This window comes from Typopeltis vanoorti, chromosome 4, assembly GCF_054136105.1.
Source record: "Typopeltis vanoorti isolate ZY-2024b chromosome 4, IOZ_Tvanoo_1.0, whole genome shotgun sequence".
Lineage (NCBI taxonomy): Eukaryota > Metazoa > Arthropoda > Arachnida > Uropygi > Thelyphonidae > Typopeltis > Typopeltis vanoorti.
Window position 1 is genome coordinate 104,032,291 of NC_143552.1, and position 1,153,433 is coordinate 105,185,723.

At 35.6% G+C, this 1,153,433-nt stretch overlaps 2 protein-coding genes across 2 annotated transcripts in view; both read left to right on the top strand.

The window, feature by feature from the left end:
• Positions 1-97,405: 97,405 nt before the first annotated feature.
• Positions 97,406-710,491, top strand: LOC150107569 (uncharacterized). The gene is made up of 29 exons (XM_090392132.1): positions 97,406-97,980; positions 213,100-213,191; positions 238,534-238,653; positions 246,921-247,027; positions 254,016-254,077; positions 256,117-256,262; positions 266,857-267,096; positions 277,513-277,875; positions 280,075-280,176; positions 281,661-281,767; positions 307,556-307,750; positions 325,459-325,518; positions 368,326-368,425; positions 381,286-381,450; positions 404,813-404,894; positions 434,091-434,232; positions 443,841-443,893; positions 462,460-462,574; positions 484,612-484,718; positions 505,911-506,013; positions 529,408-529,558; positions 556,648-556,714; positions 579,560-579,626; positions 606,789-606,877; positions 633,313-633,442; positions 645,152-645,193; positions 652,106-652,156; positions 693,311-693,347; positions 709,512-710,491. Exons 1-29 carry the CDS (start codon positions 97,406-97,408, stop codon positions 710,489-710,491), a joined length of 4,650 nt encoding a protein of 1,549 aa, XP_090248258.1.
• A 61,152-nt stretch (positions 710,492-771,643) lies between these two features.
• Positions 771,644-1,153,433, top strand: part of Vps15 (vacuolar protein sorting 15) — a 529,585-nt gene continuing 147,795 nt past the window's right edge. Inside the window, exons 1-24 of the mRNA XM_090391958.1 lie at positions 771,644-771,708; positions 779,914-780,034; positions 798,888-798,932; positions 811,449-811,528; positions 827,767-827,822; positions 848,804-848,953; positions 849,194-849,295; positions 869,991-870,172; positions 877,248-877,374; positions 904,454-904,626; positions 926,923-927,166; positions 948,676-948,770; positions 963,966-964,005; positions 995,724-995,806; positions 1,002,462-1,002,540; positions 1,016,875-1,017,022; positions 1,040,437-1,040,483; positions 1,051,958-1,052,059; positions 1,066,498-1,066,632; positions 1,096,068-1,096,205; positions 1,102,153-1,102,329; positions 1,126,131-1,126,187; positions 1,136,648-1,136,691; positions 1,146,263-1,146,379. Of these exons, the coding sequence (XP_090248084.1) occupies positions 779,943-780,034; positions 798,888-798,932; positions 811,449-811,528; positions 827,767-827,822; positions 848,804-848,953; positions 849,194-849,295; positions 869,991-870,172; positions 877,248-877,374; positions 904,454-904,626; positions 926,923-927,166; positions 948,676-948,770; positions 963,966-964,005; positions 995,724-995,806; positions 1,002,462-1,002,540; positions 1,016,875-1,017,022; positions 1,040,437-1,040,483; positions 1,051,958-1,052,059; positions 1,066,498-1,066,632; positions 1,096,068-1,096,205; positions 1,102,153-1,102,329; positions 1,126,131-1,126,187; positions 1,136,648-1,136,691; positions 1,146,263-1,146,379 (2,513 nt within the window). The 5' untranslated portion in view covers positions 771,644-771,708; positions 779,914-779,942. The remainder of the gene's footprint in view (positions 771,709-779,913; positions 780,035-798,887; positions 798,933-811,448; positions 811,529-827,766; positions 827,823-848,803; positions 848,954-849,193; positions 849,296-869,990; positions 870,173-877,247; positions 877,375-904,453; positions 904,627-926,922; positions 927,167-948,675; positions 948,771-963,965; positions 964,006-995,723; positions 995,807-1,002,461; positions 1,002,541-1,016,874; positions 1,017,023-1,040,436; positions 1,040,484-1,051,957; positions 1,052,060-1,066,497; positions 1,066,633-1,096,067; positions 1,096,206-1,102,152; positions 1,102,330-1,126,130; positions 1,126,188-1,136,647; positions 1,136,692-1,146,262; positions 1,146,380-1,153,433) is intronic.

Consider the following 1,153,433-nt stretch of genomic DNA (forward strand, 5'->3'; position numbering starts at 1 on the left):
GCAAGAAATCTTTCTAAAAATTGACTTCTGCTTAGCCAGCGAACATTATTGTACAACAGAAGTTCCCTATCATCATCTGCCTGTAATTTAAATAACCGCCGTTGCAGGGCTTTTCCTCGAACAGAATTTACAATTTCAAATGTAATATCCAAAACATCTTTTGTGTTTAATCTTTTACTCACAGTACCAACACAGTACTTGTTGGTGAATAATACAGTGGTACGTTAAAAAATCTGGATATTTGTCATAGTTTTTACATAATGAAAGGAAGCCTGATTTATTACCTATCATTGCAGGAGCACCATCAGTAGTAATAGACACAAGTTTAAAAAACGGAAGTTTGTGTTGTTTCACAAATTAATCAAATGCCGAAAAAATGTCTTCTCTCCCTAGTCCGTCCCAATAATAGTATAATTTTCAAAAGTTCTTCTTTACTTGAATAATCTTGAAATACCGTGCGAATAAATACCATTAACTGAGCAATATCAGTGAAGTCGTTTGATTCATCAAATTGTAATGAAAACGCAACACACTGGTGAATGTCTGATATTAACCTGGCCTGGAAACTTTTCTCTGGTAATTGGAACTCTTCCTTTCGGCAATTTGAAACCTTGTCTGTGACCTAGAAGTAGTCTCTCTCTAGCGACGTCTCGAACCGAGAAGCTCCTTTCTGGAAGCCGGGAAACTCCTCTCTCAAGCAACGTGGATCCGGGCAGTCTCTCTGACGGCAACTCTGGACCGGCCAGTCTCCTCTCTGACAGCAATTCTTGAACCGGGACCCCTTCTGCTTGCTTCAGTCCCTTTTTATTAGGCCTCCTCTGAGACCTCGCATGAAGTTTGGCAACCCCAAAGAATCGGTATGAGTCTTTCATCTTAAGTTTCACGTTCGGCACGCCTTTTGTTCTCCTTCGCTTTCTTTTGATTGTAAGTTGCCGGACATCGGAAAGTTGTTTGAACTCTTTCTGACTGACTTCGGAGATGTTTACACTTAGAGCCTGCAAGCCTTTCTCATACATACAAGTTTCAATAACAATCTTTCTAATGCCGCCATGTATAGCTTCGGCGACAAAAACATTGTCTTTGTTTTTAACACTGTAACATATTCTTATTAAAGCAGTATATACAGTTAGCTTCAAAAGAGTTATTTACAAAAACATCTAATACAAACTATTCCGAGACAAACAAAGTTTATTTTTTTACAATATTCACATGGGACTTAACCTAAGTAAAAAATCGAAGTAATGTGCTTTGAAATATTTAATATTTAAGCTACAATCGAGTTTTTACACTTTGCTTATAATCGTATTCACTCGGCTCGCTGTTTGACTTCCACTGATCCAAATTAATTAATTTACCGGACTTATAAGAAAATTACTGATTTGACAATTTTAATAAATAAAAAATAAATAAACAATAGCAATACACTCAAAGCGAATTAAAAATAATACAAAATAATGATAAATAAAATATTACGTTTTCAGTTTTAATTAAATTTGTAAGTAAGGAGGAATACACAAGCGATCGACGGGTTGAACACCCCTGGTATAGACGAATCCTCTGGTTCGACGAGATTAACTTTTATTTAGACTTTTCAATTAAAGGTAAGTTAGCCTGTCTCATACGAAGGTAGCGTTTTTTTGAGAAATACGCTACCTCCGTATGAGATACAATACGAAAGAAAGACTGACAATGAACGACTTTTCTGAATAAATTTGGCAAACAAATCGCGGAAACTTCACTTCTTTAGATAAATACTGCTTGCAGAGAATTCAAAAGTATTGTTCAGAAGGAAGAAGAGATCGTTCAGACAAGAACGAAAGTAAGCTATGGAAACAGGCAACGGATTTGAAAATTATATAAAGGAATAAGTAAATGGATAGGAGTGTGTTGAATTGATAAAAGCACTTTTCACCACCTACACGCAAGTTTTCCCTAATTAGAAAATCTTAACGAACTGTTATTAGTTGTTTCCACAATCTGCCTAACACAACAAAAATGGCTGCTTTTTAACTTAAAATTTCTGAAATATAAATATTTGGATGAACCAGGTTAGGTGGGTAGTTAGGATACCTGTTCCTCATTCGAACCCAGATTTCGGGTTCTAATTCCGCCGTGGGCATGGATGTTTGTGATTGTGTTTAGGTGAGCGTTGAATTTCACCGCCCAGTGTGAGACCCTCGTCCAGCTTATTGGAGATCTGAAGCGGCTTGCAACTCCATGTTTGGTCTATAGTACGGCGTTTCCGAATTAGGTAAATAATTAAACAAAAATGCTAAAAATTAATGGAAATAGAAAAATCCTTAGCTCATCTGCGGGCAGAACGAATGTGTTGAAGGTGGGATTGACATAAAAAGAAGTACATTGGCAGCCGAAGTGTCGACTTCACTTAATAGAGGAATTTCGATGGCGACTTCCGATGAATGGTACCTAGATTACTTATAGAAGATTATCCAGATGGATTAAGCTAAATAAAGACCACCTTGGTTTTTGGTAGCTTGAAAATTTAGCTGCGATTCGAAAGTGAATTAGCTTTCCTAGGAAGGTGAAAACACTTTCCTCTTCAATAACTGCAATATTTCGGAGTGGAAATAAACCAACTAACCAACCTCTGACGACACGATAGACAGATAAGAAAATAGACCTTATAGTCGACCTACAATACGTTACGTAGCCTGAATGCTAGTTATTGGTCCAAAGTAGTCCAAGAGAGAAAGAGAAAGAGAAAGAGAGAGAGAGAGAGAGAGAGAGAGAGCAGAAGACCTAGGTTTAAGCCTGGGGGAGGGGATGGGGGATGTGTCTAGGTAGGGCCTGAATCAAAAGTGTATATCGGAAAGCTATACAGGATACAATAAAACTCAAGAACTGTATTCAAATCATGATAAGTGCCTCAAATAAGAAGGTGACAAGGCACCAGATCTAACCCACAGCTCGGCGCCATCCTCATTTTCATCAATAATCAACCAGCTAATGCAATAACAAACAATATCATAAATATTAGGATATAACTAAATCGCTAATAACTCTTTCACTAATAAGTCCAATTAACGCTATCACAGTGATGAAGTAGATTTCGAAAAAAGCGTCTTCCGAGATACACACTTCTAGGAGGATCTATCTCGACAAGAACATGATCCCCGTTCTTCTCCAAATCATTCTTAAATCAGAAATGATTCTCAAATCATGTCACTTAGAATATGTCTTTCCTTTTCATAATTTTCACAATTTTTAAATTAAAAAAATATTGTAAATGACGTTTTTCCTTTTAACTCCCGAATATTTTCATTTCTCGTTTTTCTGGTTTCTGAAGAGTATCGTTTAAAACCATAAGATAAATTAATAATTTATTCGGTTTGTATTAACCAATTTTAATCTTTAATCAGTTCATTTTCTTATTATTTCATAACACATCGTTCTGGATACATTTTCTTTCTTCCATTATAAAATATCGCATTTCCCCACATTAGCCCTCGTAACATGCAATATCATTTAAGAATGATCCTTTATTTGAAGAGATAGATAAGTCCCTATATTCGTACATTATTCCAATTCCGAATATTTGAAGCACAATTTACGATGTCTTTGCTAAGAAATATCCGTGTGATTGTTATCTATTGAAATGTTGTTCGTTCTGATTCAATCGATGGTGCTTTTTCAATATATAAGCTCAAATTTAAAGGTAAAATGAAATTCACTTTCGTGAAAACGTTTATCCAAGGAAATTACAAAAGAAAAAAAAAGATGATAAATATGATTCTGGAACAATCCCCCGCTTTGATGAAATAAACAAAAAAAATCCAAAGACATTTGTGACGAAAAATATAAACGAAGGAAATGAAGATAAGAGAAATAAGCCTTCGTTGTCTAAAGAAGGGGAAAGAAGGAGGTTAGAGAGAGAGAGAGAGAGATGTGGAAATCTGTTTAATAACGAACAAACTTTTTTTCTTGAAAATTAAATAAAGCTTCCTTTTAAATATTTCATGACAGTGAATATCTAATATTTGATCACACTGAATAAATTTACCAATGTCATACATTCTTTAAAAGAATATATTTGAAATTTCCTGAGAGAACAGCATCCATACACGTAGTATGTTATATCTTTGAAAATACGGTAATCCTTAACCTGATGCCATCTATCGGAACTTAACGAAAACAAAATTCGAAAAACTCATTCTCTTCAAGATAGATTTCAAATGCAGAATATTTTAAATATAAAAATAAACAAAATTAAATGATCACAAACGAAATATTCTGACATCGTATTCTTCAGCATAAATTCTTATTTAAACTTAGGAATAAATTAATTTTTAAAGAACATTAATTATATAAAAGCAAGTACGGAAATCATTGCATAAATAAGAAAAAAGATTGCGTTTTGCAATAGCATTCTTGGATGATGACGTCATTAATCATTGCAGTAATTGCACCTAAATCGTTTTTACCCCCCCCCCGTTTTGATTGGCTTCTCTACTGCTACTAGTAATAACTACAGGAATAAAACTTAGAAAAGTACTTCGAATTAATACTCAAAAATCGTGCATCGATTTAATTAATATTCGACATTGATACTTCGAATATATCTATAAGAAAAAATAAATATATAGAGCAATATCTGTGAATGATACTTCGAAGTATTATTTCTAGATTCTACAATACTATTATGATGTAGAAATATGGATAGAATGACAACCTGACCACCATTTGACAGGTAAGCTTGACGTTGTAATGATGGACACTGTACTGGGGTTCCCTGAATCATTTGACCGGGAAATGATAATCCCTTCACCGCATGCATTACCATGGTTGTACTGCAGTCCACAAAGCCATTAATGATAAACTCCAGGGTCAGAAGTGTGACCGAATAAGAGCTCACCGGACATGGAGTTCGCACGTGAGGGCAGCTATTGGAATGGAGTTTGTGAAGGCTTTTCGTCCTGAGTTAACTGAGTTAATGGTAACTATAGTTTTGCAGTTAAAAAGCTATGAAATTGTCAGTAAATGAAGAAATATCAAATAAAATCATTAAATTTGGGGCACATTTCAAGGGAAGGATAAGAGAAATGTGTGTGGGAGGGCGGCGGGGGGGGCTAAATAATGACAATTAATAATGCGATCAAAAGAAGTATATGTTTTTATTAATTTCAATTAGAGGAGTTACCATCAGACACCTGAACGAAGGCAAAAATGTAGGTTACAAATAGTTTTTATATGGATCATAGTTATTCGTCTTAACCTAACGTAACTTATCCAACTTTAGTAGCATTTAAAACAGTCATAGAAAGTTAACGTAAGCAAGCTCATGCAAAATTCCACGTCCAGCCACAAGGTGAGCAAATGAGGCCGATAACAATTCAATGTCGCGGGAAGCTATTGTTACAAAACCCGCATAAACAGAACCACTGATAACCGGTGATGTACGTAGCTAGTAGTCAAACTTCAGCCGTACAAAGAAAAAAACAATAGAAAAACATCTAAACAATAGTTTTCGTAGCAATTTCTCTTTTGTATAATCTTCGATATGTTTAACCACATAAAAAGATCTATCTGCAATCCACCGTTTTCAACGATCGATTGTAACCCGGACTGTGCTGCTGTTGGCGAACGACCACAACACATCATTATGCTCAACGCGCAGAGCTCCTTCTGACGTAAACTTAGAAGAATTACAAAACATGTGGGATGTTACACAACTGTTTAGGGAAGTCGATTGATTCCCAGTAAGTTGGATAAAGGTAGAATATTGCGGAGGTCACCTTTTAGGATAATTGTAAAACTAAAAACAAAAAATTCTGTTGCGAAGTTAATGGCGCCTGACAGAGTGCCAGAGACGATGAATTTATGGATGGGACCGAAACCGCCAAAAACCGAACGTTAAAGAAAACAAAGGAAATTAATCGTACATCATCAGTCAGGGGAATCATATGTCATGAGTGTTTGGTTATTTTTTATCGCCATTTTATGGCTTGAATCCATTAAACTGTTCTTCTTGATATTTGGGTGACTTCATTTGCTCAGGTAGGGCTGAGAAATGTTTTTATAGAGAGATTTATGGAGCTTTTTTGTCGTGAGTTTCTTAAATCGCATAACCATCTATAAAATAACTGTAATACTAACAAGTTAAGAATTGTTTAAGAAAAGTATGCCGATTGTTATTTGTAAAGAAGAAATGCAAGGATTGTGTACAAAGAAAAAAGATAGGATCAGGATGATTTTGCATGCAAAGAAATCAGGATCAAGAATGCCTGTTTTAAAATCAAGTTTATCCTACTCATTCTGTGCAAGGAAATCAAGATCATGCAACTCATTTTGATTAAAGAAATATAAATCATGCTAATCATTCTGTGCAAGGAAATCAAGATCATGCAACTCATTTTGATTAAAGAAATTTAAATCATGCTAATCATTCTGTGCAAGGAAATCAAAATCATGTGACTTATTTTGATTAAAGAAATTTAAATCATGCTAATCATTCTGGGCAAAAAAATCAAGCTCATGTGACTCATTTGATTAAAGAAATTTAAATCATGCTAATAATTCTGTGCAAGGAAATCAAGATCATGCAACTCATTTTGATCAAAGAAATTTAAATCATGCTAATCATTCTGTGCAAGGAAATCAAGATCATGCAAATTCATTTCGATTAAAGAAATTTAAATCATGCTAATCATTCTGTGCATGCAATAAATCTGAATCAAACTAATAATTTTATCTAAAGAACCCCGTATCATGCAAATCATTCTGTAAAGAAATAAAGATGATTCCAATCATGCGTTTTCTAATTACTCTGTAGAATGATTGTAATTCCAATCGTTCTTAGTAGATATTCCCATTGTCATTCTATGTAGTTATTTTCGTTCTAACCATTCAGTGTAAAGAAATCATGCATGATTTCTTTTCTAAGAAACCAATAAGATATATTTAAGCATATTTGATTTCTTGTTATTTGCAGCGATTGTTGATGATTTTAATTTGAATTCGCAAAGATAAATCCAGGGAATTGATATTAAAAGAAATAAAATTTTTAAGTGGAAAAGAAAAGTCAAAATTGTTGTGATGTAAATTAGACCAACCATACAATAATAATTCTTTCTTGTAAAGTTATCTTGGCACGGTTATAAAAATGTTCACACACACACCAAAAAAATCTCTATTTATCTCATACAGAATTTCCAGATGAAATGACAACCGGGTTGAGTTCCATTTGCAAATTCTTCTTGAATAAAACTTACTAAACGATGAAGCATAGAGAAAATGCCGGAAAAAAAATAGGTGATATCGAATGACTTATGTTATCTGTCGACAGGTAACAAGCTACGAAATGCAAAACAACACTCACATACTCGAAAAATTCAGAATAAACAGCTTCAAACTTTGGTGGAAAAAATATGCTAGTTAGCTGATGTTATGATTCAACTGTGAGGCCTACCGAAAGGGGATTGGAGCAGTATAGCGAAGATAAGGATATCTCTTTTAAAGAAGCTTGGTTTCTTCAATGACCTTAGAGAAGGTTTATAGTCAACGAATATAGCATACTGAAACTACAGTAACAGATATAACAATAAGATAACTGGTTTGCACGATGAAGTCGCCGATGGGATTTTAAAGAAATAAAGCAGAGGATGAAAATATAATTTTATTCGTATTAAATGCTGCACTGGCGATTGTTGTTAAAGCAAATGCCGTAAATTGACAAAAATGTACTAATTTTTAAGTTTTTGGTCGAGTTTTACCATCAGTGTATTAAAAGTGACTAGATTTAAAATAGAGCTCAAATAATTTGAAAAAAAAAAAAAAAAAGAATTAAGATCCTAAATTGTATCCTATTACTTCCAATCAGAGTCTAGTTGTTATGTTCGTGTTCATGCAGACGTCAGTGGATTGTTTATTGTTAATTATTGGTAATTGTTGAAAGAAAGGATTATTTAACAATCCGTTATTATTTCATAGACAACTAAAGAAAACAAGATTTTGCCTTTGAAGCTTGAAATGTTTTTTCGAGACTTTAGAATATAATCTTCTGCGTGGCGTGAGTATACTTCTTCATTAATCCATTGAGTATTGATTATCGCGCAGGCTAAAGAGTCATTTAACAAATCAAGAATAATAGTGTTGGAGAAATTAGAGTCAAGATCATAAGTTATTTAAAGAGAAAAAAATATCGAAAACATTATTTATAACATTATATACATATTCGAATTGAAAAATGATAAAATGGAATCTCCAGAAATAATTTATGAACGTTTTTTCAAGAATGTAGGTCTTCAGAAAACGTTTCCATAAGAATGAAGGTGTTTAGATTATGATTACGTAATAACGTAGGTTATCCAGGAAAAGAAAGATAAAATCTACATCACAGAAATAGAAATTAAAAAGATAGATTTGAAACAAAATTTTTTTTTTAACTGTAAAAGATAACTTTTACTTTTCGGTAACTTACCGGAAAATAAAATAAACTAAAATAAAATATATAAAGTTTACCTGGGCCATCCCAGGTCAACAACAACAATCAGTGAAAGCATACTGAGATGGAAGTGCAGGCAGTTAAATGTAAGTGCTACTGTGGTGGACGACTCACCACACTCACCAAACATGAAGTAGGGTGCTTCTGAGGATAACATATAAAAACTGCCATTCATCGGCCTACACATGAAATTGCAAAGTTCCGGGCATCGACTGGAACACGAATCTGCACAAAAACATTCAGAACCGAGGCTCACAACATAGAATGGTAGGACCGCAATATGCGAGCCCCACATTACCCAAACCAACATGCAGCGTCGTCTTCAGTGGTGCAAAGAACATGCACAGTGGGATATGGAAAATTGGAAAGCTCTGTTATGGAGCAACCAATCACACTACACACTATATGAGCAGATGGATGGATGGATGTGGCAGGTGCCAAAAGAATGTCTCTTACCAGAGTGCGTAATCCCAACGATGAAATTTAGGTGGCAGTGTGATGGTATGTTCCTGTTTTTCCTCGGACCTAGGTTTTTGGTGACACGAACATTGAATTCCGAGATTTATCTGTACATTCTGGACAATGTAATTCTTCCCTGCTTTGTGGCGTTGCCACGGAACTGACCTTTCTCTTTCTTAGCAAGACAATCCACCGTGTCATACGGCTGCTGCTGTAACTGCGTCGTTTGTGGATATGAAGATCATCGCATTAAACTGGCCTGTATAGAACCATGATCTCAACACTATTGAATGTCTGTGGAATGAGCTGGAGCGTCGGTGAGGTCAACTGACGTTCTCCCCACAACAGTTCAGGACTTCATTACATGCCTACAGGAAGAATGGTCCAAAATTCCAATCGATCTATGTTGTACGCTTGTGGAAAATATGCTCACATAAGTTTGCTGCAGTCATTGCAGCAGCAAAAGGTCTTTCATTTTATTAAGGTGGGCTCTATGGATGTTTTATCCTCATACTATCTATGGTGTCTGTTGACTTCTTTCCAAGCAATGTATATACACATTATAAATATACTGTTTCAAAACAGTATATAAAGTTTAAAAATACCAAGCTATTTTAAACCTGGTTTTAATCCATTTCCCAAGTAAGCAAACAGACAAGTAAGTCAAGTTTGCGCCTGCAAGTATTGCAAGTCTGGGTAACCCGCGCGTATTGCAAGTCTTAGGCAACTCGTGGTAAAGTGGAATAATCTCTGATCACTATTCTTAGTATTTTCCCTTAATGCAAAGCACATCTCCTTGAGGAGATGTAAGATGATGCTATGCATTAAAGGCAAGGGGGCCACTACCCTTGACTTACACAAACTTGACTTACTTGTCTGTTTGCTTACTTGGGAAATGGATTAAAACCAGGTTTAAAATAGCTTGGTATCTTTAACGTGTATTATACTCAAGGTAAAAAACTTTCTACAGTATATAAAGTTTCTTGCCTGTTAATACAAGAGACTCTATTAACATGCTTCCCAGCACTCCTGTATTGTGTAACTGCAAACACACCGAACCTGCTTCTGTTGGACGAAATAAAAATTTCATTCAACTCTGTTCCTTGAAACGATCTTCCTAACTAAGTAATCCCAAACAACCAGAACCTGCAACTCTTTTTTTTTTTTTAATCAATAAACTTTCATCTCAGTCCTCATCTGCATCCCACATCCGGCACTGATGTGGATATAAGTCTTTCAACCTCTGGTGTATGGGATCAATAAAAAAAAGACAAAATGACCTTGATTTGTTCAATATATATATATTTATATTTACATGAGACTTTAAGAAAATATCATAAAATATCCTGCAAAAAAGGCAAAATTAAATCAAATCAAATTGGCAAAAAAATATTTTCATGAAGTAAATAGAGTACCAGTTAATAAGCACAATAAGATTTATTTTTTTAAATGTATCGTCCTGGTAAATTTTTTGATGCAAGAATAACTACAGAAAGACTTTTTCCCAGAATAAATTTGGGTTTTTGACAGTACAATTTAGAAATATCGACGTATAACACAATAACACACACAACATTCATATAAAAATAATAGTTAGGATTATGAAAACGAGATGGCGATAGTTGTCTTTGGTATTATTATTATTATTATTATTATTATTATTATTATTATTATTATTATTATTATTATTATTATTATTATTATTAAGAAAGACCTCCTGGGAGTCAGAGACTCATGGAGGGATGCCACACACACACACACACCAGCTATCATACGTATTTTTGAATTCATTCACACTGCTTGTACTCACAACATCCAATATGGCAATCCATTCCAATCACCCAATCACGCACCACCCTCTGAGAGAAAAATCTAGCCCTCACACCCTTCTTGGGGACCTTCATTCTCAGCTTCCGAGGATGCCCTCTCATCCTTTTCCCACCCTCCATAAATTGAAAAATTCCATCAATTGAAATCCTGACCCTTTCAGAAGTTTGTAAGTCTCAATCATATCTCCCCTCTTTCTGCTTTTTGCTAGCAAGGGTGCAGTCTACAAATTTTCAATCTGTCTTCATAATCAGTATTACACAACCCTCATATCATTTTTAACACTCTCCTTTGTACTCTCTCCAATATATCAGAATCACAACGAAAACCAGGAGACCAGACCTGCGCACAATACTCCAAGTGAGGTGTTATCAAGGCCTTGTAAAGAGACAAAATAACATCCTTATCTTTACATGTGAACGTTCGTTTCAGCATTGCAATTATCTTTTGAGTTGTATTTGCAATCTTTGCCACATGGCCCATAAACGTTAACTTCCTATCTATTAACATCCAAGATCCCTAGCCTCATCAGTTTCTTCTAACCAAATCCCAACAATATACGACAATATATATATAATACGACATTGGATATCTAATCATACCGAAGTGAATGACTTTACATTTACTGACATTGAACTGATATCTATTTTCCCATGCCCACAATTCCAGCCTATTGAAATCATTCTGCAAAGACTGCAAATGAGCAGCATTCCGGATTACCCTACCAATCTTTGCATCATCAGCAAAGAACTGTATCGCTTGTCAAATGTTTCTCAACATCACTAATGTACAGATTGAATAACGGTGGACCAAGTACTCATCCTTGTGGTACACCACTTGTTACCTTAAACCTTGTAGACTCAGATCCCCCATATACCACTTTTTGATATCTGTCGGTCAGCCATCCTCTTATCCATGCTAATATTGTATAACCCAATCCCATTTTCTCCAATTTACGCAGCAGTCTGTCATGCTGTATTTTGTCAAAAGCCTTAGCAAAATCCAAAAGTATCATGGTGTATCCATTCCCCTTGTCTAGTTCAATGGTAACATTGTTATAGAATGTAAGCAAGTTGCTAAAACATGACCATCGCTTAGTAACCCCATGTTGCGCATTGCAAAATAGAGATTCACTGTCAACTCATTTCTGAATGCGAGCCTTAACCAATTTTTCCAAAATCTTCACCACCACTCTTGAGATACTAATTGGTCGATAGTTGGATACGTCGGTCTTTGCACCACCCTTGTTCAATGGAATTACCATACATTCCTTCCATTCCTGCAGAATCTTCCCAGTTCTGAGACTCATAATAAACATTTTGGTCAAAGGAATCGCCAGTTCAGCTGAACACTCTGTTAGAACACGTGCTGATATTCCATCACTCCCTATTGCTGAATTCTCATTCAATTTGTGCAACAGCTTTAATACCTCGGCCTCACACACCTGCGTTTCTTCATCTAGTGAAGAGGTAACAGTGAGCTCAATGTTGCGTTCACCAAGTTGATAGCTTTTAACGAAATGGGCATTCATTAACTGAACAACCTCTTCTGCATCTGTAACCCTCACGCCATCTGGATTTAGAAGATTTATTCTTTCATATTCATTCTTTCTTTTACTTGCAGCATATCGATAAAATTCTTGTGGGTTGTCTCTCGCACGCAGAGCCAGTTTCTTTTCATAATCAGACTTTGCTTTCCGTACAACAGTTGTGACTATTCTAGCCTGCTGCTTATAACGTTCATAACGGACGTCACCCTTATACAAACGGCATTCCTTCCACATCGTCCTTTTCTTACGAATCTCTTGCTTAATAAGATTACACATCCATTTGACTCCTACTCTATTTATTCTTCGAACTCTCGGGACACATTCTGATATCGCATCATTTAAGTATTGTTTAAATGCTTCCCATGCACTGTTGATATTCGACAACCGATCCCATTCCACTGAACTCAGTACACTCCTCAGTTAGTCGTAATTTTTTGCTTTGCAGTTCACCATGGAACCTTTTCTGAATGGAACATTCATAAACTCAGTCATTTCCCAAGTGAATACCGCATGATCACTGTCACCTCATGATCACTGATTCCTCACACTCTCTTCTTTTGCAGTCTGCCTGGAAGCAGGAGTTACGTCTTTAACTGAAACGCCCTCTGATACTATAATCAAATCTAACACTCTTTCTCCTTCTGTCACATGCTGCTTGAGGAAGTTGTCCCGCAACACCTCAATAAATGCATTTTCATTCTTATCATGAGATTCTACTGCTACCCAATCAATATTTGGATAATTAAAGTCTCCCATTATAATTACTCTTTTCGCGCTCACCTTTTCTATTTGGTGATGCATTTCTTCATCGCCAGCAACCAATCCACCAGGTCTGTAACAACACCCCACTGTGTAATTTGTCTTATTAGATTCCACCTCACACCAGATGGCTTCAAACTCACTGTCACGTGAAATATTGTTAGTAGTATTACTACATTCATAGGTCTCAACTCTAACTGGATTTAAGTCAACAGGTATCATTAGCAGCATGCCCCCTCCTCTCCTATTCACTTTATCCTTCCTAAAAACACTGTACCCATGACACTCGATACCAGTTAGTAGGTCTGATTCTGATAGCCAGGTCTCACTAATTCCTACAATCTGGGGTCGCGACATATTAACTAAGGCAACAAACTCTACCCCTTTGTTTCTGATACTCCTAGCATTCGTATACAGACATAATAATAATCTACCTTCATGTTCTTTTGTATACTCTTGTTTGCAGTCTGCCTGACACAGCTGGAAACTTGCAGAACTCTATTCTTATCTAATGCCTTACACATGCAGACATCTTTGCACATATATGATGGGTCTGAACCGGACGAACACAAACCCGAAATCGTTCTCGCCTCGTCAACATTTTCATGATAAAGCCCATTCCCATCAATAACACAGTTATATAACATTGTCGCGCTTTAACTCACATTCTTACCATTCCTGCTTTTAGAATTTAGTTTCCCTGACTCTCTGTGTTAGGTTTGATACCAGTTATTAGTTTTTCAGGACTCCTGATACCAAACGCATTTAGGTGTAGGCCATCCCTCTTATACAAATCCAATCTTCCCTCAAACTCACATCCAAAAACATCCAAATCCACACATCCAAAAACTCACATCGTCTGAGTTTTTCTAGAAAGCCGGCAGTAATGAACTTAAGTGACATGATGGTGCAGACCAAGAGAGCATACCGATTTCTTAAAAGTAAGGGCTAAAGAGTTCCGTTTATTCTCATTATAGATTAGGATTAAAGACAAGCAAAGAAGAATAGGAGGTAAGTATATCATGCCTGTTATTTTATAGTATTTTTCAAGTAACTTGCCAGTGAAAATCATTTTACTTCTACAAAAATATATGAATAAATACTGAATAAATAAATAAAACTTATTTATTTATTCAGTTTCCTCTGTAGGTAATTCTACATCGATTAAAAAGCCCTCAAAATTCCTCGCATCCTGGAAAAGATTTAAACTCAAATATTTCTAACCACCGGTGGCAGTCAACCTATGAAACTACTCAGCAAAATTCAACATTTTCTTTACATCAGCGTAGCAAGCGCTGATATAAAGAGCTTCGCCACTTGTCCATAGGTTTTGGAAGTCCTGATATGAAGTACCAGATAGATGGGGGAAAACTCTTAATACCAGAGTGGTGGAAATGCAACGCTCTGGAACTGTTTCTTCTAGTAGAGACTTTGATCTTTCATTGTAGTTCCTAAAAAAAGAAATGTCAAAGAATATATAATGCCTTCTACATTGGTAGAATTGTGGAACAGATCAATGTACAACAATATTCCATCTGATGCTGTAGATGCAATTGAAACGTGTAAATAAATATAAATATATCCGATAATGCCTTTTATTCCACAAAGGGAGTAAGAGAGGCTATTTAGTCCTAAATAACTTTTGAAGACAAGTATGCAACTAGGCTCACCCTTAGTCAATTTCAGAATACCTGGCAAAATAATATCAGTAAATTGAATTGGTATTTTGGGAGGAGATTATGGCAGACAACCTTCGCTGCCTTGTGTTACCAAACATTATATATTATTGTCTGAAACAAAGGGAATTCTGCAGTCAATTTTATTGGGATGAAAAACCGAATTTCAGGGAATAAAATCCCATTGCCTGTTTTAGAGGTCGACTAACTCGGAAACCGCCGAAGAAAGGCTTAGAAAACATTTCCTCTAGTAGGCGACTAGAATCGAACTTAGGTTTTTCTTTGGGAAGTCTAGCGACTATGGATGAAAAAGTCATTTCCACAGGGCTAAGCAAGACCGAGACATGCTTTGAGAAAAATGATACGGAACATTTGTCTTTACTACTACTATAACTACTGCTGCTACTACTAGTAATAATAATAGGTTTCCCTTTTCTAGTCGAAAAATATGAACAACAAAATATATATGAAACTACATTATAAATTTTCTGCAATAATCTTCTTCTTCTTCTGCAGCTTCTCCCACTTAAGTGGGGTCACTGTTGATGATGAGTCTCCTCCACATCCTCCTGTCTTGGGCTGTCACCACATCCAAGTTCTTCGTCCTCAAGTCCTCTTCTATCAGCTCCCTCCATCTCTTCTTTGGCCGCCCACGCTTCCTCCTTCCTTGCACATCCATCTGCATGACCCTTCTTCCCACATATTCATCCTCCCTCCTCATCACATGACCAAACCATCTCAACCTTGCCTCCTGTATCTTCGCTCCTAAGTTCGTAACGTTCACTGTTCCCCTCACATAGTCATTTCTCAGACGATCCTTTCTGGTCACACCGCACATCCACCTAAGCATTCTCATCTCTGCTACTTCTATCCTACTGATGTTATTTTTCCTCAGGGTCACAGTTTCTATAGCATACATCATAGCTGGCCTCACTACTATCCTGTAGATTTTGCTTTTCAGATTGATCGGCACCCTCTTATCGCATAACACTCCAACCATCTTCCTCCAATTCCTCCACCCCGCTTGTATCCTGCATCCCACTTCCTTCTCAGCTCCTCCATCTTCTTCCACTGTTTGAACCTAAGTATCTAAAGTCCCTCACCTTCCTGATGACATTTTCTTCCAGCTTCAGGTCTGTCTCCTGGCCGCCGCCCACTGTGCAACACATATACTCTGTCTTACTTCTGCCCAGTCTCATACCTCTCTCTCTTCCAGTACTTTTCTCCATCTTTCCAGTTTAGTTCCCGCTTCTTCTCTTGAAACTGCACACAGCAAGATGTCATCTGCATACAACATTATCCAAGGCGCATCTTCTCTCACCTCCTCCGTCACCACCTCCATCACAATGTTAAACAGAAACGGACTTAATGCTGACCCTTGATGCAAGCCAACTGTTACTTGAAAACTTTTTGTCTGTCCCAGACAGGTCCGAACACTTGTCTTCACAATTCTGTACATCTCCCGCGCCAACTTAACATATTTCTCCGGAACCTTCTTCTCCCTCAGACACCTCCAGACTTCTTGCCTTGGCACTCTATCGTATGCTTTCTCCAGATCAATAAATGCCAGATGTAGCTCCCGTTGTTTTTCTCGAAACTTTTCCATCATCTGCCGTAACCCAAAGATAGCATCTGTTGTTGTTCTACCAGGCATGAAGCCAAATTGTTCCTTTGCAATCTCCACCTCCTTCCTCAATCTTCCATCAAGAACCCTTTCTAGGATTTTCATTGTGTGGGACATCAACTTTATTCCTCTATAATTTTTACAGTCTTGTGCATCCCCTTTACCCTTGTAGATGGGGACAAGAGTACTCTCCTTCCATTCCTCGGGTATATTTTCCTGTTGGCAAACTTTCAATTCTCTCTTTCCCAAGTGCCTTCCATGCCTCCACTTTAATCCTGTCGGGCCCACCGATTTTCCATTCCTCATCCTCTTCATGGCCTCCATCACTTCCACTCTACTGATGATCTGCACCATCCCCTCAGAAGGCTGCCCATATTCTCTGTGAGTCCTTGCATTTTCCTCATTCAAAAGTCCTTCAAAGTATATTCTCCATCTGTTTCTTAAGTCCACATCCCTCCATAATACTCTTCCTTCAGCGTGTTTGATCTGCCTCACATGTAAGATGTCCTTTGCTGCTTAATTTCTACATTTCGCTAGTTGGTAAATTTTTCTCTGTCCTTCCTTTGTTTCTAATTGATCATAGAGATCTTGATATGCCATGGCTTTCGCCTGTGCCACAACTCTCTTGGCTTCTTGCTTTCTCTCTCTCTCTGTACACCTCTCTATCCTCTTCCACTCTTGACTCATCCCACTTCTGTTTTGCCTTCCTCTTAGCTGTCACTGCCACTTGTACATTATTATTCCACCACCAACCCTCCTTCTGCTCTCTAATCTTTGCAGATGTCTCACCAAGCACCTCGATTGCACAGCTCATTATTACTTCTGAATTATGTTTCCACCAATCTTGTACACTTTCCAGTTCATTCGAAATCCTCTCTATCACCCTCTCCCTAAAACGATTCCTCACACTCTCTTTTTTTAAGCGAAACCACTTAATTTTCTCCATCCCATAGCTTCCAGAGGTTCTTATCTTCGATCTTATTTTAAAGTCTGCGCACAGCAGTCGGTGTTGCTGTGCCACTTGATCTGTTGGAATTACTTTACAATTTGTCATAACCTTAAGATGTTTTCTTCTAGTCAAAATGTAGTCAATTTGTGAACTGTTGTTACCACTCCTAAATGTTATCAAATGTTCTTCCCTCTTGTAGAAAAACGAGTTCACAATTGCCAGTTCAAACGCTACTGCAAAGTCCACAACCCTCTCTCCTTCATGGTTCATCATTCCCACTCCGTGGCCACCATGCACACTTTCACAGTCTCTATTCTGTCTCCATGTGTCCGTTCAAGTCTCCTCCGACAATCACCATCTCGTTTTCTTCAAGTTCCCTCATTTCTTCATCTAACACGTTCCAGAACTCATCTTTCTCCTCTGCTGTACTGCCCACTTGCGGGGCATATACACATAATACGACCACCCACTCTTCTCCAAGACCCAATTTCATTTGCATGATCCTGTCGTTCCTTCTACCCACTTGCAGTACTTCGCCCTTCATTCTGCCACACACCACAATTCCTATACTATTTCTTCCCTCGTTATTCGCTCCAGAGTAGAACAATTTATATCCATCTCCCAGTTCCTTTGCCTTTCCTCCCTTCCACCTTGTCTCCTGCACACATAAAATGTCCAACTTCCTCTTCCTCATCATGTCTGCCACCTCTCTTCCCCTTCCAGTCATGCTTCCAATATTCAGTGTTCCCACTCGCAACATCCTCTCCACCTGCTGGGCTCGCTTCTTTAACCGCACCCGCCCTTGATGCGGTAGCCCTCGTCCACTTCTCGCAGCTGTAGGACGATGTATCTGCGAGTCGCTTAATTGGTACGCACTAGCCCTTATATCATTTTCTCTTTGACTCATATCATAGCTAGAGCTGGCAGTGAAGTTTTACGATTGGATGCCCTTCCTGACATCAACCCTCGCCATTTATCCGGGCTTGGGACCGGCACTTATTGAGGCTAGCTTGCCTCCTTCGGTGGCTGCATAAGACGAAATGACTTAGCAAGATAGGAAAGATTCACCCCTAGCCCTCGAATACTCTAATAGCATCAAGGTGAAGGAGCTAGGAGAGGAGAAAGAAGCAAAGAAAGAAGGGGAGGGACCAGTCTACAGAATAATATAACAGATGTATATTACATGAAGTAAGGCATGGTCCAGCATCTGGTACCTCGGGTTTGCCATGCCTGTACTCACTAAAGTGAGCCCTTGAGGACAAATTTTCTGCAATAATACAGTCCAAATTTTCAGATATTAAAAATAGCTAATTTGAATTGTATTTTTAAAATTTTAAATGAAATTGAAACTGTTGAAACTGATGCGGGGATGAAAATAAGAAAAAAAGAAAGAAAGAAAAAGAAACTTAACTACCAATGCCCAAGCTCAACTGACTTTAGAATCAGCTAAAAAAGACGATAGAAAATGGCTCAAACTAAGATATAAGATACACAGTTTCTGAAACAACGACATTTTGTTAATACCCGTAATAAAATAATCATTTTAATTTTTTTTTCATTTAATAAACTTAAATTTTGATTTTAAGATTAATATTTAATATAGCTAAAAAAAATGCATTCGATTTTGGCTTATAGATTTGACATAGTTATTAATAGGATTCACATTCGCTAACAAACAACGGAAAGGTGTTGTATAATTTCAACATCGTGAGAAATATAGCTACATTCCGATTCCTGAATAACTGCACTAACTTTGGAGAAAACATAATAACAGATAAAAGCTTTCCCACAACCTCAAATACGATTGTATATGTTATAAAACGACACGAGTATCAGGTATCCTGATTTTTAAAGAATTTCTCACATTTTTTTTAACAATCAGCTGTTTGTGTGAGAGGGCGCTGCTGTTATTTACAGTAAATCAAACGATGTGTTAATTGATACCGTTTCATTGATGCCGTTTGTTCTTAAAAAGATTTTAATTAATTGTTCGCAAAGCGATTTAAATTTATCAGATAATTAGATATTTGTTAAATGTTGTAAAGTAATGCGAAATTCTACTTCACAAGACTTGTTTCGTAATGGAAACGAATGAAAAAAACGTAAGTAATGAATGCATTGGAGTACTAACAATAGGCTTAATACTCTCAGTGCGTTGATTGATTCTATAAATTTCTCGAACAAAAGAATCAAGTTTACTTCAATTATATACTGATTATGTTTTAAAGTTTAGGCTGGTCTCTTTAAAATAACTTTGCAACTCCACTGTAAAGTTAATCGTATTCAATTTGAGTTTATTAATGTATTCTAAACTCCTTGCAGGAATTGAGTATTAAGTCATCCTCCATTATTTATCGAAAAATACAATTCACACATCACTACCTTTAGCGTAGCCAGACACTGCGCTTGATGTTTGTATTTTATTTTTATTTTTTTGTTTGTTTATGATTTTATCGTGGTGAAAAGCGTAATGGTATTAAATTGAAAGAATATATAATCTATTTAAAAGCGTTTTTATTTCCGAGACTAGTAGATGCATGGAATGCATTACTTGAGGGGAGGGGGGGGGGGTCTGAGAAAACAGACGGTACTTGAGTTTGACGAGTGGTAGGATGCAATAGGCTTTAGGTGAATCTTCCGCGATGCGTCTTTCTACTCCTAGGTTGTAAATAATAATAATAATATACGTTCCTGATGCGCAGTTACTGAAATAATGTTCTCTTTACCATCCTAATTTAATTCAACAAGCGTAAACTTTCTCCAAAATAATCCAGACTTCAAAAGATCTATTCTGTTTTTTGCTTCAGAACTGTAAAAATATGCCAAATAAATTCCTTGTCGTTTTATCTGATAATTGACTTTAATTTGCAAAATATAAAAATAAATAAATAATAATAAATAAATAAAATTAAATTAAAAATAAATAAACAAAGTGTCCCTAAACAATGCTGGATTAAACCCTGTGGAGGTCCCTAGGCAGTCGAAATTCCCCCCCCCCCCCCTCGCAGATTATCTCCTTAATACGTTTTTAATTTTACCAACCAACAATTTTAATAAACCAATTTTATTACACAAAACAAACATTAAACAATTATTAATATTATTAAACAAATATACATATTATGTTATTAAATAATAATTATTAAATATTAAACAATATTACACAATATTGTTAAACAAAAAGTAAGGAATTTTTAATTTTAATAAACAAACAAAACTTTAAACATTCACTTTTCCCTAAATGGCGTGGGAGGAGGCATAGGCCGGTACCTACTCTGCCTATTTAGCAATCCGGCACTGCCCCTAAAACTATGATTTTCTTTACTACGATAAAGAGCCAAGAGGCTATTTTTCCGGCAGCGTAAATTAAGTTAAGGGAATAATAAATCCCTCATTATTTTAAAGCCGGATACGAACCTCGGAGATCGAAATCTAAGAGTTTCATGCCGAAGAACTATCGGCGAGTCCAAGCGTCATCACCTGGGTACAACACTAGGAGCTGCGTTTTACATTATGAGAAAATATTAAGGATGGTGACGGAGCTTGCTCCACCTTTGATACGAGTTGCCCTAGTGTTGTATTACAGGTGATGACTTACGCGTAGACTCGCCGATAGTTCTTCGGCATGAAACTCTTAGATTTCGATCTCCGAGTTTCGTATCTGGCTTTAAAATAAGGAGGGATTTATTATCCCTTTAACTTACTTTATAATTTTCTTTAGTTTTAATTACCCGTTGTTAACAAAAGTCTCAAGAGCTACAATAACAGCCTATATGGGTAGGTGATCGGAGAAAAAATAAATCTGCTAATGCGTTTCTTGAAGTGCTGGAAGCCGTATGTGTTAAGGAAAACGGTATAAGAAAATATTTCTTCTACAAGACAACAGTATATGGAATAAGGAAGAGGAGGTTGTTCACTGAATCTAGAGCTGAACTGATCAGCAGCTTCCCTCGTTGATCAGTGGGAAGTCGAGGAACAGTTGAGTAGCCTTCATGTAAATATCTGTAGAAAAGACAGCATCTTTGGGAACGTGATTGGAAGGAGTTAGTGAAAGAAGAATAATCTTTTAAGTGGATAGCTCTCTTCTGGATAAAGTCTAGCATGCTGAGGGAGGAATAGGGGTACACGATTTCAGAGTGTGAGCGGTATTCTAAGGTTGGGCAGATTTAGCACTCGTAAAGCGTTAGGAGTTGAGCGGAAGAGTACTTTATGCTAGGATGGGGATGTGAAAGTCAACACAAGAAGTCTTGGCTGGTGAGAAGAGTGTTATTAGAAGCGAGGGAGAGTGAAGCATGGTTTTTGTTCTAGAAAATAAGGTAGGATTGTTTTCTAGTAGAATTAATATTTACTAAGTGATCTTCGCTCTACTTGAGAATGACTAGAAGATTGATGTTTAAGACATTGGTCATAGACGATTTACAGCTTGAGTCATCTGAGTACTATAAGGTTTCGTGAAAACAAAGAGAAATGAGTGTACAGCAAGGCTATGATTACGATTGTACTTTAAGAGAAGAATAGGATAAGGAGTGTAGGTGAAAGTGCAGAGCCGCGGAGTATCCAGCATAAATAAGAAAATCAATGAAAGGGGACCACCATCCACGATAACGTGCAATGAACGACTAAAGAAGAAAAAGAAATACTAATAACAAAGCATGGGGCGGACACCATAAGATGGTTGCTTGGAAACAAGGCCTCGCTGCCATACTCGATCATATGCCTCCGAAATATAAGGATCAGCCACACGAGGTTCTCCAGATCTTTCCGTAGCCTTTGTTCAAAGGTCAGTAAGGGTAGCAGGATCTTTAGAACGAGAATAGCGGAATCCATATCGGTGATCAGTAATTTACAAATGGTTTTTAGGGTAGTGAAGAAGCTAGTTGACCTTTTCCGCCACTTTTCAGATTATTGATGAGGGCAATGAGACGAGAGTTTGTCTGGTTTTTCTATTTCTTTTTTAGGAACAGAGAAAAGCTTGCTTCTATGCTGTTGAATAGATGTCGAGTAAGTAAAAACAGGTTGTAAGGTGATCGATAGATGATGGATGTTATTTCTGGAGCGCAAGCTCTTAATACAACTGGTAGGATGTCATCTGGACCAGAGGACGAGGTCTTAATAGTAACAAGGCTATTTATTTTTCTGACATTCTTGTGTTGAAAGATCAGAGGGAGGGGGGGGGACACGGAGTGATTTGAAAAATCTTACGGGAGGAAACTTGCGTTGGTCATTTAAACAAGAGTTAAAGGAGAAGGCGGATGCAAAGAGGTCTGCTTGGAATGCTATCTTTTTTCGATCAGCTTTGGCAAAGGGATTAAAAGGCACGATTGGTGCATTTAGTGCTATCACTTCAGGTTTCGATTCCCTGATGCTTTTTTTCAGTTACGGTCTGTTTAGTGTATGCTGCATTTTTAGCTTTGGCGAATTTTTGTAAAACCAAGACTTGGATAAAGGTTCGGGATATGGAGCGTAACAGAGAGTAAAGGCACTCATTCCAGCAAGTTTGGATCAGAAGAGCAAAAGCAATAATCAGAATGTAGAAAAGAGGCATAGATAGCCACAAAGTCATCCCATTTGACACCACTGTAGAGTCATAGGAGACGAGGTTGAAATTGGCTGGGAGAAGGAGGAGCTATAGTAAAAGAAACGTGGACAAGTTTGTGGCCAGAATTCCAAGAGGAGGACTAACGTAAACGGTGTATCTGGAGGGTGAGCTGGTTAAGAAAAGCTCCTTCGTGTTCGGTGAATGATAAGAGTTATCTAGAATTCTGGTCGGTATGTTAAACTTTTGTTGCATCATTATCGACATCAAATAATTCAGCTTGTAGTGCGGCTCAGTCTGCGAAGATAGACAAGAGGAGCAGATCGGAATGGTGAACATTAAAATCTCCAACGAAGATTACCTTACTGTTTGAGTGATTAGACTCTATGTCATTAGCTTCAAAAAAAGAAAATCAAACAGGTCAGTATAGAGAAATTAGGAGAGCGGTAAAGGCAACAAATTGAGGCAAGGAAATCTTGAGCCAAAGTGTATCGTATAAATGGGTTTCAAGCCATGTAACATTTCACATGGGATAACTAATCTAACAAAAACGCATATCCCACCCCCCTTTCTTGCGGAAGACATGATGTAATGTGGAAAAATGAGGCGAGCTGTAGTCGTAGAGGATGCCAGTTGAGGTTTACTGATGAACAGAAGATCTTATTTGGAAATTTTTAATTAAAACTCACACAAAAAAAAATGAATCAGTTCTCTGATGCTAACTGGAGTTTTACCGACTTTTGTTTTACTCCGAGCAAACCTCATAAATAGCTGCTACCGAATTCTTCCTCTTTTTTTGGGGGGGAGGGGGTGATGTGGTGACTTCAGCTCTAGTGTTATTGTTCACGTGAAATAAGCGTTGTTGTAGTACTGCTGAATAATAATAATAGTAGTGCCTGCCTTGAAGGTATTTCTTGAGATGTTTAGGCGATAGTTCCGACTCTTCCTTCGGTAACCCAAAAAAGTCCAGCAACTTAAAATATCAGATCGAGTTTGACAAGGACCGAATCAGAGTGGTATTTCATTTTTCTGAAATTCCTAATAAATTTGAAAATGACTTGGCACTGTTTCTTGTCAACGTAAGGTGAGAGTAGAAGAATGATTGCTCAATAACACACTACGATTAAGATATGAATCCCCGATGCAACCGTTTTTTCCGGACATGCGATTTGTTTTTGTTGCCCGAAAGTGGCAGAGTTTAAGATAATGGTGTCTGCTGCAAATTCAGCTACGGTGTCCTCTCTCTCTCTCTCTCTCTCTCTCTCTCTCTCTCTCTCTCTCTCTCTCTCTCTCTCTGTGTGTGTGTGTGTGTAGATAATAAAAGTAAGTTCGACTGCTTAAGCAAATAATGTGTATGTTCTACCAGTCAGGTTGAAAATGAATTTTTTTTTTATCTCAGAGAAAAACTTTTCTTCAAGATAATACCCAAACTTACTTGATTAAGTAAATCAAGGAGTTTTCCAAAAATTAATCAAGAGACTTAATTCAGTGAGGATGCTGGCGAGACGAATGCCGACCCCTTTCTCCTTTTAAACATTAAGCAGTCCCTTTTAATTATTGAAGAATTCCTTGCGAGTAACGTATCCGTTTTGCATTGGCCGTATCTTAGCTTAGAGCTAGGACACGGCAAAACAAAACTTAAAGGTTACATCCTTAACCCAAGCCGCAGATGTTTTTCATGTTGCATGGCGTCGAACAAATATCTTGTAGTGAAAACAATGTTTAAAAAAATTGATTTTTTTATGATTTGTTTTTTAATAATATGTTTTAGAATATATTACGGAAGCGTAATAATTCACTTTATGCATGCACAGAAATATTTTGCCTCGTCTATCTCACAGTTTTGAATATCTGTTAGGCGTTCAGATTTTTCTGGCCCCTCAGTGTACGCAAATAATCAAATATCTTTCTCTCTCGTGCGCACATACACATTCCCGCTCAGAGGCACGCACAAATGCAAAGCATCATGAAAGTAATCCTCGGAACACTAAATATCTTTGCTATCCATTCCCAGGAGCTTCTCGTCAAAGCGACTGAGCATCTTTTGAGATCTAGTCGACAGCTCAAGAATAATGCAGAGAAAATAGTATTTGCAAATGCATCTTACACGACAAAGACATCCGTGCAAGATTTTTTTTTTTTCGAAATAATAACAAAAGAGGAGCTATTCCCAGAGATGTATAAAAAGCAGGTCACCGAAATGATAAAAGGAAAGAGACGAAGGCTCAAAGTAATGCCCTAAATGAAAAGGCCAGAAATACAAATTAATTTATGAAAAATAATTCTGAACTTCCCAATAAGCGATTCAAGTCGAATGCTAAATTGTTGCTGTCTTCATATGAAAATGGGCTGATTGTTCATTTAAAGTAACTCCCAAAAAGGAAAAGAGAGATTTAAAACAACGCATTGTTACAATAAATGTAAGGAATAAAAGAGAACTGACAGAAGTGTTCGTAAACAGATCTCTCTTTAATAATATATAAAAAAAGAAATAAAGTGGTACGAATAGAACAACGACGCCATCTATGGCCAGGTAACTAACTATCGTTTATTTTTCTGCTTACCTCTCAATAAATAAAAATAAACCACTTCCTACATCAGTGGCACCTAGGAGTCAGAAAGCGAACCATCGTATTTTCCTAGTTTATTTAAGTGAACGATCCGAATCATTCTTCTGGACAAAAATAAATTAAGAAATAAAATAAAATTATATTAAAATGTAAAATAAATAAATAAAATAAAATAAATAAAAATAAAAATAAATAAATAAAAATAAAAATAAATAAATAAAATAAATAAATAAATAAAAATAAAATAGTATATGGTTTCCTATACTGTACGTTAGTTCAGTAATTAACTTGCAGGTAATTCAAAATTTTAATAAATGCTTGAGGCTAAAAATTTATATTATTATTATTTATTTGTTCTTTATTATTATTAAAAGTTTATTATTATTTGTTTACATAAAATGATAAACAGAGAGTTAGCAAAATTTTATAGTAAAGAGTAGGAAGACAGTGAATCCAATCACGGAATTAATAAAAAAAATATTAGTCATATACTTAAGAGCCCGATATGATAAATTAATTATGAGCAAAATTCTAGATAGGAACAAAGAAAATGAAAACATTGCTTTCAAAATGTATATGTTTTTATATTTCGCCATCTCTAAAAATATTAAACATCAAAGTAATTCAAAATAAACCAAGCCTTCTAACTATCTGTATATGCAAGCATATATATAAGGACTATAGACAAGTATTCAAATTATACGGTAAATAACACCCATACATAGATAAGAGATAATAAAATCAAATAGTATCCACGTTGCCTTCTTGATGACTTGCCGAGCCAGTTATTAGACTTGGAGAAGGACATGGATTTAATTAATTCAGACAACCGAACTAGCATGTGGACAAATGACTACTCTTGCAAAGCACATGAACTTCCACATTGTCGGCTTTATTATTTCAATCAAATGAAGTTCTTATTTCGTCTCTCCATCTTTGCATCGGTTATTCTTTCATTATCTCTCTCTTTGCGGTTTAGCCTTATAATTCCATGATTGCTTCCCTCAACTAAATTTTCAATTTTCTAAATCTAAACGAGAGGAGGGGGGGAAGTTATTTCTCATTTAACTCTCATTTAACTAATATAGTATTCATTTTATCTTTCAGATTCAGTGCATCTTATAATAATTGAGTTGTCCGGATAGATTATAATGCATTTTGATTAACTGCAATGCTTTCTGTATTTTTTCAAGTTGATGAGCGTTGAGAGACGAGAATTGCGGATAAAACAACATTCGACTTGAGAGGAAGGAGAGGGCCATCTTTAAATGATGTAAGACTTAATAATAGTATATCCCCAGATAGCTTAGATCAAGATAAGATGAAGACATCGTGTCTAATAATTTAGTGTGTTCCCCGGCTGGTTAAATATTTCCGTGTTAGGATGATAAATGTATGGTTGTTCAAATACACGAGTCCATAAATATGGTGCCATTTTTAATATGGTAATTTCCATTTTATCTTGTTGTATAACGGCCTTAATGAATATAAATAATATCAATGAAAATAATTACAATATCGATTAAGAACGAAGAAGTATTTGACAACAGTAAATAATCCAATTTACGATATATTTCTGCTGGAAAAATACACATAAATATTGTCGTCTAATTTCGATTCTACATGGCTGAGGACCACCTAGAACTTACCAACCACGTAGAATTTCCCATTTAAAAAAAAATAAAAATAAAAAAATATATAAAAAGTAAATCGATTTAATGAAGATTGGTCTCAACTAAGTAACACAAGAAATTGACGTCAACGATTAGCCAACAGTGACACAGAAGAACAGGCGACTTATAAAAATAAATATGTTTGACACAAATGATGAACATAAGAAAGAAGTGGAAAATATAAATGAAGATCGATGACGAATATTGCAAAATGAAGATTAATGTATAAGCATGAATAAAGATGCACATCAAGAAAAGATAAAAAAATAAGTACAAGCACCGGAACCAAGTGGAAAAACACCAAGAGGTGTTCTAATAGAAAAGAACTTGAGAGAGAGAGAGAGAGGTTCTACCTAAGAAAACACTCCAGACTGATCTGTTTGAGAAGGTCGAATAGCTCTTTCTTTCATTCTATCTCTCTCTCACACGCATATACACACGCGCGCACATAGAAAAACCTCAGTAAATAAACCAGCCTCATAATCGAGTTACGTGAACTCAGCCAAGGCATAGGAGTGACTATTATTTAGTTTAGACAAACACTCCTCCTATCTCTCTTTCTCTGCCTTTGGTAATCATTTTTTTTAATTCTCTCTATCTCGCTTTGTTATCTTTTTTCGAATATTTCTTATCGTAGAGTCCTAATTAGATCGAAATTTCGGATTTATTGTTTGTTGTCTCATTCTGTTTTGAATAGAATTGGTTGCAAAACAGATGTAATTTGAGAGAGAGAGAGAGAGATCCATGAAAGTCTTTCAACACGGGCTTGGGCTCGTTGATAACTACTCACCATTACTCGTTTAATCATGCTTATTGTTTTTCTCACCAGGCGTCGCTTTGCGCATTATTACTCCGAAGGACTGCTATTATGACCATACACGTCACACCTGAAAATTAGACTTTTCTGTAAAGTATCGATTAGATCTCTGCTTTAGCAAAGGTAATAATACGATATTTCATTAATTCCTTTAATATTTTAATAAATGTGACTAAAATGAGCTACTGAGAGACGAAATATTGTGGCTGTCGCAGAAAATTATTCGGTTGTTTAAAAGATATTTCAAACATTTGAAAACATTTACGGAGGTTTTGCTGGAAGATGTGAAACATAACGAAACGGAAAGAGTATGTAAACAGAGACTGAAAAGAAGGAAAGAAAACAGAGAGAAAGGGAAAGTGTGAGAAAAAAAAGATAAAGGCGAAAAAGAAGTAGAATAGAAGTGAAAAGTAAGTAAATAATGCGTGGGGGGGAAACAAATCAGAAGGAACAAAAGCGGGAAACTTCAATGGGGAATTTTTTTTTTTTTTTTTTTTAGTCATTCAACGTAAAAGAGACCCACAAATCATATAAGGTCAAAATACATAAAACTTGTTGACGGAAATACTTTCACACGCACGCGCTTGTGGAACTGACAAGCAACGAAACCAGAGAACCTAAGGGGAAGGTGCTTCTTGATACCTCCCCCCCCACACACACAAACTAATTGTCTTCCCTAAGCTGTTATCGCAAATCAGAAGTCAATGTTCGCCACGTACTCCTTTAAAACGTGATGTGCTGGTCATTTAACACGCAACTGATTTCGTGCATTGAAAACGAATGTTTCCAACTCCGCGGCCACCTTCTCATCAAAGGAGAAAACTCACTTCTTTGCCGATAGAGAGAGAGAGAGAGAGAGAGACGCAGGGGCAGCGTACGACCAGCTTTCTGACAATTCCAAGTGCTGGGCTGGGCTCGAACGATGCTACAGCTCGATATGCGGTTTCCAGCGTTCCGTTGCTCATGGCAACAGCAAAGGATAATCGTTTGTAAGAAGTGTACGCATGCGTAGTGGATGACGATACCGAATTCGGCAGCATTGCTGCATCTCTGTAGACACAGGCAGTCGTATCCAGAGCCTTTTACCGCTCATGCCGCCACGGTAAGACTCGAAAACTTCCTATCCCTCCCTGCCCCCCTTTTCTACGTTTTCGGTGTCAGTTTTAATGATCCTTAAGATCTTAGCCTCAAGTTCCAGCTGCCCAAGCAGGTTTCTTATTGGAAACGATGAAAGGAAGCTTACCCAAGACGGTGCTTTAGGATGTTGCTTGCAGGTATGGATTTTTCTTTCTTTCTTGTTACTCCCCCGTGGTTTCCACGCATTTTTTCTTATAATGTAATCGGAGATCTCCTCAGAGTTTTATATTGCACTCAACAGCAAGAAACATATTTGCTTACTTGCCGGGATCGAACAGTGTGCATCCTCCCCCTCTTCTTCGTAAGATGGTACGTTTAGAATATGTGGTGAATCGCTTTATTATAAACTGCGTGAATCCGTTCGCAGTATGGGGATTTTTATTTCGTTAAATGTGTGCGTGATCTTTCCCAATTCCACTGCATATGTTAACCTTCGAAAAAGGTGCTCATATACCGAAAGTGAGAGTAAACATCTGGCATTAAAAACCACTCGCTACGGTTCGTCAGGAATCTGCAGAATTTCCGAGGGAAAAATCATCGAGATTGCAGCGTCAGGTTTTTTTTTTTTATTTAAAAACTGCGTAAAAATGGAATTCCAAATAATGCTGAGATCCCACAGAATTATACCCGATGTGAAATCAGTTGATACAGAATGATATATTAGAGAGAGAGAGAAAAAATTAAATCGTCCACTGGATTTATTTTCCAAATAATAGTATCAAAATACACTCTCGATATTTCTCTATTATTCTTTTTTTTCATATTTTTATTCGGTTATATTGAGAACAAAAATGCCTTTTCTCTGAGGCGGTTGACTTGAATATATTTAGATCTCTCTCTCTCTCTCTCTCTCTCTCTCTCTCTCTCTCTCTCTCTCTCGGTATCATTGATATGTGTCGTGAAAAAGGAGGAAGAGGTTGCTGTAGCAAGAACCAATAGCGTTGCAGAACTGTTTTTATATCATATTTACTAGGCTTGTAACCTAAAGAGCAAAAATCTCATCAAATCCTATAAATTCGAGATATCGTAAATTCATTCTATGAGCAAAATTTCCGAAAAGAAATCAAATTGCTTCAGAGCAGGTAAATTTAGCTGATTTAGTAGCCAGATTGATGCTTTTTCCTCCTTTTGCAGTATAAAGTTCACGGACTAAAAATAGAGGACGTCGACCTCTGAGTTCGGTTTAAATATTTCAACAGTCGGAGCGAAAAAAAATGCGATAAGTTTGCTCGTGATACTAGATCGAAACATTCCTGCTTCGTGTTTGCAGCAGACATCAGAGAGATTGAAGTACTTCTTTATAAAGAAACTATTTCGTGAAATACAACTTATTACTTAGGTAGCAAATGAAAAAGTATTGTAATTTAAATAGGCAAAAAAACGCTGTCAACAATTAGAAAAGACGATTAGATTGTTGTAACCTACCAATCCAACAATACTCTGCAAAAATCAGTGTAATAAGTGAATGAATAATAAATTGATGTTATATCCTGCGAATAGAGCTCCACCTGAATTACAATATTTAATTATATATAAGTTATAAACTAGTAAATATACAGATGGATACTGAATAAAATAAGTAATGCAATAAATAATAATATTTATATAATTATAAAATACCTTGTTGCACATGCGTCATATGCCCTTTAGATTACTGAAAATATTACAAATGCAAAATAATCAACCTGACATATGGAAGTGTTCTCTGATGAAGATATTTCTATTTATTTTCAAAGTAGGAAATAAATTGGAACTATCACAAAAGATTGTTCTTTTTTTGTAAACTGCCTTCTTCGATAATTATTAGTTCTTATTAATTTGTGCAAGTTGCTTTAGTAGTAGTCCCTTTGTGTTTTCCATTTCCGGTTTCTTTACCAAAGAGGAAGACTTAATATCGACTAGTTGTCTATGAGGAAATCAACTCCGCAAAATCAATTACCCGTCTGTCGGATTACAACAACCAGTTCGTTTTCGGAGAGCTAATATCATGATGGTTAATCTTTCATTGTTGATTCATTAATTAAAGGTGGTCTTATGCTTTCTTCAAGCAGAGTTGACACGCCACCTTAAACTAAACATTATTTATAATTTTACTAATGGCAAATATTTTCCTTTAAAATAAAGAATCGAATTCAAAAGTTTAATTTTCATGTTAGATTGGAAAGCCCAAGAGGGATTCAACCTTAAATAAAACATTAATAGTGAATAAATTGCACTAGTTTATGATTCTAGATTTAAGATAAGCAACTCACTTTTCATAAGATAGCGCCTATTAGAATCTATCTCTAAAGTTGTTACTTTTTTTTTCATATATTCTAAAATATAAAACAGTAAAAAATATAATAATAACGTCTCTAAACATGACTCATATGAACTTCGCTATCCGTATTTTAATTTAGCTCGGTAGTAAAATATTAGCCATAAAACCGACACTCATAATATCTCCAAGTAGGCTCATCTTGGCATCATATGGGAAGAAAACCATAGAATAAGGTAACCTTGGAAACAAGCAGGGTGTAGATATTGTTCATTTCACTGTTCCACTCTGCTTCGCCATTATTTGCAAGGTAATATGAACTGCTAATTCTATGGTTGCCAAGTTTTGTGACTGACGGCCATTATTTCGACAAAACAAGCCGACATAGATTGTTGCGAGAATTCATTGCACTAGAGAATCAGGGATTAGAGTAGTTCAAAATTCACTGGATTATATCATCCACGGAGGGGGGGGGGATTGGCGGTAGAATGAAATGAATAGTAATAGCAAGGAGCATTGATATGTTGCCGGTAAAATAAAAGCAGAAGTGGGGGAATAAGACTTAAGGTACCGAGAACAATCCGAAAATAACTATATTATGTGTGAAAATAAAAACCAGCTGTAAGGCGGATCTCTACTTTTTTTTTTTTCTTGAAAGAAGATGATGTACGTGCTTGATAATGCAGGAAAACCACCGAAACATAGGAAAGGAAAAAATTATGTGAAGTACTGTGGAGTGAGAAGAAAAACAAGTAGACGGAAGTAATAGAAATAGATTGCGCAGTTGCCTCAATTTCGGTAAACAAGAATGAAAGCAATATATCTGTGCTACAGGTGCTGGCATTCCACAGAGATATATAGTTGAGAGAGAAATCGAAGTAAAAACAAGAAATTCTCACTCTCACTGAAAAATGCAAAACATAAATTGAATTAGACAACTGTTAAAGGAAACAGATGGTTAAAATAAGGTTTTGACAACACAACATAATTTTATATTGAACACTACGTCATTGTTGAAACTATCACCTGCTCTTTTTTAAAAGTTCCAATATTTTCATTGTTTAGATTAAATATCGAGATTTTACGTAATAGATAAACGTTTTGTTTAGTAATTGTTAGTCTGGTAACAATCAATTAAAGGAAACAATGTAGAACATGAATATTGTTGAAGATATCTTCTGCTCTGAGTTGCTATTATTCGATTGAATAAAACTCGTTTGTGTTCAAGCAACGCCACATGTATTATTTTTGTGATGATACGATAGAATAATAAACATAAAGAACTAACAAATAACGCATAAATCGGTACGTTTTCCAGTAGCAGTTTGAAAACTAATTAAGATGATTGAATAGCTAAATAGACAAAGAATGGCAGAAATTTCTAGATGAAATGGAAATATCTTGGAAGAAATGAATTATGTATTATTAATGAAAACACGTCCAGGCAATTATTGCAAGCTGAGAGCTCTCGAATTGCGATGCTGTTCTTTCGACATTATTCTCGATCATAATTCATGAAACAAAGACTGCGTAACACATTCACTTGGTCTGCAACAAATGAGCGTTATTTTGGCTCTCAGCAGTAACGTGTTAGAGTCGCACAAAGCAGCAGATCAAAGCAAAAGGTCATAGGTCGTGAGTGAAAATCTATTATTTTCATCAGCTTACCATTTGGACGATTTTCTCTCGAAAAACAGACGAAAAACTAATCGCTTCTTGTTTATTTTGTTACTCGTAGCATTAAGTTAAAAAGGATTTAAGTGTGTTTATCGAAAGATATTTCTCTCTTTGTAGTTAAAAGAAACTATTCTTTGAGATAAACAAATCCCTTTTCCTATACCGAATAATTAAGATAAAAAAAATATCACGGTCCTCTAGCACTTATCTTTTTATTCTCTCAAGAACTGTGAGGACATCATCTCTCGATTACTGCAAGGCAGAAGGATAACCAAATGATCTTTCTATCAGTAATTATCCTTGATGGTTGTTCTCAGCATTTTCATAATTGATTTCTTTATATGTCTTTGCTTTATAAATCGATTCCTGGGTAGAAATTCTTTCAGTCATTTGTGTACTCTTGATCTAGCTTGCATCGTTTTCTGACGAAAAATCCAGTAGGGGGGGGGGAGAGAAAAGAGAATGCGGGGGTGGCGGAGATCTCATTTTGGTTTGCGTTAAACTTTTGTTCTTGCCATTGTTAACAGTAGTCCGTCTCCATATCAGTTTATTTATAGACCATAAGTGCAATTTGATAACCTGCACTGCTGCCAACGACCAAGTCACTGAACCCTGATTAGCATATTTTAACAGCGTAAGAAGTGACTCACCCAACTGTCGCCTTATAATGCGCTATTACGAGTTGGGGATTTTTAATTTTTTTTCGCTTCTCTTCGTCATTTTTGTATTTTGTTTTTACCAGAAACACTTTGTTTCGGAAGTTTAATTTCAGAATTAGGTAATATTGAAGTTTTCGCTTGTACAGATTTTATTCATAAAATATTTTTAAATATAATAATATATTATTATAAATATTGCTTTTATTGTTATTAGAATAAAATAAATAATGTTTTAAGACAATAATATTTTTGTCTTCCGATAGCATTTGATTTTATAGGTAAAAGTGTTATAATGATAAAAGAATCGAATAAAACAGTCTCAACATTTAAGTAGTAGTAGTAGTCATATTGTCTAAGATTTCCACCGTTGTATACACGAAGACTATTGATACACATAGTTCGGATCGCTAATATATTTGAAAATTATTTATTTTCACTTTCCGACCATGTTTGAGGTTGTCGCCTCATCACTGCCCATATTTGGGCAAAGTAGACTCTACCAAAGGCCTTTGTAACATCGACGAATGATTCCATACTTGCTTTCATTAATTCCATTTTCTACAAACCCTATGACTTCTTTTAAGTCACCTTCGGTTGAGTGGTTTGTGCCTTTCACTGAAAAATTTGATTTTCCACAGAAAGGACAGAGTGCAGTGGGTCGATAGCTTCTTAGGTATCCTGGAGGCTCTTCCTTGTGTGTGTGTGTGTGTGTGCGCGTGTGTGTGCGTGCTAAAACCGCAGCAATGCAGGGTTCTCTAAGTCTTTATTGAGGATGTCGTAAGAAGCAAGGGAATGTGGTGGACCACTGGTATTATCTCGCTGTTTATAATGCATATCCACCTGTAGCCTCGCATTAAATAAGCTTATGGTTACCGGATTTCCAGTATTCACAACAGGAAACCAAGAGAGAGTTACATTCCGGGATTTATAATTGAAATAATTTAATACTCTGTATTATTAAGATCCGTATGGAATAATTGTTATTAAGATATCTATGATATAATACATTTGTGGAAGGAGGTAAATGTCAATCGCTTGTTGTGTGACATCTATTCCCGTACGCATTGTTGAAATCATTCAGTATTTATACATTGTTGCCGAAGATAAAATTCTAGCAATTGTTGTGACGTAACAAGACGTTGTTTTCTTTTATTTATTTCTGCATAACTATTGTTGCTTTTATAATGAACGTTAATTTTTGTTACCTGGCAATAATTGAAAAACAGTCATGTGGGAATTTGTAGGTTTTCAGTTACTTATATAATACATCATCTAAAATTTAATTCGACTAAGTTGTCTCATCAGTATTATTAATTATTATTAATATATTCATTTGCATATTATTCTCGCCTGTTTTGTTCACTACTTAAATCACACGCGATGCTATATATTTTTAAACTGTGGTTACTGCATCTTATTTAAGCAGCAACAAGTAGCATCTGCAGTTACCGCATGCAAGGGACTTTTCGTAAAGATAATGATAATAGGAAATCTGTGTAAATGAATTAGAAGACGTGTTTTTATGATCTTGCTTAAGGAATTCTTTGCAGATGTGCCTTGCGAAATTAAAAAGTTGGCTAACTTATGCAATTCTTTTACTTTCATTACATGTATACGAGAAAGAAAGGTGTTCGAAGCGAAATATCTGTTTTTGTGGCATTTACCCAGTATGTTAACTAAATTAGCTCTCTGTGATTATAGTAATTATCAACCAAATGTTCTTTTTATTTAGTGTGTTTTCCTGTGGAAAAGAGATACCAGAGACCTCTTCTTTACAGATATATAATTGTTACATGCAGACTTGTGTATGTATTGAAATAATGCATTTTAATGTAGATTTATCACTGATACTGGCACATGTAATTTGTTTTCTAATTTATTTTACTTCATTTTATTCTAAATTATGTTGCATTGATATACCCAGGTGAACTGCTTTCTTTCACTAAATTGTCAAATAGGCCACGATTATGGCCTGGCATTTTCCATAGGAAACATTCAACAGGAGGTAATAATTCATGAATAATCCCAATCAAATACTCACCATTCCTAAATTTTCGCGATGATTTTGTTTCAGTATATTTTAAGTAAAAATAAATAAAAAGCACAAAATGACATCTGATGGTTCTCTGTACAGAATACAAAGTTATTTCGCAAGTTTAAAAATAGAGAAAAATATAAAAGGAGGTACACATTCTCTGAAGTCATGCACTATTTATAATTCTTATTTATTTTGGACTTTTCATTTATTATCATTTAATTAATATTATTAATTAAATTTTATTTAAGCATTTTTTTATTTTGAAGGTATCTATATTTTTTCGATAAGCCTTTTATATAATAACGACAATATATTAACATTATAAGTGAAATGTTTATACCTGGCTAAGCTTTAGAAATCTTAGAAAACTACTGACTTGTAGTCTTCTTATCATGCTTCATAGAGCCAACTAGAATCACCGAGCACAGCAAATAGCCATTACTGAATTTTATCATTGAAGATAGCATCAAACACGCGCTAGTAAACACATCATTAAATTAATTCTAAAGTCAGAGTGCGAGAGGCGGGGGGTAATTGTCACTAGGATTTACTAGAAAAGTTCATACTGATAAGCAACGCGTTTATTATATGTTGGGATAGAAGTTGTTTTATTCAGTAGTTTAAAATTTTACGTACAAGGCAGTGGGTAAAGAGCATCTTCAGCTTTCAAAATGTATTATATTGTACAAAATAGTTTTAAAATATTAATAAATATTATAAACTGTTTTAAAAGACTGTTAAAAGTGAGCTGTAATGCTTAATGTTAATACTTATGTTGGTTTTCATATACTTTTCTTTAACAAAGAACTTCAGTTTACAATTACTATTTCACATTTAAATTGTGCATAATACTGTAACTTTAAACCACTGTGCAACAATTAAAGCTATTGTAACAATTATGAAAAATATATTGTTTAAAACTACTGTTGTAGTTCCAAACAATGCGATTCCTTCCAACAATGGAATCATTCTAATACCATAAATGTTACAGGTTTCGATCGTAATATCTAGTATTACTAAATATTCAGTAATATGTACAATTACATCCTCTTTAGAATTTAATGTGGGACGGACTAGCTTAGACTTGATAAGCAAATGACCAACAGAGTACGTTACGATGGGTGCAACAATTGAACTGTCTAACAATGTTGATTCTCCAACACGCTTAATCTGTTGCAGTATTTACCAATAATTGTTGTGCCATGGTAAACTTGTGCAATAAATCCACTGGTTAATTTTGCCAAACAGTACGCGAAACAATACATCTAAATCATTCTTACTGTAGATTAAAAGGAAGAGCTATTCTGAACTTTAGAATCACACAAATTCTTTCGTCTTTTTATCAGTGTGTATAAATATATAAATATATATTAACTGTTTATTCTATTAATTACTAGTTAGCTATTTATTTACACGCATTAGAACTTTTTTTACAGTTTTCTCACGAAGTCAGCTTGCGTAAACAAATATAAATTTTCAGTATTACTTCAAACTATTTTTTTTTCTCAATTCGTGGGCATAAATAGCTCATTTTTCTTTTGAATGCTTGTTTAAATCAGAAGTAAATGCTGTTGCTTAGAGAAAAATAACCATTTGTGACTCTTCATTACTCTGATAATCTAACGACCACCAATGATTTTGTTACATACCACATAATGAGACTTATCTTGTTTCATTCCGATAAGAATTAAAAGGGATGCGCGAATTTGTACTTCAATAATGGATTTCGAAATACTAAACTGCATTTAAGTTAATGGTAGGCACACCGAATTAGTGCGCGTTTCAATATGTATCATTTACTGGGTCGTTTACTAAGCCTGATTTTTTTCTGATTAGGGATAAAAAAAAACTTAAAAAAATAGATTCTGTAGATTAGGAATAAGAATGCTATTGAGTTAAGAATAATATTTCCAGGCAGGGTTGCAAGTATATGATATTAATTTGTACAGATCAAATCGAAATTGCATATTTTCTCACATTTTATTCCAAGCTTTATTAACGTAGAATATAACATAAACATTAACATAAAACATAGATATTCATACCAGATAACTAAAAACAATAAACTAAAATAAAATCTAATAATTGCAGACCAGTGTTTTCTTACTTATTCAACTCGTACAATGGAGTTATTCTTGTTTGAAAGATAAGCAGTTTATTTTCTTAAATCTCTGTCAGTATTATCTTCGATTTCTTCAAATCAGAAACTTAATTGTGGAAGAGTGGAAAGCAATTAAGAGTTCTTTCAATGTCGGAATATTAACCGCGTATCGGAATTTCTTACCGTTCATGTTAAGTGATAAATAAATTTGAGGACTTACGTCAGAGAATGAAAGAGGAAGTCGTAATTGTTCTCAGACTGAAATGTCTTAAGAATAAACACATTTTTAAGGAGAGTGCGTTGAATAAAAGTAAAATTCTTAATAAACATCGAATATATTTATCATTGACTGAAGTTGTAACGGCAGTTTTTAAGCTAAACATATATTGAGATAACAAATGACTTACGATTTTACTAATATAAAGTATAATTCGTTTTATCTTACTATAAGATAATATCTTAATTTCTTAATATCTAATAAGCCGTTTTTTTTTTCCAGTTTTTAAAATAGTATATGCAAAAAAGAAACGATTTGTCTGAACGTCTAATTTCTGTCGTTTATAATAATTGATGTCCGACTTGCAAGTTCCTAAATTGGGTTGACTGTAAAGAGAAAAATAGACCGGTTTGCCGTCAACTTAATTTATAGATCTACTAATGTTAACCATACATCAATTATTTTCAGTTTTATATCAAAAATGCCAAATTCGCTACGTGCTTAAAGATAATCAAGTTATCTGTTGAACAGAAGCCGACATGATAAGGATAACACAAGACACGCAATGGCATTTTTTAATTCCCGAGTGTGTGCACGATTTTCATATTTCTTGACGAAGAAGGATCACTTCCATTTAATGATAACATTTTGCGTTTATATTTTCCTTAATGCGTGGCAAAATTTTTCATTCTCATTCAAACGAAGTCGTAAATCTTTAGATGTAGATTTCTTTAACAGTATTACAATTCGATGAAGCTTTATCCGCGCCACTGTATTGTTATTGATTAAACCATCTCCAGACAAGGACACGTGTGAGCAGCCCTCTCATATGTGTTCATATCCGGAGAATGTGTTTCATTCCTAGATTTCAATCTCTATTACACTAGCTACATCTAATTCTTGAAATCCACTAAACGAATACATGGACGTCAGTGGTCTTCTCTTCGGCAAGAATATCTGTTGAGAAGGATAATCCACTTATCTTCAGCAGATGATTCGGCAAGAATAAGATCCTCTTGCCGAAAGTGAAAGTCCAGTGATCTTCTGAAGATAAGTGAATTTTCATTCTAGGCAAAAGGAAGATCTCTTGCACTTTACGTCATGTTCTGTGAAAAGCCGTGCCTCAATTACGCAACAACTCACCTTACATGAACTATCCCATGAACTATTCAAATAGATTCCGAATAATGTTTATTAAATGAAATCTAGTTATTTTGCTAATAGACCATTAAGTTATCGCAAGAGCGAGAAATGAAACCGAAAGCAAACCTGAATTTGTCTAAGACCTTGCTACATAATGTTTTATTAGAAAACGCAATGACCTTTCGAGGTAATCGTATCCATCATTAAAAACATACGAAGAGAAACGAGAGAGATATCAAGTGACCTATTTTCTCTGATTGCTTGATATTCGTTCGTAACCGTACGTAATGTAGTTAGCAAGGCAGTTGCAACCATTGAAGACGGAAACAAAGTCGTGTTCCTTTAAGAAAATATTCTTAATCTTATAAAATCAGAATACAAATAAAGATAACAACTTTCTGCGCATATTTCCCGTCCCATCTTATATATATAAAATTAAATATATACTCTCTATTATTACTCCTTAAAGAAATACAAATTTTTAAACCAGTATTTCGTCAAGAAACGGTTTTATTTCTCAAAAGCCAAAAAACCAGGAAAAGTGACAGTTCAAACATTAAAAATTTATTCTTCCCTTTCGTCTTTCGACGTAGAAGAATCTTGGCTGTACCCATCTTGCTAAAAAGATGCCTGCAAAATAAACTTGACGCCGATGGCAACTGTAAAAGCAGTAAAGAGAGTTATGTCAATAAGAACCACCTGATCTCTTTCAGTAAACAGCTTCCAAAACGAGCAAAAGCAAGAAAAGAAAAACTTCTGCATTCTACAAGCAGTTTAAAATGACTAACGATCGATACGACACCTGGTGATTAAGTAATTCAAGAAATATCATGGATAATATTTCGCAGCCAATTGTTCAGCGTTCTGTTCAATTGTTGAATGGCAACAATGCAATGAACGTATATTGTTTGATAAAATGCTACAAAAATAAGTCAAATCTTTATTAGAAAATGAAACTCAACTAATAGATAATGTACATTATAGACAAGTGAAATGAAGATAAAATTGACGATTAAATATTGTAGATTCGATGCCAATTAATTAATATCTTATAATTCTAATGCATTGCGAAATGGTCATTATTTATTAATGGAGCAGAAAAGAATCATTGCCATTGCCTTCAAATATGAAGTTGAATAAGCAGAATTTGTTTTATTATCAAGCTACCAACGATTTCTTTAATCTGTTGTTCCGATTTATCGATTAAACCACTTAAAACGTACGAATCCTGCTTGACAATATTTAAACTTGTACGTCCCTGCTTTACAAGGGCGTGACGAACGTTACAAAATGCATTCCTAATTACTTTAATTAAATGAAGCATTCGAACAGTAGTAAATATGGGCAATTGCAGGAAAGAGTTTCGGAGTGGAGTGACAGTGAATCGAATGAATGCGTTTCATAATATAGCTAATGAAGTCAAATATGATATGCTCAGATAAGAGAAGTAAGGTTAGTTATTAGAATGAGCATCGAGAAAGACTATTTGCAATGCAGCTTAATGGAGTGCATTATCTCAAGTGGAAAGAATTAACAAGACACTAAGACAAATTGCGTCAACTGTATTGAGCACAGCTCAGTCAAATCGAAACCGTTCTTTTAGCCCAATTCTTTTCTTCATTAACTACCAGTCGAAATTCATCTCTCTCTCTCTCTCTCTCTCTCTCTCTCTCTCTCTCTCGTTCTCTGTCTATCTATCTTTTTTTTTTCTTTTCTATCTTATTAATCCTTTTCGCTCTATCTCTTATTTCTTCTTTCTCTCTTTCTCTTCTAAAAGTATGAATAATTTTTTTTTTCCGTATCTATTTTCAATCACAACTTTCCCTTCTGTGTATGCGTTCTATTTTTTAAATTAATTTTCCATATTTTTATTTACTTTTTTACATCGTCTGGAAACTCCTCTAGAGATCAAATGGAGCTTTTTGAAGCCATATTGCAATCGAGGGCTTCACGTCCTCCAACGGGGGCGCAGAGGCTGAAGAACTCAATGGGGAGCAAAGTTCAATTGCCTCCAATCGTAATCTTTAAATTTTCATGGTGAAATAACTTAGGTTAGAGAAGAAACGACAATAAAATCTATGAACATCTTAAAATGAGGAACTTAGCTGCATATTTTTTTATATTAAGGATTGTAAGGCTCTATTTATGGAATTTTGTGTAGGCTTCACTTTTGGGATTGAGACGCACCATCTGATAGACCTCATATGATATGACAATGTACATCTCATGCAACCAGACACTTTTGATCGATTGGGAATGTTTCAACTCTTCAGCTGGTTCTCATCTTAACCATAAAGTGCCACTTTTGTTTTCTCAAGAGTTCGTCCATCAGCATCAATCAAAATGCACATCAGGAGCTTACAAGACTAAAAACTTCGTTTTCAAATAAAATCTGCAAACACGTTGTTTTGAAAATGAAATTATGTAAATCACCTATTAAATGCTATCTATCTTCTATTGAAAAAAAAACAACAAAAAAACACCTGTTTGATATATAATAGGAATACAATAGAAATAACCAACAAGAATCATACGAAAGGGGCATTTTGTCCGTAATTCCGATCTTGTTTCTCTTCTGCTCTCGGAGGGTACTCGGACGCTGAGTAGTTTACTCACGATGTGCACTTTGATCGATGTTGATGGACGAACTATCGGGAAAACAAAGTGGCTGTCTATGGTTAAGATGAAAACCGGTTGAAGCTGAAACATTCCCAATCGATCAAAAGTGTCCTCCTCTCTGATTTGTTCATTGTCCCATCAAATGAATCTCGTTCATTGCGTATCTCAATTCCCTAAGGGCTTATAGAGCCTCCTCTTGTAGAATTTCATGCGTATATCCTGAAAATAGCTAAACATTAAAAAATTATATTCATATAAATTACGAATACTAATTATGTACTGATTATGTACTAATACTGGAGTCTGCAGAAATTATGTGTTCCTATATTATGAACAAGTTGAAAGAGGAACTTTTCCTAAGCTTTTTTGTTTTCAGATGGTACCAAAGTTACTCGATTTTAAACTCGAGTTTCTAACCCATCTCAAAATTGACTGTAGATTTCACATTATGTTTGACAATATGTAGTGTTAGGTACCGCGAGATGAAGCTAGTTGTCTACTGTGCTCTCCTTCTGAGCTCCTTATAAATTATTTATAGCCTTGAGCCTATTATCAGTGCTGAGGGCGGAGATTGGCTGCCCGTTAGTCTTCGAATAGTCTGTGCCAAACAGCGTTGGCATAGATTACTCCTCATAATACTCCTTTTAATCCCCTTTGACTATTAAAAGGCGTATTATGAGGAGAAATCGATGATTTCCAAGGGAGAAAAATCAACCTTTTAGCTAGGAAAAGAATGGCATATAATTATGCAATCATTTTTTATCCATTCCCATAATTGAGGTAATCAAAATCACGCAATAAAATATTAAGTCCTTAATAACATTATTTATTTAAAAAATTAGTTGACTTTTTTTTTATTAAAAATTAATTTGCCGATCGCATAGGGCAATAAAATATTGCCTTTATTATCTTAAAAGTGTGTTCTGTTTATTTCGGGTGCAAGTCGGCTCGAATCATCCAACGTTTTGAAATTGTGGCGACCATATTACTGCTGAGTCAAGGCTGATGGCTCATTAGTTTCGTTCTTGATGAGCTACCCTGCGGTGTGTAACTGCAAGGCAAATTTGTCCATATCATGGAAACACCTAATCATAATATCACAGCAGTCTTAAAATTTTCAAAACCAAATATATTAATCTGTCCTGAATTGCGTTGATTACTTCAAAACCATTTCTTATCATATTAATTCTGACTTCTATTTACAAAAAAAAAAACCGTGCAGTATGCCATAGACTTCCACTAGTTTTTAGCATGTTTGGGTCAAACACAATAGAGAAATGTCAAATGATACTTAGGTTTTAGCCAGGATCTGATTTCTTTCCCAATAATAAGAATCTTCGATACGTATGAGCCGAAACAACACATAAAATCCATTAGTAAAAACAAATATTAAGTTAAATTCGACTTAGGTACAAAGCCACTCACAATCAATAGTTGTGCATGGATTAAAACCTTTCCTATTACTTTCTTGTAATACAAGTGATCATAAAGATAGCTTTAACACACACTATAGACATTTCTGCAAGTAGCAACTAATGTAGTTGATCACTTTTCTTTCACAGCTGTACGTAATGTGTTTCTGTAACAATCTTCTGTTAATTAGACACTAACGACTTGCATCTATACTTTAGGCAGATTACATGAGAATGTTTCTGAGAATATTAAGTATTAAAGGATCATCAACATCATGCATATTATTAGCAATATGTACGTACGAGATTATAAGAATATTCCCTACAACAGATGCAAAAGTTGCCATGAATTTCAGGAGCAAATCAATCCTAAAAAAGGCACTATCAGTTTCATTGTTAACGTTTTCCAATTGTTTAGACATGAAATTGAACGGTAACTTCAACAATTAAAATTTTATTCTGAGTTATAAATATATAAACACTTTATTGTTCAATTATTAACAATTAAATCTTGAACAATAAAAGTTTAATTGTTACAGCTATGTAATTCAATTAAAGAAAATCTTTTGAAAAATATATTTTTCTGCATAATATTTTTGATAACGATCTGGCATAGATATTTAGGCTAAATTTAGTTCTGTCAAAACATGAGATGTTCAAGGCGTCTGAACAACGGGAAATACAATCCACTAGAAGTTATTAACTCACAAATACTATCAGAATCCTTCCACTATCATCTGTTTATAATAATAAAACAAAAAGACGAAGTGATTGGAGTCTTGGAATTTTCTAAGTTTAACCAAGAAAACATCAGAAACTCACTCTCTATGAATGAGACAACCGTACATTTTGAACACCCATCCATCAGTGAAGAATTAATGGATGTATACAACGAACTACGGAACAGACATCGCTCTAAGCAACTTCCGAAGGATTTCCAACGAACAGAATGAAGAAATCTAATTATGAAGGTTAATGCAGAAAGATGAAGTATAAACCTTGTCTAAAATTGAAAATTCTTCGTGTGCATTAATCTTTTTAGTGTAATTCAAAGAAGGAAAGTTCGTTAAGGAAGGTGAGATGTAGTATGGCCGCACAAAAGAACAAGAAAACAAGGTAGAATGTTCTAGGATTTTCGGTCAGTGTATTTATCACAGAGAGAGAGAGAGAGAGAGAGAGAAAGAGAGAGAGAGAGAGAGAGAGAATGTTCCTAACCAGAACATCAAGAATACTGCTCTAGTTACTGTGAGACTACCAGTGGCAGCTGAGTGGCGCGTGCTTTCTATCTCCCCACGTTGGGAAGTAATTGGTTTTGCTTTTCATATGCCAAGAAGCAAAGATAAACAGTGACATTACAGAACTACTTACTTCATTCTTTATCAATCCGTACGATCTCAATAAAAGGATTCTAGTCTCTTTTTTTCTCCTTTTATGAGGTATTCTTTATTTCATTTTATTTTTTCCGCTTCTTGTATTAAATATACTCGATCTTTAAAGTATTTGCTGCGTAATTCAGATTCATAACTGGGCAGTCATGCCTTCAAATTCCCCAAATTCGTTTTTCATTTCTATTATTTTGCATATATCAATGCTCATAACAATTACATTATTTGTAAATCTAAAATTTAATTTAAAATATATAAAATATAAACTGTAATCAAATGATTTATGTACTTCATGGTCACTTATAAAAACCTATGAGTTGTATATTCTGTTTTGGTTTGCTTTATTTTGTATCCATTTGGGTCTAATTGCGTAATGAATGCTGTAATCATACTTAACGTACACAATTACCTAAAGCTGATCTTCACTGTAATTTTTTTCGACTCTGCATTTACGATCTCTTCCAAGTGTTCCAGTTATCCCAAGATGTCTCCACATTTATCTTACTCTGAAAAGGGAAGGGAGAGGACAAATCTTGGCTGTGAAATATTTGTTTTATTTTGCCTTAAGTATTTTTAATTAATAATGAAATTGACTAATGGTGATAAAGTTGAAAGAAACTTATAGAATTCGTACGTTTTGAAGTGATTTCTATTAGATTGGATAATAATTTACTGCTAGGAAAATGTTTTAGTGGAACCTCCGTGGTTCACTTGGTATAGACGAATCCTTTAGTTGGATATCTCCCGGGTTCGAATTCCGTCTGTGCTCTAGAAGCCTCTGTTAATTATTTTCAATGAAATGGCTAATTAGCCGGTCTCATACAAAGATGGAGGAATTTTTCCTCAGGAAAGCTGGGTTTTTCATCCCTGAAAACCGGTTCCGTTAACACACAGATCTTCAGGCGTAAATAATGTACCTTAGGGATGCAGCAGGGAGTAAGGTGCTGGCAACATGAATTCGGATGACCCTTAATCAGGGGAGGGGGGGGCTCTATCCATTGTGAATTGGGACAGATGAGTTGAAGAAGGAGTAAAATGTCCAATTATGGGTCTTGGTTAAGTACTTTCCTCTGTTAATGCCGAAGTTACTCAATCTTTTATTCTTTCATTAACACATTTCGTTCTATAGAGTGATATTTATTCGACTGACAGATATAACCAACTTAGTAAGGACAATATTCTACCTCTGTTTTATCCATCCTGGTTTGTTAAAACGTAGCTTCGCACAAAATTCAAAATATCTAGAGCAACTGCATTTCGTGCTGATATTTTTCGTGAATCCCACCATCGAAAGGTTGTAAACCTAAGTAAACGAGCAAGACATAGATAATCCGGAAACCATGCTCTAGACACTAAACATAGACATTATCCGCTCGGCCACCCAGAACAGCCATACACGAGATTAATCAAAGAAAAATGAAATCTTAATGCTGCTTTATATTTAATAAAATTATAAAAATATCATTTTATGATTTTATTAGTTAAGTATGCCGAATAAAAATTCAGCATATTTAACTAATAAAAATTTATATAAAACTTATATAAATTTCAAATCCATTCTACTACAAATTACTTAATACATGTGGTAATGATGACATTCGATAGGTTCACGCTGTAGCAAATAAGCCAATTAGTCTTGAGACTGGAATAATAATTTTCTTCTTCTTCTTCCCTTCAGGTATTAGGCCTAGTTGCATGTTACAGAGCTATCTTTAGCCCTTCTAAACCGTACCCGTCCCGAGGATACCGTGGCCGGTATCTGGAGAGTTCATCGAAAAGGCAATTTATCTAACGATAATTCGTCGAAAATGCAATTCATCGAAAAAAAAATTCACCGAAAATTTCAAATTTTCGAAAATGTTATGAGAAAATTGATCTATTTAGAACAAATCTGAACCGTGCAGAGTGAGAAAGCAATGCCACACTTTAATAGGGAAAAATTATAGAATAATATGGCTTTTTATAGTCTTTCTTGTCCGATAACTGTTTCATGTCTGTTCATGGGATTGATTTGCCTGATTCCGGAAGGAAAAGCCCAGCCATCTCCGTTTTATGCCTTTAGCTGAACAGGACTGATAAAAATTATGCGCGTCGTAAATGGGATTCCAACTACCCAGGTCTTTTTAACTAAACGGCTTCGTTTATACCGACTGAACTACGCAGTCTCCATTATTATTATTGTTGCTAATATGCGACTTCAATACAGCAATTATTATGGGATGAATTTTACTCAGATTCGCTATTTGAAACTTTTGCAAGAAAAGGTCAAACCGTTCCAAGTTTCAAAATTAACCAAATTATGTACTGTATTACAAAAACTCTCTGACTTACCGGAATTAGTAGATGTTGCCAGTACAAGAAGCAGTCTGCATGGTTAAATTTTTGTTCTAAATGAATCACTTTTATCATAACATTATCGAAAATTTAAAATTTTCGATGACTTGCCTTGTAGAATTTTCATGTAACCGCTTGGGAAAGGAGTGTTCTGGGTTCGATTCTCGTCGTCGACGTGAGGAGTTTAAAAATCTTCCTCAGCCATAGCCAAGTTAGCCGGTCTTGGGCGTGGACTGCAGGGTTTTTCTCCCCAGTTTATCTGGGGGTGTTTCCTCCCGCAAGTAGGCAAACCGGCCCCGTGAACACACGCAGCTACAGACATAGGGCTGGCCACTTTCGTTACTTGCCCAGGCATATGGTTGCGAATCTCATAGCCACTCGGGTAACCGCGTGGACTGGAATAATAATAAAAAAGAAAAACTGTGATCCCAGATCCTAATTTGCTATAAACTGGGATATTTGCCGAATTTTCTAGAAAATACAACCAACCTAGTATTACGATATATTCGATCTGCTAGTATTACCATATATGTTATATGGTAATACTAGGTGATCGAATTCCATTGTAAAACTTTCAACTTTCCAGTATATTAGGAAAAGCCACATTAGGACTTTTGATTATCCAATAAAAGGCGGTATTTAAAAAGCCGCGGTTGCAATTTCTCTTTCAGTGCTGTCTATTGAGGCGTTTTTACATCAGTACAAGACACTATCTGAGTATCCTCTTTCTTTCATTCTCCATCCGAGACCGTTTAGCTTAATTTGAAAATACTAAAAATGTGTTCATCTTATACGACGGGATCGAAACTTCTGTGGATAAGAGGATGGCTTTGATTATATCGAAATATTCAAAATGAAAACTTTATTGTTCTTCAAATCATTTATGCATTATTCTACAAGTTATGATTTTCTATGCTTTGAGAGATTCTGTTCTAATTTATTCATTATGGTTATTGCTATAAAATTCTTAAGATTATGAATGCAACTTTTTCTGTTTAAAACGTAATTTAAGATAAATATTACAAAAATTGTATGAAGTTATGTTGTCGTATGAAATTTGGGTTATTTTTGAGAACCACTTCAGAACTGATGGGTAACAACCTCCTCTTTGAGAAAAAGTATTCTGTTTTCTTAAAGATAGTTTATGTTCTTCATATTCACTGCTCTATCCGTCTTATAAGACGGCGCTGTGTGGGGCTTGGGTCGTATTTCAAAAATTGTTTTGTTAAGATATTTTAATTTTAAAAATGCCTTAATTTTCATCTGTTTATTTTTTAAGTTTTTTAGTTTTAAATTTAGGTTCATTGTGATCCTTTAGATCTTTTAAAACTCAAGTTTATTGCATGTTTTACTTGTTATAAGCAGTTTTCATTTATTACCGAGTTTTTTTGTTTTTTTTTTGTAAATCCAAATTTATTAAACAATTTTTTTATTTTAAAATCTTTAGGCAAGTTTATTAAAATGCTTTTTTTTAAAAAAAACAAATCCAGGTTTTTTTAAGATCCTTTAGTATTTTTAAATTCAAATGTATTAAGAACTTTCTTTAATATTTCCTAACTTTATTAAATTCCTTTAAGTCTTTTAAAACAAATTTATTAGGATTCTTTACGGGTGTATTAAAATCCGTTAATATGAAAGTTCATTAACGTGTTTGAATTTTTTTTTTTTTTTCAATCCTTTCCATAAGCTATTTAACACCCTACGCGCATTTTTTTTTTAAAAAAAAGATCCGAAGTTAATGTCGCCCACCCACACGTGATCGTTTATTTATACCAATTCTGTTAAGCAATAATGCCTCGCACATGAAGCGCATGGCAAACATTTATTAAGGGGCGAAATCACATTCTTTTGTTCCATAGATTGTTTCCCAACTTAGTCATCGAAAAGATTAATCGCGTCATCAATCAAACAGTTATAGTGGAACAGTGCAAACGGTTCCCAGTTTTCAAACAATGCCTTGCCTGCCTATCTCGCGGTTTTTAAACACTCATCAAGAAGCAACTCATCACTGCTTACCAAACGACCAATTTCGAAACACATCGACGTCGTCTCTTTCTGCTAAACAGTTCGTGGTTCCAATTCGGTCTTTTGAAAATAGAACGAAGGCTAATATAAGTCGCGCGTTCTATAGTGGAGGATTAAAAAAAATAAAAAATAAAAAGAGCTGTGTTATGTACACCGACTGAATTTAATGAAAGTTCTGCAATGCAGCTGTCGGACACCTACGACATTACGGCATTCTCTTGACGAGCACTGACAGGTTTTCCGTTGAGAAAATAACTCCAGCGGGGGATATTAAGTTAGAGAAAATGTACTCGAAGTCATTAACATATTTTGGCTGTGTTAAGATAATGACATAACCACAACCATTTCTTAAAATAATCTAATGAGCACTGGAGCAGAAGATAGCTTAAAATAACAGGAAACGTACGGTAGTCAAGTGTTCCGTTTTATTGGAAATTTATCGCAGTTGGAAACGAATCAGTAAAGAAAAGAACCTTGGGCGCATGACTGATTTGTGCAAAAATCATTCGGTTATTGGAGAAAGAAGAAAAGGATAATCGGAGTTAGGGAAAAGTGGAATGCCTTGGCCCACTCACACTTTTGGTTACGGATTACAAATAATTAGTAGATGGACAACAAATAAAACTTTGTTAAATTAATAAATGATACTTGGTCCTGGAAAAAAAGTGGAAATATATTTAGCATATGAATATATTTGTCTCCAGGAAAAACTGATTCCTTATGAAAACCAAAAAAAGCAATCCTTTATATCAACTAATAGCTTATAAATATTAATTATTTAAAACCGTTATGAAATTTGTTTAGAAAATTAATAAATATTCTACGGATTTTTATTCTCCAAAAGTAGTGGCACTCTCCTGGCTTTAACTTTTGGAAATTGGTTAGCAGTCGGGTTTTCAACCATCGTCATTCGCCTGTAGATGTGCGATTGGTAGCTGCCGAGCACAGAAAGAAAGCATATGAGATGCTACCAGGAAAAAAAAAGAGAAAACCTATTTACTCTATCAAAGATCAACTAACTCGCCAACCAGACGAAAAAAAAAAAAACTGCTTTAGTTGTGGACGTTATTTCGAAGGTACGCAGTCTCCTCCTCCTCTGGAACCCTTATTATAATACGTTAGTTAGATAGACAAGATAAATATGAACAAAAATGACAAACCAAAAAAAACCTGAAAAGACCAAAAATGACAAAAGAAAAATATATTTTATTCCAAATTATAGATATTGGCAAAACAGTGTTTCAAAACAGCCATCTGAATGGCTGTTTTGAAGTACTGTTTAAAGACCAACTACCATCTACGACTAAGTAAGATCTATTCTTCGTCCTCGTCCTCCTCCTCCCAATATGCTTCCAACCTTTGCAAAAAAAAATCCAGAATTTACAGGTATTTGTAATGCAGCTGGCATGCTCTTCCCGTACTGCATCTCCTAAAGGTGTGTGCGTGTGTTTACCATGAAGCTTTCGATTACTTATTTTGTATATTAATGATGGTGTCCACACTGTGGTCCTATGATGGATGGGTGATGTATGAGTAGTTGATTGAACTCCTCCGAAATTCTAAATACTGTCTTATTTCTATGAGCGAAACCGCAGAAATAATCCATCTTATCCTAAATCCTGAAGCCTTACATAAGTACCTTGGAAAGGGAAGAAACCTTTGCATCCGCCTTCTTTCTCTTTCTAAATCCAATTTCCGATCAGCTGTAGGATACTGTTCCCAAGTTTCGGGACAGTTTTTTTAAAATCATCCAATGGCCTTTTATATTCACGCTACTTACTATAAGCCTTTTTTCTTCAACACTAATTCAAATTCGTATTACTTAGTATAACTCACAATTCTTCCTTCTAAACTCGATTAAATATGGATCTACCTTTTCTGGGAATTACAATCTTCAGTGATTTAAAATAAATAGTAATAACTTCATTTTTTGTCTAACCCTATGTAAGAACACATTAAAATTTTCAGTTATTTGGTCATATTATTAAAAATAGACAAAAAAAGTGATGACGTGGCTGTTTGGCAGAGTACCCAAAACGAAATCACTCCAGCATGCAGACTGTTACTCTCCTAAGAGTTCTTGCGGTGTTCCTTCCAGTGTTTAGCAGGCAAGCTCACCGCTGGCATACTTGCTGCATCTGTTATCCTGATCTGTATGAAATATTCAACACTCTCGAAGAATACGATATTGGTTTAAATAAACGGCTCCAAGAAAGTTTTGGTTCAGAAATTTGCCTTACTTATTGTCTAAAAATTGCACAAAACCGAAAAAAAATCTAATTTAATACGGTTTCTTTAAGAAATTGGACTGGACTCTGTTAAAAACTGCACAATCTTTAGGTAATAGATGCCAGTATAAAACCATCGGGCTCGCTTAGATAAAAACCTGATTCTATGGCCGTCTCAAAGCTCTATCGGATTTTAATTCAACTAATTGAGCGCTGTTGTGTATATCATTTCCTCTTAATTTTTTTTTAAATCAATCATTCAAAAAAGGTCACATTTTTTCTCTTCAAGAGGAAGTGGGAGAGAGAGAGAGAGAGGTTCTGTTTTATTTTCTTTATACCCCATTTATTTTAGTGTATTTTCTGTCGCATATTGTCTTATTTAATTTTCTTCCGATCCACCTAACGATATTTGAATCATCTAACGTGGTAACTGCATTGTCTAAATTGGAAGTAGCTGAACATGATAGAATTATAGATTTTTTTTTGTGTGTGCCTAATTGTCTCTAAGAACAATATTAAATAACAGCAGACGTTGCACATCATACGTACAACACCAAAGATGTCTGTTTTCCATGCTACCAAAATGCTTCACAATCAAGCGAGAGACGAGAAAATATTGAACGAAAAACAGACTACGTAGGAAAGCTCACATATAACGTTAACAAGGTTGAAAGAAAACAGACAACGCCGATTAAGTATAAGCAAACATATGAAATAAATAAACTTGTTAGTTCACGAATCGGTATAGATTTACAATTGGATAATGTATAAGGTTAGGAGGATAATGTTTACAAGGCCATAAATAACTAAAAAAATTGCTATAGGCGCACTCGAAATACAAATATTGATAATGAGTTAAGCTTAAACAATGATTAATCCAAAACTTCTGTTGCGGTGTGAATTTGCAGACGATAATTATTGTCGTTTAAATAAATGCTTTTAGATATTTCCAGTAGACAATAAAGTATTGTTGTATTAAATTCGTAGTAGAAATAAAAACCATTATGTTCGTTTGGAAGTTTGCTATCCTAAAATTTACGACAACCGTACTTAAGTCTGTGCAATAGTAATTAGACAAAGTGAGGTATGATTAATTCCTTGAATTAATTGGCTTACACAACCACCGAATGTATTTATTTAATTAGGTTTCTTCTTATTGATTGAATCTCGTGAATTCTGTCATTTTATATATCGTACTTCTAAGCATAGTTCTATCATTTAAACAATTTTATACTTTTACTGTTCCTTGTTTACTCACAGAATTAAAACCTTACGTTGTGTGACACATCGATTGTTAAATCCTTGCGATTCCAATGACCCTACAAAATTTTGAAAAGAGGTTGCTCTGTTAAATCCAAGATTACCAGCTAAAGTAAGAAAAGAAAACCAATTTGTGCACAGAATTGAATCAGAAAATACTTCTGAAAGAAAGTTTCAGCCAAGTACTGTTCATTGTATCTTCCAATCACTTCTGGTGCGAGACTTGTAGCCTCGCACCATAAATTACCAAACTTAAAATTCAATATAACTGATTTATAATTGGAATAATGTAATAAAAAAAAAAGAGTTAAATCATTAATCTGCCACACTTCAACTAGTGTATTAGCAAAGCGTACTTTTCAACGAAGCACACGTCAGATCATAATTTAATAAATTATTTGATACACTGGCGGCAGGTTTTGCATCAGCTCGCGAATCCGTGTGCGTGCAAGTGATGACGTGTGTGAACAAACTAGAAATGTCACGTCTGCCGTGATCCACTTGAATAATTCAACCTGTCAACTCGTAGCAGAGCCACAGCGACTGATATAATTATTGGACCATCGCAGCAATAAAAACTTGTAATGAAAGACGTAAATGTACCAGAATGAATAATAATCGTAATTTACTAATGGAAGGTAGAATTTAAAAAAGAAGAAAAAGAATGGGATTTTTTTTAACCAGCATTAAATTCTTGTTAGCACGCAACGTAATTTTAAACTTGCTTCGTTTGGCCATTTTTTTAATATAAATTACTGGGGGGGGGGATTAATCAGTATTGAAACAGAACAGTTGAAATAGTAAATCAAAATTATTTGGAAACTTTCTTTTTTTTTTGACGAGTGCTATTAATATTAAAGTAGCATATGAACAAATGCTTTGGTTGTTTACGAATTACGGACCAAACAGCTAAGGATATAAAACCAATGTATGTTATCTGTCAATTGCGTGTATTCTTCTGCCGATTTGCCTGTTTTGTGGTATGGAATTTGAAAGTACTTATTGAGGTTTAAACTTGTTATTAAAAATTAAACTACTATATAAATAACCAACTATTAACTAACTATTACATAATATTTAAACCAATTATTAAGATTCTTCACATCCTAGACGGAATGTGAAGAATATCACATAATCCTAGAGTGACTGAGCCTATGAAGTCTCTCTCTCTCCTCCCCTCACACATAAGAAAGAAGCTCCATCACGATAAGTACATGTTTTTATCAAGAAATAAAATCTACGTTTGCTTGGAATTTTTTAAGTCCAGTTCCCATTATCTATAGAGTAAATTTTAATGGGACGCATAACGTCTTGAACTAGTGACTTTAGAGATTATATTACCAAGTTATGGAAGCTCGTCTATTTCGTTCTTGACGTAAACTTTCACATCCCACCTGGTAGACACATGTAGAACTATGCAACGGAAATTTTTTAAAAAAAAAATTAAATAATGAGACTTGTAAGAACATTAATTACTTCGTTTATCCTATCAGTTAAAGATGCTTTTCGATTGGAGGGTCGTGAGTTCGAATCCCGTGTAGGACCCGAAGATCTTAAAGAAGCTTCTTTTCGAAGGTGAGTTAAACAATCTTATACGGAGGTGGAAGGATTTTTTTTTTTTTTTTTTGCAAAACAGACTAGCCGTTGTTGCTTCAACCGTAATTCTAATATTTATGACACATTTTTTTCGGAAGCATGCATCGCATCCACCCTAGTGAAAAGAAATAAGCGAAACCGTTTTTTATTATACGTCTTCTGCTTCTTTCCACACTATCCACTGTATCTTCCTCTCTCCGTCTCTCTCCTTTAATGGTGATGTATGATTCTTTCAGAGTTGCGAATGTTCCAATTTGAATTCACTCATTTTGTCTGTAATGAGGTTTTTTGGTCCTCCTCTACGTGTGATATTGTAAGCTGCGTACAATACGTGAAGACCATTTGTCTTGGGACAGTATTATTCGGAATGGCCAACATTTTCTGAGAACCAAATACTTTCACACCGGTAATACCAGTCCGTGAATTTGCGCACTGCTGGTTATATCAAGTTTCTAAAATTTCCTAACTCGATACACTGGGGGGTTGGGCGAGGAAAACCCACTGATAAATCATTTTATGCGACACTCTGAGACCAGACAAATCGTACAATACTTCGTTTTTGCTCTAACGTGGATACGTATAAGAGAGGCAGGCATCATGTTTAGAATGCCATAAAACCTGGTACAGTGCTGCCATCTTACGAAACATGTAACACGTAGTAAGTATCCATCTTCATTTGTGTATTCTGAAAAATTAAAACCCTGTTGTATGGCAAATAAATTATATTTCAAAGGGGTGTTCAGTTTACTCGCCATCTCCTTAGTTATTTAATATTTGGAATATTTTAACATGACATGGAATAGTTTTCTTTATCATTTCTCTTCCTGTCTAAATGATAACTGAATTAATAAAACTCGTGGAAATTTCTCAGAAAAGAAATATTTATTTAGAAGTGTTGCGTGCCTTAGATGTAATTTGATATGTTTTCTACTTACATTAGGAATATCTGCTGATTCGTTATATCAGTTTGTTTCTAGTCGTCAAGGTGAAAAGGAGCTAGTTTTTGTTTTTCAGAATTGTCTTAAAGATAAGTGATTTAAAATAAACTTACGAGCTTACTTTAATATCAAAATGTTAAATTGAACCTGGGACGATCAAGGACTTATCTTAAGAAGAGTTTAGTTGGGGAAAATTGCAGAAGGCCTCAAATACGTTCCTATTTTTTTGAAGAAAGTTCCAGAAATTGAAAAACTATTTATTTTCTCATTATAATTTAAAATAAAATAATTTATTTTATCTATCCCACACGAGAGAGATTGCAAAACTTATAACTTATCAATGACGTTTTGTGTTATATGTTAGTCCATAGTCATTATAAATTCTTATACATCAGAAGAAAGATTTATTGCTTTACAATATCGAAGGACTCCCTAGGCCGACTTCAACCACTATTGAGCGTTTTTTTTTTTGGGAAGCGTTATACCTTTTAAAGTATTCACTCCTTATATCCTTATAAGGACTGGCTTAAAGGGGCGAAGCAAAAATGCTTTTCATCTTCCCCGTTATCTGCAGAGGACAGTGTAGGGATAAGGCGTTATTAAGTTATTAAAGCTCTGATCATGGCAGGAGGGTAACAGCAACAACCGAGCCTTAGTTAGAACTTCATTGGCTACAGCATTGCCATCCATTACCCTCTTCCAAGTATTCACTCCAATCTGATATCTGAAATCATCATGCGAATAACAAAATGGTGTCTAAATTTATTTTGAATACACTTTGGAAGAAAAAATTCATCTACAATATTTTTTGAAGAAGTGAAGCTTTTGTCCTCCTTTTAAAAAAAATTAAAAAATTACATTTCTCGAATTTTTTTGCAGTGCTCGAACACATGATCTGCATGGGAGCAAATAACCACTTTTTATGATGTTTAGTTTTTCTTTTTTTCTTTTTTTAAATAAATTAATGTACATTTAATGTGAATTTAATCTAACTCTTGACACCTTAACTAGAGTTTAATCTGAAAGCTAAGACTTGAATTCTAATCTTTCAGATCCTTATCCGTTTGTTTGTATTTTTTTTTTCGTGATCCGATTAGCAAGTTGATATTTTAAATCTAAAACAATATTCAGGCAACAAATAAAAATTGAAAAATCGGGTCACGAAAAAAAAATACAAAGTTTAAAACCAATAAAGAAAAATAAATACTCCAGTACAATTAACATGCTTCTACTTTCAGGAAACATAGGGTGGGGTTTAATCAATTGAATGGATGATTATTGTCAGGAGGATCACGAAGATGATGAAAACATTTAGGATGAATTATGAGAGCCTTCGCGCGCGCGCGTGTGTGTGTTTAATGTCACCTGTACAGAAGCATAAGGTATTTAAAATAAAGATTTGTTATTTAATGTTTAGGGTGGCTTTAATGAAAGACTTCGTGACACAGGGGAGGTTTAACAACATAGAAAAATAATCTTTATGGAGAAACTCTTTTTTTTTTCTCTCTTAAAGTTGATTTATTTTCATCCATTTAATTTTAAAGCTAAAGTTCGTCTGTGCAGTAATGAAAAACTGCTAAAGAAATAAATCTTGTATATCAAAAATGCCTTATTCGTTTCGGCATTCTCGCTTCTTGTTGACAGCAGCTCAAAACTCTTCAAAGAGCGTTGATAACTGCTGAAGATGAAAATAAATAAAGAACGAAAACTTACACAACATTACAAAAAATAACTCTAATTCATAAACGCTGAGGCTAGGTTTGCTAACATGTGTCGAAGATGTCAAGTACGTTATTGTTATAAAACAAAACTTGTCACATGTCTTATACGACGCTTTCTTCCCCCAAAAGAAGTCTACGTGCACTTTGTTTCCTTTATTATCAAAGTCGTTGGTTACATAAGTCATTATGACTAGCTGGAGCCAGAAATACTGGCTTAAAACATGGTGTTATTGTAACAGCAATAAATTACAATTTTTGATACCATTGCATTTAACTTAATTCGTGTATATTCAATTCAAGAATGTAATATACAAGAATACTATTTAATTCATTGTTGTCGATAACAAAATTCCAGTTGATAGGCTCTCATAACAATATACACATTGTTGGAACTGAGCTGTGAATGCAAAGAATGAAATGATGTAGAGATATATTGATGAGAAAAGCTTCAAATTACCAAACGATTTTGTATTATTGGAACCAACAAAATTAGAAACAAAACAAATAAATCGCAGCGTAATAAAACTCTGGATATGTTCAGAGTAATGTACTTCTACTGTTGACACAGCGACTTAATTGTTACTCTTACTTCAATTTTGAAAACAACGCTGAAACTGCAATGGAAGGAATGGATTTTGCACTGCCAATGATTATTCTTGGATCTCTTCAACTTTACGAAGATGACGTGGTTTTCATTTTAAGAAATGGAAATAAAGAAAATAGATTAGCATTGCCATATGCTTTTATCAAAGATTGGTGCAAGGATTAGGAAGAATGAGCGGGTACATTGTCATGATGGAGCTTTTTTTCCTGCTGTATCCGTTTCGTTTCTCATTCTTTCAGAACACTCTTAACAGACCAAATATTTGGCTAACAGTTTGATTTTATGGCACATTCATTTTGAATCCTTTACACATCTAAACAAAAAAAAAAGTTTCACCACTAAATCATTCTAAATTGTTTGTCCTATTCAAAAATCATAGTTTCAATCAAAATTTCATAAGCTCACACTTACTTCAATATTTCAGTAGTTTTTGTGGGATTTTGTCAAACATCACGGAAAATTACGATCTTAATCTTCACTAATGACCGATCGAACGAATCTTCATACGACCGGCCTCTAGTTAAGGATACTGCTTTCGACTAACGATTTCCCATTCACTGCTCATAACTGGCACCACTCACGACGACATAAAACAGGCAATCTCTGATGGTCAGTTCTCAAAACCATTGGATTGTTCTTCGTTTTTATCAGTGCCCTAAACAAAGAACTTTGTTTAGGGCACTGATAAAAACGAACTTTGTTACTGCAAAGTCCATATCAGATAGCTAGCATTCTTACTACAGAAAAATTCTGATTTTGTTGTTTTAGATTACATTCTTATGTGAGTTATAAGATTTCATATCGGTATACAGTTCGTTAGTCTGTTAGAGTGTATACACGTAAGACTAACATTAACCATGGTAATCAACAGTGCAGACTACAAACAATATCGTGACTAGTCCTGTAGAGCGTTCGAAGACCGTGGTATTGAACGATAAATCACGTTCCACCCTTTTTTCTTCTTCTTCCAACGCCTTATGTTCGTCTGCATAAAGTTGGGTGGCGGAGGTATGATGGTCTTGATATGTTTCTTTCGGTGTCTCTTACGATGGTTTCAGGGTTGTTTGCCAGATGATAAACCGGAAACTCGGGTTTCATAACAGATTGAAGTTCCTATTATTTAAAAAAGGAACGTTAAACAAAATGACTGTAACATAGGTAATAATACCTCAGGCATATGATCCGGTTAACCAAAAACAAAGACAAAGCTATTCATTCAAACCTTATCAAAAGCCTTAAGAATGTCAAAAGTAAACGATTGAGGTTCTCCTGAGCTGTCACTGCATTTATCCATGATATCAAAAAGGATTATTTGGATCTTTCTGTACGAAAATCAGTGGCATTATATTAATAGGATGCGTTTCGTGCAGTAAAAAGAGATCATCTGTGGAAGAGATTCTTCTTATTTCTTGCCAATATCAATTAGCAAGGAATAATAAGAATTCTTTTATTTTCTTTTATGCACATGGTTTGTAGTATTTTTAACTAACTCCAGTAATAACGTCCAATATCGCATACTCATTTAGTATTTCTATATCAAAGTGCATTTACTAACATTTTCATAATTTTTAAATGAAAAATCTTATAAAAGTATTAAATATAAATAGTTTGAGATAATCTGGGCCATAATGCATGTACAAGTTACCAAGGATCTCCTGTTAGTTCCTTTCTGAAATATTTTTGAAATAATAATGGAACATATTTTGTTACTTGGAAATGGACACTTTGTAAGGTCTTTCATTTTTATTTTTATTCTAAACACTTTAGCGATTAAACATTTCATTCTAAATGCAATAATGAACTTTCAAATTAGAAACACCACGTTCCTTGAAAAATCTACTAATATGATTACAAATATTAAGCATTTCTTTCTTAGCAACCCTCAGTTCATCCACAGTCATAGATTACGATAATCTCCCGCTCAGCAGAACACTCCTCTCCTGAGCATCATCCAACAATCCTCGCGTAGAAATTCTAAAAACCCATTCATTTTAGTAAAAACAATACCCTCTAAGCTGAAGGATAAACATTTCATCTCAATCTTGATCCAGAATCTTTCAAAATTGCATCCTGACAATGATCGATAATGTTGGAAGAAGACCTTCCCATGTGACAGTTTGGGTGCTGCAGATGAAGATCTTCTTTTGCATTTGCATTTCATTTATCTTTCCATACATCATGGTATTCCTTCCTCAAATGATAGATTTCTAGTTTCAAGAAATAAGATATCTTTTCTTCAGCGGATCGAGTTTTATGATTATTTTTAAATCGCTTTCATTTTCAACTAATATTCCATTTCCTTTTTAACATTTTCCATCTTCTTTTGTCAATTTTCATGCATCTACATAAGGTAGCGCAAACATCTGTAACTCCCTTCCATCAATATCTTTAGTGTCAGTAAAATACCATCCTTCTCGGTGTAACTACGCTATGATCATCAATCACCATCGTCCTGACTCACCTGTGTGTGTCTGGCTATGAAAGCGATTCCTCTTTGATTTACTAGTGTTGATGCAGTCCTGTAGCTGACAATGCAGGTAATTATCTTATTAGAGCACCACACTCGCTAAGTCCTCTTATAAAGTCATAAATTCTAAGTGTATATAGATGCACTTAGAATAGAGTGTCATTTAGAGTTCGAAGAGAGGCTAATTCTCTCTTCCGATGTGTTTTATTTCTTACAGAAATGGAAATTGTCAAAAATTTGACAAAAAATCTCAATTGATGATTTATTTGAAATTGCATCGTTTCTATGCATTGTTGTTAACTTGCTGTTTTAAATTGCATTGTTGTTAACTTGCTGTTTTAAATTGCATTGTTGTTAACTTGCTGTTTTAAATTGCATTGTTGTTAACTTGCTGTTTTAAATTGCATTGTTGTTAACTTGCTGTTTTAAATTGCATTCTTGTTAACTTGCTGTTTTTAATGTCTTTAATTGTATTGTTGTTAATTTGCTGTTTTAAGAATTGCTTTTAGCAAACAATTATTTATCTTGCAGTTTACTCTGAAAAAATTTGAGAATTATAAGCAATCGATGTGCTCCGCATTTTTTCACAATAAGACGAAGCCAAAACATATGAATTTAGTGATCTCAGTAATGAACTTAGTAAATAATGTTATATACTTCATGTGGAGAAGTATATAACATTATTTACTAAATTCATCACTGAGATCACAAAATTCATGTTTTGGCTTCGTCTTATTGAGGTTTGAAAAAATGCGGAGCACATCGATTGCTTATAATTCTCAAATTTTTTCAGAGTAAACTGCAAGATAAATAATCATTTGCTAAAAGTAATTCTTAAAACAGCAAATTAACAACAATGGACCTAAAGATCTAACCATGAATACATTTTTCGCCAAATCATTCTTCGATTTTTTATTGCCTAGCAAATTCGTTTTGTGTTGGAATTTAAATTAAATTGCGTCTTAATTTAAATCTAATAAGCTATTTAAATATATAAAAACATTCAACAATTTAATAACTTAAGGAGAAAAACACATATCCTATATATATATGTGTTTATTAGTCAACTGTAGTGCTTTAGCACCTTGAATGGGCAGAGAACTGAGAAAAAAGAGATTTGTTGATGTTTGATTTGAAGATATTTGATTTGTGTTTTCCAGGGAATACAATACAATATGCCGACACACACACACACACACATGAAGACTTTGTACTCTTTAAACTGGTCAGTATAACATTCTTTGAAATAACTCTATCCTTAATTATTTATTTCTAGTTTATTGAACTCCTAAGATTTTTCACTTCAAATATCATATTTTATAAACTCTTCCAGTACAATCCAGCATTTCATTCTCAGTCAAATATGTTTGGATTTTATCCTCCCACCGTCGCCATGGTCTTCCATCAAGTCGCGTCTTGTAACTGGAAATTAAATTCTTTGCTTTTATATTCTTTTCACTGTCCTAGCCATCTCATTCTGATGATTTCATCGACAGTGAGAATCTGTATAACTGACGTAGTTAATGATTGTCTTTTTCATCGTTCTTCTGTTAAGGTTTCTCTCTTACATGTTCGAAAATTTTTCTGTCAATTTTATTTTCAAAGATCTGCACAGCTTTTGCATATCTTGGTCTGTTATGCTCCTGATTTCTGCTCCAAATAAAACAGCAGGTTTAATGATTATCTTGTATGCTTCTATTTTTACTCTTCTTGACATAAATTTGAAAGATAATAAATAACGTAATGAATGAGTAGACCTACTGGAGTTATGTGTTCTACCTTGTATTCCAGTACTAATTTTATCATATCGAGAAATTGTTGTTCCAAAACATTTGAAGTAACTTTTTAAATTTTTCTAGTTAATAGTAGTACAGTGATTTTATCGTGGTTGATATGCAGTCAGTTTTTCGAAGCGATTTTGAGTTTATAAAATCTAATTTTAATGCCTTCACCATTTTCTACAACTGGGAAAATATCATCCCCATATTTTAATATTGCGTTATATTATCAAATTGAATGTGATGAGTGAAATAACATTTATTTGATTTATATTCTCTCTCTCTCTCTCTCTCTCTCTCTCTCTCTCTCTGAAAGTTGTCAATGTAAAATTCTTATCAGCTGTGGACTGCTGGACCTAATTTCCTTTTTTTCGGGGTACTTCTCAATATTCACCTGTTTTCTTCAGCAAAAATGTAAGATTTTCTTCATATGATATTAGGGATCATTTTTGTCTTCAGGTTACAATAATATATCTCTCTCTGTAGTTTTAACATTAATCTTTGTTTTCTTATTCCCTTTATTGTCGTGTATACGAAAAACTATGCAGTAGTAGCAAAATAAAAGCGTGTCTGAATTTTTCTAATGGGGACTTTTAGATATTCAGGTTCTCACTAGATTATAATCCGATGCACTTAGTTAATGGTGAGGATAAAACTAGTTAAGGTGCATTATATATTGTTCCTCAGGGCTCCCACGGGCTACCAAGCGCGTCCACTAGGTGGCGGATGGGGGGGGGGGACCCTGATTACCATCTGTTGGATATCAGGACAGCTCTGAATACACTGAATAAAGAGCCGTGGACCAACCCACCTGCACTTGGCCAGCGTGGTGAATTTATGGCTTAACCTTCCAAGATGGATGAGTCCGACAGAAATAAAATGGCCCTCGTTACCCGGAGGCCGGATTATTACTACCTACGGCAGCAGGCAGTTAAACATGAAGGCAGAGGGTGCTAAGAATCCTCAGGTAACCAGATCATGCTGCCATTGGAAACTAGACCTTGGAACATTAAACTGTAGGACTCTGGGATTACCATCTGTTGGATATCAGGACAGCTTTGAATACACTGAATAAAGAGCCGTGGACCAACCCACCCGCACTTGGCCAGCGTGGTGAATTTATGGCTTAACCTTCCAAGATGGATGAGTCCGACAGAAATAAAATGGCCCTCGTTCCCCGGAGTCCGGATTATTACTACCTACGGCAGCAGGCAGTTAAACATGAAGGCAGAGGGTGCTAAGAATCCTCAGGTAACCAGATCATGCTGCCATTGGAAACTAGACCTTGGAACATTAAACTGTAGGACTCTGGGCAGTGAAGCACGGCTAACTGAAGGGCTAAAGCGACTAAAATGGGACATTCTTGGACTGTGCGAAGTTAGACGTAATGGTGAAGAAATTCTTCGATTAGAAAATTGAGACATATTATATTATAGAGGCCAAGATAAGGAAAGAATTAGTGGAGTTGGATTCATGATCAACAAAAACTGAAGAACAACATAATAGAATTTCACAGTGTATCCGATCGAATAGCAAGTATTTTTGTTCAAATCTCAAAAAGATACACTCTTAAGATCATCCAAGTCTATGCACCAACAATAAGTCATACTGACGAAGATTGAAGCCTTCTATCATGATGTATCCCAACTTCACAATAAATGAAAACATCATTTCAGAATTGTAATGGGATACTTTAATGCTAAAATTGGTATTCAACATTCAGATGAAAGCTCAATGGGAAAGTTTGGATATGGCATGAGAGAGGAGCAAGGTTAATAGAATTTGCAGAAAAAGAAAACCTGTATATCACGAATTCCTTTTTCAAGAAAAAGACATAGAAAACACATGGAAAAGTCCAAATGGAAAAACTAGTGAAATTGACTTTATCCTCAGCAATAAGAAAAACATCTTTCAAGACTGCTCATAAACACCTTCAACATTGTAAGTGACCATCGTATGGTACGCAGTAAGATTCAAATAAACTGCCAAAAAGAAAGAAGAGAAATGTTTAGGAAATCAAAGCAAAACATAAATGTACACAAACACAACATTAAAAAAGATATATCTAACACGAACTAAACAACAGATTTAAACACCTTATTATAGATGACAATGCTCATCTATCAGAAAGTAATGACATTATTACCCAAAACCTTTTACAATGCTCACTTGAAATAGCTGGTCCCACAGAACAGAAACAAGACAAAGTTTTGAAGAAGCAAAACAGCTTATGAAGAAACGAAGAGAAATGAAACAATCAATTAGCCTACGGAATAAAATTGAAGACACTGAATTGCGCAAAACGATCAGAAAACGTATCACAGAAATAAGAAAATTCAATTGTAAATTCATACAACAAACAATTGAAAACAACCGTAGTCTCAAAAAAGCCAAACAGGAATTGATGAACAGCAACAAACAGATGATTGCAGTCAAACTACAAGACGGGACCGTCACCAGAGATAGATATGCTATATCAAAAAGATTTGAAGAATTCTACTCAATATTATATCAGGATGATGAATTAAATGAAGAAGAAGACAACTACGACACAGCTGAAGTACACAGATTCTACCAGAAGAAGTTATGTGGAGTATCCAAAATGGGAAAGCTGTAAGTGAGGATGGAGTTCTCCACCTGTTTTTAGCTGAATTTCTAAAACCAGGTGGAGAAATAATCTATAAGCTCTTAGCAAAGCTATTTACTTTATGCCTGAAGAAAATTATGTTGTTCTATTATCCTATCAGTCTACTATCAGTGGTTTACAAAGTGTTTACAAAAGTCTTAGCTCATAGGCTTTGTGAGACTCTACACAGCGCAACCAAAAGAACAGGCAGGCTTTCGAAGGGGCTTTAGTACAATGGACCATATTCAAGTTGTACAGCAGATTATCGAAAGGTGTAATGAATATCAATTACCAACATGTCTTGGTTTTATTGACTATGGGAAAGACTTTGATTCACTTAAAACTTGTGCAATACTTAATGCATTACGAAACCAACAACTGGAGGGGCCATACATCAGAACCATCAAATCAGCATACACCAATTCCACCGCAGCAATTCATTTCAATGGAAACATCTCTACTGTGGGAATACAGAAAGGTATAAGACAGGGTGACACAAGATCTCCAAAATTGTTCGCAGCGTGTCTAGAAGAAATATTCAAAATTCTTGATTGGGTAGGAAAAGATCTGAAGATAATTGGAAGATATTTAAACCATTTGCGCTTTGCAGATGACATAGTTATCTTTACTTCAACTGCGCATGAATTATAGACTCGTATTCATGATAGAAAAAATGAACGAAAGAAGAAAATGGAAGAATAAGAACAGCGATGAAGTCCAAGTCAGGTATAAAGAGATCAATAAACAAGTAACAATTTTGGCTAAAAAGACAAAGGAAGACTGGCTCAATCAGGTCTGCAAGGAAATAGAGGAAAATGATACAGCAAAGGATATGAGAAAGGTCTATGAAGGCTTGAACTTTATTTCAGGGAAGAAGAGAAGGATAAAAAGCAGTGCTTTGAAGGATGAAAGAGGAAAGATTTTGTTGAAAAAAATGATATCATGGAAGAAGTATGTTACAGAACTTTATGGAGATGAAGGTAATCTGGAATGTGATCAGATTGAAAATGATGATGCCCCAGAAAATAAAGAATGGGAAACCGAAGCAGCCATTAAAAGAATAATGGATAAGAAAGTTCCAGGAGTGGATGATATTCAAGGAGATATTCATGATAGAAAAAATGAACGAAAGAAGAAAATGGAAGAATAAGAACAGAACAATAAGAATAAGAAGAATAAGAACAGAACAATAAGAATAAGAAGAATAAAAACTGAAGGCATTGGGAAAGGAAGGAATAAAACTTCTATCCATCATCTTTAATAGAAGTCTGGAGGAGGATAGAATACCTAAAGACTTTGTAAGATGATCTATTTTTATTCCTATTCCCAAGACTACAGTAACGATGGATTGCAGCAAGCACAGAAATATCAGCTTGATTAGCCATGTTGCAAAAGTCCTAATCAGCATAATATATAGAAGAATAGAACAGTTGGTAGAGAGAGAATTAAATGAAACACAGTTTGATTTCAGGAGAAACAGGGAAGCTATCACAACACTACGGATATCGGGGGAAAGAATGATCGAGTGCAATAAAAATTTATATCTATGCTTTGTGGACTATGAAAAAGCTTTCGATAACGTTTTGGCATAAAATAGGAATAGATAAAATATCATAGATTGTTCAGAATATACAAAACTCGTTCAAAAATATTCAGATTTGAAGGAGAGGATACTGAATGGGTTCCCATAAGAAAGGGTGTGAGGCAAAGGTGTGGGATGTCCCCACTCCTTTTTAATGTCTATAGTGAATGGATGATAAGGGAGGCTCTTGGAAGATCTAAAGGATGGAATAAAGATAAACGGACATCTGATAAATAATATAAGATATGCAGATGACATTGTACTTATGACCGAAACAAAAGAAGGCTTGCAAAGAATTTTGAACAGACTGAACAGGGTTGGAAATGAGAGATATAAAATGAAAATAAACATTCAGAAGACAAAAGTGAAGAATAGAAAATGGAATACCTTCAATTTGAATACCTTGGAAGGATAACAGAAGACAATAGATCGAATTATGAAATTAAGAACAGAATTAAAAAACCAAAAGCAGCATTTTTCCAAATATACCGCATATTAGGAAACAGAAATCTGAACAAACAGTTAAAAGTAAGAATCCTCAAGGCAATGATCTGGAGCGTGACGACGTATGGATGTGAGTCCTGGATGATCAATAAGGAGATGTGTGACCGATTGAATGCATTTGAAATGTGGTGCTTGAGAAAAATGGATCGTATCAGCTGGACTGAAAGGGTGAGCAATGAAGAGGTTCTTAAAAGATTCAAAATGAAAAGAGACTATATGGCTAGTATCCAAAGAAGAAAAAATAGCGTTTGCAGGACATTTGATGAGGGGTTCTTCTGGAGAGCTTCCCAGAATAGTATTGCAGGGGATGATGGAGGAAAGGAGAGGAAGAGGAAGACCCCCGACTGCAATGGAAAGTCAACATCAAAGATTGGATGGGCAAGAATCTTACAGAAACAAGAGATAGAGAGGCATGGAAGCGAAGCTGCAACCCTCTTAAAGAGGAGGCTACAGGATTAGATTAGATCAGATCCATGAGCTCCAAATTGCTAGAAAAACAGTAGGCTTAAAGATAAACCAAAAGCATACACAAGTTATGTTCAATAGTTATGTCCAACCAGAAATAATAAAAATCAATAATGAGGAAATTAAACAAGTACATCATTACATATACTTAGGACAACAGATATCAATGAAACAAAATATCATAGACGAAATTAAAAGGCGCACGATGCTTGGGTGGAAAGCATTTGGAAAATTACATTCAATATTCAAAAGCCAACTACCATGCCTGAAGAGAAAAGTTTTTAACCAATCTATTCTTCCTATACTGACATATGGCTGTGAAACTTGGACACTGAATGCAAAGGAAATTCAAAAATTAAGAACAACAAAATTTAGTATGGATAGAGGTATGCTGGGTATCACAAGATGGGATCACAAAAGGAATACATGGATAAGAAATCAAATCAAAGTCTCTGACATCATAGGAAGAGTGAAACATCTAAAGTGGTAATGGGCTGTGCATATTGCTCGAAGACAAGATCAGCAATGGACAAAAGAAGTACTGGATTGGATTCCACGAGAGGAAAAACGACCACGACGCCGATCTAAATCATGGTGGATTGATGATATCACCAGATTTGCAGAGTGACATGGAAAAGGAGAGCCATGGACAGACAGTTTTGGAGTAATCTTGGAAAGGCCTTCATCCAGCAGTGGATCAACAATGGATGATGATGATGATATATTGTTCACATATAGAATTTGAAAACCATGTTAATTAATGCTGAGTGATGCCTTGTATATTCAGTATATCCAGATATGCGGATCACTGATCTTAACCTAATATTGGACTAAAATTATACTAAAACTTTTACACTAAACATAACGTTCAAGATTAGTCTACTGAAATTATGGACTTTACTGACGTTAAACATACAGTTTAATAATCGTTTTGGCAAGGACCACTTTGATTGTAAAACTACAATGATAAACAAGAAGGCTTGAAGGCTTGAAAAAAGTTAACCATAATAGACTTCGCGGTATACTGTAACCATTGAGCCTCAGTAATCCTTGGTTACTTCACCAGAGGTTTCGTTTACTTTGTGTTATTGTTGTTGTTTGCAGTTACAAAGTAATTTGCATGAGGTATTTTCCTCACAAGTCTTTGTTACGAAGTAACTAAGACTTGTGAGGAATATATATATATATATATATATATATATATATATATTGTCGATAGCTGCAACGCTGAGTTCACTTGAATATTTTTGTTTATTACATCGCATATTTTTCATTCGGATCATGATCGCTGCACGATTCCAGTTCATACGGAAACATCCAATTCAGTTCACTTTGCGCTTTTGAATTTTTTCGTATTGCAGACGAACATACACACACAGACATACGTACGAGTTTCGTATATTATAGTAAACCTTGCAATAATTTATTGCATTTGTGTACTGACATTAAAACAGGCAAAGGAATTTTTTTTTCTTACATCACCTCAAGAGAAATGCTGAACATAATTTTTCTCGAAATTTCTAAAGCAGACTAATTATGATTACAGTTGGCTATTTATTTGGACAGCAAGTTGGTTTTCTACTCTCAATAATTAAAGCCGATTATTTTTTTTTCTATGCTTAACGTCCTCGTGTTCTATGCTATAAAGATTTTTACTTCGATAATTCTAGCGTTCTCGTATTTCTTTCACGAGTTTTCATTATTTATATATATAGACGGTTGAAGACCTCGAAATTGCAACGGCAATTTCAAATGAACTAAAATCTCCGAATAATAAAAGCAAGAAACGTTTCTTTAACCTGTCGAATGTAATTAACGAAAAGGTGACGCCTCGTATCTTTATGACTCTTATTTAACATGTGTGTAATTTAATTCCACACGATTGCTATTTAAATAAAGTGTACCGATTTGTGATGTGAATTCATGTTTTCACTTTCTTCCTTCAGTTGAGATTTTACGAGCTGGTCAATATTACCGATTTTTTTCTATAGAAAATATCGATGATAAAAAATATAATTCGTCTTTTTTATTTTATTCTATCAAAAACGGACGCAAACTACTCTTTTAGAGATACCAAAATTAGATGCAATCGGCTGGTTTTGAGATATCAAAATTAGATGCAATCAACTATTTTTAGAGACATCAAAATTACATGCAGTCAGCTGCTTTCTGAGAGATATCAAAATTAGATGCAATCAACTGTTTTCTTAGAGATATCAAAATTAAATGCAGTCGACTGGTTTTTGAGATATCAAAATTAAATGCAGTCGACTGGTTTTTGAGATATCAAAATTAGATGCAACTATTCTCTTAAACTATTTTCTTAGATATATCAAAATTAGATGCAATCAACTGTTTTCTTAGAGATATCAAAATTAGATGCAATCAACTATTTTCTTGGAGATATCAAAATAAGATATATCAACTGGTTTTTGAGATATCAAAATAAGATGCAATCGATGGATTCGACGTCATATTTGTGTTTTGGTTTTAGGTATCAAACTCAGATATGATCTGAAATGTGTGTTTCTTCGCAATCAGAAGACTGCTTGCTTATAGACATCTTCAGATCTCTTGTAAAATAACTGATTCCATTTGTTTAAATTCGCTTGGTATTTATTTATAGCACTGCTTAGCAGAAATTTATAGATGAAAGTAAAATAGAGTGATTCTTATATGAACTAAGGAGAGCTACAGTGTACAACTTACTGAAACCGATTTTTTTATATATTTTTCTCGTGTTGGCGCATCTCTCTCTCTCTCGTTCTCCTTTTACGATATCATCGAAATCATCTTTCTAAATTCTAGTCCCTAGTTTTGGTCCATTTTTCTTCGCTTGACGAAATCCATTTTCTTCATTCTTTTTGGTTTCATATGATGCTCGCCACATCATCCCCACTTCATTTAACTGCAATTCACTTCAAAGAAATCATTATTTCTTTGCTGATGGCCATCCATAAATCCCATTTCATTTTTCAAAGATGTCATTTATATACGGAGATATTTGTATAGGAAACTGTCCTTTATTACCAGACCATGTAAAGAGTTCTTCAACGTAAAAAAAGTATCCATTTGAGTATTTTCTTCTTTCTTTTATCGGATTTCCTTACAAAATCGTGTAGAAAGAGAATCCGGATTAAATGGATGGTCGACAGCGAATAAACTTTAATTTCCCTGCAGACTGAAATTCAACTACAATATGCTGGATTTTGTATAATGTGCATCAATGATCATACTGAAGTTGGATATCTTTTTGTATTTCGAATCTCTGACTGATAATGATTCAAAAATATAGAATTTAAAAAAATATATGAAATTATTTTTATTCCAAATCCCAAGTAATGAATTTTGAATTACATGTTAAATATATAAATATTAAATATTCAGATATTAAAAAATCTTCGTATGGAATCAAATTAGAATCGAGTGCTGATTCAACTAGATTTATCTAATGGAGAATTTAGAATATCGATAAAAATAATTAAAATATATAATTTTAGAATACAAAACCGTGATATTTGAAATACGAAAATAGAAATTATAATTTAATAAGAATGAATTATATTTCTTCTAAGAATAAAATGATATTTTAATATAGTAATTTTAGAAAAGTATAGAATTCTTAAGTAGGATAATTTTAAATATTAAAGATCGACTTTAATTCATTAAAATTTTGTTCTAATGTTTTCCCATACCTGTTTCCAAATTTGCTGCAGAATCTTACTAGAAGAGAAATCTTAAAAGGTTGAGATGTTCATTTGTTAAATTTAGAATGAATCTTCATTCTCTTTGCCTTTCTTAGTTTTTATAAAACGAGATGGCAAAAATGCATTTTAAGCGATTTCGAATATGTTCTCATCTGTGAATCTAAATGCCCAGTGGGTAAACCTTAGATTCATTTGGGCATAAAGCATATTTACCGTAAATTTCCCACAAATTTGGTTTTTCTTGAGTAATATAAAAAAGGTATATACACCAATGAATCGCTCCAGTTAATTAATTTTCAGGACGGTTATTTTTTAAGTCATTATTCTATCTATTATTTATTGAAATACGTAAATAGAAGGACAAAAATACAAATAACAAATTATTGCATTCCCTTTACACTAGCAAGGAGCCGGAGTGAATAAAGGCATGTTCTCCTTACACTGGCTGTCTCAGAATGTTTAAAATCATTTTAAATATTCCCTTAGTGAGCGAGTGAGAGAGAGAGAGAGAGAGAGAGAGAGAGAGAGAGAGAGAGAGAGAGAGAGAGAGAGAGAGAGATATTAAAAATCAAAATTAACTTTTTTTATTTTAATCTAAATGGAATACATTGGCCTCTTGAAAGTGATTTACACATGAAAACTCGAAGCCAAGAGCTTTATCTATTTTATATTACGTGTTGTTCCTGAAATTGTGCTTGAGAGTGTCCTTTCTCCAATTTTACACAACGCTGAAACAACATTCGCGTTTAAAAATGCAGATTTGTTTCAGCATTTTATTTGTAAGAGTGTAGGACCAACTTCCAACAAGTTACTCGGATTTAAAAACAAAAGGTTACACAGATTTGTGTATTGTTTACACAAACGTACGTGATGTGCCTTTATTTATTAAAATAAACATAGTTAAGTCAGGAAAAGTCGTTTTTAGAATAACCGAGAAACGTAATCTGTTAAAAAAGCAGAATTATTTAGTAGTATGGTATGGAAACAGGAACTTAAGGAAAAAAATGTTGAGATGGAGATTTTTATTTTATTTTATTTTTTTTTTTCGGTTTATTCCAAACCAGTAAAGATTTTCATTTATTGGTTTTTCTCTCGACAAAATAATTTTACCCAGTTGCTTTATTATTGGAAAAGATGCTGAAAGTTATAAAAATACCGTTATTAAATCCATGCCAAGATGGAACCAAAGAGAGTCATCTTTAAGACGTTGGGAAACGAGAGCTTTTGAAATTCATTGCACTTCAATCTTTCATTTCGCCTTCTGCAATAGTTCTGCACATTATAGAAAATGTGCAGAACGATATGGTTGCGTTGCTAGCTATAACGAAACCAATGAACATTCTTGCAGTGGACTACGTTATGTATCCGTGTCGGCAAGACTATCAAATTACACTCGATGACAGAAGAAAGTCTTTTCGTGCTATCAACACCTCTTTGATCGACCAGTTATTGCAGTCAGCTCCCTGAAAGAGCTGCACTCTTATACGAAAAAGATGGAGTTTGCTTTTATGACCATCTCAACATAAAAAGTGGTGCTGATTCAGCACAGTTATATATTACTATTTGAGAATATAACGTCGTTGGTGCAAGAGGATACGTATTTATTTGTTTAACTAGTGGATAATTAAATTGCCGTATTTCATTCATTGTATCGCTGCGATTTTAATCACAAAAAATTTTCTAAGAATTAACTAGAAATTATTTTAAAGGAAACAAAGAAAAGTCGCGAAAAAAGAATTGTTTTCATATAAGAAATGCCTTTCTTTCATGATGGGATTGCTCCAGAAATATAATCTACTGTGTAGATGGAACCATATCTGTGTTGAACATTGAGATGATAAATTTCAATGATAGTCATTGACCATTTAAAAAAAAAATCGGAAATTATCCAATATCAAATGTGTTGTGTACATTAAGTCATTGACTATCGTGAGATTTTTTTTTTTTTTTTTTAGAGAAGAATTTTCGTTGATTGTCTGTGATTATATAAATGCTTCCATAAATCACACGAGAAAGTGTGAATATTCGATAACATGCAGTATTTCTAGTGGATAAATATAAGAGACTTTAAGTTAACCTGAATTATTACAGCATAGCTCTATGACGTCATTTCTGACTTTGTCAGAAAACATCAACACAAAGGAAATCTAATTTATTAGGAACAATAGCGTTGCATTTCACTTGTAACAAAGACATCACGGTAAAAAATTGTTTCATATATATCATAATCTGCGCTTAAAATATATGAAGCCAAATAAAATTTGTCTTTATCTTTTGATATTTAGCACTCAGTATAAGTTCTTTTAAGATATTTTTTTCTTCTCTCAATCAATATTGCTTAAATTCTTGTATTGTGCAAAATATTTATGTTTAACTAATAATTCCGCTACCGGTATTCATATAGCTTCTTTTTTCCTTTTTTTTTTACGTATTAGGCCTAGTGGCTTGTTATGGAGCTGTCCTTAGCCCTTCCAAACCATGCTCGTCCCGAGGATAAGGTGGTTAACCCTATGCCTCCCGGCGTATTCTATGTCTATAGATGCGTGTGTTCAAGGGGCCGTTTTGCCTGTTCTGGGGGACGAAAAACTTGAGTTTCCAGTGAAAAAAAAAAAAAACCTACCTCCGTATGAGACAGGCTAACTCACCTTCCGTCGAAAGAGACCAGATAAAGGTTCCTCTCGTCATTGAATGAGTGAACTATACTGACTGAGCTGCGGAGGCTCTTATTCATATAGTTAAATTAAAAATTGTAATGTAATTATTTAAAAGCCTTCTAGTCCACTTCCATGTCATCAGCAGAATGAAATGGAAGGGTTGCAAAATATAAAAAGCAGATTGAAGACGCGATTAGACACATGAATCCCAATTTGGTCTTTTTTTTTGTTCTTTTCTTTTGTTTCAGTGTGCTTATGTAAACACGTAAACACGAAATATTTCGTGTTTAAGTGAAGCCTATTTTGCAACTCAAGAAGTCTGGAAAGGAGCCAAAAACTATTTTTGAAGAACTTTTGGAAATATTCTAAAGAAACGAAAAATTTATAAATACTTTTGTTTATAGCGGGAAAATACAATGTCTCACGAATCGCTCAGAGAAACGTTAAAAATTTTGTTCGCATTTTTCAACCCATAAAAAAAATCCCTAAAATGAAACTATCCTGAAATAAAACAATAACGTACCAGCCTATAAAATCTCCATAACTCACTTGAAACTATCGAAATGTATAGAATATAGGACATGGGAAAAGTATACAAATGTGCATTTTGAAGCATCGAGATGAACGTATACAGAGATATAAACATCTCAGCGATTATTTCGGATAGGCCAACAGTCGTCAAAAATTCTTAACGACTACACCCAAGTCGAATTTTCAGCAATATATACACGCAAGAAACAATATTTTCCTTCCAGATGAACGAACTATTTTTTTTTTTTTTTTTTACTTTCTATTTTCTCATTGATCCACATCAGAACATTGTAAATAGCGTTAGGTTTAAGCAGGAACGAAAATTAACTGGATTTTTCAATAACTTTAGCAAACGTTTAAAAGACTAAAAGTACTTCCAAACATCTTCTTCCTACTACGTATTAGGTCTATTGACCACAAAGTTAAAAGAAAGAATTCATTTAGTATCCAAATACAAAACCACGACATAATTCGTATATTTTTAATTCATTCTTTAATATTCGTATGATTTGCAAAGCATATCGTTACTAATTATGGAAATAATTACAGACATTTGTAAAATAAGTGCTTTTGGCATTTAGCAGTCTTGTTATTATGACGTCACTTATCAAAACAATTGAATATAGACCGTTTTTGGCTTATGGTGCAGCAGACAGTTTAACTGAGTTTAACGAAGTTTCTTTGTTACTAAAACAGCCAAGTTGAAACTAACATTAAGACATCTAAAAACTAATTTTATAAAGATCTTATATACTAAATTATATACCAACTTTGAATAAAAATCTTCCATCTGGAATGACATTCGTTACTTTTGTTCGCAAAGATTTAATTCGTTTTGACTATCTGTCGGTACAAGTTATTCCAGAATTTAGACCCGAGACAGATTTTTTTTTTTAAATTGGTATTTAGTATCCAAACATTTACAGCTGTTACAGTATCTGTCTAAATCTAACCATTTGCAGGGGCATATAAGAGGGCAAAATCTGCAGAAATTGTGTTTGCAGTAACTCCGTTTTGGCGAAATGAAATTTAATAACATCCAGGATTTAGTACGGACACAAATTATTTCCAAGTTGTTCTGTTAATTCTATTCATTATATCGACAAAAGTTGGTAGAATTTCTATCAGAAATTTTTACTAATAAGAATAAAATTTATTGTATACTATAATACACTACTTAGATAAGTAAAATAACGTCTTTAATTTTCTTCTATCTAGAATTTATTTAGGTTATGCTTAACACACCGTTTTCTTTTTTATATATTACTGAACAACTTTCACTAGTGGATCGCAATTGCTGTTACTGGCGGAAATGAATCGACCGTGAGATGCGGTGATTAATACCTTGGAGGGTAATGGATGGCAATGCTGTAGCCAATGAAGTTCTAACTGGCCATTGCTGTTACCCTCCTGCCATGATCAGAGCTTTAATAGCTCAATAACACCTTATCCCTACACTGTCCTCTACAGATAACGGGGAAGTTGAAAAGCATTCTTGCTTCGCCCCTTTAAGCCAGTCCTTATATAAGGATAATTGCTGTTACTTTCTTGCCGTGATCAGAGCAATGCTGTAGCCAATGAAATTCTAACTAAGGCTCGACTGTTGCTGTTACTACCCTGGCGCGCTGAGATTCGAGAGTTTTGAGTTCGCTCTCTTAAGGTTTTTGTCTTAAGGGAGCAATTTGAGTCTCCGGAAAAATGTTCTCCGGCACGGCCCGCTGAGGGGCTTTGTCGGTGAATGCTTTTCTTCGGAATATAAGAGGTTCTGCTCGGTGGTGGTGTGTGGATGGACGGCCATCACTGAGTGGAGCCAACTCAGATGGACGGTCTTTCGGCCACTATATATATATATATATATATATATATATATATATAGTTTTAAAATCTAGCACTCTAGAATATATAGCAGCTAGATCTTCGGCTATCAGATCTGTAGTAAGGTGCTATAAGTAAATACTTATTTACTACAAATTCAGAAGAAAGTTGGATTCTGGTTGTCAACAAGCAGAATGATTTTTTTCAATCGGTTCCCTAGATAGTTGATATGATACAGGCAGGTAAAATATTGCCTGGGTAACTTCGTTTTAAGTCTAACAATTCTGAAAAATCGACCTTATAATTCATATTATTTCAGACAATACCTGCTAGGATTTAGGAACATAAGATGGCTGAAGTCGTCTGCTGCTGCACTCTTTTTCCCCGAAGTCTCAAAAATCACTAAATCTTGTTGGGTACGATTTTTATTTGCTTTATAATATGAATAACAGGGACATCTTCAGTGTCATATAAGGTTTCGGATTTACACCTGCTACAAAAAGCAAGCATATTAGACCGAAAGCCTTGCCATAACTTCACAGAACAATAAACACAAATAATGTTAAGTCGTTCTGTTATGGGAACCTATTTCGGAGAAAACAGCAACTAGTCGTTCCATCATAAAGAAAAAGAAAAGAAAATCACGTGACATATACTTCTCGCTTGTTTCGCAGTTTATTAGCAGACAGAGAAATCGTGTAACAAATGGGATGTGCTCGTTGTTCCTGTGGAACCATTTGCCCCCGAAACATTTACAAAAGACCTCCGCAGATAAAATGTGGTATTTAGTAACAAGCCCTGCACGGCTTTCCAAGCACGCTCGCTTAGTACAACTCAGGCTTGTCTTGTTGTTCCCATCCATTGTGCCGTAATCCCGAATGAAGCCCATATAGATGCCAGAAAAAGGAACAGGAAGAAAAAAGAAAAAAAAAAAAGAAAGAAAGAAAAAAAAAGAGGCTCCGCCGGGCTGAAAGAAGGGTGACATTGTAGGAAATGAGCCGTAATAACTACAAATTTCCCCGTGTTATTGGGTTCGCCTTTCTAATCCGTTATGCGGCCATAAACGAGAACAGCATCTTTAATATAGTAAGGGGGCGTTCTTGTGCACGATAGTCACGCACGCGCTACTTAGTGTCACAAGTCCCTGTAGTTCTTTCGTGGGGATATGAATGCGCGTGCGACCTTTACCGAAAATGTAATGAACTTTAGCCGCTGAATACACGCAAAATCACCAACCTTTGCTGACTCGGGGCTATAGCTGCTGTCACTTGTACCTCTGTCATGTGACACGAAGACATCACCATCTGCTCTATTCCCCTGTTTTTCCTTAATACGCGACAATCTCTTGCTTGCACGTTGCTTAGAATATTGTCGGTTTTAAATCTCGGGCTTGGTTAGCCGCTGTGGAAAGAATGAAGAATTTATCCTTTCTGGCAGAAAATACTTCATCCAAGGAAAGATAATGAACGCCAGAAGTATTTCAGCCATTTATTTTCTCTTAGTTTTTATAGTTTGAAGTGCAGCCAGCGAAACATCAGTGAGAACAGAAGAGTCGTGAATTTGTTTAGCCATGCGTCGATGTGACTGCTAATGATAGCCCATGCATCAAGAGATTGCATGTAAACTGGATGACTAAGTGCATCCGGATGGCTAGTTTTAACAAAGTTTACAAATGGAAAATTACCAATTTTAAATTTCATTTAAAACTAGGGCGTCATCTAGCCTTGCTTGATAAATATTACTTGTATTATTTTTCCATTCCAAAGGAATTGAAATTTCATACGGACCGTGCATGTTTCCAATTTCTATTTCCCACAGACAGTCTTAAACATCCTTACCAATTGAAATCTCAACCCACATACACTTCTTAGTATGGTGTCGTTTACTTCTTTCCAAGCAGTGTATGTGGGTTGAGATTTCAATTGGTAAGGATGTTTAAGACTGTCTGTGGGAAATAGAAATTGGAAACATGAGGAACAAACAGCCACGGCGCCCACTTTAATAAGATGTAAAGCCTCCTTTCGCTGCGATGACTACAGCAATCCTAAGGGGCTTACTGTCCACAAGACTACGATAGAGATCAATGGGAATTTTAGACCATTGTTCCTGTAGTGAGTCCTGGACTCTTTGTGGGACAGACCTCACTTGACGCTCCAGTTCATTCTACAGATGTTCAGCAGGATTGAGATCAGGACATTGTGGAGGTCACTCAAGTGTGCTGATGTTCATGTCCACAAATCACACGGTTACAGCAGCAGCATCCTTATGATACAGGACCATATCATCATACCACCTTTCTGTAATTTCATAGTTGGGGTTACGCACTCTGGTAAGAGATCTCTTTACACTCTGAAGACGACGCTACATGTTTGTTGGGGCAAAGTGGCGCTTGTATATTGCTGTCCTACCACGAAAAACACATGTTGTGAGCCTTGGTTCTGAATATTTTTGTGCAGATTCGGGTTCCAGGGGATGCCCGGAACTACACGTTTAACGTGTCAGCCGACTAATGGTAGTCACGTTCAGTGAGTGTGGTGTGTCGTTTACTGCGGGTAGCACTTGCAGTTGACTCCCTGCGCTTCCATCTCAGTATGGTATCACTAACTATTGACCTGGGAGGGCCCAATTTGCCGAATAGATAGGCCTACATCCTATCACAACGCCTCTTTCAAACACCGCCAATTATTTTCTTCAGTTCAGTTCATCCATTTCACGGTTCCACTGACTTGGAATTTATACCGGCTACGAACACGTGACTCGTTACATGACACTGTGCACCTTGGCCATGGGGATGTCCGTCCGTTGACTTTTTTCCAAGCAGTTTATTTAACGCGAATATTGGACTATTTTGTTCTTGAGCTAACATCTGTCATTTCTCAGGTGATGTGTGCAAAAAGCAATCTATTTTTGCCATGGAAACAAGACAGCATGGCACATCTATCTTAATCAATACGCCAAAGTATTTTATTAATAGAGAAATGATTAAGGTCAATCGATAAACACACAGTATTGCTTCCTGACGTTTATGTTGATCAATATTGAAAATTATACCGATTTCTGGACAAAACTTAGACGAATATCTAAAAAGAGTCCAAAAAATTTATTTCTGTTAGCAAATATTTTTTTTCTTACTCGTATTACAGGAAAAATGGTATGTATATAAATAGACGGTTCTATGTGTTACGAGTAATTTTTTCCAAGTTATTATTTAAAACCTCTGTTGGGAACCTATCAAAATGTTCAAATTTAGATTCGCGTTGGCTTGAAATTTTCGCATTTAGTTCAAATTAAGAATTACTATATTTCACATTAAAGGAGAAGGAAAATAAAAAAATAAAAAATAAAACTCCGACGTGCTACGTGTGGACGGTAAGTTGGTTTGTGCTTTCTAATATGTTGAAATTTAAACTGGATTTAAAGCGAGGTATTTTTCCAACAAACGACACTTCTTAGTATATCGTCCCCATAGAAGCATTTACCAGGAACATGAGAAACCTCACCAGTACTGACACACGTTTACAGTATGGTTTCCTGAAAGGGGAAAAAAAAGCCTTACCGTTGGGTCGTCACACTCGTGATGAAATACTTATATTTTCTCCAAGAAAAAATAAAAATTCCTTTGATGTTGCACGGAGCATACATTCTCGTCTTAGTGAATTTGTACTTTACTACCAGATATAAATACGATAAAATTTAAATATAATCATCTTATTTTGTAATCTTTAATGGCTTCGTTCTATCCATTTCACGAAACTTCTTACACTGTTATCCTCTCTCTCTCTCTCTCTCTCTCTCTCTTCGAAACGTATAAAATAGACAGTAGAAGTTATTAGCCATCCTCATGTCATTATAGCATCTTGGAAGAGCATCGTGAAACCAGAACTTACTCATTCTGGTAATCCTAACAACCCTCACTGTAATCTGAGATCGCACAAATTAGTCAACGATCTATCATGACCTATAGTAACTCCCTCTACTGACAGTTTACTCTAACTAACAATGGAACCACGACATCAACTAACGTCTGTCACTTCGTATGATGCTTTGACGTTGAAGCTGCTACCTTGTGCAGGTGTCCTGTTTCATTTAAAACTTCCGAGTGCCACAGTCGAAAATCGATGCTATAAAATATCAGAAACGTTGGGTATTCTTGTACACTAGTTAGTATTGTGTTTCTTTCAAGTATTCGTTACGTAGATCCATGGTAGTTGAATGATACGAAGTGTTTACTTCCTTAAATGTTGTGCTTCTTTTTTGGGAGTTCTTCCTATGCTTTATTATAAAAGAAAAATTGAAGACGAACATGTTTTCTAATAATAAAGCGCATTAAAAAAAAAAATTGTTTCGAAATATTTCTGGTGAGGCACAATTTAGGGTGACAATGCACAAATGCATTATTGTATGCAAATAAGACTCGGTGGTAGAACAGGTTTTTACTCTTCCCATCGTACAAAAGCATACTGTAAGAGAAAACAAAAATTCTAATGCTAAAAATAACCTCCGTTATGCAAACACCCTAATGAGGTCACTGGCATCAGGTGAAATTGGTTTTTGTTCAGGAATACAATAACAATCTTCTTTTACTGCTGTTAAAGGTACAAAATAAAGAAATTAAATTCCACTAGTAGTTTGGAATCTTATATTGAACAAACGAAAATAAAATAAGGACGGAAAATTAATGGAAATAAAAAAATAACAATTTTAAAAGAGTGTGTTCTCTATTTTCATTCTTTCATGAAGTTTTGCGAAAAAAGGTGCCAAAAACAAGTTAATATTGTGAACTCTATTTTAGGATAAATATATTCAAAAATACAAAACTTTCACGTGCTTGTTGCTAATCCCATACTATAGTAATGACGTATATATTATGTTTAAAAAAGAGGCCATGGCGCAAGTGATCTTATTAAAACTTGTTTTCTTGAGTTCGGATGTCCAACTACTGATGAATCAACTCATAAGTCGCCATCGAATAAACGAATTACTGGTTAATATGCCACACTGCGATAACATCTCAGGGATGGTCTAATTTAAATCATTCCCCTATTGTATCATTGTATACAACATTGAATGAATTGCCATAATATTTTCATGTGTACACAGAATGCAAGCGTCTACTCTACCGCTATGCGTTGAATTTTACGCTCTTAGAACCAATGGATAATTCATCCATCAGCGTACATGATGGAATATATTGTGTTTTAATCTTTCGCTTCATCTATTCTTATGAATAATACGATTTTCTAGATATTTATGGATTATCTTCCCAAATACTATAAGAACTGCGGTTGCTTGCCGAAGATTCTTTAAGCCAGTCACCACTTTCACCGTATCTGTCTGCTGTAGATGATATCGATTTTTTTTTTTTGACATCCAAGTCTGACGAAACTTACTCAGACCAGCGTAGCTTGTGTTTTGAATTCATGACACAAACTGTGTAAAGTCGCGAAAAGCATACATGGAGATGAAGACGCTTTTTATTCTGGAAGCTACCCGAGTTTATTCAACACCAAATTCGTGTACAATGTTAAAACTTTGAGCCTGAGAAAATACAGTTGTGCCTCGAAGCGAAAATGTATAATGTTGAAAGGGGTAGCCAGTCAACCTAAAGGAACCAAAATGTACACCACAGCTCGATTTGTTTTATGAAATCACTTGAATAATAAAATACCTTCGTTACTACTTTACATTAATATTTGTCTCCGTTGTGATTTTTGAGTATAATAATAAAGACAACTTTATGTTTTTCTGCGTTTTTTCCTTTAAACAATTTAAGATTTTAAAGGAAAAAAACGTTTCTCCATATAAATATTATTCATGTCTTTTACGAATGGTTTTAAATCCACGTGTTTAATATCGTGTCAGCAGTTGCAGAAATATAAAGAAAGAAAATAACCGAGAAGGTAATAAAAACCAGTGGCTGATAGAATGCGAAGTGGAGAATCAGTTCATTGAACTGGGGAATGTGTGCCACAGAGTAAGTAATACAAAAATGCATGCAATTTTCCGGACTGTGACGCCAATATCATGCATTAATAAACTATAAAGAATTGTCTGTCTCAACCACCACTCTTAGTGGTCATTCCTGGTGGATTCCAGGAGGGAAAGTACATTAGTTTGGAAAGTTGAGGATCGAATTCCTGAGCTTTATTCCTTTAAGTGTCCGTTAAATATTCAACCCCGTTAGACTAACTCGCCATAAAGACGTGCTCGAATAGAAGGCATACGTTTTGCATTTGCAGTAAATTCCTATGTGACGGTCATAGAGGTACACGCAAACGTTGCTTAAGCTAGCAGAATGGTGGCATCGTATTGGAAAGTACTGTTGGGTTTTGTTAGCGGGGAAAAAAGTTTGGATTACTTCTAAAACTTCTTCCATTTCATGATGGGGAAAATAAAAGCAAGTTCTTTTTCTTACTCTTCTAGATTTACTTAACTTTTCATGAGAATGCTGTGGAAATATTGTATTACTGGCGCTATTAAATATAAAGCTGACTATCACATTTCATCAATACAGTGCCGTGGGAAATTTCTTGCAGAGAGGGAAACCATACCATCTTGTGTAAGCGCTGTTCCCAATATGTACGTACCCCCCCTCCCCCGAAAGAAGTATTCACATTATTGTAAAAGATACACCTTTATGAACTTTTTAAGACGCTCAGACATACGTCTCTTCCAATTATTAGTGAGATGCGGTCCTATTAGATTGCTGTAATATTATTACCGATTCATTAACACACACACACACACACACACACACACACACACACACACACACACACACACACACACACACACACACACACACACACACACACACACACACACACACACACACACAATACGACTTCTCAAGAGCATCACATTTTTAGTCTTTCCCAATCATTTTTATATAATCATGGCGAATTCAAAATGATTTACTCATCAGTTTCGGTAACGATCTTACAATATGCAATTCTTATATCGCAATTCATTTTGCTACACCTCATGAATAGTGGACGGAAGAATGCCCAAATACAAATAAAAAACAAGAAAGAAAGATAAATAATTCTTTAAAGAGATTCTTGAGAAGTTTTTGGACCTCGTGTAGCCTTACGCTTCTCATCCTAGCTAATTTCTCTAATGTGATTACACCCCTGCTTGATACATCATCATCAGATGGATTAGTCTCATTGATTTCCACTAAATTCTCGTAGCACACACACACACAAACACAAATATTGCATACCATAAAATATATTGATTTTTTTTTTTTTGTGGGACTGTCTTGCTACTTGCTAATTAGAAATTGGCAATGTATGCTTATGAAACAGTTCAAATTAGTCAACAACTGTTTTAGGTAAAGCAAATATCATGGCGAATTTACTTTGAAAAATATTTGCATTTAAATTACCTGCTTTGTTTGGAAGCCTGCATGCAAAGAGCAGGAGAGAGAGAGAGAGAGAGAGAGAGAGAGAGAGAGAGAGAGACCTAACCGAAGAAGGTAAACTACAACATTTTTCTAGTATTTAAAAACGTCTCTAATGGCTATCGATTCCATCAAAGTGGAATTTAGAATAAGCTGCTATTAATTGCAGAGGTAATGAGGGTCGAGATAATATTGAACGGAAATAAAGAACTTCGAAGTATTTCATTATGTTGAATGGAGTTCAGTTAGCACACTTAATATGTTTTTCGTTTTAACATGTCAGCTGCTAATTATAAAGAACTCATTTGATTTAAACATAACGAATCTTTTGTATTCTGGAATATAAGGGACTTTTCTTTTGACTGGTAACAGACTCAGCAAACGATTTCATAATCAATTCTATTATTTGTATTAAACTTAAATAAAAAAATTGGGTGCGGTATAAATAGTAAAAATTCTCCTGAAAGCTTTGAATCTGATAGTTTGAGCTCATTTATCAGTGATGGATGCAGCAAGTCATATAATAGAAACTTCAAATATGTGCAGTACCTAGTCTAATTAAAGAATTGCCAATTCTAAAGCAAAAAAACAAAACAAAATTACCTATCAGGTGCACAGGCTTCTAAAAATCGGGTCTTCTAACATCGTTATAAACGTCAAATACTAACTGCTTCCAAAGATGTGTATATAGCGAATAATAACTACTTACACTACTAACGTTATTGTTTTCATGTATATTAAAAAAAATGTAGTTCGCATTCTGTACATTCTATATAAACATTAATATATAAACATTTTTTGAATATAACAAAAGCCTGCTTTTTAAAATATTAGATGGGATTGTAGTATTCCTTACCTTATAAAAGTTGGACTATTTTATACTTCCAATAGCTAACTTGATGAGTGAAGAAAGTAACAGAATGAGATCCACCAACTGAAACGTGCATACTCCTTAAGAATAATATTTTCTTATGAGAGAAAAGAGAACCTTCCTTATCCTAACAGAATTGGAATAGAACGATCCTTGACAAACGCCTTGTTACGTTTATCATATCGACCACTGATTACATCGGTAGAAACATTATTAGCACAGTGAGGCGTACACGCTCATCGACAAGAATTCTATACAAAAGATAATTAATCAAACGTATTCTGTACCGAATGAACACAGCAGAAACACAATAAAAGCAGTGAAATGCAATCATCCTCAAACGCCAGTTGTATGTCGCCTAAAATATTCACAAGCCACTTTAATCAATAGTAAACTGTAACAACTCGCTTGAATATAAATTATTTAAACCGTTCTGCTAACTTTTTTTCCCCCTTCGTAGAAAGCATTTTACTTTTTGTGTGCGTTTTTATTTATTTCTAGAGAAATGATCCGTGTGTGGAAGTCGAATTATTTCTGTACAGAATTGCGATGTTTTATGAGAATTTGATCTTTTCCAGATATGAATTCTGCTTTAAGAAAATCATCAGTTTAAACTATCAATTGTACTGGCTCAATTGTGATATAATTCAGTTGTGGTATTTTTCCTTATCCTTATATAAGAACTGGCTTAAAGGGGCGAAGCAAGAATGCTTTTCATCTTCCCCGTTATCTGTAGAGGACAATGTAAGGATATGGTATCATTGAGCTATTAAAGCTCTGAGCATGGCAGGAGGGTAACAGCAATAGCCGAGTCTCAGTTAGAACTTCATTGGCTACAGCATTACCCTCCCTGGATAACCATTTTAGTAGCCTCGTACGACATGCATGAGCTACATTGCGGCTATTGTTATCCCGGCCACCACACGGGAACTTCTTCTTCAGATAATTCCCGTTATCTGAAGAGGACAGTGTAAGGATAAGGTGTTATTAAGCTATTAAAGCTCTGATCATGGCACGAGGGTAACAGCAATAGACGAGCCTCAGTTAGAACTTCATTGGCTACAGCATTGCCATCCATTACCCTCCAATCACCGCATCTCACGGTCGATTTTACCTCATCCGTGGTATATATATTATATTACATAGATATTTATAAACAATGAACTACAACCAAATATATATATATATATGGTTGTCCAAATATATATTTCGTTGTAGTTCATTGTTTATATATTTCGTTGTAGTTCATTGTTTATATATTTCATTGTAGTTCATTGTTTATAAATACCTATGTAATATAATATATTTATACCACGGATGAAGGAAAATCGACCGTGAGATGCGGTGATTAATACCCTTGAAGGGCAATGGATGGATGGCAATGCTGTAGCCAATGAAGTTCTAACTGAGGCTCGTCTATTGCTGTTACCCTCGTGCCATGATCAGATCTTTAATAGCTCAATAACACCATCTATGTAATTTTTTTTAAAAGGTGTGTATTTGATTTCCTTCTTTTGTACATTATTTTATATCTATTAATTTCATTTGCGCTAAAAACCATCATCATTATATATATATATAATGATGTATATATCATATAGAAGATATATACATCATTATATATATATATATATATATATATATATATATATATATATATATATATATATATATATATATATATATATATATATATATATATATATATATATATATATATATATATATATATCAGAAGCTATATATATGGGTAATGGGTAATATATATATATATATATATATATATATATATATATATATAAAATTATAAAATTACCAAATAATTTTATAATTTTATTTAACTCCTAATCCCAAGTTAGCAAACAGTTAAGTTTGTGCCTGAAACATAGTTCGAGTCTAAAGATGGTACAACACCAGGGCAACTCATTGTAAAAGTGGGTAAAGATCTGATCACTATTCTTAGTATTTCCCATAATGTAAAGCACATCTCACTAGAAGATGTATACTGCAATACATTATGGGTAGGGTCACTACCCAGACCCCACCCATAAACCTTGGTATTTAGGGTTTAGCTACTCACTGAGGAGACCTCAAAAAAGGTTGAAAACGGTCTGGATAGTGACCCCACCCATAATGTATTGCAGTATACATCTTCTAGTGAGATGTGCTTTACATTATGGGAAATACTAAGAATAGTGATCAGAACTTTACCCACCTTTACAATGAGGTACCCTTGAACTACTTTTCAGGCACAAACTTAACTGTTTGCTTACTTGGGATTAGGAGTTAAATAACCAAGCTTATAAAATTACTTGGTAACCCTATTATACAGTATCCCCAAGTTAAAAAATTAATTATATATATATATATATATCAGAAGCTATGTAGTTAGATGATGTTTTATATATATATATATATATATGTGTGTGTGTGTGTGTGTGTGTGTGTGTGTATATATATATATATATATATATATATGTGTGTGTGTGTGTGTGTGTGTGTATATATATATATATATATACACACACATAAAACATCATCTAAGTACATAGCTTCTGATATATATATATATATAATTAATTTTTTAACTTGGGGATACTGTATAATAGGGTTACCAAGTAATTTTATAAGCTTGGTTATTTAACTCCTAATCCCAAGTAAGCATATATATATATATATATATATAGGTAAAAAGCATAAGTCACAGATGTCAGAAATTTGGTCATGCTCAGAAGCTATGTACTTAGATAATGTTGTACTCCTAAACATATCTAGTGCAAGTGTCCAACATTCCCTAACTAAACTGAATAATAGCTTTATGTATATCGCATTCGTTGAAATCCTTTCAAACAGAACTCCGAAATAACTTGCGTACCAGCAAAGATATTGACGGTCAAATAAAACGAATATCTACGTACTTTCGCAACGAAAAAAGAATCTAGTAAGCAATTTCGCATTGTATACCTAAAATGCAATTATAAGAAAAATAAAAAAATGATCGTATATTAAAATACGCCTATAAATAAATATGTTTTAAAAAGAAAATAAAGTGCATAATGGAGACAATTCTTCCAGTAAATACGCTACATTATAATAATAACACCAGAGGACACTCTAATAGAAGCGATCAATAATGCCTGAATACACCTCCATTTAATTAATAATGGAACGGCTATATATAAGCAAAATCGGTCTTTTTTTTTTCAGACTTTTTATCTGAGAATTGTACTATATTAATAAAAAAAACGTGAAATACATAGTACTGTATATTAATTGCAATTTGATGTAAACTAGGTTTACATGCAAATTCATTTATATTTTTAAATTTATTGTTAGCCCTAACGATGTTGTTGTTCACAATCGATTGCTTCGAATGAAATAAATCTGCAAGTATAATTACGTGCATGGTAATTAAAACAAGAACTTTCTAAATGAATGTCTCACTGCTAAATTTACGTAATAAAATCCATATATAGCATTGTTTATTTATTTATTTTCATCAAACTTTTTTTGCAAATTAAGCCTATTTTAACTCACCAAGAACGACTTTATACGATTCGTTCGCGTGTATAAATATTTAAAATGTGTTTTTGCTGATGCTGATAAATTTGTATGGCTAATCATATGCAAATTATTTATTTAAAATACTTCGCTGCGGAATACAATTGGCCTTTCACAGAACTATATCTTTCTTTTTTTTTTTCTGAATGTCTGTAACATCTTTTCCCCCCTCCCTTTTTCGTTTAAGAATTGCACAATGAGTTAAGAAAACTACAGTGGCGTTGCAGTTCTTCCCGTGCGCCTATGTGAGTTGATATTTTTAAAATCTGTCTTGAAATTAGCTGCAATTTTTCATATTGTTGACTCATTACGATGTACATTATCCAATGTAGAAACGGGCATTATAATCAGGGGAAAATTGTCTGTAGTTTAAAAACACATTTTCAAAGCATTACAGTTAAAAATGAGACAATTTAATACATAAAACATTGTCATGATAATCATAACCATTAAACCAAGAGGAGAAGAATAAATCGACATTTGGAAACGTATATCAACAATTGTATTAAAACGAATAAATAAACAACAAACTGTCTACCGTTTGTGTATATTAATTCTATTTAAACTGTATCTGTAAGATGTTAGTAAATAGTTGAAATATAAGTCTAATTCAGTGGTTCTTAAACTTTTTGAAGTCGGGGCGCATTTAAAATCCTACAAATAATTGTAGGCGCACTATATACAAATTTCTGAGAAATATATTATAATAATTAAGTCAAATATTATAAAAAAAATAATGCGATAAGAAATAAATAAAATGAAACATATCTTAAGTTTATTCATTCTTGTGTTTATGAGAAACATGAGCCTGATGTGTCCTAGCGATTGCTTCAATGTTTGGGCATATATTTGAAAGGCAAACTCTCATTTCCTCGTCAATATACATTGAAGAGTTCCTCTCTTTTTACACTTAATTGTGGTGAGGGTAGAAAATCCTAATTCACATAAATATGATGTTGGAAATTGTAGTAAAATGTTCAAAACTTTTTTAGATATTGACACATATTCTTCTTTTATAGAAATCAAAAAGGCTTCAAGAGACAATTCCTTATGTTTAATCATCAATCCACGATCAGTGGATATAGCTTCCAGTCCTTCTTCTGTTAATGTTAAACCAAAATCACTTGAAGTTTCCATAAATGGATTTCTAATCCAATCGTATTGTTCAGTGTTAAGTGATGGAAAATAAGAACTCAGTTTTTCTTCTAAACTTGTTAAATGTTCAACTATTATTGGAAGTGTTTCATTTATGCAAGTGTTACTTACCAATGGAAACATTTCTAAATTACCTTCAACAGCTTTTCTTTTCCAAATGTATAGTTTTCTTTGAAACGCTTTCATTTTGTCAGTGGATGTGAGAATATTTTCTTCTTTCCCTTGCATGCTAGTATTCAAAATATTGAGCTGCTGAAATATATCGGCCGAATACTGTCACCTGGTAATCCAAAATTCGCACCGAAGGGGGTTACAAAAATGTAATTGTTTCATCTCTTCAAAAAACGCAAGAAGTTCTTGTCGTTGCTCGTGTACACGGGTAAGTACTTTCCCCCTTGACAGTCACCTCACCTTAGTGTGTAAAAGCAGCCGTCTGTGTTGTGAATCCATATCGATACAAAGCTTTTCGAATAAACGCAATTTGACAGGTCTTGTTTTAATAAAGTTTACCATCTGAACAACTTGATCTAAAACGTCTCTTAATTTTTCTCCCAATGCTTTTGCCATCAAGGCCTCCCTATGAAGAAAGCAGTGAGTTACGATAACATTCTCATTTTGGTTTTTTTTTTTTACAAAAGATGTAAGGCCCTTAACACAGCCTACCATGGAAGGGGCTCCATCTGTACAAATGCCTACACACGACTTCCATGTTAACCGCCATTTATCAAGATAGCTATTCAAAATGTTAAAAACGTCCTCACCTTTTGTAGACACACTTAATTCTTTGCAAAAAAGAAACTGATTTACTATTTGATCTTCATTAATAAAACGGACGAATGCTAAGAGTTGCGCCTTGTTGGTAATGTCTGTTGACTCATCAACTTGCAATGCAAAATTTGAATACTGAAGTTTATTACTGCATACATTTTTCTCGATATCAGAAGACATTTCTATAATACGCCTGTGAACTGTATCGTTGGACAGAGGAATCTTGCTTATTTTCGTTGCTGCTTCATTTCCAAGCATTGTCATGATCATTTTTTTGCATGCAGGCAAAATAAGTGACTCACCTAAAGTATGATCTTTCATATTTTTTGCTATCAGTTCTGAGACTTGATAAGAAGCGATTTGAGCTTTATTAGAAACAGTCATTATACTTTTAAAAGAATTTGCCGCTTATGTTTGCTGTTCAGGCAATCTCTTGAAAAAACTTACAGATTTATCTTGTAAATTAGAGTGTATAGTTTTAAAATGTTTACTCAATTTACTTAGGAAGCAATGATTCATTTGCCATTTTACATCCACATACTAAACATAGCGACAAAGAATGATCTTCACTTCCGGTCCAAGTGAAACCAAAGCTTAAATAACTTTCATTATATTTGCGAGTAGGCCGCGATTTTGCTTTCTTACTTGCATTTAACTTTTGCTCACTTGCAGAATCTGATTCTTCAATATCACGCTTCTTTTTGAGAAATCTACCCATTTTATTTGGGTGTATTTATCTGAAAATAAGTAATATGTACATAACATCCACTTCCAACACTTTTAAAATAAGTAATATACACAACAAGAATAAACCATATTCTTGTTCTCTTTGTAAGAAAAACCGCTGTTAATTAACGTAATAATGATGTGTTGACAAAAAGAGCGGTATATCCGTAATGAAAAGGTATAATAGAATAACTATATTTATTTTTATATCTGGACACATATTTCTCTGGAATACCACAGGGCGCACCCAGAAATCTTCTAGGGCGCATCCTTTGAGAACCACTGGTCTAATTGGACGAAGGATCAGTGCAATCGCTCTTTAGCCAATAAACTGCGGGTTCGAGTTCCGAACATGGATGTATGCGAATGCGATTGTCCTATTACACCTATTATATGAATGGAAGAACTGCGTGAAAGAATTGTCTCCATTGGACATTCCCCCCTCCCCACCAAAAACATGAGGTACGGGGAAAAAAGGAAACAAAATTCCCTGTTAAAATTTCACATTTCGGATAATTTCAACCAAGAGTCTATATACGTGGCTGACGTACAGTGTGATACTAATAAGCGTTTGAAAAATTACGAAAAGTGCCCGTACGTAGTAGCATAGCTGCTACACTAATGCATGAAACTAGAGCGATTTGGTTTCTTCCTTTTGTCTTCGCTGTTTCAGCATTATGATAAATATCTTGATAAGGGTGGGGTATTAGAAATAATTGACGGATCCCTCTGAGAAAACCCTGCATTTTTGCAGAGTTAACAGGAATTTCACTTATATTCAAATATAGTTTTATTTTTTATTTACATAATAATAAACTTATATATATATATATATATGTGTGTGTGTGTGTGTGTGTGTGTGTGTGTGTGTGTGTGTGTGTGTGTGTGTGTGTGTGTGTGATACTAAACATCACAAATCCTAATAAATATAAAAAAATGTAATGTTTACAAAAAACATGAGTGTTGGGGAAAAAATCCCAATAGCTTCAAGCAGTTGAAGCAAACCAACGGACGAATTCATTCGGGAAATTTAAGGTAAAGTGCTCTTTTGATAATTTCCACTGCTTCTGTAATTTGTCTATTCAATTTACAGTCAGATCGGTGAAAACCTTACATTTTTTCTCCTGTATAATTGTGTGTGTGTGTGTGTGTGTGTGTGTGTGTGTGTGTGTGTGTGTGTGTGTGTGTGTGTGTGTGTGTGTGTGTGTGTGTGTGTGTGTGTGTGTGTGTGTGTGTGTGTGTGTGTGTGTGTGTGTGTGTGTGTGTGTGTGTTTAATTTCTTATGAATGGTAAACATGCAGTCTTTGATCTATTGTTATCGTTCATTCATAGTTTTGGATGGAGAATTTTCCTTGGCAACCGCGTTTCGTAGTAATCAAATTTAAGGAATGAGGAGAGAGAGAGAGAGAGAATCTATCAAATTAGAATTAATACATGAAAAATTTCGCTCTTACTTCTCGGTTTTTAATGATGCCTCTATTTTTGAAATTTATAATCAGCACTGAGTAGTGGTTCATTTAAAATTCGCTAATACAACTCTGGTTAACTCGCTCGCAACGTATCAGCTGTAATTGAAAGTGCAAATTCCGTAAAGTGAAATAAAAAGTTTTTTTTTGCTTTCCCCAACCCAAACTGCAGAAAAATATATCAAACGGCATCAATAAACTGCAAAGAAGATTTAAAAATATGGTTTGACAAATCAGTTTTTTTTTTTTTTTTTTAGTTTGCGAACAATTTTTTTTTAAACTTTCAGTTTCTGTTGAGCATCATTTGACCGATCAAAGTAATTGCTTTAGTTTCCATACTCACTCCCTTCGTCACAATGCTTTGCAGACATCCACAAAGAAATGTATCGAGGATTATTTATTGAGAGAAATAATTAATGACTTACCGATTGCGTGCATGTCTTTTTTTTTTTTTTTTTTAAATTTCACGAATCTCAAAGAGATCAAACAGAAAACTCTTAAAACGGCTCCGTTCGGTCTTCACTTTTTTTAAAAAAAAGTAAAAAAGAATCAAAAGGCTAGAATCGAAACAGTTTTTTTTTTCCTATATGAAAAGTAGTTCATAAATAAATTTATCTCTCTAGAGATCAGAGAATCCTGAGAAGAGAAATTACATTCACAGAAATGTACATATAACAATGAATTATTTCTTCCATAAATTCATTTATGGAAGAAATAATTTTTCTTCCATAAATGAATTTACATTCACAGAAATATAATTACAATAATTCATTGTTGTATGTATATTTCTGTGAATGTAATTTCATTGTTGAAATTGCGTGCTATTTTTCAATTGCTTTTCAATAATTATTGTTTCGAAAAAACTTTATATTCAAGAATAAAAAATTAACAACAATGTACCCAAATGTTAGTTACAATTACTGACTAATTATTATATGATTTTAACTAAGGAATTTATCTGGTGTTATATTCGTATTAAAAGTTATTTTCATCTGGTATTCTAATTCTTTAGTATGAATCACCTGAAAAATCATATTTTTTAAAATCCAACATGGATGAAACCAAATATAATAAATGGAAAAAGAAACTTTGCTTAAAGATGTGTGCAAATCCTTACTTAAAGTTCGTCTGCGATTCTACAAGATGACTTTTAAGATGAGCATCGTTTGAAGCCAGCATCGATGTTCGCTTCATTGCTCATCCAAGCGATATTCCATCTTCTTTACTCCACCATATCTTACTTCCGTAGCTAGCTGCAAATATCCTCTTACGTAAAACTTTCAAACTTGTTACGCTCTCGTGTACATTATGTCTCTCACATGACAAATCAGAGTGGAGTAGTGTTTGGTCACCAAGGGACGCTATTTCATCGTCCCTTCTTTCTCAATTCGTTGGTTCGGAAGGCTTGTGATGAAATAACGCATGACGGTAACTCGCTCGCGACTTTATATTTTTATTTTGTGTTTGTTAAGAACAGTTCGCATTTTTTTTTTTTTTTTACATATATCCAGTGTTATGTGGAATTTATTTAAGACTCGCCAATAGTTGTTGAATATTTAAGACGTGTTTTTATAGTTAGCATCTTAGAAATTTAATGAGTTTCTGGTGAAAACTGTATTTTTTTTTCCTCACAAAAACGTAAAAAATCTTCAGTCAATGCATCTCCACATCCGGTAGGTCTGTTAAAATTGAATTTTGGGTAGAGTTTTGAATGTTTGAAATTCTAGGAAATGGAGAAGACATTAACTGATTATCTTTGTACAAGTTTCGAATTTAAATGAAATCTGTGCGTTAAGAAATGTATGGGTTCTGTTTGTTGTATTTTGAATTATTCAGGAGTACAGCAAGTTTGGAAAGCATCGAAGTAGTGGGAATAGAACTGCACTTGATCATGTGCAGGCGCATTGTAATGGCGAAGTTTGCATTTGTTAGATGTTCGCTTTTGAAAAGTTTCCGGTTTATTACAACAGAGGTTTGGCCTAGGGAAATGGAATTAATTATTTGTAATGTGATCGTGATCGAAAAAAATAATCAGCAACACTCATCACTCTATTATTATTATTATTATTATTATTATTATTATTATTATTATTATTATTATTATTATTATTATTATTATTATTATTATTTTATTAATTCAGCCTTACATAAGGCGACTTAGGTCTTTGTTAGATTTCACTGGCATAAACTCAACAATATACGTCAGCATGACGTCATTAAAGTAGCAGATAAATTTCATATCTGCTACTTTAGGATCTCCCAATGTAAGATCCTGCATAGTGGATATCTGAAGTGTCTTGAAAATATTCCATATTTGGTCCACACAACAATGTTCCCACTTATATAATCCTCAATTCTTCGGCGGTACTAAATTTGCTATAAGTTTATAACCTTTTATCAGGAATCTCATTTAAAAACAAATGCTGTTTTTCATTCCTTTAAGAACTTTTTTCCATCTTAAAGATTTTTTCACAAACTTCATGCACACGCACTTGTTTTTAATTGTTCGACATCAAAGCACAACTCGCAATAAAAACAATAATAACCGGCTTTCAGCGCTGATTATGAAAGATCAAAGAAAGAGCAAGCGTAGATATTACACATTGTTCCATAGGACAATGTGGCTAATCAGACAAAGAAATTCAGCCCATTTTTTTTTTTTTTTTAATCAGATCTCATACAAAGCAGGCTTACAAAAATATTTTGAATGTCTGTGTGGGAAGAAGACCTTGGATGCATACCCTTCAAGAATACATGGAACAAGTGTTGGTCTTTTCTATTGATGTGGAGTTAAGAGTAGCGGCTTTTATTCTTACTAAAACTTCGGTTGATCTTCCTGATGAACATTTCGTCTGTTCGGCAGGAAGATCAAAATCCAAATGAAATTATCCAGAACATTTTGAACGTTGCTGAAAAAGACCAAAAAAAAAAAAAAAAAACACCTTTTATTTTTGTTTTTTTAATTTTTTTTAAGCCAAACCTTCTGGAAATTTCTATTCAGACCAAAATTGTAGCAAAATTCTTAGTATTTTGACTCATTATTTATTTTATTTTGCATGTGAGTTGCTATTTTTGGAATAATTGTTAAACAGCTAAATCTTTTAATGTAAATTACATTAATAAGTTAAAAATTAATTCTCTCTTTACATAAGAAAAGTAAAATATTACCAAGAAGTCGTGCGCAAATGCCAGAAAATCTTGTATAAAATAGATGCGTTATTAAAATTTCGTTTTTCTTTTATAAAATCCATACATAAAAATGGCTCAGCTGCAAAAAAGAAAAGTAAACATTACGCTTTAATATTCATATGAATATAACGACATTCCAAAATTCATATACGACATTGAAAAATTAACTTTTCTATTTTTTTAGTCCACGTAATCTTCAAATACCCACTAGTTTTGGAATAAAACAAATCCCCTAAAATGAGATGTAGCCAATAACATAGTTCCTTCGTTAAGCTTATTACGGGTCTAACAAGATTAATGCGAAGGTATTGAGCACTGAAGATGAGGTGCTCGCCGATCTTTTTTGGCTCCATGAAAGAAGAGCGTGTATATCCATCATTTAAGATTTCCGTGCTGTGTGTGTATGTGCACCCGAGGAAAGCAAGATGTTAAAAACTCGGTTTAATTAACTTAACTGAATTTAATGGAATGTGGATATCAGTAATTAATTCCAGAGTGGTTGAAATTACTTTTAATCTACTGCTAGAAAAAAAAAAAAAAAGAATTGAAAAAAAAAAAAAAAGGTTTCTTTGCGAGAGTGTACAGAATCCAAGCTTGAAATTTATTAACATTATCTTCTTGTCTCGTGTAATAGACAGTACCTAGCTGCACGAGGAAGACATCAAAGAAGGAATAAGTCATCGTTTATTAGCTTCATTTCCAAAAGCTCTGAAAGCTAATTTAAAGAAAGAAATCAGTTGTGGATTGGAAATAAATTTAAAAGCCAAAATGTACCTAATCAGAACCATGAAGAGTTCGTTTAGTTTGTTTCTCATAAATAAAGAAAGTTTTTTTTTTTTATTTTGTGATTAAATTTCTTTCTTAAGGTGTGTTTTAATAATGCTCTCACATGAAATCGAAATGGATTTTTATCATTCCAAGCACGAGCCAAACAGTGAATTTACTGCAATCATCAGTGACGTCATTTTCCAACAATATCAGACAAAGGTTGTTATGAAGAAATTTTTAAAAGTATTACAATGGATAGGAAATATTTGAATATACAAAGCGAATTTCCTTATTTTATTTAATTTATTTATTTTTATTTATTTATTTATTTATTTTTTTTTGTCTAATGTGCAATTTTCATATCCAGGTTTGCCAAAACAGGCAAACCCCTGGATATGAACACATTTCCAAACATAATAACGAAAATCTCATTTTGAAATCCGCCTGTATGAAAAAGCGAATTACTAGAATGCTTGTTTCCATAGTGACGCTTTGGTTGTTTCCTTTCCTGCGCATGTGCCAAATGTTAACTTCCGTTCTTGATTTGATAATATTACCAAACCTACAAATTTTGAAGTTAAGTATTCATTATTAGCCTTATAAACAACAATTAAATTAACCTTTAAAGAGTTAAATCCTCTTATTAAATAGCTTCTTTGATACGAAAAGAAATCTCATTGTATTTATATTTCTAGACTGCGCAAAGAATTTTTTTATTATTATTTTTTTTTTAAATAAAGAACCTTCCAAGCGATCATGTTTGCAATCATACACCATTGGTGTTTGCTTGCATTTATTAACGTATATTGCCAAATTTACAGTAATGATGGTAGTTAAAGCATTCTACACTTTCTACACTTCCACATTCTGTAGGTTTCTAAGCCATTAAGAAAACAGAAGTAAACATCTTTAGCATAAATGTTATAACCACGAACAAGTCACTGCAAGTCTAAAAGAACCATGGAAAAAGTTAATGATGCAGTATTTTTTTTCCCTAAAAGCTACAAATAACACATCAGTTTTATATTAATGTAACCACGCCTACATAAAGCAACTATAAGCTAATATACAATCCGGGAAGTAGAACATGTCGATTGAAATGGTGGAAATCTATGACGGAAAAGAGCTTCCATATCGCTTTGAGAGAAGAGCCATAAAAAATGTGAACATAGAGAGAGAGAGAGAGAGAGAGAGAGAGAGAGAGAGTCAGAACGGAATATCTAAAGTGACAATCTGCTGAATATACGAAGAAAGTGTGGCTGCAACACAAAGTACTCTACTTGACAGCAAAACGCTTCAGGCTAAAATGCATACAAATGTATTTACTGAAGATTTCGCACGCACTGTTTTGAATTTCGTATAGAATTTTTATTTCCAGGATTGAGTCTGAAAGCTCAATTTTTTTTTTTTTTTAGTCAGTTGATTTTCATTATTTTCTAAGAAATGCAATAACGATTTCAATAAGTTTACTTTTTTTGTTCACACCTCTTTTTTTTTATCGTACGAATAAAATTATATTAACTAAACTAACTATTAACGAATGTCGTTACAATTTATTTATTAAGTTTTCCCCTCCCCAAATCCGACTTTATAGTTTTTTTTTTATCGAAAATAATTTAATATAGTTTATTTTTTGTTTATTAATATTTTTTTTGTATTATTGGTAATGGTAAAAGACTGGAACATCCGTTGTTAATCTTCTTTTTATTTTACAATAAAATAATCCTTACTTTTTTGCATTCTTATAGATCGACACTACGGATTAAAACAGTGGTTCGAAGCCATCAGTCTTCAGTGGAAATCAAAGACAATGAACTCACTCAACCAAATGAAAGTGCTAAACATTCTAATCCATGCGTACCAAGACAGGACTCCTAACCACTGGAGAAGACCATGCATTTCAACGGTAATACTCTCAAAGACCATACTGAATTAGGAGAAAATCTGTCCTATAGACGTGTGATGACACCTGAAACAAAATCTGTGTTCATCTAAAACTTCTAAAACCAACAACATGAAAATTAACGTGTGTTTTAGGACGTTCTGGATTTGGACCTTGTTCTGTTCATTATCAACTCTGGCTATCAGCAATGGTGACATCACCCAGAGAGAGGCGATGTTTACAGGATGCGGTTTAACCTATCGGGAATCTCGGGGTGTTATTTCAACTCCCAATTTTCCTAAGCCATATCCGGCTCCTATAAGTTGCCGATGGGTGATCGAAGCTCCAGCAGACAAAGTGATAGCTTTGTATTTCACACAGTTTTACATGCGTGAGGGAGTTACCGTATCCGAATACGCCTTCTTCTCCGATGCTTTATATATAGGGAAGAAGGAATTTGGAATTATTAGTTCGGATCGAGAACCAACTTATTTGATTAGTAATAAACCCGTTGTTGTTCTAGACTTTGTGGTCCGAGAAGTCGGAAACATTCATATGCGTGTTCGTCAGTTTCTTCTTGATGTGTTTGGCTTTAATATCACCTATGAAATCATTGGAAGAAACGAATCTGTGAGGAAAGATGCCTGTCTTTACCACCATTGCTCATTTACCGGTTATTGCTTCGCATCTTCTTACCACGATCGATATTACTGTAGTTGTTTTGGTGATCATTTTGGAGCCGAATGTCAATATGACTCGAAGTGCGGCCCTGCAGGAAACCATATCTGTAAAAATGGAGGTACTTGCAGGTAAGTTGTTAACTTAATCCTACTAATTATGCAACTAATCGAGTATACTTTGTGATTTTTCTTTTAATTAATTCGGATTCATGTTATAGATAATAAATAGCGAATTAATACTTTGAAATTAAATTTATTCGCAAACAAAAGTTTTTCTATAGGAAACTGAAGTGTCAGAAGCTTGGACCAACTTTAATATAAGTTGCTTGGGTAGACATTTAAAAAAAAATGCAATTTTGTCTGCGATATCTATTTAACATGTAGTGGTATATATTAAGAATAAAGCTTTCTTGGGTCCTTTTTAATTTATAATTGAAAAAAAAGTTATTACTTTTAAATAAATTTAATTTATTTCAATTTATATATTTATATTTATATTTATATTAAATTAAATAAATGTAATTTATTTAAATAAATTTTAATTTATTTAAAAGTAATAAACACCAAGTGTAATATGTTTGGAAGGGAATCACGTCAGAAAACAAAAAACGGGTCCATTTTGTGTTCAGCTGTTGTTTTCAAAATTATTTTTTATTATACATCACCATAAATCTAGAGATCTTCCTCGACATTTCGGGCATTGTAATGTTAATAACATTTTAATATTCAAATAAAAGATAAATCCTAATTTGTGTCTCCATATATTCCCGGTAGGTGGCGACACTGCACGGGCTGTTAGGATATTTAGAACGTAGTGTCTCTGTTGTCCATGCCAGAGGAACAAAAGCGACATGTGCAACTTTTACAAGCGTCATTTTACGACCGTTTTTCACCATTACGAAAAGTGATGGACTACCTATAATAGTGATGGAGGTGTTGAAATAAAGTGGCTATGTTCACCCGGAGAACCGAGTTCTCGTAAACCAAGTAGATCATATGTGTGTTTCATTTGAATGACAGCGCACAAATTTCACAGTTTGTCGCGGTATAATCGGGCAATGTGAAATGTGATTCTCAAGCATTTATTCAGACAAAATGATTATCTTTCTATACCTAAAACTGACTAAAATCGCCTATTGCAATGTTGATCTGATTTTCGGACAGCGTGATAGATATTTCTTCTCTCCATACACAAGGAGCAAATGCTGATAAATTGTCCCGATGTGGTACTCTTAGCACGGACAGGGATAATAATAACATGTTGGGAATGCTGTAACATGTAGTGCAGTGTCGCCACCTGCCGGAAAATACCAAAACTATTTTATATATAAAAAAGTTTTTTTCAGACATGTAATTTTAAAAAATACATTTTTCAAAGTAAATGCATCCGCTTCTTTGTGGTGTGCATTATCCAAGATTTGTATCTTTCCTTCAAAGTGTGTCCAATGTTCGACCTTCTCCCAGTCCGTCCAACAACACTATAAAAATCAACTTTATGTGTTTACTCAGACTAGGTGATTTTATTTTCATTTTTGATTAAAAATAAATCTTTCTTACTCGCATTGACTGTTAATTATACATTTATTTTAAAGCCCAGAATCATCTCCATCTTGGAGATTAAAAAAAGAAAGAAAAAGATTGCCCTTTCCTTCTGTTAAATATATTTGTATTAGGCAGTTCATTACTGAATCAAATGAGGACTGGCGTTTGTAGTGGATAAGCAAATATACGTCCCAAATACCAAAGGTACTGATTCATAAAAGTTTGTTTTTAATGGTACATCCGTCCTTCCTTCCCGGTAACGAAAATCTTAGTGAATAGTTTCAAAGCGAACGAAATGAAAACTCTTTCTTCAAGCACACATAATCAGTTTTCAGCACCTGGTTTCAGCTTTACCACCAGTCTTTGCAAACATCCATAAACAAACGAATCAGATGGGAGAATGTTTATAAAACATGCACGTGAACAAACATTTCTGACGTATAATTTCAGTCCTTAAATAGTTTCATTTATTTTCTGCACGTCATTCGTGTACAGACTTTGAAACCTTGTCTTTTTTTTTTGGAATACTCGCAGACAAATAAGCGTACTAACAACTAGATAACATTTGTAGGACATTAATATGATTTAAATCCAGATCGCGGATGGAAAATTTTGAAAGAACTTTAGAGTCAGTTTTGTAATGAGCAAACAAATCTCAGTAAATTGAGTCACAAAGGGGTTTAAAACTCAAACAAGCTAAAGAATGCATCAAAAGGGTACACTGAACAAAACCCAACTAATGAATCTTGCAGTAGCGAAGTCGCCCTATCAAAATCGCACTGTTTTCTTGCTACATAATAAGTTTGAACCTTTTAGTTTGTTTAACTTGAGAGTTCTTTTCCTCCACGTCTAAAAGCGAAAATAAACTAGTTTAATTGGTACAATTATTCGTGCTTCTTCTCCAACATCTCCTTTGTAAACAACTACGTCTATATAGGTTTTAATAAGTATTAGACATACTGACATTTTTAGAAAGTAATTTTAGTTCGTGCTCTAACAAGCTCTTCCCTATAAACTAGTTAATATATAACCCATCTCTTGCCCAATCCCTCGTGTTGTAAGAATACTTGCATGTAAGAATACATTCAAATTGATGAGAAGCTTTTAAGGAGAAGTGAAGATGTCGTTTGTGTTTTATACAGTAATTCTTTATTTTAATTTTTATTAATTTTATGTCGTGTATTTAAGGACAAACTATTTTCGAAAAAACTGTACAAGGAAAGGAACTGTAACATTTCTCCTTCCATCTTGAAATAACAAAAATGAATATTATGAAATGAAACGAATAGGAGGTCGTTTTAATTAGAAAAGAAATAAATTAATCTGTGCTAAGTTTAGGACCAGCAGTTCCCGAATATTGTTAACGAGAACGAATTTTGTTAACATTGTATGAAACCTCGAGAGGATATTTTATAGCAGAGAGTTTCGTTTATCTTGGGACCACATAAGTACTCATTTATACCTGAAAATAGGTTGATCCAAACTCATACATTTTGATTTAAAAAAAAAACTAAAAGAAATAAAATAATAAAATAAAATAAAAAATATTGCATCCAGAGATGCATTTCTTTGTGCCAACCAACTGCTAAATTATAGATGGAAGCTACTCTGATGTATGGTTTACATATAAATTCTTTCACGTTTGTCCAGTATTCATGGTTGGTAAGAGGTAAGAAGTCGTTACTCCCTGTACGCCTCCATACTTTCTCCATAATTCAAGAGTACTTTTTTTTCTCCCTGAATTAAAGATTAGACTGCAAATAAAATCCAAGGAACAAGTACATATAGATAAATGCATTTGTTACAAGCTTTTTTTTAAAATAATAATAATAATAATATATTTAGCATCCAAACTCGAAGAGATTGGATGCTAGAGTTCTATCAGTTATAATTTACCAAAAATCAATGGTTGAAGTAATAACAAAAAAAAAAAAATCTCTCAAAAGCATTCCATTGGTTCTCAGAATAAAGTGGTACATCTCATTATATGTTCGATGTGAACCACATTTCTTAGCTTAACATTGCTGATAAATGTAAACGAAAATATATTGATAAAATACAGCCAACTGAGTTCACAAATGTTCATTTATTTTCATTATTATAAATAAGATATGAACTGCTCTGATGCACTGTACACACACAGTTAATGGCAATGTTTGCTATTTAATCAGGAATTCTGCAATCAAGTATTATTGCTTTTAATTAGTACACCTTCCACAAACTTTATTTACCTACCTGCTCCCGATGCCACACACACACACACACACACACACACACACACACACACACACACACACACACACACACACACACACACACACACACACACCAGAGAAAGGTATTATTATTAAAATCATAATTCAGATGAACGAGTTTAATGTTATATATATATAAAGTCTTTTTACCTTGGTAATAATGTATATTAAGGTTACCAAGTAATTTTATAAACTTGGTTATTTTACTTCTAATCCCAAGTAAGCAAACAGTTAAGTTTGCGTCTGAACGTAGTTCAAGTCTAAAGGTGGTGCAACACCAAGGAAACTCATTGTAAAGGTGGGCAAAGCTCTGATCACTATTCTTAGTATTTTCCCATAATGTAAAGCACATCTCACTAAAAGATGTATACTGCAATACATTATGGGTGCGGTCAAAAAAGGTTGAACCGGTCTGGGTAGTGACCCCACCCATAATGTATTGCAGTATACATTTCTTAGTGAGATGTGCTTTACATTATGGAAAATACTAAGAATAGTGATCAGAACTTTACCCACCTTTACTATGAGTTGCATCGCCTTTAGACTTGAACTACGTTCAGGCGCAAACTTAACTGTTTCCTTACTTGGGATTAGGAGTAAAATAACCAAGTTTATAAAATTACTTGGTAACCCTAATATACATTATTCTCAAGGTAAAAGACTTATATATATATATACAGGGTGTTCGGGATAAATTTGACAGTTTCGTAAGGAAAAAGAAAATCTTCTTTGTATCTATTAAATTTAATGAATTGACAAAAAAACATTACAGGCAGAGTTAATTACAATACTATCAACAAGATTTACTCAAAATAACCACCATTAGCATCGATCACAGCTTCAATTCTACTTCGGAACCTCGAACAAGCTGATGCTACAGTCTCCCTGGGAAGGGCCGCAAAAACTGTTTTAATTTTATCCATTAACTGGGCTTTTGTATTACTGGAAGTGCGATTGGTGTCTTTTTCAACTGCGCCCCATACAAAATAATCCATGGGGTTAAGGTCTGGGGAGTTTGGAGGCCAAACATTTGGACTGGTGAAGTCGTAGAAATTTTCAGACAACCATTTTTGACTTTTCCCAGAGGTGTGGCAAGGGGCCGAATCCTGCTGCCATACATACGGCCTACCATTGGCTACCCTTGTTATCCAGGGCTTGACTACAGTTAGCAACTCCACGAACAAAGCCCGAATTCCAATGCCAGGGTTCTTCAACACCTGTTCCTGCAGATTTGCGAGGAATTCTGCTGTACGAACGCAATCAGATCGTCTGCTAGGGATCTTTCTTCTTGCTACATCCTCGTAGTCACCATTGCAAGTCTCTAGTTCATGCCTGATTGTTTTTACTGTATTCAGGGAGCATTGGGCAGCAGTCGTAATATCCTTATTTTGATGGCGGGCACGAATCATCATGATACAAGTTATTCTCTTCCATGATTCAGGTGGGTTCCAGCTATCCATCCTTTCTGACATCTTGTATATGAATGAAGAAGGGTCCAAACTTTTAAATGAAGAGAAGTGTGTGTTAATACATGTAACTTACGGAAAAATATAATTAATTATAAATATGTCAAATTTATCCCGAACACCCTGTATATATATATATATTCTTACCAGATTAATAATAAAATGCAATCTTTTAAAATTGAGCCTCATATTTTTTGTGAAATATTTGAGATTTAATTTAAAATATTATGATATTCATTAAGTTAAAAATGTAATTTATAAGATTAAGACCAAACTCGGCTTTCAGTGAGAGAATCCATTTCGCATTGTAGACTTGGAAACAGACCATTCCGGCTAATGAAATATACTATTAACCTGTAAAATTCACTACGTTGACATACTGAATTATTTCAATCGAATTGGAACAACCATAATTGATTACGGAGGATACTTTATCCTTTCTCAACCTGGAAAAGGGAACTGAACACATACTGACAAAAATCACGGATAATTTATGATTTTCTCCAACCTCATTATACCAAAATAATCAAGCTACTGCCTCCCCATTGGCGTGAGTAAATAGTTCTCCGTGCTAGAACCTCCTCCGCTCAGTCGATGATTGGGGTTGAAATTACTGGCAAGGAACGGATGCTGTGAGGTCAGTATAGTAATCTCTAAATCAAATGAAAATCCGTGAGTATTTTCATTTGATTTAGACAACACTGCGTTTCCGTGAGTATAAACGCTGTGTTGTCCATGTGAGGCAGGCTAACTCACCTACAGATGAAAAAGAAATATGGTTTTCGTATCCTAGGCTCGAACTAGGATCTACCCATTTAAAATGCACTCTATAGTTCAGCACTTCGACTGAACTATAGAGGTTCAATAGAAAAAGTGTTACAGACAAAGTGGCAAAGTTCTCCTTGAGTACAATATTATTTTTTTTAACCATTGCATAAAATCTCCAGATTCTTACATCCACCAAAACACCTCCACATCATCCCACGAAAAAAACTAGGTTATTAGATTCATTGCGCTTGTGTCATGTGCTATGTGAACCAGACGGGAAGGTCGATGGAGTTCCACATGTCTGAACAATTAAGAGACGTCGAAAAAGAATATAGCATAAATCAGGTTTGGCATCTCATACAACCACCACAGGATATCAGGTAGTCTGGACATCTTATACTGAATCATAATTGTTGTACAAGAAAGTTAAAGGAAGCTTGCAAATGCTGCGGATCCCCCCCCCCCTGCCATAGCGTAACAAAAAATAAAAAATGCTGGGAATTCCCACACAATGTAACAAAAAATCAAGTATTAATCTTACACCAAGTTTGGTTTGCTTTCATCAAAAATCTAACTGCCGCAGACCCCGGATACAACATGCACGATGCTACAGAACGTAACAGCAGCAATTAGCATTGTTGCAACACGTATACAATAATTAATTTAACGTTTTTATTGTAGATACGTATATGTATCAGTTGTGAAATTCTGATAATAACATCTAAATATGTGTAATTAATTGTTCCTAATCTGTACACATATTAGATGCTATCAGACATCTAATATGTGTAACTAATAAAAGTCCATCAAAATGGACCAATAAAAGTATATATATATATAAAACCTTATCAAAATGGACTAATAAAAGGAGAATATATATAGACGCTTGGGCGGCGCCCCATGTCTTTTAAGTAGTCCGCACAAACGGGAAGTGTATTCCCGTAAACTCTCTCTTTCTAGTAAACTTACCTTACGAAACTTTCATAGTTTCTACATTCGGCTTTGAAATAAGGATCTAATATCCACTTTGCTTATATAATTGTAGGATTATATTTTAGTAAACTCGTTAATTATCTTAAATAGTGACTGTAGTTCACTCGGTATCCATGCTGTCTTTTTTTTTTTTGGGGGGGGGGGGAGGATCGGATAGCGAAGAATCTTTATGAAGTCTTTTGAGCTATTAATAAGTTAGCCGATCTTATACGGAGGTAGCCGATTTTTTCTTGCGGTAAACTCTGGTTCCACAAAACGGACAAACAGAACAGAAGAACACACGCAGTTTACAAAATAAGTTGGGCTCATAATCTTAGATCAACGACACGACGAATCTCTATCTACAAGCATGTCTTAATATCCTTACGAAACATTCGAAATTAAACATAAAATAGGTTCCATCACGCTGAGTAGTAAATTGCTCTCCAGTATAATGCGTAGAATATCGAAAGCATCCATCAGATTGAGTGGTTTTAATTCAACTGCACTTTACCCTGCAGAATTAGCTTCATGACCAATATAGACTCCGAAGGTTCAGAGGTACTTAACTTTAAATTACCAAAAGAAGGAAGACAGCACTGGCATTCGCCATGAAAGAGGGATTGATTGGACATCGAGTAAAAGTACGAGCGTCGTATTTCAGTGGCATAGTACATTCTTCGTTCCCACGAGTATCTACAACTACCTCCCTGTAACTACAATAGGCCATAAGGAAAAGGAAGGTTAGAATGTTGTTGGTATAAAAGTAAGAATTCTCCAGTTTTGCTGTCAGTTTTATTCCACTATAAATTAGTCACTAAACTCGTTGTTCTGAGCTTTCGGAGACTACTTCAAAGAGACAAAAATTCTACTGAACACTTAATGAAATGCTCTAGAGTCTTCACGAGCTTCCCAAGTGTACCAACCGAATGATTTATCTGACATGGTAACGCTTCTTTCCATTTCATGCAACAACACTTCCATCGGGATATTCACGCACACCACAGTTTGTTTTCCCAAACAAATACACTCGTATAATAGTGTAGGTGAACGCTTTTTTTTTTTCTTTTCAAATCTCATTTAACAACTATTTTCTGGAGATGTACTTGAATTGGTGATAAATTGATTACACAGTTAAGAATGTCTGACGATGCACCAGAAGGTGAAGAGACGGGCGCCCTCTTAGGACCGATTTATCAGTAATGCACGCGCCATACAAAGCCATTGAAATTACCGAGTTCAGTTACACTTCACTTGTACATGAGATGGAGGGGGGGGGGAGTTGCAAGCGATCATTATACCTGTTGAAAAGGATGTCATTGAGCTTGGGGATATGCCATTTGCAATAGACCGTGCTGCTATTTCTAGCTTCACTAACGTATCGGTTTAAAAATGCAGCTATTTGTGGCAGTCTAGCGGGGGCTGACAGCACCGTTGGTTCAAGGTCGATTGTTCAGGCACAAGGAGTATTCTCTTCGACAATCGATGATATTCGTTACCTTGGTTACCTTCTACTAGAAGACAAAAGATTCGCCCATGTTACCGTATTCGTCTCGCTAAAATGTGAACTCTGCTCTTTTTTTTTTTTTTTACCAGGACGCTTTGCGTCAAATGCATTTCGAGTGTGATGGAGATAAACGATTATAAGGAAGATGATTTTTTTTTAATTTAAAAAGGAGATTTTTCTGTTCATTATAAAAAACGGACATTTGCACACCTATTAATGTAATTCAAACAAAATACTCTCTTATCCTTTACACAAAATGCAATTTGCATCCTGTTACTGCACGTCTAGTTATAAATTGCATGTTTCTGTTAATCCCGATATTTGTTTTGTGTAGAAATGTTACGAAAGAAGCCAAAAATAAAATTCACACCACCAAATTATATCCCTAACGTATTCGAAATGAGCAAGCGCCATCTATCGGCCATTTACTTATTTCTGCTACTTACCGCAAATGAAATGACATTATATTTTATTCGAATTAATTCTCTTTCTGTGTTATTAATTGGCGGGTTTTGATGACACGGCGCATTACAGAAGTCCTTTACACCTCTGTACGTGTTATATTAATAAGAACAAAAGTAAAGCGTCTGGGAAAATGACAGCTGAGAATTAGCGATTAGTGATATATGCATAAGTCGAGGTGATGGTAATTTCGTGGTAATTCAAGCGGCTTAAATGCATATCATTTTAAGGAGTTGGTTTATTAACTTGCAGTAGCTTAATTATATATGATGTCTGAGTTTATTAACCCGGATTAAGAACAGTAGAATTCTGCTGAGCTTTCACATTACTCAGGTAATCATCTCTATTCACTTTTGCACAAACTAAGTAATCGTTTTCCGTACTGGGAAATTTTATTTCCATGGAGAGTACCTTTCTCCTCCCCTCCCCCCCTCTTCCACCTACATGACTTAAAGCAGTCGTTACATATCACCGACAGAAATTTCACAGGGTTATTTCGTCGGTGATTTTAACTGTTAGGTGAGCTCTGGGCGCTGTATTAATATTTCAGAGGCATCGAGAGAGAGAGAGAGAGAGAGAGAGAGAGATTATTATATGGTAGAATGCCAGATTTAGTACGATGCCGTTATCCTCCATATTAATAGCAAACCATACAAAGAAATATTAATATAAATTTGCAAGTCTTTAGTTGCAATAAAAAATAATTGAACCCTTCATGATAACATTTTTCTACTTATGAAAGCAGAATATTTTATGGCAGTGCTAGTTTAAATATTAAAGTTGGTTTTTGATGACGCCATTTAGTAAGTTACAGTTATAGTCAGTTAACGTTGAAAATTATGTTCTTGCGCAAGGAAAAATAGTGCCCGTTTTGTGCTTTAAAGTATAGGTGTCCTCCTATTATAAAAATCCACCTGGTATCGTCTTTTCCAATCACCTTTTCTTTATTAATTTTAAATATAGTTTTTGCTTTAAAACGGGAGATTTTCATTATTCTTTCTTTCTTTCTTAAGATATTCGATGGTTGGTGCTAATATCATTGCACTGTGTGCGAGAGAATATGCTGGGAGAGATCGGTGAACCAACGCGATGAGATTTACCGGTGCTTAACAATTATTGTTGTCGGAATGCATAGCTTCCCGTGCGACATTAGAAATAAAGGCGTTTGCTGCAAATTTATCAACAATTATCTATATATATGAAATGATTTTATAGTTTATTTTCAATTCTTTATTTTCATTGTTGTCAAGCCTGTTTCTTTTTTTGCATTTAAATTCTTATCCTCTGTACTTTTCGACTTATTTCCTAAAGAGCAATGCAAGAATGCATTTGAATGCATCTACTTGGAGTGTTATTTATGCCACTTTTTTCTATGACTTCAGTTTGATAAACTCAACGCCCTGCCCTCCTTTCTCTAACTGTTTCAATCGATCGCAACGTAGCCTACATTTTCCCTTTTGGGTGTCTTATGCTGCGTGTTAGTAACTAGTAGATTTTTTTAAATAAAATAGTTTGTCCATTACGTGATTATAGTTTGTATTTTGCGCGGCATAAACTTGCTAAATCGAATCAAAATAATTTGATGAAACAGTGAGAGGAAAGTAATCGGTAAAATAATTTAAATCTAAGATGTTTATTATAATCGCCTTTAAAACAAATCTGTGGTGTTTTAATGAGCTGTTGATTTCCTAATACAATATATTCTAACACCATCTAAAACTACTGCAACGAAACATACTTGGTCCAAATAATTAGTTCTATAATACATTTGCTTACGGAACTTACCCTCAGAAAGGATAAATATGCATTTTACTTGAATAACATTTGTTCCAAATACAAAAATTATTTTTCTTTTTTCTTTATTTATTTTTTAAGACTTAACCACGTTGTTGATTTCTTAATAATGTAGTGTTGATTTCTTTTTGCATAGAGCAACACTCGTAGATCTACTCTCATCCACGTGTTGTCTAGCATTGTAACAGTATCAAGTGGCTTCTGTGTCCCATTTACTTGGTTAGACTATTCTTTTCATTCTTCTGTTCCAAACATGTACACTGGACGTATCGCTGAAGCAATTGGTAATGGTGCAGAAGCATTCATTTTCCGTTTCACTTTAAATTCTCGTTCCTTATTCAAACTTTAGTTCTCCACGAAATATTAGAAGATTGTTCAAGAGAAAAATCATACATGTAGCAAGAAACAACCGGCTTTTGTCGAAATATTTTTCTTCTTCTTCTTCTTCTTTTCTATTACTAAATTTAGAAAACATTTCGAACAAATTAAAACCGCATCCAAAACTGATGTTAAAAGAGCCAAAAGTTTGAAATTTGCATCATGTCCAAATGGCATTAATGTTTTCTGGTCACTTGCCAGAAATATCAACTGTAACTTTTGTCCAACCCTTCTTCAACCTCTTTTGCACTCTTATGATCTGTGCCTTGTTACATATAGAAAAACCAGTCATCTGGATTTTAGTGTGAGTAATAATGCTATGTGCATTATTATTCACACTAAAAGCCGGATGACTGGCATTTCTGGAGGAAATTAATGTTTTTGATTTCCGCATGAAATGGGATCAGAACAATCTTCTTCGATTTGGATATCAAAATATCTTCCGCTCCTGATGTATTTTTCGGAGTCTGCTAAAGAGTTATGCTAAAGATTTGACTCCTGCTTGGTATTTTTTACACTGATTGGAAAGAAGTTAACGGACACCAAAATGTGCGGAACAAACAGCCATGACTCCCACCTTAATAAGATGTAGGATCTCCTTTTGCTGCTAAGACTGCAGCAACCTCCTACGTGGCATACTTTCCACAAGCTTACGATACCAATCATTGAGAATTTTGGACCATTCTTCTTCTTCCTGTAGGAATGTAATGAGATCCTGGACTACTGTGGGGGAGGACGCCCGTTGATCTCACCCGAACGCTCAGTTCATCCCACACATATTCAATAGGGTTCAGATCAGGGCTCTGGAGGCTAGTCAAGTGTGGTGACGTTCATGTCCACAAACCACGCAGTTACAGCAGCGGACTTATGCCACGGTGCATTGTCTTGCAGAAAGAGACAATGGTCAGTTCTACAGAAACGCCACAATGTAGGAAACATTGCATTGTCCAGAATATTCAGATACTTCTCGGAGTTTAGTGTTCATGGCACCACAGACAGAGGTCCGAGGCCAAAAAAAGGAAAAATAAGAGCATACCATCACACCGCCATCTTCGAATTTCACAGTTGGGGTTACGCACTCTGGTAAGAGACGTTCAGTGGGCATTCCCTACACCCACATCCGTCCATCTACTCGGTAGAGGGTGTAGCGTGATTCGTCGCTCCATAACACAGCTTTGCAAGCTTCCATTCCCCACTGTACGCGCTTCAATGTTTCGACCTTCGTTGCACCCTAAGGTCATGTTTAGTGAGAGTGGTTGGTCGTCCACTGTGATTAGCACTTGCATTTGACTCTCTCCACTTCAATATCAGTATGGTATCACCGATTGTTTACCTGGAATGGCCCAATTTGCCAACAGTTTGTCGAACAGATAGACTTGCAAGATGGCGTCTTATCACAATGCATCTTTCAAATTTCGTCAATTTTCTTCTCGCAGCCATTTCACCCGGACACACTTGCGCTAACTTGGGAGCGTCATAATCCTTCAATTTATACCGGCTGAAAAAAAGGTGCAAACCGTTATATGGCCCGATGCACTTTTCCCATGGTGTGTGTGTGTGTGTGTGTGTGTGTGTGTGTCGGTTGACTTTTTTCGAAGCACTGTACTCTTCTGTTGCCTGGTATTTTCCCTACAACTTGGAAATTACCGAAATTTTAACCTTCGTAAGAAGAGTGATGAATCTATACCATTAAATCACTATTCTGCTGCTCTTGATATCGCTAATGCATTCATTTGCCGAAGACTTATTAAATGAGTTCCTGTCTTATAGTCTATCTTTCTTTGCAACTACTCTCTTGTCAAACATTTTCAAGAGTAAATCGATCTTTGCTCTCGAACTTTGCATCTAATCCGAATATAACGGACCTCCTTTCTTTCTGATGCATGATGAATGAATTTGCATACTTCGTTAGAAATCCAAATCTTAATAAACATTTTTTATTCAATACTAGCAAAACTTGCCTTATTTCCAGAAGAAAACAATCCTTTTCATCCAGCGTTACTTTTAACAATACTTAAATCTGTAGACATGAGATTTCTATTCTTAAGATAACTCTAAGCTTCCAATCTTTCCATCGTTGCTATTAATTCCATAAAAATAATAAATCCAGATAACTATTGGGATTTTAAATCTGCTGTAGACGCGAAGAACTGAAAGTGACTTAGCATGTGCAGTGGTGAGTCAAAGGATTTTTCCCCTCATGAAAACTCGGATTTTTCATTCTAAAAACAGACAAAGTTCCCAAAAGAACACACACACACACACAGTTAACAGTCATAACACACACACACACTGCCCTCTTAGCTGTAGTTACTTCGGACAAACAACAACACCGTCCAGACTAATGAACACGATTGTTACATTTGCAGTGATTTCCTAAGAGCCTCTTAAATTCATTCACCTAGTACAGAAGAGAGCTTAGCCCATCTTTTACATTTCACTCCATCATCATTTACGTAGATGGAATTTTTAATTGTCTGAATTTTCTCTAAATATTTTGACTATTTTCCAGAAATGACATCAGTAATTCCGAATTCTCCTCTCAAACTGTCAAGACACGTTCAGCGACTTTTCTACATCTATTCGACTTCAAAATCCACAGAATTTATTCCCTTTTGAAACGGTTCTTCCTCTTGTCTTTCTTAAATAGTGTAATCCACAAATATTCAAATGTGATGATAATAAAATTCTCGTATTTGCTCGAATTTGTTTCTTCACAATTCAAAGAATGTTGATAGATCACAAATGGGATGACGCCAAAGCCAAAAATTGACCGACACTGAATAGAATACGTTGTGGAAAAAGCAAACTTCGAAGCTAAACTCAGAATAAATCTTTTCAGAATCATATTACTCTGATAAACTGCTCATTGAATTTGATTATATAGAGAAACCTGTGGAGAATTCCTGACTAAGTTTAACACATTGTTGAACTGTTCAAATTTGTTATCACTTCTGGTTACTTCACATGGAAAGGAAAAATTTACAAGCAAGAGGAAGGAACAGCAATGGGGTCTCCCTTATCACCCAACTTGGCAGATCTGTTTATAGAACACCTAGAAGAAAACATCCTCGCATTCAAACCCAAACCAAAACTCTGGCTTCGATATGTCAATGATATCTTCGCAGTCTGGAGTCATTTCGAACAAGAGCTCCTTCAGGTTTTAGAAAAAATCAACCTTCTTCATCCACGCATCAGATTTACATTAGAAAGAGAATTCCCACAAGGCATCCCCTTTCTGGATTTACACATCCGGTGAAAAGAAGTAGGTTCCATCTCCACCTCTGTCTATCGCAAACCGACATTTTTAGGCCGCTACATTCACAATACTTCAGCTCATCATCCCTCTCAAAAATTTGGCATCATTAAATCATTGGTAATCAGAGCACACAGATTATGCTCCTCCGAGGATTCTCTAAAACAAGAATTGGAAATAATCAAAAATACAGCCACTCTAAATGGTTATAATCTCAAAACAACTCAAAAAATCATCAGCAATTTCTCTGCAGTTCAACCTAAACAAGAACAACCCCATAGGATTCCCATACCTTATATCAAAGGCATCTTTGAACGGCTCTCGAAAATTATGAAGAAATACAATCTTGTTGCCACCTAGAAACCCATCAACCAGATCTCAAACTTGTTACCCTCGCCTAAAGACAAACGTTCACCTATGCTACTACCTGCTGTATACGAAGTTCCATGCTCATGTAAACTCTTATTTTGGACAGACAGGCAGATCCGTTTTTAAACGCATTTCGGAACATCAAGACCATATCCGCCTCATCAAACCGTATAAATCAGGCCTTGCTCAACACGGAGTTGAAAACTCAAACCACAAGATCCATTGGAAAAAGACAAAACTTCTACACATATCTTCATATAAATATGAACGTTTATATAAAGAAAGTGCTGAAGCCCTACTCCACAGACCAAATCTAAACGGCAATGATGTTCTTGCCATCCCTAAAGTATGGGAAATTGTCATGCAAAATTGTGTAAAATAATAACTTAACTGTAATTAATTTTAATTTAATTTAAGCAATTTAGTTCATTTTAATTTAATTTAAGTTCTGGCCTCGACGAGCCACTGCAGGCAATTTGGATTCCTTCGTACGTACGCGACCTTTCTTTTGTCATTCCTATTATCAATTGGCAGTTACCAATCTACCGTTTTCATTCACTAACGTCGTCTTTCCATATATAAGCACGACTTTTATTAAAATTAAATGAATATACAAAAACTATAAGCTGAAAAATGTAAAATACCAGACGATAACCAAACATGTCAATAATATTTAAAACAAAAAATATTAAAGAAATAGGCGATGAATGTTTAACCAAATTTACAACGCTTTCTCCTTATCGGCATATTATTACTTCGTCAGAAGGAATCGGTAGATATCGTGGTTGTCATCAAAAGCATTCAAAAGAGACGGCAACCCTCGCACTTTGATTTGACAGTGTACGACAGAAGTACAATAGTATTCTTCCCGGTATACCGTGACCTCCCTAGCTGATTAATGTCGTTTGCAAAACTAGGTCAAAAGCACCGGAGGATTCAAGATACACAGCTACGTCGTCACATTTCAAATTCAGATAATTTATCATCACCCTGATATCGAGAGGAAGTCGAGAATGGAATGTGCTTGCTGATCAAATAAGTTGCGTCAAGGAAGAGGCCTCTTAGAAAACACAAAAGGATGCCTGGTTATCATTCCATAAAATGGAATTGAAATCCTACTAGAAGATGACGCGTATGTAGATTGAATTAACTTTCATCGAAAAGTATTAATTGATTTCATATAAATAGTTAGGGCCAAAATTCTCAAAACAGTTTCGATGTTTTAATATTTTAAAAAACATAATTATTGGGAAAGCAGCAATAACAAAAACAAAAATAAGTTCATTGCTGATATGTTTTTGAGGTTATTGGATCAATAATGACACATTTAGCTAAATAATAATTGAAACATACGCGGAAGTGTTACTTTATCCTAAATTGACTGAAAAACTTCATGTTTGCTGCCTAATATCGACCGAAGTAATCGATAACATTGACACAACTCAGATACACGTCGACACCAAGTAACAACATAAGTTCACTGCTTGTAAAATGTATACAACTAATGTAAAAATTCCCGAACACTCTCAATCCCAAGATATTTAAAAAATATCTAAAAATGAAATGATTAAAATCTTTATTGTAAATCATTAATTAACAATTTAAATTTATGAGAACTAAAAAAAATAGATTTCTTTATAAGTTTTATGAAAAAATTCAGTTTTATGTTTGGAAAAGATATGGTTACATCTTTGTTGGACGAGAATAATGCCACAGACATGTGGCATTATTTTTGCAGCCAAGAATAACAGTAATGGACATATGGCAGTGAATATTCAGTGTATGGTCTATGTTCAATTTCTCACAAAATTGAATAAGTCGGCCTCTAACTTTGATTATGGGACTAATTTCCTCCAGGTTCTTGGGTTACATAAAGACGGAACTGAGTGGATTTATGTCTTCTAGTGGAAATCTCCCAAAGGGAAGTCTCTTTTATTTCTCAAGGGAACTGACTTTTTTCTGGAAATGGAGGCTATCTTCTTACCACCTCTTAAAAGGAATAGTGCATTTCATTCAGAGAATAAAATCCTCGTTACTTACTCCAAAGATCGAATAACTGCAGAATTGGATGAAAAATATCTTTGCAAACACTGTTTGCTTTATTGATGATATAATTTATATTTAGATATAAATTATATCATAATAATCATCATCCGCATTATCATCATTCAGATCTCCATAGAGGCAGGTGACTCATGGTGGGAGGTCCCATTATTACACATACAATTTATCATACCGTGCCTTAAATATATTCACTGTCTCCGCGTTCACCACACTCAGGCAATGCATTCCAACCACCCACCACCCTCCATGCAAAAAAATCTGTATCCACGCAAGACTTCTTCTTTTCCCTTTGTTCTTCCCTTTTCTATGTAAAACACCATCCACATTAATCAGGTAAAAATCCCCTTTTTTGATCCCTTAGCTGGTACCTGGATGGGGAGGGACCCCTTATCCAGTACACCATTGTGGGTGCTGCTGGACTAATTTTCCATTGGTTTCTTATCTGATTTTAGGCCCATCATCATGGGCCAACTGTAGTTTCCTACAGGCAATGTATTAATCATGTTAATTACGTATGTTCTAACGGCCAGTTTGCCTGTTTTCAGGAACTAAAAACCCGAATTGACAGGAGAAAAAACTCTCTACCACCGTATGAGATCGTCTAACTCACCTTCAGTTGAAAAGACCTGATAAAGATTCCTCCCATCATACGGGATTCTAACTCAGATCTTTCCAACCAAAGAGCATCGTCGAAACTGACTGAGCTACTAAAGCTCTAAACAACCCCCTTAATAAGTTATATGACTCAATCATATTCCTCCCCCTCCTATTTACTAGTCGCTGCAATTTACATTTCCTCCATACTCAAGATTCCAAAGACCAGAAGCCACCTAAGTCAATCGACTCTGAAGCTTTCCCTATATCTCTTCATCTTTTTGAAAACCAGTTGACCAAATCTGTTCACAATAGTATGTATGTGGCCCAATCAAAGCCTTATATACTGGAACCATAACATCCTGACATGTCTTCCGTTATCGTGCGGAATCCGTAATGTGCCCCCGAAATTTTAGGTCTTTATCCGCAATCATTCCCAAATCCCTCATTTCCACTACTTCCTCCACCGACTGTATACTTGCATCCAATCTTTGCTTCCCAAATTTCAAAACTGTAACATTGAACTGGCAACAACAATTGTTTGTCCATTTAGCCAGCGCATTCAAGTCCTCTTGCGAAGCCATAAAATCGGCTTCAATTCTTATTGTTGTCCCCAACTTTGCATTATCCGAAAACAACTGAATATCACTATTCAGATCCCCTCTTGATGTTATTAACATACAAATTACACAGCAATGGCCCCAAAAACAGATCCTTGGGGGTACACCACTAGTAACTTTCCTCTTCTGGGATAAATCTCCTCCATAACACAACTTGCTCATACCTATCAGACAGCTTTATCCAACGTACTGACCTACCATCCAACCCCATGCTTTCCAGTTTAATCACCAGCTTATCATGTGGCAATCTTAAATGTAAACTTTACAGATGATTTGCGTTTAATATTTTAGGAAGAATTTACAATATTATTGTTACTTTTTTGAATAATATAACGATATGTGTTCAATTATTTCATTACATGTATTAATTACATGCAAAAAAAAAGAAAGAAACGTGTCACACGAGAACGTCCTGTTAAATCCATACAAAATAACTTATCTATGAGTGATTAGCCAACCAACTTAAAAATAAGCGTGTGCAGTATCTTCAGCCTTTATACGCTAATTCGTTTTCACTAAAATTCACAGGCGCTCATTTCATACCACGTGTTCTAAGTACTCATTAATCTTCACGATCGCTTATTTTTTGCGTTCCTTTATAAAAGGGAAAGGACGCTAATCTGATTTTTTGCATTTTTCTATATCGAAATAATACGTGATTTAAAGTCCTCAATTAATAAATCGAGGGTGATACTTTTTAATAGCATGTCATTACAAGATTTAAAATTAAAGGGAGAATACAATCTATTGAATGTAAAACTTTTCGAATTTAAAAATGAATGAAAGTTCTTCGACCGTTATAGATTTATTTTTGACAGTATATTTTGGGAAATAAATTACTCCTAATTAATATGGTGATGAATTTTTTTATTCATTGTTTACAATTTGCAATTTTATTTTTAATGGCGACTTTTGGATTAATTCTCGAAACGACCAAAATGGTAACTTACAGAATTAATCCATATATAATAATACTTAAAGTTGGAAATTAATAAATCTGGATTGACTGCATATTAAAACAAAAATAATTGCAAGATTTCAAGCGATAGAATTTATTCGTTTCGGCCAATGGTTACCATTTCATGGTATCGTACTGGAGTTCCCAAATAACATCTACCGAAAAAAATATTAAATTATTCGATCTACCGAAAAAAATTAAATTATTCGGTAGATTTCTTGTAACCCGGCAACCGTCATAATTGTATGTTAACACGATCGATTTTGGTATTATTTATGAGAAGTATTTTAAGAGTTAAAACTTGTGTTTTATAAAACGAAAATTTCTTTTTTTATTATTTATTTATTCCGTTAGTAATTATCTGCGTTAAATTTTCGCTTTTTACAGTTTCATGTTTATGATTACTGCTTGCTACTTTGAGATGGAATTATTGTTTGAAATATTACTTTTCGCTCAACGGTCACGTTTCAATACAGCAATACTGTTCGATTTATAATTAAAAGACCATAATCGTAATAACATATAGAACACCAGAAATCACTTAAACTTCATTTCAAATATAAGGCGATAAAGCTTAATACGTACTACATTTCAACACTATCGAAATACAGAAAAATATGAACCGGATATCTGAAAAGAAGTACTTGCTACTAATATCACTTGTGACGAGAGATATCAGTAGCAGCCAGTGTGTTTCACTGTAAGAAGCTTACGGTGGTTCAAAGAGGTTTAGTTTTCGAATGCCATATCAGTAATTTGTCGTATTACAGAAAACTTGAAGTTTCCGGCAAGCGGGAAACTTCAATAGAATAGGATCCGACATGAAAAGATGAATGATGGTAGGTCGTGGGTATTACTTAAAAACAGTAGTAGGCCAAATTGAGAGAGAGAGAGAGAGAGAGAGAGAATGGTAGTTTAAAAATCCAGGAAACGTCCAAAATATTAAAGATCATGTAAAAATAGATATTGGATACAGATATCATATAGGACTCCATATACTCACTAGACTTTTTGTAAGTATAGGAATTGTAGTTACTGTCGAGAGCGATTGTGGAAGACTACAGTCCATACAGAAGGCCTACATAACCCACGGGCTCGAAAGCTACTTTGGAGGTTTGAAATCCTGGGGATTATGTTCAGGAATCCTAGAATTATGGAACCTCCAAAAATAAAGAAGATCGTATTGTGTATTGCGTTATATTATTTATCATATAATGATGGTAGAGCTACTGTCATTGTTTGAATCCTGAACTCTTTTCATGGCGCCAAAAATCCTGTCTTGTCATATATTAAAATTCTGTACATCTCCATGGTATTTGCACTCAGATCGTATATGGATCTGGTTCTTCTAGGTTCTGTCACTTACGAGTGACAGAACCTAGAAGACTTACACCTGTTTTAAGGATCCAGAACAAAGTTCTTTCATTCCTGAATTGATCAGAACAGTTCAGTACATCCCATTTCGAATTTTTCGGGGTCAATCAGACTTAAAGAATTCGTACGCCAGAAGTGAAATATTTGCTATTGTGTACTAGTCAGGAGCATTCCACTATCCAGTGGATTGATTCTGCCAGTTATGACAAAAGAAAGTACAAATGTTTTTAATTTTTCCTTATTAACAGCACCCCTTCCTACCTTATTGAATACTGATAATAATATTGATTATTTTCTTTATTATCTTCAACGTTTCTTCAATATTGCTGAACTCACTGTTCAATTGTTAACTTCGTTTTTTATTTCTTTTTCTTGCCAAGAATTTTCTCAAGAAAGTTATCGATTTTTATGATTAAAAAACTGCAATCTCTCGAAAAAAAGTTTACTTGACTCCATTTCAGAACGAACTTGTTAATTCTTTGTCATGTTCACTTTGGTATATTCTTTGTTGAATTTATGTTTTCCTGTACAAATAAAGAAATCGACGGGCATGAGCTCAGCAAAACCCTGTGGTTAGAATTCGTTCGCTAGGAGACAAGAATTTATCCAATCATCTAATGCGTTTGGCGAGATTGTTTCTGAAAGATGTGGCTGATTTTTTTTAAAAAGCCCACTGGTGGGAAAAGTCACATATGTGTTGGTCTAACAGCAAATGGCTTCTTGGTTGATACCTTCATCAATCAACCTATCATTTAACAAGGTGTAATCCTTTAATATAGGCTCACTTTATATATCATAGAAAAAGCGATTATTGGCAGACAATGCTTCAAAAACCTGAAGATGAATGACTGTCGTCTGACATACAGGTAAAATCCATACTGATACGCGGAAAGTTATTACGAAACAATACATCAGTAAATTTAATTCCAAAAATGTTTGATGTTTGATATCTACTCGATAGAGGTCGCTTTTGACCAGCCAACATTTTAAAATGCGCACTTTTGTCAGCAGCTGCTTAGTGTATTTAGTTAATGGAATCAATTTGTATTTAGAGAAAGACTATTTTATATGTCTTTCGATTATTCTATGATAGCTGGATCATATAATTTATGCGGTAATTAATTTTTGATGCAATAAATATTTGAATTATTGCTGCACACGTTGTAACGAAACCTGAAAATTTTTCTAAAAATATTTTAAAACCTTTTCCCAGTTTTTTATTGGGAAATGTGTTTATAAAATATTTATCAAAGGGGATGAAACAGTTAATTCAGTCTGTTTTATTATCCGAATGCAAATACAATTTATATAAAAAATCAGTTTTCTAGCATTAGCAACGACATTTTTATAAAGTAGCAATGTTTATTCTTGTGAATGAAGCAATAGTTGCATTCTGATTTGTACCATCAATATAGGGAAGTGAAAGATAATAAACGTTACTCTAATTATTATTACGGTATAATACCGGGACACCTCCAAGGACTGATTGTGGAAGGGCACACTACCCCACTACAACTCTACGTCACCCTTACCTAATTCTCTGACTACACGACAATCATCCACACACAGCGCGATCTATCCACCACCACCACTAATATAGTGCTGGCTGTAAACTGTGTGTTCTCATGTCGATGTGCCTGTATGGGGGGATGAAGATTCTAAGTTTTCCGGGAGAAAAAATTCTGCTCTCCTCCCCCGTATGAGATCGGCTGACTCACTTTTAATCGAAAGAAGCCCCCTAAAGATTCTGCTCATCAAGGAGAGAATTGAACTCAGCTTTTTTCCAGTTGAAAGGTGCAGTGTACCGTCTCGCTTCCAATTGCTCTACGAAGGCGCTCAGTTAACCAGTGGACAATATAAAGGGAGAAAAATTAAATAACATTTCTTCGTTGCCTTAAGGATAATAGTAATATTATATGGTTTGAATGTGAAAAAAAAATAAAAATTTATAATAAATTAAATATTTAATCCAAGTGCTTACAATTTGTGTTTGTTATTATAGTTATTGTACTCATTTCAGAATAGCTAAATAAAAAGAAACGTCTTGCACAGTTTATACTTTTTAGAGGAATTTTATAGAAATCGGTAAACACTTAAATTCATTTGTTACATGTGTAAAAACCCCTCTTCCAATGGAATGGATTTTAATGATGGATACACGCAATTTACAGAAAAAAAAAAAAAAAAAACTAGACGTGGTGGGTAGTGACCGTTCGTTGCAGTTGGTGGATTAAGTGGTGGAAACGAGGAGTTGTAGAGTAGGTGCCCTCCCTGAATGAGTCTTTGGAACGCTTGGAGGTGACACAAAAATAATAAAACACTGCAGGCTTCTAATAAGCAAGACGGTGGTTTCACACCTGTTGATGAATTTCATCTCCCGCTAGCCATTCATTGTCACTCAGGATTCCAACTCACAACCTGTTGGTTGGAGAACTGATACGCTAACCACTCGACCAACTAGACCAGCAACTGATTTATTGAAAACAATCAAGTTATTCTAATAGAACGATATTGCGAAACTAATAACATATATCTTTTTTATGTTTGTCATAAATCATTTGCATATTTTTTCATTTAAATACAATTCTTATAAATTCAATAATTACATTAGGTTATGGAAAACGGATTTTTAAAAATATTCATGTCTTATGTCAGATTAAAACATATAAATAAAAAGCAAAGGGCTTATATTAATATATAAAGAGTTGATGGCATCCTGGAGTTACGTGTGCGTGACGATCATTTAGTACTGTAAACTTGTTCATGTTTTTTTAGTGAAATATTCTTCTTGTGGAGTATTTCTTTTTATATTATGATGTTTAGAATGAGCATTGTACACAGGTTTGTGTAAATTATCTTTTAATTTTTGGTGAGTATGAGTGTAATTTATGAAACTAGTGGTAGCGAATGTGCGAGCAGTTAAGCCTAATTTCAGCTAAGCGTAAGCCTAACTAATTTCAGTAGGAGCATCGTATACTACGATAGGTGTGTATGTGTGTAATCCTAATTTAAATATTACAATCCTAATATATTATGATGATTATGGTATATATTATGTTCACTATGGTGATTTGAGTTTAAAAGTATTCGTATCTTTTGTGAATATTACTTTCGAGGAAGCAGTTAAACGAATTTAAACTAAAAATATGGAATCCCATCAAATTGGTTTTAAGTGGACTTTGAAGTGGACTAATCATCAGGCGAATATGTTAGCAGTATTGGCACAATTATTTTCTGGTGAATCTCTAGTGGATGTAACATTAATGTGAAGGCTTTAGCCTAAAGGCACATAAGATATTGTTGTCTGCGTTAAGTCCGTTCTTTTTCAGTTTATTTCTTGAAAATCCTTATAAACTTTCCATTTGGCATTCGCTGGTATGAAAGCAATTGTAAGCTTTATGTACAACGGGGAAGTTAACATTTCACAAGACCAGCTTTCTACGCTTTTAAAAGCAGCCGAGAGCCTAATGGTAAATGGTTTAATTGAGGTCACAGACAAACACTGGAGTGTTTCTGATCTAGTGCGACAGGGGAATAATCAAGAGACTTTGCGCTCTCCTCAGTATTTATCAACTAATGTTCGACACTCAAGCAGAGCAATATTGCCACAGGTAAGGAAGAAGAAGAGAGGACTTTGTAAAATATTTCTTGGTAACTTAAATCAAAGTAATGTTGAGAGCCATTTGTCAGATATCAGAGATCCAGTGTCAAGATTATTTGAAGATAGTAGGGAAGTAAGGTAGGATGGTAGTGAAATTAGGCGGATGTTATCAACACCTTCTCATCCACAAACTCATGTTCTTCAACGAAGTGAGCATCATACTATATTTCAGGAGTTCGCTCCATGTATACAGAATATGTCGGCACCTGATGTTTGACCATCAGGTGCCGACATCAGTGTTTAGTAATTCGAAATTTAAGAAGGTGCAATCCGCAGTAACATATTTCCGATATCCTATGAGGGCACATGTTGTGGTCCTACATTTGCCACCAGTTACCAATCGCTTATCCTTTTCTTCTGAAAAGGATAAGCGGTTCAATAAGCTGCAACCTCATGTGCAACTAAAGGGCATCTGGAATGAGTTCGACGTTGGCATAGAGAAGAAGGAATCATTGAAACCTGATTGAAAATCAGTTCTCGTGTCTATTCCGCTTTAACTCTTCACAAGTACTGTTTCTGCTGATTCACTAACTTTTATTAAAGATCGAGATTTCGGTCAGAAGGGTTCATCGTTCTTTGCCTAAAACGTCTGTACTTCATCTCTTGCAAGAAGAATTGAAAGTGCTCAGTAAGGAGGTGCAGGGTATGAAGACCGAATTGAGAGCGATCAATAGAGAAATTAGGACCATTGAGATTACTTTAGCTGAAGTAACTAGACCAGGATTAAGTGAGAGAGAATTTGGTGAATGAGGGAGTAATGAAGAGAATGGAAGCGATAAGGAGTCAACAGAATGAAAGCACAAGAGGTCGAGAGGAAATAGGATGTTGTGAGAGTGAGGGAGTAAGAAAAAGAGTGATGAGGGAAAGGCATGAAATTGGGAGAGTGACGCAGAAGAGGTGTAGAAAAGGAGGCTGTGAGAGACGCTTGTTTGGGTGCGAATGAAGTTATGAGTGGTATAATATATGTTGATTCAATGATTAAGAGTGTGGAGAGTAGAATGCCTGGGGAATGTTTGTCTGGTGGAACAATAGAGAGAGTAACTTTAGTGATAAATAGAGGGAAAGTGTAGAAGAGATGATAGTGATGGTGGGCACAAATGACCTGAGCGATAGTATTAATCAGGTTGCAAAGGATTTAAGAACAATGTTAGATATTGTGCAAAAGAAAAGTGTCAAAGGGAAGATAGTGTGAATGCATCGTTTTGATAATTCTGAGTTAAGTGGAAAGCGATAATAATGAATGATATGTGATTGAAAGAATGTGCAGAAAAAGAGGTCTGGAATTTGTTGATGTCTGGTTGAAGGCTGTATGCAAGAGATAGGTTGCATCTGAATGTGGAAGGCCATAAGGGTTTGAAGAGTTTGTTGTTTTCTGAGCAAGTTTAAGTATTTGGGAAGGGAAACTAAAATTGAATTAATTAAAGATATCAAGAAATTATATCATCATCATCATCATCTCATCCGCTTGATATCGGGTCGAGTTCACTAAGAAGAAAGGTTCTCCACTTATCGCGATCTTTAGCCATCTCGGTCATGACTCTGTAGCTGGGCAGATGGGAATGTTCTTTCAGCAACTTTATCCAAGTACTTCTTGGTCTGCCTCTAGGTCTTTTACTTCCTATATCCATTCAGGGCTAAATATGGCAGTTTATGAGGGCCATTCTCTGAATGTGACCAAACCATCTCAGTTGATGCTTAATGATTGTATCTATTATGTCATGTGGGAAGTTTAAATCTATTCTGACTTGATCATTAGTCTTGTGTTGCATCCAGTGGGTGTTATTAATTTTTCTGAGGCATTTCATTTCAAATGCTTGAAGTTTCTTGATTGGTTGTTGAGTTAATCTCCAGGCTTCTGAAGCATAAGTAGCCGAGGGGATGATAATTGTTTTATATAAATTTAATTTTAGACTTGTTGGGATTTTTTTATTTTTCCATATTTTATTTAGTTTATTCATGCTGATTCATCCTAGGTTTAGCCTGTGTTTTACTGTCTCCATATTGTTGAGGTTACTATAAATGAGACTACCAAGATAAACATATTTATTAACTTGTTCCAACGGGTGATTATCGAGATTTATGGAAATATTTTCTTCTTTTCTACCTATCTTCATTATTTTTGTTTTATGAAGATTTATTTTCATAAATAAATAAGTTTTACAGGAGTCATTTAGAATATTAATAGTTTTTTCTAACTGTGATTTATAATCTGCTAGGATAATGATATCATCAGCATATTTAATGTGATTAATGTTGGTACCATTGATTTTTACACCTGGTTCATCAGCTATGGTTTTACAGACTTCTAGGAAGATGATATACTTGGTTTATATAATTTGTTAAGAACTATACTTGGTTAAGAAACTATATACTTGGTTTAATCCATTATACAAGTGTAAGCAAACAAAGTTTGTGCCTGAAGTATCTTTCAGGACTGGGGAAACTCGTGGCAAAGGTGGTATGACTTCACGTCAGTTTCTTTAGTATCCCATAATGCAAAGCACATCTCCTTGCGGACTCGCATCTACTTCAACCTTGGTATCATACATCCAGATCTGGCTCCCATTGATGACACCTCAATAAAGGTCGAACCGGTCAGGGTAGTGACCCTTCCCATAATGCAAAGCATTATACATGTCCTCAAGGAGATGTGCTTTGCATTATGGGATACTAAAGCAACTAACGTGCTTTAGTATCCCATTGTGGCCAAGGAACTAAATATTCAGTTGGTTGTTGCTGTAGGCCAGGGATACAAGGGGTGATGTAGAAGACAACATGTATCAGCAAATTAGTGCAATGAATGCAGATCAATGATTATTATGGGGGATTTTAACTATGGTGATATCGAATGGAAAGAGGAAAGATCACGTGGCAAAAAGGAAGTGGAATTCATACACCTTCTAAGAGATAATTACTTGAAACATCATATAATTGAAGGGATCGTGATGTGAGAGTGTTCGATCTGGTCATAGGTTCAGAAGATCTACGCATAAGTAAGGTGTCCACGTTACCTCCAACTAGTGAGGGCGATCATGCGGTATTGACTTGGGAGGTTGTAAAATTTGTGAATTTCTTTCTTAAGATGGGTTTGGAAATACGTTCCATTGAATAAAAATTGCAGGTGAAAGATATTAGCAGCACATGGGATATAATCAGCAGGTATCTGAGGGAAGAAATATCGGAATGCATTCCCATGGTCAGGAAGATAAATAAGGTAGGCGTTAGATGGATGAGTAGTAGTGTTAGGCTTAATCTGCGAACAAAAAAGAAAATGTTATGGAGAATTTACAAGGAGAAAGGTGATCAGTGCACTCAGGAGCGATACAAAACTCTGGCTACAAAGGTTACCAGCATAGTAAGGAAGGCTAAAATAAATTATGAGAAGACCTCAGCTAAAGCGGGTCAAAGGAAATTCCAAAGAATTCTTCCGCTACATGGCAAGAAAAAGGAAGAATGACTTTGTAAGGATAACCTTAGTGCGCACTGATGGTATCGAGGTTAATAAGTCAGATGTGATAATAGAATTACTCAGTGACCACTTTTCAAAAGTCTATCATCCGAGTGAGGATATTTCTGTCTTCTGTAGCAGTGACATATGAGAATTGAAGTTAATGAATCAGAGGTACTTAGAATATTGCAGAATTTAAATGTAAATACTACTGTAGGTTTGGGTGGAATATCAGCTCAGGTATTACGTGAATGTGCAAAGGAATTGTCAATGCTGGCTATTTAACTTAAATTTGAGCTCTGGTATGGTCTCTAGGTAGTTGAAGGTAGGTAAAATAGTTCCTTCGCATAAAGGAAGCTCTAAGACTGCGGTAGCAAATTACAGACCAATCATTATCTCGGGAGTGGTGGTAGTAAAAGTTGGTTAAAGACAGAATTCAGGAATGGGTGGATAAGAATATGATACTCTATGGGAACGAGCATGGTTTTGTTAAAGGTCGGTCTTGCCTTAGTAATTTATTAACTTTTTATAATAGAGTGATAGCTGAATTGGACAAGGGGAATGCTACTCTGTGATACTGCTGGATTTTACTAAGGATTTTGACGGATACCCCATGGAATACTGTTATGCAAATTAGGGCAAATATAGATGGATATTAAACGAGTGATGTGGATAAGAGAATGGCTCATAGACAGATACCATATTTAAAGATACCATACCGGACACCATAGTTAAAATCTCCTGAAAAGTAGTGTATGAAGGAGCAGAGCCCAGGATGAGGCAGGTGACCAGTGGTGACCATTATTATTTAATTTGTACATAAATGATATCGGAAATGACTTGAAGGGAGATATTAAGTTGTTTGCTGATGATGCAAAGTTGGGTAACAAATAATTAACCAAGCTGATGTAGAAAGCTTGCAGGTTGATTTAAATAATCTGGCAGTATGAGCAAAGGGTAATAGAAGTCAGCTCAATGTGGAAAAGTAAAGTTATGCATTTTGGGATTAAAAGATTACAGGCGTGTACCACATTGATGGAACAGTACTCCAAGAGATTGATGAGACTAGAGAATTGGGTGTTAGAGTTGTAATTTAGAGGGAATATTACTAAGGTGTCCAAGATAGCTCACAGGATTATCTTGATTATTGAAGAACACACTAACATGTACAGGTAAAGTTATTATTCTTCTTTATGAGGCGTTAATACGTCCATATCTGGATTACTGGGCTCAGGTGTGGTCGTTTGGATGCCTTGGAGATGAGGAAGCGGTAGAAAAGTTTCAGAGGCGAGTGACCAAGTTGGTGAGTGGTGTAAGGAATGCTCCCTGCATTGATAGAGTGAGAATTTGTGGAATTACAGAGGCTGGGTGATAGGCGAAGAAGAGAGGATATGATAGAAATATTTAAGTTACTAAAAGGTTTTTATAAGATTGAAGCAGGAGAAATATTTCAACAGTGGGATGATGATGGAAGAACAAGAGGTCATCCTTGGAAATTAAGTAAGAGTGTGGTTAACAAGGGTGTGAGAACTAGATTTTTTGCTTGGAGAGTGGTGAATGAATGGAATGCGTTGCCTGATTCATTTGTGAGTGCTTCGTTTGTAAATGAGTTCAAGAAGAGGTATGATAGATATTGTGTGGATAGTTTGGGTCTACTGCGAGGAATCTTCTGACTCCATGCGGATACCGTATAATAATAATAATAATAATAATAATAATAATAATAATAATAATAATAATAATAATAATAATAATAATAATAATAATATTTTCAAGGTTGAAAATCAGTCTGTATCTGAAAGAACTGATAGAAATGATAGTATTCTTTTAAAATACAAGACGTTTAATGGTTAGCAGTGTCATAATTTTAACAACAACATCCAGAATTCTCTTGAAGTTCTTTGTGCATTACTCTACAGAAATTTAACAAAGACGTAACAAATTAGTAGCATAAAAAACAAACAAACAAACAATTTGACTCCTCTTTAAAAGACAAGCGCGAATCACGAAGTATGCCTTGAAGCACAACTCAGAGCCATATCTAGCGGGTATATGACACTGCCTCTTAATAAAATGTAAGAAAAGCTTATTTCTGGAAAGATTCTTAACAATTAAATGTACACTCAGGAATCAAGGACAGGACAGGGAATCCTCTACAGAGAAAAGTTTGATTAGGCGGTTTCCAAGAAGGATAATTATCCTTCATGAAGCAATTATTCGTAGTTTAGGAGCTTTCATGCTAGACATATAAAAATTAAAATAAATCTGATTGAAAATTAAGAATTCAACGAAGTAAAATCCCCACCATGAACAAAAAGAAAAAAAACTTCTAATGCACATGCGGCCTGTAATAACTAAAAGAAAATAGTGAAACGACTTTTTTATTCTCTTGGATAAGACAATGTAAGAATATTTTTACTTTAAAATGAAATTTCCGCTCTGAGATTGAGAGTATTTGAGTAATGACCAATGACAGTTTCGAGATATTGGAAGAGAAAGTGGGGAACCGGTATTTTTGCTTAAATTTTCTAAAATTGTAAATCATTACGATCGTTGTTTATATAACCTATCAAAAGAGATATCCAGAAGCGAATTAAGGTAGGCTTGATCACGAGGACTGTTTTGACATTGCGTTCTGAAAAATTGATTATACGAATGACATGACCGATGCGCAGATTTAATTGGGACATTAATTTGGAAAGAAAGACGTCTCTGTTTGCTGTTGATCCGCCATTGCAGTTGTTAAAATTTACTTACGAGATTTGATTTATGACACACACACACACACACACACACACACACACACACACACACACACACACACACACACACACACACACACACACACACACACACACACACACACACACACACACACACACACACACACACACACACACACACACACGAGAATAATAATAATAATAATCACTCTTTTATAATTTACTTCTATATTCAGTTATCTTCAGACGTTTTTCGTACTCCATGTTTGTATTTAATATTTGGTGTACTTGATATAGAACACATTATTTTATCGCATGCCTTAATCAAATGGAAACTTGACTGGTTTTAGACAGTTTTAATTCCAAATACTACACTTAATAAATTTATCAGAATTACGGATATGAAGCAGTATAAGAATGCTAATATTAAAAATCAAAAAACGGATATGATCTTGAACTTTATTTTGAAATTTTACACAATTATTTTTGAATCTAATTATTCCTGCAGCCAGTACATTATAATCTTCAATAGTTATAAGAATACTGCCTGGATCTAGTATTTGTACTCTCAAATGTTCCTTTGGTTTTGGTGAATAAATGGAAATCAGAAAGAGTGAGGTATGCCATCTATCGTAAATGAACAAAGATATAAAACTATGGCAGTGAATCTCTGCAACGTTTGAGTGTTTTCTTAATTTGCTTGCAGAAATGCTCTCGTTTTTAGGGTGAACTTTTTTAATTCATGTATAATGTTTTTAAAATCATAAACTTAAAAACAGTGCCGAGGTTTCGGTCGCTAATTATGGTCCAAACGCCAAACAGTACTGATATCTCTACACACTCGTTCTCATAAACACCTTACATTCTCCAATGAATGCCAATTGGTAGAACGTTCTCTGCAGCGTGGGAAAGTCAAATAAATAAATGCACTTTAATGTTCGCTGCTGTATGGATTTTTTAAAGCGGGTATTATTTTTAGTACACTCTCGTATGTGACATTCTATTCATGGAGACCTGAGAACAGAGAAATTAAAGAGCATGTAGTGTATTTCGTTCACATTGTGATCTAACGAGTATAGAACCATGAATTCATTATGGGTAGAACCATTATTACCATTAATAACAGAACTATTATTATTTCATTGTCAAAAAAAAAAAGATTTTTTTTTGTTACGCGTATTACGTATTTGGCATTTGCAGTACAAGCTTGCATTGCAAATATCGAGTCCATCAAATTGGAAGACTAACATATAGTTTTGGGTTTAGAATTCTGATGAGGCAACTAAGGTTATCATGTATGTCTGTGAAATGAGGTCAAGGTTTTTATTTTGTGTTGATAAAACTCCAAGTTTCTGAGAGGAAAAATAATGCCTTCAATGTCTGTTCCGCCTTCTCAGGAGGACAGCCATTTAAGACTCCCTTGAGTTACTCATTTCACTCCACTACTGCTCGACTTCTAGATCCCCTAAAATGAAAAGGCAGTGAAGTTTTTTTTTTTAAATCCATCTTCTTTACTTACAGGTGTTCATATTAAACTCGCCTAGTTTAAAGTGTTTTTTAATATAAACATTTCTTTATTATTTATAATCCACCAACTAAATTTAATAGTGCTGGTAATTGTATGATGGGGATATCATATAATATAAGGAGGACAAAAGGATGGGCGCTAGAAACGATCGGTGGAACTATAAGGCTCCTTAATGATACTGACAGAAGAAAGTTGAAATACTTTGGGGCACATTGAATGGATGGAAGAAGGACTTCTCAAAACAGTAATAAAAGGTAATGTTCCTGGGAAGAGGTATACCTTCACTGAGATGGTTAGATGCTGTGTCTGCAGTTAATGATCTTCAGAGAGTTGAAGACTCCAGAAAAGCATACAACAGGCCAACATGACGAGGACTGATGTGGCGCATCATCGAGCATCTGAATACGGGATCTGACGAAGTCCAATAAATGGATGGATGGATGGATGGTATTGTATGCAAGAAAAGCATGGCTCGATAGCTTAGTTACTAAAAGTTATTTACTGTATCCTTATTTACTGTAAATGCTGCACTTTCAAATTTTGTGTAAGGCACGAACTTCTCTATGTCTTTTCTAGATTAGCTTGCAATATTCTCTGAGGTTATGAGAGTTATAATATGTTTCTAAGAAAAACACTAATGCAAAATTATGATAACCATTGAAGATGTTTACCTATCAGGTAAATGGATTTCAAATAATGTCCCAGAGCTCTAGAAGAAAGGTTGTTGCAAGTTTTATTCTATGACCAGAAGAACTTTTTCTAGGCTTCTTCAGCCAGTTTCCGAGTTAGTCAGTTTTTGGTCCAAGCAAGTAGGGTTGCTCCTCCAGAAAACGCATATTTTTAACCTCGCAAATAAAAAAAAGACAGTAAAATTCGTACAAGAGAATACCAGCCTTAGGGTTTCGGATCACTGATCCAGACCTATCCTGATAGCTATGAAATTATACATTAGCATAACTGACGGCTTATGCCAAAGCTTAAGAGCTGCTTCCACCGTTCTTCCAAAAACGTTTGGGTGAAAGCCCTTTTCTTACTCCTGGGAATAAAAGGCATTACTTTCTTTTCTTACTGGGAATAAAAGGCATTAGAAGATGTCTTATTCGTCCAGATGAAATCTGTTGAGTCATAGGTTCTTTCCTTTAAGAAGAGATTTAGAGTACTCGGGATTTGAAAACGTTTCGAATTCTCGTAACGTCTTCTTTAGTGCAACATGACTAAGATATCAAGGCCTAAAAATGCAACTCAAGACCATTTTCTGGCATTAGGAAAAACATGCAAACAACATCTCATGTTGTTTGCATGTTTGCTGAACCTAGGATCAGGTCATCTAAGACCTGATCCTAGGTTCAGCAAACCACTAAGTACCATATGCAAAACTCCTCAAGGAAGGAAATTGAGAGCACTAGTTTGGAACCCAGTGTTTCTTTCAGGATCATCAGGAATTCTCAAATAGTTGTAATTACACCATTGCAAGGGAGCATTAACGTTCGTCTAAATGGCAAAATCTTTGCTTTCTAGATCGGTTATGAATGTTGATCCGGACTTGAGATAAAATCAACTCTTCCCACTTACTTCGAAGAAGTCTTTACAAAGTGTTGTTGAAGAATTCCTACGAAAAAGGAACAAAAACCGAGTGAGTAGAGTGACTAGATTAATCATAAAGACTAATTGTTCCCAAATAGCGGTCTTAGAACTTGCACCGGCCGTATACCATAATTTTGCCTTGTAGATAGGTGTCAGTGCGCTTCGAAAACGCTATTAACTCGCGAAATACAAGTTAACGTCCTTACTCCTTTTTATTTGTCGTTTTTCATATTACATGCGCAAAATTTTGTAATGTTTTGTAACATTTTTCTTTCTTTTTTTTTCTTTTCTTTTCTGCACTTAAAGAAACACTCCCCTCAGATTGATTGTATAATTTAGATTTTTTTTTAAAAAAAAAAAAGTAATTGGTGTAAATATATATTTTCGTGGCTTTCTGAAACGGATGTATTTCTTAGCGTGTTTAAAATATTATCTGTTTATCGTATTAGCTGTTTCTTCTGTGTAATTGCCGAATATCTTTTTAATCAAATAGAAAAGATTCAAAACTAAGGTATAGGTATCGAGACTCTGCTACGAACGAACCATAAAAATAATATTTAAAATAACTCATAGCCCACTTAAAAATTGTCTATGGTATCTTTGTTTCTAAAACCCGTGATATAGTGGTCGCTTTCTTAAGGAAATGCATGCAGCCTCCAAATTTTTAGAAAGAATTCACAGAGAAGGGGGGGGGGGAGATAAGAAAGAGTTCTTTATTGTCTGATGGGCTAACAAACTCAGCTTGTTGAGTTTTTTTTTTTTTTTTTTTTGTGAATCTCATCCACAAAAGGTTGTAAACCTATCGTACATCATCTGTAGAGTGGGTGTCCGTGCGGTTAACCTAGCGGCTTTCGCTTCGCAACCATATGCCTGGGGAAGGTGTGTCCTAGGTTCGATCCCCGTCAACGACGTGAGGAGCTTAAGGATCTTCCTCAGCCATAGCCAAGTTAGCCGATCTTGGGCGTGGACAGCAGGGTTTTTTCCGCCAGTTTATCTGGGGTTTTTCATCAGCAAACCGGTCTCGTGAACACACACGGATTACAGTCAGGAATACTGACCCAGCTATAGGCCTGATTCGTCAACTATGCCGGTTCCGGAGCCTGAATAAAATTTTTTTGGGGGTGGGGGGGACTTAGATGGTGCCGTACATTCCCGTAAAGGGAACTCACGGCCGCTGTATCATCTTACGATAATTAATTTTGTAGAGCGGGTGAACTAATAGTTTGATAAACCTGAAATCCTTCTTAAGAAAGAACATAAAAATTTTCAATCCAGTTCAGGCTTCCAGTAAACAGTGCAGTAATGAAATTCATCTACCAATAAAAGAATGGAATGTGAACATCACGTGATATTATAACTGCTCTTACAGTAATATTGTAATTGTTTTTATATATGATAGGAAAATATCGTTTATGAGTATTTATTGTGTAGCTGTTTTCATAGCTTAACATACTAACGACTTCTAGGCATCTTATTGTTCCTACCTTTTTTTAAATTTCAGTTAATTTTGAAACCCAGTGTACATTACTAACAACGCCATGTTCAGTAGAATGTAATAGGTTTTCTTAATTATGCCTTCTAGATATCGGTCTGTATCTTAAAAATATTTCATTTAATAAGTATTAATGCCAGTCGAAGTAAAATGCTTAATACTGCAAATATTCCATGACACACTGCAAAATTTCTTCCATTTTTAAAAAATATAAAACTGTAAGAAACCTGGAATTTGTTCTACATGCTACTTAGCCAAAAACAGTAAGCTGTTGCCTACCATCGATATATTCACTGTCCAAAGATCTTTCGTTCCTTCCATTGGAGATTGTGTTGAATTCTAATTAGCGAAGGGATGGGAAGCGGCATTCCTCTTATTTGTATATACATTCGATGCTATATTGGAAGCCATGATGGAGTTATATCCAGTAAAATTAATAAGTCTCATGCAAACTATCCTGGGGATTTCATTAGCTTGGAACTCTCTTTGAATAATTAGCTGTTTTTTTTTTTTTTTTTTTTTTTACTACGGGAGACTAATGAGCTACTGTTTTTGTTGTTACGTCTGCAAATATGTCTTAATAAATCATTAGCGTTACTGTATATTATAAAGTTAGCGCAGCTGTGTTGAAGTTAAGGAGTAAATAAAATTTTATGAAGTTTTATTTCCAAACACTTCCGTGTTTGTGGTTTCAGAACCCACGATTGTTAAATAAGCAATTTTAGATATTGTGTGCTTGTTATTCTTAAAGCAAGTACCAAAATCGAGTCGTTTAAGTTACACCATTGTACCTTCTACTGAAATTTGTATCTATTACTACTATATGGTAGTTCTCTTGGCGCAAGCCTATGAGATATAGTCAAATAACTGGATTAAAATGTTCAACACAAGGATTTTGTACTATTTTAATTCCATCTCTTCCCAATCACGAAACTCAACTGCGTGTTAATGGAATACAATCCACCCTGCAGACGGTAAGCCCTTTAATGGTGTGTTTCAGTCCTCTATGGGAAATAACTTTCATCGTAACTTCACATTCTCGAATAGCCTTATCCAAGCCGATCTACTTAATGAGGAGACAGAAATGTCGGACTAGTTGTGATTATCTTGGCCGTCAGCCAGGCGAGTTTCCCTTCCCCCCCATGTGCTCGATGCTGCAATTAAATGATATCAGCTACAGTTTCTATATCTCTGGGCAGTCACCCTACACCTTCATGTGTTCTGCTCATTTATTAAATAGAAATGGCATCAGCTAGCACATGTCCACGCTGAATCTACTAAGCTACTCAATTTGGAAAGTTGCCAACCTTCATTCCTCCTCGATATTTCTCTAACAGTACCGATTGTTTGCTTTCTTTCTCTACAGAAAAGTTTCTAACTGGTCGCAAAGGCTCCACGAACAAATTGAATATTGAGATAGAGAACATCAGTAATGGAAACCTACAAATGTAATTTCAGACAAAAATAACTCGCAAATAAAATTGAAGAAAGTTGTTATTCAATATTTGAAACATTTGTAGAGTTAAATCATTATGTTTTTTCTATATTTTTTTTCATGTTCCTGGATAATACACGTAATAACCAGATTACAGTATATCGTGCGTATTAAATTGTCACTTCTCCCATGAAGCATTTTCCAAAGACTCTACAACCTCCAGCTATTCAAGAACATCAACAGCGTACTTTTTTCTTGACCCCGGTCCACACATGCCATTTATTTGCTATAGATCCTGTGGCCTCTCGTGTGTGGGAGTGATCTAAAAACCAAACTAAAAACTATTTTATTAGTATTATGCATCCATATGTAAAAAAAAAAAAAATAATAATAAAATAAAATAAAATAAAATTAAATTAAAATTAAAAAAAATAATAATAATGGCATTTTAGACTTCTGAATAGACAGTTTTGGGTTTTTAGGAAATAAAGATTTTAGAAGTAAAGTGATGTGAATGACAGACAGCAAGGATTTAAAAACGCCTTTAATTAAAAAAATACAAAATGTTTATGACTTTTTCTTTATTGCGTACATATAGCATAACCTTTTTCCGAGAAAATAATTTAAATATTTGTTTAATACATTAAATATATTTATCAGTTTTTTTTTTTTTTAAATTGACAATTTATTTTCTAATGTCTGCATAACATTCTCCATATTTGACCATATTCAGATACATCTCAGCGCCACCTACGCCAACATTAAATGAATGCATAATTGTTTTAATATTATATATTCATTAAGATATTGCACTTGTTAAAAAACTAATGGCTCGTTCATAATTATACGACACTATTACGATCGCTCTATCATTTATTGTCACTTAGTGTTGTTATATATGAGAGATTCCTGTCCTGTGATAATAAAACATTACCCTGTTCGCAAATCAAAGTATTCTGTAATTTATCATGAACTCTAATTTATTATTAATTTTAAAATGGTTGATATTTGAAAATAATTAACTCTCAGAAATAAATTAATACGAGGATTATTATGGATGGCGTTGTCAATGTCTTGATTGCCTAGTTGCAGATTATCACATTCATTGGTTTTGTATCTTTTTTTTTGCATTTACCTTCTGCTTAAGTTTTCTGACGCAAAGTGTTAGTTGACTTTATAATTTCCTGCATAGATTCATAAAGATTAGACATTTTAACATATCGGATACATTTTTAATAAACAAGTAATATATTCTTTCTTTCTTTCTTCATTTTCTTGATTATGAATTTCATCAAAAAATGACTTCCAAGTCTCTTCCGTAAGCGGAAAAACCAACACACAGTTCATAAATGTTATTACTGAATTATTTATTAATAAACTTAACAATAAAATGTAGAAACGTGAGTTTGATACCTTTGTTAATAACGGTAAGGTTCCTGAATAACCATTGCAAATATTATCACCATTAAACTGCTTTTCAATGTTATTATTATTGTCCTAAAATATTTCCAAGAAAAATGCGTTCAAATTCCTGATCAGATTCATCTATGGAACACTCCCATTATATGGAAAGAAAACAAGTTATTAACGTTGTGGAAGATCTTATCTTGCTTGCTTTTTCTTCCTGCATTCACTAGGGAAAAAATAAACCACCAGATGCTGATCCCACATCGAAAGTTGTGAACATTGAGCACAGTCTTTTAGAAAGAAAGCAAATAAAGAAAAATAACTTTATTGAAGGAACGAGTGCTCTAATTTTGAAGACGTGATCTGTATCAGTCCTTGGTGACTCGTGTAATCAAACAATAGTAAATCCACCAGTTGAGTTGTGTTTCATCCTAATCATCTGGAGTTATCCTGCGTTGATCTGAGAATGTTTCGCTTTAACTTCCTACACTACTAAAAATTGACAATAAAAATGTAATAACCTTCACAATGGCGTGATCAGTTTATTTTTTAGACTTTGTTCGCTTTTCCATCCTAATAGCGCGCAAGTTGTTTTGCAGCATTCACAATAAATAAAAAATACTGTTTTTTTTTTATTTCTTGAGATGTCATATATTTTTTGTGTGCTCACTGGGAATAAGGAAAGAGTAAGAATGAAGATTATTTCAGTCTCGCAATATGTAACTCTCGGGATGTTTTTATGTTATTTGAGAAGATCGGAATCGACTGCGGACTCCATTCTTCCTGCCTTTTGTTATTTTGTTTTGAAAGAATTTTTACTTTTTGAATTGGCGTTTCATTTTTCATATTACTAATAAATTTAGAATAAAATATTAAAGTGTTAAATGAGTTTTGTTTTGTTTATAAATTGCTATTCTCCTTCGACTTCCATATCCAGGACGGGACTAGGCTTCAGAAATTTTATTATTGTAATTATCATTATCATTATTATTGCCTGGCTGGTTGGCCGTATCTGCCCTCCAGCCAAAAAGGCTGCTGGTTCGAATCCCTCTTTGGACGTGGATGTTTGTGATGTTCTTCATTTGTTCATGCATACAATATATGCACTCTCTCATGATGGATTAGGTCACTATGGGAGAAGTAGTCCAACCCCCCCCCCCGGATGGAAGGTATTCCTGTTCACTTATTGGTAACTCAGAAATTTAAGACATTTTGGAAGAAGTCTATTCAATCGATCCTGAAATTGAGTCTGTAATACAATAGGAAGTTATTTTTACTTGATGTTTTATATTTATCGCACGCTTTTTTTTTCTGTACTAAAACAAGCAACAAGCTGTTTTGATACATGCCATTCATTCAGAGACAACACACAGCTTTCTTACTTGCTACTAGAAGTATGAAGTAAGTAATGCTTCGAATTACGACAATCAACTTTCAGTGAGCTTAGAAGAATAAACCCAATCATGGAGAACATTATGCTGATATCAAATTACATCCGTCTTCATTTTCGAAACTGGTACTTATTTTATTAAATAAAAAAAAACCTTGACTAATGGCAAATGGCAAGAGTTTTTTTATGATTCTTCTCCGAACATAATAAGTCCCTCAGAGTTATGATGAAATCAATCCGAACGGCAATAACACTCGGCATTTGAAACTATTGAAACATAATACATTTGATCTGATTGTTAGATATTTTAATAATTTCATTACTGAAGGAAAGGAAAATTTATGAGAATATTATTCAAATTGAATACGAGATACCAAATAATTTCTTTTGTTTGCACATTTTTGAGACTGTAGTTGAGATTAAGTGAAAACTCGGGTGACATTTACTTCAAGTTCATGCGAAGGCTAAGATAAAATTATCAATTCAGTTTTTCGTAATAGAAATCAAAATAGAATAAAAATTTTAAATGAATAAATACTCAGAGTTGCTGTAGTGATGACGAAATTCCGTTTTTGTACTAGCAAATATGAAACTAATAATATTCATAACTGAAGAATTCCAGTTCAATACAGAAATTCTTAAATAGGAATTATTTATTAAGATGAAATGGTTACTTTTATGTTTAAAACGAAGGTGGTAAATAGTTAAATGTAAGCAGTATAATATACAAACCGGTGGACAAGTGGAAACGGACAAGTAGTAATACTTGAATCCTACTCACTGATTTTACATTCTGTGAAAATTCTGTGAATTTTCACAGAATGTAAAATTCTGTGAAAATAAAAGCGTTATAGAATTTATTTATTCAATTTTAGAAAAATATAAATAAATAAATTCTATAACGCTTTTATTTTCAGAAAAAGTACACGAGGTTTATTTAGACCTAAGTGACTTTTTTTAAGATTGGAGAGCAGCCACTCAATATCTTTTGCTTTCCCTGATAGATTTCTCAAGGCTATCAGTGATCCTAAATATCAGGGGACATATACAGCAGATATTCACGTGGTTACTAACCACTAACACTATATATTATTGTATGAAGTAGCTTCAGTTCTTCGCTCGATTTTCTTCAGTTGATTTTCTTGAGTTGTGGGTTTAAAACTGGGTTTTCATGGAGGAAAAATCGTAGTCATTTTTATTTCATATTTAATCTTTGACGATTGATGAGCTGCAAGAAAACAGCTGCACTAATGTATACGTTAGGCTTGATTATATTTGTTTCTTTTCACACTACTATTCTAAGAAAGTGCATAGTCGCTATAAGAATGTTACATGTGACCTTCGGTTGAAAAATCACAAGGTTTCAATATCCTGGATGCCAGGAATCATTATATAAACTATTAATTTGAATGCAAGTTAGAATGTAACTTGGGTAACATGGGTAGCACTAGGGTAACAATGTTTTTTTGCCTGCAAAAACAAACATACTGTACAGCGAACATATGCAATTAACATATACAAAATGGCCTCATACCTGTTTCTTCTGTCTTATTTCAATCAAGCACTGTCATCAAGACTTTATTTATTTTTTCTTTTAATCTCTGAATGATGTAACTTAACATCGACCAAAGAAATCGACAAGACCGATGAAATACTCCATCTGTCCTCATCTACGTTTCTACGTATAAAGAATTTCAGCTACGAATATTAAGGTTTTTTTCCCTGAGCATGTCTTTTTCACAAAAATCATCCCACAGAGGTGAAGAGCCAAAACCATTTCCTGTAGTTATAGTATTCCAAGTTCTCTATTCGTGCCGTTTAATTTAATATAATATAATTGGTCTGTCTGCAGAGAATACGATTACAGAACACTAAAATTATATCAAACTATCAAAAGAAAGCACGATAGATTTTTTTCCCTAGGAAACTCGGGTTCTTCATCCCGCTAAACAGGCAAACTGGCTGGAAGATCACACGCAAATAGCCAACATTATACACTGGACTCATAGACTCAGCTTCCCCGGCTGTAATTCCATCCAAACATTAAACTCGTTAAGCTGCATCAGTCTAGTCGTGCACAATGTGTGTAGTGGACGCTACTCATAGAATTCTTTAGTCAAATATCAAATTACCACGCAAAACTGCATTTTGGATTGCGTAAAACCTTGTTACGCAATCCAAAACGCAGTCTGTCTACACATTCTTAATTGTTTGGGATAAGGATCCAACTTATTCTAATCTCAGTAATTAACTTTATAGTTACATATGCTTTAGGCAAACTTTATGTAATTATAATCTTATTATAATAATAAATCTTCATATATGAATTTATAAATCGTATCACACTTCCATTGCTCTACAGTGTCTTGTAATAAAATGTTATTTTAGCTCCTGGCATACAAATGCAAACATCTGATCCCCGTTGTTTCCATCAGTTATAATTGGTTAATTTTGAAGTTTATTTTATTGTTAATTTACAGTAATGTTGGAAGAAATGTGTAGCGAAATATTTGAACTCCAAAATAACTCTCTCTCTCTCTGTACATCTTTTCCTGAAACTTGTAATCACTGCTGCAATAAATTATTTTAGAAGTAAACTGCAGTTAGCATGAAAAGATGCAGCTGATCTCCAGCTATATTTATTTAAGATGTTAGCCGACCGCTAGTACCAAAGGGACTAAGCGTATTCTGTAAAAATAAGCGCAGGCCATTACAGTGTTATCCTACTAGTGAAAACATTGGTTTCCACTACCTCTGAAAGGTCTCTAGACTCGAACAGCTTGTTTAATAGTCACAAGAGCGTCGCTTCATTTGTTCTTCCTTCGAATAGAAAGACGTGAATTCGAATCCTAACTAGAAGCGAGATCTTTATAATGACTTTTCAACTGAAGGTGAATTAAGTTTTCTCATACTTCGTCGCCTTCTATTTTGTGTGGATCACTGAAGATAGATGATTGATACCTTATATGAGTCCTTGACTGCAGTTTTGTGCTATAGGACGCTTGTGCAAACCACTAGTTGATATGACGTCAATACATAATTATGTGTTGATGTCAAATTATGTACATTATTACATAATAATGTACATAATTTGAAAGTAAGACTAATAAAATAGCTCGGAAATTTATTAGTTTAAATAACATCCCATTCTACTATCTATGAACTCAAATTAACAACTGCCTTTACACTCCTTTATAGTTTATTAGATTCAAAGTCTGATAAAAGCACACTAGAATATTATATCTCGCTGTACAATTTGCTTTCGGAGTTTTTGTCTTTACAGTGAAATAGATAACAGGCTGCTGACACTTGTTTACAATAAAGCAGCTTACTAGACTCAGTAGAGAAGTAAGTTCTCTGAACATAAGAATGAATAGCTAAGAATCGGTTCTTTTTGATTCCCTCTCTGGGAATCACAAAATGTAACATAAACATGACAAAACATTGTTGTAATGGAAAAAAGTAATCGACAAGATACAGTGCCTGACGTGATCTATCTCACCGGAGATACAAACCATCTGGAATACTATGAAATAATGGAAGAAAAGAAAAAATTCTTTCGAAAATATAACAAGGAAGTTGTTGCATTTGTGTTAGCTCAGATATCATTTATGACTTTTATTCAATAGGTATCAACTGTAGTGGTCTCTAGACATAAGATCTATAGATATCTTACAAAATCTGAAAATACGCTTTCTACCTACGTTCACTAGTCGATAACTGTGCTGTATTTTTGTAATAAGCTAGAAAATAATAAATTCTGTTCAAAATGCCTTGGAGTCCTCCAGGTCCTTAAAACCCTTCGAAGTTCAGGGACTCTACAATTCACGTAGGATTTGGTTTATCCTCGATTGATTTTCGTCAAACATTTCACTTTCTCGTGCCTTGTAAACAAACACATGCGCCCTCTAGTTTGCCAACTGCATATTTATTATTCAGAAAACCGTCCTGTATTTATAATAATAAGTATCCAGAGAGCGAGAAAACAAAAGACGCGCGTGTTATATTTACTTTCTTCAGGATACAGTTTTCAAGCTGCGTCAATCTAATTGCAGTTTTTAAATTGCCTAAAAGATAAATTATTTATATGTGAGTTTTCGATAATTGGCGAAAGAATGTATATTTTGTTTTCCACGGAGAAAGTTTTTTTATTGATTTCTAAAATATTTACACAATTACAATAATCATCTTTAGTGATATTCCAACTTGTAATTTTTACAAAATTCAGCAAGTGCTGTATATGTGATTCATTTTCTGCATTGCATTTCAATTAAAATTTTGATAATAATACTTTTTTGCATCTATATTTACAACACATGTTCTAATACTATTAACAATGAAGATTACTACACGGAATTTTTGAATAATGCATAGTAATAATAATAATATGATAATATGATAACGACAGTACACTGCGCCCTTCGATTGGAATAGGCCTAAGTTCGATTCTCGTCGTGACAGGAGGAATCTTTATGTGGACTTTTTCAATCGAAGGTGAGTTTAGCCGATCTCATACGGGGGTAGCAGGGTTTTTTCTCCCGGAAACTCGGGTTTTTCATCCCGCATACAGACAAATGGGCCCTTCAGAACACTCAATTTACAGACAAAAATACTAGTTGTGGTGGTGGGCAGTAGATGGCGTTTATGGAGATGATTGGTAGTAGAGGGTGGTGTAGTGGTGGAGACAGTTGTACAGTAGGTGTCCTCCCGCGGTGAGTCTTCGGACTCCTTGGAGGTGTCACGAATACAGTAATAATAATAATAATAATAATAATAATAATGTCTCAGATAAATTACATGCATATATTAATAGTAATAATAATAATTTATATATACACACACACATTACACGAATACAATTGTTCATAACAAATACGTGCACGTACATACTATTCTTTAAATAATAATAATAATTGTTTACAACGTATATTATTATAATATTAACATTGATGATTATTACAGACATTTTTTTGCATTTTTACACATTGTGTATAAATAACAATTTTTCTATTTTCATCGTACAGAGTATGAAATATGCATTTATTTATCAAGTGTGCATCAAGTGTAATATTCATTTATTTACAATTAATGCATATTACACTTGATGCTCCGTACAATATTCTGTACAGTTTAAGGCACATTATTTCTTTTCAATATTTTTTCCTTTGGATACACATTCATATACTTTATTTTTTTAATATCAGTATCTTCATTATTATTATACACCGTACTTACTGTTTTGTTACATAATTTGCAGTCTTTAATTATGAGGATTACGTGTAGATGAAAGGCACATTAATCCCACCTACTTCGAAGCTTGGGTTAGCTTTTATGAAATATAAAATAATAATTTTTTTAATAATAATAATAATTAATATTATTACATATGATACATACATTACATACATTTGATTACATATGATTCTTTTTTTTTTGTAACAATGAAATTCGTACAGATTTTTTTTCCTGTATAATGTATTAATAATAATATTATTATATTACAGCATTTATTCATTTAACAATGAGTTATATATATATATATTTACAATTTTGATTTTTTTTTTAGTATATGTATTTAAGCACTGTAACTACAGCACTGAAATGTGATATATTGGTTTGGATTTTTTTTTTTTTTAAATTTAATCTTGCATGAGATGTAATTTCTCAGCTTTCATCCTCGAAGCTTATTTGTAAGCTTATCTGAGGATAACACCAGTTAGTTATTATTTATTGGTTCGTTTGCTGTCTTGGGAAGTTACGAAATCAAATCTGTGTTTAATAGGTTTGATTTCATAATGAGAAATTCACACACACACACACACACACACACACACACACACACACACACACACACACACACACACACACACACACACACACACACACACACACACACACACACACACACACACACACACACACACACACACACACACACACACGATAACTTGGACTGGAAGCCTGAACGAATATTGTGTTTCATTAAGTTTGTATGGTATTTTGGGTTCGTGTTTCTTGTTCATAGTATATCCTTACAGCTCTTCAGGCTATTGTAGTTTGTAAGGTTTCTGTATTCAAAAGGTAATTTGTTTATCATGTCTGGGATGTAGAGGTTTCGTGTGGCCTTTCCGAAGTGATTATTGTATTTATATGTGATATAATTAATTGTCTGAGGTCTTGTTATACGGTATGTATTTCTGACTGTCCTGTAGTAGGCATCTAAATAATGTTTTAGCAAAGCTCATAGTGACATAAGTGTTTTACTGTCAGTATTTTGTAATAATAATAATAATAATAATAATAATCTTTTCTATACCATACCTATCTACCTATTAATGTATAACATGCTCCTATGACTTCGAATGCTTTATGGAAAGTCCACCATTAAAAAAAAAAACAAAAAAAAAAACAGAAATTCCATTTCCGGATATGATAATCAGCTATGTGATCCCAAATCAAATGGCGCTTCCTCTTCGACGCAACACTGCCAACTTTGCTCTTTTGTAGAAATCATACATCCGAGTCGTTTTTTTTTTTTCTCTCTCCTCTGGAAGTCATTTGGGCTGGAACAGTAAATATGCATGGGGATACACAGGAGATGTTGCTTTTCAATTTAATAGCGATTTCCGCCATGCTGGTGATAAAGGCGCCAGGTAGACGGGCACCGAATGTTATGTTATGTAAGGAGGAAGTTGATGTCTTTCCTGCCTGGTTGCCCATATTAGTTCTAAACCATTGAGACAACTAAGAGTTTTATAACAGCTAGCATGACAAAGCTTTCAAGCGTCGCTCAATTATGCAGATATTTAGGATTTTCAAATAAAATAATATGTTGAAATTTCTTCAACAGAATGTCGTTACTTACCTCTTTTTCAGGGTGTTATTCAAATAAATTGGTTGTAGAAACGGTCTACCCTTTAAGAAGCGTTTTCATCAGTGATTTTTTTTTTCTGACTAAATTTTCATGGCGAGCTCAAAACAAATATTTTTTCCTCCACTAAAAAGCAATTAATTTTAATTACCTTTATGTAATAAATGTTCTTGAAATTAAAAACAACAATAATATTATTACTTGCACTGTCTTTTTTATTTATCGCTTAACGTTAAGCTTTATTAACTGCCGTCGAATTTTTTTGGAGAACAGCATTGATTCCGAACCCCCCCCCCTTCTCTCTTTAGTGATATGATAGTTTTATCAAAATATTAACGATTATGTTCTATTGATGCAGTGTTATTATTCCCAGACAAGAAATTCAACGACAGGTAAAATTTCAGTCTACTACAAAGACAGACTTCGCATTGATCGATTGGCGACCATGTCTTGAGCGGAAACCCACTGACAGATTTAAAATAATGGTCTCTCGGAAAATCGAATAATGTATACTGAAATATCTGCTCTTCTGTTATCGAAAACTTATTTTTAATAACAGTAAGATCAACCGCGGTCTCAAAAATGTTTTTTTTTTTTTTTTTTTTTACCTTGGAGTATTTCTTATATGCCATCCCTTCAGCTAGTTTGTGACTTTTCATCATAAACAATGTCTAATTTGTTATGGAACGTATTTCAAAGTGAAGTTACAAATAATGCATTTATTCTTGAAAGTTATTTCTTTGAATGTCGTTATGTTTCATAACGCTGATTGCTGTTTTCGTTTTTCATTATATCGCCTATGTGTCAGGTATTTCCAACATATGTCGTAGTGTTGTAATTAAGCCTACGAATACCTCAGCTTATTTGAATTAAACTATATATCTAGACATGTTTGACTTTCATGATTGAATGTTGAGAGAAATATAATTGTATGTTTTTCCCAAATGATATTTGCGTATTCAACAGTGTCCGTAATATTTGCCTCAGGTTTTGATTTTTTTACGAGTAGGTTATTTTCAGCTGATAGGTGTCGCGTCACAAAGAAACAATTATGGTATTTCTAGCAGCGTTATTAAAAGTATATCAACAACATTAAAATCAAGACGTTGTAGGTAATAATTTTCCCCATCATTTTATTGATTAACTAAATTAAAAATATTTCTAATAGAAATGATCATTTGCAATTAATAAAGGGTTTATTAAATCTGATTTTATGGAGGTTATTACTATTTACATTAAACATTTAAGGCATTACTTCAAACAATTTTAGTAAAAATTGTTTCAATGCTTTTTTTTCCTAATGTGCAACTAATTCAATTATAAATTTTTGATGTGAATTATTTATATACTTCATAAATTTACAGATCCACTAAGACATATTCGTTTTCGTTAGTAATATATAACTAACATGTTTGTCTTCTTTTCATTGTGTACGTATGTATGGGGGGGGGGGCATAAAAATACAACCAATCGAGCTTTTTTTTTTTTTTACCCTTATTCAAAGGAAAATAAAATACTAAAAATCAGATTTGTGCGTTTTTGTTTTAGCAGTTCCATCTGCGTAAATAAAATTCAAGCAATTTTCTATTTGCTTGAATATAAATGAAAATGAAAATGAAAATTTATATATAAATGAAAATAAAAATGAAAAAATTCAAGCAATTTTCTATTTGGTATATACCTCGTTTCACGCATCTTAATTCTTGAAAGATCACTTCATTTTACTAATCCATTCTTCCGTTTACTATAATGGAATCGAATATCAAAATTTTGAAGGTTCTTTTATTAAGCGTGTGATTTATTTCATTGCAGTACTGTCCGTGTAATAAAGCACACAACCTAAAATGGACATATATAACAAGGCTTTTTGATAATACTGCAAGAAGCAACTCAACTATCTCCTTTTATTCCTCATCATACAAAACTTTAATATATTTCAAGTCATCATTATAAATCTTCCAACGAATAGACTTTTTTGAAAATTAAATACAGATTGCTAGAAAAAATATTGGAAAGAGATTTATAACCAGTTTGGCTGCTTTGCCTTATACAGATGTTAGGATATCTGTTACGTGTTGGTAGTAAGGAAATACGCACATTTTATAAACTCATTATAGTACGAAGACAGCAAATACTTTCTTTTGTATTTTAACTCGTTATTGAAGTAATGATCTATCGTACTTAATTATGTTAATCAGATCGTTGGTTCTTCTCTAAGCCTCTTTTTGTGTGATAGAATATATCATAATGTAATTTCTTCCGTGAAAACCCATGGAAGCACGGTGAAAACATGCTTCCATGGGTTTCTACGTAAGGCAAAGAACTCATACAAGTAGATGTGTAGTATAAGAACTTAGTTGGATTTTAAGAGTGGTAATGATTTGCATAATGAGGACCCTGTGAATGAATTGTAATACTTGTAAATGTAATTTAAATCAATAAAACGTTTGATTTTGAATTATAGTGAACTAGAGAACGTAGAGAATTTTAATCACCTTAAGTTTTGGCATTTGCAGTGTTCACATACAGTCATAGTATCGTAATAATTAGCAATTAATTTTTATTCTGTGTTATAATTTTAAGCTTTTCATAACGATGAACTCTCGAAATGTATAGGGAAAAAATTGGCTTCTTATGATGCAGGTGAACCACTCAAGAATGACAGCCCCTCACAGGATTTTAAGCATCAAGATTATTGCGCTTAAGCACCGAAAATACCAACAACAATCCACGGTAATCCCTGCCAATTTATATTTTATAAAAGAAAAAAAAAGCTGCTGAAGAAGATATAACCAAAAATTATATACCTAGTACGGCCTTCAGTTTTATAAACTTCATCGTATGTTATGTAACACTTTGGGAAGATTCTTTAGTAGCACTTTTCAATCTAATTAACTGAACTCTCACCTTTGCCCTGAACATGGTAACATAAAGACATCCTACGGTTTAGCACGCGATAGAGTTGACACTTGCTCATTAAGAAGCCTGATAAACATCGATGATATATTTTTTTTTTATAAATATTGTACAGCAAAAATACATGATGCCATGCAAATAAGGCTTCGAAAGACAAATAAAGCGAGGATACTAATTTTATTTTCATGTAGTAATCATATAAGGGATCATTGGCTAAATATTCCGTCAACGATTTCAGCATATGTAGGTATTTTAAAAGTTACTGGTTAATTTCATAATCAGTCTAAAATAATTCTAAAAATAGTCCATTAAGTGAATTTTACTCCTATCCTTCCGATCAGTGGTTGCAGCTAAGGACGGCAAAACTTAGAATTGGATCTAGTGTGTAGTTATTTACAATGTGGGCCAAATGCTTCACTGCTTCTGAATACAATATAAACTCTGAAGCATTCTGTGGAGTGAAAAAAAAAATTTGTTAATCACTAGAGACGGAAAAACATTATTTTCCATAATAGAATTTTTTTGTTATTTTTTGGTGATATATCTACCCTATAGATATAAAATGATAAGCCTTTTTGTGAAACGTCTATCTGTCACGTTTTTTGAAACGTTTTGAAACTCAGGGGTTACCCTGAGTGTCGAGTCTTCAGAATTCGAGTCATCAGAATTCAAGGAGAACCGGCCTACCAGTCCAGAACTCGGGGGATTGGGCGCCGTAGGCGCCGGGGAGGGGAGGGGGGGAACCCTTTCGAGTGTTCAAAATTCCAGTTATCAGAATTCAAGGAGAACCGGCCTACCAGTCCAGAAATTGGGGGATTGGGCGCCGTAGCGTCAGGGGGGTCGGTCCCCCCCAGTTCTTGTATAATCTTTCACTACTAAAACATTCTCAGATCTAACTGATGTAAGTACTCAATAATAGTATTTCATTGATAAATTGTTATTAAGTCGCTGTATGATGCGGAATAGCAACATTTTTGAAATTATTGGTAAGACAAGTATCCTTTACCATAGGAATGGGGAGAAAGAAATCTTTCATTACCCTTTGTTCTTTTATATGTTCATTCGCTCATTTGTAGAATACACTTTCAGATAGCATGGTTTAATTAGCTGTATTATGCACGTACTCAAATGGTTATTAAGTTATATATAAAAAAGTAAGCGTCGAAAAAAAAGGAATGCCAAAGATATTCGCGTTAATTAATAAGTTGAAGAATGAAAGGAGGCGTTATTCTTTTCTATAAACCACCCCGTTGAGATAGTAATTTCAAGCGTTCTCTTGTGCATCCATGTTCCAGAGCAGTCTCATATTGATCTATTTTCTGCGGAAATTGTATTATAGGTTGAAAATTTTTACTTTGTCAATAAAAGTTACGGATTCAAATCCGGTGAAGGACCACTATTCTGCTAATTAGAAGTATGAAGCTGTATGAAAAAAATATCGTTTTAGGTAACTAGATTATCTAACATTAACAAATTCATGATACTAATTTTCTACCAGTTTCTATCCTTTTCATGGGTTTGATTACCATCTATTTCAATGTCTTTTTTTGCTTTTTTTCACGAGGATAATTAACAGATCCTGAGACCAGTAATATCCTCGTTTCATTTAATTGAAGCAGCACTTGCGTATTTCATTGCTAGAAATACGTAAATAAGCTGCTGTAAGAGGAAACAATGGTGAACTGATAAAACATAGAGATGCAATAATCAAAAGAATTAGGAATTTTATACTGAACTCTATTGAACCACTAAAACATATTTTCAATAATACAACTTCTGTAATTGAATTATATAAAAACAGTGAAAAGTTCCCAATACAAAAAGGCATCCGGCAAGGCGACACCATATCTCCCAAATTATTTACAGCTGCACTAGAGGGAAGTCTTTAGAAGCCTTGATTGGGAAACAAAAGGAATAAACATAAATGGAGAAAGACTGAATCATCTGAAATTTGCAGATGATATTGTCCTGATAGCAGATAATCTTGAAGATCTGGACGAAAGGCTAAATCAGCTAAATGAAACCTCCAGAGAAATTGGATTAAAAATAAATAGAGAAAAAAAAACAAAAATAATGATGAATAAATACATAAATCATAGAACTATCAAAGTTGAAGACCATGAAATAGAACAAGTTACTTTATATGTATATTTGAGCCAATTGTTATCCTTTGAGGAGTGCCAAAGAAAAGAGATTGAACGAAGAATTCACCTTGGATGGATGGCTTATGGAAAAATGAGAGACATATTCAGAAGTGACTTCCCTATGAGTCTAAAAAGGAAAGCTTTCGACCAGTGCATACTTCCTGTCCTAACATATGGAGGAGAAACATGGACTTTAACAGAAGCCCTAAACAAAAAGCTGAGAATAACACAATATCGCATGGAAAGAAGCATGCTAAACATAACATTAAGAGATAGGAAGACAAATATCTGGATAAGATCTCAAACAGGTGTGTGTCATGGATATTGTAAAATACATTAAACAGGCTAAGTGGAGATGAGCTGGCCATATTGTCAGATGCAGTGACGGGAGATGGACTGGAAAAACAACAGAGTGGAGACCAATGGATGGAGCAAGTCAAAGAGGAAGACCGAGAAGGTGGAGAGATGAACTGGAACAAATTGCAGGAGTGAGATGGATGGGAGAAGCAGAAAACCGAGTGATCTGGAAAATCATGGGGGAAACCTTCGTCCAGCAGTGTACAAAACCAGAAGGTTGAAGAAAAAGAGACTAGTAATATCCTCGTTTCATTTATTTGAAGCAGCACATACGTATTGCAATTTGTTTTTCTGATAGAATCTTCAGAATGGATCTGTAGCAAAAGCTAGAAAGAACAAAGACTAATTTATCTGGTTCACCGAAAAGAATAACAGTTTCACGCTTCTGAACCAAGTAACCATACAGAGATAAGAGTATTGATATGCATTAGTCATCGATCACATGTATTTTGTTTTGAATAGGCACAGGTCCAGTGTGCTGTAAGAACAAATAAGCGACTTCCAAAAAGTCTTCTAGACGCTGCTGTGTTGATTCATGCGAATTTCTTAATTTATTACAGTCTGACCAGTTTCTTTTGGTTCCGTAGCTACGTCACTAATGACGATGCCCTTTGAAAAGATCAGTGTTCATAGGAATCATGTCTAGGATGCTAATGTCTAAGACTCTAAGAACATTTATATGCATTTTGAGTTTAACTGTTTCGTACAAAACATTCGGCTATTTCAAAACAACTCTCTCTCTCTCTCTCTCTGATAAAGTTCTGATAGATTTTAATGTGACTTTCAATGAAAAATAAAAATAATGAATGGACAGCATGTGTGATACAATTATAAAAAGAAACGAATTAGAGTTCTGCAGCTATTCAGAACATTAAAAGTTCACAAATTTTTTTCCTTGATCTTCGTTTTCTGTTTTAAATAATATTTCTTTTTCACTTCCCAAAATAGACAAAGTCGATCTTTTAACGATACGCTTCGAATTTTTGCTCTTTTAAGTTATCAGCACTGTGCAAAAAATGCTTCGCATAATTACTAGTGAAATGTACAAAACCGTCGTACGACATTTCTTTGTGCGGCTTCTTTGGGCTATTTATGGATCCATTAATTTCAAGTGTGACGCCATTTTATACTCGTACATTGAAAGTGGAATTTTTAAATGTTGTTTTTTTTTCTCGTTCCTTTCAACTATACTGAAATTCCTGCGCTTCAAAAATAGTTCGTTTTAATTTGTGGATTTTTTTCTCCCTCTTTTATTTCAGTCATTGATAAAGCCGTTAAGTGAGCTATGTGTGATGCATGAACGAAGTTTATGCATCACACATATATGTCAGATTCTTAGAAGGGAAATTAAGAACTCTACTTTTGCAGTAGGAAGTATTAAAGGGCATACCACACATTGGTCATTAAAAGAAAGAAAATAATAAATGAACAATATCTAATAGTCCAGTGCTATGACCTGTTAATTTCCACGAATCTTTTTTTGCAATTGAATGGAATTAAAAGTGAAATTTTTGACAGTGTTTTTTTTTTATATACAAGTCAAATATAGACAGGTCGTTGATCCCCGACAGAACCTTCCCTAGTTTCATTCCCAGGTCTATGGAACATTTGGGACTAATAAGTCGGCGTAACATATGGCTGTACTGAATCACATACCTTGTACAGAACGTGCGCTTATCAAACTTATTTGATTTTTTCGAAATATCTGCGTTAATGTTTTCATAATCTTGCATTAAATACGAATATAAATTATATAGATGTAATGGAAAAATATTTAATGTTTTAGATACATGCAATAAGAATTTTCTCTATGTAGGCTACTTTATGTGTATTTACAATGCCATGGTAGTACATTCCTGTACTATATTGATCATGGTAATAGTTAACTAGTATTAACAGTTCCAGTAATTATAGCCACCTGTTGAGAGATCCTATTCAAAACTGAAATTAATAAAAATAATAATAATAATAAGACGACGATAAGACAATATGCATTTTAGTATTATATGTGTTATCAATATAAAATGTATTGCAAATTAAACTACCACAGTGGCATTTCAGCATTTCAAAATTTTCTACTACAATTGCTAGACAGTTACATTAATTTATTATTTATTTACATTAGAATAAAATGAAATCGCGTCTAATTCAAGTCACTTTCAATTTTGTTGAAGGAAGTCCTGTTCGCTCTGGTTACGAGATTTACCAACCCAGCTAGCAATGCAGTCACATCATGTAAAACAAACCGACATACAGTAATTATTCTACATTACACAAGAAGACATGCGAAAACTTTAATTACTAATATAGTGTTCTAGATTCGGAAAAGAATTCACATGAGAAACTACTTAAAGTAATAGAGAGGCCATAAATTAACACCTTTATGAATTTGTATGATATGTGATAGATTGGAAATGAATCAAATAAAATAGGAACCTAACATTATATTGGAAAATAAACTCAAAGAGCAATAATTAATAAGATTATTTTTAGATTATTTTCCAGCTATGTGAATACTTTAGTGAGCGAGAAACTAAAATAAGGTACATACGATTATTTTCTTAAAAAAAAAAATTTAGGAAATTCTTTTAAGAAAATAATCTTCACTGATAACGAGTTGAGCTCGCTATCAGTGAAGATAGCGAGCTCAACATAGTTTAAGGTATCATCAAAGCAAGTATTTATGGGAGGGAGAGACTACAACGTATAATTGTCACCATATTATGACCCTAGTCCCAACGTTAACTCGTATTATTGTTTGTAATAGTATGAGTTCTACGGTCGATTTTTTTTAAAATGAGAGATTAATCTCGTAACCTGAGTTTTCGGAGAAGGGAAAGCACATGTCAGTGCCAAAGATAAACTGACTCGGGAATCGGCCGAAGATAGGTCTAGAAAGAGGTCCTGTAGTTAACGATTTGAATCGAATCTATAACGTTTTTCTTCAGATAGATCAGAGCTATGGAGGCAAACGCATTTCCACAGGGCTACAAATCGGACAAATGCTTATAGCATATTATGTGCAAATAATAAAAAAAAAATCCCGGGCACAATTGTTAGTTGACAGTAGGCCAGTAAAAAGCAAAACATAATTTGTAATTACTAATAAATTTTACCTAAATAAATCACAATGGTATGCACATAAAATATTGAAAAAAATAGTACGAAACATAGAAATATATATAACATTAATTATAATTTTTTTGTTATCGGTTTTATTCACGGTTTTTTTTTTTCCGGCTATCTGACGTTTCCTGCATGTGAGGCTTTCATTTCATGTACGCGATTCAAACCCAAAGATGCATTATCCTCATGACTACGCTACTGCGTCACCAGTCACTTAGAAAGGGAAGAAACGCAAAATAGTCTGATGGAGAATTATCTTGGAATCATTTAGTTTTGTGAAATTAATAAATAAGTGAAAGAATAAATTGAATGACCATCAGAGATGGGAATCCCATATCTTGAAAGTCACACTTCAATCGTTAAAACTATAATGTGACGTGTACTGTAGATCGATATATTTCTTACATAGAACGAATATGGTAGATCTTTGGCAGTGGTATAGTTCCTTTAATTCAAATTAAAGTAATAACGAAGTTAAAACTGCTGTTGGTCGACTGTTAATTGTTTAATACAACAAGTTGTATTCTGTGTATATAATGGTTTTTACAATATAATTGACTCAAAACTATTATTAGTTATTAATCCTACAGTATTTGATTGCGATGTTGTTTTTTTCTTACTTCAAATCTTTTTCTTGAACCAAAGAAAAAAAAGACATCGCCACGAAATCTGTCAGTGATTATGTACAACAGCATTGAGATTTTATTTGTTAAACCTTTTTTTAATTTTTTTTTTTTTTTTTTTTTTTTGATGAGCAGTGCGTAACATAATCCAGAAAGCCACACACTGCAACATCGTATATTATTTCAAGCTCGTTATTCGTTATTATTTCCGTGGCAGGTTATTAAAACTGCAGCTGTGTTTATCGGCATTTAACTTCTCTTTACCTTTTATGATGTGTTTTTGCACGGAACTACTGTAATTACATTTCATAATGGTAGCTACGAGAAAATGTTCTCGAACTGTTAAGCTTTGTAAGCTTAGCAATAATAAAAAAAAATAAAAAAATAAAAATAAAAAAAACACTGAAGATTAGTATAATCTTGTTATAAAAGAAATGGAGATAAAATAAACATAAAGGTTGCTTTTTTTTTCGAACTCTATTAAAATCATCATCTTTTCTCATAGCTGCTTAATTTATATCAGTGATTCTGAAAACAAAATGTTCGCTTCATTCAAATTGCGAAGCTGGAGTTGACATTATTAAGTAGTTTAAGTTACTATAAAGGATTAATCGGTTTCAATCAGGAAAGGAATACGAAGTCATTTATATTAAAGCTCTTTTGGTAAACATAACGAAATGTATTATCTTTATGTTTTATATATATTTTGTTTATATTTTCTTGATGCGTTTTAAATTTCAATAATAATAATAATATTTTAATGACAATGGCAAAGTTTATTATCCTCATCACATAATAATAATATTTTTTTTGGTAATAACATTTTATTTACATCATACAGAGTATTTACATATATACAATAAAGCATACTATTACATTTTCTGTTCAGTACAAATGCAGAGTACAGTGATTTTTTTAAATATAAATGTACATACTTTTTTTTTCAACATCAATATCATAGCTTATTATTATACAGCATATTTACATATACACACTTTTTTTAAACCAGTATCTTCATTATTGTTATACACTTTACTGACTGTTTTGTTACATAATCTTCATTCTTTGATTATAAGGATTACGTGTAGATGAGTGAGGTATATTAATCCCACCTACTTCGAAGCTTGGGTTAGCTTTTATGAAGAGAGTGGGATTTAGCCTTCACTATTTATGTTGTTATTAGTGTTTATGCATGGGATGTGGGCATTGGATGCTTGTGATTTGTGCTCTGTATATTAGTGTTAATGGTATATTAACTTTGTTGGTATATTTTCCAGAGTTCGTGTTTTAATGTTCTTAATTTTTATTTTAATGTTTAATAATAATAATAATAATAATAATAATAATAATAATAATAATAATAATAATAATAATAATAATAATAATAATAATAATTATTATTATTATTATTATTATTATTATTATTATTATTATTATTATTTTAAATATATATGTGAAAAAATATAAAATACATTATTATCATAAATATCTATATGCATATTTATTTAACATTATTTACTTAATATTCTGTACTGAATATTTGTAGTGAACAGAAAATGTGATAGTAATACTCCAGTTTTATATTTGTAAATATGTCGTATATGTGAAGAGGATAATAAACTTTGTCAAAAAATTATTATTATTATTATTTGGGGAAAATCGTAAACGACTGGGTTATGATTTATACAAACAGAAGTATATATTGAGGCATATAGCAATATGGAAAGAAATATCTTTAGAAATTTAATATGGATCTTCTCTTCTAGTCCTCAGAGAATTCATCGAATTCGCTTTCTGAATTCCTAAAAAAAGCGAAGCAGTCGTTATAGAGCCAATATCTTTTCTTATGCTGTCTAACTTTCGAGCGTCAAGATGTTTTATAACAGCAACAAATTTCGGAGGTCAGTGTTCGAAATAAACGATTTCATTTTATGCAAGTAAATGTAGGAATCCAATTTTGAAACTTACGTTTATTACACGTAAGAAAAAGATTCAAAAGTAGGTATGAGACTAAAGTCGTATAACGAGAGAGGAGTGGCTGTGAAGTTATAATTCGCAATGGATCAAGAAACATGAAGTATATGCACGTTTATACGCTTTATTTTAGTTTATTCCAGTTTAACATGGATTTTACTTATAGTCTATGATCATTTTCAACTGCAAATAGATGCTTCTAAATTACCGTCACCCAACCGTACGACTTTGTGTAAATTTATTAAATTATTATTTTTTTAGATGAAGTAAGTAACGTAAACAAATAATTGTGTTAAATTTTCCACAGAGTCTTAGCAACTATATTAATATTTGGTCGTAAAAGTTAATTTGATCTGTAGAAGTGTGAGAGAGAGAAAAAAACTCTTTTTAACCCCATCCATCCTTTCATTTTTAGTCTGATTAGACTGGATGTCTCTAGGAATCATTAGCAACGTGGGAAAAACGTATAATTCAAATTTGGTCATAATCGTTAGAACGATACAACTTGTAAAGTGTCTACGATGGAAGTAAATCCCTTTCTATATATCAGAAATAATTATATACCATAATGTGGTCGAAATCAGTTGAATAATGTGACCTGTAGCATTGTCCGCAAAGAATCCTTCTTACAACTCCTTTTTTTTAAATTGAGTTGAAATTCTCAGAGGAACATTAAAAGAAAAATCAGGGAATAACTATGCTCTGAAATAACATGAACGATGCAACTATGGAGGTGTCTGCGGAGAAAGAATTTGAAGACCGCGAGGAAAATCAAACAAAAGCTGAAGTTTTTTTGGAGTTTTCGTTTACTGTAATGTTTCAAATTTGCCAATGTCTATCCTTGCGAATACCTTTATGGAAAAGAGTAAGGCGACACCAACACGAAACCATGGACTTATCATACTTGGTCTCAATAGGGTGGTAGCAGTGTGCTGGTGGTCTGGCGATTACATCCCACTTAATTCCCCTCATATTAGATACTCCACGTCATTCAGCTCTTGCTGAATGACGTATGTATGTGTATGACGTGTATGTAAAATCAGATATTTCTTTTATTAGTGTTCTCAAAATCTGTTATTGTTTATTCACTTTTACAGAGATTTTTATAATTTCATTGTAACGTAAAGAGAAAATGAAATGGCAATAACTCCTGTATATATCAAGTGTCTTTGACACAAGCAACAACACAAGAGATGTTCCATGTTGTCCAATTGCTATGCATGTAACGGACATTTCCAGTGTTCATCTGAATGGGTTAACGCTGTCATTCATTGAATCTCAATTCTGTCATCATCTTTCAGATATCGTCATCAAAGAGATCCATCACTAGAAAATCTGATGGACCTGCAGAAGTTTATCAATTCCCCTAGGGATGTCTGAAACCTCATTTAGTCAATCCATAGTATTGATGGTTTGGTTTTCCCTCTTCAGTCGTTTCCGACCGTAGCTGACTTTATAGGCATTGCCCACAAAGTATCCTTGGGTAGTTCACCATTGCTTCCCCCCATTTTAACCGGGCTCAGGACCGGTGTATGGCTGGGACGTATTCATGACTGTAATCCGTGTGTGTTCACGGGGCCGGTTTGCCTGTTCTGGGTGAAAAAAAAACCTACCACCGTATGGGACCGACTAACTCGCCTTTCATCAAAAGAGAACCACATAAAGATTCTTCACGTCATTGACAGGAATCGAACCCAGATTTTTCCGACCAGATTCTATATTGACTCTGAGCTACGAAGGCTCTGTACGAGTAGTATTGATGTTCTTCTGAAAACTTATGGCGATGCAACCTGCCGTGAGGGGGGGGGAAATACAAGTATCTCTAAGAATCTAGCCGCTCAGCGTATTTTTACTGTCAGATACAAGTTAAGCATCGACTGTTGGCAAAGAGAAATTTGTCGATTGTCGGCAAATTTGATATAACTGAATCATTAATTGCTTGAAAAGCAATTTTGAAAGTATCTGTGCGGAATTACCAAAAAACTGATTTTTTTACTTATTGATAAAAGTCGATGAACCAAGAATTATTAGCGTACAAGCTATCATCTTCATGAAGCAGTTTTTTACTTACTAGTTTAATTTCGATTTCATGTTTTTTTTTGCCAAAAGTCAGTGTTTGTTAGTTATTAAATCCCAAGTTCAAACATATTTGCAGCAAAATCGTGTATAAAGTCACTCAGGATTAAATACAGTGAAAAAAACTTGTCATCTTACCTTTTCATCAAAGCTGATGGGGAACAAGTTATTTTTTCATTCTTTTCCAACAACTCCGATTTTTTATCCCTCAAAACAAGCAGACCTGTCAAATGAACGAACGAAATCATCCACCATATTGGGAGTATATGGCTGACTAACATTCCTATAAAAGTTAAGTTAAATGTCGAGAAAGAGAGAGAGAGAGAGAGAGACAGAGAGAGAGAGAGCCTCCTCGTATATGAACTAACTGTTCAATTTCTTTTTAAAATAATCCAAATAATGGTATTTCGTACATATATTTTTATTAACGAATTAAGTTTCCTAATAAATAACATATATTGATAAAATAAACACCGGCATGACATATTTCAGTTAATCGCACAATTCGTGTTGTAATACTAAACGCCAATAAACAGATTTACGAACTTCAAAAGTATTGAGGTGAAGATCAAAAGGGGTAGCAGATGTAGAGATAATGGAAGAGAAATATTGGATTCCCAGGAATCTGCAGTGGGGGTACCGTATATGAAAGAGTCTTATGTGAAGCTGTTGCGATAAATGAACGAAATTAATAACCGTTTGATCTCCTTGTTCTAAAGTTTGAAAACTACATTATTGGGAGAAAGATTAACCTACATTTAGACTGGTGCTAGTGCTTAAATGACTATTATGACTACTAGCTGGAACAAATATCGTTTATCACAAGTATCAGTTCTCGCTAGCGCACTACACAACTCTAATGCTTTGTAAGAAGTAGATGAAATATATCATATATATATATATATATATATATATATATATATATATATATATATATATATATATATATATATATATATATATATATACAGACAATTGTAATGCAAGTATTTAAACGACTTTTGGTATTTATTTCAAAGAAAATCCTCTGCAATAAATGACATGATCTAAAGGATCGTGGACGTCATTATGTAGAATTTGATTTTATCTGGTTTCCGAAGTGGAATATTTTTTTTCCCCAATTTTTATAAGAAGGTGAACTTTTTTCCATCGATAAAGGCTGTTCTCCAATTGTATATATTGCATTCGGAATGTTGCGGCTATCTACGATGGATAATGTTACCATTAAGATGGAGCATTTCGGAAAACCTCCTTTTGATTTTCAAAAGCAAATTTTATGTTCATATCGTCATTTATATTTGGGTTTTTATCTGTAAGAATTATAAAATGCTATATCTCGAAAGATATACACTCGTTCTCGTAAAAAAAAAGATATTTTCAAGCGTGAATGCAAATAAAACTACTTAGTAGATCTGTATAGCATATAGCGTGAGTTTTATCGCTTTGTAAAATATGGAACTTGAATCATATACGAAGAATGGCTCAATTCTTTTGCAAAGATTAGGAAAACCTCTTTTTTTATGCAATTATTCTTTATAACAAGTTTGTTTTATGGCCGTAAACTTCAAAAAAAAATTCACGAATACGTTGCAACATACATATGCATGTGTCTTTATTTGCGAAAGCGTTTAGCATTATGTGAAAATAATATGACCTACAAAGGTTCCTTAGGATAGATCCTAGTGATCATAATGGACCATTATACGCTCACAAAATTCGACGATACTAAAGTTTTAATGATAAATGTAGTTGGACAAACTAATGTTTCGGAAACAGTTCTTGGATTGAGACGATATTAGTGTAACAATGGTTAAAGAAGAATGGCAATTAAAGGAATTTAGTGCTACCATAAATGGTCAACATAATTCAGTTTTAGATTACAGTGCAGTTTAGATTACAACAAAACTGTTGCTTATTTGTTTTTCACGTAAACGGTGTGGAAGAGTGTTAATCAGGAGGATCGATAGATTTCCGATAATTGGTAACTCTGACAGGATAGCAAGAGTTCAGTGTTTCTCTACGTCTATGACCAGGTTACAACCCTTCGAACTATGACAGTCTACAGGACAATGATATACACGACTTCGAACGAAGTCACCGGACACGCTCCACGGGCATGGTGCATCGTGTCATCATGTAACGAGTCACGTGCTTTTATCAGGTATAAATTGGAGGAATATGATACTCCCAAGTCAGTGCAATTGTGTCCTCCGGGTGAAATGGCTGCTAGAAGGGAACTGACGGAGTTTGAAAAAGGCGTTATGATAGGATGCAATGTTGCAGGTATATTTGTTTGGCAAATTGTTCACAAATTGGGCCATACCAGGTCAACAGTCAGTGATACCATACCGTTGGAAGTGCGCAGAGTCAACTGCAAGAGTTACCCGCAATGGACGACCCACCACACTCACTGAATATAACCACAGGGTGCTACGACGGATAATATGTAAAAACCGCCGTTCGTCGGCCGACACTTTGAATGCGGAGTTCCGAGCATCGACTGGAACACAGAATCGAATCTGCACAAAAACATTCATAAATAGAAAATCACAACATGGATTTCTATGGTAAGATTGCAATATGCAAGCCCAACATTACCCGAACCAACATGCAGCATCGTGTTCAGTGGTGTAAAGAGCGTGAACGGTGGGACGTGGAAGCTTGGAAAGCTGTGTTGCGAAGCGACGAATCACGCTGCACCCTCTACGGAGCTGTTAGACAGGTTTGGGGTTGGCGGATGCCGGATGAACGTCTCTTACTAGAGTGGGTTACTCCGACTATGAAATTCGGAGGTGACGGTGTGATGGTATGATCCTGGTTTGGCCTCGGACCTTTGTTTGTGATTACCGCGAACGTTGAACTCCGAGAGGTATCAACATTCTGGCAAATGTAATACTTCCTGCTTTGTGGAATTTCTACGGAACTGACCATTTCTCTCTCAGCAAGACAATGCAGCATGTCATAAGACTGCTGCTGTAAATGCGTGGTTTGAACACTGTGGCATGAAATGGAGCTTCTTGAGAAGTCAAGGGACGTCCGCCCCACAGCAATCCTGGACCTCATTACATGCCTTCAAGAAGAATGGTCCAAAATTCCCATTAATCTCTATCGTACCCTTGTGGAAAATATCCCCCTTAGGATTGCTGGTGTTATCGAAACGAAAGACGGTCCTACGTCTTTTTAAGATGGGCGCTACGGCTATTTGTTCCTCACACTATGGTGTCCATTGACTTCTTTCCAAGCAATTATATATATATATATATATATATATATAATGCACTGTAAACGTGCCGTTGATTTCTATCCTTGTTAGGGTTAACAGCTTTGTCGGACTTGTGTCGATTCTCACAAGTGACCTAATTTTATAATTTCAAATTGTATGCAAACTACATTAAAAAATCTTTAATTTATAATTTGGTCCCTGTCATAAAATGTAGAACGAGCATACACCGCAGTGGCTACATATATCATTGAATAAAAATAGAACGAAATTGCAAAACGGAAGGTAAAAGAAAACAAAACAAAACACTAAGTCCCTTCTTGTGCATGAGTTATATGAAAATAGTAGTAACGTCCGTTTAGCTTAAAACAAACACGTTGAAACTTTGTTCCTTAATGTTAATTTTTTTATTATTTTGCAGTAGTAGTGGTTTAACCACATTAGTTTAGATGTGTATTTCTCCTAATTATTTATGTACCAACGTAAAAGCTTTTTAAGGAAAAAGAATAAACGAAGTCACGAGACACCCGACTAGTCGAAACCTATAATAAACTTAAGTCTAAACGAGGATATTGAGGAGTTAAAAGAATAAAAATTGACGAAAACTGATCTTCAGATAGCCCACAGTAAACAAGAAAGGTTAAAACCAATAATTAAAGCAGTTCGGTTGCCAGTGAAACGCGAATAAGGAGTGTAGATTGCATCCAATCTACGTTGCATCAGAGAATTGTGCAGCGAATTCATTACAGCATAATAATGAGTTGTCAGTTGCACACTCTATCATTTAGTTCCTTTCCTCAATAGCAATACTCCAGTCAGGAAGTGAAGTATATCGTCAAAATTTAATGACTTCATCTTTTCTTAGAGGGGGAATGGGGAGTGGGGGCGAAGAGTATCGCTTCTTATTTTTCATTTCCGGATTTGTACAAAGAAGGATAGCAAGTTCGTTAACTTTTGCTTGAATAAAAGACTACTTCGATATCACGGTGCAATTTCTCGACTCACCTGGCAAGACGATGACCTAAGTTTCATTTGCTATCGACTAAGAACAGAAACTATGTAGTCTTCTCGTTTACAACGGAATTATGTTCACGCATGGGCAGGTGTGACACATCCATTTTCACTTCAGTGACTAGCTTCATCTCAACCAGCTCGAGAAACTTGTCAAGGATGCCGAAAGATGGCGATGCCAATGCAGTAGACAACCGACCCTCTGTGAGTGAAAGCAGAAGTTCAATGAGACGGTAAAATAATGATCAATAGCATCTTCATGAACTACCGAGAAGGTTGATTTACTTTGAATGACTGCATTACACATTATCTCTCCTTTACTGTTGCATATTCTTGGAAAGGCCTGTTGCATATTTGTAAGGAACACCACAATTGTGGAGTTTTAAAAGCTAGAAAATAATGCAGTAATTATGATAGGGAAGATTGTGGGTTAGGAAATCAAAGTAGATAACATATAACCGGATGTGATTTTCTATAGAATTATTTAAAGGATTTTTTTTTGGAAATTTAAACTACTGTTTAAAAAAGTAATTTCATAACGGGATACAGAAATTCTGAGACTGTGGAACGAAGTAATACTAATTTATGGGCTATTCATTCTTCCTACTTGCTACACTTGTGGCTCGAAATGATATCTCTCTTTTTCTTTTTAATTTTCTTTGTAGAAGTTTCATATAATTTGATGAATATTTATAAAATTTAATAAATATTCACATTGATTTTAGTCGCTAAAAAAGCGCACATTGTTGGACTTGAACACAGAATTAACGTGATGCTAACTCCAGTAATACTAATAATAACATTCTGTAGTAAGCAGTGATAGCTAGTCACATCAAATCTCTGTATCAAACGGAAAAAATACATGGATTATGAAATGTGTAATAAAATCTTCACTACGGTTTTCTAATGAATAAATGTAAGTGTTATATTTCTATTAGGGCAAAGCTTAGTGCTGGAAAAAATAAAATTTTTATTTGCGATCCTATAGCTGAATTTATCTTACTTTGCAGTTTCGTAATTAAGGCTGGATAGCCCGTGTTCGTAGATAATCACAGGATTTCAAGTGAAATATAAAATGAAGACGCATGCTTCGGCAGATGAGGAATGAATGTAGTTCTGTTCTCGCCAGTATGGCTTCCAGAATATTAGGATTGTCGTTTCTAAGAAAGGGTCGATCAGACTCTCATCTTTGGAACAACACTTAGCAATGGTGTCTCCGAACAAGTCTGTTTAGTGGGTGCTTCAGTGATTATAACTGTCAACGTTTTTGGCAGTACAAAGAGAAACAACGTACAAGATAAGACAGCTTGGCAATTAGCCAACGAAACCCAAAGAGTGTTTGAAAAGACCATTCTAATGGACCAAGTTCACCTCTGAGTTAAGCTTCACTGAACATGAAAAGACAACAATAATGAAAACATGTGCGAAGAGAAATGCCTGCCGATCGAGAAAAATTATTTAATTATCTCTAAGAAGAGCACCACAATACAAAGAAAAGAAAAAAAAAAATCCGAAATAATCACATGAAGAATGCTGTCTACTACAATAGTGTTTTTTTATTTATTTTTTTATAAAGTAAACTAGCTAACATGTTTTAAAAGAATTACGTCTTTTAAATAAAGACACTCACCTATTTTTTTTCTTTATTCTGTAATTGCTAAAAGATGTCTCTATGCAGAGTAATATCTGGAATTAATTTCTAATAGGATGCCGATCATATTCTAATATGAATTAGATCTCACTACTACTACTGCTATTGCAAATATTGTAGTACTTTATAACCAGATTAATAAATCAGTTGGAAAAGCAACATTTCAGTTACAATCTTAGCAGCTTTCGTGTAGGTTTTTAATGTAACTTCCACCCACCAATGATTATAAACTTACAGTACATGAGCACCATATGTAAGCTACATTTAAAGGTAATTCTAAATATTTATTATTTTTTTTTATTCCAATTACCTTATTCTCCGTTATAGAATGAGCACATATTGTAAAAAAAAAGAAAGTGATTTGAGTATGTGATGATCTTTGTTTGGAAAGACCTGCGTTTTAATCCCGTCTAAGCTTACAAGCAAGTTTCTCTTATGTTGATAAGAAATGGTTCAGTTAATTCGCGATTCATTACTAGAAAAGAGCCATAGTTGTTGGCACGATTAACCTGACCTTTCACCAATAATATTATTTTATTGCGAGCGGTGAGGAACAGCCGGAAATATATCAAGAAAACCTTGGTAGCCAGCTTATAATATTTCCTCATCCGCACAACACTATGAACGCTGTGGGGTGGTCAAACCATGGCTGCAGGTCACTACAAACCTTAACCAATAAACGCAAAGAATTTTACCGACCTACGATATGCAGCAATAAATGAATTTATGTCTTCCCCTTGAGATAAACAAATAGTTCTCATTGCTAGTTGTACTTAATATCATCCCAGTTTTCTTGAGAATTTGAAATTTTACTTTAACATTATTTCTTAGAATATTTCACGACAAACAACAACAATGGTAAAAACTTCAGGATTTTGAAAAGGGTGGACGATGGCACATGAAACTGATAGTTTCTAAATAATTAAGAGTGCTAAATCATTTTAACGTGGCTCACTAAGACTTTACAGTATAACCAGATATAATTGATGGGAGGAAGTGGTTTTTTTTTAATAAGAACATTATAGAATTTGAGCAGTTTAACTGTGAGTATTAAGTCTATTTTTACAATTAAAATAAATCCACTGTTACTTCCAATATAAAATTCAGAATACCGTGACAGCTATTAGTAGATCGATATCTTAATTATAGAAAACTAGTTTAAAATATTAGAATATTTAAATAGTAGAACATCAGAATATTAAAACATCAGAAACTGTAATCTTGTTTGTTTATTTTTCTTCCAACAAACAGCTAACAGTGGCGTCTTAGTCATTCGTTGAATAGTATGAGCTATTTGGACAATTATGGGTGAGCATGTTTCCCAGCTTGATTAATCAAATTTTAGATGTCTGGAACCGTAATCTGAAGACCAAACATGTTATATGCTACTTCATAGTTATAATCAATGAGACAGGTTCCACGGTGCAATGAAAATCATCTGTGACTTAACTTGATAAATATATCATCAACAGCACTCCCTTATGTTCAGTTGTATGTTACCATGCCATTCATTTGCATAGTTCAACTCTGAAAAAAAATTTACGATTCTACATATATGAAAGCAAGGTTTAAGTTGATGATCAAAACAAAAACTGAAAAGAAATGGATTGCTGGTTGAAGTTCGTGGGTTTATATTTTTCATTTGTATGATTCTGAAGTCTTTTGAACACCAGACTGAAGCGAATCAAGTATTCAAAATACTTTCGATATTTAAAATATCATAAAAATGCAATAAAAAAGTAATTAATTTTTAATTTAAGCAATTTTATTATCATCCGGATGTAACATCTTTGAGTTTTATCTTCCTTTTTTCTGATATATGACCAAACTTTAAGCGAAGAGCAATTTTTAGTTTTAAACATAAAGGAGTCGATTCATTAATCTCAATTTCCAACGACTGGATGACCACATTCTTGCCATTAACTAATCTCCAGGATCTCCAACGGCACAGTCCACTCAGACATCAGTCAGTCATTTATAACGATTGTTCTAACAACTTCTAGTTACTACCGTTTTTGTGAAATGGAAATCTCATCCAGGATGTTTCCGGGAGTGTCCTACATCGGCCTCTTTTTATTTAATAACAACAACGAATAGTCTCAACTTCAGTACTGGCAGAATTCCAGATGTTTTTCTAATGTCTTTCTTTATTTTTATTGTTGAAAAGAAAGTTTTTTCCCCTATTCTCTTCATAAAAAACGACTCGTATGCGGTTATATTTACTATCCGGGCACTGTCCAATGTATCATATTTATATACCTGTTGTCTCACTTCATCCAACCGTTTTTCCATCCTCCAACAAACATATTTCTAAAATGCTATGCTATCACTGTTTACTTACTGCAAACAGCGATACTTCTGGCTTATTTCCTGTCTTGGTTCGATATCTTGCCATAAGTCATTTCTATCGGTTGATTTCCATTTTCAAGAGCTTAAGCTCAACGAAAATGTTGCAGTAGTTTTGTTACTTTATTCCACTGTATAAATGCGGTTGTGTAGAGGTTTACTCGTGTATTTATTATAAATTATATCTGTATTGTTTGTATTTAATTGTAGTTTTAATTTCTGAGTTGTTTATGTTTGGAGTTTTCATAATTTTTAAAACTGCATTTATATGTTCATTTTTAATTTTTATATTTATAAAATTCAATGATAGCATTTAATTGCGTAATTTTATTCTAACAATTTTCATACTAAACCGTAGATCTTTTCTTTTCAATAATTCAATATTTGTTGAACTGCTTAAATCTGATAACGTGTAGTACACTACTTTCCACATATCCCTTTTATCGATATTTCACAAGCAGAAGTACTTATCTTGAAAAATTGTTCTTTGAAATGGGAGAAAGAATAAAACTTGACATTCGTTTGTTCAAAATCATTGATTTAGTAAGCATGAAAAAGAAAGGAAAAAAAAGCCATCTAAAGATGTCAACTTAGTGACAATTCTTTACTTTACTGTACCGCTCTAGCGAAATCAGTCATCTGTAGATCGAATTAAAACAGCATATTGGATCTACGTAACTTTTAGAATCTGCCTATTTATGCAGAAGTAAGCGACTAACCCAAAATTTAATTTTGAAACAATGGTAAGGAAAGTGTTAGAGGGCGCTGCATGACATCTCTCATTCATTGAATTAAAATTTCAATCGTAGTGGCTGTTTATGATTATAATACAACTCATTACGTTTTTAGTAAGTTTTGCAATTTCTAAATAGACATGCGCGAAAATGAAACAGTACAACAGTGCTTATTTTTTTATCTTTAAAAATGAATGGAATATTTTATGCTAAACAAGAGGTAAATGTTTAAATCATGTACTTCTAATTAGGTTTAGATTTTTTTTTCCTCCTTAATTTAGAATTACTGACCAGATGAACAGCAACTAGTTATAGTAGGGTTGCCTGGAAACGTGAATGGCAGCTCAGACATGATACACGAGTGCATTGTGTCTATTTGTTGCGTGCTCTTAAAGGTCATAGGTTAGAGTTAAGAACGGCGAAATGTCTAAATCATGTCTAAATTGTTGAATGTCTAAATCAGGTACTTCAGAAGAGATTTTTCTGTTCCTTAATTTGAACTATGACCAGATGGACAGCAGCTACTTAGAGTTTGGTTGTTGGGAAAAGTGACAGACAGCTCCGACCATTACATTAATGTATGATGTCTGTACATTATGTGCTCTAAAGGTCAGAGGTCTAAAAGTCTAAAAATACAGAGTAAAATGTTTAAAATGACTGATGTAAGTTTAAGCACCAATCTTCAAGGGTTTTTCGAAATATAAGTAACGAATATGAAAAGAAATTCATATTAGCAGTTTTTAACTTGATGTTATATTTTACGAGAAGTCAAAAAATTGATTCTTTAGAGGAAAAAGCTATTTTGGGAGTTATCCCTTTTTGTATTAACTATTTGGTTTTAATAATGCAAATGAAATATTCCTAAATGATTGTTTCTTTCTATATAATACTTGTTTCTTTCTTAGATTTCTGGAGAACTTTTTAAATATTGAAACTCTTATGAAATTTTCTTAAAAGCGTTATAGGTAAATAGAACAAATAAAAACAGAAAATCACAAATTATTAAATTTTTCTTCTTCGGTACTAAGCTTAAACTAGACAATTGTTTTTAAGAAAAGAGTCGAAATATCTTAAAAGTGTTTGGAGATATATATATATATATATATATATATATAGTAATTAGAATAATAGTATTTTCAGAACTCTCTATTGGTAACCTACAACACCGTACGTAGATAATGGATTAAATCAGGGAGTGATGTTCTAGAATCTAGAGCATATAGAAATTTTAAAGCCTTTAAAGGCTATAAAAGCTCCTTGTCTTCACTTGTCTTTTCAGGTGTCCTCTCACTGCAGGAGATCAATTACCATATGCCTCCACCATGTCCCGTGCTGCGCCTCTCTCTCTCTCTCTCTGCTGCATTCCTCGTATGAGAGATTTGCCTATTCTTCTGTATTTTTCATCCACTCCAGTCTTTGTCTTCCTCTCCTTCTTCCCTCAACAGTTCCTTCAAGAAGTGTCCTTTTAGGGTTGCGTCTAAGAATAATAGCCGAAATAGCTGACTTTTCTCTTTTTAATTTCTTTTATCTGACTTCTGTTTTCACCTACCATTTCTAGTACCTCTTCGTTTGTCTTTTTGTCTTTCCATGATATCCTCAGAATTCTTCGCCTCATCTACATTTCGAACTTCCAGTTTTCTCACACTCAGATTGAAAAGTTTCCATTTTTCTACTCCATATAGTAATGGGGACCATATCTAACATTTAGAGATTATTAGTCTTGTTTTCAAATTTAGTTCTCTAGATGTTCAGTAGGATTTTGATATTATTGAAGGTTAACCTTGTGATTTTAATCCTTCTAATTTCATCTTCTGTCCTTTCATTCTCTGTGATCAAGTGTCCGAGCAGAGGTATATATAGGTTTGCACTTGTTCTAGTTTATTTCCTTTTATATTGATGTTTATTTTTAATATTTCCGTTTCTCTTGAAATCATCGTGATTTTTGTCTTTTTATAGTTGAAACTGAGGCCACACGTTTCGCTGTACTTGAGGATTTCATTAATAAGAATCTTGAGGTCATATTTCTTTTTAGCTAGAAGGACCGTGTCATCTGCGTAACTTAGGTTATTACTATTTCTGTCTCCTACATTGATTTCTTTGAGGTTACTAATTTTGTTAAATATTCCTTCTTGTATTGGTTAAAGAGAATCGGAAACAAGACACAGCCTTGCCTCACACCTTTCTGAACTGGGAATTCTTCTAAGGTCTCTCCATTTATTCTAAAAGATGCAGTCTGTTCTTGTTAATGATTAGTTATTAGCCTAATGTCTTTTCCGTCCATGACTATTTTTGAAAGAATTTGAATTAATTGCTCATGTTGAATATTGTCGAATGCCTTTTTGAAATCTACGAAAGAGTGACACATCTTTTTTGTTTTTCTAAATATCTTTCTATGATGGTTCCGATGTTGAAAATACCTTCTCTTGTACTTACATTTTCCTTAAAGACACTTTGTGTATCATTTATTTCTATATTTATTTTTCTTTTATTTCTTTCAATAATAACATAAAAGAGAACTTTTGATACTTGACTGATGAGGCTAATTGTCCTAACTCTTTACATATTATAGCTTTTGGTTTTTTGGGGATTGGAACGTAATTTGAGTGGTTAATATATTTGGGTAGAAATCCAGTCTGATATATTTTATTGCATAATTTGGCTAGGAATTTCAGTCCTTCATAGGGCTCTCAACCATTCTGCCAAGATATTATCTATTCCTGCAGTTTTATGTGGTTTTGGTTTTCTGACGGCATTTTCACCTTCGCAAAGTAAAATGAATGGTCCTTATAAATCTATCTGGAATACGATTTAGATTCCAGGCAGATTTAGATACGCTAACCACTCAGCCTGGCTTGTCGAGTGGTTAGCGTATCCGCTCTCCCGCCAAAAAGGCTGCGGGTTCGAATCCCGCCGTGGGCATGGATGTTTGTAATTGTCTGTGGAAATACTAGTGGTGGTGATCGGCGGTAGATAGCGTTGGTGTAGTTGCGGTCAGTTGGTGGAGACAGAGTTGTAGAGCAGGTGCCCTCCCTCAATGAGTCTATGGACTCCCTGGAGGTATCAAATAATAATAATATAAATTCCCTGTTCATATAATTTCCTTGTATATTCAACCCATCTCTCCATAAAAGCTCCATATGCGTTTAAAGCAATTTAAAGGCTTTTTCAGGTCTCCTTTAAAAGTTGTGAGGTTAATGTCAGACAAGGAAAATTTTTTCCAAATTTGAAAACTTTTCAAAGCAACTGACACTGCTGGAATTCAAATCCATGTTCCATTAGTTTTAGGAGACATCCGCTCGGCTAGTCAGGTCCATCGAAGTACGATGTTGCTTGGTTTAATTTGTTTTTGTTTTAACTTGACATTGCAATTCAACTGTATTTTCCTATTTTTCTAAACAGCATGCAGTGGAGTTGTAATCGCTAGCCTTCAATGGATTTTATATTTTATCATATACTGTAATTAACTGCTCAATACAAAAAACAATGGCTTTGATTACCTTTCCTTTAGTGACCATAGTGACGTTGATTTTTAACAGTCCTTTAAATTGCGTTGTTTTTAAAACATATATTAACCAATAATTTCTGAAATAATTTTGAAAAATGTTACATCTTTTGAAATGTTTTTAATAGAAACTTGTTCACAAAATAATCAGTGGGCGAATAGCAGCCGATCAAATTTTATTTCATTCCCACTCCTAAAATAAAAAACGAGAATACTAAGCCGTGATTCTTCAAGAGAATACAAATTCCGGGGGGGGGGGGGAAAGCGTGATAAACAAACAGCAGTATAATAATCGTAGTTCCTCCCTTTTATAATAAGGTTGATGTTTTAATAATTCATTACTAAGACAAGCATAAAGTAAATATTGTCTCGACCTCTTCAATAACATCAGCTGTATTTGTCTTAACTATCCATAAAGACACTTAATTAAATACTGAATAATTAATTGACCAATTAATTACTTATTTTTACGAGCGTGTTAGAAAATTAAGTCACTGTTTTCCTCCTGAGTACAAACTCGAGTGTGTATACTTTATTAATGTGCTGGTACTTTTTATTCTTTCATTCTGGAATAGAAAGAAACTTTTAAAAATGTTTTACAAAGACCCACCCAACATTTCCTACATTTTTTAAAATATTTTCTTTCAGTTAACGTTAACTTAATAAATCCTTTATTCGTCCATATATTTCTGTTCAATTTCAGAAATGTTAAAAATATATTTTAATTATAGATTTTGAAGCAAAATCGTTTATTTCGCTATAAACGACTGCAACTCCACCTACAATTACAAAGACTTTTGCTAATCGGAAGTTTTAGAATGCACACGTAAACTCCCAATAGATTTTTGATAATGAGTTCTGCTGCTGACAGCAAATTCTACTAAACATGCTTGCAAACGATTATTGGCTACTAATATTATACTTCCTGTCACTTGAACATAACAATAAAAAAGCATACAGGAAGTGATCATTGAATATATTATTACGTCAAGGAAGCTCTTCTTCGTAATATCAAAAATAAAGATTGCCTTGTCGAAATAATTTCGAACTAAATTTTCATGTTGGTAATCGTTAATTAATTTCAAACAAATATCAATAATTTGCTTCATATTCATCACAATAATTAACACTTTCGACTTCAAACTATTTAAATAATGACAATAAGTTCAAAAGTATCTGATTAAAGCTCATTTATATATTTAATTAACCTGCCGTGAAAGTTGACTGTAATTACCCCAACAATTAATTTACTAGTGTTATTTAACTTCCTTGTTGAACACTAAGAAGTTATGCCATTAATGGTATGTGTTCTTCTGTACACTCGTTAAATCAGGGGGACTAATTAGTTCACTGTTTTAGACATCCATTATATTAAACATGATATTCATGGATAAAAAAATGGAAAAGAAAAAAAAAACTTCATTCTCGTTAAAATTGCATTGAAATGCTTTGAAATTAGGTTAAGAATGCAATAATTATTCAAAGAGAAAATCCACTATAGTATCATATTTTCGTCTTAATGAAATACGACTTTGCCTCATCCTAGATTAGCTGCCTATTAACTTCACAGATGTTGTTTTTATTTCATTTTATTTGCCAAGTTTCCAGAATTTTATACCAATCGTTCAGACATCCGAATTAAGATCGAAATGTGTCGCCACTGATGCTCTGGAAACCCAAAGTTTTCATTTGCGGAGGTCAAAAGACTGATCCTGTACTTGGATATATTGCCTTGTATCGCATTTGTAACACTGGTTAATGTGTTATTGTTAATTTAATTATCAAGTTTTGCATTTGATATTGGAAAAGATATTGGAATATTCTTTTCCATCTGTTAACTACTGTTAACAGATGTTAATAGTAGTAAAAGATAGTAGTAAAAGTTGTAATAGTAGTAAAATCTAATATTTATATAAATCACATCGGTGTCGACTCGAGGGTATGTGACGCCCCTAGGCCACATGGTAGGCATCATAAAATTCTTGATTGTTAAAAGCGGTTTATAGTTATTTCCAAAAAAAGTGCGTATAGAGCATTTTGGGGGGGCACTTCTCGTACCACCAACACTTCGACTCTCTGGTCCTCTTTAATACTATTACTTTTTTTTTTTTTACCGTGTTGGCGCCCTAAAGCCATTGCGCTCCTTAGGCCGGTGCCTCTTGAGGCCTAAGCCTAGAGTCGGCCATGAATCACATATAATGACTGTTTGTTAGTCTGATTATGTAATGCTATTCCAAAAGGGACTTTCGAAATCTGCAGTAATCATCTGACTATTTACAGATTGATTCATTTTTGACACGCACTCAAAGCTATAGAAAAAATAACTACTATATTGAGAAGTCACAACCAAGCACTGAGGCGTTTCAATTTTAATCGAACTTGGACCTCATCAGTATGGTATCCATGGTTGCATGTTCCATGTTCATCAAATGACACAAATTTCAATAACGTAATCAGATCAATGTTAGAAATTCGTTATGTTTGAAACTCTGCTGGATGAATTGCATTTATTTTCACTTTGCATTTTGATAATGTGAGGTTCTATTCTCTATATAAATCCAATTTTTTTCCATGTTTTTTCCGTAGTTTTGGTTAAATAATCGTTTATTGTTTCCTACAAATGATCAGGTTTTTTGCAGCAGCCTACTTTCCCTCTAATTTCTTTAATGTATTACTTCATTTGTATAATTTGCAGACCTTAGTTTGATTACATTTTAATGATAGCAAGTTGATAGTACGAACTCATACACTGAAATTATAGCGCGAAAAATGCAGGAGCTATATTTCCTCTTAGGAAAGGCAATAAATCCACTAACTGGTGTTATTTACTTTGATTGTTGATTGCAGTTAATGTTGAAGCAGTAAAGAATATTACGCGCGTTTACTCGTTTTTTTTTTCTTCTTACAACAAAGAAAAATTACTATTTAAATCTGCGTTAGCAGGGTTGAACTAACTCACTTTAAAGTTTCCATTAATGATAAATAAATATCAATAATAATATTAGGAAATAAGTGTATGTTATAAATCGTTGAACACTGAAATTGCTCTAAAAATGTTCTAGACAAGGAGACCAAGTTACTATTTAGCTCAAGTTGATTTCAACAATAAAGGTTTTTCATGTTTTGCCTTCATGAATTATTATTATTATTATTATTAATATAGACTATTTTCCCTTTATGTGCGTAATTGTAGATAACAAAAATGACAGTTACATTGTAATTTTCTATTTGCGTAAACTTATATTGTGCAAGAAAGCAAAGCTAATTTCAAATCTGAAGGAAAATATAAACATATGTTAAAAAAAAGAGTTTGAATTCCTGTTTTGAATTTCGATTGTTTTTTCGCCATTTTCCTCCTGCTGAGCAGACTTACGAATATAACGACTCGTCTCATGGCCTTATTTCAAAGATCCCAAGATACTATTTTCGACCAAAGCCACTATTATCAAAGGAAGTCAACCAAATCATTTCTTTCTTTCAGAATTTTGAATGTAATTATTCAGCTACTTTGTAATAATGTATTCGAGATACCAAATATTAACGGATGCAAAAAGGATAAACACATACAGTTATATATTTGTATTTATACTCACCCATATAACAATTAAATCGACACATGGCTCGCGTGGGTACCGAAACAAAATCACGAAAACCACCACCATCTAATATCTTCCTCAGATAAGTTCAGCATAAACTTCGAGAAAGATAGCAGAAACTTCACCAGAACTAAAAAAAATTCAATGAAAAATAGTCATGGATCTTTATCAAAAACAAATGTTCTCAGTATTTTTGTATTGAACACTAAATGTCATAATAATGTTTTAATGCATATGTTACAAAAATTATTTATCAAAAATGAATGAACTCAATAATGTGTATCCTGATTTCTTGCAGTGATAATAATAATAATAATAATAATAATAATAATAATAATAATAATAATAATAATAATAATAATAATAACGTCTGTATATACCAAGGAGAATAGATGGACGAGGTCTTCTGCAAGTAAGACAGACTGTCAAAGAAGAAGAAATTAGTTTGATAAATTACATCGACAATAGCACTGAGCAAATGCTTCAAGCATTTCACAAGAAGGTATTTTAAAAGCAATATGAAAAACAAATCCGATTACAAAAAGGAACAACAAAATAACCGATATGTGCAGGAAAAATAAACCCTTGCATGGCCAATTTCTTTGAGATACTTAAAAATAAATTGAAGTGAACTAGACGTGGCAATGGCTGCTATATGGATATATTAAAAAAGAAACAGAAGGATTTATTCTAGCCGTTGTAGAGCAGACATTACAAACTAATGCAATCAAAGCAAAAATTGAGAACATTAATAATAACAGCAAATGCAGATTATGCGATCAGAAAGATGCGACTGTAGAACATCTAATCAGTGCCTGCAGCGAGATATCTCAAACTGACTATAAATACCGCCATGATCAAGTGGCCAAAATAATTCATTGGCATGTATGCAAAAAATATGGCTTTTCTCCTTCTGATAACTGGTGACGGCATAAAATAGAGACTGTATTGGAAAACGAAACAGCAAAAACTCTCTGGAACTTTAGAATACAAACTGATCGGCATTTGGAAGCCAATAGACCTGACATCACAATTACCCAGGGATAGCAACATTAACAACAAAGAACTGGAAAAAATTACTAAACATCGAGATCTGGCAATCATTGTTGTCCGGCTGTGGTTTTGACTGTGTATCAATTGTGTGAATACTAATAATTAATAATAATAATAATTAGTAGTAGTAGTAGTAATAATAATAATAATAGTATTGCAAATATGTTTTTAATTCCAAATAGTTCAAAGATGCATCCAGAAAATTTTTACTAGTGGGGTCGTGAATTCAATTATAAAATAGCGATGGATAATAATAATGATGATTTTATCTAGCAAGCTTTTAAAGAATAAAATGTTTCTTCTTATTAGCATATTTTCCATAAAGAAAATTATGCTTATTATTCTGTACACTGTTGTGTGTGCGCATACGTGCGTGTGTTGCGGAGTTGCGGAGCATGACCCAAATCTAAAATTTTCTGAAACATTGTATGAATATTTTATGATTTGAATATCGCAAATATTAAACATTAGAGAAATAGAGGAATGGAACATTTATTGTTTGTTTTCCGCACTTGGGAATTATGGGAATTCATTCTTGATCAAAAAACATCCTTCTGACATGCGATCTCGACTGGAAATGTCTAGATAAGTAAACTGTTCTGTGTAAGCACAGGTTCAAGGTCGCGTTTGCTTCCATCATCCTCGAGCAGCATTTGAAAGTGTCTCTTGTCACTAGCTGATGCTTTTCGTTATGTCCGAAAATGAGAAACAATGTCTTATTTCAACGTAGTATAATTTATAAGCAATGAATACATTTTCAACTGAAGAATTCTTAGCCTTGAAGAATTCCGTCGATGTTGATTAATATGTGAATGGAATTTTAATGCAATGCATTTTCCACTTTATAGATAGCGTGATTATATTAGTTCCAAATAAAAACAAATTGCTCTCTGCTAATGAGAGCGTTGAAAGATAATGACGTGCATTGTAGACCCTATCAATATCCATACATGCAATTATAGAGATATTTAACATTCACGTTTTATTTTTTAAAATCTTTTAATAGAATCTCAGTTAAGACAAGGAAATAAGTAAAATTCACTTGTTCTCTAATTATTATTCCAAGAATTCATTAAATTTGTGTTGTCAGACATTCATCGTAATCATTTATCAGACATTACCAAAAATTAAATTATACGAAAATGATCTTTACGACATTGATTGAAATAAGTATTGTAGGTGGATTTTCTGTCTAGGATGATGTTAGAGGGTTTTTCCCCTCCTTCGGAAAGAAACTTCACAATTAACAGACCTAATATACCTGTCACATGACCTTAGAAGCTTCTGTATTTCTTCTGTATATTATTATTATTATTATCAACTATACCTCCAAGAAGTCCAAAAACTCATTATGGTAAGGTAGTCAGAACCACGCAACCCACTGTCTACATTACTTAATCCTCTATCTGCACACCACACAACTATTCACCATCTACGCTCCATTACGCCATCTACCGTTCAATATCAGTGTATCTATGAATTGCATGTATTTTCCTGCCGATCTGCCAGTAATCGGGTTGAAAAACCTCTGTTAACCGGGATAATAATAATAATAAACTGCTATATCCCTATGAAATCCTCCAAGTCATCGTCAGTTGAAGAAGCCCATATAAAGATTTCTCTAGTTATGATAAGAATCGAACTGGGATCTTTTCAAATCGAAGGCAAAATGTCGTCTTCTTCTTCTATCATACCAATTTAAGACATAATACATGACCTTATGACCTTAACTCCTTCTGCATTGTGTTTAAATATTACACAAGTAACAGGCATAATAACCGTAACTGTTTCTACGTGGCTTCTGAATGATTCCAATAACTTTTCAGAGGCTTACTGTCCCCCCTGGTGACTATCTAACAGATTATTTTAATTTTGAATTGGCTAGCGTGCGATATGTCAAGGAAAGAAACAACAACTTTATCTCTTAGGTAAGTTTTGCGGTTTTGTTGCAAAGAATTACTAGACAACCTTCAGAAGTCATTTAATTCAATAAGCGCGAATTAATCACTAAACAGGATTTCAAACGCTGTCAAACTTAAAGCTCACTTGTAAAGAGTTTAAATAAAACTGCTTCTTAGAGCACTCACACGCGCACATAAACAAAGAGAAAAGAAGAAGCAGAGGATTATTTTAAGTATTCGACCCTCGTAAGTTCATGAACAAAGAAAACATTTGGCTTGGCAAAGCTTTAGTTAATAGGAATATTAGGATGTGGTACGGCATCGTCTTCTTTCGTGTCGTTCACACACATACTACGGACTTGCTACCCAGCGATAATTGTTGCATTCGAAGTAATCTTAACCAATTTATTTTGATCGAGATTTCGCTGTTCCCTATCATTCTACTTTACGGATTGATAATGACACCAATTCCACTTAGCAGAACTTCTTTCTAGCATTGTTTCGCGCTAACACAATACAAAACCTGAGGGATTAACAACGAATAGACTCGTCGCTGCCAATGAACGAGACTACTAGAACTTGAAATAGCCCTATGCCGCCAGCATTGATTACATCATGGAATAGGTTCACGATCAATTCGTCTTTTATTACGAAACAAATTCCGTGAAATGAAGGAAGTATACAATTTGACAGAACGGTGCACAAGCACGCACGCACACACACACACACACACACACACACACACACACACACACACACACACACACACACACACACACACACACACACACACACACACACACACACACACACACACACACACACACACACACACACCGTTCTCCATCCTATTGGAATTGAATTCCAGAACAAAGTAGACAAATATAGCAGTCATGTAGAATCGTTGAGGGATAATATATAAACTGTCTTCCAACACGTTACGAAATTCTAAGCATAGTAAACTGCAGAGATGACTAGTAGATTCGTGAGGAATGTTATTGTAGAATATCACATTATGGTATATTACGGTATGTCTGGTTGATAGATTGCAATAAAGATGAAAGACATGAAATCAACTGTTGAAAATATTATACAAAGGATACTCACTTCCATTTATGACTAACCCAGTTTGTTTAAAAAATGATAAACACGAAATGCACTTGATTGTATGGTTCTCGAATGACTTCTATATTTATTTACTTAGTTACTATAGAGAAGAGTTCTTTTCGTGCCATTTAATGTCTGTTAAACTGATTGCTTGAATTTCTGGTTACTTCAACAGTGTTCTATATCTTGTAGCGTATTTTCACTAGTCTCTTACTGTCAGACTACTTACAGCTTTTTTTTATTAATTAATCTCGACGTCATTTTTAATCTACTATTATGAAAAAAAATTTTTTTTTTATTATGAAACCTCCTTTTTCAATGCAGTGCAGGTTTAAATGTTTAATTTTGAATTATTCCATTTACAGTACTACATTTAGTTAATTAAATTTTTATTAAAAAGTGCTAATCCATTTTGTTAAGCCGAAAAATAATTTTTTTCATAAAAATGTGCACTTTCCACTCATAAGCTGGATTTCGAACATCTTTTTTTAAGCTTTTCAATCCATTTTGTTAAGCCGAAAAATAAATTTTTTCACAAAAGTGTGCATTTTCCACTCATAAACGGGATTTCGAACATTTTTTTTAAGCTTTTCAATCATAAAAAATTTACCTTGAAAAAAAAAATTTCCCTCTTGTTCCCAAGTCCAAATATTAATCGCCTTAACGATACACATCACATAATTTCTACTAAGTATTCTTTTATAGCAGCTGAATTCTCTACTCCATTTCGGCAAGAAGCATAGATCTTTATTGAATGATAATTTGATGTTCTTTTATTGAAGTATGCCTCATGGGAAAATGTAGCTCAGTTTACTTGCTAAAAGTGATTTATTTACTTCCATTAGCATTAATATTTAAAGAAAATATCTGCTGACATTGGAGAAAACTTTATATAGTGTTTCACTTTTGGTAACACATAATGGTTCTGCAGAAGTAATCATGTTTTCTCCAGATGACATCTAAAAGTGTCTCTTGAGATGTCTTTGTGATGTTGTGGTGGTTCCATCTAATAGCACTTTGGACCACGTGGTGGCCAATGATGAAGTTATAATAAGCTTTTGTTACACATTTTTCCACTGTCTCGTTAATCGAAAATGTGACAAAATTTATAGCGCACCCTATTTATGGAAGTGCTAAGTTATTTATTTTTCATATATAGACAAGTTATGGAGGGCCATTTTATCTTAACAAATGATTTTGGCGTTAGTTTGACTTCGCATTTCTGTCAGTACTTTAGAGAAAGAGAGAGAAATTTATGCTGATTTCCCCCCTTTTTTTTTTTCTTTTTTTTTTACAATTCACACTCTCTTTCGAATTATGATTTTTATCATTTAAATTTCATAAAAAGTTTTACTTGTCAAACAGTGCGTAAAATATGATGAAAAGTAAAATTACATCACTTGGAAAAACAACACATCGAAAGCATAAACGTCGTTGCTAAATTTAGATGTATTCATCTCTTATTTGCAACTTCATCAATATCGTGGTCTTCATCCTCTCATCTACCAAACCAAGTTGTAGAATTTGATAATACTGAGCCCATATTAGTTTCGAAGAAATTTTTGCAAACACTATCTACACATTATTCTAAGTAAATAAATATTCGGATAAGGAATATGCATATAAGCGAGTTACTTATATGTATCTAATCATTCAGGGAGTTTTCGCAGTACTTTAATTCAATAAATTTCCATTTGCTGTTGACTTCTATTCATTTTGACCATTATTTTTCTTTTCTCGTTTTAAGAGTGTGTTAGATTGTTCAGATTTATCGCAGAAACAGCTGATACCATTGGCGAGTAATGTCAGACTAAGTTATCTCTTTTGCGGAAGTAAAAACAAAATCATAACTGCAAGGTTTTCCTTTTTCCTTTCATCCAGGTCAGTTAACTTAGCTTTAAAAAAGGAAAATGCTATATATATGTGTGCCCCCTTTAGAGATTGGATTTGAACCTGGGTTTTAAGTGTAAAAAGTTTAAGGTGTTTTAAGTCAGAAACGTTTGAAAAAAATTAAAGGTGCATGGTGTTCGAAATGGATAGTTTCGAACACCTCGCACTGTGAATTTTGTAGCACGTTAAATCACCTAGAATCAGTAATTCACGAATATATTTTTATAGAATCGCATGCATAGAAGTAACTTTAAGATATTTCCCCATATCATTTACCCTAACTGACTGCTAGAAAAGCATCGTCGAACTCAAATCGATAAAACTGTATCTTAGATCACTTACTGTAGATCAAAAATCAACCATAAAGCAGGAACGATATACGAATATTATGTATTGAACATGAGATTATAACAAAAATGTATATATTGAAGAAAACCATTTGCCCAGTATATGGACAAATCGTACAACAACAACAACAAAAAAAAAAAGATGCCTTTAAAACGCAATTATGACATGATTTTTGTGCAGGATGAAAAATATCATATTTATTTTAAAACTATTGAAGACATATGTGAATGAAAGTTGGAATTATTATTTTGCTTTAATATAACCATTTTTAAAATAAGAATAAGCCTAATAGTGCTTAAAACTTTCTCAGTATAAATATTCGTCTGCTATTGCTAAATGAATTTTAATTTAAACTTGATCAAAATGCAAGCTGATGCATTTTTTTTTTCAATTTCTTTCTTCACTATAATTTTATAAATTTCTGAGTGAATAAATGATTGCATTTTTTTAAAAAAAGTAAAGTCACTGCTCAAAGTCCCTATAGGTAATTCTATATTGCAGGGCTATCCAAAGCACTGCCCGCGGGCCGCAGTGCGATTTTGTGCGGCCCTCCTGTGGGTTTTGATTTTCACGTGCGAAAAAATAAGATGACAATTTGAATCGAATGCGTATTAGATATTTTAATTCTATCACTAATCGATAATCTCGATGTTGGTAATTTTATTTGGTCCTTTTACATTACTATATACTCACATGTTTTTCAAATATTAGATATGTCAAAGAAGCGTTCTTACACTGTTTTGTTAAAACGCGCATGCTCCAGGTCCTCACGGGGAACGTGAGCGCGCGATTAGTGCTCACTGCTGCTCACCAAATTACTAGATACGCATTGTGATGCGGCCCTCAGATATATATATATATTTAATGTGGCTCTCCGATTGCCTAACATTAGACAGCCTTGCTATATTGTGCAACCGACAAACAAAGTCTAGAAGACTACTACATTTCGGTCATTGCTGATGGAAGGAAGGAACCATGAAACTGTCTATTACATTTATATTGCTGCTTTTGTCCACTAATAATTCAATTGACTTTCACTTCTGTATACTTATGAACAGCATATATTAATCTTAAAATATAAATACGTCTTGATTTCACATATTGTTTATTTTTATCTAATTTTTTGTCCTAAACTTCCACTTTAAGCCATTCTCTCGAGATGCATCAATTCCTTTATTCACCTGCTTCAATTATTTCTCTCCTGGAAAATTAAAACTAAAGCGAATCATAAAAATAGCGTCTGGTTAATTTCTATCACTACTATTTATTTATAATTAATATGGTGGTATTGCAATATTTATTACACCTGCAGTAATTTATAGGGGGAGGACATCGTCTTACTATCAAGAAATAGACTCCAATACTAACAACAAAGAAATGGATAAATGTATACACATTGAGTTATGGCCAAAGCTACTATGGAATTGAGAAAGAAAAACAAAATAACTCAACAGATAACGAAATAATATCGTAAAACGTTTAGAATACTACCATTCGCCTTAATTTCAATAATTTATAAATAAAAATTTCCAAAAAAAGTATAGCAAAGTGTTGCCTGCAGCAAAGAAGAGAATACACGAATATCCCTCAACTATAGAATCGAAAGAAGAGTTACTGAATAATCCTGGTGATGGAAAATAAAGATCAAATAGCCTTTGGTAGTTGGATGGCAAAATGCAACGCTGAATTCTTTCAACTAGTCAAAGATCGTAATATTACTAACTTAAGATTTAAATGTAATGAAACAGAAAGAAATAGCCTCTGGACATTGCATTTTATTATACCGTCACTAATAGAATCAAACGAAGATAATAGTTATATTCGGAGGTGTGCACCTTATTGTACGACAGAACAATTCGAATGAATGTAAATGTTCTATAACATGCGTTAACGTTGTTTTCAGTTAGAAATTGAACGTTGCAGTAAATCCGAACAAAGATTTGTGTATGCAATTCGCTCGTTCATTTTCTAGGTTTACATTTTGAGCGAAAGTAACTTTTTTTTTTAAAGAAGCTTGTAAATGCTGCTCAATTTTTATCTTCTTATCAATAAAAAAAAAGAAAAATAATTAATTTAATACCTTGTTGAGAGAGCATGCTAAGGAGCTTTGATTCAATTAGAACTGTTATGTTTTAAATTAAAATTTCGACTACTATGATATTTTTATTTACTTACTGAAAAGTGTATGCTTTCAAAATAAAAGGACTAAATGTATTTTTATTTGAAATTCGTTTTCGTAAGAACAAAAAAAGAAACAAAAAAAAAACGGGTTTCTTCGTTGAGATTTATCTAGAAAACAATTTTTATACTTATAAAAAGCAGCATTTTTAGTAGATTTTTTTCATTTCATGATATCGATTTAGTTAAAAGGCAGGGATTCAGTTTAACTCAGTAAATATTGTCATTGTAAGTGAATAATTTAATTTGCATTTAAAAATTTTATTTATTGATCACTCCTTCGGTTGGCTGGTTACAAATCTAGCTGTTAGAGAGCGCTGTCTTCGGTTTCAAAAAAGAAGGGAAAAAATTAAAAGCACAATTTGAGTATTCAGATTATATATCAAATATATATTATTTAAAAAATATGGTGGATTTAAAATATTATGTGAAATAAAAAAAAATTAAATAAATTAATACAGTGTTTTTTTTAATTCATTATAGGAAAATAAAGAAACATATATAAATTTACGTAAGACGGCGCCACACTTGATGTTTTTAAGACTCAAAACAATAGAAAAAGTAATAGAACCTTTTGTTCGTATAGCCAGATGTAACCAGTTAACTTGCATTCAATTGAAAAGCTCTCAGAAAGTTTTTCAGCATCCTAGAAAGGATTCAAACGTCCTTTCAGAAACCATCTGAGCTACAAGAGGCTCTACAAATCATTACAATCCAAACCTGAACTGATCCGATAGACTTTGTATATCCCCAATGTGGAAAGTAATACAGTTTTACTTAACTCTTCCTCGTCAAGCTTGTATTATTATTTATATTCGCATATTTTATTTTTTTACTAAACTTGGCTGGAACTTTAATTATAATTAGACCATGCTACTATACTAAAAGTATAGTAGCATGGTCTAATTATTATTTGAGTGAGACAATTCGATATTAGTAGGGGTAGGGATTAAGAACTGCGTATGCGTTTTTATTTTTATTTAGCAGTTCTTATTTGATTAATAAATTGCAATTTTTCATTTAAAACATTTATTTCGAATTTTTAATCTGTATTCACATGTATAAACGCATATGCATCAGTCTTTTATTTCATATTTGACTGAAAATACAGAAGATTTATTTTGGTCCGATTTGCTGAAGGGAAAAACAATCTCCCCTGTCCTTCCCCACCCTTTTTTTTAAGTTCTGTTGCTAAAAGTAGATTACCAGTGGGTAATATCATCAGAATTGATAATGCACTCGTTGAAACTCTCTTTTAGAGAATCATTTTTAGCGTGGACGTCCGATGATACTAAGAGCCGAAGAAAAATATTGCATAACGTATATTTTCAGACAGCAAGATAAATTCGATCTCTGAAAACATTGTTGTTGCTATCCGAATATATTTATCTCTGGACATCAACAGTTACTGTCTATCATCGACATGCTACGCGAGTGCTCTGATCTTTGACAACTGTATTAATCGCATTATAAATATTATTTGAAATTTTGTATCGTTTTCTTATAACAAAGTAATGCTCATTATTTCTTGTTTATTTGTTTGTTTGTATTTGATTTCTATGACGTGGGGAAACCTTTATTTGGTCTCATACTGAGGTAGGGTTATTTTTTTACACCTACAAAGAAACAGATATTTCTTTCGTATTATCATTTCATAAAAAAATAAAAATAAATAACCGATTGCAGGTAATGATGGTAGATCAACATTTTTTGTTAGTTTATTTATATTTCTTTTACGTTTATTTACGTTTGAAAGATACAGAATGAAATAAAATAAAAGTGCAATTCATAAAATAACTGGAAACTATAATTTTGTTTATTATCAATTTGAATCAAAGGACAACTCTCTAAATTCGAATTAAGAACATATCATAAATTAATTTTAAAAGAAGAAAATAAATATAAAATATAATGACGTTAAAATATTTTAATTGTATAATATTTTATTTTGTAATTTTAATTTTAATTTTAAATTTAGTTTTAAATTTTAAATTTTAATTCAATTTTTAAAATTTTATAATTTGTTTATGTCCGTTTCGAAATCTTCATTCACTTATAAAAGTTAATAATTGCTATAAGACAAATAAATAAATAAGAATAAATAATAAATAAAAATAATTAATTAGAAATTTAAAAAAAAAGATTATTTCTTCGTCTTCGAAAAACTGTTCAACCACGCTGCCTAACTCTCCTACAGAAACGGAAGATTGCCGATAAACTGTAGTACTAACCTAGTAGGAGAATTTAAGGAGAATTTAAGTGTGGGTGTGGGTGAGTGTATTTAACGAAGTAGAGCAGAGTGTGCCCCCCCGTGATGAGTCCTTGAACTCCCTGGAGGGGTCACGTAATAATAATAATAATAATAAAACTTGTCTAAACTTTATCCCTAACTTTTTTTGGAAATTGGCAAGTAACAAGTCGTCACTTCTCATCGCCGTGGTGTGCTACATAAGAATCGATTTCCAAAAATTAACTCCTAGTTATTTACATGCATTGTACGTTTGTTATACGTTAGATTTTTTTCTGAGTTGCAGGATTAAAAATCCGTGTTTCTTCCCAAGAAAATTATTTTTGCTTACTAGTACAAAGATCAACTAACTCTGGAATCAGCTGAAAAAAAAAAAAAGAAAGAAAGAAAGAACGAAAAGCTCTCTTAGTGTGATTTCAGTAGCTCTATCACTTACACTAGTGCCAGCAAAATATTTAAAATATTTTACGTTCCCTTATTGTGACTGTTCCTTTTCTTACTTAATAGAGGAAGATTTCTGTGAGGAAATCTTCGTCATCTAGGCTGAAGACACCATTTCAACAAAAATATTGTTCTACACATGTTACATTTATGTTCGCGAAACAATTTGCACTTTCTAAAATAGATGCATATTGCTATTATTCAAATTATATTAGGAATATCATAAGTTTTATGATAACACATAGTATTTGCTGAAAATGGTTAATTTTTGTGAAAGGTTTTACGCATTTAATTTATATCTAGCATTGAAAACTAAAAAGACGAAGTTTCTAAAAGGCTTCTTCATATAGAACTAATCACATTTATTTGTTAATTGGGACAGATAATTCTTAATTTTTCTTGCGTTAGAGGGCGTATACTTAACATTTTAATATGTAAAATAATAAAACATTTCTGTTGTTTTGCTACGTGGAATAAAATCTCCTTAAGAATATTGGTTATTAGTTTAACCAATATATTGGTAACCAATATAACTATATTGGTTACCAATATAGTTTTTACTTAAATACAATCTTGGTATTTAGAAATTATTTCTATAAAATTAAAGAATTTTAGTATCGGATTGTCATTACCACGAAAATTCTCAAATGTAGTTAACAACATTTTCTGAATCATTGAAAAAAAAAGTTTCCAATAAAAGCTAAAGTAAAATAAAATAAAACTATTCAGCAAACTCTGTTAATGTTTTTTTTTTCTTTTTCGATCGAAACACCACAATTTCTATGTGCATGTAATTATAGAAAAGAATTTTAACTCTTCGCTGACGAAAATTTGTAAAGCAATGTCTCGAAAGAATCGCTACACCGATGAAGAGGATAGTTATTTCGAAAATTAATTTGTCTGGATTTGCAGCGAACTAGACGCTCTGATGAGTTGGCTGCAGTTCCGTATACATCTTAAAATGGTGGTTTAAAATATGACTTTCACTCCGCCGCACTGGATTGGTGTCATCGATACTTCCAAGTTTTCTATTTTCGTTCGCAGTGTTCACAATTACTCGAAGTGACCGAATGGGTGCTTGCACTAGTTCCGCTGAAGGGAAACTACTAATCATTTGACCTTTTCCGTAGATTAAAAAATACGGCAGCTAGTTTTGGCCTGGATTTTCAGAGCTTGACGAGAGAAGAGGAGTAACTGTTCTAGTTGAGGAAACTAAGCCAATGTACTGAAATATCATTACACCATTACTGTGAAAAACTTTACACAGATATATCACAACAGAACAGTAGCTTTGTCAAGTTTTTTTCCAGTACAGACAACACTTAAGGATACCAGTAAATGAAAATTTACTAATATAGCTCTAAAGAGATATATTCGAAGATATTTGAAATTTACAGAATAGAAAAGATTCCAAATATAATTCTAAAGTTTTAAATTTTACTCTTTCAGAAAATTTTTAAAGTGATTTAGCATTTGAATTAAATTTTGATTTAGCAAAAGAAGTACTGCGCAGGGTCATTGACAGATAGTTCAGTTCAATCTTCTGGCGTAAAGAAATTTTTTGATGATATATTGTCAGACCTTTATTATACCTTTAAATAAAATACTATCCAGTGCTAGTTATAATTACGGTAAAAGGTATGGTTAAGTAGGTCCGCTTTCTAACTTTGAGGAAGAATAAAAGGCATTACAAGATGAATCATTATTATAATTGTTTATAACAGTTCACGATCTATCTGGAAGCGAAACTACAATGGATATCGTTTTGAGGATGTGAACCTTGCACTTAATGATATACAAACTACTTGGACATGCAAGCTACAAAATGTAATTAATTTGTAATTTTAAAACTACAAAACACGTCATTGTCTGAATATTTATGGGTGGGTCCCTGTGTAGCCATACCATCATCAATCGCTTCGTCCAGTGACGTTTTGAGGATGGGAGGATGGAAAGAAAGAAGTTGGCAAAAATTAAGAAACTAGTATGCATTTAATGAAACTCCGTAGCTCAATCAGTATAGACGAAGCCCTTTGATCGGAAAGACCTAGGTTCAATTCCAGTCTAAGATGTGAGGAAGCTTTATCTGGTCTCTTTCAACTAAAGGTGAGTTAGCTGGTCTCATACGGAAGTAGAGGGTTTTTCACCCGTAAACTCGGGTTTTTGGTCCCGCAGAACAGACAAACCGGCCAGTAGGACATTCGCAATTACAGACAAGAATACTTGGAGGCATAGGGTAACCGCCAAATCCAAGGATACTTGGAAAGCTATTGTCGCTTAATTGCCACTTATGGATTGAGTATGCATGATATAATGGGTTATGTATACGATGAAAACAATTTTTGTCAATACATATCTTTTATTTTATTGGACTTTATTTATTGTGTTCATCTTGATTAACTTAGGGAATGTGCATTGGAAAGATTTAGGAACATGGTAGAGGAGTTTGGAATATATAAATGGATTATTAATGCTTTTTGGTGAATGTGAAAAATTTGAATAAAGATTTAAGGAGGAATATAACATATCTTAAAACGGCACTTTCCTGACATTTCCAACAGCCTGATTTCAAGACAAGAACTTTGCTGCTAAGTGGTACTATCAGTTCAACAAAGAAATAAGAGCAAATTTGCGACTGAACTGACTGACTTTTAAGCACAGTTATGTGTTAAGTAGAGGAAGGTTTAATGAAAATATTAGTCGACGAAACATCATCAATCTACTTTGAAAGAAATATTAAAAACATCAAAATGGACACTTCACGCAGCATTTTTATGCGATTCCCATCCATAAATAGTTGTAAATCTAAAATCCATTATTATCCTAGATGGAGTAGTTTTTCTCTTTTTCCAATTATTTTTGACATAATATAGAAACCATGCTATAGAGACCAATAATGAAATGTATCAAGCACCTTCAGGTCTTCAATAAGATAGGCGGTGATCTTCTACGGCCAATGAAATTCATCTCCTGCCTGAGACATAAACATTCATGCCCATTGCAGTATTAGAACCTGCAACTCTGTTGAAGAACGGGTATTCTAAGCTAACCACTTGGTCAACCAGATTGGTGCTGATAAGCTGTTTTACTATGAAGTGACGATGGATTTGCTGTATGAACTTTTCTAAATATTTGTCAGATATGAATTTCGTTTATAAAGAATACATTCTGGTTTTCTGCGTATTGACATTCTTTTACTTATATGAGACCTGTTCTACTTTAAAATACAAACATTTTTTTTCATAAAATTTAAAATAAAGACCGCCTTGAGTGAATTTAAATTGTGTCAGAAATTAGTCGAGATGATAAATAAAAGTCGAAATAAACTTTTTGCATCTAAAATATCTCATTTATACAGAATAGCCGTTTCTCTTTATCATGCTAATAATTTTTGTACCTATTAAACTATAAAACTGCTGTTTCAAGAGGTGACAGACGCACTGTGTTGAAGTATTTTAAACATTTCTCTTGCAGGAATTCTTCTAAGCTAGTTATGATACAACCATTTGCATTAAACTGCTTCCAACAGATGGCTGGTTTCACCCAGATTATGCATGAATGTAAAGAGCTCGAAGTTCATGACTAATTAGATACCCTTATAATATATACTGTCCCTCATAAAAATAATTAGGAAGGTCACTTGCGATGTATGTCTACACCAGAATGCACTCTACATTAAAACTGTTGGTTAAGTTTTAAAGTATAATGACCTACGGAAGCATTCTTCGATTAATCTTTTCACCTTTTAGAGGCGGCGGTTACGGCTTCTTTTACTAAAAGAGACAAGCGCTATGCATTTCCACTTAATGGAGATTCTCCTTTACAAAATTATAAGCATGGAAAAATGTAACCCCCTTTTAACCACATTGTTGAAGACCGTGTAGGATGAGGATGAGCTTATTGGTAGCTCATATGAAGCATAAAAACCAGATTAAATCTGACAAGAACATAGCAGATAGATAATTTGGAATGAAAGAAAAGATAAATATCAAGTGTTGGTTGGAAGATTTATTACGGTAATAGTTAGGTGAGCTAGATCATCTTTGAATAGCTTACTTATAACAAAGCGATGGATTAATTTATATCCATATTTTTTTTAAATAATTTTGAGGTTACGAGAAATTGTATATCGCAAACACCCTTTGGGTATTTCGCCTCAGCCAATTTCTGTATGGGTCGATCCAGTCATTCACGAAATAAAATACTATTACGAAGATTTAAAGAGGCGAGTTTAAATACCATTTTCTCTCCTCTTAGCGATTCCAAATACAAAGGCAAAGAGCTACATTACTCTAAATTATATCTGTTTAATTATGCGAAACACGGAATAATGTACATTATTTATCTCCTTTTCTTTCGTACCATAATCTCTTTTAGTTTCCAAAACAAAGACGAGATGACTATAAATGGCCATAGAATAGTCTGAAAGACTGTGGGAATTGTAAATGCACTCTAAAATTTCCTTTAATTTAATGCCCGTCCATATATCAGATAATAAACGGTTTGTATTTAGTAGAAAATAGTATTCTGTGAGGCAGTGGTAAAGAAAAGACTATAAATTGGTTACTGCTGTCATAAATATTGTTAATCAAAACAAAAATTTTCTTTCAAGCGTCTTCCGTGTCTGTTTCATCATAGAATCGCTTTGGGCTGACTGGGGCTAGAAGAATTAATAAAGTATTTAGTCGTTGAATGTCGCAGCTGGTGCAATTACTCTCGAACTCATAAATGTCGTAATCAACCGAGATCGAAGTTGAATGCTACGTTAATTATCGATAAAAGCATAAATAGTGTTTATGTTTATAGAGTGGGGTGAAGAAAGGGGGAGGGGGTTAAAGACATGTTTATTAAAAAAAAAAAAAAACAGTAGTTTTCTGAAATTAATTCATGATTTTTGTAATGCAGTTCTAACTAGATTATGACACAATATTATAGTTGTATCTGAAGATGAGATAACGTATTAAACTACTACTGTGTTTACTTGCTAAAAATGATAATAATAAAATAAAATAAATATTTATAGAAGCACACGCGAGTTTATCCAGTTTTCAAATTTAGTATTTTAGGACAAAGTTTATTAAGTTTTACCCTTTATAACACTATCATATTGCATGGGAATCATCGTTTATTTCAGATGTTTTCATTATAAATAGGTGTAATCGTTTTAAATAGCCTAAATTATTTAAATATTTAAATAATATTAAAATTTAAATAAATAAATAATATTTAAATATCCCGATACTTAAAAAATATTATTTTGTTTTATATTTGTAACGAAACATTTCTCAATAGGACTGTCATATTCTCAACCTTAATATCTTAATCTTAACCTATACGGCCATAGTAGTCACCACCATGGAGTTCGCCAATATTACTCCACAGTAAGTTTATCTAATCTTACCGATCTTTGTACACAAGCCATGGCAATGTTGGGAGAAACTCGTGTGGTGTCGTCATTTCCAGGGTAGCTGATTGGTAGGGTCATAGACGTATTTACCAAGTTACCATCTTATGTAACTGATTCTCCGGTTTTCTCATTGGTTATTCGTTACGTGTAATAGTGGTTACCTCTTTTCATATTTTACTGTCAATCTTGAACAATCCAGTAGTTTTTGCCCACGCTCTTTACCCTCAACATTTTTACCCTTTATGCCCTTTATCCTTTACCTTCTTTCACTAACCTCTTGCTGATCACAGTATAAATCCATTCCTCTTCTTCATTTGAGAAACTTTGTAGTGCTCAAATGGTCCAAGCTTCAAGATCTTCAACCATAGTTTTAAACAGTGAACTCCTTACGACTTTGGCGATTATCGAGGACAAGTTCGTGAACTTCTGTACTACCAAAACTTCTGTCTTATTTTTTAAAGAAAGATTTCCCTTCCTTTGCTTGCGATGATGCTTGATTCTAGTCGAGATTAGATTTCTCTTCTTGGATTGACTTACATCTCTCTATTGTTTTCCGGAACAAATATATCACATCCACATCAAATTCACTCTCCACAATCCATCAATCAATAAATAAATATAAACTATGTGTGTGTGTGTGTGTGTGTACGTCCTTTTCTGTTTAAGACACTCCTTCTCACCTGTACAACTCCTAACATTACACAAATCTCAAATTCTCCCATCTTAGAAAATTGTTCTCACATTTGGAACAGTGTAGTGCATCAGAAACCTCTCTAAATAGCTTTTGCTATTCATAAGACGACATTCCACTTAATAGGTGGCTTACTCTCAGTAATAAACTCACTCTGTCACCTTCTCCTTATGTAGTTTCTTTTTTTATAGTGCTGTTCCACCGAACTTTCCATCACATGCACTTCAAACTTATCAAACTAAATTCTGTTTGTTTGTTTTTATGTCATTTTATCTATATTCGTTTTTGTAACATCCGTTTTCATGCATTTTTTTTTAAATAACTGTGATTTCAAGACGCTCAAGAAACTTATCAACCATTTTATTTATTTATTTATTTATTTATTTATTTTGTCTCCTTAATCATTTGGCCATAGGAAGAAGCGTCTGTTTTGTGATCCCTCATGTGTGAGTTGATATTATTTTTTTTTTCACATTTAGTTATTATATCTCTTACCGTTAGAAAAAAGCTCCGTGTTTATAAGTTTTTGCTTAAAATTACTCAAGGAATCAACCTTGAAAGTTTAGTAGGGGATTGATTCCTGTGATTTCAATCTCTTCGTGTTTTTAATTAAAATGATTGTTACCATCTTTCCAATTTTTTTGGAAATTCCTGGATTCTAATCCTGTCTATGACATTAGTAAGATTTATCATGTCTTTTCAATCAAATGGTGAGTAGATCGGTCTGTTGTGGAGGTGTGTGTGTGTGGGAGGGGAGGGGGTTCTTCGGGAAACGGCTTTTTAGTTCCTTAAAACAGGCAAACCTGCCCCGTGAACACACAAATTTACAAGCATAAGTACTTGCTCATAGGGCATGCAGCAGAGGAGCGGCATACATTAATTCTCCGTAACCCCTAACTATGAGACACTACTCGTCCTTAGTTGATAGATGGGTTGAGGAAGTGTCTATAACACATCGGCAAACTTTAACCTACAGATAAATACAAGATCTATGACTTTTTAACTACTTCTTAGATACCGTCGGATTTTTGCTTGATATATGTACCTCCTCCAACAACACAGACAGTTTAAATCTCTATCAGTCCATACTTGGATGTCAAATGAATAATGCAGAAGCAGTTGTACTGAATGTGAAGTGAATTCTACAAATTTCCCTATGGTAAAATGTTTATAAAACAAAGTTTTCTATTTTTCAAACTTTTACATGAAATGAAAAAATTCGCCTCCTTTAATGTTTTTTTATGTTGCCATTCTGAGATATCTGTAAGCATTCTCTGCTTTTCAGTTCTTTGATAGCATTTCCAGTTTTACACTCGATTTCCATTGTGTTTCGCCTCTTCTCTTATCTAGAGTGATAACCGGGAATCTGTCTAATTCAAACTAGATTTGTTCTTTCTTACAAGCGCATCCCTTCACTTTATCAGACTTCATATTGTTGTTTGTGCGAGGCATAATTCAAGATGATCCTAAAATCGATAACTTCGTAATATGTGTTTGTGTTCTTAGATTGACAAGTTGAAATTCGCTCACTTTCCGGTTGAAATATTTCGTTGAAAATATTAAAATAACGTACGTCAAATATCTCTCTTGTGTTTTTGTTATGATTTCTTTCTTTGAGAGCATTTCTCCCATCGATACACCAGACGCAGATAAAAAGCTCAAGGGAAGTTATAATGTAGTGAGTAACTATTTTGCATATTTTTTTTCTTAATTTCCCATTTGGGAAGAAGCATAGTCTAACAATTGTAGAGTTTTTTGTCACCCTTGTGACAGCGTTATCATGCATATTATCCTTGTAACACATGTGTTGTCATATATAATACTTTTATATCGCACTTGCTACTCACTTCTAACACGTAAGCATTACTATATGTTTACCCGTTATCTCGTATTAGGCTTGTCCTATTACGATTTGAAACCATGATCGCTTCGAGGATAAGGTGGTTAGCCTTATGCCTCCCGATGTGTCCTATGTCTGTAGATGGGCGTGTTCACGGGACCCGTTTGCCCGTTCTAGGGGGACGAAAAACCCGAGTATCGGGGTGAAATTCCCCCTACCTCTGTATGAGACCGGCTAACTCACCTTTAGTCGAAAGAGACCAGATAAAGGTTCCTCACTTCTTAGACGGGAATAGAACCCAGGTCTTTCCGCCCAAAGGGCTTCGTCCATTAAACACTCGTCCATACCGACTGAGTTATGGAGGCTGTCATTAAACACTAGGCGTGTGTAAATGCCTTTAAATAGCTTCAGTAATGAAAATGGTTATAAGATTCAGAAGGATTACTATAAAGTACAAAATAAAGGAATACTGGAAAATATCTCCTCTCAGGCGATGTCATAAAATTATAGTAAACAAATATAGAATAAATATACGAATTTCATCTTTTTAAGGTTGAAAGTATGCGGATGGTGGCCTTCAGCTATGAGCTACTGAATCAGTGAATTATGTCATTTTAAGTAAGTATTAGCTGGCTGTTATGGCTGGAGGAGAGATTAATTTAAATTTTATGCATGATGGCTAATGATTATTTAATTTAGCACGGTTGAACATTTCACTGTTTTATTTCTTCTTATCAAAGAATAGGCATTTGCCTCTTCCGCCTTTATTGGTTTGCAATTGGCCTTCTTCTTTTTCTTTTTTCCTTTGTTCAATACGTATCGATTTCATTTGTCCATATATTTCCCATATAAAGGCTCTTTCCATTTCTCTCATTCTTTGATGTTTTCATTAACACACACCCCTCTCTCTCTCTCTCTCTCTCTCTCCCATCTTTATTTTTTACAAGATCTAATTTTAATGTCTTTTTAATTCTCAGATTTGTTTTGAAATTTATTTATTTTTTCATCTACGTGTATGCCTTTTAGTTAGTTGTTATGCATCTTAACGAATTAAACCTTGTCGCTGGTTCTATTAGTTTGTTATTTTTGACCATTTTTGATCTAATACGATCATGACCTTTAGATGCCATGATATTTGTTTTCTTTTGTAAAGACTTTGGTTGTATTGCTGGCTTGATTGCCTTGATTACCTTGATGGACCTGTGTTTCACTCAGGATTTCTCCACGAGTGCAGGTCAAAGATGCCTCCAACGATCTCGATCTTGAGCCTCTCTCTCTTTTCCATGTTATACCCATAGATTTCACTAGTGGATCTTCCCATCTTGTAGGGTCTTCCTGGTTTTCTCTTTATTCTTGGTTGCCAGTTGAGTATTCTATATGTCCATCTGTTATCCCTGGCTATGTGACCTGCCCATCTCATCTTGATTTAATATACTGCAGTTGCCACATTTTTATGCCTGATCTCTTTCTTAGATCCGTGTTCTAACATGTTCCATTCTGCTGATGTTACAAATCCTGCGTTCTATTTGCACGCTGAGTTATTCTAAGAGTCTCTTCTTCTTTTCTTGTCGTGTTCCATGTTTCTGATCCGTATGTGAGTGATGGAAGAATGTCACTTAAATAATTTTGCTTTCGCAGAGATGTCAAGATTTGGATCAGTAAGTGCTATAGTAAGTAAGTAAAAGAATGATAGCTGCATGGCTATCGTTCTGTTGAATGATAGCCATGCAGCTTTCTTTCTTTTTGCTAGTTCTTCAGATAAATCGTTATTCATTTTTATTGTTTGTCCTAAGTAATTGTAGGAGTCAACTTGTTCTATAGGGATGTTATCAAGACATATGTGACTGTCACTTGTGTAGATGTTTTTGATCCTTTTTTTTTTCTAGATTCATTTCTAAGCCTATTATTTCATATAATATAATTTTATATAAAATTATTTTATATAATTCATAAATCGATTTGTGAAAGTTATTTTCATTACTTTACAATCTAGCTTCTTGCTAAATCACTATACTTTGATTTAGTCATATTAAATGTAAAACTTCTCTTGCTTATTCACCCTTCCAGTTTTTTAAGAATATTCTCTGAACAACTGACGTCTTTCGGACAATTTACTCTACACAGCTTCGCTTCTTCTGAGAAGAAAATAAAAAGTACTTGTAATGTTTGATCTACAATCATTTATGATTATATTAAACATTGAACTGGAATACTTTACTATTAACAATCTGCCTTTTAGACTCTTCTAAACACCTCTTCTTGTCGTCTCTCTCTCTCTCTCTCTCTGTCTGTCTCTCTCCAGTGTCAATTGGTACATTGAATCAACAAGTGCTTATATGTAATGTTGCCTAAGATTGTGCTGAAATCTAAATCACATTCTTCAAGGATATCTTGGATGCGATTCTTAACGTATCTATTACTATCTTCTTAATAATGAAATCAGGTCTTTCTTATAACACTAAGAATCTTGGTCTATAATGTTTCGTTTTATACCATGAGCACTTGAGTTAAAATAACTCTTGCAGATTTAGATTTCCAATGAGAAGATATTTTTAACTAACCAGCTTGAATTCACATTCAGCTATCGAAAAATGAAATCAGGATAACTTTTAAGACAAGCCTTATAAACTCAAGAAACTATATAAGCTCTTACAGAGCAGGCTTTTACAAACACCTGTGCCTCGGTGGGACTCGAACCCAACTCACAATCTGTTGGTTGGAGAGCGGGTTATGCTATCCACTCAGCCAACCGGCCGGCGTCTTGCAGTCGAAAATGTGCTGAATTAATTCATATCTGTGGTGTGCACCTTACGTTCATATGCTGCGTTTCATGTAGCCTCCCATTACTAAAGTACCTGTGTCTCGACTAATTCCTCGCCTCCAATAAAATAAATAAATAAATTAGACTCATGGACTAAATCCTTGACTTCCCCTTCATTCGAAGATATTGGTGATTAGCATTTTTTATTTGTTTTTTAATGCTCATTTCTCATTAACGAAACATTTTGGTATGGAAAGCATTTGTGTTTGTACTCTATTGTTCTTTGAAATTTATGACAGAAACAGCCAAGAGTGTAGGGCCAATATATTACAGTTGCGTGTGTTTTTCTTACCGATTTGTCTGTTCATTGGAATGCAAAACCCTTCAAATTTCATATGAGACTGGCTAACTCATCATCATATGAAAAGCCCTGATAAAGGTTCTTCACATCCTAGATGGATTCGAACTCAGGTCTTTCAAACCAAAGGGCGCCGTCGATACTAAGCGAATCGTGGAGGCTCTCTGTTTGTGCCTTGCTAGCTACCCTGAGCGACAGTTTGAGAATATTAGTCGTAGGTATAAGTAATGTCTTTTGAACGTTATAATGTAGAAAATTATTATTATTATTATTATGACACCTCCAGGGAGTTCAAAGACTGATCGAGGATGGGCACATCCTCTACAACTTTCTGTCTCCACTAACTACAACGAACCACAACTACCATCACCTACACTAACGCCATCAATCGCCAAACACCACCACTAATATTTTCACAGACATTCATCACAAACATCCATGTCCACGGCAGGATTTGAACTCGCAGCCTCTTCACTAGAGAGCGGACACGCTAACCACTCGGCCAGCCAGGCTGGCATATAATAATCAATATACGACATATAATATAACTGCATGTAAATTCTAACAGCGAATATTAAAAAAACGAATTATTTTAATCATATATTGATGCTCTAATGGTGTATTCTTCTTAAATGTGACTTATTTTGTATGATTGTGAATCACTTCATGCACGAAATCTGATGATCTTGATGTCTTTTGTCGAAATTCACCTGTTCGCTCAATGTACCCGTTAGCTATTTATTATAATTATTATTCCGTTAACAAGCAAAAGTAGATCAGCAACTAGTTGAGATCTTTAATATACTGTTGGCATCAAAGATGTTTCATATTAGATATACTGGTTACATGAGAGAAAAAGAGAAAGAGAACGCCGTCATTTCATAGCAGTCGACACTAGAAGAGCACTGGATAAAGAATTTCCTCGTAGGATTCCTTTATCTATGTTTAAAGCTCGAGTGTTCTAAAAGCATCCAAGTCTACGAGAGAATTTCAAAGTCATAGACAAAAAAAGGCTCATAAAAACAGCATGCATCATACAAATACGTGCATTCTGTCACTCAATATTACTGACTTTTTATGGACGAAAGGAAAAACCCAAGTGATAACACCATACATGATGCAATGAGGTCATGCTGGATGTCGCTTCGCCTTATGTCCACTAGAGTGCATCACCAGATGCGATGCACTCTCGTGCACATTAGGGAAAAGTTGTGTTTCTATGACAATATATGGACGCCACAGAGAGAGCAACCTCCATATATTGTCATGGAAACGTCCATATCGTACGATTTGCGTTGAAATATTATGTTTACAATGCAGTATTTCAACACACATTTTGCGATAGGTAAATTTAACTGGGATAGTAAAATTTCTACGTGTATTTGTTCTTCTTGTGTAAAGGTTCTTTTATGCTTTCAAGATGGCATACTTCTCAAAAAATATTCGTTGGCATTTTCCGTTATAATTGTCTTCAAAATTCTGCATGGTACAAATTTAGGGTGCTCTCAATGAGCCTCTCAGAAGCTAAACTTACAAACTCAGTGAAATGAAAAGCAGAAAAAGTGATATTATAAACATTATTATTTAAAATGTAGCTGTAATTATACGAAGAAACAAATATTATATAGTGAATTATTTAAGATATAGGTTAGTTATTTGGTTTTCAAAAAGTTAAGGCACTAATTATATGCTCAGGTATCAAAATTGAAAAATTTACAGAAAGTGGAATGGATCAATTTAGCATATCAGAAGCTCAATTAGCAATTAAAATAAGGAAGTTGATATTTTTGAGAAATAATCTCGACAGGAAAGGATTTTGGAATCAGGTCAGCTTTTAATACTTAAACTAATTTGTAAAATCCATTCCTTGATGTTTCTTGTTTCTCGACTCAAGTTTCTTGGTGTGTTATGTGTGTGCTACTGCAATGATAATTTTCTGTTTGAGTTTTTATTATAATATCTGCACAAAATATTTAGCTATAAGCGTTACTTGAATGGATAAACTATAATTTAGATTTAAGTCCTATTTATATAGTAGTAATTATTTTAATCTGTTTGTATGAAACTAAAGAAGGATCAACCATTATGGAGTGATTTGCATACCCAATATATGGATGGTTTTTCAACTCACCATTTTAGTTTTTCAACAAACTTCTCAACTCCAAAATTGTGAATCATTAGCAGGGAAGAAAGAGACCTCAAAGATCAACGCTTTACCATTCCTAAGTATTATGCTCACCAAAATTGTTATTGCACTGGATAAAGTTGGCATAGAAACAATTTTGCTTCAGAAAAAAAAAATCCCAGGCTGATAAAATAGCTAGCTGGATATAAAATCACCTAAAGTTATAACGCCCCTAAATCGGCAAGTCTAGAAAATTTGCGAACGCTTTAAGTGCAAATCACGAAATGTGTACATTATCCAGAAAAAAATTATATAAAAGAACACTCAGTTTATTTCCAAACCATTGGGTAAAATGGGAAGGAATAAAAGTCTTATAAACTCGACAAAACAGGCGCAACAAAATTCCTCAGACCCAACTAATCTAAACAGAATTATAGATCTTTTCCTCAGTGACGTACGAGAAGTATTACAAGAATTGTAAGCATTACTCTCGCATATTAAACCTTAAACTATTCTACACAAAATCAAACAAGAGATAAGTATTTCATAATTACTTAATGTGTCAGAAAACTACATGCACAACACCGGTTTTCGATTAGTAATATTTCAAATAGCGAAGTATTTAATTGTTTTACAAGCCGACCTTTGTTGGCTTGTTTTTGACACATTCTTCCACTCTTAATACAGAATGCGAAAAGAAGCATTGCTTTCTATTTCGAAGATATGGAAACAGAAAATTTCTCATCTATTGTCAGTATAAGAATTTTGCCTGTCCAGAATATTTATCCATTAGGTATGAGAATTACATATGCATATGATTATGATGTTATATATTCATATATATTGGATATAGAAAGCAGTGACTTCTTTTTCGCATTCTGTATTAAGAATGACTCCACGCATGAATTTCTATGTATCTGCCTGTACGTAAGGTTGTAAACCTTACATAGCCAGACTAAGGAGTTTTTGTAAATGTTTATATTTTGTAATATAGTCGTGAAATCCTACATAGAAACCAAACATACTTTAACACATTTCAGGCCTCCAATAAACATTCTCAGTGGTTTCGCACTGGGCGATAAAATTCCTTCTTCCACCCAAAAAAAAAAAAAGCAACCACAAACATCCATGCCCACGAGAGGATTCGAAACAGCAGTCTGTTGACTGGAGAGCCGGTACGCTATCCAGTCAGTCAACCAGACCGGAATGCTTCTGATTATTTAAGTATATAAATAAAAGTATTAAATCCAAATTAAGTTTTATTTAATCGGCGAAAAATTGCAGTAGTTTTGACTCCATCTTATACTACATGTCGATGTACTTTGATTCTAAAACAACAACAAAGTTGAATACTTGAAAAATAACATTTAGTTAGTCGAATCATTCCTCAGTATAATATATATATATAACGTAGAAGTAGCAAATTTGTAAAAAAAAAAAGTCATTTTTGAGACTATATATAGATGAGAGTCTATGCCGTAAGAACCATTCATATCCTAAAGAAAGAAAGTAGTGAGCGCAGAAAGATTGCATATTTATTTTTCCCTTTGTGTTTTAATATAAATTTTTGTAATCTTGTATTGGTAAGTAAACCGAACCAGCACTCGAAGTCACTAAGCGGGACCTTGACCACAAGCGCTAAATTAAAAAGGTGCAATTCACAAAAATTTAATTAAAAATGCCCCAAAGTGTATTTCTGATCTTGGAAGAAAGCTTAGCGCTGCTTAAGGCTGGCCATGTATGTAAAGTTGGTTTTCCTCTTGAGAGACTGCTCAGTGTAAACTAATTCAGTAAAAGCATTTAAGCATATCTAATATGTTAGTTCGAGCAACAAACTTAAGACGTTATTAAACATTTTAATAAGCATTTATTTATTTTTATGTTATTTTTATTTATTTATTAGCTCTGTGTCGTAAGTATCGTGTAAGAGTATCACACTATATTGATTGTGTACACAAGTTCATTAAAGTGGTCTGACAATAGTTAATTAACTACATGATCTTTTTTTGGTGTTTCATTTTAGCCTTGTTCGCTCATTAAATATATAGTTCAATACGTTCTCATTATTAATGAATAAATGTTTACATACATCGTTTGTCTTTTTTTTATATCATTAATTCTGGTTTACTAAATCACTTGTGTTGTCAAAAGGCATTTGTTTACCGTTGGAATTACTATAATGATTTCTTGTAAAAAATGTTCTCTATAAGGCTTTATGAAAGCTGTCTTTTATTCATTTATATTTGAGTTAAGTTTTTTTTAATGTTTTTTAAGTTATTTTTCTCAGTTTGTAGTGTTTAAAATTGGCCATCGTTTGCAAATAAAAACCTGTGACGCAGTAAATTTCACTCTGTTCAAATAGAAGATATTGCAAACAAATATCGTCTGCCATTTGAATTACTTACTCAAAAAGATATTTACGTTACAAATATGCTCTTTTTTCTTCTTAAAAGACGTCGTTTATGATTATTATATTAAAACCAATATAATCATGATATCTTAATGCAGTTCCTTCACGCATGAACACTTTATATATAAAAAATACGAGAAAATCCACTTTGATCCGGGTATTTTTAAGATAAAGAAAAACTTTCATTGTCAAACACTTCTTGAGAACTGTTCCATCTGTTAAATTTGCTACTGAGATAGTGAATTTCCAGAATCACTATGCAAATGCAACCACACTGAAGTTGATCATCTATTAGATATCTTGAAACCGTTCCCAAATCTTTCCGAACAACTGCCTTTCGCACCGCTATAAGGCGAAAAGACAAAATTCAATTATGCAAATTTCTAACAGTAATTGAAGTTAGTATATCGCTTGAAATCGGCACTAGAAAACGCTCCTATCAAACTAGCTTCGTTCATGCACTAGTCTGAGTAAACCAATAGCAACGCTTTCTTCAAATGATCTTGCGGCCTCAAAGATAAGAACGAAAGAAAAGTAAATACTGTGTTTGACATAGCCTGCCTGTTTTTCTCTTCTGGATTTGCTCAATGATGCAAAGTATATTCTATAGCGGTAAATGTACTTTTAGAGAGAGGTAATGGAATATAGTTATTATTGAATTCAAATTTTTAGAATGGTTTCTGTTCTTTTTTCTACGGATTTTTTTACCTAGTTTTACGTGATGATTTATCCACGTTTTAGTGTTCGTTTTATGTAACGGGTTATTTATCTTTGTTAAAGGTGTAGGCGTTTAGAGGAGTTTGAATTGATTTCGTACATGACTATATTGTTGGCTTATACATTCTGCTTGTGTATGTTCTTCTTTGATTTTTTTTTTCTGCTGTTCTTTGATGAAGATTTATTTCAATCGTTTTATTGTACTGAAATTCTAATCGTTCATATTATGGATTATGATGTCGGTTTGGGCTAGTAGTAATAGCTGCATAACTTTTATAAATTTATTCGTTTTTTTTTATTTGATAAATGTATTTCTTCAAATGGCTTTTATATCAGTTATTGCTTTTGCTTTAATATACATCGAAGTTAGCAAAATATTGGGATAAATAAATTCTGCTGGTATATTTTCAGCCTTTTAACGATATGTATTCAACTAAGTTATTATTTACTAAACTAGAACGAATTATTTTAGTTAATATGTTTTAACTCAGTTAATCGAAAGATAACAGAATTTTTACATTATTTTTTTTCTTAAGAAAAAGGATCAAGGATCAAACTAGAATATAATTCCTTAGCATTTTTAATTAAATTTATAACCAAGTGAAAAAACGTTCTATAAAAATTACTTGTTTCATTCTAAAAAATTATTTACAACTAAAAATGTCAAAAATGCTTATCGTAAACCAAATTAATTATACAAATCACATCAAATAACGTTGTGAATTGATTTTGATTTTTACAACATTAGTTTATCTGTATACGAACAACCAAGACTACAATTAGGACTTCACTATAGTAGGACTTCAGGAAATTAAGTTTGTTTAATGATTTTCATTTGAATTTGGGAGCTCCTGAAGTATTTTCTATTGATTCTATATTTTCAGATACACTATGTTTAGAGTAACTTTAAATATTTTTTTTTATAATTGGATAGGTAGCAAGGTGGGGTATAATTAGAGGGGGGGGTGATGAAATGATTTTGATTTACAAGCGTTCTGCATTTGTAAAATGATACAAACATTTCAGTTGCCTATTAATCCAAAAATTTATAAGTGAAAGTATTCAGTTGCTATGGTGATTAGATGACGTTGTGCAACAACGCTGTTCAATTGTTGTCTACTAAACTGCAGTATAGCTCTCCCTCTCTTTTGCTTTTCACTTTTAACTTTAATTACCTCTTGGCTGTCACGAGAACTTAAAAATAAAAAAAAATATAAATAAATAAATAAAAAAAATTACAAAATATTTTGAAATTGCCACTGAAATTTGATTTGGATGCTGCACTAGCACAGAAGAAATTTGATACTTAATTTTTCATTAAGTAAAATAAACTGAATACCATAAAATCAAAAAATCAAGTTAAAATGATTCATTTCCTTTTAGTTCAGCTAATTCCATTGAGTATTGAAAATGCAAGTGGTGCCCCTAAGGTTAGCTCTTCTGTGGAGGTGAAAACCCTCTCTAGAGTTTTCACCTCCTCTAGTGAGAACATCATCCTCTCTCTCTCTCTTTCTCTCTCTCTCTCTCTCGTGGCCGTTTTAATTTTGCTCTCCGGCTAATGACCTGACTTCGTAAGAAGCCATTTCAAAGAAAAGAGAATCAGTGTTTGCTGGGAGTGCGGCATAATTTTAACTTTACCGTTATTGTCATTGTAATGAACATCTGTGTTAACATCTTGTCACTGTTTTCAAAACTTCTGCTCTTAATTCTTTCCTTTATTTTCTCTTCTTTCAGCTTCCAGTTCACACTTTCTAGATGCGTTTGGACTTATTTTGTAGTGGAAAGGCTAAATGTTCTTGATCAACGAACCTGAATTTGGCAAGCCGAATGGAATGTTTAACAATACTCTAACACATCTAACAAATAACTACAATGTGCTGTTTGGTTAACTGGAGTAAGAATTAAAATTACTCGGGAAAACTTATTGTGATTACATACCTGTAGGCTTTGAAGTATAACGTAATATAAGACAACCAATGATTGAATTTTCTTTTAGCCCAGTAGAGTTATTGTTGCAATACTTAATTCCTACATTTTCCCATTTGTGTTTCTGCAGATGGTCCAAATGACACAGAACCGGGAATTGTTCAGCACATTTTAACAAAGAATTTCAAAAATGAAATTGGAATAAAATCCTTCCAGCTAAAATCCTGGAAGAACTTACATGTGGAAATTTAATAGATACTTAACGCATCGGAAAAAACGCACTTAAAATAAAAAATAAAGCAATATTTAGGGTCTGAAAGCAAATTACAAGAGAAATTTTACTTCGAGCAATTTTCGTGTCACTTCCATGATGCAGAACTCTCCTTAATTTGAACAGTATATCTTTGGAAAGATTTGGAAGAAAGTAACGAACCTCTACACTTGATTCTCCCTCTCCCTTTTTTGTGTACTAGTATTAATGTCTACACCAGAATGTTTCTTTCCTCTTCCTTGTGCTAATGAAGAAATTCGAGCTTATTCACTTTTGGGAATCTAAATTTTCTGCATCTTTATAGAATACAATTGTCAACAATAATCATAAACTGGTTATGAGTCTCTGAAACGATTGAACCACTCGAAATTGATACGATTAAATTACGATGTATGTTTGATAATTGGTTGGACTGCTGGTACTACTTAAGTTGTACTCTTATTTCCATTCAGTTTCCCTCCTGTGAGCACAGATAACTCCGGATAATTGTCGGATTAGATGTAGTAACAATATATGAACAAATAAAGAAACAATGTTGGTGAATAAATCTCTGCTGTTAACAAGCAAATATCCAAAATTCGAGTAATATTTTGCTTTCTTTCGTTACCTGTTTCTTTCTGTTTTATATTGTCCTACCTAAAATCACTAAAACTCAAGGGTTTAATTATTATTGATTAACTAAAGCATGCAATAAGGCTTAGTTTGCATAAACTGCATTTTAACAACTTGATTATACTTTAGCTAGAAACGAAATTAATTTCCACTTCTTATACTCTCGTTCTCTGTTTACGCATTTCGCTCTTTACAGGCCTGAGAGTTTCAGCATCCCACACTGCAAGAGATAATTTCCTGTAATTTTAATCGCATGGAAATAGTTCATTATCATATCTTATTTAAATAAATTGATGTCTTTATTAAAGGTAATATATGCAAAATGATCAGAAATGTGATTGGATTTTACTTACGCAAGAAGGAAGGCCTTAAATGTATTAATAAATAAAATTTAATCTAAGATATGTTTCCGACTCGTCATATATAATATTTTTATAACTATTTTGTTTATTAATGTTTTTACATTTCGCGTGTAATTAATTTTATCTTCCCGAAGTTTTAAGTATTACTTGTTGTATAATAAATATCTTATAAAACAAAATTTAATCTCTGTGAAAACAGCATTTGTAGTACAGATTTAACTTTAATGAAAGTCTCTCTCTCTCTCTCTCTCTCTCTTATGCAGAAATATATTTATTAATCAGCTAAGTTTGAATCAGAAATATTTTGAATATATGAACAGGAAATATAAAATGAGCATAATTTATTAGCATATGAAATAAGGCATGCAGACGATATCATACATGTATTGTTACGCGTTTATTAAACTTAGGAAGAAAATATATATATTTTTACACATTTTAACATAGTGCAAACATACACGAGTTTGCGCGTGAGATAATATCACGTGAAGTTATTTAAAAACAATATATAATTGTTATTGAAGTGTAATAATCCTTTGCAATCCAATGAACACTTATTGCATAGCATACTGTGTTTGTGTGTGTGTAAATGGTTTAATTAATCTTTATGGATTAATAATAATAATAATAATAATAATAATAATAATAATAATAATAATAATAATAATAATAATAATAATAATAATAATCAGTGAATTCATGCTGCACAAACGTATACTGAAATGCTTTATTCTTCATGAAAATTCTTGCTTTCTTTCACACGGCAAAAAAAAAAAAAAAAAAAAAAAAATCCAGTTATCTAGAAATCAGTTGCTTATATATTGATCATTTCTTTCTGGATATTCGTTGACACTTGAAATGATGACAATGGAAAATCATATTCTAGAATTCCTGTTACTGGATTTGCTATTCTTAGGCAATTCGCTTTATTTTTTATCCTTTCATTTTCTGGGATTGCGTCAAAGCTCATTTTTAAAAAGAGAATGCAAGGGTCACTGAAATCTCAGAGTTCATCTGAAAGCATATATATCATTCGCAACACAATCGAAAAGACTGATGCGAAACTTTTTACCTCGGTTATTGTCTACAATAGAAAATAGGAGACACAACGTTGAAGTACAAATGTCGAGAGCTTAGATATTTTATGTTACAGTTCCGATTTTTGTGAATTATATAGTTTTATTTTCTTTATGAATAAAATTAAACTTGACAGGATTCGTTGACTATTGAATGATTCATGCGATGTTGTTGTATTTTCTTGCATGCATGAATATACGAAACTAGTTTTTCTTGTTTTTCTAGGATCATCTAGAAACAGAAATACGTTTGGAAAATAGCGAAGCTTTCACCAAAGCTTACAGATATATCTGTTTGCAGGTTTTGTTGTAGATTCAGATTTATTTTTCCCTGTATAGCACTATTTTTACTATTTATTTCGTTGCAGTAAATACATTTTGCTGAGGGAAATTGGAATCTAGATAGGGTCACCATTTTAGATTATGGTTATGAATACGGTTATGTATTTTCAGCGCATGTTTCTTAATTGAATCAAAATTAAATAATTAACTTTCACTTGAATGAAAAGAACTTTTTCTTTCAGATATACGAGGCTACATATGTATCCGTGTTTTATTCCAAAGCTAAGTAGGTTACAGATCTTTTGGAAGATCAGTGGCAACTAGTCTCCACCCTACGCTCTCAGTGATAGCTGAGTCCAAAGCTGTCAGTGATTTCATAGGCATTAGGGGAAAATATACTAAACGAGATGACGGCAGACACTGCCGTCATCTCGTTGTCCTGAACTCTAAAAGACATATATTATTGTGTGAAATAGTGTGCTCCATAGTGGATTTCCTTGAATTAATAGAAAAATATGAAATAGCGTTGAAAACAGTCCAAAAGATCCAACAAGAGTTCTTTTATTTTCCTCGAACACTTCTACAGGTCTCATCGCCACCGATTTAGACCAAATTTGGAACTTGTATCTTATATCTAAAGCTCTCGTGATATATTCATTCTAATCAGACTAAGAGGAAAGGCAAGGATTTCACTACCTTCACAGAGGATTTTTCATCTCTGCTGAAAAAGTTGCATCATTCATCCGTTTATAACCATATTTGGAATATTACTGCTTGTTACGTTCTTATACTCCTCTCAGAAATGCAGTTCATCAGACTAATGTGAACAGGAACGAGGTTGAGGTATCACTCTTCCTCACACACACACACACATTGGCAAGTAATTAACTTTCGTTTAATCCTTATTCATCAAAATTTGGTCAAAGGTTCGAATATAGTTGTTTCTGAGTTGATTGAGGTTCTCTTAGTAAAATTTCTGCCCAATCGGATTAAATAAATACGAGTTGGTTGGTGGAGTCGGAATCTTTTCTCCTATGTTTGTTTTCATCCATATTGGGAATCAGTGGCGGCTCGTGGCTTGAAATCGTGAGGGTGCTGCAACTTTCGAAATATACATACATACTGTAAGTAGAGTCTATACGTGTTTGGATAAAATATCAAAATTATGGTAAAATTAAAAAAAAAAATTAAACATGAAAAAATATCGTTTATTATCGATAAAATTATACAGTTTGGTATAATTCAAAATTACTTAAAAATAAAATCCATTCCTTTAATTGTAATGTCCAAATATTTATAGAGATGAAGTAAACACGATAAACACTACGAACACTCTACTACTGGCGCAAACTGCATATAAACAACAGTGGAACTGCGCGACGGACAGTGCCGCATTACGCTAATAGCTCGCATCTCACTATGACGTGCATATTCTTGCGCGAGTAGCAATATGACACTGTGGTAAACACAGTGCTGCTAGCGTCCTTCGCCTTCCTAAGGGCTACAAGATGGATTTTTTTATTATTTTTTATACAAAATAAGAGAATCGCATACGATTGTTGATGATAAAAGTAAATATTACAAGTAAATATAAATAAATTAATAAATATATTTATACATCGAGAAAAATTGGGATGCTGTAGTTCCGCAGTGCCTATGCACGAGCTGCCCCTGTTGGGAATACATAAAGTGGTTTATACTTTCCTGATATCTGAATAAAAAAATGAAGACAAATGATCAGGTTTGGGGGGGGGGAGAGAACGAATTGTGTCCTTCTCAGACAAGTGGTATTGTTTAATCATTTAGACTAATTTCTAATATTGATGTTTCTGATATTGCTTAAACGGAGGACGTGGAAAATCGCTACAAGTCAATGTTCAGCTATTTTCAAACCAAATTTGAAATGAAATTTCAAATTTGGTTTGAAAATTTATTTATTTCTGACGTTGTTTAATGTTCCTAACAATTATTATTCATTTAATCGACAGACATCTCTATGATCCCAGGAATCATCACGAGAAATGACTCCAACCTACGCAATCCACCTTACTCCAATATCACTACTGAAACGTATTTTTGACTGTTAATTGCTCTAGAGTTTTTATTCTGCGAATTTCGCTTGAGGAAAAACCCCAGTTCCTCTGAGAAAAAATCCTACTACTTCTGTATAAGACCAGGTAACTACATTGATTTTTAAAAAAGCCGATATATCCCACCGGCTTTTTTTTACGTTGTATATATTATAGTAGCTGGGTTATTTATAAATGAATTGTTATGTGAATACCGTAATTAGTAATTTAAGCAACACTTTTTTTTTATAAACTCTCTAAATCACATAGTCCTCGTTCTATTTCTGCAATTAAAGAAAACTGCTAACGAAATGACTCAGAAATAGCTTTGAACTGTTGCGTTTGCAGAATTTATTTCTCGCTAATAACTTCCAAGCCCCGCTCTCCTTTTCGCTGGCTATGCTTGCAATTACTTTCTTTTTTTCACCCCTTTTTTTTTGTTCGTTTGTTACTGTTTTGGGTGATATGCATTTATTAACTGACGGCGGCAGTTTTTCATAGAAAGCAAACATTGGGATGAAAAATGCTGAGAACCACTAATATACAGTCCACCAATTTTTCACTCCAATTGCTGTTATAATTAGTTGAGTGCAAGTCACTCCTTCTTAACGAAAGCGTCTTTTTATATCTATTTCGAAATATTGTTAATTTTCTTACTCTATCGTTAGTTTTTTTTTCCCGTGTTACCTCAAGCAGCAGTCTCCATGTATTTTATGCGCTCATTAAATAATAATATCATATCCTTGAAATCCTCCCCTACACTTTGATGCGTACAACATCCAGTCTCAAACAGAAATAAAATAGTGAGAAATAAAATAGTACAGAATTAAAAGAGGGAGAAACTGCATGCTTCTTTATTGATATTCTCAGGTTTTATCATTTTTTTTCATTTTATAAGCACGTTTACATCATGAATGGGCTACGAATGAAATAATATGTAAAACCTACTCATAAGATCGAACAAAGTCTATTCATGCCATTTTAATGTCTAATAAAAAAAAATAATCAGAACATTCCTGTTACAGTGAATTTTGAAGAAGATGGTATCAAACTGAAGGCTTTCTAAATTATGACCATCAAGACCTATGGGTGTTAGTCATTATCAAACTATGAAAGAAACATAGATAGACCAATGTCTATCTATGTTTCTTTCATTTTATCTGATGTAGTGCATCTGTGTTCCAAAGATGACTACACTATCCTTTTATCCTGTCATCCTGTCTTACTACTGTCTAATCGTATTCGATGGCTAGTTCTTAGTATATATATACATATATATATATATATATATGTTGTTGTGCACTTTGTCCACCTGTTGTTAGACATTCTCATACATGCCCTATCCGCTGTCATTTACTGCGGATAGGTCACGTAAATGAGGTCTTAATTGAGAATAACACAATTAAATTATTATTATTTAATTGTGTTATTCTCAGAATAGCACCTTCCATGTTTCACTGTGATATTTTCAGTTTCTCCAATTGTCTTTTAGCAAGGATCCAACTTTCTTGCCATACACCATAGCTGGGATTATATAGTTGTACCGCTTTCTTAAAAAACAAACTTAAAAATCACTTGGCATATTTTATTTAAATATATTTTAAAAACTTTCTCAATTTCTTTTGGATTTATTTTATTTTGAAAGCATATCCTCTACATTATTTTCGACTTATCATTTTTTTACCTGCATGCTAATCTGTGGAATTATTTCAGGTAATTCTATAACCATTCTTCATGTTGGTGCTATTCCTATATGATGTCATCGCTAAATCGTAGATTACTGAAGTTTTCCGCGTATATATTTCATTATTTTCATTCTCGGTTTCCTTAGTGCACTGAAGAATCTTTGCGAAATTAGTTTAGTGAAATGGAATTTCGTTGCGTGACATTCTTTATTTCTATTTATTTATATATTTATGTTTCTTCCTTTTCCATCTATATTTATTCCTGTTGATCTTTCCTTATGTGAACCACCCCTCCGCGTACCCGTCAGCAGACTAAATAATTAGATTAGCTAATTCGGAAGCCCTGCTCTACAGAACAATATGGCGAACAAATACATCTTCAAGCCTCCAATAAATATAAGAATAATTTCTTACTAGGCGATGAAAATTCTCAGACATCCATATTTAAGTTTGGATTTTTTTAACTCGCGACCTAGGACGAAAACGTCATCCACTCATCTGCTTTTTAACATTTTACTTATCTATTGAATCAGAAGTTTCTTTCATAATGTATGAAAGCCAAGGAAAGGGGTTTATTATATTCTTTATTTTTTCTATTATTTGATTTAACTTGAATCAAAATCTAAAGTTAATAATGATGTTCTGAAACTTACTCGCTTACTTAGTTGAAGGAAATTTAATATACCATTTAATTTCATATCTTTAATTTTTGTAAAATTGTTTATAAATAACTGAGAGAAGAATTATAAGGTTTACGATATCTTGTGTCTTCTACCTCAGTTCTTATTCAAAAAGGATGACGTTCCTTACATAATTGAACTAGTTTTATATGTCAGATATCCTCCTCTTCCATCCGTCCAACATTTCTATTAGTATTCTGTCAAGTCCAGACGCCTATTCATTTTTCATTTCTGTAAGTCCATTGTGAACTCATCTTCCTTAATTACATAATCATTATAATTTTCAATATCTGTTTCTTTGTCTTCATTGTTGGCTTCAATTTCTTCTCTTTTCCTCTTGATAAAACTTATTATCATGTGTAACGTTTTATTTTATTTATAATCAGCGTTCCATTTTCCACTTTCAGAGTTGTATAAATATTTCTTGCATAAGGAAATGTTCTTGTTTTCTGTATATTATTGTTATTTTCGATTGGAATAATCAATTTTATATTAAAATTTCTTATGTCTTTTTTTGTTGTTATTGATTTCATATTTCGATGTATTCGTTGAAAACGGCATTCAATGGTTGAATGAATTTACGATTTGTTCAGTGGTAAAGGAACTTCTGGAGCGAAAGAGAAAAACTTATTTCTTCGATGCGGAGATCATATTGCATGTTTATTCCAAGAAAGGTTCAGAGTTATATTTATTTCTTCTCAGTCGCGTTTTATTCAGAGAGTTATCAAACGTCAGATTGGAAGAAAGGGAAGAAGGGTGCCAAAAATAAGACAGAATTGGAATTTGAAATCATTGATATTAATAATGTTATTAGACGTCCAGTGGTAGAATAGTTCTGGAATATCAAGAGAGATTCGAACCCAGGTGTTTCCAGCCGATGAACAAATATCTCATGATTCTTGCGAATCCTCTGCAGAACGCTACTTGCCTTCTGAAGTCTCAAGGTTTCTATGAGAGTTAGTTTTGCCAATTCCTTATAAGACCATTTTAAACCCGCCTCTCTTCCTTCTGTTAAAAATCCTTGAATATTCTGTAGCTGCTGTATTTGTATATATTATATATCCTTTTCAATTTTTTAAAGTGTGCTTGTAATATCATTATAAGGGTCCAGTAGAACTTGAATAGATTAGTCATTACAATTTGAATAGGAAATCATTTAAACATGAGGAATATAATGCTCGCACAAGGAAAGCTACCATTAAAAAAAGAAGGAAAATTAGAATATGAGAAGAGGTCAGCACTTCAAATCTTTCATGACTAGTTGGAGGAGTGATGCGAATGACATAGCATTGCTGTTTAATGAATGCTTTATTAAGACATTTCATTCCAGCAAAGCAGGTTTTATTTCTAGGGAGAAGGGGGAAAGAGAGTGGGTTGAAGGATTACAAATGAGTAAAATGAATTTAGAATACGAAATACTTGGCTGTCAGGTTGGGACTCGATGAGTTTTGCCACGTATTTTAAAGTAATTCTAAGGAACAATAATAATAACAACTAGACTTCATGAGGGCAATGAGATTTTGCTACGTGTCCTAATAAGGAAAATGCACTAAGGGACTGACAGTGCCATTAACTTGGCTGTTTAATGAAAGCCTTGCAGAAAAATCCCTTGGGGAGTGGAGGTAGGTTAGGATAATGCCATTGCATAATGGTAACAGTAAATTGTAATATCAGGACTATAACTAGGTTGTATTTCCTCTGTCGTTGTTAAGACGTTGTTAAGACGAACGAAAATCATCTGCCACCTATAATTTAGAATACTAAATATTCTAGACTTCATGAGGGCAATGAGATTTTGCTACGTGTCCTAATAAGGAAAATGCACTAAGGGACTGACAGTGCCATTAACTTGGCTGTTTAATGAAAGTCTTGCAACAGAAAAATCCCTTGGGGAGTGGAGGTAGGTTAGGATAATGCCATTGCATAATGGTAACAGTAAATTGTGATATCAGGACTATAACTAGGTTGTATTTCCTCTGTCGTTGTTAAGACGTTGTTAAGACGAACGAAAATCATCTGCCACCTATAATTTAGAATACTAAATACTCTAGACTTCATGAGGGCAATGAGATTTTGCTACGTGTCCTAATAAGGAAAATGCACTAAGGGACTGACAGTGCCATTAACGTGGCTGTTTAATGAAAGTCTTGCAACAGAAAAATCCCTTGGGGAGTGGAGGTAGGTTAGGATAATGCCATCGCATAATGGTGTGATATCAGGACTATAACTAGGTTGTATTTCCTCTGTCGTTGTTAAGACCTAGATAAATTATTCATGTCGAAGTTTCTGGAACAAAAACTAAGTGAAACTGGAATGCAAATAAATAATTTATTGACTAAAATTAATTATGTCAGTGTCTACACGTGTCTGTAGCTTCCACTGTCAATGTGGAACTCAGTATTTCGGACAGGACGGACAACCTGGTTCAGAAAAAAAAAAAAGAACATAAAAATTCATCCGATATGCACAACCAAAAAGCGGACTAGCACAATATGACTTGGAGGAAGACAGTTTCATCAGATGGAAAAAAAGCCAGGCTATTTCACAAATCCTGGTTTAAAATAGCCTGACTTTCTTCCAGGCTATTTTCTTTCTTTCCTGGAAGCGGCACAAGCGTATCAGAACTTGGTTAACTGCAACAGAACTGATAGTGTGATCGTGCCTACATTTTGGTGCACCACCCTGTCTTCCTATCAATATTAACAACAGAAAGTTCCAATGAAAGAATCACTGTTGTCCTTCATTTCTTTGTCTTCACTGATTGTATTGTTATAAGTGCCTCTGATAATAATAGCTTGATCTAGCGAAGCGCCGGCTTGTAACTAATTAATTTTAGTGAGTAAATGATTTATTTGCATTCCAGTTTTTGTCCCAAAACTTTATATTTCCATGTTCAAATTTCCGTATTTGTGAAACTATACTAGACAGTGGACGAGGCACAAGATTTTTGGGTGATGGTAGATATAAATTTCAAATTCAAGAACTACCAAGTTGATAAAGACAACTCAAAGAATTGCTGTATTCCTAGGAGAAACACGGTTGTTATCCCAATGATCATTTTTGTTATTTTGATAACGAAAATAATTTCAGGAGTTTGGAACTTTAGCTATGATGATGTATTGATGGCATTTCACCTCCATTGTTTGGTAGATCAAAGAAGGTGGTGAATGATTGAGATGTTCAATCTCTTGAAAGGTATTTGCTTGGGTGAACGCGGGAGAGATTTTTATATAAGAATAGGAAGCATTATGAAGGACCACGACTATGCTTGGAAGTTGCGGAAGGGTATGGTGAATAAGGGAATAAGAAGGCATTTTTTAAGTGTAAAGTAGTGGATGAGTAGAATGTTTTTTCCTGTATGTGTTGTGAATGCTAAGTCTGTGTAATAATGTTGCAAAAGCTTAGTGGAATCGAAGAAATAATGTGCTTAGTGTTATCGGAACAGCGTAGCGACTGATTTTTTTTTTCCTACTTATAAATTCTGGAACATGGTGATTCCAAAAAAAAAAAAAAGTCTTAAAATAATAACTGTTATTTATTCTTTTCTGTTTACTGTAAAAATCTTTTTTTAGTGGTTGTTTTACGCATGATATATATATATATTTTATTATTTCAGATATTACATTGGCTCTACCCTTCATTTGTGCGAGTGTCCACCTGAATACGAAGGTTCAAAATGTGAGAAAAGGAAAGAAAACAAAATGCTTCGTAAGTATATATTTAATCTCTTTGAGACATGCCAGCTGCACGAAACTGTCTGAAACACTTTCGTGCAGCAAATGGTTTTCGTATTCTTCAGTATTCAAGATGAGACAATGCAGAATTATAAAGTAATAAACTGTATATTTCTTGTCTCCTTTTTGTTGATGCACAACACCTCCAAAGAATTTTGTTCTTTTACTATTATTATTTACATAATTGATGCACAGTCAAAACAAGATTTAAACAATGCTATTTAAACAACAATTTGACTGGTGATTCAGAACAATTCAGATTCTACCCAAGCTTCTAAGAATAGTCCGTCAGGTAGCCTCGTAAAATATGGACTGTTCCAAGTTATGCTGTGTTTTGTAGGTCATATGAGGTCACTTCATTCATGTTTAATTGCCGTAAATAGTTGGATAGCTTCTTTGAAATTGCGCCAAGTGCACCGATAACTTTAGTTGTGTTTAAGCCACAGCCTGCCAAACACGATTGCCAGACCTCGATATTTGGTAATTTTTTTCAGTTCTTTCTTGTTAATGTTGTTATCACTGGTCACTGCGATATTCATAATCCAAACCTGTCGATGTTCAATAATTCTGATGTCGGGTCTATTGTGTTCCAAATGCCGATCAGTTTGTATTCGAAAGTCCCAGAGAATTTTTGCTGTTTCGTTTTCCAACACTGCCTCAATTTTCTGCTGCCACCAATTATCAGATGTAGGAAAGCCATATTTTTTGCATACATGGCAATGAATTATTTTGGCCAATTGTTCAGCTATCTTGCTGCAGGCACTGATTACATGTTCTACGGTCTCATCTTTCTGATCGCATAATCTGCATTTGCTGTTATTATTGATGTTCAAAATTTTTGCTTTCATTGCCTTAGTTTGTAATGTCTGTTCTTGAGCTGCTAGAATAAATCCTTCTCTTTCTTTTTTAATGTATCCATATTGTAGTCATTGTCACGTCCTGTTCACGTCAATTTTGTCCTCAGTATCTCTAAGAAATTGGCCATGCAAAGGTTTCTTTTTCCTGCTAACATATCGGTTATTTTCCTTTTTGTAATCGCATTTGTTTCCTGTTGCTTTCAGAAGACCCTCTGGTGTAATTGTTTAACTTTCTGTAATTTCTGAGCAAATGCTAAAGCATTTGCTCAGAACTATTGTCGATGTATCTTTTTAAAAACTAATTTCTTCTTCTTCTTCCACAGTCTGTCTCACTTGCAGCAGACCCGTCCACCTGTTTTCCTTGGTAGGTACAACCGGCCAACATCGCTTCGTGGATGTAATGCATGATGCATTACATAGTCATTAGTTTTCTAGTTTTGCAGTCGAATTTTTCCAGGTCTTCTTTTGTTCCAATCTATTATGCCAGCTGTGTATCGGATCACGGGTATAGCCCAAATATTCATTGCTCTAATTGTATTTAATCCATTTAGTTTTATTTTCACAATATTTCTAACTCTTTTGTTGTATTCTGCTGCTGCCTGTTGTTTAACTTTCGAGTGGAGAATGTCACTGACTTCTAATATTCCTAGGTATTTATAGTGTTCATCAGATGAAATTGCTTTTATATATTTCTCTTGATCAAAATTAAAATTGCTAGTGTCATTAATGTTTCCTCGTTTAATAGATAAAATTCTGCATTTATCTAAACCAAATTCCATTTTGATGTCCTGACTTAAAATACGAACTGTGTTCAGTAAAGAGTCTATTTGCTGGGCCGATTTTCCATGTAACTTCAAGTCATCCATATACAATACTGGGAAATTTTAATATTACATTTAGGAATTTCATATCCAAGTTTTGTTTTGTTCATAATCATAGATGAAGGTATCAAAGAAACGTTGAAGAGCAATGGTGACAAGGAATCACCTTGGAAAATTCCACGTTTAATGCTGATATTTCCGAATCGTTCATTATTCACTATTAAAGGGAATTGAATGCTTTCTTGTTGTTTATCGATGCGATGTTTAAGTTAGTTTTTCATCTTTTTGAATTTCTGAGAATCATTTTATTAACAAAGATCTGGTCTTTTGTTCCTCTGGATTTTTGCAAATTGCCTTTTTGTTCAATCGGATAAATCTGATTATCATAAGTAGTGGTATATAGAATTTGCTATCATTGCAGTGAACACCTTAAATGTAGTTGATAGGCAGGTTATTGGGCGATAGTTACTTAGGTTTGCATCCTTATCCTTATCTTTCATGAAAAGAAACGTGCTCCCAGATATCATCCAGTCTTCCACTGAGCCTGACTGTAACCAAACAATTAAATTGTTCTGCCATTCGATCATGTAGACTGAATAGATGCTTTAACCCACATCCATGTAGTTCATCTTTGCCAGGTGCACTCCAATTTTTTTAAAAATTTCTAGCTTTTGCGCTTACCATTTCTTTAGTGATAATAGCATTTCGCATTTGTTTTGGTTTCATTTCTGATTCTATTTCCTTAATCCATGAGGTAACTTTATTATGTTCAATGGGATTATTCCAGATTGTCTTCCAAAATTTGAGTTTTTCTTCTCTTTCTGGTGAATGATTGTTTACATTTGTATTTTTCTGGAGAGACTGAAAGAACTGACGTTGGTTCTGTCGAAATTGCATATTTTGCACATATTGGTTTATTCTTGTTCATATCTTTTAATTTTCCGCACAGTCGCTATAATTCTTTGCTTTAGCTCTTCAGTAACTTCAGCTGATTACCACATATAATTTGGCCAGCAATTGTTTTGTTGGCCAAATTATATGTGGTAATCAGTTTGTTTTTGATGTTATTATTTTTCATCCGTATTTCTTTAAAACTTTTTAAATTGCTCAAATCAGTTGGAAGTTTGTTGACTTTTCGTTCCAACCGAATTTTCCATGGAGCAGATTGTTTCATCCTCGGTTTTTGCTCTTACGGTTTGTAACCCAGCTTAAGTGTCATGATACAGGATGTGCTGTATAGGAGCTGATTTATTTCCTTTATGCTGTTGGTTGTGATGGTTTTAATTACAGCATTTGCGTCTAAGAGGAGCTGTTTTAGCTTAGATTTATGTAAAGCTTTTAATGGTGGTAGTCTTATACGATCATTTATGGAGTTCATATATTTCAGTAACCCTGACTTCATTTTACACGGTACTTCTATCAAAATATTCTGAGGTATGTTGTCAGGTTGATGCTTACTGAATTGAATTCCAAAGTTTGATATAGCTATCTCCTGATGATTTACTGTTAGTGGAGTTGTTGGTTTATTACGTAACTCTTGCAGCTCAAGTTCAATAAATATTTTGTTAGAAAATGAAATTCTTTTGGTCCATAAGTCTTTGTTCTGTTCTTGCAGATTCAGGGAATTTTTGTTTCCAAATTAAATGCATACGCTTTCTAAAACCTCGTTTTTTCTGATGTTGATCTGTAAAAACATTTTATAACTTCTCTGTTTTCTTCTACAGTCCATTTTTTACGTTTCGTTTATTCCAGTCGTTGGCATTTGCTGGGCAATCAGGGTGGGGCAGCTTCCTGATCTGACGCAGTCCTTGATGATCCGGGCGTCGACTGATTTGGTATGGATCTCTTCTTACTTTTCACCATTAAGATGGGGGAGGGGGAATGTAACACTATTGGTGTGGCTCCTCAGTTGAGACCTGTCTGACAAGTGTAACCCTGCTGGCAGCTATGCTACCGACAGAATAGCTCTCAACATCACTGAAGCATGCAAGCCCAAACGCCCATTACAAGGACATGTTCCTTCGAAGGGATTATTATTATTATTATTAACAAACGCAGCATTTCATATTATTTTCGTAACTATAATTAAGATTACAATAGTATTATTTCATAATATATTATTTCACATATTATGTCAGTTTGTAAGCGTGTAATAGCTAAAATGATCTACAACTGAAATTTTTGTGTAATAATAAGAATGAAAAACAAACATATTATTAAAGTTGATCTTAGAACAAGCAAATTAATTATAGAGGCACAAAATATTCACAAAAGTCGATCGTTATTTCTGTGTACCACGGTAATTGCTTGCTTGTGATCTTTTATTTCACTAGAAACCACAAATCGGAACAAAAAACGATTCTGTAATAAGAGTAAGCCTGAGATCATATTTCACAAAAACTCGAACAGGACTCCAGTAAAATTTCTTCATTAACGGTATGTCTTAGAATCTCATTCTTTCTATAATGGAGAAGCTTGTAGAAAGAATGAGAGCTAGTAATTTTTATACTTTCAGGCTCTAAACCCATATCATGATTTCTACTAAATAAGTTTCACGATCTCGAGATTAATAGCTGAGAGTTATGCACGAGAAACTTTTGATAACTCGTAAACCCATGAAAATATTCTTCGGTAATTGATTCATGATCGGTTTCTCCTCCACATTACTTTTTTCATCATATATTTTATTTTCCCATTAAAACTCTACAGAAATGGCACTGTTGTCATAAAATTTATTTTCAGTTTATGACCAGAGCTTTTGGAATCATGATTATTGAAGAAGTGTAAAAATATGATATTAAATGCTTCTGGGAAAAAAATCTGGATTGAATTTTGAGATAGTATGAGTGTTTCATGAGAAACACTCATACTATCTCCTTTCCACGTGGGAAGAGGCAGTACAAAACAACAAATCAGCCTAAGAACACAATCAGCAGGCAAAATAAATTTAAAGAACCGGGTATAGTTGTTAGATTTTTAGAATTGTAAAGTGGTCCCATGCTTTGACTCCATGATGGTGCTTAATAATAATAATAATAATAATAATAATAATAATAATAATAATAATAATAATAATAATAATAATAATAATAATAATAATTTAATATTAAAGAAATCGAGGGTCGATTTCACTAATGCAAAAGGTTCAGTCAATTTGACAACACTATTCAGTATGTTGCAAAAGAAAAAAAAAAAAGTGGACTTCCAAATTGTGATGTTTTCTTCTATCTGTGTTGGAAGATTTTCATATTACAGAATGTGTCGAAGAAATTAAAATGTTATTTGTTTTATTTTGTCTTTAAGTTCTAACATGGTTGATAGATTTGCGTATCTCGGTATGAGACCATTCATACCTGTTTTTTTTTTTCCTCACACGATTTTAATTTTAAAAATCATATCAAGGAAGATGTTTCATTGCTCGGACATGCATTTCATGTTCATTAAAAAAAAAAAACCTTCTCTTACCCTCGAAACGTGTGCAACTGGGTCACACTAATTCTCTTCACGCCACTCCACTTACTTCCAAGATGGTTTTCTTTGTAACTCCTACCTGAAATAGTTCTTCATATATTCTGCGTAATGAATTTCTTAAATAAGTTGTAAGTGAGGTAAGTCCTACAGGATTTTCGGTATAGAATATTTACCAAAGAGAACTGATTAAATTTGAATCATATCTCGATATTCATTAAGCAGGATTATGAAAATTCTTCAAATATTGAACATTTAATTAAACACTTCGTTCGGACGACTTGAGTTGTTTCTGTAAAACTAACCCTGAACTGCAATGAGAAATTATCTGCCGCTTGGGGAAATGTGTTAAGTGGATGACGGCAATGCAAACATGGTAGAACAAACAGAATTTGTTCCATCGACCACGGTTTCCTCTATTCTGTTATTGCACGTGATACTGCGCAGTGTTTCTTCCTTCCTTCAACCCCCCCCCTACACACACACACACACACACACATATACGCAGCGGTGGGATTCCACGCGTACCTTTACAAATGTGCTCCTTAATATTAGCAAACAGATAATAAAACTTAGCATTTATCCTCTTCGGTACGTATAATGCTTGCGTGCACCGCTTACGGTTGTTAAACTTGTCATAGGAAGACTAATGCTTTGCCATATGACGGAGTTTTACGTCTTGGAAAATATCAGGTCGTCATCGCACTACAGCGTCAAACGTACGAGTGCTTTGTGGCTGTGATTGCAAAATGCTGATATGGTGGATATCACAATGCTCATCTAGATATCTGAAAGGAAAGATGTCCTAATTAAACACGTTAATATTACAGTTAGAGGAACAAGGATTTGACATCTTTACTATCAAATGTTTCTGGATTACAGCCGCTTACAACGGCGCAGTCACGCCATGGGACAACGAATGCAGTTAGTCCAATCGTACTTCCCTTTCCTACCAAGTGGAATTCGTGTTTGGAATCTTTAATCTGCATTAGCAAATATATAGAGGACTTCTTCACGTCTGGGATTCTTTAAGGTAAAACAGCATTAGATTTCTTATTATTCGTGCTGTAAGACGAACTGTGAGGTCATGACAAACGTATGTCTGATTGCAGGAGACAGTCAGTCAGGCGAATATTCCTATTAGTTTTCTGGAAGAAATAATACAAATCTTCGTTATTTAAGCTGGAATTATTTAAGCCGAGTCCGCGTGGTTAGCCTAGTGACTATGCGCTCCTCAACCATATGCCTGGGGAAGGCGTGTCCTAGGTTCGATTCCCGTCGGTGACGTGAGGAGCTGAAGGATCTACCTCAGCCATAGCCAAGTTAGCCGGTCTTGGGCATGGACGGCAGGGTTTTTTCTCCAGTTTACCTGGGGGTTTTCATCCCGCAAGCAAGCAAACCGGCCTTGAGAACTCAACACTAGACATAGGATACACCGGAGCGTAGGGCTGACCACCTTATCCTGTAAACGGTTTCAGGTCCGATGATTAATAAACCCTCGACACCGCAAGGTAAAAGAGGATAAAAGGAAGATGAGATGAGATATTTAAGCCGAATTTGAAGATGTCTGTGAAAAGAATATTTTTAAACCATTATTCAAACTTTTCGAAAATCACTATACAATAAATATAAATAAAACATATAACTGAAACACTCATAAATAAACTCGTGGAACAAACGAATCAATTATGAATAATTGAAACAATCATTTGAAATATTATTCAAAGAAAATTCTCATTTGGAACTGAAGTTAAGCTCGTGCTCTGTCGATTATGCTTACTTTTGTTGTTGTTTTTTTTTGCTTTGTTGTTTCTATTACTGTTTAATTCAAAGGTATTTAATTGATGAACAATCTCTGTCTTCGAGGCCATAATTTTGAGAGTGCCGAATTTATGCATAAGGTGATTGTGAGTTCAATGTCTTATCCATCCATAGACAGCACAAAGAACTATTTATGGCAACAAGTATAGTATTTGTTTTCTTTTAAACAATTATTGTGTTGTATAATTACATAATAAACCCGTATAATAAATTGCATTAACTACGATATCTAAGTTGCACCAAATATCAAACGAAAAACTGCGGAGCAAAATGAGCTTGGTTTCAAATCTGATCCTTTGTTAGTTAATCTGAGATTTATTGTTGATTAAATATACAAACGTTTCAGTGTCATCAGTGCACTTAACTGTTCAGTCTTCATAGAGGAAGAGCTTTAAAGGAATATTTTAAAATATTCCATACATAAATAGAATGTGTTTTTTAATCAGGAACAGATACAGAAAGAAATTTGTAAAAAAAAAATCTGAAACTTCTGGAAGCTAAGCTACTCCGATTACATTTTAGTAAATAGATGACGTTAGCGAAATATAATTTAAAAACTATATTATACGTGGTTATGTTAAAGCATTACAAATTGAAAGTTAAGTAGAAAATAATGCGGCAATTACATATTTGAGAAGAAAGTTTAGTTTTTAAATAGTGATACATCATAAACCTAGATCTTGTTTAATGACAACCGAACTCAAATAGTTTTTAAAAGAAATTCTACAGTGAATAAATAAAATGATGATACTAACCCTCTGTTTATTTCATACTACTTTATACAATTTGTCAGTGCAATCGGTGTCATCAGAAATAGCCATGTCTCTATAAAACTCACTAAAAAAAGTCTTCCCTTGTGAATTATTCCTCTATTAACCTTTTATTAGACAGTGAAATGAACATTTTCTATAAAAGTGTTTGCAATGTGAGAAAGTTATGGCTGAAATATTAGAGTTGCACACGCCTTGAATTCAAAAATCCTCCTAGCCATTCTCTTGCGATTCGGTGATTACTGCTGGGCAGCACTGAGCTTCCTAGTAGGTGTGTGCCATGTTTTGCATAATGATGGTAATTTTAGTAATGTTTGGGTAATACTGGTGGTAATGTGTATAACCGTGGAATGCATTACATGGATGAGTCTGTATAGGCCAAAGCAAACTCTTATGTCCAAATGCGGGCGCGACTGCTTTGTTTGGTGAGTAGAGTAGGAAACAAGCGATATCTGAATTAAAATTCCGCTTAAAAGTTTGTCCCAAAATGAAACTTTTAAGAATGAAACGAGTACTAAAACAGAATTTATGATTATGTTAATCCATACATAAACATTAATTCATAAATAATGTTATATATTTAAAATTATTTAATACTGGAAAACAAATAAAATGTAATTAAATGTAATAAAAGCAGGAATAAATGGCGCTATTAAACAGCGAAGGAGTGGACAGTTTAATTTTCTGGCAAGTTCTCTTTAGTCTGTCACTGAACAAGCTTGTTTTACTTGCAGGTTACTACCAACATTGCTTAAAATAGCAATTAGTTATTACATATTTTATTTAACTCTTCTTTTCGTTGCCCTCCAATGATGAGTCCTTGGATCCATGGAACTGCTATATAATAATATTATTATTATTATCAGGGCCTCTGATTTTCCCCCTGAGCCGCTCTCTTCATATTTATCAATCCATATATCGTTCCTGAGATTAAACTTGCATTACACTTCATTCGGCCACATTGTAATATCTTCTTAATCTCGTAAAAACAAATCTTGTATTGGAAAAATACATCTTATATTTTGCATTATAGTATCGATCGTTTTTATTTTTATTGGTTTCTCATACAGATAACTATGCCTATACAAATTGCCTACAAGCTTTAAAAGAAATAATGCTTAAACGAAACCAAAAACTCCTTTTATATAATTTGAAGGATTCCAAAATGGAAGAAATTTATTTTCCTCAACATGACGTAAATTACTTACTTTACAGCCGCTGTTGTGAATTATGGTTAGAGCACTTTCTTTCAGTGGTAGAAAGATTTCTTGCTTGCGATTTCTCATATAGATTTCAGTTGGATTCTAATAGGTAGCATTATATCAAAATAGGATCCTAGATCTTATTTAAAGCAGAGAAAACTTGCAGAAAAGGTTCATGACGTAAAAAATGAATATGAGCTCCACTTTATCACCTGTCTACGAGATAGCCCATATACTTTGCCCTAGGTACACCTTAGGGAAAAATTATCTGGGGCACATAAAACGCAGTAGATTCAAGGGAATAATTGTATTTGCATGCTCGTAAAATTTTCTTCCCTGACCCTCTTTCCTTTTTGGTGGTTTGAGAATCTCCATAGCTATCAGGAGTTACTATATGAAGGAAATCCGGTAAAAAAAAATTACACATAAAAGTTCACAATTGGATACAAAAGTACACAATAACAATCTATTCTCATGGAGAGCCATATGGATGCTATAATCAAAACAAATAATGCAATGTTCCGTAATTCTACCAAAATGAATTGGATTTCATGGAAGGCTCTTTAATTTAAAGGTACATTTTAAACGAATAAATTAAGTCCTCTAAAAATAAACATAAATGGAAATTACAAGTGATATCATAGAAGGAATGATTCGCTGAAATTACATGAATTCTATTTTAAGTTTTAAACTGAATTTAAAATTTTAATTTTAATTTTATATTTTAATTTTAACATTTTAATTGATTTTTGTATTATTTGTAATTCTACAATAAGGCTGTATTTAGAAAGAGTGGAATATCTTCTCATAGTCCTCAGGAGTTAAGGACACGTCGTGCAAGTTCTCTCTACACTACAGAAAACTTAAAAATATCATCATCATCGCAGCATTTGATTGTATTTTTGTGTTTGCTAACGAGGATCAATTTATGTGTATGTACTCATACATATTGGATCAGTTTACTAGAGTTGTTTTGTTCAGTTGAGAGCTAAAAATTCCTTGTTTAAGTCGGAAGAAAAATCCCTCTTTTCTTACACCAAAGATCAACTAAGAAAAAAGGATTAAAAAACATTGTCTATAAAATGTTTCTTTAGTCGATTACTAGAATCGAACGTATAAATTTTGCTTCTTTTTCTTCAGGTGTATCATCATGGAAGTTACCGCGAAGATGCGTAGGTCCTTAAATATTATGTTAAATGAATAAATCTAAAACCACTTTGCGAGTTTTTGACCTTGTAGCAAAGTTTCCGGTTCCACAATTCTCTACCACCAGAAGATACTTTGAAAGTTCGATTCTAATCACCGATTACAGGAAATTTTTTCCTAGTTTTTTTTTTTTTTTCATTCGGTTTCCGAGACTATTTGACTCAGTGAGAAGTTATAACTCTGGAAACTCGGGTTTATAATCCCACAACCCAGAAAAGTGTCCACCACAGAACTCACGCTACTTCGGACAAATAATACACCACTTAGGATTTTTAGAAATACCAGATGGCGGAATAATTGTCTGCCATACTCTCGCCCTCTAATCCTTTGAAAAATCACCAGTAGCTAGCCACGAGTTCAGTTATCGTTGATGGCTTATCGCGGAGAGTGACTGTACATCGATTTCCAAAACGTATTTAGGACTAAGGGAGCATAAATTACCCTCTCTCTCTCTCTCTCTCTCTCTCTCGGGACAATAAAACACGTTTGAGGATGGATTTATGTTAGAGGTTTCTCCGTCTGTACAACCATAGTTAGAGTACATGTTTGATAAAATGTATATTATATTAGAATATAACCACAGTAAGTGCGATTTAACGGCGTGTGAAATATTTTAAACATAATAAGTTTTACAAGAGAGATAAATCATAAAGTATTATTCTAGCTAAAATGATAACGAATAAAACAAGAAAATGTATTTTTTTTCTATTTTATTTTCAAAATGTTTACTGTCAGTTAGTACTTATTTTTGTATTCAATGCTTTCGTTAAAAGTTCTAAACCTATCTTTACAATTTCAAAATAAATTAATTTATATTTTTAAGTCCAATAACTTCTTTATACACAGCATTATTTTTAATTATAAAATTTATTTTTATTTTTTTAAATTTTAAAATTTTAAATTTTTTTAATTTTATTTAAAAAAGTAAAAGATGTTTTAACAGTCTGTAATACAGATAAACAATATTCTTTCACAATGAATAAATAGAAAAAGAGGAGTCCAACAGGTATGTGCATTATCACCACTACTGTTTGGGATCGTCTCGGAAAAGGTAATGCAAGAAATCGAAACTCACAGAGAAATTTCATTTTATATCTGGGAAGACTAATCAGTGATTATGGAAAATGCGAACAAGAAATTAAAAAAAAATACAAATAGGGAAAACATTTTAAGAAAAATATGTTAAGAAAACAAATAGGGAGCATTTGTTTCTTAACATGAAACAAATGCTCACTAACAGAAAAGGCTATATAAATACATGAATACGTCTGATAACTTGCTGTTTAATTCTACATTAATGTACACCTCAGAAACATGGACTGTCGGAAGAGAAATGGTAAAAAAGATTGATGTAAATTTGGTTACTAAGAAGATTGATTCAGATTAGCTGAACAGAAAACAGTACAAACAAATACAGTACTTAATAGAGTAAACCAAAAAGGATTACTGAATGAGATCAGGAAGAGGAAAAGAAAATTCTTAGGACATGTTCAAAGAGAAGTACTGAACAATGTGATCATTACTGAAATATTACTGGGAAGAGGAGACTCACCAAGACATGACTATTAAGGAAACTGAATATTGGATAGGCAAAAGGGTTATACATCTTTAGGGACGTACAAGATAAGAATAAGTGGGAAACCATGGGCCGTGCCGGTCTCTGGATCGTAGTGGCATCTGAATGAATAGAGGGAAATATTTTTATCTTTTAAATTTAATATTTTAAATTTGATGTTTTTAATTTCAAGATATATTTTTAAATTGAAGTTAAAGATATATTTTAATTTTTATTATTTTATTTTTAAAGAAATTTTAATTTTTTTTTTCAATATACATTTTTACAATTTTTTTTAATTTGAAGGAACGTTTTTTTCATTGTAATGTGAAAAATTCAAACTTTTCTAAGAAAATTCTTCCTCCTAACATAGTTCGAGATATAACCAACCATTTATTGCAGAGTGTCACACTTTTTTGAACCTCATTTCCTTCTTTAGAAGCAAGACATTTCTAAAAATGGGCTTCTTTGCCTGGTTAGTTATTTCTTTGAAAATATCTTCATTTTTCTTTCTTTTTTAAAAATTAATTTAATGCCCATGACGTTCGCTTCAGGAATGTAATGTTATTTCATCAAATTCATTTTTTCCTCCTTTTCCTTCTAATTGTCCAAGCTACATACCACGCTTCTGACCAACAAAGACTACCAGACCACCAAAGATAATATTAGCTTGCAGATCAAAAGAGAAAGAAAACGGAAGAAAAATTCAATGTTGGCATGAGATCAAAACGGCATGGCTTAACTTTATGAAAAGATAAATTATTATTGATAGATTTAAAACAAGTTTGTCTTCATTAAAGTGCGTCGCTATTTATAAAACAGGATCACCGGACGTCACATTTTTCTGGACATCTCACTTTTGTTTATTATTTTTAAAAACTTTTATCGAAGAGGACAATGCCCTGTTTCTGTCTTTGGCCAGCTGTTAATAATGCTTCGTGCAACTTTGCATCTGGTGTCAGGAATAAGCAGCTCATTCAATGTTAAGCTTAAATAGCCAGAATGAATGACGATGTTAGCGTTGATAATATTAATTTATTTCTGTTTACAACTTTGTCATTATGTCTATCTTCTTAAACATAGAAGTCATACAATAGTAGTAAGTTTCAAATTTTTTGTAATGTTTCATATGATTAACTGTTATTCTGATTGCTATTCTAGTCATTTATAAACATAATTGAATCAACCATAACTTAAACTATTGCTGCATTTCACAATGCTCAGTATAGCTGCAGTTAAATTGATATTTCGCACACATTAATATGCTTGTATGTATTTGGTGTTGGAATTATACTGCGCGTATTGTCTAGGTCAGTATAGCAATTCTTACTGTTTCTTTTTCGATAATTTCTCTCTCTCTCTCTCTCTCTCTCTCTCTCTCTCTCTCTCTCTCTCTCTCTCTCTCTCCTCATCTCGTCCATTCAGGAATAGATTGAGTCCTTTGGCATTCATCTGCACCATTCCCTAACGGCAATGTTAGGGAATCTGGAGAAAGAAAAAAAATCCTTCTTACTCCAGAAGGAGACCGTGTTATTCACCTTCATTCGAAGCCCCTTATACTGTTCTTTTTTTGTCCGAGATGGGATTTGAATCCAGGTCTTTCCTACCAGACAGTCGTCATTTACCTATTCAGCTACCGACACTCTTTACATGAATATTGCTTGTATTATTTTTTTAGTAGCTTCCATTCACGGACGATTTTTGTTAACCTCGTCTAGTACATTGGTACCGTTGGTGGGTTGTGATGTGGATTTTTTTTTCTATTTTATTAATTTTATATTTTTATTGTATTTTACACATAGTCCGGAAACCGGCTATATATGAAAGGAAAAATAATACTTCCTATTTTTCTGTTCATGACGTGCTTTTATGCAACTCTGTATAATGGGCATTAGGTTTTTAAACTCAATATGGCTGCCAAATTGTTAACTCTGAAAATCCGATAATCTTATTTGTAAACGATGTTTAATTAGCTTTATACCTCGATTGTCTCTCGAGCCCCAACTCTACATCATAATTATTACATCATTATTACTGTAAAAAAATACTCTTGTGTTTTCTGATTTGCTGTAGCCTCCTCTATAGTTGGAACTATTCGCATTCCTATTATACTGTATCAATTCAGGTCTACTATCGTCCACGATTTCCAAAGATGCATATCGACAAGTCACTTCGATTTTACAATGGAAGTAGTTGATCTGCATTTGCTTTCCTTCTCGATGATTCCAGATAGTAGGCTGTTGATCATTTTCCCAGATAGTGACAGAATATCATGCATGCAACAAGACGTGTTTGTATTTCGTAAATAGACAGTTACTATGTTTGTGAAGTAAAAAGTAAACAGGCATCACGTGCGCGCGCGCGCGCACGCAGACACACACACACACACACACACACACACACACACACACACACACACACACACACACACACACACACACACACACACACACACACACACACATTAAATTAATAGATGGACTGTTCGATCGATTACTATACTAGAAGGGAGAAGATATGAGTGTGTTTATATAGTAAAACGCTTATGTTTATCTCACTTTTTTGTTATTATTGTTATTATTATTTTTTTGTAAAAAACGAGGCTTAACTAAAATGTTTCATTGTTAGTATTTCTCAAACTCGTGTAGCACCTTATTAGGTTCGTTCTATCCTTTCATTCTCATATAATAACTCAGCTCAGGCTGGAGGATTTTATCTACATTTGATCAACTGAAACCGTTATCAAAATCTGTCAAACTACTTCAATTTTGATATAAGGCCAAATAAGTTTATTATTAAAATATGGCAAAACGAGCGAAATATACTTCTGCTATAAGTCGATGTGTCTAAAATATCTGCCACGTCATCTCAAATTCTCTTTCGATGAAATGTGCTTAGTAGTAAAATATGATGAAACTACTCAAAACGTTGTAAAACGTCACGCATATTTGTAAATTACAATACGTAAATTATTCCTAGTACATAAAAGAGGAACAAATGAGTCAAAACAAAATTATGTAGAGCACCGTTTATTACATATAACTGAATCCAGAGAAGTTTTGGCGCATGCGCTATAGATGTATGATTTTGTTGTTTTGCTAATTATGTGATTCAGAAATGAAATCATAACAGGTGAAATCTTGACAAATAGTAATAAAGATCCTAAATACCAAAGTATATTAAATTCAGTCAACTTGGGAAGAATTATTATTCTCGTTTTGCTATTTAAAACGATCAGTTGTTATGGCGTACAAAAAAAAAAAAAGAAAAAAAAAAGAAATCTTGTTTTTCCTCAGTAAACCTTGGACACTACTATATTAGAAAGACATATTCTACTAAATAATGCATCTCGTTAGCAACCTTTTAAGAATACTTTACATACAGTACACTTTGAACCTGTTCAGCATTCAATTTCGAGTGTCAGCATTCCCGTCATGCTTGCACCAACTGTCAACATGTTTGTCACGAATTTATGTTATTCAAACATCGTGCGACGTAGTAGTGTATTTGTAAAAATTCACTGAATGTGTCAAAAGTTATAGCGCAGTTTATGAAACGATGGCATTTTATGCTATGCTAATCTTAATAAAACAGACAATTAACAGACATAATATACTGACCCTTAATGGTCTTCATTTGTTTAAGCCGTAATATTGCAACCAAATCATGTCGAATTTTTTTTTTATTAAAAAAATTTGGAAGAGTTTTCTGACGGTTTTTGACACACACTCTAACGACTAGATTTTATTAAATTCCATTAAACCAAACAGAAATGATAGCTTATTTTTTTCCAATAAAAATTCAATTTTAATAAAATAATAATAATAATCTGTCTTCAGCCAATCCTGAATCTAAAATTCCTTTGTAAATGAAAATACTTATAGGGTCCAATATTCAATCGATTAGTCACATCGATATTTATTCAAAGCCAAATAAATATCGATTGTTGATATTTCCATAGCCTTCGAATGAATTTTCATATCTATAACGTATTTTCTTAACCTCCTAATGAATGGTGGTAGTATTGCGACAATTCAATATGATAAATTGCAGCGCATAATAATACATTTCTAAACTACGTAAACTTTTAACGCTTTAGAAGTGATTTTACTTCCCGTACACTGGAACCTTGTCATTCTATAGTAGGGAAAGAATGAGGGAAAACATTCGTTAAAAAATATAAAAAATTGGAAACAGAAATAATGATTTGCAATAAACTTTTCAGGAGACTTCATGGATGGTGGATTTTCTTTCTTCAACTTGATCTAGTTTTAGCGTCCTTAGAGAGCTGAAATATTTATTTAAAATGAAATCCCCTCTCCCCTTTTAAGACTTCAATTCTTTATTCCCTTTGGGTATCTCTACAGCAGAATCCATTAACGTGTAACGACTTTGTGTTAACGATGTGTGGTATTCTAATTCAAATTTGCATAAAACCACTTTGACATGACTGAACGAAACTATGCATTAGGATATGAGAAATAACAAGTTATGAGACAATCGCATCAGTGCGTTAAATGGAAAATATAATAAGGAAACAGTAGAGTAAAGTAGATAGAGAATATTCTGTTATCAAGTGGGATTCAAACAATGAAAGCACCTTTGTTGTTGTAAGCATCACTTTTGGTTTTTCGTTCACACAATCATGCAGCATGATTGATTATTTCAAGTGACAGCAGTTAATTTATTACCTCATTTATTTCTCAATAAACAGACACTTCAACAAGTAGGTTTCCCAGTCAAAGAAGCTTCAAGTCTTCTGAGAATTTTTCCGATGATAATGAGGAAAGCTTATCTTAGCCTAGTTGATCTTAGTTTAGCTAGTGTTTTAAGCATTAGATTCGTTCGCGTGTGTGTGTGTGTGTGTGTGTGTGTGTGTGTGTGTGTGTGTGTCATAACTCTGCTCTTGTTAGACAGCTTTTAATAAAATTTTATATTAAAATTGTTAGTAAAATTTGCTGAATCATCTCAGATATTTTTAAAATCAGAATATTTTAGTCTCAAAATTATGTACAAAAGATGTACACTGATAACACTCAAAATAGTGTGATTATTATATGCCATTTTCTCTTCTTTCTGATCACATCATTTCCGCATATAATATCTTTTAGTGACGCTGGTAGAGGTAACTTTGTGGTAACGGTTCTACAATACTATACCACACTACTATAAGATTAGATTCCGGTTACCTACTGGCAGAATTTTTTTTTCCCTCCCAGCAGGTTCGCGAGTTAATCTTTAGCGCAAGCAAGTAGTTTTTTTGTCTTTTTCTTTCTTTTTTTTTTTCAGAAATCCAGAAATTCTATTTTGCTGCGCACAAAACTCTACCCCTTAATACTTCGACTGTTTCGCACACGATAATATCATGTTTTGGGAATGCAAGAATAGCTGTCATTTCTCTGTCATTTTCAACTCAGGGCCAACGATTTCAAAGGTCTTGAAATCGTTGGCCCTGAGCTGAGCTATCGGTGACGTTCACTAAGTATGGAGCCATCTGCTTACCGAATTCCAAAGTTGGTCAGGACTGAAAAGGTTCGGCCTGCACTTCTTGTGAAATAAAACACTTCTTGGAAATTATATAAATTAAGTGGATATTAAATCCAACATCATTTCAAAGCCGAATACGGAAACTATAAGTTTAGTGCGAAAATTGACCAGAGAGCTTGAGGAAATACAATCGCCGCCATACTGAGAAGCTGGTGACCAGCCAAACCATCACTAATAACTGAGTCTAAGTCTGTGATTTCATGGTGACCAGGGAAAAGAGAGAGAGAGAAAGAGAGAGAGAGAGAGAGAGAGAGAGAGAGAGAGAGAGAGAGAGAGAGCAATGTACATAGCTTCCGCCATATCGTAGTCCTAAACCCCAACACACACGCATTATCATGTGAAATAGTACGAGTTCTACTCTCGATTTTTTTTTCTTTTGAGTTGCGAGATTGAAAAGGGAGGATTTTTTTTCTTCCGAGTTTCCAGGAAAAAAATTCTACATGTCGTGCAAAAGATCGCCTTCTCAGGAACTGGCTGAAACAGTGAAATAGAAACAACTTGAATATATTTAAAATTTATGTTGCTATTTTAATACATTTATGGTAGTCTTTTTTCCTTCGAGAATCGCTCAGATTATAATATATCTACCAAAAAATAAGCATCGATGCTTCAAACAGTTATTACAGAGAACAATGCTTTTAATAAAGAGAATTTGATATAGTAAATATTTCTCTTTTTTTAAAACATCTCTAATTCCGTCTGCCATTTGCATATTTAGTCCAAATGGTCTGTTACAAACAAGTAACTTGACTTTTTTTATTAATCTAATTTTAATAATGATATAGTGATTAACACTATCTCCACAGTCTAATGTGTCCTTTAATATGTTTTGTGGCTGGATCATCAGGAAGGAGGCGAAACCAGAATTTTACATGATGACTTATAAATGTTCCTAGCATCCTGGAAAAACGGAATTAGAGTCTATCAAACCAAAGAATGTTTTGCTGCGTTGTGTTTAAAACATTAAACTTATTTTCACCAAATTACCATATGACTTGTATTAAAAACTATCCTGATAAATAACGATGTGAGCCAAACTGACTTATTAAACTATTCAGTTATAAAAAAATATAATCATTAACCAGAAATGAATCATTGTGAATCATATAACAAACAGTAAAAAATATTGGATTACTAAGATATTTCAAGATATTCGTGACTCAGTTGTATAAACAAGGGAAAAAAATGCAGAGTCGCTGACACAGTAATGCGAACACTGTTCCCTTTCGTGCGTTGCTATCATTTAAATTCCATTGAGCTATGATGAACATTATGGCTAATTGGAACATCCCTCCTTCAGAGTTAAATCAAACAGAACCCATTAGGGGCGAAAATTAAAACATTGTCTTAATAGACGATGTTTATCCTTGTTTTTTTTTTCCTTTTTAGTTGTGCTTCTGACAACAGCTGAAAAAAAAATAGTAACTAAAATAAATTCGAATTGTGACCCATAATTAACATGACATAACATAACATGTTACAGAAGGCTTGTTTTAAATATATAGCTAATTTAGAAAATAATTATTAACCATTATAAACCAAACTAGAAGTGTAAGAGGTAATATATCTCCATTGTGTGATTTTTTTTTACTTAATAGAATTATTCCATTAATTTCCAGAATGCATAACTTATAGTATATTACTTGCAATAATCTGTTAAAGAAAATGACCCTTGGAAAGCATTCGCTGAAAATGGCAAAGAAAAAGAAAAATCAACACGAGTGGATTGCTGCTGTTTTTTTACGTCTTCAACCCTCTTACGTAAATCCATCTGTCTTTGTGAAATGGAACAAAAAAAAATACAATTTCTTTACTAAGAAATCCAATATCTTTGTTATAACCGATAAAAGTAATTATACGTCCGCTAAAATAGAAATATCTATTAAATTGCTCATTTTTATTATTTAATGAAAGTACAAAACAATTCATTTCGTAGAATTATTTTCATTCGATTTTTATTCAATTTTTTTTTCTTATTTAAGAAGACTGATTATTGGTTTCTTGATACAAAACTACCGTCTAATTATAAAAATCTGAAGAACGTATAAAAAATAACTTAATGTTCGTAACTGGCGAGATCTTCACAAATAATACAAACAAAAGAAACGATTTGGGGTTATTGTTTTGTCGGTACTTTATTCGCTTCCCTTCTTTTGTTTCTTTGTATTCGCTCATGGCTGATTTCGAACAATAAAAAAGGTTATAGCTAAATTTATTAAGTGGGAATGAATTAAAACGCATGTTTGCTTAGTTCGTGTAAAAGCGCAATATAATTTTTTGATGCATTTCAAGAGATGAAGAACGATGTTCCTATTCTACCAAAAGACCAAACAGATCGTATTAAGTGTAAATTTTATACCAACCTAATTATTTTTTGGGGAGTTTGAAAACATAAAAATTTACTTGAAATAAATAATTCGCTCACCAAAATCTAAATACAAAAATTCTTTCGACTAATTTCATCCCTGAATGCTTAGCTAATTACGTATGACAAGTGGTTGTTTCAATTTTTAGTTTCGTATTCTGTGGTGCGTATTTTTATGTACTCTAAAATAACAAACGAAAGTTCGTTTGCTGTATAATATATCGCTAATTTAAGGAGACCGTTTTTAAATTTGAAAATATGCGTTAAGTATGACTATGATTTTTTTTCTTTGACAATTCACATCATATTGACAGTGTTGCAAAAATAACAACGGCGTCTCGATAATATATTTCCATCATATTAATTACTGGACCACTTTTTATTTGACTGAAATTCGTTACTCGTAGAATGTTTGGAATATAGTATTGTTAATTGTGACAGTCAAAAAAAAAAAAAAAGTCTTGTCGCAGAGCCGTATCTGAATATTAAGTAAATCTTAAGTAAATAAAAATTTAATTTACTCACAAAAATCTAAATACAAAATCCTTTCGACTAATTTCATCCTTGAATGCTTAGCTAATTGCGTATGACAAGTGGCTGTTTCAGTTTTTAATTTCGTATTCTGTGGTGCGTATTTTTATATACTATAAAATAGAAAATGAAAATTCGTCTTCTGTATAATATATCGCTAATTTAAGAAGACTGTTTTCAAAATATGAAATATACAAAAGTATGATTTATGATTTTGCTTTAATACTTCGTATCGTTTCGGAATTTCCATCTATATTTTCCCACTCCTATTCGGATGGATAATTTCCATCTAAATTTTGCCCTTCCAGTCACATCATGCCCTATTAAAAATAGTATCTCTGGGAGGTTTCCATGTAAAGTTATTTGAAATGATTCATATTTTATTCACGGTATTACAACACCAAAACAATAAATCATAAAATTAGTATGTAGTAACTGGCTTATATTTCGCTGGATTTCAAATCCGCATCTTCAGAACTGATCAGGGTTGCTAATTTCAAGTTTGGTTTGAATGTGGTGTGAAAATTATACTTCGTTAATACTTCAGCTACCCTTTCAGATGTACCCAGATATATGGAATAGCAATGGTGATACTTTGGTATTGTGTGTTTCAGAAGGGGGATATGGTAGCATGTAGAATTATTGTAGAATCTATACTGCAGAATCTGTAACTATTGGCCAAAACAGCACGACAAGGATTGCGTCACTTGAACATATAGCCCTGGCTCTATGAGTTACCGTCTTGAAGATTCCATACTGCTGAGCTAGATGTTGATTAGCACTTCTCTTTTTCTCTATTCTCTACCACATCTTGAAGTTGATGAAGTTCCCTGTTATTGTAACATGGTCTACTATGGATATAGATGCCGTAACAATAGCCCTAGAGACCACAAGAAATGCATTCGCCACTATCATTATGGCAAGTCAGAACCGCCAAATCTCGCTTTAGACACGCCTTCACACAGGCAGGGTCGGCTCTACTGACAGTGCAAGCCGTGCATTTGCACTGGGCGACAAGTTTTTTTTTGGGGCGGAAAAATTAGCATAAACTATACGAAAAATGAGGTGTAAGGAGCGGCAAAATATGCTACTGCACAGGGCGGTAAAATTCCTAGGGGCGGCCCTGCACATAGGATTACCTGAAAGAAATGCATTGTGCTCTATTGAAGTCGTTACAAGTCGGAAAGACTATTTTTAGAGTCAGCAATGATTATGAAACATTCTCCTAACTTTAACAAATATCTCTGCATTAATCTGCCAAAACGTTTTGAGTCTTTTTAAGATTAATTTCAAACCAGCTGTAAAAAAAGTCTTCTATGCAAAAATAAACGGCACCAAATTAGAATATTAGGTCTTTTGTCCATTACAATTTGAATTGTTTCCTGTACTCATGGTCGCATGTGCACTTTTATGAACCTAGTTTTAAATCCAGCTGAAATACAAGCCATTTAATAAATAACTTTTTTTATAATTTATTGTTCTGGTGTTGTAACATCGCGAAGAAATAAAAGATGAATACTGTCCAACTCTTAAGCCTGTCTGCAATGTTTGTAATGCTGTTACGTGGATGGATCATATCTTGCTGAAGAATGGCCACACTGAACACTTGGTGATTGATCATGCGTTCACGACAGCGCCACATTTCTTTTCGTGGCGAAATTCCATACCAGTTTTGTTATTCTCTTATGCACGCCTTGGACTATATATTTGATAAATTTCGATGTGTTACTCCAGTGGCGCACCCAGGGATGGGGGGGGGGGGTAAACGAGGCCCTTTCCCCAAAAAAGGAAAAAAAACACACTAGAACATTTTCCAAAAACCTTTATTTAATTAAAATTAATTTTTTAATTTATGTCGTGTCGTGTCTTCTATTTCTATACTACTTATGAATTAGCGGTCACGTAAGGTGGGAATACCCTATAGCTGTCGGGAATCACGGCCGCTGTGAACGCAAGGCGAACGAAGTAGTGCTCGGGCGGACCGAGCACTACTTCGTTTGCCCGAGCAGGGCCAGAGGAGATTGCGTGTATCATGTATTGGCGATCACTGCAAATGCTCAGTCATATGCAATATGTAGTGTGTATTCTCAAATCGTCTACTCAACTCCCCTCCTCTCCCAAGATTAAATCTTGAGTGCTCGGCCCTCCCCCCAAGATTAAATCCTGAGGGCGCCACTGTGTTACTCTTTTAATATATACCATAATACGTGTAGAATAAGTTGTCCCTATAAAAGTCGGTTGTTTAAGAAAAATTACATACGCTGGAGGACATTCCCAACCCCACAGTATTGTAAATGATAAAAGTTTATAAAATAGATAATAAATTAAGCAAATATAACTCAATAATATTCGGTATATCAGCTGTAATTGACAAATTAATTTATTTACATCTTGCTATCATACAAAAGGTATTCCCTATATGATTGCAGTTGATCAAACCTTGAGTTCAGTTGTCAATTCGAACAGACAATTCGAATTAGGCAAATTCAAGAAGAAATGGACTTAGTTTCATGTCTTGTTAAGAGTGTGTGCCATTAATTTCTCATTTATTAAATCATTACTCTATTCATGAACATGTGATTAAGCTTGTGCATGCATAACTTATGACGTTTTATTTGAAACAGACGATAAATATATTCCGTTCGAAAATTTAAAACTTTTATCATGTAATAAGCATGGATTTAAAGAAGGATATATATGGCATTTGATTAAAGATAATATATTATATATATTTAAAATTGAGCATGTCCTAAAGGGATATTTGTTGTATATATATATTTATTTATTACCACATTCATGGTAGTAACTGTTCTTTCAAATCCTTACTACCTTACCATACTATAAATTTCAGCAAAAGACGAGAGAGAATTAATAGTAATGTAAACTTAATAATGTAGTGCATTCATAGTAATCTGAACACCCTTGAGGGTACATATCTGCAAATTGATGAGGTATGATGATGAGGGAGAAAGAATGTCTCAATTTGACTTGCGCTATTTATTGAAGAATTATAAACACAATAGGCCGATGTGATTCTACTTTTAAGTATAACATGTAACTAACTATGCTGTGTAGCATTATTTTTAAGGGCAATCATCGTTAAGTGAAGGGTTAATATTTTATTGAATTGTATGCTCAACATCAGTTTATTTTGAAGTATATTAACATGTTTGTTTGGGATAAAAACAATTTACACAAATGAACGGTTAAGAATATACGCAAAAAGTCAAGGCAACCTATTTCTTTTTAACAAAGATTTTATTCAGATATATTGGATATAAAGTACAGGATCTACAAAGCATATTTTAAAACAATGCGCCAGAAGCATTTCAGAATCATAAAATAAAATACAAGAATACTTATATATTATATTATTATTTTTAATACTTTATAAAACTCATAGACACTATTGGAATATTGGACAACTTAAAACTGATTTGTTCTTCTTTGTCTGTACATATTGATCTGTACGAAGAAGATGCGTATACTGAAAATTGCGATCTGTATTTTGGAGTTTTTAATTGAAAATGTTCTTTCTTTTGATTAATTTTATTGCAACTGAGTTTAATTAAAATCACTGCTACTGATGTGAGTTAACTGTAGATTAGAGTATTAAAAATTAAAACTAATTTACAGCGAACTTGATTCACCTTTTCCAAATGTACCAGTAAAATGTGCGTTATTGTACAACAGTATAATAACGGCGCAATGCACTTGTACTTTTTTTTCTTTTCTTTTTTTTATCACAGTAGAAAACCGACAGGATATTAGGAAGGAACTTGATATTGTTATCATTTAAGAATGCATGAGCAGGGCTAATCTTAGATGGTCACTTAAACAGAATGGATGAGGAAAGGTTAGCGAAATAGGTGTTTGATGCCAAGATGGCAGGATAAAAGACCTCGGAGACCAAGATCTAGGCGAATTAATTCAGTCAGAAGTTCCATAGCCCACCGAAAGTTTAGGTACGACAATATTGCAGTACTCACAAGTAATAGATTCATTTGGAGGAAGATTGTTGATAGGAGATTAATAATAATATCAACTTAATTATGTAGTACTATCATAGTATTACACCCCTTTAAGTTCCGTTTTATTTCTCACGTCAGTAATGAACGATGTAAACTAAAATCAAAAAACGACATGCGCGTTATATGTTATATATTAGTAGGATAGTTATATCTTTTAAAGGACAGGAGGAATAGGGAGGTCTGTGATTTTGTAGTCGCTTAAAACAAAGCAGAAAACGTTACTAGAGGACAAATTTTCAATTACATAATGTTTCATTCTCTTTCCCAAGAACCAATTGTTTTGTAGGATGAATGACGTGAAATGCACTGACACACTTTCTCTCTCTCTCTCTCTCTCTCTCTCTCTCTCTCTCTCTCTCTCTCTCTCTCTCTCTCTCTCAACGTCCTATTTCCTAACTCGTTAATGTAAATTTATGGGTAGCAGTTATAACTTTCGAAAGCCTCAGATTCTGGTTGCAGTGACAGAGAAGATTGAATAGTATTCCAGCAAATCAAATAGCACATATAAGCCGACTGATATGTAAAAAAAGTGAGCTAGTGTGCGATGGCCGTGTTGCTGACTACAATCGAAGAGAATCCATTCACACTCTTCTTATCCACCTGATACGCCATCGTTCCTTTGCTCTACCACAGCAGACAGCAAAGCATCCGATGACAGATCGATATTTCCTAGGTTCAAGGGATGCGTATTATTAAAAAAAAAAGGGAAGATTTCTGTTAGCGTCAAAGTTTGTCTACAGTATTTGATAATCGGAATCTACTTAAATTTTTCATTAATTTTTGATTACATTCATCCCTCCCAAACATACTTTCCTCCAGGAATTTATTGATACAGTGTAGGATAAACTCTATAATCCCGTTTAATAGAAATAACGATGAGACGATTTGGTATGTATTTCTACTGTATCGTATAATATGCACTACCAGTGATGAAGTTTAATATATATATATATATATATATATATATATATATATATATATATATATATATATATATATATATATATATATATATATATATATATATATATATATATATATATATACTCACATTTAAATTTGCATTTCTAAACAGCCTTGTAAATTCTTTAAATCAGATATATATATATATATATATATTTTTTTTTTTTTGTTGTTTGTAGTAGAATGTGACTCGGTAGGATGTTCTCATACATGTTCGCTTTCGTCCTCTGGAGAATATCGATGCACATGTCCAGCTGGTTTTCATCTTGGAGATGATAAGAAGAGTTGCATGGAAAAAGGTAACTTAAAATGCTATTAGGCTATTTTTTAGTATCTATACTTTCTAGAAACAATCAAATATTAAGTTTGGTGTAATTTGTGTTATAAATAGAAAATAAACAAATAAATTCATAACTCCTTTCAATTTCTCTATTTTAAAAAGTAGGCAACATGATTATAAATTTTACTTGAGTGTTTTATTGAGAATCCAAATTATATACATTCCTACATGCAAGATGAGAGGGCGCTAGATATTTCGAATTAACTAGTGTTTAATTCGTTTGTACTCGTATCGTGTGTGTGTGTGTGTGTGTGTGTGTGTGTGTGTGTGTGTGTGTGTGTGTGTGTGTGTGTGTGTGTGTGTGTGTGTGTGTGTGTGTGTGTGTGTGTGTGTGTGTGTGTGTGTGTGTGAAAGAAAGAGAGAGAGAGAGAGAGAGAGAGAGAGAGAGAGTGTGTGTGTGTAATAATTTTTAGCTTCTTTTCCCTGGTACTGACTCTGAGGTTGGTTGTAGTGTCTGAAAAAAAGAATGTTAACTGTTAATTATGACAGTTTACTAAACAGATTCATGTCTCTTTCAACAATGCACAATATCATACTACAGGTGATATCTTGATATGTCTGAGGTATACGAAAAGTTAACTGGCCTCACAAAATCATACTCTCCCAATATATATCCTTAATATGAACTGGAACATCAAGTATGAGACAGACCATTGTGTCCAGCAACGTCCAGGGATTGTGCATATTACAACACATTTTCCAAACTTCCTGATCTATCCTATCAAATTAAGTTGCAAATTAATGGCAAAATTTCCCCAGAAAGGTGGAAAGTGTGATGACCATCAAAAGAGGCTACACGCACTATTGAGGTGCAATTGGATTTCTATGAGACACTATGTTTCTATGTTTTGGCGTTTATTGCAACGAATAAACACCATGTCGCGCCACTTTTATCTAACCAATTAGCAATAAATTTCTGCAAGTGTGGCACCCTCACTTCAAAATCTTATTACGCTACACACCATTACATTGCCATTTTTCCAGTCGTCGGCATCTTGCAATTAAGGGTACATCCATACGATGCCATCTGGTGATCGTATAAAGCACTAAAAATGAAGGACCTCTTCTCTTATGTCCTCCAACCCCGAAATGACTCTATTTTTCGTATGATGTGCTATTAGCTTATTTTTTGAATCGCTCTTGTACATTCTTCCTTACTATACACCACTGTCCACCGAAATCTGAGCATTTATTACAACACCAGAAGCCAGAACTAGACGACTCATCCAAAAAGAATGCCTCAACTACTAGAAGGAGATTTCTTGTACAATTGTTACAACAATCATGTAATGAAAGAGCTACTTAACAACCGTCTAGAAAGAATATCCTATCATATTCTTTCTGTTATGTTCTTTACGATACTCTACGATATTCTTTCTCTTAATGTCCTATGGACATTAAGCATATACTATAGTTAAGTCTCATATTGCAAAAGCTCTATTCTATATGTGAAAGAGATTAGCAAAAAAGCTAATAAAATTAAATACTTATTTTAAACTTTGTAAAACCTAAAGATGTATTCAGTCAAGCAAGCCATAGACTATTATAACATTCAGGGATACGCAACACTTTATGAAATAGTTAGTATACCTATTACATAAATGCTTCGTTGCTTGGAATGATAGACGCAACAACAGAGTAGCATCCAATATAAAATATAAAAACAAAATGAAATAAATGCCCTGTATTCTTTCAAGACATATATCGACACGAGAAAAATAAGACAAAAATTTTTCCGAGAGACTCAGTAATTTGGTCATTTATGTATAAAGGAATAAAGAATTCTTTCTCTCGGGTGTACATTTTCAAAAATTCCTAACTAGTCCTCAAAAAAAAAAAAAAAAACGAACAGTCTTCGAAGTAACCTAACCCTCACATAGTCCAGCTCTACTCACGACAATGTTATGTGTATGCCATTATTCATGTCTTTCGCCTCTGAAGAAGATCAGTTGGAGGTTCGGTAAACAAACAAAATCTATCCAGCTATTATCAATATCTATCACATTTCAAATTCGAATTGATTATAAATAGAGCTACTTTAAAAATGTTATCAATGTGGAATTTTTAAAAATCATCTTCTTAATAATCTTTTTAATAATATTATATGATATTTGAAAACACCAAGAAAGACTGATTTATTATTAATTTTCTTCTCGGTATATTCACGGTAGTTTTGCTTCTATCTCTTCACTTATTTATAAATTAGTATTTTTCATCCTGTATTGTGTATACAAGTGATTGCACTGTCCCCAACACCATTCTGTTACATGCAGGAAACTGTCATTAAAAATGAATGTAAAATCGTTGAAACATACGGTGATTTGGTTGACATTTGAATTCTGCGGAGAAGACATATGAATTAGCATTACTCACTTGTGCTGTGACAGGTGAAGTGAATGATTTATCCCAGTGAATGATTTAGGAAAATGCGTCACTAAATGTCTTCCTTACAAGAATCTCAGTGTCAATAATTTTCTTTCCATGCACATTCAGTTAACAGTTGACTGAAGTAACGATTCATGCATTTACGAAAATATGTAGCAGATAACTGATGACAAGAGATAATGTGTTTTATGAGCTTTTGAAAGTTGACAGTTAATAAAAACTTTGTCTCTACCAATGGAACTTTTGTTTTCTAATAACAGACAGAATTGCAGGTATTTTTCTCTATGTAAGGATATAAAAAAGACGCTACCTTGAACAATTGAGAATCTACACTTGACTATACAAATGAAATAACGCTAGAGTGTCATGTCACGCGACATCTTGTCTTCAAGTATGAAATTCCATTGCATATTGCTAATTGGGATGTGACTAAGACATCACAAGATATAAAATATGGAAAGGCATCGATAATATTATATTTCAGACACGGAGAAGTCTGACGTATTATCTGTTTAGTACATGAATTTAACAGAAAAATATCCCCAGTTTTGGAGGTTCCTGTTCTAGACCAACGATCGCAACTCGCGATCACATGCAGCTCGTAAATTCAGTTTAGGAACTTAGCAGCTCTTTTCGTCGATTACCTTAAAAATTACCATAAGAATAGACTTCTTATAGAAAGGTTGTATAAGGAAAGATATGAAGTATTATCGTCTTGTCCTCAATCTAAACAGATCGTATGGACTGCATTCATCTTCATTGTAGGACGTATTGTTACTATGGAATGTGAATATTTTGTGTATTTTTTTTACTAAACATTATTAAAACTTTAATTATAATTAGACTGTGCCATATTACTGCAATTCATAATTTGATTTTATATCTGCATTATTGGTCGTTCTGTTAATATTCTCTGTCTTATCATTCCATCTTTTCAATCAAACCTTCGCGTCTATAACATATTGAAAATGAACATCCTATAAATAAATAGTATTTTTAAGGCAGGAATTCGTATTTATTGTTTTTCGCTGTATTACGTATTTATCTAGTTGAAAAATTGTCCATCAACTTTATGTACATCATAAATCAATGAGGGATATTCAAACTCCGAAATTCCAGTGACGTCAAAGTTTTCCAATAATTTTAATATCTGATATAATTTTCTTTTCAGATTATAAATAAAATAAAAAATAGTGATTATTTGACTTTAAGATTAAAATCTTAACTAATCTTAGTTAATATCTAATAAATTGTATATAACAGATTCATAAATGTCTCTTCGTTTACCGTCTATCAATTAATAACTAGTTGTTCTTTCTCTGTTATGAAGCCGGAAGCAAATGTAGCCCTTGAGTACAAAAAAAAAAAAAAAAGACTGCTGACCTCAGCTCAGTTGGATGGTGCTATTCTTGAACATGATGATAGCCTTCGCTAATCAATCGAACTTTGATGATATGAGAGATGCAGAAAGAGAGAAATAACCTTTCAGGTATAATGAGAAAGAATCAACATGCTAGTTATCGGTAATGAGTTCCTTCATTTATTACCGATAACACGAGCAAGTAGCTTAATGAATCGACCGCTAGGGTATGCCTGCAACACAAGTAACTGATGCGAAGTGAACTTCTCTTTTCTCAGCATTGTTAATATCATATTTGATAACGAATAAGATACTAATGTACTCTAGACCTTAGAAAGTAAATTAGTTTAAGTTCGAGAAATTCAACTAATACGCCAACCAGTACAGTTAAGTTAATGCTTTTACAGTAACCCATTAAATAAATTGCTTAAACTGAATCGAATATTCTAATGTAAAATAACAGTACATTGGTCTGTTTATTTATTTATTTATCGTACGGCTTGTACACATGGTTAAAAGACAATAAGATATAATACACATGAGTATAGATAAGATCATTGATAAGATCATCATAGATAAGTACATTGGTCTGTTATAGCCTTTGGTGCTTTGATTTGTCTTCGCGCCCTGTATAATACAACAATAAGTTTTGGAAAATACTGATATATCAGCATGGCTGATCATTGTAAAGCGACACACTATTAAACAGCTGCCAATGTATCGAATAAAAGTAGTGCGAAAGCTGCACGCAACTATTCTGTAACGTGGGGAAAGAGGGGGGAGGTGCATGAAGAGACGCTTTGCCCGAACTCTTTTATGTTTAGTCCAAGAGAAGCAAATCGATAACCAATGCCATTATCACGACTACAGACTAGGGAAATTCGACAAGGAATGCTTAAGTGGATTTCAAGCGATAACAAAATATCAATTGTAGGAAGAAAAAAGAAAAAAAAATTTTTTCAGAAATGGAAATCACTGGAAAAGTGATTCAAATGGCAGTAAAGATGTCCTGATCAGATTATCGCTAAAAGCGTACTTAACATTCTCTTCTTTAAATTACGACATTGAAGAGTTATCATAAACTTCGTGATGAGTTTTCAGCTATAAAGTTGTCCCACAGGATTTCGGTTTGATATTATAAGACTGGTGGAACAAAATAGTTCACTGAATCTATTGCTTGCCTGCTATTGAATGTGTGTAATGCACTTAATCACTGATAAGACGAAGAATGGATTTGAATATCATCTGTGCACAGTTTCAAGATTAATTCAATTTCCGTTTACTATTTTATATTGCTGTCGTATAAAAAGAAATGTTCTGATTTCATCATTAAGAAACTCGACGAATTGTAATATTTTGGCCATGTCTGGCAAGTTTTCTTTAGGAGCACAGAAAAGAGAGGAGTCTGATGAAGGCTATAAAATGGTATTATTCACTTATATAGATAAAAGATATTTGCTGTAAATAAGGCCCAATTAGAGTAAAACACCTTCCAACATAGGGTCATCACAGTTAGCAACACTCTGACGTATATGGCAAACTCTTAGCTTCAAGGAGTCGATTATTAATCAACGAGTGGAACAGTGAGGTAAGTAAGTGCTCCAGTTTCTTGGAAATATACTTCTAAGGTACATTTTAGGTTTACGTGGTGTGGTGTTTTTTCTAACATTATCGTAATATATTTTACGGATTTAAACACGGATTCTGTAAAATATTAAAACGAATATTTCTCTAGTGTAACTCTGGCATATTCAAAGCTATAGTGATTGGTGAAACCATTAAGGAATGTCCAAAACGAGTCGAATATATAATGCTGAGAATTCAAAGAGGCTTCTGAATAAATAAATAAAACAATGGGGGTAGAGGGATGTAAAGTATGCATCATTCTCTGATTGGTTTTTCTGCTTTTCTGTTTGGTGCGATGCATGTCCCAAACGTGAGAAACTGGCCTATGTTTCTTGTTTAGGTTAGGATAACGAAGAAAGGCCTCACGAGGTTCGTTGAGTAATTGTGCAAATCGTGCAATGGAACTAGTGAAGAAATCATTTCTTGCCATTTAATAAAGTACTTACTAATTAGGTTATGGTCAGATATTACATGATTTTATGTTTTTGAAAAACCTGATACCTCAGTAAATCGGTATCGGTTTGTTTATCCGTAGTAATTAAGATTACATGAGCAAGGGATTCCTTCAACACCACAAAGAAACAAAGAATGTATTTTGTTTTTGGTAAAAGAAAACAGTGAATGCTGGTTGTTTTTTTTTTGTTGTTGTTGAGAAAAGAAAGTAGAATGATTGAACTTTTATGGGAGTCCACTTGGGCTTCCATCATCCATCATTTGTGATGGATGATGGAAGCCCATGAAACTGTAAAACGATATTTGTCAGTTTGAATGTTGTTTTACAGTTTTCTTTTTTTTCCCCTCCCAGACGATGTCCTTGCGACAAAGATGAAATATCGGAGGCAAATCTGTTTTGCACATATTTTTCACCCATGTTTATCGTTAAACTTATATTAATTTAGATTTTTTTTATTTCTTGGCTAAAACCTGAAGGATTATGGACTCTCCGAACAACTGTCTAAATATTTTCAATAAACACTTCATATAACTAATAAATATACTCAATGTAATATGTGGAATTTATATTCTTAATATGTGAGTGAGATATTTGGTGATCTATGACCCAAAACATCTGTACGTAATATTGCATTCAATGAATTAAAGTAATTTACTATTATCTAACTTTCCTGATATTGTCATGGGCTTATACGTCAACCTCAAGAGCTAATAAAAACTTCTAGTAATTTGGAAAACAAGGTCATATAAAAAAACAGAAAATAGAAAAATTCGTATTAATAGAAAAAAATCAAGAAGCAAAACTGAAAATATTGTCTTCTTTTAATATTGTCTTTTTTTAAACATTGAGAACCTTTTTTTGGTCTTGCTTCAGAATTAGTCGAGATCAGTTTGAAAACTAGATTTTTATTGGTGCAGTCTTAATTTCGGTCACATTTATTTGAAATTTTTTCCGCAGTGTTCTGAAAAGCAGTATTTAAATTTTATTCTTACCACTTAATATTTTTCCTGAAGAACAGCGAATGAGACAAAACCCATTAATAAATCGCATTGGAAAATGGAGATAAATTAATGAGCAAAGGATTTATTACTGAAATCATTAGTCTTGAATAAAACACTGCATGGTCTCTAGTAATATGTAGGTCGTTAGTGCATTTATTGGTATTGCCATCGCTGTATAATCCTCTATCTAATTCTGGATCTGCTAGTGCATAATTCTTTCTACCTTTTCTAGCATCGATTCTTAATTTTACCAGAGCAAAAGACTTTTCATAAATTTGAATATTGCATATGCAAACTAGGAATGGTTTGCAATGCTAAAGGCTGTTTAAGAAATGGAATAATATATTCAGATCTCATCTAATCATTCGGAAGTACTGAAATAATTTATGTTAGTTCAATAATTAAACCATAAAACTTATCATTCGTGTAAATAAATAATTAGTTTTAATGCTATAAACCTTTCATTCTCTTGAAGCAACAACCTACACGTGTCGAACATTAAAATTAAATCGAATAAATAAGTTATTTGCATTTGTAAATATATATATCGATAATGGTATTTAATGAGTCAAACTCGACCTAAACATTTTTCCTCACACACACACACACACACACACATACACAAAGGTAGAAAATGAAATCGAATTCTTCAGCGGCCTGCATGGTAGTAAGATAGAATGATTTCCCTGCATGCCCAAAGTGATATATTTCATTCATAGTGACTTATAATGTATGAAATAACATCAACGGTCTTTGATTTATTAAGAAAAAAAAAACTTAACACAAATGAAAGTTACATAATTAAATCACAAGTGTTAGAAATGGTTAGCGAACATCCTTCGCTAACCATTTCTAACACTTGCGAGCAAGCTGTAATTGTAACCAAGGCCACCATGTTGTATTATTATTAGAAAGGCGACTTAGCAGTAGATAGAGCCTTGTGTTTTGTGTTTTTATGAAACAGACCAATGACTAGTGTTCCAAGGAGAGTTGAAGATAGTTGATATGGAGGCCCTCTAGAATTTTCATTTGTTTGTGGTATAAGCAGTCAATTTAGGGAGAAGGATTGCTTATGTAAAAGTAAAGGATCTTTTTTAGACAATGTGAAGTTACGAGAATTACATTTACAGTATTTGCAGAGTGACCAAGTGCTCACATTATATATATATGAAATTTTTGTTTGCTTAAATAAATTATAACTATTATGTAAACCTGCACGGGTAACCGAAGTATTGCTTTTATATGACGACGAACGTACTACCACGTTCTTTCATTAAAATATAGAATTCCATTCTTCCTATACTATCTCGGTAAACTAAATAAAACTTTAAGCAATGTTTCCATTCGGCTGAGAATGTACTTCGTATTATAGAACTTTGTTTTTTGTATATTCTATCTAGGTAAAACTCGATACCTGCTTAGTTTCAAACTTTACGACCAGAACGTGGATTTAGCCCATCTGGATCCCACTCGCTATCGACAATTGCAGAAAGGAATCGAAAACTCGGTGAGTACTTTGTAATGTTAATTATTTATTTATTTCTCCTCGAACATAGTTTTCTTGGTAAAAACTAATTTCGTAGCTCCCACCTGCATTATTTCTTGTAGTGTAGAATGAAGTTCATTACATGTAGTGCATAGGATGGAAATGTCATAGCCAAAAAAAATAACTTCCACTGTACGGTTTAAAGAAAATGAAATGCAAAATTGCATTCATGAATTTCAGATGTTCTTTAAAAGGCACTTTACGCTTCCAGTTGTCTCTGGAATAATCTGAAGAGAAACTCCTGAGAAAACTCTACAGGATTTCTAAGACACGCTTGAGAAGTTATAACTCAAAAGATAAATTAAAAATACATGGAAAAAACCATATTATTAAGGACCTTGAAAGTTCCAAAATTTTCTCTTAACCTATAGGTGTACTCCATATTTTGTAAGAAGAGATTATATTGATTTGATTTCATTCTTTTTACATATTTTAGCTATTGGATAAGCAACCATTTGGAAGTTAATTTAAGCTTCAAAACCCAATACAATGCGTACTAGAAATCAATAGATAGTCGCATTAAAAACCAGCCAACCATTGAGTAAATTTGCTTCCTTTTTATCGAGGTTACTTTGTGGCACAAAGATATGCTTCGTTTCTTTTAACTTCCATTATTTAATTTAATAATGGAAGTCGGATGCAGAGAAATTCGCTCATAGAAACGGATTTCACAATAAGATTTCCAGTAAGAGCAGTCCGATGCCCATGACAGCTCTTCGTTATGTAGCGCATCTTGCATAATGGACGATTTCCTGTTTCTGATTTAACTGGGGGGTGGTCTGGTCATAACAGAAATGGTACTCTGATTATGATCAAATCGTATTATTACTTAACTTCTGTGCATCATTTTAACTTTTGTAAAATGTTTTCGTAATTCTCTGAAAGGTGATTGAAGGAAGAAGAATTCGTGAATTTATTTATGCTAAATGCAATAATATTTCGTTGCAGCAACTTAGCCATGAAAGAGGGTTGTAGCGACACTTGTATTTCTGTTCATTCCAGTTCATTTGAAACACACTAAATGAAGATAGTTCCAAGGTCACGAGATAGAAGACGGGATTTTAGACAAAAAAAGAGTCAAAATTCCCCTCCTCTATCTCGTTAAGTTTTCTTCATTGTTTCAGTTTTTTTTATGGATTATTACTGAATAATTACAGAAAATATTTATAATTATAGCGTTAAAAAAGCAGTCATAAATGAAAAAAGAATTAAAATTTTTTTTGGCAATAATTTTCGCCAATACTTGAATTCTGATTTATATTCGTTAGCTGGATCTCGTATTCACATAAATATGCAAATACGCAATCATTTTTTAAATGTATCAAGCATGCCTTAAGACACAAAAAATAACTAAAACAATTCTTTTGTGAACAATTGACTGATTCAGTTTAAAATCATGCAGACGCGGTCAGTCGGTTGATGATTGGTGGAATGCAGGATGCGTTATAGATTTAAAATAATGAATTCTTATTATAAATAAATAAATGCGGGATGCCTCTATGACAAAGTGAAAATTTGAAATATCCAATAAACAGAAATAAAAATTGTGCTAGTCATATTTATAACACAACGGACTGGTCTAATCTTCCATCGTGCATTGTGCTTACCGTCTAGTTTTAGACGCTTCGTCAACATTTTTGTTCTTTTGCTCCTTGCATAATATTATTATTTATCACTGTATGTTTAAAAAGAAAATCGTGGGAAATTGCATGCTTGTGAAACAACAGCTCAGCGATCTTTAATTGGATGAACAGATTTGCTACCCGGATCAATGAACCGAACGCACAGACTTACAGAAAAAGGTAATTATGCTTGTCAAGCTGAGATGAACATTAATTAAAGCAAGTATGGGAACGATCCAAAAATCATATGCCAGTGCGTGCCACGCTGCTGATATACACTTTTAACTATGATTGACTCTGGAACGTGAAATGCTAATGATGGGGCTACGATGTGACCTCGGCACACTGAAGCCTTATTAGGAGATCGCAGTCCGCAAAACAGTCCTTGAAAACACACTGATATATAATACCAATTAATGATCGTACGCGCATTGCTTATTTACACATCATAGAACGCTGAATTATTACCGCCTGTCTGATATCGTAATGGAACCACCTTTCGCACGGATAATGCCCTGTATTCGTGTTAACATCGATTTCACTGTATGTATAATGACCTTGGTATGAATGGGTAATCCTGATGTCTACAAGGCCTCCCACAATCTCTCAATGGAGGAATATGAGTTGAAGTGTCTATATGTCGCAAAACACATTACAGAACATCCCATGGATATTCGATTAGATCGACATCCAGTGAATTCGTCCCCAGTTCATGCTCGATTTTCGCTGTGTTCATCGAGTGTGGACATTGGTTACATGACACATTATCGTCATAGATGACTTTGTCTCCATTTGAGCCATGCCAGTCATTACGCAACAGGGCTTCTAATTCTGACTAGCAAAACGTATTTGATACCATCTCAGCATAAATGATGAACATTATGAAAGAACGGTATCTATAACCAACAATCTGTGTGTGTTTGTGCAAAACATCGCAATTCATTTGATCAGTACATCTTTTTCCACTTCTTTAGATTATGTGAAATATTGCGATACATCACCATTGTCTGTGATATTGCTCTTACACTTCACCGTGTTATATTGCAATGTAAAATGTGGCAACGTAATGTCCTTAAGCCTATAAGTGGCATTGCACTCTTGACTCACCAAGCATCTACTTTTTATTTTAGTTTTGTTGGCATCGGGGAATCCGTTTGTGTGTTGATATTCTCTGTACCCGTTAACCAATGTGGTATGTGAACAACTATGTCTTTATGTCTTTATGAACTTCGTGATATCGTTATCCTTTCTCCTGACTACAAATTTAACTCTCTCTCTCTCTCTCTCTCTCTCTCTCTCTCTCTCTCTCTCTCTCTCTCTCGCATAACATATACCTACTTAGTTCGGTAAACTGGATGTGTTTCACTGTGGATGACGATAATCATAATTCAACGTTATGTCAGTGTATAAGCTGCTGTTATTGATACAGAATTGAATTAGTGTTATTATCAGATTTTTACGGACGAATTATTCATTGCTTTAACAATAAAGAAAATCTTGTCGTAAATGGCCTCCATGAAATTGCACCAATAGAAAATCTAAGAGACCTAGTTTTGAAGTGAGATCACGCTGTCGGTACCCCTCTACAAACATAACGACATTCACACATTAGATCGGCTGTCCTAACAAAAGCAAAAAACAAGGCTTGTTACTACTCGCTACTGTCATAGTTCGTCCTACAAGGAAGTTCACAACGGACAATCTCGTAAAAGCCAACAGACTGAAAAGTCAATTGCGAAGGATTTGAACGCATGCCATGATAATACACCAATCTTCTGCTGGAGTATTTAGTACTATTCGCCAAAATCTACTGCACAAGCAAGAAAAACAAAAACAAAAAAATATATTAGCAAATTTATTGATCCTGGATACAGAGAGGAAGTCACATACTTATGGTCGGATTTATGGTTGTTGTAGCCTCAAATTTATAACTTTTAGGGCTCCCAGCCTCTACTGAGTAAATTATAATTTAGCTATACTAAGGCAGCTGCTCTCGAAACGTGAGGTCCTGAGCTGTAGCTTATCTGGCTTATGCGTAAATCCCGTCCTGAACATACTTCATAATCGATACAGATCAAAATCTCAGAAGACATAGATTAGGCTACTACAATGACAGCAAAAGATTTTTAATCACATCAAAAAAGAAGACAGAAAAATACAACAATAACAAAAAATATATGTGCATCTTCATACTAAAAACACCAGAATACAGCAGCGGTTGTGTAACTGATTCGTTCTTTGAATGGAAGCAACACACTGATCGAGTGAGGGACCCTACATTGTGCACAAGAACATCAGAAATATTCCAAAACATTGAGTTATGGGACAAGGTTATAGGAAGGATCGTACTGATGTTATTGATATATTGGTCCTAAACAGAAGTATGTGCTACTAATGACGAAGTAACTACCTACCACATTCCACGCTTTCAACAATGTACACTGAGTGAGCACTATTAGGAACAGAATTTAATAACTACTAGGACCTCATTTGGCCTTAAGAAAGGCATGTATTCTCTGTCACATTGATTCAACCATCTAAAACGTTCCTCTGAGATTTTTGTCCACTCTGTTACACTGGTATCGCCCAGTTATTGTAGTTTGGATAGTATCATGTCGCTGCTGTGAACTTCTCGTTCTACCTTATCCCAAAGATGCTGTGTTGGGTCGAGGTTCTGGGGACTGAGCTAGCCATTAAAGTAAAAGAAACTCACTGTGATGTTTCTCGAACCACTTCAACACGCTACTCGCTTTGTGGCATGGCACATTGTCTCTTGCTGGAAGTACGTATTTCACAATGGGTAAACTGCATCCATAAATAGGTAAACATGATCAGCGACGATGTTAAGATAGGTTGTGGCATTCAGGTAGTGTTCAAGTGGTATCAGGGGACTTAACGTATGCCAACATGCTCCACATCATTATACCTCCGACACCAGCCTGAGCTTTGCTACTTGGCAAGAAGAGTTCATAGCTTCACATTTGCCGCCATAGTCTGCTTCTGAAATTAGCCTGATGCAATACAAACCACGACTACTCAGACCAGGAGGCATTTTTCCAGTCGTTTGCTGTCCAGTGTTAGTGATCATGTGCCCACTAAAATCACATCTTCTTGTTCTTAGCTGACAGTATTGGCACCGGGGATAGTTGTTTGCCCCTATGCCTCACGGATGAGGCACAGGAGATCATTAATTATATAGGAGATCCAAGATGATTTTCTGACCACCATTGTTGCAGTGAGCTGTGATTTGACTGACCAAAACCCTCCTGTCATATTTCACAATCCTTGCCATTCTTCTTTGACCTCGTGCATCAATGAGCTGTTTCCGTCCATAGAAGTGCCGTTGGCTTGAGGTTGCTGGCTATTACACCACCTCTGGTATACTTTAAAAACTATTTTGCGTGACAAGCCCAAAACAATAGACGTTTGTGAGATACTGGCACCAGCACGTCTGACACAAACAATCATATCATGTTCAACATCACAGTTACCACTTTTACCCATTTTGTGTATCAAACACAAAAATATCAGAACCGTCGGATACCGGTCTGCCTGATTTATATAGCAAACTGCAACCACGTGATTCAGCGTCTTCAGGAACGGTTTATTTTCCGAAATAGTGATGTGCTCCTAATAAAAGTGGCTACTCAGTGTAGTTACTACAGACATTGTTATCGAAATAATTAATGCCCCGAATCAACAGCAACATCCGTATTACTAAATGATATTTATAATCCACAAAAGTTAAACAAGTTAAATTCCTGCATGAACTAAATAGTTGTCGCTCATATCTAGAGTGATGCTTAACTGAATACTTAATCATAATGATGATATAAACATAGTAACCGTACAGTACCAAGATCATCTGTTATCCATGTGTAACCTAACACTAGCTATAAGTGCAGGAACCAGAGAATAAACAGTTGAAAATAATATTTCAGTTTCTTGCGTAGATCATATAGACATACGGACACCATCAGATAGCTATACAGCAGCAGTCATAAGCTACAAAGTAGCAGTGCAATATTTCACGGCCTAAACCTACCTACTAGGAAAAAATCCTTGCAATGCTTCACATCTAAAAAGTGATATGAAAAAGTAATGATAACAGACGAAGAATCAGTTAACCAAGAAATAAGACTGAAAACATAGCATTACTATAGTCCGTAGATATTTTATACGACGTTGAACTCCCAATAAAGGAAATATATAAGAAAGCTACAAAGAAAATCAAAATGCACACAAAATAAAACAAAATCCTTAGATGATACGCAAAACATAATCTTAGATATACATAGAAAGAATACTATGTGGAAATAGTTAAAGTGATTACCCAGTAATGCAGCTTTCGAAACCGAATATAAGATAACAAGGAGTCGCCCTCCAACGCATATATGAAATTCAAAAATAAAGTACTGTGGAGGCTAACATCTGCACGAGATGCTAGACTCTATTCTCTCGAAACCACTGCCTTCGAAACTATAAAACACAGCTTCGTGAAGCTGTGTTTTATAGTTTCCCTGTGGTTCTAAGATGGAATCTTAGAACTACAGGGAAAGATCTCCCCGTCTCACAAAGCACGCTACCCTTCACTCGGACCCCAAGCAAAACACGCAATGTGATTCTCAACCATAAGCGAAGCAGAGAACTGTTCTCTGTAATCCATCAAAATAAAGCAAAGGTCCAGGCATAGATGGTATCGGATCCAAAGATATTAAATAAGACACACTAACCGAGATACTAAAATTAAGAAATAAAATCTTTGAAACTGGACCTGTTATACTCAGCATGTTAATTACTTTCATATGGGAAATGAAATTCAATCAGCAGTTAACACCTATAGCTACTCTACCAGCTATTCTTATCAATCTAAAACACAGTACGGTTTCCAGAAGAATAAGAGAACAACATCTTGTAAGATTTGATTTTATAATCACGCCACAAAATATGTAAGATGAAATTAAATAAAATTTTGTATAATTTCTGAAATGAGAGTTGTCAATTGGAACTAAAACTGGATTGCTTGATAATTTTAGTCAAGGCGTGAATCAACTACAAAGGCAGAACAGTAGTGTTATGTGGATACAGACGAACAGGCAAAGTGGCCAATAGATTCTTGCATACATAGTCCAGAAATGGAACGCACGTAAATAAACAATGAATAAAATTAATCCCATTTTAAAACATACTATATTCTGCCACCTCCCCACCCAAACACATTAAAAATAAAATTCAGCCAATCATCTAACAAATTTTTATATACTGTTTATTCAGTTGCATAAAACTAGATAAAAATAAAAAAATAAATCTTTTTTTTTTCCTGTTAGCTTCTTCTGCTGTTTCAACCAAGATTATATGCTGTGGACAACTTAACAGTTCTTAGCTTCCAGTAAGTATGGAGAATTCTTTGCCTTGCTATGATAATTATAGCAGAGCTGTTTACAAAACTGCTCTTAACAATTGCCAATAGCAGATCTGTCTGCTATCAAAAAGAAAATATTTAATTTAAAAACTTCAACATTTTGAAATGTAAATTTCAAACAAAATTTTCACTTTCATCTCGATTTAATTTTTTTTTATCAAACGTTTTTCAACTTTAATTTTTAATTTTTACATTTTTTAAAACTTTAACGTTATAAACTTTAAAAACTAAAAATTTTTAATCATTGAAGTTAATGATAAAAATCAAAACCTTTTGTATGTTATTTATTTAGTCAGAATGATTCTATCATAATGATTAAACTTAATTTGTTCGGTTGTCTTGAAATAAAATTCTTTGCAGTAAAGTCTGTCGATTTCTTAGTAATTAACAACACAATCGCCTCAACATGTAATAGCAGACCTATTTGCATCTAAAACGTGGGTCTTCTCGAATTTGTAAGACCTCCATAATATAATTCTCTCATTCGCGGAATTCGCAGATTTCCTATAATCATGGTTCGTTCAAATGTTGGTAAATATTGACAGTTTAACTTTTGACAAACGTCCATATTCCCGTGCAAATTGCAGGACTCATTCCACTCCCACAATAATCTCGCGAAGAGAGCCTTTTCATGATTGTTTGGTCACTAAATTGGATTCATTAAGAATTCTAATTCAATCAGTATAGCTTTCCTTAAGGGTCAGTTTACTCCGTGAGACAGTTAACAGCTACAACTTGCCCGGACGGTATATAAATGTTGACTTATTTTAAAATGCTCTTTAAGTTAGTCTTTATTTGAAGACGTCTGTAGTAGATGTACATGGTTCATGAGAGAGAGAAGAAACACGATTATATGTCTTCATGCAGTTTTATTTCTAACAGTTATACTACTACTTTTGCTAATACGATGATCATCTTTCTCAGTAATTAATTACAGTAATTAAGTTACTGCATTATAGGTACTTGAATATCAAAACATACGTTGAAACAACAGAAAGAATTCCAAAGAATCGTAACCATTTTCTTAATTGTATAACTTCATTTAACTATTGTAGCTTTTTTCTGAATAAGGTGATTATAGCATCAGCGAAACTAGTGGAATGCTTAGAAATAAAATTCCATGTAATCACGTGTACGTATTTATTGGTTTTATTGCAAGTGTACTAAATATTTTGCTTACTGCGTTGGATCACTCCACCATTTATTTTTCAGAAATGTTACAGCAAGAATATATCCCATAATTTTTATGGAGGAGATTCTGATTTTAACTCGGTTAAAAGAACTTTTTAAACTTCGATTGGAAGAAACAGTTGTTCATCCAGCTAGGATAGAATAAGGTTGGAAAATGAACCCACAACTGTGCAATATTCAACAGCGTATGGAAGGGAAGATGATTTGAATGTATACTAAGGAATTCTTATACAGATATGCTGCTTCGACTGACCAGGAAAACGGAGCGCGTTTCCGGAATGTCATGTTTAGTGGAGAAGCGCATTCGCTTCGCCAAAGTTTATTCTGTTTATGCACAGCATCGCTCTGTTCCCATCACGTTGTAAATATGCCGACAGCTTTACCGGGCCTCAGCTGGCATATTTCCATTCCAGCGATGGTACGTAAGATGTGATAGGCAAACAGAATATTGCTTCGAATTCCTATTGTGCCTTATGAGCAATCTATGTAATATGCAGCTCTTATGTGTTTTGTACATTGTTGTAGAGACGTTATAGTTCCACCTAAAAGTATCTTGCATAAATTCTCCATCTGAAAAGTTGTTAATACAGAATTTCCCTCGAGTCCAGAAAGTCGATCCTATAAAATACAATTCTCTCGTTCAGTCATATAAACAAAAAAGTAGTAATTAAGTGAAGACTGTTGACGCATTTCTACTTTTATGACGATTATTTTATTCCATTGAGGTCATTAACATATTTGAAAAGTGTTGTTTACGATGTGTTCGGCATGCATGGCTAAATAACGTGTTTTTTTTTTTTCCTTCCCGCCTTTAGGCCTGGTGCTGTTGTTCAGTTTCACTTCTTTGGAGAGAAAACGGACAGTCATCAGGCTAAACTAACGATGGAAGAAGCTTTAAAAAGAGGAAAAATCGGAAGATTTATAGTGGACAGAAATTACATACGTTTTGAATGGGAACCAGGTAAGATGTGAAAAAAGATATTTTCATCAGCGATACGAAATACAAAAATATTGCAATGACACTCCCTCTAAATGAATCCTTATCTGATTTTTTCCTAAATGCAGTTTGTGTCAATATAATCATCTTTCAACTTACAGTTGTCGCTTCCCTACTTTTTTTTAGCTAAAAAAACTGTATGTTTAGATCAAAGTGAATATAAATTTATTATTATTATTATTATTCATTTAAAGACTTTATGCTTTGGAATTGCTCAGAAACCAAACATTATATCATTTTAAAAAAGAGGTTTAGTATTATTCAGTATATTCGAAGTAAATTTTTAGATAAGCAAGCTGGTCATAATCGAGTGGTAACTTATACAGACCTCCTGTTCGATCTTCCTCTGCTACCTGAATACACGATCGGCATATACCTGAGATGGTTCATTATAATTATAAAATTGATGGATCAATCCCTCATTACAGTTCTGCTTAAAAAAAAGATAGTAATAATCTTTGTTTTTATATCATTAAACAAAACAAAACTCACATCGGTTGTTTTGTTTTGTTTTGTTTCCTGGTACTAATATTTATGAACTCAAAAAGAAAAGAATTATAAACCAGAAGAAAACTCACGGAAAACTTTATTAACGTACAATTTTCGCCAAAGTAACATAGGCATCATCAGTACAAGATCGCAGAATGGCGACTAAGTATTAACAAACAATTCTAAAAAAGCGCCACCTAAGTAGCTAATGTTAGATAACTATAAAAGCTCAATAATTTCCTAACTAATTTAAATGTGTATGTGTGTACAGTAATATATATATATATAAACTGAAAAAACTGAAAACTGAAAAATGTAGGCTACTATCTGGTTGACGAAGAATTAAAATTAAAGATGTAAAAAGATTAATTGCTTATTTACTTCTTATTCTTCTTCTTTTTCTAAGGTCAATTGGATCCTAGGATAAAGTGTATTTCATTTAAGAAGAAACTGCTGTAACTCAGAAGAAGAGCCATTCCAAATTGCAAAAATATCATCCACATATCTGAACCAGTGGTTAGGTCTAGGTGAAAGGTTATCAGAAATAGTTGTTCAAAGTGTTCCATGAAGACTTTGGCGATATAAATGGAGAAGTAGATTGCCCATGGCCGTTCCTTCGATTTTTTTGGTATAATTTGTTTTTAAAAGAGAAACAACCAGAATGCATTACAAAATAAAACAGGTTAACAATATCTGAAGGAAATGCTTGTTGAATCAATTCAATTCAGACAAAGGAACATTAGTAAACAAGGATACAACATCTAAACTAATCATATTTGAAGTGAAGATCTAATCATATTTGAAGTGAAGATCTAATCATATCTAAATGAAGATTCGAAATTTCATTTTTAAAATCCAAAGTATTTTTTATATAAGTAGCATTTCTTCTAGTTCAAGTAGCAAGTAAATTTTTAGAATTTTTATGTGAGATTTCCTCCGATTTTATAATTCTTTTCAATATGCCAACTCACGGTATTTCTTTATTGAAACATTTATGAATGCAGTGATGACAATTTTTAAAAGCGTCATCATGAGACATATTTTTTTTTCGTAAAATGACTCTCGTATAGTGCACAAAGAGCTTGCTTGAAAGATGCAAGAAAAAAAAAATCCTCATCTTAGTCGTGGTTAGAATCTGCACTGTTGGTGTATGTAATTAGTTGCACGAAGCGTGTTAATGTCTAGATTATGAATAGATGATAGCATGTCGGAAAAATGCAATCATCTCAATATGTTGAACAGAGAATGTCGTTAAAATGAGAGCTGATACTTCAGTGACTTAAAATGTCAGTTGAGTTGACGGAGTGAATAGCATCTTCGATCTCCAACCTATGGACTGTGGATTAGCATCCTTCTATAATATTGAGGATGACAGGTAAATGATTTTCAACATTGGACATGAGATCAACATCCTGTTTATTGGAATGGCTGGAAAAAGGCCATGGCTGTGTTTAGTCTCTTGAAATAGTTTCAGGAGATTATTAATTATTATTAAACTGGATAATTGAACTTTATAATTTTCATAAGTGATAATGTCACAAGAAAGATGTCATTTTCGTTTGAGATGAATAAAAGTCTTTTTCTCTTTTTTTAAATAAAATCCTATATTTAAAAAATACAGGATTTTTTTGCAAATCCTGCCGTACCACAGAGAGTGTTCTTTCAAGGAGAAGTTTGAAAACTTTCAACTTTGAAAACCCCATAGATAAAAACCTTATGTTTGTTTCGAAACAAGATGATGATTATATCTTGAGAAACATCATTTAACTTAGAGAACAAAAATTATGGGAGATATGTCAAATCAAACTGAGCCCTCTTTCAAAACAAATCTCTAGCTGCAATTTTAAATTTAACATTTTAAATATTAATACTATTAAAAATTAAGTTAATAAAATATCAGTGAACGAATTGCTTGAAATTAAACTTTATTTGGAGAAAAAAAATTATATAGTACATCAAGCAGTAGAGAGTCCAGGTAGTCATAATTACTGGGTTGTACGATGGTCTTGCTGAATAATCAGTCTTTAGAATGCAATGTCAAATAAATCGTATTTAAACTTTATTCTCAGCAGTATTATCCTTTAATTAGCCTAGTAGATAGCAACTATATTACACTTTGCTCAAAACATAATTATTATTATTAAATTTGCAAATTCGCACTTCCAAATTATATTATTTTGAAACAATACAAATGAAAACCAAACTGGTATTCACAAAAATAAATCTTATAAAATACTGGATTGATATTGTCAATAAAAATATATCAGTTTTGAAACACAAAATTAAAATTTAATGGCGTAGTACGCAGACAAGGAAAATTGTAATGATAAATATAACAAGTGTATAGGTATATTTACAGAGTGGCCAAAAAAAAAATCCGTGTGATTTCAGTTTAATAAAAATGACACGTATTAAATGCAATATGCAAAATAAATAAATAATAATACAGGGGTGCTTTAAGTTCGGTTGTCATATAGATCATAAATTGCATCCATCAATAGAGTCTTTTGAAATACAGGACGAACAAAATTAAAGTATCCCTGTTTAAGGCCTCGTGGATCGTCATCCAGTATCCAAATGCTGCGAAACTTTATAGGAATACATTGTGTATGAGCGATGTCTGAGAAGAAGAAAAAAAAACAGTTCAAAAATTCCCCACCAGGGGCATCGTAAGCATCAAATGCATGGAATGCATCATATTATACAACTTGGCAGATGCCAGGAGAGTTTAATTAGATAGACACGGGATTTTTCCCTTCATTCTGGTTGTTAATACCGTCCACAGTGATAGCACTAACCTAGCCCCAATATACTTTGCTGGTGAAGCCGTACTACCTAAACAATTGCAATGCTGTTGCTGCACTCCCGAATTTCGTCGCCTGAACAAATATCGACGAAGTCCACTATCTCCATGTGCTCTGAGAAGAATGATTAGTCGTTTTGAAGAAATGGGATCGTTGGATGTTAGACCTAGTACAGGTCGCAAACCAATCAGTTCACAACAAGTGGATGAAGTCGCTACTGCCGTTGTGGAGCAGGCCTTGAATAACAGCGTTGGTTCCTGCAATGCACGTGCTGTATCAAGACACATGGATGTGCCTTACACAACTGGCTGGAAAATTTCTACGGAAGATTCGGCGTTCTGCCGTTGAACACATTGGACAAAGGATGCAGTTTGTGACATACCGGGAAGTGCAGTACATGAAACAATACAGCCCATGAATGCATAATGGAAGTAAATAAAAATGTGTTATTTATGCTTGTGTAGTTTTTCTTCTCACACACACACACACACTACTAACATCTATATTCGGTACATCACACAGCCCCCTGGTGGTGAATTTTGCAATTTTTATTTTATTGTATTTTTCAGCTATCGCTTTCGCATCACGCACATTGTATTCCTGCAAAGTTTCGCAGCATTTGGATCACTAGATGACGCTCCACAAGGTCTTAAACAGGGATACTTTAATTTTGATTACCCTGTATGCCTGTTAGGCTGAGCATACATGCTAATAAGTGCATAAACAAAATATTTTTGTTATCTAGAACATAAATTTTGTAAAATAATAATAATAATAATAATAATAATAAGGTTTAATACATAATAATTTAAACATATCTTGTGATTATCCTGCAAATAAAATATATCAGATACATCGAAAAGAGTACTGCAAAAAGAAATTAGAATAGTCCTTGTTACTTACAGATCACAAATGTCATCGTATTTAATCTTTTTTCCCAGTTAGATGGTGATTTTGTATTGAAAATATATGTATATTATCAGCTGTAAAAAGAATGGGGAGAGGAAAGTGAGCTTTCAGATACTCAGACTCAGTGTCTCAGTGCGATGTCCTATATAAAGTCACATCAAGAACATCGCTTTAATGCTGAATTTACGAGAAATGCGAAGGGATTTGTGATTGTAAAGATAAAAGCACATTCTTCAGCTTACAACGTCCAATTTCAATGAAGATTATTCATAATATTATAAGAAGCAATCGTCTGTCCAGCCTCATGATCTACTGCTGCCACTGCTCATCGCTAAACGTCATAAACATGAACTTAAAATTCCGAGTGGTAAGGTTATTTTGACAACAGTTTTATCTTTACGTTCAACATTCCCTTAGTTTAATATGCAGTGCTCTTTCGATATGCTCGCTCGCACTGACTACATATTACTGTTAAAAGCAATTTGTTTGAGAATTGTTTTTCCTAGGAGATATTTTCAAATGGCTCATTTTGTGTGTGTGTGTGCCTGCGCACTCTCTCAACTTTCTGGAGAAAATTTTGCTTATCATCCCTATAGCGAGTTTTGTAATAAACGAATGTTATTGCTTTCAGTTTCCAGATTTCAAATTGGCATCAGTGAAACTATCTCGTTTTCTCTCAGTTCTCCATCCTTTGATCCACCGTGTATTATATACAGTATTTTATATTATTTAACCTTCTTTCTATAAAATGTGATACGGAACTAAAGTTTCCAACTCCGTTTGATCTTTAAGGAATATACGGAAAATAACTGATACAAAAAATATTATTATTTTTTTGCATGAAATAAAAGTTTCCCTAAATATAATATCTCTGTAGATAATAAAAACAAAAGTTTCATTTGTTGAACAAAAGAAATTTATTGACTTTAACACTGGATAGGTGATACAATAGAATTTCCCGGAAAAAAGCACGCCATAATTACTTCGCAATTATAATTGCTTTATGGTCATACGGGGGAAATCTTTGACAAAGATTACAAAATCTCCTACTGAGAACATTTGTTTTTTTCCTTTGCGCAGTTTCAAAATATCGTCTATTGTAAGAAATATATAATAATCATAAACAATAATATTACTGAATAAATAATATTATTATTGTTGTTTATTCAAAATATATATTGTGTATTAAAGATACCAAGGAATTATATACTTGGTTTAATCCATTATCCAAGTGTAAGCAAACAAAGTTTGCGTCTGAATGTATAATACTATGCATCTTCTCATCACTTGCCTTAGTATCCCATAATGCAAAGCACATCTCCTTGCGGACATGTATAATACTATGCATTCATTTAATGCTATGCATTATGCATTATACATGTCCACAAGGAGATGTGCTTTGTATTATGGGATACTAAGGCAAGTGATAAGAAGTTATATCACCTTTGCCATGAGTTGCTCCAGCCCTGAAAGATACTTCAGGCGCAAACTTTGTTTGCTTACACTTGGATAATGGATTAAACCAAGTATATAATTTCTTGGTATCTTTAATTTATAATATAACCAAGTGAAAAACTTTCAACATATATATTGTGTATTAATCGAATAAATAAATATTATCTATTACTTAAATTAAGGGGATATTAAATCCCACGTAGTTTTAAAACCGAATAAGAAACTCAAAGATTGGAATCAGAGAGTTTCTTGCCGAATATAGTAAACTATAAAGTATCGGCGACACTAGCGTTAGCCAATGCAAGTGATCCTAGTACGTACTACAATACCGGGCAACTCGTTGCAAAGGTGGGGGAAGTTCAGATCGCTATTCTTAGGTATTTTCCATAATGTAAAAACACATTTCCTAGGAAATGTATGCTGTTATTACATTATGGAGGGAGGTCACTACCCAGACCGGTTTCAGCCTTTTTTGAGGCTTCATCAGTGAGTAGCTAGACCTAATACCAAAGTGTATAGCGAAAAGAACTTATGTACTCTGCGATAAAGCTTATTAGCTCTTTATACTTAAGTATTATCTATTTTTAATAAGCACGTTCCACCTCACACACACAAACACACACACACACACACACACACACACAATCAAGCAAATTAGCGTTTGCGCTAACAAACCTGATTTTGGAAGGCATCATATTATTCATATCAAACACAATTTTATATCGGTATTAAAACTGCTGTATAGATTTCACTTTTTATATTTACTTAGTTTTCTGGTTTTAATTTTTGACGTGACATGAAAGAATCCCTAGCCTTTTGTGTGTCAGATGGGGAAACGGATCCAAACATCTCGAAAAAAAAAAAGTGACCGCGTAAGGATGACCTCCACTAAAACCAAAATTAATTTTCTTAAGTAGTAGCAATGGATGAATGCTGCTTTGAAATTTATGTTTAGAATGAATTTTTGAATTAAGTATATTTTGAATTTATTTATTACATATACCATTTGAATAGTATTAGTTATTTGGTGCTTAACAGATGTCATCGTTTTTTATCATCTTATTTAATGTTCTCAAAATACCTTGACATTCTCCTGACGCCTCTAGTACACCTACATATGAATGTAAATTTTCAAAGTCACGTAAATAGACGTATTTGTATAAAATTTCTAGTTTTAGAAATGAATAAAATATTATTTCTTAGAGTGCATGTATTATTTTCAACAATATCTAATCTAATGTAATATGAGGTTGAAATGAAAAGATAATTTAATTTTAACGAATACGATATTTCTCAGAGACCGTATCCATTACGGTACTAACTACGCATTAAATATCAAAATGAGAGGGAAATGTGTGACGTTGAAGCTTAAGAGTTTTATATTCGATTAATGAAATGGCGTTGCGAGACTCACATTTCTCTTTGAAGCAGAAATGGTTAGGTCAGCAATTTTCTTCGTCTGGCTAGCAAAACAGCGTTGTACATATCGTTAATGAATATTTAAATCATTCCATTATTTTGTGTGAAACGGCTGTATAATTTTCTATTTTTTTTATCGTGCGCATATTAATTCATGAAGAACGGTTTAAGTTCTCATTTCAGATCTGACGCAGACGCCTTAAAGTAACCGTATGTAAGTAATGATGGATACAATTAAGCTTTCTTTTCGTATTTATTATTTTTAATGCAAGAAAAAAAAATATTTCAAAAATTCTGTCTTATAATGAAAATGCATGTATGTTAACAGTAAACAAAGAAATATGTATAATATGTGATATGTGTAGAACGAATAGATAGCCACAATTTCGCGAGCTTAAAAGTAGATATTCCGGGTTACATGTTAAAATTACACGGGATAAAATTACACTGCCAAAATTACACAAGGAAGAAATTACACAAGGATGAAATTACATATAGATAAAAATACACTAAGAAAAAATTACACAAATTTGAATATTCACACCGAAGTTTTTTACTTTTGAGTTTTTAAATTTTTATGATGAATTTTATATTTATTTTCAGATAAGAGTTCCGATGATTTTGTAGTACTTTATAAGACCTACCTGTTGACTTTAATTCGATTAAAATATTATTGGTATTTTGTTGTCAAATTAAACACATAAACTTTCTTAATATTGCAAAAATTACTTTTATTTTAAAAAATAATAAAAAACAAACACTAAGTCATATAAGCTATACAATAAAAAATCCAATCGTCTATTAGAGTCGTAATTTTGTACAATATTTGAAATACGTTATTTTAACGAAATGTACCTACGACGTCCTGGGTTTCGTTGACCAGTTAAATGCTCCAAATAGTTTGTATGTTGTAAAGATAATTCTTTAATAATGTTATCTAAAATTTTCCAAGCAGTTGAATGGGAACACTGAAAGAGCGACTGAAGTCCATAATGCCATCCTTCGATACAATTTGTAGTTCTAGCTATACAGTTGGCTGCAGAGTGTCTATGGTTCCAAGTAGAAATATTGAATAGAGGTTGTCTATAAGTGCCGTTCCTGAGCTGTCGACCTCGAATATATGTACGTTCGAAGTAAAGGAGAACTTGCTCGATTTGTTCATTATATTCGTCTAAATTAGAGAACAGATCAGCAACTTCTAAAAATGTTTCTAACACTTCTTCTTCTGGTAAAAGTGCAAGTGATTGTAACATTTTAATGTGTACTACAAATGACTGATTGGATTCATATAGAGATTTTAGTCCACATTCATTTACTTTGCGTATAATGGATTGTGATAAGTGGACAAAGCAGCCATCAATTTCGTGTTTTCAAACACGGTACGGAAAACATTCATTGCTGCTGTTTCAAAATCGGTCAAAATATTTCATGGTCGAGCTTGAGGAATTTTCTCCAGTAACATGTTCAGCATCTTCACGTATATTTCATCCCTTTTCCCTGGTAGAAGAGCCAGTAGACAAGGAAAAGCGACGCCTGAATCATATTGGACATGGATACTGTATAACTGATAATATATTTCTGGAACCACTTTAAATGTACCATCTGGTAGCCAAAATTCGTTACCTACAAGTTGATCTAGAAGAGTCTTGTGACCAATTAGTATTATACGGTCTGGATCTTCTGTCCCGGAATCATGAATAATCCATTTAGAGCACTTCTCTGGTATTTCAAAATTTTTGTTATCTGGATTTGACGGAACGTTTCCGATTGTTTTAGCTTTGGATCTATTTAATCGCCTCGTCATGGAGCTCTTCTTCGGTAGGCACATTTTTAATCCGTCTGATACAGTCACTAAACTGTTAGCTATAATTGCACGAACCGTTGCGCCTGGATTCGACATATTTCTTTTCATTTGATTTTCAAGTTGATGAGCTTCAGATTCAAAAGTCCTATTAACATGACAGTGTTCTGAAGACTCACGGATAATCTTGTTGTCTTTGGTATGGAGCAGCGATCGACAATGTAAAGTTCTAAACTTTTGCACAACGCCAACGAATAGTTCCGATAGCAGTTTCACGGTGACGAACAAACTCGAATCCTTTGTAAATTATAATTTGACCACCTTTATTACCAACGTCGTACTCAAAATCAGCCATGGGTAAATTAAAAATTAATTTTAAAAAATTAATCACGAAATCTATTACGTCGCACGTTATATACTAGTTGTATTACGAGTCACTAAACTAGAACTGAAGAATGTAAGACAAAAATTTACTTATATACCTTCACCCAAACAATTCTTAGGAATTCTTGAGCAATTCATGGTGATTAACAATTGTCGATTGGTTTTACCTTAGGGAATTATTCCTTGTAAATCTGAGGTAAGTACTAATTAGGGTAGCTAATCACTACATCATTTTGAGTTTCCAACTCAACCACCTCCCTAATCCCCTTGCCCAAATCTGCACTAGTGATTTACCCCTTGCTGGTTATAAATTTTGTACAATTTTTGGTAAATTTTATTTTATGTGTAATTTCTTACTTGTGTATTTTTTCCTTTAAATTTTTTTCTTAGTGTATTTTTATCTATGTGTTATGTTTTGTTTGTGTAATTTATTCTTTGTTTTTTCTTCCCCGTGTAATTTCTTAATTTCGAAATTAATTTCGAAAATATTTACTTGTGTAAATATTTTCGAAATAGGCAAATATTTACTTGTGTAAATATTTTCCTATTTTTCCTTTTAATTTTTTTCTTAGTGTATTTTTATCTATGTTTAATTTTTTGTTTAATTTCTTAATTTCGTGATTTCGTACTTGTGTATTTTTCCTTTTTAATTTTTTTCTTAGTGTATTTTTATCTGTGTAATTTTTTCTTTGTGTAATTTCTTCCCTGTGTAATTTTCGTCCTCGTGTAATTTTTGCAGTGCAATTTTATCCCGTGTAATTTTTTCCTGTGTAATTTTGTCCTGACACGGATATTCCGATAAGAATATTTTTGTAGCTAATTAAGTCTAAACAACTCAATCAAATTTGATAAAGAGGTATTTGGTATTTTCTGGACACGTACGATATAACTGCTAATTACTTGCGAAACAAATAATCGATACAACATTAGTTATTTTTCAGATTTTTAAGCAAAGGGATACAAATTTGAATGAATAGGTTAAATTATGGTTTTATTCTTCTTCTAAATAATTATTTTCTCCCAAATCCATCAGTGCAAGCAAAAGGGAAGATTGTATCCGTATTTTTTTATTATTACTCCTATTTTTTATTACTGTTTACATTAGTAAATCGATATTATAGTAAAAGTTTCTGCTTACTCTATTTAAATAATAATAATATATAATAATAATAATAATAATAATAATAATATGAAATCGATTTTTTTCACACATTATCGAGTTATTTACTAAGTAAAACTCTGTGTTGTATGAGTCTTTATTTTTTATTTTCTGTTAAAGTTTATGCTTTATCGACAGCACTCAGCATTCAGAGAATAGAAGCGTCAGAGAAGATGCCTGTTGTGGAAGGCACTGAATTAAGTCTAGCATGTATAATACAGGGATCCAGCGCCATGCAGGTACACTGGTTTAAAAATGGTTTTCCGCTGAACGTCCAGACTTCTTATCGGAGTATGTGGACAACGCTCGTACCCAAGAATTCCAAGGACCAATATACAGCCTTATTAGGTTTTGATAAGGCTCATATATTAGATTCAGGTATGTATTTACATATATAAAAATTTTGATGTTTGTTTGTTGGTCCGCTGTACATATTGCAATGATGCAAATGTTTATATCGATAGCAATTTTATACACCTTTGCCATTTGCGTCGAGTAGGATCTTAAGAAGGGCTTGAATATCCGAATGAAACAAAATATCATGAAAGTCTGTGTATAGACCAATTTCAAAAGTATAACTTTTGTATGAGTTTTTATTTATTTATTTATTTTGCAACTTATGGCTTTAAGTAAAGTGATTATGCTAATGGTGATCCATATCAACTACTACTACATATTGTTTTAAGCCAACCATACTCAACTTCCAAAGCCGATGAGATTATGACGTGGATGCTTTACGTGTAACGGTGGCTAATTTATCAACTTTATCATACTTTATCATTGATCTCCCTTCTAACAATGCAACAAAACAGTTCATGGCCTATGCTTTACTAGTTATGCATTATTTTGCACAACGCATTGGCTGAGTACTGTTGATAAGGAAATCTTCTCCTGGACGCCATACGGTTACATCTCCCTTCGCAGTTGACTTATATCAGTTAGGACAAGAGAAATAAATCTGAAGATGTCAAGAAATGCACACCTCATCTCAGCACATTTCATATGTATACCATCGTCGTGTATCAAGCTTTCTTTGTTATGAGCTGCATAACAAGTGAATCATTCGGAGCTGTAAAACAGTGTGTCGCATTCGTTCGTTCGCATTCGCTTGATCGCATTCATTCATTCCAATTACTAAAAACCTGATTCTTGTTTGACTGAGATATTTCATCTGATAACACTTGAAAGTCCGAGTCAAATTAACCACTTAATTTTATTAACTATTCTTGGAATTCACTTTACTTCTTATAAATATTTGGAATGCTTAAAAGTGTGATACTGTTTTTTTTTTCCTGTTCCTTAGGAATTTTATGTGATTCCCGCCCACGAAAATGTTGCAAAGCTCTAGTATGTTCGTACCACACGTGGGTTATGCATTTGTGTTTTTTTTTTTTAATATTAAGTATTTTTTAATTTGTTTACATAATCCGAAAGCTCTGTTCTAGAGACCAAACATGCAACTTTTTAAAGCAACTTCGGAGTCTCTTGAAATAATTGGAGGCGATGGTCTCATTTACTTTTAAATAAAGCGTATTGGTTGGAGAGCAGTAGTAGGGGTCATTGAGTGTCGTATATGTGTTATACAAATTTAAGAAGGAAGATAACTTTTTTTTTTTTTTTTTCTCCTTGTAAAATTTAATGCCACAAACTAACTAGATTTTTGTTATTTCCACACCCACTTTTCTTATCTTATCTTGATCTTGATCTGGTCAGAAGTGACCCCCCTACTACTGAGAGCAGATATGCTAACCATTTATTATTATTATTATTGTTGTTCCGGGAAACTCCAAGGAGTCGACAGACTCATCGAGGGAGGCCCTAACATCATGTCTGGAACAACTATTCAACATTCACACAGTATCTATCATATCTTGCCTTGAACTCATTCACGGTCGTAGCACCCACAACAGACTCTGGAAGCTTATTCCACTCATTCACCACTCTCCAAGTAAAAAACCTAGCTCTAACACCCTTGTCAACCACGCTCTTGCCCAGCTTCCATGCATGGAAGTGTCATTTAGCCAACCACTCCGAAAAAGTTACTTTCACTTAACCTACAATAAGCTTTTGAGTTGCTCTGATTTATAAAGATTCCTCATGTATTAGAATTAGAGCCGCCAAATATTTTTCCTATCAGAGGGCACGTTTTTATTTTGCCCAATCTGATCTCTATATGAAGTTATTTCTTAAAAGACATCTAAGCATATTCTGATTCCTATCTTGTGGATGTTTACTGATATCAATCTATTTGGGAGGAGAAGGATTAATGAATTCGTAGTTCAGAACAATAAGCGTTTACGAATTTCCTAAAATCTAATAGGGTTTTTATGCTATATCGAAATGGTGCGCGGGCACCTTTGTACTTCTTCGATTCACCATGCTCAGTATTGGTTATAAGTTGCAAAGATTTTATTTAAAAAAAAAAAAAAACTGATGATAACGAAAGAATAATAAAACAAAAACAAACGTTGAGTTAACACGCAAAATACCCTCTTCTAATTTTATGTTTGACTTCGAGTAATTCATTCATTTTTGGGATATTTAAGATTGCAGTAACTTTATCGTGTTTATAATCATAATAACATTGTGTCGGTGTTCTCATTATCCTTTGTTTTTTCTGTACTTATAAAGTGTACATGTTCAATTCGCTCAGTGTCATGCCGGGTCGTGTCGTGTCGTCCTACTTTCATCGACATACAAGATAAAATATTCTGCTTGCAGTACCTGAACTTGTCAAACAAACCACATAAAGCCAACGATAACCTCATTAGTAGATGTACGTCTCATTATTTACAAGGTTCTCAAGTTTCATACCCTTTATGATAATACTGTCGAAAAGTTGAAAATAATATTCCATCTTAAAACACCGTGACATTTTAGCGTGTTCCTTTTGTCTCTAAGAAAAGTTTCTAAGAATAATTCCTTGTTTCATTATATTCACTCACTAATTATGGTTGTTTATTTAATTAAACATCCTATTTAGATTATTAAAATTTAACTTAAAAGAGTATATATTAAAATTTTACGAAATTAGCTATTCAATGCAAATAATAATAACACAATTTTTAATTAATTAACAATTCCCTATCATTAAATAATATCATTTTAATAAATGAAGAAAATAACGCTACATTAGTTATTTAATAAACAGCATTTATTACAGAGAGGTAAATGCTATTTAACATTTTAACTAGCATAGTTTAGTAAGTTTGTTAAAATATTTTGCACTTCAGACGACATGTAACTCTAAAGAGCTAAATAGAGTTAGTTTTGGAAAACGCGTCATAAAATTCAAAGTATTTGGTGAATGAGTTCAAAAGAAGTGGTGCAATTTACTGAATAAGAATTTGAAAGAACCTGGAGATTCCTCAGTGGCCAATGGATACAGCCAGACATATTAGAGAAACTCCCTTTTAAGACATAACAGAAGCTTCCCAATTTAACATAAGGAACACCAACAACAAGTTGATGAGCAATTCAAATATATATGTTGCCCTCACACTCGTTTGAAGGCCAGCGAAGTACTTGTGCTCAACGATATTTTTATGCGGCTAGATTGCGGATATGTATGTTTGTAAAACCGGTGTTCATGTGATGAAACAAATATATTGGCAGACAGTGCATTTATTATAAGGTGGGGGGGAAAGAAAAGCTGTATGCAGACTGGACCTTATAATAGGACCAAATTTGTGACAAGCGAGCAGTAGCGCATTTCCATTAGCTGGTTTCTTCATATAATGTTTCTTTATAGAATATGAACTACGACTGACACTTCGGTGAAGTAGCAGAGGTGATCGAATACTGAGTTAGTCTGATTCAGAACGTTGATATAATTCTTCACGTAAATAGTACTTAGTTTTCATTTAAAACTGCTAAATTGAATAGATGTTGTATACCTCGAGCTAATATCTCGAGTGCATGAGCAAATAAAGTAACAGTGCATAATGGATCGTATAATCTAAGCATCACAGTAAAAGACACGCGCTCCAACAATTAGAATAGTTGTTAGTTGCTGGTTGAGTTGTGTGTGGATCTGGTTATTGCTTATATTTTAAAACAGTCTGTCTTAAACATGAATATTTTAACTGCAACATATTAATTAGTATATTTTTGATGAAAGCAAGAACAACATGCAATGGTGAAATGAAATTGTGCGTTGGATGTTCATATTCAATAAGTTCAAAATATGTTTTCTCATCATCTTAAATAGTGAAAGACTGTTTATATGAACCTGTTTAATATGTTTCTAGTAGGAATTCATGATCAGGAAGACAATACTTGGACACATAAAACATACAAAGTCGATTTTAATTATTTGTTTAAGTTCCAGTAGTATATCTTTGTTGAATGTCTGACATTGCATCAGACCTACAAGTTAAAATGCTGTTGAAAAGGAAGCCATTTAGATTAAGGCTCCACGTGCGGCTTTGATGATCACATTTTTTATCCAATGTCCTCTGAGACTAGTGTAAAATTCCTAAATATTTTCATATAAATCTTTTCAACTTTTGTGTACAATCCAGCCGAAGATCTTCCACCGGAAGATCTTCGGCTGGATTGTACACAATCTGAGGGATAAAGAAATGAAAGGCGTTCAGACGAATCCGGGAAACAACCCCCTCTTCATTTCATTGTTTTATTTTAAATATTGAGAAAATTTAAGAGTACGTGAATGCATATTACACCAGTTAGCCGGTCTCATACCGGTGCGGATGGGTTTACTTTTCTTGGAAATCAGAGTTTTCATCACGCATACCGAGCTAACAGACCAGTAAACACACACACACACAGTTAATAGCCATAATAAATACATGCACTTCCCCAGTCTTTTGCTTTGGTTAGAATTTCATACAACAGCAGCATGTTACATAATCGGGTTTCTAGATTTTCCCTCACTACAACTGAATCATCGGAAGTATACTATATTTTATTTCTAATTTTAATTTTATTTCTAAACATACAATAACGTACGTTACCATGTGTACATATATACATGTATAAGCCGTCAATACTCGAGCAGATTTCAACAAAAGGAAATTGCAGTTTCATAGTTTTACACGTATTCGCTTTGCAATTACCGTCCAACGCTAGTTATCGTTGGCCCATTTCCTGAAGGAAATTTTAACGCTACACTAGTTGAAGATAGGAAGCTGTACAATAAATAATATTTGAATTCCCATTACATCTGTATTATAGCATAAAGTAATCACATTTAAGATAATTAACTGTTTCTACCTTACATTCGAATAATACCTGCTAATGTTTATTTCCTACATTGGTCAATGCGTTGTTGTGGATTAATAGGAATTCACAGTACAGGCATTTCAACATTTATTTGACATTCTCAATGCCAGTCAAATTCTAGATAGGCTTGCGGAGAAATTTCATCTAGATGATAAGAATAAATCACTAGTTACGATGTACGGACAACGGTAGAAATGCTGCAGCATTGGTCAGAATATTTGACCAAGTAATAACAAACTAACAGCGACGTGTGCTGACTTATAATTACTATAGAAACAAGCACAGTTTACCATACAGTATTACTCATCTCTCCTCTTTCGTCTGCCGGTTTCGCTATTCTGCAACTGGCAATCTCTGTAACAAGATTTGGCACCAGTCTTAATCTTAATTCTGCTCACTAGTATTATTTATACAGTGTACTTATTTCTAAATCATGTTTGAGTTCATTTTCTTGGAATAGTTTTTAACCAATGAATAAACTTAGTAGCATTAATCTGTAGCATATTTTCCAGATAATTGTTTGGGGAAAAACTTTGCACCGGTTATGTTATATTAGAAAATAAAATATAATCTAAACTTCAAATAAAATGACAAAAAAAGTAAGGAAGGAGGAAATCATGACGTATAGTAGGTACTCGAATACTCAGCGGTTTTATTTTATTTATTTATTTTTTAATTACAGATATACACTATCTAATTAAAAATATCAAGATACTTGCCCAACTCACACTCTAATGTCAAAGGCATTAATATGGAGTTGGTCCGCCCTTTACTGCTATAACAGACTTAAATCACTTAATGTTGGTATGTTACTGCTGCTGCTGCTGTTGTTGTGATTCTTTTTCCATCCTTCCAGAGGGTCATTATGGTCGGTCGGCATAATAGTATGGTCGGTCGCTGATGTCGGGCTTCGGCCTCGCTTGCAATCGGCCTTCTAATTCATCCAATACATGTACATGGGGTTTAAGATCAGGGCTGTCTGCTGGCTAGTCAAAATCTTCAAACACCCATTCTCATCAACACATTCCTGCACCGACCTAGGGAATTGTCATATTGATATAGGAAGCACAGTCAGAAGAACTACTAGAAGCAAAGAATTGCCTAGAATGTCATTATAGGCCGCAACGTTAAGATTCCTTGTCTGCTGGAACTGGGGGGGGGGAAAGCATCCAGAACCATGAAAGACAACCCTCGACCATGACGGCACCCCCCCACCAAAAATTTGACAGCAAAACACTGCAGGTGGCATTCTCCTGGCATCCACCAAACCCAGGCTTGTCCGTTGGAGTGTCAGATAGTGAAGTATGATCCATCATTCCAGAGAACGTGTTTTCACTTCTCCAGAGTCCAATGGCAACGAGCTTTACATCACTTCATCCGAGGCTTGGCATTGCTGTTGCAGATGTTAGGCTTGTGCGTTGCTGCACAGCCATGAAAACCCATGTTTTTCAGCTTCTGAAGAATATGTTGTTGCTGCTTGTACAGGCATTTCGCAACTCGGTAACGAGTATTTCAAACGGGGGCAAGCAATTTTTTTTCCGCTTCAGCACTCTGTGGTCCCGTCTGTGATATTATGCGGTCCACCAGATCGCAATTGTGCTGTTGTTGTTCCTAGACATTTCCACTTCACAATAGCATCACTTACAGTTGGTCGGAAGTGAGTTGTTGTAGAGGTGGTCGCAAAGGTGCATCCTATGATAGCCACGTTCAAGACGCTGAGCTCTTCAGTATGGCCCATTTTACTGTTAATGTTTATCTATGACCATGTACTTCTTTTCTACCTGTATAAGCCAAGGTTGTTGTGATGTATATAGTCATATCTACTACTACGAAGGGTGTCTGGATATTTGCGATCAGAATAGTGTATGTTTATTAGCATTATTCACCATATCTTTCTTTTTACTACAGAAAAATCTTTATTTTTTTTTCTGGACTAAATATTTCAAACTTCATTAAAAATGTTCTCAGATAAATTGAAGTGCCCATTCAGTCCCAAAAAGTTAGATAAGCTGCCTCGCCTATTCTCTATAAGGTTTTTGATTTTTTTCTTATAATAATCATGTGAATCTAATCTACATGAAATTTAACATCAAACCTCCTTTAAATTGAAACAGCAACAATGATAACAAAGAAAGGCCACTGAATTTAATAAAATACAAGTAAAATCTTCACTCACTTAATTGGTTCCAGAATGAACGAAAATAGTGTGTGCTTTTCATTAGAATAAGATTCAACGAGGGTCAATTTACTCTTAGAAAATTACTATGTTTTAAGCGAAGGTCTCAGTAGACTATTCTTCGTCAGAGTTGTCTGCCTTACCTCTCTGTTTTCTCGGATTTTATGTTAGCTTAAAGATTAAAATAGAGATAAAATAGAGCACGTTACACGCCAGTGAAAATGCCTCAGAAAACCAAATGCTAAAACATATACTTTAAGCACAGCTTCTCTTAAAACATAACATTTTCCCCTTCCTTTCCATAATGAAAATAAAGTTCACTTACAAACCATCTGGAACATTAATTGAAGCCAAAGTTTTTAATACATCTTCATGAACTGTATGAATCGTCATTAGAGTAAGCATTGTCCTATTCCTATTTCGGGGGTTTAAAAATTTATGGTTTAAAAACTGATTGACGTAATAAATTATTATTATTATTATTATTATTATTATTATTATTATTATTAAAGGGGTACCTCCATGGAGTCCGAATACTCATCGCGCAAGACGTAAACTATCCACACAATGTCTACCATACCACGGGTGCGCCAGTAGTGTCCGGCGCCTGTGTGCAAAACTTTAGTTGGCGTCCCTATACCCCTCCCCCCAATAAAAAATCACTTTATAAAAACGTATCAGTGAGTTAAAATGAAATACGAAATACATTAATTATAAGTTTATTGAACAAAAAGCAGAAATTACAAAAAAAAATGTATAAAAAACAATAAACATACAAGAAGGGTACAAAAACAACAAAAATAATTTGAAAAAAAAAAAATGTAAATAAATAATAGTAACTTACAAGTATATAAAATAGGAACATATTAAGCATTATTGGGTAAAGAAATAGTTAAATAAATATTTAAACAGAAAGAAAAATCACTTTCTCGAATAATATCATGTATATCAAGCTGATCTAAAATATCTAACTCTATTGATATAATGACAAGATTTGAAAGTCTGTCTTGTATCACTATGGAGCGCAAGTATTTTTTAATAATTTTAAGTTTAGAAAAGGACCGTTCCTCAGATTCTACAGATACCGTAATGACAAAAAAAATCCCAAGAGCAATTGTAAAGTTTGGATAAACTGTGATTAAGTCGTTTGAATAAATATACTGAATTATCTGATATATATATATATATATATATATATATCGTTTTTAAAATTAGAAATAAATGATTGACAGTGTAAAATTTCTTCGCATAAATCGTCTGTGTCAATGTCTAAATAATTCTCATGTGTTAATGTTTTTCGTAACTTTTTACAACACGATAATAAATATTCTTTATTTCGTGAAGTACTTAACAAATACAAAAACTGAAATGAATTCAAATGTTCTTTTAATAAAGTAAATGTTTCCTTCAAAGATTGTAATATTTGATCTATTATGCAGAGAAAAAAAAAAACTTTAAATGAAATTTCAGGATCTACTATATTTTAATTTTCATGTTCATAATCAAATTGTGTTGTCTTTTTACGTCGCCTTAGTGGTCTACTACTACAAAATACAGATTCTGCGTCAAATTTTGCTGCAATTAATTTTAGCTTTCTACAATTTCTTTGAAAGTTTCATCAGACCTATAATCATTTAAAAATTGATTTAGATCATTCAATGCATCTCAAGTAAGTTGCAGATTCATAGATGAAGACTGCAGTATTTTGCTGACAAAATTCACTTTATTTAAGATATCATACCAAACTTTGGCGCCTTTACTATCCTGGCACCTGTGTGCTTGGCACACATTGCACATATGACCCGGCGCCCCCCTGTACCATACCCTTACTTGAACTCACTGACAGCCGAAGCACTCACAACTGAGTGAAGCAACGAATTTCACTCGCTTTAAATTAATTTTAAATTTTCAACTTATTACAAGAAAAAGTCTAACTTTTAAGTTTTCAAAACAAGCTTTAAATAATTTTTTTAAATTCTTATAAAAGATTTAAACTCCGTTCACCAGTTTCCCTGATACTAGTTTTTGATATACTCGTACATAGTGAAAAATATTTCTTCGAAATCTAAAATATCGAAATTCTGCTAGCAAAGGGATTGAGCTGATTATAAGCAGGTAGTAAAAATCAATTGTCTTAATCTCAGTTATATAAAATATTTTGTCCGAAAATATCCTGATTACGACTTTTGGTAATTAAAATGTTGTCAGAATCAATCTGCAATCATTATATCGCAGGACAATTGCGTATTAAAAATAATACCATTCAATAGTAATTTGTAATAAATGTTATCAGAGGGAGAAATGAGTTGTAGAAATTGTTGTTGGTAATAACACTGAGATTGATCGTAGATAGATAGATCCCTATTCAGAAGTCTTGCGATTACGGCATTATTATCGCGTCATTATTCGGTTATAATGATTTGTAAAGAAAAGAAAAAAAAAGCGATAATAATGCTGTAAACACAACATTTCTGAACAGTGATCTGTCCCACTAACTAGAAAGCTAACCACTGGAGAAGAGGTGATGGCTGAACATTGAGCCTACCAAAATCAATGTAAAGTGCCTGGGTAAATAGAATACAAGTATATTTTCCATATCCCCTCTATTCCCGTTTAAATAAGTGGTATATGTTTTTTTGCTGTTTTTTATTAGTGTAAAATGTTTCAGTAACATCTTCGTAGCAAAGTGGGAAGAACGATCCGTTCGCTTTAGGGGGGAAAAGAGGCGTAATCAGAGATTAAATTCATGGTATTTCCACCTAAAGACAAACATCCCTGTCCACAACGGGATTTAAACCCGCAGCCTGTTAGTTGGAGAGTGGGTTAGGTCAATCGCTCTGCCAACCAAGCCGGCAGGGATTATAGCACCGACATGATCCGCTTTCTTTTGGATATTTCATTGTTTGCAACAGAGCTGGTCAAAAAATTACTCGAATGACTTTGGAAACGAAGAAAAAGATTGTACCTCGAGAAATAGGAATCATTTTCTAAAGTTATTCAAGTAATTTTTTGTGAAAGTTCTTTCGAAAGTACTTCGAGTACCCTGTTCGGCATTTCTAAACATGTACTTAGAGATGTTTAAAGTATATGTTTAGAAATGCCGAACAGGATACTCGAAGTACTTTCGAAAGTCATTGATTTGTATTCGAAGTAGATATTTAGAGTAAACTTGCATTGCATTAGATACTTATACAATTTCTACGTTGATACTATAACTTATATTTATACTTATTTTTCTCTTTACTGTACATTTCAATCATGAATCTTTTGCAGAAATTATTGGCTATTTCTAATTTACGATGCTTTTTAAAATTTTAGGAATCGTTTTCCGAAGACACAAACAACCATTCAATTGTTTTTTTTTTCAATATTAGGAATATTTACATGCCAAGTAGCAGACTGGGGAATCGTTCATAATAAGAGTATCCACGTGACTGTAATATCCGTTCCTAATCCTGTATTGACCCCTCTAACAGCTACAGTCAGTCAGGGAGAGGATCTCGTAATCACGTGTCTTTCTCAAGACGATATCACTGGCGATTTTGGCTACAACTGGCTGAAAAACGGGAAAATCTTAAACCCTTCACTAGAACCAGAAATTGTTGAAGATCTTTACCCAGCCGGAAGTCGAGTACTCGTACATTCAGCTAAAGCATCTGCCACTTACACGTGCATCATCACCAGCACAGCAGGAGCAGTAAGAAAGGATAGCGTCATTACAGTTTTAAATAAAGAAAGTGAGTATTTTTGCATATATATTCTTCGCTTTTAACTTTTATATCTAATAAATCCTCAAACGCCTTTTTATTCCCCAAAAGGAATAGACAGAACCCATACTAACATCTTAGAAACCAGTGACAGACAGACTCCATCCTTAGCCGCCACCATTTATTCAGCTTACAATCACCTATGATTTTAAAGGCAAGAGTATGCTTATATATATTTCTTTCTTGAGAATTTAGCTAACTTTGGTGAAATGGAGTTGATATACGTGCATTTATATGTATACATGAAATTTCTAAGAATTTTGCACTATGCTCTGGCTGAAGATTGCAACCGAAACGTTGCTAGTTAGTCAGGCAGCTCTTTTTTTTTCTTTTTTTTTTTACAAAAATTGTAGCCAGTTATTTTTCAGTCTTATTTTTCAGAATTTATTTTTATTTTATCAGTTCCTAATCCTTTTCAATACTAGTATGTTTACGCTACACACACACACACCTAAAGTGTGTGTGTGTGTGTGTGTGTGTGTGTGTGTGTGTGTGTGTGTGTGTGTGTGTGTGTGTAGTGTAAATTACCCCTCCAGCGAGATTTCAATGAGTCCTGATTCTCTGTGCCAATCGACGTGTATTCGTTGGTATTAACAAAGACTAGTAAGCTGCAATTCTTATGCGAAGATTCATAGCTTTCGGCTCGTGGGAACATTTGTGGGAATGCTTATAATTGCTCGCATCCCTAGACAGATTCTCGTCTAAAGAGTCTACATAAGGTAATCACAAATGAACTTCGGTTCCTGTTCCCTTAATAATATACAAATTATTCGTTTCTGAAACGTTATCTGTTTTCGTGCATTCACTGTTTACCGACATTCAAGATCGAAATGGTTTTCACGAAAATTTGCAAATTGCATTGTTGCATCCATTTATCAGCAATAACTGGATTTCCCATGAATTTTGGTAGGACAGTGTACATATTTAATAATATTAGCCAGCATTTCAAAGAATTTCGCAGTCAGTTCAAAATCTCGACACTCATTGATTTTATATGATAGAATATATGTAATAACTGGTAGCCTTAAAAAAAAAGCGAAAATAGAGATTAAATTATTAATGAAAACGAATGAATGAGATATCAATGAAAACTTAAAGCAAGGACATCAAAAATTTACTGATACGGAATATGTAAAAATAACGAGAATCTAGTGGGTCTCGTGTTTGCCACTGCGTTTATCACTGTTGTAACGTTTATTTTTATACTATTGAATATAGCCAGAAAACATATTTGAATATGCATGGATTAAACAATTTTGCAAATAAGCGTTTCGTTTTTCTAATTTAAAATATTAGCGATCACTTTGTTAGTTAATGGCGATTTTATTTTTGGAATGTTTTCAACATTAGTCAGTTTTATCTTGAAATTATATCTTTAATATTAGATTTAAATAAAGAGATTTATGGATAACAAATCTGATTCTTACTCTATTTAGGCCGTAATATGACATAACCCCGCAAAGCAGTCAGACTCGTAGCCGGAGGGCATACTCCACCTTGTACACTACTTATTATCCTCCATCCACGCACATCCATTATTCATAATCTACTTACAATGTTATCCATCGTCCAGTAATGGTATTTTTGGTAAGCTGTATGTTGTCTGGTCCAGAACACACAGCTGTGTGCAAGATGAAAAGTCCAAGTTTCTAGGAAACCCCACCCCCTGCTGTTTCCGAACGAAATCGGCTAACTCACCTTCAATTGAATGTTACGAATGTACATTAATATTCAATAATGTTAGAAATCATTGATAGAGAAACTACAATCAACTTCATAAACAAAAACAAAAGGGAGGTTGAATGCTCTAAATGCCCGGAAAATTTGGATAGATTTAGAACGAATTATTTAACTAAGAGAAAGAGAGAGAGAGAATCTGTACCTCTCTCTCTCTCTCTCTGTTGGAGGTTTGATCATTTAAATATGCCATCATTCCATGAGTGCAGCTAGAAAAATTTGAATATCTTTTTCATTTGGCGTTTTCGTATTCAAAGTCCTTTTCAAAATTATTGGCATTTGTTAGCCTTAAATCATTTCTTCATGCGCACTCCTTTCATTCTTTTCAGTCATCAAACCATTATTACCACTCCTGTTTAAATTTACTTTAATTAATTTTAACAATATTGTACAACAACAATACAAACAATTTTATAATATATTGTCTTATAGGAGCAATTCCGTCTTGTCCAGCAGAACAACATATGGAAGTAAGATGGTCCCGAGCTGCTGCTAATACGGAAGATATTCAACCATGTCCAGATGGCTATAATGGTATTTATACTTTTATATTTTATTTATTTTAAATGTATTTTCTTCTAAAACAATAAGATAGATTTTGAATACTGCAACTGTTTCAGCTTGTTAAAATACAGCGGAGACAGGTTCCTCAATTTTTTTTTTGTTTTTTTGTTCTGCATTTATAATGTTAGAAAACTAGTAGAACCACAAAACGTGTTCCTGTAGTCATATAGGGCCTATGTTACTCCTTAAGGAAAACAAATATACAGCAACCTTTCGCCTAGAGTCGACTATCAACCGCATAAGGAGAAGAACGAATTTGCAGACTACGAAAACATGTTTTCTTAAGATGTGATATTGTGATATCAATGGCCTGCCTGTTCGTAACACTTGAAAATCAACTATAGGCAGCATTATCTTCCAGCAGAAATGAGGGAGCCACTTCAACTACGAAATGACTCAGGGAACACAGGAAAACCATGGAAACTATCATGAAAACATCACTACTATTATTCAGAGCATTTACCAAAGTGTACGAGTACTCTAATGATGGTAGCGGCGAAGGCGCAGACATCTCTGCTATCCGATGCAGAAATGATCAACCAGCAGTTCAAAGAACTTCTGCTTGATATTTTTCTCTCATCTCCACATGATAGTTTCCACTGACTGTCTGTACGGATTTGGATTAATTATATAACAGAAAAACCGAGGAAGTTGGGCTCTATATGCGTATAGAATCAAACTTTCTCGATTTTTTTTGGACTGCTGTATATAAGCCGTCGTCATCCTGATTTACGGCAATAGCTCTGACAATACTAGTGTAAAGAACATTGTGAATATGCGTAGAACACTGACAAAAACCTGTGGGTATGGAGTGATTAATTATGTTTGCATTATTTCATGATGTAACATGTAATAAGATGAAATTATGCAACATGAAATCCATGAAACCAGAACAGCTTCGTATTCCTTATGTTCAGGTTTCATGGGTATGAACTCAGTCCTTTGATTGTGTCGTGTCCAGAAAGATAATGGCGGATATGCAATGCTTCTAGATAATGCAGTGCTTCCTACACGATGGCGTTTTGGCAGACGTGTGTGTCTCTTTCAACGCGACAATTCACCATGAATGTGACGTGGTTTGAAAAAAATTATGCAAAAATATTGGCATAGAGTCCCAAGTTCGATCCAATAGAATACCTAGGGAATGAATTGGAATACTGAGCACGGACGAGAAACTAGTACTTTTAAGACATTATATAGAATAGTAGTCCTGATAAATGATTGATCCAAAGGCTTGACCCATATTATTACAAACTGTTGCATGTCTTGAAAGGTAGTAAGTTTGATTGTGGCCATACGAACCACCCGCTAATGGGATTTGCTGGTTAGGTTTCTCTGAAATATTGTGCTGTCCTAAACATAGCGTATTTTTGCCACAGAAATCAAATATTATAAACTATGACCATATTGTATGGGAAATATATTCGTTTTTGTTCTATCATTTTTCTTTATAGGTGACGTAAAGCGTTTATGTACTTTGAAGAAAGGAAGTGGAGCTTTCTGGGAGCAACCTGATTTCTCTAAATGTCTCTCAAGTGAATTTCTTTCCATCAGAGAAAAGGTAATGCTCATGTGTGTGTGTGCGTGTGAACACCTTGTGAGGAGAAGTGATCGTTTGCATATTCGCATTTTAAAATGACCAAAAAATATTCAATAATATTCGGTTTATCCATTTTGAATTATTACATCATGTCATTTAATTGCAATGCGTATTATGTGGCGACACGCTCGACGCAATCGATGCCTGCAGCTTAATAACATATCGATTTCAGTTATTGTTTTCTTTTTCTAATTGGTAAAAAAATGGATTTGGCTGATGAGAGTTTAAAAAAAAAAGATTAATGCCTTTGATGACATTGATGGAATTATGAAACACGCGTTGTAATCGATGACTAAATATTAAAGTGTATGCAGTCAATCAAATTATTGTACAAAGAGTCATGAAGAATGTAGCAATAGGAATAACTGTTGACAAGTTGAAAACAAACTAGTCCAACCGTGCGGTTTTCTACAAAGATGATTTAAATTAGATTGTCAGGAATTACAGCCAAAATAAGTGTCTATGAGTGTTTTATGTCTGCTAATTGCTTATTTCCTTGTATTTGGACTGGAACTTAAAGGTTAAGCTGAGTAAATTAATAATGAATTGAGTCCAAAATACCTTCAAGTCTTATAAGCACAGCTAATTATCATTATTATTAACTTTAGATAAATAACAAGTAAATAAAATTTGACTGACTATGAACTTTTATTCCCTTGTGCTTTCATCGAAACTCTTGATTCGTGTAAATAATTAAAATATGATGTTTAAGAATGATTTTTCTTGAGACAGAGAAATATTGACATTAACTGACACGTTCATGGTCACGGCAAAGGCAGTTTGTGTATTTGGAACTCACTTTGCTTAATTGGATTAATGGATTTGAGAGAATTAAAAACAATTGCAGGAAACGTTGTATAAACGATAATCAACTACAAAATGCTAAAGTCGTTTGCTTAAATTCCAAACATTTTGTATGTTAATTAAATGTCTCCTTCTTCACCGTAAACCTTGACTAAATAATAATGATGATGAATGGTATCTGTAAAATATTCTTTGTAAAACAAACAACTACGATCACAATCGTAGTTCATTCACGGAATGTAAACGCATTCTTTTCTAGGAGGAGGAAAGTAAATTTGAAATAAATTTCATTTAATTGCCGACTTTATGAGCGTTTGGTAATGCATTGGCAAATTAAACACCATTTTTATTGTATTAAATAATAATAATCGATTCCAAGAAAAAATAAATAAATAGTACTGCATTTAACTATAATTCTTTTGCTGGACTTCTAACACTTCCAAACCTCAACAAATGAAAAATATTATATTCCATTTAACTTTCCTTAAAGTATTTAAAATAATAATAATAAAAAAAACAATAACTTACGTATTTTGCGTAACTTATTGTTTGAATATAATATATGCTACAAATAATATTGCACGACAATTGCACATCTCTCTTATTTCTTTAAGACCAAAAGTCTCTCTAAAAAATAATAAATTAAATATGGATCACATGTTTTGCAATGGCTGCTGGCATCGATAGTATTGTTGCTAACGCTGCATCAAAAATAATTGTCGACAGCTAGTGAGGCTCATCTTGTGAGATTTTATTTTATTTATTTTTCAGAAAAGAAAAATCAGAAAAAATCTTTCGCTTAACAGTATTGAAATATTTTCATATCTTCAAAACTTGAAATTAAAAAAACTGATTAAAAATCATTTTAATTATAACTGTTTTTTTCGCTCTGAAATTCGCTGTTTGAAATATTTTTCCGATTAGAAGCATTAGTAGGGAAATGGTCGTTTCGAGCATAATTAACGATTTTAATATTAAATGTTTGCCAGTTTGTTTATCATTCCATTGTAGATAATAATAATAATAATAATAATAATAATAAGAGGAATCTCATTCAAGGCAAACTTTGTGCCATTTCTGTGTCATGTCTATCATTAATTAATACAGTAATTTAAAGAATTTCTTGACTATGTAATAATAATCTACGTTTTATGTGATTTTTTTTTGGTTTGTATTACAGAACTCTTTGTCATTTTTAATCGATTATGATATCATGATTAAAAAAAAAAAGAATCTATTTGTTTGAATGTATTACAATTTATTTTAATTATTTTTTGTTGTTTTCAAAATCTAATTCTAATATATATGATGATGATATTCGTTCTGTAGAATCGGCTTCTTTCTGGCCAACCAGACTTCACGGTTGGCCGAAAACAGACCGGTGGTGGCGGTATGTCCTGGTATTTTTCATGGACATCACTGGGTACCCTCATCCCCATTGAACATACTTCTTTGATCGCTAATTCTAACTTGGAGATTGTCTACATAGATAATTTTAATAGAAAAATGTTAAAATGTGTGGTATGCATGTGGTCTGGAATTTAAAAAGTAAATGTGGGCGAAGAAAAAAGAATTCTCTAAAAAGCCAGAATTAAAACTGGAGGTGGGGAGGTTGGCTAATTAATTGGAGAACTGACAAACACCAGGTAATTCGCGGATTTAAATACAAAACATATCTGCATTCACCAAGTTAGCATATGATGGAGTGTATTTTAATAAATATTGCATTCCATTTGCAAAAAGTAACATGCATACGATTAAATAATAAATCAAACCATGTATCTCAGACAATATCCTGCGTGTTGTAATTATGATTACTAGCTCTCATCGCCAATTATGATAAGTTATTTGCATTTGTTGCGCTGACTAGTTTGATCGCATGTTCCAAAGACACTGCATTGTCTGTTCCATGAATAGAATGGGATTCAAGGATTAGGAAATAATCTTCTCTTGATGAGATTATGTAACAGTTATGCTGGATATTTCTGATTGGTAAAGATCTGATTTCTAACTTAGTTTTGTCATTCTTTGCAGTTTATTTTTTTAAACGAAAATCAGTAATGGTTTCAGTTTGAAATTCAATAGTGGGTAACCGACGCCGGTCAGGGTGCTAAATGGATCGAGTCTTTGCTTTTCAACCAACACGATGTAAGTTTGAATTCCACTGCCTCATGGTTGTTTGTAGGAGTCTCTAGATATTTGTAATACATTTAAATGTGCTGTAGAACCGGTTAGGAAATAGCGTGGTTTTTAAAATACTCTAACAAAGTCTTTGAAACCACAAAAGTAATGAAATTCGGATGAAATACCACGCAATGAAGCACGTATACCAATGATTGTCAAATCTACTTTCATTCCAGTAGTTCTTTTCAGCTTCACTTGCTTAGTTTTGCATGAATTAGATACTTTGCATTTCTTAGTTACAGCATCTGTAAATTGTAATGTTGAAACTATTTCTAAAAAAATACAAAATAGGATGAGATTTTTTTTTCTTTTTTAGGAAAGATGAGCAAACATCAGTCACGCTTCTCAGCAGACATTCTACTAAGAATGTTGCTGCAGTATTTCGCTAATGTGATATTTGTGAGGATTACTTTGTTATACATTCGTCGCACCATACTCTGTTACAACAGAGTGCTTTTATAGAAACTCTTCGTAAATAACTAGTCAAAAAAGAAAACAAGAAAGAGAGGTCTTTGATCTTCTTATTCTGCGTCTGTTATTCGAAATAATAATAGATGCAGACATGCAAACAGTTCTATTTTTTGAAATAATCAAATTTCGAAATAACATCAGTGTATATGTGCTACGTGTAATAGAATGAAAAGGGAAAAAAATATTTACTGTCAAATATATTATTCCAAATAATGTTCATTGAATCTATTCGTGAAAAAATCAGTGATTCTTTGAGCTGTTATTATGTTCATCGTATTCAAAGCACTAGCTGTGATTTGTATATTTATGGTCATAAAAATAGACGCGATAATTTTATTTGATGCTTTATTTATAAGCGAAATATTCTACCACTTTATTTTGCACGCATTCGTGTGAAAATTGTGCCGTGATCATCCTCAGCGTTCATTAATTACAGTTATTCCTTCAGCTCACATGCCGTAATCTGTAATTTAAGTTTATGTCACTTATCCACATATTTTTCTTCTTTTTTTTTTTTTATTTATCGCAAACAATTTCGGAAAGAATGAACATTTCTTCTTTCTTTTTTGTTTTTCATTTCTTTTTCGTGAAACGTTCAAAGTGAGTAATGACTTACTTACAAATGGATTTTTCCAGCAGAAACCGCAACATCATATTTCTTTATAAGCATTTAAGGTTTTGGATTTACAACTTGAGGGGAATAAAGATAGGGAAAAAAACAAAACAAGAAAACTGTTACTGGTAACTTTATCGAAATACAATCGTATATGGATACGAAATCTAGATACGAAGCATTTAATATTATATATCCGTTTATTTTAATTAAAATAATACTTGGCAATTAATGGGGGAGAGGACGTAGTGGAAAATTTTGCGTCGCCTATTTTTTCTACGTCTCTTTAATACTACTGCTGTACATGAATCATGTTAATAATAATGGATTCAGTTATTTGCAGAACAACAAGTGAAAAAAAAAATAATAATAAACTTAATGAATACTATTATTTATTTTTTATTTGACTTTTTTATTATGCTTAATAATAAACAATTATTGCGAATTATAGTCGTTTTGATGGTACAACATTGTTGTGAATTTTTGTTTACTCACGGACAGCAACTGCCAAAGCACCAAATATCTTTCTTTTAAAGAGTTGAATTTTTGAAAATTTCAGTAAAATATAATTATTTTAATTAAATATTGAAATAACAAATGTGTTGACCATTATGCCTAAATAACTTATATTATATTTGTAAATGGATAAAAGCACTCCGAAATAAAAGTATTTATGTGTGTGCCATAGGTTATATCAGTTTTGCTATAATCATGCTAATGCAATTAAATATTCCGAATGATTAAAAAGAAGCCGCATACTGAGCAATATGATCAGTTTTATCAGCGTATTGATCAGGTTGATAAATCCTACTCTCAGAGTATTATTTCCAGAGTGATCGATAACACTGTAGACTGCCGATCTACTAATGTTAAAAAATCTCGTGTTAAAAAGTGATAAATTGAATTTTTGTTATTTTTTTATTTTATTTTATTTTTTTATCTATTTTTTACTGATTAATTTATTTCTGGAAAAAGCAAAGCATTCTGACTTTCTATAATAATAAATATTTCATTCAATAGATAATGATATTTAGTTGTGCTTTTTTGCGCCTGTTTTTACGTATTAATGAATGGCATTGATTGGAAGTTGGGTACAATGTACGGCGACGTACAGAGTATGATACACGACGAGATAATTAATTTTCAAAAAAAAAAAAACCTTCTGTAATAATATAATTATTGCGCAATTATAAGAAAATATCGCGACTTTATAATTACGTTAGTCCAAGGGTAACCCTGATTTATCGGATCTTATTTGATATTAAAGATTAAATAAACTTTTACTAAAGATTTGTTTATTTGCTTAATGTTCAATATATGAGACATAAACTTATGTCCTTTGAGGTCGCTTGTAAAATTTCCGTGTTTGCTTTCTAAAGCCGGAATTAGATCAAAAATAAAAAATTTAAAAAAAATTATATAAAGCTTAAAAAATATATCCTCAGCTCAGCTACGCAACTACATTTTCTTAAAAATACTTGACTCAGTACAGGAGAGAACAGTTATGTGGATTAATAACTCAATCTTTCATTAATTCATTCTCTCTTTCATACAGACATTCAGTTTTTGCTATTTGCATTTTCTATAAATATTTACATGGACACTGGTCATGAGAATCGGATCAATAATTCCTCCCACTCTCTTCTAAATCTGTTAAATCATGCAGCTATTCAACATCCCTTTATATTTCAACTGCATACTCATCGAACAACTTTTCTTTCTCTTCATTCAGTCCTTCTATTGTTGTCTTTAATTTAATTTTATTTTATTTGAACCGTCTTTCCTCTTATATACAGATCTTCAAATTCAATGGTTTGTTGATAAGTTTCTTCTTTCTCCTCAAGGATTTTGTTGATAATCTCGTGGCTAGGATTACCATTAAAAATATGTACGCATTTAAGTGTTTTGTATGAATGTTTTGTCCAAAGTTCATATAATGTATATAATACGTTACAATATCAAAAGAAACGGAAAATTGAAAGCAACATGATTGTGATTTACCCTTTGAATCATGATGCTTACATCGATTACGGGACTAATTCCCAGGAAGAAAAAACGGTAGTTATATTAATAGTAGTTGTATTAATTAATACTACTATTAACAAATAACAAATTAATAGTAGTTGTATTAATTTGTCGACTTGGTTGGAGTAGTAGTTAGTATATCCGCTCTTCGACCAAAAGGCTGTGGGTTCGACTCCCGCTGTGAACTTGGATGTTTGTGAGGTGGAGATGAATTTCATCCTTCAGTGTGCATTCGCTTACAGGAGGTCTGAATTGGCTGAACAAAGTTCCGTGTTGTCTCTAGAGTAGGGTTTTGGGACTGTGTAAAATAAATGAAAACATACACATAAATAATCAATTAGTGAAAATGAAAAAAATCCATCCTTAACCCACCCACGGTACGAATGTACTTCATGGGTGAGAGTCATTTAAAACATCTGTAATTAGACTACATATAATTTGTTAAATAGCATTGTTCTAATAATAAAACTTGATAAATAGAGTTTGTACGAATAGCTTCCTACGTTTAAATTAATTTTTGACAAGTTCTGTAAGTTTGAATTGTTTGAGAAATTCTGTAATTTTGAAATTTTTGACAAAATTCAATGAGGTTTAACCGCTTCTTTTACACGAACAAACTATGTTTAGATTATTAACGTAAACGCTTCATTACATATTGCGTTCTGAAAATTAAGTACGCAAAATAAACAAAGACTGATGCTCTATTCAAACTGAGAGACCCTAGCGATATTCCAGTATATATATATATATATATATATATATATATATACTTTGAGGAGTTCTATATATATATATATATATATATACATATACATACACTTTAACGTCAGGGCTCATATCTGGAGACTGGTCTTCTACTCTTCTTTCTCTCTTACTTCTTACTCCTTCCCCCAGTGCTATTAGAGCAACTCGTGGGCGAGGGGGTGACTCTTTCCTCTCAAACTGTAGTTTCCACTATCCACTAAAAAAAAGCGGCTGAATTCAGGTCAAGGAGTGGTGGTTAACGAAAACTTAACCATTTAAACCGAATGAACTCTAACCAACCTAAAGATACTGCCGGCTCGACCGTCGCCCGGTCAAACAAGGGTCGCGCCCACTATTAAGGAACCAAGATAATGAAGGCAAAAAATATGCTATTGGAACAAAACATCACCTAATAGACAGGAAAAACATAACAAGCATAGGAACATGGAATGTAAGAACTCTTCACCAGGAAGGAGCATTGGAAATACTACTGCATGAATTACACAACTACCGATGGGAAGTGATTGGACTCTCCGAAACCAGATGGACTGGAAAAGGAGAATTCCACCATGGCCAGTACAAAATCTTAACTTCAGGCAGGGAGAACAACAAACACCAAGGAGTAGCACTAATATTAAAACCAAAGGCTCAGAATTCTATTGTCCTACAATCCTATCTCACCTAGGATAATTAAAGCACGATTCAAAACATCAATCGGATCACTAACTATTATTCAAGTATACTCACCAACTTCGACATCATCAGAAGAAGACATTGAGGAGTTCTATATAGATTTGCAAAAAGCAGTACAGCAGACATCAAGTCAAGATCTCCTAATTGTAATGGGGGACTTAAACGCAAAAGTAGGCAAAGACTGGGATACCTGGCCAAGAGTAATCGGAAAGTTCGGGTATGGAGAAAGCAATGAACGTGGCGAAAGATTGCTAAACTTCTGTTCAAATAATAGACTAACAATAAACAAAACTCTCTTTAAACAACCAAAACCCCAAAGAAAATGGACATGGATGTCATCAGATAGACAAACCAAGAATATGATACACTATATTATTGTAAACCAAAGATGGAAATCAAGTATCCTAAACTGCAGATCCTTCTCTGCAGATTGTGGATCAGACCATAAGCTAGTATTAGCAAACCTAAAAATAAAGTTAAAATCTGGAAGCACTTTTAGAGTCAAAAGGAGACTTAATGTAAAAAAACTACAAGACAATATTCTAAGAAAATATCAACTAGAACTAGATAAAAACCTGAAGGAACTACCAAAACAGAATATAAACATCGAAGAACATTGGTGCAAATTAAAGGAAATAATATTAAATTCGGCAGAAAAAACAATAGGTTACACAGAAAGAGAAAGTAAAAAGGATTGGATCTCGAATGAAGTAAAAAGGTTAAGCGATCAAGGGAAAAGCATGAAACTAAAACAGAATTATAACAGAAATGAATATAATAGATTAACCAGAGAAATTAGAAAACTAGTTAAAAGAGACAAGAATAACTGGTTAGAAAAAAATGCAAAATGGCAAAAAAAGCTATCAAAAGAAAATAACCTTCATCGATTATATAAACAAATAGACCAAATTAGTAAGACACGGACAACAAAAATTATAATGATCAAAAAAAAAAAAAAAAAAAGAGGGACAACTAATTGAAAGTTAAACAAAAAGAATGGCCAGATGGGAAGAATACTTAAAAGATTTATATACTAAAAACAGCTCCCGGGATATTATGATTCCAGCCACTGAAATGGAAGAGGAAACAAATATCTTTACCAAAGAAATAATAGCACACAGCATAGAAAAACTCAAAACTAGGAAAGCACCTGGCATTGATCAAATACATACAGAATTCTTAAAAGCAAGAAAGGAACAACTTTTGGAACCACCATTAAAACATTATTTGAAAGAATCTACAAAAACGAAGCAGTGTCTACTGATTGGACCAAATCAGTCATAACTCCTATATACAAAAAATTAGATAAAACAGAATGCAATAATTACAGAGGCATTTCGTAAAAACATTCCAAGTAAGGTTTTTACGAAAGTACTCCAAAAACAAATTAAGCCATATATAGAACTGGCACTAGGAGAAGAACAAGTCGGTTTCAGACCAAGGCGAAGCACAATTGATCAACTAATCACCTTAAGACAGCTAATAGAAATTTCATAAACTTTCGTCAGACATTTGATTCAATCCATAGAAGAGAACTCTGGAAAACTATGGAAGAATTTGGAATTCCCAACAAAACCATAAGAATAATCAAAAATCAGTATGAGAAACCTGAAAGTGCAGTACGATTGGAGGACACCTTAACCAACTGGTTCCACACAGAGAGCGGAGTAAGACATGGATGCAATCTGTCACTAGACCTGTTCAATCGTACACTGGAAGAAGCAACCAATAAGGCTTTAAACAATGAAGACTCCGGAATCAAAATATATGGGGAAAATGTGACAGATTTAAAATTTGCAGACGACATTGCATTACTTGAAAGCACAGAAGAAAATCTACAGCGAATTTCTGATAAAATAAAGGAGTGTATAAAATCTGGATTAAACATAAATATAGACAAAACAAAAATTATCCAAATAAAAAAAGAAGCGCCAATCTGAATATTGAAATTAATAGTAAGAATCTAGAGCAGGTAGAAAACTTCACCTACCTTGGAGAAGGTATTGAGTACAATGGTTAAATTATAAAAGATATAAACAGACGAATCAGTCAAGCATCCCAAACTTTTGGACGACTTAATAAAATATGGAAGTCAAAAGATATCAAACAAGTAACAAAAGTAAGAATCTATGAAACAATGGTCCTCCTAATACTCCTCTATGGAAGTGAATGCCGGAATCTCAAAAAGGTCGAAGAGAAAAAAATTATTAGTTAATGAAATGGGCTGGCTAAGAAGATTACTTGGAGTATCTCTGCTGGATCGACTTATTTATTTATTTATGCTTATAACTACATGAAAACTGGTAAGTGAAAAGTACAATCACAATTTCCAGAAACAAATAATGAAAATTTTAACATATAAAAGTTCATTACATAAAAGGCACAGCCAGCTTTCTAAGTCTTTCTTTTTTTTTTGAAAATAAAAAGCAAAAGTAACTTGTCATAATTAAGCCAGGGACAATTATCGTCCTGCTGCACCAAGTATGACAAGGCTGCATGTTCTCACAACACTTCACAACATAAAAGTAGCTGTATCCGAGGTTTAAGTAGAGAGCAGTTGTGTCTTGTGTGAGAAAACTTGATCCATTAGAGAGGCCCATTTCACACTGTATCATCATCTTCTAACTTGAGGAGGAGTTCTGCTGATACTATGACTAGGACTATGAGAGTAACTACGGGTATAACGTCTTCGTGGTGAGACCGGACCGTGATCCTCTGTTTCCTTCATAACCATCGCCACCATCATACCAACTACAGGTCAAGGCTGGAAAGCCAATTCAAGGCCTCATCCGTCACCTTGTGGATGTCTTATAGGCCACCACCGTGAAATTGGCGCCTTGGGCAGTCGTACACAATATGAGTAATCGTCTGAGCCACGGAAGAACAATCACAATAAGGGTGATCTGACAGCCCCCATTTATGTAGAAGATAGCCACATCTGCCCTGACTTGTTCTGATCCTGTTTATGGATGACCAAATCTTCCTAAGAAGATCAAAACCAAGCTGTGGAGCACAGGGATCTTCTACCAGGAAGCCGTTTGTTGGGAGATTGTTGGACCAGTATTCTCTCCACATGTCAGATATTGATGACAGCGCAGCTGAAGAGAGTTCGTCCATGGACCAGAGAGGCTTTCTAGATTTGAGGCGAAGACTAGGTGGGTTTATGAGAGTCTGGTGTAGGGGTAGGAATGGGTTGCTCATTGCTTTATTAAATTCCTTAATCGAGACTGTCTTCTCCGTATGTGTGGTGGAGCAATGTTAGATAGAACGTGCAGCCAGAAGAGAGGGGTGCTTCTCACTGTCCCACTAATTGTGCGCATGGTAGAGTTCAGCTGGGTGTCTATAATGTTAGTGTGTGTACTTCTTTCCCAGACAGTGGCACAATATTCTGCTGCAAAGAATTCGAGAGCTAGTGCAGACGACCTTAGGACTTCTGCACCACAACCCCAGGTTGTTCCAGCAAGCCTTGAAATTATGTTATTTCTGGTTTTAATTTTATTGCAGAGGTTGATGATGTGCCTTTTATAGGTTAGGTTTCTATCCAGGCTCACTCAAGGTATTTTGGGTGAGGCTCATGTTCTACCACCTTTCCACAGAAGGAAAGGTTGAGGTTGTCGATTCGCCTCTGCATTGTACAGGTGAAATACTGAGGACACTGTTTCGGTTGGATTTGGCTTCAACTACCACTGCTTGAAGTACTCTTTCAGGGTGTTCAGGTCTGTATTCAAGGTTGATTCTAGGTTGGTAAAGGAGGTGGATTGATGTAAGATCGCTAGGTCTTACATCAATTGATCTGGTATGAGGTAGATCATACACATAGATGTTAAAAAATATAGGGGGATAACACAGAGCCCTGAGGAAGACCGTTGTGAAGGAATCTGGGCCTGCTCTTTTTCCTATATTTCTGTTGGAGAGAATAGATTCAAAAAGTTGTAGAGTTTTTTACACTTTATAATATTTCCTAATTTTAGGAGGAGGCCCCTGATCCAGACAGTGTCATAAGCAGATGTGAGGTCAATGAAAGTGGCCCCAGATTTAAGTTTCTTCTGGAAACCTGCTTCAATTTGAGTTGTCAGGGCCAGGACCTGGTCACAGCAACTTCTTCCTGGCCTGAAGCCAGCTTGTTCACTCAGAAGTGCTCTTTCGATGAGTGGCGAAATTCTTTTAAGGAGAATTCTTTCAAAGAACTTAAAGGTGGTGCAAAGCAAGGAGATAGGTCCTAGATTTTTCACTTCATTTGGATCTTTCCCTGGTTTGGGAACGGCAATTATTTTGGCTTCCCGCCACAGCTTTGGTAATTTACCAGTGATGATGATTTCTGAGAAAAGGGCAACCAGTCATGTTTGGCCATGTTGACCTAGATGTTGTAGGAATTCAGGGAGTAGTATACCATCCACTCCTGCAGCTTTGCCATTCTTGGTAAGTTTTAAGGCTCTTTGTACCTCTTCCCGAGATATTGGGTGTACGAGTTCAGGAAGCTTGGGTTCTGTCTTCAGGATTTGTCTGATGGAAGCTTGTACAGCAATTTTCCTGGTAGAGCTGGGATGAATCTTGGAGGTTTTCAATAAATGGTTAGCCATTTGATCAGGAGTTATCTGTGTTGTTTTGTGTGTCGTTGAATCTGTTCCACCTAATTTTCTCAAAAGTGACCAGCTTCTCCGATTAGATGTGACGAAATCGAGTTTATTGATGGTCGAGATCCATCTTTCCTTTCTGTTTTTATCCAGGGTTGATATGAGCTCCTTAGCAAGAGCTGGATCTTCAGTTTCCTCATATTTGGCTACGAGTTCCTCACTTTCTCTACTCCAACATGGGATATATTGTTTTCTTTAGCCTTTATGGATAGAGGCTTTTGCTGCATATTTGAGTAGTTTAACAAATCTAGGATAGCAATTAGGAGTGGATGGAATTGCTCTAATGGTTTGCTCGATTTGTTTCTGAAATGCAAACCAGTTGGACCTGCGGAGATTCCATCTAACGATTGGTATTCCGCTAATGACTGGGTTTGATGTTCCTATCTCTATTAATGTAGGACGATGTTGACTATTAGGGAATCTGTTAAAGATGGTTCTGGTTGATGGAAGAGGGTGGTCTTCGGAGTCTTTAGTGACTATGCACAGATATGTGGTGTAGGTTCTCTTCCATCTGGCTGAGTAAAGAGTGCTGTCCTGCTTGGCATCATAATTCAAATACAAATTATATGTATCCATTCAGTTTGCTAGATTATTACCATCCGGTTGTTAGAGGAATAGCCCCACATGGTGTGATGGGAATTGAAGTCACCAACATAGATAGCAGGGTGAGGAGGAGGTAGGTACATCTGATCAGGCCAGGATTGCGATGGAGGTTTGTAGACATTGTAGATGGTGATATTTTGAACTTTAATACCTATGGAGTTCTGTATCAGGAACACTTGGGGTTATATCCTTGAGACCAGGCCGGATATAGGTTGCTAGGCCATGCTTGAGGTGGCAGTTATAAGACACGAGAATGAGTCCTGGGATCTTTAGTCTACTGAGGCCGGTGTCAGGCACATGGGTTTCCTGGAGAGTCAAGACATCAATTGCTTTATCTTTGGCTATTTTGCCGATGACTTCGACTTTGGATTTAGATATCTCTTCTATGTTTAGGGAATGGATCGACTAAGAAACGAAGACATAAGGAAAAGACTAAAACAAGAAATAACAATAATAGACAAAATCCAAGAAAGAAGACTGCGATGTTTTGGCCATGCGACCACCATCTAAAGCCCTGAATACAATGATGGAAGGTAAAAGATCCAAAGGACTTCCCAGAATTAGACGGATAGACAAAATAAAAGAGGACCTGAAAACCAAATCACAACAAGCGACACCAAACTGGACAGAATTGTTCGGACTCTTCGGGACAGACAGCAGTGGAAAGAGTTCATTCGGCCTTATCATCATCCACATAGATGGTGGAAGAGAGAAGAAGAAGAAGATATTTTATGTTGTGAGTTTCGAGTTGTATATTATTATTATTTAATATAAGAATGGATTACCAGCCAAGTGATAAATGTCAAACCCGATTGATATCCGGGTATAATATATCTTAGTATGAATGATATCTACTCCATCAAGTAGTGACGCCACTATCGATGGAGATTACTGTATGTATTTGTTTTCAAGACCTCTCCTATACGAAAATAAGAGAACTCCAGGAAAATTGATTATACTGATGCAGAGGCACATGATAGACGAATTATATGGAACATAAGCCGCCCATGCTTACAATATTGCCCGAAAGTAAAAGCACTGAATTGACCGCTATAAGAATCTCTAATTTAAGTACCAGTAATAAACGAGATCATTATTAAAGAAATAAAATTTGATATGGGAGCAAATTTAATGTTATGTAAGTAAGAACCAGAAAAATCTCAGAAATATTACATATAATAAAGCAGTGGAAAAGGTGGATTAAATCATAAAAATTTAATTACACGGACTTTTGTACTTTTTTTAATGGATTTGTAGAACAGTGCTTCCCAAACTTATGGATGCCAAGGCTCCCTTTGGAAAAATTAAAATATTTCACGGCTCCCATCGAAAAAAAATTCATAATATAGACATATATTATTATAATATTTATTGTATTTATATTCAATACAATTTATATTCAAGATTTTGCGTTTGTAATTTTTTTTTGTGTTTCTTATCAATACCTTTGAAATGGAACTTATATGAATAAGCATATATTTACTAATATTCATTAATCACCGAAATACGCAAGAAACAAAATTTGTGAACCAACACCAATGTGTGATTTTTTCCATTAAAAAAAAAATATATATATATAAAAAGAAATAATAAATGATAAAAATTAAATACGTTTCTTTTAAGATTAATTAAAAAATTTACTTAGTCTTAAAACATTTTAAACTTCTTTTCATTATTTCACGTCCCCCCTCAACAAAACTTACGGCCCCCAAGGGGGCCGCAGCCCACAGTTTGGGAAGTGCTGTTGTAGAAAGTCAGAATATCAAAACAGTTCGTTAAAGAAGGCACCAAAGTTAACATCGCATGTAGTATTAATTATTATTTCGATTTTTACGGTTTCGATTTACGAATGTAAATCGAATTGATAGAAAAGGCGCTCCTACTTCATTGGAACAATATTACATACATGAACGGATCGGGCATTTGGAGAAGGTAAACCATTCTTTTAGTGATATACTCCAGAGGCACAGAGGCGGAGAGAAGGTCCATCTTTTTGAATGTCAGCTATATACCTACGCATTTATGTGCAGGTATGTTTAGTGGGAGAAGGCTTAATTTATAGTATGAAAAGTAAAATCCGTAGCGTGAATTTTGTTTTTCTCTTTTTATGAGAAAAACGAAGTGAGAATGAATTTTGTGGAAAATGAAGTCGAAATTGACTAGGTTATCTGTGATATAAAACCAGCATTTAACGAAGTTGTTGTAGATATTTTTGGGGTCTTGTTCATTTGCTCGTTGCAAGTTTTTTTTTTTTTTGTAAAGATATGCAGTATTAATCTGACAAAGCGTTATCCTTAAATGAAGGAATTTGAATCTGCTTTATTATGTCACAAATTTTAAAAGAACTAGGCTAACTTCAATGACTTTTGTATAATAAATACCACCTACCCTCATATTTTGGCATTAAAACAAATCAAAGCACTGGAATAGCTTTATATTCAGCAGTTTTTTTCTCGCCCTTTATTTATATTTAATCCAGAAATTTACCCCAAATTATGCTTCGTGTTGTTTTTGTGATAAGGGTTTTCCAAGTTTTTACGCGTTGTACGTACAACTGTACATTTTCAGTCCAAAATAATCCTCTTAAAATCTAAGCGCACTCTAATGTTCGGAATCAAACAGGAGAACGGGGAATGTTCGCCTCATTATTCTCCTGATGTGAGTTTACAGTAGTTCCGTTCTTTCTGGGATACTAATCTCTTAGAAGTATTGATTCTCCGGATGTCAACATGAGTGTGGTATTCTATTTTAGGTGACGGCCACTAGGGTGACTGAAGGGAGTGGCTGTTCGCCAATACATAAAAAAGCAAATAAAAACTTTACGACAGATGAAAACGCAGAAGATTTAGGACATTTTAGTTGGCCTGCCGGAAGGTTCACCTCGGGGGAAATGTTTCCTTTCAGCTGATGACGAGCAGCTGTTGGACGATGTAGTGCGGTCTCGCGACTCAAATGCTGGATTATAAGAATAGAAAATGACCTGTCGGAATCCATCACAAATGTGGGAGATCTGGAAAGTAAATATGACCCTACTTCGTTCAGTAGACTATAAAAAAAGACAGCACGATTTTAGTTAAAGTGTAGTTTATTCGGTTGGCTTTTCTTTTAGAATTTATAGAATTCCTAAACAAAACTTGAAATTGCATTTATTTCAGAAATTCTAAAAGATTTCACTCTTTTCCAAGTCATATTCAATAAACTCCTAGTCTAAATTCTTCAGTTTTCCGAATTTAAAATAAATAAATAATCGAAGTAATTTATCCATCTTTAAAGCTTATTTGATGAGAATTGAAAACTTTATATATAAGTAATCAGTCGTCCAATCACATAAATATTAAAAACAGAAATGTATCATCATTGTGAATTAGTTTAAAAGAAATATACGAGCGCGTGTATGATAAAATTAAGAAATTAACATACTTTTTAAAGCTAGCCTTCGCTGTTTAATTTTATGAAATTTATTATTTTTCTTTATTAAAAAAAAGCAATGTGCGAAGTTATCATTAATATTCAACTTTTATTATTTTGAATGTGTTTTACTTAATTTAAAAATGTTTATTTACTCTATTTTGAAATTTTCTGCTTATCTGGAAACTGTCCATATATTTCATTTTTTTTTGACAAATAATACAAAATAACTAAATAAAAACTAACAGCATATATCTTTCTTTATTCAAATATAATAAATGGCGCTTATTGTCTTCATTTCCCCCCCTTCTTTTGCCGTTGTATATTTTGAAGAAAGTTTGGTTATTCTAAACTTTACATTCATCACATACGTTTTACCCCTCTGCTTTCTTTCTTTCATTTTTTTTTTTTTTTTTTTCTGGCACATTCCTCCTCTGACGTGAATTTCTAGTTTCTCGGTACTTGCCATTGTTGTTGCATTTATTTATTTATTTTTATTCATTGAACTTTTGCCAATGCTCTTTTTCAGCGTCTCCCCAAGAATTCGTTTTCGTTTGCACTTGAAAACTCTTTTGCCTTTTTGTCGTATGCTCTTTCACAGTTATTTCCAAAGTAATGCACAGCAAGAGCAATAACTCAGAAAGGGTTTATGAAATTGCGGACCAGGTGTTAAAAGGGTAGCTCTGTAAAGCTTTCTTAAAGTAAGACAAATGTATGAACATTTCGACAACGTAACATTCTCAGGAATGTAATTCGTGTGTATTTTGTTCATTTTTCTTTTTTAGCACAATCAGGAACAAAATTGTTGGACGATATCATCACTGGAAAGAAACAGTGTACTAAGTGAAGTTCTAAAATACTGGATTTTAGAAGGGAAATATATGGGGATAGGAGGAAATTGATAATTTTATATTTCTCTCACAATGTTCGACGTAATTTCCGAAAATATTCGTGTTATGTTGTCTCATTATCAAGCACAGATATGCCTAATGTAATGGTGAAACAAAGGGAATTGAGCCTCCCATCATTGCTCTGAAAATGGGAAATAATTATCGTTTCTGATTTTCATTGTATCATTTTTTATGATTGCGATTTTCAGCGAAACAATAAAAATGTTTCCGATTTTCATTGTAAACGGAATTCTGTGTTTATTTCAAATTTTGTCGGTTTCTATAGGCTGCAAATAATAACGTTTACAAATCAGCCATTGTTCATACTAGCATTACAACGATACGTATCCTTTGGTTCGAATCCTATCTGTAGGACATTTCTAAGTGCTTTTCAACTAGTAAATTAGCCCTTCTCACACCTAAAAATTGCAGAAGAAAATAAGTAATTAACACGTATAGCTAATCTTATCAAATCTGTTCTGCTTGAGATCCGAACTTGCCAGTTTGACACTTACTAATCACTCGTAATCAACTTGTCCATAACTGGAAAACAGGGGGCGTTGTTTTGGTTAATGTGTTACATTTATTACATTACATTTCTTAGAAAATAAACATAAAATATAATTTAAAAAAAAAAATGATATTTGAGTATATCTTTCTCTCCCGTTCGGCTCACCTTGAGTATATGCAACGCTCATTTTCTCGACAAACAGATCATTCTTTTTTTTTTTTTCTCAATACAGCTGTATTATCTGTTCTTATAGCAACCCAATATTTGTTTCAGTCGTGCTAATACATTGAAACTGTTTGCGCATATGGTAATTTAATTGCTTTCATGCAAAGAGGTAGCTTTTCTCTTTTGAAAGGGCATTTCAATGAGAATTCGCGTTAATAAGTTTTTTTTTTCATTAACTGTATCAAAGAGAGAAAGAGAGAGAGAGAGAGAGAGAGAGAGAGAGAGAATTTTTATTCAGCAAAAATTTCACGTTCTCATGCAAAAATATTTTATTTAGTCGCCGGTTTCCTGATTTGTAAAGAAAACATTGGTTATTTAAAAACAACAAAACAAAATGTCCAGGAGCGTTATTACAAAAAATCCAAAAAAGGAATAGTCTCGATATCTTAGGAAATTGCTAATTAGGTAGTCATTCAGGGAATAAATTACTAATTTCTATTTTTTCTTAGAAAAACTTAGAGAACAATTAATTGTAATCGCCTATGTTTCAATAATGTTTTCTTTTCCATTTGTAATTATAACATGTTTGAACAAGTAATGCAAACGTTATGTGTAAACATCGATTTATTCATTTTGTAAACGAATACACAAAATGTCCCTTTAATTTTGCTTCTATGATACGACTATTGCTAGTTAGTTAACCCTAATATTATTATTTTCGACTGTCAGATAAGATAATTGTCGATCTAGGACTTGACAACAGTATAATGACATTACAAAGGGCATATCTACGACGATTGGTGATGCACACAAATGATCTCATTAATCATGGTCTATTGTATATCTCTTCTCTCTCAATAATTCCGTTTTCAAAAAAGTTAAGTTGGCTTTTCTTGAGTAACTTCTTGCTAAAATCTGTGAGACTATCGGTAGAAAGAAAGACCTTACAGATTTGATTCTAGAGGTATGTTTACTAGACTTTTTTTTCCTTCTCAAATCTAGTCGATTTTTGGCGTAGTTTGTTCCTTTGTTCCTCCCGGAAGGAACTCTGGTTTTTAATCCCTATTCAGAAAATTTGCTCATAGAACCCCATTTAGGACAAGAAATGCAAGATGATAGTAGCAGTTGTCTGCCTTATTGTCGTGTTGCTTTCGCCTGTCCAGGCCAAATGGAGATTGCATTAATATCCTGGCGATAACGAAAGTGGAAGATCGTTGCCGGTTTCAGTTAGGCCGGGGTAGTGCCGCAAGTACCCTTTGAGCAATAAAACACAGGATTTCTTTTATTTTATTTTAATTGTCAAACAACTTGAAACTGTTGTAAGGACTCCGCTTTGATGTTAAACAAGACGTTAAGACGTTTCCTGTGTATATTACTCAACACTAGGTACTATTACAGCTTTTACTCTCGACTTATTATGTTACTAATTTTTGTTTTCCTGTCAACAAACATTTAGTTAATGTATTTAATAAGTCGGATCACTTCAGAAGACTAAACGTCAGTTGTTGTGAAGTGTTTGCTATTTAGTGGCATATCGAAGTCTGGACGGCACATATTAGAACTGTAAGGAGAGAGGATGAGGAAATACATGCAATCTGTACTCTTTCGTAAGGGCAGGTATTTCGTGAAACATGTGGACGTTTCCGACCTAAGAGAATTTCTTCATCCATTTCGAAGTCATTTAGTGACTTCGAAATGGATGCATAACATTTTATTCAGGCTGATTTACAACATTTTATTCAGGCTGATTTACAACTAATGTTAGGGTGGGGACTGTGGAAGTACAGTGTGCAGTGCTTGAAATGACTCTCGTAATAATTAAAGTCGTTATGGTTTCGTTTCATTATAACCTGGGAGCATCAAAAAGCTCTTTCAGATCCCATAAAAATATAATTGTAAATACTGCATTAAGCCTTTCAGCAGTGTCTGCATAATATCTTTAGATATTTGTTTCGTGCCTTATTACTTGCCTCACGGAAAGAGACAGTTTATATGCTTATGATGGCGAAGACCATCGCACTGAATTTGTTGAAAAGCTACTTTTATCAGTGCTTTTATTTGCTCCTATACTTGTAATTTAGCCATCACCCCACAGCAATTATATAGTGTGTACGTTATCAAATGGGGGGATTAAACTGTTATTATTATTATTATTATTATTATTATTATTATTATTATTATTATTATTATTATTATTATTATTATTATTATTATTATTATTATTATTATTTGAAATAACTGCTAAAGTAATGAAGGCGATGAGACCAATATATCATGTTTGTCAGGTGGGTTGATTCTAGTCTGCTGTTTTGTGGAATGAAAAATCCGAATTTTCGGGAGAAGATTTGACTTTAGAATATCTTATATGATCATTTTATCCCTCTCTGTAAACAGAGAGGGATAAAATGATCATATTAGATATGTGATCATGAGAACCTCTGCATGAGATTCTATCCCTCTCTGTTTACATAGAGGGATAGAATCTCATGCAGAGGTTCTCTCATGCAGATCACCCCCCTCCTCTCTCTCTCTCTCTCTCTGCATGAGATGCAATTGTGTTTATGGTTATTTATTCATTCGTGAAATATTCTAATATTAAATGTGCATCTTGGATTGGTTCAACAGTGTGACCAACTTGGCTTCAGTAATGCATTTAGAAACTCACTGATCATCATGCCTTTTGTTCATGCAGTCAAATCCTTTCATTTTTTTTACTGTTTTATAGTCATGTTATTTGACTGTTTTATAACACTCCCCTGACTATATCATCTAATTCGTGATTTAAATTATTGAACAGGCCGAATTGTTTTTATTTATTTATTTTTAATCCGAGAGAAATAATTCTTAATATAAAAATTGATTGCGTTAAAGACTTCAACAGTTTAATGACTATGCAGAATACATTTTCTTTTCCATTAGTGACCTTCCTCTTTTGGGATACCACTCCTCCCAAACACAACCTTCTGATACCTGTCCGACAGCCAATTACCTGCCCAAACTCACTGTTAGCTTAAATCCCATCCATTACCAGCTTACTGTGTGGCAATCTATGTGATGTTACAGGTGTGCTATTGATGTCCTAATTGTAAGAACTGGTTAAGTATTTTTACTGATAATGAGAGTATGTATGCTGCTCGATTATTCATTGCGTATAATATCAAGCACATATATTTTTTCAGTTGAGTGAATACTATAAAAACAGTTCTTGAGAGATTTGTCACATCGATAAGTGTTCTTCTCAATCACTTATAGTAAATTATCTCATACTGTTAAGACCGGGCTTTGAAATGGCAACATATATTCTCATTCAATCCATCATCCAGTGAATGTGTAATTGATATCCCCATGGTAAAAATTGGAAAATGTATGTATTTTATTATTCATCCCATATAATAATCAAGCACATGCAATGAGTGGTTTATGGAGGAACTGAGTCCAGTAGAAGGCAGTTGACTAGTAGTGTGTACCTCAGGGCTTGATACTTGGTCCTCTGTTATTTAATTTGTACATTAATAATATTGGAAATAATCTGAAAGGAAATATCCATTTGTTTGCTGATGATGCAAAACTGGGAAGAGTGATAATTAATTCAAATGATGTAGATATCTTGCAGGATAACTTAAAAAGGCATTTTTAAGTCATCCTGCAATTTTTAAGGCATTTTTAAGTCATCCGGTTTGGGCTAAACTAAATGGCTGCCAGTTTAACGTGGCCAAGTGTAAGGTGATGCACTTCAGGAGGATGCGATGACATGATGCGTACCATATTAATGAACCTGAACTGCAAGAAGTTGACGAGGCTAGGGAATTGGGGGGGGGGGTATTGTGGACAGAGAAGTTTAGATGGCATAATGTAAATGTTGTCAGAACATCATATCAAATTATATGGTTATTGAAAAACACACTGACAAGTAAGAATAGGGAAGTTATTGTTGCACTTTATAAGGCATTAACGCATAAGATCACATCTCGACTATTGCGCATAGTTCTGGTCACCACCTGGATTTATTGGTGAATGAGATAATGTTTAATAGCATCCAAAGGCAAGTAACAAAGATTGTTTCAGGTCTGTGGAGTGCTTCCTATGAGGGAAGACTGAAGGTCTGTAGGCTCCAAAAACTAGCTGATAGACGTGTGAGAGGAGATTTGATAGAAGCATTCAAGTTACTGGAGTGGTTTGTAGAATTGATACTGATGACTTTTTTCTGAACAGTGCAGGAAAGGAGAGAAGAAATGAGGAGTCATCCCTGGAGGTAGTGCAAGAATGTAGTTGACAAAAGTGTTAGGACTAGATTTTTTTTGCTTGCAGTGTGTGAAATGCGTTGCCAGAGGTGGTTATGAATGCTTCGTCTATTACTGAATTTAAGGAGAAGGTATGATAGGTATTGTGTGAATAATGGTTAGTGTGTCAATGTAGGGTCTCCCACAATGAGTCTTCTGACTGCATGAAGACACTGCCATAATAATAATAATAATAATAATAATAATAATAATACACTGGCCTTATGACCTTAGTTGCTTCAGCATAGAACGAATGTGAATACTAGATGGAAGTGAATGAGCCAAAGATATATGAGGTGGTAAGTTGGCTAGATGTTATTAAGGATGTTGGGTTAGATTATATCATTGCTTATTTTTTAATGAGAAAGGAATGCCATGTGTTAAGAAAAGAAATTGCATTTAGGAAGGTTGAGTCTCTAAGGAGTGAAAGAAAGACGGTGCTGCTGTGCAATAATCACACTATTTGAACATTTTATATTAATATAAACAAAGATCTATGTTTTAAACAAGAGTGTGTGTGTGTGTGTGTGTGTGTGTGTGTGTGTGTGTGTGTGTGTGTGTGTGTGTGTGTGTGTGTGTGTGTGTGTGTGTGTGTGTGTGTGTGTGTGTGTGTGTGTGTGTGTGTGTGTGTGTGTGTGTGTGTGTGTGTGTGTGTGTGTGTGTGTGTGTGTGTGTGTGTGTGTGTGTGTGTGTGTGTGTGTGTGCGTGCGTGCGTGCGCGCGTGCAGTTGTAATTAAGGTATTGGGGAAGTTTCGTTAAAACTGGAATATAAGATTAGGTTGATTGGGATAGAATTTTCTATGTTGACAGAAAGATGAGTTTGTGAAGCAGAAGTCCCTTGTTTCTGTTTGCATTTATGAAAAACTTCACAGCGTGTAGCATAATGGAGAATCATACAGTGATGTTTTTGAACTTTGTGTATCATTTCACAGATTTCCACATGCCATTTTGCTGTAGAAAGTTAAGGAAAATGAAGACAAATAATAATGATAATGGTGGTTTGAATTGATGGATTGTGATTACAAATATCCATACCCGGAATGTAGAAAGCAGGGTGGAATTGAAATTCACACCCTGCTTTCTAGCAACATGGTGTGAATTTGAATTCCACTGTGGGTATGGATATTTGTAAATGCCTTTAAATGGTAGATGAAATTTCACTGGCCAGGATGAGCTCACCACTCTGCTTATCGGAAGGCCTGAAGCAGCTTGACAAAGTTCCCTATTTGATCTCTAGAGCACGGTGACCAGATTATTTAATCCTTGGCTCACCTACTACAAAGACTATACTATATAATCTTTTTGCAGTGGAATTATAATATATATTTAAAACCTTCTATGGATGGGATGCATATTAAGAAAAAAAAAGTTATTTATCTATGTACGTGGGTGGTCTGAAAAGTTCTCAGCCTAACAATGAAAAAACGAATTTATAATTTCAAAATTATTTTTATTTTCAACATAATCTCACTTAAGACTAAGTGAGATTATGTTGAAAATAGATGCTCCATGCGCCATTATCTCGTTCTTGTAGTGGTTCTCAGTAAAATCTGAAAAATACCCCTCTACAGCTGCAATCACCTCTTGATTCGAAGAAAAACGCTTCATTTGCTGGTCACACTAATTTGAAGAGAGTAATAAGGATTATGCATCCTTTTTTTGGTGGGTAGGAAGATATTATATTCACAAGCAATTACATTCTGTTTTCATTCATATTTTACTCTGCTGTACACAAGAATAGTTTGCACATGAATCACACCTAGTTAAGCTACTTCACACAGGTTGCTCTTTTCAGTGAAAAATAGAGATGTAAGCAGAAGCCATGATAAGAATAATTACAGATTGATAACACTTACTTAAGGTTAATATTTGTTTAGTATAGTGTTTAATACAGTGAGATCTGGTTGAAACGATATAGTTACAGGGATAGAATATAAAACATATTGTATTTTCAGGGAGGATAGAGAGAATAGGACAGGAGGTGGGGTGAGGTATTGCTGATGACAGCTGAAGAACTTCATCCAACAATATTAGAAGTTAAAGAGGAGTTTAAGTCTAGGGAAGTTGGTTCATTTGAGGCTATCTAGTGCAGATAGATGTTGATAGTACAAAATATATTGTTGGTTTCTGTTATAGTCCAGGAGATTCACAGGAAGATGTGGACACCGTGCATTGGCAAATTAGCAGAATAAGTGCAGGCCAAGCAATTATTATGGAGAATTTCAACCGGTTACCGAGTTAGTCGATCTCTGGCACAGGCAAGCAGGTTTTTTTTGTCATGTAAACTCAAGAAAATCGACTGCAGAACCCACACTATTTTATACATTAAATATATTGTGTTTAGGTTAGGGACCACGAGATGGCGGCATTTGTTTAGCTGTCTCTTCGCAACATGTGCTTAATTAGTGATAGCCTTGGACCAGCTATCTCTGATTGCGTACCAGTGGAGATTGAACTGTCCACTCAGTCTCCAAAAGTTAGATTGGGCTAAAACAGCCTCGCCTACTCCCTATACGGAAATAAAAAGGCGTTAGCTGATTTTTTTAATACAGAATTTTTGGCTATGCCTCATAACCATTTTCAATGAAAAGAGATAAATTCTAATTTATCTCTTCATTTGTATGCGTAGATAATGGCTAAGAGACTCAGCCAAAAATTCTGCATGTATTCAACAAATATTATCCTGATATAAGTTATTATTCTGTAATAATCCTTATCATTAGCTTGTTCTTTTGTTCACAATATGGCATACATAAGGCTGTAAATTATGGTATGAGTCACTTATTTGTTGACTTAACATCTCAATGAGAGCTAGATCTGTGGAGATACTGAGAGTTCTTCCACAGGTATCCATCTTTTACTCTTCAGATCTTCTCAAAGTACCCACAAGAAAATTTGAATGGACTTTTAGCTTAGACAGTAAGATGTTGCCGTTCTAATGTTAATGGGAATATTTTGCACTTCTCAGTGCAGAAATGTAGCGATATGTACTTTATTTGTGGAATTGCGCTGCTAGAGACGGATGAAATTTGGGACCCTTGTGGAATGAGAGTTATCAGAGAAATCTAAAATTTATGGGACCCATTGAAGACATTATTAACACTACATGGAATATTATGGCCATGATAAGGAGAATGCTAAAAAATAGAGAAAAGAAAGTACTGCATGTACACAGTCTTGATCAGACTTATCTGGACTTTTATATACAAATTTGGTCATCTCATTTATGTTGTTGAGGAAACTCAGGAGATGAACCAGAGACAAAGGTAAATAACTTTAGCAGTATCAGGACTCTACAATATTGGTTATAATGAGAAGTTAAGGAAATGTAGATTGCAGAGCTTAATGGATAGGTGGCAAAGCGGTGATGTGATAGCAACTTTTAACTTTATGAGGGGAGTTTGCAGATTAATACAGAAGACATTATACATAAAATGCAAAGAGAGAGAGAGAAAAAGAGAACAAAAGGCCATATCTGGAAATGTGAAGAATATTTGGTGAACGGAATGAATTATCACAAATTATTGTTAATGCAAAGGTTATGAATGAATTTAAGTTACAGTATAAAGAGATTCGCTGGTTGAGTGAGATATTCTATACTATTAATAAAAACAAATTAACCCTTATATACCTTAAATACTTGTGTAGTTTAAAGCTGGTTTATGAACATAATCTATTCTATAGTGTGAATTTGTAATGGAATTTTTCTTTCATTAATATGTAGCTTGACAGCTTGAGAATGGGTTATCAGCTGACTACAGTAGAAACACTCATGCGAGAACTGAAAACATATTTATGGACCAAAAAAGAGGACTTTTTTATTGCAGAAGGAGAACCAGTAGTGGACTTACTAGAAGGAATTCAGGATTATCAGAGAAGATATGGTACACATAAAGAAGAAATTAACAATGTTTCCCAAGTAAGTATTTTATTGTTATTATTATTATTATTGACCTCCATGAAGCCACAAGACTCATTGTGGTAGGCCCTCCTTAGAGAACACAAAGTACCATTAAACTTGTTAATTTTCTGCTCTCTCTCTCTCTCTCTCTCTCTCTCTCTCATACAGTTATTTAATTTCCATGAAATCCATGTGACTAGATCTTAGCAGAGTAATCGAGATGTAGCCTGATCAAGTGCACTGATTAAATGTTCTACAGTCTCTCATCTTCCTGGTCTCATAATCTGCATTTGCTGTTATTCTTGATGTTCAAAATTTTTGCTTTGATTGCCTTAGTTTGTAATGCCTGTTCTTGAGCTGCTAGAATAAATCCTTCTCTTTTTTTTTTAATATATCCATATTGTAGCCATTGCCACATCTTGTTCACAACAATTTTGTCCTCAGTATCTCTAAGAAATTGGCCATGCAAAGGTTTATTTTTCCAGTGCACATATCGGTTATTTTGCTGTTCCTTTTTTGTAATCGCATTTGTTTCCTGTTGCTTTCAGAAGGCCCTATGGTGTAAGTGCTAAAAACATTTGCTCAGAACTATTGTAGATATAACTCTTTAAGCTAATTTCTTCTTCTTCCACAGTCTGTCTCACTTGCAGCAGACCCCGTCCACCTATTCTCCTTGGTAGGTACAACCGGTCAACATCACTTCGTGGATGTAATTCATGATGCATAATCATTAGTTTTCTAGTTTTGTCCAGGTCTTCTTTTGTCCAAACTATTATGCCAGCTGTGTATCGGATCATTGGTATAGCCGAAGAATTCATTGCTCTAATTGTGTTTAATCCACTTAGCTTTGTTTTCTGGATATTTTTAACTCTATTGGTGTATTCTGCTGCAGCCTGTTGTTTAACTTTCGAGCGGAGAATGTCACTCGCTTTTAATATTCCCAGATAGTTATAGTGTTCGTCAGCTGAAATTGCTTTTATATATTTCTCTTGAGCAGAATTAAAATTGCTAATGTCATTAATTTTTCCTCGTTTAATAGATAAATTTGCGCATTTATCTAAACCGAATTCCATTTTGATGTCCTGACTGAAAATACAAACTGTGTTCAGTAAAGAGTCTATTTGCTGGTCCGATTTTCCATATAACTTCAAGTCATCCATATACAATAGATGGGAAATTTTAATATTACATTTAGGAATTGCATATCCAATTTTTGTTTTGTTCATAATCATAGATAAAGGTATCAAAGAAATGTTGAAGAGCAATAATGACCAGGAATCACTTTGGAAAATTCCACGCTTAATGCTGATATTTACGAATCGTTCATTATTCACTATTAAAATTGTTTTCCGTGATTTCATAGCATCAGCCAGAAAGGAACATATGTTTTTGCTAATTCCAAATATTTTTGGTGGTTGTAGGATCCAAGGGTGTAGGAGGGAATCGAATGCCTTCTTAGAGTTTATCCATGCCATGTTTAAGTTAGTTTTTCGTCTTTTTGAATTTCTGAGAATCATTTTATTAATAAGGATCTGGTATTTTGTTCATCTGGATTTTTGAAAATTGCCTTTTTGTTCATTCGGATAAATCTGATTTTCATAAGTAGTGGGTATATGAAATTTGCTATCATTTGCAGTGAACAGCTTAAGCATAGTTGGTAGCCATGTTATTGGGCGATAGTTACTTGGGTCTGCACCCTTATCCTTATCTTTCATGAAAAGAAAAGTGTGCCCAGATATCATCCAGTCTTCCACTGAGCCTGACTGCAAAAAACAATTAAATTGTTCTACCATTCGATCATGTAGACTGGTTAGATGCTTTAACCAAAATCCATGTAGTTCGTCTTTGCTAGGTGCACTCCAGTTTTTTTAATTTTCTAGCTTGTGCGCTGACCATTTGTTTAGTGATAATGACATTTTGCATTTGTTTTTGTTTCATTTCTGATTCTATTTCCTTAATCTATGAGGCCTTTATTTTGTTCAATAAGATTATCCCAGATTGTCTTCCAAAATTTGAGTGTTTCTTCTCTTTCCGGTGAATGATTATTTGCATTTTTATTTTTCTGGGGAGACTGAAAGAACTAACGTTGGTTCTGTCGAAATTGCACATTTTGCACATATTGGTTTATTCTTGCTTCACATCTTTTAATTTTCCGTGCATTCACTATAATTGTTTATTTTAGCTCTTCGGTTTTGTTGGCAAATTATATGTGTTAATCAGTTTGTTTTTGATGTTATTATTTTTCAGCCGTACTTCTTTAAAATTCTTTAAGCTGTTGAAATTAGTTCGAAGTTTGGTGACGTTTCGTTCCAACCGGATTCTCCATGGTGCAAATTGTTTCATCCTCGGCTTTTGCTCTTGCGGTTTGCAACCAAGATTTACTGTATAGGAGCTGATTTGATTCCTGATTTGCTGTTGGTTGTGATGGTTTTACTCAGAGCATTTGCGTCTAAGAGGAGCTATTTTAGCTTGGATTTATGTAAAGCTTTTAATGGTGGTAGTCTTATACGATCATTTATGGAGTTCATATATTTCAGTAACCCTGACTTCATTTTACACGGTACTTCTATCAAAATATTCTGAGGTATGTCGTCAGGTTGATGCTTACTGAATTGAATTCCAAAGTTTGATATAGCTATCTCCTGATGATTTACTATTAGTGGAGTTGTTGGTTTATTACGTAACTCTTGCAGCTCAAGTTCAATAAATATTTTGTTAGAAAATGAAATTCTTTTGGTCCATAAGTCTTTGTTTTGTTATTGCAGATTCTGTGAATTTTTGTTTCAGAATTAAATGCCTACTCTTTCTAAAACCTTGTTTTTCTGGTGTTGATCTGTAAAAACATTTCATAACTTCTCTGTTTTCTTCTACAGTTCATATTTTACGTTTGGTTTCTTCCAGTTCGCTTTTCAGCTTCCTTCCCTGATTGCCCAGGATCCCAACATCTCATGCAGTCCTTGATGACCTGGGCGTCGACTGATCCGGCATGGATCTCTTCTTACTTTTCACCATTAAGATGGGGGGATGGAACACTGTTAGTCTGCTCCTCAGTTGAGACCTGTCTGACAAGGGGGCCTTGCTGGCAGCTATGCTACCGCCAGAATAGCTCTCAACATCACCGATGCACGCACGCCCCACCGCTACGACAAGGCCGTGTTCCTTTGGGTGAATTATTATTATTATTATTATTATTAATGGAGCCTGTGAGCTTGGTAGTGGCATGTGCGTCCACAGCCCTCGCCTGCCTGAAGGAAGAGTTATTATTAACGGATCCTGTGTAGCTCATTGGTAGTGGCATGAGTATCCAAAACCCTAGCCCGCCTGAAGAAAGAGTTCTTCTTCGATTAACGAAGAAGAAGAAAAAGAACGAAGTTCTTCATTAATCCTAAATTCGATTCTAGCAGCGACTACAAAAATAATTTTCTAAGGTTTTTTTTGATCGGTTCCCGAGTTAGTCGATCTATGGCACGGGAAAGCAGGTTTTTTTCCCAGTTACTAGGAATTGTTTTCCACTAAACTGAAGAAAATTGACCGTAGAACCCACGCTATTTTCAAATAGTCAACATAGTGTTAAAATTAGGGACTACTAGTAGGCGATACTTCCACTATCCCTTTTCACCCCAATGCCATGTAAATTATTGATGGTTTGGCCAGCTATCTCTGATTGTTCAGTCTTTGCCAGAGACTGACTTTCCCTGAGTATCCAAGAGTTTATAGGGGCTAACACGATCTCGCCTTCATACTCCCTTTAGGGAAATAAAAGGCGTTAGCAGATATTATTATTGTTATGTGACACCACCTCCAAGTAGTACTTTGATTCATTGTGGGAGAGCACACTGTTCCACTGCACAACTCACCATCTCCTCTACTTTAATCTCCTTCCTCCTACTACACATATCACACTAACACTATAAACACACAACGCCATCTACTGCCCACTAGTAGCATAAGTAGTAGTTTGTATCTGCAAATTATATGTGTCCTGTTGGCCTATTTGCCTGCATGTAGGATGAAAAACCAGAGTTTCCTGGAAAACAAACCCTGAGATTGGCTAACTCACCTTCAAATGAAAAAGACCATATAAAGATTCCTCTACTCACGACGAGAATCGAACTAAGATCGTTTCCAATGGAACGGGGGAAATATCTGCTGTGCTTCCAATTGCGCTATTGTTTTTGATGTTCAGAATTGTTGTTTATTATCATTTTTTGATAGGCTTGTGTGTATGTAGCTCAGTTTGAGTGGCGCTTGCATTCTGTACACTAAGCCACCCGAAGATACATTTAAGTTCAAGTCGAGTCACCGACTAGAGGAACTTTTTCTAAGCCTTTCTTCGACAGGTTCGAGTTAGTCGATCTCTGGCAAGGAAAAACTAATTTTGTCTCCTAGAAATTCGGGTTTTTCGTCCCATAAACTCAAGAAAATTGACTGTAGAACGCACATTAATTCAGACAGTAACACATCCTGTTAGGGTTAGGTACCAAGATATGGGAGCACATGTTTGCCCATCTCTTCATCAGTGTCCCATATATAATTAGTGATAGTCACAAGTCAGCTATCTCTGATTGGCTACCAGTGTAGATTGAACCGCCCACTCGGTCTCCAAAAGTTAGAGAGGATTAAAAGGCCTCGCCTACTAAAAGTTATCTATTATTATTTTTATTTTTTAATTCGATGATTCAGTAGTATTTAGGTTAATTTGATCGTTGTAGCGTTTTAATGGTGATGAGATTTATGTCTGTTTTATGTCAATCCGTACAGTTCAATTTGTCCTTCAAACTCATTCCACACATTCATAATCTGCACTCCTTTTTCCTCACACATTTCCACTAACATATCGCAAACTTCGCTCTCTGCCTTATTTCATCACTGTCATGCCTGGACATCACACTGACTACCTTTCTTATCACACTATTATCTTTTATCCTTCTCCACAACCTCTTGATATCCAATCTTACATGTTCTTTGTTCTCAGTCAAGTAATTTGTCCCGATTACCACTGCCAACTGTTTTGCTCACTTACTCCTCATATACAACGCCCCCAATCACTCTATTCATTTTACCTTCAGGAAAACAAACCTTCTGCATTCTCTCATCCACCACACCATTAATAATTGAATCCTCATACAACGCCACTCACAGGTCTTTCATTATCTCTTTCATACTGATATTATTCGTTTTCATCATTTTCACTCTTACAAACGAGGGTGGTCTGAAACGTTCTCGGCATAACAAAAGGAATTGACCATTTCAGAATTATTTTTATTTTTCAACATAATCTCCCTTAAGACTAATAGATTTATTCCAGCGATGCTACAGCGCCATTATCCTGTCGCTGTAGTGGTTCTCAGAAAGATCTGCAAAATGCCCTCTACAGCTGCAATCACCTCTTGATTCGAAGAAACACACTGACCAGCGAGGAAGAGTTTTAGTTTTGGGAAGAGATAGAGGTTAGAGGGAGCCAAATCTGGGGAATAGGGTGGATGTTCCAACAATTCATAGCACATATCCCTTAAGTTTCCCATTGCCAAAACACCTTTGTGGCAGGTGCATTGTCCTGATGAAAGATGATTTTTTTCTTCTGCACAAACCGGGTTTTTTCTCACGAAGTTTTTTGTCTAGTCTAGTTAAAAGATCAGAATAATATTCACCTGTTATTGTTTTACCCTTTTCAAGATAATTAATAAACAAAATGCCTTTTTCATCCCCAAACACCGGTGCCATGACCTTTCCTGCTGATGGAACCGAATTTATCTTCTTTGGTGCTGAACAACTGGCTTCTGTCCACTGTTTTGACTGCTGTTTGGATTCTGATGTGTAATGTTGAAGCCAAGTCTCATCTATAGTAATAAATCGACGCACAAAATCAGTTTTATTCTTGTTAAAATGCTCTAAGCACTGTTCAGAGATTTTCATGTGAGTGCGTTTTTGATCTGCTGTGAACAAGCGTGCCGCACCCATTTTGTGCAAAGCTTTTTCATTTGCAATTTTTCATGCAAAATATATCCTACACGTTCTTTTAAAATGCCTATAGTCTCAGCAATTTCACACACTTTGACTCGCCAGTCATCCAATACCATATCGTGCACTTGATCAATGCTTTCTATTGTGTTACACTTTTTGGACGTCCTCTTTACGTGGATCATCTTCAAGGCTGGTACGGCCACGTTTAAACTCGGCAGCCCATTTCTTAATTGTCGAAAACAAAGGAGAAGTGCCCATAAATTTTTCTGAACTTCGAATGAATTTCTTTTGGCGTTAAAGCTTCTTTTACAAAGAATTTTATAACCACACGATACTGAATTTTATCTGTTTCAAGGGATACAGACAGCTATATAAAACAAACTACTTGATAGAATGACGCAATTTCACATGGATGCTTATGACAGATGTATCAAATTAGAAAAAAAAATGTTGCTAATAGTGTTGCCATCTGTGGTTGAAGCCGAGAACTTTTCAGAACATCCTCGTATGTAGAATTATAATGTGGATGATTATGGGAAGCTCTGTAGTCAACTAGTATCAATATGTTGGAAAGATGAACTTTGCAGAACATATTGACAGTGCTTGGAAACTCATAAGACAGTATCTGACACAAGCAGTGTATAACTGTATACCAGTGGTTAACCGAGTAAATAGAGTAAGAGTGAAATGGATGAGCAGTGAAATAAAGCAAGCTGTGTTGGAAAAGAAAATGCTATAGAGGAGGTACAAGACAGTTTTTTGCCGATCTGATCCATGAAGAATATAAAGTGCAGGATAAGAAGGTGGCAAGCATGATAAAGATAGTGCAGTATGAGGGCAGATTCCCTGGTCAGGCTAAGGTTGTCCATACTTTCAACCTATTTCAATCATTCTGCAAGCTCTCTACATCAGCTTGATTAATTATAATGTTACCCAACTTTGTGTCATCGGGAAACAACTGAATATCTCCCTTCAAATTATTTCCTATATCATTTTTGTACAAATTAACAATAATAATCTAACCACAGAGTTTTCTAGCACACCACTCGTCATCTGCTTCATCCTGGACTACTCCTATATAAATGTACACTAATTTTTATTATCTCTCTGTGAGCCCTTCTCGTATCCACATCACCAGTTTAATATCCATCCCTATTTGTTCTAATTTACATAACAGTATTCCATGGTGTATCCTATCAAACGGCTTATCAAAATCCAGCAGAATCATTGTGTTGCCATCCTTCTTGTCCAGCTCGGCTGTCACTCTATTATAAAAGTTAATAAATTACTAAGGTAAAACCGACTTTTAACAAAATCATGTTGTCTCCCATAGAGTATCATATTCTAATCCATCCATTCCTGAATTCTGTCTTTAACCAACTGTTCTGTTACTTTTATCACCACTTCCTAGATGATGATTAGTCTTTAATTTTCTACCGCAGTCATAGAGCCTCCTTTATGCACAAGAACTATTTTACTTCCTACACTCCCTGGGGACCATACCAGAGCTCAGACTTTGGTTAAACAGCCAAATAGGAGACATTGATAATTCCTTTGCACATTCACCTAATACCTGAGCTTGTATCCTATCCAAACCAACACCAGTATTAGTATTTAAATTCTGAAATGTCCTAAGTACTTCTGATTTATTATCCTCAATTCACATATCAGTTATTGCTATATACGACACAGAAATATCCTCACTTATGTTATAGACTTTTGAAAAGATGTTATGCTGTAACTCTACTATTATATCCGGCTCAGTCACTATGCACTCATCAGTAACCACAAGGTTATCCTTCCAAAGTCATTCTTCCTTTTACTTGCCAAGTAGTGAAATTCTTTGGAATTTCCTTTGACCTGCTTGGCTAAGGTCTTCTCACAATCTCATTTAGCTTTCCTTACTATGTTGGTAACCTTTCTAGACATTTATTCATTTGTCTATAGAAAACTGGAAAAATAAGGTGTTAATGCTGGCATTTATTTTCATAACAGAAGGCAGTAATCGAGTCCGATTTCTGTTTAGAGTAGACATTACACTAATCACATTTTTTGAATGACAGTATTTATCATCATCAGCAGCCATTGTCAGTCCACTGCTGGATGAAGGCCTTTCCAAGATTACTCCAAAATTGTCTGTCTATGGCTCTCCTTTCCTACGTCATTCTTGCAAATCTGATGATATCATCAATGCACCGTGATTTAGGTCGATGTCGTGGTCGTTTTTCCTCTCGTGGAATCCAGTCCAATCCATTACTTCTTTTGTCCATCGTTGATCTTGTCTTCGAGCAATATGTCCAGCCCATTGCCACTTCAGATGTTTCACTCTTCCTATGACGTCAAAGACTTTGGTTTGGTTTCTTATTCATATATTCCTTTTGTGATCCAATCTTGTTGTACCAAGCAGACTTCTTTCCATATTATATTGTGTTGTTCTTAATTTTTGAATTTGTTTTGCCTTTAGTGTCCATGTTTCATAGCCATATATCAATAGGAAGAATACATTGATTAAAAACGTTTCTCTTCAGGCAAAATGGTAGTTGGCTTTTGAATACGGAACGTATTGTACGACACTTCATAGAACCGAGCTTGGTAATGTGCTAAGAATAGTCAATTCATGCTGAAGGGGAGAAAGAAATAAAGGATGTACGAATTGTTCACCAACACGTGAAGCACGTAGTTTATACGTAAATTTTCCACCTGTTGTACAAGCAAAATAGTTACCACTTTAAGAACTAGATTTTCATAAAAGAAAAGCTAATTTTCCAACGTATAATAATAAACACTCATCCTACGAAACGCATTGATTACCCCTAATATCAGAATGGATTCTCCTTCTTCTGACATGTACAGAAGTGTCGAAGGGTTCGCATTTGTGGGCTTAAAGTAGTTTTCCAAATGCTTTCCACCCAAGCATCGTGCGTCTTTCAATTTCGTCCATGATATTTTGTTCCATTCATATATGTTGTCCTAAGAATATGTAATGATCTACTTGTTTAATTTTATCATTAGTGGTTTTTATTATTTCTAGTTGGGCATAGCTATTAAGCATAACTTGGGCCTTCTTTAGGTTTATCCTCAGGCCAGCTGTTTTGCTAGCAATTTTAAGTTCATGGATATGGGTTTGTAGTTTATGCACAGTTGAAGTAAAGATAACTATGTCATCTGCAAAGCGTAAATGACTTAAATAGCTTCCATGTATCTTCAGACCTTTTCCTTCCCAATCAAGGAGTTTGAATATTTCTTCTAGGCATGCTGTGAATAATTTTGGAGATATTGTGTCACCCTGTCTTATCCCTCTCTGTATTTCCACAGTAAAGATGTTTCCATTGAAATGAATTGCTGTCGTGGCATTAGTGTACGGTACGCTGATTTGATGATCCTGACGTATGACTCCTCCATTTGTTGGTTTCCTAATGATTTAAGTATTGCAAAGTTTTTAGTAAATCAAATGCTCTCTCATAATCAATAAAATCAAGGTAACTGATATTCATTACACCTTTCGATAATCTGCTGTACAACTTGAACTGGTCCATTGTACTAAAGCCACTTCGAAAACATGGTTGTTCTTTTGGTTGTGCTAGGTCTAGAGTCGTACAAAGTCTATGAGCCAAGACTTTTGTAAAAACTTTGTAAATCACCGATAGTAGACTGGTGGTCGGTAGTTTTTTAGGTCTTCTACTTCGCCTTTTTTATGTATCAGAATTAGGGTAGCCTTCTTCCATGTTCTTGGTACATCAGTTTTTCTTCAGATATAAGGTAAATAGTTTTGCCAAGATTTTGTAGATCATTTCTCCACCTGCTTTTAGAAGTTCAGCTATAACTCCATCCTCACCTGCAGCTTTTCCATTTCGCAAGCTTTGGATGCTCCACATAACTTCTTCTGGTAGAATGCTGAATATAATGCTGAGTAAAATTCTTCAATTCTTTTTCCTATAGGATATCTATCTACGGTTATGGTTTCATCTTATAGTTTGACTGCAACCATCTGTTTATTGCTGTTTGACTTTTTTTCCTTTTTTTTTGTTTTGAGGCTACGGTTGTTTTTGATTGTTTGTTGTATGAATTTACAATTGAATTGCCTTTTTGCTTCTGTGATACGTTTTCTGATCGTTTTGCACAATTCAGTGTATTCAATTTTATTCTGTAGATTATTTGATTGTTTCATTTCTCTTCGTTTCTTCATGAGCTGTTATCTTGTTCAAAACTTTGTTTCTGTTCTGTGGCACCAGTTATTTCAAGTGAGCATTGTAAAAGATTTTGGGTGCTAATGTCATTACTTTCTGATAGATCATCATTGTCATCTATAATAAGATTTTTAAATCTTTAGTTGTTGATGTTGGAATATATCTTTTTTAATGTTGAGTGTGTGTACATCAATTTTGCTTTGATTTTCGAAACATTTTGTTCTTTCTTTTTGGCAGTTTATTCGAATCTTACTGCGTACCATACTATGGTAATTTCCAATGTTGAAGGTGTTTATAATAGAATGGTCTTGAAAGATGTTTTACTTATTGCTGAGGATAAAGTAAATTTCACTAGTTTTTCCATTTGGTCTTTCCCATGTCCACTTCGTGTGTGCTATTTTGTTGAAAAACGAATTCATGGTATACAGGTTTTCTTTTTCTGCAAATTCTATTAACCTTGCGCGATCATCTCTCATGCCATATCCAAAGTTTCCCATTGAGCTTTCATCTCATTGTTGTATACCAATTCTAGCATTAAAGTCTGCCATTACAATTCCGAAATGGTGTTTTCCTTTATTGTAGAGTTGGGACACATCATGATAGAAGGCTTCAATTTCTCCATCAGAATGACTTATTGTTGGTGCATAGACTTGGATGATCTCAAGAGTGTATCTTTTTGAGATTTGAATAACAAAACTTGCTATTCGATCCGATATACTCTCAAATTCTATTATATTATTCTTTAATTTTTTATTGATCATGAATCCAACTCCACTTATTCTTTCCTTATCTTGGCCTCTATAATGCATTGTCTGTGTTTTAATTGAATAATTTCTTGGCCATTACGTCTAACTTCACACAGTCCGAGAATGTCCCAATTTAGTGGCTTTAGCTCTTCAGTTAGTTCATTTAGCCTTGCTTCACTGCTCAGAGTCCTACAGTTTAAAGTTGCAAAGGTTTAGTTTCCAAATGGCAGCGTAATCTGGTTACCCTTGGATCACACTGCCATTGGAAGCGTGATCTGGTTACCCTTGGATTCTGGGCACGCTCAGTCTTCATGTTTAACTGCCTGCTGCCATAGCTAGTAACAGTCCTGCCGCCAGGGATGAGGCTATTTTATTTCTGTTTGATTCATCTTGAAAGGTTGGACCGTAATTCACAACACTGGTACTGAGTGTTGATGAAAGGCAATATTTTCACATGGGATCGCCAGTCCCAAAACCACTGGTCCACGGCTCTTTATTCAATATATTCAGAGCTGCCCTGATATCCAACAGATGTTAGTCAGGGTTTTCTCCTATCCACTGCCTTGGCGACACGCTCGGTAGCCAGTTGGAGCCTCGAAGACAATATTTATATCACAATCGAAGTATTACTTCAGCACAATATCAAGGATTTAGGCCTACTATGGCCTGTTCCGGCCTTAGAAGTCATCGTTGAATCGTTTAAGAGGACGTCCTTGTTTTCTTTTTCCTAATGGCTTGTACTTTAAGGCTTGTTTTGGTAATCTTTCTGTTTTCATTCTTTGAACGTGTTCCATCCATCTATGTTTATATTTTTTAATTTTTTCAATTACTGGTTCTTGGTTTAATTCTTTCATATCTTCGTTTCTTTTGTGATCAAATAGGGTATACTTTGCAGTTTTTCTCATAAACTTCATTTTGAATTTTAGCTATTGAATAATAAGTTTATTTGTTTTTTGTTTGTTACTGAAAGTTATTTAAAAAATGCTAAGGACAGTTTATAATAAAGTGAAGAAAACTGGGTAAGCATTATTATTATTATTATTGCATGATACCTCCAAGAAGTCCATAGACTCATTGGGGGAGGACCAGGACCGTCGTCAGATTACATCGCGCCCTGAGGCAAACAATTAAATATCATCCCTGATGGATTATAAGACAAAAATATAAGAAACTCTCCAACTGCGATTTTGTTTTTATTACAAGAGAAACATTAATGCAAAACGATTACATAATATTATTAATTAAATGTTTGCTCTGCGGGGATATGGCACAATAAAACTGTTTATAAGTTCTTCTAAATTTAAATTATATGCTATATCTGCCTCTGTTGATATAGTTGCTAGACCAACCAATCTTTCTCTTGTCATTTCTGTTCGCAAATAATTTTTAATCAGTTTAGCTTGGAAAAACATCTTTCCGCACTTGCCACGCTAACAGGAATTGTTAACGTAGCGACTGCACCTACCGCAATATGGCTGAATGAGCGCCCTTATTAAGCAGTCCTGTAGGGCAGGCTGCCTCTATGCTACATCCTGTCGACGGTACTGGGGAGGGCACCTACTCAACAAATCTCCCTCACCATCACTTACCCCACCAACTACAGCAAACCGCCACCGCCATCATCACCAACACCAAACATCACAAACACCATCTACTGCCCACAACCACCACTACTATTTATTGTCTGTAAATTGCGTGTGTTCTCAAGGCCGATTTTTCTGTATGCAGATTGAAAAATCCAAGTTTCAGGAGAAAGAACCTTGTTGAAGCCGATCTCATACCCCTGTATGAGATCGGCTTACTCACCTTCAATCGAAGAAAAACTATTTAAAGATTCCTCTCGTCACGACGAAAATCGAACTTAGGTATTTTCCGAATGAAGAGCGCAACGTACCGTTGTTCTTCCAATTGCGCTACGGAGGACTGTAAGGTAGTGTTAGTGTAATTATAAATTAGTGTATGATGAATTTTAGTTAAAGAAAGAAAAAGATAAATAATAAACTAACGCCTTTTATTCCCTTATAGGGAGTAGGAGAAAGAAAAGTAACACTGGAATAATTAATAGTGTTTTCTCTATGCATAAATTTAAGGTATTGTAGATTACAAGTAATAAGGGTTGACCTAATATGGGGAAATGAACAAATTTTAGTTTGAAGTTTGCTTTTTATTATTATTATATATTTATTATTATTTCGTGACACCTCCGAGGAGTCCAAAGACTCATCAAGGGAGAGCACCTACTCTACAAATATCCTTCTCCACCACTTAATTCACTAACTACACCAACTGCTACTACTATCATCAGTGCCAGCGCTAGGGTCGTTGCCTCCGCATGCAATTTCTATCTAAGCGCCCCTGTAACGATCCGGCGTGTGTGGTTCTTTTATGACAATAAAAATTTAAATTATTTGAAATTTCTTAAATAAATTTTGACAGAACAGCCACACGTTGGTTTGCTAAATGTAACAAACCGGGGGTGCTGACTAGGCAGGCTAATCGTTAAAGCGCACACAATTAAAATGAATTTTAATTAAAGTTAAAATTTATTTGAACCAAAGTTTAAAAAATTCTTGCATTTTACAAGTTACTAAATTCTTAGTAACTTTTTTAAATAATTTTTATAAGTGGAACTATCTTTTAGGAAAATAAAAGAAACTCAAGATAGATGAGAAAATAAGAAAAGAATTCAGAAATAATTAGAACATTTAATATAAGTATTCAAAAAATACAATCTTTACAGAATAACAGAGAATAAATTAAATTACATAAATATACTTGAAATTTTTTAAATTAAAATTTTAGGGTTTTTGATTTCATATTCACAAAATTAGAAATAATGGTCTTAAGTTCTAATTCCGCACATAGATTATTTTCAATAGCTATTAACGCCAAACTAACAAGCCTTTTTTGTGGCATACTTGTTTTTAAGTAGGTTTTAATCAATTTCAACTCGGAAAAGGAACGTTAACCGCTCGCTACAGTAATAGGTAAGGTTAATATTATTCTTAAAGCAATTGAAAAGTTAGGGAAAGATAAATTATTGGACACAATAAAATTAAGAATATCGAAAGGGTTTTGAATATTTAAATTATCCTTCCGAAAAATATCCCGAAAAGCACATAACTCGTCATACAGTTCTATTGCATTTACGTCTTTATTGTCGCCGTCCTTCAAGAGAATCTCTAAATCGTCACGATTTTTTCGAAAATCTTCGTTATTAATTTGTATTAATTTCTATACAAGAAATTGAAATTATCATATGTTTTAGTTATTCAAAACGTTCTATTAACGAACACATTGCAACGTCACATTCACTCTAAATTTATCTTCTGGCCATTGTGGCATTTCGTCATGATGCTCGTAGTCAAATTGTCGTGTCTTCTTTTGTCGTCGAACTTCCGTACCAGTTTTAAATTCTTGTTCTCCATCCGCCTCTTCACTCAGTTCTTTTGCCATTTTTAGAACTTCTTTAAAATTTGTATCTGATCGATACTCTTGTAAGAATATTTTTAAGTTTTCGATAGATTCTAAAACAAGTTTAATGTTCATATTTTTGTCTTGAAGCATTTTACTCACAGGATTTATTCTGTTAAGTAAATCATGCCAAATTATAAGAGAGCAAATAAATTTTTAGTCCTTTATTTTCGCGCATAATGTTTGTGCTTCATACTGAGTTTCTTTATTAAAATTTTCATTATTTAAAATTTCAAAAAGTGCACCATAAATTTCTCCTAACTGATATCATAGAGGGCGGATTGCATTACTTTTATTTTCCCATCACTTTTCTGATGGCTGTTTCAATGTTAAATTTCTTAAGAACTTTAAAAGGATTGCCCAATGTTTGTGAGAGAATGAAAAGAAATTGTACATTTCTTGAATAATTGCAAAGAAACTAATTGTACCTGCATTCACTTTGGCTTCATCGTTAATGATTAAATTTAGAGTATGAGCAGCACATGGCACGTAAAAAGCTCGAGGATTTTGGTTCAAAAGCCAGTTTTGGAGCCAATATTTTTTCCCTTTCATATTTTTTTCAATATTTCCCTTTCAGTATTTTGCCCCATTGTCATACCCTTTACCTCACATGTCTTCAATGGGAATGTTCAGTTTTTCCAGTTGTTCCATTCAGGGGTGTGCCAGCCATATGTGCAATGTGTGTGATGCACACAGGCGCCAGGATAGTAAAGGCACCAAAGAGGAGGAAATACTTAAAAAAAACGTTTTTTTAAAGTGATTTTTTTATTGGAGAGGGGGGGGATAGGGGCACTAGCCAAAGTTTTGCACACAGGCGCCGGACACTGCTGGCGTGCCCCTCTGGTTCCATTATTGTTGCACATAAACCACGTTCTGATATATCTGCAAAACCTAAAACGTTTTCTCTGATCTTGACAATTCCATTGTCACAGGAAACAAAGTGAATAATAATGGTCATTTGTTTTGTTTTACTTGCATCAATTGTGCAGTCTAAAATTATGGAATAATATTTAGATTTTCGAATTGATAATAAAATTGTATCCCTGACTGCATTACTTAAAGTTTCCAATATTTCATTTTGACTGTCTTTACTCAAATAGTGTACTCTATTATTTCATTGTAGGAACCTTTCAATATGATTTTCCATAACGGAATCAAACTTCGCAAACAATTCGACTAATTTAAAAAATTGCCGTTATTCCTTTCGTATAATTTATCAGATGATCCGCGAAAAGCGAAATTTTGGCTACCAAGGAATTTTATAATTCCAATCAAGTGTTCTAAAACACTCGTCCAATGTTTCTTTTCCATTTCATACATGCTTTGAGTCTGGCAATCAATAGTAGTTTTGTTTTTCAAAATTTTATCAAGTTCCTTACATTTTCATGTGAGTTAAACTAGTCTCATGTCTATGCAAAGTTGAACTTACATTTCTCCAATCGTTATAACCTTCTACAAGACTACTTGATTCAGTAGGTGCGAAATGTTTGCAACTCAAGCAAAAAACAGAATTTAAAGTTTCGGAATAAATGAGCCATGTTCTTGGCATGAGCTCCTTGTTTTCCATTTTTCTATTACAATACATGTCGCCAAATTTACGACCATATGTATCTCTGGGATATATTATATTTTTCTTTTGAACAGGCTTCATTTCAATTAAAACAACTCGTAATTTTTCATCAATATTTTCCCATTCACCTGGATCTTCTAAATTTACAGAGACTAACAATGTGTTAGTTTCGTGGTCAGCTACGACTAAATCTTCTCCTAACTGTTTTTCACTTACATCATGTGTCTTGTTATCTTGTTCAATAGTTGCAATAGTACTTTCATGCAAACTTCATGGATGATGTGCACGGTTCGCCAACTCTGATTTCTGATGTATCGAGTTGGTTACAATTTGCATCGGAATATTTTAATATTTTAACAAATTTATTAAGCGCCCCAGTTCGTTTCTTAATATCTGCTTCTTTCGCAGCATGACGCTTAAGATTTTGTGCACCGAATAACTTTTTTTTTTTTAAATTTTTGATTCCATTTCTACCCACAAGAAATTATTACACAACATGACACAGAGATGAAATTATAGTCTGCACTGTGCTACTGTTAGTAAGCTCTTGTTGCTAGGTAACCAGTCATATGATATGACTGGTTACCTAGCAACAAAATTTTCATAGGAAAATTCATTTCTGCACAGAAATCCGTTCACTGTTTCACTTCAGATAGACTGCAGTAGATACAACATTCTGCAGACAAGCATTTAGCCTGCTCTCGCTGCAAAATTGTAAACATACAATTTATATACAATTTTTTAAAATTTTTATTCGATGTATCCGGCCTTATTTATTTTAATATTGATCATTCTAAGATTTTTTTGTTTTTATGATAAAAATTTTGTTTCTTAAAAATGTATGAACCATGTCCAGGCAGCGGCGCCCCCTTCGTAGCAGCACCCGCATGCACCTCATGCTCTGAGTGCCTGCTTCCGCCGGCCCTGACTATCATATCATCATCTACACCAACATCACCATTTCATCACTACACCAACATCATCATTTGTCTGTGTCAGGACTTTTCATTTAAAGTTGAATTAGGTGGTCTCATGTGGCAATAGCAGGGTTTTTCCTGCTGGAAACATGAGTTTATTATCCTGCAAAATAGACAGATTGACATATTTTGGCATAGTGCTTTGTATATTAGTGTTTTTAGGCGTATAGGAACTATGTCTTTTAACCTGTAGAGTTTGCCGCTTATTGTTCGGAGTTTGTTGTGTAGATGGTTTATGTGGCTATTCCAGTTCATATCTTCATCGAAGTAAATTCCAAGGTATCGTATTGTTTCAACCTGAGTGATTGTAGTGGTTTTGCTGTTCTGTGTGTTTTTTATGTTGGAAAGTGGATGTTTGATGGTTATATATTTGTTATCAACTGGTCGAGTCAGTGGATTTCTGAATATCATTAATTTTGTCTTTTCTGAGTTTAGGTGTATGGAGTTTTTCGTGAGCCAGTCTATGATCAGATTTATGTTATGGTGCATATTTGTTTGGGCTATGCTTGCGTTGTTATGGATGGATATTATTGCTGTATCGTCTGCGTATTGGAATATCTTACCTTTGAGTGGTAGCTGATTAATATCGGGCATGTAAATGTTGAATAGAGTTGGGAAGAGGTGATGATGATAATAATAATAATAATAATTTTAACCACTCTACAACATATTAAAATTAGAAATGGAATATTAAAATATTTTGAAATGTGCAATTTAAACAAAGCGTCTTAAATTATATCTTTAATTTCTTTTTTAATAGGATTTTTTTCAGGGATTCAATGTGAACATGACTCTCTTTTAATTGCAGGTTTTTCTTGATATAGTGTCTTTTCTGTTGGATTCACCTCATTTAATTCAGAAGCAGTCCGTAAGTAAGCAGAAATTTTATATATAAGTTCAAGCACATATACAATAATGTCAAATATTATTACATTATTCCAAAATACTCTTTTTTAATTTCTTGTTATATATATATATATATATATATTAATTGGAATTATTGGTCTTGGAAGATGAATGATTTTGAAAGGCTTCATATAAATACTTATCAAAAATATTTTTATCTTCAACTTTTGTATTTACAGATTATAATTTAGTGAATATCACAAAATCAGTCTCTTGGATGCTTAATGAATCAAAATGATCTATGAAACGTATTAATGTTGTTGAAAGTTTTTCCACTTGGTTATACTATAAATTAAAGATACCAAGAAATTATATACTTGGTTTAATCTTTTATCCAAATGTAAGCAAACAAAGTTTGCACCTGAAGTTTTTTCAGGACTGGGGCGACATGTGGTAAAGGTGGTATGACTTCACATCACTTGCCTTAGTATCCCATCTCCTTGCAGACATATATACCACCTTTGCCACGAGTCGCCCCAGTCCTGAAAATACTTCAGTCGCAAAGTTTGTTCGCTTACACTTGGATAAAAGATTAAACCAAGTATATAATTTCTTGGTATCTTTAATTTATAGTATAAACAAGTGGAAAAACTTTCAACAACTAACTATCTCTGATCCAGAGTATTTTAATAATAAGGTGTGACACCTTTTGGCAACTCGTATATGAAAATATAACTTCTGCATTACTTCAACCTTGATATGATATCACCTCTGTGTCTGGCTCCCACTGATGTGCTTTTGTGCAGAAGTGGTTGCAGCAAGGCTGTAGCCAATGAAGTTTTAACTGAGGCTCGGCTATTGCTGTTTCTGGATCTGGCTCTCACGAATGTGCTTTGTGTTGAAGTGGTTGTGGCAATGCTGTAGCCAATGAAGTCTTAACTGAGGTTTGGCTGTTTCTGGGCCTGGCTCTCATGGATGTGCTTTTAAGCAGAAGGGACAGTGCTTTCCCTTAGATATGAGTGGCTCTGCTTGGGGGTAGGGTTTTGCCTGTTTAGGAATTATTGTGTCTTGGAAGATGAATGATCTTGAAAGGCTTAATATAAATACTTATCAAAAATATTTTTATCTTTATTTAAATTAAGGGGATATTAAATCCCACATTGTTTTAAAACCGAATAAGAAACTCAAAGATCGAAGGAATCAAAGAGTTTCATGCCGAATATAGTAACTATAAACGTATCGGTGACTACTAGCGTAAGCTAAAGCACGTAGTTTAAGTACATAGTACAGCAGAGTATATAAGTTGTTTTCGCTATACCCTTTAGTATTATACTTTGGTCTAGCTACTCAGTGATGAGATCTCAATAAAGATCGAAACCGGTCTGGGTAGTGACCTCCTGCCATAATGTATAACATCATACATCTCCTAGGAGATGGGTTTTACATTATGGAAAATATTAAGAATAGCGATCAGAACTTTCTCCACCTTTGCAATGAGTTGCCCTAGTTTGTACTACGTGCTTTAGCTTACGCTAGTAGTCGCCGATACATTTATAGTTACTATATTCGGCATGAAACTCTGATTCCGATCTTTGAGTTTCTTATTCGGTTTTAAAGCAATGTGAAATTTAATATCCCCTTAATTTAAATAATGTTTACATCGAAATGAAGTCTATTGGCTCTTTACTTTAAATAATTTTTATCTTCGACTTTTGTATTTACAGATTATAATTTAGTGAAAATTACAAAATCAGTCTCTTGGATGCTTAATGAATGAAGAACCAATGAAGTTTTAACTTCATTGATTCATTGTTCATTGGTCGCTCATTGTTGGGTCTGGCTCTCACGGATGCGCTTTTATGCAGAAGGGACAGTACTTTCCCTTAGATATGAGTGGCTCTGCTTTGGGGGGGGGGGTTTGCCTGTCTCTGAGTGGGGCCACTGCTGAGATTATGGCTCTGCTTGGTGGTGGGGGTGAGCCTGCCACTGGGAGAGGAGCCAATGCTGATTTAAATGATCGCTCATTGTTGGGTAATCTGAGTGATTGCAGGAGTTTTTGGAGAAGTAACCCTGCATTTAAACAGGGAAACTGGTTGGTGATTTGATTCTTGGGAGCAGAGTTTTTTCGGTAACTTTTGAGCATCCAGGGATTTGGATCCGATTGAGTGGCGTATATTAGGACTTCCTTGGCTGATGCATTTCCTAGAATATGAGGAGTTCTGCTTGGTAGTAGGGGGAGCCTGTGACTAAACAGAGCCACCACTGAGTTAAATGATCACTCAGATCGCTCATTGTTGGGTGATCCAAGTGATCGCACGAGTTTTTGGAGAAGTAACCATGCACTTAAACAGGGAAACCGGTCGGGTAGTGACCCTTCCCATAATGCATAGCATTATACATGTATGCAAGGAGATGTGCTTTGCATTACGGGATACTAAGGCAAGTGATGTGAAGTCATACCACCTTTACCACGAGTTGCCTCAGTCCTGAAAATACTTCATGTGCAAACTTTGTTTGCTTACACTTGGATAAAGGATTAAATTAAGTATATAATTTCTTGGTATCTTTAATTTATGAAATGTATTAATATATAATAGAGGTTTGATATGCATTATGGGAATAGTAATTAGTGTGAGCCTCTTGGCATCTACAAGGAATTTTAGGCCTCCTTGTAGAATAATAATAATAATAATAATAATAATAATAGTTAGTAATTGTATTGAATGAAAAAGAAATGTCAAGTGCTGTCTTTAAATTACAGAGATTTGGGTTTCTTTTTATATTTTTATTTACAGTACTAGGGGAAAAAGAAAACTTTTACTGTGCTTTTTACTGCATACTGTAAATAAAACTATGTAAAAAGAAGCCTCTCCCTCCTCCAATAAAAAGTCAGATGTTTAATTAAACATTTGAGCATGCTCATCATTGGATTCTCTTTACGTAGATAATTCTGACTCATCTGTACAATTCGATTTGTATAGATTAGTTTGTGAGCAGGTGGCTAGAATGAGTGTATTATTATTATTACTACTTCTGTGGAGTCAGTGACATTGTAGAAAAACTAGATCTAATCCATTTTGTATGGACATGAAATCAGACTGAAAGATTTCACATATTTTTTTATATGTGAACTCCTCATGAAAGATTTCACAATACAGCAGAGCGAAAGATTTCGCTGTGCTGTATTGCTGCTGTTGAATAGAATATAATACCGAATTGGATTAATGAAAATAGACATATTTCCAGAAAGCAGCGTTTTAAAGAAATGTTTTGTTATTTTTTTTTCCGCTTGTAAAACTTTGATAGCCCATCAACTGACTACCCATCCCCATCCTATTCAGTTTCAGCTACTATTGAAATTATTATTATTATTATTATTATTAAACAAGACCTCATGGAGTCAAAGACTCATCTAGGAGGTCCTTTTATCTCACACACATCTCATCATACCGTGTCTTAAACACATTCAAACTCCTTGCAGACACCACACTCTCAGGCAAGGCATTCCAATCACTCACAACTCTGCACAAAAAAACCTGCCTCTCACTCCCCTACTCACACCCTCTTTATACAGTTTCCAGGGATGACCTCTGGTTCTCCCCTGATCTCCCACTATTCTCTGTAGAACTTCTCCACCATTGATCCTGTAACAACCCCTTACCAACTTGTAGGTCTCTATCATATCTCCCCTATTCCTTCTCTCCACTAGACTCTGCAAATTACATCTTTTCAATCTTTCCTCATACTCGACATTCCAGAGGTCAGAAACTACCTTAGTCAGTTGCCTTTGGACCCTTTCTAACATCTCTTCATCCTTCTGAAAACCAGGTGACCAAATCTGGGCACAATAGTCCATGTGCGGCCTAATCAAAGCCTTATACAATGGAACAAGAATCTCCCTACTTCTACACGTCAGTGTCCTCCGTATCATTCCCAGAAGTCTTTGTGTTGTCTTGACAAGTTTGGCGATGTGTCCCCTAAATTTTAGATCCTTATCCACTATCACCCCCAGATCTCTTATTTCCTCTACTTCCAACAATATATTCTCACCAAGCATAAATTCTGCATCCCATCTTTGTTTTCCAAATTTTAAAACCTTGCATTTTGCAACAATGAACTAACATCCCCATTTGCTTGCCCAATCACTCAATTTATTCAAGTCTTCTTGCAAGGCCACAACATCTTCACTACTCTTTATGGTTCGTCCCAACTTTGCATTATCTGCAAACAACTGAATATCTCCATCCAAATCATCGCCAATATCATTAATATACAAGTTAAATAGTAATGGCCATAAAACAGATCCCTGAGGCACTCCACTAGTGACTTTCCTTTTCCTGGATATTGCACCCCCATACACAACTTGTTGATACCTATCAAATAGCCAGTCTCCAATCCAATGCACTAATCTAATATCCAACCCCATCTGCTCTAGTTTGACTGTCAACTTATCATGAGGTACTCTATCAAAAGCTTTTGTGAAATCCAAGTATATTACTGTGTATCCTTCTCCTCTGTCCAAGGAAGCAGTCACTTTATTGTAATAAGTAAGTAGATTACTAAAACACGACCTCCCTTTAGCAAATCCATGCTGTCCATCAAAGATTATACCATTGTTGTCAACCCAACTCTGGATCCTAGTTCTCACAAGTTCTCCAACAACTTAACCACAACACCTGACACACAGATAGGCCTATAGTTTGATGCTTGAGTTCGATCACCTCCTTTATGAAGTGGCACAATCTTGCCCTCCTTCCACTCTTTAGGAACTTGATCAAGTGCAAGACTCGTATGAAAAAAATATGTCAAGGCAGGTTTCAACTCTCTGGCACATTCCTTCAGAATACGCAGTAATATATTATCAAGTCCCACAGCCTTATTTACATCTAGTTTACTCAACTCCCCAAACACCTCTTGCTCACTTACAGTCAGTCTCTCCTCCCCATCATCAACTGCTCTTAATCTCTCCATGAAGTCACATTCACAAGATTGAAAGATCTTTATGAACTGCTCATTAAGTATCTCCACCACACATTCTGCAACAGCTTATGTAGGATGGAGATGGACAGTCAGTTAAACAGACAGGCTGGTTACAATGATGGTGGGTCAAGGTGCAGGTTATTATGTAGTGAGGATGCAATCTGTCAAAATATGACAAATGGTGGGGGGGGGGGCACCAGGGTTCTGTGATGGGAGTGCTGCTGCTTAATCTCTACATTGATGATACAGTTCAAGTTTTGAGAGATGTTCAGTTGTTTGCTAATGATGGTAAATTGGGAAGGGCAATTTCAGAAAGCGCTTGCAAAATGATTTGATCCCTTGCTTCCTCTATCTATATTACACTACCATGCTTCCTCTATCTAGAGTAGGCAAGGAATCTGGGGGTGTTGGTAGATAGGAAACTGAAGTTCAGGGGGCATATTGCAAAAGTTGTAAAGGTTACCAAGAAAATTGCTTCCATAAGAAAGTGATAATGAAATATCAGCACATTTGCTAAAGGAACGGTCAGCAGAATAGTGGTTCTCAAACTGGGTGCCGCGGCACCCTAGGGTGCCACAAGGGTGCCGCAAAATTTTGAATCATTTTATTTGAAAAAAGCAAAATATTCAATTGCCACAAATAACTAAATCAAAAACAAAAAAATTATATATTTTGATTTTAATGGATGAAGCGTATATAAAAATTATCATTTTTTATATCACTCTTATATTATATCCTGGGATTTCATTAGATCACCGCGTGTCGTTGTAACTAGATATGTGACGGCACATAAATACTGGGGAAAATGAACTAATGAATGGTTAGTTGTGCTGCTGTCTGTTTTAGTATTTCTCTGTTCAGTGTGACAAGTATTATACATAATCATTTTCCCTAAACAAAAATCATGAGTCTTTTGTCATCGGTGAGAATAAACGAAGTATGATATTAAAGTCATTAAATTCAGGGGGTAGAGGTTTTTCTTATTGTTATATATTCCAACTATAACGAGAGACATCGTAAACAAATGTTTTTCCTTTTTCCATCCGGGAAAAAAAATTATTTACTTGAAATAAATTTTAAAATAAAATATTAAAGTTACATATGCCCTTCAAAATCATGAATACTTTTTTTCCTTAAAAAAAGAAGTGAAGATTCTGACGATCAAGAAATGTCTACTTGTAGCAAAGCTAACGAACCAATTCATACTAATAAATTATCAAAAACTGATACTTGCATTAGTGAAGATTTGACTATTTTTAACGTTCAGCAACAAAAAAGCACTAATGAAACAACAGAAACAGAAAGAATAAGTTCATGTAAAAAGGAAACAATGAAAAATAATGTAAAAACTCGTTTATATCAAGAGAGCTATCTAAAAATGGGATTTACGTGGTGTGGTGATAAATTAATTCCCAGACTTAAGTGTATTTTGTATGGTTTGGTTCTATCAAATGAGGCTATGGTTTCTAGCAAATTATTGCGACATTTCTTCACAAAACATGACAACTTGTCGAATAAAAATCCTGAATATTTCAAAGAGTTAATAAGATTACAAGAAAATCAAAGTAAAAGTTTTCTAAGAAAGTTTACAATTTCTGACTGAGTTCAAGAAGCGAGTTATTTAGTCGCTGAAATAATTGCAAAGGAAAATTAAGCCAGCTGATAGTATGAGTCTAATAACCTTTACAAAAGTTGTAAAGGTTATTAGCCTCATACTATCAGCGAAACCTTGATTCGTCCGGCCTGTTCAGGATTTGTGAGAACAATTTTTGGTACTGAGGGATAAGAAGAAATAAAGAAGATTCCATTATCAAATGATACTATGAGTAGACACATTAATGATCTGTCAGTCGATATTGAAAAGTCAGTTATAACCAAAATAATCGAATCAAAATTTTTCAGTTTGCAGTTAGATGAGTCAACTTATATCGGTGGTAAAGCACACTTACTTGTTTTTACTCGATTCATTGAAGATGATAATATTATCGAAGAATTTCTATGCTGCAAGGAATTCGAAAAAACTACGACGGGAAAAGATGTTTTTGATATAATGAACACATATTTTAATACAAATGATCTATCTTGGAAAACTTGTGTGGGTATATATACAGATGGTGCACCTTCTATGGTTGGAATTACAAAAGTGTTTGTTTCCTTTGCTAGAAAAGAAAATGAGAACATTATAACGACTCATTGCTTCATTCATCGTGAATCATTGGTGGCAAAGACAATAGGCTTGGAATTAAAAAGTGTATTAGAAGAAATCATTCAGATGGTTAATTATATCAAGGCCAGACCATTAAAATCTAGAATATTTGCAGGACTATGTGAAGAGATGCAATCTCATTACAAGAATCTTCTTCTTCATACCGAAGTAAGATGGCTTTCAAAAGGTCGCGTATTGGATCGTTTTTTTGAACTTAAAGAAGAAATATTAATGTTTTTCCAAAATGAAGACAAACCAGAATTTTATAAATTATTACAGGATGATTTTTGGTGTTCCAAACTAGCCTATTTAACAGACATATTCGATCATCTGAACAAACTGAACTCCAACATGCAAGGAAGAAATTAGAATATTTTGACATCTACAGATAAAATTAAAGATTTTAAAGATGAAATAAAAATGTGGAAGATAAAATTAAGCACCAACAATGTAGAAATGTTCCTTAAAGTTGCCTCCAGAAAATGTAAGAACACTGATCTGCAAAAGCTTATTTACAGTCATTTAACATCATTAGAAGAAAAAATTGACCATTATTTTCCAGACATTTCAGTCAATTTATACGATTGGATTCGAAATCCATTTGTAGAATCAACATCAGCAATGAGTGAGTTAAGTCTTATAGAAGCCGAAGAATTAATTGATATAAGTAACGATCGTACGTTGAGATTGAAGCATTCAGAAATGTGTCTGAATTCATTTTGGATAACAACTATGAAGGAGTACCCCAATATAGGATTCAAAGCACTTATCATCTTATTGCAATTTTCTACATCTTATTTGTGTGAACTGAGTTTTTCTGCACTCGTAAATATTAAAACAAAGAAGAGAGAAAGACTAAAGACCCTTGAAAATGAAATTATAATATCAAAGAAATATGCAAACAACACCATGCACATATCTCACATTAAGTTCATATTTTATTATCTGAACCTTTATAATAGCATTTGTTTTGTATGCTTTGGGGTTGTTTGAAAATAAACCAATTTAGTTTAAATAAAATCTGTTTTCTTTTTAACACGCTTTCCTTCATATCTTTAGTATCTGTAATATCAATTTATTTATGGGTTATACATGCGAGTCTTTCAGAATCAATTAATCGGCACTTTACTCTCTATAAAAAGCAAATAATACTAGGGGTGCCGTGAAATTTATTTATTGATTTTAGTGTGCCGCCAGACAAAAAAGTTTGAGAATCACTGGGCTAGACTATTGTACAAAGTTGGTGCAAAAACTGATCTGTCTAACTACCGACTTATCAGTATCTCTGGTGTGGTAGTGAGGATTTTAGAGAAGTTAGTAAGAACTTGCATGCAGAAATGGGTAGACAGACAAGCTATACTCTGCAAGGAGCAGCATGGGTTTACTAAAGGAGTGTTAATTTGCTCATATTTTATAACAGTGTTATTGGCAAGTTGGATCACTATGATAATGTTGGATTTTTCCAAGTTGCATTTAATAGGATACCAAATGAAAGGCTGTTGCATAAACTGAAGAAAATTCGAATATAAACTCTTGACTTGGATCAGTGGATGGTTGACAGACAGATATCAAAAAGTGGTATACAGTGGGTGAGAATCTGCTAAATTTAAGGTAACCAGTGGTCTACCTCAAGGATCTCCTCTCATACTATGTTTGTCACCACTTAAATTATTAGTACCTACCACCACTACCATTTCTTTAACATTTCTTTTTTGGATTTCGATTACGTTTTTGTTCAACTGTGACAACATCATCCTCTTTCTTTTCAACATGATGAATAAAAGATTTAAATAGTGACAACTGAGTTTGACATGAGGAGTGGCTACACAGTGATACTCTTAAGATTTTGCTAAGGCTTTTGACAGCATAGCATAGGATACCCCATGGAATACTGTTATGCAAATTAGAACAAATGGGGATGGATATTAAACTGTTGATGTGCATACAAAAATGGCTCATGGTCCTTGGGCCATTGTTGTTCAATCTATACATTAATAACATTGGGGGGGGGGGTCTAACAGGTGATACACAATTGCTAATGATGTCAAAGATAAGCAGGGCAATCAGGGATGCTGCTGATATCCAGCACTTACAAAATGATTTGAATAGGCTGGAAATTTGGGCAAACGAAAATGGCTATCAGTTTAATGCTAGTAAGTGTAAAGTTATGCACTTTGGCATGATGAAATTTCCAGAGGCATGTTATATTAGCAAGGTTATGCTAGAAGAAGCTGATGAGGAAAGGGATCTTGGTATGATTTGAGATAGGAATTTAAAGTTCAAAGGTCACATAGCAAAAGTTGCAAATACAACTCAGAGGGTAATCACAATGGTGAAGCGAACTTTGACATGCAAGGATAAGGAAGTCATTTTGCTTCTTTATAACCTTGATAAGACTGCAATTGGATTATTGTTTCCTGGTTCCAAGGTGATAAAAAAAACTGTGGAAAGGGTGCAAAGAAGAGTTACAAAGATTATATCTGGATCAGTGGTGGCTCATACATAAGCACTGCATACATAAGCACCCCAAGGAAAAAAAATGAAAAAATTAAATTTTGTTTGTGTTTATAAATAATAACAATGCTTACAACATTATATAAATGCAATACAACATGTTAAAGGTTACAGCTTATGTTTTGACATTGATTGAATAGTTAATAATTGGAATTGTTCGATTAACGCTTTAGATTACGAAACAAATGCAATGCAGTGCAATCTAATGCAGTGTCGGAATTATCACATTCAGCCAATTGCATCTAGACTCGCCGATATTCGTTTACGCTTCTCATTGCATGGTACAAGTGATTCCGACACTGCTCGTTTGGGCAGTGTATCATATGCTTGTGCCCTTTATTTCTGTGAGATACGAAACTTTTATTATTGGTGCGTGTTCGTGGGGAGGGTGAACTATTTTTTGTAAATTTTATTTTATTTTGTTAAAATAGCATAATTATTTATTTATTATAGATGCAAGGCTGAATTATGATGAGTGTCACTGTTGAAAATATGAAAAGAATTATATTTTTTCAATTATCGTTACATGAAACAAATGCACTGAGATCTAACGTCAATATTCATTTGCGCTTGTCATTGCACGTTACAAGTGATTCTGACACTGCTTGTTTGGGCAGTGTCACTTACAGATAAATTGTGTGCATGCTCACGTTATTTCTGTGAGATACGAAACTTTTATTATTGGTGTTTGTTCGTGGTGAGGATGAAATATTTTTAATAAAGCAATTTTTTAATATGTAAATTTATTTATTAATAAATTCGTTACTGATTAGGGAAAAAAGTTTTTTTTTTTTTTGTATGTGCAGCACCCCCACTTAAAATTTTCATTAGTCGCCACTGATCTGGATTAAAGGATTTAGATTATGAGGACAGATTGCAAATATGTGGATTACAGACTCTGGTTAACAGGAGAAAGAGGGGTGATATGATATGAGGTCTATAAAATTTTGAATGAGTGTTTTAGGATATCATCTGATGAAATTTTTCATTATATGGAAGGCGAGAAGAAAACATGGGGGCATCCATGGAAGTTAAGTTTGTTCACAGTAAAGAAAGGGATAAGAGCTAAGTTTTTCTCTCATAGAACAGTGAGTGAGTGGAATAATTTGTCCTTAGCGAGTGCATCTAGTGTGAATGAATTTAAGGGAGGGTATGATAGCTGGTTTGGATGATTTATAGCCTCCTTCGACAAGTCCTTGAATCCCTGGAGCTCTCAGATAATAATAATAAAAATAATTTAACTATAAGTCACTGATCAGACCATATCTGGATTTCTCTGAAGAAATCATAAAGAAGCATTAGAGAGTAACTACATCTGTTTCAGGATGAGAGGACAGATTAAGGGAATGCGCTCTGCAAAATTAGCAGATAGGAGAAGAGTGATATGATTTAGACATAGAAATTGGCGAGAGTAGCTTATTAAAAAGATATAGAAGAAATTTGCATAGGGTAATAAATGGTGGTAGAAAATGAGAAGTCATTCATAGAAACTGTGTAAACATTGTGTAAGACAGTGAAAAGATTTTTTTTTTTGTATGATGAGTGGTGAATGAGTGGAATGCATTACCAGAGTTGGTGGTGAATGCTTTCAATTCAAGGTATGGTTGTACAATTGCAGTGTGAGTTGTTTTTGCCCACTGTGATGGTCTTTTCACTACAAAATCTTTTCACTTTGTGCAGGCCAGAAATAATACTAATAGTAATGCATCGTCACATGATAGCCTGCTTCCTTTTGCATATGATTATATGTCACCAGTATTTAATTATGTATTTTCTAAAGCTTTGAACTCCAGAATCTGCAGATCTACTATCTGTTAACTTTTATTATAAAACTAATATTTCAGAGGCTATATTCAGTTTTAGTAACTTATTTCAACTTCTTATGTTATTTGAATGCTCATTAAATAAAATCCCAAGATGTCATGAACTGCCACAGAGAGAATTTTTGCTGGAGAAAAAAAAAAATTACCCCTAAAAATACTATACTACAAACAAGACTGTAGTATAGTGTGGGTATATAATTTAGTTTAATTGCATTTTTGATGTATGGAGACTCAATGATCAGGGGACTACTTAATAAAAGTGTGACAACATTTTGTTTCCCTGTTGCAAAAATTCACAATATTAGTCATACCATCAGATGCAAAAAGGTAAGGTGAAGGAACTGATTGTCTTGGTTGGCACAAATGATTTGAGAGGCAAGAAGTAGGAGGATGTAAAGGAGTTGTTAGAAGAGGCAAAACTGAAGAGTGAGAAGGTGAAGATCGTAAGTCTCCTGCCATGCTGTGATAGAGGCAAACTGAAGAGGAAGGCATTGATAGCTAATGAATTAATACGTAGGTTGTGCAGAAGGAATGATGTAGAATGTGTGGATCTCTGGTCTGTGTTTGATGGAAAGAAGGATTTGTATAATGCTAATGGATTGCATCTAAATAGTTTTGGTGTTGGGTGTCTAGACAGAGCTTTGTTCACCAAGCATGCTGAAGTGCAAATGCAGGAAAACTTAAGAATTTACGATGGAAGCCGGTGAGTTTTTGTGAATGACCAAGTGTGAATCTAGTCTCTCAAACAAAAATAATGAATAGGATTTTCATTTCAGGAAGTAATGGTGGGTGGGGGCCTAAAGGGATGCTACAGTTTCTGTTTACTCTCGTAGACAGGCTTATACGTTGGTTATGCATTTCTAAATAACTTAGGGAATTGGAACAACGTAGATCCGAATATAAATTAAATAATATTTTAATAGATATTTCCGATATTTCGGCAATGTCACATTGCCATTTTCTAAAGGAACTTACAAAAAGGCAGGTGCACACAAGGCAATAACAATACAGTAACTAAGAATGAAGATTTGAAGCTATCATTCTCCTAGAAGTCCTGATGGTGCCCTCTGGAGGGCTAAGTAGGCGTTCTTGGCCATTGGGCTGAAGGTCTGCTGATGTATGCCTCCCAAATTTGGGGCAGTCGCATACAACCAAATTTATTGAGGTTTGGAGAGTTTCTTAGGGCAGAGGCTGTTTCCATAAATAATCTTTCGAATTTATATTTGCTCCGGTGTATTATTGTTGCTTTCTTCCACCGTATTCTGTGGCGAGTATCCAGAGCATGGTCTGCAAGACCAGAATGGCTATACTTGTAAAACCGGATGTAGTCCTTGTGTTCAGAAATTCTGATATTCGCTGTCCTGCCTGTTTGGCCAAAGCACGACAGTTTACAACTGCAAGGGACCTGGTATACAGCAGGTAGGTCTAGGGGAAGTGGTTGGTCTTTGGTAGAGCGGATAAGGGATGCCAATTTTCTGTGAGGCCTGTAACAGGAGGTGAGGTCATGTTTTTTTAGAATTTTGGTAATTTTTTCTGAGGTGCCTCGGATGTAGGGAATGGTGATGGATTTAGAGTAATCTTTTTTGTGGAGGGGAGGAGGAGGGGGGCTGTGGTTTGTAGGTTTTAATATAAACACATACAAAAAAAACAACAAAAAAAACATACAAGACAACAAAATGCATAAACTAATACAATAGTGTGAAGTGACACTATAGTCATATATATATAAAAATATACAAATAAGCAGAAAATTAAAATTGAATGTCTAAGTTCACCAACCAGTCAACAGCATCAGTGGAAACTGTTATAAAGTCAGATACTGGTCCCATGAAGGCTCTGTGAGGACAGTCAAATGTGATATGTTGTATAGTTTGGTTATCCGTTATCCTCACCACAGTCACAAGATGAGTTTGGTCTTATTCCCCAAGTAAATAAGGAAGCTCTGCACCTACTATGGTTGGTGCAAACCCTATTTAGGGAGGTCCATATTTTTCAAGGTAGGTTGAACCCTGATAGCGGGCTGTTTGGGTTAAAGACAGTCTGCCAGATTACTGGGGCTTTGGCAGTCCATTCTGTCTGCCATGCTATTGTTGTATCATAGTTCTCAGTGACAAGTTGTTGTGCCGTTAGCTCGCCTCCAAGTGGTGCATCCTGGGTAACGCTAAAGAGCTAGAACGACTTGGCCGTCGAGACTATCTTAGGATCTCCTGGATTAGTGTACATGCATATGCAAACAATTTGTCAGTTACAATGATGGATTAAATTACTATAAGTGAACAATGCTTATAATGTCACAGTTTAACTAAAACTCTAAGAAGTGTATTTGATAAAGGCATATAGTCATATAGTCAACTTTGATAAAGGCATATAGTCATTCTTATTCAAATTCATGAATTATTTATATAATAATTAAACTTGAAAATGGCTGTCAAATCAGTGTTAATAAATGTAATGTTAGATATCTAATGTTGTGTTATATTGATGGGATTATGCTAGAAGAAACTGATCAGGGCTGTATAATTTGAGTCTGAGAACAGGAAATATTCCACAAGAGTGGAAAGATTGTATGGTAATCCCATTGCACAAGGGTGGTGCAAAGACCAATCCAACCATCCACAAATCAGTATCTCAGGAGTGGTGGTGAAGATTTAGCAAAAGTTCGTTAGGACTTACATTCAGAAATGGGTCGACAGAGAACCTCTACTTTGCAATGAACAGCATGGGTTAACTAAGGGAAGGTCATGTTTTAGCAACTTGCTCACATTCTATGATAATGTTACCACTGAGTTAGATGAGGGGAATGAAAACACCATTATACTTTTGGATTTTACGAAGGCTTTTGACAGAATATAGCATGGAAGACTGTTGCATAAATTGGAGAATATTATTATTATTATTATTATGTGATGCCTTCAAGGAGTCCAAAGACTCAACGTGGAGATGGAGAGTTGGGTCTACAACTCTCCATCTCTACCACTTAATCCACCAACTACAGTGAACTGCATCATTTACACCAACGCCATCTACTGCCCACCACCACTGCTAGTATTTTTCACAGACAATCGCAAACACCCATGCCCACGGCAGGATTCGAACCCACAGCCTTTTGGCTGGAGAGCAGATTCACTAGCCATGGCTGACATATCAAAAAAGTCATGTGTGAATCACCAAGATTCAAGACATGTCAAGTGGTGTGTGACATAACAGCCAGCGCCGGCACCTAGTATTTTTCTTGTGTGTGCGATTAATGTTCGGCGCCTTTCCAAAAATGTTTTTTTTTGAATCAAGTGCGAATAAAACGAACAGGAAATGAAAAACAAATGAAAACCGCTTTACAGTATAATGTTACCTATGTATTAGTCCTGCTTATACAATTTTTTTTTTACACGGAACTCAACAATTAATCATAAGTTGATTTACGATACATCAAAAAATAAAGAAGAACTATTTTAGATATATTTTTGTAAATTTTAATCAAAAATTACAGTGATATAATCGGGTCCAGGATACAATTTCAGAATTTATTTGTTTGTTTCCAGGAAGATCTGAAGGGCCCCCGAATGGAAGACGACGTACATTCATAATTATATGTACCATTCTGTACCATTCGTTGTTTGTTTAAACTATTATCTCATATTTTTTGACATCTTTTAGGCGCCTTTTCTTCTGCGGCACCTGTGTCCTGTGTATATTGCACGCTTCGCACATGCCACCAGCTAGGCCTGCATACAACTATTTGGTGATTATACAAAGATAGGTAGGGTAATCGGGAGTGCTTTTGATATTGCAATACTTGCAGAATGATTTGAATAGAATGAAATTGTGGGCATGTGAAAATGGCTATCAGTTGAATGTTAATAAATGTAAGTAATGCACTTTGGTGTGATTAGATATCCAATGTCATATTATATTGGTGTGATTATGCTAGAAGAAACTGATTCAGTGAGCGATCTTGGAGTTTTAGTAAGTTGAAGTTTAAGGTTCGTATAGCAAAATTTGTAAATACAACTCAGAGAATAATTGCAATGCTGAAATGAACCTTGACATGTAAAGATAAGGAAGTCATTTTGCCTCTTTGCATTGTCTTGATAAGACCTCACTTGGATTATTGTCTGGTCTCCTGGTTTCTGTAATAATTCTGATACAGTGGAGAGATTGCAAAGGAGTGTCAAAAATGATATCAGTATTGTGGAATAGTGAATATGTAAGGATTATATGAAAGGACAAACTTCTGAAAGGATTATACAGAATTTCAGTAAATGGAATTTTTCAATTAAGGAGGGTGGGGAAAGAACACAAGGACATCCTTGGAAATTGAGAATTAATGCTGTCATGAAAAGGTTGATGGCTTAATTTTTCTATCATAGAGTGATGGATGATTGGAATTTACTGCCGTTGAATGTTGCGTGTGCAAGTAGCATGAATGAATTCCAGAACAGGTATGACAGCCGGTACGAATAGTATGGCCTCTCTCTCTCTCTCTCTTGATGAGTTGCTGACTCCCTGTATATCTTAATACTCTTATAATAATGATAACAATAATAATAATAAGATAATTCCTTTTATTCCCTTATAGGGAGTATTCGAGGCCTTTTAATACTATCTAGTTTTTGGAGACCAAGTGGGAAGTTCAATCTCCACTGCTAGCCAATCAGAGATAGCTGGCCCATGATTATAACTTAATAATAATATTTTTTTTTGTAAATTGAAGCTTTTTTATTATTAAAATTATGATTACATATTGTGGTGACATATTTACAACACATAAAATTACATATTTAGAACAGGTTTAATTCTGTTTTTTTTTTTTTGTAACAATGAAATTCGTACAGATTTTTTTTCTTTCTTTCCTTCCTCCCTGTATAATGTATTAATAATAATAATAATAATACAGCATTTATTAATTTAACAATGAGTTATATATATTTACAATTTTGAGTTTTAGTATATTTAAGCACTGTAACTACAGCACGTAAATGTGATATATGGATTTGGATTTTTTTTCCCCTTTTTTTTATTGATCTTGGATGAGATGCAATTTCTCAGTTTCATCCTCGAAGCTTATTTGTTAAGCTTATCTGAGGATGACACCAGTTAGTTATTATTTATTGGTTTGTTTGCTGTGTAAGTTTAGTTTGTTGGGAAGTAGACTGATGTTTATTAGGTTTGATTTCCACTGCAGCCGTTGATTGAGAAATTCGCACATGCACACACACAAACACACACACACACCCGATAACTTGGAATGTCTTGATGCATCACTGAGCTGTTCATAGTATGTCCTTAGCGCTCTTTTCAGGCTATTGTAGTTTGTAAGGTTTCTGTATTCAAAAGGTAATTTGTTTATCATGTCTGGGATGTAGAAGTTTCATGTGGCCTTTCCGTAATGATTATTGTATTTATATGTGATATAATTAGTTGTCTGAGGTCTTGTTATGTGGTATGTATTTCTGACTGTCCTGTAGTTGGTATCAAAATAATGTTTTAGCAAAGCTGCATAGGACATAAGTGTTTTGCTGTTAGCATTTTGTGTTCTGACATTGCAGTGTATATAAAGTCGTTATTGTCTCTTTGTTCCCAAAAGATCAGTTTTATCATTTTGTACTGTAACGACATTAATCTATTTAGTTTTTAGGGTGCACAGAAAGCATACATTGTTATTAGCGTATCTTACTATATTTTGACATAGTGCTTTGTGTATTAGTGTTTTTAGGCATGTGGGAACTATGTCTTTTAACCTGTAGAGTTTTCCAGTTATTGTTCGGTGTTTGTTGTATAGATGGTTTATGTGGCTATTCCAGTTCATATCTGCATTGCATTATAATTCTGATTCTAGTCTGTGGTTATATTAGTTGATTTAATATAATTTTTGTCTGGGTGTTTATCAGAACTTTCCAGATTCCCCTCATAATTAATAATAAAGTAATAACTTTTGAAATTATTATTAATTATATAAATTTATTTGTTGTTAATTATAAATTGATTGGTTGTAGCTTCTTAATTTATAAAATATGAATGCTAAAATACCATTAAATAATTTTTTTCATCTTATTTATACTCTAATTCTGTTATTAAATTTTTCTGTCCATTAACAAGTCACATGTTGTACTTGATAATGGTTTCAGCACAGATAATTTTTTTGTGTATTTTAGGTGTGTACATATGTATTTAACTCTTTCTGATAGCATACGAGGAGGAGGAGGGGGGGGGATCTGGAAAGTTCTAATAAATACCTAGAACAAAAATGATATTAAACAACTGATGTAACACAAGACAGAACATACAAGCATATAAGAATATAGAAACATAAATTACCTTCATAACTCTGCTACTAGTCTGTGGTTATATCAGTTGATTTAATATCATTTTTGTCTGGGTGTTTATCAGAAATTTCCAGATCCCCCTCATAATTAATAAGAAAGTAATAACCTTTGAAATGAGCTGACAAAGAGAATCCTCTTGCGTTTATGATGATATACAATATACTTCTCTTTAAAAGGAAAGAAATGATGTACCATACAACATTGTAATAATCTGTAGTGAAGTTAAGCTGAGGTGGTATGTGAACTCATGTGTGAAACTTCTATTTCAGCTGTACAAGCCTGTTATACTTCTGAATAAATTATTATTATTATTATTGGTAAGCAATGATGGGATGTAGTAAAGTATACACTTGGTGGGGAAACTTTAAAGGAGGTAGAGGAGATGAGAGATCTGGGAATGGTGGTGGTGGACAAGGCCTGAAATTCAGGGCCACGTTGCACAAGTTGTGAAGACATCACATCATTAGGCACAATTGTGTTCAGGTAATGTATTATTATTATTATTGCAGGTCTGGTTGGCTGAGTGGTTAGTGTATCCGCTCTTCAGCCAAAAGGATGCTGGTTCGAATCCTGCCATGGGCATGGATGTTTGTGATTTTCTGTGAAAATATTGGTGGCGGTGGTCGGCAGTAAATGGCATTGGTGTAGATGATGAGGGTGGTGGATTGTTGGAAACGGAGAGTTGTAGAGTGGGTGTCCTCCCTCGATGAGTCTTTGGACTCCCTGGGGGTGTTATGTAATAATAATAATCACATCAGATAATGGCAATGTTGCAGAGAATCCTAACATTAGGCCTTAATATTATTAATAACATTAAAGTGTCATGTTAATAATATTAATAATATAATGTTAATATTATTAATAATCCATATGAGGCCTTGATCAGACCTCATATATATATGAGGCTTATATGCTATATGCTAGTCAGGGGATTGTAATCAGGTTGACATGGGAGAAGGGAGGGGGAATAGAACAAGAGGCCATCACTAGAAATTTTATAAGGAGGATGTGAGCATAGGAGTGAAGAGAAGGTTCTTTACATGGAAAATCATTGGTGAGTGGAATGCATTGCCTGAGAGAGAGTTGGGGCAGTTGGATGAGCATTGTGTGCAGTAGTGTTTACTTCCCACAATAAGTTTTGTGGCTCCATGGAGGTGGTCCTACACAGTATTATTATTATTAACATATGACCTCCATGGAGTCAGAGACTCATCCTGTTAGGCCAATGTTACATAACACAAAATGTATCATACTACCCCTCATTCACCATTTGTGCTCTCTCCACCCTATAAGACAATGCATCCCACTGACCAACCATACTCCATTCAAAAAATGCCACTTCTTGTTCACCCCCTTCTATTCAAATTTCTGGGGAGTACCACTTTGTCCTTGCTACTTCCCCTTGTTCTACCCTAGAAAAAAATTCTCCCAGTGTCATCCTGTAGTTACCTCTCAATAGTTTAAATGACTCAGTCATATCACCTCTTTCTTTATCTTATATTCATCAAATTCTGCAGTCCATGACCCCAGGCTGTCCTCATAACTAACATTATACAGTCCTGCTATTTGCAGAGGTAAATAACAAAACTAATATTAGGATCAGATCTGAGAACAGTAATAATCCAGCTGTATAAAAGAAAATGGTGGATCCATTACCAGGAGAAAGGTGATGACCTTTTTATAGTGCTCATTAGCACTATAAAAAGACAGAAGATTGATAGGCAGGGTGACAAAGGTGGGAATGGAGCAAGAAAATCAGTTGGCCTTAAAGGTAAAATTCAAGTGTGTTTCACTATGTAGCAAGTAAAAGGAAATATGACTTATGAATGGAGTGTCTAATCTTCTCCCAGTTGGTGAGAGTGACCATCAAGTTATCACCTTGGTTGCAGCCAATCACACAAGAATGTCTATAAAAAAAGGAATACATGTGGAACTACAAGGCTGGTGATTATGGAAAGCATAGGAGACAACTAGGATCTTTAGTGTAGAAAGACTAAAGAGGAGTCAAGCAGGAAGAATATAGATGCCACGTGGGCATTGATTGAGAGCTCTTTAGCAGCAATATCTAAGTATATCCCAAAGGTGAAAAGACTAAACAGGGTAGGGGAGACTGGAGGCAACAGTCATGAGAGTTCTGAGAAAGATTAAGAGAATGAACAGATGGCACAAATGGCATGAACGAAGACATAAAGTATGAAATCTAGAAGAAGAAGACTCTGTGGAGGAAACACAAGATGAATGTTGGTAATAATCAGTTGCATGAAGAATACAAAGAGAAGGTGATAACTCAGAAGATAACTCGGTTGGCAAAGGCAGAAAAAATGCAGTATGAGAAGTTAGCCAATCAAACTAAGGAGAAATCCTATGAAGTTCTTTCAATATGTGGCAAGTAGAAGAAAAAATGACCATGGGAGAATGATGCTAGTTAATGACACTGCAGACTGGTAATCAATGCAGAGGATATAGTTGAATTATTGAATGATCAAGTTATCAGTGTTGTCATCCTCGTGAAGGCAACATCAGAAGAAGCTTAAGTGTAGCAGGTATGGCAGAGGAGAGACTGATGGTGAATGAGCAAGAATTATATGAGGAATTAAGTAAACTTGATATTTGACAGTATGTCATCACATGTCTTGCGGGAATGCTCTGCAGAATTAATGGCACCTTTGTCACAACTATTAAACACGAGTCATGCAGCAAGGTGAGTCCCAAAGAGTCCACTTCACAAAATGGGGGGGGGGGAGGATAAGACTAAGGCTACGAATTATAGACCAGTCTGTGTGTATGTGTGTGTGTGTGTGTGGTGGGGATGTTGTTAAGAAAGTTGTTGAAGACTAGGATTCATAAGTAGGTTGATAACAACAATATTCTTCATGATGGTCAGCATAGATTTGTTAAAGGAGGTCACGTTTCAGCAATCCACTTATGTAAACAAGGTGACAAATTCATTCGATAAAGGAGGTGCATATACAGTGATGTACTTGGATTTTTCAAAGGGTTTTGAGAGACTACCACATGATATGCTAGTAGATAAACTGAAACTGATGAGATTAGATAACAGACTAGTAAGTTGGATATCTGCTTAGTTGTTAGACAGGTATCATTAGGTTGTATGTGGAGAAGTGGTATCCCAAAAAAAGGAAGGCACTAGTGGAGTGCCACAGGGATCTCTTTTGGGACCATTATTGTGTAATTTGTACATTAATGACATTGGAACTGGCTTAACTAGAGATGTGCAGCTGTTTGCTGATGATGCAAAGTTGGGAAGGGCTACGAGAAGTAGAGCAGACATTGTGACCTTGTAGGAGAATCTGGATAGCCTATGTGAGTTGGCAAATGAGTGGAGCTTTCAATTTAATGTTGCAAAGTGCAAGGTCTTGAAATTTTATAGCCAAGGTTGGGATGCAGAGTATACAACTGATGGAGAAATTTTGAGGAATGTGAAGGCGATGAGAGATCTTGCAGTGATGGTGGACATAGACTTGAAGTTTAGGGGTCACGTTGTTAAAAATTGTAAGACCATCCCAATGGATTATGGCAATAATGAGGAGCACAGTAACATGCACAAGTAGAGAGGTTATGGTTTCCTTTTATAAGGCATTGATCAGGCCACATATGGACTACTGTGCACAGATTTGGGCACCTGGTCTTCAGGCAGATGGAGATGTGTTGGAGAAGGTCTAGATAAGGTTTAATAAGTTAGTGTCAGGTATGTGGAATGTCAAATATGAGGAGAATTTGAGGGAATGCAACTTATAGAGCCTTGTGAATAGAAGAAGAGGGGATATGATTGAGATATATAAGTTAGTGGGGGATTGTTACCAAATTAATATGGAGGAGATTTTTCATAGAGCAGAGGGAGGCAAGGTTAGAATTAGAGGCCATCCCTGCAAGCTGTTAGAGGAGAGTGTGAGAAGAAGGGGGGGGGAGGAGTAAGAAGCAGGTTGTTTGCATGGAGAGCAATTGGTGAGTGGTGGAATATTTTGCCTGAAAGTGTGGTGAGTGCAGAAACTGTGAATGAATTCAAGGCATGGTTTAATGATTTTTTTTGAATGAGAGAGAGAGTATAGACCTCCTGCAATGAGTATGTTGATTGCATGAAGGTTAGATGTCAATAATAATAATAATTACTATGGAAGAATAACTTTTGTAAATGCAAAGTTAGAAAAGTGTTAGATGCTTTAAGAAATAGCTGAGTTGTTAAGCTATCAGTAATAATTAGAGTGGTATTATAACTACTGCAAGAACTTTATTTGAATGCAGCAGTGGGTCAGATGGGATATTAGCAAGAGTACTGAAGGAATATGCAAGATAATTAGCAGTGTATATGACTTGGTTAGTTTACAGCTCTGTTTGAGCACATTTCCTAATTAGTGGCACAATTAGAGCACATTTTCAGTGGCATTGTATCCATAAAAAGTGGACAAGACACCAATGGGCTAATGTTCTCTTTATATATGAGAGTCGTTTTAGTCTTTTCTCTGATTCTAAACAACACCTAACCTGGCATGAAAGTGGTACTATATACCATTGCAAGAATGTTCTTGAACGGGATGGATACAGCAGTGCTGGTGTCACGGTTTGGGGAGGCATTATGCTTAATGGATACACAAGCTATAGATGCTGGAAAAAGGGACTATGACTGGTGAATGATATTGCAACGAAGTTCATCAACGTCATGTTCCATTGTTCTGCTGTGCTGTAGGTGAAGAATTCGTTTTATGGATGACAATGCCACACCACATTGTACAGGAGCAGAGGAGATACTTCTGAAGACTGAGGATATTAGTCAAATCGAGTTGCCAGCACACTCCTCAGATTTCAACTCCATATAATACTTTTGGGATTCAATAGGAAGATGCACTGCTGTTTGAAATTCCCTCTCCAGAAAACAAACAAAGTCTTATCTTTGCTCTGAAGGAGAAGTGGACTAGTTTTCCTCAAGAATTCCTGAATCACTTAGTGCTAAGCAAGCATAGAATCTGCATCACAGTTTGGGGTGGACATATTCCATATTAAATGTTTCTCCATATAGAGAACAGGTTGAAGAATTGTGGGTTACAAAAATTGGTTGATAGGTGGAAGAGGGATGATATGATTGAGACATTCAAATTACTGAGGAGTTTTTACAAGATTAATTCAGAGGAAATTTTTCCGAACAGATCTGGTGCTGGGAGAACTAGGGGCCATCCATGGAAACTGAGCAAGAGCGTAATTAGCAAGGGGTGTTAGAACTAGGTTTTATACTTGGAGAGTTGTGAATGAGTGGAATAAGCTGCCAGAGTCTGTTGTGGATGCCATGACTCTGAATGAGTTCACAGCAAAGTATGATAGATACTGCTGAAATGTTGGATAATGCTTGACATGATGTTTAGGGCCTCCCATGATGAGTCTAAGGACTCCTGAGAGTTGCCCGTAATAATAATAGTTTTCTGTAAGCATATACATTAATTCCTTAACTATGCCCTTAAGAAATTTATAATTTTTGTCAAAAATGTATCGCAATTTAATTTGTATAAAAATTTATGACAAATTTTTTATGTGATATAATTTGTTAGTATGCTGCAATAAATTTATGTCCACATTTGGCTGTAGTCATAAAAATGTTTTTATATATAAATAAAAATTGCTTTTGGACACTGGTTTGCTTATAATGCAAGTTAGGAAGAATGATAAGGGACATTTCTGATGCAGAACTGTTGTAGGCTAATCTGGATTAATTGGTTCTTTCAACAAATGGTATTGAATATTAATTCAGCATTGCTGAATTCAAGGTGATGTATGTATTTTGTACTGAGGAAAGTTATATTCAGAGTATAATATTAATTTTATAATTAAATACTTAAGGAATTGACAGCATACACTAGAAATATAAATTAAATCAACTTTAATATATACTTTCCAATATTTCGGCAACGTCACGTTGCCATCTTCATTAGAACTTAAGATAAAGACACGTGCATGCAAGTACTACATAACAGCAAATGAGAAACGAAGCGAGGAAGCTACCGTTTGCCTAAAGTCCTGATGGTGCCCCCTGGCGAGCTATATTAAGTGTTCTTGGCCTTTGGGCTGAAGTTCTTCTGATGTATGTTTCTCAAATTTGGGGCAGTCTCATGCATCCAAATTTGTTGAGGTTTGGCATGTTCCTAATGGCTGAGGTTGATTCCATGAATAGTCTTTCATATTTGAACCTGCTGCAGTGTATTACTGTGGCTTTATTAACAACATAGACTAGGATATACATTAAAATACATTTTTTTAATGCACTTCCAATATTTCGGCAACGTCACGTTGCCATTTTCAACAAGAACTTGTGAGCAAGACACGTGCACGCAGGCACAGCAAACAGTAAATGAGGACGAAGCAGGAAGCTATTCTTTCTCCTAAAGTCCTAATGTTGCCCCCTAGCGGGCAATATTGGTATTCTTGGGCGAATAGGCTAAGGTCTTCTGATGTAGGTTTCCCAAATTTGAGGCAGTCTCATGCAGCCAAATTTATTGAGGTTTGGATTGTTTCTTAGGGCTGAGGCTGATTCCATGAAAAGCCTTTTGTACTTTTATTTACTACAGTGAATGATCGTTCGTGGCTTTCTTCCACCGTATTCTATGGCGAGTATCCAGAGCATGGTCTGCAAGACCAGAGTAGCTGTATTGGTGGAATCGGATGTTGTCCTTGTGTTCTGTAATTGTGATATTGGCTGTCCTGCCTGGTTGGCCAAAGTAGGACAGCTTACAGCTGCAAGGGACCTGGTATACACCAGGTAGCTCTGGGGGGGGGTCTTTAGTGGAACGGATAAGGGATGCCAATTTCTTATATGGTCTGTAACAAGAAGTTAAGACGTGTTTTTTTAGGATTTTTGTAATTTTTTCCGAGGTGCCTCTGATATAGGGTATGGTGATGGGTTTAGAGTAATCCTTGTTGTGAGGGGGGGGGGGGTTTATTGGTTTCAATATTTTTTGGATTGTTTTGGGAGGGTAGCCATTGGCTGAGAAAGTGTTGAGAATGTGGTTAGGGCATTGTCATTTGAACAGATGTGGTTAGGGCATTGTCATTTGAGCAGATTAGTTTAGCCCTGTTGAATTGTGTCTTAATAACTCCATATTGTTGTGAGGAAGGGTGGTGGGATTGTTGGTGAATGGATCTACCTGTATGGATGGGTTTTCTATAGACTGAGAAAACCAAGGTTCCATCAGGCTGGCAGATGACTAGTGTGTCTAAGAAAGGAAGGCAGTTTTTTTTTTCTTCTTCCAGGGCGAATTTGATTCTGGGGTGTTGGTTGTTTAAGTGTGTTAGGAAGGAGAGGAGTGCATCGGAGCCATGTGGCCAAATAACGAACACATCATCCATGTAATGAAGCCAAATAGTGGGTTTTTGTGAGGCAGAGCTTAAGGCTTTCTCTTCAAAAGTCCCCATAAAGAAGTTGGCTAAGGGTTGGGAAAGTGATGAACCCATGGCTGTCCCCTCTATCTGTTTGTAGAATTTTTCCTGCCAAACAAAATAGCCTGAGTTCATTGTTAACTGAAAAGGGCTGAGATATCAGGAGGAAATTTAGCTTGGATTAGCTCTAAGGTTTCTTTGAGGGGGACATTTGTGAATAAGGAGGAGACGTCAAAACTGACCATTATGTCATTATGTTGGAGTGTAAGGTTTTCTATACTGGCTTTGAAGTGGGATGAGTTTTTTATGTGTGATGGTGTGTTGCCAGTATAGTGTGAGAGTGCTTTGGCTAAATATTTAGCTAGTTTGTAAGTGGGGGAATCAATACCATCCACTATGGGATGTAATGGCACATTTTCTTTATGTATTTTTGGGAGCCCATATATATGGGGGTGGGGGGGGGGGTCTAGAGTTATATGGTTTTAGTCTGTTAGTATTCTCCACAGGCCAAGGAGTGACCGTCTTAAGGAGTTTATGGAGTTTTCTAATTTGTGAGTTGGTGGGTCTGTATTCAATGGGGAGGTAAGTAGCTTGATCTAATAGTAAAGCCTTAAGCTTATCTGTGTAGTCGGTATGATTGAGTACCACAGTGGCATTCCCCTTATCCGCTTTGGTGATAACTATTTCTTTGTTTTCTTCATTTCCTGTAGAGACTTGTATTCACTAGTGGATATGTTGGCTTTGGTGGTTTTGCTTTTGTGAGAACACAAGCTACATCCAATCTAATATCGTTGGTGATGTGGTTTGGAAGATGGCAAATCCCGCATTCAATCTGGATCATTAATTCCTCGGCCGGTAATTTCCTAGGAGCAATGGCGAAGTTGTGGCAAAGTTGATAAGGGGAACGTCACTGTGCAGACCATGCTCTGGATATTCACCACAGAATAAGGTGGAAGAAAGCCACAGTAATACACTGCAGCAAGTTCAAATATGAAAGACTATTCATGGAATCAGCCTCAGCCCTTAGGAACATGCCAAACCTCAACAAATTTGGATGCATGAGACTGCCCCAAATTTGAGAAACATACATCAGAAGAATTTCAGCCCAAAGGCCAAGAACACTTAATATAGCTCGCCAGGGGGCACCATCAGGACTTTAAGCAAACGGTAGCTTCCTCGCTTCGTTTCTCATTTGCTGTTATGTAGTACTTGCATGCACGTGTCTTTATCTTAAGTTCCCATGAAGATGGCAATGTGACGTTGCCGAAATATTGGAAAGTATATATTAAAGTTGATTTAATTTATATTTCTAGTGTACACTGTCAATTCCTTAAGTATTTAATTATCATGTTTAACCAGCGTATAAGCCTTTCTATAAGAAATATTAATTTTAATTTGGAACAGGTGGTCAGTAAAACTAGAGACCTGGGTATAATGGTAGATATAAAGTTTAGGAGCCACATTACTAAGGTGCTATGTAGCTCTCTGGAAATAACCTTTGTTTCCATAGCTAGATTGTGTGAATACCATTATAGGTTTGATTCTAGTTGCTGATTAGAGGAAATTTCTTTCTAGTCCTTTCTTCAGTTGGTTCTCTTGTTAGTCAAGCTTGGCATAGGTAAATAGTGTTTTTATCCTAAAAATTGGGTTTTTAATCCTGCATCTGAAAAATTGATCATAAAACTCACATTGTAGAAGGTGTAAAGGCTATGAGATGGTTGCATATTCTCACTATCAGTTAAAAGCTGAATGACAGGGACTGGCTGCCTACCTGTCTTCAGAAAGTTAGGCCTAAAGGAGCTCTTCCGGATGATGATACAAATGTTAGAGTTTAAGTACATAAGATGGCTGCATTTTCTGCCATACTTTCTCTCTCTCTCTCTCTCTCTCTCTTGAAAAGTCTTGATTCATTGATATTTTAGGTTTACGATCAGTGAAAAGCAGAAGGATGGAGACTGGCTGTCATCCTATCTTCAAAAAGTTATTTAGGGATAAAGAAGCTCTGTTACTACCTGTGGGGGAAATGAAAAATTACATGAAAGGATTTATCTTATTTTTTAATTGCCAAAGCGATTGAGTCGTCCCATCAGATAACCGCATTGTTTTAAGAGAAAACTGACTTGTAAGAATAAGGAAGTTATTCTTCCAGCAATTCTATAGCTTGCAACAGGTGGTGGGTAGGTGGGGTAATAAACTCAGGATCATCCTCGAAACTGAGTAAGTTTGCAGTTAGAAAGATTGTGTGGTCCAAGTTCTTCTCATTGTGTGGTGAGCATGTGGTATGTACTACCATTGGATGATGTTACTGCATTTTTGGTAAATGTTTTTTAAGTTGTCACTGAGCCTGCCACTATTTAAAGATTACATTTTGCTCAATATGACAGATGATTTTATGGTGTTCTGCATACCTGGGCACATACGTTCCCATAATTTAAAAATGCAGCAGGTGAGAGATAGAGGGGAAATGCATTTTTGCATATAACATAGAAAATGGGAATTGTAGGGTTATTTGAATGTTAGTATCTATTATTTTAGAGGTGGCAATAGGGGAGTGATGGAAATGAGTGTTTGCTGGCAGAGAATTATGAGTAACTTAATAAAGGAGTTGGAAGACAAACATAATGTGGTGATAGACTTGATATTAGGTAGTGGGACAGCAGATATAAAAAAATCTGAAGGATGATGTTGACTATATCAGAGAATCTCCAGTGAGGGTAGCATACTTAGAGAAAGATAGAGGTACTGATATAATATAGGAAGTGGAAATTAAGAAAAATTAGTTGATTCATGGAAATTAATCAGATAGACTTGAAAAGCTGACTGATGTGAGATGAACAAGAAGTTTGAGAGAAAGTTATAGAAATGAAAAAAGAAGAGAGAATGGGGAAAGTGAGGGAATGAGGGGAAAGTTGAGAGAGTATGAAAGCAAGGGATAGATACAAAGCTGAGAAGAAGGCAGATGATAATTGAGAGAGAAAGGAAGGAGAGTGTCAGAGGAGGGGAGCATGAAAGATGCAAGTGAGCAAGGAATTAATGGATCTGTGAGAGAAGTGATGTATGGAGACTCAATGATTTGTGGTGTGCAGAATAGAATGTTAGAGGAATGCTTGTCTTGAGGAACATATTAATGACAACAAAGCAAGGTGAGAATGTAGACGAGATGATAGTGATGATTAGCATGAATGATCTGAGAGGTGGTATGAATTGGGTGGAGATCTGAGATTAGCATTAGGAATTGTACAGCAGAAAAGTGTGAGTGAAGATAACAAATTGACCAGATATGATAATGCAGAGTTGACAAAAAGAGAGTAGCAATAATGATGACATGATAGAGAATGTGTTGAAAGAAAGGTCTGGAATACAACACAGTGAAGCATTATCTGCTTCCACTGTGAAAAGAAGGCTTTACAAAAATAGTTTCTATGTTAGGACTCTGGTAGTCTTGCATGTCCCTATCCCCACCCCCCAAAAAATGTTTGAAATGGACTGGGGTGGGGGTATTGTTTACAGATGAGGCTTGATTTGCTTTACAAATCAATACCAGACATGCTCTGATCTGGAGAGAACCAGGGACCAATATCTTCAACAAGAGACTATTATATGTTAGTACTAGCCAGCCAGGTCTCCTGACCTTTATCCTATTGAACATGTCTGGAATACTCAGTTAGTAATAACAACTGCTCCTGCAAAGTATTGGGAAGGGACTGAGAGCAGCAACATGTTGTAAGCACTGTATTGCTGTAAGAGTAATACAGTGCCTACAACATGTAAGCACTGTATTACTCTTACATTCCTTATTCAGGCTCTTTGACAATCTCGTTTTGACCTTCTGTTTTTGACCATTGTCTTCATGTACCTTTGTTACTGAATTAAATTATTTATTTAAAATTTTTGTGGATGTTGCTTTCACATCTCATATCATACAGTTTTTCAGTTATTGTGATTTTTAACTTTGTTCTTTTATGGAAACCAGTGCGTTTATCAGTTGTGGTGTCAAATTGCATTCCTCGAGTAAAAAAGATAACACAATGTGGTGTAGAGTGGTGACTAATGGAATCAAACATTCAGTGGAGATGAAAAAGATGTTACAGAAAAAGTATAAAGACAAAATCAGGAGAGCAGTTTCGAGAGGAATATAAGACTCAAGCTAGGAAAATAACTATCATAGTAAGGAAAGCTGAAATGGAATTTGACAATAAACTAGCATTACATTCCAAGGAAAATCCTAACGAATTCTTTCATTATGTGGCCAGTAAGAGAAAGGATTGTAGATGAATGATTCTGTTAGATAGAAATAGGGACTAAATGACCAATGTAGATGACATAGTGGTGTTGTTTAATGATCATTTTATTGGATTATTTCATTCTGGGACGAATGGGAAAGATTCAAGGTTTAGAAGTGCATGAGGAGAATGCATTTTGAATAATAACTACTCTGGATTATTAAAACACTTAAGGAATTGAACAACGTAGTTAAGGATATAAATTAAATTAAACTTTAATAAATATTTTCCGATATTTTGGCAACGTCACGTTGCCGAAATATCGGAAAATATTTATTAAAGTTTAATTTAATTTATATCCTTAACTACGTTGTTCAATTCCTTAAGTGTTTTAATAATGCATAACCAACGTATAAGCCTGTCTACGAGGAACTACTCTGGATGTCAATAAGGCCTTGGGACTTGATGGAATTCTGCCACATATTTTAAAAGAGGTGAGCTCCTTAGCATATTCTTTATGTACTAAGGAACTGATAGCTCCATTGACCAGGCTGTTCAGTAAAGTCTAGCTACTAGGAATGTGTGTTCGCTGAGTGGAAGCAGGGTAAGATAGTGCCATTGCATAAGGGTGGTGGTGGAATGGAGGCATCATGCTGTAGACCAATGTAGTTAAGATTTTGAGAAATTAGTGAGAGATATTATCCAGATTGTACATATGAAGATAATATTATCTGTACAGATCAGCATGGATTTGTTAATGGGTACTCTTGTTTCACCAAGCTGCTCGCTTTTTATAATAAAGTAATGAGAGCAGTTGATAAATGAAAAGCATAACTGCCTCTGTTTTTGCAATGACATTTGACAGGGTGCTACATGATAAGTTGATATTTAAGTAACAGGACATGGGTTTCGATATCAGGTTAATAAATTGGATTTAAGATCGACAGTTTGATAAGCTTGAAAGGGTTATCAACTTGGAAGTTGATAGAGATGATGTAGATATCCTGCAGGATGATTTAAATAAATTGGCATTGTCATTGTGGGCAAAGGATAATGATTGTCAATTTAATGTTCCATCCACCCATTTCATTTGACATCAAGAAATGCTGTATGGTCACTCGCACTCAGATGCTCAGTGATGTGCTACACCGGTTCTAGCCACGTGGTCCTATTGTATGCTTTTCTGGAGTCTTCAACTCTCTGAAGAATAATCACTCCAGACACACCATCCATCCACCCATCCATCTCATTGACAGTCTACCCCTTCCTCTTTTTCCTGGAACATTATCTTCTACTACTGTTTTGAGAAGTTCTCCTTCTATCCTTTCAATGTGACCAAAGTATCAAGTCTCTTTCAATATCCTTAAGGAGCCTTAAAGTTCTACTGATCTTTTTTAGCACCCATCCATTTGTCCACCTTTCAGTATATGATATCCTCAACAGCCTTCTGTAACAACCACATCTCAAAAGCAGCTATACTTTTCCTATCAGACTTCTTTAAGTTACAAGTCTCACATCCATAAGTCGCTGTTGGAAAAACAGCTGCATTCAGAATCCTCAGCTTTGTTCCCATGAGGATAAATCCATCTTTTCAGGTTTTAGAAAAGTCTCTGACTGTTGTTTAGCCTTCCCTAATCTTCTTGTAATGTCTTCCGAACAGCAATTCTTCACTTTAATAATGGATCCCAGTACTCAAACTTGCTGACTTCCTCAATTCTTTCTCCATTAAGGTACATTTGTTTCTCAGGAGCTACCTTGTCTGTATTTCCTTTGAGAACCATAATTTTTGTCTGGCTAGGATTGAGATGGTCCTCTATTTTTACTGATCTCATTAACTTTCTCAAGAATATGTCCTAGTTCTTCCTTGTCATTACAGAGGAGTACTGTATCATCAGCATACCTCAGATTACTGATCAATCTACCAATCCTAATTCCTCTCTTGAGCTCATCCAATGCTACACACACACATGATATCAGACATAATGCATGTAACATTGGATGAGCTACAAGCCTGATATCCTCAGCATAGATACTGAACAAGTGAGGAGAAAGGTAGGCATTCTTGCGTAACTCCCTTTCCGACCTAAAGCCAATCTCCCATATCCTTAAAGGCTTATTTTAGTGAGTATGGGAGTGGCAAACCCGAGGAACCTGATGCTGGAACATGTCTTACCTCATGTAATATACAGCTGTTATATTATAGTATGCCCACACTTTGTAGAGCTTCACTTGGCTTGGTGCCAAGAATAATCGATTCATGCTGAAGGGGGGACGTACGAATTGGTCGCCAACACACGAAATCACTTGCTTTATAGATAAAATTTTCCAACTGTTATACAAGCAAAATAGTTACCACTTTAAAAACTACAATGATCATAAAACAGAAGTTAATTTTCCAATGTGTAATAATAAACAACTAATCCCAGAAGATGGATCTTGATTACCCTATTATTGGAGATAATAAGGTAATCTCCATAAAACAGTAATCTTCCCTTCAGCATGAATCAACTATTCTTGTCACCAACCCAAGTGAAGCTCTACAAAGTGTGGGCATACTATAATATAACAGATGTATATTACACGAGGTAAGACATGTTCCAGCATCAGGTTCCTTGGGTTTGCCACTCCCGTACTCACTAAATGGATTCTCCTTTTTGTGACATGCGCAGAAGTGTCGAAGGGTCTCGAATCTGTGGGCATACTATATCTGTAGACTGGTCCCTCTCCTTATTTCTTTCCTTCTTTCTTTTCTTCTTGCCCTCCCCTCCCCCCACAATGCTATTAGAGTATTAGAGGGTTAGGGTAAATCTTTCCTATTTTGCTATTTCATTTTGTCTTATGTAGTGAGAGTCTGCCTCATGCCATGTCCCTCAGAAGTCCCATCCCACCTGGCCAATGTGGGATGATTGGAGAATGAACTTCCATAATTCAGATTAGATATGTGGAGAGGGCTTCTGCAACCTTACCACCTTTTTTTTTTTTTTCTTGGAATGACTTCACTCCAAAATGCTAATATGGTTGTGCCTTTTAATACATCTCATGCTGCATCAAGCTTTGGTGTTTAATGTTACAGAATGTAGTTATGTACTTTGAATTGAAAAGGTTACATGCTATATATCACATTAATGGTACTGGATTGCAGGAAATTGATGAACCAAGGGGACTTGGTGGTGGTGTGGGGGGGGGTATAGTGAACAGAGAGTTGAAGTTTAAAGGACATATTTCAAAAGTTAGTAAAATGACTTGGATATTGAAAAATACACTGACAAGTAAAGATAGGTAGGTTATTATCCCACTTTATAAGGCTATGATTCTGCATAGCCTTATAAAGTTGATTACTGTGTATGTTGGTTACTGTGCACCGATTTGATGGGCTTCTTGAATCAGGAGGTGGTGGAGAGGTTTCAAAGATGAGTGATAAAGCTGGTGACAGGTCTGTGGAATATGCTCTCTAAGGATAGATTGAAGGTGTGTGATTTATTATTATTATTATGGGTATCTCCACGGAGTCAGAAGACTCATCATGGAAGACTCAAACTATCTAAACAGTATTCATCATACCTCCTCTTGTATTCATTTACAGACAAAGAACTCACAACTGAGTTAGGCAATGCATTCCACTCGATCACCATCCTCCAGGTGAAAAATCTAGTCTTCACACCCTTGTTAACCACACCTTTCCTTAATTTCCAGGGATGACCTCTTGTTCTTCCATTGCTATCACACAGCTGAAATATTTCCCCTCCATCAATCTTATAAAAACCTTTTAGTAATTTAAATGTTTCTATCATATCCCCTCTTCTCCACCTATCAACCAACCTCTGCAACCCACAAGCTTGCAATCTATCAATGTAGGGAGCATTTTTTACATCTCTCACCAACTTAGACACTCTCTTCTGAACCCTCACCACAACCTTCTCATCTCCGAGGAATCCAGGTGACCAGACTTGAGCACAGTAATCCAAATGTGGAAGTATCAGAGGAGATATCCTCTTTATCTTTGGATGTTAGTGTGTCTTCCTCAATAACCAAGTAATCCTATGTGCAATCTTGGACACCTTAGCAATGTGTCCTCTGAACTTCATCTCCCCATCCACCAACACCCCCAAGTCCCTAGCCTCGTCAATCTCTTGGAGTACCATTTCCATCAATGTGGTACACAGCTGGTAATCTTCTTCATCTTCATCATCTTCCTTTTACCCTCTTTTATCTTGCAGTGTCGAGGTTTTTTTTTATTAATCATCAGACCTCAAATCGTTCACAGGATAAGGTGGTCTTTACACTTTTCCACATTGAACTGACATCCATTAACTTTTGTCCATTTTGGCAGCTTATTTAAATCATCCTGCAAACTCTCAACATCATCTTGATATTTTATTGCACTACCCAACTTTGCATCATGAGCAGACAACTGAATATCTCCCTTGAAGCCATTTCCTATATCATTTATGTACAAATTAAACAATAATGGCCCAAGCACAGAGCCCTGAGGCACACCACTGGTCACCTGCCTAACCCTGAACTCTGCTCCTCCGTACACCACTTTCTGGTACCTCTCCCTAAGCCATTCTGTCATCCATATCACCAATTGAGTATCCATCCCCATCTGCTCTAAATTGCACAACATTATTCCATGGGGTATCCTGTCAAAAGCCTTAGAGGAATCGAGAAGTATGACTGTGTAGCCATTTCCCTTGTCCAACTCAGATGTCATTCTATTATAAAAAGTTAATAAATTGCTAAGGCAGGATCGACCTTTAACAAAACCATGTTGGCCCCTATAGAGTATCATATTCCGATCCACCCATCCTTGAATTCTGTCTTTAACCAACTTTTCCAATACTTTTACCACCACTCAATAGGGACCAACCATACCAGAGTTCAAACTTAAGTTAAATATCCAAGTAAGAGGGGTTGACAATTCATTTGCACATTACACAACACCCTAACTGATATTCCATCTAAACCTACAGCAGAGTTTGCATTTAAATTTTGCAATATAATAAATACCTCTGATTTGTTAACTTCAATTCTCACATTAGTTATTGCTACAGGTACAGTGATATGCTCACTTAGGTGATAGACCTTAGAAAAGTGATCACTCAGTAACTCTACTGTTACATCTGAATTGGTCACCTCAATACCATCAGCACCCACTAAGATTATCCTTCCAAAGTCATTCTTCATTTTACTTGTCACATAGCAGAATAACTTTTTGGGATTACCCTTGATCTCCTTGGCTAAGGTCTTCTCATAATCTGATTTAGCTTTTCTTACTATGCTGTATAATAAAATTAGTTTAATCCTTTATCCAAGTGTGAGCAAACAAAGTTTGCGCCTGAAAGCATCTTCAGGACTGGGGTAAGGTGGTACAACACCATGGAAACTCGTTGCAAAGGTGGAGCAAGCTACCAACACTCCTATCTCAGTATCTCCTATAATGCAAAACACATCTCCTTGCGGATATGTCTAATGTTATGCATTAAGGGATGCATTAAGGGAAGGGCCACTTCCCAGACTAGTTTCGACCTTTATTGAGGTCTCTTCAGTGGGAGCCAGGCCCAAGTGGAGATACCAGGCAGAAGCATTAACAGGTCATCTCTACCTATAGGAGTTGCCAAATGGTGTGCCACCCTTTTTTTAATAAATTACTCTGGATTTAGAGAAAGATGTTGAAAGTTTATTTTTCACTTGGTTAGAGTATAAAAAAATAGGTAGAGATCCTATAGGTAGAGATGGCCTGCTAATGCTTCTGCCTGGTATCTCCACTTGGGCCTGGCTCCCACTGAAGAGACCTCAATAAAGGTCGAAACTAGTCTGGGTAGTGGCCCTTCCCCTTAATGCATAACATTAGACATATCTGCAAGGAGATGTGTTTTGCATTATAGGAGATACTGAGATAGGAGTGTTGGTATCTTGCTCCACCTTTGCAACGAGTTGCCCTGGTGTTGTACCACCTTTCCCCAGTCCTGAAGATACTTTCGGGCACAAACTTTGTTTGCTCACACTTGGATAAAGGATTAAACTAATTTTATTATACTCTAACCAAGTGAAAAATAAACTTTCAACATCTTACTATGCTGGTAACCTTCCTAGCTTGAGCTTTGTACTGTTCATGGCTGTACTGATTGCCTTTCTCCTTGTAAATTCTCCATAACATTTTCTTTTTTGCAGATCAAGCTTGATACTACTACTACTACTCATCCATTTAACGCCTACCTTGTTTGTCCTCCTGACCAGGGGAATACATTCTGATATTGCCTTCCTTAGATACCCACTGATAATATCCCATGCACTGATAACATTTTTCTCCTGCAATATGTTCTGCCATGGGATGGCTTTAAGCTCACTCCGAAGCTTATTATTATTATTATTATTATTATTATTATTATTATTATTATTATTATTATTACCACGGGCTACTCCAGGAGTCTTAGACTCATCGAGGGAGGCCCTAAACATCATGTTCACACAGCTGTTCAACATTCTCACAGTATCTATCATTCCTTGCCTTGAACTCGCTCACTGTCATAGCACCCACAACAGACTCTGGCAGCTTATTCCACTCATTTACCACTCTAAAAGTAAAGAACCCAGTTCTAACACCCCTGCTAACCACGCTCTTGCCCAGCTTCCATGGGTGTCCCCTAGTTCTCCCACCACCAGTCCTGATCTCAAAAATATCCTCTGAATTAATCCTATAGAATCCTTTTAGCAATTTGAATGTCTCAATCATATCTTCCCTTTTCTGCCTATCAACTAGTTTCTGCAACCCACAAATCTTCAACCTGTTCTCATATGGTTCATTCCATAGACCTGCTATCATCTTAGTCACTCGCCTCTGGATCCTCTCCACCTCCTCCCCATCAAGAAGGAACCGAGGTGACCAAATATGGGCACAGTAGTCGAGATGAGGTCTTATCAGGGCTCGGTACAGAGGTACAATAACTTGCTTGTCTCTGCTTGTCAAGGTATTTTTCAACAACCAAGTGAGTTGATGAGCTGATTTAGCTACTTTTGCAATGTGCCCCCTAAACTTAGGGGTACCAGGTTAGGTAATTATAATTGCAAAGGCAATTATAATTACCTAACCTGTAATTCCATATATATACTCCTTCTTAAGAGAGAAATCCACAAATTTTGCAATCTCCCAAGTCAATACCACATGATCGCTCTCACCGATTGGAGATAACAAGAACACCTTACTTATGCGTATGTCCTCTGAGTCAATGACCAGGTCCAACACTCTCAACCACGAGTCCCTTCAGTTATGTGCGCTTTCAAGTAATTATCTCTTATAAGGTGTATGAATTCCATTTCCTTTTTTGCCACATGATATTTCCACCTTCCAATTGATAACCATAATTAAAATCCCCCATAATAATCACTAACCCTGTACTCATTGCACTGATTTGCTGATGCATAAATTCAATATCATCCCCTGTACCCCCTGACCTTTAGCAGCAACCAACTGTATATTTGGGTGCGTTAGTCACTATTTCACACCAGACTGCCTCAAATGAACTATCATTCATACGTCTATCCTCTTGATGTACTACTTTCTTTGACTGCAACTCATCAGCTATCACAAACAGTACTCACCCCCCTCCTCGTTCTATCTTCTCTATCCTCCCTCAAAATACTGTACCCGTCACATTCAATTCCAGTAACCACATCTTCTGCTGACAGCAAAGTTTCACTAATGCCTACAACTTTTGGTGAGATTACACTGACTAATGTCAAAAATTCTTCCTTCTTATTTCGAATGCTTCTTGTATTAGTATACAAAAATTGCAGATTCCCTTTAGTTCTTGTACCAGCTTTAGAACTGATATACATGCTACTAATATCAGTAGACTCATGCCGATTTTTATCCACTCTATTCTTCAATTTATTCTGCAAAAAAGGATCAACAAATATACATTCACTGCATAAGTTTCTCCCTCTTACACTCAACCTTTTCAATTTTAGTTTCCCTGCCCAATTTCTTCAACTTGTTCAGAAAACAGTAACTTCTTCAATTGCATATGATCTTCCATGTTGAGATGCAACTCATCTCTTGCATACAGCGGTCTTTTGCCTTCAAACACACTCCAGACATCAACAAATTCCAGACCTCATTTTTTGCACATTCTTGCAATCATATCATTCATTCATCATTGCTCGTCTACTTAACTCATAATTGTCAAAATGAGGCAGCACACACACTATCCTCTCTCTCTTTGACACTTTTCTTCTTCACAATATCTAACAATGTTCTTAAATCTTTTGCTACCCGATTAATACTACCACTCAGGTCATTAGTACCCACTATAACTATCATCTTTTCTGCATCATGCCCTATCTTTATTGCTAAAGTCACTCTCTATTGTTCCACCAGCCAAGCACTCCTCGGGCATACCGCTCTCCATACTCTTAATCATAGAATCACCATATATTATACCACTCATAACTTCATTCAAATCCAAACATGCATCATTTACGGCCTCATTTTCTATGCTATTCATCATGACTCTCTCAGTTTCATTACTTTCTCTCAATGCTCTTTTACTTACTCCCTCACTTTCACAACATCTCATTTCTTCTAGACCTCTTAGTTGCAGAGCTTAGTTGACAAGTTGAGCAGAAGCAACATGATAGAAACTTAAAAGTTACTAAAGCCTGTAACTGGTTGGCCAAGTGGTTAGCATATCTGCTCTACAGCGAAAAGGCTGAGGATTCGAATCCTGCCATGGGCATGGATGTTTGTGATTGTCTGTGAAAACACTAGTGGCGGTAGTGGGCAGTAGATGGCATTGGTGTAGATGATGCAGTTCGCTGTATTTGGTGGATTGAGTGGTGTAGACAGAGAGTAGTAGAGCAGGTGACCTCCCTCAATGAGTATTGGACTCCTTGGAAGTATCACATAATAATAATAATAATTCTATAAGATGGATACAAAAGAAAATTTTCAGTACATGAGAGAGAGAGAGAGAACTAGAGGTCACCTGGAAGCTGTGTAAGAGCATAGTTATTAAGGGTGTGAATGAGATTTTGTACTTGGAGAGTGGTGAGTGAGAGAAATGGATAACCAGAAATAGTTGTAAGTGCCCTAACAGAATGAGTTTAAGGAAAGGTATGACAGGTTTTGTGTGTATAATAGATAATTTGGGTCTCCCAGGCTTGACAGCTGCAATTTGGGAGACCCAAATTGAGGCTGTCAAGAACAAATTTTCACTTATGCCAAATAGTTAATAAATGTTGGGAATACAACAACGATCAGTACTAAAGTTTTGTATATCTGGAAAAGGCATATGACAAGGTGCCTAGAGAGAATCTTTTCAAAACACTACAGTTATATAGGGCAAAATTGAACATTATACAGAGCAATACATGGTCTATATTTAAGTGTAAGTCAAAGAATTGAAGGAGTTACAGAATGATGGTTTGATGTAAATGTAGGGGTAAGAGATGGCTGCACGTTATTTCCACTCTAATTCATCATCATCATCATCATATTATTATTATTATTATTGTTATTAGAGCCTCCATAGCTCAGTTGGTATAGACGAAGCCCTGTGGTCGAAAAGACCTGGGTTCACTTCCTGTCCATGAGGTGAAGAACCTTTATCTGGTCTCTTTTGATGAAAGAGACTGCGTTTCCAGGTTTTTTTTACCTGGAAATTCTGGTTCTTCATCCCTCAGAATGGCAAACCAGCCTCACAAACACACATATCTACAGACATAGAACACTTTAGGAATAAGGATTGACTGACCTATTCTGTGGGATTTCCAGTTTCGAATTGTAACAGGCCACTAGGCCTAATATGTAAAAGGAAGAAGAATATTATTATTATTATTATTATTATTATTATTATTATTATTATTATTATTATTATTATTATTATTATTGCGCCCACCATGGAGACAGCAGACTCATAGCATGAAGTTCATTCCACTGAAAACATATTATACATACCTGATCTTAAAATCTTTAACACTCCTTGCATTAACAACATATTCAGGTAATGCATTCAATTTCTGACAATTCTCCATGTAAAAAAATGTACTCCTCATCCCCCCCCCCCCTCTTCACCATACTCTTATATCCAGGGACAATTTCTGGTGTTTCCCCTCTCATCTTCTACTCATTTTATAATCCCATCTGGATTAATCCGATAACTTCCTCTCACTAACTTAAATGTTTCTATCATATCATATCACCTCTTTTCCTCCTATCCACCAAACTCTGCAATCCACATTTCTTTTTCTTTGACCTCTCTCTCCATAGCCAGCATTCCAAGCTACTGATATTGTCTTAGTCACTCATCTCTGAATCCTCTTCAATCTTTCTGCATCATACTGAAAAAAAAACCAGGTGATCAATTTGAGTACAGTAGTCCAATTGTGGTCTGAAAAGTGCACAAAAGTGGCACAACCACTTCCTTATCCCTACATGTTAGAGTACTTTTTATCATAGCAGCACTGCAATGTTCAGCCTTTGCAACACTTCCAATATGCCATTTAAACTTAGTCTACTGTGAACCATCACTCACAAATCTCGAATCTCATCCATTTCCAATGCTGATATAGTACCTAGCCTTATATTTCTGCACTACAAAATGCAATACCTTGCATTTATTGATATTAAAACTACACTCCCACTTCTTTGTCCAAGTAAAAAGTCTATTCAAAATTATCTGAAGGGAATTAAAACCAGCAGCTACTTATAATTCTAACCAATTTTACATCATCAGCAAACAACTGAAGTCCCTAGTCAGTCCACATGATATATCATTTTTATAAACAAGATAAAAAGCAGGGGCCCAGGAACAGAACCCTGAGACATGCAGCTGGTTACATTCCTTTTTTTGAGATGCTGCTCCATCATACACAACCTGCTGATATCGTTCAGACAGCCAATCTCCGATCCATCTAAAAATATGCTATTTATTCCCATCCTCTGCAGCTTGTACATCAACTTTTCGTGTGGTAATCTATCAAACACTTTTGTAAAGCTCAAGAATATCACTATATATGAGTATGATTCTCCCTTATCTAACACACTTGTTATTTTATCATAAAATGCAACTCAATTGCCGAAACAGGACCTACCCTTTACAAATCCATGCTGACCATCATAAAGAATGCTATGTCCATCAACTCAATCCTGTATTCCATTCCTAACCAATCTTTCCAACACCTTGAACACAACTGCAGTTATACAGACTGGTATATAATTCGAGACTTTTCTCCTAGAATCATGCTTGTGGGGTGGTACTATTTTGCCTTCTTTCCACTCCTTATGAACCCTACCCACTGCAAGACTTTCATTAAATTACCAGGTCAGTGGCATAGCTAACCAATCAACACCTGATACACCTCGGATTCTTTCACTTCCAATTCTCATGTGACTTTTCCAACAACACTATTATTCTTTACTTGCCGCAAGAACTGTCCCTATCGACATTCTTTTTTTTCCCCAGCTGTGTAATTTTAACCATGACTACCACTAATTTTGATGCCCAATTTTTCCTTTTCTGCAATGCATAAGTTATTTGCTTTGCTGTTTCACCAGGAAAGCATGCATGCTTTGTGCACTTTATTATTCATTAGACCTCTAATGATCTAGTCCCCACACAATGATATACAACTATCCTTTGACTCTTTCTTTGTAATACTAACTTCCTCCTCCTTCTCATTCTCATTGGCCAATTTCTTCTTTAGATGTTTAATATCCTCTTCCAGATGTTTCATTTTGCTTTTCATTTTCACTATCTCTTGCCTAAGCTCATCCACTACCGTCCCGACACTTGTTTCCATTTCTAATTGCTCTAATCTATCAAGACACTTTCCACATGCTGAAGTTTTCCTTCTTTTGTTTACCCAAACAGCCCATAAATCTTTCACATTTTTTGGTGCATACATATAGCAATTTTTGCAATGCATCCACTGCAAAAAAGCCAAGGCAGAGCTTGATTGTCTTACGGAAGCTTTCTATGCAGCCAATGTGTGTTCCTTTATTGATGCCATTTGCAGAACAGAATCAGTAAGAATTCACAAGTAGCAAAACACAACATGAAACAGCAAAAAATTTTAACAATAACAACACTACTGAAGGACACTTGTATCCAAACTGAAAAAAATGCAGCACAATTTGCTATAAAAGACCTCACTATATACTAATTAAAAACACTTTTTTTTTAGCACAGCTCAAATCTACTGCTACATTCACTCATGACTATGGATATCATTATGAAAGAAAATGGCATTAAACCAGATAACCTGACATTAAACCTGATATTGGAATTGGAGATGTTAAACTTAGCTCTTTGCTTTATGTAGTTGGCGTTGTACTCCTAAACAAATCATTGCAAGTCTCCAGGATGCTCTAAGTTGAATAACAGCTGTAACAAATTTGGCATGAAAATCAGCAATAAACAGACTAAAACTATGAAAATATACAGGAATATAGAAAACTTCAGCTGCATTTTCAATGAAGAACCTATAGAACAAGTAAAATATTTCAGCTATTTAGGCACAGTTTTTAGCTAAGATGGCAAATTTTAGAAATAGACAAAGAATAAGGAAAGAATGTGGTATGGTAGGGAACAGCTTGAATAAATTTATATGGAATAAGAAAGAAATTATCCAAAACAATAAACTAGCAGTACACAAGACAGCATTCAAACCAGTTTTAAGTTACAGATCTGAGTGTTGGGTCACAAACACAGCATTTGATCAAAGACTAGAGGCTGTACATATGAGAGTTCTGAGAAAAATTGGGGGAATGAACAGATGGCATCAGTGGCAGAATCATATTAAAATGAAGATATTAGAAAGGAACTTGACATTGTTAGCAATCAAGAATGTGTTAGCAGAGCTAATGCTAAGGCAGTATGGCCACTTGTGCAGAATGGATGAGGAAATGTTAGCAAAACAGGTGTTTGATGCCAAGATGGGAGAAAAAAAGATTCAGAGGACAACAAAGATCTAGGCAGATTGATATAGTCAGAAATGTCTTAGAAGAATGAAATGTTAGATACAAGAATATTGGAGTGATGACAAGTAACAGACTTATTTGGAGGAAAATTGTTGGTAGGAGATTAATAATAATGTAAACTTAATCAGGTAGTGCTGTCATAGTAGCCTGAACACCCTTTGAAGGTACATATCTGGAAATTGGTGATGATGATTAATAACAATAATATATGCTTAATATATACATTTTGTGTTATTTTGATTATTTATTTGACAATTAACTTGATTAGTTTATTATTGTTAAAATATTGCTATTGATTTATGGTATTTCATCAAAATATATTGAAATGAAAGATTATTTTGTCTTGTTAAGATTTGACAAATTTCATAATTAGCTGTTATTCCTTCCATTTGCTTTAGCATGTCATTAAACTACATCAGCAAATTTTAAGTTATGGATTGCTTCATGGAAAGTTTGTTGCAACTGAGACATTTCACATTTTTGAGCGATCAGCACTTGGTAAGAACAACCATTTGTTATTGTTGTTATTATTATTCGTGCTGTGAGTAAGTGAACATCAGCTTTATAAGCAGCCTTCACTCAAGTGAATCTTAAGACATCTACTGAATGACCTTAATTAAATGAAATTTTATTTAGAATAGTTTATAGTCATGACTGCTTCTTGTATAGATACATTATTTTGATTTTAGTAAGCATTAAGATTTTTATCAAAGCTCACATAGTTGTAATATTTGTAATGTTACAAGGACTGAATCAATTAATAATGAATTGGAGCAAAAAACATATTGTTTTCCCTTTTCTTCATTGTTTTGCAGAATTTACAGTGATTCTTATACAATTCATCATTGAAACAAAAACAAACTGCTCTTCATTTTCTAGATACACTCCTCACATGCCTTTCCTTATGCTCTTTGTACTTTGCTTTCTACTAAAACCAATACATGTAAACCGATATCTTCAATAGCTATTCTTTATATACAAGGATATCAAAAAGAATAATCATTATTTTTAAACACCCCTGTCAAGTTAAAAAATTTATATATGTCTTCTAAGCTCCTCCATCTCCCCCTTACACTACCTATGGTGTACCAAATGGAGCACCTGTATCTTTGGTTGATTGGTAGATCCTCTGCTGCTAATGGCTCATGCAAAAAGTTAAGCAAGTTTGAGCGCGGTTATTAGTTGGAAGGGAATCGATTGTTCAATGCTGTTGGCACACTATCCCTCGATGAGTCTTTGGACTCCCTGGAAGTGTTGCATAATAATAATAATATTATTATTATTACCTTACATATGGATAAAAAAAATTTACACAATTCTTATCCCAAAACAGATAAACAACACATTAGATTTGTTGATTTGATAAAATGAAGGCTTTCCAACTATACCTTGGAAACTTTTCATAGAAATGATTGGAAACACACCTGATCCATCCTTATAAAACATGATAGTAATGCCTATTTAGGAATCTTGTGATACACTAATCATTAAACCAACCACAATGAAAAGGTTAGTGAACTTTGGATGCCCCACATCCAATCTTTATAAACACCAATCATTTAAATCATATCATAGAGATAAACATTTTGGAATAACATTCTTGGCCTACTATCATTTTTGTTATTATAATACTCTAGTTCACAGTTATAATGCTCTCCAGTTCTCAGCCACATTAAAATTATTATTATTATTATTATTCAGGCCTCCATGGAGTCATGAGACTCTTCGTGGGAGGTCCTTCTTAGGAAACAAATAGTCTATCATACCACTCCTTGAACTCACTGACCATTCTTGCTCTCACCACTCTCTCAGGCAATGCATTCCACAGTTCAACCACCCTCCACGCAAAGAAACCACTCCTCACCCTCACAGCTTCCTTTCATAACTTCCAGGGGATTATTCCAGGGAGGAAAATTAGGACTTCTGATAATTTTGTCTTACAAAACAGATTCTGATTTGTAAAACAGATGTTTTATAGATAGTGACAGTTTGCTTAGTTTGTACCCTATGATGAATATGCAAAATTTGAACCAGTAACTGTAGACAGATATTAACACTTGGAAGGATGAGAAAGATGTCTTGGAGATTTTTTTTATATCTTCAAAAAATATATAATTTCTTTATAATGATTCAAAATGAACCAAAATGTCTTTCAAATGTTTTCTCAGTTGCTACTGCATCTATGACATCACTGTTCATCTAATCTACTGAAGTTTCAGAGCCAATCAGAATTCAGAAAAAAACCTACTGGTGTATATGATTTTATTGAGAATTTTTATGTGGATTTCAGATGCTTTACTCTCCAGAGTTGTTTATAATGGCATAGAAGAAATTAACTTTTTTTTTTCTTTTTTCATATAAGTGATTCAAGATATAAGTGTTGTGAAAATGAACAGCTAGCTAGCTAATGCTTTTTATTCCCTTATAGGGAGTAGACAAAGCCTTTAAACACTATCTAGCTTTTTAGAGACTGAGTGGACAGTTCAGTCTCCACTGACAGCCAATCATAGATAGCTGGCCCATGACTATCACTAATTATAAACTGCCACCGATAAAGAGACAAATTGGTAAGCAAGGATGGAATGCAGAGCATATAATTAATGGAGAAATTTTGAAGGAGGCAGAAGAGATGAGAAATTTAAAAGGGATGGTGAACAGAGACTTGAAGGAATCACATTACTAAAATTGTAAGAATATCACAATGGCTTTTGGCAATGATGAGGAGGATCTTAATATGCAGAACCAAAAAAGTTATAGTTCCTTTGTATAAGGCCTTTCTCAGGCCACATATTGGCTACTGTGCACAGATCTGGTCACCTGGTTTTCAAGATGTGGATGTATTAGAGGGGTCCAGAGAAGGTTCACTAAGTCAGTTTCACGTCTATGGAATGTGGGATATGAGGACAGATTGGGGGAATGCAACTTACAAAACTCTGTAAATAGAAGGAGAGGGAATATGATCGAGACATATAACTTGGTGAGGGGTTGTTGCCAGATTCATGTGATGAAGATTTTTCTTATGAATCTCCTGCTAAATTAGATTGCACGTCCATTTCATTTCTATTATTATTATTATTATTCAGGCCTCCATGGAGTCAAGAGACTCATTGTGGGAGGTCCTTTTTAGAAAACACAAAAGTCTCTGATACCTTTCCTTGAGCTCGTTGACTGTTGCTGCTCTCACCACTCTCTCAGTCAATGCATTCCATGGTTCAACTACCCTCCATGCAAAGCTTTTGAATGGACTTGGTGTGCAGAGACTGGAAAGAGTGTTGCTGAATGAAGTGAAAATGGATGTGCAAAACCAGAGAAACTAGAACTACCAAGGGGGGGGGGGAATGGATATGCAGACATCAGTGAGACAGATGAGTGTAAGAATGTATATCATGTACCCAAGCCAGCACTAAGGACAAAAAATGGGAATGGGTCATTTAGAATAACGCATCAATATAGGGGTGGAACTAAGGGATCACTGCATTTCATGTATACTAATGCCAGGAGTATTAGGAACAAGAAGGAAGAATTTTTGGCTTTGATTGGCTCTTCCTGGCCACAGGTTATTGGCATTAGTGAAACATGGCTGACGGAAGATGATATAGTTAGTGGGATAGAATGTGTAGGTTATAGTGTGCTTAGGAGGGACAGAGAGAATAAAATTGGGGGAGGGGTATTATTGATGATAGCTGATGAACTGCAGCCAAGGAGAATTGAAGTTGTATCACAGGATAGTGAAAGGAGCTCATTTGAGGCTATTTGGTGTGAGATTGAGACTGACAGAATAAAATATACAGTTGGGTGCTGCTATAGACCAGGTGATGGAATAGATGGTGGAGATAGTATGCATAGGGAAATTGATGAAATGAGTGGAAGGAGGGTAATTATTATGGTGGATTTCAACTAGGTAACATTGATTGGAAGGAGGAGAGGACACATGTGAGGAAGGAAAAGGATTTTATTCAATTATTAAGGGATAACTATCTGAGACAGCATGTAATTGAAAATACTAGGGGTGTGAGAGTGCTTGACCTGGTAATAGCATCTGAGAATTTGACTGTAATGAATATGACCATGTTGCCACCTATTGGTGAGAGTGATCATAAGGTCTTGACCTGGGAGGTGGCTAAAGGTGTGGAATTTTCGATTAAGACAGGGTATATGTGGAATTATCGTGCTGGCAAGTATGACAGGCTTAGGGGATTGCTTGGATCAGTGCCATGGCATGTACAACTGCAAGGGCTGGATGTCGATAGAGCATGGGAAGTGGTCAAGGAGCATTTACAGGAGGTTATGGCTGATTGTATACCTAGCGCCCGAATAGTAAAACAAGTAGGGGTTAAATGGATGAATAACACCATTAAGCTTGAGCTGCAAAAAAAGAAACAACTATGGAGGGAATTTAAAGAAAGGGGTGACCTGCAGGCACACGAACGGTATAAAGTGCAGGCCAGAAATGTAACGAGTATGGTAAAAAAAGCAAAAGCGGATTATGAAAGGAAACTAGCTATGCAAGCAAAAGAGAATCCCAAACAGTTCTTTCAATATGCTGCAAGCAAGAAAAAAACTGTACACGGCAAAATGATTTTAAGGAATGACGATGGTAAGGAGGTCACTGAATCAGTCGATATAGTGGAGTTACTGAGCGCGCACTTGCAAAAGCATATCATCCAGGTGGTGACATTGAAAAAATGAAGGAACCATTAGTTTATACAGGAATGGTGATGAATGAAGTGGAGGTGACTAGTCTATTACAGAACCTTAATGTGAACACATCTGTGGGATTGGATGGTATACTGGCACGGGTCTTGCATGAAGCAGCTAAGGAATCAGTGCCCTTGACCATGTTGTTTAATCTAAGTCTCAGGTCTGGTTTAGTCCCGAAGGTGTAGAAAGAGGGGAAAATAGTTTCACTGCATAAAGGAGGATCCAAGACTACGGTTGCAAATTACCGACCGATCAGCATATCAGGAGTCGTTGTCAAGGTCTTGGAGAAAGTAGTCAAGGGAAAAATACAGGAATGGATTGATGAAAATGAGATACTGTACAGGGGGACAGCATGGCTTTGTGAAGGGTAGATCATGCTTCAGTAACTTGCTCAAGTTTTATAACAAGGTGACGGCTGAACTGGATAAGGGACATGGGTTTACAGTGATGCTGCTGGACCTAGCAAAGGTGTTTGACAGGATACCACATGGAATACTAATCCGTAAACTATAACATATGGGAATGGATATAGGGTTGGTGAGATGGATATGTGGTTGGTTGATGGAGAGATATCAAAGAGTAGTTTATTCAGGAGTCCAAAAGACGTAGAGTCCAAAAGACGGCCTGTGACTAGTGGTGTGCCGCAGGGTTCTGTTCTTGGACCACTGCTGTTTAATCTGTTCATTAATGATATAGGGAAGGATCTAAGTGGAACAATTCATTTGTTCGCTGATGATGCAAAGTTGGGTAGGGCAATAGTGAATGCAGAAGATGTCAAAGTCTTGCAGGATGACTTAGATAGATTGGAATTCTGAGCTAAGGAGAATGGATGTCAATTTAATGTGACAAAATGTAAGGTTATGCATTTTGGGGTGAAAAGATTAGCAGCAGTATACCACATTGGTGGAACTGTACTCCAAGAGATTGATGAGGCCAGGGACTTGGGAGTGTTGGTGGATAGGGAGATGAAGTTTAGGGGGCACATTGCAAAAGTAGCTAAATCAGCTCATCAACTCACTTGGTTGTTGAAAAATACCTTGACGAGCAGAGACAAGCAAGTTATTGTACCTCTGTACCGAGCCTTGATAAGACCTCATCTCGACTACTGTGCCCAGATTTGGTCACCTCGGTTCCTTCTTGATGGGGAGGAGGTGAAGAGGATCCAGAGACGAGTGACTAAGATGATAACAGGTCTATGGAATGAACCATATGAGAACAGGTTGAAGATTTGTGGGTTGCAGAAACTAGTTGATAGGCAGAAAAGAGGAGATATGATTGAGACATTCAAATTGCTAAAGGGTTTCTATAGGATGAATTCAGAGGATATTTTTGAGATCAGGACTGGTGGTGGGAGAACTAGGGGACACCTATGGAAGCTGGGCAAGAGTGTGGTTAGCAGGGGTGTTAGAGCTGGGTTCTTTACTTTTAGAGTGGTAAATGAGTGGAATAAGCTGCCAGAGTCTGTTGTGGGTGCTATGATGGTGAACGAGTTCAAGGCAAGGTATGATTGATAGATACTGTGAGAATGTAATCGCATAGTTGTGTGAATATGATGTTTAGGGCCTCCCTCGATGAGTCTAAGGACTCCTGGAGTCGCCCGAAATAATAATAATAAAGAAACCACTCCTCACCCTCTTGCTCACAGCTTCCTTTCATAACTTCCAGGAGATTAGCCCCTTGTCATCACTCCCTCCCACTGTTTCACCAAGCAAAACAACTCCCTAATGTCAACCCTGTAACCATCTCTCAACAGTTTAAAAGTCTCAATCATATTACCTCTCCTTCTATCCACCAAAACCTGCAGTCCACATTCCCTCAGCCGATCCTCATAACTATCATTGTACAGTCCTGAAACCATCTTTGTTATCTGCCTTTGTACCCTTTCAACAGTTAATTTATCACGTTCAAATCCTGGGGACCAAATTTGAAAACAATAGTCCAAGTGTGGTCATATCAGGGTCTTATACAATGGAATGATAACTGTTTTATCTCTGCAGGTCAGTGTCCTTCTCATTATTGCAGCATTCCTCTGTGTTACCTTCACCACCTTTGCAATATGTCCCCTAAATTTCAGGTTTCTATCAATCATCAATCCCAGATCTCTTGTCTTCCCTACTTCCTCCAGTACAGCTCCTCCAATAGAATAGTCAGCCTCCCATCGATGTATCCCAAACTTCAAGACTTTACATTTTGCTGCATTCAATTGAAATCCCCATTCATTTGCCCATCTATCTAGTTTATTCATTATTCAAATTCTCTTGCAAGGCTGCCACATCTGCACTATTACTGATAACCCTTCCCACCTTCACATCATCTGCAAACAACTGAATATTCCCTTGCAATCCATTGACAATGTCATTGATATAAATGTTGAACAATACAGGTCCCAGTACTGAGCCCTGTGAAACCCCACGTAACCTTCTGCTTCCTTGATATTGCCCAACCATACACAACTCTCTGATTCAGGATTGACTATCCTATCAGACAGCCAATCCTGAATCCAGTTGACTAACTCGATATTTAAACCCATGCACTGCAACTTAAACCCTATTTCTACCCTATATATTCTATCCAATTAATCTTTGAACTATAGGGACACATTCCAATATTGCATCAATTTAAGAGTTTTTAAAGGGATGATGATGCTTCCCTTGCTCGATATCCTTTCCATCCAACAACGGATACCATGGCGAAGAACCCAGCATGTAACCTTTTCCAAATCGAACATTCAGAAACTTAGCCATTTGCAAGTGACTACCATGTGATCACTGTCACCAACCAGAGGTACAATAATTATATCTTTAATTGAAATCCCCTCTGACACTATAATCAGATGTAACTCTCTTTGACCTCGAGTTTCTTCTGTTATATGTTGCTTCAGGAAGTTATCTTGCATCATCTCAATAAATTCAGTTTTATTTTTCTCATCAGATTTTACTGCTGCCCAAACAATGTTCAGATAAGTCTCTCCTTATAATTACTCAGTTCTTATCCATCATCTTTACTTGGTAATGCATTTCTTCATCACTAAAAACTGATCCTTTTGGTCTGTAACAACACACCACTATATATTTGATCTTGTTAGATTCACTTCACTCCAGATGGCTTCAAATTCACTGCTACATGAAAAACTGTTTCTAGTATTGCAGTCATAGGTAGGTCTAAATGACTACTGGATTCAAGTCATCCAGTATCATTAGTAGCACACTGCCTTGTCTCCTATCCCGTCTATCCTTACTAAAAATACTGTACCTCTTACACTCAATACCAGTTAGTACATCTGTCGCTGATAGCCAGGTCTCTCTAAGGCAGTGCTTCCCAAACTTCTGGATGTCAGGGCCCCCTTTGCAAAAATTAAAATATTTCACGCCCCCCCCCCTCGAAAAAAAATCGTAATAGAGAGATATATTATTATAATATTTATTGTATTTATATTCAATACAAAACATACACAGCGAATATTGCAAAAATCAAATGCATATATTACATTTTTTGCCTCTTACCGTTTGGTTCTGAAGACGATGCAGGCTGTTCTGGTAAAATATGAAACACTGTCCTTTTTTTTGAGTCTGTTTCTGCTTCTTCTGATTGTTTGCGGGATTTTTTTTAAATTTTTTATCAGCCACTTATCCATCTCAGGGTTAAATTTTTTAATGTAGAATAGATCAAATAATATCACCACTTACCGATACTGGCACACCGCAGACTGATAACATGAAATTAGTGAATATTACCTGAATAAGGGAATCCCTGGACCAAGAACATTTTTCTCTTTTGTGACTTTTCTCCCTTTACGGTAATTAAGCCTAACGCGAAACAGACAGCAAAGGCAGGTTATTAAAACGTGCATATGATTGGTGCGGTATTAACAAAAGATCGCGCAGCCGAAAGATAAAAGCATAGCTGACAATTGAGTTGAAATGCTGACTCTCTTCAACCAAATTCCATATGTGAAACTGCCATAACATTCATTATATATATATTACTTAGTTTTAACACTTTTACGAATTTTAACATGTTTACAATTTTAACACGTTCGGTTGATTATTGCTGCCTTGGGAAATCGAACTCGCACATATCTAATTAATAACAATAGTTTTTAGTTAAGATACTGTGTTTGTCCATGCAACATATGGTTTTGTTTCAGTCTATATAGCATAGTTTCTGTATGAGGGGACATGTGATTCATTAATTAGTGTGTTTTTATCCCAGTTGTCTCTAATTGCACTATTTGTTGAGAAATATATTACACAGATTGCTCATACCTTATTCCCTGGCATAATGAAAGTACTTGTTTTTATTGCCTCTGCAGTATAGTGGCTTTTAGGGATGGGTTGTTGTTTACCACTGCAAGTGAGTAACTATGTCCCCACATGAACTTGTTTAAGCTTTTTTTCATGTGTGAAGTATATGCGAAACTTTTATTGGTAACAGAAAACTAGCTCGGATGACAGTGATCATATAAAACGAGTTTTGATATGTATATAAATTCAATATCAACAGTCCCTGATTGATGAAAGGGACAGGAAGATTTGGAGCTTCCCTGGAGAACTTTCGAAGTAAATACAATTAACCACTGCTTTGAAATGAAACATATGAATAAGCAATATTTACTAATATTCATTAAGCGCCGAAATATACGCAGACCAATGTGTGAATTTTTCCATTAAAATATAAAAAATAACAAAAAAAGAAATAATAAATAATAAAAGTTAAAATACATTTCTTTTAAAATGAAAAAAATCTACTTAGTCTTAAAACATTTTAAATTTGTTTTCATTATTTCACGGCCCCCTCAACAAAACCTACGGCCCCCAAGGGGGCCGCAGTCCACAGTTTGGGAAGCGCTGCTCTAAGGGACCTACAATCTGAGGTCTCAATGTATTGACCAAGACAACAAACTCTATTCCTTTGTTACATATTTTCCAGAATTTGCATACTGACATAAGTTACCTGCTTGCTTTTTTTGTATATTCTTCTCTGTTCTTATGTAATGTCTTACTTATACAGATATTGTTGCACATGCTTGATAAGTCCGAACTGAGAGAACATGTCATTCGTTCCTCATAATCTTTGCTATGATAATGCATTCCCATCATTAACAGCTACATAACATTGTTTCTCTTACACATAGATTCTTATCCCATCATAATTTAGTTTCATTGACTCTCTGTGTTAGGTCTCATACTAATTAATAATTTCTCAAGACTCCTGATACCAACAAGAGCGCCCCCTAACAAATCCATGTTGACTCTCTCAGATAACATTACCCTCATCTGCCCAATGTTGTATATGGTCCCTAACTAATTTCTCCAGGATCTTAACAACTACTGATGACACACAAACTGGCCTATAATTAGACACTTCCAGTCTGCTACCGCCCTTATGCAATGGCACCATCTTACCTTCTTTCCATTCCTTGGGTACCGTTCCCCTAGCCAGACTTTCATTGAAAAGCCAGGTGAAAGGAGCTGTCAGTTCCTTAGCACATTCTCTCTCTCTCAAAACTCGTTGTGAAATACCATCCAGTCCCACAGCTTTACTGACATCCAGAGTACTTAGTATTTGGAACACACTCTCCTCCAGCACTTCTAAACCTCGAACCTACATTATCCCTCTAGTATTAAAATATACTCCTCCAGGATGAAATACACCAATAAAGTGTTCATTGATCAATTCCACTATGTCCTCTGCATCAGTCACTCTATTCCCATTTTTATCCCAAAATGTCATTCTTTCACAATCATTTCTCCTCCTACTGGCCACATAGCTAAAAAATTCCCTAGGATTTTCTTTGGATCTTAGGGCCAATCTCTTCTCATATTCCAGTTTCGCCTTCCTTACCATACTAGTCACTCTCCTGGTCTATGTCTTATATTCTTCATGCATCTGCTCTTCACTTGTCTCCTTATATCTCTTCCATAGCCTCTTTTTCACATGCAGTTCCTGTTCATTATTGTTTGTCATCCACTTTAAACCAGATTGTGTCCTCTTCTTCACTTGTGGAATACAGCTTACTATTGCTGCTAACAAATATCCCTTCACAATTTCCTAAGCACTAATGATATCCTGGCCTTCCAATTCCTCCCTCCATGAAACTTCCCCAAGTTGATGTCTAAGACTATTATAATCACTTGTCTTATAATTCCACATATGTTCCCGTCTCTTTGATACTCCTGCATGTCTATTCATCTTCCAAGTCAAAACCATATGGTCACTCTCTCCAACTGGTGGGAGAGATGTCATCTCACTTATTATCAACTCTTCTGATGCTATGACCAAATCCAAAACTCTTGAACCTCTTGTTCCCCTCTATTACATGTTGCCTAAGACATTTGTCCCTCAAGAATTCTAGAAATTCCATTCCCTTATTGCTACATGCATCTTCCTCTCTCCAATTTATAGTGCTGTAGTTAAAATCTCCCATAGCAATCATTCTTCTTGTACTTGCCAAGCTCAACTGTCTAAACATCTCCTGGACCCACCCTCTGTGCTCCTTGGTTTGTAGCAATACCCCACTAAATATCCCTTCTTGCCTATCTCTGCCTCACACCATATGCTTTCAAAAGCATTAGTGTCACTGTCTTCCAAAGCCTTCACTCTTAGAGGACATAAGTCATCACTTATCATAAGCAGTACTCCACCACACGCTTTCCCTTCCTATCCTGCCAAAAAATGCTGTACCCTGCTACTTCTATTCCTGTTATTATATCCTCTTCTGTCAACCACATCTCAGTGATCCCAATAATCTTTGGCCTTGCTGATGCTATCAGCACCACCAATTCCTCTCCTTTATTCCAGATACTCCTGGTATTAGTAAAAATGCCACTATATCTATACCCAGCATTATCCCCTCTAGACTCCACGGCTCAGTGGAGTCTAGAGGGGATAATCATTCTAGTTTCCCTGCATTGACACACTGACTTTTTCAGAACAGCAATCTCTCCAGATGCCTATGTCCTTCCGCATTCAAATGCAAGCAGTCTCTCACATAGAATTCCTCTCTGTCCTCAAACAACCTCCAAGCATACACATATTTCACTCCTCTATTCTGACACATTCTAGCTATTATGTTATTCAATATTACTGCTCTTCTGCTCAGCTCGTCACTATCATACCTAGGCAACATGCTCACTATCTTTCCTCTCTGCGTCTTCTTTCGTACTACCTCAAGCAATAATCTCAAATCTCTCGCTGCCCAATTTACATTACCTCTCAAGTCATTTGTTCCTACCATCACAATCATCTCATCCATCCTTTCATCCCTCTTAATTGCCATAGTCACACTTTCTCTCGTTCTTCCAGGCAGACACTCCTCACACATCCTATCTTGCACACCACGGATCATTGAGTTACCATACATTACACCTCTTACCATTCCCTCTCTCTCCTATTGTTTCCTCTATTTCCTCTTCTATCATTCCCATAACTCTCTCTCATTTTGCTCCCAGAAAACCTGAAGTTATAATCCATTCATCAATGGCATGTTTTATGATAGAGTAACCATACCAAATAGCATCCTTCTTTTTACAATCAACTTTACTTACCTGATATTTGTTACACGCTAACTTACCCGATTCCGTGTTTTGTTGTTTCTCATTTTGCTGCTTAACTTTCTTATCCTCCCTGTGTTCATTTAAATATGGCTTATTTTATTTTTTTTTTAAATATTCCTGATAACTTTCTGTAATTCCCATGTTGTCTGTCTAATAATCTGCTTTAACCTTGCACTTTTGGAGATTAAATTATTTTCAAAATCCTCTTCAATATTGTCTTCAGTAGGGCAAGCCTTCTTTTTCTCAACTTCACTGTTTTTGTTAGTATTTTGTTTCTTTTGCATTTCTGATGCCATTTTACAGCGCTGTATTTAATATCACAATAAAAATATGTCATAAAAACCTTAAATACTCTAAACACATGAAAATTTACATTAGTGTACTTTAAAACACTAATTTTCTAAGAAAAAGAAAACACAATAATAAAAATCACCCATTTTACACAAGTTTCAAATACCCCAACCACTCAAAATGCTAGTGCTTTTTGCATTTATTGAATAAGAAATAAAATATCTACAACTTTTCTTTTTTCAATTCAATAATTTTCTAAAGAATATTTCATATTAAATGGAATTTAAGGAATGTACTGACCCAGATTAAAAAAAATCTATAATAAAACCATTTTTTAATGTGAATTCTACCTACAAAGGGTTGTAAACCTGTTCTACATTAGTATTGTAGGTGGGATATAGGTTAGATTTACTTTAATAAATAAATAGACAGTAAAAATGCATATAGGCTCAGATTTTTAGTTATACTAAAAATCTGTCAGATTAATAAGCACATCCTTCTAATTAGCTGCTTGTACACATACTGAAATTTAAATCACTGTCGGATGTTTCACACACACACACACACACACACACACACACACACACACACACACACACACACACACACACACACACACACACACACGTATGCACGCACACACACACACACTTCTGCTTCATGTCAGGTACAGATTAATGACATTTCAGAATTATAGTTTATAGTCTTCTTTCTATTTTAATTAGAATTTTTGAAGTTCATTATTAACTTTCTAATAATTAGTTTTAATTGAACTTTTAGAATTCATAAAGATTTTGTTTTACTCTATAGTTCTCGAGGTTGGTCAAGTACAGAACGAAGGGCAGCACATTTTAAAATTTCCTAGTGGTATTGTTCCAAGAAGTGAAAAGAAACAGCAAGATATATTGCCTCTGTGGTTAACAGATACAGTGGAACTAATATTTGATACTTGGATAGTTGAAAATTTCCAGGAAAGTTAGTAGGTTTTTGAAAAAGAAAAAAAACATATATTATTTTTTTAAAATATATTCCTGATATAAGCTTAATTACATGCTTTTAATATACTTTTTTTAAAAGTTTAACATGCTAACATGTTATTTAACTTGCTGATTAAGTAGAACATGGTTTAATTCATCCTCCCGAGCTGTTCTGCAGACATAACAATAGCATCAAAATTGCTAGTGTTCATGCAGCTTCAGGTTCATACTACTGAGGAAAAAGGGATATAGTTTGTTAATGTATGGTATTCATTTATGGAAAGATTGGAATTTTATAAAATTGATGAATTGCATTTAAAAGGATTTGGTATGAGTCATTGGAGAGGCTGACTGTTGCTAGAGTTGAGTGATGTGAACATCAGATTAGAAGGTCTAACAGTAGATGTGAAAGAACAGGAAAGCAGAACAGGTGAGGCTAAAATGCTTGTGAAGGAAGAAAATAGGCACAGGACTATGAGAGATGAGTGCAAGACTGAGACCTTAGTAATGCAAGACAGACAGGGAAGGGGTGGAACACAGTAACACAGCATTGGAAAAGTGGATGTTGAAAGCAGTTGTGAAGGTGTATATGGGGGATAGTCAGCATAGGCAAGGAGAGTAGTTGAGTGTGATGAGATATATAGAGTAAGAGGTAATAAAAGTGAGCAGGTAGTGACAGGTGCAGAGAAGTCACGGATGAGAAGTGGCATGGAAAGGAGAGTGATTATAAATACAAGAATGGACTGCTGTTTCTTACAAATGCTGGGATTATCTGAAATAAGGGAGATGAAATTGTTGCACTAATTAAGTTTATTTGCCCAAAGATGTTGGATTAAGTGAAACATGTTTAGATGTGGATGATGTCCTAATGGCAATAGAGATGGGAGGGTATAGTGTTTTTCCTGAGGACAAGAAGAGCAAGAATACTAGTGATAGTGGTGGGCAGTAGATGATATGGTTCGCTATAGTTGGTGGATTGAGTGGTGGAGGCAGAGAGTTGTAGAGTAGGTGCCCTACCTTGATGAGTCTTTGGACTCCTTGGAGATGTCACATAATAATAATAATAAAGGAAGGGAGGGTGATGTTGCTGATGATAACAGAGAGGAAATTTGTCCACACAAGATGCAAGGGGAAAATACTGACAGTGGTTTTGAAGCAGTATGGTGTGAGGTGAAGGATGACAGGATGAGATATTATTATCATCATCATAGACTCCCAGTGATTCGAGGATTCATTGAGGTCATACATTGCCCACACCAGCTCTCATACTTTTTCTTAAACTTATTCACACTGGATGCACTCACTGCCTGCAATAGGCAAACTGTTTCTCTCACTCACTGTTCTCTGAGAGAAAAATCTACCTTTCTTAACCACACACAATATCAACCTCCACGGATGTTCCTTGTCCTCTCTCCACTTCCATATAATGAAAACTTTCATCATCTGAAAACTTATAACATCCTTTAAGAAGTTTATAGGCCTCTATCATATTTCCATCTTTCTTCTTTTTACCCACTGTCAACAATCTGTTCAAATAATCTATAATTCCATAATCTCATTATCACCTTTTGTAACTCTTCTTTGCATTCTTTCCACAGCTTTTTTATCTCATTGGGAACCAAGAGACTGACTCCACTCACAGTAGTCCAGGTGGGGTCATATCATGGCCTTGTAAAGAGGCAAAATGACTTCCTTATCCTTACCTATCAATGTTTGTTTTAGCATCACAGCTATCCTTTGAGTTGTATTTGCAATTTTTTACTATGTAACCTTCTTCTTATCCATAAGAACTCAAGATCCCTAGCCTCATCAGTTTTCCCAAGTGCACAGCTTTACATTTAATAACATGGAATTGATAGCCATTACCATTTGTCCGCAGATTCAACCTATTTAAATAATTTTGTAAGAGTAGCATCCACGATCACCTTGCCTATTTTTGCATCATCAACAGACAATTGAACATCTTCCCAATATCAGTAATATATAGATTGAACAACAGTAGTCTATCTCTAGTGTTCTGGTCACCTTAAATCTGGCAGATTCCCATCTTGACATACAACTTTCTGATACACCTATCTCAGCCCAATATTTACTTAAATGTTGCTATAGGCCAAGGGATGTTGGGGTTGGAGATAAAAAAATGATAGGCAAATTGGCTTATTGTGCAAAAGAAGGATGATCAAGTATGACCATTATGGGTATTTTAATTATGGTCATGTAGATTAGAATGAAGAGATAGTAGTCTGAGTTTTTGAGTTCTTGCAGAAAACTATCTCAGGCATTACATAATTAAGGGAACATAAGGATTGAGTCAGATCTATTATATCATCAGAGGATATAATTGCGAATGGGGTGTTATATCTCTCTCCAATTGGTCAGTGTGATGATAAAGTGATCACTAAGTTTGTAGCCAGTCATGTGAGGAAATGATACTGACATATTTCAGAATGAAAAAATTTAAACAATAAATTACGTGATAACCACAGGTACCTTTAAAGATTAGAATTAAAAACATAGGAAACAGCTAAGAACTATAGCATGAAAAGGAGAAAGATGCAGCTAGAGTACCGATAATTTCAGTAGTGATACTGATAAAGATCTATTTAGCATAATAGCATAATGCCTGCGAATATTCTAAAGGTGAAAAGCTAAATAAGGTAGGGATAAAATCAATGAATAAAGGGATTATGCATATGGTCTGGAAGAAAAAGAAAGTATCATAGAGGCAGCACAAGATGATTAATGGTAATAACCAGTTGCATGTGCAGTACAAAAACCGAGCCAGGAATATGACTAGTTTGTAAGATAGCAAAGGTGATCAGAAATTAGCCAATCAGGCCAAAAGCAGTCCTAAAGTTCTTTCAATAATATGGCAGTTAGAAGAAAGAATTATTATGATATGATGATGTTGATAGGTGAAAATAGCAGATTGGTAACTGCTACAAAGGATATGACTTAAAGTATTTAATGAGCAATTCAGCAATATAATTTATCCTCATGAGGGTGAATCTCTCATAAGTGTGACTGACATAATTTTGTATAGAGACTCCATGATAACAGAGTGCTTGAAGAGAGTGTAATGAAATCATGTTTCCCTGGAGCACATATTAAGGATGCTAGTGATGCCATCATGATGCAGAGAGAGAAAATGAAAGAGGTGGTTATATTGGCAGATACAAATGATCTGGAATGTAACAACTATGGTATGCAAGAAGATATGAAAGAGTTGCCACAAGCAAATTAAAAATTTGAGAGAGAGAGAAAGAGAGAGGAGTAAAGATTCAGTGAGTTTTATTCTACAGTATGATGCAGGTGATTTGAAAAAAAAAATGGCCTTGATTGTAAATGAGTTGTGTGTAGGTTAGGCAGGAGGAATGATGTGAGTTTGTTGGATGTATGAAATGAGTTTGATGGATGAAAGGACCATAAGGCGGTTTCCATTTGAATGGATTTAAAGTTGGGCTTCTTGAGAAAGAGTTATTCAGCAAGAGTTCAGAAATGCACAGTTAAGGAAACTAAAATTTTTTGGGAAGAGGGAATAGGCAAGTGTGTATGCAAGCCTCCCTACTGTGAGTGAATGAGTGAGCAGAAGAATGACTGAAGAATGACTAAATGATTCTGAATATAGCTTGTGTTCTGAAATTTAGTAGGAAAGACATATGAGATGTGTGGGAGGTTGGGGATGAAGTGGATACTGCATTTTATATATACTAATGTAAGAAGCAAATGGAATAAGGCAGAGGAGATTTTTTCATTGGTTAGTTCATCTTGATCAAAGATTATATGCATTAGTGAGACTTAGTTGACAAAGGATCATATAAAGACAGTGCAATGGGTATAGTATTATCAGAGGGGATGGAGGGAACAGGATAGGGGGAAGGTTTTGCTAAGAAAAAAGTAGGAGTTCAGGGGAAACCAATGCAAAGGGCAGGCTAAAATTATGTCAGCTGCTGCTATTATTGGCCATGAAGTATAAGGGAGGATGTGAATTGTATACACTAGAAAATTAACACAATCAGTGCAGGGCAAGCAGTTATTATGGAGTAATTCATCTTTAGGGAACATAATTAGCAAGGGGGAATGGTCACAGGGAGTGAAAAAAAAAAAATTATACCACACTAAGAGATAATTACTGGAGATAAAATGTAATGAAGGGAACTCAGGATTTGAGAGTGCTGGATCTGGTGATAGTATCAGAGAACATGGCATTAACTAATTGTAACAACAATGCCTCTGATTGGAGGAGTGCATTATGTCATCTTGACTTGGTAGATTGCTAGATATGTAAAATTTTCAGGTAAGAAGGGGTTTATGTGGAATTACAAAACAGAAAATTATGAAAAACTGAGACCTTATATCATTAAAATGGCATAAAAACCTGGTTGGTAAAGACATTAACATTGCATGGACGATAATCAATGGATGATTGACGAAATTAGTATCAGAGTGTATACCCATAATCAAGAGTGTAAACCAGGCAAGAGTTAAATGGATGAATAGATTCATTAATTGGGAGTTGACAAAAAGAAAAAAGTTGTGGAGATTATGCAAAGAAAAAAGGAGATCAGCGAGCTCATGACCATTAAAGGCTCCAGAATGGTAACTGTATTGTAAGAAAGGAAAAAACTAAATATGGGTAACTAGCCAGCCAAGCAGGCTAAAAAATCATCCCAGAATTCTTTCACTAATATAGTAAGTAAAAGGAAGAACAACTATGAAAGAATGATTTTAATGAGTGTTCATGGTAAGGAGGTAACAGAAGCAGACAAAATAGTTGAGTTACTGAATGATCATTTTGCAAGGTGCGCTGTCCAACTGGAGATATTTCAGTAGAAATGTGTGACATTCACTGAGATGAGAATACACATAGATGAATTGAGGTGCTTATAATATTGCACAACATTAATGCAAATACAACCATAGGATTATATGGGATATCGAAAATGTGTAAGGGAATTGTCAGCTACTCTGTTTTTTACTTTATGCGACTCCCACTCAGGATGGTTTTTTTTTTTTTTTTTTTTTTTTGCAAACTTATGGTATATTAGTAACAAGGTATCATCTGTGAGCTAAGGATTTTTTCTGTTTTTATTGATTTTTATATTTTATTGTATTTTCATTTATTTTTTTATATAGTCAGTCAACCCTCTCTAGAAATAAACTTGGAACTCCCAATTAAGGGCCATCACAAACATCCATTGCTGTGGCAGGATTTTAACCTACAGCCTGTTGGTTGGAGAGTATAAAGGAGACTCCAAGACAGAAATATTCGGAGTGGTGGTTAAGGTTTTGGAAAATTAATTCAGTCCCTCCATTTCTGAATTCCAAAAGAATTCTGAAATGGATAGGCAGGAATATTTTTTTTTTTTTTGGAAAATAGGTCTTCCCTGAGTAATTAGCTTACATCTTTTAGTAATAAAGTTATAATTCCCTTTATCTACTAGTTAGATAAAGGGAATGGCTGCACAGTTATATGGATGGATGGATTTTGCAAAGGCATTTGACATTCAACAAAGGGATGTCACATATAATTCTGTTACATAAGTGGAACACATGGGAGTTGATTATGAAGCAGGTGATATGGATGAGAGTAGATGATGGACAGACATCGAAAAGTAGTGTATGGAGAAATTGAATCTAGGAGAAGACAGGTAACTAGCAGTGTATAGCAGTGTTTTGTATTTAATGGACCATTATTTAATTTTTACATTAGTGATATAGGTATAAATTAAAGATGCCAAGAAATTTTATTCTTGGTTTCATCCTTTATCCAAGTGTAAGCAAACAAAGTTTGCTCATGAAGTCACTTCACAACTGGGCTGCTTGTGTATAGAGGCTAATGACTTCACATCAATTGCCTTAGTATCCAATAATGCAATGCACATACCCTTGTGGACATGTATAATGCTATGCATTATGAGAAGGGCCACTACCCAGGCTGGTTTCGACCTTTATTGAGGTCTCATCATCAGGGAGCAGACCCAGAAGTGATACCAAGATTGAAGTAATGCAGAAGTTATATTTCTATATACAAGTAGCCAAAAGGTGTCGCACCTTATTACTAAAATACTCTGCATTAGAGATAAATGTTGAAAGTTTTTTCACTTGGAAATGATTTAAGAGAAGAAATATCTAGTTGTTTGCTGATTATGTAAAACTGGGAAGAGTGACTACAGAAAATTTCAGCCAAGGGATTTGGGGCTAACTGCCAAAAGTGAGTTGAAGTTTAGTGGGCATTTTGCAATGGTAGCCAAAATCAGCTCATCAGATTATTTGGATGTTGAAGAACACACGCTGGCAAGAAGAGATGAGAGTATGTCTCTTTATATGGCCTCTTCTGAATTTCTGTGCATAGATATCACATGGATTCCTTGGGAATGAGGAGATGGTTAAGGGGATCCAGAGATGAGTAACTAAGATTGTGACAGGTCTATGAAGTGCTGCTTATAGTAGCAGTTTAAGTTATTAAAAGAATTTTATAGGATTAACACTAAAAACTTTTTTTAAGTACATGGAAATGAGAGAACAAGGAATCATCCCTCAAGAAATTGTGTAAAAGTGTGGTTGGTAAGGGTGTAAAGACTAGATTCTTTATTTGGAGTGTAGTGAGTGGATGTAATGGATTGCCAGAGTAGGTTGTGAGTGTTTCATCAGGGAATGAGTTCAAGGAGAAGTATGATATTTATTGTGTGAATAATGGTTAGTATTAGCCTCCTACAATCAGTCTTTGACTCTGTAGGTGTTCCAAAGAAAATAATAATAATAATAATGAGAAACTTAAATGAAGAGGATATGGTGGTGAAGTAACTGATGGTGACTGAGCAAGAGGTATATGAAAAATTAAGTAACTTTGATGTCAATAATGCAGTAGAATCTGATGACATATCACAGTGTCTTAAAGGAATGCTCCATGGATTTCACCACAACCTTGGCATTCCTGTTTAACAAGAATCTTGTAGCAGGTCCAAAAGGAGTAAAAGAGGATAAATTGTTCCACTTCAAAAAATACGTGGTTAAATTTTGGAAAGGTTAGTAATGACAAGGATCCAGATTAGGTTGATGACAGCAGTATTCTCTGTCATTGTTATGGATTTGTTAAAAGAAGTCAACTTAACTTCTGTGCTTAAAGAGAAGTTAAGTTAACACAACTTAACTTCTACAGATGTCCTCTTGTCCTCTCTCCAACAAAATTTTTCATTACATGGAAGGTTTTAATCTCCTCTCAAATATTTATAGATCTCTATCATATCACCCCTCTTTTTTCTGTTGTTTACCAGTATCTGCAGTCCACATACTTTAAATCTATTCCTATAATCCACATTCCATAATCCTGATATCATTTTTGTAACACTTCTTTGCAGCCTCCTTTTCACAGCTTCTTTATCTGTTTGGAATCCAAGAGACGAAATCTGTGTAAAGTAATCCAGGTTGTGGTTGTATCAATGCCTTGTAAAGAGGCAAAATGACATATCCTTTCATGTCAACATTCATTTCAACATTGCAATTATTGTCTGAGTTGTATTGGCAATTTTTGTTATGTGCCTTTTGAACTTCAACCACCATAATGCTAAGATCTTTAGCCTTGACAGTTATTCCAAGCATAATCCCACCAATATAATATGCTGTTGGATATTGGATCACACCAAAGTGCATAACTTTACATACCTTACTAACATTGAATTGACAGCCAAACTGAAACAAGAAATGATAGAACTGTAATAGAAATTATTCAAGAGGAACGGTCAGGAATGTATATCAGTACATGAGTTAGAAAAAATCTTCAGAACCTTGAAATGGGAAAATGTAACTTATGTAGATGATATTCAATCAGAAATGCTTAAAATATGGAGAGATAAAAGTGTTACAATGACTACATTACACTACACTACACTACACTGCAAATTTCTGGACTGGTGAGAAGATGTTGTTGCATAATAAAACATGTTAGTTGCGATTAGGAAATCGCAACTAACATGTGGCTCGAGTAGGACTGATTATAGACCTAAAAGTAAACTACTGTGTTTATTTACAAATTCTAGGAGCATCAGAAATAAGGGAGATGAAATTGTTTCATTGGTTGAGTTTATTTGTCCAAAAATTGTTGGAATAAGTGAAACATAGTTGAACGAGGGTGATATCCTGACGAGAATACAGATGGAAGGGTATAGTGTTTTTTTTTGCAGGGATAGAAAGGACAAGAAGGGAGGATAGTGCTAATGATGACAGCAAGGGAATTATATCCACATAAGGTAGACATAAAAGAGGGAAATAGTGGCAATGATTTCAAGCTAGCGTGGTGTGAGGTGAAGATCGAAAGGAAGAGATATTTAGTTTGATGTTGCTATAGGCCAGGGAATGAGGAGGATGGTGTTGAAGAAATGTATAAGCAACGTGGGTTAGTGAACAAAGGATATGTGATTATTTTGGGCAATTTTAATTATGGTTAAATAGATTTTAATAGATTGGAATGAAGAAATAGCATTTAAGAATAAGGAAAATGAATTTCTTGAGTTTTTGAGGGACAGCTATCTTAGGCGATATGTAAAGGAGCACATGCGAATATCAAGAGGTTTGGATCTGATCACTTCATCAGAGGACATGATTGTGAGTGGAGTTTTGCACTTCCTTCCAGTTGGTGAGAGTGATCATGAAGTAATCACCTGAGTTGTGGCTAGCCATATGGCAAATTCTGTGAGACGTTATCCCTGGAAACTGTTTAAGGAGTGAGGAGAAGGGTTCTTTCGTTGGAGAGTGGTTGGTTAGTGGAATGCATAGCCTGAGTGTGTTGTTAATGTAGACACATCGAATCAGTTTAAGGCATGGTTGGATGAGCTTTGTGTGCAATAGTGTATACCTCCCATGATGAGTCACTGACTCCAAGGGGGTCAAATGTTAATAACAATAATAATAATAATTATTATTATTATTATTACCCCAAGACCTCATGGAGGCAAAATAATATATATGAAATTAGAAGGCTGGTGTTATGAGAAGCTTAGGAGACAGCTTGGAGCTATAGCATGGAATGAGGAGTTGAGCAGAAAGGAAATAAATGCAGCTTATGAATTGACAAAGCAATACTTAACAGCCTCAGTGTATGAGTAAATTCCAAAGCTCAAAAGGTTGACTAAGAGAGGTGGCAAATGTGTGAATGAGAGGATTAACCACGAAATCTGGAAGAAGAATAGGAAGAAGAAGAAGGCGTCACAAGATGAATAATGGTAATAATCAGTTGCACAAAGAGTATCAAGAGCAGGCTAGTAGAATGACTCAGATAGTAAGGACAGCAAAAGTGCAGAAATTAGCAAATCTGGCCAAGAAAAACCCTAAGTAGTTTTTTCAATATGTGGAAAGTAGAATGATGAATGATTTTGACAAGGTGATGTTAACGGATATAAGTAATAGATTGGTAACTACTGCAGAGGATATAATCAAGATATTCAGGGGGCAGTTCATCAGAGAGAGGTTTCATCCTTAGTGTGAAATCAGGAGCACACTGATTTTAGAGAATGAAATGAGAGAAGACTTATTGGTGAGCTAACTAGAGGTGTATAATGAGTTGAGTAAGCTAGATGTCAACAACATTAGGTCTTGATCAGATATCACCATGTTTCTTAAGGGAATGTTTTGGGGAGTTAGAATCAGCCTTGGCCTACCTGTTTAACAAGAGTCTTGCAACAACAAAAGTCCTAAAGGAGGAAGGAAGGTAAAATTGTTCCACTTCACAAAAGCAGTGATAAGGCTAAGGCTACAAATTATAGGCCACTTTGTATATTTGGAGTTGTGGTTAAGGTATTGGAGAAGTTGGTGAGAGCTAGGATACAAAAGTGGGTCGACAACAGCAGCATTCTTTTTGCTTGTCAGCATCGATTCATTAAAGGGAGGTCATGTTTTAACCTCCCTTTGATGGAGTGAGTTTGCTTATTTACTCATCATCATCATCATCAACAGCTTTCTTCAGTCCACTGCTGGATGAATGCCTCTCCATGCTTCTTCCATTTTAGCCAGTCTTGTGCATCTCACCACCTTGAACGTGTATCACATCTTGTTATCTGATTATCCTATCTTATCACTGGTTCTACCTGGTTTCTTAAAAAAAAAAACAGTTCTTGGCATCCATTCTGTTGTTCTCTTTGTCCATCTGTTGTCAGACATTCTCATCATATGTCCTGCCTATGCCATTTGCCTTTTATTACTAAGGCAGTGTCCATTACCTTTGTTGGCTTCCATATCCAATGACTTGAATAGAGGTCGGGGGGGGGTGCATTGGAATTGGGAAGGGTAGCCTTCATTCAGCTAATGATTGTTTCAGTTATTTGGTTAAAACATGTGTTTGGATCAGGAGTTGAAACAGTATTGTGACCATTGAGAAGAGGCATAGAAATTATGGCAATCATTCCACTTGGTACCTCTGTAGCACCACCATAGGGCCGAGAGTGGCTGGGAGAAGATCGATCTGTGGAAAAGACAATGTAAGATTTCAGTTATAGTTACCAAGAGGAGAGCAAACATCTACATTGTATTTGGGAGAGAGCTGTTTAGAGTAATGGAAAAATTATGAGAATTGATCTATTCTGGATGGAATATTAGAGGTTATATTATCATGTAATATTTGATTACTGGAATCATCATCGTCATCATCATCAAATTTCTGATACTTCCCCTCAAAGGAGTGTACTGGATACTTGATAGCATAACATTAAAAGTTTATTATTATTACTAACTTCCAGTTTTCCTACAAATTAGTCTGTTATCTGTCAGGATTCCAATACTGTTAGATCAATCCATCTAGATCTTGATTTTCCTCTGGGTCTTTTCCTGCCAACCTGGTATCAAATAGCTGTTTTGTTCCTGTTTTCTCTCCCATTTTCAACTGATAATACCACCCTGAGATTATCAGCTGTTTTGTTCCTGTTTTCTCTCCCATTTTCAACTGATAATACCACCTGAGATTATCAGCACATATTCCTGAATGCTAAAAATGTCAAGTTCCTTCCTAATATCTTCATTTTTAATATATCTGCTGTTGATTCCACTTGGTTTCTTTCCTAATCTTTCTCATAATTCTCATATCTGTAGTCTCCAGACTTTGATCAAGTGTTTTATTTCTAGAGGCATTTGATAGTGCTTCATTAGTGAATGAGTTCAAGGAGAAGTACAGTAAGTATTGTGTGAATGATAGTTGGTGCAGGTCTTCTGTGACAAGTCTTTAACTCCATGGAGATGGAGTTAAAGAAGATTTGTGGGTTGCAGAAACTAGTTGATAGGCAGAGGAGGGGAGATATGATTGAGACATTCAAATTGCTAAAGGGATTCTATAGGATTAATTCAGAGGATATTTTTGAGATCAGGACTGGTGGTGGGAGAACTAGGGGACACCTATGGAAGCTGGGCAAGAGTGTGGTTAGCAGGGGTGTTAGAGCTGGGTTCTTTACTTTTAGAGTGGTAAATGAGTGGAATAAGCTGCCAGAGTCTGTTGTGGGTGCTATGACGGTGAACGAGTTCAAGACAAGGTATGATAGATACTGTGAGAATGTAATCGCATAGTTGTGTGGACATGATGTTTAGGGCCTCCCTCGATGAGTCTAAGGACTCCTGGAGTTGCCCGAAATAATAATAATAATAACAATAATAATAATAATAATGAAGATGCCCAAGAAAATAATAATAATAATATCTCAAACTTTGAAGACCACATGCCCTCAGTCTGTCTTATCAGTGTCAAATCAAAATCAAAAATCAATTAAATTATCAGTGTTGTCTTATCAAAGCTTTTACAGTGGAAGAATAATTTTTTTATTCCTGCAAGTTAGTGTCCCACATTGCAGTTATTAATAAAGTACTCAGCCAATGGTTGTGAGGCCTGGACTCTAACAAAACAAGACATCAAAAAGTTGGAGGCATTTGAACTTTAATGCTGGAGAAAAATGATGAAAATTAGTTGGACAGGAAGGAAAAGTAATGAAGAAGTTCTAAATATAGTTCATGAAGACAGGTCATTAATGAAACACATCGATAAGAGAAGAAAAAGCCTAATTGGACACCATTTGAGGCATGGGAGACTGATTACAGAAATAATGGAGGGGACTGTAGGAAAGAGGCCATGAGGCAGACCAAGAATTTCATAAATAAATAACATAATGATGCTAAGTGGCATTAGGAGTTATGAGGAGATAAAGAGGAGATCACAGGACAGAATGTTGTGATGTGCCGCTTTAACTACCAATCTTCGGATTGAATCACCAAAGAAGAAGAAGACTCAGCCAACAATTATCCTCAGTCCAAAATGTGTATCATACACTTAGCAACATTGAACTCATATTAATTGTCATTTGGCCATGAAACCCATTTATCCAAAATGTCCTTTATCACTTTTCCTGATTTTGCCTTATCAGTAAATAATTGTATATTTATTCAGTACAACCTGAATATTATTAAAATACAAATTACTGCATTAAAGAGCTAACGGAAAGACAGCATAATCTAATTAAAGAGACAATGGAACTACGACAAGAACTAAACTCCTTAAAGCAACAGGATGAACTCTTAAACCAACAACAGTATAAAAATGATCTCCTGATAGATGGTCTCCCGGAAATTGCAACGGAACATCTAAAAGACACTGTAATACAACTAAGCCAAAAAATTTGCTCTCAAATTGAATCAAAAGGTATCCAGTCAGTACATCGGTTACCACAAAAAAGGAAAAGAGAAAACAATTCCCATCCTCATCCCTTCGTGGTGTGACTCACCAACAGCCCAACAAAAAGTTACACTTATAAAAGCAAGCAGGATTAAAAAACCAGTAGTCGAAGATCTGAAAGGAGCCCACGACAATACCCCAATATACTTGTCTGAATACTTAATGCCTTACTGCCAGAAACTATTCTACCAAACAAGGAAAGTAAAAACAGAAAAAAATTACCAGTTTATATTATTATTATTATTATTATTATTATTATTAAACAAGACCTCATGGAGTCAAAGATTCATCTAGGAGGTCCTTTTATCTCACACACATCTCATCATACCACGTCTTAAACACATTCAAACTCCTTGCAGACACCACACTCTCAGGCAAGGCATTCCAATCATTCACAACTCTGCACAAAAAAAACCTGCCTCTCACTCCCCCTACTCACACCCTCTTTATACAGTTTCCAGGGATGACCTCTGGTTCTCCCCTGATCTCCCACTATTCTCTGTAGAACTTCTCCACCATTGATCCTGTAACAACTAGAGCAGATGGAGGGAGTGGAAGGAGGGCAAGATTGTGCCACTTCATAAAGGAGGTGATCGAACTCAAGCATCAAACTATAGGCCTATCTGTGTGTCAGGTGTTGTGGTTAAGTTGTTGGAGAAGCTTGTGAGAACTAGGATCCAGAGTTGGGTTGACAACAATGGTATAACCCCTTACCAACTTGTAGGTCTCTATCATATCTCCCCTCTTCCTTCTCTGCACTAGACTCTGCAAATTACATATTTTCAATCTTTCCTCATACTCGACATTCCAGAGGTCAGAAACTACCTTAATCAGTCGCCTTTGGACCCTTTCCAACATCTCTTCATCCTTCTGAAAACCAGGTGACCAAATCTGGGCACAATAGTCCATGTGTGGCCTAATCAAAGCTTTATACAATGGAACAAGAATCTCCCTACTTCTACACGTCAGTGTCCTCTGCATCATTCCCAGAAGTCTTTGTGCTATCTTCACAATTTTGGCGATGTGTCCTCTAAATTTTAGATCCTTATCCACTATCACCCCCAGATCTCTTATTTCCTCTACTTGCAACAATATATTCTCACCAAGCATAAATTCTGCATCCCATCTTTGTTTTCCAAATTTTAAAACCTTACATTTTGCAACATTGAACTCACATCCCCATTTCCATGCCCAACCACTCAATTTATTCAAGTCTTCTTGCAAGGCCACAACATATTCACTACTCTTTATGGTTCATCCCAACTTTGCATCATCTGCAAACAACTGAATATCTCCATCCAAATCTTCACCAATATCATTAACCACAACACCTGACACACAGATAGGCCTATAGTTTGATGCTTGAGTTCGATCACCTCCTTTATGAAGTGGCACAATCTTGCCCTCCTTCCACTCTTTAGGGACTTGACCAAGTGCAAGACTCGTATTAAAAAAAATGTCAAGACAGGTGTCAACTCTCTGGCACATTCCTTCAGAATACGCGGTGATATATTATCAAGTCCCACAGCCTTATTTACATCTAGTTTACTCAACTCCCCAAACACCTCTTGCTCATTTACAGTCAGTCACTCCTCCCCATCATCAACTGCTCTTAATCTCTCCATGAAGTCACATTCACAAGATTGGAAGATCTTTATGAACTGCTCATTAAGTATCTCCACCACACATTCTGCAACAGCTGTCTTTATACCATTTCCTCCAATCAGTGTCATCCTTCCATAATCATTCTTTCTTTTGCTGGCTACATATCGAAAGAACTCCCTAGGATTCTTTTTGGCTTCATTAGCTAACTGCTGTTCATACCTCTCTTTAGCTACTCTCACCAACCAAGTCACCCTCCTTGCCTGGTCTTTGTAGACCTCATGAAATTGGTTACTTCCACTTCTCTTATGCTGCCTCCACAATGCCCTTTTTCTCTGTATTGCATGCTTAATCTCTTTATTCATCCATCTCACACCTACCTTATTTAACCTTCTCACCCATGGTATACATTTAGACATTGCATCTACTAAATATTTTTTGAAAATCCCCCAAGCTGCATTGATCTCTTTTCCAGCTAACTCCTCATTCCACACTATATCCGCAAGCTGTCTCCTGAGCTCTTCATAATCACCCCCCTTGTAGTTCCACATATACCCTTTTTCACAGGGGTCCTTGCACTGCTGGCAACCACCCAAGTAATCACCTCATGGTCACTTTCACCAATTGGTGGATAATTTGATACCTCATTGATAATTACATCCTCCGATGAGATGACCAAATCCAAGACCCTTAATCCTCTTGTGCCCTCTGTTACATACGGTCTGAGGTAGTTATCCCTCAAAAACTCAAGAAACTCATTTTCTTTACTTCCAGTTGCTATCTCTTCATTCTAGTCTATATTGCCATAATTAAAATCACCCATAATGATCACCCTTTTCTTATTTGCTTGGCTTATTTGACTATACATTTCACTATCACCACCATCCACATTACCAGGTCTATAACAACATCCCACCAAGTATTTGATTCTATTCACCTCTATCTCACACCATACTGCCTCAAAACCACTGGCCACATTTCCCTCTTGCATCTCTACCTTGTATGGACATAACTCTTGTCCATACAATATGGATAAGAGACAGCAAAATATTCTTTAAAAAGACAAAAGATGCAAAACCAATCCAAATAAAATCCATAGAAGACCTGAACAGGCTGCCACATTAAAGGGTATAATAAAAGGAATATTGACAACTTGTAAAGAAGGGAACAGTACGCCAACCTACATGAATGAAGACCATCAAGCAGATGTAATCACCCCGGAACATGATAATTGTCACATTCTGAAATCAATAACAAAATGGAAACAAGTGACTATCCCCCAAAAAAGGATTATCTATTCTCCACAAAGCATTCAAAAATACTGGCTGACCCTGCAAGCTTATCTGAAGGAAGATATAGATAACATAGACATTTTAATACTGACTGAAGTATCTACGAGAAACGAAGAGGCAACCATCTACCAAATGCCACACTTCCAACAACACACTGCAGACAAACTAAACGAAGAGGGTATAATAATATTTACCAAACATAAACTAAAAGTAACATAAATAAACTATAAACTAGAATACAAAGAAAACATATGCATCAAAATTAAAAACATCAAACAAGAAAACTCCTTGATAATAAATGCAATATACAGATCACCCAACTTAAGCACCACAAATTTTCTAGATGAACTAAACAGATGGCTTTCAGCCACGAAAGAAGGCACCGCAGAATACTTGATAATAATAGGAGACATGAATATAAACATTAGGAACATAAATGACAACACAGAACAATACCTAGACCTCCTATCAGCATATAATATAACCCCATTCATACAGTCATACACACAAGAAGAGATAGTCGGAAATACAACAACCTCCTCCTGTATTGACCATATAAATATACAGGCCCCTCCAAACAGCCACACAGCAGCTGTCATAACATGCAAACTGGCAGACCACTATTTCACAGCATTACAGTTACACACGGAACCAGAACCCATGAAACTCACTGAGACTGCAAAACAGTATTATAGCATTCTAAACGAAACAATAGTGCACGATGAAATCAGAAAAACAGACTGGATGCAGATAACATCTTTAGACTCTGCTGAAGCTGTATATAATAATCTTAAACTTGCATTTAAAAAAATATATAACAAAGCATTAAAAAAAATAAAAATATGCTCCCAAACAAAACAGAATCCATGAATAACAGACAACATATTAACATACATACAAAGAAAAGATGCCCTATGGAATCAACTTAAGAAGTCGCTAAACAATATTGCTTTACAAGCGATATTGTTTGACAAAAGAAAACGGAATCTCCTAATAACACAGATTAGAACGGCAAAAAGAAACTACTACTACAGCACCAAATTAACAACAGCTCAGAACATAAAGGAAATCTGCCACCTGATTAATGAAATGTTGGACAATATACACAGAACCACTGCCTCAGAAACAATAAAACACAGCTTTGCTTGCAACCCCAAATCCCTCAAACAGTTGGCAAACAACTTTAACCAGCAATTCGTGAACTCTATCCAAAAACTACAAGAAACAACCTTTCCTCACACAAACGAATATTCTCCACTAGGTCCATGAGCAACCCAGTCGATGTGGTTCCCCACAGTAACAAAAGAAGAACTATCACTGGCAATTCAACTAATTAACCCCAACAAAAGACCGAGGATAGATGGAATCAGACCAAAAGACATCAAGAAACACTCAACCAACCTATGTCCAGTAATACAAAAACTGCTAAATAAAATCTTCAAAACAGGACACATACCTGAAACACAAAAGACTGCATTAATCACACTCATACACAAACAGGGAAAAAGAAACATTATAAGTAATTACAGACTCATCGCCATGTTGTCTGTAATCAACCAAATCATGGAGCACTGCAAACTCTCCACATACGTGGAAAGATTTCAAATCATATCCAAAACACAATATGGCTTTCAAAAAAATAAAGGAACAGCAGCACTCCTGGAAGATTTCACAGACCTAATAAATGCTGCATTGGATAAAAACAGAATAACATAGTCTACTCTAGTGGTTTAAAGCATACATGGAAAATCACCATAAAGCAAAGAGGTACCGGTAACCTGTGGAGTACCACAAGGAGCTGTCCTATCTCCCATTCTATTTAACATATATACACACACAACATAAGCCATCTTCCCTTAAAAAGTAAAATCTTCCAGTACACAGACGACAAGGCCATAGTATCCATTCACAACAACGCAAATATCACTTACACAAATATGCAACACGACATCAATCAAATCACTAACTGGTTAACCAAAAACGGCATATATATATATATATATATATATATATATAAACCCTGGAAAAACAAAGCTAATGATATTCAAAAACCCCAAACCCTGCCCATAGAAACAAAATATCTCACCATCTGACATTCACCCACCTATACACAAAGCACTGAACCTAAATCCACAACCATCACACAGGTGAAAACAACATGCTATCTCGGACTTCACTTCGATGCTGATCAAAGTTGGAATACCCATATAACCTACCTAACACCAAGCTTAGGATAATAGCAAGCAAACTATTCCAATTAAAAGATATAGCCCTGACACATAAAAATACTAATCTATAAAGCATTATGTGAAAACATTTTAAGATACGCAATCACATCATATGCATTCTGCACAGACTTAACAAGTTACAATGGTTGCAAGATAAAATGGTAAAACTGATATTCTGGGAACAACCCACACTTATGCAAGCAGCATGGACACAACACCAAATATTTAAGGTGAAACACTTATGCCACTATACAGTCATGTTAAAACACTACTACAGCCCAACCTATAGAGTAACCAGAACAACATATCAGATAACAAGACTACAGTCAACAAACTATATAAAATATAAGTACAACAATCACTATAGCAAAGCCACCCGAAACTTCTACATACCTGACATGATAAACAAACTGCCGTTCGACGACAGAAACCTAGGGACATACAGAGAGCTGAAACAGGCACTATATAAATATTATAGCGAGAAAGAAAATTAGAGAAAGTCCTGTTTCTCTCTCTCTCCCTCTCCCTCACACACACACACACAAAAAAAAAAAAACTATGACAAACCCCTCTCAAAAAAACACCACTACAAGGACACAAACAAACACACCATGTCCAAATCGAACCCTACCTGTAAAAAAAAAACAAAAGTTAAACTGTGTAATAGCAGTTGAAGCCTTCCAAGCACGTACCAACAAACAGTAAAATCAACACCTGGCTTGCGACCAGTATAGAAACATAGCCACAAAACCACCGCCATCTATTATCTTCCTCAGATAAGCTATGCAAAGCTTCGAGGAAGAAATCAGAAATGCCTCCCAAACTATTATTATTATATTAGTTATATATATAAAAAAAAATCTGTATAATCATCACTGTTAATATTAGAACATGTATTGTAAATGCACAATACAGAGGCAAAGAGTGTTATTAAAGTTTTTAACTGAAATCCAATGTAGAAAATTTTGTAAAATTATACACAAGATAACTATTGTATATATATATATATATATATATGTGTAAATATTTTAGCAATGAACAAAAATATTATTTATTAAAAAAAAATTATTATTATTATTTAAAAATATTAACCTGCAAGTATCTCTTATTCATGATTGTAATGTATTATATATATATATATATATATATGTAGGAAGTATTTTTACCTTGGGTATAAATATGTTAAAGATACCAAGTAATTTTAAACCTGGTTTTACTCCATTTCCCAAGTAAGCAAACAGACTAAAAGTCAAGTTTGCGCCTGCAATTGATGCAAGTCTAACTGATCCCACAGGTAGTGCAGGATCAGGGCAACTCGTGGCAAAGGTGGAACAAGCTCCGATCACTAATCTTAATATTTACCCTTAATGCCAAAACACATCTCCAAGAAGGGGATGTATTATGTTTTGTATTAAAGGCAAGGGGCCACTACCCAGACCGGTTTCGACCTTTATTGAGGTCTCGTCAGTGGGAGCTAGGCTGGAAATACCAAGATTTTAGTCATACAGAGCTTGTAAGTATTTTGCCAAAACAAGTTACCATAAGGTGTTTTAACCTTATTAAATAAAAATCTCTGGAGGAGATATAAATGTAGGAAGTATTTTTACCTTGGGTATAAATATGTTAAAGATACCAAGTAATTTTAAACCTGGTTTTACTCCATTTCCCAAGTAAGCAAACAGACTAAAAGTCAAGTTTGCGCCTGCAATTGATGCAAGTCTAACTGATCCCACAGGTAGTGCAGGATCAGGGCAACTCGTGGCAAAGGTGGAACAAGCTCCGATCACTAATCTTAATATTTACCCTTAATGCCAAAACACATCTCCAAGAAGGGGATGTATTATGTTTTGTATTAAAGGCAAGGGGCCACTACCCAGACCGGTTTCGACCTTTATTGAGGTCTCGTCAGTGGGAGCTAGGCTGGAAATACCAAGATTTTAGTCATACAGAGCTTGTAAGTATTTTGCCAAAACAAGTTACCATAAGGTGTTTTAACCTTATTAAATAAAAATCTCTGGAGGAGATATAAATGTAGGAAGTATTTTTACCTTGGGTATAAATATGTTAAAGATACCAAGTAATTTTAAACCTGGTTTTACTCCATTTCCCAAGTAAGCAAACAGACTAAAAGTCAAGTTTGCGCCTGCAATTGATGCAAGTCTAACTGATCCCACAGGTAGTGCAGGATCAGGGCAACTCGTGGCAAAGGTGGAACAAGCTCCGATCACTAATCTTAATATTTACCCTTAATGCATCAATTACTTGCATCAATTGCAGGCGCAAACTTGACTTTTAGTCTGTTTGCTTACTTGGGAAATGGAGTAAAACCAGGTTTAAAATTACTTGGTATCTTTAACATATTTATACCCAAGGTAAAAATACTTCCTACATTTATATCTCCTCCAGAGATTTTTATTTAATAAGGTTAAAACACCTTATGGTAACTTGTTTTGGCAAAATACTTACAAGCTCTGTATGACTAAAATCTTGGTATTTCCAGCCTAGCTCCCACTGACGAGACCTCAATAAAGGTCGAAACCGGTCTGGGTAGTGGCCCCTTGCCTTTAATACAAAACATAATACATCCCCTTCTTGGAGATGTGTTTTGGCATTAAGGGTAAATATTAAGATTAGTGATCGGAGCTTGTTCCACCTTTGCCACGAGTTGCCCTGATCCTGCACTACCTGTGGGATCAGTTAGACTTGCATCAATTGCAGGCGCAAACTTGACTTTTATTCTGTTTGCTTACTTGGGAAATGGAGTAAAACCAGGTTTAAAATTACTTGGTATCTTTAACATATTTATACCCAAGGTAAAAATACTTCCTACATTTATATCTCCTCCAGAGATTTTTATTTAATAAGGTTAAAACACCTTATGGTAACTTGTTTTGGCAAAATACTTACAAGCTCTGTATGACTAAAATCTTGGTATTTCCAGCCTAGCTCCCACTGACGAGACCTCAATAAAGGTCGAAACCGGTCTGGGTAGTGGCCCCTTGCCTTTAATACAAAACATAATACATCCCCTTCTTGGAGATGTGTTTTGGCATTAAGGGTAAATATTAAGATTAGTGATCGGAGCTTGTTCCACCTTTGCCACGAGTTGCCCTGATCCTGCACTACCTGTGGGATCAGTTAGACTTGCATCAATTGCAGGCGCAAACTTGACTTTTAGTCTGTTTGCTTACTTGGGAAATGGAGTAAAACCAGGTTTAAAATTACTTGGTATCTTTAACATATTTATACCCAAGGTAAATATACTTCCTACATTTATATCTCCTCCAGAGATTTTTATTTAATAAGGTTAAAACACCTTATGGTAACTTGTTTTGGCAAAATACTTACAAGCTCTGTATGACTAAAATCTTGGTATTTCCAGCCTAGCTCCCACTGACGAGACCTCAATAAAGGTCGAAACCGGTCTGGGTAGTGGCCCCTTGCCTTTAATACAAAACATAATACATCCCCTTCTTGGAGATGTGTTTTGGCATTAAGGGTAAATATTAAGATTAGTGATCGGAGCTTGTTCCACCTTTGCCACGAGTTGCCCTGATCCTGCACTACCTGTGGGATCAGTTAGACTTGCATCAATTGCAGGCGCAAACTTGACTTTTAGTCTGTTTGCTTACTTGGGAAATGGAGTAAAACCAGGTTTAAAATTACTTGGTATCTTTAACATATTTATACCCAAGGTAAAAATACTTCCTACATTTATATCTCCTCCAGAGATTTTTATTTAATAAGGTTAAAACACCTTATGGTAACTTGTTTTGGCAAAATACTTACAAGCTCTGTATGACTAAAATCTTGGTATTTCCAGCCTAGCTCCCACTGACGAGACCTCAATAAAGGTCGAAACCGGTCTGGGTAGTGGCCCCTTGCCTTTAATACAAAACATAATACATCCCCTTCTTGGAGATGTGTTTTGGCATTAAGGGTAAATATTAAGATTAGTGATCGGAGCTTGTTCCACCTTTGCCACGAGTTGCCCTGATCCTGCACTACCTGTGGGATCAGTTAGACTTGCATCAATTGCAGGCGCAAACTTGACTTTTAGTCTGTTTGCTTACTTGGGAAATGGAGTAAAACCAGGTTTAAAATTACTTGGTATCTTTAACATATTTATACCCAAGGTAAAAATACTTCCTACATTTATATCTCCTCCAGAGATTTTTATTTAATAAGGTTAAAACACCTTATGGTAACTTGTTTTGGCAAAATACTTACAAGCTCTGTATGACTAAAATCTTGGTATTTCCAGCCTAGCTCCCACTGACGAGACCTCAATAAAGGTCGAAACCGGTCTGGGTAGTGGCCCCTTGCCTTTAATAATACAAAACATAATACATCCCCTTCTTGGAGATGTGTTTTGGCATTAAGGGTAAATATTAAGATTAGTGATCGGAGCTTGTTCCACCTTTGCCACGAGTTGCCCTGATCCTGCACTACCTGTGGGATCAGTTAGACTTGCATCAATTGCAGGCGCAAACTTGACTTTTAGTCTGTTTGCTTACTTGGGAAATGGAGTAAAACCAGGTTTAAAATTACTTGGTATCTTTAACATATTTATACCCAAGGTAAAAATACTTCCTACATTTATATCTCCTCCAGAGATTTTTATTTAATAAGGTTAAAACACCTTATGGTAACTTGTTTTGGCAAAATACTTACAAGCTCTGTATGACTAAAATCTTGGTATTTCCAGCCTAGCTCCCACTGACGAGACCTCAATAAAGGTCGAAACCGGTCTGGGTAGTGGCCCCTTGCCTTTAATACAAAACATAATACATCCCCTTCTTGGAGATGTGTTTTGGCATTAAGGGTAAATATTAAGATTAGTGATCGGAGCTTGTTCCACCTTTGCCACGAGTTGCCCTGATCCTGCACTACCTGTGGGATCAGTTAGACTTGCATCAATTGCAGGCGCAAACTTGACTTTTAGTCTGTTTGCTTACTTGGGAAATGGAGTAAAACCAGGTTTAAAATTACTTGGTATCTTTAACATATATATATATATATATATATATATATATATATATATATATATAATACATTACAATTATATATATATATATATATACACACACACGTGTATATATAATTATTATTGTATCTATGTATGTTTTTATCTGAGATATATCTGAGATATTCTATCTATGTATTTATCTGAGACATAAAAAAAAAATAATAATAATAATAATAATGTCACAAATATAGATTTCCTGTAGTACCAAACAGGTCACACCCCTTCTCTTAAACTCAGCACCTCCACATGTTACTCTCTGATACAATGAGTTGTTGGACTCACTGGCAGAGATATAATAGTAATCACAATCATAATTAAATACTGTCTGCCAGCACACTGGTGCCATCGCGATAAATTCAGGCTTTAAAGTACTATGAATTATTTGACTGCAACTTAAACTAAAGTATCTAAGACAAATCTATCAGATAATATAATGTGTACATTTAAAAATATTTTTTCTAATCTTTTGCTCTAAGTTAATAACTTAATATTCTTTCTCTCTTCAGTGAATGATTCCATTGGGATTGCTGTGGTATTTTATAAAAATTTTTCAGTATTTCTTCCAGAGCGCTTTCTTGCAAGAGAAAGGTATGTGTCATATAGTGGTTATTTTATTATATTTATTATTATTATTTTAAATTTATACATCATTTTATTAAAAGAGGCTGTTCTTAACAGACTTTTATGCCTGATGTAAACCTATTTGGAAAAATATCTTCAAATATCTTCAAATCATATTTGACATATCTGTCAAATATGTTTATGTTATTTAACATATTCGTGCTGGACATGTATGCAATGTCTTTTGATTCCTTCATGGAGTCAAAAGGCTTATTGCATGAGGTATACACTGTTACACAAAGTTTGTCAAATTGTGCTTTTAATTCACTCAACATGTCTGCATCAACTCACCAAACACTCTCCATAGAAAGAACCCTCTCCTCATACCTTGCTTACATCCTTCTTATACAGCTTCCTGTGATGGCCTCTTGTTCTATCCCTTTTTCACATTCCATGTAAAATTTATTCCACATTAACCCCTTAACAACTTATATGTCTCAGTCATATTCTTCCTCCTCCTGTTCACTAGACTTGGGAACAATTAGTTTTCATATATCTTATTCCAAAGACTAGTTAGTCAATCATCTCTTAACCATTTCTAATGTATTTTCTTTACCATGAAAACTAAGTGACAAAATCTATGCACAATACAATCCCTCGATTAATGTGCCTAATGCATTCTTTAAAACAGGCGCATTAATCGAAACGCACTAATCGAATATAATAACCTATGGGAAAATGTATAATTTGTTCCTCAGATTTCTTTTTTGACCCTTAATTTTTTTTATAAAAGAATTAGGGTATGTCTCAGGCCTAGTTAAAGGAAAACCATGAAGCAAAAAGACAGTAAAACATATTCAGAATATAAATTTATTATTCTGCTTCTTAACAAAGAATTGAGCTAACGTAGTTTGGCGAGCATTCTGTTTCTGTTTTTCATACAACTGATGGTATGGCCCAATTGCCTCTTCTGCACATTTTACTGGTTCTCTCTTCACCAGAGTCAGTCTCTAAGCATTGCTGCTTAAAAACTTTGATTGTATGAAAACTATTTTCAGATTGTTTGTGTAAAACCTCTTTGGGATTGTCAGTGATTAAATTTTCTTCATATTCTTCAGGATCTTCTCGCTGTGCATCTAAATTTAGCAGGTCGGAATCACTCAACTTCTCAGAATGAGATTTAATTAACTTAGATTCATTTGAAAAGCCTCTAAAATCATTTGCACAATGTGGAAGAATGCTTCCAAATGGCTCGCATATTGCTAGAGTAATTTCATTCAACTTTGAGACTTTATAACCAGGCTGAGATTTCTTTGATTTGGCTAGAAAAGTCTTGGAAGGCATTCGCTTCCAAAAAAAAGGCCAGTTTCATCAACATTAAATATTTGTTGATCACAATTGTCCCCTTCTTACACAATTTTCTTCAAAATCTCTGGATATCTCCTTATCTGCACTTGCAGCTTTGCCTGTGATTAGAACATTATGTAGGCTATTTCTCTTTTTGAAATGCTCAAATCACCCAGCACTAACGTGGAATTCTTCTTCTTTTCCATCATCATTATTTTATTATTATTTGACACCTCCAGGGAGTCCAAAGACTCATTGAGGGAGAGCACCTGCTCTACAAACTGTCTCAACCACTCAATCCACCAACTGACCACAACTACACCAACACTATCTATCGCCAACCACCACCACCACTAGTATTTCCACAGACAAGCACAAACATCCATGCCCACTGCGGGATTCAAACCCGCTGCCTTTTGGCTGGAGAGCGGATACGCTAACCACTCGGACAACCAGACTGGCATTGATAGCCCTTTCTTTCCAGGTTACAAAAAGACAATGCTTCTGATTTAATAAGGCCAGGGTTTAGCAGGATCAACTTGAAGCAGCCTTATCTTTCTCTTTGTATTCAGCAGTTGATTCACCCATTTTTGTGTTCTTGTCCTATCTTTGCTCTGAACTCATCTTGTTCATTTTTCTGTATTATTTCAGGTTTTTTTTCCAATCAGATTACTTTTCGAATCATTTTCACACTTTTTACTCACTAATTCTTTTACTCATTATTAAAGGTTAAGAAAATAATTTTTTCATGACACCTCCAAGGAATCCGAAGACTCATCACAGGAGGACACCTATTGTACGACTCTCTGTCTCCACTACCAATCGTCTACATCACCGCCACCTACTGCCCATCACCCCCACCACCACAGCTAATATTTTTGTCTGTAAATTGCATGTATTCTGAAGGGCCAATTTGTCTGTATGCAGGATGAAAAACCCGAGTTTCCGGGAGAAAAAACCCTGCTACCTCCATATGAGATCGGCTAACTCACCTTCAATTTAAAAAGTCCATATAAAGATTCCTCCCATCATGACGAGACTCGAACTTAGGCCTTTTCCAGTTGAAGGGTACAACGTACTGTCGTTCTTCCAATTGCGCTACGGAGGCACTTGCACGAGATATGATCATCAAAATGCAATATAAAGCATTTTGCTTTACATAGCATTTTGGCTGTAAATTTGGAAAATAGTGTACATACATGGAAATAGTGTAGTATGCCATAAAAAAATAACTTTGTAAAATGTTTCAAATCGGTAACTAAATTATTTCATCCTGGTGAGTGATTTTTTAAAATATTTAGCCATAAAATTGTATAGATCAAAAATTTTTTAAATCTGTAACATTTATTTTTAAGATGTATATAGGCACGCTAATCGAATTTTACAGACACATTAATCGAATTTGGGTATCGAAAAAAAATGACGCACTAATCAAAAACGTACTAATCTGGGGCACATTAATTGAGGGATTTCTGTAATACACATAAGGCCTTATAATGGAAATAGAACCTCTATTATTATTATTATTATTATTATTATTATTACCACCCCAAGACCTCATGGAGTCAAAGACTCATCTGGGAGGTTCTTTTATCACACACGCACAGCTCATCATACCGCGTTTTAAACACATTCAAACTCTTTGCAGACACCACATTCTCAGGCAAGGCATTCCAATCATTCACAACTCTGCACAAAAAAAATCTGCCTCTCACTCCCCTACTCACACCCTCTTTATACAGTTTCCAGGGATGACCTCTGGTTCTCCCACTATTTTATGTAGACCTTCTCCAGCATTAATCCTATAACCCCTTACCAACTTGTAGGTCTCTATCATATCTCCCCTCTTCTTCCTGTCCACTAGACTGCAAATTACATCTTCGCAATCTTTCCTCATACTTGACATTCCAGAGGTCAGAAACTACCTTAGCCAGTCGCCTTTGGACCCTTTCCAACATCTCTTCATCCTTCTGAAAACCCAGTGACTAAATCTGGGCACAATTAGTCCATATGTGGCCTAATCAAAGCCTCATACAACAGAACAAGAATCTCCCTACTTCTACACGTCAGTGTCCTTTGCATCATTCCCAGAAGCCTTTGTGTTGTCTTCACAATTTTGACGATGTGTCCCCTAAATTTTAGATCCTTATCCACTATCACCCCCAGATCTCTTATTTCCTCTACCTCCAACAATATATTCTCACCAAGTATAAATTCTGCATCCCATCATTGTGTTCCAAATTTTAAAACCTTACATTTTGCAACATTGAATTCACATCCCCATTTCTGTGCCCAATCTATTCAAGCCTTCCTGTAAGGCCACAACATCTACACTACACTTCATGGTTCATCCCAACTTTGCATCATCTGCAAACAACTGAATATCTCCATCCAAATCTTCGCCTGTATCATTAATATACATGTCAAAGTCCTGGGAATCATTGCAATGATTTGATGTGATACACAACTTGAGCAATTTGATCCTTAAATTTCAAGTCCTTATCCACCACCATTTTCAAATCTTGTCTCCTCTAACTCTTCAAAATTTCCCCACCAAACCTTACACTTAGCAACATTGAATTGACAGTTCCACACACACTTGCCCATATAAACAATCTGTTCAAGCCTTAATATAATGCTACAACATCTGCTTGACTCCTCATTGTTCTCCCAAATTTTGTTTCATCATCTACGAACAGTATCATATCTCCAGTTAAACCCATCCCAGTATCATTGATATATTAGTCCAAAAACAGATAACTGTGACACACCACTAGTGACATTCCTCTTTTGGGATACTGCACACCCTCATAACCTGCTGCCAGATAGGTTAGAGTAGGTGAACTAACCTAACCTAACAACAACAGCCATTCACCTATCCAAGTCACTGGATGCTGCAATTATGCTAGCAATTGTTCTGTCAGTGTGTTTTGCATTCACTGATATCTTCTAATTCAACAAAATATCACATTTTATACAGATGCACACCTACTCTTATCTGTTCAGTCACTATCCAAAAACATCCTCCACATTCCACCATGCTTAGATGTTGCACCAATGACTGTGAACCATTCTCAAAAAAATTTTCATTGTTAATTGTATTTGATCTTTGTACTGTGCAACATTGAGATCTCATTCGTGCCACCATTTTGTTGTTCAATGCAAGTTCCAGAAAATTGAGTAAAGAACATTGGTAACAAATGAACTAACATGTCAATCACTATAAAATAGAAACAAAAATTTTACTAAAATGCAATCATGGACTAAAATGACTTAGTTGGGATAAAAAAAAAGAATGTTGAAAGAGACTTGAGGAAGTTGTTGCAGCAGGTAAAGAAGAATAGTGCTGTTGGGAAAGTTATAGGCATGTTGACCAGATATGATAACAGTGAACTGAGAAGGAAAGCAGACATAATGAATAGTGAGATGGCTGAGTTGCATGATGCAAAGGAGGTTCAATTTGTGAATCTGTGGAGCGAATTTGAAGAGAAGTTGGAATAGCTTAAAGTTGATGGATGACATTTGAATGGGTTTGGTGTTAGACATTTAGAAAGGCTATTGTTTTCTGAGAAGGCACATAGTCAAGAAGTCAATGTAGTAAATGATCAGAGTCTACTTGTCAAGCAGCATAGCACAACTAAAGAGATTGTATGACAGGAGGAAGTTGGATATCGGGCTGAAGATGTGGTTGCAAAAGCACAAGATGATGGAATGCATAAAGGCGAGGATGAGACAGGTAGGAATGGAATTCAGAGTCAGGATCAGGGAAACAGGAGTGGTCAGACCAAAGAGGTGTGTCATATAGCAGCGGGAATAGAGAATATTGGTGCTGATAGAATGGCCTCAAACACAGGGGGATTGTTATGTACAAAAATGTAAGGAGAAATCAAACAAGAAAGCTAAGTTTGTTGCATTGATTGAGAAAGTATGCCCAAAAATTGGAATAAGTGAAACTTGGCTGTCTGAGGAGGTTGTATGTTGAGAATAGAAATAGAAGGATATGTAATTTTTTGAAGGGATAGAAATGTGAAAATAGGAGGAGTGAGTACTGTTAATGATTGCAGAGGAATTATATCTGCAAAGTGTTGAAGGTGATAGTGCATACACAGAATTTGAATCTGTGTAGTGTGAAGTTCAAATTAACAGGTTAATATACCTGATAGGATGCTGTTGTAGGCCAGGGAATGCAGAGAATACCGAATGTTGAAAAGTTTAGGCAACTTGGGCATTTAAAAAAAAAGGTGATCCTGATGCATTGGCACACCCAGGTAGGGGGGGGTCAAGGGGCCCTTTCCCCCCACCCCCCCATCCCCCCCAAAAAAGAAAAAGGGAAAAAAAAACACTAGAAAATTTCCAAAAATCTTTTCCTAATTAAAATTCTTTTATTTTTTTTTTTAAATTTATGTTGTGTCTTGTCTTCTATTTCTATGCTACTTATGAATTAGTGGTCACATAAGGTGGGAATACCCTATAGCTCTCGGGAATCCTGGCCGCTGTGAATGCAAGGTGAACGAAATAGTGCTCGGGCGCTACTTCCTTTGCCCGAGCCGAGCCAGAGGAGATCATGGGTATCATGTATTGGCGATCACTGCAGATGCTCAGTCATAGCTCGTATGCAATGCATAGTATGTATTCTCAAATCGTCTACTTAACTAGCCCCCCCCTCCCCCAAGATTAAATCCTGAGTGCACCACTGTCCTGATGTGAGACTTTAATTACAGGAATATAGAATGGAAGGAGGAGATAGTGTATGGGAACAAAGAGAGGGAGTTGGTGGAATTTCTGAGAAATCTTAAGCAACTAGAGGCTTTAATGTTTTGGATTTGCTGATAACTTTACAAGATGTAGTTGTTAATGAGGTGTTGACACTGCCACTGGTTGGTGAGAGTGATCATGAGGTGCTTATTTGGAAAGTGATGAAACAAGATAAGGTTACTGTCAAAAATGGATTATGTGGAAGCATAAGTAGGTGATTATAGGAAGTTCTGAGCAGAAATGATGTTGACAATGCATGGAAACTCACAAGGCAGTATCTGACAAAAGCAAGGTATAATTGTATACCAATGTTAAGCAAATAAATAGATCAGTGAAATCAAGCAAGCTGGGCTTGAAAAGAAAATGCTATGGAGTAGGTACAAGAAAGTTGGTGGTGATCGGATCCATGAAGAGTATGAAGTGCAGGCTAGAAAGATGACAAGCATGGTGAAGAAAGAAAAGGTGCAGTATGAGAGGAGATTGAGTGTTGAGGCCAAGGTTAACTCAAGGGAATTTTTCCGCTATATGGCAAGCATGAGAAAGAATAATTATGGCAGGTGGATAGTCATGGCAGCAGAATAACAGCTGCAAAGGATATAGTGGAGTTATTGAACAAGCAATTTATGAGCATATATAATACTGGTGTAAATAATGCCGTGCAATATATGGAAGGGAAGCAAGTATTAGGAGAATTAGAAATGAAAGAATCATCAGAGGTTTATCATGTGTAATAAGGATATGGAATGTATGACATATCACCATGTATTCTTAAGAAATGTGCCACAGTTGGCTATGCCCTTGACCTAGTTATTTAATAAAAGTCCTGCTATGGATGAGCCAGCCTGGGTTGACTGAGTGGTTAGCGTGTCCACTCTCCAGCCATGAGGCTGTGAGTTTAAATCCTGCCATAGGCATGGATGTTTGTGATTGTCCTACAAACCTTTGTGGAAAGGGAATCTGTGACTCTACCTAATTCTAGCAAAAGACCTCACTCTGAAAACCCAGTGAGGTGCAGGAGTGACCACATGGTGTTGATGGACCTCAAATGTGAAAATTTTCCATTTCATGCTGTGGGTCGTGTTCCTATGGAACTGAAAGAATGAAAAATATTATCAACCCAGAAGCATGGTTTTAGGACAGAAGTTTTCAATTATAGACCCATCTGTATAACTGTGGTTTTGGTCACGGTGTAGAAGAGATTGGTCAGGAATAGAATGCAGGATTGGATTGATGGACATAGCATTCTTTATGATGGTCAGCATGGATTTGTAAAAGGTAAGTCCTGTTTTAGCAATCTACTTGCATTTTATGAGAGAGGAATAGGTATGTTAGATAAGGGAGAACCATACGTAGTCATATTTGTAGACTTAGAATAATGTTTGTAAGAATGTTTGATAAATTACCACATGATAAGTTGGTGTACCAGCTGCTGAGGATGGGAATAGATAGTATATTCAATTGAACTATTCTGGTTTTGTGACCACATGTTTATTAAAAAACTGTTTTTTAAAACTAAACAAGTACTAAAAAACAAACCCGACAAGTTTCATCAGTTGTCAGACTAACATCTTCAGGGGTAAAGAGAACTAAAAGTTTAAAGTACAAACTACAAGAAATTATGAAATTAGTTCATTTGTTGGTATTATGAACATCAAGAAAGTTCATTAAAAAACCGAATAGCAGATCTATACAACCATGTTAACTGTAAACAATGCTATTTGATGTTGCGTTCTGTGGTTCACATTCACTCTGTCCAAGGTCTGAACTGAGTAAATTTTTAATAAACGCTGACCAAACTTGATTTAAAATTAAACCCTGATTTTTGTTGCATTGCATAGGAATTTTAATCATATTTGTTGTCTTTTACCTTGGGTATAATATGTCAAAGATACCAAGCTATTTTAAATCTAAACCTGGTTTTTTACTCCATTTTCCAAGTAAGCAAACAGACAAATCAGTCAAGTTAAGTGTTGTAAGTCTAGCTGACCCTGCACGTAGTGCAAGTCAAGGCAACTCGTGGTAAAGGGAGTATAAGCTCTGTAATAGAAATACCAACGTTCTAGTAATACAGAGCTTATAAATATTTTATTAAAACAAGTTACCATAAGGTGCTTTGACCTTATTAGGAAGGATGAATGAGAGGGAAAGTGAGAAGAGGGGGTTGAGAGTTAGAAAGTTAGAAAGATTTAATGATAGAGTGAATGTGTCGCGAGGTTCAGAAGGTGAATTGGATTGGATGAAGCAAGAAATGAAATGGATGCGGAATGAAATTAAGAGAATTCAGGTCAAAACTATTAAAATAAATCATGATGGCATGCAAGAGTTAACAAAAGATGAGCGAGTGGCATTGTATGGCGACTCCATTATTAAAGGTGTGCTAGAGGATGAAATGCACAAGGTATGTTTTCCAGGTGGTAAAATGAGTAGAGTGATTGAGGCATTGAATATGAGGCGGGAATGAGCAAAAGAGTTAATTGTATTAATTGGTACGAATGATTTGAGAGAGAACAAAGAGCATGTCAAAATGAATGTCAGGAGACTGCTTGGAAAGATAAAGGAGAATAGTGTGACAGGAAGGGTGGTCAGTGTGTTGCCTAGGTATGATTGTGGTGAAATGAGGCGGAGAGCAAGGATTATGAATGATATTCTGGCTGAAATGTGTGAGGAGATGGGAGTACAGTTTGTTAATGTGTGGAATGAGTTTGAGGGACGAAGTAAGCTGTATGGGAGCGATGGACTGCATTTGAGTGGTTATGGTGTGAGTCGCTTGGAGAGACTGTTGCTGGAAGGTAGAGAAGTGAATAGAGAGAATGAATCAGATCGAGAGGGGAGTGATGTGGAAGAGCAGGATAGTAAGACAGGAGAGATTGAAGGAGTGGAAATGAATGTGGAAGTGAGTGGCATGAGTATAGAAAATGAGAGAATGGGTGTGCAAGAGGAGCAGGGAAACGGCGAGGCTCAGGGTGGACAGGGATACACAGCGTGAGAAAGGTGGATGCTCCAAGATGAGGTGAGAGAATGTGTAGGCATGAAAGTAATGGGATGATCGGAGATCAAAAGGAAACAGATGGAATTGCAAAGATTTCTAAAATGAAGAAGCAGAAAGGGAAATGGCCCCAGTCCAGCATGGAGAGATCACATCGAGTGAGTGGTATCAGTGGAACTAGCTGTAGATCCAGAAATGAGTTGTTGTGTTTGTATACCAATGCTAGAAGTATAAGAAACAAGGCGGATGAAATGGTTGCACTAATTGCGTCTGTGCACCCAGAGATTGTCGGAATAAGTGAGACATGGTTAGATGAGGATGACATCCTGACAGGAATAGAGATGGAAAGGTATGATGTGTTTCGTGAGGATAGAAGGGGTAAAAAGGGAGGGGGAGTGCTATTGATGATAGAGAAAGAGTTATGTCCATACAAGGTAGAGATGCAAGAGGGAAATGGGGCCAGTGGTTTTGAGCAGTATGGTGTGAGATAGAGGTGAATAGAATCAAATACTTGGTGGGATGTTGTTATAGACCTGGTAATGTGGATGGTGGTGATAGTGAAATGTATAGTCAAATAAGCCAAGCAAATAAGAAAAGGGTGATCATTATGGGTAATTTTAATTATGGCAATATAGACTGGAATGAAGAGATAGCAACTGGAAGTAAAGAAAATGAGTTTCTTGAGTTTTTGAGGGATAACTACCTCAGACAGTATGTAACAGAGGGCACAAGAGGATTAAGGGCTTGGATTTGGTCATCTCATCGGAGGATGTAATTATCAATGAGGTATCAAATCATCCACCAATTGGTGAAAGTGACCATGAGGTGATTACTTGGGTGGTTGCCAGCAGTGCAAGGACCCCTGTGAAAAAAGGGTATATGTGGAACTACAAGGGGGGTGATTATGAAGAGCTCAGGAGACAGCTTGCAGGTGTAGCATGGAATGAGGAGTTAGCTGGAAAAGAGATCAATGCAGCTTGGGGGATTTTCAAAAAATATTTAGTGGATGCAATGTCTAAATGTATACCACGGGTGAGAAGGTTAAATAAGTTAGGTGTGAGATGGATGAATAAAGAGATTAAGCATGCAATACAGAGAAAAAGGGCATTGTGGAGGCATAAGAGAAGTGGAAGTAACCAATTTCATGAGGTCTACAAAGACCAGCAAGGAGGGTGACTTGGTTGGTGAGAGTAGCTAAAGAGAGCTATGAACAGCAGTTAGCTAATGAAGCCAAAAAGAATCCCAGGGAGTTCTTTCGATATGTAGCCAGCAAAAGAAAGAATGATTATGGAAGGATGATAATGATTGGAGAAAATGATATAAAGACAGCTGTTGCAGAATGTGTAGTGGAGATACTTAATGAGCAGTTCATAAAGATCTTTCAATCTTGTGAATGTGACTTCATGGAGAGATTGAGAGCAGTTGATGATGGGGAGGAGAGACTGACTGTAAGTGAGCAAGAGGTGTTTGGGGAGTTGAGTAAACTAGATGTAAATAAGGCTGTGGGACTTGATAATATATTACCGTGTATTCTGAAGGAATGTGCCAGAAAGTTGAAACCTGCCTTGACATATTTTTTTCATGCGAATCTTGCATTTGATCAAGTTCCTAAAAAGTGGAAGGAGGGCAAGATTGTACCACTTCATAAAGGAGGTGATCGAACTCAAGCATCAAACTAAAGGCCTATCTCTGTGTCAAGTGTAGTGGTTAAGTTGCTGGAGAAGTTTGTGAGAACTAGGATCCAGAGTTGGGTTGACAGCGATGGTATAATCTTTGATAGACAGCATGGATTTGCTAAAGGGAGGTCATGTTTTAGTAATCTACTTATTTATTACAATAAAGTGACTGCTTCCTTGGACAGAGGAGAAGGATACACAGTAATATACTTGGATTTTGCAAAAGCTTTTGATAGAGTACCTCATGTTAAGTTGACAGTCAAACTAGAGCAGATGGGGTTGGATATTAGATTAGTGCATTGGATTGGAGACCGGCTATCTGATAGGTATCAACAAGTTGTGTATGGGGGTGCAATATCCAGGAAAAGGAAAGTCACTAGTGGAGTGCCTCAGGGATCTGTTTTAGGGCCATTACTATTTAACTTGTATATTAATGATATTGGCGAAGATTTGGATGGAGATATTCAGTTGTTTGCAGATGATGCAAAGTTGGGACGAACCATAAAGAGTAGTGAAGATGTTGTGGCCTTACAAGAAGACTTGAATAAATTGAGTGATTGGGCAAGCAAATGGCGATGTGAGTTCAATGTTGCAAAATGTAAGGTTTTAAAATTTGGAAAACAAAGATGGGATGCAGAATTTATGCTTGGTGAGAATGTATTGTTGGAAGTAGAGGAAATAAGAGATCTGGGAGTGATAGTGGATAAGGATCTAAAATTTAGGGGACACATCGCCAAAATTGTGAAGACAACACAAAGACTTCTGGGAATGATGAGGAGGACACTGACGTGTAGAAGTAGGGAGATTCTTGTTCCATTGTATAAGGCTTTGATTAGGCCACACATGGACTATTGTGCCTAGATTTGGTCACCTGGTTTTCAGAAGGATGAAGAGATGTTGGAAAGGATCCAAAGGCGACTGACTAACGTAGTTTCTGACCTCTGGAATGTCGAGTATGAGGAAAGATTGAAAAGATGTAATTTGCAGAGTCTAGTGGAGAGAAGGAAGAGGGGAGATATGACAGAGACCTACAAGTTGGTAAGGGGTTGTTATAGGATCAATGGTGGAGAAGTTCTACAGAGAATAGTGGGAGATCAGGGGAGAACCAGAGGTCATACCTGGAAACTGTATAAAGAGGGTGTGAGTAGGGGAGTGAGAGGCAGATTTTTTTCGTGCAGAATTGTGAATGATTGGAATGCCTTGCCTGAGAGTGTGTTGTCTGCAAGGAGTTTGAATGTGTTTAAGACCCGGTATGATGAGATGTGTGTGAGATAAAAGGACCTCCTAGATGAGTCTTTGACTCCATGAGGTCTTGTTTAATAATAATAATAATAATAATAATAATTATTAAATATAAAAATCTCAGGATGAGAGATAGATGTGGAAAATTTTTTACTTTGGGTATAATATATGTTAAAGATACCAAACTATTTTAAATATAAACCTGGTTTTTTACTCCATTTCCCAAGTAAGCAAACAGACAAGTCAGTCAAGTTTGCGCCTGCAAGTGTTGCAAGTCTTGTCTGTTTCAGACAAGACTTGTTTCAGACAAGACAAGACAAGTCAAGTAAGCAAACAGACTGACTTGTCTGTTTGCTTTCTTGGGATATAGAGTAAAAAACCAGGTTTATATTTAAAATAGCTTGGTATCTTTAACATATATTATACCCAAGGTAAAAAACTTTCTATATCTATCTCTCATCCTGAGATTTTTATTTAATAAGGTCAAAGCACCTTATGGTAACTTGTTTTGGGTGTCGCCGTAGCATGTGGCGGTGAATTTGAGCTGTGCTGAAGAAAGTGAATTTTTAATCGGTGAATAGTCCGTTTTTTTTTTTTTTTTTTTTACATTTTTGAGTGCTAATTTGTTTCTCTGGAATACGAGTGTACTATAGTGGTTGTTTTTTGAAGTTAGTGCTGTCGCGATATTGTGTATTTTGTTTACCGAGAAGACGGGGCGGATGCATAACAGTGGAAGACAAGACGATGCTAAGTTTTCATTACTGTATTTAGTTTTATTTCATTTTATTTAGTGTACTTAATGTTTTGTTTTGCTTGAAACTGTTTACTTATTTAGCATTTATTTATTTTTGATTTTGAATAATTAACAATTACGCTAGTAGTCCCTCGGTAGTAACGAATGATGGCTGATTCAGCTGCAGTCGCAAATGGCGTGTTGCCAAGTCCTCCGCCATTTAGGTACTCTATTATAAGCAATATAATAAGGGAGTTTGTGGCATGTATGCGTCTCGGGAATTGGATGTCTGGCTTGCAAGAGAGGATGGGGGGGGGGTGCATGTGTGTTTAAAGTGCAGGCAGTGGGAGGAAATAAATGCAGCAGATATCTCAATAACTGACCTTGTTGCTCCAGGGACGGGAAATGAAGACAAGTAGTGTGATAGGAAAAAATGAAGAAAAAAATGTGAATGAGAAAATAATAGTTGATAGTGTAGAAGGTGTGAGTGACTTTGAAAGTTTAGATGGTTTTGTTTAGGAGAGTGAATTTCTATTTAGCGTGACTGACCTGCAGAGGGAGATAGAGGAGCTGAAAGAGGAGGTGGAATGTCTTGGGAGAAGTATGATAAGTAAGAAAGATGAGATTAGAAGAATGGAAGAGATAAATGCAAGGCAAATAAGAGTAGAGGAGAGAGAGAGAGAGAGTTTTGGGAATGATGATAGGAGAGGACACAAATTTGTGAATGATAAAAGAGGAGAGATGGAATTGGATATGGAAATGGAGAGAATGGAAACAGGAGAGAGAGGTATGGAAGTGCTAGAAGAGGAGAGAATGGAAACAGGAGAGAGAGGTATGGAAGTGCTAGAAGAAGAGAGAATGGAAACAGGAGAGAGAGGTATGGAACTGCTAGAAGAGGAGAGAATGGAAAAACAGTAGGAGAGACGGAATGAGAGAGAGGTAGGGGAGTGCTAGAGGAGGAGAGAATGGAAATAGTAGGCGAGACATAAACGAGAGAGAGGTATGGCAGTGCTAGAAGAGGAGAGAATGGAATGAGAGAGAGAGGTATGGGAGTGCTAGAAGATGAGAAAATAGAAACAGTATGAGAGACTTAATGAGATAGAGGTATGGGAGTGCTAGAAGAAGAGAAAATGAAAACAGTAGGAGAGAGGGAATGAGAGAGAGAGGTATGGGAATGAAAGAAGAGGAGAAAATGGAAACAATAGGAGAGAGGGAATGGTAAGAGGTATAATGTATGGGGACTCAATGATCCGTGGTGTTCAAGACAGGATGTGTGTGAGGAATGTTTGCCAGGAGGAACGATAGAAAGGGTGGCTTTGGCAGTTAAGAGAGGTGAAAGGGTGGATGAGATGGCTGTGATAGTGGGAACAAATGACTTGAGTGGTGGTGTAAATAGGGCAGCGAGTGGGGAACAAATGACTTGAGTGGTGGTGTAAATAGGGCAGCGAGAGATATGAGATTCTTGCTTGAGGTAGTACGAAAGAAGACGCAGAGAGGAAAGATAGTGTGCATGTTGCCTAGGTAAGATAGTGACGAGCTGAGCAGAAGAGCAGTAATATTGAATAACATAATAGCTAGAATGTGTCAGAATAGAGGAGTGAAATATGTGTATGCTTGGAGGTTATTTGAGGACAGAGAGGAATTCTATGCGAGATACTGCTTGCATTTGAATGAGGAAGGATGTAGGCATCTGGAGAGATTGCTGTTCTGAACAAATCAGTGTGTCCCAGGGAGGATGGCAGCAGGGGTGGCCTCTTCTAGGAATGGGTACTTGCGAGAAGGGGGACGACATCAGGTAACACTATGCCCAGTGGAGTCTAGAGGGGATATTGCTGGGTATAGAAACAACAGCATTTATATGCTTTATACTAATGCCAGGAGTATCCAGAATAAGGGAGAGGAATTGGTGACGCAGATAGCATCAGCCTGGCCAAAAATTATTGGGATCACTGAGATGTGGTTAACAGAAGAGGATATAATAACAGGAATAGAAGTTGCTGGGCACAGCATTTTTCGGCAGGATAGGAAGGGAAAGCGTGGTGGTGGAGTACTGCTTATGATAAGTGATGACCTATGTCCTCTAAAAGTGGAGACTTTGGAAGGCAGTGACACTAATGATTTCGAAAGCATATGGTGTGAGGTAGAGGTGGGCAAGACAGGATATTTAGTGGGGTGTTGCTACAGACCCACGAGTAGTACAGAGGGTGGGGACAGGAAATTAGAGAGTTGAGTTTGGCAAGTGCAAGAAGAATGATTGTTATGGTAGATTTTAACTACAGTAGTATAAACTGGGGAGAGGAAGATGCATGTAGCAATAAGGGAATGGAATTTCTAGAATTCTTGATGAATAAATGTCTTAGGTAACATGTAATAGAGGGAACAAGAGGTTCAAGAGTTTTGGATTTGGTTATAGCATCAGAACAGTTGATAATAAGTGAGATGACATCTCTCCCACCAGTTGGAGAGAGTGACCGCAGGGTTTTGAATTGGAAAATGAACAGACATGCAGGAGTCTCAAAGAGACGGGAACGTATGTGGAATTATAAGGCAGGTGATTACAATAGTCTAAGACGTCAACTTGGGGAAGTTTCACGGAGGGAGGAATTGGAAGGCCGGGATATCATTAGTGCGTGGGAAATTATGAGAGAATATTTGTTAGCAGCAATGGTAAGTTGTATACCACGAGTGAACAAGAGGACACAATTTGGAGTAAAGTGGATGACAAACAATATTAAACAGGAATTGCATGCGAAAAAGAGGCAAGGAAGAGATATAAGATGACTGGAGAGGAGAAAATGCATGAAGAGTATAAGACACAGGCCAGAAGAGTGACTAGTATGGTAAGGAAGACGAAACTGGAATATGAGAGGAGATTGGCCCTAAGATCCAATGAAAATCCTAGGGAATTTTTTAGCTATGTGGCCAGTAGGAGGAGAAATGACTGTGGAAGAATGATACGGTGGGATAAAAATGGGAATAGAGTGACTGATGCAGAGGACATAGCATAGTTGAATTGTTCAATGAACACTTTATTGGAGTATTTCATCCTACAGGAGTCAGTTTTAATGCTAGAGGGATAGGGCAGGTTCAAGGTTTAGAGGTACAGGAGGAGAGTGTGTTTCAAATACTGAGTACTCTGGATGTCGGTAAAGCTGTGGGACTGGATGGTATTTCACCTTGAGTTTTGAGAGAATGTGCTACGGAACTGAAAAGCCAGGTCAAAGTGCCTTTGACCTGGCTTTTCAATGAAAGTCTGGCAACTGGAAATGTGGCCATGCAATGGAATGAGGTAAGATAGTGCCATTGCATAAGGGCGGTAGCAGACTGGAAGTGTCTAAATATAGACCAGTTTGTGTGTTATCAGTAGTTAGTAAGATCTTGGAGAAAGTAGTGAAGGACCGTATACAGCATTGGGCAGATGAGGGTAATGTTATCTGGGAGAGTCAACATGGATTTGTGAAGGGGCACTCTTGTTTTAGCAATATGCTAGCCTTTTATGATAAAGTTACAAGAGCATTAAATGAGGGAAAGGCATGTACTGCCATTTTCTTAGACTTAGCGAAGGCATTTGACAGGATGCCACATGGTAAGCTGATATTTAAGTTGCAGCACATGGGTCTGGATGTCAGATTGGTCAACTGGATTCAGGATTGGCTGTCTGATAGGTATCAGAGAGTTGTGAATGGTGGGGCAGTTTCAAGAAAGCAGAGGGTTACAACTGGGGTCCCACAGGGCTCAGTGCTGGGACCTATATTGTTTAACCTTTATATCAATGACATTGTCAGTGGATTGCAGGGGAATGTTCAGTTGTTTGCAGATGATGAAAAGCTGGGAAGTATTATTAGTAATAGTGCAGATGCGGCAGCCCTGCAAGAGGATTTGAATAAGCTAGATAGATTGGCAAATGAATGGGGGGTGTCAGTTTAATACAGCAAAATATAAGGTCTTGAGGTTTGAGAAACATCGATGGGACACTGCATACTCTATGGGAGGAGTTATACTGGAGGAAGTAGGAGAGACAAGAGATCTGGGATTGATGATTGATAGAAACCTGAAATTTAGGGGATATATTGCAAAGGTGGTAAAGATAACACAGGGGATTGCTGCAATAATGAGAGGGACACTAACCTGCAGAGATAAAACAGTTATCATTCCGTTGTATAAGACCCTGATATGACCACACTTGGACTATTGTTCTAAGATTTAGTCCCCAGGATTTGAAGAGGATAAATTAACTGTGGAAGAGGTACAAAGGCAGAAAACAAAGATGGTTTCAGGACATACAATGATAGTTATGAGGATCAACTGAGGGAATGTGGACTGCAGAGTTTGGTGGATAGAAGCAGGAGAGGTAATATGATTGAGATTTTTCAACTGTTGAGAGGCTGTTACAGGGTTGACACTGGGGAGTTCTTTTGCTTGGTTGAACAGCAAGAAAAAGTGATGACAAGAGGCCATCCCTGGAAGTTACGAAAGAAAACTGTCAGCAAGAGGGTGAGGAGTGGTTTCTTTGCATGGAGAGTGGTTGAACCATGGAATGCATTGCCTGATGGAGTGGTGAGAGCGAGAACGGTCAATGAGTTCAAGGAGTGGTATGATAGACTTTGTGTTTCTTAGGGGGGGCCTCCCCTCGATGAGTCTTGATAGACTTTGTGTTTCCAAACCACTCTGGGTAGTGGCCCTTGCCTTTAATACAGAGCATCATACATCTCCTCCATTAGATGTGCTTTGCATTAAGGGTGAATATTAAGAATAGTGATCAGAGCTTATACTCCCTTTACAACGAGTTGCCTTGACTTGCACTATGTGCAGGGTCAGCTAGACTTGCAAAACTTGCAGGTGCAAACCTGACTGACTTGTCTGTTTGCTTACTTGGGAAATGGAGTAAAAAACCAGGTTTATATTTAAAATAGCTTGGTATCTTTAACATATTTGTTGTCTCTTTGAATTTCTTGTGAAACAGTTTTTATCAATGCAGGACATGTTTGTTCTGTCCCATGACCAGCATAAGCTGTGTGAAATGCCAAGCCAGACTTATGTTCTCTCTTTTTTTGTACGTCCTTTTGATGTTCGCTCATGTGGATTTCTCCTGATCTCCCCATCTGGCCTACGTAGTAGATGCCACAGGAACAGTGAATATTATAAACCTCTGGTTTTTTCATTGGGTGATGTGGAAATTTCGCTGGATGAAGAGATTTTGATATTTTTTCAAGTGGCAGGAAAGTCACTTTTATGTTGTACTTGTAGAGAAGTTTCGCTAATTTATCTATTACATTCTTGATATAAAGAACGGTGACTGGTTTTTGACATCTTGTTTATTTAAGTTTCTTGTAGGTGCTGTATTGAGAATTTTCTTAATTGTCTTAGTTTTGAAACTATTCAGCTGTACGATCTGTATTAAGTATTGTATTTCTTCTTTCCACATTTCTTCTGTACTTCGGCTGTATGCTTTATCCCTTAAGGTTTTTATTAGGCCTATTTTTTGCTTGGGATGGTGGTGTGAGGTAGCATGAAGGAATCTTCCTGTGTTTGTTGGTTTTCTATAAATGGAGAATGATAATCTGTTTTTTCTTTCATTTATTTCAATAAGGAGGTCTAGTAAAAGAAGTTTTTTATTTATTTCTAGTTCAAGGGTAAATTTATGTTAGGATTTAAGTTATTAAGATAGTCTTTAAATGCAGTCAGTTCTAGTGCTGCTCCTGGCCAAATGATGAAGATATCCACATAGCAGAGCCAAATTTTGGGTTTGATGTACCAGTTTTGTAGAGCATTATTTCAAAATTTTGCATAGGTTTACTAGAGCTGGTGAGAGGGGTGAACCCATTGCTAGTCCTTCTTTTTGTTCCCCGAGTTTGTCTTGGTAAAGGAAGAATGTGTTTTTTATGCAATGTTCGGTTGGAAGAGATTTTCTGGGATGTTTACTATTTAATTTCTTGGAATCTTTGTGAAAAGCCTAACCATATCTAAACTTGCTAATATGTCTGAAAGATCTATGTGCATATCTTTTACTTTGTCTATGAAGTCTGTGCTGTTCTTAATGAACAATGGTGTTTTTCCTATATGTGGTAAAATCAAGTTTGTAAGGTGCTTTGTCAGATTTGAGATAGGAGAGCCTTTCTGTCTACTATCGGACTTAGTGGTATATCTTGTTTATGAATTTTAGGAACTCCATATATTCTAGGAACTAGTGGATTTTTTGATTGTAAATCCTTTTTAGTTTCTCAGACCAATTTGGTATATTCTTGATAAGTTCATTGGTGTTGTTGTGAGTTTGCCTAGTGGGGTCTCTGTCTTTTTTTGTGTAGGTGTTGGAATCTTCAAGAAGGCTTTTCATTTTGTCGTTATAATCTTCTGAGTTTAAAATCACTGTTGCATTGCCTTTGTCTGCTTTTATTATGACTATGTTTTTGTCTGATATAAACATGTGGTCACAAAACCGGAATAATTCGATTGAAGTTCGTAACCACAGAAACTTCCGCATGATTATAGAAACTCACGGTCAGTTTAATTGGTCTAAAGTTTCACAATTTGAGAAATTACGCATTAAAAAGCAGAACTTTATCAACTCTTTGCTATTTTTAATACATTGCAGAGACAATGAAATTGTTCCCAAGTTCATAAATATCAAACGTGCATCCAAATCAAATAAGGCCAACAGAATATACAAAAGCCCTTCTTTAGAAACCATACAGAATCAAGTGCAAAAAGTAAAAATAAATAAATGTATATATTAATATACCGGGTGATTATAAATTAATGTCAAGTGTTCAGAGCCCTCTAGCGAGTAATGTATTGGACGAAACACACCAATATTTGGTAGGTGTACACAGTGGAACATGGGGATTCAATTTAACAAAAAAAAATTACTACCAAAAGTCGCCAACAAGGGAAATTTTGGCGCTGTTTACCGAGTAAAATGCATTAATTTGCATTATCGCGTTTCTTGTGAGCAATCATGCAATAAAAGGAAAGCCTGTGAGATTTCTTATCATTCGTAGATGAACTGCTTTTCGATGCCTCTTATCTTACGTGAGCGTGCTTTGTTAGTCAAACTCTATTATCAGCAGAACAATAATGCCAGTGCTTGTCTTCGTGATTTTCGGCGTATGAAAAATTTACGAAAAGGACCGATTAGCGTAACAAACTTATGAAAACTGATTTGGCGATTTGAAACTACCGGAACTCTATCAGTGCAGGTAGGCAGGGGATGCAAGCCAATCAGTCACCAACAAGTTGAACAAGTTGCAACTGCTATTGTGGAATAGGAGATGACGAATGTGCAGGGTACCAGCAGCGCACGAGCAATATCCCAGCAAATGGATATCGCATACACAATGGTGTGGAAGATGTTGAAGTTTTACCCCTATAAAATCAGTCATGTTCAAGAATTGCGCCCTAGTGATGCGACCACACGAATCGACTTATCTTTTAAGATTCTTAGGCGCACATGGAAGTGGATAATGCATGTCTGTGGCAGATTTTATGGAGTGACGAAGTGCACTTTTATTTGAATGGCGATATTAACACACGCAACTGTCGCATTTTGGCTGCAACTAATCTGCATGTGTGTCTGCAGATGCCTATCCACTTGCCCAAAGTCACAGTGTGGTGCAGATTTATGGCATCTTTTATCATCGGTCCATACTTTTACAAGGAAAATCGCCAAAATGGACCAGTGACCTGTTCCGTCAATGCTAACAGGTATGCTAATATGCTACAGAACTTTGTGGTTCCACAACTGCAGCAAAGAGGATGTCTCGATTCGACCATCTTCATGCAGGATGGTGCACCACCCCACATCGGACTTCAAGTACAGCGTGTTTTGCGACAACATTTGTCTAACAGAAGAATCATTAGTCATGCATTTCCCACACCATGGCCACCAAGATCGCCTGATCACAATCCTTGTGACTTTTGGCTGTGGGGATTTCTTAAAAGCATTGTGTATCAAGGACATGTACCCAATATTCCAACTTTGAAAGATCGAATAACGTTACATGTGAGACAAATCAATTCTGATATGTTGTGAGTCACTGTGGAAAATGTCATGCACCGTATGCAGTTCCTGGAACATCAGAATAGTAGTCATATTGAACCTCATTTGTAATTAACAATAAACGTCATGAAATTGATGTGTGCTGTCTCTCATTTGCCATTTAGTCATTCATTAGTCACACCTATTAAAATTAATTTGGCAATACCAAAATTTCCCCTGTTGGCGACTTTTGGTACTATTTTTTTTCTTCGTTAAATCGAATCCTCATGTTCCACTGTGTACGTCTACCGAATATTGGTGTGTTTCGTCCAATATATTACTCGCTAGAGGGCTCTGAAAACACTTGACGTTATTTTATAATCACCCGGAATATAAATAAATAAATGTAATGTATGTATATAGGGCAGCATTTGCAGTGGAAGAGAAGATACATTTTCGCTATCTAGTATAGTTGAACATATATATATATGTTTATATTTAGCGTTTATTTATATATATATATATATATATCTGTGATAGAGTGTTCATATATATTTTTAGCAATTAGTTTAGTAGTTACTTACTTAGCAATAAGGAATGATGGCAGAGACGCAGCTGCAATCGCAATTGGCGTGGCACCAAGTCCTCTGCCATTTAAGAACTCTGTTATACGTAACATAATAAAGGACTTTCTGGCATGCAGTGTTTGCAGCATGTATGCTTCCCTTGAGCTGGATATGTGGATGGTGAGAGAAGGGGGAGTGCGTATATGCACAAAATGCAGACAGCGGGAGGAAATCAATGAATTAGATATTTCGATAACCGACCTACTTGCTTCAGGGATGGGAAATGAATGTCAGGAGACGAGTAGTGTGATAGGAGAGAATGACGAGCAAAGTATGAATGAGAAAACAAGAGTCGGGAGTGTGGAAGGCTTGCATGACTGTGAAGTTTACGGAGATGGTTTTGATTGGGTAAATGACTGGCAAGTAAGAGTGACTAACTTGCAGAGAGGGATAGATAAGCTGAAAGAGGAGGTGGAATGTCTTGTGAATGGGATGAGAAGTATGAAAGATGAGACTAGGAGAATGGAAGAGATGTATGCAAGGCGAATCACAGTAGGAGTAAGAGAAAGTTTTGGGAATGATAGAAGAGCAGAGTATAGAAGTAGTAGGAGAAAGGGAATGAGAGAGAGAGAGAGAGAGAGAGAGAGAGAGAGAGAGAGAGGTTTGGGAATGATACAAGAGGAGAGTATAGAAACAGTAGAAGAGAGGGAATGAGAGAGAGATATGGGAATGATAGAAACAGTAGAAGAGAGGGAATGAGAGAGAGGTATGTGAACAATAGAAGAGGAGAGAATAGCATAAGTGGAAGAGAGGGAATGAGAGAGAGGTATGGGAATGATAGAAGAGGAGAGAATAGGATAAGTGGAAGAGAGGGAATGAGAGAGAGGTATGGGAATGATAGAAGAGGAGAGAATGGGAACAGTAGAAGAGAGGGAATGAGAGAGAGTTATGTGAACGATAGAAGAAGAGAGAATAGGATAAGTGGAAGAGAGGGAATGAGAGAGAGAGAGAGAGAGAGAGAGAGAGAGAGAGAGAGAGAGAGAGAGAGAGGTATGGGAATGATACAAGAGGAGAGAATGGGAACAGTAGAAGAGAGAGAATGAGAGAGAGTTAAGAGTTATGGGAATGATAGAAGAGGAGAGAATGGAAACAGTAGGAGACAGGAAATGATAAGAGGTGTAATGTATGGTGACTCAATGATCTGTGGTGTGCAAGATAGGATGCATGAGGAGTGTTTGCCTGGAGGAATGATAGAAAGTGTGGCTATGGCAATTAAGAAGGGTGAAAGGGTGGATGAGATGATTGTGATGGTAGGAACAAACGACTCGAGAGGTAATGTAAATTGGGCAGCGAGAGATATGAGATTCTTGCTTGAGGTAGTGCGAAAGAAGACGTAGACAGGAAAGATAGTGTGCATTTGCCTAGGTATGATAGTGATGAGATGAGCAGAAGAGCAGTAATATTGAATAACATAATAGCTAGAATGTGCGAGAAGAGAGGATTGGAATATGTGTATGCTTGGAGGTTATTTGAGGACAGAGAGGAATTCTATGCAAGAGACCACTTGCATTTGATTGAGGAAGGACGTAGGCATCTGGAGAGATTGCTGTTCTGAACGAGTCAGTGTGTCAATGCAGGAAAACTAGAATGCCCAAAGTGGATGGTAGCAGGGATGGTCTCTTGTGGGAAAGGGTACTTGGGAGGAGGGGGACAACAACAGGTAACACTGAGCCCAGTGGAGTCTGGAGGGGATAATGCTGGGTATAGAAATAGTGGCATTTTTATGCCTTATACTATTGCCAGGAGTGTCCGGAATAAAGGAGGGGAAAAGGTGGAGCTGATAGCATCAGCCTGGCCAAAGATTATTGGGATCACTGAGATGTGGTCGATAGCACGGTATACAGCATTTTTTGGCAGGATAGGAAGGTGGAGTACTGCTTATGATAAGCGACAACTTATGTACTCTAAGAGTGGAGGCTTTGGAAGGTAGTGACACTAATGATTTTGAAACCATGTGGTGTGAGGTAGAGATAGGCAAGACGAGATATTTAGTGGGGTGTTGGTACAAACCAAGGAGCACAGAGGGTGGGGACCAGGAGATGTTTAGACAGTTGAGCTTAGCAAGTGCAAGAAGAATGATTGTTATGGGAGATTTTAACTAGGGCAGTATAAATTGGGGAGAGGAAGATGCATAGCAATATGGGAATTGAATTTCTAGAATTCTTGAGGGAGACAAATGTCTTAGGCAACATGTAATAGAGGGAACAAGAGGTTCAAGAGTGTTGGATTTGGTCATAGCATCAGAAGAGTTGATAATAACTGAGATGACATCTCTCCTACCAGTTGGATAGAGTGACCATGTGGCTTTGACTTGGAAGATGAATAGACATGCAGGAATGTCAAAAAGACGGGAACATATGTGGAATTATAAGGCAGGTGATTATAATAGTTTTAGACATCAACTTGGGGAAGTTTCATGGAGGGAGGAATTGGAAGGCCAGGATATGATTAGTGCTTGGGAAATTGTGAAGGAATATTTGTTAGCAGCAATAGTATGCTGTATTCCACAAGTGAAGAAGAGGACACGATTTGGTGTAAAGTGGATGACAATATTAAACAGGAACTGCATGCGAAAAATAGGCTATGGAAGAGATATAAGGAGACAGGTGAAGAGAAGATGCATGAAGAATATAAGACACAGGCCAGGAGAGTGACTAGTATGGTAAGGAAGGCGAAAATGGAATATGACAAGAGATTGGCCCTAAGATCCAAAGAAAATTCTAGGGAATTTTTTAGCTATGTGGCCAGTAGGAGGGGAAATGACTGTGGAAGAATGATATTGTGGGATAAAAATGGGAATAGAGTGACTAATGCAGAGAACGTACTGGAGTTGTTGAATGAACACTTTATTGGTGTATTTCATCCTGGAGTAAATTTTAATACTAGACGGATAGGGCAGGTTTGAGGTTTAGAGGTGCAGGAGAAGAGTGTGTTCAAAATACTGAGTAATCTGGATGTCAGTAAAACTATGGGACTGGATGGTATTTCACCATGCGTTTTGAGAGAATGTGCTAAGGAACTGACAGTTCTTTGATCTGGCTTTTCAATGAAAGTCTGGCTATGGGAAAGGTGCCCAAGGAGTGGAAGGAAGGTAAGATAGTGCCATTGCATAAGGGCGGTAGAAGACTGGAAGTGTCTAATTATAGGCAAGTTTGTGTGTCATCAGTAGTTGTTAAGATCTTGGAGAAATTAGTTAGGGACCGTATACAACATTTTGCAGATGAGGGTAATGTTATCTGTGAGAGTCAACATGGATTTGTGAGAGGGCGCTCTTGTTTTAGTAATATGCTGGCCTTTTCTAATAAAGTTACAAGAGCAGTAGATGAGGGAAAGGCATACACTGCAATTTTCTTGGATTTAGCGAAGGCATTTGACAGGGTGCCACATAATATGCTGATATTTAAGTTGCAGCACATGGATTTGAATGTCAGGTTGGTCAACTGAATTCATGATTGGCTGACTGATAAATATCAGAGAGTTGTGTATGTTGGAGCACTTTCAAGGAGACAGAGGGTTACAAGTCGGGTCCCGCAAGGCTCAGTACTGGGACCTATATTGTTTAACCTTTATATCAATGACATTGTCAGTGGATTGCAGGGGGATATTCAGTTGTTCGCAGATGTGAAGTTGGTAAGGGTTATTAGTAATAGTGCAGATGTGGTAGTCCTGCAAGAGTATTTGAAAAAGCTAGATGGGAAAATGAATGGGGTTATTGGTTTAAGGCTGCAAAATGTAAGGTCTTGAGGTTTGGGAGACATCGATGGGATGCTGCATACTCTATTGGAGGAGCTATACTGGAGGAAGTTGGGGAGATAAGAGATCTGGTGTTGGTGATTGATAGAAACCTGAAATTCAAGGGACATATTGCAAAGGTGGTGAAGGTAACAGAGAGGATTGCTGCAATAATTAGAAGGACGCTGATGTCCTTCTAATTATATCCCTTTTATCCCTGCAGAGATAAAAGAGTTATCATTCCATCGTATAAGATCCTGATCAGAACACACTCAGACTATTGTTCTCAGATTTGGTCCCTAGGATTTGAAGGGCATAAATTAACTGTGGAAAGGGTACAAAGGCAGATAACAAAGACAGTTTCTGGACTGTACAATGTTAGTTATGATGATCGGCTGAGGGAGTGTGGTCTACAGAGTTTGGTGGATAGCAGAAGGAGAGGTGATATGATTGAAACTTTTAAACTGTTGAGAGGTGGTTACAGGGTTGACACAGGAGAGTTCTTTCACATGGTTGAACAGCGGGAAGTAGTAATGACAAGAGGCCATCACTGGAAGTTATGAAAGGAATCTATAAGCAAGAGGGTGAGGAGTGGTTTATTTGTCCCGAGGGTGGTTGAACCATGGAATGCATTGCCTGATAGAGTGGTGAGAGCGAGAATGGTCAGTGAGTTTAAGGAGTGGTATGATAGACTTTGTGTTTCTTGGGGGGGGGGGGGACCTCCCTTCGATGAGTCTTGATAGACTTTGTGTTTCCTAGGAAGGGACCTCCCACGATGAGTCTTTTGACTCCTTGGAAGCCTGAATAATAATATTAATAATAATATATATAGATATACTGTTCTTTATCGTGGTAACATATGAGATTCATGTTTTTCTAGAATCTGCAGTTGTTTTTAAAAGCAAATGAACTTAAATAGATAAATGAAATGGAGCTACTTAGTATATTCCCATTTATACGGGAATTGTGATGGATGAAGTGGAGGTGAATAGTCAATTACATAACCGTAATGTGAATACATCTGTCGGATTGGATGGTATACCGGCACGGGTCTTATGTGAAGCGGCTAAAGAATTATCAGTGCCCTTGACCATGTTGTTTAATGAGTCTCGGGTCTGGTTTAGTCCCGAAAGTGTGGAAAGAGGGGAAAATAGTTCCACTGCATAAAGGAGGATCCAAGACTACTGTTGCAAATTACCGAGTGATAAACATATCAAGAATCGTTGTCAAGGTCTTGGAGAAAGTAGTCAAGGGAAAAATACAGGAATGGATTGATGAAAATGAGATACTGTACAGGGGACAGTATGTCTTTGTGAAGGGTAGATCATTCCTCAGTAACTTGCTCCAGTTTTATAACACAGTGACGGCTGAACTGGATAAGGGTAATGGGTTTACAGTGATACTGCTGGACCTAGTTAAGGCATTTGACAGGATACCACATGGAATTCTAATCCGTAAACTATAACATATGGGAATGGATATAGGGTTGGTGAGATGGATAGGTGGGTGGTTGATGGAGAGATATCAAAGAGTAGTTTATTCAGGAGTAGAGTCCAAAAGACGGCCTGTGACTAGTGGTGTGTCGCAGGGTTCTGTTCTTGGACCACTGCTGTTTAATTTGTTCATTAACGATATAGGGAAGGATCTAAGAGGAACAGTTCATTTGTTCACTGATGATGCAAAGTTAGGTAGGGTAATAGTGAATGCAGAAGATGTCAAAATGTTGAAAGAAGACTTGGATAGGTTGGAGTTCTGGGCTAAAGAGAATGGATGTCAATTTGATGTGACAAAATGTAAGGTTATGCATTTTGGGGTGAAAAGATTAGCAGCAGTATACCACATTGGTGGAACTGTACTCCAGGAGATTGATGAGGCCAGGGACTTGGGAGTGTTGGTGGATAGGGAGATGAAGTTTAGGGGGCTGAACATTGCAAAAGTGGCTAAATCAGCTCATCAACTCACTTGGTTGTTGAAAAATACTTTGACGAGCAGAGACAAGCAAGTTATTGTACCTTTGTACTGAGCCTTGATAAGACCTCATCTCAACTACTGTGCCCAGATTTGGTCACCTAGGTTTCTTCTTGATGGGGGAGGAGGTGGAGAGGATCCAGAGACGAGTGACCAAGATGATAGCAGGTTTATTGAATGAACCGTATGAGAACAGGTTGAAGATTTGTGGGTTGCAGAAATTAGTTGATAGGCTGAAAAGGGGAGATATGATTGAGACATTCAAATTGCTAAAGGGTTTCTATAGGATGAATTCAGAGGATATTTTTGAGATCAGGACTTGTGGTGGGAGAACTAGGGGGACACCTATGGAACTGGGCAAGAGTGTGGTTAGCAAGGGTGTTAGAGCTGGGTTTTTTACTTTTAGAGTGGTAAATGAGTGGAGTAAGCTGCCAGTGTAAGTTTTAAAAGAGGTATACCGTGAGTAGACATATCGATACAAAATTAATAACGGAAAAAACTCACGTTATTAATTTTGTATCAAGCTGCTGTAGCAACCAGTGTCTGTTGCGGGTGCTATGACGGTGAGTGAGTTCAAGGCAAGGTATGATAGATGCTGTGAAAATGTTGTATAGTTGTGTGGACATGATGTTTAGGGCCTCGCTCGATGAGTCTAACGACTCCCTGGAGTCGCCCATAATAATAATAATAATAATATTGCAGAACCTTAATACAAATACAGCCACAACATTAGATGTGATACCAAACTCTCTCTCTCTCTCTCTCTCTTATGAAAAATGTGAAAGGGAATTGGCAGTTCTTGCAACCAAATGATTTTGTTCTTTTAGCTCTGAAGAGATGCTCAGCTAAAAGAAAGAGAGCAGAATAGTTCTCTTTCATAAATGAGGCTCCAAGACAGAGGTAGCAAATTATTAACCATTCAGTATCTCGGTATCAATGGATAAGGTATTGAAGAAGTTGATATTTCAGGAATGGTTGCATAAGCATATGATACCTTACATGGAGGCGGCACAGTTTTGGGGCACAGGGAATTAGCAGTTCTTGCAACCAAATGATTTTACTTGTTTCAGCTCTGGAGAGATGCTCAGCTAAAAGAAAGAGAGCAGAATAGTTCTCTTTCAAAAATGAGGCTGCAAGACAGAGGTAGCAAATTATTAACCATTCAGTATATCAGTAGCAATGGATAAGGTATTGAAGAAGTTGATATTTCAGGAATGGGTGCACAAGCATATGATACCATACAGGGAGGAGGCACAGTTTTGTGAAGCATAAATCATGCATTAGTAATTTACTCACTTTTTATAATCAAGTGACAAGTGAGTTGAATAAAATAAATAGCTACACAATAATATTGCTGGACTGTGTAAAGACATTTGACAGAATACCACAATGAACTCGTGGAACTCTGATACATAGTTGATTTTGATCCATTATCCATAGGAATAGATGTAAAGCTGGCAATGTGAATAAGAGGGTAGCTGATAGGCAGACATCAAAGGTAGTATGTGGATGAATTGAATCCAAGTGAAGTTAGGTGACTAGTGCTATACAACAGAACTTTGTACTTGGGCTGCTGCTGCTATTTAATTTGTGCATCAGTGATATACTTCGCTCAGTCCAGTTTTTGGACGGCTAGCTTTTCGTCATCCTCAAGCATCTCACGACCACTTTGAAATCACTTAAACCACTCGTAAACTTGAGTATGGGATAGGCATTCATCACTGTATGCTTTTTGAAGCATTTGATGCATTTCGGTAAAACTTTTACCAAGTTTAACACAAAAGTCAATCGCAGCTCTCTGTTTGAAACTCATTTTCCGATCGTTCGTCAAAACACACTGTCTCTCTTGGCAATATAACTCAGCTTCTAATGAAACAAATGTCATAAACAGGTGACACAACACAAATGAAGGTTGCTGCTTTCGACAACAAAAAAGATACAGCAGGTGGCGCCACTAGTTTCTTCTATTTTCAAAAGTTCGGTTTCTTTTTGGACAGAGGGTGTAAATAACATTAAAATGACATAACTAAGCCATAATGTTAGAAAACTATATCATATGCAAATTGTCAATCAGAAATCTTGAGTATATAATTTTTTTCTCTTTACCATTTTATAATTCAAATCACTTATCAATAATTAAGGTATTTTACTTTATAAATTCTGATTGGTTTGATTTGTGTTAGTGGTTTAGACATGGAATATCAACTCCATTCAAGATTGGTTGCAGTAGCTATGCAGACAGGCCATCATCAATTAGGAACTAAAGCAATCAAATCATCTGTATTGAAAGTTAAAGCTAGGCTGCAGCATTTAAATCACAGTGTGGTAAGGATTATTATGAATATTGTAATTTTGTTATTATGGTAATCTACCATTTATCTAACCTTCAAAACAATGATCCTTATGTACTTCATTTATCCAACCCTTCAATTATCAGAATGGCAAACTGCATTCTTGCTGTGGTTAGAGAAATAGCAGATTACTGTATATGTGTACCATATTAGTGTATCATAATTTATAATAAAAATTCCAGATTTGGATATGCATCACATCACCAGATTCATGCATGCTTAAAACTAAACAATAAACAAGATAATCAAGTACGAGATAACCTTTGCAGTAGTGTCAGAAGAACAACCAACCATGCTCTTTTGTTGGAAAGAGCTAGGTTCAGTTCCTGTCTAGAGTATAAGGGATTTTATTCCAGGAAACTCTGTATCCACTAAATAGATAAACTGCCAAAATAATGTTAATACTAAGATATTTAGGAATAGAATTTGTTTGTATTGGCTACACTGAAAAAAACTTGTGGTGGCAGCACTGAATATTATTGTTTTGTTTTGTTTACACACTGTCATGCAAGTGCATTTGTTATTGTACTGAGTGATGATTCATGTTAAAAAATCATAAAATGGAAAGCTTGTCCAATGTTGAAAGAGGACAAATCATTGAACAAACCATCAAACAGTGACAAAAACTGACACATTATTAGGTATTGAGATTGACAGTTTCTAAGGTTATGTCAGCATACACAAATCTGGGCAAGACAACATCATCAAAGAGAAACAGTGGTAAAAATCAAAAATGAGAAAGAGATTGTCTGACATTGAGAAGGATTGTTTCAAAGCATCACAGAACTACTGTAGGCACAGGTAACAGCAGAACTGAATATTCATCTTGCAGAACCTGTTTCCATAAAATCCTTTTGACATGAGCTTCATAAATCCAATATTCACAGTGGACCTGCAATTGCTAAGCCACTGATTACTAAAAAGAATGCTCAGATGCATAAGGATGGTGTCACAACCGTCAAACCTAGACACTAGAAAACTGGAAACGTGTGATGTGGTAAGATTATTCCACCTTCATGCTGTTTCCTACATCAGGACAAGTTTACATTTAGAGAACATCCAAAGAAGGCCTACAGTTGGAAGTTTTTTTTCACTTGGTTAGATTATAAATTATATATTTAGTTTAATCCTTCATCCAAGTGTAAGCAAACAAAGGTTGCACCTAAAGTATCTTCAGGACTGGGGAAACTCGTGGCAAAGGTGGACTAAGTTCTCATCACTTTCCTTAGTATCCCATAATACAAAGCACATCTCCTTGCAGACATGTATAATGCTATGCATTATGGAAAAGGTCACTACCCAGACCAGTTTCGACCTTTATTAAGGTCTCTTCATTGAAAGCCAGACTCAGAGGTGACACTAAGGTTGAAGCAATGCAGAACTCATATTTCCATATACCAGTTGCCAAAAGGTGTCACACCTTATTATTAAATTACTCTGGATTAGAGAAAGATGTTGGAAGTTTTTTCCCACTTGGTTAGACTATAAATTATATCTGCATTGCTTCAACCTTGGTGTCACCTCTGAGTCTGGCTCCCACTGAAAAGACCTCAATAAAGGTTGAAACCGGTCCGGGTAGTGACCCTTCCCATAATGCATAGCATTATACATGTCTGCAAGGAGATGTGCTTTGTATTATGGGATACTAAGGAAAGTGATGAGAACTTAGTCCACCTTTTTGCCACGAGTTTTCCCAGTCCTGAAGATACATCAGGTGCAACCTTTGTTTGCTTACACTTGGATAAAGGATTAAACTAAATATATAATTTTTTGAGGCCTACAATCCAGAATGTGTGGTTCCAATAGTAAAACACAGAGGTAGTTCTGTGGTCTTTGCAGCTATACTGTGGTATTCTGTTGATTCAATTATTACTATTCATTGCAGAATTATTGCAAGTGATTATTTGGACATTTTGGGTAATCAAGTGCATCCCATGATCCAAACATTATTTGCAAACAACAATGCAATATTCCAAGATGACAATTCCCCAATTCACACAGCTTAGACTGTACAGTTGTGGTCAAGTGTGTCAAAACCAAAGCTTTTGACACACTTGACCATGAAATATTGCTGACCAAACTATACTCAGTCTGAATCAGAGGAAAGTTAGTTTAGAAATTATCTCATAGACAGAATGCAAGTAACAAAAATAGGCACTCAGCACAGCCATGGAATATAGATACAGCACAGAGTCCCTGAAGGAGCAATATTATCACCCACTGTTCAGCAATATTATCACCCACTGTTCAGCAATATTATCACCCACTGTTCAGCAATATTACATCATACTGTTCAATATATACATAAATAACATTTGCAAGTTGGCCATACAAAGTCAAATATATCAATATACAGGTCATGTAACACAGACATTAACACTGCTTTCACCAAAGCATGGCATTACCTAAACCAAATAGCCACCTACTTCTACCACAATTCAATTATAGTAAACAACATTACAATGCAAACGCTAATCATAAAAAACCCAAGAATCATGAACCTTACACTATTAATGATAGACAATCACACATACCATTGCATTAACCATGGCAGTTACCACTGTTCAAATCAAAAAATACCTCAGTCTATACCTAGACAACCTCCTTAAATGGACTAAGCATGTAGAATACTTTCATAACAAACTGTACACTATTGCTGCAAAACCCTTCCAAGCAAAAAACACGATGCCAGCCAACATTAAAAACTCATCACAGAATTAGTGAATCGATACTAAGATATGGTATAACTGTCTACACAAACACAGCAAACATACTCACTATCTTCCCTCTCTCAGTCTTCTTCCATACAACCTCAGGCATGAACCTCAGATTCACACTGCCTCTCAAATACCCACCATCACAATCATTTCATATAATTTCATACATCCTTTCATCTTGCTTAATTGCCATAATCATACTATCTATTGTTTCTCCAGGCAAACACTCCTCAGGCATTCTATCTTGCACACCATGGATCATTGGGTCTCCATATATCACACCTCTTACCACTGTTTCTTCCTTGCTCATCTGCATCCCTCACTCTCTCTCTCTCTCTCTCTATTCTTACACTTTCTTTCTTTGTTCTCCTACTTACCTGTTATCCTGTCATCTCTCCATCCCTGGTTACAGCACTCTCTCTCACATTTTTCTCATTCTCTTTCTTTTACTGGTTCTCCTATTCTTTCCAGTCACCTAAACTCTTTTTCCACTCTTCTCAACTCATTCCTGAGACATTTCAGTTCTTCTTTCTGCACATTTATCTCTCTTTCTCTGTGCAAGCTACCTACATTTGCTTGCCAATCATCCTCCCAATTAACATCATCTTCGAAAACTTCACAGTATTTTAAACTTACTATATGCCTTAATTTTAGTTTTTCATTCATATTCTGCTCGTTATTCTCACCCTCGATCATGCTGCTCATCTCTCTCTCTCTCTCTCTCTCTCTCTCTTTCAGTCAGTATTCTCCCATTTTTGCTGTTATACTGATGTCTAAATCACAAAGTTCTTACCATTTTCTACATAATCTGCATATGTGCCCTCCCCGATCTCTCACCTGGATGCTAATGGTTATTATATACCTAGCATACAATTCATAATAGATTTGTGTTAAAAAGATATATTTCAGTGATTACACCACATTTTTTTATTATTCAGTTATATAAAACACTGAAATAACAGTTCCCGACAAGTTTCGTAAATCGTAGGATTTACATCTTCAGGGGGTAAATAGTATAACTTAAAGTTTAAACAAGAGAATTAATAAATACAAATCATAACCGTCTGGCTATTCATAAAACTCAAATAACAGAATGCAGATATATAATGTTATTGACGTTGAACAATACTGGACGATGTCACGTGTTCTTGTTCTCGTTCATACAGTCCAAGCTCAGATTGAGGTAGATTTTTTATTAGAGCTGACCACACTTGATGGAGAATTAAACCTCGATTTTTATTGCATTGGGTTGGGGTTTTTTAGGATATTAGCAGCAGCTTTAAATTTTCTTATATAACTGTTGTTTTCTATGTATGACATCGTCGTTTTATGCCAGAGTACATCGTGTCCAGCGGAAGTGGTATGGAAAGCAAGACCCGTTTTTTGTTCTCTTTTGTATTGTACGTCTTTTTGGTGTTCAGCCATGCATATTTCTCCAGATCTTCCTGTCTGTCCTACATAGCAAATCCTGCAAGAGCAATGGATTTTGTAGACTCCTGGTTTTTTAAGAGGATGAAGAGGTGGTTTTGGTGGATGTAGGAATCTTGAGATTTTTTCCATAGGAAGGAAGGCTACTTTTATGTTGTGTTTGTTCATTAATTTGGCTAGCTCATCTGTAACATTTTTGATATAAGGAAGCGAGATTACGTTTTTGTAATCCTGTTTCATTGTGTTGTTAGCTGGAGGCATTTTAAGGATTCTCTTGATGGTTTTTGTTTCATATCCATTCTGTTTGAGGATTTGTGTTAAGTATTTTAGTTCTTCATTACATCTTTCTTGTGTGCTGGAGATATTGTATGCTCTGTCTCGAAGAGTTTTAATTAAGCTTATTTCTTGTGAAGGATGGTGGTGTGAGGTTGCATTTAGAAATCTTCCAGTGTTTGTTGGCTTCCTATATACTGAGAAGGAGAGTTTACTTTCTTCATTAACTTCTAATAGAATATCCAGAAAAGGAAGTTTTTTTGTTTTTTTCTTGTTTCTAAAGTGAATTTTATGGTGTTGTGCAAATTGTTGAGATAACCTTTGAAATTGATAAGTTCATCTGTTGTTCCACTGAATATGATGAAAATATCATCCACATAGCGTAGCCATATTTTTTGTTTTTTATGGTAATTCTTAAGAGCATTGTTTTCAAATTTTTCCATAAATAGGTTTGCTAATACCGGTGATAATGATGAACCCATGGCCAGTCCTTCTTTTTGTTTCCAGATTCTGTCTTTATAGGTGAAAAAAGTATTGTTTATACAATGTTTAAAAAGATTCAAGATGTCCGGAGGGAAGGGGCCTTCTAAGAGATTCAAAATTTCTTGTCTCGGGACATTTGTAAACAAGCTGATAACGTCGAGACTTGCTAAGATGTCTGTTGGACCAATATGTATATCTTGCTAATACCGGTGATAATGATGAACCCATGGCCAGTCCTTCTTTTTGTTCCCAAATTCTATCTTTATAGGTGAAAAAAGTATTGTTTATACAATGTTTAAAAAGATTCAAAATGTCCAGAGGGAAGAGGTCTTCCAGGAGATTCAAAATTTCTTGTCTCAGGACATTTGTAAACAAGCTGATAATGTCGAGACTTGCTAAGATGTCTGTTGGACCAATATGTATATCTTTCACTTTTTCTATGAAATGTTTACTATTTTTTATGAAGGAAGATGTTTTTCGTATATATGTTGTGAGATCATGTTGGTGAGGTATTTCGCCAAGTTGGAAGTCGGTGAATCTCTTCCATCTACTATTGGTCTTAAAGGCATATCTGTCTTATGGATCTTTGGAACACCATATATTCTTGGTATCAAAGGATGTTTTGATTGTAAGTATTTTTTAAATTCTTCCGTCCAGAGAGGCACTTTTTTTATTAAATCATTTTTTTGTGTGTGTAGGCCAAGTCGGGTCTCTGTCTATGGGTTTGTAAGTGTTGGTATCTTCCAGAAGACTTTTCATTTTGTTATCGTATTCTGTAGCATTTAAAATGACAGTTGCGTTGCCTTTATCTGCTTTTATTATGACAATATTTTTGTCATCCTTTAACTTTTTAAGGCAAATGTATTCATTGTAAGGTAGATTCCTACGAGGTAATCTACTTTTTAATAGTAAAGCTGTACTTTCTATACGGATAAAATCTGCCGTGTTGTCCGGTAGATTTCTAATTCCTTTTTCTATTTGTGCTATGATATCAATTTTTGGAAGGGAATGTGGGGTTAAGGCGAAGTTAAAACCCTTAAGTAAAAGATTATTCCCCTCTTTTGTTAGGACTCTCGAAGAAAGATTAATAACTACTTTTGAATGATCTAGTTGTTTTTTATGTATTTCCTTCTTCTGAAGGAGTATGTTGAACTTATGAATTAATGTATGTTTCTTCTGTTCTGAGATCGCTATTGCTTTGTTAAATGTAACACTAGAAGGAAATACATAAAAAAACAACTAGATCATTCAAAAGTAGTTATTAATCTTTCTTCGAGAGTCCTAACAAAAGAGGAGAATAATCTTTTACTTAAGGGTTTTAACTTCGCCTTAACCCCACGTTCCCTTCCAAAAATTGATATCATAGCACAAATAGAAAAAGGAATTAGAAATCTACTGGACAACATGGCAGATTTTATCCGTATAGAAAGTACAGCTTTACTATTAAAAAGTAGATTACCTCGTAGGAATCTACCTTACAATGAATACATTTGCCTTAAAAAGTTAAAGGATGACAAAAATATTGTCATAATAAAAGCAGATAAAGGCAACGCAACTGTCATTTTAAATGCTACAGAATATGATAACAAAATGAAAAGTCTTCTGGAAGATACCAACACTTACAAACCCATAGACAGAGACCCGACTTGGCCTACACACACAAAAAAATGATTTAATAAAAAAAGTGCCTCTCTGGACGGAAGAATTTAAAAAATACTTACAATCAAAACATCCTTTGATACCAAGAATATATGGTGTTCCAAAGATCCATAAGACAGATATGCCTTTAAGACCAATAGTAGATGGAAGAGATTCACCGACTTCCAACTTGGCGAAATACCTCACCAACATGATCTCACAACATATACGAAAAACATCTTCCTTCATAAAAAATAGTAAACATTTCATAGAAAAAGTGAAAGATATACATATTGGTCCAACAGACATCTTAGCAAGTCTCGACATTATCAGCTTGTTTACAAATGTCCCGAGACAAGAAATTTTGAATCTCCTAGAAGATCTCTTCCCTCTGGACATCTTGAATCTTTTTAAACATTGCATAAACAATACTTTTTTTCACCTATAAAGATAGAATCTGGGAACAAAAAGAAGGACTGGCCATGGGTTCATCTTTATCACCGGTATTAGCAAACCTATTTATGGAAAAATTTGAAAACAATGCTCTTAAGAATTACCATAAAAAACAAAAAATATGGCTACACTATGTGGACGATATTTTCATCATATTCAGTGGAACAACAGATGAACTTATCAATTTCAAAGATTATCTCAACAATTTGCACAACACCATAAAATTCACTTTAGAACAAGAAAAAAATAAAAAACTTCCTTTTCTGGATATTCTATTAGAAGTTAATGAAGAAAATAAACTCTCCTTCTCAGTATATAGGAAGCCGACAAACACTGGAAGATTTCTAAATGCAATCTCATACCACCATCCTTTACAAAAAATAAGCTTAATTAACTCTTCGAGACAGAGCATACAATATCTCCAGCACACAAGAAAGATGTGATGAAGAACTCAAATACTTAACACAAATCCTCAAACAGAATGGATATGAAACAAAAACCATCAAGAGAATCCTTAAAATGCCTCCAGCTAACAACACAATAAAACAGGATTACAAAAACGCAATCTTGTTTCCTTATATCAAAAATGTTACAGATGAGCTAGCCAAATTAATGAACAAACACAACATAAAAGTAGCCTTCCTTCCTATGGAAAAAATCTCAAGATTCCTACATCCACCAAAACCACCTCATCATCCTCTTAAAAAACCAGGAGTCTACAAAATCCTTTGCTCTTGCGGGATTTGCTACGTAGGACAGACATGAAGATCTGGAGAAATACGCATGGCTAAACACCAAAAAGACGTACAATACAAAAGAGAACAAAAAACGGGTCTTGCTTTCCATACCACTTCCACTGGACACGATGTACTCTGGCATAAAACAACGATGTCATACATAGAAAACAACAGTTATATAAGAAAATTTAAAGAAGCTGCTAATATGCTAAAAAACCCAACCCAATGCAATAAAAATCAAGGTTTAATTCTCCATCAAGTGTGGTCAGCTCTAATAAAAAATCTACCTCAATCTGAGCTTGGACTGTATGAACAAGAACAAGAACACGTGACATCGTCCGGTATTGTTCAACGTCAATAACATTATATATCTGCATTTTGTCATTTGAGTTTTATGAATAGCCAGACAGTTATGATTTCTATTTATTAATTCTCTTGTTTAAACTTTAAGTTATACTATTTACCCCCTGAAGATGTAAATCCTACAATTTACGAAACTTGTCGGGAACTATTATTTCAGTGTTTTATATAACTGAATAATAAAAAAATGTGGTGTAATCACCGAAATATAACTTTTGAACCAATTAGCCACAGAAGTCTACGTCTGCAGATTTGTGTTATTTTTTACTCAAGCAACTGGAAACCAAAATAGTTATGAAAGCAATATAAAATATTGTGAAAGATACTTTTGAATGTATTGTCAAGATTTTTTGCAAAAATCTGTTTGTATACTATCATCAGACTGACATGGAATTCCTGAGGTTAGACCTAAAAAGGATAAACTACTTTTGCTAGAAGTTTACCAGGTACTTCATTTACACCCTTCTTCCACACACATTTTTTTTTTACTAGAACCAGTCAGAATCTGCAGAAGTGAATCAAACAAAGGACACAAATAGTGCATTAAATATCTTGAAGATCAGGACCTCTAGCAATCTCTGCTAGACACATGGTCCACTGGAAGAAAACCAAGGCACCACATAAAAGTCAATTTAAATTGGACAACCTTTTTATGGAAAACTGTTGAATATTGTAAAACAGATTAAACCTTAGTCATCATGATTGTACACCTGCTTCCTAGATATGGAAAGTGATTGCCTTGAAATTCAGTTACTATTAACTATTTGATTGGAAAATCCAGAGCGCACGTCTCATCTAGAATGCAAAGAACCTTTGCAAGGACTTTGCAGCTATAAGTGATTTAGTGGTCTCATATGGATATAAGTTATTGTCTGGCTGAATTGTTTGTGTGTGTATATATATATATAGATATATATTAAATATATAGACAATCCAGCCAGATGAACACATCCAATTTAGAAGACATTTCATATACTGTCCTTGTTTTTTTGTTGTTTCAGCTGTAATTTCAAACAACTAAGCCAACTGTTGTTTGTGTTTGATTCATGCCAGACTTAACAGTTATGGTCTCTTACTCATGCAGCCATGTCTAGTAATTGCCATATAAATGCACTTAATGTCACATCTATTTTTATTATTGTTATTATTATTATTATTCATATTATTGTTCATGCTATTTGCTCCCCAAGGGTATTTCTGAAACAAATATAAAATGGAAGCTAATAAACCTATAATTAATTCTTTACATGTGTAAATTGCTTAGCTGATTTGTTTCACTGTTATATTGTACATGGTTCTTTAAAGTCTTGATATTATTAGTTAGGTATATTACTTATGATATAAGGAAAGAAAAGATAAGCAACCCATGCCATATTTAAAAATATATATATATAATTTATTTAATTTTTATTATTTATTTTTATAGAAGTTTATCCTTCATCTAGGCATTTGAAAACTAATGATAATTTTTGTTCTGCTGCTTGATATTTTAGAACTATCATACAATGTGGAACATATCATGTGGGGTAGCTGAACTGTCTGAAGGGTATGCCTTTCTTCTTTTTTTTTCTCATGTATTTACTTATCTTATTTATAACCTCTAAAACTATAATAGTATAGTATTCTGCATTACAGCAATTTATCACTATTTGAACTTAAAATATTAATATTGATTTGAATGTGTTATGTACATTTGAAACCTTTTAATGATATCAGTTAATGCAAAGATCTCATTAATAAGATTTTTCTTTCAGACCACTGATAACATATTAGAAGCTACTCTGGTAAACATTCTTATACTTAATAAGAATTATATTCTTGTATATGATTATAATTGCTTGTTGAGTATAATATATTTTCTAACCTAGTGGGAAAAAACTGCCCACAGCTAACTGTATAATAACTTTGGTTTATATAAGTTCTCAAAATATGCAATACAATATTTTGAATTTTTTGAATGGAACTTTAATACTTCTCCTATTTTATTCTCTGCAGTTGGATTAGCAAGATTAATGCTTAATAGATCACTTCTAGGAAATCTTCCTTTAGGCTACTTTATCAAAAATATTTATTATAACTTGTTATTCAGCACCAGGCTGAATTTTACAACAGAATTTGAAAAAAAAAAAAAAAAATAGCTGTTGCATTATTTTCTTAATCTAACACTTACCAGATTTAACCGCCATATTAACATCAAAATCTACCACATTGAACATATATAGAGAACTGTTTTCCATTACAAGTCATGCTAGCCAGGGGTGAATTCTTCATGCTTGCTGCGCAAGCTCATTACTTGAGAAAGAAGTAATATTTATTTGTTAATAAATGCATGCATTCATAAGCATTCCATTTAGGCTTTTATTTTTGTAGACAGAAGACATCTTAATCTTGTGTAGAAATAATTGAGCTTTGCGTTGTGTATCGAAGGCTGATGCTTGCTTGTCTAGTCAAAGCTACCGTGGCTTGCTCGGTTGTGGGAGCTTCCAGGTCCTCACTGCAGCACTGTGATTTCATGTGCGTGCATAGCCATTTCCACTCCGTTCATGTCATCTCATTCTGTTGCTTAAACACAGGATATATGCAGTCAAAGTAACTTCAGCCAGCCTTTACAAGTGTGTGTGTGTGTGTGTGTTGCTTGGGAAAATTAAGTTACAACCAACTTTTTATGACAATGTTATTGACCAGTTCATAAAGAAGAACTGTAGGGTAGAATTTCTATTCAAGTAGGTCAGCTAAATTGAAAAAGATAGAATATCATATGTTATGTAAAATAAATGTTGTATTTGTATGATTAAATGTACATCAATTTCTAAATATGTAGTTTTAAATGGTCAGTAATTCATTATTTTGCTAATCAGACTTCAATTGCACCTCTCACTCCCTCAATGATAACAAGAGCAAGCGTGAATTTCAAGACCAGCATTCACCCCTGATGCTAGCCTTATTTTATTAGGAAATCCATAATTCTAATACACTTAATATAAATGCTTATAAATTTTCTATTTTTTTTACAGTTTTGAACAAGGAAATTAAATATATATATATATAAAGTGGATATCTTCCAAAATATTAGGATATGTTATCAGAATTTTGTGCAATATATTTCAATGTTCAAATGCAATCCATCTGTGTATGTAAGAGTTGGGTTGTATTTGAATATGGAAGAACACAAGAACTGGGAGAGATTGTTATTCTCCATACAATTAAGAGTGCTAAGGCAGGGAACATAGAGTTGTTAGGGTGGAAGGTAGCTGGGATGGCTAGCCTCTTGTGAGCATAGTCACTTGGGATATGGGAGGATATATGGTATATTTTGAAATTAAGTGGAGTCTGAGGGTAATAATAGATATATGAATTATATTATACTTGAACAAGAAATCATATCCTTGTTTTAATCTTTCACCCAAGAGTAAGCACACAAAGTTTGCACATGAAGTTTCTTCATGACTAGTCTACTTAGTATACAGAGGCTGTTGACTTCAAATGATTTGCCTCAGTATACTATAATACAAAAACGTTATGAGAAGACTCACTGCGCAGACTTCTTTTGACCATTCTTGAGGTCACATCATTGGGTGCTAGACCTAGAAAAATACCAAGGTTAATTCAATGCAGAATTCATATATTTTCTACATACAAGTATGTATACGAATAGTGATAATGCATTGATGTTTCTCTAGTATAGATACAACTGTCAAGAGTATCAGGAATAATGGGAATGAATTAGTGGCATTGATAACCTCAACCTATCTAAGGTTTATTGAATCAGCAAAACTTGGATGACAGAAGATGATGTCCTGACAGGAATAAAAGTAGAAGAGTTTAGCATGTTTTGGCAGGATAGGTTGGGTAAATGGAGTAATGGAATATTTCTTATGATAAGTAATCAGATGCATCCTCTCAGGTAAAATAATTTTGAAAGGAAGCAGCACTAATGGGTCTGAGAGCACATGGTGTTGAGGCAGAAGTGAACAGGACAAACCATGGTATGTAATAGAATGTTGTTATAGGCCAAGGAACACAGAGGGTGATGAGCAGGAAGTATTTAGGCAAATGTGTTTGACAAGCACAAAGTGGGTGATCATTATGTGAGATTTTAAGTATACTGATATAAATTGGGAAGAGAAAACAGCATATAGTGATAAGGAAATAAGGAATGCATTTCTGGCATTCTTGAGGGACAAATATCTTAGGCAATGTGTGATAGAGTCATAAGGATGATGAGTTTTTAATTTGGTCCTAGCAAAAGTGGATCTGTTAGTTATTGAGATGCTATCCTTGTCCCAAGATGATGAGGACCATATAGTCTTGACTTGGAGGATGAACAGAGAAGATGAAGTATCAAGGAGAAAGCAGTTTATATGGAATTATAAGGCAGATGAATATAATAGTCTTAGAAACAAACTTGAGGCTGTTTCATGGATGGGAAAATTTTGAAGAGAGAGACAGATCATTAGTACATGAGAACAAGTTAAGAAATCTGTTTATAAATTAACATGATAACACAAGGAAAAGAGTGAATAATAGTTATTCAAAGGCCATATATTTCAACCTGAAAATTACAGGTTGTCATCAGTTGCATCAGGCAGTTGGATACAAAGTAGAACTCAAAGAATGGATTAATTTAAAACATTGAGAGTTGTGTGATGTTATACAAGAAAAATGCCAAGGAATAACTGAGGAAACAATGCATTATTAATTTAAAAACTTAATGATATGTAATTAGAATAAGACTCTCCCATATCTTTAATAGTGGGAGGCAGTTGTTCTGATTCAAGTTTGGATATTGGATTAACCCTTTGTTGCTTTTTTGAAATAAAAATCAGAACAAGTATAAACAATAGTGATATACAGGTAATGCACAAAAAAAATGGAAACACTAAGCTATCAAGTTGTGTTCTTGGTAGTTGAAATGCAGTGTCTATGATGCACCAAACACAGATACAGTTGATATGTATCTGTGTGCGTGTGTGTACATAACATTCCTAGGGACTTGTGTATAAAGGCAAACAGAGGCCTGCCACTATTTATTGCATGTTAGTATGGAATCAGAGAGGATCTCAGTGACTTTGAAAGAGGTGCGATTGTTGAACCCAGGCTGGCAGGTGCATCTATGACCAGGACAGCTGAAATTGCACGTTAGTCAAGGAACAGTCTCTAAGATTATGTCAGCATGGCAGTTGACAGGACCAACATCATCAGCGAAATGCAATAGTAGACAAAAGTGCTTACTGCAAGAGAGGGACGTTTAAGCATTAGTACATTGTACCATGAAAATTAGGTGGGCTACTGCTGAGAAATTGTGCGAAAAATTCAATACTGGTGGTGAGCAACCCATTTCAACAAAATATCTACATTGGGAACTACATCAAGTTGGATATCACTGTCGGGTTGCCCTCCACAAGCCTTTGATCTCTTCCATCAATGCATGTCATCACATGCATTGATGGAAGTGAGCTACACAACAGTGGAGGGATGTGATATGGTCCAATGAATCTGTTCACTTTTTCTGCAAACAGATGAATGTTTATGCAGCATCAGCCAAAGGAAACTTACCAGCCAGAGTTCTGGTTTACAACTTTGAAAGGTTTTGTTGGTTCTGTAATGGTCTGAGCTGCATGGTTTGGGTCCACTTGTTGTGAAAGGCAAAGTAAATGGTGCACGTTATCTTTCAATCATACGTGATCATCTTCATCCCATATTGAGTGATGGACTGCATTTGAGTGGTTATGGTGTGAGTCGCTTGGAGAGACTGCTGCTGGAAGGTAGAGAAGTGAATAGAGAGAATGAATCAGATCAAGTGGGAAGTGATGGAAGAGTGGAAGAGAGTAAGACAGGAGAGATTGAAGAGGTGGTTATGAATGGGGAAGTGAGTGGTATGAGTATAGAAAAATGAGAGAATGGGTGCACAAGAGGAGCAGGGAAACGGGGAGGCTCAGGGTGAACAGGGGTACACAGCATGAGAAAGGTGGATGCTCCAAGAGGAGATGAGCATGTGTAGGTAGGAAAGGAATGGGATGACCAGGGATCAAGAGGAAACAGTTGGAATTGAAAAGAGTTTTAAAATGAAGAAGCAGAAAGGGAAATGGCTCCAGTTGAGCATGGAGAGATCACATCGAGTGAGTGGTATCAGTGGAACTAGCTGTAGATCCAGAAATGAGCTGTTGTGTTTGTATACAAATGCTAGAAGTATAAGAAACAATGCAGATGAAATGGTTGCACTAATTGCATCTGTTCACCCAAAAATTGTTGGAATAAGTGAGACATGGTTGGAAGAGGATGACATCTTGACAGGAATAGAGATGGAAGGGTATGATGTGTTTTGTGAGGACAGAAGGGGTAAAAAGGGAGGGGAAGTGCTATTGATGATAGAGAAAGAGTTAAGTCCAAATAAAGTAGAGATGCAAGAGAGATATAGTGCCAGTGGTTTTGAGGCAGTATGGTGTGATATAGAGGTGAATGGAATCAAATACTTGGTGGGGTGTTCTTATAGACCAGGTAATGTGGATGGTGGTGATAATGAAATGTACAATCAAATTAGCCAAGTAAATGAGAAAAGGGTGATCATTATGGGTGATTTTAATTATGGCAATATAGACTGGAATGATGAGATAGCAGCTGGAAGTAAAGAAAATGAGTTTCTTGAGTTTTTGAGGAATAACTACCTCAGACAATATGTAACAGAGGGCACACGAGGATTGAGGGTCTTGGATTTGGTCATCTCATCACAGGATTTAATTATAAATGAGGTGTCAAATCATCCACCAATTGGTGAGAGTGACCATGAGATGATTACCCGGGTGGTTGCCTGCAGTGCAAGGACCCCTGTGAGAAAAAGGGTATATGTGAAACTACAAGGGGGGGGGGGTGATTATGAAGAGCTCAGGAGACAGCTTGCAGATGTAGTGTGGAATAATGAGGAGTTAGCTGGAAAAGAGATCAATGCAGCTTGGGGGATTTTCAAAAAATATTTAGTAGATGCAATGTCTAAATGTATACCATGGGTGAGAAGGTTAAATAAGGTTGGTGTGAGATGGATGAATAAAGAGATTAAGCATGCAATACAGAGAAAAAGGGCATTGTGGAGGCAGCATAAGAGAAGTGGAAGTAACCAATTTCATGAGGTCTACACAGACCAGGCAAGGAGGGTGACTTGGTTGGTGAGAGTAGCTAAAGATAGGTATGAACAGCAGTTAGCTAATGAAGCTAAAAAGAATCCTAGGGAGTTTTTTCGATATGTAGCCAGCAAAAGAAAGAATGATTATGGAAGGATGACATTGATTGGAGGAAATGGTATAAAGACAGCTGTTGCAGAATGTGTGGTGGAGATACTTAATGAGCAGTTCATAAAGATCTTCCAATCTTGTGAATGTGACTTCATGGAGAGATTAAGAGCAGTTGATGATGGGGAGGAGAGACTGACTGTAAATGAGCAAGAGGTGTTTGGGGAGTTGAGTAAACTAGATGTTAATAAGGCTGTGGGACTTGATAATATATCACCACGTATTCTGAAAGAATGTGCCTGGGCGTTGACACCTGCCTTAACATATTTTTTTAATATGAGTCTTGCACTCAGTCAAGTTCCTAAGAAGTGGAAAGAGGGCAAGATTGTGCCACTTCATAAAGTGGCACAATTTTGCATGATTGATTGAATGATTGAACTCAAGCATCAAACTATAGGCCTATCTGTGTGTCAGGTGTTGTGGTTAAGTTGTTGGAGAAGCTTGTGAGAACTTGGATCCAGAGTTGGGTTGATAACAATGGTATTATCTTTGATGGACAGCATGGACCTTGGACAGAAGAAAAGGATCCACAGTAATATACTTAGATTTTGGAAAGTTTTTTGATAGAGTACCTCATGATAGGTTGACAGTCAAACTAGAGCAGATGGGGTTGGATATTAGATTGGTGAATTGGATTGGAGACTGGCTGTCTGATAGGTATGAACAAGTTGTGTATGGAGGAGTGATATCCATGAAAAGGAAAGTCGACTAGTGGAGTACCTCAGGTGTCTGTTTTAGGTCCATTACTGTTTAACTTGTATATTATGATATATAGATGAAGATTTGGATGGAGATATTCAGTTGTTTGGAGATGATGCAAAGTTGGGATGAACCGTAAAGTGTAATGAAGATGTTGTGGCCTTACAGGAAGACTTGAATAGATTGAGTGATTGGGCACAGAAATGGGGATGTGAATTCAATGTTGCAAAATGTAAGGTTTTAAAATTTGGAAAACAAAGATGGGATGCAGAATTTGCTTGGTGAGAATATATTGTTGGAGGTAGAGGAAATAAGAGATCTGGGGGTGACAGTGGATAAGGATCTAAAATTTAGGGGACACATCGCCAAAATTGTGAAATCAACACAATGGCTTCTGGGAATGATGCGGAGGACACTGACGTGTGGAAGTAGGGAGATTCTTGTTCCATTGTATAAGGCTTTGATTAGGCCACACATGGACTGTTGTGTCCAGATTTGGTCACCGGGTTTTCAGAAGGATGAAGAGATGTTGGAAAGGGTCCAAAGGAGACTGACTAAGGTAGTTTCTGACCTCTGGAATGTCGAGTATGAGGAAAGATTGAGAAGATGAAATTTGCAGAGGCTGGTGGACAGGAGGAAGAGGGGAGATATGATAGAGACCTACAAGTTGGTAAGGGGTTGTTATAAGATCAATGGTGGAGAAGTTCTACAGAGAATAGTGGGGGATCAGGGGAGAACCAGAGGTCATCCTTGGAAACTGTATAAAGAGGGTGAGAGTAGAGGAGTGAGAGGCAGGTTTTTTTTGTGCAGAGTTGTGAATGATTGGTATGCTTTGCCTGAGAGTGTGGTGTCTGCAAGGAGTTTGAGTGTGTTTAAGACACAGTATGATGAGATGTGTGTGTGATAAAAGGACCTCCCAGATGAGTCTTTGACTCCATGAGATCTTGGGGTGGTAATAATAATAATAATTGTCACACTTTTCTCCTATGCAGCCATCGATGTTTAACGTATATTTCTCTCATTTATCAAGCAAATACAGTCATCCAGTGGTTTGCAAAATGTGACGGTGAAGTGTCCTGCCTGCTATGGCCATCTCAATCACCAGACTAGAACATTTATGAGAAATTTGTAGCAAACGCTCAGACAATATTTTCCACTTCCAAAGAACAAAAGTAAATTAATCCAGTTTCTGTCAGTCGAATGGTGTAGAATTCTTCCTGTTAAGTTCGAAATACTGACAGTTTGTCACTGTTTCCATTTTTTTGTTCTTTACCTGTATTACTTTTCTAACACTCACAGAGATACAAATTTGGAATAAAAGATTCAGTTTTATTCCAAAATTGAGGTCTCTTGGAAGGAATGAACAGCCTAAAACTCAATCTATCCTTCCAACCCACCATACCCACCAACTTCCAACCTCCATCAATACATAGGTTTCTAAATGGATGAAACAAATTTGCATTTTTTTTTTCAAATGATCATTTACACTTGTACAATATGTCTCCCTCTGGCTGTTTATTATTATTATTATTACGTGACACCTCCAGTCCAAGGACTCATTGAGGGAGGACACCTACTCTACAACTCTCTATCTCCAACACTCAATCCACCAACTACAACGAACCACCCCATCTGCACTAATGCCATCTACTGCCCGCTACCACCACTATTATTTTCACAGACAATCACAAACATCCATGCCCTCAGCAAGATTCGAATCCACAGCCTTTTGGCTGGAGAGCGGATATGCCAACTACTCGACCAACCAGACCTGCATTATTGTTTTCACAAAAATGAAGCAAGTAGCTGAATTTATCTAGTTTTCATAGTTTTACAATAAAACTGGAATAAAAAGTAAAAGGTGAATTGACTAGCAATCTTTCTTTTTTTTTTTTTAAATGTACCTTGAACATTATCTAAGAAAAAAAACAAATATAGTTCCTGAAATGTATTGTTTACTCATTTCTTTTTTTTCGATTTCTCTTTTACTTTCATATTTTTCCATGATAAACTCAAGATACCTATTAGTCTCAGCAGCAATGTTTTTTCAAAGATCATCATAAAAAAAAAAAAGCTTGAAATAATCATTCTTAATTGACTCTGTGTACAGTAGTGTCTCTGCACTGATTATCACCGACACCGCATTTACTTGCATCAAATTGTTCAATGAAAACCCTTTTCTTTTTTTCAGATCCATTCAGTCTTTAGTTTTTTTTTATATTTTTTTTACTTTATTTATTATTATTATTATTACTATCATCTGACCTCTATGGAGTCAGAGATTCATCGTGGAAGGCACACAAGTTGCACACAGTGCTCATCCAACCGTGCCTTAAACTGATTCAATGTGTTAGGTCCACATTCACAACACACTTAGGCAATGCATTCCACTCACAAATCACTTCTTCTTCTTCTTCTGCAGCTTCTCCCACTTAAGTGGGGTCACTGTTGATGATGAGTCTCCTCCACATCCTCCTGTCTTGGACTGTCACCACATCCAAGTTCTTCATCCTCAAGTCCTCTTCTACCAGCTCCCTCCATCTCTTCTTTATTCGCCCACGCTTCCTCCTTCCTTGCACATCCATCTGCATGACCCTTCTTCACACATATTCGTCCTCCCTCCTCATCACATGACCAAACCATCTCAACCTTGCCTCCTATATCTTCGCTCCTAAGTTCATAACTTTCACTGTTCCCCTCACATAGTCATTCAGATGATGATCCTTTCTGGTCACACTGTGCATCCACCTAAGCATTCTCATCTCTGCTACTTCCATCCTGCTGATGTTATTTTTCCTCAAGGCCACAGTTTCCATAGCATACGTCATAGCTGGCCTCACTACTGTCCTATAGATGTTGCCTTTCAGATTGATCGGCACCCTCTTATCGCATAACACTCCAGCCATCTCCCTCCAGTTCCTCCAATCTGCTTGTATCCTGCATCCCACTTCCTTCTCAGCTCCTCCATCTTCTTCCACTGTTGAACCTAAGTATCTAAAGTCCCTCACCTTCCTGATGATATTTCCTTCCAGCTCCAGATCTGTCTCCTGGCCACCGCCCACTGTGCAACACATATATTCTGTCTTACTTCTGCTCAGTCTCATACCTCTCTCTTCCAGTACTTTTCTCCATCTTTCTAGTTTAGTTCCCACTTCTTCTCTTGAATCTGCACACAGCAAGATGTCATCTGCATACAACATTGTCCAAGGCACATCTTCTCTCACCTCCTCCGTCACCACCTCCATCACAATATTAAACAGAAACGGACTTAATGCTGACCCTTGATGCAAGCCAGCTGTTACTTGAAACAGCTGGCTTGCATCAAGGGTCAGCAGCTGTTACTTGAAACTTTCTGTCTGTCCCAGAGAGGTCCAAACACTCGTCTTCATATTTCTGTACATTTCCGCACCAACCTGACATATTTCTCCGGAACCTTCTTCTCCCTCAGACACCTCCAGACTTCTTGCCTTGGCACTCTATCGTATGCTTTCTCTAGATCAATAAATGCCAGATGTAACTCCCATTGTTTCTCTCAAAACTTATCCATCATCTGCTGTAACCCAAAGATACCATCTGTTGTTGATCTACCAGGCTTCATGCCTGGTAGATCAACAACAGATGGTATCTTTCCTTTGCAATCTCCACCTCCTTCTTCAATCTTCCATCAAGAACCCTTTCTAGGATTTTCATTGTGTGGGACATCAACTTTATTCCTCTGTAATTTTTACAGTCTTGTGCATCCCCTTTACACTTGTAGATGGGGACAAGAGTACTCCCCCTTCATTCCTCAGGTATATTTTCCTGTTGGCAAACTTTCATGAACAGATCTCACAGCAGGTCAGTTCCCTCTTCTCCCACTGCCTTCCATGCCTCCACTGGAATCCTGTCGGGACCCACCGATTTTCCATTCCTCATCCTCTTCATGGCCTCTGTCACTTTCACTCTACTGATGTTCTGCACCATCCCCTCAGAAGGCTGCCCATCTTCTCTGTGAGCACTTGCATTTTCCTCATTCAAATGACCCTCAAAGTATATTCTCCATCTGTTTCTTATGTCCACATCCCTCCATAATACTCTTCCTTCAGCATCTTTGATCTGCCTCACATGTAAGATGTCCTTTGCTGCTTTATTTCTACATTTTGCTAGTTGGTAAATTTTTCTCTGTCCTTCCTTTGTTTCTAATTGATCATACAGATCTTGATTATACCATGGCCTTCGCCTGTGCCACAAATCTCTTGGCTTCTTGCTTTCTCTCTCTGTCCTCTTCCACTCTTGACTCATCCCACTTCTCCTTTGCCTTCCTCTTAGCTGTCACTGCCACTTGTACATTATTTTTCCACCACCAACCCTCCTTCTGCTCTCTAATCTTTCCACATGTCTTACCAAGCACCTTGATTGCACAGCTCAGGATTACTTTTGAATTATGTTTCCACCAATCTTGTACACTTTCCATTCCATCCAAAATCCTCTCTAACACCCTCTCCCTAAAACGATTCCTCACACTCTCTTCTTTTAAGCGAAATCACTTAATTGTCTTCATCCCATGGCTTCCAGAGGTTCTTATCTTCGATCTTATTTTAAAGTCTGCGCACAGCAGTCGGTGTTGCTGTGCCACTTGATCTGTTGGAATTACTTTAAAATTTGTCACAACCTTAGGATGTTTTCTTCTAGTCAAAATGTAGTCAATTTCTGAACTGTTGTTACCACTCCTAAATGTTATCAAATGTTCTTCCCTCTTGTAGAAAAACGAGTTCACAATTGCCAGATAAAACGCTACTGCAAAGTCCACAACCCTCTCTCCTTCCTGGTTCATCATTCCCACTCTGTGGCCACCATGCACCCTTTCACAGTCTCTATTCTGTCTCCCTATGTGTCTGTTCAAGTCTCCTCTGACAATCACCATCTCATTTTCTTCCAGTTCCCTCATTTCTTCATCTAACACGTCCCAGAACTCATCTTTCTCCTCTGCTGTACAGCCAACTTGCGGGGCATATACACATAATACGACCACCCGCTCTTCTCCAAGACCCAATTTCATTTGCATGATCCTATCATTCCTTCTACCCACTTACAGTACTTCGCCCTTCATTCTGCCACACACCACAATTCCTACATTTCTTCCCTCATTATTCACTTCAGAGTAGAACAATTTATATCCATCTCCCAGTTCCTTTCCCCCCTCCCTTCCACCTTGTCTCCTGCATACATAAAATGTCCAACTTCCTCTTCCTCATCATATCTGCCACCTCTCTTCCCCTTCCAGTCATGCTTCCAACATTCAGTGTTCCCACTCGCAACATCCTCTCCACCTGCTGGGCTTGCTTCTTTAACTGCACCTGCCCTTGATGCGGTAGCCCTTGTCCACTTCTCGCAGCTGTAGGGCGATGTGGCTGCGCATCACTTAAGGGGTATGCCCTAGCCCTTATATCATTTTCTCTTTGACTCATATCAGAGCTAGAGCTGGCAGTGAAGTTTTACGACTGGATGCCCTTCCTGACATCAACCCTTGCCATTTATCCGGGGGTGGGACCGGCACCTATTGAGGCTAGCTTGCCTCCTTCAGTGGCTGCATAAGACAAAATGACTTAGCAAGATAGGAAAGATTCACCCCTAGCCCTCGAATACTCTAATAGCATCAGGGGGAAGGAGCAAGGAGAGGAGAAAAAAGCAAAGAAAGAAGGGAAGGGACCAGTCTACAGAATAATATAACAGATGTATATTACATGAAGTAAGGCATGGTGCAGCATCTGGTACTTCAGGTTTGCCATGCCCGCACTCACTAAAGTGAGCCCACTCACGAATCACTCTCTATGCAAAAAAAACTGCTGCACACTTGGAATCTTGTTCTGACCCTATCTCTCATTCTATGAAATATCTTTTCCATGTCCACCTAATAACAAGCTTATATGTCTCAATCATATCCCCATCTTCCTCCTATTCATGAGACCTTGCAACTTACATTCTCTCAATCTGTCCTCATACTCCACATTCCAAAGAACACTGACCACCTTTGTGAATATTCTCTTGACCATTTTTAACATATTCTCGTCACCATGTGAAAAATCCAGCAACCAAATCTGTGCACAATAATCCATATTAGGCCTGATCAAAGCCTCATATGGATAACCATAGAGAATACTGCTGTTATCTATTCTGTATCCTGCTTCTTACAAATCTATCCAGTACCTTCACCACAACTCCAAATATACAGATTGGCCCATAATTTGAAGTTATAGCCTTATCACGACCTTCATATGGTGGAACATTTTTACCCCCATTCCACTCCCTTGGAACCTGTGCTGTTGTAAGACTCTTAATAAACAGGCATGCAAATGCTACGGCCAATTCCCTGGAACATTCCCTTAATTCTCATAGAAAGGCTTATACACTGGTTATACATAATTATTAATTGACTTAAGGAATTCACAACGTACAATAGAATATAAATTAAATTAAACTTTAATATATATTTCCAATATTTCGACAACGTCACGTTGCCATTTTCAAGGAACTTACAATAAAGACACGTGCACGCAGGCACTGCGTACAGTAAATAAGGACGAAGCAGGAAGCTACCGTTTCTCCTAAACCTCCTGATGGTGCCCCTTAGTGGGCTATATAGGTATTCTTGGCTGTTGGGCTGAAGGTCTCATGATGTATGTCTCCCAAATTTGGGGCAGTCACATGCAACCAAATTTGTTGAGGTTTGGCATGTTTCTTAGGGCTGAGGCTGATTCCATGAAAGAGCTTTCAAACTAAAACTTGCTACGGTGTATTATTGTGGCTTTCTTCCACCATATTCTATGGCATGTATCCAGAGCATGGTCTGCAAGACCAGAGTGGTTATACTGGTGAAAACGGATGTAGTCCTTGTGTTCTGAAATTCTGATATTCACTGTCCTGCCTCTTTGGCCAAAGTAGGACAGCTTACAGCTGTAAGGGACCTAGTATACATCAGATAGGTCTAGGGGAAGTTGTTGGTCTTTAGTGGAGCGGATAAGGGATGCCAATTTTCTATATGGTCTGTAACAAGAGGTCAAGTCATGTTATCTTAAGATGTTGGTAATTTTTTCCAAGGTGCGTCAGATGTAGGGAATGGTGATGGATTTAGTGTAATCCTTGTTGTGAAGGGGGGGGAGGGTTGTGGTTTACTGGTTTCAATATTTTTTGGAATTTTTTTTTAGGAAGGGGGGGGGGTAGCCATTGCCTGAGAAAGTGTTGAGGATGTGATTTAGTTCAGTGGTTAGGGCATTGTCATTTGAACATATTAGTTTAGCCCTGTTGTATAGGTTCTTAATAACTCCATATTGTTGTGAGGCTGGGGGGGGGGGGGGGAATTGTTGGTGAATGTATCTGCTTGTACGGGTGGGTTTTCTATAAACTGAGAAAACCAAGGTACCATCAGGCTGGCAGGTGATTAGTGTGTCTAGGAAAGGGAGGCTGTTGTTTTCTTCTTTCTCCAGGGTGAACTTTATTCTGGGGTGTTGGTTGTTTAAGTGTGTTAAGAAGGAGAGGAGTGTGTCAGAGCCATGTGGCCAAATAGTGAACACATCATCAATGTAGCAAAGCCATATGATTGGTTTTTGTGGGGCAGAGTTTAAGGCTTTCTCTTCAAAAGACTCCATAAAGAAGTTGGCCAAGTGTGAGGAGAGTGGTGAACCCATGGCTGTCCCCTCTATTTGTTTGTAGAATTTTCCTTGCCAAATGAAATAGCCTGAGTTTATTGTGAACTGAAATAGGGCTGAGATATCGGGAGAAAATTTAGCTTGGATTAGCTCTAATGTTTCTTTGAGTGGGACATTTGTGAATAAGGAGGAGAAGTCAAAACTGACTATTATTTCAGTATGTTGGAATGTAAGGTTTTCTATGCTGGCTTTGAAGTAGGCTGAGTTTTTTATGTGTGATGGTGTGTTTCCAGTATAGTGTGTGAGTGCTTTGGTCAAATGTTTAGCTAATTTGTATGTGGAGGAATCAATGCCATCCACTATGAGACATAAGGGCACATTCTTTATGTATTTTTGGGAGTCCATATATATGGCGGGGGGGGGGGGGGGGTATAGAGGTAAATGGTTTTAATTTGTCAGTAACGTCCACAGGCCAAGACTCTCTTAAGGAGCCTATGGAGTTTTCTAATTTGTGAGTTGGTGGAATTGTATTCAATGGGGAGGTAAGTAGCACGATCTAATAATAGAGCATTAAGCTTACCTCTGTGGTCCGTTTGGTTGAGTACTACAGTGGCATTCCCCTTATCCGCTCTGGTGATTACTATTTCTTTTTTTCTTCAATTCCTGCAGAGCTTTATATTCACTATTGGATATGTTGGTTTTTGGTGGTCTTGCTTTGGTGAGAACACAAGCTACATCCAGTCTGATATTGTTGACATTGTGGTATGGAAGGTGGCGGATCTCGCATTCAATCTGGATCATTATATCCTCAGCCGGTATTTTCCTGGGAGCAATGGTGAAGTTGTGGCCACGTGATAGTGCGATGAGTGCTGCAGGCTTCAACGTAACTGAAGAAAGGTTGACTACAATGCTGGTTGGAAGTTTTGGTTCGGAGGTCGAGCTCTTTTTTAATTTCTCAAATTTGCTAATATGTCGATCCCGTATTTTTTCAAATTCTTTATCTGCCGCAGTGCACGAGACGTCATATAAAATAGACTAAAGCTCGTGGTTAATTTATTGGAAAGCTCTTCTTCAAGCGCCTGATTAGCTTTGTTGATGCCAGCTAGGAGAACTCGTGTGGCAGCAATTTTTTCTGGTTGCAGAGCGTAGCTGGCATGGTTATAAATTCGGAGAGCCTTTTGTGAAAAGAAATGACTTGAATTTCACACAATTTGGGATTACCTGATTATCCCGGCAGTGTTTTAGGAAGGTCAGACGATTCAGTTGTCTTGATAATTTCAGCTTCATTTTACCGTATTTTACCGTGGATGATAGTAATTCTCATAGAAAGGCTTATACGCTGGTTATACATAATAATTAATTGACTTAAGGAATTCACAATGTACAATAGAATATAAATTAAATTAAACTTTAATATATATTTCCAATATTTCGGCAATGTCACATTGCCATTTTCAAGGAATTTACAATAAAGACACGTGCACACAGGCACTACATATAGTAAATGAGGATGAAGAAGGAAGCTATCATTTCTCCTAAAAGTCCTTATGGTATGAGTTCCGTGTTGGGTCTTCATTTTAGATATGTGGCAAGTAGAAGGAATAATTATCATGGTATGATGATGCTAATGGATGAAAATGGTAGAATGGTAACTACTGCAGAAGACATTGCTGAAGTATTCAGTGATCAATTTATAAGAGTGTTTCATCCTGATCAGGGTGGAATCATGAGGAACTTAAGTCTAGAGGACATAGGAGAGGATGGCTTAATTGGGAGTGAGCAGGAGGTATTTATTATTATTATTATTATTATTACATGACACCTCCAGGGAGTCCATAGACTCATTGAGGGAGGGCACCTACTCTACAACTCTCTCTCCACCAACTACAACGAACTAAAACTACACCAATACCATCTACCGCCCATCACCACTAGTAATTTCATAGACAATTACAAACATACATGCTCACGGCAAGATTCGAACCTGCAGTCTTTTGGCTGGAGAGCAGATACGCTAACCACTCAGCCAACCAGGCCGGCAATTTGAGGAAATAAATAAACTTGATGTCAATAAGGCGATAGGATTTGATGACACATCACCATGCATCTTAAAGGGATGCTCCAGGGATTTGGCATGCCTACTTAATAAGCATCTTACAACAGCACAGGTTCCAAGGGAGTGGAAGGAGGGTAAAAATTCCACTGCATAAAGGTGGTGATAAGGCTATAGCTTCAAATTATAGGCCAATCTGTATATCTGGAGTTGTGGGTACTGGACAGATTGGTGAGAAGTAGGATATAGAAATGGGTTGATAACAGCAGTGTTCTCTGTGGTTATCAGCATGGGTTTTAAAGGGAGATCATGTTTTACTAACTTATGTACTATAACAAGGTGATAAATACCTTGATTTTATCACCTTGTTATAGTATTATAACAAGGTGATAAAACCAACCATTTGTATAATCCAAGTACACCACAGTATATGAATCTAAAACCGTGTTATAGATTCATATACTGTGGTGTACTTGGATTATACAAAAGCTTTCGATAGTCTGCCACACAACAAACTGTTAAATAAATTGAAACAGATCGGATTCGATAACAGACTTCTGAGTTGGATCAGTGACTGGTTGTCGAATAGGTATTAGAAAGTTGTATATGGGAGTGCAGTATCCCATAAGAGGAAGGTTACTATGGTCACTTTTGGCACCATTGTTGTTCAATTTGTATGTTAATGATATTCGGACATGTTTACCTAGTTATATGCTGCTGTTTGCAGATGAATCAAGATTGTGGAGAGCAATGTAGAGTGAAACTAATGTTATTGCCTTATGGTAGGACTTGAATAGATTGCATGAATGGGTAAGTAAGTGGAACTATCGATTTAATGTTGCAATGTGTAAGATTTTAAGATTTGGTAAGTAATGATGGGAAGCAAAATATACACTTGGTGGGGAAACTTTAAAGGACATGGAGATTAGAGATCTAGGAGTGATGGTGGATTAGGACCTGAAATTCAGGTGCCACATCGCACAAGTTATGAAGATGTAACATGAGATAATTGTAATGATGTGGGGGACTCTGACATGCAGAAATAGAGAGGTTATGATGTCATTGTATAAGACCTTAATCAGACCCCCATATGGATTATTGTGCACAGATTTGGTCGCCTTGTTTTCATGGTGACAAGGATATGTTGGAATGGATTCAGAGAAGATTCTCAAAGGTGGTCAGTGGTCTTTGGAATGTGGAGAACGAGGACAGATTGAGAGAATGTAATGTAAATAGGCAAGAGGGAGGATATGATTGAGAACATATAAGGTAGATAGGGGTTGTTATCAGGTTGACATGGAAAAGATTTTTTTATAGAATGGGAGAGGGGGGACAGGTAGAACAAGAGGCCATTGCTGGAAACTGTATAAGGAGAATATGAGCAGAGGAGTGAGGAGCAGGTTCTTTCCATGAAGAGTGGTTGGTGAGTAGAATGCATTACCTGAGTGTGTTGTGAGTGTAGACACATTGACTCAGTTTTTGCATGGTTGGATGAGCATTGTGTACAATAGTGTGTACCTCCCATGATGTGTCTCTGACTCCATGGAAATCAGGTGATAATAATAATAGTAATAATAATATTATTATTTTAGGTAATCAGTAAATTCATAGGAATTAAAATCAACTCTTAATTTAACTCATTCTTGTTAATTTCTTTGCAAGCTTCCAGTAAGCAATTTGATGCCTTCCAATTTAGGTAACATGCACACTCGTAGCATATCTCAGTAACTTAATGCCTGCATTCAGATTTTCTTGCAAAATATATACAGAAATTGTTTTCCTTTGCCTTCTTCACAGTGCACATTGGCCTTAGGGATCACTCTGTCTACCAGGTGGAACTTGCAATTCTTGTGACAACATAGCCAGCTTTGCACTCTGTTGGGCTCTCCACCACACTGAGATGTGCATCTGATTTGAAGAGAATTTTTACTATTGTCACTCATAACTAATTTTATGCAAAAGCTTATGATGAAATCAGTATTATGAATAGAAGCTTATCCAGATATTTTATTTTCTTAAGCTCTTCATGCCCATTTGTTGAATGTTTATGATATCCATGATGATAACAATTAAACTTATACGTTAGCAGGTTTTAATCTGAAGGAAGAAAAATTTGAGTTTTTCATTGTGTTTTTGCTTCCTTGGCCAGTTTACCTGGCCAGGAGAACACACACAATTTACATACAAAGTTTACTTATAGACCTATAGCTAGCCACCTTATCCTAGAATTATGGTTATGAAATCCAGTCATATACTTGGAAGGTCATGGACATTTAAGGACCTCTTAGAACTATTAATGATGTTGATGTATTTCATGCCTTTAAAAATACCCATTCTTTTTCTGCTTACATATCTCAGGTTTTAATTATGTTAATATTTCATCTTATTTTATGTTTTTTTATCTTTTAGTTTAAAACAATTTATTATTTTTTATATATGTATATATTAACAGCAGTATCCAGTTTTCAGTTGAAGACTGTCAGCCAGTACAAACTGGGAACTTTTCTCTTTGTCAGTGTAATCATATTGGAACTTATGCAGTTTTACTGACTACATATGCCCATCCTGTAAGTACATATTTAAATTTAGGTATAAGTAAGGAATTGTTATTTACATGTACTAATAAAATAAACTTATATGTTTATCTTATCTTAGCATTGTAAAATTTATGAAAAATGTTATCAGTCCAGACTGCTGAACTTTTCAGAAAACATTTTGCCACTACACACTGTATTATTCGGTTTTAAGGGTTTTAAAGTTTCATGAGCTTAATATGTGAGCTTATTAATATTGATTATTGTTAATTCTATTAATAGGCCTATGTAGCCCAATGGAAATGGTTGCATGTATTCATAGCACTAGGCCACCCAGAGAAAGACCATTGTAAGTTTGATTTTAATCAAAACTTTTTTTGTAAGCCTTCCTTCAGCTGGTTTCTGAGTTACATATATCTGACAATGGACAAGTACAGTTTATTTCTCCTGGAAAGTCTTAAATCACAATTCAAGAAAATTTACTATAAAATTCACACTCTTTCAATATAGTTAGAGTTAATGACTACGAATAGCAACAATTATCTGCTGTACTCTCCTCATTGGATGTTTGTAAAAAAAATCATTGATAGCAATGCTTCTTCTAAGCGGGCACATATGCATGCACCAGTTAAAAACATGTCTAGTTACTATGCACACAAAATTTTTGCTTTCAGAATTTCTAATTTATATCAGTAACTTTTTAAAGTACTATAAGAATGAATTAGATGATAAATTTTACTTGTCACTTATTTTGTTTGGTAATTTTTCCAATGTTACCACTACAGTATTACTCTAATTCATTCCAACTTAATACATTCTAATTAATTGCCTTTAGCCTGAGCCATCTAGGCAAACTGAAATGTCAGAAAGTTTCAGAGGCATATTTGTTCAGATTGTCTACTGTCTAGACCAGGGTTCTGTGGAACCCTAGTGTTCTGTGAGATGTTGATGGAGGTTCTGTGAGTGATTGTGATTGAAAAAAAAAGATAAACATTGTATAAATAATATAATATATCCTATATTTTTTTAAATAACTAAACATGAAGATATAATAATTTTTATGCAAGGGTTCCCAAGACCTAAGAATTATTTCAAAGATTCCTCCAAGGTAAAAAGATTGAGAAAGGTTGTTCTAGATAGTATAAATCACTTCAGGTCGTGTGAATGGTGATGGTTTTTGTTGCTGCTTGCAATTTTATAGCATAGAGCTAGAAAAGAGGGCAAACATTAATAAGAGAAATATTACATTAGAAGCTTTACTTAAATAGCTAAAAAAGTAAGGTTGCTCTTATAGAAATAATTAGCAAACAACCTACATGATATTTTAACAAAGATTTCTCACCAATTTTAGGTGTATCAAATTAAGAATTTCTGGCTGGTGACTTTCTCTATTGTGAGCATGGGCAACTGCATACATTGCATCTGAGACTAGTTGAAATGCATAAAATGTTTTTCATGCACACATGGATCAGCAAAAATTAAAGGGAATATTAATTGTTACCCTTGACTATCATCTTAGCTATCTTGGCATGAAAGATAGTTAAGGGGCATCTAGAGGAAGCAATATTAAATTGTATACCTAAGTAAGGAGGATTAATCAAGTAGGAGTTAAATGGATGAGTAATATCATTAAACATGAGCTGCAGAAAAACAAAATGCTATGGAGGGTATATAAGTAGAACGGTGACCAGCAAACTCACAAATAGCACAAGGGTCAGGCAAGAAAAGTGACTAGCACGGCAAGGAAGGCAAAATCAGATTACGAGAAGAATCTAGCTGAGCAGCCCAAACAATTCTCTTTTGTTACGTGGCAAGTAAGAGGATGACTCTGGAAGATTAACTGTAATGAGTGATGATGGTCACAAGGAGACAGAAGCATAAAAAATAATTGAGTTACTGAGTGACCACTTGACAAGGGTATATCATACAAGTATCATATCACACAAATATCATGTTGTGGCATATGTGATAGAGACTTATGTGGGAACAGAGGTAGATTAATTGGAGGTTCTTAAGATATTGAAGGATCTCAATGTAAATACAGCTGTTGGATTAGGTGTAATATCAGCTCACATTCTGTGGGAATGTACACGGGAACTGGCAGTGCCTCTGACTAGGCTTTAATTTAAGTCTCAGCTCTAGTAGAGTTTTAAGGGAGTAGAAAGAGGGCAAAACAATTTCCTTGCAAATAGGAAATAACCTGAAAGGAAATATTCAGTTGGTTGCTGATGATGCAAACTTAGGTAGTTATATATATATACTAGTTATACATAATAGTTAATCAAGGTGATGTGGGGAGCTTGCAGGATGATTTTAGCTGTTAGTATGGGCAAAAGATAATGGGTATCAGTTTGATGTGAATAATGTAAAGTTATGCATTTTTGTATTACAAGCTGTGTACCATATTGATGGAAAATATACTCCAGGAAATAGATGAAGTTACGGATTTAGGGGTGGTGGTAGACAGAGAGTTGAAGTTTAGAGGACATATTACTAAGGTAGCTCAAGATTACTCAGCTACTGAAGAGCATACTAACAAGTAGAGATATTACTGTGGTCCTGGTTTCCTGGGTTTCATGGTAATGAGGAAGTAATGGAGAGGAACCAGGATGATTAGTGGGCTGTAGAATGTTCCTTATGATGATAAATTGAGGATATGTGAGCTGCAGAAGTTGGTTGATAGGCAAACAGGATAGGATATAATAGAAACATTTAAGTTACTTAAAAGTTTTTATAGGATGATGCAGGGGAAATGTTTCAGCACTTGCCCAGAGTGGGCAGAACAAGAGGTCACCCCTGGAAGTTGAGTAAAAGTGTGGTTAGTAGGGTTTTTTGCTTGGAGAGAGTGGTGAATGAATGGAATGGGTTGGCAGAGTAGTTGTCAGCGATCTGTCTGATAATGGGTTCAAGGAGAGATATGACAGATTGTGTGGATAGTTTGGGTTTCATTTTTGTCTTTTTATGAATTTAAATATTTTAAATATTTAAAATGATAAATATTTAAATATTTATCATTGATAGTTTAGCTGTCAATATCAGTCCTCAAAAAGTTAGTTGGGGCTAAATAGTTTTGGCTTAATAAAAGATGTTTGCAGAATCTTTATAGTTATATTTATTATTATTATTACCCAAGACTTCATGGAATCAAAGACTAATCTGGGAGAGTCAATTTTCCACATCAATGGCAACTAATTTTTCTTGGTAACCTTGATGTTTATAATTCCAAAATAACGTTTTGACATTTGTTTTGAATAACTGTAGGCCATAATTTTTAGTAAATAATGATGGTTGCTCTTCAGGTATTGAGAAAAGCCAACAGGTACTCTGAATGTCAATTCACTAGAATGAGAACATCTGTACGTAATCTAAGTCTGTAGAATATAAATAGAGTATCTTTGCAATGAAGAAGCTAGTGTGTGTGTGAGAGAGAGAGAGTATTTGATCAGCAGAATTTGACCACCCTACACATTCTAGTGTAGGGTGTTTTCAGATTTATGCATAGTAAAGAGTTATTCAGATGAAAATTAGCCTATTAAGAGGAATAGAAATCCCAAATTCACCAAAGACAAAGTTAAACATTGGTGCGATATGTATGTGGTATTTGAATATGCCAGCTTTGCTACCAGCAATACTACTGTGTGTTCAGCTATACTCGACTGCTGGCTGATACTGATAACGTGCATAGATCAACATGTCTTTTTCTAATCTTTAAAGGTACCTGTGGCATAACTATAAAACAACAAAATTACATGATTACCACAGTAATAAACTTTAATGAAAGTACAGGTATTTCATACCGAAAATACTGTAGTTATCATGTAATTTTGTTGTTTCTTTTCATATTTCGACTTGTCTTTTAATATTTCATTTTAGCAGTGCAAAAGTCATTCTTGATTGTTTGATTGTGTGAACATTTTAAAACAAAGATTTAGTATAATATTTATATAAAGCTTAGAAAATAGACATTAAGGATATTATGAATGAACCAGAAGAATTGGAAGTATTAAAGGTAGAATAAAAATGCTAATTAATGATGCTCAAAGTGGGAGACACATCATTACTGTTATAGATCTGACTATTAGGATAGCTGATTCTTAGAAAATAATGATAGTTGTAAAAAGTCTCACATAATTGTGATTATTATATGGATACTTCCATGGAATGCATAGACTCATTGTGTGAATACCTATTAACATTTCACCCAGCACTAACCATAATTCAAACAATATCAGAAACAAAAATAATTTCCTTATCTTTGCTTGTCAGTGTGTTCTTCAAAAACCAGGTAAATCTATATAATCTGTAACTCACACTCACAATTAGCATCTCAAATCCTTGACCTCATTAATTTCCTGCTGTTCACTTCCATCAACATAGTACAATCTGGCAGTTTCTTCATCCCAAAGTGCATAACTTTACACTTTGCCACTTTAAACTGACAGCCATTTTCCCTTGCGTGCACTTGTCAGTGTATTTAAATGATCCTGCAAGATCTTTACATCGTTTTTATTAACTATCACTTTATCCAACTTTAGGTCATCAGCAAATATTTATCCTCGGATCATTTCTTATATCATTAATGTACAAATTAAAAAGCAGTAGCCTAAGTACAGATACCTGTAGTCCACTAGTCACAAGCCTTTTGCTAGGCTCTGTCCCTCCATAAACTCTCTGATATCTAACCATCAGCCATCCTCCTATCCATATCACTAGCTTCATATCCAAACTCATTTGTTCCAATTTATTTTAAAAAATTTCATGTGATATCTTGTCAAACATCTTTGCAAAGTCCAGCAGTATCATTGTGTAGCCATTCCCTATATCCAACCCAGCTGCCACTTTATTATAAAAAGTGAGTAAATTACTAAGAAATGACTCTTACAAAACCATAATTCCTCTCATAGTATGCTATTTACATCCATCCATTTCTAAACTTTGTCCTTAATCAACATCTCAAATACCTGAGAATACCATTTGGGCCACTATGGGCTAGTGATATGCAATATACAGACTCTCCTGGTCAAGTCAACCCTGCCTTTTCATAGTGTGGCTACTGAAGGGACTCTAGCGACAGAGAGTATTTCCAGTGCAAAGTATACCTGTCTAGTCGGAGTAAATACCAATTAGTCCTAGGTGGTAGATGACTTTCATCACCTGGTGAAATAGGCATGGATGTTTGCGATTGTCTGTGAAAATACTAGTAGTGGTGGTGGGCGGTAGATGGCGTAGTTGTAGTTAGATGGATTTGAGTGGTGGAGACAGAGAGCTGTAGAGTAGGTGCTGGCCTTTGATGAGTCCTTGGACTCCCTGGAAGTGACACATAATAATATCATTTTATTTAGCTGGCCTGGCTGGTTGAGTGGTTAGAGTATCCACTCTCCAGCCAAAAGGCTGTGGGTTCGAATCCCACCATGGGCATAGATGTTTGTGATTGTCTCTGAAAATACTAGTAGTGGTAGTGGGCGTTGGTGAAGATGATGATAGTTGTGGTTGTTTGTAGCTGGTGGATTGAGTGGTGGAGACAGAGAGTAGGTACCCTCCCTCGACGAGTCTTTGGACTCCCTGGAGTGTGACATAATAATAATAATAATAAATACCTTGCTTATTGGGGACCTAAAGTGTTGCTACCATGTTTAGTTCCTAGAGCAAGGGTTCCAGTTTCACTCCACCACCCCAACCTTTGATATGCAGTGTGAATGATACCCATTGGAGGCATACCAAACATACTACGGGGATCCAGTACCTTCTCATATCTTTGTGAGTACACCAGAAAAGCAATTCCTTAGGCTAGTCACCACTTAGTGTATAGGACCAAGCCAGAGGCAGCATGTCTTTTAGGAGGCTTCTTGATCAACTGGAACATAATCTGCCAACTACACTGCTAGGTCATGACTGGAAGGAGGCTGTGTAATGATATGTGGAGTATATATAAGTATATATATAATATATACTTATATACAGGGTGTTTTAAAAAGAATGACCTGATTTCAAATAATTATATTTAATAATGAAAATGTAGTACAGTTACAAAATAAATTATCAAATATGAAGTAAGGCCTACAGTTTCACTCACTCATATCAAACTCTGGGCCAAGGCCGTTCACATGGTACAAGTCGCATTCATTTGTGGTTCATGGTTGCAGAGATATACAATTTTCAAATCAGGACATTCTTTTTGAAACACCCTGTATTATATATAATATATAAGTATTATATATATATATATATATATATATAAATTATATATAAACCTCCTTCCAAAATTAAAAGGAAAAAAAAAAACATTTTAACTCAAAAAATCTTTCATATTCACTTTACCAGTATCAGTGGTTTCAAAAATAACTTAAATGACATGTATCATCATCTTCAGTCATCCAAACCTGATGTTCTGTTTCTAACTGAACCTAAATTTTTACTAAATTGCCAGTTCAGCTTTACTGTCCAAATTGCATTCCTCCTTCTGCCATAAAGGAGGTTTTTGTTCTTTTATACATTCTGATATTCCTTTCCAAAGGATGACTAACGTAGAATCTCACCTTATTTCACCTTCTGTGGCTTAAATTTCTTTGCCATATTTTGTTTAATTCCTCTGCTGCCTCTAACTTTCTCCCAATTCTGAAAAGCATCCTGACCACTGTGATTATTATTATTAACATCTGACCTCCATGGAGTCAGAGACTGATCATGGGAGATACACACTATTGCACACAATGCTCAGGCAATACATTCCACTCACTAACCACTCTCCATGCACACAACCTTCTCTTCACTTCTCTGCTCACATTCTCCTTTTACAGTTTCCAGCAGTGGCCTCTTGTTCTACTCAATCTCCCATTCTATTAAATATCTCTTCCATGTCAAACTGATAACAACCCCTAACTAGCTAATATGCCTCAATCATATATCCCTTCCCTTACTCCTATTATGAGGCTCTGCAATTAACATTCTCTCAATATGTCCTCGTATTCCAAAGACCACTGACCACTTTTGTGAATCTTCTCCAGACACTTTCCAACATATCCTCGTGAAAACCTGGTGAATTCTATGCACAATAATACATGTATGGCCTCATCAAGACCTTATACAGTGGCATCATAACCTCTTTATTTCTGCATGCCAGGGACTTCAGAATCATCCAATGTGGCATCTTCACGACTTGTTCAATGTGGCCCCTAAATTTCAGGTCTTTGTCCACCACCACTACCAGATGTCTCATCTCCTCTACTTTCTTTAAAGTTTCCACACTAAGTGTATGCTTTGCATCCAATCTTTGCTTACCAAATCTCAAAATCTTACACTTTACAACATTGAACTGATAGTTCCACTTACCTGCCCAATCATGCAATCTGTTCAAGTCCTCCTGTAATACCATAACATCTGCTTTATGGCTTCATTGCTCTCCCGAATTTTGCATCTGAAAACAGCTGCATATTACTACTTAACCCATCCCAATATCATCAATATGCAAATTGAATAACAATGATCCCAAAAATAACCACTAGTGGCCTTCCTCTTTCGGGATCCTGCATCTCCCCTCCATATAAAACTTTCTGATACCTATCTGACAGACACTCACTGATCCAACTAAGAAATCTGTTATCCAATCTCATCTGTTTCAATTTATTTAATAGTTTTTCATGTGGCAGTCTATCAAACCTTTTTGCTAAATCCAAGTACACCACTGTATATGCATTTCCCTTGTATATGCATCACCATTCTTTTATTATTATTATTATTATTATTATTCAGGCCTCGAGTCAAAAGACTCATCGTGGAAGGTCTTTCCTAAGAACATAAAGTCTGTCAAGACTCATCAAGGGGGAGGTCCCCCCTAAGAAACACAAAGTCTATCATACCACTCCTTAAACTCATTAACCGTTCTCGCTCTCACCACTCCATCAGGCAATGCATTCCACGGTTCAACCATCCATGCAAAGAAACCACTCCTCACCCTCTTGCTCACAGTTTCCTTTCATAACTTCCAGGGCCTCTTGTCATCACTCCTTCTCGCTGTTCAACCAAGCAAAAGAACTCCCCAGGGTCAACCCTATAACCACCTCTCAACAGTTTAAAAGTCTCAATCATATCACCTCTCATTCTTCTATCCACCAAACTCTGCAGTCCGCATTCCCTCAGCCGATCCTCATAACCAAAATTGTACAGTCCTGAAGCCATCTTTGTCATTCATCTTTGTACCCATTCCACAGTTAATTTATCCCCTTCAAATCCTGGGGACCAAAGCTGAGAACAATAGTCTAAGTGTGGTCTGATCAGAGACTTATACAACAGAATGATAACCCTTTTATATGGTGAAATACCATCCAGTCCCAAAGCTTTACTGACATCAAGAGTACTCAGTATCTGAAACACACTCTCCTCCTGTACCTCTAAACCTCGAACCTGCCCTATCCCTCTAGCATTAAAACTGACTCCTCTAGGATGAAATATTCCAATAAAGTGTTCATTGAACAATTCCACTATGTCCTCTGCATCAGTCACTCTATTCCCATTTTTATCCCACAATATCATTCTTCCACAGTCATTTCTCCTCCTACTGGCCACATAGCTAAAAAATTCCCTAGGATTTTCTTTGGATCGTAGGGCTAATCTCCTCTCATATTCCAGTTTCGCTTTCCTTACCACACTAGTCACTCTTCTGGCCTGTGTCTTATATTCTTCATGCATCTTCTCTTCACCTGTCTTCTTATATCTCTTCCATAGCCTCTTTTTCGCATGCAATTCCTGTTTAATATTGTTTGTCATCCGCTTTACTCCAAATTGTGTCCTCTTGTTCACTCGTGGTATACAACTTACCATTGCTGCTAACAAATATTCTTTCACAATTTCCCATGCACTGATGATATCCCAGCCTTCCAATTCCTCCCTCCATGAAACTTCCCGAAGTTGACGTCTAAGACTCAGTATCTGAAACACACTCTCCTCCTGTACCTCTAAACCTCGAACCTTAATCATAAATTATAATCACCCGCTTTATAATTCCACATAAGTTCCTGTCTCTTTGATACTCCTGCATGTCTATTCAAATTCCAAGTCAAAACCATATGGTCACTCTCTCCAACTGGTGGGAGAGATGTCATCTCAGTTATTATCAACTCTTTTGATGCTATAACCGAATTCAAAACTCTTGAACCTCTTGTTCCTTCTTGTGCAAGGTATTTGTCACCTTTTTATAGTACATCAGTAAGTTAGTGAAACTTGATCTCCCTTTAATAAACTTAAAGTTATCAACTTAATTCTGCATCCTACTTCTCACCAATCTGTCCAGTACCTCCACCCCAACTCAAGGTATACAGATTATCCTACAATTTGAAACTATAGCCTTATCACCACCTTTATGCAGTTGAACATTTTTATCCTCCTTTCATTCCTTTAAAATGCATGGGGATATGCAATCAAATTCTGTCGCCTTATTGACATCAAGGTTATTTATTTCCTCAAATATCTGCTGCTCACTCACAAATAAGCAATCCTCTCTTATGTCCTCTACACTTAAGTTCCTCATGATTCCACCCTGATAAAGATGAAACATCCTCATAAATTGATCACTGAATACCTAAACAATGTCTTCTGCAGTAGTTACCATTCTACCATTGTCATCCATTAACATCATCTTATCATGATCATCTTTTCTTCTACTTGCCACATATCTAAAAACACTGGGTTTTTCTTCACCTGATTTGATAATTTCTGCTCATATGGGAATTTTGTTTTCCTTATTAAATGAGTCACTCCCCTGGCTTGTTCTTTATACTCTTCATGTAAATGATTATTGCCATTATTCATATTTTACTGTCTCCAAAGTACCTTAATATTCAAGATTTCATGCTCAAGCTCCTCATTCATTCATTTTACACCTATGTCATTCAACCTTTTGGCCTTCAGAATGCATTCACATGTTGAGGCTGATATGTATTTCTTTGTCAGTTCTCAAGCAATATTTATTTTCTGACAGCTCGACTCCAGTTTCCATGCTACAGCTAAAAGTTGTCCTCCTAAACCCTTGTATGAGGGTCGTCTGAAAAGTTCTCGGTCTAACATTAAAAAAACGAATTTATAATTTCGAAATTATTTTTATTTTTCAACATAATCACCCTTAAGACTAATACATTTATTCCAGTGATGCTCCAGCACCATTAACCATCCCTGTAGCGGTTATCAGTAAGATCTTCAAAATACCCCTCTACAGCCTCTTGATTCAAAGAAAAACGCTGACCAGCGAGGACGAGTTTTAGTTTTGTGAAGAGATAGAAGTCCGAGGGAGTCGAATCTGGGTAATAGGGTGGATGTTCCAACAATTCATAGTGCAGATTCCTTAATTTTCCCATTGCCAAAACACCTTTGTGGGCAGGTGCATTGTCCTGATGAAAGATGATTTTTTTCCTTCTCCAAATAGGGTTTTTTCTCACCAATTTTTTCATCTGGTCTGGTTAAAAGATTGGAATAATATTCCCCAGTTATTGTTTTACCCTTTTCAAGATAATTAATAAACAAAACGCCTTTAGCATCCCAAAACTGCGATTCCATGACCTGTCTGCTGATGGAACCGACTTTGGCTTCTTTGCCGCTGAACACTGGCTTCTGTCCACTGTTTTGACTGCTGTTTGGATTTTGGTGTGTAATGGTGAATCCAAGTTTCATCCATAGTAATAAATCAATGCACAAAATCAGTTTTATTCTTGTTGAAATGCTCCAAGCACTGTTCAGAGATTTTCATGCGAGTGCGTTTTTGATCTGCTGTGAGCAAGCGCAGCACCTATCTTGCGCAAAGCTTTTTCATTTGCAATTCTTTATGCAAAATATATCCTACACGTTCTTTTGAAATGCCTATAGTCTCAGCAATTTCATGCACTTTGACTCGCCGGTCATCCAATACCATATCGTGCACTTGATCAATGATTTCTGGTGTTGTCACACTTTTTGTACTTCCTTCATGTGGATCATCTTCAAGGCTGGTACGGCCACGTTTAAACTCAGCAGCCCATTTCTTAATTATTAAAAACGAAGGAGAAAAGTGCCCATAAAAAAAAAATTTATGAACTTCGAATTCATTTCTTTTGCCATTAAACCTTCTTTTCCGAAGAATTTTATAACCGCACGATTCTCAATTTTATCCATTTCAAGGGATACAGAAAACACTTTTGCTTCAGATAGCTGTATAAAACAATCTACTTGATAGTATGACTTGCAATTTCACATGGATGCTTATGGTAGATGTACCAAGTTAGAAACAAAATCTTGCCGATAGTGTTGCCATCTATGGTCGAAGCCATGAACTTTTCAGACCATCCCCATAATAGTCACCAGCCTTATAATTCCACATATATCCTTTCCTCACAAAAGTCTACATATGGCTAGTCACAACATAGGCGATCACTGATCACCTATGTTGTGACTCAAGACTATGAGTGTACTCAAGACACCATGGCATACCTTTTGCCACCACAGCCATCCTGATCTGTTCATCACTATCACCTGTAACCCCAGGTGGAAGGATATCACAGATGATGCACTGCTGCCTGGGCAAAAGTCCCCCAATCATCATGACATCATAACCAGGATGTTCCATCTCAAGGTGAAGAAGGTGATGGCTCTCTTGAACAAGAACAGCCTGTTTGGGGGAGTGTGGTGCTTCATGTACTCTGTGGAGTGGCAAAAGCATGGTCTGCCTTGCATCCACATCTTGCTGTGGCTAGAGTAGCACATCCTCCCTGACATGATTAAAAAAGTCATCTGTGCCAAAATACCTGAACCTGAGCAAGACCCTCTCCTCCACATTGTAAAGTGGCAGCTTGAACCACAATTCACCCTGCATGAAAGGAGGCAGCTGCATCAAGTGGTACCCCTTGCCAATTCTCAAGGACACTCAGGCAGGAGACAATGGATACCCACAGTATCGGAGGCAATCTCCAACTGATGGTGGCTTCACTGTAGAAATCAATGGAATAGAATTCCACATCAATGTGGAATTATGCAAGTCCATCAAGTACATTTGTAAGTATGTGAACAAGGGACACTGCCTTGGAGGAAGCTTCCCTGTGTGATTCTCCCTTCAAGCTGCAGGAGCTCTTTACAATGATGTTGGTGCTTTGTCAATCTCCTATCCTCCGAGTTTTTGAGAGCAGTGCAAAGACAGTCTCTCAGAAGACATCATGCGACAGGTGGAGAGGGAGTTGCAAGACAGTGCACAGCAGGTGATGGACGAGGTGTACAACAGATGCCTGGTACTTGTTGAGGATGCAGTGTTGGCTTTGGGAGGACAGGGCTTGCCACAGTATGGTCTGTCTCGGCCAACAAGGTCTGGAGGAGTCTTGGGGAACAGGGACTATCTGAGGAAGACCAGCTATGACATGAACACCTTGGCACAAGTGGTGTTGAATAATGAGGGTTCATTGACAGATGAGCAGTTCGCTGTCTGTGTACAGGCCCTTAGCATCGTTGAGTCAGGTGCTGGGCAGGTCTTTTTCCTGGATACTCTGGGTGGTACTGGAAGATCTGCCTCATCAACTTGCTCCTGGTGAATGTAAGAAGTGATCGTGGCATCGCATTAGCTGTTGCATCCTCTGGCATTGCTGCTATGCTGTTGGAGGAGGCAAGATGGATGCCCACACTGCCTTCAAGCTGCCCCTCAACCTCATTCATGCAGAAACACCCCTGTGTAGCATCTCCAAACAAAACAACATGGCCCAAGTGCTGCAGAACTGTAAGCTCATTGTTTGGGATGAAAGAACCATGACACACAAGTGTGTGTGTTGGGGGGGGGGGGGGGGTTGAGGCACTGAGCATAACCCTTAACCAGCAATGATGGAGGAATCGGAGTAGTCACTGTGCTGCTGGCTGAAGACTTCCAGCAGACTCTGCTAGTAGTGCCAAGGGAAACTTAAGCTACATCATGAAAATTATGGAAACAACTACCACATTAGAATAAAACTTTAGTTTAATATAAACCAAAATAAACACTCGACATTTTGACCTTGACATTAAGGTCATCATCTGGAGTATACACATATATGCAAAGAAACAAGCTGCACTACAATTTACATGGTATGCTAAAGTTACTGATCAACCATTAAAACTATTTGCCTGATATCTGGTGGAAAAAAAAAAACTACATCAAAGCTAGAGTCCTGTTATTATTATTATTATTATATATTAGGTTACAAAATTAAATTAAGCTGGAGAGCAACATGTTTACACAAAAAATTACTTATATAAGTATACATATAAATTACAACAAACCAGTATGGATAGTGGCCAATAAAAGCTGAAAAATTGCTTAGAGTCCTAAAGTTGGGGTTTGCTGGAAAATTAAGTGGGCTGAATATGTGCCATTCAAATTCTTGGGATTTTTATGCCACCATTATTGTTAAGATTAGGGTGGTTAATCAAAATTTCACAGGTTTCTTTAAATTTCTGTTTATATACCAGGTTTTTGTATGATGTAAAGAACAAGTACTTTTCCAATCAATTTGGTGTAGGGTGTTAAGAGCGTGATCAAGCTGATGAGGTTAAGGTGTGCATCAAGGCATTGTATCTATGGCTCCTCATCTGAAACTCTCTCAGGAAGAACATGAGGGTCTACTGGAGAGGCAATGTCTCTGCTGGGCAATTCTCCGAACTCTTACTCAAAATAGGTGACGGAGAGTATCCCAAGTCCAAGGGAAAGGTGACTATCCCTGCAGGCCTATACTCAGCAGTGATGATCCTAGCAGACTTCACAGCCTGGATATACCCTGATATCACCGATATCAAGGAGAAGTCCATGGACTTGCTGTGCAAGCATGCCATTCTGATCCCAAAGAACGACAATCTTTAATGACACTCTACTTAATTCATTCGGATTGGCAGAGATGAAGTACAAGTCTGTGGACTCTATGGTGGAAACGAATGATGCATCCACTACCCCTTGGAGTTCCTCAGCACCCTGAACCCTTCTGGCTTCCTGGTCCACAAGCTTCTTTTCAAAGTGGGGGCTCCAGTGATGTTGCTACAGAACCTCAACCCACCCAAACTCGCAATGACACCAGGCTGCAAGTGAGGGTTCTCCACAGGAATGCCATCAAGGCTGCAGTGTTCACTGGCTGTGCTTGGGGGGAGGAAGTCGGTGTTCATACCATGCATATCACTCATACCATCAGCGTACTCCTTTGAGTTCAAGAGGCTGCAGTTCTCCCCCCCCCCCCCCACACACACACCTCAAGTTCTGCTTTGCTATGACCATCAACAAGTCCCAGGGGAAGTCGCTGAAGGTGGCAGGGATTGACTTTAGGGAGGAGCGCTTCTCACATGGACAGTTCTATATGGCCTGCTCCAGAGTGAGCTCACCCAGCAGCCTGGTGATCCTAGCACCTGAGGGGAGAACCACCAGTGTGGTCTAGAAAGCTGTCCTTAAGTAGAGGAAAAACAGGTCATAGGTATTTTTCACATTATTTTTTTTTTTACTACAATCTCCTCTTGTTTATTTCTTCATCAAATGTTATATTTTGAATTTCACTTCATCATTTTTCTACATCGAGACACTTTGCTTTTTTCAAACTATATATACTTTTTCTTTATTAGTTTTTATTCACTTTTGCAAAGGTGTATACAAAACCAATTCCAGAAACAAAAATAGCAATTTATAAACAAAAAATGTTATATACCCAGAAGTATTATTATTCGATTGTTTTTAAATAACAAACATCTATAAATTTCGAATTATATGTACAAATGTCCAAAAATATAATGTGAGGTATCAAATTAATGGGAATTTCAACCTGAATCTGGTGTTGGTCATGTCATTTGATGGAACCATGACTTTTAATATTTACAGGGTGTTGCCTGACATGGGGTAGTTGTTCATTGCAATCAAAGGAAGTTTATTGGAGTTGAAATGGATTTATAGTAGTTAAATACCATAGCGAAGCACGGGTATCAAGCTAGTGTGAATATAGCAGCAGGCCTGGTCAGTATGGCAGTGCCTCTGATGAAATTATTTAATCTAAGTCAACTCTGGCAAGATTCCAAGGGAGTGGAAAGAGGATAAGATAGTTCTATTACAAGATTCCAAGGGAGTGGAAAGAGGATAAGATAGTTCTATTACATAAATGGCTCCACGACAGAAGTAGCAAATTACAGACCAATTGGTATCATGGAGTGGTGCTTAAAAATTGGAAAAGTATGTCTTAGTGAAAGGTAGATCCTGCCTTAGTAATTTATTCACATTTTATAATAAGGTGACAGTAGTTGGATACACCACAATACTGCCAGACTTTGGAAAGGCTCTTGACAGAACACCACATGGAAAACTATTACATAAGTTGGAGCAATTGAGAATGTATATGAGGCTAGTGGCATGGACAGGTGATGGCTGATATACGTACATCAGAAGAATGATGTATGGCGGAGTGGAATCAAGGTGAATGAGGGTGACTAGTGGAGTGCTTCAGGGATCTGTACTAGGACCACTACTATTTAATTTACTTTACATTAATGATATAGTGAAAAATTTGAAAGAAGATATTCAGTTGTTTGCCCATGATGCAAAACTAGGGAGGACAATAGTTGATAAAGGTGGCACAGATATCTTACAGGATGATTTAAATAAATTGGCATTGTGGGCAGCAGACAATGGTTGTCATTTCACTGTTGTAAAATTATTATTATGTGACATCTCCAAGGAGTCTAAAGACTCGTCGAGCTAGGGCATCTACTCTACAACTCTCCGTCTCCACTACTGAATTCACCAACTACAGCAAACCACAACTACCTTCATCATCATCTACACCAACACCATCTGCTGCCCACCACTGCCACCAGTATTTTCACTGACAATCACAAACATCCATGTCCATGGCTGGATTCGAACCTGCAGCCTTTTGGCTGGAGAGCGGATATGCTAACCACTCATCCAACTAGGCCAGCTAAATGTAAGGCAATGCGCTTCAGATAAAAATATTACACACTTCATATTATATCGATAGTACTAGTTTACAGGAAACTGCTGAGGCTAGGGATTTAGGGGTGATGGTGAATAGAGATTATTTGAAATTCAGAGGACATGTTGCAAGAGTTGGCAAAATAGTTCAGAGGATTACTTGGATGCTGAAGAACACGTTGACAAGCAAAGATAGCGAGGTTATTATTGCTCTTTATTATTATTATTATTATTATTATTATTATTATTATTATTATTATTATTATTATCCTAAAATGCATAGAGACAAAAATTCATCTAGGATGCCCCTTTTGTCACACACACACACACACACACAGCTCATCATACTCTGCCTTAAACACATTCCAATTCTCTGCATACACCATTCTCTCAGGCAATTCATTCTAATCATTCCCAACTCTCCATACAAAAAACTCTTCTCACTCCTCTGCTAACACCCTCCTTATACAGCTTCCCGGGATGACCTCTTGTTCTCCCCCCATCCCACCATTTTATGAAAAACTTCTTCAACTTTAACCCTATAATAAACCCTTACCAACTTGCACATCTCTATCATATCATCCCTCTTCCTCATATCCACTAAATTCTGAATTGCATCGTCTCAACCTTTTTTCATATTCAACATTCCAAAGATCAGAAACTATTTTGGTCAGTTGCCTCGGGACCTTCTCCAACATCTCCAACATCGAGCAGCCCATATAATGCTATGATTCAGCCACATGTTCACTACTGTGCTCAGATTTGGTCATCTGCATTTCTTGGAAATTGGGGAATGGTAGAGAGGATGAGTGACTAAGCTGGTGACAGGTCTGTGGAATGTTCTCTATAAAGATAGATTGAATGTGTGTAGGCTGTAGAGTTTAGCTGACAGGCATAGGAGAGGGGATAGGATAGAAACTTATAAGTTACTAAAGGGATTCTATAAAATTGACACAGAAGAAATTTTTCATGTGGAGTAGGGAGAAACCATTAGGTCACACTTGGAAGTTATTTAAGAGTGTGATTAGTAAGTGTGTGTGGACTAGGTTCTTTACTTAGAGAGTAGTAAATGAGTGGAATGAATTGTCAGAGGTGGTTGTGAGCATCCCAATAGTGAATAGGTTTAAGGAGATGTATGATAGGTATTGTGTTAATGGAAAGAGAGTGGGTCTCCTACATTGAGTCTTTTGACTCCATGTAGTACCCATATGAATAATAATAATAATAGATTTGGTCACCTGAGTTTCTTGTGGACCAGGAGGTGATTGAGAAGATTGAGAGACAAGTGACTAAGTTGGTGATCTCTCTCTGTGGAATACTCCCTATGAGGATAGGTTGAAGGTTTGTGGGTTACAAAGTTTAGTTGATAGGCAGAAAAGAGGAGGCATGATAAAAAGTTTTAAGATATTAAAGGGGATTTATAAAAATGATGCAAAGGAAATTTTTCTATATATGACAAATAGTCAGAGACTTAGGGGCTATCCATGGAAGTTGTGTAAGAATGTGGTTTGTAGAGTTGTGTGAACCAGATTGTTTTGCATCGATGGTGGTGAATTGAGTGGAATCAATTGCCAGACTTAGTTGTGAGTTCCCTGAAAGCAAATTAGTTGAAGGAGAGGTATGATAGGTTTTGTATGTATAATGGTTAGTTTGGGTCTTCCACGATGAGTCTCTGGGCTCCATGCAGATACCATACACACCTCCAAATCAGAAAATTAGAATAATCAAAGAAAATGTGTTGAATGATTTGCAATTCCAATTTATTGCATAGAAAATAATTATTACCAAATATGAATTAGCATCATCTAAATCTACCTACTTTGTAGATTATATAACTATGTAAGAAAAGAAAACTGTTATTCGAAACATTCACAAAATTAGAATAATTTTTAATGTGGTTCAAAATCTTAGAATATTCCAAATTTTTCTGATTAGTTTTGAGGAGAGCATAGAAATAGCATATGTATTCAGTAGCTGCAAGACTGAGTCATCTTTGAGGAATCATTTGCTAAACAGTGACATATCAGAAACTAAGAAGTTTCGTATGGTCTCTCTGCACAAAGAAGGCCACACTGAACAATTTATAGCTATGGAATTGAAATGTTCTCAAGCGAGCATGAATAGAATATTAAAACAGTATTCTAATAACTGGAGTTTTCAAAATAATCTCTGCAATAGCAGTCGAAAGGTAATAATGACATCAAGAGATGAGAGGAGTTTGAAGAATATCATGAAGAAAAACCACTTCCTAAGTGTAAGATATTTTCACAGGAGATTGAAAGAACTAGGTGTGAATGTGTCTAAATCTACGATGTTGAGACAACTTCACAAATTGGGTTTTAAATCACGCATGCCTAAGATGAAGTCTCTTATGGCTTCCAAGCAAAAGCCAGCTAGAGTGTGATGATGTAAGCAAAGACCGTTTGCTTACATCATCACACTCTAGCTAGCTTTTTCCAAAGTACTTTTTAGCACTTTGGAATCTTAAGCAAGAAGAAATAAAGAATGAATGAAATGTTTGGTGAAATTTGCAACTTCTGTCATGATATGGGTTTATAAGACTGCGGAGGATCCAGACTGTGTACGAAAATTCCAAAGTGTACCATGAAATTCTTGAGCACTTCATGTTACTGGCATTGGAAGATTTATGTGATGGTGATTTCCTTTTTCAGCAAGATTCAGCTTCTTGTCACACTTCCAAAACCACTCAAAGAAAGACAAATCAGTGTAATTCCTTGGGGTAGCGAACTCACCAGATTTAAACCCTATTGAGAATTTGTGGGGAATTATGAAGAAACATATTATTATTATTATTATTACCCCAAGACCTCATGGAGTCAAAGACTCATCTGGGAGGTCCTTTTATCACACATCTCATCATACCGTGTCTTAATCACACTCAAACTCCTTGCAGACACCACACTCTCAGGCAAGGCATTCCAATCATTCACAACTCTGCACAAAAAAAAAGCTGCCTCTCACTTCCCTACTCACACCCTCTTTATACAGTTCAGTTTCCAGGGATGACCTCTGGTTCTCCCCTGATCTTCCACTATTCTCTGTTTAACTTCTCCACCATTGATCTTATAACAACCCCTTACCAACTTGTAGGTCTCTATCATATCTCCCCTCTTCCTCCTTTCCACCAGACTCTGCAAATTACATCTGCTCAGTCTTTCCTCATACTCAACATTCCAGAAGTCAGAAACTACCTTAGTCAGTCTCCTTTGGACCATTTCCAACATCTCTTCATCCTTCTGAAAACCAGGTGACCAAATCTGGGCACAATAGTCCATGTGTGGCCTAATCAAAGCCTTATACAACAGAACAAGAATCTCCCTACTTCTACACGTCAGTGTCCTCCGCATCATTCCCAGAAGCCTTTGTGTTGTCTTCACAATTTTGGCGATGTGTCCCCTAAATTTTAGATCCTTATCCACTATCACCCCCAGATCTCTTATTTCCTCTACCTCCAACAATATATTCTCACCAAGCATAAATTCTGCATCCCATCTTTTTTTTCCAAATTTTAAAACATTACATTTTGCAACATTGAACTCGCATCCCCATTTCCGTGCCCAATCACTCAATTTATTCAAGTCTTCTTGCAAGGCCACAACTTCTTCACTACTCTTTATGGTTCGTTCCAACTTTGCATCATCTGCAAACAACTGAATATCTCCATCCAAATCTTCACCCAATATCATTAATATACAAGTTAAATGGTAATGGCCCTAAAAGAGACCCTGAGGCACTCCACTAGTGACTTTCCTTTTCCTGGATATCGCACCCCCATACACAACTCGTTGATACCTGTCAGATAGCCAGTCTCCAATCCAATGCGCTAATCTAATATCCAACTCCATATGCTTGACTATCAACTAATTATGAGGTACTCTATCAAAAGCTTTTGTAAAATCCAAGTATATTACTGTGTATCCTTCTCCTCTATCCAAGGAAGCAGTCACTTTATTGTAATAAATAAGTAGATTACTAAAACATGACCTCCCTTTAGCAAATCCATGCTGTCTATCAAAGATTATACCATCGCTGTCAACCCAACTCTGGATCCTAGTTCTCACAAACTTCTCCAGCAACTTAACCACTACACTTGACACAGAGATAGGCCTTTAGTTTGATGCTTGAGTTCGATCACCTCCTTTATGAAGTGGCACAATCTTGCCCTCCTTCCACTCTTTAGGAACTTGATCAAATGCAAGACTCGCATGAAAAAAATATGTCAAAGCAGGTTTCAACTTTCTGGCACATTCCTTCAGAATACACGGTAATATATTATCAAGTCCCACAGCCTTATTTACATCTAGTTTACTCAACTCCCCAAACACCTCTTGCTCACTTACAGTCAGTCTCTCCTCCCCATCATCAACTGCTCTCAATCTCTCCATGAAGTCACATTCACAAGATTGAAAGATCTTTATGAACTGCTCATTAAGTATCTCCACTACACATTCTGCAACAGCTGTCTTTATATCATTTTCTCCAATCATTATCATCCTTCCATAATCATTCTTTCTTTTGCTGGCTACATATCGAAAGAACTCCCTGGGATTCTTTTTGGCTTCATTAGCTAACTGCTGTTCATAGCTCTCTTTAGCTACTCTCACCAACCAAGTCACCCTCCTTGCCTGGTCTTTGTAGACCTCATGAAATTGGCTACTTCCACTTCTCTTATGCCTCCACAATGCCCTTTTATTCTGTATTGCATGCTTAATCTTTTTATTCATCCATCTCACACCTACCTTATTTAACCTTCTCACCCTTGGAATACATTTAGACATTGCATCTATTAGATAGTTTTTGAAAATCCCCCAAGCTGCATTGATCTCTTTTCCAGCTAACTCCTCATTCCATGCTACACCTGCAAGCTGTCTCCTGAGCTCTTCATAATCACTGCCCCCCCCCTCCTTGTAAATAATATACCCTTTTCTCACAGGGGTCCTTGCACTGTTGGCAACCACCCAGGTAGTTACCTCTTGGTCACTCTCACCAATTCGTGGATGATTTGACACCTCATTTATAATTACATCCTCTGATGAGATGACCAAATCCAAGACCCTCAATCCTCGTGTGCCCTCTGTTACATACTGTCTGAGGTAGTTATCCCTCAAAAACTCAAGAAACTCATTTTCTTTACTTCCAGTTGCTATCTCATCATTCCAGTCTATATTGCTGTATTTAAAATCGCCCATAATGATCACCCTTTTCTTATTTGCTTGGCTAATTTGACTATACATTTCACTATCACCACCATCCACATTACCTGGTCTATAACAACATCCCACCAAGTATTTGATTCTATTCATCTCTATCTTACACCATACTGCCTCAAAATCATTGGCCCTATTTCCCTCTTGCATCTCTACTTTGTATGGACATAACTCTTTCTCTATCATCAATAGCACTTCCCCTAACATATTCAAGCAGTTGCCTCAAGAGGCAAAAATGAACTTGTTTCTAATCTGCAGACCATATGGGCATGTTTTGATGAAAAAAAGACTGTGAACCGCTGGTAAATAATATGCCCAACCATTTACAAATGATCATAAAAGCTAAGGGGAATGCAATAAAATACTAATTATCACGTTTTTTCCTTTTAACTATAATTTTTGTGCATTTATTTTTGTATTATTCTAATATTTTGAGCCATGTTAAAAATTATTCTAATTTTGTGAATGTTTTCGAATTACTTATAATTTTTATTACAATTTTATGTGTTTACATGGTTATATAATCTACAAAGTACATAGATTTAGATTGTGCTAATTCATATTTGGTAGTAATTATTTTTAATGCAATAAATTAGAATTGTAAATCATTCAACACATTATCTTTGATTATTCTAATTTTTTGATTCTGAGGTGTAACAATAATAATAATAATAATAATCACCCAGTGTAGAACCATGACCTTCTGAAATGTCTCTAAGTATCATATTTCATCTCTAAAGTAGGGTTCCTGGATTATCTAATCATCTCATCCAAGGTATTAAATGTGCCATGGTATTCTAACATTTTAGTGACATTAAATATATTTGCTTAATAATATTTATGAATATTGCATAAATATATGAATTTATAACTATATTATTAACCTGCTGCTGTTTTTTTTATTTCAGGAAGTATTGCACATCCAAGATGGGTTTGAAATAATTGCTGGAATAGGATGTGCTGTGTGTGCCTTTTTTGTTTGTTTAACTTTCTTCATCCTTCTTATACTTTGGAAGTAAGTACCCCCCCCCCCACTTCCCTTCATTGAGATTATTACTTGAGAGAGAAAGAGAGAGAGAGGGAAAAAAAGTGGGTAATTTATGAAGATACAGAGCATCACAAAATATTAATCAGTCATATGGATTAGTATGCGGTATACACATATTGGATAGTAATACACAAAATTTTTCACAAGAATTTATACAAATTATTTTGAATCTTGTCACTGGTGTTGTGAGCAAATTTAGTGCTGTTTTTATCAACTATGCTTAAAAAACAGTGTTTTAAATGTTATGGCTTTTTTTCCCCGTGTGTGTGTGTGTGTGTGTGTGTGTGTGTGTGTGTGTGTGTGTGTGTGTGTGTGTGTGTGTGTGTGTGTGTGTGTGCGTGTGTGTGCGCGCGTGTCTGTGTGCGTGTGCGTGCGCGCGTGCGTGTGCGTGCGTGCGTGCGTGCATGCAAGAAGGGAAATTATATTAGAGTATTTCTAGAAGAGGGCTCTGGGAGTACAGAAAATGACTGAAAGTGCTAGTAATAATAATAACAAAGGAAATGGAATAGAAAAGCATGGTCAAGAGTTGGTGAAAATGAAGAATGAAATCAAGAATCTGGAGAATTATTACTATTATTATTATTATTATTATTACAATGTGACACCTCCAATGAGCCCAAGAACTCATTGCTGGAGGGCACTGTACTCTACTCTACTCCATTATGCTCATCTTGCTATCTCCCCTGCTACTTTATTCTCCTATTACCAGACAATGACACTACTATCATCAATGCCATCTATCACCCACCACCAACAATATATTTTGTCTGTAAGCTGCATGTGTTCTTGTGACCAGTTTGCCTGTACACAGGATGAAAAACCTGAGTTTCCAAGAGAAAAAACTCTTCTATCTCCGTATAAGATCAGCTAACTCACCTTCAATTGAAAAAGCACAGAAAAAGATTCTTCTCATCATGACAAGAATCAAAGCCAGGTCTTTTCCATCTGAAGGGTGCAATGTTCGGTTGTTCTTCCAAATACACTACAGATTCTTGACTAAAGAAGAAACTGGCTGATGTGCATGACAAGGAGAAAGTTATGAAGCTGGATATGAAGCAAGTGTCAAAGGAAAATATGAAGTGTTAAAGTATAATAATATAATATTAAATGGGGGATTCATTCATTAGAGGTATTGTGAATGACAAGATACATAACACTTGTTTTCCAGGTGGAACATTGAAACAAATAACCAATGATTTGCATGGAAGGACAGAAGGAGCAGACATCAGACTTGATAGTAGTAGTTTCTCTGACTGTTCCCATTCACTCTTTTGCTGAACAACAACTTTTCCAAGCAAACACCAAACTCATTCAAGTGTAATCCATCCTGCAAGTGCAGACCCTATCAACCATAAAAATTAAGCTTGAGCTGCAAAAAAAGAAACAACTGTGGAGGGAATTTAAAGAAAGGGGTAACCTGCAGGCACACGAACGGTATAAAGTGCAGGCCAGAAGGGTAACGAGTGTGGTAAAAACAGCAAAAGCCGATTATGAAAGGAAACTAGCTATGCAAGCAAAAGAGAATCCGAAACAGTTCTTTCAATATGCTGCAAGCAAGAAAAAAACTATACATGGCCAAATGATTTTAAGGAATGACGATGGTCACTGAACCAGTCGATATAGTGTTACTGAGCACGCACTTTGCAAAAGTATATCATCCAGGTGGTGACATTGAAAAAATGGAGGAACCATTAGTTTATACGGGAATTGTGATGAATGAAGTGGAGGTGAATAGTCAATTACATAACCGTAATGTGAATACATCTGTGGGATTGGATGTTATACCGGCACGGGTCTTGCGTGAAGCGGCTAAGGAATTATCAGTGCCCTTGACCATGTTGTTTAATCTGAGTCTCGGGTCTGGTTTAGTCCCGAAGGCATGGAAAGAGGGGAAAATAGTTTCACTGCATAAAGGAGGATCCAAGACTATGGTGGCAAATTACTGACTGATCAGCATATCAGGAGTCATTGTCAAGGTCTTGGAGAAAGTAGTCAAGGGAAAAATACAGGAATGGATTGATGAAAATGAGATACTGTACAGCGGACAGCATGGCTTTGTGAAGGGTAGATCATGCCTCAGTAACTTGCTCAAGTTTTATAACAAGGTGACGGCAGAACTGGATAAGGGAAATGGGTTTACAGTGATACTGCTGGACCTGGCAAAAGCGTTTGATAGGATACCACATGGAATTCTAATCCGTAAACTATAACATATGGGAATGGATATAGAGTTGGTGAGATGGATAGGTGGGTGGTTGATGGAGAGATATCAAAGAGTAGTTTATTCAGGAGTAGAGTCCAAAAGACGGCCTGTGACTAGTGGTGTGCCGCAGGGTTCTGTTCTTGGACCACTGCTGTTTAATCTGTTCATTAACGATATAGGGAAGGATCTAAGTGGAACAGTTCATTTGTTCGCTGATGATGCAATTTGGGTAGGGCGATAGTGAATGCAGAAGATGTCAAAGTCCTGCAGGATGACTTAGATAGATTGGAGTTCTATGCTAAGGAGAATGGATGTCAATTTGATGTGACAAAATGTAAGGTTATGCATTTTGGGGTGAAAAGATTAGCAACAGTATACCACATTGGTGGAACTGTACTCCAAGAGATTGAGGCCAGGGACTTGGGAGTGTTGGTGAACATTGCAAAAGTGGCTAAATCAGCTCATCAACTCACTTGGCTGTTGAAAAATACTTTGACGAGCAGAGACAAGCAAGTTATTGTACCTTTGTACTGAGCCTTGATAAGACCTCATCTCAACTACTCTGCCCAGATTTGGTCACCTAGGTTTCTTCTTGATGGGGGAGGAGGTGGAGAGGATCCAGAGGCGAGTGACCAAGATGATAGCAGGTTTATTGAATGAACCGTATGAGAACAGGTTGAAGATTTGTGGGTTGCAGAAATTAGTTGATAGGCAGAAAAGGGGAGATATGATTGAGACATTCAAATTGCTAAAGGGTTTCTATAGGATTAATTCAGAGGATATTTTTGAGATCAGGACTGGTGGTGGGAGAACTAGGGGACACCTATGGAAGCTGGGTAAGAGTGTGGTTAGCAGGGGTGTTAGAGCTAGGTTCTTTACTTTTAGAGTGGTAAATGAGTGGAATAAGCTGCCAGAGTCTGTTGTGGGTGCTATGACAGTGAACGAGTTCAAAGCAAGGTATGATAGATACTGTGAGAATGTCGAACCCGAAATAATAATAATAATAATAATAATAAAAAATCACATTAATCAACATACTACACAATCTACTCACTGAATTATTCACAATTACAACTCTCTGCTTCAATTCACTCCAATCGTATTATAGCAGCAAACTTGCAATCTTGAATATTGCTCTTCTCTTTTGCTTCATCCAACAACTATTTCATATCTTCTCTTATACAGTACTTATCTCATATCAAGTTGTTTGTTCTGACCAACATTGCTTTATCATCTGCTTATTCTACTTGCATACATGTCAGCCTTGACCTTGTTGCGTTTCTAAAAAAATGCTTCTATGCATTTCACAGTATTTTTTTTTTAATCTCAGAATGTCAGGACTTCTATATAAAAGCCAAATACATGATATGCTGCTTGATTCTTGTCTTGGACAGTCTTGATTTAAGGTGAAATAAAAGCTTAGATGAGGTAAGGCACAAGATTTATTATGGAATGAAGAATACGAATAAATATAAGTATAGAATATAATAGCTCCACCTTTGAAAATACTCTTTTGAAATCCTCATGGCCTTGCAGGAGAATTTCAGTAGAGTATGTGAGTGCGGTCATCAGTTTGATGTCGAAAGTGCAAGGTCTTGAAATTTAATAGACAAGGTTAGGATGCAGAGTATACATTAACAGGTAAATTTTGACGGAAATGGAAGAGATGAGAGATCTGGGAGTTATGGTGGACAGAGACTTTAAGTTTAGGGGTCACATTGCTAAAATTGTAAGAACATCACGATGGATTATGCAGAGGCAAAGAAATTTCCTTGTAAGGCTTTGATAAAGCTACATATGGACTATTGTGCATGGATTTGGTCACCTGGTTTTCAAGGGGATGGTGATGTGTTGGAGAAGGTCCAGATAAAGTTTACTAAGTTAGTGTCAGGGTCTATGGAACTTCAGATACAATGAGAGTTTGAGGGAATGCAACATATAGAGCCTTGTCATTAGAAGAAGAAGAAGGTATATGATCAAGATATATAAGTTGGCAAGGAATTGTTACCAGATTAATGTTGAGGAGATTTTTCCTAGAGTAGAGGGAGACAAAGGTAGAACTAGAGGTCATTCCTACAAGCCATATAAAGAGAGTGTGAATACAGGAGTGAGAACTAGGTTCTTTGCATGGAGAGTGATTGGTGAGTGGAATGCATTGCCTGAAATGTGTGGTGAGTGTGGAAAAACTGAATTTGATCATGGTACAATGATCTTTTATTATTATTATTATTGCACTCTCCATGCAGTCAGCAGACTCATCATGGGAGGTTCATTTAACTAACAACATATTTGTCATACTGACTCTTAAAATTCTTAACACACTTTGCATTAACAACACATTCTGGTAATGAATTCCATTCACTGACAATTCTCTATGTAAAAAATCTACTCCTCACAACCCTCTTCACCACACTTTTACATAACTTCCAGGAATGGCCTCTTGTTTTTCCCTTCTTGCCTTCTACTCATTTTATAATCCGTCTGGATTAACCTGATAAAATCCTCTCACTAACTTAAATGTCTCTATCATATCATCTCTTTTCCTCCCATCCAGTAACTCTTCAATCTACATTTCTTCAACCTCTCTCTCTCTCCATAGCCAGCATTCCAGAGTCCTGATATTGTCTCAGTCATTCATCTCTGGACCTCTCCAATGTTTCCACATCACACTCAAAGCCAGATGATCAGATTTGAGCACAAATTTGAGCATATAGTCCAAATGTGATCTGACCAGTGCTTTATACATTGGCACAATTACTTCCTTATCCCTACATGTTAGAGTACTTCTTATCATAGCAGCACTGCGATGTGCATCCTTTACAACACTAGCAATATAACCTCTAAACTTCAGTCTACCATCAACCATCACTCCCAAATCTTGAATCTCATCAACTTCCTGCATTATGGCGCCATCGATATAGTACACAGCCTTATATTTCTGCACTCCAAAATACAACACCTTGCACTTATTAATATTAGAACTACAACCCACTCCTTTGTTCTAGTCAAAAGTCTATTCAAATCTTCCTGAAGGGCATTAACATCAGCAGTGCTACATATAATTCTTCCCAACTTTGCATCATCAGCAAACAACTGAGGATACTCTAGTCAGTCCACACGATATATCATTTACAAACAAGTTAAACAGCAGGGTCCAAGAACAGAACCCTGGGGCACGGCACTGGTTACTCTCCTTTTTTGAGACACGGCTCCATCATACACAACCTGCTGGTATGATGAAAGCCAATCTCTGATCGATCTAACCATTATACTATCTATTCCCATCTTCTGCAGCTTGTACACCAAATTATCATGTGGTAATCTATCAAACGCTTTTTCAAAGTCCAAGAATATCAGTGTATATGATTCTCCCTTATCTAACACACCCATTACCCTATCATAAAAGTAAATTGCTAAAACAGGATCTACCCTTTATATATCCATAATAAAGAACTATGTCCATCATCCTAATCCTGTATTCCATTCATAACCAGTCTCTGCAACTTCTTAACCACAACTGCAGTTATACAGACTGGTCTATAATTGGAAGCTTCTGTCCTGGAGCCATGCCTGTGGAGTAGTACTATTCTACCTTCTTTCTACTCTTTAGGAACCCTTCTCACGGCAAGACTTTCTGCATGAGAGAGTATAGACCTCCTGCAATGAGTCCTTTGACTCCATGGAGGTGAAATATTTATAATAATAATAAAAATAAGACAGTCCGAATAAATATTTTAGGAATAAGTGAATTGAGATAAACAGGTTTTGGAAGTGTGAAGACTATAATTAGAAATCACTTACTGTATTCAGGATTTGATGAAAAATATGAAAAAGGACTAGCACTTATGTAGAGTAAAGAGACAATAATAGTTTGGTGAAATGAAAGCTATAAGCTATTGAATAATAATTGCTATATTATATTCAATCTGTATTAAATTAACCATTGTACAGATTTATTCACGAACAAACAATAACGATCTTGAATAAAAGGAAATTCTTAATGATAAATTACAATAGCGTATAGAACAAATACCAAAGCATGACATAATTATTCTCATGTGTGGCATGATGCTCAAGTTGGCAAAAGAAATAATGAAGATGAGTAAGATGAGTAACCAGAATGACAATATACAACTAACTGATTTGACAAGAAATTCGAAAACTTGGAAATGATATAATTTAAAAATAGCAACTTGGAATGCAAAATGAATAAATAAAAAAAAGAATATGAACTAATTAAAGAAAAAAATATTAAAATAGTAGCATTATCTGAAACCCAGAAGAACATAATGTATAAACAAAATTATATTGTAGAGTGGGGTAAATAAGGAGGAAAGGGCAAATCTGGAGTAATAATAATACTACATGAACAATATTAGTTAAATATAAAAAATGTAACTACATGTCAGAAGAAATCATTAATATACAATTAAAGATGAAAGGCTATATAATAAATTTCATAAATGTTTGTGGTCCTGAAGAGAGGAAACCGCAAACAGACATAAATACAATAAAATTAGTTTAATCCTTTATCCAAGTGTGAGCAAACAAAGTTTGCGCCTGAAAATATCTTCAGGACTGGGGTAAGGTGGTACAACACCAGGCAACTCGTTGCAAAGGTGGTGCAAGCTACCAACACTCCTATCTCAGTATCTCCTATAATGCAAAACACATCTCCTTGCGGATATGTCTAACGTTATGCATTAAGGGAAGGGCCACTACCCAGACTTGTTTTGACCTTTATTGTGGTCTCTTCAGTGGGAGCCAGGCCCAAGTGGAGATACCAGGCAGAAGCATTAGCAGGTCATCTCTACCTATAGGAGTTGCCAAATGGTGTGCCACCCATTTTTAATAAATTACTCTGGATTTAGAGAAAGATGTTGAAAGTTTATTTTGGCATTTGGCAACTCCTATAGGTAGAGATGACCTGTTAATGCTTCTGCCTGGTATCTCCACTTGGGCCTGGCTCCCACTGAAGAGACCACAATAAAGGTCAAAACTAGTCTGGGTAGTGGTCCTTCCCTTAATGCATAACATTAGACATATCCGCAAGGAGATGTGTTTTGCATTATAGGAGATACTGAGATAGGAGTGTTGGTAGCTTGCTCCACCTTTGCAACGAGTTGCCCTGGTGTTGTACCACCTTTCCCCAGTCCTGAAGATACTTTTGGGCACAAACTTTGTTTGCTCACACTTGGATAAAGGATTAAACTAATTTTATTATACTCTAACCAAGTGAAAAATAAACTTTTAGACATAAATACGTTCTACAAATAATGAAACTCTAGATAAAATTAAAAGGCTCTGTAGAGGTTGCATCTGACTTATTTAGCTTTCACTGTTAGTTGACCCCATGTGACAAATTATTATTAGTAATAAATTACACATTCATGGAGTCCAAGAACGCATTGCTGGAATACAGTCTACACCACACAACCTACCATCTGTACTACTTAATCCACCATCCACACAGTATGGCATCTCACTGATGATATTTTTGTCTGGTAACTTCTTGTGTTCTCTAGTGTTTTATCTGATAGATACAGTTGGATATAAATACAGATATTGACACCTTGCAATATTTCTTATTGCAAATTGCATTATATGTAAAACCATTAAATACTATTCAAGATATCAACTTAAACAAAAATTCAAAGTTTGTACATCCTTCACTATACTGTAATCCCATACATACATGTCTGTCTATAACATTGTTTTGTAGACATTACAGAGTGATTAATCTTTTGCATTAATAAAGTAAATAAATAAAGGTTAATATACATGTCTTTAGATATAAAAGGACTCTTTTTTATATCCCAGAAATTTTTTTTCTTTATTGTATTGAAGTCTAAAAAAGCATAGTTTAATGGTTGAAATGGATAATTAAAATGAACACACCAAAATGCTAATCAAAGCAATCAGATGACAGAAATTTATGGCTTCTCAATATTTCTTCACTGTAAATTCAGAAATTCTACACACTCAATTTATAGCTCCTCCAGCTATTCCTCTTTATGAGTGAAACCTTCTCCTGCACTTAACAAACTTAAAAGTCAATATTTCATATTCACTCACCCAACTGGTGTACATTCTGTTACCTTACCTCATTCACACTATCACATCATCTGAGGTTATCACAAAATCGTTTTTTTTTTTAAATATTATTAGTCTGCTGATTTAATGGTCATTAGTCAGCTTTCCCCTTTTTTTTGTTTGGTTTTTGTTCTTCCTACTCTTTCTTATTCTACAAGTTTATATATATATGTGTGTGTGTGTGTGTGTGTGTGTGTGTGTGTGTGTGTGTGTGTGTGTGTGTGTGTGTGTATTTATTTATTTATCATTTATTTGTTATAAGAATGCTGATTTATTTTTACAATGTTAATTTATGTTCTGATTTCTGATTTTATTCAAGTAGGTGTTTGTATTATTCAAGTACAAAAAAATATTTCTGTATTTACAACATTGGGTTGACAACAATGGTATTATCTTTGGTGAAATGGATTTACTAAAGGGAGGTCATGTTTTAGTAATCTACTTACTTATTATAATAAGGTGACTGCTTCCATGGACAGAGGAGAAGGATACACAGTAATATACTTAGATTTTGCAAAGGCTTTTGAGATTACCACATGATAAGTTGATAGTCAAACTGGAGTGGATGGAGTTGGATATTAGATTGGTGCATTGGATTGGAGACTGGCCATCTGATATGTATCAACAAGTTGTGTATAGGGGAGCGATATCTAGGAAAAGGAAAGTTACTAGTGGTGTTCCTCAGGGGTCTGTTTTAGGGCAATTGCTGTTTAACTTGTATATTAATGATATTGGTGAAGATTTGGATGGAGATATTCAGTTGTTTGCGGACGATGCAAAACTGGGACGAACCATAAAGAGTAGTGAAGATGTTGTGTCCTTACAAGAAGACTTGAATAAATTGAGTGATTGGGAATGAGGATGTGAGTTCAATGTTGCAAAATGTAAGGTTTTAAAATTTGGAAAACAAAAATGGCATGCAGAATTTATGCTTGGTGAGAATATATTTTTGGAGGTGGAGGAAATAAGAGATTGGGGATCTGATGAGCTGTGTGTTTGATAAAAGGACCTCCTATAGTAGTAGTATTAGACTTTGCTGTATTGAGATTTAATTCATTGTATAGCATTCGGATTCTAATACATTTGAATTCTTATTATTCCAAATGGCGTGATTAAGATATCATGATATTTCATTGGTTTGAATACTTTTTTTAATTTCTTAAATTACTTTATTGTCTTTCCATTAAATTCTAAATTACATATAACAAATTCTATAGCGATAGTTATTGTTTTTATGTTTGCTTTCATATTATATATTAACTTAACTTTTCTTATTCTGTTAATAATACTACACTATCAGTGTAAGAAATTTTAAGAGAACACATTCACTAAAGAGACACATTTACAACAGGTAAGGATAGTCAATCCCCAAACTCACCACTCACTATGAAAAGAATCTGAACTTCATATGCTTTCTCTCCACACCCATTTTTCAGGAATGAGCCCAAGTTTTGCTTGCAACCAGCCATAAGGAACACAGGAGTCTCTGTAGCTTAGTCAGTTTCGATGATGCTCTTTGGTTGGAAAGACCTGGGTTTGAATTCCATCTAGGACGTGAAGAACCTTTATCAGAGCTTTTCAACTGAAGGTCTCTGTAGCTTAGTCAGTTTCGATGATGCTCTTTGGTTGGAAAGACCTGGGTTTGAATTCCATGTAGGACGTGAAGAACCTTTATCAGAGCTTTTCAACTGAAGGTGAGTTAGCCAGTCTCATATGGAGGTGGAGAGTTTTTTCTCTCAGAAACTCCGGTTTTTTGTCCCTCAGAACAGACAAACTGCTATTGGAACACATACAATTAATATACATAATGCACTGCCAGTAGGAAAGTACAGTTTCTACAGGCCATGTGTAATCAGGCAGGAAAACAATTGACAGATAGTCCAGTGGCACTCACAGCAGCATACTAGTTAAGGGGCTTGCCCCATCCAGGTACCAGCTAAGGAATAAAAAAAAAAAAAAAAAAAAAAGAAACACAGATGATCAAACAATTGCAAGATTCATCTCTGTTGTATCTTCATTGTAAGTTTTCCTAATGAACCTATATGCTTCTATCATGTCTCCTCTCATTCATCTACTTCTCAAATTTTGAAGACCACATTCCTCAGTCTGTCCTCATATTCACAATTCCACAGTCCAGTTATCATTGTGATCACCTGCCTCTGGATCTTCTTATCTGTCTCTCTATCTCCCTGGAACCTATATAAACATATCTGCACACACACACACACACACACACACACACACACATACACGCACTCACACTAGTCCAGATATGGTCTTGTGGTCATATCAAAGTCATATAAAGTCGGAGAATATCTTCTTTATTCCATTAAAGTGAGTGTTCTCTTCAATCCTTTAATCTGTTCAGTCAGTCATTCACTTGTTGATTTCACTCTCTTAGCAACCTCTAAACTTTAGGTCTCTAGCTCATAGACTATTTGCAACAGATTCCCATCAATATGTTACTCTGCCTGCGGTTCCCTTTCTCCTTAATGCTGCCCTTACCTTTACAAACATTAAACTGACACTCATTAGCATCTCCCCATTGAGTTTGTCTGTTCAAGTCAGTTTTCAGGGATTCTGTATTAGACTTCTGTATAACCACTCATCTTCATCTCTTATATTCTGCACCTTCATAAATCAGTCAGTTACTCTTCTATCTATGTCAGAAGGTTGTTTTGATCATGCCCATCACTTTAAGTTTACATAAAAACTCTATATTTGGAATTCTGTCAGATGCCTTGGGATGATCCAGAAGGATTATGGTATATCCATTCCTCTTATCTGATTGCTGTCACTCTATTATAGGACATGAGCAGAGTACTAAACCAAAACCCAACTTCTAACAAACCCTTATATCCTCTGTAGAGGATAGAAGGATTTGTTCATTTGTCGATTCATAATTCAGAAGCATTGAATACTGATGTGAATATCAAGTGCTACTAATTGCCACAATAACAAACCAGAATTCAAGCACTACATTGGAAGCATGTGTAAAACCTTCCAGTTCCACCTCACAAATATGCATGGTCTCAGTTTCTTCCTCAATAATCTTCATTTTCATCTCCAGTTTGACACCTCACCTACTTTTTCTTACAGAAATTGGTATGTTAAAACTGATTTAACATCATCAAGCACCACTCACTCATCTCAGCTTTCCAAATTATACACCTTTTGACTCTTTTCACCTCGAAGTTGACCTATAAACATGATGCATTTGTTCACTCTGATATACCATGCACACACACACACAGAGCAACTTGGAATTTCTTGATTTGATCTCCTTTGACTAAATCTCTCTCTCTCTCTCTCTCTTTGTTCCATGTATATCAAATTCATTTATGCTTGTTCACATCCAACCAATCTTAGGACATGATTTTTGCACCTGGGTTATACCAAAAAGTGAAAGAACATATGAATGAAGAAATGAAAGTAAGTGACATTATGGCAGCAAAAGAAAGTAGGAATAAGAAAACATAATCTGATTTTGCCTTTCTTAATATACCTGTCACATTTCTTGCCTGTCCCTTGTGCTGTTCATGAGTTTGTGGGTCACTCTTTATATACCCTCTGCAGCAATTTATTTTTCTGCAGCTCATGTTAATGATATTACTCATTCATCTAACTCCCACCTGATTAAGCCTCCTTATCTTAGGTATACAATTTAATATAGCTTCCTGTAGATGTCCCTGAACTATCTCCCATGCACTACTAACATCCAGCCCTTGCAGGGTTTTATGCTATGGCAAAGCTTCGAGCTTCCAACTAAGCTTGTCATAATCAACCGCCTTGTAGTGTCACACATACCCTTTCTTGAGAGAATATTCCTCATTTTTTATAATCTCCCAAGTCAAGACTGCATGGTCACATTCTCCAAATGGAGGCAATGTGGCAACCTTAGCTCTTCTGATCCTATGACCAGAACTCTTGCACCTTGAGTCCCCTCCATTACATGTTGCCTCAAGTAATTATCACTCAGTAGGTTTATAAATTCCATTTCCTTCCTGCCTTGTGATCTCTCTTCCTTTTAATCTATATCTCCATAGTTGAAGAAGTTTCCCCATAATGATCACTCGACGTGCACTCATTGTACTAATTTGCTGATGCATGTCTTCCACATCATTCCTGAAATCCCATGGCCTATTGCAGCAACCAACCATATATTTTGTCTTACTGGCCTTGATTTCACCAGACTGCTTCAAATGAACAGCTACCTTCCCAACGATCTCCTATTCTTTTTGTCTGTAATTCATCCATTATGATCAGCAGCACCCCTACCCCCCTATCCTGTCTTCTGTCTTCCCTGAAAATACTAAAGCCTTAACATTCTATCCCTGTAACTACATCATCTGAGCCAAGTCACACTAATGCCTATAACTTTTGGCAAGGTTGTACTAACCAATGCTAAAAACTCCTCCCTCCTGTTCCTAATACTTCTGGCATTAGTATATACAAATTGCAGTAACCCTTTAGGCCTCCAACCATAATCTCCCAAGTCTGCTTCTCCCAAATCTTCTTCCAATGCCAAAAGCTCCTCCCTCTTGTTCCTAATACTTCTGGTATTAGTATATAGAAACTGCAGTAACCCTATAGGCCGCCAACCATCTTAATTCCTGAATCGAATACCCTATTCGATATTTTTGCTTGAGAGACTAGCTTCTGCACTTGTTGGCCATTCTCACATGCACTTGCCTCATGGGTGGCCCCTCACACAATTTACATGCATCCACCCTAGGGTTGCCAGATTTTGGAAAACCATATACAGGACATGGATGACCCAAAGAATGATCATGCTTTATGTCATGAAATGCCATAGTTATTTCAGCTGCAATAACTTTTCTTTCATTGCTGGTATTTGGTTTTACAAAATAAGTATCAATATTTTTTGAACTAGAACTCGAAATCCTCAATTTGTGTTTCTGAGTGTTAATGTGTTGTGTAATATCTGTTCATCCCCCATGCAATACTAAATGTTCGTCTACAGATTTTGCATTGAACTTCATCATATGTTTGCCTTTTGCAATAAAATTCTATTCTTTCGAAGTCATCATTAAAAATGCACTTTCATTTTGGCAATGTTAAGGACTTAAGGAAAGAAGCAAAATTTAATTTACCTTTGTATAATTAATAAAAAAAGTAATTTGTCTTTAATTATATATTTTATGTATTAACCAAATAACAAACATCAAAAAAGTGAGATATTATTTTTTAACAATTATTGAAATAACATCCACACACTGTATCAATACTGCACCACACAATATCCAAATAAGAACTGTTTGAAAATAAGCAAATGCAATATATCTGTACATGCAAATGCAATATATCTGTATAAATAAAATGGTTATACTAAATAAAAAATGACCGATGAAAGAGACCATCACCACCATGCTGCCACTGCTGTAAACACAATTAATTTCCTCAAATTGTCAGTTTTTATGGCTTACGAATCAATTTAAGTTGGATTATTCGAAAAGAATATTGAAAATTATAATTGCTTAACATTATATTTATAATTTTATTTTTTCATTAAAATATGAGACATTAGGCTGTCCCTACAAGTACAATACGGGACAGCAATATTCGACGTAAAATACGGGACAGCAATATTCAACGTAAAATACGGGACAGTAACGTATATATGGGACATCTGGCAAGCTTAATCCACCCTAATTTCTTAGGTTTTTCTGAATATTATTATTATTATGGACAACTCCAAGGAGTCCTTAGACTCATTGAGGGAGGCCCTAAACATCATATCAAGAACAACTTGGCATTTGCACAGTATCTATCATACTTTGCTTTGACCTCATTCACAGTCATGGCACCCACAACAGACTCTAGCAACCTATTCCATTTATTCACTACTCTCCAAGAAAAACCTGGTTCTAACACCTTTGCTAACTACATTCTTAGTTTCCATGGATTGCCCCTAGTTCTCCCACCAACAGACCTGTTCTGAAAAATTTCCTCTGAATTTATCTTGTAAAAACTCCTCAGTAATTTGCATGTCTAAATCATATTACCCCTTTTCTGCCTATCAACCAGTTTCTGTAACCCACAAATCTTCAACCTGTTCTCATAAGGTTCATTTCATAAACCTGCTACCATCTTGGTCATTAGCCTCTGGAGCCTCTCCACTTCCTCCTCATCACCAAGAAACCCTGGCACCCAGATCTGTATGCCAGGAAGTGAAGATAGGGCCTTATCAAGATTCAATAAAGAGGAACAATAACCTACTTGTCTCTTCTCAACAAAGTATTCTTCAGTAATGAATGATCTGATGAGCTGTTTTAGCCACTTTTGCTATGTGCACTCTAAACTTTAACTCCCTATCCACTAACACTCCTAAGTCTCTGGCTTTGTCAATTTCTTGGAGTACAGTTCCACCAATGCAGTATACAGTTGGTAAACTTTTCACCCCATAATCTTACACTTTGCCACATTAAACTGATATCCGAGGAAGTTTATTTTCCACTTAGTTAGACTATAATAAATTTAGTTTAATATCCTTTATCCAAGTGTATGCAAACAAAGTTTGCACTTGAAGTATCTTCAGGACCGAGGCAACTCATAGTAAAGGTGGACCAAGCTCTCATCACTCCTAAGGAGTGATGGGAGCTTGGAGTTGCCTAGGTAGGACTGAGGCAACTATGAGTTGCCTCAGTCCTGAAGATACTTCAGGTGCAAACTTTGTTTACATACACTTGGATAAAGGATTAAACTAAATTTATTATAAACTGATATCCATTTTCCTTTGCCCAGTCTGCAAATATATCCAAATCATCCTGCAAAATTTTTACATCATCTGTATTAACTATTGCTCTACCCAACTTTGCATCATCAGCAAATAACTGAACTTTCCTATATCATTAATGAACAAATTAAACAGTAGTGGTCCAAGAACAGAACCCTGCAGCACGTCACTAGTCACAGGTCTTCTTTTGGACTCCTGAATAAACTATTCTTTGGTATCTATCTCTCCATCAACCACCTTCCTATCCATCTCACCACCCCTATATCCATTGCCATGTGCTGCAGTTTACTGATTAGAATTCCATGTGATATCCTGTCAATGGTCTTTGCAAGTTCCAGTAGTATCACTATAAACCCATTACCTTTATCCAACTCAGCTGTCACTGTATTATAAAATGTGAGCAAGAGTTTACGTCCCACCATGAAGAGTGGGTTTGCTGTCCACTTGTTCAACAAGGCCAGCTAATCATGTACAACATAAAATAAGTAAAATGCATTGCGCAAGAGGATAGTAGGTGTATGTGCTGAATAAATTTAAGTGAAGGTGTAGTAGATACAGTAAAAGTTGGAAGAAATCTTTCTCAACATGCCTTGTCATCATGCTAGTGAAGCATTAAGAATTTTTTAATTATGCTTCATAAATTAAAAAAAAATTGTTACTTAAGTGAAGGTGTAGTAGATACAGTAAAAGTTGGAAGAAATATTTTTAAACATAACTTGCTCATGCCAATGAAGCATTAAGAATTTTTTAATTATGCTTCATAAATTAAAAAAAATTATTGTTACTGACTAACATAATATTATGATTAGTTTGCAGTGAATAATGTATTACACTTTAGAACGGCTTGGTTATACATTCTTACTAAATAGCTTAAGGAAATTACAACGTACAATAGAATATACATTAAAATAAATTTTAATACACTTCCAATATTTTGGCAACGTCACATTGCCATTTTCACAGGAACTTAAAAAAAGGCACATGCACGCAAGCACAACACACAGTAAATGAGGATGAAGCAGGAAGCTATTCTTTCTCCTAAAAGTCCTGATGGTGTCCCTAGCTGGCAATGGTGGTATTCTTTGTCGATTGGGCTGAAGGTCTTCTGATGTAGGTTTCCCAAATTTGGGGCAGTCTCATGCAACCAAATTTGTTGAGGTTTGGATTGTTTCTTAGGGCTGAGGCTGATTCCATGAATAGGCTTTTGTATTTGAATTTACTACGGTGTATTATCGTGGCTTTCTTCCACCATATTCTATGGTAGGTATCCAGTGCATGGTCTGCAAGCCCAGAGTGGCTGTATTGATGAAACCAGATGTAGTCCTCATGTTCTGAAATTCTGATATTAGGTGTCCTGCCTGTTTGGCCAAAGTAGGACAGCTTACAGCTGCAAGGGACCTGGTATACACCAGATAGGTCTAGGGGAAGTTGTTGGTCTTTAGTGGAGCAGACAAGGGATGCCAATTTTCTATATGGTCTGTAACAAGAGGTCAAGTCATGTTTTCTTAAGATTTTGGTAATTTTTTCCAAGGTGCGTCGGATATAGGGAATGGTGATGGATTTAGTGTAATCCTTGTTATGAAGGGGGGGAGGGTTGTGGTTTATTGGTTTCAATATTTTTGGGATTTTTTTTGGGGGGGGGGTGGTAGCCATTGGCTGAGCAAGTGTTGAGAATGTGGTTTAGTTCTGTGGTTAGGGCACTGTCATTTGAACAGATAAGTTTAGCCCTGTTGTGTAGTGTCTTAATGACTCCATATTGTTGCGTGTGTGTGTGGGGGGGGGGGGGGGATTGTTGGTGAATGTATCTGTCTGTATGGGCAAGTTTTCTGTAAACTGAGAAAACCAAGGTTCTGTCAGGCTGGCAAGTGACTAGTATGCTTAAGAAAGGAAGGCAGTTGTTTTTTTCCTCTTCCAGGGTGAACTTGATTCTGAGATGTTGGTTGTTTAAGTGTGTTAGGAAGGTTTCATTTTGAACTAAAATAGGGCTGTGATAACAGGAGGAAACTTAGCTTGGATTAGCTGTAAGGATTCTTTGAGTGGGACATTTGTGAATAAGGAGGAAACATCAAAAACTGACCATTATGTCAGTGTGTTTGAGTGTAAGGTTTTCTATGCTGGCTTTGAAGTGGGCTGAGTTTTTTATGTGTGATGGTGTGTTGCCAGTATAGTATGTTTGAGCACGTTGGCCAAATGTTTAGCTAGTTTGTATGTGGGGGAATCAATGCCATTCACTATGGGACATAATGGCACATTTTCTTTATGTATTTTTGTGAGTCCATATATACGGGGGAAATGGAGTAAAACAGTTTTAATTTGTTAATGATTTCTACAGGCCAAGAAGTGATCTTCTTAAGGAGCCTGTGGAGTTTTCTAATTTGTGAGTTGGTGGGATTATACTCGATAGGGAGGTAAGTGGCCTGATCTAACAATAGAGCATTCAGCTTACCTGTGTAATCCTTTTGGTTAAGTAATGCATTCCCTTTATCCGCTTTGGTGATTATTATTTCCTTGTTTTTATTTAATTCTTGCAGAGATTTAATTTCCTTATTGGGCATGTTGGTTTTTGGTGGTTTTTATTTGGTCAGAGCACAAGCCACATCCAGTCTAATATCGTTGGCGACGTGGTTTGGAAGGTGTCATGTATAGAAAACCAACCCATACAGGCAGATACATTCACCAACCATCTCCCCCCCACAACAATATGGAGTCATTAAGACACTACACAACAGGGCTAAACTTATCTGTTCAAATGACAATGCCCTAACCACATTCTCAACACTTGCTCAGCCAATGGCTACACACCCCAAAAAAAAAAATCCAAAAAATATTGAAACCAATAAACCACAACCTCCCCCCCCCCCTTCATAACAAGGATTACACTAAATCCATCACCATTCCCTATATCCGACACACCTTGGAAAAAATTACCAAAATCTTAAGAAAACATCACTTGACCTCTTGTTACAGACCATATAGAAAATTGGCATCCCTTATCCGTTCCACTAAAGACCAACAACTTCCCCTAGACCTAACTGGTGTATACCAGGTCCCTTGCAGCTGTAAGCTGTCCTACTTTGGCCAAACAGGCAGGACAGCTAATATCAGAATTTCAGAACACGAGGACTACATCCAGTTTCACCAATACAGCCACTCTGGTCTTGCAGACCATGCTCTGGATACCCCCCATAGAATACGGTGGAAGAAGGCCACGATAATACACCGTAGTAAATTCAAATGTGAATGGCTATTCATGGAATCAGCCTCAGACCTAAGAAACAAATTAAACCTCAACAAATTTAATTGCACGAGACTGCCCCAAATTTGGGAAATCTACATCAGAAGACCTTCAGCCCAATCGTCCAAGACATTGCCTGCTAGGGGGGCACCATCAGGACTTTTAGGAGAAAGAATAGCTTCCTGCTTCATCCTCATTTACTGTGTGTTGTGCTTGCATGCAAGTGCCTTTTTTTAAGTTCCTGTGAAAATGGCAACATGACGTTGCCGAAATATTGGAAGTGTATTAAAATTTATTTTAATGTATATTCTATTGTATGTTGTAATTTCCTTAAGCTATTTAGTAAGAATAACTTTAAGCTTACAAGTCTCAATATTGTTTTTTATTTTTGTTACTGTTGAGTAGTCTTTTGATACATCTATCTAGCTAATAATATAATATTATTAGGAATGAAGGGAATAAGTATGAATTTGTGGCAATGATTCACTCAATCTCTCCAAAGATTGATGGTATTAGTAATACTTGGTTAACTAAGGAGGATGTTCTAACAGGGATGGAAATGAATGAGTATCACATATTTCAGTAGGATGGGGAAGGTAAATATGATAGTTGTGGAGTGTTACTCATAAGAGATGAACTATGCCCTCTAAGGGCGGAGAATCTCAGCAGAAATAACACTAATGCCTTTTAGAATATATTGTGTGAGATAGACATTCATTAGACAGTATATTTAGAGGAATGTTACTAGAGATCAGGGAATATAGATGGTGATGACCAGGAAATGTTTAGGCAAATTAGTTTGGCAAGTGCAAAGCAAATAATTATTATGGGCTTCAACTACAGCAATATAAACAGGGAAGAGAAGGCAGCATGCAGTACCAAAGGAACCAAAATTTTGCATTTCTTGAGGGACAACTGTGTTAGCCAGCATGTAGTTGAGGGAACATGAGGATCAAGAGTTTTGGATTTGGTCACATCATCTGAGAATCTCACTGTGACTGAGAGTCGTATTTTTTCTCCCAGTTGGTGAAAATGACCATGTAGTCTTTACTTGGAAAATGAATAGGCACCTTGAAGTATAAAAGAAGAAGGATATGTGGAAATATAAGATAGGCAACCATCATAGAGTTAGAAACCTGCTTGCAGCAGTACAATAGATGAAAGAATTTGAAGGAAGAGAGGTCAGTAGTGTATGGCAAATTCATAAGAAACAGTTGTTGACACCAGTGGCAGATTGTTCCCCTTGAGTAAAGAAAGCAAAGCAATTTGGAGTCAAATAGATGACAACAGAAATTAAAGCAGAATTGCTGCTGCAAAAGAGATTATGGAAGACACACACACACACACACACACGCACACACATATATATATAGAGAGAGAGATGTGGAGAACAGTTGCATGAGGAATATAAGGCTCAAGATAGGAAAGTGATATTGTAAGAGAGAACATTTAGAATATGAGTGGACACTAGTGCTGCAATTCAAGAAGAATCTCAATCAGTTTTTGTTTTGTTTTTTTTCATTATGTGGTGAGTTAGGAGGAAAAATTATTGTGGACAGGTGACCTTGCTAGATGGAGATGGGACTCGGATGACCCATGTAGATGACATAATTGAGCTATTTAATGATCACTTCATTAGATGTTCCATCTTGGTTCAGCATGCATTATTTCTAGAAGGATAATGAAGCACATTAAAAGTAAATGAAGAGGGTGTATTCCGAATACTGAGTATGCTAAATGGAAGTAAGGTAAGGAGACTAGTGGAATTTCACCATGTTTTAAGGAAATGTGCTGTGGAACTAAGCATGCCATTAACTTAACTGTTGAAGTCTTGCAACAGGACAAGATTCTGGAAAGATTGGTAAGCAATCATATACAGAATTGAGCAGATGAGGGAGATATCATTTATGCAAGCCAGCATGGATTTGTTAAGGGCACTTTTTTTTTTCCCTTTTTTTGTTGCCAAGCCATTATGAAGTTGCAATATGGGTTTGGGAGTTTGCATACTAGTTTAGCAGATTGGATTGGTAACCAATAGTGTTACCAATCCAATTAAGTTAAGCAATTCTCTGAGATGTGAAGACATCTCAGAGAATTGCTTCAATATTAAAGAGGACATTGACTGTGAGAGTAGGATTGTGGTGCTGTTGAATAAAACTTTAATCTGACCACATCTGGAGTTCTATGCTTAGATCTCTTCATTGGGACTTTTAGGTATGAAATAACCTTGGAGAGGGTCCAGAGACAGGTAATAAAAATGATATCAGGACTCTACAATGTTGATTATGAGGATTGACTGAGGGCAAGATTTTTAAGGGTTATTATAGAATTAACACTAAAGAGATGTTTCATATGGTAGAATGAGGGTAAGGAACAAAGTGAATGGGGGGGGGCAGGAGACAGTCCTTAGAAGTTACAAAAGCAAATAATGAGTAAAAGGTTAAGACGTCAGTTTATTGCATGGAGAGGGGTAGGAACATGGAATGCATTGCCTGAGAAAGTGGTGAAAGTTGGACAGTGAATGAGTTTAAGGGGTGATACGACAGATTTTGTATTGACTAGTGTTCACCTCCCACAATGAGTCTTTTGGCTCAGTAGAAGTCAAGAAAATAATAAATTATTTTCTTATTAGTAGTAATAGTAGTTTGTAACTATTATTAGTAGTAATAGTAGTTTGTAATCAGTAATGTATTGCACTTTATTATTCCACCAAACTAGAACAAATGAAAGAAAACATAACATAATTATATTGTAAAGCTTTAAGCTTAAAATTCTTAATATTGGTCTATATTTGTTACTGTTGAATAGTTTTGTTAATGTTGAATAATGTTTTGATATATCTCAGTATATTTTTATGACCTTCATTTTCAGAAAAATTAGGGGTGCCATTACTGCTTTAAAAATACAAGTTTGTGTTGCATTGATTGGAGCATATGGAACAATTCTTAAAGCTCTTCACGAATCTTTTCATAAGGTATAATTAATTTTTCATCTATTAATTAATAATTGTTTTCATATACCAGCAGTCCCTGCCTTATGTAAGAGTTACATTCCAAAAACTTTATATAACTCTAATTTCACATAAGTCGGACTTAGTTCCTTCCCCTGTTAATCACACCCTATTTCTAATGTGTTTAGATTATGTGTATGCGGTAGTGCATTAAAAATGTTTTGAAGGTTATTTCCATTAGTTTCATTCACAGAATTCACACATAAATTGAATTTCGATATGTAATTATTAATGTAAAGTAATATAATACGTATATAAATAATATGAGAAAATAGAAATATCTTTTAAAAAATGTTAATATGGCTATTTGACTTTTCTTATGAAATTATCAAGAGATGACATGACTGAACAGTGGCTTATTTATTTCTTTATTAATCTCTCAATAACAGACTAACATGTGATCTATTTTGCTTTGTGCTTTTAACGACAGTGAGGTACTAATGCAAGTACTAAAAATATATAGCCTGCAAAAACTAAAAATATACTATGCCCATGTTGAAAGTCAGATTGAGGAAAGTACATGCCTGCACCACGTTATCTGTCTGCTTGCAGAAGACAGAAGACTGCCATTAGATGGTGTGCAAATAATGAATGCAGGTTAAGTAAAATTTTTATAATTCACTATTTTCTAGCCTGTTCATGATAATTTACATTAGTTGGGGGATTGTCTGTGTATGCACACACACACACACACACACACACACACACACACACACACACACACACACACACACACACACACACACACACACACACACACACACACACACACACACACACACACACACACACACACACACACAGAGAGAGAGAGAGAGAGGGACATGAGTGCTGCTATATTAGCTCTCTCTCTCTGCATGTATAGTTGTGATTTACTACATTAATTCACAAAATTTTTAGCATTTTAGAATCCAGGCATGTGTTGGATAATGAGAACTTAGCGAAATGCATGGTAAAAAATATTATAAAACTATTAAACATCTAAAACTTACATAATATTCATTAACAGAAAAATATTCTGACTAACATCAAGGTCATCTTCATTCATTCATTGAAGGAAATTGTAGCTGGCAGAGCTGTGTGAAGCACAGTTTATAAATGTATGGAATACATTTGAGGGAAAGATGGATTTGTATAAAAGTGATGGATTTAGTGTGAATCAACCGAAGAGACAGTTGCAAGAAGGAAGTGCAATGAGTGATGTGAGCAAGAGATCAGAAACAGTAAGAGGTGAAATGAAGATCAGGAGCATGGAACTGATGAGACTAAAGTCCTTATTAAAGAAAATAGAAGTAGTAATAGTAGTAGTAGTAGCATATGTGTGTGAGAGTGATGATGAAATGGAACTGCAAGATGTACAGAGAAACAGAGGTAGGGAAGTTGGAATAAACAGAACGACATGGCATAAGGAGATTGGATTGGAGGCAGCAGTGAAATGTCTATATATATAGATGGTTGGCATGGGATTGGAATGGGCTGGGATGTAATGAGGATAATCGAGTATGAAGTAAAGTAAGGGTAAGAGGTCATAAAGGCAATTGGTCATGGTTGAGTGTGAGGAAATAACAGCTGACAAGTGGCATTAATTAATAGCCCAAATCTATAATAGAGGAGAAATACCAAAGGAGTTTATGAAATCAACCATAATACCAATACCAAAAAAGAATAATGCAAACAAATGCAGCCAATTTAGAACAATAGCTTTAATCCCATATGTTAGCAAAATTCTGCTAAAAATTATTCAAAATAGAATTTATTAAAAAATAGATTGTTTATTGAATGAAGATTTGGATTCAGAAAGAATAAAGAAACAAGAGAGGCAATATTCTGTTTAAGAACAATAATAGAGAGAAGATTAGACCTTAGTCAAAATACTTGCATTTGCTTCCTTGATTTAGAGAAAGCATTTGATAAAGTAAACCAGTAAATACTCCTAAATTGTCTAACTAATATCGGCATAGATTTGAGGGATAGGAAAATAATTTATCAAATTTACAAAAATCAAAATGGATGGATTAAAATCGATAAGGAGAAAATAATAACTATAAGGAGTGGAGTATGACAAGGATGTATACTTTCACCACTTTATTTAATTTAATATATTATTATTTGACACCTCCAGGGAGTTCAAAGACTCATCGAGGGAGAGTGTGCCAACAGCATCGAACAATTGGTCCCTTCCAACTACTAACCATGCTTAAACTTACTTAACTGAGCCATTAGTAGCAGAGGCTCTATCAATCGACCAACCTTTGCCGGCAATTTATATATTGAAAAGGCCATTCAGGAAACTAAAGATAAAATAAATAGTGGCATAAAGATAAATGGTGAGCAAGTCATGTGTATAAGATTTGCTGATGACATAGCCCTTGTAGCAGAAAACAGAAGAACGTTAAAAACAAGGCTAGAATTACTAAATAATAACCTTGAAAAATATAAAATGAAAATCAACACAGATAAGACTAAAATCATTGTTACAGGCAAAATCCCTATCAATGCAGAGTATAGACATCAGTGGGGAACAAATAAAACAAGTGAAAAGCTTTAAATATTTAGGAAGCCTAATAACAGAAGATGGCAGAACAAGAGAAATAAGATCAAGAATAAACAATGCAAAAGCCCAGTTCTCTAAGATGAAAAGCATTTTAACAGGAAACCTCAACCTACAGTTGAAAAAAAAATTAGTAAAGACATTAATATGGAGCATTGCACTGTATGGATGTGAAACCTGGATTCTAGGCAGAAAAGATGTAAAAAGATTGGAGGCTTTTGAAATGTGGTGCTGGCGCCGCATGAACAAAATAAAATGGACAGAAAAAAAATCAAACCAACAAGTCCTGAGAGAGATAAACGAAACAAGAACTCTAATAAAATCGATCAAAATTAGAAGGGATAGGTGGTTTGGACATATACTTCGACATGGACTTGTGAAAAGAATAACTGAAGGCAAAATAGAGGGGAAAAGAAGAAGAGGCAGACCAAGGAAAAGCTTTCTTGACCAAGTCAAAGACAGCACGGGTTTGAGGAGTTACCAGGAGGTTAAGAAGAAAGCCAATGACAGAGCGGAATGGAGGAAATTGCTGCTGAGCTACCAGTCTCAAGACTGATGCAACTGATGAATGAAGTGGCATGGGTAGACTTAAAAGTGAACTGCTGTAAAGTATCTTTCACAACTAGGCTACTTATATATAGAGGCTGATGACTTCACATCAGCCTCCATATACAAGTGAAACATGGTTGAATGAGTTAAACTTGTGAAGAAATTATATTTTTGTTTAATCCTTTATCCACATGTAAACAAACAAAGTTTGCATATGAAGTATCTTTCACAACTAGGCCACTTGTATATAGAGGCTGATGACTTCACATCAGATTCCTTAGTAAGAGATGAAATAGTCTCATAATGCAAAGCATTATGAGACTGTTCTAAGTGATCTACAAGATCCTGATATAAGGCTGTGCATTATGGGAAGGATTACTGCCTAGACTGGTTTTGACATTTATTAAAATACTGTTAAAAATACTGATGACTTCCTGAATCACTCCAGGACAGGAAATTCAGTGATGGTTCCACTCACTGACAAGCAAAAATCCATCCACATGTAGAAGCAATCTACTTCTCAGGAAGCAGTCCAGGTCTAAGATGAACATTATTAAATATCATCAGTGAGAGCCAGATCTAGAAGAGATAACAAAGTGGAATTAATGCTAAATTCATGGTGATTCAGGTGTATCAGCTTATTAAAAACTTCTACATTTGTCTCAGATGTAGAAGTTTTATTTTCATTTACTTGCAAATAAATTAAACTTGCCAAGAAAATATATATTCTTGTTTTATCCTTTATCCAAGTGCAGGTAAATAAAGGGTAAGATAAATAAAGTGCAGGTAAATAAAGGGCACTCCAGTTTATAGTACACACTGTACTATAAACTGGAGTGCTTATAGTACAGTGTGTGTGTGATGCATGCAAGAGATCAGAAGCAAGAGATGAAGTGAAAAATCAGGAGAGTAGTATTGAAGAGATGGAAGTGCTTGGCAGTGAAAAAGTAGTAGCGCAAAAGTAAAGAGAGAACAGGAATGCAAGAGGAACAGGGAGACATGGTATAGAGAGAGTGGATATAGAAAATAGCAGTGAATGTGTGTGTATATGAAGATGGTGTGTATTGTGATATGGGTGGGGAAGTTGAGACTGAGGAGATATATCTGGTAAGTGGTGATAAAGGTGATTGGGCAGGTGTGGTGGAGAAATCACAAACAACGAGTGGCTTGGATTGGATTGGTTATAGACATAAAAATAAATTATTATGTTTGTTTACAATGGTAGAAGTATCCGAAATAAGGGAGAGAGATGAAATGGTTTCACTGATTAAGTTTATTCGCCCCAAAAACATTGGAATAAGTGAAACATGGTTGAATGAAGATGATATTCTAATGAGAATAGAAATGAAAGGATACAGTATTTTTTTGCGAGGATAAAAAGGACGGGAAGGAAATGAGAGTAACTGCTGATGATAGCAGGGGAATTATGTCCACATAAGGCAGACATGAAAGAGAGAAATAGTAGCAATGGTTATGAGGCAGTGCAATGTAACACAGAGGTTGTTAGGAAGAAATATTTAGTTGAATGTTGCTATAGCCTCAGAAATGTAGAGGATGGTGATGAAGAAATGTATAAACAACTTGGATTAGTGAACAAAGGAAGAGTAATTAGTATTGGTGTTTTAATTATGGCAGTATTGATTGGAATGAAAAGATGACATTTGGGAATAAGGAAAATGAACTTCTCGAGTTCTTGAGAGATAACTATCTAAAATAATAATAATAATAATTTTTTTCTTGCAAATATTTGGCCTGAAACCAACAGGCCATCATCAGTGCATAAGCATTCATAAAGTCAAGCATGAACAGTGGAATGTTATTCTTTTTTGTAGTTCATTTGCAACTGCTTCAGAGACACCCACAGTTTATGGAAGTGTGATTCACTGTATAGTGATTATTAAATATATACACGTTTACACAAGAATAATATTTAATTCGCCAAATATTTCAGTTCAGAATATTACAGACCATCTTCAGTGGCTACATAGGAATAGTTTTTAAAAAAATAAGGTGGAATACGAACAATTGATCATTCACACATAGAACGAGCCACGTGATGTCATATCGCTAAGTATTAGAAGAGTAAACATTTTAAAGTCATAATTAAAGATATTAATTCAGAAAGTCATGTAATAATCTTAAATAATATTAGACTAATATAGGAAGTTTACATAAAAAAAAAGTGTTATCCTGATTAAACTTTCCCAAATTTTTGATATAAATATACAGTCATTACGATTCAAGTTAGGACATTGAAGTAAGGCCTCCACACTTTCTTTAAATAAACGTTCAAATTTGTAGCGACATCTATATAGGAAGAGAGTCTTGAACCAAAGGATGTTGTGGCTTGTTTCTAATCCATGCTGAGCTAATCCAGATTTCTCGGGTTTGTTGTATTGAATTGATGATTGATGCTCTTGAATTATTTTTTCTATAGAACGTCCAGTTTGTCCAAAGTAGGAAAGATTACAATTGCAAGGAACTTGATGTACACCAGGTAGAGACAAGGTTAAGCGTTTATCTTTAGATGAAGGAAAATGTGTGGATAATTTTTAAATAAGTGTATAAGTGGCTGTTAAATCATATTTCTTTAGAATTCTTGAAATTGGTTCTGAAATCCCAGAAATGTAAGGAATTGGAACTCGACGTATTGAATCTTTGCTGTTCTATGTTGGATTGTAAGAATCAAAAGATGTTGTGTACTCTTTTCGGAGAAGCCATTTAGTTTCATGTGATGTTTGATAGTTGAAAGTTCTTTCTGTAATAAATGAAAAGTTAAACAATTAGTTTTGGCTCGTCAGATTAAACATTTTATGATTCCTGTTTTTTGACAAGGATGATGAACAGATTCTTTGAGAATATAATGACCTGTGAAAGTTGGTTTTCTGTAAACTGTTGTTGTAAGAATACCTGAAGGTGAATGGATGAGAAGGACGTCTAAAAATGATAACTTGTTGTCTTTTTCAATCTCCATGGTAAACTTTATATGACCATGGTAAACTTTATATGAGAATGTACAGAATTGATACTGCTTATAAAGGAAAGTAAGGAGTCTCTGTTGTGAGGCCATACAGCAAAGATGTCATCTATATATCTAACCCAAAAGGATGGTTGAGGGAATATAGATGATAACAGGACTTCTTCTAGATGTTCCAAATAAAAGTTGGCAAGAGCAGGAGAGAGAGAGTGGACTTCCCATGGCTGTTCCTTCCATTTGGTTGTAAAATTTGTTTTGACATAAGAAATATCCAGAGTACATTACGAAATTAAATAACTTTATAATATTTTGTGGGAAGATGTCGGCAAGTAATTCTAAAGTCTCTTTGAGAGGCACATTTATATATAAAGATTTTATATCAAAGCTAACCATAAGATCTGTAGGTTGTAAAGCGATGTTTTTCAATTTATTTAAGAAATCAGAAGAGTTTTTCAAAAAAGAGCATCAGTTGCCAATGTGTGATTTCAATAATTTAGATAGATATTTGGCTATGCAATAAGTAGGAGAATCAATACAATCCACTATAAGGCAAAGAGGAATATCTGTCTTGTGTATTTTAGGTAGACCATAAAACCTAGGAGGCCTTGCAAAATGAGTTTTTTGTCTTTCAATAGTGTCTACATCCAAACTTATGACCTCATCTAGCAGGGAATTTAATTTCTTCAGTTGTCTGTTGGTTGGATCGTAATTGAGTTCTTGGTATGTTTGAGCAATCTCGAAGTAAAAGGGAAAGTTTTCTTCTATAGTTTGAGGAGTTCGTAATTACTGTCGCTTTCCCCTTGTCAGCTTTAGTAATGATGAGGTGACTGTTGTTTCTTAAGGATTGTATAGCTTTCTTTTCAGATTGAGATATGTTCGAAGGAGGAAGCTTGGCTTTAAGTAGCGAAGAAGCAACTTCTAGATGGAGAGCATTAGCTTTTTCACTTGAAAGATGAATGAGGTTCCGTTTGATGTTAACTAGAAAATCTAGATATGGAATTTTTTTAGGGACTATAGAGAAATCATGTCCTTTTGAGAGGATGAGTGTTTCACTATTAGTTAAAGGCCGACTGGATACGTTGACGATCCAATTATCTGGAACTTGGAATGGCTTGATTTGTCCAGAAACAAAAGCATCATGTTTGTGGTTTAGATGTTGATTCCGTTTTTTATATGAACATTGTATAGGGCGTTTAGCTACATTCAGAACTATGTTTGAAAGATGTGGTTCTAAGTTTGTGGAGATATAGGTACGAAGATCCGAAACTTGATGAATGTTAATAGCCAGATCATGTTTAGCTGCTCTGAGTTGATTATGGATTATAGATAAACTGGTGTTCCTGTAAATATTATGAGCTCCAGGAGATTTAATGGTTTCTTTAATCTTAGAGAAATTAGTTGTCACGCCATTTTTTTAAAAAGATGATCCTCGCTTGCAACTTACCTTGAGTTACTGATAGTAACTCAAGGTAAGTTTTATTTGGCAAATTAAATATTATTCTTGTGTAAACATGATATTTAATAATCATTATGTTACAAGTATCGTTAAAGAATAAAATTCACTGTATAGGTTCAGATGTCCTAGGGACTGGCTCCTCTTAATCCACAGATGCTTTTTATCTTCTTTGGGATGGAGCCATTCCATGGCATGATGCTTTGGGTGGTGTCCAATTCTAGTCAGAGATTCTTGGGATTGGAGCTAACAACATATGCTCTATTAAGTAAAGATTTAATGATGTCCATTTTTTTTTTTAGATGGATGGGATGAATCTTGTTATACGTAATGGCCTGTGAAGGTGGATTGTCAATGTTGTAAATATTCCAGATGGAGTATGGGAAAGGAGGATTCAAGAAGACTAATTTTTCATTTTCTTTTTCTATTGTGAATTTGATACACGGGTGCAGACTGTTAATCTTGGTTATGATGGTAGAGAGAGAGATGTTTTGCAATTTCTTCAGAGATAACCACAATGTATACAAATGGGACTCCTTAAAGGTTCAGGGTTCCTATGAACTGACTTATAAGCATCACAGATGCATTTAATTTAATCTTCTTTAAGGTGAAGCCATTCCATAACAGGATTATTTGAATGGTGTCCAGTTTCAGATTCAGGTCAGATGGTGAAAAGGCATACTCAAAAGGATGCTGATGTATCAAGGAGATTAAGGAGTCTTGAAGGAGTTCCCAAGTAGAAATTGGTTAATCCAAGAGAAAGGAGCTTCCCATAGCAGTTCCTTCAATATATTTGTAAAGTTGTTTTCTGAAAATGAAGTAGCTCGAGTGCATGACAAAGTCAGGCAGGTAGACTATGTCTGTAGGGAATGCCTGTAATAATAGCTGGAGAGTGTCAGCAAGAGGTGTAGGTTATAGGGACAGGTGTTTAGTTTTTGTGAACTTGCAAGCTATCATTTCAACATGGTAAGGATTATCATTTTAAAACAGTGGCACGATATTAATATAATTGTCTCCTTCACCACATTTAAAGAACCATCAAATTTTCTGGTGCTTATTGTATTTACATCAGCAGCACTAGTCCATCCTCTCATATATGTATAATTATGAGCCACCAATATCCTAAATAATGACCTTCTCAGTGGAGTTTTAGACATTTCCAGACATCTTGCCAACAATCCTACAATAATTATAGAGGTGCCATCAACTACAAGTTTAACTCCATTGTGCAGAAGCAAAAACCAGCAAAGGTCAGCCCTGCTATAAACGAATTGGTAGTCATTATAGGTGGACAACCTGTTCCTCCTGCAGAAACTTCTTTCCTTGCCAAAGAATGTGATTTTGCTAAAGCGCCTAAAAAAAATTCCATATCTAGATTTCCTTTATGGCATTGAGAGGAACTTGTCCATTTTTTAGTTGATGCTACTAAACTTGATCTACAAGTTTTCTCTGCACTGCTCAAAGCCAAACTTTCCCTTCCCCCTACCCCAACTTGTCTCCAGTTGAAATTAAGGTCCTAAAATCCTTGAAATGAAACAACTAGCTCATTTTTACAAAAGCAGATAAAGGAAGAGCTGTAGTAATAGTAGTAGTGGTAGTCATGGACACTACTGAATATAATAGAAAAATTTCCCTTCTTTTACAAGATAAAGCTATGCACCAAGAGATTATTTAGGGCTCTAACAATAACCAAATTAATAAACTGAATTCGTTGAGTAGAAAGGCTTATGTGTTATGTGTTGTTCACGAAAAAGTGAACAGTTCTTGTTCACTTTTTCATATAATGATTTTAATTCACAACACAAGACAAAATAAGAAAATAAATGATATCTTTATTTATTTAGTTACTTATGTTTTGCTAATTTTATACCAACAAACAGTTTGCCACAGTTTGCAAGCAGCAACAATTAGTTAATAGTAGGAACAGTTTGAAATTGTAACAGACAACAAAAAGAATTAAAATTCTAATTGGTATTAACTATTGTTGAATAGAGAGAGGTTAACAAGTATTAATTTGATCTTACAATGATTGTCCCAGATTTTTGGTAAATTGCTACAGCCATACTTATTTAAGTTTAGGGAATTTAAAGCTGCTTCTGATTCCAAACACAGTCTCTTCCTCTCTGACGTGTAATCATTTCAGTGTATCACTTTTGTTTGCTTCCATCTAATTCTGTGTGAAGTGGCAGGTGTTCGAAGCATGATTTTGTAGTCCTTTCTTGCTATAAAGAGCCTCTGCTACTAATGGCTCATGCAAAAAGTTATGCAAGTTTGAGTGCGGTTAGTAGTTGGAACCCCTTGCAACTACTAATGTCCGATGTTTCAATCGTTCGATGCTGTTGGCCCACTCTCCCTTGATGAGTCTTTGGGCTCCCCGAAGGTGTCACATAATAATAATAACTATATTAATTATAATTATAACTTCAAACAGCACGTAAAAGAGAACACACAAGAATTGAGAGTTTTAGATCTGATCATTTCATCAGAGGATGTAATTGTGAGTGGGGTTTCACACTTTCCTCTAGTTGGTGAGAGTGATCATGAAGGGACCACCTAGGTTGTGGCTAGCCATATATGGACTTTTGTGAGAAAAGGGTATATTTGTAATTATAAGGCTAGTGATTTTGACAAGCTCAGGAGACAGCTCAGAGCTATGACTTGGAACAAGGAGTTGAGCAGTAAGGAAATAAATGCTGCTTGGGAACTGACAAGCAGCATTAACATTATCAATGTGTGAATATATTCCGAATGGCAAAAGGCTGAATAAGGCCTTTTGTAAAAGGTGTAAAATGGATGAATGAGGGAATTAAGCATGAAATCTGGAAGAAGAAGAAGACACTTTGGAGGAAGCACAAGATGAATTATGGTAATAATCAGTTGCATGAAGTGAAGAGTATAAAGAGCAGGCCAGGAGAATGACACAGTTGATAAGGACAATAAAAGTGTAGAATTAGCAAATCAAGCCAAGAAAAATCCTCATCAGTTTTTTCAATATGTGGCAAGTAAAAGGAAGAATAATGGTGGTAAGATGTTGTTAATGAATGAAAGTGGTGTTCAGTGATCAATTTATGAGGGTATTTCATTGCGATCATGGTGGAATCATGAGGGAGTTATGTTTATAGGCCATGAGAGAGGATGGCTAATTGTGAGTGAGCAGAAGGTATTTGAGGAAATAAATAACTTTGATGTCAGTAAGGCAATAGGATTTGATGATATATCACCATGCATCTTAAGGGAATGTTCCAGGGAATTGGCAGTAGCATTTACATGCCTGTTTAATAAGTCTTACAACAGCACAGGTTCCAAGGGAGTGGAAGAAGGGACAAAATTGTTTCACTGCATAAAGGTGGTGATAAGGCTGTGGTTACAAATTATAGGCCAACCTGTATATCTAGAGTTTTGGTGAAGATACCGGAGAAATTGGTGAGAAGTAGGAAACAGAACTGGGTTGATAAAGGGAGATCATGTTTTACTAACTTACTTATGTACTATAATAAGGTGCCAAATACCTTGTACAAGGACAGATGCATATACAGTTGTGTACTTGGATTTTTAAAAGCTTTTGATAGACTTCCACATGACAAACTGTTAAATAAATTGAAACAGATGGGATTGGATAACATATTTTTGAGTTGGATCAGAGACTGGCTGTCAGATAAGTATCAGAAAGTTGTATACGGGGATACAGTATCCTGAAAGAGTGGTGTACCACAGGAGTCAGTTTTGGGATCAATGTTGTTCGGTTTGTATGTAAATGATATTAGTATTTGTTTAACTAGTGATATGCAGCTGTTTGCAGATGATCCAAAATTGGGGAGAGCAATGGAGTCAAGCAGATATGATGGCCTTACAGGAGGACTCGAATAGAAAGCAAGAGTGTTGCAAAGTGTAAGGTTGTAAAATTTGGTAAGCAACAATGGAATGTAAAGGTGGGGACTTGGTGGGGAAACTTTAAAGGAAGTAGAGGAGATAAGAGATCTAGGAGTGATGGTGGATAAGGACCTGAAATTCAGGTACCACATCACACAAGTTATGAAGATGTACATCAGATAATTGTATAAGGCCTTGATCAGGCCTCATATGGATTATAGTGCACATATTTGGTCGGTTTTCATGGTGACAAGGATATGTTGGAAAGGGTCTAGAAAAGATTCCCAAAGGTGGTTAGTGGTCTTTGAAATGTGTAGTACAAGGATAGATTGAGAGAATGTAAATTGTGAATTCTCATGAATTAGAGGAAGGGGGGGGATGGATATGATAGAGAAATATAATCTAGTCGAGGATGTTATCAGAGGATAACATCCTCTGATAACATCTGATAGCATTGATATGGAGGAGATTTTTCATAGAATGGGAAAGGGGGATAGAACAAGAGGCTGTTGCTGGAAACTCTATAAGGAGGGTGTAAACAGTAGTGAGGAGCACGTTCTTTGCATGGAGAGCAGTTGGTGCGTGGAATGGATGGCCTGAGTGTGTTGTGAATGTAGGCACATTGAATTAGTTTAAGGCACAGTTGGATGAGCATTGTGTGCAATAGTGTGTACCTCCCATGATGAGTCTCTGACTCCATGGAGGTCGGATGATAATAATAATAATCTAGAGACTTGACTTCACATCAATTGCCTTAGTATTTTTTGTCTCTTAATATTCTTGTATTATATTCTGCGTGTAATACTGTTGTGCAATTGTATTATGCAAGTCTTGAGTTGACATGGATTCATAGATATTATTATTATTGTTGTTGTTGTTTCGGGCAACTTCAAGGAATTGACAGACTCATCAAGGGAGGCCCTAACATCGTGTCAAGAACAGATATATGTGTTACATTACTTCGACTTTAGACTAACAATGCCATCTATCAAGCATCAGTTTATGCGCATAATGTATGTTAAAATATAGAGACAAAAGGCTTCAGTTTGTCATATTGAAGATAATAAAATGGAGAATATTATAAATCCATCCATATTTATAACCAAATATAGAAAGAAAGAAAACATTTTGGAAAATTTGCAACAGAGCTTATCATGAGTTTGGTAGTGATCAAAGTATAGCGCCTCTCTACTCCCCTCTCTATTGGGGGAGTAGAGAGGCTTTGCTCGGTGGTAGATTTTTGCCTATCACTAAGTGGAGCCACTGTCGAGTGTATTAGTGGTACTGAAAAGGGGGGGGGGGGTGCTTTGCATTGTGCAAATTGTACACTAAGGCAATTGATGTGAAGTCAATATCCTCTAGATACAAATAGCCCAGTCGTGAATATACATCACCTGCAAACTTTGTCTTTGTCTTGAGTGGAGGTTGTGTCTAGTTAAGGAATCTAGATAGGTATTTACTGTAAACAAAATTTAAACCCTAAATATATCTGAGAAACATAAAAGTGATGAGAATACATATATTCACAGTGATAAGAAGAGGTGCATTATAACTATGGAGACTAAAAGTGGAAATTGTTAAACGACATGAACAGGTAATAACTTTGTAGGATTTGCATATGCTTATGAAATGAATGTTCCCCTGTTAGAACTATTATAAAAGAAAGAGTAAATATTATGCAGCACATGATAACTGCAGTCTATACAATTCATAATCACTTTCAAAACAAGAGGCATGTTAATAGAAGAAATGGAAAAATTATTGCGAGTTTGATTAAAGACATGCAACAATGAATGACGACAACCACGAGTTTTGAGCGAATGTGCTAGGTAACTGACAGTGCCTTTGACCTGGCTTTTCATTGAAAGTCTGGCTGTGGGAAAGGTGCAAATGGAATGGAAGGAAGGTAAGATAGTGCCATTGCATAAGGGCAGTAGCAGACTGGAGGTGTCTAATTATAGGTCAGTTTGTGTGTCATCAGTAGTTAGTATGATCTTCGAGAAAGTAGTGAAGGACCATATACAGCATTGGGCAGATTAGGGTAATGTTATCTGTGAGAGTCAACAAGACTAGCAATATGCTAGTCTTTTATGATAAAGTTACAAGAGCATTAGATGAGGGAAAAGCATATACTGCCATTTTCTTAGACTGAGCGAAGGTATTTGACAGGGTGCAACATGATAAGCTGATATTTAAGTTGCAGCACATGGGTCTGGATGTCAAATTGGTCAACTGGATTCAGGATTGGCTGTCCGATAGGTATCAGAGAGTTGTGTATGATGGGGCAGTTTCAAGGATGCAGAGAGTTACAAGTGGGGTCCCATAGGGCTCAGTACTGGGACCTGTATTGTTTAACCTTTATATCAATGACATTGTCCACGGATTGCAAGGGGATATTCAATTGTTTGCAGATGATGCGAAGCTGAGAAGGATTACACAGTCCAACACAATTTTTGCTGACTTTTATATGAGACTTGTTTTTTACTAATTTGGGTGCACTGGTTTCAAATATCAAACTCATTTTTCTCTATCTCATCAGGTTTTTCCTCTATGGCATTTTCTTTTTGCTAATTTGTAAGTTTTTGATAGTTTTAAGGAGGCAGTGCTATTTAGAGGATCAAAAAAATAGATTTTTTAATATTATTTTCTGAAAGTATGTACTTTTAAAAATCTGTTCTGAACTTTTTATCAAGAAATTCGAAAAATTCCTGAAGATATAGTCTATTATTCAAAGCGGTGCGCAGATCAGAATCGGACCGCTCACCGCTCTCGCTTGTCAGTAAACGAATAAATGCGTAAGAACCTGCAATGGCATGTACTGGAGCTTTGAATGCGAGAGAGGCCTAACTAAACAAAAATAGCAATCATCTACGTGATTTTTCGGCTCACGCCAAATCATTGGAATGCCAAAAGCTAATTTTTGGCGTTTTCCTTGCTCCACTGTCATAAATTTTCTACACATGACTTACACACTTTATTTGGAGCACATGACTTGTCCTGATCTGCAATTTTTACATCAAAGTATGCAAAGTACACTTTCTTAACGAAATCAATGATATTTGTCCTTTGACTGGGAACAGTAAAGCTGCCACAAATGTAGCAGAAAGAATCTACACTATTGACACAATTCCGAGTAGTAGACATGATGTATTTTCTTCACTGCCGACTAACATGCAATTAACAAGACAAAAAAAACTTTATCGAAATGTTATAAGCGCTCATCATACTTTCACGATTGATTAACGATTGACTGATTTCGATTGTTCTTTGTCCGCTATGGCACATATAGCATTCATTTGTTTTAGGCAGTTGTCATCGCCTACTTTTCATCACCTAAATGTATTAGGTCGGTTATCGGCCTCTCTCGCATTCAAAGCGCCAGTACGTGCCATTACAGGTTCTTACGCATTTATTCATTTACTAATAAGCGAGAGCGGTGAGCACTCTGATTTTGATCTGTGCACCGCTTTGAATAATAGGCTATATCTTCAGGAATTTTTTGAATTTCTTGATAAAAAGTTAGGAACAGATTTTAAAAGTACATACTTTCAGAAAATAATATTAAAAAATCGATTTTTTTGATCCTCTAAATAGTACTGCCTCCTTAAAACTATCAAAAACTTACAAATTAGCAAAAAGAAAATGCCATAGAGGAAAAACCTGACGTGGTAGAGAAAAATGGGTTTGATATTTGAAATCAGCACACCCAAATTAGTAAAAAGCAAGTGTCGGATCATAATCAGCAGAAAAAAATTTTTTTTTTGTTGGCCAGTGTTATTATTAATAGTGCAGATGCAGCAGCCCTGCAAGAGGATTTGAATAAGCTAGATAGATGGGCAAATCAATAGGGATGTAGGTTTAATGCAACGAAATGTACGGTCTCGAGGTTTGGGAAACATCGATGGGATGCTGCATACTCTATGGGAGGAGTTATACTGGAGAAAGTAGGGGGAGATCTGGGGTTGATGATTGATAGAAACCTGAAATTTAGGGGACATATTGCAAAGGTGGTGAAGATAACACAGGGGATTGCTGCAATAATGAGAGCGACACTGACCTGCAGAGATAAAACAGTTATCATTCCGTTGTATAAGACCCTGATCAGACCACACTTGGACTATTGTTCTCAGATTTGGTCCCCAGGATTTGAAGGGGATAAATTAACTGTGGAAAGGGTACAAAGGCAGATAACAAAGATGGTTTCAGGACTATACAATGATAGTTATGAGGATCGGCTGAGGGAATGTGGACTACAGAGTTTAGTGGATAGAAGAAGGAGAGGTGATATGATTGAGACTTTTAAACTGTTGAGAGGTGGTTACAGGGTTGACACTGGGGAGTTCTTTCACTTGGTTGAACAGCGGGAAGGAGTGATGACAAGAGACCCTCCCTGGAAGTTACGAAAGGAATCTGTAAGCAAGAGGGTGAGAAGTGGTTTCTTTGCAAGGAGGGTGGTTGAACCATGGAATGCATTGCCTGATGGAGTGGTGAGAGCGAAAATGGTCAATGAGTTTAAGGAGTGGTATGATAGACTTTGTGTTTCTTAGGGGGGGGGGGAACCTCCCCTCGATGAGTCTTGATAGACTTTGTGTTTCTTGGGAAGGACCTCCTACGATGAGTCTTTTGACTCCATGGAGGCTTGAATAATAATAATAATAATAATAATAAAGAGAAAATCCAAGAAAACCTAAAATGAGAAGAGATTGGCATTAAGATCCAAAGAAAATCCTAGGGAATTTTTTAGCTATGTGGCCAGTAGGAGGAGAAATGATTGTGATAGCATGACATTGCAGGATAAAAATGGGAATAGAGTGACCGATGCAGATGACATAATGGAATTGTTCAATGATCACTTTACTGGAGAAGAAGGTTTTAATACTAGAGGCATAGGGCAGGTTCAGGGTTTAGAGGTGCAAGAGGAGAGTGTGTTCCAAATACTGATTACTCTGGATGTCAGTAAAGCTGTGGGACTAGATGGTATTTCACCACGGGCTTTGAGAGAATGTGGTAAAGAACTGACAGCTCCATTGACCTGGGCAATCAAAAAAAGAGTGGCTGCAGGAAAGGTACCCAAGGAATAGAAGGAAGGTAAGATAGTGCCATTCCATTAGGGCGGTAGCAGACTGGAAGTGTCTAATTATAGGCCAGTTTGTGTGTTATTAGCAGTTGTTAAGGTCTTGTAGAAATTAGTGAGGGACTATATACAGTGTTGGGCAGATGAAGGTAATGTTATCTGTGAGAATCAACATGGATTTATTAAGGGGCACTCTTGCTTTAGTAATATGATTGCCTTTTATAATAAAGTGACAAGAGAAGTTGATGAGGGAAAGGCATATACTGCCATTTTTGGATTTTGCAAAGGCATCTGACAGGGTGCCACATGATAAGCTGATATTTAAGGTGATATGATTGAGAATTTTAAACTGTTGAGAAGTAGTTACAGGGTTGACACTGGGGAGTTCTTTCACTTGGTGGAACCCTGGAAGGAGCGATGACAAGGAGCCATCTCTGGAAGTTACAAAAGGAAGCTGTGAGCAAGAGAGTGAGGAGTGGTTTCTTTGCATGGAGGGTTGTTGAACAGTGGAATGCATTGCCTGAGAGAGAGAGAGTGGTGAGAACAAGAACAGTCAGTGAGTTGAAGGAGTGGTATGATAGACTTTGTGTTTACTAAGAAGGACCTCCAACAATGAGTCTCTTGACTCCATGGAGGCATGAATAATAATAATAATAATAATAATAATAATAATAATAATAATAATAATAATAATATAAACTGAATGACAGCGAGCAGGGGAGGAGGAGGGGGGGAGAGTAGCAGTACCATGGAATGTACACGAACTAATACAACTGTTTTACATATTCATAATGAATATGTAATCTATAGAACATACTGAATGAAATTTCATTTTCTCAAAGTAGTTTTCCTTACATAAGCAGAACCGGGTGTAGCATTAATTATCATTTGTAACAAACATTTTTGTCAAAAATGCATTTTACATGAGCATAATTAATAGAACATAATTAACAGAACAAAAAAGAAAAACAAGTAAAGGAGCAAAATTATTTACCAAGACTCAATGTTCAAGAGTACTTAATGAACTTAATGAATTTACTTAATGAATTTTGTCTTACAAAATGTAAGACCAAATCATGTTTTCCTGGTGTGCAAAAATTCACGATATTAGTCATGCCATCTGAATGCAAAAAGGTAAGGTGAAAGAACTGATTGTGTTGGTTGGCACAAATAATTTGAGTGATGAGAATTATTCTCTTAGAGAGAGGATGTAAAGGAGTTGTTGGAAGAGGCAAAACTGAAGAGCTAGAAGGCAAAGATGGTAAGTCTCCTGCCATGCTATTATAGAGGCAAACTGAGGAGGAGGAGAGCATTGATAGCTAATAAATCAATAAGTAGGTTGTGCAGGAACAGTGATGTAGGATTTGTGGATCTGTGGTCTGTGTTTGACAAAAAGAAGGAATCTTATAATGCTGATGGACTGTATCTAAAGGTCTTTAGTGTTAGGTGTCTAGAGAGAGAGAGCTTTCTTCACCGAGCATGCTGAAGCGTAAATTCAGGAAAACATTAGAATTTAGAGTGGAAGCAGGTAAGTTTTTGTAAATGAACCCATGTGGTAAGTGAGTGTGAAAATGACCAAGTGTGGAATAAAGTCTCTCAAGCAAAAATAATGAATAGGTCATCAATTCAGGAAGTAATGGTGATGGAGGCCTACACAGATTCTGTTTACTAATACCAGAAGTATCAAAAACAAGAGAGAGGAGTTTAGGGCATTGATTAGTGCAACCTTGCCAAAAGTTATAGGCATTAGTGAGACTTAGCTCAGAGCAGATTATGTAGGTACAGGGATAGAATGTGAAGGGTTTAGAATTTTCGGGGAAAATAGAATAGATAGGATGGGGGGAGGGGTGAGAGATACTGCTGTGATAGCAGATGAATGGCAGCCAAAAAGAATAGGAGAGAGGTGGGGGGGGCTGTTCATTTGAAGCAGTCTGGTGTGAGATCAAAGGCCAGGAGGACAAAATATACAGTTGGTTGTTGCTATTGGCCAGGGAGTTCCACTGATGATCTCGAAGACATGCATCAGCAAATTAGTACAATGAGCACAGATCAAGTGATTATTATGGGGCACTTCAACTATGCAGATATAGACTGGAAGGAAGAAAGATCACATGGCAGTAAGGAAATGGAATTTATACATGTACTGAGAGATAATTACTTGAGGCAGCATGTGATGGAGGGACTAGATGACTGAGAGTATTTGACTTGGTCATTGGATCAGAAGAGCTATCCATAACCAAGGTGGCCACATTGTCTCCGATTGGCAAAAGTAACAATGCACTCTTGACTTGGGAGATTGTAAAACATAAGGAACATTCTATCAAGAAGGGATATATGTGGAACTACAAGGCAGATGATGTGAAGTTTAGGAGGAAGCTTATATTTGTACCATGACATAAAACAATGCAGGTTAAGGATGTTAGTAGTGCATGGGAGATAGTTAAGGGTCATCTAGAGGACACAGTATTAATTTGTATGCCTAAGTTAAGGATGGTTAATTAGATAGGAGTTAGATGGATGAGTAATATCATTAAGCATGAGTTACAGAAGAAGAAAATCCTGTGGAGGGTATATAAGGAGAAAGGTGACCAGCAGGGCAAGGAAGCCATCTAGCCTGGTAGATCAAAGATAATCCCAAAGAGTTCTTTTTTTATGTGGCTAGTAAGAGGAAGAATAAATGGAAGATTAACCTTAATGAGTGATGATTGTCATGAGGTGGCAGAAGCAGATAAAAAAATAGTTTAGTTACTGATGACCACTTTGCAAGAGTATATCATTCAAGTGTGGTTACTGCTTTAACATATGTGACAAACACTAATCTGGAAACAGAGGTGGATGAACTGGAGGTTTTTATGATATTGAAGAATCTCAATGTAAATACAGCTGTGGGATTAGATGGGATATCAGCTTGGGTTTTGTAGGAATGTGCAAGAGAAATGGCAATGCCTCTGGCTTGGATTTTGCAAAAGCATTTGAAGAATAGCACATGGAAATCTGTTACACAAATTAGAACAAATGGGGATGGATATCACACTGCTTTATGTGGATAAGAGGGTGGCTTCTAGACAGATATCAAAAAGTGGTATATGTAGGGGCAGAACCAAGGGGAAAACAGGTGACTGATGTTTTGCTGCCAGATTCAGTGCTGATACCACTACTGTTTAATTTGTACATAAATGATGTAGGAAATAACCTGAAAGGAAATATTCAGTTGTTTGCTGATGATGCAAAATTAGGGTGAGTTGATCAAGGCGATGTGGGAGTTTGTAGGACAGTTTAAAAGGCTGTCAGTATGGACAAAAAATAATGGGTGTCAGTTTAATGTTGAGAAATGTAAAGTTATGCATTTTGGGATAAATAGATTAAAAGCTGTGTACCACATTGATGTAAATATACTCCAGGAAATAGATGAAGCTAGAGATTTAGGGGGGGGGGAGAGAGAGAGAGTTAAAGTTTATAGGACATATTGCTAAGGTAGCCCATAAGATTATTTAGCTATTGAAGAAAAAATTAACAAGTAGAGATAAGGAAGTTGTTATTCGTATTTATAAGTCCTTGATACATCCATGCCTGGATTACTGTGCTCTGATCTGGTCTCCTGAGTTTCTTGTGGATGAGAAAGCAGTGGAGAAGATTCAGAGGCGAGCGACCAAGATAGTGAGTGGTTTGTAGAATATTCCTTATGAAGATAGACTGGTGATCTGTGGATTGTAGAAGTTGGTTGATAGGAGAAAAAGAGGGGATATGATATAAAAATTTAAGTTGCTTAAAGGGTTTTATAGGATTGATGCAGGGAAAATGTTCCAACACTTGGCTAGAGGTGCCAGTACAAGGGTATCATCCCTGGAAGTTGAATAAAGGTCCACACTTTTATTCATTTATTAGGGGTGTGAGGTCTAGATTTTTTGCTTGGAGAGTTGTGAATGAGAGATTGAGTTGCCAGAGTCAGTTGTGAGTGCTTTGTCTGTCAATGGATTCAGGGAGATGTATGATAGATTGTGTGGATAGTTTGGGAAGAAGACACATGTATAATAATAATAATTTGACTTGCATGGATTTTCCACTTATGCTTTTCCATTTATGCTTTTCCACTTAAATGTTCAGAACGAATTAACCGTGTATAACACTGTTAATATGTATAATAATATTATACATGTTGTTGTAGAATACTCTTAGTATTATTGCCTCTAATCCAGAGAATTTTAATAAAACAGTGTTACACCATTTTGCTGCAACATATGACCTCTGCATTAATTCAACCTTTTGTCTCTTCTGGATCTGGCTCCCACTGATGACATTTAATAACCTTCATCTTTAAGCTGGATTGCTTCCTGGAGAGTATAGCAATTCAGTGCAGTGACAGGTTTTAGTCTGTCATGGAGTGGAGCCACTACTGAGTTTTCCTATTCTGGAGTGATTTGCTTCTTGAGTGATGGGTTTAGTAGTGATCCTTTATGGTGTCATTCAATGATATTTTGAGTAATCTTGTAGATTATTATTATTATTATTCAGGCCTCCATGGAGTCAAAAGATGCATCGTGGGAGGTCCTTCCTTGGAAACATAAAGTCTATCATACCAATCCTTGAACTCATTGACTGTTCTTGCTCTGACTACTCTATCAGCAAACACATTCCATGGTTCAACCACCCTCCACTCAAAGAAACCCACTCCTCACCCTCTTACTCACAGGTTCCTTTCGTAACTTCCAGGGGATGGCCCCCTTGTCATCTCTCCTTTCCGCTGTTCCACGAAGTGAAATAACTCCTTAGTGTCAACACTGTAACTACCTCTCATCAGTTTAAAATTCTCAATCATATCACCTCTCCTTCTATCTACCAAACTCTGCAGTCCACATTCCCCAGTCAATCCTCATAACTAACATTGTACAATCCTGAAACCACCTTTGTACCCTTTCCACAGTTAATTTATCCCCTTCAAATCATGGGGACCAAATTTGAGAACAATAGTCTAAGTGTGGTCTGATCAGGGTCTTATACAATGGAACGATAACTCTTTTATCTCTGCAGGTCAGTGTTCTTCTCAGTATTGCAGCAATCCTTTGGGTTAACTTCACCACCTTTACTAATACTCCCTGAATTTCATGTTTCTATCAATCATCACCCCCAGATCTCTTGTCTCCTCTACTTCCTCCAGTACAGCTCCTCCAATCAAGTATGCATCGATGTATCCCCAAACTTCAAAATGTTACATTTTGCTACCCATTTCATTCATTTGCCCATCTGTCTAGTTTATTCAAATGCTCTTGCAGGGCTGCCACATCTGCACTATTACTGATAACCCTTCCCAGCTTCACATCATCTCCAAACAACAGAATAGCCTCCTGCAATCCATTGACAGTGTCATTGATATAAAGGTTAAACAATACAGGTCCTGGTTCTGAGCCCTGTGGGACCCCACTTATAACATTCTGCCTCCTTGATATTGCCCCACCACAAACAACTGTCTGCTGACTATCAGACAGCCAATCCTGAATCCAGTTGACTAACCTGACATCTAAACTCATGTGCTACAATTTAAATATCAGCTTATCATGTGGCACCCTGTCAAATGCCTTTCCAAAATCCAAAAAAATGGCAGTATATGCCTTTCCCTCATCAACTGCTCTTGTCACTTTATTATAAAAGGCAATCATATTAGTAAAGCAAGGGTGCCCCTTAACAAATCCATGTTGACTATCACAGATAACATTACCCTCATCTGCCCAATGCTGTATATATATGGCCCCTCATTAAGATCACTCAGAGTTTTGGAACGGCTTCTCCCACACTTTAGCAGTACCACAGTAAAGGTCAAAACCTGTCTAGATTGTGACCCTTCTAATAATGCATAGCAGTATACACACCTAAAAGGTTGTCTGTTTGCATTATGGAATACTGAGGCAATTGATGTGAAGTCATCAGCCTCTATATTGTAAGTAACCTAACCACGAAAGATACTTCATCATAAACTTTGTTTGCCTACACTTGGGTTGAGGATAAAACAAGAATATAATTTCTCTGCATGTTTAATTTTATTTACAAATAAGCGAAAAAACTTTCTACTTCTATCTCTGATCAAGAAAATTTTAATAATAATGTGACAGATCATTTTGCTACTTGTATATGGAAGGTGTATGATTTCTGGATTAATTCAACCTTGGTATCTCTTCTGGATCTGGCTCATTCTACCAATGACATTTAATAATATTTTTCCTTTGGGCTTTCTGCTACTTGAGATGTACAGCAATTCTGCTTAGTGGCAAGTTTTTACCTATCACTGAGTGGCGTCACTGCTGAGTTTCCTGTCCTGTGTCCTGGAATGATTCAGGTCAGGAGTGATGAGTTTTGTAGTGATCTTTTAGGGTCAGTCAGTGAGATTTAGGGTGATCTTGTTAATCATTCAGAGTTTTTAGAGAGGTGCCCTTCCTGCACTTAAACAGTACCTCAATAAAGGGTGAAACATGGTCTTGGTAGTGAACCCTTCCCATAATGCATTACAATTATATGCTTTGCATTATGGGATACTTAGGCAGTCGATATGAAATCATCACCCTCTATATGCATCTACAGCTATATATAGCTATGATTATTCATAACTGAAGTAAACTAGCTGGGTAAATTTCCAAGAAATTATTGCTTAATGTAAATAGAAGTTCCCATAATGTTCTGCTCTTTAGTATTAAAGGTAACTGAATATCTTGTTTGTTCTTTATATAGTAATGCATTTCACTTTTTTTTTTCTTTTTTTTTTTAAATCTGTGAACCAGATAAAATTAAATAGTATTAGTGTTTTTATGTGTACATTTATATACTTGCATTCTTGAAAGATATAAAATCCTCTAGGTGCTAATAATTTTACTTTATCATTTATCTGTGTATTTCAGGATCTTTATCCATATGTGATTTCGGTCATCCAGTTTTTCTTGCTGGCAGCTTTCTGTATGCAGTTGTGTCTTGGTTTAACAGTTTACATTGAATTTGTTGATTTGAAAAGTATACGCTACCCAGAGGTTAAGATAGCTGCTATGGGATGGGGTAAGTGATACAAAATCATATTTGAATTGTATTAGAATTTTTTAATATAATTCTATGCTTGTTCTTTGGCAGTATTAGCACTAATAATTAATTGAAATACATATACAATTCTACACATTACAGATACATAAATTTTGATTAAAATATTTTTTGTTGATTCTGTAAATTAAAAATAATTATATCATTTAAATAAAAATGAAAAAAATACCTGATATAGGACTGCTACTTTAAATGTCACTTGTATTCAAAATTCATTGCTGATGTGAAGACAAATGTTAAAAACAGAGGTACATAAATGGTGGTTTAATGCTATTCTTCTTACATGTATATAATTTATTGAAGGTTTAATTTTCACCATTATTAAACACGTCGATAAGACCAACAAAGGAAAATGGGTATATGCCGACATCACAATGAGTATATGCCTGCACATAAAAAGAGGCATGCTATTATCAGTTAGAGGACAAAGTTAAAAATCATACAAAAACTCTAGTTCAGTTTTAAGATTGTTTATGGAGGTTCAGAGTGGACAGGGGTACACAGCGTGAGAAACATGGATGCTCCAAGAGGAGGATGCATGTGTAGGCAGGAAAGGAATGGGATGACCAGGGATCAAGAGGAAACAGTTGATATTGAAAAGGTTTCTAAAATAAAGAAGCAGAAAGGGAAATGGCCCCAGTCTAGCATGGAGAGATCACATCGAGAGAGTAGTATCAGTGGAACTAGCTGTAGATCCAGAAATGAGCTGTTGTGTTTGTATACAAATGCTAGAAGTATAAGAAACAAGGCAGATGAAATGGTTGTACTAATTGCTCACCCAAAGATTGTCGGAATAAGTGAGACATGGGTAGAAGAGGATGACATTCTGACAGGAATAGAGATTGAAGAGTATGATGTATTTCATGAGGACAGAAGGGGTAAAAAGGGAGGGGAATGCTATTGATGATAGAGAAAGAGTTATGTCCATACAAAGTAGAGATGCAAGACGGAAATAGTGCCAGTGGTTTTGAGGCAGTATTGTGTGAGACAGAATGGAATCAAATACTTGGTGGGATGTTGTTATAGATCAGATAAAGTGGATGGTGGTGATAATGAAATGTATAGTCAAATCAGCCAAGCAAATAAGAAAAGGGTGATCATTATGGGTAATTTAAATTATGGCAATATAGACTGGAATGATGAGATAGCAACTGAAAGTAAAAAAATGAGTTTCTGTGGGATAACTACCTCAGACAGTATGTAACAGAGGGCACACCAGGATTGAGGGTCTTGGATTTGGTCATCTCATCAGAGGATGTAATTATAAATGAGGTGTCAAATCATCCACCAATTGGTGACAGTGAGATTGAGAGCAATTGATGATGGGGGAGGAGAGACTGACTGTAAGTGAGCAAGAGGTGTTTGGGGAGTTGAGTACACCAGATGTAAATAAGGTTGTGGGACTTGATAATATATCACCGCATATACTGAAGGAATGTGCCAGGGAGTTGGCACCCACCTTGACATATTTTTTTTAATACAAATCTTGCACTTGGTCAAGTTTCTAAGGAGTGGAAGGGGGACAAGATTGTGCCACTTCATAAAGGAGGTATTTGAACTCATGCATCAAACTATAGGCCTATCTGTATGTCAGGTGTTGTGGTTAAGTTGTTGGAGAAGCTTGTGAGAACTAGGATCCAGAGTTGAGTTGACAACAATGGTATTATCTTTGATGGACAGCATGGATTTGCTAAAGGGAGGTCATGTTTTAGTAATCTACTTATTTATTACAATAAAGTGACTGCTTCTTGGACAGAGGAGAAGGATACACAGTAATATACTTGGATTTCACAAAAGCTTTTGATAGAGTACCTCATAATTAGTTGACAGTCAAACTAGAGCATATGGAGTTGGATATTAGATTAGTGCATTGGATTGGAGACTGGCTATCTGATAGGTATCAACAAGTTGTGTATGGGGGTGTGTTATCCAGGAAAAGGAAAGTCACTAGTGGAGTGCTTCAGGGGTCTGTTTTAGGGCCATTACTGTTTAACTTGTATATGAATGATATTGGCGAAGATTTGGATGGAGATATTCAGTTGTTTGCAGATGATGCAAAACTGGGACGAATTATAAAGAGTAGTGAAGATGTTGTGGCCTTACAAGAAGACTTGAATAAATTGAGTGATTGGGCATGGAAATGGGGATGCGAGTTCAATGCTGCAAAATGTAAGGTTTTAAAATTTGGAAAACAAAGATCGGATGCAGAATTTATGCTTGGTGAGAATATATTGTTGGAGGTAGAGGAAATAAGAGATCTGGGGGTGATAGTGGATAAGGATCTAAAATTTAGGGGACACATCGCCAAAATTGTGAAGACAACACAAAGGCTTCTGGGAATGATGCGGAGGACACTGACATGTAGAAGTAGAGAGATTCTTGTCCTGTTGTATAAGGCTTTGATTAGGCCACACATAGACTATTGTGCCCAGATTTGGTCACCGGGTTTTCAGAAGGATGAAAAGATGTGGAAATAGTACAAAGGAAATAGTACAACTGACTAAGGTAGTTTCTGACCTCTGGAATGTCGAGTATGAGGAAAAATTGAAAAGATGTAATTTGCAGTCTGGTGGGCAGGAGGAAGAGGGGAGATATTATAGAGTCCTGCAAATTGGTAAGGGGTTGTTATAGGATCAATGGGGAGAAGTTCTACAGAGAATAGTGGGAGATCAGAGGAGAACCAGAGGTCATCCCTGGAAACTGTATAAAGAGGGTGTGAGTAGGGGAGTGAGAAGCAGGTTTTTTTTGTGCAGAGTTGTCAATGATTGGCATGCCTTACCTGAGAGTGTGGTGTCTGCAAGGAGTTTGAGCGTGTTTGAGACACGGTATGATGAGATGTGTGTGTGATAAAAGGACCTCCCAGATGAGTCTTTGACTCCATGAGGTCTTGGGGTAATAATAATAATAATAAAATAATATATTGCACATGAATATAAATTAAGTGAGTCCACAATAAGAACAATCTTTAAAGATAAGGATAAAATTAAAGAAGCAGGTGAAAATGTTACTCTCTACTCGGCAAAGAAGATCACCCATTCTCAGATTGAAACCATCCAAGAGTTGGAAAAATTGTTAATTGTGTGGATCGAACATTTAAATCAATAATTGATACCCATTAACATGCAAATAATAATGAATAAGGCTCTCAGTATATAAAAAATATACAAAAAATTAATCAATCAATAAAAACAATCCAAAGATGTGAAAAAAACATGATAACCATTGTTTAATGTGGAAATTCGCTTTACACAGATTTCTTGGAACACATCCTCTGCATAAAATAGGTTTCACTTGTACTGTTACTGCTAGATTTTGCAAAGGCATTGGTGAAATGGTGTGAAGATGGCTGAATAAGAGGATGACTGACATCAGAAAGTAGTATGTGATGGTAGGTAGAATCCAAGAGAATGCTGGTGACTAGTGGAATTTCACTGATCTCTGTAATGGGGCTACTTTTGTTTAATTTGAACATTAATGATTGAGGAGAAATATCCAGTTGTATGCTGATGATGCAAACAATGCCTTATATAATGGAACCATTATATAAGGCATTTCCCTACTTCTACAAGTCAGTGTCCTCTGCATCATTCCCAGAAGCCTTTGTGTTGTCTTTACAACTTTGGCTATGATTTCAGATCCTTATACACTATCACCCCCCCAGATCTCTTATTTCCTCCACCTCCAACAATATATCCTCACCAAGCATAAATTCTGCATCCCATCTTTGTTTTCCAAATTTTAAAACCTTACATTTTGCAACACTGAACTCACATCCCCATTTCCATGCCCAATCATTCAATTTATTCAAGCCTTCTTGTAAGGTCACAACATCTTCACTACTCTTTATGGTTCGTCCCAACTTTGCATCATCTGCAAACAACTGAATATCTCCATCCAAATCTTTGCCAATATCATTAATATACAAGTTAAACAGTAATGGCCCTAAAACAGACCCCTGAGGCACTCCACTAGTGACTTTCCTTTTTCTGGATATCGCTCCCCCATACACAACTTGTTGATACCTATCAGATAGCAGGTCTCCAATCCAATGCACTAATATAATATCCAACCCCATCTGTTCTAGTTTGACTGTCAACTTATCATGAGGTAATCTATCAAAAGCCTTTGCAAAATCCAAGTACAGCAATCCCTCAATTAATGTGCCTAATGTGTTCTTTAAAACAGTTGCATTAATCGAAAACGCCCTAATCGAATATAATAAGCTATGGGAAAAATTATAATTCGTTCCTCAAATTTCTTTTTTGACACAATTTTTTTTTTAAACGAATTAGGGTATGTCTCAGGGCTCAGTTAAATCAAAACCATGAAGCTGAAAGACAATAATAATAATAAAACATACTCAGAATATAAATGTGTTATTCTGCTTCTTAACAAAGAATTCAGCTAACTTAGCTTGACTAGTATTCTGTTTCTTTTTTTCATACAACTGACTGTATGGCCCTATTGCCTCTATGTCTGCAAATTTTATTGCTTCTCTCTCTTTATCAACGTCATCCTCTAAGCATTGCTGCTTAAGAACTTCTGTTGCACAAAAAATATTTCAATTTGTTTCTATGAAATCTCTTTGAGCTTGTCAGTGATTAAATTTTCTTCATATTCTTTGGACTCTTCCTGTGTGCATCTAAATTTAGCTGGTTGGAATCACTCAATTTCTCAGAATGAGAGTTAATTGACTTAGATTCGTTTGAAAAGCCTGTAAAATCATTTGCACAATGTGGAAGAAGGTGCTTCCGAACCGCTCGCATATTGCACGCAGTAATTTCATTCAACTTTGCGACTTTATAACCAGGCTGAGATTTCTCTGATTTGGCCAGAAAAGTCTTGGAAGGTGTTCACTTCCAAAAAGGCCGGTTTCATCGACATTAAGTATTTATTGGTCAAAATATTCTCCTTCGTCCACAGTTTTCATCAAAATCTCTGGATAATTTGCAGCCACTTCCTTATCTGCACTTGCAGCTTCGCCTGTGATTAGAACTATGTAGGCTATTTCTCTTTATGAAACGTTCAAACCACCCAGCACTAGCATGGAGTTCTTCTTTTCCATCATTGATAGCCCTTTCTTTCAAGGATGCAAAGAGACGTTATACTTTTGATTTAATAAAGTCTGTTGATCTGTTTTTGGTTACAATCTTCGATCCATGTAGAAAGACGTCTCTCTAATTCAATGATTATAATACTTTGATTTCTGGTGCATGCATGATGAACTTGAAGCAACCTTACCTTTCTGTATGTATTCGGCAGTTTTGCTTAAAATTGCTCTTATAGTTGATTCACCCATTTTTGTGTTCTTGTCCTAGCTTTGCTCTGGACTCACCTTGTTTTTTCTTAATTAGTTCAAGTTTTTCTTCGAACAAGATTACTTTTTAAGTCATTTTCACACGTCCACATTTTTGCTCACTAATTCTTTTACTCATGATGAAAGATTGAGAAAATACTTTAAAATAAAAAAAGTAAGGAAAACAATTGCAATGGAGGGACGAGATATGATCATCAAAATGCTATGTAATTAGCAGACGACATTAATGAAGCATTAAATTTGGAACATAGTGTAGATAGAAATAATGTAGTATTGCATTAAAAAATAACTTTGTAAAATGTTTTAAATCGGTAGCTAAATTATTTCATCCTGGTGAGTGATTTTTTAAAATAGTTAGCCATAAAAAATGTATGGATAGAAAATTTTTAAAATCGATAACATTTATTTTTAAGATGTATATAGTCGCACTAATCGAATTTTAGAGGTGCACTAATCGAATTTTAGAGGCGCACTAATTGGGGGCGCATTAATCAAGGGATTATTGTATATTACTGTGTATATTCTTCTCCTCTGTCCAAGGAAGCAGTCACTTTATTGTAATAAGTAAGTAGATTACTAAAACATGACCTCCCTTTAGCAACTCCATGCTGTCTATCAAAGATAATACCATTGTTGTCAACCCAATTCTGGATCCTAGTTCTCACAAGCTTCTCCAGCAACTTAATCACAATACCTGACACACAGATAGGCCTATAATTTGATTCTTGAGTTCAATCACCTCCTTTATGAAGTGGCACAATCTTGTCCTCCTTCCACTCCTTATATCTTCATTTTTAATGATTCTGCCATTGATGCCTGTCTATTCGCCTGCGAAATTCTGATTAACCACCCTAATATCAACAATAATGGCAGAAAATTCCAAGAATCTGGATTGCACATATTCAGCCTACTTAATACTTAGTATCTGGCATACTTTAGGACTTTAAGCAACCTTCAGCTAGTATTGGAAACTATTCCATACCAATTGGTTGAAATTTATTTGTATAATCATGTTTTTAATATATATATATATATATATATATATATATATATATGAAAGAATATTTGTTAGCAGCAATAGTAAGTTGTATACCACGAGTGAACAAGAGGACACAATTTGGAGTAAAGTGGATGACAAACAATATTAAATAGGAATTGCATGCGAAAAAGAGGCTAGGGAAGAGATATAAGGAGACAGGAGAAGAGAAGATGCATGAAGAGTATAAGACACAGGCCAGAAGAGGGTTGACACTGGAGAGTTCTTTCACTTGGTTGAACAGTGGGAAGGAGTGATGACAAGAGGCCATCCTTGGAAGTTATGAAAGGAAACTGTGAGCAAGAGGGTGAGGAGTGGTTTCTTTGCATGGAGGGTGGTTGAACCATGGAATGCATTGCCTGATGGAGTGGTGAGAGCGAGAACGGTCAATGAGTTCAAGGAGTATGATAGACTTTGTGTTTCTTAGAGGGGGGACCTCCCCCTCGATGAGTCTTGATAGACTTTGTGTTTTTTAGGAAGGATCTCCCACAATGAATCTTTTGACTCCTTGGAGGCCTGAATAATAGTAATAATAATAATAATAATAATAATAATAATATATAAACATGTTGCTCTCCATCCCAATGTAATTTTGTAACCAATAGATATTAATAGTAATAAGACTCTAATGTTGATGTAGTAAAGGTGTTTTTTTTTTTTTTTTCACCAGACGTCAGGCCAATAATTGTTGTAACGGTTGGTCAGTAACTTTAGCAAACCATGTAGATTGCAGTGTAGCTTGTTTCTCTGTATATAGTATATGCTCCAGAAGATGATCTTGATATGAAGGTTGAAACTTCTAGTGTTGATTTTGGTTTATATTAAACTAAATTTTACTCAAACACGGCAGTTGTCTCCATAATTTTCCAAAATGTAGCCTAAAAGAAAGGTCTATTCACTCCCTCTGATTTTGCTCAAGTCTGTGGTTTCTAGTCTGATAAACTGTTTTACATCTAACTCCTCTCTCAGATCTATAAGTTAAAATTGGTTTAAACTTGTCTACTAGTTTAGTGATTTGACTAAATAATTCCTCTGTTATTTCATATAAATTTATTCAGTTGACTTCCCACCATACCAGCATTGCATATTCTGTTATCTTTCATCATCATCATCATCATCATCATCATTATTATATCACACCTCCATGGAGTCCAAAGCCTCATCGAGAGAGGGCATCAACTCTACAAATCTGCGTCTCACTACTCCACCAACTTTCATCATCTTACACCAATGCCATCTACTACCAACTTCCACCACTAGTACTTTCACAGACAATCACAAACATCCATGCCCATGGTGGGATTCGAACCCGAAGCCTTTTGGCTGGAGAGCAGATACACTAACCACTCGGCCAACCAGTCCTGCAATCTCATCATCAGCAAGATCATCATCATCAATTTCCTGATGTGTACCCCCAAAGGGGTGATCAGTTTACTATGACATCACTACATGATTAAGTTTACATTATTATTAATCTCCTGTCAACAATATTTCCTCAAAATCAATTTATTATTTGTGAGCTCTCCAATATTGTCATATCTAACATTCTGTACCTCTAAGGCACTTCTGACTGAATCAATCCACCTGGACCTTGGTCTTCCTCTAGATCTCTTTCCTGCCATCTTGGCATCAAACACCTGTTTTGCTAACCTTTCTTCATCCAGTTCACTCAGTGAAATTACTTCAGGTGCAAACTTTGTTTGCTTACATTTGGATAAAGGATTAAACCAATAATATAATTTCTTGCCATATTTATAGTATAACCAAGTGGAAAAACTTCCAACATCTATCTCTAATTCAGAGTATTATAATAATAAGGTGTGACACCTTCTGGCTACTCGTATATGAAAATATGACTTCTGTGCTACTTCAACCTTGGTACACTTCTGGGTCTGGCTCCCACCAATGAGACCACAATAAAGGTCCAAAGCTGTCTGGCTCCCACCAATGAGACCACAATAAAGGTCCAAAGCTGTCTGGCTAGTGACCTTTCCCATAATGCATACTATTATACATTTCCGATAAGGATATGTGCTTTGCATTATAGGATACTAAGGCAAGTGATGTGAAGTCATTAGCCTCTCTATATATGACTTGCCCAGTTGTGAAATTACTTCACACACAAACTTTGTTCACTTGGATAAAGGATTTCTTTGCACTACTTCAGGAATTGCAGTATTGTAAGATTCTTGTTAAATAGGTACTGTATGTACCAAGGCTGCATTACCTTCCTGGAACATTTCCTTAATACACATGGTGCATGTCATTAATACTTCATATACTTCTTTATTACTTACCATCAGTTCTTTCTCTCCTCATAAAATCTCATTTATGAGTATGAAATATTTTGATGTATGCTCATTGAATACCTCAACTGTATCACATACAGCTGTTACTAAACTATTATTTTCATCTTTTAACATCATCTGCCAGTAATCATTCTTAATTCTACTTGCCATATATTGAAAGAATTCTCTGAAATTTTTCTAGGCCTTGGACTAATTTCTGCTCACTGCATGTTTCTTCTCATTACTACGTCTCCTTCCTATCTTTTTCTGTCCACTGTTGCTGCGATATTACATTTCATCTCCAACAGACATTGCCAGTTATAGAGGAGTCTGTATGTATGTTGTAATCAAAGTGTTGGAATGGTTGGTTAGGAATAGAATACAGAATTGTGTTGATGGGCATGGAATTCTTTATAATGGTCAGCATTGATTTGTAAAGGAAAGGTCTTGTTTAGCAATCTACTTGCATTATATAATAAGGTAACAAATGAATTAGCTAATACATGTGTATAGGATTATGCCCAAAAGTTTGAGGTTGAATAGAGTGCGTGTGTGAACCATTTGTAGTATGGCCTTCCCCTCAGGGCCATACAGTCCTTCTATAAGGGGTGAGCAGTATTCATTGTGAATCAGTATGAACAGCCAGCAAGCTGAGCGTCTGCATTCTTGGGTTACATGCATTTTTATAATGCTGTATTTTAGTGGTTTATCAATTTTTCTTCTCCAGTGAAATGGCAGATTTTAAAGAGCAAAGAATCTGCATCTTCAACCTCAAAAAACTGCTGCTGCAGCTAAGACAAAGCAGCAGCCATTGCAGTGGAAGCTGCCAGATTCACTGCAACTGAAAAAAGTGCATCATGTTTGCAGAAATGTCAAGTTAATGTTGATATATATATTTTATTTTTTTGACATCCCAGGCATTATTCATGAGAAATTCCTTCTCCCTTGGTCAAACTATCAATGACAAGTTTTACAGTGAGTTTTTGAAGCAGCTAAAAGAGAGAGAGAGTATTCAGTACAAATGTCCAGACACAAGTGGAAAAGCAATAACTGGGTTTCCACCATGACAACACTTCCAAGTTCCTAACTCCAAAAACACAGCAGTCATTCTATGTCTCCCTTTTTGCCTGACCTCACTTTCTGTTTCCCCAAGATGAAATTACAGATGAAAGAGCATCATTTTGACACAATTGAGGAAATCCAGGAAGAATCACAGAAGGTGCTCATGCTTGGAAGTCCTCATGCTCAACACAGTCGCATGAGGACTTCCAAGGATGCATGGAATCATGGAAAAACCACTAGGTTCGCTGTATACAGTGATCTCTGAAGACCCCAGGGTAGTTTTCCAAGGGGGACTACTACTGTGAAGGAAACAATGGAAACTAGAAGTTAGGATAAGTAATTTCTTTTTTTTTAATTGTCAAATTCCCCAAACTTTTGGATAGCACCTCGTAGTGATATTCTTGGAATTCGCAAAAGCATTTGATAGATTACTTTACGATAGGTTGCTGTACAAACTGCAGATGATGAAAATGGATAACAGATAGGTTAGATAGATGGGAGACTGGATCTCTAAACAACACCGGCAAGTTGTGTATGATAGTTTCTCAAAAAAGGAAAGTAATCAGTGGTGTTCCCCAGTGCTCTATTCTTGGACCCTGCTGTTTAACTTATTTGTTAATGATATTACATGTGGATTGACTAGGACTTTTTAGATGATTCAAAGTTGGAGATGAAGATGATTCAGGGAGTTAACTTGGGCAAGTTAACCTTTTAGTTTAGACAAGTGAGTGTGGTTATAGTTTTAATATTAATAAGTGCAAGGTGTTGCATTTTGGAGTACAGAGATATAAGGTTGTGTACTGTATTGATTGACTGTGCTTCAGGAAGTGGGTGAGATTTGAGATCTGAGGGTAATGGTTGTTGACAGTGGACTGGAGTTTAGAAGCTACAATGCAAGTGCTGTAAAAACTGTACATTGCTGCTACAATAAGGAGTATACTGACATGTAGGAATAAGGAGGTGGTCTTGCTATTGTAAAAAGCACTGGACAGACCATACTTGGACTATTGTGATTAGATTTGTTTACCTAGTTTTCACTCTGATGTGAAAACATTGGAGAGGATTCAGAAACAAGTGACTAAGGCAATATCAGGACTCTGGAATGTTGGTTATGTAGAGAGAGTAAGGAATGTAAATTACAGAGTTAGGTGGATATGAAGAAAAGAAGTCATATGATAGCGATATTTCACTTAGTGAGGGAATTTTATCAACCTGATAAAATTCCTAATAAGGTTGTGAGCGTGCCAGTATACTGTGTCTGCCGCCTGTGTGCAAAACTTTAGTTGGCGTCCCTATACCCAGTAGCATGCCAGTAGTATCCGGCACCTGTGTGCAAAACTTTAGTTGGGGCTCCTATCTCCCCCTCCAATAAAAAAATTACTTTAAAAAAATGTTTTTTTTTAAGTATTTCCTCCTCTTTGGGGTGCCTGTGTGTATCGCACACATTGCACATATGGCCACCATGTCCCTGACATTACTAGAATAATTTGTAAATGCAGGAAGAGTGTTATGGATTTTAAGATGTAATATGATAAATATGTTGTCTGTTGAGTGAACCTCCTACAATGAGTCTCGACACTATGGATGTTGCCATAGAATTCCATATGCCTCTTCTTCAGATTGAATACTTAATTTCTCTGTTCATCCATTTATACACCTTTCTTATTTTAAAACATCCTGACTTTTGCATGCATTTATATACTGCTAGTGTTAAATAGCCCTTGATGAGTGTCCAATTCCTCCACTCTCTCGTAATTCTTCATTCCATGCTATAGCTTTGAGTTATCACCTAAGGTTTTCATAATCACCAGTCTTGTAGTACTATATGCAGCCATATGAATATATCTACATGCTTTGCTTATAGATTCTTCATATGACTTCATGTAGACATCTTCATATCACCACTTAAATAATCACCTCGTGGTTCCTCTCACTAAATTATGGAATATACAACAATCCATTGACAATTACATCCCTTGGTGATATGATCAGATACAGGGTGTTCGGGATAAATTTGACATATTTATAATTAATTATATTTTTCCGTAAGTTACATGTATTAACACACACTTCTCTTCATTTAAAAGTTTGGACCCTTCTTCATTCATATACAAGATGTCAGAAAGGATGGATAGCTGGAACCCACCTGAATCATGGAAGAGAATAACTTGTATCATGATGATTCGTGCCCGCCATCAAAATAAGGATATTACGACTGCTGCCCAATGCTCCCTGAATACAGTAAAAACAATCAGGCATGAACTAGAGACTCGCAATGGTGACTACGAGGATGTAGCAAGAAGAAAGATCCCTAGCAGACGATCTGATTGCGTTCGTACAGCAGAATTCCTCGCAAATCTGCAGGAACAGGTGTTGAAGAACCCTGGCATTGGAATTCGGGCTTTGTTCGTGGAGTTGCTAACTGTAGTCAAGCCCTGGATAACAAGGGTAGCCAATGGTAGGCCGTATGTATGGCAGCAGGATTCGGCCCCTTGCCACACCTCTGGGAAAAGTCAAAAATGGTTGTCTGAAAATTTCTACGACTTCACCAGTCCAAATGTTTGGCCTCCAAACTCCCCAGACCTTAACCCCATGGATTATTTTGTATGGGGCGCAGTTGAAAAAGACACCAATCGCACTTCCAGTAATACAAAAGCCCAGTTAATGGATAAAATTAAAACAGTTTTTGCAGCCCTTCCCAGGGAGACTGTAGCATCAGCTTGTTCGAGGTTCCGAAGCAGAATTGAAGCTGTGATCGATGCTAATGGTAGTTATTTTGAGTAAATCTTGTTGATAGTATTGTAATTAACAATGCCTGTAATGTTTTTTTGTCAATTCATTAAATTTAATAGATACAAAGAAGATTTTCTTTTTCCTTACGAAACTGTCAAATTTATCCCGAACACCCTGTATAAGACTCTCTAGGCCCTCCTCTGCATACTGTCTAAGATAGATAAATTATACCTGATAGTAAATTATATTCTTGGTTAATCCTTTACCCAATTATGAAGTATGAAGTATCTTCATAACTACCCTACTTGGACACAGAGGTTATTGACTTCACATTAGTTGTTTCAGTATCCCATAATGCACAACACACTCCCTTTCAGAGATGTATATTGCTGTGCATTATTGGAAGGTTCACTACCCATACTAATTTCAACTTTTATTGAGGTTTCTTCAGCTGGAGGACTCTGTGATTGAATCAAAGCTGAAGTCATGGGTTTAGTCCAGAAATCTACTCGACCAAACATGAAACTTTTTCAAGTGCCCACTTCAGGCTTCCATTGAGTGGGGGTTGTGGTATTACACTAGGCAATAAAATTCATCCCCCCCACCACTTAAAGAAAAATCACAAATATCCATAACCATGGTGATATTCAAACCGACAGGCTATTGGTTGGAGCGCAGATATGCTATCCAATTGGCCAACCAGACTGGCAAGTACTCTATATACAAGGAGAAAAATAGTCTCTCACTATATTACTAAAATACTCTAGATCACAGTTTCTCAACTCAAGAAATTCATTTTCTATATCATCCTAATTAAAATTGCCATAATGATTACCATTCTCTAGATATAAGCCAATTTGCTTATACATTTCTATGTCTGCAACTCCCACATTACCTGGCCCATAGCAACTATGGTCGCATTGATTGGAGTGAGGAGAGGACACACGGGAGGAAGGAACTGGATTTTATGCGGTTATTAAGGGATAACTATCTGCGACAGCATGTAATGGAAAATACTAGGGGTCAGAGAGTGCTTGACCTAGTAATTACATCTGAGGATTTGGCTGTAACAAATATGACCACATTGCCACCAATCGGTGAGAGTGATCATAGGGTCTTAACTTGGGAGGTGGCTAAAGGTGTAGAATTTTCAATTAAGACAGGGTACATGTGGAATTATCGGGCGGGAAAGTATGACAAGCTTAGGAGTTTGATTGGTTCAGTGCCATGGCATGTACAACTGCAAGGACTAGAAGTTGATAGTGCATGGGAGGTAGTTAAGAAGTGCTTGCACGAAGCAATGGCTGACTGTATACCTAGAGTCCGAATAATAAATCAAGTAGGGGTTAAATGGATGAATAACACCATTAAGCTTGAGTTGCAAAAAAAAGAAACAACTATGGAGGGAATTTAAGGAGAAGGGTGACCGGCAGGCACATGAACGGTATAAAGTGCAGGCCAGAAGGGTGACGAGTGTGGTAAGAAAAACAAAAAAGGATTACGAAAGAACATTGGCCATGCAGGCTAAAGAGAATCCTAAACAGTTTTTTAGATATGTAGCAAGTAAAAGGAAAAATGTACATGGCAGATTGATTTTAAAGAATGCCGATGGTAGGGAGGTAACTGAATCAGTTGAGATAGTTGAGTTACTGAGTGAGCACTTTGCAAAAGTATATCATCCAGGTGGTGACATTGCAGAAATGAATAAACCAGTAGATTATACGGGAATTGTGGTTAATGAAGTGGAGGTGAGTAGTCTATTGCATAACTTCAATGTCAATACATCTGTGGGATTGGATGGTATACCAGCTCGTGTTGTACGAGAAGCAGCTAAATAATTGTCAGTTCCCTTGACCATTTTGTTTAATTTGAGTCTTGGGTCTGGGTTAGTCCCGAGCTGGTGGAAAGAGGGGAAAACAGTTCCACTGCATAAAGGTGGTTCCAAGACTGCTGTTGTAAATTACCGATCGATTAGCATATCAGGAATCATTGTCAAGGTCTTAGAGAAAATAGTCAAGAGGAAAATACAGGATTGGATAGAAGAAAATGGGATACTGTATCGGGTACAGCATGGTTTTGTGAAGGGTAGGTCATGCCTCAGTAACTTGCTCACGTATTATAACACAGTGACGGCTGAACTGGATAAAGGTAATGGGTTTACGGTGATTCTACTGGACCTTGCCAAGGCCTTTGACAGGATTCCACATGGAATTCTAATCAGTAAATTGCAGCATATGGGAATGGACATAGGGTTGGTGAGATGGATAGGAGGGTGGTTGACGGAGAGATATCAGAGAGTGGTTTACTCGGGAGTAGAGTCCACAAGACGGCCTGTGACTAGTGGTGTGCCACAAGGATCTGTTCTTGGACCACTGCTGTTTAATTTGTTCATAAATGATATAGGAAATGATCTGAGAGGAACAGTTCATTTGTTTGCGGATGATGCGAAGTTGGGTAGGGCAATAGTGAATGCAGATGACGTCAAAATTTTGCAGGATGATTTGGATAGATTGGAGGTCTGGGCTAAGGAGAATGGATGTCAGTTTAACGTGGCAAAATGTAAGGTTATGCATTTTGGGGTGAAAAGATTGGCAGCAGTTTACTGCATTGGTGGAACCCTGCTCCAGGAAATTGATGAGGCACGAGATTTAGGAGTGTTGGTAGATAAGGAATTGAAAAATTTAGGGGACACATTGCAAAAGTGACCAAAACAGCTCATCAAATCACTTGGTTGCTGAAGAATACGTTGACAAGCAGAGACAAGCAGGTTATTGTTCCTCTCTATCGAGCCTTGATAAGACCCCATCTAGACTACTGTGCTCAGATTTGGTCACCTAGGTTTCTTCTTGATGGGGAGGAGGTGGAGAGGATCCAGAGGCGAGTGACCAAGATGATAGCAGGTCTGTGGAATGAACCGTATGAGAACAGGTTGAGGATTTGTGGGTTGCAAAAATTGGTTGATAGGTGGAGGAGGGGAGATATGATTGAGACATTCAAATTACTGAAGGGTTTCTATAAAATTAATTCAGAAGATATTTTTGAGAACAGGGCTGGTTGTGGGAGGACTAGGGGACATCCATGGAAACTGGGCAAAAGTGTGGTTAGTAAAGGTGTTAGAGCTGGGTTCTTTACTTTTAGAGTAGTGAATGAGTGGAATGCGCTCCCTGAGTCTGTAGTGGATGCTGTGACAGTGAATGAGTTTAAGGCGAGGTATGATAGATACTGTATGAATGTCAAATAGTTGTGATGAATATGATTTGGGGCCTCCCTCGATGAGTCTAATGACTCCCTGGAGTTGCCCGTAATAATAGTAATAATAGTAATAATAACAACACCTAACTATAAATCTCATCCTGTCTGCTATACCTCATAACATACCACCTCAAAACCACTATCCCCTATTTCCTCCTTGCATTCTCATCTTATGTTGGGATAATTTCCCCTGCTAACATCAATGGCATGATCCCTCCCCCACTACCTCCTTCTGGCCTTTCCTGTCCTTATTATTATTATTATTATTACGGGCAACTACAGGGAGTCATTAGACTCATCGAGGGAGGGCCCCAAATCATATTCATCACAACTATTCGACATTCATACAGTATCTATCATACCTCGCCTTAAACTCATTCACTATTACAGCATCCACCACAGATTCTGGGAGCGCATTCCACTCATTCACCACTCTAAAAGTAAAGAACCCAGCTCTTAACACCTTTACTAACCACACTTTTGCCCAGTTTCTATGGATGTCCCCCTAGTCCTCCCGCAACCAGCCCTGTTCTCAAAAATATCTTCTGAATTAATTTTATAGAAACCCTTCAGTAATTTGAATGTCTCAATCGTATCTCCCCTCCTCTGCTATCAACCAATTTTTGCAACCCACAAATCCTCAGCCTTTTTTCATAAGGTTCATTCCACAGACCTGATATCATCTTGGTCACTCGCCTCTGGATCCTCTCCACCTCCTCCCCATCAAGAAGAAACCTAGGTGACCAAATCTGGGCACAGTAGTCGAGATGGGATCTTATCAAGGCTCGATACAGAGGAACAATAACCTGCTTGTCTCTGCTTGTCAATGTATTCTTCAGCAACCAAGTGATTCGATGAGCTGATTTGGCCACTTTTGCAATGTGCCCCCTAAACTTCAACTCCTTATTATTATTATTATTATTATTATTATTATTATTACGGGCAACTTCAGGGAGTCATTAGACTCATCGAGGGAGGCCCCAAATCATTTTCATCACAACTATTCGACATTCATACAGTATCTATCATACCTCGCCTTAAACTCATTCACTGTCACAGCATCCACCACAGACTCAGGGAGTGCATTCCACTCATTCACTACTCTAAAAGTAAAGAACCCAGCTCTAACACCTTTACTAACCACACTTTTGCCCAGTTTCCATGGATGTCCCCTAGTCCTCCCACAACCAGCCCTGTTCTCAAAAATATCTTCTGAATTAATTTTATAGAAACCCTTCAGTAATTTGAATGTCTCAATCATATCTCCCCTCCTCCGCCTATCAACCAATTTTTGCAACCCGCAAATCCTCAACCTGTTCTCATACGGTTCATTCCACAGACATGCTATCATCTTGGTCACTCGCCTCTGGATCCTCTCCACCTCCTCCCCATCAAGAAGAAACCTAGGTGACCAAATCTGAGCACAGTAGTCGAGATGAGGTCTTATCAAGGCTCGATACAGAGGAACAATAACCTGCTTGTCTCTGCTTGTCAACGTATTCTTCAACAACCAAGTGATTTGATGAGCTGAATTGGCCACTTTTGCAATGTGTCCCCTAAATTTCAATTCCTTATCCACCAACACTCCTAAATCTCGTGCCTCATCAATTTCCTGGAGCACGGTTCCACCAATGCAGTAAACTGCCTCCCATCTTTTCACCCCAAAATGCATAACCTTACATTTTGCCACATTAAATTGACATCCATTCTCCCTAGCCCAGACCTCCAATCTATCCAAATCATCCTGCAAAATTTTGACGTCATCTGCATTCACTATTGCCCTACCCAACTTCGCATCATCCGCAAACAAATGAGCTGTTCCTCTCAGATCCTTTCCTATATCATTTATGAAAAAATTAAACAGCAGTGGTCCAAGAACAGATCCTTGTGGTACACCACTAGTCACAGGCCATCTTGTGGACTCTACTCCTGAGTAAACCACTCTCTGATATCTCTCCGTCAACCACCCTCCTATCCATCTCACCAACCCTATGTCCATTCCCATATGCTGCAATTTACTGATTAGAATTCCATGTGGTATCCTGTCAAAGGCCTTAGCAAGGTCCAGCAGAATCACTGTAAACCCATTGCCCTTATCCAGTTCAGCCGTTACTGTGTTATAATACATGAACAAGTTACTGAGGCATGACCTACCCTTCACAAAACCATGCTGTCCCTGATACAGTATCCAATTTTCTTCTATCCAATCTTGTATTTTCCTCTAGACTATTTTCTCCAAGACCTTGATAATGATTGCTGTTATGCTGATTGGCCGGTAATTTTCAACAGCAGCCTTGGAACCACCTTTGTGCAGTGGAACTATTTTCCCCTCTTTCCACCCCCTTGGGACTGACCCAGTCCTGAGGCTCAAATTAAACATAATGGTCAAGGGCACTGACAATTCTTTGGCCGCTTCACGTACGACACGAGCTGGTATACCATCCAATCCCACAGATGTATTGACATTGAGGTTCTGTAATAGACTAGTTACCTCTACCTCATTCATCACAATTCCAGTATAAGCTGTTGGTTCCTCCATTTCCGCAAAGCCACCACCTGGATGATATACTCTTGCAAAGTGCTCGCTCAGTAATTCCACAACATCGACTGATTCAGTTACCTCCCTACCCTCAGCATTTTTTAAGATCATTCTACCATGAGCATTTTTCCTTTTACTTGCAACATATTGAAAAAACTGTTTGGGATTCTCTTTAGCCTGCATGGCCAATTTCCTTTCGTAATCTGCTTTTGCTTTTCTTACCGCCCTTGTTACCATCCTGGCCTGAGCTTTATACTGTTCATGCACCTGATGGTCACCCTTCTCCTTAAATTCCCTCCACAATTGTTTCTTTTTTTGCAGCTCAAGCTTAATAGTGTTATTCATCCATTTAACCCCTACCTGATTTATTATTCGGACTCTTGGTATACAGTCAACCATTGCCTCCTGCAAACAGTTCTTAACCACCTCCCATGCACCATCAACATCCAGCCCTTGCAGTTTTACATGCCATGGCATTGAGCCAAGCACACACCTAAGCTTGTCATACTTACCAGCCTGGTAATTCCACATATACCCTGTCTTAATTGTAAATTCGACTCCTTTAGCCACTTCCCAAGTCATGACCTTATGGTCACTCTCACCAATTGGTGGCAACATGGTCATGTTCTTTACAGCTACATTCTCAGTTGCAATTACTAGGTCCAGCACTCTCTGCCCCCTGGTATTTTCCAATACATGTTGCCGTAGATAGTTTTCCCTTAATAACTGCATAAAATCCAATTCCTTCCTCCCATGTGCCCTCTCCTCTTTCCAGTCAATGTTACCATAATTGAAATCACCCATAATAATTACCCTCCTTCCATTCATTTCTTCTATTTGCTTATGCATACTATTCCCACCATCCACTCCATCACCCGGTCTATAGCAGCACCCAATTGTATATTTTGTTCTGCTAGATTGTATCTCACACCAAACAGCCTCAAATGTGCTTTTTTCCCCATCCTGCAGTTCAACTTCTATACTCCTTGGCTGAAGCTCATCAGCTATCATCAATAACACTCCTCCCCCCTTTTTATTCACCCTGTCACTCCTGAACACGCTATACCCATCGCATTCAATCCCACTAGCTTTATCATCTTCTGTCAGCCATGTTTCACTAATACCGACAACCTGTGGCCTGGAAGTGCCAACCATGGCCAAAAACTCTTCCTTCTTGTTCCTAATACTCCTGGCATTAGTGTACATGAATCGCAGAAGCTCATTTGTCCCATCCCTACTTTGATTCCTTATACTAATTATCCCATTCTGATTTGTTGTCCGTCGTACTCGCCCGGGCATAATATACTCATTCATACACTTAACTGCCCCCCCTAAAGTCTGCATATCTACTCCCCCCCTCTTAATAAATCTAGTTTCCCTGAGTCTGTACATCCACTTCCACATCATTCATCAACACTCTTTCAAGTCTTCGTACACCAACTCCATTCAAATGTAACCCATCCATCTTATATAAGTCCTTTCGCCCATCGAACTCATTCCACACATCCACAAATTCCACACCACTCTCCATGCATAACCCACGCATAAAGTCATTGGCAATTATGGCCCTCCTTCTAAACACTTCGCTGTCATACCGCGGTAAGATACTCACCATCCTAACTCTCTCACTCTTCTCTTTTGCTACCTCAAACAACTCCCTCACATCCTCTATCATTTCCATTTTGTCCTCTTTCAAATCATTCGTTCCTGCCACTATTATCATCTCTTTCACCCTCTGTTTTTGCAGTCGAATAGATTCGCTGACGTCCTTTATGTTCGCACCCGGCTGGTACGACTTCGTTAATCTCTCAATTATTACGCCTCTTAATAGCGAATCCCCATACAGCACTCGCTCCTTCATTTTATTGACGTTTACGTACATTCTATTATTTGCCGTCACAGACTTCCGCCGGTTATTTGTCGGTACATTCAACACACATTTTTGCATACGCTCCAGTTGTCGTTTGGCTCTGTGTATCGCACCATTTAAACGGGCAATTTCGCTACTCGCATTTATCTCACCATTTTCATTATCGATCAAATCATCCATTCCTTCGGTGTTTCTACCTTCATTTACACTTTCAGCGACGCTCTCACACATATCTGGCACTACCACGCAATTCTCTAGTACACCGCCATTTTCTACATTCTGACTACCGTTAACGATATCAGTCTCGATACACGAAACACGCTTGAAGTCCTCATTCTCTTTACACTTTCTACACATATTAACTCCACTATCACTTTCTAACCAGACTCCTACCGCTCTTCGCAAGGCATACATCTCACAGACAGCACATTGCATAAATTCTTTTACATCAAAACTCTTAAGCAAACATGGCGACCTGGCCGCCATTTTTTTCTTTATCGGTGCCATGTGTACGCTATCTTTTCTTAAAAATAATAATTAAAATAACAGAAAACACGCAAAAATTGCACAGACACACCAAGAAACAAAAAGCAAACAATACTACTTAAAATTCTGGTAAAATATCTAATGTTAACACAAAATAATACTGATCTTTTCAGGAGCTCTCAACAAGCCGACGATCTAATCCGTGCGACACCAAGCGACTCCCCAGCACTTATCCATCAACACTCCTAAATCTCATGCCTCATCAATTTCCTGGAGTACAGTTCCACCAATGTAGTAATCTGCTGCTAATCTTTTCACCCCAAAATGTATAACCTTACATTTTGCCACGTTAAATTGACATCCATTCATCTTAGCCCAGACCTCCAATCTATCCAAATCTTGCAAAATTTTGACGTCATCTGCATTCACTATTGCCCTACCCAACTTTGCATCATCTGCAAACAAATGAACTGTTCCTCTCAGATCCTTTCCTATATCATTAATGAACAAATTAAACAGCAGTGGTCCAAGAACAGATCCTTGTGGCACACCACTAGTCACAGGCCGGCTTGTGGACTCTACTTCTGAATAAACCACTCTCTGATATCTTTCCGTCAACCACCCTCCTATCCATCTCACCAACCCTATATCCATCCCCATATGCTGCAATTTACTGATTAGAATTCCATGTGGTATCCTGTCAAAGGCCTTAGCAAGGTCCAGTAGAATCACTGTAAACTCATTGCCCTTATCCAGTTCAGCCGTTACTGTGTTATAATACATGAGCAAGTTACTGAGGCATGACCTACCCTTCACAAAACCATGCTGTCCCTGATACAGTATCTCATTTTCTTCTATCCAATCTTGTATTTTCCTCTAGACTATTTTCTCCAAGACCTTGATAATGATTGCTGTTATGCTGATTGGACGGTAATTTTCAACAGCAGCCTTGGAATCACCTTTATGCAGCGGAACTATTTTCCCCTCTTTCCACCCACTTGGGACTGACCCAGACCCGAGGCTCAAATTAAACAAAATGGTCAAGGGCACTGACAATTCTTTAGCCGCTTCACGTACGACATGAGCTGGTATACCATCCAATCCCACAGATGTATTGACATTGAGGTTCTGTAATAGACTAGTTATCTCTACTTCATTCATCACAATTTCAGTATAAGCTGTTTATTCTTCCATTCCTGCAATGTCACCACCTGGATGATATATACACTTGCAAAGTGCTTGCTCAGTAATTCCACTATATCGACTGATTCGGTTACCTCCCTACCCTCAGCATTTTTTAAGATCATTCTACCATAAACGTTTTTCCTTTTACTTACAACATATTGAAAAAACTGTTTGGGATTCTCTTTAGCCTGCATGGCCAATTTTCTTTCGTAATCCGCTTTTGCTTTTCTTACCACCCTTGTTACCATCCTGGCCTGAGCTTTATACTGTTCCTGAGCCTGCTGGTCACCTTTCTCCTTAAATTCCCTCCACAATTGTTTCTTTTTTTGCAGCTCAAGCTTAATAGTGTTATTCATCCATTTAACCCCTACTTGATTTATTATTCGGACTCTTGGTATACAGTCAACCATTGCCTCCTGCAAACACTTCTTAACTACCTCCCATGCACTATCAATATCCAGCCCTTGCAGTTTTACATGCCATGGCACTGAGCCAAGCACACACCTAAGCTTGTCATACTTACCAGCCCGGTAATTCCACATGTACCCTGTCTTAATTGTAAATTCCACTCCTTTAGCCACCTCCCAAGTCATGACCTTATGGTCACTCTCACCAATTGGTGGCAACATGGTCATGTTCATTACAGCCACAATCTCAGTTGCAATTACTAGGTCAAGCACTCTCTGCCCCGTGGTATTTTCCACTACATGCTGTCGCAGATAGTTGTCCCTTAATAACCGCATAAAATCCAATTCCTTCCTCCGATGTGCCCTCTCCTCTTTCCAGTCAGTGTTACGATAATTGAAATCACCCATAATAATTACCCTCCTTCCACTCATTTCTTCTATTTGTCTATGCATACTATCCCCACCATCTATTCCATCACCTGGTCTATAGCAGCACCCAATTGTATATTTTGTTCTGCTAGATTCTATCTCACACCAAACAGCCTCAAATGTGCTCTTTCCTGTACCCTGCAGTTCAACTTCTATACTCCTTGGCTGCAACTCATCAGCTATCATCAATAACACTCCTCCCCCCTTTTTATTCACCCTGTCACTCTTGAACACGTTATACCCGTCACATTCAATCCCACTAGCTTTATCATCTTCTGTCAGCCATGTTTCACTAATACCAACAACCTGTGGCCTGGAAGTGCCAACCAAGGTCAAAAACTCTTCCTTCTTGTTCCTAATTGGCATTAGTGTACATGAATTGCAGAAGCCCATTTGTCCCATCCCTACTTTGATGCCTTATACTAACTATCCCATTCTGATTTGTTGTCCTTCATACTCGTTCGGGCATAATATACTCATTCCTACATCAACTGCCTCCCTAAAGTCTGCATATCTACTCCCGCCCCCTTAATAAATGTAGTTTCCCTGAGTCTGTATATCCACTTCCACATCATTCATCAACACTTTTTCAAGTCTCCGTACACCAACTCCATTCAAATGTAACCCATCCATTTTATATAAATCCTTTCGCCCATCGAACTCATTCCACACATACACAAATTTCACACCACTCTCCATGCATAACCCACGCATAAAGTCATTGGCAATTATGACCCTCCTTCTAAACACTTCACTGTCATACCGCAGTAAAATACTCACCATCCTAACTCTCTCACTTTTCTCTTTTGCTACCTCAAGTAATTCTCTCACATCCTCTATCATTTCCATTTTGTCCTCTTTCAAATCATTTGTTCCTGCCACAATTATCATCTCTTTCACCCTCTGTTTTTGCACTCGAATAGATTCGCTGACATCCTTTATGTTCGCACCCAGCTGGTACGACTTCGTCGAACTCTCAACTATTACACCTCTTAATAGTGAATCCCCATACAGCACTCGCTCCTTCATTTTATTGACGTTTACGAACATTCTATTATTTGTTGTCACAGACTTACGCCGGTTATTAGTTGGTACGTTCAGCACACATTTTTCCATACGCTCCAGTTGTCTTTTCGCTCTGTGTATCGCACTGTTCAAACGTGCAATTTCACTACTCGCATTTATCTCACCATTTTCATTATCAATCAAATCATCCATTCGTTCTGTATTTCTACCTTCATTTACACTTTCAATGACGCTCTCACACCTATCTGGCACTACCACGCAATTCTCTATCACACCGCCATTTTCTACATTCTGACTATCGTTAACGATATCACTCTCGCCACTCAAAACACACTTGAGATCCTCATTCTCCTTGCACTTTCTGCACATATTAACTCCACTATCACCCTCTAACCAGACTCCCACTGCTATTCGCAAAGCATACATCTCACAGACAGCACATTGCATAAATTCGTTTACATCAAAACTCTTAAACAAACATGGCAACCTGGCCGCCATTTTTTTCTTTATTAGTGCCATCTTATCTTAAAAATAATACTTAAAAAACAGAAAACACACAAAAATTGCACAGACACACCAAGAAACAAAAAGCAAACAATACTACTTAAAATTCTAGTAAAATTGCCAGTGTTAACACAAAATACTACTAATCTTTTCAGGAGCTCTCGACAAGCTGACGATCAAATCAGTGTGACATGAAAGACATTGTACCCCCATTTTTATTCCCAACAGGATATTTTCCTCATCCAACCATATTTTGCCTTATTACAACAATTTTTGTGTGAATGAACTTAATGAATGCAGCAATTTCATCTCCCTTATTTCTGATGCTCTTGGCATTTATAAATAAACAAAACAATTCATATTTTGGTCTATAATAAGTATTACCATGCTCTCTCAAAACCAGAATTTCTCCATATATCTGTCCCTGCCTACTTACCTTTCACTACTGACTCCATATATCTCTCCACACCTGACTATTCTCCTTGCATCTGATATCATCCCATCCTATTCCATTGTTGACCATCTCTGTATACACATTTACTGCTGCATCCACCATCTGTTCTCCTTATACTGTATCTCCCTGTCACATTTTTTGTCTCTCGCACTTCTCTTCATCACAAGTACTTCAGTCTCGCTTATTCCGCTTATGCTCTTTTACATCACCTATTACTTCCTCTGATCTTTTGTTCACATCATTCATTACACTCCTTTCCAATATCAGTCTCTCAAGTTAGATCATACCAAATCCTTAAAAAGTTCTACTTGTCTCTCCAATGTGCTCCACTCATTTATCAACAACATTCCTTTCCTCTTCACACTCTGTTAACATGGCATTCATGATGTTTGCTCTCCACTTCATCTTTATTGTCGTATATGGGCAATACATTGACAACTGTTGCCTTTCACTCTCCTTAATAACATCCTGATATCCATCCCCACATTCTCCCTCCATCTATCTAAATCATTTGTTTCTTTCTCACTATACTCTCGCTCTCATTTACTTCTCACATCCAATGCATCAAATACTCTGCTCACCTTCCTTTCTGAAAAACATTCAGAAAGGAATATCCTCTCTCATTCACCACACCTTTGATAATAAAACTTTCATACTGAGCCATTCTTAAGTCATTTGTCACCTTTTTCATCTACTATCTTTCATTCTATTGTTTTTCATCTTTTCATTTATGTTCCTCAGATATCTGATCTCGTTTCTCATCTTGATCATCCCACTTTTCAAATCTTACAGTCTGGCAATCTTATTGTCATATTGGCAATCATACCCACTTTTTTCCATCAGTCATGATTGCCTTCTTTCCCATAATTATGCTTACTTTTGCTCCTTTCATCACTATTATATCCACATAGTGATGCCAGCAATAATATTTTGCTCACTCATCCTTCTGGCTAATATCACTCACACTCTTATGCTCCTCACTTCCTTCTGCCTTTTACCTAACCCAGTGGCGACTTGTACATAAGCACTGAGACACTGCAGCACCCCCAAGGTAAAAACAAAAAAATTAAATTTTGTTTGTGTTTATAAATAATAACAATGCTTACAACAATATATAAATGCAATACAACATGTTAAAGGTTACAGCTTATGTTTCGACATTGATTGAATAGTTAATAATTGGAATTGTTCGATTAATGCTTTAGATGTTCTGCGATCTAACGCAGTGTTGGAATTATCACGTTCGGTCAGTTGCAGCTAGGCTCATCGATATTCGTTTGCAAACGTCACTGCGTGCAACAAGTGAATCGTTACATGCAATTGCTGCAGATAAATTGTATGCTTGCATGTGTTATTTCTGTGAGATACAAAACTTTTATTATTGGTGTGTGTTTGTGACGAGGATGAAATATTTTTGGTAAATCTTATATCATTCTGTTAGAATAACATATAATTATTTATTTATTATACATACAAGGCTGAATTATGATGAGTGTCACTGTTTAAAATATGAAAAGAATTATATTTTCTCAATTATCATTACATGAAACAAAGTGTTGGAATTATCACATTCGGTCAGTTGCAGCTAGACTCGCCGATATTCGTTTGTCCTTGTCACTGCACGTAACAAGTGAATCCGACACTGCTCAATGAGTAGTGTCACTACAGATAAATTGTATGCATGTGCTTCAAGAATGGTTAACAGCACTGTCTATGATTTGAAAAAAAAACATGATTTTGCAAATTACAAATTTTAATGAAAAGGCTATTGAAAAATTTTGTCATGGCAAAAATAGAAGAATGGATTTTATTTTCAAATAATATTTTAATAAAGCAAAGTTTTTTAATATGTAAATTTACTTATTAATAAATTGGTTACTGATTTAGGAAAAAATGAATTATTTTTCTTATTGGTATATGCAGCACTCCCACTTAAAATTTTCACCAGCCTCAACTCCTCATTCCATACTCTCATTTAATATCTCAGAATCCATCAAAATATTACCTTTCCTGGAGATCCCTACCCTCTCCATTCTCTTGTTCAGACCCTCTACAAACATATTCTCTACATTTCCCTATGAATAGATATATACTACTCATGACAATGCACTATCTTCAGAAATCAATCCTACTCACAACATTTGATCCCCTCTCCAATATAACAACCTTGTTCCCACTGCCATTTTCATTTTGTTCACAATAAGCTAAATGGTAACCAAACATACTACAGTTTCAACATATACCACACTATTAGTCTCAGTTATCAGCTACACAGAATGAAACTTATCTTTGCTTGGGTTATAAACCTCTCCTTTCCTGACGGTCTTCCTCAAAAAACTCCTTCAGAAGAAATAAAATACCTATTGGTGTTTTTCACAGCTCTGTTTGAAATTTTATATAAACTTTTTTTACTGAGTTTTATTTTGATACATGTAATAGCCTATTTTCTTTTTTATTTCTAGCTGTTCCTATGATTGTGGTGGGAGCAACACTTGCTGCACAAGTATTAGAGGGGTTTAACTTAGACAGGTGAGATATTTATAGCCTGCTTTTTTTAAAACCAAATATATTTACACAGTTTTTACTGTACCACTATTGCATTATAAATGGTATCATTTTTAAGGATTAGTGAAAACAGTGAGTCTGTTAGTGTTAAATTCATACATTTGATTAAAATAATATTTATATTCAGTTTACAATTATTCAAAAGAGCACTGAAGATACTTGTGTTATTGAAATTTTTCTTTTTTACTCCTACCATTATGTTAAAGTTGAAGGTTAGGAGTATATAAGAAAATGCAAATATAAATGAGCATTTAAATACATCACTTCTCTATCTCAGCTATGGAGCACTCTAGTAGACACACTACTACTTATAGTGCTATATAGATCAGAGCAGTAAATATGATCTAACTATGGCTGTAATTAGTACTGATGCCAACATGCTGTAATTAGCACCTAATGCCAACAACAGTGGCATTAGGATTGTTGTTTAGATATTTGCTCATTAATGCTTGCGCCGCCCTGTTGAAATTGCATATGCTTCTATAGTGCAAGGCTGCCCATTATGGTTACTGGCTAATGAAACTTTTTTTAGGCCTTTCTTCAGCCAGTTCCAAGTTAGTCAATATTTGGCATCAGCAAATAGGGCTTTTTTTTTTGTGAAAACTTGGATTTTTATCCCCACATCTTACAAATTGCATTTAACATTATTACAGACAGTAATAAGAGTCAATTTTTAGGGAAAGACAACGTATACTGTTATATTAATTAAAAAACTTTAATTAATACTTCCTATATTTCGGTAACGTTACATTACCATCTTCAGGGAACATAAAATTAATGATATGTGCACGAAGGCACTAACACTGAACAAATATGGCTGAAGACAACAACTGAAGTCAGTCCTAAAGTCCTAAAAGGTGCCACCTAGTGAGCTAAATTGGGTAGTAGTCTTGGTTGTTGGGCTGATGTTCTAAGAATGCAAGCTTCCCATATTTGGGGTAGTCTCATGCATCCAAATTTATTGAGGTTTGGGGAGTTTTTTAGAGCTGAGGCTGATTCCAGGAATAATCTCACATAATTATACTTGTTGCGGTGAAGTAAGGTAGCTTTCTTCTAGCGTATTTTGTGGCGGGTATCCAAAGCATGTCAGCAAGTCCTGAGTGGCTGTATTGATGGAAACGGATATAATCCTTATGTTCATATATCCTAATATTAGCTGTCCTGCCTGTTTGGCCATAGTAAGACAGTTTGCAACTACAAGGGACCTGGAATACTCCAGGCAGGGGAAGTTAAAACTGAATATCTCTAGACAACTGAATCAATTAGCCTTTCTAAAAACACTGCCGGAATAATAATGTGATCCCTAATTGTGTGAAATTAAAGCACCGATTCACTTCACCTAAAGCTTTCAGCATATACTGATACACTAGAGCTTCACTCTGTTACGGGAGCAAATTGCCACTACCCATATTCTCTTGGCCGACACTAACGAGGCTATTCATGCGCTAGAAGAAGAGCTTGTCACCATGCTGAACGATCGATCCTCTCCGACGTCTCTAATTGTTCAGCAGAAAAGGAATTCCAAAAAGTGCGATGTTGGCACATCAAAAATTTCGAAAGAAAAAGAACTCAGCTTGCAAACCTAGGCCACAACTTCACTATAGCAGTGAAAAAAAATCCCTTCTGAAGAAATAATGATTCGGATAGAATGTGGTATCTTCAACCTTCCCAACTATATTGCCAACAATATCAGACTAGTTGTAGCCGGTGTTCTTACCCTAGCTAAACTTCCAAAAAGCAACCTATCCAAAGAAGAATTCAAAGCTCTACAGGAAATAAAAAATAACAGTAAAATAATAATTACTAAAGCGGATAAGGGAAATGCCACTGTAGTTCTAAACAAAACTGACTACACAAGTGAGCTTTTCTCTTTACTATTAGATTGGTCTACTTACCTCCCTATAGAATATGATCCCTCCAGCTCCCAAATCAGAACACACATTCCATAGGCTCCTTAAGAAGGTTACTTCTTGGCTTGAGGAAGTGACTAACATACAAAAACCTTTTAACTCTAGAACCCCCCCCCCCAGAATATATGGACTTCCAAATATCCATAAACAGAATGTGCCATTACGTCCCATTGTGGATGGCATTGATTCCCTCACATACAAATTAGTCAAATATTTAGCCAGAGTGCTCACACAATATACTGGCAACACACCTTCACACATAAAAAAATTCGGCCCACTTTAAAGCCAGTGTAGAAAGCCACTCCCTCCAACACACTGACATAATGTTCAGTTCTGATGTCTCCTCATTATTCACCAGTATCCCACTCAAAGATACTTTGGACCTCATCCAAGCCAAATTTCCTCACCATATTTCAGCCCTATTTCAGTTTACCATGAATGAACTCAGACTATTTCGTTTAGCAGAGAAAATTCTATAAACAAATAGAGGGAACAGCTATGGGTTCTCCACTCTATCCACCTCTGGCAAACTTCTTTATGGAGACCTTTGAAGAAAAAGCCTTAAACTCTGCTCCACTTAAACCTATGTTTGGCTATGCTATGTAGATGATGTGTTTGCTATTTGGCCGCATGGCCCGGACACACTCCACAACTTCTTATCGCACTTAAACAATCAACACCGCAGGATCCAGTTTACTTTGGAAAAAGAAAACAATAACAATCTCCCTTTCCTAGACACTCTGATTACATGCCAGCTTAATGGATCCCTGGCTTTCTCTGTTTACAGAAAACCTACACATAGAGGTAGATACATTTGCCAGCAATTCTCCCCCCCCCCCCCACACAACAATATGGGATTATAAAACCCTATATAACAGGGCAAAATTAATCAGTTCAGATAACAATGTCCTTACCACTGAACTTAACCATATTCTTAACACCTTTGTAACCAATGGCTACAACCTCCATAAAATCCAAAAAGTATTAAAGCCAATTAACCTCAACCTCCCTCCCCCTCCATAATAGGGACTACTCTAAATCTATCACCATTCCTTATATTCGGGGTACTTCTGAAAAGCTAACAAAAATCCTAAAAATATATGACTTGACAACTTGTTATAAACAATATAAAAAATTGCCATCTCTTATTCCCCCCCCCCCCCCAAGGACCAGCCACTTCCCCTAGACCTACCTGGAGTATACCAGGTCCCTTGTAGTTGCAAACTGTCTTACTACAGCCAAACAGGCAGGATAGCTAATATCAGGATATCTGAACATAAGGATTATATCTGTTTCACCAATACAGCCACTCAGGACTTGCTGACCGTGCTTTGGACACCCGCCACAAAATATGCTGGAAGAAAGATACGAAAGGAAACTGTGAGCAAGAGGGTGAGGAGTGGTTTCTTTGCATGGAGGGTGGTTGAACCATGGAATGCATTGCCTGATGGAGTGGTGAGAGCAAGAACAGTCAATGAGTTCAAGGAGTGGTATGATAGACTTTGTGTTTCTTAGGAAGGACCTCCCACGATGAGTCTTTTGACTCCATGGAGGGCTGAATAATAATAATAATAAAGCTACCTTACTTCGCTGCAGCAAGTATAAATATGAGAGATTATTCCTGAAATCAGCCTCAGCTCTAAAAACTCCCCAAACCTTAACAAATTTGGACTCATGAGACTGCCCCAAATATGGGAAGCTTGCATTCTTAGAACATCAGTCCAACAACCAAGACTACTACCCAATTTGGCCCCCCCCCACACACAACAATATGGGATTATAAAACCCTATATAACAGGGCAAAATTAATCAGTTCAGATAACAATGTCCTTACCACTGAACTTAACCATATTCTTAACACCTTTGTAACCAATGGCTACAACCTCCATAAAATCCAAAAAGTATTAAAGCCAATTAACCTCAACCTCCCTCCCCCTCCATAATAGGGACTACTCTAAATCTATCACCATTCCTTATATTCGGGGTACTTCTGAAAAGCTAACAAAAATCCTAAAAATATATGACTTGACAACTTGTTATAAACAATATAAAAAATTGGCATCTCTTATTCCCCCCCCCCCCCCAAGGACCAGCCACTTCCCCTAGACCTACCTGGAGTATACCAGGTCCCTTGTAGTTGCAAACTGTCTTACTACAGCCAAACAGGCAGGATAGCTAATATCAGGATATCTGAACATAAGGATTATATCTGTTTCACCAATACAGCCACTCAGGACTTGCTGACCGTGCTTTGGACACCCGCCACAAAATATGCTGGAAGAAAGATACGAAAGGAAACTGTGAGCAAGAGGGTGAGGAGTGGTTTCTTTGCATGGAGGGTGGTTGAACCATGGAATGCATTGCCTGATGGAGTGGTGAGAGCAAGAACAGTCAATGAGTTCAAGGAGTGGTATGATAGACTTTGTGTTTCTTAGGAAGGACCTCCCACGATGAGTCTTTTGACTCCATGGAGGGCTGAATAATAATAATAATAAAGCTACCTTACTTCGCTGCAGCAAGTATAAATATGAGAGATTATTCCTGAAATCAGCCTCAGCTCTAAAAACTCCCCAAACCTTAACAAATTTGGACTCATGAGACTGCCCCAAATATGGGAAGCTTGCATTCTTAGAACATCAGTCCAACAACCAAGACTACTACCCAATTTGGCCTTTCAGGACTCTAGGACCGGCTTCAGTTGTTGTCTTCAGCTGTATTTGTTTAGTGTTAGTGCCTGCATGCACATATCATTAATTTTATGTTCCCTGAAGATGGTAATGTAACATTACGAAATATCGGAAGTATTAATTAAAGTTTTTTAATTAATATAACAGTATACATTGTCTTTCCCTAATAATTGACAGTTATGTATCACCAATGTGTGTTTACCTACAAGAATTAGTAATAAGAGTGCTATAGTGTAACTCAATGAATCATTCTCTGTCTCTCTCTCTTTCTTAAAAGTTTCCTCCATTTCATTAGCTTGTGGTCGCTATCAATAAAGGTTGAAAGATAGAGCACAGCTACCTCATCATCAAGAACTTAGGGGTAAAGAAGCCCTTCCTATTCTCTTGGAGAAATAAAAGGCATCAGAGGATACCTGGTTATATTGATTGATAGTTTAGTGACCCTTTTGTGCCTTTCCATTGTTAATGGATCTGTTATCTACCTCTGTATACATTATCTTTGTTGATAATTAAATTTTAATTATAATATTCAGAATAATTTTGAATGATAAGCTGACTTGCAATTACAGCCATGTTATTATGGTTCAGGTCTCCATGGAGTGACAAGACTCCGTGGGAGGCCCACCCTAGAAAATACAAAATTTATCATATTACTGCTTGAACCCATTTTCCTTTTGTGCTGTCAACACTCTATTAGGCCATGGTTCAATCACCCTCCATGAAAAGAAATCACTCCTTACCCATTTACTCACAATTTCCTTTGATAACTTCCAGGAATAATCTCTTGTCCTCACTTATTCCCCTGTATACCAGCAAGAGTAGAACTCCTCAGTGTCAACCCTGTCATTACCTCTCAACAGTTTAAAAGTCTTAATCACATCATATCTTCTTTTTCTATCTACCAAATTCTACAATCCACATTCCCCTCAACCTATGCTCATAACTTACATCATACAGTCCTGATATCATTTTTGTTATCTGCTTCTGCACTCTTTCCATGGTTAATTTATCCCCTTCAAATCCTGGAGACCAAATTTCAGCAAAATAGTCCAGGTGTGGTCTTATCAGGATTTATACAATGGAGAACAACTCTTTGATCTCTGCAGATCAACATCCTTCTCAGTAATGCAACAATCCTCTGAGGTGCCTTCACCATCTTTGCAGTATATTCCCTGAATTTCAGGTTTCTATCAGTCATCACTCCCAGATTCCTTGCCTCTCATACTTCCTCCAACAGAGTATGCAGCCTCCCATCAATGAATTCCAAACTTCAAGATTTTATATTTAGCTGAATTAAATTGACATCTGAATACATTTGACCATCTGTCATGGTTATTCAAATCAGGGCTGCTACATCTGCACTACTACTAATAACCCTTTCCAGCTACATATCATCTGCAAACGACTGAATAACCCCTCCAATCCATTGACAGTATCATTCATATAAAATTTAAATAATACAGGTCCCATTAGTGAGCCCTGTGGAACCCCACTTGTAACCTTCTGCTTCCTTGATACTGCTCTCTCATACACAACTCTCTAATACCTATTAGATAGCAAATTCCAAATCCAGTTCACTAACCTATTATATAAACCATGTACTGCAATTTAAATATCACCTTATCATGTGGTACCCTGTCAAATGCCTTTGTAAAATCCAAAATAATGGCAGAATATGCCTTTCCCTCATCAACTTCTCTTTTCGCATTATTATAAAAGGTAGTCATATATTACTAACAAGGGGCCATTCCTGGAAGTTATGAAAGCAAACTGTGAGCAAGAGGGTGAGGAGTGGTTTATTTTTTGCATGGAGGGTGGTTGAACCATGGAATGCATTGCCTGATAGAGTGGTGAGAGTGAGAACGGTGCTTTATTAACATCCAAGTACTCAGTATTTGAAACACACACTCTTCTTGCACTTCTAAACCTCTGTTCCCTCTAGTATTAAAACCTAATTCTCCAGGATGAAATACTCTAATAAAGTGTTCATTGAACAACTCCACTGTGGTATTTTTTCCACAATCATTTCTCCTTCTACTTGCCACATAATGAAAGAATTCCTTAGGATTTTCTTTGGATATCAGGGCCAGTCTCTTCTCATATTCCAATTTTGCCTTCCTTACCATACTAGTCACTCTCCTTTCCTGAGTTTTATATTCATCAGATTTATACCGTGCTTTAAACACACTCAAACTCCTTGCAGACACCACACGCTCAGGCAAGGCATTCCAATCATTCACAACTCTGCACAAAAAAAATCTGCCTATCACTCCCCTACTTGCACCCTTCTTTATACAGTTTCCAGGAATGACCTCTGGTTCTCCCCTGATCTCCCACTATTCTCTGTAGAACTTCTCCACCAATGATCCTATAACAACCCCTTAATAACTTGTAGGTCTCTATCATACTCCCCTTTTCCTCCTGTCCACCAGACTGCAAATTACATCTTCTCAATCTTTCCTCATACTAGACATTCCCGAGATCAGAAACTACCTTATTCAGTCTCCTTTGGACCCTTTCCAACATCTCTTCATCCTTCTGAAAACCAGTGACTGAATCTGGGCACAATAGACCATGTGTGGCCTAATCAAAGCCTTACAATGGAACAAGAATCTCCCTACTTCTACACGTCAGTGTTCTCTGCCTCATTCCCAGAAGCCTTTGTGTTGTCTTCACAATTTTGGCGATGTGTCCCCTAAATTTTAGATCCTTATCCACTTTCACCCCCAGATCTCTTATTTCCTCTACCTCCAGTGATATATTCTCACCAAGCATAAATTCTGCATCCCATCTTTGTTTTCCAAATTTTAAAACCTTACATTTTGCAACATTGAACTCACATCCCCATTTCCATGCCCAACCACTCAATTTATTCAAGTCTTCTTGTAAGGCCACAACATCTTCACTACTCTTTATGGTTCGTCCTAACTTTGCATCATCTGCAAACAACTTAATATCTCCATCCAAATCTTCGCCAATATCATTCATATACAAGTTAAACAGTAATGGCCCTAAAACAGACCCCTGAAGCACTCCACTAGTGACTTTCCTTTTCCTGGATAACACACCCCCATACACAACTCGTTGACACCTGTCAGACAGCCAGTCTCCAATCCAATGCGCTAATCTAATATCCAACTCCATATGCTTGACTGTCAACTAATTATGAGGTACTCTATCAAAAGCTTTTGTAAAATTGAAGTATATTACTGTGTATCCTTCTCCTCTGTCCATGGAAGCAGTCACTTTATTGTAATAAGTAAGTAGATTACTAAAACATGACCTCCCTTTAGCAAATCCATGCTGTCCATCAAAGATAATACCATTGTTGTCAACCCAACTCTGGAGTCTTGTTCTCACCGGCTTCTCCAAGAACTAAACCACAACACCTGACATACAGATTGGCCTATAGTTTGATGCTTGAGTTCGATCACCTCCTTTATGAAGTGGCACAATCTTGCCCTCCTTCCACTCCTTAGGGACTTGAGAAAAGTACAAGACTCATATTTAAAAAATATGTCAAGGCAGGTGTCAATTCCCTGGCACATTTCTTCAGAATACGTGGTGATATATTATCAAGTCCCACAGCCTTATTTACATCTAGTGTACTCAACTCCCCAAACACCTCTTGCTCACTTACAGTCAGTCTCTCCTCCACATCATAAACTGCTCTCAATCTCTCTCCATGAAGTCCATATTCACAAGATTGAAAGATCTTTATGAACTGCTCATTAAGTATCTCCACCACACATTCTGCAACAGCTGTCTTTATACCATTTCCTCCAATCAATGTCATCCTTCCATAATCATTCTTTCTTTTGCTGGCTACATATCGAAAAAACTCCCTAGGATTCTTTTTAGTTTCATTAGCTAACTGCAGTTCATAGCTCTCTTTAGCTACTCTCACCAACCAAGTCACTCTCCTTGCCTGGTCTTTGTAGACCTTATGAAATTGGTTATTTCCACTTCTCTTATGCTGCCTCCACAATGCCCTTTTTCTCTGTATCGCATGCTTAATCTCTTTATTCATCCATCTCACACCCACCTTATTTAACCTTCTCACCCTTGGAATAATTTAGACATTGCATCTACTAGATAGTTTTTGAAAATCCCCCAACCTTCATTGATCTCTTTTCCAGCTAACTCCTCATTCCACGCTACATCCGCAAGCTGTCTCCTGAGCTCTTCATAATCATCTCCCTTGTAGTTCCACATATAACCTTTTCTCACAGGGGTCCTCGTACTGATAGCAACCACCCAGGTAATCACCTCATGGTCACTCTCACCAATTGGTGGATAATTTGACACCTCATTTATAATTACATCCTCTGATGAGATGACCAAATCTAAGACCCTTAATACTCGTGTGCCCTCTGTTACATACTGTCTGATGTAGTTATCCCTCAAAAACTCATTTTCTTTACTTCCAGTTGCTATCTCATCATTCCAGTCTATATTGCCATAATTTAAATTACCCATAATGATCACCCTTTTCTTATTTGCTTGGCTAATTTGACTATACATTTCACTATCACCACCATCCACTTTATCTGATCTATAACAACATCCCACCAAGTATTTGATTCCATTCACCTCTGTCTCACACCATACTGCCTGAAAACCACTGGCATTATTTCCCTCTTGCATCTCTACTTTGTATGGACATAACTCTTTCTCTATCATCAATAGCACTCCCCTCCCTTTTTACCCCTTCTATCCTCACGAAACACATCATACCCTTCAATCTCTATTCCTGTCAGGATGTCATCCTCTTCCAACCATGTCTCACTTATTCTGCCAATCTTTGAGTGAACAGACGCAATTAATGCAACCATTTCATCTGACTTGTTTCTTATACTTCTAGCATTGGTATACATACAAAACAGCTCATTTCTGGATCTACAGCTAGTTCTACTGATATCACTCACTTGATGTGATCTCTCCATGCTAGACTGGGGCCATTTTTCTTTCTGCTTCTTCATTTTAGAACCCTTTTCAATTTCAACTATTTCCTCTTGATCCCTGGTCATCCCATTCCTTTCCTGCCTACACATGCTCTCACCTCCTCTTGGAGCATCTACCTTTCTTACTCTGTGTACCCCTGTCCACCCTGAGCCTCCCCGTTTCCCTGCTCCTCTTGCACACCCATTCTCTCAATTTCTATACTCATACCACTCACTTCCTCATTCATATCGACCTCTTCAATCTCTCTTGTCTTACTCTCCTGCTCTTCCACATCACTCCCCTCTCGATCTGATTCATTCTCTCTATTCATTTCTCTACCTTCCAGCAACAGTCTCTCCAAGCGACTTACACCATAACTAATCAAATGCAGTCCATTGCTCCCATACAGCTCACTTCATCCCTCAAACTCATTCCACACATTAACAAACTGTACTCCCATCTCCTCACACATTTCAGCCAGCATATCATTCATAATCCTTGCTCTCCGCTGTCCTTCGAGATTTTGAGAAATTCCATTCCCTTACTGCTACATGCAGTTTCCTCTTCCTGGTTTATACTGCTGTAGTTAAAATCTTCCATTACAATTACTAATTTTAGTAATTGTTAGCTGGCCGAGCTAACATCTCGTGCCCTTCACCCTGTATGCTTCCTGGCTTATAGAAACACCCACTAAATATTCTGTCCTGCCCACCAGCACCATTGCCTTCCAAATTCTCCCTTCTGAGAGGACATAACTAATTACTTATCATAAGCAATGCTCCATCACTGTGTTTGTGTTTCATATCCTATTGAAAAATGCTATACATTTATGTATAGCATTTTTCTATACATTTGTAGCAATTATGCTATACATAATTGCTACTTTTATTCCTGTTAGTATATCATCTTCCATCAACCATGACTCAGAGATCCCAATAACCTTTTAACAGGCTGATGCTATCAACACCACCAGTTCATCTCCTTTATTCCAGATACCCCTGTGTATAAAGAATCAAGCCATTGTCGCTGTTTCTATACCTATCAACATCCTCCTTCAGACACCACTGGATTCAGTTACCTGATGTATTCCCCTTCCCTCTCCAAGTGACTATTCCCACAAGAGGCCACCCTTGCTACCATCTACCCTAATAATTCTAGATTCCCTGTATTGGCACATTGACTTGTTCTGAGAAAAACATTCTCTCCAGATGTCTACGTCCTTCCTCATTCAAATGTAAGTCATTGCTCGCATACAGTTCCTTTCTGTCTTCAAATGCCCTCCAAGCATCCACATAATCCAAACTGTCTTTCATATTTTGGATATTCCCTGACTTATTTAAATTTACCGACTTTGCTGCGAGTTTTCCGGTATTGCACTACGTGCTGGGCCACTTGCATTTAGCGGACGCTTAGTGATCGCCGATACTTTATAGTTTACTATACTATATTCGGCAAGAAACTCTCTGATTCCAATCTTTGAGTTTCTTATTCGGTTTTAAAACAATGTGGGATTTAATATCCCCTTAATTTAAATAATGTTTTTGTTGCCGAAATGAAGCTTATTAGCTCTTTATATTTAAGTAAATTCCCTGACTGTTATACTGTTCATTATTAATGCTCTTTTCTGCAGCTTGCAATATCATACCTGGGCAGCACACTCACTATCTTCTCTCACTCAGTCTTCTTCCATATAACCTCAAGTATGAATCTCAGATCTCTTGCCACTCAATTCACACTGCCACTCAAATTATTCATGCCCACCATCTCAATCATCTTATATACCCTTTCATCTCACTTAATTGCCATAGTCACACTATCCATTATTCCTCCAGGCTAACACTCTTCTGGCATTCTGTCTTGTACACCACGGATCATTGAGTCTTCATACATCACGCCTTTTACCACTCTGTTTCTTCCTTGCTTTACTACATTCCTCACTTTCGCTCTCTGTCTTCTAACACTTTCTTTATTTGTTCTCACACTTACCTACCCTGTCATCTCTGCATCCAGTACCATCGGCATGGCTTAATAAGGACGCTCGTTCAGCCATATTGCAGTAGGTGCCATCACTATGCTAACAATTCCTGTTAGCATAGCAAGTGCAGAAAGAAGTTTTTCCAAGCTTAAACTGATTAAAAATTATTTGCGAACAGCAATGATCCAAGAAAGATTGGTTGGTCTAGCAACTATATTGATAAAGGCAGACATAGATTATAATTTAAATTTACAAGAGCTTATAAACAGTTTTATTGTGAGATATCCCCATAGAGTAAACATTTAATTAATATATTATGTAATCATTTTGCATTAATGTTTCTCTTGTAATAAAAACAAAATAGCAATTGGAGATTTTCTGATATTTTTGTCTTATAATCCACCAGGAGCGATATTTAATTGTTTGCCTCGGGTGCAATCTAATCTGGCGACGGCCCTGTCTGCATCCCTGGTTCCTGCACTGTCTTGCCTTTTTTTCCCATTCCCTTCTTTCACTGGTTTTTCTATTCTCTTCCCTACAATCAATCCCATAACTCTCTCTCTCTCTCTCTTTCTTTGCATATATTGTTTCCATTCACCTAATCTCTTCTTTCATGCTTCTCATCTCATTCCTCACATCTTCACACTTCTTTCAGCTCATCTCTTTTTCTCTCTCTTTATCTCACTGCAAGGTACCTACTCTTGCTTTACATTTAACCCCCACTCAACAACATCTTTGAAAACTTCACGATGTTTTAAATCTATTACATCTCTACTTTTATAGTTTCATTCACATTCTGCTCATTTTCCCCACCCTCGATCATGCTCGTCTCTCTCTTAGTCAGTATTTACCCATTTCTGACATAACATTGCTGAGGTCTATTATGCTAATTTCTAAATCACCAAGTTCTTCCCATTTTCTACATTTTCCACAGACATGTTGATCTCTCACCTGCCACATTTCTAACTGCCAGGATGTGTACATGCCTCAAGCACACATACTTCAAAATGTAAAGTCTTGAAGTTTGAGATACATTGATGGGAGGCTCCATACTTGATTGAAGGAGCTGTACTGGACGAAGTAGGGTAAACAAGAGATCTGGTGATGATGATTGATAGAAACCTGAAATTGAGGTAACATATTTGCAAAGGTGGTAAAGATAACCCAGATGATTGCTGCAATACTGAGAAGGATGCTGACTTGCAGAGATAAAAGAGTTATCGTTCCATTGTATAAGACCCTGATCAGACCATACTTAGACTATTGTTTTCAAATTTGGTCCCCAGGATTTGAAAGGGATAAACAAAGATAACAAAGATGGTTTCAGGACTGTACAATGTTAGTTATGAGGATTGGCTGAGGGAATGTGGACTGCAGAGTTTGGTGGATAGAAAAAGGAGAGGTGATATGATTGAGAGTTTTAAACTGTTGAGAGGTAGTTACAAGGTCAACACTGGGGAGTTCTTTCACTTGGTGGAACAGAGGGAAGGAATGATAACAAGGAGCAATCCCTGGAAGTTATGAAAGGAAGCTGTGAGCAAGATGGTGAGGCGTGGTTTCTTTGCATGGAGGGTGGTTGAACCATGGAATGCATTGCCTGATAGAGTGGTGAGAGAGCAAGAACAGTCATTGAGTTCAAGGAGTGGCATGATAGACTTTGTGTTTCCTAGGAAGGACCTTCCACGATGAGTCATTTGACTCCATGGAAGCCTGAATAATAATAATAATAATAATAATGCAAAACACACTTCTTGGATGTGCATAATGCTATGCATTGTGGGAGGGCCACTACCCAAACTGGGTTTGACCTTTGTTCACAACTTATCAGTGAGAAGCACACCCAGAAGAGATACCAAGGTTGAATTAATGCAGAAATCACGTATTTCCACACAGAAGAGATAACAATGAACCGCAACTACCATCATCATCATCCACACCACACCACCACTTAATCGTCCACCACTAGTATTTTCACAGACAATCACAAACATCCATGCCCGCGGCGGGATTTGAACCCACAGCCTTTTGACTGGAGAGCAGATTTGCTAACCACTCGGCCAACCAGGTTAGCAATTTAATCCTTTATTGAAAAGGTTATTACTGAAATTATTATTCCCTTACATCGGTTGCCTTAGTATCCCATAATTCAAAGCACACTTCCTTTCAGAGATGCATAATGGCCAGCCTGGTTGGCTGAATGGTTAGCATACCTGCTCTCCAGCCAAAAGGCTGCAGTTCGAATCCTGCCATGGGCATGTATGTTTGTGATTGTCTGTGAAAATACTGGTGGTGATGGTGGGCAGTAGATGGCATTGGTATAGTTGTGGTTCATTGTAGTTGGTGGATTGAGTGCTGGAGACAAAGTTGTAGAGTAAGTGCCCTCCCTTGATGAGTCTTTGGACTCCCTGGTGGTGTTATGTAATAATAATAGTAATAATAATAATAATAATCCTATGTACTGTAGGAGGGCCACTACCAAGACTGGTTTCAGCTAAAGCTAGTTACAGTTAAAGTGCAGGGACATCTCTCTGAAATCTCTGAATGATCTACAAGATCACTCTAAATCTCAATGAGTGACCTGAAAGGATCACTACTAAACTCATCACTCCTGACCTGAATTGCTCCTGGAGAGGTAACTTTGGCAGTGGCTCCACTCAGTAAAAAGGCAGAAACCAATGAAGGAGCAGAAATACTGCACTCCCCCGGGGCTTGTTTCCTGGAAATAGAGTAGATCCTCAGTTGCCTTAATATCCCATAATGTGAAGCCTACTTCCTTTAGGATACATATAATACGATGCATTATATATGTCCTTTTTTTGTTTAAAAATTAAATTAAACTTGCCAAGAAATTATATTTTTCTTTGATCCAAGTGTAAGCAAACAAAGATTGTGCATGAAGTATCTTCATAACATTTGCCTTTGTATCCCATAATGGAACATTTAGGCCACTACCCAAAACTGGACTGGGTAATTGTTGTGAAGATGCTTCATGCACAATCATTACTTACACTTGGATAAAGGATCAAACCAAAATATAATTTCTTGGCAAGTTTAATTTAATTTTTAACCAATAAAAGATTCCCTCATTCCAGAGTTGTGATGATGTGTTGCTATTGATTCTTATACATTCAGGGAAGGATTAACTGAACTTTTTTTTGGCAGCACTTCCCAGCGTAACTTGATTTTTTGAGATGTAACATTTTATTGCCATCATATTTATCTAACTTAACACTTTACAAATTCCTTTCAGATGTTTTCTTTAGAAATGAAATAAGTTGCAACAGAATTCAAATGTGAACTAACTGAAAAATAACATACTGTTTAAAGAGAGAGCTAATTTGAAGTTATGAGTATATAAATCAAAAGAAAACATCTGACAGGAATATATATTTACTAATATCACAGTACTTAATAAATAAAATGATTGACTTTTAACTATATGATTCTTAAGTTCATTATTCAGAAATAAAGCATTAATATTCCTTTATTTTCATATAATTATTTTCATTGAAATCAGTCAGAAGATGAAAGAAGAATTATATATAATTTATGAAATAGCTGATTAAAATCAAATAACTATAAACCAAATTATTATTATTATTATTATTATTATTATTATTAACACCAGACTTCCATTTAATCAAATGACTCATCTCAGGAGGCAAACATCGTTGCACACAAAGCCATCGAACTATTCTTTAAACTTGTTCAATCCATTTTGCATTCACCACAATGTCAGGCAACATATTCCACTGACCAACCACCCTGTACATGCAAAAAAGCTACTCCTTATGCCCCTGCTCACATCCTCCTTATACAACTTCCAGGTATGCCCCCCCCCCTTGTTCTATCCCCTTCCCCATTCTGTGAAAATTTTCTTCCACATTCACCCAATAACAACCTTTTGCCAACTTTACAAAACTAAAAACAGTTTTTTCATATCATATCCCTTCTCTTCCTCCTATTCATTATGCTTTGCAAACTGCATTCCTTCAATCTGTCTTCATATCCCACATCCCAAAGATCAGTTACAACCTTAGTCAGCCTACTCTGGACACTTTCCAACATCTTCACATCACGAAAACCAAATCTGTGCACAGTAAACCATACAAAGGCCTGGTCAAGATCTTATACAAGGAAACCAGAACCCCTTTATTTCTACAAGTTAAGGTCCTCCATATCATTGCATAGTCTGATGTGACATCTTCACAATGTATGAAATGTGATCTCTAAACTTCAGATCCTTGTCCACCACTCCAAGGTTTCTTATTTCCTCGACTTCCTCCAAAATTTCCCTGCCAAGTGTATACTTTGCATCCCATTGTTGCCTACCAAATTTCAGAACCTTACACTTGGCAATATTGAATTGAGAGTTCCATACTGTTGCCCACTCATACAATCTATTCAAGTCTTCTTCCCTACAGGAAGAAGACTTGACTCCCCAGTTCTTCTTCATCTGCAAACAGTTTTATATCGCCGGTTAAATCTATCCCAATATCATTAATATACAATTTAAATAACAATGGTCCCAAAACTAATCCCTGTAGCACACCGCCAGTGACTTTCTTCTTCTGAGATAGTGCTCCGCCCATACACGACTTTCTGATACCCACCTGATAGCCATTCACCTATCCAACATGTTACTCTATCATCCAATCCCATGTCCTTCAGTTTTAGTGACCAACTTGCAACGTGGCAATCTATCAAAATCCTTTGCAAAATCAACGTATACCACAGTATATGCATCTCCCTTGTCCAATATGTTCCTCACCTTGTTATAGTATATTAGCAAGTTTGTAAAACATGACCTACCTTTAACAAATTCATGCTGACAAGCACAAAGAATGTCACTGTGATCAAACCATTTTTATATCCTATCTCTCACCAACCTCTCCAATACGTTAACTACAAATCCAGATATATATATATCAGCCTATAATTTGTTGCCATAGCTTTCTTTCACCACCTTTGTGAAAGAGAACAATTTTGTCTTCTTTCCACTCCTTTGGGACATGTGCTGTTTCAATACTCTTGGTAAACAGATAAAACCTAAGTTGATGCCAACTCCTTGGAACATTCCCTTAAGACACGTGATGATATCTCATCAAGTCCTATTGCCTCATTGACATCTTGCTTACTTAACTCCTCATATACCTTCTATTCACTCAACATTAAGTCTTCTCTCATTTCATTCTCTATACTGGAGCATCTGATTTCCAACTGAGGATGAAACACTCTGATGAACCACTCACTGAACACCTTGACTATGTCCTCTGCAGCAGTCACCAATCTTCCACTTTCACCCATTAACAGCATCTTACCATCATTATTCTTCCTTGTGCTTGCCACGTATCAAAAACTCATGAGGAGTTTTCATGGCCTGATTTGCTAATTCTGCTCATACTGCATTTTTGTTGTCCTTATCAACTGTGTCATGCTCCTGGCCTGCTCTTTACTCTTCATGCAACTGATATTACCATAATTCACCTTGTGCTTCCTCCAAAGTGCCATCTTCTTCCAGATTTTATGCTTAATCTCCTCATTCATCCATTTTACACCTACCTTATTCATCCTTTTGACCATCAGAATACATTCACACCTCGATGCTGTTATGTATTTCTTTGTCAGTTCCCAAGCAGCAGTTATTTCCTTACTTCTCAACTCCTCATTGCATGCTATAACTCCAAGCTATCTCCTACACTTGTTGTAATCACTAGCCTTATAATTGTGCATATATCCTCTCCTCACAGAAGTCTTCATATGGCTAGCCACAACCCATGTGATCACTTTATGATCACTCACCAATTGGAGGGAGGTGAAAAACCCCACTCACAATTGCATCCTCTGATGATATCATCAGATCTAAAACTCTCGATCCTCTCTTTCCCTTTTACATGCCGATCTTATCATATCATCAGATCGGCATGTAAAATTGGGAAAGAGGATCAATCTGATCATATCATCAGTGAATGTAATTGTGAGTGGGTTTCATACTTTCCTCCAGTTGGTGAGAATGATTATGAAATGATCACCTGAGTTGTGGCTAGCTATATGCAAACTTCTGTGAGGAAAGGATATATGTAGAATTATAAGGTGATTATGATACATTTAGGAGACAGCTTGGAGCTATAGCATGGAATGAGGTGTTGAGCAGTAAGGAAATAAAACTGCTCAGGAACTGACAAAGAAATGCATAACAGCATCAATGGGTATATGCATTCCGAAGGCCCAAATTCTAATGAGGTAGGTGTAAAATGGATGAATGAAGGTCTTAAGCATGAAATCTGGAAGAGGAAGGTACTTTGGAGGCAGTGCAAGATGAATAATGGTAATAATCAATATTCATCTTGTACTGCCTCCAAAGTACCTTCTTCTTCCAGTAATATGGCCCTAAATAAATAGCATTACTTATTCCTTGTGTTTTTCATGTCATTTAAAGATATATATATATATAAGCATGTTGCCTAGGTATGACAGTGGTGAGATGAGGTGGAGAGTAAGGATTATGAATAATATGTTAGTGGAAATGCGTGAGGAGAAAGGAGTGCAGTTTGTTAATGTGTAGAATGAGTTTGAAGAACAAAGTGAATTGTGTAAGAGTGATGGACTGCATTTGAGTGTTTCTGGTGTGAGTTGCTTAGAGATGCTGCTGCTGCTGGGAGGTAGAGAAGTGAGTGCAGAGAATGAATCTGATCAAGTGGGAAGCGATATTAAAGAGCAGGAGAGTAAGACAGGAGAAATTGAAGAGGCAGTTATGAATGAAGAAGTGAGTGACATGAGTATAGAGAATGAGAGAACAGGTGTGCAGGATGGACAGGGAAATGGGGAGGCTCAGTGTGAATGGGAGAACACAGCTTGAGAAAGGTGGATACTCCTAGAGGATGTGTAGACAGGAAAGGAAGGGGATGACCTGAGATCAAGCAGGAACAGTTGAATATGAAGAAGGTTCTAAGATGACAGATGGGAAATGGCTTGAGTTCAGTATGGAGAAATCACATCAAATGAGTGGTATCAGTGGAACTAACTGTAGATCCAGGAATGAGCTGCTATGTTTGTATACAAGTGCTAGAAGTGTAAGAAACAAAAGTTGTTGGAATAAGTGAGACATGGTGGGATGAGGATGCATCCTGACAGTAATAGAGATGGAAGGTATGATATGTTTCGTGAGAATAGAAAGGATAAAAAGGTGGGGGGGGGGGTGCTATTGATGATAGAGAAAGAGTTATGTCTATACAAAGTAGAGATGCAAAAGGGGAAATAGTGTCGGCGGTTTTGAGGGAGTATGGTGTGAGATAGAGGTGAATGAATGAAATACTTGGTTGGATGATGTTATAGACCTGGTAATGTGGATGGTAGTGACTATGAAATAATCAAATTAGCTGAGCAAATAAGAAAAGGGTGATCATTATGGGTAATTTTAATTATGGCAATATAGACTGGGAAGATAAGATAGCAACTGGAAGTAAAGAAAATGAATTTCTTGAGTTTTTGAGGGACAACTACCTCAAACAGAATGTAACAGAGGGCACACAAGGATTGAGGGTCTTGGATTTGATCATCTCATCAGAGGATGTAATTATAAATGAGGTATCCAATCATCCTCCAATTGGCGAGAGTGACCATGAGGTGATTACCTGGGTGGTTGCCAGCAGTGTGAGGACTTCTGTGATAAACAGTTATATGTGGAACTACAAGGGTGATGATTATGAATTGCTCAGGAGGCATCTTGCAAGTGTAGTATGGAATGAGGAGTTAGCTGGAAAAGAGATCAATGCAGCTTGGAGATAACAAGAGCTATCTAGTAGAAGCAATGTCTAAATGTATTCCAAGGGTCAGGAGTTTAAATAAGGTAGTGTAAATTGGATGAATGAAGAAATTGAGCTTGTGATACAGAGAAAAAGGGCATTATGGAGGCAGCATAAGAGAAGTGGTGATAACTAATTCCATGAAGATTACAAAGACTAGGCAAGGTGGGTAACTTGGTTGGTAAGGGTAGCAAAAGTGAGGTATGAGCAGCAGTTAGCTAATGAAGCCAAAAAGAATCCTAAGTAGTTCTTTTGATATGTAACCACCAAAAAGAGAATGATTCTGGAAAGATGACATTGATCGGAGAAAATGATATAAGGACAACTGTTATGGAAGATATATAGTGGAGATACTTAATGAGCAGTTCATAAGGATCTTTCATTCTTGTAAATGTGACTTCATATAGAGATTGAGAGTAGTTGATGATGGGAGAAGAGAGACTGACTGTAAATGAGCAAGAGGTGTATGGGGAGTTGAGCAAACTTGATGTTAATAATTCTGATTTTTAGTGGAACCTGTGGCATAGTAATTAAATAATAAAGTAACATGTAAAAACCACAGTGAAATCTTTAATTAGTAAAAAGACAGATATTTCATACTAAAAATAATAGTACATCTTCATTGTCTGTAACAGTAATAGGAATGGAATACAGGCAAATGTTCAGTCGATCACCTATTAAAATACAATTGTTACCGCATGCTAAGAAATAATAGAAATAACAAATTTAATCTATTAAGATAAATGGTTTTTTACATAAGATAAAAGTCTCCCAGATCTTTGAGAGAGACATACAGTCATTTCTATTTAAATTCGGTGTAAGATAGTTTCACAACTTTCTTTGAATAAGCGTTCATATTTGAATCTGCATCTATGAAGGAGAACTGCTTTATCCCACTGGACACTATGAGTAGAGTCAATACTGTGCTGCGCCAGACCAGACTTCAGAGGTTTGTTATAATCAATATAATATTGATGTTCTTTTATTCTTTTTTTCCCAAAGAACAGCCCGTTTGTCCAAAATAAGAGACATCACTTTCGCAGGGTATTTGGTAAACGCCAGCTAAAGATAGAGAAGACAGTTTATCCTTTGTAGAAGATAATAAAGAAGAAATTTTGTTGATAGGAATATATGTTAGAATCAGTTGATACTTTTTCAGAATTCTACCTATAGGTTCTGAGATTCCTGGAATGTATGGAATAAGAACTCTGCAGACTGTTGAAGAAACTGTAGGTGTTGGAACATAAGAGTCAAGTATCTGTTGGATTTGATTAAGTTGTAATTATTTAATTCCATTAACTTTTTAATGATGGAAAGTTCTTGTTGTAAGATTATTGGGGAAGAGCAAACTTTATGTGCTCTATGAATTAGAGCTTTAAGAATGCCAAATTTTTGAGACATGTGGTACGCAGACTTTTTTGTGACTAGAGATCTTGGGGCAATAGTGGATAAGGATCTGAAATTTAGGGGATTCAGGGTATCTGCCAGTAAAAGTGAGCTTTCGAAAGACGCTTGTAGATAAGCTACCAGAAGACGTTCTAGTAAGCAGGATGTCCAAAAATGGTAAAGTACCAGAGTTTTCTTTTTCCATAGTGAATTGGATGCATGGGTGAAGGTTATTTATCCATTGTAGAAAAGTGAAAAGTTCATCTTCAGTGCGTGTGGCCAAACAGCAAAAACATCATCGACGTAACAGTACCAAAGAGATGGTTGAGGATGAATGGATGAGAACATAGTATTTTCGAATTGTTTCGAATAGTAGTAGTTTGCCAAAAGTGGAGACAGATGGCTACCCATGGCAGTACCTTCAATTTGTGTGTAGATTTTGTTTTTGAGTTAGTTGCTGCAGTTTCCAGGTATTTGCTTACGCTTGGAATTGCCGAACTTTATATAGTTTCTACTATATTCGGCATGAAACTCTTTGAGTTTCTTATTCGGCTAAGAAACGATATGGGATGTAATATCCCTTAACTTAAACAAGTCATATGTCGCCAAAGTGAAGCCTTTGGCTCTTCATATATCTAATAATGGGATGTAGAATTTATGCTTGGTGGGAATATATTGTCCAGGTAGAGGATATAAGAGATCTTGGGGCAATAGTGGATAAGGATCTGAAATTTAGGGGATTCATTGCCAAAGTTGTGAGGACAACACGGACTTCTAGGAATGATGTGGAGGACACCGACTTGTAGATGTAGGGAGATTCTTGTTCCATTGTATAATGCTTTGATTAGGTCACACATGGACTACTGTGCACAGATTTGGTCGCTGGTTTTCAAAAGGACGAAGAATGTTGGAAAGGATTCTGAGGTGACTGACTAAGGTAGTTTCTGACCTCTGGAATGTCGAATATGAGAAAGGTTTAGAAGATGCAATTTAGAGAGTAGTCTAGCAGATATGAGGAAGCAGGGAGATATGATAGAAACCTACAAGCTAGGGTTGTTATCAGATCAATGTTGGAGAGGTTCTACAGAAAACAGTGGGAGATCAGGAGTAGAGGTCATCCCTGGAAGCTCTATAGGGAGGGTGTAAGTAGGAGAATGAGAAGCAGGTTTTTTGCGTGCAGAGCTGTGAATGATTGGAATGCCTTGCCTGAGAGTGTGGTGTCTGCCACAATTTGAGATTTCAGTGTTTTTAAGTGCGGTATAATGAGCTGTGCGTATGATAAAAGGACCTCCTAGTCTTTGACTCCATGGGGTCTTCAGGTAATTATAATAACAATATTGTGGAAATGCCAGCTGATAGCATTTTTAACTGTAGAAAAAACACAGGTGTATTTTTTTTTTCCAATATAAGAAATCCACAAATGACCTGGAAGCACATTTAAAAAAAAATTTAATTAAATTGATAATTTAGGTATAAATATAATATGTTTAATATAAATTTGCTAAAATTCCTGTTTATGCTAAACACTATTGGATGTGATACAATTATTGAAGAAATGAGCTAAAAACCTTCATTTTTGCATCGATAACTATTAAAATGATACTTTATTATCCTTAAATTAATAATGGATATTTATTATTATTATATAGTTCACCAATGAAAATAATATAAGTTTTAAACATGAGCTACTCAATTCAGAAAGTTTTTGCCCTCGTTGGATTTCCACCTAGTCTCTGAAAACAACTATCAGGTCACTAAAACCGTTAATCAAAAAACATGTATGAAAGGCATGGGTAGAATCCATTTTTAAGGCATGCAGCATCGAGACAACTCATACTGAAGGTTTGTATTATTAAAGGCGCTCTCAATCACTTTCAAAATCTTTTTTAATAATGTGTGCAATAATTAACATAATATGATATAAAATAACCGTGCTTGTTGGGTTATGTCAAAATAATTGTGTAAAATTAAATTAAATATATTATGTTATAGTTTCTGTTTCTCTAAAATGATTGATAGTAATTAATATATTTTTATATAACTAAGCTGTCATACTTTGTTACATATATACTAATTAAAATTTCTTATATTGTCATTTTTAGTTGGTGGTTGAAGATTCACACAAACTATTTTTATGCTTATGTAGCATCCGTACTGATTATATCAGTGGTGAGATCATTTGGCTTTATTTTGATTGTTCTCTGTGTAGTTATTTATATAGTGTGTATTACTGCTAAATATAATTCTTATTTTAATATCTAATAGAAATTATGCAACTGGCATTGGAATCTTGTTAAATATAATGGAAAGATGTGTAATCACTTCACAGTTTCATATCTGATATCATCAATATTACTATATTTCATTTGCATATATAATGGTGAAGAGGATTACATTATAGTAATAAATACATTTCATTATAACATTAAATAAAAACAATAATGTATATAGCATTATTATCAGCTCAATTCTACTAATTGCCAAGATAAATGAAACCGAGAATATTTAATAAAAATTTAGACAAAGAACTTCTCTAAGTTTTGCCTAGTTGTGAACATTTATAATGAACAATGAACTTCAGTACAGATTACCCTTATATAACACAGTAGTTAGGTTCTTATAAAATCTCATATAGTGTGAAACTGTGTTATACCCAACTAAGAACCAGTACAAGAAAATTTACATTCCAAAAAGCTAATAAAAATACTTCATTTTATTTTTATAACTATTGGAAAGTTTGTTTGTTCAGTTTGTGCATTTGTTAAGTAATGGTGGCAGCTGCCACTCAGTTTGCCAATGGCTTATCACCAAGTCCCCCCCCCCCCAATTTAAGGATTACATTTTGCTCAGCATACTATGGAATGTTGTTGGTGGTGCTTGAGGTACTCATGCATCCCAGCAGTTAGATATGTAACAGGTGAGAGACTTTGGAGTGCATGTCTGCAGAAAATATAGAAAATGGGAAAAACTTTGTGATTTGAACATTGGTATAATGGATCTTTGCAGTGTTATGTCAGAAATAGGTGAATACTGACCGAGAGAGGAGGAGGAAGAGACAACTAGTGTGATTGACAGGGAGGATAACAAGCAGAATATGAATAAAAATATAAAAGAAGAGAGGGTAGTAGGTTTGAAACATCATGAAGTTTTCGAAGATTATGTTAATGGGGAGGATGAATGTCGAGCAAGAGTAAGTAGCTTGCAGAGAGAGAGAGAGATGTGCTGTCTTGGGAATGAGCTGAGAAACATGAAGGATGAGATTAGGCAAATGGAAGCAATGAATGCAAAACAATTCAGAGTAGGAGAGAGAGAGAGTTATGGGAATGATGGAAAGGAGGAGAATGAAGAGACAGGACAGCAGTTTAGTGAAGGAAGAAACAGAGTGGTAAGAGCTGTGATGTGATGTATGGAGACATGGTGTACAAGATAGAATTCCTGAGCAGTGTTTGCATGGAGGAATGATAGATAGTGTGACTATGGCAATTAAGCAAGATGAAAGGGTGAATAAGATTATTGTGATGGTGGGCACAAATGACTTGAAAGGCAGTGTGAATCGAGTGGCAAGAGATCTGAGGTTCATGCTTAAGGTTGTATAGAAGAAGACTGAGAGAGAGAGATTGAGAAGATAGTATGTGACCCAGGTATGATAATGCAAAGCTGCAGAGAAGAGCATCAGTAATGAAAATGAGGATTTTTGTTATTTTAAGATTTCTGCTTCATAGTTCAAAACAGCTGTGAAGTCAGTGAGACTTTAATCAAAAGAACTAATAACAAGAAAATATACAGATGCCTTGATAGTGTATGTCTCTTTTTGAGTAGTGCAAGCTAAAGCAATTCTGATGCCAAAGATTGTGTTTTCATAATATGTATATATATATATACATATATATATAGAGCCTGTGTAGCTCAGTGGATGTGGCGTTTGCACACCACCGCGCTTGGCCGCACGAAGGAAGTCTTGGTTTCGAGTCTAGTCGGCGACTAGAGGAAATTTTTCTAAGCCTTTTTTCGACCGGTTCCCGAGTTAGTCGATCTCTGGCACGGGCAAGCAGGTTTTTCCTCCCGGAAACTCGGGTTTTTCGTCCTGTAAACTCAAGAAAATCGGCCGTAGAACCCACATTATTTCAGACATTAAAAAATATATTTGTGTTAGGGTTAGGGACCACGAGATGGTGGCACATTTGAGCCGTCTCTCTTCACTGCGTACCGCTTAATTAGTGATAGCCTTGGGCCATCTGTCTCTGATTGGGTACCAGTGGAGATTGAACTGCCCACTCAGTCTCCAAAAAGATAGATAGGGCTAAATGGCCTCGCCTACTCCCGTATATGGGAATAAAAAGGCGTTAGCTGATTTTTTTTTTTTTTTGATATATACATATTATGAAAACATATATACATAACATGTATATATATATACATATATACATATTATATACATATATAATATATACATATTATATATGTATATATATAATATGTATATATATATATATATATATATTAAATTAACTGACTTAAACCCGAGAATTATAACACAATGACATTTATTTGAAAAAAACACAACATGTTTCATCAAAACTGACTTCTTCAGGCGATAAGAACATAGAAAGACAATAAAAGACACTTAAATTAACATTGACACACTCTAAAGCTATACAACTATAAAGCCATAATATTTGACTGTAAATTACAGTTATGAGCTTGAACTACAGTCCAAGTTAAAGTTCTATTGTTGTACACCTGTGCGTGTGTGGAATCACGCGATCTCCAGTATCTAATAGTAGAGTTGAAAGAGTCTGCCAAATTATAGCTAAGATTATTATTCAAATGAAAAGGGTCTAAGGTGATTTCCCTTGACTCTACAATGCGGCGCTCTATTTCATCATGGCTGATGTGTAGGTTTGAAGTCAATGTCCAATCTATTTCATGTTGGTGGCCTTCGTTGTTCGTGTTTATTGAAAGCAGGACATGGCCCGACAGAGCAGTAGCTCTGGTTCTATTATAGGCAATGTCTCTCTGATGCTCTTCGAGACGTAGTAAGATAGATTTTTCTGTCTGTCCATAGTAAGGCTTTCCGCATTCACAAGTAACCTTGTATACACCTGGGAATTGTAGAAGGTTGTGAGGTTGTTTATAGTTGTTGAAGCGTGATCTTATTTTTGGCAGAGTCGAGAAGCACGTTTTTATGTTAAACTTCTTTAGAATTCTGCTCAGCTTTTTGGATAGTGTGCTGATATATGGCAAGACGATATGACCTGTGTCTCTACGTTGTTACGTTGGTGGCGGGATAATTGGTTGTTAATACTTTTTAGAGAGTAGCCATTGTTTTTAAAGGTCCATTTAAGATGTTGTAGTTCCTTTTTTAGTTCTTCTTCATCTGACAGTACAGATCTTGCACGATTCGCTAGAGTTGATATAATACCCAACTTTTGTGCTGGATGGTGATGGGAGGACGCATGCAAATATCTGTCTGTGTGTGTTGGCTTTCTAAAAATAGAGACTTTAATTGATTCAGGCGTCTTGGTGAGTTTAACATCTAGGAAGCAGATGGAACTATTTTCTTCAATCTCCATAGTCAATTTTATATCTTGATGGCGGTTGTTTAAGTGGTCGAGGAACTTGTTAAGATTCTCAGTACCATGCTCCCATATGAGGAATATATCGTCCACATATCTAAGCCAAATTTTTGGTTTTAAAGTAAAAGAGGAGATCGCCTTTTCTTCAAAGTCTTCGAAAAAAATGTTGGCTAGCACAGGAGAGAGAGGGCTTCCCATAGCTAATCCTTTGACCTGTTTGTATAGTTTACCTTCGAATTGAAAATAGCCAGAGTTTACACAGTGAGATAACAGAGAGAACATTTTATTTGAAATCTTGTTTTTTAAAATATGGAGAACGTCCTGTGTCGGAACATTGGTAAAGAGTGCTACCACGTCAAAGCTCACCATGATATCAGAAGATTTTAGTTTTAGGTCCTTTATTTTAGAGACAAAATATGTTGAGTTTTTAATATAAGAAGAAGATTTTCCTGCATAAGCTTTTAACGATGACGCCAAATATTTGGATAACCTGTATGTGGGTGAGTCAATGCTGTCTACTATAGGTCTCAGTGGATAGTTTTGTTTGTGTACCTTCGGGAGTCCATATAACCTTGGAATGAGGGGGTGTAAAGAGCGGATGGAGAGCCGTGTATTCCGTGGAATTTCTGTGGTCTTTTGTAGGAGATTATTTGTTCTATTGTGTATTTCTCTTGTTGGGTCTCTCTCAATTTCCAAATAACTATCTGAATTTAACAGTGCTAAGATTTTTTCTCGGTAGTCTATTTTATCTAGAACTACAGTTGCATTCCCCTTATCAGCCTTTAAGATGACAATGTCCTTGTTAATCCGTAGATTTTTAATTGCAAGTCTCTCACTAGGGGATATATTATCAGAAGGAGGTTTTGCATCGTTGATTGCAAGAATTGCTTCGATCCGAAGTAAACTCGCGTCTGCGGTAGGAAGTAGCGGAAGTAGGAAGAAAAGGCGATCTCCTCTTTTACTTTAAAACCAAAAATTTGGCTTAGATATGTTGACGATATATTCCTCATATGGGAGCATGGTACTGAGAATCTTAACAAGTTCCTCGACCACTTAAACAACCGTCATCAAGATATAAAATTGACTATGGAGATTGAAGAAAATAGTTCCATCTGCTTCCTAGATGTTAAACTCACCAAGACGCCTGAATCAATTAAAGTCTCTATTTTTAGAAAGCCAACACACACAGACAGATATTTGCATGCGTCCTCCCATCACCATCCAGTGCAAAAGTTGGGTATTATATCAACTCTAGCGAATTGTGCAAGATCTGTACTGTCAGATGAAGAAGAACTAAAAAAGGAACTACAACATCTTAAATGGACCTTTAAAAACAATCGCTACTCTCTAAAAAGTATTAACAACCAATTATCCCGCCACCAACGTAACAACATAGAGACACAGGACGACTCCAAAGGTCATAACGTCTTGCCATATATCAGCACACTATCCAAAAAGCTGAGCAGAATTCTAAAGAAGTTTAACATAAAAACGTGCTTCTCGACTCTGCCAAAAATAAGATCACGCTTCAACAACTATAAACAACCTCACAACCTTCTACAATTCCCAGGTGTATACAAGGTTACTTGTGAATGCGGAAAGCCTTACTATGGACAGACAGAAAAATCTATCTTACTACGTCTCGAAGAGCATCAGAGAGACATTGCCTATAAGAGAACCAGAGCTACTTCTCTGTCGGGCCATGTCCTGCTTTCAATAAACACGAACAACGAAGGCCACCAACATGAAATAGATTGGACATTGACTTCAAACCTACACATCAGCCATGATGAAATAGAGCGCCGCATTGTAGAGTCAAGGGAAATCACCTTAGACCCTTTTCATTTGAATAATAATCTTAGCTATAATTTGGCAGACTCTTTCAACTCTACTATTAGATACTGGAGATCGCGTGATTCCACACACGCACAGGTGTACAACAATAGAACTAAACTCGGACTGTAGTTCAAGCTCATAACTGTAATTTACAGTCGAATATTATGGCTCTATAGTTGTATAGCTTTAGAGTGTGTCAATGTTAATTTAAGTGTCTTTTATTGTCTTTCTATGTTCTTATCGCCTGAAGAAGTCATTTTTGACGAAACATGTTGCGTTTTTTTCAAATAAATGTCATTGTGTTATAATTCTCGGGTTTAAGTCAGTTAATTTAAAAAATGAACATATCCCAACCCCGAGTTAATAGTACGTTTCATATACATATATATATATATATATATAGAGAGAGAGAGAGAGAGAGAGAAAGAGAGAGAGAGAGAGATCTTATGAAATATATATATATACAGGGTGTTCGGGATAAATTTGACATATTTATAATTAATTATATTTTTCCGTAAGTTACATGTATTAACACACACTTCTCTTCATTTAAAAGTTTGGACCCTTCTTCATTCATATACAAGATGTCAGAATGGATGGATAGCTGGAACCCACCTGAATCATGGAAGAGAATAACTTGTATCTAGTGGTAAGACTTATACGTTGGTTAGACATAACTGGTAATTAATTTACGGAATTAACAACGCATATAAAGTAAATTAATTAAAGATAACTTTAATGAATCACTTCTATATTTCGACAATGTCACATTGTCATCTTCAGGAACATAAAGATATGGTATGTGCACTACAGGAACTAACAAAGCAAATGAGGCAGAAATTAAGACACTAATTTTGTTCCTAAAGTCCTAATGGTGCCCTCTTGCGGGCTAATTTGGTAGTCTTGGCCGTTGGGCTGAAGTTCTCATAATGAAAGTCTCCCAAATTTGGGGCAGTTTCATGCACCCAAATTTGTTGAGGTTAGGAACGTTTTTTAGAGCTGCTGAAGATTCTTTGAATAATCTTTCGTATTTAAACTTGCTGCGATGGATTATTTTTGTCTTCTTCCAACGAATTTTATGGTGGGTATCTAAGGCATGGTCTGCCAGCCCAGAGCGGCTGTGACATTGTCGAAATATAGAAGTGATTCATTAAAGTTATCTTTAATTAATTTACTTTATATGCGTTGTTAATTCCGTAAATTAATTACCAGTTATTAATAACTTGTATCATGATGATTCGTGCCTGCCATCAAAATAAGGATATTACGACTGCTGCCCAATGCTCCCTGAATACAGTAAAAACAATCAGGCATGAACTAGAGACTTGCAATGGTGACTACGAGGATGTAGCAAGAAGAAAGATCCCTAGCAGACGATCTGATTGCGTTCGTACAGCAGAATTCCTCGCAAATCTGCAGGAACAGGTGTTGAAGAACCCTGGCATTGGAATTCGGGCTTTGTTCATGGAGTTGCTAACTGTAGTCAAGCCCTGGATAACAAGGGTAGCCAATGGTAGGCCGTATGTATGGCAGCAGGATTTGGCCCCTTGCCACACCTCTGGGAAAAGTCAAAAATGGTTGTCTGAAAATTTCTACGACTTCACCAGTCCAAATGTTTGGCCTCCAAACTCCCCAGACCTTAACCCCATGGATTATTTTGTATGGGGCGCAGTTGAAAAAGACACCAATCGCACTTCCAGTAATACAAAAGCCCAGTTAATGGATAAAATTAAAACAGTTTTTGCGGCCCTTCCCAGGGAGACTGTAGCATCAGCTTGTTCGAGGTTCCGAAGCAGAATTGAAGCTGTGATCGATGCTAATGGTGGTTATTTTGAGTAAATCTTGTTGATAGTATTGTAATTAACTCTGCCTGTAATGTTTTTTTGTCAATTCATTAAATTTAATAGATACAAAGAAGATTTTCTTTTTCCTTACGAAACTGTCAAATTTATCCCGAACACCCTGTATATATTTATTTATTTATTTTCATGAGGTCACATAATTTGGTGAAGTATTATTACTTGTTTATTTAATCTTTCTTCATTCTGCAATTCAGCTGAAGTATAATTAATTAATCTTTAAACCTTACAAATTAAATTTTATAAACAAATGTTTTGAACAAAAATATGCACTCTTTAATATTTTTTTCTTTTTGAAAACATTTTTTATAAAATTTAATTCAGTATGTTTCGGTCAAATTCTGGTGCATCCCTAGTACTATTATATTATAATAATATCCTCTACCCCCCTTTAGGATATATCAGGAATGCGATGATGATTTCTGTCTCACACACAAGATAGCCTCGAAATGTACACTGCTCCAAAAAAAAAAAAAAAAAAAAAAAAAAAGAGGGTATATTTTAGTTTCTGTCAGATAATTATAAATGTCTGCAAATAATTATAACTATTGAGTACTTTATACATGAATAAATATTTCTTACTTATGGATAGGGTGTAATTGATGAGATATTGTTTAATTAATTGACATTTATTACAAATTTAACAAATTATACATTTTAGCATGAAATAATTTTAACAAGAATAACCAAAAACGCTTTTGCTAATTTTTAATAGGGTGTATGATCTCCATTAACAGCCAAAACAGTGGTACATGTTGATTGCATGGACTGGATAAGATGGACAAACAGTTCTTCTGGGATATTTCCCCACTCTTCTGTGAGAGCAATCGTGGTGGCACCAGTCGAGCAGAAACGCACCTACCTAAAGCATCCCACGCACGTTCGATTGGATTACAATCCAGTGAACAAGCAGGCCAGTCCATTCGTTCAATACCCTCTTCCTCAAACCACTCTTGTACCAAACTTGCAAGGTGGGGACAAGCATTGTCATCCATAAAAATGAATTCTTGGACAGTGAACTATAGGTTCCAAAATCTCATTGCGATACCTTTGGGGTTTTAAGGAACATTTCTGATAAAATAGAGATTAGTATGGCCACCTATACTTATTCCAGCCCATACCATCAAAATTCCACTTTGATGTTGGGGTTTTTCATGAACAAACTGTGGATTATTTCTTGTTCCACTTTCACACCATATCAAGATATGTTGATTATCTGGTTGCAGACGGAACCTGGACTCATCACTAAAAAGTACACAAGCCCAATCCTCATTTGTCCAATTGTAGTGTGTTCCTGTGCCCAAATAAGTGAGACATGGTTGGAAGAGGATGACATCCTGACAGGAATAGAGATGGAAGGGTATGATGTGTTTCATGAGGATAGAAGGGGTAAAAAGGGAGGGGGAAGTGCTATTGATGATAGAGAAAGAGTTATGTCCATACAAAGTAGAGATGCAAGCAATGGTTTTGAGGCAGTATGATGTGAGATAGAGGTGAATGGAATCAAATGGAAAAGAAAAGGGTGATCATAATGGGCAATTTTAATTATGGCAATATAGACTGGAATGAAGAGATAGCAACTGGAAGTAAAGAAAATGAGTTGCTTGAGTTTTTGAGAGAAAACTACCTCAGACAGTATGTAACAGAGGGCACACCAGGATTAAGGGTCTTGGATTTGGTCATCTCATCAGAGGATGTAATTATAAATGAGGTGTCAAATCATCCACCAATTGGTGAGAGTGACCATGAGGTGATTACCTGGGTCATTGCGAGCAGTGTGAGGACCTCTGTGAGAAAAGGGTACATGTGGAACTTCAAGGGGGGGGGGAGTGATTATGAAGAGCTCAGGAGACAGCTTGCAAGTGTAGAAGGGAATGAGGAGTTAGCTGAAAAGAGATCAATGCAGCTTGGGGGATTTTCAAAACTGTCTAGTAGATGCAATGTCTAAATATATTCCAAGGGTGAGAAGGTTAAATAAGGTAGGTGTGAGATGGATGAGTAAAGAGATTAAGCATGCGATACAGAGAAAAAGGGGATTATGGAGGCAGCATAAATGAAGTGGAAATAACCAATTCCATGAGGTCTACAAAGAGCAGGCAAGGAGGATGACTTGGTTGGTGAGGGTAAAGAGAGGTATGAACAGCAGTTAGCAAATGATGCCAAAAATAATCCTAAGGAGTTCTTTCGTATGTAGCCAGCAAAAGAAAGAATGATTATGGAAAGATGAAATTGATTGGAGAAAATGGTACAAAGACTGCTGTTGCAGAATGTGTGGTAGAGATACTTAATGACAGTCCATAAAAGTCTTTCAAGCTTGTGAATGTCACTTCATGGAGAGATTGAGAGCAGTTGATGATGGGGAGGAGAGACTGACTCTACGTGAGCAAGAGGTGTATTGGTAGGTGAGTAAACTATATGTTAATAAAGCTGTGGGACTTGATAATATATCAGCACATATTCTGAAAGAATGTACCAGGGAATTGACACCTGTCTTGACATATTTTTTTAATGTGAGTCTTGCACTCGGTCAAGTTCCTAAGGAGTGGAAGGAGGACAAGATTATGCCACTTCATAAAGGAGGTGATCGAACTCAAGCATCAAACTATAATCCTATCTGTGTGTCAGGTGTAGTGGTTAAGTTGTTGGAGAAGCTTGTGAGAACTAGGATCCAGAGTTGGTTTGACAACAATGTTATTATCTTTGATGGACAGTGTGGATTTGCTAAAGGGAGGTCATGTTTTAGTAATCTGCTTACTTATTACAATAAAGTGACTGCTTCCTTGGACAGAGGAAAAGGATACACAGTAATATACTTAGATTTTACAAAAGCTTTTGATAGAGTACCTCATAATTAGTTGACAGTCAAGCATATGGAGTTGGATATTAGATTAGCGCATTGGATTGGAGACTGGCTGTCTGACAGGTGTCAACGAGTTGTGTATGGGGGCGCGATATCCAGGAAAAAGAAAGTCACTAGTGGAGTGCCTCAGGGTCTGTTTTAGGCCCATTACCATTTAACTTGTATATTAATGATATTGGTGAAGATTTGGATGGAGATATTCAGTTGTTTGCAGATGATGCAAAGTTGGAACGAACCATAAAGAGTAGTGAAGAAGTTGTGGCCTTGCAAGAAGACTTGAATTAATTGAGTGATTGGGCACGGAAATGGGGATGCGAGTTCAATGTTGCAAAATGTAATGTTTTAAAATTTGGAAAAGAAAGATGGGATGCAGAATTTATGCTTGGTGAGAATATATTGTTGGAGGTAGAGGAAATAAGAGATCCGGGGGTGATAGTTGATAGGATCTAAAATTTAGGGAATGCATAGCCAAATTTGTGAAGACGACACAAAGGGTTCTGGGAATGATGCGGAGGACACTGACATGTAGAAGTATGGAGATTCTTGTTCCATTGTATAAGGCTTTGATTATGCCATACACATGGACTGTTCTGCCTATTTTTAGTCACCTAGTTTTGAGAAGGATGAAGAGATGTTAGAAAGGGTCCAAAGGAGACTGACTAAGGTAGTTTCTGACTTCTGGAATGTTGAGTATGAGGAAAGATTGAGAAGATGTAATTTTCAGAGTCTGGCGGACAGGAGGAAGAGGGGGAGATATGATAGAAACCTACAAGTTGGTAAGTGGTTGTTATAGGATTAATGCTGGAGAAGTGCTACATATAATAGTGGGAGAACCAGAGGTCATCCCTAGAAACTGTATAAAGAAGGTATGAGTAGGGGAGTGAGAGGCAGATTTTTTTTGTGCAGAGTTGTGAATGATTGAAATGCCTTGCCTGAGAGTGTGGTGTCTGCAAGTAGTTTGAGTGTGTTTAAGACATGGTATGATGATAAAAGGACCGCCCAGATGAGTCTTTGACTTGATGAGGTCTTGGGGTAATAATAATAAGAAGAAATTCTTTGGGGGTGTTTTGTGATTTACAGTAAGTGGAATGCAAACTATCCGTCTTCGAACATATATACCTATTGAATGAAGATGAGTTTGAACATTTCCTGTCTCCAGAAAGTGATTCCAAAGTTGCAAAATTAATCTTTGAGATACATGACACGCTTCAGTGACAACTTGCTGTGTTTGTCCAGCTTTTAATCAACCAATGGCTCTCCAAGCCATGATTCTGGGATATCATGTCGCTCTGCCATTTTTAACAAAATAGTGGGTGCTAGGTGACATAAGTTTACAATTTAAGTGATAATTATTCACTGTGGAAGTGAGTGCAACAAGCCAATTTTTTACACCGCCCACATGCTGATATGGCAAAGACACATGTTTCGACAAGCCTTAACTTGGTTTTGTATGCGGTTGTGTGTTCTACACTGTTGTATATTAAGAATATTTTAAAATAAATGTGTTACATTTGTAAATTATTTTTATAACTTATAATTTACAAGAAAACCAAAATATTCCCTAATTGTTTTGTGCAGTATAGTAATTTGAATGCCTATGCTAATGTTTTCCTTCTAAATTTCTCTTGTTAGTCCTAACAAGAGAAATCTGCTATCATCATCAGCAGTATTCTCCCCATCCTGTTCTTTTCTAAAAATACAATATCCCTTAAATTCCATTTTTGTTATCATATCTTCCTCCATTAACCATATCTCACTAATAACTACAATTTTTTTAACCAAGTTGAGCAGATAAATATCACAAAACTCCCTTATTCCTGATGACATTGGTATGCTTCATAGTATCATCAGTTCACAGCTCCTTGCATTTTTTGATGACTATCACATTCTGATAGTTGCCTCATGAGTATTTACACATCATGAGTCAACTATTAACCATATCTCACTAATAACTACAATTTTTTTTAACCAAGTTGAGCAAATAAATACCACAAAACTCCCTTATTCCTGATGACATTGGTATGCTTCCTAGTATCATCAGTTCACAGCTTCTTGCATTTTTTGATGACTATCACATTCTGATAGTTGCCTCATGAGCGTTTACACACATACACACACACATACCGCACACAAGTTTTCTACTTGAGTGATCAACATTTTCATCAGACACCTTACCCCATTCTGTCTTGTTGTACCATCATTTTACATTGTGGATTGAATTTTATAAACAAACATTTTCTTCAAAAATGTACATTCATTACATTTTTTTATCAATTTTTAATGAGTTTTTTTTTTCTTTTTTGAAAAACAAAATTATTAAAATTTAATTCAGTATGCTTCTCTTTTTTAAACACTAAATTTGCTGTATAAAAGACAGTGTTCAAACCAATTTTAACTTATGGATCTGAGAGATGGGTTAGAAATAAAACACTCAACAAAAGTCTGGAGCCCTCTGACATAAGAGTTCTAAGAAATATTAGTGGAGTAAACAGATGGCATCGATGGCAATATCACATTTAAAATGAGGATATGAGGAAAGAACTTGCCATTGTTAGAATTCAGGACTGTGTTAGTAGAACTAATCTCAGGGTATGGTCACTTAAACAAAATTATTATTATTATTACTATTATGGGTATCATCTCCATGGAGTTAGAAGACTCATCACAGGAGACCCAAACTTTTTAAACTTTATCCATTATACCTCCTCTTGAATTCATTTACAAACTAAGAACTCACAACTGAGTCAGGCAATGCATTCCACTTGTTCACCACCCTCCAGGTGAAAAATCTAGTCCTCACACCCTTGTTAACCACACCTTTCCTTAATTTCTAGGGATGACCTCTTGTTCTTCTATCTCTACCACACAGCTGAAATATTTGCTATCCATCAATCTTATAAAACCCTTTTAGCAATTTAAATGTTTCTATCATATCCCCTCTTCTCTGCCTATCAACCTCTGCAATCCACAAGCTCGCAATCTATCAATGTAGGGAGCATTTTTTACATCACTCTCCTCTGAACCCTCTCCATAACCGCCTCATCTCTAAGGAATCCAGGTGACCAGACTTGAGCACAGTAATCCAAATGCGAAAGTATCAAAGCCTTATAAAAAGAAATAATAAGCTCTTTATATCTGGATGTTAGTGTGTTCCTCAATAACCAAGTAATCCTATGTCCAATCTTGGACAGATTAGCAATGTGTCCTCTGAACTTCATCTCTCTATCCACCAACACCCCCAAGTCCAAAGTCGTGTCAATCTCTTGGAGTATTGTTTCATCAATGTGGTACACAGCTGGTAATCTTTTAATCCCAAAATGCATAACTTTACACTTTTCACATTGAACTGACATCCATTACCTTTTGCCCATTTTGCTAGCTTATTTAAATCATCCTGCAAACTGTCAACATCAGCTTGATTTTTTATTGTGCTACCCAACTTTGCATCATCAGCAAACAACTGAATATCTCCCTTCAAGCCATTTCCTATATCATTTATGTATAAATTAATCAATAATGGCCCAAGCACAGACCCTGAGGCACACAACTGGTCACCTGCCTCAACCTGGACTCTGCTCAACTCTGTTCCTCCATACACCACTTTCTAGTATCTCTCCCTGAGCCCTTCTCTTATTCATATCACCAGTTTAATATCCATCCCCATCTGCTATAATTTGTGCGACAGTATTCCATGGGATATCTTGTCAAAAGCCTTAGTGAAATCCAGAAGTATGACTGTGTAGCCATTTCCCTTGTCCAACTCAGATGTCATTATATTATAAAAAGTTAATAAATTGCTAAGACAGGATTGACCTTTAACAAAATCATGTTGGCCCTTATAGAGTATCATTTCCTGATCCACCCATCCTTGAATTCTGTAATAAATAAACTTTCAACTTGAATTCTGTCTTTAACCAACTTTTCCAATACTTTTACCACCACTACTGAGATGGTGATTGGTCTGTGATTAACTACCACAGTCTGCCACCTTTATGCAAAGGAACCATTTTGCCTTCCTTTCACAACCTAGGGACCATACCAGAGTAACTTCAGTTAAATAACCAAGTAAGAGGCTTTGACAATTTCTTTGCACATTCACTCAACACCCTAGCTGATATTCCATCTAAACCTACAACAGTGTTTGCATTTAAATTTTGCAATATACCAAGTACCTCTGATTTGTTAACTTCAATTATCACATTAGTTATTGCTACAGGTAAAGTGATATCCTCACTTGGGCGATAGACCTTAGAAAAGTGATCACTCAGTAACTCTACTATTACATCTGAATTGGTCACCTCGATACCATCAGCAGGTTATTATTATTATTATTATTATTATTATACTGTTACTACAAGCAACTCCAAAGAGTCCTTAGAATCGAGGGAGGCCCTGAACATCATGTTCATCACAACTATTCGACATTCACACAGTATCTATCATACTTTGCCTTGAATTCATTCACAGTCATAGCACCCACAACAAACTCTGGAAGCTTATTCCACTCATTTACCACTCTAAAAGTAAAAAACCTAGCTCTATCACCCTTACTTACCACACTCTTGCCCAGCTTCCATGGATGGCCCCTAGTATTCCCACCACCAGTCCTGTTCTCAAAAATATCCTCTGAATTAATCTTATAGAAACCCTTCAGTAATTTGAATGTCTCAATCATATCCCCCCCTTTTCCGCCTATCAACCAATTTCTGCAACCCACAAATCTTCAACCTGTTCTCATAATGTTTGTTCCATAGAGCTGTTATCATCTTGGTCACTCGCCTCTGGATCCTCTCCACCTCCTCCCCATCAAGAAGAAACCCAGGTGACCAAATCTGGGCACAGTAGTCGAGATTGGAATCATATCAAGGCTCGATACAGAGGAACAATAACTTGCTTGTCTCTGCTCGTCAATGTATTCTTCAGCAACCAAGTGATTTGATGAGCTGATTTAGCCACTTTTGTAATGTGCCCCCTCTAAACTTTAACTGCCTATCCCCTAACACTCCCAAATCCCTTGCCTCATTAATCTCCTGGAGTACAGTTCCACCAATATGGTATACTGCTGTTAATCTTTTCACCCCAAAATGCATAACCTTACATTTTGCCACATTAGATTGACATCCATTCTCCTTAGCCCAGTCCTCCAATCTATCCAAATCATCATGCAAAATTTTGACATCATCTGTATTCACTATTGTCCTACCCAACTTTGCATCATCAGCAAAAAAATGATCCATTCCTCTCAGATTCTTTCCTATATCGTTAATGAACAAATTAAATAGTAGTCGTCAAAGAACAGAACCCTGCGGCACACCACTAGTCACAGGCCGTCTTTTGGACTCTACTCCTGAATAAACTATTCTCTGATATCTCTCCATCAACTACCCACCTATCCATCCCCATATGTTGCAGTTTACAGATTAGAATTCCATCTGGTATCCTGTCAAAGGCCTTAGCAAGGTCTAGTAGAATCACTGTAAACCCATTACCCCTATCCAGTTCAGCAGTCACTGTGTTATAAAACTTGAGCAAGTTACTGAGGCATGATCTATCCTTCACAAAACCATGCTGTCTCCCATACAGTATCTCATTTTCATCAATCCATTCCCGTATTTTTCTCTTGACTACTTTCTCAGACCTTGACAACGACTCCTGGTATGCTGATTGGTCAGTAATTTGCAACAGCAGTCTTGAATCCTCCTTTATGCAGTGGAACTATTTTCCCCTCTTTCCACCACTTTGGGACTAAATCAGACCCGAGACTCAGATTGAGCAATATGATCAAGGGCACTGACAATTCTTTAGCCGCTTCACGTAAGACCCGTGCTGGTATACCATCCAATCCAACAAATGTATTCACAGTAAGGTTTTGTAATACACTGTTCACCTCCACTTCATTCACCTCAATTCCTGTATAAACTAATGGTTCCTTCATTCCGTCTATGTCACCACCTGGATGATATACTCTTGCAAAGTTCTCCCTCAGTAATTCCACCATATCAACTGATTCAGTGGCCTCCCTACCATCAGCATTCCTTGAAATCATTCTGCCGTATACAGTTTTTCTCTTACTTGCAGCATATTGAAAAAACTGTGGGATTCTCTTTAGCTTGCATGGCTAATTTCCTTTCATAATCCCCTTTTGCTTTTCTTACCACACTCGTTACCCTTCTGTCCTGTGCTTTATACCATTCGTGTGCCTGCAGATCACCTTTCTCCTTAAATTCCCTCCACGGTTGTTTCTTTTTTTGCAGCTCAAGTTTAATGGTGTTATTCATCCATTTAATCTCTATTTGATTTACTATTCGGACTCTAGGTATAGAGTCAGCCATTACCTCCTGCAAACGCTCTGTGACTCTTCCACTTCCCATGCGCTATCAACATCCAGCCCTTGCAGTTTTACATGCCATGGCACTGAACCAAACAATCTCCTAAGCTTGTCATACTTACTAGCATGGTAATTCCACATGTACCCTGTCTTAATCGAAAATTTCAGACATTTAGACACCTCCTAGGTGGTAAGTATGACCTTATGATCACTCTCACCAATTGCTGGCAACATGGTCATATTCATTACAGTCAAATTCTCAGATGCTATTACCAGGTCAAGCACTCTCAAACCCCTTGTATTTTCCATTACATTCTGTCTCAGATAGCTATTCCTTGATGACTGTATAAAATCCCATTCCTTCCTCACATGTGTCTTCTCCTCCTTCCAATCAATGTTACCATAGTTGAAATTCCCCATAATAATTACCCTCCTTCCATTCATTTCATCAATTTGTTTATGCATACTATCTCCACTATCTATTCCATCACCTGGTTTATAGCAGCACACAACTGTATATTTTGTTCTGCTAGTCACTCAATCTCACACCAAATAGCCTCAAATAAGCTCATTTCACTACCCTGCAATTCAACTTCTATTCTCCTTGGCTGCAGTTCATCAGCTATTATCAGTAACACTCCTCCCCCTATTTTATTCTCTCTGTCCCTCCTGAATGCACTATACCCTTCACATTCTTTCCCACTAACTATATCATCTTCTGTCAGTCATGTTTCACTAATGCCAATAACCTGTGGCCAGGAAGATCAACTAAGGCCAAAAATACTTCCTTCTTGTTCTTAATACTCCTGGCATTGGTATACCTGAAATGCAGAGGTCCATTAGTCCCCACCCATATCTTGATGCACATTATACTAACTATCCCATTCTGATTTCTTGTCCTTCGTACTAGCTCAGGTACATTATATATATTCTTACACTGAACTGCCTCAATGATGTCTGCATTTCCTCTCCCCCCTTAATAGTTCTAGTTTCTGTGATTTTGCACATCCACTTTCACTTCATTTAGCAACACGTTTTCCAATCTCCGCACACCAAATCCAAGCCATTCATCTTGTACAAATCCTTTCACCCATCAAACTCACTCCACACGTCCACAACTCCACACCACATCTTCTGCACAGTCTTCACATAGAGTCATTTGCAATTATGGCCCTCCTTCTAAATTCTTCTCTGTCATACTGCAGCAACAGACTCACTATCCTAACTCTCTCACTTGTTTCTTTTGCTATCTCTAATAAGTCCTTCAAGTCCTCTCTCATAGCACTTTTATCTCCTTTCAAATCATTTGTTCCTGCCACGACTATCATTTCTTTCACCCTCTGCTTTTACACTCTAATACTCTCACTTACATCCTTAATTTTCACACCCGAATTCTAACAATATTCCTTTCCCATGGTTAATTTTCAATCCTAGAAAACACTATATTATCGCACATTGATGAAGGTGTGAAAGAGCATGTTTTCATTAAGCTCTTCCCTCACATTTCACTTTTGTTTCTCTTCTCTGTTGTACCATTTGGCAGATATTTCTTCAGTCTCACAGTCTTTATGTTTTTGTTAATAGCTGTAAGACTGCAATAGCATACTGTTTTTGTGATTACTTCCACTTTAAATGTTCTCATTCTCCACTGCTTTATTTATTAATATACATTCCCTATAAAATATTATTTATATTACTTTTTTTTTACACCATACACAATCTCTTTGAATCATGACATCCTACATTTGTTCCTGCCTTCATACTCTTCAACACTCATACATTTATATCTTGGTCACTGTCATTCACATCAATACTAACTTGTTTCCAACATGTACACACACTCCTGATACTTCTTTTAGAACTGTCAAGCATTCAACATGTTTATTTATTGTCTTCACTTAGTACTCAACTCAACATGATGGAATATATTTCACATGTGTATTACTCAAAATATTTTGTTGGAATTCTTGAAACGGTCAAGTATTACACTACTATATGATGTTATCTGACCTTACACAATTATTTCTGAACTGTTATTTCTGAATAATTTATAAATATTATATATAGTTTTATATATACCATATGCTCCACTTAATCTCGCATCCAAATTCTAGAATTGTAGATAATCAAAACCAATAATAAGTGGTAATAAACTTTAAAAAAATCAAAGAACAAATCGTTTCATAGTACAGATCATACATACATACATACATACATATATGCATATCCACTTCTTATTACTATAACTAACCACCTTCAGATATATTTTATAAACGTCCTCCTTTATTCACTCTCTTAAAAGACACCACCATCTATCATTTCCTCAGATGTCTGAGCTTGAGAATGAAACATAATTTTTATGATTATCCTGACATATTGGAAGCTACAAGAAGAGAAAAATCATTTCATTAAAATATACATGATATCCAATGCCGGTTTTTATCACAAACCATTAATCTCTGTTATTGGTCATAATGCTAAGCTACCTCTTTGTAGGCCATCATTCAGCAGATATGAATGGTTTGATACATTATTATTATTATTAATTATTATCATTTAGGCCTCCATGGATTATAAGACCTCATTGCAGGAGGCTCACCCTAGAAAACACAAAGTCTATCACCACTCCTTGAACTCATTGACCATTTGTGCTCTCACCACTCTATCAGGCAATGCATACTATGGTTCAACCACCTTCTATGCAAAGAAACCACTCCTTACCCTCTTACTCACAACTTCCCTTTGTAACTTCCATTAACATGCTGCATTAAGTAAGCCTTGGTACTAAATCAGTTACATTATTGTGTACAACTTTATGGAAATCACAGTTTTGCTGACTATTTCTGTATATCTTATCAAATTAGATGAGAAAACCAAAAATCATGTTTAAAATCAGTTTGTCTGCTACAAATAGTTTAGCAAGTGACAAGTGTGGTATACGAGAGGATATTATTTTAGGGTATTGGGATATTATAGCATATCTAATAGGATGCTAATATAGGCCAGGGAATGTGGAGAGTATTGATTGTGATTATGTCAAACAGGAAAAAGTTGTTATAAAGAAGGTCTATATGTGGAACTATAAGGTAGGTGATTATCAAATAGCATCAATATATTGGGTTGAATAATTGTGCAGAAAAGATGTTGACAGGGCATGTGAAATGATAAAGCAGTACCTAACACAATCAATTCACCAACAAAGGTTGGTCGATTGGTAGAGCCTCTGCTACTAATGGCTCACGCAAAAAGTTAGCCAGTTTGAGCGTGGTTAGTAGTTGGAAGGAGATCAATCATTCGATGCTGTTGGCACACTCTCCCTCAATGAGTCTGGACTCCCTGGAGGTGTCAAATAATAATAATAATAACTGCATACCAAGAGTTAAGTGAATAAATAGAATAGGATTTTTTTTAAATTTAAATTAAGGGGATAAAAAATCCCTCATTATTTCAAAGTCGAATAAGAACCTCAAAGATCAAAATCTAAGAGTAACATTTGAATGTTCTTCGGCATGAAACTCTTAGATTTTGATCTTCAAGTTTCTTATTCGGCTTTGAAATAATGAGGGATTTATTATCCCCTTAATTAAATAATTTACATTGTCAAAAAAAAGTCTTTTGGCTCTTTATTGTAGAAATAGAATAGGAGTTACATGGATGGACAATGAAATCAACAAGCGAGTTACAAAAGAAGTTGTTATGGAGGAAGTACAAGACAGTTTGCAGTGAACAGATGCATGAAGAATATAAAGTGCAGGACAGAAAAGTGACAAACATGGTTAAAAAAGAAAAATTAGGATATGGGAGATGATTTGGCCAATCAGATCAGAGCTAAGTCAAGGGAATTTTTCTGCTATGTGATAAACAAGAGGAAAAATAATTGGCAGATTGATGCTGGTGGATAGCTATGGAAGCAGCGTAACCATTGCAAATGATATAGTGGAATTATTTAACAAACGCTTCCTCTGTGTATATCATAGTGGCATGAATGATGCATGCTGTGCAACATGTAGAAGGGAGGCAAGAATTAGGAGAATTAAGGGCAAAAGAATTGGAGATGTATCGAGTGTTGCTCTGGTTAGATGTTAATAAAGCTGTGGAAATGGATGCCATATCACCACATATTTTTAAAGAATATGCAAAAGAGTTAGCCATACCCTTGTCCTGTTATTTAATGAGAGTCTTGTAGTGGGTATGGGAAGAAGGCAAAATAATTCCTCTCCACAAGCATTTGAGAATAGAATTTCCAATAATAGACTGGCCTGCATATCGGCAGTTGTAATCAAGGTGTTGGAAAAATTGGTTAGAAATAGAATACAGGAATGGGTTGATGAACATGAGATTCTCTATGATGATCAGCATGGGTTTGTGAAAGGCAGATCTTGTTTTAGCAATCTGCTTATGTTTTATGATAAGGTGACAAATGCATTGGAAAAGGAAGAATCATATACAGTGATATTTTTAGACTTTGCAAAAGCATTCTATAGATTAGTTGATAAGTTGCTGTACAAGCTGCAGAAGATAGGAATAGATAGTATATTGGTTAGGAGATTGGAGATTGGCTCTCTAAACGATACCAGCAAGTTGTATAAGATGGAGCTTTGTCTCAGAAAAAGAAGGTGACCAGTGACATGCCTCATGATTCTGTTCTTGGGCCCTGTATAACTTATTTATTAATGATATCAAATAAGGCATTGGAAAGACCACATATGGACTATTGAGCTCAGATTTGGTCACCTAGAGAGGGTCCAAAGACAAATAACAAATTGATATCAGGACTCTGAAGTGTTGGTTATGAAGAGCATTTGAGAAAATGTGGATTATAGAGATTGGTGGATAGGAGGAAAAGAGGAGATATGATAGAGATCTTCAAGTTAGTTAAGGGATTCTATTAGATTAATGCAGAAAAAATTATAAAAAGAGTGGATATTAAGATGGGAAGAATGAGGGCCATTTATGGAAATTATATAGATATGTGGTGAAGAAGTGAGTGAGGAGTAGATTTTTTATGTAGAGAGTGGTTAGTGAGTGTAACGCATTGTTTAAGTGCATTGTGAGTACAGGTAGTGTAAATAACGTCAAAGCTCATTATGACAGACATGTTGCTAGTTAGTTGAGTGGGCCTCCCACGATGAGTTTGTTGACTTCATGGAGATTACCAAATAATAATAATAATTATTATCCATCACCAGTAACTGAGTTCATGGCTATCTGTGATCCTATGCCCTAACTTGTATTGTTGTCCCAAATTATGATTATTATTATTATTATTATTATTATCATACAACCTCTTGGAGTCAGAGACTCCTCTGACTTACATTAAAAACAATCACTGGGAAGAGGGCGCTAGTGGGTCAAGCGCTACGGACGTGTTTTGAAGAGCTCCTGATTCAGATAAGTTTTACTAGGAATAATTAAGTATATATGCGTAATTTTTTAAGTAAGAGCGGCTGTAAATGTTGTACGCTACCGATATTATCAGTGTGGGTTTTTTTTCTTGCTTAAACTAAATACGAAATCGTTAATATTAGACCTAGTAACCTGCAGAGAAAAAAAAAAAAAAAAAAAAAAATGGCGGCATTGTCATTCCATGATTTTAATTTGGATTTCAGTCGTTTCGTTATGTGTGAGGTCTGTTATATATATTCCTTCGATTACATAAATAATTTGTGGATGTTTAGTGCGGATGGAAGAAGGGTGTGTGCAAAATGTGACCTGAACGAAGAATTGATGAATGCGAATATGAAATTGATGACAGAAAGTGCTAGTACCGATTATGTCGTGAGTGCACGTTTGAAAGAGAAGGATGGTGAGAATGACAGGCGAAAAAATGTTAAAAAATCAGGAAAAAAGAAAAAGAGCGATTTGACAACCGTAACGGATGTTAAAAGGGACGAAAGTGAGGCGGAAAGAAACAAAATTAAGAGAACAAATGAAAGTAGAAATGGCGTGATGCAGAAATCGCAAGTAAAAAAAATCGAAAGAATGAATGATAGCGAAAAAAGAATGACTGATGGCGAAAGTTGGACGCATGTTGGAATGAAAGTACTGAACCAAAGAAAGATGAATGACAGTAAAAGTGAGAAGAATGATAGTGAAAGTTGGAAGTATGTTGGACCGAAAGTACGGAAACAAAGAAGGATGAATGAGAGGGAAAGTGAGAAGAGGGGGTCGAGAGTTAGAAAGTTAGAAAGATTTAATGATAGAGAGAATGTGTCGCGAGGTTCGGAAGGTGAATTGGATTGGATTGGATGAAGCAAGAAATGAAATGGATGCGGAATGAAATTAAGAGAATTCAGGTGAAAACTATTAAAATAAATCATGATGGCATGAAAGAGTTAACAAAAGATGAGCGAGTGGCGTTGTATGGCGACTCCATTATTAAAGGTGTGCTAGAGGATAAAATGCACAAGGTATGTTTTCCAGGCGGTAAAATTAGTAAAGTGATTGAGGCATTGAATATGAGGCGGGAACGAGCAAAAGAGTTAATTGTATTAATTGGTACAAATGATTTGAGAGAGAATAAAGAGCATGTCAAAATGAATGTCAGGAGACTGCTTGGAAAGATAAAGGAGAATAGTGTGACAGGAAGGGTAGTCAGTGTGTTGCCTAGGTATGATTATGGTGAAATGAGGCGGAGAGCAAGGATTATGAATGATATTCTGGCTGAAATGTGTGAGGAGATGGGAGTACAGTTTGTTAATGTGTGGAATGAGTTTGAGGGACGAAGTGAGCTGTATGGAAGCGATGGACTGCATTTGAGTGGTTATGGTGTGAGTCGCTTGGAGAGACTGCTGCTGGAAAGTGGAGAAGTGAATAGAGAGAATGAATCAGATCGAGCGGGGAGTGATGTGGAAGAGCAGGAGAGTAAGACAGGAGAGATTGAAGAAGTGGAAATGAATGGGGAAGTGAGTGGTATGAGTATAGAAAATGAGAGAATGGATGTGCAAGAGGAGCAGGGAAACGGGGAGGCACAGGGTGGACAGGGATACACAGCGTGAGAAAGGTGGATGCTCCAAGAGGAGGTGAGAGCATGTGTAGGCAGGAAAGTAATGGGATGATCAGGGATCAAAAGGAAACAGATGGAATTGCAAAGGGTTCTAAAATGAAGAAGCATAAAGGGAAATGGCCCCAGTCCAGCATGGAGAGATCACATTGAGTGAGTGGTATCAGTGGAACTAGCTGTAGATCCAGAAATGAGTTGTTGTGTTTGTATACCAATGCTAGAAGTATAAGAAACAAGACGGATGAAATGGTTGCACTAATTGTGTCTGTGCACCCAGAGATTGTCGGAATAAGTGAGACATGGTTAGATGAGGATGACATCCTGACAGGAATAGAGATGGAAAGGTATGATGTGTTTCGTGAGGATAGAAGGGGTAAAAAGGGAGGGGGAGTGCTATTGATGATAGAGAAAGAGTTATGTCCATACAAGGTAGAGATGCAAGAGGGAAATGGGGCCAGTGGTTTTGAGACAGTATGGTGTGAGATAGAGGTGAATAGAATCAAATACTTGGTGAAATGTTGTTATAGACATGGTAATGTGGATGGTGGTGATAGTGAAATGTATAGTCAAATAAGCCAAGCAAATAAGAAAAGGGTGATCATTATGGGTGATTTTAATTATGGCAATATAGACTGGAATGAAGAGATAGCAACTGGAAGTAAAGAAAATGAGTTTCTTGAGTTTTTGAGGGATAACTACCTCAGACAGTATGTAACAGAGGGCACAAGAGGATTAAGGGTCTTGGATTTGGTCATCTCATCGGAGGATGTAATTATCAATGAGGTATCAAATCATCCACCAATTGGTGAAAGTGACCATGAGGTGATTACTTGGGTGGTTGCCAGCAGTGCAAGGACCCCTGTGAAAAAAGGGTATATGTGGAACTACAAGGGGGGTGATTATGAAGAGCTCAGGAGACAGCTTGCGGATATAGCGTGGAATGAGGAGTTAGCTGGAAAAGAGATCAATGCAGCTTGGGGGATTTTCAAAAAATATTTAGTAGATGCAATGTCTAAATGTATACCATGGGTGAGAAGGTTAAATAAGGTAGGTGTGAGATGGATGAATAAAGAGATTAAGCATGCAATACAGAGAAAAAGGGCATTGTGGAGGAAGCATAAGAGAAGTGGAAGTAACCAATTTCATGAGGCCTACAAAGACCAGGCAAGGAGGGTGACTTGGTTGGTGAGAGTAGCTAAAGAGAGCTATGAACAGCAGTTAGCTAATGAAGCTAAAAAGAATCCTAGGGAGTTCTTTCGATATGTAGCCAGCAAAAGAAAGAATGATTATGGAAGGATGACATTGATTGGAGGAAATGGTATAAAGATAGCTGTTGCAGAATGTGTGGTGGAGATACTTAATGAGCAGTTCATAAAGATCTTTCAATCTTGTGAATGTGACTTCATGGAGAGATTAAGAGCAGTTGATGATGGGGAGGAGAGACTGACTGTAAGTGAGCAAGAGGTGTTTGGGGAGTTGAGTAAACTAGATGTAAATAAGGCTGTGGGACTTGATAATATATCACCACGTATTCTGAAGGAATGAGACAGAGAGTTGACACCTGCCTTGACATATTTTTTTAATACGAGTCTTGCACTCAGTCAAGTCCCTAAAGAGTGGAAGGAGGACAAGATTGTGCCACTTCATAAAGGAGGTGATCGAACTCAAGCATCAAACTATAGGCTTATCTGTGTGTCAATGTGTTGTGGTTAAGTTGTTGGAGAAGTTTGTGAGAACTAGGATCCAGAGTTGAGTTGACAATGGTATAATCTTTGATGGACAGCATGGATTTGCTAAAGGGAGGTTGTGTTTTAGTAATCTACTTACTTATTACAATAAGGTCACTGCTTCCTTGGACATAGGAGAAGGATACACAGTAATATACTTGGAAAAATAATATACTTCGCAAAAGCTTTTGATAGAGTACCTCATGATAAGTTGACTGTCAAACTAGAGCAGATAGGGTTGGATATTAGATTAGTGCATTGGATTGGAGACTGGCTATCTGATAGGTATCAACAAGTTGTGTATGGGGGTGCAATATCCAGGAAAAGGAAAGTCACTAGTGGAGTGCCTCAGGGATCTGTTTTAGGGTCATTACTATTTAACTTGTATATTAATGATATTAGCGAAGATTTGGATGGAGATATTCAGTTGTTTGCAGATGATGCAAAGTTGGGACGAACCATAAAGAGTAGTGAAAATGTTGTGGCCTTTCAAGAAGACTTGAATAAATTGAGTGGTTGGGCAAGCAAATGGGGATGTTAGTTCAATGTTGCAAAATGTAAGGTTTTAAAATTTGGAAAACAAAGATGGAATGCAGAATTCATGCTTGGTGAGAATATATTGTTGGAAGTAGAGGAAATAAGAGATCTGGGGGTGATAGTGGATAAGGATCTAAAATTTAGGGGACACATCGCCAAAATTGTGAAGACAACACAATGACTTCTGGGAATGATGCGGAGGACACTGACGTGTAGAAGTAGGGAGATTCTTGTTCCATTGTATAAGGTTTTGATTAGGCCACACATGGACTATTGTGCCCAGATTTGGTCACCTGGTTTTCAGAAGGATGAAGAGCTGTTGGAAAGGGTCCAAAGGTGGCTGACTAAGGTAGTTTCTGACCTCTGGAATGTTGAGTATGAGGAAAGATTGAAAAGATGTAATTTCCAGGGTCTAGTGGAGAGAAGGAAGAGGGGAGATATGATAGAGACCTACAAGTTGGTAAGGGGTTGTTATAGGATCAATGGTGGAGAAAGTTCTACAGAGAATAGTGGGAGATCAAGGGAGAACCAGAGGTCATCCCTGGAAACTGTATAAAGAGGGTGTGAGTAGGGGAGTGAGAGGCAGGTTTTTTTCGTGCAGAGTTGTGAGTGATTGGAATGCCTTGCCTGAGAGTGTGGTGTCTGCAAGGAGTTTGAATGTGTTTAAGATGCGGTATGATGAGATGTGTGTGTGAGATAAAAGGACCTCCTAGATGAGTCTTTGACTCCATGAGGTCTTGTTTAATAATAATAATAATAACTGCTACACTTTAGGGTAGCAGTCACCAGTGATTGTTTCATCTATGCATGTTTAATCATGTTTGTGCCAGAAGTTTTGATAGATTATGCAGGTTATATGCATGCAGATGATACTCTTGTGTTTTTAGCAATTGTGTTCTTGGTCATTAACGAATCTTGAAGTGCAGTCTAATAACAATTAATATTAAAAATATTTAAAATATATATATATCTTTTATAATTCTTAAATCCGGTAATGTGGATCATGGGATGTTTGAAATGTGCAATAGAAAATAGTGAAGAAAATTAAAATGTTATACTAACTGTGAAAAAGAACATGTCGATGAATTAGGATTAGATATTTTGTAATGAAAGTGAGTGTGAGCCATTAATTTATTATAATGCAAATGTTAAAAAACAAATATCTTATAATTTTTTGTGTTGAATGCAGTATTATTATAGCTTCTCCCAAATTGCCTTCATTGTGATCTCACAATAGACAGTTACTCTCCATCTAAAGATAGTAACAAACATATATGCCCATGGCAGGATTTTAATCTGCAGTCTGTTGGTTGGAGAGCAGATATGCTAACCACTCAGCTAACCAAGCCAGCTGCTATTTTTATTATTATAATAAATATTGTATATAGTTCACAGAATTATAAGATTTGTTTCAAGTCCTTTTCTTTGTGTTATGACTGAAGAGTATTCTAGAAAACTGTAAGGTCTCTGTTATCTGTTTTTAATTCCACAACCTGATTTTTTTTTTCATAATAATTTGTAATAAAAGCTATAATTAACTGATTTGCTTAACAGATGTTCAGACTATTATTTGATTTATTAATGGTTTTTTTATTGCATTCTTAGCTTCAAGTATTGTTGCTTCTCACTGTGAAAGCTGAATTACGATGTCATCAAAAAATTAGTAGTAGCAAGCATGAAAAAAGTATCAACAGGTTAGTGTTAAATTGTATATGAGAAATAAGAAATATATGTGCAAAATGAAAAGTTTCACTGTGGTTTTCACCATGTAAAAGTGTTTCCCATGCATTTGTGTAAATCAACATTATAACTGTGGTAGTAACACTGGTAAAATGTATTGCATTCTCTTAAATAAAGTTATTAAAAAATCAATAAGTGTATTCTTTTAATTAAAAAAAAAAACACCCAAGACTGTATTTTTAATTTTAAGCAAAAACAGATATGCCACTGTAGAAATAACATTTCTTCTTCTTCTTCTTCTTCTTCTTCACCCATAGTCTATGTAGACCACTAGGGCACTATAAAAATGACAGTTCTAACATACTCTCTCCAGGTGATTCTGTCTTGGGATCTCCTTAACAAGGTGGAGAATGAAGAATTAGTCGATTTTCTAATATTATCTATCCAGGTTATTCTAAGTTGCCCCCAGTGTTTTTTTTATCAGAAGTCAAGCCCTCTAGTGCTATTCTAGGTGAACTATCTGATCTAGCCACATGGTCACTACCAATGTATTTTAGTGATGATACTAAAATAATATTTTCTTGTATTCTGACAGTGGAGTAGATTTTCCTTCTACCCTTGTCATTTGTTATCTGTGCTGTGTATGGTATCTTCAAAAGTTTTCTGTAGCATTTAGTCTAGTGGATAGGAGGAAGTAGGGAAGATATGATAGAGACCTACAAGTTAGTAAGGGGTTGTTACAGGATCAATGTTGGAGAGGTTCTACAGAAAAGAGTTGGAGATCAGGGGAGAACCAGAGGTCATCCCTGAAAACTGTATAAAGAGGGTGTGAGCAGGGAAGTGAGATGCAGGTTTTTTGCATGCAGGGTTGTGAATGATTGGAATGCTTTGCCTTGAGAGTGTGGTGTCTGCAGAGAATTTGAGTGTGTTTAAGGTGCAGAATGATGAGCTGTATGTATGATAAAAGGACCTCCTAGATGAGTCTTTGACTCCATGGGGTCTTTGGGTAATAATAATAATAATATTTCATTTTGAAAGGCCAGGGGTATCCAGAATAAGGGAGAGGAATTGGTGGTGCAGATAGCATCAGCCTGGCCAAAAATTATTGCGATCACTGAGACGTGTTGACAGAAGAGGATATAATAACAGGGATAGAAGTCGCTGGGTGCAGCATTTTTCAGCAGGATAGAAAGGGAACGCGTCGTGGTGGAGTACTGCTTATGATAAGTGATGACCTATGTCCTCTAAGACTGGAGACTTTGGAAGGCAGTGACACTAATGATTTTGAAAGCATATAGTGTGAGGTAGAGGTTGGCAAGACAGGATATTTAGTGGGGTGTTGCTACAGACCCAGGAGTACAGAGGGTGGGAACCAGGAAATGTTTAGACAGTTGAGTTTGGCAAGTGCAAGAAGAATGATTGTTATGGGAGATTTTAACAACAGTAGTATAAACTGAAGATGCATGTAGCAATAAGGGAATGGAATTTCTAGAATTCTTGAGGGACAAATGTCTTAGGCAACATGTGATAGAGGGAACAAGAGGTTCAGGAGTTTTGGATTTGGTTATAGCATCAGAAGAGTTGATAATAACTGAGATGACATCTCTCCCACCAGTTGGAGAGAGTGACCATATGGTTTTGACTTGGAAAATGAATAGACATGCAGGAGTATCAAAGAGACGGGAACTTATGTGGAATTATAAAGCAGGTGATTATAATAGTCTTAGACGTCAACTTCGGGAAGTTTCATGGAGGGAGAAATTGGAAGGCCGGGATATCATTAGTGCGTGGGAAATTGTGAAAGAATATTTGTTAGCAGCAATGGTAAGTTGTATGCCACGAGTGAAGAAGAGGACACAATTTGGAGTAAAGTGAATGACAAACAATATTAAACAGGAATTGCATGTGAAAAAGAGGCTGTGGAAGAGATATAAGGAGACAGGAGAAGAGAAGATGCATGAAGAGTATAAGACACAGGCCAGAAGAGTGACTAGTATGGTAAGGAAGACGAAACTGGAATATGAGAGGAGATTAGCCCTAAGATCCAAAGAAAATCTTAGGGAATTTTTCAGATATGTGGTCAGTAGGAGGAGAAATGACTGTGGAAGAATGATACTGTGGGATAAAAATGGGAATAGAGTGACTGATGCAGAGGACATAGAATAGTTGAATTGTTCAATGAACACTTTATTGGAGTATTTCATCCTACAGGAGTCAGTTTTAATGCTAGAGGGATAGGGCAGGTTAAAGGTTTAGAGGTACAGGAGGAGAGTGTGTTTCAAATACTGAGTACTCCGGATGTCAGTAAAGCTGTGGGACTGGATGGTATTTCACCACGAGTTTTGAGAGAATGTGCTAGGGAACTGATAGTGCCTTTGACCTGGCTTTTCAATCAAAGTCTGGCTGCTGGAAAGGTGCCCATTGAATGGAAGGGAGGTAAGATAGTGCCACTGCATAAGGGCGGTAGCAGACTGGAAGTGTCTAATTATAGAACAGTTTGTGTGTCATCAGTAGTTAGTAAGATCTTGGAGAAAGTAGTCAAGGACTATATACAGCATTGGGCAGATGAGGGTAATGTTATCTGTGAGAGTCAACATGGATTTGTGAAGGGGTGCTCTTGTTTTAGCAATATGCTAGCCTTTTATGATAAAGTTACAAGAGCATTAGATGAGGGGAAAGGCATATACTGCCATTTTCTTAGACTTAGCGAAGGCATTTGACAGGGTGCCACTTGATAAGCTAACAGTTGCAGCACATGGGTCTGGATATCAGATTGGTCAACTGGATTCAGGATTGGCTGTCTGATCGGTATCAGAGAGTTGTGTGTATGGTGGGGCAGTTTCAAGAAAGCAGAGGGTTACAAGTGGGGTCCCACAGGGCTCAGCACTGGGACCTATATTGTTTAACCTTTATATCAGTGACATTGTCAATGAATTGCAGGGGGATGTTCAGTTGTTTGCACATGATGCAAATCTGGGAAGGATTATTAGTAATAGTGCAGATGTGGTAGCCCTGCAATAGGATTTGAATATGCTTGATAGAATGGGAAAATGAATGGGGTATCAGTTTAATGCAGCAAAATGTAAGGTCTTCAGGTTTGGGAAACATCGATGGGATACTGTATACTCTATGGGAGGAATTATACTGGAGGAAGTAGGGGAGACAAGAGATCTGGGATTGATGATTGATAGAAACCTGAAATTAGGGACATATTGCAAAGGTGGTGAAGGTAACACAGAGGATTGCTGCAATAATGAGAAGGACCCTGACCTGAAGAGATAAAACAGTTATCATTCCATTGTATAAGACCCTGATCAGACCACACTTGGACTATTGTTCTCAGATTTGGTCCCCAAGATTTGAAGGGGATAAATTAACTGTGGAAAGGGTACAAAGGTGGATAACAAAGATGGTTTCAGGTCTGTACAGTGCTAGTTATGAGGATCGGCTGAGGGAATGTTGACTGCACAGTTTGGTGGATAGAAAAAGGAGAGGTGATATGACTGAGACTTTTAAACTGTTGAGAGGTGGTTACAGGGTTGATACTGGGGAGTTCTTACGCTTGGTTGACAGTGGGAAGGAGTGATGACAAGTGGCCATCCCTGGATGTTTAAATAAGAAAAGCCAATAGTCTTTAAATAAGAAAAGCCAATAGTCTTTTCTTATCTTCCTTTAGCAGTGCCCAACACTCATATAGTAAAACAGGATTAACAAGGGTATTGATAAGATAGAGTCTTGTAGTTAAACTTTATTTATTTTACTTCCAAAGTAGCTGTATCCTCCGAAGGGCAATAGTTGCTCTTTAGCAATGTGTGCTTTAATATCATGTTTTGACTGGCCATCTCTGTGTTTTTTGCTTCTTAAATAGGTGAATCTTTCTACTTCTTCCAATTTTTCATCATTAACTAAAACTTTCACAGTTTATTGGCTGAAGACATCATTTTTGATTTGTGAATTCTGATCTTTAGTACATTATTACTATATGCCATGCCTCAGAAACTGTCTGTTAAATATTATAATTGATGTTAATTCATTAGGTCAATGTTGTCTATGAATTGAGATTATTTATTTTTTATTTTATTATTATTTTTTTTTTTTGCCACTAACTCTAATTCCAATAGCACTGTTTTGCAAGGCAAAGTTTATTATGGTGAGTATATATGTAAATTTTTTGACTAAAAAACGAATGTGACAAATGTGACTTCCAAATATCAAATGATAACTGAAAATGAGTTTAATAGGTTGTGATAATATAGATATTTAAACCGACTAGTTTCGCCACATATTCTAGTGGCTTTTTCTGGGTCAGGAAGAATATTAAAATACAATAAGCAGTAAGCACGAACCATTATATAACTGAAACTAAACATGTAGGAATCATTACACAATAATAAAAAAAAAATAAACAGAAACATGTGGAGCTTGGAAGCTGGCATGGGTCAGTCATTATTCAGTAGGTATACATGATAGTTGACAGAAAAGTATGATGTGTGGAAATATCTAATAAGTGACTTCCAAATATCAGATGAAGTCTTCACTTGCACTATACTCTATCTAACTGCATAGATTCTGACCTATGTATGGTCTTGTTTAGTTAATATGATTATTGGTACTTACAATAACATTTTTCTAGCCTCCAAAATCAGACAAATCAAAAAATTTAGCACTATGCACAAGAAAAGTTTCATCCCAAGAATTACCTTATCCAATGAAAAAGTATTATTTAACATTTCTGATCATAACTTGCAGTACCGTCGACAGGGTGTAGCATAGAGGTAGCCTGCCTCACGGCACAGCTTGATAAGGACTCTCTTTCAGTCATATTGTGGTAGGCAATATGACTGAAAGAGAGTCCTTATCAAGTTGCTTATTATAGTTGCTATACTAACAATTCCTGTTAGCAAGGCAAGTGCGGAAAGATATTTTTCCAAGCTTAAACTGATTAAAAATTATTTGCAAACAGCAGTGACCCAAGAAAGATTGGTTGGTCTAGCAACTATATCGATAGAGGCAGACATAGTTTATTGTGCGATATCCCTGTAGAGCAAACATTTAATTAATAATAATATGTAATCGTTTTGCATTAATGTTTGTCTTGTAATAAAAACAAAATCGCAATTGGAGAGTTTCTTAAATTTTTGTCTTATAATCCGCCAGGAGTGATATTTAATTGTTTGCCTCAGGGCTCAATGCAATCTGATGCTGGTCCTGATAACTTGACATCAGTCAAAGCTAGAATTTTAAAGAAAGGGTTCAACTTTGCTGTCATGCCAGAGCAATATTCCTAAAATAGATATTATTTGAAACATGGATTAGGTCCTTGACTTTCTACCTCAACCTTGCAAATGACATTAGAGTGAAGATTGTGATCCTTCTCACTTCTTATCCTCCTAAAAAGAACATCAATTCCTCGGATAAAAAGATCTCTTTCAAATTTAAAGAAGAACAATGATATTCTAATACTTAAAGCTGATAAAGGCAATTCAGCTGTTATCATTTCAACTGATTATATGTCCAAAATTTCATTTTTACTCTCAGATACATACCTCCTTACACAGTTATGACACTTGCAGATGATCTGTTTCTTCCTATCTCTCAGCTATTTTAGACATTGTCTCAACTCAAATTATTTCATGAAATGGAAAAATCTACAAGCAACTATTTGGCTTTGCAGTGGGAAACCTTCTATCTCCTCCATGTGCTGACTTATTCATGGAAAACTTTGAAAAAGATTTCCTGATACCTACAAATCCAAACCGTCACTTTAGTGGAGATATGTAGATGACATATTTATAATCTAAAAACATGGTGTGGCTGAGTTACACGATTTTCTTTCATATATTATCTCCTTCCATCATAAAATTAAATTCACTTTTGAACTTGAAAGTGAAGGAAAATTACCTTTTCTAGATGTTTTAATTTTGAAAAAAGCAGAAAGCAGGCCTCTCTCTTGGCTTATCCCATAAGCCCACTCATACAGGTCGTTATCTACATTTCTCTTCATTGCACCACACATCACAAAAAAATTAGGTATTATACATACATTGAAAATAGTGCGATCTCTATTATAGAAGATGAAGAAACACTAAAAGAAGAATTACATTCTCTTCTCCAACTATTGGTGAGTAATGGATATTCTAAGAAAATAGTAAAAGAATACTATGCTCTATTCCTGCTCCACAACAAATTCCTGACATTCACTACAGAGCCTTCGGTTTCCATCCCTTATATTGGTTGACTTTCTCTCAAAATTGCCAATCTTCTGAAATCTCATGACATAAGAGTGGCTTTCAAGCCTGTTGACTGACCTGTGCCAGTCTCCAAGCTTCAGGTGTTTCTGTTTTTTTTTTTTTTTTACTTTTGTGTAACAAAAGTTCCTAATAGTTCCTACATGTTTGGATTTAGTTATGTAATGGTTCACATTTACCTCTTATTGTATTTTTTTTGTTCTTCCTAACCCAGAAGAAGCCACTAGCATATGTGCTGGAACTAGTCGATTTAACTATCTATATTATCACAACCTATTAAACCCAGTGTTAATTATCATATTTCACACTAAGTTTATTATATAATCCAAATATAGATTAAAAAGCATTGGCAAAAGTATGCAGCCACGATACACTCCTCTTTCCATTTTTAAAGACTTGCTATAGTTGCTATTGATTTCTATTAACATTTCTGAGGAATGGTAAAGAATTTTAATTGAGTGTACTACTATTTTATTGTCTATTCCATACTGATTCAGTATTTTCCACAATTTCTCATGCCATACTGAATTGCAGGCCTTCTGTATATTTATAAAATTGTGACATAGTATTTTATTGTTTTTGATGTATTATGCTCTTGTTTTTACAGAAAACTGCTTGATTCTCTGAAAGTATACTTTCTATTTTTATTTCAGTCCTAGAGAGTAAGATTTTTAGAAAAATTTTGCTTGGATGACTGATTAAACTAACAGTTCTATAATTCTGCCATTCTAACAAAATCCTACCATTTTCATCCTCAGTTGACCTTAGTATTGGTGAAGGGTTTTGTTAATCTACTTATCATTTGGAAAGGACTTCTAAGGTTTCTTTGTGGTTCCTCTTTAGTCTTTTCACATTCATTCAGAATTCAGTTGGTTTTAGCTGTTTTAATTTTATTTTTTATTTTGTTTAGTTCTTTATATTTTCCCCTGTTATTGTTATCCTTGTTTATACTGGATTTTAAGGTTCTCCTTTGATCACATAGTTGTAAAATGTCTTCTATAATCCAGGATTTGATTATCCTTCGATATTTTCATCAGTTATGGTTTCAAATGCCCTGTAAATTGCTTTGGAAAATAGTCTGTATTCATTTTCAATACTTCTGAATTCTTCTTGGAAGTTATTCAAGGAATTAGTAATGTGGGATTTATGTTGTTCTCTGATATGAGATTATTCCAACTTCTCAATACTATATCTTTTTCTTTGTTTTTGGTTGCCTTTTATTTGTTTTTCTTTTAGGTTCTAGGTAACAATGTTGTGGTCACTGCCAATATCAGCTCCTGGAAAAAGTCTAGTCTTAGGAAGGTTAACTGATATTTTATGTTGTCTGAACATGTATATGATCAATTAAATTGTAGAGAGAAATTATTTATTAATCACAAACATTTCATTTTACATATCATAAAACACCATCAGTGTGAACTGAAGAACCATAATGGAAATTTGGATACAAAAGAAACAGAAAAATGCATGCATTGCAGTAAAATCCTTATCAGCATACAGTCATAATAATCATATTATTATTACATAACACCTCATCGAGGGAGGGCACCTACTCTTCAACTCTCTGTCTCCACCACTCAGTCCACCAACTACAACAAACTAAAACTACTCCAATGGCATCTATCGCCAATCACTACTAGTATTTTCACAAACATCCATTCTCACAGTGGGATTCGAACCCACAGCCTTTTGGCTGGAGAGCAGATACACTAACCACTCGGCCAACCAGACCAGCAGCATGAATAGGATAACTAGAATAACACATTATTTGAGATGTGTGTGTGTGTGTGTGTAGGGGATATATATATATATCACCATCATCATCATTTATGCATGCATAAATGATGATAATGGTGATATATATATATATATATATATACAGTGATATTCATATTATTTATTTATTTAGCGTTAAGAAGAATACATGCATATGCCACCACACACACACACACACACACACACAGACACACACAAAAGAAGGACTTACAAGACAATAAAGTATATAAGAGATGTATAAAAAGATACATAGTGTGAGATGACACTATAGTCATATATACATATAAAAATATGCAAGTAAACATAAAATTAAAATTGAATGTCTAAGTTCGACAGCCGGTCTAAGTTTCAACAGCACCTGTAGAAAATGTTATAAAGTCAGTTACAGGTCCCATATAGACTCTGTTAGGAAAGTCAAGCGTGATAAGTTGTATAGTTTGGTTATCCTCGCCACAGTTACAAGATGAGTTTGGTCTTATCCTCCAAGTAAACAATGAACCTCCACACCTACCATGGTTGGTGAAGATCCTATTTAGGGAGGTCCATGTTTTTCGAGGTAGGTCGAACTCTGATGGAGGGCTATTTGAGTTAAAGACAGTCTGCCAGATTACTGGGGCTTGGGCAGTCCATTCTGTGTGCCATGCTGTTGTTGCGTCATAGCCCTGTTGTGCCATTTAATTAGGCAGATGCCTTGACTTAAGCCTCAATTGTTGTCAATATCAGAGTGTATAGGAAGCAGTGGATTCCGGCAAATTTTGTTATATTCACGAATCAGGTTGTCTTGGCATCGTAGTTGTGGCAGTTGTATGTGGCTTGAACTGGTAGCCAATATGATGGAGTAGTCTTTATTGTTCCAGAAATTATATGCATTGTATGATTCAGGATAACTTAATGTGTGCACTATTCAGCCAGGCAGCAGAGCAGTATTCAGCAGTTGAGTAAACAAGTCCAGAGCAGATGTCCTTAATGTGGCAAGCCCCTTCACCCAGGTTGTTCCAGCAAATTTGTATGTTATTTCTAGTCCTCAGTTGGCAGCATTATTGGAGAGATGTCTATTAAAGGAGATGGTTCTGTCTAGGATATAACCCAGATACTTTGGATTAAAATTGTGTGGTAGTTTGTTCCCATTTAGTGGCACTCTTAAGATATCACGTGCCATGCTATTGTTCAAATAGAAACAGCATGTTTCAGTTTTGGTAGTGCTTGGAACAAGATGCCACTTCTCAAAGAAGTGGTTTAGCTCCTCTAGGTCACTAGTTAGTATGTGCTCTATAGTACAGAAGTTGTGGCATTGGAATATGATGCACAGATCATCAGCATAAGCAAATTTTTTCAATGTTGTCCTTGGAAAGTTAGAAATGTACAAATTGAATAGTAGAGGGGCCAGAACTGATCCTTGTCGGAGTCCATTGTTAAGTGTTCTTGTCTTGCTCATATCATCATCTATAACTACCTGTATTGTTCTATTGGACAGAATAGTGTTGATCAGATGTGTCATTTTTTTTACATTTTAGTATTTTAAGGAGAGCTTGTAGATCATGCTTCCTCCATACAGTGTCAATGCGACCTTTGAGTCCATAAAGACTGCACCAGTTTTAAGGTTTTTCGAAACCAGATTCTGTATGAGTCATTAGAGCCAAAACTCAAACTTCACATCTGCCCCTGGCCTGAAACTAGCCTTCCAATAATAATAGTACTAATTCTAATTCTATTGTAAATAAGTCTTTCCAGACACTGAGCAGTGCTATAGGTCTATAGCTTTCAAGTTTATCAGTGGATTTTCCAGGTTTTAGAATGGCTATTATCTTTGCCTTTTTAAATTCTGCTGGTAATCTGCCTATCTATAAGATATTAGAGAAAAATTTTGTATTTGTATTTAGTATTTGTATTTGGTCCAGAGTTTTTTAAAAATTCAAAGTGAATATTATCAAATTCAGGTGCTTTACCAATTTTCACTCACTGGGTTCAGCAAGCAGTTCTTCTTTGGTGAATGGATTCGATAAATCAGTCGCTTCAGAACAACCTTCTTTAAGTCTACTCGATTCCTTTCTAATTATTTTAGTATGGATTTTTTCTAATTTAGCTCTGGACATATTCACTATTCACTGGTGATACAGTTGGCCCTAAAAGCAGCTTTTGCTTCAAGCAATGGGAATTACTACCCAACTTTTAAGGAGGTTCCATGCCTTCTTGCTTGAATGTTTAACATTCAACCTTTCAGTGGTGTCAATCCATTTGTTCTTTCTAGTTTCATTTAAACTGTTGATAAGATCATCTGCAATGTCTACGCGTCTGCTATTCAGAAAGTTTTTATAAGTACTTCACTGGTTTTGTTCCGGCCAGGTATGTATTCTTTTCTATCACCTCTAGGGATGTGTTTTTGGGCTGTAGAAATTACTATTTTCACAAATCTTCGGTGGTTACAAGATTGTGGTGGAATCCAGTGCACATTTTTATCTAGATCTGATGAAAAGCTGTTCCAGTTTATCTTGGCAAAATTCCAGTGTGACAATGGTGAGGTTCAGTAATTGTGATTTGAGGGCCCACCTCAATAAGGATAGGGCGGTGTTAGCTGTGTGGGAATCTTCCTATGATGCGATGGCTGGTGGACGCTGGGAGACCCCTTTGATTGGTTGTAACAAAACAGGTCAGGTCTGTTTTATCTAACCAAGTTAAAAGTGCAATTATCCTTGGGATCAAAAATCAGCTTTATGTTGTTTGCATCTGCCCAGTTGACTAGCTAGGCATCATTTGCATCAATTTCTCTATAACCCCATTCGGTATGATGACTGTTAAAGTCTCCAATATAAACAGCAGGTTGCATTTTTTATTTATTAATTATTAAAAAAAAAATTATTATGGGGTGCTTAAGGGTCAAATCTGTATAACTGAGAGGAAAAATCCACATAGCCTTTAAAGGAATGCGAAGAACCGATCAGGGCTTCTGACCTAATGTCCAATCCTCACCTTCTCGTGGTGCACCTTGTTCGGTATCTACTTTGATACTGAACGAACGAAGGTTGGGCTGGCAATTTGGGATTTAGCCGACCAAATTGTATTATTATTGGTTAAACCAAAATAAAAAATGATGGTACAACATGACAAAATTTCATGCCAATTGAGACGTCACCCAGTTAAACAAGGCCCCCGTTGTTTTCGCCAGGGAACCAGGGCGAACAGTGAAAAGTCAGCTACTGGAACAAATCTGAAAACAAACCTCAACTCAACATCACCAGAGTTAAAGATCGGCACTATCAACGTAAGAAGCCTGAATGGCAAAGAAATGGAGCTAGCTGAGGAATTAGATAAGTACCAGATCGACACAATAGGGGTGACTGAAACAAAAAAGACCAAAACTGGTGAGATCTTTCTGAGCAATAAATACAAAATGTTATATTCAGGCAATGACAATCAAGGAAAAGAAGGAGTAGCCATAGTATTCAACACAAAATACGAGGCTAATCTTGTTCAATGGAAGGCAGTTTCAAGAAGAATGATTTGGGCAAATATCAGAATGGGGAACTGGACAACGAGACATATTTGTGCCTATGGTCCCACAGAAAATTCCTCCACTTCTACCTTAGTAGAAGTGGAGGAATTTTTTCAGGCTTTAGAGAAAGCAACTTACACAATGAAAAAGGAAAAGTTGGTCCTTGTTGGAGATCTAAATAGCAGAGTAGGAAATGATTGTCAGACATACAAAAATATTTTGGGAAAATTTGAAGAAAAGAGCAAAGCTAATAATAATGGCAAATGCCTGTTGGATTTCTGCTCAGGCCATGGACTGGTTATTACTAACACCATGTTCCAACATAAAAATGTGCACAAATTCACATGGAGAGAAGAGGCTAGGAATAAGAAAAGTCTCATTGACTATGTTATTGTCGATAGTGATGTTTTTTCCCTGGTGCAGGACATTAGAGTGTACAGAGGATTTGAAATTGGAAGTGATCACTATTTAGTCTTGAGCAGGATAAAATTGAAAATCATATTGAAAAGAATAACATCTAAGAAAGTTTTAAAGTGAATAAAAGTTGAGCAGCTCTCAGATGTGAACTGTAGACTAAAATACAGAAAGATTATTGAAAAGAAAATGAAAGAGTTTGAGAACAGGAATCAAACCTTGGAGATTCAGTGGCAAACTCTGAAGAAAACATTGATTGATTCTGCTAGAAAGGCATGTGGTGAGGTTGTGTGCAAGGATAAAAAAATCAGAACTCCCTGGTGGACACAGGAAGTTAAAGAGGCAGTGAAGGCAAAGAAGAAAGCATATCAAAAGTTCCTGGCAAATAAATCAGCTTTTACTCTTACAGAATACAGAGACAAATGTAAGAAAGCTAAACAGTGTGTAAAACTAGCTAAACAAAAGTCATGGGAGGACTTTGGCAAGAATATAGAAAATAAATATCAAGAAGGTGGCAAAATATTCTGGAGGTTGTTGAAGAAGCTTAGGAATGGAGGAAATAGTGCTAAAATGAGTTAGAGATGATAAAGGTGACATGAAAACAGGAGAAAAAGATATCCTTGAAGTATGGAGCGATTACTTTGAAAAACTGCTGAATGAAACAAGCAGTGATGACAGCACAGTGATAAAAAACACTGACCAGGCATGCAGTCAGGAATATACATCCATACTTGAAGTAGAAAAAGCCATCAAAGGCTTGAAATGTGGAAAGGCAGCAGGAGTAGATGATATTCGACCAGAAATGCTGAAGTATGGTGGTATAAAAGTCTTACAGTGGCTGCACTGCATAGTTCAGAAAGCCTGGACAGAGGTACGAATTCCCGATGATTGGAGTAGAGCTCTCATAGTCCCCATATATAAAAGGGGAAATAAAACTGAATGTGAGAATTACAGAGGTATTTCCCTACTGAGTGTTCCTGGCAAGATCTATGCAAGTATACTTGAGAAACGGTTGAGAAGAATTGTGGAAGAAAAGTTTGGTGAAGAACAAGCTGGATTCAGGCCAAATAGAGGCTGTCAGGATCAGATCTTCACTTTACGGCAAATAGTCGAGAAAGCATGGGAATATAACAAAGTTCTGTATTTAAGTTTTGTCGATTTGGAAAAGGCATATGACAAGGTGCCAAGAGAGAGAAGCTATTCAATACGCTGCAGTTATATGGTGTCAATGGGGCATTATATCAAGCAATACTTTGTCTTTATTTGAGTTGTAAGTCAGCAGTTAGAATTGAAGGAAGTACAGGAAGATGGTTTAATGTTAAATCTGGTGTGAGACAAGATGTACATTATTCCCTCTGTTATTCATTATCTATCTGGATCACACTATGAAGGAAAGTGGTATTAAACCTGATATCAAAATTGGAGATGTTAATGTCAGCTCTTTGCTTTATGCGGATGATGTTATACTTCTAAATAAATCTGCTACAAGTCTGCAAGATTCTCTGGCTAAATTGAATAACTGTTGTAATAGATATGGTATGAAGGTCAGCAATAAAAAGACAAAGACAATGAAAATAGGCAGAATCATTGAAAATATCAACTGTGTTGTGAATGGAGAACCTGTGGAAGAAGTAAAACATTTCAGCTACTTAGGCACGATTTTTACTGAAGATGGTAAATTAAATAAAGAAATAGACAACAGAATGAGCAAAGCTGGTATGGTGGGAAGTCAATTGAATAAATTCTTATGGAATAAGAGAGAAATTAGTCGGAACACTAAATTAGCTGTATACAAGACAGTGTTGAAACCAGTTTTAACTTATGGATCTTAGAGCTGGGTCAGAAGTAAAACACTTGACCAAAGACTAGAGACCGCAGATATGAGAGTCCTGAGAAAGATTAGAGGCGTGAACAGATGGCATCAATGGCAATATCCTATTAAAAATGAGGATATTAGGAAAGAACTTGACATATCAGATAAAAAATGGATTATGTCTCTTGCACTTATGGTAGACATTACAACTACCATAATGAACTTAATTTGACCCTGCAGGACCAAGGTAAATTACTAGCAGAACTGTTTTCTGGCATAAAAGCTTTTAAAGGCAAACTATGTCTGTGGAAGAAATATATGATGGAAGAAAATCTACATCATTATATGTTGCAAATCTGCATCTGCATTTGGATGGCAAACACAAAAGGAAACTTTTCTTGGTATTATTGTAGATTTATCAACGGAATTTTCAATAAGATTTGTGGATTTTCTTAAAAATAGCATCGAAATGCGATTATTTTTGCATCCTTTTAATGTCAACATCGATGCCGTACCAAACTAACTATAGACGAAAGTTTTGGAATTACAACTCAATGAAACATTATAGAATGCATTTTTGTTAGAAAATATCCAAACATTTTATCGATACTTACAAAAAAATTTGAACATTTAATCATTTTCACAAAGAAGATGATAGACGCATTTGGAAGCACATATATAAGCAAACAAACATTTTCTGCCATGAGTTTTAGAAAAAAGAAAGAAAATTTTCTTCTTGACTTGCTGATGAATATGCTTCGATTCGAATTTTCACCTTAGGTTATCGAGTGGATCTAGATAATTTGGCTAAGGGCAAACAATCACAAAAGCATTAAGCAAAGAGACACACATATTGTGATGCATAAACTATATTAGTTTGTTTTTACATGATAATAAATTTTCATTGAGTTTCATTTTCATTGTTTCATATCTCGTACTTTAAATATTTCTGTGTTTTAAGATTGATATAATAAAAATTGACAACCTAAGTATTTTTTTCAGTCACTATTTTCTATTAATTAAACGCTTGCGGCCCGATTATTAAAAATAAAAGTTGAATGTGGCCAGCGAGTCTGAAAAGGTTGCCAACCCCTGGTCTAGATGATGGAGAATCTTTCAGTGTACTTCATTTTGGTATGGCTTGAAGTATGTTGTATCTGTATAAAACTGGTCAGATTTTTTTCGAGATGCCATAGATGATGCAGGGAATGCAAATTGATTTTTTATGTTCTGAATTTTGGGGGAGGGGTGAGTTGGGTATGGGGGGAATTGTAGAACATTCTGTTGATTTTGTGAAGGAGAAAGCCAAGGCTCAGAAATTGTTGCAGATGTGATTGATCTCTGTATATAGACTGGTGTGATCCAAACAAATAGTTTCAGCTTGATTAACCAAGGTTAAGGAACCAGAGTATCAAGAGCAGACACCTATTCTTTTCCTTTTCATTGGTGAAACAGATCCTTGGGTGTTGGCTGTTGAGGTCTGCTTAAAATGTTTCCAGTGAATCCTTGCCATGTGGCCAAACAGAGAACATATTTTCCATGTAATGTAGCCATATTGTGAGTTTGAGAAGGATCAGGTTTAGGGTCCGTGTTTTCAAAATGTTCCATTAAAAGACTGGCATGGGAGAGAGGGGGGGAGCTCATAGGTGCACCTTCAATCTCCTTGTAGGCTTTCCTTGCCACATAGAAAAGCCTGAGTTTATGGTAAAAACTGAATAAGGCTGCTATGTTATGGGAAAAGAAGGTTTGTGGTTCTGAGGTTTCTTTTAAGGATACATTCATGAATAGGGAGGCTGTGTGTAAATTGACCATGATGTCAGTACGTTTAAGGATCAGGTCTGAGAAGCAAGATTTGAAGTGCACAAAATTTTTAATGTGGGATGATTATAGACTGTGTATCACACCATTATAGACTGTGTTGCCTATAATGAAAGAGTTCTTGGGCTAAGTGTTTGGCTACTTTATGAGTAGGGAAACCAATACTGCTCACTGTAAGTCTGAAGGATCTGTTCTATTTGTGTAATTATACTACTTACATACTTACTCTCTGTCCCATGGCACAAAAGGCTGAGGATCCATTTGTTCCAGATACCTTTATCCTGTGAGACTAATTCTGCTTCTCTCCTGCTCTCCCAACAACCATTCTTCTTCTTTCCCTTTCTATCACTCTCTGCCAAGTTAATTTAGGCTTTTTCCTTCCAGAATCCATGACGAAACTACTATAGGAATCTCTTTCTCTCTACTGTCCATTCTCATTAAAAGTCCAGTCCATTTCCATTTGGATTATTTTATTTCACTGGTGATACTTTTTTTGCTCAGTCAGTTTATATAATTAGTGATACATTGGAGCCAAAATATTTTTAATTTTTTTATGCAGCCATTTTGTTTCAGCTTCTTGTTTATTGGTCAGTTCCTACATCTCTGATCCACATAATATAATAATACTCGTACAGTGTTAACATTGCTATTGAAGGTCCTTATTTCGGTTTTATTATAATATTTAGATGATTTCCATATATTATTCAGTTTTCGGAAGGAAGTATTTGCTTTTGTTAATATTTGCATTATATCCTTGTCCACTCCACCTCCAGTATCAGCATTAGCTACCAAATATGTAACATACTTAATCTCTTCTACTACATGTTGATTGATTTTAATTTCTTTGTGACATTTGCTGTTCACTCTAGGAACATTTATTTTAATCATATTTATTTTAAGGCCAATCTTTTTTTGCTCACTGTAGACAGTACTTCTGATTTTGCTTATATATTAGTGTATTTTGCTGATATCAAAACAATGTTGTCTGCACTTTCTAGATCTTATAACTGTGATATAAGATTCCATTTAATTCCTCTTCTTACACCTGTACCTTTTCTCCAATTCCAGTAACTGACTGTGTTATGCAGCAAACCAAGCATCAACTCTGTCTCACACAGTCCTTATCTCAAACCATTCTAATGTGGTTTACTGTGCAATAACACGACTCTTACTTCCTTTATACATTTCTTTGATTATTCTCATATTTGAAATACAATTTTATTAATACAGACCAGTATTTTACAATAAAAACATTTATTCAAACCTACCAGTTTCGCCAGCAAACTGTCTGACTTTTTCAAGGTATTACGGAGATATGAAATGCAAATTAAAAGGAACATAAAAAACGTTGTAAACCAAACTAGTGTCTATGGTTACACGTTTTGCATGACAGAGATGACTTATTGTTCTTATTCATTATCACGCATGCGTGTTTGTTGTAGACTTGTAATGTGATTACTGGCTAGCTGTAGTTCAGATTGATTGAGAGAGAGGATCAAGTTTTTCCACGAACTGTTTAGAATTACACCCTGATTTCTGTTGAGGTTTCCGCCGGTTATTAGTACTATTGTGGCTTCCTTAAATACACGATGCCTGTAGTCGTCATCGAGATATGGCATGGAGCTGTTTTGCCAATCTATCGTATGGTTAGACGTGCAGAAATGATGTGCTAAGCCAGAAGAGATGCTACTGTTGTGGTTTACGTCACCAAGATGTTCTTTTTGTCTAATTTCTAAACTTCGTGAAGTTTGTCCAATGTAGGCAAGACCACAGGAGCAGGGAATGTAATATACTCCTGGATATTTGTAGAACGGAACTTTATCTTTTGGAGATCCTAAAACTTGTCTGATGTTGGTGGTTGGTTTGAAGACCACTCTGATGTTGTGGGCTCTTAGTATTCTTGCTATTTGATAAGAAATTGACTTGATGAAAGGTATCACTACAGTAGAAATGTGCTGACGGTGGGATTCTTCTTGTCTGGGGTTGTCATTGTATAGATATTTTTTGATGATGTTTTGAGGATATCCATTTTGTGATAATGTGTTGGCTATTAGTGAGAGTTCATTCTGTGTATTCTCTTCTTCTGATATAAACTTTTTGGCTCTATGTTTCAACATGTGGATAATACTCAGTTTGTGTGATTTGTGATGGTTTGAAGTGTAGTGAAGATATCTTCCAGTATCTGTGGGCTTTCTGTAAATGGATAATTTGACACTGTTAGGTTGTTTTTTTATCAAGATATCTAAAAAATGCAGTTGGTTGTTGTTTTCTACTTCCAGAGTGAATTTTATCTTGCTATGTATTGAGTTGATTTTATCCACAAACGATTGTAGGTTGTCTAAGCTGTCTTGCCATATGATGAATATATCATCCACATATCTCCACCATGTAGATGGTCTCGGAGAGATTACAGAAAGAATTTCTTTTTCAAGTTTTTCCATGAAAAGGTCTGCACAAGATGGTGATAGTGGGCTTCCCATTGCTAGGCCTTCTAATTGTTGGTATATGGTGTTGTTAACCTTGAAGAAATTAGATTGAAGGCAGTGTCTAAACATCTGTGTGATGTCTAGAGGAAAGAGGTCTTGGATGATGTTTGTTACCTCTTCTACTGGAACATTGGTGAAAAGGGATACAACATCTAGGCTGGCTAGCATGTCAGTTGGTGCAATCTTAATGGCTTGGAGTTTATTTACAAAATGTTGACTATTCTTGATATAGGATTCTGTTGATCTTATTTTATTATTTAATAAGTTTGCAAGATGCTTTGCCAAAAGGTAGGTTGGTGATGATCTTCCATCAACTATTGGATGGAGAGGTATATCCTGTTTATGTATTTTAGGTGCCCCATATAGTCTTGGAGTGATAGGATGTGAGGATTTTAGTGTTCTCTTCACTTCTTCTGGCCAATTGTTACAATTTCTGATTAGTTGGTTTGTTTCATTATGATTTTTTATTGTGGGGTCTCTGTCTAGGATTTTATAAGTTGAGGTGTCTGATAGTAATATGTTTAACTTATCATAATAATCTTTAGAGTTGAGGATAACTGTAGAATTTCCTTTATCAGCTTTTGTAATAATGATATCTTTATTTTTCTTCAAGTTGAGAATTGCCTTTCTATCATACGGAGACGTGTTGAGAACAGGTTGTTTGGCTTTGGCTAGGATTATTGTACTTTTGAATCTAATAGTGTCGGCAACGTTTTTTGGTAGTGGATATAGGTCTTTTTCATTTCCACACATAAAATCCATTTTAGGAATGTGTTTGGGTGTAATCGCAAAATTAAAACCTTTTTTGAGAATATCAGATTCATTTTTTGTGAGGCTATGATTTGACAAATTGAAAATCACTTTGTCATCCGGGAGGTTGTTTTGTGTCCAATATTTTTTCTTGTAAAGTTCATTGAATTTCCTAATTTGTTTGTCCTTATAAAGTTTGAAAGTTTTTTCATAACTGCGTTGTATCATTTGATCTAATTGATTCCATATGGCGTATTCTACGTTGTTGGAAATTTCATCAAAGAACTTGCGGCAATTAATATCAGTTTTATTAAGTTCGTATCTCGTGTGTTGTTTTCATATCTCCGTAATGCCTTGAAAAAGCCAGACAGTTTGCTGGCGAAACTGGTAGGTTTGAATAAATGTTTTTATTGTAAAATACTGGTCTGTATTAATAAAATTGTATTTCTATTATAAAACGACCAAAAATGTATAATTTATTCTCATATTTGTTAGGAATTCCACAGCATCTAATAATTACACTGGCCAACAAAAAAAAAAAAAAAAAATTCTGCTGATTATGATCTGACACTTGTTTTTTACTAATTTGGGTGCGCTGATTTCAAATATCAAACCCATTTTTTTTCTATCACGTCAGGTTTTTCCTCTATGGCATTTTCTTTTTGTTAATTTGTAAGTTTTTGATAGTTTTAAGGAGGCAGTACTATTGAGAGGATCAAAAAAAATCGATTTTTTAATATTATTTTCTGAAAGTATGTACTTTTAAAAATCTGTTCCTAACTTTTTATCAAGAAATTCGAAAAATTCCCGAAGATATAGCCTATTATTCAAAGCGGTGTGCAGATCAGAATCGGAGCGCTCACAGCTCTCGCTTGTTAGTAAACGAATAAATGCTTAAGAACCTGCAATGACACGTACTGGAGCTTTGAATGTGAGAGAGGCCGATAACCGACCTAATACATTTAGGTGATGAAAAGTAGGCGATGACAACTGCCGAAAAGTAGGCGATGATGAAAACAAATGAATGCCATATGCGTCATAGCGGACAAAGAACAATCGAAATCAGTCAATCGTTAATCAATCGTGGAAGTATGATGAGCGCTTATAATGTTTCAATAAAGTCTCTGGTTTTTTTTGTCTTGTTAATTGCATGTTAGTCGGCAGTGAAGAAAATACATCATGTCTACTACTCGAAAATGTGTCAATAGTGTAGATTCCTTCTGCTACATTTGTGGCAGCTTTACTGTTCCCAGTCAAAGGACAAATATCACTGATTTCGTTAAGAAAGTGTACTTTGCATACTTTGACGTAAAACTTGCAGATCAGGACAATTCATGTGCTCCAAATAAAGTGTGTAAGTCATGTGTAGAAAATTTACGACAGTGGAGCAAGGGAAAATGCCAAAAATTAGCTTTTCGCATTCCAACGATTTGGCGTGAACCGAAAAATCACGTAGATGATTGCTATTTTTGTTTAGTTCAAACTTCTGGTTATAATAAGAAGAATAAGAAAAAAATTGTGTATCCAAATCTCGACTCAGCAATTCGGCCAGTTGCTCAATCTAATGAAATAGCATGCCAATTTATAAAGGACTTCCTTTACTTGAGAACGAGCATGATCGGGATATGCCAGATGTTCTTGAGGAGCAAACCCAGATGTTGATTTAGACAATGAAAATTTAATTTTTAGTTCTGGACCGCAACGTTTTACTCAAGCAGAATTGAATGACTTAGTAAGAGATTTGGGCCTATCAAAGGAATCATCGGAATTGTTAGCCTCAAGATTAAATGAAAAAAAACTTACTGGAGCAAGATACGAAGATAACTTTTTATCATAGCAGGGAAAGTAATCTTGTACAATATTTTAAACACGAGTGTGGGTTTGTTTACTGTAACAATGTGTCAGGTTTACTAACTGAAATGAGTGTTGTACAATATCATCCAAATGAGTGGCATTTATTTATCGACAGTTCAAGAAGAAGTCTCAAGTGTGTCTTACTACACAATGGGAATGTATATGGCTCAATTCTTATTGGCTATTCAGTCCACTTAAAGGAAACATATGAGGACATTAAAAAAGTTCTGAAGTTATTAAAATATACAGACCATAACTGGATCATCTGTGTGGATCTTAAAATGGTGAACTTTTTACTTGGCTTTCAAAGAGGATATACAAAGTTTCTGTGTTTTCTATGCTTCTGGGATAGTCGAGCTAGAAACCAACACCAGAGTCAGAAACATTGGCCTCTTAGAATATCCTTAAATGTTGGAGAACAGAATGTTATAAATCAACCTTTAATTGACAGAGAAAAAATCATTCCTCCACCTCTACATATCAAACTAGGTCTTATGAAGCAGTATGTTAAAGCTTCAGATTTACAAGGTGACTGTTTCCAATACATATGTGAAAAATTTCCACGACTTAGTTATGAAAAAATTAAAGCCGGTGTATTTGATGGACTGCAAATTAGAACTTTAATGAGAGACCCAAATTTCATCAACTCTATGAACAAAATTGAGAAAGAGGCCTGGACTTCATTTACGATGGTTGCGAATAATTTTCTTGGAAACAAAAAAGCGTGCAATTACAAAGATCCAGTGGAAACAATGCTTGAAAATTTCCAGCGCCATGAGCATAAAGCTTCATTTCCTATACAGTCATCTTGATAGATTTCCCAAGAATTTAGGTGCTGTAAGCGATGAACAAGGCGAAAGATTTCATCAAGACTTAAAAACTATGGAAGATCAGTACTAATGGGATTCTCACATGATGGCTGACTACTGTTGGAGTATTCAAAGGGATTGCCAAAACAGAACACACAGCAGAAATTGCTACAAACATTTATTCCCTGAAATTCATGTGTAAGTAAAATTGTTATTTTTTATAAATATTCTTGTAATTTTTAATGAATATTGTTAAGTAGTTATGTATCTAATTATTGGCCTCTCTCGCATTCAAAGCACTAGTACGTGCCGTTGCAGATTCTTACGCATTTATTCGTTTACTAACAAGCGAGAGCGGTGAGTGCTCTGATTCTGATCTGCGCACCGCTTTGAATAATAGGCTATATCTTCGGGAATTTTTCGAATTTCTTGATAAAAAGTTAGGAACAGATTTTTAAAAGTACATACTTTCAGAAAATAATATTAAAAAATCGATTTTTTTGATCCTCTCAATAGTACTGCCTCCTTAAAAATATCAAAAACTTACAAATTAGCAAAAAGAAAATGCCATAGAGGAAAAACCTGACGTGATAGAGAAAAATGGGTTTGATATTTGAAATCAGCGAACCCAAATTAGTAAAAAACAAGTCACATATAAAAGTCAGCAAAAATTGTGTTGGACTGTGTTATCTATAATATTTTTCTGTCAATACTATCAAAGGCATTTACAAAATGTATAATATTTGTGTATTATGAGCTTCTAAATTCTACACTTTGTTCAATAATGTTTTTTAAGTTAAAAATGTGATTTAAGTATTCCCACATATTGTAAAACCAACTTGCTCATGCCTTAAAATCTTTATGTTTCACTTTTAATCCTGTTTATTAATATTTTATGGAAGTTTCACACATACTGACAGTAGATTAATTTTCTTCTAATTTTCAAATTTAGTGAGATCTCCTTTCTTAGGAATTGCAGTTATCATTGCTTCTTTCCACTGCCTGGGTACTTTTCAGTCTCTAGTAGATTGTTAAAGATCACTTGCAACTTATCAATAGCAATTTCTTTAGTCTCAAGCATTTCATTTTGCTATATTATCATTGCCACATGCGTTTACAGTTTCATCTTCTCTATTGAGACATATAAGCTAGTCAAGGTTGTTATCAGGTTGATATGGAAGAGATTTTTCATGGAATTAAAGAGGGGGGGGGGTAGAACAAGAGGCCATTTAATGGAAACTGTATAAGGAGGGTATAAGCATAGTAGTGAGGAGGAGGAGGAGGAGGTTCTTTGCATGGAGAGTGGTTGGTAAATGAAATGCATTGCCTGAGTGCATTGTGAATGTAGACACATTCAATCATTTTAAGGCACAGTTTAATAAGCACTGTGTGCAATATGTGTATACCTCCCACAATGAGTCTCTGACTCCATGGAGCTTCGATGTTAATAATAATAATTATTATTATGTTAATTATTTCATTTTTAGTTCTGATGTTCAAATGTTTAATATTTAAATCTATGCTTATAAACTTTTGTTTTCAGGTTTTTTCCATTATTGAACTTCTTATCATGTCAGTTATATTGTTTTGTATATTTAAAATCTCAGCAAAGTATTCTTTCATCTCATAGCAATCTTTAGTTAGCAGTAAACCATTTTTATCCTTGATAGCATTTGTTTGCTTTGTTTCTTCAAGGTGTACTTATTTTTCCACCCTCATTCAATTTTTTAATGTGGCCTAATGATACATCCTTTTGTGCTTCTTCTCCTATACTCTCCACAAAATTCATTTTATCTTCTCTTGCAGATTTTTTAATTAACTTGTATTTTCTCTCCCTATAATTACTCAAAGTAATTTCTATAATTCTCTGAGATTTAACATTTTTAAACATTATTTTAATTGTATTCCTTTCTTCTGTTAGTTTTGAGGTCTTGTCTGTTAGCCAGTCTTTGTTATTTTCCCCCATCTTAGCACCCAAACAATTTCTGGAAACCTCATTATATACCATTCTAAATTTTTTCCATCAGCTTTAGTCATGTCTTTTGGGCTTTCTACTTTTTCACTTCTCATTTTCCAAATATTGAAATTGATTTTTGAACATAATAGAAAATCTTTCCTTTATTTCATTCATTTTTAATTTAGATATGTCATCATTATCTAATCCTTCCCTTTTGATTTTTAATTTTTCTCCTCCTACACAGTTTTAATTTAAGTTTGGTGTTACAAAAGTAATGATCAGATATTACATCAGCCACTTGCCTTACTCTAACATCTAAGAATGAAATCTTACAATGACTTTTCATTGCAATATGAATAATTTGGCTTTTGTTTTTGCTATATGGTGATCCAGTTCATTTTATATATTATTATTATTATTATTATTATTATTCAGGCCTCCATGGAGTCAAAAGACTCATCATGGGAGGTCCTTCCTAAGAAACACAAAGTCTATCAAGACTCATCGAGCAAAGGTTTCCCCCCCCCCCCCAAGAAACACAAAGTCTATCATACCACTCCTTGAACTCATTGACCGTTCTCACTAGTCTTTATGTTTAAATAAACTTCCTTCTATCACAAGCAGAGACTCATCATGGGAAGTACACACTATAACACACACAATGCTCATCCAACTGTACCTTAAACTGATTCAATGTGTCCACATTCACAACACACTCAGGCAATACATTCCATTCGCAAACCACTCTCCATGCAAAGAACCTACTCCTCACTCCTCTGCTCACACCCTCCTTATACAATTTCCAGTGATGGCCTCTTGTTCTACTCCCCTCCCATTCTATGAAAAATCTCCTCTATGTCAACCTGATAACAACCCTTGACTAGCTTATGTCTATCATACCCCCCCCCTCCTCCTATTCACAAAACTTTACAATTTATATTCTCTCAATCTGTCCTCGTACTCCACATTCCAAAGACCACTGACCATGTGTGTGAATTTTCTCTGGACCTTTCTAACATATCTTTATCACAATGAAAACCCAGCTACCAAATCTGTGCACAACAATCTATATGAGGCCTGATCAAAACCCTATACAATGACATCATAACTTCTTGATTTCTGCATGCCAGAGTCCTCTACATCATTGCCATTATCCAATGTAACGTCTTCACAACTTGTGTAATGTTGTGAAGACCACCACCACTCCCAGATATCTTATCTCTGCAACCTCCTTTAAAGTTTCCAAACCAAGTATATACTTTGCATTCCATCGTTGCTTACCAAATTTCAAAAACCTTACACTTTGCAACATTGAACTGATAGTTCCACTTACCTCCTGTAAGGCCATCATATCTTCACTCTGCATTGCTCTCCCCAATTCCTTTATCACAATGAAAACCCAGCTACCAAATCTGTGCACAACAATCTATATGAGGCCTGATCAAAACCCTATACAATGACATCATAACTTCTTGATTTCTGCATGCCAGAGTCCTCTACATCATTGCCATTATCCAATGTAACGTCTTCACAACTTGTGTAATGTTGTGAAGACCACCACCACTCCCAGATATCTTATCTCTTCAACCTCCTTTAAAGTTTCCAAACCAAGTATATACTTTGCATTCCATCGTTGCTTACCAAATTTCAAAAACCTTACACTTTGCAACATTGAACTGATAGTTCCACTTACCTCCTGTAAGGCCATCATATCTTCACTCTGCATTGCTCTCCCCAATTTTGCATCATTTGCAAACAGCTGCATATCACTATTTAAACCCATCCCAATATTATTGATATACAAATTGAACAACAATTCTCCCAAAACTGACTCCTGTGGAACACCACTAGTGACCTTCCTCTTTTGGGATACTGCATCCCCACATACAACTTTCTGATACCTATCTGACAGCCAGTCACTGATCCAGATCAGAAGTCTGTTATCTAATCCCATCTGTTTCAATATAATTAACAGCTTGTCATGTGCCAGTCTATCAAAAGCTTTTGCATAATCCAAATACACCACTGTATATGTATCTCCCCTGTCCAAGGTATTTTATCACTTTGTTATAGTATATAAGTAAGTTAGTAAAACATGATCTCCCTTTAAAACTCATGCTGATAACTACAGAAAACACTGCTGTTATCAACCCATTTCTGTATCCTACTTCTCACCAATCTGTCTAGTTCCTTCATCACAATTCCAGATTATACAGATTGGTCCATAATTTGTAGTCACAGCCTTACCACCACCTTTATGCCATGGAACAAATTCTTTCCACTTCCTTGGAACCTGTGTGGTTATAAGACACTTATTAAACAGGCATGTTATTGTCAATTGCCTGGAACATTCCCTTAAGAAGTGTGGTGATATGTTATCAAATCCTCTCTCCTTATTGACATCAAGGTTATTCATTTCCTCAAATATCTTCTGCTCACTCACAATTAAGCATCCTCTCCTATGTCCTATGCACTTAAGTTCCTCATGATTCCATCCTGATTAGGATGAAACAACCTTATAAATGGATCACTGAATACCTGAACAATGTCTTCTGCAGCAGTTGCCATTCTACCATTTTCATCCATTAACATCATCTTACCCTGGTTATTCTTCACCTGATTTGCCAATTTCTGCTCATACTGCACTTTTGTGTTCTTACTAACTGAGTCAAGCTCCTGGCTTGTTCTTTATACTCTTCATGTAACTAATTATTATCATTATTCATTGTCTCCAAAGATGAATGAGGGGTTGAAGCATGAAATCTAGAAGATTTCATGCTTCAACCCCTCATTCATCCATTTTACATACCTTATTCTGCCTTTTAGCCTTTGGAATATATTCAACATTGATGCTGTTATGTATTTCTTTGTCAGTTAAAGTCTTTTATAATTAATTTAGTATAATATTGTTATTTCCTAAAAAATAAGTTATGAGTAACCAATGTATAAGCCTATCTACAAAATTAAAATTTCAGCTTTATATTTTTTTATATTAATTTACTGTGCATACATTATTCTTTTTTTTTTTTTTCAGAACTTGTTTGCTAAATCGTTCCTTTGTCATTGCTGCTGCCCTTATTTTAGTTTCCTTGTCCAGTATACTTTACATAAATTTTGATGATGATATGTTCAAATATTTCTTTTCTGCCAGTTCTGGGACATTGGTATGTATGTATATATATATTTTATTTATTTATTTATATATATCTTTACAGTAGTCACAAACATTGGTATTTATACCTTGTTGTGATGCTTATTAGCAATCATACTCTTCCCTTTAAAATTATATTTTCACTTGAACCGAATTATATTTTCACTAGGAACCTTTCATTTTTTCTATATGAGTTCAAGTATATTTTTATTGCTTATTATTTAGTTAGTAATAAATAACAAGTTACTGAACTTTTTCTTATTGAAATTTAAGAAACAGCACTGATTTATTATTATTATTATTATTATTATTATTATTATTACCACCCCAAGACCTCATGGAGTCAAAGACTCATCTGGGAAATCCTTTTATCACACACACACACAGCTCATCATACCGTGTTTTAAACACATTCAAACTCTTTGCAGACACCACATTCTCAAGCAAGGCATTCCAATCATTCACAGCTCTGCACAAAAAAAGCCTGTCTTTCACTCTCCTACTCAAACCCTCTTTATACAGTTTCCAGGGATGACCTCTGGTTCTCCCCTGATCTCCCACTATTCTCTGTAAAAACTTCTCTAGCATTGATCCTATAACAACTCCTTACCAACTTGTAGGTCTCTATCGTATCACCCCTCTTCCTACTGTCCACCAGACTCTGCAAATTACATCTTCTCAATCTTTCCTCATGATATGAGAAACTACCTTAGTCAGTCTCCTTTGGACCCTTTCCAACATCTCTTCATCCTTCTGAAAACCCTGTGACCAAATCTGGGCACAATAGTCCATGTGTGGCCTAATCAAAGCCTTATACAATGGAACAAGAATCTCCCTACTTCTACACATCAGTGTCCTCTGCATCATTCCCAGAAGCCTTTGTGTTGTCTTCACAATTTTGGCGATGTGTCCCCTAAATTTTAGATCCTTATCCACTATCATCCCCAGATCTCTTATTTCCTCTACCTCCAACAATATATTCTCACCAAGCATAAATTCTGCATCCCATTTTTGTTTTCCAAATTTTAAAACCTTACATTTTGCAACATTGATCTCGCATCCCCATGTTCGTGCCCAATCACTCAATCTATTCAAGTCTTCCTGTAAGGTCACAACATCTTCACTAGGCTTCATGGTTCGTCCCAACTTTGCATCATCTGCAAACAACTGAATATCTCATTCCAAATCTTCACCTATATCATTAATATACAAGTTAAACAGCAGTGGACCTAAAACAGACCCCTGAGGCACTCCACTAGTGACTTTCCTTTTCCTGGATGTCGCTCCCCCATACACAACTTGTTGATACCTATCAGATAGCCAGTCTCCAATCTAATATCCAACCCCATCTGCTCCAGTTTGACTGTCAACCTATCATGAGGTACTCTATCAAAAGCCTTTGTGAAATCCAAGTATATTACTGTGTATCCTTTTCCTCTGTCCAAGGAAGCAATCACTTTATTGTAATAAGTAAGTAGATTACTAAAACATGACCTCCCTTTAGTAAATCCATGCTGTCCATCAAAGATAATACCATTGTTATCAATCCAACTCTGGATCCTAGTTCTCACAAGCTTCTCCAACAACTTAACCACAACACCTGACACACAGATAGGCCTATCCACTATAGTTTGATGCTTGAGTTCAATCACCTCCTTTATGAAGTGGCACAATCTTGCCCTCCTTCCACTCCTTAGGAACTTGACCGATTTCAAGACTCATATTAAAAAATATGTCAAGGCAGATGTCGACTCCCTGGCACATTCTTTCAGAATATATGGTGATATATTATCAAGTCCCACAGCCTTATTTACATCTAGTTTACTCAACTCCCCATACACCTCTTGCTCACCTACAGTCAGTCTCTCCTCCCCATCATCAACTGCTCTCAATCTCTCCATGAAATAACATTCACAAGATTGAAATATCTTTATGAACTGCTCATTAAGTATCTCCACCATGCATTCTGCATCAGCTGTCTTTATACCATTTTCTCCAATTAATGTCATCCTTCCATAATTATTCTTTCTTTTGCTGGCTACATATCGAAAGAACTCCTTAGGATTCTTTTTGGCTTCATTGGCCAACTGCTGTTCATACCTCTCTTTAGCTACCCTCACCAACCAAGTCACCCTCCTTGCTTGATTTTTTGTAGACCTCATGGAATTGGTTATTTCCACTTCTCTTATGCTGCCTCCACAATGCCCTTTTTCTCTGTATCGCATGCTTAATCTCTTTATTCATCCATCTCACACCCACCTTATTTAACCTTCTCACCCTTGGAATACATTTAGTGCTGCATTGATATCTTTTGCAGCTAACTCCTCATTCCACACTACACCCGCAAGCTGTCTTGTGAGCTCTTCATAATCACCACCATTCATAATCACCACATATACCCTTTTCTCACAGAGATCCTCGCACTGCTGGCAACCACCCAGGTAATCACCTCATGGTCACTCTCACCAATTGGTGGATGATTTGACACCTCATTTACAATTACATCCTCTGATGAGATAACCAAATCCAAGACCCTCGATTCTCTTATATATACTTTTATAATCCTCTTATATAGACTTGATATGTACTTTTAGTTCTTTCTTTTAAGTGTACACGGTGGTCAACTTTCATAGTAAAAAATTTATGGAGACACAACACACGTGTTAGAATAATTACTTTACTTATCATTAAGAAAGTAACATTCAACGTCTGTACCTCTGTATTGAGGTCATCATCAGGAAAACATACATATGTACAGTATACAAGCTAAATGACAATACACTACACAAAAGTCACATCAATCTAAATGTTTGTTAATCATTTACCCTAGCCTGACCCTCTGGTGTAAAAGAAATTAATAAATAAATAAAAATAATAAAATAAATAATTCTTGGAATAATTAATCAATCATTCCCGTTCAGATTTGGCTGATGTTTAAGCATTTCATAGACTTCTTTGAATTTTCTTTCAAACCAGGTTTTGGTGCTGTTTAGGACTTGGTGCCTTTCCGCTCAATTCTGTGACATGTTTGGAGTGCATGGTCTGACAGGCCTGTTTTACCATAGTGGAGGTATTTAATGTGGCATTTGTGTTCGACTTTTCTAATTAGGATGGTGCATCCTGTTTACGCTGTGTAAGGCAGGTTACAAGTATACATTAAATTTTGTAAGTGCCTCCATAGCACAATTGGAAGAACGATGGTATGTTGCACCCTTCAAGTGGAAAAGGCCTAGGTTCGATTCTCATCATGACAGGAGAAATCTTTATATGAATTTTTTCAATTGAAGGTGAGTTAGCCGATCTCATACGGAGATAGCAGGGTTTTTTTTCTCCCGGAAGGTTTTTGATCCCATATGCAGACAAATCGGCCTTCAAATCAACACAATTTACAGACAAAAATACTAGTGATAGTGGTGCTCTTGGTGGTCAGTAGATGGCGTTGATGCAGATGATAATGGTAGTAGAGGTTCGATGGAGACGGAGAGTTGTAGTGTAGGTGTCCTCCCTTGATAAGTCTTTGGACTCCTTGGAGGTGTCATGAAATAATAATGACAATGTAGGGTATGGCATTCTTGTAATCTTTTTTGCTTTGCATGTTACTTTCTTAATGATAAGTCAAGTAATTATTTTATGTCCACAATATATGTGGACACAATACACATGCTCACCTGTATCTCCATAAATTCTTCACTATGAATAAACTTTTAGTGTTTAAATTTTCCTCATCTTCTTCTAACCCAGGCAATGATATCTATGCCCAGTAATCAAGATGTAGTCTTATCAAAGCCTTGACAATGGAAAATAATGATAATTGAGCAGGAGTTTTTATTTGGAAAAATTTTATGTAAACAATGTAGATTGCACTGGCTTTCTTCATTTTCTATGCATGCATGCATATCGTTTGGATAGCATTTTGCAATTCTTGCCGAAGTTTAATACTTTGTTCACTGTTAGGATTGATGTCCATAATAAAATAAGAAGCATCATCTATTTAGAGCAACCACAACTTTGCTGCATCAAAACTGGAATAATAATGAACATCAGATGTGCAATTGTCAGGGATGCTACTGATATTCAGCACTTACAAAATGATCTGAATAGGTTAGAAATTTGGGCAAACAAAAATGGCTATCAGTTTAGTGTTAATAAGTGTAAAGTTATGCACTTTGGCATGATTAGAGTTCCAGTGGGATATTATATCAGCGGGGTTATGCTACAAGAAACCGAGAAGGCAAGGGATCTTGGCATATTGGTGGATAGGAATTTGAAGTTCATATGTCACAAATCTAAATCTAAAATCTAAAATCTAAATATTATTAAATTTTAATAATATTTAGATTTTTCTTTGTGTTTCTTTGTGTTTCCTAGGAAGGACCTTCTGCAATGAGTCTTTTGACTCCTTGGAGGCCTAAATAATAATAATAATAATAATATCCCTGAATGGAATCACCCTACACCAAATAGTTGTGGAATCACTTTATACTATCTCCTTTCTCTCCCTTGCTCACACTTTCATACTATGTTTTTCCATACCCGCTTTCATATTCTCCTTTCTCTCCCTTGTTCCTCTCTTGCTCTCTCTCTCTCTCTCTCTCTCTCTCTCTCTCTCTCTCTCTCTCTTCTCTTCCCAACTACACTACATGCAAGACTCAGGTTGCTTGAGCTCATGTTTTCTCCTGTGAATGACTCCATGTAAGTGCTGTTTCCTTCATTTCTGCTACCTTTCATTCTCCTAATCTACCTTCACCTTTTTCATATTCTCTTTCTTCCAATTTGCTCTTCCATCATTCACATTTCATTCACTTTTTATTTATTCACTTATGCCTGCATTCCTATCTACATGCACTCCAACATCACATTTGTGTGCGCGTGTGATTTTTTTCACTTGGTTATGCTACCAATTATATATTTGGTTTAATCCTTTATCCAAGTGTAATGAAACAAAGTTTGCACCTGAAGTATTTTCAGGACTGGGGCAACTCATGGTAAAGGTGGTATAAGTTCTGATCACTTGCCTCAGTATCCCATAATGCAAAGCACATATCCTTATGGGTATATATAATGCTATGCATTATGGAAAGGGTCACTACCCAGACCGGTTTTCGACCTTTATTGAGGTCTCGTCAGTGGGAGCCAGACCCAGAGGTCACGCTCCTCTGGGTCTGGCTCCCACTGACGAGACCTCAATAAAGGTCGAAACCGGTCTTTTTTACATACCCATAAGGATATGTGCTTTGCATCATGGGATACCAAGGCAAATGATCAGAACTTATACCACCTTTACCATGAGTTGCCCCAGTCCTGAAAATACTTCAGGTGCCAACTTTGTTGTGTGTGTGTGTGTGTGTGTGTGTGTGTGTGTGTGTGTGTGTGTGTGTGTGTGTGTGTGTGTGTGTGTGTGTGTGTGTGTGTGTGTTTAATCTATGTGTTGAATTGCATACATAAATATTGTTTATGTTGTTTTTATAAAAGCAGTATATGCAGTCAAACTAGGATTAGGAATAGATCATATCAGTTGTCTAGTAATATTATGTGGTAATTATCCCTTAAATTAGATTTGATCAGAAATTATATTCTTATTGTCATCGATATTTTACCAGTTGGAGCTAACAAATATTTGCATATGAAATATCTTCACAGTTCAGATACTATAATTCAACATATTATGGGAAGGATCACTTTTTGGATCATACTCCCTTCTTGAGATCTTTATTGAGGCTAAAAAAAGAAGGAAGCATGTGCAATGTGAGTCTGCCTAGTCATGAAGATATTTTACATGCAAACTTTTATTTGTTCATAATTAGTAAAATAAGGATGCAGATTCTTCCAACCTTGATAGAGGAGTTGAGATTAACAGGAGAGATAATGATAATGAAGCAGCAAGGCAAGAATTTTGAGGAAACTGATTTTAAGGGTATGGCAAGGAAACTGGAAAGCATAAATTTGTTGCTGAAATTTAATAAAAGGCACATTTATTGTAAATGGACATGCTTAAATAGCTCAGTCGCTGATATTAAGCTAAGATTGTGTTCTGTCTAAGACAGAAAGTAACTGAAGGTGATTTTTTTCACAGTGATGTTTTTTACGGTGAGTCATTTGACTCCTTGGAGGTATGATATTAAATATTCTGCATAATAATATAAAAAAAATTTACATTTATTCTGCAAAGTAGATTTAAATTTATATTGAAGTTAGTGAGTACTCAATTTCTCAAAAAACTGTCATAAGAACAAAGTTTGGAAAGAATATAGATCTCAAAAAAATCAAGTAATAAATTTTAACCAAATCACTAATTAAAGATGCTAAATTTGTGCTGCAGTAGCTATGAAAGCTATGATCAGATCTATATTATTTTTAATATCAATTTTTTATAGACATGTAAAGAAGAGCCAATAAGGTCAATAAAAACTAAAGTTAACATAGCTTGCTCCACAGATAAAATTTGAAAGACCATGCTGAAAAAAAAGAGGAATCTAGTAGCAACCTATGATTGTCTGTATAAATTAGGATAATGATATTATTTAAGGAAATTACAGTGTACACTACATACGCATATTAATTGTAAAAACTTTTAATTAATATTTCCGATATTTTGGCAAAGTTAAATTGACATAATTGAAATGGAATAACAAAGGCAAATCTAAAATCCTAAATAATATCTCCTAGTTGGCTGGGATGGATGTTCTTAGCTGTCAGGTTGAAGTTTTAAGAATGAGTATTTCATAAATTTCAGGAAATTTCATACAACCAAATTTTTTGAAGTTCAGGGTTCTTCAAGGCTGAGACAAATTCTAGGAAAAGTCTTTCATATTTAAATTTCCTGACCTTTCTCCATTGCATCTTGTGGAGGGTGTTCAAGGTTTGGTCAGCAAGTGTTGAGTGGGGCTGTAATGTTGGAAACAGATGTCTATTTAGCTATAGGTAGGACATTTTACAACTGCTTAGTACCTGATAGACACCTTGCAGGTCTAGGGACTGTGGCAGTTTTGTCCTGTTTCAGAGAATTTTAATAATTCCATAACTGTTGGGAAGGGAGGATGACTGTTGGTGAACTGTCTGCCTTTGTGTGTGGGTTTTCTGTAAACTGAGAATGCCAATGATCCATCACATTGGCATTTAACCAAGGTGAACTTGATCCTGGGATGTTATTAAGATGTGTTAGGAAGGTGTTAATAGCCTCAGAGCCATTTAGCCAAATGGAGAGCATATCATCAACATAGTGTATCCAAACTATAGTTCTGTGTGAAGAAGTGAAGGCTTTTTCTTCAAAAATCTCCATGAAGTAGTTTGCTAGGAGTAAGAAAGTGGAGACTCTATGGCTGCCCCCTCTTTTTGTAGTATTTTCCTTGCAAAACAAAAGAATCTGAATTCGTGGTGAACTTAACAAGGCTGAGATATCAGGAGGAAATTGTTGGAGTGTGAGGTTTTCTATAATAGCCTTAAAGTGGGCAGAAATTGTAATATACGAAGAGATGTTGCTGGTATATTGGATGAATACCTTAGCTAAGTGTTTAGCTAGTTTGTATGTGGGTGAATCAGTGTCCTCCACAATAGGGTATAATGGAATATTCTGTTTAGCCTAGGAGGGAGCTTGAATTGTTGGATTTAAGTTTATTTGCAATTTCCACAATTTCCGTGGGATCATAGTTCAATGAATGATAGGTAGAACAACATGATTACACACAAAATGCTAAGAACTACCATGGTGTTTTCCTTATTCTTTGTTGTTTATTCTTCACCTCAGCTAGTGCTTCAAATTCTTTTCAGAGAGGTTTCTTTTTTGCAGTTTTGCTTGTGTTAGGACATTCACTACATCCAGTCTAATATTGTCTGCCATATGGGTACAAAGGCTGTGAATCCCTTTTTTGATCTGTATCATAATTTCTTCAATAGGTATTTTTTTAGGTGAGGGACTGTAGTTATAGCCACAACTGAGTATGCTGATAGCTTCTAGCTTTAGCATGAAGGACAAAAGGATAATTATGTTTTTTCCAGTAGTTGTTGAGGTTGGATGTAGAATTTAATAGTTATGCAAATTTACAGATGTAACGAATTTTTACTTTTTGAAATTCTTTAGCCATTGAAGCAATGGAGATGCCTCATCAGCATTCAGTGTAGCAGTGAGCCCCCCCCCCCCCCTCTTCCAGTGCATGAATAGTTTGGTTCATCAGAATCTAAAAAACAACTACCTCCAGTTCAACCACTACAGCAACTTCAGGACCTTCTGACCATGCCTTGGACACCTACCACATATACGGAAATTGGCCACCTTACTCCACTGGAGCAAATTTAAATATAAAAGGCTTTTCCTAGAATCTGCCTCAGCCTTAATTAAGGAACTAACCTCAATAAATTTGGTTCTATGAAAATGCTTCAAATTTGTGAAGCACTCATCCTTAGAACTTAAACCTAACAACCAAGAACATTCATCCCAGCCCATAGGGAACACTATTTAGAACTTGAGACTTGTCTTTGTTGTTCTACTTTGGTCATACTCACCCTGTCTAGTTCCCGTGTGCACATGTCAATTTGTTCATTATTCCCTGACGATGACTATCTTTGTGAAAATATTGGAAATATTAATATATATTGTGCATGTAATCTCCTTAAATAATATCATTATGAATAACCATTATATAAGCCTTACAGATCCACTTTAACTCAGTTGGTATAGACGAAGCCCTTTGGTTGGAAAGACACCTGGGTTCAATTTCCATCCATGATATGAGGAACCTTTAGGATACAGAAGTCTCTTTAGGATGCAGATGGTCTCTTTTGACTAAAGGTAAATTATCTGGTCTCATATGGAGGGGGAGGATTTTTTTTTTCTCCCACTAACTAGAGTTTTTGATCCCTCGAAACAAACAAACCAGCCCCTGTGAAAACACAAATCTACAGACATAAATACATTTCTCACCAACATCAGGCTCTGCGACAAGTCAATTGGGATCACTAAAAAATAAAAAATTCACATCTTGTAAAAGGCAGACCACAAGTAGATGGGATAAGGCTCAAGAAGAAGAAGAAGAAGAAGAATGTATAAGACTTACCACAGGGGATGGATGACTGATGTGCCTAATGATATAATACAGGTTGAGAAGTTTGGTCCACCTAAAATTGTTTGGAACTGTGAAACAGCTGGAGATGATAATGCTTATGACAATGTCCCTTAGAAATGATTTTACTGATAGTGAATAACATGATTAATTATTATTATTATTATTATTATTATTATCTGAGACCTCCAGGGAGTCAAGGACTCATCGAGAGAGGCTATAAATCACCCAAAGCAGCTATCATACCTTCCCTTAAATTCATTCACACTAGATGCACTCACTACCCATAAGGGCAAATTATTCCACTCACTCACTGTTCTCTGGGAGAAAAACCTAGCTCTTACTCCTTTCTTGATGGCAAATAAATTTAACCTCCATTGATGCCTCCCCGTGTTCTCTCCCCACTTTCCATATAACAAAAAATTTCATCAGTTGATATCCTATAACACCCATTCAAAAGTTTATAGACCTCTGTCATATCACCCCTCTTTCTCCGTTTAACCAGAGTTTACAATCCAATCCACATATTAGCAATCTATCCTCATAATCTAAATTCCATGATCCAGATATAATCTTTGTAACTCTTCTTTGCACCCTTTCCACAGCCTCTTTATTCCCTAGGAGACCAAATCTGTGCACAATAATCCAGGTGTGGTCTTATCAAAGCCTTATAAAGAGACAAAATGACTTACTTATCCTTACATGTCAAGGTTCGCTTCAACATCGGAATTATCTTCTGAGTTGTATTTGCAACTTTTGCTATGTGACCTTTGAACTTTAAATTTCTATCCACGAATATGCCAAGATCCCTTGCCTCTTCAGTTCCTTGTAGCATAACCCTGCTAATATAATATGCCACTGGAACTCTAATCACGCCAAAGTACATAACTTTACACTTACTAACATTATTATTATTATTATTATTATATCGGGCAACTCCAAGGAGGCGACAGACTCATCGAGGGAGACCATAACATCATGTCAAGAACAACTATTTGACATTCACACAGTATCTATCATACCTCGCCTTGAACTCATTCATGGTCATAGCACCCACAACAGACTCTGGCAGCTTATTCCACTCATTCACCACTCTCCAAGTAAAAAACCTAGCTCTAACACCCCTGCTAACCACATTCTTGCTCAGCTTCCATGTATGGCCCCTAGTCCTCCCACCACCAGTCCTTGAATTTATTGAACTGCTGTAAGACAACTGCCTCAAGTATGAAACATAGAGCTTAATGTTATCTGTACACTGGAGGAAGGAACTCAGGAATATGAGGAGAAAGTACCAGAGCTGTTGCATAAAATGGAAGTATCAATGGAATGAAAAATTTATAATCTTTTGACATTTTGAACCTAAATGTCCAAATATGTGAATATTCTGAGCCAGTTTTCATTATGCAGTCTTGCCATAAATACTATTGCAACTGCCATCTACCCTGTGCTGCCCACAGAAAATTCCGTGAGCCTGATTCCATTAGTGGCACTGCACACAGATAACATTTGCATGTGTATCAGTAGAGAAAGAGAGAGAGAGTTGTCTAGCTGTACAGGTAACATGTAGTGGGGAGTTTATGAGAACCGTGTGGCTGTAATATCACTTCACAAGGTTGGCATGCAGCTGCCTGTTATTTTCAACATTCTAAAAACACTTAGGATCAGTAGGGTTTGTGGACTATTAACCATTATAATGATACAAAGACATAACTGAGCCCCAAAGAACAAGTCGACTATGTTGCATTAGGAGCAACAGTTTGCGTGCTCTGAAGGCATGCTTCTGCTGTAATCCTGTGAAAACACAGAAAGTGATATCATGAGAGAACAATGTACTAATTAATGACTTGGGAGTGAGAACTGTTGTCGCTCTACTGGACACCACAACTTATATAGCAAAGAGTGATAAAATCAAAGACACTTCTCAGTATGTGAACAACAGACAGAGATATCCTCTTCACAGATGAGAATATTTTCATATCACCACAACTTATGCAGCAGAGGGTGATTTTATCATCCTACACTGCATAAGTTGCAGAGGTGCAAAGTGAGGACCACACAACAGTGGTTGGAGGAGAATGTACCTAACATTCCCCTCTTTGTGCCCAAGAAGTCCTGATCTGAATCTGTTGGACTTCAAATTGTGGTCGGAGCTTGAGAGAGTAGATTGCAAGAAACGATACTCCAGCATTGCCAGCCTGAAAGTGGATTTAGAGTGAATAGTGGCAGCATTTCCATTGGATGTGTGCATGCCACCATGGATATGTGGCCTCACAGACTTTGGGCATTTGTGAAGGCAAAAGGGGGACATTTTGAACATTGAGTGCTACTCTATATACATTATACATGTGGTTTGTATGTGCTGAAATCTGTAAATGATTTACTGATAGATTAAAGGTTTATGTGCTGTGCAATGTGTAACAGTATTTATGGCTAGACTAGGTAGAAGGAAAGCGGATGGTGGAATGCATAATGTACCTTCAGTCCTGTAAGTAATTCAGTGTTCAGAAAGCTCTCTTTGCACTAATTTCTTTGAAGTTGACTTAATAACTACTTAATTTATATATAATAAATATTTACTATAGAACAGAATATAACTCATTGCTCTCTGTTGCTATTTTGTTCAATTTTATTATAGAAATTAATATTTTGTTATATTTTTTTCACAGGGTTTTCTGATTTTCCTATGTTATACATTTTGTAGTGAAAATGTAAGTATATGAAGTTGGGAGATTAATTCACAGTTTTTTTTTTTTTTACATATATTTAATCCTAAATAAATCAATCATCACAAAAAAAATGTATTACTTGTGATATTGTTGTTGTTTTAATATGAAACAAACACTTAATAGGAAATTTAGATTAAAACCAATTCAGTTCTAATTCTAATATTTCATTTCTGTTGAATAAATATAAATGAAAGACTGTATTCCTTCAATGTAGTCATTAATCACCTTTATGGAACAAAGAAATTTTTTTAACGTATAGCACATTAAAAAACTACATATGATGAGATGAAATTTGAACTGACGAATGCTGAACATCTTACTGTGTGTGTGTGTGTGTGTGTGTGTGTGTGTGTGTGTGTGTGTGTGTGTGTGTGTGTGTGTGTGTGTGTGTGTGAGATGACCTTGGTCATTGTGCTGCAGGTATGCTGTTCTTCTGCAGAATCAAGGTCAACCAGATTTTGAATAATTTACCGCCCCTTTTTTGGAGGGGGTTGAGCACTTGTAAATGGTGCTGCAGCTTCCAGAAATGGATTTGTTGTTAGTATTATTATTAACATACACCACCATGGAGTCAAAATATTCATTGCAGGAGGTCCACTCTCATAGTGGACCTCCTGCAATACAAAGAGATCATCGAACCATGCCTTTTAAACCCATTCACCACATTTTACCTGAAAGTGTTTTACAACTTCCAGAGATGGAAGTTGTAAAAAGAGTGTGAACAAGGTTCTATCTTGTTCTTGTTCTACATTGCCTCCCTAGCAAAGATAGGAAGAGTAAGTAGAGTCCATGACAATTCCTCATCAACTTATACATCTCAGTCATATCCCCTATCCTTCTGTTCACAAGGGTCTGCAAGTTTCGTTTCCTTCAGTCTGTCACCTCCCATCATACAGTTTCAAAATCATTGCCATTATTTTCCCCTTGTATTTCAGCCTTCTATAAATATACAGTGCCTCTGTATTGTACCATCATTCTTCCATTTGGAAGAATGATGTTGGTACAATGATAGTACATTGGAAGAATGATGGTACATTGTGCCTTTTGATTGAAAAAGGCTTACGTTTGATTATCGTTGTGATGGGAGGAATCTTAATATGGTTTCCTTTCAATTGAAGGTGAGTTAGCTGATCTCATACAGAGGTAGCAGGTTTTTTTTTTTTCCCAGAAACTTGTGATTTTCATCCCACATATAGACAAATCGCCTTCAGCACACACGAAGTTTACAGACAAAAAATACTAGTAGTAGTGGTCAGCATTAAATGGCATTGGTGTAGATTTATTTATTTATTTATGCTTATGGCTACATGAAAACTAGTAAGTGAAAAGTACAATCACAATTTCCAGAAAACAAATGATGAAAATCTTAACATGTAAAAGTTCATTACATAAAAGACACAACTTGCTTTCTAAGTCTTTCCCATTTTTTTTAAATTATAAAGCAAAAATAAGTTGTCATTATTAAGCCAGGGACAATTATTGTCCTACTGCACTAAGTATGACAAGGCTGCATGTTCTCACAACACTTCACAACATAAACGTAGCTGTATCCAAGGTTTAAGTAGAGAGCAGTTGTATCTTGTGTGAGAAAACTCGATCCATTAGAGGAGGCCCATTTCACACTGTATCATCATCTTCTAACATGAGGAGGAGTTCTGCTGATAATATGACGAGGACTATGAGGGTAACTACGAGAATAACGTCTTCGTGGTGAGACGGGACCATTATCTTCTGTTTCCTCCATAACCACCATCACCATCATACCAACTACAGGTCAAGGTCCAGGCTGGAAAGCCAATTCAAGGCCTCATCCATCACCTTGTGGATGTCCTGTAGGCCACCACCGTGAAATTGGACAGTCGTACACAATATAAGTAATCATCTGATCCAATAAGGGTTATCTGACAGCCCCCCATTTATGTAGAAGATAGCCACATCTGCCCTGACTAGTTCTGATCCTGTTTATGGATGAACAAATCTTCCTAGGAAGATCAAAACCAGGCTGCGGAGCACAGGGATCGTCTACCAGGAAGCTGTTTGTTGGGAGATTGTTGGACCAGTATTCTATCCATATGTCAGATATTGATGGCAGCACAGCTGAAGAGAGTTCATCCATGGACCAGAGAGGCTTTCTAGATTTGAGGCGAAGACCAGGCGGGTTTATGAGAGTCTGGTGTAGGTGTAGGAGCGGGTTGCTCATTGTTTTATTAAATTCCTTAATCAAGGCTTGTCTTCTCCGTATGTGTGGTGGAGCAATGTTAGTTAAAACAGGCAGCCAGGAGAGAGGGGTGCTTCTCATTGTCCCACTAATTGTGTGCATGGTAGAGTTCAGCTGGATGTCTATAATGTTAGTGTGTGTGTGTACTTCTTTCCCAGACAGGGGCACAATATTCTGCTGCAGAGAATGCAAGGGCTAGTGAGGACGACCTTAGGACTTCTGCACTACAACCCCAGGTTGTTCCAGAAAGCCTTTAAATGATGTTATTTCTGGTTTTAATTTTATTGGAGAGGTTGATGATGATGTGCCTTTTATAGGTTAGGCTTCTGTCCAGGCTCACTCCAAGGTATTTTGGGTGAGGCTCATGTTCTATCATTTTTCCACAGAAGGAAAGGTTGAGTTGTTGATTGGTGTAGATGATAATGGTATTGGTGGTTAAGTGTAGTTGGTGGATTAAGTGGTGGACATGGAGAGTTGTAGAGTAGGTGTCCTTCCTCAACGAGTCTTTGGACTCCTTAGAGGTGTCACAAAATAATATTAATTCAGAGTCTGTTCTGCTTATACTGTTTCTCCCTAGCCCCCCCCCCCCCTTGCTTCCCTATCCAGCTTGAATTCCTCTTCTCACATTCTCATCTCACACTACTCTCGTCTTGATTCATAATCACTTTGGTTTCACTTGTTCATTCTTCTGTTCATTTCTTTTATCACCTCTGACTTCAGCTGATACCATGCTAGCTAGTCATGATTTGTTTGCTTGTTGTCTCAACTTATCATCATAAATAATCAACACACTAACTGTTCTGTCACATTGTTGTCTTTCACTTTCCTCAATAACTTCCTGATATCTATCCTCACATTTTCTCTGTGCTCAACCAAATCATTCATTCCTGTCTACCACCATCACCATCACTTACTCCATCACATGCTTGTTGAAAGTTTTTTCATTTGATTATTCTATAAATTAAAGATACTGAGAAATTATATTCTTGGTTTAATCCTTTATCCAAGTGTAAGAAGTATATGAAGTATATTCATGATAGGACTACTTGTATAGAGAGACTATATGACTTCACATTACTTGCCTTAGTACTTCATACTTCACATGCAAACTTTGTTTGCTTACGCTTGGATAAAGGATTAAACCAAGAATATAATTTCTTGACTTCTTTAATTTATAGAATAACTAAGTGAGAAAAAAAAAACTTTCAACATCTATCTCTATCAAGATTAATTTAATAATACATTTATACACTATTCACTACTTGTATATGGGAAATATATGATTGATGCATTACTTTAACCTTGGTATCCCTTCTAGATCTTTCTAGATCCCACTGATGAGACCTCAATAAAGGTTGAAATCAGTCTGGATAGTGATCCTTCCCATAATGTGTAGCATTATACACACCCTAAAGGATGTGTGCTTTGTATTCTGGGATACTAAAGCAATTGATGTGAAGTAGCCCTGTTGTGAAGATACTTCATGGCAAACTTTGTTTGCTTACACTTGGATAAAGGATTAAATCAAGAATATAATTTCTTCAGATCTTTAATTTATCCTGCACATTGTGCACCTTCTTATTCACCATAGCTATCTTTTATAATAGAATCTCTCTCTCATATGCCTCTTTTTTTACCTCCATTATCTTTCATTTTATTCTTTTTATTTATTTATTTATTTAATGTATGATGATACATTAAATAAATTAAATTAAATAAAGGGCTGTGTGGCCCTTTTTATAGGGAAGTACGGCACCATCTCAATCCCCCTTAATTTTATACGGGCTCGGGACTGGCATAACTGACAAATCAGGCCTATGGCTGGGTCTTAGGTATTCCTGACTGTAATCCGTGTGTGTGTGTTCACCAGGCCAGTTTGCCTGTTCTGGGGGAACGAAAAACCCGAGTTTCCGGGTGACCCCCCCTCCATATGAGACTGGCTAACTCATTTTTCTTCAAAGGAGACCAGATAAAGGTTCCTCATGTCACGGATGGAAATCAAACCCAGGTCTTTCTGACCAAAGGGCTTCATGTATACTGACTGAGCTACAGAGGCTCTTTTATTATTATTTATTCATATTCACCAAATGTCTAATCACATTTTGCATGCACTGCAGCTGATTTCTCATCTTAATCATTTCCTTACTCAATTCTTGCTTTCCAGCAATTATGCCTTCTTTCATATTGGCAAAATTGGTGCTAGATATCTTTTATCGCCCAGTGAAATCCACCACCACCACCTATCCTATTGGAGGTGTGAAGTGTCAAATGCCATGTTTGGTCTCCAGACCAGAGATCCTGGTTTCTTCCCCCCCCCTCACTGTGCAGTGGGAGTGATACCTTTCAAGGTCATATCAAACATACTTAGAGACGCATAAATTTCCTCCATTTTGAGGGTACATCAATTAAAACTGTGGTTCCATAGGCCTGCTACCAGTTAGTGCATGGGCCCAAACCTGTCAGTATCAAGTCAGCTATAGCTTCAAATCAGTATATATATGCTGATTGAAACTTTCAGTCAGCATATATTTTATCAGATCAATATCTCCTCAAAGCAACCTATCTAAAAAGGAATTATTATTATTATTATTCATGACACCTCCAAGGAGTCCGAAGACTCATCGCAAGAGGACACCTACTGTACAACTCTCCGTGTCCACCACTACACCGAACCTCTACTACCAATCATCTACATCAATGCCATCTACTGCCCATCACCACAATTTCATGCCTTATCTTTTCTAAAACGTAATAAGAACACATTTATTACTAAGGCCAACAAAGGTTGTGCAGTTGTCATTCATGATAAGAACTATTGCTGTAGAAAACTTAATTTTCTACTTCTATGCTACATACAGAAGCATTGATAAAGACCCAACTCAATTATAAATTGAGTAGGTTATGCTTCAGTCTCTTAGATAAAGGTCATTCTTAGGATGAAGAAACCATAAAAAGGCTAAATGTTCATCATAGTTTTCTTCCTAGACTTTATGACTTTCCTAAATTACATAAAGAAAATATTCCATTGAGACTTATAGTGAAGTGCATAAGATGTCTGACTTATAAACTCTCAAGACACCTATCTCTGCATTTACAGAAAACTCCGCTTCTTTCTTAAAAAAATTCAATAGATTTCAATAATAAACTTTCACGATTATCCTTACAATCCACAGATCTAGTAAGTTTTGATGTAGTTTCATTACAAACATCTCTCTGTGTGATACAATTGATATCCTCCTGATATTGTAAATTTATTTGACTTTGGCATTAATTCAGGATACTTCAGTTGTCAGAACAACTTATATATACAGGTAGAAAGAACAGTTATGGGATCTCCATTTCCCCTAATCTAGCTAATTACTTTATGGGACATTTTGAACAATATATACCATATACTAACATATAGACAAAACAGTATTTCAAGAGTGGTGGTAAAAGTACTGAAAAATTTGGTCAAACACAGAATTTCAGAATGGGTGGATAAGAACATGATACTCTAAGGGGCAGCATGGCTTTGTGAAGGGTAGGTCATACCTTAGCAATCTATTAACTTTTTATAATAGAGTGACAGCAGTTGGATAAAGGGAATGGCTACACGATGATACTGCTGTATTTTGCAAAGGTGTTTGACAGGAAACCACATTGAATTTTATTATGCAAACTGCAACAAATGGGGATGGATATGAAAATGGTGTTATGGATAAAAGGGTGGCTCATGGACAGATACAAAAAATAGTATATGGAGGAGCAGACTTCAGGAGAAGGCATGTGATTAAGGGTGTGCTGAAGGGCTCTGTTCTTGGACTACTATTGTTTAATTTGTATATAAATGATATAGCAAATAAGTTAAAGGGAGATATGCAGTTGTTTGCTGATGATGATGATGATGCAAAGTTAATATTATTATTGTTGTTGTTATTATTTGACACCTCCAGGGAGTCTAAGGGCTCATCGAGGGAGGGCACCTGCTCTACAACTCCATCTCCACCATTCAATCACCAACTGACTGCAACTACACCAACGCCATCTACCACCCACCACTACCACTAGTATTTTTCACAGACAATCACAAACATCCAAGCCCATGATTGAATTCGAACCCACAGCCTTTTGGCTGAAGAGTGGATACATTAACCACTCTGCCAACCAGGCTGGCTAGTATAGTAATAGTTGGATGGTATAGTATTCATAGTATAGTATTTTTCATAGTAGAGGCCTTTTCTAAAACTGTGCAACAAGGATTTGAACAAAGAGATGAGGAGTATATTCTTTGCATTGAGAGTGACTGCTAAATGGAATGCATTGCATGAGAATGAGGGGAGTGCAGAAATGGTGAATTAATTTGAGGAATGGTGTGTGTGTGTGTGTGTGTGTGTGAGAGTGAGAGTGAGTGAGTGAGTGATAGTGGCAACCTCTCATTGTCAGTCTTCAGACATCCATGGAGGTCTAATGTTGATAATAATAATAATAATAATACTCTAGATGACTTTCTATCAAGTTTGCCATGGCTTCTAGAATCAAGAATTCTATGAAATTTAAAAAATAGCAATCATTAGCATACATTAAAGAATTAGTAAAGCTTTTGATTTTTATTATTTTATTAATGCCTCTTCTTAGCAAATATCAGTAATGAAATTAACATAAGGTGTTAATTGTGTTTTGTTAATTTCTCATAGGCTCATTCAATGTGTATTTCAAATCATCCATCTGAAAATAAAAGTAAGCAAGTAAGTGTACTTAGTGGTTAACAGTTTAGTAATTTACTAAATATAATAAGTGACTATGTGTGTGTGTGTTTTCAGCATAGCTATACAAATAAATGTCACATCTCATATAATTTTGTTTAATAACAAAAGTATACTTTTTATATTGATGCATTCAGAAAAGATATTAAGGTTTTAACACGTTCGCTGCCATGCCACCTCAGCATAGTCTGTTCCCCTACGCCAAGCAATTTCACTTCTTCAAGATCAGTATGGTAATCTCGTTGCCAGCGGTGAGCGTCATACGAGTATACTCGTAGTTGGCTTGTGCAGAGCATATATGAGAATCTATGAGAATACACAGTTTTGATGCTAGCTCCACAAGCCAAGCATTTTCACTTCTTCAAGGTCAGTATAGTAATCTCGTTGCTGGCGGTAAGCGTCATACGAGTATACTCATAGCTGGCTTGTGTAGCTGGTTTACCAACTACGAGTATACTCGTAGTTGGCAGCGAACGTGTTAATTATATATTATTAAACTCACATTGGTATTTTTAAAAAAGTCATAACATTGGTAATATAATAAATAAAGTAATTAAGTTACTATTTCATGCATTTCACCAAAGTCAAATTGACATCATGAGGAAACAATAGATAAAGAAATGTGCATGCAGCCACTACATATATAAATGAGTTTGATGTTAAGAAAATGTAAAATCCTAAATTGCACCACTTTGGGTGTCCACTCTTAGCCATCGAACCATGGAATGCATTGCCTGATGGCGTGGTGAGAGCGAGAATGGTCAATGAGTTCAAGGAGTGGTATGATAGACTTTGTGTTTCTTAAGGGGGAGGGGGGGCCTCCCCTCAATGAGTCTTGATAGACTTTGTGTTTCTTAGGAAGGACCTTCCACGATGAGTCTTTTGACTCCATGGAGGCTCGAATAATAATAATAATAATAATAATAATAATAATAATGTTCTGAGGATGAGTGTTTTCCAAATTTAACATTGGATAATTTTGCAAAGAAGCAGTTTCAAGAAAAAGTCTTTAATACTTGTATTTGCTTCTGTGAAGAAAGGTACTTGCCTCACAATTCACTGGAGAAAGACCATCACTCTTCACAGAAGCAACTTAAGTATGAAAGAGTTTCCCTAATTCTGCCTCTTCCTTGAAAAACTATCTGAACCTCAATAAATTTGGATGACTAAAACCATCTAACATTTTGGAAACACTCATCCTCAAACTATCAGCTCAATAACCAAGAGTACAGTACCTACTCAATAGGTTGTGCAATTTAAGACTCGAGGTCTTTTCTTTACTTCAGTTTCACTTACTCATATTGGCCTCCATGCATATATCTTTATCTGTATATTGTTCCCTAATAATCCCAGTTTGACTTAGGCGAAATACAGTAGACCCTCATTTAACATCTCTAATTCATTCTGGGAAAAAGTGACGTTAAATGGATTTTAATGTCAATGGGATTTTATGTAATCCATTTCATTTATTGATGTTTTCAAAATTTATTGTCCCCAAAGCTGAATGAATGAATGCATGTAGACCAATTGAAGCTTTGATGCTAAACAAAAAGACATAAACCGAGCTTGATGTTAAATGAGGCTCGACTGTATAGGAAATAGTATATTTTTATATTAGATTTTATATCCTACATAGCTTTACAAATAAATTCCACATGATATGATTTTCTAGCTAAAAGTATATATTTTTATTCTTTTTTATACAATAATGACAATCTGGATTCCTTTGGAAATTTCTATACCTCTTTTTCCATGATTGTCTGATTTTTGCATTGGCTCTCCTAATCTAATAACCAATATAATTCTTGCAGGAATGACTGCTTTTATTCTGCATTCCACTCAGAACCCCCCAACCCTTGGTTTTTCAACAAATTGAAATGTGTCAAAACAGTCCAAGCTAGACTGCAGCATATGATGCTCAGTGGCTCAAGTTAAAAACTCCTCACTCAGCATACATCACATAACATCAATAAATCTAAAGCAGATTTTGTAAGGAACAAATGCACTAAGTTTGCCTCCTGATCAAAAGTAGTTGAAGATTCAGATCTCTTGCCAAGGCATGGAAAAATTTGGGTAAAAAGTTTTGCTCAAAAGTCTTTGCAAGGGATCCAAATTTCTGTCCTACTATGGTGCTGCCTCTAACATCCTGATGGAACAATGGTACCACCTCTTAAATCTAAGGCAGATCTTTTGGCATCAGTGTTTTCCTCCAATTCTTATTTAGATGACCAAAGCAAATCACCTCCTACTATTCTGCAAACTACTCACAGTATGATTCCTCTAATCTTTTGCCAAAAAGACATCAGAAAACTATTCAGTAGCTTTGATACTGATAAGTCCTCTGACCTAGATGGTAACCTTCAGTTGTAAAAGAGCTTGTGCACTCTATCCTGTGTTGCCTTTCTAAGATGTCATACTCATCTGGCAGCCCTCCAATAGCATAGAAACTATTGTACCATTGTCCTCACTACAACACTCTCAGAGTGATGTAGAAGGTCAAAGTCAACTTTTTCAACTACCTAGATAGACCCATCAGTTAATTAGCAATCACCAGTATGGATTTTGCCATTCTCATTCTACAGCAGGCCTCCTCCTCACTAACCTTACCCACCTTTGGACACATGCCATGGAAAAGTTCAGAGAAACTCATGTGATCACTCTTGATATTTCCAAAACATTTGTTCAGGTCTGGCATCATGACCTTCTTACCAAGCTGCCATATTATGGTCTCTGTCTGTCTGTATATATGTCTGTTTCTCTCTCTCTCTCTCTCTCTCTCTATACTTTGTGAGCAGATTGCCAGTTTCCTTTCTGGTCATTCATTGCAACATTGTGGATGTTTTTCTCTCATCAAACTTTTCCATCAATGCTGGAGTACCCAAGATCTCTGTGCTTTCATCTTCACTTGCCCTACTTTACATCAGTGATGCTCTCTCACTGATGGAAAGTTTTTTCACTCAATTGGTTACAAAGTGTATTAAAGTTAACAAGAAATTGTATTTTTGTTTGAATCCATAACCTAAATGTAAGCAAAATAAATATGATGTGAGGTAGAGGTGGGCAAGATAAGCTATTCTGTAGGGTGTTGCTACAAATCAGAGAGCATAGAGGGTGAAGAGCAGGAGATGTTTAGGAAGCTGAACTTGGCAAGTGCAAGAAGAATGATTGTTATGGGAGATTTTAATCACAGCAGTATAAATCGAGAAGAGGAAACTGCATGAAGTAATAAGGGAATGGAATTTCTGGAATATTTGAGGGACAAATGTCTTAGACAACATGTAGATTGAATCAGATAAGAAGTTCTGATTATAACTTAGATGACATCTCTACCTCCAGTTGGAGAGAGAGAGAGAGAGAGACAATGTGGTTTTGACTTGGAAGATGAATAGTTATGCAGGAGTACCAAAGAGAAAGTAATGCATGTGGAATTATAAGGCAGGTGATAACAATAGTCTTAGATATCACCTTGGGACAGTTCCACGGAGAGAGGAATTGGAAGGACGAGATATCAGCAGCCCTTCGGAACTTGAAGGAATGTTTATTAGCAGCAGTAGCATGTTGTATACTGTGAGTAAAGAAGAGAGCACATTTTGGTGTAAAGTGGATGACAAACAATATCAAATGACAATTGCAGGCAAAAGAGAGATTATGGAAAAGATATAACTAGAAGGATGGAGAACAGATGCATGAAGAATATGAGACTCAGACCAGGAGATGCTAGTATGGTGGTAAGGAAGGCAAAACTGGAATATGAGAAGACATTTGCTCTGAAATCCAAAGAAAATTAAATTCTATGCAATTTTTTCGCTATGTGGCCAGTAGAAGGAGAAATGATTGTGGAAGAATGACATTGTTGGATAAAAATGGGAATAGAGTGACTGATGAAAAGTCCATAGTGGAGTTTTTAATGAACACTTTATTGGGTATTTCATCCTGGAGAAGTAGGTTTTAATGCTAGAGTGATAGGGCAGCTCAAGGTTTAGAAGTGCAAGAAGAGACTGTGTTTCAAATACTGAATACACTGCATGTCAATGAAACAGTGGGACAAGATGAGATTTTGCCACGGGTCATGAGAGAATGTGCTAAAGAACTGACAGCTCCATTGCCCTGGCTTTTCATTGAAAGTCTGGCCAATGGAAAGATGCCTAAAGAGGGTAAGATAGTGTCATTGCATAAGGGTGGTAGCAGATTATAAGTGTCAACTATAGACCAGTTTGTATTCATCAGTAGTTGTTAAGATTTTGGAGAAATTATTGAGGGATAATATGCATTGTTGGGCAAATGGGGGGTAATGTTATCTGTGAGAGTCAGCACAAATTTGTTAAAGAGTGCTCTTGTTTTAGTAATATGATTGCCTTTTATAATAAAGTTGATAAGGGAATGGCATATTCTACCATTTTTTTTTTTTTTTTTAGATTTTACAAAGTCATTTGACAATGTACCACATAATAAGCTGGTATTTAAGTTGCAGCACATGGGTTCAGATGCCAGGAAAAACTGGATTCGGGATTGGCTGATTGATAGGTATCAGAGAGCTGTGTATGTTGGGGCATTATCAAGGAAGCAGAAGGTTACAAGTGGGGTCCTGCAGGGCTCAGTACTGGGATCTATATTGTTTAACCTTTATATCAGTGACATTGTACGTGGATTGCAAGGGGATATTCAGTTGTTTGCAGATGATGTGAAGCTGGGAAAGATTATTAATAATAATGCAGATGAAGTAGCCCAGCAAGAGGAGTTAAATAAACTGGACAGATAGGCAAATTAATGGGGCTTTCAGTTTAATGAAGGTAAATGTGAAGTCTTGAAGTTTGGGATACGTGGGTGGGAGGTTGTATACTCTATTGGAGGGAGGGGGGGGATCTGTGGGTGATGATTGATAGAAACCTTAAATTCAGGGAACATATTGTAAAGATGGTGAATGAAACCCAGAGGATTGCTGCAATACTAAGAAGGATGCTGACCTGCAGAGATAAATTAATTGTCATTCCATTTTATAAAGGATTATTATATTGTGCTCATATTTGGTCCCCAGGTTTGAAGGGGATAAATTAACCATGGAAAGGGTGCAGAGGCAGATAACAAAGATGGTATCAGGACTGTACAATGTTAGTTATGAAGATAACTAACATTGAGATTGAGACTTTTAAACTGTTCAGAAGTAGTTACAGGGTTGACAACGGGTAATACTTTTGCTTTGTGGAACGGGGGGGGGAGGTGTATGTGGACAGGGGAGGGTCATTCCTGGAAGTTTTATGAGCAAGAGGGTGAGGAGTGGTTTCTTTGGTTTCTTTGCATGGATGGTGGTTGAATCATAGAATGTATTGCCTGAGAGAGAGTGGTGAGAGCACGAACAGTCAACGAGTTCAATTAGTGGTATAATAGACTTTTTTGCTTTCTGGTTCCATGAAAATTCACCAAAAACAGTTAACTGAAAGACAGTTTACCAAATGCAATTCATCAAATAAACAATTCTTAGAACAACAATTTAATGATTGGCAATTCATCGAAAAGGCAGTTTATCAAATAAACAGTACATCAAAGCACAGTTCATCGCACGACAGTTTATTGCAAGTGCAATTGATCAGAAATACAATTCACAAATGATTTTTCAATGAATTATGAAAGAATTGATCGAAAATGTGACTTGCAAACTATTGTTTAAAAGTCTTCAGTAGCAATACCTAACATTACTCAAGATACAGACAACATATATAATAGTCATTGAGACATAATAATTATATTGTTATATTTTACTGCTTCATTATGTTCATAGTGATTTATCTCTAGAGTTTTTTCATTCCACAAATTTCGTTCCACCTAATTTTTTTGCAACAACAATGGTCAGATTGAAATCAAAACTGACAAATTTTAATATAGATATTAAATATAAAATTTAATTAAATTTCATCCAGCCAGAGCGTAATTACTAATATCATTTCGAAACTTCTTTACAAAAATGTTATAATGAAAGCGATCCTATTGAAACTAAAACTGAATCACACAGACATCTTCGAATTCCACTAAGAGTTATAGTAATTTATTTATTTATTTAGAAGATTGTTGGATCAGTGTTCTCTCCACATGTCAGGTGTTGATGGTAAGGCAGCCAGAGAGAGTTCGTCCATGGACCAGAAAGGGTTTCTTGATTTTAGGCAAAGACTAGGTGGATTTATGAGAGTCTGGTGCAGGGACAGGATCAGCTTGCTCATTACGTTATTAAATTCTTTAATCGAGGCTTGTCATCTCTGTATATTTGGTGGAGCAATGTTAGATAGGACAGGCAGCCAGGGGAGAGGGGTGCTTCTCAGTGTCCCACCACTTGTGTGCATTTTAGAGTTTATGGGTATCCATAACGCGCGTGTGTGTGTGTGTGTGTGAGTGCGCATGTGCGTGTGTGTTTCTTTCCCAGATGGGGAACAGTATTCTGCTGCAGAGAATGCAAGGGCTAGTGCAGAAGACCTTAGGACTTCTGCACTACAACCCCAGGTTGTTCCAACAAATCTTGAAATGATATTATTAGTTATAGTAATATATAATTTTGACACATTGCCCTTTTGTAGCCTCAAATATAGTTGAATTGAAAAATGGAATGGTTCAGCAAATTTTTGTAAAAATTTCAAATACCAAATCTGATAAAATTCATCCCATATAATTGGTATTGAAAGTTTATTTTTTTACTTGGTTAGATTATAATAAATTTAGTTTAATCCTTTATCCAAGTGTGAGCAAACAAAGTTTGTGCCTGAAAATATCTTCAGGACTGGGGTAAGGTAGTACAACACTGGGAAACTCATAGCAAAGGTGAACCAAGCTAACATCACTCCTATCTCAGTATCTCCCATAATGCAAAACACATATCCTTGTGGATATGTATAATGTTATGCATTAAAGGAAGGGCCACTACCCAGACTAATTTCGACCTTTATTGAGCCGCTTCGGTGGGAGCCAGGCCAGAAGTGGCCTGGCTCCCACCGAAGCCAGGAGTTGCCAAAAGATGTGCCACCTTTTTATTAAATTACTCTGGATTTAGAGAAAGATGTTGAACTAACCAAGTGAAAAATAAACTTTCAACATCTTTCTCTAAATCCTTTAGTTGCCAAAAGGTGTGCCACCTTTTGGCAACTCCTATAGGTAAAGATGACCTTGCCATTGCTTCTGCCTGGTATCTCCACTTCTGGGCCTGGCTCCCAATGAAGAGACCTCAATAAAGGTTGAAACTAGTCTGGGTAGTGGCCCTTTCCTTAATGCATAACATTATACATATCCACAAGGAGATGTTATGGGAGATACTGAAATAGGAGTGATGTTAGCTTGGTTCACCTTTGCTACGAGTTTTCCCGGTGTTGTACTACCTTATCCCAGTCCTGAAGATATTTTTAGGTGCTAACTTTGTCGAAACTAGTCTGGGTAGTGGCCCTTCCCTTAATGCATAACATTATACATATCCGCAAGGAGATGTGTTTTGCATTATGGGAGATACTGAGATAGGAGTGATGTTAGCTTGGTCCACTTTTGCTACGAGTTGCTCGGTGTTGTACTACCTTACCCCATTCCTGAAGATATTTTCAGGTGCAAACTTTGTTTGCTCACACTTGGATAAAGGATTAAACTAAATTTATTATATATAACTGGTATGTTTGCGGAAGTCACATACTAATACTACTACTACTAATAGTAATAATAATGGAGCCTTCATTGTTCAGTTGATATAAATGAAGCCCTTTAGTTGAAAGACTTGAGTTCAAATCTTGTCTATGACACGAATAATTATTCTCAGTCCTATTTAAATTGTACATGTTTTTGTAATAAAGTATTACAAAATAAAGATTTATTGTTACATAGACCATATATTTACAACGTACTTAAGCTCGTACAAATTGCCTACCGATTTCGCTAGTAACTGACCAGCTTTTTCAAGGCTTGCATAGTACAAAAAAGAGGTAAATGCAAAAAAGATTTCAAAATACAAAGAACCGTTAGTACCTGTTAGGTAGCTAGGGTGACCCGTTCGCATCACATAACTACTCAGCATCATGAACACGCGTTACATGCAAACGCGTAATATGATTATTTGCATACTGTAGCTCTGTTGAACTGAGGGAGTTAATTAGATTTTTCCAGGTATCATTCAGAATGGCCCCTTGATTTCTGTATTACGTACGGGAAGTAACCTAAACATGCTAAAAATGCCAACCACCGAAAAGCAAGAACCATGTGATCAACTTATCAAGCCACACCCTGAACAACGGCGAACTCACACTGCTGAATAAAGGACTGAACTATGCAATAGCGCCTAAAAAGGTAAACAAATTAGATTTTATCTACCACATTGAAAGAGGCATCAGATCCCTACCTAACAACATAGCAGACAAAATACGACTAGAAACCAGTAATGCCCTAAACACCAAGAAAATCATACAGAACAACCTGACTAAAACAGAATTAGCAGCAATTAAATCGTTAAAAGCCAAACAAAACATAATAATAACGAAAGCTGATAAAGGCAGTGCCACTGTTGTCCTTGACAGGTCAACATACATACTGCAAATGAACCAACTAGTAGCCGATAACAACACATATAAAATGGTAAACTATAACCCAACAAAGAGGATAAAGGACAAAACAGAAAAACTATTAAAGTCCGTCACTTCTTGGCCACCAGACACAGTTAAAAAACTCAAACCCCATTACGCCTGCCCCCCCCAGAATATATGGGGTTCCGAAAATACACAAACAAAATGTTCCCCTTCGACCAATAGTGGAAGGAATAGACAGTCCCAATTACCAGCTAGCCAAGAAATTAGCGGCAACACTCAAGGAGTTGGTAGGTCATTCCCCCTCCTACATAAAAAACACACAACACTTTATAAACATAATCAAAAACATAACACTCGACAAAGACGACTTATTAGTCAGTTTTGACGTTTCTGCCCTTTTCACTAATGTCCCCATCAATGACACAATTCTCCTACTACAGAACAAATTTCCGCCCGACATTACGGCCCTCTTTGCCCACGTACTAAAGTCCGGTTACTTCGTGTGGCAAAACAAATTCTATCTACAAAAGGAAGGTACGGCCATGGGCTCACCATTATCCCCCCCAATCGCGAACTTCTACATGGAAACCTTTGAGCAAAGGGCTCTTGATTCTGCCACGCTTCGACCGACAATCTGGCTCAGATACGTTGACGACGTGTTCGCGATCTGGCCGCAAGGTCGACAAACGCTAAACACATTCCTCAGCCACCTAAACAAACAACACGAACGCATACAATTTACCATCGAAATCGAAAACCAAAATTCGCTCCCGTTCCTAGACACACTAGTTACACGTCTTCCTTCAGGCAATCTATCCTTCACGGTCTACCGAAAACCGACACACACAGGCCAATACATACATGCAAATTCATATCACCACCCAGCACAAAAATATGGAGTCATAAACACCCTTAAAAACAGAGCCACAACTATTTGCTCTAACCAGCAGGCCCTGAAACAAGAACTAAAAATCATTAGTGACACATTCATAAATAATGGCTATAACAAAAATACTGTCAATAAAATACTCTATAAAACCACACCAAAAACGAATCTAGACTACAGTAAAACCATAGCCATCCCATACATTAAAGGGTTATCAGAAAAAATCAACAGAATCCTACAACATTATAACCTTAATGCCACCTTTAAACCACCCACTAAACTTAAAACCATATTCAGCTCCTCTAAGGACCCTCTCCTCCCATTAGCACATCCTGGAGTCTATTGCATCCGCTGCACTTGTAACTTACCGTACATTGGTGAAACAGGACGGACAATCCCTATACACAAAAAAGAACATATTAGACACATTAAATATAACCATTATGGTGAAGCAGGCCTCTCAGACCACGCACTCAACACCTTACACCAAATCAACTGGAAAAGCACCTGCTCCTTACACCGCACAAAAACATGGTACGAAAGAAAATTTAAAGAATCTTGCGAAATCCTGATAAACCACCCAAATATCAACAATAAAGATGGTATGAAAATTTCAAGGATCTGGATGGCACACATTCAGCCAACCTAATTTGAAAGATTCAACACAAGTCAGGACTCTAGCCAATCTGCTATTATTAGAAACCATTCCACTCCAACTGGCTGGAATGATGTTAATATAATGTTAATATATGTATATAGTAGACAACACAAATAATAGGACTTTAGCGTTGATGTATAATTTTTTTTTTTTTCTTTTTTCCACCAGAGGTCAGGCCAACAATTGTGGTAGCGGTTAGTCAGTGTCTTTAACGAACCAGTATGATTGTAGTATAGCTTGTTTCCTGTGTATATTTGTACGCTCCAGAAGATGACCTTGACATAAAGGTCGAAACGTCGAATTGTAAAATTTTAGTAATAGTAAACTAAAGTTTTTATTCAAACACGGTAGTTGTCTCCATAATTTCCAAAAATGCACTAAGACTATTATAATCACCTGCTTTTATAATTCCATATACATTATCGTCTCTTTGATACTCCTGCATATCTGTTCATTTTCCAAGTCAAAACCATATGTTCATTTTCTCCAACTGGTGGGAGAGATGTCATCTCAGTTATTATCAACTCTTCTGATGCTATTGCCAAATTCAAAACTCTTGAATCTCTTGTTCCCTCTGTTACATGTTTCCTAAGACATTTGTCCCTAAAGAATTGCTAAATGCATCTTCCTCTCCCCAATTTATACTGCTGTAGTTAAAATCTCCAATAACAATCATTCTTCTTGCACTTGCCACGCTCAACTGTCTCGACATCTCCTGGTTCCTACCCTCTGTGCTCCTTGGTTTGTAGCAACACACCACTAAATATCCCTTCTTGCCTATCTCTGCCCCACACCGTATGCTTTCACAATCATTAGTGTCATTGTCTTCCAAAGCCTCCACTCTTAGAGGACATAGGTTGTCATTTATCATAAGTAGTACTCCACCACCACGCTTTGTCTTCCTATCCTGCTGAAAAATGCTGTACCCAGCGACTTCTATTCCTGTCATTATATCCTCCTCTGTCAACCACGTCTCAGTGATCCCAATATTTTTTGGTCAGGTTGATGATATCTGCGCTACCAATTCCTCTCCTTTATTCTGGATACCCCTGGCATTAGTATAAAGCATATAAATGCCATTGTTTCTATACCCAGCACTATCCCCTCTAGACTCCACTGGGCTCAGTGTTAGCTGATGTCGTCTCCCTTCTCCCATTCCCACAAGAATGTTATCCTTAACAGGGGCAAGAGTATTAAACCTGGTCATAAGATCAGAAGAGAGCTATCCATAACTAAGGTGTTATGTCTCCTTTTGTTCCCCTTTTGGTCCGTCTTGTCTTTAAACTTAATTTATCCTTTATATTTTATCTTATGTTATTATCAGTTATTTTGTTTGCCGACAAATTTATAATTATTTTATGACTGTGCCAGCCGGCAACTGAATTCTGATATACAATCTTAAATTACTGAAAAAAGAATGCAAGGATCAAGAGATTTGCAGTCATGGTCCCGTTTCTTTAGTTACTAATGGATTTCCCCTCAAATGCATGGTTCATGATTTTTCAAGCGGTAATTCAATCCACAGAAGTATGACAGACTCATTTGGTTTAAACACAAGGAATACATTTTATTTTGACAAAATAAAGAGATAACTTTAGTTAAACTTTCAATTCTAAAGAGTCTGAGCTCTCCCCCTTCTTAAGTTAACACTTCCAAAAAAGTTCCACTCTATAATTTCTTATACTATCAAAATCATACTCTTCCATGTATATCTACTCTCAGACTCTGTTAAATTCTGCTGAGCTGCTCAGTTATCATACATAGAAAATACACAATATATACAGGCTTACTCTACAATCCTGGCATGGGTTATATCAGACGTGTTTCGTCTGGCAAATTTTACATGAGATGACATTCCTTCTTATGTTCAAGCTTTACTCCCCCCCCTTCAAAATTTCAATTAGCATCTAAAATTAAACTTAACATTAATAACATTAAATTTTTCTCCAATATAAACAGTCCGAAGCCTCGGTTTCCAGCTCAGCTCGAGCTTAAGATGCCGCTTGTTCCTTAGGTGTAGACAAAATGTCCAAAGGAAGACAATTCTTTAAACACAACATGGAAATTGGCTATTTTCTCAACGTTCAGTTTCTTATTCCTCTCTGGTTACTCTATCTTAATACAAAAAGTTTCAGCTTACCGTTCTTGCTTTATCTGGTAGATTTAGGACCTTCTTAGCTAGATTCTCGGATCCCCTCACCGTATATGCTTCAATGGCGTCTCCGTTATTCTCTTATTCTACTCGAAAAGAACACTCTTTCACTGACTTGTGCACTGGCGTTGGTTCACCAGTGGCCCTTTCTTCTGGAACTCTGGCTGCATTTTAATTGTAGCTACGATCCATGCGGCACGTACAGCAAGGGGAAATTCTTGCTGCGCATGGCGGCAAGCTTCACAGCTACTCAGCTCTCCACTCAGGAAACCAGGAACAGACGAATAAGAGAACGATTGAATTCCCCGCTGAAACCTATATACCTCAAGTCAGCACCCTCTCTTGATGGTGTCGTCATGCACACAGCGTTGGCTTCGAATGGTCTTTGACATGGCCTAATACTTGTATCAACTTATACACATCTTTTTAGCATTTTTACATAGATTTCCTATCTTAAATAATTCACAAACATTCTCTGTTCAAGTGATGGGCTTCTCTAACATTAGTTAATATCTACAAAACTGATTATATACATGTTCTAGGTCATCAATAGGCACATTTTACATCTGGAGGCATAAGTATGTCCTTATCCATCCCTTTTGACATTACCTTTGATGAGTCATGCTGATTCACTTTGATGAGTCATCCTTTTTCTGACCCAACATTATGTTGGGTCGGAAAAAGGATGACTCATCAAAGTGAATCAGCACTTTTTCCGACACAACAAAGGTGACCACATTACCTCCTATCGGGGAAAGTAACTATGCAGTATTGACTTGGCAGATTGTAAAAAATGAGCAATGTTCTGCCAAGAAGGAGTATATGGAATTACAAGGCAGATGATTATGACAAGCTTAGCAGGAAGCTCAAAGCAATGCCAATGCATAAACCCTGCAAGGGAAGAATATCAGTAGTGCATGGGAGATAGTTAAGGGACATGTAGAGGAAGCTATATTAAATTGTATAGCTATGTAAATTTTATATGAAATTGTATATATATATATATATATATATATATATAGGTAAGGAGGATTAAGCAGGTAGAAGTTTGTTTGATGAGTAATATCATTAAGCATGAGCTTAATGATATTACTATAGGATATTGTTATAGGATCAATGGTGGAGAAGTTCTACAGAGAATAGTGGGAGATCAGGGGAGAACCAGAGGTCATCCCTGGAAACTGTATAAAGAGGGTGTGAGTAGGGGAGTGAGAGGCAGGTTTTTTTCATGCAGAGTTGTGAATGATTGGAATGCCTTGCCTGTATAAGGGTTTGATTAGGCAACACATGGACTATTGTGCCCAGATTTGGTCACCTGGTTTTCAGAAGGATGAAGAGATGTTGGAAAGGGTCCAAAGGCAACTGACTAAGGTAGTTTCTGACCTCTGGAATGTCGAGCATGAGCAAAGATTGAAAAGATGTAATTTGCAGAGTCTAGTGGAGAGAAGGAAGAGGGGAGATATGATAGAGACCTGCAAGTTGGTAAGGGGTTGTTATAGGATCAATGGTGGAGAAGTTCTACAGAGAATAGTGGGAGATCAAGGGAGAACCAGAGGTCATCCCTGGAAACTGTATAAAGAGGGTGTGAGTAGGGGAGTGAGAGGCAGGTTTTTTTCATGCAGAGTTGTGAATGATTGGAATGCCTTGCCTGAGAGTGTGGTGTCTGCAAGAGTTTGAATGTGTTTAAGACGCGGTATGATGAGATGTGTGTGAGATAAAAGGACCTCCTAGATGAGTCTTTGACTCCATGAGGTCTTGTTTAATAATAATAATAATAATATTACTCATCCATGTGAATCAAGGGACTTATATATGCCGGACAGACTACATTTAAATGGTTTTGGAGTTAGATGTTTGGAGAAAGTGTTGTTTAGTGAGGGGTATGGTAGTGCAAAACCAGGGAAACTAGAGATATTAGGGAGGATGAAATCAAGAATATATCTGGTCACCTCTGTGATAAATGAGCATGGGTACAGTAATGATTATGCAAATCTCCAATTTAAATGGATTGGTAATGACATTACACAAGGGTAGCTATGGGTACAAAGGGCTGTTTAAATGCATGTACATGAATGCAAGAAGGATTAGAAATAAGGGTGAGGAATTTTTGGCAAGGTAAGCTTGACTTGGCCAAAAATTATGGATATCAGTGAGACCTGGTTGTCTGAAAATGATATACATTGATAAAATGTAAAGGGTATTGCATTTTCAGGGAGGATAGAAGGAACAGGATTTATACAGTTGTGGAAGTGGGATTTATACAGTTTCTAAGGAATAATTACATGAAACATGTTCTAGATGGGACAAGGGGTTTCAGGGCATTGGATCTGATAATAGCATCAGAACATGCATCCATAACCAAGGTAGACACTCTGCCTCCAGGTGGGGAGAGTGACCACGTGGTCTTGTTCTGGAGACTCAGAATGGTGCATGGCAAGTTGTCAGAGATCGCTTGAAAGTAGCAGTATCAGACTGCATACCCAAGGTCAGGAAGATAAACCAAGTTGCAATTAAGCAGATGAGTAGGGATATAAAGCAAAAGCTGAAAAAAAAATTATGCAGGAAATATAAAGAAAAAAGTGATTAGCATACTCATTAGCAGTACAAAATGCAAGCCAGAACTTAATGTACGTTAAAAGTTGAAAGTTGGAAGCAAGAAGGGTGACTAGTATGGTAAGGAAGGCCAAATCAGACTATAAGAGGGAATTAGCCAAACAGGCCAAAGTAAACCCAAAAGAGTTTTTTCGTTACATAACAAGTAAGAGGAAAAATGACTATGGTAGAATGACTTTAAACAATGCTCATGTTAGGGTGACTGAACCAAAAGAAAAGTTAAGTTGCTGAGTGATCATTTCACAAAGATGTATCATCCAGGTAGTGATTTTGCAGTTGCTGATATTACAGAGATGATATCAACATTGCGGTAGATGAACAGAAGTTCAGCATATTAAAAAATATGAATGTGAACACAGCAGTGGAACTGGATGGCATATCAGCCTGTGTACTATGTGAATGTGCAAGAGAATTGGCATTGCCTGTGATGAAGTTGTTCAATCTAAGTCTCAGCTCTGGCAGATTCCAAAGGAGTGGAAAGAGGGTAATATAGTAACATAATACCATTGCATAAAGATGGCTCCATGACAGAAGTAGCAAACTGCAGCCCAATTAATTATCAAGAGTGGTTGTTAAAGTATTGGAAAAGTTGGTGAAAAGTAAAATACGACAGTGGGTGGATACTCTATAGTGGTGTATGGCTTTGTAAAGGGTATGTCCTGTCTTAGTAACTTATTCACATTTTATAATAAAGTGACAGCAAAAATTGGATAAAGATAATGGCTACATCATGATACTGCTTGACGTTGCCAAGGCATTTGACACAATACCACATGGAAAACTATTACAAAAACTGGAGAGGATGTGAATGGATATGAGGCTAGCAGCATGGATAGGGGTGGGCTGACAGACAGACAGACATTAGAGAGTAGTATATGGTGGAGTGGAATCAAGGAGAATGATAGTGATTAGTGGAGTACCCAGGGTTCAGTATGAGGGCCACTACTCTTTAATTTGTATATCAATGACATAAGGAAAGATTTAAGAGGGGATATTGAGTTTTTTGCTGATGAACTATGGAGAGCAATAGTTGATAAAGGTGATGTAGATATTCTTCAGGATGATTTAACTTAATTGGCATTGTGGGCAAAGGATAATGATTGTCAATTTAATGTTGCAAAATGTAAGGTTATGCACTTCGGGTTGAAAAGGTTGCATAGGGTGTATTATATGACTGCTTCCATGGACAGAGGAGAAGGATACACAGTAATATACTTAGGTTTTGCAAGGGCTTTTGATAGATTACCACATGATAAGTTGATAGTCAAACTGGAGTGGATGGGGTTGGAATATTAGATTGGTGCATTGGATTGGAGACTGGTTATCTGATAGGTATCAACAAGTTGTGTATGGGGGGAGCGATATCCAGGAAAGTCACTAGTTGTGTGCCTCAGGGGTCTGTTTTAGGGCCATTATTGTTTAACTTGTATATTAATGGTGTTGGTGAAGATTTGGATGGAGATATTCAGTTGTTTGCAGATGATGCAAAGTTGGGATGAACTATGAAGAGTAAGTTCATGTTGTGGCCTTACAAGAAGACTTGAATAAATTGAGTGATGGGAATGGGGATGTGAGTTCAATGTTGCAAAATGTAAGGTTTTAAAATTTGGAAAACAAAAATGGGAAGCAGAATTTATGCTTGGTGAGGATATATTGTCACAGGTGGAGAAAATAAGAGATCTGGGGGTGATAGTGGATAAGGATCTGAAATTTAGGGGACACATCGCCAAAATTGTGAAGACAACACAAAGGCTTCTGGGAATGATGTGGAGGACAATGACTTGTAGAAGTAGGGAGATTCTTGTTCCATTGTATAAGGCTTTGATTAGGACAAATATGGATTATTGTGCCCAGATTTGGTCACCTGGTTTTCAGAAGGATGAAGAGATGTTGGATAAGAATCTGAAATTTAGGGGGCACATAGCCAAAATTGCGAAGACAACACAAAGACTTCTGGGAATGATGCGGAGGACACTGACTTGCAGAAGTAGGGAGATTCTTGTTCCATTATATAAGGCTTTGATTAGGCCAAATATGGATTATTGTGCCCAGATTTGGTCACCTGGTTTTCAGAAGGATGTTGGAGAGGGTCCATATGCAACTGACTAAGGTACTTTCGAACCTCTGGAATGTTGAGTAGGAGGAAAGATTGAGAAGATGCAACTTGCAGAGTCTGGTGGACAGGAGGAGGAGGAGAGATATGCTAGAGACCTACAAGTTATTAAGGGGTTATATGATCAATGCTGGAGAGGTTCTACAGAAATAGTGAGAGATCAGGGGAGAACCAGAGGTCATCCCTGGAAGCTGTACAAGGAGAGTTTGAGTAGGGGAGTGAGAAGCAGGTTTTTTTCATGCAGAGTTGTGAATGATTGGAATGCTTTGCCTGAGTGTGGTGTTTGCAGAGAATTTGAGTGTGTTTAAAGCACGGTATGATGAGCTGTGTGTTTGATAAAAAGACCTCCTAGATGTGTCTTTGACTCCATGAATTGGGTAATAATAATAATAATATCGATGGTTTTGGTTTGCAAGAAATTGGTGAGACTGGACTTGGGGATAATGGTGGACAAAGAGTTGAAGTTCAGAGAGCATATTACAAAAAGTGGTAAAATAGCTCAACAAATTACTTGGGTGTTGAAGAAGATGCTAATAAGTAAAGATTAGGAAGGTATTATCCCTCTTTTTAAGCCTATGATTCGGCCACATCTTGACTACTGCTCACAGATTTGGTCACCTGGATTTCTTGGGGACCAGGAGGTGGTCGAAAGGAATCAGAGACTAAGATGATGACAGGTCTGTGGAATATTCCCTACAAATATAGGTTGAAGATTTGTGGGTTACAAAGTTTAGTTAATAGGTGGAAAAGAGTAGACATGATAGAAACTTTTGAAGATATTAAAGGGGCTTTATAAAATTAATGCAAGTGAAATTTTTCGATATATGACAAATAGAGAACTAGGGCCATCCATGGAAGTTTTGTAAGAGTGTAGTTAGTAGGAGTGTGTGGACCAGATTTTTTGGTTGGAGAGTGGTGAGTGAGTGGAATGGATTGCCCAAATTGGTTGTGAGTTCCCTGATGGTAAATGGGTTCAAGGAAAGGTATGATAGGATTTGTGCATTTATGATGGTTGATTTGGGTCTCCTGTGATGAGTCTCCAGACTCCACGGGGATGCCATAAAACAATAATAACAATAATAATAAGGGTCATGGATTTGATCATCACATCTTATCATAGAATGCCATTATAAATGAGGTGTTAATTATAAATTATAAATGAGGTGTTAAACCTCCCTCTGGTTGTTCAGCTTAAGCAGAGTTTAAAGTGCAACCAACATTTATCTCTTTTCATTCTTATCAGCTTCAGTAGTCATTCTGTTCTTTGTGTTGCTTTTTCTTGATAATTTTGATATTTTAGCAGTATGAACAACACCTGTATCTTTTGAGAATCACATATTGAAAAAAAAAAAGAACAAAGAGTAGTGAGTTGGGAAAACTTTCATTTTCTCCATATCTCAGTTTTATACTGGTTTGAATTTCATGAATAGCATTCTGTTTCGATATACACTATATAATTGTATCCATAATATAAATGTATTTAATTAGTTAAATATTTCACTAGATTTTTAAGCTTTGAGTGACATAATATCATTTCTACTTTGTTCTTTAATTAATATATTATTGCTGCCATGTATTCTATTATTATTATTCGTATTTTTAATGCTTGCCCTCCCTGATGGAATTGCAAAATGTATCGTGGACTGTAGTTATTGTTGTTGTTGTCATTATCAGATCTCCATGGAGTCAAAAGATTCCCTCTGTCACACACACACACACACACACCAGCTCATCATGCTGTGCACTAGATACACTGACATTATCTGCATTCACTACACACTCAGGCAATGCATTCCAGTAATTCAACTCTCCATAATAAAAACCTTCTTCTCATCCCTTTGCTCATACCTCCTTATACAGCTGCCAGAGATGCAGTCCCTGAAAACATCAGTGATATATCATTAGATCCAACAGCCTTATTAACATCAAGTTTACTCAATTCCCCATATGCTTCTTGCTTACCCACAATCCACAGAAAAAGATATAGCCTGTATTTTAGTTGTAAATCAGCTTTTTCAATACAGAAGGTTCTTTACAATAAAATCAGTTGTAAGAAAAGAGTACACTTGTTTTGTCATCATCTCTTATTCACCTCTTATTCATCATTTGCATGGATTGCGTTATTAAGGTAGGTATCATTATACATGCTATCAAAATTGGAGATATTCAGCTCAGCTCTTTATGTTAGGCAGAAGATGTTACACTCCTTAATAAATAATAAAGTAGAATTTGTCAGTAATCTTTACCTAAATTGAATACTATAACACATTTACTATGAAAATCAGCAATCAAAAGATGAAAACTTCAAAAATAAGCAGAAACATGTAAACCATCAACTGCATTCTCAGTGGAGGACTTATTATTATTGTACAGGCACCTTCACAGTCTGAAGCTCATTGCGAGAGACCCAAAACTATCCATCCACAGAATCTATCATACCTCTCCTTGAACACATTAACAAACAAAGCACTCACAACTGACTGTGGCAACCAATTCCATTCATCACTCTCCAAGCAAAAAATCTAGTTCTCATATCCCTATTAACCACACTCTTACTCATCTTTCAGGAATAACTACTTGTTCTGTCTTCTCTCTCTCTCTCTCTCTCTCTCTCTCTAGCCAAGTACTGAGAAACACTTCCCCTGCATCAATCCTATAAAACCCTTTAAGTGACTTAAATGTTTCTATCATATCCCCTCTTTTTCAGATATCAACCAACTTCTGCAACCCACAAATCCTCAATCTGTCTTCATAGAGAGCATTCCACAGATCAATTGCCATCTTAGTCACTTGCCTCTGAATCTTCTCCACCACATTTTCATCCCGAAATGTGGACATATAAAGGGCTTATAAATAGAAATAACTTCCTTATCTCTACTTAGTGTATTCCTCAATAGCCAAGTAATCTTATGAACTACCTTGGCAGCATTAGCAATATACGCTCTAAACTTCACCTCTCTCTCTCTCTCTCTCTCTATATATATATATATATATATATATATATATATATATATACCACCATCCCTAAATCCCTAGCTTCATCTATTTCTTGGAGTATAGTTCCATCAATGTGCCACACAGCTTGTAATAAATTTATCCTAAAATGCATAACTTGACATTTCTCCACATTAAACTGATACTTATTATCTTTTGCCATACTAACAGCTTATTTAAATCATCCTGCAAGCTTTTCACATCACCTTGATTAACTATTATTCTACCCAATTTTGCATCATCAGCAAACAACTGAATATTTTCCTTCAAATTATTTCCATTTTCATTTATGTACAAATTAAACAGTGGTTGTCTTACGTTGAGTCCTACAACACATTACTAGTTACCTGCTTTTTACTTGGATTCTGCTCCTCCATATACCACCTTTGATATCTGCCCAGCAGCCACCCTCTTATCTACATAGTCATACCATCCATTCTAATGTGTAACAGAGTTCCATGTATTATTCTGTCAAATGCCTTTGCAAAATCCAGCAGAATCATCGTGTAGCCATTTCCTTTTTCCAACACAGCTCTCATTCTATTGTAAAAAGATAGTAAATTACGAAGGCATGACTGATCCTTAACAAAGCTATCTTGCCCCTCATATAGTATCATATTTTTATGCACCCATTCTTGAATTCTCTTTTTGACCAATTTTTTTAGTACTTTTACCACCACTCCTGAGATACTGATTGTCTATAATTTGTTACTACAGTCTTAGAACCTCCCTTACTTATGCAAGGGAATTATTTTGCCCTCTTTCCACTTCCTTGGAACTCTACCAGAACTGAGACTTAAAAGAGCTTAGTCAGAAACATTGCAAGTTCCCTCAAAATGAGAGCTGATACCCCATTTAATCTCACAGTTGTATTCACAATAAGATTCTGCAATATCCCAAGAACCTCCAATTCATCCAACTCTATTCCCACATAAATCTCTGTCACATATGTCACAGCATTAACCTCACTTGGATGATATACCCTTGCAAAGTGGTCACTCAGTAACTCAATTATTTTATCTGCTTTTGTCACCTTATAACCATCAGCACTCATTAAGGTTATTCTTCCATAGTCATTCTTCCTCTTCCAAATTGCGAAAAGAACTCTTTGGGATTTTCCTTGGTCTGCTCAGCTAGTTTCTTCTCGTAATCTGATTTTACCTTCCTTACCATGCTGATCACCTTTCTTTTTTGACTCTTGTACTGTTCGCCAGTTTGCTGGCGAACTGGCGAACAGTACAAGAGTCAAGAAAGAAAGGTGATCAGCATTTCTCCTTATTTACTTTCCACAACATTTTCTTCTTTTGCAGTTTATGCTTAATGATACTACTCACCCCCTCTAACTCCTATCTGCTTAAATCTCCTGAGCTTTGGTATATAATTTGATATTGCTTCCTCAGATGCTCCCTAACTATCTCCCATGCACTACTAATATCTTTCCCTTCTGGGTTTTTATGCCATGGTACAGCTTTAAGCTTCCTCCTAAACTTGTCATAATCACCTGCCTTGCTATGTGGTCACCTTGCCACATTGTCTGTGATTATGGATATCTCTTCTGATCCTGTGACCAGGTCTAATACTCTTGCAACCTGAGTCTGCTTCATCACGTGCAACCTCAAGTAATTACTAATTAGATGTATAAATTCCATTTCTTACCTGCCCTGTGTCTTTCTTCCTTCCAATCTATATCTCCACAGTTGAAGTTCCCCATAATAGTTACTCAACCTGCACTCATTTTACTAATATGCTGATCTATGTTTTCAGATCATCTGTGATAGTACAAGTAAAACATTTGAGCTATTTAGGGACAGTTTTTAGTGAAGATGGCAAATTAAACATGAAAATAGACAATAGAATAAGCAAAGCTGGTATGGTTAGGCCAAATGAATAAATTTATATGGAATAAGAAATTAATTAGCCAAAACAGTAAACAAGCAGTATACAAGGGTTTTTTCAAATCAGTTTTAACTTATGGATCTGAAATCCCAATTTTTGGATCCATAAAGATTGAAATAGAAGATCTGACAATATTGAAGGACTGATGAATAACAGACTATTTTGGAGGAAAATTGTTCTTTTAAGTTAGTAATAATGCAAACTTAGTCATATAGTACTGTTATAACATTCTTTGCATCCCTTGAAAGTACACATCTGGAGTTGAAGATGATGTTTAGCTCTTGATTTATTTTATTTTTTTACATTTTTATGGTTCATTATGATAATATTCTTGTAATATTAGACAAAATATTAGTTTGTTATTATTATTATCATGTGCCCATTTAGTCTGAGGATTGATTGCAGGAGGACACTCCATACAAGTTACTGTCTCCACTACTTAATTCTCCATCTACACACAACTGCAGTTATTAAATAACAGTAGTTATTAAGTGTTTCTTTTTTTTTCTTTTTATCTTTTTTGTAGCATCCATACATGTATTCAATAATTTCTTATAAGTAAATACATTTTCTCTGTGTAATAACTACCTTCTCAAGCAGGACATTTCACTTGCCACTCATTTTCCATATACTCTGTTCCTGTTTCTGTGTTTATCATAACTATCTTCAACTTCCAGGGATGGTTCAAAATTTCCAAAATTTAAAAATTAACTTTGCAACTGTAACTTTGTAGTTCCATAAATCTTCATCCATACATAAATTCAGATATACTGATTTTTATATAATTTACTAGCAAAGATGAGTAGCTAATGTCTTCTATTTTATAGATTGGATAAAATTCAAGAATTCCCAAGACACACACACGCACATGTGCACACACTCACTCACTCACTCAGGGGTGTAGTTGGGCCAGGGCACTGCTGGGCAATGGGCAATGCCCTGGTACTATTTTACAACTATCAAAATTTTTAAATTCATTATAATAAATTATAAGAATTATAATAATGAGACTTATAATGCAGTTCCAGCTTCCGGTCAAAAAATAGTAGTTTGCCGCTATTATTATATTATTATAATATATAATATAATATTAATTAAAATATATAATGATATATTATATATTTTTCCCTTTCCTTTCCTTCCCTTAATGCATAACATTAGACATATCCGCAAGGAGATGTGTTTTGCATTATGAGAGATACTGAGATATGAGTGATGTTAGCTTGCTCCACCTTTGCAACGAGTTGCCCGGTGTTGTACCACCTCACCCCAGTCCTGAAGATACTTTCAGGTGCAAGCTTTGTTTGCTCACACTTGGATAAAGGATTAAACTAAATTTATTATAATATAATATAATATAATTAAAATTAATATATTTTTAGGACTACACCCCTTTACACACACACACACACACACACACACACACACACACACACACACTCGGGTCTCTTTTTATACGTATCTTTTTTTATGCTGTTTTGAAGTTATGCGGTGCATATTTCATGTAGATTCGGGGGTTTCCCCGTTGTACATAATGAACAGCATGTTGCAGCATATTCTGGAGTAATGTGAGTAACGTGTAAGCAGTGAGTGTCCGTGAAGTTTAATTTTGCATGTGAGTAAGTGTTTGTTTTTTCATTATTGTAAGTCTAAATTTTGCTAATTTTTATTTTGAAGATTTAATTTGGCCCAATGGGAAAAAAAAACACACAAAAGAAAAACAATTTCTTTGGAAATGAAAATTGCAATTTTAGATTGCTTAGCAAAAGGAGAGGGATCTACAGCAATTGATAAACATTTTAATTTAGGCGAATCTACTATAAGAGCAATTAAAAAGAATGAAGTCGCAATAAAAATCTGTCATTTCTGGCATAAAACTAAGTGTCAAATTATCATCGTATTCAAGAGATGCTTTATTAGAAAAAACAGAATGCAATTTGGATTCAAGAATTAACTCAAAGAAGAAGAATTCCTATAAGTGGTTATTTAATTAAACAAAAAGCTCTTCAATTTTATGAACAGATGAATTGTGTGTATTGGAGCCATCTACTTCCGCTTCCCAGGCTGATAAAGAATTTTCGGCTGGCAATGGATGGCTAACCGGGTTTTTAAAAAGGAATGCACTTCATAACATGAAGATTACAGGTGAGGTTGCAGCAGCAGATGAAGAAGCAGCCAAAAATTTTCAAGAGAAGTTAGCCCAAATTATTGAAGATGGTGGATATTGTCCCGATCAAGTGTTTAACACTGATGAAACAGGATTGTTTTGGAAGAAAATGCCTAGTCGAACTTACAATGCAAAGTCTGAGAATAAAAGCAAGTGGATTTAAAGCAATCAAAGATCAAGTAATGTTGTTACTTTGCAGCAATGCATCAAGGGATCGAATGTTGAAACCCCTCCTAGTAAATCGATCTCTAAGACCACGTGCTCTAAAACACAAAGATCTAAAACAGCTGCCAGTACATTGGATGACTAATACAAAGGCCTGGGTAACAACTACTCTATTTACTGAATGGTTCAATAATTGCTTTGTACCAGAAGTGGAAACATATATGAAGCATAAAAAAGCTCTCGATTTTAAAATTTTATTAATTGTTGACACACCTTGTCACATTGTACATTGTTTCAAGTCATCCACATTTAGAACATCCAAATGTGCAGGCAGTGTTTTTTCCACCCAATACAACAAGCATTATTCAGCCATTAGATCAAGGCATAAGTGTTACTTTTAAAAAATATTATGTTAAACACTCTTTTCAATTTATATTGGATAAACTAGAAAATGAATCATTAACAGTAACTGACGTTTGGAAAAAAATGTCTATTTTGGACTGTTTAAATCATGTTGCATCTGCTATCACTGAAATAAGACCAGAAACTTTAAATGCCTGCTGGAAAGCAGCTTGGTCTGAATGTGTTGCAAACAATGCAACCATTCAAACATCTCCATTATCAGCTGAAATCATTACATTGACACATGAAATTGGTGGAGAAGGTTTGATACCTTTAGCCAGAATGATGTAGATGAATTGCTTATGGATAATGCCTTAAGTGACGATGATATCATTGGGTATCGATTAACTTTAAATATCATCAAAGCTCCAGAAAATGATAGTGAAGTGGAAGAAAAACCTGTCCCCCTCACTGCAAATATAATTCGAGGTCTTGAACTCCAATAAATTGGAAAATCATTTTCTTGTTAATGACACAAATTCTGAACAAGCCTTTAAATTCCAACGTGAGCTGAAGAACTGTATGTCTGGATATCGCGAGCTGTATAAAAAATTAGTAAAATCATCGTCGATTACTTTGTCACTGATACTTAATCACTGATTACATTGTCAGAAGAAAAAAATCAGCACAGAACAAAGGTGAAGCTAATTCTGTTTGTGAAGAACCATTGCCTTTACCATATAGATCTGATGTGCAGACTATCTCTTCTGGTGATGAAAATGATTTTGCACCAGTTCGTAAACGTTGCCAAATATTGTCTAATAGCGATGATAATTCTGATGAAAAAAATGTAAAAAAAAAAAAAAAATTTACTTTTCAATAAAATTAAATGAATAAAGCTTTAAAACAAACTGGGAAATTCTTATTTTATTGAATTTTTATGAAATTTATTGATTCGGTTTTATGCAGTTTTAGAAAATTCTGGAACGTATTCCTAATTTTTCAACCCAAGTTAGGCCTTTTTTGTGCAATTTTTTTTATGCGTTTTTCTGTGGAATGTATCTACCGCATAAAAAGAGACCCGACTGTGTGTGTGTGTGTGTGTATATATATATATATATATATATATATATATATATATATATATATATATATATATATATATATATATATATATATATATATATATTGGGTATCTCTCTACTGAAATATATTTTTAATAACCAGTTTTTAGTGTAGTTATATGTAGTTATGAATAACCAGTTTTTCATAGCAGTGCATATACCTGCTGTTTACTATTTATTTGTAGTCAGTCATCGTGCTCCCTTTGTGAGGATTAGATGGATGCACACAAATTGCATTTATGTTATGATTTCATAGTGAATATTTTTCTAGACTAATTAGTACTGCTGTTATAGCAAACATTATCAAAGATTAATAGAATGATTTTTACACATCATATATTATACTCGTTATGCAGTATATGTGTCATATTTAGTGCAGGCTTAGAGTGCTTAATTTTGGCCTTCACACCTCAAATGTTATCCATTGTAAGATAGACTTTATCATTCTTGGTTTCTCTATATGCAGAATACTTTACCAACTGTAGTTTGCTAAGTGATGGTAGTTCCAAGAACCTAACATCATCCTCAGTTAGCAAGAAAATGGCAATTCTAATTTTCAGAGATTAATCACAGTTACACACTACTCTGCTCTTAGATACTAATTGTTGAACCTGAAAATGTTTTAGTTAAGGGTTTTGTTTCTTGTTGTTCCATCCTAGTAACAATGTATTGTATATATATACTTCTGTTCATGTATTAAGTACAATAGCAATACTTAATTTTGATTGTTATTTGTTGACTATTATTTTATTCCAAATCAAAATAGAATCTGTTATGAGACCATAAGCTTTTATTCATTTCATAGTTTGTCTATATACTTTCTTTTGGTCACATTTGGTCATTCTCAATTATCCTTGTAATAACTTGACTTTTAATAAACTTTATTTATTGTTTCTTTATCTGAATGATATATATCAGGTAATTAATATTTGGAGAATCTGTTTATAAATTTTATTGGTTTTTTGTTTTTGACTCATGGCACATAAACCAAAACAGACAGATGTTTTACTAGATAATTACAGAAAGATGACTTCGCTTGGCTTTTTTCCAGCTTAGCATTCATAATTAGTATTTTCTCAGCTTCTGAATCTTATTTTTTGGATCCTTGATTTTCTTGGGATCTACTAAAATTTTATTCTTTGAATTATTTGTGATTCCATGGAAAATTATTTTTTTGCTGATGATGCTGTACCTTTTGCAGTTATGCCCCCTGGACAACGATCTAGTATCGGTGCATCACTGAATAAAGATTTCATGGCAGTAACTTCTTGACCAAGTTTATGGAATCTTTTGAAATGTAAGTTTCTTATTGTTTATCTCCAATCTGCAATGATCACTTCATAATTTTTTTTCTGATAGGAATTCAATCCATCAAGGTTGATATATTTCCTTTATTTGGTTTTTGTTCTCATTCAGAATTGACAGACATATGCTTACATATACTTATTTATATGCTGTATTTGTTGCTGTTATTATTATTGTTGTTATTATTATTATTATTATTATTATTATGTTTTGGTTGGGCATTTATTTTTAGCCCTTCATATGGAAAAGGGACAATCAAATACTATTCATTGAAGTTCATGCTAAATTACAGTATTTTATTTCCATTAAAGATTGATTAATATTTTTTTAAATATTTTTGCATGAAACAAAGGTACTTTTGCTTTTCTTTACTAATCAGTTGTTTTGCTTTATAGATTTCTTTAATAGAAATAATCTTTTAAACACAAAAGTGTCAGAAAAACTTTGTTTATTGGAGCTGGGATTTGAAAAGAATGAAATAATCTTGGAGAAGGTGCAGAGATGAATAACAAAAATGATGTCAGAACTGTATAATGTTGGTTATGAGAATAGATGGATAGCATGAAAATTACAGAGTTTGGTAGACAGAAGGCAAAAGGGGTGTGTGTGGGGGGTATGATTGAGGCATCTAAGCTGTTGAAAGGTTATCACATTAACACTGGGAGGAGTTTCGTATGGTACAATACGGAGAAGGAACAAGGATAAGGATCCATCCTTGGAGGTGAAAGTGAGTTACAGGATAGGAAGTAAATTTTTTGCATGGAGAGTGGCAGAAGCATGAAATGCATTGCTTGAGAGGAGAGTAAAAAGTGTCAGTGATTGATGAGTTTAGCAATGGAAGATAAGTATAATGTCGCTTTGTGGTGATTTATTCATTTGCAATATGGTATCCTACAGATGGGGGGGGGGAAGAGATGAGTAATTAGTTCTTCAGAATCATTTTTCAAATAATTAATTGGCAGCATTGATAATTTCTACTACCAGCACTTCCAAGAAGATTTTGGAATACTGGTAGATTTGAAGTTCAGAAGCTACATGGTAGAGATTGTTAAGAAAATATAGATGCTTCTTGTTATGCAAAAGAACCAGTAAAACAAACCAAAAAAAAAAAAAATGGTGATTTCTCTCATTTTTGAATTATTAAACTCAAATTTTGAGATTCTACATTTCAGGGTGTGATGGTACAAAAACAGGTTATCAAGATTATATCATGCCTCTGGGTCATCCTCTATGTGATCAGCTGTTGTATAAATAATATAGATTGATCAGCAATTGCATGATTTACAAATGTGAATGATTTGATTCAATGATACAGTGCCATACTTGGATTTTACAAAGGCTTTTGATAGATTGCCACACCACAATTGGTAACTAAACTGAATCAGATGGGATGAAATGATAGACTAGTGAGTTGGATAGGTGACTGGGTATCAACAAGTTGTGTGTGGGAGGGGGGCACTATCTCGAAAGAGGAAAGTCACTAGTGGTGTGTCACAGAGATCAGTTTTGGGACCATTGTTATTTAATTTGTATATTAATGATATTGGGATGGGCTTAACTAGTGATATATACAACTGTTTGCAAACTATGCAAAAGGGGAAAGTGATGAGGAATCAAGCAGATATTGTGACCTTACAGGAGGACTTGAATAGACTGTATGAGTAGGCAACAGTATGAAACTCTCAATTCAGTGTTGCAAAATATAAGATTCTGAAATTTGGTATGCAACAATGGGATGCAAAGTATACGCTTGGTAGGGAAATTTTGGAGGAAATTGAAGAGATAAGAGACCTTGGAGTGATAGTGGATATGGATCCACTGTCACTCCATAGCGGATATGGATCCGAAGTTCATAGGTCACATTGCGCAAGACATCAGATTATGGCAATGATGTGGAGGGCCTTAACTTGTAGAAATAAAGAGGTTCTGGTTCCATTGTATAAGGTCTTGATTAGGCCACATATGAATTACACACATATTTAGTCCCCTGGTTTTCATGGATAAGGATATGTTTTAAAGGATCTAGAGAAGACTTACTAAGGTCGTAACTGATCTTTGCAATGTAGGATATGAGGACAGATTGAGGGAATGCAGTTTGCAAAGCCTTGTGAATAGGAGGAAGAGAGGGGATATAATTGAGACATTTAATTTGGTAAAGAGTTGTTACCAGGTTAATGTGGAAGAAATTGTATAAGACTCTGATCAGACCATACTTAGACTATTGTTCTCAAATTTGGTCCCCAGGATTTGAAGGCGATAAATTAACTCTGGTACAGAGGGTACAGAGATAAGAGAATTAAATTAAAAGGGTACAGAGGCAGGTAACAAAGATGGTTTCAGGACTGTACAATGTTAGTTATGAGGATCGGCTGAAGGAATGTGGACTGCAGAGTTTGCTGGATAGTAGAAGGAGAGGTGATATGATCGAGACTTTTAAACTGTTGAGAGGCAGTTATAGGGTTGACACCGGGAAGTTCTTTCACTTGCGGGAAGAAGCGACAAGGGGCCATCCCTGGAAGTTATAAAAGGAAGCTGTGAGTAAGAGGATGAGGAGTGGTTTCTTTGAATGGAGGGTGGTTGAACCGTGAATGCATTTCCTGATAGGGTGGTGAAAGCAAGAACGGTCAATGAGTTCAAGGGGTCGTATGATAGACTTTGTGTTTCCTAGGAAGGTCCTCCCACAATGAGTCTCTTGACTCCATGGAGGCCTGAATAATAATAATAATAAAATTTTTCATAGAATTGGAGAAGGGGTGGAACAGGGGGGGGATACCTGGAAGATGTATAAGGAGGGTGTGAGCAGAGGCATAAGGATCATTCTTTGCATGGAGAGTAGTTGGTGAGTGGAATGCATTGACACTGTGGTAAATGCAGATGCATTGAATGAATTTGAAGCATGGTTTGATGGGCTTTGTGTGTAATAACAGTGTTTGCCTCCTATAATGAGTCTTTTGACTCAATAGAGATCTGGTATTAATAATAAAATTTTTTCATAAAAAGATATACATTAAAATCATAGAACTGTGTTACATAGAAATTTTTTTTTTCTATGTCAGGACATGGGAAGTAAGAAAATATTTAGAAAATTTGTACAGAGACTATATAAGGAGAGGAAATGTGAGAAATAGTTTCCTGACTAATAATAACCAGAGTTTTAATGTACCTTATACTTAATGTAGAAAACTGACATTTTTTCACTACAAATAAGATGAATAGTAGTATGTTTTTTTAAGTTAATATTAACTATTATCTAAGAAAATACATACATAGTTGGAACTAACCTGGAAATGCAATATAATAAGACCTTAATAGTGGAATGTGGAATGAATCTATTTTGTTTCATATATCAGTTGTCTTCCATTGTTTGCTTGTGATGCTGCAGTAATTGAGATACTAAGTATTGAAAATTAGCCCTAGATTTCTATTAGAGTCCTTTTGAGTATTTAACCTCACTTGATTCTCTAAAACAGTGCTGAAAGCTTTTCTTCTAAATAAAGCATTATAGTTATAGTCTACTCTGTGGAATGGTAGTGACATAGATGGTTAAGCATTCTCTCTCTCTCTCTCTTATTAGTCATATCACAAGGAAATGGGAAAATATATACGTACAAGGAACCATTCCGGAAAATTAAGAAAGGGAGTGGTGAGTAAGAGAGCAAGAAGTAGCTTTCTTGAATAGATCGCAGGAGCTTGGAATGCACTTAATCAAAGTTAATGTTATAAAGACAATTAGCCATTTACCATAAAACAATAGTAGTAATCTCTGATTGTAAACTGCTACAATAATTAAAGCAGTTTATGTAACACCTGAAAGGCTGTTACATAAACTGGAGAATATGGGATTGGAATATAAACTCTTGACTTGGATACATGGGGTGGCTGATAGATAGATATCAGAAAGTAGTATATGGGTGGGGATCTACCAGATTAAAGGTGACTAGTGGTGTACACCAGGGATCACTCCTTGGACCATAGTTGTTCAATTTATGCATTAATGATATTGGGAAGGACTTTAAAGAATATGTTCAACTGTTACTGATTTACAGCACTTATAGGATGATTTGAATAATCTAGAATAGTGGTAAATGATAATGGCTATCAATTCAATGTAAGTAAGTGTAATGTTGTGCAGTTTGGTATCTTCTTCAAGACATCTCTCCTCCACACTGTGACTTCATTCAGTACCATTACTAGGTATTATGAAATGTTTTGCAAAATCTAGAAGAAGAAAAAAAAAAAAGCTATTATAAAATATAATAGGTTGTTGAAAAACAAGACCACCACTTAACAAGCCCATGCTGTCCTCCATGATATCTTTATCCATGTGATAATGATATCTTCATTATCACATTTCCTATTTCCTATGTTTTCTTCTTGTACTCTTCAGTGATTATTCTTTTTGCTAGATTTGTTCAAACAGTCATAATATACCAAAAAAAAAGGAAACTGTTAGCTTCTTTGCACATCCCCTTAATATATATATAGTTGTATTGCATTAAGTCCTATGGATTTCAAATATATCCCATCACATTCACAAACTACTGCTTTCTTCTGTTCCTTCCCAGTTGTGTTTACTGCTACTCTCAAGCATCCAGCAAGAGACGAATAAAAATATCCACACTAAACGTTTCTGCTATATCTGCAGTATATTTCTTCCATATGCCATCTCCATAACTAAAGTTTGTCTTCAGTATTCATCCTTCTACTAGCTACATAAACTATAGAATTCTCTAGGATTTGCTTACTTCCTCTGCCAATCTCATTTCATATGCTAATTTTTTCCTTCCTCACCACACTCATCACTTCCACCTGACTTGCATCTTATGTTCCTCATGTAACTGCTGATGAGTATTTGCAGTTTTATATCTCCTCCATAACATCCTCTTGCTCCATAGTTCCTGCTTAATTTCATGATTCATTCATTTCACTCCACTCTTTTATCTTTCTCTTCAGTTGATCATACTGCAGCTGGTCACCAGTCTACTTTCTCCCTTTTTATAAAGTTTTGATGCAACTACATTTCTGGATTACTCTGCATAGAGATCTGGTACTTGGGTTTCTTGAGAAAGAAGAAGTGGTAGAAAGGATCCAGAGATGAGTTCCCAAGATGTTGACTGTCTGGTGGAATGCTCTCTCTCTCTCTCTCTCTCTCTCTGAGGATAGTTGAATGGCTTGTAGATTATTAAATTTTGTTGATAGGTAGAAAAGAAGGATATGATAGAAATGAGGTTTAATAAATTGAAGAGAGCAGGAGAAGGTTACTCCTGGAAACTGTGTATAAGAATGGTTAGCAAAAGTATGAGATCTAGATTTTTTTCTTGCAGACTGGCAAATGGATGGAATATGTTGTTAGAGCCAATCTTGAGTGGTTCATCAGTGAATGAATTTAAGTAGAAGTGTAGTAAGCATTGTGTAAATAATGGTTAGTGTGGGTGCTTTGTAACGACTCTTCAGATTCAGAGATACCTATATAAGAATAAATAATAATTATCACCCTATGAATGGTTTTGTTAAATCCAACTCTCATGCTGCTTGTGTTGGCTCCATCATATGTTGTGTAGAATAGTTATCCCTAAATAACTGATGTTCAATCCTTTATGAAGGGATTTTAGCTGATGGCAAGTTAGTCAGTTTCATACAGAATATTGGCAGTTTTTCTCCTGTGAAAAAGACAAACTGGCCAGAAGAACAGTCATAATATACTAGGCTTCATAGTCCTAGTTGATTTAGTTTTCATTCAAACCTAACAGACTACACTAAGCCAAACACTAAAAAAAATTCAACAAACCCATTCTTCGTACCTATTTATATGTTATTTCCTAGTTCCAAAGTCAAAGTCACCCATTATTATCATCTGCCATAACATCACTCATCGTTATATCCATGATATTCTACTTTCATTATATCATCTACCTCTTGCTGAAACCAATAATTTGGGACCAACTCAGTTAATCCTGACCACAAAGCTTCTTTTTTCTTTTTTTTCTTCTTTTTTTTACAATACCTCTCTTTCTTGTGTTGGTCCTAGTTTTCTGCTCTGTAGTTCAGCACTTCTCTTTACTTCAGAGAAGCTTTCACTTGTCTAGTTGCCTCTAGTGTCACAACTACATGGTTATTCTCACAACGAAGATCATTGTGTTTAAGAGCATTGCAGTATGCAGGATACAAGTGTATAGCACATATTATTATTATTATTATTATTATTATTATTATTATTATTATTATTACAAGCGACTCCAGGGAGTCCTTAGACTCATCGAGGGAGGCCCTAAACATCATGTCCACACAACTATTCGGCATTCTCACAGTATCTATCATACCTTGCCTTGAACTCATTCACTGTCATAGCACCCACAACAGACTCTGGCAGCTTATTCCACTCATTTACCACTCTAAAAGTAAAGAACCCAGCTCTAACACCCTTGCTAACCACACTCTTGCCCAGCTTCCATAGATGTCCCCTAGTTCTCCCATCACCAGTCCTGATCTCAAAAAAATCCTCTGAATTAATCCTATAGAAACCCTTCAGCAATTTGAATGTCTCAATCATATCTCCCCTCTTCCACCTATCAACCAATTTCTGCAACCCACAAATCTTCAACCTGTTCTCATAAGGTTCAACATATTGTATAACATAATCATCCATAAGCAACTCAAGGAACTTTTTCTCCTTGCTAAGACATGTTACTGCTTCCTTCTAGTCCTAGTTTTTACTAGTCAGTACTCCAATAAGTTAAAGTTACTCACTATCACTTGCCTATTACACATTCATTTTATTGGCCTGAATATCTCATATTCACCTTCACAGTATTTCTCAGCATATAGTAGCACTCCAGTAAATATCTAAAATTCAACCTCCTCACAGGGAAATAGTTCAAAGACTGCTTCCTTCATCCTCCAGATGTCAACACAACTAATGTTGTCAATAATGCCATGCTTCCTTTTTTTCTTTTTATTATTTCTGTTTTCTTGGATATTGGTAACTTCATTATGTTCTATTTTCATCAGTATATTGTTTTTCATTGACCACATCTCACTGATACCAGTGATTTAAGGATCAATTGATTTGATCATGGTAAAAAAAAAAATTCAACTTAAATTAAAAAAACTGTCCTTTTATTCCAAATACTCTTAATATTATATAAACATAATACCATACCCCTATTCCTAATTTCCTGCCCATAATTTTTTGCCCTATCATTCTGCAAAATCTTGGATGTTGATGCTCTTATTGAAACCATCTATGTACACTCTATTTCATTCTGTCTTCATTCATATCACACTTATCCTGATAGATCATTCTCATGACCTACCATCTAGCACTCATTTCCCACTTTACATTGTTGCTCTCACTCAGATGTAAAACATCTTTAGCAAACAACTTACTCTCCTGCAAATTTATATCATATATCTAATTATCGTATTTGCTGGCGTATAAAATGCACCCCCATTTTTGTACACATTTGTTAGGAAAAAAAACTTTATCACTGAATATTCTAATGAATTTACAATATTTCAAATGTAAAGTAATAAGTAGGTCTACATTCAACAAATACCTAATCTAACTAGGAAAGAATTCCCACCTTTTAATCTTCTTCGTCAAAACCGAGAAATTCATCTCCAGAGCTAAATAAGAGACACTTGAAAACTCTTCTAAATCAGAATCTAAGTCGTCATACAACAAATTGTCCTCTGTACAATCCAGTGCATTAGTAATGCACTGGATGGTACAGAGGACTTAAATCACTGTCTCAGTGATTTAAAATGATTTAAACCACTGTCTCAGTTTTCACAGCATCCCATGAAGCTTTGACCCACTCACAAACTTGAGAAATGCTAGGCTTCTTCCTGATGTGCGTAACCTCAAAATCTGAAGACTGCATCCAGCAGTCTTCTGGATGCAGTGTTCCACTTCTGCTTCAAGACATCTAAAGGTTGAAGCTGACTAGTTAGACCTCCTGGAATTACAGCTAACTGAGTTTTCAATTCCTTGAGTTTATTTTTAATATCTTCTGTTCTGTGAGAACGAAACTGATCTCATAGTAGCAGGGCAGGCTTCCTCAACAGTGTGCCAGAGTGCCTAGACCAAATGTTATCTATCCATAACTGGAATACTAGAAGGTATTCCAGTAACTGGAATACATAACTAACATAACTGGAATGCTCTAACTGGAATACATAACTAACGTAACTGGAACACACCGCAAAGAAGCAAGAAAGAAATTGAGTAACTCAGAACAGAGAAAATTTCCAGAAATGAAAGTAATAAAAAATTGAGTATCGGCATATAAGACGCACCCTGTTTTTCAGACCTGTTTTCAAAGAAAAAAAGTGCATCTTATATGCCAGCAAATACGGTACTTAAAGCCTCTCCCTCCCTTCACATCCTACTTATCATACCATCATCACATTTTTCCTTAGATCTCTGCTATCATACTTCAGCAACACAGAACTCTGTCACACTCTTCTGCTGCACTTTCTCTAATTACACTAACATCCAATGATACATTATTCACACTTACTCACAAATCATTTATTCCAATTAACAGCCAGCACTTTTTCTCTCTTCTTCATGGTTTCAGTTGTTGTTCTTATTGCCCTTCCTCTAAAAAACACATCTTCAATGCTTGTTCTGTCTTACCATTCTTCACAACAGAATTCCCCATGCAACATATCCTCTCTCTCTCTCTCTCTCTCTCTCTCTCTGTTTCTTCCTACCTCCCACTATTTTACTTTCTGCTGCATCATTCACTTTCTTTCTTCCACTTGTAATTTGGACTTTTAACATGTAATTTCTTCTTTAACTGCTATATCTTACCCTGCACCTGATTAATTCATTCCTGAATTTTATCATTTCACTTCTAATACTCCCCCCCCCCCTCTCTCTCTCTCTCTCTCTACCAACATCCTCAGCATTTTTTCTTCTCTTCCTGCTCTCTTTTTACCAATTACCAACTTTTTTGTATCATTCTGCTCCACTTTTACCCACCATCTCACCTATGATAACATTCATATTACTTCTGTTGGTTTCTTAGCATATCATTTGCTAACTTTTTTTCCCTCCTGTCTGTTAACAAACTGTTCTTTCACTTCTTTATTTAAGCCGAAATAGCTCAGTTGAGAGAGCATTAGACTGAAGATCTAAAGGTCCTTTGCTAAAGTTGGTAAGTTTCTTTCTTTTTGCTAGCCTGGTTGGCTGCGTGGTTAACATATCCGCTCTCCAGCCAAAAGGTTGCAGGTTTGAATCCCACCATGGGCATGGATTTTTGTGATTGTCTCTGAAAATACTAGTAGTGGGCAGTAGATGGTGCTGGTGTAAATGATGATGGTAGTTATGGTTTGCTGTAGTTGGTGAATTGAGTGGGTGGAGACAGAGAACTGTAGAGTAGGTGCCCTCCCTCAACGAGTCTTTGGACTCCTTGAGGTATCATGTAGTAAAATCATATTCTTCTTGATATGATTTCATTCAGTGTGATACAAATAACTCAATATTTGTATCACACTCTCCTGCCACCTAATTTGAACACTCACAATCAATCTACCTTGTCTAAAGAGTATAAGTAAAGTTTTATTAATCAGATATCAAAATGCATGCATCTCTGACAAGGAAGAGTTACTGCCATCTTGACTCACAAGACAAGATAATACATGTTCTTTCTCTCCATGAATAATTTACAGATGAAATAACAACAAAATAAAACACTGAACTTACACAACTTCTACAAAAACTCACTTATACACACATTAAATGCCTACAGATACCTTATGTCTACAAATTTCTCTAGATATAGATTTAGGATACTTATAGAAATCTTAAGACTGTTCTCCCCATGCTAAATCTTTCTGCCATCCCAACCAAAAATGTAGAGTCAGCAGTACTCTGAGCAGCAAAGAATTATACAGTATGAAAATGACTAAAATGTATTTAATTAGTTATAATAATCAATTATATTTATTAATTGTAATTAAATTTATATATAAAGGCTATCCTAATAGAGACATATACACAAAATCACTATGTTCCAACACTGATACAAGGACTTTTATCTCTCTTTATCATACTGGATAGAATGTCCACTTGCACTGCTTTCTTTAAAAAATGTAAATATTAAAGTCCCTTCCAAGCTTTCTAAGCTTATCATTATTATTATTATTATTACATGATATCTCCAAGGAGTCCAATGACTCATTGCTGGAGAGCACTCTACTCCACTCCACTCCACTACACACAACTACCATCAATGCGATCTACCACCCTTCACCACCATCAGTATTTTTTTATCTGTAAATTGTGTGTGTGTTCTGAAGGCCAAAATGCCTGTATGTGAGATGAAAACCCAAGTTTCAGGGAGGAAAAAAATCCTATATATGATGGCTAACTCACCTTCAAATGAAAAAACTCATATAAAGATTCCTCTCATAACTACAAGTATCGAACTTAGGCCTTTTCTAACTGAATTACACATACTGTCATTCTTCCATTGCACTATGGAGGCACTTAAAAACATCCAATCTGCCTTCTAAGATTTCCTAAAAATATTAATCCTGTTCAAGTGTTTAAAATATTCGCTGTGGCAAACAGCAAACTTTACATACTGGCTAAGGTTATGAAATCAAAGTAGGTGAACACCATATTGATGTGACTCATATATTGTTGGCCGAGTGGTTAGCGTATCTACTCTCCAGCCAAAAGGCTGCGGGTTCGAATCCCGCCGTGGGCATGGATGTTTGTGATTGTATGTGAAAGCACTAGTGGTGGTAGTCGGCTGTAAATGGTGTTGGTGTTAGATTATGAAGGTTGGTGGAGTAGCGAGACAAAGAATTGTAGAGTTGATACCCTCCCTCAATGAGTCTTTGGACTCTCTCTTGAGGTGTGATATAATAATAATATTATTGAAGAGAGAAGAAAAACTGGGTTTAACTAAGCAGAAAGCCACTCTGATCAGATGCAATAATCTCTCTCTCTCTCTCTCTCTCTCTCTCTCATTATCATAACACAGTAGAATTTCCACTTGCATTGCTTTCTTATTAAAAGAAGCAAACATTAAGGTCACATAACAGAGCTTTCATCTCCTGAAAATAATAATCTATTGTAGCAGTTACAAAATCTTCTATACCTGCAGCAACTTTACATATTGGCCAAAGTTTTAATAAAATCCAAGAAGGTGAAACCATGTTGATGTGACTCATCTAAGAAAAGAAAAAATGAATTTAATAACACGTCACATCTCTGAATCATTCCTTGAACCCTAAACTAGTCTGTAGCTGCAGTACCATATTTAGAAGAAAACTTCTTACTGTATCTAAAATGGTTCTTCCCTCATAAATGACCCTTACTAGGAATTGAGATCTAATTTTGCATGGCATGTGGAAATCCCTAATTAGAATCTGCAATATTTCAGACTTCAGTTACCTCATAAAACTCATAGTGGTCTCAATATTAATAGTTTACTGTTAATATTGAGATCACCTATAAAGTATTAAAATATTATAATATTAAAATTTTTATATTAAAATATTAAATAAATATAAAATATAAAATTAATAGTAAACTATTAATTATATTGTGAATTTTGAATTTTATTAGGCAGCAAACATATCAATTTTCTATGTAAACATAAATGACATTGAAGACCTAGTTACAGTTATCGGGTTTCATGAAACCATTATAGCGTAGTTAGTTTCGAGTTTCAAAAGTAGTGAGAGTATAATATTGAATTACAAGAGTAGATGAATTTTCACCTAGATTTTTTTTTCTTCTGTGTTTATGGTGTCATTACTACTTTTGTAATGGCACCATGAATATTTTAGAATCAAAATATTTTTGATTTTAGTGATCTGACATTTCATGCCTGAGATTAGAATTAAGAAATTTCAAAACCTAGCTTGAAACGTCCATGCTACTTTGTGGTCTTTACTTCTTTCCAAATTTTGATAACTGCTCAGTCCTGTTTGATTTGTATCACTGAAAAGGTTGATAATAAAACTATAAATAAAGTTGATTTTTGACAGTCTTATTACCAGAAAAATCACCTTTGGCACTTAAATACAATGTTTAAAATTCAAATTGACTTTCCTTCTCTAAATTCATAGGTCAAGCTGGAAAAGATGCTAAAGTATTTGTTGTTAGTAATGACGTAGCACAAAATTTCCTTCTATGAATACCACTGTAGGTCAATTGGAAGAATGATGGTACATTGCGCCCTTCAATTGGAAAAGGCCTAAGTTCTATTCTCATTGTAACAGGAAGAATCTTTATATGGACTTTTTCAATAGAAGGGGAGTTAGCCGATCTCATATGGAGGTAGCAGAGTTTTTCCCCCTCCGGAAACTCGGGTTTTTCATTCCGCATACAGACAAATCGGCTCTTCAGAACACACACGATTTACAGATAAAAAATACTAATTGTGGTAGTGGTGGGCGGTAGATGGCGTTGATGTAGATTATTGGTAGTATAGGTTCGGTGTAGTGGTGGAGACAGAGAGTTCTAAAGTAGGTTCCCTTCCACGATGAGTCTTCGGACTCCTTGGCAGTGTCAATAATAATAATAATAGATAATTCTTATCATTCTCTGTATGCCCTGGACCTTTTCTTAACCCTCTCCCTCCAAATATACTGTAGATGTCAGCTCTCCTTTTGGTAACTCAAATTATAATTTTTTGTGTTTCCTCTTATATGGATTGGTCTGTGCTATCCAGCCACTCTCATTACTCATGTCCCTTGACATTACAAAGGTATCAAGCGGGAAGACATCATTTCCTGATTGCTATTTTTACTCTCCTGATTCTACTCTGACCAAATAGCTGAAATACTCTTCACTGGAATGATAACTTTCTTTCCTCACTCTACACAAAATCTCTGATTACTATATATTCCATAGCCTTACATTGTGTCATAGATAAGAATTCCGCATGTTTCAGTAGCAGAAAAGAAGAATCTCATCTTTGCACTCAGTCTATCTACACTAAGCCTTCAACATACAATTTAAAAATTAAAAAAAAATCAATAAATCGACATTAGATTTTGAAAGATCCAAATGCAGAAAACTTTCTCCCTGCTCATATAACAATCAAGCTATCTAGTCTCTTATTAAGGCTATTGGACACAATTTCTGTCCTTCCATGCTTCAATCTATCTCTCATATCCAGATGGTTGGTACCATGGTAGCATCACCTAGAGATACAGCTAACTTTAGGACATCAGCCTTCTCCTCCATCTCTTGTTTAGATGAAGAAATTCACTTCCTGCTATACCATGAACAACTCACATGTCACTTCTGTTTTTTCACAAAAAAAGGCAGAAAATCTCCCTAAAATCTCCCTTCTGTTGTATAAGACCCTGATCAGACCACTGTTCTCAAATGTGATCCCCAGGATTTGAAGGGGATAAATGTGGAAAGGGTGCAGAGGCTGATAACAAAGATGGTTTCAGGACTGTACAATGTTGACTGTGAGGATTGGCTGAGGGAGTGTGCACTGCAGAGTTTGGTGGATAGAAGAAGGAGAGGTGATATGATCGAGACTTTTAAACTGTTGAAAGGCAGTTACAGGATTGACACTGCAGAGATCTTTCGCTTGGTGGATCAGGGGAAAGGAACGATGACAAGGGGCCATCCCCAGAAAATACAAAAGGAAGCTGTGAGAAGGCGAGGAGTGGTTTCTTTGCATAGAGGGTGGTGGAACTGTGGAATGCATTGCCTGATAGAGTGGTGAGAGCAAGAATGGTCAATGAGTGTTATGATAGCCTTTGTGTTTTCTAGGAAGGACCTCCCACGATGAGTCTCTTGACTCCATGGAGGCCTGAATAATAATAATAATAATAATATGTGCTCAAAATTTGCACTCATAGAAACATATTTCTAACTATTTTTAGAGCAGTTTTGTTCAAAATTCACCCCAGGATCTTAATAACAGCTATTTTACCAGTGTATATATATTTTTAAATCTTTATAGACACTCCATACTGATAATTAAGATATATCAAGGTCTTATTCATGAAAAAGTTTAAAAATTTAGTATAAGCAACTAAATCTTAATCTGAGTTAGTGATTAATGCATTAATCAGTCAGTTAACTATATTTATAGTATATATAAATATGTGTGTATTGTTATAGTGAGTAATTATAAAGGTAAAATTATTAACTTCAAATACTGGTAATACTCTTTGTCATTTTCTTTTCAGGAACCCAGAATTAAAACACAGAGTAATTCTGTTAAAGGTAGGACTTCTAAACTGCATCTGATGTATTTAATCATGGCTCTCTGTCAAGTTTGGCATACATCTAATATATGAGGGTGGTCTGAAAAGTTCTCGTCCTCGACCATAGATGGCAACGCTATCGGGAAATTTTTTTTTTCTAAGTTGGTACATCTGTCATAAGCATCTGTGTGAAATTGCAAGTCATTCTATCAAGTGGTTTGTTTTATTCAGCTGTCTGAAGCTAAAGTGTTGTCTGTGTCCCTTGAAATGGATAAAATTTAGTATCGTGTGGTTATAAAATTCTTTCTAAAAGAAGGTTTAACGCCAACAGAAATTCATTCGAAGTTCACAGAAGTTTATGGGCACTCTTCTCCTTTGTTTTTGGCAATTAAGAAATCGACTCCCGAGTTTAAATGTGGCCATACCAGCCTTGAAGATGATCCACGTGAAGGATGTATAAAAAGTGTAAACACCAGAAATCATTGATCAGGTGCACGGTACGATATTGGATGACCGGCAAGTCAAAGTGCATTAAATTGCTGAGACTATAGGCATTTCAAAAGAACATTTATGATATATTTTGCATGAATAATTGCATATGAAAAAGCTTTGTGCAAATTGGTGCCACGCTTGCTCACAGCAGATCAAAAATGCACTCACATGAAAATCCCTGAACAGTGCTTTTAGTGTTTTAACAAGAATAAAACTGATTTTGTGCATCAATTTTTTACTATGGAATGAGTCTTGGATTCACCATTATACACCAGAATCCAAACAACAGTCAAAACAATGGACAGAAGCCAGTTGTTCAGCCAGAGAAGACAAAGTTGATTCCATCAGCAGGAAAGGTCATGGCATCGGTGTTTTGGGATTCTTAAGGCATTTTGTTTATTAATTATCTTGAGAAGGGTAAAACAATAACCGGGGAATATTATTCCGATCTTTTAATCAGACTAGATGAAAAAATTTGTGAGAAGAAACCCTATTTGGAGAAGAAAAAAAATCATCTTTCATCAGGACAATGCACCAGCCCACAAAGGTGTTTTGGCAATGGAAAAATTAAGGAATCTGCACTATGAATTGTTGGAACATCCACCCTATTCCTTAGATTTAGCTCCCTCTGACTTCTATCTCTTCCCCAAAACTAAAACTCTTCCTTGCTAGTCAGTGTTTTTCTTCGAATCAAGAGGTGATTGCAGCTGTAGAGGGGTATTTTGCAGATCTTACTGCGAACCACTATAGGGATGGGATAATGCTGCTGGAGCAAATGTATTAGTCTTAAGGGAGATTATGTCGAAAAATAAAAATAATTTTGAAATTATAAATTCGTTTTTTCATTGTTAAGCTGAGAACTTTTCAGACCATCCTCATATGTTCAAAATATATTATCAATTTCTAAGTTGATACTATTATTGTTGACTTGTTTAGTACATATAATACATCAGCTTTCATTCCATTCAGTAGTCTCTATTAAACTACTCAGATGAATTAGTTAGACAGTTTAGAAGAGCAGCAGTAATGAATGATATATTAACAAGAATGTGTCAAAAGAGAGTCCTGGATTATGTGGATTAGGTGATCTATCTTCAGTTGCACCCCGGAGTGCATTTGAAGATAGAAGAGAACTATATGCAAGAGATAGGCTGCATTTGAACAAAGAGGGACGTAGGCATCTGGAGATATTGTTGTTACTGTGTTAGGGCAGAGAAACTAGAGTTTCTAGGGTAGATGCTAGAAGAGGTGGCCTTTTGTGAGAATAGTCACTTGGGAGAATGTATGATATATTGTAGAATCAAATGGAGTCCAGAGGGAATAATAATAGGTACAGAAATATTAACAATACATTGATGTTTCTTTAAATAAATGCCAGAAGTATCAGAAATAAAGGAAATGAATTGATGATATTGATAGCTAGTGTATCCAAAGTTTATTAGGATTAATGAAACATTGAAGCAGTGGCGTAGCTAGAGGGGGCAGTCCACCCTGGGCAGCACTTTGAACCTTTTTTGAACTCTTACAGTTAATTCTAAAATACACTCTAATTCTAAATACATTACTATGTAGGTAATTCTACATAGTAATGTAGAATTACCTAGATTACTGTGAAATAGACTTCGCCAATGTCATCGATGATTTTGCTAGCAGAAAACCAAGAAATATAACATTTTAGAATGTTGAAATTAATATTTTACTTCAAAAATAAACATAGTGTTTTAATTTATTTTCCTATACGTCGTTTTGACTTTTTGTAGTATTTTTGGTGTGTATTGAGAGGGGCAGCAAAACTCAGGGACTGCCCTGGGCAGCAAAAGCTCTAGCTACGCCACTGCATTGAAGCATGGTTGGCAGAAGAGGATGTCCTAATAGGAATAGAATGGTATAGCATATTTCGGCTGGTTATGAAGAGAAAATGAGGTGGTTGAATGCTACTTATGATAAATGATGAACAAGTTAAGTCCTCTCAGAGTGGAGAAATTGGGGAAAATGGTTTACTAATGGTTTTGAAATCATATAATGTGAGGAGGATGTGGGCAAGACAGGATATTTAATAAGATGTTGCTATAGGCAAGGAAACATAGAGGATGAAGAGCTGGAGGCAGATGAGTTTGCAAGTGCAAAATGAGTGATCATTATGGGAGATTTGAACTATAAATTTAAAAAAAGTATTATTATTATTATTATTATTATTATTATTATTACGTAACACCTCCAAAGACTCATCGAGGGAGGGCACCTATTCTACAACTATCCTTCTCCACCACTCAATCTACCAATTACATCATCTACACCAGTGCCATCTACCACCCACCACAACTAGTATTATCACAGACAATCACAAACATCCATGCCCATGGCAGGATTCGAACCCACAGCCTTTTGGCTGAGGCGGATACATTAACCATTCTGCCAAACTGCATGTAATAATAAAGAAATGGAATTTCTGAAATTCTTGAAAGATAAATGTCTTAGGCAACATATCAGAGAAGGAACACAAGGTTCAGCATTAGTGGATTTGTTTCTAATATCAGAGGATCTGATTGTAACTAAGGTACCATACCCAACCCCCTACCCCCCATTGAAGAGAGTGGCCATGTAGTCCTGACATAGAGAATGAATAAACATGAAGTATCAAGGCAAAAAGACATTATGAAATTATAAAACAGGTGAGTATAACATAGAAACCAGCCTGGGTCAGTTCCATAGATGGAATTGGGAGAAGATATCACTGGTGCATGGGAACTAGTAAAGAGATATTTATTATCAACAATGGCAAGTTCTGTACCTCAAGTGAAAAAGAGAACATGATTTGGTTTAAAGTGAATGACTAACAAAATCAAATAGGCACTGAAGATGAAAAGTGATTATGTAAAAAGTATAAGGAAAGTGAAGTAGTGCAATTTCATGAAAAATATAAGACTCAGAGCAGGAAAGTAACTAGCATAGTAAGGTAGACAAAACTGAAATAAGAGAAGGAATTAGCCTTGTAATCCAAGAAAAATTCCAAAGAAGTCTTTCATTATGTTATGCAGCCAGTAGGAGGAGAAATGATTTTTGAAGAATGACATTGTTAAATGAAAATGGGAGTCAAGTGATGATGCAAACATACTAGAGTTGTTAAATGATCAACTTATTGGAATATTTCATCTTGGAAAAGTAGGTTTTATTACTAGGGGATGGGGAGAGTTCAAGGTTGAGAAGTGCACGAAGAGAATTTGTGTCAAATACTGAGTATTCTGGATGTCAATAAGTGAGATGGGATGGGATTTTGCCAAGTGTTTTTTAAAAAAATGTGCTAAAGAACTAACAGATCCATTGACTTGGCTTTGCAGTGACAGTCTGGCTACAGGAAAGGAAGATGAGGTAGTGTTGCTGCATAATGGTAGTGGTAAAGTGGAAGTGGAAGTGTCAAACTCTAGGTCAGATTATAATTATTATTATTATTATTACCCAAGACCCCATGGAGTCAAAGACTCATCTGGGAAGGCCTTTTATCATACACACAGCTCATCATACCATGCTTTAAACACTCAAATTCTCCGCAGACACCACACTCTCAGGCAAGTCCTTCCAATCATTCACAACTCTGCATGCAATTGAATTGCATGCAGAGTTATGAATTATGTTTGATTATTTTAAATTTTAAAACGTTTAAAATAATCAAACGTTTTAAAGGAGTATGTGTGCTAGGCATGTTTATAGATACTCACAAAGCTTACACATGTAGAAAAAAATATAGAATTTTATTCATAAACTCTTATATTTCATCCAACGTAACATGATTGTCAGAAAGAAAGACAGGCAACTATATTCAAACATGAATCTTAAGAATGATTCTTGTAGCACATGCTTACTAGCTCATGTCTTGGTTGCAGCTAAGTTGACAAGATTACACTATTAGACTTTAAAGTTACAATTGTAAAAGTTTCTACATATTATATAACCTAAAAAAAATTGAACTGTCAATAATAATCATTTCCCAAAAGTTGGAGAATAGTATACAGTCTGAACAGTTAAAAGTTCAAAGCATTTCATGTTTCAAGGAAAATACGATCAACTTTTGAACCTGCTGGAATTAATAATCTTTGTCTAATTCCAAAGATCTGTGCCTAGTGTCAATAGCATGAGAAGCAAGGCTGGACTTGGCAGATTCCAAAAATGAAATATAGTCTTCATGCTTTTGAACTAATCAAAGCTGAGAAGAGCAGCCAGTCTCTCTAAAGTAGCAAAGATGATATGTGAAATGCAGTGTTTGGGTAAATTCTTAGGCAGTATTACTTTAAATTCATCGTTTCTTGTCAGTGCTCTAGTACAAAATTGCGGTGAAAGGTATATCTTTGCATAGGTCAGCATGAAAGACAAATAAAATGAATGGTGTAGATTTTTGAAGAATGGTAGTGCTGAGAATGCAGTATATATGCATGGGAAGATGTTGCAGATGTTTATGTGAAGAGACTAAATAAGAGAAAGGAGCAAGTGTGGGTATGCAGGAAGTGTGATATTCCGATGGACCACGAGATTTGTTTAAATCAGAATAGGAAACATGGTGTCATAACAGAAATGGTTGTTTCAGAGGAAGATGGTGTGAATGCTAAGAAAATGTATGAAACTGATAGTGAAGAAAAGAGTGCAATGGAGGATAAAGTATGTGATAATGTTGTTAAAAAGCAGTGAAAAATTAACAGTGAGAGAGCAAGTGAGACTGATAGCAAACAAGCTTGTGTAACTGATAATAAGATAGCGAGAGTGAATACTAGTGAAAAAAATATGCAAAATTTGAAAGCTGAGTTGGTGAAGGTGAGGACAGAGATGAAGTGGATGCTGATTGAATTGAAGAGAATTGTAGATATGAATGAAAGAGTGAAGAAGACAGATGTGAATTATTATTATTATTATTATTATTATTATTCAGGCCTCCATGGAGTCAAAAGACTCATCGTGGGAGGTCTTTCCTAAGAACATAAAGTCTGTCAAGACTCATCGAGGGGAGGTCCCCCCTAAGAAACACAAAGTCTATCATACCACTCTTTAAACTCATTGACTGTTCTTGCTCCTACCACTCCATCAGGCAATACATTCCACGGTTCAACCACCCTCCACGCAAAGAAACCACTCCTTACCCTCTTGCTCACAGTTTCCTTTCGTAACTTCCAGGGATGGCCTCTTGTCATCACTCCTTCCCGCTGTTCAACCAAGCAAAAGAACTACCCAGTGTCAACCCTGTAACCACCTCTCAACAGTTTAAAAGTCTCAATCATATCACCTCTCCGTCTTCTATCCACCAAACTCTGCAGTCCACATTCCCTCAGCCGATCCTCATAACTATCCTTGTACAGTCCTGAAACCATCTTTGTCATCCGTCTTTGTATCCTTTCCACAGTTAATTTATCCCCTTCAAATCCTAGGGACCAAATCTGAGAACAATAGTCCAAGTGTGGTCTGATCACAGACTTATACAATGGAATGATAACCCTCTTATCTTTGCAGATCAGTGTCCTTCTCATAATTGCAGCAATCCTCTGTGTTACCTTTACCACCTTTGCAATATGTCCCCTAAACTTCAGGTTTCTATCAATCATCAACCCCAGATCTCTTGTCTCCCCTACTTTCTCCAGTATAACTCCTCCCATAGAGTATGCAGCATCCCATCGATGTTTCCCAAACCTCAAGACCTTACATTTTGCTGCATTAAACTGATACCCCATTCATTTGCCCATCTATCTAGCTTATTTAAATCCTCTTGCAGTGTTACCACATATGCACTATTACTAATAATCCTTCCCAGCTTCGCATCATCTGACTGAATATCCCCTTGCAATCCACTGGCAATGTCATTGATATAAAGGTTAAACAATATAGGGCCTAGTACTGAGCCCTGTGGGATTCCACTTGTAACCTTCTGCCTCTTTGATATTTTTCCACCATACACAACTCTCTGATACCTATCAGACAGCCAATTCTGAATCCAGTTGACCAATCTGACATCCAGACCCATGTGCTGCAACTTAAATATCAGCTTATCATGTGGCACCCTGTCAAATGCCTTCGCTAAGTCTAAGAAAATTGCAGTATATGCCTTTCCCTCATCTAATGCTCTTGTAACTTTATCATAAAAGGCTAGCATATTGCTAAAACAAGAGCGCCCTTTCACAAATCCATGTTGACTCTCACAGATAACATTACCCTCATCTGCCCAATGCTGTATAACCTCACTACTTTCTCCAAGATCTTAACAACTACTGATGACACACAGATTGGCCTATAATTAGACACCAGTCTGTTACCACCCTTATGCAATAGCACTATCTTACCTTCCTTCCATTCCCCGGGCACCTTTGACAAAGCCAGACTTTCATTGAAAAGCCAGGTTAAAAGCACTGTCAGTTCCCTAGCACATTCTCTCAAAACTCGAGGTGAAATACCATCCAGTCCTGCAGCTTTACTGACATCCAGAGTACTCAGTATCTGAAACACACTCTCCTCCTGTACTTCTAAACCTCGAACCAGCCCTATCCCTCTAGCATTAAAACTGACTCCTGTAGGATGAAATACTCCAATAAAGTGTTCATTGAACAATTCAACTATTCTATGTCCTCTGCATCAGTCACTCTATTCCCATTTTTATCCCACAGTATCATTCTTCCACAGTCATTTCTCCTCCTACTGGCCACATAGCTAAAAAATTCCCTAGGATTTTCTTTGGATCTTAGGGCCAATCTCCTCTCATATTCCAGTTTTGCTTTCCTTACCACACTAGTCACTCTTCTGGCCTGTGTCTGATATTCTTCATGCATCTTCTCTTCACCTGTCTCCTTATATCTCTTCCATAGCCTCTTTTTCGCATGCAATTCCTGTTTAATATTGTTTGTCATCCACTTTACTCCAAATTGTATCCTCTCCTTCACTCGTGGTATACAACTTACCATTGCTGCTAACAAATATTCTTTCACAATTTCCCACGCACTAATGATATCCCGGCCTTCCAATTCCTCCCTCCATGAAACTTCCCGAAGTTGACATCTAAGACTATTATAATCACCTGCTTTATAATTCCACATAAGTTCCCATCTCTTTGATACTCCTGCATGTCTATTCATTTTCCAAGTCAAAACCATATGGTCACTCTCTCCATCTGGTGGGAGAGATGTCAACTCAGTTATTATCAACTCTTCTGATGCTATAACCAAATCCAAAACTCGTGAATCTCTTGTTCCCTCTGTTACATGTTGCCTAAGACATTTGTCCCTCAAGAATTCTAGAAATTCCATTCCCCTATTGCTATATGCATCTTCCTCTCTCCAATTTATACTACTGTAGTTAAAATATCCCATAACAATCATTCTTTTGTCTGTAGCAACACCCCACTAAATATCCTGTCTTGCCTACCTCTACCTCACACCATATGCTCTCAAAATCATTTGTCTCACTTCCTTCCAAAGCCTCCACTCTTAGAGGACATAGGTCATCACTTATCATAAGCAGTACCCCACCACCACGCTTTCCCTTCCTATCCTGACAAAAAACGTTATACCCAGCGACTTCTATTCCTGTTGTTATACCCCTTCTGTCAACAATGTCTCAGTGATCGCAATAATTTTTGGCCAGGCTGATGCTATCTGCACCTCCAATTCCTCTCCCTTATTCCGGATACTCCTGGCATTAGTATAAAGCATATAAATGCCATTGTTTCTATACCCAGCATTATCTCTTCTAGACTCTGCTGGGCTCAGTGTAACTTGACATCATCTCCATTCCCACAAGAGGCCACCCCTGCTATCATCCTCCCTGGGACACACTGACTCGTTCAGAACAGCAATCTCTCCAGATGCCTACGTCCTTCCTCATTCAAATGTAAACGGTCTCTCGCATACAATTCCTCTCTTTCCTCAAACACACTCCAAGCATCCACATATACCAGTCCTCTCTTGTCAAGTGATGTTGATATGAAAGAGGTAACATAGCAAGCACATCAATTGTACTGGGGATTCAATTATTAGAGATGTGGTAAATGACAATGTTTGTTTTCCAGGAGGTTAAATGAATAGAGTGATTTGAGGCATTGAATATGAGGAGTGAATAAGCAAAAGAGTTGGTGGTGGTGGTAGCGGGAACAAATAACTTGACTGAAGAAGACGAACGTAAGACTGGATATCAGAATGTTATTGAGTAGGATAAAAGATAATAGCATAATAAAAATGGTGGTCAGTGTGTTGCCCAGTTATAACTGATGAGATGAAACAGAGAGCAAGGATTATGAATAATATGTTAGTGGAAATATGTGAAGAGAAAGGAGTGCAGTGGGTTTAAAGGAAAAATTGAACTGTATAAAAGTGACTGCATTTAAATGGTTTCAGTGTGAGTCATTTGGAGAGACTACTGCTGGAAAAGAGAGAGAGAGAGAGTAATGTGTGCACAGAATAAAACTGAGCAAGTAAGAAGCAATGTGTTAAGAGCAGAAGAATAAGGAAGAAAGGATTGAAGTGGTGCATATGGATGGAGAAGTGGATAGCATGAGTGTAGAGAATGAGAGAAAAAGCAGGCAAGGCAAACAGTACTCAGGTGGATAGGGGAACATAATGTGAGAAAAAGTCAATACTCAAGGTAGAAGTGAAATTGAGAGTAGACAAAACAGGAATGGAATGGCCTGAGATATAAGGCAAAAAGTTGAGTTTGAAGGGGCCAGGATAGGTAATAGAGAGGAATGGTTTGAGAAAGGCACGGAGAACCCACATCTAATAAGTGGTACCAATGAAACTCATCATACATTCAGAAATCAGCTGTTGTGTCTGTATACAAAAGCTAGAAGTATCAGAAACAAGGGAAATGAAATGGTTGCATTGATTGAGATCGTTCACTCAAAAATTGTTGGAATAAGTGAGACATGGTTGGATGAGGATGACATCCTGACAGGAATAGAGATAGAAGGGTATGATGTTTTTGTGAAGATAGAAAGAGTAAAAAGGGAGGTGGAATGCTATTGATGACAGAAAAGAAGTTATTGCCATAAAAGGTAGAGATGCAAGGGAGAAATAGTGGCAGTGGTTTCAGACAGTATGGTGTGAGATAAAGCTGAATAAATTGAAATACTTAGTCAGATGTTGCTATAGGCCTGGCAACATGTAGAGTGGTGACCATCAACTGTATAAGCAAATTAGCCAACCAACTACCTCAGACAGTATGTAACAGAGGACATGTGAGGATTGAGGATCTTGAATTTGATCATCTCATCAGAGGCTTCATCATAAATGACTTGTCAAATCTCCCTTGGTTTTGTTTTATCATTATATCAGAGTATGTTACCACTAATTAGGTGTTGAATAATCTCCTTCCAGCTGGTGAAAGTGCCCATGAAGTAATCATCTGGACATGGATTACCACATTATTTAATATAAATTTGTATAAATAATCCATGATCCATCCATACTTCATCCAAACATGGCTCACATATATCTTAACACTGTCAAAAAATAGAAAATTTGCTAACATATACACATCAAACTTTCATATAAAAAAAAAAGGAGAAAAGAAAAAAGTTATTATTCTGTATACATAAATGTCTAGTTAAGAATAGATAACATTAATTAATAGATAATTAGTAGTTATTTTGCATAATTTCTCATAATCAATAGATATTTCTATAATTATTAGATATTACACTCACCAGAGATCACAGTATAGACACTTGTGCAGTGACATAATTTCCTCTGAAGCATCTTCCATTGCATGTGTTCTCCAACTAGTTTTAAATGTAGAAAGGTCCTATCATCTTTTTCCAAGACTGATTAACTTAGCCTTAGTTGAAAAACCCAGTAAAATTTCTTATTGTTTCTAATGGCATTTAAATCCTGGTCTTTACACCAAAATGGCACATGAGAAATCTTTTTTTTTAACACTACAACTTTTAATGTCAGTAACTGACTTTAATTTCTTATTTAAATATTCCTCAAATCCTGTTTTAGGTTATGAGGAGCATTTATAATAGCTGTTCTGCTGGTGTGAGGGTTTTCTTTCCACATAATTAGATAAGCCAGCCATCAAACAGACTAAAAATCTATAATAAATAACCCCATTCTATCAATATTAAATTAAGAAAGCCAAAAATGACATAATAATAATCCATTGGACTAATGAAATAAATACTAGATACATTTAAACCTTGGTTTACAGCTTTTCTCCCTTTAAAAAATAATACTTAAATTAAAATTTAAAAAGTATATATATATATATAATTCTTATTCCTTTATTTGTAGTTTTCACTCAATGTGTTGTGAGTATCTTCAGTATAATTTAAAGGATATAACAATGCATACATGACAGAAGGATTAACAGTGTAGCTGTGGAATCACAAGTTGTAGTAGAGCAGTGATCTAATTATAAGTATGTTCTAAAAGGTTTTTATAAAAAATAAAAATAACTAAATAAATAAGATAAAAAATTAGCACTGATGAGCTAAATTGAGCAATGCTACTTCCCCTAACAGGAATAAACGTAGTACATTAGATATTCAGATCAGAACATTGCAGTAATGCTTCACAAATTTCCTTATTGTCTTTCTATGATGAACTTGGTTATATATAGGGCTTAAGCCATTAATCACTCTGCAGATCTCTAGCAGATCTGCAGAGTGAAAAAAAATTCATTGACGTATATAAAATTTGGTCTTCTGAATATAATACACTGCTTGGAAAGAAGTCAACAGACACCATAGTGTGAGCAACAAACAGCCATGGCACCCATCTTAATAAGATGTAGAACCTCTTTTTGCTGTGATTATTATTATTATTATTATTATTATTATTCATGCCTCCATGGAGTCAAAAGACTCATCGTGGGAGGTCCTTCCTAAGAATTCATAAAGTCTGTCAAGACTCATCAAGGGGAGGTCCCCCCCCCTAAGAAACACAAAGTCTATCATACCACTCCATCAGGCAATGCATTCCACGGTTCAACCACCCTTCACGCAAAGAAACCACTCCTCACCTTCTTGCTCACAGTTTCCTTTCGTAACTTCCAGGGATAGCCTCTTGTCATCACTCCTTCCTACTGTTCAACCAAGTGAAAGAACTCCCCAGTGTCAACCCTGTAACCACCTCTCAACAGTTTAAAAGTCTCAATCGTATCACCTCTCCTTCTGCTATCCACCAAACTCTGCAGTCCACATTCCCTCAGCCGATCCTCATAACTATCCTTGTACAGTCCTGAAACCATCTTTGTCATCCGTCTTTGTATCCTTTCCACAGTTAATTTATCCCCTTCAAATCCTGGGTACCAAATCTGAGAACAATAGTCCAAGTGTGGTCTGATCACAGACTTATGCAACAGAATGATAATCCTTTTATCTCTGCAGGTCAGTGTCCTTCTCATAATTGCAGCAATCCTCTGTGTTACCTTCACCACCTTTGCAATATGCCCCCTAAATTTCAGGTTTCTATCAATCATCAACCCCAGATCTCTTGTCTCCCCTACTTCCTCCAGTATAACTCCTCCCATAGAGTATGCAGTATCCCATCGATGTTTCCCAAACCTCAAGACCTTACATTTTTCTACATTAAACTGATACCCCATTCATTTTCCCATCTATCTAGCTTATTCAAATCCTCTTGCAGGGCTACCACATCTGCACTATTACTAATAATCCTTCCCAGCTTCGCATCATCTACAAACAACTGAATATCCCCTTGCAATCCACTGGCAATGTCATTGATATAAAGGTTAAACAATATAGGTTCTAGTACTGAGCCCTGTGGGACCCCACTTGTAACCCTCTGCCTCTTTGAAACTGCTCCACCATACACAACTCTGATACCTATCAGACAGCCAATCATGAATCCAGTTGACCAATCTGACATCCAGACCCATGTACTGCAACTTAAATATCAGCTTATCATGTGGCACCCTGTCAAATGCCTTTGCTAAGTCTAAGAAAATTGCAGTATATGCCTTTCCCTCATCTAATGTTCTTGTAACTTCATTATAAAAGGCTAGCATACCTATAAGGCATGCTTTCCACAAATGTATGATAGAAATCAATGGGAATTTTAGACCATTCTTCCTGTAGGTATGTAAAGGTCTTTACCTCACCTGACACTCCAGTTCATCCCACAGATGTTCAGTAGGGTTGAAATCAGAACGCTATGGAGGCCAGCCAAGTGTGGTGACGTTCATATCCACAAACCATTCAGTTACAGCTGCAGCCTTATGATACGGTGCATTCATTCCACATTCCACAGTACATGTTCTTTGCACCACCGAAGACGATACTACGTGTTGGTTTGGGTAATATGGGACTTGCATATTGCAGTCTTACCACGGAAACCCATGTTGTGAGCCTTGGTTCTGAATGTTTTGGTGCAGATTCTTGTTCCAATCAGCTGACGAAGGGTGGTTTTTACTTATTATTCATCATAACACAGTACAGTCATGTTCGTTGTGTGATGTGAGTCATCCACTGTGGGTAGTACTTGCAGTTCATATTCACGTGTTTCTGGCTGGTATAAATTGGAGGAATATGATGCTCCCAAGTCAATACAAATGGGTCTGGGTGAAATGGCTGCAAGAAGGGAATTGAAAGAGTTTGAAAGAGCTGTTGTAATAGGATGCCATGCTGCAGGCCTGTCTGTTCGGCAAATTGTTGACTTGGGATGGCCCAATTTGTCAACAATTTGCCAAACTGACAGTCATGCAGTATGGCATCCTATTACAACAGCTCTTTCAAACTCTGTCAGTTCCCTTCTTGCAGCCATTTCACTCGGACAAATTGCATTGACTTGAGAGCATCCTATTTCTCCGATTTATACCATTGGATACAAACACTTAAATCATTACATGGCATGATGCATCTTACCCATTGGGGTGTCCATTAACTTCTTTCAAGCAATGTATATAATATAATGTTATCTACTTCAAAAAAACTAATAACTGAAGGTCTATTGATGAAGAATAAGGGGATCTAAAAATCTAATTAAATGGTGTTAATTTTATTGACAAATTCTTGGAGATCCTTTAATGAATCCTGCAATACTGCAAAAATGTCATCCATGAATCTGTATTATTCAGAGATGTTCAAAATTTTTCATGAAATAGTACTAAAGTAGAGGAAAGAGCATTTTCCATTGAAAGTTAACACATTATGTTCATGCTCTATGTCAACATCATCTATGTCAGCAGTCTGGCATTATAAGGACTCTTGTCCACTGGACCCAATGTCTCTCTCTCTAACCCATGAACACTCTTAAACGAAGACACAAATGCACAAAATCTATTTTTCTATCCATTAGGTTTAGTGATGCTTTCATCTATATACAAATATAAAATTACTTTGTCTTCAACTGCTCAAGAAGAGATCAATGTATGACTACCCCTTATTGTCCAAGGAATCTCTGAGCAGATTATTATTATTATTATTATTATTATTATTATTATTATTATTACGGACAGCTCCAAGGAGTCATTAGACTTATTGAGGGAAGCCCAACATCATGTCAAGAACTATTCAACATTCACACAGTATCTATCATACTTCACCTTGAACTCATTTACAGTCATGGCACCCACAACAGACTCTGGCAGCTTATTCCACTCATTTACCACTCTCCAAGTAAAAAACCTAGCTCTAACACCCTTGCTAACCACACTCTTACCAAGCTTCCATGGATGGCCCCTAGTCCTCCCACTACCAGTCCTTTTCTCAAAAATATCTTCTGAATTAATCTTATAGAAACCCTTCAGTAATTTGAATGTCTCAATCATACACCGCTTTTTCGCCTATCAACCAATTTCTGCAGCCCACAAATCTTCAACCTGTTCTTGTAAGGTTCATTCCATAGTCCTGCTATTATCTTGGTCACTCATCTCTGGATCCTCTCCACCTCCTCCCCATCGAGAAGAAACCCTGGCACCCATATCTGGGCACAGTAATCTAGATGGGGTCTTATCAAGGCTCGATACAGAGGAACAATAACCTGTTTGTCTCTGCTTGTTAAAGTATTTTTCAGCAACCAAGTGATTTGATGAGCTGATTTAGCCACGTCTGCAATGTGCCCCTTAAACTTCAACTCCCTATCCACCAACACTCCCAAATCCCTAGGAGATTGATGAGTACGGTTCCACCAATGTGATATACTGCTGCTAATCTTTTCACTCCAAAATGCATAACCTTACACTTTGCCACATTATATTGACATCCATTTTCCTTAGCCCAGTCCTCCAAACTATCCAAATCATCTTGCAAAATTTTGACATCCTGTGCAGTCATTATTGTTCTACCTAACTTTGCATCATCAGCAAACAAGTGAACACTTCCTCTCAGATCCTTTCCTATGTTGTTAATGAACAAATTTAAAAGTAGTGGTCCAAGAACAGAACCCTGCGGCTCACCACTAGTCACAAGCTGTCTTTTGTACTCTACTCCTGAATAAACCACTCTCTGATATCTCTCCATCAACCACCCTCCTATCCATCTCACCAACCCTATATCCATCCCCATATGCTGCAGTTTACTGATTAGAATTCCATGTGGTATCCTGTCAAAGGCCTTAGCAAGGTCCAGTAGAATCACTGTAAACCCATTACCCTTATCCAGTTCAGCGGTCACTGTGTTATAAAACGTGAGCAAGTTACTGAGGCATGATCTACCCTTCACAAAACCATGTTGTCCCCCATACTGTATTATTTTTTGCTTGACTATTTTCTCCAAGACCTTGACAACAATTCCTGATATGCTGATCAGCCGGTAATTTTTAACAGCAGTCTTGGAACCTCTTTTATGCAGTGGAGCTGTTTTCTCCTGTTTCCACCCCCTTGCACTAACCCAGACCCGAGACTCAAATGAAACAAAATGGTCAAAGGCACTGACAATTCTTTAGCCGCTTCTTGTACGACACGAGCTGGTATACCATCCAATCCCGCAGATGAATTGACATTGAGGTTTTGTAATAGACTGTTCACCTCCACTTCATTCATGACAATTCCCGTATAAGCTGTTGGTTCTTCCATTTCAGCAATGTCACCACCAGATCATCAAGTTACATTCCATCCTACACATAAGAGCAAGTTCATAATAGAAAGACTGTATGAGTAAAGTTTTTGAAGCATTATGACATTGTCCTAATATGAATAGATCCAGTGAATTGCATTTATCCCTGTTGTGGGAAGTTAGGTTTCTGAATATTGTTCATTAATGTTAATTTTTTAATTTTTCATATATACTTTTTACTGAACCTTGCTAGGACTTGAGTTATAATTAGACTCTCTGTGCTCTACTACAAAAACAACTCATGAGTCCACATCTTTACTGTTAATCCTTCTTATGTGTGTTTCTGCTGTTATTCTTTCCTTGAAATCATATTGAAAATGCTTACAACACATTGAGTAAAAGTCTATAAATAATATATATATATAAATTTATGTATTGTTTTTTCATAAGAAATTTTATTAATGCAAACAAACCAACATTAGTAAATCCCCTTCATGCTTATCCTTAGTTTCTCAAGTTTTCTAAATTAAGATGTAGAGTTCTCAATTTCAGAAGAGTATATTAATTATTGCTACTGTCACTATTAAGATGTTAATTATATTGATAAATTTTAATGAGGTTGCAATACATAAACAATTTTCAAATAATTTTTTCATTGATATTCATGTTGGTGTACTGTAATTTATATATATATATTTTTCCTTTTCATAGGTTTCATGAAATCAGAAGTAGTAGGGAAAAGCTATTGTGGAGAAAAGTGTCATGAAACAGTAGATAGTGCCAAACGCCTAGAAAGAGTTCGTATGAGATATCATATTGAAAGAAGTTCTAATGAACAAGAATGGAAAGAAAAAGATCAACTGCTCAGGAAAAAGGATAAAGTTGCCATAATCAGAGATGTTACAGTTCATGATGTTGAGACTGCAGAACAAAAGGAATGCTGTAACAGTGATTCTGAAGATGGTTTTCAAATGTTTAGTGATGAACCTACTCCTTCATCATTTAGAAGGCACTGGACAAAACATGATGAACCAATATCTCCTCCATTTGAGCTACAACAACTTGAGGGCAGTCCCCGCAGTAGTCACTTGCATATCAAAGAAGCGTGTGTTAGTGATTCTGATGAGAAATCAGAAGAAAGGGAGGATCAGCATTTATATGAGTTCAGTTCACATCAGATGGTTGTTGAAACTATAATACCTAATCAAAGTTTTTATTCTAGTGCCCTTTTACCTCAGCCATCAGGTACAGACTACAATGACCTATCCAAATCTGGATCTTCTGAAACTAGTAAACCTGAAGAAAAGAGTGCCTTGGCATCACCTGGGAGCTTACATTCTAGTCATTATGCTACATACCGGCCAAGTAGTCTTTTACAATTTGAAGGTGCTGTTATTAAAGAAGAAGATGAAGCTGAAATTTTTACTGATGATGAGAGGAAAGGTGGTGGTTGTGATCCAAGCAGTGAAGAAATGTTACTGCCTAAAGAAACAGACACAGATAAGTCCCTCCAGAAAAGTGACAGTAGTGAAAATCCTGCAGCACCAGCACCTGAAGCTATGCTCAAATGGGATGGTTTGTGCAAAGACTTAGCTGTTGATTTAAGTTTGCAGCTGACTAGCATTGAAAAGGACAATGCTAAAGAGCAAACACAACAGCCAAAAAAAGGTTGGAGTATTACAACTGTCTAGCCAATGTTGTCCCTTTCCATTTGTACAGCAAAATCTGAAGACAGGCCTCACATTTTTGCAAATTTTTAATGTGTACATGTGAGTGATACTGTTTTGCATTTGTATTAAAAATTCTGATTGTTATAAAAGTTTCAAGCAGGCATAAAGCTAAATGTTATGTTCTGTTAAGTTTCTTTTATACATTGTTAAAATACTTTATATCTGGAGTATACATTTCCTTAAGAAAAAAAATAATATATATATGTATATATATATATATATATATATATTCAGATAATGTTTATTTTGTCTTTAATTGCATAAATTCTCCTACATCTAACATTAGAACAAAGCGAGTTATAGTACTAAATTCAGAAAATGAACCCAACACTAGAGACTTCCTGGTCATTTGAAGTATAGTTCCAACTACTTCAAATCCTGAGTATAGTAATACAGCTTCTGCAACATATGCATTCCCAAGATATCAGATATAAAAATAGAGCAGGATTTTCCCATTCAAATACATATAAAGTAGAGAGGAGGATGCATTCTTCAAAAAATCTGCAAATCTCACTTAACATATGACTTTTTTTTTTGCTATTCTTTATATTAATTAACACTTCATATTCATAAAAATATATTATTATCAGTTTAATTAAACATCTTAAAAATGATGTTATTTTCATCATATCACAATGTTAATATTTTTTAAATTTACATTAATAATATATCGATAATTCACTATTATTATAGTGATTCATAATTAAATGTTCACAATTGTAGGCTTCTATTAATTAAATTTATGAAATACTATCAAAATGAAGTCTCACTAAATTAAACACATGAGCACTTCTTTTGAATTCAATTCAGCAATGGAGATTAATGACAGAGAGAGTCAGAACATTTGACAAATTGCCAAAATTGCAGGATGGGTCATTCGTTCAGCTCTACTCACTTTTGCCTCAATAGTTACCAGATTTTTCTTAAATGTTGCTAAATATGTAATTTTTATGTGAACCATTCAAAAAAAATGCAAATGATTATATTTTAAGTTGAAGGAGTTCAAATCCACATAAACAAACATACATCCAGAATAAAGGAGATGAATTGGTGGCTTTGATAACATCAACCTATTCAAAGATTATTGGAATCGCTAAGATATGGTTGACAGAAGAGGATATACTGACAGGAATAGAAGTAGAAGAGTATATCATTTTTTGACAGGATAGGAAGGGAAAACACAGTGGTGGAGTACTGCTTATGATGAGTGATGACTTGTGTCCTCTCTGAGCAGAGGATTCGGAGGGCAATGGCACTAATGGTTTTGAATGCATATGATGTGAAGTAGAGGTGGGCAGGATATGATATGATATTTAGTGGGGTGGTGCTACAAACCAGGGAGCTGGTTTGTAACACCACCTCAGTATTGTAGTAGTCATCTAGGTTTTGCTTACATCAAGCTTCTATAGTTTGCATTATCCAGTGTAATATTCATTACTACCATAAAAACTGCAAATCAAAAAAAAAATTGTTTTAATTATTCTACTAGTCTCTCATGCACTATGACATATGTCATCAAAAGTAAAGATGTATTTAAATTTAGATGAAAAGTAAGAGATGAAGTTAAAGATCAGGAGAGTGGTATTGAAAAGACAGGAGTGCTTGGCAGTGAAAATGATGGAAGTGTGAGAGAAGAAGAGAGAATGGGAACACAAGAGGAACAGGGAAATGGGGAGGGGAAAGAAGCCCAGGTGGACATGGAGACATGGCATAGGGAGAGTGGACATTGAAAGTAGCAGTGAATGTGTATGGAGATAGAATGTATTGCGATGTGAGTAGGGAAGTTGAGACTGAGTGGATATATCTGGTATGCGGTGATCAAGGTGGATGGGCAAGGGCAGGTGTGGTGGGGAAATCACAACCAACTAGTGACTTGGGTAAGACTGGTTATGGACCTAAAAATGAATTTTTTACGAGCATTTCTGCCTGTTTTTCAACAGCATTTATAACACCTTACATCTGAACAGGGTGATGGTGAAAAGTAGCATGTAAATTTCTGCTAGTGTTGATTTTTTATTTTTTTTCATATGCAGAGGAAAGTAGTCTGCTTTCTTCAATGACTGAGACAGCACATCCAGGAAAGGAAGCATTGTTTTTCTTCACTTTTTTGCTGTGAAATTGCTTTTAAGGTTTAAACTGTTCAGGAAGTTGTCAAAACTGCCATTTTTACTGCATTTTTCAAAAGATTCCATATCTATATATATATATATATATTATCATGTGGGTGAGGAAGTTGACACTGAGTGGATATATGTGGTAAAGGTGAATGGGCATAGGCAGATGTGGTGGGGAAATCACAACCAACTAGTGGCTTGGATAAGATGGTTATAGAAATATAAACCTAAATGGACCTAAAAATGAATTCTTTAGAAGCATTTCTATTAGGTAATACCTTTCGTATGCCACTTTTCACCATCACCCTGTTCAGATATAAGGTGTTATAAAAGCTGTTGAAAAATAGGCAGGTAGTATTCTAGTGAAAAAAAAAAAAAGAAAAGAAAAGAAAGGTATTACCTAAAAATGAATTCTTTAGAAGCATTTCTATTAGGTAATACCTTTCTTCTCTTTTTTTTTTTTTCACTGGAAATACTACCTGCCTATTTTTCAACAGCTTTTAGAACACCTTACATCTGAACAGGGGTGAAAAGTAGCATGTAAATTTCTGCCAGTGTTGAATTTTTTATTGTATGCAGAGGAAAGTAGTCTGTTTTGTTCAGTGACTGAGACAGCACATCCAAGAAAGGAAGCATTGTTTTCTTCACTTTCTGCTGTGAAATGGCTTTTAAAGTTTAAACTGTTCAGGAAGTTGTCAAACTGTAGAGTGTTTCTTTGGACCCCAGCTAGACAAAGAAAATATCACTGACATAATGTAGCTGTATTTTTGGCTTTATGTGGTATTTTTACTGCCATTTTTCAAAAGATTCCATATACATATTATCATTATCATTATTATTATATACCATCTCCATGGAGTCCAGAGACTCATCGCGGGAGATCCAAACTAACTATTATATACACAAAACCTATCATACCTCTCCTTAAACTCATTCACTGATAGGGAATTCATAGCTAATTCTGGCAATCCATTCCACTCATTCACCACTCTCCATGCAAAAAATCTGATCTGTACACTCCTAATAACCACACTCTTGCACAACTTTTGCAGATGACCCACAGTTCTCCAATGATTTGTCATATATTGAAAAATTTGCTTTGTATCAACTTTATAAAACCCCTTTAATATCTCAAAATTTTCTATCATGTCCTCTCTTTTCCACCTATCAACCGAACTTTGTAATGTGCACACCTTCAACCTATCCTCATGGGGAGCATTCCACAAACCTGTCACCAGCTTAGTCACTCATCTCTGAAACTTGGCTACCATTTCTGGCCCTCAAGAAGCTTAAGTGACCAAATTGTGCACAGTAGTCAAAATGCAGCCAAATTACAGCCTTATAAAGAGGGATAATAACTTCCCTGTCTTTACTTGTTATCGTGTTTTAAAACATTCAAGTAATCCCTGAGCTATTTTACCAACTTTTGCAATATGATTTTTTGCATGGAGAGTGGTGAATGAGTTTTTCATCCAGCTTACAGACAAATCGGCCTTTAGAACACATGCGATTTACAGACAAAAAATACTAGTAATGGTGATGGACAGTAGATGGCATTGGTGTAGATGATGGTGGTAGTGGTGATTCAGTGTAGTTGGTGGATTAAGTGGTGGACACCGAAAGTTGCAGAATAGGTACCTTCCCTCGATGAGTCTTTGGACTCCTTGGAGGTGTCATGAAATAATGTCCTCTGAACTTCAACTCTCTGTCTACCATTATCTCCGCTTCCCTAGCCTTATCAATTTACTATAATCCAGTACCATCAGTATGATACACCATATGCAACCTTTTCAACCTGAAGTGCATAACCTTACATTTTGTTATTCAAATGTGACATTGTTTTGATGCCATATAGTCACTCCCATACCTCATTAGGTTTTTGGGAGTGAAATCTGCTAGAAGAAGTGGTAGGGTTGCAGATGCCTTTTCCACAGAGTTGGTAGGACAATCACAAACATTGTGTCCCTGATGGGATTCGAACCTGCAGCCTCTTGACTGGTGAACGGATGCACTAACCATTCAGCTAACTAGGCTGACACCTTACATTTTGCAACATTAAATTGATAATCATTATCCTTTGCACACCATGCCAATTAATATAAATTATCCTGCAAAATATCTACATCACCTTTATCATCAGCAAACAACTGAATGCCTACCTTAAATCTTTCCCTGTATCATTGATATACAAATTAGGCAGTATTGGATCTACTACAGAATCCTGAGGTACTCCACTAGTCACCCTCATTCTCCTAGATTCCACTCCACCATATATTACTCTCTGGTGTCTGTTTGTCAGCCCCCCCCCCCGACCAATCCATGCTACTAGCTTGATATTCATTTCCATTTTCTCCAACTTTTAATAGTTTTTCATGTGTCAAAGTCCAACAGTATGATGGTGTAGCCATTTCCTTTGCTGACCTGGTTGGCTGAGTGGTTAGTGTATCTGCTCTCCAGCCAAGAAGCTGCAGGTTCAAATCCTGCCAGAGGCATGGATGTTTGTGATTGTCCTACTAACCATTTACCATATATACTGCTGTAAACTGTGTCCTGGCGCAGTATGACCTGTGATGTCTTTGTGCCATAAAAATCAAAAATAACTAAATAACTGTTTATCCAATTCTGCTATCACTTTATTATGAAATGTAAATAAAAATACTAAGACAGGACTTACCCTTTACAAAGCCCATGTTGTCCACTATAGAGTATCGCATCCCTATCCATCCTCTGTTGGATTTCACCTTTAACCAACTTTTCCAATACTTTAACAACCATTCCTGATATATTAATTGGTCTGTAGTTTGCATCACTGTCTTGAAGCCACCTTTATGCAATGAAAATATGTTACCCCCTTTCCACTCTCTTAAAACCCTGCCAGAGCTGAAACTTAGATTGAACAACTTCTACAGAGGCAATGCTAATTCTCTTGCAGATTCACACAGTACATGGGCTGGCATGCCCATTTACCTCAATTTTGATATGCATCTCTGTCAACGTATCTGCTTTCGAGCCAAAAGGCTGTGGGTTCGAATCCTGCCGTGGGCATGGATGTTTGTGATTGTCTGTGAAAATACTAGTGGTGGTGGGCAGTAAATAGCATTGGTGTAGATGATTCTGTTCACTACAGTTGGTGGATTTTGTGGTGGAGATGGAGAATAGGTGCCTCCCTCAATAAGTCTTTTGACTCCTTGGAGGTATCACATAATAATAATAATAATAATAATAATAAACTCTGTCACATCAGCAACTTCAAAATCTCCATCTGGATAATACACCTTTGCAAAATGATCACTCATCAAATTGACTATTTCTTTTGCATCGTCACTCTCCTATCATGAATGTTGTTTAAAGTCATCCTACCATAGTTATTTTTCCTCTTATTTACTATATAATAATAATAAAAAAAACTCTTTGGGATTTACTTTGGCCTGTTAACTAATTTTCTTTTATAATCTGATTTGGCTTTTCTTACCATACTAGTCACTGTTCTTGCTTGCACTTTGTACTGCTCATGATTATTATTATTATTATTATTATTATTATTATTATTATTATTATTATTATTACGGGCAACTCCAGGGAGTCGGCAGACTCATCGATGGAGGCCCTAACATCATGTCAAGAACAGCTATTCGACATTCACACAGTATTTATCATACCTTGGCTTCAACTTATTCACAGTCATGGCACCCACAACAGACTCTGGCAGCTTATTCCACTCATTCACCAATCTCCAACTAAAAAACCTAGCTCTAACACCCTTGTTAACCACATTCTTGCCCAGCTTCCATGTATGGCCCCTAGTCCTCTCACCACCAGTCCTATTCTCAAAAATGTCTTCTGAATTAATCTTATAGAAACCCTTCAGTAATTTGAATATCCCAATCATATCAGCCCTTTTCTGCCTATTAACTAATTTCTGCAACCCACAAATCTTCAACCTGTTCTCATAAGGTTCATTCCACAGACCTGCTATCATCTTGGTCACTCGTCTCTGGATCCTCTCCACCTCCTCCCCCATCAAGCAGAAATCCAGGCGCCCATATCTGGGCACAGTAGTCTAGATAGGGTCTTATCAGGGCTCGATACAGAGGAACAATAACTTGTTTGTCTCTGCTTGTTAAAGTATTTTTCCTGTGCACTTACTATTGCTCTACCCAACTTTGCATCATCAGCAAACAAGTGAACACTTCCTCTCAGATCCTTTCCTATATCGTTAATGAACAAATTGAAAAGTAGTGGTCCAAGAACAGAACCCTGCAGCACACCACTAGTCACAGGCTATCTTTTGGACTCTACTCCTGAATAAACCACTCTCTGATATCTCTCCATCAACCGCCCTCCTATCCATCTCACCAACCCTATATCCATCCCCATATGCTGCAGTTTACTGATTAGAATTCCATGTGGCATCCTGTCAAAGGCCTTAGCAAGGTCCAGTAGAATCACTGTAAACCCATTACCCTTATCCAGTTCAGCGGTCACTGTGTTATAAAACATGAGCAAGTTACTGAGGCATGATCTACCCTTCACAAAACCATGTTGTCCACCATACAGTACCCCATTTTCATCTATCCAATCCTATATTTTTTGCTTGACTATTTTCTCCAAGACCTTGACAACAATTCCTGATATGCTGATCGGCCGGTAATTTTTAACAGCAGTCTTGGAATCTCCTTTATGCAGTGGAACTATTTTCCCCCTCGGGACTAACCCAGACACGAGACTCAAATTAAACAAAATGGTCAAGGGCACTGACAATTCTTTTGCTGCTTCATGTATGACACTAGCTGGTATACCATCCAATCCCACAGAAGTATTGACATTGAGGTTTTGTAATAGACTATTCACCTTCACTTCATTCAGCACAATTCCTGTATAATTTATTGGTTCAGTTCATTCATTCCTGCAATGTCACCACCTGGATGATATGTTCTTGCTAAGTGCTCGCTCAATCTCAATAAGCTGATGATCTTTTATCTTTATTCTTTATTTTCCCTCCACAATGTTTTTTTTTTTTTTTTTTTTTTTTTGCAGCTCTTGCTTTATATCTCTACTCATATGCTTAATCTCCACTTGATGTATCCTCCTAATCTTGGGTATGAAGTCTGATATTGCTTCTTGCAAACAATCTCTAATCATTTTCCATCCATTACTGACATTCTTTCCTTGTAGCTTTTCTAGTAATGGCACTGCTCGCAGATGATTCCTAAGTCTGTCATAATTACCAGCTTTATAGTTTAATATAAACCCTTTCTTGACAGAGAATCCCATATGTTTGGCAACTTCCGAGAACAAGATCACATAGTCATTTTACCTTGGTTATGGATATATCTGATATATCTTCTGATGCTATTACCAGATCCAACATTCTTAAACTCCTCATCTCCTCTATAATATGTTGTTTCTCTTGTTTGGAGGGGTGAAATTGGTGCTCCTTTTGATAGATCTTCTTACCACTCATAGCGAGAGTCTTCAAATTGGAAAAGGATGTTATCTAGACAATGTTTTAAAAGATTGATGGTGTCCAGTGGAAGTCAATCTTCCAATTGCAATACCATATCTCTTCTCTGGGAACATTGGTCAAGATATTCATTAGGTCTAAACTCACTAATATATCTCTTAGATCTTAAATGATATTCTTTATCTAGATGATTAAATCTTTTGAATTGTTGATGTAGAAATACGAGGTGTGTTTTTTTGATATGAGGAGTTATAAATTTCATTAAATACTCAGTTAGGTTATACGTTGGAAAGTGGCTAGCATCTACAATCAGTTTTAAATCGGATACCTTGTTTATGGATTTTAGATGCTCCATAGATTTGTGAAACAATGAGATGTTTCGATGTGATTTGATCTTTAATTTCATTAACTACTTGTAAAGGCCTTTGACCAAGTTTTTTCTTTTATTATGAGTAATCCACATAGAGTTATTTTCCAAATATTTGCAAGTGTTATTATCATTTAGTAGGTCCATCATCTTGTTTCTATTAGAATCTACAATTACAGTTGTGTTGTTTTAGTCTGCTGTGATAGATTGTCATCGATTGTCAGTGATAGATTATCATTATTATTATTATTATTATTTGACACCTCCAGGGAGTCCAAGGACTCATTGAGGGACGGTACCTACTATACAACTCTGTCTCCACCACTCAATCCACCAACTGACTGCAACTACATCAAGGCCATCTACTGCTGACCACCACCACCACTGGTATTTCCACAGACAATCACAAACATCCATGCCCACAGCGAGATTCGAACCTGCAGCCTTTTGGCTGGAGAGTGGATACACTAACCACTCGGCCAGCCAGGCTGGCATTTATTATGAATGTCTTTGAAAGCCTTGACTTCTGCTTTACAGATATTTCTATTAGGTGGATTTAAACTAATCAAAATTTCTGCCATTCTTATATACATTATGTTAGCTGCATTTCTTGGAATTCCTGACTTTTCATACTACTGAAGAAAATCATCAAGTGATTTGAGAGCTTGCAAGAATGCCATACTTTGAATTTAACAGCTGTAATTATAAGATGAAGCAGGCTTCTGAAGGCCTTATCTAAAATAAAATGAAGGGTTTCTCTAAAACCATCTGTGGTTGGCCTACATACCTAAGATACTCAAAACTAGGTTAGGTTATGATAGACATTATGTAGGTCAGCAAAGAAGCACGTGCATGATGCTCTGAAGTCATATGTCAACATAACATGCATTAGTTTAACAATGTTTCTGTCAGTGTTTAGTTTATATATTCTAAATCATTCTGCTAGTATAAATAAATAAACAAATCTGCTACTACATTTTATTCCCCAAAAATGGGAGTAGTAAGCAAGAATGTTTAGCCCTAATTAACTTTTTGAAAACTGGGAGAAGCAAATCTCCACCTTTAGCCATTTTGTGGTCCCTGACCCTAACATTAAATATTATTGTCTGAAATAGTGTTAGTTCCACAGTCAATTTTCATGTGGAAACGCAAGTTAAAATCCTGAGTTTCCAGAAGAAAAATCCTCCTTAATTCAAACTACCTTGGGAACCACCTGAGGAAAATGCCTAGATCTATTAAAAGTTTCATTCTAGTTGCTGACTAGAATCAAACTTATAACAGTCTTTCTTCTGGCAGTTTATTGCTATAGAAGTAAACATCATTTCCAAAAGGACTACACAAAACCCTTCTGGTACTATATGTTTTGAAATTAAAAATATCTTAATTCCTGATAAAGTGTGCCATAGTGCATAAGAAAATAATAGAATAATTAAAAACAATTTTTTACTTTAGAAATTTTATTGTGGTTATACCAGAATTGTTGCAGTCCTCTGAATTGCCTACATGACCTTTTCAACATGTCTCCTAATCTGTGTACCATCACAATTCTCCCTACTTCCAAAGAAGTATACAGCCTTTCATCTGTGCTTCCCAAATTTCAGACCTTACATTTAACTATATCAAAGCCCCACTACATTAATTTGCCAACATTTCTAGCTTACACAAACCCTCCTTAAGATCCACAACATCTGTGAACAACAGTGTCTTGGACATTGATTGTATCATTGACACAAAGTTCAATACTGTTTGATCTTTTCACCTTAAATATCAGCTTCTCATGTGGCACCATGTCAAAGATCTTTGCAAAACCCAATTTCATCCTGACAGAAAAATTGCAATATACCTTTCTCTCATCGACTGCTGCTGTTATTTGATTATAAGAGTGCAAAATGACAATCAAATTATTAAAATAATAACACCCCCTTTACAGATGCATGCTGACCTTCATTAATAAAATTTTCCTCATCTCAATAATTATCCAGAATCTTAACAACTATGAAATGCAAATTGATCTATAGTTAGATACTCATTAATATACTACCACCTTAAACAGTGGCACTATCTTGCCTTTCTTCCATTCCTTGGAAAGTTTGCCAGTTGCAAGATTTTCATTAAGTAACCAGATAAATGACAGTTAGTTCCTTAGTACATTCAATTAAGTCATGTGACAAAATTGTTTACTCCCAGTGATTTAATGAAATCTAGAGTAATTAGTATACAAAATACATTCTCTTCATTCATTTCTGATACTAAAACCCTACACATTCTTCTAAAAGTAAAACTTACCTTGTCAGGATGAAATACCTTAATACAATAAATTGATCATTACATAGCTATATACTACACCATCTGCATTGGCCATCCAGCTACAATCTCCATTTAAGGTCATTCTTCTACAATCTTTTTTTTTTTTTTTTGCCACTTACTTTTACTTTGTCAGGATGAAATACCTTAATACAATAAACTGATAATGATCAGTTTATTACACAGCTATGTAATACATCATCTGCATGGGCCATCTAGCTACAATTTCCATTTAAGGTCATTCATCCAAATCGTTTTTTTTTCTATAAGCTGAATAACAAAATAATTCCTTAGGAATTTCATTGGATTGCAAAGTTATTCTCTTCCCATATTCCACTTTTCTCTTCCTTACAATACGAGTCACTTCTTTTCTGGTCTTATATTCCTTATGTTCTTCATAGTCTTATATTCCTTATGCAGCTGCTCCATCTCTTGCTTTATCCTTTTTCCATATCTTCTTTTTCATTTGCAGCTCCTGTTTGATTTCATTAGTCATAAAGTTTATTTCAAATTGTATTATCTTTTCAGTTGAGGTGTGCAATTTTCCATTGTATGCTAATAAATATATTTTAACTGTCTCTCATGTGCTTCTGATATCACTTTCTTCAAATTTGTCCATCTATGGAACAAATTTATACTGATTATAATTACCTGCTTTGAGACCGTATACAGCATTGGGCAGATGAGGGTAATGTTATCTGTGAGAGTCAACATGGATTTGTGAAAGGGCACTCTTGTTTTAGCAATATGCTAGCCTTTTATAATAAAGTTACAAGAACATTAGATGAGGGAAAGGCATATACTGCAATTTTCTTAGACTTAGCGAAGGCATTTCACAGGGTGCCACATGATAAGCTGATATTTAAGTTGCAGTACATGGGTCTCGATGTCAGATTGGTCAACTGGATTCAGGATTGGCTGTCTGATAGGTATCAGAGAGTTGTGTATGGCGGAGCAGTTTCAAGGAGGCAGAGGGTTACAAGTGGGGTCCCACAGGGCTCAGTACTAGGACCTATATTGTTTAACCTTTATATCAATGACATTGCCAGTGGATTGCAAGGGGCTATTCAGTTGTTTGCAGATGATGCGAAGCTGGGAAGGATTATTAGTAATAGTGCATATGTGGTAACCCTGCAAGAGGATTTAAATAAGCTAGATAGATGGGAAAATGAATGGGGTATCAGTTTAATGCAGCAAAATGTAAGGTCTTGAGGTTTGGGAAACATCGATGGGATACTGCATACTCTATGGGAGGAGTTATACTGGAGGAAGTAGGGGAGACAAGAGATCTGGGGTTGATGATTGATAGAAAGCTGAAATTTAAGGGGCATATTGCAAAGGTGGTGAAGGTAACACAGAGGATTGCTGCAATTATGAGAAGGACACTGACCTGCAGAGATAAAAGGATCATTCTGTTATATAAGTCTGTGATCAGACCACACTTGGACTATTGTTCTCAGATTTGGTACCCAGGATTTGAAGGGGATAAATTAACTGTGGAAAGGATACAAAGACAGATGACAAAGATGGTTTTTTCAGGACTGTACAATTTTGGTTATGAGGATCGGCTGAGGGAATGTGGACTACAGAGTTTGGTGGATAGCAGAAGGAGAGGTGATATGATTGAAACTTTTAAACTGTTGAGAGGTGGTTACAAGGTTGACACTAGGGAGTTCTTTCGCTTGGTTGAACAGCGGGAAGGAGTGATAACAAGAGGCCATCCCTGGAAGTTACAAAAGGAAACTGTGAGCAAGAGGGTAAGGAATGGTTTCTTTGTGTCGAGGATGGTTGAACCATGGAATGCATTGCCTGATGGAGTGGTGGGAGCGAAAACGGTCAATGAGTTTAAAGAGTGGTATGATAGACTTTGTGTTTCTTAGGGGGGGGGGGCATCCCCTCGATGAGTCTTGACAGACTTTATGTTCTTAGGAAGGACCTCCCACGATGAGTCTTTTGACTCCATGGAGGCCTGAATAATAATAATAATAATAATAATAATTCCACATAACTTCTTTTCTCCTGGATACTTCCTCATGCCTATTCATCACTCAAATCAAGTCAACATGATCACTCTCACCACCTGAGGAAATGTATGACATCTCAGTCAAATCATATCCTCTGATGCTGTGGCTAAATCCAAAACTCTTGAACCTCATGATATCTCCTCCACATTCTGTATGCGATATTTGTCCCTTGATAATTCTGAAAATTACTTCCCATGTTACTCTAAGCTGTTTTCTCTGATCAATTTATATTGCTATAGTTAAGAATTTCTCCTAATGATCCCTCATTTTGTACTTGCCAAATAAGCTACTTAAACATTTCCTTCTCATCACTCTCTATATTCTAGCAACACTTCACTAATTATTTTGTCCTACCACCTATCCCCATATGCTCTCAAAACTATCATTGCATTTTCTTTTATGCTTCGTTATTGCTAAGAGAGTGCAACTCATAACATAAATTAAGTTTCATTGTATAATAGATGAGATTAGCATGTAGTGCTTGGTCGAGTTTTATATTGTATAATTATCGATTTCTGTATGTTTCTTTCTATCTGCTCAGCATTAATCTGAGACAAAATGCCATTCATATTAAATTCTGATCATAGATTGGTATAAAATGCATAACATCAGTGGCATGGATTTTTTCAAGAATGGTCCATGGAGTGTCGTTAATGTAATATGTAAACTTAGGGAGATGTTGACGATGTTTATGTGGAAAGGGTGAATAAGAAAGTGAGCGTGTATGGCAGTGCATGAACTGTGACATACTCGTGAACTATGAGACCTGTTTGAAGATGAACTGTAGCAAATAAAAGGGAGGGTGAGAGTCCATGAGACCTGACAGTAAAACAGTATGCATAAGAAAGTGATTCAAGACATGAATGGTGTTGGTGAAGATGAGGCAAGAGATGAAGCATATGCAGAGTGAAATGAGAAGAATTATTGATACACATGGAAGAGTGAGAAAGAATGGAATATAAGTTGGTAATGTGAAAGTGGTAATAAATGATTCAAGAATGGTGCTGTATGGAGATTCAGTTATAAGAAGTGTAGTGAATGAGACAGTGCACAAGGTTTTTTTTTTCCTAAAAATAGAATGATGAGCAGAGTGATTGAGGCATTGGATATGAGAAGTATGCGAACAAAAAAGAGTTGGTAGTCATAGTAGGAATGAATGATTTAGTTGAGAATGAGGAAAATGCGAGAATGAATATTAGGAGGTTGTTGAGGAGAGTAAAAGATAACAATGTGGTAGGAAGGGTAGGTATGGCACTGTGTTGGCTAGGTATGGCAATGATGAGTTGAGATAGTTAACAAAAATTATGAATAGCTTGCAGAGCTGTGCAAGTAGAAAGGAGTGCAATTTGTAAATGTGGAAATGAATATGAGGGATGAATGGACTGTATAAGATAGACGAGATGAACAGCATTTAAATGGTTTTGGTGTGAGTCAACTGGAGAGGTTGCTGCTGGAAGGGACAGTAATGACTGCAGTGAGAAAATCTGATGAGGTAAAAGGTGATGTGAAAGAGCAAGAAAGTAAGGTAGGAAGAGACTGTAGAAGAGTGTAAATGGAGAGGTGAGTGGTGGCCAGATGAAGAGATTCAGAGAGAGAATAGGAATGAAAGACAGTCTTTCTCTATCACTAGTGATCCCACAAGAACAGATTGAAATGGCCTAGAATGTATGCAGGAGTGTTGTGGGATCACTAGTGATAGAGAAAGAAAGAGGTATGAAAGCTAGGAAGAGGTACAAAGGAGTGACATCTGAAAAACATCCAAAATAGGGTAACAAGCTTTTTTTTGCATTTGGCTCTTATGAAATCTGCTTTTGATTTGTTGATTTTTTACAGTTGTTATAGGCTCTAATGTAAACCGAGTGAGAAGCTGAAATTTTTAACTTGAGCCATTGAATGTATACTGAATTTTTGCCTTGAAATGCTTTGTCACATATGTTGGAAAATTGAGGCATGGATATGGATTGGTTTTTTTTTTTTTTGACAGAGTGGGGAATAAAGGCTCTTGTTTCAACAAATGTAATTTATTTGGTGGAGAGGTTCTTGAATCAGGAGAAGGAAAATTTTAATCCCAGTGTTCACTCAGGTTGGCACCATTGTGGTGCCATATGACACAGTGCTGAAACTGACTGGAAGAAAGTTGATCTGTAGAAAAAGAAACATGTACAGGTTTATGATCATAGTTACAAAGAGAAGAGCTAATATCTATAGTGTATTTTGAGTGAGAGTTAAGAAAGGTACAGAGGGTTAGGAAGAAAGTTGAGAATTGTATTGTATTCTGGTAGATAGATAGATAGATAGGTAAGCCATTTGTGCTAGATCGTTATTGACAGAAAATATCGTTGCCCTGGTTGACAATGTGACTAGCATACTCTTTCTCTCTCTCTCTCTCTCCAACCAACAGGCTGTAACTTTGAATCCTGTGATTAGCATGGATTTTTGTAAATGTTTTTAGGTGGGAAATGAATTTCATCATCTAGATTCGCCCCCACATTGCTTATTTTATCTAATATAGGGTATCTGAAGTTTCTTGAAAAAAATAGTTTCATATGCAGATTTATAACCCATAAGTCTGCATATGAAACTATTTTTGAGATTTAGATTAAAAAAAAAAAAAAAAAGTTTGGCTTCCCTTGAATCTGGATCAATGACGTTTGAGAATTAAAGCCAGTGAAAAGTATGAACATTGAAGTCTCCACAGAAGTTTATCTCACTGTTTGACTAATTAGACAGTATGTGATCAACTTGCAAAGATAAATAAACAGAAGACAGCATGGTCATCTGAATGAGAAAAGCAGAAAAGTGTGGTAAGGAAATCTTCCATGCCTAACTTTTCTGGATTTCCAACCTCTCTTTATAGTTATTATTGACCAGCAGTCAATAATAACTATCACAGGACAGTTTCTGCTCTGGCACCAAGATAATGTTATTTTTAGTGAAGCACTCCAGTTAGCAGTCCCAAGAAAGGTAGACTATACATAGGCTAGCTATTGGTATAAAAATGGTGAACTGGTGACAAAACATGATGAAAATAAAAATTTTGAAAATATGATACATATCATTACACAGGTGGGAGAGGGGGAAAGGAACTGTCATGGAACAGAATTTTGTTTCACTGAGTAAAACCAGAGATCAGTATGGTATGATGCATTAATCATTTGTGTGAGGCTAAGTGCTTTGATTAATGATAATTATCAGAAATAAATAAGTTATATTAATTCAAATGGAGCAACACATCATAAGTAAAATATTATTATGAAAACCTGTTCTTGATAATGCATTGCCTGACACTCTCAGTTAAAAAAAAAAAAAAAAAAAAAAAAAAAATCCACTCTTGACGTCTTCCTTTGTGAGTTGATTTCTTGTTCTAAAATATCCTCTACATTTTCAAGACTATATAATAAGCTTTTTCACCTGACGATAATTTTTAGTATTATTTCTACACATATCAGCCACTGAATTAGAAACTTTTATTTTATATAGGCATGTGACTGCTAATACCAATCCTTTTCAATTCCCTGCACATAACTCTGTGAAATATAGGTCAGGAACAGCCTTCATTATATCCCTCAGTCAATTGCTGTACACAGGAAATTCTGTTTGTCTGTACAGGCCTTTAGGCAATGGTGATCTTGTTCCTGAGAGACTGTCTTAGGACCATAGTTCTGCCTCTTAGACAAGCAATGTTAGTTATTTTTCCATTCATTAAACACTCGGGATATCTCACCTTTCAAGAAAGCAGTCAGCTCTGCTGTTTTTAAAATCATGGCTCCATCAGGGGCACCCACAATAAGCCTTTCATCGAACTCCAAAAGATACTTTGTTTTTCTCATTGTCATCAACATTATTCATGATTACTGACCAGCAGCATTCTTAAATAGTTGCCTAGAACACGTGACGACGCACATGACCAAGTATTTTGCATATATGCTGCATAAGTAATGTGTTTACATATATTTGCATAAAGGTTTCTAATTCAGTGGCTGGTATGTGTAGGCCTCCATGAAGTCTTTTAGACTCATCATTGAAAGTTATTCCCTTCTGTGTTCTACAATCCCTAATATATCTCACCCTCTTTTGGTATCAGCATATTCACTGTCCACTCTAGCAGGGCATTTCACTCACCCACTCAAAACTTTCCATAAAAAAATCTGCTCACTCACTATCCTGTGCAATAGCTTCCCTACTTAGTGAATAAAACCAAATCAAGCCTCTGGAATGATTTCATAACCATTGATCTCTCCCATACTAAGCCCTTTATCTACCATCACCTCAATATCTGTTGCTTCTCCCTTTGGAAAGGTTTTCTTCCCTGATAGAGTATGCATTTTGTTTTCTCTAATCCAATTAGCTGGCCTGGTTGGCCGAGTGGATAGCATATCCGCTCTCCAGCTAAAAGGCTGCGGCTTCGAATCCCACTGTGGGCATGGATGTTTGTGATTGCCTGTGGAAAGACTAGTGGTGGTTGGCAGTAGATGCCGTTGGTGTAATTGCAGTCAGTTAGTGATTGAATGATGGAGACAGAGTTGTGGAGCAGGTGCCCTCTCTCGATGAGTCCTTGGACTTCCCATATGTGTCAAATAATAATAATAATAAAATGCAAAACTTTATATATAACAAATTTTGTTACATACTGGTATCTTATATTCCCACTCACCCATCATAGCACCAGTCTATTTATATACTTCGGAAAAGTGACATCCATCAGAATAACTCTACTGTAACTCTCTTCAATCTTTCATTGTTTGATGTTATTAAATTTATTTGTTGACAGTGGCATCTGTTTGATGCCATTGTCACCTTCTTGTAAAATTAACAGTATTACTGAAACAAAATCTCTTATTAACAAATCCATGCTGTGGGCAGTAGAGATTTTTTTTTTATCATCAAACTAATGTGGTACTCTAGCCTTACCACTAGATCACTAGAATGTGCGGAGACACTCCTAAATTAAGTTTTTCCTCTCCAAATCCTTTATGGTTTGGTCTACCCATCCATTCCTCTGGAATCATTCCAGCAGAAAGATTCTCATTGAAGAATGAGATAAAAGGCACTGTTGGTGTTTTTTATGCTCTCCAAAGACTATCCTGTTTTGAATGACTAATATCATATTCAACCTTTCTGTTAGTAGCTAACATTTTTTACCTTCTTTTTCAAAGATATATGCTTAAAATCACATCTGCAGTGTGAGAAACTTATAGACTTCTCATTCCCATTTTCTCTTGCATGTTATGCTAAATAACTTGGCTTATTTGAAACCTAATTAATGCTCTAATGGGGCAGTTAATCATATCTGCATAATGTATTACAGCTATCAATTGTGTGTTCTGACTGGTTTGCCTCTCTTGCAAGATGAAAAAACTTGAGTTTCATGGACAGAAAACCCTCCATATGAGCAGCTAAACTTTCAGTTGGAAAGTCCTGATAAAGGTTTTTCACATCCTAAACAAGATTCAAACCAAGATCTTTCTAACAAAAGGGCATCAGTGAAACCAACTGTGCTATGGAGGCTCCTATTTAAGGACTTTCCAACTATGCCTTTTTTTTGTCCCACAAAAAAAAAAAAAAAAAAAAAGCAGCAAAATATGTGCACCTCCTAGCTTGGAATTATGATTGAAGCAGCTAAGCATTGGCCATAATTCTAAGCTATCTAATCATTTTTCCCCAATAGGATTCCATGCTATTGCTACCCTTGAAATTCATCCTCTGTTCATTGTCAGTACATAGTCACTCTACTTCCATCTACATGGTTGGTTTTATTTCATTTGTTTGTACTTTTCTTTATTTATCTGTTTATATATATATATATATATCATTGTTATATGTTGTAACCAAAATATTTTTAATATTTTATACAAAGCTTTATTCAAAAACTACTTGACTTCTTGCTTCTTTGCCAATTTTCTTGTCTCAGACTCATATACAGGGCTGGCAGAAGTGGGCATGCAGTGCATACGGGCGCCACTACGAAGGGGGTGCGCCACCGCCGGGGCATGGTTCATAAGTTCATTTTTAAGAAACAAAATTTTTATCATAAAAACAAAAAATTCTTAGAATGATCTATATTAAAATAAATAAGGCCGGATACACCAAATAAAAATTTAAAAAAATTGTATATTACCGCCTCTTTGATCAGCCGGCTGTTCACAATTTTGCAGCGAGAGCAGGCTAAATGCTTGCCTGCAGATTGTTGTGTCTACTGCAGTCTATCTAAAGTGAAATGGTGAATGGTTTTTATGCAGAAACGAATTTTCATACAAAACATTTGTTGCTAGTTAACCAGTCATATGGTACGCATCTTAGTAGGCTACTACTGACAGTAGCGCAGTGAGGACTATTATTTCATCTCTGTGTCATGTTGTGCAATAATTTCTTGTGGGTATAAAATAGAAATGGAATCGAAAATTAAAAAAAGTTATCCCGTGCACAAAATCGTAAGCATCATGCTGCGAAAGAAGCAGATATTAAGAAACAAGCTGGGGCTCTTAATAAATTTGTTAAAATATTAAAATATTCTGATGCAGATTGTAACCAACTCAATACATCAGAAATCAGAGTTGATGAAATCAGAAACTGTGCACATCATCCAGTTTGCAAGAAAGTACTATTGCAACTATTGAACAAGACGCATGATTTAAGTGAAAAACAGTTAGGAGAAGATTTAGTTGTAGTTGACCAAGAAACTAACACATTGTTAGTCTCTGTAAATTTAGAAGATCCAGTGAATGGGGAAATATTGATGAAAAAAATAACGAGTTGTTTTAATTGAAATGGGGCCTGTTCAAAAGAAAGATATAATATATCCCAGAGATACATATGGTCGTAAATTTGGCGACACATATTATAATAGAAAAATGGAAAATGGGAAGCTTGTGCCAAGAACATGGCTCATTTATTCCGAAACTTTAAATTCTGGTTTTTGCTTTTGTTGCAAACATTTTGCACCTACTGAATCAAGTAGTCTGGTAGAAGGTTATAACGATTGGAGAAATGTAAGTACATCTTTGCATGACATGAGACTAGTTTAACTTACATGAAAAATTTCTTAAAATGGAAGGAACTTGATAAAAATTTAAAAAACAAAACTATTATTGATTGCCAGACTCAAAGCATGTATGAAATGGAAAAGAAACATTGGACGAGTGTTTTAGAATGCTTGATTGGAATTATAAAATTCCTTGGTAGCCAAAATTTTGCTTTTCGCAGATCATCTGATAAATTATATGAAAGGAATAATGGCAATTTTTTAAAATTAGTCGAACTGTGAAGATCAGGAAAAACTTTTTAGGTTTTGCAGATATATCAGATTCCACAGGATGTGCTTTATGTGCAACAATAATGGAACCAGAGGCATTCCAGTAGTGTCCGGTGCCTTGTGCAAAACTTTAGTTGGTGCCCCTATACCCAGTAGCATGGCAGTAGTGTCCGGCGCCTCTGTGCAAATCTTTAGTTGCCGCCCCTATCCCCCCCTCCAATAAAAAACGTTTTTTTAAAGTATTTCCTCCTCTTTGGCGCCTTTACTATCATAGCGCCTGTGTGCGTCACACATATTGCACATATGGCCGGTGCACCCCTGAATGGAAAACTGGAAAAATGGAACATTCCCATTGAGGACATGCAAGTCAAGGGTATGACAATGGAGCAAAATATTGAAAGGGAAATATTGAAAAAAATATGAAAGGGAAAAAATATTGGCTCCAAAACTGGCTTTTGAACAAAAATCCTCGAGCTTTTTACGTGCCATGTGCTGCTCATACTCTAAATTTAATCATTAACGATGCAGCCAAAGTGAATGCAGGTACAATTAGTTTCTTTACAATTATTCAAGAAATATACAATTTCTTTTCATTCTCTCACAAGCGTTGGGCAATCCTTTTAAAGTTCTTAAAAAATTTAACATTGAAACAGCCATCAGAAAAGCGATGGGAAAGTAAAATTAATGCAATCCGCCCTCTATGATATCAGTTAGGAGAAATTTACAGTGCACTTTTCGAAATTTTAAATAACGAAAATTTTAATAAAGAAACTCAGCATGAAGCACAAATAGTATGTGCTAGAATAAAGGACTACAAATTTATTTGCTCTCTTTATAACTTGGCATGATTTACTTAACAGAATAAATCCGATGAGTAAAATGCTTCAATACAAAAATATGAACATTAAACTTGTTTTAGAATCTATCGAAAACTTAAAAATATTCTTACAAGAGTATCGATCAGATACAAATTTTAAAGAAGTTCTAAAAACGGCAAAATAATTGAGTGAAGAGGTGGATGGAGAACAAGAATTTAAAACTGGTATGGAAGTTCGATAACAAAAGAAGACACGACAATTTGACTACGAGCATCATGACGAAATGCCACAATCTAGAAGATAAATTTAGAGCCAGGGAAGGTTGGTCGATTGGTAGAGCCTCCGCTACTAATGGCTCAGTTAAGTAAGTTTGAGCGCAGTTAGTAGTTGGAAGGGGACCAATCATTCGATGCTGATGGCACACTCTCCCTCGATGAGTCTTTGGACTCCGTGGAGGTGTCAAAATAATAATAATAATGTGTTTTATACACTTCTAGACGTTGCAATGTGTTCGTTAATAGAGTGTTTTGAACAACTAAAAACATATGATAATTTCAATTTCTTGCATATTAATAACGAAGATTTACGAAAAAATTGTGATGATTTAGAGATTCTCTTGAAGGACAGCGACAATAAAGATGTAAATGCAATAGAACTATATGACGAGTTATGTGCTTTCCAGGATATTTTTTGGAAGGATAATTAAATATTCAAAACCCTTTCGATATTCTTAATTTTATTGTGTCCAATAATTTATCTTTCCCTAACTTTTCAATTGCTTTAAGAATACTATTAATCTTACCTGTTAGTGTAGCGAGCAGTGAATGTTCCTTTTCCAAGTTGAAATTGATTAAAACCTACTTAAGAACAAGTATGTCACAAAAAAGCTTGTTAGTTTGGCGTTAACAGCTATTGAAAATGATATATGTATGGAATTAGACGTTAAGACCATTATTTCTAATTTTGTGAATATGAAATCAAAAACCCTAAAATTTTGATTTAAAAAATGTCAAGTATATTTATGTAATTTAATTTATTTTCTGTTATTTTAATTAAGGGGATATTAAATCCCACATTGTTTTAAAACCGAATAAGAAACTCAAAGATCGGAATCAAAGAGTTTCATGTCGAATATAGTATATCTATAAACGTATCGGCGACTACTAGCTTGACTACATGAACTACATGCTTTAGCTTACGCTAGTAAGCTAAAGCATGTAGTTCAAGTACGTAGTACAAACTAGGGCAACTCATTGCAAAGGTGGGGAAAGTTCTGATCGCTATTCTTAGTATTTTCCATATTGTAAAACCTATCTCCTAAGAGATGTATGATATAATACATTATGGTGGGAGGTCACTACCCAGATTGGTTTCAGCGAGATCTCAATTTATATCATGCAGGAGTCTACCTGCATGATACCTATGCAGGTTGACTCCTGCATGTCTATTCATTCTAAAATGAATAGACATGCAGGAGTATCAAAGAGAAGGCAACAAATGTGGAATTATAAGACAGGTGATTATAACTATCTCAGACGTCAACTTGGGGAAGTTTCATGGAAGGAGGAATTGGAAGGCCGGGATATCATTAGTGCGTGGGAAATTATGAAAGAATATTTGTTAGCAGCAATGGTAAGTTGTAATGCGCGAGTGAAGAAGAGGACACAATTTGGAGTAAAGTGGATGACAAATAATATTAAACGGGAATTGCATGTGAAAAAGAGGCTGTGGAAGAGATATAAGGAGACAGTGAAGAGAAGACGCAGGAAAAGTATAAGACACAGGCCAGAAGAGTGACTAGTATGGTGAGGAAGACAAAACTGGAATGTGAGAGGAGATTAGCCCTAAGATCCAAAGAAAATCCTAGGTATGTGGCCAGTAAGAGGAGAAATGACTGTGGAATATTCCCATCAGTCACTCTAATGGGAATAGAGTGAATAATGCAGAGGATATAGTGGACTTGTTCAATGAACACTTTATTGGAGTATTTCATCCTGGAGGAGTCAGTTTTAATGCTAGAGGATTGGGCAGGTTCGAGGTTTAGAGGTACAGGAGGAGAGTGTGTTTCAAATACTGAGTACTCTGGATGTCAGTAAAGCTGTGGGACTGGATGGTATTTCACCACGTGTTTTGAGAGAATGTGATAGGGAACTGACAGTGGTGCCTTTGACCTGGTTTTTCAGTGAAAGTCTGGCTGCGGGAAAATGGCAATGCCACTATCTTACCTTACTTCCATTCCAGGTGCCCACTGAATGGAAGTAAGGTAAGATAGGGCCATTGCATAAGGGCGGTAGCAGACTGGAAGTGTCTAATTATAGGCACTACAGTTTGTGTGTCATCAGTAGTTAGTAAGATCTTGGAGAAAGTAGTGAGGGACTGTATACAGCATTGGGCAGATGAGAGTAGAGTTATCTGTGAGAGTCAACATGAATTTGTGAAGGGGCACTCTTGTTTTAGCAATATGCTAGCCTTTTATGATAAAGTTACAAGAGCATTAGATGAGGGAAAGGCATATACTGCCATTTTCTTAGACTTAGCGAAGGCATTTGACAGGGTGCCACATGATAAGCTGATATTTAAGTTGCAGTCCATAGGTCTGGATGTCAGATTGGTTAACTGGATTCAGGATTGGCTGTCCGATAGGTATCAGAGAGATGTGTATGGTGGGGCAGTTTCAAGGAAGCAGAGGGTTACAAGTGGGATTTCACAGAGCTCAGTACTGGGACCTATATTGTTTAACCTAGGGGTTCCCAACCCTATGCCCGCAGGCACCATGGTGCCCGTCGACCAATTTGTGTGTGCCCACCGCTGTTCAACAGTGTGCCATATAGTTTTAAATAATCATTCAACAATTCATGGCATGCTATATGACGCATGCGTTAATGACACATGACAAGTATTAAACACATATAATGTAAAGTAGACGCGCATTCGAAGTTGTTCATTCCAGTTTAAGAACTGGAATATCATCATATTCTCCTAATTATGAAGGCACTGGCCTAGATGGTGCACGTTGCCCTGCTGGTATTTTAGTATGTGTTCTAGGAAACAAAAAGGTTGGGAACCCCTGGTTTAATCTTTATATCAATTACATTGTCAGTAGATTGCAAGGGGATATTCAGTTGTTTGTGGATGATGCAAAGCTGGGAAGGATTATTAGTAATAGTGCAGATGTGCACCCCTGCAAGAGGATTTTAATAAGCTAGATAGATGGGCAAATGAATTGGGTTTTTGGTTTAATGCAGCAAAATGTAAAGTCTTCAGGTTTGGGAAACATCGATGGGACACTGCATACTCTATGGGAGGAGTTATACTGGAGGGAGTAGGGGAGACAAGAGATCTGGGGTTGATGATTGATAGAAACCTGAAAATTAGGGGACATATTGCAAAAGTGGTGAAGGTAACACAAAGGATTGCTGCAATTATGAGAAGGACGTTAACCTGCAGAGATAAAACAGTTATCATTCCATTGTATAAGACACTGATCAGACCACACTTAGACTATTGTTCTCAGATTTGGTCCCCAGGATTTGAAGGGGATAAATTAACCGTGGAAAGGCAGATAACAAAAATGGTTTCGGTATTTCGGTATTCTCATAACTATCACAATGATAGTTATGAGAATCGGTTGAGGAAATGTGGACTGCAGAGTTTGGTGGATAGAAGAAGGAGAGGTGATATGATTGAGACTTTTAAACTGTTGAGAGGTGGTTACAGGATTAACCCTGGGGAGTTCTTCTGCTCGGTTGAACAGTGGGAAGAGTGATGACAAGAGGCCATCCCTCAAAGTTATGAAAGGAATCTGTGAGCAAGAGGGTGAGGATTGGTTTCTTTGCATAGAAGGTGGTTGAACCATGGAATGCATTGCCTGATGGAGTGAGAGCAAGAACAGTCAATGAGTTTAAGGAGTGGTATGATAGACTTTGTGTTTCGTAGGGGGGACCTCCCCTCGATGAGTCTTGATAGCCTTCGTGTTTCTTAGGAGGGACCTCCCACGATGAGTCTTTTGACTCCATGGAGGCCTGAATAATAATAATAATAGACTATTCACATGCACTTCATTCACCACAATTCATATATAAGCTGTTGGTTCTTCCATTTCTGCAATGTCACCACCTGGATGATATACTCTTGCAAAGTGCTCACTCGGTAATTCTACTATATCAACTGATTCGGTTACCTCCCTACCATCGGCATTCTTTAAAATCAATCTGCCATACACATTTCTTTTTTTACTTTCAACATATAGAAAAAACAGTTTGGATTCTTTTTAGCCTGCATGGCTAATGTTATTTCATAATCCGCTTTTGCTTTTCTTGACACACTTGTTGCCCTTCTGGCCTGGGCTTTATACCGTTCATGTGACTGCAGGTCACCTTTCTCCTTAAATTCCCTCCACAGTTGTTTATTTTTTTGCAGCTCAAGCTTAATGGTGTTATTCATCCATTTAATCCCTACTTGATTTATTATTCCGACTCTAGGTATACAGTCAGGCCTCCTGCAAACACTTCTTAATTGCCTCCCATGCACTATCTACATCCAGCCCTTGCAGTTTTACATGCTATGGCACTGAACCAATCACACTCCTAAGCTTGTCATACTTACCAGCCCAATAATTCCACATGTACCCTGTCTTAATTGTAAATTCCATTCCTTTAGCCACCTCCTAAGTCAAGACCCTATGATCACTCTCACAAATTGGTGGCAATGTGATCATATTCGTTACAGTCAAATCCTCAGATGCAATTACTAGGTCAAGCACTCTCTGACCCCTAGTATTTTCACCATGCTGTTGCAGATATTTATCCCTTAATAACCGCATAAAATCCAATTCCTTCCTCCCATGTGTCCTCTCCTTCTTCCAATCAATGTTACCATAGTTGAAATCTCACATAATAATTACCTTCCTTCCACTCATTTCTTCTATTTGCTTATGCATACTATCTCCACTATCTATTCCATCACCTGGTCTATAACAGCACCCAATTGTATATTTTGTTCTGCTAGCCTCAATCTCACACCAAATGGCCTCAATTGGTGTGAGATAGGCTATTCAACTTCTATCGTGCAATTCAACTTCTATTCTCCTTGACTGCAGCTCATCATCTATCATCAATAATAATCCTTCCCCCATTTTATTCTCCCTGTCACTCCTGAACACACTATACTCCTCGCATTCAATCCCACTAGCTATATCATATATTATATATATATATTATACATTTATTATATTATTATATATATATATATATAATACCTCAATCAGCCTTATAGCCTTGGTTACTTCATATAAATGTTTGTGTGAAAATATGATGATAGGATGTTGTTTCTATTTCTATAAACGTTTCTTCCTGGAGCTAGAAAGTTCCATTGTTGAATATGAGATCCAAGCAGTTTTATATAATATAGTTATTATAGGTTATTATTAATATCATAGGTTATTCTTCCCTTGTCAATGTTGAAAGTTTATTTTTCACTTGGTTCTACCTCTTGTCATTCACCAGAGGGAGAATAACAAGAGTCCCCTGTTGATCTGGCCATCTCGTGTTTCCCCTGTTCTTCTAACACTACTATTGTTTCCACTGCCAAGCACTTCTGTCTCTTCAATACCCTTCTCAATACCTAATCTCTTCAATACGATATAAAGCATGAGGTGGAAAAAAGAAAGCATCATGCAAGGAATATAAACAAAAAGGTGATCAGCATACTCAAGCAGTATAAAGAATAAGCAAGAAGGATATCTAGTATGGTAAGGAAGGCTAAATCAGATTTCAAGAGAAAATTAGCTAAGCAGGACAAAGTAAAAAAAAAAGACTTTTTTTTTGCAATGTTGCAAGGTAAGAAAAAGAATGATTATGGGAAGATAACTTTATGGAAGTTTTTTTCACTTGGCCATGCTACCAATTATATATTTGGTTTAATCCTTTATCCAAGTGTAAGCAAACAAAGTTTGCCCTGAAGTATTTTCAGGACTGGGGCTCATGGTAAAGGTGGAGTAAGTTCTAATCACTTGCCTTAGTCTCTCAATGCAAAGCACATTTCCTTGCAGACATGTATAATACTATGCATTAAGGGAAGGGCCTCTACCCAGACCGGTTTCGACCTTTATTGAGGTCTCATCAATGGGAGCCAGACCCAGAGGTGATAATACTAAGGTGGAAGTAATGCAGAAGTCATATCACCATATACCAGTTGCCAAAAGGTGTCAACACTTTATTGAAATTCTCTGGATTAGAGATAGTTGATGGAAGTTTTTTCACTTGGCTATGCTATCAATTATATATTTGGTTTAATCCTTTATCCAGGTGTAAGCAAACAAAGTTTGCTCCTGAAGTATTTTCAGGACTGGGGCAAACTCGTGGTAAAGGTAGAGTAAGTTCTGATCACTTGCATTAGTATCTCCTATAATACAAAGCACATCTCCTTGCAGACATGTATAATGTATTAAACAAATATATAATTGGTAGCATAGCCAAGTGAAAAAAACTTCCATCAACTATCTCTAATCCAGAGAATTTTAATAATAAGGTGTTGACACCTTTCTGCAACATATATGGTGATGTGACTTCTGCATTACTTACACCTTAGTATCGCCACCTCTGGATCTGGCTCCCACTGATGAGACCTTAATAAAGGTCGAAACCGGTCTGGGTAATGGCCCTTCCCTTGATGCATAGTATTATACATGTCCACAAGGAGATGTGCTTTGCATTATGGGAGATCAGAACTAACTCCACCTTTATAGTACACCCCACAGATTCGAGACCCTTTGACACTTCTGCACATGTCACAAAAAGGAGAATCCATTCCGATAATAGGGTAATCAATCCGTCTTCTGAGATGAGCTGTTTATTATCACATGTTGGAAAATTAACTTCTCTTTTATGATCATTGTAGTTTTTAAAGTGGTAACTATTTTGCTTGTATAACAGTTGGAAAATTTTATCTATAAAGCACGTGATTTTGCGTGTTGGCAACCAATTCATATGTCCTTCATTTCTTTCTCCCCTTCAGCATTAATTGAATATTCTTGGCACCAAGCCAAGCGAAGCTCTACAAAGTGTGGGCATACTATACCACGAGTTGCCCAAGTCCTGAAAATACTTCAGGCACAAACTTTGTTTGCTTACACTTGGATAAAAGATTAAACCAAATATATAATTGGTAGCATAGCCAAGTGAAAAAACTTCCATCAACTATCTCTAATCCAGAGAATTTTAATAATAAGGTGTTGACACCTTTTGGCAACTGGTATATGGTGATATGACTTCTGCATTATCTCCACCTTAGTATCACCACCTCTGGGTCTGGCTCTCACTGATGTGCCTTCGCACAGAAGTGGTCCCTTTCCTTGAGGTATGAGAGGCTCTGCTTGGGGTAGGCTTTTGCCTGTCTCTGAGTGGGGCTACTGCTGAGATTATGGCTCTGTCTGGTGGTGGGGATGAACCGGCCACTGTGTAGAGCCAACGCTGAGAGGTTCTTGGTGATGGAGCGAGCCTGTCACTGAGTGAGTGGAACAATGCTGAGTTGAACGGTCCTTCGGCCACCGTAGGGAGTGTTCTGGTGGTGATGGGGGGTGGGAGACCTAATTTTCAGATAGGTCTTTACTTAAACAGCACCTCAATAAAGGTCTAAACCGGTCTGGGTAGTGGCCCTTCCCTTAATGCATAGTATTATACATGTTTGCAAGGAGATGTGCTTTGCATTATGGGAGTACTAAGGCAAGTGATCAGAACTTATTTCACCTTTACCACGAGTTACCCCAGTCCTGAAAATACTTGAGGTGCAAACTTTGTTTGCTTACACTTGGATAAAGGATTAAATCAAATATATAATTGGAAGATAACTTTACTGCCACTTTCCTGCAGTGCTGACTGCAGGAAAGTGACAGAAGCAGAAGACATAATTCAGTTAGTAAGTGATCACTTTGTAAGGATATATCACCCAGGTGGTTACTTTACAGTTACTGAGGCGACAGAGACTGATGTGAGCATTCAGATAGATGAACTGGAGGTATTCAGTATATTGATAAATATCAATGTGAATACAGCAGTGGGTCTGGACGGTCTGTCTGCCCTAGTGTCACGAGAATGTGAGAATGTGCAAGTGAATTGACAGTGCTTCTGACTAAGTTGTTTAATCCAATCTCTGCTCTTGCAAGGTTCCAAGGGATTGGAAAGAGGGTAGGATAGTTCCATTATTTAAAAGTGGCTCTAAAACAGAACTAGCAAATTACAGACCAATTAGTATCTCTGAAATGGTGGTTCAAGTATTGGAAAAGTTGGTTAAAAGTAAAATTCAGTAATATGATACTTGATAAGGATAGATTTGTAAAAGGTAGGTCCTCCCTCAGTAATTTATTCACACACTTTATAATAAGGTGATAGCAGAATTGGATAAAAGAAATGGCTACACTATGATACTGCTGGACTTTGCAAAGCCATTTGACAGAATACTGCACGGAAAATTATTACATAAGCTGGAGCAAATGGAAATGATGATGATGGGGAGAGTCGATCCGATAGATAGATAGACAGACATCACTACTTTATAGAGATCACTACTTTTTATTTTGTATATTAATGATATAGTAGAAGATTTGAAGGGGAACATTCTTCAGTTGTTTGCTGATTATGCAAAATTAGGGAGAGCAATATTTGATAAAATTGATGTAGATATCTTATTATTATTATTATTATTATTATTATCCCGGCCTCCATGGAGTCAAAAGACTCATCATGGGAGGTCGTTCTTAGGAAAAACAAAGTTTATCATACCACTCCTTGAACTCATTGGTCGTTCTTGCTCTAACCACACTCTTAGGCAATGCATTCCACAATTCAACCACCCTCAATGCAAAGAAACCACTCCTCACCCTCTTGCTCACAGCTTCCTTTCATAACTTCTAGGGATGGCTTTGTCATCGCTCCTCAATGTCTACCCTGTAACTGCCTCTCAACAGTTTAAAAGTCTCGATCATATCACCTCTCCTTCTTCTATCCACCAAACTCTGCAATCCACATTCCCTCAGTCGATCCTCATAACTTACATTGTACAGTCCTGAAACCATCTTTGTTATCTGCCTCTGTACAATTTCCACAATTAATTTATCCACTTCAAATCCTGGGGACCAAATTTGAGAACAATGGTCTAAGTGTGGTGTGATCAGGGTCTTATATAACAGAATGATAACCCTTTTATCTCTGCAGGTCAGCACCCTTCTCAGTATTGTAGCAATCCTCTGGTTACCTTCACCACTTTTGCAATATGCTTTCTGAATTTCAGTTTTCTATCAGTCCTCACCCCCAGATCCCTTGTCTCTCCCTACTTCTGCTAGTATAGCTCTTCCAATCGAGCATGCATACTCCCATCGATGGATTCCAAACTTCAAGACTTTGATAAGATGGTGCTTATACTAAGATAGTGCAGTGCACTATCTTACTGCATTAAACCGTTACCCCATTCATTTGCCCATATGTCTAGTTTATTCAAATCCTCTTTCAGGGCTGCTGCCACACCTGCACCATTACTGATAATCCTTCCCAGCTTCACATCATCTGCAAACAACTGAATATCCCCCTGCAATCCACTGACAATATCATTGATATAAAGCTTGAACAATAAGGTCCCAGTACTGAGCATTGTGGAACCCCACTTGTACCCTTCTGCTTCCTTGATATTGCCCCACAATGCACAACTCTCTGATACCTATCACACAGCCAATCCTGAATCCATTTGACTAACCCGACATTTAAACCCATGTTCTGTAACTTAAATATCAGCTTATCACGTGGCACCCTGTCAAACGGCTTTGCAAAATTAAAAAAAAAGCACTATATGCCATCCCCTCATCAACTGCTCTTGTCACTTTATTATAAAAGGCAATCATATTACTAAAGCAAGAGCACCCCTTAACAAATCCATGTTGATTCGCACAGATACATCCTCATATGCCCAACGCTGTATATAGTCCCTCACTAATTTCTCCAAGATCTTAACAACTACTGATGACACACAAACTGGCCTATAATTAGACACTTCCAGTCTGCTACTGCTCTTGTGCAGTGGCACTATCTTACCTTCCTTCCATTCCTTGGGTACCTTTCCTGCAGCCAGACTTTTATTGAAGAGCTAGGTCAACGGAGCTGTCAGTTCTTTAGCACATTATCTCAAAACCTGTGGTGTATACAGTTGCGTGTTCATGGTTTAAAAACTACTGGGCTCAAATTAAAATTACTTCATTTAAAATATAGCAGATAAATGATTGAATACAATTGATGATAACAATTTCCAAATTTTTAGAATAGTGAGACAGTCATTTCGATTAAGATTTGCTCAATGAAGTAAGGCTCTGGCACTTTCTTTATACAGATGTTCATGTTTGTGAGTGGATCTAGGTAGAAGCTTGACGTTTTGCTATTGGATCCTGTGATTAGCATTTTTGATTTCATGTTGTGCAAGTGCACAACATGAAATCAAAAAATTGTGAGGTTTGATAGGGGGATGTGTTTTGATGTTCAGAGATATGGTTATTTATAGATCTGCCTGTTTGTCCATAGTAAGACATGCCAATTCCCTGGAACATTCCCTTAAGATGTGTGGTGATATCTCATCACATGCTATGACCTTATTGACATCAAGATTATTTATTTCCTCAAATTTATTACCACCTGCTCATTCACAATTAATCCATCCTATCCTATGTACTCTGCACTTAAGTTCCTTATGATTCCACCCTGATCAGGATGAAACACCATTTATCTTACCAAGCACTTCTGTTGCCAAGAGTGCTTGGAGAGGGTACTTGACCACAGCTGGATTGCTGTGCTCATATCTCTCAACCAGATATGAGCACAGTAATGTAATCCAGGTGTGGCCGATTAGGTTGTTATAAAATGGAATAGCTCCTCTTTTAGCTCTGCTGTATAACACTACAATTTTGCACATGACCATAGTAATCTCTGTATCATTCCACTTCTCCTACACTAACTCTAATATTGAATGTGCTGAACGTTTATCGATTTCTGACAGGGACAGGTTTTTTCTCCAGGAAACGAGGATTTTTCGTCCCATAAACTTAAGAAAATTGACCACAGAACCCACACTAATTTCAAACAGTAAACATAGTGTTAGGACTATAACCACGAGATGGCAGCACCTCCTGCTGTCTCTCTTCACAGGATTTCATGTATAATTAGTAATAGACTTAGACCTGCTATCTCTGATTGGTTACCAGTAGAAATTAAAATTCCCCCTCAGTCTCCATAAGTTTTTTCTTTTATTATTATTATTATTATTATTATTACGTGACTTCTCCAAGGAGGCCAAAGACTCATCGAGGGAGGACACCTACTCTTCAGCTCCATCTTTACCATTCAATTCACCAACTACAGCGAACCGCCCATCTACTGCCCACCACCACCACCACCACTAGTATTTTCACAGACAATCACAAACATCCATGCCCATGGCAGGATTCGAACCTGCTGCCTTGTGGCTGGAGAGCAGATACATTTGTCCAGCCAGACCAGCAGACAGTTAGATAGGGACAAAATGCCTCGCCTACTCCCTATTGCAAAATAAAAGCTATTAGGTGATTTTGGCTGATTTAAATAATAATAATAATAATAAAAATAAAAATCAGCTAACACCTTTTATTTCCATATATGGAGTAAGCGAGGCCATTTTAGCCCTATCTAACTTTCAAAGACTGAGGGGGAAGTTCAATATCCACCGGTAGCCAATCAGAGAAATAGCTGGCACAAGGCCATCACTTACACATTATACATGGTCCGGTGAAGAGAAACGACTGACAAGTGCTGCCATCTCATGGTCCCTAATCCTAACTCTGTCTGAAAATAGTGTCGGTTCTACGTTCAATTTTTTTTGTGTTTACAGGAAGAAAAATCTGACTTGCCCATTCTAGAGATCGGCTAACTTGGGACCTGTCGAAAAAAGGGATAAAAGTTCCTCTAGTTGACGACTAGAATTGGACGTATGATGCACTCCTTTTGGGAGTGTGTCGTATTTTTTTCCCACTGAGCTACACAGGTGGTAATAATAATAATAATAATAATTCAAACATGACATGGAAGAGGACATCTTCCAGAGTGTACCTTTATTTGTATGCTACATTTTATTTCTAAGTTGCTGGATTAAAAATCCTAATTTATTCCAAGGAAAAACTCCTATTTATCGAATCCAAGGACCTACTATTTGTAAAACCAGGTTTAAAAAGGCCTTGAAAATGTCCATCTTGTTAGTAGGAGTCTGAGTTGAATGTGCAAACCTAGAATGTGATGAAGAATCAATTAAATATTAATTACTTGGTGTGTTTGATAATGCAGTCAGAGATGCTGAAAAATAAGATCCCTAATATGCTACAGGAATCTTTAATCTCTCTCTCTCTCTCAGTATGGTTTTTAATCTTTATGAAAATTTACCCTGATGATTTGATTAATAAATACGAAGTTATCTATTTTTAAATGATATTACAACAACTGCAGATGAGATAAATCTCAGTGGCATGTATTTTTTCCTCTTTTTTTATATTTTTATATTTATAAATATAAATATAACGCCGCCATAGGGCAATTGGATGAATAGCGGAACATTGCGCCCTTCGATTGGAAAAAACCTGGGTTTGATTCTCGTTATGACGAGGGGAATCCTTATATGGACTTTTTCAGTCGAAGGTGAGTTAGCCGATCTCATACGGTGGTAACAGGGTTTTTTCTTCCGGAAACTCAGGTTTTTCATCCCGCCTCCAGAACACACGCAATTTATAGACAAAAAATACTGTGGTTGGTGATGATGGGCGATAGATGGCATTGATGGTAGTAATATCGTAGTTGGAGAATTAAATACTAGTGGAGAGGATGAGATGTATTTGGCAAAGTGGAGTGGTGTGCCCTCCCGCGATGAGTACTTGAACTCCCCTGGAGGTATCACGTAACAAATATAAAAATATAGGCTGGTAGAAGGAATGGATGGGAGTTTTTGAATGTGTGGAGTGACATTGAGGGAAGATTGGACTTATATAAGAAGGACACCTGCACATCAATGCATTTGGTATCACGAAACTTCAAAAAACTAACTTCTATGCGTAGACTGACCATATTTCCTTCGGACAAAAACGGGACATTGGAATGGCAAAAATGGGACGGGGTTTATGTAATATTCTGTACTCATGAAAAAATAAGACGATAAAAAAGTTTTACTTTGCCCAATATGTATGGTGATAAAACGTTGGTAATTACTGCTTCTGATTTGGTACATGCTGAAGAAAATTTGGTTCATAAATTTTATTGATTAATGTCGACAAGCTGTCATTTGTGCGAAAACTTTGGCTGTGAGCCACAGTATGATAAGCAACAAGAGTTTCACTTGCTGCATTGAAATGATTATGAGGATAGAACTGTATAGACTTTCTGTTTGTCTGTTTGTATCCATAAAACGTGTGTGAAGTCTATATATATAAGGAATTAGAGAAGAACAGAGATTTGCAAGTTGCCCAATTCGCTCGTTCAAACTACAAAAGAATATGTAGGTAGCTTATTATGTCTATACACAAATGATAGGAGTAGCAAAAACAAAGGGTTAGAATTTGTTGCCTTCCTCAATATGTTGGGACCTCAGATTGTAGGAATTAGTGGGCCGTGACTATCGGAATTAGACATACTAACTGGTATCGAGTGTAAAGGGCACAGTATAGAATAGACAGGATATGAGAGAAAGGTAACTTAAATCCAGTTAGAGTTCAGAACCACGATTGAAATAATAGTAACAGTTTCCATATGGCAGTGAGTTTGAAGCCATCTGTGAGGTAGGGTCTGATAAGATCATATACATAGTGGGATATAGTTACAGACCGGGTGAATCAGTTGGTAGTGATGCAGCCATGCATCACCAAACAAAGACAATGAGCACGAAAAGAGTTATCATAATGGGAGACTTTAATTATCCAATTATTAATTGGATAGCAGTAAAAACTCATGAGAAGAATGAAACTGAAATTATAAAGCAGCTGCGAGACAACTTCCTTACTCAGTATGTGACAGAAGGAATTCTAAGTCAAAGAGTGATAGTTTTGATTACAGTATAACAGGGGATTTCATTTAAAGATGTCACTATTTTGCCTCCGGTTGGTGATAGTTACCATGTGATACTCACTTGGGAAGTGCATAAGTTTATGAACATTTCATTCAGAAAGGGTTATATGATGAACCTAAGAAGCAGAAAATCATGACAAACTGAGGCATATACTGAGTTCATCGCAATGGTATTGGTTCCTGGATGGGAAGCCTTTAAAAATAACTTAAATGATGCAATATCAAAATGTGTCCCCAGAGTTCGAAGAATAAATAGGGTAAGAGGATGTGTAATTTTATTAAACAAGAGACTTGTAAGAAAAGAATTATGTGGGAAAGAATACAGAGTGCAAAATGATTATGTCTGCTATGAAAATTATAAGCAGCAGACTAGAATAGTCACAAATATTGTACGGAAAGCAAAGTCTGGCTATGAAAAGAAACTGGCTCCGGAAGCCAAAGATAACTCTAAAGAATTATTTCCATATACTCAAGTAAATGAAAGAATAAATATGAAAGAATGACTCTACTGAATGCAGATGCTGTGAGGGTGACAAATGCAGAGGACATTGCTCAATCAATGAGGGTCCATTTTGCTGAACTCTATCAATCAAGCGAATGCAAAATTGAGCTCACTGCTACTTCTTCTCTGGATGAAGAAACTCAGGTGTATGAGGACAATCTAGTAGACCTTGCACAAACTGAATAAGAATTCAGCAGTAGGGACTAATGGATATCAGCATGTGTGCTAAAAGAGTATTCAGCTGAACTGGCTATTGCTTTGATTAGGCTATTTAATATGAATCTCAGAACAGGGAAGATTCAGCAGGAATGGAAATAATGTATGGTGGTGGTGAAGATTTTGGTAAAAATTGGTCAGGCTTGCATTCAAAAATTTGGTTGACAGTGAATCTCTACTTTGCAATGAACAACATGGGTTTAATAAGGGAAGGGCATGTTTTATCAACTAATTCTTCGCTCTCTTCCTAACCACATTGGTTGCTCTCCAGGTGGCTCTTTCTTTAATGCCATGGCCTTTGCTAATGACCTTATTCTCGTAGCCTCCACTAAAGTAGGTTTGCAGCAACTCTTCGACTAGGCAGTCGAGGAATTCCTTCTTTCATGTTCGAGGTCTTACTATTAATGCAGAGAAGTCCTGTTCATTAGCCCTTGTCCCTTCTGGGCATGAGAAGAAGCTGAAGGTCAAGAGTATTGAGTTTTCCTTGCACGCTAAGCAATTACATTCTTTGACCATCCTGGAGGAATGGAGATACCTTTGGGTTATGTTCACTCTGAAGGGGAGATCTTCTATCCCTTCTTCCTTGGAGTGGGCTTACTTCTTTGAGGAAAGCTCCTCTTAAGCCCCTGCAGAGAAAGGCTCTTTATTCTGTCCTATTATCTTCTACCCCGTTACTATCATCAGTTGGTCCTTGGTAAGACCTATGTCTCGGTACTGTCCCGAATAGACAGGGCTGTCCACTCGGCTGTTAGATCATGGCTCTGGCTTCCACCAGGCACTCCAATTGCGTACTTTCATGCAAGGGCGAAGAACGGCGGGCTTGGCGTTCCATCACTAACGTGGCTAATCCCACGAATTCGTTCACCTAAAATATCAAAGCTGGAAACATCATCCCCCTCCCCCCCCGATATGGAGGGAGGCCTTTCTTAACCCTATCATTCAAGAGGATTATAGATGTGCCAAAGGCTGCTCCCAATATCAGGGTTCCCAGATTAAGACATTACCAGAGCGTAAGAGATGGGCTTTGTTACTTCATGGCTCTGTAGATGGTGCTCGCTTCAAGGAATCACATCTGGTGCCTCCCCAGCATCAGTGGGTATGGGATGGCACCAGATTACTCCCGGGTTATGAATACATTGATTTAATTAGAACAAGAATTAAAGCCCTTCCCACTAGGGTCCGTACAGCCAGATGGGGCAGAGATGACATTAGCTGTAGAACTGGCTCACTACAGCTAATCTGAATGTTGCTTTCGCACTCATAGCGTTCGAGTGCAGAGACATGATCTCCATACTGAATAATCGTTTCAAGAAAAAACGTTAGACACCACTGTTGAACCTCATTACAGAACCTATACTGGCTTTAGAAAGCCAGATATTATAATGAGAAAAGATGATGACGTTTGGGTAATTGATGCTCAGGTAGTGGGTACTGGGTGCTCACTTACCTATTGCCATAAAAACAAGGTCCGATACTATGAGCGGAATTCAGACTTTGTAAGACAGATAAGAGAAGAGCTTGAGAAAGCTCCCCGCTTTACTAGCGACATCATCTCTCTATGTGGCGTATGGAGTGCCGCTAGTTACAAAGATTTGTATCCATTAGGCTTATCCCAGAAAGACTTTCAAATGATTTCCTTCAGGGCCCTGCAAGGCACACTGGTGACGTGGTTACCACCAACGTATGACTAATATGATAACATGAACTGGCGTCGGGTAATCGACCAACCTTTGCCAGCAAAGGTTGGTCGAGTGGTAGAGCCTCTGCTACTAATGGCTCATGCAAAAAGTTAAGCAAGTTTGAGCAAAGTTAGTAGTCGGAAAGGATCAATCGTTCAATGCTGTTGGCACACTCTCCCTCGATGAGTCTTTGGACTCCCTGGAGGCAGTGGCTCATCCAGAGGAGACCAAGGGGCCTTTCCCCCCCAAAGAAAAAGCAAAAAGACACTAGAAAATTTTCCAAAAATCTTTTCCTAATTAAAATTCATTTTTTGAAATTTATACTATTTCTACACTACTTATGAATTAGCGATCATTGTAGATGTTCAGTCATAGGTCGTATGTGATGCGTGGTTCTCAAATGTATTCTCAAATCGTCTACTCAACTTCCCCTCCCCCCAAAGTTTAAATCCTGAGTGCGCTACCGCCTGAGATGTCACATAATAATAATAATAATAATAATAATAATAATAATAATACTCTTGAAAATTCTTTTGTACAGGCTTCAGCCTTCTTCAGAGTCCATTTTAGGACTAATGTGAGAGTACTACTGCTCACTCAGTACAAAGTTAAATAAATAAATAACCAGTGATGTACCAGAAGGATCAGTGCTAGTCCACTGTTATTCATCTCTATGTTAATGACATGGGGAAAGATTATACAGGCAATACAGCTAAATTTTGCTGAAAATGAAAAGACATGCATTTATTCAGAAATGTGTGTGGTATTCATTACTTGATGAATGATTTGAATAGGCTGGAAATGTGAGCAGGGGAAAATGGCTGTCATTTCAATGTTAGAAAATGAAACATTAGGCAATTCAGTCTGATTAGAATTATTATATTGGTGGCATTGTGCTAGAAGAGTATGATGAGAGACTAGGGATCTAGGAGTTTTAGTAGATAGGAAGTTCAACGGTCATATAATAAAGATTGCAAATTCAACTGAAAAGATATCTACTCTATAATATGAAATGATAAGACTTTTTTTGTAATGTTTTTATGTCATGTTTTTTGTCAAGTTATTTGAAACGTTTTGAAACACACAGGGGCTATCCTGAGTGTCGAGTCGTCAAAATTCGAGTCATCAGAATTCAAGCAAGGAGAACCAACCTACCAGTCCGGAACTCGGGGGAGGCATCGGGGGGGACCCTCCTTTCGAGTCTTCAAAATTCAAGTCATCAGAATTCAAGGAGAACCGACCTACCAGTCCGAATCTCGGGGGGAGCCCCCCAGTAATAAATATTATAATAAAGATTGCAATGCTGAAATGAACTTTGACATGTAAAGATAAGGATGTCATTTTGTCTCTTTATAAGATCTTATTGGACTATTGTGAACATGTCTGGTCTCCTGGTTTACATTGTGATTCTAACACAGGCATATAGTGGAGAGATCACAAAGAACAGTGTTAAAATGATATCAGAATTGTGGAATACTGATTATGAACACAGATTTAGAATTTGTAGATTGCAGACACCAGTAAAAAAGTTGAAAGAGAGGTGATATGATTGATATTTACAAAGTTCTAAAATGATCATATAGGATTTGAGTTGAGGAATTTTTTATTTTATGGAGAAGTGAGGAAAGGACAAAATGGCATCCTTGGAAGCTGAGAATGAATGCCACTAAGAAGGTGAGATTTAATTTTTTCTCTTAGAGACAGGTGCTTAATTGGAATGGATAGCCAATGGATGTTGTGTGAATGTATTCAAAAACATGTATGAGAGCTGGTGCATGCAGCACCTGAATCCCTGGAAGTTTCTCTTATAATAATAATAATAATAATAATAAAGTTCATGATTTGTCTGATTAAATGGAGCAGATTAAGCCGTTTCAAGCCTCTACCTAATGTTTCAAGATTTAATAGAAGCCTACCTCTTATGTGTCCTCGACATTAGTCTAGTGGCTGTGCGCTTTGCAACCATATGCCTGGGGAAGGAGTGTCCTAGGTTCAATTCCAATCATTGAAGTGAGGAGCTCAAGGATCTTCCTCAGCCATAGCCAAGTTAGCCGGTCTTAGGCGTGGACAGTAGGGTTTTTTCATACCCCAAGCAGGCAAACCGGCCCTGGGAACACACACACGGTCTACGGTCATGAATACCTCCAATAGGGATGAAGCAGAGGAGTGGCGTGCCGGCTGCATTATTTCGCCATGACTCCTCATTAGGAGGACACCCAACCCGTATGAATCAGATGGAAGGGAAAGATAGATAGTCCTCACATATTAGGTAATCACAGATAGCTAGCACAAGGGTTATGACGATTTTATAAAGTATCCACTTTTGAGAATACAATGGAAAGCTGCGGCCATCTCGTGATTCTTCACTCTTATCTTCATATCATTTTCTACTTTATTCTGTCTTTTACAGCGAATTTTTTTTTTTTTTTTTTTTTTTTTATGGTAATGCAGAAATAAAAATCCAGTTTCCATTAGGGAAACTATCTTTTGCCTTGCAAAACAGTAACAAACTGGTCTTTCCTGAATTTCTTGGTTCAAAGGATGGGAGATAGTGCTATTAGTTGTTGAAAGTTTTTCCACTTGGTTATACTGTATATTAATTGGTCTAATCTTTTATCCAAGTGTAAGCAAACAAATTTGAGCCTAAAGTATTTTCAGGACTGGAGCAACTCATTGTAAAGGTGATATGACTTCACATTACTAAGCGCTTCCGTAGCGCAATTGGAAGAACGACGGTACATTGCGCCCTTCGATTGGAATAGGCCTAAGTTCGATTCTCGTCGCGACGGGAGGAATCTTTATCTGGTCGATTTCAATCGATGGTGAGTTAGCCGATCTCATACGGAGGTAGCAGGGTTTTTTCTCCAGGAAACTCGGGTTTTTCATCCTGCATACATACAAATCGGCCCTTCAGAACACACGCAATTTACAGACAAAAATTACTAGTTGTGGTGGTGTTGGAGGTGGGCGGTAGATGGCGTTGATTCGTAGTAGAGGTAAGGTGTAGAGACAGTTGAAGATGTCCTCCCGCGATGAGTCTTCGGACTCCTTGGGGGTATCAGGAATAATAATAATAATAATAATAATAATTACTTTCCTTGGTATCCCTTAATGCAAAAACTCATCTCCTTGTGGACATGTATAATGCTATGCATTATGGGAAGGGTCACTATCCAGACTGGTTTCGACCTTTATTGAGGTCTCTTCAGTGAGAGTCAGACCCAGAGGTGATACCAAGGTTGAAGTAATGCAGAAGTCATTAAGGCAAGTGATGTGAAGTCATACCACCTTTACCACGAGTTGCTCCAGTCCTGAAAATAATTCAGGCACAGACTTTGTTTGCTTAAGCTTGGATGAAGGATTAAACCAATTAATTTATAATATCACCAAGTGGAAAAACTTTCATCAACTATCTATCTCTAATCCAGACAATTATAATAATAAGATGTGACAACTTTTGGCAACTCGTATATGAAAATATACGATATATGAAAATATACGGGCACAAGAGGATTAAGGGTCTTGGATTTGGTCATCTCATCGGAGGATGTAATTATCAATGAGGTATCAAATCATCCACCAATTGGTGAAAGTGACCATGAGGTGATTACTTGGGTGGTTGCCAGCAGTGCAAGGACCCCTGTGAAAAAAGGGTATATGTGGAACTACAAGGGGGGGTGATTATGAAGAGCTCAGGAGACAGCTTGCAGGTGTAGCATGGAATGAGGAGTTAGCTGGAAAAGAGATCAATGCAGCTTGGGGGATTTTCAAAAAATATTTAGTGGATGCAATGTCTAAATGTATACCACGGGTGAGAAGGTTAAATAAGTTAGGTGTGAGATGGATGAATAAAGAGATTAAGCAAGCAATACAGAGAAAAAGGGCATTGTGGAGGCAGCATAAGAGAAGTGGAAGTAACCAATTTCATGAGTTCTACAAAGACCAGGCAAGGAGAGTGACTTGGTTGGTGAGAGTAGCTAAAGAGAGGTATGAACAGCAGTTAGCTAATGAAGCTAAAAAGAATCCTAGGGAGTTCTTTCGATATGTAGCCAGCAAAAGAAAGAATGATTATGGAAGGATGACATTGATTGGAGGAAATGGTATAAAGACAGCTGTTGCAGAATGTGTGGTGGAGATACTTAATGAGCAGTTCATAAAGATCTTTCAATCTTGTGAATGTGACTTCATGGAGAGATTAAGAGCAGTTGATGATGGGGAGGAGAGACTGACTGTAAGTGAGCAAGAGGTGTTTGGGGAGTTGAGTAAACTAGATGTAAATAAGGCTGTGGGACTTGATAATATATCACCGCATATTCTGAAGGAATGTGCCAGAGAGTTGACACCTGCCTTGACATATTTTTTTAATACGAGTCTTGCACTTGGTCAAGTCCCTAAAGAGTGGAAGGAGGGCAAGATTGTGCCACTTCATAAAGGAGGTGATCGAACTCAAGCATCAAACTATAGGCCTATCTGTGTGTCGGGTGTTGTGGTTAAGTTGTTGGAGAAGCTTGTGAGAACTAGAATCCAGAGTTGGGTTGACAACAATGGTATAATCTTTGATGGACAGCATGGATTTGCTAAAGGGAGGTCGTGTTTTAGTAATCTACTTACTTATTACAATAAAGTGACTGCTTCCTTGGACAGAGGAGAAGGATACCCAGTAATATACTTGGATTTCGCAAAAGCTTTTGATAGAGTACCTCATGATAAGTTGACAGTCAAACTAGAGCAGATGGGGTTGGATATTAGATTAGTGCATTGGATTGGAGACTGGCTATCTGATAGGTATCAACAAGTTGTGTATGGGGGTGCAATATCCAGGAAAAGGAAAGTCACTAGTGGAGTGCCTCAGGGATCTGTTTTAGGGCCATTACTATTTAACTTGTATATTAATGATATTGGCGAAGATTTGGATGGAGATATTCAGTTGTTTGCAGATGATGCAAAGTTGGGACGAACCATAAAGAGTAGTGAAGATGTTGTGGCCTTGCAAGAAGACTTGAATAAATTGAGTGATTGGGCAAGCAAATGGGGGTGTGAGTTCAATGTTGCAAAATGTAATGTTTTAAAATTTGGAAAACAAAGATGGGATGCAGAATTTATGCTTGGTAAGAATATATTGTTGGAAGTAGAGGAAATAAGAGATCTGGGAGTGATAGTGGATAAGGATCTAAAATTTAGGGGTCACATCGCCAAAATTGTGAAGACAACACAAAGACTTCTGGGAATGATGAGGAGGACACTGACGTGTAGAAGTAGGGAGATTCTTGTTCCATTGTATAAGGCTTTGATTAGGCCACACATGGACTATTGTGCCCAGATTTGGTCACCTGGTTTTCAGAAGGATGAAGAGATGTTGGAAAGAGTCCAAAGGCGACTGACTAAGGTAGTTTCTGACCTCTGGAATGTCGAGTATGAGGAAAGATTGAAAAGATGTAATTTGCAGAGACTAGTGGAGAGAAGGAAGAGGGGAGATATGATAGAGACCTACAAGTTGGTAAGGGGTTGCTATAGGATCAATGGTGGAGAAGTTCTACAGCGAATAGTGGGAGATCAGGGGAGAACCAGAGGTCATCCCTGGAAATTGTATAAAGAGGGTGTGAGTAGAGGAGTGAGAGGCAGGTTTTTTTCGTGCAGAGTTGTGAATGATTGGAATGCCTTGCCTGAGAGTGTGGTGTCTGCAAGGAGTTTGAATGTGTTTAAGACCCTTTATGATGAGATGTGTGTGAGATAAAAGGACCTCCTAGATGAGTCTTTGACTCCATGAGGTCTTGTTTAATATTAATAATAATAATAATATGACTTCTACGTTACTTCAACCTTGGTATCACCTCTGGGTCTGGCTCTCACTGAAGTGCTATTGTGCTGAAGTGGTTGTGGCAAGGCTATAGCCAATGAAGTTTTAATTGAGGCTTGGCTATTGCTGTTTCTCGGTCTGGCTCTCACGGATGTGCTTTGCACAGAAGGGGGGGGTTCCGTTCCCTGAGATATGAGCAGCTCTGCTTGGGAATAAGGTTTAGCCTGTCTCTGAGTGGGGCCACCACTGAGATTATGGCACTGCTTGGTGGTGGGGTGAGCCTGCCAGTGGGGGAGACGCTGAGTTAAAGTGATCTCACAAGTTTTTGGAGAGGTAACCCCACACTTAAAGAGGGAAAGCAGCCTGGGTAGTAACCCTTTCCATAATGCATAGCATTATACATGTCCGCAAGGAGATGGGCTTTGCATTATGGGATACTAAGGCAAGTGATGTGAAGTCATACCACCTTCACCATGAGTTTCCCCAGTCTTGAAAATACTTCAGGTGCAAAGTTTGTTTGCCTACACTTGGATAAAGGATTAAACCAATTAATTGATAGTGCTATTAATTCACACATCATTTCCAGCAGGAAAGAAGTGCAAACATCAGGAAAGTGGTGTTTGCACTTCTCAGCACTAAATCGCCCAAAGAAAGAGCCTGGAGAGATCGATTTGACTAGAGGAACATTTTCTAAGCCTTTTTTTCGACTGGTCCCTGAAATAGCCAATCTCTGGCACCACCAGGAGGGTTTTTTTCTCACTGACCCTAGAGTTTTTCGTTCCATAAACTCAAGAAAATCGACCAGAGAACCCACACTATTTTCAGACATTAAGAATATTGTTAGGGTTAGGCACCACGAGATGGCGGCACTTGTTAACTGTCTCTTCACTACATGCTGCTTAATTGGTGATAGCCTTGGACCTGCTATCTCTGATTGCCTACCAGTGGATAGTGAACTGCCCATTCAGTCACCAAAAGTTATATAGCGCTAAAATGGCCTCATCTATTTCCTATAAGAGAATAAAAGGCGTTAGCTGATTTTATATTATAAAGCTTATTTTTATCTGGTTACACAGTTAATCAATTTTAGGCACAAAAATGTAGGGTGATTACTCCAGAAAACTCGGGATTTTAAAACAGCTTTTCAAAATACTGACTATCGAACCCATATTATTTCAGACAAAATATTCATTTGTCATGAATTAACCCCACCACATGACAACATTTATCTGCCATAATCTCTCCCTTGTCTGTTGATTCATCTTGATTGAATTCCTTCTCATGACAGAAAAAGGGAAGCCTGCCGTCACTAATTTTCGAAAAGTTTGTTAGGGCTAAAGGAGCTCTACCTACTTTATTTGAGAATAGTAGCTGGTAGAGAATTTATTTTTAATTTAACTGTTGATTTTATGAAACATAAAGATATCCAAAGAAATAACAAAAAAGTCGCTAAAACCTTTTTAATTTTCCGAGAATGTTTTATCCCTAACTTTTTGGAGAATGACAGCGGAAGTTATTATTATTATTATTAAATATTTGTAGGGAGTCAGAAATTCATTGAACTTAAATCTCCACTGCTAGCCAATCAAAGATAACTGGCCCAATTCTCTCACTAATAATAAATGGCATCCAATGAAGAGATGCCTAAAAAATTGTTTGAATTATAATGGGTTCTACAGCGATTTTTTGACATTACAGGACAAAAATCCCGAGTTGGGAACATAAATCCACTTGCCTGTGCTAGAGATTGTCTAACTCGTGAACTAGTCGAAGGAACGGCTTAGGAAAAGTTCTATAGTCTGTTATTACTAGGACTGAAGCTAAGTCATGCTTCGAGTATCCAAGAGAAGAGAATGCTAACGACAGTTCCATTGTTCTAAGGTCTTCTTTGATGTCTTCACTCATAGCTTTAAAGGTATAATTTAACCATTGGTTTAACCAATATGATCAACACATCCGTTCTTTCATATGCTATCAAAACTATGCAAACAAAAGCAGAAATTGTCAATTTTGTTTGCCATGTTAACTTTGGTTTCTATTTGAATCGTACTCTCTTCTGTCCCTTGCTGTTTAAGAGGTGGAGAGGTTTCAGAATTGAAGGACCAAACATTTATTTTAAAAAAAATCAGCTAACGCCTTTTACTCCCTTATAGGGAGTAGGCGAGACCTTTATACCCTATCTAGCTTTTAGAGACTGATAGGATGAACTGCCCACTCAGACAGAAGTCCGAGTGGACAGTTCAATCTCCACTAGCCAATCAGAGATAGCTTGCCCATGTCTATCACTAATTACAGCATCCACCAATGAAGGGGATAACAGAAGAATGCTGCCATCTCTTGGTACCTAACCCTAACAAGATATGTTACTGTCTGAATTAATGTGGGTACTACGGTCGATTTTCTTGAGTTTACGGGACGAAAAACCCGAGTTCCGGGAGGAAAAACCCACTTGCCCATGCTAGAGATCGATTAACTCGGGAATCGGCCGAAGAAAGACTTAGAAAAGGATCCTCCAGTCGGCGACTAGACTCGAACTTAAGTCTGACTTCGAGCGACCAAGCGCAGAGGATGCAGGCGCCACTTCCATTGAGCTACACAGGCCTATTGAATCCTCTTCTAGAGATGTGTTTCAGAGATGAAAAATCATACCCTTCCTATCAAACTGAATTTCGGAGATCTTCAGGAATACTTCTACTTTAATGACACAATTTATACCATTCTAAACAAGACATCATTCACACAGCAATTTGTCTACTAAAACAGACCAATTCAGATTCTGCCTAATTATCTAAGAATAGTATGTCAGATAACTTCTTAAAATATGGACTGTTCCAAGTGATGCTATTTTTGCAGATCACGTGGGATCAATTTGTTGATATTTAATTCTTGTAAATAGATGGATAGTTTAAAAAATAATAAGACTTATAGATAAACTGACAATAGATTTTTAATTCGTACGTATGTTCGTACAATATTGCCTACCGATTTTGCTAGTAACTGGCTAGCTTTTTTCAAGGCTTGCACAGTACAAAAAATTGATAAATGCAAAAAAAGTCAAAGAATACAAAAAACGTTAGTACCTGTTAGGTAGCTAAGGTATGGTCTATGGTCAGTTTATCTATAAGTCTTATTAGTTTTTAACATTTTACTACCAAAAATTATGTCTAATTTAGATGGATAGTTTTCTGAAATTGCAACAAATGTACCAATGATTATTGGGATGAATATATCGTATTTAAGCTACAGCCGGCCAACTTCGATTGCCAGATCTCGATATTTAGTAATTTTTCCAGTTCTTTGGTGTTAACGTTGTTATCACTGGGAACAGCGATCTCGATAATCTAAACTTGTCGATGTTCAATAATTGTGATATCAGGTCTATTGTGTTCCAAATGCCGACCAGTTTATATTCTAAATCCCAAGAGTATTTTTATGTTTCATTTTCCAATACTGCCCCTATTTTATGCTGCCACCAATTATCAGAATTAGAAAAATCATATTTTTTGCATACATGCCAATGAATTACTTTCGCACTTGATCATGGCGGTATTTATAATCACTTTGAGCTATCTTGCTACAGGCACTGATTAGATGGTCTAAAGTCTCATCTTTCCGATTGCATAATTGGCATTTGCTGTTATTATTGGTGTTCAAAATTTTTACTTTGATTTCATTAGTTTGTGATGCTTGTTCTTCAGCTGCTAGAATAAATCCTTCTGTTTATTTTTTAATAGATCCATATTGTAGCCATTGCCACGTCTTGTTCACGTCAGTTTATTCCCCTGTATCGCGAATAAATTGGCCATGCAAGGGTTTATTTTTCCATCGCAGATGTCAATTATTGTGCTGTTCCTTTCTGTAATCGGATTTGTTTCCTACTGCTTTTAGAAAGCCCTCTTGAGAAACGGCTTGAAGCACAATTTGCTCAGTGCTAATCTCGATGTCATTTTTTTAAACTAATTTCTTTTTCTTCCACAACCAGTCTCACTTGCAGTAGACCTTGTCCACCTATTCTTCTTGTTAGGTACAGCCGGTCAACCTCAGTTCTTGGATGTAATGCATGATGCATTGGCATGAATTTTCTAGATTTGTGGTTCCAATTTGTCTATGTCTTCTTTTGTCTAATCTATTATGCCAGCTGTATATCGAATCACTGGTTATGGCCCAAGAGTTCATTGTTCTAATTATGTTCCATCGATGGTGTTTTGTTTTTACAATATTCTAACTCTTTTCACGTATTCTGCTGTTGTCTGTTGTTTAACGTTCAAGTGGAGATGTTGCTGGCTTCTAATATTCCTAGGTATATACAGTGTTCGTTAGCTGAAATTGCTTTTATATCTTTCTCTTATCAAAACTAAAATTGGTAGTATCATTACCTTTTCCTCGTTTAATAGGTAAAATTGCGTATTTATTTAAATCAAATTCCATTTTGATGTCCTGATTGAAAATCCGAACTATGTTCGATAAAGAGTTTATTTGCTGTACATTTTCCTTGTGCCATGAAGGCATCTATATACAGCAGATGGGAAATTTTAATAGTATATTTAGGAATTTCATATCCAAGTTTTGTTTTCTTCAAAATCATAGACTAAGGTATCAAAGAAATGGTGAAGAGCAATGGCAACAAGACATCCCCTTGGAAAATTCCACTCTATTGCTTATATCTACGAATCGTTCATTATTGACTATTAAAGATGTTTTCCATGATTTTTTAATAGCAGCCACAAAGCAACGTATGTTTTTGCTAATTTCAAATATTTGTAGTGATTTTAGATCCAGGAGTGTGGGAGGGAATCAAATGGTTACGTATGGTATATCAATGCCATCCTAAGTTAGTTTTTCAGTCTTGAATTTCTGAGGATCATTTTATTAATAAGGATCTGGTGGCCTGTTCCTCTAGATTTTTGAAAATTTTTTTTGAAAATCTTTCTGTTCTATCGGACAAATCCAATTATCTGATAAGTAACGATAAAGGGAATTTGCTATGATTGCAGTGAACAGCTTAAGCATAGTTGGTAAGCATATTATTGGACAATAGTTACTTGGGTCTGCACCCTTATCCTTATCTTTCCTGAAGAGAAAAGTACTTCCAGATATTATCCGGTCTTTCACTGAGTCTGATTGCAAGAGATAATTAAATTGTTCTGCCATTCGATCATGTACACTGGTTACATGGTTACATACTTTAATCAAAATTAGGCGGCCCATATTTCCTTGAGACAAAAACGGGATATTGAGATAACAAAATCGGGACGTGGGTTATGAAATATTCTGTGTTCATGAAAACGTAAGATGACAAAACAAGTTTTATTACATAAATATATCGAGTTTACCGTTTTTCTTTAGTGAAAAAACCCATATAATAATCTAGGTAGACGTAGAGGGGGGGCTGTATTTCACTAATATCGTATCATGAATATTTCTCAGATGAAGTAATCTTAGGAAGCAAATTTCGGTCGTTCAATCTTATCATAAAACTTCTCAGATTCCATGATACAATTTTGTCTTACAACTGACATTGCCCTCATTGTCTCAACACTTAATCTAGATCTTTGACGACATACTGTTCATAACAGAAAATATTCCCTCAACAGGAGCTCTACTTCCTGGAAGACAAAGAATAAACTCTACAAAATTACAAGCCTTGAGGCGTTTTTCACTCATTTCAGAAAAAAAAAAATCTGTACCTGTCTAACAGATACATGAATGTTTTCTTTATTCCATGTATCCAACGGGCTCACAATTATAGATTTTATGAGGGGTCCACTGATCGAATACACAAGTTTCTTCTGTTTCTGTGCGTGAGTTGAGTTATTGTTTAGGCTGTCCTGTATTTCTTTCACTGTGACTTCCTTGGTAGCACCCACTTGAACTTTTCAGTGTTTCCTACACTGCACTTCCACTTGTTGACATATGAAAATCATTGAACAAACTCCTCAATTTTAATAGAATATTTTAAAAAATTTTTAATACTTATTTAAAGTATATAAAATGGTGGGCTGAAAAGTTCTCGGTCTCCAACATAGATGGCAACACTATCGGCACAATTTTTCTTTTCTAAGTTGGTACATCTGTCATAAGCATCCATGTGAAATGGCAAATCATTCTATTAAGTAGTTTGTTTTATACAGCTGTCTGAAGCAAGTGTTATCTGTATTCCTTGAAATGGATAAAATTGAGTAGCTAACGCCTTTTTATTCCCCATATACGGGGAGTAGGCGAGGCCATTTAGCCCTATCTAACTTTTGGAGACTGAGTGGGCAGTTCAATCTCCACTGGTACCAATCAGAGATAGATGGCCCAAGGCTATCACTAATTAAGCGGTACTCAGTGAAGAGAAACGGCTCAAATGTGCCGCCATCTCGTGGTCCCTAACCCTAACACAATATATTTAATGTCTGAAATAATGTGGGTTCTACGGTCGATTTTCTTGAGTTTACAGGACGAAAACCCGAGTTTCCGGGAGGAAAAACCTGCTTGCCCGTTTTATCTGTGCCAGAGATCGACTAACTCGGGAACCGGTCGAAAAAAGGCTTAGAAAAATTTCCTCTAGTCGCCGACTAGACTCGAAACCAAGTCTTCCTTCGTGCGGCCAAGCGCGGTGGCTGGCAAACGCCACATACACTGAGCTACACATCGAGCTTTTATAGAATTCTTTGTAAAAGAATGTTTAACGAAATACATGAAAGTTTATGGGCGTTCTTCTCCTTCATTTTCGACAATTAAGAAATAAGCTGCCGAGTTTAAACGTCACCGTACCAGCCTTGAAGGTGATCCAAGTGAAGTAGGTCCAAAAATTGTAACAACACCAGAAATTATTTTATTATTATTAGACACCTCCAGGGAGTCCAAAGACTCATACAGGGAGGACACCTGCTCCTCAACTCTACCTCCGCCGCTCAATTCACAAACCGATCGCAAATACACCAACGCCATCTATCGCCTACCACCACCAGTAGTATTTCCAAATACAATCGCAAACATCCATGCCCACGGCGGGATTCGAACCCGCAGCCTTTCGGCTAAAGCGCGGATAAGCTAACCACTCGGCCAGCGTATCCGTTAACCACTTGGAAATCATTGATCAAGTGCACGATATGGCATGGTATTGGATGACCGGCGAGTCAAAGTGCGTGAAATTGCTGAGACTATAAGCATTTCAAAAGAACGTCTAAGATATATTTGGCATGCAAATTTGCAACTGAAAAAACTTTCAGCAAGATGGGTGATGCGCTTGCTCACAGGAGATCAAAAACGCACTCACATGAAAATCTCTAAACAGTGCTTGAAGAGTTTTAACCAGAATGAAACTGATTTTGTGCATCGATTTATTACTATGGATGAGACTTGGATTCAGCATTATACACCAGAAGCCAAACAAAAATACACCAGAATCCAAACCGCAAAACAGTGGACAGAACCGGTTGTTCAGCCAAAGAAGACAAAGTCGGTTCCATCGGCAGACAAGTCATGGCATCGGTGTTTTGGGATGCTAAAGGCATTTTGTTTATTAATTATCTTGAAAAGGGTAAAACAACAAACCGGAGAATTTTTTGTCTAGTTTTTACCAGACTAGACAAAAAAAGTTTTTGAGAAAAGACACGGATTGCAGAAGAAAAAAGTCATCTTTCATCAGGACACTGCACCTGTCCAAAAAGGCGTTTTGGTAATGCGAAAATCAAGGGATCTGCACTATACTTTTGGCTCGCTCTATGGCTCGCCCAAAACTAAAACTTTTCCTTGCTGGTCAGCTTCTTTTTATTAGAATTAAGAAGGGGAAGGGATTGCAGCTGTAGAGGGATATTTTGCAGATCTTAATGAGAACCACTACGGGGACGGGGTGGCGCTGGAGCATCGCTGGAATAAATGTATTAGCCTTAAGGGAGATTATGTGGAAAAATTAAAATTATGTTTAAATTGTAAATTCGTTTTTCCATTGTTAAACCGAAAGCTTTTCAGACCACCCTCGTACATATGTATCTTTCTTAAAAAAATAGTGTGCCACTAATAAAACAGAAATTCGGAAAGGCTCAAATACCGTGCATATGGTTATTGGTTAAATTTTATTTGCCGCCACTTTCTGACAGTAGCTGCATTCTTTAGTGTGAGACTGGAATTAAATCACTTCCATCAATTGAAACACTTTGGCAGTCCTGTTCATATTGCAATGGCAAAACGTTTTCTTCAGTAAAAGGCACTAAATTAGCACTAATTTCTAATAATTCGAAGGTTGGTTTTTTTCCCCACGAATTCTGTAATTAATTGTTGTGACTCTGTTTTGAGTAGATCTTTTTATGATTCTTCATATCGTAATACGTGACTTCATTTCGCATTTAAACTGTTCAGCTGGTTCAGTATTTGGGTCAAGTGTAAGAAAATGACTTGGCAATTTACTAGCCATTTGATGCCCTAATTTAATTAATCTTTCAGTGAGTGAAATTTCTTCATCATCATCATCAACATAACCTTTGTCAAGGACAGCGTCTATTATTTTGTCATCACTAACCTTGTCAACCATCAATTCTTCATTATTTATCTGAAGACGAAAAATCATCAAATCCCTCCTCGCCAACTGCATGTGCTAATCTGATGATATTGGGAATTCAGTTATATGCAAAGGTAGAGGTTTTTTCTTTTTCACCTATTCAGTCCAGGTAGCTTTCCAGCATGCATTTAAAGTTGATGGTTTCAATTCTGATCACCAACTTAACAAGTTTGATGCAAACCAAAACAGAAAATTTCTGTTTTGGTTTGACCAAACTATCAGTAAATTATTCTTATCCAAAATGTATTCGAATATTCTTTTTATGTAGTAAGTTTTAAAGGTAGCGATTATACCGTGGTTGTATTAAGGATGTTGTATTAGGTGGCAGAAAATAAAATTCCACATTTGGGTGTTCTAAAACAGAATGGCCAAGCGCGTTGTATATAATCAATAAAACTTTAAAGTTCAGATTTTCCCCCATCAAATAGCGTTTAACTTCTGTAACAAAACATTGACGGAACCATTCATTAAAACTTTCTTTTGTAACCCAATCTTTTTTTTTTGTTTGCCTTCCAGTGCACTGGCAATGTGTTAAAATTCACACTTTTCATTGTCTGCTCTCTTAGGGATCGATTAACAATAATTAATTAATTATCGTATGATGGTACAATGGCCACGAGTCCCCTTTATGGGGTGGTACGGCACCATCTCAATTCCCCCCCAGATATGCTCGGAACCGGCATAGCTGACGAATCAGGCCTATGGCTGAGTCGGTATTCCTGACTGTAATCTGTGTGTGTATACACTGGACCAGTTTGCCTACTTGCAGAATAATAATTAAAAAAAACCAAACAAACAAATAAACTGGCGGGAAAACACTGTCCACGCCCAAGACCGGCTAACTTGGCTATGGCTGGTGAAGATTCTTAAGCTCCTAGCGTCGTCGACGGGAATCGAACCCAGTGCACTCCTTCCCAGGAATATGGTTGCGCTTCGCAACCATATTCCTGGGGAAATCGATTGACGAGTAATGGTTATAAACATTTCGAATAGTAAACAAGAAATGATTGTTTAGCAAACAGCTTAACTTATTCCAAGTAGCTTTATACAGGCGGGCCTCCCGTAACGTACCAACTTAACTTCGAGGACTTTGCACCCTTCTGCTTCGAAGAACCAACGGCAAGTGAATATAACGAATTATCTGTTGGCTTAACTTCGGAGAATGGTAATTACAAACATTGATTTATTTTCTTGTCGCCAGATTTGTCTACATTCTATAGGGTATAGTAATACCTGATATTTAAAACATCGAAGGGGGGGGTCCCAAAATTCAAGTTTAAGTACATATGTACCGTTCTAGGAAATGAAAATTATAATGGAAATATCCTTTTTAACAAAACTGAATTCGAACAGAATTTTAAAAATAAGCGCCATTTGAAATGTGTAAAATCAAATATGCCGTGTAAAAATAGAATTGATTTTGTTTTCTAAACCCTGTTATTTCGAAATCATGTAAAAAGGCTGTGTAAAAAGAGAATTAGCTGTATTATCTTTTTTCAATTAAGCTAATGAATGTTTTTAAACGCTTGATTTCTTGCAAATTACAACCACAATTTCATACAGGGATCTTCGCAACATAACAGGGCATTTTTCTTGAGAAAGAAAATAAGAACGAAGTCCATCAAACATGCTTAAAATTCTGTCAATTGATGGACCCAAGGACAAAAATATTGTATTTCCATGCTCTAACAATTTAGCGAAATTGTTTCCTGCAGAGTCTTATGTGATTATTATTATTATTATTATTATTATTATTATTATTATTATTATTATTATTTTATGTTGGGCCCATATACGAGAGGTTGGCTGATGAACCTGTAGTACTTTAGTACCGTATATGGGTAAGTGATAAAGCAGTAATCGAGATAGACTAGGTACACAATTTCTTCATGAATGAGCATTGGAACAACTCATTAATGACATCATGACACGTTTATTTCTTGGTGTGATCTAGCCTCCAGTGAAACTTTGCTAAGAAACAATTCCTGATTTGCTATTAATTTCATGTTACACGATTGATATTGCAATCAGAGGATGCTCATGCTTTGGCTGTAAAATTTATCTCCTTAGTCATATGAAATCGGTGATTTCATTTTCATGCTCGATATGATCGTGTAGTAATCATAAAATAATACGCGGAATTCAAAGGCATATTCCGGTAATTGGACCACATTTTTTCATTATTATTATTATTATTATTAAGCTAAAAGCACAATAAAGAAATAAAACAAAACCCGACCAGTTTCGTAAGTCGTTTGGCTTACATCTTCAGGGGTAAAAGATAACTGAAAGTTAAAACAACAAAAAAGAGAAATTAATAGTTCCTACTATACAGTTGTAGCCGTCTGACTGTTTATAAAATTAAAAAATCAGAATGCAGATTCAAAGCAGTCCTAAGTTTAAACAATGCTGGATGATGTCACGGTCTGTTGTTCACGATCATAATGTCCGAGGTCTGACTGAGGTATATTTTTTATCAAAGCTGACCAAACTTGGTGTAGAATTAAGCCTTGGTTTTTATTGCATTGTGTTGGAATTCTAAGCAAGTTTGCAGCCTCTTTAAATTTCCTTATGTAATAGATTTCTTCTATATAAGACATGTTTGTTTTCTACTAGAGTACATTGTGGCGGGTGGAAGTGGTATGGAAAGCTAGACCTGATTTGTGTTCTCTTCTGTTTTGTACATACTTTTGGTGTTCGTTCATGCGTATTTCCCCAGATCTTCCTATCTGTCCTACGTATCAGATGCCTCAAGAAAAATAAATTTTAAAAACCTGGTTTTTTTAAAGGATGATGTGGAGGTTTTTGGGGATATAGAAATTTTGAAATTTTTTCCAGTGGCAGAAAGGCTATTGATGTCATGTTTGTTTAGTAATTTAGCCATCTTTTCTGTAACATTCTTGATACATGGAAGTGTGATGGCGTTTTTGAAATCATGTTTCTGTGGGATGCTTGTTAGAGGTGTGTGTGTGCAGGATTTTTTGATAGTCATGGGTCCATAACCATTTTTTTGAGGATCTGTGTTAAATATTCCAATTCTTCATTTCTATGTTTTTCTTTGCTGGAAATATTATAAGTTCTGCCCCTCAGGGTTTCTATTAGACCTATTTTTTGTGAAAGGTGGTGGTGTGAGGCCGCATTAAGAAATCTATCTGTGTTGGTGGGTTTTCTATATATTGAGAAAGAAAGTTTATTATCTTTTTCATTGACTTCTAATAGGATGTCAAGAAAATATGCGGAATCTTTTTTTTGGCAGTTGCTTACTTTTACTCTAATAGACAGGAAGATATTATTTTTAACAAATGCAGGATTATTATTATTATTATTATTATTATTATTATTATTATTATTATTATTATTATTATTATTATTATTATTATTATTATTATTATTATTATTAAAGAGCCTGTATAGCTCAGTGGATGTGGCGTTTGCACACCACCGCGCTAGGCCGTTTGCACACCACCAGAATACATAACAAGTGTAGCTCAGTGGAAGTGGCGTTTGCGTCCTCTGCTCTTGGTCTCTCGAAATGAGACCTAGGTTCAAGTCTAATCACCGACTGGAGGAACTTTTTCTAAGCATATTTTCGACCGATTCCCGAGTTAGTCGATCTCTGGCATGGGCAAGAGGGTTTTTCCTCCTGGAAATTCGGATTTTTCGTCCCGTAAACTCAAGAAAATCGACAGTAGTATCAACATTATTTCAGACAGTAACATACCCTGTTAAGGTTAGGTACCAGGAGATAGCAGCACTTGTTCACTAATTATAGGCAGCCTCTACATCGGTGGCTGCCTATAATTAATGATAGACACGTGCCAGCTATCTCTGATTGGCTATCGGTCAAGATTGAACTGCAAACTCAGTCTCCAAAAGCTAGATAGGGTGTAAAGGCCTCGCCTAATCCCTATAAGGGAATAAAAGGCATCAGCTCATTTTTTTTTGGTATTGCAATAAACGGTCATCCAGAAACTGAATTCAGAGAAAATCTCAGAGATGTAGTTTTAAAGTTAGTCCATGCAATTGACATCCCTCTACAGCATAATGATATTCAGATTATAAATCAGATTCCCAGGAATAACAAAAAAAGAAGGCTCGTCACGACCCGCACCAGTCATAGTTCGTTTGACAAGCAAAGCTGGAAGAGACAATCTCATAAAAGCCAGCAGACTGAAAACACCACTCTTTTTATCTGAGTATTTAACACCTTTCAATCAGAATCTGTTGTACCAAGCAAGAAAAAAAATCAATTTTTGTGGATCAAAGACGGCAAGATACTCTACAGAAAGTAACAACCTTCAAAGCCTATACAAAAAAAAAACCTCGGAAGACATAGATAGGCTACCAGAGTGAAATAAAAGACTCCTATTTAGTTCAAAAAGAAGACCTCAACACAACAAATATGAATGTGAAGCATCAGATAGATGTAATTACACCAGAATACATCAGCAATTGCACTTTCAAATCTCTTGATGCATGGAAACAGCACACAGTACAAGTGAGAGGACTCTCAATCTTGCATATTAACATCAGAAGCATCCGAAAACATTGGTTATTGTTACAGGCTTATCTGAGGAATTACACCGGTATTATTGATATATTGGACCTAACAGAAGTATTCATAACTAATGACGAAGCGACTGCTTTCGTAATTCCAGGCTTCCAACAACATAGATCATACCTCCAAACAAAAAGAGGGGGTGAAATATTAATATTTATCGAACATAAATTAATAACAACTTGCCTATAATTTGAGGATGCTGAAACAATTTGCCTCAAAATCACTAATACCACCAACAGACAGCATCCCATAATACTAAATGCAATTTACAGGCTACCAAACTTAAACATGATAAAATTCTTGAACGAACTCAATTGCTGGCTTTCACGCCAAGAAATATGTTCAACTGAATACCTGATGATAATCGGCGACATAAACAAAAATATTGCAAACAAAAACCAGAACAACACTGAACAATACTTAGACACGCTCTGCATGTATAATATAATACCAACAATAACATCATTATCTAGAGAAGAAATATTCGGTAATACTATCACTTCCTCCTGTCTAGATCATATAAACTTCCGAGCACCACCAAATAGTTACACTGCATCAGTCATAAAAAGCAAAGTAGAAGTTCATTACTGCTCTAAACGTGCACACTAAGACAATATCCATGCAATGCCCCACAGAAGAAAAGCAACAAAAAACAATAATAGACAAAGAAGTAGTCAACCACGAAATAAGTTAAACCAACTGGGAACACATGGCATCAGATTCAGCAGATATCTTATACAACAACATTAAACTCACACTGGATGAAATATGCAAGAAAGCTGCAAAGACAATCAGAATTCGCTCAAAAACAACCCCAAATCCTTGGATAACAGAAAACGTAATCCTAGAAATGCACAGAAAGGACGCTTTATGGAACGAATTAAAGCAATATCCAAATAACACAGCTTTAAAAACTGAATATAAGATAACAAGGAATCGTTTTACAATACAAATTAGAAAAGCAAAAAGAAACTACTACAGAGACAAATTAACCTCTGCACAAAACAATATGAAATAAACCTGATATCTGATCAACGAGATGCTAGATTGTGCTCCCAACACCACCGTCCCGAAACCATAAAACACAGCTTCATGAAAGACGGAAACCTATCCAACAACTAGAAAATTACTTTAACCAATACTTTGCAGACTCCATACAAGAACTACACAGAAATATTCCCATAATCACAAAACGTGATCCTCCACTTGGACCACAATCAAAACAGACATGACGGTTCCCAACCATAAAAGAAGCAGAAGTTCTCTCTGTAATACATCAAATCAAACCAAACAAAGGTCCAGTGGAATTGATGGTATAAGACCTAAGGATATCAAGCAACAAGCAACTAGCTTAGGTCCTATCCTATTAAAATTAATAAATAAACTATTTAAAACAGGACAGATACCAAGTATGCTAAAGACCGCCATAATACAAACATGGAAAAAAGAAATTTAATCAGCATTACTAATTATCAATCAAATTATGAAGCGGATCGTACTGAAGAAATTCACAGCATATACAGAGACTTTTCATATTATCCCCAAAGCACAATATGGTTTTCAGAAAAATAATGGAACAACATCACTCTTGGAAGACCTTACAGATGTAACTAACACTGCCTTAGACAAAAACAAAATTGCCATGGTAGTCTTTATTGATCTGACTAAAGCATTTAACACACTCACACATCAAACCTTGTTAGAAAAGCTGAGGCATGTAGGAATAGACAGCTACTGCACAGGTGGTTCACAAACTCTTCCAAGACTGTTGGAAGACTGTTCACCAGGAAAATAAATACGGGGTTATTTATTATCCTGGTAATAAAGAACCCCGTATTTATTACCAGGATTACCGTATCCTGGTAATAAATACGGGGGAGAAGTTACTTGCATGAAGGGATCACTTTAGTGAGTACGGGCATGGCAAATCAGAGGCACCTCATGATGGACCTTGCCTTACTTCATGTAATATACATCTGTTATATTATCTGTAGACTGGTACCTCTCCTCCTTTCTTTTCTTCTTTCTTTTCTTCTTGCTTCTTCTAATGCTATTAAAGTATTCGGGGGCTAGGGGGTGAATCTTTCCTATTTTGCTATTTCACCTTATGTGGAAAGGGCCTCTGTAACCCTACCACTTTGTTCTTGCAGTGACTTCACTCCAAAATGCTAATATGGTTGTGTCTTATAACACATCTCATGCTGCATCGGCTGTCGCTCAAAATAATCAGAGCCGCGTTCAGGGCTTAGGCAGAGGATCCTGTTCGAGAAGTATATTAGTCTCCATCAAAAGTCAGTGATACCGTGAATGAGTAACACAGAAGGTATAAGACTAATCTTAGAAGGGAATTTTAGCACATGGAATGTTCGGGGTCTACAGATCGGTACTCTTGAGTTTGTCTGTAAAGAGATGGATAGGTATAAAATTGACATCCTGGTATTTACAGAGACCAGATGGAATGTAGAAGGTCATTTCAAAAGACAGGATGGTACGCTAGTTATTTATTCAGGTGGTGACTGAATAACCTCAGTATCACAGGGGGTAGCTGTGATACTGAGGACAGCTCAGGCAAGAAGCTTTCTTGGTTTATAACCCCATTAATGATAGGATACTTTCTATTAGACAAGGCTCAGCCTACCATGTATCAATTGTGGTAGTTTATGCACCCGACATGGATAGGCCTGAAGGAGTGTGAGAAATTCTATGAAAACTTACAAACTATATTGGAAGTTTTCATATATCCCTTAGGGGGACTTAAATGCAAAAGTAGGAAAGAGCATGAGAGTCAGGCCGGAGTGTGTCATGTTTGGTCTGGGTGAAGGTAACACCCTTGGTGAAAGACTGTTGGAATTTGCCCGTGCGAACAGATTAGTTATTACCAATAACTACTTCCAGAAACATCTACGACGCACCTATACTTGGACATCTAACATTGATAGGTCAAAGCACCAGATTGATTATATCCTGGCTCTCTAGCGGTGGAAGATAAGCATCTCTGATGTGCATACTTGTCCTTGAGCAGATTGTGGTACAGACATCAGCTAGTAAGAGCCAAAGTAAGATTAAGCCTCCGAAAACTTCCAAGTCAGGCACATCCCACAAGATTGGATGTTAGAGTAATTCCTAGTAGATTCACAGAAGTAACATCAACTCGGATGGATATATATTTTGGAGACGAATGAGGAGAACTCACCAGAAATGCTTTGGAAAGGATTCAAGGTGATAATACAGGATACAGCAAAGAAGTATCTCGGCCCAATAAAAAGACCAAAGGACCCTTTCAATCAGATTCAACATGGGAACTAATCAAAAGAAGGTGGTTGGAAAAACAAAAGACACGGGGACTTAAGAATACAAGATATTGTATAGAGAAGTCAGAAGAGCCATCAAGCAGGACAAGGAAAAGTTCTATACTAATAAATGTGAAGAAATAGAGTTCCAGATGAGGAGGCATACTTATAAAAGGATGTTATTTTTAGTTCGTGCCTTAAAGCAAAAGTATAAGCGTAAATTGAATATCATCAAAGACAGTAACATTACTAACAGTATAGTTGGAAATCAAACACAGATGAAAATAATACTGTGAGGAACTGTAGAGCAGAGTGATAAAGAAAATGTTAAGCCCTCTTATCAGGAAAAGTTTGATTAGGAACCTCCTTCACTTAGGCATGAAGTTGAAAGACCAGTTAAGAAGCTTAACAGCAATAAGGCGCCAGGTGCAGATGTAATCCCAGCAGGGTTAATTAAGGCCACAGGGCACGGAGGGATAAGAGTGTTTCATAGATTGATTACAAGGATATGGAAGACAGGATCATGGCCTAGAGACTGGAAGAAGTTGGATTTCATACGGGTACATAAGAAAGGTGATATGATGGCGTGCAAGAATTATAGAACTATCAGTTTAATACCTCATGCAAGCAGAATTTTATTGAAGATCATGCTGAATAGGATTGAGGACAGAGTTGAGGCAAAGATGCCAAAGGAACAAGCAGGTTTTAGGAAAGGGAAGGGCACCAGAGATCAGATTCTTTCCCTTAGACAGATTATAGAAAAATATAAAGAATTCAGACTCCCTCTGGTAATGCGTTTCTTAGACTAGTCTAAAGCTTTTGACTATGTTGAGCATGTGAAACGCTGGGGAGTAATGAAAAGAAATGGGGGTTTTTCTCAGCATACTATTGATGGAAGAAAGTTAAAATATTTGGGACACATAAAAAAGATAGAAGGGGGGACTTCTCAGAACAGTAATAGAAGGTAAAGTTCCTGGAAAAAGAAGAAGGGGTAGACTATCAGTGAGGCGGATGGATGGTGTTTGTGGAGTGGCTGATCTTCAGAGAGCGGAGGACGCCAGAAAAGCAAACAACAGGACTACAAGGAGAGGCCTGGTGTGGCACATCACCGAGCATCGGAGTGACCATACGGCATTTATAGATGCCCAGTGAACACAGCGATGCGAAGTTACTCAACCATTACCTTACCTTACCTTACTAAACCAGTGCTGTTCAATGCAAAGTATTGATTATCTGTCCACCCGTTTCTTTATGTGTGCTCTTACAGACGTTTCCAGAATCTTGACTACTACTTCATAAATAACTAAATCGATAGTTAGATACGAAGTCTTTGTAACAACCTTGTGCAATGGGAGTCACATTCTTGCCATTGCTATGAAATCTTCTCTGTACTGAGACTCAAATTACTGAGACTCAAATCAAGCCAAAGGCTCAGCTATTTCAGCTCTGCCTCTTTGAGATATTTCTTATTCTGTAATTGTCTATAGTTTGGAATATGGACATATATGGACAGATTAAACTAGACCGTTTTTTCTAATCAACTCTTTTTATTTCATAATATACATGTTTTCGTTTATGGGTAGTTCTGACCAAACCCGACGAGAAAGTCCCAGTCTGCGTGAAAAACTTCACTCCCCTACCCCCATAGCAAGGACGGATCTTCTAATTATGATACTTACTATGAAAGATGACAAGATGCAACACAGTCAGTTATTGGTGATTTGTACCGCTTCTAACAGCTCTTATCGGTTTCTGGCTGTGACTATGGGTGGCGTGTTGGTGTGATATGAAGTGAGTACCTTATTGTGCTTCTAATGTGGTTTATAATATAGAACATTTTGTTAATACCCATATTTAATTTTCATAATATAATCAGGTAATATCGTGAATTCTTCAAAATAATAAACAAGAGTTTCTATTAGCATAAACAGAGTTTTCTATCTTTATCAGTTTTAATTATCTTGTTCTACACAAATGTTCTTTACGAAAACTTGCGATTTCTAGATTAAATGAAAATATCAATATTCTATTCCACATTTTTGGTCTCCATCTAGCGGTAATTTGTTGTACAACCATCTGTCACATTGTCAGCTGCTCTGATATTATTGAAATAATACCAGTTTCCCGTTGAAAAGTATTGATTTATTGTTTACTTATAGTTTGATGTATGAAATGATAAACGTTATTTTCCTTTCATATATTTGTTTATCTTTTAATTCCGTTCATACATGTGTTATCAGTCACAGCACTTTATTAGGGAATATTCATATCACTTTATAGGCTTTTACAGTAATAGAAAATAAAAATCTAAATTTACACCTACTACATGTGTATTATAATGTTGATTGTTGCAAAATAAATAAGGTGAATAGAACTGTTTTTGGCCGAAACATGTATTTTCTTAGAACTCTCGGTTCCGACGGGAAAAAAGAGAACCACCGTGCGCATTCTTTTTACAGAGAAGGTCACTTTTCTAACCATGATGGATCCACACTTTTTTTTTTTCCCTTTTGTGATTGGTTTTTAATGAATGCAGAACTGTTAGCATTTTCTGCATTTGGTTTTATTATACTATTAAAATAAGTTGCTTATATTTCAGGTTGAAAAAGTAGCTTATAAGTTGGAGGGAAGAGCGGAATTATACAAAGTGACAAATTGCATTTGAATGGCTTTAGAGTGAGTGAACTGGAGAAACTGTTTCTAGATATAAGTGTAATATGTGATGCCAACAGGAGATCAGAAGTAAGAGCTGAAGTGAAAGATTAGGAGAGTGGAATGGAAGACATTGAAGTGCTTGGCAATGGAAATAGTAGTAGTAGTGTGAGAGATGAAGATGGAATGGAAAATGTAAGAGGAACAGGGAAACAGTGGAAGCCTGGGAGGACAGTGACACAGCATAGGGAGAGTGGATATTGGAAGTAGTAGTGAATGCATGTATTGAGGATGATCAGCATTGGAACGGAATGGAATGGATTAGAATATTAGCAGATGTGAATGCTAGGAGTATCAGAAATAAGGTAGATGAAATTGTTAAACTGATGAAGTTTATTCACCCAAAAATTCACCCATGGTTGAATGAAGATGATATCCTGACAGGAATAGAAATGGAAAGTATTTTTTGTGAGGATAGAAAGGACAAGAAGGGAGGGAGGAGTGCTGTGGATGATAGAAAAGGAGTTATATCCACATAAAGTAGACATGAAAGCGGGAAATAGTGGCAGTGGTTTTTGAGCCGGTGTGGTGTAAGGTCGAGGTTGATAGAAAGAGATATTTAAGTGGATGTTGCTATAGGCCAGGGAATATGGAGGGAGGTGATGAAGAAATGTATAAGCATCTTGGTTAGTGAACAATGGGAAGGTGATTCTTATGAGTGAATTTAATTATGACAGCAAAATTGGAATGAAGAGATAGCCTTTGAGAATAAGGAAAATGAATATGTAAAGGAGAGCACATGAGGATCGATAGTTTTAGATCTGATAATTTCATTGGGGGGATGTAATTTTGAGTGGGGTTTCGTACTTCCCTCCAGTGGGCGAGAGTGATTATGAAGTGATCATCTGGGTTATGGCCAACCATATGAAGATGTCTGTGAGGAAAGAATATAAGTAAGTACAAGGCTGGTGATTATGATAAGCTTAGGAGACAGCTTGTAGCTATAGTATGAAATGAAGAGATGAGTGGTGAGGAAATGAATGCTGCTTAAGAACTGACAAAAAAATACTTAACAGCATCAATGTATGAATGTTTTCTAAAGCTCAGAAGGCTGAATAAGATAGGTATCAAATGGATAAATGACAAGATTAAGCATGAAATCTGGAAGGAGACACTTTGCACAAAAAGTTTGAAGAGCAGGCAAGGAGAGAGTGACTCACTTGGTAAGGACAGCAAAACTACAGTATGAGTGGAAATTATCAAATCAGGCCAAGAAAAAAACCTTGGGAGTTTTTATTTATTTTTTTTGATATATATGTGGGAAGTAGAAGGAAAAATGATTTTGATAAGATGAATGATTATGGATGAAAGTGGGAGATATGCAACTGCATCAGAGGACATAGTCGAGGTATTCAGTGAGCATTTCATCAGGTGTTTCATCCTCAGTGTAAAATAAGATGCTCAAGTGAAAGGAATGCAATGAGAGAAAACTTAATGGTGAGCAAGCAAGAAGTATATGAGAAGTTAAATAGACTAGATGTCAATAAGGTAATAGGACTTGACATATCACCTTGTGTTTCAAGGAGTTAGCATCAGTTTTGGCCTACCTATTTAACATGAGTTTTGCAACAGGAGCTGAAGGAAAATAAAATTGCTTTACTTCACAAAGGTGGTGGTGGTGATAAGGCCAAGTACAGACCAGTCTGTATATCTGGATTTGTGGTTAAGATACTGGAGATGTTGGTGAGAGATAGTATACAAAAGTGAGTTGATAACAGTGGCATTCTTTGTGCTTGTTATCATGAGTGTGCTGAAGGAAGGTCATGTTTTATCAACTTGCTTATGAGTTGATAACAGTGGCATTCTTTGTGCTTGTTAGCATGGGTGTGTTGAAGGGAGGTCATGTTTTATCAACTTGCTTATGTACTATAACAAGGTAATGAATGTATTGGTATCCCTTAGTTATCCATGCTTGAATTTCAGAACATTCATTTTATCAAGCTTTTAAAAATATGTTACCTAACTTTCCTGAAGTGGTCAGATTAATATATACTTGCTTATGGCTTGTTTTTTCATCTAATTGTTGAATAGAAAGAGGTCAGAGAGGATGGGGCAGGACTATAATCCCTCCTCCTCAGAAAATATTATTATATGGAAGCAAACGCCTCCATAGCACAATTGGAAGAACGACAGTACATTGTGCCCTTCGATTAGAATAGGTCTAAGTTCGATTCTCGTCATGACGGGAGGAATCTTTATCTGGATGATTTCAATTGAAGGTGAGTTAGCCGATCTCATACAGAGGTAGCAGGGTTTTTCATCCCGCATACAGACAAATCGGCCCTTCAGAACACACGCAATTTACAGACAAAAAATACTAGTGGTGGTGGTGGTAGAGGTGGGCGGTAGATATCGTTGATGGAGATGATTCGTAGTAGAAGTTCGGTGTAGTGGTTGAGACAGCTGTAGGTGTCCTCCGGCGATGAGTCTTCGGACTCCTTGGAGGTGTCAGGAATAATAATATGTCACCTCCAAGGACTTATTGAGGAAGTGCATTCTACTCTACTACACTCAGCTCACCATCTTTACTATATAATCCACTCTTATCTACACACCATGCTATTTGCTGCTCACTGCCAATAGTATTACTGTGTCTTTAAATTTTATGCTTTTTCCTGGCCAGTTTGCCTGTATTCAGGAGGGGAAAGCAACATGCTACCTCCATATTTTTCTTGGAGATTTTTTTGGTACTATCTGCTGTCATTTTAACAGTTAGCATTATCAAACATAGCACTCTTCACCATTTTCATTGTAGTAGTTTGATTTTGTTTGATTGCTAGATTGTTGGACATTACAAAAGAGACAATACATCCTATTGGATATCCTCTAAAAGTGCTTCCCAAACTTCTGGATGTCAGGGCCCCCCTTTACAAAAATTAAAATATTTCACGGCCCCCCTCGAAAAAAATCGTAATAGAGAGATATATTATTATTATGATATTTATTGTATTTATATTCAATACAAAACATACACAGCGAATATTGCAAAAATCAAATGCATATATTACATTTTTTGCCTCTTACCGTTTGGTTCTGAAGATAATGCGGGCTGTTCTGGTAAAATATGAAATACTGTCATTTTTTTTGAGTCTGTTTCTGCTTCTTCTGATTGTTCGTGGGATTTTTTTTTTTTTTTTTTTTTTATCAGCCACTCATCCATCTCAGGTTCAATTTTTTAACGTAGAATAGATCAAATAATATCACCACTTACCGATACTGTTACACCACAGACTGATAACATGAAATTAGTGAATATTACCTGAATAAGGGAATCCCCGGACCAGGAACATTTTCTCTTTTGTGACTTTTCTCCCTTTATGGTAATTAAGCCTAACGCGAAACAGACAGCAAAGGCAGGTTATTAAAACGTGCATAAGATTGGTGCGGTATTAACAAAAGATCGCGCAACCGAAAGATAAAAGCATAGCTGACAATTGAGTTGAAATGCTAACTCTCTTCATCCGAATTCCATATGTGAAACTGCCATAACATTCATTATATATACATATATTACTTAGTTTTAACACTTTTACGAATTTTAACACATTCGATTGAATTTTATTGCTACCTTGGGAAATCAAACTCATACACATCTATTTAATAACAATAGTTTTTAGTTAGATACTGTGTTTGCCCATGCAACATATGGTTTTGTTTCAGTCTATACAGCATAGTTTCTGTATGAGGGGACATGTGATTCATTAATTGTGTTTTTATCCCAGTTGTCTCTAATTGCACTATTTGTTAAGAAATATATTACACAGATTCCTCATACCTTATTCACTGGCATAATAAAAGTACTTGTTTTTATTGCCTCTGCAGTATAGTGGCTGTTAGGGAGGGCATATTGTTTACTACTGCAAGGAGTTACTATCTCCCCACATGAACTTGTTTAAGCTTTTTTTCATGTGTGAAGTATATGCGAAACTTTTATTGGCAACAGAAAACTAGCTCGGATGACAGCGATAATATAAAACGAGTTTTGATACGTATATAAAGTCAATATCAACAGTCCCTGATTAAGAACGCCTGATGAAAGGGACAGGAAGATTTGGAGCTTCCCTGGAGAGCATTCGAAATAAATACAATTAACCACTGCTTTGAAATGAAACATATGAATAAGCAATATTTACTAATATTCATTAAGTGCCAAAATACACAGGAAAGTTTGTGAACCAACACCAATGTGTGAATTTTTCCATTAAAATATAAAAAATAACAAAAAAGAAATAATAAATAATAAAAGTTAAATACTTTTCTTTTAAAATAAAAAAATCTACTTAGTCTTAAAACATTTTAAATTTGTTTTCATTATTTCACGGCCCCCCTCAACAAAACCTACGGCCCCCAAGGGGGCCGTGGCCCACAGTTCAGGAAGCGCTGCTCTAAAATGTTTAAGCAAAATTGGCTGGAGAAGAAAAAGGAAAGTATTCTTATTGGGAGCTTTTAGTTTAGGAATATAGCGAATGCCATGTAGCATATAAAAAGAAAGAGTGAATTTCTTTTTCTTTGGTATAAGCTACCCTAGACAGCATGTAAAAGAAAATTTTTGGTTTGTATTTGATAATAATAATGTAATAATGAAATAATAATAATATAATAATAATAATAATAATAATGGTTAATGTGTAATTGTGAATAAGATAACAGTACTGGTTGTGATTACATCATGTTCTGTCTTGGGTAGGTAGCCAGAAAAGTGAGTGATTGTGGAGTGCTGTGCAGTCAGCTTCTATCAATCCTGATTATGATGAACAATTCAAAAAATGCAATTGGCAGAGCATGACATCTGAAAATAGTAAACTGCAGCTGTATAAAGATCAAATAAGGAGGGAAATGGATTAATCAAACTGACAAGAATGGGAAGGAAAAAGTGAAGTTTGAGAAGATATTTGCGAGTTAGTCCAAAGGAAATAAAATCCAAGGAAATGCAAACTCCATTGCTTTTATTATTATTATTATTTTATTTTATTATTTTGTTTTTAAACACTTTGTAAACCTAAATTTTTTTTTTATGTCTGTATAAATGTTTTGTCCATATATAATTTTATTATTATTATTTTTATCTGAATCCCATTCATGACATCAGTATTGGTACCCTTTTCTAATCCATGAGACTAATCTATTGGTTAATCTTGAAACCCTCTCTTGGAGAGAGAGAGAGGCATGCAACTTTTCTAAGCCACTTCTTTTATCCACTAAGCAGTGTAGTGATTTCACACCAGGTGATGAAATTTTCAGATTCTTGTTGAATGTGAATGTGCCGTTCATTTGGCACACTAGGATGCAACTTGAATGAATTTAATGAGTAAAGAATTTATGGAGACATACAAGCTACATGTTAGAAAAATTACATTACTTAACATTATTATTATTATTACGGGCAACTCCAAGGAGTTCTGAGACTCAAAGAGGGAGGCCCTAAACATCTGTCGAGAACTATTCAGCATTTGCACAGTATCAGTCATACTTTGCTTTGAACTCATTCACAGTCATGGCACCCACAACAGACTCTGACAGCTTATTCCACTCATTCACCACCCTCCAAATAAAAAAAAAAGTAACACTCAACGTTTCAACCTCTGTATTGAGGTCATCATCAGGAAAACATACATCTGTACAGGATACACGCTACATGACAATAAGACATATTGTCATGTAGCTTGTATCACAAAAAACATATGTAGTCTAAAGAGATATTCTAGGGAGAATAGTAAAATTTATTGACGTATACTCATTTCAATACATGGACTTATTTCTCTCTTTTGAACAAACACATTGCAGATGTTGATTATGTGGTTACCAAATGGCAACTTCTCCCATTTTGGTATTGTATACTTTTTTTTTTTAATGTGATTCAGTGAGAGGTTGAAAGCCTATCATACATCAGTACTGTGATTTTGATAAAATATATTTTATATAATAATTGATTTTCACATATTTTGGAAACCCTACTCTAGAGACCAAACATGGAACTTTTTTCAAGTGCCACTTCAAGCCTCAGTTAAGTGAGAAAGTGATCCCATGCTGGACACTGAAATTCATCTGCAGCCTAAAACCAGTCACAAACATCAGTGTCCATGATTGGACTCACAACCTGTTTGTTGGAAAGCAGATATTACCCCACTCAGTCAAACAGGTGAGGCATTTATTAATTAAATCAATCAAGTTGGATTATTTAATTATACATTAAAAAGATTTGTTGTTTTAATGGAGAAACACTTGATTAAGGAGAATAAATTAAAAAATTATAGCCCTATGTAACTTTAGGAGCCTGAGGGGGCAGTCAGCTCTACTGTTCACCAATCAGAGATGACTAGTCCAAGACTATCACTAATAAATGGCTTCTGGTGAAAAGAGGTGGACAAGTGCCACCATCTTGTGGTCCCTAATGTAGTATACTATTGTCTGAAATAGTGTGGGTTCTGTTGTCAATTTTCTTGAGTTGAGATGAAAAACTGAGTTTACAGGATAAAAACCTGCTTATCCCTGCCAGCAGTTGATTAACTCGGGAACCATTCAAAGAAGGGATTAGAAAACAGATAAAAGTATCATTTCCACAGGGCTACACAGGCCTAAAAAAAATAAAATTATTTTAATTAAATGGAGATCTCTCATTCTTCAGTCTCTTTGCACACTTATTCTTAAATTATATTATTTTTCTATCAGACATTTTTATGTTGTTGGCCAAAAGAAATTTCATAAAAGTGGCATTATTGCTTTTGAGTCAGTTTAAAACAAAAATTTATTCTCCTTTCATGATAAAATCATTCTCAGTGATTTTATAGCTTATTGCTGATACTGGCATCATTACTAGCAAGTAATGATGACTACCAGTGGTAGTCATCATTACTTGCGAACTGATCTATAACTAAACATTGTCCTCCGCCCCTCTTATTGGTCTAAAATGACTTGGAAAAAAGTTTCATGTTCGGTTTCTAGAGCAGGTTGAACCCATGAATGCAGCTGAAGGTTCCATTTTGTTGCTCTCCATAGCAATGCCATGAGGAAAAAAAAAAAAATCTCATAACAGGATCTATGAAAATTCATTCAAGAGCTTGGGGATTATCAGTTGAAATATCAACTGAGAATCTTACAAACAGCCACTTAAAATGCCAGTCCTTGAGTTTTTATGTATGATGTTATTTCTTAAGCAGGTGTTGGCTTGCTTCTCCACTAAACCAACAATATAGATTTGGTTAGTGTATCAGGATCCAGATTGTTGACTGAGATTTAACTTTATGCTAATTTTTATGCATTTATGAAATTTCATTTTGGCATAGCAAGTGCTGGTACTCTTGTATGGAGTGATTTTAGCACTTCCTTACTGTATGCTGCTTGTATTTTAGTTGATATTCTTCAAGCTCTTAGGTAAATTTCACAGATCCCTTTGTGAGTAAGTTTGTTTATTTATATCATTGTGGGAACAGCATAGTGGAACTTTGCTGGAAATCAGCCATTCCATATTCTTCATTTGTATGGGTGATCTTATAAATTAGTCTAAGATTTTGTGAGATTTGTAAAAGCTACTATAAATATAATTAACATATTATTTAAGTTATATGAATATGTAAACATTAAAAAGTAAATATACTGAATACAAAAATTAACTCAAAATTTTTTATAGAATTTGCTCGCAAGAGGGCTTTCCTCAACATGGGTAACCAGCTGGCTGGTATTGCTCCATCTCAGATCTTTCCTGTAGAGTACTACTTAACTGATTTACCAGATTTTCAGTATGACATGAGGTGAGAATCATATCTTTTACAGCTTCCAATTTGAATTTCAGAAAATAATTTACATTTAGTTGAACAGAAAAATGCAGTTAAATCATTAATTTACTTTTTCCCTGCTAATTGTAATTAATTTGCTGTAATGTAAATTAATTCAATTTCTGATAATTATATTTAATTAATATTAAATTAATTATATTAGGCAAGAAATTCATGTTTCTATTCCTTATCCAAGCATAAGAAAGCAAAAAATTTGCATCTGAAATAAATACCTTCATAACTAGACTATTTATATATAGAGGCTATTAACTTCACATCATATTATCTTGGTTTCATAATTGCACATCTGAAAGAAGGTGTGATTGTGCATTATGAAATAATGAGGTAATTTAATGTGAAATCAACAGAAGGTTGTTTGAAAATTTTGGTGAAAAAATAAGTTAAACACATTTTTTTGGAAATAATCACCTTTATTTCTCAACAAAGTTTCCATCGAGGTCTACACATTCAGTCCAGCGAGTTTCCAATTTTTTCATCACATCTAAAAGTAAGATTTGCCAAATTGTGCAAAATTGTCAGTGACAGCTTTGATGACATCTTTGTTTGAAGAAAATGTTTAAGTTTGGGAACTAGAAGAAGTCACATGGGGCCAAGTCCATAGAATACGGTGGATGTGGAACCAATTCGAACCTCAATTCAAGCAATTTTGGCATTATGAAGCCGATGTGTGGGGCAGTGCATTGTCTATGAAAAAGCACTTTTTTGTGCACCAGTCTTTGCCTGTTTTTTTCTTCAGTTCTTCTTTTAAATGGTCCAACAATGATGCATAATAGACTCCCGTTATTGTCTTACCTTTTTCAAATAGTCTATCATGATAATTCCTTGGGAATCCCAAAAAACAGTGGCCATCACCTTCCCAGCTGACAAAATGGTCTTCACTTTTTTTGGTGCTCCTGCACTAGGCATTGTCCACTCTTTTGACTGCTACTTGGACTCAGATGTATAGTGGTGGATCCAAGTTTTGTCTATAGTCACAAATTGATTCAAAAAATCCTGCAGATTGTGATTAAACATCGCCAAATACTGCATTGAAATGTGTTTTCACATGTGTTTTTGATCAACGGTCAACAATCGTGGCACCCATTGCACACACACACACACATAGCTTTTTCATGTGCAATTCTTTGTGTAGGATGTTATACATCCATTCAGTTGAGATGCCTACAGTCTCAGCAATCTCACTCACTTTCACTTGGTGGTCTTCCATAACAATAGCATGGATTTTGTCAATCATTTCCTTCGTATCTTGATGGACTTACGACCACATTTAAATTCATTTATCCAAAAATAAATAGTCTTTAATGCTGGTGCAGAGTCCCCATGAACTGCATCTAACTCAGCTTTGATCTGCACAGCTGTCCACTTCTTCAAATAAAAGTGTTTTATCACTGCACAAAACTCGTTTTCTCCATTTTTATCAAAAATGCAAACACGGTCATTTTAAATGTTTGCCAATCGAGAACTACGTGTTTCAGGTGGTTACAATTTTGCCAGGGGTCATGAAAAAGATGATACATGCCGAAACCGGTGTGAATGAATAAATTCTGTCACTGTCTATTGGGACTTTACCAAACTTTTCAAGTAACCCTCGTATATATATATATATATATACATATACAAAAAGTTTAGTTATGTTTTCTAGACTATTTGTTTAGTACAAGAGTAGGGAATGGTCACTACCTGGACTGTTTTTGAACTTTACTAAGTTCTCATCAGTAGGATCTAGCTAATTTCTTGTTGGATATAATTTACTCTCTGACCCAGCAAAAAAAAAATTGCTACAGCTTTTGCTCATCCATAGTAATAATATAGTGGTATACCATTGTGCTACTTGTATTTGAAAAATATATCTTCATTGATTTGGCTCAGAATCTCTGCCTTCCACTGTTCAGATAATTACGAAATAGTTGTAGCATATTTTGTTTTGTTTTTGCTTAGTCAGCAAGTGAATTATACCTGACAAGAAATTACCATATTTTTTGGTCGATAAGATGCACCCCAAATTTATGAGATGATTTTTAGAAAAAAATATTTTATTATATAAAGATATTTACCAATTCTGACTTAATTTTTATTTATTGTTACAATCAACATTCAGTTCATCTTCATTCTCGGCACTATCACTGGTCACTGTTCGTATTACTTTCATCTGAACTATTGTTGTCACTCCCTTCAAAAACTGCGTCATCTTCAGTACCATCCATCGCATTACTTATCCCGCATTTCTTAAATGACTTTATAATCGTCTCTTCTTTCACAGCTTCCCATGAATTTTTCACCCAGGTACATACTTCTGAAATTATTGGCTGTTTCATGAATCCTGTTGCTGTAACATCGTGATTTGGCTTTGCCATCCATTTGTTCCATTCTTCCCGCATAAATTTATATGGTTTATTAATAGATCCAAGGGTTGTAATTGACTTGTAAGGTCTCCAGGAATGACAGCTAATTCTGTATTCATTTTGTTTATAGAATTACATGGTGATCAACATTCATATTTATAAATTTAGGGACACAAAAACACACGTGTTGAAAAGATTATTTTATTAATTACTAATAAAATGTTGAGATTGTTAAGATTTTATTAGTAATTAATAAAATAATCTTTTCAACACGTGTGTTTTTGTGTCCCTAAATTTATAAATATGAATTTCTTTTAGAAGCTTCTTGGTTGTTTTATGCGCTCTGAATTGATCCCACATTAACATCGCAGGCTTTTTAAACAATGCACCTGGACGTTTAGCCCATATCTTTTGTATCCATAATTTTATTCCTGTTTCGTCCATGCAGCCTTTATCTTGAACGTGGATAATAATGCCATGAGGAATTTCATCTCTCGTTAACGTTTTTCTCTTGAAGATTAACATGGAGTAGTTTTGTTCCGTCTGCGCAACAAGCTGAAACTACAGTGTAGTGAGTTTTTTTATGACCTGTTTTGATCACTATTGATTTGGTGCCTTTTGATTCTACTGTCCGATTTGAAGGAACATCAAAAGTTAGAGGCACTTCATCCATGTTCGCAATTTGATTAAGTTCAAAGTTAAATTTCCTTCTCGCTGATATGACAAATCTATGGAATTCTATAATTTTAGCTTAATAGTCAGCCGGCATTTTTTGAGCTAGAGTGGTTTTTGTACGCATGCATAACCAGTGTCTTTTCATAATCTAAAGCACCAAGATGGTGATCCAGTAAAATCTAAAATCCCATTAGCAGTTGCCCATCATTTCGTTTCAAAAATTATCATTTTTGTAGAAACAGATATTCCCATGTTTCGATGATTTGTTACCCAATTTTTCATTTGTACTTCTAATTCTGGCCATTTTTCTAGGTGCGAACAGAATGATGTTTTCTTGTGTTTTACATAGCAGTTTTAATTGTTCCTCTTGTTTTCTTCACTTGTGAACCATTTTTTCTGTTGGTGGTGGTGGACCAAAATGTCTTACTGCTGCTCTCTTTCCATATTGTTTTGCATAATTTATCACATTTAATTTATAACTCATGTTATATGAAAGTCTTTTTTGTTTTACACTCATTTTTTCTAATTTTAAGATAAAAATTTTAACGACTTATAAAAAATAATTCAAATGAACCATACAAAAAGCACATATGTTTACACACTAATGACTATTGACACTCTAATTGTTCCTCTTGTTTTCTTCACTTGTGAACCATTTTTTCTGTTGGTGGTGGTGGACCAAAATGTCTTACTGCTGCTCTCTTTCCATATTGTTTTGCATAATTTATCACATTTAATTTATAACTCATGTTATATGAAAGTCTTTTTTGTTTTACACTCATTTTTTCTAATTTTAAGATAAAAATTTTAACGACTTATAAAAAATAATTCAAATGAACCATACAAAAAGCACATATGTTTACACACTAATGACTATTGACACTCTAATTGTTCCTCTTGTTTTCTTCACTTGTGAACCATTTTTTCTGTTGGTGGTGGTGGACCAAAATGTCTTACTGCTGCTCTCTTTCCATATTGTTTTGCATAATTTATCACATTTAATTTATAACTCATGTTATATGAAAGTCTTTTTTGTTTTACACTCATTTTTTCTAATTTTAAGATAAAAATTTTAACGACTTATAAAAAATAATTCAAATGAACCATACAAAAAGCACATATTTACACACTAATGACTATTGACACTCTAAATTGGTGATTCACCCACATGCAGCTAGATAACTTAGGTACCTACCTTCAGTGGCGTACTTACTAATTTTATTAACATATTGCGCCAGTAATTGAACTTCACTAACAGCTTCGGTAATGTTACCTTCGGACCATAAGACGCACCCCAATTTTAAGTTGATTTTTCTATGTAAAAAGGTGCGTCTTATGGTCCGAAAAATACGGTATATTGTTGCTTTCATCCTTTACACACACACATGAACAAACAAAAGTTTGCACATGTATCTTCCCACCTAGGCTCTTTGTATATAGAGGTTTTTGACTTTACTTTAAAATACTTCAATAGCCATAGTAATAATATAGTGGTATAACCATTATGCTACTTGTATTTGGAAAATATGAATTCTTCATTGATTTGAATGCTGAATCGTCACCAAGTGATCAAAAATTAAAAGAACACTCCAAAAATCAATGTCTGGTTAGGAGCACAAAAATTGTGTCATCAGTCCAATTTTTTCATAGAGCCCAAGGTGGTGGTGTTGAATTTTGAATGAATAAAATTCATTAGGAATTTATTCAATCATAATCTAACAAGTTAAACCTTGAAAAGATATATATATTATATATATCTGGACAAATATAGGATACAGTGATTAAGAAGAAGAAAAATTGTGAATATTTCAGTGTAAAAAAAATTTCTACTAGATTGTATATTTGATAGTGAAGTTTGGTAAATTTTATATTACTTGTTAAGATTGATACACAATGAATTGCTGTATAAATTGCATGTAACAAAGTGACAACACAAGGTCATAGTACAAGGGCAAACCATCGGATTAAGAAGTTGCCCCAAGTGGTCTCGTGTGCATAAAGCACGTGGAGACCTAAGCTGTTCAGAGAAGACGCTACGGAAACGAGACCCACGTGTACAAATAAAAACATGATGGGTGTACAAATAAAAACATGTCCTGTTCTTGTGACCTGACTTACTATGGACGAACAGGAAAAACTGTTGTCATCTGCCTTGGTGAACATTAAAAAATACATCTGGTACTATCATTTCAGTTTAGCAGACCATGCCTTGATTACCCCTTCACACAGGATCAAATGGAAGAAAACAAAAGGGCTACACAGAAGTCATAAGTCAGAGAGATTTTTTTTTTTTTTTTTGGAATCAACAGCAGCTTTAAAATATATTCCAAACCTCAGCAAATATGGCTGTATAAATTTACCAAAAATCTGGGAGACGACAGTTATTTTAAGATCTAATTAATACTTGTTTTTTGTTTTCCAACATAGATGATACTTAATTAGGACTTTAGTTCTTTGTGTTGTCCATTACAATTTTTTAAACTAGTCTCACTGTTGCATCAAATTGTTGTTGTTTCGTGTACTGTACACAAAACTGTACTGGCAAAATATCAATTAATAAGTTAATAAATATTAATTATTTTCTTATCATTCTGTGTTGCAATGAATACCATGAAAATAAATTAATATTGTGTGAAGATATCACTTCTTACTGTCTGCAATAACATATGAGATGAGATTTAATAATATCAATGAGATTTTTTTTATTTTTTGGGTTCTCTTTATGTGAATTTATAGATATTTTTTCTGTTTCACCAGAGTGTTAGTAATGACTAGTCCATTTCCCCAGAGATATATTCAGCAGGTGATGACCATTATTTTTAGTTCTACTCTGTTGACCAAATTTTCCCAAAATATTCTTGTATTTGTTTGATATTTGGTATTTATTTGATACTTAGCTTTTTAGATCACAATCAAGAATCTGCTTTTCCTCTATCTTAACTACCTTCTCTAATTACTCAAAAACTCTCACTACTTCTTCCTTCTCTGGGAGTATAAGCACACTTAAGTTTCATGTTAATTCCCGATGAAATTTGCCACACATCACTCTACTTCGGCCGATGTGGATGAAATACTAAGACCACCTTAGGATTTTTCGTGGATCAAAATATCATTGGCATTCTGCCTTTTATCATGTAATTACCCTCCTCCATCACTTAATGGTAGAGTCATTATTGATTAACTGTCATGGATAGCATCTAACTACACAAGAAGGTATTCAGAAATTAATATTAGAAGGGGAATTTGATGGAAAAAGAGGGAGAGTGTGGAGAATGTGGTTTGAAGACATTAAGGACTGGACTGGTTTGAATTACCATAAATGTTCCAGAGCAGCGAAAAAAGAAAAAGGTTCCATGACATAGTTGCCAACCTCCTCCTACGGATGTTGAAAGTTTATTTTTCACTTGGTCAGACTATATAATAAATTTAGTTTAATCCTTTATCCAAGTTGTGCAAACAAAGTTTGCGCCTGAAAGTATCTTCAGGACTGGGGTAAAGTTGTACAACACCGGGCAACTCCTTGCAAAGGTGGAGCAAGCTACCAACACTCCTATCTCAGTATCTCCCATAATGCAAAACACATCTCCTTGCAGATATGTATAATGTTATACATTAAGGGAAGGGCCATTACCCAGACTAGTTTCGCCCTTTATTGAGGTCTCTTCAGTGGGAGCCAGGCCCAAGTGGAGATACCAGGCAGAAGCATTAGCAAGCGAGTTCAAGGCAAGGTATGATAGATACTGTGAGAATGTCGTATAGTTGTGTGGACATGATGTTTAGGGCCTACCTCGATGAGTCTAAGGACTCCCTGGAGTCGACTGAAATAATAATAATAATAATAATATCTTACCAGAAACACTCAGCAATGAAATGCCGCTGTAATTCTCACATTCAGTTTTATTTTCCTTTTTATATGAGTACTATGAGAGCTCTGCTCCAATCATCTGGAATTCATCCCTCTGTCCAGACTTTCTGAACTGTGCGGTGCAGCCACTGTATGACTTTTATACCTCCATACTTGAGCATTTCTGGTCGAATATCATCTACTCCTGCTACCTTTCCACATTTCAGGCTTTTGATGGCTTTTTCTACTTCAAGTATGGATATGTATTCCTGACTGCATGCCTGGTCAGTGTTTTTTACCACTGTGCTGTCATCACTGCTTGTTTCATTTAGCAGTTTTTCAAAGTAATTACTCCATACTTTAAGGATATCTTTTTCTCCTGTTTTCATGTCACCTTTATCATCTCTAACTCCTTTTACAGCACTCTTTACCTCCATTTCTAAGCTTCTTCAGTAACCTCCAGAATATCTTACCACTTCTTGATATTTATTTTCTATGTTCTTGCCAAAGTCCTCCCATGACTTTTGTTTAGCTAGTTTTACACAGTGTTTTGCTTTCTTACATTTGGCTCTGTATTCTCTAAGAGCACAAGCTGACTTATTTGCCAGGAACTTTTGATATGCTTTCTTCTTTTCCTTCACTGCCTCTTTAACTTCTTGTGTCCACCATGCAGTTCTGATTTTTCTATCCTTGCTCACACAACCTCACCACATGCCTCTCTGACTGAATCAATCAGGGTTTTCTTCAAGGCTTGCCACTGAATCTTCATAGTTTGGTTCTTGTTCTCAAACTCTTTCATTTTTTCTTGAATAATATTTGTGTATTTTAGTCTACAGTCTGAGAGCTAATCAACTTTTATTCTCTTTAAAACTTTCTTACATGTAATTCTTTTCAATATGAAATTCAGTTTTATCGTGCTCAAGACTAAATGGTGATCACTTTCAATTTCAAATCCTCTGTACACTCTGGTGTCCTGCACCAGTGGAAAAACATCATTATCAACAATAACAGTAAATGAGACTTTTCTTATTCATTGCCTCTTCTCTCCAACTGAATTGGTGCACATTTTTATGTTGGAACATTGTGTTAGTAATAGTCCATGACCTGTTCAGAAGCCCACATCAGTTCTCCACATTCCTTTGAAGGCTATGTGGAGGTCTCCTCTTAGTTATATAGCTTTGACCCTTAAGCACCCCATTTCAGATAATTTATTTTCAAAACTGTTCACATGACAGTTGTTACAAACAAAAAATACTTGGGCAGAATGTTCGTACATTTTAGTGTAAACTAGTAGTAAAAGTATTGCTAGTTCAGAAATACCATGTATCTAAACTAGCAGTAAATGTATTTTTAAAATGTTCACTTATTTCTTCTCTTTACTATAAGAATATACCCGATAATAATGATAAGAAAAATATGTAGTATTTTCTTTTTACTGAATGATTGTGTCAGAATGAAATGTTATTTACAATATTCTTTCTTCTTTGTTTCAAAAGAAAGCGTACATGATTATTTTCTTGCTATTTTTGCCAACTGACATCAGAAATAATTCTAAGAATGACATAAACTGTTGCAGAGTTGCAATCTTTAGGATGTATTGATTTAGAAGAGTGAACTGTGTTAAACATTTTGGTTGTTTCCAAGATGGAAACAACCAAAACTGGATGATGATAAGAGAATAACTTATCATCATCCAGATAAGTTATTGAAAATATTGTAGAAATTATTTTCTTGCTAATTTCCAAAGCTCATGTTAAACAGTTATTTTAAAATATTCTGGAGAAAAAAAAAATGCTGTCAAGAAACATTTACTGAGATAAATATGGTTAGAACGGTACTTTTTTTTTTCTTGCACACACTCCTGATATATGGAAATAGGCATGTCACATTGTTATGCTTACATATTAAAATACTCTGTTGTTGTGAACAACTCTTTCTAATTTTAAGAACAAGCAATTATGTTAAATTGCATTACATTCTTATTTTAAAACTAATTTTAAAATATCACACTTATATTCAGTGGTATTTCAAATGAACTCACAGTTGAAAATGAATTAGATTATTATTGTTGTTGTTGTGCTCATTAAAGTGCTCATTTCAGTAATAAGAATTCTGTTTCCTAACCGTTGTAAAATATATGATGAAATTATTTGTCAATGGACAGATAACATATCCTCTACGAAATTGATTTCAATTTTGTTAGTTTTGAAGTGTTCCAATCCCCCACCCACACACATGCATACAACTCGCCATGAGTGTGAAAATTATGAAATACGAAATGATAACTGTCTACCTTTTTTTTTTTTTATTTTAGTGTGTATTTCACATTTCATTATCCGAAATCTGTAACCTCATTTTACCCATCAAGAATGAAATGAAAGAGTTATTCTCTTATCTGTATCCATACTATTTCTTTGCATTTCAATTATTCCAACTACTACTACCTTCTTTTCTTTCTGGGTTCCAGTACGCAGTTGTTTAGGGAATACTGATCAGCTAAAAGTATTGTAATTTTTACAAATAGATTACCTGTTATTGTCGGTACTTAAAAAAGTCCTATCTTTATGTCATGAAAGATGTGAAGGTTAATTCAGGTGGAGGGGTTAGCATTAAAGGCAGAATACAATTTTAATTTTATTGTCAAAATTTGGAAATGAAATTTCACTTTTGACACATGCACCTATACATATTTTGAATGATAAATTATAGCGAAAGTATTTTTACTTCAGAATTGTTTCATTATATATATATATATCTATATATACATATATTGGGTGCTTAAGGGTCAAAGCTGTATAACTGAGAGGAGACCTCCTCATAGCCTTTAATGGAATTCGGAGAACCGACCAGGCCTTCTGACCTAATGTCCAATCCTCACCCTCTCGTGGTGCACCCTGTTGGGTATCTACTTGGATACTGAACAAACGAGGATGGGCTGGCAATTTGGGATTTAGCCGACCAAATTGTATTCTTATTGGTTAAACTAAAATAAAAAATGATGGTACAACATCACATAATTTCATGCCGGCTGGGACGTCGTCCGGTTAAATAAGCCCCCGTTGTTTTTGCCAGGGAAACAGGGCGAACAGCGAAAAGTCAGCTACTGGAACAAATGGAGCTAGCTGAGGAATTAGATAAGTACCAGATCGACATAATAGTGGTGACTGAAACAAAAAAGACCAAAACTGGTGAGATCTTTCTGAGCAATAAATACAAAATGTTATATTCAGGCAATGACAATAAAGGAAAAGGAGGAGTAGCCATAGTATTCAACACAAAATACAAGGCTAATCTTCTTGAATGGCAGTCAGTCTCAAGTAGAGTAATGTGGGCAAATATGAGAATGGGGAACTTGACAATGAGACTTATTTGTGCCTATGGTCACACAGAAGGTTCTACTAAGGTAGAAGCGGAAGAATTTTTTGATGCTTTAGAAAAAACAACTGACACAATGAAAACGGAAAAGTTGGTCCTTGTTGGGGGATCTAAATAGCAGAGTAGGAAATGATTGTGACATATACAAAAATATTTTGGGAAAATTTGGAGAAAAGAGCAAAGCTAATAATAATTGCAAATATCTGTTGGATTTCTGCTCAGGACATGGACTGGTTATTACTAACACCATGTTCCAACATAAAAATGTGCACAAATTCACATGGAGAGAAGAGGCAAGGAATAAGAAAAGTCTCATTGACTATGTTATTGTTGATAGTGATGTTTTCTCCCTGGTGCAGGACACCAGAATGTACAGAGGATTTGAAATTGGAAGTGATCACTGTTTAGTCTTGAGCAGGATAAAATTGAATTTCATATTGAAAAGAATAACATGTAAGAAAGTTTTAAAGCGAATAAAAGTTGAGCAGCTCTCAGATGTGAACTGTAGACTAAAATACACAAAGATTATTGAATAAAAAATAATAGAGTTTGAGAACAAGAACCAAACCTTGGAGATTCGGTGGCAGACCTTGAAGAAAACCTTGATTGATTTAGCCAGAGCTGCATGTGGTGAGGTTGTCATGCAAGGATAAAAAAATCAGAACTCCCCGGTGGACACAGAAGTTAAAGAGGCAGTGAAGTAAAAGAAGAAAGCATATCAAACGTTCCTGGCAATTCAGTCAGCTTGTGCTCTTAGAGAATACAGAGACAAATGTAAGAAAGCTAAACACTGTGTAAAACTAGGTAAACAAAAGTTATGGGAGGATTTTGGCAAGAACATAGAAAATAAATATCAAAAGGTTTGAAAATATTCTGGAAGTTGTTGAAGAAGCTAAGAAATGGAGGAAAGAGTGCTGTAAAAGGAGTTAGAGATGATAAAGGTGACATGAAAACGGGAGAAAAAGATATCCTTGAAGTATGGAGTAATTACTTTGAAAAACTGCTAAATGAAACAAGCAGTGATGACAGCACAGTGATAAAAAAACACTGACCAGGCATGCAGTCAGGAATACATATCCATACTTGAAGTAGAAAAAGCAATCAAAGGCTTAAAATGCTGAAAGGCAACAGGAGTAGATGATATTCAACCAGAAATGCTGACGTATGGTGGTATAAAGGTCTTACAGAGGCTGTACTGCATAGTTCAGAAAGCCTGAACAGAGGGACAAATTCCCGATGATTGGGACAGAGCTGTCATAGTGCCCATATATAAAAAGGGAAATAAAACTGAATTGAGAATTACAGAGGTATTTCCCTACTAAGTGTTCCTGGCAAAATCTATGCAAGTATACTTGAGAAACAATTGAAAAGAATTGTGGAAGAAAAGCTGGATTCAGTCAAAATAGAGGCTGTCAGGATCAGATTTTCACTTTACGACAAATAGTCGAAAAGCATGGGAATATAACAAAGATCTGTATTTAAGTTTTGTAGATTTGGAAAAGGCTGACAAGGTGCCAAGAGAGAAGCTATTCAATACGCTACAGTTATATGGTGTCAATGGGGCATTATATCAAGCAATACTTAGTGTTTATTTGAGTTGTAAGTCAGCAGTTAGAATTGAAGGAAGTACAGGAAGATGGTTTAATATTAAATCTGGTGTGAGACAAGGATGTACATTATCCCCTCTGTTATTCATTATCTATATGGATCACATTATGAAGGAAAGTGGTATTAAGCATGATATCAAAATTGGAGATGTTAATGTCAGCTCTTTGCTTTATGCAGACGATGCCATACTTCTATATAAATCCACTACAAGTCTGCAAGATTCTTTGACTAAATTGAATAACTGTTGTAATAGATATGGTATGAAGGTCAGCAATATAAAGACAATGAAAATAGTCAGAATCATTGAAAATGTCAGCTGTGTTGTGAATGGAGAACCTGTGGAACAGGTAAAACATTTCAACAACTTAGGCACGATTTTTAGTGAAGATGGTAAATTCAATATAGAAACAGACAGCAAAATCAGCAAAGCTGTTATGGTGGGAAGTCAATTGAATAAATTCATATGGAATAAGAGAGAAATTAGTCGGAACACTAAATTAGCTGTATACAAGACAGTGTTCAAACCAGTTTTAACTTATGGATCTGAGAGCTGGGTCAGAAGTAAAACACTTGACCAAAGACTAGAGACTGCAGATATGAGAGTCCTGAGAAAGATTAGAGGCGTGAACAGATGGCATCAATGGCAATATCATATTAAAAATAAGAATATTAGGAAAGAACTTGACATTGTCAGCATCCAGGAATGTGTTTAATAAATTTAGTTTAATCCTTTATCCAAGTGTGAGCAAACAAAGTTTGCGCCTGAAAGTATCTTCAGGACTGGGGTTAGGTGGTACAACACCAGGGCACGCCTTGCAAAGGTGGAGCAAGCTACTAACTCTCCTCTCTCAGTATCTCCCATAATGCAAAACACATCTCCTTGCGGATATGTCTATTGTTATGTATTAAGGGATATCAATAATGCATAACAATAGACATATCCGCAAGGAGATGTGTTTTGCATTATGGGAGATACTGAGATAGGAGTGTTAGTAGCTTGCTCCACCTTTGCAAGGAGTGCTCTGGTGTTGTACCACACCTTACCCCAGTCCTGAAGATACTTTCAGGTGCAAACTTTGTTTGCTCACACTTGGATAAAGGATTAAACTAAATTTATTATACTCTATCCAAGTGAAAAATAATCTTTCAACAGGAATGTGTTAGCAGAGCTGGTCTTAGGTGGTATGGTCACTTAAATAGAATGGGAGAGGAAAGATTAGCAAAACAAGTGTTCTCTGCCAGGTTGTCAGGTAAACTACCCAGAGGAAGACCAAGATATAGGTGGATTGATACGGTACAAAGTGCCTTAGACGATAGAAACATAAGATCTGATAATGTTGGAGTCTTGACAAGTAACAGACTGATTTGGAGGAAAATTGTAGATAGGAAGTTAGTAATGATATAATTTTTTCATGTATTACTATCATATCCTGTACACCCCTTGAGGGTACATGGTAGGAATTTGATGATGACGATATACATAAATATATATACACACACACATATATATGTATATATATATATTCATTTTTAATATAAACTGACTAAAAACCCGAGAATTATAGCAAATTGAAATTTATTTGAAAAGGCGACATGTTTCTTCAAGATTGACTCCATCAGACGTTAAGAATATAGAAAGATATTAAAAGACACTGAAATAAACATTGAGACACTCTAAAGCTATACAATTATAAAGTTATGATATTCGACTGTAAATTACAGTTGTTATGAACTTGTGCTATAGTCTGTGTTAAAGTTCTATTGTTGTACACTTGTGCGTGTGTGGAACCACGCGATCTCCAGTATCTGATAGTAGAGCTGAAAGAGTCAGGCAAATTATTGCTGAGATTATTGTTCATATGAAGAGGGTCCAAGGTGATTTCTTTTGACTCTACAATGTGGCGTTCTACCTCATCATGGCAGATGTGTAGGTTTGAAGTTCTTGTCCAATTTACTTCATGTTGGCGGCTTTCATTGTTCATGTTTATTGAAAACAGGACATGGCCTGACAGGGCAGTTGTTCTGGTTCTCTTATAAGCAATGTCTCTCTGGTGCTCCTTGAGATGGAAATAGATTTCTCCATTTGGCCATAGTAAGGTTTTCCGCACTCACATGTGACTTTGTATACACCTGGAAATTGTAGAAGTTTGTGAGATTGTTTATAGTTGCTGAAACTTGATCTTATTTTTGGAAGAGTCGAGAAGCACGTTTGTATGTTGAATTTCTTTAAGATTCTACTCAGTTTTTTGAATAGTGTGCTGATATATGCCAAGGAGATATAACCTTTGGAGTCGTTCTGTGTCTCTACATTGATCGTGGGATAATTGTTTGTTGATACTTTTTAAAGAGTAGCCATTGCTTTTAAAGGTCCATTTAAGATGTTGTAGTCTTTTTTTAGTTCTTCTTCATCTGACAGCACAGATCTTGCACGATTCGCAAGAGTTGATATAATACCCAACTTTTGCGCTGGATGATGTGAGGACGCATGCAAATATCTGTCCGTGTGTATTGGCTTTCTAAATATAGAGACTTTTATTGATTCAGGCGTCTTGGTGAGTTTAATATCAAGGAAACAGAGGGAACTATTTTCTTCAATCTCTACGGTCAATTTGATATCCTGATGGAGGTTGTTTAAATGGTTGAGAAACCTGTGAAGATTCTCAATACCATGATCCCATATGAGGAATATATCGTCCACATATCTAAACCAAATTAGATTGCGTTTTGTTCAAAATCCTCGAAAAAAATGTTGGCTAATGTAGGAGAGAGGGGGCTTCCCATTGACCTGTTTATAAAGTTTATCTTCGAATTCAAAATAGCCAGAGTTTACACAGTGAGATAGCAGAGAGAACATTTTATTTGAAATCTTGTTCTTTAAAATATGGAGAACTTCTTGTGTCGGAATGTTGGTAATGAGCGCTACCACGTTGTTAAACTGTGAATGAAATTGTTTTGTATATTTTTTTTTTTTTTTTTTCCATTCACATTTAACATAATATACCATATACCAAGCAAGACTTGTGTAAATATTATTTAATGTAAACAACTTATTTTAAAATTTAATATTCATATAACTACCTTAGTTTTGTCTAATATTTAATTATTTAATCAAAGATATATGTATTAATAATGAAAAGACTGTATTAAATATTATTAAGCTATTTTAATTATTATTATGTTAATATTATAAGAACTTGTATTTGATAATTTAACTGTGCATTAATTGAAATGTAAATATTCCTTATTTATTCCTATTTGTAGAAGTTTAGCGTTATGCAATACCTCAATTTTATTATATTTTGTTTGGTTGTCATGGAGACGTATGTAAGTGAGCGAGCATGTTTTGGAACACCACATGAGGAGAAAGTTTATTGAAAAGAGTTTTAGATCACCAGAACAATTTAGGCGCGAAGGATGGATATAAAAAGGGAAAAACGCGGAAAATAAGAATAATAAGGAAACAGAGAGAGAGAGAGAGGATTAGCATCAGGTTGGAATCGGAGCATTCGGGAATCACAGTGCAATAATAGCAAGTCGGCAAGTCACTCAAGCAGCTAATAAAGTCTACTAGTCAAGAGGCGATTAGCTAATAAGTTGTAGAATAACAATTATAGCTACGGAAGACAGCTGAGTGACCACTAAATAGACTAGCAATACTTGAATTGAGATTTAATTTCAGGGCCGACCTTTCAAGGACACACACAACCTTGAAGCAAAGCACAAAGTTACTAAAGAATAGTAGAGCTGTAAAGTTGAAGTATACCGATAGCTGTGTTTACAATTGTAGTGTCTAAGAATTAATTGAATGCCGGAAGAGTGAACAACTGTGCATATAAAACCTAAAGTTAAGGAATTATTGTGTTGCCCTATTTCATGAGTGATCAGTAGTACTTTATGCAACAACGTTTGTTTATATGTATTGTGACCGATGATTAATTCGGTTATTGCTTAGAAGAATTATTTTAATGAGTGCCATTTACTGTTTAAAGTGTTTACCGTTATAAAAAGTGTATATGTATAAGTAGATGAAGATAGAAGATTATTGGTAAGATCATTCCAACCATTAATATTTCTATACAGAGAAGTATGTGAGTGTTTCATCCTAGAATTTCCTTATATTAACAGTAACTATTGCGGAGAATTAGCTAAAGTGTATATTTAAAAGTGTTTGTTTGTGAAGAGGTATTACTGCAATTTTTGTTGTATTTGGAACTTAAGGAACTGTGAGAAGACTATTATAGAGACAACAGATTTACCATTGTATGAGTTGAGTAATTGAATTTATCTGAGGAGTTAAAATGTTTGTGATATCTTAATTACTGATTTAAACATCATCATCAAATTCCTGCCATGTACCCACAAGGGGTGTACAGGATATGATAGTACTACATGAAAAAATTATATCATTACTAACTTCCTATCTACAATTTTCCTCCAAATCAGTCTGTTACTTGTCAAGACTCCAACATTATCAGATCTTATATTTCTATCGTCTAAGGCACTTTGTACCATATCAATCCACCTATATCTTGGTCTTCCTCTGGGTCGTTTTCCTGCCAGTCTGGCAGAGAATACTTGCTTTGCTAATCTTTCCTCGCCCATTCTGTTTAAATGACCATGTTACCTGAGATTAGCTCTACTAACGCATTCCTGGATGCAGACAATGTCAAGGTCTTTCCTAATATCCTCATTTTTAATATGATATTGCCATTGATGCCATCTGTTCAACCCTCTAATCTTTCTCAGGACTCTCATATCTGCGGTCTCTAGCCTTTGGTCAAGTGTTTTACTTCTGACCCAGCTCTCAGATACATAAGTTAAAACTGGTTTGAACACTGTCTTGTATACAGCTAATTTAGTGTTCCGACTAATTTCTCTCTTATTCCATATGAATTTATTCAATTGACTGCCTACCATGCCAGCTTTGTCGATTCTGTTGTCTATTTTCATATTTAATTTACCATCTTCAGTAAAAATCGTGCCTAAGTAGCTGAAATGTTTTACTTGTTCCACAGGTTCTCCATTCACAACACAGTTGACATTTTCAGTGATTCTGCCTATTTTCATTGTCTTTGTCTTTTTATTGCTGACCTTCATACCATATCTATTACAACAGCTATTCAATTTAGTCAGAGAATCTCGCAGACTTGTAGCGGATTTATTTAGAAGTATAACATCGTCTGCATAAAGCAAAGAGCCGACATTAACATCTCCGATTTTGATATCATGTTTAATACCACTTTCCTTCATAATGTGCTCCATATAGATAATGAATAACAGAAGGGATAATGTACATCCTTGTCTCACACCAGATTTAACATTAAACCATCTTCCTGTACTTCCTTCAATTCTAACTGCTGACTTACAACTCAAATAAAGACGAAGTATTGCTTGATATAATGCCCCATTGACACCATATAACTGCAGCGTATTGAATAGCTTCTCTCTTGGCACCTTATCATATGCCTTTTCCAAATCGACAAAACTTAAATACAGATCTTTGTTATATTCCCATGCTTTCTCGACTATTTGTCGTAAAGTGAAGATCTGATCCTGATAGCCTCTGTTTGGCCTGAATCCAGCTTGTTCTTCACCAAGCTTTTCTTCCACAATTCTTCTCAACCATTTCTCAAGTATACTTACATAGATTTTGCCAGGAACACTCAGTAGAGAAATACCTCTGTAATTCTCACATTCAGTTTTATTTCCCTTTTTATATATGGGTACTATGAGAGCTCTACTCCAATCATCGGGAATTCGTCCCTCTGTTCAGGCTTTCTGAACTATGCAGTGCAGCCGCTGTAAGACTCTTATACCACCATACTTCAGCATTTCTGGTCGAATATCATCTACTCCAGGTGCCTTTCCACATTTCAAGCCTTTGATGGCTTTTTCTACTTCAAGTATGGATATGTATTCCTGACTGCATGCCTGGTCAGTGTTTTTTACCACTGTGCTGTCATCACTGCTTGCTTCATTTAGCAGTTTTTCAAAGTAATTACTCTATACTTCAAGGATGTCTTTTATTCCAGTTTTCATGTCACCTGTATCATCTCTAACTCCTTTTACAGCACTCTTTCCTCCATTTCTAAGCTTCTTCAACAACCTCCAGAATATTTTGCCACCTTCTTGATATTTATTTTCTATATTCTTGCCAAAGTCCTCCCATGACTTTTGTTTAGCTAGTTTTACACAGTGTTTAGCATTCTTGCATTTGTCTCTATATTCTCTAAGAGCACAAGCTGACTTATTTGACAGGAACTTTTGATATGCTTTCTTCTTTTCCTTCACTGCCTCTTTATCTTCCTGTGTCCACCAGGGAGTTCTGATTTTTCTATCCTTGCAGACAACCTCACCACATGCCTCTCTGGCTGAATCAATCAGTGTTTTCTTGAAGGTTTGGTTCCTGTTCTCAAACTCTTTCATTTTTTGGTAATTAATTTACGGAATTAACAACGCATATGAAGTATTTAATTAAAGATAACTTTAATGAATCACTTCTATATTTCGGCAAGTTATCTTTAATTAAATACTTCATATACGTTGTTAATTCCGTAAATTAATTACCAGTTATGTCTAACCAACGTATAAGTCTTACTACCAGAATCTTTCATTTTTTCTTCAATAATCTTTGTGTATTTTAGTCTACAGTTCACATCTGAGAGCTGCTCAACTTTTATTCGCTTTAAAACTTTCTTACATGTTATTCTTTTCAATATGAAATTCAATAAGAAATAATATATTCAGCTTTTATAGGTTTAAACATGAATATTTAAACATATATAAATATTATTTATAAAAGTATGTAGATATAACCAGTTGAAGCAAAAAAAAATTTTTTTTAAATATTATTTATTGATTTTCCATTTTAATTTCATTATTACTTCATTCAGTTTTTCACTGTATAGTGATAACTGAAAATACTTAAGATATTTTAAATTGAAATTGCACTTGATTCTTACAGCCTTGGAAGCACAAGATTTTTTAAGGTGGCTCGAGCAAAACATAGGTGAGGGAGTGTTGTTTACAAATAGAGTAATAATAACTATTACGAATTAAATAGTAAACTGTTGTTTGTGAAAATATGCATCTTGGATTGCTTACACTAATGAGCTGTTTGCATAAAGACATATTATTTTTCTGTTTTTATTTAAATGTTATATTTGTTGAAAACTGATACAATATGATTTTTTTTTTTTTTTTTCACTAGTTAGTTGTTAATCCAACTATCATCATCTGGAAGAAATCAAGTGCATGTAACAGTGGCAGGAAAAACACTGAAACCAAGTTATCGCAGTGCAGTTTAAACTATAAAAATTAACTCTTTATTCTTTGTTGTTTAATTCATTATTTAGAAAGCACAAATGCAAACAACCTCCTCAAATCCTACCTGTACCTCATCATGGTGTGGAGGTGAATGGGTGATGTAGGCAAAACATACTAAAAGTCTATACTTCTAGCAGGGCCATCCTAGGTATGAAGGGTACATCAGTCTATGACTAACACAGGAGGTGTTTTCTGGTTGGGTTAGCAGCTCACATAAGAACATTAACTCAATTATTCAAAGGAACTGAAGTTTTAAAAGACTGGATGGTTACATCAGAATTGACCCGGAATAGAATAAGGAAAATGAGCTAAAAATTGGCATCTGGAATATATGATCCCTGATAGGAAAGTTAAGTTATTTTACGGATAATGATCCCTCAGTGGGACCCTCCAGAAAATTTGCGAGGCAACTGGATATTTGTTTAGTTCCATTTTACTTAATAAAAAAATTGCAGCATAGTTGTAAGCAAGGTCTTATTACTGACTTCTTGATATTGAAAGTTTATTTTTCACTTGGTTAGACTATCATAAATTTAGTTTAATCCTTTATCCAAGTGTGAGCAAACAAAGTTTGCACCTGAAAGTATCTTCAGGACTGGGGTAAGGTGGTACAACACTGGGCAACTCTTAGCAAAGGTGGAGCAAGCTAACATCACTCCTATCTCAGTATCTCCCATAATGCAAAACACATCTTTTTGCTGATATGTATAATGTTATGCATTAAGGGAAGGGCCACTACCCAGACTAGGTTTGACCTTTATTGAGGTCTCTTCAGTAGGAGCCAGGCCCAAGTGGAGATACCAGGCAGAAGCATTAGCAAGATCATTTCTACCTATACGAGTTGCCAAACGGTATGCCACCTTTTTATTAAATTACTCTGGATTTAGAGAAAGATGTTGAAAGTTTATTTTTCACTTGGTTAGACTATAATAAATTTAGTTTATCCAACTGTGAGCAAACAAAGTTTGCGCCTGAAAGTATCTTCAGGACTGCAGTAAGGTGATACAACACCGGGCAACTCTTAGCAAAGGTGGAGCAAGCTAACATCACTCCTATCTCAGTATCTCCCATAATGCAAAACACATCTCCTTGCAGATATGTATAATGTATTTTGCATTATGGGAGATACTGAGATAGGAGTGATGTTAGCTTGCTCCACCTTTGCAACGAGTTGCCCGATGTTGTACTACCTTACCCCAGTCCTGAAGATACTTTCAGGTGCAAACTTTGTTTGCTCACACTTGGATAAAGGATTATACTAAATTTATTATGACTTCTTGATAACTAAACCAGCCGAAGTATGCAGTGAGAATTATACAAAGATGTCCAAGAGATTTCAAGTGACGGCGATGTCTGGTCACTCGTAAATAAAGAACATATGAAATGTTATTTTTGAAGACAGTGATGACGATTAAAACCTGCATTTTATTTTATTTTGCCTAAAACATTTATGCATTATGGTAAATTACAAATTGTATTTACATACAATTTGTAATTTTTATAAGTTTATATTACATATTTGTTTCATAGTTTGTGCTTTCTAAACTTATATGAATTACTTGACTCAACTAAAACATTTTTGTTGGATGTATCATTGTTTATATAATTAAAAAAAAACGATTTTGGAACATAATCCTACTTTTTCTCTGTGATCTGAGTCTCACATAACGCGATTTATATAATGCGCCATTTCAATGGAACCTAACATCCGCATTATATGAGGGTTACCTGTATAGTGAAGTAGAAAAACATGAAAGAACATATAAAGGAGCTGGAATAATGATACATAAAGATATTAGAGAACAAATACAAGAATGCAATTATATATCAAGCAGAACATTACATATAAAGCCAAAGAAAGAAAAATAAAATTCTTAATGTTTTTAATATATATATAATCCTGAAGAAAGGAAACTAAAACTAGAAATAGAAGAATTTTATGAAGATCTTCAAAATACAATGGACAAATAAAATGGAGTATATGATAATGATTGGAGTCAATGTGAGAATTGGCAGTGTGGCTATTCCAGATATATGTCAAAACTTTAATGAGGAAGTAATCAATGCAAATAGAGTGGATCTGGGGCAATTTTGTACTAATAATGAATTATGAATGAATGGAAGCATGACTGGAAGGGGAAGAGAGGTGGCAGACATGATGAGGAAGTTGGACATTTTATGTGTGCAGGAGACAAGGTGGAAAGGGGGAAAGGCAAAGGAACTGGGAGATGGATATAAATTGTTCTACTCTGGAGCGAATAACGAGGGAAGAAATGGTGTAGGAATTGTGGTGAGTGGCAGAATGAAGGGTGAAGTACTGGACGTGGGTAGAAGGAACGACAGAATCATGCGAATGAAATTGGGTCTTGGAGAAGAGCGGGTGGTCGTATTATGTGTATATGCCCCGCAAGTTGGTTGTACAGCAGAGGAAAAAGATGAGTTCTGGAACGTGTTAGATGAAGAAATGAGGGAATTGGAAGAAAATGAGATGGTGATTGTCGGAGGAGACTTGAACGGGCACATAGGAAGACAGAATAGAGACTGTGAAAGGGTGCATGGTGGCCACGGAGTGGGAATGATGAACCAGTAAGGAGAGAAGGTTGTGGACTTTGCAGTAGCGTTTGATCTGGCAATTGTGAACTCGTTTTTCTTCAAGAGGGAAGAACATTTGATAACATTTAGAAGTGGTAACAACAGCTCACAAATTGACTACATTTTGACTAGAAGAAAACATCTTAAGGTTGTGACAAATTGTAAGGTAATTCCAACAGATCAGGTAGCACAACAACACCGACTGCTGTGCGCAGACTTTAAATTAAGATCGAAGATAAGAACTTCTGGTTGCCATGGGATGGAGACAATTAAGTGGTTTCGCTTAAAAGAAGAGAGTGTGAGGAATCATTTTAGGGAGAGAGTGTTAGAGAGGATTTCGGATGGACTGGAAAGTGTACAAGATTGGTGGAAACATAATTCAAAAGTAATCCTGAGCTGTGCAATCGAGGTGCTTGGTGAGACATCTGGAAAGATTAGAGAGCAGAAGGAGGGTTGGTGGTGGAATAATGATGTACAAGTGGCAGTGACAGCTAAGAGGAAGGCAAAGCAGAAGTGGGATGAGTCAAGAGTGGAAGAGGACAGAGAGGTGTACAAAGAGAGAAAGCAAGAAGCCAAGCGAGTTGTGGCACAGGCGAAGGCCATGGCATAGCAAGATCTGTATGATCAATTAGAAACAAAGGAAGGACAGAGAAAAATTTACCAACTAGCGAAATGTAGAAATAAAGCAGCTAAGGACATCTTACATGTGAGGCAGATCAAAGATGCTGAAGGAAGAGTATTATGGAGGGATGTGGACATAAGAAACAGATGGAAAATATACTTTGAGGGACTTCTGAATGAGGAAAATGCAAGGACTCACAGAGGAGATGGGCAGCCTTCTGAGGGGATGGTGCAGAACATCAGTAGAATGGAAGTGACGGAGGCCATGAAGAGGATGAGGAATGGAAAAGCGGTGGGCCCCGACAGAATTCCAGTGGAGGCATGGAAGGCACTGGGGGAAGAAGGAATTGACCTGCTGTGGGACCTGTTCATGAAAGTTTGCCAACAGGAAAATATACCTGAGGAATGGAGGGAGACTACTCTTGTTCCCATCTACAAGGGTAAAGGGGATGCACAAGACTGTAAAAATTACAGAGGAATAAAGTTGATGTCCCACACAATGAAGATCCTAGAAAGGGTTCTTGATGGTAGATTGAGGGAGGAGGTGGAGATTGCAAAGGAACAATTTGGCTTCATGCCTGGAAGATCAACAACAGATGCTATCTTTGGGTTACGACAGATGATGGAAAAATATCGAAAGAAACAAAGGGAGCTACATCTGGTATTTATTGATCTGGAGAAAGCATACGATAGAGTGCCAAGGCAAGAAGTCTGGAGGTGTCTGAGGGAGAAGAAGGTGCCGGAGAAATATGTCAGGTTGGTGCAGGAAATGTACAGAAATGTGAAGACAAGTGTTTGGACCTGTTTGGGACAGACAGAAAGTTTTCAAGTAACAGTTGGCTTGCATCAAGGGTCAGCATTAAGTCCGTTTCTGTTTAATATTGTGATGGAGGTGGTAACAGAGGAGGTGAGAGAAGATGCACCTTGGACAATGTTGTATGCAGATGACATCTTGCTGTGTGTAGATTCAAGAGAAGAAGCGGAAACTAAACTGGAAAGATGGAGAAAAGTACTGGAAGAGAGAGGTATGAGACTGAGCAGAAGTAAGACAGAGTATATGTGTTGCGCAGTGGGCGGTGGCCAGGAGACAGACCTGGAGCTGGAAGGAAATGTCATCAGGAAGGTGAGAGACTTTAGATACTTAGGTTCGACAGTGGAAGAAGATGGAGGAGGTGAGAAGGAAGTGGGATGCAGGATACAAGCAGGTTGGAGGAACTGGAGAGAGATGGCTGGAGTGTTATGTGATAAGAGGGTGCCGATCAATCTGAAAGGCAAAATTTATAGGACAGTAGTGAGGTCAGCTATGACATATGCTATAGAAACTGTGGCCCTGAGGAAAAATAACATTAGCAGGATGGAAGTAGCAGAGATGAGAATGCTTAGGTGGATGTGCGGTGTCACCAGAAAGGATCATCTGAGAAATGACTATGTCAGGGGAGCAGTGAAAGTTACGAACTTAGGAGCGAAAATACAGGAGGCAAGGTTGAGATGGTTTGGTCATGTGATGAGGAGGGAGGACGAATATGTGGGAAGAAGGGTCATGCAGATGGATGTGCAAGGAAGGCGGAAGCTTGGGCGGCCAAAGAAGAGATGGAGGGAGCTGGTAGAAGAAGACTTGAAGATGAAGAACTTGGATGTGGTGACAGCCCAAGACAGGAAGGCGTGGAGGAGACTCATAATAAACAGTGACCCCACTTAAGTGGGAGAAGCTGCAGAAGAAGAAGAAGAAGAAGAATGAATTATGAATGAATAACACATTTTTTTAATCATAAAATACAACATAAAATAACATGGAGAATACAAGAGGGCAAAATTCTGTAATTTATTACATTATGACATATGTTATTACATTACAGCTTGGAGCTATAGCATGGAATGAGTTGAGCGGTAAGGAAATTAATGCTGCTTGGGAACTAACAAAGAAACACATAACAACATCATTGTGTAAATGTATTCTGAAGGTCAGAAAGTTGAATAAAGTGGGTGTAAAATGGATGAATGAGGTGCTTAAGCATGAAATCTGGAAGAAGAAAAAGGTATTTTGGCAACAGTAAAAGATGAATAATGGTAATAATCAGTTACATGAAGAGTATAAAAAAACAAGCCAGGAGAGTGACTCATATAGTAAGGAAAACAAAAGTGCAGTATGAGCAGAAATTGGCAAATCAGGCAAAGAAACCTTAGAGAGATTTTTAGGTATGTGGCAAGTAGAAGGAAGAATGATTATGGTAAGATGATGTTAATGGAAGAAAATGGTAGAATGGTAATTGCTATAGAAGACATTGTTGAGGTGTTCAGTGATCAATTTATAAAGGTGTTTCATCCTGATCAGGGTGGAATCATGAGGAACTTAAGTGTAGAGGACATAGGAGAGGATGGCTTAATTGTGAGTGAGCAGGAGGTATTTGAGGAAATAAATAACCTTGATGTCAATAAGGTGATAGAATTTGATGACATATCACCATGAAGGTAATGTTCCAGGGAACTGGCAGTAGCACTGGCATTCTTGTTTAATAAGAGTCTTACAACAGCACAGGTTCCAATGGAGTAGAAAGAAGGTAAAATTGTTATACTGCATAAAGGTGATGATAATGATGTGACCAAATTATAAGCCAATCTGTATATCTGGAGTTGTGGTAAAGATACTAGAGAGAGAGATTGGTGAGAAGTAGGATACAGAAATGGGTTAATAGTAGCAGTATTCTCTGTGATTGTCAGCATTGGTTTGTTAAATGGAGGTCATGTTTTTACTAACTTATGTTCTATAACAAGGTGAGAAGTACCTTGGACAGGGAGATGCATATACAGTGGTGTACTTTGATTTTGCAAAAGCTTTTGATAGGCTGCCAGATGACAAGTTGTTAAATAAATTGAAACAGGAATTGGATAACAGACTTTTGAGATGGATCAGTGACTTGCTGTCAGGTAGGTATCAGAAAGTTGTATATATGAGTGCAGTATCCCAAAAGAGGAAGGTCACTAGTGATGTGCTGCAGGGGTCAGTTTTTGGAATATTATTGTTCTATTTGTATATTAACGGTATTAGGATGGGTTTAACTAGTGATAATGCACCTGTTTGCAGATGATGCAAAATTGGAGAGAGCAATCAAGTAGATAATTATATATTTAGTTTAATCCTTTATCCAAGTGTGAGCAAACAAGGTTTGCACCTGAAGTATCTTCAGGACTGGGGCAACTCGTGGTAAAGGTTGACCAAGCTTCATATCACTTGCCTTAATATCGCATAATGCAAAGCACATCTCCTTGCAGACATGTATAATGCTATGCATTATGGGAAGGTCACTACCCAGACTGGTTTTGACCTTTATCGAGGCCTTTATTGGGATACTAAGGCAAGTGAAGCTTGATCCACCTTTACCATGAGTTGCCCCAGTCCTGAATATACTTCAGGTGCAAACTTTGTTAAAGTTTGCACCTGAAGTATATTCTTGGATAAAGGATTTGGATAAAGGATTAAACTTGGATAAAGGATGAAACTAAATCTTGGATAAAGGATTAATCTAACCAAGTGAAAAAAACTTCCAACATCATTCTCTAATCCAGGGTAATTTATTAATAAGGTGTGACACCTTTTGGCAACTCTTATAGGTAAATATGACTTCTGCATTGCTTCAACCTTGGTATCACCACTGGGTCTGGCTCCCACTCAATAAAGGTCAAAACCGGTCTGGGTAGTTGCCACGAGTTGCCCCAGCACCTGAAGCATCTTCAGATGCAAACTTTGTTCACTTATATTTGGATAAAGGATTAAACTAAATATATATAATTTGTAGTCTAACCAAGTGGGTAAAAAGTTCCAAAATCAAGCAGATGCTATGGCCTTACAGGAGGGCTTGAATAAATTGTATGAATGGGCAGGTAAGTGATACTGTCATTTCAGTGTTGCGAAGTGTAAGGTTTGGAAATTTGGTAACCAATGATGGGATATGAAATATACACTTGGTTGGGAAAACTTTAAAGGAGGCAGAGGAGATGAGAGATCTGGGAGTTGATGGTGGACAAGGATTTGAACTTCAGGGACTACATTGCACAAATTGTGAAGACATCATATTGGATAATGTCAATGATGCAGAGGAACCTGACATGCAGAAATAAAGAGGTTATGATGCCATTGTATAAGGTCTTGATCAAGCCTTTTATGGATTGTTGTGCACAAATTTGGTCACAGGGTTTTCATGGTGATGAGGATATGTTTTTTTCATAAAACATTTGTGACTCTTCTGGCCTGCTGCTTATTATTTTCATAATGGACATCATCCTTATACACACAGTATTCCTTCCACATCATCCTCTTCTTAAGAATATCTTGCATTATAATTCTTAAGAATATAAATGGATGTGTATCTTGATAAGATACACATCCATGGACAGGGGGGGGCTCTTTAATTATCCAAATTAAATCATTATCATTATCTTTTTGCATCCATTGTCTTTATTTGGTGATGCATTTCTTCTTCACTAGTAACCAGTCCACTAGGTCATAATAAATACCCCAGATGGCTTCAGACTCACTGCCAGATGAGAAACTGTTACTAGTATTATAGTCATAGATCTGCTGTCTATTCTTCTTAAAATATTGTACCCTTTACACTCGATACCCGTTAATATGTCTGCTTCTGATAGCCAGATCTCAGTAATGCCTACAATCTGAAGTACTAACATATTGACCAAGGCAATTACTCTACCCCCATTGTTTCTGATACTCCTAGCATTCATGCACAGACATAAGTTACCTGCATATTCTTTTGTATTCTCTTGTCTGTAGTCTGCTTGACACAGTTGGACAACTTGGTCAGATCTCTGTTCTTCTCTAGTGCCTTATATATGCAGACCTTTGCATACGTTTATTGGGTCCAAATCAGAAAACACAAAATTGAAATCATTCTCTCCTTGTAATCATTTCCATGATGATACAAATTCACATTATTTACAGAGTTACATAATATTGTTGTTTGTTCTTACACACAGATACTCGCCATTCCTCCCATTATAATTTCATTTCCCAGACTCTCTGTGTTAGGACTCATACCAGTTATTCGTTTTTCAAGCCTCCTGATACCATACACATTCAAATGTAGGCGGTCCCTCTTATATAAATATAATCTTCCCTCCAAACTCACTCCACATATTCAAGAACTTGCATATGTGGATTGTACATCTACACAACCTGTGCATCAAATCATTTGCCATCATAACCATTCTTCTTAATTAATTTTTATCATATCTAAGTAATATATCTATAATTTTCACTTTCTGACTCTTCATCCTCACTTTTTCCAACAACCTTTCATATCCTCTTTCATACTGAGCTTATCACTAGTTGTCATTTGTACCTACTACAATTATATCTCTTTTACTTTTCTTTTCTGTTTTTCAATTGAGTGTGCTATATTTTTAATTTTTGCTTTGGGAAAATTTGAAGTTATAACCTCTCATCAATAGCATGTTTTATGATACTCACCATACCAAATAATATCCTTTTTACTTACCTGATTTTCGTTACTAAATTACCTGATTCTGTGCTTTGTTATTTCTTATTTCGCAGCTTAATTTTCTTGTCCTCTGTATGTTCATTTAAATGCTGCTTGACACTTTCTGTAATTCCCATGTCGTCTGTCTAATAATTTGCTTTAATTTTGCAATTTTGGAGGTAAAATCATTTTCAGTATCTTCAGTAACCTCCTTAGTGGAACAAGCCTTGTTCTTGACTTCACAGTGTTTCTTATCGTTATGTTTCGTATTTGTTTTTGTCACCATTTTAAACTATATTTGATATTGCAATATCTTAATAAAAATGTTATAAAACATTAAATACTCTAAATACACAAAACTACACTAATATACTATAAAACATAAATTTTCTAATGAGAAAAAAACAATAAAACAGATAAAAATTACCAATTTTGCGAGAGCGCTAAATACATCGACCATTCGCACTGCGGCCTCCATTAAAGTTTATGTTAAAGCAAATAATAGAGAAATCAGTTGAATACAATAACCCTCTTTACATTGATTTATTGATATATTATTATTTTTTTTTATTATTTGAAACCTCCAGGGAGTCCAAAGACTCATCGAAGGAGGGCACCTACTCTACAACTCTCTGTCTCCACCACTCACCCTCATCCACATCATCTACACCAACACCATCTACTGTCCACCACTAGTATTTTCACAGACAATCACAAACATCCATGCCTGCAGCGGGATTCAAACCCACAGCCTTTTGATTGGAGAGCAGATACGCTAACTGCTCGGCCAACCATGCCAACAAAGGCATTTGACTGAATGCAGTTTGAAGATATAATAACCACAATAAAAAGACAAAAAAACATCATGTTGGAGATGATGAGCAAAAAAGGAAAGAAATATCTGGTTCTGCCAACCACACCTCAACCAGTAACCATATGATAAACTGGGATATTTTCACTATGCATTCCATATTTAGAAGAAAACTTTTATTCCAGACTTCTAAAATAATCCATTACAGTTATTCATTCACAAGGATCTTTGAACAGAAATCAAGCTCTTATATTTGGAAATCTTTCGTTAAATCTTTCAACATCTTAGATCTCAATATTATCAATAATCACCTCCAGTCTTTACCTGATAACAGCTAACACATGGCATGCAACTTCACATTCGTGTTTAAGATGAATTAATTTATCTTCTTTTGTAATGATTTTCAGCATTTGGACAACTTTATTGTTATCTTATATATATATATATATATTTGTGCTTATTTTAAGCTCTCACAAAGCCACCAGTTTTAGTTCAAGCAAAACCAGTTGGTTGTTAATTTTTAAATAAATGATTAGTAATAGTAAAAAAAAAAAATCTGTTGTGTTCCTGTATTTTTTATTCCTAAAAATCTCAAATATCCAGCAAATATGAACAATCAACATCGTTCATATTTGCAATTACATTGCATTATGTAATTGCAAATGTAATTGCAAATATGGATAGATACTGTTTAGCAAGGTATCAACATCATATTACAATGTCCAAGCCGGAGAAGTAATGTTTTGGACAGATAGTGTTGGAGGCTACAAGTACAGGAGACCATGTCTTGATTTCGGCTGGAGCCATAGGAAGAAGGGGAATTATGTCAAAGTGATACTCCTCTAATTCTTCTGCCAGTTTCTTTTTCTTACGTTGATAGTCTATCATTAATTCTACTGATTGTGAGTTTGTTCAAGTAGATGACATTACACTTTTGCCCTGATTCAATGACAAAAACAGCAGGGACCTTGTTTAACTGGGCATTAACCTGGCTATCATGCCATTTCATCTTATTATACCCACAATTTTCTTTTGTCTTTTAGCCAATACAGAATACAAATTTGGTCAGCTGAATCCCAAATTGCAGCCCATTATATATCTTAATAAAAAAAAAAAAAAAAAAGATATTTAATTTATGTACTTTTAAGATTTCACATCTTATTTTGTAGCCTCTTAGTTCTGTAAAGATTTGAGTTGGAATCCCATCTTAAGATGTTAGGAACCTTTTTAAGGGCTTTTCAAGTGAAGATGAGGAGGCATAATTATCCTCCTCCACACACACACAAATAAACTGGCCAGAGACCACATACAACTAGTTTACATATAAAAAAAAAAGATACATTGATTGATTGAATTAATATCCTGTCATATCATTAAGATTTTATCAAGCAGGGTTACTCACCTTGATAGGCCATTAAGCCTAATAAGCCATTAAAGAGCAAAATGAGACATAATTTTATTCATAAATCTTATTTTTAGATTGAGTACTACACAACATCCAGGCCGGCAACATCCATTGCCATTCAATAAAAAGTGGTTAGCGTATCCGCTCTCCAGCCAAAAGGCTGTGGTTTCGATTCTGCCGTGGGTATGGATGTTTGTGATTGTCTATGGAAATACTAGTGGTGGTGGACGGTAGATGGTTTGTGTAGTTGTGTTCGTTGTAGTTGGTAGATTGAGTGGTGGAGACAGAGAGATGTAGAGTAGGTGTCCTTCCTCAATGAATTTGTTCCTCAATGAATGAGTTTGTTCAAGTAGATGACATTACACTTTTGCCCTGATTCAATGACAAAAACAGCAGGGACCTTGTTTAACTGGGCATTAACCTGGCTATCATGCCATTTCATCTTATTATACCCACAATTTTCTTTTGTCTTTTAGCCAATACAGAATACAAATTTGGTCAGCTGAATCCCAAATTGCAGCCCATTATATATCTTAATAAAAAAAAAAAAAAAAAAAGATATTTAATTTATGTACTTTTAAGATTTCACATCTTATTTTGTAGCCTCTTAGTTCTGTAAAGATTTGAGTTGGAATCCCATCTTAAGATGTTAGGAACCTTTTTAAGGGCTTTTCAAGTGAAGATGAGGAGGCATAATTATCCTCCTCCACACACACACAAATAAACTGGCCAGAGACCACATACAACTAGTTTACATATAAAAAAAAAAGATACATTGATTGATTGAATTAATATCCTGTCATATCATTAAGATTTTATCAAGCAGGGTTACTCACCTTGATAGGCCATTAAGCCTAATAAGCCATTAAAGAGCAAAATGAGACATAATTTTATTCATAAATCTTATTTTTAGATTGAGTACTACACAACATCCAGGCCGGCAACATCCATTGCCATTCAATAAAAAGTGGTTAGCGTATCCGCTCTCCAGCCAAAAGGCTGTGGTTTCGATTCCTGCCGTGGGTATGGATGTTTGTGATTGTCTATGGAAATACTAGTGGTGGTGGACGGTAGATGGTTTGTGTAGTTGTGTTCGTTGTAGTTGGTAGATTGAGTGGTGGAGACAGAGAGATGTAGAGTAGGTGTCCTTCCTCAATGAGTCTTTGGACTCCCTGGAGGTGTCACATAGTAATAATAATAAATTAATTAATTTTAGAATTAAATTACTTACAAACACATTTACATATAAGTAAACAAGTATTGGTTTCTTAATTTCAGAGAAGGACTAACAGTAGTTAAAGTATTTGCCATACATGATCCTACATTACCATTGACAACCCACAAAGATTGTCTTGAAGGTAATTTTAAATTCTTCCTATTTATTACATATTAAATATTTTTGACTGATTTCTTGTAATTATCATATGCTGTTTATTATGTTTATTAATTTAGATATATATATAGAGAGAGAGAACATGAAAACTTTTATTCGTTATTTATTTTTATATATATATATATGCATGGAGGGTCATCTACTCAGTTGTTAAACATATTTTTAAAAAGAATTGAATGACAAAAACCGAGAAAAAAGGGAAAAGGTTTAATAGTATCACACGACTAGTTTCGGCTTTTTTACAGCTTTCTTCAGGTGTTTTTATAAAAGGAAAAACCTTAAACATTGAAGATAAAAAAACTGTGAATATCACAGGAAAGTTACTATACATATTTAACGTGAAAACATTGTAGTTGACGTATTCAAAGTAGTTTCTTCGTTGGTCACATTGTTGGGTGAGTTATTATTATTAAATTACTAATTATTATTAAACCTTTTTCCTTTTTTCTCGGTTTTTGTCATTCAATTCTTTAAAAAAAAAAAAAAAAATATATATATATATATATATATATATATATATATATATACATATATATAATATTTGTGTTTTTCATGTGAATTCTATCTGTTAAAGGTTGTAAAGCTATAGTAAAATGTATTAGTAGTATGGCTTTACAACCTATAATACTGATGTATATCTTTGGTCTCATGGTGGGTGGGGCTACAGGCTAGAAAATCCAGTGAGCAGGATGGTGGTTTGCATTGTCTACGAAATTTTTCTGTCACGTAAAGACATTCACAAACATCCATTCACATAGCAGAATTTTGAACAGACAGACAAAGCTGCAAAGTAGATACCCTGTTCACTCTGCACCCCAGATCCACATATATTATATAGGACTTTTTCAGTTGAAGGGAAGTTAGTTAGTCTAAAAAAAACAGGGGTAGCTTGATTTTTTGTCCTGCAAATGGCAAATTAGCCAGAGAACACATACAATTAACAGACAAAAATACTGTAGTTGGTAGTAGAAGGTAGACCACAGACAAAAGATTGTATATTGTAGAGTTGTCTCTCGTGATGAGTCCTGGGACTCCATGAAGGTGACATGTAATATCAATAATCATTTCCCAGTATATACCACAACTTTCACATTGAGGGGGTCTAAATCAAACAAAAAAAGAAAAAATAAATAAATAAAATCTTTGTACTATCAAGCTGAGTTTGCAGGTTATTTCACATCTGGCTCACCAGCGTGACTACAACATTTTTGTTTTTTCTATCTTCAGGCTGTTTTCTGGTGCTGTGTGAGACATGAGAATGCACCCATTTTGACATATCTTTGATATGGAAACAAACAAAAAAAAGACTAAAAACAATTAAAAGAAAGTGCTACTTGTATGAATCCTCCTAAATTTATATATATATATATCCTACACACAAAAGACTGCAAAAACCTATAGCAAATTAGTGCCATATATAGTGGTTAAAAAGTTATTTGTTGATATTCATTTTGAAGAGGAATCCTTCCCATGTAATATTCCTCCAAACCTACATCCTCCAGAAACAAAAGGAATGAATGTAGTAGCAGCAGTTTTAGATGGGTTTACCATTTATTTGATGCTGCACAGCTGTCACTTGTGTTATTGTAGATTTATCAGAAATAAGAGAAATAATGGATATACCAGCAGTATCCATTATTTCTGCTGAATTTGCATAACTGCTGAATAGCACTTATGCAAATTCTGTATAAAAAGATATGGTATGGAAAATTGACCATCTGAGAGACAGGCTATGAGATGGGGGATCATCATTTGGCCAAACTGTTATTTTTTTTTAGCTTCATCAAGAATTCTTATAGAAATGCAAGAGCAGTATTCCAGGGGTGGGTAAATTTAGGATTTGTATAGAGTTAGAAGCTGGTTAGATGAAGGTAATGTCTTTTTTTTGGGGGGGGGGTGTGGAAGCAAAGTTTTTTGGAAGTTGAAGACGCTGCTATAGAAGTGATGAGTTTATGCTAGGAGTAATTGTCAGTCTGAGAAGAAAGATTTGATCTTGACTGTTAAATGTTATCAAAGTTAAGTGGAGTAGAAGTAAGTTCCTCCTTTTTTTTGTGAGAAAAAAACCCAGAAAATTGTGTTTCTTCTTGATCAGTTACCAAACGTCTCCCGACTTTTGATCATTTGTTGCAGTTTTGAGAAGCTTGAGATGTTTTTAAGTACCACAAAGTCATATGAGTAGGAGGATTGAAGAGTGCAGTTATCTGCAGAACTATTTATAGGATTTAAGGTTAGTGAGAGAAATTTATTTTTGTATGTGTAGAAGACGGGATGTATGATATAACATAGGCTGAGGAACATATGCATTAATAGAGAAATCTGAAAAGTGATCCACTATGACAAATGACAGCAGATGACCTTAGAGAAAACTGATGATCTAGTTACAGTGGATGAATGACAAGCTATAAGACTATAACTACACACTATCGTATGCCTTGGAAATGTCGAGTGCAACTGCGCAAGTTTCTTTGAACTTTGGCATGTGTCTAGACATAGGTAAAATAGGTGAGGTCTGCTGTGGATCTTGACTAGTAGAATCCATATTCATTGTCACTGATTAATTGTTGTTATTGTTTTGGATTTACTGCTGAAGCAACTAAAGATATGAGGCAAGTATATTATGTCTGTAAATTATTATTATACAGGTATCTCCATGGAGTCTGAAGACTCATTGCAGGAGTACCATTATTCACACAATATCTACTCACCTCTCCTGAAACTCATTCACTGAAGAAGTATGCACAACCACCTCTGGCAACCCATTCACCACCTTCCACCTTTGTCCTAACACCTTTGCTCACCACTCTCTTGCAAAAATTCCATGGGTGACCTCTCGTTCTCTTCCTTCCTGCCATGTACTGAAAAAAATCTTCAATGTCAATCCTATAAAACCCCTTTAATAACTTTTCTGCTGCTATCATGTTTACCTCTTTTTTGCCTATCAGCTAGTTTTTGAAGCATGCAGACCATCAATCTACTCTCATAGGGAGTATTCTGTAAACCTACCAAAATCTTTGTTACTCATCACTGGATCCTCTCCACCGCTTCATCTCCACAGAATCTGGATGTTTAGATCTGTTCATGGTAGTCCAGATGTGACCTTACTAAAGCTTTGTAAATTAATAACTTCTCTTTTCCTGTTTGTTATCATGTACTTCAACAACCACATAATCTGAAGTTCTTTTTGCTATCTTTGCAAAATGCCCTCTAAACTTCAACTCCTTTTCCATAATCATCACCAAGTCCCCTGGCCTCATCGTTTCCTTCAGTTCAATTCCATTAGTCGCAGCTTGTGATTTGTCCCAAAGTACATCACCTTATACTTGGCCACATTAAACTGGCAGCAATTTAAATATACTGCTAGTATATTTAAATATACTACCAAAATTAAACTTAAATATACTGCTAGTATATTTGAGTCATCCTGCAGAATCTTTGAATCACTTTCATTTACTATCAATCTTCACAGTTATTCATCATCAGCAAACAACTGAATATTTCCTGTCAAATCATCATCACTATCAAATTCCTGACATGTACTCTCAAGAGGTGTACAGGATATGATAGTACTACATGAAAAACTTACATAATTACTAACTTCCTATGTACAATTTTCCTCCAAATCAGTCTGTTACTTGTCAAGACTCCAACATTATAAGATCTTCTATTTCTATCGTTTAAGGCACTATGTACCGTATCAATCCACCTATATCTTGGTCTTCCTCTGGGTCATTTTCCTGCCAACCTGGCAGAGAACACTTGCTTTGCTAATCTTTCCTCGCCCATATGTTTAAGTGACCATACCACCTGAGATTAGCTCTGCTGACTCATTCTCGGATGCTGACAATCTCTAGTTCTTTCCTAATATCCTCATTTTTAATATGATATTGCCATTGATGCCATCTGTTCACACCTCTAATCTTTCTCAGGACTCTCATATCTGCATCTCTAGTCTTTCATCAAGTGTTTTACTTCTGACCCTAACCAGATTTCATATCCATAAGTTAAAACTGGTTTGAACACTGTCTTGTATACAGCTAATTTAGTGTTCTGACTAATTTCTCTCTTATTCCATATGAATTTATTCAATTGACTTCCTACCATACCAGCTTTGTTGATTCTGTTGTCTATTTCCATATTTAATTTACCATCTTCACTAAAAATCATGCCTAAGTAGCTAAAATGTTTTACTTGTTCCGCAGGTTCTCCGTTCACAACGCATTTGACATTTTCAACGATTCTGCCTATTTTCATTGTCGTTATCTTTTTATTGCTGACCTTCATACCATATCTATTACAACAGTTATTCAATTTAGTCAGGGAATCTTGCAAATTTGTAGTGGATTTATTTAGAAGTATAACATCATCGGCATAAAGCAAAGAGCTGACATTAACATCTCCAATTTTGACATCATGTTTAATACCACTTTCCTTCATAATGTGATCATATAGATAATGAATAACAGAGGGGATAACGTACATCCTTGTGTGAGACAAGGATGTACACCAGATTTAACATTAAACCATCTTTCTGTACTTCCTTCAATTCTAACTGCTAACTTGCAACTCAAATAAAGACTAAGTAGCTAAAATGATATAACGTTTGATATAACGCCCCATTTATTTATTTATTCATATGGAATTTCCTCCTTCCCCCCCCCTGTCTCTATTGGGGCTAGTTGAGACCCCTCATGGGGGGGTTAAGTATTTATGGCTGTAGATCCTTATGTGTTCACGGGGCCAGTTTGCCTGCTTGCAGGATGAAAAATGCCAGATAAACTGGCGGGAAAAAACCCTACTGCCAATGCCCAAGACCGGCTAACTTGGCTATGGCTGAGGAAGATTCTCAAATTACTCACGTCTTCGACGGGAATCAAACCTGGGACACTCCTTCCCCAGTCATATAGTTGCGAAGCACACAGCCACTAGGCTAACTGTGTGGAATGCCCCATTGACACCATATAACTGTAGTGTATTGAATAGCTTCTCTCTCTTGGCAACTTATCATATGCCTTTTCCAGATCTACAAAACTTAAATACAGATCTAGAAAGACTTTTAATGGGATTATATTGATCAAGTTCATATAATAAACAAATATGTTATACCAACTAGTTTCACCAACTAAGGCTGTTGGCATCTTCAGGGTACATAACTGATGTAAGGCACTTAAAAAGTAAAAAACTGTTACAAACTATAATCAACCGATTCCAATTATATTAAACAAACAACAGAGCGCGTACAATACATGCATAGAGCGTGCATGATATCACTTGTTGTTATTTAGGAACGTTCTATGTAGTTGGCACTATAATTCAGTTCTGGTGAGTTGAAGGATCTGATAAGGGTCTTCCAGATCACGGGCAAGATTAGTCCTTGGTTCCTGTTAAGGTTTTGTATACAGCGGGCAACTGTTGTGGCCTCCTTAAAAATTCGGGAGCGGAAGTCCTCCTCCATGTAAGGAATTGTGCTTCTATCCCGCTCTATGGTATGGTTCGTTCTTGAGAAAAGAAAAGCTAAACCCCGATTTTTCTTCTCTGTTGTTATTGACACCATGTATGTGTTCTTTTTGCCTAATTTCAAGGCTCCTTGAAGTTTGGCTGAAGTAATTCAAGCCCCACGAGCAGGATTTGTTATAAACTCCAGCATATTTAGAAAGGATGGCTATCTTTTGGAGATTTTAAGAATTGTCTAATCGTTTCTGTGGGTTTAAAGGCCACTCTTATTTTATGTGGTCTAAGGAGTCTAGCAATCTTATTGGAAACTGTCCCTAAGTATGGAATGACGATGGTAGAAATATAACGTATATCATCTTGTTGTCTTTGTCGGGGTTCAGAGAAAAGTATCTTGTGGAGGAGTCTTCGAGGAAATCCATTCATGGTAAGGTGGATATCAGGGATTCTTCCTGGAAGTCTTGTTGATCTTTTGTAAGGAGAGAGAGACGGTTCTTCAACATGTGTACAATACTATGTTTCTGAGAAATGTGGTGGAGGATGGAGAATTTTGAAAGTAAAATCTTAACTCAAACAGACCCTAAACCCACAGTATGGTGGAGATACGTTGATGATATCTTTATTGTTTGGAACCACACAAAAAAGGTTCTGATCTGTTCGACTTTCTTAACAAAATCAACTTTCTACACCACACAATCAAATTCACTCTAGAACTTGAAAAAGATCACCAATTATCATTTCTGGACACTTTAATTAAGAAGCTTCCGAATGGTGGTATCAACCTCTCAGTTTACCGCAAACCTACCAATACAGGACGTTATTTACATTTCACTTCCTGCTACCACATTTCTCAGAAACTTAGTATTGTACACATGTTGAAGAACCGTGTCTCTCTTCTTACAACAGATCAACAAGACCTCCAGGAAGAACTATTCCTGATATCCACCAACCTTACCATGAATGGATTTCCTCGAAGACTCGTCCACAAGATACTTTTCTCTGAACCCCGACAAAGACAACAAGATGATGTACGTTATATTTCTACCATCGTCATTCCATAGTTAGGGACAGTTTCCAATAAGATTGCTAGACTCCTTAGCCCACATAAAATAAGAGTGGCCTTTAAACCCACAGAAACGATTAGACAATTCTTAAGATCTCCAAAAGATAGCCATCCTTTCTCCAAATATGCTGGAGTTTATAACATATCCTGCTCATGCGGCTTGAATTACATCGGTCAAACTTCAAGGAGCCTTGAAATTAGGCAAAAAGAACACATACATGGTGTCAATAACAACAGAGAAGAAAAATCGGGGTTTAGCTTTTCTTTTCTCAAGAACGAACCATACCATAGAGTGGAATAGAAGCACAATTCCTTACATGGAGGAGGACTTCTACTCCCGAATTTTTAAGGAGGCCACAATAGTTGCTCACTGTATACAAAACCTTAACAGGAAAGGACTAATCTTGCCCGTGATCTGGAAGACCTTTATCAGATCTTTCAACTCGCCAGAACTGAATTATAGCCAACTATAGAACGTTCCTAAATAAGAACAAGTGATATCATGCACGCTCTATGCATGTATTTTACGCGCTCTGTTGTTTGTTTAATATAATTGGAATCGGTTGATTATAGTTTGTAACAGTTTTTCCTTTTTAGGGCCTTACATCAGTAATGTACCCTAAAGATGTCAACAGCCTTATTTGGTGAAACTAGTTGGTATAACATATTTGTTTATTATATGCACTTGATCAATATAATCCCATTAAAAGTCTTTCCAGAGCTTTTTGGTTAAGAAAGTTTTTTAACATTAAATACAGATCTTTGTTATATTCCCATGATTTCTGAACCATCTGTCATAAAGTGAAGATCTGATCCTGACAGCCTCTATTTGACCTGAATCCAGCTTTGTTCTTCACCAAGCTTTTCTTCCACAATTCTTCTCAACCATTTCTTAAGTATACTGGCATAAATCTTGCCAGGAACACTCAGTAGAGAAATACCTCTGTAATTCTCACATTCAGTTTTATTTCCCTTTTTAAATATGGATACTATGAGAGCTCTACTCCAATCATCGGGAATTCGTACCTCTGTCCAGGCTTTCTGAACTATGCAGCGCAGCCACTGTAAGACTTTTATTCAACCATACATCAGCATTTCTGGTCGAAAATCATCTATTCCTGCTGCCTTTCCACATATGAAGCCTTTGATGGCTTTTTCTACTTCAAATATGGATATTCCTGACTGTATGCCTGTTGAGTGTTTTTTACCACTGGGCTATCACCGCTTGTTTCATTTAGCAATTTTTTGAAGTAATTACTCCATACTTCAAGGATATCTTTTTTCTCCTGTTTTCATGTCACCTTTATCATCTCTAACTCCTTTTACAGCACTCTTTCTTTCATTTCTAAGCTTCTTCAGTAACCTTGAGAATATTTTGCCACCTTCTTGACATTTATTTTCTATGTTCTTGCCAAATTCCTCCAATGACTTTTGTTTAGCTAGTTTTATGCCAAATTCCTCCAATGACAATGTTTAGCTCTCTTACATTTGTCTCTGTATTCTCTAAGAGCAGAAACTGACTTATTTGTTAGGAACTTTTGATATGCTTTCTTCTTTTCCTTCACTGCCTCTTTAACTTCCTGTGTCCACCATTGAGTTCTGATTTTTCTATCCTTGCAGACAACCTCACCACATGCATCTCTTGCTGAATCAATCAGGGTTTTCTTCAAGGCTTGCCCGTGAATCTCCAAGGTTTGGTTCTTGTTCTCAAACTCTTTCATTTTTTCTTCAAATAATCTTTGTGTATTTTAGTCTACAGTTCACATCTGAGAGCTGCTCAACTTTTATTTGCTTTAAAACTTTCTTATATGTTATTCTTTTCAATATGAAATTCAATTTTATCCTGCTCAAGACTAAATAGTGATCACTTCCAATTTCAAATCCTCTGTATACTCTGGTGTCCTGCACCAGGGAGAAAATATCGCTATCAACAATAACATAGTCAATGAGACTTTTCTTATTCCTAGCCTCTTCTCTCCATGTGAATTTGTGCACATTTTTATGTTGGAAAATGGTGTTAGTAATAACCAGTCCATGTCCTAAGCAGAAATCCAACAGGTATTTGCCATTATTATTAGCTTTGCTCTTTTCTCCAAATTTTCCCAAAATATTTTTGTATGTCTGACAATCATTTCCTACTCTGCTATTTAGATCCCTAACAAGGACCAACTTTTCCTTTTTCATTGTGTCAGTTGCTTTGTCTAAAGCATCAAAAAATTTCTCCACTTCTACCTTAGTAGAACCCTCTGTGTGACCATAGGCACAAATAAGTCTCATTGTCCAGTTCCCCATTCTGATATTTCTCCACATCACTCTACTTGAGACTGCCTGCCATTCAATTTTGCCACTCGTATTTTGTGTTGAATACTATGGCTACTCCTTTTTCTTGATTGTCATTGCCTGAATATAACATTTTGTATTTATTGCTCAGAAAGATCTTACCAGTTTTTGTCTTTTTTGTTTCAGTCAAAAAATTTTTCCTCATCGAGCTTCTTATGTTGATAGTATCGATCTTTAAATCAGGCGATATTGAGTTTGGGTGTACTTTCAGATTTGTTCCAGTAGCTGACTTTTCGCTGTTCGCCCTGATTCCCAGGCAAAAACAACGGAGGCCTTGTTTAACCAGGCGATGCCCCATCCGGCATGAAATTTTGTCATGTTGTACCATCATTTTGTATATTGGTTTAAGCCAATAAGAATACAATGTGGTCGGCTAAATCTCAAATTGCCAGCCCATCCTTGTTCGTTCAGTATCCAGGTAAATACCCAACAGGGTGCATCACGAGAAGATGAGGATTGGACGTAAGGTCAGAACCATGGTGGGTTCTCTGCATTCCTTTAAAGCCTATGTGGAGGTCTCCTACAGCTTTGACCCTTAAGCATCCCACTCTGTCAAATCATTTTATTATTATTATTATCTGACACCTCCAGGGAGTCCAAAAACTCATCGAAGGAGGGCACCTACATATTATATATCATTGATGTACAAATTAAACAACCGAGAATCAAGTACTGAGTCCTATGGTACATCCTTACTTGCCTTCTCCTGGATTCAACTTCTCCATAAATCACTCTTTGATATCTGTCCATCAGCCACCCTCTAATCCAAATGACCAGAATGATATCCATCTCCATTTACTCTGATTGTTGCAACAGTTCTATATGGAATCCTGGAATGCATTTGCAAAAGTCTAGCAGTATCACTGAGTAGCCATTTCTCTTTTAGTACTCCACTGTCACTTTATTATAAAAAGTAAGCAGATTACTACGGCAAGACCTACCCTTCACAGAACCATGTTGTCCCTTGTAAAGTATCATATTTCTCTCTACCCAGTGCTGAATTCTTTCTATCTCACCAATTCCTCCAGTACCTTAACCACTATTCCTGGTTCCAGAATAACTCTAAGAAAGAAGTAGCAAATTATAGGCCAATTGGCCTATAATTTTCTACTTCTTTCTTCGAGTCTCCTTTACGCATACAGTGGGACATTTTTGCTATCTTTCTCAATTGCACCTCCTCAGTACTGAGGCTTAAATTAAACAGCTTATATAATACGTGGACATGCCATCTAATTCCTTGACTGTGTTTGCATTGAACACAGTGTGCTTAGAATATCTAAGCACACTGTGGCAATTTCACCTTCTGTTCTCCCACCAGGCAATGTTACATCTAGTATCTGTTACCTCCCCCACCATTAATATTTTTTTAAAGTCATCCTTCCAATAGTCATTCCTACTTTTACTTGCCTCACACATAGTGAAAGAACTCTTTAGGATTTGTTTGGCCTCGTCATCTAGCTTTGGCCTTCCTTACCTTATAGGTCACCCTTCTTTTCTGTGCCTTGTACTCCTCATGGACATGCTGATTGCCTTTTTCTTTATATTATTGTTATCTGAGACCCCCAGGAAATCAAGGACTCATTGAGAGAGGCTATAAATCACCCAAACAAGTTGTCATAACTTCCCTTAAATCCATTCACACTAGATGCACTCACTGCTCTGTAAGAGAAAATCCTAGCTCTTACCTCTTTCTTGATTTGATTGTGAACAAACTTAACTTCCATGTTAAGTTTGTTCTCACCATTTGATGCCCCCCTCCCATGCTCTCTTCCCCACCTTCCATATAACAAAAAATTTCATTAGATGATATCCTATAACATCCATTCAGAAATTTATAGACCTCTATCATATCACCCCTCTTTCTTCTTTTAACCAGAGTTTGCAATCCACATACTTGCTATCAGTCCTCATAATCTAAATCCCATAATCCCAATGAAATTGATGAATTTGAAAATGAAATATGAAATTTCATTGTCAAATTTGAAAATGAAATCTTCACAAATATTACTCCTAAACTGTCAATATTGTGGAGATATGTAGGTGATATCTTCATCATATGGCAAGAAAGCATAGAAAACCTACATATGTTTGTTGATAGAATCACTCACTTCACAACAAAATCAAATTTACCTAGAAGTGGAAAATAACAAACAACTGCACTTCGACATACTGGTAAAGAGACAAGATAACAATTTCAAACTGTCCATTTACAAAACGCCTACAGATACTGGACGATCTACATTATTCTTCAAACCATCATAGGTCACATAAACATAGCATCATCTGCATGTTGGGAAATAGAGTCCTCAAATTTGTTTGAGATGAAGACAAGGTTCAGACAGAACTGTCTCAAATTGTTACAACACTATCTCAAAATGGATATCCTCTAAACATTATCAACAAATTCCTGTATAAAGATAACCACTGACAACAAGAAACAGTCTCCCAGCAGGTTTCAGTGGTTGTCATCCCCTTTATGGGTTTGGTTTCCACCAATACAGCAAGATTGTTAAAAGCTCATAACATCAGAGTTGTATTTAAACCAACTACTAGCATTAGAGAGGTGTTAAGATCTCCTATGGATAATGTTCCATTTTACATATTCTATTTACGTGTGGCCTCTCCTACATTAGACAAACTTCAAGAAGCCTCGAAATCAGACAGAAAGAACATGTTGGAGATGTCAATCATAACAGGACGATCACCTCCGGTTTAGCGCATCACTTTTCAACTTCTAACCATTTTATAGACTGGGAAAATAGTTCTGTGTCCTACATAGACAATGATTTCAGACACCAATTATTCAAAGAAGCAACAGTAGTCCTATGAACAGGCAGCAACCTAAACAGAAATCAAGGTGCCATAATGAATGAGACTTGGAAAAATGTAATCAATTCACTCAGTTTGACGGAACTACAGTACGCCAACAATCATATAACGTGTGCTCATGCAACGCGTGTTCAGGACACGGACTAAAGATTTGCAATACGTGCTGACATTGTCACACGAACGTATCAACTTAGCTACCTTATAATTACTAACGGTTTTGTATTCTTTATACTTTGTGCTTTTATCATTTTTTTGTGTTTACCGTTCAAGTCTTGAGAAAGCTAGACAGTTGTTAGCAAAACTGGTAGGCGTTATTATATGAACATATATCATCATCATCAGTTGCATCAGTCTTGGGACTGGTAGCTCAGCAGCAATTTCCTCCATTCTGCTCTATCATTGGTTTTCTTCTTAACCTCCTGGTAACTCCTCAAACCCATGCTGTCTTTGACTTGGTCAAGAAAGCTTTTCCTTGGTCTGCCTCTTCTTCTTTTCCCCTCTATTTTGCCTTCAGTTATTCTTTTCACAAGTCCATGTCGAAGTATACGTCCAAACCACCTATCCCTTCTAATTTTGATCGATTTTATTAGAATTCTTGTTTTGTTTATCTCTCTCAGGACTTTGATCTTTTTGGTTTGATTTTTTTTCTGTCCATTTTATTTTGTTTATGTGGCATCAGCACCACATTTCAAAAGCCTCCAATCTTCTTACATCTTCTCTGCCCAGAATTCAGGTTTCACATCCATACAGTGCAATGCTCCATATCAATGTCTTTACTGATTTTTTTTTTTCAATTGTAGGTTGAGGTTTCCTGTTAAAATGCTTTTCATCTTAGAGAATTGGACTTTTGCGTTGTTCATTCTTGATCTTATGTCTTCTCTTGTTCTGCCATCTTCTGTTATTAGGCTACCTAAATATTTAAAGCTTTTCACTTGTTTTATTTGTTCCTCGCTAATGTCTATATCCTCTGTATTGATAGGGATTTTGCTTGCTTGTAACAATTATTTTAGCCTTATCTGTGTTGATTTTCATTTTATATTTTTCAAGGTTATTATTTAGTAATTCTAGCATTGTTTTTAACGTTCTTCTGTTTTCTGCTACAAGGGCTATGTCATCAGCAAATCTTATATACATGACTTGCTCACCATTTATCTTTATGCCACTATTTATATCTTTAGTTTCCTGAATGGCCTTTTCAATATATAAATTAAATAAAAGTGGTGAAAGTATACATCCTTGTCTTACTCCACTCCTGATATTTATTATTTTCTCCTTATCATTGATTTTAATCCGTCCATTTTGATTTTCGTAAATTTGATAAATTATTTTCCTATCCCTCAAATCTATGCCGATATTAGTTAGACAATTTAGGAGTATTTGCTGGTTTACTTTATCAAATGCTTTCTCTAAATCAAGGAAGCAAATGTAAGTATTTTGACTAAGGTCTAATCTTCTCTCTATTATTGTTCTTAAACAGAGTATTGCCTCTCTTGTTCCTTTATTCTTTCTGAATCCAAATTGGTCTTCATCCAATAGACAATCTATTTTTGAATAAATTCTATTTTGAATAATTTTTAGCAGAATTTTGCTAACATGTGGGATTAAAGCTATTGTTCTAAATTGGCAGCATTTGTTTGCATTATTCATTTTTGGTATAGGTATTATGGTTGATTTCATAAACTCCTTTGGCATTTCTCCTCTATCATAAATTTGGGCTATTAATTGATAGAGTAAGGTTTTTGTCTCATCACCTAGATTTTGTAGCAGTTCTATAGGCATATTATCTACACCTGGGCTTTTTCCCTTACTCATTTCGGACAGTGCTTTATCAAATTCTTCTCGCATTATTGGGGGTCCTAGATTATCTTCATTTTGATTTTCTATGCTGATATCAACATCAAGTTCGTTGCCATTATAGAGATTTTCAAGATAATACTTCCATTTCAATAATATATCCTCAGATTTTAATAGTAATTTTCCATTTTCATCTTTGATGGCATTGTTCTTATTAAATTTGAAAGTCAGTTTGTTAATTTCTTTATAGGCTTTCTCTATGTTTTCTTTTTTAAATAATTCATCTATGTTATTACACTGTTCTTCCAGGTATTCTTTTTTGGCTTGTCGACATTTTCTTGTATTTGGCCACATCTTCTTCTTTAACAGCATTTTTATATTTTCTTCTTTCATCTATAAGGCCAAGTATTTCATCTGTTATCCAATGTTTTCTTTTTTCTTTTTCTGCATTTTTCAATAATTGATTTGATATATTTGTAATTAACTCTTTAATCACATTCCATTGGTTTTCAATATTATTTTGACTATTCTGGAATGTTATGATCGGTTGCCTCTTGGTATCCTTTCTTTACTCTTTAATTTTTTCAAGGTTCCATCTTATTGGTTTATATCTTTGGATTTGTTTCCTATGTTTCAGTTCTGTTTTCATTAAGACAAGGTTATGATCACTACTAATGTCAGCACCTGGATAGCTTTTGCAATTTTTTATTTGGTTTCTGTATCTTTTCTTGACCAATATATAATCTATTTGATATCTATTTGAATCCCCAGGTGCTTTCCAGGTGTATCTTCTTCTTTTTGGAACTTGAAATAGTGTATTTGCTATAACCAACTGTTTTTGTGTACAAAATTCCATTAATTGCTTTCCTCTTTCATTCCTACGTCCAAGACCAAATCTTCCTGAAACGTTATCATTGCTCTCTTCTCCCACTATAGCATTCCAGTCTCCCATTATTATTGGATTGTCTCTGTCTCTAAAGTTGCTCCAGATTTCTTCTATTTGTTCATAAATTTCTTCTATTTCTTCATCGCTATGTTGTGATGTTGGCATGTAGACCATTATAATATTGAGGTTTACTGGTTCATTTTGAATGCTTATCACCATGATTCTATCACTATAGTTAATTATTGTAGTGATTAACTTTCCAACTTTTTTATGAAGCATTATTGCAACACCTGACACTCCCTTCTTTTGTCCTGAATATATTATCCGAAATTCTCCACTCCAGAAATCACCCTGTCCCTCCCATCTCGTCTCACTAATTCCCAGAATGTCTATTTCAAGTCTTTCCATTTCTTTTTTCACATTTTCTATTTTACCTGGTTCTAGCAGTGTTCTTGCATTACATGTTCCAATATTCAGCTTATTTTTTGTCTTCATTTTTGAATAAGTACCAGGATTTTGTTGGATGTCGACCTGAGAAACCCAGTTACTTCTCCTGCCGGGCATGACTCCTTCAGTGAAGGCTCCATCACCAATCTTGATTTCATTTTTAACTTCCATTGCTGCTTTTACTTGGGAATGTAATGTGGTGGTTTCCCCTTGCCTTCCACATCGCAGTATTGTAACATGTATGCTACAGGAGGTTAATACAAGTAGTGCTGCTGCCCACTACTATAACTATTAGTGGTTAGTTGAAAGAGGAGGAACCCCCCCCCCCCCTTGAGTACTATCTAATAGCTTCAGGGAGAATGGAGGACCTCCTCCTGCGGTTAGTAAGCAAGAAAAGAGACAGAACATTTTAAGTAAAGAATCCTCATTAGGAAGAATGTTAGTATGAAGGTAGAAGCAGGAAGTGGAAGAGTTAGAGAAATGACCAAAAGCTTTGAAATAGATCATACTTAGCTCTGGGACCCTGGGTTAGCCATGCCCGTGCCTGCCTGTCGCAAGCCCCATGGGGAAATGAACATATATAGTAATTAAAAAAACCTATGGTCACATAAACAACAACAAGTCTTATATTTTAGCATATTGTTCTGACAACCCTTAAATGGTGTTAGGACCTTAAGAAACTAATTGAAAATATGGTGCTTTTTACTCATTTCTGGATTGTTGAAAACACAACACAGAAAAATTTTAGAATTGTATGTTCTATATTTCCATCCCCCCCCTCACCTTTCAAAAAAGGATTTAGTATCTACACAATGCATTTGAAACATAGTTAAATGTTATTTACATCACATAGAATATATTATTTGCCTCTAATCCAATGAGTCATTTTTTAATGAGTAATAAATTGCCTTCAGTTATTCAGCAATTTGATGTAAAAAAAAACAAACAAATAGTTGTGTTAATCATTACTCAGCACTTTTTACAGACAAGAGCATAAAAAAATACTGAAAATACAGATTGCCACACAGTGAATCAATTGCTATATCTCATAACCTTCGTGGTAGAACATCAGTCATTTACAGCATCAGACCCAAAGTTATCCAATTATGTGACAATGCTGACAGTATTTATTAGGTTGAATAGGATCAGTCAGTGATTTGTCTTTCAGTGCAAAATAAACATCTGTTCTAATAACAGCTTTAGAAGTTTTTTGCAAGTTGGCAAAGATAATTTGAAAAATGAAAATGCTTGTGAACTGCATTTTAAAGTTTTTAAAATCGGTGTTATTCTTCTCAACTTATGACTTCTGATACCTCTTTAGAAAATTGTTTATTGTATTCTCTCATTCAATTTTTGTTATTTGTCCTTCATTTATTAAATTTTTAATTATTTTCAGATATCAGAATAAAGCTGGCTGATATTCCTAATTGCTTGCCATTTCAAAAGTCATTGGTAAGTTATTCATAAGTGAAAACTTATTATGCAAGTTAGTTTTTAGTAAAATTACTAATTTTTATAAGCATTGCACACAGACATATTGAAGTTCTCTTGAATGAAAGACAAAATACCCTTATGTAATAGGTGGAGTGTTTTTTATAATCATAATGCTATGACAGAAGTACTGAATTTAAACAGTAGCATGCAGTTTTCTTTTGCTTGACTGTTAAATAAGGAATTTCATCTACCCTAAATATATTCTGCACAGATTTGGTCACTGGTTTTCATGGTGACGAGGATATGTTAGAAAGGGTCCAGAGAAGATTCACAAAGGTAGTCAGTGGTCTTTGGAATGTGGAGTACAAGGACAGATTGAGAGAATGTAACAAAACCTCATGAATAGGAAGAAGGGGTGGGATATAATTGAGACATAAGTTAGTTAGGAATTGTTATTAGGTTGATATGGAAGAAATTTTTCATAGAATGGGAGAGGAGGATAGAACAAGAGGTCATCCCTGGAAACTCTATAAGGAGGTTGTGAGCAGAGGAGTGAGAAGATTCTTTACATGAGGAGAGGTTGGTGAGTGGAATGCATTGCCTGAGTGTATTGTGAATGTAGACAGATTGAATCAGTTTAAGGCATGGTTGGATGAGCTTTGTGTGTGTGATAGTGTGTACCTCCAATGATGAGTCTCTGAATCTATGGAGATCAGATGTTAATAATAATAGTAAGTAAAATAAACAAACAAACAAAAAAAGACAGTTGTTGTATTTGTCTTCTTGAATCTGTTTAAAACTATAATGATGAAATATGAATTCCATTCACCAACCAGTTTTATTAATAATGCTTGCTCCAAATAATATATATATATATATATATATATATATATATTATTTTTTTTTGTTGTTGTTGTTGAATTGCAGCAAAGAAAGTAAATCTTTTTTTTTGTTGCATTTTAACCAGTTTATTGTAGTGTAAGATATGGTATGAAATTTTATGATGAATATAGTCTAAGGTTATAGCAATGTGGATAGGACAGGGAGAAAACAAAGAGCTTTAAGACACTTCAGCTTGTCAGTGCGATAGAAAGCTTTGAAAGTTAGCAATAGTTTATGAAGCTTTAGCATTTAAGGAATAAAACATAAGTTTTGATTCGTTTTATTGCTGCCGAATGTCACTTGTGATAACAGGTGACATTCAGATATAAATATTATAAATCCTGTGGCAGTTAAAATTGCATATTATGTGAAGATTTTTTTCTCATAGCAAAATTAACTCTCAAATGGAGTTTTAGTTTTCTCTATGAGCTTCATTCACACTTTTTCTAGTACTCATCTCTCCTTTTTAATCCATCATTCTGTATTGATTAATGGTGATTATGCTCATAATTTTGTATAGTATATTTTTGATGATATTTACACAAGAACTGTTGATATGTATTTTAATTTGTAATTATTTAAATCTGATACTTTTTAATTATGTGTTTTAATTAATATGAACATTAAGTGATTTAAAAACATCTGTTGAGACATTGATTTCATATTATTGTATCTGCTGCTAGTCCCAGTTATGGAATGTGAATGTGTTGTGTAGGCATTAAATAAATAAATTTAAAGGCCTATGTAGCCTTGTGGCAATGGCATTTTTGCATCCATAGTACTAGGTTGCCTGAGTTAAGTTTTAGTCACTGACTAGGGAAACTTTTTAAAAGTTTTTCTTCAACTAGTTCCTGAGCGACTAGGGAAACTTTTTAAAAGTTTTTCTTCAACTAGTTCCTGAGCTAGTCAATCTCTAGCATAGGCAAGTGAATATTTTCTCCTGGAAACTCTGGTTCTTCAACCTATAAACTCAAAAAACTTGGCTCTAGAACCCACACTATTTCAGACAATTATATATTGTGTTAGGGACCACAAGATGACAGCAAGTGCTTGCTGTGTTTCTTCACTGGATACTGTTTAATATCAATGCTATTAAATTTCATAACATTGATTGTTTAGGGCCATCTATCTCTGATTGGTTAAGAGTGGAGATTGACTGCCTCTCCAAAACGGCAAAAATATCTCATTTTAGGGCTAAAATAGCATTGCCTACTCATCATAGCAAAACACGTGATAGCAAAATAAGAACATTGAAAAAGTCAGAAAAATTTTAGTGTCAGTGATATTGTTAAGAAAAAAAGTTATATATTTCATATTAAAGTTGATATTATTGATAATAAAGAGGATCTCTTGAAAGAAATAATACGCTTACATGGACTCCTTCACAACAAAGTGCGAGATAGAGTGATTGTAGAAACATCAGGTGATTGGTAGAACTGAAAAGAGAATAAATGGAGATGTGAGGTAAGAAACACATATGACTAAACAAGGGAAGAGAGTAAGGAGAAAATTTTTATGGTGATTCTGTGATAGCCAGGAGTACTTAATGAGAGTGTTACTAAGTGTTGTATCCCTGCTATGAAAATTCATAATATTAGTGAAACTGTCAGAATACAAAAAAAAATAAGGTAAAATAATTGATCATTTTGACTGGCATTAATGACTTGAAATCAAGTGAAAAAAATATTGTACAAGAGAAGATATGGAAAAATTATTGGAAGAAGCAAAAAAGAAGAGAGAGAGAGAGAGAGAAGTTTGTAAATCTGCTGCCATATTATGATATAGGTGAGTTGAGGAAGATGACATCATTGTAAATGAATCAGTTGTTTGTGCAGAAAGGAATGGTATGAGTTTGCAGGCCTAATAGACTGTTGTGTCAAGTGTCATCTAATCTCCATCCAGAAGGCTGGCTATTATGGGTTTCCATATATTTCTGTCTGGGCTGTTATTTTGCTCACTGTATAGTTCAGGCCAGCCTGTCCTTTCTGTTGTTGAAGCCTGTGTATGTGTTGTCTTCCTTTCTTTTGCTTCCCTCATTTCTTTTCTCTAATAAATCTTTTTGAAAACTTTCATACCTCACAATATGATCAGTATATATATATATATATATATGAGTTTTCTTTTCTATATGTTCAATTCTATTTTAGTTCCCATCATCTCCAAAACTTCTTCCATAATTTTTGAGATGTGCTAACTCTTTCGGTTTGACCATCTAACAAGTGTCAATTCTTTTCTATCTTTGTTTATTGTCTATATTTCTGCTCCATACAGAGAAGGAAATTAAATAAAGCATTTAATCATTCTTAAATTTTTTTTTTTTACTTATTGCTTTTGATATTAATATGTTTTTCATTCTCTTACTTCATTCAGGCATGTGAAGTGGGTGATGAAGCTCAATATATATATATAGCCTCTCCCACTCAAATGCCAACCTCACCTTCTCGTGGTCCACCCTGTTCTAAAAGTACAAATGAAGAATAGGCTACTGGGTATGGGCAGTATAACCCTAACAGGGCAATGCTGTTCAGAGGCATTTGGAATATCATATTTATAGATCATATTATTGGAGATCATCCTGTATTTCCTAGCTTTGGCATCTTCTTCCCTGTGGTTACATACAGCTCATACAGCTAATCCATACAGCAAACTACTAAATAAATTGAAGCAGATGGGATTAGATAACAGACTTCTGAGTTGAATCCATGACTGGCTGTCTGATAAGTATCAGAAAGTTGTATATGGGGGCTTGATATCCCGTAAGAGGAAGGTCACTAGTGGTGTACCGCAGGATCAGTTTGGAGACCATTGTTGTTCAGTTTGTATGTTAATGATGTTGGGATGGGTTTAACTGATATGCAGCTATTTGCAGACAATGCAAAATTGAGGAGAGCAATGCAGAGTCACGCAGATGTTATGGCCTTGCAGGAGGACTTGAATAGATTGCATCAGTGGGCAGGTAAGTGGAACTGTCAGTTCAATGTTGCAAAGTGTAAGATTTTGAAATTTTGTAAGCAACGATGGGATGTGAAGCATACACTTGGTGGGAAACCTTAAAGGAGGTTGAGGAAATGAGAGATCTAGGAGGTGGTGGCAGTTCTTTGAAAACTGAACAGGAATGCTGTTGTAATAATAAACATTTAGAGCAGGCATGTCAAACATGCGGGCCACGGGCCGCATGAGATCTGCCAACAAGTAACATGCGACTCACCAAACTTTGTAACCGATATGGTTATTTAACTTTTGACAACACCGAATTTGGCAAAAACAAATTCAAAAAGAAAATTTATCCAAGTTTGAATGTTGTCAATCATTATTACAAAAATCACTGAAATTGAAATTTTCAGAATAATGCTAATCAAATTAAGTTATTAGAAAATGAATTTGAAAGATTTTTAGATTTTAAGAAATATGAAAATCAGTTTCATCTATTTACTTCTCCTCTGTAAATTGATGTTGAAACTGTTGATGACAATTTACAGTTGAAATTAATGAAAATTCATTGTTGATTCCATATTGAAACAAAAGTATATGGATGTTGGAATTCCAAAGTTCTATAATTATTTATCAGTCGATCGATACCCCAATGTGTTATTTGCAATTAGGCGTATTTTATCTATGTTCGGCAGCACATATTTATGTGAACAACTATTTTCAACTTTAAAGAATAATAAAACTGCAGAAAGATCAAGATTAACAGAACTGCACATGCAAGCAGTATTGAAAATAACTACAGCTCAACAAATTCAACCAAATTTTGAAGATTTCATTAATGAAAAACGTCAAGTTTATTCAAAAAAATTATATATATATATATATATATATAATTTTATTTAAATATGTAAACTTTATATTTTATATGTATTTTTGTATCATGGTTGTATTTTGTACTCTATTGTTAATATTAAAAAATCTGTTTCCTCTTTATTTCGAATTTTTTTTTTTTCTGTTGCGGCTTGATGTATAATTCTTAATTTGGCCCTTGGAGGTAAATGAGTTTGACATGCCTGATTTAGAGGAACTTATAGAAACATATTTCAAACAAGCTGTTAGAAACATTAATTTTATGAAAAAAAAAAAAAAAAAAAAAAGGTACCTACATAGTGAATAGTTATCAGCCCTGTTTAGTGAATGTTTAGACCAGTATGTTTAATATTAACTAAACACACTGAAGTGATGTGTAATGCACTGCACTGTACTGTACTGTCACTTTTATACTCTTTAGTAAATTTGTTAAAATAGCTAACCATATTTAGAATGTTAATTTATGTCTCTATTATAATAAATTTAGTTTAATCCTTTATCCAAGTGTGAGCAAACAAACATTACATTGAGTGTTGTACCACCTTACCCCAGTCCTGAAGATACTTTCAGGTGCAAACTTTGTTTGCTCACACTTGGATAAAGGATTAAACTAAATTTATTATACTCTAACCAAGTGAAAAATAAACTTTCTTATGTCTCTATTACATAGTTGAATGGTGTTTTCTATTAATTAAAAAAAAAAAAAACTTGAGTCACAAATTTTATCAAAATACATTTAGATCACACAGAAACTAGAGGAATTATATCACTCTAAAAATGCTGTTCCATTGCAGGTTAACATTACATTGAGCTAGTTTTGGTCTATTGCAAAAAAAAAAAAAAAAAAAAAAGTTGTCTAAATTTTAATCTAAGTTGTCTAAAAGTTGATTAAATCTTGGGTGGCTCACCCAGGATTTAATCTTGGGGGGGGGGGGGGGGACAAGTTGAATGGATAAAAATATTTTTAATGCAATGAATTTGCATTAAAAATATTTTTATCTGTTCAACTAAAATTCGTTAAATTTCATTCATTAAATAAAATTCATTAGGTGATTATAAAAATTTATTTTAAGAATAAAATCCAGTTTTCTTTACTTTTTACAAAGCTCTTGAATTATTTCAGTTGTGGTTACATTAATCTCTCTGTGTATATATACAGCAAAGCCAGTCCATTTTTTGTGACATTCTTAAATAGGTTTTTAAAAGGCATCAGTTAGAAAATGGCCTTTTACTGATGCATGTTGTTACCGGAAGCATTGCAAATATTTTTAATAAGTTATAGATGTTAGGATATATCATTTTGTCACACTTTGAAACTACATCAACGGCATTTTTGCATGGAGCTGTTGCAAACGGTTTTTCAAATTTCTTATACCACAACTCTTGAATTCTGCATTCAAAATTGCTGGATTTGTATAAGGCAAATCACCTGCATAAAAGTCACACAACTGACGAAAATCTTCCATCGCACTTGCCGTTGGAGCATCTTTTCAATTTGATAGAAGAAAAAAAAATTTTTTTCAAAATGTTGCAGTGCCGAATGAAACGTTCCTGAAGTTGAGCCAATATTTGATCGATAAGTGGAATGAAAATAGTTCTCATGAAATACTCTTCTACAGAATCAGCAGGAACGTTGGACCTTAATGTTTGTTTTAATGTAGTCCTTGGCTTTTTAATGTCACTATTAAAATTATTTGCTTTTATACATGCTTCATCGTAAATATCTTTAAATGAAAAATCTGGTGTTCACGAATGGTATTTAATTTAGCCACAACATCATCAACAAAATTTAGGGCAATTAAGAGATCACTGTCTGATTTTTGCATTATTTTAGACAATGATGAGGTGTATGCAAATATTTTTTGCAAGCTAAATAAAAATATTATAAAACCAAATTCACACAATGAATTATTCAAAAGTTTTGCGTTAGAGGACGAGTCTCTGTCTTCCCAAAAAATGATTGTTTCAAGACTTTGAATCACTGCATCATATAATTTCACCATGGTCATGATGGCTTCATGGCATTACACCCACCTAGTCAGGCAAACTTGGCATAGTTTCTGTCTCTTAGTATCCGGTGTATATTTATCAATGTTGTCAACAAGGACGTCCTGTCTCTTAGGGAGTATTGAAGAAATTGTGTATCTTTTCAATTATGCCAATGCAATTTCTTATTTCAGTCACAGATACAGCATTTTCCAATTGCCAAATTCAAACTATGTGATGCACAACAAACATATAAAACTTGTGGATATATAGCTGATATGTGAGATTGGACCATTAAACTTTCCTCTCATTGATGCGGCACCGTTGTAACCTTTCCCACGTAAATTGACAAATCGATGCCATAATTATTTAAGCTTTCTAATATTTTGTCGGATAAGTTTTTTCCTGTAGTGCTTGTTACAGGAACAAATTGTAAAAATTGTTCACAAACTTTGTTGTCATTTTCTTCATCTATATACCTGGCACACAAGGAAAGATGTTCAGTGGTAGAAATGTCACAAGTTTCATCGGCAAGAATTGAAAAACATTTTACCAAATTAATTTTTTCAACCAAACGGTTCAAAATGATTTCATTACATGCATTTATAATTTGATTTTGTATGTTCCAGCTAATGTAGGTAGTGTTTTTGGCAGAATGTTTAAAATGTTCAGCTAAGTTTTTGTCGCCCGCATCAATTCTTGTTTTTAACAAAGCTTGAAAATTGCCTTCATTGGCGATTGGCTCCTGTTCAAATGAAAATTCTCCATAAACATGATGTCCTCTCAAGGGTATATTTTGCCGACCACATAAAATTAATGTTTTTATAATTGGCTCTAATCGTTTCCGATTAACTGCAGCTTGTGATGCTATCTACATCAATTTGTCGATTGATTGGAATACATTTTCTATCTCGAATATTGTTTAGCCTTTCGTAAGTCATAACAGCCATTATATGATATTTTGTTTTTTGATGATTATTAAATTTTTCGATGGCTTTCTTCCAATTATTATAACCTTGTGTAACTAACTGCCCAGGTACTTTAGATTTTCCAATATTAGCAGGCGCAAAAAACACACAATATTTACAGTACACACTATTTTCAACTTGAGAGTATACAAGCCATGTAAATTTTTCGAACCACGTGTATTGAAAACTTCGGTTGTGAATTGCTGCACAGGTTCAGGAAAATTAAAATTTGGTTCTGGTTTCCACAACTTTTTCACAATATCTAAATTTTCGTCAGAATTAAATGTTTGTTCTTTCAAAAATGCGATGTCATGAGAATTATTAATAACAAAGGAAGTACTTTCTTCTGGATAAATCGATGGTTTTGTCAGACCTACAACTGGGGGAAACCGAAGCCAAATTGGTATTGACAATATTAATAGCGCCAACATTGCTACTAACATTTGAAACATCCTTTTTTGGTTTTTTTGAAATAGTTCAATAAAATACTCTGCATATGTTTTTCAGTCATAATTTGAAGCACAAAATCCAAAAAACAAAATAAAAACTTTTACAAATTTAACTTTAAAATTTTAAGTTTAACTTTAACTTAACTTCAATGTTATTGAAGAATTTACGTATAATAAGGTTACTCTTCAGAGATGGAAAGAAGTTTCAAGTTCAAGACATGCTTTTCAACAAACTCGATGCAAAATAGGACAGAATACGAGCGTATTGCACACGACCTATGACTGAGCATTTGCAATGATTCGCCAGGCCAGAGAGGATCATGATACACGTGATCCTCTCTGGCCTGGTTCGGACAGTGTTTCTCACCCTTTCTAAGCCCAAGGACAAGTAAAATACCTAAAACAATTCTATGGACCACTAAGTTATGTAATTTTTTTAAAAACGTATTTGGGAATTACCAGCATTTGGGAAAAACTGTGCCATTTATAACATAATAAACATAAAAGCATGTTTTGAATATATATGGAAACATAATTAACATGGAAATAAATGATTAAAAGTGTGTCATCATTGAACAAAGTTTTAATTTTTATTAAACAAATTAATAATATGATATAATTACTTACTTTTAATGAGATGGATGAACTTCTCAGCCTTGCAGAGTTGCTGTATATCTGGCTCAATATTGGCCAACTTCAGTCAAAGATCGTGGCACACACACACACTAAGACGAATTCTGTATTTTGTTTTTATTTGAAGGAGCGATGAAAATCCTTTCTTGCAAAGATAGGTTGTAGAAAACTGCATGAGGATTTTCGATGCTTCAGATAATTCGGGAAATTCACTTCTCAGTGAAGGCGAGATCCAGAATTGAGCCAAGTCACAATCACGGAATTGCATTTTAAGCCCGCTGTCACTTGAAAGCTCAATTAGCTGTTCTTTTTTCGATAACAAAAGGTCGTTCTTAACTGCAAGCCTGAAATGGATCATGAACCCACAGAAATTTCTTATAAAAGTTTGTACACAAATGCTTTCCCAGTGGTTAAATTCTAAACTAATAAGTTTCGGGGCCCCTATACAAATAACCAATTGTATTTACCTTTTGAATACTGTCCGGGGAAGCTCCAAACCTCCCCGTCCCTTTCATCACACATTCGTAATCAGGCTACTGTTGATATTGATTTATATACACATTCAAAACCATAAACAATTGTTGAATAATAACACAATAATGTAGGCATAATTACCGTAAAGGGAGAAAAGTCAAAACAGAAAAATGTTCTTACAAAATAATCAATCTTAACTTGCTGGACACTCGACCAGTGGATCGAGTGTCCAGCAAGTCAGCAAATCTTTCCTTTCGTTCAGCTTATTAATATTATCACATTGCAATTGATGGGAATTTTGTGTTTCTGTGGATTTGTTAGAGACCTCGTTCTCTTCAGAAATTACACACAAACTGTCATTACAAACTCGTTTTGTATTATCACTGTCATCCAAGCTATTTTTCTGTTTAAAGAAGATATACCAATGTACTTATCCATAATTGAAATATCATACTTACTCGCATATAACCCTGATTTTACTTTTCGAAAAAAAGAAATTAAAAAGTTTCGCATATACCTCACAAATGAAAAATAGCTGAAACACGTTCAGAGCAGGGGATAGTAACTTGCTCCCACAGTGAACAACACATGCCCTCCCCAGTAGCCACTGTATTGCAGAGGCAAGAAAAACAAGTACTTTTATTATGTCAGTGAATAAGGTATAAGCAGTCTTAATATATTTCTCAACAAATAGTGCATTTAGAGACAACAGGGATAAAAACGACACTAATTAATGAATCGCATGTCCTTTCATACAGAAACTATGCTGTATAGACTCAAGCAAAACCATATGTTGCACTGGCAAACATAGTATCTAACTAAAAACTATTGTTATTAATTAGATGTGTGTGTGTGAGTTCGCCTGCTCCAAAGCAGCAATAAAGTTCAACCGAAGGTGTTAAAATTCGCAAACGTGTTAAAACTAAGAAATATATATATATATATATAGTGAAAGTTGTTATGACAGTTTCGCATATGGAATTCAGTTTATGAGAGTTAGCATTTCAACTCAACTGGCAGCTTGTTTTTTTCTTTCAGTCGTGTGATTTCCTAAAAATATATAAATACTGGGGATAACTCACAACACACTTTGTCCAAGTATTACTTAGCACTTCTGAAGATATATTGAGCCTTGATTGAAGGAGGAAACCCTTCAACAATAAAAATCAATAAACAATAAGCAATTGGTTGAAATGTGGTCATGTGGACAACACATATTCACTTCAAATCTGACAAAACAGCAAGGGAAAGTGGAGCAATAAAACCATGTTGTTGTTCACTTAACCCCTCTTTTATTACTCGTCATTCTGTCACTACAAATTAAAATAGTGGCAGAATGTTCATGGAATGAACATTCTGCCGCTATTTTTATTTTTTTTTTAAGTATCCATTTCATCATCATCATCATCATGCATATCAAGGATTTAGGCCTAGCATGGCCTGTTCCGGCCTTAGAGGTCATCGTTGAATCGCTTAAGAGGACGTCCTAGTTTTCTTTTTCTTAATGGCTTGTACTTTAAGGCTTGTTTTGGTAATCTTCTGTTTTCATTCTTTGAACATGTTCCATCCATTTATGTTTATATTTTTTCATTTTTTTCTATTACTGGTTCTTGGTTTGATTCTTTCATAATTTCTTAATTTCTTTTATGATCAAATAGGGTATACTTTACAGTTTTTCTCATAAACTTCATTTCTGCTGTTATTAAACGTGTGGACAGACTTATGTGTTCGTTACATGTTGTTTATTTTTTAATGGTATATATTAGAGCACAGAAAAATAAGTGAATAATTAATTTATTAACTTATTGCTGATATTTCACTGAGCTATCTTCAGAGCAAAAACACAGTTTGTCACAATACGCGAGACTATAACAACATGGTGTAATCAACGGACTAGTTAAACAAAATTGTAGCAGCAACACAAAGACTAGAGTCCTGATTCTGGGGCCCTCTATCTGAAGAAAAAAAAAAGCAATAACAAAAATATCAGCAATAAGTTAATAAATTAATTATTCACTTATTTTTCTGTGTTCTAATATATACCGTTAAAAAATAAACAACATGTATGACGAACACAAGTCTGTCCACACGTTTAATAACAGCAGAAATGAAGTTTATGAGAAAAACTGCACAAAGTATACCCTATTTGATCACAAAAGTAATTAAGAAATTATGAAAGAATTAAACCAAGAACCAGTAAGTTTTAGGATTCTTCACGGAGATGATATCGTATGCAAGACACGACAATATGGTAAGTGAAAGTTAAAATTGGCACAGCAACTGAACAGGTTAGTCTTCTTAAAGAGGTGCCTATTTAAAACTGAACTGTGTTAAAATCAAAAACAAGTTCCACTCGGCCAAAGCCCAATGCATTTATAAACGAGCGAGTATAGCGCTATTACGTAAACAGTTCAGCGCCACTCGTCTGGAATTAGCAAAATCAAATTCAATCATCAATGCACTATGTGAATCACTATATAATATTCTGAATACAGAACTATGGGAGATCCCAGATAACATCACCGACGCAACAGCTAAAAAATAATTCAACATAGTCAAAAACCGACACCAAAATAAGTTTGAAAATCTCCAACAACGCAGCACTATACAACGACCGCAATTACAACAAGACCTCGTCGTCGTGAAGCACTAGTGGCACCTTAAGCAAAGAAGCCACTTTAAGTCAAGGGCACAATTTTGCCATGACTTCTAAACAAGTTCCAAAAGCTTAATGGCATCCATCGAACGGGGAATATACGACCTGCCTCCAACGATAGCCAGCAATATACGTTTAGATGTGGCCAACATCCTAATCAAGTCAAAGCCTCCCAAAAATAATATCCCGCATAAGGAAATCATTGCTGTAAAAGAGCTACAGAATAATAGCCAGATTATCATAACAAAAGCAGACAAAGGGAATGCAACCGTGGTGATGGACACAACAGAATATGAAAACAAAATGCACACACTGTTACAAGATCAGTCAACATACAAAATTATGGATCGCAATCCCACCAATACACAAAAGAATAAGGCACGTAAATTATTGAAAAAAGTCACTTCCTGGCCCCAAAACACAGTAAACAAACTCAAGCCCTTCCATGTTAAAACACCTAGGATTTATGGAGTACCAAAAATTCACAAACAAGGTACACCCTTACGCCCAATTGTGGACAGTAAAAATAGTCCCACATACAAGCTGGCTAGACATTTCGCTAAGCTACTAGCCACCCTCACAAACAATTCTCCTTCCTTTGTCAAAAATTCAGCCCACCTAAAAAGCATCTTACAACACCATACCCTAAAAAGCTCAGATTTAATAGTAAGCTTTGATATCACCTCACTATTCACAAATGTACCACTAATAGAAACCCTCAATCTACTGAAGTCACACTCCCCCCCCCCCCGATATATTTAAACTATTCAAATTCACAATACATGCAGATATTTCACATGGAAAGGGAAAATATACAAACAAATAGATGGGACAGCCATGGGCTCACCCCCGCCCCCCAGCCAACTTTTACATAGAACATCTGGAAAAACTAGCAATCAATACAGCCATTCTCAAACCAACACTTTGACTATGCTATGTTGGTGATGTGCTTGCTATTTGGCCACATGGCCCAGAGAAATTGAAAACATTCTTAGTGCATTTAAATAGCCAAAATCCACTCTACAATGGAACTGGGACTAATAACTGTCTGCTCTTCCTGGATACATTTATCACACATCTTCCAGATGGTTCCCTATCATTTTCAGTTTTTAGAAAACCCACACATACAGGGAGATATTTATACAAACAATCACACCATCACCCTTCTCAACAATATGGCATTTTAAAAATGCTAACCCACAGAGCGAGAGTGATCTGTTTTGATGACAACACTCTTGCTGCTGAACTGGCTCACCTATGCCACACCTTCTTGGCCAATGGCTATAATCCCCATAAGATAAACAAAATACTAAACGCTCCTAAGAAACCCCTCCCACTATCCACCACAGAGAACTACAACAAAACAGTCGCCATCCCATACATTAAAGGCACATCCGAAAAGATTTCAAGAATTCTTAATAAACATGAACTACGCACCACATTTAGACCGTGGAGCAATTAGCAACCCTTATCTGCTCACCCAAGGACAGCATTCCCCTTTTATCACATCCAGGAGTCTACGAAGTACCCTGCTCATGTAATCAAGCCTACTACTAATGTTAAACAGGAAGAACTGTGAACATCTACATCAACAAACACAAAAGATACATCCAGCACTATCACTATGGCAAGTCGGGCCTAGCAGACCATATTCTGGATACCCCCCCTGCTACACACAGGATCAACTGGAAGAACACAATAGTACTGCACAGAAGCTCTTACAAGTCGGAGAGATTGTTCTTAGAGGCAACAGAAGCCCTGAAACACACTCCAAATCTCAACAAATATGGCTGTATAAATTTGGAAGACTAAAATCTAGGAGACAGTCATCTTAAGAAAAAACCAGTACCGTTTTTTTTTTCTCTGTTTAGAACTTGAGTCTTATGTAATAGCTGCAATTTTCTTTTTTTTTTTACTTCAGATAGAGGGTGCCAAAAACAGGACTATAGTCTTTGTGTTGCTGCTACAGTTTCTTTAACTAGTCCATTGATTACACTATTTTGTTATAGTCTTGCGTATTGTGACAAACTGTGTTTTTGTGCTCTGAAGATGTTGGTTATAACACCAGCGAAATATCAGCAATAAGTTAATAAATTAATTATTCACTTATTTTTGTGTGTTCTAACATATACCATTAAAAAATAAACAACATCTGCTGTTATTAATCTTTCTTTGTCTTTTTGTTTTATTGTCCAGATTTCGCTTCCGTACATTAAGACTGGTAGGGCTAATGTATCGTATACTTTTAGTCTGGTTTGGTTTAAATATAGAGTTAATTACACCTGTTATTTTTAAATATTTTGCAATTTTTACGTTTATATCTTTTTCATTTTCATATGTGATCATACATCCTAGGTAGTTAAATTAATTCACCTGTTCTAAGATCTTGTTATCTATCACTATTTTAGTTCTTGCCGGATCTTGTCCTTTAAAGGCCATAGTTTTTGATTTTTATGTTGATATTATCATACCATAATCTTTGGCTATCTCATTTAGATCTAAAATAGCTTTCTGTAAGTTATCTTCAGAATTTGTAATTATTATTTGGTTGTCTGCAAAAAGAAGAGTGTTTGAGTTCACTGTAGGAGAAAGTTTAATTCCTTGATGTGAATTTTTATTCCATTTTATTATTATTTCATTTAAGTAAATATTAAAAAGAGTTGCTGAGAGGGGACATCCCTGTCTGACTCCTTGGTTTATCTCTCTTGTATATGATAGCTCGTGATTTAATTTTATTTGTATTTGATTATTTTCATATATACTTGTGATAGCTTTTAGGATATTATTTGGTATTTGTCTTTCTTTTAATATGTTAAATAGCGTGTTTCTTTTAACTTTGTCAAATGCTTTTTCAAAGCTATAAATGCAATATGTGTTTCTAAATTGTATTCTCTTCTTTTCTCTATTATTAATTTTAGGCAAAAAGCCAGGTCTATACATGATCGTCCTTTTCTAAATCCATTCTGTACTTCTAAAATAACATTTTCGGAATATTTCATTAGTTTGCTATTTAAGATTCTGCCATATATTTTGTAACAGGAATTTAGTATACTGATACCTCTATGGTTTTTAGGGTCATCTCTGTTACCTTTTTCAAAGATAGGAATCACAATTGCTTTTTTCCATTCTATTGGGGAGGGGGAACCAGTTGAATAAATTTTATTTAAAAATAATAAGAGTCTTTCTTTGAATCTTATTCCTGCGTATTTATATAGTTTGAACCTAGCTTATTTTCTCCAGGTGATTTTCCGTTTGTTGTTTCTTTCAGGCTGATTTCTAATTCTTCTTTAGTTTTTTCCTTTTGATTTTTGTTAATTGTTTGCAAGTTGTCTTTTTTAAAATATTTGTCTGTCCACAATTCTGTGTAGTAATTTAAAAATTCTTCTAATTTCAATTCGGTGTTTAATTTTATGTTTTCTTTGGTATCTGCATTTAAGTGTTTCAAACTCTTATATACATTGGGTCTTATTTTATATAAATCATGTTCTAAATTAGAAACAAATTTGTTCCATGATTCTCTATGTCTTTTTCTGATTTCTCTTTTAGTAATGGCTCTTATTCTTTTATATTCTATTTCATCTTCTAATCTTTTACTGCTTAACCATTTGTGATAGGCTTCTTTTTTCTTTTTGATTACAGTTGTATCTCGCTAATCCGAACCTCAATAGTCCGAACCCCCAGTAATCCAAACTGTGGTTTGAAAGAAAAAATTTGTTTTATTTATTACATATTATTATTATTTTGTGCACTATTATTTTTATTTAATAATAATTATTTTATTTATTTTATTATTATTACAGTACAGTATTTCTTTCATACTATCGATAGTACGATAATATTGTAAGCCTATTTTAATTTATTGTGTGTGTTCACGTTTGCTTTTTTATACTGTACATAAGTATTGTATTGTCGGCATGAATCACCGAATTTGAAATCAAATCAGATGCAGAAATTATAAATATGACGCTACAGAATGAATTAGAAGAAGATGATGATAAAGAACTCGAAGAAAAAAAAAGTAAAACACAAAGAGGTAGTTGACAGTTTTAATATGTGTATAGAATGGGCTAAGCAGAATGATACGCCATTCCACAAAATTTTATTGCTAATGCAGCTCCGAGAAGAAGCATTCAAAAAAAGTTTAGCTTCCAAGAAGCAAAAGAAAATCAGTGATTTTTTACAAAGAAATAAAAAAAATTTTTTTTGTGTGTTATTTTGTGGAACGTGTTGTGTACAAGAAAGTGATATTTTTTATGCAAATTAAGTTATGTACTGAATGCAATTTTATTAAATCAGAATCTTCAACAATACAGGTACATACAAACTAAATTTTTTACTAAATAAACTCGTGTACTGTATTATTTTTGAAGTTTTACATTCCAGTAGCTTTTTTTTTCTATCAGATGCTTCATTTATTTAGAGAATTAAATTGATGTACCATTATAATCTGATTATTTTTGTCTTAAACGGTAGTTATTGTTGTCTCTTGGGGGGAAATCCGCTAATTCGAACTTTTTGCTAATCCGAACAAGCACGGTTTTTATTAGTTCGAATTAGCGAGATACCACTGTATTATGTACTGAATGTAATTTTATTAAATCAGAATCTTCAACAATACAGGTACATACAAAACTAAATTTTTTACTAAATAGACTTGTGTACTGTATTATTTTTGAAGTTTTACATTCCAGTAGCTTTTTTTTTCTATCAGATGCTTCATTTATTTAGAGAATTAAATTGATGTACCATTATAATCTGATTATTTTTGTCTTAAACGGTAGTTATTGTTGTCTCTTGGGGGGAAATCCGCTAATTCGAACTTTTTGCTAATCCGAACAAGCACGGTTTTTATTAGTTCAAATTAGTGAGATACCACTGTATTTCTTTGATTGTATCATCCAAGATCTTCAGTTTTTTTCCTTTTATTGAATTTTTGGTCTTTCCTAAGCTTTTATTTGCTGCTGTATTTAGTATCTTTTTTATATTAAGCCATTTTATTTCTATTTCTTCATTTTGTTTTATTTTATCTAGATATTTGTTAATTCTTTGTTCATATAGCCATTGTACATTTGTGTCATTCAATAGTCTAGTTTTATAAACAAATGTTTCAGTTTTTTTTTTTCTGTTCTTGTTACTTATAGCCATTTAGGTGGTAATCTTACTTTTATTTTAATAAATTTAGTTTAATCCTTTATCCAAGTGTGTGCAAACAAAGTTTGCACCTGAAAGTATCTTCAGGACTGGGGGCAAAGTGGTACAACATGGCAGAAGCATTAGCAAGGTCATCTCCTCCTATAGGAGTTGTCAAACAGTGTGCCACCTTTTTATTAAATTACTCTGGATTTAGAGAAAGATGTTGAAAGTTTATTTTTCACTTGGTCAGACTATAATAAATTTAATTTAATCCTTTATCCAAGTGTGTGCAAACAACGTCTGCGCCTGAAAGTATCTTCACTTGGGCCTCGCCCCAACTGAAGAGACTTCAATAAAGGTCGAAACTAGTCTGGGTAGTGGCCCTTCCCTTAATGCATAACATTATACATATCCGCAAGAAGAGTTTTGCATTGTGAGAGATACTGAGATAGGAGTGTTGGCAGCTTGCTCCACCTTTGCAAGGAGTCGCCCTGTGTTGTACCACTTTGCCCCAGTCCTGAAGATTCCTTCAGGTGCAAACTTTGTTTGCACACACTTGAATAAAGGATTAAACTAAATTTATTATTATCTGACCAAGTGAAAAATAAACTTTCAACATCTTTCTCTAAATCCAGAGTAATTTAATAAAAAGGTGGCACACTGTTTGGCAACTCCTATAGGAGGAGATGACCTTGCTAATGCTTCTGCCTTGGTATCTCCATTTGGGCCCTGGTCCCCACTGAAGAGACCTCAATAAAGGTCAAAACTAGTCTGGGTAGTGGCCATTCCCTTAATGCATAACATTATAGATATCTGCAAAGAGATGTGTTTTGCATTGTGAGATATACTGAGATAGGATTGTTGGTAGCTTGCTCCACCTTTGCAAGGAGTCACCCGGTGTTGTACCACTTTGCCATAGTCCTGAAGATACTTTCAGGCACAAACTTTGTTTGCACACACTTGGATAAAGGATTAAACTAAATTTATTATAGTCTGACCAAGTGAAAAATAAACTTTCAATAATTTTATTTTAACAAGGATGTGGTCACTGCTTATTTCATATCCTCTGTGAGCTTTAACATCTAGTGAAAATTTTGATGTCTTTTCATTTAATATAAAATAATCTAATATTGATTTCCATCCTCTTGCTGCCCAAGTATATTTATGTATGTCTTTATGTTTATAGAAGGAATTCATTATTTTTAGGTGATTATAAACTACAAGGTCAATTAATTTTTTACCATTCCTGTTTCGAGTACGTTCTCCATGTATTCCTATATTATTATTAATTTTTGTGTTTCCAATACTTGCATTTAAGTCTCCTGCTAAAATTACGTAATAATTTTTATTTATTTTTTTATATATGTTTTGTAGCTGATTATAAAAATCAATATTATCCTGTTCTCTTCCTTCTTCTGGGGCATATAAACCAATTATTGTTAAATAGCCTCTATCTATTTTTATTCTAGCTTCTATTATTCTTTCATTCCATAATTTATAATGTTTTAACAGTTTTGAAAGGGAGTTGTGAATCCAAATCATGACTCCTAATTGTGCTCTTTGGTCTCTGTCAACTCCACTGTATATCACATTAAAATTTGCGGTTCTCATAGTTGCTTTTAATTTCTTTTTTGTTTCAGTGATTACTGCTATTTTAAAATTTCTTTCATTTAATAGTTGGTCTAATTCTATTTCTTTATATGCTATTCCTCTTACATTCCAGTTATTATATTGCACATATGTGTATTATATTTTGTTGTTTCCATTTTTGTTTTAGCTTTTCCATTCCAGAGTCGTTTTCCATAGATTCAATCCAATTATCTTTTTCTGTCAGCTTATAAGTAGAATTATGTTCTCCATGTCAGAGGACTATCCTGACAATGGAATAGTTCAGTGGTAGGGCTGCTACCTTAAGGCTTCTGACCTAGCCTTCTTCCAAATTTTAACCCATAGGAGGAATAGGGTATATTGAAAGGGGAAAGAGCATAGAAGAATTATAATAAGGTTTATAGAGAGGGCATAGTTGTAAGGCCAGAAATGAAAAGACTCCTTGTCCCTCGAGTACTCTAATAGCATAAGGGTCATAAAATAAGAAGAGTTGGCTGATAAGGCTTTATAGGAATGATTTAAGTAAGTGGATCTTTCTCAAAGTAGAAGAAGAAGAGGATAGATTCAGCTAGGGGGGCCCCATGGGAGTGCCACTTCCCTTACAATCAAGATGATTGCCCCCCTTATGGTCCTGTTGGTCCACTAGTCATTCAGTATATTCGGACCACCACACACACCCACACTCACACACACATAGACAGTGGGCTCCCCTATCCGACACCCAGGGGACGTGCTTTCTAGGGGTTACAGGGTTCCCCCCAAGAGATCCATTTTATTTCAATAATTTTTACTTACTTATTCAATTTTAATTTGTTTTGTTTGGATAATTAAAATATATAGATTTATTTGGTTAATTTAAGTCTGCCTGTGGACCATCTGTCCCATCGTCATGGACCACAGGTTGAGAAACACTGCTATAGGATACTCTCACCTTATGTGACCCCTAATTGATAAGTAGTATAGAAATAGAAAACATGGCACAATATAAATAAAAAAATGAATTTTAATTAGGAAAAGTATTTTGGAAAATTTTTTTAGTGTTTTTTAACTTTTTCTTTTTTGGAGGGGCAGGGCCCCCTCTTTGGGTGCACCACTGTTTGCCAGGACTTCAGTATTGTCAGATCTTACAAGTATACTTCAGGTTTCTTTGAATTAATCCACATAGATTATGTCTTTCTCATAGTCTTTTTCCTGCAATCCTGACATCAAACACCTCTTTTGTTACCTTTCCTCTCCCATTCTGTTTAAATGGCCATACCATTTATTTTAGATCAGCTCTGTTCACACATTTTTGAAAGATAACAATGTCAAATTTCTTAGTAATATCTTTATTATTCATGTCCAGTAACATTTATGTTCATTGCAGATGTAAAATGGACACTCCCCTTTTTCTAAGAACTGTCATATCTGTGTTTCATTCCCATCCCTGTTTTCAGATCCATAAATTATAATGGGCTTGTTTGAACACTATCTTGTATAGTCTTGACTACTTTTAGTTTAATGTTTTGACTGATTACTTGCTTATTCTATATAAATATATTGAATTGGTTTCCCCCATACTAGCTATGCTTATTCTGTTATTTATTTTCATATTTAATTTACCATCTTCAATAAAAATTGTGCTAAATAGCTAAAATATTTTACTTGCTCTATATGTTCTCCATTGAGAATGCAGTTATTCAATTTAGCTTAAAGAATCTTGAAGACCTGTACTATATAAAGGGCATGGATGTTTGTGATTGTGAAAATACTGGTGGTGGGCAGTAGATGGCATTGGTGTAAATGATGACAGTAGTTGGAGACAGACAGAGTTGTTGAGTAGGTGACTCCCTCCCTCTGAGTCTTTGGACTTCCTGGAGGTGTCACGTAATAATAATGATAATAATAAAGTAAAACACTGGGGTGAATGTCTCCAGTTTTGTATCAGGTGTGATACAAAATTAGAGATGTTTTCTTTCATAATCCATGCGGATGATAAGTGTGTGTTTGTGTGTGTGCATGCGTGCAATCTGATATCTGGTAATATACATCAATCCATCTTCCTATACCTCCTTCAATTGTAACTGCTACATCCCATTTATCACATATAATTGTTATCTGGTTATGCCTTTTCCAGATCTACAAAGCTTAAATAAGTTAGTTTACATGTGACAGATCCATGTTATACTTCTATGATTTCTTGACTGTTTACCCTAAAATAAAGAGCTGATCCTTACAGTGCCTATTTGACCTGGATCCAGCTTGTTCTTTTCCAAGTTTTTCTTTCAGAATTTTTCTTAGCCTCTTCTCAGATTTATGCTTACGTAAATCCTTGAACACACAGTAGAATAATTCCACTGTAATTTTATATATTTTAGATTGTAACTGTAATTTAAATTGTAATTTTATATAATATGATTTTTTCCTTAGCTGACCGAAAAAGCTGGTATTTTAGTAAGACAGTATGTTAAAGATAATCTGTATGATCGGATTAGCACTAGGCCCTTTCTGAATAGTATAGAAAAGAGATGGATTGCATTTCAGTTACTTCACTCCTTAAGCCAGTGCCACAAGCTGGGGGTAAGAATATTATTTCATTTCATTGTCATTTTAGATCATTTTATTCTAGATCTCTTACCAGTTTTTAGAAGTATATTAAGAAAAGTAATATGAAAATATTAGGAAAAGCATCCTGTAAAAATGTACAATTGTATGTTATCAGATATTCAGTGTATCATTAAATCACTGAGAATTATGTTCATTTTGATGTATGTTTTAGTAAAACAAACTAATAACTGTTGTCTTTAATTTCCCATTTAGGTCTGCCATGGTGATATCAAGTTAGAAAATATAATGGTAACAGGATGGAATTGGGTAATGTTGACGGACTTTGCCAGCTTTAAACCTACTTATTTGCCCGAAGTATGCATGATAAGTTCTCTCTCTTGAAACATTGAGTTTAGCACAATTTAAGTGATAAAAGCATATATTTCTGGAGTTATATTGAATCTCATTGACATGCCTAGGTATTGGACATTATTCGTAACTTATTTAAAGGTTTTATAATACCAAAACAAACCACTAAATTATAAAAGGATGTTTATTAACTAGCTTATATTTTGATGGATTTCAAACCATCATTCTCAGAGCAAAACATGTTTCAGTTTACATGTGACAATAAATAAGTGAAACAATCATTATTATCAAATTCCTGCCATGTAATCTTAAGGAGTGTACAGGATATGATAATACTACATGAAAAATTTACATCATTACTAACTTCCTATCAACAATTTTCTTCCAAATTAATCTGTTATCTGTCAAGAACTCGAACATTATTAGATTTTATATTTATGTCTTCTAAAGCACTTTTTACTGTATCAATCCATCTACATATTTGTCTTCTTCTGGGTGTTTTTCCTGCCAACTTAGCAAAGAACATTTGTTTTGCTAATCTTTCCTCTCCCATTTTGTTTAAGTGACCATCCTACCTGAGATTAGCTCTGCTAATGCATTCCTGGATGCTGACAATGTCATGTTCTTCCTAATATCCTTGTTTTTAATATGATATTCCCATTGATGCCATCTGTTCGTACCCCTAATCTTTCTCATGACTCATATCTGTGGTCTCTAGTCTTTGGTCAAGTGTTTTACTTCTGAACCAGCTCTCAGATCCATAATTAACTTATGCTGGCTTGAACACGGTCTTGTATACAGCTAATTCAGTGTTCCGACTAATTTCTCTCTTATTCCTTATAAATCTATTTAATTAACTTACTACCATACCAGCTTTGTTGATTCTGTTATTTATTTCCATATTTAATTTACCATCTTCACATTTTTCATGGTAAATCTTCACAGATTTACCATCTTTTTATAATCGTGCCTAAGTAGCTGAAATGTTTTACTTGTTCTGTAGGTTCTCCATTCACAGCACAGTTGATATTTTCAATGCTTCTGCCTATTTTCGTTGTCTTTTTCTTTGTCTTGTTATTGCTGACCTTCATATCATATCTATTACAACAGTTATTCAATTTAGTTAGGGAATCTTGAAGACTTGTAGCGGATTTTTTTTAGAAGTATAGCATCGTTTGTATAAAGCAAAGAGCTGACATTAACATCTCCAATTTTGATATCATGTTTAATACCACTTTCCTTCATAATGAATAACAGAGGGGATAATGTACATCCTGGTCTCACACCAGATTTAACATTAAACCATCTTTCTGTACTTCCCTCAATTCTAACTGCTGACATACAAGTCAAATTAAGACTAAGTATTGCTTGATATAATGCCCCACTGACATCATATAACTATAGCGTCTTGAATAGCTTCTCCCTTGGCACCTTGTCATATGCCCTTTCCAGATCTGCAAAACTTAAATACAGATTATATTCCCATGATTTCTCGGCTATTTGTCATAAAGTGAAAATCTGATCCTGACAGCCTTTATGTGGTCTTAATCCAGCTTGTTCTTAACCAAGCTTTTCTTCCCCAATCCTTCTCAACCATTTCTCAAGTATACTTGTATAAATCTTAACAGGAACACTCAGTAAAGAAACACCTTAATTCTCACATTCAGTTTTATTCCCCTTTTTATATATGGGTGCTATGAGTGCTATACTCCAATCATCGGGAATTTGTCCCTCTGTCCAGGCCTTCTGAACTATGCAGTGCAGCCACTGTATGACTTTCATACCTCTATACTTGAGCATTTCTGGTCAAATATCATTTACTCCTGCTGACTTTCTACATTTCATGGCAACAGGTATTTGCCATTATTATTAGCTTTGCTCTTTTCTCTAAATTTTCCCAAAACATTTTTGTATGTCTGATAATCATTTCCTACCCTACTATTTAGATCCCCAACAAGGCCCAACTTTTCCTTTTTCATTGTGTCAGTTGAGATTTATTTGGACCATAGGCACAAATAAATCTCATTGTCCAGTTCCCAATTCTAATATGCCCACATGACTCTACTTGAGACTGGCTGTCATTCAATAAGATTAGCCTCATATTTAGTGTTGAATACTATGTCTACTCCTTCTTTTTTCTTGATTGTCATTGTCTGAATATAACATTTTGTATTTATCACTCAGAAAGATCTCACCAGTTTTTGTCTTTTTTGTTTCAGTCACCCCCCTGTTATGTTGATCTGGTACTTATCCAATTCCTCAGGCTAACTCCATTTCTTTGCCATTCAGGCTTCTTATGTTGATAGTACCGATCTTGAACTCTGGTGATGTTGAGTTGGGGTAAGTTTTAGGATTTGTTCTAGTAGCTGACCTTTTGCTGTTTGCCCTGGTTCCCTGCAAAAACAATGGGGGCCTTTTAACCAGTCAGGTGACGCTCCAGCCGACATGAAATTCTCTCATGTTATACCATCGATTTGTGTTTTGGTTTAAGCCAATAAGAATACAATTTGGTTGGCTAAATTCCAAATTGCCAGACCGTCTTCACTTTTCAGTATTCAGGTAGATACCTAACAGGGTGTACCACGAGAATGTAATGATTTGACATTAGGTCAGAAGCCCTGGTTGGTTCTCCACATTCCTTTAAAGGCTATGTAGAGGTCTTCTCTCAGTTATACAGCTTTGACCCTTAAGCACCCCCTTTGACCCTTAAGTGAAACAATTCAAATTGTAATGGAAAAAGATTTAAATTCCTAATTTGGTGCCCTCTGATGTTGTATAAAAGAAGTTATTACAGTTCTGTAGAATTAATCTTAAGATAACTCTCCCAAATTTTGACATATTAATGCCATCATACTTATTGAGGTTAGAATAGTTTTCTTTTTTCTTATATTTATCACACATATGAAATGTGGAAGAATCTATAGCAAACAGATGCTGTGTTGAGGGTACAGTCAGGAAATACAGTAATCTGTCGATATTCTTTTTGAATTGTTTAAGATTGTAATCCTTTGAAAATGTTTCATGAGAGAGACTGTTCCAATTGTGTGTGTGTGTGGGGGGGGTAGGAATGAAAGATGACAGGAGTAGCAGGTTTGGTGAGTATTCAGTTTAGCTGTAAAAGGATGCTGAGCAGCTGTAGTACGAGTTCCTGTAGATCTAACAGAAATATGAGGCATAATGATGCTTGCTCTACTGAACAGTGGCCATGGAAATATCTGTAGAAGAGACATGATGCAGAAATTGATCTTCTGTGGGATAGTAGCTGAAGAGAGAAACCCGACTGCCCTTTTCTGAATGGCATTAAGAATTTTTAGGGAGGTCATTGGTGCACTACCCCCAATCATGAGAGCAGTATTCTAATGTGGGTCAGATTTGGGATTTGTACAGATAATTGTTCAGCAGAGACGTACTGCCTTACTGGAAAAGGATGCCAAGTTTTCGGGAAGCTGTTGATGCTATAGAAGTGATATGATTGTGCCAGGAAAGATTTGGATTAAGAGTCATTCCTGAGAAGACAGATTTGGTTTTAACTGTTGAGCTCAGCATTATCAAAAGTAATTAGAGAAGATCTGAGGTTTCTTTTATGGGGAAACAAACAAAGCTGCATTTTGGAAGCACTGAAGTTGACTAGGTTGCTTTCACTCCAGTCATGGATACTAGTCAACTTCAATGCTTCCAAAACACAGTTTTGTTTGTTTCCCCATAAACTTGAAGATCAGTGTTCAAGGCATTTATAGATGATCTTTTAGCATGAGATGTTTGAGCATTGCAAGGCCTATCATATGAGTAGGATGAGTGGGGTGTGCTGTCATCAGCAAAACTATGAACAGCATTTGCAGTGAATGAGATTAGGTCATTTATATAAATCACGAAGAGGGTGGATGAAATGAGAGTCCTGAGTAGCACTGGCATTTCTCTCCTCAGACTGAGGAGAGAATGCCATCCACCATTACACATAGGGGTTGATCTGAGAGAAAACTGGTGATCCATTTACACAAGGATGAAGGCAGTGCAAATGATAGTAACTTGTTGAGAAGTCCTTGATGCCAGGCCCTATCAGAAGCCTTGGAGATGTTAAGAGCAATGTCACAGGTTCCTCTCCATTCCATGGAGAGGAACCTGTGACATTTGGACCATTCCATGAAACAACCTTTCCATGGAATGGTCCAAATGTGAGTGATGTAGGCCAGACGATCTCTGGATCTGGATTAGTGGAATCGATACTAGTGGTCATTAATTAGATGGTAGTTCTGAAGATGTTGAAGAAGCTGACTGTTGATAACCTTCTCTATTAGAACTTGGAAGAAAACTGATTTAATAGCAATAGGTCAATAGTGGTAAACATTTATCTCCTTTTTTGGGAACTGTTATATATGAAATTTCTTCCATGCTTAAAGGTGGATGCCAGCTGAGTGCAGTTTAGTGAATAGATGATAGAGAACAGGTGTTAGTTCAGGAGTACAATGGGTGAAATTCCATCAGGACTGACTGCTGCCTTTATAGTATCCAAGTTATTCAAGATTCTTCTGATATCTTTCTAGCAGAGGGTCACAGGAGGCATGAGATGCAATGTTCTAGGCCAGGAAGGAGGTAATTTGCCATGGCCATCTAAGTAGGAGTTGGAAGAGAAGAATGTAGCCAAGACATTAGCCTTGTCTTTAGGTGATGTTACAATGTTACCTTTAGGTGAGATAGAAGAGGAAGCACAGATGAACAAAAGTTACACCCAGCAGCTTTGGCTAGGAACTAGAAGGCATGACTGCTGGTGGTACAAACAGCAAGTTTTCTACATTTATCTTTGTTGAATTTAGACTGCCCTTTTAATGGTGGTTTTACAAGTGTTGTGGGCAACTCTGTAGACTGTCAATGAAGCTGGTGTTTTGGTCTCAAGCCATTTGTGAAAGGCTGTTTGCTTTTCTTGGACAGCCCACTTTTTTGAAGAACCATAGTTTAGATATGGGTTAGAGAATTTGAACAGAGTGAGGAATGCAAGTTTCCATTCCAATATTTTTGTAACAAGATCACAGCAGGTTTCTGGATCTGAAGAATGAAACAGCAGTCTGACCATAGAAAAGAGGAGTGAAAGTCACACAAGTCCTCCCACTTGGCATTGTTGTAATGGCAGAACATGTGCAGTTATGAATGGCTGAAGGAAGGATGCCTCACCATAGACAAAACTTGGATAAGATTGTGGTCTGAATTGCCAAGAGGAGCAGTCACTCGAACAGAGTACCTGGGTGGAGAACTAGTTAAGAAAAGATGTGAAGAGGATTGTCAGGAATTTGAGTGAGGAGATGAATGATCTGTTTTAAGTCATTGCTTATAGTAAAAATCTCTGCCTCTCTTCCAGCTTGTCAGTGAAATTTGAAAAAGGGAGCCATTTAGAATTATGGACATTGAAATCACCAAGCAGGATGGCTTCACTGTTTGGAAATTTTGAACGTGCAAAATCAAGCTTTCAAGATAGGAAGTCAAAAAGATCAGAATGATTTTCAGAATTGGGAGAATGAAACAAAATGTGATAAAGAAATTTTAAGCCACAAGAGGTTAAAAATGTGAGATTCTAGGATAGACATTCTTTGGTGAGGAATATCAGAACATACAAAAGCACAGGTACCTCCCTTACGGCAGGCGTCATTAAGGATGTAATTTGGATAGTAAAGATGAGTTGCAGTTGATTTAGTAGAAATTTGAGATTCATTCAGAAACAACATTAGGTTTGGATGACTAAAGAGAAGGATGCATGTCATTTAAATTACTGTTGATCCCATTGTAAAATGAATATAAAGGATTTTTTTGTGTTTGTGATTTTTAATTAAAAAAAAATTTTTTTTGTGATTTTGGAGGAAGATTTATTTTTTTGTTGAACCCATAGAGACTCTATAACTGTTTGCACTTAGTTTTATGTTTAAAGTTACAAAAATTGAAGAGAAAAAGGGAAGGGAAACATGCAGTGAGAGAAAATGCTCTTGAACAAGTCGCTCATACAGAGGGTATCCAGTTTCCAATCACGTGGCCTCGACAGTCTTCTCTGCATACCATTACATGGACTCCTCCAGACACGACTTGACACTGTAATTGGCAGTGAGATTATGCTCCATTTGATTAAAAAGTCTCCTAAAAGATGTATTACCATATAGTTTAGTTTCATACACTAACTGGCATCCAGCTTGTGAACTGCTTTAATGCTGTACCCTTGAAAGTGGAGGAGGTACTGGATCCCTGCAGTGTGTTTGGCATGCCCTTTAAAGGTATCACTCACATTTTATGTTGAAGTTTAGAGGATAAGGGACATCCTTATTACCAAACATTGGGCTAATCATTTCAGGTCCCCCAATAAAGCAAGGTGGTTGCATTTCACTGGGCAATGAAAGTCATTACCACCTAGCACTAGTTTGCATTAACTCTAATTAAAAAGGTATCCATTTACAATGGGAATACTCACCGTCACCAGAGTCCCTTTAGTAAAAACAGGCCACATCATGAGAAGGCAGGGTTGACTTACCCGGGAGAGGCTGTATATTGCACGATCACCAGCCCATAGTGGGCCCAATTGTTAAGGTTAGGATGCCTGTTATTGTTTTGCTCTGAGGATGCGCGTGTAAAATCCAATGAAATATAAGTTACTTAATATACATCTTTTTATAATTTAGTATTTTGTTTCAGTGTTGTAATACTATTAAAATAAGTTATTATTAGTGAATGTGAAGTGGAGCATGCATATAGGCTGCTCTTTTAATTATTACTAGTGGTATGTCAGCAAACTTGTATTTGTCCGTGCTTCTGTGGTGGGAAAATTAGAGGAATAAGTAATAGCTTTGAGCCTTAATATACAGGAAAACTCCACTAAAATAAACTTGCTTTCTTTACTGCATTATTGGTATTATGTAATTTGGATGAGCTTTTAGAGAAGAATCAGACTATAGAGTTCATTGTTATTATAAATTTCTGAAATATAATTTGTTACAGTGTAAATCTATCATATAATAGAAGTATATAATATGCATGATGCATGCACGTACATGCACACATGCATGCATGCACACAGCCTTCTATATACAATTAGCTCTATAGCAAACACTAATATATTGAATTCACTCACTTTAAGAAACTAACAAAAGGTTTCAGTTATAAAGTCCCATAGCATCAATGCTATGCAGTAGGAAGTTTACTATGATGAACTGCATGATATTATAGTGAAAATAGATTCTTCCAGGTTTAAGAATAGATCAGATTATTACCTGCTTTTTTGAAAAGCATTTTAAAAAAAGTATGAAGTTGCAATATGTTGGGATGATATTTTAGACTGTAAAAATATCATAATCTGCATCATTATATAAAACTATAACTGGTTAAATACTAGTCTTGAGTGTAAACTGTAATTAGTTACTAGTGAATATGTCAAGGAATAGTGACATTCAAAACCCACATCATAACAAGTAAAGTGCACAATTTATTATTAATAGTAATAATAAATATAAAATATAAATATAAATAGTCTCGAGTGTAAACTGCAATTAGTTACTAGTGAATATGTCAAGGAATAGTGACATTCAAAACCCACATCATAACAAGTAAAGTGCACAATTTATTATTACAATAGTCGTACTGTAGACATGATTTTCTGTTAGCACAAAATAACATGAGAACACAAGGATAACGATAATAAATCATTAGATTTTAATTGCCAGATATTTTAACGTGAAATTATAGGTCATCATCAGCGGCATAAAGCTAGTGAAGTATGTGGTAGAATGTGAACAATGGATTACTTAAAATAGAGCCATGTGATGGTATAAACAGAACTGAAGTGGTTAACAGAAGAAGCATGTCTGATTAGAATACAACTTTTCTACATCTTTGGTTAGGAGAGGCTGACAATGGAGCAAGACTTCGCTGTTCTCTTTCAAAAAATTTCATCTTGTGGTGGCATCAGTGGAGTAAACGTGTTTCAGACCAGAGGGTATATTTCTTAGATTTCTTATTAATGATGTAAGATTGGTGTTCTTGTAATCTTTTCTCTATAAAACACCCAGTTTGTCCGAAGTAGGGAAGATGATAGTCACAAGGAACTTCATAGATGGCAACGAGAGAAAGAGGAGATTGGGAACCACAGGAAGAGAAAGGAATAAACTTAGATGCTAGATTTTTAAGTATTCCTGAGATTGGTTCAGAGTTGCCAGAAATGTATGAGATCAAAACCCTCTATATTGTTTCGTGGTCTCTTGAGGTACGCTTGTAGGAATCCAGAGCACATAATTCTAATAGGCAAGGTTAGGTGCTGGATGTTATTCATAACTTATTTTAATGGTACCACAACACCGAACAGAGTAAATTAATAAACATCTGTTTATAATTTATAATTTCTATAAATTGTTTTAATTCTAAAAATAAATTTTAATTTATTAAATAATAAATAATGATATAATTTATATTTCATAGGATTTCAAACCAACATCTTCAGAGCACTAAAGAACATGTTACAGTTTACATGCAACAATGAGTAAGTAGACAAGTGTAAAACTGTAACATGTTCTTTTGTGCTCTGAAGATTTATGAAATATAAACCAGCTAATAAACATTTTTTTTAATAATTTACTTCGTTTGGTGTTATAATACTATTAAAGTAAGTTATGAAATGTATAGTTTTTCTGACAAGCCATTCAGTTGCATAAAATGCTTGATATCCAGAAGTTCTTGCCCTAGCTGTTATGGTTTAGAGCATACAATATGAGCACAATGTAAAAGATTTTTTAAGAAGGATTGTGAACCAATTGTTTTTATATGTAGTGTTCAGTGAAGGTAGATTTACATTGAATAGGAGTAGTTAGTTTACCCGAAGAAGAAGCGTGGGAGAGAAAGATGTCTAGGAAACTAATTTGTTTTCCTTTTCTCGTTCCATACTAAAGTTTATCCAGGTATGTACGTTTTTTGTTTGTTTGTTTTTTGCTAGAAAAGCAGGTAAGGTATCTTCTTTATGGTACTAGGCAGTAAAGATGTCATTCATGTAATGTACCCAAAAAAAAAAAAAAGTAGGCTGATGTTTTATGGTTCAGAAAGGGATTTCTTATAGATGCTGATAAAGTTTGCAAGATCTGGAGAGAGAGAGAGAAAGTGGGTTCCCCATAGGAGTCCCCTTCAGCTTGCCTGTAAAATCTGTTTTGACATAAAATAACCCATGCGAATGACAAAGTTGAACAATTTGACTAATATCCAGAGGAAAGGCTCATGAGAGCAGATGAAGGCAATCTTCCATAGGTATTGATCTGCCTCTGTCATATAACTACCCCAAATGTTGCAATGTGACTTACATGTCACTAATGCTTTAGAGAAATTAACATTTTTTTTTTTTAATGTTGAGCCCATATACGAGAAATTGGTTGATCAACCTATAGTACATTAGTACCGTATATGGGTAGTGGATTGGGAAAGGAGGAACTTGTTTACGTTTGATTTGAAATGAAGCATTTTATGGCATAACATTTTTGTGTGATGTATTTCTCTTTACCAATTGTTGTTTAACAGACACTTGTGCCATGAGAGGTTTCTTTAAATTAACATGAAAAAACATAAAGAATAAATAATATATTTATTTAAGTCCATATCTTTCAGTCTGAATATTACAGGCCATCATCAGTGACAACAGTAGTTAATTATAAAGTAGAACATGCACAGTGGATTGATTTAAAAAATTAAGAGCCATGTGATGCTATACATAAAACACCACAATAGTATAACTGAGGAAATATTGCAATATTAATTATTCATTAGCTATTTTAAAAAAATTATTGATGTGTGGTTAAAATAAGACTTTCCCATATCTTATATAGAGAGAGGCAGTCATTCCAGTTTAAGTTTGGATAGTGAAGTAAGGCCACAGTACTTTCTTTAAACAAGTGTTCAAATTTATACTGACATCGATGAAGTAAGTGTGCTTTAGACCAGGATGTTGTGATCTGTATCTATTCTATGCTGTGCCAAGCCAGATTTTTTAGATTTAGTGTTATTAATATAAAATTGGTGTTCTTGTATTCTCTTTTCTACTGAGCACCCAGGTTGTCCAAAGTAAGAACAGTGACAGTCACAAGGAACTTGGTAGACACCAAGGAAAGTTAGAGGAGACCATATATCTTTTAAAGATATAAACTATGCTGATAAATTGTCAGCATATATCAGCACTGTCATCATTCTTACTTTGAACAAACTGGACACTGTATAAAAGAGAATACAAGAACATCAATCTTATATTAGCAACAGTAAATCCGAAAAATCTGGCTGAAAAATCTGGCACAGCACAGAATAGATGCAGATCACAACATCCTAGGTCTGAAACATGCTTACATCATCGATGTCGGTATAAATTTGCATGCTTGTTTAAAGGAAGTGCTGAGGTCTTACTTCACTGTCTGAACTAAAATTGGAATGATTGCCTCTCTCTCTCTCTAAGATATGGTAAAGTCTTATTTTAACTACAGAGAATTGATTTTTTTTAAGATAGCTAATGAATAATTAATATTGCAATATTTCCTCAGGTACACCATTGTGTTGCTTTATGTATAATGTCACATGACTCTTACTTAAAGCAATCCATTGTTCTCGTTCTATTCTGTAATTAACTATTGTTGCCACTGATGATGGGCTTAAATAAATAGTATTATTTATTATTTGTGTTTTTACATGTTAATTTAAAGAATCCTCTTACCAAGAATCAAAACACTTGTGGACACAAAAAAAATTGGAGGAAAAATATGTCAGAAGTATTTTGAAAGTGAGTGCTGCTAAAAATATAGATAGTGTAAAGAGTAAGATAATAAAGTGGTGAACATTACTGATGAATGGCACAAATGTGAGATTATTGTAAAGAATGTATTAAGTGCTGTAGTTGTTAGGAGTGAACCAGAGTAATGAAAGAAATAGCTTGTTTACATGGAGCAATTAGAATGACTTATTCCATGTACTCAGCAAAGAGAGAGAGAGAGAGTATTGTATGACAATTCGGTGATAAGCAAAGTGATTGATGCAAATATGGCAAAATTGTGTTTTCTGGGTACATTGATCGAGGATGTTAGTAATAAAAAAGAGGAAAGTAGAAAGAGTTGATTATTTTTGCATATGTGTGATTTGAAAAACATCACAGGTGAGTCTGTGCATTGATTGTGCAGAAGGAATAGTGTGCAGCTTTCAGATATATGTATGTAGTGAATTTGATAGACAAAAAGAACTGGTATGTGATTGATGGATTCCACTTGAATGGTTTTGGAGTTAGGAGTCAGAGAAACTCCAGATTTACACACTCCTAAAATGAGTGAATATGAGCCTGGGATTGATCAAGGAATGCAGGATATAGTTTCTCAGGTCCCAGCATTGGCAAGTCTTGCTTGACAGAGGATTATATTGGAGTAGAATGTAAGGGGTATTCTATTTTCAGGGAGGCTATAGAAAACAGGATGATGGGGATGCTGCCGATAATAACTGAAGAATTGCAACCAACAAGCATAAGAATACATTAGGATGAAAAAGATGCAGGAGGTAGTTCATTGTGTCCTAGAAAACACCAGGAAAAAATGTACAGGTGTTTACTGCTATAGGCCAGGATATATTTCCATGTATTTTATGGATCTCATGGGTGCAGTTCTGAATCAACAAACACCATTCTTTGCCATTTTTTTGAGGGAATTAACACACGAGCAGTTGCTGGGCAGCAGCAGTTTGCTGTCTTGCTTCAGACATACCAACTTTGCATCCTCTTTCATTCCATCTAGATCTATGCTTTGACAATCTTCCCACAGTTTTCCCCCTAGTGATTACAACCTCTAGTAGTTCATAAAATATATCAACAAGTTTCTTTTTTTTGATCATTTGTCCATACGTGTACATTGATGTCCTTCAGGTTTTCTTATCTCATGTAACCTGTCATGTTCAGGGTAATGATCATTATGGGGCATCAAGTAGAGAAGCATAGACTGGAAGGAGGAAATATAATAATAATTTATGCAACTACTAAAAGATACCTGACAAACCTCATGTATTGAAGGTGACCTTAGGTTTGAGAGTGCAGTATTTGGTGATACATCTGAGAATTTATCTGTAACCATCTCATTGGGAGGAGAGGGAACATGACCTGGGAAATGTCTGAAAAATATTTTATGTTTCAGACAATGTCTGGAACATATAGTGCCTAGTCTTGATGGTACATCCATCAGGACTAGTCACTAGTTAGTATCAAGACTAATGAGGATTTTTCTGGTGAAAGATGGGATGAGGCATGCTGTGTGCAGTTAGTAGTATTGTCGGTGGTGATTCCGTTGATCATCTGTACAAGAGTTGGTTAGAGGACAAGACTGATGCTAAGACGTCTACCTTATCTTTTGAGTGATGTTACCATAGTTCCATCAGGAAATGTGGAAACAAAGATAGGCAGAAGTTATATACCCATTTTATATCACGTGTGGACAGACTTATGTGTTCGTCGAACATGTTGTTTATTATTTTAACGGTATAATAGAACACAGAAACTAAGTAAATAATTAATTTATTAACTTGATGCTGATATTTCGCTGGTATTATAACCAGCATCTTCAGAGCACAAAAACACTGTTTGTCACAATACGCGAGACTAAAACAACATGGTGTACATTAACAAAATTGTAGCAGCAACACAAAGACTAGAGTCCTGATTTTGGCGCCCTCTATCTGAAAAAAAAAAAAAAAAAAAAAACGCTATCATATATTGCTAGAGTCCTAGAAAAGTGCTAGTTTTTCCTTAATATGACTGTCTCCCAAATCTTCGGCAAGTTAATACAGCCATATTTGTTGAGATTTGGGGTGTGTTTTAGGGCTTCTGTCGCCTCTAAGAACAATCTCTCTGATTTATATGGGTTTCTGTGTAGTACTTTTGTGTTTTTCCAGTTGATCCTGTGTGCAGGGGTATCCAGAGCATGGTCTGCTAGGCCCGACTTCCCATAATGATATTTCCGGACTTCCTGTTTGAACAGGAAGAACTGTGAATATCCGCATCAGCGAACATAAACGATACGTCCGGAAATATCATTATGGGAAGTCGGGCCTAGCAGACCATGCTCTGGATACCCCTGCACACAGGATCAACTGGAAAAACACAAAAGTACTACACAGAAACCCATATAAATCAGAGAGATTGTTCTTAGAGGCGACAGAAGCCCTAAAACACACCCCAAATCTCAACAAATATGGCTGTATTAACTTGCCGAAGATTTGGGAGACAGTCATATTAAGGAAAAACTAGCACTTTTCTAGGACTCTAGCAATATATGATAGCGTTTTTTTTTTTTTTTTTTTTTTTTTTTTTTTTTTCAGATAGAGGGCGCCAAAATCAGGACTCTAGTCTTTGTGTTGCTGCTACAATTTTGTTAATGTACACCATGTTGTTTTAATCTCGCGTATTGTGACAAACAGTGTTTTTGTGCTCTGAAGATGCTGGTTATAATACCAGCGAAATATCAGCATCAAGTTAATAAATTAATTATTTACTTAGTTTCTGTGTTCTATTATACCGTTAAAATAATAAACAACACCATTTTATATCAGTTGCTTTGATATCATTTTGTTTTAGGTGTTTATCAGAACTTTCCAAACCCCCTTGTAAGTGGAAAGGTAATAAGCAGGCTCATAAACAGTGCAGAGCACAGGCAAGGATGAGAATCATGATAAGGACATCAGAATCAGATTACGAAAGAAATGGGCCAAAAGAAATCTCAAAGAGTACGTTTGCTGTGCAGTAAATAATGGTGGAACAATCATTTGGCTATGACCTATTTATCTGTCATGCAAAACATGGATGTTAAGTGTTCCACTAAAATTGAAATATCACTGAATTTACATGGAATACAAAGTTTAAGATCATTGATATATTTCATCCGTTATGCCCGATTGGGTTGTAATAAATATAGATGATAGTGAGATGACAGAAGCAGAAGGAATAGTTCAGAAGAAACAGGATGATAGTCTGGTGGCTTACTTTTATCTCACTTTTTGAGGATATGATAAAGGCTTCCTTCCATAGATAGATGCTAGACAAGTAATGACAGCTGATACGGGTGACACAGTATAGGTGTTAATTTTGGAGCAAAAGTTTTGAGCATATCTGGAGGGATACCATCAGGACTAGGCACTAGTTAGTATCAAGACTAATGAGGTTTTTCTGGTGAAAGATGGGATGAGGCATGCTGTGTGCAGTTAGTATTGTAGGTGGTGATTCCATTTATCATCTGTACAAGAATTGGTTAGAGGACAAGACTGATGCTAAGAAGTCTGCCTTATCTTTTGAGTGATATTACCATAGCACCATCAGGAAATGTGGAAACAAAGATGGGCAGAAGTTATATACCCAACAGCCTTAGGCATGAAGGCTTCATTGAAATTATTTCAGGCTGTAGTGTATGCTGAGTGAGAAGGTGGAGTTTTTTGACTTGAGCTATTGAATATTATGCTATATTTTTATCATGGACTTCAAAGACACATTTTTTAGAAAACCAGGGCTTGGATAGGGATAGTGAAGTGGAGAATGAAGATTCTCATTCCAGTAAGGATTATTTCACTTATTTGGTCAGAGCAGGTATTTGAATTGAGAGAGTAAAAAAATAACCTGACCATCTAAAAAAAAAGCACAGAAATCCCAAACATTCCACTTGGCATCACTGTAGTGCCATGGCATATGAGACTGAGATTAGTTGAGAAGAGATTGACCTGTGAGAAAGGAAACATGAATAACGTTATGGTCAGAGTTTCCAAGAGGAGAGCAAGCATCTGCAGTGTATTTGGAGAAAGAGCTGGTTAAGAAAAAGTGTCCAAGGTTCCTTTTCTGGATACGCTTGTCACCTGGTTGGCTGAGTGGTTAGCGTATCTGCTCTCCATCCAAAAGGCTGCAGGTTTGAATCCCACCGTGGACATGGATGTTTGTGATTGTCTGAAAATACTAGTGGTGGTAGTGGGTGGTAGATGGTGTTGGTCTAGATCAGGGGTCGGCAACCTGCGGCTCTTTTCGTTATTAAACAATCTATTTTTGAATAATGCAAAATGAATGTTATTTATTAAATTAGAAACTAAAAACCCTAAATTTAGAATTTGCAATAAATTAAGGACATTTTACATTTAATCAAGGACATTTTACATTAAGTCAAGGATATTTTACAATTGAAAATAGTACATGCAATGCTAAAAAAATGTAATACTTTCATGTTTGAACTCTTTGAAATCATACGCGATAATCCTTCTTTACATTCTATTTACATTTTACAAAAATTCTACTTTACGGTGGATATGACTTCCCATTTAAACACGCTAAATAAGAAACTACAGGGAAAGGGAAATAATCACTTCTTCTAAAAGCAGTTTTGCTTTTAGAAGAAGTGATTTCGTTTGAGCAAAAATTATATTTGTTTGCGACAGACTTAGAGAAAGGCACATTATCACATTTTCCTACGTTGAAGAAATATCAACAAAAAGAAGCTGATAATAATTCCATAAATTTAACCTTTTTCAAAGAAATTGTGGTAAATATACGATCTACATTTAATGGGAGATTTGAGGAATTTAGAAAGAACAAGGCAACTATGTCATTTATTGCGACTACTTGAAATTAATCCTGCCGAATTAAATTTTTCACCTTTTGCAGGAATTGATGAGACTGCATTTCAACTTCAGTTAGAGGACCTTAAAACCCAGGATTTGTGGAATTCAAAATTTAGAAATCTTAAAGCTGACCTGGAGGAGTTGGAAAGACAAAAATCTACCCTTGCAATACAAAAAAATGGTCTTAAATAGAAGATCTTAAAAAGCAAGATTAGATTGTATTTGACACGTGGAATTGTTTACCAGACACTTACATTCGGTGATTTCAAACATACGCATTTGGACTTCTATCGATTTTCGGATCTACATATTTCTGTGAGCAAATATTTTCTAATATGAATTTTATTAAAAGTAAGTTGAGAAACCCACTAAACAACATGAGTCTTTCGTCATGTTTGAAAATGAAAATTACGGGGTATTCGCCGCATATTGAGAAACTATCCCAAGAAGTTCAACAGCAAAAGTCGTACTAAGAAGATATTTTCAATTAAAAAAAAAAATTAAAGAAATAGGTATGTTATTGGATTTTATACGTATGTTTTTGTAAGGAGGAGCAAATCTTTGTTTTATTATTTAATATTTAAAAATATCATATAATTTCGTGTGAATGCCACTCCTGTATTTTACAAGTATGATAACGTGTTACTGTAAAAAAAAAAAAAAAAAAAAAAAAAAAAAAAAAAAAAAAAAACTGAATAAATAATTTAATTATAATATTTTTCAATGTAATTTCTAAATTTAAATCGTGATGAGCAATTAAATAGTAAATCAAATACTCGGTTCAATTCGCATAAAGAATATTTTCTTTTTCTTTGATAAGAAAGTATTAATTTATTTTCCATTGTTTAGCTATATTTTAATTTTTTAACTTGCACAAATAAATCCACATGTAAAAATCAACATTCATAAAATAGATTTTTAATTAAAATATACTAATTCTGACGTACAAAACTAACACCGTGGACCACACAAAAAACCTGAGAGGGCCGCATGCAACCCACAGACCATTGGTTGCTCATCACTGTGTGCGGCTCCCTAAATTTTTTTTAACAGATATAATTTTAAAAATGGCTCTTCAATCCAAAAAGGTTGTCAACCCCTGGTCTAGATGATGATGATGGTAGTTGTGGTTCATTGCAGTTGGTGGGGACAGAGTTGTAGAGTAGGTGTCCTCCCTCGATGAGTCCCTTGGACTCCCTGAAGGTGTCACGTAATTATAATGATATCTTCCATCAGGCAGTCTATCCTTTACTGTGTACCACAAGCCCACACATACGGCCAATATATATGCATGGTAACTCTTGCCACAACCACCCTTCGCAAAGACTTGGAGACATTAACACACACTCAAAAAACATAACGATAACAATTTGCTCTAATGAGCAAGCTCTTAAGCAAGAATTTCAAATTATTAGCAATACGTTTATAAACAATGGCTATAGCAAAATTACTATAAAAAATTCTTTATAAAATGGCACCTAAAATTGCAAATAATGTAGATTACATAAAGCATACCTATTCCATACATTAATGACTTATCAGATAAAATAAATAGAATGCTACAGCATTACAATTACAACCTTAATGCTACTTTTAAACCACCTGTAAAATTAAAAACATATTAAGTTCTCCAAGGACCCCCAACCCCTCTTCTGGCCTATCCTGGGACATCCAAATCCATTGCTCCTGTAACTTACCTTATATTGGTGAAACTGGACGCACAATTTCATTTCATAAAAAAGAACGCAAACGACACATAAAATTTTACAGTATTGGTAAATCATGGCTTTCAGGTCATGCTCTTAACACTACACCAAATTGATTGGAAAGGTACCTGTTCCTTATATCGTACAAAAACCTGAATGCAAATTTAAGGTAGCCTGTGAAATTTTGATCAACCATCCTAATTTAAACAATAATGGTGGCATAAGAATATGGATGACACATATTCAGCTCATATTAGTTCTTTTCAAGTTCTTCAGCAAACCCTCATTTTAGGACTCTTAAAAAGCAATAATTTCAGCTCTTATTTAATGTATCTGTCACCATCCATACTGTTTGTTTTAATTTATCTGTGAATAATCTCTAGCTTGACTTTTGTTAATTTCTAACTAAACAAATAACAGGACTTTAATTTTAGTGTAATAAGGATTTTTATTTTTATTATTAAAAAAAAAAAATAACAACATAGCTTGTTTCTTTAGATGACTATGATATGAAGGTCAAGTGATTATTTTGATTTGTATTAAATTAAAGCTTTTATTACAACACAGTAGTTGTCTCCGTAATATCTTAAAAATGAAGAGTGAAAGAGTGATGATTATCTGATATTCTTGTAGGCAAGTTAACAGTTTGCATTGAGTCATGACTAATAGCAAATAATTCAATTTCTTTCTGGCTTGATCTGTGAAGTCAGAGAACAAAAGCCAGTTTGTGTTATGAACCTTAGTCCCTTAGGAAGATAATCTCACTGTATGAGTAATTAGACTGCCTATCAACTTCTAGAGATAATTAGTAAAATAGAGCATCCTGATTATCTGAATCAGGATGACAATAAAGGTAGCAATTAATGTTTGATAAAGTGAGATAAGGAAATCTTGAGCTAGAGCAGATCAAAAAAGTTGTGATTCGAGGTTTGGTAAGGAATGTCAGATATCCTTTGGCAAGGAATGTCAGATATCATGAAGTGCATGTGTCTCTCTTTTCATAGAAAGTGTTATGCAATGCATATCATTACTAAATAATGATAAAATTGCCATTCCAGTGGTTATCAGGATAGCTAACGTATGCCAGTTCCCACATTATTGCAACCTGCAATAAATTATATATATATTAATTATGTATATCAGAACTTTTCACTTGATTGGAAAGTAAATTTACTTGATAAGAATTTATATTCTTGTTTTTCTCCTTTATCCATGTGTGGGCAATAAAAGTTTGAATGTGAAGTAACATCATGACTAGGCTACTTGTATATAGAGGCAGGTGACATAACATCAGATTGTCATGATGGTGTCTATCCCATAATGCACAGCACACTTTTCTTTGGATATATATGTTGCCATGCATTATCATGCCGAGATTGGTTTCAACCTTCATTGTGGTCTCATCAACAGTAGCCAAACTCACGGAGACTGAAAGCTAAATCTATGTAGAGCCACACATTCTGTTTACAAGTCAAAATGGTTTATCACCATATTTTTTATAAACATTCTGGATAAGATAGTTGGAACAAGTTTTTTCACTTAGTAAAGGATAAAAAAAAAACAGGAATATAATTTCATGTAATTTCACCAACCTATTTATTGGAAGCTTTAAGTAGCTTGAAAAAGTTTCATGTTTGTTCTCTAGGCTAGGGGTTCTGGATATAAAATATCCAGAACAGGAGACAGAATGAATAAAGAGGAAGAAAAAACTTTCTGTAACTGTGAAGAAATGTTGAGTAGCTGCTTTCCATGTTTTAACAGATTTAGAGAAGAGTAGATGAATTATTGATGAAGAACAGTGAACCATGAAAATATCCAGAAACTGCATGTGCTATATTAATGTGTGTTTATGTGTTCTGATATGGTCCATTTCAGAACACTGTTGTATTGCATTTCCATTTGGCAGATTTTGGCTTATTTGGCTAAGACTGCCTGGCTTTCATAAGCCTCTTAGATCAGCAAACTCCAGCCACAGTCCAAAAGGACTGTGGCTGGAGCTTGAGAATTATCAGGAGAAGAATTATTAGGGAGGTTTGTCATGCACTAACCCAAATGTGAAAACTTTGTTCTTAGGTTGGATGGATTTGTACAGAGATAGTTGATAAGTAAAAATAACTGACTTGAATAGAAAAGGAGATCAAGTGTTTTCGTGTCTAAAGAAACTAAATGTGATGTGTTTGCACCAAGAAAGGCCAGAAGTAAATATCAATCCAAGGGAAGAAATCTGGTCTCCAGTGAGCTCGGTATTACCAGAATTTTTAACCAGACACAGAAATTTCTGTTTTTTTCTAATCTTTTTAATATAACATGTTTAGCACATTTTAGTGAAGAGGTTGCTTTATTGATGCCAGAGTAAATTACAGAAAATTTCATTCTCTAAGTCCAAACAGATTTTAAGCTAACAGTTACTCTTCTTTTACAGTGGTGAAGCCACATGGATGTCTCAAGAAGATTATTTTAAATTGAAACAATAAAAAATTACATTTACTTGTAAGTGTCCAGTAATAAATGTAGAAATTATGAAGGCCATGGCTATCAAGTGGGTTGGCTTATTTCTCAGTTTTTGTTTCCTTCTTATGTTCTGATTACTTTTTGAGGACTTGTTTCATATGGTCATACTATGACTGCTTAAAAAAACTTTGAATCATTTGAAATTGATGTAATGATAAGGATTTTCCTAGTAATGCATACAAATTATTTGTTACATGGGCTTATTTCTTACTTCAAATTTCCCTCATGTATTCCTCATCAATCTTGATTTATTGACAGTCTACTCAAAGAGTATTCTAAAACTTATTCTGATTGCCTATGAAATCACACTTTATTAATGATACTCAGAACTGTAGTGAGGGGGGGAGGATTAATGCCTTCTCGCTAGTATTAAATGTAAGCAATTGCAGTAATTTAACTTTTGCTCTTTTATACAGAAACTGAATTTTAATGTATTCAAAATAATAGCATTTCACAAATGCAATAATTTTCAGTGTAACCTTCTGCATGTTTGACTTCAAGGAGATGACAACAAATAGTGCTTTGGGCTCAGTGAAAGAAAAGAAAAAGCAAACGTATAGGCTCTCTGTAGATGTCTTTTAACTATGTAACTTTCTGAGGCAACTTTTGTCAGTGCACTTTGTGAACAAACACATCACTATCATGCAGTTTTATTTTTACTATTTTATGCAAAAGTAAAAGCTGAATGCATTCTGAGTGCCATTGATCTTAAGTGCAATATTATACTTACTCTAGCACAGCATTATTTAGTATTGAATATAGAAAATAATCCATTTGAGCTATTTGCAATGATTAAAAATTAGTTCATTTAAAAATTATATTTTATGTATTTTGAATTTTAAAAACTAATTGCTTTGATTATTATTAATACCTAGAACAATCCAGCAGACTTCTCCTTTTTTTTTGACACTTCAAGGCGGCGCACATGTTATATTGCACCTGAAAGATTTGTAAAAACTCTCAATCCTGAAGCTGTTCACACAAGTAATTTAGTTCTGCCTGATGAAGAAATTAAGAAAGGAGATTTAACTCCAGCAATGGATATATTTTCTCTTGGGTAAGTTGGTTATCATCTCTTTCAGTTAATGCAATATTAATTGAACGAAATTTGAAAATTTATTTTTGCGCTTTTTTGAACATGTACTGCTTTTTACATGGGTGCGTATTGAAAACTCCAAACTAGTAATATCATCATCATCATGTGTATCAAGGATTTAGGCCTAGCATGGCCTGTTTCAGCCTTAGAAGTCATCGTTTAAAAGTACATCCTGGTTTTCTTTTTCCTAATGGCTTGTACTTTAAGGCTTGTTTTGGTAATCTTTCTGTTTTCATTCTTTGAACGTGTTCCATCCATTTATGTTTATATTTTTTAATTTTTTCTATTACTGGTTCTTGGTTTAATTCTTTCATAATTTCTTTTGTGATCAAATAGGGTATACTTTGCAGTTTTTCTCATAAACTTCATTTCTGCTGTTATTAATCTTTGTTTGTCTTTTTGTTTTATTGTCCAGATTTCGCTTCCATACATTAAGACTGCTAGGGCTAATGTATTGTATACTTTTAGCTTGGTTTGTTTTTGAACTAGGTTTGGTTTAAATATAGAGTTAATTACACCTGTTATTTTTAAATATTTTGCAATTTTTACGTTATATCTTTTTCATTTTCATATGTGATTATCTATTACTATTTTAGTTCTTGCTGGATCTTGTCCTTTAAAGGCCATAGTTTTTGATTTTTATGTTGATATTATCATACCATAATCTTTGGCTATCTCATTTAGATCTAAAATAGCTTTCTGTAAGTTATCTTCAGAATTTGTAATTATTATTTGGTCGTCAGCAAAGAGGAGAGTGTTTAAGTTTACTGTAGGAGAAAGTTTAATTCCTTGATGTAAATTTTTATTCCATTTTATTATTATTTCATTTAAGTAGATATTACAAAGAGTTGCTGAGAGGGGATATCCCTGTCAGACCCCTTGGTTTATCTCTCTTGTATATGATAGCTCATGATTTAATCTTATTTGTATTTGATTATTTTCATATATACTTGTGATAGCTTTTAGGATATTATTTGGTATTTGTCTTTCCTTTAATATGTTAAAAAATGTTTCTTTTAACTTTGTCAAATGCTTTTTCAAAGTCAATAAATGCAATATGTGTTTCTAAATTGTATTCTCTTCTTTTCTCTATTATTAATTTTAGGCAAAAGGCCGGGTCTATACATCATCGTCCTTTTCTAAATTCATTCTGTACTTCTAAAATAACGTTTTCGGAATATTTCATTAGTTTGCTATTTAAGATTCTGCCATATATTTTGTAACAGGAATTTAGTATACTGATACCTCTATAGTTTTTAGGGTCATCTCTATTACCTTTTTTAAAGATAGGAATCACAATTGCTTTTTTCCATTCTATTGGGGGGGGGGGGATACCAGTTGAATAAATTTTATTTAAAAATAATAAGCGTCTTTCTTTGAATCTTGTTCCTGCGTATTTATATACTTCTGAACCTAGTTTATCTTCTCCAGGTGATTTTCTGTTTGTTGTTTCTTTCAGGCTGATTTCTAATTCTTCTTTAGTTTTTTCCTTTTGATTTTCGTTAATTGTTTGCAAGTTGTCTTTTTTAAAATATTTGTCTGTCCACAATTCTGTGTAGTAATTTAGAAATTCTTCTGATTTCAATTCGGTGTTTAATTTTATGTTTTCTTTGGTATCTGCATTTAAGTGTTTCAAACTCTTATATACATTGGGTCTTATTTTATATAAATCATGTTCTAAATTAGAAACAAATTTGTTCCATGATTCTCTGTCTTTTTCTGATTTCTCTTTTAGTAATGGCTCTTATTCTTTTATATTCTATTTCATCTTCTAATCTTTTACTGCTTAACCTTTTGTGATAGGCTTCTTTTTTCTTTTTGATTATTTTTTCGATTGTATCATCCAAGATCTTCAGTTTTTTTCCTTTTATTGAATTTTTTGGTCTTTCCTAAGCTTTTATTTGCTGCTGCATTTAGTATCGTTTTTATATTAAGCCATTCTATTTCTATTTCTTCATTTTGTTTTATTTTATCTAGATATTGGTTAATTCTTTGTTCATATAGCCATTGTACATTTGTGTCATTCAATAGTCTAGTTTTATAAACAAATATTTTAAATTTTCTTTCTGTTCTTGTTACTTGTAGCCATTTAGGTGGTAATCTTAATTTTATTTTAACAAGGAAGTGGTCACTGCTTATTTCATATCCTCTGTGAACTCTAAGATCTAGTGAAAATTTTGATGTCTTTTCATTTAATATGAAGTAATCTAATATTGATTTCCATCCTCTTGCTGCCCAAGTATATTTATGTATGTCTTTATGTTTATAGAAGGAATTCATTATTTTTAGGTTATTATAAACTACAAAGTCAATAAATTTTTTACCATTCCTGTTTCGAGTATGTTCTCCATGTATTCCTATATTATTATTAATTTTCGTGTTTCCAATTGTTGCATTTAAGTCTCCTGCTAAAATTATGTAATAATTTTTATTTATTTTATTATATATGTTTTGTAGCAGATTATAAAAATCAATATGATTCTGTTCTCTTCCTTCTTCTGAGGCATATAAACCAATTATTGTTAAATAGCCTCTATCTATTTTTATTATTCTAGCTTCTATTATTCTTTCATTCCATAATTTATAATGTTTTAACTGTTTTGAAAGGGAGTTATGAATCCAAATCATGACTCCTGCTTGTGCTCTTTGGTCTCTGTCAACTCCACTGTATATCACATTAAAATTTTCGGTTCTCATAGTTCCTTTTAATTTCTTTTTTGTTTCAGTGATTACTGCTATTTTAAAATTTCTTTCATTTAATAATTGGTCTGATTCTATATCTTCATATGCTATTCTTCTTACATTCCAGTTTGCTATGTGTATTATATTTTGTCGTTTCCATTTTTGTTTTACCCTTTCCATTCCAGGGTTGTTTCCCATAGATTCAATCAGATTATCTTTTTCTGTCAGCTTACAAGTAGGATTATGTTCTCTAGTAATATTATGCCTAACTTATTTTAACAATATTACAACACCAAACAACTAAATTATAAGAAAAAAATATTTATTAACTGGTTTATATTTTGCTGGTTTTCAAAAAAAAAAAAAGCATCTTCAGAGGATATTATATATTGCAGTTAACATAGATGTAATTAAGTGAAACAATTCAAATTGTAATGGATAAAAGGTCTAAAGTCTTATTTTGGCACCCTCTAATGTTGTAAAAAGAAGTATTACAGCTTACAGCTACTATGTAGAAAATGAGACTGTTACCTTAAGGTAACAGTCTCCCAAAATTTTTGACAAAATAATGCAATTATACTTGTTTAGGTTACGATAATACTTCATAGCTTAACTAACTCTAAAAATAATCTTTCTGACCTGCAATGACTTCTATAAAGAACATTCATTTTCTTGAATGTTCTTTATGTGAAGAGGTGTCCAAAGCATGGTCTGCCAGCCCAAACTTGCCGTAATAATAATATTAGCAGATGTATTTTTTTATGGTTTCCAAGGATGTGCCAGGGGATGGAATTTATTTTTAGGAGAGCAGATCAGAGTTGCTAATTTAACATGTGGTTTGAATATGGTATGAAGGTTATATTTTATTAGTACTTGGTCTATCTTTTCAGATCTACCTTGGATGTAGGGAATAGGAACAGTGGTACTTTGTTCTTGTGTGTTTGAGGAGGGAGAAGTAAGAGGGCCATAGTATACATAGTATAGGGCCATAGTATAGTATTTTGTAGGAAATTTAGCCATTGGCGAGGAAAGAATAGCAAAGATATTTAAGTTTGGTGGAAAGAGCTGCATCATCAGGATTATTCAAATTTGCTATGCATGCACAGGTTACTTTACATAGCTAGGAAAAATCTACAGGCTGATGGTACTCCTATGGGTTCTCCTCTCTCTCTCTCTCTCTCCCCACCTTTAGCTAACTTTTACATGGAACACTTCAAAAACAAAATACTTATCACAGTTATATACAAGCCCTTAGTGTGGTTATGCTTTGTTGATGGTGTGTTTGCCATTTGGCCCCATAGTCAAGACCTAGTATTCTCTTGTCACCTGCCTAAACAGCCAACACCCCAAAATTCACTTCACAGTAGAAAAAGAACCGGATAACTGTTTGCCTTTTTTTGACACATTAGTCACCTGGCTTTCAGATGGTTCACTATATTTTTCCATTTATAGAAAACCAACACACACACACACACACACACACACGACACACACAGAGAGAGAGAGAGAGAGAGAGAGAGAGAGAGACAGACAGACAGAGGAAGATATCTACATAAACAATCACATCATCATCTCATCCAGCCCAACAGTTTGGTATTCTTAAAACACTTACACACAGGGCTAGAGCCATTTGTTCTAATGATGCAGCTCTTTCCACTGAACTTAAATATCTTTGCTATTCTCTCCTGGCCAATGGCTAAATTTCCTACAAAATAGATAACATACTACATTGCCCTCTTACTTCTCCTTCTCAAAGACACAAAAACAAAACACCAATGTTCCTATTTCTCATACCTGTACATAATTGATAATGTACTGAGATAGCCACAGTCATCTTCATCACTCTCTCTCTCCATCCCTTTCCCATCAGTATCATCATCAATGGTTCTAACAGGCACTTAAGCACCCACGACCTTCCAACTGTTCTTGGACTTCTCAACCATTATAAGATGGTTAAGCCCTATGCCTCCCAGAGTGTCCTATGTTTGTAGATGCATGTGTTCACGGGGGCTGGCTTGCCTGTTCTGGTGGATGAAAAACATAAGTTGCCGGGTGAAAAACCCCCTACCTTCGTATGAGATAGGCTAACTCACCTTTCATCGAAAGAGACCAGATAAAGGTTCTTCATGTCACTGACAGGAATCGAACCAAGATCTTTCTGACCAAAGGGCTTCATCTTTACTGACTGAGCTTTGGAGCTCTTTCCCATCAGTATGGTATTATAAAAATACTAGTTAGCATAACCAGTAATTTTGTTCTCACCTGACAATCCTTATGGCTAAACCCAACCATATTCTCTACATTATCTTAGCCAATGGCTACAATTCAAATGAGGTTAACATAACACTGAGCCCCCCCCCCCCCCCCCCTAACCAGTCCAGAGTATTCAAATTGTAGTAATGTTCATGCCATTCCTCATATATGGGAAACAATAATAGCATTATTATATCTGAGGGCCTCTCAAAAAAAAATATCTAGGACTTTAAAGAATGGTAATGATATATCTTTCAAACTTCACATTAAGATAGTTATCCTCTTCCCTAAACAACACTTCTTTTTCAGTTCTAGGTATACAAAGTTCCTTGCAAATCATACATGGATGCTACCCTCAGAATGAAGAAAAACCACTACACTTCATAGCAAGTTTAAGCATGACTGACTTTTCATGAAATCTGCAACTTTTAAAAACATTGTAACTTAAAAGAAATATGAATGTGTGAAACTCTTCAAGGTTGCCATCTAGAACTTATAGAAGATACTTTTCCTATGATCTTCAGGCTCTAATTTTAATCATATCCACATTCTCTGCATACCTACAACATTATTATACTTCTGGTGATGTTTCTGTGGTAGATGAAATATTGGAATATTAGAGCTTCAGCTGCATTCTTCTTTCAGTATAGCAAACTCATAGGAATCAAAGGATGTGTATTGGAAAGTTTGCTGTAGCAAATTTCCTTTAAAATAGCATTGATTGCCAATATGGGATTTTGTCACATTTTTCAAAAGTTTGTTATTTTTTGAGTTTGCTATTTTGTTTACTTATAGTTCAAGTTACTGAAATGTTCAGTAACTCTCACTATAGAGAAAAATAAGAAAAAAACAAATATCAATTTGTTTATTTTATTAAATTCTTCTCATAGATTTTTCTTATTAATATTTTTCAAGTATAATGAAATTAATTTATTAATTTCATTTGATTTGTTACTTTGAAGGCATAATAACATAATACTTCATAAAACAGAATAGAGACATCAACTGCAATATTAGTTAATATTTACATTTTGCATGATATTTTGCTAGCATGAAAGAAAGATAATTGTACTATAATAAACAATTAAAAAAGGACAAAATTTCAAGACAATGGACAAAACAAGTAAAAATTAGATTTTTAAATTAAAAATAATGTTTTTATCAAAACATACCAACATGGTCTGCAGACTAGAAACAAGTTCATTTTTGTCTCTTGGGGCAACTTCTTGAATATGTTTCTTCATAATTCCTCACAAATTCTTAATGGGATTTAAATATAGTGAGTTTGTCAGCCAAGGAATTACATTGATTTGTCTTTCATTTAGCCATCTAGTAGTGGTCTTGGAAGGTTGACAAGAGGCTGAATGAAAACTCCTGTAAGTAGAATACTGTCTCAATACTCTACTCACACTGGCTTGAGAACATTTCAATTCCTTAGCTATTAACTGTTGAGTTTGGCCTTCTTTGTATAGATATACCATATGAAACTTCTTAGCTTTCAATATGTCACTTGTTCGGCCCATGTTTAGCAAATGATTAACTGAAATCCATGTGCAAACACTGATTCTTTACACACGAGTTAGCCCACAGCTACTGAAATATATGGTATCTCTATGCTCTCCTCAAAACCAATTGAAAAAATGTGGAATATTCTAATATTTTGAATGAGATTAAAAATTATTCTAATTTTGTGAATATTTTCAAATAACAGTTTTCTTGTAATTTATATTACATTTTTATGTGTTTACATGGTCATATAATCTACAAAAATATCTAGGTTTAGATGATGCTAATTCATATTTGTAATTATTTTCTATGCAATAAATTAGAATTGCAAATCATTCAACACACTTTCTTTGATTATTCTAATTTTTTGATTTGGAGATGTATACTTTTGAGTCATGGCGCAACTGTTATTTTTAACAATGAGGCACATATATAAATATACGTTTTTTAATTATTAATGCTCCTTTATAATTGGTGAAACCAAACTGATAAAACAAATTCACAAACATATTTCTTACCAGCTGAGCAAAAGCTAAAAAATAGTTTTATTTACTACGTTTATATGTAATAACCAATATTTTGTTATTGTTTCTAGTTGTGCATTGACAGAGCTGTTTACAGAAGGTCATACACCATTTGATTTTTCTCAGCTTTTAACTTACCGAAGTGGAGAATATAATCCCTGGAAAGTTCTTGAAAAAATTGATGACAGTTATATCAGGGTAAAAAATTTATGAAATATGCTAATTAATTTCATTGTAATGAAGTTTGTAACATTTTTTTTGTGTAGGAGTAAATCCGAAAAAAAAAAATGGTTTGATAGCATAAGTTTCAAAAGTAGATAAATAAAAAAAAAATTCTAAAAAATCCTCTTAACTTTTCATAAAAATAAAATTGAGAAGAAACAAGAAAGAAAAAAAATTAATTTCATATTATGAAATGACGCTGTAAATTCCAAACCTAGTGGGAGATCTAAAATGATGAGCGTTGAGTTAAATGAATTTGAATTATACAGTGTTTATATACAAACCTCTGTAACTCAGCCGGTTTTGACAATGGATCTAATTGGAAAGACCTAAGTTTGAATCCAATCTTTTGGGTGAACCTGTATCTGGACTTATCAGTTGAAGGTAAATTAGCTGGGTCATATGGAGCTAACTCACCAGGGGTTTTCAACCCAAAAAACGAGCAACCTGATCAGAAGAATGGGGATAGGATCAGGAGTTGAAACAAATATCCGAAGAATGAATTCTGTTTGATTCTGAGACAATTTTTCTGAAGTGGAACAAAATTTTTTTAAAAAATATATTCTTATCCTATTGAAACAATTGACGTTTAGGTTCTAGGCTATAATAAATTTAGTTTAATCCAAGTGTAAGCAAACAAAGTTTGCGCCTGAAGTATCTTCAGGACCGAGGCAACTCGTGGTAAAGGTGGACCAAGTTCTCCAGGTGCAAATTTTGTTTGCTTACACTGAAGAAAAGAAACTAAATTAAAAAAACTACCCCCTGAAAAAAAAAATATCCTAAGCACTTTTTACCATACACTGAATGTATCACAAATTTTGAAGTAAGACAAAGAATCAATTCTTTTGGTAGTCCAAGAAATAACATCATAACTAAGATTCAAAGGAAATAACTTATGTGGCATTGTCATATCAGCAGATCAAATGGTCTACCATTGCAGGCTCTTGAAGGACTTATTCCAAGAACTCGAAAAAGAGCCAGAACTAGCATAAACTGGATAGACATAAAAGTTGGACTGGTGCTTCACTTACAGAGCTGAAAACAAAGTGTCAATCATGAACTGAGTGGAAGATTTCCTTAAGGAACATTTTCTAACATCTCCTCTAAGGTCCTTTTGTGTACTATGGGATGATGAAGAAGAAAAAGAAACACTACTATAAATTTAAATCTTTTGCCTAACATTATTGGTCATTATTTAATTTATAAATTAAAAGGTTTTCCAAATTTTCTTCTGTAGTCTGTCAGAATTAGTTTTAAGGCTGAAAAGCAACTCTATGCTTATTTGTGTTACAGGAAAAACAATAATCGTTTTTGCTATCATGCTAAGGTTTTGATAGCCCTGGATGTGTTCTCTTCCATCTCAGACATCTAGAACATTTGTATGTAATGGCATCCTCTTTGTTTCTATATAGATTTGTATCTCCTGAAAAAAATGCTTTCAAACATGGTTCAAGTTCACATTGTACATTTTCAAATGAAGTTTTATTGAACTCAATTGCTAGAATGCTTTTGAGCAGGAGTTCATATAGTAGAAGTGGTGCTTTCAGTTGATATTGATGCAGGATAACTTGATGTATTTGAATGACCTGAAACACATGTAAGGTGGAGGCAACTGACGAAGCTTCCTCTGCCACTTCAGTTTTTTTTTTTTTTTTTTTTTTTTTTTTTTTTTTTTTCAGTTATTCTGAATTTTCACGAATTTCTTCACACTTTCTCTGACCATGTTTTTTGCTGTCAGTGTCTTTTCACAATCAAGAGATACTACAGTTGAATCTTGAGTCTAAGTATAAGCCAGCCAAAAGTAGTTTATTTTCAAATTAGACTCGCACCTTTTTATAGTGTCAACTTTGCCAAGATGATATCCTTACCCTAAGGGTAGTCTTAGTTTTAGTTCCATCCAATGTTTATATAAATATATAATCCAGCTGTCATATTGGACTAGAGAAGAATTGTAGTTTCTCTTATATGCTTGAAAAGCTCTAAAAAATAATGCCCAAAACGATACAGTATGCTCATTGACTTAAATGCAGTTATCAAAAAATTCATAACTGCATTTGAGTCAGTGGGCATACTGTATCATTTTGGGCATTATTTTTAGAGCTTTTCAAGCCTAAAAAGTCTTCTCATTTAGCCTCTTGAATCTTTACCGTACATTGAGTTTCTCTCATCCGAACATCTACTATGGCTTGTTTAAAGTCAAATCTTTTCAAACTGTTTCAGGTGGTTGGAGTCGGAAGCTTTCTTGCCATTTGTCAACAAATGATGTTCTTGCTGCAGGATTTTTCTTTAATTACATTCTCTATAACAAGATTAAGAAAGGAATAAGAGAGAAATTAGTCGGAACACTAAATTAGCTGTATACAAGACTGGGTCAGAAGTAAAACACTTGACCAAAAACTAGAAATCGCAGATATGAGAGTCCTGAGAAAGATTGGAGGCATGAACAGATGGCAATATCATATTAAAAACGAGGATATTAGGAAAGAACTTGACATTGTCAGCATCCAGGAATGTGTTAGCAGAGCTAATCTCAGGTGGTATGGTCACTTAAACAGAATGGGCGAGGAAGGATTAGCAAAACAAGTGTTCTCTGCCAGGTTGACAGGAAAACGACCCAGAGGAAGATCAAGATTATAGGTAGATTGATACGGTACAAAGTGCCTTAGATGATAGAAATATAAGATCTAATAATGTTGGAGTCTTGACAAGTAACAGATTGATTTGGAGAAAAATTATAGATAGAAGTTAGTAATGATGTAAATTTTTCATGTAGTACTATCATATCTTGTACCCCCCCCCCCTTGAGGGTACATGGCAGGAATTTGATGATGATGATGATGATAACAAGATTAAGTGTGTGCACTGTACATCGAACTGATTGAATCTCATCACTTGAATGAATATACATTTTAGAGGGAGTTTCTTCAAATTCACTTTCTTCATCTTCCAAATCATTGCCAATTTGATGTTCTTGAAACAAAAGTGGACTGCTGCAGTCAGCTGTTAGCATTGTCGGTTGTTATATTAGCCATTTTTGCAATGTTAATGTTGTGATTTGACAATACTTCCAGTACTTTTAGTGTCATGTAGTCACTCATATGTCTTTCCTTCATTTGAATCATGACTCTTGATTACGTTAGAATTTGATTCGACATATTGGAGGTTTATTCCTAATATGCTTCTTTCTTGTATAGTAGCACAGTCAATTTTCAGTGTTAACAGCTTCTTAGATACAGCTTTTTTTATATTTCCCCTTACTTTTGTGGCTGCATCATTTAAATCATCAACAATATTATGAGAATTAATGATAGCCATTTAATTGCCTCATACAGGTTGAGTTAGAGTCTAAATGCCTTCATTAGCATGCAATAAAGACTGTATGACTTATGCATGAGACATTTGAATGCAATTCTTTTGTTTTTTCTCAGTAGCAGATGCACTGAGATGGTTCATTTCATTATTTCATTTTTCTTTTACAAAGTTATTTAAAATTTGTGGATTGTACCTTTGTAAATGACATCTCAGGTTTATTGTGTTGCTTCCAACCAGCTGAACATTGCAGTTTGGTTGCAGTTGCTTGTGTTTGGATTTTGATTGAGTCTGGTCAAAGTCATATAATTCACACAGATGCCTTCTTTTGTCTCCCAATATTTACAATTAAATTTTCACTTGAATAACTGCACAATTAAGATTAAACACTGTAAACAGTGAGTCATGTATTCCTGTCTGTCTCTGTAAACAAATTTAGAGGAGTTTAATGATAGATGTAGTTATGTAGGTGCCTTATAACAAGGAAGATTTAAATAAGAAGATTGAATAGAATCAGAAGTTGATGAATGTTGCAGATTTTTGCAACCGGAACTATATTTTCTTGCAGAGAAATTTTTTGCTTTTATTATTATTATTTTTTTTTGTGCAAGAGCAGCACTTGGTTTTTCAGAGATTTGTAATTATATCTTCTCTGTAAGTAAAAATTTTGTATTCTATTTTGTATTTTAAATCTACATTATTAATATTCTTTTTCCTTGTTAATGGCAACAATAAATAAAGAAATACAGGTGGTCTCTGGGTTATGGACGACCTGACTTACAGCATTCCGTACTTATGAATGGGCTCCGAAGCTCCCCATGAGGATAATTACTAATTAAATAATTAAATTAATAATTCAGGAACTAGTTTCCTCAGGAACTGTGCCCCCAGTTCTGTGATGATTTTTGTGGCTTCACAGAAGAAGAAGACATCGCCGAAGCCAGAAAAGCTGTAGTGGATAGTGGCGATGCACTGCAGTTGGACATCAATGAAAATGATGTCATTGACTTACTAGAGTCCCATTCACAAGAATTAACCAGTGATGATTTTATGAAGATAGAAAAGCCGATAGAAACACAAGAACATGAAGAATCAGAAGATATAGAGCCAAGAAAGTTTACGACAAAAGAATTAGCTGAAGCCTTTCATTTCATTGAAACAGGATTTGCTAAGCTTGGGGAGCAAGATCCTAACGTTGCATGGTTTACAAAGATTTACCATGCAGTTAGTGAGAACATCAACTACTACAAGGCCATTTATGATGAAATAAAGAAAAAGGCTATGCAAACAACCCCAGATACCTTTTTTTCAAGAAACCAGCTTCAGTGGTAAGCTCCCCTCTTCTAGCAACAGAATCATCTGTTGCTAGAAGAGGACCTAACCTATCCTGATTCTCCAGCACCAGGTCCATCCTCTCTAGCACCAGAATCAGATTCTGATTCTCTAGCACCCACTCCATTCTCTCCAGTACCATCATCATCATCATCTTCATCTTCCAATTAATGTTGGCCTACCTTCTGTTTATGTACTGTTTATTTGAATTAAGAGTACAATAGTCTGCAACTTATTATTACAGTATTGCACTGTATTATTATTTTGCCACATATGAGTTATTATATTATTATTATTATTATTATCATTATCATCACCACCACCATGTATGTGCTGTTCATCAGCGATCCGAGTTGTATGCAAATCCAACCTAAAGCCGTTCTCAGGAACGTATCTCGTCCATAACTTAGGCACTGCCTGTACTATTTTTGCATCATATTTTTTTTTCCTTATTATAATTTATAAATTAATCCTGAATATTCAATGAACATAACTAGGGGCACGGCAATAGTGTCCGGTGCCTGTGTGCAAAACTTTAGTTGGTGCCCCTATACCCCCCCCCCCCCAATAAAAAAATCACTTTATAAAAATGTATCAGTGAGTAAAAATGAAATATGTAATATATTAATTATAAGTTTATTGAACAAAAAGCAGAAATTACAAAAAAAAATGTATAAAAACAATAAACATACAAGAAGGATACAAAAACAACAAAAATAATCTTGAAAAAAATAAAGAAATTTATGTTATTTGGCAAGAAAATCATTTACGAATTGCACCTTATATAGTTTTACGTAAGTTAACAGATAAACTTACAGTTTTATAAAAACAAAAACATTAAATATTTTTGGTACAAAATTAAACTAACTATATTTTATATTTAAGTATTTCCTCCTTGCCTGAAATCTTTGGCACTTTTGCTATCTGGCACCTGTGTGCATTGCACATATTGTACACTGTGCTGGTGCACCCCTGAACGTAACATATATACAGGTATGACTCAGTTTATGCCAGGATTAGGTTTCTGAGATTTCCAGCATAAAATGAAGTGATGTAAAAATTGAAGTAAAAATATAATTGGAACTTTTATAAATACATTAGGATCTGCATAAAGATTTTCAGCAATCCAAAATACTTGAAATGTTTTATTTTATGAAATTTGCATATTGAAAATGTATAATGTTTGAGAAAAAGAAAGAAAATTTACTGCTTTAAAAATAATAGAATAGGTGTCTGTTTGGTTTTCTACTTTTCTGATAAGTTATAGTATGGCTATAGAACTGTCTTAATAACGTTGAAATCTGCTCCCAGTTGGGGTCATGTTACAGATGTTTTTAGTCTCTTGTCCAGATGCATTGATAACACACCTTTTGGAAGCATGATGGTATATATTTGAAAATATTAATAAAAAGAAAAGTGAAAGATGGACCACAAAACACAAACACTTAGAAAAAATGAGAATCATTAGGCATAAATAATTTGGTGTTTATGACAGGAGAGACTGGAGTCAAATGTTAGGTCCAAGAAGGAGAGAGAGAGATCTCATCTTTTCTGGTGATCTGTGTTATTATTGAGGATAAGGGGGGGGGGGTGTTAACTAAGATCTCTTTTGTGAGAGAAAAGGCAAATCTGTGTTTTTGTGGCATTAAACATGACAAGATTGTCCTTGTCTATTAAAGGATAGTATGTAAAAACATTTAAGGCATTAATTGTAGATGCTCTTGCAGCCTGGGATATCAGAATACTGCATAGTTTGTCAATTGAGTAGTATGTATGAGTGAAGAGTAGTATTCTCTGCAAAGCTGCAAATAGAATTAGTGGTGAGTGTGAGTAGGTCATTTATGTACAGGAGAAAGAGAGTAGATTATAGGACAGAGCCTTGAGACACTCCAGCATTGGTGGTGCAGCTTGCAAAGAGGGAATCATATACCATGACTAGCATAGAATGACCAAAGAGAAAGTTAGCTACCCAATTATAGAGGATGGCAGGGAGATCAAAAGATTGCAATTTTTTTATTAAGTATCGATGCCACATATGGTTGAAAGCTTTGGAAATCTCAAGAGTGACAGCACAAGTTTCTCTAAAGCTTTCTCCATGCAGTATGTTTGTATGTGTGTGTATACACACTGCATATATAATATATATATATATATATATATATATATATATATATATATATATATATTTGATGGGGGTGCTTAAGGGTCAAAGCTGTATAACTGAGAGGAGACCTCCACATAGCCTTTAAAGGAATGTGGAGAACGGACCAGGGCTTCTGACCTAATGTCCAATCCTCACCTTCTCATGGTGCAAACTGTTGGGTATTTACTTGGATACTGAATGAACGAGGATGAGCTGGCAATTTGGGATTTAGCCGACCAAATTGTATTCTTACTGGTTAAACCAAAATAAAAAAAAAATGATGGTACGACATGACAAAATTTCATGCCGGCAAGGGCGTCGCCCGGTTAAACAAGGCCCCCATTGTTTTCGCCAGGGAACTACGGCGAACAGCGAAAAGTCAGCTACTGGAACAAATCTGAAAACAAACCCCAACTCAACATCACCAGAGTTAAAGATCGGTACTATCAACATAAGAAGCCTGAATGGCAAAGAAATGGAGCTAGCTGAGGAATTAGATAAGTACCAAATCAACATAATAGGGGTGACTGAAACAAAAAAGACCAAAACTGGTGAGATCTTTCTGAGCAATAAATACAAAATGTTATATTCAGGTAATGACAATCAAGGAAAAGAAGGAGTAGCCATAGTATTCAACACAAAATACGAGGCTAATCTTCTTGAATGGCAGTCAGTCTCAAATAGAATAATGTGGACAAATATGAGAATGGGGAACTGGACAATGAGACTTATTTGTGCTTATGGTCCCATAGAAGGTTCCACTAAGATAGAAGTGGAGGAATTTTTTGAGGCTTTAGAAAAAGCAACCGACACAATGAAAAAGGAAAAGTTGGTCCTTGTTGGGGATCTAAATAGCAGAGTAGGAAATGATTGTGAGACATACAAAAATATTTTGGGAAAATTTGGAGAAAAGAGCAAAGCTAATAATAATGGCAAATATCTGTTGGATTTCTGCTCTGGACATGGACTGGTTATTACTAACACCATGTTCCAACATAAAAATGTGCACAAATTCACATGGAGAGAAAAGGCAAGGAATAAGAAAAGTCTCATTGACTATGTTATTGTTGATAGTGATGTTTTCTCCCTTGTGCAAGACACCAGAGTGTACAGAGGATTTGAAATTGGAAGTGATCACTATTTAGTCTTGAGCAGGATAAAATTGAATTTCACATTGAAAAGAATGACATGTAAGAAAGTTTTAAAGCAAATAAAAGTTGAGTAGCTCTCAGATGTGAACGGTAGACTAAAATACAGAAAGATTATTGAAAAGAAAATTAAAGAGTTTGAGAACAGGAATCAAACCTTGGAGATTCATTGGCAAACTCTGAAGAAAACATTGATTGATTCTGCCAGAGAGGCATGTGGTGAGGTTGTCTGCAAGGATAAAAAAATCAGAACTCCTTGGTGGACACAGGAAGTTAAAGAGGCAGTGAAGGAAAAGAAGAAAGCATATCAAAAGTTCCTGTCAAATAAGTCAGCTTGTGCTCTTAGAGAATATAGAGACAAATGCAAGAATGCTAAACACTGTGTAAAACTAGCTAAACAAAAGTCTTGGGAGGACTTTGGCAAGAAAATAGAAAATAAATATCAAGAAGGTGGCAAAATATTCTGGAAGTTGTTGAAGAAGCTTAAGAATGGAGGAAAGAGTGCTGTAAAAGGCGTTAGAGAATATAAAGGTGACATGAAAACGGTAGAAAAAGATATCCTTGAAGTATGGAGTAATTACTTTGAAAAACTGCTAAATGAAACAAGCAGTGATGACAGCCCACTGGTAAAAACACTGACCAGGCATGCAGTCAGGAATACATATCCATACTTGAAGTAGAAAAAGCCATCAAAGGCTTGAAATGTGAAAAGGCAGCAGGAGTAGATGATATTCGACCAGAAATGCTGAAGTATGGTGGTATAAGAGTCTTACAGTGCCTGCACTGCATAGTTCAGAAAGCTTGGACAGAGGGACGAATTCCTGATGATTGGAGTAGAGCTCTCATAGTGCCCATATATAAAAAAGGGAAATAAAACTGAATGTGAGAATTACAGAGGTATTTCCTCACAGAGTGTTCCTGGCAAGATCTATGCAAGTATACTTGAAAAACGGTTGAGAAGAATTGTGGAAGAAAAGCTTGGTGAAGAACAAGCTGGATTCAGGCCAAATAGAGGCTGTCAGGATCAGATCTTCACTTTATGACAAATGGTCGAGAAAGCATGGGAATATAACAGAGATCTGTATTTAAGTTTTGTCGATTTGGAAAGGGCATATGACAACGTGCCAAAAGAGAAGCTATTCAATACGCTACAGTTATATGGTGTCAATGGGGCATTATAACAAGCAATACTAGTCTTTATTTGAGTTGAAAGTTAGTAGTTAGAATTGAAGGAAGTACAGGAAGATGGTTTAATGTTAAATCTGGTGTGAGACAAGGATGCACATTATCCCCTCTGTTATTCATTATCTATATGGATCACATTATGAAGGAAAGTGGTATTAAACATGATATCAAAATCGGAGATGTTAATGTCGGCTCTTTGCTTTATGCAGACGATGCCATACTTCTATATAAATCCACTACAAGTCTGCAAGATTCTTTGACTAAATTGAATAACTGTTGCAGTAGATATGGTATGAAGGTCAGCAATATAAAGACAGAGACAATGAAAGTAGGTAGAATCGTTGAAAATGTCAACTGTGGTTTAAACTCAGATACCCATTACATCCAATCAAAAATGTATCCATCTTTCTACACTAAAAAGATCATTTTTATATCATGTATCACAGTCATTGCTAATAGGAGTAAAATAACGACGACCATCGATTTCTCACTGTTGGTCACTTTTGCAATGTTACTGCCGTCTTGCCATTTCAAGCCCTATTTATACTCGCAGAAACATTTACAGAACATTCGGGGGCTTCCCGTTATGAAGCCACAAATGTTATTAAAAGGGTGATTGTGCAATTATAGGTATTATTTCTGGGAAAATTCCCATGTTACTCCTCAAAAATAAACTATTATTTTAATGGCAAATATAGCCTACTTTCGTTTAGGAGTGCCCCTTTTTTTACAATGTCATTGACTCTTTACTCAAATCATAGGGCATTATTGAAGTGTTATAAAACTAATATATGAAGAATAATATAGGAGGAAAATTTGGATATACCTTTTTTGGATGTTGTTTTCTGTCTCCTTATTCTGGCGATGTGCCTTCATCTGCTGTTAGGCTCTTAAAGGAAGGGGGGGAAGTGGGGGAATTTATTGAAAAAAACCTGGGTTTTTTTATATATGTATAATATTATTATTAAGGGTGGGTAGAGAGTGTTTTGGAAGGGGGTGTGAGAGAAGGATTTGAAGATAGAATTTTTTTTTTTAATATTAGATATAATATTAAAAATATATAATATTAGTTATAATATTAGACATATCAAAGAATGAAACAGTGCATTATCAGAAACGATAGCCATAAAATGTGACGAAAACTCAATAAATGTCCACTGACCCAACATAATTTAGAGTTGGAAGCTCCATAAAAATTAGAACCTGATTCTGACCAATAGGAGACAACACAAGTATACCAAAGACAGAAACACCTAACTGACATGTCATAGCATCCACTTCCTCCACGAGTTCGGAAGATGCCGCCTGTCGAAATGGCTCACACCCCATTACTCCCACCCCTGACTTTTTCCCTTAAATCCCCCCCCCCCACCAAATTTCTATCTTCAGATCCTTCTCTCAATCCCCCTCCTAAATGCTCCCTTAATAATAATAATATTATACATATATGAAAAACTCGGGTTTTTTCAATAAATTCTCCCACATTACTTTACCCACACTTTCACAACGCTCCTCTTCCTTTAACAGCAGATGAAGGCACATCACCGGGATAAGGAGACAGAAAACAACATCCAGAGAGGTATGTCCAAATTTTCATCCTATTTTATTCTTCATATATTAGTTTTATAACACTTCAGTAATGCCCTAGAATTTGAGTAAAGAGCCAATGACATTGTAAAAAAAGGGGGCACTCCTAAACAAAAGTAGGCTGTATTAGCCATTAAAATAATAGTCTGTGCAGTGATGCCAGATCTGTACAATTTTCGAAAGGTTTGATGACATATTTAAATTTGAATGAATTCCTAGTTTTTTTTTCCTGCTAACTTTTATGGGTTTTGTCAGTGTCTCAAACACAAGAATTGCAAGGGGGAACGTGGGCAGACACCACAAAAACTAATATGAAAAAAATGGGGCACATGAAAGAAGGTTGAGAAACACTGTATTAAACAGAAGTTAATTTTTAGCAGAAAATATCAAATCAAAACTAGAGAAAGAAAAATAGTGGAAGTTTTATTTATTTAGCATTAATGAGACTTCTGTGCTGCATCAGGTTTATATTTTGTAACCTTTAGAGATATAAATGTGCTACTAGTTTCATCTGTAAGGCTACTCCTATTACGAGACTTAAAGTTCATCACTGAGTACAATGATTCACAATAATTTGTAGATGCAAAAATGGATAGTAATGCTGTTGCAAGTGTTTTTAAACATACAAAAGTTTATGGAATAGTATTCCAAACTTTAGTACCTCATTTTCTGCTCTTCTTTGTGTTACTCCCTTCTCTAATCGCTCTATTTCAATATTTTCCAAGTCAACTCTGAGGTCAACAAATTTTTGCCTCCAAATTAAGCTACTTTGAAAATCAATCAAGTGCAGTTGATTGATTTTCAAAGTAGCTTAATTAGAACTTTATTAATTAACTGCACTTCAAAATCAGCCATATTTATCCACAAAAACATCTGCAAATTTAATTCATCAATTTTTATATTGTCTATAACTGGTAATTAATTTACGGAATTAACAACGCATATAAAGTATATTAATTAAAGATAACTTTAATGAATCACTTCTATATTTCGGCAATTTCACATTGCCATCTTCAGGAACATAAAGATATGGTACGTGCACTAAGGAACTAACAAAGCAAATGAGGAAGAATGTAAGAAACTAATTTTGTTCCTAAAGTCCTAATGGTGCCCTCTTGCGGGCTAATTTGGTAGTCTTGGCAGTTGGGCTGAAGTTCTCATAATGAAAGTCTCCCAAATTTGGGGCAGTTTCATACGCCCAAATTTGTTGAGGTTAGGAACGTTTTTTAGAGCTGCTGAAGATTCTTTGAATAATCTTTCGTATTTAAACTTGCTGCGATGGATTATTTTTGTTTTCTTCCAACGAATTTTATGGTGGGTACCTCCACATAGCCTTTAAAGGAATGCGGAGAACCGACCAGGGCTTCTGATCTAATGTCCAATCCTCACCTTCTCGTGGTGCACCCTGTTGGGTATCTACTTTGATACTGAACGAACGAGGATGGGCTGGCAATTTGGGATTTAGCCGACCAAATTGTATTCTTATTGGTTAAATCAAAATAAAAAATGATGGTACAACATGACAAAATTTCATGCCGGCTGGGGCGTCGCCCGGTTAAACAAGGCCCCCGTTGGTTTCGCCAGGGAACCAGGGCGAACAGCGAAAAGTCAGCTACTGGAACAAATCTGAAAACAAACCCCAACTCAACATCACCAGAGTTAAAGATCGGTACTATCAACGTAAGAAGCCTGAATGGCAAAGAAATGGAGCTAGCTGAGGAATTAGATAAGTACCAGATCGACATAATAGGGGTGACTGAAACAAAAAAGACCAAAACTGGTGAGGTCTTTCTGAGCAATAAATACAAAATGTTATATTCAGGCAATGACAATCAAGGAAAAGAAGGAGTAGCCATAGTATTCAACACAAAATACGAGGCTAATCTTCTTGAATGGCAGTCAGTCTCAAGTAGAGTAATGTGGGCAAATATGAGAATGGGGAACTGGATAATGAGACTTATTTGTGCCTATGGTCCCACAGAAGGTTCTACTAAGGTAGAAGTAGAGGAATTTTTTGAGGCTTTAGAAAAAGCAACTGACACAATGAAAAAGGAAAAGTTGGTCCTTGTTGGGGATCTAAATAGCAGAGTAGGAAATGATTGTGAGACATACAAAAATATTTTGGGAAAATTTGGAGAAAAGAGCAAAGCTAATAATAATGGCAAATATCTGTTGGATTTCTGCTCAGGACATGGACTGGTTATTACTAACACCATGTTCCAACATAAAAATGTGCACAAATTCACATGGAGAGAAAAGGCTAGGAATAAGAAAAGTCTCATTGACTATGTTATTGTTGATAGTGATGTTTTCTCACTGGTGCAGGACACCAGAGTGTACAGAGGATTTGAAATTGGAAGTGATCACTATTTAGTCTTGAGCAGGATAAAATTGAATTTCATATTGAAAAGAATAACATGTAAGAAAGTTTTAAAGCGAATAAAAGTTGAGCAGCTCTCAGATGTGAACTGTAGACTAAAATACAGAAATATTATTGAAAAGAAAATGAAAGAGTTTGAGAACAGGAATCAAACCTTGGAGATTCAGTGGCAAACTCTGAAGGAAACATTGATTGATTCTGCCAGAGAGGCATGTGGTGAGGTTGTGTGCAAGGATAAAAAAATCAGAACTCCCTGGTGGACACAGGAAGTTAAAGAGGCAGTGAAGGAAAAGAAGAAAGCATATCAAAAGTTCCTGGCAAATAAGTCAGCTTTTACTCTTACAGAATACAGAGACAAATGTAAGAAAGCTAAACAGTGTGTAAAACTGGCTAAACAAAAGTCATGGGAGGACTTTGGCAAGAATATAGAAAATAAATATCAAGAAGGTGGCAAAATATTCTGGAGGTTGTTGAAGAAGCTTAGGAATGGAGGAAAGTGTGCTGTAAAAGGAATTAGAGATGATAAAGGTGAAATGAAAACAGGAGAAAAAGATATCCTTGAAGTATGGAGTAATTACTTTGAAAAACTGCTAAATGAAACAAGCAGTGATGACAGCACAGTGGTAAAAAACACTGACCAGGCATGCAGTCAGGAATACATATCCATACTTGAAGTAGAAAAAGCCATCAAAGGCTTGAAATGTGGAAAGGCAGCAGGAGTAGATGATATTCGACCAGAAATGCTGAAGTATGGTGGTATAAGAGTCTTACAGTGGCTGCACTGCATAGTTCAGAAAGCCTGAACAGAGGGACGAATTCCCGATGATTGGAGTAAAGCTCTCATAGTACCCATATATAAAAAGGGAAATAAGACTGAATGTGAGAATTACAGAGGTATTTCCCTACTGAGTGTTCCTGGCAAGATCTATGCAAGTATACTTGAGAAACGGTTGAGAAGAATTGTGGAAGAAAAGCTTGGTGAAGAACAAGCTGGATTCAGGCCAAATAGAGGCTGTCAAGATCAGATCTTCACTTTACGACAAATAGTCGAGAAAGCATGGGAATATAACAAAGATCTGTATTTAAGTTTTGTCGATTTGGAAAAGGCATATGACAAGGTGCCAAGAGAGAAGCTATTCAATACGCTGCAGTTATATGGTGTCAATGGGGCATTATATCAAGCAATACTTAGTCTTTATTTGAGTTGTGAGTCAGCAGTTAGATTTGAAGGAAGTTCAGGAAGATGGTTTAATGTTAAATCTGGTGTGAGACAAGGATGTACATTATCCCCTCTGTTATTCATTATCTATATGGATCACATTATGAAGGAAAGTGGTATTAAACCTGATATCAAAATTGGAGATGTTAATGTCAGCTCTTTGCTTTATGCGGATGATGTTATACTTCTAAATAAATCCGCTACAGGTCTGCAAGATTCTCTGACTAAATTGAATAGCTGTTGTAATAGATATGGTATGAAGGTCAGCAATAAAAAGACAAAGACAATGAAAATAGGCAGAATCATTGAAAATGTCAACTGTGTTGTGAATGGAGAACCTGTGGAACAAGTAAAACATTTCAGCTACTTAGGCACAATTTTTACTGAAGATGGTAAACTAAATATAGAAATAGACAACAGAATCAGCAAAGCTGGTATCGTGGGAAGTCAATTGAATAAATTCATATGGAATAAGAGAGAAATTAGTCGGAACACTAAATTAGCTGTATACAAGACTGTGTTCAAACCAATTTTAACTTATGGATCTGAGAGCTGGGTCAGAAGTAAAACACTTGACCAAAGACTAGAGACCGCAGATATGAGAGTCCTGAGAAAGATTAGAGGCGTGAACAGATGGCATCAATGGCAATATCATATTAAAAATGAGGATATTAGGAAAGAACTTGACGTTGTCAGCATCCAGGAATGCATTAGCAGAGCTAATCTCAGATGGTATGGTCACTTAAATAGAATGGGAGAGGAAAGATTAGCAAAACAAGTGTTCTCTGCCAGGTTTGCAGGAAAACGACCCAGAGGAAGACCAAGATATAGGTGGATTGATACGGTACAAAGTACCTTAGATGATAGAAATATAAGATCTGATAATGTTGGAGTCTTGACAAGTAACAGACTGATTTGGAGGAAAATTGTAGATAGGAAGTTAGTAATGATGTAATTTTTTCATGTAGTACTGTCATATCCTGTACACCCCTTGAGGGTACATGGCAGGAATTTGATGATGATGATGATGATGATGATGTATCTAAGGCATGGTCTGCCAACCCAGAGCGGCTGTACTGGTGAAACCGGATGTAGTCTTGGTGTTCTGAAATCCTGATATTTGTTGTTCTGCCTGTTTGGCCAAAGTAGGACAATTTGCAGCTGCAACGGACCTGGTATACACCAGGTAGGTCTAGGGGAAGTGGTTGGTCTTTGGTAGAGCGGATAAGGGATGCCAACTTTTTATATGGTCTGTAACAGGAAGTAAGGTCATATTTTTTGAGGATATTAGTTATTTTTTCAGAGGTGCCCTGGATGTAGGGGATAGTGATAGACTTGGTGTAGTCTTTATTGTGGAGGGGGGTTGTGGTTTACAGGTTTTAGTATTTTTTGGGGTTATAGCCATTGGCTAAGAAAGTGTTGAGGATGTGGTTTAGTTCCATAGTCAGGACCTTGTCTTCTGAGCAGATTAATTTTGCCCTGTTATATAGTGTTTTTATCACCCCATATTGTTGTGAGGGTGGGGGGGATTGCTGGTGAATGTATCTGCCAGTGTGGGTGGGTTTTCTGTAAACAGAGAAAACCAAAGATCCATCAAGCTGGCAGGTGATTAAAGTGTCTAGGAAGAGGAGGGTGTTGTTTTCCTCTTTTTCTAAGGTGAACTGGATTCTGGGATGTTGGTTGTTTAAGTGTGTTAGGAAGGAGTGGAGTGTGTCTGAGCCATGTGGCCAAATAGCAAACACATCATCCACATAACGAAGCCAAATAGTGGGTTTTTGTGGAGCGGAGTTTAAGGCTTTCTCTTCAAATGTCTCCATAAAGAAATTGGCCAAGGGCGGGGAAAGTGGTGAACCCATGGCTGTCCCCTCTATCTGTTTGTAGAACTTTCCTTGCCAAACGAAATAGCCTGAGTTCATTGTGAACTGAAATAGGGCTGAGATATCGGGAGGAAACTTGGCTTGGATTAGCTCAAGAGTTTCTTTGAGTGGGACATTAGTGAATAGGGAGGAGATGTCAAAACTGACCATTATGTCAGTGTGTTGGAGTGTGAGGTTTTCTATACTGGCTTTAAAGTGGGCTGAGTTTTTTATGTGTGATGGTGTGTTGCCAGTGTAGTGTGTGAGCGTTTTGGCTAAATGTTTGGCTAATTTATATGTGGGGGAATCAATGCCATCCACTATGGGACGCAATGGCACATTTTGTTTATGTATTTTTGGGAGTCCATATAATCGGGGTGGGGGGGGGTCTAGAGTTATAAGGTTTAAGTTTGTTGGTGACTTCCACAGGCCAAGAAGTGACCTTCTTAAGGAGTCTGTGGATAGTTCTAATCTGAGAGTTGGTCGGATTATATTCAATGGGGAGGTAAGTAGTATGGTCTCGTATTAAAGAATTTAGCTTACCTTTGTTCATAATGAAAGTCTCCCAAATTTGGGGCAGTTTCATGCACCCAAATTTGTTGAGGTTGGGAACGTTTTTTAGAGCTGCTGAAGATTCTTTGAATAATCTTTCGTATTTAAACTTGCTGCGATGGATTATTTTTGTTTTCTTCCAACGAATTTTATGGTGGATATCTAAGGCATGGTCTGCCAACCCAGTGCGGCTGTACTGGTGAAACCGGATGTAGTCTTGGTGTTCTGAAATCCTGATATTTGTTGTTCTACCTGTTTACAATGCTGAGGCTGATTCCATGAATAGTCTTTCATATTTGAACTTGCTGCAGTGTATTACTGTGGCTTTCTTCCATCTTATTCTGTGGTGAGTATCCAGAGCGTGGTCTGCAAGCCCAGAGTGGCTGTACTGGTGAAATCGGATGTAATCCATGTGTTCTGAGATTCTGATATTTGCTGTCCTGCCTGTTTGGCCAATGTAGGACAATTTATAGCTACAATATAACAGGGCAAAATTAATCTGCTCAGATGACAAGGCCCTGACTGTGGAACTAAACCTCATCCTCAACACTTTCTTAGCCAATGGCTATAACCCCAAAAAAATCCAAAAAATACTAAAACCTGTAAACCACAACCCCCCTCCACAATAAAGACTACACCAAGTCTATCACTATCCTCTACATCCAGGGCACCTCTGAAAAAATAACTAATATCCTCAAAAAATATGACCTTACTTCCTGTTACAGACCATATAAAAAGTTGGCATCCCTTATCCGCTCTACCAAAGACCAACCACTTCCCCTAGACCTACCTGGTGTATACCAGGTCCCTTGCAGCTGCAAATTGTCCTACTTTGGCCAAACAGGCAGAACAACAAATATCAGGATTTCAGAACACCAAGACTACATCCGGTTTCACCAGTACAGCCCCTCTGGGTTGGCAGACCATGCCTTAGATACCCACCATAAAATTCGTTGGAAGAAAACAAAAATAATCCATCGCAGCAAGTTTAAATACGAAAGATTATTCAAAGAATCTTCAGCAGCTCTAAAAAACGTTCCCAACCTCAACAAATTTGGGTGCATGAAACTGCCCCAAATTTGGGAGACTTTCATTATGAGAACTTCAGCCCAACTGCCAAGACTACCAAATTAGCCCGCAAGAGGGCACCATTAGGACTTTAGGAACAAAATTAGTTTCTTACTTTCTTCCTCATTTGCTTTGTTAGTTCCTTAGTGCATGTACCATATCTGTATGTTCCTGAATATGGCAATGTGACATTGCCGAAATATAGAAGTGATTCATTAAAGTTATCTTTAATTAAATACTTCATATGCGTTGTTAATTCCGTAAATTAATTACCAGTTATGTCTAACCAACGTATAAGTCTTACTACTAGAAAAAAAATATAATAATGGTATTTCTTGTAGAGAGGCTTATATGCTGGTTAAACATGATAACTAATAATTAAGGAATTGACAGCATACACTAGAAATATAAATTAAATAAACTTTAATATATACTTTCCAATATTTCGGCAAACGTCACGTTGCCATCTTCTTGGGAACTTAATACAAAGACAAGTGCATGCAAGTACTAGATAACAGCAAATGGTGCCCCCCCGCGGGCTATATTGGTAGTTCTTGGCCTTTGGGCTGAAGTTCTTCTGATAAATGTTTCCCAAATTTGTTGAGGTTTGGCATATTCCTAAGGGCTGAGGCTGATTCCATGAATAGTCTTTCATATTTGAATTTGCTGCAGTGTATTACTGTAGCTTTCTGCCATCTTATTCTGTGGTGAGTATCCAGAGCGTGGTCTGCAATCCCAGAGTGGCTGTACTGGTGAAATCGGATGTAATCCATGTGTTCTGAGATTCTGATATTTGCTGTCCTGCCTGTTTGGCCAAAGTAGGACAATTTATAGCTGCAAGGGACAACAAATATCAGAATCTCAGAACACAAGGATTACATCCGATTTCACCATTTCAGCCATATTTCAGTTTACAATGAATTCAGGCTATTTCGTTTGGCAGGAAAAATTCTACAAAAAGATAGAGGGGACAGTCATGGGTTCACCACTTCCCCCACCCTTGGCCAACTTCTTTATAGAGACTTTTGAAGAGAAAGCCTTAAACTCAGCCCCACAAAAACCTACCATATGGCTTCGCCACGTTGATGATGTGTTCGCTATTTGGCCACATGGCCCGGATTCACTCCTCTCCTTCCTAACACACTTAAACAGCCAGCACCCTAGAATCAAGTTCACCCTGGAAAAAGAAAAAACAATAACCTCCACTTCCTAGACACACTAGTCACCTGCCAACCTGATGGAACCTTGGTTTTCTCAGTTTATAGAAAACCCACTCATACAGGCAGATATATTCACCAACAATCCCATCCCCCCCCCCTCACAACAATATGGAGTTATTAAGACACTATTCAACAGGACAAAAATAATCTGTTCAAATGACCAAGCCCTAACCACTGAACTAAATCACATCCGTGACACTTTCTCAGCCAATGGCTACCCTGCCCAAAAGAATCCAAAAAATACTTAAACAGTTATCCACAACCCCCCCCCCTTCACAAAAAAGATTACTCTAAATCCATCACCATTCCCTACATCCAGGGCACCTTGGAAAAAATCAACAAAATCTTAAAAAAACATGACTTCACCACTTGTTACAGACCATATAGAAAATTGGCATTCCTTATCTGCTCCACTAAAGACCAACCACTTCCCCTAGACCTACCTGGTGTATACCAAGTCCCTTGCAGCTGTAAATTGTCCTACTTTGGCCAAACAGGCAGGACAGTAAATATCAGCATATCAGAACACAAGGATTACATCCGATTTCGCCAGTATAGCCATGCTGGGCTTGCAGACCACGCTCTGGATACTCGCCACAGAATAAGATGGGAGAAAGCCACAGTAATACACCGCAGCAAGTTCAAATATGAAAGACTATTCATGGAATCAGCCTCATCCCTTAGGAACATTCCAAACCTCAACAAATTGGGATGCATGAGACTGCCCCAAATTTGGGAAACATCAGAAGAACTTCAGCCCAAAGACCAAGAACTACCAATATAGCCTGCCATGGGGCACCATCAGGACTTTAGGAAAACGGCAGCTTCCTAGCTTCGGTTCTCATTTGCTGTTATGTAGTACTTGCGTGTACTTGTCTTTGTATTAAGTTCCCAAGAAGATGGCAACGTGACGTTTGCCAAAATATCGGAAAGTATATATTAAAGTTTATTTAATTTATATTTCTAGTGTACGCTGTCAATTCCTTAATTATTAGTTATCGTTATAATAATGGCATGTTTATATATATGTGTGTGTGTGTGTGTGTGTCTGTGTGTGTTGAGAATATATATATATATAGTTGAGAAATCATGGGAATATAACAAAGATCTGTATTTAAGTTTGTCGATCTGGAAATGGCATATGACAAGGTGCCAAGAGAGAAGCTATTCAATATGCTACAGTTATATGGTTGAAAGTTATATTTGGTATTTATTAACTATAATTAACAAAACAGATATTTGGATTATAAGACCATAGGTTTAATACATATATGCACAAATTCATCGATTAGTTTCGCAGCAAAATTGACTAGCTTTGGCAAAAAAAAAAAAAAAAAAAAAAAAAAGGACAACAGTAACGGTTTACACCGGTTAGACAACAAAAAATTGGAAGGCACTGCGTGACATGGTATGCATGAAGTGATTACTTCAGTCATTATTATAAATACGCATTACATAGTTTTTGGCGTACTGTAGTTCCACTAAACTTAATGATATAATAAGATTTTTCCATATATTCTTCAATATTACTCCTTGGTTTATATTAAAGAATAATATTGAAGGATATATGGAAAAATCTTATTCACTCATTAAGTTTAGCAGAACTACAGCATCCCAAAAACTATGTAACGCGTATTTATAATAACGACTGAAGTATATCGCTTCACGCATACCATGTCATGCGGTGCCTTCCAATTTTTTGTTGTCTAACCAGTGTAAACCGTTACTGTAGTCCTTCGTTTTTTTTTTTTCATTTATTAGTTCTTTTTCACCGTTTAGTCTTGACAAAGCTAGTCAGTTTTTGTTAGCGAAACTAGTCGATGAATTTGTGCACATATGTATTAAACCTATGGTCTTATAATCCAAATATCTGTTTTGTGTTAATTACAGTTATATGGTATCAATGGGGCATTATATCAAGCAATACTTAGTCTTTATTTGAGTTGTAAGTCAGCAGTTAGAACTGAGGGAAGTACAGGAGGATGGTTTAATGTTAAATCCAGTGTGAGACAAGGATGTACATTATCCCCTCTGTTATTCATTTTCTATATGGATTGCATTATGACGGAAAGTGGTATTAAACATAATATCAAAATTGGAGATGTTAATGTCAGCTCTTTGCTTTATGCAGACGATGTTATACTTCTAAATAAATCCACTACAAGTCTGCAAGATTCCCTGACTAAATTGAATAACTGTTGTAATAGATATGGTATGAAGGTCAGCAATAAAAAGATAAAGACAATGAAAATAGACAGAATCGTTGAAAATGTCAAATGCTTTGTGGACGGAGAACCTGTGGAACAAGTAAAACATTTCAGCTACTTAGGCACGATTTTTAGTTAAGATGGTAAATTAAATATGGAAATAGACAACAGAATCAACAAAGCTGGTATGGTAGGAAGTCAATTGAATAAATTCATATGAAATAAGAGAGAAATTAGTTGGAACACTAAATTAGCTGTATATATATATATATATATATATATACAAGACCATGTTCAAGCCAGTTTTAACTTATGGATCTGAGAGCTGGGTCAGAAGTAAAACACTTAACCAAGGACTAGAGACCGCAGGTATGAGAATCCCGAGAAAGATTAGAGGCGTGAACAGATGGCATCATTGGCAATATCATATTAAAAACGAGAATATTAGAAAAGATTATTAGATATATGAAGAGCCAAAGGCTTCAAAAAGAACTTGACATTGTTAGCATCCAGGAATGTGTTAGCAGAGCTGATCTCAGGTGTATGGTCACTTAAACAAAATGGGCGAGGAAAGATTAGCAAAACAATGTTCTCCGCCAGGTTGGCAGGAAAAACAACCCAGAGGAAGATCAAGATATAGGTGGATTGACACTGTACAAAGTGCCTTAGATGATAGAAATGTAAGATATGATAATGTTGACAAGTAACAGACTGATTTGGAGGAAAATTGTAGATAGGATAATAGTAATGTTGTAAATTTTCATGTAGCACTATCATATCCTGTACACCCCTTGAGGGTACATGGCAGGAATTTGACAATGATGATATATATATATATATATATATATATATATATATATATATATATATATATATATATATATATATATATATATATATATAGCATAAATATGAATAGAAAAAAAAAGTAGGAAGAAAGAAAGAAAGGAAGTCAAGAAAGGAATAAAGTGAATAGCAAAAGGAAAAAAAGTAAATTACAACTGAATGACCAAAGTTGTACAACCACAAGGTAAATACAAATATCTGCAGTCTTTGGTCAAGTGTTTTGCTTCTGACCCAGATCTCAGATCCATAAGTTAAAACTGGTTTGAACACTGTCTTGTATACAGCTAATTTAGTGTTCCGACTAATTTCTCTCTTATTCCATATGAATTTATTCAATTGACTTCCTACCATACCATCTTTGTTGATTCTGTTGTCTATTTCCATATTTAATTTACCATCTTCACTAAAAATCATGCTTAAGTAGCCGTAATGTTTTACTTGTTCCACAGGTTCTTTGTTCACAACACAGTTGACATTTTCAACGATTCTGCTTATTTTCATTGTCATTGTCTTTTTATTGCTGACCTTCATACCATATCTATTACTCCAGTTATTCAATTTAGCCAGGAAATCTTGAAGACTTGTAGCGGATTTATTTAGAAGTATAACATCGTTCGCATAAAGCAAATAGCTGAGATTAACACCTCCAATTTTGATATCAGGTTTAATACCACTTTCCTTCATAATGTGATCCATATAAATAATGAAAAACAGAGGGGATAATGTGCATCCTTGTTTCATATCAGATTTAACATTAAACCATCTTCCTGTACTTCCTTCAATTCTAACTGCTGACTTACAACTCAAATTAAGACTAAGTATTGCTTGATATAATGCCCCATTGACACCATATAACTGTAACATATTGAATAGCTTCTCTCTTGGCACCTTGTCATATGCCTTTTCCAGATCGACAAAACTTAAATACAGATCTTTGTTATGTTCCCATGCTTTCTCAATTATTTGTCGTAAAGTGAAGATCTCATCCTGACAGCCTCTATTTGGCCTTAAATCAGCTTGTTCTTCACCGAGCTTTTCTTCCACAATCCTTCTCAACCATTTCTCAAGTATACTTGCATAAATCTTGCAAGGAACTTTATGAATTTTTGGGAGACCATATAAACTAGGAGTTCTTCCAAAATGATTGCGCAACTTGTCCACAGTATTTTTGATCCCAACCGACAACTTCATCAAGCAGCTTATTTAATTGTTTAATTTGTGATTTTGTAGGATTATAATTGATTTCTAGATAGATGGAGGTATCCTGCAAAAGGCAGTCTACTTTTTTTCTTGTAGTCAGCCTTATCCATTACCACTACTGCTTTTCCTTTATCAGCTTTTGAAATGGATATTTTGCTTTTTTTTCTTAATGAGGTAAGTGTACGGATTTCAGCACTTGATAAATTACATGGAGGTAATTTTCTTTTAAAAAGTGAAGCAGTAACTTCAAGTCATAGTTTATTAGCATCTTCGCTAGAAAGTCCCGACACATTGCATTTGATGTTATGCAAAAAATCGAGATACGGGATGCGTTTAGGTACTATGGCAAAGTCAAGGCCTTTAGCTAATGCACTAGTTTCAGCGTCAGATAACAGGCGTCCAGAAATATTCACAATCCATTTATTCGTGGGAGTGTTGTCAGAGGCAATTTTTTTTCTTTTTTTTTTTTCTTTTGCTTATGGTATAAAGATTCATATTTTTGCATCAGTTTGCAGTCATGTTTTTCATAAGAATCGACTAATGATTGTTTAGAAACACGAAGAACGATATTCAGTAATTCATCATCTAGTGCATTAGCTAAAGACCTTGACTTTGCTGTAGTGCCTAAACACATCCAGCATCTCAATTTTTTCCATAACATTGAATGCTATCTGTTGGGACTTTCTAGTGAAGATCCTAATAAATTACGATTTGAAGTTGCTGCTTCACTGTTTAAAAGAAAATTACCTCCATGTAATTTATTGAGTGCTGAAACCCGTGCGCTAACCTCATTAAGAAAAAATAGTGAAATATCTATTTCAAAAGCTGATAAAGGAAAATTGGTAGTAATAACGAATAAAGCTATGAGAGAAAAATAGACTGTCATTTGCAAGATACCTCCACCTATCAAGAAATCAATCATAACCCTAAAAAATTGCAAATTAAACAATTAAATAAGCTGCATGATGAAGTTGTCAGTTGGGATCAAAAATACCTTGGACAAGTTGCGCACTCATTTTGGAAGAACTCCTCGTTTATATGGCCTCCCAAAAATTCATAAAGAAGATTATCCAGTAAGACCCAACGCAAATTGTATTGATTCTCCCACTTATAGAATTGCTAAATTTCTGGCATCTCAGAACCGATTGGCAGAATTTTGAAGACGTATCATCTCATTCTCACATATTTTTCTATCAACAAAATTTCTCACTCGTTGCCATATACAAAAGAGAAACTGGCAAATCTATCATTAGCTGGCATTTACCAGATACTGTGTGAATGTAATTTAACATACTTTGGACAAACAGGCCATTCTGTGAAAAAAAGAATGAAGGAACATCAGTGTTATTATATTGTGTATACCTCAAAAGTCTGGTCTGGCACGACATAGTATTGACACTAACACAATATCCAGTGGGATCAAGCTCGTCTTCTCCATAAATGCAAGTTTAAATATGAATGCCTTTTCAAAGAAAGTTGCGAAGCCCTTTTACCTCGGCCAAATTTGAATCGAAATGATTGTCTCTCTCTCTCTCTTCCCCAAAAGTTTGGGAGATTCTTATCTTATGTAACCATCAAAGAAATAGTTTTTAAGAATTATTTAGTAATATTTTATTAATATAACTAGCACGTGCCAACAGTTTTTAATTGGTAATCCACTGACTATTATGTACTTTGTATTTCATTCCTTTGAACTGTTTGTTGTCTACACTGATGATGTACTGTTAATTTCAGTAAGAAATATTTGTAGCTTTATTTCATTAAAGTTAATTAATGTGGTTATCATGTAATTTATTATTTACTAGCTATCCTTGTCCATTCTTCTAATGCCAAGTTCCATTCCTTGATACATCCAGAGACATACAAAAGTGCCATTGTGCTTGCAAGTTAGTCCACAGGAAGATTTAATTAATGATGCAAGAAATTTCTTGATAATTCTTGAGAACATGAACATGCTGCTTATCATTATAGCATCAAGACTAGTTGGTCATTCTAGTAAGTTGGAAGAAAATAATAATACTATATGGAACTATTTTCAGATTCATCATCACCAATGAAGCACTCTTCCCATTCCCATTATGTATGGCTTCATAAATTTACTGAACATTTGAAAGATCACCTTCAGCTCAATGGCCGTAAATTACAATCAGCTATTTAGAGCTATAAGTTATATGAGCCATAGGTTACCTATATATTAAGTCATGTAGGATGCTTGCTAGGACTGTTTTTCTTTTCCAAGTATAAGTTTAATTTTTCCACTAATTACTGTTGATTCCTCACTCATTCATTGTAAAGCTGCTGACGAAAGCTCTGTAGGCACATTGTTATCAGTGGAAATTTGCTGTTGCAAACTAATCTGGTATGAATGCTTAGGAGGAAACACGTATATAAAGCTAGTAATTACATTTATTTAGCTAATTAGATTACTAGCCAATATTTTGCTTTAGCGTCAAGGCGTCATCATGAGCACCATGAATTATACTAAGCACATGCATGTAGAAACACCAGTAGGAAGGCAAACACAGACTGACTGTAGAAAGTAAGCTCCTACAGACCTAACTGGTGCCCTCTATGGTATGGTGATAGAATCTTGATGGCACAATTTGAATGGTGGCAGATTCCAGAAATAGTCTCTGATTTAAATCTGTTTCTCTATTAGTTGGAGTTTTTTTTCCATTGGATTCAATGATCTGTATCCAAGGCATGGTCTCTCACTTCAGAATGGTTGTAGGTCTGAGTGTGGATATAGTCAAAGTCACATATCGCCACTCAGGAATTCTCTAGGCACATTGACAGAATAGTTAGAACAACAATAGCAAGAGTATTTGCTATTTTTGAAAGCCTCTTGAAGCACTACTATTAAGTCTAGTATAGTTTGCTGTCCAGGAACAATTGGAATTCTGCAGATATTCAAAAAGAAGAAATCTTGAGTTGCTTCATAATGTCTGATGTAAGTCTGAAAGCATTGAAAGCATATTGGATACTGGAAGAAATGCAGTGTCAAGCCATGCCATGGATACAGATCCAAGGAAACCTCCTCTTATACAGAAACAGATTTAAATCAGAGAGGCTATTTCTGGAATTACCCACAGCACTATAGCATTCTTTAAACTTAAACAAGTTTGGCTGTATGACATTGCCAAAAATCTGGTGATCATCTTTTTGAGACCTTCATGGTGTCCATAGAGGGTACCAGTTAAGACTGTAAGAGCCTGCAATTTACACTCAGCTGTGTTTGCCTTGTGTGCACATGCTTAGTGTACTTTTTTGTGCCCATGAAGATATATGCTTATTAGCTAATTTAGTTAATTATTAGCTTTAGATGTGTTTTCTTCACTACACGTCAACTTGTTTGTAGCAATAGTCAGCTATATTTGATTTTTTGTTATGTGACATGATTGTTGTGATCTGTGTTTTGACAAGTGCTTTCATACTATTGATTTAAAGACAAAAGATTTTTGTTGAAATCTAATAAATTTTCAGCTTCTGAATAAATTCATAGTTTTTGTTCTTTGGTATTGTGAGTTTATCCATTAAAAAATAACACGAATCAGTTAATCTGGGTTTTTACTTGTTTTTAAACAATTTTGAAGTACATGCTTGAAATTGGCATCCCACGTGTGCAAATCAGACAGTTAATTAAGAAATGTAAATTTATTTTCTATGTAAAAGATTGTTATGTCATTTACTACCATTTTTCAAGAGGTTCTTTAAGAGAGAAATGCTTTCTATAATTCTTTTTACCCCCCCCCTAGAAGAATAGGCATGATTTTAATTGCATAATATGCAATGTCTTCTTGTAGGAATTAGTTCTTCATATGATGCAGAAAGATCCAACGCATCGTTTGAAAGCTGAGGAGTACTTGCAACAACAGAGAAACAAAACTTTTCCAGAATATTTTTATACCTTTCTTCAAGAGTACTTTCAAAGTTTTGCTGCTATGCCAATTCTTACTCCTGATGAAAAAATAGAAAGGTAAAATATAAAACGTCCAGCTCTTATTCTATTAAATTATGGTCATATCAATGTTCCCCAAAATTTTTTTTTGGACTTTATGCACATGAAAACATTGTTGTACAAGCTTCTGGTCTTGGACTCAATATATATGCACTAATGTAATATATCTCATAATATTTTTTTTTTTATTTTTTTTTTTTTTTTTTGTCTAGCTATAACTTGTAAAACTATGAGACTAAATTAATTTGCTTAAATCCACATAGTTACAAAAATCCATCACTGTTTGTATGAGTTCATGTGACTGTACTGTCTAGACAGTAGACACTAAATAAATATGCCTCTGCAACCTGCTGATATCAGCATCAGTTCATTTACATGACAAAAATTGGTCATCTAAATTTAGAACAGTGATATTCAAAATATATGGCATCATTGTGGTTATAAAAACAGAACTTAGATATACAAATTTTATTTAATAATAAAATGTATTTAATATTTGATTCATATTTCTTAAACTACATTTTTCTTTTTAAAATTATTTCTGTTTTGGAAGTTAGCATTAAAATCTAGTCATAATAATGGCTAGATTCTATTTTTTTTTTTTTTTTTCTAATCTTCTCTGTGTGATTTTGTGCAGCACAAATGTTGTTTCATCTAAAAGGTTACTTGTTAATACAGACTACACTAAACTAAACCCTTTGGATATTAAACTGTCCGTACAAGTGTTCCTTTGATCTGTAATGTTTGTCACACTTGTGACTTTCATTAAAAATGTATATTTTATACACCACTGATTTTCTGGCAGTCTTGGGCCTTGTCGGATTAGCCATTTTTCTGGACCTGATAATTGTGGACTAAATAACGATTCATCAGTGCACTAATTATGCCTCTCCCCCATCACTAAGGTACCACTGACCACTTGAAACTTAAATATTAAATGTAAATTACATATCAATTAAGTGATTAAATGAAATACATTAGTATAAATAATATAGTAAAGTGGATATGGACTTATACTTGAGACCACTACTTTACTTAGAAGCCCTAACTAGTGTTAAATATGACAAAATAAGCTAAGACTCGCTCAAAAGCAAGAAATCACCAAAGGTGTATGAAAACGATTAAGCAAGTGGGTTCCACACTTAATGCCATCTCTGGTGCCTCAGTGATCTATCTGGGTGATCATGGGAATTTCAAGTGTGCCAACATAATTTGGTCAGTAATAAAGGAGGTACCAGGAAATTGGTGGTGTACCTGTATTTCATAACTGTGCTCTTCATATAGCCAACTCTCACAGAGCAATTTGTATGCTATTATTAACTGCTGAACTGTTATTCCCTGCCCGCCCCCCCCCATCCCAAGCCACATAGTAGTAGTAGTGTGTTTAAAATCACTGTTTCAAGCAAAGAATGTTAAATTTTCGCTATAGAGGTTGTATTGACCAACAGATGACATTAAAATTCATGCCTCTCTGATAATAAATTCTGATTCATTTATGCTTAGTTTTACTAGCTAGACATTTTTTACTAGCCTTATTAGGTATGCTAGTATGTCAGAGTGGCAGATATTAAAGGAGGTGAATTGACTTTGAAGCTCTGGATGACTCCACCTAATTAATGGTTAATTGCTAAAAGTACTAATCACTCAGAAAACAGTTATTTTTGATTGCATGACTGTATATTACTTTCATTTCATTATTTACATTCTTAGTGCTTTTTAATTAAAGCACAGATGTTTTACAGATGTACAAAGGCAAGTAGCTTGGATCAACAAAAGGAGATCAAAAGTAAAGTTTTAAAGGAGATTATTACAAGGAAGCCATTGAAGTCTCATATAACACTGAAATGGCTGCATTCCCCTTCACACAGGCTGCTACAACCTATCTATAGAAAGTTGAATTTGTCATGTGCTTTTGAGTCACAGTTGCCAGCTGCATCGCAATTACACCAGTGACCAGTAGTGGCAGAGATTCATTTTAAAACTTCTTTTTGATCAGAAATGGTACAAATAATACTGCATTGACCATTGATTATTCAAATATATGAATTTCTTTTAGGAAAAATGAGAGTATGTTTTTTGGATAGATTAGGGCTTTTGTGAGCAGTATGCACATATGGTTTTCAGTTTATTATATTTGCATAAGTGAAAATCACATAAGAAAAAAATTAATTGAAAATTAATGAACAAGTATAAGTAATATATAAAATAAGTAATATATAGTATAAAATTATGACATGGTTCTTTTGCCACCAAAAAGTGAACAGCGCAGGTATCTATAGGAGAACGAACATACACAGACACACAGAGTGTCTTGCCATAAATACTATTACAACTTCTGCACTGCCCAAAGAATTGCGTGAGCCTAGTTTTGTTAGTGACGCTGTGCACAACTAACATTTGTGTGTTTTAGTAGAGAGAGTTGTCTAGCTGTATGAGTTAACATGCAGTGGGGCGATTATGAGAACTGCATAGCTCTAATAGCACTTCACATAGTTGAAATGCAGCCACCTGTTATTTTCAACATGCTAAAAACACTTGAAATCAGTAAGATGTTTGTGCATTAAACATTATAATGATACAGAAGATGTATCTGACTGCCAGAGAACAGCTCAACCATGCTGTTTAGGATGCAACAACTTGTGAGGAGGTGTAGAGGCACGTCTTCACCATAATTCTGTTAGAAACAGAATGTGATGCCGCGAGAGATGAATGTTTCACAGAGAACGATGTCATATGCTAACTGATGATCTGGGGTTGAAAGCCTATCGTCCTTCTACTAGACACTACACTAATGCTACAACTAATGTGGCAGAGGGTGACAAAATCAAAAGTACTTCTCTGGCAGTACACGAAGAATAGACACAGATATGTACTCTTCACAGATGAGAAGATTTTCACTATTGAAGTGTTGCTTAACCACCAAAACGATTGGGTATATGCCCCCAGACGGTTGCACAGCACATGCCATAGTTCCCAGGATTCAGAGAGGTCATCACTCCTGTCATTGATGATTTGGTTTGGAGAGGGTGACATACCAGGGTGAATATCTGAGTTGCATTTCTGCGAGAAATGGATCAAAATTTCTGCCAAAGTGTATCAAGACACTGTGCTGGAATCTGTGGTATGGCTCCCCCTGAACAACACCTTGTTTCATGTTCATTTTCAAAATTTTTCAACAGAGGTTGGTATGCTGAAGTTACATTGATTTAGGCAATGTTAAAACTAAATCAGTGTAACTTCAGCATACCATGTAGATTGTAGTGCAGCTTGTTTCTTTGTATACATGGGTATACTCATGATGACCGTAATGTGAAGGTCAAAACATCAAGTGATATTGGTTTATTTTAAACTGAAGTTTTACTCTAACACAGTAGGTGTTTGCATAATTTTGAAGATCACTGTGTAAGCATGAAGGAAAGGAACCTTGTTTCATGGTGTGCAGTAGACCTTCCAACACAACTCAGCCTGTACATGCATGGGAAGAACCACAGGCAAATGTGCCTGACCACATATCACCATCTGATTGGCTGTCTGAAAGTCCTGATCTGAATCTATGTTTTTCGAATTATGGTCTGAGCTTGAGAGAGAAGCCTGAAAGAAACGACACCCCAGCATTGTCAGCCTAAAGGTGAATTCGAAGCAAGCAGTGGCAGTGTTTCTGTTGGGTGTTGTGTATGCTGCCATCAATATGTGGCTTCACAGACTTTAGGTATTCATGAAGGCAAAAGGGCAACATTTCATGTTATGACCATATCTATGTAGTGGATTTAAATTTTCCATCCATACCGTTATGCCATATGTAGAAAAATTAATTGCCGAAATGGTTTTTCTATTTGTAGTTTCTCCACTTCCTGGATTCATTTGTGGTAAATCAATGCAACATTCATCCTCTCCTCTCCTCTGCAAAAGTAGATATTGGAGTGCATCATAGGCTCTATGCATGTTGCATATCCTTTTCAATCTATCATCGTGACCAAGTAAGATTATGTCTTTGCAGTTAAATTCTTGCCCAGTAATGACAATCACTACTTCATTAGGTTGCTGTGGGCACAATGAATCTGCCTGTGTAATATCCTGTTGATACTTGATTAGCATGTAGGGCGAGTCTTAGTTCTTGCACATTGTTAGCATTCTCTATAGCTGACTTAAAGGCTTGCATATACATGTTATGCTGATGTAACACTCCTTGTAAATGAAATATAGTTTCTGAGTTCAACCCTGTGATCTGTCTGCAGCAGAAAGCTGCTTGTTCACATAGGTTTGAAATGAAATAAATTTGTAAAAATTTATTATCATTTGGTTTGACTGGCAACAAACTTTGCCAAATGGTACACTTGATCTTGCACCTTGAAAGTAGACAGCATGAACCTTCTTTCGACTGTTTGTTTCACACCAGATGATATCATTTGAAATGCAAAATTATTAGCTTGAATAGTTTCAATATATTGATAAGACTGTGAATTAATTACATTGTAATGAGTGATAATAATGGTTCAGGAGGAGCTATGATTTCATTTAGTTTCACCTTTCCATTCAAACAGCATCTGTATTTAAGTGTACAGTACTGACATACTACAGTCACAGTACCGATCACAACTGTTGAATCAGTGGACTATCTTATAATTGTAAGAGAAAGCAGACCATTCCTTATTATTCCAAGAAACTTCAATAATTTCACTCTATTTAGTCTCATACACCTTGCCACAAGAGTCAAGTGACTTATAGAACTTACTCTTCATCATGGCATACTGGAAAAAAAAATAAAATAAATACCCACTAATAATTATAATAAAATAAACACTGATATTAATATAATAATAGTAGTAATAATAATAATAATAATGGTAATAATGAAAAAAACTTCGCAAAATATTGGCCAGATATTGTTAAACTAAAGGAAGATAAGGCAAGCTATTCACTGCGTGTATACTATGAACGGGATGCTTCTGACTCATGCCAGCTCTCATTTTAGGCTATGGTTTCTTGCCTTAGCAGGACAAGCCTCTCCCTTCCATAGAGCACCTACGAATTTGTTTCAACCGTTTCATTTGCTTCAATTAGCCCATTGTGCATTGATACACTATGTATTGTATAAATTGCCTGTAGAAGACAGACATATGCTATCACAGTTTTTTATAGATCTCATTGAGATCTGCATTTTTATCACTCATAGTATGCGCCTATTTTCTACAGCTCTGTCAGTACATTTAGTTGAACACATGTGGGTGGGCCATTGAGAGAGGTAAAAAAAATATTCACTGTTCCATAATCTAGAGATGTACATCGATGAAAATGAACATAAACCATCTTTGGAACATCTATCTATTGGTGAAGACATAATTAAAATTGGTCAGTGAGTTATAAGTGAACATCAAAAACAGACTTTGCTTTATATATATATATATATATATTTTTTTTTTTTTTTTTCCTCTCACTTATCTGTTTTTTGGATTATATTCTTCTCCAAATTAATCTATTATCTGTTAAAACTCCAATATTACCAGATATTATATTTCTTTCTCTCTCTCTTCTAAGACATTTTTTTTTTTTGTACCAATTCACCTAGATCTTAGTCTTCCTCTGGATCTTTTTTTTCTGCTATCCTGGCAAATAACACTAACAAATCTGTGTGACCATACCACTGGACAGGATCTCTGTTGATATATTCCTGAATGCTGATAATGTCAAGTTCTTTCCTAATATCTTCATTTTTAATATGATGCTGCCACTGATAGCATTTGTTAACTTCCCTAATCTTTTGTAGAACTCTCATATCTGTGGTCTCCAGTTTTTGATCAAGTGTTTTATTTCTAACCCACCAGGGACGAATGCTGGTCTCCAAATTCACGCTTGCTCTTGTCATCATTCAGAGAATGAAAGGTGTGAGCGAAGTCTGATTAGCGGAATAATGAATCACCAACCATTTAAAACTATGTGCAGGTAACCCTCGTATAACGTGATGTTAGGTTCCACAGAAATGCTACATTATATAAATCATGTTATGCGAATCTCAGATCACATAGAAAAAGTAGGGTTATGTTCTGAAATCTTTTTTTTTTAATTATATAACAATGACATATCCACCAAAAAATATATTTTTATTTAATTCAGGTAATTCATGTAAGTTAAGAAAACATATAAACTATTAAACAAATACATAGTATAAAAATTACAAATTGTACTTAAACTTCATTGCACATAATGCATAGATGTTTTAGGCAAAATAAAATAGTGCATATTTTAATCTTTTATAACATGAGGATTTGAGGATTGGTTAATAAACACTGGTTTTGTCATGTAATCACCTGATGCATTACTACAAAACAGTAGAGTAATTCTGTCTTTGGAAACTTTGAATCCAGGAGCTGATCATTCATTTTTCGAAATATAGGTGTGTTTTTGCACTTTTTTTCAATATAACCCAGATTCATTCGCATTGAACACCTGGTCTGCACTACTATAAATGTTTATAAACTTTGAGAATTTTTTTGTTTAATAAGATTTCCATCCATAGGAATTTTCTTTTGAGGGTGCAATCTTCTATCGAAATCATTAGAGATTTCTCTGTTTTTCTATTAGAATATAATAGAAAAACAGAGAAATCTCTAATGAGCTCGCATACACGAGCAACGTGCTTTGCACTTATCATTGACCCGGCAATAAGCAATTTCTCGGATTTTATGTTGATTTTGTTTGATTATTTGAATTGTTGATTCATTTAAATTCAAAGTCCCTGCAAAAACTCCTGGTTTTTCTCCATTTTTCAACCAATTCAAGATTTTGAATATTTTTCTTCGAGAGAAGTTAATTTTGTTTTCAGTGTTGGTTTTTCCCTTTTGTTGCAGTTTGTGGCCATTACTATAAAAATAATTTTTTACACAAAAAAGCAAGCATTACATATTGTATGTAACTTGCCAGAAAATAAAGTGCTCAGCTTGAGATGAACACACTTATGATTTTTAATGCACTTTCCTGGCAGAAACAAGGACAATTTTCAACAATAAACATTTTATACAGTAAACAGTTGAGGTACATGTGTGCTAAAGGGTATTTCCCCTAATATAAATTTGCTATTTATAATTATATGTGGGATACGGGTAGACACAAATTTAACGAAGATAAAATTTGATTTTTAAGTCATGCGGTGAAAAACATATGAAAAGATAAAGGATTACTACAATTTATAGACCTTGTTTTTATTGGAACCGTGTTCAACAAGAGCTATGATTTTAGACCACGTTATACGAGGGTTACCTGTATTTAGAAATTTATGTACATTTAATCATACAAATACAACATTTATTTTACAAATGATATTTTATCTTTTTCAATTTAGCTACTTGAATACAATTCTACCCTACAGTTCTTCTTTATGAACTGGTCAATAACATCGTCATAAAAAGTTGGTTGTAATTTAGTTTTCCCAAGAAAACGCACACTTGTAAAGGCTGGCTGAAGCTCACTTTGACTGCGTATGGCCCATGTTTAAGCAACAGGGTGAGATGATGTGGAGGGAGCAGAAATGGCTATGCGCATGCATGAAATCACAGTGCTGAAGCGAGGATCTGGATGCTCCTACAACCGAGCAAGCCAAGGTAGCTTGACTAGTGTCGGCCTTCAGTACACAACGCAAAGCTCAATTATTGCTGCGCGAGCTTAAAACTTCTTCTCTCTATAAAAATAAAAGCCTAAATGGAATTCTTATAAATGAATGCATTTATTAACAAATAAATATTACTTCTTTCTCAATTAATGAGCTTGCGCAGCAAGCATAGCAAGTAACCCACCACTGTGATCCACTTCTCAGATCCATACGTTGAAATTGGTTTGAACACTGTCTTGTATACAGCTGATTTAGTGTTTGACTAATTTCTCTCTAATTCCATATGAATTTATTCATTTACTTTCCTACCATACTAGCTTTCCTAATTCTGCTATTTCCATATTTAATTTGCTATCTTCACTAAAAATTGTGTCTAAATAGCCAAAATGTTTTACTACTTCTGTTGGTTTTACATTCAGAATGGAGTTGATATTTTCAACATTTTGCTTTCTTTTCATTGTCTTTCACTTTTTATTGCTGATTTTCATTCTAAATTAATCACAGCAGTTATTCAGTTTAGTCAGAGAATCTTGCAATAATAATTAAATAAATTTATTAATTTATTTATTATCTATTAGAGATGTTAATCTCATGAAAGCTGAGATTAACATCTCCAATTTTGATATCAGGTTAATACCCCTTTCCTTCTTAATGTGATCCATATAGATAATGAATAAAGCGGAGATAATATACACCCTTGTCTCACACTTGATTTAACATCAAACCATCCTCTGCCTCCTTCAATTCTATCTGCTGACTTATAACTCAAATATAGTTTCAGTATTACCTGATATAATGTTCCATTTACACCATATAACTACCTTTTGAAAGCTCTTAGTTCCTTGTCATATGCTTTTTCCTGATCTATGAAACTTAAGCACAAATCCTTGTTATATTCCTAAGATTTCTCAACTATTTGTCTTAAAGTCAAAATTTGATCATAACATCTTCTACTATGCCTGTATTCGGCTTGTTTTTCTGCAAGCTTCCCTTCCACAATTTTTCTTAGCAGTTTTTGTTTTTCAAGAATACTTGCATAAATCTTACCAGGAACATTCATTTGAGAAATTCCTCTGCAATTCTCACATTCAATTTTATTTCCCTTTTCATAGATGGGTAATATGAGAGCTCTACTCCAATCATCTGGAATTTGACCCTCTGACTCAGCCTTCTGAATCTTTTACAGTGCAGACACTGTAAAACCTTTATGCCTCCATATTTGAGCATTTCTGGTTGAATATCATCTGCTCCAGCTGCCTTTCCATATTTCAGGTTTTTGATTGCTTTTTCTACTTCAAGTATTGATTTGTATTCCTGTTTGCATATTGAGTGTTTTTTTACCACTATTCTGACACTGCTTGTTTCATTTAAGTAGTCTTTCAAAGTAATTACTTCATATATATAGAATATCTTTAACTTCAGTTTTCAATGTCACCTTGGTCATCTCTAATTCGTTTTGCAATACTCTCTCCTCCATTTCTAAGCTTTTCAATAGCCTTCAGAATATTTTGCCACCTTCCTGATATTTATTTCTTATGTTCTTACCAAAGTCTTCCTATGATATTTGATTTTTACAGTTTTACACAGTGCTTTGCTTTCTTACATTTTTCTCTCTATTCTCTAAGATTACAATTGACTTACTTGCCAGAAACTAATTCAAACAACCACAACTGTATTTAATTTCAAATTACTGTCCAATTTTTTTACTTCAGATTTTTTTTAAAATAATGGATAAACCATTAACAAGCAACTTCTAGAAACCTCTCAACTAATAAATAATTTCCAGCACGGATTCTGCATCTATTGACCAGCATGGGATCATCTTGCTGTTTTATGACCCACCTTTGAACAAATGCCATGGAAAAGTTTGGAGAATTTCAAGCGCTTGGTCTTAATATCTGTATGGATTTTTAAAAATTAAGGCCTATACATTATGCTCACATCATATGGTCTCTCTTATAGCTTCTGCAACTGGGTTGACTGCTTTTGTTTGAATGCATATTACATGTGATGGAGTTTTTTATCCTCCAACTTGCAACTAAATGCAGGGATTCTAAAAAAAACCTCTGTTCTTTCATCTATTTTCTTTCCTTTTTTTTTTTTTTTTGGTGTATATATCAGTGACCTTCTGCATTTGGCAGCAAATCAAGTTTGTAGTTTGTGACAGTACATTACACTCCTCTTTCTCATTTGACAAACCCTGCTACAGCTCAGCCTGAAGAAAGAACAAAATATCAACTTTTACAAACCTAAATTCTGATCTCCAAACCATTCTTCAAATTCTGATCTCCAAACCATTCCAAACCAGTGAAATTTTGATAGCTTTGTTAATTTCAATGCTAGTAAAACTCAATCTCATCTTATTTCTCACAAAAAAAGAACCCTTCCAGTATTGCTTTGACAGCGCAATTTTGACAGTATAGGATTTCTCCTCTTGGAATAACTCTACCCTTTGCTCTTTATTGGCTCCAAGATGTTACAAATATCATCTCCTCTGCTTCCATCCAAGAAATTAGGTTTTTCTCTTTTTCTCAGGCTATTAATAACCTATCTCTCACCAATTCACTCTTTTGATATAGTTCATTTTCTGCTACATGCAATTTCTACAAATATTTCCATCCCTCTTCACCAGATTTGATATTAGTAATTCTCTGCTCTCTAAATTGGTTCAAATGTGCAGCAGCTATTCAAAACAGTTTAACAGTTCAATTCTAAACTCACAAACAAATTTTTCTTCCTCTTCATTAATTTTCTTCTGCTACTGTCTTTTGGAAGTTTTTTTTCTTTCTTGACTTTCTGTTATAGGACAACAACCTCTCTTGTATGGGATTACCTTAAGAATATGCCATGATTGAAGCACCATAAACAGCAAGAACAGGCAGATATACCCGTACTTGTTTCAGTACTACATCTGGTTTTGCATAAACATGATTTAGCATTTGCACATTTTTTTCTAACCAGTGTTGTTTGTAGAGACTTTTTGGAGTTTTAGGCTGCATTTTGGTGTATTGCTCATTTGCTATTATGCAAATAGCAAACTGCATAATTACTATCACCATCTTTAAGTATGCTGTAGTGCAGTCTCATTTTTCTTTGTGCATGCGTGTGTAAGAGTTCTTTTTTTTTTGGTAAGTCTCTTCAGATTTTCCATTCATTCTCAGAGGTTTAGTTTTTGTTTCATAATGTTTCACCCCCCCCCACTCATATTTGTACCATATCTATAATTATTTTGCTTGGATTTTTTCCAAAACTTCAGGACACATTTTTCTTTTTAATGAGATGTGTGTGTGTGTAACATATACATATTAGCAAACAAATTAATCCAAACAACCTGAATTTTCACCAAAATTTAGATTTTGGTTTGGTTTTTGTTTCAGTTTACAATAATTTTGTTGGTTTCGGTTTACTATTTTCAGATTTGGTTTTAGTTCACTATTTTGGTTGAGTGCTGCATGTTTTAAGTGTCTTTACAATGTTTATTAATAGTGGTGTGCATTTTTAATGGTGTAAACAAGTTGACATTCATAGTGTTTTATTGATTTTCTGTAGCTATAAAATGGATACATCTACAAGAAAGTGTTCAAAAATTTATATTTTTTTCTCAGCACACATCCTTGACTCAAAGACAAATTGCCAGTGTGTGTTTAGTGTTCGTTTGGGTACTGCTAATGTAATTTTAAAGAGGTTTAGGAAAACGGGTACCTTTTCTCCTGACAGAAAAGGAAAATGTGGGTGAAAACTACACTTACTCAAGATCGTTTACTAATTAGGAAAAGCAAAATGAATCCAAGATTGTCTGCTGTAGACTTAAATAGAGACTTGATAGCTAGTGGGACTAATGATTCTTGGAAGCAGGGAGGACTGCCCATAGGCCAAAAATGAAACAACTGTTCTTCGTAAACAGTTGTTTTATGAAGGCTATGCAGAAAAAGAGGCTCTAGTGGCAAAAGTGTATAAAGTTGGAATGTTGAGAGTGGAAGAATGTCATATTCTCAGATGAATGCCATTTCTTTGTCCAAGGAGAGCGAGTACCCTATGTTCATTGGCTGAGAAGACTTTTTCTTCTGCCCACCCTCAGCAAGCTTCTAAATACCCAGCTAAAAATTTTTTGGGGGGGTTGTTTTACACATGATGGTCCAGGATCACTTGTACCTGTTGACTGTATGATGGGAGGGAAAACCTTCCCTTCAGATGAAAAGCACTTATAATAAAAACACATCTAAAAGTGGCCAATACCTAAAAAATTGGAGAAAAACAGTGGTCCCGCAGATTCAGAAAGAAAAAGAACTCATCTCCCAATAGGATCTTGCTCCATGCCACATTTCAAAAAAAAAGTGAAAGAGTTTCCTTAAAAATTGCAATATCCAGTTGCTTTGGTGGCCAGGTAGCTCTCCTGACATTAACCCAATAGAAAATTTATGGGTCACAGTGAAAAAAAAGAGACTTGAAAAATTAAATTTGATATAAATTCTAATTTAATACAATCTATTATAAAAGTATGGTTTCATGATGCAGAAATAAGAAAAATGTGTTCTACATCGGTAGTGTCCATGCCTAAGCAAATTAACGAACTTACCATATTTACTCAAATATAACTCGCATCCCTGATTTTACTTTACAAAAAAAAAAATTAAAAAGTTTCTCATATACCCATGGAAAAAAGTTTAAACACGTTTACGTTGGATCAGTAATAACTCGCTCTCCACGGTAAACAACATACCCTCCCAAACAGTCACTATACTGCAGATGCAAGAAAAACAAGTAGTTTTATTGTATCACTGAATAAGGTACAGAGACATTTGCAGTCTTGTAATATATTTCTCAACAAATAGTGCAATTAGAGACAACTGAGTTAAAAATGGAACTAACTAATGAATCACATGTCCTCTCCCACAGAAACTATGCTGTATAGACTCGAGCAAAACCACATATTGCACCTGCAAACAAGGTATCTAACTAAAAACTATTGTCCAATTTTTCAATTACATGAAATAAGTGTTTGTTTGATTCCCTTTGAAAATTTTCGATGTCATTAAGACAGATCACAAAGGCTAACTTCAAAAAAAATTCTACAGCAATAAAATTCAACCGAAGGGTTGAAACTTTGTGATAGTTGAGCCTGCCTGTGCGACGCAGAAGTGCTACAGAAACAGTAATGAGAAGTTCCCTCAGAATGATAAACGGTCAAAACACCACCCTGTTGTGAATGTGTTAAAACTAAGAAATACATTAGTGAATGTTGTTATGGCAGTTTCTTATATTATGGAATTCAGTTGAAGAGCATTAGTATTTCAACTCACCAATTATCGGCTTGCCTTTGTCTTTGGGTTGCATGATCTTTTGTTAATACTGCACCAATCATATGCATGTCTTCATAGCTGTTCTACCTCTACTGGCCAACAATTGCTGTCTGTTTCACGCTTGCTCTGCTTTCACTTCTCATTAGTCATTACGTATCTCAAGTCTTGTAAATTACTGGTAATTTTTGCTTGAAATAATCGGAAAGAAGATGGCGCTATTTGGGTAGATGACTTTGATGATGCACACAAGGAAACTGCTCTCAAGGCCGGAAGTAGCGATATGAATAGAATGAATAGAAGATTCTTGGTACGTCATACCCATTTTCCATTTTTTCCTGAAAACTTCAGTTTATGAAAATCCCCGTGGTGCAAGATATATCTCGCACCATGATTTTTTAGCTTTAATTTTGGGGAAAAAAATTGAGTTATATTCAAGTAAATACAGTATTAGGAACAGAGGATCACATAAATTATTAGGTAAAGTTGAAGTTTAATTTTTGCACTTATTTTCTTGCAAAATTAAAATTTTTCTTTAAAACGTGAGTGTTTGGATTAATTTGTTTGCTACTGTATATATAATTTTTCTTAATATTGGTAATAGTCAATCTACTACCATTTCAAATACCCAGACCAACATGAAGATATATAATGTAATCATTTTATTTCTGTATTAGCTGTTTTTTCTTATGAATAATAACACAGTATTTGGCTCTGTATATACTCTATGTTTGTGTTAGCTGATATCTTGTTTCCTATATTTCTAATGAGTTTCAGTTGGTTTGAGATTATTTCATGAAAAGTCAGTTTGCTTAATGCTTATGTAAATTAGGTGCTTTTTTTTTTTATCTGATTTAGCAGTTTTTGCCTTAGGAAAATTCATGTTTTATAGTATATATATATTTTTTCTTTGTTAATCCCACACATTCAAGTTCACAAGACCTATTACTCTACAGAGCTATGTGTAGACAAGTGATTAAGGAGAAAAATGTAACCTGTTTTTATGTTTCTTAAAGAGTGGGAGGTTGTACTCAGTTGGAAAAATAGTATGGGAGAGATTGTTCCAAAGAATAGAGGTGAATGGAATGAAGGAAGCTGATGAGAAGTTAGTTTGGTGTGTTGGAAGCTGGACAGTGTATTTTTTTGGCCAGTGGCTGCTCTAGTTCTTCTTCTGTGGTTAAAAAAAAAATGTGGAGGAATGGTAGCAGCCAATTCAAAGGTGCAGTGCACATGAAAGTATTTATAGAATAGGCACTGTGCTGAAACAGAGTCTCTATGATAAAGTGACTGAATGGAGTCTATGAGGGAAGGATTGTCCATTAAGTGGATTGCCCTCTTCTGAATATCATCAAGAATTCTTAGAGAGGTCTTGGATGCTCCATCCCAAATGTAGGAACAGTACTCCAAAGTTGGACTGATCTGAGACTTATATAGTGTTAGGAAGTGAGAGGAAGAGAAGTAGTGTTTAGAATGGAAAAGAACACCAAGCTTTTTAGAGGCTAAGGAGGCTATGTAAGTAAAATGTTTGTACTTTGCTAGGATAAACTGGATGTGACAGTCGACCTAAGAAGTTGATCTTGAAAGGAAACTGGAACATTATCAAAAATGAAAGGGGGATGAGGTAGGATTTTTTTTGCAGGCAATAAGGCTTGAGTTTTTTTAGCATTCAAATTTATAATATATATATTATATATATTTTTATGTTGACCCCCACACACGAAAGGTCACAAGACATATAGTTGTCTTCTCTCCATTTGAAGATGTTGAGGAGGTCAGTGTTATGGAAGTCACTGGCTATGGAAGATCTTGAGGTATCTAACATTAGGGTACTGCAGGGTTTATCGAATGAGTAAGAGGAGTGAAAAGTACTGTAATCGGCAAAGCTGTGAATAAGATATGAAGTAAGAGAAAGGAAGTCAGTGATGTAAAGAAGGAGTGTGGGTGAGAGCACAGAACCCTGAGGCCCTCCAGCATTGATGGGAATTCTGATGAGAGGAGGCCATCGACTATGAACACACAATGAATGACTAGTGAGGAATCTAGCAATCCAATTATAGAGTATAGAAGAAAGGCCATAACATGACAGCTTGTTCAGGAGGCCTTGGTGCCAGACATGATGACATGCCTTAGAAATATTGAGTGCGATAACTTGTTTCTTCAAATTTTTTCATAGAACAGGCTAGATGTGGGCTTGCTTCCATGCTGTTGGGTAGATACCAATAGAATATGAAAGTTTATATAGATGATACTAGATGGGTGTCAATTCCAGGGCACAAGTATTGAGCACAACCAGAGGAATACCATGTGGACCAGAAGCCTTATTAGTATCAAGATTAATGATGATTTTTCTGATGTCCTTTTCACAAAAGTTCAGAGGAGGCATGCAGTAGGCAGTTTGTGGAAGTATAGGAGGTGATTTGCTTTGGTTGTCCAGGCAGGAGTTAGAGAGAAGAAAAAACTGATGCCAAGAGTTTGCCTTTTTCTTGGACAAGGTTACCATAGTGCCATCAGGATGCAAGAAAGGCAGCAACATACAAGGGCAGAAGTTATGCCAAATAGCTTTAGCAAGGGACCAGAAGGCTTGACTGCCAGTTGAGCAGGAGGTAGGTTTATTGCTGTGAAGTCTGCTTTGGAGTCATTAATAACTTTTTTTTTTTAATTTAAGGCATTGAACATGAGCTGCCTTTTTATCATGGATGGCAGAGGAACATTTTTTAGAGAAGTAGAGCTTAGATACAGGTCAGGTGTTTGCAGTGGAATGGGGAATAAAGATTCTCGAGGCCTTGGTGCCAGACATGATGACATGCCTTAGAAATATTGAGCACGATAACTTGTTTCTTCAAATTTTTTCATGGCCTGAATCCAAAGGCGGGTGAGATTAGTTAGGAGATCAGCTGTAGAATGAGAATGGTGGAATCCACATTGGTGTTTGGATCATGAGAGTGAAAGCAGTAATCTGGCCATGTGAAAGCAGCATAAAAATTCTGAAAGTCATCCCAGTTGGCACAATTATAGTTCCATAGGATACAGGGCTGAGATTGGCTGGAGGAGGACAAATTATAGAACAGGAGACTTGAATAAGATTGTGGTCAGAGTTGCCAAGAGGAGAGTAGACATCCATGGTATATTTGGTCAGAGAGCTGGTTAAGAAAAGGTCAAGAATGTTGGTAGAATGATGAGGATTGTCTCGTATTCTGGTTAGTTGATTGACTATTTGTGTTAGGTTATGACTGATGGCAAATGATTCAACTTGATCTTGAAGTTTTTGTAGGGATGCCAGTTTGTATTATGGATGTTATATTGTTAAATCCCCAAGGAGGATAGTCTCACAGTTTGGGCAATTAGTTTGTAAGAAATCAGTTTTTAGTTATAGGTAGTCAAAAAGGACAGCAGGATTGTCGCAATTAGGAGAGCAGTAAAGGCAGCAAATGAAGGCTGTAACGTGAGATAAGGAAATCTTAAGCCAGAGCAGATTCAAAGGTGAGGATTTCAAGTTGGATAGCATTTTACTGGAGATATCAGATTTGATAAAAGCACGTTCCACTCTTTTTTGCGAAATGCATTGTTGTAGGATGTACTTGGGATAGTTGAGGTGGACCGTAGCTGAGGAGGATACCAACTGAGGTTCTGTTAGGAAAAAGAGATCAGGTTTTGATGTCTGTAAGGGGTGCTGTATGTTACTAATGTTTATATTAATGCCTTGAATATTGGTGAAATGAATATGGGAGTGTGTTTATATTGAAAAAAGTGTTTGATATATTCAGAGTGGGTTGGAGCATATTTTGATTTTTTATTTGAATTTTTTTTCGTTATTTTTTATTTTTATTGGAGATTTTTTTTTTTGTATCCACAGTTAAAACCATTTTTATGATTGACTTTCATGTATGTGTAGGGTGGTTGATTCTGTGTGTGTCCAGAGAAGAGTATACAGAAAGCCTGGAGCTAACTTACTGTGTCTGTACATGAATGCCACAAGCATCAGGATCAAACAGGTGGAGTTTGTTTACAGACAGTGGACTGGTTTCTGGTGATGACAAAATGTATCACAAAATCAACCTGCTGGTATCACAAAATCAACCTGCTGGTACTAATGAGTAATCATCATGAGGAAATTTAATTATCCAAACATTGATTGGGCAGCAGTCAGATCCCATGAGAAGAATGAAACTGAATTATTTATTGAGTTGCTGTGAAGCAGTATGTGACAGAAGGAGCTCAAGGTCGAAGAGTGTTAGATCAGATTGTAATATCGGAGGGAATTTCAGCTAAGGAAGTGACTGTTCTGCTTCCAGTTGGAGACTGTGATCATGCTGTACTGCCCTTGGAAATGGCTAAGTATGGATGTTACATTCTGAAAAGGTTATGTGCTGTACTACAAAGTAGTAAATGATGACCAACTGAGAAGTATACCAGCTTCTGTCCAATGGCATTGGTTGCTAGTTGGAAAAGATATTCGCAGTGTATGGAAAGCATTTAAAAGAATACTTGAATGAGACAATATTGGAATATGTCCTGCAGGGTTCAACGAATAAATAGGATGGGAGTGAAATGGATAAGCAGTCTTATTAAGCAAGAATGATGCTACCTGGCATATACCAAGTACCATGTTCATGTAATTTGTCTTACTATGGACAAACAGGAAGATCTATATATAAACTTATCTCTGAACATCGAGACTACACCCACCTTATCAAACCTCGCAAATCTGGCCTTGCACAACATGGAATTGAAATGCTAACTAGGATCAATGGCAAAACACCAAGTTACTACATAGATTCACATATAAACATGACTGTTTATATAAAAGGTTTAACGAATAAATAGGATGGGAGTGAAATGGATAAGCAGTCTTATTAAGCAAGAATGATGCTACCTGGCATATACCAAGTACCATGTTCATGTAACTTATCTTACTATAGACAAACAGGAAGATCTATAAATAAACTTATCTCTGAACATCAAGACTACACCCACCTTATCAAACCTCGCAAATCTGGCCTTGCACAACATGGAATTGAAATGCTAACTAGGATCAATGGCAAAACACCAAGTTACTACATAGATTCACATATAAACATGAGTGTTTATATAAAGAAAGTGCTGAAGCCTTACTTCATAGACCTAATCTTAATCAAAATGATTCTCACTATTCCAAACAGTTTGGGAAATTTTTTGGAAAATATAGCAGATAAATTATATATAATTTATCTGCTATATTTTAATTTAGTTTAAGTAATTTTAATTTCAGCCCAGTAGTTTTTAAACCCTGAACATACGAGTGTATATGTAGAGGTATTCCAATTTAAGCATGCACACTACTGTTTTTTGAATTCAGTTCTTATTGTTCTTCATTAGTTGTACTGATGATGTCTTATGATACATAAGACAAAATATTTACATAATAAAAAAAAAGTTATATACTGTGGCATACATGTTATTCTATACTTATGGATACTCCACAGGTTTTACTATATATATAAAAAAAAATAAGAAAAAAGATTATGTGGAAAGAATGCTGTGTGCATAAAGGGGGATATCATTTCTGAAAATTATAAGATGCAGGTGTACAGAAAACTGAGCATGAAAAGAAATAGGCTTTGCAAGAAGTTATGTTTGGAGGTTTAATGTTCAAGCTAAGCTAAAGATAACCAACAATTCCATTGTTATGCTGCAGGTAAAAGAAAGAATGTATGTGAATGAAAGTAGATAGCATGCAGATAATGGATGCAGAAGAGATTGTTCAACTAATGAGTGGAGTGCCCATTTTGCTAAGAGCTATCAGCTTGGTGTATGCAACATTGAGCTCACTGCCTCTTCAGTGAATGAAGAAACTCAGGTGTATCAGTAGGAAGTGCTAGAGCTGTTGGACTAACTGAATAAGAATTTAGGCATTAGGATTTGATGGGATATTAGCATGTATACTAAAAGAGCATCAGCATGAATTGGCTGTTCCAGCTTGACCAGCAGGGAAGATTCCACAGAAGTGGAAAGGATGGATGATTATCCCACATTAGTCTTGCACAAAAGTGTTGTAAAGACTGATGTGTCTTACTGCAGACCCATCAATATCTCTGGAGTGGTGGTGAAAAAGTTGGTAAGAGCTCACCTTCAGAAATGGATTGACAGTGATTGACAGGGGAATGGATGAACATTGATACTTTTGCACAAGAGTGTTGTCAGGATATAGCATAGAAGACTATTGCATGAATTGGAGTATGTGGGATTGGATTATAAACTGTTGTATCCATATATAATTACTGGTGGAAACCATGTAGCAAAGTAAAACAATTTAATAAAATAAAGGACTAGTTTTATACAGTCCCATTGTATGCTTCTTCAGATTGAGACAAAACACAAATATAAAGAGGTATTTACAAAGACATACATATCTGTATTACAAATTGTCATTTTTTTAATTCATCCCACATGCAACAGATATTGAACATGGAAATGATATATCATGCACATGGTTTATTGTCATAAGATATAGCATACCTTGTCTCATAGCCTAATTCATCAATATGTAAATCCTTTATATATGTCGCTTGAAAAGATACAATATCTGACTTAGTGTAACAAAAACCAAGGCCTAATCTTAAATCAACTTAAAATAAAACCCAATGTTAGTTATTTTACATTTGTTTTTGGTCAAAAATTCTGCAGACTCATCATAAGGAATTTACATATTGATGAATTAGGCTATGAAACATGGTATGCTTTATCCTGTAACAATAAATAACAATATTGTTACAAGATATGCTATATCTTGTAACAATAATCTTGTAACAGCAAAGAATGGGATATCATACCATACGTATGATATCTCATTCTCACGTTGTTCACCGTGTGTCACATGCTGAATGAATTAAAAAATGACAGTTTGGAATTCAGAAATCTCTTTGTAAATACCTCTTTATATTTGTGTTTTGTCTCAATCTGACACAATAGGACTGTATAAAACTAATCATTTATTTTATTAAAGTGTTCTACTTTTATATGTGGTTTTCACCAATAATTATTTTAAAAATATGAATTATAAACTGTTAACTTGGATAAGAGGCTGGCTGACTGACCAATATCTAGAAGTGGTGGATGGGGATGTTAGTTTGCAAAATTTAAGATGACTAGCAGTGTACCCTGGGGATCAGACCATGGTGCTTGGTTGACATTGAGTCAGAAGCTGGTTAGTTTTCCTCATTTCTTATAGGCAATGTGGAGGTCACCATCCAGTTATGCAACTTCTTAAGTGGTTTAATATCTGACTTCCACAGTATTCTTTCTCTAAATGGTTGAAAATGTATGTATGCAAATATCACGAAAGCATTTCTGATATTGTTTGTGAATTTTACTTTTGAATTCATGTTTATCTGTGGATATCTTTGATCAGGAGTTAACTGTATATTTTTCTTAGCCATTCTACTATATTCTTTTTGAAAAGTAGTTTACAAAATACTTGCTTTTTTTTTTCTCTCTCTCTTTCCCACCTTCTCCTCTCCTGGTTTTCATTTTTCATATACGTGAGTATACATATATATATATGTGTGTGTGTATATAACTCAAAGGCCAGTAAAGGTTGGTCGATTGGTAGAGCATCTGCTACTAATGGCTCGCAAAAAGTTAAGCAAGTTTGAGCGTGGTTAGTAGTTGGAAGGGATTCAATCGTTCAATGCTGTTGGCACACTCTCCCTCGATGAGTCTTTGGACTCCCTGGAGGGTGTCACATAATAATAATAATATATATTATTATTATTATTATTATTATTATAATCCTCAGATAAGCTTACATATAAGCTTCGAGGATGAAAGCAAAGAAATTAGTTCTCATACAAGATGTATCATATGTAACCAAATGCATGTAATGTATGTATCACATGAAAACCAATGTATGTAATGTATGTATTATATGTAAACAAATGTATGTAATGTAAGTATCACATGTAAACAAATGTAAGTAATGTATCATATGTAATCAAATGCATGTAATGTATATAATAACTGTAACAAATGTATGCAATGTAATAAAAAAAAAATTCTTTTAAATGTAAAAAATATATATATATATATATTGGAAACATTTAGCCATGTAAGAATGACTGTATTTTGGTATCTGTAGTACAGTACAGTACAGTCCAGTCCAGTGATATGTGTACTTCGTTGTATGTTCATGAGGTTTCTGCAAATTAGAAGAACTTTGTTACTTTATTTCATTGGGATTGTTTAGTTACTATGGCAAGCCTATTTTAATAACTTCATATTTAGGCATAGGTGCTGGTTTACATTCATAATACAATTTAATGGAATAACTACAACACAAAGAGAAATAATTAAACAGTAGGTTTAATCGTTTCAATATTTCATTGCTGTCAGATAGTAATGTCATTACTATTCCCTATATCCAGGGCACTTCAGAAAAAATAGAACTTTAATAAAGAAATGTAATTTCTGAATTGTTTTCATGCCTCATTTGAATATGGCTTTTTTTTTTTTTTTCTACTCTCCTAAGGATCCACATTCTACCCCTCTGTTTTAGGCGTTTACCCTCATTCTTGCAACTTATATTATGGTCAAACTGGGAGATCTGCTAACATCCTCCTAGATGAATACAAAAAATACATTTGTCAATACAACTATGGTCAGTCAAATCTAGCTGACCATGCTTTGAATATCTTGCAAAGAAATCAGATGGAAGAAAACTATTATGCTCCATCACAGTAAATTCAAACTTGACTCTTTTTAGAATCAGTAGCAGATTTAAAAAAACTAGCCTGATCTTAATAAATATGGTTGTGTTAAACTTCCTGAGATTGAGAACCTTTAATTCTTAGGCCTCCTGCTCAACAACTAAGGCTAGCCAACAGCACCCATAGAGAATGCCTCTCATAAGACTAGTTTTTATAGTCTGATTTCATTTCTTCCACTTATTGTTTCTTGTGTGTTTTTAGATGTGTTATTACAATTTTAACATTATATTCCTGAAGATGTTTGTGACAGAGATGAACTATTGAAATGATTTAACCAGCTGTTTAATTATTTCTCTTTGTGCTGTCCATGAAATTGTATTATCACTGTTTTGATAGCAATTAATCTTGCAATAGTGTTTAGAATTCAGTATCTAAAAACATAATGTAAGCACTCTATGCTAAATTATGGAGACAACCACCATGCTAGAATATAATAACTTTAATTTAAAATATAAAACAAGATAATTTTCTGGCAATGCAAAACATTTACAGTATAAGTAATATGTTTTACTATTTATTTCTTGGAAATACATATCAAGCCCTCTCTCAAGTTCTTTGGACTCCCTGGAAGGTGTCACATGTTTTGCATATTGTTTCTAGTATAACAAAATATAATATGACACTGTTTTTTCATATATGCTTAAAAATAAACTTTGTTCTTTTCTTCTTGAAGGTTAAAGAAAGATATTGGGAAAATTCTTAGTACACTTACTGACAGTGAGAAGGTTGCTGAGGAACAATCAGAACAACAATCTCGTCAAGAAAGTGAAGGATTAATTATTATGGTTCCACTTCTCACTTCTTGTCTACGTGCTCTAAAACATTGTACTGCAAAGCTTCATGCTCTGGAGATTGTCTTAACAATGGCTCCTTATTTAAGTTCAGAAATCATACTGGATCGTCTCCTTCCATATATGGTAATTCTCATTCTCAAACCATATATTTAACTTATCATTGACATTCACAATTCAGATGTATGTATTACACTGAAAAGACCTATTCAATAATTTAAATGAACATTTAAAGAGCTCTGAAAGTTTGCAGAATTTTTTTTTTCTTTTTTTCAAATATAATTAGATTCTGTGTTCATATATCCAGAGTTCATAGCATATTTGTGTCTGGTTAGCAAAGGTGATCATAATTCTGATGAACATACAAAATACAATTGATCATGATATTATGTATCTGTACATTGAAAGCACTTTGTCCTTTTATCCTCAGCATTTTTTATGGCCATTTGTTAAAGTGCATGGATATATCTCATCATCATCATCAAATTCCTGACATGTACCCTTCAAAGGGTGTACAGGATATGATAGTACTACATGAAAAATTTACATCATTACTAACTTCTTATCTATAATTTTCCTCCAAATCAGTCTGTTATTTGTCAAGACTCCAACATTATCAGATCTTATATTTCTATTTTGTCCAGTACGGTATCTTTGTGCAGGGCACTTTGTACAGTATCAGTCCACTTATATCTTGGTCTTCCTCTGGGTCATTCTTCTGCCAACCTGGCAGAGAACATCTGTTTTGCTAATCTTTCCTTGCCCATTCTGTTTAAGTGACCATACCACCTGAGATTAGCTCTGCTAACGCATTCCTGTATGCTGACAATGTCAAGTTCTTTCCTAATATCATCGTTTTTAATATGATATTGCCATTGATGCCATCTGTTCACAACTCTAACCTTTCTTAGGACTCTCATATCTGCGGTCTGTAGTCATTGGTCAAGTGTTTTACTTCTGACCCAGCTCTCAGATCCATAAGTTAAAACTGGTTTGAACACTGTCTTGTATACAGCTAATTTAGTGTTCCGACTAATTTCTCTCTTATTATATATGAATTTATTCAATTGACTCCTACCATACCAGCTTTGTTGATTCTGTTGTCTAAACAATGTTGACAATTTCAACGATTCTACCTATTTTCATTGTCTTTGACTTTTTACTGCTGACCTTCATACCATATCTATTACAACAGTTATTCAATTTAGTCAGGGAATCTTGCAAACTTGTAGTGGATTTATTTAGAAGTATAACATCATCCGCATAAAGCAAAAAGCTGACAGAAACATCTCCAATTTTGATATCATGTTTAATACCACTTTCCTTCATAATGTGATCCATATAGATAATGGATAACAGAGGGGATAATGTACATCCTTGTCTCACACCAGATTTAACATTAAACCATCTTCCTGTACTTCCTTCAATTCTAACTGCTGACTTGCAACTCAGGTAAAGACTAAGAATTGCTTCATATAATGCCCCATTGACACCATATAACTTTAGTGTATTGAATAGCTTCTCTCTTGGCACCTTGTCATATGCCTTTTCCAGATTGACAAAACTTAAATACAGATTTTTATATTCCCATTCTTTCTCAACTATTTGTCATAAATTGAAGATCTGATTTCGACAGTTTCTATTTGGCCTGAATCCAGTTTGTTCTTCACCAAGCTTTTCTTCCGCAATTCTTCTTAACCGTTTCTCAAGTATACTGGCATAAATCTTGCTGGAACACTCAGTAGAGAAACTCTGTAATTCTCACATTCAGTTTTATTTCCCTTTTTATATATGGGTACTATTAGAGCTCTACTCCAATCATCAGGAATTCGTACCTCTGTCAGGCCTTCTGAACTATGCCGTGCAGCCACTGTACGACTTTTATACCACCATACTTCTGCATTTCTAGTCGAATATCATCTACTCCTGCTACCTTTCCACATTTCAAGCCTTTGATGGCTTTTTCTACTTCAAGTATGGATACGTATTCCTGACTGTATGCCATTTTTTACCACTGTGCTAACACAGCTTGTTTCATTTAGCAATTTTTCGAAGTAATTACTCCATACTTGAATACATATTCAAGGATATCGTTTTCACCAGTTTCATGTCACTTTATCATCTCTAACTCCTTTTACAGCACTCTTTCCTCCATTACTAAGCTTCTTCAATAACCTCCAGAATATCTTACCACCTTGTTGATTTTTATTTTCTATGTTCTTGCCAAAGTCCTCCTGTGACTTTTGTTTAGCTAGTTTTACACAGTGTTGAGCTTGCTTACATTTGTCTCTGTATTCTCTAAGAGCACAAACTGACTTATTTGCCTGGAACTTTTGATATGCTTTCTTCTTTTCCTTCACTGCCTCTTTAACCTCCTGTATCCACCATGGAGTTCTGATTTTCCAGTCCTTGCAGACAACCTCACCACATGCTTCTCTGGCTGAATCAATCAGGGTTTTCTTCAAGGTTTGCCACTGAATTTCCAAGGTTTGGTTCCTGTTCTCAAACTCTTTCATTTTTTCTTCAATAATCTTTGTGTATTTTAGTCTACAGTTCACATTTGAGAGCTGCTCAACTTTTATCGCTTTAAAACTTTCTTACATGTCATTCTTTTCAATGTGAAATTCAATTTTATCCTGCTCAAGACTAAATAGTGATCGCTTCCAATTTCAAATCCTCTGTACACTTTGGTGTCCTGCACCAGGGAGAAAACATCACTATCAACAATAACATAATCAATGAGACTTTTCTTATTCCTTTCCTCTTCTCTCCATGTGAATTTGTGCACATTTTTATGTTGGAACATGGTGTTAGTAATAACCAGTCCATGTCCCGAGCAGATATCAAACAGTTATTTGCCATTATTTTTAGCTTTGCTCTTTTCTCCAAATTTTCCCAAAATATTTTTGTATGTCTCACAATCACTTCCTACTCTGCTATTTAGATCCCTAACAAGGACCAACTTTTCCTTTTTCATTTTGTCAGTTGCTTTTTCTAAAGCATCAAAAAATTCCTCCACTTCTACCTTAGTAGAATCTTTTGTGGGACCATAGGCACAAATAAGTCTCATTGTCCAATTCCCTTTTCTGATATTTGCCCACATCACTCTACTTGAGACTGCTGTCATTCAAGAAGATTAGACTCGTATTTTGTGTTGAATACTATGCCTATTCCTTCTTTTCCTTGATTGTCATTGCCTGAATATAACATTTTGTATTTATTACTCAGAAAGATTGCCCACATCACTGTACTTAATATTGCCTGCCATTCAAGAAGATTAGCCTTGTATTTTGTGTCAAATACTATAGCTACTCCTTCTTTTCCTTGATTATTATTGCCTGAATATAGTATTTAGTATTTATTGCATAGAGAGAGATCTCACCAGTTTTTGTCTTTTTTGTTTCACTCACCCCTATTATGTCGATTTAGTACTTATCTAATTCCTCAGCTAGCTCCATTTCTTTGGCATTCAGACTTCTTATGTTGATTGTACCGATCTTTAAATCTGGTGATATTGAGTTTAGGTGTGCTTTCAGATTTGTTCCAGTACCTGACTTTTCGCTGCTTGCCCTGGTTCCCTGGCGAAAACAACGAGGGCTTGTTTAACTGGGTGACTCCCCAGCCTACATGAAATTTTGTCATGTGGTACCATCATTTTGTATATTGTTTTAAGCCAATAAGAATACAATTTTTCAACTAAATCCCAAATTTCCTGCCCATCCTCGTTCGTTCAGTATCTAGGTAGATACCCAACAGGGTGCACCACGAGAAGGTGAGGATTGGACATTAGGTCAGAAGCCCTCCTCATTCCTTTAAAGGCTATGTGGAGGTCTTCTCCCAGTTATACAGCTTTGACCCTTAAGCACCCCTGGATATATCTCTTCAAAATTAAATTGTTTGTTAGGTGCATTTTGCAAAATGCATAAGAAATGATGAGTCATTTTCCAGAACTCTGCCAAATAGATTTATTCGTATTTGCTATTTGAAATTTGTAGAAAAACCTGTTAAGATTTATTCGGAGGGTGTGGGGGGGGTTGAAATTCTGTATTACAGTAACTACATTTGGTTAAATGGAACTTAATGAATTGGACTCTTCATATATATACAAAGATGTTTGTTGTGATTCAATTTTGAATTTTCAGTTTGAAGTCACTTTTTTTTTTTGACAAAATGAATCATATTCATTTTAACGATTCCACACTTTTCAGCAAACCAGCAGTAGATTTATTTACAGCTAAAAAGAAACCAAGAAATCAGAGTTTCAGATAAACAGAGAGGAAATTAGATGTTTTGGGTTTGAGTGAAACAAAATGAAAAGATAAAATAATAATAACAGAAGAACTTAGGAGGAGACTATGTTTTGTTTTGGAAAGAAGCCAGTGACCACTCAAAAAATAATGTTGATTTTATCATCAGTAAAGAAATAAATGAAGACTTTTAAAGTGTAATAGAATAATAAGTCTTGCATTTGAACATAATGCAGATACAAATGTCACTCATCCAGATATATGCACCACAACAAGGGCTAGATATAGAGGAAAAGATTATTTGAAATCGCTTGCAAGGAATTGTTCAAAATAACAGTGTAATCATCTTAGAAGATCTTAATGCTCAGGTTGGAGAATGTAGAATATCATTTTGTCAAAAAAAAATGATGAAGGATAAAGATTATTAGATTTTTGCATTAGAAATGATCTCAAAATTGGAAACAGGTGGTTTGAACTAAGACAAGCCACAAAATTATGAGATATAGTTGGAATGATGAGCACAAATTGATAATAGATTATTTCATCCTTCTTAAAGGGTGGAGCAAGGAAGTCATGGACATCAGAGTTTTGCTATCTGTTGCCTTAGATGAAGATTATAAGTTTATTATAATCACCTTTAAAGTAATAATGAAAAGTAAATGTGGCTAGAAAAAGAAACAAAAGAGAGATAAAAAGCTCAGTCTGTGGATGTTAAAACAGACTAAGTAAGAATTTGAGTCCCAGATATAGTCCAAGATCCATGTTAACTGCAGATAATGTTAATGAAAGATTGGAGAATTTCCAGTAAGTGCATGAAAGACAATGTGAAACAGAAAAGGAAAAGAAACATGCAGGTGGAATGAGAGAGTTAAAGAAGCAATTAAGTTAATAAAACTTTTTTGGAAGTTCATAAAGACTAGATCAAATGATGATGGAATTATCTTTAAGAGAAAGAGCCATTCAGAAAAAAAATATTAAGGAGGAAAAGATAAAAAGCCAGAAGTTGTTAATGGGAACAAGAAAATCTTCTTCTCTTCAAGGATTAGACATTTGCCTGTTCTGTCTTCACTGGTCTTCCCCGCTCTCTCTCTCTCTCTCTCTCTTTGGTCTATATCTATCGACCTCTTATGGTAGCCGATATCTTTCCCTCCTAAATACATGTTCTTTCCATTTCTCTCTATATTCATTGATCTTTTCATTTATATTATAAATATCTAATTCTTTTCTGATGTCTTCATTTCTTATATGGTCCAATTTTGTGCATTCTTTAATTGTCCTTAAAAATCTCATCGCTGCAGCTTGTATTTTACTTTCATCTTTTTTTTTATTTATTTTTTATTTTTATTTTTATTTTTTGTTTAAGCCATCCATGTTTTTGAACCGTATAACAGAATGGGAGTGGCCATTACTTTATAAAATTTTAGCTGAGTTTCTCATCTAATTTTATTTAGTGTCCTTTTAATTATTCCACAGATTTTCTGAAATTTCTTTATTTTTTCTTCTATATTTTATCTTTTAGATATGTTATTATGCAGCTTAAATAATTAAACTATGTCATCTGTTCTATTATTTTATTTTCTATAACTATTTTTGATCTAACATGATCTTAACCTTTAAATGCCATGACTGTTTATCTTTTGTGAAATATATAAATTGTATTGTTGGCTTATTATTTATTTTGTAAACTGATTTTTAAAGGTTATCTTCATTGTCTTGTAATATAATCTGATCGTCTGCATACAGCATTTTATTGATAACAGTTCTTCTAGTTAACTGGATACCTTGTTTTATTGTTATTTTCATATTTTAATAATCTGATCAATATATATATATTGAATAGAGTTAGAGATAAGCCGTATCCCTGTTTGACACCCTGATTTTTTTCAATCGCTTCTGTTAATTTATTACTTAACTCCAACTGTATTTTTGTATCTTTATATAAACTTTATATAGCTTGTAACAAATGTAATGGATATCCTTGTTTTTTTTTTTTTTCATTGTATTCCATAATTTTCTCTGTGTATTTTATCAAAAACTTTCTCATAATCTATAAAGGCCATATGAATCTCTAAATTAAATTCTCTTCTTTTTTTTAATAATTTGTTTTAGCACAAATATTGTCTATACATAATCTTCCATGTCTGAAACCATTTTGTTCTTCTGAGAGTAGATTGTTTGCAATATTTCTGAATCTTTTATTCAGGATTTTACTGTAAATTTGCAACCTGCAATAAACTTATTCTTCTGTAATTTCCACAATCATCTTCATCTCCTTTCCTAAAAATTATTATTATTATTACATAACACCTCCAGGGAGTCCAAAGACTCATCGAGGGAGGGTACCTACTCTGCAACTCTCCGTCCCCATCAGCCGCAACTACCTTTATCATCTACACCAATGACATCTAACACCAACCACCACCACTAGTATTTTCACAAACAAACATCCATGCCCATGTCAGGATTCAAACCCTCAGCCTTTTGGCTGGACAGCGGATATGCTAACCACTCGGCCAACCAGGCCGTCATATAGATCTAACCTTAGCTTTCGACCAATTTGATGGAACCTCACATTTCCTCCAACAGTTATCTATTAATTTTAAGAATCTGTGATGTAAGTATTCTCTGCTATATTTCCAAAGCTCTGTATTTATGCCATCTACGAGGATTGCTTGAAAAGTTTGTAAAAAAATAAGTTAAAACACATTTTTTTTTGGAAAAAATCACCTTTATTTCTCAACATAGTCCCTTTCAAGATCTACACATTTGCTCCAGCAAATTTCCAATTTTTTCATCCCATCTAAAAAAAAGTAGGATTTGTTAAATTGTGCAAAATAGTCATTGTCAGCCACGATGACATCCTCACTCGAAGAAAGTTTTCCCCACCGAGCCAAATTTTTAAGTTTGGGAACAAGAAGAAGTCACATGGGGCCAAGTCCAGAGAAAATGGTGGATATTGAACCAATTTGAACCTCAATTTGTGCAATTTTGCCATTGTGACGGCCAATGCGTGGGACAGTGCATTGTCTTGATGAAAGAGCACTTTTTTTGTGCTCCAGTCTTGGCCATTTTTTTTTTCAGTTCTTCTTATAAACAATCCAACAATGACACATAATAGACTCCTGTTATTGTCTTACCCTTTTCCAAATAGTCTATCATGATAATTCCTCGGGAATTCCAAAAAACAGTGGCCATCACTTTCCCAGCTGACAAAACGGTCTTCACTTTTTTTAGTGCTGTTTCACCGGGCATTGTCCATTGTTTTGACTGCTGCTTGGACCCAGTTGTGTAATGGTGGATCCAAGTTTCATCTACAGTCACAAATCAACTGAAAAAAATCCTGCGAATTGCAATTAAACATCACCAAGCATTGCGTTGAAATGTCTTTTCACATGCATTTTTGATTGACAGTCAACAATTTCGGCACCCATCGCGCACACAGCTTATTCAGGTGCAATTTTTTGTGCAGGATATTAGACACCCATTCAGATGCCTACAATCTCAGCACTCTCACTCACTTTCACTCGGCAGTCTTCCATAATGATACCATGGATTTTGTCAATCATTTCCTTCATGACCTCAGTTGGGCGTCTGGAGTGCGCTTCATCTTCGATGGACTTATGACCATGTTTAAACTCATTTATCCAAAAATAAATAGTCTTTAATGCTGGTGCAGAGTCCCCATGAATTGCATCTAACTCGGGTTTGATCTGCACGGCCATCCACTTCTTCAAATAAAAGTGTTTTTTGACTGCACGAAACTTGTTTTTTTCCATTTTTATGAAAAATGCGAATGCGGTTATTTTAAATGTTTGCCAAATGAGAACTATGCATCGCACATGGCTAAAATTTTGCCAGGGATCATGAAAAAGATGATACGTGCCGATACTGGTATGAATGAACGAATCATGTTGCCATCTATTGGAAATTTACGAAACTTTTCAAACATCTGGTTGATTTTCTATTTTTTGATACCTTTATTGCTTCTTTTAGTTCTTCAAATTTTATTGGTTCTATATTGGTGCTGATTTCTTCATTATTATTTTCTGTTATTAAATTTGGTTCATACCATAAATTCTTATAATATTCTATCCATTGTTTCTCTTGTATTATGTTGATTTGTGCTATATCTCTTTCTTCATTGTTTAATTTTATTAATATTTTGTAGTCTATGTCTTGTCTTCCATGTATGTCTTCTGTTTTATTAATAAATCTGTCCCAAGAATATTGGTAAGCTTTCTGAACTGTGGTTTTAGCTATATTTCTTTGGTTTCCTTTATATGTTTTTGAAGGAGTGATTTGCATGACATTTGTTTTTCTTTTATTGCATTTTCTATATCTGTGTTCGATATTTTTAATGTTTTTCTTTTTAATATTGTATTTTTCTTTCCGAGTACTTCAGAGGCTGCTTTATGGATTATTTTTATTAAAGTTTTCCAGTCTTCTATATCTTCACTGATTTGGGCTTCTTTCAGGTAATCTGTTAATTGTTATTTAAGCATTCTAATGCTTTCTTCTTGTAATAGATATACTTTGTATACTTGTTCTATTTCTTGTTTTTTTCTTATTTACTTCCTTTCTCCATTTTGCTAATATTTCTATTTTAGAGACTATTAAATAATAATCTGAAAAAATTTCACTTCCTCTGTAAACATGTACATCTCTCACACATGAAACTAGTTTCTGATTAGTAATGATATAATCAATTATAGATCTTGTTCCTCTGCCATTCCAAGTATATTTATTTATATTATTTTTTTGAAAACACTTTTTTTTTTGGAATAAGAAAATGTACTTATTAATGAAGTATTCCTTATTAAAGCAAAGAGGAACTAGGTTTTTTAATAAATGGAGATGGAAATCTTGTGACTTTCAAAGAGAGATTAGGACAATGCTGCAACATTATTTTAGTGATCTGTTGAAGATGAAAGCTATAGTGAAATAAACTGGAATGAATATTGAAATAATAGAGATAATAGGGAAATAGGTCTGGCAGAGGCTGAAGAAGCATTAAGGAAGATAAAGCAAAATATCCCCTCTGAGAGACGATTTGCTTACTGAATTGATCATTGCTTCTGGTAGTTCAGGATTGAAATTGTTGTGTGACATCTTTAAACTGATCTGGAGAAAGAAGTTAATATTATAGCTCTTCAAAAACAATGGAAATATCAACAACCAAAAATTTTACTTTGAATAATATCAACCCTTATAAAAAGTACAGTAATCTACCATTTATCCAACCTCATTGGAAAAGCAGTTTTTTTTGGCAGTTTGAAGGATCATTAACTTAAAGGTACACTTCATAAGCTGTGTAGAAGCACTACTCATTGGGCCAATGCCGCTATGATTATACGACTGTGGGAAACCAAATCAGCTTATTGCAAAGTCTAATGTTGGGGAAGAACAATTTTTAAGACTGTAGAAGTCTGTGTGTTCATGGGGCCAGTTTGCCTGTTCTGGGGAACAAAAAGCCCAAGTTTCTGGGTGAAAAAAACCCTCTACTTTGTATGAGACCGATTAACTCGCCTTAAGTCGAAAGAGACCAAAGAAAAGTTCCTCACATCTTGGATGGGAATCGAACCCAGTTCTCTCTCACCAAAGGGCTTCATCTATACTGACTGAGCTATGGAGGCTCTTAGTTTACAAAGAACAATATATAATTTAAACATTTTAGTAGAACAGTTTGGAATGAAAATATCCATAGATAAAACTAAAACAATTGCATTTTGTGCACAAACTCCAGTTAGAAATAAAATAGTTATGAATAATAAAATAACAGAACAGATAAATAATAAAATTAGTTTAATCCTTTATCCAAGTGTGAGCAAACAAAGTTTGCGCCTGAAAGTATCTTCAGGACTGGGATAAGGTGATACAACACCAGTGCAACTCGTTGCAAATGAAACTTTTTGGTTTCATCAGGAAAAACCAAACTTCCTTCAAACTAATTATTCATTTTGCTGCAGCATATTCATCATGCTGATTTAAAGCAATATTCTTTGCCAATTTATTTTTTACAAACGATGCTAGTTTAACATTAATAATGCTATTAATTATGTAGTGCACAATTTAATTATGTGCATTGATACCCATCTGTTAAACCAAATAACTGCAAATTATTTGACAAACAAATCCAAGTTTTCCTTCTGAAATCATTTCATTAACTTGTGTGACATCGCATGTAATATCATAAACTTCGAGTGTTATAATAGAAACGTTTTTTCAAAAAGTCTAAGAGGTATGGTATCGATATGCAGAAGTAGGAATGCTAGGGTTTGTAGGAATGCTATTTCTGAAATGTCTTGATTTGTTTAATCTCTTTGTCATAGCTGATGAGAAAATAACACAAGTGAAAAATTGTAGATTTTTAGTATGCTGCTTAAAGTATGCCAATGGATGCAGCAAATTAATCAGGAAAGTCATACAAAGTTATTTACAGTAATCACTACAGAAAAATAAGTGTCATTTTTTCTGTGCAGCTGAAATGACAGTGAATTGCTCTGGAAATCATAATCACAAGGGGTGTGCATCTGTGGGTTCCAGCAGCATTGGCACCACACAAAATAGTAACTCGACCTTAATTTTGTTTTTATCTGGCTGATGAGTCATGTTCATGTTCACTGCCGTGTGCCATGGTTGACATGGGCAACATTCGCCCAAACTAGCTGATCTCATCTGCTTTATACACTTGTCATCGTGAACAATTTCTTGGTAAGCTTTTACAAAGCCTTTTGCAGCCTCAAATTACAATGCACCTGGTTCCATGATGCTACTTAAACTTGTACACCCATCCATCACTATACATGCAATATGAATGTATGTTCATTTTCTCATGGAGGTATTTTGCCTTTTCTCTGATTAGTCAACCTGGCATGGAATCTTTTCTTTTTGTTGCTGCTTGTACCTTTAACTCACATCGGTGATCTTTGTTCTTGGTTTGGCCAATGTCTTCCATTTACTCAGCATCTTAGAAGATTCCTTGTGTGAAAAAAAAAAAAAAAAAATTAAAAAGAATTTCTTTTCTTGCTAAAATTACTACAGTATTGGGAATTCAAGATCTGGGCCCTTCAGTCTCTTTTATAATTTTGATTTTCTGTTAAACTCTCTGTGCTCACTCTGTGCTCACTGGACTTATTTTATAGAACCATGCTCCAAAATCACTGACAGACAGTACTCTAGGATATGTTCATAGGAAACATTCGCATATCTCAAGGTACTGGTTAGAAAGTAGTATACCAATAAATATAAGGTACTGACTTTTCTCTGCAACATGGTATTGTTCTTTTAATTTTTGGTTTTATTGAAAGTAATAATGGAATGGCATCTAAATTATCACTTGCAATAAGGGAAGAAAATGTGTGACATTAAATTCCCTTATTGCAAGTGATAATTTAGATGCCATTCCATTATTACTTTCAATAAAACCAAAAATTAAAAGAACAATACCATGTTGCAGAGAAAAGTCAGTACCTTATATTTATTGGTATACTACTTTCTAACCAGTACCTTGAGATATGCGAATGTTTCCTATGAACATATCCTAGAGTACTGTCTGTCAGTGATTTTGGAGCATGGTTCTATAAAATAAGTCCAGTGAGCACACCATATGTCTGGCCATTAATCTTTGAAGTGCATCAAATACATGAACTACCTTATGATATTTCAAAGATAAATATGTGCAGCTTCACATTTTATTTCATTTGTTCACAAGAGATATAAAATTTCAAGTGTGAAACTAAAATAAATTACATATATTTCAAATTAGCAATACATTTATTTGTTTCTAGCAATATTTACCTCGTCATCTTTTATTATTTATTCTTCCAATCAATGTCATGAATAAGGTATTTTATTCAGGTCTTTTCACTTTGCTGGAAATATTGCAAAATGTTTTCATGCAAAATGCTTGCACAGAAAATAATTATGTTAATTATATTAAATATATTTGAAAAACACGATGGTTTAAAATTACATTGATTGAAATAAATGTTATTTGTTATAAATAAATAAACTTTTTTTTCTATTTCATTGTGAAATTCTAGTATGCCTTATCATCATGCTTAGAGTTAGTCAAAATTTGTAGGTATGATTCTTTTTTTTATTTGCTTTTTATGTAATCAATAGTTATATTTGCATTTTCTGTTACTGACTAAAAAGTGTAAGCCAGCAAACTGTTAACCACTACCCCACCTTCCATTCTCTTTAGTCATGTAATAACAATACACAGCATGGCTGAGATTACTGTTCATTCTGAATCATTCCTATAGTTGTCAGATTAGATGATGAGTGTAGAATACATAGCAGTGTATCTAGGCTTTTGCCACCCTTGGCATTCCTACACTGCTGGGAATACAGCTTAAAGCTTGATGTTACAAATGACATAGACTTAAACGATTTAAACGATAAAAAAAAGATTTAAACGTGTTAACTGCAAAATATTTGAATTTTTTATTATTTTTAATTCTGTGCAGTGGGACAAAATTGCATTCTTGAGGTTTTGTGTTAACAATGAAGAAATTCTCAGATGTAATTTTTCTTTCTAAACTAATTTGACTTAACAATAGCCTAATCAGGAATAAAAGAATTATTTTCAAGAAAGCAAAAACTACAATACAGATAAAGGATTTGAATATGTACATTCAACTTGTGTAACAGGAAGTATTTAATTAAAAATAATTAGACCTCAAAAACAAACTGCTACCAGCATCGAAATAAACTTTTATCACTCACTTGGTGGTATATAAAAGCAAAGTGTGCAGTGCACATTGTTTAGTTCCTACAAAGGCAATTGTAGTTCAGAAATGAGTTACAAGCATGGGTGTTGACAAGATGCCCGTGTTGTTTATATGGTTATAACCACAAGAAGTAGTGGTGGCAGAGAAATTTCAGTGCACCAAACCAATCTCTTACATAATATAAAATTAGTTGCTTGACTGAAAATGTTAGAAGCATATACATGCCAAAGTATGTAACAAGTAAAACAGTTCCAATATTAAGCCTTTTAAAATATCACTATTAGATGGAATAGAGAGTGTTTCTCCTAGTAGGTTGAATTTGATATGCGTGAACTGTGACTAATATTGGCACAGCTTGTAGGAAAATTGCATCCATTGCCACAAATACATCTCTGAAGCCTTTTATTTTGTATTTAATAATAATTGTCTACCAAAACCCAGTGCGTGTGTTTGCATTTAAAGTTTAAATTTTAAACAAATACAGTATAATGAGAAGTAAATATTTGTGAAACTGAATCGGTTTCACAAAAAGTAACTGGTGTTTTGTGAAATGTTGCATTATTATTAACTGCCATATAACCTAATCATCACTATTCAGAATTGGGGAAGAAAAAATCATCATCAAATTCCTGACATGTACCTTCAAGGGGTGTACAGGATATTATGATAGCACTATATGAAGAACTTACATCATTACTAACTTCCTATCTCCAATCTTCCTCCAAATCATAACTGGTAATTAGTTTACGGAATTAACAACGCATATAAAGTATATTAATTAAAGGTAACCTTAATAAATAACTTCTGTATTTCGGCAATGTCATGTTGCCATCTTCAGGAACATAAAGATATGGTATGCACGCAGGCACTAACAAAAGCAAATGAGGAAGCTTGAGGAAGCTTCATCAAGGAATCTCAAGGAATTTCAGCTTAACATAGGAAAATAAAATATCCACAGTCCTGCTATTGGGAATAACAATGACAATTCTAATTTATTAATGTAATTTATCAAGGAATTATAGCTTAATATAGGAAAATAAAATACCCACACTCCTGCTATTGGGAATAAATCATTGTCAATGACAATTCTAATTTATCATCATTGACAAATTCCTAACTTGTACCCACAAAGGATGTACAGGATATTATAATAGTACTACATGAAAAACTTACATCATTACTTCCTGTAAACAATTTTCCACCAAATCAATCTGTTATCTGTCGAGATTCCAACATTATCAGATTTTATATTTCTGCCAATATTTCTAAGGCACTTTTTACTGTATCAATCCACCTACATCTTGGTCTTTCTCTGGGTTTTTTTCCTGCCAGTCTGAGAGAGAGAACACTTGTTTTACTAATCTTTCCCCTCTCATTCTGTTTAAGTGATCGTATCACCTAAGATTAGCTATATGATATTACATCGATGCCATTTGTTCAGACTCTTGATCTTTCTCAGGACTCTCATATTAGTGGTCTCCAGTCTTTAGTCAAGTGTTTTATTTCTAACCCAGCTCTCAGATCCATAAGGTAAAATTGCTTTGAACACTGTCTTGTATACGGCTAATTTAATGATTTGACAAATTTCTCTCTTATTTCATATAAGTTTATTCAGTTGACTTCCTACTATACCAGCTTTGTTGATTCTGTTGTCTATTTCTATTTCATTGAAACCAATACATAAAAATAAAAGCTATTCTAATATTGCAACCTGGTAAACTACAACAAGAATGAACTAAACAATCTAGAGTAGTCAACTGCTCATAGGTTTAAAAAAAAACAATATGATCTTGGAATTTCAGCTTGACATAGGAAAATAAAATGCCATCTTCACTAAAAATTGTGCCTAAGTAGCTGAAATGTTTTACTTGTACTATAGTTTCTCCATTCATGACACAGTTGATATTTTCAATGTTTGTCTATTTTCATTGTCTTTGTCTTGTTATTGCCGATTTTCATACCAAATTTATTACAATCGTTATTCAATTTAGTCAGGGAATCTTGCAGACTTGTACTGGATTTATTTAAAAGTATAACATCATTTGCATAAAGTAAAGAGCTGACATTAACATCTCCAATTTTGATATCAGGTTTACTACCACTTTCCTTCATAATGTGATGATGTGATAATGATCCATATAGATAATGAATAACAGAGGGGATAATGTACATCCTTGTTTGACACCAGATTTAACATTAAACCACCTTCCTGTACTTCCTTCAGTTCTAACTGTTGACTTACAACTCAAATAAAGACAAAGTATTGCTTGACATAATGTCCCTTTGACAACCTATAACTGTAGTGTTTTGAATAGCTTTTCTCTTGGCACCTTGTTATATTCCCATGATTTCTCAACTATTTGACGTAAAGTGAAAATCTGATCATCCTGACAGCCTCTATTTGGCCTGAATCCAGCTTGTTCTTCACCAAGCTTCCCTTCAACAATCCTTCTCAACCAGTTAAGTTTGGTTAGGTTAGATAATAATCTGCCTGCATGTCCTTTTGTGTACTCTTTGTATACTCCTTGCACACGATGTGTCTGAACCAGATGAACACAAAGTCGAAATCTTTCTCTCCTCATCAACGTTTCCATGACAAAGCCCATTCTCGTCATTAACACAGATATAATGTTAACATTGATCTTGTTAACATTAATCCTGTAAAATGCTTCAGTATTTTTGTATATCTCAATCATATCACCCCTTTTCTGCCTGTCAACCAATTCCTGTAACCTACAGATATTCAACCTATCATCTTTGAATCTTCTCCACCTCTTCCTCATCCCCAAGAAACCCAAGTGACCAGTTCAGTTTGCAGTAGTCAACATGGGGTCTTACCATGCTCCTATAAAGAAGTATAATAACCTTTGTGATTCTGCACACATGCCTACCTTTGCAAAGTCCTGTTTATCTCTACTCATCAGGGTGTTCTTCCGTAAGCAATAATCCACTGAGCTGTTTTAGCCACTTCTGTAATATGCCTTCTAAACTTCAATTTCCTGGAGCACATTTCCATCAATATAGTACAGAGCTGGTAATCTTTTCATCCCAAAATGCATAACCTTACACTTTACTATGTTAAACTGATATCCATTCTCCTTTACCCATACAGCTAGTCTATTTAAACCACCCTGCAAAATTCAGTGTAATCTTTATTTCAATAGTTCCTCTCAGATAATTTCCTTTATCATTTATGTGCAAATTAATGATAAAGGAAATGATCCTTTCAGGAGTAGAGTCCTTCTACTGGACTCTGCTCCTAAAGGGATCATTAAATCATAACTCACTAAATCGTAATATTCAACAGTCTGTTTTATTTCTAAATTCATTTAAATTACCATAAGTCATCACTTTTGTTTTATTGTGTTTAAATTAACATGAATTCGTTGCTTTCTCTCTTAACCAATGGAGGAATCAACCACTCCAGATCTTCCTTAGTTTCTACTCAAGGATGATATCATCTGTATATCTTAAATTATTTATTTTTCTGCCACCAATCTTAATTCCAGCTGGGTCTTTGTCTAATTTAGCCATTCTCATAATATATTCACTACAAATATATAAAAAAAAAAAAAGTAGGGCAACAATATACAATCTTTCCTCATCCCTTTTTCCACTTGAACACTATCTTGAACACAGCTCTCTTATCAAGAGAATTAGATATTTGGATATGCCCATTGATCCCATTACAGTCCACAGTCTGTTGTGATCCATGCAATCAAAAGCTTTCTTATAATTAATAAAATAGATATTGGAATGAGTCTGTAACTGAGGCTGTATATTGGTGTAGTGTATTAGGAAGGTTCTGTGATGTGTGTTGCTGGCTGCATGGGTCACTCATCTTCCCTGTTCAAGTTTCCATGCTGATTTGGATTTTCGTATTGATATTCCTTTTTTTATAACTGAGGTACTTTTTGACATGTTATTCACTGCAGTTATGAAGGAAGATCTGCTTGTTGGCATGTTGCAGTTCACTCTGCAATAACTGGTTGAGTTTGATCTGACTAGGCATGGGAAATGCATCCCCCCCCCCCATGCATTCATGGGCTCCTGAAGCAGTGTCACATCTGATGATTTTACTGGGGTCAAGTTTGCATTGTTCTGCTAGCTTGTAGATGTTGTCATTTAACATTGTATCTGTTCAGAATGAAAATTCAGTACAATGACATTGCATTTTTTATTCTTTCTCTCCATAGTGTCTTGGACTGATGAGACAGTGAGGTTATAAAGTTGCTGGTGTTTTCAGCAGTAACTTCAAGATGCTTATTGTGAATCTCTACAAGTTTTTTTTCCCCCTAATGTGTCGATTTTATACAAGGAAAGTATCATCAAACATGATAAGGCATTGTTCTAGGTTGTCCATGCTCTTTCTGAGATTTAGAAATTGTTTTAAGGGAAAGGGAAGCATAGGGACCAAAAGAATAGATGGTTGAGTTTGATCAGGAGTTTTATCATTAATTTGTCAATCTTTGTGCAATTAACATTGCATTGACTTGCAGCAAAAATCACACTGAGTCTTTTTCTTTTCCATAATCTCCAGCATTCAGGTATGGCAATTCTGATCTATCAGAGTTAATGAAATTTGTAGTACTCTTTCAATGCCGCCAGCTTTGATTTGTGATCTAGGCATGTCTGTATGTTGTGCGCATGTGCTTGCTTTGACCAGTATTAAAGTAGGGTAAATTTTTATGTTGATAAGCTCAAGTTAAGAGTATTTCCAGTTGGTATTGAATTCTTCAATTCCTTTAGATCTATTGCTGTATCATCATTTGGGATGAAAAGTTTGGTAAAAATCACTTTAAATAGCAGCAAAAATCAGAAAGCACAAATTCTAAGCAACACAATCCAGAATGCCACACAGCAGGAATGAGGCTGGCCTGACTTTTCTATTTCGAGAACCAAAAAAAATTTTTTTTAATTTTCAATTTTTATCGTGTGTTGTCTGTGAGAAACAGAAATGGTGTAAATGTTCAAAAATGATTTTTTGTGGGGGGCGGGGGGAGATTTAATAGTGCTATGGTAAGTTGTATAAGCAGAGTAAATAAAAAGTTAAAAAAAAAAATTAAAATATATTTCACATCAAAACCTGAAATGGTGAGAATAAAGTGAGAATCAGTCTTTGAGAAATGCTAGCAGTTGAAATTGAATATAAATTTATAATATATAAATTGAATATAAACAAAATCAATTTTCATTTTATTTACACGAGATCCAGAATTTTAACAAACAAGAAAAAATAATAAATTAATTTGCTCTGTATTTTAGTATACTATTTTTTTAGGCAAATCCTGCCTATGGAAGGTTGCTAAATCTGTAATACATTATATTTCCTACTGTTGGTGGGCTAAGGGTTAAATAAACATAGAACATTTTCAAGTTCGTTGGACTTTAATAAGTAGTGTTGGTTTCACACTGGTAAGTAAAATTCATCTTCCACCTAAAGGCATTCACAAACATCCATTCCATGGTGGAATCAAACCTCATAGCCTGTTGGTGAGAAGTTCTTACAGTTTCGATACAGTTCTTACAAATTAATTTTTCATACCAGGAATCCTGTTGTAGTTTTTTACACATCGTGTTGCTTGCTTGATTATCCTCGAAACATAGGAACACTTTTGCATATCTTCTGGGGTATGTGTATGCCATTGAAAACCCTCTGGGGTATGTGTATGCCATTGAAAACCCTGGGTTTAGTTTTGGAGGCCATCTTTTGCAATTTCTTCAAAAGTATCTTTTCCATTTTCAAAAGTCACTGATTCTTGAGGGGAAATTTCATTTTTAGGATTAGAAAGACCAGGATGAAGTTTGGCAAATACAAAGGGTGTTTAAATTAGCATGAGTATGGTTTGTGAATGTCTGTCAGCATACACTTATTTCTCCAGTTCCATTACATTTGTCATGTTTTATGGTATGGAATGCCACTGTATCTTATTCTCAGTCCTCATTTCCAATGCTTAAACTCTTGAACACAACTCTGCAGCTTTGAATATTTTCATATACCTTTTCACCGCCTTATTATTGCTGTTGTTATCTATTTTCCACTCTGGGATGTAAATCTGCCCTAAGATGGCAACAAAATACTTGTGAAATTGTTATTTCATAATTTAACTTTATCTATTGCTGCAGTAAAATTCTTAAATTTCAGTTGATTATTAATTGACACACCAAAAATGGCAGAATTATATAGCCATAAATGTATTTGAAAAGTTGGATAAAGACAAAATTCAAGAATGGGTGGATCAGGATATGATACTCTATAAGGGCCAACATGGTTTTGTTAAAGGTCAATCCTGCCTTAGCAATTTATTAACTCTTTATAATAGAACGACATATGAGTTTGACAAAGGAAATGGCTACACAGTGGTACTCTGGATAAATAAATAAATTCCGTGTGATGATACAGCGTTCCCCCTTTTTACAGGAGTTCACGGTACCATCTAGTCCCCCCAAATTTTATCCGAGCTCCAGAACCAGCATAGGCTGACGAATCAGACCTATGGCTGGGTCAATATTCCTGACTGTAATCCGTGTGTGTCCTCGGACCAGTTTGCCTGCTTGCAGGATAAAAAACGCCAGAAAAACTGGCAGGAAAAACCCTGTTGTCCACACCCAAGATCGGCTAACTTGGTTATGGCTGAGGAAGATCCTTGAGCTCCTCATGTCGTTGACGGGAATCGAACCTAGGACACTCCTTCCCAAGCATATGGTTGCGAAGCACAAAGCCACTATGCTAACTGTGCGGACATACTCTGGATTTTGTTAAGGCATTTGACAGGATACCCCATGGAATACTGTTGTGCAAATTGGAGCAGATGGGGATGGATACCAAACTGGTGATATGGATAGGAGAATGCTCAGGGAGAGATACCAGAAGGTGGTGTATGGAGAGTGCAGGATGAGGCACACGATCAGTGGTGTGCCTCAGGGCTCTGTGCTTGGGCTATTGTTGTTTAATTTGTACATAAATGATATAGGAAATGGCTTAAAGGGAGATATTCAGTTGTTTGCTGATGATGCAAAGTTGGGTAGCGCAATAAAAAAATCAAGCTGGTGTTGAGAGTTTGCAGGATGATTTAAATAAGCTGGCGAGATGGGCAAAAGGTTATGGATGTCAGTTCAATGTGGAAAAGTGTAAAGGTATGCATTTTGGGATTAAAAAATTACCAGCTGTGTACTACATCAATGGAATGGTACTCCAAGAGATTGATGAGGCTAGAGACTTAGGGGTGTTGATGGATAGGGAGATGAAGTTCAGAGGACACATTGTTAAGGTGTCCAAGATTGCGCATAGGATTACTTGGTTATTGAGGAACACACTAACATCCAGAGATAAAGAGGTTATTATTCCCCTTTATAAAGCATTGATACTTCCACATTTGGATTACTGTGCTGAAGTCTGGTCACCTGGCTTCCTTGGAGATGAGGAAGTTGTGGAGAGGGTTCAGAGGAGAGTGACTAAGTTAGTGAGTGATGTAAAAAATGCTCCCTACATTGATAGATTGAGAGTTTGTGGATTGCAGAGGTTGGTTTGATAGGTGGAGAAGAGGGGATATGATAGAAACATTTAAATTACTAAAAGGTTTTTATAAGAGGTCATCCCTGGAAATTAAGGAAAAGTATGGTTAACAAGGGGATGAGAACAAGATTTTTTGCCTGGAGGGCGGTGAATGAGTGGAATGCATTGCCTGTCTCAGTTGTGAGGTCTTCATCTGTAAATGAATTCAAGAAAAGATATGATAGATATTGTTTTGATGGTTTTGGTCTCCTGCAATGAGTCTACTGACTCCATGGAGATACCCGTAATAATAATAATAATAATTTTCAAAGAATTTGAGTTGATTCTTTTAATACCCAGCTGCCCCATCACTCCTACAATAATTTGTATTGATATTTCACTGTTAAGATTGATTAAGATGCATTATTAAGAATTTCATGTTATAAACTATAAACATATGTTTTATATATTTATTATACTGATATAAAATATATAATTTATTTCATAATATAAACTGTAAAAGTTTTTCTAAAGTCCTTAGCTAGGAAAAAAGAAATCTTGTTTTGAATTGAGAAATTGTTTCAGTTAAACTCGTGACATTTTTTTTTTTTGCTGAGCTTTTGACTTCTCTAAACAGTCCTAGCCTTTCATCACTCTTTCAGAAGAAGAAGACAGAACCTAATAAATAATGGAATTAGGAAGAAAAATTTTGACTGAAAATATTAATAAGGAAATCTTAATTATGTTTAACTGTTGAAGTATTCTCTGATATTACATTTACTTAGAGATACATTCTAGGAAATAAATTATTTAATCTTGAATTATTGTGAATATTGAATTATTGAATCTTTGCGTTTCTTCCTTATATTCAGTTATATATCTTTTGCATAGCTTAAAATTTCTATTTGTGTTTTAGAATAAATCTGGTTTATTTTGTGAAAGCAAATTGTATTCATTTCCTTTGAAAGTGTTTACTCTTATAATTATACACGAAGATTTTACATATTTATGTAGAGAATGTTTTATTATGCAGTTTAAATAATGAAGCAGAATTATGCTAGCATAATTTTAGTTATACTTGATGTGTATAATGGATTAGGAATATTGTTATTAGTGTAATATTTAAATATTATAACTAATAATCAGTTTTTTGTACAGCTTTTTCTAGTTAATGATAGATTCCCTAGGGTACGTGTTGCTGCTATACAAACACTCACTGATTGTTTAAAACTTGTGAAAAGTGTTCCACGCAGGTAAGTGTTAGGCATTGTACTTGAAAATTTAATGCTTTGCTTTAATTGGTTTTATTAATGCTCATTTTTTTTTAATAGTTAAGAAAGCATTTAGGTTTTCTTGTTTTCAAAATTACTGAGAACTTACTACATACAGCTTTTGCACAAGAGTTGTTTAATTTGCACTACATAAAAGATGACAAATTACTTAGGAGGCCTTTATATTTATTTTTATTAGTGTTTTTGATTAAGAGATTTATTGGCCTATTAAGTTTGAAACAGTTGTTGGGTTAGCACAGCCTTTCTCAACCGTTCTAAGCCCAAGGACCAGTAAAATGCCTAAAACAATTTTTAAAATTTTTTAAAAACCTACGTGGGATTACCAACATTTGGGAAAAACTGTGCCATTTATAACATAATAAATCTAAAAGCATGTTTTGAATACATATGGAAACATGATTAATTAAATTGGTGGTAAATGATTAAAAGTGTATCATCACTGAACAAAGTTTTAATTTTTATCGAAATCAGCTAATGCCTTTTTATTCCTATATAGGGAGTAGGTGAGGCCGTTTTAGCCCTATCTAAATTTTGGAGACTGAGTGGGCAGTTCAATCTCCACTGATAGCTAATCAGACATAGCTGGCCCAAGGCTATCACTAATTAAGCAGCCTGCAGTGAAGATACGGCACAACAACAAGTGCCGCCATCTCATAGTCCCTAACCCTAACATAATATTTTTAATGTCTGAAATAGTGTGGGTTCTATGGCCGATATTCTTGAGTTTATGGAACAAAAACGCGAGTTTCTGGGAGAAAAAACCTACTTGCCCATGCCAGAGATTGACTAACTCGAGAACTGGTCGAAAAAAGGCTTAATAAAAGTTCCTCTAGTCAGTGACTAGACTTGAACTTGAGGCCTATCTTCGAGTGTTTTAACACTGAAGAGTGCAAACACTACTTCGACTGAGCTATACAGGGTCTTAAACAAATAAATAATATGATATAATTATGTTACTACTTACTTTTAATGAGATCGTTCAGCTTCTCAGCCTTTGCAGAGTTGGATATCTGGCGCAATATTGGTCAACTTCAGTCAAAGATCGGCGCACACACTAAGATGTTTCTGTATTTTGTTTTTATTTGAAGGAGTGATGTAAATCCATTTCAGGCATCAAGAACAGTTGAAGAATTTCCCTGAAGGAAGAGATTTAGTTCATTTAATTTCGAAAAAATGTCTGAAAGATATGATAGTATTGATAACCATGCTTTGTCAACAAGGTGTGATGCAAAATCAGAATTACATTCATTTACAATCAATAAAACTTCGTGCCTTAATTGAAATAACCTTGTTAGTACTTTGTCCCTGGAAAGCCAGCAAATTTCAGAATGAAGCAAAAGCTGTATATATTCAGGGCCATCGCCAGATTAGATCGCGCCCTGAGCAAACAATTAAATATTGCTCCTGATGGATTGTAAGACAAAAATATAAGAAAATCTCCAATTGATATTTTGTTTGTATTACATAATAATATTAATTAAATGTTTGCTCTATGGGGATATCACACAATAAAATTGTTTTAAAGCTGTTCTAAATTTAAATTATAAGCTATGTCCACTTCTATCAATATAGTTGCTAGACCAATCCTTCTTGGGTCATTATATTTCTTAGAATATTTCTTCTAAGCTTAAACTGATTAAAAATTATTTGCAAACAGCAAATAATTTTTAATCAGTTTCAGCTTAGAAACACTTCTTTCCGCACTTTCTGTGCTATATGTGTGTGTGTGTAATTAATTTTTTAACTTGGGGATACTGTATATTAGGGTTACCAAGTAATTTTATAAACTTGGTTATTTAACTCCTAATCCCAAGTGTGCAAACAATTAAGCTTGCGCCTGAAACATAGTTCTAGTCTAAAGATGGTACAACACCAAGGCAACTCATTGTAAAGGTTGGTAAAGCTCTGATCACTATTCTTAGTATTTTCCCATAATGTAAAGCACATCTCACTAAAAGATGTATACTGCAATACATTATGGGTGGGGTCACTACCCATACTGGTTTCAACCTTTTTCAGGTCTTCTCAGTGAGTAGCTAGACCCTAAATACCAAGGTTTTAGTAATACAGAGCCTTATCAACTTCACCTATAGAAGTTGCTGCAAAGTGTTTTTATTTTTAATAAGTTGCCCTTGTGTTGTACCATCTTTAGACTTGAACTATGTTTCTGATGCAAACTTAATTGTTTGCATACTTGGGATTAGGAGTTAAATAACCAAGCTTATAAAATTACTTGGTTATTTAAAATTTATATATATATATATATATATATATACGATAAAATTTTTGGTGAGGACCACTTTTCTCTTGTATTATTTTTGAGAGAATTTTTAATTCTTCAAATAAATCTATTGCATCTACATCAGATGTAAAATATCTTGTTGCTGTAATACGTCACCTACCGCCATATGGCTGAACAAGCGCCCTTATTAAGCGATCCTGTGAGGCAAGCTGTCTCTATGCTACATGCTGTCAGTGGTACTATATATTCACTGTCCATTTCATTGCAGAGTACTGAAAATAACCTGTTATTTAATAGTGGAGTTTTAATAAAATTAATTAGCTTTACAGCGTTGTATAGCAGTTTTAAATTCTGGTGGCATTCCTTTGGAGGCTAACACTTCCCTATGTATGAAACAATGTACTCATTTCACATCCAGAGCTACTTCCTTTCCATAGAATCAACCCCACTATGCCTGCCTGTAAGGGTGTGAGCTCCATGTGAACAGAAGCCCATACATTTTTTCCCAGTGGATCCCTTTGTGTATTATGTAATTATTGAGAGTGTGAAATATTTCTACTCCAGTTGTTCGGGATGACAATGTTCTATAAAACAGAATATCGTCATGAATGTTGTTATCATGCGCATATCTTACATAGCATATTAACTGTGCATCATTTGCAACATCAGCAGTCTCATCTATTTGTAACGCATAATAAGGGTTCTTTTTAACTCTTACGATTAACCGAGATTCTACGTCACCATTCTGCAACAGACAGTGTCATTTGAAAGAGAAATCAAATCAACATCTTTTAGTAGCTTTTTTCCAAACATAGTTTTTACAATATCTTTTATAGCTGGAAGTGGTAAATTTTCCCTGATAGAATGAGGTTTCCCTGTTTTCGCTATGAACAAACTTAAAAGATAGGATGCTTCCAGTGCCTTGTTATTAATCCAACTCATGGCTGAAACTATATCTTTCTCATGATTTAATGTCTCTAAGCATCGCTGAAAAAATTCAATTGGCTTATTTTTCACATCACAATGATTAGTTTCTAAATGTCGTTGGAGTTTTGCAGGTTTCATGCACTCGTTCGACAACACTTCATAACACAAAACACATTGAAATTTCTGTTTACTTTCATCTCCACACCAATAAACTCAAATTCCAAATATGAACTGTTATATTTCCTACTGTATTTTTTCTTTGAACTGCTTGTTTCTTCTACTTTAATAGTATTAAATTTACTTGCCATTATAACATGTGTATCACAATTAGAGTTAGCATCATCTGTTTCATTTGCTTTTCTTTTCAAAGTCCTAATTCTAAGCCACTTTTCCATTATTAAAAAACGTTTCCAAAAAATATATAAATACTGGGGTTAACTCAAGACACATTTTGTCCAAGTATCACTTAGCACTTCTGAAGATATACTGAGCCTTGATTTGAAGAAGGAAAACTTTCAATAATAAAAATCAATAAACAATAAATAATTGGTTGAAATGTGGATAACTCATGTTTGCTTCAAATCTGACAAAACAGCAAGGGAAGGCAAAAGCAATAAAATCATATTGTTAAGTTAAAGGGAGATGGTAAATCCTGTTTTATTTTCCAGCCGGGTACGAAACTCGGATTGAAATCCATCGAAATCCATAGAGTTTCATGCCGAAAAAACTACCGGCGAGCCCAAGTGTAAGTAATCACTTGGGTAGTACAACACCAGGGCAACTCCAAGCAAAGCTGGAGCAAGCTCCGTTACTAACCTTAATATTCTCTCATAATGTAAATCACAGCTCCTAAGAGATGTGTATATATATATATATATACTGTTTTACATTATGAGAAGAGGTCACTACCCAGACCGGTTTCAACCTTTTTTGAGGTCTTATCAGTGAGTAGGTAGACCTGGAATATCAAGGTTTTAAGTGAACCAAACTTGCATATACCTCTACTATCGAATTGCTAAACTGGTGTACTCCTATATTGTTATTACTACAATAACAAGCCAAAAGGCTATTTTGGCTATTAAGGTTAGTGACGGATCTTGCTCCACCTTTGCTTGGAGTTGCCCTGGTGTTGTACTAACCAAGTGATTACTTACACTTGGGCTCGCCGATAGTTTTTTAGGCATGAAACTCTGTGGATTTCGATCCGAGTTTCGTACCTAGCTATAAAATAAAACGGGATTTACCATCTCCCTTTAACTTAACTTATGTCGCCAGTAAAATAGCCTTTTGGCTTGTTATCGTAGTAAAACCATATTGTTTTGCTTCTCCCCTCTTTTATTACTTGGCCTTCTGCACTACAAGTTATTGTAGCAGCAGGATGTTCATAGAATGAACATTCTACATTCTGCTGCCACAATAATTTGTAGTGGTTTTAAGTATCCATTTTATTTCAGTAATTTTCTTTACTCATTCAATTTTAATTTGTTTTTGTTTGGATAATTAAAAAATATATTTATTTATTTAATTTAAGTTTGCCTGCAGACCACTGGTTGAGAAATACTGGGTTAGCATAATAACCTGTCACATTACTTATTAATCTTTTTTAAGTCTCAGCTTTTTAAATTTAGGAAAAAAACTGAGTTAGGGAAAGAAAAAAAAAACAGTTGCCTGTAATCCTCTGACAAAAAGAAATCCGAAGAATTCTAAATAACCTGGACACAAACAAGGTATCTGGCCCTGATGGTATCCCACCTTTTGTGCTAAAAAATTGTGCCTCAGAACTAATACCTATCATGTATGGCTTCTTCAACCTATCCTATTCTACTGGTATCTACCCCTACAACATGGAAACAGATCCACATCTACCTCCATCCCAAATAAAGGTGATAAAAGTCAACCAATGAACTACTGTCCAGTAGTATGGATTCTGCCACTTGCGATCTATAGCTGATCTTGCTTACACCACTCACCTCTGGACTCAGGCCATGGAGAAATTTGGAGAAACTCACATGGTTGTCCTCAACATTTCAAAAGCATTCAATCGGATTTGGCACAGGGATCTACTTAACAAACTGCCATCGTATGGTCTGCCTTCCTCACTGTGCAACTGGATTGCTGACTTTCTCATTGTTCACTGCATGTCACGGTGGACATTTACTCTCCTCAGATTTCCACACCATCGCAGGAGTACTCCAGGGTTCTGTTCTTTCACCCACTCTCTTGATTTTGCATATAAACGACCTGCTCTCTCTCTCTCATACTTCCAATCCTATCCATATCTTTACTGATGATACACTTCATTCCTCCTTTTCATTCAACAAACCTTGCAGTGCTCAAGTATTAGAATCCTCAAGATCTATCACAACCAGTGACCTGAACTCAGATCTCCTAGCTATATCTCAGTGGGGCAAGGACAACCTTGTCAAATTCATTGCAACCAAAACACAGTTCTATCTGATCTCTCACAAGAAAGAGCTCGCATGCCTCACCATTACCTTCAGCAATACTGATCTACAAACACGATCAGATTTCTCCTCTTGGACTGACCTGCACCTCAGATTTCTCCTCTTGGACTGACCTGCACCTCAGATCTTTCCCAACACAACTGCATTTCAGCTCCTGCAGCCACCAAAAAGTTTGGCACACTTTTTTGTACAACACACTACTTTAAACCTTCCCAGTTGCTAACTCTATACAAAGCCCAAATCTGTCTATCCATGGAGTATTGCTCCCATATTTGGGTTAGTGCACCAAAATCCTCTCTGAGATTGCTCAATTCTGTCCAGGAGAGGACAATCTGGGTAATTACTGACCCCTCTCTCACATACCCACTTCAATTCCTCTCTCACAGACATTCAGTTTCAGTCTTGTTCCTTTTCTGCAAATACTTTCATGGACAGTGCTCTGCTGAATTGGCCAATATTATTTCCCCACTCTCCTCCAAAATCATTAAAAAAAGAGCCTCTGCTAACCAACACCCTTTCGCAGTCCATCTTGAAACTCATCGAACCAACTTCACTGTTTCCTCTTTCATTCCATCTAGTTCTGTCCTTTGGAATAGTCTCCCACACTCTGCCTTCTCCAAAGATTACAACCCGCGACTGTTCAAACAAAATGTGAAGATTCCTCCTTTCTTCTATTCCTTTTGTCCACACGGACAGCACTAATGTGCTATAAGTAATGTGGACTTTTGTGTGTGGATCAGATATATAAAAAAATAATAAAAACAAAAAATAAATAAAAAACATAAGCAAGTCCCTCGAATGATGCTTTCCTGCAATATTCCGATGTGTGCTAAAATGACACATAATGGTGCCATTTTAGCACACATTGCTATATTGCAAGAAAGCATCATTCGAGGGCTTCTATTATATGGAAACCTGCTATTCGAAGACTGTTTCCCAAGTTATCCAGGTTACACAATTTACTGTATTATCCAGTTAGCTTGTGAAATAGAAGAAAATGTGTCTGATGACAAAAAGAAAAAAATATATAGAGGGGAGAGAGGAAGGATTGATGCTCTTCCTTAGAAGTCGAAAATGTAACATTTGATAATATTGGAAACTTGACAAAGAACAGATTAATTTGGAAAAACTGATCTGCTATTTATTGATTGAAAAATAATTAACAAAAAGCTAGTAGTAATGGTATAGATTGACTCTTTTTGGGAGGTGGAATGTTTTTTTTCTCTCAGAAACTTGGGTTTTTCATCCCTCAGTTCAGGGTAAACTGGCCATGGAACATGTGCAGTTTACACACAAAAATATATATTTAAGCATAAGACTAACTACCTCATTCAAAAAATTATGGTTATGAAAGCCAGTCTGGGTAGGTCATGGGCCATAAGGGCCTGCAAGTATCACAGATGATTATTATATTCAGTTGATGTCATTAATAGAGTATATGTGTCATAAGTGCTTGAAGGCTATGTTCATCATCATCAGAGACCTTCAGGATTCAGTGATTCAACAAGAGAGGCCATATATAGCACCATACCAACTGTTTTGTCTTCTCTTAAACTCATTCACATGCACTTTTCATTTTCCTCTCCCTCCCCACTAGTATACAACTCTTTTAGTTATTCACTTATCCAGGTCAGTAGTTTATATTCTAATCCCATATCCTCCAATATATTTAACAACCTTTCATATGGTATTCTATCCTATAAACCAGGGGTGGCCAAGACATCGACCGGTCGACCGCAAAGTACCTGAATGTAGCAAATTATTTGTTTCTTAACGAATGTAACAAATTAAACGAATAAATAGATTGAAAATGAATAGATAAATGATAATCAAAATTATTAATTGATAAAAAAATTGTCAAACATGTCAAACTAATTTATTTCTAATCTGATGTAAAGTTTATAATTTTGCGGTTAACAACGAAACCATCACTTTACAGCAGTCACGTGATTCGCTTCATCCAGAAATGTTCGCTTGACGGTTCTGAACACGCCCAATGGTAACACGTTTGATGACGTGTACACACTGACAGTTGACAGTCAATCTGTGTATTGGTCTTGATCAAGACTCTTGCAGCGAAAGTGTCCCGATTATCCAGTATTTTAGTACCGAGTAATCCCATGAAATAGTTTTCCATTTATCGATCTTTAGTTTGTATTATTTTAAATTAAGCAAGTGAATGCAATTAGTATTGTTAAAAAATAAAAAAAATTAAGGATAACAATGACTGAGCCAAGAACAAGTGTGAAAAAAATAAAAAATTATCACTATCATAAAGAATGGGAAGAAGATTTTTTCTTTATTACGATGAAAGACAAATGCGTATGTATAATTTGCAATGTGAATGTGACTTTACCGAAAAAAGTAAACGTTGAAAGACACTATCGAACTGTTCATAAAAACTACGAAGAAGATTATCCACAGGGCACTGCCTTAAGAAAAGCAAAGGTACATCAAATGAAGACACTATTGACAGCACAACAAAATATTTTCATCAAGTACAATACAGGCGCAAAGGCTGCCACAATTGCGTCATTCAAAGTTGCTGAAACTTTAATTAAACGTAATAAGCCATTTCAAGATGGAGAATTATGGAAGGAAGCCTTCATCAAAGCTGGTGAAATATTATTTCAAAATTTTAAGAATAAATCAGAAATAATAACTGCTATTAACAATATGTCATTATCACAAAACACAATAATGCATAGAGCAGAAGAAACCAGCTGGAACCTTGAAGAGATTCCGCATGAAAACATAAACAAGTGCAATATTTTGTCACTACAGTTTGAGAATCTACTGATTACGCTGGTACTGCGCAATTATGTATTTTTATTTGAATGGTTTTTGAGGATATGTTGGCCACACAAGAATTATTAACCATTATTCCAATTCAAGGACGAACAAGAGGTCAAGATATCTATGATTTATTTAAGAATTATGTTGTACGTACAAGTTTTCCAATTCATAAGTTAGTGTCAATAACTATGGACGGAGTGGCTGCAATGGTAGATAATAAAATCGGTTTCATCACTCTTTGTAAAAACGATGAAGATATACCAAGTTTTGTGGACTATCATTGCATCATCCATCAGTAGGCCTTGTGTTCAAAAGTACTGAAATTCAATCATGTTATGAATGTTGCTTTCAAAATTGTTAATTCAATAAGATCAAATAGCTTGCTGCGTCGTCAATTTCAGGCTTTGCTAAAAGAATGCGAGAGTGAGCATAGTGAATTATTGTTACATACTGATGTAAGATGGTTAAGCCACACCACATTTTTAGCAAGATTCAGAGAATTTCTGCCAGAAATAAATTAGTTTTTGAAAAACATCCAGATTCACATCCAGAATTAAATGATAAAGAATGGCTAGTTGACCTCACCTTTTTCTGTGACATTACAGAAAAACTAAATAACCTTAACTTAAAATTGCAAGGAAAAAATAAAACAATTATTGATATGATAAGCTATTTAAAATCATTCAAGGAAAAATTAAACACTTGAAATACAATTAAAGCGGTGCGAATTGAAACATTTTAAAAATTTGGCCGACCAGTCAAGGGATATACAAAATGTCACCTTTAATAAACACGCTGAAAGCATAAGACTTTTAATGAACGAATTTGAGGTAAGATTTGTAGGAATCAGTAAGCTCGATGATATCGCTACTTTTTTATCATATCCCTTCAATGAAAATATTAATGTTGAGAATACAGCTTCAGAATTGAATGAATTTCTCGACAAAAATAGAGTAGATTTGGAAGAAGAAATTATAAATATGAGATGCGATATCCACCTCAAATCAATTGCTTCGAATAATAGTTTTTGGAAGTTGATTCACAAAAGTAAATATCCAAATATTTGGAGAATCGCCGCTTATTTTAACGCATTTTTTGGATCAACTTATTTGTGTGAATCGGCATTCTCATGTGAATGCTATTAAGACAAAGCATAGATCGCAGCTAAGTGATCAACATTTGGAATCGTGTTTACGAATTTCTTTAAGTTCATACAATCCAGATTATGATCACTTAGCTGCATCTATGCAATGCCAGGTATCGTCCAATTAAATTAAAATATTCAATTTTGTTTGTATAATTTTATTTAGTTTTTTGTATTTTTTATTGTTATTATTTTTTTAATAAAGTTGTGAACAATAATTTTTTTTTGTTGTTGTTATATTTATTGCCTTATAAACTTTTAAAAATCTTGAAAATATTCCACAATTTTCGATCGCGTCTATAGTCACCCGCAGAGATATTTTCACTAGGTAAGTAGCCCCCGATGTCTAAAAGTTTGGCCACCCTTGCTATAAACTGTGATACTATTGGACCATTCCCTTCATCACCCTTAACAACAACTCAACAACTCATTATTATTTTATAATAATGCTGCAGGAAACAACTTGCCTGTAATGTTATTATAAAATATGACACGATCCCCCCCCCCCCTCCTTTCAATATACTCATGCTGTTCCTTGCATAGTATACTCTAAAATCTTCACTAACACTCCAAAAATACTGATAGGTTAGAAGTTAGACACATCAGTTTTAGCATTATCTTTATAATAGGACTATCCAACATTCATTCCTTTCCTGTTGCATCTTTCCTCAGCTGGCACCACTCAAATTATACAAATATATCACTCAACATATTTGGCCAAACATTTCTTTTGCATGTGTACCGATAATTCATCTGTCTCTACTGCTGAAGTCTTATCCAGGTTATGCAGCAACTCTAGAACCTTCTCATGCACCTCTATATCTTCATCAAATATAGTAGTAACACTCTGCATCATATTACATACACCAGGTTGATATGTCTTAGCGAAGTGAGCACTCATTATTTTTACATTTGCATCTGTATCTGACGCATTCAGTAAAATTATTCTTCCACATTCACTCATTCTTTCATTTATTTGCTTCATGACATTAAAATCATTTCGGGTTGCTTTTAGCCAGCACAGTCAGCTTCTTTTCGTACTCTGATTCAGTTTTTGCCCACACTTTATATAGTTACCCTCCTGTCATCCTTATTCCACATCATCTTATGGATTTCCTTCTTAGCACATCCATTTCACTTTTATTCTGTGTTCATTGAACTTGAAAGGCACATTTAGATACTGCCTCATTCAGATACACACTCAGATAGCACCTTTTCAAAGCTTCCCATGCATTGCTACTTCCCAGGTCAGTATGGCATGTGATCGATGTGTCACAAACTGGTTGAAAAACAGTCATGTCCTTAATTGAGACTGTTCTGATACCATGATGAAATATAACTTTGATTTTGAGTTCCATCTTCCATATACTGCTTGAGAAAGTTGTATTGCAACAGCTCGATAAATTCTCCCTCATTTTTATCTTGAGTTTTCTCTACTATCCAGTCAATTTTAGGATAATTTTAAGTCACCTGTAATGATTACTCATCATCATCATGCATATCAAAGATTTAGGCCTAGTATGACCTGTTCCGGCCTTAGAAGTGATCGTTGAATCGTTTAAGAGGGCGTCCTGCTTTTCTTTTTCCTAATGGCTTGTATTTTAAGGCTTGTTTTGGTAATCTTTCTGTTTTCATTCTTTGAACGTGTTCCATCTATTTATGTTTATATTTTTTAATTTTTCTATTACTGGTTCTTGGTTTAATTCTTTCATAGTTTCTTCATTTCTTTTGTGATCAAATAGGGTATACTTTGCAGTTTTTCTCATAAACTTCATTTCTGCTGTTATTAATCTTTGTTTGTCTTTTTGTTTTATTGTCCAGATTTCGCTTCCATACATTAAGACTGGTAGGGCTAATGTATTGTATACTTTTAGTCTAGTTTGTTTTTGAACTAGGTTTGGTTTAAATATAGAGTCAATTACACCTGTTATTTTTAAATATTTTGCAATTTTTACGTTTATATCTTTTTCATTTTCATATGTGATCATACATTCTAGGTAGTTAAATGAATTCACCTGTTCTAAAATCTTGTTATCTACTACTATTTTAGTGTTCTTGCTGGATCTTGTCCTTTAAAGGCTATAGTTTTTGATTTTTCTGTTGATATTATCATATCATAATCTTTGGATATCTCATTTAGATTTAAAATAGCTTTCTGTAAGTTATCTTCAGAATTTGTAATTATTATTTGGTTGTCGGCAAAGAGGAGAGTTTTTAAGTTTACTGTAGGAGAAAGTTTGATTCCCTGATGTAAATTTTAACTCCATTTTATTATTATTTCATTTAAGTAGATATTAAAAAGAGTTGCTGAGAGGGGACATCCCTGTCGGACCCCTTGGTTTATTCTCTCGTATGTGATAGCTCGTGATTTAATCTAATGTGTATTTGATTATTTTCATATATACTTGTGATAGCTTTTAGGATATTATTTGGTATTTGTCTTTCTTTTAATATGTTAAATAATATGTTTCTTTTAACGTTGTGAAATGTTTTTCAAAGTCAATAAATGCAATATGTGTTTCTAAATTGTATTCTCTTCTTTTCTCTATTAACTTTAGACAAAATGGATTTAGAAAAGGACAATCATGTATAGACTATACATGATCGTCCTTTTCTAAATCCATTCTGTACTTCTAAAATAAAGTTTTCGGAATATTTCATTAGTTTGCTATTTAAATTCTGCTATATATTTTGTAACAGGAATTTAGTATACTGATACCTCTATAGTTTTTAGGGTCATCTCTGTTACTTTTCTTAAAGATAGGAATCACAATTGCTTTTTTCCATTCTGTTGGGGGGATACCAGTTGAATAAATTTTATTTAAAAATAATAAGAGTCTTTCTTTGAATCTGGTTCCTGCATATTTATATAGTTCTGGACCTAGTTTATCTTCTCCAGGTGATTTTCCGTTTCTTGTTTCTTTCAGGCTGATTTCTAATTCTTCTTTAGTTATTTCCTTTTGATTTTTGTTAATTGTTTGCAAGTTGTCTTTTTTAAAATATTTGTCTGTCCACAATTCTGTGTAATAATTTAGAAATTCTTCTAATTTCAATTTGGTGTTTAATTTTATGTTTTCTTTGGTATCTGCATTTAAGCGTTTCAAACTCTTATATACATTGGGTCTTATTTTATATAAATCGTGTTCTAAATTAGAAACAAATTTGTTCCATGATTCTCTGTCTTTTTCTGATTTCTCTTTTAGTAATGGCTCTTATTCTTTTATATTCTATTTCATCTTCTAATCTTTTACTGCTTAACCTTTTGTGATAGGCTTCTTTTTTCTTTTTGATTATTTTTTCGATTGTATCATCCAAGATCTTCAGTTTTTTTCCTTTTATTGAATTTTTTGGTCTTTCCTAAGCTTTTATTTGCTGCTGCATTTAGTATCGTTTTTATATTAAGCCATTCTATTTCTATTTCTTCATTTTGTTTTATTTTATCTAGATATTGGTTAATTCTTTGTTCATATAGCCATTGTACATTTGTGTCATTCAATAGTCTAGTTTTATAAACAAATATTTTAAATTTTCTTTCTGTTCTTGTTACTTGTAGCCATTTAGGTGGTAATCTTAATTTTATTTTAACAAGGAAGTGGTCACTGCTTATTTCATATCCTCTGTGAACTCTAAGATCTAGTGAAAATTTTGATGTCTTTTCATTTAATATGAAGTAATCTAATATTGATTTCCATCCTCTTGCTGCCCAAGTATATTTATGTATGTCTTTATGTTTATAGAAGGAATTCATTATTTTTAGGTTATTATAAACTACAAAGTCAATCAATTTTTTACCATTCCTGTTTAGAGTATGTTCTCCATGTATTCCTATATTATTATTAATTTTCGTGTTTCCAATTGTTGCATTTAAGTCTCCTGCTAAAATTACGTAATCATTTTTATTTATTTTATTATATATGTTTTGTAGCTGATTATAAAAATCAATATTATCTTGTTCTCTTCCCTCTTCTGGGGCATATAAACCAATTATTGTTAAATAGCCTCTATCTATTTTTATTCTAGCTTCTATTATTCTTTCATTCCAATAGTAATGATTACTATTATAACATATTATGTTAGCATTACACTATGTTATAATTCATGTTAACATTATAACGTGTTACTATTTAACTTATTATAATGTAAATGTCAGTGTTTTGCATGCTTCTTTCGAGATCTGTGGTAATGAGTCTAATGGTCACTCATTATCAATCCAAAGTTTGAAGCAACTAGATTTGAAAATTAATAATGAAAAAAAGGATTTGATTCATGTTTGATTAGTTTGGATTTCAATTTACCTGAGTTTTCAAAAAATAGATTTTTAGAAAACAGCAATTTAATATTTTATGGAAATAAGACATAAGTGAAAAATTTCAGAATTTGCTTACCCTCTTTGAAAGACTTGCTTCCATTAATATGCAAATCCAAATATGAAAATTATTGAAGTAAACCAAAAACATCCTTTAAAATTTATTTGCAAAACTTTGTACTTTGTTGAATCTATCAGAATAGAACTATCCAATATTAGACTGACAGATACTGTGTCATATGCAGTATAGTTGGCTCTCACTATAGCAAATGCTGAAACAAATTTGTTCACTGTATACAGCCAGCAAACTATCAAATAAATCCCCATAGGCACAATGCTGTTCTTAAATGAAATTAATTCTAATAAACATCCACTAAAACTATTTCTATGCTCCTGTATGTTTGCTATAGTGAATGAGCTGTGGTTAAATAGCATTGATATTACAGTTTTAGTAATGTCTGTTATACTACTATTATAAGAAAGCATGTTCACACATTAAATGAAATAAAACATTTAAGTTCCATGATAGGTTATATGAATAACACATGTCTGGAATAAGTATGTTATTCCATCCTTAGAGTACAAGTATACCAGATGTCAATAACAGAAAAATAACATACACATCAGCCAACTGAATTCTGTAATAGTATACTAGAATGATGCTTCATGTAATTGTTATAATCATTTAAAAGACATAAAATAACTTATTGATTCAATCAAGGTAAGTTCAGAAATACTTATATGCCGCTATATCCTGAATCAGAATGACAGATTAAGCATTCTGAAAGTTTGAACGGTACAAAATAATTTTTTTAAGCGAAAAAAGAGGGAAAAGTCTGACTGTGTTATCAGAATAGAGTGATAAATTTCTATTTTTCTCTATTTCTTTTTTTTCTTTGACATTCGCTGATTTTTTTAGAAAAAAAAACCAGAAAAGAAAAGATAAAGGCTGATGCTGTATTAATACCATTTCTTTCTTTTCTTTAACATTTGTTGATTATTACACATATTATCTTTCTGTCATTTAAATTTTAATTGAGGTTTATTGCCATGAGTATAGAATAAATGTACTTCTTCCACAATGTTATTCATATAATTAGTATTGTTTTATTTTTTATTTTGAATGTCAAGTGCAATGTATAATAATCTTAATGTTAGTTAACACTATTACAAACTATATTTAACTTGTTTATGCAAGTTAAATATATTTTGTAATAGTGATATTTGTTTTTAATTTTGTGAAATATATCTATGATTTTTTTTCTCCCCTGCCTAGTGATGGAAATATATTTCCAGAATACATACTACCAAATTTAGTAAGTGCTCTTTCTAGTTATTTTTGTATTCATGTTGAGATTACAAAGAACTTTTTTTGTAGTTTTCATAAAATAGTTATAAATATATTTGTAAATAGTCATAGTGAAGAATTTGTGGAGACACGGCACGTTAGAATAATTAATTATCATTAAGAAAATAACATTCAATGTTTCGACCTCTGTACTGAGGTCATCATCAGGAAGACATACATATGTTTAGATACAAGCTACATGACAATACACAAAAGTAAGATGAATCTCAATGTTTGTAGAACTAGAAGCCAACCTGACATATTTCTATAAATAGATAGAATATTACTTAAGACAATCTTCAAACCCCCCTGCAAAATTAAGAAATTTACTTAGCTCTTCCAAAGATCTTCTTCCATACCTTGCCCACCCAGGAGGTTTAAAAATTCAGTGTACATGTAACTTACCTTACATAGACTAAATAGGATGCACCATCCCAATTAGAAAAGATGAACACAAATGGCACATTAAATATCTCTACTATGGTAAAATAGGCTTGTCAGACCATGCACTCCAAACATGTCACAGAATTGACTGGAAAGGCACCAAATCCCTACACTACATCAAAACCTGGTTTTGAAAGAAAATTCAAAGAAGCTTGTGAAATGCTGAAACATCATCCAAATCTGAACAATTAATTAATTACAAGAATTTGGAGGACCCATCTTCAACCTGTATAGCATCCAGAACAACCCCAAACAGAAGAAAATCTTAATACAGGAAGACTTTAGAAATCGTTTAGTGTAATTCTGTTTTTTTTTTTTTTTCCATCAGAGGTCAGGCTAGGGTAAATGATTAACAAACATTGAGGTTCATCTTACTTTTGTGTAATGTATTCTCATGTAGATTGTATCCTGTACATATATATGTTTTTCTGATGATAACCTCAATACAGATTTCGAAACATTGAATGTTACTTTCTTAATAAGTAAAGTAATTATTCTAACATGTGTTCTGTCACCATAAATTCTTCACTATGAATGCTAACCATCGCGTAACCTTGAAAGAAAAAATATTTCTAAATAGTTATATTTTGAAGTGCACTAGAAATAACTGAATTTTTCTTCATTTGGATGATGTATTAACCTTTCTGTTGAGAAACTAGAAGCCATCCTGACATATTTTCAAATTTTTTTTTTATAATTTAGATTAAAATAATATGAAAAACTTGATGCTATTTGTTTTCGAATTAAGGTTGACAAAACTTGTGACATTTATAAATTATATTTTATTGAAAGGGAGTGCTTAAGGATCAAAGCTGCATAACTGAGAGGAGACCTCCACATAACCTTTAAAGGAATGCGGCTAACCGACCAGGGCTTCTGACCTAATGTCCAGTCCTCACCTTCTTGTGGTGCACCCTGTTGGGTATCTACCTGGATACTGAACGAATGAGGATGGGCTGGCAATTTGGAATTTAACCGACTAAATTGTATTCTTATTGGGTTAAACCAAAATGCAAAATGATGGTACAACATGACAAAATTTCATGCCAGCTGGGGCGTCGCCGGTTAAGCAAAACCCCCTGTTGTTTTCACCAGGGAACCAGGGCGAACAGTGAAAAGTCAGCTACTGGAACAAACCCTAAAACAGACCCCAACTCAATATCACCAGAGTTGAAGATCGGTACTATCAACATAAGAAGCCTGAATGGCAAAGAAATGGAGCTAGCTAAGCAATTAGATAAGTACCAGATCGATATAATAGGGGTGACCGAAACAAAAAAGAAAAACTGGTGAGATCTTTCTGAGCAATAAATACAAAATGTTTTATTCAGGCAATGACAGTCAAGGAAAAGAAGGAGTAACTATAGTAGTCAACATTAAATACGAAGCTAATTTTCTTGAATGGCAAGCAATCTCAAGTAGAGTGATATGGGCAAATATCAGAATGGGAAACTGGACAATGAGACTTATTTGTGGACAATGAGACTTATGGTCCCACAGAAGGCTATACTATGGTAGAAGAAGAAGAATTTTTTGAGGCTCTAGAGAAAGCTACTGACACGATGAAAAAGAAAAAGTTGGTTCTAGTTGGGGACTTAAATAGCAGAGTAGGAAGTGATTGTGAGATATACAAAAACATTTGGGGAAAATTTGGAGAAAAGAGCAAAGTTAATAATAATGGCAGATACCTGTTGGATTTCTGCTCAGGACATGGACTGGTTATTACTAACACCATGTTCCAACATAAAAATGTGCACAAATTCACATGGAGAGAAGAGGCAAGGAATAAGAAAAGTCTCATTGACTATGTTATTGTTGATAGTAATGTTTTCTCCCTATTGCAGGATACCAGAGTATACAGAGGATTTGAAGTGATCACTATTTAGTCTTGAGCAGGATAAAGTTGAATTTCATATTGAAAAGAATAGCATGTAAGAAAGTTTTAAAGTGAATAAAAGTTGAGCAGCTCTCAGATGTGAGCTGTAGACTAAAATACACAAAGATTATTGAAGAAAAAATGAAAGAGTTTGAGAACAGGAACCAAACCTTGGAGATTCGGTGGCAGACCTTGAAGAAAACCGTGATTGATTCAGCCAGAGCTGCATGTTGATGAGGTTGTCATGCAAGGATAAAAAAATCAGAACTTCCTGGTGGACACAGGAAGTTAAAGAGGCAGTGAAGGAAAAGAAGAAAGCATATCAAAAGTTCCTGTCAAATAAGTCAGCTTGTGCTCTTAGAGAATACAGAGACAAATGTAAGAGAGCTAAACACTGTGTAAAACTAGCTAAACAAAAGTTATGGGAGGACTTTGGCAAGAACATAGAAAATAAATATCAAAAGGTGGCAAAATATTCTGGAAGTTGTTGAAGAAGCTTAGAAATGGAGGAAAGAGTACTGTAAAAGGAGTTAGAGATGATAAAGGTGACATGAAAACAGGAGAAAAAGATATCCTTGAAGTATGGAGTAATTACTTCGAAAAATTGCTAAATGAAACAAGCAGTGATAGAACAGTGGCAAAAACACTCAACAGGCATACAGTCAGGAATACATATCCATACTTGAAGTAGAAAAAGCCATCAAAGGCTTGAAATGTGGAAAGACAGCAGGAGTAGATGATATTCGACCAGAAATGCTGAAGTATGGTGGTATAAGAGTCTTACAGTGGCTACGCTGCATAGTTCAGAAGTCCTGGACAGAGGGACGAATTCCCGATGATTGGAGTAGAGCTCTCATAGTACCCATATATAAAAAGGGAAATAAAACTGCATGTGAGAATTACAGAGGTATTTCCCTACTGAGTGTTTCTGGTAAGATTTATGCTAGTATATTTGAGAAATGGTTGAGAAGAATTGTGGAAGAAAATCTTGGTGAAGAACAAGCTGGATTCAGGCCAAATAGAGGCTGTCAGGATCAGATCTTCACTTTATGACAAATAGTTGAGAAATCATGGGAATATAGCAAAGATCTGTATTTAAGTTTTGTCGATCTGGAAAAGGCATATGACAAGGTGCCAAGAGAGAAGCTATTCAATACGTTACAGTTATATGGTGTCAATAAGGCATTAGATCAAGCAATATTTAGTCTTTATTTTAGTTGCAAATCAGCAATTAGGATTGAAGGAAGTACAAGAAGATGGTTTAATGCTAAATCTGGTGTGAGACAAGGATGTACATTATCCCCTCTGTTATTCATTATCTATATGGATCATATTATGAAGGAAAGTGGTATTAAACATGATATCAAAATTGGAGATGTTAATATCAGCTCTTTGCTTTATGCAGACGATGTTATACTTCTAAATAAATCTGCTACAAGTTTCTCTGACTAAATTGAATAACTGCTGTAATAGATATGGTATGAAGGTCAGCAATTAAAAGACAATGAAAATAGGTAGAATCATTGAAAATGTCAACCGTGTTGTGAATGGAGAACCTGTGGAACAAGTAAAATATTTCAGCTACATAGGCACGATTTTTAGTGAAGATGGTAAATTAAACATGGAAATAGACAACAGATCAACAAAGCTGGTATGGTAGGAAGTCAACTGAATAAATTCATATGGAATAAGAGAGAAATTAGTTGGAACACTAAATTAGGTGTATACAAGACAGTGTTCAAACCAATTTTAACTTATGGATCTGAGAGCTGGGTCAGAAATAAAACACTTGACCAAAGACTCGAGACTACAGCTATGAGAATCCTGAGAAAGATTAGAGGCATGAACAGATGGCATCAATGGCGGTATCATATTAAAAATGAGGATATTAGGAAAGAACTTGACATTCAGCATCCAGGAATGCGTTAGCAGAGCTAATCTCAGGTGGTATGGTCACTTAAACAGAATGGGCGAGGAAAGATTAGCAAAATAAATGTTCTCTGCCAGGTTGGCAGGAAAACGATCCAGAGGAAGACCAAGATATAGATGGATTGATACGGTACAAAGTGCCTTAGACGATAGAAATGTAAGATCTGATAATGTTGGAGTCTTGACAAGTAACAGACTGATTTTGAGGAAAATTGTAGATAGGAAGTTAATAATGATGTAAATTTTTCATGTAGTACTATCATATCCTGTACATCCCTTAAGGGTACATGGCCGGAATTTCTTGATGATTGATGATGATGATTTTATTGAAAATCTTGCTCAGTATTTTTTATAGAATACTGAACATTGTGCATCACCTTCATCATCCTTTCACTATAAATCATATGATATTTTTCAAAATGGGGTTGTACATGCACATCATGCAATGCAACATTGTCACACATATATGCTCTCCCTTCCTCCCTCCTCACTCCTCCTTCTCTTCAAACAAGGTGTGTGAATAAATATGGAAGTACTAAGTGGTATTTTTCTTTTTTAGTGTGAGAGGAACAAAGTTGAGAGGTGTCTTATTTCAGTTTGAGGGATTTGATTGCTAGATTAGTGGTTGCTGTCAGCATGGAAGCTTTAAAATATTTCTCTTCTGGCAGTGCCTCTGAGAATCAGTTGAAATTTGTATTATGTTTTTCCTTGTTTTTACTTCATTTGTTATCTGAGAATTGAGAATTAAAATTGTTATCTATAGTTGGCAAAAAAAAACTTCCTGTATGACTTAAAAGTCTAATGTGAACATTCAATGTCTGAATGTCTGAAGCTGTCAGCTGCTTTAATGTTACATAATCAGGGATTGATTATTCGTTGTTTGATTTATCGCTGTTGCTCTCTCTCTCTCTCTTTCCTGGTAATTTCCAGCAATTTCCATGACTTCTGTCCAGCATTTGCATTCCTCACTATTTTTACAATTCTTGGAGAGACATACATCACGTGACACATTGATCAGGCTATGCACACCTGTTCAAATATTTCCCTACATGTAACAGGTTTTTGATTTGTCCTGAATTATATTCATAATACATGTCCACAAAAATTCAAACATGTTTAAAAGTTGTTTTGGTGAAGTTGTTTTTTTTGATTGAGTGGGGGATATGGTACGCCAAAGCAGCACCTTTGTTGTTACACAGGTGTGTGTGTGTGACATACTGATTCTGTATGTTTAGAAAATTTGTAATATTCAGTAATTTTTGCAAATAAGCTTAGTTATTTAATAAAGTTTACATTTTCACTATCTGTTGTTAAGATATTTGGTATAATAAACTTTTTTTTATTTGCTATATAAAATTTTCATTAAAATTATTGTATACGTTTTACTTTTTATATACACTTGTGTGTTATACTTAATTTCCTGTCTTATTCTGAAAATATTATCACATTATGAAGTCAAAATCAGTAAATGTTTTCATTTTCTTTTCATATCCTTTTAATTTTCCTGCTAGTAAGAATAAGTACCAGAACCTCTTGTTTCACAAAAAAAAAAAAAACTAAAGCCCAGCAAATACGTCATTTTTAAACCATCTGAGATAACTTGACCCTAGCACAAAAAGTTAAAGTTATTGCAAGAACTTGATCAAACATAACAGTGGAATTTGATGGGATATTGGCACGGGTGATGAAGGAATGTGCAAGAGTGTCGGCAGTGTCTCTGACTTGGTTATTCAACTTGAGTCTCAACATATGCACGATTCCTTATGAGAGAAGGAAAGCTAGATAATTTCATTTTACAGGAATGGAGCTAGCTTTCCTTCTCTCATACCATAAACTTTGATGTCTATGGTATAGTCATCAAAGTATTGGAAAGCCTTGTTAAGAATTGCATCCAAAGGTATGTAGACAGCACTAGGATCCTCTGTGGATTTTACCAAGTCATCTGAGAGATTTCACATACTAGGTTGTTATGTGGAATTAATAGGATGGGTATACAAAATAGCTTATGACATGTATAGAAGAGCGGCTGGCTGAGAGGTATCAGAAAATGATGTATGGAAGTTCAGTGATCCAAGGACAGGGTTCTGTCTTTGAGCCATTACTGTTTAACTTGTATGTTAATAATATTACAGAAGGTCTTGGGGATGATTCTAGTTATTTGTTGATGATTCTATGTTGGAGTGAGTGAGTGTTAAGTGACATCTAATACAGAATCTCTGCAGACCGAATTAAACAGATTAATGCTGTGGACAAATAATAATGAGTGTTAGTTTAATGTTTTTAAATGCAAGGTTATGCATTTTGGAATGAGGACACTAGAAACAATTATTATATTAATGGGAATTTTTTGTAAATAGTTCATGAAGCTAAAGACTTGGGATTATTGTGAATAGAGAATTAAAGTTTAGGGCACATTGCTATAGTTTAAGACATTGTGTTGGATAACTTCAGTGGTGAAGGAAAATACTGCAGTTATTCAATGCAATTTGTTAAGACCCTTATCATTGTGCTGTCTAAACATTAATTCTCTGTTGACTTAGAAGAATAACTTTTAAGAAAAAAGGAACTTATTATTCTACTTTACAAAACTTTGAAAAGAGAGATCTAAACATCCAGACTGCTGTGTGCAAATTGGTCACTCAAGTTCCAATGAGAAGGGGAAACAGTTGAAAGGTTCAGCAATAGATAATGAAGATAATAGCTGTATGCATTGCATGTATGAGGACAGGTGGAGTGGTTATGGTCTTAGAGAGAGGAACAGACAGAGGAGAAGAGATAAGATGGAAACATAAAAGTAATTAAAGGAATCTTACAGTATATAGTCGGGGTCTCCATATTTGCGGGGGTTATTTGTCATCACTTTCTGTGAAACATGAAATTCTGCACAAATACATACTCTCACCTAAATAGCCCCAGATATTTTCTACATATGCCTAAATACTTACACAATCATTTTCAATTAACAGGAAAATGTTTAAATGTGTGTAAAAGGTTTAATTGTGTTTTACAATAATGAGTAACATTTTCAACCCATGTTTTGAAAATACTGTATCAAAATTTTATTACATAGTTAAGAACAAAGCATATACCAGGGTATTCACCACAGGATTTAGTACTTATCAGTAGTACTGAATCCATCAATCAACCTTGGTTGATATCAAGACTTCTAGTTTGGCTTTATTCTGTTTGACTACTATATAGGCATACTGAGGCATCTTCTTCCAGAATAATGCAGTCTCATCTGCATTGAAAAAACTGTTTAGATTTATATCACTTGATGAGCTTTTTTGAGTTGTGCAGAATAGGCTTTGGCAGCCTCGTGATCAGTTGAAGCAGACTCGATGGTAATCTTTACATGCGTTCGGAGTGAATATTGAAAATTGAATATTGAAAGTTCACAGTGAAATTGGCTTCCACAGTGCTTCTGGTACAGGGAAGGAGTTTGCTATTTAAATCTGTTGTAAAGAACAAGGGCCTGAACAGATATCATACCATTGCTCACATGCAAGTTTTTCTTGTGTTGTCTTTGATTCAGATGAACAGTTCATTCTCCATATTTAATATCACTCTATCACATACGTAAGTCACGTATTTAGCATTAAGAATTCCACCAATTTGCACTGCCTCACTGATCTCAGTTTCTCGTTTCCTTATGTATTATGCTTCGTTGATATCATACATATATCCTACCACTATGTAAGTGAGCTTTTCTTGACATTTATCTAGAATCTGCGCTGTTTCAAAAGTTATCACTTCCTTGGTCCTTTTAGGTTTTTGTCCATCACTAGCTGCATTTCGTTTAGAATTCATGGTTATTCATATAAGCACAAGTAGTCTAATGCTCACAGTGAGCATTAGACTACTCGTGAGCAAAAACATGAATTTGTGAATATGGATCTCGCAAATATGGAGACGTGACTGTAAATACATGTGATTTTGCAGCTTATGCAAGCTAATGGTAGGACTTGAGGTCATCATCAGAAATGTGAGATTCAGGTTCTTCTCATGATGTATAGTGAGTATGTGAAATGGACTGCTGTTTAGATTGTGGGTGTGCCTTCATTTAATCTGCTCAAAGAGAGAGATGATAGGCACTTTCTCAATGAGTCCTTGGACTCCCTGGAGAAGTCATGATGATATTTTTGTGTGAGTAACGAATTTTAAGTTGTTCGGTATACTAATTGTATTCTTCTTACATCGAAGTGTCCTAATACATTTTTTATGCCCACTCACCAAAGACAGATAATCTATAACAGCTTTTCTCAACCTTTCTAAGCCCAAGGACCAGTAAAATGCCTAAAACAATTCTACAGACCACTAAGTTATGTAATTTTTTTTTAAATGTATGTGGGGATTACCAACATTTTGGAAAAACTGTGCCTTTTATGACATAATAAATCTAAAAGCATGTTTTGAATACATATGGAAACATAATTAAGTTGGAAGTAAACAATTAAAAGTGTATCATCACTGAACAAAGTTTTACTTTTTATTAAACAAATAAAGTTATCAGGTTCCGGTTTGCTGTGGGCAAATGAATGGGTATGTTAGCTCCGTCCCACTAACATCCTCCATTCATCTGCCCACAGCAACTTTTATATTTTATATGTTATCCCCATTCATCTGCTCACTCTCATTAAGCTCACCCCACAACAACTTTTTTAGCGCCATTGGTACCATGGGCAAATGAATGGGGAATGTCAGTGTTGTCCCGCTGAAACCTTCATTCATCTGCCCACAACGATGTTTATCTTTAATCCACATTCATCTACCCACAGCAACTTTTATATTTTATATGTTTTTCCCATTCATCTGCCCATACTCATGAAGCCCCACAACAACTTTTATCTTCACACACTCTCTGATTCGACCTGCGACATGTAAACTGTTCCATTTGCTAAGTGCATTGTGAGACGAAGGAAAAATGTTGTTCTTATCATACTCCATTTATCGTAATACTGAATACGAACTTGACATCCATGGATTCTATCATGGATGACATCCCTTGTCTTGTCCAAACCATCCCCTGCATATATCCAAAAATTTCACTCGGAACATCCCAAAGCCATTAATCCCCCCCCCCCCCCCATCCACACACACACGCACACACACACACACACACTTCCAGCTGATACGAATCGCCTTGTTTCATTTGAAAAAGGTGCACATTATCTATTATAACTGGTATTGTACATAACTAATGCACAATACCAGTTTTTTTTTTCTCGAATTCCTTTATTTTGTCGTAGCCATCAAGAACAGTTAAAGAATTTCCCTGAAACAATATATTTAGTTCATTTAATTTTTAAAAAAATGTCTGAAAGATGGAATAATGTTGATAACTATACTTCGTTAACAAGGAGTGGTGCAAAATTAGAATAACGTTCATTTACCAACAATAAAACTTCATGCCTTAATTGAAATAATCTTGTTAGTACTTTGTCCCTGGAAAGCCAGCATTCAGAATGAAGCAAAAGTTGTATATATTCACTGCCTATTTCATCACAGAGTGCTGAAAACCTGTTATTTAATGGTCAAGCCTTAATAAAATTAACTAGCTTTACAGCACTGTATAGCATAGTTTTAAATTCTTGTGGCATTCCTTTGGAGGCCAACCTTTCACTGTGTATGAAACAATATATCCGATTCATATTCAGAGCCACTTCCTTGAACATAGAAACAACCCCAACTATGCCTGCCTGTAAGGGCATGAGCTCCATCCGAACAGAAGCCCATGTATTTTTCACAGTGGATCCCTTTGTCATCATCATCAAATTCCTGCCATGTACCCTCAAGAGGTGTACAGAATATGATAGTACTACATGAAAAAAAATTACATCATTATTAATTTCCTATCTACAAATTTCCTCCAAATCAGTCTGTTACTTGTCAAGACTCCAACATTATCCGATCTTATATTTCTATCATCTAAGGCACTTCGTACTGTATCAATCCACCTATATCTTGGTCTTCCTCTGGGTCGTTTTGCTGCCAACCTGGCAGAGAACACTTGTTTTGCTAATGTTTCCTCGCTCATTCTGTTTAAGTGACCATACCACCTGCAGAACTAATCCACTGAGATTAGCTCTGCTAATGCATTCCTGGATGCTAACAATGTCAAGTTCTTTCCTAATATCCTCGTTTTTAATATGATATTGCCATTGATGCCATCTATTCACGCCTATAATCTTTCTCAGGACTCTCATATCTGTGGTCTCTAGTCTTTCGTCAAGTGTTTTACTTCTGACCAAGCTCTCAGATCCATAAGTTAAAACTGGTTTGAACACTTTCTTGTATACAGCTAATTTAATGTTCTGACTAATTTCTCTCTTATTCCATATGAATTTATTCAACTGACTTCCCACCATACCAGTTTTGCTGATTCTGTTGTCTATTTCTATATTTAATTTACCATCTTCACTAAAAATCATGCCTAAATAGCTGAAATGTTTTACTTGATCCACAGTTTCTCCATTCACAACACAGTTAACATTTTCACTGATTCTGCCTATTTTCATTGTCTTTGTCTTTTTATTGCTGACCTTCATACCATATCTATTACAACAGCTATTCAATTTAGTCAGAGAATCTTGCAGACTTGTAGCAGATTTATTTAGAAGTATAACATCGTCCGCATAAAGCAAAGAGCTGACATTAACATCTCTAATTTTGATATCATGTTTAATACCACTTTCCTTCATAATGTGATCCATATAGATAATGAATAACAGATGGGATAATGTACATCCTTGTCTCACACCAGATTTAACATTAAACCATCTTCCTGTACTTCCTTCAATTCTAACTGCTGACTTACAACTCAAATAAAGACTAAGTATTGCTTGATATAACTGCAACATATTGAATAGCTTCTCTCTTGGCACCTTGTCATATGAATTTTCCAAATCGACAAAACTTAAATACAGATCTTTGTTATATTCCCAGCTTTCTCGACTATTTGTCGCAAAGTGAAGATCTGATCCTGCCTCTATTTGGCCTGAATCCAGCTTGTTCTTCACCAAGCTTTTCTTCCACAATTCTTCTCAACCATTTCTCAAGTATGCTTGCATAGATCTTGCCAGAACACTCAGTAGGGAAATACCTCTGTAATTCTCACATTCAGTTTTATTTCTCTTTTTATATATGGGTACTACGAGAGCTCTACTCCAATCATCGGGAATTCATCCCTCTGTCCAGGCTTTCTGAACTGTGCAGTCCAGCCACTGTAAGACTCTTATACCACCATACTTCAATACTTCAGCATTTCTGGTTGAATATCATCTACTCCTGCCGCCTTTCCACATTTCAAGCCTTTGATGGCTTTTTCTACTTCAAGTATGGATATGTATTCCTGACTGCATATTTGGTCAGTGTTTTTTACCACTGTGCTGTCATCACTGCTTGTTTCATTTAGCAGTTTTTCAAAGTAATTACTCCATACTTCAAGGATATCTTTTTCTCCTGTTTTCATGTCACCTTTATCATCTCTAACTCCTTTTACAGTACTCTTTCCTCCATTTCTAAGCTTCTTCAACAACTTCCAGAATATTTTGCCACCTTTTGATATTTATTTTCTATGTTCTTGCCAAAGTCCTCCCATAACTTTTGTTTAGCTAGTTTTACACAGTGTTTAGCATTCTTGCATTTGTCTCTATATTCTCTAAGAGCACAAGCTGACTTATTTGACAGGAACTTTTGATATGCTTTCTTCTTTTCCTTCACTGCCTCTATAACTTCCTGTGTCCACCAGGGAGTTCTGATTTTTTTATCTTTGCATGACAATCTCACTATATGCCTCTCTGGCAGAATCAATCAATGTTTTCTTCAGAATTTGTCACTGAATCTCCAAGGTTTGATTCCTGTTCTCAAACTCTTTCATTTTTTCTTCAATAATCTTTGTATATTTTAGTCTACAGCTCACATCTGAGAGCTGCTCAACTTTTATTCGCTTTAAAACTGTCTTACATGTTATTCTTTTCAATATGAAATTCAATTTTATCCTGCTCAAGACTAAATAGTGATCACTTCCAATTTCAAATCCTCTGTACACTCTGGTGTTCTGCACCAGGGAGAAAACATCACTATCAACAATAACATAGTCAATGAGACTTTTCTTATTCCTAGCCTCTTCTCTCCATGTGAATTTGTGTACATTTTTATGTTGGAACATGGTGTTACTAATAACCAGTCCATGTCCTGAGCAGAAATCCACCAGATATTTGCCATTATTTTTAGCTTTGCTCTTTTCTCCAAATTTTCCCAAAATATTTTTGTATGTCTCACAATCATTTCCTACTCTGCTATTTAGATCCCCAACAAGGATAAACTTTTCCTTTTTCATTGTGTCAGTTGCTTTTTCTAAAGCATCAAAAAATTCCTCCACTTCTACCTTAGTAGATCCTTCTGTGGGACTATAAGCACAAATAACTCTCATTGACCAGTTCTCCATTCTCAAATTTGCCGACATTACTCTACTTGAGACTGATTGCCATTCCAGAAGATTAGCCTCGTATTTTGTGTTGAATACTATGGCTACTCCTTCTTTTCCTTGATTGTCATTGCCTGATATATAACATTTTGTGTTTATTGCTCAGAAAGATCTCACCAGTTTTGATCTTTTTTGTTTCAGTCACCCCCATTATGTCGAACTCGTACTTATCTAATTCCTCAGCTAACTCCATTTCTTTTCCATTCAGGCTTCTTATGTTGATAGTACTGATCTTTTACTCTGGTGATGTTGAGTTGGGGTTTGTTTTCAGATTTGTTCCAGTAGCTGACTTTTCGCTGTTCGTCCTGGTTCCCTGGCAAAAACAACCGGGGCTTTGTTTAACTGGGCAACGCCCCAGCTGGCATGAAATTTTGTCATGTTGTACCATCATTTTTTATTTTGGTTTAACCAATAAGAATACAATTTGGTCGGCTAAATCCCAAATTGCCAGCCCATCCTTGTTCGTTCAGTATCGAAGTAGATACCCAACAGGGTGTGCCACGAGAAGGTGAGGATTGGACATTAGGTCAGAAGCCCTGGTCGGTTCTCTGCATTCCTTGAAATGCTATGTTTAGGTCTCCTTTCACTTATACAGCTTTGACCTTTAAGCACCCCTTTGTGTAATATGTAATTATTGAGAGCGTGAAATATTTCTTCTCCAGTTGTTTGGGATGATAAAGTTCTACAAAACAGAATATCGTCATGAATGTTGCTATCATGCACATATCTTACATAGCATATTAACTACACATCATCTGTAACATCAGTAGTCTAGTCTATTTGTATCACATAATAAGGGCTCTTCTTAACTCTTTCGATTAACTGAGATTCTATGTCACCTGCCATATCATTAATTCTGTGACCTACTGTGTCATATGAAAGAGGAATCAAAACAACATCTTTACTAACTTGTTGCCAAGCATTGTTTTTATCACATCTTTTATAGCTGGAAGTAGTAAATTTTCCCCATTGAATGAAGTTTCCCTGTTTTTGCTGTGCGCAAACTTCAGAGATAGATGTTTCCAGTACCTTGTTATTAATCGAACTCATGGCCGAAACTACATCTTTCCCATGATTTGATGTAGCTAAGCGTCACTGAAATTGGCTTCTTTTTTTTTTTTCAATTTGCTTATTTTTCACATCACAATGTTTAGTTTCTAAATGTCGGAGTTTCGCAGGTTTCATGCACTCGTTCGACAACACTTCTTAAACAAAACACATTGAGGTTTTTGTTCACTTTCACCTCCACACCAAGTAAACACGAATTCCAAATATGAACTGTTATATTTCCAACTGTATTTTTAATTTGAACTGCTTGTTTCTTCTACTTGAATAGTATCAGATTTACTTGCTGTTACAACACGTGTATCACAATTAGGTTTAGCGCCACTGTTTCATTTTCTCTTCGTTTCAACGTCCTGAAGGAGGAAAACCTTCAGTAATAAAAATCAATAAACAACAAGCAATTGGTAGAAATGTGGATAACACATGTTCACTTCAAATCTGACAAAACACCAAGGGAAGGTGGAAGCAATAAAACTACATTGTTGTTCACTTCACTCCCCCTTATCATTAATTCTTCGAATATTGATGAATATGATTATTCGTCATTCTGACTCTACAAATTATTGTAGTGCCAGAATGATGAGTAATAAAAGAGGGGTGAAGTGTACAACAATATAGCTTTATTGCTTCTGCCTTTGAACATTCTAATGGTATTTGTTGTTTTTTTTAAGTCCCTATTTGATTTCAATTATTTTTACTTATTCAATTTTTATTTGTTTGGGTAACTAAAAAATATATACTTATTTAATTAATTTAAGTCTGCCTGCGGACCACATGTCCCATCATCGCGGACAGCATTTCAAGCTATGCTTTAACAAAGAGGGTAATGATCGTCCACTAAGTGATGAAAATTATCTATGGAACTACCTAAGTTTTTATTTTTCAATGTGAATCCAACTTATAAAAATACATTAATATTACGATAGAACATTAATGCTAGGAATAGGTAAAGGTCAGATAATTCAAAAACCTTGTTCTAGAGGCCACAGCACTAGTACTTCAAGCTTTTGTAAACTACCTATAGTACATTTTTACAATGAGTGGTCTAAGGATTTTTTCCCTGTTTTTTATTAATTTTATACATTTTTTGTATTTTTATTTATTTTTTTTACACAGTGTAGAAATCTTGCTCTTTCTCTAAATATAGAACTTTTCTTTTTCAAGCCACTTCACTCCTCCAGTAAACTGGGTATAGTCCTCCAGGCAGTTTTGGTATCATGCTAGATGACCAGATGATGTAATTCATCTACCACCTGAAGACAATCACAAACATTCATGCCAACAGTGGGATTCATACTGGCAGCCTGATGACTGCAGAGCAAATATGTTAACCACTCAGCCCAATCAGGCTATCAATGCTTTGTGTGTGTGTGCAGAAAATGCATACAGGCATCCAGTGAATAATGAATCATAGTTTTTAAAGTAATGTGTGGAGTATCTGATGACTCTCATTCATATACACTACATTTTATACCTAAATAAATTAGGTGACTTATGTAGTAAGGAACCTTATAAAAAATTGGGATAATTAAACATATTTCATCCCCACTCTGTTTAATTGCAGTAATGTAAGAACTGCACTTATGCCAGCAAATATCAAGGAGTTATCATTCTTTTATTTAAATTGCATAAAATGTATAGTAAAACTTTTTTTCCTTACCTGAAAGTTTATGTTATACATTGCTTCATCCTGTCCTCTCCATGCAAGTAGAGGACTATTGAGTTTAACCAGCAGTTTGAAGTGTGTATGTGTATGTGCAGACATTGAAGAAATGCAACTAATAGCAATAGCTGTTTGAAATTGTTTGAATTTCATTGTTGTGGATATTTGGAATGAGGATCTGGTTTTCTTTTTTAGCAAAATGTTAAAGGAATGGATTTCGAGAACTATATTATCTTCGCTGAGGGCGTTTTTTTTTCAAATGGTAAACTAGATAAATCTGAAGTTAGAACAATTATTTGGGTGCAAGATAGAAAGTTGTTTATTGTAGGATACTAGAAATAAAAAGGAAACCACATTTAAACAGAAAGAAGAGCTAATTTCATTAGTAATGAAATGATTATTTAGAACGCTGTACAGCCCAGGGCCATACTTATGCACAGGTGCATGAGGCTCAAGCTGGGAACCCCCTGAGCAGTCTAGTGCCTCAGGAAAAGTGTAAGTATGGCCTGATACAGCCAGCAGTTCATTTTAAGTGTTTTTTTAAGTTTAAAGTTTTTTTAAGTTTTACTCTTCATGGATAATTTTCTGAAGCAGGGTGATTTTTCTGATGAACTGTTTACACAGAAGAGGCAAGAGGAGAATATTTCTTTTTTTTTTTTTGTATCAGTTTAAGAAAAAGAATTGTTTGAGAAAATGTTAATTTTGAATCACAGTGAGATAGTTCTCATTTTTGGAACTAATGATATTGTAATAGAGTGGAAAGCCAAAGTTGTTATCTAGGAAGGATTAACAAGCAAATTTGTTTCTTTGCTTTGTTGTTTGATTTTTTTTTAAACTCTTGAAATTAAATTTTGGTGAATGGTAGAGACTTTTCTGTATCACTATATCTTTTTCAAGGAATTTTATGTGAATCATTAAATTTATGTGATTTTTATATTAATTGAACAGAAACTGTTCAATTAATATAAAAATCACATACATTTTTTGTATTACAATTCTCATGTTGTATTTATGAGATTAAGATAAGTGAATGTAACATATGCGATTTATTTTAAGGTTTGGGAGAAATGAACATTCTTTTAAAGTAAATAAATATATTTTAAAGAAACCAAATAATACTTATGGTACAAACCTTTTTAGGTGTGGAGAGGGAAAAAACCATACGTAAGAAATATATTTAAAAATAATATACATACATACAGTATATATTTTTTCACAAATGTTTGTGAGTAATATATATATCTAAGATCAATCCACTGATTTCTCTATCATGACCAGGCATTTGGATGTTGGTTGAGGTGAGTTAAGAGATTGAAGATGTCCTCCATTTTTCCATATCATAAAAACTTAATTACATCGTCTTTTCCATAAATATTGTTACAACTTCTACACACCCCTGCACAAGTCCAGTTCGGTTAGTGCTGCCGCACAGCCAGCATTTGTGTGCTTATCAATAAAAAGAGAGAGAGAGAGAGTTGTTTAGCTGTGTGGTTAACATGCATTGCAGAGAACCATGTAATAGTAATAGCACTTCACAAGGTTGGAATGCAGCCACCTGTTATTTTCGACATGCTAAAAACACTCAGGATCAGTAGGGTGTTTGTGTATCAGACTATTAACCATTATAACAATATTGAAGATGTATCTGACTGTCAAAGAACAGGTCAACCACTCTGTGTTAGGATGCTTCAGCTTGTGAGGGCTGTGAAGGCATGCCTTTGCCGTAATCCTGTGAGAACACAAAGTTATGTCACATTTACTAATTGATGACCTGGAGTTAGGGCCTATTGTTATTCTACTAGACACTTCCTAACACCACAACTCATGCTGCAGAGGGTGATAAAATCAAAGGCACTTCTTTGGCAGTATGCAAACAAGAAACACAGAGATGTCCTCTTCAAAGATGAGAAGATTTTCACCATTGAAGAGTCATTTAACTGCCAAAACAATCAGGTATATGCCCCTAGATAGTTGCATAGCACATGCAGTAGTACCAAGGATTTAGAGAGGTCATCATCCCACATCAGTAGTTTGGTAGGGATTGACGTATCAGGGGTATCTAAGTTGCATTTCTGCTAGAAAGGGATCAAAACTTCTCTCAGTGTCTTGATATCCTCCAAGGGTATCAAGACACTGTGCTGAACTAGTGGTACAGTTTCCTGCACAACACCTTGTTCATGGTAGGCAGTTTACCTTCCAACAGGACCGCCCCTGCACACAAGGCAAGGACCACACGACAGTGGTTTGAGGCAAATGTGCCTGATCACATATCACCATCTGATTGGCTGTCTGGAAGTCCCAATCTGAATCCATTGGATTTCAAATTGGGCCTCCTGAAATGAGTCTTTGAGCTCCATGAAGTTGCCTGTATAATAATGATAATAATAATAAAAAAAGAGCTATGGAGCTTAGAAAAGAGAAATTTTAACCTCACACCTGTCAGTCATTTAAAGTAGTTCACAAAGCAAGTTTCTTCCCTTGCCTGTGAATTAAGTATAAGTAACTCAATGATTGATGCAATGTGGTTAACTCAAGGAAGTACCAATACAATGAAAAATTCAAAATCTTTTGATATTTTTGATATTGAACTTAAATGTCAAAAGATGTGAATTTTTTTTTTTTTTCTGAGCCATTTTTCATAACACAGTCTTGCCATAAACGCTGTTGCAACTTCCATATAGCCCATGCTGCCCAAAGAATTGCACAAGCCTGGTTCCATTAGTGGCATTGTGTGCAAAACACATTTGCGTGTTTATCAGTAGAGAGAGTGTTTATATTTCTAGCTATACAGGCTAACATGCAGTGGGGAGATTATGAGAACCATTTAACCGTAATAGACCTTCATGAGGTTAGAATGCAGCTACCTGTTATTTTCAACACACTAAAAATACTCTGCATTAGGATGCAACATCTTGTGAGGACTGTGAAGGCATGCCTCTGCTGTAATCCTGTGAGAACACAGAAAGTGATGTCACGAGAGATGAAACTTTCACAGAGAATGATATACTAACTGATGACCTGGGAGTGAGAGCCTGTCATCATTCTACTAGATGCTCCCTAACACCACAACTTCTGTAGCAGAGGGTGATAAAATAAAAGAGACACTTCTCAGTATGCAAACAACAGAATAGAGATATTCTCTTCACAGACGAGAAGATTTTCATCATTTAGCCACCAGAACAATTGGGTATATGAGGTGTGGTTATTAAATAATGAGACAAGGTGTGCTCTGAATTGTGCACTCATAGCAGTGGGATGCGCTTGAGCCGTGAATGACCTTGAAGTTTCTAGAAGCAGTTGAGATAAGCATTGTTCGCTGTTGCTCGTAGTTAGTCTGTAGTCAGTTATAAAAGAAACACGTGTGAAAGTCACTTTGCCAGAGTAGTATCTAATGTTAAACTTAAGCAGCGCATTAATCTCAAATTCCTGTGAAATTGAAGAAATCACCGACCAGATGTTTGAAACTGTTGCAGGAGGTGCACAATTGTTGTTGTCCTGTCCTTTGAAGAGTCTTAGATGTTTCCATGTGCTCCTTGAACTGCTTTGGCTATGTCGATGATTTTGTTTGTATAGAGCTGTTGTTCAGGATTAGGGTCTATTGCTTGCAAGGATGCTGTAATTGCTGGATAGGTAAAAATGTGAGTGGGTGTCAGTTTAGTATTAGGGAAATTTCTATATGTTCTCATGTTATCTGTATTGATCTTCATTCCTCTATAATGTCCTGTTCGTAATCTTGGTATCGTGGTGGAGGTCTTTCTGTCAGCATTGATTTTGGGAATTTGATGTTGTATCACTGATTTCAGTGGAATTAGTTTAGCTTTAGCTAGTGCGTTAGCATCAGCAAGAGTTATTATGTCAGTTTCTTAGTTGAGTTCTCGGGCCTCTTAGCTTATAAAGCGGTCCCTCTTTATCAGCTGCTTCATTGTAATCAATGCCTACATGAGCAGGAATCCATTGTAAAATGCAACTTTTTCCTAAACACTTTAGTTGATTTAATTCTGAAATTTTGATAATTTTGATTTCATTTTAATTGATTTAATGTTGAAAACACTTTAGTTGATTTAAGGTGCATGGTGATAATGTAATGTTGCATGTGCGAATGTTTGAATGAGCAAGTCAAAACTGAAGGCAATGCTGATTGTTTTTTTTTTTTTTATATATGAATGGCGCAATAATGGTTGAATTGGTACCAAAGTGTCAGACAGTTAACCAACATTATTACCTTGAGGTTCTGGCCAAGCTGAGAGAATGAGTGAAGAAGAAGAGATCTGTGTAAGAACAATGCTTGGATTCTCCATCAGGACACTGCTCCAGCCTAAAGTGCACTGTCTGTACAGCAGTATCTGGCTGATAAGAAGATCCTAGTGTTGGACCGTCACCTTACTCGCCGGACTTAGCTCCATGCAACTTTTGCCTTTTTCCAAAGTTGAAATCCACATTGAAGGTCCCTGCATTTTTTGCACCGAGCGAAACGTCCTCATTACTGAAGCAGATAACACCTGATGACTTGCAGCACTGCTTCCAACAATAGAAAATGCCTATGCAACGGTGTATAGATAGAGGAGGGGAATGTTCAAGGGGATAACAATTAAGTTGTACAATTGTAATAATAAACCACATTTTTGCAACCAGTCTCGTTATTTAATAGCCACACCTCGTACCAGATGGTTGCACAGCACTTGCCTAGCACCCAGTATTCAGAGAGAGAGAGAGAGAGATCATCACCTTGCATCAGTGATGATTTTGTATGTGTGTGGGGGGGGTATTCAAGTTGCATTTCTGCAAGAAAGGGATCAAAACCTCCAAGTGTATCTAGACCGTGCTGGAACCTATGGTATGGCCCCTGAACAACACCTTGTTTCATGGTATGCAGTGGACCTTCCAACAGGACTCAGCCTCTGCACACAAAGTGAGGATCACACAACAGTGGTTGGAGGCAAATGTGCCCAACCACATTTTGGAAGATAATAAATAATATGGCGAATGATAAGATCTATAGAAAGTATACTACTTTTATTAACTTGGGTAATCAGTGATTCAAGATATTTGAAGGAAGTGGAATTTTTAAATTTCTAGTTATCAGTAGTAGAGTCAGTATTTCTATTGTTGTTTCTATATACTTTTAAATATTTGATTTTTTTCTGGACTATTTGTAACATCTGTTTTTAGCAACAGTTTTGAATGTTAATTTCTTCAGCATTTCCTCCAACCAGGCAAATATCATCTGCATAACCTAATGTTATTGTTCTACTTATATCTTTCCATAATACATTTTTGTAAATTAAATTAAATAACATGGGTAAAAAGGAATCTCCATGCTTCAGTCCTGTCTGAATAACAAGCAGTTCAGATCTAATTCCATTAGCCAGTACTAAGCTGCAGCAGTCATTTGTGCAATTAAAATGGAATAAATAAAATGATAAATCAAAATAAATAATTTTGATTTATTATTTTATGAAATATTCTAGGTTCATATAATACTTTTCTATGAATGCTATCATAGTTTTCTAACATCTGTAAATAAAATATGGACAGGCTGTCCATATTTTATTTACAGATGTTAGAAAAGTGTCTTTTTCATTTTTTTTTCTAAAATTTGTCTTGGTGTAAATCTGGTCATCTGTGGACTTAAATCTTTGGAAACCTTCTTGAAATTCATCTATATTTTCTTCAGATATGGTAGGATTCTTTTTAGTATATAAAATTTTGTAGCCAGTGGACAGAAGTGATATTCTTCTGTAATTGTCACATTTATTTTTGTTTGTTTCTTTTTTTTTTTTTTTTTTTTGTATACCTAGTCTAGCCATAAATACTGTTAAAATTTGATCAGTATATAAACCTTTAATCTATCAATAAATCATTTCAGCTTTCAGTGCATACAAACCATATATATAACATGTATATAGCAGCACTCAATGTTTGAAATGTTTCACTTTTGCTCCTCCATGTGGGACACCTGTTCCTGGTGAAGGGGTACCTCCCAGTGATGGTACTGGTCCTTTTCATTCTTCCTCTTTTCTTCCCATATTCTTTGCTCTACTTCTCCTGAGTCTTTTTTACTATCCTTTTTTCCAGACCACCATCATTAGGATCCAATGCCCTGCCTCCATGTTTGCTGTGTGGTGCGACCTGTGGACATCTGGAAAGGGGATCCTGGTAGTCTTGCACTACTTTGGCCTCTGCTTTGGCAAGATGGGTGGTCCTGGATGGCCCAGCCAGGATCAGTCAGCTAGTGGGCTTGCCTGCAAGGGTCAGTGGTATTGTAGTAAGTTTTTCACCCCATGGTCCGGGGTCAGGCTCCTAGGCTAGCTGTAGTGCCTGTATAGCATCCGGAGTAGCCCCTGGCATTTCACTCCTGAGCGCAGTCATTGCTTGCTGGTCAGTGGGTGTCCATGTGTGTGTCCATGGTGGGTGGAATTCTTCATTTGAGGATGAATTCTTCATCCTCAAATGTTTCATCGCCTCTAACAAAGTCCCAAGTACTGATACTTTAGATGCATCATATGGTAACAGAAGTAAGAAATAAAAGATATATGATACTAGCATAAATGTATACCAGTGTTTTTGATTATTCATGCAACAGGGAAAAGCCAGTAGGGAAAATATCACCCTTCTTTATTCAAAAGGGTTTAGAAGAACTGGTGGGACCTCCCAAAACTGTTAAGAAATTACATTCTGGTGATATCCTTGTGGAAACATTGTGTCAGCAACATTCTGAGAAACTACTGAGAGCAATGACAACGGGCCGAATACCAACCACAGTAACACCTCATAAAACACTCAATTCCTATAGAGGAGTGATATCAGAATGGGATCTCCTTGATGTTCCTGATGAGGAGATATGTTAAGAACTTAAAGATCAGGGATTGACAGGTGTGAGGCTCATCCCGATACATAGGGATGATTGCCTGGTTTCAACCAGGAACATAGTCCTTACTTTTGATACACCTAAGCCTCGAACATTATAAAAGCAGGATATCTCAGCTGTCATGTTAGAATGTACGTCCCTAATCTCCTAAGATGCTTAAATGTCAGAAATATGGGCATGCCCAAACTGTCTGTTGTGGTTCTACTACCTGTGCCCAATGTGATAGTAAAGAGCATGATAACAAATCTTGCTGTCCAAAACAAAAAAAATTTGCTGTTTTAAGGATACTTGTGACATAAGACTGAATGATATATGCACGTAAACACAAGAAAGATATTTAATTAACCAAATATTTCGGTCTGGAAATAGCAGACCATCCTCAGTGGTATTACAAGAACAGTTTTAAAAAAATACAAGCTATAATACTAACAATAGATCGTTAAAAACAGAACACGCCACGCGATGTTATATCACTAAGTATTAAGTATAAAATGGAATATTTTGAAGTAGAGACATGATTTGGAGAGAAAAAAAAAATTAATGAGTAATCTTGATTAGACTTTCCCAAATTTTTGATATAGATATACAGTCATTACAATTCAGGTTGGGACGATGGAGCAAGGCCTCAACGCCTTCCTTGAACAAACGTTCGAACCTATAACGGGATCTATGTAAGAGGCGAGTCCTGGACCAAAAGATGCTGTGGTCAGTATCAATCCTGTGTTGCATGAATCACAACAAACTAGACTTTTCAGGTTTGTTGTGAAGAATGGAGGATTGATGTTCTTGGATTCTTTTTTCAAGAGAATGTCCAGTCTGTCCAAAATAGGAGAGATCACAGTTGCAAGGAATTTGATAAACTCCAGGAAGAGATAAAGTTGAGCGTTTGTCTTTAGGAGAAGGAAAATGAGAAGACAATTTGTTAATAAGTGAATACGTAGTTGTTAAATCATATTTCTTTAAAATTCTTGCGATAGTTTCTGAAATACCGGAGATATAAGGAATAGGCACTTGACGTATTGAAACTTTGTTGTTTTGTGCTAAACTTAATTTTTATGCATGCATATTGTATTATAATTCCTTTTTGACTATTTATGTACTGCTGTAATAACATTTGTTATAATGTTATCTTTATGTATATACTGCATCCCTTGTCTTGGTTTTGTATATGCTTTTTGTTTATTAACTTGCACTTTTGACTATTTATATACTGCTATAACCTTTGACCTTGTGTGTTGCTGTGACTCGTTCTGCAGTAATTTTGTTTATATGTAGATACTTCATTGCTTAACTTAACTTTTGTGCATACATATTATTTACTATTTACATATTATTTACTGGTTGTACTACCTTACCCCAGTCCTGAAGATACTTTCAGGTGCAAACTTTGTTTGCTCACACTTGGATAAAGGATTAAACTAAATTTATTATACTCTAACCAAGTGAAAAATAAACTTTCATCATCTTTCTCTAAATCCAGAGTAATTTATTAAAAAAGGGTGGCACACCATAGGTAGAGATGACCTGCTAATGCTTCTGCCTAGTATCTCAACTTGGGCCTGGCTCCCACTGAAGAGACCTCAATAAAGGTCAAAACTAGTCTGGGTAGTGGCCCTTCCCTTAATGCATAACATTAGACATATCTGCAAGGAGATGTGTTTTGCATTATAGGAGATACTGAGACAGGAGTGTTGGTATCTTGCTCCACCTTTTCAACGAGTTGTCCTGGTGTTGTACCACCTTACCCCAGTCCTGAAGATACTTTCAGGTGCAAACTTTGTTTGCTCACACTTGGATAAAGGATTAAACTAAATTTATTATATTATTTACTAGTTTATTTTTGACTAATTATGTATTGCTGTAGGACACCTTGTATACGCTAGTGGCCAAAATTGTGGAAACCTTTTGGAAAAAGTGTATTTTTGATTTGATGGCTCATAACACCACTTTTTTGTAATATTGTATATTACATAAAATTATATATATCAATGGAAAGATAATTTAATCAAGAATGTAATGCAACAAAGTTTGTTCAGTTATCTGTATTCTATGAAAATTTATAGCCACATAACCAAAGAAAAGAAGTACAACTTGCTTAGGTTGATATGAAGTAGCTTTCCTTCATTTGAATGTAGCCAATGAGCATGAGTGTTTAGAGAGCCAATCAGTTATCTTGTTTTGGCAATGAGCCAATAAGGTCACAGTAGGATTCAGCTATTGATGTCATGTATTGGAGCTGAGAGGTGGACATTTATCAGTGTGTTATTTGATTGCTATCAAGTTGGTTGGTTTTTTTTTTTTTGTTTTGGTTTTCTTTCATTTAGTGAGCTTGTAAAATGTAACAAAATTAAAGAAATGGCTCAAAGAGTTGACTGGTCACCCAGAAAGTGATGTAAAATAGTACTATTAAGTGAACAAGGCTACAGTTATGAAGAAATTAGAAGAAAAATTTGTGGAAACTTAATTGAAGGTGGCATTTCAAATTTTTGAAGAGGTATAAGGAGACTCAGTCACTACAAAACTAGACTGTTGATGGAAGGAAAAGGTGCATAACAGCAAGTGATGATAGAAGAATTGAGAGGCTGTGCCTACATGACAGAAGAAAATCATCTGGGTCTATACAAGATGAAATGACGCAATACAACGTGAAGTTGAGTGCAAGGACTGTTCAGCACAGACTGCAGGAATTTGATCTAAATGCTAGAATTCCACGAAAAAGGGCATTTTTTTCTCTCAAACAAAGGTTGAAAAGATTAAACTGGGCTAAAACCCATGTTAACTGGACAGTGGAACAATGGGACAGTGTTATTTGGAGTGATAAGACCAAAATCTCCCTGTTTCGTAGCAATGGCATAAAATACATAAGGAGAAGAATCAGAGAAGATTTTCCTCCTGATTGCATTATACCTACTGTGAAACACCCACTTAATAACACTGGGTGTTTAAGTGGGTGTTTCAATTCTGCCCACACCTTTTGATGTCATACAATCTGGGATTGTATGACATCAAAAGGCGTGGGCAGAATTCGCATGATTAATGGGAATATAAATGCCTCAAAATACATAAATAAAATAATTGAGCCCAAACTGAAACCTTCTGCACATGATCTTTTCCAAAATAATGAAGCATTTATATTTCAACAGGATTCAGCTCCATGTCATGTTGCTACTGTGTGCAAAAAGTGGTTTCAAGATAATCATATTCCATTGCTGGAATGGCCTGGGAATAGCCCAGACCTTAACCCAATTGAAAATCTATGGGGCCAACTAAAGAAACTTGTTTGTCAGAAGCAACCTACCAATAAAATCCAATTAATAGAAGCAATAAATCAATCTTGGTTTCTCATTATAATAGCTGCAGAACTAAAAAACTTGGTTCACTCCATGGGAAGACATTGTAAGGCCGGAAAAAAGAAAGTGTTTCACTTTCTTCTTTATAACTGCTGTTTTAATAAAAAATCCTTCATAAAAGTTATTGCATTACATTCTTGATTAAATTATCTTTCCATTGATATATAATTTTATGCTATTAATCCAAAAAAAGTGGTGTTATGAGGCATCAAACCTCAGAAATACACTTTTTCCCAAAGGTTTCCACAATTTTGGCCACTAGTGTATTTGTGTAACCTTGTAGTAATTTTGTTTATATGTAGATACCACATTGCTAAACGAGGTATGTTGCTACCACGTTTAGCAATGTGGCATCTACATATAAATTATTTTTATGCATGCATATTGTATAATAATTACTTTTTGCCTATTTATGTACTGCTGTAATAACATTTGCTGCAATTTGTTCTGTATGTAGATACTGCATTCCTTGGCTTGGTTTTGTTCATGCATTTTGCTTATTAACCGGTATTGTTGACTATTTATGTACTGTTGTAACTTTGGACCTTGTATGTTGCTGTGTCCTCTGCATTAATTCTGTTTATATGTATAGGGTGTCCCAAAATTCACGCAAGAAGTAATTTTGATAGAAAACACAGGTTTTTAATTAAAAATTGTATTCATAAAGTATACAGTATAGGGTTATGCATGGAATAGCATATCGGGTAAATGGCCTCCACGGCTTTGCTGGCACGTACGCACTCTTTTGTCGAAATTTTCCATGACCGTTTTGCATAAATGTGGCTGAATTTCGTTGATACAGCACTCAATTTCCTCCTTCAAGGTGTGGGTGGTCGTGGGCTTGTTGGCATAAACCTTAGACTTCAAAAAACCCCAAAGAAAAAAGTCCAACGGCTTTAAGTCACATGATCTGGGCAGCCAATTCTGATCACCAAAACAGGAAATTACACGACCAGGAAATGACTCATGCAGTAATTGAATTGTTTCTCGGGCTGTATGGCATGTGGTGCCGTCTTGTTGAAACCACATGTCGTCCACATCCATATCTTGCAAATTTAGGCACAAAAAACTGGATTATCATGTCGCAATACCGAGCACCATTAACTGTTATTGCCTTACCAGTCGCATTTTCGAAGAAGAATGGACCGATGATGCCTCCAGCCCAAAATCTGCACCAAACAGACACGTTGTGGATGCATTTGTTTCTCAACAATCACTTGTGGATTTTCTGGACCCCAAATGTGACAATTTTGTTGATTAACGAAGCCATCAAGATGAAAATGAGCCTCATTGCTGAAGATGATTTTGTTCGAAAATCACACATTATTTTTAAAATATTGCTCAACAATGAAAATGCATTGTTCTTTTGTGTAACGCTTCATTTTTAATAACCCTGAACTGTCAGCTGTCACGCTGTCTTTTTTTTTTTCTCGTTGGCAACACTTTACTGTACAAATGGTGCTAAATTTAAATCTTGCGTGAATTTTGGGACACCCTGTAGATGCTACATTGGGTAACTTAATTTTTGTACATGCATACTGTTTTCAATTTTCTTTAACTGTTTATGTATAGCTGTAACCTTTATATGGCACACAGTGTGACCTTTGTCATACTGTGTGCCATATAAAGAGGAAGATCGAGAAGAAGGTGGAGGGATGAAGAACAAATTGCAGGAGTGAGATGGATGGAAGAGGCAGAAAACTGAGTGATCTGGAAAATCATGGGGGAGACTTTCGTCCAACAGTGGACAGAACCAAAAGGTTGAAGAAGAAGATGACCTTTGTTGCTTTTGTGCCAAATAAACTATAAACCAAACTTACCTCACTTTTGCCTTCACATACACCCAGACTCTGTGAGGCTACATATCAATGGTGGCACACACGACATCCAATGAAAACGCTGCATTGCTCACTACAAATCCACCATCATACTGGCGATGCTAGGGTGCTGTTTCTGGCTACTCTCTCAAGCTCCAGCACAATTTGAAGTTCAACGGATTCAGATCATTCAGGCGAGGGACTCCAACCACACAAATTGGTTGCGGTCCCTCGCCTTTTGTTCAGGGGCTGTACCACAGCTTCCAGCATGGTTGATACACTTCGGCAGAGGTTTTGACCCCTTTCTCACAGAAATGCAACTTGGGTCTTTTATTGATTTGGTCAAATATCTGGTCATCAGGAGATTTCCTGTGTATTTTCTGTGTATTCCTTCTCATAAACATAGTACTGCTTATTGTTAAATTTCTGAGTGTGGCCAAATTAGTCAATCTCTTTTTCCATTAATATTTGTTTATTCATGAAGGGCTTGCTTCTAATAATTATATATACTGTATATATTCCAATGTTTGCTTTAACTCTCCTAATAGGATAATTATATTACTTTGTTGTATTTTTACAAGGATAATTTTCATGGAATTCATCTTTTATTTCCCCTTATGTATGTTAATAAAAGCTATCTTAAACATAAGAGTTGGCTTGCATTCTTATCTTGCTTATTCTTTCATTAAAATCATCAAATTCAATAAACATGAACCTGTTCCAAGTTCATGTTTATCTGAGTTGTTTCCACCATAAAATAATAAAAGGTTGTCTTACTCCAAATTATCCTCCATTGATTTGTCTCTTATACCGTATCCATTTCATATCTATTCATTTCATGAACAAGTTCTTGAAGTGCTCTAGCTCCATACAAAACTTCTCACATTTCATGATCCTATTTGGAATCCATTATTCCAAGACTTGGCTCATTATCCATTTAAATTTATCCAGTGAGGATATTACCTGATCCTTGTTTCATGACCAGTACATTTTTTATAAGAGGGGGGATTATCAGTCCTTCTCTCCCCCAACAAAGTGGACCAGGGTGACTGTCTTCATTTGATTTCTTCCCTTTTACCTGTCTGGAGGCTTTGCTGTTAGCAGTGCTACCTCTGTGCTACCTAAAATTCTCTAAACTATACCTCTGGTATAGTTTACAGAATTTTAGGGGTATAGAAGGTCTCTAATCATATGAAAGTAGAGAATCATTAAGGGGATGAGGGTAGTATCATAATCACTTTTCTGATAAGTATTCAAGTGGAGTGTGTGTGCAAGCTACTCTGATAGTACTATATGATTAAGTTTACATTATTACTAATTCTCCTTATAATGCTTTTCCTCAAAATTAGATTATTATTAGTCAGCACTCCAATATTGTTGCATCTATCATTTCAGTCTTCTAAGGCACTTCTGACTGAATCAGTCCACCTAGATCTTGGTCTTCCTCTCATTTTGGCATCAAACACCTGTTTTGCTAACCTTTTCTCTCCCATTCGAAGTATTTTATTTTTATATATTTAAGTATTTAAAAATATTTGTAAGTATTTAGTGTGTGTGTGTGTGTGTACATACATATACATACATGCACAAGGTGGTTCAAAATTCCACGTACAAACTTCGAGGGGAGGTAGAGAACATCAAAATCAACCATATTTACATAGGAAAGCATGACCAGAAAATCCACCCGAAAGTGATAGGTGGTGCTGTTCGCCCACTCTCCAGTGAGCAATTGGGGCTTCCTCATTCAAGCTTTTGATGTCGTACAAAGAACATGCATCATTTTATGAATGCTGAAATGGCAGACGTGCACATTTTACCATATTATGTATCCAACTACTATTGAACTTTCAGTTACGCCTAATAAAGTTTTTTACACTACTTACTGCCTTGTGTTATTTCTGTATCTTTGTGTCCCTGTTAGTACCTTCTGGTGGCATTTCTGGTCATGCTTTGCTATGTGAATATGGTTGATTTTGATGTTCTCTACCTTCCCTCAAACTTTGTATGTAGAATTTTGAACCACCCCGTATATATATATATATATGTATATATATATACATAGTTAGAAATATTTTGTTGTTTAACAACATTGAAAAATACATTTGCTTGTATATAAAATAATTACCTGTAGCTATTCATATTATTTGTATGAATACTTATGGAAATGGCAAAATATGAAGTTGCAATAGCATTTAATACTGCCTATGTTGTTGACATATCTACAATTTTGGAGAGAGAGACTATTTACACTAGTTTTAATAGTATTAAATAAAAGAACAATTAAACACAATAACACCAGTGTTTTAACAGCAAATTTTACCCTATTTAATTGAATATAACTCACCCTGACGTATAACTACTCTCACCCTTGATTTTAATTTACAAAAAAGAAATTAAAAAGTTTTGCATATACCTCTTACACACAAAAAAAGTTTAAATAAGTTTATGTCAGGGTGACAATAACTTGCTCACTGTGGTAAACAACGCACCCTCCCAACAGCCACTATACTGCAGATGTAAGAAAAACAAGTAGTTTTTATTGCATTACATTATGAATAAAGTACAGAGACATTTGCAGTCTGTGTAATATGTTTGTCAACAAATAGTGCTATTAGAGACAACTGGGATAAAAACAGCACTAACTAATGAATTGGATGTCCCCTCTCACAGAAACTACGTAGCATAGACTCAAGCAAAACCATATGTTGTAACTCCAAACGTAGTATATAACTAAAGACCTGTAGTCCAAAAAAAATGTTTAAATTTAGACAAATTTAAACATTTGTCTAAATTTTCAATTACATGAAATAAGTTTTTGTTCAATTGCATTTGAAATTTTCGATGTCATTAAGGCAGATCACAAAGGCTAACTTCAGAAAAAATTCTACCGCCGAATTGATACTAACATGATGTGTAATGTGTGTGAGAGTCTGCAGTCTACCCAACATGCCCAAACAAGCAGCAATAAAATTCGCCCAAAGGGTTTAAACTTTGTGTCAGTTGAGCCTGCCCTATTAACGCTGAAGCTGTAGACAAGTGATGATGAGAAGTCCCATCAGAACTATAAATGGACAAAATACCATCCTGACGTGAACATGTCAAAACTAAGAATTATATATATGAAAATTGTACACGCAGTGGATGGCAGCTATGGCCTGACTCCAGCAGGGAAGATTAAGAGACCATCATTAGAATTGTTGTGCAACTGGATTTTGAGATCTTGGGAAATGATTTTGCCAGAAATAATTGCCAAGAGTTTTTATAAAAAACTGGCATCTCTAGTGCCATGGATGAGAGAGAAGATGATGCTATTTGGGTAGATGACTTTGGCAATGCACACAAGGAAATCGCTCTTGAGGCCAGAAGTAGCGACAGCAAATAGGAGATTCTTGGTAAGTCATACCCATTTTAATTTTTTCCCTGAAAACTTTAGTTTCCAAAAATCTCTGCATGTATCTCACACCCTGATTTTTTAACTTTAATTTTTGTGTGTGTGTGTGGGGGGGGGGGGGGAGTGCAAGTTATATTCAAGTAAATATGATATATATTTGCACCTGGAATTTAAGCTGTCACCATCACTACTACTCTTTATTTCATGTTAATCAGTTTTTGCATCTTCTTAACATCATCTTCCAAAAGTTGGAGTCGAATAAGCACTCATTCATGTTTAAATTTGGGTGTTTTTTTAAGGTTTCACCTTACTCCTTAAAGAAGTTTTCTTAATTAAATTTATATATATTTGACACTGTTTCTTTTACTATGAGCTTAGCTGTAATTGCTTAAGATTACAGCATGTATGATCAGATAAGCTTTCTATTTAGAATGAAACATATTGTATCTCCACTCTCAAATACTGATTTCTGTAGAAGGTTATTGACACACATAAATGTCTCCTCTGACTTATCATGTATTGAAATGTGTTAACATTCATTTACTGCATGTGCTACTGTGTGTGTACAATATCCAGAAATTGAAGATTTATAGTGGTGCTTGCTTTTTGTTATTTCTGTTAGTATTTATGTACATTTGCTAATGCATATATCTAGTATTCTTCATCATTAATGATTCACCACTATTCACTAATTACTTTGTGATATAAAGAATTTTCTGTTGTTTCTGTTAAAATTTATTATGTATAAAAGTTGCATTTGATTTAAGTAATTAACAGCTTTTGTTTCTTTTTAAGTCCCATGTTACCCAGGATGAAGCTGTTATTGTACGAATGGCTTATGCAGAGAATATTGCTGTTTTAGCAGAAACTGCATTGCGGTAAGTACATACTTATATTAATTAATATTGTTGCTTCGTGTATTTCTAAATGTAAAACATTTTTGTACAAAAGTAGAATGAATAGATGCTAGTTTTTGGATGCATGGAGTGAGTTTGAGAAGAATGGATTTGTATAAGAGGGATAGCTTGCACTTCAATGCTTTGATATCAGGAGTCTGGAGAAATTAATAATTGGTATGATACCTCACACAAAGAGTCAAGAAAACTAAATTACAACGGGAGGATGTATGCATAGGAGCATAGAGAGAATATATGCATAAGAGCAACCATGTTATACAACTATGTTAATGATAGAGATGTGCATTTTTATGGAAATGAATATGAGTAAAGAACGATTGTGTGTTCATCCAGTTCGAACTAATTAAGCACATGCAAGAATGCCTGCATAAGAAGATATTAGGTAAAAACAGAGATCTGCAAGTTGTCCAACTAGGCATACAGAACTATAGAAATGAGTATACAAAAAAGCATATGGGTAACTAATGTCTGTATACAAATGCCAGGAGTATCAGAAACATTGGGGTAGAGTTTGTTTGGCTGGCAAACATTTTGGGGCCTTAGATTGTAGACATTAGCGAGAGCTGGCTATCAGAGGCAGATACACTAACTAGCATTGAGTGTAAAGGATACTATAATTTTAGTAAGGAGAGGAGAGGAAAGGGACATTCTGCAAATGATATTGGTTGATCTGAGTGCAGTTAGATAGAAAGGTATGACTGCAATATGGGCGACAATTTTCCATGTTACTGTGGGTTTGAAGCCATCTAGTGTGAGATGGAGGTCTAACAAGATCAAATACATAGTGGGATGTTGTTACAGACTTAGTGGATCTGTTGCCAGTGACAGTGAAATGTATTTACAAATAATTATTCCAATATTGATTTAACAGTAGTGAAATCTCATAAGAAAAATAAAACAAAGTTTATTAAGCTGTTATGATAAATTCCACTAGCATCATGTGACAGAAGGAGCTCCAGGTTGAAGAGTGTTAGCTTTGATTATAATGTCAGAAGGGTTTAAAGATATGACTGTTCTGCTTCTGGTTGGTGATGACAGGGGTCATACTTCTGTAGTGACTTGGAAAGTGGCTAAATTTATGATTGTTACATTCAGGAAAGGTTATGTGCTGAACCACAAAGCAGGAAATTATGATGAACTGAGGAATATGCTAGGTTCTTCCATGGTATATGGGAAAGATGTTAGCAGTGCATGGAAAGCATTTAAAAAATAATTAGAGAAAGGATCTGATAATGTTGGATTCTTGGCAGGTAACAGACTGATTTGGAGGAAAATTGTAAATAGGAAGTTAGTAATGATGTAATTTTTCATGTAGTGCTATCATATCCTGTATACCCCTAGAGGGTAATATCAGGAATTTGATGATGAGGATGCAGTATTGGAATCTATCCCCTAGAGTTTGAAGAATAATTAGGATAGGATAGGAGTGAAATGGATGTGCAATCTTGTGAAGCTATGTGGAAGGAGTATTGTACATAAAGAGAGATGAATTATGAAAACTTATAAAGCACAGGTGTATGGAAAGCTAAGTCTAAGTATGAAAAGAAACTGGCTCTACAAACTAAAGACAGCTCAAAAAGAATTCTGTTATGCTGCAATTAAAAGAAAAAATAACTACTGAATGCAGATGGTATTCAGGTGGCAGATGAAAAAAAAATTGTTCAACTAATGATGAGTACCCATGGTGCTAAAAGCTATCAACCTGGTGTATACAACATTGAGCTCACTGTTACCTGTTCATTGGATGAAGAAACTCAAGTGTATGAGGAGGAAGTGCTAGAGTTGTTGCACAAACTGAATAAGAATATGACAGTAAGGTCTGATGAGATATCAGCACATATGCTAAAAGAGTATTAGCATAAACTGGCTGTTCCTTTGACCCGACTGTGTGAGTATCAGAACAGGGAAAGAATGGATTCCTGTGGATTCTTTGCCCAAGGATGGTGCAAAGACTTATGTATCTAACTATTGACCCATCAGTATCTCTGGAGTGATCGTGACAGTTTTGGAAAAGTTGGTAAGAGCTCATACACTGAAATAAGTTGACAGAGAAACTATACTTTGAATGGATTTACTAAAGAAAGGTCATGTTTGAGCAAGTTGCTTGCATGTTATAATAATACTGCTGTTGAGTTAGACAAGGGGAATGGGTATACTATGATACTAGAACTTTGCAGGACTTTTGACAGAATACGGCATGGAAGACTGTTGCATATTGGATAATATGAGATTGCATTAGCATTAACAAGTATTATCATGAATAAGAGGATGGCTGACTGACAGATATCAAAAAGTGGTTTATGGGGAAGATGTGAGTCTGCAGGATTTATGGTAACCTACAGTGTACGACAGGAATCAGTCCATGGTTCATTCATTCTTTTAATGACATCGGGAAATATTTGACTGCTGATATAGAGCTCTTTGCAATTGAGCAGAGTAATCTGGAATGTGACTGGCATGCAATGCTTGAAGAACAATTTGAATAGGATGGAATTGTGGACATGAAGTAGCTGTTATTTCAATGTTAGTAAATTTGTTTATTATAACAATTTATGCACTTTGGTATAATGAAAGTTCCAGCATCATATTATATTGGTAGGATTATGTTAGAAGAAACTGATCAGGCCAGAGATCTTAGAATTTTATTATATAGCATGTTGAAGTTCAAAGGTTACATAGAAAAGATTGCAAATAAAGCTGAAAAGAAATTCAATGCTGAAACAAACTTTGAATCAAGCTTTTAATGCAAACTCACTTGGACTATTGTGTGTGTTTGTGTGTGTGGCTTTGGTCTCCTGGTTTCCATGATGGTGCTGGTATAGTGGCACAAATAAGGGTGTTAAAGATGATATTGGAATTGAAGATTATGAAGACAGATCGAGAATTGTAGACCACAGACACTAGCAACCCAGGAGAAAGAGGAATGATATAATTGACCTTCAAACTTGTGAATGGATCATACAGGATACTACTAGGTGGAATTTTTCATTTTAATGAGGGTATAGAGAGGACAAGAGGGCATTCAAGGAAGTTGAGAATGAATGCAGTCAAGAATTATATTGGGGTGAAAAGATTAGCAGCAGTATACCACATTGGTGGAACTGTACTCCAGGAGATTGATGAGGCCAGGAACTTGGGAGTGTTGGTGGATAGGGAGATGAAGTTCAGGGGGCACATTGCAAAAGTGGCTAAATCAGCTCATCAACTTACTTGGTTGTTGAAAAATACTTTGACGAGCAGAGACAAGCAAGTTAATCTACCTCTGTACCGAGCCTTGATAAGACCTCATCTCGACTACTGTGCCCAGATTTGGTCACCTAGGTTTCTTCTTCCTGATGGGGAGGAGGTGGAGAGGATCCAGAGGCAAGTAACCAAGATGATAGCCGGTCTATGGAATGAACCTTATGAGAACAAGTTGAAGATTTTTGGGTTGCAGAAATTAGTTGATAGGTGAAAAGGGGAGATATGATTGAGACATTCAAATTGCTAAAAGGTTTCTATAGGATTAATTCAGAGGATATTTTTGAGATCAGGACTGGTGGTGGGAGAACTAGTGGACACCTATGGAAGCTGGGCAAGAGTGTGGTTAGCAGGGGTGTTAGAGCTCGATTCTTTACTTTTAGAGTGGTAAATGAGTGGAATAAGCTGCCAGAGTCTGTTGTGGGTGCTATGATGGTGAGTGAGTTCAATGCAAGGTATGATAGATACTGTGAGAATATCGTATAGTTGTGTGGACATGATGTTTAGGGACTCCCTCGATGAGTCTAAGGACTCCCTGGAGTCGCCTGTAATAATAATAATAATAAAGAAGGGAGTGAGAGCTAGATGTTTTTCTCATAATGTGAAGCTAGAAATTAAGTAAAATATGATGTTCTTGTATGGTGAATGAATTCCGGAAAAGATATAACAACTGGTGTAGGTGATATGTGGCCTTCTCAATGAGTCCTTGACTCTCTGGAGGTTCTCTTAATAATAACAAAAAGTAAAGCATAAAATTATAGTTTGTCAACTAAATATTTAACACCTTTATTTTTAAAGAATAATGCACACTGATTTATAAATATCAGCTTAGCTGTAAATGAAAATAAATTCTTATAATACTTGTTGATATATTTTTTTTTCCTGAGAATAACAGAAACATTTTCCGAGGAATATCAGTTTTAATATTCTGATGGCCTGTAACAATGATATCAAAAGATAGTTCTTTTGATATCATTATCTCTAAAGGCTGTTTTTTGTAGTTTATACTCAAGCATTGCTCAATATATGTATTGTAAATAAAGAAATTAATTATAAAGGATTCTACATTTCACCCTTTGTATATGGACATGTTCAGAAATATGTTGCATGTTAAAAACAAAAAAATATGGAAGCTTAGGAATATATTTTATTACATGTATACAGGTAAGCTAAAAGCAAGCTGATGCTACCACTACCTAGTTTGCAGTTTCTATGTCATTTTGGTGCAGAAGAGTAAGGCAAAGTTTTGAAACCACTTTTAATCAAAGTAGGTCAGTTTATTAAAGCTTAATAAGCTGATTCCCTAACATCTCTTTCAAATGTATGTTTGGTTCTGTGACTCACCCGCAGTCTTTTTTTTAGATCCTGTGGTCTATGGTTACCCAAATATGATTTGCCATGGCATAAAAATTTTTATTTTTTGCATCTGATAGCTGGAAAAGTACCTTACTTCTTTGTAGTAAGATGTTTCACACAAGTACAGCGGTATTCATCCTGTTCTCTTTATCCCTCTGAAAGTACTGCATTCTGTACATTCTGTCCCTGTAACAATATCTTCTTCTGTCAATCATGTCTCATTAGTGCATATAATTTTTGGTTAAGCTTGAGCTAACCAGCTCCCAAAACTCCTCATTCTTCTGGCATTTGTGTAATATCCTTCCTAGCCCTCAGGTATCCTGGTATCTTTTAATGAGTAGTCCATTCAGTTTTGAGACTTTGAGACCTAAAAAACTGCATTCAGCTTCAGTAGTCATTTATCTTTTTCATTCTCACACTCACTCGCTTACCTCAGAGGTGCCAGATGTGCCCAATTTCATTCTCCCTACCTTTCCCCCATAGCCTTAGTTTTCTCTGATTTTGAATTTCCGTTTCTCACTGAATGAAACTTCTCTAGAAACACCCCACTCTAGATCTATTCAAGTGCAATTCATCAGTCATACATTCTTTCATTCATCAAATTTACATGAAACATACAAAAACCACACAGTATTCCTGGATATTTACTTTTTGACTTACTTGCAATCATGACTATTCTCTACATTTCTATTGCCAAGATATGGTAGGAGTTTTAACCTGTATCATATCTTGGCAATAGACATATAAACTTTACTCTCTCTCTCTCTCTCTCTTCTTTTTTACTTCTTTCAGTAATTACTAGTTTCTGGGAGGGAAAAAACCCTCTACCTCTGTATATGACCAGCTAACTCACCTTTGATTGAAAAGCTTGATAAAGGTTCCTCATGTCATAGATGAGATTCAATCTCAGGTTTCCAACCAAAGGGCTCTGTTGAAACAAACTGCACTATGGAAGTTTTAAAGTACATAGCAGCACTAATGAAAAACAAATTATGTCGTATCTCTTTATAGAAACACTATGAAAATTTGCTTTTGTTCACCACTTAACATATACGATTATTTCTTATTTTAATTCATGACTAATGACAGTTTCCACAGGACTCGCTAGTCATGAATGTGACTAGTCACTACAAGTTGTTTGAAGTATCCATAACATACATTTCCTAGAAATCATAGTACTTTATAGTGAGTCATTTTCTAGTTCAGTAAACTCTCACTACAGAAAACTATAGTGTTATAGCACTACAGAAAAGTCCTGACCAACATTCCATAGACATCATACTACCTAAAGGAAATTCACTATAAACTATTTGCTATAACAAAAGCTGGTCTGAAAATGTAAGCCACAATGTATGTTTCCTGAAAAATATTTCTTTATGCTGTGGAATAATTAATGCAACTTTTTTGTGATGAAATCAGCTCATGTATGAAAAGTGAGCCATGAATTGACTTCATGGAAACTTTTATTTTGTATATACTAGAGTAAAATATGAATAAAAACAAGAATATAATGTCTAATTATAATATACGCTTTAACTATATAGAAAAACTGTCCACAGTTATCTCTAGAATTTAGTGAAAATATAGTAAGATACCATTTAAAAGATATTTAAGATATTTTAAAGCTTAAAAGATGTTTGAAAATTTTTTAAGATATTTTAAAATATTAAAATTAAAAAAAATTCTGCTATATGATGGGTAATCTGAAGCAAAGGTCAAAACTGATGAAGCATCATATGTAACATAAAGCAACATATGCTTCCTAGGAAACTTGTTTTATATTATAGAATACTTAAGAGTACCTTATGTATGAATATTGATACTCATTAAAAAAATAAAAATAAATAAATGAAATAAAATAAGTGATATGTGAAGCTATTTTGCATGCCAATATTTATTGTTTACTTATGCAAGAATAAAAATTATTGAAAATAAGAATATAATTTCTCGTTAAGTGCAATAATGCCATTCAAATGAGCAAAAATATTTTCCATAATAAATTACTAAGGTTTTTTTTTAGATTTCTGGAGATAACTCAAGTAGATGTGGAGCCTGTAGACACAGCATCCGATACTCTAGATATACAGACACATACTCAGGCAAGTCACTTTAAATAACAGATTTCTATTATTTTGTTCTGTCTTGTATCTGTCATTCTATGTTATTGATGTAAAAAAAAATAGCTGCTTTGCAGTGGATGCAATTTTCTTGTGAATCTCTTCCAACAAGTTGAGTAAATTTTTTTTAAGATGCATTACATTGTAAGCATTTATTAGATATGTTTTATGTGTGTTAACCTGTCTTATCTGTACATACACATGATATTCCTTCAGCTCTCCCTAGACAGATTTTACTGAAATTCAGTATTTGGAAATCCTTAGAAAAACTTTCAAGTCATCTTAGTTTTCTTCCAGTGTGCCCATTTACAAGAGCAAAAATTTGTCAAATGTTTTGAACTTAGGTAAAGTAGTAACTCTGCTTTGTTGGAAGAAATTTAATAAAATTGGAGATTTGGGATATTAATTTCATTCAGACCATTTTATTAACAAAAAGGTTTAAAATAATAGCTATTCCTGTTCTTTTATACTAAGTAATTTAAGGAAATTACAACATCACTAGGATATACATTAAAATAAATTTTAATATACTTCAATATTTCGGCAAAATCACGTTGCCATTTTCAAGAAACTTAAGAACAAGACACGTACATGCAGGCACAACAAACAGTAAATGATTATTTACTGTTTTTTGTGCCTGTGTGCTATTATTTCTCCTAAAGTCCTGATAGTGTCCCCCCCCCCTAGCGGGCAATGTTGGTATTCTTGGGCAATTGGGCTGAAGGTCTTCTGATGAGATTTCCCAAATTTGAAGCAGTCTCATGCAGCCAAATTTGTTGAGGTTCGGATTGTTTTTTAGGGTCATTTGCCCAAGAATACCAACATTGCCCGCTAGGGGGACACCATTAGGACTTTAGGAGAAATAATAGCTTCCTGCTTCTTCCTCATTTACTGTTTGTTGTGCCTGTGTGCACGTGTCTTGTTCTTAAGTTTCTTGAAAATGGCAATGTGACGTTGCCGAAATATTGAAGTATATTAAAATTTATTTTAATGTATATCCTAGTGACAATGTAATTTCCTTAAATTACTTAGTAAAAAATGCATAACCAATGTCTAAGCCTTTCCACGAGAATTCCTGTTTTTTTAATTGCAATAATACTTTTAGTAAAATAAATTTAGTCTATCTGGATGGAATTTTCCTCTATTAAAATTTGTACAGTCACTTGAATATTGATTTTAATTAGAACCATTTTTTAATTGCAAAATTAGGTAAAACAGAATCATGTGAAAAATGACTTTTGGTGTAATAATTAATACAAGAATGTTATGAAATATTCTTTTATATTGTTGCCTCTGAATCATTTCCACACTTCTTCATACTAAAGAACATGTCATCTGGTATTTCTTTATTTTTGAAAACAGCTTTTTTACCTACTCAAGAACAATTTAAAAATAAGGATGAAAATGTTCCAACACAAACAAAACATTTTTTATAATAGCATTCTTCTTCTTTTTCTGCAGTAATAATCATTATTATCAGTGCAATTGAGCCACTTATTTTTTATAAGCTACAGATATCTTATTTATTGTAATTTGTATGGTATAATTTTGCATTTATTATTGTGAAACATTTTGCTTAATTTTGACACTAATTACAGACCACTTTAAATTTTGAATGATTCATTACAGCCATTCAGTGTAACTGAAGTTAACTTTCGGTATAGTAAACACTGCTTAGTTTTACAAACTTGCTCACTGTTACAGTAAGCAAGTTTGTTACAGCAGCGTTTACTGATGTACAATTCAAAATTGTGGTAAAAAACAAAATTCACTTTAGCAAACTCATGAGTTTGCTATAATGGTAGTCAACTACAGATGGCAATTTTATTCACTCTCCCCCCTCCACACGCCATCACTTTTGAATTATTACTCTATGTCACTTCTATGCAATGACAATCAAGGAAAAGAAGAAGTAGCCATAGTATTCAACACTAAATACGAGTCTAATCTTCTTGAATGGCAGGCAATTTCAAGTAGAATGATGTGGTCAAATATCAGAATGGGGAACTAGACTATGAGACTTATTTGTGCCTATGGTCCCACAGAAGGTTCTCCTAAGGTAGAAGTGGAGGAATTTTTTGAGGCTTTACAAAAAGCAACTAACACCATGAAAAATGAAAAGCTGGTCCTTGTTGGGGATCTAAATAGCAGAGTAGGAAATGATTGTCAGACATGCAAAAATATTTTGGGAAAATTTGGAGAAAAGAGTAAAGCTAATAATAATGGCAAATACGTGTTGGATTTCTGCCCAGGAACTGGGCTTTTCTTACTATGCTGGTACCCTTCCTAGCTTGAGCCTTGTACTGCTCATGGGTGTACCGGTCGCATTTCTCCTTGTAAATTCTCCATAACATTTTCTTTTTTTTTTGCAGATCAAGCCTGATACTACTATTACTACTACTCATACATATAATGCCTACCTTATTTGTCTTCCTGACCATGGGAATACATTCTTATATTGCCTTCCTCAGATACCCACTGATTATATCCCAGGTTAGGTAACATATAACTATAACAAGCTTCGGAGTGAGCTTACAGCCATCCCCCTGCAATATGTTCTGCAATGAGTTGGCTGTAAGCTCACCCCAAAGCTTGTTATAATTACCTAACCTGTAGTTCCATATATATCCCTTCTTAAGAGAGAACTCTATAAATTTTACAACCTCCTAAGTCAATACCACATGATCGCTCTCTCACTAATTGGAGATAACCAGAACACCTTACTTATGCATATCCACTAGAGGGCTACATGGTGTGTAGTGTTTTCAGAGAGCTCCCGAAAGTTAAGTATAATTTTCAGTGAAAATTGGAATGTTGGTTTAAATCTTAACGTAGTATTGTTTATTTTCGGTAGCTTGTTGTGTCTGTGTGCTTTTGGTGTGAATTCCGTTTTATTTAACTTAGTATTTTAACGATGTTTTTCATAGAATAGCACATGGCAGCAATGCAACGCAAGATAATGGCATCCGAAAATACGCCTTTGTTCAAAAACTGTAATGTGAGGGAGTTTGTCCAGTGTGATGTGTGTGTGTGGGATGTATGCATTCCCGAAGGAGGCTGGAATTTGAATGGAAAGTGATAGTGATAGAAATGGAAAATGGAAAGTGATAGAAAGTGCAGAAAGTGTAAGCAAAGTGAGGAATTGAAGTATGTGTCAGGTCGTGAGATAGTGATGGTTGAAGAAAGCCAGAATGTGAGTGAAAATAGTGTCTTGATAGAGAATTGCGATGTTGTACAAAATGGCATTGTACAACATTGTACAACTGAGAGCGGTGATCAAAGAGAGAGTGAAAGCAACTATACAGAGAGAGAGAAAATGGTTTAAATGATGAAAAAAATGAGGAATTATTTGGAGGGATTGAGATCGCTAGGTTGAGCGCAGTGATACACAGTGCGCAACGGCAGTTGGAGCACCTTCAAAACTCTTTCCAGAGTGCCTCGGCTAACAAAAATAAACAAGTGTTTGAAAGGAAAAATAAGCGTAAGAGTGGGACAGTTTCTGAAATGAAGGAAAGAGTGTTGTGTGGTGACTCGTTATTAAGAGGAGTGATAGATGGGAGGTTAACTAAATTGTACTTACCGGGTGCGAAATTTAAGGACGTAAGTGAGAGTATTAGAGCGCAAAAACAGAGGTTGAAAGAATTGATAGTTGTAGTGGGTATGAATGAATTGAAAGGAGACTAATTTTTTATGAGAGAGGACTTGAAAGTATTGTTAAAGGTAGCGAAAGAAAAGAGTGACAGAGTTAGAATGGCGAGTCTGTTGCCACGGTACAACAGAGAGGAGTTTAGAAGGAGGGCCATAATCACAAATGACTTTATGCGCAGGTTATGCAGATGGTGTGGTGTGGAATTCATGGACGTGTGGAATGAGTTTGATGGGCGAAACGATTTATACAAGATGGATGGCCTGCATTGTGTGGAGACTGGAAAAAATGTTGCTGAATGAAGTGAAAATGGATGTGCAGAACCAGGGAAACTGGAACTACCAAGGAGGGGGGGAAGGGGAAGGGGAAATGTGGACATCAGTGAGACAGTTGAGTGTAAGAATATATATAATGTACCCGAGCGAGTACTAAGGATAAGAAATCGGAATGGGATAGTTAGAATAACGCATAAAGATAGGGGTGGAACAAAGGGAGGACCTCTGCATTTCATGTATACTAATGCCAGGATTATTAGGAACAAGAAGGAAGAATTTTTATCCTTGATTGGCTCTTCCTGGCCACAGGTTATTGGCATTAGTGAAACATGGCTGACAGAAGATGATATAGTTAGTGGGATAGAATGTGTAGGTTATAGTGTGTTTAGGAGGGACAGAGAGAATAAAATGGGGGGAGGAGTGTTATTGATGATAGCTGATGAACTGCAGCCAAGGAGAATTGAAGTTGTATTGCAGGATAGTGAAAAGAGCTCATTTGAGGCTATTTGGTGTGAGATTGAGACTGGCAGAATAAAATATATTGGGTGCTGCTATAGACCAGGTGATGGAATAGATGGTAGAGATAGTATGCATAAACAAATTGATGGGATGAAATGAGTGGAAGGAGGGTAATTATTATGGGGATTTCAACTATGGTAACATTGATTGGAAGGAGGAGAGGACACATGTGAGGAAGGGAATGGATTTTATTCAATTATTAACGGATAACTATCTGAGACAGCATGTAATTGAAAATACTAGGGGTGCGAGAGTGCTTGACCTAGTAATAGCATCTGAGAATTTGATTGTAATGAATATGACCATGTTGCCACCTATTGGTGAGAGTGATCATAAGGTGGGAGCTTGACATGGAAGGTGGCTAAAGGTGTGAAGTTTTCGATTAAGACGGGGTATAAACAGAATGGGCGAGGAAAGATTAGCAAAACAAGTGTTCTCTGCCAGGTTGGCAGCAAAACGACCCAGAGGAAGACCAAGATATAGGTGGATTGATACGGTACAAAATGCCTTAGACGATAGAAATATAAGATCTGATAATGTTGGAGTCTTGACAAGTAACAGACTGATTTGGAGGAAAATTGTAGATAGGAAATTAATAATGATGTAATTTTTTTCATGTAGTACTATCATATCCTGTACACCCCTTGAGGGTACATGGCAGGAATTTGATGATGATGATGACAGGGTATGTGTGGAATTACTGTATTGGCAAGTATGACATGCTTAGGAGGTTGCTTGGTTCAGTGCCATGGCATGTAAAACTGCAAGGGCTGGATGTCGATAGAGCATGGGAAGTGGTCAAGGAGCATTTACAGGAGGTTATGGCTGATTGTATACCTAGGCTTCAAATAGTAAAACAAGTAGGAGTTAAATGGATGAATAACACCATTAAGCTTGAGCTGCAAAAAAATAAACAAAACTGTAGAGGGAATTTAAGGAGAAAGGTGACCTGCAGGTACACGAACGGTATAAAGCACAGGCCAGAAGGGTGACAAGTGTGGTAAAAAAAAGCAAAAGCAGATTATGAAAAGAAACTAGCTATGCAAGCTAAAGAGAATCCCAAACAGTTCTTTCAATATGCTGCAAGCAAAAAAAAAACTATACATGGCAGAATGATTTTAAGGAATGATGATGGTAAGAAGGTCACTGAATCAGTCGATATAGTGGAATTACTGAGCGAGCACTTTGCAAGAGTATATCATCCAGATGGTGACATTGAAAAAATGAAGGAACCATTAGTTTATACGGGAATTGTGATGAATGAAGTGGAGGTGAATAGTCTATTACAGAACCTTAATGTGAATACATCTTAATAATATGATAACTAATAATTTCTGTACACTAGAAATATAAATTAAATAAACTTTAATATATACTTTCCGATATTTCAGCAAACGTCACGTTGCCATCTTTTTGGGAACTTATTACAGGCAGGACAGCAAATATCAGAATCTCAGAACACAAGGATTACATTCGATTTTACAAGTACAGCGACTCTGGGCTTGCAGACCACGCTCTGGATACTCGCCATAGAATAAGATGGAAGAAAGCCACAGTAATACACTGCAGCAAGTTCAAATATGAAAGACTATTCATGGAATCAGCCTCAGCCCTTAGGAACATGCCAAACCTCAACAAATTTGGATGCATGACTCCCCCAAATTTGGGAAACATTTATCAGAAGAACTTCAGCCCAAAGGCCAAGAACTACCAATATAGCCCACCAGGGGGCACCATCAGAACTTTAGGAAAGTGTTAGCTTCCTAGCTTCGGTTCTCATTTGCTGTTATGTAGTACTTGTGTGCACTTGTCTTTGTAATAAGTTCCCAAGAAGATGGCAACGTGACGTTTGCCGAAATATTGGAAAGTATATATTAAAGTTTATTTAATTTATATTTCTAGTATATGCTGTCAATTCCTTAATTATTAGTTATCATGTATAACCAGCGTATAAGCCTCTCAACAAGAACGTGAATACATCTGTGGGATTGGATGGTATACCGGCACTAGTCTTACGTGAAGCGGCTAAAGAATTATCTAAAGAATTGTTGTTTAATCTGAGTCTCGGGTCTGGTTTAGTCCCGAAGGTGTGGAAAGAGGGGAAAATAGTTCCACTGCATAAAGGAGGATCCAAACTACTGTTTCAAATCACCGACCGATCAGCATATCAGGAGTCATTGTCAAGGTCTTGGAGAAAGTAGTCAAGGGAAAAATACAGGAATGGACTGATGAAAATGAGATACTGTATGGGGGACAGCAGGGCTTTCTAAAGGGTAGATCATGCCTCAGTAACTTGCTTAACTTTTATAACACAGTGACGGCTGAACTGGATAAGGGTAATGGGTTTACATTGATACTACTGGGCCTGGCTAAGGCATTTGACAGGATACTACATAGAATTCTAATCCGTAAACTACAACATGTGGGAATGGATATAGGGTTGGTGAGATTGATAGGTGGGCGGTTGATGGAGAGATACCAGAGAGTAGTTTATTCAGGAGTAGAGTCCAAAAGACGGCCTGTGACTAGTGGTGTGCTGCAGGGTTCTGTTCTTGCACCACTGCTGTTTAATTTATTCATTACCGATATAGGGAAGGATCTAAGAGGAACAGTTCATTTGTTTGCTGATGATGCAAAGTTGGGTAGGGCAATAGTGAATGCAGAAGATGTCAAAATCTTGCAGGACGGCTTGGATAGATTGGAGTTCTGGGCTAAGGAGAATTGATGTCAATTTAATGTGGCAAAGTGTAAGGTTATGCATTTTGGGGAGAAAAGATTAGCAGCAGTATATCACATTGGTGGAACCTTACTCCAGGAGATTGATGAGGCCAGGGATTTATGAGTGTTGGTGGATAGGGAGTTGAAGTTTAGGGGATACATTGCAAAAAGTGGCTAAATCAGCTCATCATCTCACTTGGTTGCTGAAAAATACTTTAACAAGCAGAGACAGACAAGTTATTGTTCTTCTGTATTGAGCCTTGATAAGACTCCCATCTAGATTACTGTGCCCAGTTATAGGTGCCAGGGTTTCTTCTTGATGGGGAGGAGGTGGAGAGGATCCAGGGACGAGTGACCAGGATGATAGCAGGTCTATGGAATGAACCTTATGAGAACAGGTTGAAGATTTGTGGGTTGCAGAAATTAGTTGATAGACAGAAAAGGGGAAATATGATTGAGACATTCAAATTGCTAAAGGGTTTCTATAGGATTAATTCAGAGGATATTTTTGAGATCAGGACTGGTGGTGGGAGAACTAGGGGACACCTATGGAAGCTGGGAAAGAGTGTGGTTAGCAAGGGTGTTAGAGCTGGGTTCTTTACTTTTAGAGTGGTAAATGGGTGGAATAAGCTGCCAGAGTCTGTTGTGGGTGCTATGACGGTGAGTGAGTTCAAGGCAAGGTATGATAGATACTGTGAGAATGTCGTATAGTTGTTTGGACCTGATGTTTAGGGCCTCCCTTGATGAGTCTAAGGACTCCCTGGAGTCAGTCGCCCATAATAATAATAATATTATGTCCTCTGAACCTATGACCAGATCCAACACTCTCATCCTTCAGTTATGTGCTGTTTCGAGTAATTATCTCTTAGAATATCTGTATGAATTCCATTTCCTTTTTGTCATGATATTTCCTGATATTTCCTCCTTCCAATTAATATCACCATAATTAAAATTGCCCATAATAATCACTAACCCTGTACTCATTGCACTAATTTGCTATTGCATGAATTCAATATCATCCCCTGTACCCTCTGGCCTACAGCAACTAACTGTATATATTTGGTTACGTTTGGTCACTATTTCACACCAGACTGCCTCAAATGAACTATCATTCACATGTCTATTCTCTTGATATACTACTTGCTTTGGCTGCAATTCATCAGCTATCATCAACAGTACTCCTCCCCCCATTCTATCTTCTCTATCCTCCCTGAAAATACTGTACCCATCACATTCAATTCCAGTAACCACATCTTCTGCTGACAGCTAAGTTTCACTAATGCCTACAACTTTTGGTGAGATTGCACTGACTAATGCCAAAAATTCTTCCCTCTTATTTCGAATGCTTCTTGCATTAGTATACAAAAATTGCAGCCCTTTAGTTCTTGTATCAGCTTTCGAACTGATATACACTCTACTAATTTCAGTAGTCCCACGCCAATTTTTATCCACTCTATTCTTCAAATTATTCCGTGCAAAATGATCAACAAAAATATACATTCACTGCATAAGTTTCTCTCTCTTACACTCAACTTTTTTAATTTTAGTTTCCCTGCCCAATTACTTAAACTTGTTCAGAAAACAGTAACGTCTTCAAATGCTTATCACCTTCCATGTTCAGATGCAACCCATCTCTTGCATACACCTGTCTTTTGCCTTCAAACACACTCCAGACATCAACAAATTCCAGACCTCTTTTTTTGCACATTCTTGCAATCATATCATTCATTATCATCACTCGTCTGCTTATCTCATAATTTTCAAAATGAGGCAGCACATACGCACTATCCTCCCTTTGACACTTTTCTTCTTCACAATATCTAACAATGTTCTTAAATCTTTTGCTACCCTATTAATACTACCACTCAGATCATTTGTACCCACCATTACCATCATCTTTTCTGCATCATGCCCTCTTTATTGCTAAAGTCACCCTTTCTATTGTTCCTCTAGACAAGCACTCCTCAGGTATACCGATCTCCATACCCTTAATCATTGAATCACCATATATTATACCACTCATAACTTCATTCAAACCCAAACAAGCATCACTCATGGCCTGATTTTTTAACTATTCAACATGACTTTCCCAGTTTCATTACTTTCCCTCAACACTCTTTTACTTATTCCCTCACTTTCACAATGTCTCATTTTTTCTAGACCTCTTGTGCTTTCATTCTATTGACTTCCAATCACTTCCATACTATTCGTTACTTCATCATTCACCAAAGACTCTCCCTTACTTAAACCTGTTCTAGTTACTTCAGCTAAAGTAATCTCCAGAATCCTAATTTCTCTATTCAACACATTTAACTCAGTCTTAATATCCTGAACCTCCTTACTGAGTACTTCCAATTCCTCTTGCAGGAGATGAAGGTCGCTTTTTATTTTCACAAACCCTACCGAAGCTCTTCTGCTACGGTCCCAATGTATGCTTCCATTCCTAATCTTTCTAGTCTATCAAGACACTTTTCACATATGTTAGCGTTTTCATTCTTCTCGTTTAGCCAAACAGTTCAGAGATCAATTATATATTTGGTTTAATCCTTTATCCAAGTGTAAGCAAACAAAGTTTGTGCCTGAAGTATTTTCAGGACTGGAGCAACTCGTAGTAAAGGTGGAATAAGTTCTGATCACTTGCCTTAGTATCTCTCATAATGCAAAGCACATCTCCTTCCGGACATGTATAATGCTTTTCATTAAGGGAAGGGCCATACCCAGACCAGTTTCAACCTTTATTGTGGTCTTACCAATGGGAGAGACCTAGAGGTGGTGATACTAAGGTGTAAGTAATATCACCATATACCAGTTTCCAAAAGTTGTTAACATGAGTTGCCCTAGTCCTGAAAATACTTCAGATTACACTTGGATAAATTATTAAAGCAAATATATAGTATAGCCAAGTGAAAAAACTTCCATCAACTATCTCTAATCCAGAGAATTTTAATAATAAGGTGTTGACACCTTTTGGCAACTGGTATGTAGTGATATGACTTCTGCATTACTTAGTATCACCACCTCTGGGTCTAGCTCCCATTGATGAGACCTCAATAAAGGTCGAAACCGGTCTGGGTTGTGGCCCTTCCCTAATAATTTTCATAAGCTTTCTTGATAGCCTCCAAAATTTTTTGCCACATTAATAATATTTATCTTTATTCTTTGTAAATTGTTCACTGACTTTTGTTTAGTTACTTTTATGCATAATATATTTCCTACATTTTTCTGTATGTTCTCGAAGAACACATGCTAACTTATTATTTAAAAACTGTTTATATGATATTTTTTCTTTCATTGGTGCTTCTTCACTTAGGTCTATCATAGAGTTCTTATTTTTCCATCTTTTGCTGATAGCTTCACTGTGTACTTTTCTGGCTGATCAATAAATGGTTTTTTTTTTTTTTTTTTTTTTTCCCCAGACTTCTTATTCTATAAGGATTCGTTCTTATTTTGAAACTTTCCATTTTTGCCCCAGTGATATTTCTATATTTGAGGCTACATTTCATTTATCTTTATTTATTTATTTTTCTTTTTTTTTATGTTGCTCCCACCCATGAAAGGTTATTTGCAAACCTATAGTACATTTTGTACCACCAGTGGGCTACGATTTTTTTTTTCTTCAATTTTTATCAATTTTATATACTTTTTTGTATTTTTAATTTATTTTTTACATAGTCTGTAAACTCTACTCTAGAATCCAAAAATGAAACATTTTCAAGCCACTCCCCCCCTTCCCCCCAAGAACAACCAACTCTCGCATCCAAGAGTTGCTGTGCTTTGATGAATTTCAAAACTTTGGTTTGCACTTTTATTTTCAGTGAACTACTTATACATTATAAGTATGAATATTCTCTTTAGTTTTCTTCTTTGTCTTGGTCATTTTGTTAACTTGGTATTTCTGTTATTTGTCTGCTAGCCTCTTTTCCATTGATGGTGCCTCTCTTCATTTCATTGAGTTTGATAATTTCTCTTCCCATTTGTGTACTTTATTTCAGTTGCCTGACTTCTCACTTTTAATTTATTTTTCTGATAAAAACGGCATAAAAAAGTTATTCCTGCATGATATCTGATCCTGTGCCCACACATTATATGTATATATGATTTCAGCCAGTTCTTAATGCCGTTAACAAGGTTCCATATTTTTTTTTAAATATATTTCAGAGGAATTAAATAATGCAAAAATAAATTAAGAAATGGTTCTGTGTCGCTAATAATGGCAGTGTGAATTTTTTATTTTAATGTGACTCACATCCATGAAAAATTTTATTTGTCATTTTTTATAAACCTATAGTGCATTTATACTGTAAGTAGGCTATGGATTTTTTTTTATATTTTATTTTTTGTATTTTAATTTTTTTTTTTTTTTTACATAATCCAGAAACTCTGCGTTAGAGACCAAACATGGAACTTTTTTCCCAAGCCACTTTAGGTCTCCAGTAAGCAGGATGGCAGTCTCAAACCAGGTGATGAAATTCATCTCCCACCTAAAGACCATCACAAACATCCATTGCCCAAGCTCCAGAAATCCACTCGCCACAGCCGAGTTATCAGAGACAAGTGGCGAGTGAATTTTCAGCCTTATTCTAAATGCATTCATAATATATATAGATAGATAGATAGATTTTTTTTTTTTTTGCATAATTTACACTTTTTTTCCATTTTTAAGCATCTGATTCACTGCTAAGTTATTTCATCATGCAGTGGAGGGGGGGGGGAGGTGTTCTTTCCATTCAGGTATGCATTGCACTTCCAGTTTTCATTTCAGTCATGAAGCAAGAAATGGGCCACCATTACGTGTTGTAATTACAGCGCTTTACTTGAAAACAGTAAATCTCCCACACTTGAAGTGTGCAAAAAACATATCATCAAATGCATTTCAATTAAATTACAGTTTTTATTTCCAGTAAATTAATTTTTAATCAAATCATTGCATTCATTTAGTTCAATATTAACTTTATACATATATTCATATGTGCGACTTATGTAATCAGTTACTATTTAAAAAATAATCGTACTTTTCTCACAATATAATAATAATCATTAACAAAATAAACAGGTAATTATAAACACAAATTAAAATTGACACAACATAATTAAATACTGCAGAACATCTATACATCTTATTCTTCCAATGCCTTTACCCTCCCCCTAAGTGAATATGCAATTGTAATGTATTGTCCTAAACTTATTTTCACACTCACAACATGAATTAGCATATTGTAATCAAATACTTGAAAATTTTGCAGAATGCAATTGCTTTTTAATACTGTTATTTAAAGAATTCAATTATCTTGCAAAGATAATAATAAATTTAGTTTAATCCTTTATCCAAGTGTGAGCAAACAAAGTTTGCGCCTGAAAGTATCTTCAAGACTGGGGTAAGGTGGTGCAACTCATTGCAAAGGTGGAGCAAGCTACCAACACTCCTATCTCAGTATCTCCTATAATGCAAAACACATCTCCTTGCGGATATGTCTAATGTTATGCATTAAGGGAAGGGCCACTACCCAGACTAGTTTCGACCTTTATTGAGGTCTCTTCAGTGGGAGCCAGGCCCAAGTGGAGATACCAGGCAAAAGCATTAGCAGGTCATCTCTACCTATAGGAGTTGCCAAATGGTGTGCCACCCTTTTTTATTAAATTATTCTGGATTTAAAGAAAGATGTTGAAAGTTTATATTTCACTTGGTTAGAGTATAATAAATTTAGTTTAATCCTTTATCCAAGTGTGAGCAAACAAAGTTTGAGCCTGAAAGTATCTTCAGGACTGGGGTAAGATGGTAAAAAAAGGGTGTCACACCATTTGGCAGCTCCTATAGGTAGAGATGACCTGCGAATGCTTCTGCCTGGTATCTCAGCTTGAGCCTGGCTCCCACTGAAGAGACCTCAATAAAGGTCGAAACTAGTCTGGGTAGTGGCCCTTCCCTTAATGCATAACATTAGACATATCTGCAAGACGATGTGTTTTGCATTATAGGAGATACTGAGACAGGAGTGTTGGTAACTTGCTCCACCTTTGCAACGAGTTTCCCTGGTGTTGTACCACCTTACCCCAGTCCTGAAGATACTTTCAGGCGCAAACTTTGTTTGCTCACACTTGGATAAAGGATTAAACTAAATTTATTATACTCTAACCAAGTGAAAAATAAACTTTCAATATCTTGCAAAGACAAGTTGAATACTAAAAAGTGAGTGTGGCTCCACATTTAGTGCTATCTACTTTCTTGTTTTTATGAATGTTATTATTTATCTTTTCTATTAAATTATTGTTTGTGAATAAGTTATATAGATTCACCCTTCATTATGAACAATAAACAAAAGGAAACTGAGTTGCAATGAGTGTGGTGGTATGCATTTTAAGCTAGCATCGAAGGAAAGCATATTTCTGTATTTATAAATAAATAATTACGTGTAATGTCAAGTGAGAATTAAAGAATGTGTTACTTTATTTTCTGAACTTAAACATTTAGTTGTTTTGTTTTTTTTACCACCTATAATAATATTTATATAAATTAGCTTGATACATTGAGTGAGTGAAATTTTTTTGTGGATAGTAGATTCAAGTTGTATTTTTGGAGTCCTGTCCATGCCCACAGTGAGATTGAATCTGCAGCCTGTTGGCTGGAGAGTGAATATGCCAACCACTTAGTCAACTCTGCCAGCTATATCAATTCTCTGGACCAAAAGTGAATACTGTGAACAAAAACTGTTAAATAGGCAACCATATTTAAAATAGATAAATGAGTATTGATGCATGTTATCTAAGATCTCATCTGCCAATCAAATATCTAACAGAGTTCTTCATATCATATAAGAGATTTGAACTTGTCTTTTTTTTTTTTCCAGCCAGCTGATCAATTTTGCAGTGCATCACTTGACTGAAAGAGAACCACAGCCAAAAAAAAAGAGAGAGAGAGATCACCCAAATTTAATTCTTCAGAAAATATTTACAACATATTTTTCACATTCTTATCTTTTCTCTTGCTATTGTAATATGCATTTACTTTGTTTTGTAACAGTTATTTTTTTAATGCTAATACTGCAGGAATAATAATTTCTGTGAATATCCAATGAATATAAACTCAATGAACAAGATAGAACAAAGAATTAATTTTGACAAGTAGAGAGATATAAATATGTTTTTTTTTTTTTTTTTTTTCAGGCATCTTATGATACTGAACTATTAGCCTTGCAGGAAATGATTCAGCAGAGTGTTACAACTTTACTTAGTGATCCAGATAATATAGTAAAGCAAACTTTATTGGAAAAAAGCATCACTCGGCTATGTGTTTTCTTTGGAAGACAGAAAGGTGAGTTAATGAAAATTATATGTCAGATTTGTTATATTGTTAGAATCTGATAATTCCATCATGATGGAATTATTGGCTATTTGTTTTTTAAAGAGAAATCGGGTAATTTACAAACTACATTGCATAGAAATGCAGTTGTTTCTTTGTTAAATTAAAAATAATGTATGTGGTGCAAAATCCTGCACTGGTGTGTTCAGATAGGCCAGTGATTTAAAGAAGCTGATCGTGAACTAATAAAATGGATTATGTTAATGTGGAAGAAGAATTGTCTAACATTATTAATGGAAAAAAAAAATTAAGTAAACAAACATGTTTGTCACCATATGATTTGTGTGCCTGAGTATACCCTTGCTTAATAAATAAAATTAACTATAATGTAGAGAATCCACAGTATTAAATACAAAACAAAAACCTGGTAGAGAAAAATATACATACATTAATTCACCTATCATGTAAATCTGACATCAGTTGGCATTCTTATTTTATATTGAGTAAAAGTAGTGTTCAAGAGCTCTGACAACAATACCATTCGAACAAAAATTTTAAATAAATAAATAAATGAAGCTAGCTTAATATTGACTAGTAACATAAAGCATACCATTGGCATTTGAGAAGATAAAGTATATTACATAGCTAATAATTTTAACCAGTATTACTAAAATGTCCATTTTATACAGGGTGGCCATAAAATAACTTTCCCTCTTTGGAGGCATCTGTAGCTAAAACCAATAAATGGAATGAGACCAAATTTTATATTGAGACTTTTGAAGGCATGGGGAGATCAATTCCATGAAAAAAAAAGATTTAGTACCAAAAGCCGCCGATATGGGAAATTTGGCATTGGTGGAGCCGAATATATAAGAGAATAAATAAGAGAGGTCTGTTAGCTTTAATACTTTTTTTTTCATCAGAGGTCAGGCTAGTAGAGTAAAGATTGACCAAATTAGTGATACTTTGGCATATGCCAGCCTGGTTGGCCAAGTGATTAGCATACCCAATTCTCCAACTAACACCTGCAGGTTCAAATTCCACTATCGGCATGGATGTTTGTGATTGTCTTTAAGTCAGAGATGAATTTCATTGCCTAATGTGAGACAACTGCCCTGCTTATTGGAAGCCTGAAGTGGCTTATAAAAGTTTCATGTTTGGTTTCTAGAGCAGATTTTTAGACTATGCAATAAAAAAACCAGGGCAGTTGTCTCACACTAGGCAATGAAATTCATCTCTGACTTAAAGACAATTACAAACATCCATGCCGATAGTGGATTTGAACCTGCAGGTGTTAGTTGGAGAATTGGGTGTGCATATCACTATGCAATAAAAAAAAAAGTTAAAAATACAAACGAATATTCAAAAATTGTTAGAAATATCCTTAGTCCACCCACACTACAAAATATATGTAGATTTGTAAATAATCTTTTTTGAGTGGAAGCAATATAAAAATAATGTTTTAATTGGAATGGAACTTGATCTGTATGTGTGTGTGTGTGTGTGTACTCCAGATGATGACCTTAATATGAAGGTCGAAACACATTGGGAAATTAGTTATTACTTGTAAGATGGTAGTAGTCCTCATAGTTTTATCAAAATGAATGCTGATAACTTTGTAACATTAAAAGAAAAGAACATCAGATCTTACAATTTGAACCTCTAACACACCTCTAATTGCATCATGACACCTAAATACTGGTCTTTCTCTCTCTCTCTTTCATGCCATCAAGTCTTAAACACCTGTTTTTCTAATCATTCCTCTCCCATTCTGTTTGAGTGACCATATCACCTGCGATTAACTCTTCTCACATGCAAACACACACCTGATTTGCATACATTGGCAAATTCCTGCCTTCATTTTTAAATATGATTCTGCCATTGATGCTATTTTGCTTTCCTAATATTTCTCAGAACTCTAACGTAATCAAATGTATTAGTTGTATTAGTTCTAACCTAGCTCTAGCTTCATACATTAAATTTGGTTTGAACATTGCTTTGTATTATAGCTAGTTTACTGTTTTGACTAATTTTTCTCTCATTCTATAGACAATTTACCTCCTACCATACTGGCCATGCTAATTCTACTGTCTATTTCCATGTTTAATTTGGTTACAACCTTCAGTTGTAACTGCTGACTTACAACTTAAATATATAGACTGTGTTCATTGATATAGCATCTTATTTACATCATATAGTTATGGTGTTTTGAATAGCTCTTCTCCTGGCATCTTGTCATATACCTTTTCCAGAGAAAAGGTATATCAGCAAAATTTAAATAAAATTCTTATTTATATTCTCAATTCTTATTTATATTTCTCATTTGTTTGTTTGTTCTAAATAGAAAATTTGATCTTGACAACTTTGTTTTGCCTAAACATTTCTTACCATCCCTCTCTCATTCTTGTTCATTTAACACTAGCAAGTAATTATTTCATAACATCAAGGATATCTCTGTATTCTGTTTTTCATGTCACCTTATCATCTCTGATTCCTTTTATAATACTGTTTCTTCTATTTCCAAGTGCATTGTCTAAGTAGTCCTTCAAAGTAATTACTCCAGACCTTCTGGAATATCATTCTTCAGTTTTCATGTCACTTTTATCATCTTTGATTCGTTTTACAGTAATCTTTCCTCTACGTTTGAGCTTTTTCAATGGCTTCCATAAAATATTCTCACTTTCTTCATATTTATCTTCTATGTTCTTACCAGTGTTCCCATGACTTTTGTTTATCCATTTTGATACATTGCTTTGCTTTCTTACATATTCTTCTATTAAAGAAAAATGTATGATAGTGAATTTCGATTACATTACTTTCATCATCATCAAATTCCTGCCATGTACCCTCAAGGGGGTGTACAGGATATGATAGTACTACATGAAAAAATTATATCATTACTAACTTCCTATCTACAATATTCCTCCAAATCAGTCTGTTACTTGTCAAGACTCCAACATTATCAGATCTTATATTTCTATCGTCTAAGGCACTTTGTACCATATCAATCCACCTATATCTTGGTCTTCCTCTGGGTCGTTTTCCTGCCAACCTGGCTGAGAACACTTGTTTTGATAATCTTTCCTCGCCCATTCTGTTTAAGTGACTATACCACCTGAGATTAGCTCTGCTAACACACTCCTGGATGCTGACAATGTCAAATTCTTTCCTAATATCCTCGTTTTTAATATGATATTGCCATTGATGCCATCTGTTCATGCCTATAATCTTTCTCAGGACTCTCATATCTGCGGTCTCTAGTTTTTGGTCAAGTGTGTTACTTCTGACCCAGCTCGCAGATCCATAAGTTAAAACTGGTTCGAACACTGTCTTGTATACAGCTAATTTAGTGTTCCGACTAATTTCTCTCTTATTCCATATGAATTTATTCAATTGACTTCCCACCATACCAGCTTTGCTGATTCTGTTGTCTATTTCTATATTTAATTTATCATCTTCACTAAAAATCGTGCCTAAGTAGCTGAAATGTTTTACTTGTTCCACAGGTTCTCCTTTCACAACACAGTTGACATTTTCAATGATTCTGAGTATTTTCATTGTCATTGTCTTTTTATTGCTGACCTTCATACCATATCTATTACAACAGTTATTCAATTTAGTCAGAGAATCTTGCAGACTTTTAGCAGATTTATTTAGAAGTATAACATCATCCACATAAAGCAAAGAGCTGACATTAACAACTCCAATTTTGATATCATGTTTAATACCACTTTTCTTCATAATGTGATCCATATAGATAATGAATAACAGAGGGGATAATGTACATCCTTGTCTCACACCAGATTTAACATTAAACCATCTTCCTGTACTTCCTTCAATCCTAACTGCTGACTTACAACTCAAATAAAGACAAAGTATTGCTCGATATAATGCCCCATCGACACCATATAACTGCAGCGTATTGAATGGCTTCTCTCTTAGCACCTTGTCATATGTTCTTTCCAGATCTACAAAACCTAAATACAGATCTTTGTTATATTCCCATGACTTTTCAACTATTTGTCACAAAGCGAAGATCTGATCCTGACAGCCTCTGTTTGGCCTGAATCCAGCTTGTTCCTCACCAAGCTTCTCTTCCACAATTCTTTTCAACCGTTTCTCAAGTATACTTGCATAGATCTTTCCAGGAACACTCAGTAGAGAAATACCTCTGTAATTCTCACATTCAGTTTTATTTCCCTTTTTATATATGAGTACTATGGGCGCTCAACTCCAATCATCGGAAATTCGTCCCTCTGTCCAGGCTTTCTGGACCATACATTGCAGCCACTGTAAGACTCTTATACCACCATACTTCAGCATTTCTGGTCGATGCCTTTCCACATTTCAAGCCTTTGTATGGCTTTTTCTACTTCAAGTATGGATATGTATTCCTACCTGCATGTCTGTTCAGTGTTTTTTTACCACTGTGCTGTCATCGCTGCTTGTTTCATTTAGCAGTTTTTCAAAGTAATTACTCCATAATTCAAGGATATCGTTTTCTCCTGTTTTCATGTCACCTTTATCATCTCTAACTCCTTTTACAGCACTCTTTCCTCTATTTTTAAGTTTCTTCAACAACCTCCAGAATATCTTACCACTTTCTTGATATTTATTTTCTATATTCTTGCCAAAGTCCTCCCATGACTTTTGTTTAGCTAGTTTTACACAGTGTTTAGCATTCTTGCATTTGTCTCTATATTCTCTAAGAGCACAAGGTGACTTATTTGACAGGAACTTTTGATATGCTTTCTTCTTTTTCTTCACTGCCTTAATTTCCTGTGCCACCCGGGAGTTCTGATTTTTTTATCCTTGCAGACAACCTCACCACATGCCTCTCTGGCAGAATCAATCAATGTTTTCTTCAGAGTTTGCCACTGAATCTCCAAGGTTTTGTTTCTGTTCTCAAACTCTTTCATTTTTTATTCAATAATCTTTGTGTATTTTAATCTACAGTTCACATCTGAAAGCTTCACAACTTTTATTTGCTTTAAAACTTTCTTACATGTTATTCTTTTCAATATGAAATTCAATTTTATCCTGCTCAAGACTAAATAGTGATTACTTCCAATTTCAAATCCTCTGTACACTCTGGTGTCCTGCACCAGGGAGAAAACATCTCTATCAACAATAACATTGTCAATGAGAACTTTTCTTATTCCTTGCCTCTTTTCTCCATGTGAATTTGTGCACATTTTTATGTTGGAACATGGTGTTAGTAATAACCAGTCCATGTCCTGAGCAGAAATCCAACAGATATTTGTTATTATTATTAGCTTTGCTCTTTTCTCCAAATTTTCCAAAAAGTTTTGTATATCTCACAATCATTTCCTACTCTGCTATTTAGATCCCCAACGAGGACCAACTTTTCCTTTTTCATTGTGTCAGTTGCTTTTTCTAAAGCCTCAAAAAATTCGTTCACTTCCAACTTAGTAGAACTTTCTGTGGGCCCATAGGCACAAATAAGTCTCATTGTCCAGTTCCCCATTCTCGTATTTGCCCACATCACTCTACTTGAGACTGATTGCCATTCAAGAAGATTAGCCTCGTATTTTGTGTTGAATACTATGGCTACTCCTTTTCCTTGATTGTCATTGCCTGAATATAACATTTTGAATTTATTGCTCAGAAAGATCTCACCAGTTTTGGTCTTTTTTGTTTCAGTCACCCCTATTATGTCGATCTTTTCGCTGTTCGCCCTGGTTCCCTGGCGAAAACAACGGGGGCCTTGTTTAACCGGGCGACGCTCCAGCCGGCATGAAATTTTGTCATGTTGTACCATCATTTTTTATTTTGGTTTAACCAATAAGAATACAATTTGGTCGGCTAAATCCCAAATTGCCAGCCGATCCTCGTTCGTTCAGTATGCAAGTAGATACCCAACAGGGTGCGCCACGAGAAGGTGAAAATTGGACATTAGGTCAGAAGCCCTGGTGGGTACTCAGCATTCCTTTAAAGGCTATGTGGAGATCTCCTGTCAGTTATACAGCTTTGACCCTTAAGCACCCCTTCTTCTCTTCCTAATCATTACAGACATCTTCACCACAACCACACCACAACTTCACTTAAGCACCTACTTTCTTCTCTTCCTAATCATTACAGACATCTTCACCACTTGCTTCTCTTGCTGAATTAATCACTGTTTTCTTCAGAGACTGCCAGTGTCTTGAAGGTTTCATTATTGTTTTCAAACTTTTCATTTTTTTCTCCAGTATTGTTTTTATATTTGAGTCCACAGTATACCTCTGAAAACTGCTGCTCAACTTTGCTTCTTTTTAAAACTTTTTACATAGTTTTTGATGTGATATTCATTTTTATCCTGCTCAAAACTAAATGGCAATCACTTTCTATTTTAAATCCATTGTATATTTCTTGGGTCCTGAATATGTGTGTGAAAATACATCCATATCAAAAATAACAATCACTGAGACAAAAATCTCGGGTCTTCTCTTCATGTTAATTTTTGCATATCTTTATGTTGGAACGTGGTGTAATGTTGACTAGATCATGTTATGAACAGAAATCCACCAGGTACTTAATTATTATTAGCTTTTCTCTTTTCTTTAAATTTTCCCAACATATTTCTATATGTCTGGTATTCATTTCCTACTTTCATGTTTAAATCTCCAAGAAGGAGATCTGTTTAGGTCTTGGTTGTAATTTCTATAGATCTCCTTGTCTCTTTGTACATAAAACAACTGGCTGTTATACTTCTGATGCAAAAATCAATCAGTTAAAAATCACTATAATAAATTTAGTTTATTCTTTTATCCAAGTGTAAGCATAGCATTATACATGTCTGCAAGGAGATGTGCTTTGCATTATGGGAGATACTGAGTGATGTAATGAGACAAGGAGTAATGAGACAAGGAGTGATGAGAGCTTGGTCCACCTTTGCTGTGAGTTGCCTAAGTGTTGTACCACCTTACCTCAGTCCTGAAGATATGTTCAGGTGCAGACTTTGTTTGCTTACACTGATAAAGGATTAAACTAAATTTATTATAGTCTAACCAAGTGCAAAATAAACTTCCAACATTAAAAATCACTACTTCAGCATGATGTGGAAGATAATATTATATAGAAATCCTCTTTTGTGTTTTCAGAATGTTAGAACTATGAAAATAGTTTGAGAATTCATATTTTCATTCATATTACCAAATTGTAAAAGAAAGAAGAAGAATTATACTGTCGACTTCTGATTCAGTGAGAAATAAGATCACAGCCACTGGTGAGGGACTTGTTTTTTTTTATGTAAGCCATGTGTTTTTCCAAAACTAAAATAGGTTTAATGCTATAATAATTTTTATCAGAAAGTTTTGTTCCTGAAAGGATCTGTATCTATGAATAATTTTGTAATATAACAACAGATGAATGGATGGATTTATCAGTCTAAGAACCTTAATTCAGTTAACCTAGTTCATGATTTCTTGGCTGGTGCATTCCCCCCCCCCCCCCACCACCTTTTTTTTTAAAGCCAAATTACATAAATCTTTCAAAGAAGATTTATTTTTTATAAACAACCAAAAAAGGTGTTTAAAAAAATTAAGAAAAAACTCTTGATTATTACGGTTCAGAAAGATTACACAGGAATGTATCAACATTTCCACAGAAGCTCAGCTTGTTTGTTTAATGTTTATTGTGAACCTTAACTGTTCTTCATTCAAAAAAACTGAATTGTGAGTAGTGATATTATCCTTGATATGGTAGAAATTTTCCATCAACTCATCAGTACATTTGTCATAACAAGTACGTAAATATTGAAATGTGGATATCCTACTAGCAATTTTTATTTATTTTTAACCTAGTTAACTAATGATAAGTATGTAGATTTTTTTTCCGACAAAAACTAATGTGACAAATGATTAGTAACACTGTATCTAATAGGTTGTAGTATATATAGTTAAACCTACTAGTTTTGCCACATATTATTATTGTATGGGTGCTTCCATGGAGTTTGAAGACTCATTGCGGGAGACCCAAACTATCCACACAATCTATCATACCTTTCCTTGAACCAATTAACAGACAAAGCACTCACAACTGACTCTGGCAAAAAAATAAAAAATAAATAAATAAATCTGGTCTTCACTGCAACTGCTATACTATGGAATAGTCTTCTTCTTGATGTGTTCCCTAAGGAATACAATATACAGTCATTCATATCCAATGTGAACAAGTACTTCTTTCCCAACCCCATACACGATACTAGTGTATTATAGCAGGGGGGTTCCCAACCTTTTTGTTTCCTAGAGCACATTCTAAAATACCGATAGGGCGACGGACACCATCTATTTTTTCAAGCAAATTTTTTGAATTCGTTTGTTAAATGAATACATACAAAGTTTACATTATAATTAAATGTTTTATTACTTAAAAGGTTACATTATATAAAAATGCAAATATATATATATATATATATATATATAAGTTAGCATGATGTTTGGCATAACATTTCATTGGCCAGTGCTTCATAATTAGGAGAATATGATGATATTCCAGTTTTTAAACTGGAATGAACAACTTCGAATGCGCGTCTACTTTACATTGTATGCGTTTAATACTCATCATGTGTCATTAACACATGCATCATATAGCATGCCATGAATTGTTGTGTGATTATTTCAAACTATACGGCACACGGTTGAACACCAGCGGGTGCACACAAATTGGTCGATGGGTGCCATGGTGCCCGCGGGCATAGAGTTGGAAACCCCTGTACTATAGGTTGATCTACCAACCTCTCGTGTATGGGCTCAACATTAAAAAAAAAAAAAAAAAAAAAAGTTGTTTTACTATCTTTATTGATTCAGCCTGTTTTTGATTTTATTACTATTATCTTGTGTTTAATCCTTTGGTCAATCACCTGATGCAAATATGCATATAGTATCTTTTTTTTTTTATTATTCATAAATCTTGACTTTTAAAAGCATTAGAAGTAAGTTAATGAAATAAAGAGCCAAAAGGCTTCACTTGAACCTCACTTCGCTTAATTTAAATAATTAGAAGTAAGATTTTTGGTCAGCAATTAGATATATAAAAAAACTAGAAAACAGTTAATAACAGTCAATAACTCTAGTGAAAATATTTGAACATGATTGAACAATTGAAGGCATGCAGTAGTAATATACAGCAATCCACGAACCAGCATAACAGTGAATGCACACTTTCCATTGTTTGATCATGTTCAAATTAGATATATATATATTTCATGTTTAGTATTTTCATCTGTAATAGATAATTTTCATCAATCCACGTTTTGTTTATAGAGCAGGTTTCTGGATTATCCCGCTATCCGTGTGCTTTAGGATTATAACCTTCTGAGAGTAGGATTTATTTTTTAAAAAAAGCGTAGTTTTTTATTTTTATTATTACTTGGCAGCGCTTTCACATCAATAATTGCTTATTTAAAAATTAATGCTTTTCTTATATCAAGTAGGTAAATAAACATATCATTAAATGTACCCTTGACAGATTGTGGCAGGGCTACTATGATAGCACATTATTCCCATTTCATATATATGGTTTAATGCAGCGCTTCCCAAACTGTGGGCCGCAGCTCCCTTAGGGGGCCCATAGGTTTTGTTGAGGGGCCCATGAAATAATGAAAACAAATTTAAAATGTTTTAAGACTAAGTAGATTTTTTTATCTTAAAAGAAACGTATTTAATTCTTATTATTTATTATTTCTTTTTTGTTATTTTTTATATTTTAATGGAAATAAATCACACATTGGTGCGGGTTCACAAATTTTGTTTCCTGCATATTTCGACGCTTAATGAATATTAGTAAATATATGCTTATTCATATAAGTTTCATTTCAAAGCAGAAATCTAATCTAAGATTTGCAGTTTCAAATATTTCACCTGATATTGACTTTGTGTGTAGCAGTATTGAAACACATCCATCACATTAAATTGTTATTAAACTTCTTTTATGTTTTTAATTCTTTCTTTATTACTAATAGTTTTAGGTTTCACGTGCTCATATGACAAATGTACAATAACAATATACTATCTATATAAAAATATGAGATAATGTGCCATGTCAAATGTGTATGTAAGATGCTAAAAATGTAATATTTGCATTTGATTTTTGCAATATTCACTGTGTATGTTTTGTATTGAATATAAATACAATAAATATTATAATAATATGTCTATATTACGATTTTTTTTTCGAGGGGTGCCGTGAAATATTTTCATTTTTCCAAAGGTGGCCCTGACATCAAGAAGTTTAGGAAGCACTAGTTTAATGGAAAAAAACAGTATACTGGGGGGGGGGGGGGGGATAGTTGAATGATTTTACAATTTCATCTTTGTCCTAGTGATATCTTCAGGATACAATACAAAATTGTAATTAATTTTATTTCTTATCACTAAACTGTTGTTTAATTTGCTTACTCTCCATCCTAGAACTCAAAGTTATGGGTTGAACTATCTCCTTGTTGCTTATGTGCATGTATGCTGCTACAGCTTGTGTATTAAACTCTGATGATTACCTTGATGGACCTGTGTTTCACTCAGGATTTCTGCATGAGTGCAAGTCACAAAGATGCCTCCAATGATCTCAATCTTGAGCCTCTCTCTTCCATGTTATACCCCTTGATTTCATTAGTGGATCTTCCCATCTTGTAGGTGGTCTTCCTACTTTTCTCTTTATTCTTAGTTGCCAATTGAGTATTCTATATGTCCATCTGTTATTCCTGAATCTGGCTATGTGACCTGCCCATCTCATCTTGCTTTCATATACTGCAGTTACCACATCTTTTATGCCTGATCTCTTTCTTAGTTCCGTGTTCCTAATATATTCCATTTTGCTGATGTTACAAATCCTGCATTCTATTGCATGCTTAGTTATTCTGAGCGTTTCTTCTTCTTCTTTTCTTGTCGTGTTCCATGTTTCTGATCCATATGTGAGTGATGGAAGAATGTCACTATTAAATGGTTTTGCCTTCGCAGAGATATCAAGATTTGGATCAGTAAGTGTTTCTTTTAGTCTGCTGAATGATAGCCATGCAGCTTTCTTTCTTTTTGCTAGTTCTTCAGATAAATCATTATTCATTTTTATTTTTTGTCCTAATTAATTGTAGGAGTTAACCCATTCTATAGGGATGCCATCAATACATAGGTGACTGTCACTTGTGTAGATGTGTTTGATCCATTTTGTTTTTTTCTAGATTCATTTCTAAGCCTATCTTACTGCTGTTTTGTGTATATTTTTTCACCCATTTCTTCTAGGTCTTTTGGGTTGTGGGATATCAGTACTAGATCATCGGCAAACATAAGGATTTGTAGTTTTTCACCATCTATGCTTATTCCTCCATTTAGATCTATTTTTTTTTTTTTTTTTTTTTTTTTCAGAATGTATTCTAAAGTGCTGCTAAATAGATTTGAGTAGATTACATCGCCTTAATGGACCCCTCTCTTTATATCTATATTTATAGGTTGATCAAATAGGGTTATTTGTCTGATCTGATTTTTGTTAATTTCTTTTATCATGTGGATGTAAGTAGGATCCACATTTATTTCAAGTAAGACACTGATGACTGCATTGTGTTCTATGGTATCAAATGCTTTTTTAAAATCAATAAAGAAGAAACATAGAGGGATTCCGTATTCTCTGCATTTTTCTTTTAGTTGTCAAATGACCTGGATATGATCTATTGTGAAGAAGCCTCTTCTGAATCCTGCCTGCTCTCTACTTTAGTTGTCTTCGAGAGTGTTTTGGATTCTGTTCAGTATTATTCTGTTTATGATTTTATATTGGACGATAGTTTTTATGTCTTCCTTGTTCCCTTTTTTGAATAGAAGTATAGTTTTTGAGATCTTCCATTTCTCTGGAATCGTTCTTTCTTTGAAGTACCATGTGAATCTGGCAGCCAACACTTTGAAAATAATTGGTCCACCTTGTTGGATTTCTTCAGCCTCAATATGATCAAGTCCTGAGGCTTTACCTTTACTCATTTTCTTAAGGGCATATTCTATTTATTCTGGAAGTACATCTGGTATATTGCTTGGTTAAAACCAGTTTTAACTTATGGATCTGAGAGCTGGGTCAGAAGTAAAACACTTGACCAAAGACTAGAGACCGCAGATATGAGAGTCCTGAGAAAGATTAGAGGCGTGAACATCAATGGCAATATCATATTAAAAATGAGGATATTAGGAAAGAACTTGACATTGTCAGCATCCAGGAATGCATTAGCAGAGCTAATCTCAGGTGGTATGGTCACTTAAATAGAATGGGAGAGGAAAGATTAGCAAAACAAGTGTTCTCAGCCAGGTTGGCAGGAAAACGACCCAGAGGAAGACCAAGATATAGGTGGATTGATATGGTACAAAGTGCCTTAGACGATAGAAATATAAGATCTGATAATGTTGGAGTCTTGACAAGCAACAGACTGATTTGGAGGAAAATTGTAGATAGGAAGTTAGTAATGATGTGAATTTTTCATGTAGTACTGTCATATCCTGTACACCCCTTGAGGGTACATTGCAGGAATTTGATGATGATGATGAGGTTCTGAAACTTGGCACTTAGTTGCATAGAGATCATTATAAAAATTCTGCACAATTTTTTGTATCCTTTTTCTATTAGTGTTTTTCTCCATTTTGATCCTGTAAAGCGGATGGAATTGACTGTTTCAAATTTAAGTCTTTCTCTATTTTTTTCAGACTGGTTTTTGCCTGCACTGCTTCTCTTAGTTTTTGTATCCTGAAAGCTTTGTAGTCTTCTGGAATTCTTTTCCTTAGGAACTTACAAATAATTTTGTATTCTAGAAAATTTTCTTCAGATTTCTTCAGTTTTTTTCTCTTTTTTCAGTAGTTCCATAGTTTGAGGTGAGAGTCGTTCTCTTTTCTTTTGTTTCACAGGAATTTGATTTTTTCTTGCACTCATTGAATTTATTAATAAAGTCAATATAGTCATCATTTATGTAACAGTTCTTAATAGTTCATTCATATGTACTTCCTCAACTTATGGTAGTCTATTTGTTTGGGTTGTGTTTTGTGGTTTGATGTTGCCCTGATATGTTGTTCTTTTTTATGGTCTATTCTTATAATGGCTCTGAGGTGTCTGTGGTCAGAATCTATATTGAAGTATGTTTCACCTATTGTACCAACATTTTGTACCAGTCTTTTACAGTCTGTTAAAATGTAGTCAATTTCATTTTTGTATCTCCATTCAGTGATTGCTAAGTCCATCTTCTTCATGGGCATTTGTTAAAAAAAAGTGTTCGTGATAAAGAGTTGTTCAGCTGCAGCAAATTCAGCTAATCTCTCTCCTCTTCTATTTCTTTCTCCCAGGCCATGTGGTCCTATAAACGTTTTATTTTATTTTCCACATCCTATTTTGTTATTAAAGTCACCACCATTGAATGTGTATGTTGACTTGTAATTTAATGCCTGTTCAAGATTCATGTAAAAATTTTCTATTTCTTGATTATCTGCTACAGATGTTGGAGCATAGCAGGATATTAATTTTATTGTTATATTGTTCTCTATTCCAATTATGAATATGCCTATTCTTTCAGATATGATGTTACAAGAAAGGATCGACTTGGTGAGATTAGATTTAACAATGAAGCCCACTCTGTCTTGTTTGCTATTGTTTGAGGATGATGTCCGAGCAGAATCTGTGAGCCATTGTACCATCTTGCTGTCGGTTCTTTCAATCTTTTTTGTTTCATTCACTAGCAGGATATCCAAGTTTATATTGGTTAGTTCTTTGATTAATAAATCTATTCTATAGTCTCTTGCCAAAGTTCGAGTATTGAGGGTACCGATTGCCATTTTCATAGATTTAAGAGGCAGCCTGTTTTCATCTGCGAGATTCTTAGCACCCCTGGCCTCACTCGGTGCCTTACCGCCGCTGTAGAAAAGTGAGTGTGGGCCGCGCATGACTCGTGCCATTTCTGTTGTTGTAGTGGCATCTTTGCTGTGGTCACATGCACGCTTCTCCTGACCAGGGTTCTGAAGTGTTTGCCAGAGCTCTGTTAGTGGTGTAATTACTCTGAACATTTAGGATATTTTTACCATCAGTCTTTATGCCACCTTTATCATCAGGGAACCAGGGCGAAGAGCGAAAAGTCAGCTACTGGAACAAATCTGAAAATAAACCCCAACTCAACATCACCAGAGTTAAAGATCGGTACTATCAACGTAAGAAGCCTGAATGATAAAGAAATGGAGCTAGCTGAGGAATTAGATAAGTACCAGATCGACATAATAGTGGTGACTGAAACAAAAAAGACCAAAACTGGTGAGATCTTTCTGAGCAATAAATACAAAATGTTATATTCAGGCAATGACAATAAAGGAAAAGGAGGAGTAGCCATAGTATTCAACACAAAATACAAGGCTAATCTTCTTGAATGGCAGTCAGTCTCAAGTAGAGTAATGTGGGCAAATATGAGAATGGGGAACTTGACAATGAGACTTATTTGTGCCTATGGTCACACAGAAGGTTCTACTAAGGTAGATGTGGAGGAATTTTTTGAGGCTTTAGAAAAAGCAACTGACACAATGAAAAATGAAAAGTTGGTCCTTGTTGGGGATCTAAATAGCAGAGTAGGAAATGATTGTGAGACATACAAAAATATTTTGGGAAAATTTAGAGAAAAGAGCAAAGCTAATAATAATGGCAAATATCTGTTGGATTTCTGCTCAGGACATGGACTGGTTAGTACTAACACCATGTTCCAACATAAAAATGTGCACAAATTCACATGGAGAGAAGAGGCTAGGAATAAGAAAAGTCTCATTGACTATGTTATTGTTGATAGTGATGTTTTCTCCCTGGTGCAGGACACCAGAGTGTACAGAGAATTTGAAATTGGAAGTGATCACTATTTAGTCTTGAGCAGGATAAAATTGAATTTCATATTGAAAAGAAGAACATGTAAGAAAGTTTTAAAGCGAATAAAAGTTGAGCAGCTCTCAGATGTGAGCTGTAGACTAAAATACACAAAGATTATTGAAGAAAATATGAAAGAGTTTGAGAACAGGAACCAAACCTTGGAAATTCAGTGGCAAACCTTGAAGAAAACCCTGATTGATTCAGCCAGAGAAGCATGTGGTGAGGTTGTCTGCAAGGACTGGAAAATCTGAACTCCATGGTGGATACAGGACGTTAAAGAGGCTGTGAAGGAAAAGAAGAAAGCATACCAAAAGTTCCTGTCAAATAAGTCAGCTTGTGCTCTTAGAGAATATAGAGACAAATGCAAGAATGCTAAACACTGTGTAAAACTAGCTAAACAAAAGTCATGGGAGGATTTTGGCAAGAATATAGAATATAAATATCAAGAAGGTGGAAAATATTCTGGAGGTTTTTGAAGAAGCTTAAGAATGGAGGAAAGAGTGCTGCAAAAGGAATTAGAGATGATAAAGGTGACATGAAAATGGGAGAAAAAGATATCCTTGAAGTATGGAGTAATTACTTTGAAAAACTGCTAAATGAAACAAGCAGTGATGACAGCACAGTGATAAAAAACACTGACCAGGCATGCAGTCAGGAATACATATCCATACTTGAAGTAGAAAAAGCCATCAAAGGCTTGAAATGTGGAAAGGCAGCAGGAGTAGATGATATTCGACCAGAAATGCTGAAGTATGGTGGTATAAGAGTCTTACAGTGGCTGCACTGCATAGTTCAGAAAGCCTGGACAGAGGGACGAATTCCCGATGACTGGAGTAGAGCTCTCATAGTACCTATATATAAAAAGGGAAATAAAACTGCATGTGAGAATTACAGAGGTATTTCCCTACTGAGTGTTCCTGGCAAGATCTATGCAAGTATACTTGAGAAACGGTTGAGAAGAATTGTGGAAGAAAAGCTTGGTGAAGAACAAGCTGGATTCAGGCCAAATAGAGGCTGTCAGGATCAGATCTTCACTTTACGACAAATAGTCGAGAAAGCATGGGAATATAACAAAGATCTGTATTTAAGTTTTGTCGATCTGGAAAAGGCATATGACAAGGTGCCAAGAGAGAAGCTATTCAATACGCTGCAGTTATATGGTGTCAATGGGGCATTATATCAAGCAATACTTAGTCTTTATTTGAGTTGTAAGTCAGCAGTTAGGATTGAAGGAAGTACAGGAAGATGGTTTAATGTTAAATCTGGTGTGAGACAAGGATGTACATTATCCCCTCTGTTATTCATTATCTATATTGATCACATTATGAAGGAAAGTGGTATTAAACATGATATCAAAATTGGAGTTGTTAATGTTAGCTCTTTGCTTTATGCAGATGATGTTATACTTCTAAATAAATCTGCTACAAGTCTGCAAGATTCTCTGACTGAATTGAATAGCTGTTGTAATAGATATGGTATGAAGGTCAGCAATAAAAAGACAAAGACAATGAAAATAGGCAGAGTCATTGAAAATGTCAACTGTGTTGTGAATGGAGAACCTGTGGAACAAGTAAAACATTTCAGCTATTTAGGCACGATTTTTACTGAAGAAGGTAAATTAAATATAGAAATAGACAACAGAATAAGCAAAGCTGGTATGGTGGGAAGTTAACTGAATAAATTCATATGGAATAAGAAAGAAATTAGTCGGAACACTAAATTAGCTGTGTACAAGACAGTGTTCAAACCAGTTTTAACTTATGGATCTGAGAGCTGGGTCAGAAGTAAAACACTTGACCACAGACTAGAGACCACAGATATGAGAGTCCTGAGAAAGATTATAGGCGTGAACAGATGGCATCAATGGCAATATCATATTAAAAACGAGGATATTAGGAAAGAACTTGACATTGTCAGCATCCAGGAATGTGTTAGCAGATCTAATCTCAGGTGGTATGGTCACTTAAACAGAATGGGCGAGGAAAGATTAGCAAAACAAGTGTTCTCTGCCAGGTTGGCAGCAAAACGACCTAGAGGAAGACCAAGATATAGGTGGATTGATACTGTACAAAGTGCTTTGGACGATAGAAATATAAGATCTGATAATGTTGGAGTCTTGACAAGTAACAGACTGATTTGGAGGAAAATTGTAGATAGGAAATTAATAATGTTTTAATATTTTCATGTAGTACTATCATATCCTGTACACCCCTTGTGGGTACATAACAGGACTTTGATGATGATGATGATGATGATGATGATTTATTCAGGGACTAGATATAGCATAAGACATTAATAGCAAAGCAGAAAATAAATTCCTGATACAAGAAAAATGTTGTGAGAAAAGGGCTGGAGTGATTATAAGGACAAGTACCTGTTGGATTTCATTTTTAAAAATTTTTCTTTTTAATCATTGCTTGCATTTGTTAATACTAATGAACTTGTTTTTCTCCAAGACAGTTCTTCTCTCTTGCATAAATATGCAAGTTATGAAAGCATACTTGTATATTTATGCAATATAAATCTTATATTGGACACTCAGCAAGAAAAGTAAAAAAAAAAAGTAAAAGTAAAAAAAACAGCATCAGTATATCAAGTCAATAGTCTAAAAGAAAAACATTTATTGAGACACAATGAATTGTTAAATTATCACATATTCTATATTTACATTTCATTCTTAAAGGTTATTTTTATCTTTGGTTGGTTAAGTTATAGCCTCATTATGTTAAGAAAAACAATGAATGCTAAAAAAAAAAAAAAAAAAAAAAAGGAGCAGGAAAATTATTTCAGTGCACACTTTTCTTATGGGCCCAAAAAGTGTACTTCCTCCCCACTTTGATACTAATTTAATATATTAAGTGTCAGATTAAAATCAGTAAGTAATCATGCTTAAATGCAATATTTATAATTGGAGTACATTGTGTTCATTTGTAGTCCTTCCCTTACATATTCTCTTTCTGATTTTGTTTCAAAATCAGTTGGTGGAGAGGCCCTTATAGTTAGGAGATCATTCAGACTAGCATCCTACAGAGAAATTTATAAAGCATTTCAGAAAGCCAAAGAAAAAGTAAAATTACCATATTCTTGAAGAGAATTTATTCAGCCAGTTAGCCAAGTTGCAACCAACCAGTGACAGACTTTAATGCTGTATAGTTATATGAAAGTTATATAATCATAGAGTTATGTAATTGTGAACTAATAAATTTTAATTACTTTGAAAAATCTGGCACTACCAAATGATTTGGCATCTACGTTGATCATTCATGTATCTTTTCATAATTGTGTACATATCAGAATAACTTGAAATAATTGAAATGTCCTTTATTTTTTCTGATGGATTAACATAAAGTATATCTTCACCCTCATATGAACATTATAATAAACATGGTAGTATTATAAGTGTTGGAAATTTTAAAGTTTTTCTTTCCAGTTCTTTCCATTTAAAAAAAAAAATGGAAAATTTGAAGTCATTCTGTTCTAATAAAATGCGCTTTTTTTTTTTTTCAGATGAAATAAACATAATGCATATTTTCCACCTGATAAGAACTAATAAATAAAGTGTATTTATTTATAACATTGAACATTTCAAGAGTTTTTTTTATTTAAATAAAAAAATATTTTACCAAAGTTTGGATATCATTTTTACCTAATACCACATATTTCCAGAAAATCACTCACTTGCTTAACCGTGACAAGTAAGAAATTTTAGTTGACAATTTCTGTTAAATTGTCCATTTTATTTATATAATGCTGACTCTGTTTCATTTTTTATGTTGTAAAAATAGATTTTTGTATGTTAACTTAATAATACCAAATACCTTTTGTCAGTTCTCACTGATTTTGTCTTAATGGAATATGTCCACTGAGAGGATAGAATACACGTTTTATTTTAGGTTTAGAAAGCATATCCTACATATACTTCAAGATAACCAGTTAATTGTGAAATGGCAAGCTAAAATAGATACACAGCTAACAGTAGTAATTAGCTTGTTTCTTACCCAAATATTAAAACCTTGAAAAGTTAAGAAAGAAGTATTTATTTTCCCAAAATATTTCATTATATTAATTCTTAAATGTTTTATGATTGTTTTCTGAGTTGCTGCTGTGTCATATGACATCACTAGTCCTGTCCATCTCCAGCAATGTTTTGGAGCCCATCAGAATTCAGAAACATGCACACACATTGTTTTGTATGTAGAGGATAAAATCTCAATAAAATAAAATGCTTAGGTTTTAATCTTTGGCATCTTTATATTGATATTTTTTATGATACTAAATTTTTCAATTTTTTTTCCATAAAAGCAATTCAAGACAGTGTTAGAAGAGAAAATGTAGCAAAAAATAAATAAATAAATAGTACTATTAATAAAACATAAATAAATAAATGGTCTTATATCACTTATTAAATGCATGAATTTTTTCTTCACTGACTGATAAACATGTAAATACACAAGTTGCTTATATATTTGTTGCAAAACTTGCAGTTATATAGGTTAAAAATTAACCGTAGTATTAACCAGGAATAAACACCTGACTGTGGCAGATTACATACATCTAGGCTAACATTTGATGAGTGACATATTTGCCTCACTGTAAACCAGCACAAAATTTTCAAGCCCTGACAATGCATAATTATGCATTGTGCATTTTTGCCATCTTGTAAGTTTTTAGGAACATAAATAAATGTCAAAGATTGAATTATTTCACTTGCTGTGATCTCTCAGTTATCTCTCCTTCAAATAACTTATCCTTGAATGGGCAGGTGTGTCAGCTAACCTTACAGTTCCATTTATCTACATACTTTCATTTATATCATATAACAAATAAGAGTTTTCTTATAATTTATATTACATTTTTATATGCTTACATGTTATATAATCTATAAAGCTCGTCAATTAGTTGATGCTAATTCACATTTGGTAATAATTATTTTCTATACAATAAATTAGAATTGCAAATCATTCAACACATTTTCTTTGATTATTCTAATTTTTTTGATTCAGGGGTGTATATTATTATATATCAATGATATCATTTATATACAGGAATACCTTGTATAGTGCAGTTAATTGGTTCCAAGAAGCAGCTGCGCTGTGCAGAACCATTCGAGGTTTTGCATAGTGCGTTGTTCAAGGTCTATTTATAAAGGTTTTCAATTTAGTTTGTTTATTATAAAAATTTAGGATAATAAAAATGTTTAAAAATGAAAAAAATTGTTTTTTTTTTATTAACTAAAGAACAAATAAAATCCTTTTAAACTGATATAAAAGTTGTAGAAAACAAAACACGTATTGCTTCAATTTTAGCGTACAGTAATTTACTTTTTACTAAAGTAGTCTTTTAGTGTTCGTTGAACCATCCTTGTCTTCTTTGTCTCTTCGAATACTAGATCTCTGTAGCATTTGATGGAATTATTGAGACTTTGTCTCACTTTGATGCTTCTTTCCAAATTTGGGTTGGCATTTATGAGAAAGTCAGAAGCTTCGTCGATTTTTCTCACAAAAGTTGAAAGGTCAGTAAAGGAAAATTCTTCAACCATGACATCAGTGGGGTCATCTTCATCTTCTTCTGCTTCATAGGCTCGTTGTTGTTCCAGCTCCAAAAGGATTTCATCATCCAGATCATTTGAATGAGAATCAATACATTCTTTCACATTGTTACAATCTAAACTTGTAAAACCAAGATCTTTGCCCATCTGCACAATTTCTGTTGAGATTTCAGAACTTGTAAAATTACAAGTTCTGAAATTACAACACAATTTCAGAGAATTTGTGTTGTAAAGGCAACAAAGTCCTTTGAACAATGCAGCAAGATATTATGCCATATAGCTCTCGTGTTGCTTTGAATCACCTCTTGCCAGATTCATAAATATTTTGAATGGCATCTTTTATGTTAAATTTCTTCCAAAATTCACTCCAAGTCCAAGAATCTTCTTCTGCTGCAGCTTTAATAGCTTGAGCAAACATTCATCTTAAATAGTAAGCCTTGAAAATGGAGATAACGCCTTGATCCATCGGCTGCAGAATTGATGTTGTGTTTGGAGGAAAAAAAATGAATCTTGACATTTTCCTCCAAGTCAGTCAATAGAGTTGGATGGCCTGATGCATTGTCTAATAAAAGCAAATTTTTGAAAGGAATATCATTCTTTTTACAATAGCTTTTAACTTCAGGGCAAAAACAAGTTTTAAACCAGTCTCCGAAAATTGAACGAGTCACCTACGCTTTTTTTATTCGAACGCCAATGAACAGGTAAATTGTTCTTTGTAAAACCCAAGAGCTCTTGGGTTTTCTGCTTTGTACACCAACAGTGGCTTCAAGTTTAAATCACCTGATGCATTACCTCCTAGTAAAAGTGTCAATCGGTCTTTTGACACTTTATACTCAGCTTGTGTTTTTTCCTTCTCTGCTAGAAATGTGCGTGATGGCATTCTTTTCCAGAACAAGCCAGTCTCATCAGCATTAAAAATTTGATCATCTGTGTAGCCGTTCTTCTCAATAAGCTCTTTCAATTCATTGGGAAATAATTTTGTAGTTTTAGTGTCAGCACTTGCGTTTTCACCTTGGATTCTTACGTTATGGAGTCCCATATGCTTTTTGAAATTGTAGAACCACCTGCGACTTGCTATAAAAGTTTCACTGGTTGTACCTCCTTCATTTTCGCTTTCATTTTCTTTTATTTTGTCATATAGACTTGTTGGTTTTTTCCTGGATTATCATTTGATTCAAGGGAATAATCCTTTTCTGATTACAATCTTCAATCCAGATCATTAGAAGGCATTCCATATTTTCCATTGTAGAAGATCGATTTCTCATGATGACTTTTGACATATAAGAAGCGGTGCTCATTTCCATGTTGTTTAATCTTTTCTTTGCTCTGAATAATTGTTCGTACAGATGACTCATTCATTGAATTCTCACGTGCTATTTTAGCAAATGAAGCGCCATTCTCGTGACATTTTATAATGTCACGAGAATTTTATAATGTCACTTGCGTTTTTTTGTTACTCCAACAGTGTCTTCTTTGTTTTGTCTCTTTTCACTCATACTTAAATGATAAAAAAATTTTAAATACTAATATTAACATAAATAATAAAATGCCACTGGGAAAGAACGTGCCTATGTGAGAGCCAATCGAATAATTACTGGCTGTCAACTGCCACTTGCAGCGCCCAGGAGTCACCGGTCAGTGTTGACAATGTCAGTGTAATAATGATAAGTATAATAATAAAAACCGCGTTAGACCAAAACCCGTGTTGTTCAAAACCGCACTATACAAGGTATTCCTGTATTTCATTTATTCAATTTTCTGAACAGCAAATTGATTTCTTGCAGCATTTGAATAATTGTGGTATTTTTTTAAAATACAGTTAATTTTTAATGACTGCTGAATTATTCAGAAATAAAAATAGTTTTAATTTTTATAAAAGCAGGATAACTGAATGAATAAATGTTATTACCATGCTGTATTTATCTTTCATATACATGTACACATTCCCTGCATTCACAGTATCGATCCTGTGCATTGTACCGAACAGTAATTTTACCTTAATCTTCAAAAACATTATCTCTCTTTTATGACATTGTGTTATGGAAATATTGTTGGTCTGGTTGTCTGAGTGAGTTAGCGTACCTGCTCTCAAATCGATGTTTGTGACTGTCTTAGGTGAGAGACGAATTTCTTTGCCCCAATGTGAGGCCACTGCCCAACTTATAGATGTGAAAAATTTCCGTGTTTGGTCTCTAGAGCAGGGTTTCCAGGTTATGTAAAAAAATTAATTAATTAATTAAAAATACAAAAAAATATAAAATTGATAAAAGTAGGAAAAAATATCCTTAGCCCATTCCAATATAATACAGTAAACCATATGTCACATGTGAGAATTAACACGCTGTTAATTTTAAAATGCTTTTAACCAAGATTTGCTTATAATTAAATTAACAGGTTATTTTTTGTTATTAATTTCCTGTTATTTTTAACAAATTTTGGCGAATAGGCCATCATATGTTGGAAAAACACTGTAGTAATTTAGCCAACATAATGAATTACTGCTTATAAAACATGTTTGGCGAATGATTTAGGACGTGATCACACCAATCGCACTGTAATTGGTTCTTTTGTCGCGTGACGTGACTTTATGCGGCAGTTTTATTACACACATTTTCGTAATTTTACAGAGTTAATTATAAAAAAACAGCAGAATTCAAAAGTTAAAAAAAAAAATGATAGTTTTTTCAAAGTAGGTTTACCTAAACCAAGGGCCTCAACAACGAACATTACCTTCACATTAACTTATCTAAAAGTGTGAAAATTGTGTTAAAAATTGTATGTAAAACAATTTTTTTGTTATTACAGTGCTGATATTGATAAAATTGCAGTATAATATTATAGATATTTTTACTTTAAAAAATTTGTGATTTAATGGACTTTCGATATAACGGACACCCCTTAGCCCCTATTAGTCTGTTAAATCGAGGGTTTACTGTATGTGCCAGTAACCTTTCATGGGTGCAGCAACATAAAAAGAAAAATCTTTACTATCATTTATTTTATTTTATTTTTTACCTTTTAGGTAATGATATCATTCTCTCTCATATGATAACATTTTTAAATGATAAGGTAAGTTTTTATAAAATTATTCTTTATTTGACTTAGTGATTTCAACAAATCATTAGAATGTTATAATTAATATTGAAAGTTTTTTCATTTGGTTATACTATAAATTAAAGATGCCAAGAAATTATATTCTTGGTTTAATCCTTTATGTGTAAGCAAATAATGTTTGCTTGAAGTATCTTCACAACTGGGCTACTTGTATATAGAAGCTAATGACTTTATATTAATTGCCTTAGTGTCCCATAATGCAAAAAATATATAGTATTTTTCTTTTGGTTATAGTATAACGAAGTGAAAAAACTTTTGACATCTATCTCTAATCCAGAGTATTTTAATAATAAGCTGTGACACTTTTTTGACTACTTGTATATGTGAAATATTTGACTTATGCATTACTTCAACCTTGGTATCTCTTCTGGATTTGGCTCCCACTGATAAGACCTGAATAAAGGTCAAAACCAGTCTGGAGAGTTGCTCTTCCCATAATGTATAGCATTATATACACATCCAGAAGGGTGTGTATAATGGGATACTTTACATTATGGGATATTAAGACAATTGATGTGAAGTCATTAGCCTCTGTATACAAGTTGCCCAGTCGTGAAGTTACTTCACACACAAACTTTGTTTCTTACACTTGGATAAAGGATGAAACCAAGAACATAATTTCTTGGCATGTTTAATTTATGTTATAGTAAATCACTTTTCTTTTCCATTAACAGTCCTCTGCCACATTCTCAAAAAAGATGAAAGAGTGTGAGTGTGCAGTATTCAAAGTGAGAATCTTCATTGCAGATATTCCTTGGAATCTCTCCAAATATCTATAAAGATTTGTGAAACTATCACCGAGACATGTTCAACAAAACTACCAGCTACTTGCATCACATCTGGGCTCTTCCATAGCATATTTTAAATCTCTGAAGGAAATCTAGATCTTACTTCAAAAGATTTTGTGGGTGTATGTGTATGTGGGGGGATTTTTGCAGAAGCATGATCTTCTGTTTTTCACCCTCTCCTTTCTTTCATAGAGTGTATGTGATATATTTGTAGGCATATCTGTACATTATAATTAACTGGGGAACCAGTATGTACCTCTTCCATTCAAAGGCACTGTAGTAAAGCAGTTCTGAAGGTCACCACCAGATAGCTCACAGGATTGAACCTGAATAGTAGTGCATCAAGTGGTTTCCTAGATGTTGAAAAATCCTTTTCTTCCACTTATTCTTGATGATTATGTGCAGTGAATCTGAGTATAGTGGTGTATAGGTCACTGTTGAGGCTACATATGGATAGAAGACTGGATACTGCCTATGTGAGAGACATGTCCATAAGGCTTTTACCCTACATTACATGTCTGATCTCTAATTAATTTTCTACTATCATCTCCCATGAGAGATACCATTAAAATTTATAGTAACACTGCGAATTAGTTAAAATTTCCTGTAAAAAAAATTTAAAAAATCCAAGTTTTCCACCCCCCCCCCAAAAAAAACAGAAAAACCAAATAATAATAATAAATAAATAAATACAATAAAAATAAAAACTTCACATTCATTTGATGATTCGTTGACGTAACATAAATTTAAATCAAGTGCGCCATCATGTACATGTATCTAAACTAGACTTTTTATTTCTCACAGAACCTTAAAGATTAAGCTGGCAGCTTCAACTATCCAAATTACACTTTACATAAGTTCTTCTTTCACATGGGAAGTATGTATATATTTATCACATTGGACAGTACATGTTGGATAATGCTAAACCCAAAATCTCCTCTTTATGATATTCAGTATTCTAAATACAGAAATGTATTTAGAATGGTGTATGTATCTTCTTGCAACTTCACATCTCTAACTGGCTTCCCTTCTCTAATTCCAATGATTAAGCTGAAAGAGTTGCTTATTTCTCCACTGGGAGTCTGTGGCACTCCTTATCTTTAACTTTTTAGAAAAAAGTTTTTCTGTTTCATCAGATTAGAAGATTAACATCATCTCTAGCCCAGTGTGTTGTAGGTGAAAACAATACAAAAATAAAACTTATGCTTTCATAATTTCATTTTACTAATTCTAGATAGTATTATTATGCAAATACCATGTGAGATCAGGCTGATTGATTTTACAGAGTTAGCTTTCCTCCAGACACAAACTTTTTTTTTTTAACCTGAGTTTCTTCTGAAGAAAAAGTTGTATTTACTTTGTCAACGATTAAGTAACTCAATAACTAGCTTAGCAGAGGGGGGGGAACCTAGGAAGAGTTCCTCTTAGATAACTTATAACTCTTACTCCTTTTTTTACTTTCAATATTACTTCACTATTTGCTAATATACTACTAACAGAGACCCTTGATTTGATAAATGCCTATCCCCAAATATCGACAAACATATTTGAATTATTGAGATTTACATTATTTTATGTGGAAAAGAAAAATATACAAACAACAGAATGGGACAGCAATGCCCCCCCCCCCCCTTTTCCTTCATCTTTAGCCAAATTCTACAATAGAACACATAGAGAACCAAGCACTCATCATAGCATACTCAAACCATTACAGTTTGGCTGTACTTTATAGATGATGTGTTTGCTATTTGCACATAGTCCAGACACGTTTCATATATTTTTAGTGCATTTAAATGGCCAACATCCAAAAATCCATAATCCATTTCACAATAGAAAAAAAAATCAAATAACTGTCTGTCCTTCCTAGATATACTAGTCACATGGCTTTCTAATGGTTATGATCTTTTTAGTTTATGAAATGTCATTGCATACTAGCTGATATATACACAATCAAATCGCATCATCATCCAGCTGAGCAGTACAATTTCTTAAAAACACTAACACTCAGAGTCAGGACTGTCTGTTCCAGTGATGCCCTTACCACTTAACTCATGTATCATTACCTTTTTTTAGCCATGGCTATAACCTCCAATCACTTCTCCTACCCTGATATACAAGACCACAGCTGAACTTTTGCTATCACATATATTCAGGTTACATCTGAAAAAAAAATCCAGAGTGCTTAATAAATATAAGCTTCTCACCACATTTAAACCATATATCAAACTAGAAACCCTCATCTGTTCACCTAAGGACAATCTCTATCCTTATGTCATTCAGGAGTATATGAAGTGTTCTGTACTTGTGATCTAGTTACCATAGGCAGACAGGAAGATTTCCTGACATCTACTTTGGAGAAAAGAACATGAAAAATAACCATTTGCCACTTTCATTTGCTACTATCATTGTGGCAAGTTGGGCTGGAAGACTATGCTTTAGACACCTCTTCATAGAGGATTAGATGGAGGCCAGAAGTGAGATACAAAAGTCATTGCAAGTCAGTGAGACTGTTTAGAGATCAGCAGCAGCAGCTATGAAATATTCCTCAAACAATATGGTTATGTTAATTTGCCAAAAAATCTGAGAGACATTTATTTAAAGATTGACTTAATACGTGGAAGTTTATGAACAATAGATAGTGCCAAATTAGAACTTCAGTTTTTCATGTCACCACTTACAATTTTAAAGCATTGCCACTATTAAATAATTGTTGCTGTTTGTATACAGTAACGTACTGTGTGCTCTAAAGATGCTTGGTTTAAAACTGAAATATTAGCAGTTAAAGAATCATCATCAATTTCCTGATGTGTACCCTCAAGGGTGTGTTCAGGTTACTATGACAGCACTACATGATTAAGTTTATATTATTATTAATCTCCTATCAACAATTTTCCTCCAAATTAGTCTATTACTTGCGATCATTCCAATATTGTCAAATTCAACATTTCGTGCTTCTAAGTCACTTCTGACCGAATCAATCAGCCTAGACTTTGGTCTTCCTCTGGGTCTCTTTCCTGCTATCTTACCATAAAACACCTGTGGTCAGGTGCTTTATTTCTAACCCAACTCGCAGATCTAACTTAAACCTGGTTTAAACACCGTCTTGTATACTGTGGTTTGGTGTTTTGGTTAACTTTTCTCTTATTTCATATAAGTTTATTCAACTGGCTACCCACCATATACCACCTTTGTTTATTCTGTTGTCTATTTCTAGTTTTAATTTTCCATCTTTACTAAAAACTGTGCTTAAATAGCTGAAATATTTTACCTGTTCTGTGGGATCTTCATTCAGAATACATCTGAAGTTTCTATGTTCCTGCCTATTTTCATGCCAAATTTGTTACAGCTGTTATTCAATTTAGTTAGACAATCTGGAGACTTGCACTGAATGTATTTAGGAGTGCAACATCATTTGCATAAAGCAAAAGCTACATTTGATATTTCCAATTCTAATACCAAATTTAATGCCACTTTCTTTCATAATGTGATCCATATATAGATAATGAATAAGAGTGGAGATAATATGTATCCTTGTCTTACCCTTGATTTTACATCAAACCATCTTTCTGTATTTTATTCAATTCTAACTGCTGATTGACATCTTTATAGACTATGTATTTTCCTCTGTAATTCTCACATTCAGCTTTATTCCCTTTTTATAGATCAGAACTATGAGAACTCTACTCCAGTCATCTGGAATTCCACTTTCTGACCAAGACCCTCTGAATTATGACCAGGCCCACTGTAAAACTTTTATGCCTCCATACTTAAGCATTTCTGGTCAAATATCATCTACTCCAACTTTGCTATAGGTGGAGTGTATGCTCCACCTATAGCAAAGCTTATGCCTGTCCTAAGCCCAGTTAAAAGAGGAAGGTTGAGCAATGGGCTAATCACCCATCCTCATAAAAAAAAAAAACCATGATTACAGAAACCACGGGTTAAGCAAGAAATCCCTTGGGGCAGAGTGCTACGACCTGCGGTCTCCCAACAGACAAATATTTACAGGACTTTAGAGGGGGGGGAAACATCTATGATGCAGGTGGGGCAAAGCCTCATGGAACCTCACTTGTAGATGAAGTCAGTCATTCACCCAAAAATTAAACTTAAAATCGGAACATGGAATGTTTGCACAATGTACCAAATTGGAAAAACTAGACAGATAGTCAACGAGATGAGTAAATACGGTCTTGATATCTTAGGAATTGCTGAAACAAGATGGACAGGTTTTGGTGGGATAAGAACAACCGGCAAATATTGCATATTGTATTCGGGAGATGATGAAAGATATGAGAAAAGAGTTGCAGTGATTGTAAGTGAGAAAGCAAGGAAAAGTCTGATGGAATGGAAACCAATAAATAACTGAATAATTAAAGCTAGATTTTTCTCCAGGTTCATGAAATTGACCATCGTTCAAGTATATGCACCCACAAATGATGCCAAAGAAATGGAGAAAGCACAATTCTATGAAAACCCCAAAAAGTGATTGATAAAGTCCCTAAACATGACTTGTTAATTTTGATGGGAGACATGAATGCTAAAGTAGGGAAAAGAAAGACGGAGTATGAACATGCTATAGGAAAAGAAGCGAGTGGTGAGTAAAATGAAAATGAAGAACTTTTTACATCCTTCTGTGAATTAAATAACCTCATTATATGAGGTAGTATCTTTAAATATAAGGAAATTCACAAAATAACATGGATCTCCCCCGATGAAAAACAAAAAACCAGATCAATCACATTGCTATATGTAATACTTTCAAGAGGACTTTACAAGATGTAAAGGTTAAAAGAGGAGCTGATGCAGCTTCAGACCATTTTCTGCTAACTGCAGTAGTTAAATTAAAGCTAGGAAGAAATTCAAAACTAAAAAAAGAATAAGAAAATTAAACATAACATTGATAAACTGAAGGAAAATAAAATTAAAAAGAAATTTACCAATGAACTGAAGAATAGATTCTCAGTTTTGGAAGAATCAAATGAAAATTATGAGGAAAATAAGATTGAAGCCAACTGGGAAAAGTGTAAAGAAGCCTTCAATAAAACTGCAGCAGATATTTTAGGAGTGACAAGTGGGAAGTCACACAAAGAATGGTTAAAGGAAAGACATTAAAACTAATTGAAGAAAGGAAGAAGAAGATAAAAGAGAAAATAAACAACTGCAAATCAGAAAGATTACGTGGAGAATATCAGAAGCAATACCAAGAAGCACATAAGATGGTGAAGCGCTCTGCCAGAAATGACAAGAGAAACTACTATGAGCTGTTGGCTGAGGATGCTCAGAGAGCGATTGCTACTGGAAATCTTGGAGAAGTTTATAAACTTATAAGACAACCTATCAGATGAATGAATGTGGGGGTAAAGATAAAAATGGTCAACAAAGCTGGAAAGAGTACTTTGAAGAATTATTAAATGTTAAACATGACTCTATAAATCCAAATATCAAATCCCCTTTCGAAGAGATGCCAAATCAATTCGAATTTCATGTAAACATGGGAGAGATCACATTGCCAGAAATTATGGAAGCAATCAAGATCCAAAAGTATAGAAAAGCAAGTGGAAATGATGACATTAGTGCTGAACTGCTCAAAGCTGAACGAAAAACACCAGCAACTATACTGTATAAACTGTTTAATATCGTATGGGCATCTGAGAAGGTTCCGAGTACCTGGAAAGAATCACAAATAGTCAAAATTCCAAAAAAAGGTGATCTTACAGAATGCACTAGATGAAGAGGAATCAGTCTATTGTCAGTACCATCAAAGATCTTCACTAGAATCATAATAAACAGAATAAAAAAATAGCATTGAGAAAATTCTGAGAATAGAACAAAGCAGGCTTTAGAAATGGAAGAAACACAATGAATCAATTTTTTATTTTTACAAACATAATTGAACAGAGTGTTGAACTAAATTCAACTGTGTATCTCAGTTTTATTGATTTTGCCAAAGCTTTTGACAGCATAGACAGAGAATGTCTATGGAAAATCCTGAAAATGTATGGATTTCCTGACAAAATAATAAATATTATAAAAGATTTGTATGGTGGAAGTAAAGGACAAATTCTATTAAATGGAACAGCTTCCGAAAGTTTTTACATCAAAACTAGTGTTAAGCAAGGTTGTGTCATGTCTGGAACACTTTTCATCATTGTCATAGATTGGATAATGCGGCATACCCTGAAAAACCTGAAAACTGGAATAAGATGGAACATTGACACCACATTAGATGATTTGGACTATGCTGACGACATTGTATTACTATCATCTAGATTTGAAGACATGAAAATTAAGACAGAAAAGTTAGAGGAAACTGCTAAACAAATAGGCTTACACATCACTGACAAGAAAACCAAAATATTAAAAATCAACAGTAAAAAGAATGACCCAATCTTTATAAATGGAAATCAAGTAGAAGTGACAAACACTTTTAATTACCTCGGAGCAACTGTCAACACGGACGGTAATACCAACGAAGACATTGCAATAAGAATAAAAAAATCTTGCTACGCATTTAAAACCTTACAGAAAATTTGGAAATCATCCAATATAAAAACAAACTTAAAGGTGCACATTTTTAACTTAACTGTTAAATCTGTATTACTTTATAGAAGTGAATCATGGAAATAAACCAAACAACAAGAAAATAAAATAGATGTCTTCCAAACAAAATGTCTTCACAGAATTCTAAAAATTTACTGGCCAAATAAAATCTCAAATATTGAAATTTACAACAAAACCAAAGCCAAACTTATTACAAAGAATTAAAGAAACACAGATGGATCCTTTCTTTTAGGCTTACACGGTGATCCGAAAGCATTTTTGAAAATTATGGAGACAACTACCATGTTTGAATAAAAACTTTAGTTTAATATAACTAAAATCTACATTCGACGTTTCGACCTTTATGTCAAGGTTATCTTCTGGAGCATACAACTATACACAGGTAACAAGCTATACTACAATCAAACTGGTTTGTTAAAGACACTGACCAACCGCTACAACAATTGTTGGCCTGACCTCTGGTGGGTAAAAATAAAAATTTTAAAAAATATATAAAAAATTATACATCAACGCTAGAGTCCTATTATTCGCGTTGTCTACTATATACATACGTTAACATCATTCCAGCCAGTTGGTATGGAGTGGTTTCTAATACTAGCTGAGGATTGGCTAGAGTCCTGACTTATGCTGGATATTACATATTAGGTATAACCATTATGGTGAAACAGGCCTCTCAGACCATGCACTCAACACCTTACATCAAATCAACTGGAAAAGCACCTGCTCTTTACACCACACAAAAACCTGGTACGAAAGTAAATTTAAGGAATCCTGCAAAATCCTGATAAACCACCCAAATATCAACAACAAAGATGGCATGAAAATTCCAAGAATCTGGATGGCACACATTCTGCCTACCTAATATGTAATATCCAGCATAAGTCAGGACTCTAGCCAGTCCTCAGCTAGTATTAGAAACCGCTCCATACCAACTGGTTGGAATGATGTTAATATATGTATATAGTAGACAACACTAATAATAGGACTCTAGCGTTGATGTATAATTTTTTATATATTTTTTTTAAATTTTTATTTTTAATTAATTTTTTTTTTTTTTTTCACCAGAGGTCAGGCCAACAATTGTTGTAGCGGTTGGTCAGTGTCTTTAACAAACCAGTTTGATTGTAGTATAGCTTGTTACCTGTGTATAGTTGTATGCTCCAGAAGATGACCTTGACATAAAGGTCGAAACGTCGAATGTAGATTTTAGTTATATTAAACTAAAGTTTTTATTCAAACAAGGTAGTTGTCTCCATAATTTTCAAAAATGCAAACACAGATGGACATGGATAGGCCATGGCCATGTATTGAGAATGCCAACATCAGAACACAAGAATAGCATTGACATGGATGCCTGATGGTAAAAGGAAGGGGGGAAGACCCAAAATGACATGATGCCGGATGGTAATCCAAGGACAAAACAAACTAGAATGGTCGAGCTGAGGGAAAGCAAGAAAAGCCACATTGGACTGAAGAGGATGGCACGCTAAACTCGTGGCCTCATGCAATGTGACGTCTTGACTTATTGCTCTTTGCACCTTATAGGTGTAAAGAGCAATAAGTCAAGTCATCATCTACTCCAGCTGCCTTTCCGCATTTCAAGTTTTTGATGACTTTTTATACCCCAAGTATTGATATATACTCCTCTTTGCATTCCTCTTGAAAATTTTCTAGTATGGTTCTGTCACTGTTTGTCTTGTTTAATAGTCTTTCAAAGTAATTACTCCAGAGATCTCGGATATCCTTACCTTCAGTTTTCATTTCACCTTTATCATCTTTGATTCCTTTTACAGTATCTTCCTCCATTTTTGAGCTTTTTTCAATAGCCAGTAGAATATTTAGCCACCTTCCTGATTTTCTGCATTTTTACCAGTCTCCCATGACTTTTGTTTAGCTACTTTTACACATTGCTTAGCTCTCTTTCTTTTTTCTCTGTATTGTTTTAGGATATCTGCTGACTTATTTGCAAAAACGTTTGGTATGCTTTCATCTTCCACTGGACTGCTTCTTTAATTTCTTGTGCCCACCACGGTGTTCTTATTTTTCCTTCCTTGCAGACAACTTTATCACATACCTCTCTAGCTGAATCAATCCATGTCTTCATAGTTTGCCACTGAGACTCCAAGGTTTGGTTCTTGTTTTCAATCTGTTTCATTTTTTCTTCAATAATATTTGTATAGTCAAGTCTATAGTTTACCTTTAAAAACTGCTCAACTTTAATTATTTTTAAAACTTTCTTCTGTACTGTTCTTTTCAATGTGATATCCATTTTTATCCTGCGTAGTACTAAGTAATGGTCACTTTCAATTTCAAATCCTGTGTACACTCTTGTATCCTGAATCGGCATGAAGATATCACTATCAAAATAAGAAAAGCCTCACCGACGTAATCAGTGAGACTTTTCTTATTTCTTGTGTCTTCTTTCCATGTGAACTTGTACACATCTTTATGTTGAAACATCGTTTTAGTAATGCCTAGTCTGTGTCCCGAGCAGAAATTCAAATACCATTATTATTAGCTTTCATTCTCCAAATTTTCCCAAAATGTTCCTATAGGCCTGGTGGGATTCATTTTCTACTCTGGTGTTTAGATCTCCAACAAGGGATCAATTTTTCCATTTTCTTTATGTCAGCTGCCTGTTCTAATGACTCAAAAAATTCCTTCACTTCTTCTTTGGGACCATAGGGACAAATAAGTTTCATTGTCCATTTCCCAATTTTGGAGTTTACCCACATAACCCTACTTGAAACTGCCTTCTAGTCAATAATTTATCTTTATGTTTGGTGAATGCAGTCGCTACTCCTTTCTTTCCTTGAACATTATTTCTTGAATAAAACATCTTATACTTATTATTTACTAATATCTCACCTGTTTTTGTCTTTGTCTCAGTAATGCCAATTATGTCCACGTGGTACTTTTCCAATTCTTCTGCAAGTTTGTTTTCCTTTCCATTAATACTCCTTATATTGATGGTTCTTATTGGAAAGAACAGGATGCTAAGATGGATAAATAGAACATCAAGGAAAGAGTGTAGGAGGAATGAAGATATAAGGAATGAGATGGGGGTTAGAAAAATTAGCGACGAACTGAGAGGAAAGTAGACTGAGGTGGACTGGCCATGTATGGTGAAGACTGGTAGACCATCCAATTCAGAGAGTCTCGACAATGGAAGGGTAAGAGAAGAAAAGGAAGGCCAAGGGAAAGGATAGTGGGAAAACATCAAAAGGTATATGGAAGAAAATTGTCTGAGCAGCAGACCCCAGGACTGTCTAGAATTAAAATGCCAAAAAAAAAAAAAAGAAGAAATCGATGCTTCCTATCTTCAGTTCTTCTGATGTTGGGTTTATTCTTCTAGATGTGGAGTTGGAGCTTGCTCCAGTAGCTGACTTTTCACTGTTTGTCCTGGGTTCTCTGACAAAAATAGTGGGGGCCCTTCTGTAGTTAGGCAATGCCCCAGCCAGTAGCTAAATAATTAAATAAATATTTATTTCTTTTGTGTTGTGAATTCAACTGCCAAAGAAAACATGAATAACACTAATACCTTAGCTGTTCTACATATCTAGGCTTTGAAGTTCAAAAATATATGCTAGGAAATGCTCAGTTTTTAACCATTGGGTAGCCCACCAATCGTGCTAATGCACCATCGAATTACACCTTTTTCTATAAGACTGAAAGTGCTTATTTTTTATGTACAGTAAATTTTATGTTCACTTAGTTTTTTCCCCTGGAGAATGCTTGAGCTTAAGGGGGGGGGGGTATACTTGTGACTCACTAAAGTCAACTCCTAGGGACCACAGGTGTATTTCTTTTGGCATAGCATTGTGCCTGTAGAGATTTTATTGAGCCTTTTCATTAGTTTGTTATAGTGAGTGAGTGACTTTGGTATCAGCTTGCTATGTTATAAGTTGACTGTATAAAAATCATGGTCACATATTACTTAATTAAATGATGTCTAAGCAGTGAATTCAATTTTGGTTTAAATGTATTGAAAATATTTAAGAAACTTTGATATAATGGAACGCTGTATCACATCCATATTATATGTACTTTAATGTGCTTTTTTTTTGTTGTTGTCTTCAGGAAGATCGTCATCTCCGAGGAGCGTTCTTTGATGGAATAGTAGGTGTAGCTGCATATGTAGGCTGGCAGTGTTGTCCTATATTGAAGCCTTTGATACAACAGGTAGTAATAATTAAAATTGCAATAGTAATCATTGCTTTGGTAGTGATGTTTCTAAAACAGAAATATGCATAGTTGAATATAAGTGCACTTATTAAAATTTGTTATATATACTGTATAGGCAAAAAATTAATTAACTGGCAATCTCTTGAAAACTACACATCTCCAGTTCAGTGTGATAAAATGCATTTCACATATCACTCTGGATATAAAAACATCCGTGTAGAGGCATTCCCTCAGATATATCATAAACAGCATGAGTAAAAGCAGATGATATTAATTACCTTTCATGGAGGTCGCATCTGCAGCATTTCTGAAATCACTTCAGTACATGAGATTAGCAAAGACAGTGTAGAAATGCTGTTTTTTTTTACCTAAAATTATCAATGGGAGAAAGTTGCGTAGCAGCAGAAAAAATTTTGCTCAGAAGAGAAATGACAAAGTTTAACATTTCATTTGAATTTCTCTGCATTTAAAAAAAAAAGTTAGATGGCTAGCATTCCTAAGGACTTCAACAGCGGTTCTGAAGGTGTTGAAGTGCACATTTTGAATTTCTCAGCTATTCACAAAAAAAAATGTCAGATGGCTGCCATCGCCAAGGATTTCAATAGAAATTCTGACAGACAGTGAGCTTTCAGCAGCTACTGTATAAATTGGATATTTGCAAGTGTGTGTGTGTGTGTGTGCCTTTCAGAACCTCATCCCTTCCATCTTTTGCAGTAAATGGAAATGCCTATATTTGATATCAGATTTAATACCACTTTCCTTCATAATGCGATCCATATAGATAATGAATAAATACAGAGATAATGTGCACTCTTGTCGCACACCTGATTTTACCTCACATCATCTTCTTGTACCTCCTTCAAGTCTAACTGCCTTACAACTTAAATAGAGACTATGTATTGTTTGATATAATGTCCCATTTACACCATATAACTGTAGTGATTTGAAGAGCTTTCCTCTTGGCATCTTGTCATAAGCCTTTTCCAGATCAACAAAACTTAAATACAAATCCCTCTTATATTCCCAAGATTTCTCGACTATTTGTCTTAAAGTGAAAATCTGAACCTGACAACCTCTATGTGGCCTGAATTTGGCCTTGGTTCTTCACCAAGCTTCCCTTCCACAATTTTCTTAACCTTTCTCAAGTATACTTGCATAAATCTTGCCAGGAACACTCAGTAGGGAAATACCTCTGTAATTTTCACATTCAGTTTTATTTCCCTTTTTATAGATGGGTACTATGAGAGCTCTACTCCAATCATCTTTAATTTGACCCTCTGATGAAGCCTTCTGAATTATGTATTGCAGCCACTAATAAAACTTTTATACCTTCATATTTGAGTATTTCTATCCGCATTTCATCTACTCTAGCTGCCTTTCCACATTTCAGGTTTTTGATTACTTTTTCTACTTGAAGCATGGATATATATTCCTGATTGCATTCCTGTTTGGAGTTTTCTATGATCATGCTGCCACTGCTTGTTTCATTTACTAGTCGTTCAAAGTAATTACTCCAGACATCTAGAGTATCTTTACCTTCAGTTTTTATGTCACCTTTATGATCTCTGATTCCTTTTACAGTGCTCTTTCTTCCATTTCCTCCAATGGTTTAGGACACAAGGGTATACAGAGGATATGAAATAGGAAGTGATCACTATTTACTTTTGAGCAGGATAAAACTGAATTTCATATTGAAAAGAAGAGTGTATGAGAAAGTTTTAAAACAAAACAAGCTTGAGCAGCTTTCAGAGGTGAACTGCAGACTGAAATACACAAACATCATCGAAAAAAAATGAAAGAGTGAAAACAAGAACCAAACCGTGGAGATTCAGTGGTATGATTCAGGAAGTCATGACTCAGGAAGTTAAAGAGGCAATGTGAAAATAAGAAACCATGTGGAAAATTCCTGGCAAATAAGTCAGCTTTTTCTATATTCTCTAAGAGCACAAGCTGACTTATTTGCTAGGAACTTTCCACATGGTTTCTTCTTTTCACTTTGCCTCTTTCACTTCCTGAGTTCACCATGAAGTTCTGATTTTTTTATCCTTACTGACAACCTCACCACATGACTCTCTAGCTGAATCATACCACTGAATCTCCAAGGTTTGATTCTTGTTTTCACTCTTCCATTTTTTCTTCAGTAATGTTTCAGTCTGCAATTCACCTCTGAAAGCTGCTCAAGCTTGTTTTGTTTTAAAACTTTCTCACACCCTCTTCTTCTCAATATGAAATTCAGTTTTATCCTGCTCAAAACTAAATAATGATCACTTCCTATTTCAAATCCTCTGTGTACTCTTGTGTCCTGAACCAGTGGGAAAACATCACTATCAACTATAACATAGTCAGTAAGACTCTTCTTATTTCTTGCATCTTCTCTCCATGTGAATTTGTGCATATTTTTATGTTGGAACATGGTGTTAATAATAACTAATCTCTATCCTGAACAATATCCAGCAAGCATTTATCATTATTATTGGCTTTGTGCTTTTCTCCAAATTTTCCCAAAACATTTCTGTATGTATGGTAATCATTTCCTACTGTGCTGTTTAGATCTCCAACAAGGACTAACTTTTCCTTTTTCATTGAGCCAGCTGCCTTCTCTAATAGTTTAAAAAATTCCTCCGTTTCTTCGTGGCACCATAAGCACAAATAAGTCTCATTGTCCAGTTACCCATTCTGAAATTTTGCCCACATCACTCTACTTGATATAACCTGCCATTCAAGAAGATTATCCTCATATTTAGTGTTGAATATTATAGCTACTCCTTTTCCTTGATTTTTATTACCTGAATATTATAACTTGTATTTGTCGCTTAGAAAGATCTCACCTGTGCTTGTCTTTGTTTTGGCAACACCTATCATTTCGATCTGGTATTTATCTAATTCTTCTACTAGTTCCAATGCTTTTCCATTGCTCTGTTGATGTTGAATTGGGATGTGATCTGGAATTAGTTCCAGTAGTTGACTTTTTGCTATTCACCTTAGTTCCCTGACAAAAACAACGGGGACCTTGTTTAATGGGCAGTGCCTCAGCTGGCATGAAATTCTACCATGTTGTACCATCATTTAGCCAAATTGTATTCAATAAGAATACAATTTGGCTAAATCTCAAATTGCCAGCCCATCCTCGTTCATTCGGTATCTAGGTAGATACCTAACAGGGTGCACCACAAGAAGGTAAGAATTGGACATAGGTTAGAAGTCCCTGTTGGTTCTCTGCATTCCTTAAAAGGCTATATGTGAGGTCTTCTCCCAGTTATACAGCTTTCACCCTTAAGAACCCCAAATATGATTTCATAAAGGCCACCAGCAGAAAACTCACCTCTTGTCCAAATGGACAAGAGGTGAGTTTTGGTGAGCTGTCTGGTCACTTGTTAAGGTCATTGGATGCAACTTCCGCTCTCCTGCACTTCAACCTCTATCTCTCATTCTGATGTGGCACCACTGTTACTTCATCCAAAGATAAAGCTGAACTTCTGGCACCACTCTTTTTCTTTAACTCCTGCATAGATGACCAAGGGAAATCACATCCTACCATACTGGAATCCAAGCACCATATGCTTCCTGTAATTTTTCGACAAAAAGTCATCTGAAAACTACTAAAAACAATTGTAGAAGTCTATTTGTCAAACTACTTACTTATTGCCATCACCTCTGCCCTCTCCAAAATAATGAAGAATGTCATCAATAGCCAATTTCTCCTCTACTCAGAGGCACACCAATTAATCAGTGCCCACCAGCATCAATTCTGCCATTCAAGATCCATAGCTGACCTTGTACCTTACATCACCCACCACTGGAACTTACCATGGAAAGGTTCGGAGAAACTTGTGTTGTCATCCTTGACATTTCCAAAGCTTTCAACCATGTGTGGTATTGAGGCTACTTAACAAATTGCCATCCTTTGATCTCTCTACCATCTTGTGTAATTGGGTAGCCAGCTTTCATTCTGTTCATTTTCTGCAATTAATGTCTTCACCAGCAATGCTGGAGTGCCTCAAAGTTCTGTCCTGTCACCTACTCTCTTTCTCCTGTATCTAAATGACCTACTTGTAGTAACTTCTAATCCCATCCACAACTTTTCAGATGAGAGTATTCTTCACTCATCTTACCCATTTTATAAACCATGCAGTACTCTAACATCCCAGACTACAAGATCATCTACAACTACTGCCTTAAACATTGATCTACATACTATCCTCCAGTGGGATAAGAACAACCTTGTTATGTTCAATGCCACCAAAACACAGTATTGCCCTTTCGCACACAAAAGAGATCCTTGCTCCCCTACCCATGCCCTCAGTAATACACAAATAGAAACCAGACAAGATTAGATCTCTTTTCTTGGACTAATATTTACCTCCAGTCTTTCCTCTCATAGGTCATTAGTCTCCTCAGCAATCAAGAAACTTGGCATTCTCTTTTGTTCCAGTTTGCTTAAGAACAAGGATTTGCACAGATGGTTTGAGCATTTAACTTCCTAATTGAACATTAGGTCTCTGTTCAGTTAAGAGGCTAACTTGTCACATTAGCTGTGCTGATCACTTCTGCCTTCCTCTTAGGCACTTAAGCAGGCCTTTGCTATTAACCACTTGTGTCTCTTCCCCCTTTGTAATTGATGGTGATCAGTTATAAAGTTGACTGACTGCTAAGAATTTTCAAGTTATTTTGATTTTAATGGTACATTCCACACATTTTTCATTATGAAAAATTTCAGATAAGTGGCACTGATTTATAAACTAATATAACATTTTGAAATTTAAATTTTTATTCTGAATTTTTACTTTTACAATTTCATACTCTTCTAATTCCCTTTTTTCTTATTTGTTTTCCCTTGTTGTTTTTGCTTTATATAGCTTTATGTATATTTTCTAATTTTAATACGAAATCCAAGCGGGAGCTTGGCTCATATCTCCCCATGTCAAGAAATTCTAGTTATACTCCCAGTAGACTGATATTGCTTGTGAAGCATGCAGGACTGATCACCTGATATGCAAATTTTTATTATTATCAGTTACATAAGGAACAAAAAATACAGAAAATTCCTGTAATGCAACTTCCATTCTTTTACTCAAAGAAAAGTTATGAATCTGTTGGTGGAAGCCTACAAGCCAAAGCAAGAAGAGATAAGAATTCAAAATTAAGCTCTGGAGAAACCCACTCATTGTATCCACCTACAATATCCATGCCCTCCTGAAATGTGGAGACCTCCACTTAAGCATAGTCAGGAAATCTTGATGCAGATTTTTTACTACAACATTTACTAGAGATGCTTGGATAAAAATAATAATCCAAAAATAACTTCCCATCAGGTGTAACAAAATTGAAATACAAGAATTTGGTAATGCATCAAAAACCCAAAAGAAGCCCTCATAGAAAAGAAGAAAGCTTATTGAAAATTCCTAGCAAATAAGTCAGGAGATGCCTTAAAAGAATACAAAGAAAAATATAAGAGAGCTAAGCTATCTGTAAAACTATCTGTAAACAAGTCATGAAAAGATTTCAGGAAAAAAAAATAGAATCAGAAAGATTCCCAAATGTTCTGGATGCTATTGAAACAGCTTGGAAATGGGAGAAAGAGTACTGTAAAAGGAATAAAAGGTAATAAAAATGACATGAAAACTGAAGATAGTGATATCTTAGATGCCTGGTGTACTTTGAAAGACTTAAATGAAACAAGCAATTACAAGACAGTAGTAGAAAATATTAAAGAGAAGTGCACACAAGAATGCATATCAATACTTGAGGTAGAAAAACCTGTCCAAAGCCTGAAGTGTGGAAAGGCAGCTGGAGCAGATGATATTTGACCAGAAACACCCAGATATTATTATTATTATTATTAAGCGACACCTCCAAGGAGTTCAAAGACTCATCAAGGGAGGGCACTACTCTGAAACTCTCTATCTCCACCAACTACAGTGAAACACATCATCTGCACCATCACCACTAGTATTGTCACAGATAATCACAAACATCCATGCCTATGGCAGGATTGGAACCTGCAGCCTTTTGGCTGGAGAGCAAATATGTTAGCCATTCGGCCAACCAGGCTGACTGGAGGTGTAAAAGTTTTTACAGTGGCTACCCTGCATAATTTAGAGGGCCTGGTCAACTCTAATTCCATAATTGGAGTAGAGTTCTCATAGTTCCCATCTTTAAAAAGAGGACTAAAACTGAATGTAAGAATTTCAGAGGAATTTCTCTACTAAGTGTTCCAGGTAAGATTTATGGAAGCATACTCGAGCAGGAGGCTAAAAAAATTGTGGAAGAGAAAATTGGAGAAAAACAAGCTGAGTTCAAGCCAAACAGAGACTGTCAGGATCACATTTTCATTCTAAACCATAATTATGATCTTTAATTAGTATTTCAACCATAAGTAGCTTTTCCAATTTGGAGATTAGCAATCATGGTATGCCAGTGTCCATTTCTTTGCCATCCTTTTGATCTCATGCTCTTGTTACCTATCTATTTCTTTACATCATCGACCAAAGAAGTTATTTTTCTACCAGGAGATCTTCCTTCTAATTTCTCCTCCTATTTCCAGAGATGCTTTCCCTGCTGATCCTCTTAATATGTGTGTCCTGCCATCTTTTCACTTTCTCTATATAAGTTCTTCCCTGAGTGCTGTGTTGTTTTCCATTAACTTCCATTAACTTTGATACCTCTGTATTAGTTTTTATTTTATTCCTTCCAAGAAATCTTCAGTGCTTGTCTATAGCACCACATCTCAAAGGCCTGCAGTTTCTGATTATGGATTTTGCATATGTCCACATTTTGTGGTGTGGAGCGTTTATTAATCATCAGACCTCAAACCGTTCACAGGATAAGGTGGTCAGCCCCACTCCCTGGTGTGGCTATGTCCTGTAGTGTCGAGTTCTCAAGGTCTGTTTGCCTGCTTTACGGGATGATAACCCCCCCCCCAGGATAAATTGGAGAAAAACCCTACTGTCCATGCCCAAGACTGGCTAACTTGGCTATGGCTGAAGGAAGATCCTTCAGCTCCTCACATCACCGACAGGAATCGAACCTAGGACACTCCTTCCCCAGGCATATGGTTGTGAAGCGCACAGCCGCTAGGCTAACTGCGTGGACTTTTATTGTTCCTATATTAGTCTGTTTATTTTTTCCAGAGGTAATTAATAAGTTATTATTCCAAAATGCTTCTTTTTTCTTAGCTATTCTTAATTTTATTTCTGTAATTGTTGTTTCATCTTCTGTAGTTATTAATCCTAAATAATTATAAGCCTCTATATTTTTATTGATACTCTTAAATTTGCTTTGCTGCTGTTTTTTGCTTATTACCATATACTTTGTTTTAGCAGTCATTAATACTAAGCCATAATACTCTTTTTGATTAGTATTTCGACCATAAGTTACAAATTAGAGTTGAAGAAATTACAGAAAGATGGTTTGATGTAAAATTCAGGTGTAAAACATGGGTGCATATTATTTACTCTCTTATTCATTATCTATATGGATTGCATTATAAAAGAATGTGACATTAAAACTGATATACCTGATATCAGAATTGTAGATATCAAACTTAGCTCTTTGCTTTATGCAGGTGATGTACTCCTAAACACATCAAATACAAGTCTCTCTCTAGGATTCCCTATCTAAATTGGATAATAGCTGTAGCAAATTTGGCATGAAAATCAGCAATAAAAAGACAAAAACTATAAAAGTAGACAGAAATTTTAGTTATATTCTCAATACAGAATCTTAAGAGCAAGTAAAATATTTCAGCTATTTAGGCACAGTTTTTAGTGAAGATGGCAAATTAAATACAGAAATAAACAACAGAATAAGTAAAGCTGGCATAGTGGGGAACCACTCGAATAAATTTGCATTGAATAAGAGAGGAAATAGTCAGAACATTAAACTAGCAGTATACAAGACAGTATTCCAGCCAGTTTTAAGTTATACATCTGAGAGCTGGATTAGAAATAAAGCACTTGATCAAATACTTGAGACTACAGATATGAGAATTCTGAGAAAAATTAGAAGAGTCAACAGATGGCATCAATGGCTGGTACACCCTTGATTGTGCTGCATATGGATTACTGTGCACAGATTTGGTCACCTAGTTTTCAAAAGGATGAAGAGATGTTGGAAAGGGTCCAGAGGTTATTGACTGAGGTAATTTCTGATCTCTGGAATCTTAAATATGAAGAAAGGTTGAGAAGATGCAGTTTACAGAGTCTAGTGGGTAGGAGGAAGAGGGGGGGGGTGATAGAGACATATAAGTTGGTAAAGGATTATTGTGGAAGAGGTTTTTCATGAAATGGTAGGAGATTGGGAAAGAACAAGAGGTCATCCCTAGAAGCTGTATAAGGGGGGTAAGCAAGGGAGAGACAAGTCGTTTTTTTGCATGAAGACTTGTGAATAATTGGAATGCTTTGCCTGTGAGCGTTATGTCTGCAGAGAATTTTAATGTGTTTAAGGCAAGATATGATGAGCTATGTGTATAACAAAATGACCTCCTAGACGAGTTTTTGACTCTGTGGGATGATGATAATAATAATAACCTTAAAAATGAAGATATGAGAAAGGAACTTGACATTGTTAGCATTCAAGAATGTATGAGCAGAGTTAATCTAAGGTGGTATGGTCACTTAAATAGAATGGGAGAGGGAAGGTTAGCAAAATGAGTGTTTAATGCTAAGATGACAGGAAAAATACTCAGAGGAAAACAAGATCTAGATGCATTGATTCAATAAGAAATGCCCTAGAAGACAAAAATTGAAGTGCTGACAAGCAGTAGACTAATTTGGAGGAAAATTGTTGATAGGCAATTAGTACTAATGTAAACTTAATCATATAGTACTGTTCATAGTAGCCTGCACACCCGTTGAGGGTACATATCAGAAAATTGACGATGAAGAATAAGGAAGTAGTTGTATTGGACAGCATAAATAGCAAAGGCTATTAAACATGGAGGTGCTTTGGAAACAATTACTATATGTCTGCAGTGCAGCTCTAGCCACACTGGAGCATTCCATCCATTAGGATCCACATCCAGCATTCCATCCTAATGGATGGAAAGATTAATAATACTAGTATCTAAGAATGGCAATCTAAACAACTCAGAAAATTACAGACAAATCATTATATTTCTTACCATAAGTAGAAATCCATAACAGAATGCTTCTAGACTGAATTGAGCAATGAAATGAAATATGGAATTCCTCTTCTGCTCTGAAATCAAGTAGAATTCTTGAAAAACAGAAGCACTGTTAAATAAATTATTGCATTAATAGTCTGTTTGAAGAAGCTAAAAGATAAAAATCTTCTTTTAATCTTAAACTTTATAGATTTCTCTAGCATCTTTGATTTGGTCAATAGACAAAAGATATTAAAGATATTAACAGTTCTAAGTTACTGTATAATCCCTTGTGTAATTAAAACTACTGTATAATTAAAACAATAACAGAACCAACCAGAATGACCATGCAAGAATAATGATTAATGAAGAGATGACTGAGAGCTTTTCCATGGATATATGATAGTTCTTCAGGAAGACTCTTAGGCTCCATATCTTTTTCTTATTACTCTTGTCATTTTCAGAATTGCCGAAAATGGCTACAAATAGCTCTTAATAAGATTGGACCATCCAAGCTCACATAAGTGGTCTGCTTTGTAGATTATGTTGTGCTAACTGACACTAACATTCGGATTTCCCAAACCACCCCGATAATCTGTGTAAATATGCAGCATTGATTGGGTGGGGCAGTCAACAGGAGTAAAACTGAAGTCCTAAATATAGAATAAAAGGAATATCTGTATATCTGGAAATTCAAATTCATCACCACAAACACTACTGTTTGTTTATTTAACAAAACCACTGTTCAAGCCATATTTACACATGGTTCACAGATATGGAATATCACTATTCAGTGCACATTTAATATCATCGGTAGTTTTTTGGACAACATGCCGTAGATTAATATTAGGATATGCATTGTAGAAAGCCAATAAAGGCCTTTAGTAGAATTCAAAAAAAGTTAACTTGAGGTGGTTTGGACATGAACTTAGACATCATCCTAATTTAGGTTTCAGTGTACTTGCTCTCTAGACTAACAAATGGGCACAACGGAAGAGAGAGGGAGGTCAAGAAAGCAGTTTGGCAATACATAACAAAATTCTTTTTTGAAGATGAGATTTTTGCAACATCTGACATTTACTTGGCACATAATAGAACAACTTGGCTCACATTCATTTAATAAATGATGAATACAAAATGGAAATAAATTTTATGCTGTACTTTTCACAGAATTACTCTCTGACAGCTATATTTGTGATATCATTTGCAGGGTTTGCTTTTGTGAAAATTTTGTGCTTTTACTATTTGCAGTTGTGAGCTTAAAATAGCATTGGTTCTAGACCAGGTGGGTTTTTTTCTGTAGTTTATTGTAGTGATGCTCACTGAAATGAATGTCTACTGTATATCCCCCCCCCCCCCACAAAAAAAAAAACTTCACTCTCATCTGCTTGTGCTTATGTTGTTCCTTAGCTCCCTGAGAGTATATCATTTTACTGGACTCAGAGCAATAAAGGGAATGATCTTAATAATGCTTTCATTCCATCGTTGCTTTATATAACTATTTATTTACTGTGTGTTCACTTTGATAATGATGTGATGAGCTAAATCACATATATGGTGTACAGGAACCTTATATAGTAAGGCAAGTGATGTGAAGTCAGTCCACCTTTGCCTTGAGTTACCCCAGTCCTGAAGATACTTCTGTTACTTTACACTTGGATAAAGGATTAAACTAAATATATAATTTAGAACTTTATATAGCATATCATCTTCAGCAATTAAAATTGACACACACACACACACACAGTTTGATGTAAAATCAGGGTTGTATGCTAACTTCATTGCTATTTAAAATATTCTGTAGGTTACACCATTAAGGAAAGTGGTATGAAACCTGATATTCACATAGATTGTGGTTAGTTCTTTATTCTGTGCAAATTGTTATCCTTTCAGATATACTACAAATCTTCAAAAGTCTTTAACCAAATTAAATAATTGCTTTTTTTTTTGTTGCGATAAAAAAGAACACTCTGTGAAGATGCAAAAAATAAGATAGAAGATATTTGCTGCATTCATAGTGGTACACCTGAAAAACAAATTACAGATTTTTTGCTGTTTAGGAACACTTTTAGTAATGATGCCAAATTAAATATATTGGAATTTGATAATTGAATAAGTGAGATTTTACAGCAAGAAGTCAGTCGAATAAATTTATACGGAAAAACTTTCTTTTAAGGTTATACGGTGATCAGCATTCATATTTACGAATTTAGGGACACAAAACATACCTGTCGAAATGATTATTTTACTTCTTATTAATAAAATAACAATTGACTTTTCGACCCCTGTATTGAGGTCATCATCAAAAAGATACGTGTGCATATGAAAACAAGCCACATGCTCTTGCACTCTACAAAGGTTAATTGATATACGCTGTTAATTGATCTTTTACTTAGCCTGACTACTATTGAAAAAAAAAAAAAAAAAAATACAATAAACCCTGCTAAAGTCCTTGCATCTAAGATTTTTTTGGACGTGTACATTTCAGGTTGCTATTGAATTAAAAAAAAAAAAAAAAACTCCAAGTTTTTGTATTGAGATTTTTCTTTAGCTTGTTCTGGTTGCTACTATAATGGTTGCAAATGGGTCCTCCACATTCTTGCAATGGTTAGACCATCATTTTTTGTTCAGGTTAGGATTGTGTTTGAGCATTTCACATGCTTCTTTAAATTTCCTCTCGAACCAGGTTTTTGTGTGGTGTAGGGACTTGGTACCTTTTCAATCAATTCTGTGGTATGTCTGGAGTGCGTGGTCTGAAAGGCCGGTTTTCCAAAATGAAGGTATTTAATGTGTTGTTTGTGTTTGTCCTTCCTAATTGGGATGGTTTGCCCTTTCCCCTATGTGTGGTAGGTTACATGTGTATTGTATTTTGTAAACCCCTGGGTGGGCTAGGTGTGGAAGAGGATCTTTGGAAAAGCTGAGCAGGTGTCTTAATTTTGTTGGCGGTTTGAAGGTGGTTTTGATGTTGTATTTGTTTAGTGTTCTGGCTATTTTTTCCGAAATGCCTCCGAAATTCTTGAAATTTTTTCCGAAAAGATTTCAAGAATGCCATTGCCATAAGGTATGGCAATGGCATTCTTGAAATCTTTTTTTGAAGGAATCGATAGCACGATTACCACTTAGTCAAAAAATTAGCTGCCACACTCAAGGAATTAGTAGATTATTCCCCTTCCTACGTAAAAAATACACAACACTTCATAAACAAAATTAAAAACATTACACTCAACAACCAAGATTGATTAGTCAGCTTTGACATAACTTCCCTTTTCACCAATGTCCCGATCAATGATACTATTATGCTCCTACAGAACATATTTCTACATGACATCATAGTCCTCTTTGCCCATGTACTCCGCTCTGGATATTTCATGTGGCAAAACAATTTTTACCTTCAAAAAGAAGGTACAGCCATGGGCCCCCCCCCCCTTGAATAACTAACTTTTATATGGAAGACTTTGAGCAATGAGCTCAGAGTCAGCGTGCCTAAAGCCCAAAATTTGGCTCAGATATGTCGACGATGTTTTTGCCCCCCCCCCCCCCCCCCCATGGCCACGAAGCACTAAATTTCCTTAGCCACCTGAACAAACGACACAAACGTATCCAATTCACCATTGAAATTGAAAAAAAAACAACTCTCCTCCTTTCCTAGACACACTCGTCACACGTCTTCCCTCAGGCTGTCTCTCCTTCTCATTCTACCGCAAACCTACACACACCAGGCCAGTACATATGCAAAAATTCTTACCATCACCCAACACAAAAACTAGGTGTCATAAGCACCCTTAAACATAGAGCTCAAACTATTTGTTCAAATGAGCAAGCTCTAAACCAGGAATACGAGATCATCAACCATACGTTTATAAAAAATGGATACAGTAAAAAAACTATTCACAAGATCCTCCACAAAGACACCACTAAAAACAAAAAACATTTCAAGAATGCCATTGCCATACTTTATGTTAGAGGCATTTCGGAAAAAAATAGACAGAACACTACACAAATACAACATCAAAACCACCTTCAAACCCCTGACAAAATTAAGACACCTACTCAGTTCTTCCAAAGATCCTCTTCCACACCTAGCTCACCCAAGGGTTTACAAAATACAATGCACATGTAACCTACCATACATAGGGGAAACAGGTGAACTATCCCAATTACGAAGGATGAACACAAACAACACATTAAATACCTTCATTTTGGAAAACCGGCCTTTCAGACCACGCACTCCAGACATACCACAGAATTGATTGGAAAGGTACCAAGTCCCTACACCGCACCAAAACCTGGTTTGAGAGGAAATTTAAAGAAGCATGTGAAATGCTCAAACACAATCCTAACCTGAACAAAAATGACAATCTAACCATTCTAAGAATGTGAAGGACCCATTTGCAACCAGAACAAGCCAAAGAAAAATCTCATTACAAGAAGACTTGATGATTTTTTTTTTTTTTTTTTTTTTAACCAGTAGAGATCAGGCTAAGTAAAATATCAATTAACAGCATAGATTCAATTTACCTTTGTAGAGTACAAGAGCGCATAGCTTATACAGATAAATAAATATACAGAAAGCATGTATATATCTGATGATGACCTCAATACAGGGGTTGAAATGTTAATTGTTATTTTATTAATAATAAGTAAAATAATCATCTCAACATGTGTGTTTTGTGTCTCTAAATTCATAAATATGAATTAATATGGAATAAGAGAGAAATTAGCCTTAGCCAAACTAGAATACAATATTCAAACTAGTTTTAACATATGGGTTTAAGAATTGGGTTAGAAATAAAACCTTCAATGAAAACTGGAGGCAACAATTCTGCAGGAAATATGAATAGTTCTGCAGGAAATTAGATGAATGTACAGATTGCATCAATGGCAGAATCATATTAAAATCAGTAAAGGAATTAAAATAAATTAAAATGATTAATATTCAGTCTGTATAAGTAGAGCTAATCTAAACTAGTTTGGTGATACAGAATGGGAGGTGAAAAATTAGCAAAAAGAGGTGTTTAAGACAAAAATCATAGTTAAATGACCCAGAAGAAGACCAAGATAATATATAGGTGGTTTGATGTAATTAGAGTGCTTTAGATTACTAATATGCAAGAGCTGATGAAATCCAAAATCTATCAAATAATAGACTAATTTTTTTTTTTTGGGGGGGGGGGGATGTAGATTACAAAGTAGTAATGTAATACGAATTGTATTAGATGTCATAATCTCTAATGTTATATGCCAAAAAATAAAAATTGGTGGTTGATTTGTATTGTTGCTCCAGATACAATAATTTTGTGTAGTGCTGTAATCTTTGTGATTTCTTTTATAGGGCTTAGCTGATCCAGAAGAATTTGTGATCAGTAAAGCACTTCATACAATGACTGATTTGGCAAAGTTAGGCTTAATACAAAAACAAATGCTATATGAATTAGTAGCTGAGACCATACCACTTATGTGCCATCCTGTAAGTATATTTGGTTTGTGTAATGAATATTTCTGTAACATAGTAAGTAGGCTCTTGTAAGAAAGCTAGTGAATCGTTTATGCATATACTGTGTATTTATTCACTTTGTAAATCTCAGTCTAGTATTATGAAGCATATGGATTTACCAATATGGGTTACAAATATAGAATATTTGTAAACCATATTAGCCACATTCTTGTGGGATTTGAATTGTAGAATTCATTAGCAGACTGAACAGAATTAGAAAAGGGCAAAATCGCTATTACTTAGACTAACAACAAACACAAATTTTCCTACTTTGAAACCAAAACAGGTTTTGATGGCATAGTAATAAATAATATTAATGTGATAATAAGTGCCTTCTTACTTAAAAGACAATCTTGGTACTTCTGAAATCATTCAGTAATCCATTGTTGCAAACTTTAATGGATTCTTATCAGCAAGAACTGAATGTGAGGAATACATTATGAAGTGTGAAAAATAAACTACATTTGGCAGGTTTTATTATTTCATATCTTCTTCATAGGTCTCCCCATCTTGCCAAGAGTTAGGATAAGATTAAGTCCTATCTGCATGTTTCTGTTTCCATCCTCATTTCCACTATTATACTAACACTCTTGAATGTTAGTACACACTTCCTGATGATATCTGTTACTGTTTTTTTTCCTATACCTCAACCATTCTCTTTTTCTTTTACCACTCACACCTTCTCTGTTCATTCTCTTGTACAGCATATCCACATAACTTTCTTTTAACATTCCCCTAACACCTGAACTTATATTCATGACTCCACACCTCCACTTTCATATTTGCATTTCTGCCACTTGAGTAAGTGGAATGCAATTAGAATATCAACAAATTAAACCAAAGTTCAAGTTCAGATTCATCTAGGATGAAAAAAAAACATAAGAGCATTTCAACTAAAGATATGTAAGCCATTCTCTGTAGAAATGAAAATTCTTTCCTCCTGCAAAAGTCAGACTGGCTGAAGAACACGTGCAATTAACATACATAATGTAATCACTTCACTGATTACAATTATAGAATTCAATATTAATCAATCCAATGTGGCCACATTGAATTGGTCGGAGTGACTAAAGCATGAGTAGGATTTATTTTTATTTTTTTACATGTATAGAAATGCTTAAGTATTGTTGATTATTCATAATAGTACGTCACAATATAAACAACACAAAGAGAAGGAAAAAATGAATTTATTGAACTTCGTGATATTTTGCTGGTTTCTATCCATCATTTTCACATCACAAATTATAATCATTAGAAACAATTCAAACTATTACTTAAATATATAAAGAGCCAACAGGCTTCATTTCGGTGATATAAACATTATTTAAATTAAGGGGATATTAGATCCCACATTGTTTTAAAACTGAATAAGACACTCAAAGATTGGAATCAGAGAGTTTCATGCCGAATATAGTATAAAAAACTATAAAAATATCAGCGAATACTACCGTGAGCTAATGTAAGTAGTCCTAGTGTTTTAAAACCCCTAGGTTTTAAAACAGTGTGGGATCTAATATCCCCTTAATTTAAATAATTCAAACTGTAACTGAAACAAAGTCAATATCCTAGCATGGCATCCCCATGTGGACAAGATAGCCATAACATTAATTTGAAGAAGTCAAGCTATCTGGTCTCAGAATGGCTGTCTTCCAGATCTTTGGCAAATTAATGCAGCTATACTTGTTCGGGTTGGGAAGGGAGGGAAAGTGCTTCATAGCTGATGCCGATTCTGAAAATAGTCTCTCAGACCTATAGCAACTTCTATGTAATACTGATGTATTTTTCTATGCAATCCTATGGTGAAGGAGTAAGCAGAGCATGATCTGCCAGTACAGATGAATGCAGATGTAAATTTTGTATTTTTCAAAGCATATGTTAACTGATCTTGCCAGTTTGTCCAAAGTAGGCTAAACTACTTTGGACAAACTTTGGAAGAGAAGGAACTTCGTACGCTCCAGGATGTGCAAGAGGATGATCTTTAAAAGAATGTATGGCAGCTAGCTGAATAAGTGGTTTTAAAGTTATGGAGATCAAATATGCAGCAAACTTTAACTATCTTTTTGATGTATCCTTCATATACTTCTGCTCTCCTGCACTTCCACCTCACTCTCTCGTCCTGATGGCACCGGTATTACTTTACCCAAAGATAAAGCTGACAATCTGGCATTACTCTTTTCTTCAACTCCTGAATTGATGACCAAGGAAAATCACCTCCTACCATACCAGAATCCAAACACCATATCCAAACACCTTTAGTTTTTTGACAAAAAAAGAATTAACAAACTTCTAAAGACCTTGGATACTAAAATGTCTTCTGTTGAGAGATTCCTGATGGTATCTCTCCAGTAGTTCTCAAACATTGTGCTTCAGAATTAACAACCATCCTGCATCGTCTCTACAGTCTATTATATATCGAATACTTATCTCAGTGCATGGACGCAATCTCATATCCATCGTATTCCTAAAAAGGGTGATAGAAGTCGACCATTAAACCACCTACCAAATGCCATCACTGCAGTCCTATCTAAAATAATGGAGAAAGTCAACAATAGTCAACTCCTTCACTACTTGTAGGCCCACCAATTAATCAGCAACTGCCAGTACAGATTCCTTCATTCAAGATCCACAGCTGACCTTGTAGCTTACATCCCCCACCACTGGACATGTGCTCTGGAAAGGTTCGGAGAAATTTGTGCTGTCGCCCTTAACATTTCCAAATCTTTCAGCCATGTGTAGTATCGTGACCTGCTTAACAAATTGCCATCCTTGGGCCTCCCAATCACCCTCTGTAATTGGTTAGCCAGCTTTCTCTCTGGTCATTCTCTCCGAGTCATGGTAGTTATCTCCCTCTCTTTGAGCTTCACTATGAATGCTAGAGTGTCTCAAGCTCTGTCCTATCACCTTACTCGCTTGTTTATAAATGACCTACTTGCAATTACCACAAATCCTCTCCACAGCTTTGCCGACAATAATATTCTCCAGTCATTCTACTCATTCACCAAACCATGCAGTACTCTGACATCCTAGGCCACAAGATCATCTGCAACCGGTACCTTAAACATTGATCTTCATATTACCCTTCAGTGGGGCTAGGACAATCTTGTCATGTTCAATTCCACCAAAAGACAGTCTTGCCTTTTCTTGCACAAAAGAGACCTCAGCTCACCTACTCTTACCCTCAGTAATACACAAATCACACCTTTGCTTGGGCTAATGTTTACCTCTAGTCTTTCCTGGCACAAACATATCAGATCAATAGCATCCTCAGCATCCAAGAAACTAGGCATTCCAAAGGCTATTTTATACCCTACCAACTTCTAACTATATACAAATTCCAACTCCTCCCATGCTTAGAATACTGCTCACACATTGGTGCACCTAAAACTTCCCTTAACAAAATGGTGCACCTAAAACTTCCCTTAACATCATTGATGCTGTCCAGAGGCAAACATTTATGCTCATTGATGATCCCTCTCTTACAGATTCAGATCATCCTCTATCTCACAGATGCAGTGTTTCAGCACTGTGTCTATTCTACATTTACTTCCATGGTCACTGCTCCAGTGAATTGGCGACTATCATTCCTTCATTTTCAATTGCACCTGTTAATACAAGAGCAACTGCTGTCCAGCATTCCTTTACTATGCAACTGCAAACACACCAAACTTGCGTCTCCTCTTCCTCTTTTATTTCATCCACCTCTGTCCTCTGGATTAGCCTTCCTCATGAAGTATTTGAAGTCCTCATCTGCACCCCACAGCACTGATGCCCTAGATTTTCCTTCATATAGGATTAAATGGAAGAAGACATCGGTATTGCATAGAAGTCACTGTAGATTTGAGAGACTATCAACATGAGCTTTGAAATACTCTCTCGCCTTCAACAAATATGGTTGCATTAATTTGCCAAAGATCTGGGAGACAGTCATTCTAAGTCTAGATGGCATAGCTTCTCCAAATTAGCTTTATGGTTATCCTGGCCATAGAGGGTGCATGTTTTGGACCTTAGTTCATTCTCAGTTAATTGAACTGATTCTACAATGATTTATTTCTGTGGTGTCTGCTTGTCACAGTTGTAATTTGTGCCCTGGAAATGCCCAGTATAAAACCAGTATAAATTTATATATCAGTATGATATATTAATTTATTTTTCCTTTCTTGGTGTTATTTTTACCATGAAGTGCTATTATGAATTTTATTTTCTTATGTGTCTCCTGCCCATGAAAAGTTGTACATTAGTACTGTGGGTGAGCTACAGCTTTTTTTTTTTTATTATTAAATTTATATTTGTATTTATTTATTTATTTTTTTTTATTTTTTTTTACGTAATCCAGAAACTTCCCTACAGACCAAACATGGAACATTTTCAAGCTAATTGAGGCCTCTAATTAGTTATTCATGTGACATCATTTTGACACTATATGGTCACTCCCATACCTCATTAGGTTTTGTGAGTGAAGCTTTCTGCTAGAAGTGGTAGGACCAAAATGCCCTTTTCCACAAAAGGTTACTAGAACAATCACAAACATCCATGCCCCTGATGGGATTCAAACCTGCAGCCTCTTGGCTGGAGAGAAGAAATACTGACCACAAAAGGGCCAACCAGGATGGCAGCCTCCAATAAACTGTACAATGATTGATTGTATTTAGCCTTATGGCTGTTTAGCTATATATGCCACCATCTAGGGAAATGATTATGAGCAAGGTGGTTTCCTGTTGCCTTCCTTGCCGTAATATATCCTATGACTGTAGCCTGTGTGTATTCACAGGGCCAGTTTGCCTGCTTGTGTAATGAAAAACTCCAGATAAACTGGTGGAAAAAACCCTGCTGTCCATGCCCAAGACCGGCTAACTTGGCTATGGCTGAGAAAGATCCTTAAGCCTCCTCACATCGTCAACGGGAATCGAACCTAGGACACTCCTTCTCCAGACATATGGTTGTGAAGCGCAAAACCACTAGGCTAACTGTGCAGACAAACTGCACAATATCCACAGATAAATTTGAACTCAGAGCCTGGAATGAATTTTGATATTTAGGATCTCTACTAAAATTTTTTGAGCCATATCAGTTGATTAAAATCAAAACTGATCTAGTTATAACATAATGAAGTTTTTTAGCAGTATCCTTAATATCAAAATTAAACAAAATGTTTCTCATTGTTATGAAATTATATGCTACAAACAATAAATAATCTCTCTCTATATAATACATAAGCCATAAATGCATCTAGGTTCACTATCTCTTATGTATAAATAGATGTTGATAATCTTTCTCATTATGGTTTAGTGAATAAACTAAGCACTTATAATAATTTACTATATTATTAAGCTGATGTTTCAACTATGAAGATTCTTATTCATTAAGGCATATTTTGAGAGAGACATTGATAAGGTTTGCATGTGCATAGAATAAAAAAGGCAAAAATCAGACTAGGGCGGTTGATGGAGAAATACCAGACCATCATCATCATCATCATCAAATTCCTGCCATGTACCCTCAAGGGGTGTACAGGATATGATAGTACTACATGAAAAAAATTACATCATTATTAATTTCCTATCTACAATTTTCCTCCAAATCAGTCTGTTACTCGTCAACACTCCAATATTATCAGCTCTTATATTTCTATCATCTAAAGCACTTTGTACCGTATCAATCCACCTATATCTTGGTCTTCCTCTCGGTCGTTTTCCTGCCAACCTGGCAGAGAACACTTGTTTTGCTAATCTTTCCTCGCCCATTCTGTTTAAGTGACCATACCACCTGAAATTAGCTCTGCTAACGCATTCCTGGATGCAGACAATGTCAAGTTCTTTCCTAATATCCTCGTTTTTAATATGATACTGCCATTGATGCCACCTGTTCACGCCTATAATCTTTCTCAGGACTCTCATATCTGAAGTCTCTAGTCTTTGGTCAAGTGTTTTACTTCTGACCCAGCTCTCAGATCCATAAGTTAAAACTGGTTTGAACACTGTCTTGTATACAGCTAATTTAGTGTTGCGACTAATTTCTCTCTTATTCCATATGAATTTATTCAATTGACTTCCCACCATACCAGCTTTGCTGATTCTGTTGTCTATTTCTATATTTAATTTACCATCTTCAGTAAAAATCGTGCCTAAATAGCTGAAATGTTTTACTTGTTCCACAGGTTCTCCATTCACAACACAGTTGACATTTTCAATGATTCTGCCTATTTTCATTGTCTTTGTCTTTTTATTGCTGACCTTCATACCATATCTATTACAAGAGCTATTCAATTTAGTGAGAGAATCTTGCAGACTTGTAGCGGATTTATTTAGAAGTATAACATCATCCGCATAAAGCAAAGAGCTGACATTAACATCTCCAATTTCGATATCATGTTTAATACCACTTTCCTTCATAATGCGATCCATATAGATAATGAATAACAGAGGGGATAATGTACATCCTTGTCTCACACCAGATTTAACATTAAACCATCTTCCTGTACTTTCTTCAATTCTAACTGCTGACTTACAACTCAAATAAAGACTAAGTATTGCTTGATATAATGTCCCATTGACACCATATAACTGCAGCGTATTGAATAGCTTCTCTCTTGGCACCTTGTCATATGCCTTTTCATATACCAGACCATATTTATTTAAAAGTAGAATCCAGTAGAAGGCCTGTGACTAGTGGCATGCCACAGGGCTCTGTTCTTGAGCAGCAACTGTTTAATTTGTACATTAACAATATAGGAAAAGATCTTAGAGGAACTATTCAGTGTTTGTCTATGATGCAAAATTGGGTATAGCAGTAGTTAATAAAGATGATTTAAAAATTTTGCAGGATGATTTGGATAGACTGGCAGTCTGGGCAAGGAGAATGGATGTCACTTTAATGTTGCAAGGTGTTACATTATGCATTTTGGGGTGAAAAGATTACCAGCTGTGTACCACATAGGCAGAACTGGATTCCAGGAAATTGATGAAATTGATGTATGATTGAGACATACAAATTACTGAAGGGTTTTTACAAGATTCATACAGAGAAGTTTTTTTCAGAACAGGTCTGGTAGTAGAACTAGGGGTGGGACATTCTTGAAAACTGAGCAAGAGTGTAGTTAGCTGGGATTTCAGGGATAGTTTTTTGCTTGTGAAGAGTAAATGAGTGAGTAGGTTGCCAGAGCTTGTTGTGGGTGTCATGACTGTGAATTAGTTCAAAGCAAAGTATGGTAGATAATGTGCAAAAGTTGGATAATGCTTGGCATGATACTTATAAGGGCCTCGCTTGGTGAGTACTGATAGATGTTAATATCAGTAAAACTGAGAATCTTCCAAAATTTTGTCTTTATTCAAATGATGTCCAACTCTTAATCAAATCTAATGAAAATCTACAGGATTCTCTAAGTTGAATAATGCCTGTAAAAAATTTGGTATGGGGAGGGGAACATTTAGATAGGCAGGAATATTGATATATTCCTGCTATAAAATAAGTAAAATATTATTATTATTTGACACCTCCAGGGAGTCCAAAGACTCATTGAGTCTTTGGACTCCCTGCTCTTGTCTCCACCACTTAATCCACCAAATCTCTGCAACTCCACCAACGCCATCTGCCACTGACCACCACTTAGTATTTTCATGGACAATCACAAACATCCATGCCCACGGCGGGATTCGAACCTGCAGCCTTTTGACTAGAGAGGGAATACGCTAACCACTTGGCCAGTCAGACTGGCTTATTTCAGCTTAAACATAATTTTTAACTGAAGATGGCAAATTAAATACTGAAATAGACAAGAATAAGCAAAGCTAGTATAGTAGGGAGCCAACTGAATAAATTTATATGGAATAAGAAAGAAAATTACAAAATACTAAACTAACAGACTGATTATTCAGATAGAAATAAAACAGTTGATCCAAGAGATTGTATATATCAGTGATATGAGAGTTGAAAAAAAAGTTATGGGTGCAAACAGTCATTGATATTTAACCTTGTATATTTGCTGAAAAGATGCCAGCTTAGTTATTGAATAAGGATTATTCCTACATTAATTTCATTTGCAGTTTCTGTGAAGGCAACATGAGAAGTGTTGTTGTTGTTGAGGATTTCCAATGCATTTCCTGATAATATTATTCCTAATTGGCAATTTTTATTGATGATTACTAATATTATTATTATTATTATTATGGGCAACTCCAGGGAGTCCTTAAACTCATCGAAGGAGGCCCTAAATCATATTCATCACAACTATTCGACATTCATACAGTATCTATCATACCTCGCCTTAAACTCATTCACTATTACAGCATCCACCACAGACTCTGGCAGCCCATTCCACTCATTCACCACTCTAAAAGTAAAGATCCCAGCTCTAACACCCTTACTAACCACACTTTTGCCCAGTTTCCATGGATGTCCTCCCTAGTCCTCCCACAAATCCTCAACCTGTTCTCATAAGGTTCATTCAACAAACCTGCCATCATCTTGGTCACTCGCCTCTGGATCCTCTCAACCTCCTCCCCATCAAGAAGAAACCTAGGTGACCAAATCTGGGCACAGTAGTCCAGATGGGGTCTTATCAAGGCTCGATACAGAGGAACAATAACCTGCTTGTCTCTGCTTGTCAACGTATTTTTCAGCAACCAAGTGATTTGATGAGCTGATTTGGCCACTTTTGCAATGTGCCCCCAAAACTTCAACTCCTTATTCACCAACACTCCTAAATCTCGTGCCTCATCAATTTCCTGAAGTACAGTTCCACCAATGTAATAAACTGCTGCTAATCTTTTCACCCCAAAATGTATAACCTTACATTTTGCCACATTAAATTGACATCCATTCTCCTTAGCCCAGACCTCCAGTCTATTCAAATCATCTTGCAAACTTTTGACATCATCTGCATTGCCCTACCCAACTTTGATCATCAAACAAATGAACTGTTCCTCTCAGATCCTTTCCTATATCATTAATGAACAAATTAAACAGCAGTGGTCCAAGAACAGATCCTTGTGGCACACCACTAGTCACAGGCCATCTTGTGGACTCTACTTCTGAATAAACCACTCTCTGATATCTCTCCTTAAACCACCCTCCTATCCATCTCACCAACCCTATATCCATCCCCATCTGCTCCAGTTTACTGATTAGGGTTTCATGTGGTATCCTGTCAAAGGCCTTGGCAAGGTCCAGTAGAATCACTGTAAACCCATTACCCTTATCCAGTTCAGCCGTCACTGTGTTATAATATGTGAGCAAGTTACTGAGGCATGACCTACCCTTCACAAAACCATGCTGTCCCCCATACAGTATCCCATTTTCATCTATCCAATCTTGTATTTTCCTCTTGACTATTTTCTTCAAGACCTTGATAATGATTCCTGTTATGCTGATTGGCCAGTAATTTTCAACAGCAGCCTTGGAACCACCTTTATGCAGCGGAAAACTATTTTCCCCTCTTTCCACCCCCTTGTGACTGAACCAGACCCGAGGCTCAAATTAAACAAAATGGTCAAGGGCACTGACAATTCTTTAGCCGCTTCTCGTACAACACGAGCTGGTATACCATCCAATCCCACAGATGTATTGACATTGAGGTTCTGTAATAGACTAGTTACCTCTACTTCATTCATCACAATACCAGTGTAAGCTGTTGGTTCTTCCATTCCTGCAATGTCACCACCTGGATGATATACTCTTGCAAAGTGCTTGCTCAGTAATTCCACTATATCGACTGATTCGGTTACCTCTCTACCCTCAGCATTTTTTAAAACCATTCTGCCATGAACATTTGTCCTTTTACTTGCAACATATTGAAAAAACAGTTTGGGATTCTCTTTAGCCTGCATGGCCAATTTTCTTTCGTAATCTGCTTTTGCTTTTCTTACCACCCTTGTTACCATCCTGTCCTGAGCTTTATACTGTTCCTGTGCCTGCTGGTCACCTTTCTCCTTAAATTCCCTCCACAATTGTTTCTTTTTTTGCAGCTCAAGCTTAATAGTGTTATTCATCCATTTAACCCATACTTGATTTATTATTCGGACTCTTGGTATACAGTCAACCATTGCCTCCTGCCAACACTTCTTAACCACCTCCCATGCACTATCAGCATCCAGCCCTTGCAGTTTTACATGCCATGGCACTGAGCCAAGCACACTCCTATATCTGGGAGAAAACTGCATTATGTGAAATTGTAACTGCTTTGAGTGCAAACAAGTAGTACTCCAAGCAGAGTACTACTTGTTACTGCTATTCAGAAAGAAGTATTCAGTTAATATTTTTATGCTGTAGAGTTCCTCAAATAACTGGTTGGGAGGGGGGGGGGGTCCTGAGTAAAAGTAGTTACATCTGTACCATTTTTTTAATATAAATCTCATTCACAAAAGGTTATAAAATCTATTGTACATTTCAGTTGCATTGGTGGACTAAGGTTAGATAATGTAATTTACTGTATAGAGACCACATAGAGTTTCATTGGGTACTTAAAAATCCTGACATGGGCAAGTACAATTTATTGCCAGTGAAGCATGTTCACTCAAGATGGGATGAATAATAATCATTATGTGCAGATATGGGATAGTGAAAATCCTTATGTAACAGCTGAAATAAATTTCCAGTGTTGGTGTCTGTAATTGTGTGATGTGGACCTGTTGGAAACCAGTTAGGCAGATTATGCATGTTCAGTAATCATCTCAGTACCTTAATTTTTTGCAAAACAAGTCGAGTAGATTTAAGTTACGTCAGGTAACAAGGTGGATGTAAGAATGGATATCAGGGTATTGTTGAGGAGAGTAAAATATATTATTATTATTATTTGTGATACCTCCTAAGAGTCCGAAGACTCATCGCGGGAGGACACCCACTGTACAACTCTCCATCTCCACCTCTACTACCCATTGACTACATCAGCGCCATCTACTACCTACCACCACAACAAGTATTTTTTGTATGCAAATTGTGTATGTTCTGAAATATAATAAAATATAATGTAAAATATAATGTAGGAAAGGTAGTCAGAGTGTTGTAAGTGATGAGTTGAGATGGTGAATGAAAATTATAAATGATATACTAATATACTACAGGAGTTTGTGGGGGGGGGGGGAGGTGTCCATTTCATGGATGTGTAGGATGAATTTGAGGATAGATGGAGTATATAGAGACAGGCTACATTTAAATGGATTTGGTGTGAGTTAGCTGGAGAAACTGTTGCTGCAAGAGAGAGTAATGACTGAAATGAATGAAAAACCTGTGGAAACAAGAGGTAATGTAGAAGAGCAGGAAAGTAGGGTAGGAGAGCTTGTGAATGAAGAGGTAAATGGAATGAGTGAAGAGAATGAGAGAGGAGCACAGGACAAGAAAATGGGGTCATGAGTCAAGGGGACACTGTACGAAAAATGTAGATGATGGATGCAGGAATGGATTTATGAGCATATAAGAAAGGATGTAACCATGAATGTGGTGGCAACATTTAGATTTTGGGAAGAGATGTAAGATCAGTGATGATGGGGGGGGGGGGGGGATATGGAGGAATCATATCCAAGAGGTTGGGTTGGGAAACTTGTTATAGAACTAGAAATGCCAGAATACTTCTGGCATTTACCAGAATTATTCAAAATAAGGAGAATGAAATTAAATGTTCATAGTTTTCCCAAAAAATTGTCAGCATAAATAAGCTGTGGTTGGATGAGGATGACATTATGACAGGAATAGAGATAGAGGTACATGATTTTGAAAAAGGCATTGTGGAGGCAGCACTAGATGAGTGGTAATAGTCAGTTGCATAAGGAGCACACAAAGCAGGCAGGGTGACTCACTTGGTAAATTTAACAAAAAATGCAATATAAATAAATATAAATGCAATATAAATATAAAAAATAAATGCAATATAAGCAGCTATGAGGCTAAAGGGAATTCTAGGGTTTTTATATATGTGGCCAGTAGACAAAAGAATGATTTTGGTTATTGACAATAGTAGAATGATAACCACTGAGGATGATGTAGTAAAGGTGTTAAATGAGCAGTTCAAAAAGGTATATCATCTTCATGAATGTTTATGAAGAACATCATGCTGAATTTTGAGAGAGAGTTGGGAAGGGAGGAGCCACTGATGGTGAGTCAGCAGGCGGTATATGAGGATATGAGTTAACTTAATGTCACTGAGGCTATAGAACTTGATAGTACAGGTATTATTATTATTATTCCGGGCAACTCCAAGGAGTCAACAGACTCATCGAGGGAGGCCCTAACATGTCAAGAACAACTATTCGACATTCACACAGTATCTATCATACCTTGCCTTGAACTCATTCACAGTCGAAGCACCCACAACAGACTCTGGCAGCTTGTTCCACTCATTTACCACTCTCCAAGTAAAAAACCTAGCTCCAACACCCTTGTCAACCACATTCTTGCCCAGCTTCCATGCATGGTCCCTAGTCTTCCCACCACCAGTCCTATTTTCAAAAATATCTTCTGGATTAATCTTATAGAAACCCTTCAGTAATTTGAATGTCTCAATCATATCACTCCTCTTCCACCTATTGACCAATTTCTGTAACCCACAAATCTTCAACCTATTCTCATAAGGTTCATTCCACAGACCTGCTGTCATCTTGGTCACTCGTCTCTGGATCCTCTCCACTTCCTCCCCATCATGAAGAAACCCTGGTGCCCATAACTGGGCACAGTAGTCCAGATGGGGTCTTATCAAGGCTCGATACAGAGGAACAACTTGTTTGTCTCTGCATGTTAAAGTATTTTTCAGAAGCCAAGTGATTTGATGAGCTGATTTAGCCACTTTTGCAATGTGCCCCTTAAACTTCAATTCCCTATCCACCAACACTCCCAAATCCTTGGCCTCATCAATCTCCTGGAGTACGGTTCCACCAATATGATATACTGCTTCTATTCTTTTCACCCCAAAGTGCATAACCTTACACTTTGCCACATTAAATTGACATCCATTTTTCCTAGCCCAGTCCTCCAAACTATCCAAATCAACCTGTAAAATTTTGGCATCCTGTGCACTCACAATTGCTCGACCCAACTTTGCATCATCAGCAAACAAGTGAACACTTCCTCTCAGATCCTTACCTATATCATTGATGAACAAATTGAAAAGCAGTGGTCCAAGAACAGAGCCCTGCGGCACACCACTAGTCACAAGCCGTCTTTTAGACTCCACTCCTGAATAAACCACTCTCTGGTATCTCTCTCCATCAACCACCTCCTATCCATCTCACCAACCCTATATCCATCCCCATCTGCTTCAGTTTACTGATTAGGGTTTCATGTGGTATCCTGTCAAAGGCCTTGGCAAGGTCCAGTAGAATCACTGTAAACCCATTACCCTTATCCAATTCAGCCGTCACTGTGTTATAAAACGTGAGCAAGTTACTGAGGCATGATCTACCTTTCACAAAACCATGTTGTCCCCCATACAATATCCCATTTTCATCTATCCAATCCTGTATTCTTTCCTTGACTAATTTCTCTAGAACCTTGACAGTGATTCCTGATATACTAATCGGTCGGTAACTTACAACAGCAGTCTTGCAACCACCTTTATGCGGTGGAACTATTTTCCCTCTTTCCACCCCCTCGGGATTAACCCAGACCCGAGACTCAAATTAAACAAAATGGTCAAGGGTACTGACAATTCTTTAGCCGCTTCTCGTACGACACGAACTGGTATACCATCCAATCCCACAGATGTATTGACATTGAGGTTATGTAATAGACTACTCACCTCCACTTAATTCACCACAATTCCCGTATAATCTACTGGTTCATTCGTTTCTGCATTGTCACCACCTGGATGATATATTCTTGCAAAGTGCTCACTCAGTAACTCAACTATATCAACTGATTTAGTTACCTCACTACCATCAGCATTCTTTAAAATCATTCTGCCATATACATTTTTCCTTTTACCTGCAACATATCAAAAAGACTGTTTAGGATTCTCTTTAGCCTGCATGGCCAATGTTCTTTCGTAATCCTTTTTTGCTTTTCTTACCACACTCGTTACCCTTCTGGCCTGCGATTTATACTGTTCATGTGCCTGCCGGCACCTTTCTTCTTAAATTCCCTCCATAGTTGTTTCTTTTTTTGCAGCTCAAGCTTAATGGTGTTATTCATCCATTTAACCCCTACTTGATTTATTATTCGATCTCTCAGTATTCAGTCAACCATTGCTTCATGCAAACACTTCTTAACTGCCTCCCATGCACTATCATCTTCTAGTCCTTGCAGTTGTACATGCCATGGCACTGAACCAATCAAACTCCTAAGCTTATCATACTTTCCAGCCTGATAAATCCACATATACCATGCCTTAATTGTAAATTCCACACCTTTAGCCACCTCCCAAGTCAAGACCCTATGATCACTCTCACCATTTGGTGGCAATGTGGTCATATTTGTTACTGCCAAATCCTCAGATGTAATTACTAGGTCAAGCACTCTCTGACCCCTAGTATTTTCCATTACATGCTGTAGCAGATAGTTATCCCATAATAACCACATAAAATCCAATTCCTTCCTCCCATGTGTTCTCTCCTCACTCCAATCATTGCGACCATAGTTGAAATCTCCCATAATAATTACTCTCCTTCCACTTATTTCTTCTATTTGCTTGTGCATACTGTCACCACCATCTTTTCCATCACCTGGTCTATAGCAGCACCCAATTGTATACTTTGTTCTGCTAGCCACAAATCTCACACCAAATGGCCTCAAATGCGCTCTTTTCTCTATCCTGCAATTCAACTTCTATTCTCCTTGGCTGCAGCTCATCAGCTATCATCAACAATACTCCTCCCCTCATTTTATTCTCCCTGTCATTCCTGAACACACTATACCCATCACATTCAATCCCACTAGCTATATCATCTACAGTCAGCCATGATTCACTAATACCAATAACCTGTGGTCTGGAAGTGCCAACCATGGACAAAAACTCTTCCTTCTTGTTCCTAATACTCCTAGCATTAGTGTACATGAATTTAAGACCCCCCCCCATTAGCCCCAACCCTACCTTGATGCCTTATATTAACTATCCCATTCCGATTTGTTGTCCTTATTCGCTCGGGCATATTATACTCATTCATACATTCGACTTCCTCCCTAAGGACTGTATAACTACTCCCCCCCCCCCCTTAATAAATCTAATTTCCCTGATTTTGCACATCCACTACCTTCAGCAACACTTTTTCAAGTCTCCTTACACCATATGCAAGCCATCCATCTTATATAGATCCTTTCGCCCATCGAACTCACTCCACACTTCCACAAATTCCACACCACTCATCATACATAACCCATGCATAAAGTCATATGCAATTATGGCCCTCCTTTTAAACATTTCACTGTCATACCGTGACAAAAGACTAATCATTCTAACTCTCTCACTCTTTTCCTTTGCTACCTCAAACAGTTCATTCAGGTCCTCTATCATTTCCATTTTATCTCCTTTCAAATCATTCGTACCTGCCACAACAATCATTTCTTTCACCCTTTCCTTTTGCTCTCTAATAGACTCAGTTACATCCTTTATGGTCGCACCAGGTTGGTACGATTTTGTGAAATCCTCTACTAACACATCTCATACCAACGAGTCTCCATACAGCACTCTATTCTTCATTTTGTTCATGTTCACACTCATATGCTTATTTTTCCTGTCATACTTTTTATTATTGGCTGGTTCATTCAGTCGACTTTTGCTCATATGCTCTAGCTGCTGTTTTGCCATTTGTATTGCACCACTCAACAACGCAATCTCACTCATTGCATCTATCTCATCTTTTTTATTCTCTGTAAAACCATTAATATGCTCTGAATTAATACTATCATTCACACCCTCACAGTTCTCTGGTACAACCTCGCCATTTCTTGTCATATCACTATTTTCTTCATTCTGAATTTTGACAAAAATATCACATTCATGACCCGAAATACACTTTAATTCCTCATTCTCCCTACATTTTCTACACACATTCACTCCTTTATTATCATCTAACCGCACTCCCAAAGCATACATCTCGCAGATAGTACACTGAATCATCTCCTTTATATTACCGTTCTTGAATAAAGATAGCGAACCATCATTACTGGCTGCCATTTTCCTTCGTAAGGGAGCCATACTTACTTCTAACGTATTTTATCAAATTATAAAATGAAACACCAAAAACACACAAACAGACGCACTAAGATACGCAAGGCAAACAAAACTACGTAATATTCAAGTAATTTTATCAACGATAACTTAAAATAACACATCTTATCAGGAGCTTTCAACACACACACAACATGATCCCTTGATTAACGTGCCGAAATTAATTGCGGCAATCCCTTGATATACACGGCAAGTGTTTTGATTAACACTCCTTTAATCGTACCGAGCTAGCAGCTGATCTGACAGATACTTGCAAAATGTTTAATATAAATATTCTTACACAATTCTGTGTATAGCTTGGAGGTCATGAGTAGCTGTGCATTTATATGTTACTAGTGATATTCTGCACTGTTTTTGCTGTCAGTTTGGTTTAACACGTTATGTAAAGGTTTATAATATTTGACAGTAAATTATATCTGAGAGATACCATGACCTCCGATGTTAGCATAGTATGGTTTAGTTGTTGTTTTTTTTAATTATTATTCTTTGTTCAATAATTTTTAGATTGTAACTGAAAATAAATAAACCGTCATGTATTACTGAAATAAAGAGCCAAAGGCTTATTTATCATACATGTCCTGTAGGAGATGTGCTTTACATTATGGAAAATACTAAGGAAAATGATATGGAGCTTACTCCACCTTTGCTACAAGGTCCCCATTAGGCTGCTTATACTTGCATCAGCCGAAACTTTTAGTTTCTATATATTCGGCATGAAACTCTTGTAGTTTCTATATTCGGCTATGAAATAATGTTGGATTCTAATATCCACATAATGTGTATCATCATGTATTATATTTGCAGTATTTTTTCTTTGTTTTATTGCTTGTTTGCCGGGGTCTGGAGAGTCATTTTGCTTGTTATCGTAGAATTTATGCTGATAAGAAAAAAACAAACTGTTCAAACAACTTTTGATAAAAAAATTGCAGTAAATAATGTAATACAAACATTTATTAAACATTTACTTTGCATTTATTTTTTTATCTTTCTTAAAAGAGCACCATATAAAACAAACTATTAATACAGTAATCGATCATGGGCAAATTGTAATTTTTACCATTGCTTATTAGATTTGATTAACGCGATTTTGATATATGCGGTAACATCGAGGGATTAATTAACTGCGTTAATCGAGGGATACCTGTGTATCATGAAATGAGGGAGGTGATCCAGAGAGTTAACAACAGTTTTAACTTACATTTTTAACATGAATTTTAGACTGGCCCAATGAGGAATTGATTAAATTCAATGTCAATAAGGCTATAGGACTTGATGTATATCGAATAATTTCTTGTATATTTTACTAAAGTCGAGTTTCCTTATAAGGACTGGCTTAAAGGGGCGAAGCAAGAATGCTTTTCATCTTCCCCGTTATCTGTAGAGGACAGTGTAGGGATAAGGTGTTATTGAGCTATTAAAGTTCTGATCATGGCAGGAGGGTAACAGCAATAGCCGGGCCTCAGTTAGAACTTCATTGGCTACAGCATTGCCATCCATTATCCAAAGGTATTGGATTGCATGAATCAATCACTGCATCTCAGTATATCACCACTTGCTTCGAGGATATTATTATTTTTATGTGACACCTCCAGGGAGTCCAAAGACTCTTCGAGGGAGAGTGTTCCAACAGCATCGAACGATTGACCCCTTCCAACTACTAACTGTGCTCAAATTTGCTTAACTTTTTGCGTGAGCCATTAGTAGTTGAGGCTCTACCAATCGACCAACCTTATATCAGCATGTATACAGATATATACAGCAGCTATGATTATTATTCACATGGGTACCCCATGGAGTCAAAAGATTCATTGCTGGAGACCCACTCTATCCATTAAGATAATACCTATCGTACATCTTCTTAAACCTATTCACTATTTGAGTACTCACAGCCACCTCTGGCAATCCATTCCACTCATTAACCACTGTCCAACTAAAGAACCTAGTCTGCACATTCTTACTAACCACACTCTCAGACAACTTTCAAGTGGGTGGATGTGATCCCCTGTTTCCCCCCCCCCTCTACTTCCCATGTATTGAAAAATTTCTTCTGTGTCAGTCTTATGGAATCCCTTTAATAAATTATAAGTATCTATTATATCCCCTCTCCTCTGCCTGTCAGCTAAACTCTGCAACCCACAAACCCTCCATCTGTCCTCATAGGGAACATTCCATTCACTTGTCACCAGCTAGGTCACTCATCTCTGAATCCTCTCCACTACCTCCTGATTCCCAAGAAATGTAGGTGACCAAATCATAGCCTTATAAAGAGGGATAATAACCTCTCTATCTTTACCTGTCAATGTATTCTTCAATTTCCAAGTAATCCTCTGAGCTATTTTGCTAACTGTTGAAAGTTTATTTTTCACTTGGTTAGAGTATAATAAAATTGGTTTAATCCTTTATCCAAGTGTGAGCAAACAAAGTTTGCGCCTGAAAGTATCTTCAGGACTGGGGTAAGGTGGTACAACACCAGGGAAACTCGTTGCAAAGGTGGAGCAAGATACCAACACTCCTATCTCAGTATCTCCTATAATGCAAAACACATCTCCTTGCGGATATGTCTAATGTTATGCATTAAGGGAAGAAATTCTTCCCTTAATGCATTAAGACCTTTCCTGCTGATGGAACTGACTTTGTCTTCTTTGGTGCTGAACAACTGGCTTCTGTCACTGTTTTTACTGCTGTTTGGATTCTTGAGTATAATGGTGAATCCAAGTCTTATCCATAGTAATAAATCAATGCACAAAATCAGTTTTATTCTTGTTAAAACTCTCTAACCACTCTTCAGAGATTTTCATGTGAGTGCATTTTAGAGCTGCTGTGAGCAAGCGTGTCACCCATCTTGCACAAAGCTTTTTCATTTACAATTCTTCATGCAAAATATATCCTACACATTCTTTTGAAATGCCTATACTCTCAGCAATTTCACACACTTTGACTCGCCGTTCATCCAATACCATATCGTGCACTTGTTCAATGATTTCTGGTGTTGTTACACTTTTTGGATATCCTTCACCTGTAAGATCCATAGACCCATATAAGACCCATTTCTTAATTGTCGAAAACGAAGGAGAAGAGTGCCTATAAACTTTTATGAATTTCTTTTGGCATTAAACCTTCTTTTACAAAGAATTTTCTAACCGCACGATACTCGATTTTATCCATTTTCAAGAGATACAGACAACACTTTTCTTCAGATAGCTGTATAAAACAAACTACTTGATAGAATGACTTGCAATTTCACATGGATGCTTATGACAGATGTACCATCTTAGCAAAAAAAAAAATTTTGCCGATAGTGTTGCCATCTATGGTCCAGGCCGAGAGCTTTTCAGACTGCCTCGTAATTGGTCTGTAATGTGCTAGTTCTGTCTTGGAGCCACTTCTGTGTAATGGAACTATCTTACCCTTTTTCACTTCCTTGGAACCTTGCCAAAGCTGAGACTTAAATTAAAATTAAACAACTTTATCACAGGCACTACCAGTTCACCTGTCAGTTCATGAATGCTCACTAACGTGAACATTCATGAACCTCATCAACTGCAAAGTCACCTCCTCAACTCCTCAACTGCAAAATCATCACTTGGATGATATACCCTTGCAAAGTGATCACTTAGTAATTGAACTTTCTTCTGCTTCTGTGACTTTCCTGCCATGAGCACTGAGTAAAGCTATCTTTTCATAGTCCTTCTTCTTCTTACTTGCTACATAACGAAAAAACTCTTTTGGATTTACTTTGGCCTGCTTAGCTAATTTTCTCTCAATGTGATTTATCCTTCCTTACCATACTAGTTATTACCTTTCTTGCTTGTGCTTTATACTGCTTATGGCATAACCAAAGCCAATCACCTTGTTGTTTATTATATTGCTTCCACAATGCCTTCTTTTTTTTATCCAGCTCTTGTTTTGTATTGCTTGTCGTCCACTTAATCCCTACTTGGTTTATCCTCCTGACCTTGAGTATGCACTCTGATACTGCCTTGCTCAAACAATCCTTGACCACTTCCCATGCACTAATAGCATTCATTCCGTGTAGTTTCTTTCTTATGCCTTGACACTGCTTCAAGTTGTCTCCTAAGTTTGTCATAATTGCCAACTTTGTAGTTATGCATACATTTGTCTTGACTTAAATTTCCAACCTCCCAGACTGTTGACTGCTGCTATAGACCTCCAAGTCTATAGCAGCAGTCAACAATACATTTTGTCCTAGTGGTGTCTGTCTCACACCAAGCAGTCTCAAATGAACCATTTCCATCAGATCTACAATTTTCCCGAACTTGAACTTTCATTTTTGTTGGTTGAAGTTCTTCAGCTATCATTAACAATATCCCTCCTCATGCCCTATTTCCTGTATCTTCTATGAAAATACAATATCCATTACATTCTATTCCTATAACTACATCATTCTCTTACAACCAGGTCTCATTGTTGCCAATTATTTTTGGCCAGGATGAGCTGACAAATGCTATAAACTCCTCTCCTTTATTTCTGATACTTCAGGCATTTGTGTACATGCATTTCAATATACCCTTGAGCACACAGTTACCCTTACATAATGTCATTATTTGCCCATTCAGATTGAAAACCTGGTAAACTGCACCCAGCTCTTCATAATCATTCCTGCACTCATACTTATCTATCCCAGGGGTGGCTAGGTGATGATAGATGAACTACACCATCAGGGAAAAAAATCAGGAAAACTAGAGATATTAGAGAGGAAGCAATGAAGCATATGTCTAGTTTTCCTGATTTTTTCCCTGATGGTGTAGCTCATCTATCATCACCTTGCCACCATGTTTCAGTATCTCCCTAACAATCTCATTATTTGTCATTTCTCGGGATTTTATCATTCTTCAGATGCTTTACTGACTTTACAACTCCATCTCTCGGTATATTTGTCTCTCTCTCTCTCTCTCTCTGCGCTCTGTTAACCTCTTTTGGATCTCAACATCTCCCTGTGTTTTATATAAATCTGAGCAGTATTTTGTTCATCTCTCCTATTTCTTCTCTGTCCATCAAGATTTCTCCCTTTTCGTCTTTTACGTTTCTCTGCTTTCAGCTCCATTACTTGTGGATGTTTCTGATAATCTTGTATACATCTTTTATTCTGTAGTATTTATTGATGTCCTCACTTGTTCCTCTAGCCATTTTGATTTGTCTCTTCTAACTGCCTTCTTCACTTCATTGCATTTCACTTCATGCTTTTCTTCCATTTCTTTAGAAATCTCTCTTTAATGCTTTTTTTTTTTTTTCTTGAATTAGCTGTAACGTCTACTATACTGTTAGATCCACCTCTTATTTGGTTTCTCTATCTCTGGAACTGTTTCTTCCACTGCTCTCTTGATTGCAGACACCATTTTCTTGTTCTTGTCTTCTTACTTTTCTGTAATGGGTTTCAGTTCTTCCTTGAGCACTTTCTTGTACAAGTTCCCTGTGATTTCCTTGCTCAGTGTTCTTATATTCTATGCGACTTAGAAACTGTGCCTTCACTTATTACATGAGTTTCGACTTAATATTGCCAGTCATTAAGTTATGATGACTGGCAATATTCCAGTTCTACATCTGTTCCTTGAAATGTTCAACACTTCTGAACTGTGATATGGCTGGCTATCTCTTGCTTATCAGTATCATGTTTAGCATATTGTTCATTCAAGTGACTGCCATGTCCATTTCTTTCTTTTTTTTTTTTGCTGGAATTTTATGTTGCAAGTTGCTTTGTCATACTTCAAGGGCAAACTCAGAAGTCTTCTGCAAATCCTGCTATTATGTTCTTTCATTTACTGGTAATAATATTTCTTTTCCTCTTTTACTGAGAAAAAAATTGAACTCCTGCCTTATTCTTCATGTCGAAATTTCCTGGAGCAGACACTGGAATGAAAATAAATAATTTATAGCTATAATTAATTATTTAAAAAATTTTGCCTCATGTTTTATACTATTGTCAGACCAGACAGTTCTTCCACCTCTTATCTCCCCTGACTCTGTTCAATTTATCTCTTCTAATCCAAGGATATCCCATTGATATCATTCCATCTCCTTGCAAATCAAGTCTAACTTTACAGAGGCCCATAAAGTATGGACATTCCATGTTACTACTGATAGTATGTCTCTTGTTGGTTTTAATCTTACTGCACTTCTTTTGGAAGCTGACTTGTCAATCCAACCCCCCAATTGCCTATTTGGGTATATGGATCTTGTTTGTCCAGGCAATGTCTGAGTCAACATGTTGTAATTTTCCTTCATACTTCCATATTACATGAGATTTCAGTTGCATTTTCTTTTTACAGTTTAGCACATCAACACTCAACATTAATTGTACTTTCAGTTAACTCTGACATCGGGATAAGACGCTGCTGTTATCTGTTAGTGCAAGGGAGGTATTTCATTTTTCTCCTACTTCTCATATCTGAAAGATGTTTCCCTATTCCATCCCCCCCCCCCCAGGACTCCTATAGGGATTTCAGATTCTGCCCGAGGGATGGAGAGGGGTGAGTGATGGAAATGTATTGAGTGCAGAGATAGTGAATGTGTTTAAGCCACAGTATTATTATTATTATTATTCAGGCCTTCATGGAGTCAAAAGGCTCAGTGTGGGAGGTCTTCCTAAGAAACACAAAGTCTATCAAGACTAATCGTGGGAGGTCTCTCCTACTAAACACAAAGTCTATCATACCACTCCTTAAACTCATTGACTGTTCTCGCTCTCACCCCTCTATCAGGCAACGCATTCCATGGTTCAACCACCCTCCATGCAAAAAAAACCACTCCTCATCCTCTTGCTCACAGTTTCCTTTCGTTACTTCCAAGGATGGCCCCTTGTCATCATCCTTCCCACTGTTCAACCAAGTGAAAGAACTCCCCGGTTTAACAGTTTAACCCCTTAACTTACAAAGACGTCTGTGACACATCTTTTGTTTATTGCACCAAAATTGATTTTGAATTTTGGTTTCACATATAAATACAACAATATAGATGCTAGTCAATCTTGTGCCTATTTCCTTTCAGCCGAGAAAAGTTGCCAACGGCATGTATTGGCCATTTCATTTGCATTTGCACAAATTCATCATTATTTTTCAAATAATGATGAATTTGATCCAGCAAATCGCCCTCGCCCAAAAAATTGGCAGAAAAATGACCGCTTTCTGATTTTTAATTGGTACGTTGAGGGGTTAAAAGTCTCAATCATATCACCTCTCCTTCTTCTATCCACCAAACTCTGCAGTCCCATTCCCTCAGCCGATCCTCATAACTAACATTGTATAGTCCTGAAACCATCTTTGTTATCTGCCTTTGTACCCTTTCCCACAGTTAATTTATCCCCTTCAAATCCTAGGGACCAAATCTGAGAACAATAGTCTAAGTGTGGTCTGATCAGAGTCTTATACAACGGAATGGTAACTCTTTTATCTCTGCAGGTCAGTGTCCTTCTCATTATTGCAGCAATCCTCTGTGTTACCTTCACCACTTTTGCAATATATCCCCTAAATTTAAGGTTTCAATCAATCATCAACCCCAGATCTCTTGTCTCCCCTACTTCCTCCAGTATAGCTCCTCCCATAGAGTATGCAGCATCACATCGATGTGTCCCAAACTCAAGACCTTACATTTTGCTGTGTTAAACTAATTTCCCCCATTCATTTGCCCATCTGTTTAGCTTATTGAAATCCTCTTGCAGGGCTACCACATCTGCACTATTACTAATAACCCTTCCCAGCTTTGCATCATCAGCAAACAACTGAATATCCCCCTGCAATCCCCTGATGGTGTCATTGATATAAAGGTTAAACAATATAGGTCCCAGTACTGAGCCCTGTGGGACCCCCATTTGTAACCCTCTGCTTCCTTGAAACTTCCCCACCATACACAACTTGCTGATACCTATCGGACAGCCAATCCTGAATCCACCACCTTCCACATCAATCGCCAACAGTGTAAGACTGGATGTAGCTTGTGTCCTTTCCATAGCAAAACCACCCAAAACCAATATATCCAACAAGGAATTTAAAGCCCTACAGGAATTGAGAAATAATAAAGAATTAGTTATCACTAAAGCAGATAAAGGAAATGCAACTGTAGTACTTAACCAAAAGGACTACAAAGGTAAGCTGAATGCTCTTCTATTAGATCGGGCTACTTACCTCCCTATCATTTACAATCCCACCAACTCACAAATTAGAAAACTTCACAGGCTCCTTAAGAAAGTCACTTCTTGGCCTGTAGAAGTTACCAACAGATTAAAACCGTTTAACTCTATACCCCCCCCCGTATTTACGGACTCCCAAAAATACATAAAGAAAATGTGCCATTACGTCCCATAGTGGATGGCATTGATTCCCCCACATACAAATTAGCTAAACATTTGGCCAAAGAGCTCACACACTATACTGGCAACACACCATCACACATAAAAAACTCAGCCCACTTCAAAGCCAGCATAGAAAACCTTACACTCCAACATACTGACATAATGGTCAGCTTCGACGTCTCCTCCTTATTCACAAATGTCCCACTCAAGGAAACTTTAGAGCTAATCCAAGCTAAATTTCCCCCCGATATCTCAGCCCTATTTCAGTTCACAATGAACTCAAGCTATTTCGTTTGGCAGGGAAAATTCTACAAACAAATAGAGGGGACAGCCATGGGCTCACCACTCTCCCCACCCTTGGCCAATTTCTTTATGGAGACCTTTGAGGAAAAAGCCTTAGCCTCTGCCCCACAAAAACCAACCATATGGCTTCGCTACGTTGATGATGTGTTCGCTATTTGGCCACATGGCTCTGAAACACTCCTCTCCTTCCTTACACACTTAAACAACCAACACGCCAGAATCAAGTTCACCCTGGAAAAAGAAGAAAACAACTGCCTCCCTTTCCTAGACACACTAATCACCCGCCAGCCTGATGTAACTTTGGTTTTCTCAGTTTACAGAAAACCCACCCATACAGGCAGATACATCCACCAACAATCCACCCCCCCCCACAACAATATGGAGTGGTAAAAACACTATACAATAGGGCTAAACAAATCTGTTCTAACGACATAGCCCTTAACACTGAACTAAATCACATCCTCAACACTTTCTCAGCCAATAGCTACCCCCCCCCAAAAAATCCCCAAAATATTAAAACCTACAAACCACAGCCCCCCCCTCCACAAAAAAGATTACTCTAAATCCATCACCATTCCCTACATCCGAGGCACCTCAGAAAAAATCACCAAAATTCTAAAAAAACATGACCTCACCTCCTGTTACAGGCCTTACAGAAAATTGGCATCCCTTATCCGCTCTACCAAAGACCAACCACTTCCCCTAGACCTACCTGGTGTATACCAGGTCCCTTGCAGTTGTAAACTGTCTTACTTTGGCCAAACAGGCAGGACAGCGAATATCAGAATTTCTGAACACAAGGACTACATCCGGTTTTACAAGTATAGCCATTCTGGTCCTGCAGACCATGCCCTGGATACATGCCACAGAATATGGTGGAAGAAAGCAACAATAATACACCGGAGCAAATATAAATTCGAAAGATTATTTATGGAATCGGCCTCTGCCATAAGAAACTCTCCAAACCTCAACAAATTTGGTTGTATGCGACTGCCCCAAATTTGGGAGGCATACATCAGCAGACCTTCAGCCCAACGGCCAAGAACGCCTACTTAGCCCGCCAGAGGGCACCATCAGGACTTCTAGGAGAACGATAGCTTCATACCTTCATTCTCAGTTACTGTATTGTTATTGCCTGTGTGCACCTGCCTTTTTGTAAGTTCCTTTAGAAAATGGCAATGTGACGTTGCCGAAATATCGGAAATATTTATTAAAGTATAATTTAATTTATATTCCCTAAGTTATTTAGAAATGCATAATTAACGTATAAGCCTGTCTACGAGAATCCACTATAGACTGTTTTGAGAAACCCCAATAGTGCTTTTTCAGTATTGTATCCGGATCTAAACCCATATTGATTGGTTGTGTAAAAGGATATTGTATTTAAATAGCTATTTAAGCATTTTTTTAATCAGGACTTCGATAACCTGATAAAATATTCGAACCTGCCCTATCCCTCTAGTATTAAAATTTGCTCCTCCAGGATGAAATACTCCAATAAAGTGTTCATTGAACAATTCCACTATGTCCTCTGCATTAGTCACTCTATTCCCATTTTTATCCCACAATATCATTCGTTCATAGTCATTTCTCCTCCTACCGGCCACGTAGCTAAAAAATTCCCTAGGATTTTCTTTGGATCTTAGGGTCAATCTCTTCTCATATTTCAGTTTCGCCTTCTTTACCATACTAGCCACTCTTCTGGCCTGTGTCTTATATTCTTCATCCATCTTCTCTTCACCTGTCCCCTTATATATCTTCCATAGCCTCTTTTTTGCATGCAGTTCCTGTTTAATATTGTTTGTCATCCACTTTACTCCAAATTGTGTCCTCTTCTTCACTCGTGAAATACAGCTTACTATTGCCGCTAACAAATATTCCTTCACAATTTCCCAAGCACTAATGATATCCTGTCCTTCCAATTCCTCCCTCCATGAAACTTCCCCAAGTTGACGTCTAAGACTATTATAATCGCCTGCCTTATAATTCCACATACGTTCCCGTCTCTTTGATACTCCTGCATGTCTATTCATCTTCTTAGTCAAAACCATATGGTCACTCATATGGTTTTGACTAAGTCATCTCAGTTATTATCAACTCTTCTGATGCTATGACCAAATCCAAAACTCTTGAACCTCTTGTTCCCTCCATTACATGTTGCCTAAGATATTTGTCCCTCAAGAATTCTAGAGATTCCATTCCCTTATTGCTACATGCATCTTCCTCTCCCCAATTTATACTGCTGTGGTTAAAATTGCCCATAACAATCATTCTTCTTGCACTTGCCAAGCTCAACTGTCTAAACATCTCCTGGTCCCCACCCTCTGTGCTCCTTGGTTTGTAACAACACCCCACTAAATAGCCCTTCTTGCCTATCTCTTCCTCACACCACACCATATGCTTTCAAATTCATTACTGTCACTGCCTTCCAAAGCCTCCACTCTTAGAGGACATAAGTAGTCACTTATCATAAGCAGTACTCCTCCACCACGCTTTCCCTTCCTATCCTGCCGAAAAATGCTGTACTCAGCTACTTCTATTCCTGTTATTATATCCTCTTCTGTCAATCACGTCTCAGTGATCCCAGTAATCTTTGGCCAGGCTGATGCTATCGACACCACCAATTCCTCTCCTTTATTCCAAATACATTGGCATTAGTATAAAGCAGAAAAATGCCATTGTTTCTATACCCAGCATTACCTCCTGTAGACTCCACTTGGCTCAGCGTTACCTGATGTCATCTCCCCCCCCCTCCCAAGTACCCATTCCCACAAGGGGCCACCCCTGCTACCATCCACCCTGGGACACACTGACTCGTTCAGAACAACAATCTCTCCAGATGCCTACGTCCTTCCTCATTCAAATGCAAGTGGGCTCTTGCATACAATTCCTCTCTGTCCTCAAACGCCCTCCAAACATCCACATATTCCAATCCTCTCTTCTGACACATTCTAGCTATTATGTTATTCAATATTACTGCTCTTCTGCTCAGCTTGTCACTATCATACCTAGGCAACACGCACACTATCTTTCCTCTCTGTGTCTTCTTTCATACAACCTTAAGCAAGAATCTCGTATCTCTCACTGCCCATTTCATTTGTTCAAGTCACTCAAAAAAAGGAACAAAACTCAAGTCATTTGTTCCTACCATCACAATCATCTCATCCACCCTTTCACCCCCTCTTAATATTGTCATAGCCACACTTTCTATCGATCCTCCAGGCAGACACTCCTCACACATCCTATCTTGAACACCACGGATCATTGAGTCCACATACATTACACCTCTTACCACTCTATTCCCCGATTGCTCACATGCATCCCTCATCTCTCTCTCCTCTAACACTTTCTCTCTGTGCTCCCCCCTACTTACCCGCCTTCCTGACATCACTCTATCCTTGGTTCCAGTGCTTCCTTGCATTCCTCTTATTTCCTCTCTCCTACTGTTTCCATTCTCTCCTCTTCTATCATTCCCATATCTCTCTCTAATTCCCTCTCTTCCACTTATCCTATTCTCTCTTCTATCATTCACATAACTGTCTCTCATTCCCTCTCTTCTACTGTTCCTATTTTCTCCTCTTCTACCATTCCCATAACTCTCTCTCACTCCTACTCTGATTCGCCTTGCATTCGTCTCTTCCATTTGCCTAATCTCATGTTTCACACTTCTCATCTCATTCCCTAGACATTCCACCTGCTCTTTCAGCTCATCTATCTCTCTCTCTCTGCAAGTCAGCCACTCTTATTTGCCATTCATCCTCCCAATTGAGACCATCTCCTAAAACTTCACTATCATTCAACCTTTCCATACTCCCCACTCTCATTATTTTATTCATATTTCTCTTGCCCTCTATCATATCACTCATCTCTCTACATGGAGAATCTCCTGTCTCTGACTCAATGATGTCAGTTATAGTCTCGACGAGGTCAGTTATTGTCATCTCTAACTCACCAAGTTCCTCCCATTGCCTGTATTTTGTGCATATATGTTGTCCCCCTTCTCTCACCTGCCACATATACAACCACGGACACATACATTCTGTAAGTTCTGCATGCTACAAAATCCTGTACGATATCATGCAAAATGAAGTCCTTAAATGGAGGAAGACTTGGAGATACGCCATTTTCAATTTTAACTACCACTGCTGCCATTATTCAAAATAGTGTTGCTAATTAGTGTCAAAAAAATAGTGTCACAACTAAACGCTAAATAAGTATAAGGGAACATAACTATATAAGTAAAAGTACAAACAATTACCAACAAAATATTAAGTATACTAAATATGAATAAAATAAAACTAAATAATGAAAACAACTAACTTTAAAAACAACCACTGAAGGACACTCGTATTCCAGCTTATCATACTGGGTGAATAGTATGATAAGCTGTATATGTGTGAGTAGAAGGGGTCTCTTGCAATTAGTCTTTGACTGCACGGAGATATGATAATAATAGTTATTATATAAGCATCACTTCATCATTAGTCCTGCTCATAAAATATTATTTTGACATTTAGTATCAGTGTTATATGTTAACAATATGTCAACCGCATCTAAACTTTCCATTCAGACATCATTGGTGAAAAATCAGATATAATACATAATTTCCTGAATACTATATCTAATCCATGTGCTTGAATTTGTTTTTAAAAGAATCTCTGGATTCGTCAAGGAACAGTGGGATTTATATGTGAGGTTGCAAGATCCTTAAACCTAGCAGATGTGCAGTGTAGATTATTACCTTTGTTGCAGCCATTTCTGAAACAGTCCATTATTCAGGTTGATCAGGAGGTAATGTTATATATTTAATGTTATCTGATAATTGTGCATTTATCTGCTTAAATGTCTTTAATGTTATTTTATTTTTAAGTAGTATTAATAGTGGACAAGCACATTTTTATTCTTGAAAAATTGCAAAAATATTTCACATTACAAAAAGTTGTTCTTTCATGGAGAAAACAGCATTTTCATTTTTGAAGAATTTAATATCCATTGACTGAACTTGGTTATTGCCATCAAAATATTCCTTGCTACTATTTGCAATAATATTGTTACAAGAGTGAGCAGAAGAAAAACAACTATGTTTGGCACCGAGATTTTTTCCCACAGAATTAGAATGTTTTTTTTTCTGATCTGAAGTGTCTTTGATGAATATTACAATATAAATTTTAAATTTAGAACTGATCCTCTCTTAAGTAAGACTATTTTGGAATATCATAATTTTTCTTTAAAAAAAATATTCAGTATCACTAGAATCATAAATTGAATTACAGTGAAGACATTTTATAGTTCTTAAAAATACTTCAACTAAGGATACTTTTTTTTTTCTTGAGAACTGATCCTCTCCTAAGAACCATATAGGGATTAGTTAAGACTAATTTATTTTGAAATATCATCATTTTTCACTAGAATCATGAAGTGATTTATAATGAAGACATTTTGAATTTTTAAAAACTACTTTAATTAATGAGGACAAAATTTTTAAAGTCATAACCAGGTCTCATGTTGTGATCGAATTTTGGTTGAATTATTGTATTGTCAATAAAAGACAAATCACGTCTCCATCTTCCCTGCTTAGACTGCCTTCCCAAAGTGCATTTAGACTGACTTTATTTAAAATCATTAAAATCGAAGTGAATTATAGTAAAGATATTTTGAATTCTTAAAAACTACTTTAACTAGAGCCCCAGAACCATGACATGTACAAATCTAACAAACTTTTATCTTAGCCTATAACTTCTGTACACTAATGCCTATTTGCTTACTGGCTATGCTCTGAGCAATTTATTAGTATTATCATCGTAGACCCCCCCCCCCCTCCCAGGGAGTCAAGAACTCATTAAGAGAGGATGTAGATCATCCACACAGATGTCATACCTGGTCATATACTCATTCACACTGGATGCATTCAGTACTTCAACAGGCATGTTCCATTCACTCACTTCTCTGTGAGCAAAAAATCTACCGCTTATCCCTTTCTTATCTTCATATAAAGTTAACTTCCATGGATGCCTGTTCGTCTTCTCCCCCACCTTCCATGTAATGAAAAATCTCATCATATTTTGTGGTGAGATTGAGAGTATATGGACTGGTTTACCGGTGTCTGCAATCCACATACTCTTACTCTCTCCCTCATAATCCCGATATTGTCTTTGTTATTCTTCTTTGCACCCTGTCTACAGTTTCTTTATCCATTCCGAACCTAGGAGATCCAGGTACACAGTAGTCCAGGTGTGGTCATATCAAGGCCTTGTAAATAGGCAAAAGGACTTTTTTTTTGTCCTTACATGTCAATTTTCATTTCAAGATTGCAATTATCCTCTGAGCTGTATTTTCAATTTTTACTGTGTGATCTTTGAACTTTAAATTCCTCTCCATACAACACCAAGGTCTCTACCCCCATCTGTTTTTTCAAGCATAATCCCAACAATGTGTATTATTATTACAAGAGACCTTCACAGAGTCATCTCATAGAGGGAGGCAACATATCACTCACACCCATCTGTCTGTCGTACCTTTCTTGAATTTATTCACACTGTGTGCACTCACCACCTTTAAAGGCAAGCCATTTCAATCACACACCACTCAATGAGAGAAAATTCTATCTAGCTCTCACTTCTTTCTTGATCATGAATGCCCTCTTAGCCTCTCTCTCCACTCTGCATAAAATGAAAAATTCCATCTACTGGTATCCTGCATGACCCTTTCAAACGTTTGTAGGTCTCTGTCATATCACTTCTGTTTCTCCTGTTTGTTAATATCTGCAGCCCACAAATTCTCATTCTTTTCTCACAACCTATATTCCATGGTCTCAATATCATATTTCACCTTTGCACCCTCTTCACTGTATCTGCATCACCCTAGAAACTAGGAGACCAGATCTGAGCACAGTAGTTCAGATGAAGTCAAAGCCTTGTAAACAGGCAATATGACTTCCTTACAATGTTCATTTCAGTATTGCAGTTATTCTCTGAGTTGTAATTGCAATCTTTGCTATATGGCTCAGAGATTTCTTTGCAAAAACTCTAAGATCACTAGCCTGATCAGTTTCTTCTAGCATACTACCACCAATATAATATGACACTGAATATCTTACGTACCAAAGTGCATAAATCTTTTAGATTTATACACTTTGGTTCTAGCTTATTCAAATCATTCTGCAAGTGCACATGTCAGTTGCATTCTTGATTAGGCTGTCTCTATCTTTGTCTCATCAGCAAACAGCTGTATGTCCTCCTGTCAAATATTTCTCAATGTAATTTTAATGTGATTGAATAGCAGTGAACCAAGAACTGATCCCTGCAGTATACCACTGGCTACCCTAAATCATGTAGCATCCCCCCCCCCCAATACACCACTTTTTTGATATCTGTCAGTCAACCATCCTCTTATCCACACTAATACTTTATGATGAATCCCATATTTTCCAGTTTATGCAAGTCTTCCATGCTGTATCTTGTCAAAAGCCTAGTCCATTGTACTTTTGGTATAAGATGCTCAGACATGTCCTTTCCTTAGTAAACCCACACTATACATTGCAAAGTTTCCCTATCAACTCATTTCTGTACTTTAGCTCTTACAAACAGTACTGAAGGGTAAGTAGTTACACATGTCTTTGCAATGGGATTATCATACATTCTTTCCACTCTTGTGAAATCTTCCCTATGTTGAGACTCAAATTATACAGCCATATCAAATTGCACAGCTAGTTGAGTTGTGCATTTAATGTGTCAGTCCCTACTGCTGAATTCTTATTCAGTTTGTCCAACAGTTTTAGTACCTCCTCCTCATAAACCTGAATTTCTTTATCCGGTGTAGGAGATAGCATTGAGTTCTATATTGCATACACCAGGTTGATAGCTTTTATATAGTCAGTCGGGCATCCTCTTATCCTAGCTAATAGTTTATAATCCAATCCCATATCTTCCAACTTGCAACAGCTTTCCACGATGGCTGTTGCATAAGTTGGATTCAATGTTGCATACACCAGGCTCATAGTTCTTAGCAAAATGGACACTCATTAGTTTTTTTTTATATAATTGATCTGCACACAAAAAAGGCACAAGACCTGTAGCACATTAGCACTTTGTGGGGGCAAACCCATTACTTATATTACACTCAAAAGTGGGGGGAGGGGTATACAGGATACTGTGCCAGTACTACGTGATTAAGCTTATATTATTGCTAATCTTTTATCAATAATTTTCCTCCAAATTAATATATTACTTCTCAACCCTTCCAGTATTGTTGTATCTAATATTTCAGTATTCTAGACTTCTGACTGAATCAGTCCACTTAGATCTTAGTCTTCCTCGGGGTCTCTTTCCTGTTTATTGTCATTCCTCTTTCATTTTGTTTAAGTGACCATACCATCTTAGATTAGCTCTGCTCACATATTTTTAAATACTTACAATGTCAAGTTCTCTCTTAGTATCTTAATTTTTCTCAGGATTCTTATATCTGGAGTCTCTGATCTTTGATCAAGTGCTTTATTTCTAAAAAAACTGGTTTGTACACTGTCTTGTATACTGCTAGTTTAGTGTTTTGACTATTTTCTCTCTTATTCCATATAATTTTAATCATTTGACCCCTACCATGTCAGTTTTGCTAATTCTGTTATTTATTTCCATTTGTTTCAGCTATTTAGACTGTGCCTAAATAGCTGAAATATTTTACTTATTCTATAGCATTCTCCATTCAGAATGCAACTAAAATTTTCTGCATTTCCTGTCTATTTTCATAGTTTTCAGCTTTTTATTGTTGTTTTTCAGTACATTTGTTACTGCTGTTATTCAGTTTAGGTAGGGCATTGTGGAGACTTGCACCAGATTTGTTTAGTACATTGTCATCTGCATAATGCATAGAGATACATTTGATATCTCTGATTCTAATATCAGGTTTAATGCCACTTTCTTTTATAATGTTATCCACATAGATGATGAGTAAGTGTGGAGATAGTGTGCACCTTACATCTAATTTTATAGCAAATATTTTCCTGTATTTCCTTCAATTCTAACTTCTGGCTAACTTTCAACTTAAATATAGACTGTGTACCCATATAATTGTAGTGTTTTGGATAGCTTTTTTCTGTGCAACTGATTGTATATCTTTTCCAGATCTAGAAATTCTAAGTACAGATCCTTGTTATATTTTCACATTTCTGATTTTTTTTTCCCCTTCAAGTTTCTCTTTTTTAGTTGTTCTTAGCCTTTTCCTCAAAAGTATGCTTGCATGAATCACCTGAAACACTTAGAAGAGGAAAAAATCCCCATAATTCTCACATTTGGTTTTATTTCCCTTTTTATATATAGAAACTATGAGTTCTACTCCAATCACCTGGAATTTGACCTTCTGACAATTCCTTCTGAATTATACACTGTAGCCACTGCAAAAAATTTATATCTCCATATTTGAGCATTTCTGGTCAGATATTATTTACTTCAGCTGTCTTTCTATATTTTAGGCTTTTGATAGCTTTTTCTATCTTCAGTATCAACACTCCTATTTGCATTTCTTCTGAATATTTTCTGCTACTATCATTTAACAGTCTTTCAAAGTAATTATTCCAGACATCTAAAATATCTTCAGTTTTCTTGTCACTATTATCATCTTTGAGTTCTCCATTCCATTTCTATTTACCTTTATCCAAGTGTAAGCAAACAAAGTTTGCACCTGAAAATATCTTCAGGACTGAGGTAAGGTGATGCAACACCAGGCAACTCTGAGCAAAGGCGGACCAAGCTCTCATCACTCCTTGTCTCAGTATCTCCCATAATGCAAAGCACATCTCCTTGCGGACATGTATACTGCTATGCATTAAGGGAAGAGCCACTACCCAGACCGGTTTCGACCTTTATTGAGGTCTCATCAGTGGGAGGCAGACCCAAACGTGGAGATACCGAGGAAGAAGCAATAGGAGAGGTCATATTCACCTATATGAGTTGCCATAACAGGTGTACTACCTTATTATTGAATTACTCTGGATTTAGAGAAAGATGTTGGAAGTTTATTTTGCACTTGGTTAGACTATAATAAATTTAGTTTAATCCTTTATCTAAGTGTAAGCAAACAAAGTTTGTGCCTGAAAATATCTTCAGGACTGAGGTAAGGTGGTGCAACACCAGGAAACTCACTTGGCAAATCCTTTATCCAAGCTTACACTTGGATAAAGGATTAAACTAAATTTATTATAGTCTAACCAAGTGTGATAATGTTTTGAATGCTGCACATTCAAAACATTATCGCCATATACTTCTTGCACATTTTTTACAGTGTTAGCATCATTGTTGCCTTTTTCAAACTGATAAAGCATGATGTGCCTAATGTGCTCTTCAGTGACCTCCATAGTAATAAAGGGTTATTTAAACAATAACTTATATATGTTATTGTTCTTGCAAGGTGGGAATTCCTTGGAATAAGGCTGCCTCAGCTTAGCGATACTTATAAAGCTTTAACAATTCATATGTAGACAAGCTGATACATGTTTGAACAAGTACAGTATATAAAACAGCATTACTTTTGGGATGACCTGATAGTATTAATTAGACAGATAGTCATTTAAAAAATAAAGGGAAAAAAAAGAAAACAAATTTCTCATTGCAGGAGTGGGAGACTATAAGATGGTTGTTTTGGTGAGAAAGCCTGTGGTTAGGTGAAATAAGCAGGATCTCCCATAAAGCAGAATGTATACTGATATTAATTAGTTAATGTTCTTATAGTTATATATTTTGCATTTTAGGTTGTTCTCTTGAATGCTGTTCAGCCTCCACTTCCTCGCAGTCTCTTTGATTATCTTGTAAAATTTACTCAGCTGCCTACACTTTTGGAAAGTTTGCGTGAAAGACAGATGTTCCGACATAATGCTCGTCCAGGGCATCATCCAGCTTATGGTGAAATAGACAGTACATTAAAATCTGTGAGTACTTTTTTTTTTAAATTTTGTATAAAAAATATTTAGAGAAATATTTAATATATGTGATTTTATTCTTTTTTGTTATAAGGCATCTTAATGGCTGAAAGTGGTTTCAGCAGGTATCCCTTGTATAAGAAAAATATCTGAGTTCAACTCCCATCTGAGATGAGTAGAATTCCTTTGCAGGCTGTGTAAAGTTAGCTGGTATTAGTCTGAGATAGTGTTCCCCCTATCCCCCCCTCAAATAACTTAATATTTTTCCTTCGAAAGAAGAAGACTAGGGGATTACACATTCAACTGACATAAGCTGATCTCATTTATTCATCGAAATTAGATTCAGTAATAATACAGAAAAATGTAAAAATAGCTAAATAAAAGTAGTAAGAAGGCTTTGGAAAAAATTTATAAAAAATGAATATCATGAAGAGGCAAAATGTTCTGTGAAGTTATGTGAAAGTATAGAAATGATGGGGGGGGACTCCAAAAGGAATCAGAGATAAACATGATTTAAAAATTGAAAATGAGGATTAAAATGCTCCAAATAATTTTTTTTTTTTTAGTAATTAGCTTGGAAAAATTATTTAATACACATTAAACATGCTTGAAAATGTCCAGACGGATTGTAGTCATGAGTAGATAATATAGTTCAGTATTGGAGTAGATAATATTGTCATAAATCTTAAATGAAAAAAAAAAAAAAAAAAACAGCTGGAATATATAATATTTGACCAGAAATGCTCAAATACACTGCTTGAAAAGAAGGCAATGGATCCCCCCCCCCCACCATGAGCAAGGTGCTTCATGTAACGAGCCACGTGTTTGTTGTTGGTATAAATTGGAGAAATATGATGCTCCCAAGTAGTGCAACTGTGTTTGGGTGAATTGGCTACAAGATGGGAAGTGACGAAGTTTGAAACAGGCATTGTGATAGGATGCCATATTGCAGGCCTATTCTGTTCAACGAATTGTTGACAAATTGGGCCATCCCAGGTCAACAATTAGTGGTGGTACCATACTGAGATGGAAGTGCAAGGATTCAACTGCAAGTGCTACCTGCAGTGGACAACTCACCACACTTGCTGAACAACACTGTAGGGTGCTATGAAGAATAATATGTAAAAACTAGTATTCGTTAACTGATATATTGAATTTGGAGTTCCGGGCATTGACTGGAACAAGAATTTACAAAAACATTCAGAACTAAGACTCACAACATGAGTTTCCATAGTAGGATCACAATATCCAAGCACCACATTACCTGAACCAACATGCTGCATCATCTTCAGTGGTGCAAAGAGCATATACAGTGGGACTTGGAAGCTTGGAAAGCTCTGTTGTAGAGATGCACACAAACACCCTCTATCAAGCAGATGGATGGGTGTCAGTGTGGCAGATGCCCGGTGAATGTCTCTTACCAGAGTGCATAACCCCAACTCTGAAACCCAGAGGTGGCAGTGTGATGGTATGGTCCTTTTTTATTATTATTATTATATTTTTGTTGTTTGTTTGTTTGGCTTCAGACCTCTGTTTGTGCAATGAACATTGAATTCTGAGAGGTATCTGAACGTTTTATTATTATTATTATCATTATTATATATTTTTTGTTTGTTTGTTTGGCTTCAGACCTCTGTTTGTGATGCCATGAACATTGAATTCTGAGAGGTATCTGAATGTTCTGGACAATGCGATGCTTCCTACTTTTTTGGCATTTCTACAGAACTAACCATTGTCTCTTTCAGAAAGACAATGCACCATGTCATAAGGCTGCTGCTATAACTGGGGTTTGTGGACACTAATGACTGGCCTCTACAGAGCCCTGATCTCAACCCTATTGAACATCTGTGGGATGAACTGGAGCATCAGGTGATGTTAAGGGACATTTGCCCCACATCAGTCCAGAATCTAATATATGCCTAAAGGAAGAATGTTCCAAAATTCCCATTGATTGCTATCATATGCTTGTGGAAAGTATGCCCCATAGGATTGCAGCAAAAGGAGATCCTGAACAAACCATGGCTGTTTGTTCCATATACTATGGTGTCCATTGACTTGAAGCAGTTCATATACTTTTTAGCTTTGCAGTAACTATACTCCATGGTTCAGAAAGGTCTGATGTTCAGATTTCTGATGATTGGAGTTGTAATACCTATCTGTCAAAAGGGAAATAAAATTGAATATGAGAATTATAGAGGAATTTTTCTGCTGATTGTTCTAGATAAGATTTATGCAAGGATGCTTCAGAAGTGGTGGGAGGATGAGTAGTAGAACAAGTCTTGAACCTAGATTCAGGACAAATGGGAGTTTGTCAGAAAACGGTACCAAGAGCAAACGTTAAAACACTTTAATTATATGGTGTAAATAAGACACTATAAAAATAAGATGCTAATAAGTCAGCTAAGTACAATTGAAAAAATGTACATGAAGATACTTTTCTGTAAAATTAGGTAAGACAGGGATGTGCAACATCTCCACTCTTATTCACATCTATATGGACTGTGTGAAATCCATTTATTTTAATCCTGTAATGGATTATGCTGAATGATAATTATGCCTTCTGTCAGAAATGTTTGAGAAGAAGGAATCTTTTAGAAAATTAAACCCCCCTTTTATTATTATTATTATTAAGGTTCTTATAACACCACTTGAAACTGAAGTTTAAGTTTTCAGGCATTTAATTGAATTAAGCCAAGATATGTCTTTTATAATTTTGTTATCCTAGTATGTAATATATATATACAGGGTGATCAAAATTAAATTATCCCTTTTTAAGGCCTTGTGGAGCACCCCAGTGATCGAAATGCTGTGAAACAAAGTTTCACAGCATTTCGATTTCGAAGCCCCATCCTACATGAAAATGACTAAATCCATGCACAAGTGCTGCTGTAGCTGTGGCACAACAAAATTGTGTATCATATCGTGATACCTCTCGGCAGTAACTGAGCAGGTCACAGGACCCGACTGGTAAATGTCCTTAAAGAAAAATGGTTCAATGATAAACAAAGCTGTAAACTAAACCCACACCAGACAGTAACTTTGGATGAATGCAAAGGAATTTGTTGGATCGCATGTGGGTTTTGCATAGAAGTCTTGTGTGCTGAACTCCTGTGTCAGGGTTATCTTGATTGGGTAGAAATGCAGAATCTTCTGTAGAATTTTCTAGGCCACTGTGTAAAGCACATCCATGTGTCTTGATACAGCACATGCACTGCAGGAACCAATGCTGTTATTCATTGCCCCAGTAGTAGTAGCAACTTCATTCACTTGTGAACTGATTGGTTTGTGACTTCTGCCAAGTCTAACTCCCAATGCTTCCCATTTCTTCAAAATGACTAATCATTTGTTTCAGAGCACATGGAGATAGTGGACTCATCGGCATTTGTTCAGGCAGCGAAATTCTCAGAGTGTAGCAAAAGCATTGCAGTTCTTTACATAGTAACAGCTTCACGAGCAAAACACGTGAAGCTGTTACTATGGGAAAGGTTTTAGAGAAAGGTTAGTGCCATCACAGTGGACAGCATTAACAACCAGAATGAAAGGAAAAATCCCATGTCCATCTTTTTAAACCCTCAGGAACCTGCCAAATTGCATGATATTCAAATTTCATGTATTTAGTTTTTATTATGCTCCTGGTGGTAAATTTTGGAACTATTTACCCCCCTCCCCTCAGATATTGCTTTCGCACTATGCAAGATGTATTCCTACAAAGTTTCACAGCATTTAGATCACTGGGTGGTGCTCCACAAGGCCTTAAACAGGGATACTTTAATTTGATCACCCTGTATATATATATATTTTTTAAAAACATAGATTTAATGACTAAAAACCGAGATAACTTATAAAGATTTTAATAAGAAAAATACGACTAGTTTCGGCTTATAACAGCCTTCCTCAGGTATTCTTAAAGGAAAAGAATACTAATAAACATTGAAGTATCTAAACAAACTGGAAATTACAGGTAAAAATTGCTACACATAATTGATACATAAAAAAACGTATTTTTTCAAGTTGTTCTAACAGCCGTGCCATTGTTTATTGCAAGTGTTCGTGCAGGCTCATGTGAACGCCAATATTGAATAACTGCAGCATGGCTATCTGGGATGTTATAACTCAAATTGTTGTTTAAGTGGACAGGGTTCAGCAGGATTTCCCTTGATTCTACAATTTTCCTCTCAAACTCATCATCACAGCGAAAGATATTTTCTGATCTATCCCAGCAAATGGAGTGGCTTTGTTGATCATCATTAGGATTATTTGAAACACACACACACACATGTGTGTGTGTGTGTGTGTGTGTGTGTGTGTGTGTGCGCGCGCGTGTGTGCAGTCACTCTTCGATGTGTCTTACAACCACTTAACTGCTTCAACCCATGGACCAAGGTGATATTGCCACCTTCAAGACGTTATTTAAGAAGTACTTTTTCTCAGACTATTGCTGCTATTTCAGGTAATAAACCCTCAGAGACTTTTGTAAGAAATATAATATTTTGCATTGTACAAAGAATGTAGATGCAGCATGGAGTGAGATGACAGCAGAATGTGTGAATAATATTTGATGTTTGAAAGAAGCTACATCCTATATAGGAGAAACAAGACAAACAATTCCTATCAGAAAAAAGGAACATAAACAGCACATTAAAGTTAATAATTGTAAAGCTGACTTTCTGATCATGCCCTGAATACTTTACATAGAATTAAAAGGAAAAGACCTGTTCTTTACATCACACCAAAACATGGTGTGCACATAAGTTTAAGCAGTCCTGTGAAATTTTTATCAACCACCCTAATCTTAACAATAATGGTGTTCTAAAAATCCCAAGAATATGGATGGCACATATTCTACCCACTTAACGTTTCTCCCTAATAGTTAATTATACATAGGACTATAGGCAATCCAAAATCTTAAATCTAATATAACAGTTCTAATGTTAAATTAGGACATCACTTTTGTAAAAAAAAATTTATATAAAATATTTTTCTGTAATGTTATAACAATATTACTTTGATGTAGCTATTTTATTTCATTTATTTATTTTATTCTAACAGATAAGCTTAGGTGTTGATGGTTATTCATGACTTATTTTTCACGGTATGTTGTGCTCTGATGATGCTGAGTTGAAAATCAGCGAAATAAAAGCGTTAATAAAACATCTTTGTTGTTAAAAATGTTTGTCGTGTTGTTAATACCGTGAAAAATAAGTCACATATTTATTTTATTTTTTTCACTATAGGTCAGACCAGTAAAATAACCATCAATTCCAATCATTGTCTCTATAGCATACTGTATGAAATGTAATATAGCTTCTCTCTCTCTCTCTCTCTCTCTCTGTGTGTGCGCACGCATTCCCACGTGTGTGTGTGCACGCTCCAGATGATGACCTTAACCTGAAGGTCGAAATGTTGGGAAATTCATAATCATCATCATACGTATCAAGGATTTAGGCCTAGCATGGCCTGTTCCAGCCTTAGAAGTCATCGTTGAATCGTTTAAGAGGACATCCTGGTTTTCTTTTTCCTAATGGCTTGTACTTTAAGGCTTGTTTTGGTAATCTTTCTGTTTTCATTCTTTGAACGTGTTCCATCCATTTATGTTTATATTTTTTAATTTTTTCTATTACTGGTTCTTGGTTTAATTCTTTCATAATATCTTCGTTTCTTTTGTGATCAAACAGGGTATACTTTGCAGTTTTTCTCATAAACTTCATTTCTGCTGTTGTTAATCTTTGTTTGTCTTTTTGTTTTATTGTCCAGATTTCGTTTCCATACATTAAGACTGGTAAGGCTAATGTATTGTATACTTTTAGCCTGGTTTGTTTTTGAACTAGGTTTGGTTTAAATATAGAGTTAATTACCTGTTATTTTTAAATATTTAGCAATTTTTACATTTATATCTTTTTCATTTTCATATGTGATCATACATCCTAGGTAGTTAAATGAATTCACCTGTTCTAAGATCTTGTTATCTAATACTATTTTAGTTCTTGCTGGATCTTGTCCTTTAAAGGCCATAGTTTTTGATTTTTTTGTTGATATTATCATACCATAATCTTTGGATATCTCATTTAGATTTAAAATAGCTTTCTGTAAGTTATCTTCAGAATTTGTAATTATTATTTGGTCGTCTGCAAAGAGGAGAGTGTTTCAGTTAACTGTAGGTGAAAGTTTAATTCATTGATGTAAATTTTTACTCCATTTTATTATTATTTCATTTAAATAGATATTAAAAAGAGTTGCTGAGAGGGGACATCCCTGTCGGACCCCTTGGTTTATCTCTCTTGTATATGATAGCTCATGATTTAATCTTATTTGTATTTGATTATTTTCATATATACTTGTGACAGCTTTTAGGATATTATTTGGTATTTGTCTTTCTTTTAATATGTTAAATAATATGTTTCTTTTAACTTTGTCAAATGCTTTTTCAAAGTCAATAAATGCAATATGTGTTTCTAAATTATATTCTCTTCTTTTCTCTATTATTAATTTTAGGCAGAAGGCTGGGTCTATACATGATCGTCCTTTTCTAAATCCATTTTGTACCTCTAGAATAAAGTTTTCGGAATATTTCATTAGTTTGTTATTTAAGATTCTGCTGTATATTTTGTAACATGAATTTAGTATACTGATATCTCTATAGTTTTTAGGGTCATCTCTATTACCTTTCTTAAAGATAGGAATCACAATTGCTTTTTTCCATTCTATTGGGGGGATACCAGTTGAGTAAATTTTATTTAAAAATAATAAGAGTCTTCCTTTGAATCTTGTTCCTGCGTATTTATATAGTTCTGAGCCCAGCTTATCTTCTCCAGGTGATTTTCCGTTTCTTGTTTCTTTCAGGCTGATTTCTAATTCTTCTTCAGTTATTTCCTTTTCATTTTCGTTAATTGTTTGCCAGTTGTCTTTTTTAAAATATTTGTCTGTTCACAATTCTGTGTAGTAATTTAGAAATTCTTCTAATTTCAATTCAGTGTTTAATTTTATGTTTTCTTTGGTAACTGCATTTAGGTATTTCAAAATCTTATATACATTGGGTCTTATTTTATATAAATCATGTTCTAAATTAGAAACAAATTTATTCCATGATTCTCTATGTCATTTTCTGACTTCTCTTTTAGCTATGGCTCTTTTGTAAGCTATGGCTCATTTGCGATAGGCTTCTTTTTTCTTTTTGATTATTTCTTTGATTGTATCATCCCAGATCTTCGGTTTTTTTTTTCTTTTATTGAATTTTTTGGTCTTTCCTAAGCTTTCATTTGCTGCTGCATTTAGTATCGTTTCTATATTAAGCCATTCTATTTCTATTTCTTCATTTTGTTTTATTTTATCTAGATATTGGTTAATTCTTTGTTCATATAGCCATTGTACATTTGTGTCATTCAATAGTCTAGTTTTATAAACAAATGTTTCAATTTTTCTTTCTGTTCTTGTTACTTGTAGCCATTTAGGTGGTAATCTTAATTTTATTTTAACAAGGAAGTGGTCACTGCTTATTTCATATCCTCTGTGAACTCTAACATCTAGTGAAAATTTTGATGTCTTTTCATTTAATATGAAGTAATCTAATATTGATTTCCATCCTCTTGCTGCCGAAGTATATTTATGTATGTCTTTATGTTTATAGAAGGAATTCATTATTTTTAGGTTATTATAAACTACAAAGTCAGTTCGTCCCTCTTTCCAGGCAATCTGAACTATGCAGTGCAGCCACTGTAAGACTTTCATACCACCATACTTCAGCATTTCTTGTCGAATATCATCTACTCCTGCTGCCTTTCCACATTTCAAGGCCTTTGATGGCTTTTTCTACTTCAAGTATGGATATATATTCCTGACTGTATGCCTGTTTTTTACCACTGTCCTATCACTGGTTGTTTCATTTAGCAATTTTTTGAAGTAATTACTCCATACTTCAAGGATATCTTTTTCTCCTGTTTTCATGTCACCCTTATCATCTCTAATGACCAACCTTTGCCAGCAAAGGTTGGTCGATTGATAGAGCCTCTGCTACTAATTGCTCAATTAAGTAAGATTGAGCGTGGTTAGTAGTTGGAAGGGGACCAATTTTTTGATGCTGTTGGCACACTCTCCCTCGATGAGTCTTTAGACTCCCTGGTGGTGTCAAATAATAATACATTTAGTCGATTCCTTTTACAGCACTCTTTTCTCCATTTGTAAGCTTCTTAAACAACCTTCAGAATATTTTGCCACCTTCTTGATTTTTATTTTCTATGTTCTTTCCGAAATCCTCCCATGACTTTTGTTTAGCTAGTTTACACAGTGTTTAGCTTTCTTACATTTGTCTCTGTATTCTCTAAGAGCACAAGCTGACTTGTTTGGCAGGAACTTTTGATATGCTTTCCTCTTTTCCTTCACTGCCTCTTTAACTTCGTGTGTCCACCATGGAGTGCTGATTTTTCTATCCTCAACCTCGCCACATGCCTCTCTGGCTGAATTAATCAGGGTTTTCTTCAAGGTTTGGTTCCTGTTCTCAATCCCTTTCATTTTTTCTTCAATAATCTGTGTGTATTTTAGTCAACAGTTCACATTTGAGAGCTGCTCAACTTTTATTCGCTTTGAAACTTTCTTACATGTCATTCTTTTCAATATGAAATTCAATTTTATCCTGCTCAAGACTAAATAGTGATCACTTCCAATTTCAAATCCTCTGTACACTCTGGTATCCTGCACCAGGGAGAAAACATCACTATCAACAATAACATAGTCAATGAGGCTTTTCTTATTCCTTGCCTCTTCCCTCCATGTGAATGCACACATTTTTATGTTGGAACATGGTGTTAGTAATAACCAGTCCATGTCCTGAGCAGAAATCCAACAGGTTATTTGCCATTTATTATTAGCTTTGTTCTTTTCTTCAAATTTTCCCAAAATATTTTTGTATGTGTGACAATTATTTCTTACTCTGCTATTTAGATCTCCAACAAGGACCAACTTTTCCTTTTAGTAGAACCATAGGCACAAATAAGTCTCATTGTCCAGTTCCCCATTCTCATATTTGCACACATCACTCTACTTGAGATTGCCTGCCATTCAAGAAGATTAGCCTCGTATTTTGTGTTGAATACTACAGCTACTCCTTCTTTTCCTTGATTGTCATTGCCTGAATATAACATTTTGTATTTATTGCTCAGAAAGAACTCACCAGTTTTGGTCTTTTCTGTTTCAGTCACCCCTATTATGTCAATCTGGTACTTATCTAATTCCTCAGCTAGCTCCATTTCTTTGCCATTCAGGCTTCTTATATTGATAGTACTGATCTTTAACTCTGGTGATGTTGAGTTGGGGTGTGTTTTCAGATTTGTTCCAATAAATGAGTTTTTGCTGTTTGCCTGGTTCCCTGGCGAAAACAACAAGAGCCTTGTTTAACTGGGCAACTCCCCAGCCGGCATGAAATTTTGTCATGTTGTACCATCATTTTGTATTTTGGTTTAGGCCAATAAGAATACAATTTGGTTGGCTAAATACTAAATTGCCAGCCCATCCTCATTCATTCAGTATCCTGGTAGGTACCCAACAAGGTGCACCACGAGAAGGTGAGGATTGGACATTAGGTCAGAAGCCCTGGTAGGTTCTCTGCATTCCTTTAAAGGTTATGTGGAGGTCTCCTCTCAGTTATACAGCTTTGACCCTTAAGCACCCCCTACACGCATGCACGCACACACACACACACAAACACACAATATCCACAATAACAGTCACATCACCATCCAGCCCATCACCATGGCATTCTAAAAACACAAATAGCCATATCTCTTACACACAGAACTGGGGATATTTGTTTTAATGATGCAGCTCTCACCATAGAACTTAACTATCTTTGATATAATTTCCTAGCCAATGGCTATAGCTCTACAAAATATATGAAATTCTACATGGCCCTCCCATGTTCCCCTCATCAAACACACAAGAACAAAACACCACTATTCTATTCCCTATCCCCTATATCTGAGGTACATCTGAAAAGATAGCCAAAGTACTAATAAAATATAACCTTTAAACCACATGTCAAATTAGCAACTTTGATCTGCTCTCTTTAGGAAAAACTTGATACCGTAGCATATCCTGAAGTGTATGAAGTTCCCTGTGACTTAGCCTACTATGGACAGACCTGAAGATCTGTTAACATTCACTGTGATAACAACATAATAAATACGTTTGCTACCATTGTTATGACAAGTCTGGAAAGCCATTTACACGTGATTAGATGGAAGGAAACCAGTGTACTATATAGAAGTTGTTACAGGTCAGGAAAATTATTTTTAAAGTCAGCAATGGCTATGAAGCATTTTCCTAACCTTAACAAGTATGGCCAAATTAATTTGCTACAGATTTGGGAGATTGTTATCCTAAGATCAATTCCTACACAACTGTAATGCTTCTTCTTTTTTATAACATTACAGGGTGCCAAATTAGGACTTTAGATTTTTTTTTTATTCATTATAATTTGAATTGTTTTGCTCTGAAGATACAAGTTTGAAATCCAGCAAAATATAAGCAAGTCAATAAACATCGTCATCAAATTCCTGACATGTACCCCCAAGGGGTGTACAGGATATTATAGGACTACGTGAAAAACTTACATCATTACTAACTTCCTATCTGCAATTTTCCTCCATATCAATCTGTTACCTGTTAAGACAACATTATCTGGTCTTATATTTCTATCTTCTAAGGCACTTTTTACCTATTGTATCAATCCACCTATATCTTCCAGAGGAAGATATAGGTGGATTGATACAGTAAAAAGATTGATACAGTAAATTTCTCTATGACAAGTCTTCCTCTGGGTCTTTTCCCTGCCAAACTGGCAGAGAACACGTGTTTGGCAAATCTTTCCTTGCCCATTCTGTTTAAGTGATCATACCACCTGAGATTAGCTCTGCTAACGCATTCCTGGATGCTGACAATATCAAGTTCTTTCCTAATATCCTCATTTTTAATATGATATTGCCATTGATGCCTTCTGTTCATGCCCCTAATCTTTCTTAGGACTCTCATATCTTCAGTCTCTACTCTTTGGTCAAGTATTTTATTTCTAACCCAGCTCTCAGATCCATAAGTTAAAATTGATTTGAACACTGTCTTGTATATAGCTAATTTAGTGTTTTGACTAATTTCTCTATTATTCCATGTCAATTTATTCATTTGACTTCCTACCATACCAGCTTTGTTGATTCTGTTGTCTAGCATATCCTGAAATGTATATTTCATGGTAAATATTACCATCGTGCCTAAGTAACTGAAATGTTTTACTTGTTCCATAGGTTCTCCATTCATAATGCAGTTGATATTTTCAATGCTTCTTGCCCATTTTTTATTGTCTTTGTCTTATGATTGCTGACCTTCATACCATATCTATTACAACAAGTCTGCAAGATTCCCTAACTAAGTTATTCAATTTAGTTAGGGAATCTTGCAGACTTGTAGCAGATTTATTTATAAGTATAACATCATCTGCATAAAGTAAAGAGCTGAAATTAACATCTCCACTTTCCTTCATAATGTGATCTGTATAAATAATGAATAACAGTTCTGGTGTCCTTGTCTGACTCCAGATTTAGCATTAAACCATCTTCCTGTATTTCCTTCAATTCTAACTGCTGACTTACAACTCAAATAGAGACTAAGTATTGCTTGATATAATGCCCCATCGACACCATATAACTGTAGCGTATTGAATAGCTTCTCTCTTGGCACCTTGTCATATGCCTTTTCCAGATCGACAAAACTTAAATACAGATCTTTGTTATATTCCCATGATTTTTCAACTATCTGTCGTAAAGTGAAGATCTGAACCTGACAGCCTCTATTTGGCCTGAATCCATCTTGTTCTTCACCAAGCTTTCCTTTCACAATCCTTCTCAACTGCTTCTCAAGTATACTTGCATAAATCTTACCAGGAACAGTCAGAACATCAGCTCACTATCCATCTCCAAAATATGGCATCAAAAAATCTTTAGTATCCAGAGCACACAAGATTGTTCTTCTGAAGATTCTCAATCCAGACAAGAAGCCTACAGGACTCCTATACCATATATTAAAGGCATCTCTGAACATTTGGCAAAAATTATGAAAAAATATAAATTCAATGCTATCTATAAACTAATCAATTAAATTTGCAACTTTCTACCTTGTCCAATAGACTAACTCTCATCAATGATGCTACCTGGTGTATACGAAGTACCATGTTCGTGTAACTTGTTTTACTATGGACAAATGGAAAGGTCTATAAATAAACCTATCTCTGAACATCAATACCACATGTAACTATATTATTTTCTGTCAATTAGGTCTCACTGATGCCTATTATTTTTGTCCAAGTCAAACTGATCAATGCCAAAAAGTCTTCTTCCTTATTTCTGATACTTTTAGCATTCGTGTACATGCATTTCGACATCCCTTTTTACCTACAGTTACCCTTGAAATCTGAAACCTGTATAATCTCATTCATCATTGCTTATCCATTTCTGTACATACACTTATTTATCCCAGGGATGGCCAGACACATGGTTGTTTCCATTCCCCTCCCCTCTGAATATCTCTCTTTTCTCTGGGTTTTTTCCCTTCCAAACTCTCACAAAATAACACTTTCCCCAAACATCTAACTCCAAAACCATTCAAATGTAGTCCATTAGGCATGTATAAGTCCTTTCATCCATCAAATTTACTTCATATATCTATAACTGTACCATTCTGCTCAATCTTTTCATTGAATCATCAGCATTTATGGTTTTTCTCAACTCTCTCCTATCCTATCAAGCAGCACACTCACAGTCTTCCTTACTCTTCATATTTTCTCTAATTGCATATTTCTCCCCATTCAAATCATTTGTTCCTGCCATAACAATTGGCTCTTTCACTTCTCCCTTTTGCAAAATAACAGCTTTTATAATATCTTGATCTTTGCACCTGGGAATATGCTTTTCTCGCTTTCTTATTAAGTTTACCTCTTATCATTGAATCTCAATACAATAACTTCTCCTTATTTTCAGTTTTATGCACTTTCATATTTTCATCATTTACTTTTTTTTTTATTCTCCAGTTGCTCTAACTCCCTTTTGATATTATGAAGGACAGATTAACAAAAGAGGTGTTTGATGTCAATATGGCAGGTAAAAGACTCAGAGGAAGAATAAAGTCTAGATGGATTGATTCAGTCAGAACTTTAGAAGAATGAAATACAACAATATTGGGGTGCTGACAAGTAAAGACTAATTTGGAGGAAAATTACTGATATTAGATTATTAATAATGTAAACGTATTCATGTAGTGCTGTCATAGTATCCTGAACATCCCCCTTGAGGATACATATCAGGAAATTGAACCGTTTGAACCGTTTCAGGTTTGGATCCACTGTCTATACTTGAATCAGAAAGACTCGCTTTCAAAAATATGGGAGTCTTATTCTAATCACAGATAATTAAATTTTTTTTAAAAATAATAATTGCACAATTAAATACTAGATAATAATACCGTGTGTCCTCAATTTTTGCTTTGCGCTGTTTTATGTATAACACCACACAGCTCTCACTATTTTAAATTTGTCCATTGTTGTAGTTCTACCTTTTATTTTATTACCTAATGCCACTGAAGATGATCTGTAATTTTCAGATCAAAATATATGGTCTTTTAATAAATTTTATTCATCCTTGTGTTATCGTGTGAATTTTAAGAAATGTTATGGCACAAATATACTTAAAATAATGATTGTACTGGTTGAAACAAACGATTCAGCCAGTAAGGGGAAAGTACAGGATGAGAAAGGATCTGAAAAAGTTATTGAATAATGCAAAAAAGAAGAATAAAAAGTAAAGATTGTGAATCAGTTACCATAGGAGTATGCTGAGGAGGCAAGCTACAATTGCAAATTAGTAAGTAGTAATTTCTTATGCAAAGTTTTTTTATGTTTACTGGAATAATGGAGGTCTGATAAATTACATGGTCATATGAGAGACTTTCGAATGTTATATAATATGAGACCTTGGTTCCTGTTTAAAATGCCATGTGATTGCAGTACCCCTTGGAAATCCATAAACATCCTTAAAAAGTAATTGTCTTATACATAAGGCATCAAGGCTTATGTATAATCTTCTGATACATGATGTTCTTAGTAAATCTGTGAGGTGAAGCTTACTTTTATCTTTTCTTTAATGCTTAGTGTTGCTCAGGTGTTCTCTTTTATAGGTTTCAAAACTCCTCCCAGTTTGATTGATGTATGCCTGGACACATGGCCTCTCGTATACTCCAGGATGTTTTTCAAGAGGCTAGTACTGTTTTAGGCAAACATATTGTTGAGGAGATGCCATTCAAAGTGTTCCATAAAAAAAAATTGGCAATAGTCGGAGAAATAGAGTTCCCATAGCTTTCCCTTCAATTGACTGATAAAATTTGTTTCGAAAAGTGAAATATCCTGAGTGAATAACAAAGTCAGTTAGTTTTGCAATATTAGATGGAACTTATTTTTGGAGTAATTCAGGTATCTGATAAAGGAATATTAATAAGCAAAGACACAATATCTAAATTAATCATAACATGAGAAGGCATAGAGGCCAAAGTGTTTTGGAAAAAAAGTTGAAGTGCTTCCTATAGAATAGCAACTGAATTGGATAAATGTTTTGATAATTTATATGTAGGACATCTGATGCAGTCAACACCAATCTTAATGGAACACCAGGTTTGTGAACTTTGGACAAACCATATAAATCTTGGAGGATGTGCATAGAAGGTCTTAAGTTTTTTCTTGAATTATTCATCCCAACCATAAACATTATCAGCGAAGAAAATTGAGATTAGTGATCTGGCTACCAGTAGATTCAGAAGAGAGTGGCCTATAAGTAGAATAGTCTTGAAGCAATAACAAAATCTTTCTACAATATTATTTTTTATTTTGAACAATAACAGCCTTTCCTTTATCTGCTTTAGTAATAATCAAATTGTAATTATTTCAGTGACTTTAAAAGCCTTAAATTTAGAAAACAAAAGATTAGGAGGAGGTAATTTAGCATGAAAAGTATTTTTGTGCTCTCAAAATGAATGTTATTCCATATGAATTTATTCAATTGACTTCCCACCATACCAGCTTTGCTGATTCTGTTGTCTATTTCTATATTTAATTTACCATCTTCAGTAAAAATCGTGCCTAAATAGCTGAAATGTTTTACTTGTTCCACAGGTTCTCCATTCACAACAAAGTTTACATTTTCAATGATTTTGCCTATTTTCATTGTCTTTGTCTTTTTATTGCTGACCTTCATACCATATCTATTACAACAGCTATTCAATTTAGTCAGAGAATCTTGCAGACCTGTAGCAGATTTATTTAGAAGTATAACATCATCTGCATAAAACAAAGAGCTGACATTAACATCTCCAATTTTGTTATCTTACATTCATGTTTCATGTTTAATCATGTTTAATAGCACTTTCCTTCATAATGTGATCCATATAGATAATGAATAACAGAGGGGATAATGTACATCCTTGTCTCACACCAGATTTAACATTAAACCTGTACTTCCTTCAATTCTAACTGCTGACTTACAACTCAAATAAAGACTAAGTATTGCTTGATATAATGTTAGCTGTCTTAGGAGAAATAGAAACAAAGCTTCTATTTATGCAGTGGAAGAAGTCAATTAATGGCAACTTTCTTGGAGAGAGCAAAATCATGTCCTTTTGATAATATAATGCTCATCTTATGTTAGTGGACAGCCTTATATGTAAATGACAAGTTTATCTGTATCACAAGTAAAGACATTGAGTTCTAGGAAGCCTATGAATGAACCAAACTTTATTTTTTAAATTATCATGATTGAATTGTGAGTAAAAACATGATGTAATGAAGCTGGTGAAATGCGGATAATAATATTGAAATAAAAACCAGACTATAATCTGAAAGCTTTCTTAGGCATTTTTAGTAGAGCTGATTTCCATATTTATGAAGGCTAAAGATTTTCTTTTCTTTCTTTTTTTTTTTTTTTTTGCCTCATTCAGTTGATAAATTAAAAGAAATCTACTAGCTCTCATGTAAATCTGATAGGATTTTGGATACTGAAAACTTTAATTCGACAGTGGGTAGAAATAATCTGGGCTCTCTTACACCTTAGAAATATTATTCTGTTAATGTATAAGTCTTCTTCACTAAATGCTTTCTGTATTAGTTGCATTGTTTTGAAGTCAACTTCCTGTAAAGCCAAGAAATTTGTTTCAAAAATTGGAACAAAAGTTAAACAGCAACAGAATAATCTGAAAAGTGCCACCTTAGTAGCTAATGTAAGATAACAAAAAACAGTTCAATATTTTCAATCTGCTATTATTTCCTAATTTTTAATTATGTATAATTACAACATCATCATCATCATCAAATTCCTGCCATGTACCCTCAAGGGGTGTACAGGATATGACAGTACTTCATGAAAAAATTACATCATTACTAACTTCCTATCTACAATTTTCCTCCAAATCAGTCTGTTACTTGTCAAGACGCCAACATTATCAGATCTTATATTTCTATCGTCTAAGGCACTTTGTACTGTATCAACCCACCTATACCTTGGTCTTCCTCTGGGTCTTTTTCTTGCCAACCTAGCAGAGAACACTTGTTTGGCTAATTGTTCCTCGCCCATTCTGTTTAAGTGACCATACCACCTGAGATTAGCTCTGCTAACACATTCCTGGATGCTGACAATGTCAAGTTCTTTCCTAATATCCTCGTTTTTAATATGATATTGCCATTGATGCCATCTGTTCACGTCGATAATCTTTCTCAGGACTCTCATATCTGTGGTCTCTAGTCTTTGGTCAAGTGTTTTACTTCTGACCCAGCTCTCAGATCCATAAGTTAAAACTGGTTTGAACACTGTCTTGTATACAGCTAATTTAGTGTTCCGACTAATTTTTCTCTTATTCCATATGAATTTATTCAGTTAACTTCCCACCATACCAGCTTTGCTGATTCTGTTGTCTATTTCTATATTTAATTTACCATCTTCCGTAAAAATCGTGCCTAAATAGCTGAAATGTTTTACTTGTTCCAAAGATTCTCCATTCACAACACAGTTGACATTTTCAATGATTCTGCCTATTTTCATTGTCTTTGTCTTTTTATTGCTGACCTTCATACCATATCTATTACAACAGATATTCAATTTAGTCAGAGAATCTTGCAGACCTGTAGCAGATTTATTTAGAAGTATAACATCATCTGCATAAAGCAAAGAGCTGACATTAACATCTCCAATTTTGATATCATGTTTAATACCACTTTCCTTCATAATGTGATCCATATAGATAATGAATAACAGAGGGGATAATGTACATCCTTGTCTCACACCAGATTTAACATTAAACCATCTTCCTGTATTTCCTTCAATTCTAACTGCTGACTTACAACTCAAATAAAGATTAAGTATTGCTTGATATCTTGCCCCATTGACACCATATAACTGCAGCGTATTGAATAGCTTCTCTCTTGGCACCTTGTCATATGCCTTTTCCAAATCGACAAAACTTAAATACAGATCTTTGTTATATTCCCATGCTTTCTCGACTATTTGTCGTAAAGTGAAGATCTGATCCTGACAGCCTCTATTTGGCCTGAATCCAGCTTGTTCTTCACCAAGCTTTTCTTCAACAATTCTACTCAACCGTTTCTCAAGTATACTTGCATAGATCTTGCCAGGAACACTCAGTAGGGAAATACCTCTGTAATTCTCACATTCAGTTTTATTTCCCTTTTTATATATGGGTACTATGAGAGCTATACTCCAATCATCGGGAATTCGTCCCTCTGTCCAGGCTTTCTGAACTATACAGTGCAGCCACTGTAAGACTCTTATACCACCATACTTCAGCATTTCTGGTCGAATATCATCTACTCCTGCTGCCTTTCCACATTTCAAGCCTTTGATGGCCTTTTCTACTTCAAGTATGGATATGTATTCCTGACTGCATGCCTGGTCAGTGTTTTTTACCACTGTGCTGTCATCACTGCTTGTTTCATTTAGCAGTTTTTCAAAGTAATTACTCCATACTTCAAGGATGTCTTTTTCTCTCGTTTTCACGTCACCTTTATCATCTCTAATTCCTTTTACAGCACTCTTTCCTCCATTCTTAAGCTTCTTCAACAACCTCCAGAATATTTTGCCACCTTCTTGATATTTATTTTCTATATTCTTCCCAAAGCCCTCTCATGACTTTTGTTTAGCTAGTTTTACACGGTGTTTAGCATTCTTGCATTTGTCTCTATATTCTCTAAAAGCACAAACTGACTTATTTGACAGGAACTTTTGATATGCTTTCTTCTTTTCCTTCACTGCCTCTTTAACTTCCGGTGTCCACCATGGAGTTCTGATTTTTTTATCCTTCCACACAACCTCACACATGCCTCTCTGGCAGAATCAATCATTGTTTTCTTCAGAGTTTGCCACTAAATCTCCAAGGTTTGATTTTTCCTTCAATAATCTTTGTGTATTTTAGTCTACAGTTCACATCTGAGAGCTGCTCAACTTTTATTCGCTTTAAAACTTTCTTACATGTTATTCTTTTCAATATTAAATTCAATTTTATCCTGCTCAAGACTAAATAGTGATCACTTCCAATTTCAAATCCTCTGTACACTCTGGTGTCCTGCACCAGGGAGAAAACATCACTATCAATAATAATATAGTCAATGAGAACTTTTCTTATTCCTAGCCTCTTCTCTCCATGTGAATTTGCGTACATTTTTATGTTGGAACATGGTGTTAATAATAACCAGTCCATGTCCTGAGCAGAAATCCAACAGATATTTGCCATTACTATTAGCTTTGTTCTTTTCTCCAAATTTTCCCAAAATATTTTTGTATGTCTCACAATCATTTCCTACTCTGCTATTTAGATCCCCAACAAGGACCAATTTTTCATTGTGTCAGTTGCTTTTTCTAAAGCCTCAAAAAACTCCTCCACTTCTACTTAATAGAACCTTCTGTCGGACCATAGGCACAAATAAGTCTCATTGTCCAGTTCCCCATTCTCATATTTGCCCACATTACTCTACTTGAGACTGACTGCCATTCAAGATGATTAGCCTCATATTTTGTGTTGAATACTATGGCTACTCCTTCTTTTCCTTGATTGTCATTGCCTGAATATAACATTTTGTATTTATTGCTCAGAAAGATCTCGCCAGTTTTGGTCCTTTTTGTTTCAGTCACCCCTATTATGTCGATCTGGTACTTATCTAATTCCTCAGCTAGCTCCATTTCTTTGCCATTCAGGCTTCTTACGTTGATAGTACCGATCTTTAACTCTGGTGATGTTGAGTTGGGGTTTGTTTTCAGATTTGTTCCAGTAGCTGACTTTTCGCTGTTCGCCCTGGTTCCCTGGCAAAAACAACGGGGGCCTTGTTTAACCGGGCGATACCCCAGCCGGCATGAAATTCTGTCATGTTGTACCATCATTTTTTATTTTGGTTTAACCAATAAGAATACAATTTGGTTGGCTAAATCCCAAATTGCCAGCTCATCCTCGTTCGTTCAGTATCCAAGTAGATACCCAACAGGGTGCACCACAAGAAGGTGAAGATTGGACATTAGGTCAGAAGGATGGTCGGTTCTCCGCATTCCTTTAAAGGCTGTGTGGAGGTCTCCTCTCAGTTATACAGCTTTGACCCTTAAGCACCCCATGTATAATTACTTTTGTTGTTATTGTTGTTAGGAAAAATATTAACTGTTTTTTGTTATCTTACATTAGCTGTTTAAAATGGGGCTTTTTAGAATTTTCTGTTATTGTTCAATTGCTGTTCCATTCTTGTACTGAAGATGAGTATGAAACAAAGGTGAAACTTTTACCTATAGGCATCAAGATTTTTCACGAGTTTTCTGTTCTTGTATTTTATTGAAATTAATCAAGGTATAAGATAGGAATTGTTCAAGATATATATATATATATTAGGGGGACTCTCCCCTCCCCTGGCGACTACGCCAGGGTTTGGAGGGTTTCTTAGGGCTGAGGCTGATTCCAGAAATAGTCTTTCGAATTTGTATATGCTATGATGTATTACTGTAGCTTTCTTCCACCGTATTCTGTGGCATGTATCCAGGGCATGGTCTGCAAGACCAGAATGGCTGTACTTGTGAAAACAGATGTAGTCCTTGTGTTCAGAAATTCCGATATTCGCTGTCCTGCCTGTTTGGCCAAAGTAAGACAGTTTACAACTGCAAGGGACCTGGTATACATCAAGTAGGTCTAGGGGAAGTGGTTGGTCTTTGGTGAAGCGGATAAGGGATGCCAATTTTCTGTAAGGCCTGTAACAGGAGGTCAGGTCATTTTTTTTTTAAGATTTTGATATTCACCATGGGTTCACCATTCTCCCCACCCTTAGCCAATTTCTTTATGGAGACATTTGAAGAAAAAGCCTTAGCCTCTGCCCCACAAAAACCAACCATATGGCTTCGCTACGTTGATGATGTGTTCACTATTTGGCCACATGGCTCTGAAACACTCCTCTCCTTCTTAACACACTTAAACAACCAACATCCCAGAATCAAGTTCACCCTGGGAAAAGAGAAAACAACAGCCTCCCTTTCCTAGACACACTAGTAACCCGCCAGCCTGATGGAACCTTGGTTTTCTCAGTTTATAGAAAACCCACCCATACAGGCAGATACATTCACCAACAATTCCCCCCCCCCTCACAACAATATGGAGTGGTGAAAACATACAACAGGGCTAAACTAATCTGTTCTAAAGACATCACCCTAAACAATGAACTAAATCACATCCTCAACACTTTCTCAGCCAATGGCTACTCCCCCCCCCCGAAAAAAAATCCAAAAAATATTAAAACCTACAAACCACAGCCCCCCCCCCTCCTCCCTTCCACAAGGATTACTCTAAATCCATCACCATTCCCTACATCTGCGGCACCTCGGAAAAAATTACCAAAATCTTAAAAAAACATGACCTGACCTCCTGTTACTGGCCTTACAGAAAATTGGCATCCCTTATCCGCTCCACCAAAGACCAACCACTTCCCCTAGACCTACCTGCTGTATACCAGGTCCCTTGCAGTTGTAAACTGTCTGAATTTGGCCAAACAGGCAGGGCAGTGAATATCAGAGTTTCTGAACACAAGAACTACATCCGTTTTCACAAGTACAGCCATTCTGGTCCTGCAGACCATGCCCTGGATACATGCCACAGAATATGGTGGAAGAAAGCTATAGTAATACATCGTAGCAAATACAAATTCGAAAGACTATTTCTGGAATCAGCCTCAGCCCTAAGAAACTCTCCATACCTCAACAATTTTGGTTGTATGTGATTGCCCCAAATTTGGGAGGCTTACATCAGCAGACCTTCAGCCCAACGGCCAAGAACACCTACTTAGCCAGCTAGAGGGCACCATCAGGACTTTTATGAGAACAATAGCTTCATTTCTTCATTTTCAGTTACTGTGTTGTATTGCCTCGTGCACGTGCCTTTTTTTGTAAGTTCCTTTTGAAAATGGCAATGTGATGTTGCCGAAATATCGGAAATATTTATTAAAAGTGTAATTTAATTTATATTCGTATCTACGTTGTTCAATTCCTGAAGTGATTTAATAATGCATAACCAACGTATAAGCCTGTCTACGAGTATCTCTGATCCAGAATATTTGTAATATGGTAATACACCATATTATTAAAATACTCTGGTTACTTGGTTACAAAGTAAATTATACTTGATAAGAAATTATTTTCTCGTTTAATCCTTTACCCAAGTGGGTAAAAAAAAGTTTAAGCTACTAGAAGTTTTATAAGATTGATGCAGAGGATTTTTCAGCACTTACTTGGTAGACAAGACAGAACAAAGGGGTCATCCCTGGAAATCGAGTAAGAGTGTGGTTAGCAAAGGCATCATGACTAGATGCATGAGTAGTGAATGAGTTGCCATAGACTGTTATAACTTAGTGCATTAACAGAGAGGTATGTTAAATATTGTGTCAGATAGTATGGGCTCCTGCAGGCTTCAGATTCCATGGAAGTTCCTGTACTATAGTAATAATATAACAAAGGAAATGGTAGGAAATCATACATTGATGATAGAGCATGCACAAAGGATTGGTAGTACCAATACATAAAATGCACAAAACAACAGCATGAAAAAGTACAAATGCAAGTTATAATGGGAGACATACAAGAAAAAAAAGAGATAACCAGAAATGTATGAAATTATAAAAATTAAAATTGAGAATTAAGGTTTAAATTTCAAAATATTATATTAGCTTAAATTATTGTCACTTACATGAGATCTTTGTAACCTAAGTTTATGCAGTAAAGAAGTGCATGCTGTACAATTAAAATCAGAGATAACCTGAAAACTTCAGCATTCAGTCAACATATAAGTGATCACTTTCAGTTATAAAGATGGAGAGGACACAAATGATGATGAACAGCTTATCCTGCATTACTCACTCTAATGGGGGAGAGAAAGGGTGATAAGCACAGCTGGTGTTAACAAGTTAGCTTCTTATTTGCACAGAGACCTGATGTCGATTGTTATATCTCTGTCCAGTTAGGAAGTCAACTTGTTCGCGCTAGCTGTAATTATCCCTGTCATTAAGCTAACTCAGACTAGCTATTCATCACTTTTATTTCTGTCCCTCCTCTCTCTCTCTCTCCAACCACTCAATCTCACAATATCCATACAGACCTGCTAAAGCTTGTTGTGGGACGAGTTCAAAGAGCTCTAGTTACCCACTTTTATGTCAGTACTATTTTGGTTATTTCCTTGGAATGGAGGAGGGGAGGGAATTATAAGTCTTTTTCTGTGATATCACTAGAAAGAGGCTTGCTATTTGTCTGGATTCTAGGGATATGCCATATCATCATCACCAAATTCCTGACATTTACCCTCAAGGGGTGTACAGAATATGATAGTACTACATGAAAAATATTCATCATTACTAACTTCCTACCTACAATTTTCTGCCAAATCAATCTGTTACCTGTCAAAGCTACAACATTGTCAGATATTATATTTATATATCTATCTTCTAAGGCACTTTTTACCATATCAATCCACCTATATCTTGGTCTTCCTCTGGGTCTTTTTCTTGCCAACCTAGCAGAGAACACTTGTTTGGCTAATTGTTCCTCGCCCATTCTGTTTAAGTGACCATACCATCTAAGATTAGCTCTGCTAACACATTCCTGGATGCTGACAATGTCAAGTTCTTTCCTAATATCCTCGTTTTTAATGTGATATTGCCATTGATGCTATCTGTTCACGCCCCTAATCTTTCTCAGGACTCTCATATCTGTGGTCTCTAGTCTTTGGTCAAGTGTTCTACTTCTGACCCAGCTCTCAGATCCATAAGTTAAAACTGGTTTGAACACTGTATTTATTCAGTTAATTTACCATCCTCACTAAAAATCATGCCTAAGTAGCTGAAATGTTTTACTTGTTCTATAGGTTCTCCATTCACAATGCAACTGATATTTTTAATGTTTCTGCCTATTTTCATTATTTTTGTCTTGTTATTGTTGACCTTCATACCATATCTATCACAACAGTTATTCAATTTAGGCAGGGAATCTTGCAGACTTGTAGCGGATTTATTATATCAGGTGCACTATATTTGTTCTAGATTTGTATTTATCTTGATAATTATCATACAAAAAAAATGACATAGTTTTGTGTTTATTATTTTATTTTAAATATTTCAATTACATTATAAAAATGTTAATGAAAGACTGACTGTGTTTAACAGATATTTTGTAAATTCTAAAAGTATTTAAATTAATCCTTCATGTATATTTTTGTAGGCATATAGAAGATTGCAGTCAGATGGAATGACTGAGGATGTTGAAGAAAAAATTTTGGTTAGTTTGAATTTTTATCCTTCTTTGACTAAAATCAGAGGTTCCTAAGCCAGTGGCACTACCCCCCCCCCCATCTCAGCAAGAGTTTGTGATTGATACAATGGAGATTGAAAATAGTTTTGAACTGGCAAAAATTGTATACACTGAGTATATGTCACCCAGCTCTTGATACCCGACCCTTCCAAACTCTAACCTAATATAAAAATGAATTGTTTTTATATCTGTTGTGCATATTTTTGCCAGTTATTTGAACATCAAACTTCCTACATGAAATTGTTAGTCTGAAAAATCAGTCATTATAGTGTCTACTTCATCATTTTCATGTATTACTTGAACATCAAACTTCCCACCTAACATTTACAAAATATGAAAGTCAGTGTTCTGATGTACATTAGAACACTGACTTTCATACATTTTTCTTTCATACTTTCCTTTCATACTGACTTTCATACTTTATACATAGCCCATTATTGCTGTCTGTTTGAGTAAACTCTGTTGAATTCTGAATAACCAGTTCATCTTCAGACTGAAGCAGTGGGGTGGTGGTGGGGGGGGGGGGGTGGAATAGATGTCATGTGAATCACTGTATCAGCATATATGTACTTTAAGATGCACCTTTCCAGAGGAAATAAATTTCAGCTAAATAGTTGAAGTGGTTCAAACACTTACTTTGAATTATATTCATATACTAGGGTTACCCAAAAGTCTGAATCCCATCTAGGATGTGAATAATGTATTGACTTTTTCATCAGAATATGGATTATATAATCTTGCATGGGAATGATATGGTTTTCTTCCCGTAAAACAAATAAAGCCAGAAGAATACATACTATTTACAGACAATGTACTAGCCATAATTCCACACATCTACATTCCAAAAATTCTTTAACTGAACAAAAGTGGATGGCACATATGGCTGCTACTAGGTATTATATATTACTTCATTATGAGTTAATCTGTTGTCTGTTTTCATTATAGCTTATAATATGTTTGTGCAAACATGGTTTAACTGCTCACTTGCATGTTTTTTTTTTTCATCAAATTTTCTTTAATTTGATGAATCTTCTTGGGAACCTTTGAAATGATGCAGTCAACCATCATCAAGAAAAGTTCATCAGCAACTGAAGAAAAATAAGTAGATTCGGTTAGAGATGATGTGTGTCTGTTCTTTGTGGTGGAATTTCCTGTATATTAAAAGTGTGTATAAGGGAAATGATTTTGGGTCATTTTCAGCAAACATCTTTGTTTGCTGAAATTGATGATTGGATGATTATCCAATGATTATTGTCAAATTATTAGACCAACATCTTCCATTAAACATGTAAGGATACTTATTACTTAAATTTGTTTTACGTATAAGGGAAGATGTTTGCTGAAAATGACCCAAAATCATTTCCCTTATACACACTTTTAATATATAGTTTTCTGGCCATGAACAACATGGTTGCGATCCGAGAGTATCCACACTCCTCAGATACAATGTTACAAGATACAAGGTTTGTTGTGACTTCTTTTTGTTCTTCAAGCTGAATTTTTAGCTCCATAGACAAGTTGAAGACATCTCAGAAATTCGGTCTGAATCATAAGCAGTGATTGGCAGAAATACTACAGTCAGCATATAAATTTGCGAAGGGATTGTTTTCAGATGGATAACAGCAATACTAATCAAGTCATTCTTATACTTTATCATTCTGGGAATATAAAGAACTGCAGGTATTAAGTTGTACAGATACATCAGAATTATGAGATTATTATTAAGATAGACCTCCAGAGAGTTAGGTACTCATTGAGGGGACTATATATCACCCACACCAGCTGCCATACCTTTTCTTGAATTTACTCACACTACTGCACTTACTACATCTAAAGGTAATTCATTCCACTCACACACCACTCTATGAGAGAAAAATCTAGCTCTTATCCACTTCTTGGCTGCATTCATTCTCAGCTTCTATGGATGCCCTATCTTCTTCTCCCCACCTTCCATAAAATGAAAAATTCCATCTATTGGTATTCTTGTATGACCCTAAAGTTCATAGATCTCAGCATATCACTCTTCATTCTCCTGTGTTTAGTGTCTGCAGCCCATGGATTTTCAATATGTCTTCATAATCTGTATCTCATAATCCTGATATCTACTCTCTCTCTCTCTCTCTACTGCATCAGCATTTCCATGGAAACCAGGCAACCAGACCTGCACACACTAGTCCAAGTTTTATCATATCAAGGCCTTGTAAAGAGGCTAAATGACTTCCTTATCCTTAAATGTCAATGTTTGTGTCATCTGCAGCTATTCTCTGAGTTCTACTTGCAATCTTTTCAACTTCCTATCTACTAAAGCAGTGCTTCCCAAACTTCTGGATGTCAGGGCCCCCCCTTTGCAAAAATTAAAATATTTCATTGTCCCCCTCGAAAAAAAATCGTAATAGAGAGATATGTTATTATAATATTTATTATATTTATATTCAATACAAAACATACACAGCGAATATTGCAAAAATCAAATGCATATATTACATTTTTTGCCTCTTACCGTTTGGTTCTGAAGATGATGCAGGCTGTTCTGGTAAAATATGAAATACTGTCCTTTTTTTTGAGTCTGTTTCTGCTTCTTCTGATTGTTCACGGGAATTTTTTTTCATTTTTTATCGGCCACTTATCCATCTCAGGGTTAAATTTTTTAACGTAGAATAGATCAAATAATATCACCACTTACCAATACTGGCACACCACAGACTGATAACATGAAATTAGTGAATATCACCTGAATAAGGGAATTCCCGGACCAGGAACATTTTTCTCTTTTGTGACTTTTCTCCCTTTAAGGTAATTAAGCCTAATGCGAAACAGACAGCAAAGGCAGGTTATTAAAACGTGCATATGATTGGTGTGGTATTAAAAAAAGATCGCACAACCCAAAGATAAAAGCATAGCTGACAATTGAGTTGAAATGCTAACTCTCTTCAACCGAATTCCATATGTGAAACTGCCATAACATTCATTATATATATATATATATATATATATATACATATTACTTAGTTTTAACACTTTTACGAATTTTAACACGTTCGGTTGAATTTTATTGCTGCCTTGGGAAATCGAACTCTCACACATCTAATTAATAACAATAGTTTTTAGTTAGATACTGTGTTTTCACATGCAACATATGGTTTTGTTTCAGTCTATACAGCATAGTTTCTGTAAGAGGGAGACATGTAATTCATTAATTAGTGTGTTTTTATCCCAGTTGTCTCTAATTGTACTATTTGTTGAGAAATATATTACACAGACGCCTCATACCTTATTCACTGGCATAATAAAAGTACTTGTTTTTATTGCTTCTGCAGTATAGTGGCTGTTAGGGATGGCGTGTTGTTTACCACTGCAAGCGAGTTACTATCTCCCCACATGAACTTGTTTAAGCTTTTTTTCATGTGTGAAGTATATGTGAAACTTTTATTGGTAACAGAAAACTAGCTCGGATGACAATGATAATATAAAATGAGTTTTGATATGTATATAAAGTCAATATCAACCGTCCCTGATTACCAACGTGTGATGAAAGGGACAGGAAGATTTGGAGCTTCCCTGGAAAGCATTCGAAGTAAATACAATTAGCCCCTGCTTTGAAATGAAACATATGAATAAGCAATATTTACTAATATTCATTAAGCGCTGAAATATGCAGGAAGCAAAGTTTGTGAACCAACAACACCAATGTGTGAATTTTTCCATTAAAATATAAAAAATAACAAAAAAATATAGTTCGCCCACCGATTAGAGATCCTTCGACACTTCTACACATCTCAGAAAAAGGAGAATCCATTCCGATAATAGGGTAATCGGTCCGTATAGTGGGATGAGTTGTTTATTATTACCGGTCGGAAAATTAACTTCTCTTTTATGATTATTGTAGTTAACTATGTTGCTTATGTAACAGTTGGAAAATTTTACCTATAAAGCACGTGATTTCGCATGTTGGCGACCAATTCGGACGTCCTTCATTTCTTTCTCCCCTTCAGCATGAATCGACTATTCTTGGAAAGACGCGAAGCAGGGACCTACAAACGGTGGGCGAACTATAATAATAAATAATAAAATTAAATACGTTTCTTTTAAATAAAAAAAATCTACTTAGTCTTAAAACATTTTAAATTTGCTTTCATTATTTCATCGCCCTTCTTGGTAGCTTGGTAGCTTTCATGGTACTTTCATGGTAGCTTGCTCCACCTTTGCAACGAGTTTCCCTGGTGTTGTACCACCTTACCCCAGTCCTGAAGATACTTTCAGGTGCAAACTTTGTTTGCTCACACTTGGATAAAGGATTAAACTAAATTTATTATACTCTAATCAAGTGAAAAATAAACTTTCAACATCTTTCTCTAAATCCAGAGTAATTTATTAAAAAAGGGTGGCACACCATTTGGCAACTCGTATAGGTAGAGATGACCTGCTAAAGCTTCTGCCTGGTATCTCAACTTGGGCCTGGCTCCCACTGAAGAGACCTCAATAAAGGTCGAAACTAGTCTGGGTAGTGGCCCCTTCCCTTAACATTAGACATATCCGCAAGGAGATGTGTTTTGCATTATAGAAGATACTGAGATAGGAGTGTTGGTAGCTTGCTCCACCTTTGCAACGAGTTGCCCTGGTGTTGTACCACCTTACCCCAGTCCTGAAGATACTTTCAGGCGCAAACTTTGTTTGCTCACACTTGGATAAAGGATTAAACTAAATTTATTATATTTCATGCCCCCCCCCCCTCAACAAAACCTATGTCCCCCCAGGGAGCTGCGGTCCACAGTTTGGGAAGCGCTGTACTAAAGCACCTAGTGTGATCAATTTCTTCTGTCATGATCCCACCATTATAATATGGTGCTGTATCTCTTATCACACCAAAATGCATAACTTTATATTTACTAACATTAAACTGATTACCAATTTCACCTGCCCACAATTTCAGCCTATTCAAATCATTTCAAAAGTACTGCATATCATCTGCATTACTGATTTTAATGACTATATTTGCATCATAAGCAAACTGTTAAATATCACATGTCAAATCCTTCCTAATGTTATTAATGTACAGATTGAATAACAGTAGACCAAGGACTGATCCCTGTGATACAATACTGGTCACCTTAAAACTTGTAGACTCACATCCTTCATACCACTTTTTGATATCTGTCAGCCAGTCATCCTTTTATTCACGTTAATGCTTCATAATGCAATTCAACAGTCTTCCATGCTGTATTCTGTCAAAAGCCTTAGCAAAGTCCAGTAAACTTAGTGATAACATTATTATAAAATATGAGCAAGTTGCTCATGTTAGAGACTTCCCTTTGCAATGAACAACAAACCTGTGTTGTTCATTGCAAAGTATAGAATCTCTATTAACCCATTTCTGTATGCAAGCTCTTATTAACGTTTCTAAAATCTTCACTCTCACTCCAGAAATACTGATTGGTCAATAGTTAGATACATCAATCTTTGTACTACCCTTTGTGCAATGGGATTATCATACATTCTTTCCACTCCTATGGAATCTTTCATGTTCTGAGACTCAAATTATGTAACCTTGTCAAAGGAAAAGCCAGTTCATCAGTACCTATTGCAGAATTCTTATTCAGTTTGTGCATCAGTCCTAATACCTCCTTCTCTCAGTTTCTTCATCCATTGAAGATAGCGGTGAGTTCAATGTCTGATTTCAGCAAAATTGTCACCCATTAGTTTGAACAATCTCTTCTACATCTTTCACCTGCCTACCATCTATATTCAGTAGAGTTATTCTTTCCTACTTAATCTTTTTTTTTTAAATTGCAATAACAATAGAATGAAAAAAATAGAAAGACAACCAAAAAAAAAATCGAATTTTTTTTTTGGTTGTCTTTCTATTTTTTTTTTGTCTTTCTATAGCTCAATAAATTCAGTTTTATTCTTCTTGTAAGATTTGCTGCTGCCCAATCACTGTTCAGATAATTAGTCCTATATTGATTACTCAGTTTGCATCATCATCATTATTTGATAATGTATTTTGTCACCACTAGCAACTCGTCCTTTAAGTCTATATATCAACACCCCACTATGTATTTGATCTTGTTATACTCAACCTCACATCAGATGCCTTTACATTTACTGCCACATGGAAAACTGTAATTACTAGTATTGCAGTCATAGCTTTTTACCTTAACTGGACCCAAATCATCCAACACTCCTTCAGCTAGATGGAGAAAAACTAGCTATAGTACATATAAATCATTGCAGGTTGAAGAGGATATTCTTAGAATCAGCATCAGCTGTGAAGCACTTCCCCAACCTCAACAAGTATGGTTGCATTAATTTACCAAAAATCTTGGAGACTATCATTTTTAGACCTAATAGTTGGACTTCTCTAAATTAACATTGTAGTTATCCTACCCATAAAGCACCATGTAAGGACATTAGGTGTTAGTTACAATTTAAAATGTTTCTACGATTACTTAATAGCTTTAATACAAATACTTCATTTAGTGCTGTGTGCCTGTCACAGTTATCATTGTGTTCTGATATGATAATGCTGGGTAGAAAACCAGTGAAATATTAGTGAGAAATGTATATTTTTCTCTCTCTTGGTGTTTCTTTATACTGTTAAGCATTATTATGAATAATGAATGACACCTAAGCCTTTCCTTACATATAGTGTTATTTCATTTTTTTAATTATTTTTATGGCAGTTTTTGTTGCAGAAGACTGGAAACTTATTTACAATTACATGTATGGATGAGCTAAAGGTTACATAATCTCTAGATCTGGGAACTTTGTTCTAGAAATATCAAACATACTTTTTTTAAGTTGCTTCAAGCTTTCATGAATATTCAGTTCATGCTACAGAGATTTGATTGCTACCATATCAGGGAAGTGATTCATCATAATATAAGACCCTATCCTTCTATGAAGTATGCTCAACATTATGGGATATGTCACTCGCAAACTTTTGTTTGTTTTCATTAGGGTAAAATATAGATGAAAATAAGAATATAATTTTTTGTAACAAGCTTTTTTTGTATAAAGATGAAAAAATAATATAATTTCTAGCAAGGTATAACTCTTTACATCTGCCTCTAATCCAGAATGTCGTAGTCCAAAAACACATGCAGTTAAACAAAAAAAAAACTATTAATGAGTGGTATCGTTATTAAGCATTAAGTAGTGTAAACATTGAACATTTATTGTGGAGCACCCTCCTATGATGAGTCCTTGAACTTCTTGGAAGTGTGACATAGTAATAGAAATAATATGATGTTACATCATTTTGCCACTTGAATATATGGAAATATGGCTTCTTCCATTGGGTTAGCTTTCACTAGTTTTATGGATCTAGCTCCCTCTATCAGACCTCCATAAAGGTCAGCAGAGTAAAGGAGTATTCTGTCCTTTGAGATACAAGGGCAACTTGATATGAAGTCAACTGCTGTATACAAGTAGCATTGCCTTGAAGATATCTTATATGCAAACTTGTTATTCACACTTAGACAAAATAAGGAAGAAAACAAGAATATAATTTCTTGTGAAGTGTATTGTGCAGTTTTAAATAATGAAATCTTAATTGTAATGAACTGTTGTAGTGTCCTATATATACACCCTTTATGAAGATATATTCCAGGAAGTGATGAAAATATCAAAAAAGATTTCTCTAACAGATGTTTAAGAAAATGTTATGAAGCATAATCTGATACAATTCTGTTAGCAAGAGATTTAAGATTTATTTAAACCATTGAATAAATCTTATTCTTTATATAAATCATTTGTAAGAACAAAAAGTTTAAAATAAAAATATATATATATACAGGGCGGTTCAAAATTCCACATACAAACTTTGAGGGGAGGTAGGGAACATCAAAATCAACCATATTCACATAGGAAAGCATGACCGGAAATGCCACCGGAAGGTACTAACAGGGACACAAAGATACAGAAATAACACAAGGCAGTAAGTAGTGTAAAAAACTTTATTAGGCATAACTGAACAGTTCAATGGTAGTTGATACATAATATGGTTTCACATCAGGTGCTCAAAGTTACAACCATTAGCAGCGATGCATGCTTGACACTGACGACGCATTGATTGCCTTACATTTTCGAAAATACCTGGAGTTTCCTGGATATTAACAGCGGCGATGGCAATTCTTGCCACGAGGTCCATGTCAGAGGCAACAGGCATTTCATACACCATGGCTTTAAGGGTCCCCACAGAAAGAAATCAATGCTCAGTAAATCAGGTGAGCGTGGTGGACCAGTCGCATGGTCCACCACGCCCAATCCATTGAGCCCCAAAGGTGTTGCCCCAAAATGGGCTGGAGCCATGTCGTGTTGGAACCACATCTGCCGATGCACAGTCATTGGAACATTGTTCAGTAAATCCGGCAGAACTTCTTCCAGAAAGGTCCGATATTTCTGGGAGTCCAGTCGGGGTGGTAACAGGTATAGGTCGACTAAACAGTCAGCGACGATACCTGCCTATACATTAATGGCGAAGCATTGTTGTGCAGCATGTGATTGTACAGCGTGTGGGTTCTCATGGGCCCACATACGAGCATTGTGGTGATTGAAGACCCCTTCGCGGGTAAATGAAGCTTCATCCATGAACAAAACACCAGTTGGAAAATCTGGGTCTACCTTCACTTTTCTGCAGAAACCACTGCTCAAATTCAACATGTCGAGGATAATCTTTGGCCATTAGTAACTGGACCTATTGCAGATGAAATGGATGTAAGGACTCAGAGTGCAAAATGTGCAATACACTGGATCGAGATACTCCTATAGCAGAGGCAACGACACGTGTGCTTGTCTCTGGATTATTGTCCATTGCATGCAATACCTTTTCCATGGTGGGATTTAGTGTCAATCGTGGCTGCCCATCATACCTGCGATCCCTGAATGATCCTTAGTCACACAAATTCTGATGCAAATGCGCAAACATTTGGTGATGCGGTACATGTCTGTTTGGGTACCTTTTGTGATACATTTGTACAGCGGCTCATCCATTACCGTCAGCTAACCCGTAAACGAGGTGTATGTCTGCCATCTCAGCTTTTGTAAAATGACGCATGTTCTTCATACGACGTTGAAAGCTTGAATGAGGAAGCCCCAATTGCTCACCTGGATCACTGCCAAACAGCGCCACCTATCACTTTTGGGTGGCGTTTCCGGTCATGCTTTCATATGTGAATATGGTTGATTTTGATGTTCTCTACCTCCCCTCAAAGTTTGTATGTGGAATTTTGAACCACCCTATATATATAAGTAGGAGTTTTACATAACATTATTGTAGCAGTATAAAGTTGTGGAAGTTCTTTCAAATAAATTAGCACAGCCAATTGTGTTATGGAAATTTTGACAATATAGTTGTGACAACGAATTTTAATCTCCCCCCCCCCCCCAACCAGCCAGGACGTCTATAGACATCCAGCTAGATCTGGATATGATTCTGTAACACCTATTGAATAAGAAGTGCAATTTGGCCTCACTGTTTCATCCACATCAGTCACTAGTGGGGTTAATACAAGTATCAGATAGAGATTGAAGCTAATAGGTAATTTGTAGTTTATGAAATAGCTAAGATCTGGCCAACCTTAGGCTTGGAATTACAACTTCATTTAGAATATACTTTTTCTGATAGATAAATGAAAAGAAAAATCACTAAAAATTAATTATGTCAGGACAAAAGCTTATAAACATTAATCTTCATAATTGTTATATTATATGATACAATAGAACGGTAACCCAACAAATGTTTTATTGCTTAATAATTATCACAGAAGTAGGATTTGGTACCATCTCCACTGTTGATTTATATGCTGTTTATGACTATGCTTTTCTTAATAGCATATCAGCATTTTCTTAATTTGATATCAGATTAAATGTGTTTAATCTGATATCAAATTCTTGATAATAAACCATGTTCTTGATTGTTAAGTTAATCAGCGATAAGTAGTCACCAAGATATGTTAAGTAATTGCCATTATAAATTAGATATCAAAATCAACAGTAAAAAGACCAAGCAACTCTTGATTCTCTTCTTCCCTACTTTCTCTGGAGTTAAAAAAAAAAACATCAACAAAAACTGAGCCTACTTTACTAAGGATTCAAAGAAGAAGACTTTTTTTTTTTTTCATATAGATATTTTTAATATCTGATAGTAGCTTAATAAGAACTAAACTAACGTAAAAGTAAGCATCATCCTTAAATTCCCACCTTTTCATTTGTTATAGATGCAGTGTTATTTCATTACTGTTTGAAAGAGCTTTTAGCATTTTGTCGCATGCTACAAGCATGAGAAATGTTGATATTAATCCATTATAAGCAGATAGAATTTTGTGGTGCTTGCAATTTCAGATATAAAATTTTTTTATGATTTTTCATTAATGCTCCAAGTATTATTTTACGTTACTGTATTTAGTTTATTTTACATTACTTTATAGGCAATGAAAGATCATCTTCTTAAAATACATGAAAACAAAGCAAGGTAAAAAACAAAATTTTTAAAAAAAATTAGGATATTTGAAATTTTAGGTTTTTATAACTTTGGAGTTGAAATTCATAAGTACTCTTTATAGGCAAAGTACTTCTTTAATAAGTATTTTGTCTCTAATAAGTTTAATTGAGGATTGTTTGAAAAGCTTGTAAATTTCCAATAGACAGTGTCACAATTCATTCATACCAGTGTCGGTACGTATCATCTTTTTCATGACCCCTACCAAAATTTTAGCCACGTGCGACGCATAGTTCTCGTTTGGCAAAAATTTAAAATCATCGTGTTTGCATTTTTCATAAAAATGGAGAAAAAATGAGTTTTGTGCAGTGATAAAACACTTTTATTTGAAGAAGGGGACAGCCGTGCAGATCAAAGCCGAGTTAGTGCATTTCATGGGGATGCTGCACCAGCATTAGAGACTATTTATTTTTGGATAAATGAGTTTAAACATGGTCGTGAGTCCATCTAAGATGAAATGCACTCCGGACACCCCACTAAGATACTACAGATGAAATGGTTGGCAAAATCCATGGTATTCTTATGGAAGACCTTCGAGTGAAAGTGCATGAGATTGTAAGCATCTCAACTGAACGGGTGTATAATATCCTGCAAGAAAAATTGCACATGAAAAAGCTGTGCGTATGTGATGGGTGTCGTGATTGTTGACTGTCAATCAAAAACGCATGCAAGAGGACATTTCAATGCAGTGTTTGGCAATGTTTAATCGCAATTTGCAGGAATTTTTGCGTCGATTCATGACTGTAGACGAAACTTGGATCCACCACTGCACACCTGAATCCAAGCAGCAATCAAAACTGTGGGCAATGCCTGGTGGAAGAGCACCAAAAAAAGCGAAGATCCTTTTTTTTCCTCTGGGAAGGTGATGGGCACTGTTTTTGGGATCCAAGGAATTATCATGATAAACTATTTGGAAAAGGGTAAGACAATAACAGGAGTCTATTATGCATAATTATTGGACCTTTTTAAAGAAAAGTGGCCAAGATTGGTGCACAAAAAAGTGATCTTTCATCAAGACAGTGCACCATCCTACACATCGGCCATTGCAATGGCAAAAATCATGAACTGAGATTTGAATTGGTTCCACGTCCACCGTATTTTCCAGACTTGGCCTTGTGTAACTTCTTCTTGTTCCCAAACTTAAAAATTTGGCTCGGTGGGAAAAAATTTTCTTTGAACAAGGATGTCATCAAGGCTGTCATTGACTATTTTGCACAATTTGACAAATCCTACTGTTTAGATGGGATAAAAAAATTGGAAACTCATTGGACCAAATGTGTAGACCTTGCTGGAGACTTTGTTGAGAAATAAAAGTGATTTTTTTACAAAAAAATGTGTTTAACTTAGTTTTTTAACCAAACTTTTCAAACAACCCTCGTATATATGGTATAGGCTAAACTTCATAATTACCACTATACTTGACAGCGCATTATAAGAATATTTTAATTCTTTTACATTCCATTTGATTTGACTAGGCTTTCAGTTATTGAGTTAATACTGGGAAGAAGTAACATAAATAAATAAACAGAAAACAAAGCTATTGCAAAATTTTGTTTTAACATTCTGTCACTTTTACACTTGTAAAATGTTCTTCTTTCCCTGCCCCCCTTAGTAGATAGTCCATAATCTTAGCTTGTTATTTTGATTTTGACTCGACATTTTCTCTTCATGATCTTTTAAATTTTCTTGCATCTATTTTAGTACTGTATTGATAATTCTATTGTCCCATCTAATTCAGAAAATTGCCAATGGAGTGCCAAGTTATGATTCATGTATAACTGTTTCTTTTCTCTCATACTTCAACGCAACAATTTCTGTTTTCATGGTTATTTTCTTGATCTGCTGCAGCATTCAAGCATTTATTAAACCAATCCATTCAGGAGAAAGCTGACTGCTTTCGACTTCTGAAAGTAGTTTACTCCATGTCAAACAAGTAATTAGCTTAATAGGAGACCACATCTGATCTGATACATCTTAAATAGAATCCAGTTACCAATTTCTTATCTAGCATTTGTACTAAATGACCTCTACTTCTATGATAAAAAGAGAATGTTGACATTTACACAGTTGTTCTTTGATCCATCATTTGCATTATGGTCATAACATTAGGTGGCAAAACTTAGTATCAGAATTAGATACTACCGCCTGAAGTTAGTATATTCATTCATTGTAGGAAAGAGCATTGTCTATCAATAACACTAGACAGTGCTGTCTGAGGCAGGTCCCTTTTCCTTCAGAAATGACTAAACTTAGAGAACAAATTTCTCATGAACTATTTTTTTTTCAAAAATCTCTACTGTCTGTGTTTCTGTATTATTGTTATAGAGAAGAGAGACTTATTAGCTTTTAAATGAATGCAATCTTTTATGTTTGTTTGCTTTGCCATTCCCCACAAATTTTGTGGCAATGGGTAAAGCATTTTGATTTCTGGTGTTGAAATTTCAGAACACAGAAGGACATTTTCGTAGATAATTTATGGCCAAGAGTATGCTTCTTTTCTCATATATCATTTAACGTAAGCAAGCCTTTCTGTTTTATCTAATGTTATCAGCATTGTAAATTTGTTAAGTTTTCCTTATTGTGTTCTTAAGAAACTATGGTGTGGACAATAAATTGATCCGCCTGCTGAAAGATGTAAACAGCCAAGCACAAGCAAAAATCAGGATAGCAGGTGTGACTGGAGATTGTTTTGCCACTAGTCAAGGTACAAGACAAGGGGACCCAATATCACCAATCATCTTCATCACACATCTGGGAAGAACACTAGATAAGATTAAAGAAGAAGGTGGAGGCATTTCAGTAAATGGCATGAGAATAAACTACCTCTGCTTTGCAGATGACACTGTCCTGATTGAAGAAGACGCAGCAAGGCTGGAACAGACATTGCAAACACTATACACAGAAGGAAAAAGATATTGACTAAAATGTCAACTTTGAAAAAACTAAAACAATGATATTTGGACAACAGGGGTTACTGAACAGAGTTACCATAGACAGATTTCAACTGGAAAATGTGGAACACTTCACATGATGCATGACTTGGACCCCGAAAAAGATAAAAATTAGAATAGCCAGAGCAACAACTATTTTAAAAGCCATGGACAAAATATGGGAGAGCCGAGCTGTAAAGACGCAAACTAAGCATTGTAGAAACCTTATCTTCAGCAGCATGGTCTATGGATGTGAGGCCTGGGTACTCCTGAGAGAATCTGAAAGGAGGATATTAGCATTTGAGAAGAAGTGCTATAGAAAATCTGGATCCAGAAAGTGAACAATGAGGAAATCTACACACGAATACAACCAAAAGAAAACCTGATCCAGAAAATAATCAAAAGGAAACTACGTCTCTTTGGGCATATATGTAGAATGAACGATGAGAGGAAAATAAAATTGCTGCTATTTGGGATGATTGAAGGAAAGAACAAAAAAGGAAGACCAAACAGAGAATGGGGCGATGACATTTCAAATGGTGTGGAAACTCCATACACAAACTGAATCATCTTGCACAAAATAGAATGCAATGGAAGAATCACATCAAGATGGCATCAGACACCTACTGGCATTGCTCCCATGGTTGTTGATGATGATGATGAACATATTCCTCAAATTTCACATAAAATGTATTAGTTTAGAAGTATCAGCTAAGGTGTTCGCCCTGAATAACCTTCATGAAATTCCATGTCTTAACTTGAATTGCTTCATCATCCTGATGAATTATTAGCTCAAATTTTAATCCTAATTCTTTATGAAAAATTTTAGCCATGCCTATTTGCACATTGGACAAGAAATAAGTGTACCATCAGCTCGTTTCTGATAATTAGTGAAACATCTTGGTATCCAGTTCATCATATAAAACTTTAAGTTTCATGTTCCTACTTTACTCTCAGAGTTCACACATCCAACCAATTTGTTTTATTCTTTTTTTATCATATATAGTGTATATTCCTATGTTAATTTAAACACTGGTCCCAACTGCTCACGTAGGAATTAGTTCCTGTATTGAGGAATTGCTCATTATAGCATGTAATAAGCAATGTGTCATTTTTATTACTTTGCTTTAATATGTCCTCAAATATGATTTTACTTATGGACATAAGTAAAAAACAAAACATTATTGGTGGAGCTGGAAAATATTCACTTTAAAATTCAAAGTTGAATAACGAGATAAAATATATTACTTGAGGCCTACATAAATTAACACACGAATACAGATAACCAATAAAATCTAACTGAATAACTGATTACTGATAAAATCTTTCAGAGAGCTATCACATTGACTAATCAGCAGTAAGTACAAAGTATTACATGTGTATAGGTTTTTTTTCATTGTTACAAGGTTCATTCATTATGGTAAAATAATGGAGACTATTATAGCTGTAGTAAAAACTGCCATTTCCTGATGTTTCAGCTATCATATTTAGATCACTCACCTGGAACATGTACGTATACACACACACACAGAAAGAGATGCTACAATTCACACAATATGCAGGAATTTGGTCTACCATTCTATACTGGCCTGACCTCTGGTGGTAAAATAAATACCATCAACGTTAGTCTTTTTTTTTATGCCCACAAATCAATTCAGTTATATTATCCTATAATTAAAAATACCAGTAAATACTGCAGCATTAGTAATAGCCTAATCGCTATTTAAAATAAGGGCCAAGGTTATTATTGTCAAATTAATGCCCGAAGTAATAAGTAACAAGTCCTAGAGTAAGGTATTGCTGGAGACTTAAAGTCCTAATTAATATGTGAGCTGGCCATATTCTTGAGATAATTAGACCATCATTATTGTTGAGATGTAGTTTAATTAGGATTTCAGAGGCTTTTTTAACCTTTCCATGTGAAAAGAAGGCATGTTAAAACCTTATTAGTCATTCTTGCAGTTATTCATAATATATAATTAATTCATAAATAATTCTCCTCCACATCCATAATTTGAATGAATCAATTCACTTCTGTCTTTCTTCTTAATGATACAGCTTTCACATCCATGCACAACTACTGGCAATACTAGCACATTACCAGTTCTAACTTTCATTACCTTACTAACATCTGTCTGTAAAAATAATCATAATTTAAAATTCTGAATATTTTTACGTATTGTTTATGTTAGAATGTTTATTAGTTTTAGTTTCGTAACACGTATTGTCGGCACTTGCGATGTGCTCGTTATTGAAATTGTTTTTCAAAGTGATATGTAAAGCATTTAAAAAAATTTATGTACTTACTGGATTTGATATTTGTATTACTTACAGGAATTTTATTGTAGTTTAAAATTATCAAAAGTTGTGTTTTATGGAGACATTCTCTTGTCGCTAACGGAGACAACGTGCCAGCCATTATACCTAGTTTCTCGCTCGCCACTTTCATGGAGTGCGCATGCTCGTCGAGAAGTTTGATGTGTGATTGACAACTGACAAGTTCAGTATCGAAGCAACGGGAAAGTAAACAAGAAGAGTGTTCGGAGAGAAAATTAGAACACAGACCAGCAGACATTTCGATTCTGAGGAAATTGAGATTTTTTATGTGACATTCGGAGGAAAATTAATAGTATATTCCGAAAAAGGAATCGTGGAACTATTAAGTTTAAAGTGGAATAAGTATTGATAAATAAAAGGGAAATATTGTTATAGGCATTTTAAAAGGAATATTGGAGGAAACACTAATTGAAAGATTTATAGTAGGTTCCGAAAAGGGAACTGTAAATTCTTTTAAAGTAGAAGACTGTTAATAAACATTAGTGAATAAAAGAAGTTGCTATTTACGTTCTAAAGGAATTTTCGAAAAAACTGATTAGAAAGTTTCATCTGTATTAAGGGCGCTGAATGTAACTGTTATTTCTACTAAAAAGAAGACAGAATTAAGTCAGAAAGAATTAATGTGTGCTACATAAGTGATGAGAAAGGATCCTGTGAAAATGAAGAATAAAGTCATATATCTTCGGAAAAGGGCCTTGACAGAGAGAAACTGGCTATGAACATTTTGTCATTGTGAAAACAAAGTGTTTAGTCTAGTCTTAAGTGTAAGTTTATTTTTAAAAAGGCCTTGGATCCAATTAAATTTGTAGTTAGTTATGTAATAATGTTTGTAGTTTACATATATTGTTTTTGTTTTATTAAATGTGTTTATTTTGTATTTTGGTATAGAGTCAGTGATTTATTTGGATTCTGAAAGAAATAGTAAAAAAAGAGAAGGCATGTTAAAATTGGAGTGAACCCTTGTGCATATATTATATAGGTACATGTGGAAATAAAAAAAAATAATTGTTGAACAGAGATCATCTCTATATACAAGATTAAATAAATAAAAATCCTATATTTAAACAATTGCGCAGCCTGTAGGATTAATATTATGATAATATCCTCTATATAAAAAATCACAATTATTAACATATCTTTCATAATTTTTATTAAGTTTAACATAGCTATCTTTGTTATTTCATCTTCACGTTGACTACCATTCCTTATTATGTAGTCCAGTAAATCATAACTCTCATTCACCTCTATTCTGTCTTCTTCTCATCTTGCAGTGATGGCTTCTTGCATTTCATTCAGATTGCAAGAAGCCTTTACTTTTGTTTTGCTAATATTTAAATTAAACCTAGCTTTTTTTTTTTTATTTTCTATCTTAACTTAATCAACCATTCCTTCCAGATCTTCCTTAGTTTTTGCTCTGAGGGTAGTTTTATCTGCATGTCTTAAATTATTTATTTGTCTACCAGCAATCTTAATTCCTAGTGAGTCTTTGTATAAATCTAATATATTTTGTTTTTGTTTTTGTCTAATAAATTTATCTTGCTTTTGTTTAATATATTCACTATAAATATTAAAAAGATAAGAGTGACAACATACAACCCTGCCACACCTCCCTTTTTTCACTTGAATCTGCATCATACCAAAAATACTCAAATTTGAAGAAGCCTGTGAAATTCTAATGGATCACTGTGATCTCAGCAATAATAGTGGCACACATTCGACACATACATACATACATGACTTTTCTGACAGATCTTAATTAGGACTGTAGGTTTCCAGAAATCCCTTACTCCAAGACTCTAATCACTAATTACTCTGGGCATCAACAGTAATAATCTCATCCTTTAGTTTTAAATATTGATTAGGTTATCACTAATGGTGTAGCATTTATTGGTGTTTATAATTACAGAATAATGTGATTGAATATCTTCTTCTTTCACTACGCTTTATTCCCACTTCCTATGCAAGGCCCACGTGTTACTTTGATGCGACTACTTGTTAGTACCACTCCCAACCGACCTGTCGCCTAGTATGCTGCTGGAGGAGATATATTTTTGGCTGTAGAAGCGTATGTTCATGGGGCCGGTTTGCCTGCTTGTGGGATGAAAAACGCCAGATAAACTGGTGGAAAAAACCCTACTGCCTGCACCCAAGACCAGCTAACTAGGCTATACCTGAGGAAGTTCCTCACGTCTTCGACGGGAATCGAACCTGGGACACTCCTTCCCCAGGCATATGGTTGTGAAGCACAATGCCACTAGGCTAACCGCACGGACAATGTGATTGAATATGATTGCCATAAAAAAACCAGGACTATAGCTTTGATGTTGTGCATTTTTTTTTCCCCACCAGAGGCCAGGCTAGTAAGATACAGTCTATCAAATTAGTGATTCTTTGTCATACTGTGTTAACTGTATTGTAGCATTTTCTCTATATATACATATATGTGTATACCCCAGATGATGATCTTAATATGAAGGCTGAAGCATCCAGAAATTAGTTATTACTCCAACACAGTTGTACTTACCATAAACTTAACATAAGGAATAACAATGTTGATGAGTGAGTTGCTTTCTTTAATTCCAGCTCTGTTTTTATGTATATATATGTATGTCACAAATTATAGCATGTTCACAAATTTACTATGAATTGTGATACACTCATTAGATTTTTATAACTTGATAGAGCCTTTGAATAACATTTGCTCCCAGAGAAATTTATATCATTTGGGACTTCTTTTACTGTTCTCATATTCTTTATGTAGTGTTGCTTGTTAGCTTCACAAACAAAAGATATCACATTTAATAACTGACTAACAATAAACATCTTCTGAATTCTGTACATAACTCATTAATCTGCCATAACATAACATAACAAATTTATACGTTAATTAATAGATAGCTGTGTGCTATTGATTCTGAACAAGTAACAAGACTCAGTTGAAAATGTTTAAATAAGATGGATTAATTACAAATATTTTGATTTGTGTATTGTGGATCAATGTAAAACAGTTTAAAATCAAAAAATTAAACAACAAAGGTATATGGAGAATGAAATCATTACTCACATGCAGTCACGGGACAGTAGAGATAAAAACAATACTATTAGAATCAGTTGAAGTGTGTGTGCACGTGCACGCATGCGATTTTAGGGAAAAAACAAAAACATTATATAATTAAACAGTATAGTTCATATTCATATTTTCCCAGATTTTTTGCATAGAGAATTCATCATTAAGGTTGAGATGTAGATGATACCAAAGTATTTCGGAACTTTCTTTAAAGAGATGCTCATATTTATGGATACATCTTTGTAGTAATTTAGCATCATTCCAAAGGATCCTGTGGCTAGTATTAATAATCCTTCAAGAGTCAATTTGTTCTGTTTGTTGGAGGAAATGTAGGTTTGGTGTTTAGAAAGGTGTATAGAAACAGATTGGTCTGAAAGTTTATTTTTCACTTGGTTAGAGTACAATAAAATTAGTTTAATCCTTTATCCAAGTGTGAGCAAACAAAGTTTGCGCCTGAAAGTATTAATAATCCTTCAAGAGTCAATTTGTTCTGTTTGTTGGAGGAAATGTAGGTTTGGTGTTTAGAAAGGTGTATAGAAACAGATTGGTCTGAAAGTTTATTTTTCACTTGGTTAGAGTACAATAAAATTAGTTTAATCCTTTATCCAAGTGTGAGCAAACAAAGTTTGCGCCTGAAGATACTTTCAGGTGCAAACTTTGTTTGCTCACACTTGGATAAAGGATTAAACTAATTTTATTGTACAGATTGGTCTGTTTGTCCAAAGTAGAATGACTTGGTTACATACCAATTAACTAATTAAATTCAATTAGTTTTAAAACATTCCCCAAACCTCAACAAGTATGGTTGTATTAATTTATTAAAAATCTGTGAGACAGTCATTGTAAGGTTGAATTAATACTTGCTTGTTTTTCTTTCTCTTTAGTTCAACAATAGATGGCACCAGTTAGAACTTTAGTTCCTTGTGTTGTTGGTTACAATTTTTTAAACTGGTCGTACTGTTGACTAAATTGTTGCTGCTCGTGTACTGTGACAAACTGTTTTTTGTGCTTTGAAGATGCTAGGTATAATACCAGCAAAATATCAGCAAAAAATAAGTTAAATAAATATTATTTTTTTATTATTCTTGCATTGTGAATTAATACTGTTAAATAAATTGACATTGAATTTCCTTTGGATGAAAGTATATAAATAAATAGAAATTTAAATTGATTTCATTGTAATTCCTTTCTAATTAGAGATGTTTTATAGTTCTACTGATTCTAGAGGCTCTCCAGCAAAGGAATTGCAGGGTATTATAAATATATCTTTAAATTTATCAGTACACCAGGTATCAAGAAACAACTATGAAAAGAATACAGAATCAGGGTAAGTTTTAAAAACTTTCGTTGTTTAAAAGCCAAAGGCTGATTTCTCATATTAATGGGCAGCAGTTGGAAGAAAAGGGGAAGTGAAAAAAGTATAGAAATTATTTAAGACAATTCACATTAGAAGAATATAGAACAATAGAGAAAAGGATATTCTGATCCCTCTTAATAAAGCATTTTTCTCACATACAAATTACTGTCTCTGAGTTTCTAGATGTTCTGGTAATGAAGAAAAGGGACAGAGAAAAAAGAAACCATCAAAATGATATTAAGTCCACGGAACATCATATACAATCAGTGGTTGTCTTAATATAGAGTCTGCTTTTTTTTTTTTTTTTTTTTTTTTTAAGGCAAGAGAAGGGGAATATAATTGAGGTGTACAAAACAGTTTAGAAAATATACTGTGTAATGGTTGCATTTGTGATGTTGTATTCAGTTATGTAGGAATGATATTTGGAAATCAGATGGGTAAAAAATGGAATGCACTATAAAATGGTTGAAGTTAAGAGTTGAACTCTTGAGAGCCTGATAAGCATATGCAGCCTGTATCTCTTGTAATTTTTTGTTTGTTTGTTTCTTTAATATCTATCCCACAAATGAGAGATTGCAGAAACCAGCACCTTAACACACTTTCAGGAGGAAATATTGAGAGAGGAGAGGGGAAACCTATTGATATTCTTCAATGACTACAGGTTGTATAGTTCTCAAGAAACATTTTGTGAGAAAGTTGTTCCAGAGAATAGAGAAAGAAGAAAAGGAGAGGAGAAGCAGGTTAAGTGGTGTTAGACTAGTGAGTAGCTACTGCATGTACAGTCTATGTAATAATGATGTGATAGAGCAGATCATTGATTAGCCAAAATGATCTCTTTTGTGATATGCTAGGTTTTTCTTTTATTTTATTTATTGCTAAACTACTTGGAAGCTTTCAAAGTAAACCCTTGGTACTGCATTTTCAGCATATCATTTAAGATTTCATCAATTGTCCTTTATAAATGTGCAGATTTGTGGACCAATAAAGATACTGTTTTTAATTTTTGCATCACTCATGCTGGAGAATTCTTTAATATCAAAAAATTATCACTGTTCTTATTTAAAACCTTAATGAAAATTTTCATAAATTAAGTGCAGTGGCAAGAGAACTTTTTCATGTGTTACAATGGGGAAATTGAAAGCAAATTTTCCTTAGCACTAAAATCTGTTGAACTAGTTAACTTAAGATAGGCTATCTTACTCACATAATAGAGATAAATATGCAATTACTTTAAAGTTACCACAGAAGTTCCATCTCTACTCATCAGGCTTAATGTATTAAAAAAAAAAAAAAATGGATTCCTTTGAACTTGTGTTTTGTTACAGTGCAAAATTTAGAATTATATATGAAAATTATTCTACATTTTGCTTATGCTTTCAAAAGTGATGATCTTTATGTCCTTTTCAAGGAGGTTCCAACTACATAGTCTAGATCCTAAGATTTTAGTTATTTTTTTTGTTTTTTTTATATAAGATTCAGATTTCTAATGCATTCATGCAACCTTGCTTGGAAAATAAGGTGCTTGCATAATTGGAGTGTCGAATACCTGGATTTGGTTAATAAGAACATGATGCTGCAATTTCAGTTTCATTGGTATAGCCATCTGCTTTCATAGTCCATCTAACGCTCACTCCTTTCTTAATCACAAAATCAAGTTCCACAAGTACCCAAATGTCCTCTCCCACCTTCCATATAAAAAAAAATTTAATCATCCAGCATCACAATCCATTTTCCATAACTCTGATATCTTCCTAACTTCTTTGTAGTTACTCTCTTCACAGCATTTTCATCCTCTCATGAATGTAGGAGACCAAATCTGTACACAAGTAGTCCAAGTGTGAGCATATCAAGCCTTTGTAAAGAGGCAAAATAACTTCTTTGTCCTTAAATGTCAATGTTTGTTTATGCATCGTAATAATTCATTCTCATCAAATTCCTGATATGTACTCTTGGGGGGGGGGGATGTACAGGATATTATGATAATACTGCACAAAAGGTTACATTTATCAACTTCCTGTTGACAGTTTTCCTTAAAAAATCTGTTATCCAGCAAACTCACATCCCATATAAAAAATTCCGATACCATTTCATAAATTAAGTGTAATGTGGTCCATGGGTGAGGTTGTTGGAGGTTTGCAGTCACTCTGTCCATGCACAAGATAAACAGAACTAGTGATAGGGCAGAGCCTTGGTAGACACCAACTTGAATGTTAAATGGCTTGTGATGCCGGCAGCACAGCGCATAGAACTGGTGGTGTTAATGTAGAGGAACTGCACCCAGCATATATAAGCTTCGGGGATGCCATTCTAAGATGCATTCAATTCCATCATTGCATGTGCCATATTCACAACCACCAAAATCATCTTGGGAATGGCCAACATGGCCATTTAAGTCTCCACCAATAATTAGTGGTTTATCAGATTTGGCTTTGATGACATGGATGTATGTTTCCAAGTCTGTCTAGAATTTGTCATGCTCCTCGGCCAGGCATCCTGGCTGAGGTGCATAGCAGGAGATAATGCACACAGATGTGATCTCTATGGCAATCTATAGTTTATATTCCATTCCTATGTCCTCTAATTTATGCAACAGTAGTATCGTAGTGTAACCATTCCCATTGCTCTACACAGCTGTAATATGATTATAAAATATGAGCTTATTACTCAAACATGACCTTCCTTTGATAAACCCATTCTCTTTGCAAAATATAACTTATCTCTCGACCCATTTCTGTATGCAAGTTCTTACCAACTTTTCTAACATTTCAGAGATACTCATAGATCTATTGTTAGACATCAATTTTTGCACTATTACTTGTACAACAGGACTGTTATTCCTGTGGGATTTTTCCAAAGTTAAGGCTCAAATTATATAATCAGGTCAAAAGCCTAACAAGTACAACTAAACATCCTTTAGTGTGTATATATATATATATGCTGATATCCAACCTGTCTCTATTGCCAAATGTTTGTCCAAGTTATGCAATAGCTCTAGAATTTCTTATGCATCTTCTCTCCCTCACTTTCTTCATCCAGTGTAGTATGCTTCATTTTACATATACCAGGTTGATAAATCTTTGCAAAGTGGATGCTCATTATTTGAAATAGTGGCATCAGCTTCAGACACAAGCATACCATCAGCATTCAATAAGTCTAACAGATAAGCTTAGGTTATTCATGACTTATTTTTAACGGTATTAACAACACCAAGCAATTTTATTAAAATATGTTTTAACTGCTTATGTTTGGCTGAATTTCAAATCAGCATCATCAGAGCACAACACAGCTTGTATACACAACAATGAATAAGTGAAACAATACAATTGTAATGGACAAAAGATCTCAAGTCCTATTTTGGTGCCCTTTTTTTTACAACATTAAAGGGCTCCAAAATAGGACTTTAGGTCTTTTGTCCATTACATTTGTATTGTTTCACTTACTCATTGTCACGTATACAAGCTGTGTTGCTCTGATGATGATGCTGATTTGAAATTCAGCAAAATATAAGCAGTTAATAAAACATCTTTTGATAAAATTGTTGGGTGTTGTTAATACCATTAAAATAAGTCATCAGCATTCAATGAAGTTGTTCTTCCACTTTCATTCCTTCTCTTACTTACAGCATGATGACAAAATTCTTTTGGGTTGCCTTTAGTCATGGCCGATTTGTTTTTATACTCTCACTTTTCTGTCTATACAATACTCATAACTTTTTTTTTTTTTTTGGCCTGTCTTTATATTTCATAACTCCTCTCATCCTTATTCTCACAATATTCCTTCTGCATCATCATATGAGTCGCTTGCTTGATATAGTTGTATATCCATTTCATTCATTCCCACCTATTTATTCTTCAAACTCTATGGAAATATTTAGATACTGTATCATTTAAGCATCTGAAAACTACTACCCATGTACCGTTGATATCCTTCTCATATACTAACCATCAGCATATGTTCTTTCTTAATTGGAATATCAGTATACTTAGGTACTTCCCAGGTCAGTACAGCATGATCACTGTCACCAACTGGTAGTAAAACATTCGCCTCCTTAACTGAAAACCTCTTCTGCCACTATGATTAAATTTAATACACTTTGATTCATGTTCCTTCTTTTGCATGCTACCTACAAAAGTTGTGTTGCAAGCTTAATAAATTATTCATTTCTATTGTAAGTTTTCTCTGCAACCCAATCATATATCTGGGTAATTGAAATCATCCATAATGATTACTTGCCCATCAAGTTAATTTCGTGATCCATTTCATCTTCCCCAGAAACTAAACCACCATTTCAGTAAAAAATACTCCACCTTATAGTTCATCTTTCTAGCCTCTACACCAGATAGCTCAAACTCACCACTGCTTCCTGGACTCAAATTATCTTATATCATTAGTAGTAATGATATAAGATAATTCATGAAAATACTGTACTATTTAAACTCAATTCCACTTAATGCATCTGACTCGAAGAGATCTAGGGTTCACTAATGCCGGCAATCTTAGGCCACATCATATTAATTGTAGCAACAAACTCAACCCTTTTGTTCCTGACCCCTGACAGTTGTGTATAGAAATAAGTTACTTCCTGTCTTTTATGTATATTTACATCTACTATCTGCTCAGATCATTTGGGCTACTTTGCAGTCCTTCCTATTCACACACACACATACACTCAAAATGTCTGAACCTAGTGCATCAGGTTTATCCTCACCAGATTCATAACCATGCTCACTAACATTTATATCATTATCATAATTGCATACTTCAGCTGCTCTTACACATTATCACCATTTTTTTCATGATGATCTAGTTTCCCTAACTCTCTGAATTAGTTCTCATTCCAATAAATAATTCTCTAGACTCCTGATGCAAAACCCATACAGTTGCAGGACATCCTCTTATACAAATCTTTTTTGTTATCATACTCACTCCATTCATCCAAAAACCTACACCCATTTCTTCTATATAACTTGTTTGCCAGATCATTTGCTATCAGAACCTTCTTTTTTTAACTCATTATCATCATATCTTGGCAGTAGTTGAACAGTTTTCACTCTCTCACTCTTCTTTCTCACTTCTTTCAGCAGTCTTTTCCTATTCTCTCTAATATTGCATTTATCACTACTTTAATCATTTGTTCCTATGAGCCCTACCATCTCTTTTTTCTTTCTTGATTGTATTAAAATTGCAATATTCCACAAGTTTAATATATATATATATAAATTAATTAAAGTTAAGTTAATATGTCACATGCAAAATGTTTTGCAATGTTTTTGGCTACTGAAATCTTGTGTAGATGTAAAATAAATTTATTTAATTTAGAATATTGATGGTCAATTATAATTTTGTATGCATCATCAAAAGTTGTAATGTTTTTTGGTGTTGTTTATCTAAACAAATTGTATACGAAATGTTGTGTCAAGGGAAGCAAAAGTCACCGCTATATTATCAGAAGTGATGAAATGAGCTTACCTCAGTGTGAGAAGATTAGTAAATTAACTATTATAATTTCTGGATGTTTCGTTTTGAAATTATAATTAAACTTTTCTGTACTGTGAAGAAAGAACTTCATCATTTCAAGTCCGACACTGAAAAGCATAATGGTAGTACATAGTGGTGGACTTGAGTGGAAGTTTTTCAGTTGCATTTCCAGGCATGCATGAAAGCAAAAAGAAGGTTAGCATTCATCTGTTTGGGGAGGAGGAAATTAACACAGCAGGAGAAAACTATGGAGTGTGTCTTCAATATATGAAGACAGCAGAAATTAGAAAAAACAGAAATGGAAGATTGAAAGAAGATAAGAGAATGGCTCATGGAGAGATACAAGAAAGTGGTGTATGGAGGAGCAGAGTCCAGGATGAGGCAAGTGACCAGTGGTGTGTGCTTGGACCTTTTTTTGTTTAATTTGTACATAAATGATATAGGAAATGGCTTGAAGAGAGAGATATTCAGTTGTTTGCTGATGATGCAAAGTTGGGTAACACAATAAACAATCAAGCTGATGTTGAGAGTTTGCAGGATGATTTAAGTAAGCTGGCAAAATGGACAAAAGATAATGGATGTCAGTTCAGTGTGGAAAAGTGTAAAGTTATGCATTTTGGGATTAAAATATTACCAGCTATGTACTACGTTGATGGAATGGTACTCCAAGAGATTGATGAGACTTGGGGGATGTTGGTGGATAGGAAGATGAAGTTCAGAGGACACATTGCTAAGGTGTCCAAGATTGCACATAGGATTAATTGGTTATTGAAGAACACACTAACGTCCAGAAATAAAGAGGTTATTATTCCCCTTTATAAGGTGCTGATACTTCCATTTGGATTACTGTGCTCTGGTCACCTGGATTTCTTGGAGATAAGGAGGTTGTGGAGAAGGTTAAGAAGAGAGTGACTAAGTTGGTGAGTGATTTAAAAAAATGCTTCCTACATTGATAGATTGAGAGCTTGTGGATTGCAGAGGTTGTTGATAGGCAGAGAAGAGGGGATATGATAGAAACATTTAAATTACTTAAAGGTTTTTATAAGATTGATGCAAGGGAAATATTTCAGTTGTGTGATAGTGATGGAAGAACAAGAGGTCATCCCTGGAAATTAAGGAAAAGTGTGGTTAACTAGGGTGTGAGAACTAGATTTTTCACCTGAAGGTGAAAAATGCCAGACTCAGTTGTAAGTTCTTCATCAGTAAATTAATTCAAGAAGAGATATGATAGATATTGTTTTGATAGTTTGGGTCTCCTGCGATGAGTCTACTGACTCTATGGAGATACCCGTAATAATAATAATATCCTTTTATGAAGAGATAAGTGTGACTTTTTTGTAGTCATTAATCCATTTAGGATTTATTTCAGTTGAAGCTGAAAGGAACTTTATTGATTTCCAGTTCATATAGAATGGACCTAGTAAAGTTTGTTTTATTTATGATTCTCAGTCTGATAAGTTGTTGTTGGCATGTTTTAGTTATTTCTTCAGACACTTTCATATAGAAGGCAGAATTGTTCTGTAGTGTTAAAACTGGTGATAGTTTT

Bases quoted from the DNA above. Each gene is read 5' to 3' on its own strand.
- LOC150107569 (XM_090392132.1), top strand. From the start codon at position 97,406: ATGTTTACAGGATGCGGTTTAACCTATCGGGAATCTCGGGGTGTTATT. The intron at 281,768-307,555 runs GTAATGCTCATG...ATTAATATGTAG, and splicing joins TTCTTTCCATCAGAGAAAAG to CTTGACAGCTTGAGAATGGG. The intron at 484,719-505,910 runs GTAAGTACCCCC...CTTCATTTTCAG, and splicing joins ATCCTTCTTATACTTTGGAA to AAAAATTAGGGGTGCCATTA.